Source organism: Panthera leo, chromosome A1, assembly GCF_018350215.1.
Source record: "Panthera leo isolate Ple1 chromosome A1, P.leo_Ple1_pat1.1, whole genome shotgun sequence".
Classification (NCBI taxonomy): Eukaryota; Metazoa; Chordata; class Mammalia; order Carnivora; family Felidae; genus Panthera; species Panthera leo.
The window spans coordinates 202807283-203960715 of NC_056679.1; the positions used below are offsets into that span (position 1 = coordinate 202807283).

Genomic DNA, 1153433 nt, shown 5'->3' on the forward strand with positions numbered 1-1153433 from the left:
TTCTATGGTTAATTTAACAAATAAATAACATTCAGCAAGTGAGTTAGAAAAACCAAGTAGTCTTCCTTCTATTTTTGCTTTCCACTACTTTACCACACTTAAAACACTTCTGACACCAGATGCTTCAGGCTTTTCCTCACCAAAAATCGTGTGACACCAGCTACCTGTCATAATTTAACTCAATTCTGACACGATCTACCAGGATATACAACCAGATTCCACAGGTTAAGGGCTCAGTCCCATGAGACTTCTCCCCACTTTCAGATGTCAATTGCTAAGCACTAGGTCCCCAGGTTACCCATAACTTCTGCCTGACTTGGCTACAAATTGGAGGTTCCTGTGACCTTCTTCTCAGGTTTTATTCATTTGCTACAGCAGCTCATGGAACTCTGGGAAACGTGTTATTGAAACTGTGCCCCATAGGGCTAAAGAAGTTGAAACTAGCAGAAAGTTTAAAGCTTATTTTTCAAATAACTATTTCCCCCAGTCAGCTATTGTGTCTTTTCAGACCCCACTCACAAACTTACTAGCTGTCTCTGCAGAAGCCTGGACTTAAAATCAACTGATATAGTTTCAGCCTATGAATAATCAAGGACCTGCATTCCTTTCCCAAGGTAATGAACTCAAGACCTCATTTAGTTATACAGGCTCTTGAAACATGCACATAGCCCCTTCCCCTTGTCCTAAGATAACCTCCGGTATCAGTGCTGAATTTTGCCTCCTTCTGATATTGTCTCCACCCCAAAGTGAAGAAGGGATGTATGTTGCATGCATGCTTGCTCAATGCACTTGCTCCATCTTTCCTCATGAATAGTCATAGGTTTCCCTGCCCTTTTCATCTATATGTATGTAATCTCAACCCCTATCATTATAAAAATCTTGTTCTCTCTCCCTTCAGGGAGGCAGATTTGAGGCTTGTCCCAGTCTCCTTTTTGGCTGCCTCTTGAATAAACTGTCCTTATAGCAAACCTGATGTCTCAGTTATTGGCTTTGCTGCATATTGAGCAGATGGACATGGGTTCAGTTACACTACCAGTTTATTAAAGAATATGATGAGTTACAGACGAACAGCCAGATGAAAAATATGTAGGGCAATATTGGCTGGCAATATTGGTAGGGCAATATTGGGAGATTCCCAAGTGCAGGCAGTACTCTCCCCATGGAGATGGGGTATGTCCCCCTTCCACTATGTGACTGTGTTCACCAACCAGAAGTTCTCTGAACCCCCATAATAATGGGATTCTTATGGAGGCTTCATGACGTAGATATGATCAATGATTACCTCAATTTTCTTTTTTTATAACTTTTTTTTTTTTGAAAGAGAGAGAGAAAGTGTGAGTCATGGAGGGGCAGACAGACAGGGAGAGAGAGGAGAGAATCCCAAGCAGGCTCTACAGTGTCAGCACAGAGACCCACACAGAGCTCAAACTTGTGAACAGTGAGATCATGACCTGAGCTGAAGTCTGACGCTTAACTGACTGAGCCACCCAGGAGACCTGATTAACTCAATTTTCAACCCCTCTTCCTTCTCTAAAGACCGGAGAATGGGGCTGAAGTTTCCAAGCTCCTAATCATAGCTTGGTCTTTCTGATGACCAGCCCCATCCAGAAGCCCACCAAGCGTCACCTCATTAGAACAAAAGACACTAATATCACCCAGAAAGTTCCAAGGATCGCTGTGTTAGAAACCAGGGTCAAAGACCAATAGTAGAACAAAAAATGTTCCTAGTGCTCTTCTCACTTACGAAATTATAAGAGTTTTAGGGGCTCTGTGCCAGGATCTGGAGGCAGGGAATAATATATGTATCCTCTATTATTTCACAACAAGCATCTATACACATTGTATAGGCAGACGTGAATCCTACTAAATATTTAATTACTGATCTATAATTTCTTGCTAATAATTTTAGGGCAGGTACTGTACAACTATCTAGTTACACTTAATATAAGAAATAGTAAGTACCCTTTAATCATTTCATTTTCAGAGTCTAAAACTTAAGGAAAAAGGAAGAGAATCAACATATTTGAATATCTGCTATGTCCCCTTAGTTGTACATAACACCCACTTTAACCCTCACAACAGCCCTGTAACAGATATTTTAATATTCACCTTTTCTAACTTAAAAAATGGGCATGGAGGTTGAGTAATTTTTCTGAAGTCACACAACTTGTAAAAGGTAGAATTGTAATCAGCGAACAGTTTTATCTGTGTGCCAGCCAATGCTATTTCTACTATTACGTTCTAATCTATTCCACTAAAGAAGAAACAGGATTTCATCTATCTGTGAATAATTTAGATGTGGCTGTTGCCCATATGCAACCTTTGTTCTCACCCCACACTCATTTTATAGCAGGATTCAGCCTTTGTCTAGTACAAAGTCAGTTCTGACTCCGTGATATTGGAGTGTGTGGTTAATGGTTTACATCAATTTAGCTAGGCCGTGGTGCACAGTTGTGTAGTCAAACACCAGGCTCAATGCTGCCATAGTGATATTTTAGATGTGATTAAAATTTTAAATCTTAAAGTAGGCTTCAAGTAAAGCAAACTACCCTCCATTATGTGAGTGGGCCTCATCCAATCAGCTAAAGGCCTGAAGAACAAAGATTGAGGTTTCTCAAGGAAGGAATTTGGCTTTAAGACTTCAACAGAGAAACCCTGCCCAAGTTTCTAGTCTGCCTGGCCTGCAGACTTTGTTCTAAAAACTACAACATCAACTCTTACCTGAACTTTCTTCCTGTCAGTTTGCCACATGGATTTTGGACTTACCAGCCCCTATTCCCATTTTTAAAATTAAGTTTTAAAAATAAACCAGTATCTCAATCTCTCTCTCATTCTCTCTACCTCTCTCTCCCCATGCCTCTGTCTCTCTCTTTTTCTCTTGTGTGTGTATGTATGTGTGTGCATGTGTGTGTGTGTCTTATTGGCTCACTTTATATGGAGAACCCTGCCTAATATAGATATTTGTACCAGGAAAAGTCTACATTGCCTTGAAGACACTGTTGTTAGGAATATGAATGTTAATGATGCTTCTGATGAGGTATCAGATGGACATAGATGATGTTATTGGAAACTGGCAGAAAGATGGATCCTGGTTACAAAGTGGCAGAGACCTTGGCTGAATTGTGCTCTACTGTTCTGTGGAAAGTAAAACTTGTAAGTGGTGTACTTTGATATTTAGAGATTTATAAGCACAGTGTTGAAGGTATGGCCTAGTTTCTTCTTGGGGCTTATAATAAAATATGAGAGGAGGTAGATAATTGAAGAAGGAATTGTTAAGTGAAAAGAAGCCAGAACTTAAAGATTTGAAAAATTCTCAGCCTATCTATATTGCAGAAAAAGAGAAAGCATGCTCTGGAGAGAACACCGAATATATGGCTGGAAATGCTTTCCTAAACAGATTAGGTGTGTGATTTGTGGATCCAGTTAATAATCTTAACAGAAATGCTGGCAATATGGACCAAAGAGGAAAGAAAGCAGATACAGTAAAGGAAGGCTCTCAGACTCCTGGGATGCTCCAGACAGGAAATGGGTTAATATATTGATCTGACTGTGAACATGTGTTATCTTTCAAGAAAGGGAAGAATGACCCCCAAGGGCAGGGCCCAATCATCAGTTCCACCAGTGGGGCCATGACCCCAGTGGGCCTCCAGGACACAGATTCAGACCAACAAGGAGTATTCCCATGCCTTAAAATCTGATAGAGTTTGCCCTTCTAGGTTTCAGATTTGCTTGGGAACCATGACCTTTTTTTTTTCCTTTAAAATTTTCCCTTTCAGAATGGAATGTACATACTATTCCTGTCACACCATTGCATTTTGGAAGAAGACAACTTGTCTGGGATCACAAGTTCACGGAAATAAATTTTCCCCCAGAATGAATTTTACTCCAATTCATTTCAATTATGAGATTTGGAACCTTGAGTTGAAAAGTTTCAGATGATATTTTGGATGGAGAGTTAATGCTGGAATGATTAAGACTTTTGAAGATGTTGAGATAAGGTGAATGTATTTTGCACATAGGAAGTTCCTGATTTTCGAGGGGGTTAGAGGGCAGATGTACTCCCCAAAAGATGTGTTGGATATACTAACCTTTATTACTTTGGAATGTTACCTTATTTGGAGACAGGGTCTTCATAGAGGTAATCAGGTTAAAACAAGGTCACAGTAGTAATACTTCCTCTTTTCTATGTACAGTGCTTCTAATCCACATCAGAGCTATGTATAACTTAATCCTGAGAGCATGTATCATACACTGGAAGTTACCTTCACTGAAGTTCAAATTAAATGTAACAAATATTTGTAAAGCTCATATTATGTGAAATGTTCTCTCAATATTATAAAACAACTAGACATGATCTCAGAGAGCTCAAATGGAGGAAGTAGATGACTATAATTAAATAGTTGTAGGTTCTCCCCAATTTCCACACCAATCCCAAGATGGTTTTATTTCAAAAACCAATCTCAATGTAATTATATCCCAAAAAGTCTTTCAAGTACTTATTCAAAGTTAAATTGAGGATTACATGGAGGGAACAGAACAAAAATATCACACTGGCGAAAAAGAAGAAGAAGAAGAAGGAGGAGGAGGAGGAGGAGGAGGAGGAGAAGAAGAAAGTCTCTGTGAGAATGATAATAAATTGAAGAGGTTAATAAATATAGATTAAAAAATTTCTAATGTTTATTTATTTTTGATAGAGAGACAGAGTGTGAATGGGAGAGGGGTGGAGAGAGAAGGAGACACAGAATCTGAAGCAACCTCCAGGCTCTGAGCTGTGGGCACAGAAAAACTCATAAACTATAAGATCATGACCTGAGCTGAAGTTGGACACTTAACCGACTGAGCCACCCAGGTGCCCCTGAATATAGATTCTAGCATGTGGATATTATTAAGCACTAACTTAAAAAGAAAACCAGAGGGGCACCTTGGTGGCTCAGTTGGTTAAGCAGTTGACTTCCGCTCAGGTGATCTCACAGTTTGTGAGTTTGAGCCCCATGTTGGGCTCTGTGCTGACAGCTCAGAGCCTGGAACCTACTCCAGGTTCTGTGTCTCCCTCTCTCTCTGCCCCTCCCCTGCTTGCACTGTCTCTCAAAAATAAACAAAAAATTTTTTTAAAGAAAAGAGGAAAAGTCTCCAATCAATAATTCAAGCTCCCATTATGAAACCTAGAAAAATAAATGCACACCTAAACCCTCAGCAAGAAAAAGTAAAAAAATAATAAAGATATAAACAAGAAATCAGTGAAATTAAAAACAGAAAAATAACAGGAAAAAAACAATAAAAACTAGTTCTTTGAGAGAATAACAACACTGACACATCTCCAGCAAGACCACTGAAATAAAAAAAAACACAAATCACCAATATCAGGAATGAGGCAGGGAATATCACTACAGGCCCTTGCAGGCATCAAAAGAATAATCATATAAAGAATAATCATAGGGTGCTAGGAATAACTATACACACATATATTTGACAACATGGATGAAATGGACTACTTCCCCAAAAATTAAACTACCACAATTCATGAAATATGAAATATCAGGGGCACCTGGGTGGCTCAGTTGGTTAAGCATCCAGCTTTGGCTCAGGTCATGATGTCACAGTTCATGGTTAGAGACCCAGATTCTGTTTCTCTCTCTTGCTCTGCCCCTAGCCAACTCATGCTCTGTCTCTCACTCTCTTTCAAAAATAAATAAGCATTAAAAAAAAGAAAGAAAAGAAAAGAAAAAAGAAAAGAAGAGAAAAGAAAAGAAAAGGAAAAGGAAAAGAAAAGAAAAGAAAAGAAAAGAAAAGAAAAGAAAAGAAAAGAAAAGAAAAGAAAAACCAGAGGCCCTAATGGTGTCATTTGGGCCAGGCCAACTCACCAAACTGGGGCTTAATATCTAATCTAATCACAATTTCAACCTACCCCAGAAACATCTTAACCTGTCAATCAGGAATTTTGTGATAAACACCAAGGAGGCAATCTGTCACAGTGGCTCATCCAATACCCAAAGGAAGATGAGGTAATCATCTAATAAGACCCCCTGCCTTCCCACCTAAAGGAAGGTGACTCTGTCTGGAACAATACTTTCTTTTCTTTTGTTAATAACTTTCTTGCCCCACCCTCCTTCTTATAATAACTTTCCATTTTCACAACTCCCTGGAGCTCCCCTCTACTTGCTACATGCGATGCTGCCTGATTCATGAATCCATTAATAAAGCCAAGCAGATCTTCAAATTTACTCGGTTGAATTTTTTTCTTTAACAGGTGCTACTACTAAATTCACTAAGGAATGGAAATAAGAAGTATTGGCAACATCCTAAAAAATAAACGTGTCAAGTTCTGCATAGCTCTAACCAGTTATCACCTACATGATCAACACTCTCATTTAAATGCTGTAGATTACTTCTAAAAGCAACGGAAAAGAGACATGTCTTTAAATCAACAACTGGAGTGTCAGGTCTAGCAATCTGTAAAACTAGATTATACTGTTGTTATATAAAACAACGTAAATACTGTTGGAGAGGTTTTTATTTCCATTACAAATTCTAGAAGAGTTGATCACTCTGAGTTGGATGTGCTAGACTCATGACCATCTGGTTCTCAGGACAGCCCATATATAGGTACTCTAGTATGCATTTTTCACAGTTAGAAAGATACACAAATCTGATCGCTATGTAAGAAAATTGCATGGCTTTTTGGTTGGTCGGATTTATAATATACAACACTAAAAGTATGTTCCATAAGAAAAAAAGTTGATAAACTAGACTTAATCAGAGTTTAAAAAGTTTTGCTCTGCCAAAGGGGCTGTGAAAAGGTTGAAAAGATAAGCCACAGACTGGGGAGAAATCTGTGTAAAAAACATATTTGCTGTGAGAATTGTACCCTGAATTTATAAAGACTTCTTAAAATTCACTAATAATGAAATGAATGATTCCATTAAAAAAATGGGCAAGAGATCTGAACAGACACTTCACCAAAGAAAATATATGAATGGCAAGTAAGGATGTGAAAAAAATATTACACATCATTTGCCAATAGGGAAATGCAAACGGAAACCACATTGAAATGCCACTGTACATCTATTAGAATTGCAAAAATCAAGCTGACAATATCAAACCCTGGCAAGGGAATGGAAAAATAGGAAGTCTTATTCATTGGTGGTGTGAATGCAAAATGGTAAGCTACTTGGGAAGTGTTCAGCAGTTCCTTATAAAGCAAAAATGTAGTAATCCTACTTCTGGGTGTTTACCTAAGTAAATTTTTCACACAAAAATTCATACACAAGAAGCTTATAGTTGCTTCATAATCTCCCCAGACTGGACACGAGTGTTTTCATTTCTTGTTCATTGACCTTTCCACTATATAAGTACATGATTTTACTATTCCCAGACAAGTAAACAGTAAGGCTTGATTAAGACCTAACAGTAAGACGTTAATGTCCACAGTAGTATAGATTAAAAACTTGTGCACAGAAATATGTTTCATTAAAACTTATGCCGGGGCACCTGGGTGGCTCAGTCCATTAAGCTACCGGTTTTGGCTTAGGTCATGATCTCACGGTTTACAAGTTCAAGTCCCACGTCAAGTTCTGTTCTGGCAGCTCAGAGTCTGGAGCCTGCTTTGGATTCTGTGTCTCCCTTTCTCTGCCCCTCCCCTGCTCATGCTCTGTCTCTCTCTCTCAAAAATAAATGTAAAAAAATTTTTTTTTCATAAAAAGAAAAAATTTATGCCAGCAGTTAAAATTAAAATAATAATCTGGAATCATCTGATATTCCCATTAGATTTCTGAGCATTTTGAAGATTGCTATAAAGCCCAATCTGATGATAACCCACTAATATTCTAATGCTTTCTTGGTTTTATAGCAGTTCAGAGGCAGTTCCTACGGTTGGGAAAAATATTCCCTGATGCATTCCAAGGTTACTGGCAGGGAAAATTATGTGAAAGTCTTGTATGTAACAGAGCCTTGGTAAATATCAGTTTTTCTGTAATTTCACTTAGGTTCAAAAGCAACATATTTTACACTCTATCCTCTTTGTTTCTGGGCTTTGCTTCATGCAGTCAGGCCATCTTTCAAGTCAGGGTAGAATGTGGGGTACAAATGGAAGCAAGGTTAGATGGCAAAAATATTAATTAGGCTGACACTTTCTCATACTACAAATTCATTAAAAAGTTTTTTGAATTATTTTTTCTTTCAAATTTTAATGACAAAAATATAAAAAAAAAAAAGGCATTCTCTAAAAACTTCCAAAAATGAATGAATTTCTTGTTGAAAGTAACACATTCCCCTTACTTCTAACAACTTCAAGCATGGCACTTTTAAGATGAGCTGACAATGCAGAAGTAGCATTCTCTTCATTTGAAGAAAAACAAAAGCAAAACACAACTTTTGTACCCTCAACACAAGCAAATAAAGATTATATGTCTACAAAGCAAGAAAAATAAACATCAGAATTATCTGCAAACATTCCTAATGCTTGCTTAGTTGTCTGTATCACCTACCTGATCTCGTGGCATTTGCTTAATTCTTCTCATTGCCAAGAATCACCTCCCAGCATTTATCACATGATAGAATAGATACAAGTTCTGCAGAGCAAGCTATGGTCTAACATTTTATCTTAAACAGGTTAAGGGTAAAAGGGGAAACAAAGAGACAGGTTTTCAAACCCCCTTCAGATCTTCTGCTTGGTCTGCATTGGAATGGAAGGCTAGGTCATATAGAAAGCAGATGTTCCCCCTTTAGCAGATAGTGCCTACTTTCAGAATAATTGTACCAACTAACACTCTCTATAGCAATGTGTTAAGTTTAGTTTCTCTATGTCCTGGCCCCAGACTTGATATTATCAAATTTTTGGTATGTTTGTTTGTGTGTACGTTTGTTGAACATGAGAACATTCTGGTGGCTATGTAGTGCTATTTCATTGTGATTTTATTTTGCACTGTTCATGTTACTATTTTTTGGACACAGACTTTTATTTCACTTTATTTTTTTAAAAATGGTAACGTTTATTTTTGAGAGAGAGAGACAGAAAGAGCCCGAGTGGGAGAGGAACAGAGAGTGAGGGAGACACAGAATCTGAAGCAGGCCCCAGGCTCTGCGCGGTCAACACAGAGCCAGACATGGGGTTAGGACCCATGAACCATGAGATCATAACCTGAGCTGAAGTAAGATGTTTAATCAACCAAGCCCCACCCAGGCACCCCTACCCTTTTTCTTTCACTTTAAAGTGGCTGATCAAGTCTTTTGTCCTTTTAAAAAGTTGAGTTGCCTGTTTCTTTCTTGGTAATTTTTAAGGATTGTTTATATATGAATCATATGAGATATGTCTATTGCAAATATCTCCTACCATTCTGTGGCTTTTCTTTCTACTCTCATGTGACTCCTTTTTAAAACATAATCATATTTTAATGAAATTGCATTTATTAATCTTGTCCTTTATAGCTAGTATTTTTGTGCTCTGTTGAGAAATCTTTCCCTAACCCAAGCTTATGTCTTTTATACAATCTGTATTATCTTCTCTTTATAATTAGATCTATATATTTAGATCTGTAGTGGAAATGGTATTTTGTGTGTATGGCTTAATGTAGAGGTGAACATTCATTTTCCTTCCCTATAGAAGCCTGAATCTTTAAGCAGCCTTGTTATTCTCTGATGTCTTTAATGTTTATTTCCATATTTCATAGTTGTTTATGGTGGGAAGTTTGGTCCTATGTAAATTTTAGTCCTAGAGTTCTAAATGTAGCACACCAAAAGATTTTCCTCTTCCATTAACTTTATATATCAAATGACAAATATTTCTTCAGAATAGTCATAGGATACATATTATATGATGAAGAAAGAATTTTCTGCTTAGAGTCAAGTTCAGGTAAAACCAGTTTTTACTATTACATTAACTTGGAAGGAACATTCCAAAAACACCTGAAAGCCAATAAGTCATGATGGTGTTTATTATATTGATAAATATGAACTATTTCTTGGAAATTTAAGGAAAAAAATATATTAAAACATTCCATGGGGCACCTGGGTGGCTCTGTGGGCTGAGCATCAGGCTCTCGATTTCAGCTCAGTTTGTGACCTTAAAGTTTGTGAGTTTAATCCCCGCATCTGGCTCTACACGGACAGCGTGGAGCCTGCTTGGGATTCTCTCTCTCCTCCCTTTGCTCCTTCCCCAACTGCACTCTCTCTCTTTCTCTCTCTCTCAAAATAAATAAACTTAAAAAAACTTTTTTGAAAGGCTCTCTTTTTCTCAAAGGAAAATTAATTAAATATAGGCCACTTTTCAAAAATTGGATTTGGTATTTATTAAAAGAAAAGTGAACAAAGCACACACAAAGATTGATAACTCAAGATTAGAGTAGTACATGAAAGTTTTGGCTTAATAGCCCCTAGAAAATTAACACAGTCCACCTTAAAAAAGAGATGGAAATTATATTATTTCCGGAGTATACTAAAAAACAAAAATTTCACAAGGAACAATAACTTTTAAATAAAGAATGGAATTAAGAAATGGTGTTATTGGGCTATTTTTAAAGCAATAACAAAAATGTCTCAAACACAACTTGAATATATTCTGAAATGCTTAGGGTATGGATTCTTACACATTCCTCCTTTAAACAGTTTTAAGCAAAAGCCTGGATTTAGCACTTCTCTTCCTTCTGCAAAGAGCCTTCTTCCAGATATTGATGAGGACTTCCAAACACATCTTTGAAAACCCTGGTCAAATGTTCTCCTCATCTCTTCCCCTATAATGTTCCTTCTACAGTGATGCTCTGTCTTTCCACTCTGTGTCACTTTTCTCTGGGGACTTAACCTGTATCTTAAATTTTATTTTGTGCTGTTGTTTGCTTGTTTGATATCTCTTTATAAAGATATAAGAACAGAAACATTATTTTAACTCTATAAAGGCATTAATTCAGACAGTGCCTGAAACACTACGTATATATTTAAAAACAAAGAAATAAGTGATTGAATAAACATATGAATTTGGCATCTTTCATATATGTGGTCAAACACCAATTGCAGATTTAGAAATATAATCAGATTTCTTGGATCCCACTTGTGTTTTCCTTTCAACAAACATGACATCATTTTTTCTTTGTGTAGACTTTTAAAAAATCAATTGTATTCAGGTATAATTTACACACATGTAAATTCATACATATATATATAGTTATATATATATAGTTATATATATGTAGTTATATATAGTTATATATATAGTTATATATATGTAGTTATATATATAGTTATATATATATAGTTTTATATATATATATACAGTTATATATATATATATAGTTGTATATATAGTTATGTAACCACCATCACAATGAAGATATAGAATATTTCCATCACCTCCAAAAATTCCCTTGTGCCCTTTTTAGTCAACCCCCTCTCATTGACCCCAACTACTGGCAAACATGGGTCTGAGTTTTGACTAGTAGTAGTAGTTTTACCTTTTCCAGATCATGAAAAAGGAATAATAACATATATAGTCTTTTGTTTCTGGCTTCTTCTCCAGAGCATCCTGCATTTGAGATTGTATCAGAGTCACTGTTTGCCTTTTATTGATACTCTTGTTCCTGCTCAGAAGCCCAGAGGGTTCAATTTTCTTTAGTTGTTGATTGAGGCTCTTACCTTGTGCTTAGAGTGGCAGCTGAGCATCTAAAGGGTTTAATTTGTCTACTCCCTTTGGTAATCCCTGTACACCTGTGCTACAGAGGAGCTTTCTCCTTTCTCCATGTTCTTGTACCTCCCCCAGTGGTAGATTGTGGTTTTTACAAATATGTTAAAAGATAGACTGAGGCAGGTTACAATTTCAAGACTTTATCTGAGCAAACATCAATTTGGAATGCAACAGCACCAAACCAAAAGAAGTCACCAGCGCAAAATCGTGGCTTTTATAGAGAGGATGAGAAGGAAAGCAAAGAATTTATCTGATTGGTTACCGCTTAAGCCATTACTTTATTTGGGAAAGTCTGATTGGCTGTTTGTGATTGGTTGTTCGTCTGTTTCATTTTCACAGATTGGACTGCATGGACTGGCTTAAGCTTTGGTTTGCTTACCTAGGCTGTCAAAACATTAGAGATAACTCAATCTAATGGCTTCCTTGTGTAATTACTTTAACAGGTGCTAAGTTTGTCATGGAAGTTGGTGGGGTTCCCTTTTGCCTTGGTCCAGGCTCAATCTTAAGCCTTGTGCTTTCTCAGTGGTCCTGCCCCTCTTCCCTGTGACAGCAAAACTCTGCCTATATCTTGGCTGAGAATTTTTTGCCCAAGGGATATTACACCTACGTTTCCCAAGCAATGGCACTTTGTGTATTGGGGCCACAGGGTGTTTTATCTCTCCACTGGCAGCTTAAGGCTATACTTAACAGGAGAGAAGTTTCTGTGAAACTGGACAGGTTTTTCCCTATTCTCCAGCAGCCACTGACCATCCCCTCTACACCTTGTTATACCAAGAGAGATCCTCTCTTTATCTCATGCCCTGCCCCCAATCTTTCCCTTAAGCACCCTACAGAAGAAGCCCGGAAAAGAAGAGTTTGAGAGAGATGAGTTGTGTTTTGTGTTTCAGCAATTCCAAAGTGGTGTTTACGTGGTTGCTTCATAACCTCAGCTTTCTGATAGGCTTGAGAAAACATGCTTTTGGTAATTATTTGACATTTTTGCATTAATAATATGAAAGCAACACTTTTTTGTAGAATTCTTCATCCTAAGCAGATAAAAATGTTTGTACAGTCAGCATGGGGATTTTCTGCAAATGCTACTCTATTTTAGGTAGGATTCATTACTGCAGGTTGCTTACCATGAGCCACAATTTATTTTACATGAAAGGATTATTTGAGATCAAAAACCAAAATGAAATTGGTCTTTTATGCCAGACATAACTCTTTTGAAATCATCTGCCAACAGGATAAAATTTAATAAATACTATTATTTTGAAAAATAGCACAACTGAGAAATATCAGAACAGTTGGTGAACATTCTGGGTGTTTTTTACCGTATTATCAATCACACACAATTTATCTGTTGCCTTTTTCATGTACCCTTTGTCCGGTTTGCTTGTTTGTACTTTTTTACATGATTTCAGCTTCATCTTCTACTTTGATTTGAGCAATCAAGATATAGCTAAAAAATTCTTACAGTTTTTAAAGGCTATAAAATTGTAAACTTTCTTATGCCATCCATATAAAAATGCATAGAAAACTGAGAGGAATTACTTCAAAATGTCACAATAGTTACCACTGAGTCTTAGAAATATTGATTTCATAGTTAATTTTTCTTCCTTTTCTCTTTCTCAATTACAGAAATGAAACATTACTATTATTAGAAAAAGAGCTTAAACTATCCTAATATTCAATAGACTTTTTGTGTATAATATACCATCCCAAAAGTCCAATTACAAATTTCACTTCAGTGTAGAAAAAGGCCTTCTTCTCTACTCCTAACTTCTTACCCATCATTTTCTCCTTTGACTGTGGAAACTCAATCCTCAATCTTTGAAGATTTTATCTTTGTTTCTTTCTTTGTTATTCTTCTGTCCTTCATTGATAGTGTCACAAAATCCCAATATTTTAAAATGTAATTATTATTTTCCATCTCCACAGTCCAGCCTCTCAATTGTACATTAAGTATCTAAGGTATTTATCTTAATAATGCCCAGCTAAAATTGAGAGACTATTAGTTATGCCTACGACTTTAAGATAAGCATTTCATCTTTAATTGTCTTTGAATTTAAAGACAAATTTCTTAACTAAGAGTGTTTCTTCTTCCAGTCAATACTATTATTTAGTAGGAAGTTACTACTCTGAGTAACTATATTTAAATATTATTAATTTATATTAGGGAGGTAAATTTTCCAAGTTTCCTTTTCTTGTTGATCTGATTATGTTACTTCCTCTGTTGGGTACTTAAATTGCTTGATTTTTACTCCATGAAAATAATCTAATAACCTTACTATGCTGTATTTATTTGTTGATGTTTTTTTTAAATCATAAACCTAGTCTTTACTTTTCTCATAGATAATTTTTTGGTGCCTGCAAGTTCTTCCATTATGTTCCTTAGCTCTGCTAGCTTCTACATTTTCATAAAATACTACTTCCATTTAAAAATAACTTTCCTGGGGCACCTGGGTGGCTCAGGTGGTTAAGCATCTGACTTCAGCTCAGGTCATGATCTCCCAGTCCATGAGTTCCATGAGTTCAAGTCCCACATCAGGTTTTGTGCTGGCAGCTCAGAGCCTGGAGCCTGCTTTGGATTCTGTGTCTCCCTCTCTCTCTGCCCCTCATCCACTCATGCTCTGTCCCTCTGTCTCTCTCTCTCTCTCTCAAAAATAAATATTTAAAACTTTTTAAAATAAAATAAAATAAAATAAAATAAACTTTCCAAATCTTTCTCATACGACAACAAACCCTTGGCAGGGCGGAATGGTCATAGGTCAAACAGCAAATAGTTATGTCAAGGTCATCTATCAATGCTTCATGATATTTTATGGTTTCAAAGTCTTGAATCAAACAGAATTTAAGAGGAGGCTGTGTCAGTAATCTTAATTATTTTCATGCTGCTTCTTTCATTCTTTCCTAAGTCCCTCACTTTTTACTTTGTTTTATTTTTTGATCTTCCAGCTTTAAACAAAATTCTGCCTTGAGGCACGGAGCACTTCAGCTTCAACCGTGATATTACCTGGCAATCTCTAACGTGGAATCCCTAAATCAGCAACAGTTTGCCACCCATCTCCTTATTGTTCGGTGCTCATATCAAGCCCAGAACCTACTGACTCTAAGGATACATCTCTTCCCTTCACTGTCCCTATGCAGATCATGATCACCAAATTTAGCATCATTTTGGTCCTCCCTTCAAGTGCTAATTAATAATTTTATGCAAAAAAAGTAGTTCTTTTCAAGTGTAGAAGATTTGCCCCTGCACACCCTAGTACAGGCACTAAAGACCTCCAAGCCGAGGAAAATTATCCAGGACAATGACTACCTGTCTGACAGAAATTCCCAATAACAAAACTCAGCCCTCTAAAGCTCCCCCCACCAAGCTCATGTACACCTGCCTTTTTCTTGTAGCGTGATCTATATAATGAAGGCCATACAGAGATCCTTATTCCCCAATACTGAGTTCAACAGTGCATACAGAAGGAATACATAGATGTGAAAAGCACTGATACCATATTCTTAAAAAACAGTTGTGTGAAGTAGAATTGGAATCTAGTCCATAATGCAAGTTTTTCTGTTGCCTCTCTCAATAACAAGTTGTAATGCTATGAGGTGACATTTTATCACTTTGAGCCCATTTCCTTTTAGCAAAATGAGAAGTTTGGACTAGATAATATTAATGGTTTCCACTAGATAGAATATTCCTCAATCATTTTATATGAGTTGAAAACTTACAAAACGGATATATCACATGAAGCTTGTTCCCATTATTTAACAACTATTTTAAGCAAAATGCCAACAAGACTAGTATGTTGATGAAAAACATAAGTGTTAAAAAAAAAGAAAAAATAAAAGTTTTGGAATCACATAAACCTGGGCTAAACACCTGCTCTACTACTTACTAATTATATGCTTTTTGATAAGTTAGTAATTATCCTGAGCAATAGTTAGCTAATTTGTAAATACAGATAATAAAGAACTGCAGAGTTATAAAGATTAAAGGAAATCATTTTTCTTGGTTCATCTTACATAATTCCTAAAATGTATTTTAGGCCTATAGCTTGTCTCTTTTCTCAACACCATTTATGAAAGAAACCACCACATGTTTTTAAATTTTTTTTTAAGCCACCTGGTCTATGGTATTTTATTATGGCAGCCTGAGATGACTAATACAAGATTCCATTATTAAGAAACCACTAATTTTAGAAGACTAAAGTCAAAGAAATCCCACCTTCTAAATAGTAGATATTTGACTGCTTTTAATGTATGCATTTAAGTGACAAAATTTTTATGTAAATAAATAGTTGAGGGACATCTGATGTCATAGGAACTTCCAATTGGAAAATATTGTCAAACACAAGGCTTCCTCAAGTGTATTTATTTGAATTTCTTTAAATTCTCTTTTTGATTTCCTTTCTAACAGATAAAGGAAATATGACAAAGATACAAATCAAAGCACAAGATTATAACACACATACATATCATAAGCAAAAGAATATAATTGGCAGACTTTTTAAATTATTTTTACCAAATTTATTCACAAAGCTCTCTCAATATTCTAACATCTATGCATCACAGCTGAAGAATAAGTGTTGGCTAATTTGTCTCAGCAGGGAATAACTCTTATCTAATGATAATTTATAGTTTTGTTTACCTTTCTATTATGAAAGCTAATTATTTGTCTGAGTAAGAATTTCTGCCCTATTAAGCCATTGGTGAGTGAAAATACAAGTTAAATTTTATGATTGCTTTCAATTCATAAGTTTTATACCTCTCATTAGGGAATCATATTCCTTCAGGACTTTTGTGAATGCATATCCCTAGAAGAACAAGTCCTTCTTACATTTTTAAGTTTATTTATTTATTTATTTTGGTGGGGGGAGGTGCAGAGAGACATAGAGAGAATCCCAAGCAGGCACTGAGCTGTCAGCACAGAGCCCAAGGCAGGGATCCATCTTATGAACCTCAAGATCATGACCTGAGCCAAAATCAGGAGTTGGGTGCTTAACTGAGCCACCGAGGTACCCTGAAATCCTTCTTATATTTTAAATCATGATTAGCAGAAGCTGCAGTAAGCACCAAAGACCAAAACCTAAGTCACTTGACATGTAGTGACTCAATTATGTGACCAGGATGGCAAGTTATTATTAGCCTTCTCATCTAAATAGCTCTATTTGACATGAATCAAGAAAATATTTTCTTCCTACTGTTACCAAATGGCTTGTGGATGACCTTTAATAATTAAAAACCGCCCCTGTTCCATCATTCCTAGACCACTTCCGTGTGTCAAACCAATTCAACAGTCAAGACCAGGCACTAAAAATAAAGGTCTAGAGAAATATGAAAGAAACAAAGAAACAGCTGTCATCAAACACCTCAAGTCCTCACTTTCTGATCTCCCTCTATACCACTTAGCCTTATTTATTTATTTAAAATAAATACAATGTAGCAGATTCAGAGCTAATAGCTCCTGTTAAACAAGGACTCAGCTATGTGATTCCCCAACTTTCCTACTCTGAGAAGAGCCAAAAGAAAAGAGTTTTCTCCCAAAGAGAATGGATCTCTGTCAATACACATAGAAACATGGTTTCTTACACATTCTAGCAGTGTGCACTGTTAACAATAATGTCTATTTCACAAAACCCTGGTGAGGGTCAAACTGGACAATAATATGTACATGAATTCCTTGCAAACTATACTAGTCATTGTTTCATATTATAAATGTCTTGAGGTTTTTCAGGGAAGGCAGAAGAACATGGTGTAGTATATTGTATAAGTACCTTAAACTTCTAAGTTTGGTAAGTGAAATGAACTGGAGGGTTGGTTTTAGTTTATGTACAATAACAATAAAATGAAACAGGTAATATTTGTAGATACAGATGATTTTACCAATAACGACAAAAGACAATATATAGGCACATTGGGGCTTCAGGGTTATTACACACACACTCTCTCTCTCTCTCTCTCTCTCTCTCTCTCTCTCTCTCTCACTCACACACACACACACACACACACACAATCAAAAGACAGACTTTCATTAAAGAATAAATTCCCAGCCAACTCATTTACTAAGACCTTATTTTTAAGAACAATATTTACTCATTTTATCATTTTCATTCTTCTCATTTGTATAACATTAGAAGAAAAAATGATGTCAAAATTAGTATTTCCAAACATTTAGTACAAATCTTCCTCAATCTATGATGGGATTACAACCCAATAAACTCATTGTAAGTTGAAAATATCCTAAATCAAAAATGCACTTATTATACCTAACCTATAAAACATCAGAGCTTAGCCTAGCCCATCCTCAACATGCTCAGAACACTTATGTTAACCTGAAGTCAGGCATAATCATCTAAAACAAAGTCTATTTTATAATAAAGAGTTGAATATCTCATGTAATATATTGAATACGGAACTGAAAGTGAAAAACAGAATGGTTGTGTGAGGACAGAATGGTTGTAAGTGTATCAATGGTTTACCGTCATAATCATGTGGCTGGCTAGGAGCTGTGACTCACTTCTACCACCCAGCATCATGAGAGAATATTGCACTTAATTCTCTGGCTCAGGGAAAAGATCCAAATTCCAAATTCAAAGTTTCTACTAAATGTGTATCACCTTCCCACCATCATAAAGTAAAAAAATCTTAAGTTGAAACATCACAAATCAGGGACCATTTGTAATCAGCAGTAGATATAAGGTTTGTAAGAAGATAATAAGTCACACTGTTTCAGTAATCCCCTGAAGCTGCTTGTTCACGTCCACTGCCTACAAATCAAAGAGAATTGCTCATTAATAAAAGTGAATATCCCAATAACACAGTGAGATTGTGTCGGTTTAATGTGCCATTGAGAACTGATTATGCATTGCTTTTTATTTTGCTTTGTTTTAGAAAGTGACAATTCTGGTACATTCAATAATTCCCTCAACTCACTTTTTCAGATTCATTGTTGGAAAAAAAGTTATCTGTTTCAACCTGAGAACACAAATATTTTCAATTTGGAACTAAATATGTTTAGGTAGATGATGGATGAACCAGGAGTGATTTACATTAAGAATGGAGGAGGGGCACTTGTATGGCTCAATGGGTTAAGCGTCAGACTTTGGCTAAGGTCATGATCTCATGGTTTGTGAGTTTGAGCCCCACATCGGGCTCTGCACTGACAGTGTGGAGGCTGCTTGGGATTTTCTCTCTCTTTCTCCCTCTCTGCCCCTCTCCCAATCACTCTTGCTCTTTCAAAATAAATGAACTTAAAAACAAAATGGAGGAAATATCTGGGAAAAAACTCAGCCTATGCAAAGAGAAGCAAAATGCATCAACCATCTCCTTCAGCTAGAGTATCAAGTCTATCTATTTACATGGCAACTAGTCTCCCCCAGTCTGAGACCAACTCACTTCTCTACCTTCGCTTCCTTACATTCCAAGATGTTTTCATCAGCTTAGGCTGCCATAACAAAATCCCTTTGACTGAGTGGCTTAAACAACAGATATTTATTTCCCACAATCCAGGGGGCTGGAAACTCCAAAATCAAGATCTAATAGGGTTCAGTTTCTTCTGAGAGCTCTCTTCCTGGCTTACAGAAGGCCTCCTTCTTGTTGTATCCTCATTTGGGAAAAACAGCAAGCAAGTTCTCTTCTTATAAGGCATGAATCCCATCATGAAGGCCCCACCTTTATGACCTCATCTAAACATAATTACCTTCCAAAGGCCCATTACCAAAACCCACCACATTGAGGGGGAGGGCTTCAACATATCAATGGGGGTGGGGGTGGGGTGGGCGCAATTCAACCCATAACACCTGGTTCTTCCTTCTCTATGCTTTAGCACATTGCCTGAAATTTCTTCTCACCTCTATGATGCTTATTGACTCAATTCCCTTGTCCATGCTGCATTAGGGACTCATTTCTTTACCCACCGAATTCCTAGCCACACTTGAAAGCTCAATCCTAATATCACCTGCTCCTGGAAGATTTTCTTTCACCTTCCCAAGAAGTGACTTTTCTCTATGATTTAATACTTACCTATATATATATACACATGTCACTGCATTCACTATCTGAGTAACAAGTGGTTGTACATTTTTCCCTGCTAGATTTTTAGTTCCTTGAAGACAAGGACTGTGTTATATCCATCTCTCTATCTCCTGAGTCTAATATAGCACCTGAAATGCAATGGGCTCTGTAAGATATGTGTTGATGAATTGATAAATGAGTGAATGAAGAAAAAAAGATGGTCCAGAGAGTGAAGGCAACCTCAAAACGAAGGGAAAACATTCTGTGTAGCATATTTCTCAAACTGAAACATGTGCAAAGCAGGGGGAATATAGCAATGTAGCAAGGAGTCAATAAAACCACCTGAGAATTGGGAAGAAATGTGTTGTCATTGTTGATTTTGTATTTGTCTTTAATTTCTATGCTCTTAAAATTTTTTTTTCATGTGCACGAAGAGCAAAATCCAGAGAAGAGCAAAATTCACTTTTAATATTGGCTAATTTGGTATCTTTTCTTTCTTTCCCTCTTTCTTCTGACATTTCCTCTCCTTTCCTCTCCTCTCCTCCCCTTCTCTTCTCCCTCCCTCCCTCCCTCCGTCCATCCCCCCACCCACTCTCTTCCCCCCCCCATAGCTTTGAAAGTAAAAATGTTGATGCACAAAGAGTGATTATAATGTGGTGTGTGTGTGTGTGTGTGTGTGTGTGTGTGCGTGTTTATCAGAGAAGCTGAGAGAATTGGTGATTTGTGCTATTGTCATGTCATAGTGAAGAGAATGAGGTATTACGTTTAGAACTAAATATGCTGGGCACATTAACATGGGCCTTCCAGCTTGCCCCAGCCTATTTAGCAAAGAAGATGGTGTCTGTGATTCCTTGGCATATCTCTGCAGCTTGCAATTTAGCTATTTGAAAGTGATTTTGTCTCTTTTTTTCCTTCTGCTTCCCTCACACAAATGCGCGTGCACACACACATACGCGTGCACACATACACACTCACACAAATCATTTCAATGTCCTGCAGTTATGTTCACACAAGTTTGTTTAGAAACACTGACATTCTAATTCCTTCCTGTATACTTTGCCTCCCGAACACTTCCTTTGTTTTTTTAAGTAAACTCTACCGCCAACGTGGGGCTCAAACTCAGCACCCAAAGGTCAAGAGTCTGTGCTCTACAGACTGAGCCAGATGGGTGCCCCTCAAACATTTCCTTTGCATCACAAAAGTAACAAACACTTTATTTGTGGTGTTTTATTATAATTAACTTTTCAATTTAATTTCTAAGGTAACATAATGTTTAGTTGATTAAACTAACGTTCAAGAGTGAAGGTTAAAAAGAAAATTTGAGGCAAAAAAAAAAAAAAAAGCCAGAGGATGGAAATTTGGAAACCTGAAATCAGAAAGGATTATGACAGATATGATGCTGATCACTGTTGGCCATGACATAGTGACCCACAGAGTTTGATTATTCAGGAGACATTTCTCAAGGTAGACTGCATATATAAAAGAGTTTGCATTGAAAAGAAAATTGGAGACTAAGACTAAGGTTAATGACCTCCTCTACAATCCTTCTAATGTTAAAATGACTTTGACAAAAATTTTGATCAATACTGGAATATAACAGGGTTTTTCCCAGTTTTGGATCACTGAACTCACGTGCATTCTATAGAGGGGCCTGAAGTTGAAGCAGCAAAATTTTAAGTGTTATTCAGTAAAATCTCTGTCTTGTGGCTTGTGTGCCAAGTGGCACAATTTGGAAGGAAGTTCATTCTCCTCACTTATGGGAACATGTTAGAGGAGAGAACTGACACGCCTGCCTAGGGTACTGAGTCATCTAACCCACATCTGACCAGAGAAGGAGAGGGAGAGGCACTGGCCAGCTAGCAGCGTTGGTGGGAATGTGTGGCCCTGCCATCAAATAGGAACTTTCAATGGATTGATTTGGAGCCTAAGTAGACAAAATGGTGATTACTCATGAAAATTGGGAAGAGATTTCCCAAGTTCACAACAAATGTCCCCAAATACCTAGACTCTTGTTGTCAGCGGAAGTAGCATTCAGTGAATATATCTCAACCCCATTCCACAGATGGTAGTAACTCTGTTCCTCACAAGGTCTCCAGGGATTCAGGGGATGGAGGTAAACAGGCAGTGCTTAAAAGGGGAAGAATCTGCTTTCCCAGTCCACTCTGGTTCTGAACTCATCCTTCTACTGAACTCGTGAAAGTTTGGTGTTACCTTATCACCCTATGTGTGTACCTCACTTTTCAAATGATAGAACTCTACCAAGTGGTGTTTTGCCAAGAAACATTTATTTCAGAAATGTGTGTTTATGGCAGACTGTGCCAGAAGACAGCTTATACCTGTAGTTATGCACAAAACTTAAATATGAATGTTAGCTATATTCATGCTTGAACATCTCTAGACTATTGTCTTGTGCCGAGGCATCTAGTCTATCTCCCATGGTGCCGTCTCCACTTGGACCCTCCTTGAGGGCCTAGATCTTCCCACAGAACGGCCATTAAAGTTGTGTTATCCAACAAAGCTCTACATAGTAGAAACACTGGATAAGTCATTTTAAAGTTACATAAAATTGGGGGTTTGTGGAAATATTTTTAAAGTATTTTGTAAACCACATCCGCAGTTTTAGACTGTGCAAATATCTTTTGTAATTTGATAAATGCTAAAAATCTATTTAAACAGAGGCTTAAAGAGAATTCATTCAGTTTCTACAAACTCTTTGTAATTGCCATTGGGACAAAGAGAACAGGATGACAACTTTCTTACATCAATTTCTGTGAAGGCAATCATCAAGGGATGTTAAAAACAAAAGCGTAGAAAGAAAACATCATTTTAAACAAGAAACATTCCAGTGAAGATAAACCATTCTGAGACATAACAAATAAGGGATAATTTATCACCAACCTCATTATCAACAAATATTCACTAAGCCCATCTATGGTGTGCAAATGCTTTGTACAAGATTCTTTTAGTTTCTTGGCAGTCTAAAACCCCTGAAGACCCTAAAAAGAAGGAAAGATTTATAAATATCTAAGAAACAGAAAGAGGTTATTATTGATTTAGAAATTTAACATTTAGCACTTTAAGTAGGCCACAACTATTTCTGGCATACATATAGTGTGGTATGCATTTAAAAAAATGAATAAAAATGTAAAAGGCAGTAAGTTTCCTAAGGTTATTATTTACATAACAAGCCTTAGCCAATGTCTATATACTGTTTATATTCAACTCTTCAAAACAATTTATTTTGTTTATTTGGTTTTAGTTGATTTTATTTCATATTATCATCCCACAGTGAAGGAATACCATTTAGATGGGTTATATCAGTCAAGTTTACATGTAATTTTGTCTATTTTTTTTTTTTTTTTAATTTTTTAACGTTTATTTATTTTTGAGACAGAGAGAGACAGACAGAGCATGAATGGGGGAGGGTCAGAGAGAGGGAGACACAGAATTGAAACAGGCTCCGGGCTCTGAGCTGTCAGCACAGGGGCCCGATGCGGGGCTCGAACTCACAGACCGCGAGATCGTGACCTGAGCCGAAGTCGGCGCTCAACCGACTGAGCCACCCAGGCGCCCCAAATTTTGTCTATTTTAATAATAGAATCAGAGCAATCCTTCTTAGGGTGCCAGTCATTATTAGAAATTTGTTAATTAATCTCTCTTGTACAAATACAGTATTTGTATATTTTTCAGTATTTGTACAGTATTTTTTATTCACTGTAAAGTAAGTGGAACATAGGCCTCGTACTGTGCTTGGTTAATGATGGAGGACAGTTAAGGTCTCAAAATAGAATCTTTTTTTTTCTTTTTTGAAGTGGTACTCATGCAGCAAGACTGAATTATAGAGTTTGTTACACCTAAATTGGCCACATTTTTATCAAATATTCCCTCTGTGTTATATTACAAAGGCCTAACTTGGTATTGACTCGAAACTGTAGTTGAAATAATATTGAAAAAGAAAGATCACTACATTTGGAATTAGCTCTCAGTTCTAGTTCTTGTGTCTATTCATGCAGCCAGTATTAGCTTAGGTGGATAAATCCCCTTAATTTCTTTGATCCTTAGTTTCTCATCCAGAAAATGAGGGGCTGAATTGCATTATTGTTGTGTGACAGTGCATAGGGAATGGCCCTTTCAAAGAGACCTGAAATTGATGTGTGATCGGGATCTTTAACTTTCAAATGTTGTAAATAATTTGGACTTGCTGCGTCCTACATCTTGATACTTATTTTGCTTCTTTGGTTTTTTTGCCCTTGGGCCTCACATTGATCCTAATTAGATTTGGATTTTTATCTTAACCCAGGAAGGTAATGATAGCTCTTCTCCCAAACCTTATGTTGCCAACAGTCTAAGCCCTCTTAGTCTGTCATCAGAGCCCCCACATCTTTTCTATCCTCCAGTTTGGGTACAGGTTTGCAGTTTTATGTTTCTCTCTGATATATCATCAGCTCGCATTAGAATTAGCAGATCCAGAGATAATATCATATGTAAGCCTCCTCCTATTCTATTTTTCTTTTCTTTTCTTTTTTTTCTAGGTGGGGAGGGATGTTCCATAGACCTAGAGTACCTAATGCAAAATAAGATCGGAGATTACAAAATAAACACTTCACTGTTCTTGTTGACGCTATACCTATGAATCAGCCCAGCCTCCAACTCTCTAAGATACTCATGGTCAGTAAGAGCTAACAAAGAATATTTCAGCTCTATTCATGGAGAGCACCTGTTTTGCTTCACTTTGGATTTTTATCATGTTCTCTCTGACTTTGGATTCTTGCTTTTCTGAATTTAACCCCCAGTTTTTTCCATGATTTTGAATTGGCCTCCTCCTTTTGTTGTCCCTGAATTCTTTTGAGTCTCTTTCTAAAATGCAAATCCTTATGCTAATATAGATACTCTTACGTGGATTAGGACTGTACATCATCATGCAATGCAAACACACACCCAAATGACATGCAATACATATTAGCTACACCGAGTCTCTACTCCCCAAACAAATAATGCAGCTATTTCTGAATGAGAACACATGGTCAAAATGTAAAGGCAAGCACATGAAAAGTGTCTCAACATCACTAGCCATCAGGAATATGAAAATCAAAACCACAGTGAGATACCACTTCATACTCAGTAGGATGCCTATAAATAAAAGGCAAAGAGTAACATAAGTTGGTAAGATTGCGAAGAGATTGGAACCTTCATACACTGCAAGTGGGGATGTAAAATGGTGCAGCAACTTTAGAAAACACCCTGGTAGTTCCTCAAAAGATTAAACACAGAGTTGCCATTTCGTCCATTAATTCCACTCCTAGAGAAATGAAAATATATACCACACAAAAACATGTACACATATGTTGATAACAGCATTTTTCATAACAGCCCCAGATGGAAACACCCAAATGTCCATCAGTGGGTGAATGGATAAATAAAATGTGGCATATCCATACTGTGAGATATTATTTGGCAATAAAAAAAGGAAGTACTGATACATGCTACAACATGGATGAACCTTGAAAACATATGCTAAGTGAAAGAAGCCAGTCCCCACAGACCATATATTGAGTGATTCCATGTATATGACAAGTCCAGAATAGACAAATCAAGATGGAAGATAGATTCATAGTTGTCTAGAGTTGGAAAGGAATGGTTTGGAGGGGAATAAAGACTGACTGACCCCAAATACGCGGTTTCTTTTTGGGTGATGCAAATGTCCTAAAATTGATGGTGAATGTTGCCAAACTGTGAATTTGCTAAAATCCATTGAATTGTGTACTGTAAATGGTTGCATTGTATGGTATGTGAATTATAACTCTATAAAGCTGTTATATATAAAAATAAAAGTAAAGACAAGTGAAAATCTGGAAAACAAGTTCTTAGTAATTTCTTCTTGTCTTACTTGGATTTGGAGATATCAATAAATTTTAAACCAGCACTCTTAATTCTCAATGCTTATATGAAACAAACCTCAGATTCTTGGCAAATTCCACAAAGATGAAAGGCAACGAAGTGATCCCTTGCCTAATTATCATCATTTTAGAAAGGGCAGCACTCACTGAAGCCTGACAGTGAAAAGTGAAATGATCCAACGTGCTATTTTTTTCAACAATTGCAAAGAATGAAAACAAACAACTACTTATTTCCTCCAGACCCAGAGTTGCCAATTTACGCACAAAAGAGAAGTATAATGTTGTGGCAGCTATGTCATAAATGCAAGTGGGAAATTTGAAATTTGTGCTCTAGAAAATATTCACAAAGATGCATAAAGTGAAATTACGCCTCCCAAGATTAGCTAATGAGCAATCAGTGAATGAGATCCTTTCCAGGGGAGGAATCTTTCTCACCCAAATGTTTGTGCAGTGTCCAGAATACCTCAGCATATCTGACAACCTCAATCAAAGATTTTGAGGCTTAGAAAAATTTTCTGCAAAGTTTAGGCCAAAATGCAAGCTAAGAGTGGCTGATATTTTTAGAGTCTAAATACAACCTCAACTTTCAATCTTTATATAATTTTTTGTTGTTTTATATTCCTATAGTAAGCAATAACATAGATACTTTGTGATGGCTGCAATTTTTCTTTCATAAACTTTTCATGATTTTAACTTTGACAATGCTGCTATGTGAATCAATTTTCCTATGTGAAAAATATATTATAATAAAAATACATCCCAAGTTCATTGTCAGGAAAGTAGCAGAGGTTGATCAAGAATGTTTGCAAATCATTTGAAAATATCAAGTATCTGGCAATACAGCCCAGATTATCATAGGCAAATAGGCAAATAAGTATCATCTAGGTCAAGGATCTATATGTAGGAGTACCTATTATCATGTTTTAACTTGAGATATTGTTAAAGTAATAAAATGTTAATTAAAATGATAAAATTATTTGCTAAAAACAGCATTAGCCACACAAGAAAAAAATCATCGGCCATTGAGCATATGTTAGCTTATACGTAATTATAATCAATGAACCTCAATATTACACAAATATATTTTGATACTAATTTGTGGATTTTCCTTGATGAGGACCTGGTACGAATGTCTGGAACCAGTCTCTCTTACCATATTTTGCCAATCTACTTTTTGTCCCATGCCCACTGGTGCCTTACCCTCCCTATCTGTTTTTGATGGGTTCTTTTTCAGTTGCAACTCATTACTATTTGTAGAAAGTCATTAGTCTTCATAAATTGATTTCTGTGCTTTATTTTTTCCAATAAGCTTTTCCCTTTGGTCAAAAGATTTGCTTTCTAGACTGATAGTGAATTCTACCATTGCTCAGTACCATGAAACTACTCGTGTTAAATTCTAAATATTCCCTCAGCAGCAACAGCTGTCCATTTATGATACTTGCAGAAACTAAATTAGTAAACAAAATCCATGGTAACTTCTCAGATTTAGTGACTTGACCTTTGCACTCAATTTCAAATTGGCTGTACTGTTATGAAAGTCATCAATATACTAAAGTTTCTGGACTCTAACAGCATTTCTGTTGAGATCCTCTAATCAAGAGGGAGACTGAACAGGAGTCCTTCTTACCATATGCTCTGATGAGATGCAACAAATTTATCTAGGACCCACCATGCAGCCTGGGCAAGGCTTGAAGAAGCCTTCCTAAGTGTCAAGGTTTAAGCTGTAGGGGGTTATATATTTCCTGCTGCTTGATATCCAAATTTCTGTACATTCCTAGGGCACACTGCCTTCCCAACATAGACCATGATATTCAGTCACCCTTCACAGCATGGTTCTCCGGTCTTGTCTCTGGGAGTTAAGTCATTTGTATCATAATCAATGGTCATAATTTACAGTTGCTAAAAAAGACCAAAAAAACTAATGACTTCTGTTTACATATTAATAAACGGGCAAACAGCATAATAATCATCATACCTACTGTATGTGTGCACTTGTGCTGAAACTAAGATAAGCATTTATGTACATTATCTCATTTATTTTCAGAAGGATTATTTTAAGAAGATATTATTATTAGTCTTATTTTATAGTTGAGAAAAGTTAAATTTAATAAGGTAAAGTAACATGCCCAAGATGACACAGCTAAAAAGTGACATAAGCAGCTTTTGAGTCCAAGTCCTACCTCATACTTAACATTTTCTCCTTTGAATCACTTTAGAGGTATATGTATGCAGTACATATATATGTGTATAATATATATACATGTGTGTGTGTAATAAATGGCTTATGACTGACAATTTATTAGGTCATAAGAATAACTAATTATAAGAAAATATATTTTTAAGCAGTGTTGCTTAATAAGGTATTCAAGATAAATGACAGAAAGTCTTAAGCAATAAATGCTTCTCTCTCAGAGAGAGAACCACTCTTTTTTAGCCACTTAGTTCTCTGTAACTTCAACAAGTGTAAAATAATTTTAATGGTGTGTTATGGAAGAGCAATGGTTTTAGACATTATGGGGGAAAGAATGGAAATGTTCAAGCTTCATGGAAGAACTTCATGTAGGATTGCAAAAGGCCATGCCAGTTCCCTTAGCTTTTCCATCTTTTTTTTTTTTTTCATAAACTAAAAGATTGGAAACACAGCTGTGCCCTCTCTAGGGGTTTGTAACTTTGCTCTCTGCAAGTATATTTTTGATTTAGTAGTTGAAGTTTTTATCTTTTTTGTGATTTCTTTAAACTACAACATATTCATCATTAAAAGAAAAAGATGATACTTGAGAAGACAGAAATAAACGAATAGTTGACTTCCAGTTCTTCTTTGGTATTTGACATTGAATTGAATTCAAAGTTTAAACGTTACAAGGTGCATCCTTGTTGAGAAGAAAAGAGTGAAATCCTGTGTGTCTTGGGTTGATGTGACTTTTTTTTCCCAAAGAGCACTCGGTCTTAAAAGTTTAAAACAATGAGGAATCAACAGAAGACAAATGATCATCACACACACATGCGTGCACACACACAGTCTATTGATATGTATTTACTGACACTTCTGAAGACTGAGTTTAGAGCTATATGAACAATTCTGTTCTACTCAATTTTTTGTTTAAAAACAAATAATTTTAACCGAAACACCAATGGATCAAAAACAGTAAGAAGTTTTCCTAAGTCTTTACTCTGCACATAAATGTTCTGGACCCATATTATTTTAACAAATTGATCTATTGTGGGAGACCCTAAACTATCAGTATGCATATAAACTAATATCTTAAACTAAGTTTTTCTTTGTAATACTCAGGACACTCTATCCTGCGGGCACAGAGCAGGGGCCCCTTTGCCAGAGTCTAAGGGTGGAATTTCTCCCAGTAATCTAATGAAGTCAGTACTATCCCTATCCTCGTCTGAAGATATGAAGAAAGGGACACATAACAGTTTATCTTACCAAGGATGGTTAGCTAATATGTGGTAGAGCCAGATCCAACCCAATCTAGTTAAATCTAGGAAACCAAGACCGAAAAACTGCACGGAGTACTATGACCCTTTTAGGACTACTGATGCCGAAGTTATCTGTTGCTTCCTTAGAGACCTCAGAGCTCTTCAATCTTCAACTCTGTCCTCTGCTGAGAGAGAGTTGATTGATGCCCTGTTGCTTTATCTAATCTCCTGCAAGATCTTTGCTCTGAACTTCGTCTGTATTTATTATATTTATTGCTTTCTTTTTTCCTTCCCTTCCCTTCTCTTCCTTTCCTTCCCTGTGATTACATTCATTGGTCTGCAGTCAATCCCACCAATTATTGTGTTTCAGACTATGCAATGCTAAATAAAAAATATTTTTTATTCTATTTGTCATTGTTCTTCATGAAGACACAGATTTTACATCAACAAATTGAATCATATAACTGTTATATTATGGAAATCACAATATTACTTTGACGAGTTATTTTTTAGTTTTATTTTTCTGTCTTGCCACATTTTAACCATTCATGGAAAACAGGAAGACTTAAATGTGTAGCATGTGATTAAACTTTGTAGTCACTTTAGATTCTGATGAAAGTTTCCACATTGACAAAGCTACTCATCCAATTATTCAGGTTTCATTTTTGCTTACAAAAAGAAAGTACGTATTGATTCTCATTGTCTTTGAAAACTGAGTGGTGAACAGAAGTGTTGTGGATTTTTTTCTGTGTGTATAAAAGTATTTTAATTTTACTTTTATAAAACAACTCTCTCCTATTTTGATGACCAAGTATTAATGAGTGTTATAGTTCCAGTGAAAGAGGGCAGTGCTGTGAGGGATACTCATAAAAATAATGGAACAAATTCCATAACCCACTGCAGGTTATTTAATTACTTTATAGTTTTAAAGAGAAATTTCTTAAAATTCTGTTTGCAATTACTTCAGAATGAGAGGTGAGTAAAATAAACTAGTGTCAGCCTATGTAGGGAAAACTTTTTAAATTGTATTTTTATGATTATGTTACCATCATGAGGAAAAAAGCAAGTCATACTATGCAGATTTTGACTGAGAACACACTATACATAAGAAATAAATTTGTGTTAGTGAGATCCTTGAGTATCAGTTAAACTTTGTTCCTTTGTAAAATAAAGCAACTGAGCTAATATTAATTACTCCCATTGATCTCAGTGTCTTATGAGAAAAGGAGTGTATGAGAAGTATGTTCATACCTTCCATGTAACAATCTGGGAAGGGAGAGATCAATAGGGTGCTTATCTTATAATCTTCAATACACTCTTACATTGAAATAAGATGGAAGAAACACTAAAAGAGAACTGATACTCTATTGTGGTTTAGAACAGATACTGTATATAACTTCCTTATTTACTTAAGTGCTTTGAAGTGGAGATCAATTCTCCACCACAATGGAAAAAGCACCAAATGGGGGCCAACTAAAGCCAAAGATGGCCCTAAAGTGGGTTATTAAGATCATCTCCTTCATCAGCTACATGCATGCCAATGGAGTTTCTTAGACTTTTCTACTTGAAGATCATGGATGGGAGAATGCTAGGGTGAGGAGAATGGACAGGCATTTCATTACTTCCTTTTATTAAAAAAAAAAAATCTGTTGTAGGAGCACCTGGGTGGCTCAGTCAGTTAAGTATCTGACTCCTGATTTCAGCTCAGGTCATGATCTCACAGTTCGTGAGTTCGAGCCCCACGTTGGGCTCTGCGCTGATAATGCAGAGCCTGCTCGGGATTCTCTGTCTCCCTCTCTCTGCCTCTCCCCTGCTCACACTCTCTCTCGCTCACTCAAAAATAATAAACATTTTTTAAAAAAAGAACTGTTTAAAATAAATAAATAAATAAATAAATAAATCTCTTGTCCCCATAAAATATAAAATAGGTGTACATATGTGCACACGTGCAAACACACACACACACAGATTCTAAAGGTGATTGATTCTAAAAGCCATGTAGATAGGCTAAGAAGTAATTTTGATGAAATGGTTCCCTCCCCTAAAATTTTTATAGCTAATAACAGTATTGAGCAACTATACTATCATTACTTCACAAAAATATATAAAATGTCTCTTCAATTTTCAGAAATTCAGAATTCTGTTCACACTTTGTGTCTATATAGTATATCAAATCACATATTTCTTTGGCTTTTTGAAAAGAGTCTTTAGCATCAAAGATTTATTTCTTCTTCAGTAAGTAGCAATAAGGAGATGATAAAGATCCCAAAACAAAGTGTTGGATTCTATTTCTCTTGATTAGACAGTACAAGAGCAGAAGGAATTGTGCTTTCATTGGCTGATGATAACTATAAATGATAGTAAAGCTAGATATTAAATATGGAGTGTATATTATGCTGGATGCTTTATGCATCATCTCTTCTCTTTTTTTAAATTTTTAATGCTTATTTATTTTTGAGAGAGAAAGCACGAGCGGGACAGAGGCAGAGAGAGAGGGAGACACAGAATCCAAAGCAGGCTCCAGACTCTGAGCTGTCAGCACAAAGCCTAATGTGGGACTCAAACCCATGAACAGTGAGGTCATGACCTGAGCTGAAGTCAGATGTTTAACTGACTGAGCCACCCACGTGCCCCTGTATCATCTCTTTAAATCCCCACCAAACAGTATGGTGGTTAGAGACTCTGGAGCTAGACTAACCAGGTTTTAATTCTGATATCACCCTATCATGAACTGTGTGCCACTGAATGGGCTACTTAACTTTCTGTGACTCAGTTTTTCCATCTGCAAAATGCTGGTGTACTAATAATAGTATCTACTGCATAGATTATGCAGTAGGGTTATTATGAAGATCCGGGATTTGTATTTGCAAAGTCAATCCCTGGCATATAGTAATACACAGAGTATAAAACCCTACAAGGCTGGAAATGTTTTCCCTATTTCAGATGAAGAAACTGAACCTCAGAGAGGCTTACTGATTTTCTTAGATTTTCTTAAGGGCCTGGGTTTGGTAGCAAGACTGGACATGAAGAGATTTCTGTAACAGACATTGCCAAGTCAGACTTGTTAGTTATACTTATAGGAGTTTATAGGACTTAGCAACTGTTTAAACTTGGGAAGTAAAACACTTCTGAGTATGGCCGCACTCAACAAGAAAGCTAAAAACAAAACGCCATCTGTTACTTTTCGTTGAACCAAGGTGACAAGTTGCCGGCCACTTTCACAATGGCTTTTAGAACCAAACACCTGAAAAGCTTAGATGTATTTAGGTCACTGTACTTCCATCTTGAACATTAATCTCTTTTTCACTCAGTCCTTTTTACAGAATGCAACATAAGTAAGGAGCATAACAATAAACATGAAGTTGTTCATAAAGATCAATGTGTTCTGTCATATCGTTTGCAGGGATAATTTTGTGTGAGTTTGCCCCTCTACCCCTGAAATCTGTACAATCACAATTGAAGCAAACATTCTTAGAAGTCAATGCTCCTGTGAAGCTAAAAAGCAATTCAGAAAGGGCTTCCCAGGAGCGCATTCTGCAATTTGGGGAGGAGTGAGTATCTTTTTACAAAATCGCTTTTGTAAGCCTACGTGTTTTATTCTATTGAGTCTCGGTGTATAAGAAAAAGGTGGTGTGTTGAAGAGTTTGCCTGCTTTTGTTTACTCCTCATTTATGTGGTGTAGTAACAGAATCAGCCAAAGGAATTTCAATTAATTCAAAGGCGTCTAATAATAAAGCTGTTGTTATGTGAAAGAAACTAGGCATTATGGCAGCAACTAAATGCCTTGAGCATCAGGAATATTTCAGGTTTCTAGAGAAAGCCAAAACATCACAAGGGCTTCATTCTGCCCTCTGCCTTCAGCCCCCACTGATCTTAATGGCTCTCAAACACAGACATCCAAGATTTTTGTCCCATGTAGGGGATGAGTAGCCAAGTGGCTTTTTGATGGGTCTCTGTGTGGCATCCATGAGGAGGGGAAAGGGGATGATGACTCAGAACATGACCAACTGAAACGCCAATTTTATACGAGTTTTGTATTTTTTAGAAAGCCTTTCTTAAGCACACTTAGGTGGTCTAATTTATAAAACAGCTTTGTCTTCTATTAATGAGTAATCCTACAAATGGGAAAGGCACCAAATAAACTACAGAGTGACTTAAATGGAGTTTAACCCTCATAAGTTCCTGATGTCTCAATAAATTAAATCATCAGAAGCTTATTTGCCTCAAATGCTCAGTTACTTTGTTCAATGGGTCTAAACAAGTCAGAGGTAGAGAACTGAGGGCTGGACGACAGGGCACAGCGTTAAGTATTAGAGGAGATAGGGAGACATCGCTAATTGAATCTTTGATTGAAAGACTAAATTTTCCTGAAAATCAATCCATGGGAACCATTTCCATGGGGGATTTCCACTATATGGCATTTGAGCACAAAAAGGATGAAGGACAGATGCCTGGGTGGCTCATTTGGTTAAGTGTCTGACTTCAGCTGAGGTCATGATCTCATGGTTCTTGAGTTCGAGCCCCGTGTTAAGCTCTGTGCTGACAGCTCAGAGCCTGGAGCCTGCTTCAGATTCTGTCTCCCTGTCTCTCTCTCTCTCTCTCTCTCTCTCTCTCTCTGCCCCTTCTCCCACTCAATTCTGTCTTTCTCTCTCGAAAATAAATAAACATTAAAAAAATTATTTTTAAATGATGAAACAGTAAAATGATGGAAACAATAGCAATGGTAAATTGGTATTTTCATTACTTTTTGGGTTGTAAGGAAATATATATTGATTATAAAACAAATCTGGAAATTAGAGAAAGCCATTAAGAGAAAAATAGAAGTCCAGTTCCTTAGAGAGTAATATTTATTGTCCTATTACAAATATAATATATACTTCAATATAAAAATAACTTTGAAGCTGAAGAAAATAGTGAAAAACGTTATTCATGATCCTCATATCAAGGATTAACTAGTCACTCTTGACTGATTAGTTGATGTGAAAAACTTTGTTACATTAAGGACATTTAAAACTTAATAATTTTTGTAAAATCAACTTAAAATACTAGATTTAAACAAGCCCAGCCTAATTAATACCAAGGTAAGATGATCATGCAATCACTTCACATTTTAAATACAAGCATGTCATGCAAACATTCAAGGGTGTCCATGGATCATTCTCTTCATGGAGTCAAATTTAAGAAGCACAGTTAAGTATCATAAATAAGTAGAAAAAAATTGTATCTGATAGAGCCCTTGATAGTCAATATCCAACCCCACACTATAACTTTCTAGAGACCCTTTATTTACTGCTTGATTCTCCATACCCAGTAGCAGTAGGTCAGAAACCTCTTGCAATTGAAACAGCAAATTTTCTTTTCATTCTTTAAACTCTTAATATGCAATTTAAATTTAGAAGCTCTGGACAATTGTATGCCCACCCTCAATCCAATGCCTTCTACCTTTTTAGCCTATCTGTCTTTCTAAACACCAAGAAAGCACAAAGATCAACTTTCCTCTCCTCAGAGTGTTGGGAGGGAGAGAAATTCAATTGCAAATAACTGTCTATGTGTGTGTGTGTGTCTGTGTGGGTGTAGGAGATGCAGAAAGGAAAAACTGTGAAGACTTTCCTGGTAGTTTATTTTTCACCTGCCATTTGATCAAACTTTGGAGTTTTGTAAGATTCTTTTTGCAATGTCCCATTTTCACTATAAAGTTGAGGTGTATTGTTTTTTTTTATTATTGTTATGGCCTAGGTACTATGAAATATCCATTGAGCCACATTAAAACATTGCAAAATAGTTGAATATAGGGATGTGTGTGTGTGTGTGTGTGTGTGCGCGTGTGGGTGCACATGTGCATGCATGCTGGGTAAATGTATCACTATTTTTGTGAATATATAAATACGTATCAGTACAAAGTTAAGGAAGAGAGGTTTGGAACTTAAGTAAATAAACAAATTGACAAATATTCATCAAGAGCAGGAATATCCAGGATATTCTTTTGTATTTATCAGAAACCTATCTATAGGCAGGAAAATGTTTTCATAAGAAAACGTTAGATTGAGTTATAAATACTTCTGCAAATAGGAGAATTATTATAATCTTGAATGAAAATGAAATCAAAATGAAATAATATGATGAAAAAGGATAAATAGAACTTTTTAAAAAGAAAAACTCAAACATATTCAAAGAAAAGAACAATGAAGTTAACGGGAATTTTATGTCTTTCCATTATTACCTTATATGGAATGCAGACCATACATGGTAAGAATTCAATTAAGAGTCAACTAGTGGCATTAAATGTAGGTTTAAAGAGGTGTTAGTACAGCTTAAATTATAGTTTATATCAACTCTCCTTTGTGGATATTAGAGTGATTCCCTTCTGAATAACATTTTCGGTGGAAAAATAGGCAAAATTCCAGATATGTAAGGAGAAACACGTTTTTTACACATGCCACAGGACTACCAAAATTACAAAGTTAACTGAGTTATTTGACAACAAAATTTACTCTGTTCTGGAACATACTAAGTTATCCTAGTTGATTACCTACAGTTCTCCTTAAATTTGACATGCCTGAGGGAGGGGCCAAGATGGCAGAACAGCATGGAAGTTTTTTGTGTGTCTCACATCCGTGAAATACAGCCAGACCAACACTAAACCATCCTACATACCTAGAAAACGGACTGGAGGATTAACACAACAATCTGCACAACCTGAACCACAGAATTCAGCAGGTATGTGGCGCAAAGAAGTGAACTTGGGGAGCGAGAGGCGCAGGAAGGGAGGTGCTTTGGCGAGTGGAGAGAGGACGGAGACTGGGGGCAGGGGAGAATATGGGAAAAGCATCCCTCCCCAAAAGCAGCTGGAGAGAAAGTGGAATATTGGAAACAGCCGCAGGGACTAAACTAAAAAGGGAGAAAGGAGAAAGGAGAGTGTTTAAACTCCATTAAGACTGTAAACAAGGGGAGCGCAGAGGCTGCAACTCCGCAGCTCCATACCTGGTGGTGCTCTGGTGGGAAAGCTGAATCCCCAGGAACAGGGGTCCGGGAGGTTCTCAGGCCACACGGGGAAAAGCGGCTCCACTGCTGGAAGGACATTTGGTAGAGACTGTTGAAGCCACCTGGTCCCAGCAGACCCCGGAAGGCAGCCACATTCGCTGGTGCTGGGGCAAGGTTGTTGAGGGTGAAGCCTGGTGCCAGATGTGTGTTGCGATTTTCCATGGTCCCTGAAACGCTGAGTCTATACTGTCTCGCGATTTTTTGGGGGTGCAGGCTGGCACCTGGCCTCAGTCTTGGGGCACCGGCAGCAGCAGGGTCCAGCAAGCATTCCTGAGTTCAGCCTGCATTCGGCCATTGCTCTTTCGGCCATTGCTCGGTGAGACCCTCCCGCAGAGGGGCGGAACGGGTCAAAGCGGCAGTCCTTCAGAAGTAAGGGGCTGGGAAAAGCAGCCGCATCTGAGACAAAACTCGGGAGACAGGTACTGTATGAGGCCTAGTCACGGAGAGTGAAAAAGCAGGGAGTAAACGAAAGCTGAAGACAGAGGAGGGGTACACCATTGCTGATCCGGGAGAACAGACTGGGTAGGTGGGGGGCGCCATTTTCACCACTACCGCACATGCGCATACACACCTACAAGTGCCACAACGCTCCAACTCGGTAGGCTAGTAGCGCCATCTAGTGGCAAGCGGAGTCATTACACTGAACCCCGCCCAACTGGGCCAACCTCGCTCTTCAAGAACACAAGTCTCACCGCTGGCTTAGTTTATGGACTATAAAGCACTACATAGACTGACTTCTAGGGGAAAATGAGGTAATTTCAGTCCTACTTCAATCTGTTAGCAGATCCATCTATTCAATTTTCTTTTTTTTTCTCTTTTACACTTCTTTTTCTTGAATACAGAAAGAGAAAAACTTTATTATTATTTTCAATTTTTATTAAAAATATTTTTCTTTAATTTTTATTACTAATATTTTTTACTTTTGTGTAAATTTTTTCAAATTCTATTTTACTTCCAATATTTTATTTTAGTCTACCTCAGTGTGTTCACCTTTTCAAATTTTCAAACAATAGCCTTTTTTTCTTTTTTTCTCTTTCACTTCTTTTCTTTTTCTTGAATATAGAAAAAGAAAAAATTCATTTTTAATTTTTAATAAAATATTTTCTTTAAATTTTTTCTACTATATTCTTTACTTCTGTGTATATTTTTGCAAATTCTATTTTACCTCCGTCATCTCATTTTAGTCTACTTCAGTGTATTCATTTTTTCAATTCTCAAATGATTTCCTCTTTTCTTTTTTTTCATTCTCCCCCCTCCTTTTTTTTCTCTGATCAAACCATTTTCAACACCCAGAGCAAAACACACCTAGAATCTAGCATCATTTATTCAAATTGTGTGTATGTGTTAAATTTTTTAATTGATATTTTTTAATTTAATTTTTTATCTTAATTTTTCTACCTCATTAATTCCTTTTCTCCCTTCAAAATGACGAAACAAAGGAATTCACCCCAACAGAAAGAGCAGGAAGAAACGACAGCCAGGGATTTAACCAACACAGACACAAGCAAGATGTCTGAACCAGAATTTAGAATCACGATAATAAGAATAATACCTGGAGTTGAAAATCGATTAGAATCCCTTTCTGCAGAGATAAAACAAGTAAAAAATAGCCAGAATGAAATTTAAAAGACTATAATTGAGCTGCAATCACGGATGGTTGCAGTGGCGGCAAAGATGGATGAGGCAGAACAGAGAATCAGCAATATAGAGGACAAACTTATAGAGAATAATAAGCAGAAAAAAAAAAGAAGGAGATTAAGGCAAAAGAGCATGATTTAAGAAGTAGAGAAATCAGTGACTCATTAAAAAGGAATAACATCAGAATCATAGGGGTCCCAGAAGAAGAAGAGAGAGAAATAGGGGTAGAAGTGTTATGTGAGCAAATCATAGCAGAAAACCTTCCTAACCTGGGGAAAGACACAGACATCAAAATCCAGGAAGCACAGAGGACCCCCATTAGATTCAATAAAAACCGACCATCAACAAGGCATAACAGTCAAATTCACAAAATACTTAGAACATCATGAAAGCAGCAAGGGGAAAAAAGTCCCTAACCTACAAGGGAAGACAGATCATGTTTGCAGCAGATCTATCCACAGAAACTTGGCAGGCCAGAAAGGCTTTGAATGACACACTGGACCAAATGGACTTAACAGTGGGCTGAATCAGAAAAATATGCAGCCAAGAATTCTTTATCCAGAAAGGCTGTCATTCAAAATAGAAGGAGAGATAAAAAGTTTCCCAGACAAACAAAAAAATTAAAGGAGTTTGTGACCACTAAACCAACCCTGCAAGAAATTTTAAGGGGGACTCTCTGAGGAGAGAAAAGATGAAAAAATATCTATATCTATCTATCTATCTATCTATCTATCTATCTATCTATCTATATCTATATCTATATCAAAAGCAACAAAGATTGGAAAGGACCAGAGAACACCACCAGAAACTCCAACTCTACAAGCGTCTTAATGGCAATAAATTCATATCTTTCAGTACTTACTCTAAATGTCAATGGACTCAATGCTCCAATCAAAAGACACAGGGTAACAGAATGGATAAGAAAACAAGATCTATCTATATGCTGTTTACAAGAGACCCACTATAGACTTAAGGGCACCTTCAGATTGAAAATAAGGGGATGGAGAACCATCTATCATGCTAATGGTCAACAAAAGAAAGCCAGAGTAGCTATACTTATATCAGACAATCTAGACTTTAAAATAAAGACTGTATCAAGAGATGCAGAAGGGCATTATATCATAGTCAAGGGGTCTATCCACCAAGAAGACCTAACAATGGTAAATATTTATGCCCCCAACATGAGAGCACCCAAATATATTAATCAGTTAATCACAAACATAAACTCATAGATAGTAAGACCATAATAGTAGGAGACTTCAACACCCCACTCACAGCAATGGACAGATCATCTAATCAAAAAAATCAACAAGGAAACAATGGCTTTGAATGACACACTGGACCAAATGGACTTAACAGATATATTCAGAACACTTCATCCTAAAGCATCAGAGTATACATTCTTCTCCAGTGCACATGGAACATTCAGCAGAATAGACCATATACTGGGCCACAAATCAGCCCTAAGTGTGTACAAAAAGATCGAGATCATACCGTGCATATTTTCAGACCACAACACTATGAAATCGAAATCAACCACAAGAAAAAATTTGGAAAGGTAACAAATACTTGGAGACTGAAGAACATCCTACTAAAGAATGAATGGGCTAACCAAGAAGTTAAAGAGGAAATTAAAAAGTATATGGAACACAACGAAAATGATAACACCACAACCCAAAACCTCTGGGACACACCAAAGGTGGTCATAAGAGGAAAGTATATAGCAATCCAGGCCTTCCTAAAGAAGAAAGATAGATCTCAGATACACAACCTAACCTTACGCCTTAAGGAGCTGGAAAAAGAACAGCAACTAAAACCCAAAACCAGCAGAAGACAGGAAATAATAAAGATTAGAGCAGAAATTAATGCTATCGAAACCAAAAAAACAGTAGAACAGATTAATGAAACCAGAAGCTTGTTCTTTGAAAGAATTAACAAAAATGATAAACCATTAGCCAGTCTGATCAAAAAGAAAAAGGAAAGGACCCAAATAAATAAAATAAAGAACAAAAGAGGAGAGATCACAACCAACACAGCAGAAATAAAAACAATAAGAGAATATTATGTGCAATTATATGCCAATAAAATGGGCAATCTGGATGAAATGGAAAAATTCATAGAAACATATACACTACCAAAACTGAAACAGGAAGAAATAGAAAATTTGAACAAGCCCATAACCAGTAAGGAAATTGAATTAGTAATAAAAAATTTGCCAAAAAGCAAGAGTCCAGGGCCAGATGGCTTTCCAGGGGAATTCTACCAAACATTTAGGAAGAGTTAACACCTATTCTCTTGAAGCTGTTCCAAACAATAGAAACAGAAGGAAAACTTCCAAACTCTTTCTATGAAGTCAGCATTACCTTGATTCCAAAATCAGAGACCCCAATAAAAAGGAAAACTATAGACCAATTTCCCTGATGAACACGGATGCAAAAATCCTCAACAAGATATTAGCCAACCAGATCCAACAATACATTAAAAATATTATTCACCATGACCAAGTGGGATTTATACCTGGGACGCAGGGCTGGTTCAATATCCACAAAACAATGAACGTGATTCATCACATTAATAAAAGAAAGGACAAGAACCATATGATCTTCTCAATAGATGCAGAGAAAGCATTTGACAAAATATAGCATCCTTTCTTGATAGAAACCCTCAAGAAAGTAGGGATAGAAGGAGCATACCTCAAGATCATAAAAGCCATATATGAATGACCCAATGCTAATGTCATCCTCAATGGGAAAAAACTGACAGCTTTCCCCCTAAGGTCAGGAACAAGATAGGGATGTCCACTCTTGCCACTGTTATTCAACATAGTATTGGAAAATCTTAGCTTCTGCAATCAGACAACACAAAGAAATAAAAGGCATCCAGATCGGCCAGGAGGAGGTCAAACTTTCACTCTTCACAGATGACATGATACTCTATATGGAAAACCCAAAAGATTCCACCAAAAAACTGCTAAAACTGATTCATGAATTCAGCAAAGTTGCAGGATATAAAATCAACACACAGAAATCGGTTGCATTCCTATACACCAATAATGAAGCAACAGAAAGAGAAATCAAGGAATCAATCCCATTTACAGTTGCACAAAAACCATAAAATAGATAGGAATAAATCTAACCAAAGAGGTGAAAAATCTATATGCTGAAAACTATAGAAAGCTTATGAAAGAAATTGAAGAAGACACAAAGAAATGGAAAAAGATTCCATGCTCCTGGATAGGAAGAACAAATATTGTTAAAATGTCAATACTACCCAAAGCAATCTACATATTCAAAGCAATCCCTACCAAAATAACACAAGCATTCTTCACAGAGCTAGAACAAATAATCCTAAAATCTGTATGGAACCAGAAAAGACCCTGAATAGCCAAAGCTGTCTTGAAAAAGAAAACCAAAGCAGGAGGCATTGCACTCCCAGACCTCAAGACATATTACAAAGCTGTAATCATCATGACAGTATGGTACTGACACAAGAACAGACACTCAAATCAATGGAACACAATACAGAACACAGAAATGGACCCACAAACGTGTGGCCAACTAATCTTTGACAAAGCAGGAAAGAATATCCAATGGAATAAAGACAGTCTCTTCAGCAAGTGGTTCTGGGAAATCTGGACAGTGACATGCAGAAGAATGAACCTGCACCACTTTCTTACACCATACACAAAAATAAACTCAAAATGGATGAAAGACCTCAGTGTAAGACAGGAAGCCATCAAAATCCTAGAGGAGAAAGCAGGCAAAAACCTCTTTGATCTTGGCTGCAGCAACTTCTTACTCAACACGTCTCTGGAGGCAAGGGAAACAAAAGCAAAAATGAACTACTGGGTCCTCATCAAAATAAAAATCTTCTGCACAGCGAAGGAAACCATCAGCAAAACTAAAAGGCAACCGACAGAATGGGAGAAGATATTTGCAAATGACATATCAGATAAAGGGTTAGTATCCAAAATCTATAAAGAACTTTTTAAACTCAACACCCAAAAAACAAATAATCCAGGGAAGAAATGGGCAAAAGACATGAATAGACACTTCTCCAAAAAAGACATCCAGATGGTGAACAGATACATGAAAAAATGCTCAACATCACTTATCATCAGGGAAATACAAATCAAAACCACAATGAGATACCACCTCACACCTGTCAGAATGGCTAACATTAACAACTCAGGCAACAACAGATGTTGGTGAGGATGTGGAGAAAGAGGATCTCTCGTGCATTGTTGGTGGGAATGCAAGCTGGTGTAGCCACTCTGGAAAACAATATGGAGGTTCCTCAAAAAACTAAAACTAGAACTACCCTATGACCAACCAATTGCACTACTAGGCATTTATCCACGGGATACAGGTGTGCTGTTTCAAAGGGACACATGAACCCCATGTTTATAGTAGCACTGTCAACAATACCCAAAGTATGGAAAGAACCCAAATGTCCATCCATGGATGAATGGATAAAGAAGATGTGGTATATGTATACAATGGAGTATTACTTGGCAATCAAAAAGAATGAAATCTTGCCATTTGCAACTACGTGGATGGAACTGGAGGGTATTATTCTGTGAAATTAGTCAGAGAAAGACAAAAATCATATGACTTCACCCATATAAGGACTTTAAGAGACAAAACAGATGAACATAAGGGAAGGGAAACAAAAAGAATATGAAAACACTAAGGGGCACAAAACAGAAGAGACGCATAAATGTGGAGAACAAACTGAGCGTTGCTGGAGGGGTTGTAGGAGGGGGGGATGAGCTAAATGGGTAAAGGGCACTAAGGAATCTACTCCTGAAATCATTGTTGCACTATATGCTAACTAATTTGGAAGTAAGTTTTTAAAAATAAAATAAAATAAAATAAAATAAAATAAAATAAAATAAAAATTTGACATGCCTGAGTAACCAGTTGGTCTGACTAAAATGTAGATTCTTGGGGCACGTGGGTGACTCAGTTGGTTAAGCATAGAACTCTTGATTTTTGCTCAGGTCATGATCTCACGGTTGGTGAGATCGAGCCCCATGTGGGGCTCTGCACTCAGTGCGGAGCCTGCCTGGTATTCTCTCTCTCCCTCTCTCTCTCTACCCCTCCCCTATTCCTGTGCACTCTCTCTCTCTAAAAATAAATGAATAAACATTTTTAAAAAGAGTAGATTCTTACTCAGTAGGTACATGGTAGGCTGAGATTCTGCCTTTTTAAGGTCCTCCCACATGTTGTTGCCACAAGTTGTTAGTGCTGCCAGTCAAGTCTTGTACCATACCTTGCTTAGCAGTGAGTATACCCGCCTTATCCTTTAGCACTTTCTGTGTTGGTGGAAGTATTTATATCTGTGAATGGCTATTGAACACTTGCAGTGTGGCGACTGCGACTGGGGAATGGAATTTTTATTTCATAAAATTTAATTAAATTTATATAACCACATAGGACTGGTAGCTACCTATTGAACAGTGCAGGACTCTACACAATATAATTCATCAGAAAAGTGTCACTTATGTATAATTTGTGTAAATGCACACTATCGGCAGATGTGTTATACTTTATAAGTCTTTGTGAGAACACAGGTGTACTAGCTGTGGAACAATGCACTTCACTGAATTCTTTGGGTGAAATTTACTATCCTGATAGTTACTTACTGGGAAAGTTCATTTTGGAGTGTTCAGAATTTCACCTGCTGAAGACTGGAAAATAGAAAATGAGTCATCAAGAAATGTTGCAGATTACCAAGGATATTTTAAGGCAAAATAAATTGTTCCTGTTTTTTCTTTTCCTTTCAACTGAGTGAAATAATCACCGAAAGCATATACACAATAGAAACAAGCGTCATATGCAATCAGAACCATAGTTGCCAAGATGATTCCAATTTCAGATAGGCTTTTATGTTATGATTGTTTCCAACAGGATAATGGCAACATCAAAGTCATTTCTGAGCCATGTGACGAGGGAGCTACAAGTCATGAACTCGTAACCCAGACATTTGAGTTATAAGCTAAATTCTGGTTTTATCCTGGTATCACTCACTCTCATCTTGGCCTTGGGGAAGGTGCTACTCATCATAATATTCAGCTCACATGCATAAACATGGAAACATAATGGCAAAGGGTGATATGAATATTCATTGCTGAAATAAGTATAATTACAATGATACCAGTAATGGTGATGAGAATAAGACTATGGTACCCTTATCAATTATTTTGAAGTTTACAAAGTACTTACACATACTATTCTTATTGATTTTGAGTTAAGATAGTAAACAAAGTGCCTAAGAAAAACAGCTGTTTTAATTTTTGTGGGACTTTTGTTGCTGTTGTTGTTAATATGCTGCCAAAGAATATACCATTATAATCACAAGCTCCTTTGGTGATGTGTTTTGATGCTTCACAGCTGCCATCCTCCCCCTCCTCCCCTTCCTACATCCTAATCCTCCTTTTCTCCCTACTCCTGCTCTTCATCATTCTCGTCACCTTCATTTACATGACAATGTCCCTAACGACTAGAGTAGAAATATCAATATTTTTCATGTCTACCAGAAATCCAGTGGTGTTTTATGCAAGAATAAATATACCTTTCGATTGATAAGAATTGTTTTTCCTCCCCTAAAACCTACCTCTTACAAAAGCCTTTTTTGATAAGGGTAAAAAATTTAATTCCAAAATCCATAAAATTGCAAAAAATATCAATGAGTACTTTGGGTTGCTAATAAGCATCCAAAAACCCAAGAGTAATATTAGAATCAAACAAAAACAACTAAAACATATTGCATAAAACAATGTCCATGTCCCTAGATAAATTTTATCTTTAAAGCTCTGCCTTTGAAAATCATAAACAGAATTCGGACCTCTGAAAATGTACTCAGCAAAGGAATATGATCTTGCTACAACTTTCAAATTATAAACTGTCTTTAGCCCAATCAATGTGATTTGGTGTTCAAGGGATATGAACAAAAGGGCATCTGAAATCTTTATACTTATAATGAAGAAAGCAAAGTCAAATATGTGCACATTATTTGTGTTTTAAATATTCTAAAATGGAGTCAAGATCATTTCAGTCTGATCTTTGGCAGATTTTCATTAACATTTCTAAGCTTTTTAAAAGAGTTCTATTGCCTTCTAACACAAAGAAGGAGAGGCTATAAATTCAGTTACAAAAACCGAAACATATGCCATCTGATGCTGAAAATGTAACAGCCATGAAAGTATCCAATATTAGTGCTTTCTTACTGGCTTCTGAGACTTTCTTTCCTTAACACATGTTTCTATTGTACATAATCTCTTCTGATTTGGGTCCAGAATTTTTACCAGTGTTGGTTTTAAATGAGCAGATAATCCATTTGGGTTCTGTTTCAGAATGTCAATAGGTGACCTTAATTAAGTTTTTATACTAAGCATGTACAGTTCTGCACATTGACCAAATCCTATAGGAGAGAGTGGAAATAATATTTTTGTTTATTTGGTAGGATTAAATGTGTATACAATTTGTAAATTGATACATTTGTCTTGGTTCTTTGCTTCCAGGATCTCAAATGCATACTCTATTTAAGATTAAAGATGCATTCTTTTTTTCAATTTATTACAACCAATATGAGTTAAAATGTTTACTTTGCACGGTATTCAATTCTTGAAAGCTGAAGAATTAAGGAAAATTTTTTACATAGGTCAAAATATCTTTAATTTCAAGGCTGTTAGACAGTTATGATGCCATTAGATTACTGTGTATCCAATAAAGTTTTACCATGGACATATATTTATGAATGTAGAAAAATGTTTTGAACCATACACTTATTGAGTGCTAATTGGTCTATATTTTCATAAAGAGAAACATAGAAATATACATGCAAACATGACACCAAATGTCTGTAAAGTTATATGTCAAAATTGTAATAGTGGTGATTATTTATAGAATTATAATTGGCTTTAATTCTCCATATACTTTTTGAAGTTTTGGGTGTTAAGCATACACTACATTCTACCTAGAAAATATTTTAGGTGCACATGTACATATGTGAAATTTCTCTTTCTTCTAAGAAATTTTTCTCTGAAATCCATTTCCCTATAGGGATTTTACAGGGTTTTAACCACAAATACCATTAATGAGCTTATTTTTTATCGTATTACAAGATTTTCTGCTAAAATATAACCTCCATTCTTTAATTCTTGCTAACACAAACAATTGACTTCAAGATTACTACAAACATCAAAGTTGACAGAGCAAGGGCCTTATTCTAACAATTAAGGTTTTGTAGCACAATAAAATTGCCATGGATAAAGCTGTTGCCTTTTAAATGCTTAAAGATGATTTAATTTCAGCCATAACCATGCAAAAGCATTGCTCAGAGAGTTTTATCCCCTGATGGCTGAGATGAAAGAGTTTTACTGTTTGTTTACTTCTTCAAGGAAAACAAAATACCATTGAGACAATGTATTAGGCAATTTAACAATTGACAGTTGGAAAATTAGGCAATTTAACAGTATGAATCACTAAATACTCCTTCTGGGAAACAATTTATCCTGCTGTATTCTGTGAAATACTGAGAGCTAGTTTAGTTAGCAAAGTTGGTGATAATCATGATAATCTGTAGTAGTCAATTCAATTCAATTCAGCAAGTACTCATGAACAAACACTGGGTTTTACTAGGCTTTGAGTCTACTCATATACAGTGACTGCTCTGGAGACAGAATTCACCTTTGAAATCTGGATCCAGGACTTCATAACTCTGAGACTCTGGGACAAGTTAAGCAACCTCTTTCTGCTTCAATTTCCTCGGGTATAAAATAGGGATTATAACTACGTAATAAGGTTAAGTATGCTAGAAACGTGAGGGCCCAACTGAATTTTACCAAGCAAAATGTCACCTTTCCAAATGCATATAGTATGTCTTCAGCATAACCTATCTGGAAAGGTAATTAATAGATAAGCTCACAAAGTTTCTCAAGTTAGTCTCAAACTAATTTTTTTAAAAGCTCCCATATTTAATCAAGGAAGTCATGGTACTTATCACCCTGTACTATAATATGCCTGGGAAATATTTATATGTATCTTTGATAAAGAGAATTCTAAAACAAAATTATGTCATTGTAATCTGTAACCAGCATAAGAATGAGTATCAAGCTGAAAGTGTTAAATCTTTCTTCACTGTCCTTTAAAAATTTTTGACTAATTTTATAATTCTCTGCCAGTTTTAGGTTTTAAATTCCAATCCACCCGAATCCACTTTAAATTGTTAAACTCGATTGTGGGCGGAGCTAACACTGTGGAGTAGTAGGACCATGGACTTGCCTCATCCCTCATCCCTCCAACACAGCAAGATAAATATCAAATAATTCTGAATACACAAGAAATCAATCTGAGGACTGACAGAACAAACTGCCCAACTAGAGAGAGAGAGAGAAGACGACACATTGTGGAAGGTAGGAGGTGCAGAGACATGGTTTGGGGGAGAAATAGGTCAAGGGTGTGGTCGAGAGGAGGGAGATCTGGTTATGGAAGGGGGCAGAGAGAGACAGAGAGAGAGGACTGTACAAGAAAAACAGTTCCCCAAGCCATTGACTGGGAAAATGAGAGGCGCTGATTTTCATGAGTTTTTATAACCATTGGGGCTCAAAGACTGGAGCTTAAGAGGTGGGAGGCATGACCTGTATTGAGCCTGGTGGGCCCGCACTGCTCTTGTGGGGGAGGGCAGGTGGCTGATCTGAGGGTTCCCTGGGTCACACTGGGAGAGACAATTCCCCCTTCTTGGAGCACAACCAGGAGAGGGGGCACTGCCATTGTGGAGACAAAAGAGTCTGCAGGTGCCATTTCCCTCCCCTGCCCCTAACCATAAACTAACATCAATAAGTAGCATAGCACAAACACTCACAGCCTTTCCTAATCTGGGGAAGGACACAGACATCAAAATCCAAGAAGCACAGAGACCTCTGTTGGATTCAACAAAAACCAACATCACAAAGGCATTTCATTGTCAAATTCACAAAATACACAGGCAAGGAAAGAATTAGGAAAACAGCAAAGGAAAAAAGTCCTTAACCTACAAGGGAAGACAGATTAGGTTCACACCATATCTGTCCACAGAAACTTGGCGGGGCAGAAGGGAGTGGCAGGATGCTAAATTGGAAAAATATGCAGCCAAGAATTCTTTATCCAGCAAGACTGTCATTCAAAATAGGAGAGATAAAGAGTTTCCCATACAAACAAAAACTAAAGGAGTTTGTGACCACTAAACCAGCCCTAAAAGAAATTTTAAGGGGGACTCTTTAAGTGGAGAAAAAACAAAACAAAACAAAAAAGACCAAAAGCAACAAAGACTATAAAGGACCAGGGAACATCAGAAACATCAACACTACAGAAAGCACAGTTGCACTAATTCATATTTTCAATAATCCTGTAAATGTAATTGGACCAAATGCTCCAATCAAAAGAAATTGGGTATCAGAATGTATAAGAAAACAAAACCCATCTTTGTGCTGCCTACAAGAGACTCTTAGACCTAAAGACACCTGCAGATTGAAAGTAATGGGATGGAGAACCACCTATCATGCTAATGGATGTCAAAAGAAAGCCAGAGTAGCCATATTTATATTAGACAAACTAGATTTTAAAACAAAGATTATAACAAGAAATGAAGAAGGGCGTTATATCATAATTAAGTGGTCTATCCACCAGCAAAATCTAACAATTGTCAATATTTTTGCCCCCAACTTGAAAGAACCCAAATATACAAACCAATTAATAACAAATATAAAGGAAATCATTGATAATAATACAATAATAGTAGGGGACTTTAAGACCACACTGACATCAATGGACAGACCATCTAGACAGAAAATCAACAAGGAAACAATGGCTTTGAATGGCACACTGGACCAGATGGGCTTAACAGATATATTTAGAACATTTCGTCCTAAAGCAGCAGAATACACACCCTTTTTGAGTGTTCATGGGACTTTCCCCAGAATAGATCACATCCTGGGTTCACAAATCAGGCCTCAAGTAGTACAAAAAGATTGAGATCATATCATGCATATTTTCTGAACACAATGCTATGAAACTTGAGGTCAATCACAAAAAAAAAAAAAAAAATTGGAAAGACCACAAATACATGGAGCTTAAGGAACATGCTACTAAGGAATGAATTGTCACCCAGGAAATTAAGAAAGAAATTTAAAAATACATGGAAACAAATGAAAATGAAAACATGATGGTCCAAAACCTTTGGGAGGCAGCAAAAGCAGTCATAGAAAGTAAAGAATATAGCAGTATAGCCCTACTTCAAGATGGAACAAAAATCTCAAATACACAATCTAACCTTGCACCCAAAGGAGCTGGAAAAAGAACAACAAATGAAGCCTAAAGCCAGCAGAAGAAGGGGAATAATCAAAATTAGAACAGAAATAAATGATATAGAAACAAACAACATCAATAACAAAAACAAAAACAGTAGAACAGATCAATGAAACCAGGTACCAGTTCTTTGAAAAAATTAATAAAATTGATAACCCCTAGCCAGATTTATCAAAAAGAAAAGAGAAAGGACCCAAATAAATAAAATCACAATGAGAGAGGTGACGTAACAACCAACATCACAGAAATACAAACAATTGTAGAGAATATTATGAAAAATTACATGACAACAGACTGGACAAGCTGGAAGAATTGGATAAATTCCAAGAAATGAATAAACTACCAAAACTGAAACAGGAAGAAATAGAAAACTTGACACAGACTGGTGATCAGCAAAAAAAAAAAAAAAAGAATCGGTAATCGAATCTCCCAACAAACAAAAATCCAGGGCCAAATGGCTTCACAAGGGAATTCTATCAAATATTTATGAAAGAGTTAATACCTATTCTTCTCAAATTGTTCCAAAAAATAAAAATGGGAGGATAATTTCCAAAACTCCAAAACCTGACAAAGATCCCATTAAAATAGAGAATTTTAGGCCAATATTCCTAATGAATGTTGATGCAAAATTCCTGAACAAAATACTAGCAAATCAAATCTAACAGTATATTAAAAGAATCATTCACCATGATCAAGTTGGATTTATTCCTGGGTGCAAGGGTGGTTCAACATTCACAAATCAACAATATATACCACATTAATAAAAGAAAGGATAAGAACCATATAATCCTCTAAATAGATGCAGAAAAAGCATTTGACAAAGTGCAGCATCCATTTTTGATAAAAATCTTCAACAAAATAGGGATAGAGGGTACATACCTCAATACCATAAAGGCCATATATGAAAGACCCACAGTTAATATCATCCTTAATGGGCAAAAACTGAGAGGTTTTCCTCTAACGTCAAGAACAAGACAGGGACGACCATTCTCACCATTGTTATTTAACATAGTACTGCAAGTCCTAGCCTCAGTAATCAAACAAAAAGAAATAAAAGGCATTCAAATCAGCAAGGAAGAAGTCAAACTTTCACTACTTGCAGATGACATAATATTCTATGTAGAAAACCCAAAAGACTCCAACAAAAAATTGCTAGAACTGATACATGAATTCAGCAAAGTTGCAGGATATAAAATCAATGTACACATATTGGCTGCATTTCTATATACCAATAATGAAGCAGCAGAAAGAGAAATCAAAGAATCAATCCCATTTACAATTACACCAAAACCATAAGATATCTAGGAATAAACCTAACTAAAGACGTAAAAGATCTGTACTAATTATAGAACAATGAAGGAAATCGAAGATGACACAAAGAAATGGACATTCTATGCTCATGGATTGGAAGAATAAATATTGTTAGCATGTCTTTACTACCCAAAGCAGTCTACGTATTTAATGCAATCCCTATCAACATACCACCAGCATTTTTTTACAGAGCTAGAACAAACAATACTAAATTTTACATGGAACCACAAAAGACCCTGAATAGCCAAAGCAATCTTGAAAAAGAAAAGCAAAGAGGGAGGAATCACATTTCCAGTCTTCAAGTTATATCACAAAGTTATAGTGATTGAGACACTATCGTACTGGCACAAAAACAGACACATAGACCAATAGAACAGAATAAAAAACCCAGAAATGGACCCACAACTATGTGGTCAACTAAACTTCAACAAAGCAGGAAAAAATATCCAATGGAAAAAAAGATGGTCTCTTCAACAAATGGTGTCAGTAAAACTGAACAGCAACATTCAAAAGAATGAAACTGGACCACGTTCTTACATTATACAAAAAAACAAATTCAAAATGGAGAAGAGTCTAAATGTGAGACAAGAAACCATCAAAATACTGGAGGAGAATACAGGCAGTAACTTCTTTGACCTTGGCCATAGCAAATTCTTACTTGACATGTCTCCGGAGGCAAGGAAAACAAAAGCAAAGATGAATTATTGGGACTTCATCAAGATAGAAAGCTTCTGCGCAGCAAAGGAAACAATCAACAAAACTAAAAGGCAACCTATAGAATGGGAGAAGATATTTGTAAATGACATATATGATAAAGAGCTGGTATCCAAAATATATAAAGAATTTATCAAACTCAACACCCAAAAAACAACTAATCCAGTTAATAAATGGGCAGAAGAAAGGAATAGACATTTTTCCAAAGAGGACATCCAGATGACCAACAGACAAATGAAAAGATGCTCAACATCAATCATCATCAGGGCAATGCAAGTCAAAATCATGATGAGATACCACCTCACACCTGTCAGAATGGCTTGAATTAACAGCATAGGAAACAATAGATGTTGGTGAGGATGTGGAGAAAGGGGAACCCTTTTACACTGTTGGTGGGAAGGCAAACTGGTGCAGTCACTCTGGAAAATAGCATGAATTTTCCTCAAAAAGTTAAAAATAGAACTACCCAATGATCCAGCATTGCACTACTAGGTATTTACCCAAAGGATAAAAAAATACTGATTGGAAGAGAAACATGCACCCTGAGGTTTATAGCAGCATTATCAATAGCCAAATTATGGAAAGAGTCCAAGTGTCCATTAACTGGTGATTGGATAAAGACGATGTGGTACATATATATGTTTGCCATTTGCAATGACATGGATGGAGCTAGAGAATATTATTCTGAGTGAAATAAGTCAATCAGAGAACGATAAGTACCATATGTTTTCACTCGTGTGGAATTTAAGAAACGAAACAGATGAACATAGAGGGGAAAAGAAGACAGAGGCAAACCACAAAACAGACTCTAAACTATAGAGAACAAACTGAGGGTTGCTGGAGGAGAGGTGGGTAGGGGGATGGGTTATATGGGTGATGGGTATTAAGGAAGGTACTTGTGATGAGCACAGGGTGATATAAAAATAAAGAAAACAAATAAAATATCAAGCTCATATCTAATTGATTGCTCAGATCCTCTACTCTCCTCAGTATTTCTGTCATGGTTCTGAAAGGAGAAGAAGGCATGGTCAGCTCTCCCCTAACCTCCATCCTTACCCCTTCTGGGTCCATGTGCTCCACGATTGTGAAGACCAAGATACATGTTTAGAGAAAAGGGGAAAAACTTTTTAAGCCGGGCTATTATAGTTCTCTTCTGCTTTCTGTATCTTCTCTGACTAATCTGAACTGGTTGTGCCTTTGAGAGGCAACAATGACAGAGAATCTTTCATGGGACACACATGTTAGGGGTGACAACAGTCGGGTGGTACAACTTCTGAATTTCTGCAGTGCCAATTTGACCTCCATCCTCAATACATTGTGGATGTTCCAGTGTTGGACTATTGTTTATCTCTCTACCCCACTATCTCCCTCTAATTTTATTCTCTCCCCTGCTAGGCCTGCCCAGAGGGCAAAACATCAAGCTTTCTGCATAAAAAGAGGTCCATCTTAAAAAAAAAAAAAAAAAAAAAAAAGAGGTCCATCTTCCAAATGAGTTGCCAGTCCCACCTCCTTTTGTGTATCCAATCTTTCTATTGATTCTTTTAGAGTCATCCCCCCATTTGACTTGAAAAAAAAAAGAAGAGGAAAGAAAATAAAAACATCTTTCCTTGGGTGGAAAACTCAGAATTCCTCAAATGGATTTAATTTTTTAAGGATTGGGAGGAGAGATAAGGATTCAGGAAGTGGTTGAGAGTAGCCAAGCTGATTCGGATTTGGATAGTTTTTCATAAGCCCTGAACAAAGCTCTGAACACCACTGTTTTCAGTTCTATTTTGAATGGGCCCATGGTGGGTAGAATAATGGCCTTCCAAAGATGTTCATGTCCTAATCTCTGGGACCTATGAATATGTTTTATTGCATTGAAAAAGGGAATTAAGGCAGCAGATAAATTCAAGGTTACTGACCAGCTGGACTTAAGATAGGAATATTATCCTGACGGATCATCCAGGTGATGACCCAGTTAATCACAAGGGTCATTAAATATGGACAAAGGAGGCAGAAGAGTCAGTGTCAGACTGATATGATGTGATAAAGAGTTGGCCAGTCATTGTGGACTTTCAAAGTGGAAAGGAACCACAAGTCAAGGAATGGAGACAGCCTTCAGAAGCTAGAAAAGGGAAGGAAACAAATCCTCCCTTAGAGCGTCCAGAAGGAATGCAGCCCTAGAGGCACCTTGATTTTAGCCCAATTAGACCCATTTCAAAGTTCTGACCTCTAGAACTATAAAATAATAAATTTGCATTGTTTTAAGATACTGTTTGTAATAATTTGTCTTACCAGCAATAGGAAGCAAATACAGGGTCTTACTAATCAATTTTATTCCCCCCCTCAAAAAAAATCCCTCTCTCCTGTTTCATGACTAAGAAAGATGCACATCATGATTTGCTGACATAAATTTTTTATTTTACTTTGAAAACACAGTCTGGTTGTGTAACATTGTACACTAGGCTATCCATTCAGATTCAATACACTTTGCTTTAAGACCACGTTTGTAAAGCAGTGTTTCCATTTAATCTTTTTTGTTTAAGAGACATTAATATGTGTGAAACAATGTTTTTTTAATGTTTTATTTATTTTTTTTGAGACAGAGAGAGACAGAGCATGAACGGGGGAGGGTCAGAGAGAGAGGGGGACACAGAATCTGAAGCAGGCTCCAGGCTCTGAGCTGTCAGCATAGAGCCTGACGCGGGGCTCGAACTCATGGACCGTGAGATCATGACCTGAGCTGAAGTCGGACGCTTAACCGACTGAGCCACCCAGGCGCCCCAAGAATGTATTAAGTCATGATCAGAAAACTTCATTTCTATTGCACTGATATGGGAGGCCTGACACTAAGAAAGATTTTGCATGCCAGGCCATGAAGTTTGAAATGAATTGGTAAGCAATTCAGCAGTCACTGGATACTTTTCCACAGAAATTCTGAGATTAAGCTTAAGAAAAATGGTTCCAGCAAAAGTGCATACAATGGATGGAGAAGAAGGATAGGCAAAAGAGATGTATACTGCCATAATGTATAGGCAGGTGATAATAACCATCTGAAACTAGAAAGTGGTAATGATAACAAAAAAAGGGAGAACTTAATTAAAAGTAAATTGTGTCAATAAATTTTAGCAATTAACTCTGTATGAAAGGACAGACATGTATGAGTTAAAAAGATCAATCCTAATTTTTGTATCTGAAACTGAAGGTATCAAACTGCTGTGGAAAACTATTTGTAGAAAGAAAGAATATTATAATGATGCTGAAATACAATTTCTAGGCACAACATGGAGTTTCTCCTGCCTGAGGTACCATCAGCAAACCAAAATTTAGATAACCTTCGTGTCCCTGCAAACACTCTGCTTGACTGGAAATGTAGTATATCTGATCCAAATGATCCCAAAAGCCAAGTCAACTCTCATTCCCTTGTTTCTTATTCATGTTTTTTTTTTCTTTCTTGCTCCATATTCCTTATCCTATTAATGCTTTCTGCTTTGTGGCCCATTTTGCAGTTCTCTGAGCCCTTGGGAACGGAGACTGCCATTTCATGGAGTGTTAAATAGAATTTATGTCACCTAAATCATCTTCTTTAATCATTTTCAACAATAATAAAACTACTAATACTTTTCTAGACATTTCACAGCTGAAATATGCTAGACATTTATACTGGGGGAAATAAACTTTAGACACAATAATATATTTGCAGGGTAAAAAGTCATTCTACTACCATTAATTCATCCTATTGAAACTTCTGCCTGATTCATTTGAAAGATAGTCTAAGACAAATTCAAATTAACTACTTGTCTTAATCCTTTCATGCTACTATAACAAAAATAGACAGGGCAGCTCAAACAACAAACATTTGCTTTTTCACAGATCTGGAGTTTGGGAAGTCCAAGAATGAAAATCTAGCAGATTTTTGTCTGGTGAAGGCCCACTTTCTGATTCACAAGACAGCCATCTTCTCACTGTGTCCTAACATGCTGGGAGGGATAAGGAAGCTCTCTGGGGTCTCTTATAAGGGCTAATCCTCTCTTTTCTCCATGTTAATTGGTGTTTATTTTTATGATATTTTTGCAGAGAGTATGGATCAGTTTATATTCTATTGTGTAAGTAGAAACCCTCTAGGTATCTGAAGCAGAAAGAGCTTTCATACAAAAAAATTGGTAATTGTAGAATTGTTTGCAGGACTGGAGCAAAGGGAGTCCCATTAAGCCTATACCACAGAAGGCCACGGAAGAGATCACCAGAGTAGCTACCACTTCTGTCACACTCCAAGAAGGCTTAGGAACCTGAAGAATGCCAAAGGAAGTTTTAGATTTAAAGACACACTTCTCTGTAGCACACTAGGAATCAAGAAACCAGGGTTGAAAAGCTGTGTAGCACCACACAGTAACAACTTCTTGACCCCAAAGCTGGTGACTAGACATGAAATTCTGCTACAGAATACAAAAACAAAGCAATGGTTTCTCCACACACTGGTTACAGCAGGAATCAGCCAGCAATAGAAGGAAGATGAAGTTTGTCTCATTTCTATCTTCTACATCTCACACGAGGCATTTAATAGGCAGAAAACTATTTATATCTAGAATGTTCATGGCAAGGAAATGGAATAGTTAGGTTTCTGGGCCATATAACACAAGAAGAGCCCCAAGAGAGGGGTAAAAAGTAAATATTGGGTCCCAATTAATCATATCCAACACAGGGTTTCATTTTAAATAGTCTATCTTATTTATTGTCCAAGTTTTTTCTATCTCTCTTAAATTTTTGAATGTAAATATCTTGTTAAAGCATAGTTTTTCTTAATTATATAAATGCCCCCCTAATCTTATGCCTTCTGTAGGTAGTCTGCTCAAACCACACTGGGCCGGGTGATGAGCTGAGGCACGTACCTGAATTCAATTCTTTATTTTTCTGTGTTCTTAGAAAATAGGGTCCATCTGGAGATGTACAAATCTATCCATTATAAGTTATCTTGAATACAGTTTAAAAGGTTTAGTTTCCCAACTCACTTCCTTCAACACTTCCAATTGTGAGGTCAAAATCTACAGAGTAAAATTATATTTCCTTGATTTCTTTATTATAGATCCTCGGATGAACTATTTAAGCATCCCCAAGAAGTACTGGTTAACATTATTTCAGGTTGAGTTACCTTCCTCTAACAGTACGTTGAGTTCAAAATAATTGTGAGGCAGTGCCCTTTGCAAGGACGTGAGTAATAAGATGTGAATCTCTTATTCAAAAGAAGAATTTTGGAGATAGGAAAAAAAGTACCCAAAAGCTTAATTTATAGTTTGGTGTATTTTATACTTAATTCCATCACATCCTCTATGCCATCCTCAATTACAAAAAAAAAAATGCCTAAAGTATGACCATTAAAGCAAAAATAAAAGACAAGTATAACATAACTTAGGGGAAAATCTGTCCAAGCAAGACTAAACATTGTTGCAATTTAGTACAAAATTTGGTTTTGAAGTTCATTGCTATTAAAACCAGAAATTAAGTGTGGTGGATCACTTAAATCTTTTATTTAAATAAAAGCTTAGGGGCACCAGGGTGGCTCAGTCCGTTAAGCATCTGACTCTTGATTTCAGCTCAGATCATGATTTCACAGTTCATGGGTTCAAGCCCCACATCAGGCTCTGTGCTCACTGCTTGGAATTCTCTCTCTCTCCTTCTCTCTGCCCCTCCCTTTTATTTAAAGGTTAAGTAAAATAACCATTAGAAAAAAGCATAAAGATAGGTGATACTTTTTTCTAATAATAAATGATAAAGGACTGTGTTATATATGGCTTTATGAAAGATAATCCAATGACTATATCTTGAATGTAGTTAAGATAGAAAAGCAAAACATTTATTTCTAAGAGATTGATACTGATATGCCATAAATGCATAAAGGAAATTCTGTAGACATAATATAAAGTTTAATAAAAACAGAATACAGACAGCTTTAAAAATGGGTAGGGGTTAATTTTTTCCTCATTTCATCTTCAACATTCAGTTAATCATGAATTCTTTCTGATTTCATTTTATAAATTTCCCTCAAATCCACATAATTTAACCAAGAATGTTCCACTACCCCCAAAATGGCACCCCCAATGAGTGCCGTTTCAACCACTCACGTGAGTAAAATGAGTGCCTAGCACCCATCCAGTTTTTTCAGGTGGCTCGCTTATCAAAGTTGTACATTGGACTGGCTGAACATACGTGACATGTCTGCACTTTAACTGCAAGGGACGTTAGACATTATAGCTTTGAAATTATATCTTGGAGAAATAAAACTCAACGTGCACTAAAATACCAAGATTTGAGAACGTTTGAAGGCTGTCAAGCGTCCACTTCCAAGACTTTGCATGACATAGAACCTCTCCTTATCTCCAGTTTCATTTCAAGCCATCCCTTCTCATATTTATATGATGCAGTCATGAAGGATTTCTTTCATTTCCCCAAATGTACCCAAGTCTATCCTGGCCCCTGTCCTTATGCATTCACAATGATGATGGATAATGAAGATGATGAGGATGCTGCTAACTTTATTGACCACTACGTGTAGGCACTCCTTTAAGGCGAAATGGTTATGAATCCATCAGTAAGGAACCTACCGATTTACTTTTACTAAATAGCATGTTTTACTTTCACTTAAAAAGAAACAACAATCCTTTTAAAACATTTCTTTGGTTATTTCTAAAGAATAGGGCCATAACTTTGTTCAAATATTCAAAATGACTGCCAAGAGTTCCTCTTTTAGTGACACAGTGCTTTCTTTGGCCCTGACACCAGTGCACTCTAAGGAACTTGTGCTGATTGAACTGAAGAAAATTTGTACTTTCAGTCACACTAGTTCATTTGAAGAATCTAAAGTACTCTTTATCCAGCTTCCTCAACTAGAATTTAACTCAAATGTTAAATATTAACATCATAAGAGGTTCTGTGATCTTTTAACTTTCTCTGATGTACTTCGGAAATGGTTATTTTCAATATCTTATACTTGGCTGCTGCATAAATGTATTCTTTATTAAAAAAATAAACTATTGTGCATGCCTGGGAAATTTTGAAATCTGGTATTACTCAACAACTTTAAGACGTATAAAATTGTCATCCTATTAAAGGATTACAAAGGCTTGAAATCCATGAAGCCTGCAAAAATAGTTCTAAGAAAATCTGGAGTCACCAAATAATACCATTGTGAAGTAATTGCGCAAGCAGAATAAGACCAATTAAGTACACCACTCCAAAGTGGCCTGGGGTGCGGGAAGAGGGATAGTACTAGCAAAAATTCCATGAAAATTGGAACCAGTTTGCCTGAAGGAAGCCTATTAGCACTGATTGGTTTGAAATGCAAAATATTCTCTAGACTTAAAATTTTTTGTTGGTTTCTTTAATTTCCTTACTGCCTTCTCAATTCTTCAAGTAAATACAAGTTTAAGTAGCAGCATTATTTCATGGCAAGAAGCAAGTGCTTTTCCCTGGTATTAACACAGATCTCAAAAGTAGTAAAGCTGAAGCTATTACCTGTTGTCAGATTTCTCTACAGCAAGTCTTCAGATCTCTGGGGTTTGCAAGTAAAAATGTAAATTAGATATTGGAAATAAAAATCAATCAGGATGTTATTAAATTATTTTTAAATATCAATTTTTATTGTTCATAGACATATCTAATCAATTGTGTTCCTATATTCCTAGCTGTTCAGGCTTTAAACTCTAAAACTTTCTCAGTGGAAGATAGAGCTGCATGTCACTAAAATGCATGCCATGTGCTTTGAACTCAATTTCAGGGAGATATAAAATCTTGAGTCTGAGATGTCATAAAAAATTGTACTGAACTAGGTACCTACTAGCGATACGTCTTTATCTGCTATTTTCCAAATCTCTAAGTTGTAGTTATATTCCAGATCAAAGGAGTCATAAGTCAATGAGATACAGAGAAATTTCCAATCTTATAAATTAGAATACATTTTAAATATCTAGCTACTAGTGCTACACCCATGGTTTTATTTACATTCCATGTTGGCTAGTTCTGGTACTGGAATGAAGATTTTAGGCATTTCTAGGCCACATGTAGAAGCCTGACTTTAATTCCATAAACAATCAGTTGCATTTTTAGTTCTAAAATTTTTAAATGTGAATTAAAGGAGAAGATACTTTTCAAAACATAACAATGCTCTCTATACCACTGTTAGTTAGATTGGGAGTAACGTACAATAATTTTATATATTCTAAATTTTTGACTGCTTAACGTTTCCTAAAATTAAAGGAGAAGCTGATCACAAGGATCCTAACACCACCCCCAGAAATTGTCTCAGGCTGTGGAAATATAAAATTAAATCATTTAAAATTGTCATTTAAGAGCCAGGGAAAGAGGCTCAATGACAAGGTATGAGTTTAAAGCTGGCATGCTATATGTACGGTCTCCTTCCCTTCTACTTTATTTTATGGTTCTGCAGATTAGCTGGGTGCCTGCCAATAGTCAAGGCTAAACACAATTTTCAGCCAGCCATTCAGGGTAAAAGGCTAGAAATGGAATATGTATAAAGAATGTGAGGACAGTGGATTTAGCAAGAGAATTGCTGAGAACATTATGCCTGAAATCTGAATGGCTGAATGTGTGACACAGGCAATTTCCAAGCATGATAATTTCATTTCCATTTTAATATGTTTGGACAGGATATTCAATAGATAAGCAATTAGTTCTCCGAAGCATATCACAATCTAAAAAATGACAGATTATTTTTTACCTTTCTTTTCATTTTCTATTTAAACAGATTTACTTTTAGCTGATCTGGACATTTGTGACATTTCCTGTTATTCACAATATCTATTTCTTTGATGAAGAAAGCTTTTCAAAAATTATAAATTATTTGGAAACTGATTATGATGTTCAATACTATTTTATATCAAGAAAATATTGTTTTTTTAAGATAAAATGTGGCAATTTTCTGATTTTTTAAAAAAACATGGGATATATTTATAGCTTATATACTGTGCCATAGATTACACAAGAATATCAGCTGTTTATTCAAATTACAATGTGGAAGGTTTGGTGTACTGGATGTAAAATTAATGTCCACTAGAGGGTTGAGGAAAAAATAGCATGCCTTGATATAGTGATCATTTGTCTATTTTAGGCACTAGATACAATTAGATTTGAACCCAAAGAAAAAAGAGTAATTTTATTTCACACACACACACACACACACACACACACACACACACGGTGACTAAGATGTCTAGAGGGATAGAAGGAGCTGCAAATCTGTATTAAAAAAAATTATAGTCAAGATTAAAACCAACATCTAATCAATAAAGATGCACTTAACCAAATAGCTTTGGTGGCATTTTAAATTCACCCCTAGTAAGATCTTGAATCAGTCATTAGCTTTTTCCACATGTGTGGTGTTTGTTCTATGTTGAAACTCTTCTAGCCAGTTAAGGCACAGGTAGTAAAGACATGCTATGATTACATCACCAATGACTGCCTATCAAGATAGAAATAAATGACCTTTTCTTGGAACACAGCTTGGAAACCTTTCATTTTTTCCTTTGCCCATGTATGCATGTGAGTGTTTTCTTTTAAAAAGCAATAGAAAACTACTGTTTATATGGTCCTTCCTTTCTTGTTCTTATGATACACATCTACTTAAAGTGGCATGTTCCATGACCTGTATCTTGCATACGTGTATACAGGAAATATAAGTGGATGAACAAACCAACTGATATACAACAGGAATGGTGAAAGACCGTGGGCAACTCAAGAGCATGTGCCCCTTTAAAGGAGTCAGTCACTCTTTCCCTGCACTAATTGTTGCCAAGAGCCCAGTAAAGGAAGACTGTCCTTCCTCTCCTTCTCCTTTTTCCTCTTTCTTGTTTTTTTCTTTCCAGAAGTTCAATTTTAATGCATCATCTCCTCGTTTTGAAAATAACCTACACAAAATGCATAATAAATATAACGCATATAAAGATGGATATTGCCAACAAGCCACCAGTGTAATTTATCCTCATCTTGCAAGTGAGAAAAATGAGTCCTCATAAAATTAAACACAAACACTGGAGTGACAGAATCCTGAGTTCCTCATTTCCAGGTTGTTCAATTTCCTAAATCTCTGTCTCTCCACTACACTGTTTTAGTTGCCACGGGAGTGAGTCTAACACATTTCTCATTAATCAAAACTTAAAACTATTTTAGTACATTGTTTTCTTTTCATAATTAATCTGTGTTTTTCATGAACCATATCTTGTTAGGGAAGTATAATTAAACCAAAATCTTCTCCCAACCCAGAAAAATTATCCACAAAGGTGGAAGAAAATGAAAACAGTTTTCTTATTGAATAAACATTAAACTAGAATGCAAATACACATCACAAGCATCTGCTCAGAGATTGCGATGCCAGAGAGAAATCTCATCCTTTCATATAAACAAGCAGATACAACCTATCTAGGTGTTCTCAAGATAACCCATAACTAGCCTTCAAGTAATAGGACTCGGCATCATCATTTGTCACACATGCATCCTACACTCACATGGCAATGAAGGTAACCATCTGTGTTAGCTCATTGGCTTTACCCAAAGGAAAAATAACGTTGTCTTATCTTTATAACAAGAGATAGTCTTGTTGCTCAGAGTGAGTCTCCCACCCTCCATAGCAACTAGAAAATGATTGCATTTCAGAGAGCTGGTTCCCAAGTCCTTAAGGAAGACATTCCTGGGTCAAAAATGTGGCAAGAGGCTTACTTACTTGTATATATACATATATATATACATATATACATATATACATATATATATATATATATATACACACACTTATTAACTTATTTACTTATACATAAATATATGTATTATACATATATATGTATTATTTACTTATACATATATATATATATATATACACACACACACACACACATATATTATACACACACATACACATACACACATACATTTCAAAGAGACAGAGAAAGAACTTACAAGTTATCTATAGTAAATGCTTTAAGAAAAGGGAGGGGTGTCTCTCATTGTCAACAGAGAAAATTAAGCCTCTTTTAATTTGTATCTGCCTTTGCCAACTGTATAGAATGGTGTTACAAATCCAGGTTGAATTGAATTATTGTGGTGTCTGTAGTGATTTAGCTCTTTTAAAATATGTATTTTTGCAGATGATTTGTAGTTTTATGATCTTTTTTAATTTTTGTGATTGGAAAAAATTAAATCTCTCACTAAGAGGTGGTTATATATTTTTATTTCTACACCACAGTTAGAAAAACAAGTACTGAAGAATCTGATTTTTATGTAATTAAATATAAGGCAGCCAATGCACTTTTGAAATTGTGTTCTTATTTCCAAGAAGGAGATATTTTTCTTACAGTCTAAAGACTCAGATTCATTTCATAAAATATTAAGTTGCTCTTGATCACCAGTTTTAGCTCTTATTTAATTTGCTTGTCTCCATAGCACACTTTAGCATTTTCCAATGGTTGTCTTTATTTTAAATTATTAATTGATTAAGTGGTCTAGACTTACCTTATTTTTCTTTGATCTGTTAGGTCAAATTCTCAATACTTCTTGTTAATATGTGTGTGTGTGTGTGTGTGTGTGTGTGTGTGTGTTTTAATTTGTTGATCTCTTTCCATTTTAGGTTAAGTATAAGGAAGTGGTTTAGAAAATATTTCCACAATTTTATCCACCTTCTACCTTCTATTATAAGGTCTTTTTAAGTAAATATTTTGTGGAGCACCTGGGTGGCTCAGTCAGTTAAGTATCAGACTTTGCCTCAAGTCATGATCTCACGGTTTTTGAGTTCAAGCCCCGAATCAGGCTCTGCACTGACAGTTCAGAGCCTGGAGCCTGCTTTGGATTCTGTGCTATCTCTCCTCCCCTCCCTGCTTGTGCTCTCTCTCTGTTTCTCAAAAACAAATAAATAAACATTAAAAAAAGAGAGAGAGAATAGAACAGCTTTTGAAGAACTTCATGCATTCCCCAAAGGCTGTTTTAAAAAATATATAAATAAATATAATAAATATTTTGTTAGGGTTTTTTTTTGTGTGTGAATTGGCTGCCAAATGGCTGCCTATATACTCCTGCCACTTGTTCCATTAAGAGCTGAAGTCTATTGTCTTTCTTCTAAATCTGGGCTGGCCTTCTGACTTGCTTTGACCAACTGAATACAGAAGTGATTCTGTGCCAGTTCTTTGCCTAAGCATCAAGACAACTGTCAGCTTCTCCTTTCCACTCTCTGGGAAGCCAGCTGCTATGTAAAGTTTGATAGCCTGAGTGAAGAGACAAGACTTGTGGATGAGAGATGTAGAGAGAGAGGTCACATAAGGAAAAACAATACCCGATATAACTGAGTCAAGGAGACCCTAAGAAAAGAGAGAGAGGTCCAGTTGTCTTAGATAACACACAACTATTTGAGCCTCCCAAGATGAGATTTTAGACATACAATAAAGGCAACTTTTAAATCCTTTAATTCCAGTGTAATTGCCTTAGCTAATACCATGGGAAGCAGAGAAGCCATCACCACTGAGTCCTGCCTGAATTCCTGGCCCACAGAATCACATTAGCTATTATTTATCTGAATAAACTACTACCAGCAATCACATGTGTTGATTTTATAGAGAATTTTCTGCTTATAACATATTTAATAAATATTGTACATGTGTTATTTCAGAATTCCTTATAAACCTATAGAAGAGATACAATTATTTTAGTCATTATACAGCTAAGAAAAGTAAGGCTTAAAGAGATGAAATTATTTTCATGGACACATTAAGTCAGAGAACAGATATTCAATCACAAGCAGTATACCACATTAACCACTCTGTTTTTTCAAATAAAAGTATTTAGTTTTAAAACTCTTCCCAAATACTGAATTATTTCTATTATGGGACCATAATGACCATATTAACCAAATAAAGTATTTATTCGTTCATATAACAAATATTTGTGGACCAATTTTGCATAAGGCACCAAGCACTAGAGATAGGAGGCAAAAGAGAACAAATCCCTGCCTCATGAAATTTTTATTTTAGTTAAGATAAGCAGACAACAAATAAACAATTACATAGTACTTCAAGCAGTGTTAAGTGCTATGGAGCTAGATAAAGCAAGATAATGAAGACAGGAGCACAGGGGATAAAGACGAAAATGCAATTTTAAATAGGAAGGTCAGGAAGGAAGTCCTCTTTACTACAGTTATCTTTGAAAAGTGACAAAAAGAAATGAGAGTTTTGTAACTACCTGGGGGAATAATATCCTAACCAGAAGAAACAATAGGCATAAAGATGGAGGCATCTCTATCTCAATAGACATAGGCTAAAATGGAGGAATACTTGGAGGAAAAGAAGGAAGTTCTAAGTGACCAGAACAGAGTAATGGGGACCTTAGGAGATCTGGTGTGCAGAATTCTAATATGGCTCCTAGAATCGCAGCCCCCTGATATACCTAGTATAATCCCCTCCCCTTAGTATGAGTGGAACATGTAACTTGCTTCTAGCAAAAGAATATAGCAAAGACAATGACAGGACACTTTCTTGATTTCTTGATTTCTATATTATATGGCAAAGGCAATGGGATATCTCTTCCATGATTAAGTGGTATTATATGAGAATCCATCATAGTAGACAAGGGTGAGGGACTCTTCTCTTGGACTTTGAAGAAGTAAGCTATCATGTTGTGAGAGAACTACATGGGAGGTAGTTCCATGCAGAACTACAGTGAGCAGCCTCTTAGAGCTGAGAATAGCTTCCAGCCAACAGCCAGTAAGAAAATAGAGAACCCAGTCCTGGAACCACAAGGAGGTAAATTCTGCCACTAACCCAAGGGGACACGGAAATGGATTTTTCCCCAGAGAATACTCCAGAAGAGAATAAAGCCTGGCTGACTCCCCAGTTGCAGCTTTGTGAGAGCTTGAGCAGAGGACCCAATTAAGCTGTGCTCAAACTCCTGACCCACAAAAACTGAGATATTACAGATGCAGTTTTCAGCTATTAAGTAGTAATTTGTTATGCAACAATAAAAAAATAATACAAGAGAAAATGAAATTAGAGGAAATTAGAGCTGTCAGCACAGAGCTTGACGCAGGGCTTGAACTCACGGACTGAGAGATCACGACCTGAGCCGAAGTCGGACGCTTAACCGACTGAGCCACCCAGGCGCCCCAAAACAATAGTTTTTAAAAACAAAATGTTTTCACAAGAAAGGAGGACAATAAATGAAAATTTGATGGAGGAGGTAGTCAGAAGGAATATTTATCCTAAGTGCAATGAGAAACCATAAAGTTTATTTTAGCAGGAGACTGATATATTCTGATATTTTTTCTGTGAAAGATCTTAGATTTAATTATTCTCTTCTCTATTATTATTTTCTCCTGTAATGATCCCGAAGATTATTTTCCTTGACAAAAATCTAAGAGCTACCTAACAGTCAACAACTTCAACTTTTCCTAAATCACTCCATATTTTCCTTATTCTTTCAATTGAAATATAAATTCCAAACTCCCCCTTTTGGTTTTATTTCTGACACCATAATATTTTCCATTAATATTTGGTGTTCCCAGAATCCCTTGGGAACTAAGTCAAGAGTTGCTCTGACTTCCTGCATGTCAAGAGAGGTAGGTTTGATATTTTCAGACCATTGTTAAAGAGTCAAGCTGAACAAAGCTTGTCTCCCATTACTGTCCCCAGTTTTCACTCTCATTGAATATCTTAATAATAATCTTATCACAGCTTGTTAGAGGAGTATTTTGAGAAGGCAGAAAAAAAGTTGTGAGTACAAACTTTGCTCTTCCTTTAAAGATGAGTCCCTTTCTATCTTTTCCCTATGACCTTGTGCCCTCTTAACACACTCAGCTTGACATCTTTGACCTGGGCCCTTCTATTTCTAGCACTTGGAGATTAGAAAATGATTGTTTTTAATCTATGAATTCTACATATGGACAGAAAATGACTTCAGGAAAATACTGGAAGCTAAAGGAATTTCATTTTAATATTAGGTAATGTCTCCATTTAATAGAGACAGAAAGAAAAATACAAGCTAGCAATAGAGGAGATATATCAACCAGGGCAGTTTTGACTTTACACTCAAAATAGCCCTACTCATTTCCAGTTGAAGCCAAACTCAACAGTCAGTAGCAGATTTTGCAAACCTCAGCTCATTATGGATGTTGACCTTCCTGTACTATTCTTACCAATCCATACTACATTTCTATATTTAGAGTTATTTGTCTTCTTTTGGTTATCTGTCTTCCTTTTTATTTTCTTGGCATATATTTTTATAATCTGAACACAAAATAAAGTTCTCTGCACAGTTATGCCATTTTCTTCCATTATGAGCCTTTTTTTCTTTCTCATTAAAATAATTTGAAATTTGCATTGTCAGAGTTATATCATCAGCACTTTTTGCTACCTTTCTGAGCTTTCTTCTGAGTTTTTCATGTCTGATATTCTTGAAGTCTTCTTTCATAAAGTCTACAGTACCTGTCTAATGAGTAGCTCTCCTAATGTATTCCAAATTTTAAAATGTCATGGTCAGTTTTTCCAAAATAACCTGCCACTGACACTTTATGAACCAAATTCTCCATGCTGATCAAAATCAGGGTAAAAATATTAGTTCTTATAATCACTCTCTTTACCCTCCAGAACTTGAAAATGTTATTAAGACCAGGCAAGAATTTGTCAGTTGTTTAGCTTATGTGGAATAGACTTCCAGAAGATGAACAGACTGGTGAAGGTTCTTGGTCACTTCTATAGTTTCCATCATAATAGTTTTGTGACTGTGAACATCACCAACTGATTTCCCCCAACTGGACAGAGAGCCATAAATTTTTGCCATGTCCAAATTACTTTTTGCATTCTTTCCCTTTATCTCACTCGAATACACAGTCCAACCTCCATCCATCTTAAGATTTATAGATTTCTCTGTATTATGTACAATTTCCTAATATAAAGTGATATGTACCTTCATTTATGATTCCATAATTTTTAAGTTTGGGGCACTTAGTTAAATACATATAACCTAGAATAGTACTTGGCAAATGGTAGGTGTTCATTAAATATCTGTTAAAGGAATTGGACATTTTTTGAATAATAATTTTCATCATTGGAAATTCTCTTGCATCCCTCCTTCTGCAGCTTACCCCTGTTTTTCATGTTATAAATCAGCACTGATGTGCTTCTATCATCATTTTTTAAGACCAAATTAATGCAGGATATGGAATGAATGAAGAGTGAAAGTCCCAGTAAAAGATGTTGCTGTTGTGCAAGCGCAAGCTCACTATTTGCACAAAGCTTTTGAAGCAGTTAGAGCAGAAAGGACACACTCAATAAAGGATACACAGAAAGCAGCAGTAGGATATGGCAATGGTTTGAATAAAGGATTACAGGAATGAGAGTCCTTCATCTTTCTGTGTGTTTCATTCCAAGGCAGATAGGATGATAATACAGCTAGATTTATGAAAAGGTTAGTGAAGTGGACTCATATAGAATGAAAAGACTAGGAATTCATTTTTTAAAGCCATATTGCATTTCAGGTATCAGAAGGACATCTGACCAAAGTATTAAAATCTGCAGATTATGGTACACATAATGGTTTCATTTCCTCCAAGAGACAGAATTCAGACTCCATTTTGTGAATAGATTACCACGAATGGCAATAACAAAAGGGATCGGTGGGTTAACAACGAAGAAGTCTTCTGTAACAACTTTTAGCACTTCTGAAGCATTTGATGATTTTAGACTTTGGTTTTACAGAAATGAAGGTACATGTTTCAAAGTGGCCCTCAAAATATTTTTTTCTGGCCATGGAAATGAAACATGTAGATGATGTTTTCCTTGCTACAGAAAATAGAATTGTACAAAGATCAAAAACAGCTGTCATTAAAACTTTCTGGGGCTGATTTCTATGTATTTCAAAAGAGTAAAGACTAAGAAATTTGAAGATCCATCTAGACGAAAACTTATTTCTCTACAAAAATCTCTCATAGTAGGTACTTTTTCTAAAGTAAATTATTATATCAAATAAAATCTGCCATGGTGTTTGTTCCTATATTATCTACAAAATCACTTGATGGATTCTATAAAAATTCCATGTGAAAAGTAAATGCCTGAAAAAAATGACTTTTTTGAGACTATGGTATGTTTTCTTATGAATGATCATGTTGTTTTGTTAACCTTAACCACTACAAAGCTCAGAACTAAAGGTATTACTCAAGTTGAGCAAGTTTCTAGAATTCTGTGGTCTATCTGCATTCCTGATTTTCCATTCTAATTTATATTTTCACAGACACTTGAATGTATTTATTCTTTAAACATTTCATTTTTGTGAGATATTCTATGGTATCTCAAATCCATTCTGAAACAGGACAGGCTATAATGAAAGAAAAAAAAAGAGGGAAGAAAAAAGTGAAAGCACTAAGCATTATACAAGCAAGCTGTGGATCATTTAAGACATATAATCACATAGGTGGCCTTAATGTCTGTGAGGCCAAGTTCAATATTACTATGATTAAACTACTACAAAAAAGTTCAAATTTACAACTGCTTCTATCACTTTATTCGTCAAGATACCCAGGAACTAAAACTACACATGGAAAAAGTAATCAAAAAGAAACCACTAGCATGAAAATTATTTGCACTGGTGATAATATATTTTTACAACTCAGTCAGAAAAAAATTATGAATGCAGTAACATAAAAAATAATATTCTTGAACTAGTAACTGCATTTTTTTAACATCAAGGAATAAAATGCATTGAAGTCTACATCTTTGGAAGGTTTTTTTGGAATTCTCTTTTGTAGTTTAGTAGCCACTGCATTGGAAGTTCAAAAATTCTATTTATTTAAGTAAGAAAATTACTTTGTAAATTAACTGCAGCTTAAGTTCATTCCAAGTCAACTCCAAAAAGGCATCTATCACTCCAGTTAAAGACAAGTCTGTGGAAAGAGAATAAACATAAATCCAAACATGTTTCCTCAAATCACCCAATTAATGTAAAGGTAGAAAAAAAGATGTAGACTATACAACAATGCACATAAAATGATTAATACAGAAATGCCTGTGAAGAGCTCCTACTAGAAAGATGTTTAATGGTGTTACCCAGGATATATAATGGCAATACAAAAGGCAACATAGTATTTCAGGAAGAAAAAGGCTCTTCTTCACCAAAAGGTAAGTAGAACTTCCTAGTAACTGGCACAACTTAGCAATAAAACAAAACTTCTGCGTTAAGCACTGTACTAGACCACCTCTTATATAGTACACACAACTGAGACCATATCCAAAGTCCCTTTAAAATTTCTTTTAATGTTTATTCATTTTTGAGAGACAGAGAGAGACACAGCACAAGTGGGGGAGGGGCAGAGAGAGAGGGAGACACAGAATCTGAAGCAGGCTCTAGGCTCTGAGCTGTTGGCACAGAGCCCAACGCAGGGCTTGAACTCATGAACTGTGGGATCATAACCTGAGCCAAAGTTGGACACTTAACCCACTGAGCCACCCAGGCACCCCCAGAAGCCCCTTTAGGAAAGCCATTTATTCACTCATTATCCATCCATCCATCTGTCCATGTAGTAAGTATATAGCCAATACACGGTAGGCATTGTTCTGGACTTTGAGGTTAGGCCATGACCAGGACAAAGAGAATATTTTGTAATTGTTTTCAGAATCCACTACATGGTCTATATAGTTAGTTTAGCATACATATATATGTGTAGTAAATGTATAATTTTATCATTTTATGCAATTTTTGGTATAAATAGTATATTTAGGTTCAATGATTCAACAGATTTTTCAACATCTTTGCAAAACCCATGTAAAAGATTGTCTCCAACAATACTGCATATAGATACCTAATATAAGTATTCTTACATGACTATTACAATAAAGAATGGTAGCCAGAGTTGGAAAATCAGTAAATAATTTTTCAGTATGCAGTAACTACATTTTAACTAACCATTCTTTTTAAATTTTTTTAAATGTTTATTTATTTTTGAGAGTGGGAGGAGACAGAATGTGAGCAGGGGAGGGGCAGAGAGAGAGGGGGAGACACAGAATCTGAAGTAGGCTCCAGGGTCTGAGCTGTCTGCACAGAGTCCTACATGGGGCTTGAACCCAGAAACCTTGAGATCATGACCTGAGCCAAAGTCAGATGCTCAAATGACCCCATAACTAACTATTCTTGATCTTAATGTCACAAAATATAAAATCAAACGATGACCATCACCATTCTAACTTCTATTTGAATGCTTGCCCTCAGGCAGATAAGGTAAAATACACAGCAGACTCCCTGTATTTATTAGATAGAATTAATTTTAAGTAAACAAATGATTTATCACTATTAGTATCATAATTAGTTATAGTGATATATCTATCCAAATTCAAGTCATTGTTTCCTCTTTAGTATGTCATTTCCCTAAAAAAGCAGAGAACAAAGATGAGAAGAGAACCAACATTTCTTATCACTGTTCTATCCAGGCCCTTTTGTTAGATGTATTATCGCAGCTTTATGGAATATTTAGTCCTATAACTCTATCCTCATTGTGGCAGCAAGTATTATTATGGAACAGAAAGAAGCATGATCAACCTTTTAAAAGTGAAAACAATGACTAATAAATGGCACAACTTAAGATGCAGATAGGAAGGAAATGTCTCTTGTTAGCTTGATTTGTTATTTCTCTCTTCTTAAAAGAAACTTCCTTTGTCCCATGGTGGAATTCTACCTATTGGTACTGAACAATTTTGGCTAAGAGGCAACTACATAGAATAGAGATGGGAAAGTGTTGGGGAGCCTAGGTGGCTCAGTTGGTTAAGAGCCCAACTTTGGCCCAGGTCATGATTTCATGGTTTGTGAGTTTCAGCCCTGCATTGGGCTTTCTGCTGTGGGCACAGAGCCTGCTTCAGATCCTCTGACCCCTTTTCTCTTTGCCCCCCTCCTCTCACAAATAAATAAACATTAAATTTTTTAAAAACAAAAAGAGATGGAAAAAGGTAGAGGATAACATAAAGCATGAAAAAAAATATCAAAATTTCACAAAGAACTTTTGAATAGATATTAATCCAGTATATGAGTTTTCTAGGACTGCCATAACAAAGTACCATAGACTGGGTGGCTTAAACAACAGAAACTTATTTTCTTATATAGATACAAGATCCAGCCATTGGCAGAGTTGATTTCTTCTTAGACTTATAGATGGCCATCTTCTCTCTGTACTTCTACATCACATTTGTTCTGTATGTGTCTGTGTCCAAACTCCCTCTTCTTATAAGGACACTTATAATCACATTGGATTAGCGCCTACTCTAATGACATCACTTAATTATCACTTTGAAGACCCTGTCTCCAAATGCTGTCACATGCTAAAGTACTGGGGGTAGGACTTCAACATATGAATTAGGTTGGGGGAGGGGCACAGTTCAGCCCATAACACCCAGCAAAACACAAAAAGCCTGAGAATTTTGAAGTAGGAATTACTAAAATAGAGCAAATATATTTAACTTGTCCGAAGCCAACCTACCAAGCTTAATAAGACTTTTGGTTTCATATGCTGAGGGGGCAGGTCCTCCCATCCATAACAAAATTAAACAAGTCTTTGAGAAAGTTGACCCACATGATGATCAGCTATTGACAGTAACACACACAAGGATTCACTTCCTTTTTTTGTTGTTGTTACTTTGTTGGGTTTTGTTGGGTTTTCTTTTGCTTTTTTTTTTTTCCTTTTTGTCAAAGTTATTATTTGATAGGGTCATTTCCTGCATCAGATTAGAAAGAGAAGAGAAAGCTGATATACCTGTTGACATATATTTATCTTCTTGATGACATTTAAAATTCATTTTTTGAATGCCAAGGTTAGTCATTCTACTCTCCCAGGCATTTGATTTTACTTCTTTGAAGATAGTGAAACTCATCATAATTGTATTGAAGGGATAAGTGAAGAAGGTAAATGACAAGAAAACACCCAAGGAAATATGCCATTGAGTGGTAAACAGCATACTCTTCATACCTTGAAAAGAAATCAACCCACCAGGAATGGTCTATAGAAATAGAGCATTAGATCCTTCTTTCTATAAGGTAATTTACTGATTATTTTAAAAATGGGTTCCAAGATTACAACTTTGAATGAACCTTCCCGTAAACTTTAAAAGCATATATTCACTCAAAATTATGCTAAATGATATTTCTTATTTCAAAGTATAATCATTTTCTCACAAATAATATCACTGCTAAGTATAAAACTAAAAGATTACCTATAATTTACAACTTTTTAATAAAAAAATTAATGAAATTAAGCTTTTGCTGGGGACCAGCTCCAGCAACCAGGGGTTCCTGAAGGAAGAACAGCGTCGGTGAAAATAAAACAAAACTAAAATAAAAAACTAGAAAATAAAAAACTAAAATAAAAACAAAAAATAAAAATGGACACAGACAACAGCAGTTCTTGCTGTTTCTGCCCCTCCCCCGCTCTTGCTCCGTTTCTCTCTCTCTCTCTCTCTCTCTCAAAAATGAATAAACATTAAAAAAATTTTTAAAAAAGTGCTTAAAGTCAGACCTCCTTTGTCTAGAATTTCTCCCTTGGCCCTTCCCATTTCAATGAGATTCCATTATCCCCCCAAGGGGATATTTTAGACATCTTTTTTTCTTTTCCAAATTGCCTCTGCAGCCATGACATTTTAATAACATAGATATACTACAGCGAATGTATCATATATCAGCCAACATACTATATAGATATCTATGTACTATATATAAAAAAATAGCAAGATTTTTTCATCTCCCAAGAACAAATGTTTATCCCCTTGGAGGTGATTTTGCCCCCACTGGGAATGCATGTTATAGAGTGACAAATAGCACATTACCTGGCATTAGTCACACAATAAATGTTTACTGTCAAACATGTTTAGAAAATAGTTTCTTAACATGGTGTCCACAGAAACCTCACAGAATTCAGGGTGTGCTCACCAAAGTCATATGGAAAAATTTGGTTCCTCAAGAATTGTCCTGAGAAGGTGCACAGCTTTCACTATATGCTCAAATTCTTCCCCGAGAAAGAAATTAAGAAGCAGTGATTTCAGACCAATAGACAAAGGGACATTGTATGCTGGAAATAATTGTTTATTTTCTACGGCACTGGAGATGTTTGAAAGCCATTAACGGAATTAATGCATTCTATATAATAATTTCCATTTCCCTTTGTTGAAATATCTAAATTCAATCTAGATCACTAAACTTATAGAGCACTGACTTTGTGAAAATGGCTACATATGTGAGGAAAGTGGAACACTCTCTTAAGGAGCTTTCTTAGAACAAGTGTTTTTGTTAGACTGTTTGCACGGTTACCCAAGTTTTAGCCTCAAAGATGCTAGTAGGATTACCAGACATATACATTCATTTGGTCGTACGTGGGAAACTTTGGATCACAGACATAAATTTGCAAAGGCCTTTGAGGTCTCTGAGTGGAATAGCTAGTAAAGAAATCTGAAGCACAACTCCAAAGTGCCTCAGGAGTGTTTAAAATGTTAGGAATGTAGTAAATAAGACAATTTATATGAAGCTAAAGTTGAAAAAAGACAGAGATTAATTTATATTAGTGTGCTTGCCAGCAAGTTCTTTTAAGAAATCCTCCCAACTCCTAAGACCTTTGGCTGAGCTGAAAAGGCTTAGCATCAGTGGAAATACAAAGGAACGAAATGTGCTTTAATCATATTTCTCAGTTCAAATTTCCATTAGTAGTTGGATAAATCAGCAAATGATCTTGCAGCAATGAAAATGATCTACAGCTACACACAATAACACGAGTGTACCTCACAAACATAACACTGAACAAACAAAAAGACAAATACAGTTTCCATGCTTTATAATGCCATTTCTATCACTTCAAAAGTAGGCAAAACCAATCCCTGGTGATAGAAGTCAGAAGAGTAGTAGTTGCATTTTGTGTGGGGCTGGGAGGTGGGTAGTGACAAAAGGGGGCCTGAGAGGGACTCCTAGGTTATTAGAAATGGTCTCTTTATCTACGCAGCTTGTACAGTAATATGCGCACTGTGTGAAAACTCACTGAGGTCTACATATACGACATATGCCGTAACATATGTATTATACTTTTTAAAAAAATAATTTTTTAGCTTTTTGAAGTTTCCGGATATAGGTGCTATATGGCTAATTGGGCCTTTTCATATTTTTATATTAATAAAAAAATAATTTGTATACAACATGTTTATGAGAAGTATGTATTCTATGTAAAGGGTACCGTAAAAGAGATACCTATGTAGACCACAATTATAAAAACAAAAATATCAAAGACGCTGAATCCTTCTCTTACTGAAAATTACTCTTCAGTTACTAAATCTAATCTGGAATTTTGCGTTTCAAATAGATTTAGCAGCTCCTGGAATGGCACCACAAAACACACTTAAGAAAGGAACTTAAAGTCTGAGCAAGTGATGTCATACCTCTAAATGTTCTACAGTTTATTTGTAAAATTTGGATAACAATAGTATTTACTTTCGTGATTGCCATAAATATCAAAGCAGAAAATATATCTATAAAGTAATTAATCCAGTAGCTGGCACATTCTAGAAACCTTGGAGAGATAGCTATTCTTGGCAACATTGATAATAGCTTTGAATCAAGAGATTTAAAAACTCATAATCTTCCTCACTTCTCATGAAAAGTGCCTGCATCGAACTCATTTTGTTCCCTATTAAGCTTTACCTCCAAATCATACTCAACACCCTAAAAATGGACCGTTCTGCTAATCCAAGACACCCCAGGGAAAACTACCTCCTCTCTTTCTAGTGTCTGCCTGGATCACACGTTAGTAATGTTACACCAGAGAAAACATCCACTGCTCTTCCCAGTCATCTAACTGGGCTCAACTCTGTGGTATGTGTTTCCAGTAGGCATGATTACCCAGGTGATTAAATTATTATCATGATACCTGGAGTCTCTCCCCTTCTTTCCTTGTTGATGCCGTCATCCTGGCTCATGAGTTGTTTCTGTTTTGTTACATTGCTTTTCTTTCATTGTACTGGTCATTGAGAGTTTCCACGGCAACTGGAATGAACTGGTAAATGTGTAACAAGTAGCTCTCCAGAAGACAAGATACCCAGATTTGTATCGTTTGCTTATTTTTGCATGTAAATACTTCCACTGTGGTCTGCATGGTGCTACCTCTATATAGAGATCACAGAGCACACAAAATCTGGGATGAGATGCACAAAATCTGCTCCGAAAGCCAGTATCAGCCAGCTCTAGCACACCGCTGTGTTAATCCAGATGTGAGCTCAGATATTAAAGGCAAAAATTCACTTTGATCTGTCTTCCTTTCCCTCATTCCTTCCTGCCTTCCCTTTGTTATTCTCTCTCCCTCGTAGTCTTTCTTTTTTCTTCTTTTCCCTGAGTAGTTGGATCTTCTCCTCCTCTCGAAGTCACCTTGAATTTGCTCAGGCTATGGAATTGCCCTTTTGCATTGCGCTGTATGGAAGCTGCATATGTCCACCACATGGCAAAGTACCTTTGTTTGCTCCTTAACACTCAGGTCTACACTTGCAAGTCAGATCACTGGGAACACTATTGGCAATTGTCTTCTTATAATAGATTAGTTGATGCAAGAACAATCTAAAAATTTTTGGTATGGAACTAGCCCTCATTAGAGATTAATGAAGCAAATGGAAGCATATAAATTTGGTGAAAAAAATGTTACATTCTAACAGCATATGGTTGGCAAAACTGCCCAGGATACCGTTTCCACAAACGCAAGACATCTATTAGAAAATTCTAGAGAACAAAGTGTTTGTTTTGTTTTACTTTGTTTTTGGCCCCGCTCTCCCTCCCTCACTCCCTCCCTTTCTCTCTCTCTCTCTCTCTCTCTCTCTCTCTGGAGCTCTCTCTCTCTCTCTGGAGCTCTCTCTCTCTCTGGAGCTGTCTCTCTCTCTGGAGCTCTCTCTCTCCCTCCCTCTGACAAAGTCAAAAAATCTTTAATATTTTCCCAGTGTAAAAAACATTCTTATGTTGTTTGATATTTGAAGGGTTATTTTTGAAGTGAGACAAATTCCCTTTGTGAATTATATATCAAAAAGTTAAAATCTAAATGAAATTTCTTTGCGGTACTAATTGGATGAAAGATTTATCTTGACTACTATGGTGAAGATAAATCTGTCTTTGCTTGTCTTCATTTTCTCAGATCTTCATAAGTATTCGTCTATAGTCTTTGGATCTGTTGCCAACATAACAGATCAGTCAGGACACTTCTATTTTTAAAATTAGGTTTCGCACCAGCCTACATTCACCAAAATTGGCCCTACCTATTTGACACCATTGTTGCAGAAAGAAAGCTACAGCTTTGCTGAATGGTGCGCCAAAGCCCACAGGTGTGTGTGAGGTACGAATTAGATACCATTTGAAAGGTTTTCTAACTTTCAAACAGTTTTAAAACTTTTTTTAATTTCCTGCTTAGCCACAATATGAAGTAAAACAAAAATGGAGACTGGTCATTTTATAGTTATTACCATTGCTAAGAGGGAAAAATTCTACTGTAATAAATAAATGTTAGGCTCCCAAGGGCAATGACTATATTCTAATCATCTGTCTGTCCAGTTATTCCCAGGGAAGGACCTCAACTAATGTGTGAGAAAGCTGGGTAAAAATTGTAATACCTAACATTTGTCTATAAGACTTTATATATATTAAGTCATTTTCCACTAAGAGCAATTACCTAAGGTCAGTATTGTTAGTTTGCCTTTTTGTATGTTTGCTTGTTAAGAGACTTTATCAATGGCTGTGGAAGACAGTGAAATATTTTTTTAACCTATGATTCTCCAGTTATGATGAACTAATGGGTATTAATTAAAGCCAGGACTAGGGAGGAGCAAGAAAGATCCCTAGAAGTTAATGCAGCACTAGCTTTCAGGATCTTGCAGTACAGGGCCGTGGTCTTGGCTCAGTAATTAAGTCCCATTAACAGAAAAACTCAAATGTTATTAGCTATCACCTCAAACACTTGTCAGTGTAGGCCACAGCCACGTGTCAAATGTCCCTCAATTACTGCTGTGACTTCCAGGAGATGCATTGTAAGTGGTCAAGAATACACTCACTGCTATAGGGATAGTCTGTCAAAATTTCACTGAGCTATGTTGTAATGTGTGGAAGAAGGGTTTGATTCATAATGTTTCCAGCATTGCTACCTGTGTTGCAAGTCTTACTGAGGTTTAATGAAACCACTTTTATGGTCATCATTCCTAGCTCACTGATATCTTCTGGACTTGGACATGAATTCAGTGCAGCCAGTGGGACAGGAAGCAAATATCAGGGATAGATCTTCTGCTCATTAGAATGTTCCACCTTCTGATATTCCAGAAATGGATTCCACAGTCATCTCTAGTCTGCTCTATCATTCATGATAAGTGCTCCCTCTCTCTTTTATCCATTCACCCATCCATCCTTCCATTAACCTATTGATTCAACAAATATCTACGAATAAACTTGTATGAGTTAGGCATAAATCAATGGGGTCTCAGTGTTGGACAAGGATTTACACAGCCTTCTTGCTATTAGACTTTCAAAACCCATCCCACCAACCATCCAGACATGCCTGAATCTTTATACTCAAGTTGGGACTTCAATCTAGTTCTACAACAGTTAAATAAAATGGCTATGTAAAAAAAATATATTTTTTATTACAAAAATTTCCAATCAGCTCAAAATTGGGGGGGATATATTGAGGAAAATATTCCTTTAAGTAAATATACTATGTGGAAGAAATATTTATTTAGCAAACAGTATATTTAGTTGGTTAATTCTGCTCTAGATAAAAATACCATGCTGCAATTTTTTTTTCTTAGAATACATCTGAACACACACCTCAAGACAGACAAAAGGAAGCAACTCTAAGAAAATTTATAATTGGGCGATCCTGAGGAAAAGTGAAACAATTGGGTTATACTGACTCTTAGAAAGAGACAAAAACATCAAATTCAAGTTATTGAAACTTAAGCAGGAAGCACAATGACTATTGTTAGATCTCTGGTGTACATAAAGCTTATTAAATATTATTATACTTAAAATGAAATATAGTTTTGCAAGACTTAATTTTTGCTCCTATTCACATGGTCCTAAATACCATCTACCTGGTGCCACTTACACGGATGTTGGGAAACTCATAAGAAAAAGAATTAGCCTCTGCAAACTAGCCCACTTCTTTTACTGCGTGCAGAGAAGCTTTTCTTCTTTACTGAAGTGGTAACTTTTATACGATCTAAACTCTCAATTAAAAAAAAACACCTTCCAGAGTACCTGGATGGGTGACTCAGTCGGTTGAGTGTCTGACTTCAGTTCAGGTCATGATCTCACTCTCCGTGAGTTTGAGCCCCGTGTTGGGCTCTGTGCTGACAGCTCAGAGCCTGGAGCCTGCTTTGGATTCTGTGTCTCCCTCTTTCTCTGCTCCTCCCCCACTCAGGCTTGCTCTCTCTCTCTCTCTCTCTGTCAAAAATAAATAAACATTTAAAAAATTAATAAAAAAAACCTAATTTTGATCTTGTTTCTTTTTTTTAATGTTTATTTATTTTTGAGAGAGAGAGCATGAGCAGGGGAGGAGCAAAGAGGGGGGAAGAGGAACTGAGGTGGGCTCTGTGCTAACAGCAGACAGACTGATGTGGGACTCAGACTCACGAACCTTGAGATCATGACCTCAGCTGAAGTCAGAAGCTGAAAGACTGAGGCACCTAAGCACCCTTGATCTTGTTTCTGAGAAAGAAGGGTCTCTGTTCTGATCAAGGCTACATACCCCCTCCAAATTTTCATAATCTCTCCCTGCTTTCTCTAAGATTTTCTCTGTTAATTGCCTTTTATGCTTTTATCCTCAGTCTTTTTCTTTATTAGTTCTTTCACACTTGCTGGTATGAATTCCTCAGGCCACTAGTTTAAGAGTTCAATATAAAATTTTTACTAATTCTTTTTTTATGTTTATTTATTTTAGAGAGATAGAAAACACGGGGGAGGGGCAGAGAGAGAGAGTCTCAAGCAGGCTCTGCACCAACAGTGCAGAGCCCTACTGGGGGCTCTATCCCAGGAACCATGAGGTCATGAACTGAATTGAAATCAAGAGTCAGACACTTAACTGAGCCACCCAGACATCTCTTTACCAATTCTTAATTTTCATTTCAAGTGCAAATTCTGTGTTCCAAAACATTAAATCTATTAGTTACAAGGCAATTATCTGGTCACTGGTTGATGGCTTTTGCCTATTTGGTCATAACTGAAATGTACAGTTTTTTCCAGTCCTAAACTATAGTTCCTTCCAAAGTTGTTCCCTACAACTGTCTGCTATAGTATTCTCTTTTCACAAACTTTAGGCTCCTTCAGAAGCCAACAGCTCTCTCTCTTTCCACTTGGCCTTCTTGGAAAACATGGGGAAACTATTCAATTCGTCCACGTAACTCTGAAGGCACAGGAATCCAGGAGAGCTGGATGCCAAGGCCATTTCTGTCTTTAATACATGGGCCAACCATCCCTCTTCTAGCCTCTGATTCTCACAGGCCTAGGGAACTCCCGGGATTACAGATAGGAAACAGGGCACAAGGTCCATTGAATTCAGAGTCACTAAATTATCAGAAGAGTTCTATTGTCCACTGTACTCTCTCTCCACCATGCAGCCTACCCAAGGAAGCCAGCCTCTCCTCACTCTCTTCTCATGTCTGACTTAGATAATCTCCTGGGAGAAGAAAAAGAAATGACATTCTCATACCTGAAATTTGCATTTGGGGGCTTTTGAACTTAAAAATTGAGAATGTTAGAGACTTGTTCTCTGGTTCCTATTCCCTTGGAGCAATGGTTCTTTAAGGGCAAAAAGTCTGAATGAAGTATGACTGACTATTAGGCAAAATAAGAATTATGGTTATAAATTATCAGTAAACACCTGAAAATATTTCAAACCTGATACACAACCTCTATGCTCTTTCCCTCTTTGAAATTTATTTTATTAATATTTCTTCACAATTATTTCAGTGGTTTTTTTTCACAGCCTCCTTTTACTAGCTGTAAACTTATTATTGCTCCATTGCTAAACCTCCCAGGTTGTGATGATTAAATGAGAAAAAGATTAAATGAGAGGATTCGTTTCAGCTGGTAATAACAGAACCCCCCCCCCCCCAAATAACAATGGCTTAATTAAGGTAGCATATTCCTTTCCCATGCAATAGAATTCAGTTATAGGCTGTTTAGGAAAAGAATGGTGATTCTTTCCCATGATTCCCATGATTCTTTCCCATGATTATGGGGCCTTTTACCTTCTTTAGTGCCAAGGTCATCTTTTTACCTTCTTCAGTCTCCTTTTACCTTCTTTAGTGCCAAGGTCATCTTAAGCTCAAAGATAACTGCTCCAATGACAAGTGGCAACAGGAAAGAGGAAGGGGAAGGAAGGACAGGATACCTGCTTTCACTATAGCTTATCTGAAGAAACTTAATCACCCAGTCACACAAAACTGCCAGCCATAATCTTTTGGTCTCAAGTTTCACAGACATGAATTAGAAGCAAATCCAAGATACCTCATTACATTTGAGGAAGAAGGTCAGTTATCCCCTGCCTTCCCTTCAGTGGGAGATGAGACTGCCACACAGAATCCTTTCTTTTCTTTTCTTTCTTTCTTTCTTTCTTTCTTTCTCTTGCTTTCTTTCAATATAATTTATTAAATATAATTTATTGTCAAATTGGTTTCCATACAACACCCAGAATCTTCCAAACTAGTTCTCATCAAATCCTGCTGAATCTCCAGCAACCTGACCATTTTAGATCTTGTAGATGACTCATCCAGCAGGTTCACAGACACGTTCTTTGAAATTGCAGCTTGTTAATCTGACTCACAGCACATTGTAACTTGGAGTTCAGTCAAAGCCTCCAACTTAACATCCTGTTACACTAGTATAAAAGGAAAACCTGATTTTTTGTAGCCAGCCATCTTAATAAACTTTCTTTTCAGCCCAAATAGATTTTTGAATTGAGTTTCTTGGTTTTCTTAGGTATTCATTTATATCATCTGAAAATAAAACTTGTTTTTACCACTCTGATTCCACATAGTGCCCTATTCCATTCCCTAGAATCACCAAAACAATGTTGAATAATCACAGTACCTAGTAGAATTCTTGCCTTAGTCTTAATTGTAATTGGAATGTCTTTAGAATTCCACAATATATACTTATCATTGGTTTCTGAAATGTACTCTTAAGGGTGTTTAAGACTTTCATAGACACTAATATAATCATGTTTTCTCTCCTTTTTTTCCATGGAATAAATTAATTTTCCCAATGTTGAACTATCTTTATATAACTGGAATGTGGAAATATCCCTTAATAATAGTTTACAACCATTAGTCCTCTTGCTCAAAACCATCAACACTATTCACCTCTCCTTCAACATAACTCAAACTGCTCCTTCAAAGATTTCTGAAATTCTCTTTATTTTCAAGTTCCTTTTTCAGTCCTCTTTCTCTTCCAGCCTATAGATTGTGTGCATGAGCAGGGGACGGGCAGAGAGAGAGGGGGAGAGAGAGAATCCCAAGCAGGCTCCATGCTGTCAGCCTGAGATGGGGCTCAATTTCAGAAACCTGAGGCAAAATCAGGAGTCAGTCCTTAACTGACTGAACCACTCAGAAACCTGGGAAAGAAAGAAGACTTACCTGTAGAAAACAAGAAATGAGGAGAGTCCAGCCTCTGATGAAGCAGAAGAGAAAGAAGCCAAGTCTGATTTATATCATATCCCATGTCTTATCAGTGGTCCCTGTCTCCCTTCTTGTATAATCCCAAGGAATATTTTTATCAACTATTTTGTAAATTCAACTTTTTAGTAGCTCTAGAATCATTTTTAAGGAAGGAATCCCACCTCATCCCATTTTTTAAGTGTAATTTATTTTTTAGGAAGTGAAATCATTTGTGGGTTGTGTATTTTTTGGTACAACAAGAAAATAGTGGGATATTGAATATGGGAAGCTTTGATTGTCATGGGTGTCAGCTTAACATTCTATAATGGGGTAGTCTTTCTAGTCTGTAATACGGAATACTAAATGGCAATTTTGGAGTCAATTGTGCATTGAATATATCTTGAACATTGTTAATTACTTGTATTCACTATTGTTTTTGGTAGAATTGTTTCCTAAAGAAAACACTCCTTGATTTTGGTTCTCCTTGTTAGAGTTTTGGGCATTCTGTAGCATCTTGGTCATGGTAATCCAGTTTTCCTAGTAACTTTCTTAATGTGCTATACAAGATTGAAAATTTGAGTATGTAGCATATATGATATTAAAGTGTGAGGGGGCACCTGAGCGGCTCAGTCAGTTAGGTGTCAGACTCTCAATTTCGGCTCAGGTCATGATCTCATGGGTGAGATTGAGCCCCACATTGGGCTCTGCACTGGGCATGGAGCCTGCTTAAGATTCTCTCTCTCCCTTTGCCCCTCCCCCACTTGCACACACACACGCACACTCTTCCTCTCATAAATAAATAAATAAATAAATAAATAAATAAATATTAATGGGACTTAACCATGTAACCGTGTATCAATGTTTGAAGATATTGGTACTTGACATACTGTTAAGAAAGATTTGCCTCCAAATTTTTAGCTGCAAGGTCACTGGAATAACTCTTAGAAAAGAATCACAACTACATGGTTTTTTAGACTTTTGGTACACACATTAAGAATTGTGTACAAACTGAAATGTCTGTACTGATCCTCAGAACAACTAATAAAAACTCAATTAGGAAAGAAAAAAAAGAAATTATCATAATTCCTGGCATGTAATAGGTGTTCAGTAAATACCACAATTTCTTATAGGACACTGCCTTCTGAACTTGATGATGTTAAACAAGCAAAACAATACAGGCCAGCATCCGTGATGAACATAGATGTAAAAATCCCCCAACAAAATACAGTACTAACAAACTCAATTCAACTGCACATTGAAAGGATCATCTACAGTGATTAAGTGGGGCTCATCCCTGAGTTCCAAGGGTGGTTCCACATTTATAAGTCAATAAAAATAACACACCATATTAACAGAATAAAGGATACAAATCATCTGATCATCACAGTAGATAGGGAAAAGCATTTTACAAAATTCAATATCCTTTCATAATAAAAGCTCTCAACAAATTAAGTACAGAAGTAACTCAACATATATGAAAAGCCCACAGTTAATATTTTACTCAATGGTGAGAAGCTGAAAGCTTTTCCTTTAAGATAAGGAACAAGACAAGATGCCTACTCTTAGCACTTCTGTCAACATAATATCACTAGTCCTATCCAGAATAATTAGGCAAAAAAAGGGAAATAAACGTATTCACTTTGGAAAGGAAGAAGAAGAATTAATTATATGTATTTCTGATAAAACTATTCCTTGCCTCTTTTGGTTATACTTTTATAGACTAATTTTTATCATTTATTAGTTTTCAAACTTTCTTTTGTAAGGCATTATCATTTGCTAAAAGCATATAGCTATTAATGTATTTGTAAATCAAATCTGATAGTCTTGGTCTTCCAGTAGGATAATTAACTTGTTACATCTCTTCTGATTACTAATATATTTATATTTATTCCTACATTTTTATCTAAGTTTTTTGGTTTGCTATGCTTTTCTTAGTATCTTGTGGGGTTTTTTTTCTTTCTTTTTCTGCCTTCTGTTGACTTGATAGAAATGTTTTTCCTGGTTTAGAAATTAAACGTTGTATTTCTATTATTGTGATAGTTCCATTTCCTTTAAAATGTTAATATACATATTTAAATTTATTTCTTCCTAATAAAGTCTAATGTTAATCAATAATTACTATTGTCTTTCAAAAGATTCAAAGATATGTAACAGGTTGTATTTTCCTCAGGTGCTTACCTGGTTTTTAAACACTCCCTAGGGGTGCCTGGGTGACTCGGTTAAGCGTCCAACTCTTGATTTCTGCTCAGGTCGTGATCTCATGGTTCGTGAATTAAAGCCCCACGTTGGAGGGGTACCTGGGTGGCTCAGTCCGTTGAGCGTCTGACTTCGGCTCAGGTCATGATCTCGCAGTTTTGGGCCCGAGCCCCGCATCAGGCTCTGTGCTGACAGCTCAGAGCCTGGAGACTGCTTCAGATTCTGTGTCTCCCTCTCCCCACCAACCCCACACTCTGTCTCTCTCTCCTTCAAATAAATAAATAAATAAATAAATAAATAAATAAATAAACAAACAAACAAACATTAAAAAATTTTTTTTAAAGCCCCACGTTGGAATCTGTGGTGACAGTGCAGAGCCTGCTTAGGATTTTCTTTCTCCCTCTCTCTCTGCCCCTCCCTGGCTTACTCTTTATCTTTCTCTCAAAATAAATAAAAATAAACTCTAAAATATCATACACGTAAATGCTCCCTAAATAGTTATTAGTGATTAATTTAATTTTAGTATTTTTATGTTTGTTAGGTCAATTGCTTTGTTCACTATTTTTTCCTCACTTTCCAAACTTTTCTTATTAATTTAATTTTCTTCTTGCTAAAGTATATCCCTCAGCATGTCTTTCAGTGAGGGTCTACAGGCAACATTTTATTTTTGCTTTTATGTTTATAAATATGTCTTTAATCCTTACTTTTGCCTAATAGTTTAGTCAGGTATAGAGTTTTATTCCCCAGCAATTTGAGATGTTATTTTATTGTTTTCAAGCATCTTTCGCTCCTAATGTGAAATATGATATTCATCCAATTATGTCTCTTTATAATCTGTCATTTCTCTCCTGTGTCTCTCCATCTTTCTTATCTTTGACATCTTATAGTTTCAGAATACTGTGTCTAGTTATATGGACCTGACATGTTTGCTTCCAACCTGAAAAGTCATTTTTCTCTTCAAATAGGAAACAATTTTCATCAATATTTCTTAGAATAGTGTCTCCTCTCAATTCTCTCTTGGAGTCTAAATTTAATGAATGCTGGCTAACAGCATGTAATTCCTTTTTTCGGGTGATTTCCTCAAATCTGTCTAGCATTTTACTAGTGTTTTCTTCAGCTGTGTATTGTTTAACCCACATGAAGTTTTTATTTCCCGGTGTGTAGGTACACATGATTTCTAGAATTTTTGTCTCTTACTTTTTGCACATTTCTTTTTTTAGAGAATTCAAAGTTTCCAGGCCCCTGACCCTGACAATAGTCAATGCTCACTGACATTTAAATACCAACCATCTTTTAAGAATAAATGCTTCAACTATCCCCATGGGCTGAAATAGTTTGTTTATAACTCACTTCTTTAGCTATAAGCATCCTCAATATCTCTGTGACTTGGTAATTTTGAGTTTAACTTTTTTAATGTTCTGATATTTGTTCAACTTTTGTGTGTTTTGTGGGTGGAGCCATGGGGACATATCTTGAGATCTTTGTCAACTAAATTGAACAACAATTTCCCCACATAGAATAAGTCAAATATTTTAAAACCTACCAGTCACCCATATTTTCTCATAAGAACATATCATTATCTGTGTATCTATAGTTATATATATAAAGTCATTTATAGCTACACAACTCTATTTTTGTCTAGCACAACATAACTTCAGGGATAAAATTTTATATCCTGAGCTTAAAGAAAAAGTTAACCTAACAAGTTAGTACAAAATTCTATGAGGGCAGTGTTCACTGACAATCAAAACTTTAAGATGGGTATGATTATTTTGCAATTCTCTTTAGCCAGTGTCTTATTTAGCTGGATTTCCTACTATACAAAATTGATGTCTACTTTATAGAAGTCTTCATTTTGTTATTGTCATCCTTTTGATGGACTAAGGAACAATATTACTGTAGACCAAGATCAGATGGATTGTTTCATTAAGCAAACCACAAGAATGAGTTAATTATACAGTTAAAAAAATACCAGCATTCTGAATTCATGAATATGCTAATTTGTTTAGTTCAATTTATCTAAAGAATTACGTATAATCACATCTGGTAAACTCTGAAGTTTAAGAAACAATTCTAAACATTTTCATTTAAATAATTGCTCACCACCATGAGTACATCTGCCAATTACTTGTTAATTGACTGAAAACAGGACTACATAACTATGCCATCTGTCACTAACACTCTTCCCAAATACCACTTGATCCCTTAGTGTTAAATGCAAATTGACCTTTTCATTCAACTAGTAAATTTTATGTGTTTGAGTCAATTATGCCACTTTGCCACTCTTTTATACTCATCACACATCTGGATTTATTTTTGCCAGAGCAATAATTGGGTAAATAAACATCAAAACTTACATCATTCAACTACTATAGTCCATTTCAATCTAAACATAGCTTTAAAATAGATCCATTTGACCCTCTATTATTTTGTTTAGTAGTCAGTGTAATTCTTTATTATTTATAGTTTTTAAAGCCAGATTGATAGAAATAGTTTTAAATACCAATACCTAGTACTAACATCAGTGAAAATCCAGTAGGAATAAAATAAAAATATAAAAAATCTTCAATGTCATTTTGATAAAAGCATTGAAAACGAAACAACTTTGTATTTATTTAAGCGATGAAATAAAGGGGTGTTCAAGCTTCACATGTGGAGATGTTTTTATTCTTTTTCTAACTCATGGGATTCTGTACAAATTATTCTCATTAAAGTTAATGATAATCTTGATTGTAACTTCCCTAGGGTCTCAGTGGGAAATTACAGGCTGGCATTTCTAAACTTATCTAAAGATAAAGACAACATCCAAATTATTCTAAAGCATGGTTATCCACTACTTACAAGCTATAGTTTACTGGAAAGGTTTTAATGCTCTTGTATATATGACACACGAGTAAATCGTCATTCACAACTAGCCTTACAAATGTTGTACCAAAAGTGAGGTATCTCATTATAGCAGATACAGCGTTGTGCTGCTCTGAAATCCTCCTGAAGACTGAAACACTCATTTCTTCCATTGCTGGGAAGGTTGATGTTTAATAGCTCTCTGCTTAATCTCTTTGCAGGAATTAGCCTCAGCCAAAGAGAGAAGACTGACCCACGGTCAATCCCCTCCTCAAGGGTAGCCTCCATTCAATAACTGGTAGATACAGGAGATAAAATCCTGGTTCCTTCCCTCCAAAACATAAAAACTCTGAAGGGCCATCCCAGAGGGAAGGCTTTCTGTAGGATTACCTGAGTCCACAGTTACAACTGAATCATAGCCTACCTTCTTAATCTGCTCAGTATTGCTCCAATCACATTTCCTACTTGTTCCCAAGAGGAATCCCCAATAAGCCTCCTGCACGTAAATCTCAGAATCTCAGGGTCTGTTCCTTGGAGAACCTGTCCTATGGCGCTAGGTTTCCTGGATTTATGTGACGTTTCAGTGACGGCAATGTAACATCTCATGTTCTATATGAAAAAAGCTTCACAGTCATCAGAAGGAGCTAGAAAGAAAACTGAAAGACCTGGGTACTGTAACCTGGTAATCTGGGGACATTTCGAAACACTTTTTCACTTATCAGCAGAAATCTGTTTTAGAAGCATTCACGAAGCTTGTTTTCTCAAAACAGCAGGTGGAATTTCTACTAAAGGAATGTAGCAATACACCAGATAAACTGGAAATGAAAATGGTACATGTTGTAGCATTTAATTAGCTATAGTATTTGCATTTTCCCTGAATACATGTGATAATTTGTCAGAATATAGTTCATTTTTTTTTAAAAAAAAGGAGGAAAGAAATACCATACATAGTATATTAATCAAAACATTTAGTGTAGGATAACTCTAACTTTGTTGTATGAAAATGCACAAATACATAACACCTCATGCTCTAGCCAGTGAAGTAGGATGGAGATAAAGAGAGTTAAATTAAATCTAAATCTATTCCATGACAATCTGATCTCCACCAGGGCTGCTGAAATGGTAGATCATTTTTGTACTTGCTGATATGGCAAAGAAAAGTAGCAGATCTATTTGAAATTCCATTTAAAGACTCCTAGATTCTGGGTCACTTCAACACCTGACTCCTATACAATTTGGGAATCTCTAACAAAGTAGCTCATTTATACCACCTAAGCACGGTTTCAGTCACAAATTCCACAATTGTAATTTGTTATATAAACAAGGTCGATCAAGCAAAATACAAACATACTTCCAGATGTTTCACTGATTTTAGTCATTGGGAAAGCAAAAGCTCCCCATTGATGAATTGGAAACTGATAAATCTGCATTACAAACGCTCAGAATTTGTCTACTCAGATCACACACACACACACACACACACACACACACACACACACACACCGCATTTTTGCTTTTCTAAGGAGTAGAAAATAAACTTACTAGCCAGTATCTGTGATTAATCACCAACAGCTGTGCATTATATAACTCTACATATGGACCAGAGACACCAATGCTAGGAGCCCAGTATCTTTTTAATCATGCTTAAGGTTTGAGGGTGTATTGATGAACATATTTCTGTTGATGAACAAATGTAATCTATTGAATTAACACTCTGCAGCTGAAGTTTGTCTTTCTTTCATCTTTACCAGTAACGAAGACAAAAACATAGTATTATAAACAGCATTTGTCTATAAATTCATTCTATTAAAGATAAGCAGTAATATTTTTGTAATAGATCTGTTCTATGTGTGTAGTATTATATTAAATCTTGAATCTACCAAAACTGAATATAAAGGCCTATAACTTACACTTGTCATTGACTTAATTTCTTACATCAAATTAGAAGGAGCAATTAGAGGCTTATTCTTTTTTTTTTTTTTTTTTTTTTTTTTTTATTTTTTAATATATGAAATTTACTGTCAAATTGGTTTCCATACAACACCCAGTGCTCATCCCAAAAGGTGCCCTCCTCAATACCCATCACCCACCCTGCCCTCCCTCCCACCCCCCATCAACCCTCAGTTTGTTCTCAGTTTTTAACAGTCTCTAATGCTTTGGCTCTCTCCCACTCTAACCTCTTTTTTTTTTTTTTTTTTTTTCCTTCCCCTCCCCCATGGGTTTCTGTTATGTTTCTCAGGATCCACATAAGAGTGAAACCATATGGTATCTGTCTTTCTCTGTATGGCTTATTTCACTTAGCATCACACTCTCCAGTTCCATCCATGTTGCTACAAAAGGCCATATTTCATTCTTTCTCATTGCCACGTAGTATTCCATTGTGTATATAAACCACAATTTCTTTATCCATTCATCAGTTGATGGACATTTAGGCTCTTTCCATAATTTGGCTATTGTTGAGAGTGCCGCTATAAACATTGGGGTACAGGTGCCCCTATGCATCAGTACTCCTGTATCCCTTGGATAAATTCCTAGCAGTGCTATTGCTGGGTCATAGGGTAGGTCTATTTTTAATTTTCTGAGGAACCTCCACACTGCTTTCCAGAGCGGCTGCACCAATTTGCATTCCCACCAACAGTGCAAGAGGGTTCCTGTTTCTCCACATCCTCTCCAGCATCTATAGTCTCCTGATTTCTTCATTTTGGCCACTCTGACTGGCGTGAGGTGGTATCTGAGTGTGGTTTTGATTTGTATTTCCCTGATAAGGAGCGACGTTGAACATCTTTTCATGTGCCTGTTGGCCATCCGGATGTCTTCTTTAGAGAAGTGTCTATTCATGTTTTCTGCCCATTTCTTCACTGGGTTATTTGTTTTTCGGGTGTGGAGTTTGATGAGCTCTTTATAGATTTTGGATACTAGCCCTTTGTCCGATGTGTCATTTGCAAATATCTTTTCCCATTCCGTTGGTTGCCTTTTAGTTTTGTTGGTTGTTTCCTTTGCTGTGCAGAAGCTTTTTATCTTCATAAGGTCCCAGTAATTCACTTTTGCTTTTAATTCCCTTGCCTTTGGGGATGTGCCGAGTAAGAGATTGCTACGGCTGAGGTCAGAGAGGTCTTTTCCTGCTTTCTCCTCTAAGGTTTTGATGGTTTCCTGTCTCACATTCAGGTCCTTTATCCATTTTGAGTTTATTTTTGTGAATGGTGTGAGAAAGTGGTCTAGTTTCAACCTTCTGCATGTTGCTGTCCAGTTCTCCCAGCACCATTTGTTAAAGAGACTGTCTTTTTTCCATTGGATGTTCTTTCCTGCTTTGTCAAAGATGAGTTGGCCATACGTTTGTGGGTCTAGTTCTGGGGTTTCTATTCTATTCCATTGGTCTATGTGTCTGTTTTTATGCCAATACCATGCTGTCTTGATGATGACAGCTTTGTAGTAGAGGCTAAAGTCTGGGATTGTGATGCCTCCTGCTTTGGTCTTCTTCTTCAAAATTACTTTGGCTATTCGGGGCCTTTTGTGGTTCCATATGAATTTTAGGATTGCTTGTTCTAGTTTCAAGAAGAATGCTGGTGCAATTTTGATTGGGATTGCATTGAATGTGTAGATAGCTTTGGGTAGTATTGACATTTTGACAATATTTATTCTTCCAATCCATGAGCAGGGAATGTCTTTCCATTTCTTTATATCTTCTTCAATTACCTGCATAAGCTTTCTATAGTTTTCAGCATACAGATCTTTTACATCTTTGGTTAGATTTATTCCTAGGTATTTTATGCTTCTTGGTGCAATTGTGAATGGGATCAGTTTCTTCATTTGTCTTTCTGTTGCTTCATTGTTAGTGTATAAGAATGCAACTGATTTCTGCACGTTGATTTTGTATCCTGCAACTTTGCTGAATTCATGTATCAGTTCTAGCAGACTTTTGGTGGAGTCTATCGGATTTTCCATGTATAATATCATGTCATCTGCAAAAAGCGAAAGCTTGACTTTATCTTTGCCAATTTTGATGCCTTTGATTTCCTTTTGTTGTCTGATTGCTGATGCTAGAACTTCCAGCACTATATTAAACAGCAGCGGTGACAGTGGGCATCCCTGTCGTGTTCCTGATCTCAGGGAAAAAGCTCTCAGTTTTTCCCCGTTGAGGATGATGTTAGCTGTGGGCTTTTCATAAATGGCCTTTATGATCTTTAAGTATGTTCCTTCTATCCCGACTTTCTCAAGGGTTTTTATTAAGAAAGGGTGCTGGATTTTGTCAAAGGCCTTTTCTGCATCGATTGACAGGATCATATGGTTCTTCTCTTTTTTTTTGTTAATGTGATGTATCACGTTGATCGATTTGCGAATGTTGAACCAGCCCTGCATCCCAGGAATGAATCCCACTTGATCATGGTGAATAATTCTTTTTATAGGCTGTTGAATTCGATTTGCTAGTATCTTATTAAGAATTTTTGCATCCATAATTCATCAGGGATATTGGCCTGTAGTTCTCTTTTTTTACTGGGTCTCTGTCTGGTTTAGGAATCAAAGTAATACTGGCTTCATAGAATGAGTCTGGAAGTTTTCCTTCCCTTTCTATTTCTTGGAATAGCTTGAGAAGGATAGGTATTATCTCTGCTTTAAATGTCTGGTAGAACTCCCCTGGGAAGCCGTCTGGTCCTGGACTCTTATTTGTTGGGAGATTTTTGATAACCGATTCAATTTCTTCGCTGGTTATGGGTCTGTTCAAGCTTTCTATTTCCTCCTGATTGAGTTTTGGAAGAGTGTGGGTGTTTAGAAATTTGTCCATTTCTTCCAGGTTGTCCAATTTGCTGGCATATAATTTTTCATAGTATTCCCTGATAATTGTTTGTATCTCTGAGGGATTGGTTGTAATCATTCCATTTTCATTCATGATTTTATCTATTTGGGTCATCTCCCTTTTCTTTTTGAGAAGCCTGGCTAGAGGTTTGTCAATTTTGTTTATTTTTTCAAAAAACCAACTCTTGGTTTCGTTGATCTGCTCTACAGTTTTTTTAGATTCTATATTGTTTATTTCTGCTCTGATCTTTATGATTTCTCTTCTTCTGCTGGGTTTAGGCTGCCTTTGCTGTTCTGCTTCTATTTCCTTTAGGTGTGCTGTTAGATTTTGTATTTGGGATTTTTCTTGTTTCTTGAGATAGGCCTGGATTGCAATGTATTTTCCTCTCAGGACTGCCTTCGCTGCATCCCAAAGCGTTTGGATTGTTGTATTTTCATTTTCGTTTGTTTCCATATATGTTTTAATTTCTTCTCTAATTGCCTGGTTGACCCACTCATTCGTTAGTAGGGTGTTCTTTAACCTCCATGCTTTTGGAGGTTTTCCAGACTTTTTCCTGTGGTTGATTTCAAGCTTCATAGCATTGTGGTCTGAAAGTATGCATGGTATAATTTCAATTCTTGTAAACTTATGAAGGGCTGTTTTGTGACCCAGTATATGATCTATCTTGGAGAATGTTCCATGTGCACTCGAGAAGAAAGTATATTCTGTTGCTTTGGGATGCAGAGTTCTAAATATATCTGTCAAGTCCATCTGATCCAATGTATCATTCAGGGCCCTTGTTTCTTTATTGACTGTGTGTCTAGATGATCTATCCATTTCTGTAAGTGGGGTGTTAAAGTCCCCTGCAATGACCACATTCTTATCAATAAGGTTGCTTATGTTTATGAGTAATTGTTTTATATATCTGGGGGCTCGGGTATTTGGCGCATAGACATTTATAATAGTTAGCTCTTCCTGGTGGATAGACCCTGTGATTATTATATAATGCCCTTCTTCATCTCTTGTTACAGCCTTTAATTTAAAGTCTAGTTTGTCTGATATAAGTATGGCTACTCCAGCTTTCTTTTGGCTTCCAGGAGCATGATAAATAGTTCTCCATCCCCTCACTCTCAATCTAAAGGTGTCCTCAGATCTAAAATGAGTCTCTTGTAGACAGCAAATAGATGGGTCTTGTTTTTTTATCCATTCTGATACCCTATGTCTTTTGGTTGGCGCATTTAATCCATTTACATTCAGTGTTATTATAGAAAGATATGGGTTTAGAGTCATTGTGATGTCTGTATGTTTTATGCTTGTAGTGATGTCTCTGGTACTTTGTCTCACAGGATCCCCCTTAGGATCTCTTGTAGGGCTGGTTTCGTGGTGACAAATTCCTTCAGTTTTTGTTTGTTTGGGAAGACCTTTATCTCTCCTTCTATTCTAAATGACAGACTTGCTGGATAAAGGATTCTCGGCTGCATATTTTTTCTGTTTAGCACACTGTAGATATCGTGCCAAGCCTTTCTGGCCTGCCAAGTTTCAAAGGAGAGATCAGTCACGAGTCTTATAGGTCTCCCTTTATATGTGAGGGCACGTTTATCCCTTGCTGCTTTCAGAATTTTCTCTTTATCCTTGTATTTTGCCAGTTTCACTATGATATGTCGTGCAGAAGATCGATTCAAGTTACGTCTGAAGGGAGTTCTCTGTGCCTCTTGGATTTCAATGCCTTTTTCCTTCCCCAGTTCAGGGAAGTTCTCAGCTATAATTTGTTCAAGTACCCCTTCAGCACCCTTCCCTCTCTCTTCCTCCTCTGGGATACCAATTATGCGTATATTATTTTTTTTTAGTGTATCACTTAGTTCTCTAATTTTCCCCTCATACTCCTGGATTTTTTTATCTCTCTTTCTTTCAGCTTCCTCTTTCTCCATAACTTTATCTTCTAGTTCACCTATTCTCTCCTCTGCCTCTTCAAGCCGAGCCATCGTGGATTCCATTTTGTTTTGCAATTCGTTTAAAGCGTTTTTCAACTCCTCGTGACTGTTCCTTAGTCCCTCGATCTTTGTGGCAAGAGATTCTCTGCTGTCCTGTATACTGTTTTCAAGCCCAGCGATTAATTTTATGACTATTATTCTAAATTCACTTTCTGTTATATTATTTCAATCCTTTTTGATCAGTTCATTGGCTGTTGTTATTTCCTGGAGATTCTTCTGAGGGGAATTCTTCCGTTTGGTCATTTTGGAGAGTCCCTGGCGTGGTGAGGACCTGCAGGGCACTTCCCCTGTGCTGTGGTGTATAACTGGAGTTAGTGGGCGGGGCCGCAGTCCGACCCGATGTCTGCCCCCAGCCCACTGCTGGGGCCACAGTCAGACTGGTGTGTGCCTTCTCTTCCCCTCTCCTAGGGGCGGGATTCACTGTGGGGTGGCGTGTCCCGTCTGGGCTACTTGCACACTGCCAGGCTTGTGTTGCTGGGGATCTGGCGTATTAGCTGGGGTGGGTAGGCAAGGTGCACGGGGGCTGGAGGGGCAGGCTTAGCTCGCTTCTCCTTAGGTGATCCACTTCAGGAGGAGCCCTGTGGCAGCGGGAGGGAGTCAGATCCGCTGCCGGAGGTTTGGCTCTGCAGAAGCACAGAGTTGGGTGTTTGCGCGGAGCGAGCAAGTTCTCTGGCAGGAACTGGTTCCCTTTGGGATTTTGGCTGGGGGATGGGCGGGGGAGATGGCGCTGGTGAGCGCCTTTGTTCCCCGCCAAGCTGAGCTCTGCCGTCCGGGGGCTCAGCAGCTCTCCCTCCCTTTGTCCTCCAGCCTTCCCGCTTTCCGAGCAGAGCTGTTAACTTCTGACCTCCCAGACGCTAAGTCGCGCTTGCTGTCGGAACACAGTCTGTCCGGCCCCTCCGCTTTTGCCAGCCAGACTCGGGGGCTCTGCTTGGCCGGCGAGCCGCCCCTCCGCCCCGGCTCCCTCCCGCCAGTCCGTGGAGCGCGCACCGCCTCGCCGCCCTTCCTACCCTCTTCCGTGGGCCTCTAGTCTGCGCTTGACTCCGGAGACTCCCTTCTGCTAATCCTCTGGCGGTTTTCTGGGTTCTTTAGGCAGGTGTAGGTGGAATCTAAGTGATCGGCAGGACGCGCTGTGAGCCCCGCGTCCTCCTACGCCTCCATCTTCCGGAACCCAAGGTATAGAGGCTTATTCTTGAGTCAACAGACAGCTAAATTAATGTTGCTAGCTATAACGATAATCAGGCAAGGACATTATGATAGAGATTTATATGTCCCCAATTACTAAAAAAGGAATACAAAACCCAGACCACTGAAGATAAAGCATGAGCTTCTAACTTTGTGACCAGACAAAATATAACTGTAAAAATGATAGCAAATTTTGTGATAACTATCAGATCATATGATCTCACTTATACACCTTATTTTTAGACTTTATTGTTTTCTTTTAGGGCATTGCCTTTGAAAGATTATGATCTGCAAATAATTCTTCAAGAAGAATATGTTTGCAGCTCCCCCCATGTGCCTAGCATTACATTGTCATGGGCGGCACTAAGGTGATTAACACAAAATCTTGCCCTCAAGGAGCTTCCAGTCAGGAAGAAGTAAGATAAGAAATAATGGCAATAAAATAAGGATAAGTACTAATTAAGGCACAGATTACTATAAAAGCACAGAAAATAGGGAGTTAATTCTGCCAAGGTCAAGGGAAAGTGTGGATATGGTTAGGACATGTGAAAGGGAGAGTAAACAGAATTTTCCAATCAAGATGTGGAAGGGAACTCCAGGTAAAGAAACACAAGGGGCTAAGTCATGGAGGCATGACATATATGGCAAATTCTAGAATGAACCAAAGAAAAGTGAGGGAAAGGTGAGGCTGGAAAAGCCTGTATTAAAGTTTAGTGATATCTACTCTCATACATTCCATGCAATCTTACAATTTTTCATGACCTTTATATTAAAATATAGTTTCAAACAATTAATTAGCAATGACAGCTCAAAATCAACCCGGTCACTAAATCTCCCCCCCCCCCCAAAAAAAAAAATTGTGAATCAACTTTACAATTACTTGATCTCTGAGCATCTCACTAAGATGCAGTGTATCACAGAATTCTACTGAGTTGAGAATTAGGAGACGTGGGTCCCTTCTGTAGTCTAGATAAATCATGTCACTTCACTGAATGTCAGTTTTTTACTCATCAGCAAAATGCTGGTTTGAGATACAATTTTGCTTTAAGATCTCTTGCAGCTCTAAGAGACTGATTACTATTGAACTGAGTTTCAACCCTAAAAGAAAATCCATTAAAAGGGAAATTGTTTTCCTAAAAAAGAAAAAGGCAAGTTAAGTGAAAATACAACAGGCAAGGATTCAGAGGTCAAGTGGAGAACATACTCTATATGAGTTGGAAACGCCATACCTCTTAAAAAGTTAACAATTTCTGCTAAATGGCAAATCCTGCTTTTTCCAAAGGCTGCATGTAGAAAATTCTTTGAAGGTAATTTGAAGTATATTCTTACATTTCTCCTTTCGCATATATAAAATAGAGAAAGAGGGGGTAGGGGAGCATCTAAACTCTCCAGGGGATTTTGATAAACAAGCTTGCTAAAAGTTGGCAACACATTCTTATAAAAGGCACTATGGGAAGAGAAAACAGATGCACTGCCTTTCTCTCCTCGCTCCATGACTTCTCAGTTGCACGATCCTGTACAAACACTACACCTTCCTCACCCTCAGTTTCCGGATATGCAACAATGGGGCACAAATGCTGAACCTACTCCCTGGAGTCATAGTGAGGCATACAAGGGACAGTCTCTGTAATAAGTTAGCAGCTCTGGCGAAGGTGTGGGTGCTTAGTAAATACTAATCCATAATGATTCATAATAATACATAAATTCATGATGATTCATATGCTTCTTATGATAAAGCAGAAGGAATCACATATCATGCTGTATTAGGCTTCATCTTATGTCAGTAATTGCTGTCTTTTTTAGATGAGGCCTAATTTAGGCTCTTCAAAAACAATTTTAAAATTTGAAATTTCAAAAGAGGGATAAGTTAGAGACATGTAAAAATATTTTTCTACTGCCCTCCCATTTTCTATTCAAAACAATAGCCAGATGTTTTGTTACTACATTGATTTTAAACTTCTGTCTGTGAGAGATAAATCTATATTTTTGATATATATTTCTTTTCTAGATACAAACAGGATTTTTCTCACAACTAGGTATTGATTTCCAAAGAGGACTATATTCCAACATCTCTCTTTAAAAAAAAAAAAAAAAAGTTAAGTACCAGAGCTTCCGGCTAAGAAGGCTCTAGCAGAGTGCCATAAAAATTATAGACAAAGACAGAATTACTCATGGGTTTGATATTGCATAAAACTGTCTCCTGTAGAGTATTTAATTCATGAGCAATCAATCATGATTTGGAAGGGATCTCTCTTCTAGTTCCATATGTGGTAACAATTTAGTCATCTCCTAGTTATCTGAACTATTATTAAAGAGAAACAGGTATGTGTAATCGTAATCTTAAAAGGTAAGTATTCAGAGATAGCATCTCTTGTATGAAATGTCATTTCAGTCATTTTCAGGGTATTCCAGGTATCATGGGAGGAGCACAAAAGCAGAAGATCTAGTCATTTTGCCTAAGAGCTTGTCATGAAGTAGGACACATAAGACATTTACTAAAGGTAAGGGCAAAACACGACAGTATGATAGAAAGCCTGTAAGTGGAATTGGTAATAAATGCTATGTGAGAGCAGAGGAAGATGTCCTGTCAGGCTATGTGATCAAAACAGTCTTTATAAATGTGATAGGGCTTGAACTTGGTCTGAAATGATGAGTAGGATTTTGACAGATGGTGAGGAGGACAAGTGGCAAGCAATACAGGTAAATAGGATAGCAGAAGCTATTTTATCACTATGTGGAGAACTGTAAATTCTAAAAGTCAAAAGGAATTCAGACCTAAAACCAAGGTAGCCAATTAGTTAAGCTTTCTGGAATTCTCAACATAGGGAACTTCTAAAGGAACTTGGAATAGGGCCAAGTACTTATGAGGCTCAAACATACTGATATGTGATTTAAACCACACATTTTACACACAAGAATTATAAGACTTGAAATACAATATTCCATCACACACTGAAATATCTGAACAGAGTATCTATTCATTGGCTTAGGGGAAAAATGGTTTTCTGATTATGGAGTAGAGCAGACAGAGTGGATTATCTAAGGAATATATGCAATATATATGTGCTCAGTCCTTTCTACAAATTCTGCATAGCCCTAAATGAGTGGATAAACAGGTCTTTGGTACTTTGCCAAAAACTGCTTTTCCACTCCAAATGACATATTGTTTTGAAACTTCTCATCTTTTTGTCTTTCTTCTGTAAATTTTTCCTAACACCACTTTTTAAGCAGGTCTTTCTATGGAGTGCCTTAACTAGAAAATTTTCAGAAGAATGTTATTTCTTTCAGTCAACCTAAAAAAAAGTTTACAAATAAATATGCACTTCAAAGAACCTCTTTTAAAATCTTCTCTTAAATAACAGAACCTCTTTCTTTTTAACTTTATGTCAGGTTGACATCAAAAGCATAAGATTATCGAATTGTTTTTCCTGTTCGGAACAACTCAGCTGGAAGTCACTAATATAATTTGTTTCAAAGACTTAGGAGACAAATAGAAGAGGTTTATTTAGGCTAATTTCCTTCTCCAAGGACAATCTAAGAGAGTCTTTCCTGGGGACAATGGACAGTGCCTACATAAGACAATGTCCATCTAACTTGAGGGCAAGACAATGAGTGTACCTATGCCAAAATAATCCATCTGTATCCTGCTGTTTTAATTACTGGGAACTGCAGTTCAAATGACACAAATAACAATGTTATAACTTAAGAAGGGGAAAAATTATCTTAATTGACCTTGGTAGAATTTCTGTCTTAAAATAGATGAAGTGCATGAAGTTTTGCAGGTAGTATTAACTCTGTTCTAATTAGACTGTTTGTCCTGAGAAACTGATAAACAATGGCATAATAAGAAAATTTAAAAACAAGTTATTCAACAGATAGATGGTTATTTATAACTTTTTTATTTGTTCTGCTCATTATTTTATTTCATCTGTCTTTTGTTAATTTCCCCTTTATCCTATAAAAGATTCCTCATATTTTTTAAACTTTTTCTTAATATACAATTAAAATTTATATCTCCTTTTTAAATGCATGTATAAAGGTTTAATGTGTAACATATAACTTGTTACAGCATTATCCAAGAGCAAATGGTAAGTCAAATGATAAATAATAACATTATATAAAACAATAAAATTGTACTAAGTAGCATCACTTATAGTCACAGGCTGGAGAACTTTTTCTGGACAAAGCAAGATAATAACCCATAACCAGTAAAGAAATCAGATTAGTAATCAACAATCTCCCAAAAAAACAAGAGTCCAGGGCCAGATGGCTTTCCAGGGGAATTCTACCAAACATTTAAGAAAGAGTTAACACCTATTCTCTTGAAGCTGTTCCAAAAAATAGAAATTGAAGGAAAACTTCCAAACTCTATGAAGCCAACATTACCTTGATTCCAACACCAGACAAAGACCCCACTAAAAACGAGAACTATAGATGAACTTCCCTGATGAAAAAGGATGCAAAAATCCTCAACAAGATACTAGCCAGCCAGATCTATCAATACTTTAAAAAATTATTCACCACGACCAAGTGGGATTTATACCTGGGATGCAGGGCTGGTTCAATTACCTGCAAAACAATCAATGTAATTCATCACATCAATAAAAGAAAGGACAAGAACCACATGATCCTCTCAATAGATGCAGAGAAAGCATTTGACAAAATAAAGCATCCTTTCTTGATAAAAACTCTTAAGAAAGTAGGGATAGAAGGATCATACCTCGATATCATAAAAGGCATATATGAAAGACCCAACACTAATATCATCCTCAATGGGGAAAAACTGAGAGCTTTCCCCTAAGGTCAGGAACAAAACAGGGATGTCCACTCTCACCACTGCTATTCAACATAGAATTGGAAATCTTAGCCTCAGCAATCAGACAACACAAAGAAAAGGCATCCAAATCAGCCAGGAGGAAATGAAACTCTCACTCTTTACAGATGACATGATACTCTATATGGAAAACCCAAAAGATTCCACCAAAAAACTGCTAGAACTGATCCATGAATTCAGCAAAGTGTCAGGATATAAAGCCAATGCACAGAAATTGGTTGCTTTCCTATACACCAATAATGAAGCAACAGAAAGAGAAATCAAGGAATTAATCCCATTTACAATTACACCAAAACCCATAAAATACATAGGAATAAATCTAACCAAAGAGGTGAAAAATCTATATGCTGAAAACTATAGAAAGCTTATGAAATAAATTGAAGAAGACACACACACACACACACACACACACACACACACATACACACACACACACACACAAATGGAAAAAGATTCCATGCTCCTGGATAAGAAGAACAAATATTGTTAAAATGTCACTACTACCCAAAGCAATCTACCTATTTAGTGCAATCCCTATCAAAATAACACAAGCATTCTTCAGAGAGCTCGAACAGACAATCCTAAAATTTGTATGGAACCAGAAAAGACCATGAATGGGCAAAGCAATCTTGAAAAAGAAAACCAAAGCTGGAAGCATCACAATCCTGGACTTCAAGCTATACTACAAAGCTGTAAAAATCAAGAGAGTATGGTACTGGCACAAGAACAGACACTCAGATCAATGGAACAGAATAGAGAACCCAGAAATTGACCCAGAAACTTATGGCCAACTGATCTTTGACAAAGCAGGAAAGAATATCTGATGGAATAAAGACAGTCTCTTCAGCAAGTGGTGCTGGGAAAACTGGACAGTAACATGCAGAAAAATAAACCTGGACCAATTTCTTACACCATACACAAAAATAAACTCAAAATGGATGAAAGACCTCAATGTAAGACAGGAAGCCATCAAAATCCTCGAGGAGAAAGCAGGCAAAAACCTCTTTGATCTTGGCTGCAGCAACTTCTTACTCAACAGGTCTCCGGAGGCAAGGGAAACAAAAACAAAAATGAACTACTAGGACCTCATCAAAATAAAAATCTTCTGCACGGTGAAGGAAACAATGAGCAAAACTAAAAGGCAACTGACAGAATGGGAGAAGATATTTGCAAATGACATATAAGATAAAGGGTTAGTATCCAAAATCTATAAAGAACTTATTAAACTCAACACCCAAAAAACAAATAATCCAGTGAAGAAATGGGCAAAAGACATGAATAGACACTTCTCCAAAGAAGACATCCAGATGACCAAACTACACATGAAAAATGCTCAACATCACTCATCATCAGGGAAATACAAATCAAAGCCACAACGAGATACCAACTCACACCAGTCAGAATGGCTAACATTAACAACTCAGGCAACAACATATGTCAGCAAGGATGTGGAGAAGGAGGATGTCTTTTGCACTACTGGTGGGAATGAAAGCTGGTGCAGACACTCTGGAAAACAGTATGGAGGCTCCTCAAAAAACTAAAAATAGAACTACCCTATGACCCAGCAATTGCACTACTAGGTATTCATCCAAGGGATACAGGTATACTGTTTCGAAGAGACACAGGCACCCCCATGTTTATAGTAGCACTATCAACAATAGCCAAAGTATGGAAAGAGCCCAAATGTCCATCCATGGATGAATGAATAAAGAAGGCTTATGGAGTATTACTCGGCAGTCAAAAAGAATGAAATCTTGCCAATTGCAACTACGTGGATGGAACTAGAGGGTATTATGCTAAGCAAAATTAGAGAAAGGCAAATATCATATGACTTCACTTATATGAGGACTTTAAGACACAGAACAGATGAACATAAGGGAAGGAAAGCAAAAATAATATAATAACAAGGAGGGGGACAAAACAGAAGAGACTCATAAATATGGAGAACAAACAGAGGGTTACTGGGGGGTTATGGGAGGGGAGATGGGCTAAATGGGTAAGGCACATTAAAGAATCTTCTCCTGAAATCAGTGTTGCACTATATGCTAACTAATTTGGATGTAAATTTTAAAAATTAAATAAATAAATAAATAAATAAATAAATAAATAAATAGTAAGTATTTTAGAGTTTGTGGGCCATACAGCCTCTGTTGCTACTATTCAATTTTGTTTCAGTGCAAAAGCCACCACAGATAAATGGGAGTGGCTATATTCTAATACAACTTATTGACAAAAATCAAGTGACAGGCTTGATTCAGTGGTTACAGTAGTAGTTTACTGGTCCCACACATAAATAATTAAAAATCATCTTGGGGGCACCTGGGTGGCTCAGTTGGTTAAGTGTCTGACTCTTGGTTTGTGGGTTTGTGGGTCTGAGCCCTGCATGGGCTCTACACTGACAATGCAGAGCCTGCTTGGGATTCTCTCTCTCCCTCCCTCTCTGACCCTCCCCTGCTGATGTGCTCACACTCTCTGTCTTTCAAAATAAATAAATAAACTTAAAATTAAAAATCATCTTGTAGATGTAAAGATCCCCTAAAATTAAATCATGCTATAAGCAGTAGGAAAGAAGTTCAAAAATAAAGATTTTTCTTCAATAACAATGAAAGTAAATGCAGTACTGACTCATTTTCTTACAGTGCTCTTTACACACATTTTTTTCTTGTGAATAGAAAAATCTGACCAAGACGTAAATACTTCAATATTTTAAAATGTATTCTTTTTTAAATTTTGTTTATTTTGAAAGAGAGAGAGAGAGAGAGAGTGTGTGTGTGTGTGTGTGTGTGTGTGTGTGTGTGTGTGAGCACAAGCACGGGAGGGGCAGAGAGAGAGAGGGAGAGAGAGAGAGTCCCAAGCAAGCCCCATGTTGTCAGTACAGGGGCTCAAACTCACAAACCATGATATCATAACCTGAGCCAAATGCTTAACCAACTGAGCCACGCAGATGCCCCTCAATGTATTCTTAACAAATGTCAGTTTATTTGTCAAGGAAGAAGTAGAGGAGGTTAATGCTATAACAACTTCCTGTTCAGCACAGAAAAAGATTGTAACATCAACATTCAATATTCATCAACATCCTAAATGCATATTGAACAAATGAGATTCTTCAGAAACACTGGGTAACAGGTAAAGTAATAATAAAATGAAAGAAAGTCTATTTCAAGGCCCTGGAAGTGAAAGTAAACATCACAGAGCTGTGCTTTAGCCTCTCTGTTGTGTGTTCAGTCCACACATTCACCCACTGCTGTACTCCAAGGAACGAAGTGGAGGGAGTTGGCACGAAGAGATGAGATCAAATATGATAAATTTGAATTTGTGTTTTCATGGCTTGAAGCAAATTGGAAGAAACAGTTATTTCACTCTGCTTCTCATCTCAAGCATTAACAAGACTCAAGGGCCTGCTGGAGATACCCATTACTCTCCTTTCAACTGGTGTTTCATTTAGTAATAAATAACAAAAAGTATTTCCCTTTGAAGAAAAGAGCTTTAAGTGAGAGTATGAAGATAAAGGCAATTGTCTTAAATAAATTCTAGTGAAGATTTTTTCCAAACACCAATTGAATGACAACCCTGAAGGAGTGAGCAATCTATTTTTTGGTATCCTACAAGATAAAACACACAAGATAATAGTAAGCTAATATTGCACAGATTATTTATATTAAAACAGCTTGATTTGAAGTTAACATGTCCTCCTTGAGCCTAAAAAAAAAAAATGAGCTAAATAGTCCCATCACTTACATGATTATAATGGTTAAATTCATTGAATCAACACAAATTTACTCAATACCTACTACGCGTGGGTACTGCCCCAGGTGCTAGGCGAAAACATGTGTCCTGCATTCACAGTTTAATCCAAAATTAGATGACCAAAGAGAGAATGCCTATAAAAGAAGTGAGTATTTTGTTGGACTGTAATTTCAAGTGTGCTAATTGTCTAATTGTATAGAGAGACAAGGGAAGTGATGGGAGAAGGCAAGTGACCTCAGACTGAGGAACAACTTGTGCAAAGACCTGAGGTTTCCCTAAAATGTCAAGTCATGGAAAATGAGAGAAGTTTGGTATGATGGATCCAGGAAAGAAAAGGGCTGGGGAAGTGTATGGAGAACCACCATGAGTGGTCTCCTAGACCCTGCAGAGGAGTTAGACAATGCAGTCAAAGAGTGGTCCAATCGGGAGAAAGAAGATTAAATGAGAGGGAGGGAGACTGGTTAGAAGTTTCCAGTCTGTTTTATTTCCTGGTCAGATACAAAAAGAGACTCAAACTCAATCCTACAAAGAGCAGGAAACTAAAGCTCAAACTCTAGAATCTTACTTTTTCTTTCTGTAACATGTGTACAGCAGCAAGACAGAAGACAAGACCAGCTGTGTTACTGAAAGACTGGCAAATGTCTAAGAACATAATGGTTGAATTGTGTTAAGTCCTTTTGGGTGGTACTGTTAGGACCATAAAATACAATTAAAATGTATTGTTGTATTGTTTTTATTCTATTTCTAATGGTTTTGCAATATTTTGTTTCCTGCCTTACGGAAGCATTAACCACACAAACGTTTCATCGAGCACACCCAAATTAACCAGTCTTTCTCCTCCTCCAACTAAGACAGGCCTCATTCTCCAATGCCCCTTCTCACTAGATTAAAAACACAACAACAACGCAACCTACCAACCTATCGCAAGAGGAGAGGAAGACAAAAAGTTTGCAGGAAAATTAAAAATGGGGGTAGATTATAAAAATAAAAATTTTTAATTGTTTTTCAGATCATTGTGTGAGTTTATTTATTTATTTTTTAATTTGGTTTGGACACTGATTAGGGAAACTTGACTTTCATACGGTTAAGTATTAATATAACAAATAAGAATTAAGAATATTTCAACCTTAGCTCTTTCCTCACCCTCAATTAAAACAATCAAGGCTGTATTTACAGATTTCATTTCACATACAGCAAGCAAAACTCTTAGCTTGTGTTACAGATCCGGGCATATTTCTCCAGCCACTTCCCATCATACCTGATAGGTTGTACCCTCTTCTGGCTCAGGGTTTTGCTTTGCGCGGATCATGTTCCTTCTCCTCCTTGAAACATTGCTCATCCTCCCCACACCTTTCACTGCATGACCGCCTTTTGGTCTTCCAACACCTAGTTTAGGTGTCTGATCTTTGGTGACTTTTCTCTGATTCTCCCTGAGTTAGTTACCACCTCTAGGGCCTCCTTGCCTTTACAATTATCATCTTCGTAATGTGGCATTTATAAGGTTGAATTATAATTCTTTGTCTTTTTTGCTTGCACTAAACTGTGAATTTCCTGAGAACAGCGATCATGTGTGTTGGCAATTTTTATGTATACCATGTTTTGATAAAACGACAGGCATAATAGGCTTTAAATAAATATTGAATTAAATAAGTCACATAAAGTACAAAGGACCTAGGAAATGAGATAACTGTTATTCAAATTATGTAGAGAGCCATTTTTCTAAATTGGTACACAGTCTTTGCCTGGCTCTACTTTCCAGTGATTTAGAATAAGTCAAGGGAGTTAGCCCACATGGTTTCTTAACCTTTAAATTTAAAGGCAAACTTAGAATTTTTACATATTTATAATAGATGCATAACACATTCATAAACATATGTGAATATGTAAATGATAGTGAATTTCCTCTTTTAGGCAAAATTGATAAGAAGTTTTTAATCATCGCAATTAGCAATAGAAGCTCCCCAACATAAACTAAAATAATGATTAAGCAATGAATCAAAATAAAATATAAAATGATACATTTTAACTATCCTACATCTGAGGGCTCGGTTATTAGTTTTTTCATTAGGTTTTTTTCTTTGCCTGAATTCCATCTAGCAGAAATGGGTAGCCTTAGGGCTACAGAACAGTGATAATTACTTAAGTTCTTGAATAAATTACTTACTAAGAATTTCTGTCAGCTTTGTCGTCAGAGATTTTTCCTCTTCAGTTGGCAGAGATGTGGCTATTATAGGTCCTTTGAAGACCTCTGGTGGTAAAAAGGAAGCATTGTTCACCTCCCACATCACAATTCACGAAGTTAAATTTCTCTTGATGCACTTTCTTTCTAATCTTTAGTTTCTATTTTGCATAGGAATAGTTCACAAACTAATAAAGCTTCCCAAGATAATTACTTCTGTTCTAATAATTACTTGACTCTCAACCTTTCCAACTGTAAACTAAGCAAACAACAAAAACAACATCAGCAAGAACAAAAACCTAAGCAATTCGAGCACAGTGAGGTCGCTCTACTGATGGAAACATCTTCAAAGTATGGAGATCTAGCATTTTTTTAAAAAGGCAAATCTATTCAGTATTGCTCCTGAGTATGAGTTGGACCAGAAAAAGAGTGTTTTCTAGTTCAACATAGTAATATTTTCCATCATACACAGAAAGGAATATTCCCTAGGTTGAATTTTTAAGATCTAGCTGAATAACCATTTGTCAAGCAAGCTATAAAAGGGAGCTGTACATGTAACACTGACTTCTGAGTTTTCCATCTATAATTCAGCCCACCTTTTCAAGCAAAGTCATATTAATAACTTTCCATTTATATAAGCCATATAGTATTATAAACTCTTTTACATGTAAATTTTGGCAAGTTCCTTTCTCAGTCTAAGACTCTGTTGTCTCCTCTGCAAATACGTAGGGGGTGTGGTTGACTAAAATTCTGAGCATCAGGAGTTGGGTATAATACCATATTCATTGGGACTTGAAATAGACCTCGTTTTGAGTACCAGCTCCCATTCAATTTGTATGACCTACAGAAAGATACTTAAATTCCCTGAGGTTCAAATACGTTGTCTACAGTATGGGAGACATCTCCTAACCCAAATACTTATTCATACTTCGGTCCCTTTGACATTAATACCTGCAAATATGGTAAACACTCTAAATGATTGGTATAAAATTATTTTCAATATATTACTGAAATTTGTCTTCCTGCAATTTTTATCCATTAGCATAGGTAACTCTTAAAAGACAGGTGTCTATTCCTTTTCTGTTTCACATCTCTTCAATTGTTTAAGAAATCGCTTATTCTTCTTCCAGTAAGCTCAAATTCCTTCCACTCTCCTCATGTGATATAGTTTCAAGGTTTCTTGCAGCTCTCACTCTCCTATGAGCTGCATCCCGTAGAGCTGATATAAATTTAAAATAGAGCAAATGGCAAGGTGGAAGGTTGGTAGGGTTAGTAAAAGGCTGTGAACTTCCTTCTCTAATGGGCTTAAAACGTTATCCCCCTTAAATGTTCCAGCCAAAATAAGAAAAGGAATAGGAATAGATAACTTTTAAAAATTTATTTTAGCCTCACATTACAATTGCATGAATCTTCCCCATAGAGGCCCCACTACTACACTCAGAGTTAAAAGAAACAATTTGTGTCATAAATGAAAAATAAATGTGTAGATTCATTTCACACATTGTCAGTGGCCTGGGAAACTTCTTGTGAAATCATTTTTAGAGAAAACTAAATTTCCCAAGGCTTTAGTGATTTGGTAGTGTGCAGCACATGAAATAGAAAAAGGTTATATTTCTTATCCTTCTGCATATAAAGTGTCTTCCTTGTGTTACAATTTTTACTAGAGAAAATCTACATTTAGTATGGATTTTTATTCCACTACTATTTATACATGAAATTGATATCAAGTTAAAAATTAGCTGTTAGTTTCATAATTCTGAATTGATAATACAGACAACATTGTTAGCAAATGGACAATTACAGCACACAAGCTGAAACTAGATTATAAGATGAAATTCTAGAGAAAATATGACATAAGAAAGGGCCAGTGGTTACTTTAACAAGAAATACGTAGACCTTCTGGGAAAGGTTCACTTTCCATATGCTGTTTCCCAGAAGTAGTCATTTGGTAGCCCATTAAGGAAACATATAAAATAGGTCTCCAAGAGGGCGAATTAAAAAACTCAATCAATGGGGCACCTGGGTGGCTCAGTCAGTTAAGCGTCTGACTCTTGATCTCAGCTTGGGTCATGATCTCACAGTTCCTGAGATTGAGCCCCATGCTGACAGCACAGAGCCTGCTTGGGATTCTCTCTCTCTCCCTCGCCTTCTGCCCCGCCCTTGTTCCCACACACAGCGCACAAGCTCACACTCTCAAAATAAATTAAACTTAAAAAACTCAATCAACGTAAACATTAAAAACCTTTATTCCGGAGTAAAACCCAGCTAGCCAACAATATGGTTAGGACTCCGTCTTGAGCACTCATTACACGAAAGACAGCAGATGCAGAGTATAACTTGAACTGAAAAGTCAGTTCGGGAAAAACAACCTTTTTGCACTTCGGCCAACACATTTGTGATAAATACCTTACCTTGAAGATTTTCTGTGAGGGTTAAAAGAGACAACATAAGTAATATCCCCATAACATTGTAGTGACTATTCTTTGCTCCTTCTACCACCTCCCCCAAATAGAAAGTTCCCCGTGGAATTCTTTACCTTTTTCCTTTGGGTTCTTTCAAAATCTAGACCAATACTGCCAACTAAGTTTGGCTTCCTCAGTCCAGAGAGAATACCTGTCCTCCCTCTGGCTTCCTGGGTAAAGCTGGTGTAGGTGTGCTGCTTCCCAGGGCCTCAGGGATCCTTCTCTGACAGATGGCTCCGGCACTCTCAGTTACTGTGGTTATTCTTCCGCAGGGTTGGGCTCCAGGAGGGATTTTTGTGTATTGCAGGATTTCCACCATCTGGCTTTTCAGCTGTTCCTACTTTGAGGCTGTTGGTCTAGCTGTAGCTGGCCTGTTTCCAGGCCCCAGGTGCTACTCCTCGGAGAGCGGTAAGTGAGCCTCCTGGTACTAGAGAGTTTTCAGATGAACTTCTCTGCCCTAGTCTATGTGATCTACTGTTTGCACACAGCCTCTGGGGCCATGTTTCCCAAACTTCATTGATTGTTAGGATCATCTGGGGATCCAACTGAAAGTGAAGATTCTCAGGATCATCTCCTACATACCTGTCTGCAGTAGGTCAAGGGTAACCCCCAGGGTCTGGTTTTACGAACAATCATCACCTGTGAGGCCCATGACTAGCAAGTTTAACAATCATCACTCTAGAAAATTATTTGTCGGAGTAGGTTCTGTGGAACAAATACAGAAATACCAGCCAGGGAGCGTGTTAAAAATCTAACTGTCTAACCACACGTATAACTATAGAAATTATGCTAGTCTTGCCAAGATGATATTCTCAGTTCCTGGAAGAATACCCTTCATAATAGTAGAAGGGAGAATGTCTAGGTAAAAGGCTATTCTAACACTCAAGGCCAGAGATAATGGTACCAGTAGTGTGATGGTAAGACAGCAGTAAAAATGGGAAGAAGGGAACAGAGTGTGCTACCCTTTTAAAAAATAGACACAAAACATTCGATCTGGGTTTAGACATGTAAAATATGGGTTTTTTCCTCCTTTATATTAACATCATTGTTAGATGCCATCTTTCCTTTTCACAATCATAGGACATATTTTACAAATAAAATTTTATTTTACTCTTTATTTTCAAAATAAAGTTATGCCCAGAATCATAAACAACAAAAAACACTGACAACAAAAAGAAACTCTCGTCACTACAATGTGTAATATTTACAAGAACCAGTTGCTATAGACAAACATTGTAAGTATTAGGATTTGGGTAAATGCCATAAAAAATAGACTACAAATGATAAGTCTTAGAATAATGCAGGTCTCAAATTCATCTATGGGAAATAAGCATTGTTTAATAATCATAAAATGGTAAGAGTAAATATATTTATTTAGGTGGAATATATAACATCGTTCAAAAATTGCTGTCATCTAACAACTTACATTGCCTCAAAACTGACATTGGTTAAAGAATTAGAGATTTTTTTTTCTTGGAAGCAAATGTAATCATTCAGGAATAAATATAGAAATTTTGCTATTATTATACAGATCACAATATTCAAAAGTCTGTTATTTTAACACTTAAAGGTTTGGTAAAAATGTTTATGTTAAGATGTTCTACCAAAACAAAGCAAAACAAAAAACCTGACTAACCTACACACATATAACAACTATTCTTTGGGTTATGGAGAGGGATGCACCTATTAGAGTCAAATCATATTTATGGCTTCAGCTGTCAGCTTCTTGGTTTGTCTGATTATGCCTAATAAAAATGAGTCACGTTGTGTAAAGGGTGCTAACATTGCTGAAACACTGTAGATTTAAATTTATTAGACTTAAGTTTAGAAATATGTGTGCCTATGGGGCGTCTGGGTGTCTCCCTCGGAGTTCAAACCCCACATCTGGTTCTGTGCTGACGGCTCAGAGCCTGGGGCCTACTTTGGATTCTGTATCTTCTTCTGTCTCTGCCCTCCCCTGCTCTCACTCTGTCTGCCTGTCTCTCTTTCTCTCCCTCTCAAAAATTAAACAAATATTGAAAGAAAGAAAGAAAGAAAGAAAGAAAGAAAGAAAGAAAGAAAGAAAGGAAGGAAGAAAGAAAGAAAGAAAGAAAGAAAGAAAGAAAGAAAGAAAGAAAGAAAAATATTTGTGCCTCATCCACTAGGTCTGCAATTGTGAGATTCTTCAGTTGAATGCAATTATTATTACCTTTATTCATTCCCCTTAATCCAAATGACCTCCTTATCCATGGACATACCTGTTTCAGAAGCATACCTTTCCCCGTTTACTCAAACTTGGGTCTCTTAAAACAATTAGTCAGGCCCCCTGGGTGGCTCACTTGGGTAAGTGTCCAACTTCCACTCGAGTCATGATTTTGCAGTTTGTGAGTTCTAGCCCCAGGTAGGGCTCTGTGCTGACAGTTCAGAGCCTGGAGCTGCTTCAGATTTTGTGTCTCCCTGTCTCTCTCTCTGCCCCTCCCCTGATCACATTCTGTCTCTCTCTATCAAGAATAAATAAACATTAAAATAATAATTAGACATGGGGAGTGCCTGGCTGGCTCAGTGAGTACAGCATCTGATTCTTGATTTTGGGGTTGTGAGCTTGAGCCTCATGTTGGATGTAGAGATTACTTAAATAAATTAAAAAAAACAAGTAGGTATCCGAATAAAATTAGAATAAATATTATACTACTTGAGAAGACACAATGAAAAGCAAAATTTAAAGAGATGTAAAAATTTAAAAATAAAGGGTCATCTTTATATTGAATAATATATGATGGAGAAAAAGGTCACCTTTTAATTAATGCTGAAATAGACACACTACATTTTCAAAGGTCACACAAAATTTCCAAAATAACCATTATCTCAATTTTCAAATGAGAAAATTAGAGTTCAGAGAAATTAGATGTCTAGTCATGACTCATATTCTTAGTGAGGGGTAGGGCTGGAATTGGCACACAGGTCTTCTGGCTCCAAAATTATGAGATTACACTTCAGGGAAAAATTCATAGTAGGCAACAACAGACATGTTGTTGAAAAGAAAGCACATGGACTCAGAATCCCATTATTGCATATTCTACATGTGTCTTTTAACAATTTGGTGAACTTCAGGGCTTCCAACAACCTCATAATAATTTAAACATCTGCAGCCTTTTTGGTTCTCTTTTCAATTTAACTTCATAATATAAACCAGAGCTACTCAAAACTGTCTACAATGATGGAAATATCTATATCTGCACTCTCCATAATGGTAGCTAAGAGCCTCGTGGAACTTTTGAGAACTTGAAACGTGGCTAATATGACTGAGGAACTGAATTTTCAATTTTATTTAATTTTAACTGATTTCTACATAAGTTGTCAAATGTGGTCAATGGCCACCATGTTGGACAGTGCTGCTATAGACAACGTAGTGCTATAGCTCTGTTTCCAGACCCATTTCTTCTAATGTACCACAAGGGGAAAATAAAATGTAAAAAACAATTTTTACTTACAAGAAATAGCTGAAATCTGAAATAAGACAACTATCTCTGAAGCATAAGAATGAAGTCAAAACATAGCACCATAGCAGAACTCCAACCATGGGTCAGCCAAGCTTGGGGTCTGTAAGAGGGCATGTCAGCAGGGAATTCCCATCTAAGGAAATAAGAGAAACTAAAGTGATCCGTTCCTGCACGGGCAATTAGATAAATTTTATCATACTCAAGGTTTAGTCAGTTGTCCCAATCTGTGCCCAAACTCTGCCTGAGTTAAAGCTTAGGTTAAATAAGAAAAGCATAAGCAAGCAAACATAGCCTAGAGGTCAGGACATGGGTCACATTATCAATGGGCTTTGTGACTAGACTTTCCACATTTCCAGTATCTCTGAGGAACAGGAGCCTTGAGTTAGAAATACAAGACCTAGTTCTGATCTGGAAATTCTGGAGAGTTTGTAAAATGGACAATAGGAAGGAAGAGATAAAAATGGATGAGATAGAAAAGCAAAAAGTCCACCCAATATACGCCAATAAATAATGAATAGGCAGATAACTTACCACATTAAGGAAAAAACTGATTAATTCACTGATAAAATGAAAACAAAGCAATCTGAAAATATCTTTTAAATAAAATATGTTTAGCATCCTCAAAGAGCACAAGGAGAGATGGCATTCATCAAAACAGAACAAGAATTTATGGGAAAAAAAAACTAAAGAAATGATGCAAGAATGGGAGAGTTTGTACAAATTAGAAATCTCCAGAAATTATCAAATAAATTCACTGAACTTGAAAATTTAAAAATGAGGCAAACTCCAATTCAAAGTATCATGAAGAGAAAATTAGTAAACTCAAAGAGGATACAGGAAAATTCATCTAAATGTAGACTGAAGAGATAACAAAATAGAAACTTTAAAAATCAAGTCAAAGACAATAGCTTGGGAAGCTCGAGCATGCATATAACAGTCATTCCAAAAAAGAAGAAAGTAAGTAGAAAAAATGATATATATAAAATAATATACAAAAGGTTTTTCTAAATTAGTAAACACAACAAATTATGATTCCCAATCTAGTAGATACACTTTAAAAATGTGTGGGAAATTTGACAGGGAGTATTAGAAAACATTCTTTAAGAATATAATAATCAACAACTACCTTAATAAAAATGGAATTACAGGCAAAGATTATTAATAATGAGGGAATTCATATAATGAAATAATAAAAGAACACTAGGAAAAAAATAATCATTTACATGGAAGCTCATAAAAGCATTTTTTAAAATATGTAAAGTAATAATTGCAGAATTACAAGAAATTGATAGAATTCACAAACCTAATTGAAGATTTAAATGCATTTCTTTAATCAGGGGATAGATTAAGAGTCAATTATTAGCAAAGAGGATTTAAAGAACACAATTAATAAACTCAATTACACAGACCTACAATAGAGAATCTTACACCCCAAAAATAATCTTTTCAAGCTTGCATGAAGTATTTTCAATACTTAGCTGCACTATCAAGAGATGATTTATATTAACTTATAAATCATCAAAAGAAAGACCCTAGATTAATCTTTTCTTTGCTCAGCCCGTATTAAAACAAAAACTATTCTGTCAAATAATGCTGCTCAATTTGGGGGATACTGACCATTTTAGTTTTCCTCTACTAGAAAATACTGGCTTTTGAACATTAAAGGAATCTGCTTCTATTTGGAAGATATGAAGGGAAAAAATATCTTGCCGGGGGACATTTTTCATTACAAACTAGGAGCTATTCTGACAAAATGCCTAGTCTGAAATATCAGTAACATTTCATTTCTATTCTCCTTTCTATTCTGAAAAATAAAGGACATAGGTCAATTCAGATGGTACAAAATATCCAGCCCTTTCTTGCCATCCACACACTTATCCCAGTTTCCCTAAGGATAGTTTGATTCTTCCCTGTTGTCAGCATAGTATTGACTAAGAGAAAGTATGTTGCCCAAGTAATCAAGTTTTCAGTGCCACCTAAACTTGTGATAGCAACTACCAATGTCCATCTTCTTTAAGGAATGACTCGAGATGAGCAGTGCAATAGCCCTGACTATGATGAGTTGGTACTTGGTTAGTTGGTTGGTTGGTTGGTATTTTTATCTTTTTATAAAGACAGCAACTTACGCTGAGGACAGAATTTGTTTACAGATACATGTTAGACTGGTACTAAAATACATTTTCAGTACACTATTCCAGTATTGTACCTTTCACAATTCGCTCTCATATAACCAAAAGATATGTAACTACATTTAGTCTAATCCCTCTCTGGTGTTTATTTCCAGTAGCAGATATAATCATATTTTGAAATTAATTAATTGATTATGTAGTGATATAAAAAAAAACGGAAGCTTGTTATTGTCTTCACTTACTTTTTTTCTTATTATTCTGCTACAGAGGGACATACATTTGTCCTAAACTAATTGTGCCTTGCTCATTACATTTATACTAAAATATTTGCCAAGTCAGTATGCACACATTTTTTTCTAATTAGATTTTTATTTTAATCATATTGAAGTCCCAATCAATTCAGAGTCTGCTGAAAATCCTAAAAGGGCACTAGAACATTCTGCAATTATAATTAGCATAACGATATTGGGCAATAAGTGTATCCATAAATGTATTTGGATTGAAGGATTTTCTTCTAGATTTGGACTTGCCTTGTTCTTCACTCCATTTTTTTTTAACGTTTCAAGTTTATTTATTTTTAAGAGAGAGAGAGAGAATGAGCAGGGGAGCGGAAGAGGGAGAGGGGGACAGAGGATCCCAAGCAGGCTCTGTACTGTCAGCACAGACCCTAATGTGGGGCTCCAACTCACGAACTGTGAGATCATGACCTCAGCTGAAGCGGGATGCTCAACCGACTGAGCCACCGAGGTATCCCTCTTCACTCCATTTTTCTGTGGGCCACAGTCTTGTAGGTGTACCTCAGTCCCTTAGGTTGGCTCTACTTGTCCTTAAATTCCCTCACTCTGTGCCTTGCTAACATGTCACAATGTATGGCCTATCATGTGTGAAATCATTAGACCATGACAAGTACTCAACCACTTGCTGGACCTACTGCAGAGGCTAACCCTCCTCAGCAACCTGCAAAGTCCACACCTCCTTTCATTGGCTGCCGCTAAAACCCCTTGTGGATCCTTAACCTGTCATGGGAATTTGGTCTACTTGCCAGGCCTCACAACCCGTAATACCACCTGAAAACCAGTACTGACAGACGTCTATTCAAGCTGCTTGGCAGAGGAACAGGACACGAGGATGTTTTGTTTTGTTTTGTTTTTTGCTTTGTTGGTCTTTTATGAACAGGTGTTTATTTTTAGGATCCTCTCCTATTCTCCCAAAGAAAGTTGTGCTCAATAAAGAAGAAAGAGGAGGAAGAGGAAGGATAGAAGAGAAAGAGAAGGAATTGAAGAAGGAAAAATTAAAAGAAAGAGTTATATTAAAGGCTATTTGTCATTAGAGGTGAACTTACAGAATTTTCTCTGAAAAAGATGGTTAGAAGTCAACTCTGAATTGAAACTTCCGGTTTGCATGTTTAGTGAATGATACTGCCCTAGTTGAGGAGGCAAACAGGAAATGAGATACCATAATTTTTCCCTAGCAGTTCAAGGAGCTTGCATTGTTTACTTGTGATTTATTGACGAAAAGATCAATAGCACTTTCTCTGTTTTCAGCTATTCGTTCAACAAATAACACTGTAACCTTGCTTGGATTCAGTGCTCCAGACACAAAAGAAAATGCAATTCATCAGTCTACTTTTCATTGACATTGTGTCCCAGACTGGTCTTTTTGTGGACAGATTGCAGAGTAGGTGAGGGACAGAATTGGTTCCCACTACTTTTTGCTGGAATTTACTTTCTACCTCACATGAAAATACTCAACCTCAGGCATTTAGCAAAAATATAATTCATTTTAGGAAAACTATTTTCATATAAAATTTACTATTGAGTCAAGGTTATATTGCTTCATATAAAACTTTTCAGATAATAATTGTGAAATTGGTCATTGATAAATATCTATTTTAAAGTACCAAATCAATTATATTTAATATTATTTTTCTAAATCATATAGTACACTCTCTAATAAGACCATTATCAATTTCCATTACCATATCTAGGTAACTCCACCTGGCTTCATTTGAGACAAAATTTCTTCTCAAATTTATTAATAGGGTCTATTTTCCTAAAGATTTTAACTGTCTTGGATAACATATAGAGTCACAGGGAAATGCAACACGTCAGTGTCAGAAATAGGAGAGCTGTACAAAAAATAATGAAAGATTAGGTGTTGTTTAACTGCCCAACCATAGAGGAATGATGGAATGAATTATGGGACATCAACCCAATGATATATTTTATAGATATTTAAAACTATATCTGTGAGAAATTTGTAACAGTAGGGACAAATGTGATGTGTACTGGTAACAAAACAAAACAAAACCAAAGTTTGATACTCTTATACACAGTTACGAAAATTTCTAAGGTAGGCATAAAAATAAGACACCGGAAGGAAATATATTGAAAGTTAAAAGACATTGCCTTTGGGGCACCTGGGTGGCTCAGTCGGTTGAGCGTTTGACTTCAGGTCAGGTCATGATGTAGCGGTTAGTGAGTTTGAGGGTCCTATCCGGCTAGCTGCTGTCAGCCTGTCATTGCAGGGTCCACTTTGGATCTTTTGTCCCTCTCTCTCTCTCTGCCCCTCCTCTGCTTGCGCCCTACTAAAAATAAATATTTTTTTAAAAAATGTTTTAATAAAAAATAAAAAACAAAGACATTGCCTTTGGTAAAATTTAGAGTGTTTTTTTTTTCTCATATTTCTCCTTTTTGTGTATTCCAATTTTTCTGTGAAAGAATAGTAAAATATGTTTAAAAACTGAGAAACTATACAGCTCTTTTCCTTTCTTGTCAGTCAGCTCTCCCAGTATAACTTTATTATTTTATGATAATGGCATTTGCTGATCTGGGAAATAACCTCAAAAAGGAGGAAACAAATTCAAAAACCAAATGTTCATTTATTTTAAATTACCTTTCATTTTGCACTCTTCATCATTATTGTACATAATCTAAAGCTAACCTTTTAAAAAAAGATAAAACTTGGAAGTCATGTAACTTTTTATTTAAATCCAACTGTAGAGTGCTGATAGGGTAGCATGAAAAGTGTACTTTGAAATCATTATTCTTGTTTTAAGTTGCCAAACTACCAGGCAAAAACAAAGAAACATCCCATGAAAAAAGTCATTACTTGGCTACTTGGGAATATAGCAGCTTTAGCTATGCAAAAACTAAACAAATGATTTATGTATTTAATGAATTTACACAGGGAACAAGTTATTTATAAAACTGTAAGTCAGCTAAATTTTCTAAATTTTACTTGTATGTAAATGATCATAACCTAATTATCACTTTTATTTTTTAAATTTATTATTCCCTTAATAATCACTGTTTCAGAAACTACCCTTCAAAATATGGCTTAGAGTTTTCTTCCATGTTTATTTTTCACCTAAAATAATATGAGCTCTTAATTTGATCATGTGAGAAATAATACAGTATATTGCCTGCCATTTTCAATCTACTTTAGCCATTTCCAAATATTCATGATTATAACTTACAATTTAAAAAACAACAACAGGGGCGCCTGGGTGGTGCAGTCGGTTAAGCGTCCGACTTCAGCCAGGTCACGATCTCGCGGTCCGTGAGTTCGAGCCCGGCGTCGGGCTCTGGGCTGATGGCTCGGAGCCTGGAGCCTGTTTCCGATTCTGTGTCTCCCTCTCTCTCTGCCCCTCCCCCGTTCATGCTCTGTCTCTCTCTGTCCCAAAAATAAATTAAAAAAACGTTGAAAAAAAAATTAAAAAAAAAAAAAACACAACAATAATAAAAGGACTGAAAAACCATATTAGTTCTTTAAAAAAAGGGGTTTTTTTTTTAAATGTTTATTTATTTTTGAGGCAGAGAGAGACAGAGCATAAATGTGGGAGGGGCAGAGAGAGAGAGGGAGACACAGAATCCAAAGCAGGATCCATGCTGTCAGCACGGAGCCCAACAGGGGCTCGATCCCACAAACTGTGAGATCATGACCTGAGCCAAAGTCAGATGCTTAACCAACAGAGCCACCCAGGCACCCCTTCCATATATTAGTTCTTAACAGGATATAAAGATTTTCTGGGATAACAAATAATAGAGTAAATTTTCCAAATAGTTTACACAGTTCATGGCCTGTTCCAAAGTACTAGACAAATTAAATGATTTGATATAACAAAACTAGAGTAGCACTTTCAAAATAAAGCAAATCTCCAATGAACTGAATGTGGCACATCTTGGCCTATTTCTATGGTAGAGATTGACATGAGGAGAAAATATAGATCTCATTCTTGTTCAAGGACCTAGAGTTTATAGTTACTTATGTATATATTTGTTTGATTTATTTAAAGTAATGGACCTAAGATAAGAAGTGTACTGTAAAATACATACTATGTGGCCTCAGACAATTCATCTGTTGATACCCTAGATAACAGCTGAAAGCATGGTTATGATTTATCATAACCATGTTTGGAGAAACTACTAATTACTATATAATTTAATTTTCTATAATGGCCTGAAGTCTCATCTTCTAATCAAAGTTTCAATTATCCTCCAATTATCCTCCAAATTCTAGAATTTCTGAAGTCAAATGCAGTCCCAGAAATATATAGATACTTGATCAGAAAAACACTGATGTGCTCCAATGGAAAAAGTTTACTGTGAGTGTTGGGGTGGAGGAGGGGGTGAGGGTGACAGAAAGCAAAGTAGGAGAGAAAATTAAATATCTAGATAGATTTAAACTACATGAATATATATATATATATATATATATATATATATATATATACGTGTATACACACACACACACACACACATATATATATATATATATATATATATATATATTAAGGACTGCAAGGAAACTTGAAAATCTCTTAGCAATATCTGGGATGGGAGTAATCAGCTAAATTCTCTGTGGTTAGGCTTGCTTTGATGTTTAGGATTCACAGTCTAGCAATGTGCATTTGGAACATGAATAATCATTCTTCCTTTTGGGTATAGATTAAGGGATTTTGAGCTTTTATTTTATTTTTTTAATGTTTATTTATTTGAGAGAGAGAAAGATAGAGTGCATGAGCTGGAGAGGGCCAGAAAGAGAGAGTAAGAGGGTCTGAAGCAGGTTTTTTGCAGTGAGCACGGAGCCTGATGCGGGGCTCAAACTCGCTAACTGTGGATCATAACCTGAGCCAAATTCAAGAGTTGGCCTCTTAACCAATTGAGCCACCCAGTAGCTCCGAAGATGCCTTCCAGAAATTAGTTTACCACATGCACACATTCTCTACATACACTCATTTTCAGATGATTTGCCTCTTACCCTCCAAGAAGAATACAGAAAGTAAAATCAGTTATTGAAATAGTTTTATTGAATTCATGTGATAACACATATGAGCTAGAGCTATATACCCTAATAATCGGCTTAGGTTGGGAATTCCAAAATGTGGATTTTGTGTCCTTCCGGACAACTCAGATGCCTTTAGAATGAGCAATTAAGATATTGAATAAAGAAAAGTTAGGAAGTGGTGAAGTAACAACAAACCCACTGACATGGTTGACTACGTCATAAAATTGAGTTTCTCCCCTAGAGAGCAGGCAGTCTCAACAGCAACTACGAAATGTCAAATTGAACAAGATATCCAAGATAATTTTTCCCACCAGGCAAGTTTGGCAAATGCTATCTTAAAGGAAACTGGAGCCCACGTCAAAAGCTCAGAGGAAGTGTTCTTCCTAAAGATTAGAGGCAAGAATGAGAGATGTGTTTGGCTCCAAAGCCGCTAATATTTTACTACACCAAACAGAACCCCATTACCACCTACCTCCAAACTCCTTCCAGTGCCATAATCACCTAACCAAATTCAGTTAAGTATGCCACACAGCGTGGTAGTTGTTACTTACATTATTATTATTATTCTTGTCTGAGAAATCACAATTTGCAATTCTATCTCCATTTTCATTATAGTGACTCTTCTTGGTCTATATGGAAACTATCTCACCTCTGCATAAAAGAAGGAATTGTAGATGCAGTTAATAAGCTGTAATATTTGAATTTTAGGATTCCTTTGAAAATGTAGGCAGGCAATAAAGAGCGTATTTAAATTTGACACTGCTTTTTAAAAAGAAAAAAACAGGGGGCTTTTTGCTCTAGTGTGAAATTGGGCCCTTTAGCATGAATCACAACAAAGAAATAATTTCCTCTTTTTCTTGAAGCTAAGTTGCTCTGAAACTATGCTTCTGAGTCTCACAGCTTAAGGCTTTTAAAAAGACTTGGAAAATATTATATGGATCCATTTTAAATATCACAGGACTTTCCAGCTTATTCACCATTGGTACTCACAGGTTCCCAGTCAATAGTCTAAAGGCCAGTGGAGTTCACTAATATTACCCCCATAACAATTTTAAACAGATTGTAGATTTCAGTACCCAACGGAAATTTAAAGACGTAGCTTGAAAAGATCAGGAAGCAGCTCTTTTTGTGTCTGTTACCTGGCCAAAGCATAGAGAAGCTCCCCACCTACTTCTTTGTACTCACTCAGGCGGGTAAGGAAAGTATATGGACCACTTCCATCTTCTAGGTTTTTCTCAGTGGACAATCACCTCATTGCAATTTCCTTTAGCTTACCCTGCTCCAGATATACTGTACCTTTTTGTTTCTCAAGGCCGAATCCTTTTTACCCTTAAGATTCCACCCCCAATATTATATCCATAGAGAGGCCTTCTCCGATAACTGTAAAATAGCCACTTTTGTTTACTTTCCATCATAATGCACATTTCCCCCCCACAGGCCAGAGGATTTGTCTGCCTTGTTTACATATGTATACCCAGAACATGTAACAGTCCCTGGGTCACTGAAGGTGCTAACATAAAATGAATGAATGAATAAAAGAGTGAATTGGTAAATCTATCCTGTATTCAGCATTCACCTAGACATTAGAGATGCAAAGTTCAATCAGACATGGGAAACTCATGGAACTTACCAGACCAAAAGAATGCTAGACAAATTTAAAATCCAAGGTTCATATTTTGGAAAGATTACTGTGGATAGGAAAAGTTTACAAATGGATTGTAAAAGAGCTGAACTGAATGTAGGCTGCATATTTTGGAAGCTATTCCATAAAGTAAGCAAAATATTATGAGGCCCTGAAGTAAGGCAGTGTTAAAGGGAAAGACAGAGGACTGATCCCAAAGATGTTAAAGAGGATGAATTAATTGTAAGATATGAAGAAGATGTTGGAGTTTGACTTAGAGTACAGTCTTAGGTAGCTACATAAATAAAAATAACATGCATTGAAATAGGGATATAGTAAAACATAGAAAGAGGGAAGATATCATGTATTAACATTCTAATATATTGTGTTTGCACTGTCCAATATATGTGTTTTTTCCACACCACCAAGTAATGAATTCAATTATCCATGGACACTGACAGTGCCTCCCATAAATTTAACTCCATTCTGATACTACGTATCTGGAGTTAGCCATCAAATCATACAGGTTAAGGATTCAGACCCACAAGACTGCCCTCCCTTGCACCCTTCAGACACCAATTCCCAAGTTCAGATTGTTAACTGGTTTTCTGACCAACAAGCTATAGATTGGAGGTTCCAACTGTTGCCAAGTGGACTGGAGAGACCTCGGGCCCTAAGGCCTCAACCCAGCCCACCCAAAAGATGTCACTGGAGGCTCCTGGTCTTGTCACAAGAAAGAATTCAAGGATAGACACAACACAGCAGATGAACAGTGCAAGCAAAAAAGCTTATTAAAGGGAAAGTACACTCCTGACATGTGAGAGCAGATGTGCTCCAGGGAGGACTACACTCCCTGGGGTCTGGGTTTCCATCTTTTATTGTCAGTTGTTAACAAGTGGGTGGAACATTCATTACTTGAGGAAAGGATTTCTTGGAAGCAGGTGGTCTCTTTAGGAATGGGGGTTACATACTTTGTTTTTCCTTATTTGGTCACGGGTTTCCTGTTATGACTCCTTTGGGAGGAGATTTTAGCATGGCAATATAGTCTAATAAAGGAATATTGTGAACTTTGGCCTACTTTGTCAGCCATCTTGGGCTTGTCTGGTTTGATCAGGTTCTGGTTCCTCGTGGTTTTGTCTTGGAATGCTGCCAGGACAGGCCCCTGACTCCCCCAGTGTTGGCCATGACTTCCTCTTTGTTGGCCTCTAGGCCCCCTGTTTTACAACCTAACTACCTATACTAACACAACGACTCACTCCTGGGGCTTGATTAATTTGCTAGAGCAACTCACAGAACTTAAGAGAAACATTTACTTACTAGGCCACCAGTTTATTATAAAGGGTATTACAGGAGCACCTGGGCGGCTCAGTCGGTTAAGCGTCCAACATCAGCTCAGGTCATGATCTTGCTGTTTCTGAGTTGGAGCCCCGCTTCAGGCTCTGTGCTGACAGCTCAGAGCCTGGAGCCTGTTTCAGATTCTGTGTCTTCCTCTGTCTCTGCTCCTTCCCCACTTGCGCGCTCTCTCTCTCTCTCTCTCTCTCTCTCAAAAGTAAATAAACATTAAAAAATAAATAAATAAAGGGTATTATAAAGGGTACAGATGAACAGCCAGAGGGAAGAGATGCATGGGTCAAGGTACGGGGAAAGACCTGTGGAGCTTCCATGCTCTAGAAGTGTACCATTTTCTCCAAATCTCCACATGTTCTCCAATCTGGAAACTCTGGAGGTTTTTATAGAGGCTTTCTTCCTCAGGCATGATTGACTGAATCATTGGCCACTGGTGATTGAACTTAATCTCCAGCCCATCTCCCCTCCCTGGAAGTAGGGGTGTGGGGTGGAGACTGAAAGTTCCAACCCTCTAATCAGATGGAGGTTGGTTCCCCTGGCAACCAGCCCCCATTCTAGGGTTAGCCAGCAGGCTTTCCAAAAGTCACCTCATTCACATAACAAAAGACCCAGGCATTGCTCTCCGCACTGAGGAATCCAAAAGGGTATAGGAGATCTGTGCCAGGAATGGAGACAGAGACTAAATATATGTTTCTTTTTGTAAACCCCAATACCATAACTGTTGGATACAGAAGTTGAGATATTCAGGGGGCATTTAGATATATGTGCCTGAGTATTCAGGACAGAGATAGGGGTTAGAAATTTAAATTAGGTAACTGGTACACACAGAGACAGTACTGGAAACCATAGAAAGAAAGGAAATAAGCCAAAGAGCATCAATAGATACAGAAAACAGGAAAGTCAAGGACAAAATCTGAAGGTGTACGTGCAAACTGACACTCCTAGAAACACATGCAACCTTTGAGTGCGGGGGGTGGCTATCTAAGCATTCATAAAAGGTGTAAAAAAATCCTACTGCACCTAGCTAAAGCACTTGCACATAACAGCATAATTATAAAGTAGAACAGTCCCGTTGGGAAAGGCATGCGCTGAATGGGAGAGTTGGAATAAAGCCAGACACTGTCTTCTGAGTAGAGTGGTTCCAGTACATCATAGCCTTTCGTAACTGTTGCCCTTTAAGAAAACAAAACAAAACAAAACAAAACAAGCCTGACATTTACCAAAAATGTAAAATTCTTTCCTTAGAAAAGTCAGAATTGTCAATATAATTTGGTGGACTAGAAAAACAGAAAATTAGATAATACAAGTTTTCAGGCTCCTGATGTGTGTCTGATCCTCATCCTCCCAAAGGAGTCTTCTTATTCTAGAACTACGTACACTTGAACTACAAAACTATAAGGGTAACGTGTTTACTGAGGATGTGCAAATTTCAAAGTCCCATGATTGAAGCATTATGGTTTTTTTTTTTTAGGTTATTTATTTATTTTGAGATACAGAGAGACAGCGAGCACTAGAGGGGTAAGGGCAGTGAGAGAGGGAGAGAGAATCTCAAGTAGGCTCTGTGCCATCAGCACAGAGGCTGAGGCAGGTCTCGATCTCAGGAACCGTGAGATCATGACCTGAGCTGACATCAAGAGTTGGATGCTTAACTGACTGAGCCACCCAGGCATCCCAAAGCATTATGGGTTTTAATAGCCAGTGAAGGCTTGGTTTCATCCCCACCACCCTGCTGTATCCTAAATCACCAAATAAGATACACAGATATTCGTAATGATGGTTTGAAATGATACCTGGAATTATTTCTTAAATGCAGAATTGTAAATGAGAGTAAAAATTTTTTATTTTAATTAAAATATAAAAACAGGCTGTTTTACTTTATATACAGCTATTAATGACATATTTTATTATATTATTATAATAAGTTATAATGTAATATAATAAATTATATTACATTATTATATACAGCTATTTAATGACATATTTATTTCAGTCTATAGTTTAACATAAACTTGTGAATTTCCGTACTACTTAGCTTTGCACACTCTCCCTTCATTCTTTTATCTCTGTTCTAATCAAACAACCAAGTCAGTTGCTGAATGACTCACTAGCCCTGTGTTAGATGGTGGGATTACAGCAATGAACTAGACCGTGTGCCTGCTGATAGATAGCTCACTGTCAGGTTTATATAGCCCAGCTCCTGCTGGATTTCTGTGCTACTTCGCTCCATTATGATTTATTTTGGCAGATCCTTGCTTTGGGCTTTCACCTATTCTACCTTCTAACAAAAGAGCCCTATCCTGATCCAGGATACTAGACCACCTGCCCTACCACCCCTAAGAGCAGGCAAACCCACAAATCCACTGGCTCCTTCTTCAACATTTGTGTTTTTCTGTATTAACTTTGGCTCCAGAGTAGAGAAAAAGTATTTTCAGAGGGAGTAACATTTGAGCTGGGACTTTAAAATAAAAGGATATTGAAAAGAGTATCAGGAAGGGCACAGAGGTGCCAGAATTTTTAAATATTAACAATGTGTGGGGCACCAAAAGGAATGGGATACAATAAAGACATTACAAATACAGCGAGAACATGTATTTTACTAGGCCTTATAACTACATGGAATTGTCTACGTAGTTTAAAATGCCTTCTCTCCTCATGCAAGATGATGTTTCCTACACATCTTGCTACAGCAAGGCACAGCAACATTGCTAGATACGTGAAGTCTTAAGGGAGAACATATGAACTCATAGAACATATTTTCTCATTCTAACCTGTCTGGAAAATGTAACTGAGCATTGTGTACTATATTATTTGTTTCCTTTTTCTTTTCCGTTACATCATATTTATCCAAGGCATATCTCGTGGTACCAGTAGATGTCTACAAAATAAATTATCCAAAAAGAAAGCATTAAAAGATAGTTACACTGGGGCGCCTGGGTGGCTCAGTGGGTTACGCGGCCGACTTCGGCTCAGGTCACGATCTCGCGGTCCTTGGTTCGAGCCCGCGCGTCGGGCTCTGTGCTGACAGCTCAGAGCCTGGATCCTGTTTCAGATTCTGTGTCTCCCTCTCTCTGACCCTCCCCCGTTCATGCTCTGTCTCTCTCTGTCTCAAAAATAAAAATAAACGTTAAAAAAAAAAAGATAGTTACACTGTAAGAACTTAAATGTCCATGTTTACCATTCACACCCACATCTGGGTTCTGACTTTCTAATAACCTTTTACTTCTAGGCCTTTGTCATTTAACCCTTTGTTTCACAAATTTTTTTTCCACTTGATAATGCATACGTGTATTAGTCTCTCCCATTCAAACCTGACACTACCACCACCCCAGGCAAAATCACATTTATAATATTTGCATTAATCAGTCAGAGCTTACCCATCTAATAAATATTCAGATCCCCTTATGTACTAGACACTCAAGTGTACGAGCACTGCTCAAAGTCCAGTGCTCTGTGCAGGATGCTGGGTGTACGTAATCCACATGTGTTTCAACGTTTATTTATTTTTGGGACAGAGAGAGACAGAGCATGAACGGGGGAGGGGCAGAGAGAGAGGGAGACACAGAATCTGAAACAGGCTCCAGGCTCTGAGCCATCAGCCCAGAGCCTGACGCGGGGCTCGAACTCACGGACCGTGAGATCGTGACCTGGCTGAAGTCGGACGCTTAACCGACTGCGCCACCCAGGCGCCCCACCACATGTGTTTCAATAGAATCACATGTTCTAAGTTAAGGAAATCCTTTGACTGAGGCAACTGTCTCTTAAGCCACAGGCCTCACTTGGACATAGGTATACTGCTTAAAATGTAAGGGACTTCATGCTTCTCCTATTTACTAGGAGTACTTTACAGTTACTGACTTTATTTTTTTTAATTTTTTTTTTAACATTTTATTTATTTTTGAGACAGGGAGAGACAGAGCATGAACAGGGGAGGGTCAGAGAGAGGGAGACACAGAATCTGAAGCAGGCTCCAGGCTCTGAGCTGTCAGCACAGAGCCCGCCTCGGGGCTGGAACTCACGGACCGTGAGATCATGACCTGAGCTGAAGTCGGCCGCTTAACTGACTGAGCCACCCAGGCGCCCCCAGTTACTGACTTTAATACACACTCCAAAACAGTAAATATTGGGAATGTAGCGTTAATAACTGTGAACACCAATTACTTCTAACAACAAACAATATTGCTAGAGATGTTGTCAAAAGAATTAAATATAAATCTTTAAACTTTAAAGGGAAAAATATACAAATCTAATATTGTCCCTTAATTTATTATCAGCATAATATTTTGTTTTTAATTATCTACTAAGAGCTTTAGTGAAATTTTAATTGTAGTTCTTTTATGGTGTTTTTTTTCTCTAGCACTGGGAATAAGAACTAAATTTTGAGATCTGTATATTATAGTAATAAAATCAATATTTTATATTAACAAAATCAAAGGGATTCTGGTTCTTCCATTCAAAACATTCATGATTTTGTGAAATTTTCCATCAGATCAGGATTTTTTATTGCAACCATGAAGAAAAAAAGAGTAATTGATTTCTATACCGTTAAATAAGAAGGCTTTGGCTATATCTGGAAATTCTGTTGAAAAACATGGCGGAAATGTGTTTGCTACCCATAGAAGGAAAGAAGAGCAAGTCACTGAGAAGGATCATGCCCAAACTAAGAAATATTATGGCTAAGAATTGGGAAACTAGAACAAGACTACCAAAGGTCACATACTGTCATTACCATTTACTAGCTCTGTGACCACGGGCCCCACCTTCAAAATGAGAATGAAAAGATAAAAAGAGACAATTCTTGTTAGACCCCTTAGGCCAGCCTCTGGCAAAAATAAGTGCTCAACAGAAACAAACAACCCATCATAAAATAAACTGACTGTCATATCTGGCAGCATGTTAAGCCCCTTATGTAGTTTATCTCATTTAATCTTCTCAACAACACCAAAAAGTAGATTCTTTATTACTCTCATCTTCCATGAAGCCAGTATTATGCTAAAGAAAGAGAGAGACAGGAGAGACAAAACACACACACACACACACACACACACACACACACACACACACATCGAGCTTCTTAAAAATGAAACGGTGATAACAGAGAACTTGTGTTAGTTTGCGTTTAATAATTCTGGATGTTATAAAAATATGTTAACTAATTAGCTAGATATTTAGAAGCAATTCTATTTAATTATAAACATTCCTCAATTATTCAGTGCTTAATATGAAAGCTATTTATTATCTGCGAATTTCATTGGTTTTTCTCCCTCCATCCCTTTCATGGAACATACAGTTATTGTCAGGAAAATAAAGCTAAGTCAGACTTTAATTCTATAGCACATATTTAGTGAATAGTTTATACATGTGTGGCACTGCAAAGGTCCCTGTTTGGAAGGGGAGGGGAGAATTGAATCAAGAAATAATATTATTAGGATGTGGGAGAGATTGATCCAACAAAATCTGGTGGGAGAAATTAAAGATACACAGCCTATCATTATGAATAATCAAGACAGATTTTTAAATACTTACTAATAGTTAAGCTTCAAAGTAAATGAAGATGTCCATTTAAATAACCATTCACAGATTAAACACATTTTTTTATTATCATTTCTGTGAGTGTTTTTCCCCCTAGCACTCCACTATCCTCCTTAAAATTTATATGAATCTTTTGTTTCTCAAATTTCTCCTCAGGCAAATTTCCTGTGCTATATCTCCAAAGACAAATAGAGGTGAAGAATATGTCTCCTGGTAAAATAATAATTTCCCCATCACTATTAGTTAATCTCTGCTCACAGTGGCTGTATTGAACATTGCTTTGGCTCATTCATGCATTTGAATGATTTATCAGTATAAATGTAAAAGAGAAATAGTATATTTGTATAGTGTATACATGATTCTTTTGCTGTTCAGCTTTGCATAGTGTATACATGATTCTTTTGCTGTTCAGATTGACCCCATTTAGGATATTTCCAAACTTGACAGCCATTTTTCAGTCCAGGACAAAGCTCTCATTTCAGAATTTCCCAAGATAAATTATTCTAAAAAATTATTTAAAGCTCTCTACTTTTGTTTTTTAATATCCATTCCATTTTAGCAGCAAAATGTGTTGCATAATTTTAAGTGTCTAGGCAAGGGAGTTTATTAATCACTATTCCATTTTATTTTGTGTAACTGGAAAGTGTTAATTTACTTCTAGAATCCCACCTCTATAAGGAAGGTATAATGGGCTGTCATAATTTCTTCTTGTGACAGGGCGGAAATGTTAATGCATGAATGGTCACAGCCTCCTTCACTCCCCTACCCTTGCTTAGTGTCTGAGTTCTTCATTATATTGGTCCTTATGTCAGTCAGGATTAGAGTCAGGTATTAAGTGACACAGTAAAAAACAAAAACAAAAAAATAGATTACTTACATTATGACAGCTAAAATCCATTCTTAGGAGAAAATAATGAATTTGGAAAAGAAGGAGGAAAAAGAGAAAGAAATAGAGAAGACCAAGAGTGGTTTGAGTTTCAGAGACAATTTTTGGAGGGAGAGAGAGACAATGAAAGAAGAATGTCGAGGGGCATCTAGGTGGCATAGTTGGCTAAGCCTCCGAGTCTTGGTTTCAGCTCAGATCATGATTTGACGGTTTGTGGGAATGAGCTCCGCGTTGGGCTCTGGGCTGATGGCACGGAGCCTGCTTGGGATTCTCTCTTTCCCCCACCCCCCTGTTCTCTCTCCTGCTCATGTTCTCTCACTCTGTCTCTCAAAATAAATAAATAAACATGAAAAAGAAAGAAAGAAAGAAAGAAAGAAAGAAAGAAAGAAAGAAAGAAGAAAGAAAGAAAGAAAGAAAGAAAGAAAGAAAGAAAGAAAGAAGAAAGTTGAAGGAGAAGCAAATAAACCAAGAACTGGGTGTAAAGTGAAGTGAAGGTTGAGGGCAAAAACCTTACTGTGATGACTTGGGAGATATTTGGGTGTAGCAGATTTTTCAGATATTTTGCAGTGGTTCATGTGTAATCAATCACTCTTGGCATTTTTCAAGAATACATAAAAAATAATTTAAATTGGTTTTCAATTTCTAGATTGAGTTCTTCATGCATGCCATCCCCTGTGGGACATTATTCTGTTGAAATGGGCCATGTGGGGGGCATCTGGGTAGCTCATTTTGTTAAGTGTCTGATTCTTGATTTCAGCTCAGGTCATGATCTCACAGTTTGTGAGTTTAAGCCCTACATTGGGCTCCATGCTGATGGTGTGGAGCCTGCTTGGGATTCTCTTTCTCTTCCTCACTCTCTGCCCCCCTGTTCGTGCTCCCCAGCCAAAATAAATAAATACACTTAAAAAGAAAAAGAAATGGGCAATTAGGAAGTTCAGCTTTATTCAGATTACTTACTATGATATTTACCTTTGTTGTAATTGTGTCTTTAGTGGCCTGTGCTTCTTATTAGACTATAATCCCCATAAGGATAGGAATTCTGTCTTAATCATTTTTGTAACCTTATCATCTTGAACAATATCTGGTCAGTACTAGATGTTCAATGAACATTAATTTAATTAATTAATTAATTAATTAATAAGACGCCAGAGTCTTATACCAACGTCAGTCACAATAACATGGAGGAAAAATGTCTTAACATAGAAAAGTTCTTCAAAGTTTGGAATCAGTTATGTAACAAAATTTTTCCCCAAAGGTAAGAACAGACATGGCCTACATTTTTCTGCAGCATTGATTTCTCTTTTTGCATGGGCAAATTACACATCAGAGCACCCACACACAGTGTCTTGCAAAAGAGGACAAATATGATAAAGAAGGCATTTTACCGATTGTAAGGTGAAGAAGACACAAAGTAGACAGTAGAGACAATAAATGTGTTGATGTCTATAATTTACTGCACCTATGTGATAATCTACTACAGTTTTTAACTATATTTTTCCCAAAAGGTCAACATATTCAAATCAGATAGTTGCAATCTTAAAATATACTGATTGTCAATGAAGCCAGTAGGAGATTCAATTTCTCGAAACTTCAAAGTTTGTAAGTCAAATTTTATTATATGGTAAATTATATTTTAATTGCCTTTGTCAAGAAGTTTAATTAAGGCAATTCATTCATTCATTAGCCAGATATATAATGAGCATTATTATGTACCAGGCACTGTGCAATGTACTAGAGACTGAACAAAGAACAGACACAATTCGTACTCTCAGGAACCTTGGAACAATAAAATACAGTACAATGACTATGCAATGGAATTGTACATGGGGCAAATGAGAGATCCTCAGTCTGTGAAAGAGCCAGGGAAGGGTTCACAGATAAAGGCATATCTGAAGCTATACTGTGAACCAATTCTCTATGCAGGTGAAACCAACCAACCAAACAAACAAATATAAAGACAAGGAGCTCAGGGCCAGCTCAGTGCACTTAGTGAAGGGCAACTTTTCCAGTATTGTTAACACTTAGGAAATGAAAAATGATGGGAGAATTGATGACAACTGAGGCTAGAAAGGAAACTAGCGGCCTTGTATGCCTTCCTAGGAAGCATGGATTTCATGTTGAGGGAGAGATTTGTGTCCTGTGGTTGCATCGTGAGGTAGGTTAGAGAGTGTGAGACTGAAGGCAGGGGTCTTACAGGACCCGTGGTACTGTCCAGGGGAAGAGTGATGAGGATCTAATACAAGGCAGAATTGGTAGGGGAAGAAATGAACAGTGAGTAGGAAACACCTTTAGAAATTTGCAAGACTTGGTATCTGACAGGATGGGGAGAGGAATAAATGTAAAAAATGACTCCCAGCTTTCCAGATGGGAGACTGGGTAAACAGCAGTGCCAAACCCTGTATCTGGGAAGACCAAAAAGGACAGAAAGCTGTTGAGTTCAGTTTGAGGCATGTTGAATTTGATGGTGATGTCTAGAAATGTGCTCAGGAGCAAACTTCTGGCTCAACAGAGAGATTTGGGAGTTTTGTGGGTCCATATGGCCGTTGAAGACTGAAGAGAATACCACAAGTGTTTGGAATATCCTAACAAAGCTATTACCTTCAATTTGTCTACATTCTAAATCTAGACTTTCACAGATGAAGGTTTGTTGAAAACAGTGGTTCATAAACTTTTGTTTCCTACTGCATAACATGCAGGAAACATGAAACACTCTAAAAAGGTACCAGAAGCTTAGTATAGCAGGATTTTTCCCAACAAAAGTTAAAGAAATTCATGACCACTAAACCAGCCCTACAAGAATTGTTAAAGGAGACTGAGTAGAAATGAAAGACCATAAGCAAGAGTAAAGAAAGTAGGAAGTAGAAAGGCAGAAAAAAAATTATGCCTATAAAAATCAGTCAAGGGACTCAGAAAATAAAAGGATATAAAGTATGACACCATAGACCTAAAATATGGGGAGGCAAAAAGTAAAGAATGGGTTCAAACTTAAGTGACCATTAATATAGACTGCTATATACAGAAGATGTTGTATACACACTGAAGGGTAGCCACAAATCAAAAAGAAGTAATAAATACACAAAGGAAAAAAAGAGAGAAAGGAATTCGAGTATATTACTAAAGAAAGTCAACTTATTATGAGAGAAGAGAGCAAGGAAAGGAATAGAAAAGTACTACAAAACAACCACAAAACAAGTAACAAAATGGTAATAAAGCTATCGTAATTACATTGATGTAAATGGACTAAACACTCCAGTCAAAAGGCATAGGGTGACAGTATGGATTAAAAGACAAAATCCATCTATATATTGCCTACAAGAGACACATTTCAGACCTAAAGACAAATTGGTTGAATTTGTTGAAATTCATTTATCATGCATTTATCGTGCAAATGAATGTAAAACAAAGACTGTAACAAGAGACAGAGAAGGACTATATAATCATCCAGGGGACAATCCAGAAGATATAACAACTGTAAATATGCACCAAACATGAAAGCACACAAATGCTTAAAGCAGTTAACAAACATAAAAGAAATATATGATAGTAATATAATAATAGTAGGGGACTTTAACACCCCACTTACATCAATGGACAGATCTTCCAAATAAAAAATCAACAAAGAAACAGTAGCTTTGAATGACACATTGGACCAGATGGATTTAAAAGACATATTCAGAACAGTCTATCTTAAAACAGAAGAATACACATTCTTTTCAAGTGCATATGGAACATTCTCCAGAATAAAGTACATATTAGGCCACGAAACAAGTGTAACAAATTCAAAAAGATCAAAGTCATTCCATGCATCTTTTCTGACCACAATGCTCTAAAATTAGAAATCAACCACAAGAAAAAAATCTGGAAAGAACACAAATACATGAAGGTTAAATAATATGCTACTAAAGAATGAATGGGTCAACCAAGAAAGCAGAGTTCAAAAAATACATGGAGACAAATGAAAATGAAAATACAATGATGCAAAATCTTTGGGATACAGCAAAAATGGTTCTGAGAGGGAAGTTTATAGTAATACAAGTCTACCTCAAGAAGCAAGAAAATTTTCAAATAAACAACCTAATATTACACCTAAATGAGGCAGAAAAAGAAAAAAAATGGCAAAGTCAGTAGAAGGAAGGAAATAATAAAGATTGGAACCAAAATAAACAAAATAGAAAGTAAAAAAACAATAGAACACATCAGTGAAACCAGGAGCTGTTTCTTTGAAAAGATCAACAAAATTGATAAACCTTTAGCCAGACTAAAAAAAAGGGGGGGAGGGGAGGCAAGAGGACTCAAATAAACAAAATCAGAAATGGAAGAGAAGAAATAACAACTGACACCACAGAAATACAAAGGATTATATGAGAATATTATTAAAAATTATATGCCAACAAACTGGACAACCTAGAAAAAAAAATGGATAAATTCCTAGAAACATAAAGGTTCCCAAAATTTAATCAGGAAGAATAGAAAATTTGCACAGATTGATTATCAGCAATGAAGTTGAATCAATAATAATAAAAAAAAAAAATCCCAAGAAACAAAAGTCCAGGACCAGATTGCTTCACAGGTGAATTCTACCAAACATTTAAAGACTTGTTAATACTTACTCTTCTCAAACTGTTCCAAAAAACAGAAGAAGGAAAACTTCCAAATTCCTTCTATGAGGCCTGCATTTCCTTGATACCAAAACCAGATAAAGATACTACAACAAAAAAAGAGAGCTACAGGCCAATATCTCTGATGAACACAGATGCAAAATCCTTAATAAAATATTAGCTAACAAAATCCAACAATACATTAAAAAAAAAAAAAAAAAAAAAAACATTCATCATGATCAAGTGGGATTTATTCCAGGATGCAAAAGTGGTTCAATATCTGCAAATCAGTCAATGTGATATGACACATCAATAACAGACAGGACAAAACTGTTTGATATTTCAGTGGATCCAGAAAAAGCATTTGACAAAATACAAAATCCATTCACAGTAAAAAGCCTCAACAAAGTAGGTTTAGAGGTAACATACCTTAATATAATAAGGGCGACATATGAAAAACCTACAGCTAACATCATACTCAGTGGTGGAAAACTGAAGGCTTCCCCCTAAGACCGGGAAAAAGACAAGGATGTCCATTATCACCACTTTTAATCAATAGTACTGGAAGTCCTAGCCACAGCAATCAGACGAGAAAAAGGAATAAAAGTCATCTAAATTGGAATTTGTAATGAAGAATTAAACTTTTACTAGTGCAGGTGATACTTTATATAGAAAACCCTAAAGACTCCACCAAAAAAACTTTTAGAACTGATAAATGAATTCAGTAAGGTCACAGGATACAAAATTTGTGTACAAAATTTATGTAATGCATGTCTATACATTAATAATGAAGCAACTGAAAGAGTAATTAAGAAAACAATTCTGGGGGCATCTGGGTGGCTCAATCAGTTAAGCACTTGACTCTTGATTTTGGCTCAGGTCGTGATTTCACAGTCGTGAGATCGAGCCCTGCATCAGGCTCTGTGCTGGGTGTGGAGCTTGCTTAAGATTCCTTCTTTCCCTTTCCCTCTGCCCTTCCCCCTGTTCATTCTCTCTCTAAAAAACAAACAACAACAACCACCAAAACAAAAACAAAAAACAAAAAAAAGAAAGCAATTCCATTTACAATTGCACCATATAATAATAAAACACCTACGAATGAACCTAACTAAGGAGGAAAAAGACCTATACTCTGTAGACTGTAACACACTGATGAAAGAAATTGAAGATGACACAAACAAATGGAAAGATATTCCATGCTCATGAATTCGAAGAACAAATATTATTAAAATGCCCATACCACCCAAAGCAATATACAGATTTAATACAATTCTTACCAAAATACCAAAGCATTTTTCAAAGAACTAAAACAAATAACCCTGAAGTTTATATAAAACCACAAAAGACTCCATATAGTCAAAGCAATCTTGAAAAAGAAAAACAAAGCTGTAAGTAACAATTTCCAGATTTCAAGTAATATTACAAAGTTATAATGATCAAGGCAGTATGGTACTGACACAAAAATAGACATATAGATCAATGGAACAAGACAGAAAACCTGAAAACAAACTCATGATTCTATGGTCAATTAATCTTTGACAAAAGAGACAAGATTATACAATGAGAAAAATACAGTCTTTTCAATAAATGGTGTTAGGAAAACTGGACAGCTACATGCAAAAGAACAAAGCTGGACCAATTTTTATATCATACACAATAATAAACTCAAAATGGATTAAAGACCCGTATGTGAGATATGAAACCATAAAAATCCTAGAAGAGACAAGCAGTAATTTCTTTGACATCAGATGTAGCAATATTTTTCTAGATATGCCTCCTGAGGCAAGGGAAATAAAAGCAAATATAAACTATTGGGAGTACATCAAAATAAAAAGTTTCTGCACAGTTTCTTTCAACAAAACTAAAAGAAAACTTATTGAATGGGAGAAGACATTTGCAAATGACATATCCAATATCCAAAATATATAAAAAACTTACGCAACTCCATAAAAACAAAAATCCAATCAAAAAAAGGGCAGAAGACATGAACAGATATTTCTCCAAAGGAGACATACAGATGGCCAACAAGCACATGAAAAGATGCTCAATATCACTCATCATCAGGGAAATGCAAATCAAAACTACAATGAGATATCACTTTACATCTGTCAGAATGACTAAAATAAAAAACACAAGAAACAACAGGAGTTGGCAAGGATGTGGAGAAAAAGGAATATTTGTGCACTGCTATGGGAATGCACATGGGTGCAGCCAGTGTGGAAGATAGTATGGAGGTTCCTCAAAAAATTAAAAATAGAACTACCCTACTATCCAGTAATTGTATTACTGGGTATTTACCCAAAGAATACAAAAACACTAATTTGAAAGAATATATGCACCCCTATGTTTACTGAAGTATTATTTACAATAGTCAAATTATGGAAGCATCCCATGCGTCCATTGATAGATGAATGGATAAAGATATAGTATATAAATATATACTATATAAATATAATAAATTTATGTAAATATATAATACATTTATAGATTACATTATATGAATATGCTTAGTATATATTATGTATACTATATATAGTATATTATAGAATACATTGGTATGTAATAATATAATATAATTACATTATATCATATAAATATAATATATTTAGTATATATGGTATATTTATATACTGTATCTTTATCCATTCATCTTTCTATATACAATGGAATATTATTCAGCTACAAAAAGAAGGAAATCTTGCCATTTGCAACAACATAGATGGACCTAAAGAGTATAATGCTAAGCAAAATAAGCCAATCAGAGAAAGACAAATACCATTCTATTTCACTCATGTGTAGAATTTAGAAACAAAGCAGGGGCGCCTGGGTGGCTCAGTTGGTTGAGCATCTGACTTCGGCTCAGGTCATGATCTCGCACTCTGTGAGTTCAAGCCCCGCGTCGGGCTCTGTGCTGACAGCTCAGAGCCTGGAGCCTGCTTCGGATTCTGTGTCTCCCTCTCTCTCTGCCCCTCCCCCACTCATGCTCTGTTTCTCTCTGGGTCAAAAATAAATAAAATTAAAAAAAAAAAAATTAGAAACCAAAAAAATGAACAAAGGAAAAAGAGAGAGAGAAACCAAGAAACATACTCTTAGTTATAGAGAATAATCTGATGATTACCAGTAGGGAAATCAGGGAGGGAATGGGTGAAATGGGTGAAGGGGATTAAGAGTACACTTCTCGCGATGAGCACTGAGTAATCTATAGAATTGTTGAATCACTGTATTGTACACCTGAAACTAATATGACACTGTGTATTAACTATACTGTAATTAAAATAAAAAACTTAAATTTAGTCCTTGATCACAAAAGTGATATAGTTTACTAAAGGCATTTCAAGTACGTTATTTCTAATACTGGAAGAATTTTGTGGCCTTGATTCTATTACATGAATTCTCATTTTTCACAGAAACACACACACACATACATGCACACACATAGTTTGCATTAGTAAAACATTTTCCTCTTTTTTCTACATTCGAATTCATATGTTATATCAGATGCTACAAGTATCAATTACAGGTCCCTGGCTATAATTTGTTTCAAATTACTTTGCTGGCAGGATGATTATTTAGATGGTTTCATTATTTAGACATTTGTGCTTACTTAATGTGCTATGGCAAAAATAATAGTACTATTTTATGATTATATTTAAATTTTTTTTAATCCTTATTTTTGAGAGAGAGAGAGAGAGAGAGACAGAGTGAGAGCAGGGGAGGAACAGAGAGAGAGGGAGATGCAGAATCTGAAGCAGGCTCCAGGCTCTAAGCTGTCAGCACAGAGCCCAAAGCAGGGTTCTAACCCACGAGCCATGAGATCATGACCTGAGCCGAAGTCGGTTGTTCAACTGAGCCACCCACGCACCCCATGATTAAATTTTAATTATATTTGCTTCATGTAAATGAAGAAAGTAGATCTCAGAAATAAAGAGGGATTGACCTGAGATTCTCAAAGTCTATAACCATCTGAAAACATTTAACTCCTTTGCTACTTTTTTATTAGGAAAAAGTAAACTCGCATATCAAGAATATGAGCACATCCTCTGAAAGCCCATTATGTCTGAGATGTTTCCAAACAGGCCCACCACCTTCACCAAATTTAATCTTTGTAGAGTGAAGACTAATCTACATCTTCCCTTACTGTCATGCTTTTCAGTTCCACCTTCTCTTCCCCTTTCTTGCCCCCCACATTCAAGCCTGAAGACTTTGGAGTATCATGAAGAAAGGGAGAGAAGGTCATACACAGAGTTACCAGTGGCTGAAGAAGTGAAATGGTGAAGGAAGTGAGGTACCCAAGCAAGCAATTAGCATAGGGCAAGTGGCTAAAGGGTCAGGGGATGGTGGTGGCAGGCAGCATGGATGAGGGGAAAAGGTAGAGGACACAGCTGTAGTGGTTGGAGAAATAGTTGGTGTCCTTGAGTAAACAAGGTAATTTGTAGAATAAATAAGTACATACATGAAGAGCCAGGTTTCTCACCACTCAGAAAGGATTTACAAAGAGGAGGGGAAGACTACTGTGGAAAAAAGTTGTGAGAGACTTTGAAATGGACCAAAACTACCAATGAAGGTCTTTGGAGGAAACCTAGTGCTAAGTATACGCTTCTGGGATATCTGTTTCTAAGGGGTCTCTGTGCCTTTCATTGTCTTTGAGCTACTTTACTGTTTTGTACGCTGTAGATATCAGATATCAATGCAATCTTTCTCATTTAACACATGTACATGAATGTTGTCGAATGGAAACATAATGGATCTCCCCCTTATCCCTCTTCCAACCACCACCCTTGGAATAAGCCAGTTTTGTATCTAGTTTTAAATTTGCTTAAGCATTCCTTATCTGCCTTTATATGTGTGGCTCTTTGACTTCTCCTTTTAGCCAGTTGCAATTATCTTGCTATTCACTCATTAATGTGAGTTAAATAAAATATTTGGGTAGTGTTCGTTTTATACCTGCATAAGAAATCTAATTTTACTGTTAAAATTTATCTTTTAACACTATTAAGCAATCCTGAAGGGTTGAATTGTAATTGAAAGTATCTGTATATACTCACTGAGTTTTCAAAATATTGACATAGATTTAGAAATAGTCATGACAGTATAGAGTAACACCTCTCTTTCTCCCATTCTCCACTGAAAGGAACCTGGGCTTCCTGGGGACATGGCTGACACAAGGGAGAAACAGGGAAAGATGATAAACTTGGGACGTTTTTTATGCAATTAAATAAAAATATTCTGAAAGGAGTCAGCTTGAAGGATCTCTTACAGGTCAAAATTTATATAATTTGAACATCAAAATACATAATGAGTGTACAGAATTATAGCCTACTAAATAAAATAGGAACCTATTATTCTATACTGATATAAACAAACAAATAAAACATTCTTTCTTATTTCTAATAAATAATTACAAATGAATAATCAGTTTTGGGCAACTCTCATAGTACTAATTGATAAAGATGGATGCTACCAATAAATCTTAAAACTGATAAGATTTGATGAAGACAGTGTGTTGGGGCAGTGTCAGAATAACTTGACACAAAATACGAATCAAATTCCAAAGGAAAATGGTGACTTTACATTGACAAAATTTGGCAACCATCAAACTGACCAGGTGATCAGTGGTGGAAATTATAGCTAAAATTGTGTGTGCTCTGATGTAGTACATGGAGAATGAGAACAGCACTTTTTTTCCCTTGCTCTTTTAAATATTCTTGCCAACAATGCAGGAATACATTCTTAGATTGAGAGTTTGCTCATGAGAAAACATCAATCAGACTCAGCTCGAGGGCTATTCTACATAGTGAAAGACCTGTACCCTTTAAAACACTGTCAAGGGAAGGGGAGACACGAAAAGTGAGCAACTATTTACAACTGCAGGAGATTGAAGACACCTAGCAAGTAAATGCAATGTGTGTTTCTGGATTGGATCCTGACCCAGGAAGGAAAAAGATGATGTGATGTTTAGTAAAATTTGAATGGGATTTATGGATTGTACGATAGGGTTATATTACTGTTGATTTGCTAATTTGAAAGGTTATAATGTATAGTGATAATGCAGGAGAGTTTTTTTAATTTTTATTTTATTTTTTTTAGAGAGAGAGTATGACTGGGAGAGAGGGGTTGGGGGAGAGAGAGAGAGAGAGAGAGAGAGAGAGAGAGAGAGAGAGAGAATCCCAAGCAGGTTCCACACTTAGCATGGAGCCCTATATGGGGCTCCATACCACAAACCCGGGATCATGACCTGAGCCAAAATCGAGAGTCAGATGCTCAGGGGACTGAGCCACCCAAGAGCCCCATGTAGGAGAGTTTTGATGTCTTAGGGCAATACATCCTGGAATTTAAGTATAAACTACATGCCAAAGAAAAGCCTCACATAAGTGTGTAAAAATAACAAAAAGGCCATGTCATCCAGTGAACATTCTAAGCATGAAAAGATCAGGGTCTAGATAGAAACAGATGTACATTTGAATTGGGCAATTTAGGACAGATTAATAAAGGGACTATGTTAAAAAATAGGGGCGTTACGTGGAGAAACCACAAGTAAGAGTATGATACTCCCAGACGAGGAATGGCAGGATACTTTGTGGAGAGGTTCATTAGTGATTCAGGTGACATGAAGAGAATCAATACCTTTTCTCATGTTATTTGGCTCTGGTGATTTCTGTTTTATCCCACATTTCCCTGGTGCTGAATAACTCCAAAACCTTCACCACAGCATTCACTCTGGAGCCACAGTGACAATGATAGTATGCTGTCTTTATAACCTGAATCCTTGCTCTATTTTGGGTTCGCCAAGTGACCAGATAATAAGCTATTTTGCTTCTTCCCTTTTCCTCCAGGCTGAGTATGCTAACCTTGATTAATCACTCAGCTTAGCCTGCCAAAATTGAACTGGTCACTAACATTGTTTTTGGCACTAAACAAAGTGGTTGACAAAAGATTATTTGAGTGATCAAGCAGAAATCTTAAGGGATGTCAACTGTTGGCATCATTAGCTTGTAATGCAGAAGCCAACATCTGTCCTGATGATCTGCCTACAATCGCTGCTGAACTTTTCTCAAAGTGTTTAGTGATTGTGCAACCCAACTCCACCCAATGTTTTGCTACAACAATCAACAGATATATTCCAAAGTTTTACCTTTGGGTTCATGGATAACAATTTAAATCATGTCTTTTTGGGAACATAATTGAATTTGAGCAGACCAGCCAGGGTTATCAACGCAATTGTTACAAATGGCTGTTGTCCAAACAATCCTCCTCACAAGGGCTGTTTCTAACACATCAGCCTTCCTTTATTTGCATCACATATCACTCTTTGTTACTTGCTAGGATTTTCCTCCAGTTCTAATACCAAAATTCAGAAGCGGAGGGCATGGCAAAGACACTATATTGCTGTAGTTTTCAGCACTTTTGTTCCCAACCCCAAGTACTTGAATGAACATATACTTCAAGGCAGGATTTTGAAGCTCATTATAATATAAATAAATGCTTGCCTTGGTGTAGATGAATCACCAAGGTATTTTGTTTCACTGCACCAATATTGCCTCATTTTTATTTATGCACACACACACACACACACATGTGGCGTGGGGTTGGGGGCATGTGTGTAATAAGATGGGGGAGAAAAATGAAGGGATGAGGAAGAGAGGAAAGGAGAGGAGAGGAAAAAAACAATGTTTAGGTAATAGATATAGTATAGATAGATATGTCCCAACATAACTATGACTATGTTCACTTCTTTACTGGCTATTCCCCACTACGCTGGTTTCCTGCGGCTTCTGTAACAAATTACCACAAACTTTGTGGCTTACAATATGGAAATTGTTTCTTTGACCATTTTGGAGGCCAAAAGTCCAACATCAGTTTCTCTGGGCCCAAATCAAGGTGTCATCAAAGACTCCTTTTTTCCCCCCAAGTATTATAACATTCACAGGTTCCAGGGATATGGGTTTCTTTGGGGAGCTATTTTTCAGCCTACCACGCCCACCAACACACTATTACACTCACTCCTCTTCCACTGTTACCAGTTGTTAAAACTTGTAAAATGGTTTTTGGACACAAAGAACTAGATCAATCTGGGAAAAAGGCTGAGTCTGAAATGATGAGACAACTCATTATTATTTGTAGCAAATGGGCCATACCTGGAAATACAGTCTTTCCTTTTCCCTCCAGTCTGAGAGCTCTCTTAAAGTGGAGTCTGTCTTGTTATCTTGGGATCTTTCATGATCAGCTCAATATTTCCCACACGGTAATAGGGAATAGTGTCCATGCAATAAACAAACAAATGTGTGAATTATGGTCATGTATCATCTCATAGTTCCCATGCTTCCTTCTACATTGACAAGATCAATGATGGAGGTCTCAGTTACAGTGAAGTTAACTGATGGGTTCTTTAGTCCCAGGGCTTTGCACCTCTGATCCTGAGGGCCTATTTTGTTCCTTTTCCCAGCACAGTTTCATGTGGCTCTTTCTTCTTTCTGTGTCTTCCTCATGCTACAAACCACAGTAGCCCGCAACTGGCTCTTTTCCCAGTACTGTCGCCTCCAGCAATGTAGCTCTTGAGCAGAAACCCAGCATGTGGCAATCCTTCAAGGATAGACCATGAAAGGCCCTGCAGAGACACACTGCCATTGGCCAGGACATATGCAATGGTGCAATGGTGGGCCTTCATCTGTGCCCTGATTTCTTTTTGTTACCTTCTTTTCTGAAACTAGGAGAAAGTCTTTTCTTCTACATATCAGCAAGTCTCATTGGGTATATTTGGTCAGGGAAGTTTTTTCACTGTCTTTCCCTCCTGAAATGAAAGCTTTTGCTCTGCTTTGAATGCTGTGTTAAGAGAATTCCTCTGATTTCTCCACCATTTCACCCACTGACCATGACCCCCACACTCACCATGACCCCCACATTGACCTCCACACTCAGCCACATCATACTTTCTCATACCTTTTTTTTTTATTCCTTTAAAAACTTCATCTTCAGACTTTGGTTTTTGATTTCTTATCTCTATTCAACCCCCCAAAAAGTATGTATTCAACTATGAGGCTTGGGGAGAGATAACCAAAGTGGAATCATGTCATGTTTGGGTCACACATGTTGCACAAAAGGAAAGTTTCTCTGAGGCTTCCTTCCCAGAGCACCATTGCACTAGAGGTGTTCGTGAATTTACTGTAGGATTTGGGGTGCTAGTTGAGTAGCTGCAACCTTTATATTTAAGTTCAGATTTCAACCTACGAAACTGTTCCAAATAGCTGACATGTTTCCTTCTACAATGGCTCCAAAAAACATTTTCTTTTATAAATTGCAAGACAGACAAAATAGAAATCACCTAAGTCCTCACTTAGAATATATAGACATCTTATAGGCAAGAAGAGACCAGCTCTTTTGTTTCTTTTCTCTTCTTTTCTTTTCTTTTTTTTTGTTTTTTTTGTTTTTTGTTTTTTGTTTTTTGAGAGAGAGTGCATATGAGGGAGGGACAGAGGGAGGATCCATGCCCAGTGAGGAGCCCAATAAGGGGCTCAATCTCACAACTGTGAGATCACGACCTGAGGCAAAATCAAGAGTTGAATGCTTAAACAACTGAGCCACCCAAGCGCCCCCGAAGAGACCACCTCTTAAAGATGATCTGTTTCATTGACATAAAAAGGATGCCAAGGTCAGTATTATTAATAAAAAATATGAAAAACCACTTCACTGGGAAAAGAATGGCAGAAGAATAAGCGTGGAAATGGAGAAAGGGAAGTGAGGCCAAAGGAAGCACAAAATAACAAGGGCAACTGATTTGCCCAAGATCACAGGACTAATAGTTGTAAAGACAGGATTGGAATTCAAATATCCAGAGCCATAATGCAGAGTTATTTCCTCTACCCAGAGTTTCCCAGTCAGCGTGTCAAGAGTGAGCTATAAGTATAGGAAATAACGATTCCTTTTGCACAGCAGATGGAGCCCGGGATGGGAGGACTCCATAAGCCAGTTGCTGCTACCAAAAATAGCCCGGTTCTATTTACAAGAGTGTGCTAATGTAAATATAAATTTACTTGTGTTCTAGGATATAAAAAATACTGGGAAGCACTGTGGAGTCTTGACGAGACTTGCGAGGCTTTGCAAGACCTGGAGGGAAAGTTTTTGACTGGGATGGTAGATAGGCGTCTTTGTAAAAATGCCTTGTCTCACGAACCTGAGAGGACATACAATCTATGTCAGGGTACCCCTGAGATTCTGTGGTAGGTATAAGGACAGGGAGTACTCCTGGAAGACAATATTATATTGAGAAGACCTACGTTAAAGAAGGACATTACTTGAAATTGCACTGAAAAACAGACTTGACATGTGAAAAATCTTTTCGTACATCTGTAATTGAGTCATCTAACATAGAATGACATTGAGTCATCTAACAAGTCAGCTTTATGCAGGCTGGCTTGAGGACCAGCTAGTAAGCTTGTGGGAAGCTTCCATTTTTGGCTACTCCCTTCTAGCAGGTAACAGAGACCGTTTAATGTGGCTGATATGAGGGGTTTTTATTGTCTCTGCTAGTGTAATGTTAGTGAGGAGGGCTTCCTGAAACAACAAGAGTGAGAAGTTCAGAAAAATCTCTAAAACAACATACAGAGAGCCAGCAGCAGCCACGGCTTAATTAGAGCCATGCCTTCAACAGCAGCTTGATCTGGGCAGAGTGCAGAGTTTCCTTTTGTGGTCCTCTATTCTGCTTTCTGTGGCCTTTAATTCACAAAGCCTATGTCAGTTTCAAAACATGAATCCAAATTCTTTGCTTTTTGTCATCAAGAAGTGTCATCACCCTTCTCTTGAATCTTGGTGAACTTATTAATGCTGTCACCAGTTGATTGCAGTGAAAGAATGCTGTGGGACCTGAGACTAAGTGGGGAAAGGCCATGCAGCCCCCACTCATTCTTTTTAGGAACTCACTTATGGAGCCCTGAACCATTATGTAAAAAGTCCAACTACACTAAAACCTCCATGCTATGAGGAGGCCCAAGCCACAAAGAGAGGCCAAGTGTATGTGCTTTGGTCAATCAGCCCCAGCTGTGCTCCTAGCCAACAGCAAGCATCAATTGCCAGGCATGTGAGTGAAGATAACTCCAGATGATTCCAACACGTAGCTGTTAAGTCACTTTCAGTATCTGAATTTTACGAGGTGAAAACCAAACACCCAAACCATTCCTGCCATAGGCCTTTGTAACCTCCAAAGTATATCATGTAACCTATCGCACTGCTCCACTGTGTAAGGTCAATACTAAGTCCAACTCCCTGCCGAAGCCAGATCTAATTTAAATGTTTTGTTACTTTCCCCCACGTCCAATGTCCCTTTGTTGCAGATCCGTTACCATTTTCAAATGGTCATATATTAATACTGAAGACTTGTAATGTCTATATTTAAATACGTATTTAATAATAACTTTTCATGCTCTATCTCTGGATTATTTAGCATTAAAATCCATTTTTTTCTGGCAAAGAAATGACATATGGCAAATAACTGATACAAGTGGAATTAACAGAATAGGAAGAATCTAGTTCCTAATACCCAGCTCTGTCCCTTGCTCAAGAAATGCTTAGTGACTACAAATATAGGACAAAGAAGAAGGGTACAATAAATGGCCTCCATTTCTCACTATTTGTTTTAATGCTTCCATGTTCAGTACTTCTCCCAGAAGAAAAAAATCCTTTACTAAAAGTACAACCCCTTCTCCACAGAATCTATGTGGTTCTACGAAGCACACTGAAGATATTCCATTGCTTAGTCATAAGTCCATTTATCTAGGTTGTCAAAGAAAGATAAGATGGTCTGGATTCTAAAATACTCATTGCACACCTGCTTTTTTTTTTTTTTTTTTTTTTTTTTTGCCTTTACCAACTATAGTTCAAAAGAAACAAGATATCAGTCTTTTAATCTAAAAGGTCAGGTAGTTAATACACAGACCAACCAAACTCTTAGACAACTTACCTTTTAGTGTGACCTGACTCACGAGTTCTCCTCTATGCTTGCTTGAAGAGCAGAAACAGGTCAATAAGTAATCGATGTTGCATTGAGAAAATTACCAAAAGCTAATGATCACTTGAGCCTCAAGCTGCATACTAACTGGAAAATTCCTATATGGAAGTAAATGGTATCATTGAGAGTTACTCTGAGCACCCTAGTATTAATGCCACATCAAACATATACGTGACCTGGGGCAAATCTCTTAACCCCTCTGGCTTCTATTACTTTAAACTTAGAAAATTGGGGTGCCCGGGTGGCTCAGTCGGTTAAGCGTCTGACTTTGGCTCAGGTCATGAACTCGCGGTTCCTGAGTTTGAGCCCCGGGTAGGGTTCTGTGCTCACAGCTCGGAGTCTGGAGCCTGCTTGGGAGTCTGTGTCTCCCTCTCTCTCTCTCCCCTGCTCACACCCTATCCCTCTTTCTCTCTCAAAAATAAATAAAGATTAAAAAAAATTTTTTTAACTGGAAAATTGTACTAGATCATCATGTGGGAATGTGGATTCTCAAATAAATTTGTACATTTAGGCCAGCTTCTTATTCCTAGACTCTCTGTTTATGCTACCCGGAAGTTTGTGCTGCCTGCGTTTGCCTATGTGCTTTGTGCGTGTGCCCACTTGTGCTTGTGTGCACACACACGCACACGCACACATATACACACAGCTTTTGCTACATACAACGTACTATTTACTTAATTATATTTGTATAATTGTAGTAGAAGCCCTAATTTTTTTTTTCTGTTTTGTAATGTGAGTGCCTGACTTAGGTTTTGATTGCTGAGGCATCCACTTCAAAAAGGCAGCCACTTAAAAGACAGCTGTCTCTAATAAACACCTTGCCAATTGCACAACGAGATCAAAAGCCAGGCTGCCTCCCCCCACCTGAGTCTCCTTTGTTTTAGAGATCTTATTTTCTGTAAATAACCATTTGGGCCACTTGTTTTTTTCTCTTCGCATGCTAAATTCCTGCTCTTAGGTATTTTTTGTTTCAAGTTTATTTATTTTGAAAGAGAGAAAGCATGCAAATGGAGTAAGAGAAGGGGGAGAGAGAGCAAAAGAGAGAGAGAGGGAGAGAGAATCTCAAGCAGGCTCCATGCTGTCAGCACAGAGCTGCAGGGCTCAATCTCATGAATAGAGAAATCATGATCTGAGCTGAAATCAAGAGTCTAACACTTAACCGACTGAGCCACCCAGAAACCCCTCCTGTTCTTGTGTGTGTGGGGTTTTTTTTAATTTTAAAAATATTTTATTTATGTTTGAGAGAGAGAGAGAGATGCAGAGTATGAACGAGGGAGGGGTAGAGGGAGAGGGAGACACAGAATTTAAAGCCGGCTCCAGGCTCTGAGCTGTCAGCACAGAGCCCAACACAGGGCTTGAACTTGGGAACCTTAAGGTCGTGACCTGAACCAAAGCCGGACAATTAACCGACTGAGCCACCCAGGCGCCCCGGTTCATATGTTTTAAATTTGCCAAAAAGGAGTGAGCCTGTGGCACCTGGCTGGCTCAGCCAGTAGAGCATGTGACTCTCGATCTTGGGGTTGTGAGTTAAAGCCATATGTTGGTCATGGAGCCTACTTAAAAAAAAAAGAAAAAAAAAAAAGAGTGACCCCGTGAAACCCTAGGCCCCTACTCACTACCCCAATAAAAGCAGAACCCCAGGCCCACACCTCCCTCTCCCTCAACTTCTCTGTGTGATGTCAGGTATACCAACTAATTTTTACAACTTGTAGGTAATAAACCTTTTTGTTTTCAAAGTTTCCTGATGGTTATTGCTACAGGCATCTTCCAATCATAATAAGAACCACCAGGGTTAGTCCAGCCACAACAGTGGTTATCAATAGGCTGAAACCAGCAAATACTATATTTGCATAAAGCTTATATGTCATACGTTCAGAAAAATGTAGAAAATATTGAGTGAAAACCAACATGCCCATCATCCAAGCTTACCAAATACTATTATATTATTTTGGTATACATAGTCTTGACCCTCTCTCTTTTTATTTCATTTTTTATTTTTTAAGTTTATTTATTTTGAGAGACGGAGCATACGTGCTCATGAGAGTGGGGGAGGGGAGAGAGAGGGAGAGAGAAAAGAGAGAATCCTAAGCAGGCCCCACGCTCAGTGCAGAACCCAACCCAGGGCTTGATCTCATGACGGTGAAAAACCAAGAGTCAGATGCTTAACTAACTGAGCCATCCAAGCAGCCTGATCCTCCCTCTTTTTAAAAACAAGTAAAATGTTGCAAACATAACTGAGCAAACATAACCATGGAACATATTCCCCACCCACTCTAATGTTTTCCACTTCCTGCCTTATCATTCTATAACATCCTGAAGGGTGTATAGAGCTTTCAATGCGTATTTTTAGATTTTACACATACGTAGAATTCCATTACTAATATAATATAATATAGTAATATAATATAATATAATATAATAATATAATATAATAAATATCCTCTGGACTTCTAAAAATTACATAAATGGGATGATACCATATTTTTCAACAACTTGCCTTTTTCTGGATTCATTCATGTTAATACATTTATAAACTTCATTCACTTAAACACTAGTTGGTACATTTCAATGAGCATACTACAACTTAGGTGTGTTTTCCTTTATTGTTAAAGATTTAGAGATTTTCCATTTTTCCCCTTTACAAACAGTGGCACAAGGAATATCCTCTTACGTATCTTCTTGTGCCACCTGAGAAGGGTACATTTAGAGTAGTGATCTAGGAGTGCAGTTACTGTGTCACAGGGCGTGTTTATCTTCCACTACGGTGGTTACCACAAAGCAGCAAGCCAAAGTGGCTGTGTCAACTTAAAGGCCTGCCTGGAGTGTGCAAGAGCTCCCATTTCCCCACATCCAAAGTGATACATCCAACTTTTCTCCAATCCAGTGGGAATGATATCACAATTCATTATTTCTATTGGCATTTTCAAACTTTTTAAATGTTTATTTATACCTGAGAGAGAGAGACAGTGTACAAGTCGGGGAGGGTCTATTTGCATGTATAACACTGACACAGAGGCTAGGAATTTTTATGGTTTTTCTTATATTTCTTGGCCACATGGCCTCATTTTCTGTGGATTGCCTTTCTTCTAGTCCCTTTCACAGAGAGGACTCACTTGGAGGAGTCAGATTATAAAGTGAAATTGGGGGTGAGGGCTGTCTTCCAATCTCTGAGCTCAAGTCTTTAGCCATGTCCATGCCTCCTTTCCCCAGGTGAGTGTTAAAATGCCAATTCCACAGTCCATTTCCAGGTAGGCTATCACCCAGGCTGCAGACAAGCCACACAGGGCTTACTGGCTTTGAATATCTTCACTGATTCCCACTTATAGATCCTTCCTTCCTCCTTTCTTCCCTCCTTCCTTCCCTCTCTTCCTTCCTCCCTCTCTTCCTCCCTTCCTTTTTTCCTTCGTTCCTCCTCCCTCCTTCCTTCCCTCTCTTCCTCCTTTCCTCTATTCCTTCCTTCCCTCTCTTCCTTCCTCCCTTCCTTTTTTCCTTCCTTCGTTCCTCCTCCCTCCTTCCTTCCCTCTCTTCCTCCTTTCCTCTATTCCTTCCTTCCTTCTTTCTTTCCTTCCTTCCTTCCTCCCAGCTTAGTCATATTTTTAACTTCTTTTGTGGTGCATTTTTTCATAAAGAATCTATAAAAGGGACAAAATGGTTGATGCTTTAATCTGCCATGTTGCTTGCACTAGAAATCCCTGCTACTGTTATTTCATTTTAAGCCAGTATCTCTGCCTATTGTTCTGCCTGAGTCCCTTTTTCTCTCCAAGATAGCTGTGGAAAATTATTGCATTTTAAAACTTCTCTATTCTGGTTTCCTGGACATTTTAGAAAACTATCTACTAGTTGACCTCCCGTCAACCACGTAGAAACAGTAATTTTCACGAAATGAAAAAAAGGATAGAAGAGATTGCGAGAGAGATACGGCAGGACAGAGAAAGCTTGGTCTTTAAATCTTACCTGTACTGAAAGCTGAGCCCTTTCTTGGCACAGAGTAAGACTAATTCTATTTGGCTACAAGCCATGGATTGCTCTTAGTGTAAGGTTTAGTTTTCTTTTTCTTCTTCTTTTTTAATGTTTATTTATTTTTGAGAGAAAGGGAGAGAGAGCACGAACGGGGGAGGGGCAGAAAGAGGGAGAGAGAGAATCCCAAGCAGCCTCTGGCACTGACAGCACAGAGCCCAATGCAGGGCTCAAACTCAGGAACGGTGAGATCATGGCCTGAGCCGAAATCAAGAGTCAGATGCTTAACCGACTGAGCTACCCGGGTGCCCCAGGTTTAGTTTTCTTGATCAAGTCACTGAAATTTCAGATCAGGGAAGATTCCAGGTGGCACTAGGCACAACCTAGGAAAATCTTAATTATCCTCAACATTGCTCTTTTGGTTGTGGAATCCCAAGATATTCTACTTTAGGCAGACTTCAGTTTAAAGTCACAGTACTTCTGGGCTGACAAGTACCTCAGGGATCAAGGAAATAGTGCATACAATAAAAGGGGTCATCACGGCTTCAAAAAACCTGGTAATGCTGGATGTTTTTAGAATTCAGATATCCTGCTCCCTCCCTAACTTAGAGGTTTTGGGTTTTTTTAAACTACCTGTATTAACAAAGGACCACAGACTGGATGGCTTAAAACAACAGAAGTGTATTATCTCACAGTTTTAGAGGCTGGAAGTCCAAAATCCAGGTGTCGGCAGGGCCATGTTCCTTGGAAACCCGCAGGGGAGAATGCTTTCTTGTTTCTTCCTGGTCTTTTGGTGGTTTATTGACAATCTTGGGCATTCTTTGGCTTGTAGCTATCTTCAATCTCTGCCTTATCATCATGTGATGTTCTCCATCCTATTTCCATGTCTCTTTTTCTCACAAGGACACCAGTCATATTACAGTAAGGGCCCACCTTACCTCTGCTATGACCTCATCTTAGCTGATTGCATCTGTAGTGACTCTGTTTCCAAATAAGCTCACATATTGAGATAGTAGGAATTAGGACTTCAACCTATCTTTTTCGGGACACAACTCAACATACACCACTACACAATTTCAATAATTTATAAGAAAGAGCTTAGTGGTGATGGATCTCTTAAAATAGGATTTTCCCAAGCCATCAATGAGAACTAGTGTCTGCTCCTACAATGTATTAATATGACCAAGTGAATATTTATGCATTTCATCATTTTAAGGAGCTTTGTATAAATATTCATCATAGGTTGAATAGTATCGGCCCAAAATTCATGTCTACTTGGAACCTCAGAATATGACCTTATTTGGAAATAGGATCTTTGCTGATGTAATTAAATAAGGATCTTGAGATGAAATCATCCTGGATTTAGTATTGGCCTTAAATCCAATCACTGGCAGACTTATAAGAATCAGAACACACAGAGACACGGGGAAGGAGACCATGAATAGACAGAGCAAACATTGGATTTATGCTATCACAAACCAAGGAGTGCCAGGAGCTACCAGGAGCTTGAAGAGATAAGGGAAGATTCTCCCCTAGAGCCTTCAGAGGAGTGGGACTCTGCCAGAACTTTGATTTTAGATTTCCGGCCTCCAGAAGCGTGCAAGAATAAATTTCTGTCATCTGAAGCCACCAAGTATGTGGTAACTTGTTATGGCAGCCCTAGGAAACTAATGCAGTATTCCTTTTACATAGATTGAGATAAGTTTAGTTTGCCAAGCCCTTACTGGTAAACAATCAGGCTGTCTCCAATTAGAAAATAACAATTAGGCTTTTGGATTTATTTTTGGTGGGTTTTGCATTTTTGCTATTATAAACAACAATGAAGTGAATACTATACATACTTTGTGTGGTTATCTAGTAGTTTCATTTTTTAGGATTTATCTCTATACATGGAATTGCTGTTCGAAGGATTTTCAGACTCATACATTTAGCAAAGGGCTCTCCATGCAAGGCTACAGAAATGCATACTTCTAGAATATTCAAGAGTATCTCTTCTGTCATTCCCTTCATGATACTGGATGTTACTAGTTTTCATCCTTGCAGGGGGTGAAAATCCTTTAATCATTGTTTTAACTAGTATATTCTTCTTTTTTTTCTTTTTAGAGTTTACTTATTTATTTTGAGAGAGAGAGAGAGCACAAGCAGGGAAGGGGCAGAGAGGAAGCGAGAGAATCCCAAGCAGGCTCTGTGCTATCAGTGCAGAGCCAGATGTGGGGCTTGAACTCACAAAATGTGAGATCATGACCTGAGCTGAAATCAAGAGTCAGGTGCTTAACTGACTGAGCCACCCAGGTGCCCCTGAAATGTCTTTTTTAACTTGTAGTTTTATATTATGTTGGGAGAATGGATCAAAGGGGAGAAATTCAGGAAACAGGAGGAACTGTTGGGAGTATTTTGCAATGGTTCATATGATGAAGGTTTAAATTAGGGAAGTAGTCATAGGACAGAAAAAAAGGATAGATTTTGGAAATATTTATGGAGTAAAATCAGCAAGACGTCTTGCTTAATTGGATGTGTGGGAGGTGAATAAAGAAAGGGAAACATCTAAGATGAACATGAAGTTTTTCGCTTTGTTTTGATTTGCTTTTTTTTACATTAGCTTGAATAAATGGTAATGTTATTAACTATTAAAGTGAGTTTTGAAGAAGATCTCATCGTGAATATAATTATCTTGAAGGGCCTATAAGAAAAAACACTCACTAAACATCAAAGTGTGTGATTGTGACTTTCAAGGTTAAGTTCAGGGCTGGCAATCAAAACTCAAGGGTCTTCATTAAGAATGTGATTATTCAAATCAGGACAATGGACATAATTTTCCAAGGAAAAGACATAAAGAAGGAGTTCTCAAAGTTCATGACACATAATAATCATCTGGAGATCTAGATAAAAGTACAGGTTCCACTCACAGAGATTATCATTCACTGCGTCAAGGGTGAGGGCCAGGAGTCTTCGTTTTCATCAAGTGATCCAGGAGATACTGATAGGGGGTCGTGGTTCTTTTTGAGAAACACTTTTACAGAGTAAGAGAAGCTATAAGCCAGAGGGAAACACCAAAGAGCTAACAACACTTAACATAGTCCAGGAAAAAGAATCGAGGATGGAGTGCATGAGGAATAATCGAAAAAGTAGTAAGGTTCAAGAGAGGACAAAATGGAGCACAGCCTTTCAGGAATGAGGAGCGAGACCCAGCAGTGGTAAATGCAGCAAATGGGCCAAATAGTTTCAGGAGAAGGAAAATGCCATGATTGAGAAGCTTTTTGTGACTTAAAGGGGAAAGGGTTTGGTCAGAAGGAAAATCACTGATTTATGGTACTTCATTCTCAACAAAAGTGATAGAATGCATGTTCCATGTGGACCTAATGCTGGCAAGCAGGCTCTGGGGACCCAGAGAGGGTCCAGCAGGACAAGTCAAGAGGGTCCCTGTCTGCATGTAGGATGGAAATCAAACACAAGCCAGAAGGAGGTGAAAGCAGAGTTTATTGAAGATAGATAGAGAGCAGATACAGACGATACAGGAGGAGTGTCTGGGAGACTCAGGAAGGAAAAGAGGGCCTCTCCCCTTTGTTCGGGGTCTGAGGGTTTTTACTGAGGACAGTGGTTGGCGTATGTGTCCTCTCAGGCGTCCAGAAACAGAGATGAGGGCCGAGGTGTTATTCCTCACCAGTGGTCTGGAACACACCTATGAGAGCTTTGTCGGGCATTCTCACCTGGTCCTTCCTTAGGTCTTATCTATTCTAGAGAAATCATTAACTCCTTGTCCTTTACAAGGGGGACATATGCTATTTGTATTACAAGGCAAGTGTAAAGTGGGGTAGGGGTGTAGGTCCTAGCAAGGAATAGAAGCAGGAAAAAGAGAAAAAAAAATGGATTTTTATGGAGTCCTTCAGTGTCCTTGTTTCAGACAATGTGTTGTTTGGGTTTATACTCCCTATTTTTTTGAATCTTTAGAAATCATAGTGACCTCTTTGACATGTGAAACACTTAGTTTAAAGAAATCTTTATTTATCAAACATGTGTTCAGTAATTTTCAAGTTAGTATATCAAATGTAGAGCAAGAGCCATTCAGTTTTCTATTTCAACATGAGTTTGATACAATTGTGTGCAAAGTCAAGCAGTGTAAGTTTGGTTTGAAACTAAGCTTCGAGAATAATAAAGACGTTTCTTCCATCTGGACAATTTAAAACTTTATGCCAATCCCCCTACTCTCCGGAGAGGGAAAAAAACTATTTCATAAACTGCTTAAAATTCCTGGGAATTTTAGTAAATAACAAATGAATTTTCATATGTAGAATAAAACAGATGCATTCATACAAATAACTAATTCATGAGGTTATAGCAAAAAAGAAGAATAAACAGCATAATTTTCTTCAACTTATAAAATAAGCCAATAAAAACGTTCACCTTATTTCTTGGAAAGCATTTTTACCTTCATCCTATTTGTCTTGATGTACATACAAGTATTTATTTATTATTATTTGAGATTTGATATTAATTCAAAGAACTCTGCATTTGGGCAGCAAAACACAGGGACAGTGACATTTCCTTTGAAGGGTTGTTTTGAAGAGTAAATGACATTTCTGCACGTGACTAAGTACTTTGCATATAATAGTTACTCAGTGAATGTTAGTGGCTCTCCTTTTTCACACGGTAGAGGAAATAAGGGAACAGTTACACAAAGGCCTCATTCTAATTAGTAAGAATGAAATAACTGCCATAATAAAATTGACAAATTCCTTGGTAAAAAATAAACACATAATCTCAAAGTTTATTGGGAAGTTGGCCCAGTTGGGGAAAGTGAGCATTGTAATATTTTAGACTTTGAGAATTAAACAGTCAAAATGTCAGAGAAAATATTGGCAACAAACCCTCACTGGAGGGAGGTGGGGGAGAACATAGCAAGAAGCTAAAATATGTATTTGAACCTGCTGAAAAGAATGAAGGAGATACCTGCATTACCATAAAACCTAGAGCCAAGATGAATGGGAAGAAACTATCAGAAAACAATTTCAAACCAAAATAAACATTGTTTACTAATAAATACAGTTCAAACTGGGAAAGTGGCAGCCTTAGGAGAGACAATACCTCTTCGTCCTTTAGGCACAGAGGCGAGTGAGTACTTGGTGTAAAGTATTTAGAGGATATTCAGGCATTGAATAGTAAGTTGAACTTGACCATTAAATTTCCTTTTATTCTAAAAGTCTGAGTCTGGCCTCGGGAGATAGTGCTGTGGGGAAGAAAAGTAGGAAAGAGAAATATCACAATGGAGGAAATTCATTGAAACAACAAACCAGACCCCACACAACTCTCTAGCGCTTAAGAACATTACCACTTTGCCATTTAGAAACAGGAGGTTTAAAAAAGAAATTTTAAAAAATAATGTTAATGGCAAATTACATCTGCCGGAACAGGCTTACAAAGACTGATTCGTTGAGCATGAGCATCACTGGGGGGTATTTTGCAGACCTTTTTGTCGAATCCCCTCAATGTGTGAGATGCAGAAACTAAATTCAGGAAAGAGCGATAGGTCCTAAGTCACTTAGCTAGTTAATGACAGAAGCAAGACTTCAATCTAGATTTTAGATCCGACTGCCAAACTGATTTTACATTTTCTTTAAACAGAGTTAGAACTGAAAGAATTTTTCTGGCATTGTTCTTTCTTCTTCTTCTTTTTTTAAAATTTAGATATTTAGTTGGAGAAAGAGAGAGAGTGCAAGGGAGGAAGGGGCAGAGAGAGGGAGAGACAGACAGACTCTCAATGAGGCTCTGCACTATCAGCACAGAGCCCAACACAGGGCTTAAACCATGAGATCACAAACCATGAGATCATGACCTCGACCAACATCAAGAGTCAGATGCTTAACCAACCAGGGACCCCTGGCATTGTTCTTTCAACTGATATTTAAAACTCTAGTTTCTAAAGGTTGTAACAAATTACCCTCCACCAGAGGATGACTGTATAGATATTTTCTTTTTTTTTTTAGGGCTTTCCAAATACACGGAACCTTTATTTTTCCAATTATGAATCACACCCAGGTGGTGAGATACGGAAATCTTGAAAATATGTTGAAAGTCAGAATTTAATCATCTGCATGCTTGTGAACTATTCCAACATTAAATATATTTACACCCACATTAGCTAATCTTATATAATTATCATGCCGAAGTTTTTAGAATAAGAAAAGCCTGATTCTTTTTCACCTTGTAAATGAATGTGAACTGAATATTATGGAAATGTCATGTTTATGTATTTCTCTTTTAGTGCGTTAACACTGCTATTATTCAACCACTTTCAAAATACCCCAAAAGACTATATAATATAGAAGTTTATAGTAATTTGGGAAAGTGATTATGAACTAAAAATGGGAAAACATTTATGATCTCAAAAACATAAAGTATTAACAAAAATGCGTGCATATAAGGCAATAGATCAAAATGCTAACAGCATGAGGTGATCTTCCCCACTTCTCTTGTGTTTTTCATATTTTCCATAATGATCATATATTTCACAGCAATAGCCAAAATAATATATTCTACAGATTAAAATGAACCTAAGAAACAAAATAGTTTGAAAATCTGATTTCTCAACAAAAATCAAAAGCTCATCTATTCTTTACCTAAAGGGATAAAATTCATTAATCCATAAGATATGATCTGATATATAAAATAAATTTCTAAGTCTCATTGAGTGCTTCTACAGAGGGTTGTTGTAAATAAATATCTATCTATATGTTCCCTTGGGTAGTTGATGATAAATACCTGAACAATCTCATAAAGTTTTAAATGTATATGAACACTGAATGTGGAATGCTTTAATGTTAATGTAGTACCTGGCATTATAAAATTTGTTCACCATATGCTTTCTTTTTCCCCCGTAGCTTCTTGTGCATCTATTCAGATTATGAAGAAAGTTTCTGGATCTCATTCAGCAAGAATCCAGCTGGAGATCATTATCAAATTAATATGCAACTGATACGAACATTAAATTTGTAAATTCTTTAAAAAGAGAATTATAATGACTTTGTTTAGAGGTCTTGTTTACCAATGGTTAAAGGTAAGTTGGTTTTCCACATCACTGTTTCCTGTCCAATCTTGCCAGGTGAAACTGGCCCTTCAGACAAGTGATGGTTTATTCTAAAGAAATCCTATCAATTTTAAAGAGATTTTCCATTACAATTAAACTGAACAAAGAAAGGGCACCTATGAGATAAACTGAAACTCATTCTTGACCTGCCATCGTGTCAAGTTTTTGTTTTTGTTTTTGTTTTTACTTTTAAAGAATTTACTGAAATGTATGCTAACTTAAAATATATTTACAAATATTATCCTCCCATGAGGATACTGTCTTTAAGAAACCTAGATGCTTCTCAGAAATAAATATGATGTGTGCACCTTGAAAAAAATGTGCAAAACAAATAGGGAAGGTAAAATATCACGCAATAGCTCACAGTTTGTAGACACATATTTCCACTGATTATGTACCGGCATATTATTTATCAATATCAAAAATACCAATTCAGCTGCAAATTAGATAGAACTCATTATAAAGAGTACTACAGATTGGGTATCCACTGGCATCCAGAACAAGTACAAATGGGATTCCTAAATGCCTAGTTTGATACTTCATTTCTTTCTCTAATGGTCTTCTTACTTCTACATTCAAATAACACATATCCTTATTTATCCTCTCTCCACACTACTGCTGCCATTGTTTCTGGGCATGAGTAAATACCAACCCCTCCTTACTGGAGATGGTAGAGTAACAAAAGTTTATGAAGACAACTTTTATTATGAATATTTTATTCTGACTTTCCAATTCAGTAGTTCTCTCTAGTTCTGTTTAATAATCTTTTGGTGGGCAGATCCTAAGATCATCCCGTGATTCACACCTCCTATTCATGCCCTTGTGTAATCCCCTCTCCTTGTTCCTGGACTGGCCACAGTGGCTGCCGACCAATAGTCTTGTTAGCAGATTCTCTCTGTAGGCTCTTTCGTCAAGCTGCCTTGTTGTAACCTGCTCTACTGGAGAGAGGTCCATATGGCAAAGAACTGAAGGATGATGCCTCCTTCCAATGGCCTTGAAAGAACTGAGGCCCCCTGTGCAACAAACTGCTTGCAGCCACAATCATTTGAAGCAGATCTTTCTGTAGCTGAGCCTTCAAATGAGACCCTCCCCCTGGCCAATACCTTATTGGCCAATACCAATACCTGATTGTGGCTTCTGAGAGACTCTGAAGCCGACCCAGTTAGGCCATGCCTGGACTCCTCACCCACAGAAACTGTAAAACAATAAACGTGTGTAGTTTTAAGAAGTTAAGTCTGCAGTTAATTATGCAGATTGGATAACTAATACAATGTTTTTAGTTCTTAATTTTATTTACTTTATTTTTAGTTCTGAAATATGACTCTTGCAAGTCTTCAGTAATATTTTTTATAATTTCCAGTTCTCTACTGAAATTTTAATCTTCTATCTCCTTGAACACAGTAGCCATGTGAATTTTAAAGTCTATCTCACAATCCAAATATTTGGTGCCACTTTGGATCTGTTTCTATTGTCTACTGTTTCTGCGAGTTTTCATTCCTGTTGTCTTTCTCCCCCTGTGCCCAGTTATTATATGGAAAAACTGTATTTGAAAAATTATTTGTAGAAATAATTTGAGGCCTAGGAAAATGTTCTTTCTCCAGATTTGCATCTTTCAGATTCCTAGGGACATTAGATATCACATTTCATAGCAATCTGCTTTCAAAAGTTCCAATTTTTCTGAGCTGTCTAGATGACTCAATTGTAAACCATATTCTATATGAATGGTTAGCTTCTGGCTCACTCTTACTGCTGGGATGTGGATCTTTAGGTCTCACACCAAAGAATCCTACCAGAGTCTCAAACTTAGAGGTCCTACACCCTAACTTTTGTCCTTCTGGTCTCAGAAAGTTATTAAAATGTTAATCCTCCTCTCAGCTTCCTATTCTTAGTTAACAAATCTTCCCTTCCAGAGCAAAAGCAGTCTCAATACCAGACTCATCTCTTTGGATTTCCATTTTCTTCCAGATATCAGCCTGACAATTATTCACTACCTTGTTAGCTCTCTAACGCCTCCAGAGGGTGTTACAGTTAGTTGGATATTATAGCAGAAAGATCGGAATAATCTAGTCCACCATTTCTGGAAGCAGAAGCTGAAGTTCTGGTTTTTTTTTTTTAATTTTTATTTATTTTTATATTTTTAATGTTTATTTGTTTTTTAGAGAGACAGAGTGCAAGTAGGGGAGGGGCAAAGAGAGAGGAAGACACTGAATACAAAGTAGTCTGCAGGCTCTGAGCTGCCAGCACTGAGCCCGATGCGGGGCTCCAACTCAAAGAACCCAGAGCTCATGACTTAAGCCGAGTGGGATGCCTAATTGAGCCACCCAGGCCCCTTGGGTTTTTTGTTTTGTTTTGTTTTGTTTTGTTGGGTTGCCTTACATCTTTCTAGCCAATCTGTGTTTGAGCTGCCATTTGGGCACCTTCTCTAGTCTGATAAGTGCTGGACTCTGTAAGAACTTCCTAACTATTCTACAACAGGGGAGGTCAATGCTAGAGACAACCCAATTTAAGCTAGAAAAGGAAACTACTCGTTGTGGTGTCCGAATATTCTTTGGTTACCAATTTTGGTTCTATGAAAATGGACAAAAATTCTCCCAACCTTGTTATAACTGTCAAACAAAACAAATCTGGATTCACTTTGCCATTCATTTAGCAGAACAGAAAGGGAACAGAAGTTTATATATTTTGCCAAGTAACTGTATATAGCATCCTCCAACTCAAAGGCCAGGTTTTGTTTCATTATCTCAAGTGAAATTGAATTCCTCCGAATTTATCATTACTTTCATGTTTGTTGTTAAAAAACTGAAATTTCTAAAGCCCAAAATGTAATTGCAAAGGTTGAGTTTTGCCAATAATACAAGTTCTCATTTGCAATCTGGACTGCAGGGGTCATAAACTTAATGTTCAGGGACAAAACATCGAACAGGAAGTAATGAGGTATGCCTGATGATGGCGGCCAAGTGAAGGAAAGAAGGAGTGGGGGGATTGTGCCACTGGAGAGAGTATGTCCCCTCTAAAGGAGCATAGAGCAGATAATTTCAAGCTCCTATCTGTTGTTAACATGCAGAATGTATGTTGACCCCGAGTAGAATGTAAACCGGGAGTCACCATATCGTAACATTTTTCAAAAGAATATGAAACCTGGATGTTTAAAACCCCTCTCTCTTTTATTGTTGACAATTAAAACAAAAAACCCACACGGTGTAGCATAAAGATAAATAGCATAAACAAGGCTCAGCTGCTAAGCTAAATTATCCCTGATGCCACTTCAGCTTTAAATCCTACCTACCTTCTTTATCAGTACTATTAATGATTGAGAGAAAACTCTTCTTGAAAGATTTCACAAGATCTTAATAAAGTGCTTGTAACATACATATTGTTACTTTGCAAGTAAAAGCAAAGTTTTATATGGACTAACGATCCAAAGAAATACTTCCCAAGCGGCTAAGTATCATGCAAGCTTTCATTTTCCTAAAATCAGGACAGTTTTTCGTTTCAAACCTGGAATTAAAATAATAAATAAAAAATACAGCTAGTTCATTTATAAAGCTATTTGGGGTACATATTGCTGCATTATGAAATATTTTTACAATATGAAAAAAGCCATAAGTCCATAGCAAAAATGAGTATCATGATCCTCATTTTGTATATACACATCACACCTAAAAGATGCTACATTTGCACATGTCTTTATATCACACACAATTATCATAAAAGTATTCTAAGGGTATATATATTGAATCAAAATATTAAAGCATCAAGTTTATAATCATTTATACAGTTATCTAATTCAAAAATTTTCTAAACTGACTGATGTATTGGTTTTTGCTGATCAAGTATATATGTCACCAAGCCAACACTAACATAAAGCTTCGTTTATTTTATCCCAAAACTAAAAAGACAAAAAAACCCACCACCACCACCACCACCACCACCACCAACAAACTAATGAGATCGCATTTGCATTTATCAACTTGGGATTCCATAAATTTAATTCATTTCTAGAGAATATTGTATTTTAAATCCAATGGCAGTACTTTTACACAGTTTTAGAAACAAATCAAATTACAACCATAACCTTCTTTTAAAAATGCAGAAAACCAGGGGCACCTAGGTGGTTCAGTTGGTTGAGTGGCCCAATTCCACTCTCGTCATGATCTCACAAACCCTGAGTTGGAGCCCCACATCAGGCTTGCTGCTGTCAGTGCAGAACCCACTTTGGACCTCTGTCCCCACTCACTGCCCCTCTCCTGCTTATGCTCTCTTAAAAATAAATAAGACATTAAAAACAATTTTTTTAAATTTTTTTTAACGTTTATTTTCGAGACAGAGAAAGACAGAGCATGAACGGGGGAGGGTCAGAGAGAGGGAGACACAGAATCTGAAGCAGGCTCCAGGCTCCGAGCTGTCAGCACAGAGCCCCACGCGGGGCTCGAACTCACGGACCGTGAGATCATGACCTGAGCCGAAGTCGGATGCTTAACCGACTGAGCCACCCAGGCGCCCCTAAAAAGATTTTTTTTAATACAGAAAGTCAGAATTACAACCTATACGTTAAACCTCAGACTTACATACAAACTATCATACAAGTTTCAGAAGCCAATTTGAAGTGTCAAATGCTATTTACAATTTTACAAAGTGTCATGCAGAATTCTGTAAGATGACAATGAACACAAAATGCAATCAAGATCTGGGACAGAATTCAGGTTTTGTTTTGTTTTGTTTTGTTTTGTTTTACACAGGAAAAGAACAAACAGAAATGTGATTGAGAAAGGAGGTTAAATTGTACTAAAAAGAATGACTTAGAGAAGCATTATTTAAAGCAGGCTAATTATGAGAATACTCAAAGTTATCTAGTCCTGTAAGCTACATTTCTGCAGAGATAGGCTTATTTTGATAGTACCTATGGCCAAATTTTAGTCTACAACGCACTTATTACTCCAAGACAGTAGTCATCTCTATATATTTGGGATAAAATTATCTATACATTCTCATTCTTTGTGGAATTACTTCTTCTTCCCTGGTTTGGGTTTTTTAAAATGCTATTGTTGGTTTTATAAAGCTTTCCATACCAAACTCTGGACAACTAAGAAGACCTTTCTATGACAAATTCAACCTACTCCAATTAAATATTGGTCAGTATCAATGTTGTGCACCTGCGGCCCCGTTTTTTGTTTTTTTCTTTTCTCAATATTCACTAGAAAGTTTATGCTCATTTAGTTTGCTCCTCATACTTTCTCCTGCCTCTATCCAAAGACATTTTTCCAATTTCTGTAATAGTAAACGAGTAAATTTCAAAAATTATTGTGCCTAACATTTTATGTGAATTAACCTTATCTCATATGTAACTTAAACATCATCTAAAATGGGCTAGAATTTGATATAAAATGCAGAATGCATAGTAATTAACTTGGCTATTAAAATATCTCATGAAAAAATCTAAGACCTTCATGTCTAGTATCTAAGTTTTCAGTGTCCAGGGGCCAACAACTTAAAATAAGTTAGAATACTCGTGTGATGAAATTTATGTGAATCTTGTTGAATAAACATTTTCTTAAATAACTAATATAATTTTAAAAAGCTTTTTCAAATACAATTTCACAGTGAAGTTGTTTATGAGTGAGTGGAATTTGACAGAGAATTGTTGTTCCGTATTAGAGTCCATTTAAGAAAGATGACTAGTTTCAATTAAAATGAAATTATTTTTTTCTGATTCTAAAAATCATATGTATTTTCTGGGAATTTAAAAAATTTACAAATGAGAAAAAAAAATCACCAACACTCTTAATTACTCACACCTGTTCAGTTAGAATGGTGATGCACACAGTTCAGATATGCAATATAAACTTGAACTCAAACTGTAATTTTGAAAGTGTTTATAAATATATTTAAATCCATGAGACCTGATAAGGTGGAAAGGGAAAGAGTGTGGACAAAGAAAAGATGGAGCCTAGACAGAACATGGAGGCATACCAATATGCCTCGAATTAAGATTCGAGGAAGAACAGCAAAGGGGAATTTGAAAGAACGGTCAATGAGAAAGGAGGAAAACCAAGCGTATTTCTCACTGAAGGCAATAGGATCCCACATAACACTAGATGAAGAATGAAGGGGTGGTCAACCATGTCAGATGAGGCAGATATACTGAGTTAAATAAGGTCATAGAACTGTCCAGTGGACTTTGCTACCTGGAGGTTAATAACCGTCCATGCTGATAAGCAGTTTTAGAGGAACCCAAATCAGATTGGACCTATACACCTCATGAGAATCAACTAAAAAAAACTCTTCATTTAATGAGCCAATTAAATGGACTTTTACAAAATATATATCCATACTAGCTACTTAAAGCCATTTTTAAAAGTTATAAATCATACAATTGGAAAGAAAAAAAATTCATTCACAATTACACAAAAATCTAGGCATAATGAAGAAATCTTTCATGCAGAAAATGTTAAATTTTGCTGAGATATAAAAAGTGCAAATAAGGATATACACCAAATCTCAAATTAGAAAAACTAGCTTAAGTTCATTAATTTCTATCCATTCAACAAACTTTACTTCTATGCTTCCAGCACTTGAATTAACACATAAAGGTCAAAGCTGGCAGTCTTACCAGACTTCAGTGGGAATAGCACCTGTATTTCACCATTAAACCTAGGTCGGATGTTGACTAGCTTAAGGATGTTGACTAACATTAAAGTATCTTACCTAGGTTTCTTTCCTTTTTTAAACAAGGATAAGGATTTTATCAAAAGCCTTATGTTTCTCCTTTGAACTACTGATGTCCTCTATTAGCATATTTCCTAACATCATAACAACAACCCATTACTTTAAATCTACCTTTTTAGGATGGATTCTTTTAATTGTTGAATTTGGTATGTTAGCATTTTATTTGGGATTTCTGCATTTATACTGATACGTGCATTTAACTTATAAATTTCTTACTGATTTTTTTAAAAATTGGGAGACTATAGAACCAGTTATCGCATTTATGTGGGTTTTTTTTTTCTGCATCATCTTCTACATTTGTTTTTGTTGTTGTTCTAATTTTCCTTAGTTTTTTTTTTTTTAACTCTCTGGCAAATGCTGATTTTATTTTAAATTGTTTTTAATGTTTCTTTGTTTTTGAGAGAGACAGAGCATGAGCAGGGGACGGCCAGAGAGAAAGGGAGACACAAAGTCCCAAGCAGGTTCCAGGCTCCTGGCTGTCAGCACAGAGCCCGACATGGGGCTCAAACCCACTAACCGTGAGATCCTGATCTGAGCCAAAGCCTGGCGCTTAATCGACTGAACCCCCAGGCGCCCCTATTTTCTTATTTGATATACACATATAGCATTATAAATTTGCCATTAAGTAAATTGGCAAACAGGTCTCAAACCTAAGACTATAAGGAGCAAAAGATTTGAAGCTCTTCCAGAGTTCTGAGGTTAGTGAAAATTTCTTTGCACTTCATGTTTTCTCTCTTAAAATATATATGGCTTTTTCCATTCTACTCCATGTGTTTTAATATAAATATAATTTTTCTTGGGGTATTAAAGCAAAGACAGTTGACGACTGCAGAGGGAAGACGGATTATGTTTAGTTAGTGGTTGCTTCCTGCAGCATCTTCATGTATCCAAGAGTAAACGTGTTCAGAATAACTTTATCCTGCTAGCTTTGTATGCACTTTACTACATTGTTGTCTAGTTAGAGTTATATTTTTACATTAATATAATGCTCTCTTGGTCAAAGAAATTAGTTAAGCACAGAAAATGTACAAATATCTAGATTATATAAAAATATCTGACTAAAAAAGGAAAGGGAAGAAAGACAGCTTTCATTTTTAGATTGTGACATAGCTCTGGGAGTGTTTGATTATATATTGAATATTCTGTCCCGGCAAGTTAATAGCAACTCTATAGTTATTTAGGGATACACTTTTATCTCCCAATGATTACATGCTCCTGGTTAAAAACTGTATTAATACCTTTTAGATGTATTGTGGTGTGAATAGAGTTCATGACCTATATAATGCTGACTTTTAAATTTCCCGAGACTTTCTATAATCTAATCAATGGTTTTGTATACAAGTTCTATCACATTTTTAAAAATCTGTTTTTTTTTTCTAAGTTACCAAATTTTAAGTCAGCTTTACTAATTATTCCTTATTTTTAGTTACTACAGCTTAAGATTTACATTAACATTTCATATACTGATTACAAGTTGCAACATATAATGACCTTTTAATACTGGAATTTGTTTTTGCCTTGAATTGTTTGAAATTAATACTGCTAACTCTGCCTTATGCTTTATTTTGTCTGATATGACCTTGTGTACTCATTATATTCATTTCGATTCTCCTTTGTTGATCCCTAGTATCATTTGCTCATCAATTGCAGTACATTTTCATAAACTTATTTTGTAAGTGACGTGGATGTTCCGACATTTTTTCAATTGTTCTGCATTATCTAGATCTAGGCTGGTCCTAGATTTCTTCTGCTGTGACTTTCCTCTGGAAGTCTGTAACATTGCTGCATTGTTTCCTAATGTTCAGAGCTATGCAGAAGTCTGAGACCTGTTAAGACTTTTTTTCTTGATAAATAATTTTTGTTTTCCCCAACTGATTTTAGGCCACATCCAACTTGCATAAATCAAGCTACTACCTATTTCCCAAGTACGTCCTGAAGCTTTCCATCTTCACTCACAGCTCCATCCACTCACTGTCCCTCTGTTTTTGGAAAATGCCGTCTATCAAGAACCAATTTAAATGCCACTTGTGCTAACACACATTTCCAGGATTCATATTAGTCAGAATTAATCTATCCTTTATCTAAATTTATGCCACTGTTATACAACTGCACCACTGACGTCTACGGTGTATTGCTGAAGAATATATACCAGAGTGGTGATGAGTAGGTTCTGGAGTCTGAGCACCAGGTCTCAGATTTCAACCCTGCCATATTCTAGTTGTACGATCGAAGTTATTAGGCTCCCTGTGCCTTCTTAACTCATCTGCAAAATGGGAATAGTTTCTAGCTCATGGAATGTTTGTGATGATTAAACGAGCTAGCATGTAAAATATCGAGTCCACGCTCTAGAATATAGTTAAGTGCTATGTGAAGTCCTGACCTATACATATAGGTATGTATGTATGTATGTTATGTTCTCCATTTGTCATGAGAAATATCATTACAAGAGAATGAAACAGGTGCTACTACAGAGGTAGAAGTATTCAAAGGACGGAAATGAAACATGAATTAAATATAATCAGTTTAGGGAATGCAACGGCATTTCTACTGAATCCAACATATCTTAATTACATAGGATTTTAAAGGCACTTTAGTTTGCACTAGCTCATTTAATCCTTAAACTTTGGAAGATAATTTTGTTTTGGAGAAATAAAGGATGGCAACTCAAATTGCTCAAGGTACAGAGTTAGAAAGTGAAAGGTAAGATTAAGAAAGGTGTCATTGTACTTGGAGCTTGGTAAGGTCGCTTCTCTCTACACATCTGCATTTTTCCATCAGGGGTAAATGGAAATGCAATAGACAGGTTGAACAGACAGGACCCCGGGTAGAGAACAGTATTCCAAGGTTTGGAAACTGCTTAAACAAACAAATGGTGGTGTGTAATTACATGGCTTTCTGGGTAAACTGGAACTAATGTGTTGAAAATGGAACATAGCACACTGCCTTGCAAAGCAAGCTCTTGGCTGAATTGAATGCCATTGTTCAAATGTTATTCCTTCAGTTTAGCAATCATTTGCGGCAAATAATCCCCAGGCTTCTGGCTGAGGAATCTATCAATGTAACTGTGGTCTCCATCTTGAAAGAAAGATAACAAGAGAGGGAGGGTGAGAGGGAGGAAAGGAGGAGGGAAGGAAGGAAGGAAGGAAAGAAGGAAGGAAGGAAGGAAGAAGGAATGAAGGGAGGAAAGGAGGAGGGAGGGAGGGTGGGAACAGAGATTTTCATATGACTACAGTACATAATGGGGTTTTTTAAATATTCATAACAGGAGGTTATATAAAATAAAAAGCAGCATGACTATACAAAGGTAATTCTTTTTTCCTCACTAAAATGTTTCAAATGAATCTTAATTCTCAACAAGGTTAACAATTTTATCAACTGACAACTGATTTTGAAACATAATCTTTGGGATGGAGCAAATTACATGAACAGAAATATATTAACATTACTTCTTAGTGCTAAGAACCTAAATTCCACATATTTCATCAGCTATATTATTAACCATCTGTGAAATTGTGGAAAATTCACTTAACTCCCCTGGGCCTCAGTTTCCTACCTTGCAAAATACTGTTCAGTTTGAGTAGGACTCTGAAACTATCATGTTATTAATGAAAAAAATAAAAACAAAAAAGAAAACTATAACACATCTACATACTCAAGCTTTTGAGTTACTGCCCTTAAAATACTTTCAAAATAACATGTAATTAATACCACATATTGAAGACAGCTCAGTCTCATCAGTTAGTCATATATGAATAAAATCACCTTAAAATCAACATACTATATTTCAGATGAAATCTTTCAGTGTGTACTCTGAGCAGAATGAGAGGTCTAATCACAGGTTAACATATGAAATATTTGTCTCAAAATAATGCACTTGACAGTTACAGGTCTCGTCATTCAAATTCTTTTTATTTTTCCTCCAGTGAAATTTAAGTATTCCCAAAGTCCTGAATCAATGATTTCTTCTTAGTTTTCCAACAGCTGTGATTTATCTTCTTTTGGTCTGTTCAGTAGAAAGTGAACTATCTGAAGTAGGACATCATCATTAAAACCTTTCACATTATTATCTTCGATGGTTTCATAAAGAGGCTTACTTTGTGTTCCCCAACATATATTTTTACGAGGGTTATTTTGATCAGCTTGTGTGGTCAGTGCCAAAGTATTTAACTGGTAGCAGAAAAAGGAAAAGTATTTTCCATCTGTGATCACTCCCTGAGAGACAAAAGGTCGAGTAACATCTGCTTCACTCCAGAATCCTATAGAAAAAAGTTACACTGAATTTTACACATAGAATATATTTTACCAAAACCAAATATACACATTAGAGGGATCAAAAATACCACCTGAAACCTAGATATTTTATCTACCAAATTCCTGAAGATCTTGAAGTCTTCCTCATCTTCTCCATTCTAATCCTATATTCTATTTCTGCATCAAAAATTATTTCCTCCCTTCTAACATCTCCAAACTCAGGACACATTCTCAACTTGGGCCTTCAACAGCTTTCAACCTTAACTCACTTCACCTAAAATAAGCAGCAAGCTCGATCTATGCCGATGTCCCCTGTATCTGGTACTAACCACGTGCATCATTACTGACTTCAAATACGTTCCCATGTTCCCAGCACCAGCAGCACCTGCCATCCAGTAACCATTACAGCCCTTTACTTCAACCAAACCTAAAAAACATACCTTCAGACATTCTAAGGACTTCAGTCATGTCCTTAGACAAATTCTATATCTTCCCTTACATATTTCAAATTTGGTTTTATGAGGTGCCGTCATTTTGTCTTGTGTATCTTGTGTCATAAGGTTCCAGGAGGCCTTTGAAGCCTTTACTACTCAAATTTGCTGGCTGCTTCTTGTTCTAGACTGACTGGTTTTAGTACTTAGTGCCAGGGCCAAGCAGTAGTATTATTTCTTCATACATAGCTTCTATCAGCCTTAATGAAGATAGCCAATGAATAATATTGTTAGTTTTGTAATTAATTACAGGAAAAAAGAAGCACTTTATCTTTAATGCATAAACAGTGCCACTCTAATCTATCTTTGAGAAAGATTCCTGTTTCTGCTTCTGTCCAATCCTATTCTCATTCTCTCCATTTAAGTCAACAAGTGTGAGTAAAAAATTACAATAAATTATACATATTTACATATCTATCTATCTATCTATCTATCTATCTATCTATCTAGATATGGAAAAAAGTGAGCTTGGAAATAATTGAATCAGTATTAAAATTCCTCCTGGGAACTCATATAGGATTAATCTGGTTGGTTACATATTACAGTTTATCACTTCGGGTTTTGTAATAAAGCCCATGCTTCACATTGGGCTCTCAAAGTCCTAAGTGATATGGTTGCTGGCTTCCTCTATCTCTTCCTCCATCATCCTCCCCCTCCCTTTCTTCATTGTTCTTTAAATACTTCAACTCTGTTCCTACCTCAGAGACTTTTAGTCGTATTCCTTTTGCCTGAAAGTGTCTTTCCCCCAAGTTTATGCTTAGGTAGCTCCTCAACAGTCAGGTCTTTGTTCAAATGTCATTTTTTGGAGACCTCTCCTGAATTACTCCATTTAAACAGATTCTGTTCCATATCCCATCTGCACCCCATAAATCATTCTATCCCTTATGTAGTACTTTTCCTCCATAGTATTACCACTAGCTAAAAGTATTACACGTTTATTATCCTTTACTCTTCTCACTATAGGCTCCTGGACAGCAAGATCTGCCCACCTCAATTCAACACTGTTATCTCCAAGGCCAACGGTGCTTGGTTCATAAAAACCATGCATTCACTATTTACTGAATGAATAAACAACCTCTTAATCCACCACATCCTGGATATAGCCCTCAAAGATATTACATAGGAGAGTCGTAATTTAATCTGAAATTTAATCCACCAAAGCACTTTCCTTTTCCGGCTTCAGAAAGCTGCTATCATCTACAAAGTTGACTTGGTTGGTTATAGTTATTCACATGCTTGAGAACATAAGAATAAAATTCATTCATACAAAACTGGTCAAAGTGAAAGATCAAAATAACTATCTAAATGCCACTTGTCAACTGCAAATGTTAAATATTTAATTATGAATTTTAAAACAACTGTATTTTGTTGAAACTGCAAAACCGCAACCAAAGTTCTCAACGTGATAAGATTCAACCTACATCTTAACCCAAAGAAAACAATTTAAACCGGTAAATTCTTAAAATGTCACAGAAATCTTCCAAGAACGGCAATGGCATAAAATTAGTTTTACCTTGATACATAGCTTGTGCTCCAGTCCAAGCAAAAAGGCTTGCGATAGCATTGGCTCTAAAAACAACTTCTATCTGATCAGCACAGTTTTGTTTCAAAAGCCTTTCCCTTTTTAATTTGTCAGGTAACAGATGAAACTGGGTATGACCATAACAGTATGGATCTGCTGTCTTTGAGCCTGAAGAGCAAAATAAAAACATTTCATTATTTTTTTAATTTTTTTTTAATGTTTATTTATTTTTGAAGAAGGGAGAGAGCATGAGAGGGGGAAGAGCAGAGAGAGAGGGAGACACAGAATCAGAAGCAGGCTCCAGGCTCCGAGCTGTCAACGCAGAGCCCGACGCGGGGCTTGAACTCAAGAACTGCGAGATCATGACCTGAGCTGAAGTCAGATGTTTAACCGACTGAGCCACCCAGGCGCCCCAAAATAAAAACATTTCAGATGAAATGTACATGTGAACATGCGCAACACGTCGTTAGTCTTTGCTTCAAACCCACCCTTCTCCTCTACACATCATGTGATCACTATTCAAAATACACAATTGGGAACGTTTATTATTTATTTCAAATAGGGAAAAGAATAGCCAATATTTCATAAAATGCTGATATTCTTGAGTTTAGTAGTAGTCTTTTCAACCAACAGTTCCCATAATTCACTCTAAGACCATAATGACCCAGAGGGAGCAGGTCTGGAAGACTAGTATAAAGCTGGTTTCTTAAAACGATCAAATCGACTAGGAATTAATAGACAAAAAGACAGCAAAAGTACAAGCTGCACAAGGACAGGTATCAGGACTTATTAACTTTTATATTCTTAATGGTTATCACAGTGTGTGGTACTAACAGAAGGCTTTTATAAAAAAAAAAAAAAGAAGAAAAAAAAACAATCACTGCCTCAAGTCTGATTCTATACCGGTTTACTTTTGAAAAAATACAAATTACTTTTTTTACACAATAAATCAACAAAGCCTAATACATGTAGCTATTTTTTAAAGTACTGCTAATTAAGTAGAAACAAGTAAAATTTTAAATGGTGAGCTGAAAGAATATTTTCTTCTCAATTTTCATGCATATTGCAACAACCTGAGATTACGGATTATACTGCTTGTAAACTATCTGAAACCTCTTGGTCGTCAAGAATTATGTAAATTTGCATGGGATCCTTTGGACACACTGATGGCACAATATTTCCAAAGGGAAACTTATCAGGGCGCCTGGGTGGCTCAGTTGGCTGAGTGTCCGGCTTTGGCTCAGGTCACGATCTCACAGCTGGTGAGTTCAAGCCCCGTGTCAGGCTCTGTGCTGACAGCTCAGAGCCTGGAGCCTGCTTCAGATTCTGTGTTTCCCTCTCTCTCTGCCCCAACCCACTCTCATTCCGTCTCTGTCTCTCTCAAAAATAAATAAACATTAAAAAAAGAAAAATTTAAAAAAAGGAGGGAAACTTACCAATAAATATGGTATTTTCATATTGTCGTTTGAATAATGGAAGTTTGTCTGGCTTACAATTCATCACAGGGATTTCGACAGGTACAGAATAATCCAGCGGCACAAACTTAAAGGAAAGTCATAAGTGAGTTCACAGAAACACTAGTATGTACACATTTTACTCACATTCCTAATAGATTTAAAACTCTTAAAATGAGATTTTTTTTTTTTTTTTTTACAAAATGATTTGGTAACACCACCAAGTGGGCCAAATCCAGCCAGCCACCTACTTGACAAAGTTTTACTGCAACATAGTCACACACATTCATTAACATATGGTCCATAGCTGCTTTTACAGTATAAGAACTAAGATGAATAGTTGCAACACAGACTTATGGCCCCCAAAGCCTAAAATATTTACTGTCTGGACCTTTACCAAAAAAATGTGCCAACTTCTGATACAGACGCAAAGACAACATTCAAAATATACTTATTTTCTCCAAAAGAGCTGTAATATATAAAATGACCAGGTTATAATTATAAAAATGCCTTGATTGATGATCAGGCAGTGTAATCTATTATAAATTACAATCATAAACTATTTTCAATTGTTTCTGTTTTTATAGCAAGAAAAAGTATGGTCTTGAAAACTGATGCCTTAATCTTATGATTATTTGACCTTTAAGGACTAGACATTCCATAACAGGTTAAAAAGCTAAAAAAGAATTTCAGATGAGATGTACTTGCAAAAAACTCAAAAGGGACCCATCCAAAACTTTTTATCCTACTAAGCCCATTACCTAGGCTGCCTACAACATTTCCTCACCAGATGTCAGTAGATATATAATGCAACAAATCCTTACCTCTGGGAGTTGTTTGGACATTCGAATCTGGTTGTGTGGTTTATCATTTATTTGGTATCGCAGAGCATCAACTCGACCTTTCCGATGACCACTAGGAATAATTTCTTCATCACGCAACCAGTAAAAGTGAACTGGGCGTTTACAATCTATCAAGAGATATTCAAAATTTTCTTATCTCGTCATTTAGATAAATTTGGTTATTATTAAAATACCAGCAATACAGAACTCAAGAATAATTGTGTAAATGAAAAATATATCAAAAATTACTCTAATGTAAGATAGAGTCTGGCTTATAGGATGATTTAACTTCAATGATCAGGACTTATGCTCAAACACTTATTGTCTACTTGTGCGATGCATCACACACTAAACACTGTAATGAAAGAGGTTTCTCAGTTAAGAATAAACAACGAAAGTAAGACCAACAGGAATACCACTCATGAAAAAAAGTAAGTTTTTTTAGTAGTCAGAGCTGTCTTAAGAATCAAGGGTCGCCTGGGTGGCTCAGTCGGTTAAGCATCGGACTTCGCTTCAGGTCATGATTTCACAGCTCAGCTCATGGTTCCAGCCCCGTATGGGGCTCTTTGCTGACAGCTCAGAGCCTGGAGCTGGCTTGGGATTGTGTCGCCCTCTCTCTAGGCTCTTCCCCCACTCACGCTCTGCCTCTCTCTCAAAAATAAGTCAATGTTAAAAAAAAAAATTTATATAAAAATTAAATTTAAAAAATTACTAATTCCATCTTCACAGTAACTCTCAAAGGTATGTATGGTTGTCATCACCTCCATTTTATAGAAGAGGAATTTGGGTCTTGACAAAGTCAAGCAAGTTTCCCTAGGCCAACAATCAGGAGTCAAAATCGGTGAGGCTTCGCTCAAGACCACTTCTTTCCCAACTGCGAGCGAAGTAAAGTAGCACGCACGCTACAAAACTCAGCTGAACACACATCTACACTTACAATAATAACATTAATCCAACAGGTATTTATTAAGACACCTACTAGGCGGTAGATATAAAATAAAGAGGACGTAAGAAACACTGACTTTTAAGACTATCCATTAATTATTTTTCAAGTCTGCACTAAGCAGTTCATAAAAGTTGCTGACTGTTTCCTGGGAGCCCAAAATGGCTAGGTTTGAATCCTGAACTCCAATCTACCAGCTAGAGGCTCTCGACGAGGTTCATTTTACCTTTTTGTACCTCAGGCTGTTTTTCTCCCATTTATAAAACAATGCTACCTGCCATAAACGGTTATTGTGAGGATTAAATTGGTTGGCACATATACAATTAGGAACCGGGCCTGGTACACAGTAAGTACTTAGTAAATGTCTGGTATTTTAATCCCTATCACCCTATCACCTTTAATGTTCACAATTCTATGAGGAAGTGAATTGACATAAAGTCACGGGACGTTTTGGTGGAAGAGCCAAAAGCCAACTCCAGGTCTGTCCCCCCTCTAAGAGCCCCTTTTCCTAACCAACACTGCTCTTCCGTTTGGCTGGATCTTCACAAAGCAGAGCCAAGGACTGGAGGCGTGCAAGGTTGTGCAGCTAGTAGGTGGCAGCACCGGCCCGAGAACCCACCCAGTCTCCAGACTGCTAGTTCAGTGCTATTAAACCTGGTGGCGCCCAGCAAGGCGCGAAAGGACTAGGAAAAAAAAAATGACAACGCAGAGAGAAAGACATGAACAGCCCCCACCACCCTCGCCCGAGGTGGCGGCCCCAAGGCTCACCGAGGGCGGCGGTGGCCAGAGCAGGGTTGTGTGCGCTGAGCAGGCCCACGAGGGCCGCCACCAGCTGATCCAGGAAGGGCGAGGCGATGGCCTCGCGGTCCTGGTAGAGGGGCGCGCGCCGCTTGCGCCGTAGGTAGAAATGCTCCTGCAGGAGGCAGTCACACGCGGCGGCGCGCAGGGCCTCCAGGTCCAGGGTGGGCGATGGCTCGGCGGGCTCGGCGGGCGGCGGCGGGAGTCCCGACAGGAACACTGTCTTGGTGAAGCCCTGATACCAGCGGTCAGCGTTCAGGGCGAAGGTCTGCGGATAAACCACGTACTTCATGAACTGCATCTTGGTGAGGATTCGCAGCTTCTCGTCCACCGACTCGGCCGCGTGCACCGTCGCCTGCCACCGCTCCACTCGCCGCTGCCGTGCCGCCTTGCTTTTGGCAGTCAGAGAGGCCACAATCGGCGGGTAGCGAGCGACGGGGGTTGCCGCGACAACTGCGCCGGTCACTTCTGGAGCCGCGACAGCGGCCTCGGCCGCAGTGTGCAATGACAGCCGCGACCCGCGGAGGGCTAGCCTGCAACACCTGGCCGCCGCCATCTTTGCTCGGGGTTTGCGACCCAGAGGTTAATTTCAGCAAATGTCCCTGCCCTCTTTGCCGTAAGGACCAATGGAAAGCGGGATTTGAGAAGGAGGCCGATTCTCAGAGGGCCTGAGGTACGTTGCGTCATTCATTTCTTAGCCAATCATATCACTCCTCCAACTTAGTTTCCAGTGTCCAGCAGTGTTTGTAGACCGAAGGCAGAACTTGTGTGCCCGTAGGTTTTCCACCGGCCTGGCTGGGAAGAGCGAGACTTTTAAGAAGGAATTGCCGCCACCTAGGTTGCTCTTCCCACCACGGCACAAACCTCCTGCAGGAAACCATTTAGGAACGTTCTGCACCGTAACCTCTAGCCCTTAGTTACATTTACTAGTCTGCATTGTGTGTGGCACATCCACCTCTGTGCTGTTTTAGTTCTTAGGGTTGAAATTTGTTAAAAATATTGTTCTAAAATGTTTTATTGATAATACGTTATTTTTTAAACGATGCAAGCAGCACTTATAAATGACTATTACTAACCTTTGAGAAAATAATTCCATGTCTCTGTATGCTAATTGATATGTAGATAATTGGCTTGTTTTAATTCCCCTGATTTTTCAAAACGGGGAATATACTTTTACTTGGCTTTAACTGGAAACAAAAAAAAAAAGGAAGGAAATAATAAAACACTAAGGAGTTATGTTCAAATTTTGCTTTGTGTTAAAACTCATTATTTCAACATGAGTTGATTCCTACTAATCTGTGAGCTCCTTGAAGAAAGGAACTTTTATTTTTTTAATCCTCAGCAATCAATACCTGTGCGTCATAGGTCATCACTAAATACCAGCTGAAAATGTCACCTAAATCACTAAAAAGTTTAGCTTATTTCAGGCAATCTAGTTTATGGACTCACTCTCCATTACAACTAGGAACTGGAATCATGTTTGTTTGCATTTATTGCAATAATTCTTGAGGGTACTGAAAACCAAACATTTTGTTGCTAAAAGGAAGTTGTGACTTATGTATATATACCTTTGCATAAGAAGTGATGGTACAACTTAACTATGAAGTTGCAGGTCTATTAAACTGACATTTAGAAACATATACTTTAAATTCATTACAATAATATCTTCTGTGAGAAGTTGCTAGCAGAATTCTCAAATATCTTGACATTAATATACCAAAAGGAGGACATAAGAGAGTTAAGATCTTTAAACTTTTTTCAGTATTTAAAAGGTAAAAGCAACATGTTCATTATTACCCAAAGTGACCCTTTTTTGTGTGAAGAAATCATAAATATATTTTTAGAGAATATATCATAGAAATCCTAGCTCAACAGTTGTAGGTAGTTTTGTACTATTCCAACATAGATTTTAGGATTAGAAAACAGAACTAGAGACCAATTAACACTGTAAGAACAGTATTTTCAGAAATTGCTTTTGTACTTTTTTGGTTTGTGAATCAAAATAATTTTAATTATCCCATATTTGCTGATTGTCAACATTATGAACCAAGGAGGGAGGCTCTGGGAAAGGAAAGAGCATGCTTACTGAAGGCTGGGGCAGGACCACATAAGTATAAACAAAAGAGCATACTAGTGAGAAAGAATCCAGTCAGGACCATTTGGAAAGAAGTAGGCTTTCTTTCCAGTATGATCCAAAGTTCTTATATTACACACAAAGAAAGAGATATAAAGGGCAAGTCATACAGCATGGTAGGGGCAGTATCGGGACTAAAATCCAGGTTATCTGCCTGTCTGTCAGTTGTATTTAATGAATAATTATTTAATGCATTTTATGTGGTAGGCAGTGTACAAAGTGCTTGGGATACTCAGTGAACCAAACAGACAAAAGCTTGTACTCTAACAGAAGGAAACACACAATACAATATAAAAAATGAGTAAATGATATGATTTGTTAAAAGGAAGTAAACGTTATGGAAAAAAGAGCAGGGGAAGTAAGGCTCATCAATGCAGTCTGCAGGGAGAGGGTTTGCAATTTAAAGTATGTAGTCAAGAGTAATGCTCATGGAAAAGAAAACACTGGAGTGAAAGCCTGAAGGAAGTGAAGGAGTGATTCATGCTAATATCTAGGGAAAGAGGATTCCAGCAGGACGCTGAGATAGAAACATACCTGGTGGGTTCAAGAACCAGGAAGGCGGCCAGTGAGACTGAAGGAAATGACACATGTGGAGAGTAGAAGGAAATGGTATTAGAAATGGAACCAGAATTTATAGGTTCCCAGAGGCAATTGCTAGGATTATTAAGACTCTTCATAGTCGGGGAGGAGTGGGAAGCCATTGGAAATTTCTACTCAGAGGGGGGTCCTCGTGTGTCTTAGGTTTTAAAAGAATTACTCCATGTATTAGGTAGCTTGTGTGATTTAACAACAAAAATGTATTTTCTCCTAGTTCTAAAGGCTGCAAGTCTGAGATCAGGGTAACAGTATGATTGGGCTCTGGTGAGAGCTCTCTTCTGGCCTGAGGACAGCTGCTTTGCAGTGTCCTCACATGGCAGAGAGAGACTAAGCTTGCTGGTGTCCTTTATCATAAGGAGAGAAGCCTGTCAGATTAGTGTCCTAATTGTATGACCTCGTTTAACCTTCATTACTTCCCTAAAGGCTCTACCTCCAAATACAGTCACATTGGGGGTTACAGCCTAAACATATGAATTTTAGAAGGCCACAACTCAGTCTAGAACACTATGGCTGATTGGGAAATAAAGATTGTGGAGGGTCAAATTTGGAAGCAGTGAAACCATTAGAAGACAATTTGGCATATTTTTGATTCTGGCTAGAAGCAACAATAGCAGTAAAGAAGGTGAGTGGTTACAGATTCTGAACCGAAATGTAGGTATGAGAAAGTCGCCCAGTCAGATAAGAGAAGGTCTATGGACAAGAGATGCATTTTTCCTTTAGTCTCTCATATTTTTCTGGGGTGGATGTTGGAGAGTGAGTTGATTTGGGGAAGGAAATAGGAGAATTTGTGAAACATGAATTTATTTATATGTGTTTATATAATTGAGACTCTTCTGGGGCGCTTGGGTGGCTCAGTCATTTGGGCGTCCAATTTCAGCTCAGGTCATGATCTCATGGTTTGTGGGTTCGGTCCCGATGTCAGACTCTGTGCTGACAGCTCAGAGCCTGGAGCCTGCTTCAGATTCTATGTCTTCCTCTCTCTCTCTGCCCTCCCCCACTTGCACTCTGTCTCTCTCTCTCTCTCAAAAATAAATAAACACTAACAAAATTTAATTGACATTCTCCTGGAAGAAAATGGATATTAATATCTTTTGTAGTAAGGTTGCCACTGGTCTTCAATTTAAATATTGTAGTCAAAAGCTATGACATTCACCAAGGATTTTTGAGCCCTCTCTACTTGATTCATTCAATAAATGTTTATCAAGTGACTTATTATATGCCAGCATATATGTGTTCTAGGCACACAGGTTATGGCAGTGAAATAATGGCTTTCATGGAGCTCACATGCTAGTAGATAAAATCATCTAACCAAAGAATCAAATATACGTGTCTATGTTAGATGGTGATAGGAGGTAGTAGGAAAAATACAGCAGGGAAGGAGACCAAATAGTATAGGGTTGAGCGGAGTGATTTCAATAGACAGGGCAGAGAAGCTCCTCTTCCCTGCCCGCCCCCCCCCCCCAGAAGGACAGAGCCACGTGGACATCCAGAGGACAAATCTGAGAAAGGACAAAAGCCGCAGTATACCTAGAAAGTGGGAAGAATACCGTGGAGGCCAGTGGGCTAACATGGAATGGGATGTTGCCATTTTGTCAGTGACAGCCAGTATCTTACTCAGAAACAGGTTCTGATGAGTTGGGTGATATTTATAATCACAGTTTCTCCCCCCTGTCGTGGTTGGGCATCAGAACAGTTCTGCTGATGTTTGGGTGAGACAAAAGCTGCCTAGTTGATTGTAATCCTTAGCCGAGCTTCTTAGGTCTGCAACTGAGGATGTGGGAAGGAAATGGCAACAGGATGTTTTCTATGTGCACATATGGATGGGAGTGACAGCTGGTACTTTTGAGCTGTTTCCTTCACATATATTTCTTACCTGGTTGCATATATAACACATTTACATAAAACTGAAAATATAAAGTATTACTAGGGGAGGGTGTGTGTGTGTGTGTGTGTGTGTGTGTGTGTGCGCGCGGGTGTGAAGTATTTTTGATGGTTGGTTTAGAATCCACAGGAAGGAAGCTAAGTATCTACATCTTATGCCAGGTACCATATTAGATATTTCATATGTGTCATCTCCTGTAATCTCACAGTCGTGCTCCAAAGGGAATATTATTTTTCTTCTGGTTTATTTACAAAATCATGGAACTCTTGCTCAGAACAAAGAATAGCTAAAACAATTTTGAAAAAGAAGAATAAAGTGGGAGGATCAGGCTACTTGACTTTAAGGCTCTCAAGATCATCATCAATGGAAGAAAGATAGCCTTTTCAGCAAATGGTGTTGAACTAGACATCAACAGGTCAAAACCAAAACAAAGTAAGAAAAAGAAAACAACATTTGACCTCTTACATCTCTTGGAAAAATTAAAGTGGATCAAAACTTAAACATAAAATTATTAGAAAAAAATAACTTGCAAAGTACCCTCTTAAGAACTTGAAAAGTATAAGTTTGTATTTATCATTCTTGGTGGTGGTGCTGGTGGCATTGGGGGTAGTTAAGCAGTACACATGTAAATAGGGGTGTAACTCTTGTTTTGACAAAGTATATATGTTGGCCATTTTCATAATTGAAAATTTCAACTACAAAAATAACTACACGTGAGAACACGTCTGTGATTTTCACTCCTCAAGATAAGTTTGATTAACAAGTAGACAGCATTTCAGACTTACAAGAAACTGCTAATTCAGGATTCTCCAACTTCTTGGTTAGCTTCTTTTATTGGTATTCTCTTGATCAGAACTTGCTACTTTTCAGCATGTTTACATAATTTATAATCAATGTTTTACAAAGGCAAATCAGAGCCACTGGAGGGGTTTAGTGTCCCCCTTAAAATTAATTTTTCTTAAATGATACATGGCCAAGCTAACCAATGCAGAGTCCAAAGAATGTGCAGTAAAATTCTCTGTTCCTTCCTCATTCCCAGTCCCTCCTTTTCCTTCTCCAGAGGCAATTACTGTCAACAGCCTCCTGTACATTCTTCTAAAGAATGACATTCCTGCATAAGAATATCTATGTACATATACACATACTCAGAAGTCGTGTGAGATGCTGTTTATTCTTGTTACTGACTGCCTATTCAAGCCTGCTCTGAAAAGCTATTTCTTTCCTGCATCTTGGAAAAAATTTAGGGCAAGTTCTATTATTTTTCTAATTGATCTTAGATAAGTCCTCCAGTTGCTTCTAGGCACAAAAATATCTTAGTCCTATAATTACATGCTCAGTTCAGTGCAATAAGAAACAGAAAAAAAAAATGCTGTCAACTTTATTTAAAGTTCTGTCTTCTCTCCGCCCTTTTCCCAGTCGGCCTAGGCTGTCTGCTTGCTGTAGGAGGAGGGCAGGCTTGCCACAGGCTTCCTCTGTTTCCCCACAGCAGCTTCTCACCCAACTCACTAGGCTGCCAAGTTGTGAATCAGGCACCAGTCCACTATCCTCCCAAACTCTAGAAGACCAGTACTAAGCTCCTCCAAAGGGTCCCATTAGAAGGTCATTTTCTAGCTAAGTTGAAGGTAAGGGCATCACCTTTTCTGCCCTCTCAATGACGACGTTGGGGAGACAGATTCTCGGTGTACCCTCTCAGTCTCTCCTGTCTTTTGGGATGGGGGAAGGGGTTAAAAACACAAAATTATGTTCTATAAACTTCTTTGCAATTCCTGCATGGGTAGACTGGCAATTTACCTAAAGTGGAACTAGCTGGTACCTCATGTTTTGGAGCTTTACCTGAAAATAAGACAGCAATAATTATATATACACATATATAGATATATAATATTATTATATATACATATATGCATATATGCCATATTATATATTATCGTGTATACATGTGTGTATATTATATATACATATCTATTATATATGCTACAGTGTATATATTAAAGTATATATTATATGTATAATGTTATGTATGTGTACATATAGAGAGAAATTGAGAGAGAGATGGGGTGAGGGAGAGAGAGAGAGAGACAGAGAGATACCCTCTTTTTTTTCATATGAAATGTATTGTCAAATTGGTTTCCATACAACACCCAGTGCTCATCCCAACAGATGCTACCTTCAGTTTATTCTCAGTTATGCCCTCTTTTTTGAAAGCATTTTTCATATATAATTAAGGACTCAAATATTCTCATTATAAGTTTTGAGTTTTATTACATTCTAATACAAGCATTGGTCACCCACTGGAATGTATGGTCATTTTATAAGAATAAAAACATTTCATTAATCAAATCACCCATTTCCTCATCTTTTGCCTTACTAAGAAAGTCCCTGGGGAAAGCAATCTTTCCAGAACATAAAGGCAAGCTTCACAAGGAGAGGCTCTTTGCCCCCCCCACCCCAACTCTTTTTTTTTTTTCCTCTTCCTGAAATGAAGACGCAGGAAGACATAAACCATCAGGACAAAAGCCCCATCCTAAGAGTGGATAAGAAGCAGAAAAATAGGTGCTCCTGGGACATTTATATCATCTTTAAGTCATACACTAGTCCAGACGCATGCCTCCAGCCTTTTTGTTATGTGAGGGGGAAAAAATGAACAATAAACACAGGTTTATTGCTATGCTATAGATATGTTTATCTGCAATCTGTTTTCTTTTACTCTTGGCTTCAGAGCAGCAGACCTGATCACTGCCTCCCACAAAGCTCATAAAACTATAAATATTTTATATTGATGCTTATATAGAGAGAAAACATATGAATTTTTCTGTTTGAGGAGGATTTATTTTAAATACAAAGAGAATTAATCTCATACATACCACGAACAGTCCTCTAGGGCAATAGATAAAAGTATAACTCACTTTTTTCCGTAGCTGCATTATAGCCATGCTATGCATTTACCATAATTTATTTAGGCAATCTCTTGGAAGAACATTCAGGTTAATTCAATTTTTTAAATTTCTTTCTTTCCTTTTTTACATTATAAGCAGTAAGGTAATAAATATTTTTAAGTACTGATGCTTTTATTTTTGTGGGCTAGACTCTGAAGAGTGGAGTTTCTGGGACACAAATAATATGCATTTTTTAAAAAAAAAATTTAAGTTTATTTATTTTTGACAGAGAGAGAGAGAGAGAGAGAGAGACAGAGCATGAGCGGGGGAGGGGCAGAGAGAGAGGGAGACACAGAATCTGAAGCAGGCTCCAGGCTCTGAGCTGTCAGCACAGAGCCCGACGCGGGGCTTGAACTCACAGACCACAAGATCATGTCCTGAGCTGAAGTCGGACGCTCAAGCGACTGAGCCACCCAGGCGCCCCGCATTTTTATATTTAGACATATTACCTACCATTATGTTCCCATCCTGGTCATAAATGCACATCTTCTCACATTCTTACCATATTTGCCAAAGTATATGAAATGTCACTATTCTTAATAATACCTCCATATAGGTATTATCTCCCATAATGTAAATTCCATGAGAGCCAGAATCTTGTCTTTGTCACAGCTATCTCCCTAGCACCAGGAGAATATAGATTTCCACAGTAGGCAACTAAGAAGAGATCTTATCTTTAGGTATATTCTTTTTAAACACATACATATACCCAAAGAATAATAATATAATTACTTTTCAATATTCCTGTGCCATATAGGTTATCTATTATCTTCCCTACAACCAGCTAGGAGAAGAAATCTAGGAATAAATGTATTTACGACTTATTTGGTGGCAGCGAGGTAAGAAAGATGGAGGTCTGGTTGGGAGAATATAGCAGGAACTTCTGATTCTTTTGGTGGTCACGTGAATATGCTGTGCTCCTCAGCAGAGACAGGACTGAAAGGGGAGAAAAGAGTTAAGTGGGACAAACATGTGGAGCCAGTAATAAGGTGTCTCAGTCACCTCCAGTGCAAACCTTAAGGGGTGCAAAAAACTCAGTAATCAACATAAATAATAATTTAATGAAACATCTTTAAAAATCAAAATCAATACCAAAAAGTCCATGATGAACAAACTATGAACATTTTTTTAAAAAGGCAGGATCAGGAGAAGCACTGATATAGTCACAGTCTACTCAGAGTCAAGAAGTGAGCCTCGACAAGCATGCATATGATGCTTTCTTAAATGTTAAACAGTGAGTTTCCCTTCATCCTTTTCTCTGTTTGCCGGTTGTTTCTGGTCCTCGCTCCCCACCAAGAACTTTTTAGGAGGGTACCAATGAAATTAAATATACTTTTTTTCTTACATACAGGGCTAGATTTTAATATTGTTTAGTATCTCACCAAACTGATTATACCCTAAGCATGAGGCTACATATTTTCCTATTTCTTTGTCATTGAAATATGAACATGTCTGCAATATAGTTTCTGAAATGCAAACGTATATTTCAAATGTTCTTTCAACTTACACAACACAGTGTTCCTTAGGCACATGGCAGTAATCTGTTATATTTGGAACATATGGCTGCATTTGATACATCAAGTGTCTTTTACAAGTGAAGTCATCATCCCAGTTTTATGGAAACTTGTCTGCAATATGACACAGGGGAAAGACCATGATTTTCCTCTCATTATTCATTACATTTTTTTTTCAAATTCACATCAATATAAGTGGGTCTAAAAATTAATTTTTCCTAAAATAACTCAAGTAGTTAAAATAATCTTAAACAACTTATTATAAGCAGTCATCAAAGTATGGTATTCACAGTGGGAAAATAAATTGTTACCGCCTTTTGGGAGAGTACTTTGGTGATACAGTTGAGCCTCCTAAAATGCCCATTACTACTAACCCTGAGGAAATTACTCATAATTCAAAGAGAGTGACTCAGTATAATTTGAGTGCTGCCCACTCCCAGGAAAAAGTTGAGCTTTGCCCAAGTCGGGGCCAGAGGTTGACCTCTCACTGCACCATACCATCACTGTCACCACCCCCTACGCGATCTAAGTCCCTGCTGTCTTATCAGGGATGTTTGAAGATCCCAGAACCACTGAACCACATATGGGATCAGTCCTCCGTCTAGGACTGCTTGTCTGTGCATCCTTCCACCCAGCTTCCTGGTCCTCCACCAAGAACACTTTTCCCTCCCCTTTCCAATTAGTGCGCCCTCTGCCCTGTCGACTGTCTTTCTTGCATTTGTGTCTCCACTTTGCCTCTTCCTCTCCTTCCTCTAGGCTCTGTTTTATATAGTCATGCATGAGAAGGAAAACAGCCCTGAAAAGATGGTCTTTACTTCAGGTTACAGGAATTCAATCACTGTTTACCTTGCAGTGACATCTGAGGTAGACAAAATGGTCTCAGGGTAAAAGCGAAAGAGGGGAAGAGGGAAAGACATAAAGAATAACTTGCTTGGCACTTTGCAATATAATGTTTGTTATTTGTCATAGGAAATTTGTGATCGTAAATAGTAAACATTTGTAACGGCAAATATTTGTAATAGCAAATAGCATACTTACACACAATTATCTAATAACAAGGGATTGTTTAGATAAGGTGTCGTACATTTAAATTAAAAAATACTATGAAACCAATAAAATAAAATTTATAAAACAATAAAATGCTGGGGCACCTGGGTGGCTCAGTCGGTTAATGCCGCCTTTGGCTCAGGTCATGATCCCATGATTTGTGAGTTTATGAGTTTGAGCCCTGTGTAGGGCTCTGTGCTGACAGCTCAGAGCCTGGAGCCTGCTTCAGATTCTGTTCTCCCTCTCTCTTTGCCCCTCTTCCGCTTGTGCTCTCCCTCCCTCTCAAAAAGAAATAAATAAACATTAAGAAATTAAAAAAAATAATAATAAAATGCTTTTGAAATAAAGACAAATTTTAAAACCAAGATTTACAAGAAAACCTGCATAAACTGCATGATCTAATAAGACCTATATGCACACAAAGACATGTAGAAAAACCCAGGAAAGAAGTGCAATTAAAATGTTGACGAAGGTTGAAAGCAGGTGATGAAATTATTGGCATTTTTCTTCCCTGTAATTTCTAATTTATCTTTATTCTTTCTTTCTTTTACAAATCAGAACAAAATTTAACTTAGAAGAAGTTAAGAAAAAAAGTAAGATATTACCAGAATCTCAATAGATGCATCAGATATTATTCCACCAGATGGCCAATTACTTGCTAAACATATCTGATCATATAGTAAATTTCTAACCCAAAGTAGAATTCTGGGTTAGAGTGTATTGACCTTCCATGTCAAAGTTTAATTGTCTGCTCACCCAAGTTCAAATTGGAGAGAATAAACTATAAAATTCAAGGGCTAGAATTTGGAAGAAGCTATCAGAAGAAGTGGAGTCAAAACAGAGAATAACCTGAAAGAAGCCAGTGTGGAATCAGAACAAGTTAACAGTTACCCCGGAACAAGCTCACTTTTGGTTTAAGTGCAGGCCTAATGGCCTACAACTCGAACTGACAAAAACAAAACAAAACAGCAACAACAGTATGGTTTGCAGAGGCTTCCCAAGGAGACAGGTAGCAGGAAGAGGACCAAGATAAAAGGCACAATGTCACATCCAGCCTGTCTGCACTGTACATCAATGGGAGAGTAAACAGAATCTTAGACTTGTGCCCACGAAGTGACATTCTGAACTAGCGAGAAAGTAATGTCTTTGACAGAGGAGCTGCCTTTATAGCCACACCTCCATGGTTCCCTGAGCCCAGCAGTCATCAAAATATGAAATCTGTGATGTGGGTTGAAGACTCTGGACCTGAGTTTATCCTTTATATTGTAATGGCCATATCTCTGTGCAGAGTCTTGTATGCCATATCAATTTCATGTATGATGTTTGAGGCGATGGCCAACTTGGGCGGAACTATGAGCAGATAATTATTCCATATGAGAAAGTTGCTGATGACAGCAAAGATTAAATATAAGGGGTCAGAATGGAGGCATAGGAAGTTCTAATAAAGCTATTGCAATGGTCAAGAGAAAAATGATGAGAATCTGAACAAAGCTAGCTGAAGTAGTGGTGGAAAGAGCAATCTATAGGAGAGACATTGTGGGTGTATAATGAACGGAATTTGTATGAGGGAAATAAAGAAAATGAGAAATCTTCTGGAATAACTCTAAGGGAAACAATACAGATGGTGGCATCATTTTCCAAATGTGAAGAAAAAATGTTTGTGGGAGAAGATGATGAATCCAGTTTTGGATAGCTTCTTACCAACCATTTGCTATATGACAATGGAACTCAGGACAAAGGATGAGGTTAGAAATACAGATGTTGCCATCAATAAATATGTGGTAGGTTGAAACCATGAGTATCAGTGAGATTGCCTTAAGACATTATTGAGAATGAGAACAGAGTGGTTTGGAGACTTGATGGCTACCAGTATTTTAGGGGTTGACAGATTAGAGAAACTTTGCCAAGGTAAAGGAAGAGAAACCTCTTCAGAGGGAGGGAGAAGGCCAGGAAAGAGAGGTTTGGTAGAAATCATACTAGAGAATCCCAAATAGTGTTGAACCCTGAAGAGAATTCAAATAAGAAACAGATCATTCCTATTGATTTGAGAACAAAGAAGGTATTACTGACACAAGTGAGAACACAATTATGGAGTAAACTGAAAACGATATTGTTGTGGGTTGTGTAGGCGAGGAGGTGGAATCCATGAGTTCTTCTAAAAAACTGTAATTTAAGATTGAATATGTGCAAGATGATATTGATAACATTTTTCTAAAATTTAAAGAATAAAACAAAATAAACAGGCAGGTACCCAGCGCTCAGTTCAGGAAGTAGAACATTACCAGTAGCTTTGAAGAATTCTCCTTCCACTGAGACCCCAATCTCATCCCTCTTTCTCCCCACCCCGAGGTAACCGCTATCCTGAACTTTGTGTTTGCAGTTCTTTTGTTTTTCTGTATAGTTTTATCTGAGTGAATATTCTTAAATATTTACTCTCTGAAGGTCAGCCCTGGACTTGTGCAGTGAACAACTGTTGTGACCATTCAAGGTAGTGCTAGTTGTATATTGTTCAGTTTTGATGTTTTGGAACTTTTTATAAATGGAGTCATGCTAAGTATTTTCATCTGTGATGAGCTTAGCCATTCAACTTAAGGTTTCTGAGACTTACCTATTTTGGATAGGTAATTGTAGTTTGCTTTTAGGTTATATACAATTACCTTTATGGAAAGATTTCAATAGGGTAATCCTCCTGTTCAACATTTGCATTGTTTCTCATTTTTCGGTATTTCAAATAATCCTCCTTGAATGTATCTTCCCTATGGTATATGCCAGAAGTGGAACAGTTGGGTCATCTTCACCTTTATTAGGGTGTCAAATATTTTTTCTAAGAAATTGTTTCCACTTACTAGAAATTTATCATCAGCAACACTTGATATTGTCAGAGTTAAACTTTTGCTCATTTGGTGTGTGTAAAATGATCCTTTTTGGTGTGGTTCTAATTTACATTTCCCTGACTACTGGTGAATTTGAACATGCTTTAATACATTTACTGGTCATTTATATTTCCTCTGTTCTGACATGCTTGTTCAGGAGTTGTCCATCTTTTTTCAAATGATTTGTAAATGTGTTTTCCAGTTTATGACCCGACTTTTCACTTTCTTTATTGTATCATTTGATACATATAATTTCTTAACTTCAGTGTGGTCATATTTATGTTTTGCTCATTTTTAAATCTGTTTGAAGTGATACTTAGCAACCCTGATGTTGTAGATATATTACCTGTTTTATTAATTTTTTCACATTTTAATCTTTAATTCATCTGGAATTGATTTTTGTAGATGGTGTGAGATAAGGGTCCATTTTTCATGCGTTTCCTTATGACTAATAAATCATTTCTTCCCATACTACAGGTAGCTGAGATCAATGGTAACATTCCTGTAATAGCTGCATTTCTGGATTTCCTGAAAGCAACTTTCCTGCCTCTAATTTCCTGCATTAACACATTCTCCTGTCAACATTCAGGCTGAACTCTGAGTGTTACAATATTGTTGAAGGAATAGTCAAATGTAGAAACTTGAATTTGCTAACAAATCTAGACAATTCTAAATGTTTTCCCAAGCAATGGAGTAAAAAAGACAGCTGGGGATAGTACAGAAGGATATTGCAAATTTCAGAGGATGGGACATTGAGGTTTATAGGTAGAGTGATTAGAATAATCACAAATCAGATAGGAAGGATAGTATGTTCACCTGTGCACACATGAGCACACACATGTATGTACACAGAGGCAACCCTCAACATTCTCAAGTTTGGTTTTTGTACATTATTCAGCAAATATTAATATTTCTCAAATTGCCTCTTGTACAATGAAGTTGAACTTTTATGCATCAGAAAATAGTAGACTTCAATCTCTAGTTTAAATAGTAGATGGCAACGGTCCTTAGAATTGGTAGCACTTAGAGATCTATGAGGATCAGTCTAGTTCATTCAGGATTTAAATCATTTGAGTTGTTGAGTTCATCTTTAAAATGGAAACAATAGCCTATCTACCTGATAATAGTATTAGGTTTAAATAAGATGATGCTACTTCAGAGTGCTTCCAAGAGTGATACGCATGTTGTGAATGTTCAATAAATTTTAGCTGCTGTTGTGGTTATCTAGCGCTCTGTCGTCTTTGGGATAGGGATCAGGAAGATGAACTAATCCACACATCCTAATGAGATAACAGACACTACTTTTCCTGAGCCTGCCCTCACTGCCTGATCCCCCAACACTCACACAGTATCTATTTTCTGTTTGTGAGAAGTTTTCATTTATAACACCCCTAACACGTACCACTTGGGATCATAAAATAATATTCTGTAGAGCAGTGATAACATTGTATGGACCCCAAACTAACAGTATCAGCATCACCTGGGTACTAGAAATGTATCTTTGGGAGCCTCACCCTAGATCAACTCAAACAGAAACTCTGGGGGTATGGCGCCCAGCAATGCACATTTTAGCATATGCCTTGGGTCATTCTGACGCATGCTAAAATTTGAGAAACACTGCTTTAGGGTGTCATTCTGGGTCATGGTTGGGAAAAGAATTTACCCCATATGGTACATATAGATTTTAATTAACACACTACTTACAGAGGGGTAGACAGGGTTAACAGAGCAAATGAGGGATGGCGAAATACTCAAAGACTAGCCACTGTCGTCAGACATGCCCACCTCAAGTTCTGAACGGGCGAAAAAAAGAAAGCATATTACCAGAGCCCTGAGAGACCTGTACTCTGAAGGAGGAACCACTTGATGGGATCTGTCATCATGGGAAATACAAAACAGGGAGGACATAAGGAAGAAATACCCTAACTTCTCTCCTCTCATATTCTTTATCCAAACCAGCTACAAACCACTCAGCAAAGGAGCCCCAAGGCAGGCAGTCCTCAGGACTCAGCTTCCCAGTTTAGGGAGCATGGCAGAGAAGGACAGAGAATAGATTTGGAAGCTGGGTGCAAATGGACAATAACCAGCAGCTATACCGTGAAGCCTGAGCAAAGAGGCCGACAGAAATAGGAGCTGAGCGCACTGTCATTAATATAGGCGGTAATTCGAAAGACAGATCAGGCATCTCCTCAGTGTCTCCTCTTCCTACTTCCAGTTAGAAGGACTGAAATAGTAGACATCAGTTTCAGATGAGAAGATTTTAGCATCATTGAACAAATGGCTATCATGTGATTGACACTGGACTGGGCACTGGGGATTCAGCTGTGACTAAAACAAAATTCTTGCTCTGATGTGCTAGCCTAGGGGGATGGAAAATAAACAAATAGGTAATACTCCATGTGGATAAGCACTCTGGAGGATGATAAGATACAAGATTAGAAAACAGAGAGTGATGATGGGGAGGTTGCTTTTTTAATCAAGTTGATTAAAAAAAAAGAAAAAGAAAAAAAGAACTTCACTATGGGGGACGTCTGGGTAGCTCACTTGGTTAAGTGTCTGACTCTTGGTTTAAGCTCAGGGCATGATCTCCTGGTTCATGGGTTTGAGCCCCTGCATCTGGCTCTGTAATGGCAGCTGTGGAGCCTGCTTGGGTTTCTCTCTCTCCCTCTCTCTCTACCCCTCCCTCACTTGCTCTCTATCTCTCAAAATAAGTGAACATTAAAAAAAAAAAACAAAACAAAACCAAAAAACAAACAAACCTCTCTAAGGGACATTTGAACAGAGAACTGAAGGGAATAAAGGAGTGAGCCTTGAAGATATCTGAACAAAGAGAGTTTCAGGCAGACAAAAGAATAAGTGCATAGGCTCTTAAGGAGCAGAAGGAGGAATGGGAGATAATATCAAAGGTAGCAGAAGTTATTTCCATTGTATTTCTAATCCTATAATGAAATCGGCTTGTTTATGGTTGGTATCCAGGGCTAAGCCCTAAGCCCTCTTTCTGTAAAGAAATAAGGTTTTTATTAATTGTATATTTACAGCAATACAAATTCACTGCACAAGATCTGGAACATTTAGAAACTGTTATGATCTTTTTCTTTCTGTAAATCTTTGTAGTAGTTGTTGTTTGTTTCTTATTTTTGGAAAGGGTGATATGTCCCATCCAATAAATCCCATCATATTTCATAATTTGAGAGTATTTTAAAATTTAAATAAACTTCTAAAAATTTTAGAATACTTTTAGATTTACAGAACAGTTGCAAAGATATTATGGAATTCTATTTCCATATACCCCTCAACCAGTGTCTATTTTTAACATGTTACATTACCATGGTGCGTATGTCACAGCTAAGAAACCAGCACTGGTGCATATTCATTAACTAAACTCCACTCTGTTTGGATTTCACTCGTTTTTCCATAATGTCCCTTTTCTGTTCCAAGAGCCCATCAAGATACCGCGTTACATTTAGTTGTCACGTCTCTTTAGCATCCCCTGGTCTGTGAGAGCTTCCCAGGTTCTCCTAGTTGCTCATGACCTTGACAGTTTGGAGGAGTACTGGTCAGTTTATTTGGAAACTACCTCTGAAAGAGGTTTGTTTAATATTTTTTTCATGGTTAGATTGGGGTTATGGGTTTCAGAGAGGAGCACCACAGAGCTAAAGTGCCATTCTCATCAAATTATATCAAGCATACATGCTATCAACATGACGTATTTTTGTGATGATTTTAAACAAAGAATTTAACAATTACAGACTTGCATAGGGGATAAACACCATATATATATTTGGAAATGTAAGGAGAAATTGGGTATTTTTGTAGTAAAGTAAGATGATATATTTCTGTACTTTGCATATGTATACACAAACACATATACACGCAAAAGGATATAGTTTTTGCATACCTACATATGCTTTTTTAAAGTAAAAACTGACCACAAGATGTCGCTGTTAACTAATGTATAAGCAAGACGGTTGCTTCAAAGAGCAGTTAGGTTTTGCAAGGCATATGTGGTTAGAACCCATAATTTTAAAACTTTGGCAATAAGTAACCCCCAAAATGTTTCAGTTTTACAAAACCACTAGAATGTTTTGAGTTTGGGATGTTACATTTTTTGTCTTTGAGTTTCACAAAAAATTTTCCCTGGAATTCACACCCAAGTCTATTTATTTGGAAATTTAATTTAAAACAATATGTGGTTTTTTTTTTTTAATGAAGTTGAATGCTCTATTCTTAAATAGAAAACAAATCCACAGAAATCACTCTGAGTTTTTATTATCCTTTTGACCAGTAACAATAGCGTTATTTTCACTAATGAGGATTTCCTCAAGAAAAAAATTTAATAGAAAATGAAAGAGCATCATACACGATGCTTTATATAACTGGAATGGGTCTTATCCCCAAATAATAACTTAGAAATAAAATTATTAAATTTGGATCTTTTACTTTTCCACTACATAATTTTAAAAAATGACTCTGCATGTAAAGAGGAAAGAAGTCTATTTTTAACCCCCTACTCCCAGCATATCCATATTTAAACTTTCCTGGATATAACAGTTTTAATTTCCAAAGCAGATCCTGTAACTCTGACTCTGTTATGGTTTTGCTGTTTACTCACCCTACTTTCTCTAGAGTCTCCTCTCCCCTTGTTTTTCTTCTGCCCCTGACAGTACCTTTCATTTGTTCCATTCTTTACGAATTTAGGGTAGCCTTGTCCATTGTTGAATAGCATTAATGACCAGAAAGCTCTTAATAGTTGAGCTACCTGTCTACCTCTCTGTAGCTTTTACCTACTGGCCCTACTTTTGTCCTTGGGAATCATGCAAAGCTAAATCCTTTCTTGCTTTACATAACAGATTTTCAAATACTTGGTGACAATTGTCTTTTACTTCCCTAAGCTTCTCTTTTCATTTTCCTAAACTCACCCAGACTTTTTGGCCATTTTCATATTCGTCCTGCTTTTAGATCTCCATCATCCTACCACTCTCCTCTGATATTATAGACTTGCAATGGTCTTCTTAAAATGTGAAGCACAGAACTGAAATTTAATATGGTAGACATAGCTGGAGGAGCAAAGAATGCATTGGGGCCATTTTGGTAACCTGAAGACATTACCCACTTTATTAATTTATCAACCCTTTGTAAACCCTCTGCTAATGAAATACTGCCACCTGGGTTCCTAGTGGTCTGATGAGTGTGTGTGCATGTGTCTGGTGTCTGTGTGTGTATGTGTCTGACTCCCATCTACCTCTCTAGCCTTATTCTGAACTTTAATGCTTCTGACATCTAGGTTATGGCTGACCAAACAGAAAAAAAAAAAAATTATCTCTCTCTCTCTCTTCTCTCTCTCTCTCTCTCTCTCTCTCTCTCTCTCTCTCTCTCTCTATATATATATATATATATATATATATACACATGTATATGTGTGTATGTGTGTGTATATTTATATATATCCAATGAGTTCTTATATCATTTATGTGGAATCTTTCCATGTGATTATCAATAGTACAGAAAAGGGGAAAGTCATATTTGCTAGATTTCTTTAATAATGTAGCCAAAGCAGGCCAACTGGAACTGGACTTGAAATCCCAAATGTTTGAATTGTCATCTAGATTTAAAACCTAGGACCTAAATTAACTTATGAATTAACGAACTCTCTTGGAATACAATGCCTAAGCTGGATGGCTATATAAATAGCAAACAATGGGATAGTAGGATAGTGAAGTGGCTTAGGATGTAAGGATAAGAAACAGATGGACTGGTTTCAAGTCTGTGTCTCCCGCTTACTAGCTATGATACTTGGGCAGCCCCCGTATTTGCTTTGACACCTACTCCCAGGGTTGGTGTCAGGGTTAATTGAGGTGAGGTATATAGGCTCTTAGTACAGCACCTGGTCCATAGAGTGCACTCAGTGAAATATAGCTATTATGATTAATAGCAAACAATTCTTAAATACATTCGTACTTTCTGTATACATAGAATTGACATATTTAAAGAAACACATTGATGGATTTACAATGATACCAGAATACCTGGCCTCTCTGTAGTCCAGTTAGTGCTTATGAAAAAGCTGTCAAGAATTGGAGAATTGTCTTCCTGTGATGGGATAGAACTATCTCACAGAGGATTGATTTTTAACTGAAGCTTAATCAACAATCTAACCAAGTGATCTTTCTCCTTTCCTGAATGTGTCAATAGCAGCATTTGGCTCTGGTTTATTGGACCACCAAATTTTAGTCTGCATGGGGTCACGACAGAGAGGGTAGCTAAACCTCCTTCGTTTCTCTCCTCACTACCTCTTCAAATTCTGGGTCTTCTTTTCAACTTGGGGCTCTCAAAAAACTGAGACTTGGCTGGAGGAAAATAAAAACCTTCGTATGATAAACCACACTTTGTTCCCTTGGTATTTTAGAAGATGGTTCCATTAAAATCAAGGCCTCTGTATTGGTTCCTTTAAATGAAGACAGTTTGGAGAATTTCAAAAGGCTTTCACCATTACCTCATTCCCATCCCATGGGTGCCTTTAAACAGCCAGTTCAGCAGGAAATCAGATGATGAATTTCTCAATACTGTGTTATAAACTAAAGAACGACAGACTTTCCTCCCATGTCCAGTATCCATCGTTATCAGTCTTTCACCAGAAGTTCATCATCTGGCACAGGTCTTACAATATGTTGCCCCAACACAATTTGGCTCTGGCACAGTGACCATTTCATCTTCACTGATAATCTAGTGATTTGTTCCGACTGATTTGTCTGACACTAGAATATGTCACAGTTACAATATAGATCTGCTATTATGAATTATGTATGTTATTGAGTTATTAGGAAAGCAGATTGAGCCATATTCACCTACAGGCTCTATGGTATCATGAAATTTAAATTAGGCAATTTGATAAAATTTATTAATTCTTTTAGCAATTTACTACATAAGTTCTGTAGTCACAGGTATTTTGTCAAGTTATTCATACAGATATCCTGACTACAGTCCTGACTTAGGGATCTATAAGATCTGTAGGGGTTTCCCCTTCTTTTCTTTGGATCTTACTTTATTAAAGAGACAATTTTATCATATATAAAGCTAAAACTTTATTTTTGCATTGATAATTTGCACGCAAAAGATACCTTCTCAAGTCAGGGAATTTCAAATTTGGATCCATAGTTCCGTTCCTTTCCAGTTTGTGAGAGCAATTTTTCCCTTTGAAAGGAATCTATACATTAGCTTGAGAGGCAATACTTAGAGTGCATTTATAAGCAACAAGCACAATCTCATTAAGTTCTCTTTAATTTAATTTCAATGGTATTGATTTTATCTGAAGGACACATCATTCTTGATTTTTCTGATGTACACAAATTACTGTAAACCTCACTCTCTGGCCTTTTTCTCTCAGAGGATGGTTAAGGTCAGCGATGATGTATGTTCTAGGACATTGTCAGGAAGGAGAGTAAAAAGTCCTCTCTAAAAGCTGTCCCCTTCACTTGTCTTCTTATAATTGGAGATGGGGGGGGGGGGGTGGGGGAACTACCCACCAACATGGTTGCTGGCTCTAAATCTGTGTACCTTCTTCACTCTGGAGCTCAGCGCAATCTGAGCATTGGGACAGACTCTCTGTGGGAGTTGGTAGAAGTTCATCACTCAACCCTGTGCTTATAGACCATAAATGTTCCAGGAAAACATCACAGAGCACTGGGCCTGTTGGCTCAATGGCCCCAGACTCTCAGTCCGTCCTCTTTGATATAAGTGAAATAATCTGGGTTCTAAAACACAATGCCTTTGCAATCCAATGGATCACTAAACAATTTATATGACGTCGACTCAGCTTCTAAAGTTGGTCGGTGAATACCAGGAGCGGTGTGCTGACTTACAATTAGAAGACAGACCTAGCTTTACTTCATGGTTTTTTTGTGTAAGTTAGCTAACCAAAAGAACTACCAACGTTGGCATATGAATACGAAATGGGTATTTATATCACAATTCACTTATAAATGACAAATTTGTGAGAACAGGGAGGCTTATAATGATTGATCTCCCCATGTGCGCATGGCTCTGTAATGTTACAAAACTGACATGATTTTCCAAAGAAAAGCATGTTTTCCCTCTACTGAGCAGATCCCTCAGATTCTGCTCTCATTTATGCACTATGGGCATCAGCAGGGAATCTGGCAGAGAGACTCTCTGCTATTAATGACTTTGGACCAGGAAATTTCCTTGAAATTCTTATTGGCACTACAAATGTCATCTTCACTTAATGTCTGGAGTTTATAGGACTTGTTGGATTTGCAATGGCTCATTTTAATTTGCAGTTCTAGATGATTTCCATGGATCATCATCAAAAACTGTGTATTAAAACTCTGTTACTTAACTCTATCTATTACCTAATATGGATTAGAAGCCTTCCAATGAGGTAGAATGAATTGGCTATGGATCTATTTCCGCATCTGAACTTAAGCACCGAACTCCGGTAATACCAGCAGCTCGTCACTGCCCTCGTCTTTGTTACCTGCCCTTCCCCCAGTGATCACATAGACAAATGTAGCTTGAGTCCCCTCCCCCTTCCTGTCCATCTGCCACAGATTCACTTTTCACCAGCACTTAATTCTCTATCAAAATATTTTTCCAGGATGAGAAAAGAACCAACTTCCAGGCAAAAGAAAAAAAGTGATTCTAGTTAATGACTTCCAGATAAGAATTTGCTTATTTTCCTAATGGCCTACTGTGTCCTGCTAAGCTATCATGTCACAAACAGAATAGATAACTTTAATGGGAGAACTGCCTAAGGATCTTGGGACATAGCCACAGCCCCTTTGTCTACATAAAATATTTTTTTTAAATAAATAAATTAATGGGAGCTGCAAACAAGTGGAATCTAAGAATAATATAACTAAGTCTTCGGGCAAAATATTTTTACAACATGTGAAATTAATAAACATAAAACCTCTAGAGACTAAATGCATCATTTTTCATCTATCATGAGAAAACATTTTCTGTACATGGGAGATGGTGTGGAAAAAGGTGACTGTGGTGAGAACGCGTTTGTTCCCTCGAAGGCAAGATTGAGAATTCCAGTCTTGCATTGTGTCACGCACACACCCCTCTGCTGTTTTCTGCCATAATTACCTGAGACACATCACCCAGCGCAGCCACTAATATGAAACCCCTGCTCAACAGAATGTAAACACTACACAAACAGTAATGATGGTCTTTAGCTCACCACAGTGGGCTGACCACATCAAACGTGAAGGAATAGTTGGTTTCCAGAATACTGTCAAATAACAGAAAACCATCTGTTGCCGAAAATAACATTGGGTGGTGGAAAAAGAGATCCCCAAATTGTTTTTTCCCTCATAATAATAAATGAAATACAGTAAAACTATTAAGAAAAACACAATAGCAGACCGGAGCTATCATTTAAGAAAAACATTTCAGTATGTTTTATTATAGTTAACAGTTACGGAGAGGAAAAGTAAAAATTTGGGCAGAACTGTGGTTACCATGTTCAGAACTATGCCAACATGGAGAGCGCCTCACCTGCCTCCAGGAAAATACTTCCTTTTTGCCTGTTTTTCTCAATCTGTAAATGATGCCCAAGGGGGATCTCTTTAAAGAGATACTGGGTTTAATGTTTGTAACGTGGTTTTTTGCCCCGAAGTTAAAAAAAAAAAAAAGCAAAGTACAAAGTATTATTATAGCATTTGTGGCATTTAAACCTATAATTAAAGTGACCAGATATTTTCCATACCCGCCCCCCCCCCCCCGCTTACATTCAGTTCTTTACAAATTTTTTGCAAGTTCCTAATTTGAAGCTAAAACTTTCCCCATTCTATTCATTAGTAGCTTGGAATCACTTAAAAATTATTCAAACAAGTTTGTGTTTTGGTGATCTGTCTTGGATAATTTGGAAGCCACTGATGTTTCTATGTAAAGCAATAATAATTCTGTACTTTGGATTAGACCTTGAAATGAAATGTAGCATGCAGGACACCAAAGGGAGCTTAAATTCAGTTGGGAAATAATAGTTTAATGATAATAATATCATTCATAGATTAAAACCATGATGTAAACATGTTCTGTTGCAAATTTTGCTTTGGAAATGCATTATTGATACTTGGGTCAGTTCCTCCTCTCTCATTTGACTTATTACCTCATCAACTGGTTGTTTGAATGCTGTACAGAAAACCTAGAATATAATAATTGTTTTCATATTTTGAAAAAGACTATATTTCTAGAAACAAGATAGACTCCAAAATTTTCCCTTACATTGTGCTTCTTCATCGTTTAAGAAAAACAGTAAGCATGTAAACTTTTAAGATGAATTATGATCTTATAAACGTATACTATAACAAAATTCCATCAGAGATTAATGATAATATTTTAGTTTTTGCTCTTTAACACTTAAGCAATAGATATTATGAGGCGGGGGTACAGGATGAGGGCAGAGAGGAGGAAGGTGAATAATCCTTTCAACTTTAGGTATTACATATACATTTCTTTTATATTTGTTTCAAATCCAGTAACCAGACAGTGCAACTGGCCAGGCTATTCATTCTATGTTGTCAATAAAAGGAACAAGCGGATGAAGACTTGTTTTTTTCATTCTCAGAGGTTTGGTAAAGATACTGCATATTTTGCACACTTAAGAGCACAGATCATCATGTGTTTTTTTGAGAATATTCCATGCTCCACTGGATCAGGCAAAAGCAGCACCAAAGAATTAGACACAGAGAGTTATTTCAAGGAATTGAGAGAAACAGAAAGTAATTTCAATACAGCGTGTTGAATGATACCTTGAAAGTAAATTTTCAGGGTTTGGGCAGTAGCTGGAGGAGAAAGTTGTAACAGCCCTGGACAGTCGGCAAGGACAGTTTAGAGGACGGTGAGCTACCTCAGACCTTTTCCAGTGAGTCTCCAAATGCTCTGGAATTTAATGAGATCCTTGTTTCTCATAGTATGGTCCAGGGACTGGCATCATTGCATTTCCTGGAAGCTTGTTGCTATACAGAATTTAGGGCCCCAATCCAGACCTCCTGTATTTTAGAGATTACTAGGCAATTCATGTGTACATTAAGTTTGAGACGCATTATCCTAGATTCTGTCTTCTTAATAACCTTCAAACCCAGCTGAAAACAGGCATTTGTATTTCCTTCTATGTTTGAATTTTGGGAAGACACCTCTCAAAGAGCGCCTCCAGTTCATGCAAAGTGTTTCAAGCGGAAAGAATGGTTCCAAGATAACCCTTGATTCTAATTCCCCACAGCCTCCTCGTGAGTAAAATGGTTCACAAGTTCCTGTTTGCCAAGGGCACGTGAAAGAGATAATAAGAGGCCTGGGGATCTGAAGCCGGAAAGGATCAAGAGGGCAGCTCGTGGAACAGAGGCCCCTTCTATCTCAGTCTTAGAAATTTCTCCCTATGCTCAGACACCCTCCAGGAAGAGGTGAGGAAGAAGGGTGATGTGGAATGGGAGAATTAGCACAGGGCAGAGTCTTTGATTTAGCCAGCTCATCTGAAAGAGACCAAGTTGTAAACCAGAAGAAACTGGTTTGCCTTGCAGGGTGAAGTTTATAAGGTTGTTCTCTATTAGCAGATAAGGACTAGGAGCAAAAATAATTCTTTTATGCAAAATAAAACTGTACTTTTGTACACCTGATTAATAATATGACCATTTTAAATCACAGTATAAACAAGAGAGATCTTTGCTTAAAATCCTTTAGTGACTTCTTATGGCTACGGAATTTTAACTTGGCACACATCATTTTATTTGCTTCTTGCCTTCCTCTCTAACATCACTTCCTAAAACCAGCAATGGAGACTGGAAAAAAAAGTGTTATAGAAACAGAAGGAAATTTCAATGCAAGTTCTAGGCCAGTTAGACCTCTTGGCATGTGTGTGTATATGTATGTGTCTGTCAGCTTGTCTGGCCGTAATACATATGACAACATTACTCCTTTACCAGTTAACCCTGACAAAAATAACATTGCATGAAAAAATCATCCCCAAACTGAACAGGAGGGAAAATAGCCAAATATACAACTGGCATCAGAATCATATGAACAATTTGTTACAAATTTAAATTCTTGAAACAAAATTGGCTTAAAACACTAAACCGCTTGTACTCATTGATCTGCACATTGGCTGAACGTTTTCGAAGCTGGGCTTGTTTGGGTGGTTCCACTGGTCATAACTGGACCCACTCCAGCCTCTGAAGCCAGCTTGGTTAGGCCAGCGGTTGTTCCACCCCACGGTTGATATCCTCCTCAGGAGACCAGAGGCTAGCCTAAGCTGCCCTTCTCACTGTGCTGCCAGAAGTTCTAATCTACAGAGCCCAGCAGCAGACAGATTATAAACCTGCTTATGTCATTGATGCCAACATCTCCCTGACCAGAGATAGTCACAGGAAAACACCCTTTGTCAAGGAGTGGGAAAGTCTGTTCCTCCAACTATAGAAAAGCACTGCCAAAGTTACAGGCCAAAGAATATGGATGGATAATTCAATAACTATGGATGGAACAAAGAACAAAAAAAGTAATCCACTTCGACACAAATCTCCTCTTAAAAATAACTGACACCACATCATAAGGATCTAGCGATTAGTAACAATTAGCGATGCAAATCTAGCCCAGTGGTGGTTAATCTCTCCACAATATGTTCCCATGATCAAATCCTGTTTTGATTTTCCTACCTTTTAGAAAAAGTTATGTATAATTATAAAATTAATCACCAAATTATGTTTAATAATTTACACAATTATAAATTCAATTGTATTACTTTCATGTTCTAGAGAGGGGTCAATAAACTACATAGCCTGCAGGTCAAATCTTGCCAACCACCTGATTTTGTAAATAAAGTTTTATTGGATCACAACTACTCTCATTTGCTTACCTATTGTCGATGGCTGCTCTTATATATAGCTACAACAGCAGAGTTGAACATTTGTGGTAGAGATCATGTTGCCTGCTGAAATATTTACTGAAAAAGCTGAAAATATTTACTCTCTCACCCTCCATAGAAAACTAGACACTTCTGATTATCATATTTAAGGTGCGATTACCAGTTAATTCTTCTTAGATACCACTAACGATTATCTTCTTTCAAAAAGAAGAAAGCTTTATTAACAGAACCAGGATTGCAAAGCACATCTGGCTGACTCCAAGGCCAATGCTTCTTCCAGGATACCATACTGTGTCCACAGTATTTATTCTACTTTTAAGAATGCTCTCCATTCTGATATGGGAGGGAAAAGAGAGGGACCTATATGTCACTTACATTCGAATCATGTGAAAAATTTTTTGAAAATTCAAGCTCTTGAAACAAACTGCATGCTTGAGACTTTGATACCTTTTTAAAAAATTTTTTTAATGTTTATTTATTTTGAGAGACAGAGCATGAGTGACAGAGGGGCGGAGAGAGAGGAGACACAAAATCTGAAGCAGGTTGCAGGCTCTGAGCTATCAGCACACAGCCAAACACGGGGCTTGAACCCATGAACCGTGGGATCATGACCTGAGCCAAAGTCGGACACTTACCCGACTGAGCCTCCCAGGTGCCCTGACACTTGGCTATCTTAACAAATGTCATAGGTGATCCTTATTTACATGAAAAAGAAGGAACAAGAGGTGTAAGTGAAAGAAACAACTTATGATGTTGGATTTGAGAAGAGTCGTAAAAGCTTCACATCATTACGGTAGTTCATAGAGAATCAATGAGGCAGGGGAAAAAAAGGACTGCTAAGGAGAACTAAGACCTTGATCTGAAGTCGTCTAAAATATATCTGGAGTACATTATATTCCAGCCCTCCCTCAGTTTCTCACTTTGGCTCTACTTTTGTTAATTATAATTTTCATGTGAGTCTCTAATCCAGAAGTAATTCAGATACATAGAAAACTTGGGAGGACAAGGGTAATGTCTGCATGCTATAGACACAGATGTCTGCTTTATGAATGGAATATTCTAACAGCCCACTTTTCCAAAAAGCATTTGGGTGGGCAGGTTTTAACAACAACAACAAAACGTGATGCAACATTAATGCAGTAGAAATAGATTATCTTTGTGTATATCTATATCGTGAATTTTCTTTTGATTTGAAATGTTGAATATGACTTTTCTTTTTGTTTAAAAATTTCAGTAAAGGGAGGCACCTGGGTGACTCAGTCGGCTGAGTGTCTAACTCTTGATTTCAGCTCAGGTCATGATCCCAGGGTCATGGGATGGAGCCCCATGTCAGGCTCCACGCTGAGTGTGGAGTCTGCTTGACAGTCTCTCTCTCTCTCTCTCTCTCTCTCTCTCTCCCCTCCACCTTTGCCCCTCTCCCTTGCTCTCTCTCTCTTTCTAAAATAAATAATAGTAATAATAATAATAAAATAGAGAAATAAATTTCAGTAAAGAAATAAACCTAGACAAATTGTTATTAGCATTCCATTTCCCAGGTTCAGAAAGATGTCTAGAGTGGGCTCCAGCCTCTAAGCTGCAGGGCTTGCTCAAAGGCATTGGAAACAGTCTTACTACCACTGCCTAATTGGCATAATAGGAGCAGTGTTGCTTTTCTCGCCCAAAAGCCACATTAGGCACTGAAAATCTTTCATAAAAACTGGAGAATCCCTGCCCAAAGAGATGCCTGGCAACTGGTCTTTCCCAATTCAAGGCTTTCTGAGATGCAGAGACAAAAATAGCCCAACTCAAGCCACCACTAAAGAACATTCCAGTGATTCTCAGAATAATATTCTGAAAAGCTTAGAGTATGCTTTCCTTCAAGTATGAGGAAAAATTAAAGATACCTGACATGCATCCTCAAATTTGAAAATAGACACATGTTTCTCCTCTGGTAGAGAGATTTCTGAGGCCTAGAGGTTTAATGGAATGGGCTATGCCTTCTGGTTTTCAAGGGCCCATGTGTCTGGGAAGAAGATGGGGCAACTTTATTCCTGACCCAGTTCTCTGCAGTTTTTTAAGAGTCCGAGAGAGGATTGCATTGGTTTTTTTTGTGTGTTTGTGTGCTTTTAATGTTTATTTATTTTTGAGGAGATGGAGACACAGAATCCGAAGCAGGCTCCATGCTCCAAGCTGTCAGCACAGAGCCTGACGCAGGGCTCGAACTCACAAACCATGAGATCATGACCTGAGCTGAAGTCGGACTCTTAACCGACTGAGCCACCCTGATGCTATATGCAAAGGAGCATGAAGGTTAGTGGTGGGCATGAGCTGAAGAGCTACTCAGGAGGTCATAGAGGTCAAGTGGTTAGGCATTCATACCAGAGACAGGATTGATGATTCTGTACCTTTGGCCTGTCAAAGGGAGTCAGGGCTGTCCTTTGGAGACAGAAAGGAGAAGAAAAAAGGAAAGGTGAAGAAAAAAATATGCCCAAATATCACCTGAGCATCATGTTAATAGAAGATACTAGAAGAAGATGAGAGCAGTCAATACCAGAGTGAGGCCAGAGATATTTCTCTGTCACCAACACTATTTTTGTTTCACCATGCCCCCAATAGCAGAGAATAAGTACCTAGAAAGGGAAGAAGATGGGGTTTCTTTGAGCCAGAACCTGCCACCTTCTTCCAAGAGCTGAGGAGGGAAGATTTTTAGTCTGTGGTGGATCAGGGAAAGGGATGATCCTTGAACTGAACTGACATTAAAATTTTTACAACACGGACACCTGGGTATCTCAGTCGGTTAAACAACCAACTTTGACTCAGGCCATGACCTCACGGTTTGTGAGTTTAAGCCCCACGTCAGGCTCTGTGCTGACAGCTCGGAACCTGGAGCCTGCTTCGGATTCTGTCTCCCTCTCTCTCTCTCTGCCCCTCCCCTGCTTATACTCTGTCTCTCTCTCAAAAATAAATAAACATTAAAACAAATTTTTTTTTTAATTTTTACAACAAAAAGGAATATATACCATAGCAAACAAAGAGAAATCTCAGCTAGTAACTGGAAATAATTTCTGGGAGAAAATTCTCCATGGGTCTCTTGCATTTCTGCACTTCTTTCAAACAGAGGCACTTAACTGCCTTTGTTCTGGACTACCTTTTCAAAGATAGCTGTATAATAAATAGCACTGAAGACAGATACAGTGTCTCCTGATGCCAAAGGCCAGTATAATAAAACTAATGTCTCCCTTCAGAGCAGTAAGCCGATTTACTGCCCATACTAAAAGATTTGGGTTCTATTAGCTTGGAGTCCCTCTCCTACAACATCACCTACTATGTGTGCAGGTGTAATATGGTCCTCTTTAGGTCACTCTGTGAGGATTGAGACTTATGTAACTAGCACAAACATGATAATCCTCTGGCAACTACCACTGCTAAGAGTAACAACAATCTGTCTCTTAGCTCTGACCAAGGTATCTTGTATCCTCTACCACTAACGGTGAAACTGTGGCAGGCTAATTGGTCTCATTTTTTTACAGTTCTTGATAGGGAGTACACAAGAGTATGTATATCAGGGGATGTGCAAAAAGGGAAACTTTGTGCACTGTTGGAGGGAATGTAAACTGGTACAGCCACTATGGAAGACAGTATGGACGTTCCTCAAAAAAGTAAAGGTAGAACCACCATATGACCCAGCAATTCCACTTCTGGGTATTTATCTGAAGGAAATGAAAATATTAACTCAAAAAATGCACTCCATGTTCATCCTTAACATTATTTACTATAACCAAGAAAAATGGAAGGATTCTTGGCTACTTTTCTTGAATTAGTGATGTATTTATTGAGTTCCAGAGACAAATGTAAAATTTTTCGCATCAGACTTAAGTATCTTAATTCCATAATTTCCTGTTAATAATATCCATCAAAAGCATTACATTGACTTTTTCCAAGTTGTTACTCAGGGGGAGATGTGTATCTATATGTTCTTATTTTGACTTATTTCTTGTTAAGACTTATAATCTTTACACGATTTCTTTTTCCTCTGAGAGCAACTGAATTATGAAAAAAACATAGCTATGAAATTGATTTTAAGTGAGGTAGCCAAGAATCCTTTCCAGTGGGAGTGGTAACTTCAATTTTCAGATGGTTTTTATATAAATTGTCCCATTTGATTTTCACAAGAACATTAGATAGCATGACAGGCATTTTTATACACATTTCCCTAAATTAATTTTTTCAGGCTCTCGAGTGGGCTATTGTGGGGATTAGAAATCGAATCGAGAAGGATCTCACACCCTTTAATTGTTCAATAAATCGTAGCCATCATTGCTACTGTTTCACGTGGGTGAGAAGTGAGACTCAGGGTGATTAGGGCTTGCCACAGTCTCCTGACACACAGTCCAAAGTACCTCCCAGGGATCTCCACTTAATTTTTCCCTTCCCAAAATGGGGATAGAAAAGCAACATGAATAATCGCACTGATAGTATTCTACCTGAGGGACCTCAGGGTTTTAAGCTCAATAGTTTTACTTCTGGACAAAGGGGCTCTGCCGAGTCCCTGATCCCGTCAACTCCCCACACTCCCAGTGTTGATCTTCAGAAGAGAAAGAAAAAGGGGCGCCTGGGTGGCTCAGTCGGTTAAGCGTCCGACTTCGGCTCAGGTCACGATCTCATGGTCCGTGAGTTCGAGCCCCGCGTGGGGACCTGTGCTGACGGCTTGGAGCCTGGAGCCTGCTTCGGATTCTGTGTCTCCCTCTCTCTCTCTGTTCCTGCCCCGTTCATGCTTTGTCTCTCTCTGTCTCAAAAATAAATAAACATTAAAAAAAAAAAAAAAAAAAAAAAAAAAAAGAAGAGAAAGAAAGGAATCCCCTAGTCCTTTTCTCTTAAAGGTGGAGGAAAACACCTTGCGAAACGGCTGCTGCTGTCAAAGTCCAGGCCTTGATTTGTGAAGCTTGGTCTTGGAGAAGTACTAAATAGTAGTAAGATGGATTTACATTCGTAAACTTTGCTTCCCCTAAATGGGAGGAGAAAGACCACTCATGGGAAACAAAGACACCAGTCCTGCATCAAGACAATGTAGAACAGTAAATTAACTGCACACAAGCTCGGAAACTCAGTGTGAATGTAGGCCTAGAAATTTTATTTTAAGATAGTTTGAAGAGTCAAAAAACTCCCAGAGCCTATTCATCAGTCTTCACACCTCCTCTTTACCTGAGTCATGCACGTTGCTGGGGAAAGAAAAGCCACAGATGCAAATGCAGTGAAGTTGGTTGGAGACCAGTTGAAAGACAGGTCTTCTAAACCTAACCTTCTCCAGATGGGAAGATGTAAGTGTGAGAATTTAAATAAACTCAGATGCGGCCACTGAAAATCTGCTCAATATGCAGAGAAGACATGCGCAACATTTTCCAGAATATAGCAGTAAAAAGTTTTCTTATTTAAGAGGAAAACCATCTTAAGCATTCCCAAATAAATTAGCTTTGACTATTTCAAGCCATGGGAGAACCTGGTAATAATCATTCTTATGACCCACTGTCTGTCTGCTCACATTTCTCACAGAATTTTCCCGATCTTTTAATTACATCTGTTTACATTTTTATCTGGCCCCAAAGAGGACTCAGTGTTGTCTCTTCACTTTCTGGCCTCGGTTCCCATTGACATCAGATTTCTCCATGTGAAAATCAAGCAAAGTGTATAAAATAAAAGTACAGCATGAATGACTTTTATCAATTTGCTTTGTTTTAGTGGCTTTGCCTATATAACGACTTTGCAACTCAATTTGTAACTTCAAGCAGTAGTCTCATTTGAACTGGGAGAGAAAGATCATGTCGGGGGTTGAGAAGCCACAGGGAAGGTGAGGGGGGTTGAGTTGATAAAATAGGAAAGAGGCTAATAAGCCCATATTCTTATCCTAGAAGCTTACCTACCATAGAAGAAGCCTGGCAGATGCCATAGGGTGAGGTCAGCAAGGACAACTGGGCACTGGATTTGAGGACTGAGGCCAGGAGAGTGGCCCAACGAGGCACAGACCCCAATCAATTGATCTGAGCAACAAAAAAGTATCTGGGCATAAAGTCTTGAGGGACCAGGAAAAAGCTAGAGCAAATACTCCGTGAGTCTCCCAAAAGCCTTTTTTGAAAGAGCGGCTATGAAACATTAAGAGGAATTTTAGGTGGCTCAGTCGCTTGAGCGTCAGACTCTTGATTTCGGCTCGGGCCATGATCCCAGAGTTGAGGAATCGACCCCTGCATCGGGCTCCACCGTGGTTGGAGCATGCTTGTGATTCTCTCTCTCTCCTTCTGCCCCCCCCCCCAAAGTAAAAAATAGTAATTAAAGAGAGGAATTTAGGTGTGTCTGGTATTTTAGCAAACATCTCAGGGCGTATACATCTAGATGTGTATTGTCCAGCATATGAATCACCAAACAAAATTAATCTCTAATCCACTGAGGCTGCTGTTAACAAGCTCAGTTTTGAAATTCCTATGTTAAAATTGCTTTCACAGTCCACTTAGCCCACAGTGAGGTCAATGATATTTTTCACGGAGAAGGCTAGCAGAATTCATGTTTATGCATCTGCTTGTTCACTCTACTTCCAAAATCTCACCCCTACACTCACCATAATCTCATGTAAAGGCAAAAGACTAAATTAGCTATTACCTGTTGTGGCAATCAGACATTTTGAAATAAAAATGTAGAACTGCTGCCTCATTTACACCCTCAGATCACTAATAGTGGCCTAGTGAGAGTGGTACAGAACGATTCCAGGCATGGAAGAGCTCGTTCCCAGAAGACATTAGAAAGTTCGAATAGTTACAAAGGTTTATATGAGACTGCGTCTCACTGAAGTGGCTTGAGTAACCCCAGTGAATGTTCTGAAAAAATACACTTCTCATCATCTTATTCTGCGTGTCCCAGTTGCGTTGACTGGACTGCCATTGGCCCTCTCCATATACTTGCATGCTGGCCGAATCCCTTCCCAGGACCACAAACAGAAGGCAGGTTGATGTGCAGAATTCTTAGCCAGATAGGTACTAAGTGCCAGGGAGGTGCTGCTGATCTGAGATGGGGTCTCCTATTACCTCAGCGCCTAATTCAGTACTCTGGCAAAATGTTTTCAAAACTTGAATTCACTGTTCTCAGTGCTTTCTCATTAATATCTTTCCAAGACACTTCATTTGTAGGGATTATACCTTCTAGGATGTTAGAGCACCTTTCCCTACCACACACACACACACACACACACACACACACACACACATTCCTGACCAGCTGTTTTTGTATCTTTATAGTTTCCAAAGAGATGTACAAGGAGAGAGAGTCATAGTAGTAATAGCCATTGGGTTGTGGGGAGTGAAGAGAAATCTCAAAATAAGGCACCCATTTAGTAGTTACCTAAGTTTCTAGACTGATGATTTACTTCTGACACAGGAAAAATAGCAGAGAGGAAAACTTTTACCTATTCTTAATTGTCAAAATAAGCTTGGAGAACCTGTTGCAATTTTCTACCCAATTCTCTTAACTTTGTAGTTTATGAAAATTCTTCATGGATACTCGTAATGGGCTTATTGTCAATTCTGGTTTAGAGTGCTTTAACTTTTGTGATTTTCCTCTGCCTTCACAGATATTTTTGTGCAGAGTTGAGACCAGCTGGATCCTGGGCTGCAGACCATATGCCATTTACACCAGAAACCTCTTTCCCCTCTGGTCCTGCTTACAATTACTCCCATCTTCTGATTTCCTGGATTTTGGCACCTCAGTACAATTTTTACATCTGCTTCTTAACTGGGTTGGTGACCCTCCCTTTCCAAGCTTCTTGTACATTGACTCTGCACACACTTCTGGGATCTGTTCATTTCTTTGGATTTGGTGACATCTATCCCCATCTCTTAACCTACTATCGTTCCAGTTTTTGTACCGATACAATGACTAAACAGACTTGCCCATCACCACTGAATCACAGCCAAACAAAGGGTAGTAATGATTATTTTGTAATACCACAGTCTATGTATAGTCCTTGAATCAGGTGAGTTTTTCTTTCTGGAGTGTAAGTATTATATTATTATTATGTACTTATTAATGTTTTTGTGTGCAGCCTATGGCCTTTTACCACTAAAGACAATTTCCCCTTCATGGGCGCTAAATAGAAAATGTATTTATTTAGGCAGGAGCCTTAGTGAGATCTGGATTGCCAGAGAATATCTTATATTTGGAAAAAAATACAAAATTATACATGAGATCATTTGAAGACCTATGTGAAGAACTGAAGCAAGACTATGAAGTGTGATGTAACAAAAAATTATTGGGTTAAGATCTGGAGCTTTTGGGGCGCCTGGGTGGCCCAGTCGGTTAAGCGGCCGACTTCAGCTCAGGTCACGATCTCGCGGTCCGTGAGTTCGAGCCCCGCGTCGGGCTCTGGGCTGATGGCTCAGAGCCTGGAGCCTGCTTCTGATTCTGTGTCTCCCTCTCTCTCTGACCCTCCCCCGTTCATGCTCTGTCTCTCTCTGTCTCAAAAATAAATAAAACGTTAAAAAAAAATTAAAAAAAAAGATCTGGAGCTTTTATGTTTACAGTATTATTGTAAACCTAATCTACTGAAACTAAATTGATTCATAGGATGGATATCTGGTCATGCTTAATTGTATTAATTCTCACCTTTCCTTATCTTTTTGGACTCAGAGGTGGGAAGAAACAAGAATTTTGATGTGCTTGGTGCTCTTGCCCAAGCACTGAAGCACTTTACAAGGGAACAAAGGTTTGTGCTTTTGAAATGACCTCACAGTGGATCTAACAATGTACCAGTTAAGTCTTATTCCAGAATGCAATTATTTCATTATTAAAATGAAGCACAGTGAGTTAGCTGCTGTTAGCAGCTGAAAGAATAGCATCACTGATTTGGAGAACTTAGAGAATTCTTCAGACATCCACCAAAAAATCAGAAGGCGAGCACCATGAGCAATGAGGTCACGATCTTTAAGGTGACTAGTAATATGTTTTCTGTGTATGTCCTGTCTCTCTAACACTTTCAACTTTTATCATATAGTTAAAAACATCTACATTATTTATATATTTCTTTGGAGCAGTATACATTTCTTTATTCATCTGATTTCACAATCCCTTTTGGATTAAAAAAGGCATGAGAAACAAACAGCATACTTTTGAGTTGTCATGTAATTTGTTTAGTTACATATCTTTTTTCCCTTTGTGAAGGGATTTGATATTTTTATTTATATTTTTCTTTAAATGTCCCCTTCTTATTCTTTGGAATATGAGGCCAGCATTCTTTAAGATATTACGTCTTTGAATCTGAAGTCTTAATCTGATGTGATTTAGTTTCTACATAGTTTATACATGTACATCACTATATTTCTAGATACCTAATTTAAAAAAAAATTAAGTTTATTTATTTATTGGAGAGAGAGAGACAGAGACAGAGAGGGTGGGGGGAAGGGCAGAGGCAGAGGAAAAGAGAGAGAATCCCAAGCAGGCTTTGCACTGTCAGCACCGAGCCCGACTTGGGGCTCAAACTCACAAACCGTGAGCTCATGAACTGAGCCGAAACCAAGAGTTGGATGCTTAACCGACTGGGCCACCCAGGCGCCCCAATACCTAATTTTTGAAACTGATTTTGTTTGCTGCTGTATAAAACATTTAATTGGATTTATACTACTAATGAACAAAGACACTGAGGTCTTTTTATTGTGTTTCTCTGTTTCTTTTTTTTTTTCTTTATTTTTTTAAATGTTTTTTTTTTAATGGCACCTTTCTTCCCCCAGAAGAGTCTATATTTCAGAACATACGGTCTGCCAACTTTGTTCCATTTCACTGCTGCATTGATACTTCATTGTGATGCTATATTGGGAGAATTCATATATATTGAACAGGGGCTGCCCAGAGTGTGTGAGATGAGCCGACAACAATAGCATATGACCAATAATGAATTAGAGAGAAGACAGCAAAAACAGAACTTAGGGAACTAGAAATAAGATTAAAATACAAAATGCAAGTACACACCTGAGAAGTTAGTTTTAGTTCAGCAGGACTATCGTTTGATTTTCATAAAGCAGACTCTGGATGCTGTCAACTCTAAATCTTTACTGGCAACAGAATTTTCTACAACGGATAGTATTATATGCATTGGAAAAACATTAGTCACAATTAGTTATCAACAAACCGTGAGTTCTTTGATGGCAGCATCTCAGTCTATTCTTTGAATAATCTGAAATTTTGAATGATCTATTAAAAACCACTTCCTCAACCCTAGTAGTTATTATTGTTCATGAACTGGGATGTCCTCGGCATTAGAGAGTTCAGCGTTGCAGAAGGGAAGGCAGACAGTAAGCCAGGAGCCACAGATCATTATGACCCGGTCTCAAAAAGTTTGCATTTATACAATTAATCAATACAAAATTTTAAGGCATGCCCCCCACTATATGTATTTTTATTCATAAATGTTTTATGCATACCTCGATTAATGCTTACTATCTCAAGTTACAATTCATGCTAAAAGAAAGGTTCATTTTCAATGACTTTTGTTATAAATCCACCTTCAAATAGTATTCTTAGTTATTTCCATTTTTGGCCTGATTTCCTTAGATAATAAAATTATCTTAGCAGATGATTTTTAATGTGAGCTCTGCCATTTTTTTGCTCACATGTGCTTGCATTATGGCCTCATGTTTAATCCATGGTTTCTTTGCAGAAACTTTTAAAAGCCACCCTTTAAAGGCTTACTTCAGAATTTTAACTTGATAACATGATATGTAAATCTAATTATCTGGGCACACACCAGATTGCCATGGGTCCTCTGGTACAGTCCCTGCAAGACGAACCCCCTTAGCAAGCCTTCATAGGACACAGCAGGAACAGACCCATGTTGCAAAAATCTCTTACATATACAGGTAACTTTTGTGTTCCTCCCAAACTCATGTGCAACGCTCTTCTATGTAACACCACTATTCACTAATGAACCACCTAAAAGATCAGCACACAGAACTGCATTTTCCATTTGAAAAAGTCTGTGAAGAAAAATGCCAATGAACAATTTGATGAAAAAATTGTAAGGTAAGACAATTAACAAAACACAGAGTTTGAATGTGGAAAGAGCTAAAATTTGTCCACATGGGGGAAAATAATCAGTCCACCAAAATACAGAACACAGATACTATAGTAGTAGAAAGATGTAAGAAGAGAAAGACATTGAAATGAGGTTAATGGAAAGTTTATGAATCTTTTTGTTTCTTAATTTTGAATCTTTATGAGTTTTTTTTTTTGGTGGGGGTGTAAAAAATTTAAGTTCTACTCTCTTAGCAAATTTCAGTTATATAATGCAGTGTTATCCATTATAGTCACCATGTTTTACATTAGATCCTCAGAACTTATTCATCTTACAACTAAAAGTTTGTACCCTTTTTTCAACTTCTTCATATTTCCTCCAGCCTCTGGCAACTGGCACTACTTTCCTACTCTGTGCTTTTGTGAGTTTAACCTTTTTTAAAAAAATTCCACATATAAATGATACGATGCAGTAATTGAATTTTCTTTCTCAGACTGACTTATTTCAATTTGCACTGCCCTCCCTCAAGTTCCATCTGTGTTGTTGCAAAAATGGATTTCCTTCTTTCTCATGGCTAAATAATATTCCATTGTTATATATATATATATATATATGTGTGTGTATGTGTGTGTGTATACACATACATATGTGTATACATATATATATACACACACATATATACAATGATATATACATATACAATGATATATATATTATGATATATATGTGATATATATGTATACAATGATATATATAATGACATATATGTGATATATATGGATATCATATATATGTATATATACAATATCACATATATATATCATACATCTTATTTATCCATTGATATCTGTTGATGGACAGTTAGGTTATTTTCATGTCTTGGCTACTGTGAATAATGCTGCAATGAACATGGGAATGCAGATATCTCTTCAAGATTGTATTTTCATTTCTTTGCATATATATCCAGAAGTAGGATTGCTGGATGGTATAGTAGTTCTATTTTTAATTTTTTGAGGAACCTCCATACTGTTTTCCATAGTGGCTGCACCAGTTTGCATTCCCACCAGTGCACAAGTGTTCCCTTTTTCTCCACATCCTTGCTGACGCTTGTCTCTTGTCTCTTTGGTGCTGCAGTTCTAACAGGTGTGAGATGATATTGTGATCTTGATTTCTTTTTCCCTGGTTAGTGATGTCAAGCACCTCAACATGTCTTCTTTGGAAAAATGTCTGTTCAGTTCCTCTGTCCATTTTTTAATTGGACGATTTGAAGCTTTTTGCTATTGAGTTTCATGACTTCTTTATGTATTTTGGATATTAACCCTTTATCAGATATACAATTTGCAAATTGGTTGCCTTTTCATTTTGGTGATGGTTTCCTTTGCTGGACAAAAACTCTACAGTTTGATGTAGTCTCACTTGTTCATTTTTGCTTTTGCTTCTTTGCTTTATGTGTCAAATCCAAAAAATCATTGCCAAGACTTAGTCAATTACTGTATAATTTCTGTACAGTTTTGGTTTATTTTGTTACCACACTGTGAATCCTTAACTCTAAGCAACAGTTTATAAATGAGTTTGATTGTTTAATCCAAATCTACTAATGGTTTGAAATAAGTAAACATATATTTATTTAGAATCTATTAATGATAATGGATCATTAAAATCAACTCTCTAAAGAAAATTCATACACATTAAGAGTTCTCAGGAGTGTCAACTAAATGTGATTCCCTTTTGAAAAACAGAGAGCAAACCATAATAAGCAAAATAACATTTTAAAGTAACTTCTGTACTGTTAATTATTTCAACCAATAAAAAGTTGCTCCTAGGGGTGCCTGGGTGGCTCAGTCAGTTAAGTGTCTGACTTTTGATTTCGGCTCAGGTCACAGTCTCACGGTTCAGAAGTTCAAGTCCTATGTCAGGCTCTGCACTGATAGTGTGGAACCTGCTTGGGATTCTCTCTCTTTATCTCTCTGCTCCTCCTCCAGTCATGCCTGCTCTTTCTCAAAATACATAAAAAAATAAATAAAAATTAAAAAATAAAAAGTTGCTTCTAGTCATCAAACTTTGATATAACAAAGAATAATAATAGTATAAATAATGTGATGCAAGTTAAGAGGAAAAAAAGGATACTCCATTTACTGAAAGTCATTTAACTTGTCATGCAGACAACTTCATGAAACACATGTTCAGATAAGATTTAAGACACTGAAACATATAACAGTTACTAATTCTTAATATATAAATAAAACAGAGTTTATATTAAAAGTCATCCAAGAAATGCAGATTCATATTGCTTCCTAGAAATTTCTTTTGATGTAATTGGCAAAATGAAGAAATGTGACAACATCCTAGCTTTGTATGTGTATCTTTTAGTTGCCTAGAGAATGCAAACATATTTTAAAACCCAGAAATGATATGGATCTAATTTCTGTTTTACTGTCTTGCTAAATTAAGTGGCTTTAGATAACATGCAGAATATACCTTTTTTTAAAACTGAGAATATAAACTATTTATAACAGTTACTTTTATTTAAACAGAAAGACATAGGCATTTATGTGATTCCTCAGGCCAGCACTGTTTTGATGTGACAAAGAAATAATCATCAAAATGCAGCTCCTTAAGTAAGTGTCTGATTTCACACTTTAGGAAATGTGCTATCTTTCTGGTTGAGCCGGCAAGAATTGAGAAAGATTAAGAAAGTGTTTAAAGATGTTCATTAAAAAGTAGTTATAAAAATGTGAAAGAGACACAGCACCAAGCATGCCAAACAGAGTAAAACTGTCATCAAAAAGATTCAACAGCTATGAAAAGAGTTCTTCAAAATCTGCCACATTTTTTTCCAGATAAGAAAATCTATCAATTCCAAATGTCCACATTAGTCATGCATAAAGGCACCAACGTTTCACAGAAAACAAACAAATCTATCCCAACGAACCCTCGCTGTTTATCACATTCACCAGAGAGGCTAGAAAAAGTCGAGGTAAGTTTTAGTTCTTAGTGAAGTTTTTAGTCCTAAGGTGTTTTTCCCAGAACATGAACATTATAGCTATTTGGTTCTCCTTAAATTTTTTTCATCGCAATTTTTATCATTCTACTTTTATTTTTTTCAATGCATTGTTTTAAAAATTACAGAGGTACTACATACTCATATTAATTTGCAAAATAATACAAGATATATAAAGAAAAGGTTAAAATTCTTTTTTCCTCCTCCAAAATCTCTATGTTTATTGTCCTGGGAAATGTGCTAATAGCCTGATGTGTTTTCTCCACCATGGTTTTCCCTCCTCATAAATACTTATAAACTTTCATATACATGGATATTCATTTTTTATTTTTTGCTCTTATTGCACTTGAATTTTTTAGAAACCAAAACAATAGCTCTGAAATTTTCTTTTTAATTAATTAACTTATTTATTAGAGAGAAAGAGAGTGCGCACATGAGGGCGCAAAAGCAGGGGAGGGGCAGAGGGAGGGGGAGAGAGAATCTTAGGCAGGTTCCATGCCCAGTGCAGAGCCTGACTTGGAGGTCAATCTTACAACCCTGGTATTAAGACCCAAGCTGAAATTAAGAGTCGGAGGCCTAACTGACTGAGCCACCCAGGTACCCCTGAAATTTGCTTTTTTAAAAAAAAAAATGTTTATTTATATTTGAGACAGAGAAAAACAGATGGTAAGCAGGGGAGGGGCAGAGAGAGAGAGGGAGACACAGAATTTGAAAGAGGTTCCAGGCTCCAAAGCCATCAGCACAGAGCCCAATGAGGGGCTCAAACTCACAAACCAGGAGATTGTGACCTGAGCAGAAGTCAGAGGCGTAACCAACTGACCCACCTAGGCACCCTTGAAATTTGCTTTTTAAATTGAACTACATGTCCCTACCATTCAGATCAATATAGTTGATGATTAGCACCATTATTTTAATAGCTATATAGTATCTATAGTATGGTTAATCATTTGTGTGTTATTGTGTGTGTGTATGTGTAGGTGTGGGTGTGGGTGTAGGATATTCAGGGATCTCCCCTCCCCTATATTTTCCCACTACCAACAATGCTGAAACAAATATTGAACATGTATCTTTATGCTTTTATTTCTATGAAACATATTGTCAAAAATGAATTGGCGAAGTCCAAGGATGAATGTATTGTTACTTTTAAAATTATTTAAAACATGGGGCGCCTGGGTGGCTCAGTCGGTTAAGCGTCCGACTTCGGCTCAGGTCATGATCTCGCGGTCCGTGAGTTCGAGCCCTGCGTCGGGCTCTGTGCTGACAGCTCAGAGCCTGGAGCCTGTTTCAGATTCTGTGTCTCCCTCTCTCTGACCCTCCCCCGTTCATGCTCTGTCTCTCTCTGTCTCAAAAATAAATAAATAAAATAAATAAAATAAAAAAAAATAAAATTATTTAAAACTTAATATCCAAAATGATCTTGTAATTTACACTTGGGACACTTAATTTGCATCTTTCTATCAGTAAGATGGAGAAATATTTTATGCTTATAGATCTTTTGGAATATTGTTTTCATGAATCACTATTATCTATGATAGACAGCACTTTATATTGTTTGTTAATTTTAGACATTCTGGGGAGCATACAATAATGTATTAATTTCTTAGCTCTTAGAGTCCCCCAATTCTTTATTACTTTGTGACGTCTTCTGAAAAAGTTAGTCAACTGAAATTCTTACTCATTAATTCATTATTTGGCTCTTCATCCCCTCTGATGAGCCCTTTAGTTAAACAATTTTATTTTTCACTCTCAGTATGTCCAATTGGATATTTTATGTAACTGTTTGCTCCTACTTCATGTTATCACTGTTATAAAGAGAATCTTTATTCTCTTACAGCAGTTCACGCACAACAGGCAGGTGTCCCGCCCTGGGAGCCAGTTCTGTGGAGGTCTCTGCTCTGACACTTTTTGAACCCACAGTTGATGGTTCACAGGAATTTCTCTCAGACACTTAAGTCTCATTTGCATAACATAAGACAGTTTTTCTCTGTTTCAATTTGTTCCAAAAATGGTTTCTAATGAACTCTAAGCTGTAACCACTTTTTAGTCTGAATAATCTTTAAAATCCACATTTCTCATAAAATCTCAAACTTATAATTAAAAAATCATTTACTCAGGGATAATCACTAAATATACACTCAACTTCTTTACTACCTTCTTTAATTCTGTCAGGTAGATTTTATAATCATCCCAAACTAGCATTGAGGGCTGTCATTTAAGGCTAATATGTCTTCCTCAAATAGAGTATTATTTTCTAAAACATACTGAGAACATGATACATTATTTAAGAGGCTTTGTAAGAGCTTAAATGTCTAATGATTCATTTATCAGGGAAAATTTCATCGAACAAAAAAATGACACCCGCCTCACATGCAAGCATTTATGGAGAATTTATTCCCTGTAATTCTGAGATAATTTAGGCATTTAGATTATTTCAGCAATTCTCCCATAAGTGCAGCTTTTGTTATGTCTCCTAGGTCAGTTTTATTTTTAGTTTCTCTTTGACTCGGGCTACTTATAAGTGATTCTTAATTTCCAATATTACACCCTTTATTGTTAATTTCTAATTTTATTAGATTATCTATCATTAGAATAAACACAAGTGCCTTTGGGGATGTGTCGAGTAAGAGATTGCTACGGCTGAGGTCAGAGAGGTCTTTTCCTGCTTTCTCCTCTAAGGTTTTGATGGTTTCCTGTCTCACATTCAGGTCCTTTATCCATTTTGAGTTTATTTTTGTGAATGGTGTGAGAAAGTGGTCTAGTTTCAACCTTCTGCATGTTGCTGTCCAGTTCTCCCAGCACCATTTGTTAAAGAGACTGTCTTTTTTCCATTGGATGTTCTTTCCTGCTTTGTCAAAGATGAGTTGGCCATACGTTTGTGGGTCTAGTTCTGGGGTTTCTATTCTATTCCATTGGTCTATGTGTCTGTTTTTATGCCAATACCATGCTGTCTTGATGATTACAGCTTTGTAGTAGAGGCTAAAGTCTGGGATTGTGATGCCTCCTGCTTTGGTCTTCTTCTTCAAAATTACTTTGGCTATTCGGGGCCTTTTGTGGTTCCATATGAATTTTAGGATTGCTTGTTCTAGTTTCGAGAAGAATGCTGGGAGAGAGCCAAAGCATAAGAGACTCTTAAAAACTGAGAACAAACTGAGGGTTGATGGGGGGTGGGAGGGAGGGCAGGGTGGGTGATGGGTATTGAGGAGGGCACCTTTTGGGATGAGCACTGGGTGTTGTATGGAAACCAATTTGACAGTAAATTTCATATATTAAAAAATAAATAAAAAAAAGTAAAAAAAAAAAAGAAGAAACACAAGTGGTTTTTTTTTTTGCTCCCACAAACAAACAAACAAACAAACAAGCAACTAGTAAACCCTTACCCTCCTAGTAGCCATGTGGGAGAAGTCTCTCTCCTCCAGGTTCTTTCTACATGCCAACTGCTTTCTCTCCCAACTGCCAAGGCTGGAGAGAGTTCAGGCCAGTAGCACAGCGTCCCTCCAGTTCTAACAGCGCTGGCATGAACCAACAGTGCCACCAAGAGCAAGCCCAGGCATAGGCATTTTGCAAAGGAACCAACAGGATTCTGCCACTTGAAGTACACGTGTAAGATTTGTGCCCATTTTCTAAGCAGTTGTCTTCTCTGCCAATAATATCTTGGCTTCTGCCTGGTACCAAAGAGAATGAAGTCCTATAGCCCCCTGGATCTCAGAAAGAGCCTGCTATGTCCCCTCCAGGGGAGGGCAGCATGCCTCTCAGTATTTTGTAAATGCCCGGAGAGAGAGAAGGGAGGACAATGGCACCTAGGAGTGTGGCCAAAATGCCACCCTCCTGGAATTTCTCCAGCTGTCAGTCTAGAAAATCTAAATCAAATGTTTGAGTAGCGATCTTAAACATAGACGAAATGATCACATTGTCTCTGGTAGAGATCTACATGAATGTTACAAGTATGTTTTTTGAAATATTAATAGGTGATAAGTCAAGTACAGCAAGATTACCTAAATAAATGCATTTGGAAAACAATTATATCTGAAAAGTTTCTTTCCTGCAAGATTTGTAAGAGGCTTGAATATGAAAATACACACTTAATTGCTGTCAGAGGTAGAGTTCATGGGGTTTCTGATTATTTTGATGTATTGTTATTTTTTTTGTCATATTGTTATTGTGGCTGCTCATGGCATTGTTTTAACACCATTTCCAAGACTGTATTTCTACAAAACATACTTTGGAAAAAGTTGGCCTTTACTTTTCCTCCAAAAAATTACTGAATATATTATTATTTTAATTTTCAAGAGGGTTATTATACAATTATAATTTTAGTACAATTACACAATTTTAAGTATTGAAATAATTTATGTATTTGATAAAAGTAATCAACCACAAATTATTTCCACAAATTATTTCACAATTTTAATAGTCAAACTATAAAATAGGGGATAGAATACAGAATTAGCCTGTCTCCCATCCTAAAATCCAGTCTGACTCCCCAGAAGTTAACACACACACACACACACACAGACACACACACAGATTTTCTAATGAAGTGTTTTTAAACATTTATACAAATAGGCCCATATCCTAATCCCTGTTTGGGTCATTTTCAGAATACTCTTTTTTCTTAAGTTTATTTATTTATTTATTTATTTTGAGATAGAGAGTGTAAGTGGGGGAGGGGCAGAGAAAGAGGGGGAGAGAGAATCCCAAGCAGGCTCTGCTCTATGTAGAGTCGGCAGAGGGGCTTAATCCCAGGACTGCTAAATCACTGCCTGAGCCAGTATCAAGAGTCTGTCACTCAACCAACTAAGCCACCTGGGCGCACCCAAAAACAGTCTTAATTGTACCTTTGGATATCTCTGCATTACCTGCACACCACTCACTTTTAATAACTTTATAATATTCTATTATATGGGTATGCTTAATTACTCCTCTATTGAAAGGCTTTTAGATTATTCCAGTTTTTCACAATTATAAACAAAACAGAAATGAATAATCCTGTAGATGATTTAGATACACTAAACAGTATAAATTTTTTATAGGCTAGATTTCTAGAAACGGAATTCCTGTGCTAAATATCAAGCGTATTTTTAATTAAAAATTATCTTTGAAAGCAATTATAGCAATATAAACTTCCAACCGTGTAGGAGACTGTGTGTTTATTCACATTCTTGCCAGGAATTCTCACATTTTAAAATTATTGCTAATCTGATCCCTGGAAATATGGAAACACTGAAAATGATGAGTAAGGCTGGGGATCTTATCACAGCAATAAGCTGTTTTCAGTTCCTTATTTGTGAACTCTTGATTTTGTACATTATTCCAATAAAATTTTAGAGTTTCTTATTTATTTGTGAAAGATTTTCTCTATTAAGGAAATTGGATTTTTTTTTACTCTGTTGTATAATATAAGTATTTCCCAAGTTTGTTTTTGTGGTTGTGTTGTTTTTATTTTGTTTATGATGTCCTTATTGCAAAGACGTTTTAACATTTATAAATCAAATGTTTCTACTTCTATGGCCTTTGGGTTTTGAGTCTTGTATAAAAAGGCATTTCCTATCAAAGATTAAAAAAAGAAATCATTTAATTTTTGTATATTTTAATATTTGTATGTGTATGTGTCTGTGTGTGTTTACATGTTTGATCATTAGAATTTTATTTTGGTATAAATAGTTATGTAGAAATCCATTTGATGAGCCTCGAAATGACTGTGAACTCAACACCTTGTCTAAACCCTTATGACGGACCCTGAACCATGGGCACCCAGGTAAACTCCTCCTGAATTCCAGACCCACAGAATCTGTGAGATCATAAGTACTTATTTTTAAAAGTTTTTACGTTTTGGAGTAATTTGCTCTGTAGCCATAGATAACTGACAATATTCATTTAATCAATTTTTATTTAAGTTTTTTTAAAAGTCAAGATGGGATGGTGAATTTTGCCAAATGGCCTTATTTTTTTGGCCATTCAACTTATTAATATGATGAATTAGCAGATTTTTAAATAATGTATCATCCTTATGTTCCTGGAACAAACTCCATTTTAAAAATATTAGTCTTTAGATACACTGCAGGATTATATATATGTGATTTACTTGAGGTTTTACATTAACATTCATAAATGATGTATCTATATATGTTTTGACTGTCAAAAGTTTTGGCAGTCTACACTTGGAAAAAAGTTTAAAGTATTGGAATTTTCCATTCCTTCAAAGTGTAATTGACTTCACCTGTGACTCCACTCAGGAATGGTGTGTTTTCAAAGTGAATATTTGAAAATCCTCTCAATTCTTTACTATAATTGTGTTTAGATTTCATATTTCACCTATGGCAAAATGTCGTGGTTTTTTTTAGAAAACTACATGACATCTGTGTTTTAGTAACTGAATAGAGTTGTACAAAAGACTTTTATATTTCTTTTACATTTCTAGCCATCCCTGGTCATTTCCCCATGTTTAAGCTCTCGACCCTAAACTGATGCGAGCTGGAGGTAAACACCTCCACTTCCTGCTCACGCAGGTGGGACAACTCTTATGTATGATCTATGGTCTGTCATTATCCCTAGCTGGACAGAGCCCTGTTGTCCAGAGCACAGATCGATTCCATATTGTATGACATTCCATCTGGTGATTTTTTGGATCACCTCCCAAGGAAGCTACTTGGACTGAAAGCCTAGTCCCACTGTCGAAACCCTGTTGAAAAGAAATGTAGACACCCACCCCAGAGACTCTTTTCCAGCAGTGCCATAGCAGAATTCGTTAAAGCTTTATTACCATTAATTGTGAGTCTTATTCTTTTTTCCCAAGGTCAGAAGAGAGAGAAATTAGACGTTGTGGGAGGAGAGTCAACGATGAGAAGAAAGCTCTTTGTAGGGATACTATTTTCAAATTTAATGAACACAAATAGCACTGCTCATCATTTCATGATTTATTGTGATTGCTTTTTTGAAAAATTTTTTGAACGTTTATTTAATTTTGAGAGAGACAAAGAATCCAAAGCAGGCTCCAGGCTCTGAGCTATCAGCACAGAGCCTGACGCAGGGCTCAAACCCACGAACCACAAAAGATCATGACCTGAGCCAAAGTCAGCCACTTAACTGACTGAGCCACCCGGGTGCCCCGAGATTCATTACGGTTATTGAGTAACAAAGATTTTCTATATTGGTATAAAATATTATATTATGTTTTAAAAAAGAACAATTGCTAAAGAAAACTAAAGCCGTCATAATTCTAATTTGCCCTTCTTGATTGACTTTATAGAAAATCTGCATTGGCCTACACTTTATCTTCAGAATCTAATATAATGTTCTACAATTTGAAGAGCTTTATAATTACTCACAACAACTTGGGATTTACAATTCTCTATACAGTATGGGCTTGTTTCAAATAATGAAAACTGATGCCAAAGAAAATCCAATAGAATCTTAGTATTTAAAAAAGCAGTCACAGTACCCCAAAAGGACAGACATTGAAGAAATACTTATTAATCTGTTGCTTATATAACAGAACTAATTGATCCTTAGAAGATGAAACTCTCTTGTGATTTACCATAACCTTAGTTATATCAGAGGACTGCAATGTTCACTACTGGTTGTAAGACACAGGGCATTGGTGACAGCCCATCTCTTCCAATTATGGTATTGGCTGAAGAAGATTCAGAGCAGTACTTAAGTTTTCAGATGAGCAAACCTTATTCTTTCTGATAATGACAAGCTCCCTGCTCCTAACATTCATACCTCAAACACATTGATACTCTCTTACAGGGAGCTGATTATCTCAGGAAGGCCAAACATTTCTGGTCTATTTCAAGTGGGTGTTTATACGAAACAAATTTTTTGATGCATTTTCCCTGAGAAGTGCTTTACTTTTTCCATGATCATTTAACCACACTTTTTGATGTCATCTTATTCTTAGTTATGTCCCTCTCCTCCATCCAAATTCACACCTCTCAAGGAAGCTTGTGGATTTTGAAGATTTACTTAGCCTAAAAATTCATATAAAGAATGCCCTTGTGAGCATCTGTTTTTATTAATCTGGATTCAATTCACGTTTGTTCTCTATAGGCTTATAATTTCACTCTCATAAGATAACAACAGACAATTTTACAGGAAAAATAATATAATTCTTTTTACTCATATTCTTTAATAAAACCTACATATGTAAGAGGAAATACATTTTGAGCGGGCTTTGAACACGCTATTTTTATTAATGTAGATTTTTCCTTTGGAAAGTTGACCTATTATTTGCAAAAGTGTAATTCAAAAAAAAAACTTCTAGTAAAGTAGGGCTAAAAATTATTGTTAATAGTCCTATTTTTCTTCCTTTGCTCTTTAAAAATATGGCCTCAATTAATGAAAGCTTGCAGAAAGAAAATTTAAAGAAGTTCAGTAATTACATTCTCTATGTCATCTTTTTAACTAAATTGTGTTCTGTTATGAAAATTAACTGTGGTGTTTAATGTATTTTTTTCTCTAGATAATGTTCTAAGAAAGTAAGTTTCTAGAGAAAACTTTCAAATGTGATGGCAAACATAAGGAGCTATTACCTACAGATAGAGATTTGGTGAAATAAGTACAAAATTGTATACAAAATGGTGAAATAAATAAAATTTGCCATGAACACTCACACACCACTTATTCTCTTGAAGGTAGGAGAGAGGGGACCTTGACCACTGTCCCAGAGCCTTGGATAAAGTACCAACTCCATCCCCAACGTGGTCTGGGAAGATACCCGAAACAAAACAGGACTGGAAATGCCAAGTGCACATTTCACAAGTGAGTCAAGACACAAAATGACAGGTAATTGCTCAACTTCCACAAACAGAGTCCAAATTAGAAACATTATGGGTCGTGTTGCAATTCTGATAGTAAAACCAGTCATATCCAGGAAGTCACAGACATTATTATTGATTGACCTTCTATGAGTCAAGGAAGTTAACTGCAGTATTTTTTCATTAATATAATACGAAAACATATTTAACTCTATAAGGCCATATTACATATTTAACTCTATAAAGCCATATTCTTTTCGTCAAGGAAGTTAACTGCAGTATTTTTTCATTAATATAATACGAAAACATATTTAACTCTATAAGGCCATATTACAGGGTGACTTTTAAAATCTACTTCATATTCAGTCTCCTCTAGGAAGCTTCCACATTGTTCCCCTCAACTCAGTCCAGGATGGATGTCCTTCCCACATCCTTCTGTAGTTCCCTTTTTCTATACTTTCCCTACTTTGATTGCCTTATTTCTTGCCTGTCTCCTCCAGTGAATTCTATGCCCTTCGAATATAGAAATCATACTCAGGCATCTTTGTGACCTAAAATTATATTATTGCCTCAAATAAGATAAGGTCCCATTCTGTGCTTATTTTCTAAATGAATGGGTGAATGACAATTCACTGCTCCAAGACCCTGTTACTACTGTCTACCCTGATAAGCTGCTCACAGCTTATTCTCAACTAATCAAGATTTTAACTGATATAGGTTGCCATGTTTTTCCTTTAAAGGGTATCTGAGTTTTCACTGGGCACACATTGGAATCTAAAGAAAATCTGGTAACAAACTTTCAAGAATTGTAATATTCAACTGGGAGGTACTATTTTAAACAGAGACATTCTATATAATCATATTATGTAGACAGCCTGTGCCATCACTTCGTAAAACTAGCCTAGCTTTGTTGTTATATAGAAATGTACAGATATGTATATTTGGAAAGAGAACCAACGAGTCTGATGGATGCTAAGAGCCATAGAACTATACTCCTGCAATTGAACCTGACTAGATAAAACTTCCTTTTGGTTTTCTTGGTAAGGCCTGTGGTATGAGATGCAGTGAAAGAAAAGAGGGAAAATACCCTGTCTTGGCCGCAATGGTACAGTGGCTAGTTGTGCCCTTAGAAAGCATGTGTCTACTGTCTGCTGAGACATCTACTTTTTGCTGTTTTGCTTCTCACCTGGTAATGATTCCAAACGTATGATATTTGAAAAAGACATAAGTCATTAGTTCCCAGTTAGAACAATTCTAAAGCAAGCAATGTGTTTGGCATTTTCAGAAATGCTTTATTGGAACGATCAAGGAGTTGAAAGGCTGGAGTTAGGTATAATGATCATTTCCCTTAAACAGAAGAAGGTCATGATGAAAGTTGCTTTTTATCAGTAATTAGAGTTCTATAGCAGCAACATGTCCTAATTATGATATTTAGACCATTAGCAGATGAACAATGTTATTTAGATTCTGCTACGGAAAATCACCCCAGGCCATGTGGCATCTTATGGAATGATTGAGTATAATGCTATTTGTGGTCTACATCTCACGCACTTACCCAACCCGCCTCACATACACACTCCATCTGGACTCATTTATTAAGGGCACTTTTGTGTTCAACACAGAACCTGAGAAGTGGCACCTCAATCGGCTTGGAGATGAAAACAAACATCCCTGTGCCTTATTAAATTTTGCACAACATGGAAAACATTATGAATGGTGAGATAGAGTGAAACTTCAGTATATAACGAGCAACGAACATTTATGAATGACCACAGTCCCTTTTGAATTATACTTTCAGAAACACAGGCAAGGAAATCAGGAGGATCCAGAATCAGAAATTAGAAAAATATAGAAGTTGTTTCAAAATGATTTGCCCAGCATATTTTTTTAGGCTAACTCATCAGACATATTCACTCATCATTCATATTCAGGGTCATGCATTATACGAGGCATTAAGAATAGGAAGAATCCTTCCCAAAAGATGCTTTTGCTTAAAAGACTCTGAAATGTTAAGACAAAAAATTCTGTCCAGTGGACTGTGAAATGGATTGTTGGTACAGTTTCCTGGACAGTTTTGCACTTTTTCAGAGTGAGAAGGAAATAACACTGGTTTGATGTTCCCACAGACACAGCTGGGTGGGTGTTGAGCGGCATGGAATTTCCCTGGTTTAACTTGTGCTGTTAGTCTGGCTTGGCTTGCCCTGGGCTGGCAATCTAGTGTCACTTGACCCAAGCAGAAGCTCAATCACTTTGGTCACAGGACAACAGTACTTTAGAGTTTAAGAGCTCTTTTGTTTCAGGAAATTTTCCCAATTATTCAATCTAAGGTTTCATTTGTTTAATGACTTCCTCATTTTACCATCTAATGTGCTTCCCCATGCCTTCATCTTTTTGCCTTTTTATTTTGTTTAGTTATTCTTTGGTCTAGCTATGGTTAATTTAATCTTTCCTCCTAAGTCAATGCCTCTAACCCCTGGAGGCACAAGGCCAAAGGCCAAATGACTTTAACTGCCAATATATAAAAACTCTCAAAGGTTGGTGAGGTGAGTGTCATTACTGAAGACGTGTAAGTGGTGGGGCGGGAATGTCTATACCGTAAGGCATAGTAAAGTGTCAACTCAGAGTTGCAATCATTCAATATGAAGTCCTTTTATTGGGGGTAGTAGAGCTTTTAAAGGTTTTTCCTTTCGTGTTTATTTAGGCATTTTGTCCCATTAATTGGGTGGGAGGGATTGAGGAGTTTATAGGAACAAGTTCAAGGAGCACAAAGCAGAGCTACCCTGGGTGATGTGTGGCCGGCCACTTGGAGCTCTAAGAGGGAATGTGTTTCGTGGGAAATACTTAAACACATTTCTATAAAATGTTTAACAGAATTTGTGCACAATATAGTAATACTTTAAAAGTTTTACTAAGCAGCTTCATTCCTAACCTGTAGTACGACAAACATATAGAGCAGTGGAAGAAATCTCACAGGCTTTAAACATGTCGATATGTGCCCATTGCTCCTTTGTCAAATATGTGATTTTCTTTTCATCAGAATCAATACCAGATGCATTAGAGTACTCAATAAATGTTAGTTAAATGGAAAAATTTTTCTTTATATTCATCACAATTTTCCTTATTTCATTATTTGTGTTTTTTTTTATTCCATGAACTCTAATCTTATTTTGTCAGTCCTCTTTCCTCTAAGTTTTAATTTTAAGCTTTCTTTACATTTTTCTCCAATATCTTCAGGTTTTGTTGTCAGAATTTACACTTTGTACTCCCTCTGTCACTTATTCACGTTTGTCTTTGTTCCATTTTGGACATTTTTTTTTTCTTTATAATTCCTTGCCACTGCGTGTTGCCTCTGCAAGTGAGCTTGCACCAATTTTCATTTTAAACAGCTTAGGGGCTTCTGCGTGGCTTAGTCAGTTGAGTGTCCGACTTTAGCTCAGGTCATGATCTCGTAGTTCATGGGTTCGAGGCCCACATAGGGCTCTGTACTGACAGCTTAGAGCCTGGAGCCTGATTTGGATTGTGTCTCCTTCTCTCTCTGTCCCTCCCCCACTCACACTCTGTCTCTCTGTCTCTCAAAAATACATAGTAAAAAAAGAAAGAAAAAATGGGGGCGCCTGCCTGGGTGGCTCAGTCGTTTGAGTGTCTGATTTTGGTTCAGGTCATGATCTCACAGTTCGTGGGTTCAAGCCCTGCGTTGGGCTCTGTGCTGACAGCTCAGAGCCTGGAGTCTGCTTCAGATTCTGTCTCCCTCTCTCTCTGCCCCTCCCCTGCTCATGCTCTGTCTCTCCCTCTCAAAAATAAATTAAAAATAAAATCCTTAAAAATAAATAAATTTAAAAGACAGCTTTAAATTTTTCAGAGAATTATTCAAGTCCTGTTTTAAAATGTTTCATAAAGTGGTTTTTACAGAAATCAGAGATTGAAAAATGTGTGGTATTAGCATAATATGTCACTTTTTTCATTCAACGAATACACAACTGTTTTGAAAATCCTAGTTCTTACCTTCAAGGCAATTTTTATTTTTTTATTTTGTTTTTAAGTTCATTTCTTTTTAAGAGAGAGAGAGTGCACAAGTGGGAGAGGGGCAGTGAGAGAAGAAGAGAGGATCTGAAGCTGGCTCTGCACTGACAACAGAGAGTCCGATGCAGGGCTTGAACTCACAAAGTTCAAGTGAGATCGTGACTTAAGCCATAGTTGGACACGTAACCAACTGAGTCACCCACGCACCCCTTAGACAGTTTTCAAAGTCTTTTCAAAGGTATTTCATTACCTGGGAAGTAATTCTCATATTTTCATATTTTATAGTCTATCTAGCACATAGTACCCATTCAATAAATGAAAATTACTTTATTATCTGATATACTTTGAGTTCTAGGAAACCATTTTACATACAAAGGAGAACATAAGATTGGAAAATAAGGTGGACTATCTCCTCCTCTTTTGAGCGAATTTGTCTATCTTTTACACTAATAATCAGTTTCAGAGTATTTAGAGAAATTTGTTGGTCCCTTTACTATAGCCAAATGAACATCTACCAGCAAGTGCAAGAAAATTCTTCCACTGCATCTATTAGGTTAAACTGCTTTAGATATTTGAGGATTGGTATTCATGGAAAATGCCATGTTATGAGATTTCTAAATATAGATGCACACAAATTGTTATTAAATATTTCCAAGCACCACAGGTTGAACTAGGTTATCACTCTCTGTGCTTTCAGATATCTTAACGATTGATTTGAAACGTCACATATTTCCTCTAGGGGTAGCAGCCACCAAAATAGTCAAAATTACTATACTGGCATGTCAGGTCCAGTCTGGCGGGAACACATAAACATGATCATCATTAGCAAATATGGGCCAGATGTTCATCCTCTAAGAATCTATGGGAATGATTACTTGTGTTATGGTGTATAGTCAGTCTTGACATGAAAAAAACAAACTTAATTTAGCATAGAAGAAAGTACAAAATTGCAAATGATCCTACTGCACCTCTGGAGAAAAGAAACGATATGAGATTTTCTTAAGTACCATTGGTATTTTGGATATTGATAACCATTAAGTTGTCCAACAACAGTAATCTTTCCATCTGTTCCTAATTGTAACCCCTATTGTATCATCTGATCTACTTTATTACAATGGCCTAATTAAAAATTTTTCTAATATTTATCTACTGTTGAGACAGAGAGAGAGAGAAAGGGAGAGACAGAGCATGAACAGGAGAGGGGCAGAGAAAGACAGGGAGACACAGAATCGGAAGCAGGCTTCCGGGTCTGAGTTGTCAGCACAGAGCCTGATGCGGGGGCTCAAGCTCACAAGCTGTGAGATCATGACCTGGGCCAAAGTCAGACGCTTAACCAACTGAGCCACCCACGCACCCCTGGAATGGCCTAATTTGAAAGAGAACTTTTTTCTTTTTTTTAACTTGGATATACCTATTTTCTTTCAGTTACTCTAATTTCGTCTACTAATTTTACTATGGGAGACAATCAATGGACAGTCAATTTCTTAACTATCCTTCCTTGTTTAAAAATTACTATTTTTTTGTTTAATGACTATATTCTAGCATACCAACTGGCTTGAAGACAGAACTTCATTAATAACCTTAAAGAATATGTCACTTGTGATATTTCGGTCTACTTTGTTTTCTTCTCATTAGCATGAAGGCCAGATAAAACTTACTTTTTTTTTTTAATAACAGCTCTGTTCATAGCTGGTACTTTTATCTTATGTTGTCATAGAAATAAAAGCTCAGTATTATACATTAAAACATGGCTGCAAAATAAAAGAATATAGAAACTTCTCCTGCAGAAAGATTTTCAAATACGGTGCTTGAGTAGCAGACTATGGTGAATTATATACCTGGTTATAGTGAAGTAGTCATTGAGTTATGATTGCACAGCCATCAAATATTAATTTGGGGGCATTATTAAAAATTACTGTAAGGGCATGTACCAGATAATTTTTCATACATCTCGATTCCATGCGTAATCTTTCACTGGCATATTTGGAGCAAAGGTTTTCGGTGAAGCTGGATGTAGATTGTCTATACAAACCACACTGAAAAGAATTGAGACTCAGTTCAAGAGTGTATACTTTCAAAGTCATGCCATAATATGTTCATCAAAACCTATATAGTTGTGCTATATAGTCACAGTCTTAAAATGTATTCTACTTAGAGTCATGTATGTAATGGCGTATCTGAAGATTGCTAAATGGACAGGATTAACCAAGCAATGTTCAATGACTTTGAAAGCATTTGATGGGGCACCTGGGTGGCTCAATTGGTTAAGCGTCCAACTTCAGCTCAGGTCATGATCTCGTGGTTCATGCGTTCGAGCCCTGCGTCGGGCTCTGTGCTGACAGTTCAGAGCCTGGAGCCTGCTTCAGATTCTGTGTCTCTCTCTCTCTGCCCCTCCCCTGCTTGTGCTCTGTCTCTCAAAAATAGATAAACATTTAAAAAAATTTAATAAAGCATTTGAAAGCATGTTTACACGAGCTGATTATTATCTACGGAGCGTATGAGTTCTATGTTCATGAGTCACAGAGTCATGAACACTGGTGGATACCAAAATCGATATGATCACACCCCCTCATATAATGTCAAACTTCAGAATCCTGTAGCTAATGAATCAACATGTTTTACTTTTCTTAAGCATTTTTAGCCTGAAATTGTATTAAAAGTTCTCTGGTGACAGTCTATTAATTACTTTTCACATTCCAATAATACAGTGCTTAAAAGTATTTTAAAACTAAGCACTTTGTACTTTAAATATACTTTATTGCTAATATATAGTTCTTAGCCTAATCAATCAAATATCTATCAATGTGTACTGTGCAAAGAGCATGTTGCCAAATTTCCCTGGGCTTATTCTTTTATGCACATCAGAGATTAAGTTTCTAGTCTCTTGGAGCTCAAAAATTAGCCACAGGTCCTAATACCACTTGAATTAGTCACATTTAGGTGTAGAAGAAGGTTAATTGAGAGATTAAACAATAGCACTGGCATAAACTTGAATTTCTTCTTTTAATCTTTATTAGAATAATGGTATTAAATATACTTGGATTTCTCTGATGAATTTATCTTGTGAATTTAAGTATATGTGCTGCCGAAGCAAGCACTATTTTGTGAATTTAAGGTTCTTAACAAATTAATAAAGCCACTCCTTCCTTTAACTCTTTTTTTTTTTAACGTTTATTTTATTTTTTTCTGAGACAGAGAGAGACAGAGCATGAACGGAGGAGGGGCAGAGAGAGAGGGAGACACAGAATCGGAATCAGGCTCCAGGCTCTGAGCCGTCAGCCCAGAGCCCGACGCGGGGGTCGAAATCGCGGACCGCGAGATCGTGACCTGAGCTGAAGTCGGACGCTTAACCGACTGAGCCACCCAGGCGCCCCTCCTTCCTTTAACTCTTATCTCAACTCCTGATGTCCCAAAGAAATACCACTTAACTTCTGGTCTCACATTTCCCTCTAACTGGTGTCAGTATGGTTTTTGACACTTAGCCACTTACTGTGTTTTAATATGATTGTCAACTAACTTCATGCAGGTAACTCCTCATAACATCCTCTCACACACTACCTTGTATTTATTGGATGTTGGATATTTCTTTTTCATCTTCCTTACTTTCTTTGTGTAGCACCTAGTAAACTAATGTAAAAAACTACTATTTGAATTAAGAATACATTTTTATTGGGGTGCCTGGGTGGCGCATTTGGTTGAGCATCTGACTCTCGGTTTTGGCTCAGGTCGTGATCTCACAGTTTTGTGAGTTCGAGCCTTGCACTGGATCTGTACTGGCAATGCAGAGCCTGCTTGGGATTCTCTCTCTCCTTCTCCACCTGCCCCTCCCCTGCTTACTCTGTGTCTGTCTCTCTCAAAATAAATAAACTTAAAAAATATTTTTACAAAGATTAAATTTTATTTAACATATTAATGAATTCTCATAAACCAGTGAATTTCCATATATGTTTATACATATGTATGTACATGTGGATTTACATATACATATGTAAATAAGGTTTTCTGTGTGAGATAATTAAAGGATCAGAAAAGAGTAGGAAAAAGACACATATTTACACACCTAGTAAAATGACCAAATCCAGAACACTGAAACCACCAAATGTTAGCAAGAATGTGAGCAACAGAAATTCTCACTTATTGCTGGTAAGAATGCAAAATGGTACAGCCACTTTGGGAGACATTTTGGGGTTCCTTACAATCCAGCAATTGTGCTCTTTGGTATTTATCCAAAGGAATTGAAAACATGTTCACACAAAAACCTGCACTCAGATGTCTATAGCAGGTTTATGCATAATTGTCCAAACTTGAAAGCAACCAAGATGTCCTTTAGTAGGTGAATGGATACATGAACTGTGGTATATTCAGACAATGGGAATGGTATGTCCAGCACTAAAGGGAATGAGTTATCAAGCCACGAGAAGACACGAAGAAACCTTAAATGCATATTATTAAGTAAAAGAAGCCAGTATGAAAATGCTACACACTATATAGTTCCAATTGTATGACGTCCTGGAAAGGCAAAGCTATGAAGACAATAAAAAGATCAGTGGTTGACAGCGGTAGAGCGAAGGAGGGAGAGAGATGAATAGGCAGAGCACAGAGGATTTTTCAGGTCAGTGAAAATATTAAAATAATGGGTATGTGTCATTATACATTTGTCCAAATCCATGGAACCTACAATATCTACAGTGAACCCTAAGGTAAACGACAGACTTTAGATGATAAGGATGTGTCAATGTACTTACATAAGTATATACTTATATCTATCTATCATCTATCATCCATCATCTGTCTATCTAATTAGTAGATAGCTTTATATATATAACTGTAAATAGATAGCACTATTTACCAAGGGAAATAAAAGTTCCATATTCATCATAGAGCTGAAAAAACTACTATTACCTATTTATTCTTCTTGCTCAAGTCCTTCTCTCCAAATGCCTTCATTAAATGGGCTCTCATCTCATTGGGCTGAAGATAAGAAACAATTTTTGAACTATTTTCAAACAATTTGTCCATGTAAAATAGCTTATACATGTTTATTTTGAGTCCTTAATGATGGATATAATTAGAGGGGAGAAATTTCGCAATGATACCTTGGAAGGAATACTGGTAGTTGTCAGTAGGTTCTAATCACATGCATGGCTTAAAGAAAATGATTGACAAAAATCTTCAAATCTTAGTTTAAGTCCAAATGGCTGGATTTTCATACAAACATACTAAAAGTTTATCCTTTGTCCAGTGTCCTCAGGGCTGCAACTGCCCAAACCAAACTGAAATTTGATTAGAAAGTTTGCCAGATTATCATGCTAGCTTGAGTTCACCAAGCCTTTGACCTGAGGAAAACTGGAATTCTGAAAATTGGAATAGGAACATACAGAAGGAAAACAGCCTCCCGTGGACAGTGAAATTGGCTCCTTTCCTGTAAATAGGTCTTAACTCTAAGATACTGACTTCCCTAGGTGGAAGGATCATGCCAGGTTCTCATGTCACCTCACATTGCTCCAGACCTATAATCAGAACTAGAATCAAGAATATTTGAGCAGAGAACCTACAAACAAAGCCCCTGGGATGATAAGATTTTGATAATTTATATAATTTATATGGATACAGATGTGGAGAATACATGTAAGAATGGAATATGAAAACTCTAGACATAAGAGGGAAAGGAATAATTTTAGAACAGGTTGAACTAATCAATACAGATTCAGTCACCAAGTTGGTCCTTGATTCACTATGCTAGCTAGAGCAGTTGGGTGTGGTTCTTCTTTTCCTTTTCTTTCCGTTTTTTCCCTCCCAGTTTGGTTAACTTTACCCTGAGCTCAAATTCTTCAGTATAATGTAGAGGAAAAGAATGTAGAGGCTCACAGATTAGTAAATGTTGGAGAGGAGTGAACACAGCAGACTGCTCAACTGCTCCCTAACCATGCTCTCTTAAGGGGCCAGCATGTATTCACTACTCCAAGGTTTTGAGAAATATCCCAGGGAGTGGAGTCCCAACATCTCTTAAAGGTGATGCTAGGGGCTGCACTCTGGAAGAAAGTGATGCTTGTGTGTGATACTGCACTTGAAAAGGGCTCCTTGATACATTGTGATACTAGATTCCAGGGTGTCAGAAGATAAGGAATGGAACATACCTGTTAGGTTGAGTCACAGTGACTCCAAAAAGCAGCAGTATCAGCAAAGGGATCAGAATGGTATGGGCCATAAGGTACTTTGTGGTGGTATATTGATCATTGGGCCCCTGAAATGAACAAAGAACTGAATAAACCCTAGACTTAGTGAGTGGAGGCCTTACCTAAGTCACCAAAATTTATACTATTTCTTCACCCAACTTCCAGACGTGGGTTAGTTCAAATATCTAGTGGTCCTCTGACCCAGAGAGGGATAGAAAATTTTGAGTTTGAACTCTGTTTTTATATTCTAAGTGTATACTTTGACTCTCCTTTTTAACGCTTTCCCAAAGGGATCTGTGTCTATTTACCAGAATAACTGTTTCTTTGGAAAAGACAGTGATCAATGACAATCATATATAAATTATATAATTTATTACAAGGAATTAGCTCATATGATTATGGATGCTGAGGCTGAGATCTAGAAAAGCCAGGGGTGGGGTGCCTGGGTGGCTCAGTCAGTTGAGCATCAGACTTCGACTCAGGTCATGATCTCACAGTTTGTGGATTCGAGCCCCGTGTTGGGCTCTGCACTGACTGCTCAGAACCTTCATCCTGCCTCAGATTCTGTGTCTCCCTCTCTCTCTGCCCCTCCCTCGCTCACACTCTGTCTCTCTCTCTTTCAAAAATAAATAAACATTATAAATTTTTTTTTTTTTAGAAAAACCAGTGGTATAGTTCTAGTCTGAGTCCAAAGACCTAAGAACCAGAAGAATCGGTGGTTTAAGTTCTGGTCTGCATCTGAACTATCATTTGTCCTTGTGTAAGTTCCAGTCTGAGGGCAGGAGAAGACTGATGTCTCAGCTCATAAAGTTAGTGAAAATTCTCTCCCTTCTTCCATTTTTTGTGTTTAATTCAGGCCTTTAATGGCTTGGTTGATGCCCAGTTCCATTGGGAAGGGCGATCTACTTTACTTAATCTATCCATTCAAATGCTAGTCTCGTCTGGAAATACCTCCACAGACACAGCCAGAAATAATGTTTAACTAAATATCTGTGGCTCCGTCAAGCTGACACATAAAATTAACCGTCACCAGCAGACTGGGAGGACTGGTAGAAATCATTGTTTGTACAGATATTCCAAGTCTCGTAAGAAGCACCTTCACCAGGGCAAATACTGTCATTCTTTCAAGAGACTGTGCATAGCAGGTGTTGAGGAATAGGAGCCAGATCAGAAGTGGAAAAACAAAGATACATGTCATATGGCAACTGTGGCTGACAGTCTGGGTTGAGGGTGAGGCATCCTTTGGAGAACTCGAAAGGATAGTTGGAGGGTACACTATAAATGGAATTAAGGCATTGCATGAGTGGATGGGCACTAGATGAGGAGCCTGTGGTTGGGAGATTAATATGATTTAATATTAATATGGTTTAGTGGTGTCTGGGTGGCTCAGTTCGTTACGTGTCTTACTTTGGCTCAGGTCATGATCTCATGGCTCGTGAGTTCGAGCCCTGCATCAGGCTCTGTGCTGACAGCTTGGAGCCTGGAACCTGCTTTGGATTCTGTGTCTCTCCCTCTCTCTCTGCCCGTTCCCCGCTCACATTCTGTCTCTCTGCCTCTCAAAAATAATAAATAAACATTTAAAAATTTAATATTAATATGATTTAATCTGTACCATAGGAAATGCCTGATGATATGTGGTTTATACAAAAGAAGGAGCATTTATACTATAAAGTGCTATATTGCTGTATGTTATAATAGTTACTGTATATGCTCACTTCTGTCTTACCTTTAACATGCTTCTAATCCTTTTTAATGTCCATTCCTAACTGCCTTGCGCACCCATTAGCTAGTCTTCTTTTTGAGAGGTAGGAAAGCTAAAAGAATATATTTTAGGTTCCTACTAGCATATTTAAAACTACTCAATTTACAACATTCAAAACATATTAGCTGATTTATTTCAGGAAGGATTTAAGGTACTTTATCTGTGGAACCCACAAGATTAAAAAGAAATAAGTGAAGAAGTTACAGTTACAAAAGAAAACACAGGTAAGAAAATTAAATTAAAATTTGGATAAAGATTTATCCAAAATGTCTTGTATAGTCCATAGGGGTGTGTCACATATTTGATTTTATTCTTCATGGTAGCAAAGATAAAACTGGAATCTTGATCCGTTATATGCATCAACATCCATAAAATAAAAACTAATTTCCCTGAGTACATATGGTTAATCCTTCTACTGAAACCTGAGGGAAATTTCTTTCATAAAATGAGACGATGTAACATAGTGAGCATCAACCATATTGTAAATATGATGATGAGATTCTTAGAGATGTTTATTCTAGGTTGAAATGTAAGTGGAGAGGTAATAGGAAAGCCAAGATTAGTAAATTCTAATCTTTGAGGGACCAAACAATCTACCACATGTGATTCAACTCCTTGTAGGTCTGGCTCCCTCCCAGAATAACATTTAGAACATCTAGAGCAATCAGACAATCTTTAGGAATATCATCTCTTATAATCATGTCTATGAGATGTCATCAACAAAAGTTTCAGGTTATATTTCCCTGCAGTGCCCTAAAGAGGTGAGGTGATTGTTAAGTTGACTCCAGTAAAAGAACAACAGTATCATCAACAATGTCAGTGTTGTCTGAGTTATGAAAATTGCAGAATTATATCAGGCAGAATGCTAAGATGGCCCTAAGATCCTGCCGACAGTCACTTCCAGTATAATTTCCTCCACTTGGTTGTGGGCAGTACACATGAATATGATGGCTATCATTTCTGGGATTAGACTATGTAACATGGCAGGGAAAGGTGAAGGGATTTGCAGGTATAATTAAGTCTGTAATCAGGTGATGTTAACATAATCAAAAGGAAGATAATCCTGGGTGGGCCTCACCTAATCAGGAAAGCTATTTTATTTATTTATTTATTTATTTATTTATTTATTTATTTATTTATTTATTGAGAGAGAGACAGAGCATGAGTTGGGGAGGGGCAGAAAGAGCGAGACACAGAATCCATAGCAGGCTCCAGACTCTGGGCTGTCAGCACAGAGCCTGAGGTGGGGCTCGAACTCACGAACCACGAGATCATGACCTGAGCGGAAGTCGGATGCTCAACCAACTGAGCCACCCAGGTGCCTCAGGAAAGCTCTTTTTAAAAGGCTCAAAGGAGTAGCCACAGGCCAAGGAGCTGCTCTTCTTGGCTTTGAACAAGCAAGTCTCCATATTGTGGAAAGGGTCATGTCTCGTGAAAATAAAAGGTGGCCTATAGGAGATGAGAGCAATCCCTGGCCTGGGCAATAGGTCAACAGAAGATTCAATGATTGTTAGGCAGTTATGTTTTCAAAATTTTAATTAGCATTTCCTTGAAGTAAATTGATAGAAGATGTAGACATATGTGGCAATGATAAAATACTTTGGATGCTTCCAGGCTTTGAAAATTAAAACAACACAGCAATGGGTTCTTCTGAGGTTTCTGTTTAGATACTCTGGATTTTAGTAATTGCTATCTCTAATAACTGCTTGGAAACACTGGAACAGAAGAAAAAATGAATGAGGATTTATGAGAGGCCAACTAAACTTTAAAAAAACAATAAAAACTGTTTTGACCTGATTTAGGGTGTAAGTAAAGCATAATGTGGTGTACCAAAAATACATTTAAAAGATGCGTGCCATGAGCATATATAGCAATAACCATATGAATATTTTGAAGGATTCCTACAGAAAGAATAGCCAGGAAGAAGGAAGATAATTAAGGAGTTGCTCTCTGAAATATCCCAGGGTTGTTTTTTAAAAGGCAGGGCTGTGGGAGAGAGCAACTCAGGGTCCAGAAATACAGCAGTAGCTGCCCATTGCAAAGCCAGACCTACTCAGGCAGACTGCTTAGTAAATGTGGATCAGAATGAGATTTTTATTCATAATGGTTAATTAGAAGCTAATTAAGAGGATCTATTGAGCCTAGAACTCCCTATAGTCTTTATCTAACCTCCTGCCTGCTCCTCGGGAGGATGCAGCTTTGCCCTGTGGACAGCAGGCAGATGTCAACTATGGACAGTAGTCACGTGTTAATGGGCTGGATACATTGGTGAGTAATGCTTCACGTAATAAGGAAAGTGCCCAGAGTGCGTACAGACACGAAACAAACCCTCTGGTTGCGGGGAGTCTTGAAGTGTGATGGTGAACAGTTGCTCTTGCCACAATAAAAACCTTCTGTGGGACCCTGCCATGGCCCCCTTGAGCTGGCCAGGCTGCCTGTGGCTTTGGGGCTTACTCCACTCTGACAGCTAATATAAACATGCTAATGCAGCTATGGCAAGAAAGAAAGTTCAGAAGAGAAGCCTGTGATAAAGGTGATCAAGCCCAAAAGAAGGAAAAAAGAAGTAAAGGCAGGGGGAAAGACACATTTTTCTTTCAGCCTTTTAAATGCAACAATCCACTTAACAAGAGGGAATTAGAATGTTGGGACCATGTAGTTTCTGTGAAAATTCATCATTTTAATGATGAATTGGACTCAGGCTTCAGTTGTGTGAAAACTGTTTTCACCAAGCTGTGTGTGGATTACGTTTTAATACTTGTAAGCAATAATTATAACTAGCATGAAAAGGATTGATTGAATCTCTAAGAGCTAATACCTTTTACTGTGTCAAAGATTTTTACGTTAATTACTTATTTTTTTTCCATAAAAATCCCAGGAGGTAAATAGGGCTACCATCATTATTTTTATCTGAAAGACAGAAAAATCAGACTGATGTGGTTAAGGAACTCAGCTGAGGTGGTTTGGGGAAGCTGGTATGAAAGAAGCTGGGTTTGCTCCCAAGACAATCCTTTCTGTCACAAGACTATTTTCTTGCTTAAAAGAGAATAAAACATTTTTATTATGGCAAGAGAAAGCCATTTTGCAAGAATATTACTAATTTCATTTCTAGCTATAACGATATTCCTACAGTGTTGGAGATAAAGCAGTATAGTTTTTTCAGGAAAAATAGAAAAAAAAAAAATGACAGGCCAGGGACAATCACTCTGTAATTAATAGTCACAAGTTTCAGACTTACTCTCCACCTCTTTCTAAGCAATTAACTCCCCAGGGTGCTGTGTTTTGGTCAAGTAGCATCAGGTGGCCTCTTTAGGGGCACCTGGGTGGCTTAGTTGTTTAAGCATCCGACTCTTGGTTTCTGTTCAGGTCATGATCTCAGGTTCGTGGGATCGAGCTCTGTGTTGGGCTCTGAGCTGATAGCACAGAGCCTGCTTGGGATTTTCTCAGTCTCTCTCTCTTTCTCTTTCTCTCTCTCTCTCTCTCTCTCTCTCTCTGCCCCTCTCCCACTCATTTTTCCTCTCTCTCAAAATAAATAAACTTTAAAATTAAGTAGCCTCTTTAATATAGACGGCTTATTTGACAAAATGAATGACAATACAGGGAAATACACGGAATCAAGAACAGTGTAGTTGATCTCAATATTTGTAGAGTTTTGCTATTTACTTTTGACTATTTACAGATGAGCCCCAAGATTTAAGATGCATAATTTGTCATGTCATCAGGCATGTCTTTCTGTCACCTGCACCTTTAACTTGGTAAAGCAGAAATTGTGTAGAAAGCTATATAGCCCATTGACTTTTTCTGATATAAAATCACCTTTAAGTATCTTAGGACTATTATTATAATGCTCAGCTTTATAGCACTGCAAATGTCTCAAGGCACTGAGTAATACAAATGTCAGAGAAGCCAGCTTTGTCTCTATCACAGAGAAACAGAAACAACATGTTAAATCTCATGTAAGTTATTTTGTGCTTTATTAGTATGTAGTTTTAAAAACTTCACCATGTGTATTCTTTTTGGGTCACCAAAGACGTGTGTGTGTGTGTGTGTGTGTGTGTGTGTGTGTGTGCATGTGTGTGTGTGTGCCTGCAAATCCTGAGGGCCATTTCTTTGTTCTCAATTTATTTACTGATTCTGTAGCTTTTTAAAAAATATATTTTATAAATATTTAATTTTGAGAGAGAGAGAGAGCACGTCCAAGTGGGCGAGGGGCAGAGAGAGAGGGAGATAGAGAATCCCAAGCAGGCTCCGTTGCTGTCAGTGCAGAGCTTGTGATGCAGGGCTCAGATCATGACGTGAGCCAAAATCAAGAGTTGGATGCTCAACCCACTGAGCCAGCCAGGTGCCCATGATACCATAGCTTTTGAAATTGATGACTTTCTTAAACTATCTTCCTCCTTTGGCTTCTGTGAAATCATGTGCTGTCTGTCTTCCTGCTTCCCCGATGAATCCTCCTTTGTTTCCTTTTCCTGGCTCCTCTTTCACCACTGATACTTCCCAGCTTCAGTTTTTGGATCTTAGTCTTCTTTCATATATATGTAATCACTTTGCAACTATGTTGAGGACTTTCAAATCTGCATTTCCGGAACTTTTTCTTCTAATCACTGGCTTTCTCTCTATACCTTTTAATATATTTTTTTTAATTTTTTTAATATCTATTCATTTTGGGGAGACAGTGTGAGTGGGGGAGGGGCACTAATATTTTTAAATGGGTTCTCTGGTGTTAACAGCAAACCCAACACGTTCAAAGGTGAACTCATAATCTTCTCCACCACACATTTGTCAATTCTTCCTTGGGACTGAAGGCAAGAAGTTATCTTTAATTCATACCTTCCTTTGATATATGTAATTAGTAAATAGTGAAAGCAAACCCACATTTGGGGGGATTTTTTTTAAGTTTATTTTATTTATTTTGGGAGAGAGAGAGAATCCCAAGCAGGCTCCGTGCTATCAGCACAGAGCTGGATGCGGGGCTTAAACTCAAGAACTGCAAGATCGTGACCTGAGCCCAAATCAAGAGTCAGAAGCTTAACTGACTGAGCCACCCAGGTGCCCCAGGGAATTTTTAATCCCATTTTGCTTCCACCTACATGCATTGCTACAATAGAGTTATGTAGAGTGATTCCTGCTTGCAAAACCAATGCCAGCTGGACTTGACCCACCACTTTAATAAGGTCTCTTTTACTCTGAAACCTGCAATAAGATCTTATGTCCAATCAAAGTCAGGGGAGGCTACTGCAGGTGGATTTAAGGCATTGATTACCTGAGCCTACCCTACCTGTCCTGTTTCTTTTTACTCTCGTATATACACCTTTCCCTTTCATCAGGGAAGACTTGTTTTTATTTCTTCAGTGAGCACAGCACTCTCATGCTGCACTCTGTGCCATTATTGTGTTGGTTGACTTGCCCGGTATCCTGTCTCATCCTCTTCACCTCTGCGTGTCCACCAGTCTTCCAAGTTCCAGATCCCGTCCCACTTCCTCACGACAGGAGACCTCCACAGATAGGATCTTCTCTGAAGTTGTTTACAATATGACGTAGAAGGTGTCTTCCCAGGATACCACCGAATCATGTTACTTAATTTATTCTAGATTAAGAATCTCCTGAGGCAGGAGACGTGGTTAATAAGCAGTGTGTCAATCCTGGCTCCCAGATTAATGCATACAAAATAGGCAGTCCATAGTTAATTGCTCATTGAAAAATCGGTGTTTTCATATTTTTCAGTCCTTCATATTATGTCAATTTCCCATCTGGTCATTTGAAAAAATAAAGTGGCACCTCACAGCTTTCAGGATAAATGCAACTATGTTCTCTTGTCTAGTTAGGAATATAGCTTTCCAGTTCAACATTGGGAAAAGAGAATGAACATTGAACTTTTGATTTTTTTTAATTAGTGGAAATAATTTCACGAGTCTGGCCCTAAGTTTATCCTAATTTATTAACAGGAAACACCTGAGAAATAATTGCTTTTTGGCTTACGGAATCCTGCTTTATTATTTTTTTAGGCTTTTCCATCTAAATACAGATATAGCTTTAATAAATATTATAATCACTTATGTTTAGAAAATATAGCACTTTTTGTTTCTATGGCTGGCTGAAATTATTTAATTAAAGGTTATTTTAATTTGGAAATTCAAGATGTTGTGAATTAAATTCTACTGTACTTAGAGGAGAAGGAAAATATTTGAAGTGCTACTCTGGCATTCTGTAAGCTCTGGAAAAAATGCCCAGTATAACCTTAATATATTTTCATTAAACTGAAACTTATGGATTTACAGAAGTAAATTTTTACTTTGCAGCTGTAGCCGAGTAGTTTATTGTGTTCTTCCAGATTTGTCCCACTAAAATTCTGTTATTTAAAGTTTTAGATTTTTCAGAAATATCTCACATTCAGTAGCGTATCTTTCACACATCAAAATGAGTTCAAATTGATATCTTTGTTTCATTCTTACTAATACAACATAGGAGTAGAGATTCTAGCTGCCAACTGGTATGGGTTTTGGGTGGGACTGGTAAGATTTGGGGAAGGTGAAGGAAAAAAACAAAGTAAGCCAGATGTCATGGAAGCAACTCTTAGATCTCTCATAAAGCAGGAGGGCCCTCCTACTAGAATCTAGAGCTAAATAAGAGTGAGTGTGACACATTATCTGTGGGCTGTGACTTTACATTATTAGATCAAGTTACTGCTCAGTGGAAAAATGGCATTTTGGGTGGCACTTTAGTGCACTTCTTGGGATTTCCACTTTGCACTTGGCAAGAACACATTCCAGACATACCTCATTTTTATGTTTGTTTGTTTCTTTTTTTCACAAGATTTGGTGGGATAAAGAAATCTGAACCTCCCTTTATAAAAGTAGCCTGATAGGTCCGAGGTAGGGGAACCCTCTATTAGAGAACTAATTGCTAATTATACTAAGTGCACAAGTACATGTTACCTGAAAAAAGCTGAAAGCATTAAGGATATAAATCAATTTTGAGAACATTATTTTCAAGGCTAGTTTCCTGTCTTCCTTCTCGGAAATACAGTTGTCAACTTGGTGTGTGAATTTTTTCAGTTAATTTATGTGCATATACTTGCTCTTACAAAAATAAATAATATAGCCTTATAATATTTCTAGCAATTTTATTGAGATATAACTCACCTGTCATACAACACTCATTTAAAGTGTACAATTCAATGGTCATGTATATTGGCAGAATTGTGTGTCTGTCACCACAACCAATATTAGAACATTACTCCAAAAAGAAATCCCGTTCCCATTAGCTGTTACTTTGCAAATCCTCAACCCCACCAATGTCTCCCTGAGTACTAGGCAACTACTAATCTAATCTCTGTCTTTATATATTTACCTATTCTGAATATTTCATATAAATAGAACTGTACAATATGAAATCCTTTGTGATTGCCTTCTTTAGCATAGTTTTCAAGGTTCCTTCATGTTGTAGCATGCATCAGTACTTTATTGTGTTTTATTACTGACTACTATTCATTTTATGAATATACATTTTACTTATCCATTAATCAGTTGACAGACGTGCAGTGAGTTGTTCCTTCCTTTTGGCTATTATGAATAATGCTGTTATGAACAGTCACGTACAAGTTTTTGTGTGGACAAATGTTCTCTTTTCCCTTGCCTGTATACCCAGGAGCAGAATTGCTGGGTCATAATGGTAACTCTATGTTTAATCTTTTGAGGGATGACCAGACTATTTTCCAGAGTGGATGCACCTTGAATCACTATGCTGCATACCTGAAACTAATGTAGCATTGTATGTCAACTATACCTCAATAAATAGAAACTAAAATACAGAAGAGGGAGTATGCTTGGCATGTTAGTATAATAAGAAGTATAAAACAAAAGCAAGCACAAAGTGGATGCACCATTTTATATTCCGCATTCTCACCAATACTTCTTATTATCATAACTGCATTCTTAAAATACAGTATCACAGTTTCTGGTTGTTTTATAATTTTCCTTTTTTACTTAGTATATATTCATATGTTTAATAGCTGTAAGTTCCTCCATACTATAAATATGCAATAATATCTTTAGTCATCGTTATTTCTATAGACATTCAGTTTGCTTCCAATTTTTCACTGTTAAAAATGATAGCACCTATACAGTGAACATCCTTGTACAAGAGGGTTTTTTTACAGGTATATGTGTAAATATTTCTCTAGAATAGAAAACTAGAAGTTAAATTACTGGCATATATATATATATATATATATATACACATACATACATATATATATAAATTTAATAAATAAATAAATATATATAAATTATATATGTATATATTATATGAGCATTAATAGAGCATGCAAATAAACTTTAAAGTGTGTGCCAAAATAGTCAAAATATATTGTCAAAGTGGCTATTTAAAATATAGCTGTGCTAGCAGTGAAAGTATCTGTTCACCACACCCTTACCAATGTGTCACTTTATTAAGCTATTTATATTTTTATAAATCTAATTTATCTTGTTATCTCAATTTCCATTTCCCAGATTACCAGCTATTAAACATCATTCATGGGACGCCTGGGTGGCTCAGTCAGTTGAATGTCTGCTTCTTGATTTTGGCTCAGGTCATCATGTCACATTTCATGAGACTGAGCCCCGGATCAGGTTCTGTGCTGAGAGTGCAGAGCCGGCTTGGGATTCTCTCTCCCTCTCTCTCTACCCTTCCCCTGCTTGTGTTCGTTCTCTCTCTCTCTCTCTCTCTCTCTCTCTCAAAATAAATAAACATTCAAAAACCATCATTTATGATTATTGGGCATTTGTTTTATGATCATTGACAGTTCTTTTTCTGTTTCTTACTGATACATAGGTATTAAAATGTTTGTATATTAATCCTCTGTCAGTGATATGTTAGTTTGTTACCATTCTTTTAATAATTTAGAAATAAACTTTAAATTTAAACATAACCAAATGTATCAACTTTTCTGTACTATTTTTTTCACCTAAGATGATTATTCCTCTCATAAATTTATAAATGCAATTTCCTCTGCTTTCTTCAATGCTTTTAGTTTCATGATCAATTACTTAAATCATCTGAGATTAATTTTACTAAAAGGTATGAAGTAGGGATCTAACTTTATTTAAGGATAGACTATTCAACATAATTTTAAAAACTTTCTTGAGCAATGATGGTATGCCAGGTATATTTCTAGATAGTAGGGCTCCAACCAAAAACATGGCCAGCTTCCTCCTGATAGGAGCATCCTAACCAATTTTTTCAGTGCCATTTACTAAATAGATTATTCTTTCTCCACTAATTTGAAAAATCACATTTATCACATTTTAAACACCACACACACACACACACACACACACACACACACACACATCTGGCAGCCATGGGAACAAACCACTCGTATCTGCTGCGGAGCATAGTTGATTGACAGTCCATGTGCCAACCCTCAGGATCTACCCTATTCCCCTGGGCAACTCCCAGTCAATCCCAATCAGTGACCAAGCACAACAGTGACACTAATGCAAGCTCATTTCTATGATTCATGGGACTTCTCCAATGGACAACTTTGGCTCAAAAGGCTCCTGATTGCCCTGCCTGAAAGTTCACTAGAACATGTATTAGAATACTACTGCCATTGAAAGAGTATACCCAGCTAAAATGTCCTTCATCCTTTCCTCTCACAGACCCACACTGCTTTAAAAAGGCTTTCTCTGCCTACAGCTGCTTCTTCCATTTTATTCTTCACCTTTTCCCTCCAATAATTCTCTTGCATGTCTAGTCCCTTCTTGGTGTCTGCTTTTCAGAAGACCTCAGTTTACACAGACTGAACAGCTAACAGCTCTGCTGTGGCCAGTATTGGGTTCCAGGGCAAGTATCATGACAGAGTAGCTGAGGAATCCGCTGCTTGTGGAGATGCACAATAGAACTCAGAGCAGTGGGGTGGAAGTTCAAGACAATTAATATGTACCTCTCCCTGCCTCTGGTGATGCCAAACATCCCCTTTCTATTAAGTGAGAAGTTTCTTATTATTCTGGCAATATCAATATTGTCTAATGCTATATAGAGTTATCATCTTGAAGCACCCCTTCATGCTGTGATGGTTGAGTGATATCTTTTTTTTTTTTTATTAAACAATATGTTTTTACTAAGCAATTAATGGATCCAAAAAGAAGTCAAGAGGAAAAAAAATCCTTTGAGACAAATGAAAATGGAAATACAACATACCAGAAATTTTCGATGCAGAAAAAGCAGTTCAAGGAGGGAAGTTCACAGCAAGAAATGCCACATCATGAAACAAAATCTCAAATCACCTCAAGAACCGTGAAGACTACCTCTCTCTACTGTCCTCTACTCTTGTTCCAACCATGACATCAGACTGCATATAAAGAGTTGATAACCCATTGTACTTAGGTTCTTGTAGTTCCCCAGTACCATATCTCTGTGTAAGTTTCTCTAAGAGGGGTCCAGAAAAGTCCACTCATCCAAGGCGAAGTCCACAATCACCAAAGGTCATTGAATGACAGCCAGCAAAATGCCTTTGAAACACAGTGATTGAACGTTCAAATTATAGTCCAAATTAACTAATTTTATCACTTCTCTCAACCCATTTGTTCACAAAGTCTCAATAATATTATCTCTTAAATATTTCTTGAATCTCTCCCTCAGTGGGAACCACCTTAAAACTAACATTTTTCCTTTGCCTTGACTATGAAAAAATTCCCAAAGGGGTATTCTTGCCTTCGTTCTGTGCCCCTTTTAATCCTTCCTCTTCTTCTCTGACAATCTTCTCTTAAAAATGACAAATCTGTGTTTACATTTTTCCTCAGTGGCATTCTACCTATGTCAGAAAGCCCAAATTCCACCGAAAGATCCTTCATCATGTGACCCATGCCCTGCTCCCTGGCCTCTTGGTAGAGGCTCTTCTCACACTGAATATTCTAGCTCACTAAACTATTTCTATTTCCCCAACCACAACATGCTGTTTCGGTCTCGCTGTTTTGCACATGAAATCATCTTAACCTGAAATGCTACCTCCTCATGCTGTCTTCAAATGTCCTATAGTGATATAGTCTTCAAAATAGATGTACGCATTATACTAAATCAAGAAAGGATGAACAGTGCATATGACAAATTAAACCCTATACAATAGTGGTTTCTACTTTAATTAACTCCATGAATTACTTGGCTTTCTTGGCATTTGTAATTCAAAATTACACCAATATAAATTCTAAGTATATCCCCACTCTGTCTTCTCCATCACATCTCTAAGTTTCTATATGAAACAATACCATTAAATAGATACATAAGAGGAACTGTGGCTTAGTAATGGAAAAACCTGTGTTTAAATTTTTTTAACGTTTATTTATTTTTTCAGAGACAGAGGGAGCATAAGCAGGGGAGGAGCAGAGAGAGAGGGAGTCACAGATTCCAAAGCAGGCTCCAGGCTCTGAACTGTCAGCATAGAGCCTGACGTGAGGCTCAAACTCACAAACCGGGAGATCATGACCTGAGCCGAAGTTGGACACTTAACAGACCGAGCCAACTAGGCACTCCTGAAAAACCTGTGTTTAAGTGCCAGTTTTTATACTAATTCTATGATTCTAAAGCTTTCCAATCAAAAATAAGTTAATATTGGCACTTCATCCATTGGGTTAGGGAAATATTAAATGAGACAATGCATATACAGTTTATAGTGCTTTGCACAAGGTAGGAACCCTATAATATTAGTCCCATCAAGACAGGCCACTTTTTTATTTTATTTCTACCCCAGTCTTTGCATGAGAACTTTGTACTGCCTCAGCTACACCCTAAATATCAGCTCTTGCTACTCTAGTTTTCGTCTTCAAACTAGCAAATTTCCAGCATCTCCTAGAAGTTTATGAAGAAGCAGATTCTTAGGCACTGCCAGTATGCCTGAATCAAAATCTGCATTTCAAGATCTCTAGATGATTTGTATGCACAGTAAATTTTGAGAAACACTAAAGTCTAAAGCATATTTCTTCTAAACTTTCTATTCTGCATGCATTGCACCTAGTAATATTCACTACACTGAACTGTCCACCCACCACATGCTTTCCTGATAAGCATTATCATACAGTTGTGTAATAGGTTTAAATATAACAAAATATGACCATCATATACATATATATGTGTATATATATATATCTATATATATATATATCTATATATCAGATATTATATATAAATTGCAGGAATGCTGAAACTATCTGTGATTAACCATCCATTTGCCACATTCATCATCATGTAGGACTTTGGTACCACTCTGATTTTGCCCTGGTTGCATGTCTTTTGTTCTGGCTTCAGAGACCCCCAGATTTCTGAGATATCTAATAATTTCACTCATTTCAGATTATTCCTAGATCGACAGTGTATATGTCTTTTTAACACAAGTTACTCTCACACATCTTAGGAGTTGTTCTGAAAAATTATGCCCTTAGTTACTTTGAGACAAAATTTTCATATAGTCAAATGCATCTTTTTTTTATGTTTATTTTTGAGAGAGAGAGACAGAGTGTGAGCAGGGGAGGGGAAGCGAGGGAGGGGAAGAGAAAGAGGGAAACACAGAATCTACAGCAGCCTCCAGGCTCTGAGCTGTCAGCATAGAGCCCGATGTGGGGCTTGAACTCATGAACGCTGAGATCATGACCTGAGCTGAACTCTGATGTTTAACTGGACTGAGCCACCCAGGCACACCTGGGCAAACACATCTTATTTTCAAAATATATGTAAACATAATGAAGTCATTAAAGGTTGCAATAAATGTTTGTAGGAATTACCACATTATAAACTGTGAATTGTAATTATAGATTATAAAACATCATTTTGGATCTAATTGAGCAGAAACTATTCTTAATCCAGATATAGTTTACAATTATAGTTTACCTTGCATTATCTTGAAAAAAGCATAGGATTATTGAATATGAGCTTATAGCTAAGATTTTTTTAAATTTGAAAACATTTATGCACTTTAAAATATTCATTTATTTGCCATGCTTTGAAAAGTGACTCATCTGATCAAAGCCTTAAAGATCTTAACTACATAGGAGCTCCTGGGTGGTTCAGTCTGTTGGGCATCCGACTTTGGCTCAGGTCATGATCTCACAGTTCATGAGTTAGAGCCCCGCGTCGGGCTCTGTGCTGACAGCTCAGAGCCTGGAGCCTGCTTTGGATTCTGTGTCTCCCTCTCTCTCTGCTCCTCCCTGCTCACACGCTGTCTCTCTCTTAAAAATAAATAAAGATTTTTAAAAAATTAAAAAAAATCTTTACTACATAATAAAATTTCTTTTAAATAGAACATCCTTGAAACTATTACAAGCAATATGATTTTTCTAAGTATTGTCATAATGTAAATTCTAATAATTTAGATTAGTTTTCTTCAAATTATGATGACTCGTTAAGGTTTTTGTATGTATGCATTTTAATATTCCACTCATAAGTCAGCATTTGTAAAAGATCTTTTTTCTTGCTCTTTTTCTTTGGCAATACAGATTTTTATAGGAGAAGAGGCAGAAAATATGTTACGGATTAAGTTGTGCTCATGTATGGTGTGTGTTTCCTCTGATATTTGTGATTAAAGTCGTGTTTTGAGGAGACAGTGTGGGATGAAAGACTGGGAAAAGATGGCTGAAGATGGTCTGTATCTCCTTTTTGAAATCATTTCAAATAGCAGAGTGGCACCTTCCAATGGAGCTGTGGTTTTCTGCAGCACCTGCAGCCTGAGGGTGGACTGTTCTGGGTCAGCCAATTAGGGTGACTGTTCTTTGAAAGACTCAGTAAGGATGTGCTTAAGGCTGTCACTGAGCATTCCACAAGCTTGCTGATTTCCCTGTTTGGCTGTACATCTGTGTTATTTTGTTTTCAGGTCAAGTTGTTCTCTGTAACAAGGTAATGTTTTCTGACTTCTTTGTAACTTGCTGCCTTTATATTTCTGAGATTGAAGCAATAGAAGAAGTGGCTTTGCTCAGTGAGTGGCCCGTTTATGTTGGAAAGAGGTAGGCAAAGAGGTAGGCGATCAGGAAGGCATGAAGCAGTGAACCAGCTCACTCAAAACAATGCCAAGTGACCTTGAACTCTGATACTTTAGCATGTTGGGGGGTGGGGGGAGGTGGGAATAATGGAGACTTGATCTTGGTCCAACAAGAATGAGAAGAGGATGTTTGTTACAGAACAATAAGCTTTGTTATTCAGATATTCCTCTTTAGGATCTCTTCCATAAACTAGTGGAATCCATTTTCCATTTGCAAACACTCGTCTGTGACCACCTAGAAATAGGCATGCAAACTTTTTTTAAAAAGAGATATAAGAATATTTTTTTCAAAGAAAGCACTCAATTTGAATAGAAAGTGAAGAATAAACATAATTTTAAATTGTATCAAACATTTTGAAGAGTGTTTAGTTTCCTACAGATATTCTTAAATTAGTGGAATATTTTTTATCCTCAGATTGAAGTGGCATATATATGTATTTTTTCTCTCTTTTAATACTTCCAATATATTTTTAAGTAATGTATGACAGTTGAGATAGTTACTCTTTAATGTGTGAATGCTTCTTTGGCTATGAAAGCCTGGATTCTGATCTTAAAAGCAAAGAAAAACTATATTTTTTTAAAAAAGGAAAAATTTTAAAAATTATTTAGAGAAATGATTTATGTCCACCTAAAAAGGTAATATTCACTATATGAAAATGTTCAGAATGTCCCCCGGGGAAGTAAGTCTACCGATTGCCACTATCACAACGTGCAGACTTACTACAGGGGTTGGAGACAGTGACCCCAAGTGTTCCGCACCTGAGATGTGAAACAATGACATGAAGTATGGCTCACATATGTCCCATATTAGTTTCTTATTTCTAGTCAAATGAAATCATCCCCTCTAAATCCAAGACCTGTTCATGATAGAATAGTTTTTGCCAACCTCAGGAGCCTTAGGGTCTACATTTATCCAGATGTTTTGGTTTTTCCAACAGATGGTCCTCAAAAATTTATTCCTATTTCAGTTGCTGCTGCCACTTTAAGTGTTTCCTGGAGATCTTTAGCATACCCCTCTGAGAGTTTCATGGCATAACAGCCAGGCGTCAGGGACCTTTAGTTGTGCTAGGCACATATTCACAAAAAGTAATGAAATATAGACTGATAACAGGACCAGAGATATGAACTCTTTTATTTATAAAAGTGTGCTTATACCTCTAAAAGGTTCATGTGCTTAGCGTCAGATCACCACTATGCAGGTGAAATGCAATGAATAATTATAATAAATGTATATTGCAAAGTGTTCATTATACATTTATGAACCTTTGGCATTCCAAACAATGACCTCCTGGTCCATCCCCCCAGACTCTTAGTCATTTTCAGCCAGTTTATGGTGGTTACGGTCCATTCATCTAATGTTTAACTTAGACTTGTTTGATAAAGGGAGGATGACAGCAGTTTGCTTACAATATAACAGTAGCACCCTTAGCACTTCCCCCAAGTGACAGCTCAGGTCCGTTAAGGACAGAAAGTAATCAAACAATCTGATCTCAGATTAGTTTTAAGTTTTCTAAGGTTTTGCTAATGCAGGCTATATATAATTATGCACAGGTTTCTAGTTTCCTGAATTTCTCTTTTTTTTTTTTTTAATTTTTTAGTGTTCATTTATTTTGAGGCAGAGAGAAAGTGTGAGCAGGGGAGGGGCAGAGAGAGAGATGGAGAGAGAGAGAATCCCAAGCAGGGTCTGCACTGTCAGGGCAGAGCTTGATGTGGGGCTCGATCTCATGCACCGTGAGATCATGCCCTGAGTGGGTCAAGAGTTGGACACCTGACTGAGCCACCCAGGCACCCTGCTCAACGTTTATAATAAGAATTCCAATTATGATGTGAATTTTTTCCCTGTCAAACTATAGATATTTTGTACATTTTTGCATGATTGACAAAGAGTTCGATATTGATTTAGAACTAAATATATTTCAGTGTTTTCAGGGATATCAGAAAATGACTTAGGAAAATCTTAACTTGTGAAAATTCTTAGCACATATCAAATCATTTATGATTTTTCTTACTTTTGGCGGTCTTTACAAGTAGAGGGCCAGATTTGTGAATCGATTTATAGTATAAGCAGACTGGAAGTAAAAGAAAGTAAGAGACAGTAATGTAAAATATGCCATTAAGGGCAGAGCTTAAATTACTAAATATCAAAGTGCAGCCCAGACAAGAAATAAATGGGGAAAGACAAATACCGAAAGAAACAAATAGTACAGAAGGAGATATTGATATTTTTATAAAGACTGCACAATACTGTTTGATACAAGGAACAAATAGAAAATTAAAACAAAACTCCCTAAACCTAATTGGGTTATAACTGAGAAGCTTTATAGCTTCCTCAGTTCCTCACTAGCTCTTCTCCTCTACAATTTGCTCATAATTGCAGCCACGATGTGGATACATTTTTACTCTGCTTCTTCTCATACATCCTCTATCACAAGATATTCTCAAGATACACCTGCTGCTAGCTTCTTATGCACTGTTTTGGTTCTGTAACAGAAATTGTTGAACTACAGCCCATAAGCCAATCTACCTGTTTGCGTAAATAAATTTTTTTTGGAACATAGCCACACCCACTTGTTTCTAAATCGTCTACGGCTTCTTTTGTAATACAACAGAAAAGTTGCATGTTTGCTACACAGACAATGCGGCCTGCAATCCAACAGGGTTACTAACTTGCCATTGAAGAAAAAGTTTGCTGATGCCTCTTACTCTACCTTTTTTCTGCCACGGGATATTAAAGTTCTTTCCACGTCTTTTGCCTATTATAATAATATCCCCGTGAGTATTTATGTACATATCAATTTATCCGTTTCAAATATTTTTTCCTAAAGAAACATACCAAGGGTTACCAAATCAAAACATACACGTATTTTTGTTCAATACAAAACTGATTTCCAAAAGTGTTGCACAAGTGAACGCAGTCCAAGTTGCCACAAGTAGTGTTTCAGTTTATGAGATCCAATAGCATTTTGCAATATTGAATGTTATTATATATTTTAATTTTTAACAGTTTTGTTACCATTTATATGAACACTGTATTTTTGATTATGAAAGAAATACAATACTGACAAATTTTTCAAATAAAATTTGACAAGCTGATTCTAAAATTCAGCCAGAAGAGAAAAAATACAAGATTAGTTTAACTAAAAAGTTTAACTGGGAGATGGATGACGGGAAAGTTTTACCAAATTTTACCAAATGCCATAATATACTATAAAGCCGTGTTTAACAAAATGCAGTGATACTGGCACCAAGTTAAATAGATTGATTAAACACAAGAGTTCTGAAAGACATAGAGCTTCATAATTTCGGTAATTTTGTGTATATTGAATGTAGTATTTAAGATACGTGGGAAAATGATGCACTGTCCTATGAATGGTATTCTAATAACTTAGGCTGTCTATTAAAAAAAGATAAAATTCTTCACTCTATACAACAAATTCTAGAGGATCTACCAGATAACAAATTTAAAAAGCTGTAGAAACAGGGATGTCTGGGTGATTCAATCCATTAAGCGTCTGACTTTGGCTCAGGTCATGATCTCATCTCACGGCTTCTGAGTTGGAGCCCCACATTGGTCTCTGTGCTGACAGCTAAGAGCCTGGATGGAGCCTTCTTCAGATTCTGTATCTCTCTGCCCCTCCCCCACCCTCAAGAATAAACATTAAATTTTTTTTTTTACTTAAAAAGCTGTAGAAACATTTAAAAATAATTATAAGGAAAAATTAACTAGGATTGGTGAAGGACTTAGAAGAAATATACAACTGAGGTCTAAAGAGAGAATGTTCATTCTTCCCACACAATACTGGCAACAAGTATACATTATCAAAAATATTCTTTCTCCCCACCTTGCAGCCTTAAAATGCCTGGCAAATGACTTTAGAATTAATGTAAGTTTCTTCTTCCCTGTTGACCACTGCATTGTAAAACAACTAGAATAATGTTTGGTGCACAGGAAGCACACATATTTGACAGATGGCTGTAGTATAAAATTTAATCTTTCAATTACTAACATAAATCATGTTTGGAGGCAGGGTTTATAAAACTAAACTGCTGTTTGGACACTGCATACATGTATTCATCAATCCATTTGTTCAGCCATTATGTATGTATATATGCAAGTATGTGTTTATTACATCCTTATTATAGACAAGCCAATCATGGTTTCTGCTTTCAAGGCACTCACACTGCATTGGGGAAGATAGATAATAACCAGGTAAGTCAGTGAGAAAGAAAAGATGAGGGGTTATAGTGCTTTATGGTAGATAATGGGGAGTACATGGTGGGGATCGTGACTCAGGGGCTACCTTCGGTTGAAAGATGAGCAAAGGCTTCTCTGAGAAAGTAACATGAAGCCAGTGGTGTGTTGGGAGGAGGGACACTTGTGCCCCCAAGGGGACATTGGGCAATGCCTGGAAACAGTCTTAATACAACTTGGGGGAGAGAAGAGGTTTGCTACCGGTATCTGGCAGACAGAGCCCAGGGATAATCCTGAATATCCTACAAAGCACAGGACCTCCTCCCCCCCAACAAAAAAATCACCCAGACTAAAATGTTAATTGTATAGAGACTGAGAGATCCTGGATGAAGTTAAAATCGATCTGGCAAAAATTGATCAACCTTGAGTTGTCTGCTGGAAGAATATTCCAGGCAGAGGAAAATGTCTATAGCAAATATCTAAAAATAAGAACTTGTGTAACGTGTTGGAGAAATGAGAAGTAACCTATCTCGGGAAAGTGGGAGGAGAGGTAGAGAGGGGGTAGGGAGATGGTTCCCGGGAAGGGATTGGATATGTTATGTAGAGTGCAAAGGGAAGACAAGGGAGAGACTTACTGTGTGGTGTATCGTGATCTGCCTTGCATTTTTCAAAGATCAGGTTGGATGCTGCTTGGAGGAAAGAAAACTGGGAGACAGCCAAAGGGTTAAGTAGGTGATAAAAAGAAATCATTTAGAGGCAACAGAACACGTTGGTCACTTGTGTGGAATGCAGCTAAAAGTTCAGTCATTTTGTGACACGAACATTTTTTATTTTTTCTTTGCAGTATCCAGGGCTATCACACACAGACTTGAGTCTAGCACTGAACACTGTACTAAAAGTTGTACGTACATCATGGAACGGAACCTTTTTAACAACCTGCAAGGAACGTACTACTATCTCAATTAACAAAAGAGAAGACTGAGGTCAAAAGAATTTGAGTAATTTATCTGTCATCACCCAGATAATAAATAGTAGAGCTGATTCAAACTCCTGTCTTACATTTCTTCATTCCTTGTTCTTAAACACTATACACGATCTTCTAAGGGAGTGAAGCATAGGCAAGAAATCCCAGACTTTTAAAAAATATATATTTATTTATTTATTTATTTTGAGAGAGAGAGAGAGAGAGAGAGAGAGAGAGCGAGAACGAGCACTGGGGAGGGGCAGAGACAGGGGGAGAGGGAGAATCCCAAACAGTCTTCAGATTGTCAGTGCAGAGCCCAATGTGGGGCTCAAACTCACAAACTGTGAGATCATGACCTGACCTGAAATCAAGAGTTGGACGCTTAACTGACGGAGCCACCCCCGATCTCCTCTCAGACTTTTTAAAATGGCAGTTTGTTCTCAACCAAATGAGACAAAATGCATGGTTTAGCATTTTTGTTCTTCAATCAATCATACAGGCAATGAAAAACCTCTGCATTTCATGATTATCATTGGGTCTTCAAGGTTCCCAGAAGTTATCTTTATTCTATATCTTTAGTAGTATAGGTATTGCTTTCAAGTAGCTATTACTTTTAATGGATACATCTTTGACCACTTTGTCTCTCCTGGGTCCCACTTTATCCCTTCTATTGTTCTCTGGGTTCTCATGCTCTGTTCTATTCTCATATTGGGTTCTCATAAGATAATCTTTATCCTTTTCCTCCCCACCCCCAAATCCATGATGTTACCTCTCAGTCAGCCATGCATTCAAGCAGGCACAGCTTGTTGGAACAGCCTGCCCTTTGTGAGCACAAAATAGAACTGGATCCTGGCAATGGCTTATTCCTCATTTTGAATAACTATAGAATCAGGGAATTAACAAAAGAGAATTTGAGGAAGCCCACCCATTGCTGTACAAAAAAAAAGACAAACTGTTTTTTTTCCCTTGTTAAAAGGGGGTCAATATCTTCTGACCATCTTTTACCTCCAGATAAGTTACTAGCTATCCCTGGATAACGCTTGCTCTCCCTACCCCAACTGTACCCTACCCCCCTCCCTTTTTAGAGTGGCTCTTCATGGCTCTTATTCATGAGCTTTATTCTTACATTCATGAGCCTTATTCCCAACGTCTCTGGGATGTGGCCAGCATTCATGCATTTGTTGAGATTCTATTTTACCATGTCTGTCTAAACATCTAATAAGTAAACAGGAATTCTAGGGGCCCCCTGATGTTAAAAATTGCTAGCCAGATGTATGAAAATTAGAACTTTTCTGTGATCTGTATCTCACGAGTAATAACCACTAAAAATGCCATGCGAAAATGGGAGCCATTAAAATATAGACTATGACTGATCAATAAAATTAAACCATATTCCAACACGATCCATTTCTAGAGCCATTGATCCTTATAATAAGTATTTTCATTGTCATTGAGGAAAGTGGTAGGATACAGGTGACTGTAAATATTCTAGACAAATTTCTAGACACTATGAAATCTGTTTCTGATGCTGCCACATCATTTAAACTTACATAAGACTTAGGGAAAGTCTCTAAAACTTGCATGTTTGTTTCCTCTTTTTGTTTTTGTTTTGTTTTGTTTTGAAACATGTACCTAATATATACCACAGAACTGTTGTGATAATTGAGAGATAATATAGTTGTAAGTGTTCTAAAAAGTACACAGCTAAAAATCAGTTTATTCTTACATAGAAATGTAGAATAGCTTCACATTTGTTCAGATGACCTAACTGCAGTCATAGTAAAGTCATAGTAAAGTTCCTGTATGTGTAGATGCTACGCATTTAACATTTTAGGTAATCACCATCTAGTCTGAAAAGACAAAAGATACCTCTTTCTACAGCAAGCATCCTCACTTAGCAGAGATCAAGTTCTACTGCAACCAGTTTGGCATCAGTGGTAATCTTTGTGTTTAATGGTGGCTTTCTATTGTAAACATCAAAGTTTTCCAGGGATGAAAGAGAAAAAAAAACAAAAAAAAAAAAAAAACAGTCATTGATTTACCTGACGCTGAGGCATGTATACATAAGCTGTGCTCCCAGTCTCTAATAAAAAAGCTGATGCTTTGTTCTCAAAAGCGTTCATAACAAGATTCCTCTTTTCTCCAATGCTGGACTGGACAGAGGATTGTGGAGGAAAATAAGAGATTAAAGGCCTTTATTTCTATATTGTTAAGTTATAGGAACTTGAGAATATTGTTTGGTTGTCATCTAATTGAGAAGTTCATTCAATGTACGTGGTATCCAAATTCACCTTGACACCTGATTTGCCATGGAAGATAAAAATCTAACATTGTTTGGGTCAGTTTTTAAGAACCTGGCTAAAAAGGATTTCTGTCATATCTTTTTTGATTCTTCCTTGCTTACAAAATTATACTTCACTATAGTTAGGTAAGCAATGATGACATATGAAAGGTCTTCCCTCACAAACCTGATTATCTAGTTTTTCCCAAAGGAATTCCTTTGATGTTGCATCATGTAGAGGGTGGCTGGCAAAGGTTAAATGCATGAAGAAAATTCTTAACGCTTCTGCAACTGGAAAAGACAATTTGATGCAACATTTTGTGCAACGATCACTTGAAAAGCAATGGAATAATTTGGTAACTCTTGTTGGTAATTTTTAAGTGAAACTTCCTATCTAAGTGAAATTTATTTAAGTGAAATCTCTCCTAATTTTAAGTGAAATTTCTTTATCTAATGCTGACAGCAATAAACAGCTTAGCTTTTCTGTCTTCATTTATCAAACAGTTAAATTCAATAGATACAGACTGGGGCTTAGGGTACGACATCGGAATATGCAACAATAACTCTTTGTCAGCTGCACCATATAATATGGACCAATGGATCTAGAAAAGGCCATCTCAAAGCTGCAATTGGTGAACTAACACTTCTCAGTGCCAGCTTCATAATGACATCATAAAACAATTGTGGCTTATCCCAATTTAGAGCTCTCTGGCTTAGCGAATTTAGGTGTGACTAAAAGAGTATTTTCAATAAAAGCACTTGCCAATTTAAGATACTCAATTTACTGTGCCAATTTAAAAACATCTTAATGTACAGCATATAATATGAACTTTTCAGTCATCTATGAGGTAACCTGAGCAGTGGAGGAAGAAACCTAGACTCATAATTACAAGGTCATGAGCCCAGAAAAGGATATGGTGGCATTCACTCATCCTGTCCAATTTAGTTGCCATAGTTTTAGTTGCTTATTTTCCCTCAGTATGCTGTGACTAAGGATTTCTCTTTTTTAATATTTAGCTCCATATGCAAACTATGCCTTCCCCTCCATCCCAACTGGGTCAACTTTTTTTTTTTTTTTTTTTTTTTTTTACATTTCCATCCATGACTCCTTCATCCACTTTCTACTTTTGTTTCCTGGAGAACGGATATGGAATGTCCTGTTGGAATCTGAAGTCCAGGGCTGAATTGCAGTCTGGTTCCAATCTCTCTCTCTGAGCACCATTTTTTATACTTGGGTGTTATACAGGGTCCTTGTGAGAATGAAGGGAGTTGCATAAGTAGACACCTCAGGCAGAAGGTAGAAGGTCTGACCCAAAACACACTCCTCACACTGACTACAGAACTTACGTATCATTTGAACTTTACTTGCTTAGTCAATTGCTTCTTCCATGAAATATCCTATATTACTGGGTAGATGGTATGCTCAGAGACGACGTGTATTGTAGACACATTCAGTATCCTTCACCTGTCTAACAAAGTGCTTTGTATACAGGAGGTAAATAAGTAAATACATAGATGGATAGATGAATGAATAAATGTTCTTGCTCCTGATCCTTATCCTACCAGTGGCTGCAACGCAGAAGACATTCTGCACGTTTAGGGAAAGTACTATGGAGAAGAACTGTGTTTAGGATCTATGTGTCCAAGATAAAGATGCTTATTATGGGGGCTGACAGGGAGCATGAATACCTGGGACACTCTGGGGTATTTTGAACCAAATACCAAGTGTATATTTTAATTCCCTTTTCACACTCTATTCTCAACTGATTACCTGCTGATCCCACTTAGAATCATTAGCAAAAACAAGTCCCTGCATAATAAGCCCCTCCAGGTTTTACCGGGCCCCAAATGTCTATTTGTATATATCTGACAAATAGAGGAAATTTTTTAAACTTCACCACTTCAAATTTGTAACGCAAATTCACATTCATTTCAGTTTTCTTTCCTCTTCATTTAACTGAAGAGAAATAGCCAGGTTATTAAGAGAGCAGAGAAAAAATGGCAAGGATTGCTTTTCTCCCTGACAACATAAACTTCAGATTTATATGTGTTTGCTGTCCTTCATCTATCACATGCATGCCTTACACCGGGTGTCCTCTCTGTTGCCATTCAGGATGTTCCTGAGCCACCCTCTGAACCAGCGCTTGGTCAAGTTGGCATTGTGGTTCTTTCTGTTAGTATCCTGCTCAATGTCCCATGCCAAAAAAATAAAAAATAAAAAAATAATAAAACCACTAGCAGCAACAAACATAACACATAATAATAATGCCATACCTTCCAAAGGCCAACAGAGAGGATTTTTGGATTATCCACTATTCAGGATAATCTTCACTCCTGATCTCCCCTATTATTAGCGTGCATAATTGAGAATTCCCTGCATGTAACCTGACTTCCTTGCAAGAGAGCCATAAAAATCTCTGGCCCTTAGAGCAGTTTCAATGAATGAAATTAATTAAGAGAAAGAATTTGAGGTCCTGGGATGGGAATCATTGTAGAGCACTTTTAAATTATAGTGTCATGACTGGATATTGGAGTAAATTCTTTGATCTCCTTTCTCGTTAACAAGATGATATGATATTTTAAAGGCAATCATTCCATTTTGAAGGTCTGCTGACATCACCAACCATCAGAGCACAGTATGGAAATAAGATACCCACTTCTCTCTGCTTCCTCTTACTGATTTCATGCAATGACCTTGCAGTTATTAAATATAGGCCAACTTGCACTCTCAGACCTCAGGCAACCTCTTTTTTAAGTGATTGCTTACTCCCCAACATTTCTACTAAAATTTGATGCTTAAAGATCACTTAATGGAGGTAACCAATTTACCCCTGTCCCTTGGGTGGTCCCCCAGGGCAGTTTTTGCTGTTTCAATACAATTACAAAATGCTTCCAGGCTCTGTGAACTTGGTTATACAAGAAGGTTATGGCAACAAAGACTGTTTTCTTTGGAAAATTGTTACAAAGTGCTGACCTTCCTAAAGTATATAGCATTCTGAAAAGCCTGAAAGCCCAGATGCTTAACACTGTGAGAGACAGAGCCAAATTCTAGAACCAGAGGCATGAGTTAAAGTGCAGGATGCACTGAACCAAGACAAGCTAGAAGAGAACTTTCTTTCAGGAACATTTATTTCATGTCCTGTAGCCTGGATTCAAACAAAATTCCTTTGTTGACTCTCAAGTATGTTTAGGAGAATCTGACCTAGGAATGGCTTTGAGTCTCATACATGGATCAGAGAGTTGTAGCAAAGCCAGGATGATTTTGAAGGATTGTAGTGAAAAGCAGGATCTCATTTAATGACTAGCTGCCTTCCTGTTAAACATCAAGAGCATGATTCAAACAACTAAGTATACAATCCAGGCAAGACAACAAATAAGTAAGATAAAAGCACTGGTTACAGTCTCAGGTTTTGTGTATACTCATTACAGGGCATCCACATGGAAGTTACATGTTATTTACTGAAAAATGCATATTTCCTAATTTTGCAGACCCACGTGAGGAAGGGTGTTCTCTGGGGATGGGGAGGGGCTGAGAGGGGTGGGGAAGTTGGTGAGAATCCCCCTCCACCCACAGAAGCAATTACTGGGACAGAAACAGTATCCCCTTCTCCCCCCCCCCCCCCGCCCCCCTTCTCAAAGGCCAAACACTGTGGGATGCACTGAACACTGTTCAGATCCACAAGGCTCTTCCATTTCTATTAAGTTGATTTAGTGCCATATAAGGAGGACATAAATGAGTAAGACCATAGGCCTTTCCTTGAGACCTGAGGGTTTCATAAAGCACCTTTCAGAAACAAGTGGCCTGGGTAATGCTGCAAGCCTTAAGCCTACAAAGTCAGTATTTATGGTGTACTGATTTTGTCATAGATGAATTTTGCTAGAATTTTAAAATGGATTTACAGTAATTTAATAAGTGGTTAAACTGTAACATAGGACTAGAACTGCGTTCAGTTGTTCAACTGACTTAACATTTGCCTTATTAATAGGCATTTAAGTTAATTTCTTTCTTGTATATTTTCTTACGTTTTATCTTGTAGAATGTGAATTGCATCATCCTTCCTTGGTCATTTTTCTTGTATGGAGTGTTTGTGGGGTAAATCCCTAAGGCAGGGTTATGGAGGCAAAGCACATGACTACTTCCATAGTTCCTGGATGTATTTAGATAATCTAGTGTTAGAGAATAATAGAAAGGTTAGCAATCTTTTTGATGCTTCAATTTCCTCTTGAGTATAACTTCTACTGAAAAACAAAACAAATGTTGGTAAGAGAGCATTATAATTTTCATAGTTCTAGTGATACTCATCACCCCTACAAGAGAGGCTGAGCTCTCAAGGCACTTAGAGAATTGCAAAATAGATTTGCTAAATACTTGTCTGTTCAATTATTAGACTTGTGAAAAGATCACAGAAGACTGGAAACTAATAAATATCATCCTTGTCAAAAGGCGAGACATTTTAACTTCTTTTAATTGGAAATCAAATAGTTTGGTACTGAAGTAGGGCATGATGTTAGAACATGCATAGTAATTTTACTGCATATATATACAAATATGATATATTTTACATATCACATAATGGTGATGTATATTTTTGTGTGGAATATATATTATTATGTGTATTATTTATTAGTATTATTATGTAATGGTAGGTCTAGGATCTGCTGGCATGTCACATAACATAGGGTCCTTTGCACCTCTGTTCCAGGCTGAGGTGGGCTGTTGGTGCTCTTTAAGAGCCAAGCACAAGGGCAGCCCCCTGCTGGGACAAGCCAGTTTTGTGGCAGAGGGAAAGAACAAGAGAGCTGATGGAACCAGGCAAGTCCTCTTGAACATCTGCTCAGACATGGCACAGGTCCCACATCTGTGGGCAAGATGGCTGATACTGTCACGGGAGGCGCTCAGTCAAGTGATAACAGGATATATAACCTTCCTACAGCAAGCACAATTAAATATTTGGAAGCACAAATGTAATCAAGCACCCTTTATTTAATTCAACAAATATATTTTGAATACATCCTATGTGGTAGGCACTGCACTGAGATTCAGGGATTTAACTTTGATCTGAAGAGAGGTGTAGCTCCTACTCCAGGGGCGTTACATTCTAGAGTGGTATTTATAAAATCAATAAATTTTGTAAATAACTATATACTTATAATCATAACTCATGTTAAAATGCAGTAAAGAACATTAGAGAGGGCATGGTTTTTGTGTTAAAACATTTGGAAAACCGTCCATTGGGAGAGCTAAGAGACTGGGTCTATACGCTCTTAAAGACAAAAATAAGCACAAAGAAAGACGGAAAGTCCTGGGAAATAAAATTGGCTCAATGTAAGGAGGCACTGTGGAACAATTCTAAAGGTAGAATGGGATGCTTAAGAGGTAGTGAGCTTCCTATCACTTTAAGTGGTCAATGCCTTTTTGGTGATGCCATATAGGAAACTCATGCTGTGGGACAAACAACTGAAATAGGTGTTTTAAAAATCTTTAGCACCTTAAGGTTATTTACAAATGTGCAAACTTTAAGTAAATAAAATAATTTATAAAGGAGTTCTCCATTAAAAAAAAAAAGAATAAGGGGCTCCTGGGTGGCTCAGTTGGTTAAGCGTCCCACTTCGGCTCAGGTCATGATCTCACAGTTCATGAGTTCGAGCCCAGCGTTGTGTCGGGCTCTGTGCTGACAGCTCAGAGCCTGGAGCCTGCTTCAGATTCTGTGTCCCCCTCTTTCTTTGTCCCTCCCTCCACTCCCACTCTGTCTCTCTCTCTCTCAAAAATGAATAAACGTTAAAAAAAATAATTAAAAAAAAAAAGTAAAATCATACAATGCCTTGGAGTTTCTAGGTTAAAATGAAGCTGAGTCCCTTGTATCGAAAACTATATGGAGGAAAGCTACTGGATTTCATTTTCAAATGAACATTAAATTTAACATTTTTCTATTTTCAGAGGCTTCTAATCATTTCTGTACTTTTCTACCAAATAAGGAGATGTAAGATAGATTAGAAAACATGAATAGTGTTTTTGAATAAGACATGTTTACAATTTGATGTTTTCAATGTTGTCTACCAAACTTGCCAAGGAAAACTCTTCTGAATTTTTTTTTCATGATGAATGAGGACCCTGAGAATCTGATGGACCCCAATTTTCTGTAGAAAATAAACATGTCCACACTTGAACTTTTGAATATGTAACTCCATGTAATTTTACCGTGCAGAAGCTGGTACACGATGTGGTCATTTTGTGACACAAGCTTACTTTTGCAGCAATAACCCACGATCTGAAATGCACGTTTACTTCTTCATCTATTGATTTTTGTTTGAAAAAGATCATCTCAGACAGAGAAGAATAAAAATTCAGACATTCTCAGATTTTTGCCCAGTTTTTCCAAGAGCAATTCATTAGTGGGATGTAACTATACCTAACCTTATATCCCACTGCAAAAATATGCATAATCTAACAAGCTGGCTATTCCAGCAACTTCACTGGACTATGAGATCACCAACAGCATATATATGCAGCTTGTGGCCAAATCTGAAGGACTTCAATAGTTGAAGATACCGCAGAAGTTCACAGAATATATCATCTACACGTTCAGCCGGTTCTAACCACGGTACAGGATTTGCATTCTGATATGTGCTGGAGACATATGTGTAATGATGAGTGCACACACTGACTGTGCTCTCATTTACTACATCCAGGCACTGCTCTCTGCATTAATGTGTATTAATTCCATTTGGTATAATAATGATTCTATGTAGAAAGCACAATTAAATTCCCTGTTTTTACAGATATGAATGCTAAGGCATACACAGTTTAGTTAGCTGACATTTACACTATTAGGAAATGGCAGAGCCTGGATATAGCATGGTAAAAAGCATTTGGAGTTCCAGGGGAGAAAATCAAGTTTTAATGTTTTGCTCCTTTGCTTGCTGCTTATGACCTAACAGGCAAGTTGTAGAAACTCTCTCACATAGAGCACCTGACTTAGAGGGAGATTTCTACCCACCTGTCATTTTAAGACTTGTGAATTTTCAAACACCTCTTAAAATTACTAAGGAAAAGTTCAAAAGCAGTACTTCATAAGTACTTATAAAATGAAAAGTGACACAACTAAATTTCAAGTGTCTTTTCATATGTCTTTTTGCTTCTTTAAAGAAGCGCCCAGTCAGGGTTTTGTGAATTCGAGCCCCATGTCAGGCTCTGAACTGGCAGCACGGAGCCTGCTTGGGATTCTCTCTCTCCCGATCTCTCTGCCCCTCCCCGACTCATACTGTCTCTCTCTCTAAATAAATTAATAAACAAACAAGCAAAAAAAAAAATTTTAAGTGTCCAGTGAGTTACAAAAGTACTGTGCAAAGGACTCTGTAAATTGGAAATCACCTTGCAAATGTTAGCTGTTATTGCTACCACTGTGCTTCTTGTTTAGGGGTTAATACTGATGAGACATGGTCAAATATTTTAATACCTTGCTGTTATGTAAGCCTTTACTGGTCCGGTCTCAATTTCAGCTTTTAATAAATGATATCATACATACGAACTAAACTCCAGAAAACGTTGTGAAGCATTTTTCATTAACTGAATACTGTATTTCTATTCCTTCTAAGCAACCAAATTCATCTACCCCATTAAAAGAGAAAGCTAGGAAATGGAACCTAAATCTCCTCCAAGCTTATATTCTCAGTCCTCTCCTCTGTCACTAGAACACAAGCTGCTATCATACCCCAATCATTATCTGAGTGATTTGACTTCAGGACTTAGTTTTGGACTCAGACAGACATGGAATCAAACCTACCTTGGCTATATATTAGCTGTGTGATCTACACAAACTAATTCATTTCCCTGACTCCCAATTTATTAACCTATAAAATAAGAACAAGAACACTGAATTCTCATGGATTATTAGGAACTTGAATGAAAAAATAGCATTAAGTAATAGGAATAATTTTTTTTTAATGTTTGTTTTTGAGAGAGACAGAGCACAAGTGGGGAGTGGGGACAGAGAGACAGAGGGAGACACAGAATCCAAAGCAGGCTCCAGGCTCTGAGCTGTCAGCACAGAATCCGACATGGGGCTCAAACCCACAAACTGCAAGATCATGACCTGAGCAGAAGTTGGAAGCTTAACTGACTGAGCCACCCAGGGGCCCCAGGAATAAATTTGTAATCTGGTGCTTGAGATTGTCATTATTAAAGAATGTCATCCTTAAGGTGTCCATATGACATTCTAATTACTTTTTTTTCTGACCCAAATTAGAAGATCTCTTTAAAATGGCATATAGGGGCGCCTGGGTGGCTTGGTCGGTTAAGCGTCTGACTTCGGCTCAGGTCATGATCTCACGGTCTCTGGGTTCGAGCCCCGCGTCGGGCTCTGTGCTGACAGCTCAGAGCCTGGAGCCTGTTTCAGATTCTGTGTCTCCCTCTCTCTCTGCTCCTCCCCTGTTCATGCTCTGTTTCTCTCTGTCTCAAAAATAAATAAACGTTAAAAAAAATTTAAAAAAAATAATAAAATAAAATAAAATGGCATATAAACCTTCCTACCTTCCTAAAATGTAAGATGAGAAACCATAACCATCAAGTTGACTGGTGGATGATGCTGACAATAGAGTATCTGTTATTTTTTTAGCTGGAAAACTCAGTTCACTTACTCCCTTGACAAAAAGTATTAGAAAATAAGTATCACGACAATATATTATTCTAAATATTATATCTAAAAACAAATAAATAAATACAATATCTAGAATTAACTTATAATATTTGGATCCCAGTTCAGTCAGAAGCCTGAAAATTAAAGCCTAACAAATTTCCTAGGAGTTTGCATTTATTTAGTGAACAATGGGCTTTTTTTCTCTAAGGGTAAAAATAAATGTTCAGACAAATCTCACACAGATTCTAGGATTGATATCGTGTCATACAGAATATTTATATGGAAATAGTGTTAGCTAGTTAAATTCATGGGAATTCAGAAAGAATTCTGCCAAATGCAAAATACTGAGTAACACTCAAATACTCAAAATACTGAGTGCAGTTCATTCTTCTTGCCCCTAAATTTTAAAGGAGCAGTCTACAATGAGATTGAATTTAAGAGTCACCTGGAGAGTTTCTGAACCTCCCTAAAACCAGACCATACCCAAGACCACTCAGATCAGGCATCAGTGATCTTTAAAGTTCCTAGATGACTCCAATGTGTATCCAAGGCTGAGAATCTCTGTTTTAAGGCAATTTCGTCCTTGTTTTTGCCTCCAACCTGTTTTATGATAAGCACATGAGAAAAAAAATTGCGGAAAACCAAGGTAAAGTACTATTCAAGAGGAAACGTCCCCAACTAAATATTTTAGAATCAGCCCTTTCAGAAAAGCTTATGTTAAATTCTAAAGGCATTAATTTTTTTTCCAGAAGTAATTGGTGGATAGTAAGGGGGTTTCAACACAGATTTCACATGATGTCAGCATCACCCCATGTCACCACTTTAAAAGATGACGGAATCATCTGCTTCCATTTTTCTACTGATAAAAACCTCATGTCAGAAGTGGAGCCTGATGCCTTGAGCCTCATGTAGCCATAAACATGGGAAATGGCAGGCAATTCTGATGGAGGTTTAAGAAAACCCAAACCACTATGTACAGCTCTTTGGCCTCAATGCAAATAAACAAGGATTCATTTGTGCCCAGTTGGTATCTGATGGGCCCATTTTGGAATGCTCTCAAAATGTGTGCGGCACCAAGAAATGCAGCTGCCGCCAGTTAGCTCTGTCGGTTGGAGCGCAGTAACTAATGAGGCCAAGGTTGTGGGTTTGGCCAGTTTGAATTCCTCTGTTCCATGGCCACAGACTTTACCACCAGCCTCAGACAGCTGTCCACAAAATATGTGCCCTTGGCCACAAAGCGGAGTGGGTGAGAAAGTGCAGACAAACCAATTCAAATCTATCACCACAACGAGAAAAACAGCTCAGAGCACATGCCCAGCTGACTATAGATGTATTGCATCATCTTCATGCGTGATGTACAACAAGCTACTCCAACCAGTTGTGATTTTATTGGCAGCCATTTCAGGGCTGTCTATGGGCGGTTGATATTCTGTATGTCCTGTGTATATGCTTTTAGAATAGGCTTAGAAGCAGTAGTTATAATTTTGTTGTAAATCTCACCAAAAAACACATTTTACAAGAACAGAGGACAGACATTTCACCTTACTTAATCTTTTCCCTTCTCCCTTTTGTTTGGCTTTAGAGCTTAGATGGTTCCAAGACCACATTGTACAAATGAATCTCGACCTACTGACCACTGGTAAGCTCAGGAGTTTCTTCTTTTTAGACCCTTATTTGGTTGTGTGCCTTCTTCCTTTACCTTTTTACAGGACTTTCTTCACTTTGGCACCTTAGTCTTCTGTCAAGTTGAATCATCTTCTGGACCAACTCAACTTTTATATGATGAGAGGAAATCTCACAAAGCAAATTACACATTGGTAAGTAATTTGCTAGTACTCGGGGTACTTATTTGTATTGGTTTACTGTTACTATTGTAAAGGCCACTTTAAATGAACATTTTTATATCATACAAATTGCATGGTTAGTGCTCCAGGGGAATATAGTCTGACTTATGCCAAAAGAAGGGGAGAATACACAGGCAATTTTTATACAGATATAAATAGCCACGTAAATATTATAATCCATTTTGACTTTTAAAGAAGTTTTAAAGAAGTTCAATACACACTCAGGCACACACACACATATCTACTTCTAATATAATTTAAGAAATAAGAGCTATCTATAGTGATTTGGATAATACTCTTAAAAATGAGTGGAAAAACCTATGCTTTATGTTTTTTGTTAATGTGTATATTGGTCTAACTTTGCAAATTTCCACAATAAAACACAGATCATAAAAAAGTAGGTTGAATTATTACTCATAATTCTAAATTAAGAGATAATGACCTTGTTATGAACATAAACTATAAAATGAATTGGATCTTATTCCTTTTGCCATTTTCCAGAATTGCATTTGTAAAACGTGAGGAAGTCCAATTAGACAGCCTATTTGTTATTATTCCTATTCTCCAAAGTTGCGTTTCTTTTTTTTTTTTTTTTCCAAAGTTGCATTTCTACTGAACTTTGTAGTTTGGTTTTAATGGGAGAAATGCTAGTGATAGTAAATTGAAAAAATGAGAATATGGGGTGAATATTAAGCTTGTGAATGGTTATATAACTTTAAAATAGATTGAGTATAAAATAATTTCAGGCTAGTAAAATGTTTAAGTCGTGGCAAACAGACGAGCTTATCAAGAATGTACTCCCCATGATTCAGCTTGTAATCTCTTATAGTCCCACTTTCCTTATTTAATATATGAACAAAATGTTATTGAGAAGCTGGTGCATGCAGTAATTCTGTCATGTGCAGGAAATACAAGCTGATTACAAAAAGGTCTCTTCCCTCCAATTTAATATCCAAACAATATCCAATTTAAAACAGCATGCAATTCACGGTGAGTTCTACAATAAAGGCATGTACAGGGGACAGTGGTTCCCCCAGGAGTACTACTGGTCTTTCCAGGGAGATGGAGTAAAGGCCCCACACACACAATTCTTGAAATATCATTTCTAACAATAAGTTGTAGGTAAGTATTGAAAGTTAGAGTCAAACTGTACAGCGGTTCAGAACCCACCGTGTTCTCATCCACAAACCTTGATTCAATCCTTGGCCCTGCTATAGCCCCAGCTGTATGGTCTCTCCCATCTGTGCTGTGTTGTCACTCATTTTTCCAAAGTAATATTCTTTATAACACTGGTTTCAATGACCATGTGTTCATAAATGATTTTCAAATCTACGTCTCTCACCGATTTCCCTTTACTGAACTGCACACACTATATCTGATTACCCATTATACATTTCCACTTAAATACCCCTTAGACAAGTTAAGCTTAATTTGTCCAAAATGAAATTTATCACCATTCCCAATACACATGATTGTTTTCCTTTTCTTCTTTTTTCTCCTCACTTGATAAATGAGTCTACCACACAACCAATCACACAAACAGAAGACCTGGGATCATTCCAGTAGTTTTCCTTCTTCACCCCTCACCACAGAGCTTTGCTCTGGATTCTGTCTCACTCATCTATCTAATATGTATACCCCTCTCCTTTCATACCACTTAAACCTTAGTTGATCTGTTTGGGGGCTGGGAAGGGGCAAAGGTAGATTGCTGCGATACCCTCTACTGTTCCACTTCTTAAGTCTTCTTTGTTCCTTGGTAGATACCTACAATAGCCTCCAAGTTTTCTGCCTCTGGTCTATTCTCATCTCCCATGTCTTCTCTTCACTACTTCCAGAGTCATCTTTCTAAAACACTAATTTTATCATGTCATTCTTCAACTTACAATCCTTCCTATGTCCTTGCAGATGAAATTTGAACTACTTTCTAAGACCCTTTATAATTTTGCCCCCGACCTCTTCTCCAGCTTTGTCTCTTTATTACTCTTCCATTTCTTCCATTAAACACCTTTTCTCTGCCAAGGGAGAATTACTTACATTTCTCTAAATGTACTAGTCTCTTACATTCTAACCCTGTCTGTCTGCCTGTCTGTCTCTCCTCCACACAGACATAGATACACACATACACACACACACACACACACACACACACGCACACGCACACACTACACATTTCTGCACCTGCTGTTTCCTATAAGTGCACTGCAACCTGCTGTTTCCAAGTACGGTATTCTTCCCACACCCTTCTAAATGTGATGAACTCTTATCTGACCTTCATCACATAGGTCATTCTTCTGGGAAGCCTTTCTTGTTGCCTTCTCGCATTTCCTTTCTGAATCAACTGGGTTAAGTTCCCTTTGCTGTTCATACGTGGCTGTAATTATTTCCTTTTCTAATTCCTCTGCCAGACATCAAGCAATTTAAATGCATCCCTGGTCTAAATATATACAGCAATAAACATTGCACTCAGCACATAGCAATAACTTAATAAACATTTCCTGAAATGAAGTTCAAGACAACTCACTTGGTCACTGTATCTTTCTCAGATGAATTCTTCTCCTTCTAAGCCTCTTCCTTGGCTCACCTGCTGGCCCCCTCATATCTTCTTCAGTGCCACCACACATCCCTCCTAAACAACCTTCTCTGCTGCAAGCTTATTTCATGTTTGCTTTGTCTACAATAGTGCTTCTCACATGGGGATGGTTTTGTCCCTCAGGTGATACTGGGAAATATCTGGAGACATCTGTGATTGTCACAACTGAGATGGGGGTATGCTACTGGCATCTAGAGGATAGAGATCAAGCAAGCTGGCAAACATCCTACCATGCAGAGGACATCCCCCCACAATAAAGAATTAGCAGGTTCAGGGGCCCCTGGGTGGCTCCGTTGGTTAAGCGCCTACTTCGGCTCAGGTCACCATATCACGCTTCATGAGTTCAAGCCCCGTGTCAGGCTTGCTGCTGTCAGCACAGAGCCTGCTTCGGATCCTATGCAGTGCAGCCCTCTCTCTCCCCCTCCCCTGCTTGTGCTCTCTTTCTCAAAAATAAAATAAACATTAAAGAATTTTTTCTAAAAACATTTTTTTTTCTAAAAAAAAGAATGATCAGGTTCAAAATGTCAATAGTGCCAAGGCTGAGAAACACTGGCCTATAGTAGATGAATAAACAGGCCACCTATCAGTCTGCAGGTCTATGAAGCATGCCTTCAGGTGACACGGAAAACATGGCCACTAAAAATTGACCACAACCGGTCAGCGGTCCATCTGCTAGGCTGTGAAGAGCAGAACTGGTGCACAGGCCTCAGACTTCAGTATCATGTCGTGTGATCTAGAAGGCAGTGTCCCAAAAGTCAGTGACAGTGCACAGGACAGAAAGGCGAGGTTTCACATAAGCAAAGTGAAAAGAAAAGTGCCTGTCTTGACTCTGTAGCCACACACCAATAAAATGATTTTCAAGTAAAGAGAAGTAACTAGGGACAAAAATGTTAGATTTTATTTTTCAAATTAACCTTAGCCAACATGAATTTAGTAGGAAATTGGGCTACAGATTTACATGTTAAGTTGCCAAGTATTAAACCTGTCCTGGCTTCTTATTAAAAAAAATTTTTTTTAAGTTTATTTATTTTCAGAGAGACAGAGAAAGAGTGAGCAGGGGAGGGGCAGAGAGAGAGGGAGAAAGAGAGAGAATCCCAAGTAGGCTCTGCGCTGGCAGCACAGAGCCTGATGTGGGGCTTGAACTCATGAACTCATGAACAACCATGAGATCATGACCTGAGCCTAAATCAAGAGTCGGACGTTTAGTGCACTGAGCCACTTAGGCACCTCCTGGCTTCTTATTTAAGAAACAACACAATATCCTGCTTTAACTTGTGAGTGAGACAGTGGTGAGTGGCCTGTTCAACACTGTGAGGGGCAGTAAGAAACAAAGCATTAGGATATTGTGAAAATATGTTTGTTCTGGGAATGGTGTAGTTGTCAAAATTCACACTGCAAAAAAAGTTGGCACATGAAGTTGTGGGGTAAGAAATGTTACCCTGAAGAGGATTAAGCCTCCTGGGGCTTTTCCAGAGCATCAGTTTTATAACATCTGTTTTTAATTTCTGTATATTCTATTTCCCTGGAAACTTAAAAAAAACTCCAAATTTAACATAAACTGACCCTTTTGTAGCTTATTTTTTTTAACAACTCCCAGATCATCATTGCTTTCAAATAGACTTTCAAAGATTTTTTTCTTTTTCTGAATGACAATGAATTGTAATGTAACTTTCTAAAACCAGTTTCAAAAAGTTAAACTCCATTAATTCAAATTACTTCAGTTCCTAACTGATACTAATTTAGAAGTCATCACCCATGTAGGTAAACTCTTTATCAGAGGAGCTTTGGAAATGGAAGGATTTAGTCATTTGAAATCTGAAAAAAAAAAAAATCTTGAAAGCTAAAAAATACCCATCAACCGATAATTCATTGCGTCTTCATTGACAAGAATCTAAGTGACAAGATACCAGAAAGAAACCTGTAAAAATAAACAAGCATGGGGCACCTGGGTGGCTCAGTCGGTTAAGCATCTTGACTTCAGCTCAGGTCATGATCTCAGGGTTCAAGGGTTAGAGCTCCGCATCAGGCTCTCTGCTATCAGCACAGAGCCGCTTCGGATTCTCTGTTCCCCTCTGTCTTTGCCCCTCCTCCACTCATTCTTGCTCTCTCTCTCCCCTCCTCAAAAATAAATAAATATTTAATAAAAGATAATGAACAAGCAGGGATATCTAATATTAAAATAGTAATAGGCCTATGACTTTATTTCAAAGTTCCCAAGTTTTTTGAAATATTAGTAAAAAATATGTTACTAACAATACTGCCCTCCTCCTCTGTTAGCAATTTCTCTGGCAAATGTTGATTTCTCATAATGATAGTACTGCCACTCCTCTCCCCCCTCCCTCCTACATCCTCACATGCCACTGATAGGCTGTCTGTCCAGTTACCTATGATTTTCAGAGATTGATAATGCCTACTGAAGAAACCATGTGTTTTCCACCAATCACCTTTTCTGTACCTAACAGAGAACTTCCCAGACTTTCTTGGTGCTACCAGGATTCTTGTTGGACTAGCCAATATTTTCATTATACTCTACCTCTTCTCATGAAATAGTGAAATACCAACGATTTCAAAAAATTATTACTTTATTGACTTCATCATCAATAGGAGAAAGGACAGACTTACCATAGCTCATGGGGTTGGATGTATAATTTTCCTTAAATGGTCACATTCTCCTATTCTCTGGCACTCATAATTTATAAGAACCTGCTTAGAATACATGGTACTTCCCAATGGAAAACAAACAAACAAACAAAGCCAGTTTTGCACATAATTTCTGCTTTTATTACCTCCAAAATCACTTGGATATATTGTTTTGATATATGCAACTAGCAAGAATTAAATATATATGGAAACTATCAATAGTGAGTTTCTAAATATTTCATCTAATATGAATTCAAAATCTTACAAGTCCTTGAGGCTAAAATCAGCAATGTATTCAAAGTTAGGATGAAACAAATGTTTAATCCTTCCACCAAGCTTCAGTTTCAGCATCCCACAAAAGATTATTGACTATGCTTTACAGATTTGTTACACCTTACTCTGTAAAAAACATCAACTCTAAATTGAAATTTTGTCATGCATCTTTATTTAAGGAAATCATTTGAGTTAAACTAATTTATACCCGCCATTATTATTAATTAATGAGATTTCATTATGTCTGTAATGATTAAATCTAATTCCTGGCAAAAGCAGGCTAGAAAGAGGCCCAACCAGACAGTTCACGGATCAGGATAGATTATGTGACTCTGATATCTATGTTTATGGGAGGTAGAAATGATAGCAAGTCCATGATTGTGGAGGTGGAAGTGAACTTAAAATGGCAAACCATGCCCAGAAAGATTATGTCCTACAAAAATACCTAGACTAAATCCAGGATATAAAATGGTAACAATCAACTGAGGAAACTGGGAGAGATGTTTTTATAGCAATGCTACATCTGCATAGTTAAGGATGTTAAGAAAAGGAGTAAGAAGTTATACACACACACATGCACACACACACACACACACACACACACACATATATATATAGTATAATTTTCAGTATATTTGCCAGAAAAGTGAGTGAGAATCTATGAAATAATACAAAAAAGGTAGATAGGAGCCAAATGATCAAAATAGGAATTTTTAGTTTTATTCCAACTAAATGGAAGTCATAATTCTTTTAAGCAAGAGACCACCATGATCTGGCTTACAATTTTAATAGAACAGTCTGTTTCCTATGGATAAAACAAATTGGGAGGGCATGTATATAAGCATGGAAATGTACAAAGCAGTTGTTCAGGTGAGAGACTAGAATGGTCTCCAGAAATAAGTGGAGAAAAACTAGTGGGTTTTAGGTATATTTTGGATAGATACACAAGAACTTGTTGAAAGACTAATGTATCTGATGAAAGATGGTGAGAGAAAAGGAGTATTTTTAGCTTTCTGCCTTGCTTGCTTGCTTGAGTAGATGGGGATGGCATTAACTGAGATGTGGATGACTGGATGAGAAACAGATTTTGTAGGTTAGTACATTTTGGACATGATAACTTTGAGTCATTCATCACATAGACAGTTGTATATACAAATATGGAGCTCAGTGGATGATCTGGCCTAGAAATATCAACATAAAACAGGAAAATCATCAGTATTGATTGTATTTAAAGTCAAGAGGCTTGATGATATCACCTAGGCAAAGAGTATAAATGAAAAAAAAAAGAACAGAACGCAGGAAAGAAAATTGAGGAACTCCAACATAAAAAGTCAAGGTTGAAGTAGATACAAGATGAATAGGATAAACTGAAAAGGAGATAAGGAGCCAGTAATGTCAAAAATGACAAGGAGAGTATTTTAAAGAGTTGTCTTTAAGTAGTTGACTGTGTATAACATTGCTGAGAAACCAAGGGAGATAAAGACTGAGATATGTCATTGGAATTGTCATATGATGGTTTTGGTGACTTTGGAAAGAGATGCTTCAAAGGTGGTGGGATAAAAGTGAAAATAAAATGGCTCAGAATCTGAATGGGAGGTGAAGATGTGGATATTACAAGTGTAGATCATTTATTTAAGAGGCTTTGCTGTGATACTAAGCACAGAAATGGACAGCAGCTAGAAGAAAAAAATGGCGTTAAAAGGAAGCTTTTTTAAATGTCTATTTATTTTTGAGACAGAGAGAGAGAGAGAGAGAGAGAGAGAGAGAGAGAGAGAGAGAGAGAGAGAATGAGCAGGGGAGGGACAAAGAGAGAGGAAAACACAGAATCCAAAGCAGACTCCAGGCTCTGAGCTATCAGCACAGAGCCCGACACAGGGCTCAAACCCACAAACCATGAGATCACGACCTGAGTTGAAGTTGGATGCCCAACCGACTGAGCCACCCAGATGCCACAAGGAAGCTAATTTTTTAAGGGTGGAACAAATTAAAACATTTTAAATTATGATGGGAATAACTCAATAGAAAGGAAATACTGATGCTGCATAAAATACAAGAGATGATTATAGAGGCAAAATCCTTGTGAGAACAAGAAGTGATGGGATCCATTTCATTTGACAGGAGCATTTGCAAGTGATAACTTAAACTAAGACCAGTCAAACCATTCATATCATTTTATTCGATAATAATCACAATGATAAAGAAAGCAGAAACTTGGATCCAAAGAGGGTCAGAGTGTTCCGGGTAGGGGAACTTAGTGTATTCGCAAGCAAATATTACAATAATGAGTCATGGAATTGGACAAAAGTGAAGACAGGAGGGAATGACAGTCATTGAAAAAGTGATGAAGTGAGTGGATTGGTTTAGAGGTCTCTCAATGTGGCAGAAGAATTGCTGCAACAAGCTGAAAATAAAGAAAATAGTGATCGGATTGGGAAATACTTGAAATCAGGATTTCAAACATGGTGCCCTTACTAGTGATAAAGTAACCCAGGGCATGGATTTGGGAGTGAGTGGCTAAGCCTACTCGAAAGATTGTAGCATGTGAGGCAGATAAGGAAATGATTGACTAGTGTGATATATATCACTCCCTTGGATGCTAGAGTCATCAGGAATATGACAGGGCTGTAGGTAGAAAAGAGTATGAGAGCCCTCAGTCAGTGGGGGGGGGGGGGGGGGGGGGAGGAGTGACCAGGGCCTAGAGAGCAGCTATATGAGGTGCAAAGTTGGATGAAATGAAGATTAAAAGACCTAGGGTTTTAGAAGGAGGAAGAAGGAAATGAAGTGGCTTCAAAGCAGCAATGGGCAGCAAGGGGTCATCTAACATAATGCCAGGTCCTGGGGAAACAAAAAAATAGCCTCCATCTGAAAAGTCCTCAGGGGAAGCAGCTTAATCTGGTTTTAGTCAAGGCAAAACGGAGAAATAAAGATTTGGAAGAGGATGGGGATATAGGAGATGGTATTGATCACAGATGGGGTGTTTCTGGGAGTATAGGAAAAGGATCTGGAAGGGGTGGGAGGCTGGAGGATGGGTCAGATTCAAGAATGACAATGGCAGCATTAGAGTAAGAAAAGGCAAGACAGTGCACACCCTGCAAGGCTCAGGATTCTTGAGCTGCCACAAGGAAAACCAAGAGGTGACATATGATGGTGTTAGTTCTGACAGCTAAATCACACAAAGGTAGCCCATGATGCCACAAGGACCTGGTCACCGTTACCTCCTGCCGTTCCAGATAGCCTAAGGATTTTAGGCCACATCAATTTTATATTACGTATTACAAAATTAAACAATTTTAAGTCAAGCATATCAGCTAGAAGCTAATTTGTGTTTTTTTTTTCTTTCATATGTCACCCTTTATGAAAAATATTAAACCCTTCCCCTTCTTTGACAGGACAGAGGACATTTTATTTTTTTTAATTTAGTCAGGGTTCAGACTCTGGTTTATATGTTTATCTCTCCTTGTTTTTATTTTCCCAGAGGAAACTACCTATACCCTACTTCTCTCCTCAAAAATTCTAATGTAGAAATGATATTCTCGTCACTTTTCTTTTATTGAGTCACCCTGAGAAGTGATTTAATACACTGATGCCATGCCAGTTATGTGGGTTTGGAACTGGGTATCTCTACAGTTTCATCAGTGATGCTATCCCAAGACTATTGATTCCTCTCAGGAAATTTAAATCTCTGAACAGCAACTGATGGCACTAGGAAGAATTGCAGGGTCAGTAGTCCATGAGTTCATCAAATGTTCTAGTCAGAGCACTGGCTCGTTTTTCCCTCGAATGCAGATATCTTTTTACTCATCTGATATTAGGTGAGACATCCTATCTCAATGAACTACCCAGCTTCCCATTTGTGCACAGAACGTAGGGAAAAACCAATTTCCTCGAGGCTGTGACTCACAGGCGGTGGGGGATTTTATGACAAATGGTTGGCTCCAATGATCGCTCAAGAAAATCACTTGTCTCCAGTCAGAAATCTCCTTCGTTTATTTCAAGATAGAGTGATACGTCCCTTCAGTGTGTCTCTTCATTTGAATCAGCAGCAAATAGAAACTAACATCAAACCGTGTAGGTGGCCACATTTGAACTGGGTCTGAAAACATGGAAAGGAGCTCTGAAAATAGGGCAGGTTGACTTAGTGCCTGCAGACTAACGGGTGCCTTAAAAAAGATGACATACTCAGGAATGAGCGGAAGTTCAGTGTGGTCATAGCAAGCGGTACGTGTGTGCGTTTTGGGAAAGAGGAAAGATCTCTGGAAGCAGGAGTTACCACACAAAAAAAGTGAATTTTCCTATGTCAAGTCTATCACGTCAACTGGGTTAACTTTTTAAAAAACTAGTCCAGGGGCGCCTGGGTGGCGCAGTCGGTTAAGCGTCCGACTTCAGCCAGTCACGATCTCGCGGTCCGTGAGTTCGAGCCCCGCGTCAGGCTCTGGGCTGATGGCTCGGAGCCTGGAGCCTGTTTCCGATTCTGTGTCTCCCTCTCTCTCTGCCCCTCCCCCGTTCATGCTCTGTCTCTCTCTGTCCCAAAAATAAATAAAAAACGTTGAAAAAAAATTAAAAAATTAAAAACTAGTCCATCATTTGATTATATTGACAAGTTGACTGAATGAGAATGACAAAACTCATTGAGAATGAGGGTATTAAACGTAGTTGCCTTAAGTCTATCATGACTCCTCTGCTTAGCATTAATCTCTTTGTGGAAACAAAGCAAGAAACACATTAGGCCTCTTTTGAGCTTTTGGCAATTTGTATGAACACTTCTTGCATTTAGTCTCTAAGTACAAACTAGGGATCTGAGCTGGGTAGATCTCTAGAGTATATGCAAATGTTGTTACTGAATTGAGTAGTCAGTTCACATATGTGCCCCCCCCCCACATTATTAACTACATATATATCATTAATCAAGCTAATCATTTAACCTCTTATTTTAGTAGAAGTCCTCTAATTGAATTTACAATATATCATTATTTGAGATAATGAGTAATGAAATTAGAATAGATTTATAAAACAAATCCCAAATACTTTATATTTCTGATTTTCACAAGTTTGGATAATTTCCGCATTGATTCTCTACCACAGAGGTGAATATTCCAACTTAGTCTCACAGGCATGTATTCTAGGGTGCTACTTAAAACCCACCAAACCCCTTCATGTTTTCTTCTTATCCAGATGTTTTTAAATATATAAAAAACTAGTGATTCTAACATTTTTAAATACATAAGTCCTAATTTTCATTTGCAAATAGCAAAGATTTCTTTAGAATTGAGGCATATTTAGGGGCACCTGGGGGGTCAGTCGGTTGAGCATGGGAGTTGACCTCACAGTTTGTAGGTTCGAGCCCCACGCTGGGCTCTGTGCTGATATCTCAGAGCCTGGAGCGGGCTTCAGATTCTGTGTCTCCTTCTCTCTCTGCTCCTCCCCCACTCATGCTCTGTCTCTCTCTGTTTCTCAAAAATAAATAAATGTAAAAAAAAATTTTTTTTAAAGAAGTGAGGAATATTTAAAGTCATGGCCTTTTTCTGGTAAAATATGAATAAAACATTATCTAAAATTATATTGGGGATTGTAAACTTTCTCTTTTTTTCTGTGAATAACTGGAACACTAACATGACCTTAAAAATAATTTTGGTTTTTCTGACGTCCAGCATAGCTCAGAAAGCAGAAGCATGAGATCAGAGATTCAATAGGAAAATGAAGACAGAAGGGCACGCTGCATAGAAGACCGGGGTGTGAGTAGGTTTGTGGCAGGTGAGGGTAAGAAGCCGGGTCTCAGGCCAACTGCACCAGCGAAAGAGACCCAGGTTTAGGACATGAAGCAAGGATGAAAGCCAGTGCAGTTCTCCGCTTGTCCTTTGCCACAACCTGAATGCCAAAAGGCCACAGGAGAGCGGAACAGAACAGCCAGTGTATTAGCTGTGGAGCTCACAGCCAGATATCCAAACCTCACTCTACTGATTACCGACTGGCTCTACGGTTGGGAGAAGGTTACTCGGCCGCTCAAGCCCCTTTATTCTTATCTGTGTAAACGAGATAATAACAGGACTGAACTTTTTAGTAAAATGTGAAGAATAAATCATCTAACCGATTAAAGTGGACACATGGTAAATAGCATGTAAATTCTCAGTACATGTTAGAGCAGTGTTATTATTTTTTAATCACATAATCTAGTAAGGTGGCATCAAAGTGAGAAGAAGGGATAGTAAGTCTATTCTATGCAGGTGGAGAAAAATAACCCCTCCTGGATTCATTAGCGCTGCCTTAACAAAGTGCAACAAACTGGGTGGCTTAAGCAACAGGAACTCATATTGTCTCATAATTCTGGAGACCGGAAGTCTCAGATCAACGTGTCAGCAGGGTTGGTTCCCTCCGAGAACTATGGCAGAATCTCTCCATGCCTCTTCCAAGCTCCTGGTGGTTTGCTGGCAACCTTTGTGGTTTTCTTGTAGTCCCTTCACCCTGATCGCGCTTCTGTGCTCTCATGCATTCTCCCCGTATGCAGGCCTGCGTTCAAATTTCCCCTTTTTGTAAAGACACCAGTAATGCTAGATGAGGGGCCCACCTTACTCCACTATGGCCTCATCCTAACTAATTACACCTGCAAAGACTCTCTTTCCAAGCAAAGTCACGTTCTGAGCTACCGAAGGATGGAACTTCAATGTTGGGGAAATACAATTCAACCCATAACACCTCCCTCTGGAACACTCCTCATAGGTGGTCGCACCTGCTCATATAGTCCTTATTATATTCTATTTGCACAGCTTCTTTTCATTGTCTAATGGCCAGGGTTCCCTCCTCCTGGGATCACAGGTTAGACCATTACATTAAGAATATATGAATATGGAATGAAACTGTTTGCTTAAACATGTAAATGGAATAATGAAAGGTATTGAGACTCCAGGCCAAGTGTAGGCAATAGAGAGGATCTACATTACCCATAATCATTTGCTCTTAACCTCTTTAAATGTTTACTGAAAGCTAAGGACTTCTTTCCTCAGAATACAAGTGCACATGAAAACATGCATCATTTTGTATACAATCCCTGAAAATTACTGGATCACCTCTTAAAGTCGTGTTTGACCCTCTAGGGGTTTGCTAAACCCAGATTAAGACTCTTTGGACTATATCCGGGTCTCCCAATCTTGCCACAGTTGAAATTTTGGACCAGGTAAATCTTTGTTGTGAGACGCAGTCCTGTGCATGGTAGGATGTTTAACAGCATCCCCGGCCTCTAGCCACTAAATGCTAGGAGCATCCCTCTAGTTGTGACAATCAATAATATCTCCAGACATTACCAGGTATCCCCTAGGGGGCAAAATCACTCCATTTGAGAACCATTCGTCTACTTAGAGGGTTGGTCCTTGCCCTCAAATCAGTTTACACAAACATTTGGTAAAAGCTGCTCTACATTGCCAAGAACAGTGTTAAAGAAATAAGTAAATAAGAGACCCAGTTACCACTAGACTGAGGGTGTCCAGAAAATATGCATTTGTGTGTTTGTTTGTCCATTGTATTATCTTCATAGAATAATGGGCGCTTGGCACTCTGTGAGTGTCCAGGAAGTGTTTATGAGCTTGTAGTTGTTTGACCTGTGGCCATTCACAGTTAGGGGGTGAGACCAAAAATTAAGCATCTAATTATAAATGTTACCCAAATATTCTTCCTTTAGTGTTGTGGGGGTGCTGGAAGTAACCTGAATATTTATGTGTGTAATAATACTGTGTGACTTGGATGGAAAGGAACTATGAGTGCATAGACAACTGTTCAGTCTGCTCAAGGCTGGGAACCCGTTTGTGGGCCTAGAATATACGCTGGCAGAGAAGGGTGTGTGAGGGGGTATATGTTAAATGTCCCTCTTTATTTTTTTTTAACGTTTTTATTTATTTTTGAGACAGAGAGAGACAGAGCATGAACGGGGGAGGGGCAGAGAGAGAGGGAGACACAGAATCGGAAGCAGGCTCCAGGCTCTGAGCCATCAGCCCAGAGCCCGAGGCGGGGCTCGAACTCACGGACCATGAGATCGTGACCTGAGCTGAAGTCGGACGCCCAACCGACTGAGCCACCCAGGCGCCCCAAATGTCCCTCTTTAAAACAAATTTTAAATGGTATTTTTCTACCAATAAAAGAGCATAAATTATTATATTTAAGTTTCAAACCTAAATTAAAACGGGACTATAGAAATATTTCCATACGATGCTTAAAAAATCCAATGTGCCTTAAAATAAGTATCACATCAGTAGAATATTATAACATTTTAATTTCCAGGAAGTTAATTACTATCATTGTAGTAACTGCCCAGGTTTGTCTAGGTTTGGAAGCTAGTGGTACATTTAACATTCTGCAATGATCTGTCATTAAATCATTTGAGTTGACAGGGAGAGTTGTTGTTCTAGATCATCACTAATACAACTTTCTATAATAATGGAAAGGTTTTATATCTGCACTGTCCCATGCAGTAGCTATGAAGCACTTGAAATACAGCTAGTGCAACTGGGTGACTAAATTTTATTTCATTTTAAATAATTGAAATTTATTTTTTATTTTTTTAAGTGTTTATTTTTGAGAGAGAGGACACACAAGCGGGGGAAGGGCAAAGAGAGGGGGACAGAGGATCCGAAGTGGGCTCCACACTGACAGCAGTGAGCTGGATGTGGGGCTTGAACTCAGGAACCTTAAGATCATGACCTGAGCCGAAGTCAGACACTCAACCAACTGAGCCATCTAGATGCCCCAGTGAATTGAAATTTAAATGGCCACATATGTCTAGGAGATAGCTCTAAATGGCTGGGAATCTGTGCTCAAGGAGCAATTTCATTTTATCTGATCTCATGTAATGTAAAAGAATGGAATGACTTATGTGAGGAGAAAAGGATAACCAGAACACAAATATGCCAGGAAAAGAAAGAATGGAGAAAAACAAAGAAAATAATTTCACACACACAAAAAAACAGATCAAAAAGAAAAAGCCCATGGCTTTCAGAGCCCTTCTTGATAAAAGTTATCATTCTTATAATTTGGATAAGGCCATGGACTTCCTCACTTTCTTTGTGATTCTTGGGTTGCTTAAGGCTCTAACCACTGCCCTACTAACAACTTAGTGCCTGGCCTCCTCTCAAGAAATACTGTCCAGGGGCGGTTAGGTGGCTCAGTCAGTTATGCGTCTGACTCTTGATGTTGGCTCAGGTTGTGATCTTCCACTCATGAGATTGAGACTCACATCAAACACTGCACAGAATGTGGAGCCTGCTTGAAATTCTCTCCCTTTCTCTCTGCCCTTCCCCCACTCACATGCGCCCTCTCTCACTCTCTCTCTCAAAAATAAATAAATGTTACCAAAAAAAGTACTATCCCAAGTCACACATAGTACCCCTAGAAAGAAAATGTTAGTAATTGTTGGGATCCCCAAGTGAGACCTGCATTAGTTGGAGGTACAACATGGCAGTGCCCCCTGGCTGGCTGGTAGGCTTTGGGTTGAAAAATCAAGCCTAGTTTTTATTCTTAAAGGGGCTGTCTGAGGGTAGCAGGTCCAAAATGTCCTGTTTGTCCAAACCACCAGCCAGGGGCCATTCATCTGAACCCCAAAATGACTGAGCAACAGACATAGGTCTGGAGGTGGCAGGGGCTTTGTATGGGAAATGTAAGAGCTAGAGCCATTCCCAACTTGCTCTGATAGACCACTCAGGAAGGTCAAAGGGAATGGTGGTCAAATTATGGTCAAAGTTATTTTGGCAAGAGATGAAAGACACATCATTCTTACTGTCCCTCCCCCATACCTCCTGGGGTGTCAGTTACTCCTTCCGTAGGCCTGGGGGATGTTGTTCTCCATCCACCACTACAAAATCAGAGTGTTCCATTCTAGCTCATTTTTCCCTACTTCTCTTCTTCTTGCACTCAGAAGTGTTTGTCCAGAGGGTCTGGTGCAAGAGGAACAAGAGCACTTTTGTAAACTGACAGGGATTCAGTATGTCTTCCATTGAGGCTCAGGTAGAGGGACCTAATGAGAACTGTATTCGATCAAGTGGCCATTGCCCTTACGATCTAGGACCAGAACAATACAGCAGGAGAATACAGCTGCTGAACTAGATGGAAGTTGGAAATCTCTTCGCCCTCTTTTGGGTGAGCTGCCATCTGAATAATGTTCCAACTAACCTTGTGACTAGGGTTGCTAATAGGGGAAATAAGACACATCAGAACTAGCAATAGTCAGGGTGCAATTCCAGTTTTTCAGAGTAGGTCTATATAACCCTCCATTCCTTTAGTTCTAATCATTACGCAGAAAGCAGCAGAAAGGAGATGACTCTTCTCAGAGGCCAGATTCTGGAGGCAACGAACTCCAACCTTCCGGAGCCCAGATCTTGCAGCTGTGGAATGGGGCAGCAATCACTGGGCTGGGCAGAGCCCAGGGCTCTGGGGACCCAGGGGCTGGCAACTGATCCAGGATAGTCCACACAATGGGAATTAGCATCGCCTGTGAGCCCAACTTTGGGCCACTGGCATGTACTCTATTGGTTCATCAGAATTCAATTCTAGGGGTGCCTGGGTGGCTCAGAATTGGTGTCCAATTCTTGATTTTGGATCAGGTCTTGATCTCACAGTTCATAAGACAGAGCCCTGTGTGGGGCTGTCAGCACAGAGCCTGCTTGGGATTCTCTCTCTCCCTTTGTCTCTGCCCCTCCCCTGCTCATACTCTGTCTCTGTCTCTCTCTCTCTCTCAAAATAAATAAACTTTAGAATTAATTCTAAAACAAAAACCCGAAGACAAAATTTTTAAGCATTTTGTGACAGTGACCACAGAGCATTTAAACTTCAATCAGTAGACCTGTTTGCAATGGACACTGACCCTGTCTGTTACTGCCCCTTCACTTATAACCTGCTCTACAATGTGAAACTCCCTCCTCTCAGTTCCTTTAAGACCCTCCCTTGACCTGGATTACTTTGGTTTGCTTTATTTTTTTTTTATTTATTTAAAAAAATTTTTAACATTTGCGTATTTTTGACAGACAGGGAGAGTGTGAATGGAGGAGGGGCAGAGAGAGAGGGAGACACAGAATCTGGAGCAGGCTCCAGGCTCTGAGCTGGAGCCCCTAATGTGGGGCTTGAATTTACAACCTGGAGATCAAGAGTCGCATGCTCTACCTACTGAGCCAGCCAGGTGCCCCTCTTCAGTGTCCTTTAAGGTTGAGCCTTAGGTGTTAACCTCTTCCACAATGCTTCTGCTATTTCTGGAGGTGATTGGCAGGGACTGCTCTGTGTTTCTGTAGCACCACTCATTTCCTCTATCAGAGCACCAGTCACTGTGATGTGATTGTCCATTCACTGGTCTGCTTTTCTTCCTAGACTGTAAACCTCTGTAACAAGAGGTGGATAAGTATTTGCTGAATGAGCAGATCTTTTTAGGTAAATTGCTAACTAAGAGTTTATAGTACAGTTTTCAACATTTAATCAAACCCTTATTTTGTTTGATACAACAAGCATTACATTCTATAGAAAAATCACTAGTGAATATCGATAGCTTTGTCAGGTTTTGGTCGATTTAATCTTAAAACCCAAGTGGCATGATCATTTCAAGGAAAAATAACATTTGGGTTTTTTTTAATTTACTTAAATTCAAGTCAGTTAACATACAGTGTGGTATTGGTTTCAGGAGCAGAACCCAGTGATTCATCACTTACATATAACACCCAGTGCTCATCCCAACAAGTGCCCTCCTTAATGCCCATTTAGCCCATCCCCCAACTTCCCTTCTAGCAACCCTCAGTTTGTTCTCTTTATTTAAAAGTCTCTTATGATTTGCCTTCCTCTCTGTTTTATCTTACTTTTCCTTCCCTTCCCCTGTGTTCATTTGTTTTCTTTCTTACATTCCACATATACATGAAATCTTATGATATTTGTCTTTGAATGATTTATTTCACTTAGCATAATATTGAACATGCCCATAATCTGGGTGGTATGCTTTTGGAATCCTTAGCCAACCAGGAAAGTTTTTCTGTTGTCATCACAAAATGATTATTTGCCTGAGGATATAACCCTGATTATAGATTTTGCTTCAAAACTTCATAGATTTTTGTTTCATTGGCATCTGGCTTTTAATGTTGCAAAGAAGCCTGGGTCTTAACCTGAATGTTACTTGTTTGTACACAATCTTCCTGCTTGCTTACTGAAGGTTTAACCTCTTATTGAAATGAAAAAAGTTCCAAATGTCTTTTTACTTGTGGGTCAATATTCACTTTCTCTTTTCTGAAAGAAACAAGTCCTTTCAGTTTTCACACTTAAAAAATATTTTTTAAGGGGCAGTTTTTTATACATACTAATGAGCACATTGAGCATTCTCTTCCAATTTTTATTGTTCTTTATAATTCTGTTTGCTGTACTATGACTTTCATTTCCATTGTTTTGATCTTATTCTTCCTTTCCTCTGTATTCAGACTCAATGTGCTTATTATCAAGCTCATTCTGCTTATTATAGTTCTTATATTTTCTAATATGAATTTTTTCTATAATTTGCTTTTAGTCTAGATACAATCTTTATCTTAGGCATTTACTTTTTGTACTTTTGGTTATTATTTAATCTCAATCATTTCCCTTTTTATGACTTTCAACTTCATAGAGTTTACACTGTGTAGCACAATTCCTAGAATATAATCATGACTTAATTCCTCAATAAATAGTGCTTGTTAGTATAAGCAGATCTCAGTAACTGGCATCAGAAAAGATCCTAGAGTGGCCATTAGACAAATACTATTCACTCTTTGAGAAAGTCAGGCCCCAAGGGCCAGAAATGAACTTGCTGGAGGTCACAAACATAGTAGTAAAGAAATACATTCAATACAAGTCTTATTGAACTAAGAGTCAAACATATTTCAGTGTCATATAGCAAACATAGGATCCATGTTAAGAATGGAAATGAAGTATGTGACTTGACTCCTTGAACTTACTAGTTCATCATCTCATTTAGAGATGTCTGAAATAGAACAGTACAACTTCACAGCGAGCAATTTCACAAGAAACATGTCCAGGTTTTGGTGTTGAAGCTCACTTCTGAAATATCTGGACCTCTTAAATTTGTTGATTGTTTTCTTAATAAAGATTTGGGCAATCCAATAACTCTGAGTAATATCCTTAAGCATTAAACATTGCACTGTGGAAACAAGACACACCATTCTCCCATTAGATGGGGCTGTATCTTTTTCTTTCCATTCTTATGAGATCCAAAAAGAAGTGGAGAATCAGTGAAGCAAAGATTGTGGGTTAAATGCACTAGTTTCCCTTACATTCCTCTCTTTCAACCATGAACTTAACACTGGAGAACCCCATTATATTGGGTTGATTGATGTAAAACTTCAAAACAAATAAATGCAAACAACCTCCCATGCCTACCACTTCCCTCTAATTAATGTGCTGGAACTCACATTGTTGTTCCACAGCTACACCATGGGTCAGTTCAAGCATTTGGACTCACCTTACCCAGAGCCCAAAACAGAGCAATTATTCCATCGAGCACACGAGACTACATACTGGCAGGAATAACTTTCATAACTTTACATCGTAATTATCAGAAGGAAAATTTTATTTTCATGGCTGGGAATCAAACTGATTTACGTGATAACCGAAATGGACTAAATATTCTGAAGAAAAGTAAATGAAATATAAACATTTCCCAGAAAGCAAAAAAGAGTCTTTTTCTACTCAGATGTTAATTAACCATGAAAGCCTTGAATACTAAATAATGGACATTTTCTACATTATAAGAGACTCTTTCCTAGAAAATTATGGTATTGCACATTTTTCCTCCAATGCAATTGACAGTGATTTGGACTCTCAAGCAACCCCTTTCTGGCTTTCAGGTTTGCCTCCTAACAAGTCACATTGGATACCAAATAAGGCAAAATGATACACAAGAGGTAAGACAAAGTGATCTCTGCTAGTGATATCTACAGACATCAAATATGAGTAGGATCCTCAGGGCTAAAACAAAGACATATGGTCTGATATTTTGCTGGAAAATTCTGAAATGCTAAAATTAGAAGATTAAAGGTGTCACTAAGCTCACCAAAACTTTTCTATTACTTCTCTTACAAGGCATTTCTTTGTTCCAGGGAAGACCCTTTCGAGGAAAATACTCTATTTACATACTGAGAAAGAGTAAATGCTTCTAAACTCTGAAGGTTTTATTAAGCTCCGTGCCACCTCAATACCAAATTTTGCACCACATGACCCTTCTTCATGGACTGTGAAGACCAGCCATTCCCTCCCTAGTGTCATCACACAGGGGCAGGAGACAAAATCAAAGATGGGATCTTCTCCCGGTGGTTTCAGCATTATAGGCATATATGTATGTGTATAAAATATTTTTTGCATTGTGACATATGCCATACATACAGAGTAATGCATAAAGCTTATGTGTATATTTCAAAGAATAAATTTAAGTTAGACACAGACTGTAATCACTACCCATATTAAGATATAGAACATTTCTAGCCCCTAGCCTCACTGTGTACCCTTCTCTGATCACCATCTTTTACCCTGAATTAACCATTATTCTCATCTTCCTGTTGTTTTTTTTTTTTAAATTTTCCCACCTATAAGTGGATTTTTTTATATAGTTTAGTTTTCATTGCTTATGAACTTTTAAAAAATAAAACCGCACTATATATTTTCCCATTTTTCTCTGTTAACATTCTACGAGCTAAATATTTACCTGTAGATCTCCATTCTGGGATATAATGAAGTAGCTGGTGTTGGACTTGCTCTCACATGATAAGCAACTAAAACCTACACAAACTATATGACACAAGTGGTTCTAGACATTTTACATCAGACAATATTGGACTATGATCTCTAACAGAAAGGGTGCAAACCAAGTGAGCCCTACAAATTCTTCAGAGTCCTGCCTGTAGGTGCTTTCTGGACTGTGAGAAATCGTGGAGACCCCGAGCAGGGCAAGCTAGTCCCTCTGAAGAAGACCAGAAAGGAGTGTGCTACGCAGAGATAGAGTTCCAAAAATCTGCATAGCTTCTTTGAGTGACTAGTTGAATACCGAGCTGTGCTCGTGTAGGGTGAAACTCCATGAGGCCAGGCGAAAGCTAACTGCCAGAAAAAGAGTTAAGTGCTGGGAGCTGTAGGCTAAACACTTTCTACAACTAACATTGGCTAGGAGATGCTTGCGCTCTGACTAGCCAAAGAGAAACAAACTTGTTAAACACATAGGGTACATAATGGTATCCCTAGCAGGGTCTAGCTTTAACAGTAAAGCTAAACCATCTTAAAGTAAAGGCTATTCAAGACATCCCTGCCCTGACAAAGTTTACAAGCAAGCTTCAAAAGGCTCAGGCTTATCTACAACTCACTTAATTGCCTGTCAGAACAAACTTTAACACTCTTTAAAGGAAAACTATAAAATCCAGAGACTCAACAACGTAGCAGTCATAATGTTAGGATCTCATAAAGTATGACTACACATGTGTAAAAGTAGGAAAATGTTTCCTACAAACAGTGGAACTATCCATCAATCAAAACAAATTCAGAAATATTAGAGATAATAGAATTAGCAGACAGGGACTTTCAAACAGCTATTTTACATATGTCTGCGTATTTGAAGGAACGTGTGAACATAATAAAGAGGTAAGTGGAAGATACTTATTTTAAAAAACGCAATGAATTTCTAGAGGTGAAAGATAGGAGAAACAGACATATCTAAGTTTCAGTTGAATATCTAAACACTTCTCTCCCAGGAAGCAAGAAAGTAAGGAGACATAAAAAGTAGTTAGAAAATTGAACAACAAATTACCCTAATTGATATTTGTAGAACACTACACACACAAATGTTGAAAACCATACTCCTTCAAGAGCATATGGAATATTCGTCAGTATAAACTAATAGAACATAAAACAAGCATTAATTTAAAAGTTGAAATAATGCAGACTATGTTCTCTGACTATAATGAATCTATTCAGAAATCAATTTTAAAAATTAAGAAACTGGGGTGCCTGGGTGGCTCAACTTCTGCTCGGGTCATGATCTCACGGTTCATGGGTTCAAGCCCCATGTCAGACTCTGCTGACAGCTCAGAGCCTGAAGCCTGCTTCAGATTCTGTGTCTCCCTCTCATTCTCTGCCCCTCTCCCATTTGTGCTCTGTCTCTCTGTCTCTCTCTCTCTCTGTCTCAAAAATAAATAAACATCAAAACATTTTTAAATGCTTGTATTAGAAAAAGAAAATAAAAAATTAATAATCTAAGCTTCAAACTTAAACGTTGAAGAGAAAGTTGAATCCAAAGTAGAAAGAAGGAAATATCAGAGCAGAAATGAAAGAGATTAAAAAATAAACAAACAAAAAAGAAAATCAATGAAACTATAAGCTGATAGTTTGAAAAATCAATAAGAATTTTAAATCTCTAGCTAGAAAAATAAAGAAAAAAGGAGAGAGAAACCCAAATTGCCAGTATCAGGAATAAAAGAAAGATTATCACCACAGATCTTAGACATATTTAAAAGAAAATAAAGGAATATAATAAACAAATTTATGCCAATAAATTCAAGTTGACATGGACAAAGTTCTTGAGAGACATTAATTTCCAAACGGACACAAGAATACAATACATTTTCAAAAATCTGAATAGCTTAAGATTAAAAGAATAAAATTTACAGGGTGCCTGGTGGCTCAGTCAGTTGAACTCTGACACTCAATTTTGGTTTAGGTCATGATCTCATGGTCGTGGGATCGAGCCCCATGCTCAGCATGAAATCTGTTTAAGATTCTCTCTCTCCCTCTCCCTCTGCCCCTCCCCTCCTTGCATACTCTCCCCCCTCCAAAAAAAGAATAAATTTACAAGTAAAAATCTCCTCCCCTCAAAGAAAATTACAGACTCTGATGACTTATAGGAAATTTTTTCAGACATTTAATATAAAACATACCAATTTTACACAAATCCTTTCAGAATATAAAAAGAGGCTAAAATGTTTCCAAATTCTTTTTGTGAACCGAGCATTGCACTGAAATCAAATCTGGCAAAGACATAACAAGGAAATAAAATTACAAAGATTCCTCAGGAACATAATAATGAAGGCTCCTAACAAAATATTAGTGAAATATTTTGTATATAAAAATAGCAAAGTAGATTACCCCAGAAATGCAAGGATAGTTTGTCATCAAAAATCAAAGTAATTGATCCTATTAGCAAAATAACCACATGTAATTACCTTAATATATGCTGAAAACCATTTGACAAGATTCAATATCCATTCATAATAAAAAGTCTCAGCAACCCAGGACTGATAGCAGATTTTCTCAACATGATGATGGCAAATACAATACACCTACAACTAATATTAATTAATTGTGAAACACTTCTCCCTTAAGATTAGGAAAAAGGCAAGGCTGTCTACTTCACCCTCACTGTTCCACAGTATACTAGAGGTCTTGACCAGTATAATTAGGTAAGAAAAGAAATCAAAATATAGAGAGATGGATGGATGGATGGATGAATGGATAGGTAGGTAGGTAGATAGATAGATAGACAGATGTAGAAATATATTGGAATTAAAGAAATAAAATGGCCTTTATTTATGGGCAATATAATGGTATATACAGGACATCCTGGGTATCTACAAATATCCTATTGCAATCAATATGTTAAATTAAGAAATAAATGGAATAATATACCACAGTCATGTTTTGGAAGGTTCAATATTCTTTAAATGCTCAGTTCCCCTTAATTAAATATAAAGCCATCAAAATACTATCAAGTTGTTTTTGTAAAAATTGAAAGATGGTTGTAAAATTTATATAGAAATGCAAAATACCTAGAGTAGTCAGAACAATTTTTTAAGGGACAAATTCAGAGGAATGCCACTCTCTTATTTAAAGTAACACCATAAACTTACAGTAACCACAACAGTATAGAAGTTGCATAAGGATAGACACATAGATTGATGTAATAGAAGAGAAAACCCAGAAATAGACATATATAGTCAGTAGATATTTGACAAAGGTGCCATGGTAGTTCTGTTTAAGAGACAGTCTTTTCAACAAATGATACTGAAACACTTGGCAAAAAATAATAGGCAAAAAAGAATGAAACTCAACCCTATATCACACTAAAATAAAACATTAATTTGAAATCCATCATACGTTTGAATGTAGGAGCTATAATTAATAAAACTTCTGGAAGCAAGCATAGCTGAAAATCTTTCTGACCTTAGAGTAGGCAAACATTTTTTAACAGGACACCAAAATCACTAATAATTTAAAAGTAGATAAATTAAACTTTCATAAGTTTGTATACAATTTAAAAGTCTGCTCTTTGAAAAACTCCTTTACAAAATCAAAAGAAAAGCCATAGATTGAAATAAATTCTTCACAATATGTGTGTCTTACAATGTGTAAAGAATTTGTAACTGAATAATATTGATAATAACCCAATAAAAAGGACTGAATATTTAAATAGACACTATTCCAAAGAAGACAGACAAATAAAATACATGAAAAAATACCCAATGTTATTATTCATGTAGTAATGTGAATTTAAACCATAATGAGTTACCACTGCACACCTGTTAGAATGACTAAAACTATAAAAACTGAAAATACCAAGTGTTAGTAAGGATGTGGAACAATTTAAACTCTTATAAATGGCTCTTGGGGATGTAAAGTAGTAAAACAACTCTGGGAAACAATCTGATAGTTTCTTGTGTTGTTAAACTTCTACTTATCATATGATCCAGCAATCCCTCTCCTAGGTATTTACCCTAAGAAATGAAAACCTATGTCTTCACACAGCTACGTATACACAGAGCAAGCAGCTTTATTCATAACAGTAGGTACCTGGAAGCAACACAACAAGGCATACACCGAAAAGTGGATCTGTAAGCAAGTTGTGTAACTGTCATACAATGAAATTAATATTTAGCAAGACAAATGGAACAAACTACAGATACACACGACATGGATGAAACTCAAAAACATTATAATGAGCAAAAGAAGCCAGACACAGCAGGGAACATGTTGGATGACTCAGGAAATCTACAAGAGGCAAATTTAATCTCGAGTAAACAAAGCAGTTCAGTGTTTACCTGGGGCTAGGGGGTAAGAGAGTGGGGTTGAATGCAAAGAGGAAGAAGGGAAGTTGGGGGGATGATGGACATGTGCTATATGGTTATCAGGGTGTTGTTTAAAGAGGCATATGTTTTTTTAAAGCTTATGGAGCTGTAGACTTAATATAGGTGAATTTTATTTTATGAACATTATACTGTAATAAAGCTAATGTAAAAAATGTTTAATGTTTTAATCAATAAATTAAGAAAATAACAATCCACAAACATTTTCCAAGTTTTACTGAGTCGGAGATGAATCTGATCTGATATACCCTTTACTAAAAATAGGACAAAGTTGCAAAAGTAATTCACATATACCCAGTAAATATGCTCCTTGGGAAGATGTGTCACTTTTTGGGCATCTAGACTTTGCAGTCCTGTGTTGTTATTTTCCAACTTACTTCTTTGTGTTAATGAAGCTATTTTAAGATAAGCCACTGGCCAACAGCTGTCTACTTCTCTCAGTATAGTGACAGGGGAAATAAACATTTCTCGTTCTTCCCCTACTAATGCCAGGCCACATTCGGCAAGCTCTTTGGTTACTGTCATAGGTAGCAGCCTGTCTTTTCCAATGGTAAGAATGCATTAATCCATCTGATAAAGGGCAGTTTGAGAAAGGTGACCATGGCTCAGATCTCTTTAATCTGTCAAGTCCTATTTTCTTTTACCCTTGAAATGTTCCAGAATCCTCTTTCCAATCTGTCATAGGCAAGTCTAACATCCCACCCTAGAGTTTACATTCACTTCAAATAATATTATTGGCAGACATAAAACCAATTTACAAAGGTGGTCTTCTTCGTTTTGTATTACAAAGATGGTCTTCTGAATTGTGTTATAAATTTACCTTTCCTGTCTTTGTCAATTGAAATATATTCACATATATACTATATTTCTAGGCTGTGAAGAGAAGAAAATAAAAGACTTTATGGTGAATAAATAAAATAACATTTAAATTATTTCCTGTTTGGTAACAACTTATAGGCTATTTATAAAAGGTCTTCAGTCATTGGATGGATAGCTTGTCAAGAATGTGATAAATACTCCTATAATGACCAAATCCTCCTCATACAATTGGGAATCATAATTTTCCACATGCATACAATATTCCAGCCATAAATTGCATGCTTTAGCACATGGATTAGAAGTTCTCCCCTTGAAGCCCTATGCTATAAAAACAAGAGAAATTTATGTGCAACTAATGTAATTGTTTCAGTGAATTATAAAATTTCAAATCTTCTTTAGATATTTCCTGTTAGATAAATCTCTAGTGAGAAATTCATTCCACCAACTCTAGCAGCTTCTCAAACTCAGTAAAATAGAATTAGCTACTCAGATGGGGCCATGTTACTGGAAACGGCAATTTTTTAATTTGTGCTTAGAGGGTATTTACTAGTACAGCTGAGAACATATTTTAACAAATAATTGTTTCTTTCTTCATCTGTACCCACAAATTTCATCCTTTATATTGTGAATAGTTACTATTTGATTCTCATGGGCAACTCTTAATTATCTATGGTAATGAGCACACATTAAGAACATGTATATGTCAAAAGTACTAGTCTTGGGGTGCCTGGGTGGCTTAGTCGGTTAAGCATCACACTTTGGCTCAGGTCATGAACTCGCTGTTGGTAAGTTTGAGCCCCACATAGGGCTCTGTGCTGACAGCTCAGAGCCTGGAGCCTGTTTCAGATTCTGTCTCTCTCTCTCTGTTCCTCCCCATTGTGCTCTCTCTCTCTCTCTCTCTCTCTCTCAAAAATGAATACACATTAAAAAAACTACTAGTCTTTAAGAAGTCTTAGACTAGGTCAACAATGAGTAGACAGGTGTGTTCAACAGTTACCATACATCCAACACTCTGTTAATATAACACAGTAGAGCATAAGAAAATATCTTCAAATATCTGTCTTCAAACATCCTTTTTTTTTGGAAATAAAGAAAAACCTATGCATACAAACCAGAGAATAGTAAACTATAATATCAAGCACAAAAAGTGATAATAGCTGTAGATGAATAGCTACATCTGCCTCTACAATAGATGTATCTGCCTGGCTATGAAAGCAGGAATTCAGAGAGTATGAAAATAATCAGAAGAGAAAATCTGGCATTTATCGAATAATTTCACTTGCCAGTTCATACTGTTAGAGACCTCTATCTTACCTAACACTAGCATATGTGAGGTCACTATGATGCCCTCGTAATAGTGAAACTATTATTTCACTCATAATAGTGAAACTAAAGCTAAGGCAGCTTCATTATACCTACCCAAAGTGCATATCTAGAACTACAATGCCAGATTCAATTCACTGCTAGATTTCAATGGATATTTGTTGCTATGGATGCTGTTAAGACATTTAGCCAAAAAAAAAAAAAAAAAAGGCTGATCCTGCTTTCTGTTGGTTTTCTCACCATTTAGAAAAGAAATGCTACATGACATACATAATTAGCCAGAGAGATCTACACAACTGTGAATTAATGAGGTCCTTCTTATGCCCAGAAATTTAAGAAAAAAAATCCAAGGTGCAGTTAAGATGGAAAAGTGAGTGTAGAGAATAGTAAGATCTCATTCCCATCATAAGGTGTTTAACCAACAGCAAGTAGGCTGTAATCAGATCCAGTACCATTAAGACTGTTAATTTATCCCATGAGTTTAAAATTCTCAAGTTGTATGCTCAGAGGTTATAACCAAACAGAAATCTCTAACTCTAAGGACAGCCATGTTTTCTGACCCGATGTATCCTCTTTTTTGTTCTTCTAAATCATAATTGTAATTTTCCACAAGGCATTCTTCTAGGAAGAACAGTGTATCTATCTATAAAGCCAACACATGTTTTCAATATAATTTACATAAGTGGTTTTTATTGGGCTACAATTAAGCTTTCCTTTTGATATATAGCAAGGTATGTTTAATTCTTTTTTATTTTTAAAAGAAATTTTTTTAATGTTTATTTTTCAAAGACAGAGACAGAGCAGTGAAAGGATCAGTGAGAAGGATCAGTGAGAGAGGGAGACACAGAATCCGAAGCAGGCTCCAGGCTCTGAGCTGTCAGCACAGAGCCCGATGCCAGGCTTGAACTCACGAACCTTGAGATCATGACCTGAACCCAAGTCGGCGCTTAACCGACAGAGCCACCCAGGCACCCTGAAAGTATGTTTAATTCTTTTTCTAAATGCATTTTTGTAAATATTAGTAAACATAAAATTTCAATCAACGTGAGTACATATAAATTGATTCCATTAAAAACTATGTCTCAGTGAGACATTAAATGTCTCATGTCCCATGTTTTCTGGAGAAGACACAAATAGGCTTTTTATACTTTTAAACAATTTAAGATTTTCTTTTCTTTTCTTTTCTTTTCTTTTCTTTTCTTTTCTTTTCTTTTCTTTTCCTGAGAGAGAGCATGTGCACGTGTGCAGGGGCGGGGCAGAAGGAGAGAGAGTATCTTAAGCAGACCCCACACCCAGCAGAGAGCCTGAAGTGAGGCTTGATCCCCAGACTGTGAGATCATGACCTGAGCTGAGACCAAGGGTCAGTCGCTTAACCAACTAAGCCACCCAGGTGCCCCAAAACAACTTAAGATTTTTTTATCTGAAAGATTATTATATTATTATTATATTATATTATTAATTATTAATTATTATATTATTATATAAAAAATAAAAATTACCTTTGAAAAGATACACATCTGCCTTTTGAAATCCATATTCTGTGCACTGTATCACCCTTTCTATTCTCTTTCCTAAAAACTATGAAAAGGAGAAATGTCTAGTACTTAAAATACAGGACATAAAGAGTAGTCATCAATAGTACAGACATAATTTTTATTATCTCAGAGAAAGAACATTTAAATTTTCACTTCATCCAGTTCTTTTGGGAAAAGGTGGTAGAAGTAAAATAAAATTTCTGGAAGTAAGAATTCTCAAAAGTATTTTGAATATTATTTTCCAAATTTCACTCTTTGATAATATTGTCCTTTGAGGCAGAACTCCAAAAGCAAAATCATACACCAAAACATTCATCATTCTTGCTCAGTAAAACACAGGGCAGAAGAGAGAAGTCTACATGCAAACAAGATATTTCACGAGACTGCTAACATTTGTAGATCGAGAATTCTCCCCCAGATTTCAAACGAACCATGTAAAAGTTCTGACCTAGTTGTAATAGCATGAAAAATAAAAGATGAAATAATTGTCTTAGCAGCCAAGATTTTGATACATTTAGTGAATTTTTTTAATAAAATATTTCCAGATCCATTTTTGTTCCACACAGTAATTATCTAAATGCCTACCATGAATATCCAAGAATATTGTTACAATATTGTTACTCCAACTGTCATTTTTATTCTAACATAATTATTTTATTGAACTTTTATAAGTAGCTTTTAATATGTAGCTTACTATGCACAGCTTTCTAATCTCATTTGTATACCAGGATGTAAATTCTAGAATTACTTCTATTACCCATAATTGCTGTATAATAGAAACATACTTTTAAATGACAGATTTACTTGGCTTTTGTACTTACTAATGGCTAGAAAACATAAAATTGGCACATAAAAAATATTAGTAGAGTTAAATATGCAATTAAATGCATATATGATGCTTACATTTCATTGCCTAGATTCCAGGCACAGAATTCCCATCCAAGTGGGGCGTGCTATAATTTGGAAGAATTTCTAGTGCTCCATCAGTAGATCTTTGCCATCTCTGATAGCTTTACCCTTCCAGCCTAACACGCTGTCACTAATTCTCACAAGGTGTAAGTCCTTTAGGTAAATAGTTTTGTTCAATAAAAGTTGGAGACATGAATCACTGAAGTTGAGAGAGATCTTTTCCTACTCTGGCATTTGCAGAATTCTGGCAACAAGGCATTGCTTGGAACTAAAGAGAAGTCTTGATTTGACAGGACACGTGACTTAAGCTGAGAAAAATACTTAAGTTAATGAATTGAGATGGCTGGATAACTATGCTGTAAATCAATCAAGGAGACCAGATGACATTGTAAACCACAGACATAATGCTCTTGTGGAGAAGCAATGCTCTTGTGGTTTACAGAAACATTCTAAGCCTTTGAGAGATTTCAAGGGTGGAAATCCATCCCTAGTCATCCAATGCTATTTATAAAGGGGGAGGAGAAAAGTGTTTTTGTTTTTCTTATGGTTAAAATTTTCAGTATAAGACATCAGTTTAAAAAACCCAAAGAAATTTAAGAAAACAACAAGAATAACTCATGAATAGCTGTGTTACACATGCCCAGAGGCTATTTAAATATGGCATTGGGCTTCCAAATTGTCAGGTTAGTTTTACTACAATTTCATTCAGTGATCCTGAAATCTGATCCTGTTGCAAAAGGACCATCTTTCCACTGAAAATATTATGGAAGATCACACTGGAGAGCTGCACTAAACCGTATAAAATTTCTGCAAATGACAGCAAAGAAAATTGGGAACAAAACTATCTACTGCCCCACATTGACCTTTCTTGTTTTTTCTATAATATTTCCCCCCTCTCAAACTCTTCTGTTTAAATGCCAGCTTTTTATATTCTGCTTTGTCCTAGAATGAAGTTATCCCTGAATTCCTTCATATTTTTGTGCAACTCAATTACCAGGATAAATAAAAAGAAATGTGTATTTATTTTTACATGCCCTACGGTTTTCCAAAAAGAATATTAAGCAGCTTCCACAAATTCATAAAACTATACAAGATTGCATAAATTACATGGTTGATAAGAAATACTGTGGAAGAGATAAAAAGCAGAGCCCTAATGAGGCTAAAAATGCTCTCTGCTTTATTATGGTCAGGTCACAAACTTAGTTTTATAGTTGCTTTCAGTCAATGTGAAGAGAGAAAACTGATTAACTAATTCTCAGAATTTATAATATAAAAACAAACCACTTATGGCACATAATAGTAATGGCAAATATCTAATATAGTAATTGTAAAAAGGTGGATGTAATTCTAAGCATTTTACATATATCAACTCAGTTATTCCTCATAACAACCCTATGAGATAGGCATTATATTTATCCTTACTTTACAAATGAAGAAATTGAGGCAGGCAAAAGACATTAAGTAATTGTCCAAAGTCACATGGCTTGTAAATAATGACTTTGAGGTATTAATACGTGCAGTCTGGTTTCAAAGTCTATGTTCCTAACTGTTCTGCCATACTGCCTGCAGAAAAATACAAGAATCTGTCTGGGAAGAAAAATCATTCTGCTCCTCATAATGACACTACGTGGTAATGTCCTTGAGAAAATCCTCAGAGTAGACTCCACAATAATTTGAAAGATACATTCCTCAAATAGACACACATACCACATCAAAAAGCGTATTACTGAAATCGTTTCTGTAGAAGACCAATCCCTGTCAGTGTAGGAAGGGATTATTTATAATTTCAGCTGTAATTTCAGATCATGGAAGGCTACCTGGAAGTGGTGGCATTTGCATCAACTTGACAGGATAAATAGGTTTCTAGAGGGGAAAAGTATGGGAAAGATGGGAATGATCTTTAGACAGTATTTTTCAAATAGGCTCGAATAGTCCAATACAACATCAGAGCCAAAACCATTAGGAAAATGGAGCTGCACATTAGATCAATTATATTTCAGTTCACAAACTAGTCACAAATCACATATACATTCTGGCAAAGTTTGGCAGATTCTAGACTGTCTGAAGCCCTCATAAAAATATCAGTTCCCAGGCTCTGCCCGACCTACTGAGACCAAATTATTGGGTGAAATCTGCAGATTCAAAAAATGCAGATATTGTCCCCAATGCCCACAAGGCAAGGACTTGGACCCGGTATTCCAAACTGCAACAAAATTCATCAGGTCCCTGTCATCTGACACAGAAAACTTGAGAATCAGCCTATGACTGTTAAGACATGTAAGGCAGTGAATTAACCAATAGAGCGATATTTCTCACTTAGATCACCTTTTATATTTCATATTCAGATTGGTGTGGCATTTCTACCTGACTCTTCCTTCAGTAGAAAGCATTTCATTACTTTGCCAAAGCACTAACTTGGAAAGAATATGCACAAGTCACCAAAATGTGCCTGACTGTGTTCATTCTGTGTCAGTGTGTTAGGTTTTTAAAGAGGCATATTTTACATGTTAATTAAGTTGAATGCCTATCTTCACATAAATATAATTGGCATATATTTTGCATTAAATCTCAGATAAAGTAATCTTATGAGTCTTTAAACTCATGTAATTATCTAAAAGTTAAAGGACAGACCATTTGTTTTATTGCCGGGTATTTGAACAGCTAATGGTCTGTAAAACAGCAAACATAACTTGGGTTTTATTCCATTTGTCCACTAAATTTGTCCACTTGTTGGGTTTTCTCAAAAAAAAAAATTCTCGTAGCTGATTCTGGGTTGGATGAACAACACATTCCCATACACCTGCAACTAGAAAACAGGTCCACAAACTGCCCTCACTTTTTCTTTCTGCCTTGGGCTATAGTGCGAGTCTGAAATCAAGATAATGTTTACAGTTTATGTCTCCCAAGTGCTCAAGGACTCTGGGCTGATAAAAGCTGCAGAATAAGATTTTCCTTTGGTTTTTTGTTTCTGTTTTTGTTTTTGTTTTTGTTTGTGCATTTTGCCAGCTTCCCTTTGAGGCAGTAATGCCCACCAGCTGGCTTTCTTAGAATGGAAATCCTTCGGCAATATGCTCGATTCAGAGCTGCTTTTCCTCAGTCATCAGCTTAAAATAAAATAAAAACGTTTAATTGTGGACTATATGATAAATGGTGAAGAAACTCAGTTTTCACTGAAGAAAATTTTAAATACAAAGTGACCAGATGCATGGATGAATAGTGGATAGATAGATGGCGAGGGAGGTAAATAAAAGCTTTAAATAAATAAGAATTAAACAAAACTATCCCTCTCTATAATTCTGTATCTAATCCCCCGAAGTAGTAATATCCATTACTTAAATTTCAATATGTGTAATAAAAATTTTTCAGACTTTAAAATTGACCACTCTCTTTCCCCAGATACCTACAATGTTTATTTATCCTGTTCATTTCTCTTTCTGATCGCTTTGTTCACTAACTGCCCCTAAAAGAATTTGTTAATCTACAGGAAAATTGAGGACCAAGGGACCTTGATTTACTTCAGTGATAGATCTTCTTAAATTTACATTCATTACTCTTCTTAAAAACGAAACACACCAAGCTAATAGGTTGTATCCATGCCTTTCCTTAACCATTGAAAGCAAGCAGCGTGTACCAGGCGTATAGTAAATGTCTAAAACAAACTTGCTAAATTAAACTAACTATTGCTCACATTACACATAAATTGCAGCCTTAAGAGGAGCAATGTGTGAAAGCGCACTTTGTAATGACCCAGTTTAGTTGGACAGATGAAAGTCTGGGGCATAGCGTTTCAGTGGCTTGATCCATCTGCCACCAGTCACTTGTGGGAAGAGGCTTCTGTTTCTTGTCAGCCAGCAATAGGAAGCACGGCAGGATTTAGTAGCTGCCGCGGAACCAAAAGAAAGGGCACACACCATCCCTGTCAAGTCAGGGATAGGATCCTGGCTGCCTTATCCTCCCCATCTGGTAAATAAACATTCTTCACACTGTTTTGCCTCAGATACTACCTCACTTACTAAGTTGGGAAAAAATACACTCAGTAAGGAGCTCAATAAACCCATTTATACATATCACTTATGTTTTAACTCACAGGGGCTTTCTATAAATTGAAAAAGTCAACAATTTGGCTTGTTCAAATTTCTCTCCAACCACCTCTGATTATTTGATATAGTCCCCCAAAGTGAGACTTCAGTAACACTATCAAGATACCATTTCCATTTTCAGATTCACAACGTGCACATAGTCAAAGCCAACATGAAAGATGAGAGGCAGTCCCCTCAGTTAAACTACAAATGGTTTTGTCTCTTTCCTATTAAAAAGAAAGTGGAATACTTGATATACTCATGATTTGACATTAGATTCAGCACTAGGGGCCTGCCAAAATGGGAAATCTTTGTATTCAGTTAATGGCCATGTAATTTGACGATATGAGGCCATATTAACAATGTTTGCTTTCTCTCTTTCTTTCTACCTTCAGAGCAGTCCCTTTGTTCAATACTCACTACCTCCTTTCTGACTTAAAGGAAAAAGAGAGCAACGTAATTTGATGTGCAGCCACTGAATGCATGTGTAATACTATCCTAAGTGAAAAGTAAACTCATAATATTCCCCCAAATAGAATTTCAGCAGCAAAATTTCCTTAGTGAACAGAGCCTTGCTTGGGGTGGGGTTGGTGGGTGGCAGGGCAAGGGAAATGAGGTGAGGGTCCATCCCTCAGTCAGTGCGTCTGGAGGTAGGAGGCAGACATCAGTGCGCACTAAAGGTCTTCCAGGAGACTGTGAGTTTGGCTTTCTTCCATTCCCCAGTTTTTGAATATCAAGACGCCATATCTTGTTTTTGAGGAGATAATTCAGAAAAGTAGGGAAATACAGACAAAAGTGGGTTTTTTTTGTCTGTTTACTTGCTTGCTTATTAAACTCCAATGTCATTTATTTGTAAAGGTTTGAAAGAATAAGTTTCTTATTAGTGAAGTGGTGATATTAAAACATTTCCTTCGTATGAGGTGATTGACACAAGCTATTAGCTTTGTGCGGTGCCTGCTAATAAAAAGACAAATGTGTATTTGGTGAAGAATAAACAGACGTGGAAGCATTATAGCGTTCCCATGATCAGGCAACTTTCAATCACTGAAGTAGATACGATAGAACTGACACTTTTCGCTTTCTGTAATTCCACGGGTTCAAATCGTCAGCCAGCCTAGAAGAAAGGACTTTTACATGATGTTTATGGGGCTTGGTTTTAGAATAAACAGGGTAATTCTCTTTAGTGAGTGTCCAGTCTTTTCTGGGTAAATTAGGACAAATTAGCAAGTAGCTGCTAGAAGAGAGTTACGTCGGACAAATTACTTAGAGACGATTATGAGACAATTGTATCGGGCTCCTATGCTCCAATTTCCTTTTCTTGCACCCCCACCCCACAACTCTGGGCCTGGTCCTGGGCAGTTCTTGCCTAAACTGCGTGTCCTAGCTTGGTCTCTATTTTCTCATCCAGTTTTGAACAGCAGAGCCATATGTTTAATGGGAGGGACCCACAAATAAAACAAAAGTGACAAGGTATTAAGTATAATGTTACAAAAAGTTCAAATTTTTAATTTTATACTCCTTCCCATATCAGTCAGTGAGAATAGTTACCCATGACAGTTACAGCCTCACCATCTGAATACATGTCTATGTTTTACTATGGTTATGGTACCAAGAAAACTCTGAAACATACAGACAATTTGTTCAATGAAAAAGACTCAGAAGCTTACAAGAACATTTGAAAGCAAAGTTTGTTTCTAAGTCATACTACAAGGTTTATAAGTCCACATGTCTCTAGTAGGTATCCAACTTGGAGACGAAGGGAATAGATTCCTTGGATAGCAAATATTTGCTAGGAAGCAGAACATAAATTTAAATATATTTGCAATACTATGAAATAGTTAATTACCTATATATAATTTCTGATACATTAGTATTTATCTGTCAGATATCCACTCAATGTGAACAGTCACATTACTTTGCTTTAATGTGAGGTTCAGATGTCTGCTTCCTTTCTGACACTCTATCTAGCTGTAAATGATGCTTTGCCCGATTAAAGCCATCTAGCTCTTTAAGACACTGGTAAGAGAGGCAAGATGATGCAATCTTGTTTAAGGAGTCATTAGCTAAAGAATTTACTTTATCAGAAAACAAACAAAAATATGTAGTGTTCTCCTGCCTCGTTTGAAATACTTGATTCAGTACCTTACCGCAAGGCATTTATCAAATCAGCACAGCAAGGGAAATTTCTGGAACTTACTGCCAATATGATTACAGGAAACTGAAAAGTCTGCAAATGCACATCAGCAAACTGAGTCAGATTCAGAAAATAACTGTAAATGTTCATATTTGTCATCGTAGAGTGACAGTTTTGTATTTACGTATAAATATGCTGACGTGATAAAAAATGTTATGTGTATATATAACATTAAACTGTTCGGTAAATGATGAAAGAAGGTAAGAACCTTATTTTCACGCACTGAATGTTTTCTTTCAAAATGACATTGTAACTACAAGGACTATAAAAATATTTACCGATTTCACAACAGAACATATATCATGGATTTAGGTAATGTTCGTAACATAAAAGGTGAATGCCAGTGAATTACTAGAATCTACTTTTATGTCATCTAGAAATGTTCTGTGAGAATTACAGACCCATTCTTTTAAGAGGCAGCATCAGGGGTAAGAGAAAGTCCCTGAGATCATCAAAGCCATCCTTCCCTTTCAAAACCGAGCTCACTAGCCTGAGGTAATTGAATAAACATTTTGTGCCTCACTTTCCTCTTCCGTAAAGTAGAGAAAGAGACAGTACTCACCCACAGGATTATTATAAGGATGATTTAAACTGTGTCACATACAGGCATACCTTGATATTTGCAGGACCTGAAACAAGAATACAAATGAAACCTCAAATATCATATTTCTAAATATTTACACGTTATTAAAAGTGACAATGAAATATGTTCTACTTCTAACCTTGCAAATATACCCTCAGAAGGATGTGGGTGGTTGGGTTTGCACTTAGAACTTCGGACTCCTTAGAGCCCTGCGCTGGCACATGGTGACATGAGTAATACTGGCCTCCCGGTTGCAGTGACCTCCTTTTCCAACAAACCTTGGCTTTATTCCACAACCTGAAGGGCGTTTTATGGATGTACTTGGTCACTGTGACTACATGTCAAAGCTCTATAGATATCCAATTAAGAGTCACCCCTGGGCTGCCCCTCGGTCCTAGGGAGGTACATACACACTGGTAGTTTAGAACTACCTCCGAAGGATGGATCCAGGGGAGATCTGCATGCAGATTTTGGAAGTGGCTGGAAGGCAGGGAATTCTGGGAACAAGGATACCTAAGGGATACTCTGGAAGAGAGTCATGGGCATGAAGCCAAGGACACATGGAGAGGGAAGCAGCCAGCCATAGGAGGACAAAAATAGGACCCTTTCAGGAATGGACCCAGGACAGAGTCCCTGCTTGCCCAGATCTAAAGTCAGTATAATTTACACCAAAACTTAGGGCAGTTAAAAAAAAAATGAAGTTCTCACCATTATGTTCCATTCTATTTTCAAAGTATGAAACTGTTGTGAAATTAGTTTATGCTACAACTTATCATATTTTATTCAGCCTAATCATTCTCACCACAGTCAGCATCAAATGAAATTTTTAATTTTCTGTTTATAATTTTAAAAATCCACTTCTGGTTTTAAAGGTAATTCTTGTACCTTTTCTTTAAAAAAGTACATTGTTGATCAAAGTTAGCCCCAAAAAGAAATCACTGAAAAATGTCCAGGAACACAGGGCGCTTGGGTGGCTCTGTCAGTTGAGCCTCCAACTTCAGCTCAGGTCATGATCTCATGGTCTGTGAGTTTGAGCCCCACATCCCGCTTTGTGCCCGCAGCTCAGAGCCTGGAGCCTGCTTCCAATTCTGTGTCTCCTTCTCTCTCTGCCCGTCCCCCATTCTCTCTCTCTCTCTCTCTCAAAAATAAATAAACATTAAAAAAAAAATGTCCAGTAACATTGTCCATTGTCACTATAAAAGAGTTAAATGTTAAAAAAAAAAAAAGAGCATTAAAATGTAACCTAAATGCAAAAGAAACTACGATATGGTATCTCCACACTAGACCTTCCACGTTCACTTGTTCCAGGGCAACTGATGATTATAGAGGGCTTAGCTCCTGCAGCCACCTGATGGGCCTGAACCTTGCCAGGGGTGTGATTGCAAAGCGTGGGTCTGGAAACAATAGTCTGACTTGAATATTCTCACAGGGCTGGATAGGTTCACCCCGCAAACAAACATCCACGACAAAAACAAAGAGCGAGCACCAAATCAAAACCAGGATGGAGCAAGAAACCCCTGATCAAATATATTTTAAGTACTTCAAATAAACGCTCAAAAGCAGCCAGAGGAGCTTTGTTCTCAGTTCAACACAGAACAAATGAGTTAAGCCAGCAGCATCTCTCACTAACATGAAGTCAGCGATACTCAAAATGTCTTATTATGTGCATTTTTTTAAAGAACATTTGTCATTTTACTGTCAGAGTGGTAGCAGACAGGCACAGGTGTGTGGGTAGAGCCCCAGGAAACAGACATGTACTCTCCCCTGGCCCTGAGACCTGTCAAGGTGCTTAGTGACCATCACAGGAAGCCAGTGGTTTTGAGTGGGTGGCATAGACCTCCCAGGAAACTGGTCCAGTAATCTCTGTGATGGCACAATTTGGTGCTCACCCGTTCAATGACTGTTCATCTCAACCTCATGTGCTGAGAATTCACGATAGAGATAGGAATACTAACCTGGTTTTATTCCAGAGGCTACTTTGAACTTTTCTGCTCTTAACCTTGTTTCTAGCTTGGAGTGGTGAAGGTAAAAATTTATTCCAGGGACTGACCTATTAGTTAGAACTTTCAAATGTTAAATGATCTTTTTAAAACTGCACTGTAATTAAAAGCATGAAGATTGCCCTTAGCACCTCCAACAAACACTGCTTCCACTGAAAAGGTTTAAAACCTTAGTTTTCACCACCACCCCTCACTTTTACCAGGATGACCATAATTAGACACACTTGCTTAAAAATTTGACTTGAAAATACAGTCCTGACTACTTAAAGGGAATTGATTTTTAATATAAGGCGACTATATCCCTCTGATTCTAAATTTCTGCTATTCTCTGAAATAAGCTTTCTTCTACCTTAGCAGATCTCTCATAATGGACCCACCCTCCCCAATCTTTGCTTAATACATGCTATCTAGATTAATCTCAGCATTGGATGAATAAGCATAGTGAGGAACTCTATTCAGTGGCTATCAACAGATAGCTACTGTGACTGAGGCAAAACACATTTATGTCCTTGGAAAGGAGACTTAGGTCAACACAGGTAGAGAAACCATTACCGGGAATGATCTGATTTGGTCAGAATAGGAAGTGTAGAGAGTTATGTGGAATGACCTGATTTGATCAGATTAGAAATATATAGAGTCATGTGTGGCCAAGAATCTGCACAATGATAGAAGGCCTTGGAGGCTTGTGTTTCTGGTGTTAACTGAGGGGAGGAACTAAAGGAAGACACAATGGAATTCACTTTGAGGGCAAGGTGGCTATTTGATTCTAATTATACACTACATATTAGATTTTGTCCCTCAATGTCAGTGTCACAGGCTGGGGGAAGGTGAAGAGGCTGACAGTCTCACCTGGAGCATACAGTTCCAGAAGTCTTCCTTAAAAATAGTTTTTCTATCAATTCCATGACTATCGACCACTCTTAAACACTGGTAATTGTTAAAATCAGAAAATTAAAATTGGTTTATTTTGATGAATCGATAAAATGGATATAGATATTTTGAGAAAACCAGAAACTCTGCCTCTTAGTATGCATCTATAATTCAGTTGACCATATCTTATAATTTCTGCATAAAATTATGGTGGAAAAATTATTGGTGGATCTTTTCATTTTCTTCCCTGCTATAGGGAAAACTCATTAAATATGCCTAGTTTAGTCAAGAAATTCTGTAGAGATTCATGAGAATATCATAAGATTTCTGGGAATCTGAAGTAAGCAACCAATTGTTGTGGGCTCTTGAGTAATCCTTTTCCTCACCTATAACAAATGTCAAAGTATGGTCTACCTCATATGATTATTGAAAGGATTACCTAAAGTAATGCATAAGTATAGCACCTAGTAATAGCTCCATTTTTTTTGAATTATTACTATTTTTATTCTGGCAAATTTATTAAAACTTGCTCCAAGTCTTAAATCCCATAAGTTATGTGGTACAAATTGATAAATACTCAAAACAAAATAAGTGTAATATTTAAGAGCTGACACATGAATCCCTCTTAGGAAGAAAACCGTTCTCGACAAACTCCTGTATTATAGATTAGACCAGGGGAACATGTGACCACCTTAATTTATTTATCCCTTTATTCATTCACTCGTGTTCATTAGCTGAGTGCTTACCAGTAGGATTTGAAGTTATAGCAACAGAACAGATAAAGCCATTACTCCCATAAAGTTAGTGTTTAATGGGGTACACACATGTACACACACACACACACACACACACACACACACACACACAATTTTAAGGGGTGATAAGTACCATGAAAAAAAAAAACAGGGCAAGAAGACAAAGAATGATGAAGTGGGTTAGGAGGCTTAGGATAGATAAGATGGTCACAGAAGGCGTTGAAGAGATGACATTTGAATCAAGACCCAGATGAAGTGAGGCAGTTGGTAAAGAGAAGTTGAAGCACAAAGAAGAACAAGCACAAAGGATCTGGTGTGGGAACAGACTTGGCAAGTTGGCTGGGCAGGAGGAGACTGGGGTGGCCAACGTTCAGGCTATAAAGGACTTTAGATTTCATTCTAATAGCAACTCTTTTTCTAATAACCATAAAGGAATGACTAAGCTGTTCTAAATGGTATAATAACAGAATTTCTTTAAACTAACAGAAGACCACAGGAGAAGAGAAAGGGAAAAAAATAAGAACAGAGAGAGAGGGAGGCAAACCATAAGAGACTTTTAAATACAGAAAACAAACAGGGTTTATGGGAGGTGGGGAGAAAGGAAAGTCGGTGATGGGCATTGAGGAGGGCACTTGTTGGATGAGCACTGGGTGCTGTATGTAAGCCAATTTGACAATCAATTATATTAATTAATTAATACACTATTAACTAATTTAAAATAAATGGTACTGAGGTGTAAAACTGAAGGGAAAAAGCCATTCCCATTAACCCAGTACCTCTCCTGAAAAGAAATCTCTCATAATTTGGGGGTATCCTTTCACTTCAAAATATGTTTATTTACTTCCAAAAATGGAAACATAACAGATATCAATTTGCACCTTGTTTTTTTTTTTTTTTTTACTTCTAATATCTTTTGGAGACTTCTCCTTTCAAGACTGTATATGTTTTTAAATTGACTGCTTGTTGTTAAATGACTGCTCAATATCACACTGTATGAATTACCCTGATTGATAACAGGCTTTTTTATAAGGTAATTTTGTTTCCAATGTTTGCAATTACAAACAACACTACTATCTACGTCGTGGGGTGTGTATGTAAACTCATAACTTTATTCGGAAGTACCTTTTCAGAGGAGCTGAAAGACTAGTGGAAATGAAATGCCATCAAGTGGATGTAGCTGCAGGAGTCAGTCAGGGGGGCCTGATACTGAGTGTGAAGTCACCCTTTTTTGCAACAATGCAAATGCTTCTGGCCTCTTAATTCCCTCTTGTCCCAATCTTCCAGAGAGTTCTCTACACTCACGAATGTTTCATATGAGTAGGCTATATTTTTGTTTTGTGACAAAAAATAAAAAGTTCAGAGTGTAAATCTGAAATGATAGGGTGGATAAAAGACACGGGAAGCAACAGGCTGGAGGAAGAGGAACCATGAGATCTCAAGCTACCCAGATTTCACTGACATTTTGAAAAGTGTTTCAGCCTTCCACGGGGTGGGTATCAAGATCCAAACAATTTTACCTAGATTTCAAGGAGCACAAAGTGGCCCCCGCTGACATCTGGGTTACATATTTAATACCCAAACATCCAAGGAGGAGGAATCAGTCAAGCTAATTCTTCTGATTTTGTGTAAACAAATAACCGATTGATGGACTGATTACTTGTTTTGGATTTCTATACACATAGCCACATGCCAGTGATGAAAAATAAAGTATCATCTTCAAATTCAGAGCAATGTACAGGACCATGCTATATTGTTCATAGCAATCTAGGTTGAGAACAATGTATCTACTAAAGTTCTTCTTAATTCCCATTTTTTTCAAAATACCAAAAACAACATCAATTGCAAGCAAATAATTATCACTTGCCGAGAATACAAATGACCTCACTCATTATTTTGGCTTCTTTGCTTTTCTTTTTTCTGCCAATAGCATTTTATTATTTTATTTTATTATTCATTTGTTTTTCCACAATAGGTTGTGCTGAGAAAAAAAGAGTAGAAACCCTATTTTTTCAGGTGCCTTACTGTTTAAGGTCAATACCAATATTTTGATTAAATAAATTGGACATTTCTATGCTTTTTATTCATTCATGTTTTCATTTAATTTCTTGAAAGCAAATACTGTTTCAACTATGAAGAATGAGCCAATTATTATCCAGTCCCCAAAATAAATAAGTTAGAAAAACATTCAATACCATTCACTTATCTCTGCTTATAAATATTATTACACATTCATTGTGGAAGATAGAAATATATATATTTGTATTTAATAAATATATGTATAGAAAAAAACAACTGGCTGGCTTCCTGCTTATTTGCAGTTTCTATGCTATTTTGGAAAATGGGATCTTAATAAATTACGTGGATATTAAGCTAAAGCCTGGATTATCAAAGCAAACTACAGAATCGACTCCTATAGTTATCCTTTAATAATTATTATTATAAATCTAGGATTTTATAGTTCTAATCAGAAAAAAAGACTAATATTCCTTTCATTTTTTTCCTAACTCCCATAGCTTTGATTATCATCTGTTTAAAATACCTCGAATCCAGATTATTTTCCTGAATTGCAAACCTACATACCCAACTGTCTGCTAGAAATAGCCACTTCGAGTTCCTATGCATACCTCAAACTCTACAAGTCTAAACTATCTTAGAAAAGTTTCTTCATCTGGAGTTGACTTTTCTGTGTTTCTCATCTTACTTAATAGCAACAAAAATAGCAACCCACCCAATTAATCGATCAAGCAAAACATCTTCTGCCCTCCTCTCTCACTCCCCATATCTGATCATTGAGTCTTATTTAATTTGTGTCTTAAATATTTCTTGGCTCAATTTACTTCTTTCCATCCTCACTGCTTCCAGCCTAATTTAGATTACTACTTCCCTCACCTAGGTAACATCCTTTCATGAGTGGTGCCCCTGGAGTTGTGGAGCAGACAACATTTGGAGTCCTTTCGGTCTCATCTTTCATCCTCATCCCCTCAAACTCTACCCTATAGCATATTAAATATTTTTAACTCCTTAAATATTCAATACTTATATAAGTGTCACTGTATGTATAGCACACACACACACACACACACACACACACACACACACTTTTCTCTGAGATACTCTATATCATCACCCCTATGATCACTAACAAGGGTAGGCTGGGTGTCCCTTCAACACAATCCCAAAACACATGCTACTTCCTAATGAGATCAGTTATTACTTTTATTATAATTATTCATTTGCCTGATTATGCCCTTCAGTGGGCATAATATATATTTCAAGGACATATATATATTTTTATCATTGTGTCTTCAATATCCAGAATAGACATATAGCAAACATTTCCTGAATGAGAGAATTAATGGATCAATGAATATATGCTAATGTTCAGGCAAAAATATGGTAACACAAGGGTCCTGACCACATTAAAGCCAAGAATTATGGTGAAGTAGGAGATATTCATATATAATATTAGTGTCATTAGTATTACTCCACATGTAAGGTAAACTGCAGTGCTTATTCTTTAACTCCAAAAGCTGAGAATTATTAACACTGCCCCTACAAGTAGAAACGTTCAAGGAAAGGCTAGGATCTATGGTGTCATTTCCTGATTTCACCACGTTTGGAAATGACAGTTCAGCTCTAGCTGAACACAGCCAGACAACTCCCAAGGATACAACTGAAAACACTCAAGTTGCCAGTAAATTGTTTTCCAAAAGAGTGATTATTAGGACAACAAAATCACATCAATAAGAAATGGAAAATGCATGCATGACAGGTCATGTAATCTCTCCTGTGAGAATACTCTCTTAACTGTCGGCTTCACTGCTCATCAGGGTGAATTTTAAGTACAACCAGTGATGTAAATACCACCTTTACCCTTGGGAGGCTATTGTGCAAACCAAAAGTTTTCATTGCTTCTACTCAGATAAAACCTTTGAAAATCTGCATTTTCCTCAATGTGTACATTTTATTCTAGCTTTCTCATGCCTCTATCTTTTTAGGTTATATAAATAAAAATAAGTGGTGATATAATCTTGGAGCAATAGCTTTCATTTAACTAAGAGTTACGAGAAGCAAATTTACTCTTTCCACTTTAACATTGAAAAATATGCTTTCATTTCATTCCATTGATGTTTAAAAATTGGAAGGGGTAAATAAGTCAGAATTTGTCACTTCAGTAGGTTAAACCGTACTAAATCGCAGGAGGCTTCGGATTTATTTTCTGTGATGCAAACATTTTCAATGGAATATTGCTTAATTGAATAAGCTGTCAGCTGGAGCTGAGAAATGTTTGAATTATATAGAACTTTATGAAAGTTACTTTCGTTTGTCATTTTAATCTTATTTTTCCTTGAGAATCTTGCCTGTCTTATCTCAATATGTTACCCTATCTTGTAATTAAAGATATTTTGTTTCAATGAATGAGACAATACTGGCCTTTTATCTGCAACATTTCCTAAAGATTAATATTCTGCATACCAATTTCCTGAATTTGGGGCATACTTTATATTACTGTAGCATTTTTCACTGAATACTTTGAGATTAATTATTGTTTAAACTTAAGTATATTTTTAAGTGATGTTTATGTCATGGATTTGTTTTTTTTCTCCTAATATACATAAATGCATACAATTTAAACATTATTTCATAACTTCTAAAATATCTTGTAGCCCACATTTTGGGAAAACTATTCTACCATATTACATTATAAATCTATGAATAATTTTCTTCTTCTTCTATAAAAGACTCAGAGCTATTTTCTGATAGTCTCCTGCCAGTTAAAAATCTGTATTATATATTTTTTAGATTTGTTGTCCTGTCCTCTTATTACTATAAAATCTATTTAATTTTAACAAATATAGAGAAATTATGTAAAAATTAGAAGATTAGTTTATTTCTTTGATATGTTGCTAATGGAGGTGCTATTGAACCTACTCTAATAAGCAGTTAAAGTATATAATTAATAACACTTAAACAGCAAGTGGTACTGTTTTAAAAATTCTATTTTATTGCCACTAGTTATTGCCTGAATACTATGCACTTATACTGTTTTACATAACATTTTCAAAAGTCGACTTAAGTAGAAATTCTAAATTAGATATTGATTCCTAGAAAATCTTACATTTAGCAGTTAGCTTAATTTAGCAATTAGCTATCTCTGGTTACTATATTGGGTGCCTCTGAAAACACTTCTACTTCAAAATTATTGAGGAAAACTTCTCTCTACCAATCAATAAATAGAGATTTACAAAATGTTGACCATTGTGATAACCTGCTGCAATTATCCTCCAACTGGATTCATTACCATCTATGATTTTTGTTTATGGTCTTTTAACCAGTTCCAAATACACATGACTCTGTTCTCCTCCGAAGCAATTATAATTAATTTGCAAGTAAAAGTTCATGATCCACTGGGATCCATTGAAAATGGAAATGGGATCCATTTCAAATGCTTCACTGGAGCCCAAATACATGACGTCTGTTCCATCCTTTTCATCCAGTTAGTTTTGTAACACTATCAAAAAGGCTATTATCATGGTTTGGCATCATTTGTCCATTATGGACCCTTCAGTTTAAGGTTCAATATTCCATTGTCTTCTAACTGTTCACAGATTGCCTTTCACTATTTTCTCTCTTACTTTGCTCCATAATGATCTGTTGCTTGGTTGTATGTAAACATTTTATTTATTTGGGCATGTTTACAAAGAAGAAAGCCCGAAGGAAAGCAATTTATAGAATCGCTTTGATTTTGCAAGTTACATAGCATTTAAGTGAAGTCTTTGGGATCGTTGGTCTTTATTTTACATTTCCTTAATTTTACATAAAATCCCATTCATGAAGAGTATTAAGAAGTTCCTGGATTATTAATCCATTGGTACTTGCATTTTCAAAAGACAATAAAACTAGGCAAATTAGTGAAGCACGCATTGGGTCAGAGTTCATCCAATGAAGCAATAGGTTCATCATAGCTCAGACCGAAAACAAACTAATTGTAAGGCAGAGTGAAGTAAATTGGAGAGGATCTAAGAATGTTTGTATAAGGCACAATAAACTGAGATTTACTGGTGTACCAGTAGCTCATTCATAGCAATTATTGGTAACGTGCAATAAGCAATAGCTTTAATGATATCAATTACCAATTATATTGGCTGTAATTTCTATGATAATTAAATCATTTGGTGATATATGGATAATCCTAAAGTGTAGAACAGTTTGTTCTCTAGTATTCCTCCTGGAAATCTGTTGAACTTTGCTGATTGTTTAGCGAATGTCTTTTTCTTAAACAAAGGAAATTCACAATACAGCACTTGTTTTCAAACTTCAAAATTAGTAATGTGTGAAAAATTAGAAATACCCATATTATATTTCCTCTCTGTTCAGAACAGTTTTAAAACATATTTGTGAAAATAAATTTTTTAAAAATTGCAAATTGAGTATTCATGTTTAAAATGCTTTTGCAAAGCTTTTTGTTTTCTCAGTTACCAAAACTATTATTTTTAAAGTGAAAACATGTATTAACTTTGTCTTATCCTGATCTAGTTCAGTAAGAAAGCATTTCCATTTATAATGGAAGAAAACTCTTATTTTAAAAATCTGATTAATATCTGATGGAATTCCAGGCTAGGAAGCGACCACTAAAGGACTGGGCAATTTGAAATTGAAATAACCCTATTAATTGCTCGAGGCAGCAGGAGGTAGGTGTCCGAGGGCAATCAAAGAAGAGGGAAAATTCATTTGATGTTTTCCCAATCAAATAGCTAATTTCTGGATAATTCTATGAACATGTAATTGGTAAAAAGTAATGAATGCTTGTGAATTTAAATACATATGAGTTAAAGGCTAAGTGGGGAATAATATTGGAATAGGGTGGGAAAAGCAGAAAATAATGTTTTTAATAGGAAAAATAGTTATAATACTTCCTAGTTGAAGGGCTGCATCCCTTTCAAATTTGTTTATTGACAACGTGGTTTTTTCTTAAGATTTAAATAAGAAACACATACAAAGGGTAACCACAAATTTCAAATTTTTAATATTTGTTTTTAACATTTATCATGAGAGCTCTTTTTACTTTTTAAAGCATCTTTTTATTGTTCTGATTAAACACATGTGATGATTAAATATTTCCCAATGAAAGGGGCGCCTGGGTGGCGCAGTCGGTTAGGCGTCCGACTTCAGCCGGGTCACGATCTCGCGGTCCGTGAGTTCGAGCCCCGCGTCGGGCTCTGGGCTGATGGCTCGGAGCCTGGAGCCTGTTTCCGATTCTGTGTCTCCCTCTCTCTCTGACCCTCCCCCGTTCATGCTCTGTCTCTCTCTGTCCCAAAAATAAATGAAAAACGTTGAAAAAAAAAAATTAAAAAAAAAAAATATTTCCCAATGAAAGTATTAAGTTTTTCTAGCTATACACATGAATGAGCATGCCATATTAGCTACAGGACAATAAAAACATATATTAACAATGATGATCATTCGGGCAACACAATAGATCCTAATATAGATAAAATGGCCCCTCTATGGTTTGTTTAATTAGGTTGCTTGTACCTAAAACCCCTCAATCTATTTTTGTTCCATCAATATATTAAACCCAGAAAGATAAAATATTTTCACTTAGAAGAAAACTTATATTCTTATTTTTAATAATGGAAACTCTAGATTCACAGAAACAAAAATCTGCCACTGAATTAAGATGTCTGATTAAAATTCACTAAAAAAGGTTTTAACTGTTTCTATATGAAAACCAAAAAAGCTAATATGAAAATAATGTTCTATCTCTGTACTTCTACTTCAAAGTACTTATTTTAATTTAAATATTTGTTTATATTATAATTGAAGTAAACATCCTCTATTGGCTCAATGATGACAGAGGCAAAAACAATTTGTTCTCCACAGTCTTTGGTACCTACAATAATACTATTTGGAAAAACCTTGGTAAGAATTTGCTCAATGAATTAACGTATGGCCCTCACATCAGCCAGGGTTCATTCAAGCAGATAACCAGAACCAGTAGGAGACCTATATTAAGAGATTTAAGCCCTGGTGAGGGCTGGCTACCTATGTCCAAAATCCACAGAGCAGGCAGTTAGGGAGGGGAGGCTAGAACTCTTGATTCAGGGCTCATAGTGCTGTTCTCAGGCAAAATTTCTCTCTCTTTTCATCACGGAAGTCTTAGCTCTGCTCTTTGTGTATTTCAACTGATTGAATCAGGCCCACTAGGTTGCTTAGAATAATTGCTATTACCAAAAGGCTAATAATAATTTCTTTCACTTCAGTGATTATGGATCTTAATCATATCTGTAAAATACCTTCATCAAAATGCCTAGATTCGTGTTTGAGTGAAAGGGGGCTATAACCTAACAGAGTTGACACAGCAAAAAGACCTGAACAAATGGAATATGCTCTACCTTTTCTAAAAGTGGATATATCTATTTGACTTTAGGCTTTCATGTATATTATCATTTTCAATAATTTTAAGAATCCTGGGGGCACCTGGGTGGTTCAATTGGTTGAGTATCAAACTTCGGCGCAGGTCATGACCTCAAGGTTCATGAGTTGGAGCCCTGTGTTGGGCTCTGTGCTGACAGTTAGGAGCCTGGAACCTGCTTCAGATTCTGTCTCCCTCTGTCTCTGTCCTTCCCCTGCTCCCTCGCTTGTTCTCTCTCTCAAAAATAAATAAACATTTAAAAAATTTGTTTTAAATCCTGCATTTATGTCCTCATTTTATGGAAAAGAAACTTGCAGTTAAAGAAAGATGAAGTTAACTTGCAATGTTTACCCATTGGTGAGGGTTAAAAACTAAAATATATTCATTTCAAAGCTATAACTCTTAAAAACTATAATCTTTGCATGGTATGGTTAAATACAAATTGGCATACAGAGAAAGGGGAAAAAAGTGTTCAAGTGTGCCGTTTTAAATATTTTCTTAATGGTTATTTATTTTTGAGAGAGAGAGAGAGAGAGCGTGCGCGCGAGCGCACACACACGCACACACACACGCTGGCGCATGAGAGGGGGAGGGGCAGAGAGAGAGAAAGACAAGATCTGAAGCAGGCTTTGCGCTGACAGCAGGGAGCCTGATGTGGGGCTTGAACCCATGAACCATGAGATCATGACCTGAGCCGAAGTCTGACACTTAACCTACTGAGCCACGCAGGCACCACCAAGTGTGTCATTTTAGTAAAGAATTTCAATCTCTCATTGCAATCTACTTGTTTTCCCCTCCCTCTCTCCATTAATGTGTTCATCTAAGCCACTCACTCCCAGTATTCCTGAGGAAGTGCTAAAAGAGAACATAGGATGATTGATATAATGATTATAGAGATATTTATTATCATTTGTGTCTCATTACAACAGAATATTTTGGAAGCCACAAAAAAATGTTTTAGCCAACAACAGTAGGAAAAAACAAACTTCACATGTGCAACTGTCAAAACTTATGCTAAAATTATTATTGGTTTTTATTTAACTTTATTCAATGTCTGGGTCCAGCTTCTAGAACTGTTCATAACTGAGAAGTAAAAACAATATTTCAGCCTTTTAGCTTGTAATAAATGATTTCTCCATGACACCTTTTTATCCTACATTCTCATATTCTGCCTTACTACTTAGGTTTATTATTTATATAGCTAAGCCCCTAGGTAGTGTTATGTACAAATCTACTTTGAATATAGCTGGGTTTTCTAGATCACATAGAAACAATAATGAGAGATATAAATGAATTTACCTATATAACCAAATAGAATATTATTTATTACAAATTTTAATAAGTATTATTCAGTCTAAATTTATAAGTTGGGACTTTGATAGTGAATTTGATTTGTAGATTTCATAATGAACCTCAAACTGTTATTCCTTTGCAAACTTAAAAGTTATAATAGGCAATGATATCTTAAGAAATAAAGTTAGTAATCCATTTTCACTTTTTCATAAGAAAAACTATCCCTTTTAAATACTAAACAGAATTTTCTTCTACTTAATGCTAGCAATACAATGCTAACGATAAATTCTGTGACTGTCCAAAAGATAGAAATGGGAGAGAACTTTCAGAAAAGTCCAAATACAGTCCAAAGAGAAGAAAGTTTTCCCAAAAGAAAGAAAAATGAAAACAGATGCCGCGTCATCCTCCATTATGTTAGCTCGTGCATGGTTCTTGCTAAAGAACAGACATTCAATCTGCTTTGAATTATTTGTCACTTGGCTTCTTTATATTTCCATGCCCTATTTTGCATTGTACTCACTACTCATAGTGTTACACAATCTACATTCTGCAAAAATAATGTTAATATATATCCTTACCAAGGACCAAATATGCGTGACCACGTTGCAAACCTTGATGTTTTTTGACTTTGCAACCAAACTTGATCATTTGGGGGTTCGAGTTCGCTTGCTCTTGGCCGAGCTGAACGTACAGGCCAGTGAATTGGACTTTAAAAGGCTTATAAAATATTCAAAAAGCTTCTTGCACATCAAACAGCTCTTAAGACAGAACATTTTGATGAGTTTAGTGTAAATGAATCAGAAGCATATGGATTAAATTTACCTTAAAATACTCCTGGGTTTAAGAATTAAGAGAAAATGTGCTTGGCAAAACACATTTTGGGTTTTGCCTAACCCAGAACATTGGAAAAGTATTTCAAGATGTTTGATGAACCTAAATCATGGCTGGGTTCACCCATCCCTAATCCCATCTGGTAATAGCAAAGGACAGGCAGAGGCAGATTTTAGGTGCATGGATCTAGTTCAGGTTTATAGCATGGTCATCCCAAACTATTGGATAACTTGAGAATGCCTTGCTTCGTCTAAATCAAATATGTGCTAGTGTTTTCATATCTAAGAACTGCAGAATGTGTGCTTTATATGAAGGGTGTGGTTCTACATAATTATAATAGCTTCTATGTACCCACTCAATAAAAAAGAGAAATCATAAGGTTTATTCTTACTTGGAGCATATCAAGATATGTTTAGAGAATTCAATATTAATCTTAATGATTATTCACTTGAATAGAATGAAAGCTTATCAATTATTTCTACTTTTTAAAGGAACAAAAATATGTTAAAGAAGCCTCAGGGTTTCAAAAAGAAGTGACATGTACAATAATCAATATTGAGAAATTTTGTGTTCTTTTCCAATATGATTTTTATTCATACATAAGAAATGGGCAGCATATATGAACAAGTCATTAAATTATTTAAGTATATAACTTTATACTTTAGTATATTTAGTATAAATTGTTACTTTTAAGTAACAAATCATTCCTGATTTAGAGACATTCTAATAATATTTGAATTATTCTTCATTTGAATTTATGAAATCTCTTTACTTGTGGGTAAACAAATATGGAGGGAAAAAGTTATTTATATGCCATCTTCTTTTTTCTCTTCCAAAAAACAAATAATCAGGGAGAGATGCAGATCACTAACTCACATGAATATAAATAACAGATACCTATGAATTGGCAGCTCAAATTTTTCAAATTACAGCATCAAACATTCATATTCTCAAATACGGCTCATTGTGTGGGAATACTAATGATCTCAACTAAGAAAGTTTGCTAGGAGAGACTGGGTGGTTCAGTCAGTTGACTGACTCTTGATTTCGGCTCAGGTCATAATCCCCATCATAATCCCATTGATCCCAGGTCATGGGATCAAGCCCAGTGTTGGGCTTCACTCTGGGCATGGAGCCTGCTTGAGATTCTCTCCCTCACCTTCTGCCCCTCTTCCCAACTCATGCTGTCTCTCTTTCTCTCTCTCTCTCTCTCTGTCTCAAGTAATAATAATGATAATAATAACAACAATAATTTTAAAAAGAATGGTAAAGATAACATCTAAAGTGCAATCTAAATGTGAGTTTTTGTAACAAATAATATACAAATGTAAGACATTCTTGAGCCTTAGATTAGTAAATATGAATGATATTTACCACTTCCTCAACATTAAAGAATAGAAGATGTTTCCAAGGAATGCCTAGGTGGCTCAGTTGGTTAAGCATCTGACTTCAGCTCAGGTCATGATCTCATGGTTCATGAGTTTGATCCACGCATTGGGCTCTGTGCTGACAACTCAGAGTCTGGAGCCTGCTTTGGATTTTGTGTCTCCTTCTCTCTCTGCCCCTCCCCTGCTCATTCTCTCTCTCTCTCTCTCTCTCTCTCTCTCTTTCTCTCTCTCTCTCTCTCTCTCTCTCTCTCTCAAAAATAAATAAACATTTAAAAAAAGAGTGTTTCCATAAGAAGAAAAGTTTTCATGTTATGGAGTGATGATAGGCTATTTTCTGCCATCTGAAAAGAAATTACTAATAGGATATAAAGACCTATTTGTGTGCATATTTATACAAAGAGGGTAGAGTTTTTTAAAAATTTGCTCTGTTTATTTGCTTTTTTACTCAAATCAACTTTACAAATAATTTTTATTTTCCAATGAGGAACGAAGAGGTAACTGATTCACAAAATGAAAATGTTCATATAAAAATGTGTATAGATAGAGAACTCATCTTTTCTATGTATAGTTTACACAATATTATATTAGTTTCAGGTGTACAACAGTGACTTGACCATTCTATACATTATGCTATGCTCACTACACATGTAGATACCATGTGTGACCATACATTATTAAATATCATTGAATGTATCCCTTTTGCTGTACTTTATATCCATTTGACTTATTTATTCAAATAACTGGCAGTTTGTTCCTCAGTCCCCTTTACCAATTTCACTCATTCCCCATCCATCTCCCTTCTGGCAGTTTGTGCTCTGTATTTATGATTCTGTCTCTGTTTTTTGTTTATTCATTTGTTCTGTTTTTTAGATTTCACATGCAAGTGAAATCATATGGTATTTCTCTTTCTCTTATTTCACTTAGCATAATACTCACTAGGTCCATTCACGTTGTTGCAAATGACAAGATCTCATTCTTTCTTTTATGGTTGAGTAATACTTGATTGTGTGTATGCACGTGTGTGTGCGTGTATGCCGTATCTTCTTTATTCATTCATCCATTGATAATACTTGGGTTGCTTCCATATCTTGGCTACCATAAATAATGCTGCCATAAACACAGGAGTGAATATATTGTTTTGAATTAGTGTTTTTGTATTCTTAAGGTAAATACCCAGTAGTGGAATTACTGAATCATGTCATATTTCTATTTTTAGTTTTGTGAGAAACCTCCATACAGTTTTCTACAGTGGTTTATATTCCTATCACCAGTGTATGAGAGTTTCCTTTTCTCTCCATCCTTGCCAATGCTTTTTAGTTCTTATCTTTTCAATACTAGCCATTCTGACAATATATATATATATATATATTGATATATATATTGATATATATATATATTTGATATATAATTGTGGTTTTGATTTGCATTTGATTTGCATTTCCCTGATGCTTACTGATGTTCAGCATCTTTTCATGTGTCTATTGGTCTCTAAATCTCTTTGGAAAAATGTCTATTCATGTCCTTGGCCAATTTTTTTAATTGGATTACTTGGGGGAGTTTTTGGTGTTGAGTTGTAGAAGTTCCTTATGTATTTGGATATTAACCCCTTACTAGATATATCATTTGCAAATATCTAGAAAATATCTATATTTAATGACCAAAAATAGAACTATGACACTTTAAAATAATTCAGTCTTTCATCAACCTTAACTTTCTCAAACCCAGTAACACCAAAGATGTTCATAGTATCCTAAAGATACGTCATAAATTTTCTGCACTAAAGATATATAATTTAATGTTAGACTCTCATTCATAGACTTTTGGATTCTTGTTCACCATTTATTTACCATTTACCATTTACTTATTATTATTTAACTTGATTATACCACAAGTATTTACTAAGCACCTACTATGGGCAAGACACTGTTAGGTATAAGAGAAATATAATTATTACTTATCCAGAATTGCTTTTCTCAAAAAGTTTATGATATATTGGGTATATTAAAACATGTATAACAAGGTATTATTAAATGTGGAAAGTGACATAAAATCAGTATAGAAACATCCTGTGGATTTTTGAAAGAAAATTCTTAAGTATGGGGCGCCTGGGTGGCTCAGTCGGTTGAGTGTCCGACTTCGGCTCAGGTCATGATCTCACAGTTTGTGGGTTTGAGCCCCGCATCAGGCTCTGTGCTGACCACTTGCTCAGAGCCTGGAGCCTGCTTCAGATTCTGTGTTTCCTTCACTCTCTGCCCCTCCCCCACTCACGCTTTGTCTCACTCTGTTTCTCAAAAATAAATAAATGTAAAAAAAAAATTTTAAAAAAAGGAAAATTCTTAAGTAGATCCCATGAAGCAGGCATAATGCCAGCGGGAAAAATAACAGCTGACAATCTTACATTAAAATATGGGCCAGGAAATGTTAAACAAGAAAGTCTATCGCCTAACACTGTAACAATGGATGCTAACAAGAATCGTTTAAATTACGTTGAGTTTATTTTGTCTAAAAAGATAAGGAAGTATATAACATATCTTCAGTGAACTTGAATTTAGTGTGAATTTTGTATCATTTGAACACAACTAAACAAATGTTTTGCATAAGATGTTATGAGGACCTTGTGAATAAAATGACACTACCGAGTATAGAATGTCTAATGCTGCACAACAGAACAGCCCTGGAGCAGGGACTAGGTCACTATTAGCAGAATACAATTCAAAGTTGTCTATGAGAAAAATGGCCAATCAGTTTTAAAAACCTTAAGCTACTGATGTATGATAATTAAAAGGAATATATTTAGTCTACTTCCAGCTAAGCTGCAAGAGATAAATGGAAAATATTAGCCATCTGTATGTGTGTTCTGAGGACCACATGTAGCCAAATGATCAGGAAAGATTGCTAACAAGAGAAGCATTGTGATATGAGAATATCTGTTAGTAGGGCCCATGTGTCCTAACTGCTAACAAGATTTCTAAATGATTATTAAGAATATTAACTTCTGAAAACCGCTATTCTAAATTCTATCAGAAAACTTTTGCAAAGATAACGGGGAAAGTTTGGCGGGTAGCCAGCGAGCAGTATCTAAGATGCTCACTGCCTTATAACGTCCAAAGGTACCCTAAAGTAAATAACGGCGATTTTTAATGTTTGGGGAACATACATTTTGTAGTGTGGGCATTCCATATTAGGGACATTTACTAGCTATACATTGATATTTACTATAAATGTACTGTTTAATTTGATTTATAAGGCAGCTATTGTGTTTAGATTTTGTTACTTTTGTGTGTCAGCTTCACACAAGTCCTAACACGGCCACACACCTGGCACATGACAGCACCCTTTATGAAGTAACCAGGGAAAAAGTGAAAGAGCTCACACGGGAAAGTACAGTCCCCACAACACTGACATGTGAGGCCAATGTCGGCAACCTTCTGAAAACTCTTCCACCAAGAGTGATTTTTTCTAATCTTCTAGCTCTGATTTTCTAGTCTGGATTATGTTTCAGTTATTTGGAAACTGTATTCATAGCTGTAAGCATTCTTTATATCAGATACATTAGACATAACTGAAGTTTCTTATTTCTTTTTAGATCCAGTAATAAAGTAAAAAATAAAAATATCCGGGGAAGGAAAATCGAGAAAGGTATAACACATTAACAGCAGTGATAGACTGACACATATGCAAATGCAGACTAATGACAAATATGTATAAATAGCAAGAGAAATTAAAGAGCAGGGAATAGAAAGGGACCTGAGAGAAGGGTCACCTGTCTCCCAGCACCCTGCCCCACTCAGATCTCCTTCACTCACTGGCACTTTTCACCAACACACACACACACACACACACACACACACACACACACACACACCACCAGCCTTCAGCCATTAATGTGCTCAGCTTCACCTCGCCTGTAATTTCACAACATACACACTTACCCACGTCCATACAATTTCTGCCTTTCTTTCTCTGATCTGAAAGAGGTGAACCTGCTGTATAACCTTTATACTTCAATTCTTCCTCTCCTGAATTTGTCTCTCTTCATATTGCTTCCTTCCATCTCAAGGCACCTCTTTAAATCTTCCTTCTACTCATGGTCAATGTTTTATCAAAAAGTCTTGACATTCACCTTCATTTACTTATTTCCTATTCATTCTTTAATTCACTTCTAATCCAATTCCACCCCAGCTCTGCCATTAAAATTGCTTTTACTACTGTCACTGGTAGTTTTTAAAAAATGGAAGATTTAAAATAAAATTTTGTATACCTTTTATTCTAATGCATTAATTTTACTTCTGAAAAATCTCAAGTGATAAAATGATGATTATAATTTAGCTGATCAGTATTAGTTTGAGGAAAAAAATTAAGCTCTCCATTTCTTTCTAGCATGAAGTGTGATCAAATTGTTTAAAACTAAAGTTTTAAGGGGCACCATTACCTACACAATGCCAAGCCACAAGCATGCATACATACCTGGAACGGAAATGCTTCTAGTGACAACTGTCCCACACATCGAGGTATCATCAATACAAAACAAAGTAGCAGCAGCAGACTCTGTCTCAAATGCCATATCCTGGCATCCTGTCCTATTGACACATTAGATGCTTGTTCCAATAGCGATAGACTATCTAAGACCTGAAAACGATCTCCTTTTATAGCTACTGATTTTGAAAAACTTTCACAAAACCCAGCAATTTCTTGGTGCTTCTTAGCACCAAAATGTATTTTTTTAATGTTATGTGAGTTTTAACAAAATTTACATGGGTACTTTAGTAATCAGACAGATAGAAATGTATTTTTTTTCATTTTAGAGAAAGAGAGATAGCATGAGGGGGCAAAGGAGGAGAGAGAGAGAGAGAGAAAGAGTCTTAAGCAGGCTCCAGTCTCTGCACAGAGCCCATCATGGGGCTCGATTCCATGACCCTGAGATCATGACCTGAGCCAAAATCAAGAGTCAGACACTAGACCGACTGAGCCCTTAGAAATGTATTTTTAAATGATTACAAAAGGTAATTGTTTTATAGAGTTGCAATTTCTCTGCTTCCATTTATACTGAAGGGAAGAATGAGGAAGTGCCCAGCATGGGTCACCATTCTTGGGTTAATCATAGGCCATCAAGAAAATGGTTAAAATGAACTAATAATCTCTGGCTTCTGGGAAAATTACTTAAAAATGACTATGCCTACCTCATAATAAATGTTCTGGCTTTCCAGAGATAGACATGGAAGAGATACCTATTAAAAAAGGTAGTAATACTCTAAATTATGCAAGAGTTTATTTTCACTATCTTTGGCTATTTTGAGTCTTTAGGCCTTTAATATTTCCTCCTGCTGTTCATATATAGGTCAACAGATATATCTTTCTATGGGAAGTGTGCATGCATGGAAGTTTAATGTGAACATGACAATTGGTACTATGTTATAATGAATGAAAAATATTTGGTTGCATTATTTGTTATATTAGTGATGATTATCTTATTCAGAATTCATGTAACATGAAGGATTCCTTTAGCCTGCTTCTTTTTTTAGATTCTGAAAGAATATATAACAGTTGTAGCAGTAATAATCATAGTATTAGTGACTATTTTTATTATTATTTGCTATGACCAGTTATTAGGACCATATTTTAATATGAAAAGAATAACAATAATAATATAGCTAATAATTATTAAATTACTGCACACTTACTAAATTCCAGGTACTGTTCTACATACTTTACATACATGATCTCAGTACCTAATTTAATCTTGGACACTAAATATAATAAATTATTATTAATATCCCCATTTTCAGATGAGAAAATAGAGGTATAGAGAGATAGAGCACATTGTCTAGGATCACAGGGGTAGTGACAGTGACAATAAATGACAGAACCAGGATTTGAACTGACACTGGTCTCTTCCTGGAGCATGCACTCTTAAAGAACATCTGAAGAAAATTAGAATTTCTTGGAACCATGTCATGTAAGTAACTTACATGAAGAAAGATCTATGTGACACCATTTAAATGTAATTATGTGTCCAATAATATCTGCGGACACAAAAAGAAGGGAGAAAATAATTGTTTCTTCTTTTAATTTTTTTTTGTTTATTTATTTTTGACAGAGAGAGAGCGTGCAAGCAGGGCAGGGACAGAGAGAGAGGGGGACAGAAGTTCCAAAGCAGACTCCATGTGCTGACAGCAGAGAGCCTGATGCAGGGCTCAAACTCATGAACCACAAGACCATGACCTGAGCCAAAGTCACTTAATCAACGGAGCCACCCAGGTGCCCCTCCTTTTTTTATGTTTATTTATGAGGGAGGGAGGGGCTGGGCAGAGAGAGAGGGAGACAGAGGATCTGAAGTAGGCTCTGCACTGACAGTGAAGAGCCCCATGTGGGGCTTGAACTCACAAACCATGAGAGGAAATCAGATACTTAACCAACTGAGCCACCCAGGTGCCCCAAGAAAATAATTGTTTCTAAGAGGAAGAGGAATGGGATAGTTTTATGGAGGTGGAGAGACCTCTCAGCTGGCCTGTGAAGAATGAAAAGGAATATTTTAGGACAAAGTGAGGAACAACATTCCAAGTGAAGGGAAGAGCAATGAAAAAGGTGCAAAGGTGAGAGAGGGCGTGAGAGAGGGCATAACGCTACCAGGAACTTCAATATTCCCAGACCACAAACTCCTCAGGGAGGATAAATAGTGGGCAGAAGCCAGGTCACAGAGGGTTTTATATACAGAGCTGGGGAGTTTATGCTTTTCTAAAGGCAATTGCCATTATAAGCTTCTGAAAAAGGAAGTGATATGAAATAATTTGCCCTTAAAAAATCCTTCTGACAGGAAGTTTGTAGATTATTTGAAAGATGTAAGGCAAGACACAGAGAGATCACACAGAGTATTAAGAAATACTTCCAATAATTCAAGCAAAAATGATGATGAAGTAATATTATGGTGATGCCAGGGATGGAAAGGAAAGGATCAGTTCAAGAGATATAGGAGGTAGAATAAACTGATTTGGTCTGAGGGTGGGATAAGAGAGAAGAGTCAAAATGACTCAAAATTTTCTGATTGACTCAGAACACAAAGACTTAGGGTTGGGTACTAGGGAGGCTGGCATCATGGAGAAGAATAAGGCATCCTCTAAAAGGGGGCTGTGGAATGAAGAAGCATGAATTACTGGGAGACTCATTTGGATCAATATAAAAAGTGACCTAATGAATCCCTGCTTCTTAATATTACTCTTCAAGACTCTCTTTCCTTGATTTTAATCTCTAGATAGGTAGATAGGTAGGTATATAGATAGAACTTCATATTATTTTCAGTTTATTCATTTATTCATTCAACAAATATTGATCAAACACTATAATCCAGGTGCCGTGTGACATGACATGCTAGGTATGAAACAATGACATTCAGAGAGGATTTGTTTTCTCACATATTTCAAAGTATAGTCAAGGAGCTAAATATTAAACAAACATATAGCTCTTCTGAAGCAATAGAAATGGGTACACTGTCTAACTGGGAGACTGTCTAATTGGGAGGGTGTAGTTTTTACTGTGGAGTTAGAGAAAGCTGAAGAAGTGACATTTGAACAGAAAACTGAACTTTTTATGGTGTTGACTACTTAGCAAGATGAAAAATATAGGAAAAGATATTCCAAAGAGACCCATGATGGGGGCAAAAGCCCTGAGACAAAGAGGAGGTTGCCTCTTCCAGAATCTCAGAAGGAGGCTAAGTGTTGGCTGTGTTTCTTCATGGATTCCTTCTGGAAAAAAAAGTATGTTTTCCTCAACTTTAGGTCTTGCTGCCCAGCTCTCAATTTGAGGCACCTACTTGTTTCTTGAACTTCAGTGTAGTAGAGGAGGAGAAAAGTAATCATGTTTTGGGTAACGGAGGGGAAAGGAATTGCTAGACATAAAATACCCAATTTCACATTTTTGATTACCCTAATACTAATTCTGACTAGAGAAGAAACAGATTCTAGTATCTTTCTCTCAAATTTGGGGGCCAGTATTTCAATATATTACATTTTATATATAGTATATATTATACATATTATTATATATTATGTAATTATATAATACTATATGATACATAGTATTTCATATATATAATACTGTATTATATATATTATTTCAATATGATATATTTATGACCAATCAACTCATTAGGTTATTATCAGCACATTGCAATATAATGTAATGGAAGAGACTATAATAGAGGATATAAAGTTGTATTGAACATAGTAAGGATATTATTTTCTTTAAATTTTTGTTTTTACCTATATACACAGATACACACTCATATGTTCACATATGCATGTATTAGTCTGTAATACAAAATGAATTTATTATATGGATTATGATCAAACTTGAAAGCTACTGAACTTAGGTATAAATTACTCTCCTAATTTGTGGGGTGATGGAATAACTTCAGTAAAAAGTGTGTGCTCTAATAGACTACCATAATCCACTGAAAAAATGTCTTGGCAAACAAGTGTGGCATTGTGCAAGTAGCCCCAATGGGAGCCAGTACCACTCCAAAGTGACTCCAGTCCTGGGGTGAGGGGAAGATAACTACACACACCAGTTCAACTATGGCCCCAGAAGTGGGCTGTGGGCAGACATCTAGTCTGATGGCAGACCCTGCCCACCAACAAAAGTTTCTCAGGGGACAACAGAAGGAGACTGCCCTATAGTTCACTAGGACTGCAGGTCGGGCAAACGCTGGTCTGACCCAAGTCAAGCCCAACGTGGCCCCGGGCCAGCCCATTAATGACATAGGGACCACACCCTTCCCACAACAGGCAAAGAGAGTCACATTGTAGATGACTGGACTGAAGGTAAATGTGGCTCAATTACAAGAGAAGGGCACACACAACACACATAGGAGACACCCCTGAAGGGCCAGGTTCTGGTGAACAGGGGACATTGCACTACAGGGCACTTCAGGACTTTCATAAGGCCACTACTTGCAAGAGTATGAGATGTAGCTAACTTTCCTAACACGTAGAAACAAACACAGAGAGTTTGATAAAATGAGAAGACATGTCCCAAATGAAACAACAGGACAAAATCACAGCAAGAGAGCTAAATGAAATGGAGACAAATATGCCTCATGGAAAGTTTAAAATAATGGTCATAAAGATACTCACTGGTCTGAGAAAGGCTGGAGAACCTCAGTGAGACCTCAATAAAAAGATAGAAAACATAAAAGGCAACCAATCAGAGACAAAGAAGTCAATCACTGAAATTAAAAATATACTAGAGGGGAAAAATAGTAGACTAGAAGCAGCAGGAGAATGGATAAGCAACCTGGCGGACAGAGTAAGGAAAGCAATCAAGTTGAAAAGGAGAAAGAAAAAAGATTTAAAACAATGAGAATAGATTAAGGGAACTCAGTAACACCATCAAGCATCCTAATATTTGCATTATAGGGATTACAGAAAGAGTGATAAAGAGATAATTTTATTTATTTATTTTTTATTTTTTTATTACGTTTATTTATTTTTGATAGAGATAGGCAGAGCACAAGTGGGGGAGGGGCAGAGAGAGAAGGAGACATAGAATCCGAAGCAGGCTCCAGGTTCTGAGCTGTCAGCACAGAGCCCAACATGGGGCTCGAACTCACAAACTACGAGATCATGACCTAGCTGAAGTCGTACGCTCAACTGACTGAGCCACCTAGGAGCCCCAAGAGATCATTTTAAAAAGAGCAAGAGAAAGGAAAACAGCTACATACATGGGAAACGTCATAAGACTCAGCAGAAACTTTAAAGGCCAGAAGGGAGTGGCATGATATATTCAAAGTGCTGAAAGGAAAAATATCCGTGGCCAAGAATACTCTATGCAGCAAGATTATCATTCAGAATAGAAGAAGAGATAAAGAGTTTCCGAGACAAACAAAAGTTAAAGGAATCCATCACCCCTAAACCAGTCTTATAAGAAATGTTATGGGGATTCTTTGAGTGGAAAGGAAAGACCATAAGCAGGAATAAGAAAAGTAGGAATAATAAAAGCTGTAAAATTAAGTATAATCTATAAAAACCAGTCAAGAGAGTCACAAAATAAAAGGATGTGAAGTATGACATCATATACCTAAAACACTGAGGGGAGAGGAATGAAAATTTAGTGCTTTTAAAATGGGTTCAAACTTAAGTGACCATCAATTTAATATAGACTGTTATATGCACAAGATATTATATATAAGCCTAATGGTAACCACAAATCAAAAACCAGTAATTCACATGCAAAAATGAAGAAAGGAACCCAAGAATATCACTAAAGAAAGCCAGCAAACCACAAGAGAAGAGAGAAAGAAAAGAAAGGAACAGAGGAGAACTATAAAAACAACTACAAACAAGTAACAAAATGGCCATAAGTACATACCTATCAACAATTATTTTGAATGTACATATATTAAATACTCTAGTCAGAAGACATAGGATGATGGAATGGATAAAAAAGTAAGGCCCATCAATATGCTGCCTACAAGAGACTCATTTCAGACCTAAAGACACATACAGATTGAAAGTGAAGAGATGGAAAAACATTTATCATGGAAATGGAAGTGAGGAGAAAGCTGGGGTACCAATATTTATATTGGACAAAACAGACTTTAAAACAAAGACTGAAACAAGAGACCGAGAATGACACTACATAATCATAAAGGAAAAAATCCAACAAGAAGATATAAAAATTGTAAATATTTATGCACCCAACATGAGAACACCCAAATACATAAAGCACTTATTAACAAACATAAAGAAAATAATCAACACTAATTCAATAATTATAGGGTACTTTAACACCTCACTTACATCAATGGATAGATTATCCAACAGGAAAATCAATAAGGAAACAGTGGTTTTGAATGACACATTGGACCAGATGTATTTAACAGATATATACAGAACATTCCATCCTGAAACAGTGGATTTTACATTCTTTTCAACTGCACATAGAACATTCCCCAAAATAGATCACATGTTAGGCCACAGAACAAATCTCAATAAATTAAAAAAGGTTGAAGTCATACCATGTATCTTTTCCAACCACAATACTATGAAACTAGAAATCAACCACAAGAAAAAATTCTGGAAAGAACACAAATACATGGAGGTTAGAAAACATACTACTGAGCTATGAGTAGGTCAACCAAGAAATCAAAGAGGAAATCAAAACATACATGTAAACAAATGTAAATGAAGACGCAATGGTCTAAAATCTTAGGGATGCAACAAAAGCTGTTGTAAGAGGGAAGTTTATAGCAATACTGGCCTACCTTAAGAAGCAAAAGAAACTTCAAATAAACAACCTAAACTTACACCTAAAGAAGCTAGAAAAGAAAGAACAAAACCCAAAACGAGTAATGGGAAGTAAATAATAATGATTAAAACAGAATTAAATGAAATAAAAATTAAAAACAAAACCAAACCCAAACTAGAACAGATTGATGAAACTAGGAGCTGTTTCTTTCAAAAGACCAACAATATCGATAACTCCTTGGCCAGACTCATCAGAGAGAGAGAGAGAGAGAGAGAGAGAGAGAGGACTCAAACAAAATTAGAAATGAAAGAAGAGAAATAACAAATGACACCACAGAATTATAAAGGTTCATAAGAAAATATTATGAAAAATCTCATGCCAACAAACTGGACAAACCAAAAGAAATGGATAAATTCCTACAAACATATAACCTTCAAAAACTGAAGCAGGAAGAAATAGAAAACTTGAACAGATTGATTACCAGCAATGAAACTGAATCAGTAATCCAAAACTCCCAACAAACAGAAGGCTAAGACCAGATGTCTTCACAGGTGAACTCTACCAAACATTAAAAGAAGAGCTAATAGCTATTCTTCTGAAACTATTCCAAAAAATAGAAGAGGAGGGAAGTCTTCCAAATTCCTTTTATGAGGCCAGCGTTATTATCCTGATACCAAAACCAGGTAAAGACACCACACACACAGAAAAAGAGAACTATAGGCCAGTATCTCTGATGAACATAGAACAAAATTCCTCTCCAAAATATTAGCAAATAAAATCCAACAACACATTAAAAAAATCATTCACTGTGATCAAGTAGGATTTATTACTGGGATGTAAGGTTGGTTCGATATTTGCAAATCAATCAATGTGATATATCACATTAACAAGAGGAAGGATAAAAACCATATAATCATCTCAATAGATGCAGAAAAAGAATTTTTACTCTGTCATTTCAGTAGATACAGGAAAAGTATTTAACAGAATACAAAATCCATTCATGATTAAAACCCTTAAGAAAGTAGGTTTAGTGGGGTGCCTGGGTGGCTATGAGTCAGTTAAGCATCCAACTCTTGATTTCAGCTCAGGTCATGATCCCAGGGTCATGGGATCAAGCTCCATGTTGGGCTCCACACTCAGCATGGAGAGAACTGAAACCATAAAACTCCTAGAAGAGAGCACAGGCAGTAATGCGTTTGATATCAGCTGTAGCAACATTTTTCTAGATATGTCTTCTGAGGCAAGTAAACAAAAGCAAAAATAAATTATTGGGACTACATCAAAATGAAAGATTCTTCACAGTGGAAGAAGAAATCAACAAAACTAAAAGACAACCTACTGAATGGGGGAAATATTTGCAAACTTTAATACCCAATAAGGGGTTAGTATCTAAAATATATAAAGAACTCGACACCAAAAAAAAGGAAAAAATACCCACAAATAATCTAATAAGAAGTGGGCAGAAGGCAGGAACAAACATTTCTCCAAAGTAGACAACCAGATGGCAAACAGATGCTCAACATCATTCATCATCAGGGAGACCCAAATTCCCCTGTGTGATATCACCTTACGCTTGTCAGAATGGCTAAAATCAAAAACACAAGCAACAACAAGTGTTGGTGAGGATGTGGAGAAAAAGGAAATCTCGTGCACTGTTTGCACTGCAAACTGGTGCAGCCACTGTGAAGGGAGGTTCCTCAAAAAATTAAAAATAGAATTACCATATGATCTAGTCATTCTACCAGTATTTACCCAAAGAATATGAAAAGATACATGCACCCCTATGTTTATTGCAGCATTACTTACAATAGCCAAAATATGGAAGCAACTCAAATGTCCATCAGTAAATGAATGGGTAACACACACACACACACACACACACACACACACACACACACTGGAATATGTCAACCATAATAAAGAATAAATTCTTGCAATTTGCAATAACATGGATGGAGCTAGAGAGTATTATGCTAAGTGAAATAAGCAGTCAGAGAAAGATAAATATCATATGATTTCACCCATATGTGGAGTTTTAGAAACAAAAAATGAGGAAGGAAAAAAGAGACAAATGAAAAAAACGGACTCTTAAGTATGGAGAACAAACTGGTGTTAACCAGAAGGGAGGTGGGTAAGGGGCTGGGTGAAATATATAAAGGTGATTAAGAGTACACTTATTGTGATGAGCACTGAGTAATGTATATAATTGTTGAGTTACTATATTGTGCAACAGAAATATTATAACCCCTATGTTAATTATACTTGATTTTTGAAAAACAAATTTAAAAACAAACAAAAAAATGCCTAGGCAAAGGAAGAATATAATATATGAAAATAAATAAATAAATAAAAGGCTGGTGGACAGCTCATGATTTGTTTTTGCTCCCCTATACCACGGGAATCATTCAGAATTTCTATAATCAAATTTACCTATGAGCCATTACCTATGGCATCTCAACTAGGTTTTCCTGGACTTTTCACTGGACCTGTTCAATGTACGGGGGTACTTCCAGAATTGTTCTAGAACAGCTCACTCTGTTCCCCAAGGTAATCATTTTGGTGGCTGAACAAAAATAAAGAGTAAGGTATTTGGAATTTCCCCAGGTAATAAAAGAAACCTGAGTTTAATTTGTAAGAAATTATATAAATTAGAACATGCTGCCAAACATATCTTTGTTTTTCTACCATAAAAGAAGAAATAGCAGAAATCTATAAGATTTTTAATAACTCTATGGAGATTACTTTTTATTGAGGAATGGAAATCTAATATGAAACAAATAGAATTATGGTATTAATGAATTCTAAAGTTTATGAGTCTCGGATCAGTTATACAAAGCTCAAGGTGACATTTATTTACTTCATATTTTAGTCAGCAGTTTTGATTATTATGTTAGATACAATTGAAAACATGCTTCCATAAATTACTATAGAATAATTCTATATAAAGGTGAGGTCATCCTTCATAGCTTAATAATAAAGGTCCTTATTAAATCAAGTATTCTTGAAATCATTTTGGTTTCTAATATGTGTAAAATACATTCATTATTATCATCTCAGGGTTACAAATTTTTTTCATTTGGGATGAGGATTTTTGAACCATATCATCTTGAAAGGAATTTCTGGACCCCCAAATTTACTATATTTTTCATGGTTTTTAAGACTACTATGTGTATTAGGGGAATATACCTCAGTTTCAGACGGGGTAACTGAGGTTTCCAGATGCTAAGTGATTTGCCCTAGGTTATTAAATGTAAAAAAGTAACTAAGGAGAATGTTCTTGTATACAGTTTTCCAGATTCAAACTAGTGGATTTAAATAGAAAATCCAATGGAAATTCAAAGACTTGCCCTACAAACCTTTACAAGATAATAATCTCTAAACAAATAAATAACATTTGGGAATATAAAAACATGCCAAAGTCTCTACATTCTCTAGCAAAAATATCCTTTGGCATCTTTCCTACTCATATTACAGTATCGTCTCATATATGAATGTATTAACAATACTCAACAAAGGGTGATTAGGAAATATACAAGTCTGCAAGAGGATTTGGTGCAATCTTACTTCAAACAAAATACAGCATATTAGGCCTGAAGGGAAACCTAAAATACCCCTGAACTACCATAAGTAAAAGAAACAACATGTACTCATAATAACATAAAGCGTTTTTAATTAAATATAACTTATAGTATTAGGCTGATTTTAATGGCACAATAGATCCTCCAGTATTCTTGATTTTGTTGCCATAGAAACTTTTCTTTCCTGCATTTCAATCACCATTGATAAATGACTTTACGTCTCAATATTTGAGAAGATACCATAGAAAATTGGAATGTTTGATCTTTCTGGAAGCAGATTAGAAATAGTAGTTTATCTAGTAAATTTATAAGCAAACTAGGGAACAATGCAAAATTCAGAAGCAACATTTTCTAATGAGATGTGCTATTTTGAGTAGCTAAAAACTTATCTTTTTAATACAGAACTTAATTTCCTATCATATCATAGACTTTAAGGTGATCTTTTAGAACTCATTTTGAGACTTTGTGGTTTGAGTTACATCCTCTATATAACCTCAGGTTCATCAATAACCTTCTCTGTTGATTTGATCAACTATAAAGTAGAACCAGTATTACTGATGTGTACCATGTATAAAGTGTCTGTTAAATGTGTACTTTCAAATAGTGAGTGTGAAAGATCAATATAAATCATCTTGGTAAAAAAAAAAAGTCAAAGCTATTTAAAATCTTTTTGCTTAATCTATTTTAGCTTAATCTATCTATTTCCTTCAGTTATTTAAAATATATTTCTCATTTATGTCTTTATTTTTCCAAATAGAAGCAAAGAACTTTGTTTTGTGCTAAACAAATATTTTTAAAAATTTTTATGTTTATTCATTTTTAAGAGAGAGAGACAGAGCATGAGCAGGGGAGGAGTAGAGAGAGAGGGAGACACAGAATCTGAAGCAGGCTTCAGTTTCTGCAAGCTGTCAGCACACAGCTCTAACACGGGACTCGAACTCATGAACTGTGTGATGATATTGACCTAAGCCAAAGTCAGATGCTTAACTGACCGAGCCACCCAGGTGCCCCTGTGCTAAATAAAATTTTTTTAAAATTATTTTACAACAGGTTCTTCAGAAATATATCTTCAAATGTAGTGAATCTTTTTGCCCTTGATTAAAATTTTAATTTTTTTTCTTTTAGTAAAAACAATTGCAATTTATCTGAGACCTTGTTTCATGGTATGTCATTTTAAGTAAGATCCCTTTCTAATCCACAATTAGATTTAATGTTCATGTGTCATGACTCTACCAAGTTAGAAAATTAACATGGCTTTCTGCAATAAACGATGCTCATATTTCTGCTGTCTCTGTATTTACTGGCATCTTTCTTCCCTTTACCCATACTTTCAAGTTGAGGTCTGCACACTTCATTTAGTTTAGATAACCAATTAATTTTATAAACTTGTACAAAATTTTAGATATAAGTTGCATTTGGTAGGACTGCTTGGGTCACAAGTGACAGAAAGACAGTCCTATTGTTAACAATAAAAGGCAACCTATGGAAAGAATCAATACAACATTATACTCAGTTCATGGCTCATTATCATATCTGATCCATGCAAAGTCACTCATGTTTCTAGTTATTTTTGATACTTTCCCCCAGGTTCCACTCTCATTCCCTTCCCTCCACCCCAAAGGCAAATATCCTAACTTATTTAATGTGTGTTGCTACTTTAATACCTGACCCTTTAATTTATGTAAATTGTGTTATGTTACCTGTATCAATGTTTCTTAACTTTTTTTTCTTAGCACATGACTTTAAGATGTTTCTTTGCCTATACATGTAAATTTTTTACAGAACGGAGAAATGTGTGTTGCCATCCTAGGCCTGCTATTAATTCACTTTGTGACCTTACGTGAGCCATCTACATTCTTTATGTCTAAGTTTCCTCATTAATAATAATAATAATAAAATTTTTAAAAAGAGATTAGACTAGGTCTCAGATTTTAGAAATAAACTATATTAAAAGAAAGAATGCCATGCATTTTGGATTGATAAATTTTATAGATACATTGGGGAGAGGAAAGTGCAACCTTGCTAGTTGACAAAGTTGGAGAACCACGTGACAGCAAAGAGGATAAGAGGAAACAAGAGGGTATGGTAGTAACTGGCATTGGATCCTACTGAGCCTAAGGTGTATATATTAGTCACATTCTCCACAGAAACAGAACCAACAGAAGATGATAGATGATAGATAGGTAGGTAGGTAGATAAATAGATACATCGATACATAGATAGATACATAGATACATAGATAGAGGCAAACAAGGGGAGATTACAAGAAGTGGCTCACATGATCACGGAAGCTGAGAAGTCCCATAATTTGCCTTCTGCAAGCTGGAGAATCAGGAAAGCCAATAATACAATTTCAACTGAGAACCAGAAGAGCCAATAGTATGACTCCCAGAGTCTGAAGGCCTGAGAAACCAGGAACTCTGATGTCTGAGGGCAGGAGAAGGTGGAGGTCCCGGCTCAAGAAAAGAGAAAGGACTCACCCATTCTCCCCCTTTTTGTTCCCTAAGGCCCTCAATCTGCCTAGATTGGTGAGGGTGGATCTGCTTTATTCAGTCTACTGATTCAAAGGCTAATCTCTTCCAGAAACACCCTCAAAGACACACCAAGAAATAAAGCTTTACCACCTATCTGGGCATCCTTTAGCCCAGTCAAGTTGACAGAAAAATTTGACAATCACAGTGTGCACTGTGAAACACAGATCCTTGGGCTGTGCAATGGGAAAAGGTGACATGCTTTCCCACTGCAAGGCAGAACCTACAACAGCAGAAATAATAGGTCTTTGAGGACAGGTTAGGAGGGAGGAGGGTTTCTCTGACTATCCAGTGTTCAAGTAGAGAGCCTTGAGGAAGATTTCTAATCCAACGAAGATACATTTCGTATGAATTTGGGAATCAATGAAAATCAGTATATTTTATGACTAAGTTTCACATGATATCCTGGGGGGGGGGGGGGAAGGATGTACCAATAATTGTCGTGAAAGGAAAGTGTTTATAAATCTAATGGTGACCTGAAATTCTTGAGTCTTCATGCAAATATTCATGCATGGCTGGATATTTTGCCTTTGGAGTTAACACCTTAATATAACTTTATGTTAAATGTTGTCCCTTATTAGAGATAAATCTCTTGTATATCGGAAAGGAGAGACTCCTTTTCAACTAATTTCTCAAAGAAATAAATGTAATAAATCTATTCATCAAAATGTTTCAGATCATTTTCAGCTCTAAAATACTACTATTTGCTGAATTTTGCTTTATTTTTGCACGTAATAAGTCACATTGACATGGGATCACAGATACTTCTGGCTTTTGTTAGAGGACATTAGCCTAAAATTATAACCATCTTAAGGGGAGGAGATATTTTTAACAAGATCTGTTTTAAAATGAGGGGTGGCCTTTAATTAAAATTAAAATTCCCTTTAAGTATGCAATATTTATACTACTTATTTGTTACATTCTGTAAAATGTCTGAGTTTCTGGTGATAAAAATTCCTGCCAAAAAGACTATTATTTCCTGGAAATGATTCCTTATGTTTAAAGTAAATGAATTTAGAATAGTTTCCAGAAGAGTCATCATCTAAGCAAGAAACTCTTGAGTACTTAAACTGAAAACCACAACCAGTAACTGTCTACACAGCTAAAAATAAAATGTAGGGATTTGGGTCTAAATAAGCCACATTGGCTGTTTACACATGATAATAGCTCAATTCTATGGTTTACTAGGCCTCTATTAACATTTCCTAAAGGAGGGAGAATAATTGTGTTGAGTATGTCAGTATTTATTTAAATAATTATCTGTTGAGTCAGCTATCCTTAAATAGTGCATGAGTCATTGTTATAGTTATACTCAATAATTATTTTGTTCATTGTTAACAAATGGGCATTGTGCTAGATTCTTAGGGTTCAGAGGTAGTTTTCTCCATTTACCTCCTCAGTATAGCTTGATTTCTTTTGTTCCCACTCACCTACACTCCCCAAGTACAAATCCCCTTATGTCTAGCCTGAATTGCTAGAATGTTCTCACTGATCGCAATACACCCACTCTCAGCACAATCTCCTTAAGTTATCTTTTACATTACAAAATGATCATTTATAATGCCAATTTGATGGTGCCCCTGCCAGTTTTCAACGTTAATGTCTTCCCATTGTCCTCAGGATACAGACCTAACTCTCCAACAGAGAGTTGGTCCTGCAAGACCTATTGTCCTTGACTGCAGCCTCAGTTTTGGCTTCTTTTCTTGTCCATACTCCAGCCACATTGGACTATTCTAATTTTTTTAAACATGGTATGCCCCTTCCTATCTCAGAGCCATGCGTCCTCTTCCCTCTGCCTAGCGCGTGAGCACCAGTATTTCCTTCATCATTTAGTTCCAGTGTTGCTGTGGATCCTAGCTCAAATAACACTCTTTTAGGGAAATCATGCACCACCATGTCAGTTCTCGGTCTCATACATGCATAGCAGCTTACACATTCCCTTCAAAGGAACTATCATTATGTGTAATAATGGCCCATTAGGTTATTTGGTTTTATCTGTTTCCCTCACTAGATTGTAAGTTTCCATGAAAATATCTCTCATTGTTTTGCACTGGTGTTTCTTTTATACCTTGCTGGGTGCCTACCACCCTAAGTGCAATAGAAGGAAGAGAAGGAAGGAGGAAAGAAATCATCTCCCTTGCCCAGAAGTTATTGTTTTGTTACTGCTTTGTTTTGTTTCTGCTGTCAGGGTAGATGCTAAAACGTGGATATGTTTCCTTTAAGTGGATCAAATTGTGTCAATCAGAACACATACCAAATATTATTAAAAATAACTAATTTTCATTGCTTCTTGTTCTCTCAAGTTTCACACAGGACCGAGGCCTGGCTAAGCAATCTTAAAATCACACATTCATAAATAATTGCACTGTTTTATGATACAGAAATTAAAAATGGTCAGTTTCAGTTCTCGAACCTGAGGGTCAATGAAGAATTGTGTAAACTCTATAAGGCAAAAGACTTCCATATCTCTTACCACAACTAAAAGGATTTTTAAGAGGTACATTCTGAACCCAGACTTGAAAGTTAAAGGCATTAATTCTGCTACTGGCCATGGAGGGGCCATGGAAAATTACAACTGGAAAGAAATTAGAAATCATTCAGGCAGTAGCTTCTGACCTTTATTTTGAAAATGACGCAACCTAAGAGAAGCTGAAGACCACAAGATATGCAGTGACAGAGCAAGTGTTATGTTTCAATTAGGAATTTCAGTTGTAAATAGTACAAACTCCACCCAAACATCTTAAAGGGAAAAGAGACGTATTGGTTCCTGTGATTAAAAATTTGAGGGTAACTGGTTTCAAGTACCACTTGATCAGACAATATCAGCAGGACCTGTTTTCTCTTTCTCCATTTCTTGGATCCACTTTATGCTATCTTGGCTCCTTTCTCATTTTCCAGATTCTAAAATTCTTCCCTCAGAGTTAAAGAATGACTGTAGCTACAGTCATAGTGAGCTATATATTCTAGCTCACTAGGATTTCAGATTCATGTCCTGTAGGAAAGAGAGCTTCCTTCTCTATGTGCTCAAAATAAAAGTTCATGAATTGAGTCTTATTGATTCTTAACATGAAAATATTGGCCTATATGTCATCCACTGGATCTTGGGATGGAGGCCCATCTAATTGGGCTTGGCTGCCAGAGATTGATGGGATAGATGCTGTTATGTGAGCAATAAGTTCCTGGTATCCAGGCTCTGTAATAATTATTCCTTTCAAATGATGAATTCATTGTAAAAGATCACTGGCCATGCTGACCATAGCCCAAAGTCACATAGCATAAGGATGAAGGGGAAAACCAAGGAACAATCTTCTCAATTGTCACACTGAGGAAAGTAGTTGAAAAAGAATATAAGCATATAACCCCATCCAGAGCAATCATTTAGAGCAGCACTGTATATCTACAGATGCCCTGTAACCTATCAGGACACCCTGGAACCAAAGCCAAGGTTTTTCTCAGATATATGTTGGGGATGGATGAAAGGGAGAGGATGGGAATTATGAGAGTCTTTGTGTCTTTTGAATTGGAGTGAGTGTGACAGGTGGATGAGAAGAAGGGAACATTTTCATTTTGGTCAGATGAACCAGGGCTTACAGGTAAACTCTCCCATTGTCTCTTAGTAATGGTGTTATATCATTTATGATACGGAAAAAGTGAAAGAAAGAATGTGTGATACATCACTTTATCTCATCATGTATCAGGAGATTTAAAAGAAAATTTTAAAGCACTTTTTTAAAAATGAAGAATCATAATGTCCCTGTGCCAAAAGGAACACTCATTATTAATTGCTGGTAATTTGAAAATGCATAAATTATTCTACATCCTGGTAAAGACCACCTTGAAGTGGCACCAGTTGAAACAGCTGCTTAACCTCCCTGAGGATCATATCAGGTTCTTTAATTACATTGTTATGGGACTGAATATTTCTTTCCCAAATTATGCCCTATGAGATATTAGTGCTGGGACCATGAGAAAAGTTTTCAGTGGCCCAGTAGGTTTGAGAAACACTGGAGGAAAATAAATTAAATCCAAATTCATACTAGAACTTCTTATAGTCTTTGACATACAAACGAACATTGCAGGTCTCCACATATATCATATTCAGTGATTCCCAAACTCTTTTAACCAGGAAGTGTATTTACAGGAATACTTCTCAGGAATAATGTGCTGTATAGAATCCCATCTTGAGAAATGTAGGACCCATAATCTAAAAGTCTTCTATTTCTAATTATTTAAAAAAAAATTTTTAACATTTATTTATTTTTGAGAGAGAGAGAGAGAGAGAGACAGAGACAGAGAGAGTCGAGAGACAGAGTGTGAGCAGAGCTGTAAGCACAGAGCCCGACACGGGGCTCAAACCCACAAACTGTGAGATCATGACCTGAGCCAAAGTCAGACACTTAACTGAGCCACCCAGGCACAAATTCTGAAGGCTCTATAAATTTAGTCTGGATTCTAATACTTAGTGAATCTAAAGGAAGGGACAGACTCTTTTACCAAAAAATGGAGAAAAAAAATAACATACAAGTTACATTGTGACCTATGCTAGAAATGCCTTCATTATCATTTTAAAAGAAGGATTTGCTATTATTAACTCTGTGCCTTTTAAAGAATCTTCTAACAATTAAGTAATAATAATATCTCATCCAAGGGCAGCAATCATTCTTCAAAACTACTGATTTGGGTTAATATTGCAATATTCATATAATAAGTAATTGGTAGTAGTTATAGAACACTAAAGAATTTTCCAATACAAATTTTAAAATGGGTATAAAGTCCTACACATTCATTTTCCCCAAACACATTAGTTGAAACAACTGAAATGATATACAAGTAAAACTGAGACTTTTTTTCTGAATATTTTATTTAGCAGATGAAATGTTTAGTTTTAAAACAGTCCCTGGCCTCAAAAGATAATTAAATGTTCACTTGGGAGGTGCCTGGCTGGCGGCTCAGTCAGTAGAGCATGTGACTCTTGATCTCACGGTTGTGAGTTTGAGCCCCATGTTGGGTGTAGAGATTACTTTTAAAATAAAAGATATTAAATTTAAAAAAAAAATGTTCACCTTGGACAATAGCCTTTACATGTATAAGTAATTCCTGTGAATGGGAAAAGATTCAATTATATTAAAATTACTACATTGCAGAAATTGAATGTTGGAAGGAAGGAAGGAAGGAAGGAAGGAAGGAAGGAAGGAACAAAGAAAGAACCTGAAAAGGCAAAGGACAATGATGAACAAAAATGCTAGCCTATCCAGACCATTAGTTTCATCTGAATGCTGCATCATTATTCTAAAATGATATTAACAGTGACATCCAGCATCAGCACTGCCTCTTTTAAAATAATAGTATTAATTACAAGGTCACTAAAAAGCCAGCATCAGAGTATAGCTGATAGTCCCAGAGAGAAGGTAAAAAAAGATTTACTATTACTTTGGCCAGGAGTCAATGGATTCAAAAAGGCACATAGATGATTTTCTGACTTGGTAACAGGACGTCCAGCTTTCCAGCTTTAAAGTTTTACCTCATAAAACCTGGGCGAGCTGCAGTGTAAATCTGAATTTCCTCTTCCCATACTCTCCTCTCTCCATTTTCATGTTCTTTTTCCCTTTAACAGTCCCAACAATAGCCCCAACCTCTTACATCACCCATGCATGCCTGCTCTTTTCTAGCAGAGATTTTAACAGCTAACTTTTCTCCCATTTGTTCTGGGTTCTGGGCTTTACCTGGTTACGGCGGGCTTCGTTTTTAAATTATCTCATAATGCTCTGTACACTTCATGCTACTTGAGAAGCTTTTCTTCTTTTTCTTTCTCTGCTCTGTTTTGATGTGGAGGGATGGTCATCTCCAAGCATGTCTGGAATCATCCTAAATAACTATCTAGAGAGACCTCCTTCCATCTATCATCTTCAAGTAGTACATTTAGGAAGACACAGGTTTTTTTTTTTTTTCTTCAGGGAAAATTTCTCCAACTAGGAGGCTCAGTTTCAGACCAGAGATCAACATTTTTAAATTATGTTTCATTGTGGCTACTGGAACAAGAGCATGTCTAGTCTGCTTGCCAGCCATATATAGTCTATCTCTAGCCAAACCCTTGTCATCTTGAACCTACAGACATTTGTAGGCAAACATCCCCAAAGGTAAAATTTAAAAAATATCATTCCACTCAAAGTTTACCTCATTCTGTTTTCTCTACTCATTGTTTTCAAAAAGAGTAAAACCAATCAAATATTCCTGAGTGCCAGATGTATCACTACCCATGGTATCACCCATGGTCACCACTTTAGAGCAAATTATGATCAGCCAAAGCCCTGTGGCATTTCCCAGACTAGCCTCCCTTCCTTGTCTCCTATACTACAGCCTATTGCCGCCAGGATGTTCTACCTTAATCTTTATTTTTAAATGCTTCATAGTTTCTTGTGCCCACCTTCCCTACTTCACCCTGCCTCATACCAATCATATCTTATCTGAGCTTCAGTTCAATCGCAATAAATTTTTCCATGTTCTCTGAAAATGCCCAGCCCTGTGTGTGTGTGTGTGTGTGTGTGTGTGTATGTTATGACGTTTCCTTTACTGTTCCTTCCTCCTAAATTATCCTTACCCTTTTCTCTGTCTGAAGAATTCCTAGTCATTATTCTAGTATCAAATTTCACCTCCACAAAACTCTTTTCTCCTTTCTCTACATGATTACCTCCACTCTCGTTTATACCCCTTAGCCCTTGAACAAATTTCTGTTTTACCTATATTCTATCAGTGGATTTATATCCCTCTTCTGTACACTGTGCTTGAGAGCATATGCTTATGATCATTAAGGTCATAAATGACAATCCCTTTTCCCTGCCTGTCAAACCCAGTTGACCAACATAGAATTCAAGCAGACAGAGGTCAAAATATCACCCTTTTAGTTAATAAAAGTGATATAAGGGAATATAGTTCAGACTTCTAGGCCAAGTGGTATTTTTAATATTTTACCTCTCAATTAGAACTAAGAGCTCACATAACAGGCAGCACTGAGCTGGCACAGGGACAGGGTCTAGCTGAGAAGCTCACTACTTGGCCAGAGACAAAGTGGGAACCCATGTTCCCCGCAAATGCAACCAGACAGATGTGAGGAGAAAGAGATGGAAACATTCTGCCAGCTCCTCCTCCCAAGCTCATCAGTCAACAGAGGGATGGGAGGGGCATTTTCCCTGTGTGCCTCTCTGTTTCTGTGTCCACAATTCCTTTTTCTATAAGGACACCGGGCCTCTTGAATGGGGGGCCCACCCTCCTCCAGTCTGATCTCATTTTAACATATTTCATCTTCAATAAACCTATTTCCAAAGAAGGTCCCATTCTGAGGTACTTGGGGTAGGACTTCAAGACACAGATTTGGTGGGCGGGGGGCACAATTCAACCCATAACAGGTGATTACTTTTATAGATATCACTAGTTATCAAATATCAGCAAATACAGATAGGAAGTAACACTGCAAAAGAAACTACCCTGTGATGCTTCTTCACTTAGAATTTTAATACTTGTGAAAGGGCTCATGTAGACCTACTTATATATTTTGTAATATATCTCCAGTGTATATATTTAAATATATAAGTGAAATAAACTGGCTCAGCTTTTCTTTATAACTTTTTCACATTTCAAGTTCAGTTTTGGGAATCCACTCAGAGTTATCAATGGCTCTATTTTTTCCACACAGTAGTGTCCTCTGCCCCATCAAGAGCATTGGTAATAAAACATTTCTTTTAAATACAGTCTGATGTCATTAACGGGATTCTCTTCCAAGCCAATGACACCCATTCTATAAATTTTGATAGTCGGACAATGATACTTTCTACTATGCCATGAGTGCTTCCTGGATTTACATACAGCAGCTGTAAGACAGTACCCAATTTCACAGCTGCTTGATGTTGGAGGGGGAGGCGGCAGGGAGTCTATCTTGGAGTCAATGAAATACAGTAAATATAAACTCTATTACAAAGCCCGAACTAGTTTTTTCAAGGCTTCTATAACAAACCATCACAAACTTAGTGGCTTAAAACAACACAAATTTGTTATCTTACAGTTATGTAGATCAGAAGCACATCAGTGGTCTCGTGGCGCTAAAATCAACATGTCAGCAGGTGCATTCTTTTCTGTAAACTCTTAAGGAAAAATCCATTTTCTTGCCTTTTCCCACTTCTAGAGGCCTCCCATGCCTCTTGGCTTTGTTTTAGCCCCTTTCTTCCATCTTCAAAGCCAGAAACATAGAATCTCTCTGATCCTGCTTCCATCAGGACATCTCTTTCTCTGACCACAGTCAGGAAAGGCCCTCCACTTTTAAGGAAAGGCCCTCCACAAAGGCCCACCATATGTTTAGATGAACCCACCTGGATCTAATTGAGAATGATCTTTCCATATCAAGACCCTTCATTTAATCTTATCTGCAAAATCTCTTTTGCCAAACAAGTAAATATGTGGACATCTTTAGGGGGGCCATTATTCTGCTTACCACAGACTTTATTTGCATGCTATTGACTTTTGGTTGATCTTTATGTATCTTTAAGGAACAAGTGTGTCTTTGATCTGTATTCTCAGTGTCTGGCACCGAGTTGATGACGGTAGGTTTGCTGAATATTGAAACAACGAAAGGAATGGGGGGTGTTCTTATTCATTTCTATTAAAACAAGAAATGACATCTGTAAAGGAATGAGTTATGGTAAGCATGACTCATTTCATGAATGGGAAGAAGCTTGGGGCAGTTAGAGTTTAGGTTGTATCTTAGAGACCCTTGTGATAGGAGTCTAGATATCATACAGATTATGAAAAATCTATATATGTTGCTTACAGGTTTGGAGTTTATTCTCTATCCAAAGAATATTTATTGAAGAATTATAAGCAGCAAAGAGAAAAGATTGGATTTAATAAAATTAGTTTGATGATGGTACAAGAGATGATTAGAGACTGGGGTTGCAAAGTTTATACTTCATGTTTTAATTCAAGGGGGACTTTAAAGACAGGGGGTACTTAGAATGTAGATATGATTTGAGGAGTTATGCTTTGTTCCCATTGTCAACCCCCTAAAATTTTCCAGGTTTTTCTAGAATATTTAAAATCATGTCCAGCATTCTATTATGTTCATTAGTTAGGATTTAATTTTATATAATTACCTAGGAAGCATGTTTGATGATTAGTATACAAACGTTCAGATTTTCCAAGCAATTTTAATCAATTAGTTTTTATGAAGCTGTTTTTAACTTTCTGAAAGCCACCTCAGAGGGCCTTCCCCATCTGAAGTCAATGGAATGTAACAGGAGAGGCAGGAGAAATGAAGCAGGAGGGCTTGCCCAGCTGTTGTTACCTTTGAAGATGAAGGAAGCCACAAGCCGAGGAACGTAAGTCCCTTGGATAGAGTCTAGAAACTGGGAATGGCCACAGCTGTGAGTCAGCAAGGAAATGGGTGTAGAGTCACCAGAATGAAGCACAGCCTTGATTTCTGCCTTGTGAGATTTGAAGCAGAGAACCACCTAACCTATAGAACTGTGAGATAGTAAAAGGGTGCTGTTTTAAAAGCCACTAATTTATGGAGATTTGTTATGGCAGAAATAGAAAACTAATACAAGTGCTGTGTTAAAATAATTAAATAAATATAAACGTTTTCTACTTAAATAGACTTATCCATAACAAAAGATTTTCCATTTCTTTTTAAACTGCTTCTTTCTCTTTACCAAATCAACCATTAGACTCTTCAATGACAGATTTGTAAATATCTGCTCTATTGTCACTAGACGAAGTCTGAATGAACTTTGGGTATACCCAGACTAGCATCCTATGGCCTTATTTTCTTCCTCCCTATCCTAATCCAGACATTGTATTTTAAAAAAAAGGTACATAGCACTTAAAAATATTGGATTTGCTCCCAGATTTTCAAATAGGGCTGTTTCTCATTTTGTGCCCTAGCTACTTCTGTTTCCTGTGATACTGAGAAACAAGTCCAAGTACAACTGAAAGTTAGGGTCTTTCAACCTGCTTCAAATCAATTTTATTGACCCTACATAGCCAATAGGCTATGCCCATATCGATATGCACTGTGGATATTCTATGTTCCAAGGTTTTCTCTATAGGAAGACAAGTGCTGCCATTGACTAGAAGAAGGGGAAAAAAAGACGCTAATCTGTAGCATCTAAGACTCAATGAAGACCAAAATGAAGTCTTTGAGAACTAGGCAGATATAAAATAACCTCCAGACTACTGGTATGGCCAGGGAAATCATGAATAATACTGACTGGAGGATTAATAGTCTTCCTTCTGCCTGGGAGGATGGTCCTCCTTCCCAACCCATCACCTTGAAGCCCTCCTCCAGCATCTCTTACAGTGTAATGATAACTTAATGACTTGTCCATCCACTAAGGGGACAATAATGGGAAAAATCAAAATCAGCCTCTCTACAGTCAAGAGAACTAAAGTTAAAACTTCCAAAAGTTAAAACTTCAAGCAATAATTTGTTCTGTCAGTGCAGAGCTCTCCTTTTTCTTCTGATCACATGCTATAATTCCCTTTTACTTTAGATGTATAACTGAATATCCTTTTAGATGTATACATTACCTTGTTGACCGTGACTCCTCCTGGTTTCTAATATGTATCTAATCCTTTTGAATGTATGTTCAAACTCTCTTGTATACTTGAATTATTTTTCAAATGTATTGTTTATATTTGAGTACAAGGGACTCCTTTCTCTGTATATATCAAAATAATTTACTGAATCGCAAAAGGTTTGGAGGTCTTTGAGCTGTTTTCCTGATGTGTAAAGAATCAGGGTGGAGTAGGCAACAGCTCCAGGTTTGTAGAGGTTCACCTCAGCTATTTCTGTGTGTATACATTGAGGAGATATTACAAATTATGCTTCACAACTCTTAATCAGTAAATTTGTGTCATTTTTACATTCTCCTGAACCTATTATTCTTTAGCTGTATGCTTCAGCTCACTCTTTGTTCAACACTTGTTTTTGGTTTTCTTACAAAGGCTATAAAAGACCTAGAATCTGGGCAGAAGAAAAGAGGCCATTGGTTTGAAAGATCAAGGTGTCCCAACTTCACAAGCTGCTCCATGTAGGGAGGGTTCCAAATGAAAGCAAGGTTGAGAAGTAGTCAGAGTGAAGATTAGTATTATGAAGACCAATTCTCTGTCTAACCCACTACTAGACCAAGGAACCCTTTTTTTTTTTTTTTATCAAGGGCCAAGACTGTAGGGAGAGGAATGAGACAAATGAGGCTCTTCCTTCAGGCATAAAATTTAAGAGGCACCAAAAACTCAGTAAGATAAATAGTATTTTGATACGATGTTTTTAAAAATAAAAATTAATGCAAAAAAAAAACCCAATGGTGAACAATTTATCAAAAGTTGAAATAAAAACACCATAGATATTTTGTTATCCTAGTAGCATAGCAGGGAATATCTTATGGAAAATACAGGGTCAAAGAGCAGAGGGAGGATTTCTTGTTCCCTATTGATCACTTACATGTGGTAGGCACTGTTTCAGGCACAAAGAACACAGCAATGAACCAAACACTGCAGTATTGTTCTCATGAAGCCCGCATGAAGTCTTTGACATTATGGTGGGGGACAACAGAAAACAAGTTAAATACGCTAAATGCACTGGATATTAGTGATAAAGTCTAAGGAGAAAAACAAAGCAGGAAAAAGAAATAAGAAGAGTGATGCAAATATTGATAAAGTAGCCCAGAAAGTGTCTGAGAAGTTGGCACTGAAGACCTGAGGGAGATGAGGGAGTAGCCATTCAGAGCAAAAGCTTTTCAGGCCAAAGGGATTGCAGAGGCAAAGGCATAAGGAAGGAGCGTGCATTCCCTGTTCCAGGAACAGCAAGAAGGCCAGTATGACTGAACAAGCAAGTGGTCAAGGAGGAAGAGTAGTAGTTGATGTGACGCACAGTGTGGTGAGGGGGTGTAACCACATAAGGCCCTAAGTCACTATAGGACAAACCTTTTCCTCTGAGATGAGAAGCCCTTAGAGGAGCTGACCAGGGAAGTGACATGATCTGACTCACTTTCCCAGACTCACTGTGCAAACAGAATCGATCCCTACCACAATTTTGTCTCCAAGCATTTCTTCCTCTTGATCAGAAAATGAAGGAAAAAGAGTTGACTCTGTGGAGGGCCAGGGGTTTTATTCCTTGGCTGTGAAACCAGGGCCTGTGTCCAGCCTCACGAGGGGATTTAGGGTAAAGTAGGGATAATATTTCACAAACCTATCTTCATGTCCTATCAGTAGAGTCACCAAGAGCTGAATCAATAAACCTCATTATTAAATGTATAGTTAGATGTAGATACAGATATAGATGTGAGCATAGATGCATTTGTACTTGTAGGTGTGGATATGGATATATTTAATAGCAATATATTTTGCAATTACAAACTAATAACATAGTAATTACAGAAGTTTTTAAAAATATTTTCTTTCATCTGTTTATTGAGTATTTGGAAGGATGCTGGCATCTCCCTTTATTGAACAGGAAAATGCATGCAACGCAAAAGAACTTAAGAAAGAAGACAGATCTGTGGGTGTTTGTGTGTGTGTGTGTGTGTGTGTGTGTATCTATTATTAAAAGCTGGCATAAAATTTTATAATATTCTCTGCTTCAAATATAAACTGCTTTGCTATCCATTACTTTATTTTTTTAAGTTTTCTTATTTATTTTTGAAATTTGTGAAGCAAGAAGCATTTCATATGTTGGAAGAATGCCTTGTTTACTAATATTGCTACGTCAAATATTCATCAAGATTGGTAGCAGACAGCTGCTGATAATGCATAAACAGGGAGCCAGGCCTTTTGATGCCAAATTCTACCCTCTCTTATATGAAGACAAAGGCTATTTTTACTGAAATCAACAAAAGCTTTCCCCCAACCCTGACTTCTAACAAAAGGCATCTAAGGGCAGAATCTGACATTAATTTCTGTTTCATTTGTTTGCAAGAGTGCAAAATAGTGAAACAAAATGAGAGGTGCCATTTGCCAAGCTGATATTCAGCCAGTAAGCTTTAGCTTGGCCATGATGGTTGCTTAGAGCTGGCCTCCAGCCTAGCTATTCAGTGCCCCATCCTGATGGAATTTGTCCTTGCTTTCCTGGGAGATAAATGTTTTGACTGTCAACTCTGGCATCGACAATTGGACATGGCTTTTCTTTTATTTGTTTTAAAATATAGGTCAGAATATCAGGGAAGATACAAGGGATTTCCAAAGAAGACATAGACACTGCAGATCTTTTCTGCTAATAAATACTTTCTCCTCTTCTTTTTACTTCTAAAGTGAAGGTGGTAAAGCTGGCAGAGTTCACAAAATATTATTACTATTGTTAATAAAATTATAACAATAAGTTAATAAGACTTACTAATAGGTTAATACAATGATATACTACATAAAGCAGTTCCATGTTGCATAGAGTTAATCACAACAAAGCCATAAAAATGTTAAGCAATAAACATTATGATCAGGAACAGTCCCCCAGAAAACCCTTTCTATATCCTGTTAGACATATTTCCCTGTTCTTAGAGCATAGTTTAAAATGGGTAATTGCTCTGAGTTCTACTTCTGCCATTCCTTCAAGTCACTATCAATCTCAGTTTAAACACCCCATCATAAAATGAACCTTCAACATCACTCTGGATCTTTACCTCTCTGTGCATAATCATATTTATTTTACCATTTACAAATGAAAATACCACTGAGTACTTTTTACCAAATGTGCTTTTAGGCTTTACCTTTGTGAAGCGATACTATTAAAGCACAACAGGGAGGATTCCATCCAGTTGGCTTACTTTTCTGTATAATGGTTTGGCACAAATCTCAGTGTCCGGCAACCTCCAAGTGATAAGATATGGCTTTCTACTGATTTCTATATTAATCTATTCTGATTACATCCAGATAGATTTTTTTTTTTAATCTCTTAAAGTAATGTTCCTGGTGGTAAGACATGGTAATGCTACAATAGCATTTTCTCTGAGAATAGATTCTTATCAGTAGTCACTTCTTCGCAAAGGATCACAAACAAGTTTCTCCTCTAGATGTTCTCCCACAGAATGGGAGAGAAATCTCAGTAAATAGAGCCCTTTGACATTTTGACTATTCAAATATGCCACATGTGAATTTAGGTACTAATTGGTCATTTTAGACGCCTGCAAATTTCACGAATGGAAATATTCCGTTGTCACAGTGTGGCCCAAGTCAGATCTGACCCGAGAATGCAAAATTCCCTTCCAGGTTAACCAAGGATCACGTAGAATTTGTCTCCAGATGTGATTGTGGTTGTCATCAGTAGGAATCAGAGGATTCCTTTTACAGGTATTAGATGGCAAGACTCAGGAAATAAGGTACAGGCATGAATCAATCTGAGTTTCACAGGAACCCAGCACTGTACAGTGAGAGAGTGAGGGGCTGCACAGGCTGAGTTTTGTCATCCCCCCAAATTCATATGTTGAAGCCCTGACCCCCAGTTTGACAGTATTTAGATATAGGGCCTTTGGGAGGTAATTAAGGTTAAATGAGCTCATATGAGTGGGCCCTAATCCAGAGTGACTGATATCCTTATAACAAAAAGAAGAGACACCAGAATCCAGGCACACAGAGACAAGGCCATGTGAGGAACCCAGCAAGAGGCCATCTGTAAGCCAAGGAGACCAAGGCCTCAGGAGAAATCAAACCTGTGGACATCTTGATCTTGGACGTCCAGCCTCCAGAAGTGTTCTGGAAGAATTTCATTGTGGCAAAATACGGAGGTCTCAGCTCCTCCTTCTATTTTACGATTTTAATCAAGCATATCACTTGGCTCTTAATGATTCAGAGAGTAAAACATATGCCTACAAATATATGGCCTATTTTCAAAATATTCGCATTCATATGTAATATAAGCAATGCAAGTTATATAAACATACCACCTGCAAACATGGTAGCACGACTGTCCTTTTCTCTCTCGGTGCCTATACAATCACCCCCATATCCAGTCCCAGTTCCTTCTGTGTTCTAAGTCAAAGCCAGGAAAGATGCTCCACAGACATGCTTTTTTATCATAAGGTTGAGCCTGATGTTCGTTTTCTCAGGGTTAAAGTCCAGATTGCTGTAGGTACTCCTTCCTGAGGTTAGACCATCTCAAAGGCTTCTTTTACACTGCCTTCAAAACTGAGCTCTTCCCTTTCAGACTCACCTCCTCCCATCTCCTACTCCCTTGCTCTAACAGTTGCCATACACGGAGCAGAGAATGCATATGCTGGAGGTGAAATAACAGAAGCCTGAACTATAGCAACTATGGGGAGGATGAAGAAGAGAAGTTCCAGAAGAAGCAATGTCCTTGTCAAAGACGAGTGGCACTTTGTTGCTCTTAGAAAGAGTAAGGCTAAGCCTCATGCCCTGATGTAGTTCAGAAGCAAGGATCATAGTATAGAATAGAATACATAGTCTCCAAGTTGGGGACTCTGTATCAGCTGAACCATGAAGAGAAAGAACTTGAACATGGAGAGAAGGTAGGACTAACCCTACCTCCCCTGTGTGTGCTTGATTCGGTAACAGTATGGTACTTTTGTAATGGACCATACTTATGGTAACTTACGTAGTGTATTAATCTTCTACAGCACTTTGGTCACTTCTTTGGTAACTTATGTAGTGCTTTAATCTTCTACAGCAAATTTCCAGTCGAAGTTACTTGCCACCTTCACCTACAAAAGTAAATCCTAAGAATTAGCATCACAAGGAGAAATGTTTTTCCTTATTTCTTTCCTTTTGTTTCTTTTTATTGTATCTATATAAGAAGATAGATATTAGCTGAACTATGTTAATCATTTCACAACACATATGAATCAAATCATCATGCTGTACACCTTAAATTTATACAGTGATATGGCTATTATTTCTTACTAAAACTAAAAAAAAGTGATAATGATAAAACTTTTACAAAAAGTTGAAAAACAAATCAAATGAAGGAGAAAGGGGCCTTCCTCTGTCTGTCCAGGCACCAGACCTCTACTGTGGATAAAGATGGAGGACCTCCATGATAATTAGAACCAGGGCCCATTGCTCGTCAAGGAAACAGGCCAAGAAGGACAAAATAGAAACTTCATCCTCATCCATTTCAGGCAAGATTAAATGTAGAAATATCTGTGTCATCAGCCAGGGAGAGCTTGACACGAGTTTTAATTGGAAGTAAACAGAGAGCTGTAGAGGAAGGGCAGGCTGACTGGTCAAATGGGAAGCTTTGATCAGATTTCATTAGGTCATCTCATGCAGAAACAGGCTAAAATTTACAAGTGGACCAACAGTTTCTCTAAGAGTGGGCCAAAAAGTATCTAATATATATTTTATATAACAGAAACTTTCCAGCATCTAAGTTTCTCTAGCTTTAAAATGAGGTAAATGGTCTTTCTCCTTTACAATTCTCATAGAGACATTTTAATAAGATACTGCCTGCGGTATCTGTTAAGTTCCTTTGAAGAAAAACAGAAGGAAGTGGAAGACATTTTTAATGTTAAAAGACTATTTGTTGTTGATCTGCTTTATAACATAATTTCTGAAAAGTTCCCTTACCTCTGTGTGTTTAGGCAGAGAATTTTACCAAACTTTTCTAAATAATGTTTTGATATGCAAAGGAAAACAAAGGGATATATCTTAATCAATGGTTCATTCACACTTTAGTTCAAATGAAAAAACCTTATGCATTTACTAAGAAAGTAACTGATGTTAAGATAGCTGTCCTAGATAGAGTAGGTTACCCTAAAATTTGAGTATGTACTAGGAAAATAGAATTTAAATTTATTTCTTCTAATAACCCAAATAAATGCAAAATCTTTATTAGTTTTCAATGAGACATTCTTTTCAAAAAAAAAAAACAAAACTATTAAGTCAGACTATTTGTGAACAAACTAAATAGACTGCTTTCAGTCTCAAAAGAATGGGACTTTTCTTGGTACCTAATTAGCTTTCTTTTTTAAGTCAAGGGGATCTGCTCAGAGTCAGGCCACCTCTTCAAAGCAGGCCCAGCAACTTCACATTATACAAGGTCATAATCAGTAGACAGAGTTTCCAAGCACGTCAGGTCATATTTTCTTTAGAGGTACAGGAAATGGAGTAAAGTCAGAAAAGTGCAGGTTACCCCACAGGCCAGCAAACAATTCTGCCAATTACTCCCTGGGGGTAGTCCAGCACCATTGAAAGGGTCTGCCAGTGTAATTACTAGTGACACAAGCATTTGCTTCAGTCAAGTTGACTTAAGTACCTAACTGAAATAGTCACTAAGCTATATGGGCAAATACTTGCCTTTATTTGCATTTTGAACATCAGAGGTTCATGTGGAGTCTTTAATCTGTGCAACCAATTCATAAATACTTTATACTTTTTTAAAACATGGGTAAAGCAAATACTGTCTCCTTTAGATAAAAATAAAAATAGATATTTGAATTTTATTTTAACCAAGAATTCCAGATAGATAGCCACAATGTTCAGCAATCAGTACAATTAGTGTATTTGCTTTCTTCTTCCTTTATAATTTTTTTATGTAATTGGTGCTAATAAGCAACTAATTTTCAAAAGTCAAGTACTTTGAAAACTAATTGAAATATTGGAATGAGACACCTATGAACTGGCAAATCATATTCAATAGATATGTTTCAAAAAGCTATGAAAAATATAAATTTGAAAAAAGAATCATATTCGATGCATTTATTAAAGGATATTCAGTGACGCAAGGAATCCAAGATAATTCTTAGACAGAGTGAATATTTTATATAAGTAAACCCACAGGGAAAAAAAACACTTCCCTAATTTTTTTATATCTGGGTTTTCTTATATCAAACTGATATGCAAAATATACTTATATCCTTAGTCAAATATTTATTAAATTAACTACATTTTCATTTATAGTTTTATTCAGTAAAAGAAAGGTTTATTATAATTTTGCCTATAGTGACATCATGCTATCATATTAGCTTTTCTCACACTGTGCCTCAAAGTGATCTGATGCTTCTTGTATTAGTTTTCTACTTCTGCTGTAACAGATTACCACAAACATAGTGGCTTAAAACAACTCCCATTAGTTCTCATGGTTCTACAGGTCAGAATCTGGGCTGGCTCCACTGGTCTCTCTGCTCTGGATCCCATGAGGACATTATCAGTTGTGTCAGCCCACTGCCTGTCAGAATCTGCTTCTAAGCTCTTTCAGGTCATTGGCAGTATCCAGTTCCTTATGGCTGTAGAATTAAGATCCCATCTCTATGCTGGTTATCAGCTGGGGCCACCTCCAGCTCCTAGAGGCTTCTTTTCAGTTCTTATGCATGAGCTCCTCCATCTCAGACCAGAGATAATGCACTCAGTCCTTCTCATGCTTAGAATCTCTCTGAATTCCCCCCCTGCACATCTCACTGACTGCCATCCTCTTCTGCTTTTAAAAGGTCATATGAGACACTGGGTTTACACAGATAGTCCAGGATAATCTATTTTAAAATCAACTGATCAGTCATCTTTTTATTTTGTCATGTTTATTTGTGTTTTTTTTTTTGGGAGGGGGGCGGGTAATAGAGAGAAGGAGAGAGAGAATCCCAAGCAGGTTCTGTGCTGACAGACTCGGTGCTCGATCTCATGAACCATGAGATCATGACCTGAGCTGAGATCGAGAGTCAGATGCTTACCCAACTGAGCCACCCAGGTGTCCCAGCTGATTAGTAATCTGAATTCCATATACAAAGTCACTTCACAGCAGTGCCTAGATATTGACTGAATAATCAGGGAACAAGAATCCCGGGGGGGCATCTTTAGCATTCTTCCCCCCACTTGGTCACATCACAAGTGGCTCAAGTATAGCCACAGTAAGCATATTTTAAAACCAGTAGTCATGTTTTCCACAGTGATTAAGAAAATAAACCTTGCCTGTGCCTTGGCTCCCCTAAGGAATCTCAACTACCTTGTACAACAACATCTTGAAAAGCTACAGAATACAGAAAGAAAGAAAACTAAAATTAAGAGTAGAACTAGGGGAGAAAAAAGCAAACCAACACCAGGTATTATAAATATGCTGACTTTTAATAATGCTGGATTTTAAAATAAACTTTTGGCTGTGGTTTACGTAGTTTGGCCACTCATATCTATTAAAGGTACACGTGTTTGTCATTTAAGGGCATATGCTGAATGCCTGACCTCATGATAGGTTTTTGCATTCAAATTTATAAGCACTTGTACTGGACAGGTTCGTAAGGAAAACTCCCAGATTAACTATCAATTTGTTGCTTGTATTTAGAGTCTTTAACTCTATTTAGGTGGAAAGTTTGAAATGGGTCAGAACCAAGTTTACCAGATGGAACTTAAACTATGTCCACTGCTAGGGTTAAATATGTCTGGACATTAATTGGTGGGGCTCACCAAAGTTCTACAGAACTTCATTTGTATTAGGCTTGAAGAGCCTCCCAAGAGACAATTGTTATGAACCAGGTATGTGAGATGGCCTTCATCTTCAAAGTAGACTAGGGGTATTGAGTACAGCGTGGCACTTATCAGTCAAAAATAAAACAAGTCCTACTTCTGGGAAGCATTTCTTGGAAAATAACACCAGAAAGATGTAGTCCCATGCATCTATTTAACTATGGGAAACCTGTGAAATACAATTCTGTGTGTCATCCAAGAAGGAAAGGAGAAACAGTGAGCACAACTCATGTCTATAGAGAAGTGCTATTATTTTCATTTTTATGTTGACTTTGCAACAGGTCACTTTTCCAAATTCTCTTAAAATTTTTGGTTTCAGTCATTTATGATCTTGGATTTCATATGTAGATATTATCTAAAATAATATCAATTTTGTCTATTTCTTTCATTTTCTTTACTTCTTCACCCCCTAATATTATTGAACTTGTTCCAGTAAAGGTATAATTTTATCTTGTTCACCAGTTTAATAGAAATGCTTCCAGAGTTTCACCAGAAAATGTGTCTTTTACTATAGGTTATTATTTGCTACCTTTTATAAGTCTAAAGAAATTCCCATACAGTTCCTGTTTGTTAAGGGTTTTTGCAATAAGTAATTATTGACTTTTTCAAAATCTTAGTCTTCTTTGAATGTATGTTTTTCTCTGATCATCTTTGAAAGTAGTGAATTATACTGATGGATATTTTTATAATACTGCTTCATCCCTCTACTCCTAGGATATAGTCTATTAGGTAATGCTGTGTGTATGCATGTGTGTGTATGAGTCTAAATGTGTGTTAACATATGGTTAGATTTAATTTAACATTCTAGTTAGGACTTTTGTTAAATGAAATTGGCTAATTGGCTTTGTCTGGTTTGAGTATCAAGGTCATGCTGTCCTGCTAAATGGTCTTTTGTAGCTGTCTTTTCTTATCCAGAAAAAAGTTAGATATAACACATAAATCTCATTCATGAAATTTTACCAAAACTTACCTGTAACATCATTTGATCTTGGCAGGCCAAAAAATGGAAAGATTTTTGACTATGGGTGCAATTCTTACATGTTGTTTTTTCCTTTTAGGTTTTTTTTAAAACATGTTTATCGATTTTGATAATTTATGTTTCCCAAAAATTATTGATTTCACCTAGTTTTTCACATGTATAAAGTTGTTCACAACATTCTCTTTTTTAAATTTTCTGCACTACTTTGCCTAGGCAACCCATTTTATTCCTATTTTTCTCCACTCTTTTAATTTTTGTAATCTTGCCAGGGTTTTATCTCTCATTGTTTAAGAAAAATAAAGGGCTTTAGGTTTTGTTAATATTTGCTTTTTCATTTGTTAGTTTATTCATTAATTTACCCCTCTTATTTTCTTCTATTTATTTATTTTTAAATGTTTATTTATTTTGAGAGATAGAGGGAAAGAAAGAGAGAGAGTGTGAGCAGGGAAGGGCAGAGAGAGAGGGAGAGAGAGAATCCCCAGCAGATTTGTGCTGCCAGCGCAGAGCCAATGGGGGTTTGACCCACGAACTGTGAGATCATGACCTGAGCTGAAATCAAGAGTGGGATGCTCAAACAACTGAGCCACCCAAAGTCCCCTACTGACTTCTGGAGTTGATTATTCAGCTTACTTATCATCAGTATTTCTTGTCTTCTAAGAAATAAATTTAAGGTAATAATTTTACTCTAAAGTGATATAAAGATCACAGAATTGTTCTAATGATTTTTATAAACCATGCATTAATGAGAAGTCTATAAAGTTTCAAATATATAGGGAATTTGGTCACTATTTTGTAGCTGCTGGTATTTAATTTTAACGCATCATGTTCAGAAAAAGTAGTCTGTAAAATCCTAATATTTGGAACTTGTTGCGATTCCCTTTATGGCCTAATATGCCATCATGTTTTTTTTTTAATTTTTTTTTAATGTTTATTTTTGAGAGAGACAGAAACAGAATGTGAGCTGGGGTGGGGAAGAGAGAAAGGGAGACACAGAATCGGAAGCAGGCTCCAGGCTCTGAGCTGCCAGCACAGAACCCGATGTGAGGTTCAAACTCACAAACCGGTGAGATCATGACCTGAGCTGAAGTTGGACGCTTAACCGACTGAGCCACCCAGGCACACACACCCCCTTTAAAAAAAATTATTTTTAATGTTTATTTATTTTTTACTGTTTTACACACACACACACATATATAATTTTTTATATTTTTTTTAACGTTTATTCATTATTGAGAGACAGAGAGAGACAGAGCATAAGCATGGGAGGGGCAGAGAGAAGAGGAGACACAGAATCCGAAGCAGGCTCCAGGCTCTGAGCTGTCAGCACAGAGCCAGATGCAGGGCTCGAACTCACCAACTATGAGATCGTGACCTGAGTCAAAGTCGGATGCTTAACTGACTGAGCCACCCAGGCGCCCCTATATATTTTTTAAACATGTTGACCAGTTTTAGTAAAGTACATATTTTTAGGAAATTGTCAATGTTATCTAGGTTTTCAAATTTATACCCATAAAATATTTTTCAGGTGTGTTTTTACACAATGTGTGCTCTGTTTTGGCCCTGCAAATATCTATGTGTATCTATAGGTCAGAGTTACCAATTACATCACTAAACCATTTATGTCAATAATTTTTTTCTTATCTGTTGGTTCTCTGAGATTATAATCTCCTGGCATGATTATGAAGTTCTAATTAATTCTCTGTAATTCTGTTAAATATTTCTTGATATATTTATTTCCAGTTTCTGATGTTAGGTCCATGAAGGTCTGTAAAGATCACATGTTCTTGGTGGATTACTTCACTTATGCACAAAAATTTTCCCCTTTGTTCTTTGTAAAGTTTTTCACAGTAAATTTGGTTCTGCCATTTATTATTACCCTCCAGCTTTCTTAAAATTAGCACCTCAAAGGGTGTTCCTGCGATTCCTGGGGGTCACTAACACTCTTTCAGAGGTTCTGTGAGGGCAAAACTGTTTTCTTAATAATATTAAAATGTTCTTTTTCTCTTTTATTCTCAATGTCTCACCAGTAACTGTGGGGTTTTCCAGAGACTGCATGGCATGTGACATGACAACAGGTTGAATGTAGATGCAGATGTGAGAATCCAGCTGCCCTCTATAAACCAAGAATGAAAGATTTGCAAAAATGTTAACGAATGCAACTCTTCACACTAATCCATTTTTTGTATTGGAAATGTAGTCACTTTTCAAAAAAGTTATTTATACCAACCTATAATGGATTTTTCTGGTTATCTTCAAAAAGGTACTAAAGAGCATTTATTTTACCTTTTTCCTAGCATCTATTCAATCAACCATATTTTCCTCTACCAATCTATTTCTAAAAATACTAATTGCCATTTTTATAGTCTAAATGTAAAGACGAACATATTTCTTTAAAAAATCAGTTTCCTTCTTTAAAAAAAAAATGTGGAGAATTCTGCACTATTTTACATCTTAACAGTCCAACTGCAGCTCCATTTCCCTCAGCACCCGCATTCCTATATATTTGTTGTGGGATATTTTTGGTATATGTTTATTCTGCCATTGTTTTTCAGAAGTCACGGCATTTTCCCAATTATAGACAATTCTTGCCTTAAAGGAAACTCTGGTACCTGCTGTTAAAATAATAAAAAATATTTCCCCTTATAGGCTTAATAGCTTCATAGTTTCTTAAAAACAAACTCAAAAAGCATGAACTTGGTCTAATGTTTAAGTCTAACATTTAATCAGTGTTAATCTAATACGTCCAGTGTGATACATCCAGTCTTCCAGTCTGATTTTCCACTATGCCCCTATTCAAACTACACACTTCAACCAAACTAGATTAACGACTGTTTCCTAGATGTGTTCCATCATTTACCGTCCCTACATCTATTCTCTACTTCTACGTTGAATTCCCTCCTCGATCTTCAAACTTCTATAACCAACTTGTACCACGATGTGGTACAAAGTCCCTTCCACAAAGTCTTCCCTGAGAAGCCCATATGGAAGCAATTCCCATGTACTGAATTCTTAAGCATTTTGTATCATTCAAAATGTAGGTATATTATGCTGCAGTGCTTGTGGTTATTTGTAGTTATCTCCTCAATTACATTGTTAAATTCTTTGAGGCAGAAATTATTTAACCCATCTTTGAGTCTCCCATATCACTAAACACAAGATTATTTAGTAAGTATAAAAACTAATAATTTTCAGGAATATAATAGTCAAAAACAACTGGCACAGAGTTAAGCAATTACTTTTTGGTTTCTGATATCAGATCATGATGCCTTCCTGATATAGAAGAAATATTCTTAGCACACGGTGGATCCCTTGGGTCTGGGTATATTGGGGGGGTCATTCCACCAGGCAAGAAAAAAATTGCAGCTTGGCCGCGGGGGGTGGCGGGGCGAGGTGAGGCGTCCCCTACATCCATGCTCTGCATTCAAGCTTCAAGAAGAAACAGAAAGGGTGGCTGCCTTACCTACCACCATGGCCTCTTTTTCTTCTGCCATCCACCAAATCATCTTAGGGCACTATTGCAAAAGACCTAATGAAATCACTACTTGCTAAACTTATTAGCAACCTTAGTCCAAGGAAATGCTTTTAAAGTACTGCAAAAACATTTTTCAATAACATTTAATGCTCTTTTATCAGTACCCATAATGCATGTCCAAAAAGGAAAAAAATAAAGCAAATTATTGAAATGCAATGCACCTACCTTGCATAGTACATTTGCTAGCAATGATTTTATTTATACTGACTTCCTCCATTTTCACAAGCACGTATGACCATCAAAACTGCAGAATGTATTCATTTATGTAAAGCATACCTTACAAAGAGTTTCTATAGTCCACTTCTCCAAATACGTCATCTGCTATCTGCTATCTGCTATCAACAAATGATTATGAAGTACCTATTTTCCAGAGACTATATTAGGCAATAAGTATGTAAACATGAATAAAACACAATCCTTGTTCTTGGTGTGCTGGAAGTAGTAGAGGAAATGAACACCTAAAGAGGTGTCAATCTAATGTGGTTAGGTCTCTGATAAGATGTATTAGGACACATATATGTTTCAAGAAAGGCTTACACGATGAGCTCATCTCTGGCCAAATGCTTGAAGGGGAGTATAAATTAGCCAGATGATTGTAAGTCACTTCAGATTGAAGTGCAAAGTACCATTCTATGGATAGCCTTTTAGTATCCCTAAAAGGCTATGAAGAGTACCAGGAGCTGGGACTAGTTGGTTAGGTGATGAACAGAACCTTGTATTGCATGATAATAAGCTGAGAGTTAAGTTATGGGTAGCATCTTCCAAACTGTGTTACAGAGGAAGACTAGAATTCTACAGAATATAGCAGTTTTCTCTTGGGGAAAAAAAAAGTTCTACAGTCAAAATCATCTCCTTTTCAGTGATTCACATTGAGAATTTTAAAGGCTATGAAAAGTCCTGAAGTCAAGAAGCTGGCTTCAAGTAACCCAGCAGTTCCCAAATTTATTTGGCTTCTAATCATTTTTTCACCAGATAGCTGTTAACATCCCATGTGACTCAAGTGTTTTACAAAACACAGTTTGGACAATATTGGATATAAGCAATGGAGTAGCTACTGGGCTTATCACTTTACATATATGTTGATGAATTTGGACTTTATTTGGCATTCAATAAGGGACCATCAACACTGGTCCAGCAGGAAAATGGCTTGACTGAAGCCAAGACTCGGGAATGTAAGTCAACAAGGATGTAAGGAGGGATTGGAGGGGAGACAGTCAGGAGGCTGGAACACCAGTGAGGAGAATTCATTCTTGGAACAGTTCAAAATATAAAACTATAAACATATGTTTTGGAAATGTTTCTAGATTTAATAAATTCTATGATAATATACTAGGGAGATTTCTTTGAAAATCCATAACAGATGCCGGTAAGAGTACTATCTACCTTATCATCAATTAACGTATATTTGGGATCTCCAGGGAACATTATGCATGTACATAACAACCAAAAACAAATTGCAACAGGCTTGCCTTGTTGTCAAACTAGAGAAAAAATGACCAAGATAAGAATAATTAATTTCAGGTGGATTAAATTACTGTAGTCAGTCATTATTCAACTATTTATTAAGCACCCACAGGGTGCACAGCACTTTACTAGATCCTTATAAAAATCCACATATTAATAACAGAGGTTTTTTTCCACCAAAGTAATATGTAGTTGGCATTGAGCTCCCTGTGGCTCAATGCATACAGAAGAGACAGTCACCAGTGAACAGCCATTAAACAATTCTGCTCAGCGTCCAATCAAAGAAACCAGACCTTTAAACCTTTCATCATTGAGAGGTATTGAACTAGATAAATTACAACGTTTAAAAAATATATGTTTAGGATTAGGGGGAAACCTTGGAATAACTCAGAAAGTCTGGGCCACAACCAATTCTGGCACTTCAAAACTAGGCTAATAAATAATTTATATATTCATTCTGTCAACTAAAAATATATAATTTGAGCACAAATACATGTTGGCACTGAACAAGGCACTGAGAATACAGCAGTGAACAAAATTTTCTCAAACAGTTGCCTTGTGGAGGTTGAATTCTGGCAATAGAGACAGACCTTAAGTAAGAATAGGTATTGACATGCATGTAGACAGAGGTACATACAGACATAGGTATTAGTGTGATAAATACAATAAAGAGAAATTGGACAGTAGAGAAATAGATGCTTCCAAATGTTGGGGGAACTTGAGACAAAAATATTTCAGGCAGAAAAAATAGGAGGTGCAAAGGCCCTGAGGCAGGACATCTGTGGCTAAATTAGAATGAAAAAGAGAAGGAGCAGAATGAGGTGAAAAATTGCAAGACATAGATCATTTGGGGCCATCATGATGAGTCTAGCTTTTCTCTGGGTATGTTAGCACATCGCGGGGTGGGGGATGGTTTGAAGAGAAGGGATATAGATTCTAACATTACTTTAAAGGATCACTGTGGCTGCTGTATTAAGAGACTGAAGTGAAGGGTGGGTGGGGACAATGGCAGAAGTAGGCAAACTAGTCAGAAGACTTATGCAGTAATACAGTGAGAAATGGTAGAGATTTGGGTGTAGGAGGTAATAGCAGAAAAGTGGTCTGATTTGGGATACATTTTGATGGTAGTGCTGACAAGATTTGCTGGTGGAGGAGCCAAGAATGACTTAGTCTTTGGCTTGAGCAACTGGACACATGCAATTACCAGCTAATGAAATGTGGAAGATTGTAGGTGGAAGGAGATTTGGGGAGGAAGACTGAGTCCATTTTTGGACATAGTAAGTACATGATGCCTATTCAGCATCCAACTGGAGATATCAAGTAGGCAGATGCCTATACTAGTTTAGAGATCAGGGAAGAGTCCAAGGCTGAAGATAGAAAATTAGGACTGAATGATATCACTAAGAATGAGAGTAGAGATAAAGAAAAGATAAAGGACTGAGCCCTGGGCCGTGCCAAAATCTAGAAGTCAGGAAACAATAAGAAGCCAGTAAGATAGACTGAGAAAGAATAGCCAATTAAATAGAAAACCAGGGTAGGGTGATATCCAGAAAGCCAACTGAAGAAACTGTTTCAAGAAAGATAAATCAAATTGTCAATTTGTGTCAAATGCAGCTGATAGATCAAGCAAAATAATTGACTATTATCAATAGTATTGACTATTGCATTTAGGAACAGCAAGCTAACTGATGACGTTGACCAAAAGAAAAGTTTTAGTGGAGAGCTAGAGGCAAAAGCCTTTGGGAGGGGATTTAATAGAGGAAAGAAGAAATTGGAGGGAAATATAGACAACTTCTTCAAGTTATGAGCAAGAGAGAAATGGGAGAGATCACACTACATTGTATGTTGAATCCAATACAAAGAGAAAAACTGATCATGTGAGAGAGAGAGAGAGGAGAATTTTCAGAATTTCCAGAGTCTTTAAGTAGGATATAAAAATGGCATCTAGTGCCCAAATGAAGCGGTTGGACTTAAAGGAGTAAGGACAGTTCATATTTCCCAATAGGAAAAAGGTACCTAGATATAGGTATATGGATATATGTGTATGGGGAAGAGATACTTTCTCATTGCTAGTATACTTTATCTGGGAAATAGTGAGTGAGGTCATCAACGAGACTTTTCATTGGAAAAGAGGATGTGCTGGAGATGTTTAGAAATTTGAGTAGAGAGAAGAATAGTTGCCTAAAGGGACAGGAAAATATAGCATTGTCAGGCAGCCCCAAGGTCGTACTTGAGATTAATGGTTTTTAATTTAAGGTAAGACCATTAGCATGATTTTGTTTTGTTTTGTTTTGTTTTGTTTTGTTTTGCAGTCAAGTCGAATATGTTAAAGCTTAAAAGGAGTAGATGAAGAGTGGAGCTTGGCCAGTGATGAGCTTTTGGAAGGTGAGAATGAGAAATTTCAAAGTACAGGATCATAGAAGACCAATTCAAAGGAGTGACTATTGATGGGCCATCGAATTCAGGACTGGTAAGAAGGACATGAGGACATGAGGATGTGAGGAGGGTCAGGAAAGAGCAGGAGAATCAGATGGGTTGTAGATCCTAGTGGGATCAAAAATTCATTAATGTTTGAGTACCAATGGAAGTGAAATTGAAAGGGAATGGATGATAATGGCAAGTGGGGTGCTCACAACTGATACTGCGGTGAATTAGCCATTTTCAATAATGGCAGGGTTTCAGAGTTTTAAGATCATGGGACCAAATGGTGAAAAGGGAGGAAATGGTTGGAAGAGACAAGGCCAAAGGCCTGAAAAGTCAGGATATTGAAAGGATTCTATGCATGGCTACTGAAATTACATAGTTTTCCCCCAGAGTTGAAAATAGAAGAAAATTAATACTAGAAGGTTTGGGGAAAAGAAGAGAAAGAAGCAAGTTGGAGTAAAGCAATAGGAGTTACCAGCTGAGACTACTTGGTTTTTATCATAGAGTTGGAGAACAGCTTTCAACAAATTTCAATATACATGTTACATGTGGATCATGAGGGAACTTATTTTTTTTTTATTTTTTTAACGTTTATTTATTTTTGAGACAGAGAGAGACAGAGCATGAACAGGGGAGGGGCAGAGAGAGAGGGAGACACAGAATCTGAAACAGGCTCCAGGCTCTGAGCGGTCAGCACAGAGCCCGACGCGGGGCTCGAACTCACGGACCGTGAGATCATGACCTGAGCCGAAGTCGGATGCTTAACCGACCGAGCCACCCAGGCGCCCCCATGAGGGAACTTATTAAACTCAAGAAACTGATTTAGTTGATCTGGGGTAGGGGTTGAGATTCTGCAATTACGGTACAGAAAGTGTAATAAGAGAGAGAGGGAAGGATTAGATGAAGATTTAAGTTTAGAGAATACCAAATATCTTTCAGCAAAACTCAACTCCTTCTTGCCTTCATTGTTTGTTTTTCTTATTTTCTTCCTAGGTTCACAGGAACCAACTAGACTGTCATTCAAATATGAACAGAGAAAAGGAAAGAATCCAAGATGGTAAGATGATTCAGCTATGAGATTTATTATTAGTGATGTCTGGTACAAGAGAAGCTGTTTTAAATGTATGTTTAAAAAGCAGTACTTTGCAAATTAATATTTTATTTAGGGCATAAAACCAAAAAGGAAAAATTTTAATCTCCCCAGAAGGAGTTACTGATGTTCTTTGCTTCTATCCTAAACAGACTTCCTGGTAGAAAGTTATGTTACTTTTCATTTATTTGTTTAAAGAAAATAGGCCTCAAGGAAATGAAGATTGTGGGCAGATGTGGTTCATCAAGATTAAGAAGAAATGATTCTGATACTAATGAAAATCTATTTCCTAAAGGATAAGAAACTCAGTATATAAAGCAGGTTTGCAAAAAAATACATGAACTATCATTAGCTAAAGTTTTGGATCAGGCCACTTCATAGTGCTTTAAAGGAAGAAGAATTGTGTTAACCTGCAACATGCTTCTCCTGTTATGGTCAATAGAAAAGAAACAACGTATTTGGACCCCAGATAATTCCCTTTAGTTACCTCTGCTGCTGGTTAGGAAAAAAAGAATCAGAGAAAAATAGAGTTAAACCCTAATGAAAAATTGCAGGTCTTAGAGATTATGAATTGGATTGATGAGTTTTTGTTTCCTGAAGGACAACATGCAGATTAAAGAGCTTTTAACTGTTCTTGATGCAATCAAAAGGTTATGGTCGTCTGCTAAAAACTCAGTTTCAGCCACAGTTTATGTAAGTTGTTCACATTACTCACTCAGTAATGATGTACTTGGCCCCACTGTTTGTGGTCTGGTTCTCATTTGTTTGGTATTACATTCCAAGACTGCAATGACTCAGAAATGTTCCTTATTTTTTACAGTAAGAAGAAATAGCATGCTTTGCCTGAAACATCTCAAGTTTAATCACTTGTCTGTGGTCTTCCCACAATCTATCCAAGCAGGTGTATATAAGTGAAGGCTTCCACATACTGCATTAGAAGAACCATATTGCATTTCTCTAAGCAGAAAACTGCTGAAGTTAGCTTCTTATACTCATGTGACATTAACAGAAAATTTAAACTCTTTACAATATATAAATATATTGAATATATATTTAATATATAAATATAGTGAATAGTGTATAATATTCACTCTTATCAGAGTGTTAGCAAGTAGGCTTTTCAGAATACAAGAAAATTCTCCAGAATAAAAAGTATTAAATATTTATGAAACCTCTATCAAGCACGTATGAGGGAACATGAAAGTTGTACTTAAATCTATTTGAAGAGAAGTTATGTTCAAGAGATATGAGAACTGTTGTGCACCAGCATGGAAGATAGAAGTAGGGGCAACATGTTAATGTATATATATATATATATATATATATATATATATATATATATATATATATACACACACACACACACACACACACACACACACACACACACACACATACTGTCTTGAATTCTAGCAGAGAGTTAATAGGTATTCATTAAGTGAAAAGAAGAATGTTCTCTCACAACTTAACACTATTCCTACATTTACCCTTCATAAGCTGTTGGGTCACCTGATTTTTCCTCCTGTTATGGTGGTTTAGAGCACTCTCCTCTACCAGCCAGTAACAGAATGTGAGTTCTGGCAGAAATAGAGGGACATCTTTAAGGTATTCTCTTCCAGATAAACATGTTTAGATGAGGACTGTCCCATAGCATACTAAATATAATTGAGCATAAGTGTGCATTAACTTATAGTCAGAATTTGTTTCTTATATAAAATCGTCACTCAATAAGATTAGAGGGAAGTAAAATACATGGCAATAGAATTTTGATCAGGGAAGGAAATTTGGGGAGACAAAAAACCAAATGCTGCCCACAGAAGAAAGACTTGGTTAATCTTTCTAGAACCTATCTTCAGAGTGGCACCAGATGTCTGGGATGACAGACTTTACTGTAGACAGTTTGCTGTCTTTTTTCCCCCTCAGGCATGGCCCTGCCAATGATTTTCAAAAAGTATTTCAGAAAAACTTGGGGCGCCTGGGTGGCTCAGTCGGTTGAGCGTCCGACTTCGGCTCGGGTCATGATCTCACGGTCTGTGAGTTGGAGCCCCGCGTCGGGCTCTGTGCCGACAGCTCGGAGCCTGGAGCCTGTTTTGCATTCTGTGTCTCCCTCTCTCTCTGACCCTCCCCTGTTCGTGCTCTGTCTCTCTCTGTCTCAAAAAAATAAATAAACGTTAAAAAAATTAAAAATAAAAAAGAAAGAAAAACTTGGGGGAATGGAATTCTAAGGCTTGTTGGGAGTTCAAATAAACCAGCTAGAAGTCAAAGGAAAGGAATGCAGTGCCATTTTCTTAATTACTTGAAATTCCGCTAATTCTACAAGGACTGTTCTGAATCTGTAAAGACTTTGTAAGGCCACATTTTTATAGTCAATGTTCACCTCAAGTAAGTTCTCTGAGGTAAGACTACTCTTGCTTATTCAGATCACTTAGAGTTAAAATAAACCTGAGTTACAAAGGGGAAGTGAAAAAGTAGCAGTAACTTATTGAACTAAAGACTTATTTTTCTCTCTCTGAAGTGTAACTATTGCAGCATAACCTCTAGGTGTGTCAAGATCTTGATTATTTGGCAAATTGTAGCAGAGACGTTCTTTCTCAATATTTGTGTGGTGCCAAAATTTCTAGTTATGGCCTCCTTTCCTGAGGTACCAGAGAAAGAAACTGTCCGAAAGAAAAAAAAAAATCAATAGATGAGACAAGAAGAGTAGATGGGTATTACATTTCTTTCAGCTGGACTTTCCAGACTTCCCACACTATCCTTGAATTAGAAATGAACTCTTAGGAGCACCTGGGTGGCTCAGCTGGTTGAGCGGCCAACTTTGGCTCAGGTCATGATCTCACGGTTTGTGAGTTCGAGACCTGCATCAGGCTCTGTGCTGACAGCTCAGAGCCTGGAGCCTGCTTTGGATTCTGTGTCTCCCTCTCTCTCTGCCCCTCCCCCACTCATTCTCTGTCTCTATCTCAGAAATAAATAAACATTAAAAAAATTAAAAAAAAAAGAAATGAACTCTTAAAGGATTTCTCATTCAACTTCTCTAAAGCTCAGTTGACATCTCTATAAATGAAGGCAACACATCACATGATCCCTAAGATCACATCCAGCCCCAAACTTTATGATCCCCTTCCTACAAGTCCAAATGACTGCAACCCCATTGTCTTCTACACATTGAAAAACCAGCATTTGAGTTAATCTCTCTTTGTGCTCTGGTAAATAAGCAATGTCCCGGGTGGTCCATAATCCTCTTCTGAAAGAATATTATATATTCTGGTTTAGGACTGTGTTAAGCCCTCTGTGAGTTCTTGAAGGTAATTATTTGTGACTCTGCAATGATTATGACCAGTTCCTTAAGTTCTTTAGCGTGAAAGTTACCTGGATCTATGGATTTAATTCACCCACACTGAATCAGCCATTTTTATCTGTCTTCAGACAGAGGCTGTCTGCCTCACATCACATCATTGCCTGCTCTCAGGATTAAATCATGGCTGACGTTTGTGAGGAAAGAATGAACTACAAAGGGCCTTCATGTCATGTCATTTTTAAGTGCTTTTCTTTTCATTGGATAAAGGGACAATACTTTTCCCACTCTCCCCCACCTAATGATAGGTTTGAATAATTTTTTATGTCTTGAAAGTTGTATCTCATATCTTGCTCCTATATTAGTGGTTTATCAACCATAGCAGAAGAGGATATGAAGCTCATTGGACTTGGGAATAGGGTCATCTAGGTTTTCACCCAATAATCTTTGGAAAGTATTCAAAATCTCTGAGCTTCAGTTTCCCCATCTCTAATGCCAATATGGACAAGTATGGGACACAAGTAGTGTGTATCGGCTTATTTTAGCATTCTCTCTCTGTGTTGCCTAGGCCAAGGAAGGTCAAGGCAACACTACCACTAGTACTCATAAGTGTGACAGGAAAAATACACATGAAGCCTGGACATGGGAGAATTGATGAATATAGAGTTTAATATAGCTAATACTTCAGTTTAGGTGTACAGACATCAGAGGGGAGATAAATCAACATACAGGAATGGAGGTGATCTTCTTAGTCATCTATGAAAGACATAACCCAATGTTGGGTCTGACACCTACCTTCCCTTCCTTGGAGACCTTTAGATCAAACCAAATCTGTCGCAGAAGAGACCACAATATGCAAACCCTTTCGTCAATGAAGAATTCTGCTACACTGAACTCAATGTGCTAAAATGAACTTCAGCAATTCCTTGTTTTTTATTTGTTTGTTTTTTAAGAACCATTAAACTGTGAAGAATGACTCAGGTTTGCCAACTTGTAATTTTGCCGAAAAAGAGCTAGATGAAAAATTTACATCTACTCTCCCCTTTTTCCACCACTTCATAAAGAAGTGGATACTTTAACAGCAAATAAAAGAAGGAAAATCAGTTTCTCACAGAATAGAGACAGTTTTTAAATTGAATAAATTTAACATTATGAAAAGCTATTGAGTTCCTCATTTTACCACTGACTGATACAAAACTAACAAGACTGTCATCTGCCAAAAATCTCCCTTCAAGTAGGAAAAGAAGGCATCCTAGAAATCTCCCTTCAAAGAGCAAAAGAAGGCAAAGTACAAAAATACACGACCACAGTCATTCCTGGGGCACCTGCTGCCTTCAGCCAGAGCATTAATGGGCATAGCTGTTGCTTAGGTGAGGTCAGGATCAGACTTTGATCAGCAGCATCAGAGAGTAGCATCTGTTCACTGGCCAGAGGCAAACAGAGCTGTTGTTCTTTTTCCATGTCCAACTTTTCTGTCAGTTGAAAACTCTCTGGTTTGTTATTAGATTCAGGTGTCCCTGCAGTTGCCCACTTTCTACCCTCTTAATTTCCCCTTTCCTGAGATTGTGCTATAATTTATAAAGCTTCTGGCATCAACAACTTTATTTTCGTTCTGACTAGTGGTCACAAACTCCCTGCATGTTTCTGGTTTGTTAGCAGGTGGCCTGGCCTGCCAAGAAAGAACTCACGGTCTTGGATTCCCCCCAGGGTTTACCCAGGTTCCAAAATTGGTATCAGGCCTGATACATATTACAGGGCCTCATGGGTACTTTAATGTTTATACAGGGCAGACAGGCCCATAGGGCACAAAGTTTCATCCAAACACCTTGTATGTGATTGAAAGGGGATGCAGCCCGGCAATATGATCCTTTTCTTTAAAACTGCTTTTACAATTCACTGAGGAGATGAAAAAAAGAGGAAACAGGTGAAAAGTTTGGGCCAAGTGAACTGCTCTCCAAGTATTTCACAATAAGGGAGGTAGCCGAGAATTCAGAAAACAACATCAAATTGCGTTTTCAAGGCTTCTCAATCTGTGTTGCCTAAGCAGAGGAAGGCCACGCCTATTCAGCAAACATTTGCCCCATCTTCTGAGTTGGAACCTAACCCAAAAGAGGGGAAGCAAACCAGCGCTGCAAAAAGCAAATTACAAATATATGACTAGTCAGGAGCTGGAAATGCCTCAAATTATTTACTCGACCACACAATAAAAGTGACAGGAGTTGTGTATCCTTAAACAACCTTCTGCTGGCAGAATGATACCATGAAATGGCCTGTTCTGCTGCAAGATGCACTAAAGATTAGATAAGAAAGCAAACAGTCCCTTGTGGGTCACTCCAAGTCCTTTAACTGCCAAAACAAGATCCCAGACTAGATCAAAAGTATAAAGGATTCTAGCGTCTCTCTAAATGCTTCTTGGAAGCCCAGATGTGATTTAAAAACCAAAACACTGGAGCAAAGCTGAGTATTGAGATGGCTTCTGGTGGAAGATGTTCAGAGAAGGACATTAGCCGATGGTGGGTCATTAAATGTACCATTAGTAGGCTCTTCTTCTATCGCTGTTCAGATTTTTTTTGTTAATCCAAGTCATAAGCTAAGTAAATCACGATGATCTATTAACTCTGCAGGTCAGAGGAAAGTAACAGGATGGAGTGTGGTTCTGATTGCAATTCTCCCACTAATGAGTTGTGTGGAACTCTGTCTCACTTTATTATGTCATAGTTCCTGCATCTGTGAAAAATGAGACATATAGACTACACCCTTTCCAGTTCTTGTAATAAACTACCTTCTGATCTCAGCTGGAGCATTTTTGGCATCAGGAAAATCCATATGCCAATGACCATTCAATGATCAGCACTGTTGCTAAGATTTGGACTGAGAAAGTCAGAATTAGGGAATATATAGTTTGCCAGTCTCTCTTAGGGGAAGACCACAATGAAAAGAACTATGTTCATCACCAATTACAATGTCCTATAAACCAACTAACTCTGGGAAGAGCAGTGTACATAAGTATTTTCAGACCATTGATAACATTATACACATGACTATTTTGTGGTAAGAAGGCAGCAAAGGGACCAAAGAAACAAGGGATGCAGTGCTCATCTACATTAGAAAAGGGAGATCACCAGTGGCTTCTTTTAAAAATCTTTTGAAAAAGAGCAGAAAAATGACTGGAAGGAAATACACTAAAATGTTAACAGAGGCTCTCTCTGGGGGTAAGAAAACATATTTTTCACACCTTTTAGTGTTTCACTATATTTTTCACATTTTCCACAATAAACACTTATTGTCATAAAAAACTTTTTTTTTTAATTTATTTTTGAGAGAGAGACAGAGAGAGTGAGCGCGGGGTGGGGGGGCACAGAGAGAGAGGGAGAGAGAGAATTCCAAGCAAACTCCACACTGTCAGCACAGGAGCCCAACATGGGGCTTAAACTCACAAACTGTGAGATTGTGACCTGAGCCGAAACCAAGGATCAGACAGTTAACCGACAGCCACCCAGGCACCCACCAGTGGCTTCTTTTAAATGCTCAGCTGCCCTAATTTGTTTAAACTTAACCCAACTTGCAAATTTAGATATACATATATTTTTCTTCAGATACAGTTTTATTCATTCAAGAGACAATTATTGAAGGTATAGTATGTGCTACATGTGGTGCTAATCACTGGTGACACACAGATGAAAAGTTTGCTTTGTTCATAGGCCTGAAGAGCTTACATTCTAAGCGGCAAACTGACAGGTATCAATCATGATTTTTTAACATGGGAAATGACAATAACAACAAACATGAACAAAATGCTTTGGAAAACCAGAGAAATTGGGATTAATAACCTTGCCTTTTACAAGGACAGAAGGGCTCTGAGACACTTTACAGGAGATCTCTGAGGTGGATGATTTTAGGTTTGAGCTTTTCCGGAGCAAATGCTTTTAATTAAATCTTGCACAACAAGTGTGGTGGGAAAGGCGTCTCACACAGAGGAAAAGCATTTGCGAAGGCATGGAGAAATGGAAATTTAGTAAATGGTTGCTGTTCTCATGTGACTAAATTATACTATGTGCGAGATCAGGGCACAGAGGAAGGAGGTGATAATGAAGAATAAGGTAAACTTTTTTTTTTTTAGACAACGCTAAAGATTTTTCATTTTACCTATAGGCAGTGAGGAGTTATCAAAAATGACAGCATTTACTCATAATGGGATTGGTGATATAAAAAAAAGAAGGGTCCCCTACAATTCTGGTGTCCAATTATTGCCAAGTTTTATAAAATGACCATAAGCTTTCCACACAAATAAATAGAAAAATATTCCATGTTCATGGATTGGAAGAACAAATATTGTTAAAATGTCGATACTATCCAAAGTAGCCTATATATTCAATGTAATCCCTATCAAAATAACACCAGTAGTCTTCACAGAGCTAGAACAAACAATCCTAAAATTTGTATGGAACCACAAAAGACCCTGAATAGCCAAAGCAATCCTGAAAAAGAAAACCAAAGCTGGAGGCATCACAATTCTGGACTTCAAGCTGTATTACAAAGCTATAATCATCAAGACAGTATGGTACTGACACAAAAACAGACACTTAGGTCAATGGAACAGAATAGAGAACCCAGACATGGACCCACAAACGTATGGCCAACTAATCTTTGGCAAAGCAGGAAAGAATATCCAATGGAATAAAGACAGTCTCTTCAGCAAATGGTGCTGGGAAAACTGGACAGAGACCTGCAGAAGAATGAACCTGGACCACTTTCTTACACCATACACAAAAAATAAATTCAAAATGGATGAAAGACCTAAATGTAAGACAGGAAACCATCAAAACTGTTGAGGAGAGAGCAGGCAAAAACCTCTTCAACCTCACCCACAGCATCTTCTTACTGAACAAGTCTCCAGAGGCAAGGGAAACAAAAGCAAAAATGAACTATTGGGACTTCATCAAGATAAAAAGCTTCTGCACAGCAAAGGAAACAATCAGGAAAACTAAAAGGCAACCGATGGAATGGGAGAAGATATTTGCAAACGACATATCAGATAAAGAGCTAACATCCAAAATGTATAAAGAACTTATCAAACTCAACACCCCCCAAAAAAAAAAATAATCCAGTGAAGAAATGGGCAAAAGACACAAATAGACACTTCTCCAAAGAAGACAGCCAGATGGCCAGCCCACACATGAAAAAATGCTCCACATCACTCATCTTCAGGTAAATACAAATCAAAACCACAATGAGATACCACCTCACACCTGTCAGAATGGCTAAAATTAACAACTCAGGCAACAACAGATGCTGGCAAGGATGTGGAGAAAGTGGAATCCTTTTGCACTGCTGGTGGGAATGCAAACTGGTGCAGCCACTCTGGAAAACAGTATGGAGGTTCCTCAAAAAGTTAAAAATAGAACTACCCTATACACTAGTAGGTATTTATCCAAAGGATACAAGGGTGCTGTTTCAAAGGGGTCCATGCACCCCAATGGTTATAGCAGTACTACTGACAATAGCCAAAGTATGCAAAGAGCCCAAAAGTCCATCGACAGATGAATGGATCAAAGAGATGTGGTATATATATACAGTGGAGTATTACTCAGCAATCAAAAGGAATGAAATCTTGCCATTTGCAACAGCACGGATGGAACTAGAGTGTATTATGCTAAGCTAAATTAGTCAGAGAAAGACAAATATCACATGACTTCACTCATATGTCGAATTTAAAATATAAAACAAATGAACAGAAGGGAAAGGAAGCAGAAATAATATAAAAACAGGCAGGGAAACAAAACATAAGAGACTCTTAAATATAGAGAATGAATTGAGGGTTGCTGGAGGAGTTGTGGGTAGAAGGATGGGCTAAATGGGCAAGGGGCATTAAGGAGGACACTTGTTGGGATGGGCACTGGGTGTTATATGAAGGACAGTTATATGAACAGTCCTGAAATCATTATTGCACTATATGGTAACGAATTTGGATATAAATTATAAATACATACATACATACATACATACATACATGCATACATACATAAAAAGAGACAATTCAGTTATAATGTGGCTGCATGGGGGCGACTGGGTGGCTCAGTTGCTTAAGCGTCCAACTTTGGCTTAGTCATGGTCTCGCGGTACATGAGTTCGAGCCCCACATTGAGTTCTGTGCTGACAGCTTGGAGCCTGGAGCCTGCTTCAGATTCTGTGTCTCCCTCTCCCTCTGCCCCTCCCCTGCTCATGCTCTATCTCTCTTTCTCAAAATAAATAAACATTAAAAAATGTTTAAAAACAAATGTCGCTGCATGGTGGGCCCTTATCCAATCTGGTTGATATTCTTATAAGAAGTGGAAATTTCTATAAACAAAGACCCTGGAAGCATACATGCACAAAGAAATACCATATAAAAAGGCAGCAAAAGGGCAGCCATTTGCAAGCTAAAGAGGGAGGCCTTAGAGAAGCTGATTCTTCCAGTACCTTGATCTTCACTTCCATCCCCCAGGACTGTGAGAAAATAAATTTCTGTTGTTTAAGACCAGGAAGAATGCATGATCCAGGAGACTAGATTCAAATTCACCTGGGCCTTAGCTGCAGTTTGGCGCCACCTGGTGACCAAGGTCTAATTGGGTTTAAATACCCATGGGGAAGATTCGGTTTCCTGTGGTGGTTAGGACTTTCTAGGACAAAGTCACTGATTCCAATATGTTAATGACCCTTGCTTCCCTGACTCAATTTCCGGGGCCAGGAGAATACTGGGAATACAGCATCTTGCGACTGCTGCCCTGTCTTCCCTTCACTGTTTTTTTTTTTCTCTCATTTCCCATCCCATAGAAGACCAGACATCGTGGGATGCTAGCTAGAAGACAGGAACCAATCTCCAATCTCTTTGCATTATCATGAAATTAATTGGTTTTAATTTTAGACGACTAAGGTTGTATCCCTACAATAGAAATAAGAGTATTAAAGAGTGTCTAAGGTTATCTTGCCCATTATGATATTGAATTGATCTGCCTTCATCAGTTTGAGGAAACTAGCTGAGAAGGACATTTTAAAACAGGAAATGGTAAAAATCATCGGTATCTCTATAAGAAGTTATAGAATCATGAAGAATTAAAGGATCTATGAGATCACCTAGTGCTACATATGTAAATGTGTATGCTTAATAGATAAGTAAACTGAGTCCTAGAAAGGTTTATTTTCTTCACACTGTTGTGCACAGAGCCCAGGGAAGACCCAGTTAAATGTTGCTTTACTCTAGTGATTTTCAAGTCTCTATGAATCAGACAGGTTTGGAAACTACAGTCAACCCCCAAATCCTTCATCTCCTTTTAACACATATCAAAGAAAATGGAGGGCAGGTAGATCAGAGATGATTACACATTAGCACACAGTGTAAGAATCAACCCAAATTTCTGAAGTCTTAAACAAAACTCATGTTTCTGATGTTCCAAACACCCCAACTGGCCTTTTGCCAAAAAGGAGGGAGTGTACATGCCTTCTCATCTCATGGAATTTACACCTAATCTACAAGTTAAGAGTATCAAAACACAGTCTAATGACAAACAAAACCAAAACCAACCAACCAAACGAACAAACAAACAAAAAACAAAAACAAAAACAAAACAAAACAAAAAAAAACCTAGGCAAACAAGAAATAAACAAAATAGTTCTTCCAGGACTTCCAACTCAAATTATATTCCCAAATAAAGAAACTTTCCCCAGACAACTTCTAGACCAAAGAAAACTAGATTCATTTCTCACTACTTGGACACTTACTTGAACCGTCAAGAACTGAACTCTCATGCTATTTAAACCTGTTAGCAACATCCTCAGTCCATCCTCTCAAAGATACCAGAGAAAAAGGAAAATGACTACTTCATTTGAAAAATATTATTGGAGTATGGGTTAGTCAAAAAGTCCAAGATACATCATTTTTGTAAACACATGACAGAAAATACATATAAAGAAAAACTCTATGTGAGAAAATTTTGGATAAAGAGAATTACTATAACACTCTCATTTCATTCCGCAAAGTGCACTGAATATCTCTCTTTGATGTACAACGCAAAACACCTACACCGCAGTAATTACCTAGAACAAGAGTAACTTCTAATGGTGACCTGTGAAATGATATGCTTGGCCATAGTTACATCTGGCGCTGACAGAATTATCAAGGAAGTGATGTTTATCTCTATTTCAGTCCTCAAAAAGTCTTCATCCATCCATGTAGCAGATGCCACTGATGCTCTACTCCATGTCCTTGGCTTCCCTATGGGTTCATCTATAGCTAAGATGGACATTTTCTATAACCGCTGATGAGGAATCTCTCGGCTTCACTGCCTGAAGCTTTTCTCTGGCTCCATGAGAACTTGTTCAGACTGTTCAAGGTTGGGGACTTATGGGGACTTAATGGTCGCAAAGTAACTTCCAAAATAACGAGAGACATGAGCCACTGGTAAACACCTCAGCTTCATGTCTTTCTGTACTATAATTCCGAGGCATGTTTGACACAGTAAGTCTGAGGATGTTTAATGGGACTGAGCCCCAGTTAACACTGGTAACTCACTCATAATCACACCTTTTATCAGTTCCTCTCCTTCTTCCACTTATACTTTCTGTGAGAACCATCTCAAGAAGCTACTTACATTCAAGTCCTTGTCACAGGATCTGTTTTTTGGGGAAAACCAAGCTATGACATGCGTCTAATATTCCTGTGTTACCCTCTCATTGGCTGCCAATTCATCTCCCTTAATTTCCCAAACAGGAACTGGGTTACAGGTTAAGGGGCTGCGTTCTAATCCTGTTAGCTAATTGTGTGTCCTCTCTAAAGCTTAGTTTTATTCATTTGAAAAATGAGGGGGTTGGACTATACATGCTGTAGAGTGCCACTGAGTTTTTACTCTTTATCTTCTATTTTATTTCATAGTGGAAGGAAAAAATAAAACCGGCAAAGAGTGGATGGAAGAACAATCTATCACAGACTTGCCTGATAACCAGAATGCATTTCTCCCATTGCCTTAAATTATTATTATCTGGTAACCCCACTATGGTGTGAACTCCTCAAGGCTAAGAGAGATGTCTTATTCCTCTTTGTATTTCCAGATTTTAGCAGAATGCTTAATATACAACAGGTATTTAATAAATGCATGATTAATGAATTAATAACTTATATACAGGAAAGAGAAGTGAGGATACTGGCTGGACTGATGGAAAAGAAAATACGGGAAATATGTGGAATTGCTATGATGGGGCTGGATTATACAGGATTATATTGAGTGCTAGATTTTGGGCTTGAATTGATAGCCATGACAGGGCATGAAATGTTTCTGAGTAGGAATGGCACAATGAAAAAGATATAGGTGGTACGAAGAAAGGGTAGCAGAGTGAGATACTGAGAGAAGTGTTCTATTTAATCTCAATTGGTGAGATAATGTCTTAAGGAGACTTTTTCAAGTTTTCAAAAATTAGAGTGAAACTATAATGCTTGTGTTTATATGATTATTAAACTAACCGTAAACCAACTTTATGTATCATCAGCATATGATATTCATAAATAGGTGTGAATTATGACACAATAATTGGCTCCTTATCCATTTTAGTATTTTGTGTACTTTCAAGTGAAAATATTTTTGATGCTACCAAATTGGTATTACTTTGTTTATTTCACAGTTCTTAGTCACCAGGCTTAGTTCACAAATTGTTTTCAAAAATCAAGTTCATTCCAGTAAATGAAAATGTTTTCAACACTGAAGAGGTTCAAAACAGTAGAGAAATAAAAATCATGTATATAAATGATTTCTATTGAATTTATTAAAATAAAAGAAATTTCATTTTTTACAGTCATAACTTATATTAAAAGACCTAATCAGTTCAATATGAGTTAGCGCCAGCTTGCAAAGGCAAAAGCCTAGAGTCGCTCTCAAATTCTCCTTTCCACTTACCCTCCTTGCCCAATCAGCTGTTTTTGACATAAGCATAGCATAGCTGTTCTTGCTGCATCTAGGAAATGAACTTAGCAGTAGAGAACTGTCCTAGTTATGGCCAAAAACAAGTGGTATACAAATGCTGCAAAGAATAAATTGCAATCGCCCAAGAATCCTTTCTAATAGGCCATTAAATTGTTTCTTTTGTCTTCCTCTTCTCTTCTTCCTCTTTCCCCTGCCCTCCTCTTCTTCCCTTTCCTTGTCCCCTCTCCTACTTCTTCCTCTTCTCTTCCTCCTTCCTCTTTCTCCTCCTCCTTTTGGTCTCCTGACCTCAAGTACCTGTTGGAATAATCTTGGAACTAAAATGAACTTAAATAGACCTGCTAGCATCAAGCACATAGAAATATTGGATTAAAATAAACATATATTAATTACCAAGCTCAAAATAAGGAAAGAACATTGGGAAAAGGATCCACAAAGCAAAAGTTCTAAGTATACAAGACTATATGGTATCTGTATGTAAAGGATACAAGATTAAGAGAAGAGTTGGGGGTCGGGCATATATGTCTTAATGATTTTTCTGCCACAAGAGGACATGAAGTTCAGTTTGGGTCCTTTGCAAAATGGGAGTTGGTTCATGATTTAGGCAGGATCAAGAATTTGTTGTAACCATTAGAGGAAAGATCGCTGGGGAACAACATACTTGGTGGCAAAGTATAACCACCCAAAACACTTAACAAAGTATAGGAAAATATACCTCTAGAATAGAGATAAATGGAAATCATCACCTTAATTAAGTGACCAAACAGCATTGTCATTATGGGGCTACTTAGTATTTTACCACTTGATGGAATGCAATAAGAAATTAGCATTATCCATGAAATATTTAACCTGATGATTTAACCTGAAATATTTTTTAACCAAAAATATTTAACCTGAATCTAATAAATTCTCTGGCTTACAGTTTACAGGAACTAGAGGACCAAATTAAGATGTTACATAAGAAAACAATCAGCCAGATCAAGAAAGTTAATTAACTATTAGAAAACTGCCCTGGGTTCTTTGAAGACTCAAGATCATAAAAAAGAAAGCAGAAGGATTTAGATTGTTCTAAATCTAAAATGGCTAAGGAGACATACATGTCCATTACCATGCATGCTCTTAGATTGGATCCTGGATAGAAAATAAAAATCAACAAAAGACATTTGGGGATAATTGAAAAAATTCGAGTATGGACTGGATATCTTATTTCATTAAGGAATTACCTATTTTCTTAAAAAGGATGCCTTGATTTTTAGAAGGTATATATTGAACTGTTTAGGAATAAAATGGCATGATCTCCACTACTCACTTTCAAATAGTTCCACATTATTAAACAAAGGTGTATATGTGTGTGTGGTGTGTGTCTGTGTGTGAGTGAATAAGGTGGGAGGAAGAAAGCCAACATGATAGAATAGTAACAATAATGGAATTTAGGCGAAATGCATACTGGTGTCTTTTTCTTATTTTTTTTTTCCAATTACTATTATGTCCTAAGTATTTTTCCCTACTTTTAAAACCCTGTTATGGGTTTAAAGAATGGACAGGTAAAACAAATCTGTATCTATGTAAGTAAATAAAATGATACAGAAACACCAAAAGTTTCTGTTTAATTTTAGCTCACTGAAGAGAAAAGTTGATGAAAGTAAGCTATAAGTTAACCACTGTACCATGTCTGTATTTCCTATACAACATTGGATCCTCTCCCTTTTAGTCATGTGTGCCAAATCATGAACAAATTTCTAAGCTCATTTCAGACTAAACATAATATGCTTATATTTCAGAGAGAGAAATGTTGTTTAGTTAAAAAAAAAAAAAAGAGTCAGATCCGTGTAATTCCCTAGCTGCACTGTAGTCCTGAAAAGGAGTATACAGATAACTTTCCTCCTGAAGCTTCATTTCCTCTGTTATATGGTCAGAATTACCTGATAGTTTGTCAATTACCCCCTCCAACAGCAGCTTTGTAAAATAAAGGTTCTAAGAGAACAGTCTACTCTTTTTAATTCATCTATTTCAATTCACCATAATATCAAAAAAGTGAATGATGTAGAAATTAAGATAATGACCCCAAATCTAGATCATTCAGGTCCCTTTTATAAATATGCTATATACACAAATAATCATTTAGCATATATATTTTATAAACATAAACTCTATAGTTTATGTTGTTGTTGCTGTTGTTTAACAAGAATACCTCTAAAATGGGCTGGAGGAGCTCTAGAAAGGGCTTCAGAGGCTGGACACTGGACTGAGCCAGGACTGGAGTGCAACAAAGTAGAGTGGCGGAAAGTCTACTCTGCACCTGGGGCTGGTGGTGCCCAAAGGCAGATTCCTACTACAGCAACACCCTTGTGGGGGCAGCAAGGCTAGGAATGATGGGAAGCTGGAAAAGGTGGTCTTGCCTTGAGGGCTGAAGTAAGGAGTACTTCTAACTATCAGTATTAATTCTCTGGAGTAAAATTTCTCCAGACAAGGCACTATGAATAAGACAAAAGAGCCATAAAATGCAAGGTATTTAGCTACCTGCTACTGACTGAATTTTATTTTCTCAGTTTTCGTATGTTGAGGTCCTAACCCCAATGGGATGGCATTTGGATATGGGAACTTTGGAAGGTAATTAGGTTTTAAACAAAGTCTTTAGAGTGGGGGGCCTTATGATGAGATTAGCTCCTTTATAAAAGAAGGAAGAGACACTTCTCCCTCTGCCCTTTGAGGACACAGTGAGACCCTGGCCCAGCTGCAAGCCAGGAAGAGAATTCTCAAGAGAACTGGACCATGTTGGCACCCTGATCTCAGTTCCAGATTCTGAATTTCTGTCATTCAGTCACCCACACTATGGCATCTTGTGACAGCCTGGAAAAACTAATACGATACCCTAGTGACATGGATGTAGAAAATGAGAGCTACAGAATGTGGATAAAATAAGCATTACCTGTTTTAGAAAACTGAGGAGCCAATTAAAAATTAGAAGTCATAATAAAATAATTTCAAGAAATAAAAAACATAGTTAAAAGAAATAGCGATTTAGTTCAAGAGCAGCTTAGTCATAGTCAAAGAATTTATAAACAGAAAAAAATATGTATTACAAACTTAACTAGAATGTAACAAAGTTAGGAAATACTTATTTTTTTAAAAAGAGAAAAGCTCACTTTAAGTGATAAGGAGGATCAAGTGAGAAGGTCTAACATATGTCTCTTTGGGGTCCTGAAGCCCAGATACAAGAAGAACAATATATAAGAGAAATATAAATAAAAAGGAATCTATACCTAGACATATTACAATAAAACTGAAAAAGAAAAAGGAAAAAACAACAAACACTTTAAAACAGCCAGACAGAGTGAATGAATTAAATACCAACAAATGGCAGTTTTCTTCTCAAGGGCAGCAGTGAAATATGGTTTTCAATGTCTTGAGAGAAAATACATGCCAACATAGAATTTTAACTAATTTAACTTTCAAAAATGAGAGTTACATAAAGATATTTATGGGTAAACAACAACAAAAACGTTCTATCTAAAGTAAATTCTGGCGGCACTTGGACGGCTCAGTCAGGTAAGTGTCTGACTTTGGCTCAGGTCACGATCTCATGGTTAGTGAGTTCAAGCCTCGTGTCAGACTCTGTGCTGATAGCTCTGATAGCTTCAGATTCTGTGTCTCCCTTTCTCTCTGTCCCTCCCCCACTGTCACAATGTCAATCTCTCTCTCTCTCTCTCTCTTTCAAAAATAAATAGGGGTGCCTGGGTGGCTCAGCTGGTTGAGTGTCCAACTTCATCTCAGGTCATAATCCCACAGTCCATGAGTTCGAGCCCCGCGTCAGGCTCTGTGATGACAGCTCAGAGCCTGGAGCCTGCTTCGGATTCTTTGTCTCCCTCTCTCTCTGCCCCTCCCCTGCTCATGCTCTGTCTCAAAAATAAATAAAAACATAAACAAACAAACAAACAAACATGGGTGCCTGGGTGGCTCAGTTGGTTGAGTGTCCAACTTCAGCTCAGATCATGATCTCATGGTTCATGGGATCAAGCCCCACGTCGGGCTCTGTGCTGACAGCTCAGGGCCTGGAGCCTGCTTTGGATTCTGTGTCTTCCTCTCTCTCTGCCCCTCCCCCACTCATACTCTGTCTCTCTCTCTCTCAAAAATGAATAAACACTAAAAAAATTTTTTAATAAAATAAAAACACTAAAAATTTTTTAAGTAAATTGTGAAAGAAAAGGAAAACAAGGCCAGAACAGTCAGAAACTCAGAATGAGGGGTGAACACAAAGGTAAACATATAAGTAAAGGTGAAATAAACTGGTGTACATAAAAATAATTCTTAAAAAAGTTCCTAACTTGTGGGGTGAACAAATACAGAACTGAGTATAAAACTAAAATATTAAGCAATAACAGTATGTCAATTGGAAGGTAGAATATGAGAGGTAAGCTGTTCAGCAATCCTTTTATTATTCAAGATGGGGATAGAACATCAAGATATGGTGTGATTTTGTATTTTAAATATGCAGAGTATATCTATGCTTAAGATGCAGGAAGCCACAGAAGAACTTTGTTCCCATATTAACAATGAAAACAAGCTAGACACAAAATCATAACTTTTCTCAACCTCATCAGAAAATAGATTAATTAAATCCAAAAGAATGGCAAACATCTCTAAGGAGATACCAGATAAATGAGCTGTTTCTCCTTTGACAGAGCATAACCAGATGACTATGGGTAAGAAGAAACAACTAAAATTCCAACAATTTCTTAAAGACCGATTGTGGGCTAATATGACACTTTAGAATAACTGGAAGCCCCAGATACTTACTTACAAACTCATTTCCATGTGCCTCTATTGCAGACTCAAGAGAAAGGGGTAGAAGGAAAACTCTTCTGCTTCTGGATGAAGGACAGAAAAATACCCAGCTCCCAGGGGTCAGGCAAAGATTTACTACTTCCTGGAGAGGAGTGCCAGTAAAAGCTGACTGCCCCTGGAGGGACTCAACAAGGTCACTTCAACCTAAGATTCTACACTGATCCAAAACTGAGACCAGCTGCCGATGTTGGATGGGCAGGAAATTGTTTACCACTGAAGATGCTCACAGATACAGACAGGATTTGGACATCGTGGACTGGGAGGCATGAATACTGAGAAAACCTCACTCCCATGGATTGGGTACACAGGACCTGCCTAGTATTGAGGTACCAGGAGAACCAACAAACCCTCTGCCCTCAACATAAGACAATCATTGAGTAACAAGCAAAATAACTCTTGTGAGAGGGGCAAATGCATAAGAGAGACCCATTCTGCGCAGGCATGCAGGGATTTGTGAAAGCTGAGGGTAGAGTAGGGATACTAAGAAAACCTTCTAATATCTCAGGCCCCACACAGAGAAGTGGCTGACCACCCCTGGAGGAATTTGAAGTCTGGAAAATGGAAAGTTACTATGGCAACAACAACAAGCCCAAACAAAGATCAAAAACTGAGACAATGGACTCAAAATTTGATGGAAGAAACGGAAGAAATAATTATACCCAATTATTATTGGGAATAAATGCCACAACCTCCATTTCTACCAATCCTCTAAAAATAATGTCTGGCATTCAGTAAAAAGTTATAAAATGCAAAAAAAAAAAATAAAAAAAGGCAAGAAAAAATTTATCAAGGGGTAAAGTAATCAATAGAACAGAACCCGGAGATAAATGCAATTTTGGAATTATAAGACAGGGAATTTATCAAAGCTAAAATAAATATGTTCATGGATCTAGTGGAAATTTGTACAACATGCATGAATTTTAGCAGAATGATATCAGTATAAAATAGTCCAATGCAAATGCTAGAAATAAAAAAAACAAAACAAAAACATGGTCTCAAAAGTAGAGAATCTTTTTGACAAACTACCCAAAAGATTGGACATAGCTCAGCCAAGAATTAATATGCTTGATAAATCAATAAAAAAATGTTCAAACTGAAATGCAAACAAAAGAAAATGGTGAATACAAAAGAAGAGACTATTCATAGCTGTGAGATAATATAAAATGACTTAATATATGTGTAATTGAAGTCAAGAAGGAGAACAGAGAACAGAGCAAAAATATCTGAAGATTTACTGGCTAGAAATTTTCAATATTAATGACAGGCAACAAGCCACAGATCAAAATAGCTCTAAGAACTTCAAACAAAATTAAAATTTTTAAACAACAACCAGACACACTGAGGTCAAATAACTGAAAATGAAAAATAAAGAGAAAATTTTGAAGGCAGTCATGGTAGGGAAGGGTAGCATCACATACAGAAGAACAAATATAAAAATTGTAGTATATCTTAATTGAGAAACTATGTAAGCCAGAAAACAATACAGTACTGAGTGGGAAAAGAAAAACTTGTCTAAAGAGTAATGAATACTCCCCCCAAAATAACTTTCAATAATAATAGTAAAATAAAAATTCTTTTAGACATACAAAAGCTGAGAGCACTTTATTGTCATCAGACATACTCAACAAAAAAATGGTTAAAGGATGTACTTCACGCAGAAGAGTATAATAAAAGATGAAAATCTGGATTTATTCAAAGAAATGAAGAGCACTAGAAATGGTGAAAATTGAAGTAAATTTAAAAAATGGCTTTTGTCTTTCATCAGGGAACTACAAATCAAAACTGCAACGAGCTATCACCTCACACTTGTCAGAATGGCTAAAATTAACAGCACAAGAAACAACAGGTGTTGGGAAAGATGCAGAAAAAGGGGAAGGCTCTTACACCATTGGTGGGAATGCAAACTGGTACAGCCATTCTGGAAAACAGTATAGAGGTTCCTCAAAAAGTTAAAACTATAACTACCCTATGACCCAGCAATTGCAGTATTAGATATTTACTAATTCAAAGCAACACATGCACCTTGATGTTTATAGCAACATTATCAACAATAGCCAAATTATGGAAAAAGCCCAAATGCCCACTGACTAGTGAATAGAGAAGTTGTGGTATATATGTACAATGGATTATTACTCAGCCATAAAAGAGAATAAAATCTTGCCATTTGCAACAACATGGATGGAGCTAGAGTGTATTATGCTAAGTGAAATAAATCAGAGAAAGACAAACACCATATGATTTCACTCATATGTAGAATTTAAGAAACAAAACAGATGTACATAGGGGGAAAAAGAGAGAGAGAGAGAGAGAGAGGCAAACCATAAAACAGTCTTTTAACTATAGTGAACAAATTGAGGGTTGCTGGAGGGGAGGTGGGCAGGGAGATGGGTTAAATGAATGATGGGTATTAAGGAAGGCATTTGTTGTCATGAGCACTGGGTATTGTCTGTAAATAGTGAATCACTCAATTCTATACCTGAAACTAATATTACACTATGTGTTAACTAACTAGAATTGAAGTAAAAACTTGAAACAAACAAACAAACAAAAATGTATGGTTTTAAGGGCAGTAAGGCATCCAACTCTTGATTTTGGCTCAGGTCATGATCTCACAGTTGATGAGTTCAAGCCCCAAATTGGGCTCTACACTGACAGAGCACAGCCTGTCTTGGATTCTCTCTCTCTCCCTCTCTGCCCCTCCCCCACTTGCACTCTCTCACACTTTCTCGGTCTCAAAATAAATAAATAAACTGTTTAAAAATGTATGGTTTTTGTTTTGATTACTTTAAAAGATAACATACGATCTACAGCAAAAATTGGGGGAAAGTATATTTGGAAAGACTCAGTGAAGCTGAAAATGGGTAAGTAAAAACCTCCCAAACTAAAATTCTGTAGTGGGTTGAAGAGTGGGGCCCTCAAAAATATTCCAAACCATAACTCCCAGAACTTGTGAATGCGACCTTATTTGGTAAAAAGATCACTGTAGATGTAATTATATTAGAGATAATAAAGTGAAATCATCCTGGATGTAGAGTAGGCCCTAAATCTTTTCCTTATTAAAAATAAATAATAAGGCAGGCTATTTGAGACACAAGGGAGAGGGAGATATTAAGGTGGAGGTAGAGATTAGAAAAATGTATCAAAAGAAACCAAAGAAGAACAAAGATTGCCAGCAGCCCCCAGAAGCAAGAAGAGGCAAGGGAAGAGTCTTCCCTAGAAGCTTTAGAGGAATACAGCTCTACTGACACCTCAGTTTTGGACTTTTGGACCCCTGAACTGTGAGCAAATATAGTTCTGTTGTTGTTTTAAGCTACTAAGTTTATGATGATTTGTTATAGCAACCCTAGGAAACTAATAAAATGCAAAGAGAAAATGTTGGGGTAGAGGGAGGAACAATGACAACAAAACACCCAACAAGATTTTAAAACACACAACATATGCATAATTGGAATACCAGAAAGAGACAAAAAAGAGAATAGAACGGAACACATTTGAAATAATAAGGCAAACACCAAATAATAGATTCAGGATGCTCAAAAAACACCAAACAGAATAAATACCAAAAATCTACACCTTGGCATATCTATTCAAACTGCAGAAAAACTAAGAGTGAAAATCTTGAAATAAGCCAGGGTGGTGAGACTCTTTTCAATAGAGAAATAAGGATAAGAATTATAGCTGACATCATATCTGAAACAAAGCAAGCAAGAAGAGAGTGCAATGAAATATTTAAATTATTGAAAGCAAAACAAAACTAAGCTAGAGTTCTATATCCAGTGAAATTATTCTTTAAAAGTGTAGAAGAGTCATAGCTAATCCAATAAAATATAAAAGGAAACAAAAGGTATACAGATTAGGACGAATAAATAAAAAATGTCTTTGTTGATAGAAGGCATGATCATCTGTGTAGGAAAATCTGAATTAATAACAACAACAAAAACCCTGGAACTAACAGGCAATAACAGAAAGGTTGCAGGACACAAGGTTAATATACAAAAGTCAATTGCTTTCCTATATATCATCAATGAACAAATGGAATTAGAAATTAAAAACATTTGTAATGTTAATATAAATTATATATTTCATATTAGTAATATAATTATATCATATTAGTATCACAAAATATTTAGCTATAAATCTAAAAAAAATGTACAAGATCTATATGAGAAAAACTACAGAACTCTGATGAACAAAATCAAAGAACTAAATAAATGAAGAGATAGTCCATGTTCATGGATATGAAGACTCATCAAGATGTCAGTTCATCCCAATTTTATCTATAGATTTGATCCAATCCCAATCAAAATCCCAGCCAATTATTTTATGGATATCAGCCAACTGATTTTAATGTTTATATGAAGAAGATGATGCAGAATAGTCAAGTTTGAAGAAGAACAAAGTGAGAGGACTGATACTATCTGACTTACTCTAAAGCTATAGTAATCAAAACAGGGTGGTATTGATGAAGAATAGACAAATACATCAATAGAACTAAATAAAGAGTACAGAAATAGACACTGATAAATACAATAAACTGATCTTTGATAAAAGAGCAAAGGCAATATAATGGAGCAAAAATAGTCTTTTCAAGAAATGGTATTGAAAGAACTGAAAAATTACATGAAAAAAAAAAAAAGAATCTAGACAAGGACTTTACACTTTTCATAAAAATTAACTCAAAATATATCATAGACCTAAATGTGAAATACAAAACTATAAAATCAGAAGATAACATAGAAGAAAATCCAGATGACCATGGGTATGGTGATGCCTATTTAGATACAACACCAAAGGCATGATTCATGAAAGAAATTGTTGACAGCTGGACTTCATTAAAATTAAAACTTCTGTAGGGGACCTGAGTGGCTCAGTTGGTTAAGCTTCTGACTCTTGATTTTAGCTCAGGTCATGACCTCGTGGTTCATGGGATCGGGCCCTGCAATGGACTTTTCACTGGCAGTGTGGCACCTGCTTGCGATTCGGGATTCTCTCTCACCCTCTCTCTTCACCCCTCCCTTGCTTGCACGCACGTGCACTCTTTCTCTCAAAATAAATACATAAAAACTTCTTTTCAAAGTTAAAAAAAAAAATTAAAAACTTCTGTCAAAGACAATGTCAAGAGAATGAGAAGATAAGTCACAGATTGGGAGAAAATATTTCTGAAAAATGTATTTGATAAAGAACTATTATGTAAAAATATACAAAGAACTCTTAACCTCTCCTCTTAACTATTAACCTCTCCTCTTAACTCTCCTCTTAACTCCTCCTTAATCTATTAGAGTGGTCAAAATCCAGGACACTGACAATACCAAATAGTGGTGAGGATGTGGAACAACAGGCCCTCTCGTTTACTGCTGTAGGAATACAAAATAGTATAACACTTTGTGAGACAGTTTGGTGATTTCTTACAATACTAAATATACTCTTGCCAGATGATCCAGCAATCATGCTCCTTGGTATTTGTCCAAAGCAGTTGAAAACAAATACCCACACAAAAATCTTCATGCGTGTTTATAGCAGCTGTGTTCATAGTTGCCAGAACTTGGAAGCACCTAAGATGTCCTTCAGTAGGTGGACAGATAAATAAACTGGTACATCCAGACAATGGAGTATTATTCAGTGCTAAAAACTAAGGAAATTTCAAGCTATGAAAAAAAGATATAAAGGAACCTTAAATGCACGTTACTAAGAGAAAGAAGCTAATCTGAATTAGCTACATACTGTATGATTCCAATTAGCTATATACTGTATGATTTCGAGTATATGATACTCCGTAAAAGGCAAAGCTGTGAAGATAAAAGATCAGTGGTTCCAGGGACTGGAAAGGAAGAGGCAAGGGATGAATAGGCAGAGCACAGAGTATTTTTAGGGCAGTGAATATACTATGTATAATACTTTAATGATGGACACATGTCATTGTACATTTGTCCAAACCCACAGACTCTATGACACCAAGGGTGAACCCTAAAGTAAACTATGGACTTTGAGTGATAATAGTGTATAAATGAAGGTTCCTCAGCTTTACAAAATGTACCGCTCTGATGGTAGATGTTGATAATGAGGGATGTTACACATGTATGGTGGGTAGGATATATATATATATGAAATCTTTGTACCTTCCTCTCAATTTTGCTGTGAACCTAAAGCTGACCTAAAAAAAATCCTTTTAAAAAACCTTTCTCAGACAAACAAGAACAGAAAAATTTACCACCAGCAGATACACTCCCAGAAGTTTTTCAAGGAGAAGGAAAATAACATAGGTCAGAAACTCAGATCTACATAAAGAAAGGAATGGAATCAATGAAAATAAAAGAATCTTTTGTTCTTATTCTTAATCTGTATGTGACAGAATTTCAAGTTAATTAGCATAAGAATAATAACAAAGTATATAATTCCGAGCCAGTAAAGAGAAAAAAGAAGTGGAATGAAAAATAATGAAAACATAGTAAGTTTAAAATGATAAAAAGTAATAAAGGACAAAATGGAAACAGAAAAATAAGGCAAAGTAGAAAATTTTAAATAAATTATTGGGAACAAGTTCATATAAATTGTCATAATAAATATAGATAGAACAAACTTTCTGGTTAAAAGAAAGGTATTTTCAGGTTGCATTATACATATAAATTTAGCATTATTTACAATTTAAGGACAAAGAAGTGTTGAAAGTTAAAAGAGTAAATAAAAGATATGAAGAAAATGCTACCTAAAATAAAGTGGTGTATCTATTTACCCAGAGGTAGCCGAACTATAAGATTTGAGGGCACTCCAAACCATCAAATGTAAGATTTCTAAAACCAACTGTGAGTTTGGGGGCACTCAAATCTACACTTAGTTTCCATAATTTGCTAGAACTCACAGAATTTACCAAGAGCTATTATAGTCATATGTATGGTTTACTAAAGGGAAAGGATACACTAAAATCAGTGAAGAGAAGAAACACACAGGGCAGAATCTGGGCAAGTTCCAAACGCAAAGCTCTGATTGTCATTGGGACACAGTACTCTACAGTACTGATGTACGACAATATAAACAGGGTATTGCCAACCCAAAATTTCATCGCATCTTTGGTGTCCAGAGTTTTTACTGCAGCTTCATTACCTAGGCATGCGTACTTGACTGATTTCCCAAGTGCTTAAAATGACTCTCCAGGCTTTCCTCAAAATATTTATAGACCGGAAAAAATAAAATCTCCAAAGTTAGAAAAGAAAATAATCTCAGAGCTGAAGTTAATGTAAAATAAATAAATAAATAAATAAAAACCTAATAGTAGGCTTAATCAAAGAAGAGTTGTTTTTTTACAGAGTTGATTCTTTTTTAAAAAAATGCAATTTAGGGGCGCCTGGGTGGCTCAGTCGGTTGAGCGACCGACTTCGGCTCAGGTCATGATTTCATGGTTCGTGGGTTCAAGCCCTGTGTAGGGCTCTGTGCTGACAGCTTGGAGCCTGGAGCCTGCTTCAGATTCTGTGTCTTTCTCTCTCTGCCCCTCCCCTGTTCACACGCTGTCAATTTCTCTCTCAAAAAATAAACATCAAAAAAAATTTTTAATGCAATTTATACAAAACTTCAGTGTGATTAATTAAAAAGACAACAGATGAACAAATGTCAAAATCATAAACAAATAAACAAACATTAAACTTTTAAAAAGAATAGACAAGTACTATTGATAAATCTATAGCAATAAATTAAAAAACAAACAGAACTGATATTTTTAAAGAAATTCTGAGTAGCTCTGTAACTATAAAAGTAAATCCACAATTATAATTGTCCGATAGACCAAACATCACTCCCAGGTAGTTTTACAAGTGAGTATTACCAAATTTTCAAAGAACAGATTCTCTAATCTAACTTCTTACAGAAAGTAAATTAAGAAAGAACCCTCTCCATTCCATTCTATAAAGCTAATATAGCTCTGATAACAAAATTAGCTATCTAAATTAAAAAATGTTAAAACTACAAATACACGTCACTCATGCATGAATATCATGAACATAGTATTTTCAAAAACAATGTGTGTAAAGAAGCAATATATTGCAATTAAGTTATATCTATCTTGGAAATGCAAGTAAGATTTAATATTTCCTAATATTTAATAATATCTATGAATGTTGATCACAGAGCGTAAGCAGGGGAGGGGCAGAGAGAGAGGGAAGGGGCAGAGAGAGAGGGAGACACAGAATCAGAAGCAGGCTCCACTCTGACCTGTCAGCACAGAGACCTACGTGGGGTTCTAACCCACCAACCGTGAGATCATGACCTGAGCCAAAGTCGGACGCTTAACTGACTGAGCCACCCAGGCACCCCATAAATGGAAATAAATGAATAAAAAAAATGCAGTTTTGTATGAGAAAAAACAGAAGGTAAACAAAAATGTTTCCATATTTTTGTCAAAATAATTAACACTGTTGATTCATATAGTATACAAAAATTAGTTTAACCTTTCCAAAGAACAACTTCGTATTGACTTTAAATTGTTCAAACACTCCTTAACACATTAATTTTACCTATGAAAAATACAGGCTTTGGAATGGGTCAGTCCTTGGTTCAAATTCTGACTTCTACTCTTACTAGCTTTTTGACTCTGAGTATATAAAATAGGAAATTAATACCCACCTCACAGGTATTTTGGGAGAGATAAATGAGCTAATGTTTACAAAGGGCTTAGCTCAGGCTCAGACCTGTAGAAGGTGCTCAATAAATAGTCATTATCAATTTTAAATTAAGAGTTCATCTTAAGGTAACTATGAGGGGGGCGCCTGGGTGGCTCAGTCGGTTAAGCGTCCAACTTCGGCTCAGGTCATGATCTCGCAGTCCGTGAGTTCGAGCCCCGCGTCGGGCTCTGTGCTGACAGCTCAGAGCCTGGAGCCTGTTTCAGATTCTGTGTCTCCCTCTCTCTCTGACCCTCCCCCGTTCATGCTCTGTCTCTCTCTGTCTCAAAAATAAATAAATGTTAAAAAAAAGATAACTATGAGGGATGTGCTTTAAAATACATTTTAATAGTCAACAGAGAATCAATTTATAATAACTGCCAAATAATCGAGATATAACAGGTAACAAATAGCTTAGATAAGCTTTTTTGTAGTCATCAAAATAAGGAATATCTGCTGTCACTGGAAAATATTATTGTTGGGTCAATTAGAAAAACACACTTGTAATTATAAGTCCAAATTTTAGTATATTTTATAAGTGTGTGGGTACATACATATAAACTCAGTTGAAAACCTGAGGTGGTGAGGTGTGTAGGGATTTTGTTAGCATTTGTATTGATTCTGGGATATGAGATTTCTTATTCATACACTGGGTTTTTTCCCCAAAAATTAACAAAGATGAAATACTTCTTTTATAAATGAAGAAACATAATACCTATGCAGTAATTATACCTAAAAATAATACTTTTCAAAGTATTAAAGTATTTTCTTGCCTGTCATTACATTTCTTTGTATCTTTTGGCATAAATATTTTAACTGGTTGTGATTCATCACTTATTTTTCTTTCATAGTATCACCTTACAGGGATAAACTTTCTGCTTGTTTCTGCGATACCAGATACAGACAGGGAGTCATTAAGCAAGTAACTTTGAAAAGATACCGTATCCTGGATTTAACATTTACTCCCATGACAGAATTATTCATGAGATTTAGCAGAGGAGGATCAATTCAGGTGAATTGATATTACTGAGAGAAAAGCTACAATAAGTTTTCAGCCATTTCTCTGTTATTCTGATATACAAAGTATTTAAACATTGTCTCATTCACATTTTAAGATCCAATAGTAAAAAGTTTAAAATAAAATGTTGGATACAGCAATATATCTCAAAGTATATTCCTGCAGGCCAAAGTTTTAAAGAAAAACGTCTGCCTTTTAGTTCACTGAATTTATTAGAACACCTTTGTTTTTACTTTATGACTTGTATTTGGCTGAGAATATAATGGTGAGTGTGAGTGGAGAGTTTCTGCCCATTGGGATTTTTTTTTTTTTTTTAGTCCGGAAACCAACCCAATAGGACATTCAATGTAGCTCAGAAAATGGTAATATCCTTCCCTCATAAGATCTAATAGTATTCACCTCATGTATTAAAGGATCTCAAAGTTTCGAGGGCATAAGAACCAGAGCTTGAATAATGTGGAGATGCCCAGCCCTCTCTCCAGAGACTTGGATACAGTAGATATGAAAAAAAGAACAATGAGTCTGCAGATTTAACAAGATTTTACATATTTCTGACACAGATAATCTGCATTCCACACTTTGGAAAACATTAGCATCTGATGTAACCAGTACTTCTGAATTTTGCAAAAGCAGGAAGAGAATAGACGTGATTTCAAATTCCTGAAAGCTCTCTCTGGTTTCCTGGAATGATCAAACAATAGTTGTTGGATTTAGATATGAATAGAACATTACATAATTTAACGTATAATTTAAATTATACCTGAGTGGTTAGTGCAACCACCTTGCTGGTGATTATACCACAGAGACGAGTATGCCTCTGATACAGACTGAATGGCTGTGCACCCCCCCAACCCCCGAAGTCATATGGTAAAACTAATGCCCAGTGTGATAGTATTTGGAAGTGGGACTTTGGGGAGGTGATTAGGTCAAGAGGGTGAAGCCTTCATGAATATAATTTATACTCTCATAAAAGCTCTCAGACCCGAGAGCCACCTTGCCTCTTCTGTCATGTGAAGGCACAAAAAGTTGGCTGCCTCTGAACCAACAAGAGGGCTCTCACCAAACCCTGAATTTGCTGTGGCCCTGATCTCGGACCTCTTAGCCTTCAGAACCACGAGAAAGTGTTCATTGTTTACAAGCCACCCAGTCTATAGTATTTTGCTATAGCAACTGGAACAGACTAAGGCAGCATCTGACTCCCCTTTTGAATGGGGCAGAAACCCACAGTGTCTGAGGTCAGAGTTGATTGGTACTACCAATGAAACACTGAAAAATCCAGCTGTGTTTTGGGTTCATCACACAACTTGAACCATTTTTCAAACCTTTTGGAGTCCGTAAAACTAAAAACTCATTTTGTCAAGCACTTTCACCCCTAATTTTTAAACCCATGTGTATTTTAAGAGAAATTTAATCCATATGTTTCTGATTCATTTATACTTAAGTCATCAAAATGTTGTTTTGTAAGAGCTATTTGATGTCCAAGGTTTTCTGAGCTTTGTAAACCTCTTGTCTTAGAAACAGAATGCTGTGTTGTGCCAGAGGTTTGGGTCCTGGTTGAAATGCCAAAACCAGGAGGTTTCAGTGGGTTCCACATTTACCACAGAAAGCTTCCTCTTTCGATCAGCACAAAACAAGACCAAACCCCAGAGGCTGGTTGACACTATTCTCGCTTTATCATCATACTCTTTTTCTCTTCATGTTGTAGGAATGTACTGAGGGGTCTGAAGTTTTGTTTGGTGTTTATGAAGCTTCTCCAGGAGGATGATTATACAAGGTTTCTGTAACCTTGGGGATTGCTCAAAGCTGTTTAATTACAACGCAAAGCCAAAAACACAGACTTTTGAAATTTAAAACATACATTCGGACAGAAAAACAAGTAGTTTACATTTCAAGAGGGACTCAATTCTTTTCAAAAGGTGTCCATCTATCTTTCCATTTTTTTTATCTTTCCATTTTTAACTTCTTAACAGAAATATATTTAGACAAGGAAAGTTGTTAACTGATACCTCTCTATAATTTTTATTTACAAAAAATATGATCACTAATTTCATGATATTAAACATATGAATTCAATAAAAGTACATTTTCAAAATTATTTCCGCTCAATGATTAGAATACTTTAGCAGGTTTTGAGGAAATAACATAACGCTTTAAAATCATTTAATAATCAGTTTTAGGACCTTGTAAAACACATTGCACTATGTGTTACATGAGCGATAAAACACAAATACATCTTAAAATAATTAACGATACAATTTTCTTTGAGTCATTTACTAATTGTTTTTTTTAAGCACTTATAAAATACACCATAAAGTATTACCCGGATTTTAAACTATTGGTGTACAGAACATCCTGCTTCTTGTTTTTGAGACACTTCACAAGGAAAATCCAAGGTCACTTAGCTTGCGGTTTGGAGTCCTACAGGTTTTTCAATTTTTCTTCTCCCTTTGGCTGAACTTTTTGATAAAAATGAGACACTGGAGATTGTGAAACATGAATGGGTTTCGTCCTTGAGTTTTGCATTTTAGTTACCCTTAAACCTTGACTTTCCAAAAGCTTGATGGATACTGTTAAGGCTTCAACCAATTTTAAGTGTTCAGTTTTATGATTTTTCTTTAATTGCTTATGTAACCTGCAGCCTTCTCCTATTCATTAAAATGGTTTTGCAAATAACTTAAGGCCTGTTGCTTTGACAAATAAAAACCAGGCTTATTATTCTGCCTATAATTGAACAATAATTACAATGTTGATTATCTTTTGTTGGGCTTGCTTAATAACGCCCTAAGTAGTTTAGTGGGATTTATAGCTTCCAGGATTTGAACAAGAGGTCATAGAGGTCTTTACTTTTTGCCAGCTGACCTTTTGTTTGAGTTTAAATTAACTCAATTGGTGCTGCTTTTTATATCTGCTCTCAAAAGTCAGGCCTGTACATTATATAGACCTCTACAGGTGTCTAATAATTTTTATTTTTTATTAAAATTATATTTAAATATCTAGGTGATTTAAAAATAAGATGAACTGATGTTTATCACTGCAAACACAGTCATGTAAATGACAGAACAGTTATATCTACCACATACTTCAATGAATATTTAACTGTTCTCTGCAAACTCATAAATATTGGTTGTTAAAATAGGCATTTTTTTTCTTTTTTAAATAACTTTTGTTTTTAAGTTTCTTTATTTTGAGAGAGAGAGAGAGAGTACAAGTGGGGAAGAGGGAGAGAGAGGGAGAAAGAGAATCCTAAGCAGGCTCCATACTGTCAGCACAGAGCCTGATGAGGGGCTTGAACCCACAGACGGCAAGTTCATGACCTGAGGCGAAATCGAGTCTGACACTTAACCCACTGAGCTGCCCTGGTGCCCCAAAGCCTTTTTTTTTTTTTTTCCTATTCACCTTTCTATACTCTTAAATAAGGCTGTAACTATGTTTGTTCTTTTCTTAAACAAAAACAAGTTCATAATAATTACATCTGATAATTATGAGCAAAGTCTAAATATTTGAAAAAAATCCTTGTCTTTCTCATGTATTTTTATCTGCTTAGCCTGTGGAACAGGAAGAAAGGACTTTTATAATTAGTTTTAGGATTCATCCACCAGTGTGCTTAGTATCTGCCACGTACCTGGTTTTACAGAGATAAAGGAAATTGGTCCCTGATGTCCATAAGTTCAGGGTCAAGACAAGAATATTGTTTTCTCCTTTCAGTATTATATATTTCCTTAGACACAAATCCAAGTGTTTTCTGTCATATTACATAGCTTAGGCCTCCTAGGACAGGGGTTATAAATAATCTTGACTCTTTGTTGAGGAGAAAGCAGTGTTTTACCGTGCTATTATCTGTGGCTTTTCCCTGACTGAACAGCACCACCTCCCAGTGAGGGTCAATGCCTTTTTGGATGCTTAGGTCTCATGTGGCTGTTGGAAAATCAGCTCCTACCTTAGTTACCATCATCAGCAACCACCTCCTGCAGAGATGGGCATATCACTGGATTTACTGCGATGAACGTACAATAGTCTGATCCCAAGAGTATGATACTTGCTCAGACAGCTTCAAATGCAAATGTTTCTAACAGTGTGAGATGAAAAAGAAGTACGGTTTAAAGGGTTCTGGACTTGGAATCAAATGTTTTAGCATCAGCTTTCCTAATTGTAGGTACAGGCAAATTTTCGATCCCTAAACCTGTGACCTTATCTGCAAAATGGGGACCATACTTATCTCGCAAGTTTTTGTCTGTGTTTGGCCAGGAATAAGTGAGATTCATATAGGTGAAAGTTCAAGGCACCGTGTCTAGCATGCAGAAAGCAAGCATTAATCAAAGCGGAAGGAAAGTATCTACCATTCCTTTAAGCAACAAGTGTCGTGCACTCAGCTGTTTCCTGGAAAATGAAAAATGAGCAACATGGCATTCCTGCTTTTGAAGAGTTCGTTTATATTTACTTGAGCCTAGGAACTAGACAGCTTCTGTATTGTTTGCTCATCTGTCACAAGCTTCATCTACCATAGCTTCCTCCATCCAGCTGGTCAGATCAACAGACAGGACTATTGCTGTCAATCGGGATAAAGAATTAGTTGCTGACAATCCCTTTGCATTTGTTCTCTGTCCAAGAGATTAGGCTCCAGAACTCTTATACATGTTGTTGAAAATAAAGTGTTCTAATTTCCTAAGAATAAAAACAATATTATTTTTTCTTAATGTTTGAGAGAAAGAGAGAGAGAGGGGGGGGGGGACCATGAGCAGGGGAGAGGGCCGAGAAACAGAGACAGAATCTGAGGCAGGCTCAGGCTCTCAGCGCAGAGCCAGATGTGGGGCTAAGACCCACGAGCACTGAGATCATGACCTGAGTCAAAGTCGGATGCTTAACCGACTGAGCCACCCAAGCGCCCCCAAATACTATTTCTCTATAGAAAAACAGTACTAGTTCTACTATTTATTTTCTGGGTAGGATTCACTTGGACAAATCTCTTCCTGTGTCTATATTTCTCATTTGATAAAGAATAGATTAGACGAATAGTTGCTAACATCCCTTCTAATTTCAACATTCTCTTTTTTATGATGCAGGCTACTGTTTTGAAAAAAGAATCCTTCCCAGATAGGTGATTGGAGAAGACAAAGCAGGGGTACTTGGGTGGCTCAGTCGATTAAGTGTCCGACTCTTGATTTTGGCTCAGATCATGATCTCACAGTTTGTGGGTTCAAGCCCTGTGTCAGGCTTCACGCTGACAGTGTGGGACCTGCTTCGATTCTCTCTCTCGTCCTCTCTCTCTGCCCCTCCCCTGTTTGTGCTCTCTCTCACTCTCTCTCTCAAAATAAATAAACAAACTTGAAATTTTTTTAAGTTGAGAGTAGCTACAGTGTTACTGCCAGTGCTCTAAATAATAAGCCTCTTTAGTATTCACAGTTATCTGTTAACTGAGAATGGAAAGTCACAACACATATATTTAAATTCTTTTCATACTGTTTTTTGCTGACTTGTGGGTGATTACAGTGGTTTGGGGCACTTTCATCATTTGGGTTGCACATTTCATATCCATGTTAATGTCTATTGTGAGTGCCTTTAATATTAAAATGCATACCAGCTCTGCAACTTATAATACATGTGACTAGGATAAAATATTTAACATTTAGAACCTCAAAATTTTTTTGCTTCTATAAAATAGAGCCAATAATACCAAACTAACAATACTTTTAAGTCCTTATCACAGTGTCTAACATGAACCCAATAAAGTTTTTACATTTTTTTTAAATTTTCTTTTTCTTTTTCTTTTTTTTTCAATATATGAAATTTATTGTCAAATTGGTTTCCATACAACACCCAGTGCTCATCCCAAAAGGTGCCCTCCTCAACACCCATCACCCACCCTCCCCTCCCTCCCACCCTCCATCAACCCTCAGTTTGTTCTCAGTTTTTAAGAGTCTCTTATGCTTTGGCTCTCTCCCACTCTAACCTCTTTTTTTTTTTTTTTCCCCTTCCCCTCTCCCATGGGTTTCTGTTAAGTTTCTCAGGATCCATATAAGAGTGAAACCATATGGTATCTGTCTTTCTCTGTATGGCTTATTTCACTTAGCATCACACTCTCCAGTTCCATCCACGTTGCTACAAAAGGCCATATTTCGTTATTTCTCATTGCCATGTAGTACTCCATTGTGTATATAAACCACAATTTCTTTATCCATTCATCAGTTGATGGACATTTAGGCTCTTTCCATAATTTGGCTATTGTTGAAAGTGCTGCTATAAATATTGGGGTACAAGTGCCCCTATGCATCAGCACTCTTGTATCCCTTGGGTAAATTCCTAGCAGTGCTATTGCTGGGTCATAGGGTAGGTCTATTTTTAATTTTCTGAGGAACGTCCACACTGTTTTCCAGAGTGGCTGCACCAGTTTGCCTTCCCACCAACAGTGCAAGAGGGTTCCCGTTTCTCCACATCCTCTCCAGGATCTATAGTCTCCTGATTTGTTCATTTTGGCCACTCTGACTGGCGTGAGGTGATATCTGAGTGTGGTTTTGATTTGCATTTCCCTGATAAGGAGCGACGTTGAGCATCTTTTCATGTGCCTGTTGGCCATCCAGATGTCTTCTTTAGAGAAGTGTCTATTCATGTTTTCTGCCCATTTCTTCACTGGGTTATTTGTTTTTCGGGTGTGGAGTTTGGTGAGCTCTTTATAGATTTTGGATACTAGCCCTTTGTCCGATATGTCATTTGCAAATATCTTTTCCCATTTCGTTGGTTGCCTTTTAGTTTTGTTGGTTGTTTCCTTTGCTGTGCAGAAGCTTTTTATCTTCATAAGGTCCCAGTAATTCATTTTTGCTTTTAATTCCCTTGCCTTTGGGGATGTGTCGAGTAAGAGATTGCTACGGCTGAGGTCAGAGAGGTCTTTTCCTGCTTTCTCCTCTAGGGTTTTGATGGTTTCCTGTCTCACATTCAGGTCCTTTATCCATTTTGAGTTTATTTTTGTGAATGGTGTGAGAAAGTGGTCTAGTTTCAACCTTCTGCATGTTGCTGTCCAGTTCTCCCAGCACCATTTGTTAAAGAGACTGTCTTTTTTCCATTGGATGTTCTTACCTGCTTTGTCAAAGATTAGTTGGCCATACGTTTGTGGGTCTAGTTCTGGGGTTTCTATTCTATTCCATTGGTCTATGTGTCTGTTTTTGTGCCAATACCATGCTGTCCTGATGATGACAGCTTTGTAGTAGAGGCTAAAGTCTGGGATTGTGATGCCTCCTGCTTTGGTCTTCTTCTTCAAAATTACTTTGGCTATTCGGGGCCTTTTGTGGTTCCATATGAATTTTAGGATTGCTTGTTCTAGTTTCGAGAAGAATGCTGGTGCAATTTTGATTGGGATTGCATTGAATGTGTAGATAGCTTTGGGTAGTATTGACATTTTGACAAGATTTATTCTTCCAATCCATTAGCAGGGAATGTCTTTCCATTTCTTTATATCTTCTTCAATTACCTTCATAAGCTTTCTATAGTTTCCAGCATATAGATCTTTTACATCTTTGGTTAGATTTATTCCTAGGTATTTTATGCTTCTTGGTGCAACTGTAAATGGGATCAGTTTCTTTATTTGTATTTCTGTTGCTTCATTGTTAGTGTATAAGAATGCAACTGATTTCTGTACATTGATTTTGTATCCTGCAACTTCGCTGAATTCATAAGTTTTTACATTTTAATTAAAAAATTAAATATGTGTATCTTGGCATAGAGTTATTGACTTTAAACATATTCATTCAAATATTTGATAAGCCTACCCTATACACACACACCTCATCAGAATAGGCTAAGAAAAAAGTCTACATTCCCTTTTGCTATAAAAGCTCATAATCTATCTCAGGAAAAGAGACATAAGATTCAAGAAAAGCTGGATGATAATAAAGTAGTTGTTATAAGAAACTCCATAAAACAGTATTTGTTAAAGAGCAAATTAGTGGCAAGACAATATTTATAAATGGATTCAGAGACAGGAGACATCATGGTTAGAAAAGTCTGTGTGGAGCAGCTGATGAGCCAGGTTAATGCGAATTGCTCAAACTGATGCAAAACGTGAATCACCGCATAAGCCAGAGGAAAAGTTTTCAGAAAAACATACAATAACACCCTAGATGTATATGTGCATGCATGCACACACATGAACACACACACACACACACACACACACACACACACACAAGAAGCTTTTTTAGGATAAGTTATATAAATCACCAAACACAGTGCCTGACCTGTCATCAAACAGATAATAATTGTTACTTCCTATTGCAGAAGCCATGAATTTGTAGCTCATCAGACAAATTAAATCCACATACACATTTTCTTTAGCCACAGCTTTTTCTCCCCATAACCCATAAACCAGCTTTTAAATAGTGGAGGATTTCATAATTAAAAAAAAAAAAATCTGAGTCTCTGGTCTCTCTTGAAAAGTCCTAAAGACTTGTTATAACTGAGCCTGCATTTCCTTAACACCAACCTACTGGGACTGAATTGTTGCAGCTGCTTCCTTTAAACTTGACCCCAATCACTAAGGTCTCCAACAACAGTCAGTACTCACAGATGTACTTAAACCCAGGGCATACACCGGCTACTGCCTTGTTGAGTTTGGCATTTGCAACCCCCCCCCCCGCCCAAACCCTGGAAGAAAGCTCCGTTTGCTCCAGTCTCCTGGGGAACCCATCAAGAAAGCACCTGGGTCAGGCTGGGAGGTGAGTGATCAGGGAAGCTTTGGAAGGAAAAAAATACCAAAAGGCATCTTCCCTTGTCTCCTCCTGGCTAATACCTTCCAGAGTAGACTGGTGAGACGACTTAAGGCTTTTCTCACCACTTAAAGTTCTGAAGGGCTAAATACGAGGCCCAGTGAAAAGATTTGCTGGTTCTAATCTATTTTGGGGGGGAGGGAGGTTACCTTTCTATTGCCATTTGGTCCCCTCACAAAAAAAGCAGTTAGGAATTGAGTGCAGAAGTCCCGGTGAGGAAAAAAATGAGTGGATATTTAGAGGGAATGTACTTAGGCATCTCTTCCAAATCTAATTGGAGTAATAAGCAGCTTAACAAGCTGCAAAGCAGGGACCAAGACAGCCATTCCAATTCCCTCTCTGCTATAGGATATGCCTTAGGTGCACTGAAGGGATTCTATAGCCTAAATAATACTGGGCAACCCTATTTGCCTTGAAAAGCTTAGTCAATATATGCATATATTTGTCCCAAATGTCAAGATTCACTTTAGAGTTGGCCATGTAAAAGAACATCCCCAAAATAATAAAAATCATTTCTGTGACTAAAAAGACTAGAAAACTCCATGGGATTTTAAAAATAAGCAACAGCAATCCAGAGCTGCCATGTGGGAGATTCAACGGCGAGAGCAGAATCAGAATGAAACACGTCTAGCAGCAGAATGAATAATTCAGATCTGGTACTGAGCCCATGCAGTTGTTCATATAAGTATTCTTGGGAGACAGAAGGAAAGCTAGATGCAGCAAATTAGTGAATAAACAAGAGTATAACTGGAACATTAGGCTGTCATAGCCTGCCACGATCAATTTTTATGGAGGAAAGAAACTGTGTTTTTGGTTTCGCCACTCATGTGACACAGTAAAACCCTAACTTAACCAGACAGGTGAATGTAATGGCCCCTGTCTGGTTCAGCCAAGTCTTCAGATATTTTCTCTCTCATTCAAAGATGATACCATACAGTACTTTTAGCATTAAGAATTGTCAGAATATTGTCAGAGGGGCATTTGCTAACAAGTTTCTTAACCCTTTTATGCCCCCCAGTTCTGCATTTATCAAATGAAGAAAATAGTCCCAATTCGTGTGGTTGGTTATCATGTACTTAGTGGGGAGTCTAACTCATAGTAAAGGTGCAACATCACAATTATTGTTGTTCATATAGCACTCCACCAAAAAATAATACTTCTAAAATTTTTTGAAATGGAAATTGTGTATTCACATAGTAATTTAAGGTATTATAGAATTTTTTTCTCTCTCAAAGAGCAGAGTGAAGGGGCGCCTGGGTGGCGCAGTCGGTTAAGCGTCCGACTTCAGCCAGGTCACGATCTCGTGGTCCGTGAGTTCGAGCCCCGCGTCAGGCTCTGGGCTGATGGCTCGGAGCCTGGAGCCTGTTTCCGATTCTGTGTCTCCCTCTCTCTCTGCCCCTCCCCCCTTCATGCTCTGTCTCTCTCTGTCCCAAAAATAAATAAAAAAACGTTGAAAAAGAGCAGAGTAAATAGCATTATCCTTATTTTATATGTAAGAAGTCTGAGGTGGGGATATTTGAGTGACCTAACCAAGAAAAGTACAGGGCCATGGCGGAGCACAAACCAAAGCCTGGGGCTCCCCTCACAATTCTGTGGCGCCTAGTCTTTCTCTGTGTAATCAAATAAGGACCAAAAAGAAAGTGTCTCCAAGACACTAACACAGAAAAAATAAAACTCCATGTGGTTACCTATACCACAGTTTTGTTCTAAGAAAGTGAACAGAAAACAGAAAAATTACCTCTGAACTGAAATGCTCATTGATAGATATGCTGCATTTTAATAAAGCATCATTTACTTGCTTACATATAGGATGCTCTGAAGACAATCTTATAAGTAACCAGTTTTAGGCAGTGAACGATTTAACCCTGTTTCACAAAGTCCTCTTTCCAAGCACCATGATGATTGTGGTATCAGTGTACAACTTCCACCTTTGTGACAACTCATGAAGTTACTTTGTTCGGTTTCTTTCTGGAAGGAATGAGAAAAATATTGTGGCCATTTTGGAATTGTATGTGAATTGTGGGTGAATTAAAGTACTTATGCTTCTCCATGGAATATTCCTGCATTAAGATGCCAACTATTAACATGTCATACTCCATTCCTCATTCCCCCAACTGACATTGGGCAAATTCTAAATACAGACAAAGCTAATAACATGGCTCCATTAAACTAATACTATAATTTTGGGATCCATAACATATGTTACTATAAAAATGGTTTCTACCTCCAAATTCTTCTTTTTAGCTATGTAAAAACTCCTAAAAGTTCTTAGAGCTTAGCATATTATCAAACACATTCACAAATATTTCCATGGGCACTTGGGTGGCTCAGTTGGTTAAGCATTCAATTCTGGATTTCGGCTCAGGTCATGATCTCTCGGTTCGTGGGATCCAGCCCTGTGTCAGGCTCTGCGCTGACAGTGTGGAGCCTGCTTGACATTCTCTCTCTTCCTCTCTCTTTCTGCCCCTCCCCTGCTCATGCTCTCTCTCTCTCTCAAAAACAAATCAAAAAATTCAAATATTTCTATAAGTATTCAAAACCATTGCTTGAGAACAATGCACTGTAAATTAAAATGTACAGGTCACATGGATTTCTCCCCACTTATTATATTCAGACTGTTTTTCCTTAGAAATATGTACTTGGAGCTTTTATTACATGCAATAGCAATATCAGAGAGTACCTGCCATTGTTCTACAGCTATTGATTCCTGACTGTTTAAATTAGAATGCATTATCTCAAAGTAAGTATTAGTTTATTTTCTCTTTTAATAAATTAAATACCCATGATATTGGTGACTGCATTACCAAGAGGAAATCCAAACTTTAGTTCTTGAAAAAAATTTTTAATGTTTATTTGAGAGGGAGAGAGAGAAGGAAAGCATTGAAGGAACAGAGAGGAGAGAGAGAGAAAGAGAGAGAGAGAGAGAGAGAGAGAGAGAATGCCAAGTAGGCTCCACACTGTTGGTGCAGAGCCTGACATAGGGCTCAAACTCATGAACCATGAGATCATGACCTAAGCTGATATTAAGAGCCATTTATTTTTTTTTTCAATTTTTTTTAACGTTTATTTATTTTTGAGACAGAGAGAGACAGAGCATGAATGGGGGAGGGTCAGAGAGAGAGAGGGAGACACAGAATCTGAAACAGGCTCCAGGCTCTGAGCTGTCAGCACAGAGCCCGACGCGGGGCTTGAACTCACGAACCGCGAGATCATGACCTGAGCCGAAGTCGGACGTTTAACCGACTGAGCCACCCAGGCGCCCCTTAAGAGCCGTTTAAATGACTGGGCCACCCAGGTGCCCCTTAAAAAATTTTTTTTTGAATATTTATTTATCTTAAGAGAGAGAGAGAAAGCAAGCATGGAAGGAGCAAAGAGAGAAGGAGAGAGCGCCAAACTTCAGTTCTTATATACCACTGTGATTTAATTTTCAGTGGAGACTTGAAAAAAACTGATGTTTTAGAAAATATGTTGAGGTTTGAAATTCTGGTCCTATAGTTTTAGGTAGCATATGACTTCAGTTCTACTTAATTTTTCTTTAGTTATAGCTTAAATTATATCATGACATTTCTATTATTTAGATTTTAAAAACAAATATATAAGAAAAAATTTCAGACATTAAAGTAAAATTCAATTTTTATATTTTAATTTGGTAGCAGTTGCTGTTTTTTAAAAAGTGGAGTGCTATACAGTTGTATTTTCTTTGAAATACTTCTAAAATTAGAAAAATATAGGGCGCCTGGGTGGTTCAGTCAGTTAAGATCCAGCTTCGGCTCAGGTCATGATCTCATGGTCCATGAGTTTGAGCCCCACATCGGGCTCTGTGCTGCCAGCTCAGAGCCTGGAGCCTGCTTCAGATTCTATGTCTCCCTCTCTCTCTGCTTCTCCCCCACTCATGCTCTATCTCTCTCTGTCTCTCAAAAATAAATAAAAGTTAAAAAAAATTTTAAAAAGAAAAAAAAATTCAGTACACTTGCTCTTTATTCTGCCTTCTGCTCTTATTGGAATGTTTTTGTTATCTTCAATGATAATCAACAGCTGTACTTTCTCACAGAACTTATTAGCAGCTGTGAAATGCTACTGTCCTAAATAGCAGCATTTGTTGGTGACTATTGAGATGTGATTACTGTGACAATGAAATTCACAGGATTCAGACAGTCTTCAGTCAACATTTACTTGAACCTACTACTTGCCAACACTGAATTCACCAACACTAACAAAAATTAATCTAATTGAAGACATAGAACTTAGGTGCTAACTTACTTTTGCTGCATACCAATAGGGACAAATTAATGCCATATAAACTGAGTATTTAGGTCTGAGGATGACCAAATAGAAGAGTGAAATAATCCAAAGGAGACTCCCATTTGGACCAGGAGAAGGGAATGGCAGTGAACCAAGGGCATCTGGAGATTAATTAGCCTTAGGAAAGTAGTACAGAAAGTATCAACAATAAGACTGAAAAATAATAATGAAGCACACACACTCTGATGCATCTGGTACCTCATCTTCTTACATGTTTGCAAACCAAGAGAGAGGATGCATCCCAGTAAGTCATTTCTTGGACAGGAAAATGTCTAAATGGAAATAGAAATACCATACATAATCTCAGATTTGAAGTAGATTGAGCCATAAAATAATAACATCTAAAAATAACTAAAGGTCATGGCTAATATCATAGTCAATAATGAATGACTGAAAGCTTTTCCTCCACGATCAGGATCAAGGCAAAGATGCTCACTTTTGTCATTTGTATTCAACACAGTACTAGAAGTCCTAGCCAGGGCAATTAGTCAAGAAAAAGAAATACTAGGTCTCCAAACTGAAAAGTAAGAAGTAAAATATTCTCTGTTCTCAGATGAGATGTAGAAAACTCTCAAAATTCCACACACCAAACAAACAAACAAACAAAAAGCTGTTAGAATAAATGAATTCAGCAAAGTTGCAGCATAAAAATCAATACACAAAAATTGTCTGCATTTTTAAAAAAATTTTTTTAATGTTTATTTATTTTTGAGACAGAGACAGAGCATGAACAGGGGAGGGTCAGAGAGAGAAGGAGGCACAGAATCTGAAACAGGCTCCAGGCTCCGAACTGTCAGCACAGAGCCCGACGCGGGGCTCGAACTCACGGACTGTGAGATCATGACCTGAGCCGAAGTCGGCCACTCAACCAACTGAGCCACCCAGGCGCCCCAGAACCTGCATTTTTATATACTAACAATGAACAATACAAAAGTTAAGAAAATAATTCCATTTATAGTAGTATCAAAAAGAATAAAGTATTTAGGAATAAATTTAACCAAATAGGTGAAAGACTTATATACTTCAAACCACAAAGCATGGCTGAAAGAAACTTTAAAAGACACAAATAAATGGAAAAAACATCCCATATTTATGAATTGGAAGGCTTAATACTGTTAAGATGTCTATATTATCCAAAGCAAAATCTATAGATTCAGTGTAATCCCCATAAAAATCCCAGTGACATTTTTTTGCCAAAATAGAAAAACCCCAGCTTAAATTCATATGGACTCTCAAGGGACCCTGAATAACCAGAACAATCTTGAAAAGTAGGAACAAAGTTGGCTGTCTCACATCTCCTGATTTCAAAACTTGCTATAAAGCTACTGTAATCAAAACAGTGCAGAACTGGCATACAGATATGTAGACCAATGGAAGAAAGCTCAGAAATAAACCTTTACATATATGGTCAAATGATTTTGAACAAGGGTACTGAGACCGTTCAATGGCTAAAGGATGATCTTTTCGACCAACAGTGTTGGGAAAACTGGAAATCCATATATGAAGGAAAATAGCTGGATACTTACATTTACCATATACAAAAATTAAGTTAAAAAATGGATCAAAGGCCTAACAGTAAAAATCAAAACTATAAAAAACTCTTAGAATAAAACAAGGAGAAAAGCTTAATAGCATTGGATTTGGCAATGATTTTTGGGATATGACACCAAAATCATTGGCAATAAGAAATAAATTTGACTTCATCAAAAATTAAAAATGTGTGCATTAGGGGTGCCTGGGTGGCTCAGTGGATTAAGCATTTGACTCTTGATTTCAGCTCACGTCACGATCTCAGGGTCATGAGATCAACCCCTGCGTATTCTCTCTCTCTCTCTCTCTCTCTCTCTCTCACTTGTGCACATAGACTCTCTCACTGCCCTTCCCCTGCTTGCACACATGCACGCTCTCTCTCTCTCTCTCTCTCTCTCAAAAAAAAAAAAAAAATTAAAAATTTGTGCATTAAAGAACAGTATTAACAAAGTGAAAGGGCAACCCATGGGATGGGCGAACATATCTGCAAATCATATATCTGATAAGGGGTTAATATCCAGAATATAAGAACTCCTACAACACAACAAAAAAGACTTTTTTAAGTGACCAAAGGACTTGAATACACATTTCTGCATAAAGAGACATACAAATGACCAATAAGCACATGAAAAGATTCTCAATGTCACTAGTCATTAGAGAAATGCAAATCAAAACCACAAGGATATACCACCTCACACCCACTAGGATGGCTGTTATAAAGAAAATAATAAATATCAGTGAAGAAGTGAAATTGAAACTTCTGTGGATTGCTGGTGGGAATGAAGAATGGTGCAGCTGCTATGGAAAACAGTATGGCAGTTCCTGAACAAAATTAATAATAGAATTACCACAAGATCCCGCAGTTCCATTTTTTAGTATATATGCAAAAGAACTAGAAACAGGGACTTGAACAGATATGTCTACCCCCATGTTTACAGCAGCATTATTCACATAAGTCAAAAGGTGCAATCAGCCCAAGTGTCTGTCAGCTAATGAATAAACAAAATGTGGCATTATACTGCACTCTAATATTAGTCTTAAATAGGAAGAAAATTCTGCCACAGGTTACAACATGGATGAACATTAAATACATCATGCCAAGTGAAATAAGCCAGTCACAGAAAGAGAAATACTGTATGAGTCCCCCAAACGAAGTACCTAGGGTAGTCAGAATCCTAAGGACAGAAAGTAGAATGGTGGTGGTCAGGGGCTAGAGGGAAAGGGGATGGGGATTTAGCATTTAATGAGGATAGTGTTTCAGTTTGGGAAGATGAAAGAGCTTCTGAGGATGAATGGTGGTGATGATTACACAACAAAGTGAATGTGCTTAAACCCACCAAACTATACATTTAAAAATGTTTATATTGTATGCTTATGTAATGCACTTTTTATCATAATAAAAAAGACAATAAAATAATCAAAACTAGAAAAGGTAGCATCTATAGGAGAAAAATGAAGGAAATCACCATTGTTTTGTCTTGATAAAAGAAAGCGATTCTTGCCATCAGATAAACAGTTTTTATAAAGGGATTTAATTAGACATTGCAAATGGAGAAGTTAAAAAAAAAAAAAAAGAAACAAAGGAAACCCTAAAGTAACCCTAAAATCCTAAAGTAACATCAGTGTGTTGGTAAATATAAAAGATTTTCACCTTGACAATGAGTGTTAAATGAAATACATAAAATAATACAATAGGAGAAAATATAACAGAAAGCAGAATATGGATTTAAGTTAGATCAAATGAAGTAATGCATCTAAGCAGAAAACGAATAGGGAAAGGAAGAAGAATCTTAAGGTGAGGGGACTTCCATAGGACTTCTGCTAAGGATATGGGCTTGTCAGGGCATCTGTGTGGCTCAGTCAGTGGAGCTTCTGACTTTGGCTCAGGTCATGATCTCATGGATCATGGGTTTGAGCCCTGCACTGGGCTCTGTGCTAACAGTTCAGAGCCTGAAGCCTGCTTCGGAGTCTCTGTCTCCTTCTCTCTCTGCCCCTCCCCTCCTCGCTCTCTCTTTTAAAAACAAACATAAAAAAAAAAAATTTAAAGAAGTGGGCTTGAACCCATAGCCATCTTGAACCTGTTTGCCTTAATGCTAGTTTTAAGAGTAGGCTTTATTCATGATTTGGATAAACAATATCCTTCATCAGTTCTCCAATATACCCCCAACTAGAAGGACAATATAAACATAATGGAAACATTAATGGCTAGAAATGAAAGGGTGCGGAATCCAGGCTATATCGTGTCCCCAGTTTCCTAATTTGGGGCATGTCATTTAAACTTCCTGGGTTTCAGGTCAGTTTTCTTTCTTTCTTTCTTTCTTTCTTTCTTTCTTTCTTTCTTCCTTCCTTCCTTCCTTCCTTCCTTCCTTTCTTTCTTTTGTAAATTTTAGAGAGAGGAAGCATGAAGGGGGGAGAGGGCAGAGGGAGAGAGAGAGAGAGAGAGAAAGGGAGAGAGAGAGAGAGAGAGAGAGAGAGAGAGAGAAAGGGAGAGAGGGAGAGAGAGAGAGAGAGAGAGAGAGAGAGAGAGAGAATATCTCAAGCAGGCTCCACGCTCAGCACGGAGCCTGACACAGCACTTGTTCCCACAAATCTGGGATCAGGACCTGACCTGAAATCAAGAGTCAGATACTTAACCACCTGAGCTATCCAGGTGCCCCTCAGTTTTCTTATTCATAAATAAAAATGTTGGATTAAAGAAGACTCCTTCCTGATTCCCCATTTTGTGATTTTATGTGGCTTCAAATCTCTTTGGCAGGGAATGAAAACTATTCACAATAAAAAAAAAAAAAGGCTTTCAATGCAAAAATTGGCACAAACAGTACTTTGACTGAAAATAATAGTTATAGTCAATCAGTATAAATGATTCATTTTCCTGCTTTGACATATAGGAAAAAGGGTGAAGGAGTAAGATATTATTCAGTTCCTCAGATGAGATACAATGTTACCCACATAGTGGGGTCAGGGGGAAATAGAATCCAAGGAGGCTGACTATCAGTGTCCCAGGCTCAACTACGTGTGATTCTATCCATCTTCCTTATAGAAGGACAAATAGAAGCATGCACAGGAGGTATCTCTGAAAGCAGTGGCCGTAGAGGCAAGTCTGCTGCTCATGATTTAAAAGCAGTATCGCTATCAAGGGGGTTTGCTGTCAGCAGATTGGCCCATCAAGATACCCCAATTCCACCACCCACTTCTGGATTTGAGCATTCAAACCTGCAAACCAATTCTCCAGGACTCAGGAAGGAAACGATTACCTGACACTTGAGAAAACTAGTTTCCGGAAGATGCGGGACTTGGCTTGGCAGAGGAGAGAATCCAAGCAAGAGAGTGGGATTGGAGGGAGCCAGGAGAAAGAAGGGAATGAATCCTGCAGAAAAGCACAGGGACTCTGAAGAAGTAGCAAGTCTGCTCAAAGGGAAGAATTGAGACATTAACGGCAGCCTTTTCTTGTTTTAGGAATTTTTTTATTTAAGGCTATTGAGCCATTACATATTCTTAAAAACGAATAAAAATGATTTCTCAGGAAGTTAACTAGCACCTCCAACTTGATTTTGAAAAAAAAAAAAACTTACTTCAGAGAGATATCTTTAAAATCATTTGTTGATTCAAATTTATTATGCCAATTGTTCTGCTAGATGTTAGAATAACCTGTTCTGCTCTCAAAAAGTTCACATGTCAACAGGTGCATAAACAATTATGAAATTGTTTGGAATATGCAATGGGTATTATGTGAGCATTGAATGGCACCTTAACTCAACCCGAGCTGAGCAGGAAGACTTTATTGAGGAAATTACACCTGTGGTAAGTCTTCAACAAAGAAACATGATTAATCAGGGACAAGAGTAGAAAGGGTGCAAGCTGGAAAACTCTAAGCTACAAGGGAAGCTTGAGCAATGATACAGGTGTGAGAAGCAGCAGGTTGTAAACAATGTGGTGTTTCTGGGGCATAGTTATATGTGTATTTGTGTATAGTGGTACAAGACAAAAATATCGTCCCTGTGTTGTGGTAAAGAGCATGAAAATTAAATAAAGATACTGGGACAGAAGACCATGTAAAAGATGACCAATGGTAATGGCAAAGATGGAGAAGAAAGAATACATTTGAGAAATATTTGGGTGGGAAAATCCCTGGGACTTGGTAACTGAAGACAAAGAGGGGAGAAGGATTCAAGGAGGTCTCTTGAGTGTCCCACTTTGGTGACTGAGTATGAGTACATGGCAGTGCAATTAACTAAGAGTTTGAAAAAGAACAAACAAGTTGGGAGAAAAACTACCATCAGGCCATGTCTTCAACACGAATGTACACTTGTTTGCCCCACCAATTGCCCATCAGACACCCAGAAGGCGTATTTGCTGAGGGGGCATGAAAGACCTAGGCAAGAAGAGAGTTCCCTGGGCTCTCGATTTACAAAATGCCTCTGAAAAAACTACATTCACCTTCCCTCCCCCCACGAGGAGCAAACGTCTACTCTGAGACCCGTGCCAGAAATAAAATGAATGATAAAGCAGATATAGTGAATACCTGAAAAACAATGAAAAAAAGAAATGAAAATGAAGTCATGAGCATTACGAGAAATATGTGGAAGACAAGAACTCTCAAAACAATCCTGCAGAATCTTGCCCAATCTTTCACTTCCTCAGGCAATTCCTGCAGTGACTGGAATGTGTGTCAGGAAGAACTGCAGGCAGCACCGTGCTCTCATCTCTTACAGTCTCCTGGCAAACAAGGCATTACTCCCATCTTTACGTGTAGCCACCTCCAGGGGGCAGAATATCGCCCATTCCATCTCCCCTCCTTCCTCCACAGACACCAGGGTTTTCAAATGGCGACATAACCGTAGACACCAGATGCTTACACTCCCAATGGAACTGAAGACTCTGGAGACAACACTGCGGTGGCAGTTGGCACTTTTCTGATTGGTGAAGTCTAAACCTCTCCCAGTTTACGCGGGGCTCCAGGAATGTGAGGCACTCCACCCTCTTTTGTATTTTTGTGAGTGTAGGGAGCCAATTCTTTGATCACAGGTCATTCAAAGAAGGGAAGAGATAGATGGGCCCTTCTTCCCTAAACTATCTCTTTTTGTAAAGCCAACATGTTTACAGGGCTTCTGTGGCCAACTGGGCAAAGAGCAGGACAGGGATGTATATGGGAAGTAATCGTTAACAGTTGCAGTAATCCACTAAAACAAGAACAATACCTCTTTAAGGTCTAAAATCTGCTATGATAATGGAATTTCAGGAACCAACAGAGCACTGAATAATTTTGCTCTGCCTATGCCTCACTAGTTTCTCATTTGAAGAAATTGATTCAGAAGCCCCTTGGGTGGCTCAGTCGGTTAAGCATCCAACTCTTGATTTTGGCTCAGGGTCATGACCTCATGGTTGCAAGATAGAGCCCCTTGTCAGGCTCTGCAATGGGTGTGGGGCCTGCTTAAGATTCTCTCTCTCTCTCTCTCTCTCTCACTCACTCACTCACTCTCCCTCTGCTCCTCTGCCCCCCACAGGGGTACCCCCTCTCAAAAAAACAAAATTTAAAAATAAAAAATAAAAACAAAAAGATTGGTTCAACTTTCTCATTTCCCATCAGTACTGCTTGTCATCATAATGTAAGTATTGTGTCCACTGTTTATCAATGCAACCCAGTTTGGATGCTATTTAAGCCCTACACTCCTTAATAGGTAGTAATTCTTTCAGGACTCTATAGTACTACTTAGCACATTCAGCAAACCAGGAACCAAATGAATTGACACAAATCATGACTTCAGATGCAAATGAGAATATGGACCACCAGCTCAGCAATATGAACATCTCTGATCAATATATACTAAAGGTTTTCATTCACACTATTAGAAATGTCAAAAGTGATTTCATACATCATTGTATGAAAATCAATACATAAAACGTTCTTGGAAGTTGTCTTTAAAGAGTAGCTCTCAACCACTGCCAATAATCCCTCTTCCATCATATTTATGCATTTTAACAACAAGCACAGAGGATCGCTTTGGCATGAATATCTTCATTCTACCTCTGTCTTTTTCTTATTTATAGCCTGGACCTGAATCTCATAAAAAAGATGAGGCTCTTTACCTCATGCTAATTGCTTCCCTTGGCAAGGACAGTAGAGGACTCCGGTGCTTCTGTGGCTCCAGGGAAAGGAGCACTGAGGTTGGAGAAGGGTGAGATCTTTAGAGTGGCCAAACAAGAGGAAGGCAAGTAATGAGACAACTGAAAGAAGGGCTCACAACCACAACCTGAGGGTGAGGACCAGTGGGGGACATACAGAAATCACACACCACCTATTACAAGCCTAGTAAGCACTAAACCAAAGCAGAAACCAGAAATGTAACCCTAACCTGCAACCAGTTACAAAAGAGGATTTCTGTCTCTCTCTCTTCCCTTTCTGCACCTCCCTCAACAAAATATCGAGGCCTTAAATAGAGAAAAAAGAAATACCTCTGAGCCAGGCCATGGCACCTCTTCTGAGACCCCTTAGCCACAATCTCCATCAGTGATGGGGAGGATCTAGTCTAACTTTGATGACCAAAAGTGACCAGAAGAGTTGTGAAATCATTCAACATATTTAGACTAAATCTTAATTTACTATGGGTATGGGCGGGGCAGCAGTGTAGCAGAGTTGAAAGCAATGATAAGGAAAAGATTGTTTTTGTTTTAAGAGAGAGAGAGAGAGAGAGAGAGAGAGAGAATGCTGTGTCACAATGAAGAATACTGTAACAGATACTGGAGCCATGCTGCCTGGGTTATAATCCCAGCTTGCAATTTACCATGTGATCATCAACACTTTACTTAACATCTTGGTATCATAGCTTCTTCACTTTAGGAATGGCAATAATACTAGTACCTACCTCATAAAGTTGATACGAGGATAAGACAAGCTAATCTCTCTGAAGTGGGAGGCTATGCAAGCATTAGATACCGCACGACACCCCATTAGCCAGTTACATTTGCTTAAATTTTAGTTTTGACTCTATACTTGAAAAAAACTAAATTATTTAACTGTGTTTGTATACTATTTATACATTACTGCAAGTTGAGAGAAAGAAAAAACCCTACCAATCATGAGAACTTTCATTTATGTTGGTTTTCCTTCTAATTGATCTAATAAGTTATTTTAGTAACTTTATCGACCTGCACTAATTGTAAATTAGATTAGAACTTTTCTTTTTTTTTTTTTTTAAATAGCAGTTTCTGCCATAGAAGCTGATGGTCACTGTGTAAAATAATCAGGACAATGAGATCGCTAAAAACTAAAAGCTCACATCATTTTTTGTTATAATCATAGATACTTTTGCTATCTTCCTTAATCAGATATGTGTTTTTAAGTCATACATTTGCTGATTTATTGCAATGTATTAACAAATATCTTGTATTTAATGGAATGAAACTAGTTTTATTAATACTCTAGATGTTTTGTGAGAGAACACTTAAAAGTTCATTTCTCATATGTAATATTTAATACTCCTATTAAATAGTTTTATATTTAATACTCATATTAAATATTTTTATATTTAATATTTTTTCTTCTGATTTATTTGTCCTTGAACTATATCGGGTATCAGCTATAATGCAAAGGCAGAAATCTGCTCTATTTCAAACTCAAAGAGAGAGCACAATTTAGAAAATACATTACTGCAATTCTCTTCCAGTGCTTTACAAACTGCATGTTTTAAACTCTGAACTTAAGAAAGCAGGTTATGGATGAAAGAGGGGACAGCCCAAATAACATGCTTAAGCACATGTCAGTTTGGGGACATCAAACAACTGCATGGTGTTGCCATACCAACCCTGTCCCATTCACTAGACCATTAAAGGAAAGAGGAAAATTTCAAGCAACCCTGAGTTTATTTAGTTACAGAAAGTTTAGTGAACTTCAGTTCATGTTAAGGCCTGTTAACAGCAGGAAGAATCCAAATTTCTGCCACTGAGGATGGGGAAGCCGAGTGACATTAATAAGATCCAGATCCCAGGCCAAACAACTGTGATCTTCCTTATCCACTGTCCCACAGGGTGAGTATGGTAAAGCTCTTCATTTTGCAGTGGTTTACCCTCCTCCTCCATCTCTGATTTGCAACAGGGGAAGGGGAAAGGGAAAATAAAAGTAGAAACCACCAGAAACTACTGTTGTAATTTAGCATTAGTAAGAATTTGTAAATCACCACCAAGCAGATAAAGCTAAGAGCTACTAACTACAAACATAACCAAGAAATAACCTCTGAGACTGTTTAAAGGAAGCCCTGATTAGAAACACAGAAGGCAGGAGCCTTTATTGGAAACCAGGGAGCAATAATGGACTGAGAGAGAAAGGCTAATAGGCTGGAGCATAAAATAGGCATTCGATAGAGAGAAGAGAAAGAGAAGCAAGCAGGTACAGGAGTTAGTATTAATGCAGCGATTTGAAAACTGGCTGTAAAATATTGTAAAATATTGACTGATTATTATCCTGAAGTTTATGAATTAACACAGTGGAATAAAGACATAACATTGAGAAACACTCACCTACTTTAACTTCACACGATTGTACCCAGATACAGATAGACTTCTGGAATTTTTTTTTTCTTGTTCAAAATGTAGTTTGTTTTAGAACTGCATGAGTCACTGAATAATCTTCCTCTGAGTATCAGATTTGGTGTTGCAGTCAGCGCACAACAACCTATTTTGCATATTTTTTTTGTTGCCAAATGCACTCTCCACCCATTCAAAGGGCCAGGTACAGTGCACCTGGTGATATCTTACAGGAAACTCCACAGGAACTACAGCTATCACTTCCTACTTCAGGAAGGACTTACAACCGTTGTCACTGACACAACAGTGGCCAAAACAGTCTGGTTGAAGGGTCTCTTACAATACCTAGACATAATAGTTTCTGCATATTTGATTTGTTGCTTTCCAAAGGTTTATTTGATTTGGAAAATAATGTAGAATCCCACTTTTCCTGGTGATAACGAAAATCAATGCTAAAGACATTAGGCGTTTCACCCAGCTAATACTCTGTACTGTGCTGTCCAATAAAGGAGCCACTAGCCACGTGCTATTCAAACTTAAATTCGTTAAAGTAAATAAAATGAGAACTTCGGCCCCTTAGTAGAACCAGCTATACTTCAAGTGCTCAGAAGTCACATGTGGCCAGTGGCTAGTGTTTTGGGGCATGTGGCCACAGAGCATTTCCATCGTTCCATTCTACTGGACAGTGCTATATAGCAAGTCAACAGTTCAGAGAACTATATTTGTTCTCTGAACAAATAGAAAATAATAAATAGAAATAATAGAAATAAATAAATAATAGAAATAAATAATAGAAAAGAATAAAGAGAAAATAGAAAAATACATTTCTTCTTTTTGTTGTTCTCAATGATTTTTCTAAATGTAAGCATTCCTAAGAGTACATTTCTCATACTGAAATTGTATACCCTGTCTTATCCATTTTATATGCTTATGGTCCAAAGATTAAAATTTTAAGTAATCAATTCACATAAAAGACATATCTAATGAAGTTTTAACATTGCATTTAAATTCAACAACGCAACAACAATTAAGACTTTTGGGCCAGATTATTCTCAAGTGTAAGGTTTTAATAAAAATCAGATTAGGATAAACTTAAATATGTCAGGGGCATAAGACAGAAGCAAATATTTAATAATCACATTGATATTATGGAAAAATTAAATATGCACTAACTCATTGGTTTGAGTATTTCAATGGTACTTTTTCAATATTGGTGCTAAATCACTGGCAAATATTTCAAAATACTAATTCTTACAATGTGTTTTTACATAGAAGAGGCCAAAGATAAATGAATTGATTTGAACTCTAAGAATTTTGAGTTTTCAGTTTTACTGACAATAGTATCAGCAGTGATAAATCTGCTGAATTCCCCATGGTCTCATGGGTGACTCAGTGAGTGCAACTTTTATTTGTCAAAAGCTGTTAGGTCTCATTTCTCTCCTAGGATAGCCTCACTAAAAGAAAATCTGTACATAAAGTTGTGTATATGCACGTATACACATATAATCAGAGGCTTCACGAACACTGTTCAAAGAAAACACTCTTTCTTTGAACATGTATGATAGCATTTCAGGCAAAGCTTCTTCTAAATGGATGAGGAGTTAATCTGATGCCTGTAATTTAGCACGTTTGTGCTATAGTAGTAGAAAGGGACAGATCGCTTAGTGGTTTCAGATGTTAGACTTTAATGAACCAGGATGGATTTCCTTAGCATGACACCAGTTTATCTAGTTTATTAGCTTTGTAGTTTAAAAATTTATTATTCTTTTGTGCCTGCGAGCATTTTCATGAGTCTTCTTCCTTTTAAAAAATGTTCCATTTGTTGTGCTATGTAGGAAATAGTCCGTTTAATAACTGCTTAATTGCTGGATTTAGCTCCTTCAATCATGATTCAATTTCTTTTCAATGTATTTAAGGGAATTAAAGGACACAGTCATGTAGGTCTATGTCAATTTTCATTAGAAGTTCTCAGCAATTAATGAGTAAGTACTCCATGGCACTCAGCTGATGAACAAAGGGGATGATGCACTGCAGTTGCCTTTAAATAGGAAACGAGTGTTAGCATTTCTTATATCATAATACATGTTCTCATATATTATATAGTATTTCTTTCAAATGGTTTTTTTGAAGTTATCAATTAGTTGTACTTTGAGCATAAGGTAACATTTTAATAACATGAAACAAATATTTATTTTTCTCTGGATCCAAATGCATTGTCAGGCCACACAATTTATACAGTGGTCTTATGAGAAATTTCAGACTCACTGCCATGCTCATAACCCTAGTCCGATGCATTTTTTTCCTGAGCGGTCTTTTTTTCTTTTCCTTTTTTTTTTTTCTTTTTTTCTTTTTTTTTTTTTTTTTTTTTTTTTTTTTACCATGTGTGGCCTCTGTGGACTACAGCTAATTGGAATGGATGAGAAATTGTTCAAAGCAAGCAGCCTGCAAGGCAGCTATCAGGTAAACACTGACCAATGTGTCTACCCACTCTAGAGGTGCTAGCCAGACCAGCTGGAACCTCCTTATGCCCATTTATGAAAGACAGACACATACCAGTTAGCAACAGTGAACAGAATAAACAGAGATGGAAAAGTGGCCCAGTGCTTGTTCAATAGTTAACAGAGTTGCCATTGAATCATTAAACCTGTTCCTAAAGCCTATTAAAAAAAAAAAAAATTAATGTTTACTTTTGAGTGAGAGATAGTGAAACTGAGCATGAGTCGGGGAGAGGAAGAGAGAGAGGGAGACAGAATCTGAAGCAGGCTCCAGGATCTGAGCTATCAGCACAGAGCCCAATGTGGGCCCCGAACCCACAAACCGCGAGATCATGACCTGAGCCAAAGTTGGATATTTAATCAACTGAACTACCCAGGCACCCAAAGCCTATTTTGCTTTAAACTAAAAAAAGATGTTATAGTTGTCTGTGATGCCTCACTGAGACATTTAAGACATTTTTTCCCTGTCTTCCTTTGCTATCTTTCCAACAAAACCTCCATTTGTTGAGGCAAACTGAACTTGAAAGACATCAGATACATAGGTTACTGTATGAACGCATTGGATATATATTCATTGATTAAAATGGCTTTTTTATAACTGTGTGGTGATGGACGTTCAGTAGACTTATTTTGATAACCATTTCACAATGTATACAAATACTGAATCATTATGTTGTATAGCCCAAACTAATATGTCAATTTAATCTCAATTTAAAAAATTTTAATTGCTTCCATTAATGATGAAAATTGAGTAGAGGCAAAGGTACAGTACAAAGTGCTAAGTTCTTGAAAGTGTGATAATGGCACAAATTGGTTGACTAATTATCTTTCCCTTTTGGATTCAGACATAACTTTGTAAAGACTAAATTAAAAGGCAGAGAGATTATAGTTGTCCCTAGATAAGATCAGTCTTCACTGTGATTAGGTCTATAAATTAACACACACACTGGGCCCATTACATATTTTATCTGATAAAAAGCAGCATCAAGAGGAGCCCACCAAAACAGAAGTAAAATAAATGAGAAGGAAATTTCCATTTTTCACAATCTTGTTTCTAAAGGAAAAATTATTATTGTATTCTTAGAACGCTCCTCAAACAACTTTGACAATTTTATCCAGTCAGTTATTCCTCTATTTTACATTCAAAGCAGGGAGGAAATGCCAACAGTCATTACTGATTAGCTCCAAATACACACATGATGACAACAGAGGAGGCATCGTCCATTTGTCTCAATCTTCTATGTCCAACAGCTGCTCTAACCCCCCGCCTGTTCTTGGAGAGCGCCAAAATCGCCTTGAACCCTCATTAGAATGTGTTTTTCTTCACCCCAATAAAAATAGTTGAACTCTTCACTTAGGCACACCTTACAAAACAGTGACTTTAGATAAAATCATTCCCCACACATTCATAATTAGTTTGAGGTCTGGGTGCAGAAAGGGAAAAAAGTTCAGTGTTAAATATTGGAAGACTTCCGCAGTTTTATACGTAACATCAGAAAAGAAGGAACTCCTACACGAGGCCATTCTCATGGTTTTCATTATCACATAGAGTTAATCAAAAACAGATCAACCTCAGGCAAATATCACCCTAGGATGAAAGTATTAAGGAGGAATAAAACATCTTAGTTGCTTGGATACTAATTAACCTTGAGAAAGCCCAACGCAGTACAAAATTTGACATATTTATCTCTGAAATATTTTCCCCTAAATATCAATGAAAGTGGAGCTGATAATCTATTCATTCATGCATTACCAATCCTATGCTGTGATAGGACTAAACCAAACTGGCAAGTGCCTGTCCTCGCTATGTCCTTCAGGCACATGAGGTGTTTTAAATAGATATCTACATAATTTAATGCATGGCACAATTATTTTATCATGAGTCAACATGCTGAAATGCTACCGTGCTATTGTTTAAAAACGTCAAGAGCTAAAGCACTGAATACGGTATGCAATCCAGATGGCAAATTCTCAAGGCACAGGACTAAAAAAGAAAACTTTTTTAAGAGTTGTTTGGGTTTCTCAGTCATGCAGCTTCCTAGCTTGCTTTTACCTTTCAGCACTAGCAAGGATTTAAACACAAAGAAAGCAATTAGTACAGCTGAGAAATAGGATTTGTTACAGGACTGCCACTCTTTTGAAAACATCTTTATTCCTGCTAAAATGGCCTATGCTATTTAAGTTCTTGTGTTGCACTGATTAATACTGACTACAGCACATTAAAGTAGCTTTATTTACCTAACTTCTTGTACCTAACTTTATTTACCTAACTGCATGCAAGCTAATACACATCTATTATTTACATTACATATATATATACATACATATACATATATATATATATATATGTATATGTATGTATATCCTTCCGCTATCCTAAACTTTGCAGGATAAGGAATAACCAGTAAACTAATTTGCAAAATATGTTTGTATGTTACATGTAACTGATAAAACAACTGGTTAGAAAATACACAAATATCAAGAGAGCAAATGCAATTAATTTCCCTAATTAAAACATTAGACATCTAACTATTCCAAATCACAACTTAATCAAAGAAACCCAGACCTTACACTTAAAGATGAATACTTCAATTGCAGAATTTTAAGTAACTTAATTGTATATGGAAAATGTGGCTTGAAAATATAAACACAAGACAATGTGTTTTGGTCTTTTTGGTCAACCTACTTAGGAGGATAAAAGTCTCGCACGTACTTGAGATTAGATATTAATTTGTGGCTCTTTCTCACAATATTCCATTAAGTGTTCTTGATTGTCCTTGCACAATAAACAACACTGTCTAACTTCTAGTGTTTTGTTGTTGTTGTTTTTTAACTTTTATTTATGTTGGTTCAAAATGCCTTGAGAAGTTGCCAAACTCTTCAGTAGCCAAGAGATATTTAACACACTATCCACTTCAGGGTCTCAGTGATCGCGTATTCCACCTATTCTAAACTCCTAAAATGAAGCAGCAGTTTCCAGCAGCTTCCAGTACCATCAATTGACTCTTCTTGAACCAGTGTTCCTATTAATAAAATGTAAATTAGATAATAATTCTTAGTGGTACAAAAACAACATTGGGCTGAGCCTACTAGTGCTACATCAGTGACATGAAAATGCTGTTGTTTTGATTTGGAACTTATCTGGGTTTTTCACTTAGGCTCAGCAGACTTAAGTAAGAAGTCCTTATAGGCAACCATTATGGTTTTACTTGCTTGTTTGTTTTTCTTTTTTGATCACCAAGGCACACAGAAACATTAGTCTCAAGCCTAAAGCCCTAAAAAAAAAAAAAAAACAAAAAAAAAAAAACCAAAAAACAACAAAAAAACAAAAAAACATTCTTTAGCTGGTGAAATTCTGATCTCATTTTATTATGTTGTCGATGGGCTGCAGAGATTCGCCTTGGCTTGTTAACATGATAGCAGACAGATGAGAAGAAATAAAAGGTACTGGCCTGTGAAAGCCAAATCAAAAAGCCAGATTGAAGGCATTCTCAAGTTACTCAGGTGAGGCCCTCAGTCCCTAGCTAGTGACCCAGCTAATGGTCAGAATGCTGTAGGTTCCGTTTGGACGACCCAAATGTTAAAACATGGTATTCAAATGTCTGCATAAATGGCTGAGAATTTGCCTTTTCTTTGTAAGCTTACTATACAATAAACAAAAGACTGGTATTTGATACTAACTAAACATAGAAAAGGAACAGACAATAACAATGGATGAATGTATTCAAGACACAAATCTGTATACGGCATAGAAGAACTTTAGGGTCCTAAATTTCTTTAGCTCAGATTTTTAATTGCCCTTGGCTGTAAACCAACTGTCATTTATCAAAATACAAGTATCTGAAAATATAGTATTGCTTTCATACAGTGAAATGTGGATAAAATAAGAGAAAGTTGCTGCTTTTAGTACTAATTAAAGGATTTGAGAGAAAGGGTACATGACAATACTCTTTGAAGAAATATATTTGGTAGTGTTAAAACAGTAGTATTGTGTCTAAGAACGCTGAATTCTACGGATTGATTTTTCTTTTTTTTCCCCTGTTTCTCATAGACTAACTGCTTCCTGGACATTGAGGCTCTATTGCTAACTGTCAATCAAATAAATGCATGTTAATTTTTAAATTAAATTATAAAGCCAAAAAAATGTTTGTTCTATTGATCTTTTCTTCTTATTTGCTTTCACAGGTGACTATTTAATTTCAAAGAAAAGTTTATTCTTGGCAAACCATAAGAGACTCTTAAAAACTGAGAACAAACTGAGGGTTGATGTGGGGTGGGAGGGAGGGGAAAGTGGCTGAGGGCATTGAGGAGGGCACCTGTTGGCATGAGCACTGGGTGTTGTATGGAAACCAATTTGACTTCATATTAAAAAAAAGAAAAGTTTATTTTGAAAATTCACCATAATTAATATTTAATCATTAAATTTCAGAATAAAATTTCATTTCATTTGGCTACTTATGACTTTTGGAATAAGAAAGTCATCTGTGAAAAGCAAAGTGTTGACTAGTAGTGCCATCTAGCATCACAAAGAAAAAGTTGTTCAACTACTTTGTAAAACCCTGGGAAATTTATCAGGTCCATTAATACACTATGTTCTTGGCTCCATTTCCCAGGAGAAAATAAGCAGACGTGATCAGTTGATGGAAACGCACACCAAACATATACAGAGATGATAAACCAAATAATACAAATAACAGTGTTTTTCAGAAGATACATTTAAGAGTGGTAACAGGGAGGTATAATCTCTGGTTTGGTAGCTGTCAGCCACCATTTTATCCTCCCATTTAAGAAAGCATGTTGGAACTCAAACGAATAAAAATGTTGGTGTGCTGAAATATTGGCTATGTCCTAATTTATAAAATAAAAAGCAAGTCATTCACCACCTTCAGTATCTTGTTATGGGTAACAATTTGTGACACCTGACAAATGACTGAGACCTGCTGGTATTTTAGGTAATGAATTTAGAAACTCTGGGATACAATACAATGGAAATAGAGATGTCGCTAATTCAATGCAGGACAGAACTGCGGACATTATTATAATCTTCTTTAAGAAGCTTATTACTGGTGATAGGCAATAGTATGACAGTAGAGGAGTCATGACGGACACGAGTCGTGAGTCACATACATTTCTTTCACAACTCAGATGGGCTTAGATGTGTGATATTATGGAACTTAGGTGGTTATCTTGGAAAATGGAGCAAGTCATGGGACATGGGTCAGACTCCAGAGCTTGCTCCTACGGGAGTGGCCAGCCACTCAAATTAGAATATGGTAAGAGGAGGCTAACTTGAGCTCTCTTCAGGACAGTGCCCGGGAAAGGGACGTCTAGTGAGTGGGACTCCAAGGGCACGTGGACAACCTGGTCAGGAAATGGTTGCTTTTCAGACTTCAAACATTAGTTTAAGTTCTAGAACTAAAAAGGAACTGTAAATATCTATCGTGAAATTGAAGTGTAAATCCAGCTATACGCATTAAGCAACAGTGTATCTAGAAACAACCCAGGCAGCTGGCTGACTAGGTCACTAGAGCAAGTAACTCTTGATCTTGGGGTTGGGAGTTTGAGCCCCACGTTGGGCACGGAGCCTACTTCAAATAAATAAATACATAAATACATACATACATACATACATGCATGCATGCATACATACATAAACAAGTAAGTAAGTAAGTAAATAAATATATCCCAGGCCCTAGCAAAAGTAACATTAGACTCCTATCTTCTAGGAGGCAGGATAGCATAATGGTTGGGAGTATGATTCTGAAGGCTCAGTGCCTCACCACTTAGCTTTCTGATGTTGAGCAAATTAGATCCCTTGTCTGAGACCCAATTTCCTCCTCTGTAAAATGGATAGTTGGCATAATGTCCAGGCCTAACCCAGGATGATGGTGAAGACTGAATGAGTGAAGAACACTCAGCACAGTTCCTGTCACATAATATACAGTCAACAACAATGTGTTATTATTATTATTTCCTTACAGCTCCTCTCTTCTCTGGTTAGATTTATCTCAGGAACTGGGATTAGGCTGGGTCTGTAGGTATAAGGTCTTATCTCCAATGGAGCATGCCAAGGGAACATAAACACATTCCTGGCCTAAGGAAACTGAGTAGCAACACTACTACAATACATATAGGGAGTAATGTCACGATGGACAAAGTGATGATCATCTAACACATTTTTCTGTGTAACATTCATATACGTTAACAAATTAAAATGTGATCGATTTATTTATTGCTCCTCCAAACTTTAGATTACAGTTTAACACAAGATATCATTAGCTGTCATGAACAATGTTTGTCACTAGCTTTTTGTTGTTGTTGTTGTTTGTTTATTCATGGGGGGTGGGGAGGAAGGGCAGAGAGAGACAGAGAGCGAGAATCCCAAGCAGGTTCCACACTGTCAGCCCCGAGCCTGATACAGGGCTCGAACCCACAAACCATGAGATGATGACCTGAGCCGAAACCAAAAGTCAGATGATCAACTGACTGAGCCACCCACATGCCCCTGTTTGCCCCTAGTTTTAATTCTTCCCCTAAAACACAAGTTTTGGTGTCACAAAAGTGAAATGCTGGTACTCCACGCATTCAAACGTGTACTCCAGGCTTAAGCTACTCTCAAAAAAGTACTGCTGTTACTACAATGATTATTCTCAGATTCTGAGTTATACATAATTAGAAAGAAGCTGGGTGAAGTTACAAAAAGAAAGAAGCTTTATCTTAACTTCCAAATGAAAAATCAGCACTGAAGCATCATGGAAGGGAAAAAGTTCTGCCTCCGAGGATCATGCCAGGAGCTTAGCTTACTTCTTGTGCTTCTGTGGTTGCCTTTATTCTTTCCTCCAGATATTCAAGCACCTGACGTATCAGTAAAAACACTTTATTAGTTCTGGCTTCTTACACATATCCACAATTCTCATTTTCAGCAACCAAAACAAGGAATTTTGGAGACTGAGTGATTTTTTTGGGGGCAGAGGGGTGCCTCCAGATTTAGACAGAATGAAAATGACCAATACATGTCTTAGGGCCTCCATTAAAATGGGAGGAAACGTCACCACCAGCAGATATTCCAGAATACGAGAATCCCCCATCCCAACTCTGCCTCTCTTCTGTGATGACAGTTATATGAATGGAATACAACAACAATGGAATACAGAATTAGAATGCATTTTGCCTTAATAACTGGCAGTCGCTTGAAATACAAGAATTTCTCCTGTGCTCTTGTAGAACAAGCACGAAGAGAAGCACTTGCCTGCAGAAGCCAGAGCCTTAAAAGCTTAAAAGCTCATGATGTTTCGCTTCCTTGTAGTCTTTTTCTCCCTCCTCCCATACCCCTACTGATAATATATAAAAAGTAGGATAAGACACTTATTTCCGGGTGAGTGTCCCGCTTGGGTAAGATTTTAGAAAGCTTATGCACCTTTCGTTTAACAGCAAGAGAGTTCAAGGATGTAAGCCTGAAATGGAGAACGAAAGAATCAAATATGACTTCCTCAGTTTCCCACTATCAAGAGTCACTATTGAATAAACATTGATAGCAACTCAAGTTATAAGGCTATTTTGACTGAGTTCTTAATGATCCTGCACCTTTCAGCAGTTCCGGAGGCTCGCAGAAGCATTACAAGAGGTTTCAGAAGGCAGCCATGAAACAGGACTGTGTAGCTTAGATGAGCGTCCAGTTCACACAGTTTAAATAATCTTCAGGAACGTTTTAAGCAATGTGTCCAGGACGGAGGCGTAGATGAATTTGAACTTGGTTGCCCAGGACTCTTTCTTCTCCACGCTGTATAATCAGACCTCCAATTAACTTTTTATGCTAGACTGAATTACTGGCCTCAATATCTCCTCTCTTCCTTATCCACACACTTTGACACATAACTTTGCAGTTCTCCCACTAAAGCCACTGTATTTTTACACTCTCCAACCTTGAGCTCAGTCATATGACTTGCTTTGGTCAATGGAGTGTAGGCAAAAGTGATGATTCCCTTTTAAATCTTGAACTTATGAGGTCATCATGACAAGAACATACCTAAGCAAGGCCACCAATCCAAAAAGGATGAGGAACTCAGAGAGGAGACCTGAACCCACCCAACTGCTTGCAGTCGGACATCATTAACCTCAGACTAGATCAGCAACTCAAACTCAACGGACTCACAGATATGTGAGTGAAAACAATGGTTGTCATTTCATGTCATGGAATTTGGGGGTGCTTTGTTAAACGGCACTAACTGATACACTTTTCCTCATAGTTCCCAAGTTCTAGTCTTTCAGCCTCTTTTTACGTGTTTTTGAATTCCTCTCCACTTTTTTCATGCTTAAGATTCAACATCATAATCTCTCAGAGCTGAAACGACTCAGGTCAAATCAATAGTTCACTAAGGTTTTTTGTTAGTTTGCTTAAGAAATATGCTAACATTATAAAAATATTGCACAGATAAATTAGAAAATGTTTAAAATCATGTTCTCATGATCAGTATTGTTATTGCCTGGATGTATAAAAGTATATTCTTTTTTTTTTTATAAAAGTATATTCTTTTGGAGTCTGAGATATGTATTTTTTCCTATGGTTCTCTCATCAATGGATGCTACATGTTTATGGGAGATGTTACTAAGTTAAGAAATCTCTTATAGTTTATTAATTAAATCTTAGAATTGTACAATTTGAGTACCACTACATAACATCTTGGGGCTATAAAAAGGTTATTAAATATCAGATAAGGAATTCATGAAAACAATTATTTTTTAAGGAAAACTAAGGAACTTAAAGCAAGTAAGAAACTAATGCAATTCTGAAGAAAAACTGATTACTAATAATTTAGTTTTATTTGAAATATTTTTTAAAATATTTATTTATTTTTGAGAGAGAGACAGAGTGTGAGTCGGGGTGGGGGGGTGGGCAGAGAGCGAGGGGGGGCACACAATCTAAGGCAGGCTCCAGGCTCTGAGCTGTCCGCACGGAACCTGACGTAGGGCTCAAACTCACAGAACCGGGAGATCATGATGTGAGCCGAAGTCAGTGGCTTAACTGACTGAGCCACCCGGGTGCCCCAATTTACTTTTATTTGAAACAAGCCTAAGTGATACAGCTTCCCTATCCGTTAAGTTTTCGAAAACTTCTAATCCTTACAATTTTTTCTTTTTAGAAATTATTTATTTATATATTTTAGAGAAGGAGAGTGAGAGAGAAGACAGAGAGTAGAGGAGGAGCAGAAAGAGAAGGAGACAGAGAACTCCAAGCAGGCTCGTGCTCTCAGCTCAGAGCCCAACACAGGGTTCGATCTCATGAACCATGAGATCATGACCTGAGCCTAAACCAAGAGTTGGAGCCTAACAGACTGCGCCAACCAGGCACCCCTGATCCTTATATTTTTCAAAACTTTATTCTTTCAATAAACTCTTACTGTTCATATACTATTTGTGCTGGATACTTTGTATACCCAATTTTAAGTTTACTGATACTTTGGGTTTATCTTTTTATATTCTTTATTGTATCGCTGAATTCTAGACATATTTCTTATAGGATATTGTATCAATATTTAGAAAGCAGAAATCTCACTGCCTTGGTTCCAGTTCACATGTGCTCTTTTATGAACTACTGTTGCAAATCTCCCAAACATTTTGTGGGCCTACAGTCTCATAATTTTTTAAATAAAGAGTATTATTTCATTCCACTTAACTTTGCAACTATCTGCTTAACACTTCCAAACTACTTTCAAATTACAAATGAAAGCCTTCAAATGGCAGTTGAAGAAGTTTCAAGATGAAACAGCAAAGGTTTGAGGATGATAGGTGAATACCTTCTTAAGTTATAATATCAGTGAAGCGATCTATACCCGGCTAGAAGGAAATTTCTAGTGATATTCAGTAAGACAATATTATTGCCAACTCTATTTGAAAAGTTTCTTGAAGGATGATATCATTGTAAATTGCAGATGCGGCGAAACAGGAAGATCTTAGGGGCCAAAGATTGAACACTAGATGTTGACTTAAAGGAAACTGAAGCTTTGGATATAATCTCAGAGTAATGAATAGGTCCAGAAACACACTAACAAATTTACAAATATAGAGGGAGCTGAGAGTGCACAGATGAAAAAAATTCTGTTGTTTTATTTCGTTAACAGTTTTAATATGTGTCAAATACCTGTTATGTATCAGCATGCCTCTGGCTAGATTTTTGAGGTAAAAGGTAGAATCATTTATGACCCAAGGGCGTCTGGGTGGTTCAGTCAGTTGAGCTTCCTACTTCAGCTCAGGTCATGATCTCACGATCTGTGAGTCTGAGCCCCACGTCGGGCTCTGTGCTGACAGCTCAGAGCCTGGAGCCTGCTTCAGAGTCTGTGTCTCCCTCTCTCTCTGACCCTCCCCGTTCATGCTCTGTGTCTCTCTGTCTCAAAAATAAATAAACATTACAAAAATAAATTTAAAAGAAAAGAGTAAGTTATGACCCAGTGCTCAAGGAGCTTGCAGGGTTTTTTAATTTTTTTTTTAATGTTTATTTATTTTTGAGAGAAAGGGAGAGACAGAGAGCAAGTAGGGGAGGGGCAGAGAAAGAGAGGGAGACACAGAATCTGAAGCAGGCTCCAGGCTCTGAGCTGTCAGCACAGAGCCCAACATGGGGCTCGAACCCAAGAACCATGAGATCATGACCTGAGCTGAAGTTGGACGCTTAACTGACCTAGCCATCCAGGTGCCCCGGAGCTTGCAGTTTTGAGAGTAAATAATTAGGCAGAAATGTAATAAAATATCTTAATAATCAAATATATTTACGGCTCACATTAAGAGAAATATAATTTCAAAAATTGAGTGGGTTATTTTGTGTCCCTCATTTAGAGCATAATACAGAAAAACTAAAGTCAGTTCATAATCAAGATTATGAAGAAAAGTAATGTCTAGTTTATAAAACTGAAACTGGATGCAAAAATAATAATAATGATAACATAATGAAATAAAATAATGAACTTTGAACATTACCTATGCACTAGGTATGCCACTGTATCAAAATTACATAATTCCATTTAAAAAATTTTTTTAACGTTTATTTATTTTTGAGACAGAGAGAGACAGAGCATGAACGGGGGAGGGGCAGAGAAAGAGGGAGACACAGAATCGGAAGCAGGCTCCAGGCTCTGAGCCATCAGCCCAGAGCTCGACGCGGGGCTCGAACTCACGGACTGTGAGATCGTGACCTGAGCTGAAGTCGGACGCTTAACTGACTGAGCCACCCAGGTGCCCCTACATAATTCTATTTTAAAGGTTTGTCCTATTTTATTTCTATTTTACAGATGAAGAAATGAGGTTTAACACATCCAGTAATTTGCCCAAGGTCACAAAGTTATGGGTTGAAGCTTGAAACCCAGGTCTATCTAACTCTAGGGTTTGAGTTACTATCCGTGACACTGCTTGATGTTGTCATGATAGGTGGTCCCCAAATATCTGAGAGACCAATAGGTTTAAAAAAGATTATAACTGCCCTAAAACAGAGCATCATCTATACCATGAAAATGACGTAGAATAATGTGGTATCAGAAATATCAGTTTATGATTTCTATCTTCTACTTAGTAGCTACATGACTTTGAACAGTCTCTGAATCTCAGTCTCCTTATCCATAAAGCAGATATAATAATAACTAAATTATCCCATAAGGGTAACATTTGGATCAAATTATACCAAAATAAAATCTATGACAGTATTTTGAAATGTATAAGGTATTCTTAAAATGTTTATTATTTTTATTATTATTGTGCCCATTCGGGCCAAGCAAGGATGGACTGATAGAAAGCATCAGTAATAATTTTTAGACATGCTTTTTAAAAGTTAGGTCTCCAATGCAAATGTGACTTCCTAAACTTGTTACCAATGGATGTACTTAAATAGAGCTTGGATGACCATTTGATTGGACAGTCAGGGAAGAGTAGGCATCAAATGGGTGTCCACAAGTTTTGAAACATTTTATTTTTCCACAATCATACTTTTTTGAAAATACAATTTCAATGTATTTATATAACACAGGTTTTCTATTCTATAAATAGATTTCATTTTAGTAATTTTTACCTTTTGGGGAAGCAATGAAGTCATATGCAAATCATTTCAGGGAGAAGATCTCTAAGGAAGATTTGTGGTTCCCTTTTCCCACTACTGGATGCCCTTAACAGACAGAGCCTTAACATCATAAATACAAAATAAATCATGTACATTTTACTTACAACTGTCACTACATTTTTTTTTCAGAAGACTGACTTTGAGTTTCACAATAAAGATGGCATCAAATTATATTCTCTAATAAATTCTATTTTCATGAAATATTTGCTAGTTAACAGTGCTGAACAGTTTAGCATCTCGTTCAACTTTAAGCTGCATACTTTGTCCCAAATAGTGAGAAATAGTCCATTTAGGGTATAGTAACATAAAAACTTCCGTTTTATCTTTCTCATTTCCCATATTTTTGGCCAACTGTAGAGAAACATTAGTCCATTAATGATAGATGCAGATGCCGTCCATCTGGTATCCATCGTTAACTCTAGAAATGGAGGCATAAGGATACTCTGAAACATTAGACTTTCAAAATCAGATGTGATCTACCAGCTCAAGGAAAAAGTTATTTGATCCATACTGATTTTTTTCCCCACATTCTCATCTAATATTACAAACAAGATTGAGGATAATTTTCTTTCTGAAAATAAGAGTTGTATCTTTAAGTCCACAACTCTGTCCTACTCTAACGCAGCTAACATATCAAAATCATTGGTATCAACCTATTTTCCACTTACGGTTTATCTCAAAAATCTCTTGGTAATCACCAACGTTTGAGACACCTTCCAAAATTTTTAGTGTACTCGTTCTTTGCATAAGGAAAATTCAAATTACTCAGACATGAATGCAAATAATAAAACAGAACAACCACCACTTTACAAGATGTTATCCTGCATTGGGTCCAAAAGGAGAAAAATGATCATGTTTCTCATCAGGGTCACCAGTAATCATAACTATCCTTTACATTCTATTTGGTTTATTTTTGAAGACAGAATATACCATGATAATGCCCTTTAGGGATACTGTGAGGATATAAGAATGTTCCAAAACATTTTAGGTGTTCCCAGAGGAAGTGTTAACATAAATACAAAGATACGCCATGCACTTAATAAGAAAAACAGAAAGAAAAAAAGAAAATAAAAAACAGGAATAATTACTTGAAATAAACACTTTTGTAAAGACAATGTATAAGAAACAGAATATCAATAGCAACAATAACAAGTAAACTTGATGATGTTTTGAATAAATATTTAAGGGGAAAAAATAAATGCTCTATTCTCTTGCCAGCGTAAATTTTTTAACTTGAAGGATTTTAATATATACTTTCTCATGTATATATGCTACCTTCTATTAACAATTTTGCTAATTTAGAGATTCTACTGATGTATGTGCGTGTGCATGCATGTGTACTTTAGTTCTTCAAGTTCAAACAAGCTAAAAGTTATTCTTCTTATTAATATTCCCATGTCTCAAAAATATATAAAGGCATAATGTTTTTAGTCCTATACCATGTTTTTGTCACTGCACATAGCGATTACATAATTTATTTCTTAATATTCTCACCGCCCCCAGAAAACTTACAAGGTGGTGATAGGATATTAAAGCATTTTTTAAAAAAAAAAATCTAAAGGCTTATTATTGAAGGCTTTTAAAATTAACTACACCAAAGTCCTTTGCCCACAGCAGATTTCACTTCCCTTACAATTTTCTACTGGAAGTGGCTTCTACTTTTCTTCATGTGTTATTTCTACGAGTTATTTTCTGTTTATAATAAAATGTAATCTACCAGATGATACAAGTATAGATGCATTAATACAACTTTAATATCATACTTTTTCAAGTGTTCTATAATGGAAGAGACCTTAGAAATCACCTAGACTTTCCCCACTAAAAATCAAGCTAAGTATCTAAAATTTCTATTGTAGATACTAGAAGTATCAGAGGCAAGAACAGAAAAAAACAAATAGGCGAAAGCCAAACCCTTTGCCAATGCATAAAAATAAAGCAGAAACCCTGGATGTTGTTCTCACCTGGGTCTTGATCATTTTGGGGAGACATTCATTAGGTTCAACACAAGCCATTATACAGATGAAAAAACTAAAATCCAAAAAGATTATTTGCCTTGGTCAAAGCCATACTGTGCAGTACATTCTTTCACTCATGACTTTGTGTAACTGTGGAAATAATGGAATATTACAATATTTTAATGGAAGACTTAAAAAATATGCACGTAAACATTTCTCCATTAGCTTATAGTTTCTAACATCTCTACTGTGCTTAGGATAATAACTGCCATACAACAAGTAGTTAGCAAATGCTTACTGAAAAACAAGGAAAAATTTAAAAAAAAAATAAGAAGAGAAGCACTGGGCCCTTAGTGAGCACTACCAAAAACTACTGAGAATCTCCTGCGTATTTGTAAATATTGATGAACCCAAATTACCAGGAAAAGATCCACTTCGGTATCCTACTTTTCAACAGAGGAGAATTTATAGTATATTTAAGAAATATTTTAATTAGAAAATGCTTAAAATCTAAAGCTTATTCACTTAAATGTGTAAGAAAATTATCTTGAAAGCCTATTTTATTGTGGATCTTCTGTAATGAAGCCAGAACAATAAAACACTATAATAAATATGTCAAATAATATGACAAGTAATAATTTAAGTGACTATAATAATAACTCTTTCAAGTTTTAGATACAAATACTGGAAATTTTTATTGACAACTGACATTCCACATAGCACACTGGGGTTGGAAAACATTGTTTTGCTATTTTATTTTTGTTTTGGTTTTTGTTCTTTGGTTTGTCTGGTTTCCAGTATAATAAGCACTATTTTTACTCAGTGAAGCAATTTCTACCTAGGCATAAATATGTAGGATATGCAATGATTTATTACTTTAAAAAAACAATATGTCATTTGTGAGACCCTTAACTCCAAAAATTCTGAAACTGAAGAAAGATACGCTAAAGGGATGGAAATGTGATTCCATTCTGAACTATAGTTTAATGGGGGATAAAAAGGCTTAAAGAAGAAGAGAAAGCAGACAAGGACAAGAAAAAAAGGAAGAAAACAATAAAGGAACAAATAACTGACCTCAGATTTTCATAAATTATTATTATAAATAAAAGAGATACTTGAATAAGTATCATTTATGAAAAAAATAATTAAAAGCAGGGAAGTAAAAGGGGGCTTTTAAAAAAAACTATAATCATAAGCACAAAGAAAGCTGAGAAAAGAAATCTTTGTGCAGCTAATTCCAGAAGTATTTGAAGGCAAAGGTCCTGGAGGAAGCTTGTCTAGTTTTAAGCCCTGAATCTAACTTTTTCTGGTTGTATGATGTTGGCAAGTGACAAGACCTCTCTATGCTTAACTTGATTCACCCCTAAAATAGGATAATAACAATACTCAACTGTTAAGATAGATGTGAGAGTCAAGTAAAATGATTAAAACATTTTAGAGTAGGTGAAAAAACTAAAAATAATGTCTGATAAATAACAAGCAGTAATGTTATCATTATTATTATGTAATCCTCAACTTCAAAGGAAGCACTGCCACAAATACCATCATTTTGAGATAAAAAGGAAGAAAGCTGTCACACAACTGACAAAGGGAGTGATTCTAGATCCTGTGCTCTTAACCCTTATCCAATTCAGCCTTCCAGAAATTGGAGATAACAAAGAAATCGACCCGGAGCTTGATATAGGCAAAATGCATACCCTATTTCCGATATGCATTTGACAGATGTCACTGTGGATATGACAAAGCAGTACCTCCATATTTTGTACAATTTCTTCATCCCGGTTACTTATAGGATGACAACCACATAACCGGAGCTCTACAGATTTGTTACAAGTGAAGCTGCAGTCTCCGAGTGTGGTGAGCCTCAACTCTTGACAAAAGCCTTTATATGAAAACTGGACCACCATTCTCCAGGAATGGCTTAGGAAAGGAGATAGGGCCAGATGTCCTGAAAGGTTGCTGGTGACTCTAAAACGCTCTGAAAATCCATTCAACAATGGTTACATATAACCTCTGACTACAAAATAAAATAATATGCAAACAACACTGCAAAAGATTCCCCAGTTTTTAAAAGAACCAAGTCTGTATAAAACAATAAACACATTAATTGTAAACAAATATACAGCTGCTTTCAAATTCATCTTTTCTATTCCCTAAAGCATTTCTAATCTCTGGTTGGTAAGAGCTGATAGGTCCTAGACTGGAAACATAAAAGAAAATAAACAAAAACTAATTGGAGGGCTTTAGGAATACTTTTCAGACTTTTTACTAATCCAGGTGTCCTCTCCATAAATTGAAGTTAGGAAGATTTTACCCAAGAATCAAATCGTTTTGATGATGCATCTACGCAACAGACATTTGTCTTTCTTCAGAAAATCACTTAGTGATGTTTGGACTATTTCCACCTGCTACCCCTGCCGCCTGTGAGAGCCAACGACGTTTCAGAGCTGAAAAATGCCAATATTTAAGTTTATCAGCCTGAAGCGTTGCTAAATCCATGCTGAGGGAGTTTTACCATCTGTTGGCTCCCTCCCTTCCCCAGTCTCAGTGTGCTTAGGGAAAGAAAACACGTGCATGGGTGTGAGCAGGTTTTCAAAGGCAAAAGAGAATGAACTTTCAAATTAAATGCCCTTCAGAAACAAATTCACCCACTTGAGTTTTGCCCTTGGCCTGGGGCGACTGAAAACCAAAACAGGATGTTTTTCTAAAAGGAGTAACTGGCTTACCTTACTTTCTCATTATAAAGAGCAACCACCCACCTGGGTGTTACTGTTTTGCTCCAGAGGAAGAGCAATTAAAATTCAATTTGGGTCACTTAAATCGCCAAGTTGAAAAGTCCTTCAAAAAAAAAACCTCAACATTTCTCAGGTATCCCTGACAACTGTTTCGTACAACTTCTAATGTTTTTCCAGGTCCTTCACAAGTGCCTTCACCCCAAAATTGGTCATATTCTTTTGTCATCTTAGGAATGACTTAGGGCTAGTGTTTCCTTTAAGGTTAATTCCAAGCACTGTTTCCATGGAAGTCTCTAACAGTAAGTATCTGCTAAACCTGTATAGCCTTCTCCAAGGTGGGTATTGGTTACCTTCACTTTACAGAAGAAATATACAAGAGGTAGCAAAGGTAGATGGCTTGCCCCAAAATAAAGAAAATCGGGGAACTACACACCAAAGCTGGTATAAGATTGGAAAAATCCTGAGAAACTCTTAGAAGAAAAAGCCCTTATGATTTACAACCTGGTTTTTTTTTTTTTTTTTAACGTTTATTTATTTTGAGACAGAGAGAGACAGAGCATGAACGGGGAAGGGTCAGAGAGAGGGAGACACAGAATCGGAAACAGGCTCCAGGCTCCGAGCTGTCAGCACAGAGCCCGATGTGAGGCTCGAACTCACGGACTGCGAGATCGTGACCTGAGCCAAAGTCGGCCGCTCAACCGACTGAGCCACCCAGGTGCCTCTATAACCTGGTTTTAAGGCAGGATTCAGAATATACTGTGAGGTAGACAGATTTTCCTTCCCATCCCTTCTAATTTTATTTGCAATAATTTTTTTTATTATTATTATAAAAATATTCCAGCTTTTGTAAAGGTTTAGGGGAGGGCCTTCAGGCGATGGCATGAAGAGGCTGGTAAATTGGGTGTGCAAAAAACTGCTAGAGCTTTAGTTAAGAAGAGTAGAAGTCTGAATCCTTCTTGTCTAGGATGCTGCCATCACGACTACCATCCCCCGCCCCTCCTCCCACCCTGAGCACCTCCCCCACTCCCCGACCCAGCCCAGTTCAGTCTGCAAAACAGATAGTCCTACCAGAGTGAGTCTGTCCATGACAACGGGGCAGAAAGATGCCTGAGGAGACAGACACAGGATTGGTGTTGGGGGACAGAAGTGTGAATTCCACAGAAAATAAACAGGGAAAACCTGTAACTTTCAGCCTAAAGTTGCAATCTAGTTAGGGATCAATAGTGGACCAGCCAGAAATTTAATCACAGATTTTGTAGGTGAGAGAGCCATAGAAGTACAAGGTAAGCCTTGGCTGACCAGAAAACTCTGCACATATGCAGGGAAACTCTGAGTAGCACTGCAGAAAGTAAAAGCCAAAGCAGATATCAGAACTGGCTGAACACTGAATGCACTCCTCAACCACACATAGATGGATTAGCAGAGGGCAAAAGCCTTATGGGGTTGAAGTATTTGAGCACAACCTTGACCCAAAACACTGGGGTACGCAGATGCAAGCCATGCTAAAATAAGGAAGCCATGCTAAAAATAAGAATAAAAAGCTGAGCGGACACATCAACAGCCATATACCATAGGGGATGTAGATTCTGGTAATAACTCCAAGCAAATTATAAGACAACAACAAAAACCCAGAAACATAGATCTGGATTGATAGTTGCTGTAACATATGATTTAAAATGTTTGCCTTTCCATAAAAAAAATATTAAAAGATATAAAGTGCCGGGGAAGTGTGACTCAGAAACAGAAGCAGTCAATAGACACTGACTCTTAGTGGGCCAGATGTTGGATTTAGCAAAGATTTCAATGCAGTTATAAATATGTTCAAATAATTATAAGAAATTATGTTCAAAGAGTGAAAGAAAAATGTAATGACAATGATTCAACAGATAGGATATCTCAATAGATAAAAGTTATAAAAATGGATGGCTGCATCCATTATTATTAAAACTTAAAATACCATTGATAGTGTATATACTTTGTTTTCTTGCTTACCTTTTATAAACAGAGTATTTACAAATGATCCCCTGAAACCTATTTTCAAATTATAGGTTTGTTTCAACCACAAATTTATTGGCCATGAAGACTTTCTGGAGCATACATTCCTTGTGGTTGAGGCAGGAAGGCAACATTCCAAAATTTCACTTGAAAAGGTAAGGTATTTTCCAAGGAAGCAATTAAAATAATCAAAACTCCTAACTTGTAATGCCACTATCGGTGTACTAAGAGTAAATGTTGTTAACGGTAGAAATCCATTCTGAAATACAACCCAGGACACTAAGGATACATCAGATACAGACCCTAAAATGGAAGTAGAAACCCACTTTATAAATGACACCAGGGTCCAAAAAGTGTAAATAACTTGTTGAAGTTTACATGAGTAATAGAAAAAAATCAAAAGTAGAAATTGAGTTTCCTGATTTCTAATAGATCCAGTGCCTCTAACATTATTCTTGAAATTCAGGGTTTAGAATCTTTGTGATATGATAAACACATTTACATTGTAAGTTTAGGTTACCATTATGATTAATATTATGATTAGTGTACAGACCTCAAGGTTTATTTTTTAAATTAACATTTATTGATTTGACTATTCCATAACATTTATGTGTGTTATCATATTTGATAGTTTCATTGGGTATTTATCTCATTTATGAACAAGAAAACTAAGGCTCAGAGATGTTAAATAATGTATACAATGGTAGAAGTAATAGAAGACTTAATAATATTAATCACAACTAATTATTTTGTGCATTTACTATGTATTGGGTATTCTTCTAAGCACTTGATACATTTAACACATTTGATTCTACAACAAGCCTGTGAGGTAGTTATTCTCAATTTCCACATTTTACAGATGAGAAAATGAATGCATAGTAAGGCTGAAAAACTTTCCCAAGGTTACACAGCTAGCGAGCAATGGCGGCAGGATTTGAACCCACACAGTATTTGACCCCAGCCGATATGGAGTCGGATTACATAGACATGTTCTTATCTACTATTCTCACATTATTGAATCAGACTTTTAAATCACTACATCGAAAGGCCTACCACACACACCCCGTTATTCTTCCAATAAGTTATTGGCTGTCCCATGGACCATAAAAATCAATGGATTAAGTAGTTTGGGGTAAAATTAATATACGTTAATATTTGATGCAATGATAAAAGATCTCCCTGCTCTGAGTTCTTCTAGTATCGGTGACTATTGTACTTCTTTGAAACATAACCATTTTTGACTTGTTTACACAGACGAGTCTGGGATTCTTGCCCACCTACAATATGTAATGGCTCCACGTCCCACCTACGTTTGTTAGCTGAGTTATTGAAGCACCAACTTGCAGTCGTTATATTAAGATAGACAAAAAATATTTTCAGGGACAATTTGATTATTTACAAATATATATTAAGCACAAGAAAAATGAGATCATATTGTAAGGAAAAAAATCTCTTTTCTATGGATGTACGAGTAATATAGAAGTGCATTCGAATATAATTTTTAAAGTTAGAATATGAAAAGAAGCATGAATCATGGCACTATGTAAATTTTTATTAATATATTTCACATTATATTTCCCTAACATCTCCTTACCTCAAAAATTATTTTGGAGAATAAAAACACATACTAATACCTAAAAGAAGAATGACTTATTGGCAACAAATTTGATTTTGAACCAGTAGAATGGTTTTCAAATATGCTTTCAAATGTAGTTACTAATTTTGTGGATCCCAATTTTTTATAACAGGTATCAAATGATCTTTTAAAGTATGCTTTTCTTTTTTCCTATAACATTTTCTTTCTACTCTGTATTTGTCCTAAGAATCCATATATCTCCTTTTTCTCAATTATGCATATATATATTTCCCCCCCCCTTATTTGTATTTTTCCTCCTTGCAATTCTCCCTTCTTACCCAAGACTGCGTCCCTCTTTCTAAGATTTTTATCATCCCTAAGTTGTTTAAACTTCTCAGAGAGCAACTGTCATTGTCTAATGTATTATTATTTAAAAAGTGTTTGCACATGGGCACTTGGGTGGCTCAGTTGGTTAAGTGTCTGACTTCAACTTCAGCTCAGGTCATGATCTCATGGTACATAGGTTAGAGCTCTGCATCAGGCTCCACATTGGGATTCTTGGTAATCCCTGCTTGGGATTCTGTTTTCCCTCTCTCTGCCCCTCCCCATCCTCCACTAATGCCTTTTCTCTCTCTCAAATGTAAATACACTTAAAAAAAATAATAAAAAGTGTTTGCACACATAGATTCTCATTCATTTTCATAAGAACACTGTAAGATATGTATTATCATTCCCATTTAATAATGAGGAAAATGACAGTCCTTAAAGTTAATTGAATTGTCCAATATCTTTAAGCTGCAGGTAACAGAGGCAGATTTTTAACCCAAATATCGTAACTCCAAGCCATACTCTATACTATAACCATGATGGCAGGGAAGAGAAGTTGCTTATTTACTTTATTAAATATTAACCTACTAGGTGCTCTGGCCTTTAAACACAAGGAGAGATCCAATTATTCAATTTAATATTTTTTGATATCATATTACACAGAGCTGTATAATGCACAGAGCTTGGGGCTAAAAGAGAAATTACAAAATTTAAATCCATATTCCCTCTCAAAGAGATCACAGGCTAAATGGTAGCCACATATGCACGCACGAAAAGAAAAGAAATACCTGATATTAAAGTGGAGAAGGATGCCTTTACATGACTAATGCCACCTTAATCTCATAGAAAAAGAGATTGCTTTGAGCTAGAACATAGAGGAAAATCCAACCCAGGTGGAGAGATCTGGGCGGACCTTAAATGATGGTGGTTTGCAGAAAAGTAGAAAGCACAGAGAAGCCATTTTAAGAAATGGAATGGATATGGGATCTTGGGGTGACTCAGTCAGTTAAGTGACAGGCTCTTATTTCAGATCAGGTCATAATCTCACAGTTCATGAGACCAAGCTAGGGATTCTTAATCTCTCACCCTCTCTCTGCCCCTCCCCAGGTCCTGCCCCTTCCCAGGTGTGCTTGTGCACCCATACCCTCTCTCTCGTGCTTTCTTTCTCTCTCTCTCTAATAAATAAGCTTTAAAAAAAAAAGAAATGGAATGGATAAAGATATAAAAGGAAGTACAAAGGTATGTCAAGGGAGTTGTAAAGACTCATAAAAACATAAATAATGGTGGGGCGCCTGAATGGCTCAGTTGGCCAAGTGTCTGATTCTTGGTTTTGGCTCAGGTCATGACCTCACAGTTCCTGAGTTGGAGCTCTGCACTGGGCCCTGTGCTGAAGGCAAGGAGCCTGCTTGGGATTGTGTCCCTCTTTCTTTGGCCCTCCTCTACTTGTGCTCTCTCTCTCACAAATAAATCATGAACATCAAAAAAACATAAATAATGGTTATTACTGGGATGAGGCAATAAAGATATTCCTGAGTTCAGACGCCTGGGTAGCCCAGTCGGTTAAGCGTCTGACTTCAGCTCAGGTCATGATCTCACGGTTTGTGCGTTGGAGCCCAGCATCAGGCTCTGTGCTGACAGCTCAGAGCCTGGAGCCTGCTTCGGATTCTGCGTCTCCCTCTCTCTCTCTGCCCCTTCCCCACTCTCACTTTGTCTCTCTCTCTCTCAAAAATAAACATTAAAAAAAGTAAATATATATACATATATATTTAATTGCAGTACTCCTAATAACTAGAACTCAGTATTGTAATACATGTATATACATATTCTGGTATATGTATATACAATACTATAATATAAAAACTGGCCATATATATATATATATATATATATAAAACATTACTGAGTTCTAGTTATTAGGAGTACTGCAGAGACGTATGGAAGGCTGCAGATGCAAAGTGCACGAACTACCACAAGTACAAGTCCTACTACAAAGTAGTACAAATACAAACTAGCCAATATACAGCAAAATGATTTTTTTTAAGTTTATGTTTTATCTTTAATTTCTAAAAATTCATTTTGATGGGGCGCCTGGGTGGCTCAGTTGGTTAAGCACCCGACTTCGGCTCAGGTCATGATCTCACGGCTCGTGAGTTCAAGCCTTGCGTCAGGCTCTGTGCTGACAGCTCAGAGCCTGGAGCCTGTTTCGGATTCTGTGTCTCCCTCTCTCTGTTCCTCCCCCGCTCGTGCTCTGTCTCTCTCTCAAAAATAAATAAAGATTAAAAAAAAATTCATTTTGAGAGAGAGAGAGAGAGAGCAAGTGGGAGGGGCAGAGAGAGAGAGAGGGAGGGAGACAGAATCCTAAGCAGGGTCCCTGCTGTCAGCACAGAGGCCAATGTGGTGCTCGAACTCACAAACTGTGACATTGTGGTAGAGTCCCCTCCCTAAAGGAATAGACCTCAAGAGAAGGGAAGGCAACCTGCCCGAATGCGTACATGACATCCCTCACGACCCTGTAACATGAGATCACCCAATCAGACTTTATGCCTATTTGTTACCCATATATAGGAGACAAAGAAGTAGAAAATGCATAAAAGACTATGCCACATGGCCTGGCGTTCAGGGCTCAGTTTTACGGGTATGAACCCGACTGAGTGTGTGCCAGCACAAATAAAGTTGCTTCCTGGAAAGAAAAGCCTCGGTGTCACGACTCTCTGTGCAAGAAACCGGCTATGAGATCATGACCTGAGCTGAAGTCAAGAGTCAGGGCCACTCAGGAGCCCAGGCAACAAGACTGTTTTTGACAAAACTGAAGTTGTATACAATAAGGGATAATTTCCAGGTATCAGAAATAAAGAGAAATCTCAAATCTGTAGCAATTTGGTAACTGCACCATATTTGAGGCTTGGGAGTTGGGATGGTCTGTAAAATCTTAAAGAGATATAGGACACAATAATTGTGCAGGGCAGGGACTTAGAACATCTCCTTTGAATAATACTGAGAAGCAGAGAGCAGATGTACCTTAACAGAGACCAGAAGTAACTCGCCACCAACATAGGAATTTAGTCCACAGTGGAGAAATCCCCTCCTCACAGCTGCGTGCTATGAATGGAGATAGAGTCACCCAGGAGAAACCATGGCTCCAAATCTCATGACTGGGGTTTTATTAAATGGTAATAAATGGCATTTCCCTAGTCATAGCTAGCCCCTCAAGGTCCTGGAAACCTTGCTTCCAAAAGCCTTACCTCAGAGACTTACTCTATCCCTAACCCCCTCCCAACCTGAGGGTATATAATGAGTTATCTGTCACAACCCCATGTAGCTCTTCCTGCCCATGGGTCTGGCCCCTGTGCTTTAATAAAATCACCCTTTTGCACCAAAAACATCTTTAAGAATTCTTTCTTGGCCGTTGACTCCAGACCACCCCACCATCACCCCAAAACTTCATCATCATGCTCTTCCAACTGAGCCAGCCAGTCATCCCTATTTAGCTAACCCTTTAACTGCACTATTTAATATACTTTTTTATAATTCAATTACTATATATTTTTAATTTTTCCAATTCCAGAATAGAACAAAAGAAAAACATTTTAAGGTATGCAGAGACTAAAAAAGATCTGCTGGTAAAGACCTTTGCTGAAATAATTACTAAGGGATGTACTTCAACAGAAAGAAATTGAACCCAAAGGAAGGAGTAACAAGAAGCAACAGTGAGCAAAGGAATTAAGAAAATAAAAATAAACGGAAGCTAGGTAAGGGCAAGGAACTGTTTTGCTAACAATGCATCACCAGAACCAAGAAAAGTGTTGGGTAGCATATAAGGTAGTGTAAACATATGTTGTTAAGTTAAACAAAGTAAGTATTGAACTACACATATAACTAATTTTTTAGGGCTTAAAAGCAAGGTGCAATCACAATGGCACAAAAGATGGAAGGTTTGGAGGGAAGTTAAAGTACTCAGATTCCCATAATTTTAAAGGACAGAAATATTGGTCACCTTTAGGCTTTTTTGACAAATAATAAGGTTGTGTGAATTAAAATATTTGAAATGTTTAGAGAAAGCCATTAAAATGAAGGAAATAGTATGTATAATTTTGAAACCAGAAGGAGAAACAAAGGAGATGAAGAAACTCCATTAATTCAGAAATTTCAGAAAAAGGGGGAAAAAAGAGTCAATAAATAGATGAAAATAAAATTATCAAAATAAGTCTAAATATATCAGTATTCATAATAAATAGAAAATGGTCAGTGTGGTCAATTATACTTCAATGAAAAAGAAAAGAAAAAAGAAAAAAATGGGTCAGTGTATGGGTAAGGAGGAATGTTTTAGGAGGATTTTCTTGGAAAAGTAGTTCTGATATTCCCAATTCTGTGTTTGTGTGTGTGTGTGTGTGTGTGTGTGTGTGTGTGAGAGAGAGAGAGAGAGAGAGAGAGAGAGAGAGAGAGAAAGAGATTGACTCCCTTTTACCTAAAGAGATGTGGCTTCAACAGAACACAAAGATTTATTAATCTTTGAAAAGATTAATAAAATAAATTTCTGGAAGATGGGTTAAGGAAAAAAGGATATGAGTCAATAAATATTACAAAGGAAAAAAGAACATAACTACAGACAATGTCATAATTTAAAATATAAGGAAATTCTACAATCAACTTCATGCCAATAATTTTGAATTCTTAGATGAAAAAATACCAATATCAATTGAGAAAAATCTCAATTTACTTTTGAGATTAGTATAAACCTGATATTCAAAGCAAAATTAAATGCCAACTTTCCTTAGGTGTAAAAATTCTAAATAAAATATTATTAAATTTAATTCAGAAATGTTAATTAAAAAATCATGACAAAGTAGGTTTTCCAAACAATGTAAGGATGATTCTAAATTAGAAAATCCATTATTCTAAGATACTATATGGATGAATTAAGATGGAAAAATCCTATGACTTTGTAGATGTTCAGTATATAGAATTCAATAAAATTACTCATTTGTGGTTAAGAAACAAAAACATCTTAATCAACTAGGAACAGAAACACTTAGAGTAAACATTGCATTTAATGGTGAAACTTTAGAAGCATTCCCAATAAAGTCAGGAAGGATTCTTTGAGGTACTAATTAGACCAAAAAAAAAAAAAAAAAAAGTAAGAAAACTGGACTTAATGATGAAATAAAGGGGCATTTCCTTTTCTCAATAGGTCTATGAATGGGCAGCCCACACTCAATTCATATACAGACTTTCTATTGATGGCAAGGGGATTAGTGTGAGGTTTAAGTATAAAACAAGCAATTGAGATCTACCCTTTGTTTAAATGATTTCCTATGAAAGATGTAGAAGAGGGGCAGGAGCTCTGTCATCCTGTTTGAGAGCTAAACCTTCAGGTTTAAAACCTTATGAACTCTTTGGGTGATCAAACTTGTTGCACTTATAAGTCAGACAGGGTAACTAAATCCTAAACATAAAAGTTTTTCAATTTTAAAAGCTTTCTTATGGTCATTAAACATTTCAGACAAATACTCATTATGAACTAATTGGTAGCAAATGTTCATTTGAAAACTTAAGCTGGCTTTGAGTTATAGTGGTTGGGTTTTGAGACTCAAAAACCAAAATAATGAGAAAAATTGCGAGCATCTTTCCATGCTTAAAAATTTCAATTAGCAAAATCCTTTGTCTTCTAGATGCAAACTCTGAATAAAGTGAGCCTCTATTCCCAGAGTTAGGGAAGCCTCTCTAAATTTGTTAGATCACAAAGATGATTTCTTCTGATGGGTCTCCTCCCTTTTCCCCAATGCCATTCACTAGATCTACTGAGACATGGTTGTGAAATTCTCCTTAAGTTTTGAAATCTTAAGGATTAGAAACAGGCATTTTTTACAAAGATGCCTACCCATTCTTAGGATTCCTTTACCTTTTCCTGTTCTATAGAAACAAAATTTATGGAGCATCATGGAATGGACTAATCTAAGTATCTCAGCAATTTTCTTCTTACCTACTAATATTAAATAACTCAGGCTTGATGATTTTTTTTTTGTTTCATTGATTCTATATTTGTTGTTCTTGCACAATAATGTTCTCACCTTGTATCATGCAGCAAGGGTGAAGAAATACCAAGGCCAAAATTGTCTGTTCACACACCCGTTTTTTTTTAATCTATACAAGGTTTCCTATTTGCTACTTGCATACTTTTTTCCAAGACTTTTCTCTGCTATGCTATGATCACCTCCTTTAAATCTTGGCTTAAAACACATCTTCATAAAGATGTCTTTTATTAGCTTTACTTAAGTTGAAAACAACTCTATAGTCCTCAATTTAAAATCTAATTTATGAATTCTGATTTTGGAATCATTGCCATATACATTGATTGCATACGTTTTACTTCTGTACGTAATACCCCAAGCTTAATGTATGAATTATGTTTTTTTCTCTCCTTCTTTTATTCTTTTCTTGCTTTTTTTCTTCCTCCTTTCCTTGTTTCCTCCCTTTGTGTCCCTCCTTCTTTTGCTGCTTTCCATGCTGTCTTATTTCTAGAACTACCGTTTCTCTAGAAACATCTGCCCAACTACAAATCTAATTGGTATTTGAGGATATTACAAAATTGATTTGATTACATATGAAAGTTGGTCATAAATTATTCAGAGGCAACATCAGTTAGAAACTGATCTTGCCTCTAACTGATCTATTTCACAATTTAGTTTTAATATATATGTGCTTGTATCTAGGTGAACAGTATAGCATACTGGTTAAATCACACACTCTGATGCCATACCGTGAGGGTTTAAACTCTAGCACAGCCACTTACTGGATGATTCCAGCTTAGTCACATGACTTCTCTTCCACTCAGATTTTCTGTTTGTAAAGTGAGAGCAATCATAGCATCCACCTCATAAGAGTGCTGTGATGATTAAACAGATTAGTATATGTAGAGTATCCAATATAAATGCTATACACATTTGAACTATCACAGCTTCAAAGCCCTTTGTCCACATATTCAAACTAAAAAAAAAAGAAACCCTGAAACAAAATGACTTTCATGACTAATTTGCAAGCACTGAATTTAACTATCATGAGGTCATTTGTGGTCCTTCCTTATCTTTCTCGGTAACTACGCCTCCATTATTACATAGAAATATTAAGGTACTTGATACAGACCCTACAGGGCGATGCAACATTGAATTCAGTATATAAAACATACTACCATTCTAAACTCAAAGAAACTGACATTTGAAACATATCTCACTCCAAAAGTTTTGTACAAAGAATTATATATTTTTAGCTCTTCCACATTTCTGTCCTGATATAATATCCGTTCAAATGATGAACTTATCCTTTGCAAACTGTATTTGATGTATGAGTTTGAGGTAAATGATTATTTCTATTTCTGAATGCATGCCACTCCAGAGGACGCTTCTTACCTCCTCATCAATGACTTCTTCCTTCCCTCTCCTGTTCACTTTATTTGATGCTCCTCCTATTGTCCTATATCAATTAGGACTTGCAATCAGAGAGGACTCACAGAAAAGTTGACTAAGGTGGCTTGGGTATGAGTTTTTATTTTTATGCTGTGCTGGGAAATTATAATTGGAAGAAGAGTTAGTGGCTCCATACTGACAGTGTCTTAATAGCATCAGTGCCCCTTGGGAAGAGCCCATTCATCTGAACTATATTATAGGCTCCCTTGTAGCTGCAAGGAAGGTCGGGAAACCTGGTTTTATTTTCTACAAATGTGAAAGCAGAGGTCACAAAGAATAATTGGATTGGAATGGACATTAAGTTAGCCAACCTGCAGCATCTGTCACTCTGTCCAGGCCCACTGCGACAGATTTTGGTGGAACTGAGTTAGAAGATATTGGCATCATAAGTACTTCAAGATGAAAGAAATGCTTCAATTTCTTTATGTTTCCCTATCACAATGTGACCACATTGGTATCTCTGGCTACCTACATTGAATGAAGACTTGCATCTTTTAAGTACCCCCTCCGATCAAATCTCCACGCCCTTAACCTTGTGACCTTTTGTTACACCTTTCTATATGCAGAACTCTCTTCCATCTTTAACACATGGATTTAAACAATGTATATGAATATCCATGATTCTGTGAGAGTATGTGGAGATGTTTACATACTAGCATGAAGAATGAGTAAGGCTGTGAATGTACGAATAAGCCTGTATTCACTCCTTCAGTGAGTCTCAAACAGAACGAATGTGTATTCTTCCCAAGTGAAAATGAAAAATAACATTCCTCATCTCCATAGTCTTGTCTCCTCCCTCTTCATAAGCTTTTCTCTGGGAAACTTCCATTTCTAACCAGTTACTCCTCTTTTCCTTCCCTGATCTTTCTTTGGTGTTGCTGTCTCCTCAGCGACAAGTAAAAAACTTATAAGAGCAACCACTGAGTTTGGAAATGCTGTGAATCCATGAAATATTTCCTCCAACATTTTTCCTTAAACTAGAAATCCACAGTTTATTAGCATATTACCAAACCCCACCATAGCTTTTCTACTCCACTTACTTTACAACTATTCCATCTATTCTTCCAACAAGCCTCCTTTAAAGAGTAGTTGCTTTCATTGACCACAAAAAGTCACATTTTATGCTGGAAGGTTACAGAACATTAAGAAACTATCAGCATATATAAACTATCTAATTTTCTTCTTGTGATTATTTTTCCATGGTACTTTTCTGTGTTGAATTTAACTGCTATTGTGTTGATCAATTATTTTTCTTTTCCCTGGGATTTTTTTCCCTTTCCTCTTTGTTAGGCTAAATAGTTTGTCAATAGTTCTTCTCCCTTGTTACTTTTGGTGTTTATTTTTCTTATCTGATCTTAGCTATCCCCATAGAAATACCATTATAACATCTTTCTATAGTCATACTTATTCATTTTCACTCTTCATTCTTTATTTTATACCAAGTACAAAATCTATAATTTGGCCTCTGTTTTTGCCCCTGTAGCTACAAACCACCATTCAAATGTCTCTTCTAAGGAAATTAATTTAAACCACCCTTTCAACATTACAATAAATTCTATCCATGAATATTCAGTAGTCACCATTATTTAATTTTCTTAGAAATTCTAACACCTCACAGAGTCATGAGAGCAAAAAGGAGTCTCCTGAGGTTGCCTAGGCCATGTTCTTAACTCTGGAACTAACTATCCCAGTGATTAATTCTCATGCTCTTAATATATAATAAAGAAATGAACTCATTTTCAGTTCCTATTTTTGTCTTAGAATTCTGAGACTTTGGAAGGCTGTGGCAGTGAGGAGTGCGGTGTACTCCTACAGCTTTTGATGTGAGGATGTTGAAATTGGAACACTGGACAATATGCACTGGACATAATACAAAAAGCCTTCTAGGTTGCCAAAAACTGAGTGCTATTAGTGGCAATATCACTTCCCTTCTGCAAATAACATTCATAGCTGAAAGCTAGGTTATTTTATTGAGCCAATCAACCAACCCAGTTGATTTATAGAAACTCACTGTTTTACTCATTCAATTACAGGTTTATATTTTCCACCAGTTTTCCTAAGTTGGTTGGTTTTGTCTCCTCTGATACCACCAATTGGTAAAATCGCCACTGTACATGAAATGAAGTTATACAGAGAGATTACGTTCTAAAGTCATCACATGGGGTAAAAATCTCCGAGATTTTTGCAAACCTGTTATGAGAAAACCACATCGAAGACTGCTTTGCTGTCTCTTAAATCCGTCTCAACCTGCTTTCTCCCAATATTGAAAGGATGGCTACTTTTGCTTTGTTTTAGCTGAGTATGTGATACATAGGTTACTTGTGCTTTAAGGCCAAGGGCCATGGTGTACAAAAATTATAAAAATAACTTATAACACTGGAATTCCTTACCATGGAAAGATTCTCAGTTTACAGAACCAGGTAAAACCAAAACTGAATGGGAGACCAGCAAAACCATTTATATCCCCTGATGTTTATTACTGGACGTTTGTACATATTTTTATGAGTGAAATGTCAGGCAGAATAGCTCACACTATTTAAATAGTCATAATAATTTATTATATACTATAATAATATTATTATATTTATATTGTTTTATAATTATTATTATTACTATTATTATTTTGGCTGAGAGTATATAACCAAATTCAAGTAAGTTAAATGCACATCTATTTTCACCACATCTTGTTGAAACTGCCTATGCTAAAGACATCAATGGATTGTTTTCAGCTACTGGAACTAACTGCTACAGTTGATAATACTGACTACTTCCTCCTATTAACACTATCCTTCCTTGGTTTCTAGGATATCATTCTTTTCTGATTCTACCACATCTATGTTAATGCTTATGCTGAGTGAGTCATTATGACTTTCTTTACTTGAAATCAACTCTTAAATACTGTGTCTTTGATTCTTTTCTCCTTTACTTCTCTTACTTGCTCAATGTCAGTTACCATCCTGATTATCCTGATTCTAAGATGTATAATCTTTAACCTAAGCTTCTGACTCATATGTTTTATTGTTCACTTAACATGTCCATAGGCATCTTAAAACCAAGCTCATGACCTTTTCTCAAACCTTCTTATACAACATCCCTTTTTCTATTAAAAACTACATAGTTTTATCAATTTCTAAATCTGGAAAATTCAGTCATTTTAACTTCCTTTTATGCCATCAAACCCTATATAAAATTAGTCTCTACATTCTGTCAATGCCATCTTTTGACTATTTCTACGACCTGTTCCATCTCCATGGCTACTGCCATAGTTGAAATCAACATTATTTCTTTCTTGGATTATGACAAGGGATTCCTCACTGGTCTTCCTAGTACCAACTCTGTTCTCAGAATGCTAGATGCAATGAAGCCATCAGGATAATCTTTTGAAAATGTTTAATATGATACAATTGTCCTGGGTTGACTCGTGTCTCCCCAGAAATCACACGTTGAAGTTCTAACCCTCAGTACCCTCAGATGATGAATTTATTTGGAAAGAAGATCACTGCAGATGTAATTACTTAAGATGAGGGCATAGTAGGGTGGGCTACTAATCCGTTATGACTGGTGTTCTTGTAAAAAGAAGAAATTTGGACAGAGACATGTACACAGAGAGAACACCATGTGAACATGAAGGCAGAGATTGAGGTGACACATCTACAATCAAGGAATGCCAAAAATTGCTAGCAAACCACCAGAAACTAGGGAAAGGCCTGGAACATATTGTTCTCACAGTCCTTAGAAGGAACCAACACTGCTAACACCACAATCTCAGATTTCTAGCCTCCAAAACTCTGAGACAATATATTTCTGTTGTTTAATCCAGCCCATTCATGGTACTTTGTCAGGGAAGATCTGGCAAACTAATACCAGCATCATATAATGTTTCTATACTTTAGATTTTTAAATTGTCCAATGGTACCCACTGTCAGTGGTATCAAACATAGATATCTTGCTGTTATATATAATACCTAATATGATCTTGGCTGAATTTACTCCTTTACTTTTGCTTCTCATTGCTTTCCTATTTACTACACTTCATTTCTCCCATTATGACATACTCTTGTGTATTTTTATGTATGATGGCTTTTCTGCCTGATACTTTGCCACCATCATTCACAGTACATTCACTATACAATCATTCACTGTACATCATTCACTACCCATTATGACACATCTATGGCATCTCCTTGTTTGTGAATTACTTCAAGGCAGAATTAGATTTCCATCTTCACTGTTTCCTGGGACTTTTCTCCACTATTCCTTTGTGGTGCTTACCAGGACACTTTTCAACCTTCATTGACTCTCTCTACCCACCCACTCCTCCCCCACACATTGAATTCTTTAAAGAAAGAGGTTTTGATGCATTCATCTGGTAAAGTAGAAACTGAACAAATATTTTGAATAGATACATGAGCCCGGATGTTCTCCAATCCTCTCTGCTCATTAAGAGACCCTTTCTCTTTCTCATTAGGGTGCCTACATGTGCTATGCAACCCTTTTTAATTATCCTACTTTTTTGGTTATTATTTTGTTCTAATCACATGATATGTTTTTTTCAAAGTTGATATTTATTTACAAGCTAAGGAAAGAACATGTTATAAACATAGTTTTAAAGTCCTACTGGCCAATATTCATAAGTTGTTTTTTTTTTAACATTCAATGCAGCAAATCATTAGACAAGAGAATCAAGTAAAATGGTTTTACTCTATCAAATGTCTTTCCAACTCAGACCTTTGGTTTAGAGCCTAATACCAAACTCAAACTCACAGCAGTGGGCAATACTTGAAGTTTAAGATAAAATCCAATGGGGTGCCTGGGTGGCTCAGTCAGTTAAGCATCCAATTTCAGCTCAGGTTGTGATCTCGTGGCTCTTGGGTTTGAGCCCTGTGTCGGGCTCTGTGCTCAGAGCCTGCTTCGGATTCTGTGTCTCCCTCTTTCTTGGCCCCTCCCCAACTCATACTCTTTCTCTCTCAAAAATAAACACTAAAAAAATTTTTTTAAATAAAATTCAATAACCACACAATATTCTTGGCTAGAAGTATACTGTTGTAGAAAAAAAAATTATCAAATGGAAGGAAAGAGACAAATTATCCAATACAACACTGCGTTCAATACTTGTTGGCAAATATTTGCTTTAGCAAATATAAGTGTGACAGTTAATAGACAGAATTCTGGATATGGATAATATTTTTTCCTTAGAAAGAAATTTAATATAATTTCACTTGCTAATTTTTTGTATTAAATATTTCAACTGATTAAATTGGATTTTAACATTCCAGTCAGTATTCGGTCAGGATCACAGAATTCTAAGTCAAAAAAGAGAACACAGTTATCTAGTTAAAATCTTCATTTTTAGATTTAATTGTAATGCTCAGGTAGGGACAATAAAATATCCAAGTTTAGATGGATGGAGAAAGACTAGAATCCAGATCTTCTGACTTCTCGTAAAGTGTTCTCTCTATTCTACTATATTGTGTCTATTGAATGGAAAATCCAGTAACAACAAAACTTAAGAATGAATACACTCTATCCTTGTATTACATAAAGGGTGCCAGTATACCACAGACCATTTATTTTACACAAAAATGTAAGTTCCATATCATACATTTCTGTAATCTAAAAGTACATTATCCAATAAACAGCAAACATGGAATTGAGAAGTATGTTTTGGTTGATTCATGTCTCTTTATAAATGTCCATCAACTGATGAATGGATAAATTGTGGTTTATATACACAATGGAATACTACTTGGCAATGAGAAAGAATGAAATATGGTCTTTTGTAGCAACGTGGATGGAACTGGAGAGTGTTATGCTAAGTGAAATAAGTCATACAGAGAAAGACAGATAGCATATGTTTTCATTCCTATGTGGATCCTGAGAAACGTAACAGAAGACCATGGGGGAGGGGAAGGAAAAAAAAGAGGGAGAGCCAAACCATAACAGACTCTTAAAAACTGAGAACAAACTGAGGGTTCATGGAGGGTGGGTGGGAGGGGAGGGTGGGTGATGGGTATTGAGGAGGGCACCTGTTGGGATGAGCACTGGGTGTTGTATGGAAACCAATTTGACGACAAATTTCATATTAAAAATAAATAAATAAATAAAAATGAAAAAAAATAAAGTAGTTCGAATTATCATGTTTTCCTCCCAATTAAAGCTCATATAGAAAGACACTGTGAAACCATATCACTGCCTGTCCTTGTATAAAACAGTCATTGTGGAATATAAACATGTGAACGACTCATTAAAATGTATGTGTATGGAAGTTCAAAGAGTCGCATTACTGCGAGATCCAAAGATTGTTGCAATTTTGTGTTTCTCTGTTGCTTGTAATCTCAAATATGAATTCATTTACTTTTAATATTTTGTTGAGGATAGGAACATTTGTATTGCCTGCACCTGGAAGATTACTTCACATATAGGAAATGATCAATAAATATTTGTGTGACTTAAAAGGTTAACACTGAGGACAGCACATCAGATCCTTTTTAGATTCAGACGAAGAATAAATTATAAACACATAATTAAATAAAAGCTATTGGCAATTAGTGGCAGCGACCTCCCTGCCAGTGATTGTACACTTTGGCTCTCTAGAGTAATAACGCATACCAATTATTATATGTGGTATATCAGCTCCAAGAAAGATGTGTTACAATTTCCCCACTATAGTTCATGCTATGGCCTGCCAAATAATTCACCAAAGCTGAGTTTGCTTTTTGTTATCTGATTAACATAATTCCCACAGACTACCCTTTAAGAAATTTAAGAAATAAATGTTCAAAATAGTATTGTAGTTGAAGTTAGGACTCCTAGATTCTGGTTCCAACTCTGTCACCAACAAACTACATAACTGTAACAAGTTTATCGAACAATCTATACCCTGTGCGGCACAATCAATACAATTTTTTTCCAACCTCTGCCTAGATCTCTATTTCACAATGATTAATGATATTCTGGTGAGACCTTTTGGCTTCCTAGGTTTTTATGTGATACAAAGAGTCTCATTTTGGCCACTAAGATTCATTTTTATATTACAAAGTTTCATCCAATTCTTTATTTTATTGATTGATTGATTGATTGATTTTTGAGAGAGAAAGAGCTCAAGTGAGGGAAGGGCAGAGAGAGAGAGAGGGAGAAGAGGATCCCAAGCAGGCTGCGTGTTGAAAGTGCAGAACTCCATGTGCAGAACTCAAACTCATGAAACCCTGAGATCATGACCTGAGCTGAAGTCGGACGCTTATCCTACTATGCCACCCGGGCACCCCTCATCCAGTATACTTTAAATGTCAATTCTCCTCTGCTATCCAAATAAAAATCTCTATTTGCCTTCCAAGTTCAAGCCTGAACCACACTGCAGAGGAGAGGAGCAAGATGTGATCCTTTACTCTTTTCTTTAAAAATTTTTAAAATGTTTATATATTCTTGACAGAAAGAGTGTGAGTGGAGAGGGGCAGAAGAGAGGAGACACAGAATCTGAAGCAGGCTCCGGGCTCCGAGCTGTTAGCACAGAGCCTAAAGTGGGGCTCAAATCCATGAACCCCGAGATCATGACCTGAGCCAAAGTCAGATGCTTAACCGACTGAGCCACCTAGGAGCCCCTGATCCTTTACTCTTTTATTCTTTCTAGATCTTTCATTCTGTTTCTAACTCACTCTGCTGCCTCTAGATATCCCTTTCTTCACTGATATTCTGGGGAAGGAAAAGAATGCTAAAAAATACCAAACAAACCAGAAGTCTTCTATCTTTACCTTTTTGGTGGGCAGCCATAGGTGATTCCTATGGACAGGCACTCAAATTCACCCTCTTTTATGGGATATACTCGTGGATTCTTTAGAGGCCACTACAGAAGAAGTCCATACTATTTACCCACTGATGCTCTTTCTGGGTGACTATCTGTCATATTTTGCTAGGCCTTACAGTATCAACAAACAAACCCATATCTTAGTGGCTTACAATAACCACAGCTTCTATCTAAATTACATGCTCTCTGCTGGTTTACATCATTTCTTCGTTATTCTGGGACTCACAAGGAAGAAGCGACCCTTATCTGGGACCTGTTGCTGCCATTATAGAACACAAGATGAGGCTTAAAGTTTTAGTTGAGAAGTGTCGCATGCCATTTCTGTTCACATTCCATTAGCAAAATGCATCACACAGAGAAGCCTGGAGTCAACAGGGCAGGAAGTATGATCCTCCCACAGTTAGGAAAAGAAATATGTTTAATAAAACAACCTTCTACTATTACCCCTTGTACTCTGACCCCATGTATCTTCACTTCCAGGAAACACTCCATAGCCTCCAACTGTTGACAGGTAATTTCACACTGTCATGCCATGCTCTTGTGATGTCATGGCTCCAACATGGCTACCTTTCACTACATCTACTTACACCCTTGTATCTGGTCACAGCTTCTTGGCCCCTGGAATCTGTTCATGACATCTACTTGGCTCTGGAGTCATACACTATTTTCATACGAAGTAATGGGAAGGCATACTGTTTTTTTTCTGATGCTATCTCTTCTCACCTTATTATTAGCAGCTGCTTTACCATGATTCACAGAGTTAAAATTGCCCAGGAATAAATAAGCAGGAACCAGGATATGTATCCTTTCTGCCTTCAAACTCAACTATCGATTTCTCCAAAATGGTTTCTTATAGTGATCTACTCTAGTATATTAGGAGGTAGGCCTAAAAGTTTCTGATTGACAGCAAACATCCAACGAGGGAATGAGATTCCCTTGTTGAGGAAACCCTCAGTTTACTATTAGGGATTCTCTTGAATCTTTTCTTGTGTAAGGGAGCAGCCACTCTCTTTTCCTTAAAAAAGAGACAAGGTGGAATGTTACCACACTCCCCACTAAGCTAAAAACTCATGAAATACATAAATTCAATCTTCATTAAGCTCCAGTCTTCTGCTTATATAGCCTGAGAGTCATCTTCAGTATGAGAGTTGAAGGACCCCACTGGCCACCTCTTATTTAGTCCTGGAAACAGTGCCTGGCATCTTCTTGAAATCCCTTAGAATATGGAGATTCCTAATACCTACTATCTATAACTTTGGGAATTTAGCTGAAATCCAGAGATAAACACATAGACCCTTCAAATGTCCTTTTGATATAGCCATAGACAAGTAAATTAATCTATATAGGACTTAATTTTTCTCATGTGGGAAGGAGCACTGTTAACTGTAAAACTCTAAGTAGTATCAAAACCAATAGGAAACGTAGGGAGACACTGAACAGAAGGTAGAACACTCTGATCTTAGACTTATTTCCATACTAGTAACTAAGGACAGAAATTCTTTATAAAGCACAAACACACTGAACCACTGAACTTTTGCCTTCATTGTAGAACAGCATTTCTAACAAAATGAAACATGCTTCCAACTGCACCAATCAAACATGTGGGTCCCTGTTAGGCCAATTTTAAAAGACTTCCAATTTTGTGAAAACCATAATGCTTATACTTCAGAATTTTCCATCCTCAACTACTCCTTTCACGTCATAAGAAGTCTATTCCATTTAAAGGAAAGAAAGATGTTAAATTAAGTCACAAAAGATTCAGGGAACTCTAAATTCAGTCCAGTTCTTTGAAACCACAACTGATGAAAAAGAAAAAAAAAAAAAAGTTCTTTTGCCAACTTCAGTTAGTGTTACATTCTTAATTTCACTTAAATGTAGGTATTTTGTAATTTCCGTTTCCTTTCTTTAAAACAAACAAACAAAAAAAACCTGTCTGAGGGGGATTATGGACATAAAGCTTCAGAAATTAAACGTATCCTGTACAAACTAGTTTGTGCATCATGGTTACTCTTTATGAAGAATACAAGGTACATCTGATCTGATACAGACACTCTGGGGCCATCATCTATCATCAGGTTGTGTGCATAACACCTAACTTTAAAAAGTTAGGAGGGCACCTTACACATTAGGAGGGCAATTTGAAAGAAAAGAATCAACTTTGCATTAGAAATGCATATAAAAATGTTTAGTTTATTTCATGTGCTGGCAATCTTATTTCAGGTTTTACAGGGGATTCTTTTTTCCTTTTGAAATGAAATACTACAATAAACTCACCTCTCAATAATTAAACATTTGTTAATTTGAACATGCCCCTGTGACACCTTCTACACCATGTGGAATTCTCTTTAAAGTATCAGTCAGTGTTCTAACTCATCCCTGATAGTCTCTGAGATATAGACTATGCCACAAGACGCAGTAGTTTCTCTTAAGGAATTTTAAAAATTGGTCCCTGTTACGAGGTGATGCTTGGTGTCACCTTTGTTACCTTGAAAGATGGTCCCTTGACTAAGGATATTAATTTTCTGAAAATTTCATGCTGTTTCAATTGAAAAATTGGCAAACTATTAAAAAACAAGTTGAGGGGAGCCTTTTAAGAAATTGAAAAGTAACTGCAAACAACATTGGGTAATTGTGACTTTCAGTTGTTCTGTATCAGTTACATTTTTGTGCTCTTTTCCCTGTGTGCATGGTGATTCTATTTCTCCCCCACTAAAAATTTTGTTTAAAACAATAAAGTATCATGGGGCACCTGGGTGGCTCAGTTGGTTAAGCGTCCAACTTCAACTCAGGTCATGATGCCAGGATTCATGAGTTTGAGCCCTAAGGCAGGCTCTGTGCTGACAGCTCAGAGCCTGGAGCCTGCTTCTGATTCTGTGTCTCCCCCTCTCACTGCCCTTCCCCCACTCACGCTCTGTCTCTCACTCTCAAAATAAATAAACATTGAAAAAAAATTTTTTTAATGAAGTAACAGTCCTCAACTGAGAATATGTAACTTTCAACCACATAGTAGCTTAAGTGGTTCATAAACAGATACCACACGCTAGATAGTCACACTGGAGCATTGGAAGGAATTTTAGGAGTCAACTAGGACCTCATGAAAAGTACTGATAAAATAGGAAGAATAAAGCAAGAAGAAAGAATTTGCATTTTTAAAAGTTAATTAATTGCCTCTACTTGCTGGCTGCATTTAATATTTAATAGTTTATAAGCTATAATACCAGGAGTAAGTACTGATCAAATTCACACAGGAGCTTTAGAAGGTGAGAGGGCACCAAGACCACCAAGAGTCCTACATCCTCCTCAGCTGCTATACAGTTTCCTTGGGGGTGGGGGAGAGGGGTAATTGGTATAAAGACTCTGCTCGTCTTCTTTCCAGAAGTAATAAAAAATTATGTTGGTAGCTTCAAGGTGATAAAAATTAATGGAATTAAAAGACCAAAATTAATGGATTTTTATCCTTTGCTACATGAAAGAGGAAATGATTTCCTGGATGACATAAGAGCAGCAGCCTAAGCAAGAAGTGAAAGGGAAGAGGTTTTGAGAAAGCAAAGGTGAATTAAAACATATCAAGTACAACGGAAGAATAGTACACAAATGGAAGAAGGGAAGGAGAAGGAAATTTTATCCACTGGAGAAATCCTCTGGGAAGAGATGTATAATTTCTGGAAAGACGGCAAGTAGCTCCATTTCTGTGAAAAGAGAAGGGCTTTCTAGAATTAGGACACATGAAGAACTTAGTTCATGATGTACAAAGAGGAAATGAAAGAATGGAGATAGCCATTTGTACAATCACATGGATGATCACAGCTGTTTCCTCTTCTTGAAATGAAAACCATCATCTCCATTCAGAGTCCACTGGCACTTAACGATTTACTGGCCCAGCAGCTTACCTGGAACAAAGATCGGCCAATTAATGTACTTTAAAGATGAATAAATAAATGAATGAATCCACTGGCTCATCGTTACTTATTTATAATGCTGAATAGGGATAAATGACATAAACAGAGAAATCTGGGAACAGCTCTAGGAATGAGAGACAGAACTGTAGATAGAAAAAAGATTGGAACAATAATGGTTAGCTAGATGAAGAGAGGTCCAGAACAGTATCTAGTTGCTACACAGGGATTATTCTGCCAGAGTGATGAACACCTGGCTATAGAATATATTGTGCAGACTCATCTGGAAGTCTGCCAGGTTTCTACTAACTTTAAAATCAAAGTCTTGGGGAATGGAGAACATTGTTAGATAAAGCTATAAAACTGGATATAATGAAGGACATCAGTCATTATAATAAAACACGTTAAGCAATTGGTACAGACAAAAGAGTCCATAGTGAAAATTACTAAAAAGATGGTCAAGAAGTCTACAGTAAATTCAAAGCCCAGAGCATTAGCAACATTTAGAGTGTAATTCAAGACAGAAAACCATTAAGATTTATCATGTGAAAACACGATCATAACAATGAAAAGTACTTTGTTCTAGTAAAGCCTTAGAAGATGTAGGTAAACTTGACATGTTATTAAGATATAAGCTTGTGTGTAACTCTTCAAGTCTGCTTTCGATAGCATGAAAGGAAACATTTCAGTGAACTAAGAGAAGAGAGAACAAGGTAAAATGTTAGAGAGAATGTTCTACAGCCTACTTACTGAAAGAAGGTCATGTTCTTTCTCTTAGAACTAGAGTGAGCTTGGATTCTGGAATTGTGCCTAGAAATGCCCCCAAGCTAGGGGTCCAGGTCTAGTCATACCAGGAACAGTGTTTACCTAAGGAATAAATGGCCCTGTGACTGGAGGAAAAACTTGGATCTTAGTTGAAAAGATAACAGTATTGAATAGCAGATTTAAAGATCAAGACAAGGCAAAAAATAGGAGTGGTTCGAAGCCGGAAGGATTAAGTGTAAGCTGGTATGTTATGGAAAAGCTTGTGACAAGCAATTCACAATTAAAGAAATAGACAGAGGGCAAGAGAGTGTTTGGATTACCCTCACAGGGGATGTTTAGTGTATGAGACATGGGTGTGGACTGGAATATTAACAGGTGGCAGAGGCAGCAGCTAAAAAGAATCAGGGAATACGGACCTGGAAAAGAAGACAAATATAATGGAATGGGAAATTTTCAGCTCCCCTGCAATCTGCTAAGTCTCATTCTGTCATGAGAAAAGGTGTTTTGACATCATCATGTAAAGCATAGATTTTAGAATCAAATAGGTTTAACTTGAAACCTGGCTCTGCAGGGCTCTGTGATGTTGGGTAAGAAACTAATTTTTATAATGGCTTCAAATTTCTCACCTGTAAAATGGGAATTATACTGGTAACTGCATCTCTGTGATATTAGGAAGATTAAATAAGGGGACAAATTTAGAGTTGTACCAAGTACACAGTAATCCCTATATAAATGCAACTTTACTTTTATTATTAAAATTTAGCTAAAAGTAAGCTAGCGGATACATTTTTTTCTTTGCCTTGAAAAATTTTTTTCCTACCAGAAGTCCATCAACCTGGTTCTTAAAAAAAGACTTGGTTAGAGGGGTGGAAATGAGACTTTGGAGAAAGTTATTTTGCCATCTTAAAGCAGTGCTTCTCTAATTCAACATTCTTCCAAGATACCTGAAGGAATTTTTAATATGCTCATTCTGATTCAGTTAGCCTAGCATGGGGGTCTGACATTTTCCTAAATTTCTAATAAGCTCCCAGTGATGCTAATGCTCCTGGTCCATGTACCACTCTAAATAGAAAGGCCATAGAATGCCTGAAAATGAGTAAAGGAAACATGGTGGGAAGTCAGACATGTAAAATAGATTTCATGAAAGCCAATTTCAGAGGCAGCAAAACTCTTTCCTAGATCAAGCTCTAGGAAAAGATGACTCAAATCCAAAACCGGTAAGATGTAGTTTTCAAGAATGAAACTCTGATTCTATAATTTCATATATATATAATTCCTATATAACCACAAGGATCAATTTTAAAAACAATTACATATGCAGAAAGAGAAAAAAAATTGGAAATAAGAGAAGAGAGGTCCAGGCCTCTAAAAATAATGTAAGTAAATCGATGAGTCCTAGAATTTATTGAGGTTTCAAAAGCCACCTAAAATTAATTTTAAAGGTAGTTTTATAGTAAGAAGAACACAATGAAATAGGCCATCTATAAAAAGATTAACCTATCAAGGATTATATAGAGAGAACACCAAACTTCTCACTTTTTAGCTTGCTTCTCACTATGATCTATACTTCAGAAGTAGAGAATTAAAATAGATTAGAAAGACAAGAAGCCGGTTAGTGGTGGGACTATTGTGTTATAGCACACAATTTCACTAACTGAGTTCATTTGTTTCTGTTTGAGTAGATTACATTACATACTAATTAAAGATTACTGAATAGAATCTTTGTGAAACCACGATGAACATAACAGTTCTAGAAGACCCTAAGTGACCAAGCATTGTCCTATTTGTTTTAATAGTGTTTTCTGTGAAGCACTGTCTAATGAACATGATGCTAAACCTTGGCTGGCTTCGGGACATATTTTTACAAAGATAATTAATAAAGACAAAATATTTTTCCAATATTTTTCTTCTCTGTCCAGTGGACTCCTTTTCATCCTTAGAGAACCTATCTGCATGTTAACTTCCTTGGAGTAATTTCCCATTCTCTTAGATAGAATTATATTCTCTGTGTTCTCATTAATCTTAAAGTTCTTACTTTACTTAAAACTTAACTCTACTTAATATTATATTTTGGTTACTTATTTGCATGCTTATTTTCCAACTTAACAGAGAATGGCTTATTTTTATCCTGAAAATCCTTATGTTCTGCACAGTGCATGATATATAGCAGATGTTTAATAGAGGTTTCAAAATTGAAGTCCCCACACGTAAAACGTATACATCTAATTCAATCTTAGGCTGTACACATAGAAATACCATGTCTAGAATAAGGGAGGTATAAGTCCCAGTCAACTGAGTGGTACACAAACTAGGTTTCAAGTACAAATTTCAGAAAATGAGTTTATCCAACTTATTAAGAGCATGGACTCTGCAGCCTAGATGACCTGAAGTCATGGCATTACCAGCTCTGTCATATACTTGAGCAAGCTGTTTCACCTCTCTTGATCCCAGTTTTCATGTGGATAATAATACTACCAATACCGCTGCTAAAATGATTAAATGAAATATATATGAATCACATAAAACAGTGGCTAGCACGTAACAAGCACTAGATGTTAGCTATGTCAGCCATTATTATAATTGTTGTTTGTTCTGGGTATTGCACATTCAGAGCATCATCTCTAACTAACCCAGTCCAGAGATAAGTGACCAAGAAAACAAGATTCGAAACCACTTTATAAGGAAGGTTAAAATATCTCAAACTATTAGGCTGGAAGTGAGATTTGAGAAGGGTTACAGGGACAAGAGACAGGACAGCTGCCTTTAAAAATGAAAAATGAGTACCCTTGATCTAGGACACTCAAGGGGACAAAAATGGGACTGAAAGTGGAAACTACATAGTGGAAGATTTATGTTCAAAGGAAAACATTTCTCAAGTGGAGTACATAGAATGGAATGTCTGGAGGTATTTAAGCAGGATTTAGAGATTATGCTGGGAGTGATTAAAAGTATGGGGCTGAATCATTGAATGGCAGGGAGGGCTAGGCTAGCTGGTTCTTGTAGTACTTCAGCTCTATTCCCTTTATGAAGAACTAAGGTGCAGAAAAATAAAGAAATTTGACCATAGACACAGAACTAATTAGTTGCAGATCCTGGGCTAGAACCTACTTGGCCAAATTCCCACTCTAGGGCTTTGCTTTGGAAGTCCTCCACAAAAAGAACTTCCCAGAACAGGTAGGGATGTGCTCCAAAGTACGAATAAGAGGCAAGAGTGCAGGTGAGGCAAGTACTTGAGAGTGAGTAGAGCGAACCACGTGGAATACAGTCACTGAGTCTTATGCAATGTCGTCACTCTTTGTAAGTTATTCCCAAACATGAGTTTATTTGTATGGATATCTGATCACAGAGCACTGTAAAATGTAAAGATTAATGAGTCTAACCTTTATAAACTTGAAAATGCATTTGCCAGTTTATCTCCATATGTCCCAAGTTTTCATCTGAAATACATGTATGCTAGGCATCAGCTCAATGGTCATGTAAATCTATTAATTTCTCTATGTATTTACCTATAGAAGTGTGACCTTTAAACTTTCCAGGAAAAACATTTTGAAAAATACAAGCTTTTAATAGAGAGATTCATTGGGGGAGATGATAGGTCCTGGGAATCGATAGCACCAACTGTGGGCTCAGACCTCTTCCATTCAGTTCCTGAAATTAGGAAAATTTAACTTCTATAATCCCACTTCAGATTCTCTGTCACCCTCTTTCTCTGCCCTTCCCCCACTCATGCTCTCTTTGTCTCAAAAATAAACATTTTTTTTTAAAAAAGAATTTATTCTACTTTTTTCAGGCATTGACCATATGAAAAATAAAGGATTAATGGGTTGACTGATTAAACTTAACAATAGATATTTCAAGTTTAGTAGGGATGAAATAATTAACAAATATTAATTGGGCAATAAACTGATTATTCCAAGTAGGTTTTGTAGTCAGCAGATATTTTGTTCACTATGAGAAAGGTAATTATTTTTTTTTTAAGTTTATTTATTTATTTTGAGAGAGAGAGAGAATGTGAGAGCGTGTGGGAGGGGCAGAGAGAGAGGGAGAGAGAGAGAATCCCAAGCAAGCTGTGCACTGTCAGCGCAGAGGCCTATGCAGGGCTTGAACTCACCAACCGTGAGATCATGACCTGAGCCAAAATCAAGGGTTGGACACTTAACCGACTGAGGCACTCAGGCACCCCGAGAAAAGCAATGTTTTAACAATTACTTTTATCCTCTAACTTCACGCAATTTTCAGTATTACGAATCCTCTGTTTTTCCTTTCATGAGAATATATGCCCTATGAGAGAAAGGTCTCTGTTCATCGAAATACTCCCACGTACCTAGAATACTACTTGACATATAATTCATCCTCAAATCTTAGTTGAAAATATGAATAAAAAGTGAATGATTGACAAGTGGTAATGGAAGGATGGCTCATGAAAGCCACTTTAACTTTGCCAGATTTAATAAATAAAAAAGGAGCTTCTTGAGTAATACAAATAAAGCATTGTTTACCTGAAATTCAACTTTAAGCATCTTGTTCTTTATCTGGCAACTCTACATTTAGAAAAGAAAAAAAAAAAACCTAATGGCCAAAGTATGTGAAATCATCAACATGTACCTATAAAAAGGAAGAAATAAATTTTCTTCCAACCCTGTGTTGCTAGATATAAGGAACCCCAATTATACATGTTTAAAAAATAAAACAAAACTTAAAAAGAATCAAAAAGGAGAAAGGCAAAGCTTCTTTTGAAACACAGATCGGTTTTTAAAAATCTTGCCAGACTCCAAGAGATGTTATGACCTATCCTATCACATGTGTATGTGGGTGTGTTTTGGGATAAACCTTAAAACAGTTTTTAAGTGTTTCCTACACTCTGTCCTAACCTACCTGAAGGTCATTACAGGAGAGTTGCTGCTAAATTGTAAGCATGGGCTTACACTTTGGGTTTCAAAGTGGAGCTTGATAGAATTATTACATCAAAAGTAAAATACCTATCAATTCACAATGCCAGAACATCAAACGGCATTCTTTTTACTCACCAACACCGACACTACATACCTGAAAATTTTCTAAATATTAAGCAAACCCCTGATCTCCTATGCTGGTGACTCTTACTGATCCTTCCAGCTCAATTTAACAATGAACAAAAGTGAAAAATATTTTGTGTTAAATTACAAGTCTCTCTAATAATATCTTAAGTTCCAAGAATATTAGGACCCAATCTGAATTGTCTACTTTTTGTATACCTGGAGGTCAGCATAGATCCTAGTATAAATAGGTACTCAATTATGTATTGAATGAATCAAGTTTTAAGGCAAAATAAAATATAAATAGGAGTGTCTCCATCTTTTCTGTCTTTTTTAGCTTACTTCTCATCAGTGTGTTTTTGAGTTCCCTCACACCTTAATATTTATTAAAAGATGAAATAATAACTCTGATTTCTCCATTTCTTTGTCTGTGAAATGAAACTAATGTACCTATCCCATGGTATTGTTATAAAGATTTGGAGTTAATATACAAAAAGTATTTGGAACAGTGCCTAGCACATAGTAAATGTCATCCATCATCATCATCATCATCATCATCATCAGCTGCAGCAGCATTATTTATAGCTGGGTCTTTTTCTAGTAAGAATTTCAGACTCTGGAGTTCTATTGTTTTTACCATCTTTCCGCTGGTTAGAAGTCTGGTCTCTGAGTGGATGGACTCCTCTTTGGAGTTTTAAAAGAAACATCACCCCTTCTGGAAAAGCCTAGCCTAAAACGTTTCCTTGGAAAGCAACATCTCCGCTCTATGTTTGTTTATCCTCCCTTAACAACCTGCTTCTTTAGAATCCTCCCCTGAATGTTGATTACTATAGTTTAACTGCTGTCTTGTCCCCACCATCCATTTTTCCTTTCATTCTGAAAACCTACTGTGATGTCATTATCTCAGCTGCTTTTAATTAGACTACATCAATTGAAAATTGAGAATGATTCTAAAAATTGTCTTTTACAGTCCAGATCTGTTTAAAACAGAAGAGCATGTTTTATACTATGTTGACTATTTAACAGTTATGTTAGAACTCCCTATTATCTATTGCTTGAATAGACCCAAATTAACAGACCCAGATTAAATGTTTATGATATGTTATGGCTTGAGATATCCGTATATTATACTAGCTGATATTCTTTCTGTATATACAATGTCTCTCAAGTTCTCTTGGACCAGAGTTGTATTAATAAATGTAATTAGCATAAAACTCTGCTTAGCAACATTGATCTGTGGTTGTTATATTAAATTACTAAAATCTCCTTCCCCCATATCATCAAAATTGCCATCCTGAATCACCTTGCATAATGGTTAAAGATGCAAGACTATTTCTATTGGACTTTTTTGCTATAGAAATGCAACTTTCTGATGAGACCATGTTTCAAATTTGCCAGACACCAATTCCCTCCTTGCTGATTCCTGGAATCCAGGGATAGTGACCCACCCTCAACTGGCCAACTTCACTTAATTCCCTTACCCTCTAATTTATTTCACAGAGAACTATCTCTTGCAATGAATATGCTAACATATATAAATAACTTTAACAAATATTTTTCAATTCTATTAAAATTTTCATCCTTACAAAAGTATGTAACTACATCTCTTACCTCAGTGGCTCTCAACCTTGGCTGTGAAGCATTTTCTGAATCTTGGGAGTTGATGGAAATTTTTACAGGTGGAAATATTTTTATATAAGCTTTATACGACATTCTGGATGTTCGGCCATGAGATTTTTCCCATTTCATACTAGCTGAGAAATAACTCAACAAACTAGTAATATCACTGTCTTATTACACACTGAAAATAATAATCAAAATAATAAAGAATAAAGCTAAAATCTAAAAATGAGAAAAAGGCATGTATCAGCTACATTCCTTTATGTTCTGGCATATCATCTTACAACTGGGAATATCTTGTTCTTGGAAAATCTTGGTATCTGGTGAGAAATGGTAGAATGGTAATGGAAAAATGTCTGTGGTACTCTTTAAAATACCCTCTATGTGAATAACATTAGAGTTCTTTGCTCTTTAAATGCCTTTTTCTTTCTTAATTTTTAAAAAATTTTTGGTGTAAGTATTCTACTTGGTGAAAGGGGCAACCAGTGTATAGTCACATTATGTACATGAAATTCTTTGAGTTAATTATTAGTAATAATTTGCAACGTGAATGAAAAGATGTATAAATTTGAATTTGAATACGCTTTTATTTATACACTTGCAAAATAATTTGCAGCTTCAAGGAAAACAGAATATATAACTGCACGTTAGAATCTTTTTCTTAATCCCAAACATATTGCATCCATTTTAAACAATGCTAGACGGAACATATCATATCATGATGCTTCAATTACCCATTTTAATCTTAATAAAAATTCAGAGAATTGGTGAATCAATAGTCATCATGATTAAACAGATATATTCCCGAGTTGTTTTAGAGCCAAACTTTCAGAAATATCTTAGTAGGGGAAAATAGCCTTTCTTGGAAAGGTTGTACTCCAGGTTTAAGTAACTGTGATTTGGTTTCTGAGTCATACAATGTGCATTAATATCTATGTACCATAATGAGAACTTAAAGTGGAATGCGGTCTGTTGATTCCTAATATCTATTCAAATATAAGTTATTAACTCCATTATTTAGGGGCTGTTTCCAGTTTATGAATTATTTATGTCCTTTGTTTTGAAAAGGTTGTTATAGCTGTTAGGGCCAAGACAATATAAAAACTCCAGAACTTGATAATAATGCTCATGAGATATTTAAGCATAAGGGAGGCCCTGATTACAAAAGCAAGTAACTTGTAATTGAATGAAGAGCCTAAATAAAATGCTTCAGAATTGCAAAGACTCATTCTATATGGATTACTGAACAACAGCATAAAATGAACCCTCCAAGAATCTCCATGTGGTTTTAGTTTGAAGTGAAATAAACTATGTTTTTTTTTATAAACATCAGATCTTGAAGAGTTTGATATCAAGAAGTATAGCCACAATTTTTATTTGTTACCACTAGCAAACCAAACAAAAGTTCTGGCCATTGATTGGGCTTGACTGCCCTGAGCCTACTAAATTCTAGGATGATTTAAGTTTTTCCAAAGAGTATTCTGTTCGGTCCTTCCCAGGGCTTAAAATAGAACATAAGCAATGGAGATAATAGGGTGTAACCCATTATACAACAGATAATTTTAAACTTGGTTCCAAAAAAATATTTTTAAAAGTTGAGAAACTCTTCTTCTGTCATCAAAAATAATGATCAAACCACTAATCGTAGCCACCACTAATTATCATTAAAATACAATTTGTCTCTTTATAGATATAAGGCAGTGCTATGGGTAAATGTTACTAATAACAGGTACACTCTGACTCAGGGAACTTCTATACGCCTACTGAGACCAATTAAAAATAAAGAAGAGGGATTTAAAACATTCTTAACAAAAATGTTTTTTCTATTGGACAACAGAACCGACATACTCTTTACTGCAATACAATTCTACTACATGTAACTTATATAATAGATGGGGAGTAAACGAATAGCCAACACAATCCTATTTTGGGATGTTCAACATCTCCTCCATCATCATCAGAAAACCAAGATTTTTCTGGTACTTATTTAATTACGCTAAAGTTACTTTAAATTATCATGTAATTCTTTGTACTTTGGGAAATGTCAACTGAGATCTTTATTTGTGAGTGCTATAATGCTAATTTACTTCATAGAAATCATTCTTCACTGAAAAATAGTATAATGACAATAGGTTGTTCATGAGCTGGGAGGAAGAACTCGAATTTTATTGCTGAACCAACTTAAGCCTAGAAAACATCTGTGACAATTGTTCAACACAGTCTGAATTACTGATAAAGGGCTTAATTTTTCTAAATCTTTATTCTGACAATACTTCTTTTAAAGCTTATGGACTGAAACGAGATGGGTTTTGCCTCTTTTATAGTTCTATTATCTCAACAAAAGTAGATAAACAGTCAGATATTATTTTAAAAAATAACTTCAGCAATAAAATGTCAGTGATACATTGCCCAAATCAAACAATTCCCAAAGTTTTCTGAACATTGTTACTAGAGCATTTAAGTAAAAACAACAACAACAAAATCATTATGATTATAAAGCTAAAAACATTCTTTCCTCTCAAATTTCAGAACTATGAACACAGGAATATTTTGAGGGGGAATTATAGATCCTTATAATAACTTAGAGAAATCAAAAATTAAGAAAATCATAAATTAATAAGATGTTTAAGTTTTAAGAAGAATGTACTATCATATATATTTCAAGATACCTAAACCATCATAGGATTATCTGTCTGCTCTTCGAACTCTGGAAGGGAAATAATATATTTTCATCATTCAGATTCTTCTTGAAGTCTTTGACTTTTGGAATGATGAGAAGCAAAGTTTTCCTAAGCATTTCCCTGCCTGGATTTGGACGTGTTCCTCATGAACAGCTACCGAAAGATGCACTTTCCAATCTTCTTGTCCTTATTCTCAATCCCTTCCCCTACAGTCTTAATGTATACTTGATGATAATACTTTATGGTCTAGAACTCAGGGATTAGGAATTCAAAAGCCATCAGAGACACGGAAGGTAATATTAATTTGTAAAGCCTTTATACCAAGGTATAAAGTAACAGAAAGAATCGGGACCAATGGTGAACTGAAAAAGAGATACTTAGTCCAAAGCACTCAAATTTGCATTATTTTCTGAAAAATACAGGGCTAGCCCAGGAAGACAGGTTAACAGCTTGGCTTCAGCCCAACAATTGCTATGCACAACTTTTAATCTAGATCAGTGGTTTTCAAGACTAGTAGCACATTAGAGTCACTGCATGAATGAAAACAAAGCAGAACTATATATGCCCAGGTTCCTATTCCAGAATTTGAATCAGTTGGTCTGGGATGGTGCTCAGAATATGGTTGGTCTGGGATGGTGCTCAGAATATGGTATCTTTTAACAAGTTTCCTAGATGATACTAATTAATGTCCACCAAAGTTGAGAACCTTGAGTATAAATAATACATTTTAGATCTAATAAATGGACTTTATTATATTACATGAAAACTATTATATTACATAAAAACCATGTTTTGCTGAGATGTTAATTCTTACAGTTCGGGAAGAGGCTGGTAATTTACAAATTTATAATAAAGTCAATTCACTGTTTTTCAAATGCTAGGCTTCTCTACACCATCTTCACTCACACATTAATTTGTTAGACAGCTGAGGGTAGAAATACAGACAGTTATCTCAGAACATAACCTTTGTAACTATGTGTATTAATCACACAAGATTCTCCAGGGAAATAGAATAAATAGGATGTTTGTGTATATGTGTATATAAATTTGTATCTATAAAACATATATATTATATATAATGTTTTTATGTATCTTAGGGATCTTTAAGTTACTAATTACGTATTTAAAGCTATGAAATGTGCATTTCTTGGCAAGTTACACTAGTGATTTTATATTTATTCCAATTTCCAATAAAAGCTTAAGGAAACAGACAAAAATATACAGGACAAGAAAAATAGGGGAACAGTCACAAAACAAAAAGATTCAGTGACAGGAAAAAGTCTTCACAGTCAGTGCCCATCAACATTTTAAAGTTATCCAAAGAGTGCAAATGCTCAATTCAAATCAATATCATGCACTAAACTATTAATACTTGCCCCTTGAAGTTGCAGACTAGAAAAGTAGCCCACCTCTGTCATATATACACACATTTATAGAGGGCAGGAGAAGGGGAGAGAGAGAGAGAGAGAGAGAGAGAAGGAAAAAAGATTCTGAGAATTGGTTTATGTAATTACAGAGACTGGCAAGTCCAAAATCTACAAGGTAGACCAGTAGGCTGGCGAGCCGGGGAAAAGTTGATGTTGCAGTTCTAGTCTGAAGACAGGCTGGAAACAGAATTTCCTCTTCACTGGGGACCTCTGTGTTATTTTTCTTAAGCCGTCAACTGATTGGATGAAGCCCACCCACATTATGGAGGGTGATCTGCTTTATTCAAAGTCAATTGATTTAAATGTTAATCTCATCTAAAAAAATCCCTTCAAAGAAACATTTAGAACAGTATTTGGTCAAATCCCTTGGTACAATGACTAGTTAGGTTGATGTATCAAATAACCATTACAACTTTACCAACTACAACACAAAAGAAGGATGGAACTACTTGCTTTTGATGAAACAGAATTGCATTCTCTCACTCACAAATTCAGTTTCTTGGTTACCTATGTGTTCTAACCAGCCGAAGTAAATAACTGAAAAAAACACGGTTTTATTTCTAGACCTATGCCCTTTTCTTTATATTTTGCTTCCTTTAGGAGATGTTACATTGAGAGAATCCTCTCAATTCACGGTTTCTGGCATTAAAGAACTTTTTTTTTTAAATTTTCCTCTTCATTTTTCCATTTACTGAAATAACATTCACCTGAAAATGATGTACTTAGGTTTTTTTTTTTGTTTGTTTTAAAGGGCTAGAATTTAAAAACAACTTAAAAAACTATAGTGCTAGAAGTTAGATTTGGCAGTTTGTTTATACTAATGTGGCAGTTTTAAAAAAATGGTTACAATTTATCTGCAACTCCTATCTGGAGGTAAAATCTGTGTCCTCTTTCATTGAATTGGGGAAGCCTTGTGACTACTTGAACAAATATAGAATCGATGCTGTGTAACTTCCAAGACAAGGTCATAAAAGGCCTTACAACTTCTGCCAGGCTTTCTTGAGATGGCCACCTTGGGAGAAGCCAGCCTTCATATAAGAAATCTATTGTGCATGTCTTAGATGCTGGAAAGGCTGCACAAAGGAATTAATGCAGACAGTCCTGCTGAGCACAGCAGTCCTAGCTATTACTGCCATGGTTGCAAACCAAGTGAATGAAGTCATCTTAGACTCTACAGACCAGCCTATTGGCTGAATATTATGTATATATAATATGTAATATTATATATCTGACTTTATTTGATACACAAATAAAGGAGCAAAGAGTCAAATTCTGCCTGAATTCCTCACTCGCAGAATCCATGTGATATAATAAAACAGCAGATGTTTAAAGCTACTCAGTTTTCTGACAGTGGGTTACACAGAAATATAACGGAAACAATTAGTAATGGAGATAAAGGACTGGAACTAAGAGCTGAGACATCTATTTTTTCTCTTGAGTTAAAGGTAAGAGCAAACTTAAATCGGCAGTTTCATACACACTACAGACACCCATAAAACTAAATATTCTCCGGATAAGCTGACACAGGGGTAATGATAACACTATTGTGTTCTGCTGGCTACTTACATCTGCTTTGATGAAAGGGAGGCACTTCAGAAATTACATTTGATTTTCTGTCCCATACCTCACCCCATCCCCAATCATCCCATATCCACCGAGTGACACAAGAAATTCAAAGTAACCCTAGACCTTCCCGCTCCCTTCTACTGTTACGGAACCAGGCTGGCACGCTGGCGGAAAAACCAAGCGGCACTCGGAGATCTTGGTGGATTGGAGATTTATTTAACACCGGCAGGCTCAGAGGAGACCCGTTTCTCCAAAGATCTGAGCCCTGAGCACAAGCATGGGGGACAATTTATAGTCCGTTACTTCCGCATTCCGCGTTAGTAGTAATTTGGCACACACAGCAAGCACGGCAGGAGGAAGAACCCAGAAGAGGGGTCTCTAAGCTAGAAACTAGAGCTTATGTTGGTCCCGAAGGCCATCTGCACCATCAGGTGCAGAACTTTACTTATTTTCCCAACACCATCAGTACAGTAAAACCTGTTGTGTCTACCTCGAAAATATTTTTTCAATCCATCCACTTCTCTGCATCTCTACCATCACCACCTCAGGCCACCATCATTTCTTGTTTGGTTTATGGCTACAGCCTCCTAACTGCTTACTTAATTTTCAGATCTTTTTCACTGCTCTGTTTATTTATTTTTTTTTTTTTTCACTGCTCTGTTTAAGACTCTTATTTTATTTTCATTATCTTGGGAATAAAACTCAGGATCCTAAACTTACAATGAGTAAATAAGCCATTGATGCACTGCAAAATTAATACAACAGACAACAATATTGTATTATAATCATCAAACCAGAACTTAATTATTCCCTAAATTAAAAAGGATAATTATGTAATATCATAGAGGAACTAATTATCACTTCAGTGGCAATCATATTACAATACAGAAATAAATCAAACTAACATGTTGTACACCTTGAGTTTACACAATGGTTCATCTCAGATATATTCAATAACACGTATACACAAAACAAAAACAAATAACTCAATACCTTCACCATGACCCATAATGTGTTGTTTGATCTAGCTCCTGTCGACACTGGCAATCTCATATCAAGCAATACCACTGTTTATATACCATTTTCCAGCCACATCAGCCTTTTCCAAGCTCCTTGAACTTCCCAAACTTTTTTGCCACAATATTTTCATGCTTGCTCTTCTCTTTGTCTAGAACACTCCTCATGTCTGATTCCTTCTCACTGTCACATTCCCTGATCCTCTCTACTAAAGATTCTTTTTGGCACACGCACCCCAATGTTTATAGCAGTGCTATCAACAGTAGTCAAATTATGGAAAGAGCCCAAATGTCCATCAACTGATGAATGGATTAAGAAGATGTGGTTTATATATTACAATGGAATGCTAGTCAGCAACAAAAAAGAATGAATTCTTGCCATTTGCAACAACGTGGATGGAACTGGAGGGTATTACGCTAAGTGAAATAAGTCGGTCAGAGAAAGACAGATATTTTATGATTTCACTCACATGTGGAATTTGAGAAACGCAACAGATGAACATGGGGGAAGGGAAGAAAAAATAAGATAAAAATAAAGAGAGAGGCAAACCATACGAGACTCTTAAATATGGAGAACTGAGGGTTTTTATAGGGGAGGTGCGCAGAGGGTGAAATGGGTGACAGGCATTAAAGAGGGCACTTTTCGGGATGAGCACCGGGTGTCATATGGTAGAGACAAATCCCTGGGTTCTACTCCTGAAGCCAAGACTACACTGTATGTTAACTAACCTGGAAAAAAAAAAAAAGAGAGCCCTTTTTATTTCCCTCATAATACTACTTTCAACATTTATGATCTCACTTATTAATTTTTATGCTATTTTTATGCTATGCTATGCCAGTGGCAAATAAGCCCCAGGCAGAGACAGAGGTCTCATTTGTCTTAATGATGCATGTTATCACCAGCGCCTACCATTGTGCCATAAACAGAAGATATGTTCAGTGAATATTTTTGAATACCTGAGTGATCGAAAGAGTGCTTCGAGTTCTGACATTTCACTCCATCTGTAAGTAATAGAATAATCTGAATGCCTGGAATTAGCCAAAAGCATAGATTCTATTGCAGAGCACTGATCTACTTAACTAGAGCATTCTCAATAAATGTTTTCAGTTATCATCAACACAGCTCTCATGCATCTCTTGATTCACGCATTTGTTGAATGCCTGCTTTGTGCCTGATTACAGGAGAGCATAATACAATGCAAAAGCGCCTCACCAATCTAGGACACATCTTAGGTCACATTAATATCAGTACTCAAATACTGCTATTTCCAACTTCCTGTCTGCTTGTCCAGGAACTCAAATGCCTTAACCCTCTCCCCCACCTCAGCAACAAGAGGGTTTTCTATGCACTTCAACATCAGCTAAATCATAGCTCCCACTGTACTCTCCTACTCCAAGTTCACCTTTAATTACCACTGCTGGTCTGGTTATCCCATACAAGCTTCTGAGCCCACTAAGGTGTCTATCCTTACCTTTTCATCTGCAACATTAATGCTCTCAGCTCTAACAGTACTGCATTATGTCAGTAGCCTTTGCAACATCCCATACCCCTATATTAAGCTCAATTAGAAGAAGATAGGGTTCCATAGATGGATGGGTTGGACACCTGTACCAGTAAGAGTAAACTCACAATTATACCAAGCAGATTCAAAACTGTAAAAGCCTCAAAACAATATGGGGGTGTTTCTTTTTTTTTTTTTTTAATGTTTATTTATTTTTGAGAGAGAGAGACAGAGCATGACCTGGGGAGGGGAAGAGAGAGAGGCAAACAGAATCTGAAGCAGGCTCCAGGCTCTGGGCTGTCAGCATTCGAACTCACAAACTGTGAGATCATGACCTGAGCCGAAGTCAGACATTTAACTGAGTGAGCCACTCAGGCGCCCCTAGAAGTATGTTTCTTGATCATGTGATAATACTGGGTGGGAGAACAGATTGGTGAGGCAGCCATCTCCCATATAGTCATTCAGAGACCTAGACTTATGAGGGTTCTGTCATCTTCTGCAAGTGGCTTCCAAAGTTCTGAGAGAGGTCTCAAATAGGTAGCAGGAAGGAGAAAGGAGAATGGAAGAGGACCACGTGTGATTTTTATGAGCCAGTCCTGGAAGTAGCACCTTCACCATCACTTCCTATCGTACCCCACAGGATAGAACTCAGTCATGGTAATGACACATAATGACAAGAAGAGCTGGGAAATGCGGTACCTACATGGGCAAATCACTTTTCAGTAACAATTCATAAACTTTTGAAGGGTAGTAGGCTATGCCTGCCACAGCCCATAGTGTTTCAGAACATAGCTTTTCAGTCTACACAGAGAACCCTTCATGTCCCCAAGATCTGCACATGTTTCTAAGATGGTTAGATTGGAACCGGTTTCAGGATTGGGCACTACACCATACCCAGACTTATCATTTCAGCAGAATCTTTAGTTGATGTGGCTAAACGTAAGAACTTCAGCAAGGGTTCAAGGTTCTCCTTGTACTTTGGCTTTTGGAGCCTTCCATTGAAACATAAGTTACATCAAGTTTTAATATTTGGGACAAAATATGGTCTTCCACTTTCAAAAAACTCCTCAATCTCCAAAAGAAAATCACTAGGAGCAAATATATTTTTTCTGGTAATCGTGTTGCTTAAAACAATCTACCAGTCACATCTCATACCTCAAATTCAATCTTTTAAGATCTTTGTTAGGAATTTGAGATGAGCCTAAATAGTGGCAGGAGTTTATATAGGAATAGAAACTAAAGAATGCTAGATGAGATGTAAGATTTGAACAACGACTGACAAGAATTCATTCATTCATCCATTAAATATAGCTCTGAAGCACAGAGACAGAAATTGACTTTCCAGTCTATAAACCAGAAATAATATTCTTTACATGGACCTATAAACTACCTTACAGTAGGTGCTATTTGTTATTCTTTTGGTAATTTTCACAAAATTTACCACAAAACCTATTTCACTAAAAATTTAAAAGCACAGCTTAGAGTTCCTGGAGTCTTTACACTATGATTTCATTGATGATCTTAAGGTCAGAAAATTAGAACAAATGCAAACAGCTGATAGGTATTTTCAAGATAACTTTAGGAAACAAACAGCCAAAACTAAGGGTGAAAATAAGGGTAATATATTTTAGAATTGTAACCGTAGGCAAGAATCCAAGCTCACGAAGCTCAGTCTTCAGAACGCCGGTTAAACAATGACATTTGGGAAAGTCAGTATGCAGTAACTCTCCAATCTCCTCTGAAGGAAAGCCTGGACAGGCCTGGCCTAGCTGGCTGGAATTTGAGGGGCCACCTCAGAAGGTAGAAAAGCTCTTGCCTGCATCTGTGGTGCACAGTGCCAGAATCTAAATACCACTTGTGTTCCAAGGAGAGATGCCAAGGGTCAGTTTGCAGAAACGAGTCCAATGTGCTGTTGAACCAAAGAAGCTTAAGAGCCAAGCCAAGGGAGCCAAGAATCCAGGCAAGGCTATACCAAGAAACAACGGGTCAGAATTGGGAACTGGGAGGTAATGACCAGGATCTAATGATTTTGGCCATCCTTCTTCTAGGTGGGGTATAAAGTGGGACAAACCAGCATATTTAAAGTATCTAGGACAGAGCAGACAATGAACAAATTGACTTTAAAAAGTTAGGATAAAAATCAATTCTACCAAAGAAGATTTCTAGGAATGTGACACAAATGGTAACAAATGTAACTTGATTTGAAAAACAGCAGATAGGTTTTGGCTTTTCCTAATCATATTCTTTGTTGACTCATTTTCAAAGAGACTTTTGAAATTTAACCACTGAAGTCATTGGTGGAGAGTAATCAATTACTAAAAGTAGACTTACATAAAATCTGGGAACCCTAATGAAACACTAAGTCACATATCCGTACCCTCTTTTGAAACAGTTTAATTAGTTGTCACCTAACAAAGCAGAGGCTCAAAGAATGAAGGTTTGATCGTGACAGGGTGAGCATTTAATAGCAGTATTTTTTGAGTGTAACTTCCTTAGATTGGGTTTCTGTGAAATAGACACAATTACAGGAATTCATGTACAAGTGATTTATGAAGAACGTGCTCCCAGGAAAAGCCAGTTAAAGAGTGGGAAAAGAAGGACAGGGAGGGGAAAAGCTAAACAAGAGTGCAACAGCAAATCCCCCTGCTTCTGGAAAATAGCAGCACCTTGATTCCACCAGGCATCTCGATTGTAGGCTGCATCTAAGTTTTCCGGTCCCTGAACAAGAGGGCTTCCTTTCACACTCGTACCTTGCACTGGGCCAGCCTTAGCTAGGAATCCCCCTGAGCAGACATCAACACGAGGCACTTCTAACTGTCTTCACAGGCAAGCAAAGGTAGCCAGCTGTCTCTTGAAATGTCGTTAAGTATAGGCTGTGGAAAGCCAAAGTGCAACACATCGAGAGTAGGGACTCTGTGAAGGATTAAAAGCATCTGGGGGGAATGGGGGCAAAAGACTGATAATTGTGGTGGTGTTACAGATGATTTCAGTTTATGTATGTAAACTTGATTCCATTAACAATATTTTTATATGATACCACGATTAAATATTCTTTTATAAGAAAAAGCAATGTTTCTTGTCATATGTGAAAGCAACACAAGGATGTAAAAAGGGGGGAAATTGACATTTCCCACAAATTCTCTTCCCTTTCTATTCCTCTAAGTCACCAATGTTAAAATCATTAATTGTTTATTCTTAACATCTTTACCCATATTTATGTAAGCATATGGACATGTAAGGTTTGTTTTTATTAAAAATGGTAATAGCATACACAATACTTTTTCCTTGCCCACATAAAATATTACATGGCCATCCTTTCAGATAAATACATATATATATATAATATATATATATATATATAATATATATATATAATATAATTCATTTTCAAATAAGAGAAAATATTCAATATGGATAACCCAAAATGTATTAAATCATTTCCCTCTAAATGGCAAACATTAAAGATGATTCTTTTTCTATGTCACTATAAATAATGCTAAACTAAAAACTTGTGTACCTATGTCCTTATATGCAAGTATTTTATTTACATAGGATAGATACTAAAAGGTGGGATTTCTGGGTCAAAGAGTATGTAGGTCTCTAATTTTAAAAGGTAAAGAGAAACTCAGTTGATCACCTTGCTTCCTAGTTCACTGAGAAAATAGAAATAATCAGAGGAGAACCTTCACAAACTACCTCCAACAAATTTCCTTCCCACTGACCAGGATCTGCATCATATACCACGTCCTCCCTCCCACCATAAACCATCGGTCCATTCTCCTCTCTAAACCCCATGTCTCTGTCCATATACTATCTCATTCCCTCCTTGCCTACTCAAGGACGCTGTTTCTCCAGCAATGCTCCCCTCTTCTGTTCTCCCACACTAACCAAATTCTTCCATTTGCTACAGTTTAATATACATTCAGGCTATAACCACTTCTCACCACATTTAATATCATAACCTTTGGTCCCAGCTGTCATTTTTTCCTGGATCATGGCCGTACCTGCCAAAATGGTCTCTCTGTTTCAACCTATTCTATTCTTCACATGTTAGTCAGAGTGATTCTTAAGACAGATCAGGTCTCCAGAGTGAAGATTCTCTAACAACCCTATTTAAAATTTTTAATCACCTCTCATGTCCCCATCCCTAAATTGTTCCCTTTCTTTTATAGCATTTATCACGTTTAAATAAAATCTGTAATTTACATATCCTAGATTATTTTGGATACTTCATAAGTTAATGCAAATCATGCTCAATTCTTATTATTGCATTTCTGTCTTTATATTTTCCACGATTATGAAAAGCACTTAAAAAGTAGAAGGGATTTTTACAATAGATATCTAACACTTATCACCTGCATTTGACCGTTAACATTTTGCTGTATTTGCTGTATCATGTTTCCTTCTCCTTCCTCATTCTATCCAGCCATGCAGCCATCTTGTTTTTGATACATTTCACAGTAAATTGCAGAATCAAGTTTAACTCACTGATTTTTAACTCACATTTTCATGTTTAATGTCTACTCAAATATTTTGCTCATTTTTAATTGGGTTGTTATTTGCTTAGTGAATTATAGGGTTTCCTTCTATATCCTATATACCACTTCTTTGTCAGATGAATGCTTTGTGTATATTTTCCCCCCATCTGTGGTTTGCCGATTCATTTCCTTAATTGTGTATTTTGACAAGCATAAGTTTTAACTTTCAATAAAGTATAATTTATCAATTTTTATAGTTACTGCTTTCTGTAACCTTAGAAACTTTTGCTTATATACACAATGAAGAAATTCTCCTGGCTTTTTTTTTTCCCCCTGAAAGTTTGATGATTTAAGCTTTTGCATTTAGGCTAATAACTCATCTTGAATTAAGTTTTATGTATAGTGAGGTAGAGTTAAGCTACTTCTTTTTTTATAATATATTTTATATTTATTTATATATATACATAGACATATATATGTATATACATACACACACATTTAAAGTGCATTTTAATACATTTTATTTTTAGAGCAATTCAGGTTCACAGCAAAATTGAACAGAAAGTAGAGAGAGCTCCTGTCAGCATACTGTGCACTACCTGTTACCAATCTTAGGGCAGGACTACAAATACTTCTGTCCACTGAATCTTAATATTAGAGTCACCAAGGAAAACACAACACAGTTAAGCACTGGATGGAATAATACTTTACTTACATAAAGAGACAGAGAAAGATCAGCTTCAATACAGGGTGTGACCCATGGCCAACGGTCTCTCCTGGCAGCCAATACAGGACAGTTTGCTTACTTACATCCTTCTCTAGCAATGGTTAAAAAAAAAAAAAAATCCTGACCCCCCCCCCCACCCCCCGCTTGTGGAGTCTAAAATACTCAAAGCTGGTGGACTCGCTGAGGGCCAACGACTTCCATGCTTAAGCAGAACAAAGGAACACGCACTGCTCCTGAAACAGGAAATAAAATTTCCCGCTACAAGGTGGTAAATCTAGCACAGGCTGTGCAGTTCTTTACCTGTTGGTAAGTTAGTGCTGCAGGCCCAAGGCTCGTTGTTTTACAGCAGAGTAGGGATCAAAAGACTGAATGTATGAGACTGCATTTCTCAATAATTCCCATAGACAATCTGTCCCCACCCATGCATAACCTACCCCCACTATCAACATCCTGCACCAGAGTGGTATATTTGTTGTAACTGACACATTGTTATCAGCCAGAGCTCATAGTTTACATTAGGATTCATTCTCTGTGCTGTACATTTTATGGGGTTTAACAAATGGATAATGACATGTATCCACCATTACAGTCAGCACACTAGTTTTACTAGCGTAAAAATCCTGTGCTCTGCCTGTTCATCTCTCTCTCTCCTACTCAAGACTGGTGAGCACCGATTATTTTTACTGTCGCCATTGTTGTACTTTTTCTAGAATGTCATACAGTTGGAATCACAGTATGTAGCCATTTTGGATTGGCTTCATTCACTTGGTAATATGCATTTAAGTTTCCTCCATGTCTGTCATGGCTTGATATAACTCATTTCTTTTTAGTGCTGAATAATATTCCATTCTCTGGATGTATTTGAGTTTATTCACCCATTCGCTAATAAAGTACGTCTTGGTTGCTCCAAAGTTTTGGTAGTTTTATGAATAAAGCTACTATAAACGTCTGTGTGAAGGTTTTTGTGTAAACATAAATTTTAAAATTCATTTGAGTAAATACCAAGAAATATGACTGTTGGATCACATGGTAAGCATAGGGTTAGCTGCCTGTCTTCTAAAGTGACTGTACCACTTTGCACTCCCACCAGCAATGAATTGGAGTTCTTCTTTCCAAATCCTAGCCAGTATTTGGTGCTGTCCATATCCTGAATTTTTACCATTCTAATAGGTGTATGGGATCTTTTTTGCTGTTTTTTTTAATGTTTTATTTATTTTTGACAGAGAGAGAGAGATAGAGCATGAGCAGGGGAGGGTCAGAGAGAGAGGGAGACACAGAATCTGAAGCAGGCTCCAAGCTCTGAGCCATCAGCACAGAGCCCGATGCGGGGCTCGAACTCACAGACCACGAGATCATGACATGAGCCGAAGTCGGATGCTCAACCGACTGAGCCACCCAGGCGCCCCTCTTTTTTGCTGTTTTAATTTGGAATTCTCTAGTAACATGATGTCGATTAACTTTTCATGTACTTACTTGCTCTCTATTATTTATTTATTTATTTATTTATTTATTTATTTATTTATTTATTTATGAGAGAGAGAGAGACAGAGAGAGAGAGCGTGAGTGGGGGAGGGACAGAGAGAGGGCTCAGCATGGAGCCCAATGCAGGGCTCAAACTAACAAACCATGAGATCATGACCTGAGCTGAAGTCAGATACTTAACCAACTGAGCCACCCAGATGCCCCTGTATATCTTCTTCTGTGAGGTATCAAAGTAACCTGCCCAGTTTTAAATCAGGTTGTTCATTTTCTTTTTGAGTTTTAAACTTTCTTTATATATTTTGGATAACAGTCCTTAATTAGATACGTCTTTTGAAAAATATTTTCTCACAGTCTGTATTATCAACTTATTCTCTTGACACTCTCTTTTGCAGAGCATGTTTGTAATTGTTACGAAGCCCAGCTTCTCTATTCTTTCTTTCACAGATCTTGCCTTTGATGTTGTTTCTAAAAAGTCACTGCCATACCCAAGGCATCTAACTTTTCTCCAAGGTTGTCTTCTGGGAGTTTTATAGTTTTGTGTTTTGCATTTAGACCTATGATCCATTTTTTAAGAAATTTTTTTAATGTTTATTTATTTTTGAGACAGAGAGAGAGAGAGAGAGAGACAGAGCATGAGTAGGGGAGGGGCAGAGAGAGAGGGAGACACAGAATCTGAAGCAGGCTCCAGGCTCTGTGCTGTCAGCACAGAGCCCCACACGGGGCTTGAACTCACAGACCATGAGATCATGACCTGAGCTGAAGTTGGACACTCAACCAACTGAGTCACCCAGGCGCCTCCCTATGAGCCATTTTGAGTTAATTTTTGTGAAGGTGTAAGGTCTGTGTCTGGATTTATTTATTTTTATTTATTTTTTTGCATGTAGATGTCCACTTGCTCTGGCACCAAATATTGAAAAGACTATCTTTGCTCCATGTATTGTTTTTTTTTGCTTCTTTGTCAAAGATAAGTTGACAGTATTTTTGTGGGTCTACCTTTGGGATCTCTATTCTGTTTCGCTGATATATTTGTTGATCTTTTCACCAATACCATGCTGTCTCGATTACTGGTAGCTTTATAATAAGTCTTGAAGTCAGGTAGTGTGAGTCCTCCAATTGTTCTTCTTGTTCATTATTGTGTTGACTATTCTGGGTCTTTTGCCTATGTAAACTTTAGAACCAGCTTGTTAATATCTACAAAATAACTTGCTGAGATTTTAACTAGGATTTTATGGAATCTACAGATCAGGTTAAGGAAAACTGACAACTTGACAATATTTATCCTTCTTATCCATGAATATGGAACACTTCTCCATTTATGACGTTCTTTGATTTCATTCATCAGAGTTTTGTAGATTTTCTCATTTACATCTTGTGCATGTTTAGTTTTATAACTAAGTATTTCATTTGAGGGATGCTAACGTAAATGTGTTTTTAATTTCAAATTCCACTAATTACTGGCATACAGAAAAGTTGTTGACTTTTGTATGTTAATCTTGTATCTTGCAATATTACTATAAATGCTTAAGCTCCATGAAGTGTTTTTTTATTGATTTTTAAAAATTTCTACATAGACAATCATGTTATCTACTAAGAGTTTTATTTCTTTCTTCCTATTCTGTACACATTTTCTTTTCTTGTGTTATTGCATTAGTTAGGACTGATAGTACAATGTTGAAAAGCAGTGGGTAAGAGGGGACACCCTTTCCATGTTCCTGGCCTTGGTGGGAAAGCTTTGAGTTTCTCACCATTAACTATGATGTCAGCTGAAGATGTTTTATAGATGTTCTTATCAAGTTTTGGAAGTTTTCCTTCTATTCCTAGTTTGCTGAGTTTTTGCCATGAGTGGATATTGGATTTTGTCAAGTGCTTTTTACGCATCTATCTAGACGATTATGTGATTTTTTTTCTTCTACAGTCTGTTGATGTGATGGATTATATTGATTTTTGAGTGTTCAATTAGCCTTGCACACCTGGGATAAATCTCGCTTGCTTGTGGTATATGACTATTTTCATACATTGTTGGATTTGACTTGCTAATATTTTGTCAAATATTTTTGCATCGATGTTCATGGCAGATATTGATCTGTAGTTTCCTTTTCTTGTAATATCTTTGTCTGGTTTGGTATTAGGGTATGCTGGCCTCATAAAATGAGTTAGGGAATATTCCCTCTGGTTCTAGCCTCTGAAGCACGTTGTGGGGAATGTATTTAATCTATTGCTTTAATGTTTGGTAGACTTCACCAGTGAATCCATTTGGGCCTGGTGCTTTCTGTTTTGGGAGGTTATTAACTATTGACTCAACTTATTTAACAGATATAGGCCTACTCAGATTGTCTATTCCTGTGTTGGTTCTGGCAAATTATGACTTTCAAGAAGTTGATCCATTTCATCTAGATTATCAAATTTCGGGGCAGAGAGTTGTTCATAATATTCCTTTGTTATCCTTTATTATTCATCAGATCTATAGGAACAACTCTCCTTTTATTTCTCAATAATATCAATAATTCATGTCTGCTTTCTTATTTTTTAGTTAGTGTAGCTAGAGGGTTACCAATTTCATTGATCTTTTCAAAGAACTAGCTCTGATTTTGTTGATTTTCTCTATTATTTTCCATTTTCCATTTCATTTATTTTTCCAGTATATTATTTTTTTTATTTCTTTAAATTTAATCTGCTTTTTTTTAGCTTCCTAACATGGAAGCTTAGATCTTAGATCTTTCTTCTTTTCTAATATATGCATTCAATGCTATAAATTTCCCTCTAAGCAGTGCCTTTACTATATCCCACAAATTTTGATAAATTGTGTTTTCAATTAATTCAAAACATTTTTTTTAATTCAAAAAATTTTTAAATTCCTCTTGATATTTCTTTTTTGAACCATGTTTTATTTAGAAGTCTATTGTTTAATCTCCAAGTATTTGGGGATTTTACAGATTTTTTATAGCTATTTTATTTGTTATTGATTTCTAATTTAATTTTACTTTAGCCTGAAAGTAGACATTGCATGATTTCTACTCTTCTAAATTTGTTAAGATGTGTTTTATCACCCAGAATATGATTCATTTTGGTGAATATTCCATGTGAGTTTGAAAGGAGTATTTAGTCTGCTGTTGTGGGATGAAATAGTCTACAGATGTCAATTTTATCTAGTTGAATGATGGTACTGCTGAGTTCAACTATCCTCATTGATCTCCTATTTACTGGATCTGCCATTTCTGATAGAATATTTTTTAAATCTTCCAAATATAATAGTGGATTCATCTATTCTCCTTGTAGTTCTATCAGTTTTTACCTCAAGTAGCTTGATGTTCTATTATTAGATGCATACACCATTCAGGATTCTTATATCTTCTTGGTATACTGACCCTTTTATCATTATGTAATGCCCCTCTTTATCTCTGATAACTCTCCCTGCTCTTAAGTCTACTCTTTCAAACATATAGCTACTCCAGCTTCATTTTGATTAATGTTACTATAGTAGAACTTTCTCCATTAATTTACTTTTAATCTATATGTGTCTTTATATTTAAAGGGGGTTTCATGGGGCACCTGGGTGACTCAGTCAGTTAAGTGTCCAACTTCAGCTCAGGTCATGATCTCGCGGCTCATGAATTTGAGCCCCGCGTTGGGCGCTGTGCCAACAGCTCAGAGCCTGAAGCCTGCTTCAGATTCTGTGTCTCCCATCTCTCTCTTCCCCTCCCCTACTCGTGCTCTGCCCTTCTCTCTCTCTCTCTCTCTCTCTCTCTCTCTCAAAAATAAACGTTAAAAATAAATAAGGGAAGGGAAGCAAAAATAATATAAAAACCGGGAGGGGACAGGGGCGCCTGGGTGGCTCAGTTGGTTGAGCCACCGGCTTCCACTCAGGTCATGATCTCACAGTTTGGGAGTTTGAGCCCTACATCGGGCTCTGTGCTGACAGCTTGGAGCCTGGAGCTGCTTCAGATTCTGTGTCTCCCTCTCTCTCTGCCCCTAACCCATTCGCATTCTGTCTCTGTCTCTCTAAAAAATAAATAAACATTAAAAAAAATTTAAAAAAAATAGGGAGGATACAAAACATAAGAGATCCTTAAATATAGAGAACAAAATAAGGGTTGCTGGAGGGATTGTGGGTAGGGGGATGGGCTAAATGGTCAAGAGGCATTAAGGAAGACACTTGCTGGGATGAGCACTGGGTGTTGTATGTAGGCGATGAATCACTGGATTCTACTCCTGAAATCATTATTGCACTATATGCTAACTTGGATATAAAGTAAAAAAAAAAAAAAAAAAAAAAAATATATATATATATATATATATATATATATATATATGCACACACACACACATATATACACACAAACACACACATACACACACACACATATATTTAAATAAATAAATAAATAAATAAATAAATAAATAAATAAATAAATAAATGGTGGGGGTCAGTGCCTGGTGCCTGGGTGGCTCAGTCAGTTAAGCATCTGACTTCAGCTCAGGTCATGATCTTACAGTTCATGGGTTCAGGCCCCGCACTGGGGTCTGTGCTGACAGCTCAGAGCCTGGAGCCTATTTCAGATTCTGTGTCCCCCTCTCTCTTTACCCCTCCCCTGCTCATGCTCTGTCTCTGTCTCTCAAAAATGAATAAACATTAAAAACATTTTTGTTTTAATAAAAAAATAAAGTGGGTTTCTTATAGACAACATATTGTTGGGTCTTGTTTTTAGATCCACTCACAATCTGTCCTTCAAACCATTGACATGTAAGGTGATTTTCATATAATAGAATTAATATGTACTATATTTGCTACTGTTTTTATTTGTTGCCCTATTCTTTGCTCCTGTTTTTGTCTTCCATACTTTCTCATATATTTTGTGGCACTAAGTATTTTGTATGATTCCATGTTTTCTTCTTAGCATATCAAACATTTTTTTTAGTGTTGTGTTTAATTCACAACATACATTGCAACTAATCTAAGTCCACTTTCAAATAACATTATGCCACTTCACAGGTAGTACAAGTATCTTTTAATAACAAAATACTCCTAATTCCTCTCTCCTTCTCTCCTATCTCTTGTATCATTACTGTCATTCATTTCTCCTATAAATAAGCACACATTAGCATATATATATATATATATATATATATATATATATATATATATATATAAATATAATCAAATACATAGTAGCTATGATTTTGAACTGTTATATATCAATTAAGAATAAGAAACATAGGGGTGTCTGGGTGGCTGAGTTGGTTAAGCCTCCAACTTTGCCTCAGGTCATGATCTCAAGGTTTGTGAGTTTGAGTCTGCATCTGGCTCTGTGCTGACTGATAGCTCAGAGCCTGGAGCCTGCTTCAGATTCTGCCCCTCCTCCACTCGCATTCTGTCTCTCTCTCAAAGATAAGCATTAATTTAAAAAAAATAAAGAATAAGAAAAATAAAAGATCTACCTTTATCACCTGATGTTGTTCTTCTTCTTTTTTTAATGTAGATCACAGTTTTTGACCTACACCACTTCCCTTCTCTCTGAAGTGTTTCTTTTAACATTTCTTACTAGGCAGACTAGCAACAAATTCTCTCAGTTTCTGTGTGAAAAAAGTTTCTCCTTCACTTTTGAAGGGTCATTTTTCAGGGCACATAACTTTATGTTGGCAGCTTTTTTTCTCTTAACATTTTAAAATGTTTCACTCCATTCTCTTCTTGCTTACATGGTTTCTGAGGTGTCAGGTGTAATTTTTATCTTTTCCCCTATAGGTATTTTTTTTCTTCTGGCTTCTTCCAAAAGAAATTTTTTTAATCTTTGATTTTCTAAAGTTTAAATCAAATATGCTTAAATGTAGATTTTTTGGTATCTCCTGCTTAGTATACTTCGAGGCTCCTGAATCTGTGATTTAGTTTCCGACATTAATTGGGAAAATTTTCAGTCATTATTGCTTCTGTTCCTTCCTCTTTTTTTTTTTCCACTTCTAGTATTCCCAATATGTATATGTTATACCTTTTATAGTTATCCCACAGTTCTTGGATCTTTTTTTTAATCATTTTTTTTCTCATTCTTTCTTTTCCCTTGCTTTTTAGTTTTAGAAGTTTCTATGGTCATATCCTCAAGCTCAGTGATTCTTTTCTCAGCCATGTCCGTCTACTAATGAGTCCATCAAAGGCATTCTTCATTTCTATTACAGTTTTTTGTTCTCTATCATTTATTTTTTATTTTCTTAGAATTTCCATCTTTCTGCTTACATTACCTCTATATTCTTATATGTTATCTATTATTTTCTAGCATATTAATATATGTTTTAAAAATTCCTTCTCCAATGAACACTATAGTCTTGCCTTATCTGACTCTGGTTTTGATGCTTGTTCAGCCTCTCCAAACAATATTTTTTGCCTTTTAACATGTCTTGTAATTTTGTGTTGAAAGGCAGACATGATGTATTTGGTAAAGGAGCTGTGGTAAATAGGCTTTTAGTAATGTAATGACAAGGTGTGGGGAAGAGAAGAAGCATTCTACAATCCTAGGATTGCATCTGCCTTTTGGTGAGTCTATGCCGCTGGACTATGAACTTCACCATTACTTCTCAGTATATCTTCCTGCTCTTAGGTGGAATAGTATGGCTAGAGGAGGCTAGATTTGGCTATTTCCCTTCCCCTATATTTAAAGCTAGGGCTTACTGAAGTTGAATTAAAACTCAGAAGGTTACACTCTTATAAAATAGTTTTTCTTGAGAAAACACCTCATTATGAAGAACAGAGTTTTCTGGTATATTTAAACATGGTTCCTATTCCTTCCGCCTGTCAAAGCCTGAGATTTTTGTCCAATATTCACTCTGAGGACCTGATAGAGCTCCTGGAAGTAAAGCTCACAGAAGTGTGGGAGGCCTCCTATGACCAGGTCCCCATAGTTTTTAACTCTCAGAGTTGTATACACATAGCCTCTAACACTTGTCAATTACTGTCATAGTTCCCTGCCCTAGTACTAGTTCCCGTGGAGATACCTGCTCATGGGTTTCTGTTCTGGTAAGTTCTGTTTCCTTGCCTCTCTGTCTGTCTGATATTTGGGGCAGTGGTTTTATCTGTGATCTCATTTCTCTAAAAGATCTAAGAAGAGTTGCTAATTTTTCAGTTTGTCCAGATTTTTGTTGTTAGGATAGCTGTTGTGACTTCTAAGCTGCTCACACGCTGGCCTGCAAATCCTCAATCTCAATTAATTTTTTTTTAATTTTTAATCTGGATTCCCAGTTATTAAAACATCATTTGTTGAAAATACTTTCCTCTACCACTGGATTGCTTATCTAACTTTGTTGAAAATAAGATCACCACACAAGTATAGATCTGTTTCTGAGATTTCTCTTCCGTTTCATTGTCAATTTTTTTTTTTGTCTATCCCATGCTGTCTTTATGATACAGAATTACAGTCTTTTATTCCTCTTGAAAAGTGCTTTAAATATATTTTTAGATTGCAATATACATTTTAGAATCAGTTTTAGATTTTTACAAGTTAAGTCTGCTAAGACTATGATTAGGATTGCATTGAATCTACAGATTTTGAGAGAATTAATGTCTTAAAAATACTGAGTCTTTCAAATCATAAGATATATCTCTCCATTTATGTAGGTCTTAATTTCTCTTAAAAACATTTTGTTTTCCGTGTAGAGATATCATACATCTACTGTTTAATTTACTCTTAAGCACTGTATGTATTGTGACATGATTGCCAATGGAATTATTTTATACTTTATTTCTCAATTGTTCCTGCTAGTTTGTAAAGAAAGGTACATAGGTTTTTTCCATATTTGCTTAGTGTCCTGCATCATACTCAGATTTAATTTCTAGTATTTTTGTAGATTCCTTAGGATTTTCTATATAAAGTCATACCACCTGTGAATTAAAGGCAATTAAGATGTTTATTTTGGGGCGCCTGAGTGGCTCAGTCGGTTAAGCAGCCAACTTTGGCTCAGGTCATGATCCGCGTTCCATGAGTTCCAGCCCCACATCGGGCTCTGTGCTGACAGCTCAGAGCCTAGAGCCTGCTTTGGATTCTGTCTCCCTCTCTCTTTGTCCCTCCCCCATTCACGTTCTGTCTCTCTCTGCCTTTCAAAAATGAATAAAATGTTAAAAAAATATTTAAAAAAATAAGATGTTTATTTCCTGTCTTATTCCAACAAATACTGGGACTTCCAAGGAATGTTAAATAAAAGTGGGTGTCCATGTGTATTTTTGCCTTGTTTCCAACATCTAGGGGAAAATATTCAATATTTTATCAACGTGTATGATAGTAACTATATTTACATACGTCATTTATCATATTAAGGAAACCACCTTTTATTCTTTGCTGGAAATTTTTATCACATATGGGTGAATTTTCTCAAATTTTTTCTTTGCACTTATTGAAATATTTTTCTCCTTTATTCTGTTAATACAGTGACTTACGTATTTATATTAAATGTTTAAAAGGGGAATTCTTAAACCCTATTTAGTCAAGATTTAATGTCTGATTTATAATTTTAAATGTTTATAAAAAGCATTTTTAAATCCTGCGTAGTAAAGGCTTAATTTTTTTTGTGCTAAATTTGGTTGCGCTAATATTTTGTTCGTTGCCTATATTCCCAAGAAATACTGGTCTTTGGTTTCCTTTGTTTTTTCAATATCTTAGACTATTAGTTTCATAAAATAATTTGGGAGCAATTTGTCCTCTTTTTCATGAAATGTTTAGTGTAATATTGGGGCTTTTTCTCCATTAATGTTTCTTGGAATTCATTAGTGAAACCATCTGGGTCTGTAGTTTACTTTGTGGTAAAATCTTCTTTAATAATTTGATTTACTTAGGAGATATGGAGCTATTATTCATTTGAGTCTGGGAGTAAAATTACAGATTTATAGCTTCTGTAAATCTGTAACTTTGTGTCTTTCAGAACTCTAGCCACTATTTCTTCTCTTCTTCCCCCTCCTCCTCCTTCTTTTTGTCATATTTTCTCCTTTCTCCCCTTTGGCATACCAATTACACATATATTAGAACTTATAATATTACGCTATAAGTCCCAGAGTCTCTTTTTATGGTTTTAAAGTCTTTTTCTCTATATACTCCAGATCATTACCATTTTCCTAGTTAGCTTCACTGATTCTTTCCTTTGAAATTTCCATTCTATTATTAAGTGACATTTTTAGTAAGGAAGTAAGGATGTTGTGTTTTTCCTTTCAGCTTCAGAATTTCTATTTGCTTCTTTTTTTGAATGTTTTTTATCTCTCTGCTTTGATTTCCCACCTTTTAAACCATTGTGAGTATATTTTCCTTTATCTTAATTTATCTCATTGAGTACAACTCTTTACAGTCTTTCTACTACTTTCAACAGTTGGGTCACCCTTACATTGGTATCTCCTGAGTGTCCTTTCTCTTGAGAAAGGATCACATATTTCTGATTCGTCACACACTAAGTGAACTTGGGTTAGATACTAGATACTGTGAATGATATGCTGAGGATCGTGTTATATTACTGATTACTTTAATTGGATTCAAGTTGGAGGCAAATTCTTTAGTAGCTCAAATCCCAGCACAGTTATTTTATCTTCAGCTAGGGTTCTGTTCAGCAAACACAATGGTATATTTATGTTTGACTTAGTGAGTTTACATGGACTTGAGGAGAAGGGTGGGTTCACCAAATAAATTAGAGACTATGTCACAAAGGGAAAAGCTGGTGATGATTCTTGGATAGGCAGTCAATAGCGTCTGCTACATAAAACTCTGAATCGCAAAATACCAGGAGATACTTTTCACATAGACTAACATAGGAATGATAGGTCCCAGAATTGTGCAATGTGGTGCTGTTAAAATTAATTACTAGATAATTTTATGAAAATAGTATTGGAAAATTTATAAAGTAAAAATTGATTTATTTTCATCCAACTGTATAGCCACTGAAATGGGAGTGTGATTAGTGTTGTTTAAGAATTCCAAGGTATGAACATTCTAAGCATGGATATACAAGGAACAGGGAGAGTACTCTAGCCGGGGAAGTATATGGACTGATATATAATCATATTGAGAAAATATACAGTTAAATGGATATCATTAGACTATGATTTTCTAAAAGGTCTATGGTAAGTTTTCTCAAAACAAAAAACAAAAAACAAAGAAAGTATATTAAAAACAAGAAACACCCGGTATTATACAAGCAACCTTCTTTATTTAAAGAAGTACCCTAGAGGAGACATGACCAAAATAGTTAGGGATGAAGTCCAGTTAGTTCAAGAGCGAGAATGATATTAAAAATTAAGTCATCTTTCCACACAGATGAAAGGAAATGTCAAGGATTATTTCCTTGGAATAAATTCCTAGAAATCACCTGATGAAAGATTATATCATTGTCCTGCTCATTCATGCAGTTTTTTGACAATTTCTTTTCAAAACTTCCAATTGACCTAGAACTTTCAACTGCTGATCATTTCAGTGTCTTTGGACCTCAAAAATATTACAGCGGCACCTGGGTGACTCAGTCAGTTAAGTGTCTGACTCTTGATTTCGGCTCAATGATCTCATGGTTCATGAGTTCGAGCCCTATGTTGGGCTCTGTTGAGCATGGACCCTGCTTGGGATTCTCTCTCTCCCTCTCTCTCTGCCCCTACCCCACTCACAAGTGCATACTCTCTCTCAAAATAAATAAACTTAAAAAATGTTAAAGAAATAAAATAAAGTATTATAAATATATATCATCAAACACAGTGGTCTCATCAGGGATGCCTATGGTTAATCAAGTATCAGATACTTGACTTCTAACCCCTTCTCATCCTAAAGTACCTGGATTTTTGCCAGTCTTTTTTATAGGAGCTTGCATAAGATCTTTAAAAATCTATTTAGTCAGAGTTCCCCTTAATCCACATTTACGTTTACTCAGTATATTTCTCACTCTATTACTATCCTCCTAAAAAAATTTTTACATTATTTTTGCTTTAAGAGATGGATATAGTGAGAAGAATATTGGGAAGTTCGGATACACAGCTTCTAAAGTTCTGTCAGTAATTACCTGGATAATATTGGGCAAGTAATTTTTCCTTTATGGACCATAGTTGCCTCATGTGCAATTATGGAGGAAAAAATGAAAAGAGAGTTTGGTATTAGATGGGCATTTCAGTTCTATTACTCCATGATTCCAGAAGATAACCTCAGTGACAAGATCACACTTCCAATGTTTAATATCATCCACAGTGCAGTACTGAAAAAATATAACCTTTGTTATTCTGGGCCTCATATGTAAGAGAATTTTAAAGCCAGAAGTTATTTATCCCTTTGCCTAAATATTAGCCCTAGGTCTCACAATTGTTTGTGTCAGAACCAGAAATATAATCTAGATTTCCTAACTTCTAGGTCTCATGCACATCCCTCTTTTTTCACCTGACAATGTCGTAATTACACACTATGTGAGTCTGACGAATATTCTCAATTGTTCTTTTCTCCTCAGGTGAACGTTGTAGAAGACACTATCAGAGGAGATAATTAAAACACAGGTTATCAATCATTTGTCATTCCACATTTTACTCATATCTGGACAGACTCAGCATTCTCCAATAGTAATGAAAGCCTTGAAAGTAAAGGCTAAGAAACTAAATATCTTCCTGTAAGAAACAGCGCCGGGAAATACACCTTCGTCAGAAAATAAACCCAGAATAACATCCAACAGCAAATAGCATACACATCTCCTGAGTCAAAGGCTGAGTTGAGCTTCAAAATATTGCTCAATTTAAAAGACATCCCCTTTCCTTTCTATGCATTTTAAGACATTTTTAAATGAAAAATCATTAAAAATCTACTGGTTAAAGATGATCTGCCTCTCCAACAAAAACATGTTACTTTTTATTAGCTTTACTAGTCTCTGTACAGTAGTGCTGAAGATAAAACATTATAAGAAAATAGTGATGATTTATGTAAAGGCTCTTAAAATGGTTCTGTTTGCAAAATGTAGGGCAGGGGGCAACCACTCCCATGGGTCCTGTCCCTGTATAATCTTCCAGTTCCTTCCATAGGAACCTCACACACTTAGAACTGAGGACAGTGCCTCACCTGCTTCTCTCTACCCAAGGGGAAAGCTCCCTGGGCTCTGGCTGTCAGTCTTACAGCTGCTTTGATGAAAGATAGGGATCTAGATGGGATCCCCTCCATCTGCACACCAGCCTCCCTTCACTGTGCCCCTGTAGGAGACAGCCACTGTGATAAAACAGTTCACCTCAACCTCATCCCTCCCCACCTGGGATTTACTTCCAGCTTCTGCTCTTTCCTGATGGGAGCTGAGGGATACCCAGCTTTCTCTTTATCCTCCACCAACATAATGCCAGCCACAAATTTCTAATTTTCCCTAATAGCCACTTAGTGAGGTGGCTTTGAAAAATTCACTTGGTAATAAAGACAAGTCAGATAGGAAGGAACAACAACAACAAAAAAATCCCTCCAAATGACAGAAGCAAATATTTTTAAGACAAAATATTATGTAAATGAAACTGGCTCCCAAGCCTTTACACAATTCATTTCTTCCTAAAACATTCGTCTGCTGCCATGTGGATACAGCCTTGTGCATTTTCAGTAGTCCTAAAAGGGTAGTGTTTATCAATAAAATGTTCCTAAGTACCAAAACTAATTATACTTTATATTGCTAAATCTGGAAGTTGCTTTATTTAAAAAAAAATCTGAGGTTTTTATCTTTACCAAATATGTGGCTTCCTTGCTGTCTGTATTTCATTTCCCTTGCTTATTTACCAAAAGATAAACTAGTCACATTTCCCCCCTGGCTTTGCTTAGTTCTAATTTTTTTTAACCTCACGGACAATTTTCTTTTGAAGTTTGAGAATGGGAGATCCTGTCCTTAGGTTTACTGAGTTTGTTGTAATTTAAAATTTTACTCAATTTAAAAATGCACTAACAGAAATTCAACCAACAAACTTAAAATTCAAAAACAGAGTTGAAAACAGCAGCAGAGTTTGCTACCTAAATTCTAACTCATAAGCAATGAGTCAACAGGGATTTTTTTTTTTTCCCTCTCGCAGCCCCCATTGTTCTCTGAAAAAATGATTTGGCATCATCCCTCAGGCCTTCAGTGCTCAGATTGGGATCTGGTGTTAAGAATCCTCACTGAAAGACGCCCCAAGTGCTTACTGGGAATGTCCTCGAGTAGCTTAAAAAGGCTTTTTCTCCACTCATTATGTACAATCTATCCGCTGCCATCCAGCCCTAGATTTCTAAGCAAAAAAACCAAATTGTATTTAATCTTGGCACAAAACTAGCTCAAGAGTCAGGTGTCTACCCCAAGCGAAAGAAAGGGAGGAGCAACTTGGCACATAGAGCAAGCCCTCAAGTTAGGGCAAAAGGCTGTCATTACTACTACTGTGGTAGTATTAATAATTAAATGGAAGAGGCAGTTATGCAGAACAAGTGTCTACGTTTAGCAAAGGAATAAAGAAGCAGAGGACATGCGTTTGAGTATGTATTCAGAACCCAGAACTTTCTGGAAGAATAAAATCAGGCACCTGAAAGAGAAAAATACAGAAACATCAATGTAAAGAACCACTGTCCTTACTCCTTAGATCCTTCCAACACAGATACCCCCAAACTTCGATACTGATATTTCTGAAGTTCAGAGTCCTCAGACTGGGTACCCAGGACTTTTCTATTCACAGGAGAGTGTCCGAAGAGGGGTCCTGGCTCTGCCACCAGAACAGTTTTCTTCACCTTCCTGGACTCCAACACATACATCTAAGGTCAATACTCCTTTCTGCTTCCCTCTGTTATTTGTCAAAGACGACGAACTCACATGTTTATTCTTGTACAGCACTTAAATTTCTTTGATAAACCAAATATCCAAAGTTGCCTTCCAATTACAATGGGCTGCTTTCCCAGTTGTACTAAGCAATTCTTTTACTGGGCTTATTTCTACCAATCTAGAAGCTGACCTCCAAAAGACAAAGAACCCAGCACCAATTCATATAAATAACATTAATCTGTTATAAGTAAATATTGAACTAGTGCAAAAGCTGTTCATGTATTTGGAGGAAGGTGGTCAAAAGGTACAAACTTCCTGTTGTAAACAGGTACTAGGGATGTAATGAACAACATTAACGCTGCTATATGATAAGCAGGAAAGTTGTTAAAAGAACAGATCCTAGGAGTTCTCTCACAAGGAGAAATACATTTTTTTTTTTTTATTGTATCTATCTGAGATGATGGATGTTACCTAAACCTACCGTGGTGAGCATTTCACAATATATGTAAGTCAAATCATCACGCTGCATACCTTAAACTTACACTGATGCACTGATGCATGTTAATTATTTCTCAATAAAACAGGGAAAAATGAAAATGGGCCATGTTAGCTCTTGGCCCTCTTCTTAATTCATGCTTTGCAGTTTAAAAAAAAAAAACTATCTTTCAATCAATTCCAAATAATCTGACAGGCTCTGTATTTCAAAAATAAAAAAAAAAAGACCAGATGTCTAAGAAGAGGTGCTTGAAGAGGAGTGTGTATTTGTGTATGTATGTTTAATAAATGAGTAAGGTAACTTCTCACAGTTATACTTCTGGTTGCAAAAAATACAAGAATAAACTACTTCTCATATACATTTCCCTATTTTTAAACATGGCGAAAATAGGTAAAACAGTAAAAATAATACCAGCTACGTAAATAAATCCAGGAAACATTGCTACCTAGTGCTATAAAGTAGGAAGAATATACCCTAATCCACCCACAAATGAACATGACTTTGGTTAAAGGCAAAACAGTATTTCTTTCTCACAAGTTAGCCAAAAAGTTTTCTAAGTCCTTTCTCCCTTTGCCCATAAAATTTAAATACATCAAATCAAAATAGCCAAACCCCACTGACAACTGAAACAGGAATGTGAAAGCCAGAATGGTATAGGCAAGAAGGAGCCATTGTAGATACTTGAGCACAAATTAATTTTAAAATGACATATTTTTGAACTATTATCCTGAGGGCAGTCTCTTTATCCCTTAGCTAGAATTCAAGCAATTTATTGAAATGCTCTCCTAATTCACGGATAGTTTAGGATGTTCTCAACCACAAGGACGTGCTCTTCTAAAGGCACAAATTGGAATAAACTCTGAGAATTTTCCAAAAAACCTGCTAAATGCCCCGAACGTTAGGAAATGTTCTTCCTCCCTATCCCACAGCTTCAGCAGGGGCCACTGTTGTTCTTGCAAGTGTACTACATCTTTTAAGTATATGACGCTTTCTTGCAATTCACTAGTTTCGTGCAGGCGTAGTAGTTCATTACTACTAGCCCTGTCACCCTAGGCAGTTTGCCTCATCTTCCCAGGCCACCAGCCTCCAGCTGCTCTCCCTCCTTCTCCTCCTCCCACTCCTCCTTTTTGTTCTCTTTCTTCCTCCCACACCCCACCTGTGAAGCAAGGGCAGCAGAACTAAGAAATTTAACGTCTTTTCCAACTATAAAGGTTCACAATTTTATAACTGTTCATGCTGATAAGGGGAGATGACACACAAAGGGGAGAAAAAGACAAAGGCTTGATCTGAGCTCCATAAATTCTGGGTTATGTTGATTTCTGTGAAAAGTTATTTGTGAAATTTATGGAATTGTCTAGGTAGTGATCAATCCACAAAATTATCTGTATATATAGTTTGTCTTGCAAGTTTTGGTACTGTACCCAGCTTTTATGCCTAACTGAAAAATTCAAGGCTAGCTGCATACCCATTTTTAAAGACTTGTCTTTAGATAAAAACAAAGCAGGCTAGAAAATAATACTATTTACCTCCGTCCTTCTTTTTAACTAAACTATAAGTAAAGTTCAATGAAACAAATTTACTCACACAAAAATAATGATTTTAAAGATTAGGAAACATTCAAATTTTTCATAGTGAACTGAAAAGAAAAAGGTAATTTTAATATGGAGCTCTTACTACAGCTTTTCACAATTGCATGCTATTTATGAACATAATTTCTACTTTACTGTATTCATTTTCTAGTTATTTGAGTGAAAGTATTTTATTGAACATTTAGCAATCAAAATGTTTTTAGACCTCAAAGTCATTCACTAAATTAAAAAAAAAAATCTCTGCAATAATCATTCAAAACTCAATACTAGATTACATATTTCTTGAGGTCAAGTGCCATGTGTCATTATCTTCTACATAGTTCAAAGATTATAGCATATCAAGCAAGCACTAGATGTTTCACAATGCACTTCATATTAAATTACACTCCTCTGTTACCTTGCACACATATAAAACATATTCCTCACTAGTTACTTACTGCAGAAGATGTGCACTGTAGTCAGTGTCCTGACTATGACACAGAATTTATCCCAACTGACCCAGAAGAAGAGACTGGAACAAAGTTACCAGTCATGGAGGTGTAGCTAGGGGAAATTAACAAGCAAGGAATGATGATGGCAGACCAGCAATAGAGAGGAACTGTTACCACTCCTTGAACTTAAGGGGCAAGCGGAGGAAATAATATTGCAGGGACTCCAATGAAAGTTGGATCCCTGGAGGAGGGGTCATCCAGCAGGATATGTGGATCTGGAAGGACACAGCCAATGTCAGAAAAGTTACAGGCAATTGAAGAGGAGAAGGAGAGGAAGAAATACCCAGAGCTCTCTCTCCTGGGCTCTGATCTTCTGGAGATCCCATTCTCCCACCAAGAAAACTAACTGCAAGTTGACACTGGTGATGCACAAGCGTTAACACAGAGCTGAGCAGAGACGGGCAGGAAACAGATCTGAGAACCAATCTACAAAAAACCCAGAACCGTGAATATTGCCTTCTCTCAACACAATAATATTTCTAATAGTAATTAGTGGATAATCTTCTTTGTGGAAGTCTATTTAACAGAGGCAAATTTTGTCAGATAGGGAGAATGAGTTTCAGGTCAAATTATATTTGGTAATATATATGTTTTAATAGGAGGCACACAGGACAGCATATAGATTAGGGAACCCTTACTGGGAAGGAATTAAAATAATAAGGTGGAAAACACAAAATATGCATACAGGAGTCTGAGAACAAAAGGCAAGGACAACAAGTCAGGTTGCAGTGTTGGCAAAAAGGATGTAGCCCAGTTGCCCAGACTACAGGAGAAACTGTGAGGGATTGTGTCGGGGGCATATCACAGGAAAAGATGGAACCCTGATCCTTCATGAAGCCAGAAAATAGAAGTCACACAGTTCCCTTCAGCTCTTTTTATAGGCAGTAGGACAACCAGAAAAAAAAAAATTCAGGGGCTATTTTCTCCTCCAAAATCTCTCCATTTGTTTTCTGGGTCCTAAGATAACTTTACTTCATTTGTCATGAATAATAAAGCACCTAAAACCATCCATTCATTCATGCTTTTTACAAGGGATGTTGCTCTTAGTTATTTGTAAAATCCCTCACCATGCACACCCAGCTGGCACATAGTAGGTATCAATAAACTTTAGTTAAATCAAAACCAGTTAAATGAATGCACAAAGAAAGACATGTATAAATGTCTGTTGTTGTTTTAAGACACTGCACCTTTAAAGAAAACATGATGACGTACCAACTGAGTCACAAACATAAATTACTGATATCAGAGTGTCTAAAATTCTGATGAAGGATACAGGACTAAGAAACCTAGAGGGCATGAGGTGGAAGGAAGGACAGCGCTACAAAGGGACAGCTGGAAACACAGAAAACAAACAGAACTCTTCATACTTCACAGCTTTGTCAAGGGAAGGTTCTGTTTACCATCAGCTGGGAGGAGACAAACAGAAGCTTTGTGCAAATATGTTTGGTGTGTTTCGTGCCAATTGAGGCAGAGTGGAGTTTCCAAGAACTTTTGTGATTTATTGTATAATTTAAACATTCTTATATAGTTGTTTTTTTTTTGGTTTTTTTTTTTTTTTTCCCTTCAAAAGATCTTTGTCACTACCTGGGCCATTTTTCATTCTCCACAACAGATCATTAAGTCTGTCCGAAAGCTTGGGAATAGAACATTTAATTTAGTTTCAAATTTTGAAAAAAAATAGTTAAGCCAATACCTATGCTTTGAAATATCACACTGCTTTATGGAGATTTAGTCTTAGAGAAGGCAGAATCAAATTATAAGTCTGCTCTTTTTTTTGAAGATGCCATGGATTTCCTAGAGGAGAACTTATACATCCAGATTATATAGAAAAAAATCATTGAAAAACATGGCATGCATTACTTTCTAATTGTGTTCATTTCACGAGTTTTGATAAAAAAGCCCCCCTTTGCCAAATATATATCAATATTTATTTGGCTGATTAACTGGTACTCAATAATTCAACACAGAGCTATTTTATTACTTTTCTCTGCCTAATCTTTTCCAGCAAAAATACATTGGTTTTGCATAAGTAAAGCCTCCTAACCATTCTTATCATTTCCACTCTGCCATCTCTGACATATTAGAGTGATGAGTGGTCATTGATAAGGAGGAGAGGAGCAGGGACAGGGGGAAAGAGAAAACAGACAAGGCAGGTGTTACCAAAAAAATTAGGACAGCAGCCTCTGATTGTTAAAATTAGGACTCAGCCCCTGAGTTCTAAACTCTGTTCTATCACTGAGTGACTTGGGCATCTGTTCATTCAGCTATAAAATGAATGAGGTAGATTCATCTGTTGCTAAAGTTCCCACTAGCTCTGAAGTATTGCACTGCTCTCTGTGGTTTAAGACCTCTTTCCCTTTCAATTGAAACCCCTTGTTAAAAAAATATCACTGTTTGATTTGTCCCAAATGTCACTGACTATACGCATCGTCTCCAGCCTCATCCTGGAAAGACCAGAAGCTCCAACAATGCCTTAAAACTGGCCTCTTCCATATCGGAAAGGGAATAAGAGCTGGGACACACAGCCCGGAAGACTACAACTGCAGACTTCAAAATAAGGCCCGCACATGTCTACTTTGTAGAACAGCCTGGCTGACTTTTGACCTGACTTATTATTATTTGAAGCAGCTTACTGACACTGTCAATTACATCACACATAATAGAACACACATCTTGTAATTGAGCCACAGATAGTGCCAAGCAACATAAAGAATCCAGGAAATACATACTTAAAATGTAAACTGCTCAAACAGAAGAGCTACCGAAGGATCTGGAAGTACATACGCAAACTGCTTCTCTGAGGCTGAATAGCTACAGCTTAGGATTCTTCAGTGGCTGCTGCCATGGTCTTGCTTTTAAAAGCCTCAATAACTTCTCAAGGCATCACATTAAACAAAAGGCCACATCTATTTCCTCCAATAAAGACTTAATCTAATATTACTGGATATGTTTAGGACATAGAAATAAAGCATGCCTTCCAGAGGTTAGAAAAAAAAAAGAAACACAGCCTTTGAGAATTAGTAGGTACCACTCTAATCTGAAGCTTGTACTGTCCTTTTCAATCGTTGCAGAGAAACAATTAATAAAGGAACCCATTAAGACCTGATTATTGTTGCTAAAAAAGGAAGGTAGAATTTCAGTCCTTTGAAGTAACTGAGAATGATTCAGGCCTCATTACAGAGATATAATCTACATTCATACATTTATGTTAGTGATTCAAATCTATTGGGAGAGATTGAATTCCGTTAAATAGTGCATCTTTCCTGTGGAACTTTTCTCAGGCTTTCTCGGGCTAACCTAAGAGGTGACCTAACAATGAAAAGCAGTGGAGTATTTAGGGATTCAACTGTGCTATAAAAGAAAGGCTGTACAGAAAAGAAAAAGAAGAATGAGATATAATCTAAAAAGCTATGTCAGCTTTTCCTTTGGGCTGTTTTGTAAATGCCCTTCCTGTCATCACGCTGTACAGAAGAACGGCGAGAGGACTCTAGAACTTTTAAACACTGCACCTGCTGCAACCAGATTTTAATATGGAAGTTTGACGATGTGTTTTCCCCCCCATTTCAAACAGAATAAAAACACAAAACTTCTCACAAAGATCTGAATAGCTTTCTCTGCTGGAGCAGAAAGTTGGAGTGTCTATTGTGAGCTTTAAAAAAAATTAAAAGGATCTCAAGCTGGCATCAATAGGGTTGATGCCCAGTGTAGAGAAACCTCAAAATAATAACTTCCTGTACTTTGTAACTTTTCACAGCAGAATCTTTACTGTATGGTTTCATCAAACATATTTTTAAAAACAACATGTAGTTTTAATTAGTTGTCAATTCAAACATTTGGATTCTGCTAAACAATTGGACTGAAACTCAAGTCCCTTAGAAACACTACACTCTTTCAGGCATTTGTTAGCTCAGGTATAAAACTGTGAGCTAGAAAATTAAAATTAGCACAGTGATTTCATTTTTAAACACCCATGCTTTAGTGAAAGAACAAAACTTTAAGCATACACATGACATATGCTCTTTATTTGTTTAACTTTCCAATTAATAGCCACAGAAATTAGAACTGATTATATTAAATTAAAAACCCTACTGTGGTGTTCACATTGTCAAAATCTTTTCAGTAAGCATTGCAATTGGTTACAAACAATGCAATTAAAATTCTGATTCTAGCATTACAGGGTTCTATTTCAAAGACCCTGAATGCATATAGGAAAATGTAAGCGCATGCATATAAAGTCATTTTTTCAGGTCACTAAACAACATAATTGGGCAATCATTCCTAATGCCCATCCCTAAAGCTAGATTTTTTATTTCTTCGAATTTTGTTCGGTTCACAATGAAGACTAAGGTCAAACGCACACTATAGGGATTCTGGCTTGTAGTATATACACAAGCACTTCTGATTAGTTCTCGCCAGATTACAGTTGCAGAGGTCAAACTCCCAAGTTCACCTTGAAGCGATTCTCCCTCTTAGAATAGCAGTCTAAATATTAAGCTGAACCATATGAAATTGCCACTTGGGAAGGTCAAGAAATAGAAAATAGTGGCCATTTCATATGCTTCCACATAAGGCTAATGTCCAGCTGCCTTACAGAAGCTAAATATTTTACATTACATCTTCAGTAATTCCCTCCAGTTAAGCCTTCCCTCGTTCACCGAAATTCTAGTAGTGAGCCTCTAGAAACTCTCTCTTACTTGTGTTGGAACCAATTCTGCTAGTATTGTCCTCTCGCGCCTCTTAATTCTTGGCAAGGCTTCCTAGCCAGGGATTTGGTTCTGTCTACACCTGGGTTGTGGGCACTGCTAGCAGTAAGGGTGTTTCGAGGTGGTGAGTGTGGAACCGAGAGGGAGACTGGTAGTTCACTTGCATTGCAAAACAAAGCTCTCTTAACATAAAAAGTAAAGATAGAAAAAAGAAAATGCCCCTTTTATGACAGGGTGCAAAGGAAATCGCATAGAAAACAGCAGAATTCGGCCAAATCGCATGGTTAAATCTTCGCAATCTCAGTAAAGTGGGTTCGCTTTGAAGTGCACGCGTGGTTCAGTAACCGACTCATGCTAGCAATTAGAAATCGGTCTTTTCGGTCCCCGATTTCATGTGCGCCAAGAGAGAGGCGACTTTTAAGGGTGACGATAAATCTCCCTGAGCTTAAAAGGCAGAGAGGGCCAAAGTGTGAACTTTTTACTTCAGCAACGGAAGCGAGAAATCAGTGATTCATTAAAGCAGAGACCTCCTTGGAAGCTGGCAGAAGAGGAGGAAAAGAAGCTAATTATGGTCTCCCTTCTCTGTGCTCACTCCGACCAGTTTATAATCTGCTGCTTTAGAAGGTTTATCCTCAGCATCTTCTGCTTTCTCCCCCAGGCCTCCCCTCCTTCTGGGAGCCAGCGGGGGCGAGAGGGGGGAACAGTCAGCCGAGCACCAAGCTCCAGGTGGCTCTCCAGTACTGCACGGCCAAAAGAAGTTGGGGGGGGGGGGGATCCTACGCTGCAAAACAAGTGAGAAAGGGGCTCCCCAGAGGGGACTGGTTCAGGCTGGAAGACAGCAAACTTCGGAGAGCCTGAGGCTACAGCTCGCGCCGGTGGCCAGCGCAGCCAGCACACGGACACTTCACAGCAACTCCCCGGAGCTGGAGGCGCGGGCGGAGGCGGCGGCCGCGGGGCCACAAGGCAGGGACCCGGCAGCCCCCAGCTCCGCGCGGAGGCACCGCGCCCTCTCCTCCTTGCTCCCCTGCTCTCCCCCCCCTCCCAGCCCCCTCCCCCTCCCCCTCCCGGCTTTCTCAGCAGCCGAGGGTTTCAGATGTCCCACCGCCGTTTGACCCCCCCGCCCCCCCCCCCCCCCCCCCCCCCCCCCCCCCCCCCCCCGCTTCTCCACCCCTGCAAATGAGGTTTGACCAGCGGAGGCAGAGCCCACCTCTGGCTTGGAATCACTGACATTTGGACTCCTGGCTGCAACCTGTTTACAAGCGGGCTTTCCAGAGGAAGGGGGTGGGGAGGGAGGGAAGTAGGGCCAAACAAAACACCAACCGCCATCTCCCCCCAAACAAGAAGTGACTTTCTGGAGGCTTCAAATCAACAGGCACCACCAAAAAGAGAAAGCAGGAGGGGGGAAGCAAACAACGGCGACCGGCAGCCGCCTCCAGCCCTGACAACTCCGAAGGGACGCGCTTTTCGAAGGCGGCTAGCAGGCTGGGGCTCTGCGCAGAGGGACCAGAAGGTGCCAACCTCAGAGAGGCGCAGATATCTCCCCCGGCCTCTGTGGGTTTTGTTCACCGTGCTGTCATCTGTTTTTCAGACTTTTTTTTTTTTTTTTTTTTTTTTTTTTTTTTTTTGCATCTAACATGGTGAAGAAAGGCGTGAAGAAGAGAACAAAGTAACTCCGGGTGGAGTGAAGATCGCTGGTGACCACCGCCACCACCAGCTCCTGCTACTGCGGCCACCCACATCCACCATTCACCGGGAGACTCGAGAGGCTCACGGCAGCGGCAGCGGATCCGAGAAAGGAGCCAGGAGAGGCAGCCGGCCCTTCCGAGGAGTTATGGATGTTGGTGTATTCACTTCTGGCCAGATCCGCGCCCAGAGGGAGCTAACCAGCGGCCTCCACCTCCAGCTGTCTCCTTGCCTCGCACCAGGTCTTACCCTTCCAGTATGTTCCTTCTGATGAGACAATTTCCAGTGCCGAGAGTTCCAGTACAATGTGGAAATGGATACTGACACATTGTGCCTCAGCCTTTCCCCAGCTGCCCGGCTGCTGCTGCTGCTTCTTGTTGCTGTTCTTGGTGTCTTCCATCCCTGTCACCTGCCAAGCCCTTGGTCAGGACATGGTGTCACCAGAGGCCACCAACTCCTCTTCCTCCTCCTCCTCCTCCTCCTCCTCCTCCTCCTCCTCGTCCTCCTTTTCCTCTCCTTCCAGTGCGGGGAGGCATGTGCGGAGCTACAATCACCTCCAAGGAGATGTCCGCTGGAGAAAGCTGTTCTCCTTTACCAAGTACTTTCTCAAGATTGAGAAGAACGGGAAGGTCAGCGGTACCAAGAAGGAGAACTGCCCGTACAGTAAGTTACAAATGCGCGCTCCCCTCCTTCCAATTATCCACCCCCCACCCCACAAGGGGGGGAAAATCTGTTCCAGATGTGGCCAGCTAAATATTTACGTCCCCAACCCCTGTAAAATGATGAAGTGGAATACTTTCACACTAAATCACCCCCATACATTGTGCCGCCGCACCCCCTACCCTTGGCGCGGCTCCCTCCATACACCCCCACTCCTTGCCACCCTAGCTGCCCTGTCTCCGCTGCTTGTCATTACCTGGACCGCGCAGGGCGCTGGAGAGTAGTGCAGGCGCAGAGATTCATAGATGCCCCCCTCTCCGTCTCCGTCGCCCTTCCGCACCTCATCCCAAGGTCCCCTCTCCCTCCCTTCTGGAAATGGCTCAAGTAAACACATTTTGTTTCTTTTCGCTGGCAATCTTATTAAGAGTTTTGGGACAGCTTCCTCAAGCTGAAAATAATTATCCGCTGTCAATTACAGGGGCTTTATGGGAGCCTTATTTAAGAAAGAAAAGTCAATTCCACTAGCTCCCCACCCCCAACCCTTTACCCACTACCTATCTAGACAGGAGTGCAAACATTTCTCTGGTTTTGATTCTTTTTTTTTTTTTTTCTTTTTTCTTTTTCTTTTTGGCCCCTCATGTTGGTTTGAGTGATTGCAGTCCGTGAAGTTAGCTTTTCAGGCACCAGCGCCGCTATTTGTCTTCTGCCTGCCTTCTCTCTTGGTAACATGATGCTCATGTCTGCATTGTCAATGGCATATGCGCTGCTTTGTGGTGTCCTGTTGTACTCATTTCTTCTGAAACCTCTCATATTGCACAGCCATACTACTACAGCATTGTAAACATCTGGGACTGGATTCACACAGACCTCACACAAATTTCATTGTCATTCTTTTATTTTCAAAGTAAAAGTCATAAGTCTGTTTCCATGGCTATAGTTTGTCCCACTGGATGAACTTTTCTGCTCTGTATACATAAATTATGACCCCCTCCCCAGCCCACCCCACCTCTGCATTTCTTTCCATTTTCCTTTCTCTCATTCTTTCCTTCTTTACCTCTTGCTCTTCTTTCTTTCTTGCAGGGCTGTGGGCTGGGTAGGGGGAGGGAGAACTGGAGGAGGAGGGGTGGATATTGTGTCTCTTCTTGAATCAGTCCAGCAAAGCCAGATTACTCTGTTGGCTTCTTTTCCTAGCTACTTTCAAGTGGTGAGACTTATTCACCCTCTATTGACTGCTATTTGAAAGGAGCCCGAGGCTATGTAATGGCACACTGAAGACAGTAGACAATGACATTTACACATCTTTAATGACTATTTAGCATTATCTCAATGGTTCTTCCAAGTCACCTCTTTAAGGGACCTTAAAGTGTCAGTCATTTGGGAATTTCTTGCCAACTAGCTTAAATACACGGGTCATCCATTCCAAGACACCTTGGCCCAGAAAAGTATCTGGTACCAATGGGAAAGACAGTTAATCGGAATTTAGCATTTTCTTTTTAAATAAGGATTTATAAGAATTAAAACTTGGTTTTCTTCTCTGGAGATTCACATACATTTGACATTAACTTCTGCTGCTGCTTCCACTTACTAAAATTAGCAATAAGTTTGTAAGTAATAAAAATACTTGTCAAAGTATTTTAACGTATCCATCTTACATTTAATACTAGAGCTGTTTCTGTTTCTGATTCATAGAAAGTGGCTGAAATAATGTCATTATGATTTCTTTGGGTTGAAAGTCATTTGTTGCCTGAATTCAGTAGGTATTATGTATAGACGTTATAATTGTTGGTTAAAATTTAATACTTTTGTTCACTTCTAAAACAAAATAGTTATGGTGTCATCCAGGTAGGAAAATGGGGAAGAACTGAGCCAAACACTTGCTGAAGAGTGAGCTGAGAGTTAAAAAATAAAAAATAAAAAATAATAATACCCATGGGCTGAAAATCTTCTGTGTATTTTTAGTTCATGGAGATAAATATAATAAATTTTCAGTTTTAAGCTCGAGCAAAATTCCTTTTTTTGGACACTAACTTAATTTTGCCATTGGTATATTTTTAAGTATCTTTATGATTTACTACAAGGACCAATCTATATTAGTTTGTTTATACAACTGAAATGACTATTTTCTAAAATCATAATCATGTGTGATTATTTAATAAAATGATTGCTAGGGATACCTTGAATTATATTTTTAGAGTAAGAATTATCTGCAAAGAGAAAAGTATCTGATTTTTATTGCATAAAAACTAGTATGGAAAGTTTCCATCCCAATTGTCCAAAATAGAATAATATCCCTTCCATATGATAAAGCATACCAATAGTCCTTATTAAAATATAATATCTTATGTAGTAATGCAATCTTAATCAATGGTTGAAAATGAGAGGGGGTGGGGTTTACTCTGTTAAATAATGTTAAACCATAAATAACTTAGGCTTTCCAAGAATATCTGTATCAAGACATAGCAAGTGAAAAGTAAAGGTTGAAAAAGGCTTAATTTCACATGTGGCTGGGTAATCAGAACACTCCTACAATTTCCAGCTGGACTGATTCAGCAGAACTACATGGTATCATTAAGATATTGTCTAAATGTTGCATAATTGCATGTGAACAAACTTTTGCCATGCCTACAGGGTAACCAGCCGGCCAGCCCACCAAATGGTAGCCTGTTAAATATTAGGATTTCTGAAGAGTGTCAGTTCCTTGTCCAAAAACCACTTTTCAGTAACATTTTCCTAAACAAGTTATTAATTATTTTCAATACACAAAGCTGTTCTTTTGAGGTTTGCTTATTTGAAGCTTAATTTTCTTTGTTACTTTTGACCCTAGTATTATTGCTGCTAAAATACAGTAACAGCTTATCTGAGAGGTGACATGTTTGGGATGTCCTGGGTAATTAAACAACTGTTTTACTGGCTTTTTGCCAGCAAAATACTAACAAAAGGGAAGTAAGGAAATCACCCATAAGCATTGCAAAATCATTTTTAACTTCTACCTCCAAAGCTGGTTCCCAGAAATTGGATGATTCTAAAAATATTATATGTGCTTGGGGTGATTACAAACGTTTATGTGTGTGTGTGTGTGGAAAGGAGGGTGATTTTTTGTTTGCTTTTTTGTCATTATGTGAAAACAGAATAAAGGGAGCAGGGATGAATTATGTTTCTCCTGCTGGAAGTGTAAGAAAGCTTGAATAATTTAGAATAGCTGTGGTGTATCTGTCACTAGATATGCTTAGGCTCATTTAAGTTTGTTTTATCACTCTTTGTATCTAGAGCTTTGCCCTTGAAACATTACCACTCAGCTCTATTTCTGGACTCCTGGAAAGGCTGGATACAGCTGTTGGGTACCCTTGCGACTGGGACTGGATGCGAGTGGGCTGTGGGCTTCTCCCATGGTTGTCACTGGTAGAAAAGGGGAGTCTAGTGAAAAGAAAATGTATCCCTAAACTTGAGACAGCCAAAAATGGATATTCTCAAAATGGAAAGCCACAGTGCTTATGAGTCTTTGCAGGAAAGGCGATTAAGCTACAATAGAGAAATCAGGATGTACTGTGTAGTAAGTGCCCTGTTTCTTCAAATATATATTTCATTTGACACACAATAGTCCTATAATTTAGATATTAACTATCCATACTTTTTCAAAGATGAAAAATAAGCTGAAAACAGTTAATTCCCCAAGGTCATTCAACTGGAAATTGGTAGAGTCAGGATTCAAGCCTACATCTATTTGATTACGTTATTCCTTTTACCCCCGTTACTGGCAACAATGATACCAATATATTAGAATTCGATATCTCAAAACTCTAAAAAACAAATTATCCGAAATCTTAATTGCTTCTTGCTATGAACACCAACAGTTCTTCAGGTTCACGCTGGAATAGTAGTAAATGGAGAGTGGAAGAGAAGTGAAATATGTTAAAGGTTATCATTGCAGGTGGCTATGCAGACATGGTATCAGACAATGTTAGTGCGTTCTCTAGGTGAAATACCTCTTCCGATATTTTGTTTGGGAATATATTTGCTTACGGAAACGCAAAATACATGTACACGGATCTCACCTTCTTAACAGAGGGCATTAGGAATACATTTAAGAAAATCCATGAATGTCATTGTATATCGTAATTGTTTACAGCTGAGGGCAAAATGTTTAATTGTTCCCACATGTAATAAAATAATTTGGTTGTAAATACCGGTGTGAAAGTGGGCTGTTGCAGGAACTTCTGATATATGACTCTAAAAAGGGCAAAATCTTAGAGACCTAAAGCTATATACATGTTAAGAAGGCTTTAAAATGAGCCTGCAAATCAAAAAGGTACTTCACCACATATAAATGACAAATTACTGTCTGGGATTAAAGGTTTGCATTATTACTTTTAAATCAGGACTGGGGCTGATTGTAGGAAGTTACATAAAGTGAGAAAGGAAGTGTTGAGGGAAATAGGGACTTGAATATCATCTCCTAATAAATGATTTTATTTTGGATTTTTGAAAAGAAAACCTATATACAACTTATGGCTTCCACTGGTGTCTTATTTAAGTTGTGGTTGTTTCTAGAGTTTGGTTGCATAATTTATAACTGGCAGCATTTAATCATGCACATTGAGGATTTATGAAGGTGGAAGCACTGTATTTAATGTTTACATGACATTGTCCCGTTACCTTTACCGCATTCCTACCATATGGACCCTCCACTTTGATGGCTTTATCATAAATCCATTAAAAATGCACAATTACCCAGTTTCCTCTTCATAAACCTGATTTATAACCTTCTACTAGAAGAAACCCAAGAAAACAGTTGGCAGAAATCACATGCCAACAGTGGAGTATGAGAATTCAGAAACACCACTCTCTAGGTTAGTCTTGGGTATTTCAGGAATCTATGAGGCAAAGGTATGGACCACTCTTTAAAAACAGGTGTTTTCAAAATGATGTTGAGGCACAGAATTTAAAATAAAAATTGTCTTATTAAATGAGGGAAACCCCAGTGCATGCATATTTTCTTCTATATTTTTACTGTCTGCTTTAGAGCAAAAAGGCTTATTCGAGTTCTTTTTTTTTTTTTTTAACTGTTTAATGAACTCATAGTAGAACGTGAAGGAGCACTTAACACTCCTGTAGTTACCTTCCTGTGCAGAGGCAAACCCCACTTATTATTCAAACGCCTGACTTTCCACAAGCCAAAATGCTGGCAAAAAGTTGACAGCTCATTTGAAATGGAGCTAATGTTCCTCACATTTATGAGCTGCCTGGGAATATCTACATCTTTCCTAAGCCTTAAATGTCTGTATGCTTATCCAAAATTGTAGTACAAATGATATTTCCTTATTATGCTTCAGAAGGAAGAGTAACACATGTGTATTAGTTCAAAGTGATTTTAATCTATCTTAACATTAATTCTGTGAACTTTGCAACGAGGAGTAATTCAGATGACGTTTTTAGTATTACTGTTCCAACATTTGTTAGCATTAATAGTTGATATTTGCTTAATGTAAGTAAGTAAAATATTAGTATTTCCCTCCCAGAAATTAAAGTTCTCTTTTAATTTTCCAGCAAGATGGGACACAAGATTTATGTTTATGTAATTTTAATACAGCTTTATCACAGTTTAGAAAATAATGGGCCTCATTTTGTCTCAAGTCCTCTATACAGAAATATCTTCATTTTTCATGGTATATTGCAATCACTGAAGATCATTTACACTTACCATTTGACCAATGGTATTTGTTACCTGTTTTTGCAGATTAAAAATATTTACTTTTCATAATTGGCACTCTTTTTTTTCACCGCCTGTTAACCTTTGCCTGTGCCAGTCAGTCAGTATAACAAGTAATAACCTAGACATAGGCCTTTAAAATTAGTGAAAGAAAATATACCTGCATCTTGGGAAGCCAGTGATATTCTGATCAAGAGCTAATGAATACAAAATGTTGATGCTTTATAGAATCAGTTTAAAAGCAAATATTTAATCAGTACAGATTTTACACAAATAGAAAGTTTCAAGATAAACTAAAAGGGAGCCAGGTCATCCACCAATGGCCTTAAAGGCCATCCAATAATGGCCTTAAAGGTTCCCTTGCCTTTAAATCCGGTCAGTTGTGTTCTTTCTTTGAACACTGTGTTCTAATTGGAACAATAAATCAAAGAAGACACTCAGAGTAGATTCCCATGTAAGGTGGACAACTGGACAGTGACTTTTTACTGCTGCTAACACGTGCATCCAATTACCATTTGAAAGATTCATAGTGCTGGCAGTAAAGCATTGCCTCGTTTTATAGTTCACCTAATAATTCTTCAGCCTAAATCTGTCCACCTTTACCTATATCTAATCTGTCAGTATGTGTGTTATCATTAATGAGGAATTTTCAAATGTTTGGCATGCTTCCTACAATGGATGGTGACATTGAGAGATTAATGAGCCATTTAATTAACCATAATAGAAGAGGTAAAGTATTGATTAGGTCAATATATACCCAACTTCGAGTAAACTGTCAACTAAACATAACCTAGTACTTCCACCACAACTATAACTTAATCATGGATCATGGATAGTATGGGTTAACAGCAACCCAACTCTATGTGGCAATGGTTAACTGCAAAATTGAGAACTTTTTTAAAAGGCATTTTCCTATAATCATTATTGTCTTTCAAGGACCTGGTGTTATCATGCTTTACTGATAAACACGTGTGTTAGTTCATTCTTAACCCTTTTCAAGGCATTGCCCCTGTCTGAGGATAACTTGACATGTTAATAGAGTCTTTACAATTCAAGGCTCATCAGTTTCTTTTTTTTTAATATTAAAAAAATTTTTTAGTGTTTATTTTTGAGAAAGAGAGAGACACAGTGTGAGCAGGGGAGGGGCAGAGAGAGAGAGAGAGAGAGAGAGAGAGACAGAATCTGAAGCAGGTTCCAGGCTCTGCTAAGAGCACAGAGCCCAATGTGGGGCTTGAATCCGTGAATTGTAACATCATGACCTGAGCTGAAGTGGGATGCTTAACCAACTGAACCACCCAGGCGCCCCAAGGCTCATCAACTACTAATAATTCTGTCTGGAGGCATTTATACATCTGGAACATCAGACATCTGCGACAGCCCTGCCTCTATGGCACTGTGAATCATGATACTTTTTTGCCCCTTCACCACTCCGTTGTTTTCTCCTCTTTTTCTTATTTTCTTTTTTTTCCTTTTCCCTGATGTTCAAACCCGTTACATGTCATGTAGGCCAGGGAAAGTCATCCATTATCATTGCTCAGCATGCCATGTTATATTTGGAGCCAGCAGCCTAGACCTTTTTGGATGTTCAGCATCCAAAATGCTGAGGAGTCTCTTCTCATTTTGAATCTGCACTGAATTCTCCCTTATCCCAGCACTCAGACCAATTTCTTACAGCCTTGCCTTTAGTGAAACAGGCAAATCACAGATAAGCACCTTCTGCCAATGAATGCTGATTGTCTGGTTATTCTGCATTTTCCTCCAGATTAAATATTCTATCTCCAATAACTCTCTTTGCTGGTTCATTTTGCCTTTGTTTTAAATTATTTTAGTACATGTAACACTTACTAGCTACTTTGCCAATTTCCCTACATTTTGCCTTTGTCTGGACTCCTATGAGAGAAAGTGAAGCGGAATTAGGAAGTCCAATAACTACTGCTCTTCTATTTTAGTCATCATTTATTTCAAAGAAGATGAATGCTAATCATAAAGGTCTTTACCATTTCTAACTTCCATGATTTCCCTTAAAACACAGGGCTTCTCTGTATACCCCTGCCAAATGTAGCTTTGAAAAGTAAAACCTACTTTTCTCATTAATACTGGTGGTCAAGGGGGAAAAATATAAAATACACATGCATTTATACTCCAGGCTGACCAAATATAGAAATGCACATATATTTTTAGAAAGATATTAAGATACCAACAGGAGTTAGAATTTGAATCAAGAGCATATGTCTCACTTATTTCTTTTAAAGAAGAACCTTTTTGTACTGATTGCTGAATTAAATTTATTTTTATGATATGTAGAATCTGACTATATAAGTTAGATTGGTCTGTTATAATAATTAAAAGTCAAGCTTCTTATAATTGGTTTCAAATTATATAGATACATAGATGTAAATAGATTTCCAAAGCCTAAATAGCTTTGAATTACTGATAGAATTATTAAAAGAAAAATTAACATTCTGTAATATGGGCAAAATGATAACACATGATATGAATTTGTAAGCTATTTCTTATCTAAAGTGAAATAGCTTTACAATGCTATTAATAACAGTAAGTAAACCAGATTTCTAGGGCATTTTTTGGAACATCTCTGTAGAAGGGTATGATTCCACAAATATGAAAAAGAAAAGTGCTAAGGATGTTGATAAGATTATGGTATAAAAACTAGATCAACGAAACTACCGAAGTGCTTTAAAGCAGAAGCAAGAGGGATGGTAAAGAACATATGATCAGAATGTTAGAAGCCAGAGGAAAAGCAAAAGAAGCCATTGAGCATTTCGACAGACCATGGAAGGGAGGAAGAGATGTTGGGCTAGAGTGATGGAGACAAGGGTTCTGAACTCCCAGCAAAGAGATCAAGCTAATGAGTAGCTCTGCAAAAGGACGGACATGACAAGAAAGGTGTGAGGGAAATATAACCCAAGCCCTGGCATTTGACTGCATGTTAAATTAACTGAAATGAGAACCTGTGATCTAAAAGGAATCCCACAGAAGTAATCGCAGCCACGGTATCAAAGTAAGGAAGGCTAAATCCAGAATTCTTGCTAAGGAGGCAGCAGGATAGAGGGATTCAAAGTGTGGGCTTTGATGATGACAGGTATGGCCCTGGACTGAAAATGAACTTTGGAGACACAAAAGTGGGTGTATTGGAGGCTTTGACCTGCCAGGGTATATGATTTGGCAACTTGCCATCAGTAAAACAACAACATTAACAATACCTTCCTTTTTCCTATACCATAAAGATTAAATGAGATTATTCATTCATTCAACAGAAATTGAGTGCCTGCTTTGTGTCAGATACTATGTGACACATACATACAGTACTGAAAAAAGAGCCTGGTTTAGCTCTCAGAGAGCTTCACTCTAAAGACAGTGTCAAAAAAAAAAAAAAAAAAATAGCTATGTGATGAAAACTTGGGGTAAATGCTATGGAAGAAAGAAGGAGAGTACTCCAGAAGAAAATAATTGGAAACTATTCTAAATCTCATGGCTAAGAAGTCCTGGAAGGTGAGATGTGGGTGGAAGGAACAGCATGGGGAGGGTTTGGTACCTCCTCCTAGAAGGACAGAATAGGCACACTGAGCCTGGGGTTTGGGGAGAAGTTTGGAGAAGTCAGACGTAATGCACGGAATAGCTTAATGGTGCCTGGTGCATAACAAGTCCTCATCAAATGGGTATTTTATAAAGAAAAAGTAAAGAGGGGCGCCTGGGTGGCTTGGTCGGTTAAGCGTCCGACTTCGGCTCAGGTCATGATCTCACGGTCCATGGGTTCGAGCCCCGTGTCGGGCTCTGTGCTGACAGCTCAGAGCCTGGAGCTTGTTTCAGATTCTGTGTCTCCCTCTCTCTCTGCCCCTCCCCTGCTCATGCTCTGTCTCTCTCTGTCTCAAAAATAAATAAATGTTAAAAAAAAAAAAATTAAAAAAAAAGAAAGAAAAAGTAAAGAGAATGCTTCCCTTTGTTGGAAGGGAAAGGGCTGGGAAACCAACTAGTTAGATTATTTGCTGAAGTTAGAATTTAAAATATTGAAATTAAAGAAAGAGGCAGGAATGAGGAATAAAATGACATTTTTAGAAAAGGAAATATTACAACATCTGAAATTATTTAAGGTTTGCAATTGTAGCATTCATAATGTTCTGAAGTGTGGGGGGCAAAGAGTAAAGTTCTGGTTTATTAAGAGACTACCAGCAGATATTTAAAAACTGAAGATAATTTGAGGAAAGAGCAAGGAGCTGAAAATAAGTAGAAGGTAACAAATGAGTTCAGGACATATTAGAAAAGAACAAATGGGAAAAGTAGGAATGAAACAGGTAACTAGAGATCGGAAGAAGACAGATTACTGCACAAGAGGCAAAAAAAGAAGTGACTCGATGTTTACATATTTCAAGACAAACTATGTTCCAAGTTATGATATGGTTTTAAACCAGGGTTATCACAGATGCTTAGCTCTCAGTAAATTCTGTATCTAAGGTTCTTGTTTCTCATCCCACGACGGTGACCTGTTTGGCCCATAGCTTTAAAGGGTTCACAACCTAGAGACAGAGACAGGAGATCTTCCCAAGGAGTTGGAAGATAATATAAGACAGTTTATACTAACCGCCAAAGAAGCAGAGCAGAAATTAAGTGAAAGGTAACCCAAGGGATGCATGAATGACATGGGTAGTGTCGCACCAAGGATAAGGACTCCAGCTAGACATAGATAAAAAGAGAGGAGTAAGAACATCCTAAGAGAAGGCACAGAAGCATATGGGTGCAGAACCTTACATGAAGTTTCCAGGTAATAACAGGCAGGCAAACAGCGTGGAACACTGTTTACAGGCTGGGGGCTTACCTTATGAAACACAAAGTGAAATACACTGGAACATGTTGTCATGTGAGAGGGAGGAATGTAAACACCCTTATATTTGAGAACTTAACTTTTCTGCTAAAATATTACATTAACAGTTTTCATTTAATATTGGCCTTATTTTACTTTTTAAAGAAAAAAAACAGAGAGCAGAGATATATTTTAAAAGAGTATACAAATTACAGTATAATAGACATAACCTACCCATATTGAAATTCTAGCTTGATCAGCAAAATAAACAAAAACCCAAAACTAATTTTATACTAGGGACACAGAGAAAGTAGTTCCTCTGACCTATACCAAGTGGCATCATCGTTAGCATTCATCATTATTTAAAAATTTAAAATAGTCCCTTTGCAGAAGTTCCTAAAATATGCATAGCACGGGGTGGGGTTTTGTCGTTTCTCAGCAGATTCCCAAAGGCAACTACTGAGGCCTCAACATTACTTGCTCCCATTGTATATTTTTTCTTGTCATTCCTAATTCTAAATTATCTCAGATTTACTTGGTTGAGGTGATTAGGAAAAGAAACAAAGTAGATACAGGTCCTTCTCTTGCTCCTTCTCTTCTCTTATATACTTTAAAAAAATTTTTTAATGTTTATTTTTGAGAGAGAGAGAGAATATGAACAGGGGAGGGGCAGAGAGAGAGGGAGACACAGAATCCGAAGCAGGCTCCAGGCTTTCTGCTGTGAGCACCGAGCCTAGTGTGGGGCTTGAACCCACCAACCATGAGATCATGACCTGAGCCAAAGTCAGACGCTTAGCCAACTGAGCCACCCAGGCACCCCAGCACTTATGTATTTTTAAAACAAACAAGGAGTAGGACACAGGCAGTATATATGCAGTCACACCCATAATGAAGACCATCAGCTTTGGAGACAAACTTCTGGATGTAGCATCAGGGTTCTAAAAGTGTGTAGCTTTGTGGCCTTGGGCAAATTACTGGGTTGTGATCCTTGCAACTGTTAAGTAAAGATAATAATATCGCCCACCTCATCACTGTTGGAAGGATGAGCTTGTAAACTTGCAACTGAGATTATAAATGTGAAAGTCTCAATACCGGACACAGAGTCCGACATGGGGCTCCACATGACCTGAGCCGAAATCAAGAGTCAGACCCTTAACTGACTGAGCCACCCAGGTGTCCCTTAATTATCCCATATTCTGAAAGGATCCCTAAGCCATGGCCTAATATAAAATTAGACAGGAAATTGATATCATACTATTTTACTTCATTTTATAGTTTATGAAGTATTTTAATGTTTTCATGAATTGATTCTTGGAAAACTTCCATACAATGGGTAAAATAGTCCTTGTAATTCCCAAACTATATTTAGGTGAGAAAATTGAGTCCAAAAGTTATGATGCCAGGCTGAAGTTGGATAGTTAGCATAAGTGAGTCAGGATTCAAACTTAGGCCAGTCTTAGCAAAGGTGACCTTCATCTTCTAACTTGGTTTCCCAGGAACAGTCTCAGATGTGCCTCTTGCTCTGGCATATTATTAATAGCACCCTTTTCACTCTCCAGGTCTCACATGACAAAATCACCCTTAACCAACTTGGTCTGTGTAAGGCACAAATCTACACAAGTCAGTTCCCAATTAAATACTTTAATTTCTTCCTAGTGTCCCTAGAACAAGATCCGTATTCCTCAGCATGTCATGTAAGGCCCTCAGTATTTGTTCCCTACTGACTACTCACCCCATTTCTTACTATTTCCCATTATAGATATACTGAGTTGATGTTAGTTCCAGAACACGCCTTGTCCCCTCATGTCCAGACCCTGCACACATTACTAGGTCTGACTGGAGTGATGTTTCTATCGTTGCTCCTCGCACTTCTTCAACTTTCTATTGGATGTCATCTCTAGGAAGCCTTCCTGAACACTCCCCAAACACCTTGTCTCTGGTATTTTAACACAGTGCCACACTTGATTACTTTACCCATCTAGTTTCCTCATACACAGAAAACTTACTGAAGGGTAAGGACTATATACATCATATTGACCTTTGCATCCAAGCCCTTAATACAGAGTCTGGCCTATAATGGGTCCTTTCTATATTATTTACCAGGTAAATTGTTTTTAACTGCATATCCTTGATCCAAGTCACTTAGACATTTTGGTTCAGTCACTTGGTCTGGAAAGTATGATTAATATGCCACCTACCTAAAAAAATGTGGTTGAAGTAAATTATCTTTTAAAACTACATTAGGTTCTAAGTTCCACAGTTCTGAGAACTTGAAAATGTTAGGGCCATCATTACTTAACTGAATGTTAAGAACTTAAAGTCATACCAACTTCTGAATGGAAATATTGTGTAATCCCTGAAATGGATTGTTTCCCATATTTCTCCAGTTTTCCTAAGATTACTATTGACTATGATCAGTGGATATAAGTGACGACTGCTCTCTTTTAAAATTGATGCTGGTTGTGACACAGTTTTGGTTTCAGAGTTATAGTTGGATTCTGGAGTAATTTAGTACCAATTAAGAAACAATCAATTCTTGGTAATTCATTTATAGAAGAAGAGTGTATACACTATGAACAGTGGCAGAACATATGGTTCATAGTCTTGGTCATGTCACAACATTTACTGTGCAACCTTAGGCATGCCATTTACTTTAACTTGACCTTGGACCCTAATCTATGAAATGAGTGAATTGAACTAAATTAGTACTAAAATATTTTTATTCAAGATACTCATTTCCTAGATTAAGGACCAAATTCCACAAGCGTACCTATATTAGGAGATATCAACTATGATATGCTGAATGATAGCCACCCAAAGGTATTAAGTCCTAATCCCTAGAGCCTGTGAATGTTACTTTTTATGAAAAAGTTTCTGCAGGTAGATTAAGTTACGGGTTCGTAGATGAAGAGATCATCCCGCATTCTCCAGGTGGGCTTTCCACCCACCTGTTGTTATAACATTTGTCACTTGTTGTTATTATAAGATAGAGACAGAGGGAGTTTAGACACACACACAGAAGACAGTTTGGTGACAGAGGCAGAGAAAGAGAGACTTAAAGATGTGATGCTTTGGTTTTGAAGACAATGAAGGAGCCACAAGCCAAGGAATGTCACTGTAGAAGCTGGAAGAGGACAGAAACAGATTCTCCCCCAGACCCTCTGGAAGAAGCTTGGCCATTCTGACACCTTCATTTGAGCCCAGTAAAATGGATATTGGGCCTCTGCTCTCCAGGACTATGAGAGAACCAATTTCTATTGCAGTAAGACACAACTCTGTGGCAATTTGTTACAGCAGCCAAAGAAAACAAATACAGATTTTGATACCTCAGCATACGGTGCTGCTGTAACAAATACCTAAAAGTGTGGAAGGGACTCTGGAATTGGATTGGTATAGGCAGGAAGAATTTTGAGACACATGATGGAAAAAGCTTAGATGGTCTGAAACAGACTTCTGGTAGAAATACAATGAAAGCACTCTGGTGAGGGCTCAGAAGGAAGTAAAGAGCACAGAAGAGAAAGCCTATGTTATCTTAGAGAACGCATATATCCTCATAAAGAGGATACTGGTAGAAATACGAAGATTAAACTTGATTCTGGGGCACCTGGGTGGCTCAGTCTGTTAAATGTCAGACTTCAGCTCGGGTCATGATCTCACGGTTCGTAAATTTGAGCCCTGCATGGGGCTCTGTGCTGACGGTGTGGGGCCTGCTTGGGATTCTCCCTCTCTCTGCCCCTTCCGTGCTCTCTCTCTCTCTCTAAAAATAAAATAAATTTTAAAAAATAAATAAAAAATAAAAGTGATTCTTACGACAGCTAGAGGAAACAGGGAGCATGTTATTGGAGCCAGAGGAAAGACTGTCCCTGTTATATAGTGGCAGACACTTAGCTGAGCTGTGTTTAATAGTCGTGTGGGAAGTAGAACTTGTATGTGGTGAACTTGGAAATGTAACTGTGGGGAATTCCAAGAAAAATGTTGAAGGTGCAGCCTGATTTCTTCTTGCTGCTTTTAGTAAAATGTGAGAAGAAAGAAATAAAGTGAAGAAAGAACTGTTAAGCAAAACAGAACCAGCACTCAATGATCTGGGAAATTCTCAGCCTATCCAGATTGCAAAAGATGCTAAATTAGGAGGTACACTGCTAAGGAAGTGTGCTGTAAAGACAAAGCCAAGGGTGTGGCTGAATAGCTTTAATCTAGTGCCGGGAGAGATTAGGCACTTGACTGATCGGTTCCTTCAGCCATCTCAACAGAAGCTAGGAATAGAGATTATAAAAGCAAGACCTGAGGAGGACCCTGTGACTACTGGCATGAATGCCTATGACATACACAGGAGACTCACAAAGTTCTTGAGAATGCCGCATCAGCAGAAACACTGCCAGCGTGGACTGAAAGAGAGCTGATAAATGAAGGAAAGCTGTCAGACTCCCACAATTGTACAGGCAGGAAACAGACAGATAAAACTATTCAGCTACAGATACATGCTAGCTTTAAAAAAAAAAAAAAAAAGCAGGATCACCAGGATCACCGTGAGGGAAGAGCCTTGGGCACAGAGGGTACAACCATAGGTGCAGAGGCAGAGACTAACCACAGGCCCAGAGCCAGGACCCTCAAGCAACAGAGGACTATTCCGAGGTGCTGAAATCTACTGGCAGTTGTCCTGCTAGATTTTGAAACTGGTTGAGACTGTTGACACTTTTCTTTCTTCCACGTTTGCTTTTTGGCAAAGCAAATGTCTATAACTGGTGTACTATGCCTGTCCCAACTGTATTTTGGGAACAGATATTTTCTAGTTTTACAGGTTCAGAGGTATAGAGGAATTCTGCCCCAAGAAGGCTCATACCCAGAGTCTATTCACACCTGATTTAGATTATGTAGATGATGAGAGTTGGGATTTCTTAAATGATGATATTTAAATGAGATTTTGGACTGGAGTTTATGTTGGGTGTGAACTTTGGGGGGTGTTGGGATAGGACGAATGTAGTTTATTTCACATAAGAGGTACATGTGAATTTTGCAGGTCTAGAAGATGGACTATAGTATGCTGAATAATGGTCATCTAAAGATACTGGGTCCTAACCCTTGGAACCTCTGGATGTTATCAAATGTAGTAAAGTTTTACAGTTGTGGTTAAGTCAAGTGTTTTGAGATGAGGAGATTATCCTGATTTATTCAAGTAGGCCCTAAATACCATCACAAATGTCTTTATAAAATAGAGGCAGAGGGAGATTAGACATAAACCCAGAAGGCAGAGGGTGATCTAATGACTGAGGCAGAGAAGGGATTTCAAGATGCTATACCATTGGCTTTGAATCTGAAGGAAGGACCATGAGCCAAGGAACGTGGCTCAAGAATCTGGAAGTGACAATGAATAGTTTCTCTCCTAGAGAGCTTTCAGAGGAAATGTGGCCCTGCCAACATTTTTACTTCAGCCCAGTGACACTGATATTGGACTTCTGGCCCCCAGAACTGTGACAAAATAAATTTCTGTTATTTTAAGCCACCAACTTTGGGGTAATTGTTACAGCATCCCTAAGAAACTAATACAGCCTCCTATGACAGTTCTATGTGACTCACATTAAGGATAATTGGACAAAAATAATATTTTGCCATGGAAAGTACTAAGCATGGACTCAGATGGAAGTTCAAACACTTTGTCTACCTCCTGGGTGTCTGGATTCTTCATCTGATCCGTGAAGATTAAAATAATTTCTGTAAAAATATCTAGCCAAGTATCACGCTTACAATAGAACCTGAAATTTTAATTGAATCTAAATTGATGCTGAGTTTCAATGACTATATATCTGTAAAACATTGTTTAAAAAATATAGTTTATTTGCACCTAGTACCTTCTTTGCTGGGCACTACCAGAGCAAAGGAACGGCTTTGATTCTCTGATGCAGAACCTGGTTGTACCTGTGGTCTGATTTTCCACCGGGTTGTAAATTCAATCCGGATCCAGAAGTATCTGTTCTCTTCCTCCTCACTGGTCCAGAAGCCACATTCCTGAACGTGCATGCTATACCCATATTTTTTCAACTGAAAGAGGCCCTTTTAGAGTTAAAGGTGATAGAAGATCTATTTAATAAATGGATAATTAATACGATTGAAATGTAACCAAGTGGTACTATCCAAAGTATTTCAATGTCTATGTTGAAGTTACATTTGCTCTCTTTGAAACTATATCCCACATCCTCTATCCTCTGTCACTGCGGGTAAAATTCACATAACACCCTAGCTTAAACTTTTCACTTTGCAAAATGTTTCCATAATGGTACAACTCTCCTAAAATTTATTATCACGGCTGTTTATATCACCTAAAATTTTAAAGCCTGGAAAAAAAAGCATGAGTCTAAAACTGACATTTCCTCTTACAGAAAATTAGTTTCTCTCACAGCAACAGGGGCTATGAAGCTTTAGACAATAGATAAATGTTTTGTTGTCATGTCTTAGGGTAACGGGCTTTTATCCCAAGCTGAGGCGGACAGTGACATCTCCTAGGTTGGAGCGTTATGGGGCTCACTCCTTTTTCTCCTTTGCACTCACTGTTAACTGAGTGCTGGACCTATAATACTTTGAGAAGAGAGGTAATGGTGGTGATTTGGGGGAAAAGTGGGTGCAATTAGGAATAGGACTCTTATGCAAGGGAACTGGATAAAAGATCTGATCCACGATTGTCTTGAGCAAAATGAGCGTGCTAGTGGTCACGATCAATCTTACCATCCTTGGTGCCATTCAAAGATTTTAACTTACAGTCTCTGAGACCAGGTAAATCGCACAGGTCCATGTAAATCCACACTTCTGAAACATTTTTAGCAATAGAATGGTTGTTTGTGAGTTATGGCTTGAGAGGCAGCCCCTACCTATTTCTCTTAAAAAATAAGATTCCTTCTAATAAGTATACAGAAAAGACATTTGGGGAAAAGAGAGAGAGAGAGAGAGAGAGAGAGAGAGAGAGAGAGAGAGAGGCCAGATTATAATAGCTAATAAGAATAGACAATGCCAAGTATTTCTCAGAGTTGGGCCCCTGGGCCACATGATCAGAATAAACTAGGGTGCTTGCTCCAAATACAAATGGTAAGAGTCCTGTTTCAGAAGGGCTGCACGGGGGAAGAGGAGACTAATAAGAGGTATACACACAGGAATCTGAACTTTAATGAACACCTCAAGCAATTCTCAATGCCAACAAACCTCTGAGAAACAATGAAATTAAGGATGACGCTAAGGTAAGCGTGGAGGTGATGAGATGAAAGGCCAAAGGTGTTTTGAGCTTGGAATCATCCAAAAAACTTGGCAGAATGGATTTCATACACATACTCCATGTCTGCATATTTTCCATTTTTGCACATAATCTGGAAATGGGGAAAGTGCCAGTGTATTTTGCAAAGAGGAAGTAATTTTAAAAGTGAGTTAAAACATATGCTAAAGTGTAAATACTCTTTCACCGGTGGAAGATATTGATACATCTGAGATTAGGTCAGTTTACAGCTCCCTACTGTAAAGTGCATGGGTCGTGTATGCCAAATCTGGGGTGAGGGGAGCGGAGACGTGACCTCCCCCTCCCCCTCCCCCCCCCCCCCCCCCCCCCCCGCCCCCCGCGCCACCGTCTACAGCTGCCTGTTTTCGCCCAGTGTCAGGGTGCTCTGCGGCTGCTACTTATGAGGAAGAGCCGGGGGTATACACCTCATGACAGTTGTGCAAAACAAACTTTTACAGATTCAGGGTTCCTTCCCACTTGTTTTGCTGTGATTGGCTAAGCCACAGGAATCTGTGACCAAGCACCTCTAACCCAAGAGGGTTAGCAAGAACATAAACCTCAAAGTGATCCACTTCCAAAGCTAGAATCCTGAAAAAGGAATACAGATGACATTCTGTAGTTTCCTGGAAACCATCTTTCAAACTCCAGCAGCTCTTTAATGGTTTCGGCATTATTGAGAGGATTTCCTCTTTGTTGTGAGGTTCTCTTTCTTTCACTTGTGGAAATGATTTGAGCATCAGTTCCTGTATATGACCCTTTTTTCAGATGAATCGGACTGGCAGACACTATGGTGAAGGCTGTGGAATGTCCACCTTGTGCTTCATGAATATGCAAATGATAGGCTCCCTTCTGGTTCAGTGACATGTCTTTATACCTACAAAAGACCAGATTTACAGCCCAAATAACTTATAGAATGTCTCCTGCGAAGTCACAGGGAATATGAATCTGAAAATGTTAATTTCAAAAAAAAAAGTCAACAATTAGCATACCCTCTGATGGATCTTTTTTCCCATGTTTCTTTCTTCTTGTATTTTTTTTCTTTGTACTGTGAAGGCTTTGAAGGCATTTAATAAGATTAGTCAGAATATAGTCATCTGAGTTTAGCTATATGTAACCACTGACACTGGCTATAATTTATTAATCTGAGATGGTGATTGTACTGACCAACCCAAAGTAGCGTGGTTGGGTTTTTCACAATCCAAAAAAACTTCATAGGGTTTTAAGTTATTTGTTATATCCTGATGTGCTATACGAAGTGCCTGGCCAAAGGTGTTTTTTCCCTAATGTCTTATGCTCCAAAGAAGGCATCAAATTTTTTCAACTTTTAAAAAAATCTCAAATTGAACACTGCTGATTTTATTCATCAGAAAAGTGCCATCCATAAGTTGTCATATTATTTTCCATTTTGATGACAAGGATTATAGAATAAAAGCATGTTGTTCGGAACCTTCCCACCATCCCGTGGCCGTATTCAGTGACTGACACTTTAATTGAAGTAAAGTTTTCAAGTGAAGTAAAGTAATAGTGACATTTTGTGACACAGCAAAACCAGAAAGATACTAGAAAAAGAAAAACGACTGAGGAAAAGTTGTATTCTTAAATTCATTCTTATTTTACCTTAAGCACAATAAACATTCAGTAATACTCCTATAATCTCTTAGATTAACTACATAGAAAATCCTTGTTTTCCCGTGTTGATCATTGACAATGTTTGGAAGCAGTCAAGTTTTCATTAACATACGGGTTCCTCATGTCCTATTGATTGTTTGTTTTATCATTTTGGATATCAGCAGAATCCACTGAATAATCAGGGAAAGCTTTATTTAAAAAACAATATAATCAGGATTTTATTAGGCAACATTCAATGATGGATGCAAACTGGGTGAACAGTCTTAACTACAGATACCTAGCTCCACAGTTGGAGATACTGTTTCAGTTCTGTGTTTAGGATGGGATAAAACAGTACAGCCATTAAATGCTTCATTAGTCCTAAATGCTTCACATGTGTACTCATTTAAACTTCAAACAACCCTAAGGTGTGGGTACTAGTATCATCCCAATTACAGATGGCAAAATCTAAAGCTTCTAGGAGACGGAGTAAGTTACCAAGAGGTGGAGGTGGGACTGGAACCCAGGTAGAGAGGCTCCAGCGTACATGCCCTTTATCAGTATGAAATTGTGCCCTTCAATATGTTACAACATACAACAAGTCTAACATAAAATCCTTTAGTCAAGCAGAGGCAAACTGGGCAGTATGGTGCATCAGCAAATTACATTTTATAGCGGGGGGAGCTCTATGCAGTATTCTATGCTTTCCTGACTTAACTTTGCCTACTCAAGACCAAAGAAGATCTCTTCTTGCGATCTAAAAGTTTGTACCTGCAGCTCCAAAAGGCTGGCTCCTGATCACTTTTGTCTTGATATGATGACTAAAAAAAGGAACAGGTCAAAAAAAAATGTACTTTTTCTTTTCCAGTAGTAAACATTTTAAAGAATGATAAACTGGAAATGTTTTAAAAATAAAGTTTTATAGTGTGAATTTATTTTTCTATAATTCTTTCAGCTTGAAATTCTTTAGGTCATTTACTTAATATCAAAGATAATACTTTTGACCTAATCACATATGAGGAGAAAATATTTTGTTTTCTTGCAGTTTGGGAAATATTTGTCTTGAAGCCAAACTACCCAAAGATATATTCTTTTACTAAGAAAGCAAAATTTTAAGAGTTTACTTTTCCCTTTTATTTAATGTCCCTATAGTTCCCAAGTTCAAGACTTGAAGTATTCTCTTTATTAAAGAAAGTCATTCATATTAACCCCTACATCTACATGAGCCATTTCTAAATTCATAGAACTTAAAAATGATCCAAATATTGAATCAAATAAAAGACTTATTCCCCTATCTTAGCAAATGTCTTTCCTAATGAATTTTAACCAAACTAACCTAACTCAGCTTTTGGTATACCTATGCTAATGGTAGATTTGCTCTCTGCTTTTGAAGGTGAATTGATATTCACAAATCATAGGTCACAAGCCACTAAAAGTGTCAGAATCCCACAGCAGGCCCTTGGTGGCTTGTTAATCTCTCCTGTTTAAAGGAAACAGACTAATTCACTTAAATATAATGAAAGCCATGCCTGCTCCAGCCTAGTCCTTCAGAGTGTCAGCCCATGCAAAGTCCTGCCTTCTTTCTTCACCTCTTTCCTTCCTGGCTCTGACAATTAAACATGAAACGAAGACGCAATGATTTCCTTAATGTTACCATGTCTGAGTTATTTCAGATGTCACATATGCACAAAATATTGAATGCTTTTTTTTTTTGCACTGAAAATACATACAAGAACGTATTCCTGCCCACCTTTCACCATTGTTCTCAACAAAGCATAAAAGATAAACCAGGATGCTAAATGGAGGGACCAGATGTATATATAACCTTTTGCCCTCATTATTCTAGTTGGCTTCCATTAGGGAAGACAAATAAAATAATACACAATAGGAAATAACTGACACAGAGGTGTGAGAATGAACTTTAATAGTGGATTGGCTAAAATCTGAAAATATGATCAGAAAGATGGAAGAGCGGTTTTCAAAAGTGCCAAATAATATATGATTGGTATAATATTTATAGAAGGGAAAGAAAGAATTTATCTTAATTCTACACACATAGAAACTGTCCAACTGTGGTCAGTCATGTTCAAGCTACACTATTTTTACCATTTCTAGTTTTTACATTTTTTAATACTTTGAAAGAAGAGCCAAATGTTCTGTGATTCTTTTTACCCAAATACACACAACCCACACTCTTTTGGCTAATTTTGACCGTAGTTCGCTACCCCCTAAAAGAGTGCATTACCCTCTTTTAATAGCATTATTTATTTATGGTTGTCCATGCTGTAATGAACTGCAACATATGGTAAGATGAGATTTTTCTATCAAGTACCTTAGTGACAAAGGAAGGGACCTAGGACTGGGATGAAAGCAGATCTTTACTTTTAACATATGTCTTAATCAAGCTTAAAGTACTAAGAGTGAAAATCTGGAGTTAGGACACTGAAAGAGAAAAACAATTTTCATTGCAAGCATACTGTACATGTTAGTCATGGCTCAGTGGAGTAGAAACTTTATGGAGCAAGAAGGGGGAGGTGCAAGAAGAAGGTTTTGAATTTCCTTCCAAGTGTATTTTTAAAAAAGCATTATGGAATCAGGATTTATGAAAAAAGGAAGATAATAACTAAAAGAAAGCTTTTTCTTTGGCAAATTCTGAGAACTGGATTGACCACCAGTAAAGGGGCATGAAGAGACCAAACGAAGATAATTAATTGAAGAACTCCCAAACGTGGCAATGTCTGGAATCCTACACACAACCTGCCAGAGCCTGCTGACAGCTAATCTTGGGGGATAGAGTCTGAGTGGAAGTTGTAGGAGTGGAAGGAGCTTTCAGAGGTCATTTAGATCACCTCCTCTCTCTCGCCACAAACCACACTCTTCTCATTTTAGCCAGCTCATACCCACACAGATATTTAAAAATCATCATAATTGGAGAATCTACAGTATTCATTAATACCCAATTCTAGTTTTGAATATACTATCTGGAGTGTATATATATATATATATATATATATATATATATATATATATATTAGTATACTAGTGTGTATATATATATATATATAGTATATATATAGTATAGTAGCATACTAGTATATATATATATAGTATATATATAGTATAGTAGTATATTAGTATACTAGTATATATATAGTATAGTAGTATACTAGTATACTAATATATATATATATATATATATATATATATATATATGAATATACTATCTGGAGTGTATTTCATATATATATATATATATATATATATATATATATATATATATATATATATAATATTCTTTATATATATTAGTGTATTCCTAAGTATTTTATTGGTTTTGATGCTATTATGAATGAGTTTGTGCTCTTTATTTCTTCTTCAGACGGTTGGTGGGTAGTGTGTAGAAACATGGCTGATTCTGTATGTTGATTTTGTATCCTGCAACTTTACATTTTCCACATGAAGAGCATCTACAGAGATTATACTGCCATATTTCTACCTTGACTTCCTTAAAGCAAAAGGACTCTTATACTCGTTGAATTCATTTGGATCTTTTATTTGGTTTACAGGATACTTTCACATCTGTGAGCTTATTTGATTTTCACAACAGCTCTTTCAACCAGGCAGGGTAGGTGGTAATATCTTCATTATATATATGAAAATACTAATCATATTGCACTTAACCTAGAATTCTCTTCCTCTGATTTCTAATTAATAAGCTTTCTGCTGCACTATTCCGTTTCGCCTAGATCAGGCTTTCTCAGCCACAGCACGTTTGATACTTTGGATCAAATAATGCTTTGTTGTGGGAGGCTGTCCTGTGCATTGCAGGGTGTTTAGCAGTGTCCATGGTCTCTATCCACTAGATGCCAGTAATATTCCTGTCCCAATTGTGACAACAAAAAATTGTCATTGTCACAGGCCATGGGTTGAGAGGCTGCCAAGCAGATCATATCTGGAGAAAAACAGTATTCAATTTCTATTAGTTATCCTGAAATTCCTTAAATGTAAGATGTGTGTTTTCCTATTAATATACATAGAATTGTTGAGTCGTCACCTTTTTGATAACAAGGGTGTCTATTCACTCACAGAGGATATAAATTACTACCTTCCCGTAATTCTTCTAAGGCCTTTAGTTTCCCATCATAAGGTAATTTTCCATCTTTCCTTTAGAAAGAGTCCAGTAAGAAATGTTCTTTTTTTCTTTTTCTCTTAGAAGTTTAAATGGCAAAAGAAGAAAACGTACCTTGGATAAGTTTGGAAATCTCTTAGCCACCTAGACCTTGGTCTATAGCCAAGATCTGAGCCCTGAAGTCTTCTTTATTTTTAATAGTATACTCTGAAGCTGAGAGCTACTGAAATATATAAATTTTACAATGCCATTCAAATATGAAGAAATCATGTTTACCACCAATTAATTTGTTACTCCATTACCATGTGATCCAGGGCTATCTATCTTACTTGTATATTCAGGGGTACATGAAAGACTTGGAGAGACAAATTACGAAGGAAAAATTTATCTGGAGAAACCAAGAAAATAACGAATGAGAACAAAAAAAATGATTGAGATTTCCCATAGATCAAAAGTATATGCAAAATTATGAGTGACTGCAAGTAGATATGTAAATAACCACTTTCTAATTTAATAAATTTCCTTATGACATAGAACATATACCAACTTGCCAAAAATTACTTTCTACAGGGGTGCATGGATGGCTCAGTCAGTTGAGTTCTGACTCTTTATTTCAGCCCAGGTCATGATCCCAGGGTTATGGGATCAAGCCCTGTGCCGGGCTCCATGTCGGGCATGGAGCCTACTCAAGATTCTCTCTTTTTCTCCCTCTGTCCCTCTCCTCCACTCGCGCTTTCTCTCTAAAATAAAAAAATTACTTTCTGCATATTATAAAGAGGGTCTCATTAATTAGTGAAGGAAGATATTGTCAATGACCTTACCGGAAAGTCACATTTAAACTGGACAAATCCTTCACACTCTCTTTTCACTTTTCAACAAACATATCTTCTTCGGTGCTTCTTGGGTGTCTTAAGATAATTTGTGTCAAACCCCATATTCTGAAATTTGCTTGGTCCAAATTCTCACAGCAATTTACAGTAGTCAAGTTTTACTTGAAATGTCTTTAAACCTTACAATCTACATACTTTTAAATCGTTATTGATTCTGAGAATATCTAATGACTAAATCTTGCTGGTTCCCTAAGGAATAATTTTATTTCCTTAAGAAAGGTTAAATATTTACTTCACCACGACTATTTAAGTTTCCTGTTAACATTCACAATTGCCTATTAAAGGAGAATATGTTGAACTGAGATTCAAGAGTTATTCCAATGCAAGCTTATACTTAAAGAGCTGAAAACTGAAAAGCCGAAAAGCTGAAAACTATATTAATTATGCATTAAATGACAGGCATTTAGAGATATGAAGTGAAACAAATTACTTCATTAACATGCTAATTTTAGGTAAATTATATTCATCTCTTGCTTTTACCAAACTGAACTCCAGGAAAATTGATACTGTTATGAAACACTGGACAAGTTACAGAGCAAACGTATTCAGGAATATATTCACTATTCAACAAATACTGAGTACCTACTGCATTCTAGGCCCTGTGAAATATTTTGGGGATAACAAAATTAGTCGTTGCTGTTTCCCACATGGAGCTCACAGTCTGGAACTAGAGACAGACAGACAGACACACACACACACACACACACACACACACACACACACACAATTATATAGTACATGAAGTGCAAAAGAACAGGGCAGTGGAAGCACAAGAAAAGAGACGACTTAAACCTGCCTCAGTCTGAGTGTTTTGGGCAGGAACATGCAGAGATAAGTGATGGCAATTCAAGCTTCTCTAGGAAAGAATCTCTTCAGCAGAGAAGACAGGATATATGGAATATCTCCAAGAGGTTAGGGACATTGTGAATGGAAGGAGAGTAGCACATATAAGGCAAAGAGGAATACACTGCAGATTTATTCTCTAGCACATAGCATTCATTTTTACTCTAGGATATCTCTACGTGGGATGGAGAAAATGACAAAATGGATATAGGACCAGCTGCTGTGAGTGTTAATGTTGTCAAATATGAGGAAATGTAAGAATAGCTGGTTATGCTGTATGCCGGGTTATAGGAGCTTTACATATGTGCTGGTTAATTCTATCAAAAATAGTATGGAACAGATGGAGTGGGTTTTTTTTTCCATTTTTCAGAAGAATTAAGGGATAATTTATCACAGTTGACAAGGACAGTGAATAGCAAAGCCCTGATGCCAACTTGGGTCTGTTTGGATCTAATCCTTACAGAATATTCTTCCTCTTCTGTGTGTGTTATCTGGCTCAGTAAGATTTTTTTTAGAGAGTACAATCTCCTCCTCTGAGAAATGGAAGCAGAAGGCATAAAGGCACGGGATTTATTTGGACAAAATAAACATAGATCACCTTTCTGGTAAAGGGAGCAACTGAGAGAGTGGTAGGAGGTAGTTTTGTGTGTGTGTGTGTAGTTGAGAGGAAGACTTTTTGCAAATGCAGATGTAAGTGAGTAAAAAATGGCATCTAGGTGCTCAGGAAATGGAAACTACAAAACTGCTGAGCAGACAAATTGAAATCAGTGAAAATTTTCAAGTAAACTCACAGAAAATATCCAATGTAGATTTATTAAGTGCAACATAGTAATGAGTTTGTGAGGCACAAAGAATCTGTAGAAGCCCGATATTTCTAAGTTTTGCCAGACTATGCAAGACAGACTTCTCTCTCCTCCCTGGCTCGGCTCCTAAACAGAGCTATTATCTGGAGAGATAATTCCAGATGCTCTGACCCCTTCCAAATTCTTATTTGATGATCAGTCATCTGGAGTGGAACTCTTACTCTCCAATGGGTTTTCAGAGTAGTGCACCAAGCTTTGCTCTCCTAATTAACACTATGGGTCATCTCCATGCACCCAGTAGTTCTTGGAGACTGTCAGAATTCTCAAATCTATGACACTGCCCCTGGGAAGGAGAGGGATGGGTGGACCCCTTGAGTGGCCTTCAAATGCCTCTGCATTAAAATAGAAGTCTCTCATGAGTGTCTGAAAAATCTCAGCTGTTATTTCTCCAGCTTAAAAAATTTTTGAACTCAGAAAGCAATAAACTACAAACTAAGAAGGCCCAGAGAGCTTCTGTGGGACGGCAGAAGCCGTTTTTAGCTGAACTAGCAAACTCTGATTGTCATCATTCAAGATTTCGACACTGGAGAATAATCTTAACACAGTTGCTCTGCCAGGCAACTCTTTCCATTTACAAATTTGTATTATTGCTTGTAAGTACAATACCTTTTAATACAAAAACTTCAGGGCACTTTGGTTTGTATTCTATACTGGGTCAATGAGAAAACTAAGAGGACGTTCGTTCAGAAAAAGAAGTTTCAGTTCGGAAAATTAGCAATTCACCCATGTTTTCATCAGCATCTGACCTCTTTACGAGATCCAAGTCTTGAAATATCATTTAGACAGAATATTTCCTAGACAAAGTCACGCCCTTACTATTCTTTGGCAATCAGTCAACTGGTAATGGGGTTGCTACAGGTGTCTTGCTACTTTTAGTGGTAGCGAAAACGATTATCATCATGTGCTGCAAACACCGAGTTCCTGCAGGCATAACACAAAGTGATATAAGATTCCAGCCCCCAAGCTTAAGAGTCTTACAATCTAATTTAGGAAACAAGGTTGGTAGTATAATTATAAGAACATACACAATTTCCTAATTATTGAACACAAATAAAATGGTATGTAAAGTCAATACAAAGGCAGGCATGAAGAAGCCGTGCATCCTTGAAAGATGCTCTTTAAAGGAAGAATGCAATCTAGAAAAGTGGCTGAGATGGCAAGGAACTCAAGGTGGTGGCCATGGCTTAAATCGGAACTATGTTCAGGGATCTAGGACCGGATGCTTTTGGCAGAATCAACGGCTGCCATAGGGCAGAGAATGTGAGATATTCGTAGGAAAAGCTACACTGGCATATCAAAAGCTGTCAGAATATCTTAAATGTCAGTCCCAGAAGGAAAGTCCAACAGTACATTAAGTGTCTTACCATTCAAAACTACTTTTATTAATACGGTATATTTTAAACAATGAAGTCTGTTTCAATTAAAGACGAGTCTTATGTGGTTAAGATAACGTCATTTTATAGTGGAGTAATGAATTGTTAACATTTGGGCTTCAAAATCCTCCAAATGTGTCTTGGCAAATGTCATCCTGTGAAATCACAATATGTCATTATGAGCCAATGTGTTGAATGAACACTGGTCAGTACAAAGCCTTTTTGTGGTTTCTAGGACTGTGAGGATTTGGGAGGATTTCAAGACTAACTCGAAGAGTTAATAAAAGGATACAGGTATCACAAAAAGATAATTCATTCCAGGGAGGTAGCATTTTCTAAACAATCACAGAGCTAAATATAGATCCCATTGTTCAAGTCGGAATTAGGTTTTCCAGTCCAAACGAGCCTACCGTTACCTAGCTAGCACAAGCTACCTTGGGAAGTAAGGGACAGAGTAAAACCAACCATTAAAGAATATTTGCCATATGCAAATGATTTACATGTGCCGTTGTATAGGTCCTTACTGAAATATCCAACGTACAACACTCTCCTGATGCAGTCTGCACGACTGGCCCAAAGAAGGTGTGTCTAATCCAGACTTCTCCCTTCCCCAGTAAAGTGGAAAGTTTTGTAATTTCCCTGGAAAACTTCACAATGACAAATGCTAAGTACAATAATTAAGGATTACTTTCTCTAGGATATCCAGAATGTCATATATCAGTGTCTGAATACGCATCTGATTTTTGCCATAGATACATCCAATGTGTGTCAATATAATTCTTTCCTTAAAAATTCCATTATGTAAAAATGTGAAAGTTCAGAGCTTATCCAACAACAAAAAGAAAAGCCTGAGGACTTCACTAGCACAAAACTAAATATAAGCACTCTGCAATGTACTATGGATGATTCAAAAGAACTACAAGATGGTACCTGCCTTTATAAGACTTTGAATCTTGTTAGGGGACTCTCCCTGGGATATAAGACTACACATAATCAACTGCTGAAAGGCTTGAGCCTTTGTGCATAGTGAGGTTTGGAGGCTTGTTGGGCCTGTGTATGCTGCATCACACAGAGAGAAAATGTACCATAAAAACAGAGTCTTTCTTAGAGCATATCATTCTGAATATTTGGGGAAGCTAATCCTATTAATTATATAATTTCCATTTTTTCTTGGCTTTTGAAATAGATATATCAATTTAAGGTCCAATGTACTAGCTTTTAGTGTTCTTATGGGTTGAGCATGTACCATTAAAACTGATGTGTGGAGATAATATGGACCACATGGTTTCTTACTGTCTATATGTCTGGCTTTAATCACAGATTCTTCATGAAATGTTGCAATCCTGGGGTGAGCTAGCTGTGAGATTCTTCTGGGGTACAGGCTGAGCTGTGGATTATAGGTGAAACTGCATTACGAGGCTACTGAGGTTAATTATGTCTGAAAGTTTCCAGCACAATCCACATCAGTTGACAGTCTGTGCGCACTACATAAACAATCTGGAGGGAGTCCTTTATTAGCAGAGCAAGAAAGCAGCTAGCTGTCTGTGTTCTATAATGTCCTCTTGGTTTTTAGAGACTTTGACTCAAATAGCCCTCTGTTTGCTTAATGTATGTTTATTCAAATCTATATTTATTCAGTCAAATAACAAGAGCCAAGAGGATCAAAATATTGAATATAAATTCTCAGTGTCAAAGAAAAGTTCTTAATATAAGATCATGTGCTCCAGGACAGCAGTCCGGTGCACCACAGGGAAAGCATCCCAGTGTTCACCCAGAACTCCACAGTCCGTGGTACAGTGCTGGGAGCCTCCCTAACCTGCAGAAGTTTGATGAGGAAGTTAGCCAACAAGCATTTGTTAAAGGTCTCCTACCCTGAGGATGTTGTGTCTTATCTGTTGGAATTTCTGCCATGTAGAAGTCTCCCAATTCTCAATGAATCACAATCCTCTGTGATACTCTTTCAGTTGTTAAACAATAACAACAACCACAAAAAGGTGCGGGGAGCCGGTAGAAGAACACTGGGGGCCCAATAGTCTAGGCTGGCCTGGGAATGCTTTTGTTTTCCATCAAGTCTCCCGACTTCGACGTCACTCAGCCTCTGGAGTACACCAGAGCCACGTTTCCTCATATGGGCTCTGCTTCGTCATCTTATCATCTGGTGGGTCTCACACATTCTGGAGGAGACAGAGGGAAATGTAGAATTCCTACAGGTCTTCTGAATTACCTCTGTAGATGAAAAGGGCAGGAAGTTTTAGGGTCCTGAAGATCTTGTAAGTAAAAAGGTACTGTGCTCACAAAGAGAAACCTATATTCACTAAGATGTTGACAAAGTAGGAGAATTTTGCCCCAAATTGGCATCTTTGTCATTATAGTGCTTAAGCACCTTGCAGAGAGGAACAGGAGCCCAGTGGCTAAGATCAAGGACACAGGATCCATGTTGTTTGAATCATGGCTTCACCACTTAACATATGACCTCAGGCAAGTTACCTAAGGTTCAGGTGCCTGTTATCTCTCAGTAAACTAGGAAACTAACAGCATCTCACTCATAGGACTATTCGATGGTTAAATGACTTGATACGTGGTAAGCGTTCAAATTTCAACTGGAAATTATCAATTCCATCCATTTCTCTAATACCATTTTCATCGTTAGCCATTTGTATATAGACAAAATTTTATCTCTGTAAACTAATGGGAAAGGAAACACATGCACATTACAAGATACCTAAATTTTGTATCCCAGCACCAGTGAACTGTGTGACTATGCAATTATCTGATCTTTTTGGGTTCGAGTTTCCTCAGCTGTAACATGAGGAGGTTGAAGTAGATTACTTCTATGGCTCTCTTCAGGTCTAACGTCTAATTACTCTAACCCTAGAGTTGTTGTTGCCAAGCCAAAATAACTCATCATGTTTCCAAATTGCATTAGAGTATTTGTTTCTCACCAAATCTTAGGAAATTACAGGTAGTGTTAGTGATCTAAATGGCATCCCTCACCTACATACATACATACACACACACACACACACACACACACACACACACACACGCTTTTTTTTTTCTTTGTAACAATCCTTCCAAAAGTTTTGGCAGTTGGAGCAGGAAGAAGTGAAACATTAGATTTTTGAAAGCAAAGTATATTGCAGGGAAAGGGTTATAAGGTCACCCGGTTAGTCTAAAGTGTGTAATTCTTTTCTCTCTCACCTCATTCTTGGTTTTTCAGAGTAGCCGTTGAGTAATATTGTATCAGTTTGATAAGGCTCTCGTGCCCTTCCTAACAACTAAAACCATCTTTTCAGGGACACTCCCTCCATTAAAGCATCAGAGAACTTTAGAGCTGCTTTTTAAAAAACAGATAAATTAATGATTTTCTTAAGAAATAGTTCTCACGAGAAGAATCTGAGAAAGAATTGATGATGCCGTATAAGATCCTGACACCGAATAAAGACACGGAGCATTTCTGCCTCCTGAAACATGTTCAGGAAATATCCCTGGGACATTGATATTAGAAAAGGAACAGACACAAACTCCACTGCATTTGGCTGCCAGTAAAGAGCTCGTTTTGTTTACATTATTACTCTCCAAAGAAGACAAGATGAGATTGTCATTATCCAAATGTTATCCAGTGTTTTCCAACTCAGTTCCTGAGCTAAAGTAAGAGATTGCCAAAAATCATGTTTACAACATTGAATGCATTGTGTAATAAAGTGTTAGGTAGATCAGCTAATAAAATTACTTATTTTAGACTTAAATTGAAGTTGAATTTGGGTCTAATTCTCGTCCCCAAAGGGACAAGAGAGAGCTGATTTTCTGATAAACTGAAACATACCCAACTTTTTGTTGATAGTAAGGGGTGAGATCCTTTATTGAGATACCACCCATGGGAACCACTCTTTTTCAGTGGGAGAAATTGGCCAATCTTGACTGAATTGCTAATGGTCATCTTTCTAATTGATTTTGTTTCTCAAATTTGTTAAAACAAAGTTGGCAAAGACTATTCTTTATTGTCCCTGTTGGCTGACCTATAGACTCTGAGCTGGAATGGAGTTGGTAGAAGTTTAGGAATGGAACTGAAATTAAATCCTTAGATCCCCATCATTAATTTCCTAGGGGAGACTGTAACAACTTCACCTCCCACCCTTTCCTGACACTGAGAGTTGTATGATCAGCATTCCCTTGTTAAGGCATTAGTGGATCAGGCCTCTTGGGAAAAGCAGTGCTGTGCTTTGAATATTTGACCCAAAGTACCACTCAGGATAATTCATCTCAATTTATTCTACTTATAAAATTCAGATTAGGAAAACTGAATCATGATGCTTTAAAATAAATGCAGCCTGCTCTTAAATAGCCATGTGGAGTCATACATAAGTAGTCTTCTATACTATGTTGTACTTTTATTATTTTATGGTTGCTCAAATATTGCAGAAAAACATGGGTCACTGAATTCTCCTTGTTTTCATACCTTTGTATACTAACACTTAATTAGTCATCCTTTGTTTTGAAGCTCATAAATCTGAGATGTTTATTAGTTCTCTATTTTCTTGGTAAAGAATACCATTATAATGTGGCTTGAAGCAGGATATATCCACACCTGGGAGTCTTCAACAAACTTTCTGTGCTACTCAAGACTATTCATATCAGATCCTTGTAACCTGTTTGCTCTTTCTGTTCAGTCTTTTAACATGTCCACACGAAAGGCATTATCCCATGTAGATAGGGAATATACTTGGACTTTTCTATAAATATGCCCGTTAGAAGATCATTTGTAATATTAGATTGGGGCCACATATGTTAAGAGTGTTTTGGTGAGATGCTAAGAGTCCACGAGGCAATGACAACACTTCCTGAATCACTTATCTTCTTACCTACCCCATTCTCCCAACATTACATACAAGTGAACTAAATGTTCTTATAAACCCTATTTTCCTTTTCATGCCATTTGGACCACAGTTCTGCAGTGCATGGACATATAATTTAGAGACTGGGTGGATGCAAAGAGGAGAAAGTCACCGTCTTTTTAAGATCCGGGTTTATATCAACACTGCCTAGCCAGAGAGAAAGCCTAATGAAGGAAAAGGGCACTAGTATTACAACAGTAGTGAATCATAAAACCTAATAAAACCAAGATCCAACCAAAGCCGCATCTGGGAGTAAGGTTTTAAGGAGCAGGCAGGAATGTGCACTAATTATCGGATTGTTAATATGTTACATGTGTTTTGGAGAAGAGATAGTGTGACTCAGGGCAGGCAGTAGCTGGACCAGTAGCTCTGGGTTTTATCCATCACAGATTTAGTATTAAAACACCAGCTGCATTATAACTTTCCTAATGGAACAAATGCCCATACGTCACCTGGTGTAACAAGTAAACATCCTGCCATTTTTAGAGATGTTGAATATGAAGACTGGGGTCTATTTGGACACCTTCTCAGCAGGAGAGGAAGTTTAGATATGTATGTTAGGTGATTAAAGCTTTGCCATGGCAATGAACAAAATTTGAGGGCTCTCAAGTTCTTCATAAGCAATTAGATTTAAGAGTAAAGTGGTTATTTGACTTAAAGCCAGGTAATTGTCCTTTAATATAGGATAGTTGGAGAGTCAGGGAAGACTTATTATTTTAACTACTACACACAACACATATAAATATATATATATATATATATATATATATATATATATATATACACACATATATATAATACAATATGTTACAGATTATATTTATGTGTAATAAACACTTCTAATATAATAAACACTTCTAATTAACCTTCCTCTTAATCAATATGAGAAATGCCATCAATTACAATACTAAGGCAACATGTCTGCTAGGCAAAACATTTTAGTAACAACTGAGAACATAGACATTTAACATGTCACCCACTCTCTAATTTCTGTTTAAGAATTTAACTTGAAAAGGAGATTTAAATGTTACTAGAACTGCAATTTCAGAATCTTATATATTCTTTGTTAAGCAGTTTGCATTCTCCTAAAAAAGGAAACTTTCTAACATTCAAAAGGTAAGGTATATCTAACATACCCTAATTTTCCTAAACTAAGAAAAGAATCCCAGAGAGTTATAGCTTCTTATTTACCACCTTACTCTGTGCTTTGCTTTATTACTTAGTTGTATTACTACCAGTACAAATGACAAAAATACAGGGAAAAATCTTCAAATTATTTATGAAATAAGTGCATTTGTTACAAATTCATTTCATTTCAGAAATGGAAATACGTGGGGCACGTGAGTGGCTCAGTTGAGCGTCTGACTTTGGCTCAGGTGATGATCTCACAGTTCTTGAGTTCGAGCCCCGCATCAGGCTCTGTGCTGACAGCTCAGAACCTGGAGCCTACTTTGGATTCTGTGTCTCCCTCTCTGCCCCTTCCCTGCTCACACTCTATATCTCCCTGTCTCTCAAAAATAAATAAACGTTAAAAATAATTTTTAAAAAAAGAAATGGAAATACATGAGCTAGCAGGATAAATTAGAAGTACTCTTTCAAGCATAGCTGCTTTCTAGCAAGGAAAATAAGAGCCTTTTTCTTCATGATAAATGACTTTTCTTTCCCTAATCATGACTTACTTGTAAAGCTAATAGGCAATTGTAAAGCCTTCACAAATTTCCTTACTTCCCAGTTTCTTTTGCTGAAGTAAAGTTTTCCAGATATATCCAATTTTACTAACAGAATCTTCCTATTTAGAAGGTATATAAAAGGGGCACCTGGGTGGCTCGGTCAGTTAAGCTTCTGACTCTTGGTTTCGGCTCAGGTCACTATCTCTTGGTTTTCTGAGTTCAGGCCCAGGGCTGGGCTCTAGACCAGCAACATGCAGCCTGCTTGGGATTCTCTCTCTCCCTCTGCCCCTCCCCCACTTGCGCTGTCTCTGTCTCTCTAAAAATAAATAAATACACTTAAAGAAAATAGAAGGTATCTAAGAAACTCTTGTGACATTTGGAAAGTACCCTTGGGATTTCTCTTCTTTATTATTTCTACTTAATTACCAAAGGATCTGAAGCAATTAAAAAATACAAACGCAAGACACCGCCACTGAAATAAGGAAATAAGAATAGGAATTATATAATAATTTTGTTGCAATAGTTTTATTAAAAACTATGCTAGAGGTTGCTCTTAAGCATAACATTTAGCTCTAAGCTTATTGTTGAATGTAAACCGAAAAATGGAACAATGCAATCGTTCTCAACAACAATAGAAAAGCAAAACAACGGGGAGGTTATCTGGACAGTCAGAAATAGATCTCGGCATTGGATTCTTTTGTGACTACTGAAGACAGAGAATGGCTGACAGAAATGGAAACTAATATTACTAAGTAGAGAATGTTGACCAGATGCTATTTTAGGTGACTACATCATTTAATTCATAAACATTACAAGATCTCGGTGAAATTAGTATTAACTCTGTGAGAAGGATGACCACACAGAGGCTGTGTGATTTAATTCTACCTACACATGGCCCTATGTCACATTAAGGGAAATGTTTTTAAATTCCAAAACATGTTTTCGGAGTATCTCATCCATTCTTGTGACAAGTCTAGGATATAATAATAAGGAGACTGAAAGTTTATTTCTAATAGTAACAACACAACTTCTGTTAGCACTTATGGGGCACACATCATACATCAACTCATTTAAGCCTCAGAAACCCCCTTGTGTTAGGTACTGTTAATATCTATTTTACTGATGAGGAAACTTTCCCAAGTTCTCATAATTATAGAACCTAGAAGGTTCCCAGGATAATGTCTAAATCATGTACTCCTGGTGATCTAAATTAACACAAGTGTGCATCTTAGAATACTTTGATATTCTTGGGGTTTCAACTGCTGATCTCAAAAATCAGTTATCTCAAAGCTCTGACAGGAGCCGGGAAGGAGTCAGGCAAAGCTTCTGAAATGCAGTGGATATTTTGTTCCTAAAATCTAAGAGCCTGGTTTGGACCCTGGGCCAGAAGAGGGTCATGCTGACTCTGCATTTTTCAACCCGAATGCTATGACCAGTGCTGAATGACAGTCACCCACTCATAACAACTGATGTGCTCATCTTTCATGGAATATGATTCTGATTGTTTGGGCTCTTCTTAGCCTGAGATGGAATCACTAGTCATAAAATAATTGACCAATCCTACAAATATCCCCTAGCTTTTAAATTTTACCACTGAATTCAAATTAAAACACAGTTCTCAGTTGTTGGAAAATTCACAACTTACAGTACAAAATAATAAATAAGACATAAATCAATAAATAATTTAACTCTAGAGTGTGTATCTGTGTGTGTGTGTGTGTGTGTGTGTGTGTGTGTGCGTGTGTCTTTAATTTGAAGAAAGGAACATGACCATTGTGCATCTTTTAGCACAAACTACTAGGCTGAATCATGTACTTTTAACTCTATTCCTCCAAATCTTATCTATGAAAAAATTGAAATTTACATGGTCCAATCCAGTACCTCCAAATAACAGACTATTATTATTAACAGCAAAGTAGCAATAGAAATGTTACTTAGCATAGTGGGGGTGCCTGGCTGACTCAGTTGAGCGTCTGACTCTTGATTTGGGCTCAGGTCATGATATCATGGAAATCGAGTCCTGCATCAGGCTCTGCACAGATAATGGGGATTCTGCTTGGGATTCTCACTCTTCCTCTCTCTCTGCCCCTCCACACTTGCTTTCTCTCTCTCAAAATAAATAAACATTAACAAAATAAAAAGAAATGCTAGCATAGAAATTAGTCAGTGATGACATGGAAACCTTCCTTCCTTAAGAAGATGATTCCAGGGGCACCACCTGGATGTCTTAGTCGGTTGAGCTTCGTACTTCAGCTCAGGTCATCATCTCCCAGTTTGTGGGTTCGAGCCCAGCATCGGGCTCTATGCTGACAGCTCAGAGCCTGGAGCCTGCTTGGGATTCTGTGTTTCCCTCCCTCTCTGCCCCTCCCCCACTCATTCTCCCTCCCTTTTTCTCCCTCTCTCTCTCTCTCAAATAATGAATAAACATTTTTTTAAAATTTAAAAAAAAAGAAGATGATTCCAACAATGATCTGCCCTGAAAAACACCTACTTCTGGTTTTCAGAGATAGCATGCATTGTAGTATGTTTCTCTGTTTAATTAAGCAGGCACAGTGTTTGTAATCATCTGACTCGAGTTTTACTTATCGTTCTCAGATCCTCAGAGATTTTTCTGTTTTTAAATATTTGGAGACCCACGTAACTTTAAAAACAAAGTAGATTACATTAAATAAGACAAATCAGAGAACATGACCTGTCTTTTATCAAGCATAACCTCTAAGCATAAATAATAAGAGAATGAATCACTGACTCATTTTATCTATTATCTATCTGTTCATCTACTAACATTGAATGATAAAGCACTTCTTTATGTAAGAAAATTGGAAGACACTGTCATGTCTTTAAATCATGCCTTGTGTGCTGATTAGTATATTTTGAATAAGATAAATAAGAAACTCATATCATGGATCATTATCTTCTCTCAAAAGAGAGAAAATAGGACTATTTAAAACCCAAGAGAATTTAAATTTTAACTTGGGCTAAACTGAATTAGCTTATGTTTATCAACTTAACAATGCCAGAGAAAGCAAGTTGACCTGAGAAGATTAATTTTAACAAATGGATATTTACCTAAGTACTTTCTAAGTTCTTAGGTGCAATATAACACATATAAGTTTTCGTTGGGCATTATTTTCTAAGCTACTTAATGATGCAAATATAAGCAAGTTTTCTCAACATGTAAGTTACAAAAAAAAAAAAAATCAACATTCCTGAGGTGCCTGGGTGGCTCAGTCAGTTGAGGGACCAACTCTTCAGCTTGAGTCATGATGTCACAATTCATGGGTTCAAGCCCTGCATCAGGCTCTGCGCTGACAGAGTGGAGATTGCTTGGGATTCTGTTTCTCCCTCTCTCTGCCCCTCCCCTGCTTTAAAGCAAACCTTAAAGTTTAAAGTAAACTTTAAAAACAATTAACATTCTCCTAAAAAAGTAACTGCACTGCCATCTGAAGCATGAATCAAAACTAAGAATGACCATAGTGATTTTATAGGCTCTTTGCTAAATCCAAATACTGATTTTTCCATGTAACAGATATAATGAAAATATTCCTCATTTTAAAAAATGGGCATTCTTAGTGATCATTTTAAACTGAATATATTTCTTAAGTTATATATATAATACATATTACATACAGTCACCTATACATCAAATATGTGTATATGTTATCCAGATATGTTTATGCATACACACATGATTTTCTCGTTGCTAACAGTATTGTGTGTCCAATGCTAGAAGTATGTGAGATAAAAGGTATTAAAATAATAATTATTCATAATTTCACTATCCAGTGGTGACTGCCATTATGTGGTCAATTTCCTTTTATTCTCTACTTTGTATCTGTGATTACATAATTCTATATTATGTGGCTACTCCTAGTGGATATCATGCTGCACATAGTACATTTTATCTTGGTTATAGTTTTATGTTTCTAATGGACACTTTCATATTGTTAAAAATATTTATAGACAGTAGTTTAAGACCTTTGTAAGATTCTAACTTGCAACTATAACATAATTTACTTAACCATTTATAACATATATTTATTATACATACTTAGGAAACACATATACCTTGTTATTTAAAATACTCAGAATTATCACTTAGTTTAATATTCTTGTTATTCCAGTCTTTCGGACAAACAAATGAGACTTAGGTTTCCACAGTGGATAGATGGCAAAACTAGGATTGCTTGTATGACTCTAAACACTACACTCTTAACCACTCAACTTCACAGTCTTCAATTGATCTCCTAGAAGCCAACCTTTTAGGCTCAAAGAGTACTCAAATTTTTAAAGTTATTGACACATATTCCCAAATAGCTTTCCAATGTTTCCTAAAGATACTTAACCAGAGCAAAATTAGAATACTTACCTATTTTCAAAACCAAGCATGAATCAAACTGATAATGACATGTACACCTAGACCAAGTCTAACTTGATTTCAAAACAGAGACTACATTCCAGCAAGGGAAATACCCGGACTTCACCAAAGGTAGTGAGATACAGAGAACACGTAAGCGTGCAAACACACACACACACACACACACACACGATTTTTCTTAGGGAAGAATTGCCATTGTTAAAAAATTAAGGCCATGAAGACACGGTCTGTAAAGTGATGGTAAAAAAAAGACAAGATAGCTAACTGCCTTGCATGTGAACTGAATAGAAATCTGGCTGCTGGGGTAAAGTAGTAAGAGAAGAAATGAAGAGGTGAAACAAAATAGGAGGAAGTAAAAGATTATAGAGGTAAGTGGTGAGTGAGAAATTTGCTCAGAGTGGAATGTAGGAGAAGGGCGAAGTGGGATGAAGTATCCTGGAAAATAAGCTCATCTTTCCTGAATCTTATTTACACTGTGAAGACCTGTATCTCCTCCCTAGCTGCAAATGTTAAGGGAAGCCCACTATATACATAATGGCTTGAATGAGTTCAGGGGAAAACATTTACAGAGAAGGAGCCCAGTTTCGCAATGCAATCAGTATGGAGCATAAGAAAGAGAACATTCAAGGAAAGTGAGATGGAAATTGACACCTAAGATTCAGGGTTTTAGTACAAGCAAAAATTTAGAACCAGAGGTGATGAAGAGAAGCAAAAGTCACCACCTCCCAGCACAATCTTAAATTCCAAAAGATGATGGTGTTAGTAGGTGGAACCTTTTGGAGGTGATTGGGTCTCCAAGGTGGAGTCCTCACAAATGGGATTAGTGCTCTTTTATAAAAGAGATTCACAGAGCTCCCTTCTGCCCTGTGAGAACATTAGAAGTCCGTAACCCAGAAATGAGCTCTCACCCCCATCCCAGCACCCTAATCTCAGACTTTTAGCTTCCAGAACCACAAACAGCAAATTTCTGTTTATAAGCCACCCAGTCTAGTATTTGCTTACAGCAGCCTGACCCTGTTTCTGTCCCTAGCTCTGCTTCCATTATGACAGGACTATTCCATTAGCAAGTTTTATTAGTGTTAATAATAAATAGTATTAATAAATAGATTAATAAAATCTAAATAAATACAAAAAATATAAAAATACATTTATTAATTTGTAAATTCTAAAATTCTTGTTAATTAAAGTAATACTAAATTAAATTAAGTTCTTATTAAATTAATAAATTCTAATTAATAAATCAATAAAATTAATTTATTGATGAAATTAATAAATTCTAAATAAATTAATAAATTCTAAATAAATTAATAAATAGTATTAATAGATAAAATTAATAGTTAATAATAGTGATACCTATACTTCATCCTACTTTGCCATCTTACTATTGGTTCCAGAAAAGAAAATTAGACTTTTAACAACTCACTGCTCACTCACCTCTAAATGCACAACTCTTTAGAATAGCTAAGACATTTCCTTAAAGAAAGGCTGCAGGAAAAAAAAATTTAAAAATTTAAATAAAAAAGGAAGAAAGGCTTCCGGGAATGGCTAACATCAACAACTCAGGCAACAACAGATGTTGCCAAGGATGCAGAGAAAGAGGATCTTTTTTGCCCTGCTGGTGGAAATGCACACTGGTGCAGCCGCTCTGGAAACAGTATGGAGGTTCCTCAAAAAGTTAAAAAGAGAACTGCCCTATGACCCAGCAATTGCACTACTAGGTATTTATACAACGGATACAGGTATGCTGTTTCAAAGGGGCACTGCACCCCAATGTTTATAGCAGCACTACCAACAATAGCCAAAGTATGGATAGAGCCCAAATGTCCATTGATGGATGAATGGATAAAGAAGATGTGGTGTATACACACACACACACACACACACACACACACACACATATATATATATATATATATATCTTCCATACATACAATGGAGTATTATTCAGCCATAAGAAAGATTGAAATCTTGCCATTTGCAACAACATGGATGGAGCCTGAAAGTATAATGCTAAGCAAAGTAAGTCAGTCAGACAAAGATAAATACCATATAATTTCATTTATATGTGGAATTTAAGAAACAAAACAAATGAACAAAGTGGGGGGAAAAAAGAGAGACAAACCAAGAAACAGGCTCTTAACTACAGAGAACAAACTGAGGCTTACCAGAGGGGAGGTGGGTGGGGGGTGGGGTAAATAAGTGATGGGGATTAAGGAGGGTACTTATCATGATGAGCACTGAGCAATATATAGGAATTGTTCAATCGCTATATTGTACACCTGAAGTTAGCATAACATTGTATGTTAACTCTACTGGAATTAAAATTAAAAACAATAAAATTAAAAAAATACTTGATGTTAACTAACTTGGATTTAAATAAAATTTAAAAAAATAAAAAAACTTGAAATCCAGAAAAAAAAAAAGGTAGGTTGTTTTTAAGATGAGAGATACTCAAACACATTGCGGAGAATGATCCTGTATTTGGGTTGAAATTGATAATGGTAATGGCCTTTTGCTTGAGCAAAGATGAATGGAATTTCAATAATAATGGAATTTTTAATGTATTAACATTTTTATAAACAATACAAATGTGGTTGAAATCTGAGGTCTTGGGAAATACAATCTTAGTTCAGTTTTATTTTACTTATTTTTTCCCTAATGTACCTTCAAGTCAAATCTTCTCATTTTCTCATTCTATCACTATTTTTCAAGAAAACAACCAATAGACTGTCAGTAATGCTTAATCTTTTGGCATCTGAAGACCATTTTTTAGGTTAAGATATCTTGCAGACTTCCACATGTAATCACTATAATTACATAATGATACAAAGCTAATAAGAATGCTTTAAAAAATTTTATCATTTTATCACTACAAAATATTCTACAAAATATCACTACAAAATGTATTTGAAAAAGAGTCTATATGCTTGGGAAATAATGTTTTTTCAGGTTATAGGTGATGTGTAATGTGACCACTGACCACAGTAACTGAAATCCTTAAGTACCCAAGTACTGAATAAATAAAGTAATGTGACCACTGACCACAGTAACTGAAATCCTTAAGTACCCAAGGCCACAGATTGGAGGTCCACATACAATACAAAAAAAAAAAAAGGGGGGAGCCAGCAAGTAATTGCAATTACTACTGTAGCCTGAATCAGGGAAGTTTCTAGGACTATACAAGTGCTTTTATCCAAATTCAAAAAGTTATTTTCAAATGAAATCCTTTGAAAGTCCGAACACTTCCTTTCCTTTACTGACCCCTAGAAACCATTGACCCAGTACATACCATAAAATCAGAACAATGCTGAAACTGTTATTATTAGCAAATGTTTCACAGAAAATCATCTTGAAGGAATACTTGTACTCTCTCAATCCTAATTACTGGAAATACAAAATATTTATCCCTGGAAACAGAAGTGGGTCAGGGAGTTGGTAGGGAAAAAAAACTGAGAAAACCCTAATTTTGGTAAAAAGAAAAATTATTGCCCAATTAGAACTGAGCTTAAATCTGGCATTGTTACTGTGTTTAATTTAAATTTAGGGATGAAAACATTCATTGAATCTTTTTAAAATTTTCAAATGATATATCCTGTGGTTTTATAGCAACTTAGTGAAAACTACAGTTGGTCAAAATGCTATTTTGCTACCAGCTTGTCTTTACTCGAACATGGTACCCTCATCTGCCTGAAGGTATCCCCATGCAGGGATAAAGTCTGCTTGAGCCTCAACACTGGACTGTGACAATGGACTGCATTGAAGTGCTTGGACTGGGAAAGGAACTCTGCTCAGCCTTGGAGCAGATACCCTTACTGCCCTGTCATGCACACCCAACTCATTGTTCTCTCTGGATGTCCCTTTGTTTGCTCTCTGCCTAGATTTCTAACAGAAATCTTGTCCTCTTGGTCCCTGTGTCTGGATACCTATCTGTCCACCTCTCTGGTTTCTTCATCATAGCTTTTCCCTGAAATGTTGACATGCAGGATTTTTTACTCTTCCAGAGTTACATGTGCAGACAACACTGAACTCTAAGGAGAAACACTTCCCAGTCTACATTATTGAAATGTGTCAAAGTGTGTAACTGGGTTTTTTTGTTTTTAAATGTAGGTGTGCTTTAATGTGGTGGGCAAGGTTACAAAGAATTTTCATTTCCTTTATTCTAAGGGTCCCTTGCTCCCTCCTCCTACCTGTGTTTTCCTAGAGTGCTTGACCTAGAGCTGGCAGTCAGTAAATACTTTGAATAATGGATTCTGCTGTCTCCATAAAGCCTTCTGTAACTTTCCTAATCCAAAATCCTTATTCCCTTGAACTTCCATTGAAGTTATTGTTTGTACTACTCATTTGGCAACATATATATTTATAGATGGATTTGTGACATCATTAACTAGTATTTGTTAACTTTTCACAAATTGTTTTGCCCCTTGACAGGATTTGCCTAGTACGGTGTTCAGTGAATTTTAGTGGCTGAACTAAGAACAAGGTCTAGATGCTAGAGTGTGACTTGTACTTCCTGCAGTAAATTATGCATATGGTACTTGACAAGGGGTCACTGATTTGTCTGTGATGCTTATGAAGTTCAAATTTAAAGCTAAAAGAATATGTTTTATGGAGGAGACAACTAAGGAATAAATAACAGTAGGTGGTAAAGACTGAAAATATAAATCTACTGGCTTCTAAATGGTACTAAATTCACACACATCTAAGGAACAATGGAGTTATTAAGGGATACATACCTAGGTTTTAAAGCTTATGTTAGAAAAGACAGAGCAACCTTCCCAGCTTTGCCTCTATCATCACTAAATGGTATTTCTGCAAAGCCTACTGGATTAGTTACAATATAGAACTAAAAATAGCCATTATTTGTTGAACATTTTCCATGCATTGAATTATTTATTCCTTATATGAATCTTAGGAAGTAGGGTTGTTCAACATCACCTAAAATAATAAAAGGTAGAACTGGGTTCAGGTCTGTCTGATTTTAAATTCTATGATCAATCCACTATCCTATGATTTCTTCCCAGTCACTTCAGATCATTTACTGTGATGGTTCTGTTCTTACAATTGGGTCCTAAAATATATAGTGCTGAGTAATCCTGATAGTTCTCTAATTGATTTAGGTCTTCAAATAATGGGTGTGAAATCTCTTCTAAGACAATTCCCTTATCATGGGGGTGGTCTATAATGTGGACATTATAGAGCCTTTACTGTTTTGCTCAATGTCTTGAGGTGTAAAGTAACTTACCCACTTGTAAACTCATTTTATGGCCTGCCTTCCTTCCTTCCTCTTCCCCCGCCTCTCTCTTACTTTCTTTCCTTCTTACTTTCTATGTAAAATAATGAACCATATTGTATTGGTCTTTCACTGTATTCAGTAAATCAGATCCATGACCTAATGAGGTAGAACTGATTGATGTAGTTTTATTTTAAATTCTTGCTCCTTTCTAAGAATTCCTTAAAAGTGAAATCTAACCAATTTTTACTTAGACCAGTATTTATTACATACATCAAATTCCAAGAAGACATTTTCAATGGTTTTGCATAATATAAACAGGAAAGAAGCAATTTCTGTTTTAAACCTTACACTATCATATTTATTAGATTTGTACACATTTATTACCATTTATTTCCTCAAGAATTCAGGTGCAAGCTTTCTCTCTGGAATGTAGATATCAGACAACCCCCAGAGTGGTGAAAAATAGGAACACATAAAGAACTGATTAGAGTAACTTCTTCTCTTATTAGACAGACAGTGATACCCATCAGATCATCACACAAATCCATCCTAATTTAGGTGCTTCTCATGTTAATTTCTAGGACATTCATAAGGAAGTGGATTTTTTTCTTCCTGGGCTGATTCTACCTTTGACTTCATCTTTTTTTTTTTTTTTCCTTTTGGGTAGAAAAGAATACATAAAATCTTAATTCCCTTTTCTTCCTTTTTTGAATTTGCCCAAAGAGATAGATTCTAAATCTTAGAAGAGGGCTGTGTATCAAAAACAGCTATTCCATCAGAGCCTAAATTCTCAAAAGGCACTCTTTTTCAAAATTTAATGTTTGCTGGGGGCACCAGGGTGGCTCAGTTGGTTAAGTGTCCAACTTCTGTTCAGGTCATGGTCTCACAGTTCTGAGTTCAAGCCCCACATTGGGCTCTCCGCTGTCAGCGCAGAGCCTGCTTCGGATCCTCTATATCCCTCTCTCTCTATCTCTACCCCTCCCCCCTCTCAAAAATAAATAATAAACATTTTTTTAAAAAAAGAAAAGAAACATTTAATGTTTGCTACCACTCTTCAGTCATAAAGTGAGAGGTACGGGCTAGCAATCATTTATGTTAATATCCTCAGAATAATGAAAAGTTAAACTATCACACTGGCAAAAGACAATGCCTATTGCCATCATTATAAAGAAACAATTAACTGTGTCCTGGAATTAACTGCTTCTTAGAGCCTGCATATGGCCATGTTCTTAAACTTTCAAACTTTTATTACGTCTCATAATATTTTGTTACCAGGTCAGTGCTGTGTGTTTTTTTTAATAGTTAAAGGAAAGTATCAAGAAGCTAAAAAAGATAGGCACTTTATGGGTACAAGGGTAGACTTCAAAGGTTTATGACTCTCACTCAAGTTTATAGCTCTTAGGCAATTATTGTAGGGATGGGGAGAGAAGCAAGCCCAAGGAATGTTATTCCTGTCCTTTGGGCTACTTTCATTCCACCTTCCAAATTCTGTGTCGATGCATACTCCCACTTTTTCCCTCCACCCGCTATTTCAGCTTTTATATATTCCCCTCTTCTTTACTGCTACTCCTTAACTGTCTAAAGTAGCAAATGCATGTGAAGTGAAAGAATTCATGGTCACTTTGGCGACAGTGGCAACTGGTAAGTGGAAAAAATAATGACTATATTCTAAAATTCTTCATTCCTAGTCTTCCATAAATTCCAGTTTCTTACCATTTGCTGTCCCATTAACCAAATAGTGAAGAAAGAAATTTAAAGTTAAGGAAAATGAATAAGGTTTCACTTGGCTTAAAGAGGTATCTAAGAATGGAGACCTAAGTCTTCAGAGGCAAGAGATGGGTGTTGATAGGAGCATAAAAAGAATGGGGACAGATGGCCTGGAGTGGTAGTCCTTTGTTCAAGATAAAGAGCCTGAAGAAGGGGGAGAATTCAGTCAAACGTGAGAAGGTGAGAAGCTGAAGAGCAAAGAGCAGAAAGCAAGATGTTAAAGATAGGGGTCAAATGGCAAGAGGAAAACTTTAAGATAAGAGGACACCGTTCAAAGGATCTCAAAGTGGAAAATGAAGAAGTAAGTGGAAATTTCTCAGCATGGGCCTAATAGGTCACTGGTTCTTATACGGTGTGTTGATAGGAGGTTATCACTGCGTTTCAGATAATCAACAAATACACAACATGAGAAATTCTCTTCCTAGGACAGAACATAGCTCATTCATAAAAGAAGGATAATTTCTCTTACAGGATGCTTTCTACTACATTTTAATTTTTACTTTTTTTTTTTTCTATTTTCTTCAACCTTACGTTTCTTTAATATATTTTAAGAATGGTATTATCATCTCTCCATTTAAAAGTTAAACATCAATTAGATTATGATATGTGTAACATGTTTGAGGTGTGGGTTAATTTATACTTGTTTGTGTTACTAAATTCTAAACTGATTTAACTATTCTGATCATCATGTTGCAACACTTAGAACCTAAGATGTGCAGACTTCAGATAAAAATAGGTAAATAAAATTTTTAAATGTTCTTGGATTTAATCTCTCCTTTGAGACAGATTCAATATTTTAGAAATTTTCAAAAAATACCCTCTTTAAATCATATTCATTGTTTGCTTTGATCACTTTTATAAAGGAAAACAATAAGAGGGAAAGCACTTTTTATAATTAAATATACTTGGTGCTAAATGACCAGGAAATTCGATTCATTGATTTGGTTTTGCATGAAGCTCTATCCACATTCTTTTTTGGTTTTTTTTTATTTTTTTTAATGTTTATTTATTTTTGAGACAGAGAGAGACAGAGCATGAGTGGGGGAGGGTAAGAGAGAGGGAGACACAGAATCTGAAACAGGCTCCGGGCTCTGAGCTCTGAGCTGTCAGCTCAGAGCCCGACGCGGGGCTTGAACTCATGGACCGCGAGATCATGACCTGAGCCGAAGTCGGCCACTTAACCGACGGAGCTACCCAGGTGTCCCTCTCTATCCACATTCTAACTGACATTTGTAACCCACCTTTTAAATTAATTATTAAGTAGCTGGTTAGATAATCTCAATCTCACACTATAAAAATACAGTTTGCTATTCTAAATCAATTTTCCACCTCATGACATTCCTCACTGAAAAACAAGATGTCTCTATTATTTGTCTTTGATACTTCAAACAGAACACATATATCGTAAAGGCCCAGTGAAAATTAATAGAGTACTTTAACTCAGCTGTTGGGACATTTCTGATAAAGTTGCAGATGAACTTTACCTTGGAAATCAAAACTAGGAGGAGCTTCTGTTACAATTTAGTCTCTTGATAATAAATGTTTCTTTGAACTTGTGCTGCAGTGAGGGAAGGCATGGGGAAGCTTTGCTGATCTTTTAAACACATGTAGAGAGCCAATCATGTCGGACAGGTGCTTTTGTCAACCTGGATGGTATCTGTGCCCATCTTCCTATGGAGATGTGGCATTGATCTTCTCTCAAAGGTGAACAGGAGCTCCATCACTTCAGGAACTCTAGAAGACCTACACAGAGCTTCAAAATTTCTATGTCTTCTAGCATCTCTCCGCTTTATTATTATGTCGTCTTTTCTGACAATTTTGCACTCAGAAGAAAAAAAAACACATTCAAAATACTGGGTGTGGAAAATACAGAAGATTAAAAAGAAAAAGGAAAATCACCAATAAAGTGATCATTCAGAAAGAATCACGATTATTTTAGATTATCTTCCTCCTTTCTGATAATTATATGTGATATATAAGATATGTGCTGAACTGTAGCTTTTATAGGATGGCGATCATACAGCATCATATTGAAAGCTTATATTATTATCAAATCGTCCTATCACTAAATAATGTTACTTTAACGTTTTTCTAACATGTTTTATATGATTGCCAGTGGAAATATAATAATATGACGACAATAATTTCATGGGTACATTTAGTTGGATATTTAGATTGTTTTCCATTTGTTGGTATTACATGTAATGATCTCAATTTACTTTTTTTTTTTAACGTTTTATTTATTTTTGAGACAGAGAGAGACAGAGCATGAACGGGGGAGGGGCAGAGAGAGAGGGAGACACAGAATCGGAAGCAGGCTCCAGACTCTGAGCTGTCAGCACAGAGCCCGACGCGGGGTTCGAACTCACAGACCGCGAGATCGTGACCTGAGCCGAAGTCGGACGCCCAACCGACTGAGCCACCCAGGCGCCCCTCAATTTACTTTTTAATATATAAATCTATTTTTTTCCATTCCTAACTTTTTTTTGCACAGATTTATAAAAGTGAAGTTATTTGGTTAAAGGGTTTAACAGTTTTTAAAAAAAATTTTTTTTTTAATGTTTACTTATTTTTGAGACACACACAGAGAGAGACAGAGCACGAGCAGGGGAGGGGCAGAGACAGAGAGGGAGACACAGAATCCAAAGCAGTGCTGACAGCTCAGAGCCCGATGCGGGGCTCGAACTCACAAACCATGATATCATGACCTGGGCTGAAATTGAGAGTCAGACACTTAACTTACTCAGCCACCCAGGTGACCTCTTGCTGAATTTTAGTTCTTTTTCATTGATTTATGTGAGCTCTTAATGGACTGGGGTTAGTTTCCTTGTCAGATTTGTGGTAGAAATGTTCTCTTTTATAACATTTTGGTTTATTATGTACTTTGACGTAGAGAATCATTAATTTTTTATATTCAAACATATCATTTTCACTTTGAGAGTATGTCCTTGTATTTTATTTTTTTCTCATGCCCCAGACCACATTATTTCTCTATATTTTTATGTCTGATTACATGATGGCATTGCTTTTGAAAGTGAATGCTTTCATTAACTCAGAGAGTGTAATATTGATTTGAGGACAGGATCTAATCACTCCCCACCCCTCATTTTTTGTCCAGATAGGTAATTGCTCAGCATCCTATACTGAATCTTCTGATTTTTCATGCTACCTGAATCATAAACTCTATTTGACATGCTAATCATTTATTATTTCTTTACATTGTGTTTAATTCTAAATTAAGAAAGCATGTAAAGAAAAGGATAAAACAAAGGTAAAATTAAGCAAAGAAAAAATAATAATTGAAATTGTATATGGAGTCAATAATAACACAGATTTTTTACCTTCCATCATAATTATTCAAGGAATGGGCCATAAGTAGCATACCTTAGGCTTTGAAGCATCTAGTGAGAATAGACAAGTGTGTTGCAGGATTCAAGACTCATAAGTATAAAAAACTACCGCTCTTAAAAATTACAAATTACCGGGGCGCCTGGGTGGCTCAGTCGGTTAAGCAGCCGACTTCGGCTCAGGTCATGATCTCGCGGTCCGTGAGTTTGAGCCCCGCATCGGGCTCTGTGCTGACAGCTCAGAGCCTGGAGCCTGTTTCAGATTCTGTGTCTCCCTCTCTCTCTGACCCTCCCCCGTTCATTCTCTGTCTCTCTCTGTCTCAAAAATAAATAAACGTTAAAAAAAAAAAATTAAAAAAAAAAATTACAAATTACCTGCTCAATGAAACTATAATGAAGAACACCAGAATGTGGTAAAATATATTCTTTGTTTTTGTAACAAATAGAGCAACATTTTTACTAACAGTCTATTTTCAAGCCCATGGCTTTGACTTTCTGGTAAGTTTAATTTCACTACAGTTTTACAAATCGTAACTGTAAGAACAGAATCCATATCCTTCAACGTTTTTCATACCACTACACAATTTTTTAAAGATACTGTGCAGCCACAAATTCAGAAATATTCAAGCTGAGAAGGTCCCTGAAGTGCCTCGAAGGCATGCAAACAGTTGAGGGCAGGGGGACGATGAGCAATTCGAAGAGTTAGGCTAGAAAGGACATCTGCATGAGCCAGCCGAGAAGTGATAAAAAGGTCATGTCTTATGTCTAACAGAAGTCCACACTCCCTCTGCTTGAAGGAAATGTTTATATGTAGGATAACCAGTGTCCCAGCTGTCTATTCCACCCATCAGTCTTTGTGCCACTGTCGCATTGTTGAAATTCTTATACCTGTATAACACATTTTATGATCAGGTAGAAAATGTGTGCCTCAGAATTACGTATTTTTAAAGGTGAAATTTTGCTATTCTTAACTATTTATTTTTCTCAATGAAAGATTAGACCCCTTTACCAAGTGAAAACCTTAAAATTGAATCAAGCACATAATAAATGAAAAACTGAAATGCTTATAATATTCGTAATTCTTTATACTCCCCTTCTTTTATATCTCAACATTGCATAAGTTTTTCCCATAGGCCATGCGTATTTTGCTCATGATTATTTCTTATGTTTTATTTCTTATGATTTATAAAGGGATTTTTTTAAAGATTTTTTTTAACATTTTTATTTATTGTGGGAGAGACAGCGAGAGCACACATGTGAGCGAGGGAGGGGCAGAAAGAGAAGCGAGAGAGAGAGAGAATACAAGCAGGCCCTGTGCTGCCAGCACAGAGCCCAGTGCAGGGCTCAAACTCACAAACCATGAGATCATGACCTGAACTGAGATCAAGAGTCGGGATGCTTAACCGACTGATCTACCCAGGCGCCCCACAGGGATTATTTCCAAATAGTAGTTAGCATATAGAAAAACTATTAATTTTAAATATCTTTGTATTGAACCAACTTAAGAACTGTTAAGGTTTTCAGTAGATTATTTTGATGTTGTAGTTAGATAATCCTATCACCCAAAGGTAATGATAGTATGGCTTCCTCTTTTCAATACTTATCCTTCTAATTTCTATTTAATGTTGTATTTCATTGACCTGAACTTCTTGGTTAATATTAAATACTGGTTGTGGCAGAGGGTGTAGTTACCTGGTATTAAACTATGTTTGAATTGCTGGATAAATCTCACTTGATCATAATGTCATCTTTCTATAGTGTATTAATGAATTTGATTAATTAGTATTTTATTTAAGATGCAACGGAGCGTTCTCTTTGTGTTATCTTTATCATATTCCAGGGTCAGTTGTATGCTTTTTCTTCTCAAAAGCAAAATGGGATCGTTAATATAGCATGGGATTACCTGGTTTTGAAAATTAAATAACATTCATAATAACAACCATTAGATCCATTGTTAGGATTGGAGAAACTGTTATAATAGTAGAAGTAGTAAACGTGGTCTTCTATCTTAAAATAGATTCTTTTCTCACTTTTGAGTCAGGTGATGAAGAACATAGGTTCTAAGGATATTTGAAGGTCAGCCCTGGTGTTCAAGTCATTATCGTTACTAACATTCACTAATTATATTCTGATATTTTTAATATTCAAGAATATAAAGTTATAGGGGTTATTAAATTGGGTGTGCATATGTAATATAGTATATTCTACAGTTTGTTTACAGAATTATTTTTTCCATTTTTACAATCTGGATTTTTCCAACATGTACAGTTAACAGGGAGGAAAACAGTAAATTAAAGCTTGATATACAGGCAAAGTCGAGGCATATAGTTTAACTACTCTGTGAATCTGTACAAAGGATGTGTTTTCCATGATTAGCTTCCGTGTATTAAAGAGTACATTGATTTCCATTAATGATGCTCAAGTTGTAAATCAGCATATAATTTAGCATGCCAAAAGTTGTATTTGGCATGTAGCTTTGGGATCATAAAATCTGAATGTTTCTTCCCAGGAGAATTCCCAAGAAGACTTCTGTTTAAATTTTCTTTTGCTAAAGTGTACTTAATATGAAAGGTTTTTTATTATATACCAAGATATATACTAAGCAGAAAATTAGCTGTGAACACGACTGAAGGTACAGCCCAAACTGAAGATTTTCAATTATCAAAATTATCAACATTTCTTGATACAAAAAGAAATCTGGAGACTTTTCCAATATATCAGTGTTTGCTTAAGGGAAGGTGGAATAGGTCATTCTCATGATGATGCATGAGTGTCTCTTGGTGAGCAACCATTGTGGATGATCGTTGTTTTTTTGTGACCCACATATTCCCGCCTGTAGGCATAAGTCCTTCTAACTGGTAGTTAGAAAAATACAATCTATTCCAGTCTTTAACTTATTCTCTTGCTGTTATTCACCCTTCTTCATGTTGAAGCTAAATTCTGAGTCTGGCACTATGTAAGAAGAGATTAGGCTACATGCAATAGCAGATCTTTAAAAAATCACATAACATTACCAGGGAAAACGTTCAAATGAGAATGACTAGGAAGAGAGAGACATTTTCTTACACTCAGTTATTTCCCCTCAGCATTTATGATCAATTTCCACTGAGCCTTCCTGAGGTTGATTCATGACCAGTAAATTTGCTTTCCAGATGACTGAACCTCTTAGACATCAGCTTTCTTGTTCTCCTGTCATTAACCATCTCAGGTAGAAGCTACTTTGCATAGCATCATTTTTTTCTAGAGCTAGTAGAAAGAACATTAAGTTGGGGTTGAAAAAACATGGACTAACCACTACTGTATAAAGTGAGATAATTCCTTTAACTACTGTGTACATCTAGTCTGTCCAATCCAAATTACTGATATTCTTTAATATTACCTCTATAAGCATTGCTATTGATAAGCTTCTAAGGCATTTCTGAATGTAGTTTTTGTGTGAAGTGACTATATTCCCCTTCGTAGCTGGGATGAGAACGTGGCAAGCATTTCTTTTCAGTGAATTGGGAGAAAATTTATGTTGGTATTGGGTTTCAAGAAATCTTTGCAGAAGATGCCTAGGAATCTTCAAAACACACTTAAGGAAAGGGCTAGAAGAAGCAGTATTTTTCAAAGGAATTCTCATTCTAGAGTGCAGGGATAATATGGCAAAATGGGAGAAGATAGAGAGCCTAGAATAATGGACATGATGATAAGGAGCTCGTATCCTCATTCAGAATCATGATATGGGGCATCACAAAGTTTCAAGACCAAGGCTTACTGGAAGCATAATGCTAGGAAGATAAACTTGGAGAAACACTTAGTGTGAGGGAGTGGTGCCCTTGCTAGCTGTAGGAGCAAAAGAAGTGATAATCACCTTTTTGTACCATGAGACCATTTGCTTCTGAAAAGAGAGTGAGGCCCAGAAGCGGTAGTGGAAGAGAATGAATGCTCTCATGAAGGAGAAGGAAGCCAGATCTAAAAACAGATGAGAGGGTCAGGCTCTGCCTTCTCTCCTCCTGCCAGCTCCTCCCTCTTCCTACAGTCAACTCCCTGCACATAAAATACAAATGTAGAGATAGTGGGATCCAGACACACATCATTTATTATTCAAACTGGCAGTCTCAGCATCATCTCCCTCCAGTGCACTACAGAAGTGGTTACTGAGAATATGGAAACAAATCACACACAGGAAAAGGATTCACTTCATCTGTTAGTCAACTGGATTTAACATTTTGAAAACCAATGAAATGCAACATAATCTAGCAGTTAAGAGCCTACACATCTGATGTCTCATAAGAGATGGGATCTTAACTCTGAGCTTTTTCAACTTCAGCTTCCATATGCATATAATGGGGCCATCAAGGTGAGGACCACAGTGTGCTTAGTCTAGGGTCAAGTACATGGTGATATCCCATACACTGGAGCGATTATTAATCTCCTACAAGCTTCATTACACTTTATCATAGTTAATGTTAATTTTCTCTCTTCCCCTCTGTGAAATGACAAAATACTACTGTTGTCTTCCTTGGGTAGGTCTACACCCAGCACAGTGCTTTGAACAGATATAATGTTTTGCTGCTAAACTTAGACTGCTCTTCTGTCTGAAAAGAAATCCCACGATGCCAAGAGTTGAGTGCATCTGGACATATGTACTCATTGTTCCCATCAACACAGCTTCCTTCTGCAATAAATTACACAAATATGGAGAATATTTTCTGTCTAGACTGATTCCAATGTGTTTGTCCATAATTATAGAATTGTTTTCTATATTTAGGTTCAATTAGTTCTAATTTTTTGGTAGGCCTGTTAATTAAAATTTACTAAACTACAATACAACATTAGAGGGGCCCTAAGTCCTAATCCATATACTGTCATATGAAGCCTAGACTTAGAAACTTTCTAGAGATAGCCACTGAACGAGAGCAATGTGGCTTTGCCAAATGAGTCCTTTCAATCTGGTGTACTTATTTCCCTCTCCTCCTCCTTCTCCTGCTTCTCTTCTTATACTTCTCCCTCCTCCTTTTTTTCTCCTTCCTTTTCATCTTTTACTAACTAGAAACTTATTTCTCAGCACATGCTGAATGGGTTTCCTTCCTCACTTGGACCAATTTTGTGCCAAAGAACACTAATCATTTAAACTCTTGCTAGTCAAACTCTTGCTGGTTCTAGGACCAGAAGCAATGAAATCACCTGGGAATTTGTAATGCAGAAGCAGAAGCTGAGACCCCCACCTCATGTGATTAGTTTGAGAAGCCTTACCTTAACCTATTTTGGGGGGGATCTAGGGAAGATATGGTTTCACCCACTAGAGGGCAGTAGGACGTGTGCACCACTGAGCATTACATTTATTTCCCAAGTATGATTAAAAGTTCTTTTAAGAATCACCTGCAGTTGCCACAGGGATAGTATACTTAGTTCCTTTAAAGGAAAAAACCACAAAGTCAAACCAGGTTACATAGAGAAATTCAACATGTGAGATTAATGAAAAAAGCAGTTCCATGGCACTAGCATAGTATGAAGTCAGGTGCCAAATCCTAAATTGTATTTTTGGCTCTTGTTCGAAGGTCACAGAATTATAAAGCTGGAAAAGCCTTTGATAATCACCTCTGGGGCAACCTCTTTATTTTACAGATGACGAAGGAGACTCTGAGAGGTTAACTGGCTCTTCCAAATTCATATACTCACTATCTGCCAAGCCAAATCTGGAACTACTATCAACAGACTCCCTACCAAGAGTAAAAAGTTTTTAACAAAACACTAAACATATCTCTGTAGTATTCCATGGTAAAATGGAGTTCATTTTTATGCTTTACACATATGGTGGGTTTAACACTATTAGTTCTTGTTTCTTAAGAGGGAAGATAGAAAGGGAAGCATGTGTGTGTGTGTGTGTGTGTGTGTGTGTGTGTGTGTGTGTGTGTTTCCCTTCAGCTATTTACATGCAACGGCACTACCATCAGAAACAAAGTAGATGTCTGCAGCTCCAGACCCAAAGTGTCCACATGTAAATATCAACCAATCATTAGGTATTGAGTAACCATAATATTCATGGCACGGTTTCACATTCCTTTTAGCATGATGCTAGCATGGTTTCTGCTCTTGGTGGTCTTTGGTTTTGTGTGTTATAATAGCTTGGCTGGTAACTTTTTAATTCTCAGTCCCATATGGTTTTTTGCATGCAAAATGGGATCAACAACATTGTGTCAGACCCAAAGATACAGAAGATGATGAAAACTGAACTGGTAGATCCTCATTCATCTAAGAAGCTGGTGAGGCTTTACAGAGAAAGTAATCCTAATTGCACATACAACACCCTCAGTACAACTTGCTCACATGTCTTCAAAATGACCTTTTAAAGAATGTTTTAAATGTCAGTGCTTTTTTAGAAAACATTGAACCAAACATGGAAATCGCATGAGAAAAAATTCGGAGTCTCCAATTAAAGGAACAAAGCTACATTTTCAATTCCCTCTTCCCTTTTCTCTTATCAATGCAATTATTTAAGAAAAACTAAAGTTATGTAAAGTTAGCAGACACATTCCATTGGTTGCCTTTTAGTTTTGTTGATTGTTTCCTTTGCAGTGCAGAAGCTTTTTATCTTCATGAGGTCCCAATAGTTCATTTTTGCTTTTAATTCCTTGCCTTTGGAGATGTCTCAAGTAAGAAATTGCTGAGGCTGAGATCAGAGAGGTTTTTCCCTGTTTTCTCCTCTAGGGTTTTGATGGTTTCTTGTCTCACATTTGGGTCCTTCATCCATTTTGAATTTATTTTTGTGAATGGTGTAAGAAAGTGGTCTAGTTTCATTCTTCTGCATGTTGCTGTCCAGTTCTCCCAGCACCATTTGTTAAAGAGATGGTCTTTTTTTCCATTGGACATTCTTTCCTGCTTTGTCAAAGATTAGTTGGCCATACTTTTGTGGGTCTAATTCTAGAGTCTCTATTCTATTCCATTGGTCTATATGTCTGTTTTTGTGCCAATACCATGCTGTCTTGATGATTACAGCTTTGTAGTAGAGGCTAAAGTCTGGGATTGTGATGCCTCCTGATTTGGTCTTCTTCTTCAATACTACTACTTTGGCTGTTACGGGTCTTTTATGGTTCCATATAAATTTTAGGATTGCTTGTTCTAGCTTTGAGAAGAATGCTGGTGCAATTTTGATTGGGATTGCACTGAATGTGTAGATTGCTTTGGGTATTATTGACATTTTATGACATATCAGACAAAGGGCTAGTATCCAAAATGTATAAAGAACTCACCAAACTCCACACCCAAAAAACAAATAATCCGGTGAAGAAATGGACACTTCTCTGAAGAATAGACACTTCTCTGAAGAAGACATCCAGACGGCCAATAGGCAATGAAAAGATGCTCAACATCACTCCTCATCAGGGAAATACAAATCCAAACCACACTGAGATATCACCTCATGCCAGTCAGAGTGGCTAAAATGAACAAATCAGGAGACTATAGATGCTGGGAGGGATGTGGAGAAATGGGAACCCTCTTGCACTGTTGGTGGGAATGCAAACTGGTGCAGCCGGTCTGGAAAGCAGTGTGGAAGTTCCTCAAAAAATTAAAAATAGATCTACCCTATGACCCAGCAATAGCACTACTAGGAATTTACCCAAGGGATACAGGAGTGCTGATGCATAGGGGCACTTGTACCCCCAATGTTTACAGCAGCACTTTCAACAATAGCCACATTATGGAAAGAGCCTAAATGTCCATCAACTGATGAATGGATAAAGAAGTTGTGGTTTATATATATAGAATGGACTACTACTTGGCAATGAGAAAGAATGAAATATGGCCTTTTGTAGCAACATGAATGGAACTGGAGAGTGTTATGCTAAGTGAAATAAGTCATACAGAGAAAGACAGATACCATATGTTTTCACTCTTATGTGGATCCTGAGAAACTTAACAGAAGACCATGGGGGAGGGGAAGGGAGAAAAAAAAGTTACAGAGAGGGAAGGAGGCAAACAATGAGAGACTCTTAAAAACTGAGAATAACCTGGGGGTGGAAGGGAGGGGAAAGTGGGTGATGGATATTGAGGAGGGCACCTGTTGGGATGAGCACTGGGTGTTGTATGGAAACCAATTTGACAGTAAATTTCACATTTAAAAAAAGTTAGCAGACATAAGCATTTGGATATTGATGGCTATAATGCAAGCAGATTCCTAGAGTCTCAGTTATTGAGCAAACTTCCAAGATAAAAAAAAATATGGTGAAACAACATCTGAGTGGGGAGACTCCAGCAACAAAGAAGCTCCAAAATTAGTGCATATGTTTCTTAAAGAAGTATCTAATCTTGCTTAATTTCTATGTTGACAAAAAATTTCAATCCAGCTCCCAAATAAATGTTTCCAAGTTACTTCCCATGTACCACCTCTCTTTTAACCTTTATCCTGTGCAAATGATGTCATAACCAATGGTAATAATTTTACCGGTTGTAACTGTTTATAGTGTTAGCCACAAAATCTTTTTTTTTAACTTTTTTTATTTTGAAGTTTATTTATTTGACAGAGACACCGAGAGAGAGAGACAGAGAGAACAAGTGAGCACAGAGTGGCAGAGAGAGAGAGGGAGAGAGAGAATCCCAAGCAGGCTCTGCACTGTCAGCACAGAGCCTGATGTAAGCCTCGAACTCATGAACCATGAGATCATGACTTGAGCAGTAACCAACAGACACTTAACCGACTGAGTCACCCAGGCCCCACAAGATCATTTTTAATTATCAGAATATGAATGCGAAACATAACTGCTAGGATTCAATCATTCTGAATAAAAGATGCAAGTAGTTGTTTCTATTTTAAACTGAATAGGCAACAGTTTAGCAAAAAAAAATGACAATATCTAATCAATTGAGCAAATACATAATCCCTAACCTGTAAACAATTTAAATTGTTAACTATTTTTATAGGGTGTTTCCCCTACTATAAAAACAGTATGACCATAAAGACAAACAGTAGCATTTAATAAACTTTATTTTTAGCATTTATATAAAAATGTATATGCAGTTATTTTAGGAGAATATTACCATTTGGAGTTACGCTATGTATTTCATCTGAGAATATTCTTTCTTTTTTTTCCCCACTATAATAAAAAGAATAGCTCTCAATTATTGCCAGTAATATTAGTGGCATATTCATGTTTATATCTCAAATATGCTTTTAATTTTCTGAAGCAGAGGCAAATTGCTGGTGATATCTTAATGTTTAGAGGTGGTTAATGCCAAAAGGCTTGGATCTGATCTTAAACTGAATATTTCCCAGATGTGTGGCAGGGTGAAAGGTGGAACAGCTAACAGAAACCAACTTCCTATCCATGTTAGACTTACTTAGGTGAGTTTTAAGTAAGGATTAATTAGACAATGAGACTTCATAAGCAGTCACCCTCACAGCTCCCACAGATAAAAGCTGAGGACCTGTTCAGTTGTAACATAAGCCATATGTTGAGAAAGAGTAGTTATCAACTACAATTGTCTCCTTGCACCTTGTTTATAATGCCTTTTTAGTCAACTTTCTTTTGAAAATCAAATACTTTTGGAAATGTTGAAAAGCTATTCACTGAAGGATTAAAGAACTTGCAGTTTTTGAGTAAGTATCAGCTATTGAAGTAGCAAAAATATATGCAAAACATTTAATTCATACGGATGAGCTCATAAATATAAAAGGACAGCTTAAGAATGACAAGAGGAAACTGCTATTAATGTGGCTTATCCTAGACCAGCTTTGTACTAGCAGATACCCTGGGGACACTAAGGCTCTAAAAACTCTATGTCTCCGTGGGAAGCCAGGCTGCCTATTTCAGGAAGAGGAATTTGGCACAAATTCACAGTTGTTTGTCCAGATTCAGCAGAGGCTAAAGATGAATTGGAACAAGATCTTGCCAGTTAGCCATTCTGAAGGGCTGACAAGAGTTTGCCACCTACAACAGCTGTTTTCTGTTGGAGCCTAGAAGGTAATTTTGCCAGGACTACTTAGAAGGTCTGAGCCATAGATGTCAAAACAAATGTTTTTGATATTGAATATATGCTCATTCCGTGGTATTTTTCACTTAAGTTATCGTGGCAATATGGGTGCTGGTTGAGGTTGGAGGTGTTAATGAAGAAGAGAGTGGTGTCAGGTTAAAAGCCTACTATCAAAATATGCCAAACTATTAGGACAAGATCTGCTTCAACACACATCATAAAAACTAGATTTGGTGAAGTCAAAAAAAAAATCAATGAAATGTACCTATTTGCTAAAAGTAAGAGCAAAATCTTCATTTGTAATATCAATTCTTCAAATATATCATATATCAACAAGTTATTCTGGATAGGGATCTACATGAGATAATTTTCCTTATATAGTTTTCTCCTTAATCTTTTTAAAAGTATTTATGAACATAGGTAAGACTGTCAGGCTATGGTAAGAATTAAGGGAAGTATGAAGAATCTGAGAAAGTATCTTGCAAAGAAATTAACTATATGTTTTTCTGCCTCTAATAAATTGGTCCAAAAATTCTGTTTACTTAAAGACTTAGTGTGTCAATACTTTGCTTCAATTTAAAAGTCAAAAATACCTCTGACTTTCCAACACGATTACCTTACACAGTAATTAGCAAGCAAGGGCAACTGAAAAAAGAAAACAATCAGATTCCAGTAGGTAGTACACTCCTCACTCTCTAGGGATGCCAGTATTTTTGGAAGAGCTGAATGAAGTTGAAAGGGAAAAAAAATGAAAACAGTGGTCAGGTACAGGCATTTCACAGGATGGTGTTCATATCCCTTGAAGTTTGTGAATGGGCAGGCAGCTAAGAAAATGTCTCAGAAGCTCTCTTTTTGGAAATCAAGTTTGTGTAACTGGACAAGACATGTGCCACAAGTCTGTGCAATTAGATCACATAGCCTAGTACCACAAACATAATTATTAGCGGCTGTTTTTGTTGAATGGCAGGTTAGAAAAACAGTGAAAAGAGGAGTTGATGATGATGAATGGGGAAAGGCGTGAAATGGCTGTGCTCTTCTAGGAGCTTTTAAGTCTCAACATAAAGAAAAGACTGTCATCCTCTCCGGACTTAAAGTGTTGACTGAGAAAGCAAAGAGGGATGAGAAGGCTGTTTGTAGGCTAGAGGAATAAAGATAGGATCTCCCACCATGTCAGAAAGTTGTTAAGCACTCAAGGTGAAAACACCCATTGGGGTTTCAGAGTCAACAAGTAATTGTTTGTATTTGGACACTGGCAGCAGACTTCATTACCTTAACATTCTTGACCAAGTTTCTGAGGCAAAGGACAGACCTTTGGTGTGGACTGAGTCCACTGGAGTGGTGTGGACTGAGATTCTAGACTTCAAGGTTAGGGGACTTTTTTAAAGCTTTTCAAATAGGTTCTTATGACTGCACACCTATGTAAGGAGAAGGAATAAAGTGGTCTTTGACTTTTGTTGTGGCAGAAGCGAGTAGAATTTAGGAGGAAAAGATTGAGCAGAATAATTCTGTACTTAGGTTTGGGACTTCATTTTATTCTTTCTCTTCCAATACCATGCAAGTTACGGTGGCTCTTTTCATGCTCGGTAGGTGGCTTTCATACACAGTAAACATCCAGTATTTTTTAATGTTTTCATAGGATTACATAAGGTAATCAGTCCCTCGAGGTAACGACTCATAACTTTGAGTTGAATATATATACCCAAGATTAATGTGAGGGATCAGTCTCTGGGTCAGAGACCCAGTAGAAGAAAAATTGGGCCAGTGGAGGGGGACAATGTTGTGCTCCTCTACATTCCTATCTGCCACAGAAGGTGAAAATGAACTGGCTTCTGATTTTACCCAAGTACCCAGGGTCGCTTGGCACCCCAAATTAAGAAGGGATATCTGCCAATAGCTTTCTCTCTTTTCCTCTTTCCAGAGGAAAGTAAGTAGGCCAAAGTTGAAACAGGTACTTTGCACATTAATTTACTCAGATAAATTAATTTGTTCCATGATTCTATATTGGGCATCTGCTATGGGCAAGGTGCTGGTAGTACAGATGTGGCCCATACAACAAACAAAAGAGTCATGCTTTCAATAAACTAAGGGAAAATTGAGACTCTACCTCCAACCAAATTCATTCTCCTTGTTCTTCGCTGTAGTTCTCACTTCTGCCCAATGATCCACGATCAGAGTTTTGAAAGAAGTTGCAATAGGCATACTGAACCATTTCTCCTTGATAAGAAAATTGGCCTACTTCTTTTATCAGTGCATCAAGAATTAAGTTCAGCTACAGAGTAGCTGTAACCTGTCCATAAATAAAAACTGCTTCATAGAGTTTTATTCCTCAGCCCCATTTCTATGGTCTGCCATGGTTTAATCAAGCTTTTTGAGCTTTCTCAGAGCATGTCTATTTTTATTTATTTATTTGCTTAGTTTTTTAATTTTTATGATTGTATTTTAACCAGTTTGTTTGTATAAGACAGTCGTGCATGTTTCTATTCATATATCTATTTAATAACACTGACCAAAAATGTATACTGTATTATGGTCCTGGATTTCTGGGTCTGTTTTGGTAAAATAAGGAGACTTTAAATATAGCTCCTCCTAAAATTAAATTATGACACTAGATTTGACATCTCTTTGGACATCATTTGTAAAGATTCTTATACGAAAACAAACAGGGTTTACTTTGAATCTTACCCAAGAATAATCTCCACTGAAATATTTCAATGTTTGTACTAAATTAAATTATATTATAATCAGAGTTTTCTTTTGGCTATCTAGAATTAGTAGGAGAGGAGGAAACATTTGCAATAGAAATCAAATAGTATGAAACTATTGAATACTACTTGATTTTTATAGATATTTGAATTAATTTACTAACCTGACTTGCTAAAAAGCCAACCACTTTGCCTAGAAATGTATTTTGCCATTTCTTTTTTTTTTTTAATTTTTTTAATGTTTATTTATTTTTGAGACAGAGAGAGACAGAGCATGAACGGGGGAGGGTCAGAGAGAGAGGGAGACAGAATCTGGAACAGGCTCCAGGCTCTGAGCAGTCAGCACAGAGCCCGACGCGGGGCTCGAACTCATGGACGGCGAGATCGTGACCTGAGCTGAAGTCAGACGCTTAACTGACTGAGCCACCCAGGAGCCCCGCATTTTGCCATTTCAATGGCAGTTTGACAAATTATTTTCAAGTTTTTAGCTTCTGTTTTCCCTATCCCATATCTATACACTGAAATTTTAATCATCATAAATTTTTATAAATTATCATATTTCAGGTGAATTTAATCATTATTTGACAATACTATATACACTAGTCTGAATTGAGCAAGTGAATTCAAATTCCTTCTTACAATTGATTATATGAATTAAATAATATTAATTGAGTCTTCTGGGGGGGATGTTTTCAGATTTTGATAAATAAACATAAATGAAAACATTTCTTCAAAATATAATATTGTGGCATTTCATCCAGCGTAACTAATGTATCCTACAAAGAAGTTAAGACAACTTTTCTCTGCATATATTTTTTCCCCCAAATTTTAAAGGTTTTCACGATTTTGGATAAAATTTTGAGTAAAGTGAAACATTTGCAGTTAGCGTGATTTAGGTCAAGTCAGTGCATTCATTCTATTTCTTGCAGTGTTTCTCCTCTATCAACTTTTCAGTTTTGGTTTTCTCTTCATCTCTTTTTTTCTATAATCTGGATCCCAGAAATATTTTATGTGTAAGAACTCAGGTACATAGTAGTTGTAACCTATCTTCTAGTCTTAAATACTAAATTTTCAGCACATTTTATTCAGACAAGTTGACTAAGACTTGCACTAAGATGAGTGTGAAATAACACTTGCCTAAAATGCTGATAAATAATTATTTCCTGACATAATTCAATAAGGTTAAATGGACAAAAAGCAATCTTTGGAGAGGGAAATAGAAAAGAAAAATTGTTGTATTATTAAATCTATTGATCTAGCACAGTGCCATGAAGAGACCTTAAATGACCACCTGCAAGTATTTGTTGACTGATGATCAATCGGGAACACTCCAGAGTCACATTTAATTTGCAGTTAAAAATGCAGCAGAAAATTATTCTTTAACACACTTTAACAATTAATTTACAATTTGGAGTACTGTCCCTAAAATTGTGTTGTTACTTTCTGGTACTTTTAACAGTAGGTCAATGACAATGGCTAAACTATAATACTGTTCAATTGAATGTATGTAGCCTTAAATTGAGAAGTGATTTAGAATTTGCCACTGTGTTCATCAATAAGGCCAAGCTAATGACTACATTTGTCCTTGAAGCACCAGTTAAAAATGTCAAAAGGTCATTCTGGTCTTTAACAAATTAAGAAAAATACGTATCCTCTTATACAGAGAATTTTCTGCTAATGCGGGTCCTGTTTATGTCTGCGGTTCTAAATTCATGTCACGGTATCTCAAAGAACTGTGGATGATAGAGAAACTAAATCATTTCGGTTGCATTATGCTGAAAGGGCATCTGGAGTCTAAAATAGCACAGGGTGGCCCAGAACTAGGCTAATGATTAGCCCACTCTGGTGTCCTCTTTTTAAAAGTGGGGAGATCATTCCAGAGCAAGTATATGCCTTTAACTCTGGGTGGAGGATAACAGATCAAGTGACTACTGATTTGTAGCAATTTCTTGGCCATAGGCATAACAATAGAGGGGTCACATGGTCCCTTAATTTTTAGAATGGGGACACAAGTAGCCCTATGAGAATGCATGTAAAATACTTAAAGGAGTAACTGAAGGCACTTAAGTTTCAACCAACATTTCCACACTCTTATTCAGGGTAAGAAAATGATGATTATGATAATCTTCTTGCAAATCTCTAAAAAAAATTACCTATAGACAACGATGAGGTATATTTGTACACAAATACCAAGTCCACATGGCTATAGTCATGCAGATGTTGAGTCCCACACGTATCAAAAATACACAAAAGAGGGGTGCATAGGTGGCTTAGTTGGCTGAGTCTCAGACTCTGGATTCTGGCTCAGAACATGATTCCAGGGTCGTGGGATCAAGCCCTGCATCTGGCTCCACGCTGAGGGTGGAGCCTCCTTAAGATTTTCTCTCCCTCTCTCTTTCTCTCTCTCTCTCAAATAAATAAACATTTTAAAAATACACAAAAGAAAAACCTAGGACTTCTTTCCACATTCTTTAAAATTTTTTCATTGATGTTAGGCTGCTAACATTATGTGTGTCTATTCCTGTTTGTGGTTCTGTTTCTCTGTTTCTGTCAATGCTTTTTTTATGTCAAAAACCTGCTCCATTTCTGAACTGTAGTGTATAGAACAGTGTGTGGTCCTTGCACCAACAGATTCAGCCATTCCCTAGGAAATGGCTAGAAATTCAAATTCTCTGGCGCTTCCCCAGATCTAGTAAATTAAAAAGCCCAGCAATCTGTGTTTAAACGAAGCTTCCAGATAATTCTGATGCATGCTTAAGTTTGAGAACAGCTGATATAAAAAAATGAGCCAACTTCAGCAGATAGTAAATACCTATTCAATACCCACTTCTCCAGATTCCATGCAATCCTATGAACTGTATGCAATTAGTCCCAATTTGCAAATGAGGAAACCAAGACTCAGGAATTATAAATCACTTATTCAAAGTCATTTTGATGGATGAGTAACAAAGCTGAGATGCTAAGCCAAGTTCTTCTGCTCTTTTAGAGCCATTTCCCTCTCATTTATACTTCTTCCATTAATTTCGTCACATAAAATATGACTTTGATGTTCCCTTTAAAATTTTGTGTGTATGTGTGTCTGAAATTACTGGCCACCTCATTGTGTGTGTGTGTGTGTGTGTGTGTGTGTGTGTGTGTGTGTGTGCGCGCGCATGATTGAGAGACAGACAGACAGATGGTGGAAGGCAGGGTGGAGAGAAATGAAATGGGAATATAAGTAGGCAATACAAAAAATAAAAGTAGTATCACAAATGTTGCTGTCCAGTTACTCTCAATTTACAGCATTAGAAACATTTTGGCATTCTTTCAAGACAGTTAAGCTAGAGTCTAGATGCAATTTTTGATATTGTTGAATCAAGTTAATATGCAATTCCAAACAGGGCTACTTAAGCTAAGAGCCATACCCCTCAGCTATGTGCTCTCCTTTCCCAGTCTTCAAAAACACATTCTCTTCTTCCTTTTTGCATTCACCACTCATAGACTATTTTGCAGGGCATATGCTACCCATGAATTTGGTGACAGTTTTCTACTCATAATTTCTGTGAAACTTTTTGAGCTCATGTAATTGAAGCAAACAAACAGCATCAAATGCTGTTAAAGGTGATAAGACAGATTTTATTCAGACTACTGTAGTAAGGGAGAGAGATTACAATATTAACTGAGCTCAACTCCAACTAAGCCAAAGATGAATGAGGTTCTAAGGGAGAACAAAGGATTATGAGACTGGAGGAGGTGAGAAAAAAGAGAAGAGTCTACATGGAAGTGAAAAATTATGGAAGGGAATAAGTAGAGAATCACTGAAAATAGTTTGGGAAGGTAGGTTTGGACAATGTATGATTTAAAGCTGGATAGAATTGTGTTTTCTTAAGTAAAGACTCAGCATAGGACCTGAGGTCACCTTTAGGGACAGAGCCTATTGCAGGTGGAAGGCAGGCTTAAGTGTGGTCAAGTCTCTTTGCAAAGTGTTCAGGGAAGATCCTTTGTGCTCTGTGAGAGCAGCAGTTACATAATGTGTTGAGGTTTCAATTAATTTAACTTTCACATTAAAGAGAAATGAAAACATTATTTGAAATATTTTTAATTATTACGATGGAAACTATTTAGCTTTGAAAACTGCTATGTATTTTTTCTGGACATAATCTTATGAGCCTAGAATCTATTGGACTTCCTAGATGTAAAGTAGCATTTCACTGTCAAAAACCATGAGTGGAAACATGTTTTCAAGAAATTAAAGAGTGTAAATGAAGTACCAGCTGAAATAATAATTGCTGTATAATTTTTGCAACCTTGGTAATTATGAAGCAAAATTATACCCCATTAGATTGTTTGCAAATTATCACAATTTTTATAACATAAGAAAATTATATTTGTTTTATCATAAATATAAAAGATAAAACTAACATAATTTGTTCTAAATATAAGCCTAAATATTATCATGTTTCTCCAGAATTTTGCACATTTGTGTAGAACTTCACTCTCTGGAATGTAAGAAAGAATGTATCAAAAAGAGATTCTAGGATTTCTACACAAAACCTCATATCCTGTACTCAGAAAAAAAACGCCATCAAAACCTGCTCATAATTTTGACTCAATTCTAACCAGACCTCATATTAATTTATCAGCTTATTTTAATGGAGGTACTCATAAGCCCCTTAGAGCATCCTACTTTCACAGCAGAGAAAGTCATTAGAGATAATGTCATCAAGAAAAATATTAAATTTTGATTAGTAATCTCCATATATGAACAAAAAAGTGAATGAACTTGAAGATGAAGGTGCCAAGTTATTTTTTAATAAAGTCTAAAAAGCTATAAAACTTTAATTACCTAGAAAATTAATCTATATAAAAATTAATCTCTTTGTGTTAACTAATCGGTATGTGTCTCTAAAATACCTTTTGAAATCTAAAAATCAAGTGTCTGCTAAAATATGGAGAAAAGTATTCAAAACAGATAAAACAGTCTTTATTACTGCCTTTTTTATTTTGCTATTTTTAACTTTATTCAACAAAACCTGATTTAGTGGAAAGAGAATGGGCCTTGGATACAAACATTGAACCTACCCTACCCCAGGTGGGTGTGTGTTCACCAACTGATTGAATTTCTCCAAGGCCCAATTTCAACATGTACAGAAAATAATGCTTAGCTGATACGTTTTGTGAGACTGAGATATGAATATAAAAAGTATATGATACAAGACAGTCATTCTGTATTAGTTCTTGATTTTTATACTATTACTCTCTTCCAATTCAACTTACCCCAACCGGTGCTTTTCTTAACCAAGAAAGCTGCCTTGAGACCTCATGCTCTAGATAGCCTTTCTGATCCATGTCTGACACCCCTTTTCTTACAATTTTAATAATGAATAGTTGAAGAGCCATACATATATTAAGAAAGTTTAAAGGAGTTTCAGATTTGTAATAATTGCCTATAAGTAACAAATATTTATATTTTGCAATCCACTGACTTTTCCTTTGAAGTATACACATTTTGGCATTTCCTTTTACTTTCATTTTATTTGGATGTAGAGTTATTAATTTATCTCAAGGATTTACAAATTTTACTATACTATCAAAAGAAAAAATTTCTGTATTTAATGAATGCTGAGTTTTCCTTTATTCAGCTAGTTGCTGGATTGCCCACTCATTGATTCATTATGATTCATTCAATAAAAATATATTGAGCTCATATTATGAACCATGTATGTATGCCCTGTTCTAATTTAAAAAAAAAAAATGAACATCACTGCGATTTCTATGGTTCTTTGAGAAAGATACACTACAGAGATACGACTCACAGGTGATTCTCAAGACCGCAGATGGAGCCATTTTAGCCCCATACTCTAGGGTATGGCCACACAATCTCTGAGGTGTATAGTGTAAATGTGATAACAACTCCAGAAAGTCAGAGTCGGGAGTACAGGCCTTTTTATATTAGTATATAATTAGAAATTATAATTAGGATATATTATATTATATTATATTATATTATATTATATTATATTATATTATATTATTTGGGACACTTGACAACAATCATGAGAAAGAGATTTAGTTTAGAGAAGTTAGGATTTGTTTACTACACTATACTAATTATAATATGTTTCAGTACATTGTCTAAAACTATCAAACATTATAATTTTGAGTAAAATGTTCAGAGCGAAATAACAGATGTGACAGATTTTGGATTCGTGAGGCTCTGACATTTATGGAGCTGCTCCCAAGTTTCACAACAAAGTTTTTCAAAAGTACATTCTTCACCCAGGAGAGCACCACTGCTACTCAATAAAATACAATCTATACTTGTATCAAGAGTGGTCCCTACAAAGTACAATTGGTAGAGTCAACCATAGCTCAAATACACACTGAATCCCTCTCCCTCCCCCATGCCTTTCTTTACTCATTCACTTTTCTCCATACATATTATTCTCCTCGACTTTTCAAATTCTTACCTACTAAAATCCTATCCCTGAAAGATTCACCCAAAACATCAACCATCTTCTTCAGGACAACATTTTATTATTTAAAATCATGACAATGTATTTTCTCTCTCATATAGCACTTAAAACATTTTCCTTGTATTGTAATTAATTATTTGTGTCCTTATTCTACGCAGTTTTAAAACTCCTTGATGGTAAAGACTGTGTCTTGTCTTTGCCTCCTCCATAGTAAGAGATAACATAAATCCTACAGTGTTGCTTAATAGGTATTAGCCAAATTAATTTACTCAAATAATCTCTAGGATTCCTTTATATATTCATGTTCTGTTTATTTAGGAGAGAATAATGGAATTTTGCATTTATTTTTATATCTAGTTTTCCCCTTGTCTGTACCAATTTTATTAAAGTTTTACTTGCTTTTTACTTTCTCCTACTTTTTAAAGTTGCCTCTTACTTTAAAAAAATGTTTAAGGAGAAAGTTACCATGATGGCCAATAGCTTGTTTATTCTAATAGCCCCAAAAGAGAAGTATTCTTGGTCCAACCTGATTGCTGGGGAGAAAATCAGTCAGATGCTTCTCTTCTGGAGAAGGATGAAAAGCATAAACTGGAAGAGAAACTTGTGAATGGCCCTCCTCAGATTAACTACCCAATGATTCATCAAAACATAACTCATGCCTTGGCAAGTTAAAAGAAAAGATGATTTACATGAAAATTGTGACTTCTAGGTTATTTCCATTTGGACTTCATCAGTTTGCAAAATCCTCCCCATTACTATGGTGATGTTCCATTCTTTGGTAGAATCTGCTCATAAACAGGAGCTGATTTATGTCACAATCACTTGTAATGTCAATAATCAAACTTCATCATGTAGGATTTTAAGTATAATTCAAAATAAACTTTACAGATTGCTATTATTTACTTACATGAATTTGAATTTGCCAAATACTGGCTTTTTCTAATATGGTTTTTAAGTAATATATTTTTATATAAAATACTTCCTATTTTCCAGAATACAGCATGGTTGATACCTTGAGCCTTATTAACTCCCTAATCTCACTTCTTATGACTTTCTGCCTTGCTCGTTGTTCTCTAGTTGGTAAATCAAACTTATGATTTTTCTGGAAAACACCATACTGTTTTCACCTTAATGCTTTTGTTCATGTCTTCCCACCTTTCCCCTGAATGCCTCTTGTGCAACCTTCAAAACTCAGTTCAAGTCTCATCTCCAAAGAGGAAGTCTGCCTTGGAGCCACAGCCAATATGAGCCACGTTTATTTTTGCCTCTTTTGTCTTCCATCTTAGCTCTCACTATCACTTAATATGTTTTATTGTAATTCTCTGTGTATTTGTCTCTTAGTCCCAGTAGAGCACAGATTTTGATTGAGGAGGAGGGATTTTAGATTTTGATTGATTCATTTGACTTTATGTTCCCATTTCCTACAAGAGTGCCCTTCTCCTCATAGGTCTTCCTATGTGTCTGAATTAAACTGTCCCAAAGCTCTTAAACAGATTTAGAAAACCACTTGGGATATTCATCTTGTAAGAGACATCAAAACTGATGTTACAACAAATTTCACTACAAGAATATGTCTTTAAATTAAAAAAAACAGCTGACATGTATGAATGGGAAATATAATTTGTGTTCCCTTTCTAGATGATATAATTTTTAGGTGTTTATAATTTTAGATGTTAGTTTCTTTGAGTAACAAAACAGTACTTTATAACTTTTGAGATAATTGTACACTCATATAAGTTGTAAGAAATACAGAAAAATTTGTATGTCTTTCACTTACTTTCCCTTAGGAGGTCATCCTTTAATTGGCATTGAATTTTGAACCAAAATACACTAAGTTATTAGTCTAACAACCATAAAGCAAAATTCTGGTTCTCCTTTGCAAAAATACTTTTTTTTTAAGTTTCTTTTTTTTTTCTTTTTAGTGTTTATTTATTTTTGAGAGAGAGACAGAGAGACAAAGTATGAGCAGGGGAGGGGCACAGAGAGAGGGAGACACAGAATCCGAAGAAGGATCCAGGCCCTGAGCTGTCAGCACAGAGCCCAACGCAGGGCTCAGACCCGTGAACCATGAGATCATGACCTGAGCCAAAGTCTGATGCTTAACTGACTGAGCCACCCAGGCGCCCTGCAAAAATACTTTTTATTGGAAGACTTGATCATTCTCACCAAAGAACATAGAACACTAGAGAGATTTTTTATGAAAAATGGATAAGTCCTCTAGACTTGAGCCCCTCAGAAAGTCACTTTCGTATTAACAGATGTTTATAGTAAAGACAGTCATTGTTCATTACCACAAAATTATCAGATTATAATTTGCTGGCATATGTTATACCATAAAAGTTCTTTTTCAGAATTTGAAAGACCCTTAAATCATCTAGTTCTTCCCACTTTGTATTTTGAAGCATAGTGAACCTTTTCACACTAGTCTTAACTGGTTACCGAGTGGGGAAAATGGTTCATTGACTGAATGGATTCTTTCAATATCGAGATTCTATTTTGTGCAAAGCAGAAAAACCCAGGGGTTTCCAAGCTAAATATGATATATCATTGTCCAGTGCATGCTCAGAAGTGATTGGTCAAGGATTTGGTAACATTTGTCTCACGTTTCTCCTTTTGTCAACTCAGTCTGTTACTATAGATTAACCCCACTACATCTTGTTCACCTTCAAAAATCCTGCTTTACTCTTTCCTTCAATCTTTCATTCTAACAATTTCTAGTTACAAAAGCATATATAGGGAACATCTTGCAATTTACTGACAGTGCTTACTTGCTTCTTAGGCAAAGTAAATACTGGCCTAAATATTTTGCCCCAGAATTCAACCTCCTGCCTCACTGTGTATCTTCTGCTTGTGACATAAAATATATTAGATTCCCTTCCCTGATACTTAGACATTTTCCTCTGTGGCATGCCTATTAAAGACTATTATCTTGATGAGTCATTTTGTCAGATGGTTTTCCAACAGGATTCCCTTGAGACAATGGGAAAGAGAGGGGAGATATGATGGAGAGACAAGTAGTCAGAGATGGAGAGAAATAGTTTGAAAGCCAGAAGCTTAGGTATTGGACCCATCATTACTGACCTGTGTCACCTCATCATCTTGTATCAGTTATATAATCTCATATCCTCTGGTTTGTTTCATCTGTAATTAAGAGCAATGCCCATCTTAGAGGAGTGTTGTGAGAATTAAAGAAATAAACTATAAGAAAATATTTTAAAATATGCAAATAAGTGAGTGTATTTGTTTGTACCTTGAGGGCAACTAGCTGCATAAGGAAAACAGGATACTAAAAATACAGATACGGTCTCCTTCACCCTTTGTAACCTATCCTTGGTTTGAGCTTGCCAACTGAGATTTATTTCACCCTACTATTGAGGGAGTGTGTTGTGTTAGGTCAGAGGCTTCCTACAAGATACATGGAAAGAATGATTCATTCATGGCATGTAGTCTAGCTCTCTGGTTTTGTCAACTTTGCAGTGGGGGAACTCAAACATTTCTATTGGCCTCCACATGGCTGGTCCACGTAGGACAGATGAGGAGGAAAGAAGGTATTCATGTCTTAAGAACAAGCCACTCTTTCCCTACGGGAAGGTATATGTATAAACATCCAATTTGTTGAGCACATTTAGAACGGCATTTCTTATGACAGTTGATACATAATAAATGATAACGTATAATCACCTTTCAGATTTTATGGGCTAAGCCAATGGGGATTTGTATGTTCTGTCCAGGATTTACACAGTTGGGTGAAGGAGGAGTTCCAAAATCTATTAAGTGTGAGAGGAAATTTATTTTCTTTAATAATATTTAAGGAGGCACTAAAGCTCTAGCTGCAGGCAAGTTCTAATTATTTTATACGTACCAGCTCATTTATTCCTCACAACACGACTAGGAAGGAGGTACTATCGTGTTGCCCATTTTACAAATGAAACGTAAACACAAGCAGTTCAGTGACTTCTCCTGCGGTCATTCACCAGTAAATGTAAAGCCAGATTCAAACCCAGACACTCTGGATCCAGAAGCCTTTGCTATTCATCTGAGAAAGCTTTTCCGAGTTCTAGAATAAGAAGTAGTCTTAGCACCTGAGGGTTTCTTAACCTAAAATAGATTTGGGGTAAAATACCAAATGCTCTCCATTTAGTTACCTACATACTTTTCAGAGAAAATTACCTTTAGATGCACCAACCAAAATATGTGTATGAGGAGAAAAGTTCTCTTGTCTATCAGTTACAAAAACCCTCAGCTTTCCATTCTTTTTAGGGGGGAAAAAGCCTTTAAAAATGCTGATGAATACTGGATATTCTCCCAACTCAGAGTAGTGATTTTGCTATTTTACAGATAATGTGGATGTTGGGATCAGTCTTTCTGTATCTCAGAATGTCAACACATTTTCCCAAACTGAATTTATCAGTTAAATATAACCAAGAGATTTAGTTTATCTGAGTATCCTACAACGGAGAAATAGTTTACCACTGTTTTTACAGATTGAGGTAAATCTGACATATTATTGACATATGCTATGGATTTAATTTAATACCATAGTACAGATGTGTGTTCTGATAAGTTTTTTGTGAAATCTAGGCTACGATAGAGTTGTTTCAATATTTATGGGGTTGAAAATGTAGAGTTAGCAAAGGAAGTATTTTAATTAAAACAACATTTTTCCTTATATGCTCAGAATAAAAATAGGGGAATTCTTTTAAAGACTTACTATTTTTTCAATATAACTCCTGGGTTTTTAGGCACATTGAAAGAGGTTTGGGTTTTTTTTCCCCAGTTTTTTAAATCTACTAATTTTAGAATGATCAGAAATTAAAACTCAGTAGGTCTTCTGATTTTCTTTCTTTCACCTAAATTTATGTGACTCTTTAAGTTTAGCTATTGTTGTTTTTTTGTGTGTTTGTTTTTTCCATTGTATGGTTTAGGTATCCTGGAGATAACTTCAGTGGAAATCGGAGTTGTTGCCGTCAAAGCCATTAACAGCAACTATTATTTAGCCATGAACAAGAAGGGGAAACTCTATGGCTCAGTAAGTATTCTGCTTTAATTTTCCAAGTCCGCTGTAGTAAATCATTACCAGAGTTTTGGAATGTTTCCCTCAGACATTGAAGAGCTTTGTTATCATTCTATTGCTAGTAAATAGAGCCACAGTGGGCTGGTCACCAGAGTTTCAAGGGCTGGCAAAGCGGCTCTTGCAACTCTGTAATTTCCTCTGTTGTTCACCCATCAGTCTACCACACAAGCTGTTACTGGCATTCGTCAGTCTATGCTCTGAACTGTTAAAGGGTCAGACTCTCACGGAAGCATCTGGTCAGATTGGCACGGGTGCTGCAGACAACTTGGAGAAGAATCATTGGAAACAAAGATCTTAAATTAAGGAGGAAATCATATACTGTATTTCAGAGCTGGTATTTTGTATTCTTTTAAAATATGAGACGGGGAGACAGATTAAGAAATTTACCATTTGTGTGCCGTGCAATCAACTCCAGATTTTTATTTATGTGGGTGACAATCATTAATTCAGTGATGGAGCTGGAATCCAGCCAATGCTTTGAGTACATATATCTCTGGTGTTTCATAGCAAGTATTAAGGCCTATGACTTCAAAATGTGTAAATAACCTTATTTTGTTGATTAGCATAAGGATGATGGTAGTGGCTGCCTACAGCCAGCAGGTCCCAAACTTCAGTATGCATCACAATCACCGGGAAGATTAAATCACATTTCTAGATTTTTTGATACACTAAAGCTGTGGTAAGTTCTAGGAATTTGCATTTATTTTTCTTTTCTTTCTTTCTTTTCTTTCCTTCCTTCCTTCCTTCCTTCCTTCCTTCCTTCCTTTTGAGAGAGAGAGAAAGAGAGAGAGAGCACAAGCAGACAAGCAGAGGACGGGAAAAGGAAGAGGGAGAGAGAGAGAATCTCAAGCAGATTCCACTCCCAGTGCAGAGCCTGATGCAGGGCTCAATCCCACAAACCGTGAGATCATGACCTAGCTGAAATCAAGAGTCAGACACTTAACCGACTGAACCACCCAGGCCCCTCAAGAAATGGATAATTCTTAAATGAACAGTGTCATCAAAATATTTACTTCTCTCATTTCCCCACTTTTTTCTTCTGTCCCAACACAGCTCATGTACTGTGCCTATGATGCTTCTTGAACTCTAAGATGTGTGAATTATTTTGTCCCATCTCTGTATCTAAAGTAGACGCCCACTTTCTAGCATAGCACCCCCTTTTACTTATCTGCAATAGGATTCATCGGAAAAATCTCTCATTACTGTGTTTAGTGTTTACCATCTTCCCCCAATTTATTGTAAACTTCAATTGGGCAGGGTCTGCCTTGTCCTGCACTATACCCTCAGCACGCAGTCCATCCAGAGCACAAAGTCATCAATGCATAAACCTAACCACCTCTCCTAGCAGCTCATCCCATCGTAGGCTGTACTCTCCACTTTCAGCCCATTTCAGAAAGAAGTCCATTTTCTAACCACAGTGCATTTGGTTTGCAATTTTGCATTACCACCAGGAAGAGTAAAATATGATGGCTTCAAATTAAAGGAAAAATCTACGCAAACTGAATGTCCCTCTCAGGGTGGACTAGGACTAGGAATTTTGCACCGAAGGGTATGCCATCAAAAGTCATGAGGACATACCTAATATAATTCTGTATATCAGTGGCAATGCTTAAAAATTCTTGTCATCTGTTTTCAGGTGATCTCCATTGATGCCAGAAACCTTCTTGAAAATATTAGGCCAACACTCAGAGTGATTAGCTAAACCAGCTCTTTATTCTATTCTGTATTGAATATTTTCCTCTGTTCCCTTTTGGGAAATGTATGTCTCTCTCATATTCTCATTATTCCTTCTCTGAATAATGCATCTATGGTATTCTTGGTTTCCACATGACTGACAGAATTAGGTTAACTAGAAAATGGTGTTTAAATAAAACAGGCTCTCATCCAGCCTGATTTAAGGACCAAAGAAATTTATGAGGCATCCTGAGGAAGTTTAAAACCTTTCTCTAAACTACCAAAACCCTACTTTTGAGATCTTGCTCTAGCCTAGACTTTTTTTTTTTAACTTTAATACTGATGATTCGCCTAAATGCTATAAACACATAGATTCCTAGGTCCCTCCTCCAGAGATTCTGATATATTTGAGCTAAAGTGTAAATATTAAAAAACACTTGAGATTAGGAGTCTGCCACAGGAATACCTCACTTTAAGAGACATTGCTCTATAAATTTATATTGGGGAGACAAAATAACTACACATCCACTGCTCTTTTCTATATACAGCTCTGTTGTGAATATGAAGTCATCTCGGGGCACCTGGGTGGTTCAGTCAGCTAAGTGCACCCAACTCTTGATTTCGGCTCAGGTCATGATTTCGCAGCTTCATGGGTTTGAGCCCCGCGTTGGGCTCTGCGATGATGGCATGAAGCCTGCTTCGGATTCTCTGTCTATCCATCTCTCTCTGCCCCTCCCCGACTTGCACTGTCTCTGTCTCTCTCAAAAGGAATAAATATACTTTAAAAAATAAAAATAAAAAAATAAAGTCATCCCAAAAACCTCAGTCCTCCCACAGTCTCTAAACTGTGCCCCCTTTATTAGAATGAATATAACTATGTTAAAAAATCATCTCTGCTTTGAAAGCCATATAGCTTTAGACAAACTAAGATGAATAAATGGGGAAAAAAACATAGGAAGGACTTAAATTCCTTTCTAATGCAGAATTTTTGTCACATTAAAATATTTACCTTAAATAATTTACCAATTTTCCTCTTACTTTCAACCAAATGAACCATTTGAATGTTACACTTCAATATTACTTTATAGAAGAGAAGCACATTGGATAAATAAATTCCAGGAAACAAAGCTTAAACTAGAAACATGAACATAATATATACCTGTTTGTGATGGCTCTGATAATGTTCAAAATTAGGATCTAGTTCACAGAAACCTGAATATTTAAACATACACACATTCAGGAGTTGAGAATTTAGTAACTTTTTTTTTTTAATCCCGAGGTGAGAAAAACTGTTTGAACTGCCCAGTAGAGGCCAACGAAAGATGCCTATAATACCCTTGGCTTGAATTGGAAAAGGTAGAACCAGAAGAGCAAAAGCTCCAATTCTTGAGCTTCTTACCTGCTTTAGTGTGGGTGTAAGGGAAGAGGGACATTTCCAAAGCCAGAGTTTTGAGATTAGTGAGGTACCTCCTCTACATCAGTAACTCCGGAGTGAGACACTGGATCTATGGAATGAAGGAAAATCAATTCTTGTCCCAAAGACCCCTTAAAAACACATGGTCACCTGTAACAAAGCCAAAGGACTGTGACAACTGAGTGGAATTTCTGAGGGTCAAAGTCTCAGGTTTATACAATATACACAGTGATCAGTCACCATGTTTGCAATTTCTTTGATATGGTAATTCACAAAGCAAGGCATTTCATGTCCTAATTTTCAATCATTCCTAGAGCTCAGAGTAAAATCTGTTAAAATTCCAGGTTATGGAGAAACCTAGTATTTTTAAGAAAGGAAGGCATCCCTCCACCCCTCCCTGGCCTCTTGATTATCTAGATCTATTATGATTTTCCTATAAGATCTGTTTTCTTACCAACGTGGATGTATTTATTATGGATTTACAGGCAAAGTCTGCAAACTTGAGAAACACAGGTTTTTCTGTAATTCTATTTTTCCGATGAGACCCCATGGTCCTTACTCTGAAAACAGGATTGTAACACTATTGTTTGTCATTGGCTCTTCACAAATACCACCAATAGAATCTTTGCTCTCGACAATCATTCTAGGCACTTAAACCATGTCATATTCAAAACACACTAGCTTTTTAAAGGGACCCTAATATGTTTATGATGATCAATTAAAATGAATCATGAGCCTTCAAACACAGAATCTGCTTTGTGGTTGAGTTTTACTCTTCTGTTGTTGATAATGTGCCTTAAGTGCACAACTTAGGTACAAATGGTAACAGCAAAGAAAGCTCTTGAACTGGAGTTCTCCGGATGGTTTGTGTCAAATGGAATGAAGTATCATCATCACAGAAATAAAAGATTCTATTTTTCACTTGCAGAAAGAATTTAACAATGACTGTAAGCTGAAGGAGAGGATAGAGGAAAACGGATACAATACGTATGCATCCTTTAACTGGCAGCACAATGGGAGGCAAATGTATGTGGCACTGAATGGAAAAGGAGCTCCCAGGAGAGGACAGAAAACACGAAGGAAAAACACCTCAGCTCATTTTCTTCCAATGGTGGTCCACTCATAGAGGAAGGAATGTTTGTGGATACAGCAGAACTAACAGCCCTTTCGCCAGGACTAGTCGGTATTCTTCATGAAGACAGTAGCTCAAAAGGCAAAGACACATTGCAGATGTCTGCCTGCTTGCAAGAAAGGAAGTCTTTGAAGGTTTTGTACTCACTGCTGACATATGATGTTCTTTTAATTAGTTCTGTGTCATGCCTTATAATCGAGATAATAGGCAGATTAAATGGGATGGAAGTTATTCCTAAGTGAACAACACTGTGGCTGGGTTTTTGGTTACGTTTTTGTTTATGTTCTTGTTTTTGAACCTCTGAGATAGAACTTAAAGGACATGGAACAATCTGTTGAATGATCTTCGGGAAAGTTATTTATGGAATACGAACTCGTATCAAAAACTTTCATTGCTCATTCAAGCCTAGTGATTCAATGAGCAGTAGGACACGCAAGCATTTACTGGAAAGCACTTGGGTCATATCATATGCACAACCAAAGGAGCTTTGGGCGTGGCATCACGGAAGAATTGGATAAGATTTAAAAATGTAAACATGTTAGCGTAAAACTGTTCTAACAAAACAAATAGTATGGTATGCTTGTGCATTCTGCCTTCATCCCTTTCTATTTCTTTCTAAGTTATTTATTTAATAGGATGTTAAATATCTTTTGGGGTTTTAAAGAGTATCCACAGCAGCTGCCCTCTGATTTACCTTTTCTTTTTCTTCAGCACACCCCATGCATGTTCATGACAAAGTGTTTTTAAAACTTGGCAAACACTTAAGACTAGGAGAGGAGCTAGGGAAGGAGGGTGAGAGCCCCATGTAGTATCAGTTAACTTAATATCACTTCTGCAACAAGAAGAATCAACAGTAAATATGACAGTGCTGGGGCATGGCTTGATGAGACATATCTGCCATCATTTAGAAAGAGCTATCACTCCTAAGGCTTCCTTTCATAAAAAATAGACCAGAACGCCAGATTCTTTTCTCTCAGTATATCCATGGGTCTCCAATACAAAAAGAAGGAAAATTGTGAAGTAAATTTTAGTAGCCTAGCCTCATTATTTGCTAATGATTTTTTGCCATGTCTCACAGTAGTAAGTGATGAAGAGGCTGTCTGCATATATAAGAACCCTTTGTAAGTCCCACATAGCACATCTCCCCCAAAGGAATTATCAAGGAATTTGAAGTGCAACCCTTCCAGGGGCTTAAACTGAGCAAATATATCCTGGTATATGTCTAATCACATACGGAAACCTGTTCCAGCTATATGGCCTAGTCATTACAAAACCAAATAAAACTTATTTTCTGTAAATTTAACGAGCTTTGGAAGATTCCATAATGTAACCGTATCAAAATTCATTTTGTTAGAGCAGGCATAGAAAACAATACATAGGAATATACCAGTCATCGTCACATTGTATTCCACTAAATAAACACATAAGCCTTATTTGCAGTGTCTGTAGTGATTTTAAAAGAAAAGTGTAGAAAAATACTATTTGTTTTAAATACTTTAAATCATAACTATAAGATTATATTGATGCTGCGGTTTTATCTTCATATTTCTTGTTTTGAAAAGGTCTGTTTATTTTTATTGTTCAGACACAGTATTTTGGTACAAGGGAAAGACTCACTAAATGTCTTTGTACTAAAGTTTAACCTCTAGAAAGGCTGGTGTTTTGTGATCCTCTCTTATAACTTCATTGTGTCGATACTTAACCAGCACTTCCAGTTAATCTGTTACTTAAGAATTAGTTTCATTAAGACATTTTCCCATAAAGTTATTCCATTACAGGTCTTTATTTTTTTCATTCCTTAAAAAAGTTGGAATTTCAAAAGATATGCATTTGAGGCAGAGTGTTTTGGCTTATAGCTAAAGTTGCATTTCAGAGCATTTGGCTTCCAACTTGCTTCTTGACAAATCAGATTCTAAAAATGTTTAATTTTTGTGGTTGGAATCTGTATGTTAAAATATAATTGGTAACTGAGTCTGAGAGTTGTAATGCAATGTATTGCTATCAGAACTAGATTATCTTTGTTCTTTTATTTTAAAATAATAATTGCACCTGACACATGAACACGGACCACCCAAAACCAAAATTAAACGTTTGGTAAGACAAATACAGTATTAGATGACTACACTAACAGCAAACAGGGCACAAACTGGATTCGTATTTCACATAGCCATTTAGATTACCAAGGAGACTATGTGTAAACAGGCATCATTATTGCACTCGAAACACTAAAACAGCTTCTAGCAAAATGTATCAAAGCTTGCAGAAGCCAAAAATAGAAAACATATCCCTCACCTCCCCCCCAACACACACACACACACACACACACACACACACACACACACACACACATAGATAAGAACAGAAACAGTATGGTAAGGAGTAAGGAGATTCTCCTGCATTTAAAAATGGCATCTTTGCTTGATAATTGAGACAGAATTCTGGTCCCCTCTGCAGCTGGATTGTGCTACTGAAGAAAAAGCAGTTCCAGTTCGGAATATGTTAAAAAGAAATCATCATGATTTGGGGAGCTCAGCCTCTGTGGGAAGTGTGGCCTCTGGCCATGATGTCAAAGTGTGTCAGCCACAAATGTATGTCCCCATCTGAGTGTTGGTTCGGAGAAGACTCCTCATAAAGATATAGAATCCCTTCCTCCTCCTACCTCCCAAAAGGCTGAACAGTGTATAGTATGTTACATTTAAGTAAATCAATAAAAATGCTGGGAAAGGAAAACAGAAATATTGTCCTTGTTTGTTTTATTAGCCTATACCTAACTATACCTGGGAATAGAAAGAGAGGCTCTAGTGTTCTATGCATGGCAGGATGTGGTTAAACGCCCCACAGTCCCAAACAACAACAAAAGAAAAACATCACTCAAACATTTGTAAGTTTTCTTTAATGTTTTACATGTGTGAGTCAGCTATCCTTACTCTAATAACAACCAAATGCTTTGGATTTTTCCTAAGTATTCAGGTCCACCTAATTTACACAGTGGATAAAGAAGGATGAATTGAAAACAAGGATGGCTTGTGAAACAATGAAAGACTTTTGGAGGAAAGCCAGGAGGCTGCAAAATCTGATTTCAAGGGGAGAGAATAGGCCAATGAATTTGATTTGAGAAGTAGAGACAGAAAAGCATATAATTATGCAAGGTGTGTCCAGGATCCAAGAAAAGTTATGGACACTATCTAAATTGGTCAGCATTAATACTGCACCGTTCCAATAATTTGGACATTGTTCCTTCAGGATTTATGATTATTCAGCAAAAATAAAATTTACCCTTTCCTTATCAGTGAAGGCATTAGCTATTCCAAACTTTGCTTAAAAAAGTTAACTGTAGGAAACCATGAAATACTTACAATACCTCGTGCATTAGAAGTAACCCATTTACATGCAAACAAATACCACGTTGAATAAGAATTCTTGTCTATTTCACTTGACAGAACTTTTCCAACTTAAAGCAGTAAGGAAAAAAGAGGAGTATTTTGGAAGCGTACTGGAAAGAAAAGGACAAGTCTGAGTTCCACTGGAACTGGGATATGAGGCAACTAAGCTCTGCCTCCTCGCAGGCACTCATTTCCTCTTACCTCAGACTGGCTTTTTTTGCTGGGCTACTTACTGCTTGCCACCGATTTCCACCCTTCCAACTCTGAAACCGCAAATCTCTTTTTCTCGAGATCTCCAAGTGCAAATATACTAGGTGTGACTGTTACTGGCCAGGTGTGGAGAGCATCACAACCTCTAGAGCAAACCGTCTGGCATGCGGACTGGCCAAGTGTCAAGCACATGACCACAGAGCTGCAAGGTGCAGCTTCTGCCCACAACTGGAAGTAATGAAGAACAGTGTACCAAGGAAAGGGCAAAGTGCTGCACAGATGCAAAACCCAAAATGGTTCTTAGTTATATCAGTGAGACCACTGACCTAATCATGTATCTCTTTTTAAAACATAGATCTTTTAATCTTATATTTTTCACTAATTCTAATTAGCCTTCATCTAATTTGTTCAAATCAGAGGCATCTCAAGATTGTTTTTCTTTTATGCATCTTTTATAATGGAAAGATTATATTTGTTTTGCTTTGTTCTAAAGCCAAGAGAAGGACCCTGAATGTAGCCAGGATCACTGTAATTTTGTAAACTTTACGGAATAATAACAGATGAACGAAAGTTTTCACTAAATCAAAAGGTAATTCTTCTACTCAATACCAATCTCTATCATAATAACAAGAAAAGTTATTTAACTCAAGAGTATATCCCAGTATTTTCAAGTCTATCAACATGTAGAAAAAAATTGCAACTCAAATGCCATTCGTTATTTAAAATATGGAATAAAAAGGAGAGAAAAATAAAAAAACCTGCTTTATATCTTTTACTACGTCTTTTATACATTCACTATGAGCCAAAGGAAAACCTTATAACATGCATTTCTCTCTTTTGCTGATTAGGATAAAACACAGAATGTCCTTGCAAGGGACTAATCTACTGAAAAACACCTTTACAAACACTATGTATTCATTAAAATGGAATAATCATGATCAAACTAATGAGATCAAAGGAACTGTTCTCATTCCTAAGTGGCTATTAATGAATATTCCCATGTGGCTGCTCCGTGATAGCAGCTAAGGGCAACAATTCCATACTCAAAGAGAAAAGCCATATGTCAACCATATATGCATGTGGCACGTATTATCTTACACATTTTTATTATCCCCCATAAAAGAGCCTATATTCATTTTTTAATACAGGCCATTGCATCCTCTAGAGATGAGCACAGGCAAATGAAGAATCAAAACATCCCATGTTCCTCATTACAACTGTAAATTGAACATATGCCTTCGTACAACTTAGGCAGTGACCCCAGCTACAGAGTAACCAACAACAGTCAGGTCTTAACCCTCCTAAGGGTTTGTTTTTAATTACCTTATATTCATCCTAAATGACTAAATAATCTTACAATTTTCTAAATTAGTTATCATTTCTGTGCTCAATTTAAGCTGCTGACAATGCAAAGATTCCTAGGTCTTTCAAGGAGCAGTAAATTAAAATCAGTGTTTCATAGGTATTATTTAAAAAAAACAACAACAACAAAGACTGCCCTTTATGGTTACAGCAGACATTCAGGTGAGAGGTCACTTATCAATTCAACATTAAAAATGTTTTAACATCTGCTATTTAAACACCAGACTTTTCAATATCCATTTTTTTTCAGTGACATGATCAATATATTCAGACACTAATAGTATTTCAGCCAATATCTGTAAAACTGATATGAGAAAAAAATCTGTATTTAGGGAGCTTTGCAACTAACAAAACACTGAAAAATGGTATTGCAAATAAGCAAAGATACAAATGATATCTTATTTACTTTCCTAATAAATTGATATTAAATGTAAAATGCATTGTATCCTCATGCAGGAAACAAATGAAATTTAACAATATTTAATAATATTTTTTAAGTCAGATTACATAATGTTCCTTCTCATCCTACCCCAGGGAAGTTTTGCATTCCATCCTCTAAAATCTCCTAACAAACACTCAAATCCCCACATTTCAACTGCAACATTTTCTCTCTTTCCTCATTTTTAACTCCAGGTGATATCAAATAGCTATGTGAAATCGACTTCCTTATTAGACTCACAAGAAAAGACAGACTTTATTTACACCCATACCTACCTTCAGCTGCTTCAAACAAGTAAAGACTCCACAATAATAATGTTAGTAGAGATTGTTGGAGGCCTCTAATATTGAGTGCTTGGAATTGTTACATTCTCCTTTCTGGTCATTATTATTCCTATTTCTCTCTATGGTTATAAATATTCCCTAGTGATAAAAATTAGTGGTTCCTAATCATTTAAATTACTCATCTCTACTTTTAAGAATAAAAGAAAAACAATTTAAACATAGGACCTACTAGGGGCTGTAGTCCTAACTGCCAGTATTTTAGGATATAGTCCTATTAAATAAATGGGTGGTGGGTACTAAGGAGGGCACCTGTGTTGAGCACTGGGTGTTATATGTAAGTCATGAATCACTAAAACTAGAGTGGACCTCTAACCTAGCATGACTTGTGTCCTGATAAAAACAGGAAACTTGGACACAGACACGCACTCAGGGAGAACACCATACAAACGCAAAGACAGGGACTGGGTGATGAGTCTATAAGCCAGGCAACACCAACAATTGCCAGTAAACCACCAAAAGCTCTTCACTCTCACAGGCCTTAGAAGGAACCAACCCTCCCGATACCTTGATTTCAGACTTCTAGCATTCAGCCAAGTGAGACAATGAAATTCTGTTGTTTAATCCACCAAGTTTATAATACTTTGTTACGGTAGCTCTAGGAAACTAATACAGAGTCCATAACTTAAGCCCCACAGAAATCAGTTAGGAGGATGTTTGACACATTGGGAATCATAATGCTTTCATGTCAGTACATAGAATTGTTTGACATCAACCGTCATATCAAACAACCTGTAACACACTCCTAAGCCATGTCCCTGAGAAGTCCAATGTACAGTTTTGCTCAATAAATCTATACTTATGCCATAGATTTTTGGAGTGTCCCCACAATCATGTCATACTTTCCCCACAAATTTTGTGGTTTCTCAATGACCCCAAATATGATAGATTCAAAAAACTACACTTGACCCAAATCTCAAAATGGTAGTTAGGTGAATTTGATGTAACCAGAAAATTTAGTGGGAAACAGACATACTTTGGGGAGTTCTAATTTTTTTTTAAATCTTGACCTTCTTTGTTTACTAGAGGAACAACAAAAAACAATCAAATTAGTACATACAAATATAAATCTACATATGGTAGCCTCCACTAATTTCTGACAATTTTATGAATTAGCATCTCCATTATTTTATGCAAAATATTTACAATAGACTACAACGAAGACGTGACAATAACATAATGGAATTGGCTAATATATTAAAATTTATACGTCTAATGAATATTGCTCACTTCAGAGAATATTAGGAGACCATATTTATAATATTCTTCATCCTAGAAATCAAATGTTCTCAGCTCGTACCTCCTTTTCAAAGCACTGATTTGATGCCGGGGACTTTCTGTTCCATCCCATCCATAGTAGTTTATACCAAAGATGGGCACCTGTGCTCACACTCATTTACAATCCTAGCTTTTATCTTTTTAGTCTTAATTTCCCCAGTAGAATTACACAATTAGCTTTTGAGTCCAAATACATTACTGAACTTGTTTCTATGATCCTACTGTTGTGCAACCATAAGATGGATGGCTAATAAGGGCCATCTTCAAAAACTTTAGTAAATCCATCCAGAACCAAAAATGTATAAAACAATGAAATGCTTGTGTTATGTACTCAAAAACTACAAGGATCTTCTGTAAATATAGTCGCATTTGCCAAACCGTTTCTCCTAATTTGTTTATTCCTCCTCCTTTGATCATTTCCCATCTGAACTTCCATCTTCTTTTGTACAACTAGTAATCAAATAAGCAAGAAGCTAGCAGGCCTTCAACAAAACAGACATCTGCTAGGCAAATAAAATAACTCCAGGATAATCCAATGCTGAGTCAGTGCTGCATTTAACCACAAGAAAACTCAACATTCAAAATATCACAGGTTGGTTCCGGGACACAACATAATACCATCACTGGAAGTTTGTCCAAGATTTGTCTCCCATATCAAATGCAGTAAATTAGCTGAAAGGTTGAGCTCCGTCATTTGGCTCTTCCCCCTAATTTTATAAAGGATAAGACTGAGGTTCATTTTCCTTACCAGAGCTCCATGCTAGGTAATGAATGCAGGTCTCCTGGTGCCAAAATCACTCTTCCTTCCATTAGATGAGAACTTTGCCAAACAAATAAATAGAGAACCACACCATTTACAGTCCAAGGCTGTTGTTTTTCAATGTACGTCTAAGGATAATGAAAGTGTTTCCTTTAATGACACATCTCCTCTTATGGATGCTTTTTTGAGAGGAATAGTATATATGCTTTGAATCAGAGAGATAGAATTTTTTTAATGTTTATTTATTTTTGAGAGAGAGAGAGAGAGAGAGAGAGAGAGAGAGAGAGAGAGCGCACACGCGCAAGTGAGCAAGCCTGAGTGGGGAAAGGACAGAGAGAGAGGGAGACACAGAATCTGAAGCAAGCTCCAGGCTCTGAGCTGTCAGCACAGAACCCGATGTGGGACTTGAACTCACGGATCACAAGGTCATGACCTGAGCCAAAATCAGATGCTTAACTGACTGAGCCACCCAGGTGCTCCAGAGATACAATTTTTAATCTTAGCTCTGCCATTCTGTAGCAGTGTAAACTTAAAAAAGTTACCCCATTTAAGATAAAAATGAATGAACAAAGAAAACTTGAATAATTCCTAATGTTGGGAAAGATCATATTTGTTAACTGTTTTGTGTAATGACTGGTAAGCAATAAGTACTCAATACATGTTGGTTTTTTGCCCTCTCGTTGGTCAATTGTTAATATTTATGAAACATGTCCCAATGTGCTAAAATAATGACTGGGTCAAAATCTCTACATTACTCAGGAGGTTACTTCAATACACAGATTCCAGGTTTAACTTATGATTCTTCCTTTCTTCAAATCTTTTTCTGACCATTGAGTAGATCATCACTGTATATTAAAATCAGCTTCTCCAGCACTGTTGGTTACTGGGCTCTGGGCCAGCTTTTGAGGAAGTACTGTGGTTTTGAAGTATGATTTTCTCACCTGAATAAAACGGGCTTTCTGAGGCACTGGAGCAAAGGAGGCACAGATAATATGAAAAGAACATAAGCATGGACATAGCTTTCTTCAGATATAGAGGTGACATTGTCTGTGGAAAGTCTGGTTTGAGAACAAGAGGGATCGACGTTTTAAAATATTCACTTGGAAGGAAGAATAAACACTATGAGTGCAAGGGTTTCTAGAGAAATTGTAGAGGTTTTAGTTTAGCAATGTTTTAGCAGTATTTCAGCTTCCCTCTCCCTTCCAACTAATACAAACCTCACTTTCATAGAAAGTGAAAGTGACAACTATTCAGCCCACAGTAAATAGTAAATACAAAAAAACACAGCAAGATTATTTTTCATATTCTCCACTGTACGGCCATCTACCTTCTGTTACATTTTTAATCCTTTTGCAAATAGTCTGGGAAATGAGGGAAGGTATGCCTATCTACCACCTTTGTTTCCCAGCTTTTAGCATCCCGAATACTAATGGGAGGTACACTGCCCAAATGCTCTTTGCAGGACCTAGGCACTCATTCCCTGGGTGCTAAAGGCAAGTTGCACGCTCCCCCTGCCTCCTGCTGTGGCAGTCACATCAATGTCAGGTATTAAAGCCTTGCCCCCTTGCTCAGTTGGGAATAAAGCTCATCCCTTATTTGACGGGTCATCCCCGTGGGATCAGCTGAGACATCTCTTGTGACTTCATCTCAGATCAACTTTTTTCGCTCTGCCTACAGCTGTTTACTTCACCTCTCACAGGTGTTCGTTCCAAGAGCACTCCCCCATAAACTTCCTACATGAAAACCTCCATCACAGAGTCCGTTTCTCTTGGAACTAGATCGAAGATAGCCTGTAAGTGTAGTTTGTTTGTTTTTAAGGTAGGGACTATTTGACAAAACTGTAGCAAAATGACTACCCCTTCTTCTGAACGATGGTTGCCTCAGTTTTAACTTAAACAACATGTGAGTTTAATAAGTCCACCAGAGAAACCTAAGGATGCACAACACTTCCTAGGAATAAATTGATGCGGGAAGCAGCAATGTTTAGGACTAGCATGGAGAGAGCCAGTAGCATAAGAGATTGGGAATGGGTTTGCCAATCCAGTCGCAGGATATGAACTAGAGGTCAATGGGCAGTAAGCTAAGCGCAAAACCATACAAGGGCAAAACGGCAATTGTCTAAAAGTCTTTCCTTTTTATTTTTTGACAGAATCCGCAGAGAGAAGTTATGGTAGATGCGGTTCTATTGTGGAAAGCCTAAGGATTAAAAAAGTATACTCAAGCATTTTAATCTTTTTTTTAATGTTTATTTAGAGAGAGAGACAGACAGAACGTGAGCAGGGCAAGGGTGGGAGGAGAGTAGAGAGAGAGACACAGAATCGGAAGCAGGCTCCAGGCTCCGAGCTGTCAGCACAGAGCCCCATGTGGGGCTTGAACCCACGAATCAGGAGATCATGACCTGAGCCGAAGTCAGATGCTTAACCGACTGAACTACCCAGGTGCCCCAAAAGTATACTCAAGACATTTTAAAAGGAATATTCCCAAATGTTTCTTTACAGGAAAAAAAAGTCAGTAGAAAATGAGACATGTGTAGGTATATGAACTTCACTGTAAGAGGGTTCATTTCGGTTTACCAGGAGTCCAGAAAGCCAAGGATGCTATTCCCAAAACTACAAAAAGTTCCAGAGCAGCCCCTCCAAACAGTTTCTGGAACCTAAGTATTTGTATTTTTCTAAAGAAAATCACTGATAACAATTTGCTATTATTTTTTTTCCCCAATGTGCTATGTTGAAATTCCATTACTGAGAGCCTCAGACATCATTATCCAGGACAATTCCCTATTATTATGTTGGAAATGGAACTTAATTTTAGGTTTTCAATTCCAAGTCCTAAGCGGGAACTAAATGTCACAGAACAAAATGTCACGCAATGAGATCGGATACTAAAATATGTGACAGTAACCAGATGTTTCCCTAACAATTACCACATAGCAAAGGCCAGTCAAAGAAATGAGGTACAGTGTTTCTCACAAGTCAGAGGGCCTCCACATTGTTATGTGATGCTGGTATTTGCCAGTTTATATTCTGGTGAGCATACTCTAGATGCCTCTGAAGAAACACAGAACACAAAACACGATTATTTCTATGAAAGACTTTTGAAAGAAATTACTTAAAGAATTCTCAAACAGGGCAGTATCAACAAGATCCAGGTTCTCATTAAAATATAAAGCAGACAGAAATAGGTCCCTAATCACTCGACTACATCCTTATCACCATCATCTCTGCCTTAACACCCTCCTGTTAACTACTTTACCATTTGTGAGGCATGACAGGAGGCAAAAAGAAACAGGATTTAGGAGACAGATGTTCAGCTCAGAGATGAAGAAGCAAAATTAGAGCGGACCAAAGAACAAGAACATGCTGCCTTCCACCTTGGATACTATTTATGACCAGATCCCTGAGTCTCAGTCCTTGGACTGGTTCCTCAACATTAACCAAAACCTGCAAGTTTCAGGGAGCAAGAGATTTGTTTTCAGGACTGATATTCCTGTAGCCTCTTGATATACAGTTTTAATACTGTGGTAAAATGGTGGCCAATAGTGAAACCAAAGATGAAAAACAGAAACACTCTTCAAGCCCAATAGAGATAGATACCCAAACTTCCATGACACAAGGGTAAATATTAATTTAGTGGATTTATTACTTTAATGGATTAAAAAAATATTTCAACAACTCAAGTCAGAAATGGAATATAGGGAATACACAGCCTTCTGATGTGAGAACAAACTTAGATTAAAACAAATTTTAGAGATAGTTATATGGTATAACAATTTGATCCAAGAAAACATAAAATATATTTAATTCACCTTACATGTGCAATGTTTCTTTTCTGGGGGTTCTAAAGTATTATATGAACTAGTATATTTGTATTAACACGTATAAGTTTAATGTAGGATAGGACAACAATTTGGGAAGTGTTTAAGTTCTAAAATGTATCCTTGAACCTTTTAAAAACTTCACTCCCCATTATATCTAAGATCTCCCTCGGCAGCTAAAACACAATATACAATATGTTGGGTTCTTAAAAAAATATTGAGTTTGTTAATAAATCTTTTTTTTTTAACGTTTATTTATTTTTGAGACAGAGAGAGACAGAGAATGAACGGGGGAGGGTCAGAGAGAGGGAGACACAGAATCTGAAACAGGCTCCAGGCTCTGAGCGGTCAGCACAGAGCCCGACACGGGGCTCGAACTCACAGACCGCGAGATCATGACCTGCGCCGAAGTCGGCCGCCCAACCGACTGAGCCACCCAGGCGCCCCAATAAATCTTAAAATATAAAGGTATATAGTATTCCTCTTTTTCCACTTTGACAAAAATAATGAGGTCTTTATGCTCATTATTGCTGTCTTCAGCAGACTTGGTTATGCAAAACACAAGAAAACAGGTGGCTCCATCAATCTGGAAAGAAACGCCAACATCCATCTCTCCATGATTTAGTGCAAGTCTTAACTTGGCATATTTAATTGCTACATGGCGTTCCATCTTAAGAAAATAATATTACTCATTTATTCATCTATCTTCAAATGGATGCACATCTAGTTTGTTTCTAAATTTTTATAGCCAGCGATGCAGTAAAACATCTCATGCAAGTCCCTTGGGGTACAAAGTCAAAAGGCCTCTTCAGTGTGCAATTAGAGACGGACTCTAGGGTTTTATCACCTTTGAACTTTCCCATATATTGTCAAGTTGCTCTCCAAAAGAAAAAAAATTTAATTTTAACATGGTTTGTGTTTTCATGTCATTTTAAAGAAATTCTTCCCCATCTTAATGTTACAAAATTTTTCTTACAAGATTTTTTCTAAAAGTTCTGAAGATTTCTTTCCTATTTTGATTTTCAATTCATGTGAAATTTATTTTTGTTATAGTGTGGGATATGGATACAAGTTTATTCTTTTCAACATAGACAGCCAATGGTTTCCCTACTTACTTTTAGGTCCAACCTTATCATATATATAGGATAACCATATATTTTTGTTCATAGAAAGCAAAATGCTTTTGAAATTAAAGGGGTGATTGTTAATAATTATGCTCAGACAAGCATAAGCAAAAATTGTCCCATGCAAACTGGGACATATAGTCATTTTACTCATAAATCAAATTCAAATATGTGTGTCGTTCTATTTTTTGACTATTTGGTTTCCTCTGTTAAAGCTTAGATGCCTGCAGCTGCAACACACAATTTTAGTGATGAATTTATAATGCCAGATAGCGGGGCACCTGGGTGGCTCAGTGGGTTAAGTGTCCGACTTCAGTTCAGGTCATGATCTCATGGTTTGTGGGTTCGAGCCCTGTGTCGGGCTCTGTGCTGACAACTCAGAGCCCAGAGTCTCCTTCAGATTCTGTGTCTCCCTCTCTCTCTGTCCCTGCCCTGCTCACGCTCTCTCTCTCAAAAATGAATAAATGTTAAAAAATTAAAAATATATATATAATGCCAGATAATTTCAGGCCAGTTTTAACAAAATTTTAAGAACCATGGGATCTTGCAGTAGAAAACTTTTTCATATAAAGTTCAGATGGGAAATAATATTTGCAGCTCATAACACTAAGAAAGATTAATATGCAGAACATATCGAGAACTACAAACCTCTACTAAAATAAAGAGATCACTTCACATCCATCAAATTAGGAAAAATTAGAAATTCTGACAACACTAAGTGCTGGAGAAGATTTGGTAAAATGGAAAATCGTAGGTACTGCAGGGGTCTTGTCAAACAGAGAGGGAAAAAGAAGAACAATCTACCCAGCATCTTCATCAAAAATGTTCCAAAATGCTCCACAGCCCTTTTGATTTTACATGAGTTTTCAAATCAACTCATCTTACTCCTCTGCAAATTGTTTTGCTTCATCTGAGTAGCTGTTCTGCTCTCAACTGGCCACATCACAGCCTGCTTGCCTAGGAGAGTACCAGTGAATTTAAATTATTGATAATGTTGCTTTTTTGCACCAAGGGATACATGTGCTTTAATACACTAAGGGATAAACATGTCATAGACTGTAGAGTGCCAAGAAAGCCTTAGTAGAAAGATGCCAGAGGAACTGTGATGTGAGTGAGAGAGTTCAGTTGCCTCAAGTTGCCCTCTAGCATCATGATGGTCATTATTTTTTAAACTCTTATACTTGGAGATACTTACAGGTTTGACATACCGTTGAAAAAAAATAATAGATCAAGATTCTGAATCCTTGAGCTAATTCCCCTCAATGGTAACATCTTGTGAAACTAATACAATAGCACAACCAGGATATTGGGAGGAAGAGTCAACATATTGAACATTTTTTTTAAGTTTATGTATTTACTTTGAGAGAGTGCAAGCTTGAGCCACTGAGGAGTGGGAGAGAGAGAGGGAGAGAAAGAATGCCAAGCAGGCTCCGCATTGTCAGCCTAGAGCCCGACATGGGGCTCAAACTCATGAACTGCGAGATCATGACCTGAGCTGAAATTAAGAGTCAGACGCTTATCCAACACCGCCATCCAGACGCCCCCATATAGAACATTTTCATTACCACGAGCACCCCTTATATTGCCCTTTTATAGCCACACCTACTTCCCTCTCACTCCCTTGCTCTTAACATCTGGCAACCATTAATCTGTTTTCTATTTCTACAGTTTTGTCATTTCAAGAATGTTATATAATGAAATCATAAAGCATGTAACCTTTTGAAAGTAAAAGCAAGAAGAGGGGAGGGAAGGAAAAGAGAAAAAGGAGGCATCATTTTGGGATTCTGCCTGAATTGTTAAAAATGCATAGCCTAATTAGGGGAATTTTTTTTTTTCTCTCAATTATCTGCTTCTCTTGTTTCAACAAGCTTTCCACCTCTTCTTGTGTATTTAGGTTTCCTCCTTTTTAATTGCATCCCTGCCAATGTTCTGACAAATCTGGCAAAGGGAAGAGTCTGAAATTCTAAACTCATGTGGCAGAGCCCTTCCAGCGGCACTACGAATTTATGGTAGAACAGCAACTGTGTCAATGAATGAACCTGCTTATTACTGGTTCTTTCACATGCCAGCCTGTGCTCCAGACTCAGTAACTGGGGAGTTCTTTCTTGCTAACACTCTGAACATGCCTTTTACTGTTTTCCTCCGTGTTCACTCATCTCCAACACACTGTTCTCACTGCTTCTCAAATACACAGGTATGAGGGCACCTCAGGAGCTTTGTGCTTGCTGGTCCTCCTTTGTGAGACTCTTCCCCCAGGGCACCTAATGGCTTCCTCACCCATTTCAATCAGGTCTCTGCCTAAAGATCACTTTTCATAAAGGCCTTTCCTAACTATTCTACATATTTTTGTACATGGGTTCATTTTTATGCATGGCACTTAATACAATCCAACGTACCGAGTATTGGTGTATTCTCCGCTGGCATTTAAGGTCCAAAAGAACAGATTCTTTCTTTTCACTATTATATCCCCAGAACTTAGACTATTTCCTGACAGGTAGTTAGCAAGGAAATATTTGTTGAGCAAATGAATAAGTAAATGATAGAAGGAATTTTCACCCCCTTAGGATGCTTGTATATCCCTAGTGATCAAGCATGGGGAGATGTTACTGCTGCATATTTTTTAAGGTAGGAATTCAGAGAACAAGTTTGAAGACAATCACAGAATTATTGGCAAAACAAAGAATAGAACCCAAGCTTCAGGATCCAAAGTTTCAATCAATCTCTTCCATGAATTCTGACAATTCTCTACTTCTAATTATCTAAATTTTATTATCTGAAATTCTTCCATCTGTTCAACCCACTAGAAATTTCATAGACAGAAGTTTTTTAATGCAAAATTTATAGCAGAAGTTGGCTTCCTCAAATCAGGTCTAAATTACCCCAAGAATAAGCCTTTCCCCAAAGTATTTTGGCATTTCCTCTCCTGGCTGCAGTCAGATCCCAGAAGCCAAAAGGTGTTCTAAAGTGAAAAGTAACAGGAAGGAAAAATTAACCAAACTCTTGAAGCTTCCAAAACTATTGGTGCCAAGTTGCATTTGCATTTTGGTGTGGATCAATTATGAAAGAAGAAGGGGAAGGGTTATTATTCAGTCTGATCCCTCAAGTTTGAGATAAACTTTTGGTTAAGCTCTACTTGGGAGTTTCTTTGTTTAAATCCCTCCTGTTTCTTGCTGACAGTTCACTTTTAACTAGGTTCTCCTTCATGTATATTTAGATAATTTTCTTAGCGGGAGCCAGAACACATTTAACATCATCAGGATGGACCTAATTAAATGGGGGACAGATGTCGATCTTTCCATAATACGTGGAAGAGTTGTAAGATTTCTTTTTAATTGAGCATGAAATATGCAACAGATTTGTCGTCACCTATGTAGAATTACAGATTCAATAAATATATATGATAGTGTACACATTCTTACACAACAGTTTTCAAAGACAGAGGAAAATAAAAAATAATCACTTATAGAAAATATTTTACATGTAGCTGTTATGCAGTTTAGCCTAAAACCAAACTTACCAAGTTTGAGAAACAACTACCTTCCACTCCCTTCAGTAATATGAAAGTATACTGTACCATGAGGATAATCATTAGCATTTCTTGCCCCTTCTCATTATTGCCCCCCTACATGCCCAAGGTAAAGTAACAACACATTTTGTCGTAAACCATTTCATAGGCTTGTTAAAGAACTAGCCTCAACAATCTTAGTATGGTGGAGAGAATATTAATATTGGTGTCTGACAGGGGCACCTGGGTGGCTCAGTTGGTTAAGCGTCTGACTTCGGCTCAGGTTATGATCTCACGGTTGGTGAGTTCAAGCCCCGTGCTGGACTCTGTGCTGACAGCTCAGAGCCTGGAGCCTGCTTTGGATTCTGTGTCTGCCTCTCTCTTTGTCCCTCCCCTGCTTGTACTCTGTCTCTCTCTCAAAAATAAATAATGAACATTTTTTAAAAAAAATGTTGGAGTCTGACATAACCTGCATTCAAATTCTGGCTTAGTCATTTAGCCGAATTTAAAGGAACTTTACTTACGATAAAATAGGGATTAGAATTCTCCCCTCAAAGGTTAGTATAAAAACCTGAAACAGTGCATGCAGAGCTCCTAGGGCAGCTCCTGGGTTACAGAAAATGTTCAATAAATGCAGAACCAATTGAATTCTAAGAAGAAAGCCTTAAAGATTCTTACTGATATTTGTTTCAAATAAAAAACTGACTTGCCTCCTAAATTTTTCAGATACCTGATATAACATTAGTATTGGAAGGGACTTAGAGATCAACCAGTTCAACCCACTCATTTCGGAGATGATGAAACAGAGACCCTGAGAAGTTAAGCGATGGAAGAGACAAGACTTCAGGTAGCCTGGCTTCAGAGTAATGACCAGAAAAATCACTAAAAAAATGAAATTCACAATTCCATGACTGATCACTTCAATTTTCCTATTGTTTCTCCTCCCATCTCTTTCCATATGGATATTTCTTCTCATGTGCTGGAATTATAGCCTAAATACAATTTTATAGCTTTTTTTTTAAGCTTATGATTTAAAAAGTAAAAGAAGAAGCAGAGTTGAAGAAACACAGAAAAAGAATATCCTGTTTGGGGAATTACTGTTATTTGATGGTCTCAAATTCTGGATGGCCAATTGTCTTCACATTTATACTCACTCGGTTAGAATTTTCTTTTTCTCCCTATCCAAGTAAATGACCACTGTGACCTAAAACCATGGTCCTCAACCAGGGATACCGTGGAGACAAAAATCATATGTATGCAATGACAGTGTAAAAGTTTCTTTGTTAATTCTTCATCTCTTCATGCTGCATCGATAATCAATAGATTATTAATTCATAGGATTTCAAAAGTGGAATGAAGAAGCCACAAAATTATCTGTGTCATACATGAAAATTTTTCTTGTATAGTTTAAGTGAAAAAGTAAAACAGAAACTATACTCTCTTAAAGTCTAACAGATGCATGGGCACTGTTGACCTCCTGTGGTCCATTTGTCCAAGAGCCACGATCACTCACTAGGTGAGATGTCCTAAGGGAAGAGGAAGAGGGACAGTGAGACCCTCAAGATTTGTTTGCTTTTGGCAGGTTAGCGTATAAGGGAATTGACGTGTGGCCAGCAAAGTAGATTTATTAGGTTATACGAGCCAGGTTTTTTAAATTTTGTTTTTGTTTGTTTGTTTGAGAAAGCACAAGAGCAGAGGAGATGCAGAAAGAGAGGGAGGCAGAGAGTCCAAAGTGGGCTCTGCACTGACAGCAGAACACCGACGCAGGGCTCAAACTCACAGACTAAGATCATGACCTGAGCTGATGTCAGACACTTAACCGACTGAGCTATCCAGGCGCCCCTGAAGAGCCAGTTTTTTGGGTTTTTTTTTTAACGTTTATTTATTTTTGAGATAGAGAGAGACAGAGCATGAACAGGGGAGGGTCAGAGAGAGAGAGAGGGAGACACAGAATCTGAAACAGGCTCCAGGCTGTCAGCACAGAGCCCGACGCGGGGCTAGAACTCATGGACCACGAGATCATGACCTGAGCCGAAGTTGGACGCTTAACCGACTGAGCCACCCAGGCGCCCCTGTAAGAACCAGTTTTAATTCAACTGGCCCTAACAAAACAATGAGATGGACAACTGTTTTATGTTTTAAATGACTTTAAAACATTTCTATAAATATTCAGAATAAAGATAACATTATTAATAGAAGCACAAGAAAACAACTATAATACTAGAATTGGCACTTCTATTCCAAGAACAAGCTTTAGCTTCATCACAAAGTTCAAAACAGTAACTGAGTGGGGCGCCTGGGTGGCTCAGTCGGTTAAGCGTCCAACTTCGGCTCAGGTCATGATCTCGGGGTCCATGGGTTCGAGCCCCGCGTCCGGTTCTGTGCTGACAGCTCAGAGCCTGGAGACTGTTTCAGATTCTGTGTCTCCCTCTTTCTCTGACCCTCCCCTGTTCATGCTCTCTCTCTGTCTCAAAAATAAATAAACGTTAAACAAAAAACAAAAAAAAACAAAAAAAACCCGAGTAACTGAGCAACCCCATCTGACACAGTAATACTGTGTGTAGTTGTTGAAAATATAAACGATCTATTTCTCCAAAGTAAAATTTTATCAATGAGCTTGAAAGTAAAGCTTTTCTAAAAAAATACACACTCATTATGTGGTAAGAGTAATTTGAAAATAAAGGCTTGGAAATGTTTCTATTGTTATGATTTTATATTGAAAATTATATACATTACTTAAAAAATCTCAAATATCTGTGCCTATGCACAAACATGTGCATACATATACAGACCCACACACTGTGAATTCTTTTTCCTAATTCCATTTTCATAGCTTTGCCCCTAAAACAATCCTCCTCTTTATATTTTGTTTAAAATTTGAAGATACAGAGCAAACAAAGTGTTCTTCCTTTACATAACCTCATTATAAGGCTTTAAGGGGTTTATAATAAAGTGAATTTCAGTTAAAATACAATTCTATTAAAAAAATGTGAGTACTTGTACATATTCTAGGCACTTTGCTAAAGGCTGTGAGGTTGTAAAAAATCAAGGACTAATTATCTCTATCTGAGATGGCAGCAACATAAAAGGAATCATGGACAAGTAGATAAATAATCTCGCACAAAATATAATGTGATAATAGAATAAATACATATTATAGAAAAGACTGGGTAAATGCTGGGTCATGGAGAAAAAGTATTCAAATTTGGCCGTTCAAAACAGGGTAAGATTTTAACAGGTGATTTTAGATGAAGAGAAAGAGGAGAAGCACAAAGCCAAATGAATAGTACCATTAAGGCGAGGAGAAGGGAACCAAGGGAAAAGGGTGTTGGGATAATCAATCTCTGCTTTTTCATCATAGCTTTATCACATATGGATATACTCCTAAGCAACTTACTATTTAGTTTAACTTACTTTTGAACTTCATGTAAAAGAAACCAACTGTATGTATTTTGTTATTTTTTTTTAATTTTTTTTAACGTTTATTTATTTTTGAGACAGAGAGAGAGCATGAATGAGAGAGGGTCAGAGAGAGGGAGACACAGAATCTGAAACAGGCTCCAGGCTCTGAGCTGTCAGCACAGAGCCCGATGCGGGGCTCGAACTCACGGACCGCGAGATCATGACCTGAGCCGAAGTTGGCCGCTTAACCGACTGAGCCACCCAGGCGCCCCTGTATTTTGTTATTTTACCCAAATTTGGGTTTGAGACTCATCCACGTTGAAAAAATTGGCTGCAGTTAATTCGTATTTTTTTGCCGTTTTATAAAGATGTAACTAATTATTCTAGTATTAAAGAATCTAGGTTTTGTTTGATTATTTTTTTTAGTTTTTGCTGGTGTAACACGTCTTCAAGGATGTGCACACACCTAGTAGTGAAATTGCTGGTATGTGTGCATTTATTACTTTACACGGTAATATGAAATGGTTTTTCACAGCAATGGTAATAGTTACACTTCCATGACATTCCCATCCCAACAATTCCTTACCAACACATTGTATTTTTAGAACTTTAAAAAAATAGTTTAGTGACCTGGCGGTGTGAAATGGTAACTCACTGCTACCATTAATAATCATGAAAATAAAAGTTATTAATAAAGATGAGTATTTCATATGTTTATAGGTCATTCTTGGCATAAGGTATGTCCCCAGTAATGGTTTCTTAAATTAATGAAGAATAATCAAACAGCACTATGTGAATTCTATCAAATCATGAATAGTGGCATAGCAAGATCCTACTGTTTTTATGAGGGTACCAAGGATTTTGAAAACAAAACCAATGGTATTTGGAAAATGTCGCTACATATCTTTTAGAGTTGTGGTCGGTTCTGTAGAAACAAAGCAGAATGGTATGTTTCTTATTTAACTCTAATTTTTCTTATCATATGCACTGGATCTACAAGAATATTTGCTTCTAATTAGAGTAATGCTCAGATAATATTGGCTTGCCCTTAAATTTCCCAAACTGTTTGATAGGCAGTTTAAAATTAGATTTACTAACCATTATTTAACAGATCTGTAGTTACAGATCACAGGAATATTTAAAAATCATGACCACAGATCAGTTGTAATTGCTGGCTCAATATCCACTATAGAAGCGCCCCTAATGTTTTGTTAAGTTAAGCATAGGTTCCAGCCATGGAGAACTTATTTCAGGTTTCTGAATGTGCCTGACCTTTGTGCCTCAAGGTTTTTAAATATGCAGTTCTTTCTGTTATTAATTCTTCCATCAGTTTCTGGGTCCATGGTTTCCTTAGACTCTATGTATCAAAAATTTATATTTTCAATATTGACATTAACCCACTGTGGCAGATGCTTACAATCATTTCCTCCTTCCCTTTTTCACACAATTATATTTTACTTTATCACCTCTCCTCATTATTCTTCGAACAGAGAAAAATCATGTAGAAAGCTATTATTTTAAAGTAATATTTTTCAAATAATCTTTATATATTTTTATAATATCCACACAGTCCAAGAACCTAATGGATATTTTTCTTATTAAAGACATATGTTACAATAAAATTAATGGTACAGTCATTGGAATCTTTTGTTTGTTCTTTACACCTTTAACATTTGCGAGTGGTTGTATTTTTGCCACTATAAATTTTATATATATTTTTTGGATGGCTATTTTTATAAATATATATTAACTATTTGAGTTAATCCCATCTGGGATTTTCTGCCACACTTAATATATATATAGTTTAAATAAGAAAGAAAGAATGTTTAATTCACCATTCCAATAAAGGTAATAAAAATAAATAATTTCCAGAAAAGAAATAAAAGAATCAAGTCAACAGAATCATGTAGACACCAAATTAAGTATTTTTACTTATGCAAGTATGATCATACCATTCTATATAAGAAAATGAAGCTTCCCTTCTGAGGCCAGAGGTGAGCCCTTCCCCTCCATAAAATGCAGAGCATAAGGTTATTTCTTAGAACTTCCCATTTTGTTTTGGTTTTCTACTTGCTTCCTCTTGAAATAGTGTGCCATTTCCCAGGTTTTAGACATTATTATACATTTATGACTATAGCATTTAATATTAGAAATACACTATTTTGGAAGGGTTTGTATGTACATTTTTTTTCAACTTTATTCTCTAAGCATTTTTCTAGACAGTAAAGATCAGTTCTGCACACTGGAGACAAAAAAGTTTCAATTTCCATCCTCTTACTCTCAACATTCAAATTCTTCCCCTAGATCATAAGGAAGGCTAGAAAACATCTGGGTTCTTTATCGCCTGCCCTCCTTTTGCAGAGATCTTCCTGTTACTTCCAGGAATTATTGAGGTTGCTTTCTCTAAGACACTAGTCATTCCGTATAAGGAGGTGAACTAGCATTTCATTTCTGTTTCAAGAACATCAAGATTTACCATCAGCCCCCACACCCGCCGCAAGTTCCTTCCACGGTGAATAACTTAGGTATTTTCAAAACACGGTATGTTATCCCACGAGTAAAGAGACATTAGAAGGAAACAGAGAGTAGATATGTAGCTCTCCCTTGCCTGGAGTACTTAATGTGAGGTGGGGATGTATTGCATTGAAGGTTCTTCAAATTGACCATCCTCATATCCTCTTTTCAAAATACTAGTCTATTTGATATCTTCCTTATGTTAAATATAATAAAACAATCTTTTTAGTCTGATTCCAGCCAAGTTTTCCATTTTTTAATGTTTTATATTTCACCCCAAATTACTCAATATTACTAATTAAAGTTAGATATGGATTTATTGATTTTATTTAACACTTAATGCGTACAGATACTGAAGAAGAAACAATATCCTTTGTAGTTTCTCATGTTAGGTCAATACATCTTGTTAAAGAAAGTGTTTTGTTGCTTCATCATGTGACCTTCCTTTGTGTGCGTGTGAATTAAAGCAACTTGCACACACATGCATATACGGAAGCAAATCCTGTTAGTTGTAGAAACCTGATCTTCTGCATGTTCTATAATAATTCCTGCTGAAGTAATTTAATTACTTTTAAATATTTCTTGGATTTTTAAGATTTTATTATGCTGGTGTTTTTCCAATTCTGTAAGGAATTATGAATTTTATTATTTCAAGTTACCAAAAAACTCTGGTGGTTAGCAAATAATTCTGTGTTTTTGTGTTTGTATTGGACAGCACTCTCAGCACAGATGAGTGGTCTATAAATGAATTCAGAAACCTAACTATAAGCCATCCCGTTATAACTTGGGCGTGTGAATCCCAGGGGAAAAAATGATTCAGCTGCATCTCAATAGCTTATAGAATAATTAGGACCCTTAGGTGTGGAATTTCACCTCATCAATTCCATTCACTAGTTAGAATTCCAACATGTTATTTTTCTTGTGACCTGTCTCACGCTGCGCTATGCGGTGAATACAGTACAGTGCACCTCTGACCGATAATTAAGACAACTTGCTATTGGGGGAAGTGTCAATGGAGCCCCTACTGTGGATTTGACAGTAAGCATTTTTGTCTGATGATTAAGCACTTCTCTTTTAAGAGTTTCTCCAACCATTCCTATTTAGGAATATGCCTAAGTAACCCATTTCTATTTCCTGAAATTGATCTAAGTGACACAAAGATTGGTAGGACTGAGAGCAGCAAATTGAGAACCTACGGTCTCATCCCAGCCACTAGTTTTTGTTTTGTTTTGCTTTTTAGACATTTAACCCCAGCAAGGGTAATGCTATGAAAGAAATGCATGACAATTGTTTTCAAGTTCATTTATTTATTTTGAGAGCGAGTCGGGGAGGAGCAGAGGGAGAGAGAGAATCCCAAGCAGGCTTCGCACTGTCAGCACAGAGCTCAGTGTGGGGCTCCAACTCACAAACCGTGAGATCATGACCTGAGCCTAAGTCGACGCTTAACCAACTGAGTCACCGAGTGCCCTGACAATTTATTTAAATGGAACTATCGGTCTTGCTGGGAACAAAAGGAATGGAGACAAAATTTATACATGTGAAACGGAAAATTAAAAAGTGAATCAGGTCTCAGCCTAATGTTGACATCCCAACTAGAATGTAAATGACATTGGCAACAGGGACCTTGGCTGTCTTATTCAGCTCCATCCTCCGGGACTAAGACACTGCCTGGTACACAGTAACAATGAACTTTATAGTCTGGACTGTTTCTGACCATCATCTTGATCGTGAATGTGACAGCACGTGAAAAAAGGAGAGTTCATTTGAGTTGGCACACGCGAAAAGCACTTCCTCCTCGGAGCAAACAGGATCTCAACAAGCAAGTGCACCTTTAGTTCTTACAGAGTTGTTAACTAAGAACTAATGAACATCTGTCGTGATTGATAAAGAACTCGCCTCGACCATATTTCACTGATTTTGAAATCCTTCACCACATTTGAAAACCATTTCTTTTTCTACTCCTACTGTTGTGCTACCAATAATGCTTAGGTAACTTTTAACATGCTTATTCTTGAAATATTTCCCCTCATGGACTTCCTATACACAAATATTCAATTGTTTCCATTTAATATTTTTGAATTCCATTATCACAGTATAAATACGAATGAGACACGGTTCATTCTTCAAGGACTTCAAAATCCAGTATGCTTAAAATAGAAATCCCATTCTGAATAATAAATGCAACACTAGGAAGCAGAGAAACCAGATATTATTGGGGACCAACTGTGTTCTAAGCTTAGGATCAGGCAATATTCTTTGGCTTTCCATGATCTTGCAAGTTAGGTTATATAATACGGAATGTTTAATGTTATATCTGAGGATTCTATGTTCATGGACATAGAATATCTTCCAAACCAAGAACTTGTACTCTTGGGATCCACACTTCACTGAGCTGAATACACTGTACTACAACTTGTACTTCTGAAATCCAAACTCCACCATACTGATTACCCCATAGTGTGTTGCTTCTTCCATTTGTCTCTTTGCTATTCCTCCTCCTCTGATTCCCTGGCATATCCTCTGGCATGAGGTGAAAGATATTAATAATTACCCAAGCTTACATCTTCTTTTTTTAAATTTTTTAACATTTATTTATTATTGAGAGACAGAGACACACAGAGCGTGAGCCGGGGGGGGGGGGGGGGCAGAGAGAGGGAGACACAGAATCGGAAGCAGGCTCCGGGCTCTGAGTTGTCACCACAGAGCCCAATGCGGGGCTCGAACTCACAAACTGTGAGATCATGACCTGAGCCGAAGTCGGTCGCCCAACCAACTGAGCCACCCAGGAGCCCCTGAGCTTACATATTCTTTGGTAAGATGTTTCTAACGTCCTAAAATTGCTTCTCAGTATCAATGAAACCATATAATTTGATATAGTGACCTCATATTCTGTGTTTTAATAAATGCAAAATTGGTATTGTGTTATGGGAAATCTAAGGCACAACTCGAGAGGATTCAAACGCTGTTTTACTAAAGATGCAAAGAACTCAACAAGAATATCTTCCCATAGCTATCACAAGGATTCCGGGGGTTTAGATACACCCCCTTTGGCCAAATAAAACCTTTCAGTCTAAAGTCTAGTATCAAAGTGATATTTTCATTTAAATCTGCTAAATGGTTCCAATACTTAAATTCATCTGTAAAAACATATAAGGACTTACATATATTTCTATTGGTTTTATCTGAACCGGGATCACCAGATTGCAGGTTTTTAATAAGGCACTCTGCTAACTAGACCCCCAAACTTAAATTGTGAGTTCAAAACAAACTTGTAAAAACTAATAGATGCCATTTATGTGCCCTAAGTCTTGCCTCCGATTTTATAAAATTCTTTTTCCAATGGCATCATTCATATAAAAGAAGTGTTTGTTTTAAGTTTTTCCCTCTCCTCTCCACATTTGTGGTAACATTTCACTCTTAGTTATTAATATTATAATACAGAAAGTGTTCTCTGAGCAATGGTGTGGCTACTGTGGCTGGAAAAACAGGAGAATCTGCTTACAAAGAATTAGCCACCAAAGCAAATAAACTGGTTTTGAACTATACAAGCTGCCCACAAAATGTTTCTGGGCTTTTTGACCCCGTTTTTTCCTTTGAGTAAACAGAATTCAAGGACATGAATACCAACCATTGCTGACAAAAAGTTCTTAGACTTCACTTACTGAATTCTCACTCTCTCTTGTTTCTGAAATGATGCTACCCCTCTGGAGGGCAACCGCCTTTAAAATCAATCTCACTTTCTTCCAGCTCAAGTACATTTTAAAGTTATTTTGACAGGACAGCAGGAAGTAACATATCCTTTAATCTTCTTGGCAACATTTCATATTTTAAATGCTTTACATATTTAATTTGGCATTCTTATCTGAAAGAAAAAAGTGGGGGGAAAAATTGTGCATGGCATTCAAAGCCATAGAACGGTGACAGGCCATGCGACACTGTCTTCTGTATAGGTACCCTCTCAGACAGCAGATTGAAAAGGCAAGCTTACTTGTGTGTATAGAGAACTAATTGGAGTATTTTACTGCCTCTGACTGAAGATTTTATTTCTCTGGGCTGACTAGTTCTTAGAAATAATTCCATATAATCTTCTATCACTTTGCTTCCTATGCAGCTAAGCATCTCGGTTCAGTGTCTAACGTGCACTAGCTTTGAAGAATATTTGAGACAAATATTTGAACAAATGAATAATGCATATAGAGAAATATTTAGGGAAAACTAAAAATCATATCATCATGGAATATATAATGGCCCTCTAAAATAACTATTTAACCATCAAATGGGTCGCTTTTAGTGTGTCTACATTATACTGATGTAGAAATACCAGATGTTTTTACTTAGTTCATGGAGGTGGCCTGAAAATAATTATTTCCTCTTTTGAGGGCCTTGCAGACATGTGGCAGAAAAAAAATTTTCAATGCCTTATAGCTCCGGTGGAGGCACATATAATGGTACATCTATCATCAAGGGAGCTAGGAAGAAACACCTTGGCAGCTTATGAACATAGCACCGTCATATTATATAAGGTGCCCTGTAAAGCCCAGGCTGAAAAATCTATACGAAAGAGATAGGAACCTACCATGTTTCAAGTCAATGATTTGAAGAAAATTTAACATGTAAGTTAAAAGTAAATAAAAGCTGAACTGTCACCAGACCACATTTTGCTTCACTTGCAAGTTATTATCTATTAACAGGTTCATCCTGTAGGCAATTCAGAAAGACAGACATTTTTTATGAAATGCACAGTGACATGCTGGGTTCCAAGATATCCGAAGGTCTTTTCAACTGTCACCAACAGGCTTCCTGTTCAGGAAATCTTTTCATTTTTGTCCCTTCCTTATAACTTATTAAGCATATGTTTTTGGGTGATGAGATGCCATGATGCAGATCACATGCCTTTTTCTGTCCACAAATTATTTAAATTCAGCCAAATCTATTTCAGATCTGTTGTTGAAAACAACAGTTCTTGTCAATCTGTGTTGGATATAACAACTGCGGAGTTGTGACTGCATCATCAGAGATTTGAAATAACACCAAGAGTGAGTTGAACCATGGGAAGTCCCAACCAATGAATAAATTATTTTCTTTGAAGGGCTCTGAAAATCCAAGTCAAATCCTGACCAAGCTTCTTAATGACATCCTATACATAGAAAAATAAGCTAACTTTACTAAATTAATAAGTGACCAGTCATTAAATTCCTCTCTAGATTTTGGTTCAATTTCAAATTGCTCATTACCAGTATGTAGCAATACAAATTCTTTTTATATTTTGACCTAGTATCCTCTGACCTTGCTAAAGTCAATTTTTAAGTCTAATAACTTTTTTGTAGGTTCTGTGCATACTCTTCATAGATAATCATCTCATCTATTAATACAGTAAGTTTTATTCCTTTCTCTCCAATCTCTATGGCATCTATTTATTGCACTGGTTATGACCTCCAGCAAAGTGTCAAATAGTAGTGAGATGAGAGCGAGCATACTTCCCCCTTTCCCAATCTTAAGGGTTAAAGAATTCAGCCTTTCACAAAGAAGTGTTATGTGAATTCTATTTGGAGGGTGGGGGATGGGAGGGGAGTAGATCCCTTCACTGGGTTGAGAAAATAAACATTTATTTCTAGTTTGTCAAGAGTTTTATCATGAATGGACGTTGAATTTTGTCAACTGCTTCTTTTGTATAAATACGATCATATGGACTTTCTTCTTTAATTATTGACATGTTGATTGCATTGATTTTGAGTACTGAACTAGCCCTGCTTCTCCAGGATAAATCCCACTCAACCTTGGTGTATTAACATTTTCCTAAAATTACTGATTTTAATTTGATTATATCTTACTGAGGATTTTTGTATCTATCCTCATGAGAAATACCAGTCTATGGTTTTCTCTTCTTGTAATGTCTGGTTTTGCTAGAAGGTTCTGACTTCAGAAAATGAATCTAGAAGTTATTACTCTTCTTCTGTGGTCTGGAAAAGTTTGTGTAGAATTGGTATTTCTTTCTTGAATGTTTGGTGTATCAATTCCACTCCACTGAAACTACCTTAAAATCAGGAATTTCGAGAAAACCATCTGCACCATAAGTAGGAGTCCTCACTGTTTTAAAGATGTCACTTCTCAAATTGACTTTTGGATTTATTTAATTTTAACTTAAATTATAAAAGGGTTTTACAAGGAATTTGATAAGCTCATTCTAAGTTTATGTGGAAAAACACAAATAATCAAAGTATTGCTGAAGAAGGATAAGAAGATGGTATGATAAGCCCTCGTGAAACATCAATGTTTATTGTAAAGCTGTAATAATTAAAACAGTATGGCATGGAAATGGGATAGCCAAATTGACTAATGTAACTAAATTGGAAGGCCAGAAACAAACCCATACATCTGAGGATATGAGAATATGAGACAAATGAGAGAAATGAATTATAACTCCCTCAAGAAAGGCTGAGCCCTTAAAAAAAAAAGTCTGGGATCACCAATAAGACCACAAAGGAAAATTAAAATTTAATTAGTACCTTATGCTATTTATAAACATTTCTAATGGATTAAAGACATGTGGAAGGAAAACTTTAAAATTTAAGAAACCAAGGTAGAATACCCATGACCTTGAGGAAGGACAGAATGTATTAAATTAGGTACAAGAAAAAACTGATGACAAAAAATAGGTTGATTAGATTACATTAAAATTAAGAATTTCTATTAATATAGCAAAAGCAAATCATCAACAAAGTGAAAACAACCTACGGATTGGGTTGTTGCCAGGAATTAGTTTTTTTTAACTCCCCCAAATGAGTATAATGTTTATTCAGTATTAACAGCCACTTTCTTAGATTTTTATATCTTAAAACCGTTCTAAATTATGTCACCATGTAAGTCGCTTAATAACAGATAATGTGAAATACTCTATTTACAATTTTCTTTCTGATAAGTGTTACATGGCATATTCATTTAATAGCATTTTTCTATGATGTAAAATGTGAGAGCATACCCGTGGCACCTCTGGTTTGGGCACCTCATGCCAGAACCAATCTGCCACTTTTACTTAGTACCATCACCTATCACCGCCCCAAACCTCACTCACTTGGGACAAATCACTCCTGGATTAGTCTCCTCTTACATACTGAGCCTTGTTATTATCCCAGAGAAGCTCAAAATCCACACACACAAAAACCAAAAACGAAAAGCCATAATCTCTAGTCTTACAGATCCATGACTTCCTGAAGTCCTGAAAACTACTTCTACTCCTCTTAGATAGCCAACCACAGTCTGCCCTCCTTATCTTACCTGACCTCAATTAACACTTAGCAATATTACTCAGTCCTTGGTAACCCATTCCCCCTGTCCTTGTCATGATACTCTTTTGGCATCTCTTCTCTTTGGCTATTGCTTCTTATTCTCTTTCATCAGCTTTTCTTCTAACATTCTCCCCTAATTGTGTCTTTCAGTGTCGCTCTTCTTCAGCTCTTGTTTTCTAAACACTTCCCATGGGTAGTTTCGTCAGTGTTTTTTGCTGCAACTGTCATCCATCAGTGAAACCAAAGAACTGTGCCCCCACTTCCTCTAAGAAAACATGGTTGAAAGTGGATATTTATACTATTTGGGTTACATATATTTCATATGTATCATTATTTGAAGGTACAGAGTTGGATTCTTTTTTTCTCATTTTTTAATTACATACATAATTGAAAACATATTCTTTGGCAAAAGTGTCAAATCGCCATCAAATTCAAAAAGAGCCTATCACCAAGAAAAGTGGAGCATCATTAGTCTAGGCAAGTGAAGTCATTTCTAACTGATCAACTGAATTTTAATCATCCACCTACTGCTCCAGTGCAAACACAGGAGGTAATATTTGTTGTCTGAGGAGAATCACAATTGTCATCAACTACTTGCTGCTTTTATTTTCGGTGTAAAGGTTTAGTCTCCTGAACTGTACATAATCTCCCACCTCTGCAGAGAGACTTAGGTGTTTCACTTCTTAGGAGAACACTTTGAGAATGATGAACCTCAAACTGGATTAGAAGCAAGTTTCTGGTGCCCTAACACCATCTGCATTTACAAACTGCCCCGATGATTCCGTTACAAATCACAGGAGCTCAGTCTGGTCCAATGTTGAAGACGTACTAGTGACAGACAGGTACTTACTAATTGATTGATGTCTATCCAAAACAGCTGGAAATTTGATACCATATTTAACATACAGAAAAAGATGACACTTTTCTCATAGGCAAAAATGTTGTTACTTTGCTTTTGTTTTTATTTCCTCTTTAGCAATTTGACTTTGGATGCAAAGAGGGTACCTTTCTTGCATTAATGCAATCATTATCCCTTAATTTCCTTTGACACAAGAAGCTTAGAGTTATCATATGAACATATAATCTATAAACCTCCCCAAAATTCTCAGTTTGTAGGGTGTTTCCCTTTGTATAATTTAAAATTTTATTCATAGTTATTCAACATAAGTCATGATTATCTGTCTTCTGTGACTTCTACTCCTTTCCGTTTTTTCAAGCAGTCACACTTCCATCATTAAATATCGTTTAAATCATGATTATCTATAGAGAAAATAATTTAAAATATGGGAGAATAAAACCCGTATCCCAGCACCAATCACAAACCATGCTTAACCACAGGACACACAGTTTGAGAAGCAAGATGTGACACAGCCTTAAATTTAGCCCCTAAGCACTGTAAGATGTTAAGTGAGCCATTATTTTCACAGTTCATCACAATGAGTAGCTTTGCCATACTTACTTTATAGGGAACATTTTATCCACCCCATAAAAGTCTTATTTTCCCCCTCCCCTCTTCTTTAAGCAAGGGTTGACAATCAGACATCGAATTTTAATGTGCAAGAATGTCCCCAGTTCACTGAGATTAGAAGCTTTCGTTTTCAAGATTCTATTCTAGCTTCAGGAAAACTTCTCTAACACTCTCCACCATAATATATTGCTACTGCTTTGACTTTCATTCACCAAATAACTCCATTAATTACCAGCAACCAGACTTCACTTCCTTATGATGTTTTGTGCACCTGGTTTGCAGACGGGATGTAGTAACAGAAGCCGACACTGCACACCCAGACCGCAGTACAGGCCAGCATGTTGGCTACACTAAACTAATTTTATGTGTCTGTGGAAAACAGAGTTTTGGATTTCGACCAGCTGAAATTACTGTTTGCCACTTCTCTATTCAACACCAACGTCATTCTGGACAAAGTCAGAACAAGGAAAGTGGATTTTCAAGATGGTGACCAAGTCATCATTTACTTGTAGGTCCTACTCAAGTAACCACGGATTCACATGTTGAAATGGAAACCACACGAATCAGAGCCTCCCAATAATTTGGACTTTGGTCATTGCCTTTGCATATGAACAGCATATCTTTCTAGTAATAATTTCACAATAAAGTCTAAAAAAATAAATACCTTAAGAGTCTGCATTCTTATTTACCATTTATGTCTACATTCAGAGACTTGAAATGTTTACTTAAAATAAGTCTTAAAATGCCTTCTCTGCATGTGGCATGAGCTCCATGACTATAACATGCCCAATAAATATTTGGGGAAAAGAAAAATGCTTTGTTTTTATCGTGAAATCAGACTTTCTTCACTCCTATTTCTCTCACGTTAACATGTTTTGCCATATTCGGAAGGTTTTCTGATAAGAAATTAGCCAGAGGAGCTGTCTTTGGATCTTCCCTCTCTGAGATCTTTTTAATAAAACCTCGAAATAAAAGCGCTGATGATGTTCTAGTGAACTGTCCCAAGACCAGGCATGCAGGGTGTGAGGAGCAGGCGGTCTATGAGAGTGTGAGAAGAGTACATCCCACACTTCGACTAGGGGGTTATACTAAGATACAGATGGGGTAAGGACCATAGTGTAATTCTTCAAAGATCTCCAGCACAGCTGAGTTGAGAACGACAGACCACTTTTAGGTACGTTACAAAAAATCCTCATACTAACTTCAGCATTCTAAAATAAAATGCAAAAAGATGTATTCTTGGGCTGTATATGCTGTCTCTAGACCCCATGGACCTCACTTTAGGGAGGTTGAGGATCACAAAACTAACGCAGGACCGCCTTAGGGCCACTGTGTGGCACCCCGGGAGACAACCAGAATCTTTCCATAATAACAACACACTATTTGAACAAAATTTATTTTACTTCCCATAAGTTATCAAGAAAAATGGAGTGAGGTGACTGATTTTGTGGGAGGACCAGGGTGAAGAGACAGGCATGATAGAAACATTTCAAGTTACAGAAAACTGGAAATTTTAATTTCTTCTCTCTTAGGGATAGGGCTACTCCGTTTAAAATTAAATGGTTTGGCTCAGAAAATATTTAATACACTATTTTTTTTCTAAAGTAAGAACAGATATAAAGGTGGAGAAGTTGCTGGACTATACAACAAAATGAAGTCTACAACAGCATTTCTTCTAATATTAATTTCATCACTGAAGAAATAATTGCAATTTTTCTTCTAGAGAACAGACTTTGATAGAAATGTCAAAAGATTTTTGCTAACTTTATCTTTTAATCGTAGTCTTTGTGGCAATTATTCCCAGACCTTATTGTGGTTTCCTGCACAAAATTATACCCTTAAGCTTAGCAGCCTTGCATTTACTACAGGCCCAGGACAATAAAAAGTCAACAGCAGGAGAAAATATGTTTTATATGTTCAGTTAACTTTACGCAGAACTGGAAAATATTGGCAAGTGGCACTTAATTATGTTATTCTAGTTTCTTTAATATATATAAAAATTGTCAACCTGAATGGAGATGATTAATTTCCGGTTATTTAGAGGTAGAATAACTATTATTATTTAAAGCATTCAAATAATAGCCTCTGTATTTACGATTTTGAAATTCTTTCCCTCTTCAATTTATAGTATTATCATTTAGTTTTAAATTATCTTTAAATATAAAATGAAGAAAAAGTGATTTTATTGAAGACACATAAAAATATAAACAACTTAATTTCTTTAGCAGGTTGATTTGGGACTTATATTAGTTTAATATTCTTTGGATCAGAGATCTTCCCATCGGTGATAGGGTATGTATGCATTAGTTATATATTGCTATATAATGAATTACTCCAAAACTTGGCTGCTTTAAACAATAGACATTTATTTCCTTACAGTTTTGGTGGTCCAGAAATTCAGGAGTGGCTTCACTGAGTGGTTCTGGCTCAGGTTCTCTCATGAGATTGCAGGCAAGGTGACAGCAAGGGCTGCAGTCATCTGAGTGCCTGGCTGGGGCTAGGGAATCTGCTTCCAAAAGTGCTCACTCTTTCATGCTTATGGGCAAGGGGCTTCAGTTCCCCACTGGTTGTTGGCAGGAAGCATCAGGTCCTTGCACATAGGTTTTTCCATAGTCTTCTTGAGTGTCCTTACAGAATGGCAGCTGGAGTTGCCAAAAGAAAGTCATATAAGGGGCACCTGGGTGGCTCAGTCGGTTAAGAGTTCAACTTGGGCTCAGGTCATGATCTCTTGTGAGTTCAAGCCCCACATCAGGCTCACTGCTGTCATCTCAAAGCCTGCTTCAGACCCTCTGTCCCCTTCTCTCTCTGCCCCCCTTCACTTGTGCTCTCTGTCTCTCAAAAATAAACAAAAAAACATTTTTAAAAAGTTATATAAAGCAAGAAAGAGGAAGCCACAATGTGTTATCACCTAGCTTCAGAAGTCACATTCCATCATTTCCACAATATCCTATAGGTTACACAAGTTATCTCTGTTTCACATGGGAGGAAGCTATACCAGGATGTGAATACCAGGAGATAGAGATTGTTGAGATGAGCTACACCAATCTAGGCCAGAGGAGGAGAGGGACAGGGAGAGGGACAGGGACAGGAGGAAATGAAAGGGGGAGGGTGAAGAAGAAGAAGAGAAAGGAGGAGGAGAGAAGGAGGAGGAAGAGGGAAACACGACAGAAAGGAAAAAATCCCCATACACATGAAAGATGGACTGTAAGGTCATAGACAGTAAGAATTTCAGAGTATGAGTAGTTGGCACATTTTTAGTATTAAAATGTTTCTGGGAAATATCTGCACGAAAGCTACTCACACTTTATTTATTTTTAAATATAATTTATTGCCAAATTGGCTTACATACAACACCCAGTGCTCATCCCAGCAAGTGCCCTCCTCAATGCCCATCACCCATTTTCCCCTCTCCCACTCCCCCCATCCACCTTCAGTTTGTTCTCTGTTGTTTTTTTTTCCAACGTTTTTTATTTATTTTTGGGACAGAGAGAGACATAGCATGAACGGGGGAGGGGCGGAGAGAGAGGGAGACACAGAATCGGAAACAGGTTCCAGGCTCCGAGCCATCAGCCCAGAGCCTGACGCGGGGCTCGAACTCACGGACCGCGAGATCGTGACCTGGCTGAAGTCGGACGCTTAACCGACTGCGCCACCCAGGCGCCCCTGTTCTCTGTTTTTAAGAGTCTCTTGTGCTTTGCCTCCCTCCCTCTCTGTTTGTATTTTTCCTCCTCCCTTCCCCCATGGTCGTCTGTTAAGTTTTCAAGATCCACATATGAGTGAAAACATATGATATATGTCCTTCTCTGGCTGTGTTATTTCACTTAGCATAATACCTTCCAGTTCCATCCATATTGCTGCAAATGACAAGACTTCATTCTTTCTCATTGCCAAGTAGTATTGCATTATGTATATAAACCACGTCTTCTTTATCCATTCATTAGTCAATGGACATTTAGGCTCTTTCCATAATTTGGCTATTGCTGAAAGCGCTACTATAAACATTGGGTTACATGTGCCCCTATGCATTAGCACTCCTGTATCTCTTGGGTAAATTCCTAGAAGTGCTATTGCTGGGTCATAGGGTAGATCTCTTTTTAATTTTTTGAGGAACCTCCACACTAGTTTCCAGAGCGGCTGCACCAGTTTGCATTCCCACCAACAGTGCAAGAGGGTTTCCGTTTCTCCACATCCTCTCCAGCATCTATAGTCCCCTGATTTGTTCACTTTAGCCACTCTGACTGGTGTGAGCTGGTATCTCAGTGTGGCTTTGATTTGTATTTCTCTGATGATACTCACACTTTAAAATAAAATGCAAATGCAAGTGATCAAAACCCTGTGGGATTCTGGGCATGTACCTGCCTTTTATTCGTTTATTTGAATTTCAATTCTCAAATCTTTCAGTAATTGATACTTATCATGATTGCTGCTTAGATTTTCTACTCTCTCTGAACACTAAGACAACAGAGAATAACATGTATAAGAAGGACCTCATGAAATTTTTCCAGTAGAAGTTTAACTCAAACGATATAAATAATAATTTGTTATCATTTGAGTTGTAAGCTGACACTGTTGGCTACTATCAGTCCATGACTACATAACTAAAAAGTGGTATTTGTAAACTATAATCTGAGTTTGTACATATATAAATGAAACCTCTGCTAAAAATGCCACATGTGTATCCTGTGTGTAACAGAGACCATACAGAGGTATAAACACACAACATTTTTGCAGTTTCTCAAAGTCCTATTGGGTGACCAACTTTCTTGACAAGAAATCTTCAAAGGAAATATCATTTAGCGTGGATTGGTTTTATTTCCTCATTACTGACTGTCTAGTTGCACTCATTCTTCTAGACCTTCCAGAATGACAATGTTCCCTAATGGAGTCAAACCATGTCCCCCACCATCCAGGAAATGATGGTGAGAAATACACGAATAGTGAGGTCAGATATTTTGTTTGCCTAATGTCTGCCCATAGGACAAGATGGCCAGAAAAAAACACAGCCTTAAATTAAAGATAGACATTAGCCTGAAGGGAAACACAGTGAATCTAACTGCAAAAGATGGTAACTGAGCCCGGTAGAATAAAAAATAAAGTAAAATTAAAATTAAAATTAAAATTAAAATTAAAATTAAAATTAAAATTAAAAAAGGACTTAGAAGGAAATGAGCTGAAAGAGGGGAGAAACAGCAGAAAGGATACACTGAGTTAACGTGGAGCAACGAATGTACTATACAACTGGGGGAAATGCAAAGCAAAAACGAAATAAAACAAAAACAAAAAAAAAAAATCAGAGAGAGAGAGAGAGAGAGAAAGAGAAACAGAGAGGAAAGAGAAAAAAGAGACAAAAAGAGCTTTATTAGAATTAGCATCCAGCACAGCAGGTACCAAGAAACATACTTCAGAACATCAACTACCAGCAGAAAGATACTCTTACCCACACACAGACATGATACAAAAGGCAGAAGAGAGTCTTGGGGTTACAGCTGGCTCACTAGTCAGAAGTGAGGAGTGGAGTTAGAGACGAATCTAGGCTTGTATTTAGGGAGTGCTAAGCCTCACAGCAAAGGACATCTTATAGATGTGTTTTGCAGGCAAGGGTAGGAAGAAGTTGGGAAGAGCTGGGGATAAAAATGTGGCACAAAAAGTCAGGAGATTCCAAACAGCATCAGGTGTCACAACGGAAGCAAAGAAGGTTGGAGAACAGGGCCCAGACAAGTTCTGAAGATTATACTCTTCTAGTTATTTTCCCAGACACAAATGACAGAGCTCCAGCACTAAAATCTCCTAATGGCACAGAGCAGCTTATCACAAGAAGATGACCCATTAATCAAGAAACCATGAATCAGCCATTAATTATCCAAGCCACGAGAGACTACAGAATTCCTAATGTCAAGGAAGCTTTACTGAAATACTTAATTTGCAAAGTTCCACGTATGGAGTTATATTCATACATGCAGTATATTACCAGACACTCCATGGATACCAAATGAGCTATTCTTTTGCTTGAATTTCTTACTTCCCTACGACTTAAAAATGTAAGAAGAAAGTAATGTTACCTTTGGGCATTTTTAGTAGGAGGCTAAACGAATGTGAGTGGGGGTTAGCCATGAAGTAATCAAGGATGTGGCTCAAAATATAGAGGTGGAATAAATTGAAGAGCCAAGTAGCTCTACAAATCTGTGGTTCTATTGACCACATTAGAGTATCAATTTATATAAACAGTGCACTTTTAATCTTTTGAAGTACTTCCACATATTTTCCGTATTCCATCTCATAGCCTTACAACAGTCCTAGGCTAAGTTGGGTGGGTATAATTACATCTGTTCCTTTAGCTGGAGAAATAATCTCGCAAAGGATAAATGACTTGTACAAGCTGGTGAGGAACAGATCTATGGCATACACATACCATGAATCCCAGTATGGTTTGTCTCCCCGAGACCAGTGCTTCAGGAACTTGAAAATAAATCACTAGGAATCTTGCTCAACTACAGATTCTGATGTAGAAGTTCTAGGGGTGGGACTCAGGATTCTGCATTTCCCCAGGTGATACTAATGCTACTGGGCTGCAGTTCTAAACCAGAGTGCATCTAATTCAGTAATCCTTTAATTCAATAGCTGTATATCAATTATTCTTTTAAAATATGGATTCAAGACCTTTAGCTCGGGGGATTCCGCGGATCTGGTACAGAACCCTGATCTCTGATTTTTTTTTTTAAGTTCCATCAGTGATTCTGATTAATAACCAGGGATGAGAATGTTTTCACACTTACTTAGTACCTATACTGTACATTTAAAAATCTTGAAGCAAGTCTTTTCACTGCAATTATTAGGGACTCTAGTTCCATCCTAACTCACCACAAGAGAACTTTTTCATACATTTGTAGAATATTGAATTCTTTCAGATTTCCATCCCTCATCTTTTGATCTTGAGATTTTCATTTCTCTAGTTCCCAAGGTACAAAATTTCCCACCACTCTATAATGTCACAAGATGTCAGTTTCACTCATTTTTGTTTTAACTAACATCACTTACAAATTTCAATCCCTATTTTCTTTGACCTTTTAAGACGTCTATGGTTCTTGGAGAATGTATTGTCCAAGTGTAATTTTCATTATAAGGCACAGTTTAGAGGTCTGTACAGAGAGATAAGGATGAAGTATTCAAGACATAAAAATCATTGCAAGAATTACATTCTGGAAGGGGGAAAAAAACTATTATCTGAGTGACAATTAAAGAGATGGCCACCTAACTGCCACAGTTAAGCTTCCCAAGTGAGCACACAGCAAAGACTGGTTGGGTTAGGAACAAGTGCTGACAGAAGGTTTAGAAATGATGTGCCATACCGGTCTTGCATGTGGTCCTTGAGGGTTTGATAAACCAGCAAGTTATCTTCCAGAATTTCCACTCATTGATTTGAGGTACAAGTTAAGAACTAAGGACACACATAGCTTTTTTTTCCTTATAAGGATGACCTTGGCTTTCAATTGCTAAACTCTACTGTAGCCCATGTTACCCTTTGTATAAAAGCAAACAAATGGTGGTCGTAAGGCTGTGGGATTCTGGAAGAACAGTCCAGGCAATTGTGAGTTCTCCCCACCACCAAGAGTCTCAAACCCATAATCTCAATTTATTAATGTCACTGCCTTTGGATACTAATAGGGTAATGTCACCAAGGCAGAGAGGTTTTCTCAGTTTACAGTGTTCTTAGTATCACAGTAATTATTTCACAGCACATCCTAAGCTAAAAGAAATATCTAACAGTTCTGTTTATTCAATAGCTTTAGGGTCTAACCATTTGTAAGTACCTAACAGTTCTATTTATTCAATAGTTAGGGTCTAACCATTTGTAAGTACTTATATCCTAACAATTCAGTGCCTATTGAGCACTGAGTACAATATCTCAAACCTTGCAATTGAAAGGAACACAGCTACCTCCATGTCCTGTTTCAAACATGAAAAAATAGAACATAGCAATCCAATGTTTAAACTATTAGTTCATGTAGTGCCCAAAAGAGGTTACCGTATTTTTCTTGAAAATTTAAAATATTCAGCTATGTCCCTATAAATCTGCTGCAGCACTCCAAAATGCCTTTGCACACAATTTAGAAATGGTGGCTTTAGCAAATTTGAAGCCCAACACTCAGATTTCTGGTCCTGGTTGCTGAATCTTCTAGACCAATGTCTTACAGAGAAAGTCTATTAATACTCTGATCTTCAATTTCTTCATTTAAAATTCATCAACAATTTCATCATCTTAAGAAGGAACATAACCAAAATGTTCTATGTACTTTGTACATAGAAATGCTATACTAGAGATGTATTTTCTTAAAAGTGAGTTGGTCTTGTATCATGAATTTTAAACTTTTGTCTTTTGGAATATAGAATCCCTTCTTCAATAAAACATCCTTGAGATACAGAGCACATGTATGAGATTAAACACAGGAATACTCCATTGGAAAAAGCATGCTGGTCACTTTCCTCAGACCCAGCCCTTAATCTCTTCATGCTCTGTTGATTCCCAAGGAGGATGGACTCCCGATGTTTCCCACTTTCTTGCAGATTGGTGTATCACTGGGCTCGTCTTGTAGGCTACCAGATGCAGAATCTAATAGATTGGCATACCCCTAGGCTCATCTTGTAGGCTACTGGATGGAGAATCTAATATCCCCCTACTCTGCCTCCCAGAAACATTTTCAGTAGTCCTATTTTCTGTCCCCCACTAAAGGCCCCCTCCTAACAAAGCTCCCATTCCCATCACATGGCCTCAGCTCCTCCATCTTTTTCCCCTCCAGCCCTTTGAGTGAGGGTGGATTGCTGCAGGTGCTTATCTTGGAGTTTCCTCAACTTCCTCAGGTTGCACTTTCAAGCTCTTCTAACCTGTAGCTAATTTTCTGTATTAAATTACCTACATCAGTTTTTTTTTGCTGTTGGCTTTATTTGTAACTGGCCCCTAACTGATTCTAAGGTGTGAATGGCCCAGAGCCCCCCTCCAGGCCCCAGGTCTCTTGACATGGTGTTCCTAAGTCACATCTGAAAAACTCAAGGCTCATTCCCCACTCTATCACTAAAAAGCTGAGCAATCTTAGGTAAGTCACAGAACATCTCTGAGCCCCATTTTCCTCACTCAGCAAGGACCATACTTACCTTGACCTCTCCTGATAAATGGAAAGTATTTGGGATGACTTAAAGATTAGACTGACCTTTTATTACGTCCCAAAATTTTGCATACTTGGATGAAGGGTTTATTATTAAAAAATAAAGATTTTGGTTTCCAAGAAACCAAAAAAAATATGCCTCTCCTCTGCCTCCCACCTCTGTCACAAACCAGGCCTACCTTAAAGACAGAAAATTCTAAACGGTTCTTTCAAACAATTAGATTAAATGAGAATTAATCGACTTCCATCAGTTGTAACAAAGTTAAAACAGAGCTTGTTTACAGCCACTGATTCATGTTTCTATTCTGATCCTGGTGTTTATGCCTCACAGCCTGCACTGGTATTGTGCTCATTCCTTCTTGTATTGTGGCTTCAGCACTTCCAGAGTGGTTTTAGGCACTCCTAGTCCAGATTTTAGGTTCATGTACTCAGAGATAATTACCCTCGGTTGCAAGGAGGATGCACATATGACAGAAGATGGAATTAGACAATTATGGTTTGAGAGCTGCCGTTCCAAACAGAAAAGTTGAAATATATATGTTTGTAAATAACTGTGGCCTGGTGTAGATTACAGGTTTTGCTTTTTTCTCAATAAAAATTGTTTTCTTTAAGTTTCACTTTCTGAGTTGCTGTAGTATCAACTCTGTCTGATGGAAAGAAGACATTTGGGTCCATGTTGCTACCACACACAGTCGGATCCATGACCGAGTACTGACGAAAGAGACTACAGCAATCTGAATACATCATATTATGACTCCTCTTATCAGCCTTTAGGCTATTATAAATTTGGACAGGAGAAAGATTGAGTCTTTTACAACATGTATTTCCAGTGCCAGCAGAGTTTCCTGGCACGTAGGTGGTTTTCAAAACACCTGAGATGAGTTAATTAATACAAGGCTCTATTAAGACCAACTGATGCCCTCAGCAGTCAACAATGGTGCCCCCTCAGCCATGGCTGAGAAAATGAAGTGCTTAGGATCATACACACAAATCAGCTGGTAAGTTAAATGCTAACCAGACTCAGCAGCTATGTTTCCATTGGATAGAAGTGAAACTCTCACGCCAGAAGATAGAAACAAATGTGGTATCTGATAACAGCTTGAACCCCAAATTTTAGTCACTCACTGTGACAAAGAAAATGTTTAGTAATAACAGATGAAAGCAAAATATGGCAAATAAAGTTAACAAAAAAATGAACTAAACTCAAGAGAAGCAGGGAAAGAGTTAAAGGCAAAGTAGGTGAGGTGGTGAGAGACTCCAGTGTCCCCCTTCCCTCGGTACATCTGCCCATTTTGCTTAATGATTAATCAAGGGCTGAATGGATGGCAGAAAATGCAGAGCTAATATTACAGAAAGTCTCTCTTAACAGTCTCCCATCTGGTTTTCCTAAAATACTTTAAGCCTCAGACCACAGTTCTATTCCATGATTCTTCCTTCTTCATACACCTCTCCCCCTTTCCCCAATCCTACGACATTATGCTTGACTTGGGGTTTTCCTCTTGTAGCACCCTGCTCTCACTGCCTAAGCTTTCACCTCTTGGAACTGGTCTTCTCTAGCCACCTAGTCGACCATTTTTGTTACATAATGTGCACAACACTGTGGAAAGCATGAGAAGCCTAGAATATAAAGGAAAGAAAAAAACAACAGCAATTTCCTCATTCTGAAAATAGTTACTATCTAGCTTGATGGCCAATGCACAGCTGTATGAAAATATTCTGGGTCTCAATCTCATCCTTATTTCAACAGCAAAAAGTAGGTTTTTTTTAATTCTACTATTCTTTTACCAGGAGACTTACCAGAAAGTAACAAATCACCAAGTACAAATTAATACAGTATTTGCAAATTGACGCGGTATATTTGGAGATTTACTAAGTCAGACAAAGTTATGCAAGAGTCAGAGTTAAATGGGTTAGACTTCTGAGAAGAGGGTACAGTTTGAATGATATTGGATAACTAAGATCTCAGGAAAGGGAAACCCTCAAGAAGTTTCTCATTCTACACCCCATTATCCAGCTTTATCAAATCTTAACATTATTTCTTACTTTTCTCAAATCCTTTATTTTTAAGCAATAATGGTAAAACAACAGTGATTCCTGTGATCTTGATCATATTCAAAGATCAAGAATGGACCAATTAATTAATTAATGGACAAATATGCATACTGTGGAATATTCTATAATAGCTACAAAAAATAAATATCAATATGGATAAAATTTTAAAACAATGAATGAACTATTAGGTTGATTTCAGTTGTTCGCCAATACAGGCATTGTTGCAATAAACATTCCTGTCTACATCTCCTTATACATAAGTGCAAGAGTTTCTCAAGAGCACCTAAGAAGTGAAACGTGTGGGTTTCAAAGGATATGCACATTTTCGGTATCAATGGATATTGTCAAAATCTCTCCAAATGGTTTTCTACCAATTAGTAGCATATGACAGTTCCCATTGCTCCCATCGTCACTGATATCTGGTTAAATTTTTTTTTAATTTTTGGGGTGCCTGGGTGGCTCAGTCTAGGTTAAGCATTTGACTTCAGCTCAAGTCATGATCTCGCAGTTTGTGGGTTTGAGCCCCATGTCAGGCTCTATGCTGACAGCTCAGAGCCTGGAGTCTGCTTCAGATTCTGTGTCTTCCTCTCTCTCTGCCTCTCTCCTGCTCATGCTCTGTCTCTATCTCAAAAATAAACACTTTTTTAAAATTTTAATTGTTGATGGCATAATAGTTTTAGAATGGTATCTCTTTTGTTTTTATGTATACTCTATTTGTGAAGTAGCACATTAGTTCTTTAAGTTTATTGCTTCTTCTTCTCCTATGAATTGCCTATTATATCTTTTGCGTATTTTTTCAGTTGCTTTGTTATTTTTGTGTTGATTTGTAGGAATTATTGACATATCCTAGGTAATAAAATCTTGTTGGCTATATGCATTTCAAATAATTCAGAAAAATAATACCTTCATGAGGTTTGTGGGTTGTTTTTTTTTTCGGATTTTCCTACTTGGATACAGTCAAATTTGGCATTTTACATAATGATTTTGGAGCCTTATGCATTCTCTAAAATACCCTCCCCTATATTTGCTTCTAAAAACTTTTAGGAAAAAAAAAAGACCTATATCTTCCTTTGTATGATGTGACATAGGAATCTAATTTTTTTTGCCTATATGAACAACTTTGACAACACTATTAATTGTCACCGCTTTATAATTCTGTCGCTAATCTATTCCAAAAAGTAATCTTTCCAGAACATTCCAGAATGTATCACATTCTATAGATGTTTGTCTCTCTTTTAAGCCATTTCAGGACAAAAGTAGCCACAGAAAATTTAATGGGTTACTGTGGGGGGGGGGGGGGTGTATGTGTGTGTATTCCAGAAGCACTGAACTATTGGAGATCTTGTTTTTAAAATACTCATGATGACATAGTACTGGCTGGAAAGCAGACAAAGAAATGAATGTTAATGATGCTATTAATGACCCTCACGTATAACTCACCTACAGAGGTCATCCTCAGTCATATCCTAAAGACTAGGACCGCTCTGGCATAACCAGAGTCTCAAACTCATGCCATGGTTAGACCTCAGGCTTCTAGAGAGTCTCCGAAATGTACCTCCAGGGCCTCACCTTCAGCCTGAATTTATCTGTAGCCCACAACCTGAGTCCATGATAGTCTCTAGATCAGAACTTCTCTGGGAGCAAAATAGGGAGGGACATTTTTAAGTTGTTTCTAACACACTGTCGTCTTCAGAGTAACATGGCCACTAGCAGTGCACTGCCCACAGGATGGCAACTCACTGTTTTGTTTCCCTAAGGGAAGGTGACCATGTGCTGGGTGAAACACTCTCTTCTGGGAGACCCAGGCCATCTATCAGAGAAAGAGAAATGATCCCTTCAAGCTACTCAACAAACCACCTCCAGCAAGCATCTCTGAGGAAGCCAGTGGACAGGGTCCATATGGACATTACTGAATTATCGCAGATAATAAAGGAGGGACTGTTAATATAATCAGAGGGGGCCTGCAGCTGTTCAAAAACAATTCTGAGCCCAGGTAGTAAAGAGACACATATGAAAGCAGTAATTTCTGGGGTGTTTTTTTTTCTCTTTAACACTCCCATAATTTAAAAAGAATTTAATGGATTTTCATTTTCAAGACCTGGAAAAACAAAAGTCCTCCTAAGCTGAGAGCAAATGCTTCCAGTCCTTGCCTGAAGCCATTCTTTTTATTGGGGGAGTTACAGCCCCTTGAGAAGAAGGGGTTTATAATGGAAAAAATGAGACAGCATCAACCATAATGAAGCTCAGAATATAAATAATAAAAACCCCGTTAATGCCTGACACTTTATGTTTCTAAAGAAAACCCCTACCTTTCATCTAAAATAAGACAGTTGCTGAGGAAGTAGATAAAAGCAAGCATATATTTAACACAATTCTTTTATTCTACCTTTATTATTCTTCAGGGAAAATGGTTCCTTGGTGTATGTTAGATTTCCCTTAATTTCAGTCTCTCATCTAATGCAACAGAAACCCTTTCAACAAAGTCTCCACTCAGGAGAGGATCATGCTTTGCAGTTGAACCCTGCAGTGTCTTAACGTGGGAGGACAACAGAAATCCCACGGCCCAGTTCTTCCTGCAGTACAGGTTTTGTGTGTAGAATTCTTCCACGAGGGTGTGTGTGATTTCTTGGAGCCATAGTACTTTTCTAAAAAGTATACAGAAAAATGAACTCAATGCACAGCCTTGTGGAGTTGGGTACCACACACATGGCAGTATATGTGATACTGACGCTGTCCTCAAAGAACTATTCTAGGAAGCAGAGTCACATATTAAACTTAATTGAGGGGCGCCTGGGTGGCTCAGTTGGTTAAGCATCCAACTTTGGCTCAGGTCATGATCTCGCGGTCCATGAGTTCGAGCCCCACGTCGGGCTCTGTGCTGACAGCTCAGAGTCCAGAGCCTGTTTCAGATTCTATGTCTCCCTCTCTCTCTGACCCTCCCCCATTCATGCTCTGTCTTTCTCTGTCTCAAAAATGAACATTTATAAAAAATAAAATTAAAAAAAATAAACTTAATTTAAGTGGGCAATTTTTACACACTTTAGGTGCACTCTCCACTAGGCTTAACTCTTCGCATGCATTATGTCCTATAACCTGCACATCAATTCCAGTGAGGTAGGGACTAACATTATTACCACTTTTTGAGATGCTGAAACAGTCTTTCAGGGATTAACGAGCCTCCATACAGGCACTGGGCAGGAACAGCAACCGAGGGGTGAGGCTGCTTCCCTGCCGCGGCAGGCAAGAGTTTATACACGTGCCCAGGTCCACAGACTGGAACAGTATCCTGATGGAAACAGACCCCTGTTTTTTCATTTAAATGTGATCATCCCAACAGGTACAGTCAGTTCTGAAACTTTCACTCCCTCCCAATAAAATGTAGCAAGTAATATGAAGACTGCAGCGTCCTGCAGTACGACCATTAGGACTCATGCCCGGGCCCCTCTCGAAGAGAGTTTCCATAGGACCTATTCAGTACTAGTTTTCCTTAGCAAGGTCCAAGACAAGGTGACATCGTTCTAACTTTTATGCAAATAAATTCATATGAATAAGATGATTTACTCCTCTGTGAAAGTCAATTGTTAATGGTATGTACTTCATGGAGTTGTTATGAGAATTATAAATTAAAATATGTAATCAACACCAGGGGGGCACGTGGTAATCACTCAATACTTTAGTTTTAATTGATATACTGTCACAAATATGTGCATGAGAATACACAGATAAGGGGGGTGTAAATCTGTAGTATCAGTTATCTTGGAGGGAAGGAGTCGGAGTAGAGATAGAAGAAAGAGAAGACTTACTCTTGCTGTTTTATATATTTAGTCACAATGAGAATAACGTTGAATTACTTGTGCAATAAGTTTAAGACTGCTAAATAACCTCATTACAAAAAAGACCTTCCCAATTATATTTAAAATTTTTATTTTAATTTAATTTTTATGTTTTCACATTTAGAAGTTTTAATTGATACTTGCCTGGTACCCAGTCACTGTTCAAAACTCAGCAATGTATTAAACACCTTGCCCACCTTCAAGGAGTCTAAAATCTAAGAAAAATAAGATAAGTACAAAAGGTAACTACATGCAGGTTAAAATGTGATATATTTCCTACAACAATTTACAAACACAGCAACACCAGGTTTAGAGTATGTAGGACTGCATTCTACTTAAAAAAAAAAAAAAAAAAAAAAAAAAGAGGACCAAAAGACTAACTCGGTTTATGCAAAAAGTGTATTGTGGTAAAATAGTATTATGGTAAAGAGACGCCCGGGGTGTGAAAGAGCATGAGAAAGAATAGAAATTCACTTCATGAGTGATAGGATGGGTTGCTACCACCTTATTATCAATAATACACAGATTGAGTGATTACTATGTGCCCCAAATGGTGTTGATCACTTCACATATTTTAATTTACAATTCTCATAACAACTCTATGAAGTACATACTATTAACAATTTCACAGATGAGTAAATTGAGGCACTGAGAAGTTAGGTGACTTGCACATGATCTCTCAGGTAGTAAGTGAAGGAAACAGGATTCAAGCCTATGCAGTTTGTTAGCGGAGCTCAAATTCTCAATCACAAGCAGACTATTTTTAACTATTCCATAATCCTACATCTTCGGAAAACATTATAATGGAATAGGCTTTTAAAAATCTTTTAATAAGAAAGTATTTAAACATATAACAAGAATAGAGAAAAGAGTATAACGAATCCCCATGTATCCATCACCTAACTTCAAGAATTGTCAACCCACAGCCTATCGATCGTGGTCCAGCCCCATCCTGCTTCACTCCCCCAACCCTGGACTATTACGAAGGAAACCTTCAACATCACATCATTCCATATATTCTATGTATATTGCACATATATCTTGAATATAAGTTTTGTTTTTAACAACCAAGAAACCATTACACTGCTTTAAAAAATTAGCAATACTAAATACTAATACTAAAAAATCAGCAAATATCTAGTAGGTGCTCAAATTTCTCTTGGTTTCTTATAATTTTTTATATGTTGTTTAAATCTGGATCTTAGTAAGACCCATATAGTTCAACTGTTGGGTATGTCCTTCAAATCTCTCTCATCTACAAGTCTTCTTGCTCTTTTCCTTCCAGTGCATTTGTTTGAAGAAACCAACTTCTTGGTCCTATAATATCTCCCAGTGTGGATTTTGCTGCCTGCATTCCTGTGGTATTATTTCATATTTTTCCCTGTCCTGGTTTTTTTTTTTAATTTTTTTTAACGTTTATTTATTATTGAGAGACAGAGCCTGAACAGGGGAGGGGCAGAGAGAGAGGGAGACACAGAATCAGAAGCAGGCTCCAGGTTCTGAACTGTCAGCACAGAGCCCAACGTGGGGCTCAAACTCACAAACCGCAAGATCATGACCTGAGCCAAGTTGGACGCTTAACCAACTGAGCCACCCAGGCGCCCCTGCTGTCCTGTTTTTTTAATCAAGAATACTTCGCGTGTGTTGTTTTTGTTTTAATTTCTCTCAGGAAGCACTCTGTAGATTTAAGCATTATTATGTTTGGAATCACTATTCTTATGCTCAAAATCTTCCAACTTTGACAGGGCACCTCTTCAAATTGTCTTTTTTTTGATGTGGGCCCAGTAGTCTTTGATAACTTTCCTACTATTTGAGGTGACAACATGTTCTAGGCTCATCTTGTACATTTCCTGGAATCAGTCATTCATGCAAGGAATCCTGGTTTATTTTACTGAAAAAAAAATGTTATTTAAAGATCACCTATGGATGTTAGTGGTGCTTAGAAGTTGGTCATTCTTTTGTAGATATTTTTTGGGAACAGGGCTAGGTTTGGTGTTTGTTTTGAAGCTAAAATACATTTCAAGTTTACACTTGTACTTCAAATTCAAATTGAGGACAATAGTTATTAATCTCTTTGATATTATATCTATTTCTCCTTTCTCGCATGCTAAAAACTCGAGATTACATAAACATAAAACATCTTTGTTTTATCCTACAACACATACACAACAATCTCAGAACAACACTACTGTGGTACATTGCTGTCATTTACAGCCCAATTCTTCACCATCTCTCATATCGATACACTTTGCTGGAAACTTGTAGTGTTTTTTTCAGTCTCACTCTGGGTCCATCCAATGACTTTCAATGGCCAACAGAATCTCAACAACCATAAAACAAAGAGAGGCTGGAAAAATTCTTGCATGTTTCTGCTTTCTCTCATACACTTCTCTGATTGCTGTAAGAACATGCCTGGGCCAGACTGCTGGAGCTACCAGGAGCCAAAAGACTTGAAAAGCATGAGAATAGGGCCATACTGACCCCGTTGTCTGTCTCGGCCAAGTCATTCCAGATTAGTCAACAGTCAACTCCCAGATTGAGCCCACCAAGATCAACAGAACCATCTAGCCAATCTAAAACTGATCACATACTCGTGAACCAGCCAGAACATATCAGGTGAACTCTGCAGACTTCTGAGCCAAATAAATATTATTTTTGTTCTGCGTCTGTTTGTGACTAAATATTTTGTGTTTAGGCACAGCTTCTACAAACAACACAATGCTATTAGTGAGAAGAGCTTTTAAAAGAACTTTGCAAATCATTTTGCAATAGAGTAACATTAGATATGTGCAGTCCAATTATGTGTTTTTAAGATATATGAAGCAGTCCCACTTTGTGAGATTGGGTGCCAACTGGATACAGAGTAAGTTCATTAATTTCATCGTACCTTTAATTGCCAAGGATTATTTTCATTTAATTTTTTCATAATAAAATATTTACATGATTCCAAGGCAATCCACAGAGCAATATGTATCCAGAGAATGTTGCTTATATCTCTTTCCCTTCCCTCAGCTCCACAATGTTTTCTCCCACTCCTATTCATAACCATTATTTTAGGCTTGTTTTAACCTGGCATGTTTTTAAGATAGCAGATGAATCAATTCAGATATACACGTTACTCCCCGTTCTAATGAAAACTAGTAGAGGTGCCTTGGTGGCTCAGTCAGTTAGGCTTTAACTCATAAAGTTCGTGAGCTGAAACCCTGCATCGGGCTCTGTGCCGACAGCTCAGAGCCTGGAGCCTGCTTCAGATTCTGTGTCTCCCTCTCTCTCTGCCCTTTCCTCACTCATGCTCTGTCTCTGTCTCTCAAAAATAAACATTAAATTTTTTTTAATTGTAACATTAATAATATCATTGAAATAGTAAAAATAGATAATAGTAAGCCTTACTTTTCTTTCCTTCCCTCCCTCCCTCCCTCTTCCTTCCTTCCTTTCTTCTTTCTTTCTTTCTTTCTTTCTTTCTTTCTTTCTTTCTTTCTTTCTTTCTTTCGACTTATGTCTTACCCAAAATGGGGCTTATGTTCACCTGAAGCAGGGCACAAGCTCACCTGGAGCAGGGCTCAGGCTCATCTGACGTGAGACCCGAACTCACGAACTGTGAGATCATGACCTGAGCCAAAGTCAGATGCTTAACAACTGAGCCACCCAGGCGCCCACAGAGAAAAGTTTCTGAGGATGAAAATCAATGTTGAAAATATTAGAACTTGGAAATAGACAACTATTTAGCTATTGCACACCACAACAAAAAGAGAGTTTCTCAGTCACATTTCACAGATTAAACTCATTGATTATTTTAAGGTCAACAACCCCTTTGTGATTGGCATTTTATCAAATTAAAATGTATTCTAGTTTACACATTCAGTTTTGTATATACTCTGAACATCCGAGCATAAATAATATACATACCAAATGTTGACTTTAGAGCTTCATGTAGGCAGAAAAGTTTTTCTTCAAAAATAGATATACAACTAAGGAGGCATGTTTCCAAATCTTACATGAAACTATCTTAAGCTTCTGCCAAGAATTCCAGTAGAAATTTAGATATTTTTTGCAGCCTCTCTTAAAACAAGAGATAGATGAATAAACATCTTGTTTACTAAAGACTTGTTTTTGTAAAATATAATTCATGAACAAACCTTGTGAATCATATATTCTACAAACTTTTTGCACTCTTCAGCTTTCATGTTGATCAAGTATAAAAATCAATCCCACTGAAGGTGGCCTCAGAAGAGCAATTTTATTCACTGGAGTGGAGTAATGGAAATTTAATACTACTGATTCACACCTTTTAACCCTTCAGAGCCAAGATGAGCACATCCATTTATCCTCCCCAACTTTTCTTACTGCTGCATAATTCCCTTATTCCTTAAACATGCTTACCACACAAAACAATGATAGGATCTGAACTCTGTACCAGATGAAAACAGAACAAATTATTTCCATATAGGTCTAGTTCAAACAGGCTCCCATGGATGTACCCTACTTTATGTTCATCAATCTCACTTTCAGCTCTAGAATTCAAGAAGGTCAGAGTTCCAGTTCCTGCAAAAGCAACTGGCCTTTTATAGAGCAAAAGCTGTTCTTCCTTGGTATGCCTTAAAATAATACTCTTGCCTAAGAGCCTGGGAAGACATTGTGTGTATGTTTGAGGGTGTAATACATACACATATACACATATGTGAACATTTTTATACATATGTATATATATGAAGAACAAGATACATAATTATTATATTTTTGCATTTAGGTCTCACAACGCTCACGTAAGAACTTTAGAACGAAAAATATTTGTAATTCAACTTCCCCAAAGGAGGTATAAGATTACTCATGATGAGAACTCATTCAAAATACTTTTTTTTTAATTTTTAATGTTTACTTATTTATTTTGATGGAGAGGGAAAAAGCACAGGGGAGGGGCAGAAAGAAGGAGAGAGAGAATCCCAAGGTGGCTCTGTGCTGTCAGCACAGAGCCCAATGGGGGGCTTGATCTCGTGAATGAGAGATCATGACCTGAGCTGAAATGAAGAGGCAGACACTCAACCAACTGAACCACTCAGAGGCCCCTCGTTCAAAATACTTTTAAATGTCAAAATAATGAACCTTTCACTACTTTCATCTAGACTGCTTTCCAGGGTGTTTAGTGAACTGGATGTTTCCAATAAGAAATTTTCTCTAGATACTAAGTCTAAATATAGTGTTTTTCTCATTTCCCCTCCCCTAACTGCTTAGATGTATGCCTATCACATTCTTGGTCTTCCATGGACAATCATACTCTAGCCAACAGTTGTTCTGTGTCTCACTCAATTAGACTTAGCTACTAAAGAAACCCATGGCCAAATTCTACTACAGATAGCTCCTTCTCACGCTGAAGTCAAAAGAGTTCTGTGCAGGCAACAGGGAAAAGCACAGGGACAGGGAGGCCTTTCATCTCTCTTTAGAAGATAATAGCTCCAGGCCTCTTGTTGCTTAGTTCCTCTCCTCTGAAATTCCTGGATTGTTTTCCACTTAAAGGCCAAGCTACTGCTCCCTTAGCTAATGTCAAATGCAAGAACACCATAGCCGCCAAAAAACAAACCAGAGAATCATAAACCAGCCAACACTGAATTCTCAACAGTATCCATTAGCTTGCTGATTCACATGTTGCTTATTCCCACTTTAAAATACAAAAAGTTATGCAATAGGAAACCACAGCACATTTAACCTGAAGCTTTGAAATGTGCACCGATGACAGCAATACATGAAGTCAACACAGGAAATATAAGTTTAGAGCTACAGCAAGCTTGGAGAGTTTCTGGAACCACAGATCTTTGATGTTCATTGCTATTTCAATCAGCAAAAGCAGCAGTTATGGAGGACAGAAAGCAATCGAACAACTTAGACTAGCATTTCTCTGGAGGACTTTTCTTTCCTTTGAGGAATTCTTTTCAATTTATTAAGTTATCTATCTCCTTTTTAGCAAAGTGTTTTAGAATGTAAGAATTTACTAAAATGACAAGTAACCTGCTGGGAATTAAACCAAAATGCAAACTTAGCTGTTGTCTTTAAAACCACATGTCTTTAAATCCCTTGACTGTTAACTTTTATCCCAAAGAGAAGAGGTCTTAACTTTCACTAGGTAATAACTGGACTATTTTGAGTTATATTTCTCCCTACCCTGACAACTTAATTGACCTGGTAGAAGTATATATAATTTACCATATAAAAGTGTTCCAAAAGCATTAAATTTTATATAAAAATCACAAGAGTGTATATTTAAAATAGTATGGAATAAAAAAATAGATAAAACGATTTTAAGAAACCCAAATGTAAAATTATGATGCTATAATTCTATTCAGAAACATTTACTCCAAAGCCTTAACCCAACTGTCTACCTCAGATGTATCATGGCCATCCACACAGTGACTTTCTTTGGAATTAAACTTTGGAATTACTTGTTTACACAAGAAAACTCATCTCAGATGTAGCATCTGTTTCTCACTAAGGCTTAGCTTTCACCTAATTCTCCAAATGGGTTGACTGAGGTTCAAGAATGTGAGGTGACTCACTCAAGATCATACAGTGAATCCAGGGCAAGCAGCCGTTGTCCCTTGAGTAGCAGATGTATATCTTGGTACAAAACACAACTGATACTGTCCTCAGGCCTGTGACACATACTGACATCCACTTGAAAACCCTAGTTCATTCAATACATCACCTGACGTCTTTATATTTTTAAGTGTATCAGAAGGAAAGGCAAAGCACCATGGAATTTGAATACATTCAGCAGGTCTTCTTTATTAAATTATATGTCTTGAGTCCAGAAGCAGCCTAACCTAAAATATTTAAGTATTAGACCCATAGGTAATATTATATACCTTGTATAATGCAGCAAGAATGTAGTAAAAGGAAAAGAATATATGCGGGGTGTATTAAAAGGAAAAAAAATCAGCAAAAATCTGTTCACATAGCCCTATGTACTTCTTTCATATGAAATATTTTACTATCTTTACATACTGTAAATGACTACTTATACATACTGACTCTTGCTTGGATAATTCATTGTTTTACATCACGTATTGCAAGGAAGCCAGATAATACTTAAGTTTATAATAAACCCAAATGATTATATCTCAAGGAAATTAGCAGTGCCATAATAGAAGTACAAATCTACACATCCTCAGCCAAAATAAAATGAATGCTCTTACAAATCACCACTATGTGAACTCCTACATTTTCCTATTGATAAGCCTGTATATTTCAACATGTTTTCATTTGAATCATGATCTTTAGTTAAATGTGTATGGATATAGAGATATAGAGACGATTGCTTCCATGCTTTTCTTAAGTATAGTGAATAGAATTATCAGATTATCTTCAGCATTTTCTCAAGAGTAGTATCTCTTATATCCATTATTATAAGAATAGCTTTGAATCAAGCAAACATATCCATAGATGTTACTTTCAGACTTGTTATTTTTCTACAAAGTTCTAAGTTCAGATGTTTCTATGTGGGTAATTACCTACGAATGACTCAGTGATTCCTAAGTCTGGCACTGCAACTAAAATGTTCTCTTCTATCACTTCCAGTGGGTATCATATAACTCTTCAGACCCTCCCACCGAAGAGTTGCTGAAATTACCTTCTACTTCATTTTAAATAAAAAATAAATTGGTTATGTCAGATGTTAACATTAGGGAAGCATAATCTAGGGTGAGGTATTTACAAAATCTCTTTGGACTCCATCTTTGCAATGTTTCTGTAAAACATAAAATTTTCCCTAAAAAAAGTTTAATTTAAAAACAAGTATGAGCTATTGCATTGTAAAGGGGATGAAGCGATGGTAAACATTAAAATAAATAATCAGGTTCTGAAGGCAGAAAAAAGGGAATTCTATGGAGTAACTTTATGTTTTTTCATTAATTTGATTACCCCTTAACTATTTGTCTTCCTCTCCTTTTAGTTCTCTGAAATGTTGTTAATTAAAACAGTCAAGGAGCGCTTGGGTGGCTCTGTTGATTAAGTGTCCAACTCTGAGTTTCAGCTCAGGTCACATACGTTAGGCTCTTTGTTGTGGGCACGGAGCCTGCTTGGGATTCTCTCTCTCCTCTCTCTCTGCCTCTCCCCCCACTTGTGCATGCTCTCTCTCCTCTCAAAATAAATAAACGTTAAAAAAAAAAAAAAAAGAAACCGGAGTGCCTGGGTGGCTCAGTCGGTTAAGCGTCCGACTTCAGCTCAGGTCATGATCTCGCAGTCTGTGAGTTCAAGCCCCGTGTCGGGCTCTGTGCTGACAGCTGAGTCTGGAGCCTGCTTCGGATTCTGTGTCTCCCTCTTTCTCTGCCCCTCCCCGCTCATGCTCTGTCTCTCTCTCTCTCTCTCTCACTCTCTCTCTCTCTCTCTCTCTGTTAAAAATAAATAAACATTAAAAAAATTTTTTAACAAAAAAAAAAGTCAAAATATCTGTAGGCCTACCAAATACCAAACGTATGCCCAAGTTTTCCTCCATAAGGATTACCTGTCATGACTGCTTTTCAATCACCTCATGGGAATTTTGATAAATCATTCAGCAAACACATATGTAGCACTCACTGTATCCCAGATAGCACAAGGGGCACTGGGGCTATGAAGGTGTAAGGTGCCGTCCCTACGCCTGGAGAGCTAACACTGCAGTGGAGAGAGGTGTAGATGACACATAATGAGAAATTCTATCCCAGGGACACTGTATTCCTGGGGAGCGTTCAGGAAAGCTCCACTAAAGAATGTATCTTTTAACCTAATAGTCACAGATCTTATATGTGATAGCACTGTGTAGGGTACAAAACGGCCTCGTGTAATTTTTCTCATCCCCTTATCCCAGCCTCATGTGAAGCTAGACGGGCAGCTTTTTCATTCCCATGTTACTGATGAGAGTTACAGCCAGCTGCATCTGACACGCAGTTTAATTCATGTCCTGTGAGCTCCTGATTTGTGTGTGTTCTACTACTTCCTGCCTTTCTAGGTGGAGATCTTGCCAGACTCCTTCTATAAAGATTCCTTTCTTTCTTGATATGAACGTGAACGTCCAATGTGTTTCTTTTTCCTTTGGCCTTTCTTCTCTTACCACCTATTTCTCAAAACAAGGTTAGTTAATGATAATTATTCTAGCTTTAAATCAAATCTCCCTTCGCAGGATAGAAAGTTTACTTTTGAAAATAAGGGATTTTCACTGAATCCAAAGTCCTAGAAGTACATTAGACATGTTTTGGAAGTTAATCTCTCTTCAAGCCATTCATTACTTTTTAGTGTATTGAAGAAGCTCACAACATGAAAAACATCCTGCATTATATGCTTCACACAACATATTTATTTGCCTCTTTTACGTGCCAAGTATTATACTGAGCCCCAGAGATGCAAAGATGAGTAAGAAATAGGGTTTTCCCTATAGGAGGTCCTGGTCTAAGGCAGGTAAGGAAGATGGAAGGTGATAATGCATATGAGAATTGCTTTTCTATATCTATGCCCAAGACCTTAAGAGGACTTGCAAGGAGTCCCTAACGCAGAGGGTTGGAGAACGGCATTCGAAGCTGAGTTAGAAGCAAAAGTTTGGAGTTGGGAGTGTAGCTGCTCAAGGAATTGGTAGTAATTTAGAAAGGCTAGGTACAGAGAGGGGTGAGGGAATAGAGAGAGATGAGGTTACAGGTAAGTGGCTTTGCGTGTCAGGCTGAGGATCACAGGCTTTTTTTCGGAAAATGGAGAGCCACAGAAGGATTTTAAGCAAGAAAGATGTGATGAGAGATAATGTGAAAGATCTAACAATTACTCTAGCTGCTGTGTAGACCATAGATACGAGCAGAGGAGACCTGGGACCAGAAATAAGTGAGACGGACATAACAACAGCCAGGAACACACTGATGAGAACTCACCCGTTTGACCAGGTAATGACAGCTAGCCTTGAGAAAAGTGGAAGGAGTGCAGGACGACCAAGGTGGCCAGTATGATTCAGTGGACAATTGGGTGTGAGTGAAATGAACATGGTGGTAGAGAGAAGAAGATCAAGGGGGTCTCGCATGTTGCTGGCTTAGGTCCACTGAGGGAGGCTGTTCATGGAGAAGAAGAAACAGGAGATTGATTGCCAGGGGGTCAGACTCACTTTCGTAAGGGTGGGGGTGAGCACGTATGAGAAGATGAGGTGTGCAGTTCAGGACACGTCGAAGTAGATGCCTGCTCATCTGCTGCGGGTCTACGACTCAGGGGAAATGTCTGCGACCGTATTTGGGACTCACTTGCTACCCTACTGCCCGTGTTTCTGAAAAACAGGTGTACCCTGAAGTCAAGGGCTCAGGTTTCAGAGAGACAGGCTAGCGTTTGCATCACAGACCGACGACCCCTGATTATCAAAGCCAAGGCTTTCCCACCTGTTACCTATGGCATGAGACTGTTGCCAGAAGAAAACCATGGGCAAAATAAAAAGCACGGTATTTAGCACAGAAAAAGGAAAATAATTGTGCATTATCATGATCTCCCAAAAATTCTCCACGCAAGTCTTCTAAGGCATTTTATAAAGGCCTTTTTTTTTTTTTTCTAAGAGAGAAGGGTAAGTACCTCTCATTTCAATTATTTGATAATTTTGTATAATTATACTGTGGTTCCTCAAGATTTTTAAAAAGCAGATTTTACTGCTTTCTGGCTCAATATATGTTAAAATTACTTTTAAAATTTAATCTACAATAAAAAAGTTAATTCTATGTAAGCAAATGAAGGCCTCTCACTTTATAAAAAGTTAATATTTTGTGCTATTATGAACGATTATGGGTTTCACCACTTGTATACACTAATGATTAAGGTGACTGAGAAAAAATGTGGAAGTATCCCAGCTTTGAATTGCCTACTTGTAATTTTTGCTGGTAATTTCCCTTTTTTTAAAAAAGACAAAGATGATAGTCCAAAAATCTCAGCTGGACTTAATAAGCTCACACTCTAAAATATAACAGAGTAGAACCTCCTCCCATCCTACTTGAGAGCCTATCCTCAAGAATTCCCTTCCGTCATTCTTCCTACTAAAGGTCACTGGAAGGAAACGGGAAGGTCTAGTGGCTTTTTTTTTTTTTTAACCAACTTTCTGTTCTGCAATTTTAAAAGTCTGGATGCAGCACAATCAGAACTCTTCAACTACAGAACATAAATTTTTAGTACTTGTTGTTCTGGAATCCAACAGAAGAAATATTTGGCTTTTGCTTGGCCCCATCCCATTAGCATTAATAGGTTGTTTTCATTGGAGTTGTCTTCAAAAAAGATATGGATATGAGAAATGATATATTTAAACACCAGTTTTCATGCTAAGGTTGTGAAATGTAGCTTTTACAAATGAAATGGAATTAAATGGAATATAGTAAAGTAGAACAGAAAATACCAGACTGCACCCACTATAGAAAAGGTAAATACTGTTTTAGGAGACCTTTTATTTATACATCATATGAAGTACTGACATATATATATATAGGTATAGGGACAGATACAGATATATGAGTGTGTGTTTATTGGGTCACAATATATGTAAATTGCAGTTAAATGTTCGAAGGCCACCCATGTTTTGAATTATAGACCATAAAACAAGTAAACTAGAAAAGATATGATACTTCCCCCCAAAATTCTTTTCCTTGCAAAGTTATGCCCATCTTGCATGCAAAACCTGTCCCCAAATTCATTTTTAAAGTAGAAATATCCTCTGCTTAAATACAATGTTATATACTGTTACATATTATATATGTATACAATGTTATGTACATATATAATATACCCAATGCACATTAATGATATACACAATGTACATTGATGCTGAAGATGGTAATGGTAACCTCACTCTATATTACACTCTGCAAAAGGATTTCAAATCAATTATCTAATTTTACTGCAAAACCAAAAGGAGAAGTAATAACAGCTCTGTTTGCACTGAAGCACAGAGAGGCCAAGTGATTTGCCTCAGGTAACTCAGTAGCAAAACTGCATGTATAAACCTGGTCGCTTAAATTATAATCATGCTTTTTCACTGGATTATGTTGCTGCTTCACGCTACACAGCTGCAGTAAGTTTGCCACTGTTTATCTCATGGGTCTTTGTCATTTGTTTTGTGTTTAAAGCTATGTCTACAAAAGAGTCCAAAATATTTGGGAAAAGGCAAGAAGGAACACACAGAGATGACTTCATGATTTCGGAGTTTGTGAGTTGTCAACTGTATTTTCACCCAAGACTGAGGCTTTCACTGCAACCGGCTACCAGCCAATCTGCTTTGTAGATGTCTTTTCATTCCAAAGACTATCACAGGGCCTGTGATGCAGCAGATCACTCAATTAACGTTGCTTCGCTGGAAAGAAAATCGCAACTTGCCAGGTCATTTTTAATATGAGAATCCAGGCTTTAGGACACGGATTACAAATTAAAAGAGATGTGAGCTTGGGCAAGGGGTGAAGGCAAAAACAAGGAATCTTTTGAGGAAGTATGTACTATAGCCACAGAAAATGAGCAAGAGAGCTTCCCTCTGCTTTTCCATTCTCTGGAACAGAGACAAGGAACTATCTCACCTATGTATGTCTAAAACACCCTGGGTAGATAGTTTTTGATAACAGGTTTGAAAACAACTGATTTGATTACTTTAATGGGGTTGTATTTGTTACGTTAGAACATTATGTATTGCTTAGAGAATTGCCTGTTTTAGTAAAATTTTCTGTAAGGTTTTCCACAGAATTCACTTATTTGTTCAGTCTCTTCGGTCTGGAATTTTCCTCTTTTCATTCCTAACAATGCTTAGGGTTTTGTTTTCTTTATTTCTTCACCATTCTTGTATAGCAAATATATTTTACCAATAAATTTAAAGAACTACCTCTTGATTATTCTGTTATTTTTGGTGCTTTGTATTTCACTAACATAGGTCTATAATTTTCATTATTTTGATAAATTGGGGCTTACTCTATTAGATATTTCTTAGTTCTTAAATTCAAGAATAGCTATTAAATTTTGAAATGTTTTCTTCTTAATGTATGCTTTTTGAGGCTATAAATTAATCTGTAAGCACTCTCAGTTACATCCTATAGATTCTGACACTGCTGTTCCCTTCTAAACATCCACTGAAAGATGAACTATTTACAACTGTCTATTGGAGATTATATTACTGGTTTGGTTATTAATTCCATTTTACATAGCACTGTTACAAAACATGATCAATATAATACTTTTATTTGCGATTATTGAGCCCATTTTGCAGCTTACGAAGTGTCAATTTTTTTGAAAGTTTCCATATATGTTTGAAATAATGTAAATTCTCTAACTTGAAAGTTCAGACTTCTGTAAATGTTCATTGTAAATATCCATTTAAATTAGGGGCGCCTGGGTGGCTCAGTCAGTTAAGCACCTGACTTTGGCTCAGGTCATGATCTCACAGCGCGTGAGTTCAAGCCCCACATGGGGCTCTGTGCTGACAGCTCAGAGCCTGGAGCCTGCTTCAAATTCTGTCTCTCCTCTCTCTGCTCCTCGCCTGCTCACTCTCTCTCTCTCTCTCTCTCTCTCTCAAAAATAAATATTAAAAAATAAAATAAATATCCATTAAATTCAGCTAATTGTATAGTTCAAATTTTTGTCTTTTGCTCTCTGAAACACAAAGTGTATACTTAATATTCCACTATAACTGAGAAAGCAAAAATTTCTCTTTGTGATACTAGTCGCGTGTACTTGATAGTTGTGTTTTCAGACACACGTACCTTCAGAATTGTTAGGGATTCCTTGTGAATGCTGTCTTTTAGCATTATATTGTGGTCTGCCTTATCCCTGGTAAGATTTTGTCTGTATTATAGAACAGAAATGTTGCTACATCAGATTTCTTTTGATTAGAATTTTCTCAGGAAATTTTTCCTCTTCCACTACATGCATTCGTTAAGCATATGCCCAGGGTTTTATGTACTTTTTTAAAAAATATTTTAAAATTTTCACAGAAAATTGGGAACTACAGTCCAAGGACATTTTTTTCTGAGTGATTTGAGAGTAAGCTGGAAACATCATGCCGCATAACTCTAGAATACTTTAGTGTGCAGTTCTCACAAACAGAGCACTTGCCTACATGAACACAATAGGGCCTTAAAAATCAGGAAATGTATTGATACACTGATACATTACATCATTGATACAATTAATACATTGCTATAATCCACAGACCCCATTAAGATTTCAGCAGTTGCCTTAATAACATTCTTTATGGGATCATTATCCAACCCGGGGCCATACACTGCATCTAGCAATGTCTTTTTTTTCTCTTTTAATTGAAATACTTGACTCTCCTTGATATTTATGACCTCGACACTTTCAAAAATTAAAAATAATCATTTTGTAGAATGCCCTAAATTTTGGGTTTGTCTGATGTTTCCAGGTTACATGTTTTGGGCAGTAACAGTACAGAAGTGATGCAGTATGCTCCTTACCATCCTACTAGATGGCACATTGGTTCGATTTGCCCCTTGACAGAGGTGATGTTCCACAAGTCTCTCCACTCTAAAGCTTTTTCCCTTTGTAATAAACAAATCGTTGAGGCTAAGTCAATATTACATTCCTCGTCAACTTTTCACCCACTAGTTTTAGCATCTGTTGATATTTTGTAACTGAACTGTCAGTATGATGGTTGCCAAATGATGACTCTTAATTCCATCATTCCACCTACATTTATTAGTGGACATTCCATTGTAACAAAGAGTTTTCTCTTCTCCCCATTTATTTATGCATTTGTTTATTTAGATTTATATAGACAAATGGCTTCCTATTTTATTCCGTGGATTATAGTCCATTACTAGCATTCTTTCGATCCTCACGTCATTCCGATATTTGGCTCATGGGGGCTTCCTTACACTGCTTCTGTCTATATCATTTTCTGAGCAATTCCTCACTTTTTGACATAAGATTTTCCATGTTAATCTTGTACTTTGCTTGCCCCAGCCCTGGAAGCAAGGATTTCTCCAAGAAGCCTTTGTTCATTATAGGTAAGAATTATATTTAGAAACTGGTATCTGTATACTCATGACTATTGGTATTTCACCACTCGAGCCTCCCAGTAGACATAATTTGAGGAATATATGTAAGAATATCCATCTACATTTATATCTATTTTTCTATCCATCTCTATATGACACACCACATCTCCAACTCCAGTCCAATACCACAGGATTAATTCCAGCTTTTTCCCCTTCCATATCTGTAACCCCTACTCCCAGAGTGAGAAATCTGACTCCCATTGTATTGGTCTTTTTAGGATACTATAATATAGACTTGGGTGACTGAAACAACAGAAATTTATTTCTTACAGTTCTGAAAGCCAGAAGTTCAAGATCAAGGTTCCTGCTGAGAGCTCTCTTCCTGGCTTGTGGTAACTGTTACATAGCAATAGAAAGCTAATGAACCTTCCTAACACACTTACCACAGAATTAATTTCAAAGCAATTTCAATCGCCTCAGCTCTACTACACTTGTGCCTTCTGGATGGCCTTGCCTCCCACTTTCTGATAAGATGGCTGCCTGAATTTCTTCAAATCCCTTCCCCTCCACAAACATTTCTTTGTTATTACTTTGTCTTCACTTATTGTCCTTTCCTCCTTCCACCCGTTAGAGAACAAAATGTCTCCTCAGTGCCAACTCTTACACGTACACCTTTATTCTCTTTTCTTCCTGTCTCCTCTAGACATTTTCCTAGAAAAAAAAATCCTTATACTTTCAATGATGTATTTTCAACACAATCTCATCACTCATGTGTGCTCATGCTTATCTTTTACCTCTCTCCTCCTGGCTCAATCTGAAAATAGTGGTAGGCCTAAAAATTCTAAGCCCACGTCTGCTACCCTTTCAAGCTATTATCAAGTCACTCCTTACTTTTACTTTCAATGATCAACTTTTTCTAAATACGCTGTACTTGTAATACTTGTAATACAAAGCCATTGTTAATCCCTTAAAATCTGGCTTCAGCCTTCATCAATCTGTGAAACTACTCTTTCAAAGATGACTTTAGTACAAGCTGCTAAATCTAATTTCCATCTTTCTCACCCTCTCAGTGACATCAAGGATTGTTGCCTAACTACTTTGGGCAACATGTTCTTCTTCTGTCCATGTGATCACTTCTTACATCTCTGTCTAGCTCCTGCCATTCCCTATCCCTAGATTTTGCACAAAGATGTACAGCTTTTGCTTTTCTGTCTGTGGAAAAAGAGGGCAGGGAAGGGAAAGGAAGAAAAGGGAAGGGGGGGGAGGGAAGAGGAGAGGAAGGAAGGAAGGAAGGAAGGAAGGAAGGAAGGAAGGAAGGAAGAAAGCCAACAATGGCTTCAATTACAACCAAAATAAAATACTAATGCTTAACTTGCTTTCCAAAACTCTTCCTCTGTTGTGCCTATCATACCTGTCCAACATTATTGAAACCTAGTGAATGTGAACTATTTTCCAATTTCTGAACATTTCTTCAACTTTTAGTCTCTAAACTCAGTTTTCACTCCATACACCTTATAAACAGCTTAAAATTTTGTCACGTACATAAAATGTTTTTCATCACTGTAAATGTTCAAGTCCTATATATCTTTCAATAATAATAATAATAATGTAATGATTATCAACACTTACAACAAACATATGAGATACTGCCCTAAGCACTGTGTATTTATTAATTCATTTAATCTCCAAAACAACCCCATGACCCAGCTCACATGCTGCCTCCCTGATGAAGTCCTTCACATACACACTGTGTACTGTGGAAGATAATTTTTTTTCCATTCTGAAGTCTCAACTTCTTTAAATGTTCTACTTTTTATAGTTCTAGGTGCTTTATCTCATAGTGATATGGCTTTATCTTATTTATGCTTACTCAGCAATTAGGTCTTGAGAGCAGGAGTCTTGCTAACCCTTTCTGCACGATTAAATCACACCTTTTTTTTTTTTTTTTTTTTTTGGCCAAAGCTCTAAAATCACCTCTTTTAATAAAGAAATCTCCTGATCCCAGAACTCTGTATTAGGTGTTCCCCATTGTGCCCCCATGGGTCTCTGCATTTTTATCATCTGTTTTCAATCTTTGTCCAATTGCCTCTCCACTTACGCGTGTCCCCTTGAGGCAAGCACAAGGTATTTTTCCTTTCTTATCCATAGCATTTGTCACAATACACTGCAGAGTAGGTACTCCATATATGTTTGTGGGATGAATAAATGATTATCCCAAGCAAGACCACCTGATCTCCCAAGTCACAGGAGGTCGAACCTGAAAGGAGATGGTAACTATTGGAGAAAATACATTAGGTTACTGAGGAAGAAACAGTGAAATTGTTAGCATACGATATAGTACACAATCATAAATTTTGAGCCTAAATCAGTATGAAAATATTAAATATAATGGAGGCCCCGTGTCTCCAAACACAAAAATTATTTCAAGATGGATCCTAAACCCAAACATAAAAGCTAAAACCATAAAGCTTTTAGAAAGAAACGTAAGAGACTCTCCTGTGAGCTGGGGCTTGGTCTACAAGTTTCTAGGCCATAGAAAACAAGAACCCTTTATGTAAAAACAAAAAACAAAAAACAATAAACTTGACTTTATATTTTAAAATGACTACTTATTGGGGTGTTTGGGTGGCTCAGCAGGTTAAGCATCTGACTCTGGATTTCGGCTCGGGTCATGATCTCATGGTTTGTGAGACAGAGCCCCACATTGGGCTCTGCCCTCACAGCCTGAGCCTGCTTGGGATTCTCTCTCTGCCCCTTCCCTGCAAGCATACGCTGTCTCTCTCTCTCTTTAAACAAATAAACTTAAGAAAATAAAAAGAGATAAAAAAGATCAAATGACTCCTCATTAGAATATATTGTTAAGGAAATGTGTAGGTGAACCACAAATGAAGAAAATACCTGACAAAGCACTATCTACAGTATCATTACCTAACTCTTCCAGCTCAAAAATAAACACACAACTCAAAATAACAACAACAAAAAAATGGCCAACAAGCCCATGAAATCTGCTCAACATTGTCAGTCATTATGAATATGCTAATTAAAATAAAAATAGCACCACACACTTAGGAGAGTGATTAAAATGAAAGGCTCTAACACCAGCAGGTGTTATCAGAGTACCCGGGCTGCTCAAGTATCTTCTGGAGGCATTAGCAAACAGTACAACCACTCTGGATAAGGTATGACAGTTTCTCATAAAACCCAATAACACAGCAATTCCATTCCTAGGTATTTACCTAAAGGAAATGAAAACATAAATTCACCAAAAAATTTAAAATACAGAAGCTTTATTAATAATGGCCCAAAACAGCAAAAAGCTGTGTGTCCACCAACACAAGAATGGATTAAAAAACAAAAACAAAAAACAAAAACAAAACAAAACAAAAAAAAAGGTATCTTGAGCAGTAAAAAAAAAAAAAACAAATGCTGATGGATTAAACTAAAATATACCACGCTGATAGAAAGAGAAAGAAAGTCGTATATAAAAGACAACATTCCATTTGATTCCATTTACATGGAAATTATAGAATCACAAAATTAGAATGGCAGAAAGAATGTCAGTGGCTGCCTCTAAGGTGGGAGTGAAGATTGACTAGAAACTGCCGTGAGGAAAATTTCTGGCTGATGATAATATTCTGTGTCTGGAAATGGATTTGGATTCTAAATGCATGTGCATTTGTGAAACCCCAGCAAACATACACTAATAATAGTGTATTTCACTGTATATAAATTATTCATCAAAAGTAAAAGCTAGTAAAGTCTGCTACGAATAAGTCTATTACTACGAAGTATCAAACTCTAGTTAAGAATGCTAGAATATTTATGAGGAAATATATGTGCAATTCACTTTGAAATGCATCCAACATAAGTTAGATGAAAAGGTACAGAGATGGATACATTTGTGTTACAAAAGTATAGTAAAACATTAATGACAGACTATGTGGTAAGTTCATAAGCGCTCAATGTAAAAGTCTTTCAATTTTACTGTTGGTAAAAATACAGTGGGCCATCAAAAGTACTGTGCTGTGGGGAGACTCCTAAAAGGAGTCTTTCAGGACTTACACACCTTTAAGGACTGTTTTGAAATGTCTGCCGTAGTCAAAAAAGGAAAATCTAAAAATAAAGAAAAGCACCATCATATTTACATAACTAATTTATCTGTGAAGTGGAAATAATAGTACAAAACATTATATTCTGAAAATTCAGAAGCATGGTTGACTAATAAGATGTCTCTTTATTCATTTAGAGAAGATGAGAGGCAATTATTCCAAACTGAACTTCGAACTGTTCAATTATTTGGAGCCAAGGGCTCCAGGAGGAGGGGGGAAAAGGAAGGAAAAAGTAGCTTTCGCTAGTTCTTAGCTTTTTCTTTTAATGGTTTTAACCTCTTACTAAACTTGTTACGTGTTTCTACACACATTAATACTTGTGTTTTTCTAAAATTCCACTTAAAACTAGATAGAAAGTACATCCCTCAAACAGAAAGCCAGTCATTTATTTCTTACAATTCCTTTCTTTTCCATCTGCGTCCGCTCGTACCATTTCCTTACCCCTTTTTCTGTAGCCTATTCAATTTCATCCAGTTATTCCTTGTTTTTGGAACATTTTCTTTGTGTGAAGACTAAATCCCCATTTCCTCCTTTTTGATCTCCATTTAGTCTTGATTACAAACCTAACTGAATTATGGTCAGTATTACTAAGCTCCTTCCTCCACCCACTCACCTTATTAGACCAGTCACATCATCTCCTTTTAAAAAAGTTTTTACAATGGCCCACTTCTCATGATGACTTTAGCGTGGATTAAAAAGAAAATCCATCATATAATATCGATCTTCCCAGAGTAAACAGATGCTAAGAGAGGAAACCCAGGGATTCCTAAAAAGTTTTGGTAGTTTGGGGCTTAGTTAAATATCTAAAACACTCTAGAATAGCATTCAAAAAGAGTTAGAATTCTTGTTCTCTTCTTACAGAAAGGGACTGGCCAGTGGTTGGTCAAATAAGATAATATTAAGCCTTAATTACTCTCTGATTCAAAAGTAATTCTCTAATTGGTAATAATATTATTTAATATCTTTAAGCTTCAGGAAACACAGATAAATAGAAGGATGTTGACTCTTCCAATCTTGGTTAGCCAAAAGCCCATTCCTGAAATCCCTTTTCCTATATCCATCTAGAGAAGTTTTATAAATAGTAAAGGTGCCTGCAGTGAAATAATATTACATTTTTTACTTTAGCTGTTATATAAAAACAGGAAACCATAAACGTTAAAGTGAAACAGAGTGACCATCTATTCTTGCATTTTCTAAGTAGCTTGGTGAAGACTCTTGTTCTAAGGGATGTTATTCAGTGTGGCTCCCCAAGTAAGTTAGGTAAGTTAGGTGGGAGGTGGTAGATTCTATTAGGTTCAAGCCATGTTAGTCGCAAAGAGGTGAGGTGATCAGCCTAGATTATGAGTAGCAAATTAGGGCCCCAACATAGGTCTAATCCCAGGCACAGAGCTATTTACAGGACAGCCTAATACATCCCATTAATTTAATAATACGTTCACTATAATATCCATAAAGGTTTGTGGAATATATCCTGCTAACACATCTGACATCCTTTTTTCTGAGAACAAATCAGATATTTTATCTTTTAGGGTCTTCTGGTGCTCATCTACCAAAACATGGACACTTTCAGGAAAATGTTAACACAAAGACTGTATTTTCCCAGTGTTCTCTCCTCCTATCAAAACCCAAACCAAACAAAAAAGCTCAAGTAAAGCATCACAAAAAGCTGGTGCAAGTAGAAAAGAACCTACTTTTGGGGCTCCTGGGTGGCTCAGTTGGTTGAGGGTCCGACTTTGGCTCGGGTCATGATCTCATGGTCCATGAGTTCAAGCCCCGCGTCGGGCTCTGTGCTGACAGCTCAGAGCCTGGAACCTGCTTTGGATTCTGTGTCTCCCTCTCTCTGCCCATCCTCCACTTGCTTGCGCTCTGTCTTTCTCTCTCTCTCTTTCTCTCTCAAAAATAAATATTTAAAAAATTTTTTAAAGAAGATCCTACTTTTGTCAAAAATAAAAATTTTAATTAGAATTAAGCCTTCTTAATAATAAGTCAGAATAAAGACTGACTAAAAGGTAACAGTTGGTGTAATTTCTCCACTTCCGTGTCATATGAAAAATAATCTGGTTATTTTCTTAATAAGTGGCCAACAAAAAGATCACACTTCAGCTACATCTCCAATGAAGATCTGCACAGGTAAATCCAAAAAGTGTTGCCCACGTCAGGCTGGCAGATGTCATTCCTAAAGAGCTCAAGGAGGCAAAGCCAAACCAGTGGGAGTAGATGAAGCAAGGAGTATACAGGATAACTACTTTAAAAGGTTCTCTAGTCCATGTCTTCTGATGGTGAAATGAATAGCATTTCTCAAATTATTTTATTAAGAGACATTTTCATAGTCTAGATCATTTCAACTCTTTAGCAAGTAAATTATTAGCGGAAAAGATTACTCTCCCAAAGATATTACTAGAATAAACTCTCATTTATTTATTCTGGTCCCCTTTCTAATCTCTGAAAGTTGACTTCCAATATCGGCCCAATGCCTCAAGCACCAAGAGTAAACAGCACAATCCCTTTTTCATGACTCAAATGAATTCAGTTTCTTCTGACTCTAAAAATGATTCAAGGGGCACCTGAGTGGCTCAGTTGGTTAAGTTTCTGACTCTTGATTTCAGCTCAGGTCATGATCTCACAGTTCTTGGGTTCAAGCCCCATGTCAGGCTCTCCACTGACAGCACAGAGCCTGCTTAGGGATTCTCTGTCTTCCTCTCTCTCTCCACCCCTCCCCTGCTTGTGCTCTCTCTCCCTCAAAATAAGTAAACATTTAAAAACATAAAAATGATTCAGTAACAGCCTATCATTTGATCCAAAGTGGATGCTGTGCCGTTGCAAAGCTAATTGAAAAAATAAGAAAGAAGATACAGGTATTCCCCTCTTATTGTTATTCTGCTTTTTAAAAAGTAATGCTCAAGTCCATATTTACTCCTGTGATATGGTCCTCCAGGTAACCAACTAAAGTTAAGATTTTTGCTTAATCAACCAGCCTAATTAAGGCTTCTGTTCTGATCTTTGGATGACAAGGCAGAGTGTGGCTTCAATCAAATTGCTGGTTGACTCTTCCATGGGCCTAAATCATACCCAGTAATGTAATCAAACCAGTTTGGCTAAATTACACACCATATATCAGGAAATGGCTTTTCTAGGTCACTAGCCTACACACAATCTGGCATTAAAGTATAGCAGATAAAAAGAAATGTTTTAACATTTCCAAGAAACTCACATGCATTACTTAAGGTTTTAACTAATAAGAAACTATTAGAAGAAAAAAAGAGACACATGAAAGCATAACAACATTGTGTCCATCCCAAATGTCATTAGCTACAATCTTTAATCAGGCGCTCACTCCAGTTACTGGGCGGTATTGCCAACCTCCCAGAGGGAAGTCAGCCGCAGACCAAGAATGAGAAAACCAATTTGAAAAAAAAAAAAAAAAAAAAAAAAAAAGAAGAAAAAAAAAAAAGAACCTGAATGATAACTGAGCCCAGATGGGGAGAAGAAAGGTTAACTCTGAAACTGGTCTTATTTAAAGGCCACCAGTAAATTTAAGCCACAGAAAAACTTGCCTAAACAGGGAAAATACTGTTTTCTTCCCTACAGTAAAAAAGGGAAATGAACATACTCAGTTTGACCCACCAGCAGTCTTTCCCCAAGTTTTAGTGTGGAACATAAGGTCCATGAGCAGGAGTTACAGGCTAAATACTGCAGTGGGGCAGTGTAGGAAAGAAGCAGCTGTTTCTTATTATTTGCGTGTATTTCTCTTATGGGTAAAAACGTGGGCGGAGTGCCATGATGTACTGCTGTGCAGACCTCCCAAAATGGCAAGGGCAGAGCCCTGGCTTTCCTCTGCTACCACCAAGCATGTGACCAACAAGAGATCTAGCCAAAGAAACTGCACTAGAAAACAGACCTATTGCACAGCCAGGGGTGTGCAGCTCTATAAAAGAAGAAATGAATTGAGGGACAGCTTTTAACAAGCACATGTAAAAATCTGATTGCAAATAATACCAAGAGGACTTGGACCTTAATATAATCAAACATGAGACATCAGTAAGTCTTTAGAAGCCTCTGTTACTTAAATTTTTAAATGACATGAGCTCTGACAAAATGGACGCTACCAAAACCATCATTTGGCAGAGAGGGCAGAAGAGAGAAATACCCAAACTGCTCTCCCATCCTCCCACAGGTCTCCTACAAATGTCGCCCTCTGCACACACCCACAGGCACAGAGACACAGGGCAGGGAAGGCCTGAGAATGAATCTAGAGGGGAAATGAAGAATATTCTGCATGCTCCTGCAGGCTCTTTTCTCAACATGGCTTTGAGAGTGAGCCCTTTTCAAACCTAGGTCAGAAGTGTCAACCATTCTTCTGCTTGAAACCCTTCAGTGACTTCTCACGACATCAAGAGGAAAGCTAAAATCTTCACAAGGTCTGCCCTCATCTCTACTGGGCCTTTGCTCAAAGGTCCCCTTTCAGCATGGCACATCATGATCGCCCTATTTAATATTCAGCCCCCATCCTGGACAATCCGCTCTGCTTCATGATTTATTGTTCTCGAGAACACTCACGAGTAGCCCACTGAATGTTTTACCTTTTTTGTTTATTGTCTGTCTTTTCCTTACTAACATAAAAACTCCAGAAGTACATTCTCTTGGTTTTGTTCTCAGATGTAATCCCAGAACACCAAAAACAATGCCTGGCGTGCGGTAGCCTTTTAATATTTATTTGTTGAATGAATAAATGAAACAATACAGTAATGAACATTTAAGATATTTAATTTTAACATGCTTTGTGATCGAGTATTATTCATTAAAGGACTATAATCAGTATCTCCTATAAATTGACTTGATAAAATAAGTTCTTTCAAACTTTTATTATGTGATTGATTACATTTAATTTAGGTTAAGGGATAAAATCAATTCTCAACACCCTTCACATTATCAAGCAGCATTAAAACTGAACAAATTGCTTTAGACAAGAGAAAATGACATCTCTTTGATTTTAGGAACCAACTTTCCCCCTTTTTAATGTGGAGTTGCAAAGGTCACCATGATTGACCTACTAATTACCAAATCCCACAAACACTCCTCAGTATTTATCTTTCCGGACTTCTCTGAGTTATCTGACACGCTTAAGCATCTTGTCCTTCAAAACATTACTCAGTGATTTGATAATTACGGTATACGAAATAGGTGGGACACTGTTTCTTTAGTAAAATTATATCTACTTTGTTAAATCTTTTTGTAACTATTAAAGTAGTAAAACCTACAACTTAAAAATAGAATGTAAAGTGTCATTGTCTAACAATATAGGGAGTAGCTGCTCGTTGTAGAAAATATATCAGAAAAATAAGATTCAAATCCCGCCACTAGAAATAAGTAATTTAAGAGCTTGATGTATATTATAATATTTATAAAACAACTTTCACTTTAAAATATTATATTCATTATTTTTAAGATATACACATAACCACCTATATTGTATTTTAATGTAATGTATCAAATATTTAAACTATGCATCATTGTTATGTATTTGTATTATTTCTATTTCCTCTAGTTTCTTGAGTATATGTTTGAGTATATGTTTCTTGAATTAAGTTTCTTGAGTATATGTTTTTGTATAATTAACCCACTATATCTTCAAGAATAACTCTTGGAAAGTGAATCACTGGGTTACAACATCTGTAAAAAGGAAGAATATTGACTGACTTTTCAATACGTATTGTTATTTTACTTATGTATTTAAGTTGTGTTCTTTTACTTATGTAATAAGTAATGTTCTTTTACTTATGTTTTTATTTATTGCTTTGGTTTTTGAATGTCGTTTTGGCTAGAATCTCCAGAACAACAACTTAGTGAGGAGAGATCTTGCTTTATTCCTGACTTTGTGAGAAATCCCTCTTGATGCTATTTCTTTATACATGTTTGTTCATGTTCAAGAGAGCGTGAGCAGGGGAGGGGCAGAGAGAGGGAGACAGGATGTGAAATAGGCTCTGCGTTGACAGCAGCAAGCCCGATACGGGGCTCAAACTCACGAACTGTGAGATCGTGACTTGAGCTGAAGTCAGATGCTTAACCCAGTTGAGCGACCCAGGCACCCAATACTAATTTTAAATAGCTTTCTCAAACTTAGGAACAGATAGTAAATGTACTGAACACACAACTATTAAAGTGAATATTTTTCTTTTTTTTTTAATTTATTTTAATGTTTATTTTTGAGAGACAGAGACAGAGTGGGAGTGGGGGAGGGGCAGAGAGAGACACACACACAAAATCCGAATCAGGCTCCAGGCTCTGAACTGTCAGCACAGAGCCTGACACGTGGCTTGAACTCATGAACCATGACATCATGACCTGAGCCAAAGTTGGACACTTAACCAACTGAGCCACCCAGGTGCTCCAAAAGCGAGTCTTTTTCTAAACAGAAATTGCAAACTGTTGACCTCTTTGATGAATATAACATATCATTTGGATCTACTTGCCATAAATATTTTCACATTTGAAATGAATTTAAATTTTCATGTCTTGGAAAATCAAAAGACCAAGCCACACTCAGTCTGCATCCTTGGGGGACAAAAATAACTCGAACTGTATAGCTACTTACTCTTTAGATAGAACACAAACATTCTAGCTGATGCTGGTCCTCACAATTCATATACTATATGCATATATACTTGCACTCAAATTATTTTACTCATACATATTTCCTGCCTGATATATATAGGCATTGGATTTTTGGTCCCTCTTCCAAAATGCACATTATAAAGACTCCACAGAAATCTATTATTTCAAGGGACCATACTTTCTTTAACCAATGATCTATTTCTCAACATTTTTCCATCATTTCAATTTTAAATGTATTCTTATGTATAACACTGACTCTTTGCTTAGAAGAAAAATTTCAGGTGTAGATTTATTGGTATGTCTATTATGAAAGCTTTAGGTAAGCCTTGCCTACACATAAATTTATGGGTAAAGGACCTTGGTTGGTCTGGCTTAAGACAGATGCCCATCCATCACTGTTCCAGTTAACTGTACATAATTCAAACACCGCTGGAAGAAAACTCTGAGGGGAGTTTGAGAATAGGAATGAAGGCAACCAAAACAGTTTCTCCCATATGAGATCGACCAGGTTTCTGCGGTATCAAATGCCATTTGAATTTCTCCTTTTTAGAATTGCCAGTTTGGGGGTGGCTGGGTGGCTCAGACTCTTGATTCTGGCTCAGGTTATGATCTCCCAGTTCCTGAGTTCGAACCCACATCTGTCAGTGCAGAGCCTGCTTGCGATTCTCTCTCTCCCTCTCTCTCTCCCCCTCCTTCCCTCTCTCTCTCTCTCTCTCTCTCTCCCTCCCTCTCTCAAAAATAAACATTAAAAGAAAGAATTGTTGGCTTGTGTAATTCTTTGCCCATTTTACAAATGGTGTGTTCACCTATTTCTTATAAACTCGAAAGTGCCATTTATTTATTAAATACATTATCTCCTTTCCACAAATATTACAAATTCTGCACTGGCTGTCACATACATTTTCACTTGTTTACAGTAATCACTGCTGCTTCCCTTCCCCCTCCTCTGCAGGGTTCCTGTGAGGATTAAATAAATTTTTACACGTAGAGAACAATACTTGCAGCAAAGAAATACTTGGAATAATAAACAATAGCCACTACCTTTTGTTTTTATGCTAAAAAGGGCCTTCAACCTCAAACATTTTTAAAATTTTCATTTAGATTATCTTCTCATCATTTAATTTTTTCGTATTTTCTATTCATTTCTTCAACTCATGTCTAATTATTCTGGCATATAGTACGAGGGAGAGATTTCATATCACTTTGTATGGTTATCAAATGTCCCAGCATTATTTACAGGATAATTATTCCTGCTCCACTAATCTGGAATACCGTCAATTTAACATTATAATTTATTAAATATATCTGAGACTGTCTAGGGACAATTTATTAGATTCCATTTTTTGATGTTACCCTATTATAAAACAACAGATAGAAGTATTTTCCTAAGTATTCTTTGTCATCTCATACACCAAGTTTTCCTTCATTTTTCTTCTAATTTTCTGCTGACTATTCTAAGTTTACTTATTTGAGAGAGAGAGTGTGAGTGAGGGAGGGGCAGAGAGAGATGGAGAGAGAGAGAATCCCAAGCAGGCTCTGAGCGGTCAGTGCAGAGCCCAAGGTGGGGCTCAGTCCCATGAACTGCGAGATCGTGGCCCGAGCCAAAACCAAGAGTCAGACGCTTAACTGACTGAGCCACCCAAGCACCCCTCTCTGTTGACTATTCTTAATTTTTTTTCCACACTATCATCACTTTATCAAGTTATCTTTCTTCTGCCCCCAAATATACCTAAGATATTTTATTACATAAAACCTATTCTGAATATTTTATGTCCTTATGATATTGTGTTTTCATCCAAAAACACATTTTACTTATTGAAATTTTCTTTTTCTATGTTTATGACTACAATTTCCTCTAGGGGAAAACAGTCTCTCCTTTTTTCCATCCTCCTAATCTCACCTGAGTGGTTCCCATTTGCAGATTCTAACCCAAACCCCTAGGAAGAAGAGGTTCTGGGATTTGTAGTTGCCAACTTCTCTTTGGAAAATGCAAAGGAAATCTCAGAAGGAAGCCAGGGTAGTAACAAAATTTAGCACATAAGCCATCCCTCTGTGATTCTTTTTTTTTTAATTTTTATTTATTTATTTTTTAATTTACATCAAAGTTAGTTAGCTTACAGAGCAACAGTGCTTTCAGGAGTAGATTCCCTAGTGCCCCTTACCCATTTAGCCCATCCCCCCTCCCACAAGCCCTCCAGTAACCCTCTGTGTGTTCTCCATATTTAAGAGTCTCTTATGTTTTGTCCTCCTCCCTGTTTTTATATTACTTTTGCTTCCCTTCCATTCTCTTCATCTATTTTGTATCTTAAAGTCCTCATGTAAGTGAAGTCATATGGTATTTGTCTGTCTCTGGCTAATTTTGCTTACCATAATACCCTCTAATTCCATCCATGTAGTTGTAAATGGCAAGATTTCATTCTTTTCGATTGACAAGTAATACTCCACTGTGTGTGTGTGTATACATATACATGCACACACACATGTGCGCGGGCACACACACACACAAACATCTTCTTTATCCATTCATCCATCGATGGACATTTGGGCTCTTTCCATACTTTGGCTATTGTTGATAGTGTTGCTATAAACATTGGGGTGAATATACCCCTTTGAAACAGCACACCTGTGTCCCTTGGATAAATACCTAGTAGCACAATTGCTGGGTCATAGGGTAGTTCTATTTTTAATTTTCTGAGAAACCTCCAGACTGTTTTCCAGAGTGGCTGCACCAGTTTGCATTCCCACCCACAGTGCAAAAGGGATCCTCTTTCTCCGCATCCTCACCGACATCTGTTGTTGCCTGAGTTGTTAATGTTAGCCATTCTGAAAGGTGTGAGGTGGTATTTCATTGTGGTTTTGATTTGTATTTCCCTGATGATGAGTGATGTTGAACATTTTTTCATGTGTCGGTTGGCCATCTGTATGTCTTCTTTGGAGAAGTGTCTATTCATGTCTTTTGCCCATTTCTTCACTGGATTATTTATTTTTTGGGTATTGAGTTTGATAAGTTCTTTATAGATTTTGAATACTCAACCTTTATCTGACATGTTGTTCGCAAATATCTTCTCCCATTCCATTGGTTACCTTTTAGTTTTGCTGATTGTTTCCTTCACTGTGCAGAAGCTTTTTATTTTGATGAGGTCCCAATAGTTCATTTTTGCTTTTGTTTCCCTTGCCTCTGGAGATGTTTTGAGTAAAAGTTGCTGCGGCAAAGGTCAAAGAGGTTTTGGCTTGCTTTCTCCTCGAGGATTTTGATGACTTCCTGTTTTATATTTGGGTCTTTCATCCATTTTGATTTTACTTTTGTGTATGGTATAAGAAAGTGGTCCAGGTTCATTTTTCTGCATGTCCCTGTCCAGTTTTCCCAGCACCACTTGCTGAGGAGACTGTCTTTATTCCATTGGATATTCTTTCCTGTTTTGTCAAAGATTGGTTGGCCATACATTTGTGGGTCAATTTCTGGGTTCTCTATTCTGTTCCATTGATCTGAGTGTCTGTTTTTATGCCAGTACCATACTGTCTTGATGATTACAGCTTTGTAATACATCTTGAAGTCCGGGAGTGTGATGCCTCCAGCTTCAGTTTTCTTTTTCAAGACTGCTTTGGCTATTCGGGGTCTTTTCTGGTTCCATGCAAATTTTAGGACTGTCTGTTCTAGCTCTGTGAAGAATGCTGGTATTATTTTGATAGGTATTGCATTGAATATGTAGGTTGCTTTGGGTAGTATTGACATTTTAACAATATTCTTCCTATCCCGGAGCATGGAATATTTTTCACTTTTTGTGTGTCTTCTTCAATTTCTTTCTTAGGCTTTCTGTAGTTTTCAGTGTGTAGATTTTTCACCTCTTTGGTGAGATTTATTCCTAGGTATTTTATGGTTTTTGGTGCAATTGTAAAAGGGATCGATTCCTTGATTTCTCTTTCTGTTACTTCATTGCTGGTGTATAGGAATACAACCGATTTCTGTGCATTGATTTTATATCCTGCCACTTTGCTGAATTCATAGATCAGTTCTAGCAGTTTCTGGGTGGAATCTTTTGGATTTTCCATATAAGTATCACATCATCTGTGAAGAATGAAAGTTTCACCTCCTCCTGGCCAATTTGGATGCCGTTCCTTTGTGTTATCTGATTGCTGAGGCTAAGACTTCCAATACCAAGTTGAATAACAGTGGCAAGAGTGGACATCCCTGTCTTGTCCCTGACCTTAGGGGGAAAGCTCTCAGTTTTTCCCCATTGAGGATGATATTAGCGTTGGGTCTTTCATATATGGCTTTTATGATATCGAGGTATGATCCTTCTATCCCTACTTTCTTGAGGGTTTTTATCAAGAAAGGATGCTGTGTTTTGTCAAATGCTTTCTCTGCATCTATTGAGAGGATCATGTTCTTGCCCTTTCTTTTATTGATGTGATGGATCACGTTCATTGTTTTGTGGATATTGAACAAGCCCTGCATCCCAGGTATAAATCCCACTTGATCATGGTGAATAATCTTTTTAATGTATTGTTGGATCCAGTTGGCGAATATCTTGTTGAGGATTTTTGCATCCATGTTCATCAGGGAAACTGGTCTATAGTTTTCCTTTTTAGAGGGGTCTCTGTCTGGTTTTGGAATCAAGGTAATGCTGGCTTCATAGAAAGAGTTTGGAAGTTTTCCTTCCATTTCTATTTTTTGGAACAGTTTCAAGAGAATAGGTGTTAACCCTTCCTTAAATGTTTGGTAGAATTCCCCTGGAAAGCCATCTGGCCCTGGACTCTTGTTTTTTGGCAGATTTTTGATTACTAATTCGATTTCCTTACTGGTTATGGGTCTGTTCAAATTTTCTATTTCTTCCTGTTTCAGTTTTGGTAGTTTATATGTTTCTAGGAATTTGTCCATTTCTTCCAGATTGCCCATTTTATTGGCCTATACTTGCTCATAATATTCTCTTATTATTGTTCTTATTTCTGCTGTGTTGGTTGTGATCTGTCCTCTTTCACTCTTACTTTACTTATTTGGGTCCTTTCCTTTTTCTTTTTGATCAAACTTGCCAGTGGTTTATCAATTTTGTTAATTCTTTCAAAGAACCAGCTTCTGGTTTCACTGATCTTTTCTACTGGGTTTTTTTTGTTTGTTTGTTTGTTTGTTTTTGGTTTTTTGTTTGTTCGTTTGTTTCAGTAGCATTGATTTCTGCTCTAATATTTATTATTTCCTGTCTTCTGCTGGTTTGGGGTTTTATATGCTGTTCTTTTTCCAGCTCCTTAAGGTGTAAGGTTAGGTTGTGTATCTGAGACCTTCCTTCCTTCTTTAGGAAGGCCTGGATTGCTATATACTTTCCTCTTATGACCGCCTGTGCTGCGTTCCAGAGGTCTTGGGCTGTAGTGTCGTCATTTTCATTGGCTTCCAGGTACTTTTTAATTTCCTCTTTAACTTCTTGGTTAGCCCATTCAATCTTTAGTAGGATGTGCTTTAGTCTCCAAGTATTTACTATCTTTCCAAATTTTTTCTTGTGGTTGATTTCAAGTTGCATAGCATTGTGGTCTGAAAATATGCACGGTATGACCTCGATCTTTCTGTACTTGTTGAGGGCTGACTTGTGTCCCAGTATGTGATCTATTCTGGAGACTGTTCCATGTGCACTGGAGGAGAATGTGTATTCTGCTGCTTCCTTTGTGATTCTTGATTTAGAGAACTAAGTCAATTATTTCCCCGAGCGTGAAGTCTGTTCACTGTTGGTTTGATATAGAGATGATTACATTAGAAAAGCCTCATTCTAATCTTCACTTTGCTCAGATACTTTTAAAAAGTTGGGGAGGTGCCTGAGTGGCTCAGTTGATGAAGCATCCAACTTCAGCTCAGGTCACAATCTCTCAGTTTGTGAGTTAGAGCCCCATATTGGGCTCTCTGCGGTCAGCACGGAGCCCACTACAGATCCTCTGTCTCCCTCTCTCTCTCTCTGCCCCTCCCCTGTTCTCTCTCTCTCTCTCTCTCAAAAATAGACATTAAAAAAATAGGGAATTAATGTTGAATTCACCAAATATCTCCCTTCTTAAAATTCTCTCCTCCTTTGGTTACTCTGACCTGATTCGCTATTTCTTATTTCTTAATCCATTCTTTCTCACTTATTTGCTTGATTTTTATTCTCCATTTTCCTTCACATAATTATTAGTGTGACCATTTGCTAATCAGTTTCTGTATCTAAACATATTCTCAACTCACTACTGAACTCTGCATGAGAAAACACAGGTACTTCAAAGTGTGTCACAAAATGAAGCTTTCATTTTTCTCTATAAACTACTTATTCTTATGTTTCCGGAATCTGCTAACACCAAGAATTCACCTTTTCTGTAGCTCCATTAAGGACAAAACCACATACCCAATGGCTGGAAATGTCAGCATAATCTTCCTCCTCCTCTGTATCCAATAAATCAAATTTCACTTAGAAATGTGGTCTGAATATGCCTTTCCTAACATCTTTGGGTTCAAAATCTCATTGTCTCTGCTTCAGGTTGTATTGCAGTCATGTCTTAAGAGCTCTCTCCCTTTATCTTCTCTGCACATCACTCTCACCTACTCAACGTGTATCTCATACCAGAGTTATCGTTTCCACCTGCAAAACTGATCCTGTCTTTTCCTTATCCAAAAGCTTTCTTGGCTTGCTATCAGTATCAGGATAAAATGCAAGCTTATCCACTACCTATAAAAGGCCCTGAAGAATTTGAATCTTACCTTAGTTGACAATAGCTCTCCTTGGTCTCAGTCTACAGCCACTGCCCCACACTCATGCACATTCCATTTCACATTTCAGTAATGTGCCTCTCTCCCTTTTTGCTTGTATGGAAACCCCCCATTGCTCCTTCAAGACTCTGTTCAGAAATCAACTCCTCTCTGAAGTCTTTATGAGCCTCTGGGGTATAGTCTTTCCAAAATTCTTTTTCCTAATTACTTGATTTTATTACAATCACCGGTTTACATGTTTCACTTCTTCATTAGACCATGAGTTCCAAGAGGCTGAGGCCATGTCTGATGCTTTTCTGTATCTCTGGGACATGGCAAATTTTAAGTTCTCGATAAGTATCCAATGACTGAATATGCCTGATGCTTGGGTCTTAAAAGATTTGTGACCTATTTCATTAAGAAAGGGTGCTGGATTTTGTCAAAGGCCTTTTCTGCATCGATTGACAGGATCATATGGTTCTTATCTTTTCTTTTATTAATGTGATGTATCACGTTGATTGATTTGCGAATGTTGAACCAGCCCTGCATCCCAGGAATGAATCCCACTTGATCATGGTGAATAATTCTTTTTATATGCTGTTGAATTCGATTTGCTAGTATCTTATTGAGAATTTTTGCATCCATATTCATCAGGGATATTGGCCTGTAGTTCTCTTTTTTTACTGGGTCTCTGTCTGGTTTAGGAACCAAAGGAATACTGGCTTCATAGAATGAGTCTCGAAGTTTTCCTTCCCTTTCTATTTCTTGGAATAGCTTGAGAAGGATAGGTATTATCTCTGCTTTAAACGTCTGGTAGAACTCCCCTGGGAAGCCATCTGGTCCTGGACTCTTATTTGTTGGGAGATTTTTGATAACCGATTCAATTTCTTCGCTGGTTATGGATCTGTTCAAGCTTTCTATTTCCTCCTGATTGAGTTTTGGAAGAGTGTGGGTGTTTAGGAATTTGTCCATTTCTTCCAGGTTGTCCAATTTGTTGGCATATAATTTTTCATAGTATTCCCTGATAATTGTTTGTATCTCTGAGGGATTGGTTGTAATAATTCCATTTTCATTCATGATTTTATCTATTTGGGTCATCTCCCTTTTCTTTTTGAGAAGCCTGGCTAGAGGTTTGTCAATTTTGTTTATTTTTTCAAAAAACCAACTCTTGGTTTCGTTGATCTGCTCTACAGCTTTTTTAGATTCTATATTGTTTATTTCTGCTCTGATCTTTATTATTTCTCTTCTTCTGCTGGGTTTAGGCTGCCTTTGCTGTTCTGCTTCTATTTCCTTTAGGTGTGCTGTTAGATTTTGTATTTGGGATTTTTCTTGTTTCTTGAGATAGGCCTGGATTGCAATGTATTTTCCTCTCAGGACTGCCTTCGCTGCGTCCCAAAGCGTTTGGATTATTGTATTTTCATTTTCGTTTGTTTCCATATATTTTTTAATTTCTTCTCTAATTGCCTGGTTGACCCACTCATTCGTTAGTAGGGTGTTCTTTAACCTCCATGCTTTTGGAGGTTTTCCAGACTTTTTCCTGTGGTTGATTTCAAGCTTCATAGCATTGTGGTCTGAAAGTATGCATGGTATAATTTCAATTCTTGTATACTTATGAAGGGCTGTTTTGTGACCCAGTATATGATCTATCTTGGAGAATGTTCCATGTGCACTTCTTCAAGGTATATTCTGTTGCTTTGGGATGCAGAGTTCTAAATATATCTGTCAAGTCCATCTGATCCAATGTGTCATTCAGGGCCCTTGTTTCTTTATTGACCATATGTCTAGATGATCTATCCATTTCTGTAAGTGGGGTGTTAAAGTCCCCTGCAATGACCACATTCTTATCAATAAGGTTGCTTATGTTTATGAGTAATTGTTTTATATATTTGGGGGCTCCGGTATTCGGAGCATAGACATTTATAACTGTTAGCTCTTCCTGGTGGATAGACCCTGTAATTATTATATAATGCCCTTCTTCATCTCTTGTTACAGCCTTTAATTTAAAGTCTAGTTTGTGTAACCTATTTCAAACATTAACTTGGGCCAATAATGGGGCACCTGGGTGGCTCAGTCAGTTAAGTGTCCGACTTCGGCTCAGGTCATGATCTCACGGTTTGGGAGTTCAGGCCCCGCATCAGGTTCTGTGCTGACAGCTGGGAGCTTGGAGCTGGCTTTGGATTCTGTGTCTTCCTGTCTCCCTGCTCCTACCCCATTCATGCTCCGTCTTTGTCTCTCAAAAATAAATAAACATTTAAAAAAATTAATAATAAATTTATCCAATAACGTGGATAGAAGGACAATTGTTGAAGATTCAGAAAGACTGCAGTTTTCAGACCAAGGACTATCACTTAAGGCCGGAGGACTTTTGCTAAGTCACAGAATAACGAGAATTATTTAGTCAATTCCATCCCTAACTGCCCTGAACCTTACAATTTTTATTTATATAACAAACATAATAACATTCTTCACATGTATTAGAATTGTTCTGACAATAAAATGAGGCTGTGTGTAAGAAATCCTCTTTAACTTGGAAAAGCCACAGCACCTGGGTGGCTCAGTTAAGCATCTGACTCTTGATTTCTGCTCAGGTCGTGATCTCATGGTAGTGAGATCAAGCCCACATTGGGGTCTGTGCTGACAACGCTGAAGGAGCCTGCTTGGGGATTCTTTCCCTCTCCTTCTGCTCCTTGCCCATGCTCTCTCTCTCTCTCTCTCTCAAAAAAAAAAAAAAATTGGAAGGGCTATATAGATATGAAGCATTTTTATTAATTCATACTTAATCATATAAGTCAATCTTTTATGTTTAAAAATTCTTTAACTCAAGTCTTTTATATAAAAGTATTACTGGCCCTTACATGTTGGTACTCCCTTAGCTCACAGCCTAATAAATAAGAAATAATCACATATTCACATGAAATTTTGAAAATGAGTAACCTCAATTTCAGTTTAATCAAATCATAATTCACTGGAAACGAGACTAACTGCATTCTAGAACCTTTCCATATAACATAAACTTCCTGGTGCCAAATCATTCAAAAATTAAAAACAAAATAATTTACTATTGGTCTGGGATATACAGCCAAGGTAATAAGACAGTAGACACATATGAGGTGTAAATATTGAAATAAAAGATAAGTTTTTTTTTAATTTTAACATTTATTCATTATTTTGATAGAGACAGAGTGTGAGCGGGGGAGGAGTAGAGAGAGAGGGAGACACAGAACCTGAAGCAGGCTCCAAGCTGTCAGCACAGAGACCGACGCGGGGCTCAAACTCACGCACCGTGAGATCATGACCTGAGCCGAAGTCGGACGCTTAACTGACTGAGCCACCCAGGCGCCCCAAAAGATAAGTTTTTATAATTATCTGAAATTGATATGTTTGTATGTCTAGAAAGGCCAAGAAAATCTGCTCGAAATCTATTATAATTAAGAAGGAAACTCAACAAAGTGGCTGGATATAAGATTAAATTCCTGAAAAAGAATACAAAGATTATTTATCACTAATGACAACAGGTAATATATGGGAATGACTCACTTTATACTTTAAATCAAACATAAAATACTTAGAAATTGTCTACTTAGAGGACCCCAGCGTGGCTCAGTTAAGTGTCTTAACTCTTGACTTCTGTTCAGGTCATGATCTCACAGTTCATGAGTTTGAGCCCCACATCTGGCTCTACGCTGACAGCATAGAGCCTGCCTGGGATTCTCTGTCTCCCTCTCTCCCTGCCCCTCCCCTGTGCTCGCTTGGTCACTCTCTCTCACTCTCTCTCTCCCCCCACCCCAAAAAAATTAAACAAACATTTTTTAAAGAAAAGAAATTGCTTACTTAGAAATAAGAAAAAGCAAATAATTCTACAAAATTTTCAAGTAGAAATATGTGTTATGTTCTTAGAGCAATGAAGGAAAGAGTACCTTTTTAAAATAAAGTTATAACAATCTATTCCAAACAAAATATCAGTGGGATTTTTTGAAGTGTTGGGGAGAAGCAGAACTTGACAAAATAATTCTAAAATTCTTCTGAAAGAACACTGAACAAGACTAACCATGAATCTTTTATTTTAAAAAGAAAGTTTAAAGGAACTTGTCTTAGCAGGTATTGAAATCTTTTATTTTAAAAAGAAATTTTAAAGAAACATATTATAAAGCTACAGTTTATAAAGTGGTACTTCCATAAGAATGAACCTATTTTAGTTGAGAGCAGTAAAAAGAAGAATTACACAGATAATTATTTAAGAAGTATATATTCTCTGTAAAACTTTCATCAACTTCCACAAGCAAATTTTTCTCATCTTTTTCTGTGTTCTGTAATTTTCTATTTGGTTGACTCAGAAAATTATCAGCATTCAATCATTTCACCACCTAAAAGGTGGGGGCAGGGGCTCCTGGGTGGCTCAGTCAGTTAAGCGTCTGATTTTGGCTCAGGTCATGATCTCGCGGTTTGTGAGTTCGAGTCCCATGTCAGGCTCTGTGCTGACAGTTCAGAGCCTGGAGCCTGCTTCGAATTCTGTGTCTCCCCCTCTCTCTGCCCCTCCCCTGCTCATACTCTGTTTCTCTCTGTCTCTCAATAATAAATGAATGTTAAAAAAAAATTTAAAAAAGGGGGGGGGCAAATTTATGTATCTCTTATAGCCCTTCATGCTTGGGTACTACAATTAGTATTTTATATATCTATCTCAGACTATGATTTTCTTAAAATCAGAAAACTTTTTTTTATCTATCCAAGCATCTCTACCACCTAAGTAGCACCTACCCCATTATAAAAGCATAAAAAATTAATTAAGTAAATACTTTTCTAAATATTAAAAATTGTGTGGTTCTAGCATATATGAGCACACCATTTCTTAATACATACAAACATCTTCTAGAAATCAAGATTGACACTGACCCAAATCTCTCTTGAACATAGATTAAATATCTGATAGAAAGAAGATGGTGGTAAGAAAGCAGGGAAACCAAATGAACAAGAAAGATCATAGATTAGAACTAAGCTTTTCATCTATAACGAAATATCAACATGTCCAGAAACCAGCACCCTTCTCTTGTATCTCACAGGATATAGATTTGATCTGTAAACCTCAGATTTTCAACTATAATGTAGGCTTACTATTAAAGATATGAGGAGTTATTAGCAAAATCTATAATTAATTTGGATGTTTTTAAAATGTGGATCATCACTATTGCTCTTTTGTTTGGAAAAACATAAACCCCATGACCATGCCTATTTAAAAAAGGAATGTAAACCTCAAAAACCTAACTGTACTTAAGCAATATTAAGGAAAGGAATTTAGACTTAACAAACATGAAGATAATAAAACCTAATTTTATAGAGCTATGCTTGGCCTTAAGTCTTATTACGTCAAAGAAAATGAAAAACTAATAAGATATTTCAGTAAACTACATGATTATACACAAACATTTTGGCAAGAAACAGTTGTATATGTTTGGTTAGGCAATACCAACCCAATAGCAAAATGGCATCCCGATGGCTACCACCCTGAATTAAATATTTTTCAAGTCTTTAAAATAAAAAAAAAACCTCTCTTACATTTAATAAAAGTTCCCTTGACCAGATTCTCATTTGCCTTCATATACACAATCAAAGCAATAAGCTAAAATGTGTTACAAAAACATGAGTGAAGGAGTTTAAGGGGCTTATCATAAAACAAACTGTCACTGACAGTGGTTACTTATTCCTTTGATAAGAGGAACCTAAACCATTTCCTTCACACGTAAAGTTGGTGGTGATTTGATAATTATCAGAATAAAATTAACAGAAAATTACAAATTGTACCAAATGAATTAGTTTGTTGAAGATACTTCCGGAAAGGAAGCTGAATTTTAGAGCCCACACTTGGATCATAGATTCCCACAAATATATTTGGATACTGGCTTCCTATAACAAAATATAAATCTCTTTTTATCTTTAATCAAAATTGTTCCATTTTTTTTAAGTAAAGGATCTTAAAAGAGTTTCTAAAGGATTCCCACCTGAAATGCGTGATCTCTGTGAAGGCATCTATAAAGAATCTGTCACTAAAATGAAATGCCAACATACAGAAGACACCTTACTACCTGAATACCATCTTTCTGGCTGTTCCCACTATTCTGTGAAGTTAGTTACAGGCTCCTAATAAGAGAAGACTCTCTCCGACACTGGGCTATAAAGCTTCATGAAGCCACTAGCTACAACCCCAAAACTTTCGGTTGGAAATGGCTCTATTTCAGGTGCCTGGATGGCTCAGACAGTTAAGCGTGTGACTCCTGATCTCAGCCCAGGTCTTGATCTCAAGTTGTGAGTTCAAGCCCCACCGTGGAGCCTGCTGAAAAAAAAAGAAAAAGAAAAAGATAAAGAAAGAAAGTGCTGGTTTTCTTTATCTTTATATTGTATTCAACCCAAGGCGGAAGACATGAGGGTGTTTGATGAGGTCTTCAGGGTGACAAGGAGCAAATTTAAGCTGTGAAATGTTTTTTGTCTTCTGTAGTTCAATTTTATAAATATTTTTTAGAAGAAATGTTAAAACAATAGCCAATATTATGTCTCCATTTTACCTAATTTATCTTTTTTGTATAATGTAGCTATGTAATGATATTTGTGGTATAAATGATACATTCTACAATAAGTGCCATATTTTCATGTAAAAAGTTTCCTATTCTTTCTGTGAGTCTTTGGAGACCTTGAACGAGACAAATTCTAATTTAGTCTCACTCTGTAATCATGTTGCTGTTAAAAGTTCTTTTCAGAGTCGAAAGTCAACCTTATAACCCCAAACTCTATATCCCTCTCTTTATTTTAACTAACATTCTGATGCCCACCATACTTAACGTTTTCTGAAAGGTAAAAGGGAGTCATTGGAGAGGAAATTTTTAAGATTAACAACCCTCAAACACTAGTCCTTGAGCCTACATGTACGAAAGAATACTGTTGCCAATTTGACACCAGTCACAAGAGACTTTGAAAATTAATTCAAAAACAGTTTGCACGTGTTGTCAAATCCCTAAATAATATTGCCCTGATCCCAGTGAGCCATTGTGGAGGAATCAGAACTCTCCCATAACAAGCAAATGTGTGGAATGAGCTACACCGATTGGAGCAAAAATCTGACATCCGGACATATTTCCCCATCCCTTACGTAAAAAGACAGTTCATGTGTTCTGAAAATCCAAATACTATTTCCTGCAAATACTTTCCCTCAGCAGATTGGCCACGGAGGGTGAGCAGCCAAAGACCATCTCTATCACTCATGGTACATGACAAAAGTCACACTGTTGATGCTTCACATCCATAGTCTAAAAATGTACGGAGAGTCACTAGAAGGGCTACCTGAAGCTTAGAGACCAGTGATATTTCTGCTTCTCCACTGTCTGGAAGATAGCAGTGGTTTACGTACTATCTACCCATACTTAAAACTCAGATCATTTTTTTAGCATCTGCTTATTGAACATCCTCATTTCTTTCCCAAACTACTCCTAGAACAGAGCCATGAAAGTGATTTTTGTCATCAGCCATATGCTAGGTTTGTTTCTGCCAACAAACATACAATTTTTCAGAAAGTTATCTCATCACTCCACAGAAAAGTGGAGAAGAAGAATAAGCAAAACCTCACTAAAATATCTGGCAAGCCTATAATGGTCAACCTGCAGCCCTCTCCTATGATCCTTGCATGATCAGTGAAAAGTAATGCAGTCAGTAAGACCAAGGAAAGAAAAATCATTCCCTGGCTTTGAAATTCAGATAAGGTGGTTTTATGGTTTTAATTACATTGTAGTAACTACATAGAAGTAAATATACTCTTCCTGTTTTAAGTTAGGTGAACATCTGTCGTAAATAACTCCAATGCTCTTCCTTTTGTAAACTAATTACACAATAGGCCCTATAAATTCATGGAGTGTTAGGATGCAGAATTTAATTATGCAATTCACTTAACCAAAGTTTAACCAAAGTTTTGCTCTTCGGTGCAGTTCACAATCCTCCATTTTCACAAGATGTAAGAGGAACACATTACATAATGCCCATGTGTATTTCAAGTTAGAAAGAACAATAAAGGAAATCTGTGACTACTTTTCCACCTTTCTTTTCTTTTACCTAAACAAAATGAACTAATGTCATAATGTCATTTATTCTGAAAAGAAGCTAAAGTAATCACTCTTAATTTTAAAATATGAGTACATTATTTTTAAGTAACTTAACCTGTAAGTTATGTGCTTTTCTGAGTTCTGTGGGAAAGATAGGCAAGAATTCCTTTATTTATTCATTCATTATTCATAAATCAGTACTTGCTGATCATCTAACATATCCCAGAGAGTAGATTATGTGTGCTAAAACTATAAAGACAGAAATTATCATTATGTTGGGAAAATAATAAAACTTATTGGAATATATTCCATAGAAGATGTATGTACAAAATATTCTGGGATCTCAAAGAAGCTACTCCTAGGAAGGGTCAGGCACCTTCTAAATCTTCTAAAAGATAACATATGTGGTACATCTTTGTGTTGACTACAAGGAACAGAGACTCAGCATGCATTGCCCAAAGGACTTATTTTGTGTGGATGCACGTTAACTAGAATTAGAATTAGAAAATCCCACGGATCCAAAAGTCCCCAGGTATCAACTACCTTCACTGTTCTTTTCTAAGAGACTCATAGTCTGAAGACTTTTTGCTTTGTCTTCCTGCTCCATGGCCCTCTCCATACTGACAGTTCTCTCAGTACAGGTTAATCATTTAGTACTGATGGTTAGTCCTATCCATATTTTCTAGATCAGATCCTAGAGGATATGCCAGAGTATTAGACAAAACCCTTGACACATGTCTATTTCATAGCCAACAGCTAATCTTAAGATGGACTGTTCAGGGGGTTGTTTCATCCCTGATTCAGTCACTAGCATCTCCTACACAAGAACTATTCACATTGTGTTTCTGAGTAAAGCACTAAGGAGCAAGGCTATTTTTCCAGAAGGGCAAACTGAAGGTGGTAGACATTGAGGCCTGTATAGTTCTAAAGTAGGAACAGGAGGTTGCCATGTAGATAAGGTTACAAATGTCATGTCTACACAACACTGTCTATACAAAGATACAACAATAACAATGATGATAATAATTATCATTTCTGTAAACTCTACTGTGCTCCAGTTACTGTGATAAGTATTTTACATATATCAAGCCTGACACTCAAAACAATTATGTGAGTCATGGCTATCTATTATTCCCATTGAATCGAGGATAAAACGGAAGTTCAGAAAGGTAGATAAATTGCTCAAGGCCAAATAGTTCATAATTGTCAAATCCAGAATTCAGACCTAGGCATATCTGACCCCCAAAATCTGTGCCTTTCCACTGCTCCCTGCTCATTCATTAAAACCTTGAAAAGAATCTGGTACAATTCTGTGATTGCAGACTTGACTTTGATGAGAGTAACAGAAAGTTAAACTGGAATAACAGAAGTGACCCACTTTTTGAATATTTTTGGTGATTATACTAATAGTTTACATTTGACCATTAAAAGATTCTCCCTAGAAAGTGACAAACAGCAGTATGGACAGAGACTCACAATAGACTTAAGAGGTAGGTGAATTAAAGTCCCAGTAGGCTACTTAATGTCTGAAGTAAAGCAGCTGCCATGAAACAAACAACTGAGGAGGGAAAAGATTTGGAGATTTTGGAAGTAAAGGGAAGGTAATGGAAGGCAAACAGTGAGGGGCAAGGAGAGGAAGAGAAGCAAATGGAAGAACTTAAGAATGATTAGTGAGAGTATTGTGGAACCCAGGAGAGGACATGTTTCAAGACAGTGGGAGTGGTCAAGAGTGTTAAAGGATGTAGAGTTGTCCATCGGAATAAGGACCTAAATGCAAAGCTGGAAACAAACAAATAATCCATTCCCCGTTGCATTGATTAGAAAATATTAAGTAAAGAAACCACTGAAAGTATTTGTAATTACCTCTCCATTATAGTATTCAGGTAAATTTCTCTCTCAAAGCTGAGGTTATTTGTGTATCAACTACTGATTTTTCAATGATGGAACTCTTCCTCCAGAGCAGAGCCATGGGTTATGCTACTGGAGGAAAGCCCCATACAGGGAGTATATTAAGACGCTACTCCAAGATACTAACATATCCTAATGCAGGTTGAATATCATCCAGGGCCAAACTTCACATATGTTCTCTCCAAAAAGTTATTATATGTTAACTCCTCAAAAATTACTAATCAACAAAATCTGCCTTCTGATTCTAAAAGCTTCCAGAATATTGTCCAAATAATGCAATACGTGGGATGGCTAAGAAAATGCTATTGCTATTTTATTGATTAAAAAGACAAATGTCTATTTCGGTGTATTACTTGTTACTCTCCTCACATAGACTAAAGCCACATGATATTTTTAAGTTTCAAACCCTTTATTACATACATATACTTCCACGTGGGGGATTGGAAGGGTAAAGGGGGATTGAGGTAGCTATCAGTGCTGCTCGCCAAACATCTATGGTTCTCCCTCCAGAAACATGACAGGATTGCAATTTTCTGCTCCCCTGTAGTTCTGTGTGACCACTTGACTTACTTGAGCAAATGAAAAGCAACAAAGGCCAATCTGCTGTCGAGTAAAAGCAAAACAAAACCGATCAAAACACCTAGCACCTTACTCACCATGCTCTTGCTTTCCTCTGCCAGAGAAACTGGTGAGCTTCCAGACAGTGCTGTCCTCTCAGCCTGGAATCCAAGTGAGAATAATATGGACCAGAATCTCCAGCCAACCCATGATGCACCTGTAGCATAAGAGAAAAATAATTTCTGTTGTTTAAAGCTACTGAGGTGTGGGTGTGCGTTTGCTACTACAGAATAGTCTAGTTTACCTGAATAGATATAGTGTGCATAGTTTGGGCTGCGGTGAGGGAGATGCAGTAAGGAGAAAGAAAGGTTTAACTGAACTCACAAGTAGTGCTGCCTTTATTCTATTCATGAAAGGTGGATCCAGAATGAATAGCCAATAGGGGGTAGGGAAGGAAACACACACAGGGTAGACCGGTATAAGAGGCTGAGGCAAGGACAGCTTGAATCATCCTCCTTCGGTAGCCTCCATAACACCCGAATACTACCTGTATTGGAGAAGACTAACCCACCATACGATTTCTGATAAACTACAAAGGAACAAGAACCAAATTCCACATCTTGCTTGAAGGCGACACATGGTAACATCATGGAGAAGTAGCTGCCCTTGCAGACGTTTATGGTGTGGGTCTGGTAATACCCGGGATTGCTTAGAGCCTCTAAGTTTTCCAACTTCAACTGATTTCATCGGCTAATAAGGATAAATTTTACTCTGTGGCCTCAAAACTGACAAGAATAGTTTCACCCAAAGGCAACACTTTCACACCACATGGTTAAAAATATATTGGTTCAATAATTTAATTTTTTTAACATTTATTTTTGAGAGACAGAGAGAGACAGTGCTTGAGCTGGGAAGGGGCAGAGAGAAAAGGAGACACAGAATCCGAAGCAGGCTCCAGGCTCTGAGCTGTCAGCACAGAGCCTGATGCAGGGCTTGAACCCATGAACCATGAGATCATGACCTGAGTCGAAGTTGGACGTTTAATGGACTCAGCCACCCAGGTGCCCCTGGTTCAAGAGTTTCTTAGGTACATATGGGTACATGCATTTTATAAATTTTGAAGGCTAGTTTTTAAAACTTTGAAGAAATGGTGAATTTAGGAAATTTTATCTTAAAGTTAATACATTTAATCTTAAAGAGTAATAAAAGTGTCCAATAATAAATACTAACACATAGGATAAATACACATATTACACAATATTTTAAAGGACTCCAATCATTTATATGTACAAAAACTTATGCCAACAAAATATATGCCTCCGGCAGTAGGTATACAATTTTTTTTTGTTTTCTTATTCCTCACCTATTTCCTGAACATAAACTGGCTGTGAAAAAAATCAGCTTTCCTTAAGGAGGGAAATCGTATAAATGGACTATCCATGGTATTTTAATAAAAGGAAGCTATTTACTCTTTTGGAATACTTGAATGCAAGATTGTACCAGATATATTGCTGGTACCAAGGGGAAGAAAATGTAGTATGTGAAGGGTTTAAAAGCTAATTTACAATTCATTCAAGAGCACCTACTAAGTTTTAGAAGCAAGGGTTCTCTGTTCACTTAGAAGATTCCTAAGTGATCTATGTTGTGTCATCAACCACTTCTGTTAATCCTATAGCATATTGGAGGGGATGTACCATGTCCAAATAGTGAAATATTTGGTTCATATTTGACAGAATTATCCATAATTACCTTTAACCCCCCATGTACCATATAAAGGAAATTTGCCTCACGTGGAGTTGTTTCCTACATTGAACCTCGAGGCTAAAAAGCCGCTGGAACAAAAATGGTTTCCCCCAGAATTTATAGTCCTAATTCTTCTAATCTTTCCTTTCCCTTTTCTGGCCCCCAACCTCCAACTCCAACCTGTACCTCTAACCTTGACATGATTTTATTTGAAACGGGGATAGGAATAAAGTGCTTTATAGTGCCAAAGGAATTAATGAGTCCTGAAGTGAAGAGCCAAAAGGACATTTTTCTACTGCTACAGAAATGTATATAAGTACCATCCATATTGACTTAATCTACATTTCATTAATATATGCATATTATTATTCAATTGATATGTATGAATATAAAGAAATATATATTAAATACTATATTATTTAATAAATATGTAGCATATTAATTATATTAAACAGATGTTTAACATTAAAATGTAATATTTAAGCACAATAGATCATAACTAATCCAAAAGAATGTTTGGTATATGGTAGGCATTCAATAAATATTGGTCAGGTATGTAGCTGAGTTAAGAAGCTTTGAATCTATGAACTAATTCCTATCTATGAAAAGGTGAGCTTTTGATTTCAAATATCTGTAGGTGTTTAAAAGAGAAAACTATTATTGCCTTCGAGCCATTATGAAAGCAATATGATAGCCAACATGGAAGTTTCATTTTAAAGGATCTGAGTACAGACATTCTGGGAGACAGAGATCTGGGTGGGAAAGTATGTGATTTGACAAGATTTGAAGTATTTAAGCTGGGCGTGGCATCAACTTGCAAAAAGAAATCTTTCACTATTCTGAAAGGTGAGCTCTAAACTAGTGTCCGTTGAATAAATTATTATTGTAACTTGTAGATCAATCCCAATCTAAGAATGAAAATATGAAAGCAACATCTTTGGTGCCATTCACATAATGAATAACCACTCATGTGAGATTACAAATGCTTTAGCTACTGGGAGGTGCTGCATAGTCTGTATTGAAATTCATCATTTCCAAAATTAGATGTAAGTCTCACTGATACACATATCATCACATTGTATACCTTAAACTTACAGACTGTCATCTGTCAATTATATCTCAATACAACTAGGAAAATAAGAAAGGGGAATGTCTCACTTAACTAAACAGAATCTTCAATTTGCCACATTTTTTTCTCTCCTCACTTAGGTCATAGAGACATCCAGAAAGAAAATAAGCTGGTATCTGATTGGGCTTTTTGTTTTGCTTTGGTTTGGGGGCTTTTTACACATAACTTCCCCTGTATGTCCTGAAGTCAATGCAGTTTTGCATCAAGCATTTATGACTTCCACATCCACAGTATCACAATATACAACGATACCTGAAATTTGCAGCAATGATCCTGGATTTGGTACGGTTGAGAAAAATTTGGTTCAAGGTCATTGTGCTCTATTCAGTAAGGCCAAAAAAAATTGATTAAAAAAAAATTTAACGTTTATTTAGTTTTGAGAGACAGAGTGACAGCAAATGAGTAAGGGAGGGGCAGAGAGAGAGAAGGAGACACAGAATCTGAAGCAGGCTCCAGGCTCTGAGCTGTCAGCACAGAGGCTAACGTGGGGCTCGAATCCACGAACCGTGAGATCATGAACTGAGCCGAAGTTGGACGCTTAACCAACTGAGCCACCCAGGCACCCCCCCCAAAAATAGATTTTTATATCTTAAGATTTACAGCAATAAATGCTTTAAAAAACCTTTCTTTAATCAGAAAATTACCAAGATATCTAATAACCAAGATATCTAATTTCCTAGCCATTCTGATTAGTTGAGTCTATGTGCAACAACTCAAATCTTTGCATCCAAGTTTAACTCTTCCTGGTGTTTTCTTTCCAAAATGCCATATGCCACCACTTAATTGTCTAACCAGAACAGCTTTTAGGTTTTTTTCTTGAAAGCAGTACTGAGTTAACAGAGACCACAGCAAATGCTCTTGGACCGTGTTTCAAAAAAATCTCTCAAAATCATAAAATCATCATTGGTCTCAAAATCAAAATTATATCATCATCAAGAAATGATATGAACAGGGGCGCCTGGGTGGCTCAGTCGGTTAAGCCACTGACTTCGGCTCAGGTCATGATCTCACGGTCCGTGAGTTCGAGCCCCGCATCGGGCTCTGTGCTGACAGCTCGGAGCCTGGAGCCTGTTTCAGATTCTGTGTCTCCCTCTCTCTGATCCTCCCCTGTTCATGCTCTGTCTCTCTCTGTCTCAAAAATAAATAAACGTTAAAAAAAAATTAAAAAAAAAAAAAAAAGAAATGATATGAACATTTTTGCAATGAATTTTTTTAAGAAAAGCTAATTTTCTAGGATTAAGGTAAGAGAGAAGATGCCATCAATAAATATTTTGCTTTTATAATTACATTTAATTTTTTAGTGAACTTCACAGTAAACAGTTTTCGTTTTGCAATCACATTCTGAAACAGCCACAATTGTACAGAATATAAGAAACAATAGCTTTAGTATTAATTATCTAGTACTCCCAAAGTTAAACAGGTTGATACTTACAGAACCTGGCAATGAGTAATTTAAAATAAAAAATATATAAATAGAGGTGCCTGTGTAGCTCATTTGGTTAAGCATCAAACTCGACTTTGGCTCAGGTCACGGATCTCACAGTTCATGGCATCGAGCCCTGCATCAGGCTCTGTGCTGATAATGTGAAGACTACTTGGGATTCTCTCTCTCCCTCTCTCTCTGCCCCTCCCCTGCTGGGGTGCATGCTCTCTCTCAAAATAAATAAATAAACTTAAATATATATCTATTCACCTGGAAAAAAATTTCAAATGCATCATCAACACAGGAAATCCCGTGATTTGAGAGTGATTAATAAATTTCTGCATTGGGTGAGTCATGATTCAAGACATTAGACTACCCTTAAATAAAGAGGACAAATCCTACATCAAATGAATGTTTTCCCATTCAAAAACCTAAAAGTGATCCTGGATTCCTTTCCCTCTCCCCACATACCACAGACCTGATCATTTTAACCCCCTAAATAGCTCTCCGTTACCATCAACTTCTCTTTTTTTATCCACTTCCCTCCAACTCCCATCAACGTAGTTTGACTTACCTGATAACCACCTGTGCTCTGCTGAAATAAACAACTGGCTGGTTTACATAAACCAGCCCATCCAGAGGGAAGTGTAAATAAAAATGATAATTTGATGGCTATCTACTCCATGTTCAGTCCCTCATTTGCTTGAATTATTTTAATTGCTTGCTATTGCATTTATAAGGATAAACATTCCTAGCATTGCCTAGGGGGATGACTACTTCTGAGGCTTCATTCTCTTTTTCTTCCTCTCTATATTCTGGCCACACAAGTACATTTTAGCTCCCATTTATGTGTCATATGGACTCTCACATTAAGGACTTGGTGCATGCTGTACTCCCTACTGGAATTCTATTTCCACCTCTATTTATCTAAAAACAAAAATACTAGTGAGTTTCATTTATCAGCTCAATCATCATCTTCTCCACTTTCCTCACCTTTCGAACTAGGTCAAACCTTCTATTACATGCACTCAAAGCACCACACATCTGCCATTAATGGCACTCTTCACAGTTGCAATTATACATTTAACTTTACGGTTATCTTAATAGTGAGAGAGATATTAGCCAAATAAATTCCATTAGAGCAACAAGGGCCATATTTCACCACTGAGTCTTTGACTTATTACACAGGAGGTATTCAATTAGCATTTGTTGAAGAAGCGAAGAGTTAAGGAAAGTCTCCATCTCAACAAAGATTCCAGTGATGTTTCACCTGCTCAAAGACATTTTTGAAACTCTTCCTTTATAAGCAATTACAGAAGGAACATATTTATATGATTTCCTTGTTCATTTACCTGCCCCAACCGCCTAGAAAAAAATAACATTATGCTACTATTAAATCAGAAATACACACATACACATATATACGGTAATATCTATCAAAATTAAGATGCAACTGCTAAACCATAGAAGTTTTAATGTAAAAATATCACTCTCTAATGAATCTAAATAAGACTTCTTTTGCCAATAACTTTCTGTTTTGCTTAAATGGAAGGAGAAAAGGGATCAACTTTATTGAGTTGATACAAAGTGCCAGACATTGTGCCAGATTTCACATATTTTCTTACATTTAATTGTGCCAAGTAGGCAGAATTTTCACGGTTCTAGATGAATAAACCGACGCTCAGAGAGTTTAAGTATCTTGTTCAAAGTTATATGAACAGTAACTAACCAAATCGTTAAATAAAAATATATAATCTAAAGTTCTTACTCTGAAAAATTTCTCCCCAAAATGCAATCAATGCAACTCTGAAACAGTGAGGACTATGGGGCCAGTATTGTCACTTAGTTCTCAAAACATATATTACTTTTCCCTTGGATCACTTCATCTGAAAAAAGTACATTAAGCAATTACAACATACTTGGAGTCATAAAAACTATTTAGCAAATAGAAGAAGTAAGAATGGCCACCAAATTCTGGTTTGAGCAATATCCTCCCTGTGATCTCTATTCCTATTCATTAACATCTGGTTTAAATTCTGGCTTTGCAGTGAGTTGTAGTCAAAGTACATACAAATACATTTTAAATGAAAATCAGTGTCTTCACTATTCAAACGCTTCAACAGGGGAAAGTGTTTTCATGAGATCCAACAGAAGCAAATTGACTGAATTTTCTATTTTCATAAACTGTGGCACTTTTATATACATATATTCTTAGGGCTAGGCTGGATTTCAGGAAAACTGGCATTTTCTTACTGCTATTTTCTAAAACTTTGTGGTAAAAACTAAAAATGGGTTATGTAAGAAAAATAGTAAATAACAAAATTATCTTAGACAGCTGAAAGCTTTAGCATATTTATTACTAAGTACATTTAATAATTCATGGAATAAGCCTTCAGAAAATAAGGTGGTAACTTAGATTTTATTAAAAGCAAAAGAATAAAGGTTTATTTAGAAATATATGGCAAATCTAGTCTTACACAATTTTAAAAAAATATCTAGAAAAAAGTTTTCTTTCTCTGATGCCTCTCAACACCAAAGGCAATATTCATCAATATTTTCACATTTTAAAGCATTTATACCACAGACCAAACACTAAGTCATGATTTTCAGTCAACAGAGAATTTTAACTTTTGAGTTAAAGGATACATATTTTTCCTCATTCTTTTTTTTAAAACTAAATACGAGAACATAAACCATGAAAGATGCAAACTATAAGGTGTTCTTGTAAAGGGATTATAGTAGGAATAAACTGCAGACTTAGGCCTCTGTCATTTCAATAACTTTTTAGGGGACCACTGGTCAGGGGTGCTATGACATCCCTTCCAAAGTAAAAGACAAAACTGTTTCAACCTGCACCCCCTGCCATGAAGAAGGAAGCACAAGTTCTGGTAGTCCTCTGTTCTGGAGGCAACACATTCCACACTTAGAAATCCTGCTCCAGCCCGTATATGGGTGCTGTGGAAGGCCACTAGCTTTGAATAGGGCCTGTAGGAGGAAAGAGCTCTGCAGAAAGTCCAGACTGCAATGAAAGCGCCCTGCCCCTTAGACTATCCAGCAGACCCTGTGGTGCTGGAGGCATCAGCGTTGGGGGAAAAAAAATCAGTGTGGATTTTATGGCAAGCCCTAGTGAGAGAATCACAAAGCAAGTTCCTAGGGTTTTGGAGCAAGGCCATGACATCTGCAGTGGAGAGTTACACGCTGGTAGAAAAACAGCCTCTGGCATGCTACCAGGCCCTGGTAATGATGGAATGCTAGAACATATGGACACCAAGTGACCATGCATCTGGAACGGTCCTGTTGGACTTGCCCAGTGACAAAGTCAGGCAGGCCAAGCATAATCCATCATAACATGGAAATGATACACCCAGGACCAAGCACAGGCAGGCCAACAGGGCACAAATAAGCTGCAGGAGCAGGCAGTCCAGACTCTCATATCACCCATCACAGCTACACCCATGCCTCTCTGTCTCAGTTCACAATGATGGACAATGAGAACTACTAATCAACTAAAGGCCCATGAAGAAGATCAAAGTGAATTATGGATTGATATGCCTGGTAATTAGGTGAAAACCAAAAATTTTTAGAAGCTGCATCGCAATCCCATTCAGGAGAGGTATTAAAAGACAGTGGCAAGGGGAAAATCCTCCAAAAGGCAAAGTTTTGGGTGGTAAACCTGGTTATCTACTTTATATGGAGTGGTATTATCCAATAAAAATATAATGTGAGCTACAAATAGAAGCCACCTATATACTTTTATATTTTCTAGTAGCCATGTTTAAAAAGTATTTCTTTAACCCAATATAGCTAACATGTTAGTATTTAACACATAATATTTTTAAATTACTTGATATTTTACATTTTTCACATTAAAATTTCTATATCTTGTTTGTATTTTGCATTTAGAATACAGTCATTTTGGACAGTCACATTTCAAGAGCTCAACAGTGTTATGTGACTCGTGGCTACCTTATCAGACAGCATAGGGTTGAAATATACACAGATACAAGGTCAGTAGCTGGTCAGGAGCCTGGAAGGAAAAAGATGGGAAAATGAGAAGGTCTGGAGTAGAGGCAAGTCGATAAGCAAATGGAAAATGGGCACAGAGGCAAAAGATATTTGTATTACACATTAATGCCAACCAGAAACTACTCATCACAGAAAAGGCATTAAACACTCATAGACAAACTGTCTTGACCATTCGATATTAGACAGCCTTTATCTGCAACCACCCAGTAGTGACACAATGAACACATAAACCACCTGTTTATGGTGGTAATGTGTCCAATGACAATGACTGCTTCTTATCAAGGTTGATCTAGCTACTACCACTTCAGAATGTCCAACCTCCTAGCAACACAATCAATATGAACCCCTGCTATGGCACTATTCCTAGAAGAATCCTAACACTTGGTGGCAAATTAACTACATTTGATCCCTTCTGTTCTAAAAGAGTCAGTGGTTCGTGCTCATTGGAATAATCACCTGTTACTAATATAGAATTGCCTTTCCTGCCCACAAGACATCACTACACCATGTAATAAAGGATTAACCTCTCTTCTAAGTTTTCCCTTAGGAAGTAAGGCCCACCAGAGCCCTGAGAAAGCTGCTTCCCAAAGGTATACAAAGAAGAGGATCAAACCATGCACTGTGGACAGAGATACAACACTTGGAACCTTCTTTAAGGAAGGACTCGCTGCCCAGAAGTGAGGAGTGTGGCTAGCTGACAGCCTCCAGCTGTTAGCTTTGCTAGCATCTGCCTCAATTGCTAGCCCTGATTATACTAATTTCATAGTAGTTCTTAGTCAATGATTGAGCAAAGCAATGGGATGACAGCACATTCTTCTTGGGATGGCCCCACCCAATGCAGAAGTCATGATACAAGGGCCTCACTACTTCTACACATAGCAGACTCCTCCATGGACCATCTTTACTCTAGGCTCCTCACTGGGCTATCAGATTGGCACTGCAATCTGATAGCTCCTCCCACGCTCCTCCTTCCATTCCTTTTCCTTTCACAGGTGTTAGTGCCCAATAAAACTTCGCACTCCTAACTCCAATCTCAGAGCCTCCTTGGAATACCCAGTGACACCAACAAGCGAGAACCACATAGAGTTCTAGCAATGAGAACAAAAGTGCCTTGATATTGGTATGGTAAGATTGGCAAGTTGGAAGGTAAAGAGCTGCCTATAGAAATAAGGCACTAACCATATTTCACACTGAAGAAAGATTCTATTTTTACAACACATGACATGTTCTTAATCAAATTTAAAGCCTCATGTAGAATTTGGAGAAAGGAATTTTGGACACCTAGATAAAAGCTCTAAGGTCACACACACAAAATACTATATGCTAATTAAACTTTAATTCTAGGGGTAGTCATTTGCCCTGTTTAAAAATCCAAACTCCAAAGAGTTTTTATCACATTAAAAGTCCAAAGTCCTTCTACACATGCTTTTCCTTTTCTTATCTTGCTTGATAACGCAACTTCATCAATTTGCATACCACATGTCAAAAATATGTTTTTACTGGTTAAACTAATGGCTTCCTCATTAGGAGATAAATTACACACTAGCTTTCACTGGTTAAATCAAAAGTACAGTGAATTGGGTAAAACTATTTTACAGCAGTCTCCCCCAGTGCTTTCATGAACAGAATCAATAACTCTTGCAAAATCTGTCCCCTTTCACCTCAGGGATGGTGCTTGAGGTTTAATCCTTAAATCGTCCTATATTTAGCTATTAATTTCAGAGGATTTTTGTTGGCCTCAGGGTAGCAGAGTTCCTCCTCTAAAATGTTGTTGTGTCTCCCTCAAGTGATCTTTCAATGAAGATAGTAGGTAGAATTCTAAACAGAATAGAAATATGGAATTTCATCAGCTTTACAGAATAGATTGGGTAAGCTATCTTTTGTTTGCTTACTAATAATTGTTAGTTTAATAAATGTCTGTATCTGTTGCAGATTTTTGTCTGAAACCTGTGTTCATTAAACCTCTTGGGAGAGTGGTGCGGAAGTAGCTAACATACACTCACTTTAAAAGTCTCAGACTACTGGGGCACGCCAAGTGGCTCAGTCAGTTAAACATATGACTCTTGATTTTGGCTCAGGTGATGATCTCAAGATTTGTGAAATCCAGCCCCACATCAAGCTCCATGCTGACAGCACAGAGCCTGTGTGGGATTCTCTCTCTCTTCCCCCCACCCCATTCTCTCTCTCTCTCAAAAAAAAACAGGTTACCATTATAGACTTCCCACAAAACTAAGAATTGTTCATGAAAAGATTAGCAGTTTATAATACAAGACTGCTAATACCTACTTATACAAATCTAAGATGACTAGAAAAGGAAGAAACCTTTGATATGACTGATTTCAATGATGTAACAAATCAAAAATCCAGTAATTGCACTGAAAAACATTAATAGGTTTGGAGTTTTCAGAATTTGGAAAATATTAGATACTTTACATAAAAATATGTTGGAATCTATATGGACATAGGACTTATGCAGTGAGATAATTTTAGAGAATATTGCCAATGTAAATAGATCATTTCAACCAAATTGATCTTAATTGGGTTAATCTATTAGGGAAGTGTTTGCTGACTTTAAAAGGGAGTATAGTCAAATCCTGATACACACATACAATATGTTTTCAATATATTTCTAGAATAATTTTGCTGTCTAATTGTTAATCTTAAAGCTGATCTTTTAAAATAACTAAGTAAAATGTCTTCTAACTCAGGAAAGAAATATTGCAAAGCGTGCCTGCAAACGATCACAGACTTGTCACAAAATAAATGTCTATAATCTTATTTGGTGTCTCAGAAATGGGACAGTTAACCTGGTAGGTCATAAATACTCCAAGAGGGAGGGGTTCATTCAGTAACCCTCTGACAGATCCTAAATTACTGTAATCGATGGAGGGACCACTTCAACGATGAGGCCATCTGCAAAGCAATTACATCCTAGTTAGAATTTCTAAGGCTATGAACAATGATAACATAAACAGACCTAGATAAATGCTCCAAGAAGTATATAATAAGCTAATTAGGATTTTTCTAAAAGACAAATTTTGAACAGCTTTACTGCAAGTTCTGAAAGTTAACAACTGATGAAGTACGTGTATTAATAAAATAGCACCAAATACTCATGTTTTAATAATATCACATGATATAATAACTGTTGTCTGTTTTAATAAGTCTAGACAATATGGAATTTCAAATGAAAATGAACTCACTTTTACTAAACCAAGTTCAAAAGATGTTGTGAAGTCTGTGTATGTGTGTGTTTAATTAAAACAATGTTCAAAAATAAAGCAATTGACATGGATTCTGAAAAATTGACACTGAATATTATAAATGTCCTCAAAGCTATGTTATTGATTAGCTTTTGGGCATGAAAATGTTTGCTACAGGCAATAGAGCTCTATTTGAAGTTTCGACCTTTTGCAGATTGTTGGAAGACAATTTAGTTTTCCGTTAATACAGTATATTTATGGGGGCAACTGGGTGGCTCAGTCAGTTAAGCATCCAACTTCTGTTCAGGTCATGATCTGACGGTTTGTAAGTTCGAGCCCCGCATGGGCCTCTGTGTGGACAGCTCAGAGCCTGAAGCCTGCTTGGGATCCTGTCTCCCTCTCTCTCTGCCCCTCCCCCACTCATGCTGTCTTTCAAAAAAAATAAACATTAAAAAAAATAAAAATATATAGTATATTTATGGTGTCTATATGCATGTATAATTTATTTTTGATATTTATGATACATGCATAGTGCATTTATTATGTACATTCTGTCAATACAGTACATTTATTATAATCCATATAATAATAAGCCAAATAGTAAGATGGTTCAGAACCAGACACCCTAGCTCCCTTCTTATATCTGCCACTTACTGATACAGACACTTGAATAAGCATAGTACCTCCTCTAAAATCTCGGTTTTCTCAGAAAGAACAGAGATAATATTAGTACTAATATATAACAAATGTACAATGTGAATAAAGTAAATGCATTAAAGAATAGGACTAACGTCATAAAGTTCTTATGAAGAAATTAATAAAGTACTGAGTAAAGTGTTTTACAAAGTACCAATTTCTTGATATTATTATTATTATTATTATTACTACTATTATCTACCAAGAATCTACTCCATGCAAAGCACAACATGATGCAGAAAATTAGGTGGATTTGGCTCACGCCACTGAAGTGTTTTAAAGATCAAGTCAACAGACTCTGGCAGCAAAAAGTGGGACAATATGGAGGAGACGGACATGGGCCAGCATACAGGTGCCACAATATATCATGAAGCATTTTGTGTATGTCAGAACCCTGATCGATTCAACTGCAAAAATGAAACAGAAACTAGAAATTGTTATTGTTTGTCTTACAGATCAGAATATCAGGCACAAGACTGAAAACAGAGGTAATATGAAATGCATCTACAACAGAACTGGAAAGTTCTTTGAAAAGTATCTCCAAGATGTTAACTTTTCTTTTGAGATTCCAAATCAATAAAGTGAAATTGGCTGGCCCTCTGGATTAGCCGTAAATTGTGAATATGGCCACAGTACTAAAAAAATACAAATTTTTGGCATGTGAGAATATAAAAAAAAATGTTGACAATGCAGCTTAAAAAAATAAATTTAAATGTAAATACTCCTGATTTTGAAGCTGGTATAATATTGGCTAAATTTCAGTTTTGTTGCCCTGATGATTATGCGGAAATCCCTAATGCAATTTGCATTTTACATTAGGAGTGTTTATATCAGATGTAGTTTTTCAGTTTAGAAAAGCACAGTTAGATTTTGACACAGGAGATGCATTTCTTCCATCATTGCATAAAGAACACAGAACACAAACAAAAATTAATGAAGCCATTTTAGCTGTCCAGGCAATTATTGCTGATCCCAAGACAGACCACAGGCTGGAAAAAGTTGGAAGATGAACATTTTAGGATTTCAGCTTCTCATTTAGTTAGTATAGTCGGAGCCTACGCACAATTTTGGAATGTGTAAGGAAATCAAATGCTAGTTTTTTCAGGAAAGGAAACTCCATAAATCTGACCAAATATTTGCCATGTTGGGGTTTTTTGTCTTCTAACAAGTATTGGAGGTAAGTGCGAAGTTAAATTAACAGAAAATGCTATGCATGCAAAGATGTTCACTTTAACTCCATTTACAGTAACTAAAGTTGAGAGATTCAGAGTTAAATATTTTTTGACGTGTAACACATTTATTGATGCATATTTATTTTTGAGTACAGGTGACACATGGTGCTACCTCAGTTTCAGGTGTACAACTTAGTGACTTCACAAGTTTACACACTAGGCTGTGTTGACCACAAGTGAAGCCACCACCGGCCCCTTTACATCGCTGTTACAGTATCATCGACTGTATTCCTTATGCTCTCTGCTTTTTATTCCCATGACTTATTCATTAAGTGGAAGCCTGTATCTCCCTCTCCTCTTCAGCCATTTTGCCCAACCTCCCACCCACCCCTCCCTTCTGGCAACCTTACTCACAGGAAACAGCTCACTGCACTGCTTATAACCCAGTTCTGACCTCTTGTAAAATGCCAGTAATAGAGAATTATGTACTGGACTATGTATTTTTCCACTATACCTCAAACCGGAAAGTACTTAGTACACTTACATATTCTAAATCATAATCTCCTCAGGACCATTCTTTGGGACAGGTACTGTCCCCTCATTTTGACACATGAGGAAAGCGAGTTCAGAAAGACTTGGTGAGGGTATACAATGTGCTCAATGTCACGTAGCTGATCAGGGATGCAGCTGGAATTTCAGCCACGTCTGCCAAGCCCAAAGCCCCCTGCACATTTCTAAACTAAATGTTCTCGCCCTAAACATTCTTCTTCCTTCACTGCCATTTTCTGCTACCTAAACCAACATGTTAAAATTCTTGGCATCATTTCCTTCTCCCTACACAGCACTAATCTTAAATCACTCTTGTATCTCCCCTCCTCCATCACTCTCCCACTTCGGCAATCCTTACTACCTCTGTGCCAGGAAACTGTAATCATTCTGTTTCTTGTCTTACTGATTCCAATCTTTGTATGCCTTCAACCCATTCTATGACTACCTCATCATCATGCAGTTGAATGTTTGCAGTGGCTTCGTTCCCTAAACCCTTTCCTCTACAGGCTGGCGTCCTCTTATTTGTTGCCCAAACCCCCACTTATTCTGCCCCCAGTCAATCCGGCCAGCTGATCAACTGTTTTCATTGACACATTCTAAACTTCAAGTGAATTTGAAAAGGTTATCGTTTTACTTAATACGTTTTTCTTCTTATATGCTTATTCTAGGTTCCTCTTTCTGGAATTCTTCCCCATTTTACTCAATTCCCAATCTTCTCAGGTGAATATAAATACCCTATAAAGAGTTAAAGGAATTGCAATCAAACTGTTGCAATGGGTGTCTCCAGATGGTAGGTGGGATTATGTTTAATTTTCTCTTTAATATATTCCAAATTGTATATCTAAGCATTTATTATTTTCATCACTTTAAAAATTGTTATTTTAAGAAAATCATACCTGCAGGGAAAAAAATGTATTACTTGCATACAGAGAGGTCCCAGGATACCTACTAATCTATTGACATTTGAACATACAGAGCATGGAAGCAAATAATGATTTCAATATACAGTGATCTGAGCAGAAATTAAAAAGAAAGACTGGAGCCTCTATGTCCTTTTTAAAAGACCTCAATGATAGCTAAGGCATGCCTAAAAGCATATGTCAGTTGAAAAAGACTGATTCTGAATATCACAGTGTGGTATCATACTGTTGAGAGACTCTGGAATGTGAAAAGAGCAGAGTAAATTGGTTCGTTTGTAAGAACCCAAAATGGGATATCTACTGTAGTCAGAGGACAGGTCTCAGAAGGGAATTTATTCTGGACATGGTGGTTTCATACATAGACTTGAGATCAATCCAAGAGGAATAGAGTTGGTTGTTCAACTATAAACACAGAAAATAATCTAACTCAGTTTATACTTTATGGAATCAATAGAAAGGTGTTAGACAACATCAGAGTGGAGATGGGGAGAAATGGCAAACTGGACAGTCCTACAAGGCTATTCTCACTACTACACCCTCCCAGATACTCAGCAGGGAAATTTGCCCAATTGATAACAGGTTAAATTCACAACTGTAAATGCAGAAGAAGAAATACCACATCTGGCTACCAAGAACAATTACAAGCAATTAAATGGCACAAATAAACTAGAAGAACATATTGAAATATAAGTTTGAAATGAACAATCAGGAAATCCCACCTGAGTTTTAGTGTCAAAACTACAGAGCTCTAAGTCAAGTGCAGGAAAAAGATCTGCCTTTCATTACATGCTATGGAGAGGAGAAAGCCTTAGATGTGAGGATTATAGGTCTTTCTCTCTGGTTGCTTAGTTATTCAAAAGAAACATAAGGAAAAGAGGCTTCTCTGCCTAGGTGCATATACAGGATATCAGAGAACAATTATATTACGATGTATTATAATTTTACAAGGTTACATCTGAAATTTTTCATTTTGTTCTCTCCACTGGTCATGCACTCTGGTCATGGAGCAATTGAAGAAAGTGGCAATATCTAATTCTATTCAGGTAGTGAGTCAAGAATTATATGTAAAAGCTAAAATTGTGAAGTTTATAAAACAAACCGTAAGATATTTTCATGACCTTGGAATGGAGAAAAATATGTGAGACAAGAAAATAATAACACTAACCATAAAAGAAAAAAAAAGATATACTGAATTTTACCAAATTTTAAAACTACTCCTCAAAAATTATAAACAAAATGAAATGGTAAGTTACACACCGAGGAAAATATCTTTAATAGATTCATCAAAGAACGCATCAATTAATAACAAAAAAAGAAATCTAATTGTTTTAAATGGGCAAAACCTTGACATTCACAAAAAAACATGAATGAATGAATGAATGACCAATAAATATATGAAAAGGTGTTCAATATCATCAGTCATGGGAGAAATGCAAATCAAAACCACAATAAGATCTCATTACACACCAAACAGAACGTTCAAACTTCAGATGTACAATACCAAGTTTTGGCAAAAATGTCCAGCAACTGAAATATTACTTATTGTTACGGGGCATGTAAAGGAGTACAACCACTTGTGAAAACTGTGTACCAGTATCTACAAAAGTTAAACATCACTTACTTAATGACTCAGCAAATTCCACTCCCAGGTATATTCCAAGATCAATAAATGTATATGTCAACAAAAAGCCCTGTACAAAATTGTCCATAGCAGCTTTATTCATAATAACTCCAAGCTGTTTACCTATACTTCCGATAAACAGCGGCATAATGCATACAAAAAATTATACGGAAATGGAAAGGAAACTACTACTAATTTGAAGTTAGTAACTTGTAACTTGAAGAATCTCAAAGCATTTTCCTAAGCAGATCCAGGCACAGAATAGTACGTGATGTACCATTTCATTTATGTAAAATCCAGAAACAAGAAAAAAACAATCTATGATAATAAAAGTCAGAATGGTGACTGCCTCCGGCGGGGGTAAGGGGATGTGGGCTGACTGAAAGAAGGCACAAGGGAACTTTCTGTGGTGTTGAAAGCGTTCCATATCTTGATTTGGTTGGTGGATACATGAGTGTGTATGTTTATAAAAATTTCAGAGTATATACTTAAGATCTGTGCATTTTACGGTATGAAAATTGTCCCTCAGCAAAAAAATTAATCAGAAAAACAGAGCTGAACAATAGACTTTAAGTGAACCAAGGCTTGTAAAAAATGCTTACAAACAACAACAAAAATGCTTTTAAAGCTATGTTCTGAGTGAGAATAATAAAAAAGAGATATGCCTCTTTACTTGGCCTATTTCCACCTGCTCACCATTTCTTTTGCTTCCATCTACTTGGCAAAGTTGAATAGCTTTTACAAAAAGCGGGATAAGACAGAGTTGAAATCTCAAAGGAATTGATTATTAAACCCTGGCTTTGCCACTAACCACTCTTGTGATCTTAGGTAAGTGGCTTCACCCATACCTGGACCTCTGCTTCCTCATCAGTAAGATGAGGGCCAGACTAGACCATTTCTAAGGCCCCTACCAGCTCTATCCTTCTGTGTGTAATTCCAAATGTGATTTCTGCAGCTTAATACAAAGAACAGCACCCAGAGTTATATGGTGACCTAATGAAAACATTTGGCACCATTAGTAGACCTGGAATCTGGCAGATATTTTAAAATGTTGGGCTGCCAAGAAAAGCTTACCAAGGTCATAAGCCTATTCCACAATGATATATTGGTCATGCAGTGTTGACAGCATCTCATATGATCCCCTCCCAATTGCAAGACCATGAATGGGATCCAGGGATACCTAATTCTTTGTATGCAACCCTGTTAAGGGATTCGAGAAAAGACTTGGAAGCTGATATTAAGATCTGTTCCCAGTACTTTGGAAAACCTTTTCAACTCATCAGACCAAGCACTCAAGAAGGAACAAACAACCAATGTCCTAAATAAAAGCATTCCTGTGGGCTTAAAAAGTTGCAGTACCATTAAACAAACTCCTTTTTTCTAGGTTACCATGTTTAATTTCCAGAAATATTAATAGATTACAGTGTACTAGAGGACTATAAAGATGCTGATTCTTCTTTACCAGATATTAATGTCTTCTATAGATTAAAAAGTAGCAGCTTGCCCAACTCCCAAACCTATAGGAAACCAATACAAAAGTACAATGAATTCTGTAGAAACAGCACTAATTTATTCATTCCTCAAGGACATGATTTAGTACATTTCAATAATAACTGGCAGTCCATGGGTAGCCTACATGATTTATCACTCATCTCCGAGAGCCCTTTCAGTCCAAAGAATAACAGGACCTTCTCCTTCCTAAGGCATTCATGGTTCATGACTAAAGAATAAAGAACATTTTTAAAGCAAACCCAAAAGTGATTTCATAAAGGGCAAAGAACTGGATTTCATATTTTGTTGTTAATCACGTACATTTATCCCGAAGGCATCCTAAATGTAGTAAGTACACACATCATTTTCTGCAAGGGTTGTTTGTCTATTCGTTTGTTTCTTTGTTTTTGTGGTGAAGATAGTTTTCATTTTCTGGAGTATACCCTGACTTCTCACTAATAAAAATGACTCCAAATGGATGAAGAAGAATTGGAGAGTGGAAAAACTTCAGACAGATATTGATCATATTTCAGTCTTGTGTGGAAACAATAGGCACAAAATTAGATCAAAACATGCCAAGCAAATCTGTCGATTCTTGAAGCAGGGTGTATCTCTAATTAATTTACATTTAAGTATAGTTATTAAAAAATAGACATTATTAATAAAAAGAAGATATATGGGAGTCTTTTCATAATTAATCTCAAGAAAGAATGAATTCTCACCAAATAAAATATTCTTATTTCACGTATCACAGTATGGAATCTGTACCTGAAAACCACCTTAGGAAGATTAACTGTTTTAAGTGCATCCTAGTTTTTGTTCTCTTCATGTTATGTGGATCTTTTCTTGGACAGCAAACTTCAGAACCTTTTTCAAATATACGTTGCTTTATTCAAAAAACACATGCCTAAAAATCTTGATCAGGCAGGAACTCATTCAAAGCAAATTTCGTTAAGGACTGTTTTTGCTGTTCTTTTCCCATCCTGAAGGCTGTGAACAGTGTAGGAAAATCTGTGCTACTTCAGCATTTAAGTGAGTTTCAAAAGCATTCTTAACACTCTTGTCTTCCAATTGTATGCATGTGTAGAAATAAGCTTAGTGTTGTTTCCAGGCTTCAGTCACAAAGACTTTTAAATTTTCTTTTCAGAAAGTTTTAAGATTCTCTAGAGAACCACCGTTAGTAACAGAGAATGAATTCTAGGAAAGCAACCAACCAGCACTGAAAGGCACCTTGAACAGCATAGCCCATTAGAAGTCTTAGGACAACACAGACTAATTAAACAATAGACTCAGTTTATAATTTACTTGCTGATGAGGCTCCCTCCAAAGTACCTGAACAAGATGTATCATGGAGTTTTCATAATACAGTTTATTCTTGTTATTCATGGATTGTGTTATTCAACTTACCAACTCACTAAAATGTACCTGTAACCCCAACATCATCGTTCATGGCACTTTCTGTCATTCATGGTCATACTCCAAGCAGCAGAAACTTGAGGTACCCTGCATGCACACTCCCAACTGAGATCAAAAACTGCCTTTGTTTAAGCCCTCAAAATGTTCACAAGTATCTTTTTCAGCCTATTCAGTGATATTTTCTGTTCTTGAGATTTTTGTTGATTTTGTTACTTACAATGCCTTCTGAGCATGTGCTGAAGTGTTGCCTACTGTTGCTAGGCACAAAAAGGCTATTTTGTGCCTAACAGTGAAAATAAGTGTTTGATAAGCTTCATTCAGACTTAAGTTATAGTGCTTTCGGCAGTGAGTCCAATGTTAATGAATCAACTATATATTAGCTAAGGTATCTTTAAGCAGAAACATATATAAAATAAGGATATATATTGATTGATGAAAATGTTGTAACCAGAAGCTCCCAGGAACTTAACCATATTTCCCCTAGGAGCATTGATTTGGTATTCACTAACTCAGTGTTTGTAAGGAATTTATAGAATATATAACTACAGCAAATAATGAGAATCTATTGTAAGTGTACCTATTACAATAAAAAATAATAAAGGAGTCTAAAATCTTCTCATGTCTAGAAGGCTTAGTCAACTGTTGATATGTCTTGGCAGTAACTAAAAATATTTTTATATTGTTATTCCTTTATTGCACAATTATACCCATAGTGAAAAAAAAACTTAAAAGGCAAACAACAAAATAGAAAACTCTTCATAAAACTACCAGAGAAAACTATTGATAATATTTTGATGTTTAGATTTATAGAAGAGTGTGTGTGTCTATTTACTGTGATGTAAACTGACATTTTCATTCCATGTGCTGTGTATATCTTTCCATCCATAAACAGTTTTATAGTTACCTGGTGTATCGTTTTATAGATATTATATTGTATATATTTAAGTAGTTTCACATATATGTACACATTTTGTCATAAATAACACTATAATAAATATACTTGTTTATACAACATTGTAAACTTGTACTATTGCTTCCTTGGGAAAAAACTAGGAGTGGGAATGTCAGGTGGAGAGGTTTTGATACTTGTCAAAATATATTCAAAAGGTTGGGTCAAATAACATACTTATCTGACTGTACGAAAATGATTTCCTTACAATCTTACTAATGCTGTGTGCTGGAATGCTTTTTAAAGTTTTCTGATAGGCCCTGATAAATTAAAAAAAAATTATTTACCATTGTGGCTCTAATTTGAAGATTAATTCTAGTAATTTGAGTATATTTTCATGTTTACTGGACTCTCTCATTTGTGAAATGCATTTTCATAAATTTTTTTCTATACAGCTATTGAAGAATTCACCTTTCACGCATTAGTTGATCAGAAATCATTTTATATTAATGGCTATGCTATCAGATGTTGCAAGAATTATTTCCAGCATAGTATTTTTTTTCCTTTGTTCATATATGTATTAAGTTTCTTTATATTTGCTGGTAAATAATTTTTTAACCATCACATAGTCAAATCATTCAAACTTTTTTTATGTTTCTGCTTTTGACATCATGCTTCCAAAATTCTGTAACTATACAATTAACATTATCTTCCGGTACTTTATGGTTTAAATCGTTACATTCAATCACTTGTAACTAACAGATGAATTAATCTGTAAATAACTATTGGATGGAATGAGTAATGTTGAAAATATAGACTGTCATTGAAAGTCTATGTCCAGTTTACTAAATTTTAATTAGGAGTAGGTGAGGAATATTACTAAAAAGTACATTTTTAGCATCTGTCATCATAAGGGTTTTTCTCCTCTCCTTTCTTTATGTAATGAATTATTTAAATACATTTTCTAATGCTGGACCATTCCCACATACTTGAAATAAAGCAGATAATACATATGTGAAACTGATTTTTAATATCTTCTTAGGATTTTTGCATTGATATTCAGAAGTGTGTTAGGCCTTTGGGATCTATGCTTATCACATTCTTACATTAAGGTTATGCTGCCTTTATAACGTGAATTGGAAAGTCTTTTATGTACTGGAAACTTTTTCTATAGCTGGGAATTGCTATTCTCTAAAGACTGATCTCTGAAATACTCATCTGTCAAACCACCCAAACCAGCAGCCTTTGGAGAAACTATTTTTGACAACTTTTTTTTTTTTACTTCAAACATGTTCATTGTCATATTTAGATTGTCTCTTTCTTATTTTGATGCTTAGCATTTTTGTTTAAAATCAATCATTTCGATTAAATTTTCCTACTATCTAACACTTTACTATTTCAGTCTCACCCATATTTATTTTGTCCCCATTCTTTTTCCTGATATTATTTGTATTTATGTCTTCTCTCATTTTCATTAAACTTGTTGCTTTTACAAAATAAGGAATTTCTGGATTTTTCAATTTGAAATTTTTTTCTAGATTGTATTCTTTTCTTCATTCTATTTTCCATACATTAGCTTTTTTGTTGTGTTTTTTTTTTTCACTAGCTTCTTGATTTGAAGTTTCATATCCAAAAAATTTTACGTAATATTCTTTTTGATAATGCAGCTAATTTGGAAAAGATTCTATATCATTTTGTTTTGCAATATTTCTTCATATATTCCACATTAACTTTTTTCCTTACTCATCTTTAAACAAGACAAAATATGGTAAGACCAATGTTCATCCACACACAATCTACTGAATTGCCTTTTTGGATTCTCTATACACTACAATAATCAATTTTAAGTCATTAGTTAGATTCACTGGGTAAAGCGCTCAGCTTCTAGCCTTTTCCTGATTTTCTCAGGTTGAAACCAAGAGATATTTCTGCTCTAGCATGGTGGCATTTCTATATGCTTACTGTCTACTGTTCTGATACCCCAAATGAATTGTAATAAATAAAAAAACCTGTAATCCCAGATAATACTAGACCAGCATCTCTTTTACAGCTCTTTCCTCATGCAGAACAAAGTCTCACCGTGCATGAACCACCATCAAGTCTTCCTCATTCTTGAGCAGTCTCTAATCTAAAATTTGAAGTTATCTGTCTAGTTACTAAAAGAGGATAAAAAGGGAAAGGGAGCTAAGTAAAGACGAAGATAGAGATTGAGGACAATGAGAAGAGTGCTCAGGTCCTGCCTTATACATCACAACAAGTAGTTGGAGGTATATAGCTTTCTCCTGTGAGCTCTGTTTTGAAAAGCAAACAATCTGGAGGCATAACGTGGGCTCCGCCTAATTCCCGACACAGGGTGCAGGCCTGGCATAAGGGAAACGTAAGCCTGGAGCATCTTGTGATTCCAGAAAGAAAGAAAGTGCTCAAAAAACAAAATGAGGACATACAAAAACGGCACAGAAGCTATTCTAAGAGTCCCCAGTGGACAACACCAAAAACAAGTTGAGCGACAAAATAAAAAACTGAATTATAACTCTCCCCCACACCCAAGTATACATGAGATAACAATGAAATAAATAAGTAGGTAAATAAATGGAGATTAAGGACTATTCTTTAATTAAAAATCAATCAATAAATGCAGGAGGAATGAGAGAAATAGGAAAGAACCAATAGAACACCACAACAACCACTGCGGCAGGCAAGATCTACTGATGAATGCTTACATTATTGAGTAGTCTTTAAGCAGAAAAAGGGCAGTTGCACAATCTCAAAGTATCTCTCCCAAAATATTTAGTAATTACAAAGAAAAATAGAGTAACTTTATAGTGGAAAATTCTGGTAAATACCAGCTTAGCCAAGTGGTCAGGTTAACATCACTATCAATGCACAGTGACATCATGTGCCCCCTAATATGATGCATTAATGAGGGCACATCACTGCTGTGGTATCCTTCCCTATAACAAATAACCTTAACCTAACCTTGACAAAACAGTAGACAAACCCAAAGTAAGAGATGTTCCATAATATAAGGGACCAATTCTCTCCAAAGTGTCAAGGCTATGTAATAGACAGACTGAGGAACTGTCACACATTGGAAGACACCAAGAAAACACAACACCTAAATGCAACATGGGAGGCTGCATTGGATCCTGGATCAGGAAAACAGGATTAATAAAAACAACTGGTGAAATGTGTAGCTAAATTCTAAACTAAATTCTGTATTTTCATTAATAGTATTGCACTAAGGTTAATCTCAGCTCTGATGAGTTCTTCCGGTTATATGACATGTTAACAGAAAGGGAAACTGGGTGAAATATATTCAGAAACTATTGTTTTTACAACTCTTCTGGAAATATATCTCAAATTTAAAAATTTAAAAACTTAATTTGATAAAAAATATTCACATAAATTTCATGGTTCCCTGATACATACCTAATAAAATACCAATCTGTAAACGAAATCTTTATTCACTTTGCCCTTAACATTCTAACCATTCAAAATTCTAAAATTTCTTTTAGCCATAAGAACATTTTCTTGCTCTGGAATTCATGAAAATAGAATCTGTACATAGGTAAAATTTTGTTCAACACCACCCTGTAGGAATTTGGGCTCAGGGAACTGGTATAAGAAAATGCTGATAATCTAGCTACTGATACTAACAAAGTCCTTTGTCTCTGGCCCAATTCTCCTGTGGTATGCCAGCATCCATAAAACCGTAGCAAGTCTAACTTGCTGCCTTGTAAGAAAAGTAGAAACCTCAGACCCTTCAGAGTTCCTGACATACTCAGTTCTACTTTCTTGTACAAAAGAAGAGTAATACAGGGGCTGAAAACTCAGATGCCTAATATGCTCAGTAGGTGATATAAATAAATGAAGCAAACCAGATGGGAGATGGTGACCAACTGCAGAGTTCATTCCTTGTTGAAAAGGTACAACTGCTACTCCAACTGATTACTATAGACCCAGTGCTGCCAAACTATTTGGTTTTTTAATGAGAAATCAAACCTTTTATATATAAGTAATACCCAAACTCTGATTAATTAAAAAATCCTAATGCATGTTATGAGCTCAACAAATATGGATCACCATTGTCATAGATATTGCTACCTTAGTACCTTTGTCTGCAGGTTAGATGCCAAAAGACAGAGATCTAGTGTCTTCTGCTTATGGACCGCACCAGATAATCCATTAATGAATTTCGTGTTTTCCCGCATTTCAAATCTGTTTCATATTTACAGAAAACACACAGTCGGTGCTGTCACAATTTGTTCTTTAGACTCACCCAGACTTTTTGAGCAACTTTTGGGAGAGAACGTGACAAGAATATACAGGGCAGCAGAGAAATTCAGGAAAAAGAAATTAAACAATAAAATTCTCAAGATCAGACCTATGTTTTGCCTCCACAATCTGTCTTTGGAGAAATGAGGCCTGCAGTTTCAGGGAAAATGAAACACTGTATTTTGTTTATTGGTTATTCAATCAGATATGCACTGCTGAGTCTTTAACATTGTGTTTTAGCTGTTCTGCATTTGCTGGCTAATGATAAAAAAAATGTATATTAAAATAAGATGCTCATAAGAACATCAAAGATTGGATAAAAATTTGGGCTGCTCCATCTTGCACTATAAAAATGCCTAAATCTAGAATTTTCTCACAATTTGAATATCCTATTTTTATAGGTGCTTTTTATATAATAATCTCCATAACAAAGTCAAAATATTGTCTGAGAATTTCATAAAACTATCCAGAGTCTCAATCCAAAGGACTTAAAGGAAGATATATCATTCCCAGTTATTACTTATTTCAAATGCCTTAAACCCCAAAGTGACGCTCACAAAACAGTAACAAACATGTGGAGAGACAAGGAAAATAAAGAATTTAAAATAGATGTTATCTTTGCCAGACAATTCATACTCAGGGAAACCAAAGCTTGGGCTTTTAAAAGTATCCTGTGATCTGAGTTGTGTAGCTGAATGGGCCAACACGATGTTTTTTTGCTTTTGTTTTTTTTCCAAGTGCACTGTGTCCCCTCCAACCCAGAGCCGCTGTTATGCTACCCAATGAAATGCTCTTCCCCCTCCTCCCTACCCGTCCCCAATCTTCCTTCGGCTCTCAATTCACTTGCTATGTTCACAGGAAAGCCCATTTCCCTCACTCTCTCCTAGCACTGCCTATCCTCTTCCTGCATCACTCACCACAGTTGTCATCAGTAGAATAAAGTTCATATTCCCACTGGACTGTAAGCAGGACCCGAGAAGACAGAACGCATTTCTGTTTTTATTTTCAGCTGAATCCTCAATTCCAATAGATTTCTTTACATGTGGTAGGCTCTCAACTCAAACTTGTTAAATCTATGCATAAACAGAGACCAGATTCTAAAATGCTAGTCCTAAATCTCCCACTATCAGCTGACCTCAGGCAAATCGCTTAGTTTCATCAGAAAAATGAAGAGTAAAACAACAGGGCTGTTCTGAAGGATATAAAAATGTTAAAGAAAATTAAAATTACAAAGATTAAAATGTTAAAGATTAAACTGCTATCTTTTTAGCCTCAGGCTGATATTTAAATTTTTATTTTGTTCTGACTCAATAGTTTCGATATAATCCCAATGCACATGGAGGGATCACTTGCACAAAGTAAAAATACAGACTATCCATTTGCAAAGTGTGTAGTTCAATGGTTTTTAGTATATTCACTCAGTTATACAGCCAACACCACAATTTTAGATCATTTTTATCACTCTATTCTTTTTTGTCTTTAAGTGTAGCCACTCCGGCTTTCTTATGGTTGTTTGCATGATAAATCTTTTTCCATCCTATTACCTTCAATCTATCAATATCTGAATCTAAAGTGTGTCTCCTATAAATAGCATATAACTGGATCTCAAGCCAATTAATTTTGTCTCCATTTACATGAAAGGTTTTTGAAGTCAGTGTCCTGATTCAAAAAGAGCTCTTCCTAGCTGTGTATGTTCCTGATTTTCTCTGGCAAACTCTCTGGTCCAGGGTTTGGCGGACATCTCCAATAAAGCTACCTATCCTCTTGCAAATGCTTCCCACCACACCTCTGTTGTATTTTGAGAGTGCCCTTAGGCTTGAACTTTTCCACAGCCTGTTACAAGTACAGCCAATTCCTTTAAGAGCAGCTTAGAAGCACCTTGTTTTATGGTTTGCCTTTCCCCCTGTGCACAAATAGCTGAGCCACAGCTCTGGAGCTAGGGACAAGAAAAATGGCACACTTCTTTCTGAGTGACATTCCTGCTTTAGGAACTAGCACTCTGTGTTGTAAGGAAGCAGTAACGTCTGGTTTCCTCAGCTTACCCCTCCCACCATGAAATCTCTAGTTTACAAACAAGCTGAAACAAGAGTGAGTGGATTCCCCAGCACCTGGGCCCAAGCTAGAGTTTCCATCCCGTGAGTGGGGCTGCGTGAAAGGGAGCCCACATCTCTTGGCTGCAGTATCCAGGAATTTAGCCTCTGCAATAGGCAGTTGGGGGTGGGGTAAAGAAATGTTAAGGTCCTGCCCTTCCTAGGAATATATCCTAGCCCTCAACTGGGACCTTGAGGAAAAAGCCCTGTAGCCCTGTGTTCTTGGTCACATCCTCACACTGTTTCTTCACACTGGGCTCTGAGGAAATAGGTTGCAAGTCACAGACTTGCTATTCTGAATTTTAATAGGTTTTCTTGAACAAATGTTACTTAATTTGCTGTATGCAAATTAAGGTATCACTTCTAGAGAACTTGAATGGTTTTATTTTTATAAGTTTCACCAGTTTCCCTGAGGAGTAAGTCCGTGAGCTCCTAATATTGCAGTTAACTTTTTTTTTTAATTTTTTTAATGTTTATTTTTGAGAGAGAGAGAGAGAATGCGCACACTAGTGCACGAGTTGGGGAGGGGCAGAGACAGAAGGAGCCAGAATCCAAAGCAGGCTCCAGGCTCTGAGCTGTCAGCACAGGGCCCGACACAGGCTGGAACTCACAGACTGCAAGATCATGACCTGAGCTGAAATCGGACGTTTAACCTACTGAGCCACCCAGGCGCCCCTGCAGTTAACTTTTCTATGACTCACAGGTGTCTGTGGTTCTCTTTATCATTGCTTTTGTACCATCAGTATAGTGTGTTTGCCAACTTATTATAAATAAGAACTTTATTCTCTTCACATTGTTCCCATAAAAACTTCACACCATGCAAATTTGAAAATGAGACAGTAGTCAGACATTAAAATTTCAGATAATCTCATTCTTCAATACATTAAATACATGGGTATATATTCTTCAATTCTTTTTAGGACTGTATTATCTGATGCATTATACAATGGTACTGATTATGCTTTTGTATATTATGCATTTAAAAAACCTGTGGCAAAGTCATCAGTGTAGGGTTTAACAGGTTCATACCTCTTTATAGCCTGTCTTTGTTATACATATGACTTACTTTTAGTTACTTTTAAAAATGCTTCATTTTAATTGCCATATTTAGATCTTTCATAGAAATTTTTGTTAATGGGAAGCACTTCAGTTTAAAAAGAAAGAAGATGAGAAATCTATTTTTATATTGTTTTGTTTCTCGTCAAAATTATAGTTTTGAGTAAGTGACCTCAATTATTTTGCAAAATTTTGCTACATAAAATACACTGAGAATTTTATGTAGAAATTCTCATTGAATTTCTCTTTTTACCTACATAAATAAGCCACACGAGAAGCGAAAATCATCTTACTACTGCACTTCTTTATCTTTGACTTTTACATATATTTTTGAAGAAATGTGAATTGGTTGGTTGTTGGTTGGTTTGAGTTGTTATACTCTGGTTTTGTTTGGTTTTCTTTTGTTTGGGCACAGTGATTTCATTCTTTACAGTTAGTCTGGCCCAAACTAATTGAGCAAACTTTTCACATCAAATCTCAAATTTTCTTTCAAAATTCCTGTTTCAATCAGCTGTCCATTTACAGGTTTAAGAGTATTTTAACTCACCTGAAATAAAATGTAACATGCGTAAGCAAAAGGAAATAAAAATATAACATGCACAAATAAGACAAAAAGATTAAAAGACAAATAGTTAAAGAATGAGTGAACAACTTAAATAGGAACCTCCCAAGGAAAGATATACAAATGGCCAATACGATCACATGAAAATGCCCAACACTACTAGAGGGAAAATGCAAGTTACAACCACAATGAAATACCACTATACACCCTGAGAAATGTCTTGAAGATCAGGGCACCTGAGTGGCCCAGTCAATTGAGCTTCTGACTCTTGATTTTGGCTCAGGTCATGATCCCAGGGTCGTGGGAACATTGGGCTCTGCACTGAGCATGGAGTCTGCTTAAAATGGTCTCTCTCCCTCCCTCCCTCCCTCCCTCTCTCCCCCCTTCGCACCTATGCACTCTCTCTCTAAAATAAAAAATAAGTAAAAACTTTTTTAAAAAACAAATAGCTGAAGGGGCACCTGGGTGGCTCAGTCGGTTAGGCGTCCGACTTCGGCTCAGGTCATGATCTTGCGGTTTGTGAGTTCAAGCCCCGTGTTGGGCTCTGTGCTGACAGCTCAGAGCCTGGAGCCTGCTTCAGAATCTGTGTTTCCTTCTCTCTCTGCCCCTCCCCTGCTCATGCTCTGTCTCTCTCTGTCTCAAAAATAAAATAAAACATTAAAAAAAAAAAGAAAAGAAATAGCTGAAGTCAAACACTAACAACAAAAAACGCTGGCTACATCCTGGAACCACCAGAATAAATTTTCAACACATTTACTTGAAAAAATATCAGCAGACACTGACTGAGCACAAATTCTGTGCCACACACCATCCTGGTCATTTAGGATACAGAGTTAAATGGTTGGTTTCAGGGTAGTACAGGAGACAGATATGGAAATAAGCAGTAGCAGTAGAGAGTAAGAAGTTCTGTGATGTGATGAGTAGAAGAGCATGGAAACTATATTCTGGGGGGAGGGGAGAAGGAATTTAAGGCATTTACTATCTCTTAGATGCTTGACAGAATTCAAAGTGAAGCCAACTTGGGTTTGGAGTTTTCTTTATGAGGGTTTTTAACATTTTTTTTAACTTATTTTGAGAGAAAGAGAGACCATGAGCAGAGGAGGAGCAGAGAGAGAGAGAGAGAGAGAGAGAGAGAGAGAGAGAGAGAGAGAATCCCAAGCAGGCTCCACCCTCAGTGTGGACCCCGACACAGGGCTCGATCTCATATCCACAAGATCATGACCTGAGCTGAAATCAAGAGTTGGATGCTTAACCGACTGAGCCACAGGTGCCCCAGGAGAAGATCTGTAAGTATAAAGTTAATTTCTATTAAAAATATAGGGCTACTCAGATGACGTGAGTAACATTTCTTATTTTATTCCTGATACTAATTTGTATTTCCTTTCTAACTAGATCAGTCTAGTTAGAAGTTCCCTAGTGATTTATTCCTTGATCAATGGGTTTTTTAATTCCGGTATAGTAAACATACAGTGTAATATTAGTTTCAAGTATACAATATTGTGATTCAACAATTCTATACATTACTCTGTGCTCACCAAGATAAGTGTACTCTTAATTCCCACAACCTGTTTCACCCATCCTCTCACCCACCTCCCCTCTGATAACCACCTGTTCTCTATAGTTGAGTCTGTTTTTTGGTTTCTCTCTCATTTTTTTCATTTGTTTTTTGAATTCCACATATGACTGAGATCATATATTATTTTTCTTCCTCTGACTTACTTCACTTAGCCTAATACTCTCTAGCTCCATCCACGTTGCAGCAAATGGCAAGGTTTCATTCTTCTTTGTGGCTGAATATTATTCCAGTGTGTGTGTGTGTGTGTGTGTGTGTGTGTGTGTGTGTGTGTGTGTGTCTATCCATCCCACTTCTTTATCTATTCATCTATCAATGGACACTCAGGCTGCCTCCATAGTTTGGCTATTGCAAATAGTGCTGCAATAAACATACTCTTTTGAATTAGTGTTTTGTATTCTTTGGGTAAATATCCAATAATGCAATTATAGGATCATATGAAAATTTTATTTTTATTTTTTTGAGGAAACCCCATACTGTTTTCCACAGTGCCTGTACCAGTCTGCATCCCCACCAACAGTGCAAGATGGTTCCTTCTTCTCCACATCCTTATCAACACTTGTTACTTCTTGTGTTTTTTATTTTAGCCATTCTGACAGGTGTAAGGTGGTATCTCATTGTAGTTTTGATTTGCATTTCCCTGATGATGAGTGATGTTGAGCATCTTTTCATGTGTCTATTGGTCATCTGTATATCATCCTTGGAGCAATTTTTGTTCATGTCTTCTGCCCATTTTTCCAGATTCTTTTTTGGTGCATCAACGGGTTATTTAGAAATACACTGCTTACTTTCCAAATAATGGGGATTTTTTTTCATGTCTTACTATTAATTTATAACTTCATATCATTGTGGCCAGAGAACATAGTCTATATTATTTCCATTCTTTCAAATTTATAGACACATTGGTGAATGTCCTTAAAAAATGCATATTCTGCATTTATATGGCTGTACTGATGTAGGACAACTGGGATGAATGAATTAAATCTTATTCACTATTTAATAGTGTTATTCAAGTCTTCTTACACTTCTTGATTTTCCACTTGTTCCATCAATTGCTAACTGAAGACTATTGAAATCTCCAGCTATAATTGTAAATTTTTATATTTATCCCTTCAATTCCCTCAGTCTTCCCTTTGTGTATTTTGAAGGTCTGTTAAATGCAGCTATATTTAGGATTATTAACTTCTGGATGAATTAATACAATCAGTCTTATATTTTTAAGATTAATATTTGCGGGCGCCTGGGTGGCTCAGTCGGTTGGGCGGCCGACTTCGGCTCAGGTCATGATCTCGCAGTCCGTGAGTTCGAGCCCCATGTTGGGCTCTGTGCTGACAGCTCAGAGCCTGGAGCCTGGTTCAGATTCTGTGTCTCCCTCTCTCTGACCCTCCCCCGTTCATGCTCTGTCTCTGTCTCAAAAATAAGTAAACGTTAAAAAAAAAATAAGATTAATATTTGCAAGGTATGTTTCTCAATCTCTTACTTTTAACCTGTGCTTTATGTGTATTTTTCTCATAAATAGCACATAATTAGGTCTTGCTTCTTCTCCAGACTGAAATATATTTTAATAGTGACTATATCAACATTAAATGTGGTTATTAATATTAAATACCACCTTATAATTTTTTTATTATCCCATCTTTTTTCCCTCTTTTCCTGCTTTCTTTATAAACTTTGTTTTCTGGTTTTTGTTGTTGTTTTTTTAAGTAGGCTCCATGTCCAACATAGGGCTTGAACTTACAACCCTGAGATCAAGAATCACGTGCTCTACCATCTGAGCCAGCCAGGCCCCCTTTTCTTGCTTTTTTAGATTAAGTAATTTTTATATTCCATTTCATGTCCCCTATCGTTTTTTAATCTGTCTTTTATTGTTTTAGTGGCTGTGCTGAAACTCACAATAGGCATCTTAAATTTATAGTTATATCACTCCACATTTAAAGTAAGAATTTTATAAATCTATATTTCCATTTACAACCCCCCCTACTTTGTGGTAATGTTTTTATAATTTTTCTTCTACATAGGATATAAATCCTATAATACACAGTTCTTGTTTTGCATTAAACATCAATTATCTCTTAAAAGAAACCAGTAACTCAAAAAACTATTTTATTGTCTGCACACTGATTATTTCTGGAACTCTTCATCCCTTCTTACAGTACAAGTTTTCACCTGGTATTGTTCTCCTTGTGCCAGAACTTCCTTTAAAATTTCTTTTAGGGCAGACATGCAAGAGGTTCACGTTGGAGGTTTTGTATATTTGACTGTGCCTTTATTTCATTCTTATTCTTGAAAAATATGTTTGCAGAATTGTAGGTTGACTTTTTTCTTCCCTTTAGGACTTTAACAAGTCATTGTTGTCTTCCAACTTGCATAGTTCCTGATGAGATGTTAGTAGTTATCTTTATTGTCACTCTACATAATGTGTCATATTTCTCCGGCTGCTTTAAAAATTTTCTTTGTCAGGGCGCCTGGGTGCCTCAGTCGGTTAAGGGTCCGATTTTGGCTCAGGTCACAATCTCATGGTTTGTGAGTTTGAGCCAAGCATGGGGCTCTGTGCTGACGGCTCAGAGCCTAGAGCCTGTTTCAGATTGTGTCTCCCTCTCTCTGCCCCTCCCCTTCTTGTGCTCGCTCTCGCATTCTCTCCCTCTCTCTCCCTCCTTTTCTCTCTCTCTCTCTCTCTCTCTCTCTCTCTCTCTGTCTCTCATCAAAAATAAACATTAATTGGGGCGCCTGGGTGGCTCAGTCTGTCGGGCGTCCGACTTTGGCTCAGGTCATGATCTCATGGTCTGTGGGTTTGAGCCCCCCATCAGGCTCTGTGCTGACAGCTTGGAGCCTGGAGCCTGCTTCCGATTCTGTGTCTCCCTCTCTCTCTGTCCCACCCTCATTCATGCTCCGTCTCTGTCTCAAAAATAAAAATAAACATTAAAAATTTTAAATAAATAAATAAACAGTATTTTTTTAATTTTGTCACTGATTTTCAGCTATTAGATTATTATACCTTATTGTATTTTGCTTTGTATTAATGCTGAGTGGGATTTGTTGAGCTCCTGGAATCAGTGAGTTTACAGTTTTCACCAAATTTTGATACATTTTTAACTTTATTTATTTTGAGGGAGACAGAGAAAGCGAGTGGGAGAGGGGCAGAGAGAGAGAGAGGGAGAGAATCCCAAACAGGCTCCGCACTGTCAATGTAGAGTCCAGTGTGGGGTTCAAACCCACAAACGATAGAAACCATCAGATCATGATCTGAGTCAAAACCAAGAGTCAGGACACTTAACCAACTGAGCCACCCAGGTGCCCCAAATTTGGAAAATGTTTAACTACTATTTTTTTTTTGGGGGGGGGGAACCCTTCTGCCACAATCTCTTATTTTCTGTTGCTACAACGATACATATGATAGATGAACTGAGACTTATGTTAAGTTTTTCTCTGCCATTTTCCTCTGTCATTCAATCTGTATAGTTTCTATTGTCCATCTATACATTAAGTGTTCTCTGCAGTGTTTAGTGAAAATTTCAATTTAGATATTGTTTTCAGTTCTAGAATTTTCAGCTGGTTCTTTTTCATATATGTATATATGTGTATATATGTATGTGTGTGTGTATATCCCATATATATATATATACACACACACATACATACCAGTTCTCCTTTGAGACTTCCTATACATTCCCTCAGAATTTCCATGTTTTCCCTAACTCCTGGAACAATTTTATAATAGCTATTTGAAAGACTCTGTCTTTTTCTATCGTCACTGTCATTATTTCTGAATCTATCTTACTGAATTATTTTAATCCTGATCAGTAGTCATAATCTTTTGTGTATGTCCTGTAAATGTTTAGTAGTCCCTGTTGCGGGATGTTGAGGATGCTATACTGCTGAACATCTGAATGTTTTGTGTGCCTTAATAGAATGCTGAGTTTTATTCCAGCAGGCTATTAATTTACTTGCACATCTGTTCGATGCTTTCAAGTATTGTATTTTCACTTTGTCAGTGAGGCTCTAGGGTAGACTTCAGTTTAAAACTATGTTAACTCTACTCTTTAGGTGTGGTTTTTCTGTGAACTCTACTGAATGCCGACTTTAATGAGGACTCTATAGTTACAGTGAAGACTGATCTGAACTTGAACATCGTCCAACCTTGTGTGCTCCATAAATTATTCATCTCCCCACTCCCTGGTGGTTGTTTTTACCCAACAGTTGGATCTTTGCCTGGCCTCATGGGGTCTCACTCTGTGCATACACAGCTGAGTATTCAGCCAAAAACTCAATGGCTTTACCTATGCACAATTTTGGAGATTCTTCTTAGCAAAACTCCTTTACCCCCAGTACCCTATCCTGTAAATTCGAACAACCTCTGTAGCCTGGGACTCTGCTCTATCTATATCAGTGAGAGTACCATACTCTCTTTGTCTTCTTGTTCCTGTGAAGTCCCTCCAGAAAGAAAACCAGAAGCTCATGGAGTTCAGTGTATTTGTTTCCCTTGTTTCAGGCATTTGTCCCTCACTACCTATTGCCTAACATCTTAAAACAGTTCTACCATGTATTTTACCTAGTATTCTAGTCATTTAAGACAAGGGCATTTGTGGGTACTGACTACTCCTTAGGCTTAAAGCAGAAATTCCTTAAATTGTGTTTTAAGAAGAATGCAGGACACAGACCATGCAAGGTCTGGGGAACCAGATAAGCAGTCTAGATTTTACTTTAAGAGCCACAGAAGGGTTCCAGGAAGGACAGGGACAGGAGATGATCTAAGTTTTCTAAATGTAACTGTTAATGAAGAATGGATTATAGAGGAGGAAAAATGAGAGCAAGTAGACCAGTGAGAAGTTTCTTTCAATACTCCAATTTCTTCCAATATTGTGATGGCTTAGACTTCTTTTTTTAATGTTTATTTCTTTATCCTGAGAGATAGCTCATGCACGCACTCATGAGCAGGGGAGGAGCAGAGAGAGAGAGAGGGAGACAGAGAATCCCAAGCTGACTTCATACTGTCAGCGCAGAGCCCAACATGGGGCTTGATCCCATGAACCATGAGATCACAACCTGAGCCAAAATCAAGAGTCAGCTGGTTAACTGACTGAGCCACCCAGGCACCCCTGTGATGGTTTAGACTTTTTAATAGCAGTGCTAATGAAGAGAGGTGATGACAGTGGAAAAAAAATATTTGGTGATAGTTTGGATATAAGGAATAAGGGAAAGGGACAAATCAAGAACGGTTCTCAGGTTTTTGTCCACCAACTAAGGGACAGGCAAGGTGGTGTCACTACCTGAAATGATACATATATAATTTCTTTATAAAACAAGAACTGTATTTTATGATCATCCATATATTAGCTTGCTAGGGTTGCAGTAACAAAGCACCACAGATGCGTGGCTTAAACACCAGAAACTGATCTCAATTCTGGAAGCCAAAAGTGCAAAACCAAAGTATCACTGAAGATGGTTCCTTAGAAGGGTTGTGAGAAGGATGTGTTCCATGTCTGTCTCCTTGGCTTATCTAGATGGTCCTCTTCTCCCTATGTCTCTTCACATTGTCCTCCCTGTGCATAGTTCAGTGTCCAAATTTACCCTTTCTATAAGAGCACCAGTAGGGGCCCCTGGGTGGCTCAGTCGGTTAAGTGTCTGACTCTTGGTTTTAGCTCAGGTCATGATCTCATGGTTTGTGAGTTCGAGCCCTGCCATTGGGCTCCATGCTGACAGGACGAAGCCTCCTTGGGATTCTCTCTCCCTCTCTCACTGCCTCTTCCCCTGCTCACTCGGTCTCTCTCAAAATAAATAAACTTAAAAAAAAAAAAAAAGGAACGCCAGTCATATTGGTTTAGAGGCCCACTCTTATGACCTTATTTTAACTCAATTTCATCTGTAAAGAACTTATCTCCAAATAAGGTCACATTCTGAGATACTGCAGGTTAAGAGTTCAGCATATGAATTTGGGGAGGAGAGGGACACAATGCGACCCATAAAAATAGAAAAGTCTGAAAGAAAAGACCCTAAGCTAAAACTTTTCTAATAAACTTTTATGAGGTTTTCAAACATTTGTACAGAGATAGCAATACAAGTTTTATTCCAAGGTCTGTTGGATACACGGTATAATATATGCATTAATATTTACCAAGATTTTAAAATTTTATAGATGATTTGATATATGATTATGTGGAGTTTCTAAATTTTAATGTGTGGTGTACGTGTGTGTGTGTAAGAGTAATTGACTCAAATATTATCTCTTAGTAACACTTATTGCTTCTTGGTAACAATAAATTTCCAAAAACTTCTTTTTCTCCAAAAGCATTTTTAAAAACCATTTCAGCAAGAGGTTTTTATTGGGAAGTACAGAGAACCAAGACTGCACAATTGGGGTGGGGACTGGAAAAAGACGGTCTTGAATACAAAAGGAAAAATAAAGTTTTATATGATAGCAAACAAAGAATTAGTTGCATGAACAGAATCTTGACATAATAAAAATAGATGTACAAAATCAAACAGGGGAAAAAATCTTTCATGCTTGGTAATATTAATAAAATACGTGAGAATGAAGACCATTCAGGAAGAGACCACACAAGTAAAAAAAGTTCACTAAATAAAATGTGTCTCCCAATATTCAATGAGGTGGTGGTAGGTCTTTGAACTAATAAAAAAAGTGATGATCAGCCCTATAAATTTTCTTTATACAATAGGGCTGTAATATGAATATCTTAAAAGCAGAAAATATTCTAATATGTTTTACACATGTTCTAATTTTTTAGTTATCATAGATAATAATTGTGTAGTTAAAACTCGTATCATCAGTTTGTATTCATTGGGTCAAAAGTCTCTTGAGATTTCCCACTTTAGAGACAAAGAAGCCAGAAAAGGATAACTTCGTCCATAAATCAAATACAGAATCAGGTCTCTAAAATGCCAAGATAGGGACTTATGTTTGAGATTCTCATCCTGGGATTCAGGCCACCCAGACATTTCTTCCAACACTATTTGTTTTCAAGTAATTTCTATTAACCATGCTTTTTTGAAAATTTATTGTGATACTATATCGTAAATTCTCTATGCAGCCAAGTCTATTCTGAGAACACTAAAGTATTCATGGTTCTTTACTCAAAGAACGGGCGCTTTGGGAATAAGAAAGATCATCCAGCTTGTGTTGTATGAGTTTAAAATCTTTCTTCCAAAATACTTTACCTTTATATATGTTACTTCATTTGATTCCCAAAACTACCCTTGAAGTATTATTATTATTTTTTGTTGTTTTTTAATGAATGAATGAATGAATGAATGAATTGAATTTATTTGAGAGGGAGGGAGAGAGGGAGAGAGGGAGAGAGGGAGAGAGGGAGAGAGGGAGAGAGGGAGAGAGGGAGGGAGGGAGAGAGGGAGGGAGGGAGAGAGGGAGAGAGAGAATCCTAAGCAGGCACTGTGCTGTCAGCTCTCTCCTGAACCATGAGATCATGACCTGAGCCAAAATCAAAAGTCAGATGGATGCTTAACCAACCTAACCACCAGGCTTGTCATTCTTATTTTATAGTTAAAAAATTTCAGAGATTAAGTAACTTGCCAGAGAGAAATTAGAGTAACCAGAGCTTAAATTAAGCCAGTGTAATAGAATGAAAGCAATGCTGCTAAAATAAAGAGACCCACTTCCCCTTTTCTCCTTCCTACTCCCCAAACAAACAAAAAAATTGCTTAAAGAAGGTCAAATCTATTTCTCCCATATAATAACCCAGAGGTACATGGTTTGGGGCTGCAGGATGGCTTGCATTCTCAAAATCTACCTTTCAACTCTGGATTCAAGAGTCTAGTTATCTCTGTTTTCCTAACATCAGGAAGGGAAAAGAAGGTGCTAGCAACTGTTTTTCTTTTACTAGGACCTCATTCCTGATCATATTTCAAGGACAAGAACGTAAATTGCATGGCCATATACATATAGCTACAAGAGAAGCATCAAAGAAAAAAAGAAAGGAAAAAGTGGGGGAGGGAGAAGAAAAGAAAGAAGAAAGCTACTTGGGAGGTCATGCACTGGGAGTGATATCAGAGTTGATTAATAGATGAGGAAATGTGTTAAGGCAAAGAATTCAGAGAAACCCACAAAGCTCAGCTAGACAATATGGGGGAGAAGATATGGTAACAAAGAGACTAAATAGTAACTACTTTCTTAGAAAAAGAGTGACATGAACCAAGAACTCAGTTGAGAATCTATCAAGTAAAAATCTGGTTAATATCCTACACATGCACCATTGCCAGTTACCTGGGTAACACATCCCATTTTTTGTATGATTATATTCAGCACATTTTTATGTAAATAGATTAATAATAATCAGAAGAGGATTAGCACAAGATCTAGCACTGGGAGAAGATCTGGGGAGGGTTTTGAGAGTGGCTTAGCATCTTGCAAAGGATATGACAGATAACAAGAGGCTTGAAATGTAGATAAAAGGGTTTACACCAAGCCTGATAACCTCATAACATTCCTGAGTTCTGCACAGCTCCCTCTGATTGGGTCAGATTCAAAGCAGATGTAGACTTGTATCACCTTCAAGAGTGCCATTGCTGCATGACGGGAAGTGCTAGAAGGAGCATGTATGAGAGAGTCACATAAGTGCTTTTATCCCAAAAACGATGAAAATAAAAAGTCTTCTAAGTGGATCATTATGGAGCATTTATGTACTTAGAAATTTTAGAAACAAAGAATATGTACAAGAAGTAACAACATAGGCCCAAAGACATGAACTTAACTGTAGCTAAGGAGCATATTCTGAAGCAATAAGTATATAGTTGAAATGGGAAGGAGACATTTGGCCAAAAAAAAAAAAAAAAAAAAAACTTAAAAATTAGGTATAGACTTGAGATTCAACAGGTAATAGAGGCTCTCTCATTGGTTTTGATGAAGTATTGCCCGAAACTGATGATTTTGGTAACTGCATGTATTGTGGATTTAAGTAAAAATAAACATAGCATATAGAAACTATAATTCATAATAAAAGTCCCTTCTACTTTCATCTCAGTTTACATTTCCTTAAAAGTCTCCATTTTGATCTTCAAGATTCTTCAATGCTAGTTATAGAAGTTCTTTCCTTGCCTTCTCTTATGACCCTATCATCTACTCTACTGTTCTCATAGAAGATCTACTCATTTCCCACTTTGTTTTTCTTCCTGGTTAAGTCACATTTCACATTGGAAAGATTCTAGATCCTCAAAATCCATTTCTTAACTTCCAAGAGCTCCTGAATAATCTTCCTCCCATAAAAGCATGTAAGCACTATCCATCCAATGGTAGGAATTACAAAGAGAAAGTTTTGCAAAGAGGTAAACGGTTGGAGTGGCTAGACGAAAGAGTAGTGTTGGCATGTTGATGCAATCTGTCAGGAAACAAATCTATGGAGAGTATGTATCATGTGTTTGGAATTACGTGTTCTTCTCTTCCAAGAATTTAGAATAGATGCAGTGATCGCTAATGGCCTATCCAATACCTACTCTTTACTTTTGCATCAGTAACAGAAATGAAGCATATCCAGGGTGGTAATATTCCTAGCCTCACTTGCCATGAAGCATAGTCTGGCCAATGACATCTAAGTAAAAGTTTTTACCTTGGCCTTCTATAGAAACTCCATTAAAGAACAACCAAGAACGGAAACACGCCTGTTTTCGACCTGCCTTCTTTCTTCCTGCTGGATGAGTGGAAAGTTCATGTGACAGACAGATGGACTTTCAGCAGCTACCTTATACTGCCAGGCAACCTCAGGAATAGAATCCACATGGAAAAGAAGGTGAAATGGAAAGATAAGAGGATACTTTGGACCTTGATGAGTTGTCATGTCAATTCTCATCTGCAGACTGCTCTTACTGAAGACAGAACTAATTCTCTAGCTTGATCAAGTCTTTTTAAGGTTACTCTTAAATTTAATGGAACTAAACCCTAACTGATACGACAACTGAGTTAAATTTATGAAATGATCCTGGGGAGCAGGGAGGTAGGGAAGGCAATAATATTAACAAAGATGTGACCAAGTTAATGATAATGTTTTAAGGGTTGACAAAACCATGTTATTATAACTTGTAATATTTTTTAGACCTTACTTGTGTGATATATTGTCAAGGTTACTCGTGTACTAAATTTTATCTTAAGTTTCCTTAGAAGGATAGTTCTCATTCTTCAGAGGCATTACTATTTAATCTACTTTTCAGCACCATTATACAAACAAAACATGTAAATAGGGAAGAAAAAAAGTTCAAAAAATATTTTTGCCTTAAGAAAAAATATTTCATTTTCCTTGTTATTATTGTTGTGAAGAGGGGGTTAATTGCTATTTTGTTTGGGGAACATTTGTGAAACCAACATTATCAGGTTCAAAAAATAACAAACTTAAAGTTTCTCAGGGCACCTGGGTGACTCAGTCAGCTAAGTGTCTGACTTCAACTCAGGTCATGATCTCATGGTTCATGAGTTCAAGCTCCACGTCAGGCTCTGTGCTGACAGCTCAGAGCCTGGAGCTACTTCAGATTCTGTGTCTCCTTCTCTCTCTGCCCCTCCCCAATTTGTGCTCTGTCTCTCTATAATAAATAAAAACATTAAAAAAAAGTTTTTATTTTTACCAGAATTTCTTACCAGAATTGTGTTACTCAAAAAGTAATTCTGAAAGAGCTATACCGTTTTCTTTACAAAAACGTATCCAGAATGCACTGATCAGAGTTTTAGTCCGCATTTTGTGACTAAAGAATCTAGCTAGATTCCCATTGTCCAAACAGGACATTCACTTCTCAAACATCCTTTGGTCCTCAAAGTAAAAAACAAAAATAATGTCACATGGTTATATCTAGAAACTGCAAATACCTGTAACATTTGTTGGGGTGGGGGGGAGGCATGCGATCTCCAGTGGCATATGTTTTGAGTTGTAGCATGTGAATTAAAGGTTTCCAAACAATTCTTTAATAAGTAAAAGACAGGGGCGCCTGGGTGGCTCAGTCGGTTAAGCGTCTGACTTTGGCTCAGGTCATGATCTCACGGTTCGTGAGTTCAAGCCCTGCGTCAGGCTCTTTGCTGATGGCTCAGAGCCTGGAGCCTGTTTCAGATTCTGTGTCTCCGTCTCTCCCTGACCCTCCCCCCGTTCATGCTGTCTCTCTCTGTCTCAAAAATAAATAAACGTTTAAAAAAAAGTAAAAAAAAAAAAAGTAAAAGACATCAGGAAAAATACAATACAATATACACAGTGAAACCATACATATCCCAAGGCTGAAGTACTTTTAGTTTTCCTTTTTGGGACCATGGAAGAAGGGATATTTGGTGTAGGAGGTAAATTGTTTGCCATTGGGCCTTTGTCCTTTCTATGTTATTTTCTAGAGTGTGCATTATCTTGCTCACAAGAATGACAATCAGTGTATTTCAGCAGCTTGAAGAAAATACCTTCTCTTTTTCCAACACAAAAAATGTAAATTTTTTTTCAGGTGCCACTCTAATGTTGCTCCTAAGTAATTGCTTAATTAAAAGGGAGTGTTTTGAGGGGCGCCTGGGTGGCTCAGTCAGTTAAATGTCTGACTTCATCTCTGGTCATGATCTCATGGTTCGTGGGTTCAAGCCCCAAGTCTGCGCTGAGACCTCAGAACTTGGAGCCTGCTTCAGATTCTCCCTCTCTCTGCCCCTCCCCCACTCGTGCTCTGTCTCTGTCTCTCCAAAATAAATAAACATTAAAAAAAAGTGGGGTTTTGAGTCCCATACATAAAAGGACCTTTCTCCCCATCTCTAAAATACACTTTTGAAGACTCCGATTTTTATGCTACTGCAGTGTTTTAGCATTTAATTTCAATCTTAACTATGGTTATTTGACCTATCTTCAAGGAGCATAAAATATTTTCAAAATTCCAACAACTGCATTTACTATTATAGGATAAAAAGACAGAGAGTAAAGTATGTGCTTTTACCTCTCATGTAAATAGAGCCATTTTTCAAACATCTTCCATCCCAAATTTATCTCTTAAGAACATAAGAAATATTTTATGTTAATGGAAAAAATTCCTAAATAATAATGGCTTACAAAAGAAAATGCTAGCTTACATTTAAAATGTGGCTCATTCGGCTAGGCATCCAACTGCGGCTCAGGTCATGATTTCACAGTTTGTGAGTTCGAGCCACATACTGGGCTGTCCACTGTCAGCACAGAGTCTGCTTCAGATCCCGTTTCCCTCTCTCTACTCCTCCCCCTTTCACGTGTGCATGTGTCCTCGCTCTCTCTCAAACATTAAAAAAAGTAAAAAACATAAAATTCTTAATGTTTGAGATTTAATAAAATTTATAAATTTGAAAATATACCTTTTTGGCCTATAAAACTGAAAAAGATTTTTAAAGTTTATTTATCTTGAGAGAGAGAGGGACGGACAGAGAGAGAGGTAGACAGAATACGAAGCAGGCACTGTGCTGACAAGGCAGAGCCCGATGTGGGGCTTGAACTCACAAACTGTGAAATCACGACCCGAGCCGAAACCAAGAGTTGGATGTTTAACTGACTGAACCGCCCTGGTGCCTCAAGAAAGATTATCAAAACATATACTAGGCCTGAGTCCAAGACATGGTAGTAAATTTGATATTCTCAAACACTGTTGCTAAGAATATAATTACTTCAACTTTTCCAGGGAGCAATTTGATAATCTTTATTAAGAGCTTCAGGATTATTCATATAAATCAATCCAGAATTATACACAAAAAATCATAAATGTTATGTGTTGTACTTTTAGAATAGAGAAATATTAAAGGCTGCCTACTGGGGTGCCTGGGGCATCCCACTCTTGATTTCAGCTCAGGTCATGATCTCACAGACGGGAGACAGAGCACCAAGTCAGGCTCAGTGCTAGGTGTGCAGCCTGCTTAAGATTCTCTCTCTCTCTCTCTCTCTCTCTCTCTCTCTCTCTCTCTCTCTCCTTCTCCCTCTGCCCCTCCTTCACTCATGTGTACTCTCTCTCAAAAACTAAAAGCTGCCTACTATTTCTAATATGCCTTTGGATAAACAAATTATAGTACAACCACATATTTTACTATTATGTAGCCATTGAGAATCCCATTTCTGAAGAAAATTTAGTAAGTAAGTTCTCACACCGTAATTTTTCTAAGTGAAAAATGCAAGACAGGAGGCGGAATATAAATTATGGCCCAAAAGGCTTTTTTTATGTTGTCTGCAAAAAATGGCCACAATAAATGGGTTTCCTATCAACAACTCTTGCGTAGCATCCTTCCATTGGACTCAGCCTGGCCATAAAACCTTGCTTTGGCCAATCAGGCATCAGCTACTGTGAAGCTAGTAGTGGCTTACCAAATGCTCACATGTGGGAGTTTGCCTTCGTGCTGCTTTCCAGAACCCTGAGACCACCGTGCAAAGAAGCCTCAGATAACACACAGGCAAGTGGAACGCCATGTGACACAGATAAGCCATCTGAGCTTGAGGTCCCCTAGGCTGACCAACCAGCCAGTCAACTGCTACCTATAGGGAAGTTACTCAAGATCTGCCACCCCCAGCGAAACTACCAGGTGACCACTTCAACTTGGAACAGAAATTCAGCCAACCCACAGAATTGTGAACTAAATTATTGTTCCTTTAAGCCATTAGATTTTGGATTTGGTTGGTTACAAAGCAAAAACAAACTGATACAGGTAGTAAGATGACTACAGACTGATCTTTTCCTTTAAAGCCTCCCACGTTTTCTAAATTCAGTAAAATCAGTGTGAGTTGTTTTTAAAATGAGAAGATAATCTTATTTTATAATAAGGAAAATTGGATACAAAACAGAGTAAAAATAGCTGAAGAAAAATTAGAAAAAATGAGTTGTATTCTTCATGTGTACCTTCAGTTACCAGCTTTCCCTATAGAAAGAGTTGAGCAGTATCATGTCCGGAAATGCTTTTTATGAAACTGTTACTCATTTCTTTTCAGTTGCATTTCAGTGACTCTCTTTCTTCAAAGCCTATTACCTTTCAGTTACTAATTCCAAAGCATACAGTTGGTAACACACAAATTGGAAGTCACCATTTAAAAGTCTCATTATAATAATCATTAGTCAGGAATAGACTTACTTGTTATCTTCTCCTTTAACAAACATTTCCATCATACTAGCATTTAACTATATTTTCAAGAGAACACCATCAGGGAATCAACTATCATTCTTATCATTCATCATACACTCTGTGTAGATTTTATAGCAGTTGAATTTAACTCATGATTACAACCAAATATTCATCACACAGGACATATTCCAGATTATATGTATATTAAAAGAAGACTCACTGTCTTTTTACAAGGGTAAGTAGTGGAAAATTTTTTCACTTAAAAAAACCCTTACCTTTTAGGGAATTAAATGTTTATCTGATAGAGACAATTCAATAATTCACCAGTAAATTCAACATTTATTTGGTAGAAAGAATTCAATAAAATATCAAAACATAATACCAGATTAATGTATATTCTAAGTGAGAGGGAAGAAGGAAAAGAATAAGGAAAAATACATGAAACAACAACATTGTACTCATCATCTTATTGGCTCAAATTTTATGGATCAACTTGACTGGGCCACAGGTACCTAGATCAAATACTGTTTCTGGATGAAATTAGTATTTGAATCAATAGACTGAGTAGACTGCCTTTCCCATTGTGAGTGGGCAGCATCTAGTCCATTGAGGTCCTAAACAGAACAAAAGCTAGAGGAAAGAATTCGTCTCTTTCCTTGCCTCACTGAATAAGCTGAGACATCTCATCTCATCTTCCCCTGCCCTTGGACTGGGATTTATATCACTCGCTCCCCTGCTTCTCAGGGCTTCAGTCTCAGATGCAATTATACTACTTTTCTTGGGTCTCCGGCCTGCAGAGGGCAAATCACAGGACTTAGCTTCTGTAACTGCATGAGCCAATTCCTCACAATAAATCATTTATACATCTATCCCTACCCTATTGGTTCTGTTTTCCTGGAGAACCCAAATCAGTGAAATCCTATCTACTGCTCTGTGATCCCTTCCTGTAAACCATGCCCCAGATCTACACACGGCTCACCTCCACTGCCTACCCCACATCCCCACCCTCCTTATATAAAACTTTAGTAAAAGTCTCCTGAAATTTACCAGGACTTGGTATGAAAGATTTTTATTTTATTTTATATATGAGAGAGAGCACATGCACAGGCATCGGAGAGGGGCAGAGAAGGAGGGAGGGGGAGAGGGAGCAAGGGAGGGAGGGAGGGAGGGAGGGAGGGAGAGGGAGGGAGAGAGAGGGAGAGGGAGAGGGAGAGGGAGAGGGAGAGGGAGAGGGAGAGGGAGAGGGAGAGGGAGAGGGAGGGAGAGGGAGGGAGAGGGAGGGAGAGGGAGGGAGGGAGGGAGAGGGAGGGAGAGGGAGGGAGGGAGAGGGAGGGAGGGAGAGGGAGGGAGAGGGAGGGAGAGGGAGGGAGAGGGAGGGAGAGGGAGGGAGGGAGAGGGAGGGAGAGGGAGGGAGGGAGAGGGAGGGAGAGGGAGGGAGGGAGAGGGAGGGAGAGGGAGGGAGGGAGAGGGAGGGAGAGGGAGGGAGGGAGAGGGAGGGAGAGGGAGGGAGAGGGAGGGAGAGGGAGGGAGAGGGAGGGAGAGGGAGGGAGAGGGAGGGAGAGAGAGAGAATCTTAAGTAGGCTCCATACTCAGCACAGACCCCTATGTGGAGCTTGATCCCACAACCCTGGGATTGTTAACTGAGCCCAAATCAAGAGTTGGACATTCAACAGACCACACAGGCACCCCAAAACAATTTTTAACACAACTGGAGAAAGTGGCTGCCTTTTGCACCAAGGAGAGGTGGCAGATCCAGATGCAGAAGCCAGATGGACAGATAACCCCAGAGCTGAACTCCACAGTGGACAATCCACCAGCCACGTCCCAGGGAGCTATCCAGAGGTGCTGCCACAGACAAAACTAAAACCCAGCCAAGTTCCCTTTTTTTGCCTCAGGGGCACAGTAGAACTAGCTAAGGCTGTCCCTCTGCTGCCTCATTAATCCAAACAGGGAAAAATTAAAAACAATAGAACTGAGAAAAATATCTAGGGAGGAGGGGACCAGAGGCAAAGTTTAAAAGTAAATAAAATTTGCTTTTGGTACTTCTTCCTATGCCTCAGGTGGTGACATGCCCTCCCCCTCACACTCCCAGGTCTACATCCCGTCACTAAGGCACAGTGATTTCTTGCTCTACTCTCACCTCGCTTCTTCATCCACAACTGTCAGATACCTTGGCCCTTTAGTGCTTGGTGCCTACAAAATGACCTGCCTAGGTTAGATCTGTGCTTTTCTAGAAAGTTAATTTTCCCCTATTGTTCCTGAATACCCTTGCTCTTGTTCCCTTCCCTTCAGACCTGTTTCCGCGGCTTCCAGACAACAAAGAGCCTCCAGATAGTGGTTGGCTTGCTGTAGCTCAAGTCCAAAGATGCAGCACTGAGGTATTTAGACTAAGAATGAGCCAAAAATTCAGTTCTCTCTGCTTTCCCCTGAAGAATGACCAAGGCCCTCTCACTGTTTGAATATCTGTAGAATCCAGATCCAGACCTAGAGTGTTGGGAAAGGCAACATTTACTCACCAGGGTTCCAGCCCCATCTAACTTAGCAGTGGGAAGGGGCAATAGGGCAGGCCTCATCTTCATGGCAGATCTTCCTAAGCAGTTCACACACACACATTAATATCCATACAACAGTCCCAAGGAGAAGGTGCTCTTTTGAAGATGGTCAAACAGAAAACTAGAGAAACTAATTTTTCCAGACTACTGCAGAGTTTAAGTAGCAGTAATGAGATTTCAAACCCAACTATTTCCCCTAAAGCCAATACTAATCCAATTCCCTCATTTAAAGTTTTAAAATGGATGGCCTAAATATATAAAATGGTCTTAAAAGAAACAACTATTTTAAGTATGTGTTGAATGTGTTTTCAAACACTGGAAGTTACAATATACATGAATTGTCAAAAAAAAAAAAAAAAAAAAAAAAGGCTTACAAGAGTATGAGAGCCAAGGAGCCAAGACTAAAACCCAGTTCTTTCCGGTCCATGCTGCTTCTTAAATTTAATTAGCATGTTTAATTGAAAAATTAGCATTTTTATTTTCTTGTCATTGATGCATATTTTCTGGCTCATGGAAAGTGTTGACAATAGATTTGTTGATGACTTGTTTATGCTTCAATAATTTGATTTCATATCATGAAATATCTATAGGAACTTTGAGTTGGAAAACTTGATTCCATTGGAATCTACTCTTTCAGGATGCTCAGCCTGCAGAATTTGGTCATCATACAACATGGCCATTTGGTAAGAACATTAAAAGTCTCTGGGAACAGGGCATCAAAAAGTGCTAATCGAGATACTGCAGTCATGTGGTCATCTGGAACCGTGATAAATTAAGTTCTGAGTCTCTGACAGAATGAGGGTGTGCAGTTCTGCCCGACGGGAAAACATGGCTATTGTGATGCTCTTTTCTCAACGGCATGGGAATGCTACTTAACAGCTCCTCAACCATTTGTGAGAGATGGCATTACTTCTGCTCTCCGCAACTGACCGCAAGGAAGGCAGTCATCTTCACGTGTTTACTCCCCAGTGTCCACATAAGCCATGCTGGATTGTTCCTTCATCACCCACGAGAACATGTTGCTCACGTGCAGCCCTTCCCTGCTCAAATCTGCATTGCCTTGTAAAGTCCAATCCTAACTGCATCATGCTACGCACTATAAATCACATTTGCATCCCATTTGAAACCTAAACCACAATAGACACTAAAGAACAAAAGGAACCACAAGCCCAGCTTTTTTGACAAAACTCCCACACATTGATAATTGGAAGCACATAAATGTGTACACTGACGAGGTCTGAATCTCCTGCCGTGCCTCACACTGTCTCACAGCCTCGTCCACTTTCCACACTCTGCCACCGAATCCCCTGGAAAACTAGGAAGGGCAAGAAGAGACTAACAAAAACTTTCTGGGGAGCAACAGACATGAGAACAAATAACATGAACTGCCTGACAAGTTGTGCTGCTGAAGTCTGCATTTAGCCGCCATTGAGACCTGTCTGGTAGTTTGAAGGCATAGAAATCCCATTGTTAGAATACAGTATTTAAGTTGGTTTCTAAACAGCTAGTTCCTAACAGGTTAAGGTACATCTTTGGGTAAATAAGGCTTATTTGAGAAGTCCAAATTATTTTCAGAACTATGAAAAAATGATTTTGCCCCTAGCTTATATAAACAGCTCCCATGAACTGTGTGGGGTTTTCTGCATGTGTTTAATTATCCATCAAAATTCCATAGTTCTAAACTAGACCAAATTCCTTTACAATATGGTTCCTAAATTTAATTACCATTTAAGGTGCAAATCTAACAGAAAGTGAAAGGCCTTTTATTATGATGCAAAGCAGCTGATTCAGATTTGCTGCTGGAAACGGTTTTGTCTGTCCTGCATACATAGGTATATCACACAGCCAATGGACTCTCTATTTCAGGATGGCAGAAATAGCCCCTTAGTAACTAGAGAAAACTAACATTACATCCCTTAAAAAAATCACTAAGCAGACCTGACCATCGCAGAACGTCCTCCTCCAAGGAACAACATGACTATTAGCACAGACAAACTTCTGTGTCTGCATTGTCAGAAACAGCTTACATGCATAATGGTTTGAGAGAACAGGCGAATGAGTAGCTGGCTGGAAACAGTCTGGCAGCAAAAGCGGGATTTTAATTAAATTATCAGAGAGCTATTTGTTAAATTTTGGAATGCTGATAAATTTTTAAAAGCCCTTCTAATCTGGAGATAATTACCTTCAATCATTAAACTTGTTCTTGATTAAGAATCTGAAAATGAGCCTGTTAAGCCTTCAGCAAAATAGTAAGCCCAATAAAACACTGAAAATAATACTGCCAAGCTACCAGGAAACTCACACTGCTACTCCTCCTAGATTCTGCACAACTGGTGGAAATTAAACTAATGCTCGAAAAGAGACCAATGCATCTTGAATGAATTGTGACCTTGGGCAAGTTTTTGAGTCCTGCTTCAGAAAAATCAAAAGAAAGATTGATATTTGGATAAATCTTTGAAAAGTGCCCGTAGGACAGAATTTCCTTATACTTCACGACAGAGGTGATAAACCAAACAAAGGATACATGGGTTTAACTCCTCAGCATAGGTTTTAGCTGAGAAACTGCTCACAAAGAAAAAAATAAGGACCAAATATATGTGCAAGATTGATAATCATCATTATACCTGGTTGGGGATTCTAAGATACTACTTATAACTTTTCCTCTGTAAGCTCTGACTTTAATTAGCAGGGAACTCACTCAGTGGATCCTTGAAAGTGATGTTGATGGGGCACCTGGGTGGCTTAGTTGGTTGAGCATCTGACTTCGGCTCAGGTCATGATCTCACAGTTTGTGAGTTCAAGCCCCACATTGGGCTCTGTGCTGATAGCGCAGAGCCTGTTTGGGATTCTCTCTCTACCTCTCTCTCTCTCTGCCCATTCTCCACTCTCACTCTCTCTCTCAAAATAAATAAACTTTAAATAAAGTGATGTTGATATCTTCTCCATTGTTTCAAAACCAAAAGATGGCACTACTGAACGTTGTTAAATGGTAATGACCCCTTAAGATTGTATTACAAACACAATGCTTCTTTTTCTGATATCTTAAGAATTATTACTGCTGGCCTAACAGTCCTTATCACAGGTAAAAGGCAAGTGTTACTAATTTTCTTATTACATAGTAAGAGAAACCAGGTATACAAGAATCGGACTTTTACAAGGTTTCCCACTAAGTTTAATGGTAAAATTTAATGAAAACCACATCCTGCCAATATCTAAACTAACCTGTGTTTGGAACTAGTGGATGCTGTTTTAACTCAGACCATAAACAGACTATTTGCTAAGTTGTCACTAAAATTATTTGCTGCCAGAAATAGTTTACAAAGACCCAATGGCCTGGGCACACATTTATTCTATAAATTGAGCACCTTACAATGCGCCAGGCATTGTGCTAAACTCTGGGAGTACAATGGATGAAAGAGAAAAAAACACGTACCTGTGTTCTTTAAGTTTTATTTCAGTGTAGGAAATGGACACAAAGCCACTAATAAATAAAGTAATCTCACATTATTGCAAGCATTAAGGAAGGCACCAAATCTCAGCTGGGGCAGTAACAACGCCCTAGGAAGCATCATGGGTTGTCCGATGACTTGAGGGGCTACCAATATTTAGCATGGGGACTGAGGGTGTTACTCTAAGATTTGTATGGGAGTGTAGGGGTTGAAGTCCCACAAAACAAAGATCTATCCTCTCCAAAGAGCCAACAGTGCTCCACTGAGAAATAACATGCTGAATTATCTAACATAGTCGACACCACATTTCAATATCCCTACTATGGGCAAATTATTGAACTGGGTTATAGAAAAGAAATAGAAAAATGCTATCTGCTCCCAGTGGACCTGGTCTATGAGCTAAATTATATAAACATGTAATACCTGGAGAAGAAGACAGGTTAACAAATGCTGTACCACATTAATAAAGCATGTGCTGGTTTAGAATAGCTTGATGAGATATTGAAGAAAGGGGGACATTCAGCCAAAGTTTAAAAAGAGGGCAATGAACTGGCATATATGAGGAGACAGGTGCTTTCCAAAGCAAAGGAAGAGACCTGCAAAAAAAAGACATCAAGTCCAGTCCTTAGATAGTTAATCTAACAGGGGTGTGCTAACTATCTATAAATACAAACTAAATCCAACACAACACAAGCACTGGGGTTTGTTTTTTTTTTTTTTTTTTGGATATACATTCCCCTACTTTCAACCTGTTTGGCCATATATTAAGGTGACCTCTGTTTCAAAGTACCCAATATTATTTCTGTTGTTCTTACTATTTCATTTTTCCTTACTAGTCCATTTTTCCTCATTTTTAAGTGTTCTTCAAATGCCTTTGATTCTGCTTGTTTAAGGCCATGAAGGCTAGTTAATAGACTTTATTAACTTTCATATAAATGGTCACCAGGCCAGCTCATACACACATCCTCTGCAATAGATTTCAACTGCAAATGACTGCAGGAGGCGAGTTCTTTCACAGCCATTAAAATTCTTGAGCAATCTAAGAAACAAAAATTAAGACTTTTTTCCTTCTTTTCCAAGGGCTGACAGTAAAGTAAGAAATCACTGATACTGGAAGAGGATTATTTAGACAACAAAAAAGCATTTTTGTGCAATGTTACAAATACCTCTCCCTTTCATGGCCAAATTCTCAGGGCTTTTACATTGAGTCTTTCCTGTGGTTACCCAGTGAAATCCTCTACTGGATAGGATATGCCACATTTCAGTTCACACAATAGGACTCGGAGCACTGGCCAAAAAATGGGGTTTGGAAGTCCCCCATTATGTGGTCAATCAATGGTTTATGGAAGGAAAATTCAAAGGTATTTAAATTACATGTAACACAGATGCTTTAAACCACTAAGACTGCTTAGCAAGCCACACACACACACAAAAGATATGTTTGTTACAAACCAGTTTAGAAGTGGATCTGAAAATAATGATACTATACTAAGATTCTTAAGTAAACATTTACTTAAGTTTTATAAGGAACTAAGCCAAAACGTTTGTACTTATATATGTAAGGATGGTCAGGTTTTCTAGGATTTGCCGGGATTTGTTACATCTTTTACTTAATTTTTTGACGATTTTTTTGACGGGAACTTTGTATCTGCACTATAGAAAAGTGAATGACCTTTAAGGAACATACGACATATTGTCTGGGAGCAAGCTGAAATGAAAAATAGGAAAACCTAAGAAAGTAGAGGTAAGATGGGCTTTTTAAATGCAGCCATTCAGTCACTGGCTTGCTGCCCATTCAGGACCTGGAAAGACATCTTGAAACTTTTAAATACCATAATTTTCAGCTGTAAGGAATTCTCTCCATGTTATCAATGGACTGGGGAAAAAAGTATTCTTTTATAGATTCCCAGACCCAAGGTTAAAATGCATTTTAGGAGATGTTTATTTGAAAAGTATTTTGCTGCTTTCCTACACAGTCCAGTTCAAGTAAGATGAGGTCAAATGGAGTTCAGATGAGATTGTACCATTAAATTGTAACAACGGGGCAAACACCAAACTTCTCCAACAAGGTGACAGTACACTGTTGCACAGAGGTATTTTCTATAAATAGCTTATTAGTGTAATTTCACTTGAAACTCTTTAAATATCTCAATTGTCCACTAACCACATTACAAAACAATTGAATTTCAAAATGCTTTTGACTCAAAGAATTTTGACTCAGCATCATTTCCATAGCCGAGTAGGTTTTTGGTGCTGTAGAAGAGAAAGGAGGTCATAAATATTGAAAACCTTCTTGAATATATTTATTCTGCAAGGACAATTTATTCAGCTTAAAGTGATGCCAAGGTAGGGTCTTGTTTAGCCAGGGATTCATAGGATGAAAATTCTGTTGCAATTTTTTTCATCCTAAATAACATGGCCCGTTCCCTTTACTGTGGCTTAACCAATAATTTAGTAACTGCAGCTATAGTTAGCCCTTGTACAGCTTGTAACAGATTCAAGGATAAGGATGTCAGGCCAAAACGGCTAAGAGATAAGTAGGAATCAGGGCAAATAATGGGCATGACAGAGGGCGAGAGCCAGATAAGCCTTCAAATGATGGAGCTGGACATCTGAACGAGGTGAACAGTGCGGAGGGCAGGAGCAGTAGTACCAACTAGGCAAGCATGAGTCTTTGGAACCTAGGATGACCAGAAAGAACTCATCAAACCAAGGAGGATGCCAAGAAGCCTCAACACCAAGAACAAATAAAGAGCATAGAGTACAAAGAACTGTCTAGCAACCTGGAAACCACTTTTCACACATCCTATGCAACAAACCGTCAAATCTCATTGGTTCTACCTTCAAAATATATGCAGAACAGGCTACTACTGCCCACCTGGCCCAAGCCTCATTCCTATCTTGCCTCAATTTTTACCCTTATCTATAATGTAATCCCAACACAGAAGCTAGAAACATTTTTTTTTAAATTCAAGTCAGCTTAGGGGCACCTGAGGCTCAGTCAGTTTAGCGTCCAACTTCAGCTCAGGTCATGATCTCACAGTTCATGAATTCAACCCCCACGTTGGGCTTTGTGCTGACAGCTCAGAGCCTGGGGCCTGCCTCAGATTCTGTGTCTACCTCTCTCTCTACTCCTCCCCACTTCATGCTGTCTGTCCATCTCGCTCTCTCTCTCTCTCTCTCTCAGAAATAAACAAACGTTTAAAAAAATGCAAGTCAGGTTAAATCACTCCTCTGTTCCAAACTCTACATCAGCTCCCCATCTTACACAGCATAAAACCCAAAGTCCTATAGTAGCTGATAAGGCCCTATGTGATTGCACCCCTTCCCATTAACTCTCTGAATTGATGTGCTTTTTCACTGTCCTCTCTGATAACTCCAGGCACTGGCCTCCCAGCTGTGTCTAGCATGCTCCCACAGTGGGCTTTTCTCTGGCTCTTCCTTCTGCTTGCAATACTCTTTCCTCCGATAACCTCGACTCACCCCTCATCTTTTCAAAGTCTTTGCTCAAAACTTATGTACCCAATGAGGGCTACTGAAAACTTTTCCCTTCCTCATACCCCCATGCTCCCGCGGGCTCCTAATCCCCTTAACCTCTAATTCTCCTTCTGTCCAAAACACTTATCTTCTAACATGCATCACAACTGGCATATTAATCATGTTTCCTGTTCATTTTCTATCTCTTCTCACCAGAATGTAAACACTAGGACAGGAATCTTTATTTTTACGAATTGATTTATCCCAAGCACTTAGAACAGCATCTAGCACAGAAAAGCTCAGTGGTTATTTGTTAAGTAAAGATACCCACAAACAAAGTAATTTTTTGCACAGAAATTTTTAAGTCACTTATTAGCTCAGCATTTTAACAAGGCTTTGTAATTATCCATCATGAAAAACTCTTTGCCCCAATTTAGTATGGCATTTAAGATTCTAGATAAGAATGTTCTTGTGAAGAAAATCCTTTTAAGCTACTGAATATTCTCCTTTCTAAACTTATTTTTACTGAGTCATATTCATTCTCTTTGGAAATTCTTACTAAACATTTGTAATGGTGACAACTAACATTTCTGTAGCAATTTATGGCTTTGTAACACTTTTTATGCACGTGAATTCATTTTCTTCAATAAAGAGAAATTACTGTTGCCAGAAGGTTTTTTTAGTTCCTTGGTTTAAACAAAATATATATTTGAATTACATTTTTAGAGATTATAAACACGTAAGTTTTATTATTCATCAATTCATGGTTACTTAAAGAACGTGACATGGTAACAGTTGCCCACACTTAACATATGCTTCTATTTATATTATTTTGTAAAATATTTGTAGGATTAAATCACCAGGGCAAATAATACCATAGCTATAAGTAGGTTAATTTTCTTTGCTCAGCTGAAAATATGTTCAGTCATAGCACTGAGATTACTTTTCTACATTCCTATTTTACACTTGATTAACTATCATGTGCATGTTGTTGTACAGATTCCTAACTCATTTAAACATTTCAGCACAAATGTACACCTAATTAAGTTTCCATCTCAAAAGATACCCTGAGTAACAGCTATAACTGACAATGTATATAAACCATAAAGCAAATATTAATTTCTAAATGAACCTTTGATGAAAAGTAAATTCCTCCCCTTCAGGGAAATATAAACCCTTAAACAACTTCTAAGAAACTATATGGGCAGTAGCAGGAGTTGATGACGTTACAAATGAAGCTACACATGCTTTTTTGTCTATCTTTGGTTAAATCTCTCTTTTAGGCAGCTGGCTAGCCTGAGCCATTTGCCCCCAATAGAATTAATAAGCTATAACTGTTCCAGACAACCACAAAAAAATAATAGTAATAATCCCTATGAAGATACTTTTTTTTGCTATTTAAACAAAAGACTCATGGTAAAAATCACAAACAATTTAAGGTTTTCTCAAATCTATAAAGCTCTGAAGATAAGTTTTCTGTTGTTGTTCATTTCAAATAAAAGCCTGCAAGGTAATAAGAGCTAAAAAGCATTTGAACAAACTTTGTATCTCACTAGTAGTCAAAGAAATGCAAATCAAAACAGGATACCAGTCTTCAATTCAGTGATAATACCCAAGGCTAATCAGGGGGGCAAACTTTAGGTTGCTGGTAAAAATCTAAATTGGTATAACCTTTCTAGTAAACTAATTTGTAATATATACCAAGGACTTCATAAATATGTGTATATTTCCAATTTGGAGGACTGATTCTGAAAAATAATCTGAAATGCAATAAAAAAAATATCCTCTCAAAGATGTTTATTACATTAATTGAAGTCACAAAATTATAAGTGAACTATTGTCCAATACAGGAGATTACTTAAATCCATTAAGGTATATTCAAGTGTTATTTGGCCATTCAGCTTAATGTGCATAGAGTTTTACATAGCTTGATAAAGCTAGGACTTCCAGGAAACACAATAACAAACTAAGGCTTATAACACCCCCTAACAGAAACTGAAAATCCAAAACAAAATTTTAAGGGAAAGAAAAAATACTTCATCATAAGAGATACTGAAGAATTACGTCAATTATATATTTTACCCTTTGAAGTGCGTTTTCCATATCTAGCACAAATTGCCAAATTGCCTTTCTCAAAGACTATGATGTAGCATTTCAGAAAATATGTCAAAGAAAATGTGTTGAATCTCAGTAATATGCCCCAATTTAGAGCGAGTAAGGATGAAAGCCTAGATAAATAACAGCAGGAACCACAAAGCATATTTAGAAGAGAAAGCAGAGCCAAAATGCCCTGGATTTCTTTGACCCAGTTCCTGGATAGCTATTTTGGTTCCTCCTACAGGAAAGAAACTCAGCCCCTAATCTGAAAATGTGTTGTCTGGAGGCCAGGGAAGGGACAGACAAGGGTAGGAAGAGTCTACTTAGACCCAATGACACATTTGAGGCCAACTGTATCAAAAGCTGCATCAAGAAAAAGAGTACCCATGGCTCATCAGTCAAAACCACAATGGCAGTGTAATGTTCCCTAACTTGAGTTAATATTGCCATGATAAATTCATCTCAAAAATGGACAGCAATCACAAATTTCTCACGAAGACATCCTTATCTCCTTAAGCCACTGCTTATTCAAATTCCTTAAGTTTAGTGGAATTTGTCCATACTACAGTGATATCAACATTACTCCCGTGATCCATTCAGGCAGATAAATGACCATTAGTGATCATTTAAACCTATATCACCAGTGCTCTAGGTTGAGTTCTAAGGAGGAAGGATCTAAAGAACACCTACAAGCAGGGCCAGGTACATAATTTGTAGAGCCCAGTGCGGAAGCAAAATGTGGGACTGTGTTCAAAAGGAAGGAGGAAAGTGTCATTAGAGGTACTAAAATATAAAACACTTTCTATTCTTCTATGCTCTCTCTCAAACTTTACCATGATGGGTCATTACTACTATTTATTTGTATTTGGTATCATGCTTCCTGGAGCTCAAGGATCCATGCTAGCTTAGACCCTCAAAGGCCCCTGGGGAACTCAGCCCCATGCCTCCTCATGCATGGTCTATTTACTGCTGGATTTCCCTGCTCTGCCAACTGCCCAGCCAACATGCTGTGCTCCAGCCTAGCACAGAGAAGTCCATCTTCCCCTTTCCAGATGTGCCATCTTAACCCATTGCAGACAGTGATTCAAAGTGACTATAATTTCCACATGGGGATGCACTAGGTATCTGGATTAGAGTTGGTCAAGAAGTTCATCCTGCTAAATGGCTCCCCAAACATGAAGCTGCTAGTTTGATCAGGGTCAAGCACTTCCATTCCCCAGGCCCAGAGTCCACACCATATGCACCACCTGACTCTGGCCTGACCTTGACCTTCTCCAAGGAGGAGGGAGCAGGTGACCAAGATAGGGAAGCCCAGATCCATGAGCTGAAGATTCATGTGTGCTTTATGGTCCCGATGAACTTCACTTACACAACACAAATTCACAGACAAAACCAGGAATATCAAGAGGACAATTGTAGAGCATTAAACCTAAACTCTCCTGAACATGAAATTATGGCACTTGTCACAAGCCCACAAAGTTGGTCATACCGATAGGAATAGTCCAGAGAGCTAAGAAAACGCAACATAAGATCCTGGGGAAAGCCTTTGAAGGCTTCCCTCAATGACAAAACAAACAATAAAAAAATGTGGCAACTATCAGAAAAGGAAAAAGAAAAAAAAGAAAAAGAAGATAGGTAGGTAACATGTAAAAGTTACATTTGGTCCTATGTTGAAGTATCTTTCCTCCTAGAAAAAGGGAAAACATGTTAGATCACAACTGCACTGAACTGTTAAACAAGATAAGAGGCAATAAATAACATAACAGTAAACTAAAATGTCAAACATTTAAGTGAAGGAGCAATGCATGAGCAATTTTTTTAAGTATTTAGAAGATAACAGGAAAAAAAAACCCAGAAAAATGAGTAAGTATCACAGATTCAGAGTCAAAGTCTTGAGGAAAACAGACTGCAAAGAAAGGGAATAGATTGCAAATGACATATTGGACAAAGGGCTACTATCCAAAATCTATAAAGAACTTACCAACTCCACACCCGAAAAACAAATAATCCAGTGAAGAAATGGGCAGAAGACATGAATAGACACTTCTCTAAAGAAGACATCCAGATGGCCAACAGGCACATGAAAAGATGCTCAACGTCACTCCTCATCAGGGAAATACAAATCAAAACCACACTGAGATATCACCTCACGCCAGCCAGAGTAACTAAAATGAACAAATCAGAAGACTATAGATGCTGGAAAGGATGTGGAGAAATGGGAACCCTCTTGCACTGTTGGTGGGAATGCAAACTGGTGCAGCCACTCTGGAAAACAGTGTGGAGGTTCCTCAAAAAATTAAAAATAGATCTACCCTATGACCCAGCAATAGCACTGCTAGGAATTTATCCAAAGGATACAGGAGTGTTGATGCATAGGGGCACTTTTACCCCCAATGTTTACAGCAGCACTTTCAACAATAGCTAAATTAAGGAAAGATCCTAAATGTCCATCAACTGATGAATGGATAAAGAAGCTGTGGTTTATACATACAATAGAATACTACTTGGCAATGAGAAAGAATGAAATATGGCCTTTTGTAGCAACGTGGATGGAACTGGAGAGTGTTATGCTAAGTGAAATAAGTCATACAGAGAAAGACAGATACCATATGTTTTCACTCTTATGTGGATCCTGAGAAACTTAACAGAAGACCATGGGGGAGGGGAAGGGGAAAAAAAAGAAAAGTTAGAGACGGAGGGAGGCAAACCATAAGAGACTCTTAAAAACTGAGAATAAACTGAGGGTTGATGGGGGATGGGAGGAGGGGAAAGTAGGTGATGGGCATTGAGGAGGGCACCTGTTGGGATGAGCACTGTGTGTTGTATGGAAACCAATCTAGCAATAAATTTCATACTAAAAACAATCCACTTATATAAAAAAAATAAAGAATAGATGTCTATATGGAAAATACTCAGTGGAGTTGAATCATGTAGCTAGTTTTTGTTCCGGAGTACAACATACAGAAGAAATAAAATATTCAAAGATATAAGGGAAGAAGGCATCATCTAACCAGAAGGAAAACCTAAAAGCACAAATCAAAAGGATTAAAGAAACGTCTGCTTCAAGATGACTCATGGAGTTCACTCAAGAAGGATACTTTACTAGAAGACAATAATATTAAGAACTTTTTAGATGATATACAGCAGATGAAACCAGACTGATGAAATAACTGAAGATACCTGGGAAAATATGAATGTTCTGAGCAGAATCAAGGATGCCAAGATCAGTGGTAGTTAAGGTTAAGCTACAAAGTTTTGGGTTGATGCAGCTTTTAACCAAAGGACTGTGGAACAGTTATGCCCATGCCCCTCAGAGCACCCTAGCCCATTTTTCCATTGGGACAAAATCTTTTAAACAGACCTCCAAATAAAAGACAAGAGATTCCAGATGTTTTAAATTTTTTTTTAACGTTTATTTATTTTTGAGACAGAGAGAGACACAGCATGAACAGGGGAGGGGCAGAGAGAGAGGGAGACACAGAATCGGAAGCAAGCTCCAGGCTCTGAGCCATCAGCCCAGAGCCCGACGCGGGGCTCGAACTCACGGACCGCAAGATCGTGACCTGAGCTGGAGTCGGACGCTTAACCGACTGAGCCACCCAGGCGCCCCTGATTCCAGATGTTTTAAGATTTAGAGATGGGCAGTTTCTAGACATCTCACCCACTTATTCAGCAAAAATATATTGAGCACCTATTATACATTAAACACCCTCCTAAGCCGTGGGTATGTAATATTGCAAGAAAATATGTTGTAAAAGTACATGCACTAAAACATTGTTAATTTAAAGCAAGTACATTAGAAACCAATTGTATCTGATTTTAAAACACGTTTCTCAAATGGTCATATTAAACAACTAAAACAATTGCATCAAATTATTTCAATAACAAAATCAGATTTTTTCATTTCTTTTGTGTATTTTAAATATTTTCAATTTTTGTTAGACAATACTCAAATGCATTTTTCTTCCAATTTCAGATAAGAGAATAGAGTAAAACTTGAAATTCCCTCCTCATTCCCATAATTCCAAAGTTAATTACTATTAACATATTGTTGTATATCTACTCATTTCTAAACATTAATACACACATATGTACTTATTATACATGCACAGATTTTCTAAAAGTGGATCATTAAAAGAACAAGGAATTGAAAATATAAGAGAAATCACAATGATATCTCAATCTAAACATTATCCACTTAATAGGAATTCCCAGGGAAGAGGACAGAAAGGAGAAGATATAATAAGGCAAACAACTGAATAAAATGTCTAGTAGCTGATGCTTTCTGTTATTAAGGCCACTGAGAACCATGCAAAATAAATGTGATCCACATTTAGTCAAATATTAAAATGGTGACATTGTAAAACACCAAGAAATAATAAAAACTCCCCCAAAGATATTGTAACTGCTTACTAACCAGTAAGCAGAATAGCTAACATTGCATGTTACCTCTAGCACATTTGCACAAGAGATGGAGAATTCAAATTGTTATAAGGCACTCATTTTGCATCTTATATATGTACTTTTTAAAAAAATGTATATTCATTTTGAGACAGAGAATCCCAAGCACACTCTGTACCACCAGTGCAGAGCCCAATGGGGGGCTCCAACTCACAAACTGCGAGATCATGAACTGAGCCAAAATCAAGAGTCAGATGCTCAAAAACTGAGCCACTCAGGCACCACCTCATATATGTATTTTTTAATGTCACAACTAAAACAAGACAACTATTTTAACCGCCTAAATATTGGGCTTTAATTTTTTCCATTAGGTGTCCACAAGGAGAATGGAACTTGTTTCGTACAGAATGAAGGAGATACTAATTACCTAAAAATACATGTCTATAAAAGGTGAGAAGTTATGCTTAATTTATCTGGAAATCAGAAAAATATAGGGAGCTTTAAAGGCTACCAGAAAAAATTAAAACATAGATTGGAGAAAACTGTTATAATCCTAGGAAGTCAAAGTTTGGAATGATCAAGAAGTCTGTTTAAGTTATTTGACCAACCAACCTCCTTGGAATGAATTAACAATGGAGACTACAGCTGGAAGCCATGGGACCACTGTGGTTTAGGTAAAATCGAACAGAGGATGTGTAGTGTGAAGTTTCTAAAGAGGGAAAAGTTTATTTCACGATCGTGTTAACCACAATGCAAGACACACAGCTATAGAAAGGAACTAGTATCGCCAGACAAAAAGCAAGCTGTTCATGACCATAAGCGAAAAACAGACTTCCTGACAACGTACCTTGTTACAAATATTTCCGAAAAGAATCACCTTTAAATACAGAAGACATTCATTCTTTAAGGAAAGCTTATAAGATCCTTTTCTCTAATATTTTGCTCCAGACAGATGATCACCTAAAGCATTCATGAGCAGTGTCTTTTTTTTAAGTTTTCACAAAATAAGTACCTCAGAGCCCTTAATTCCCTGTTTCAATTACCAAAAACTGAATCATAAACTCACACAATATTAGAGTTGGAAAGGACCCTTGAGGTTATCTAGTAAAATCTCAAGTGGATATAAGAATTTTCTCAGCACCATCTGTCCAAGTGGTCAGCCAGCATTAGTGAAGGTGTCCAATCATTTAAGGCCATGCTCTCAAGATAATCTTTTCCATTTTTTGACAATTCAAACCAATAGAAACATTATTATATGCATTCAAATCAAACTTTCTGTAATCATCATCTCTTTGTCCTAATTCTGTCCTCTACCCAAGGGTCTTATAGTCATATCCAGAGAAGCAGGAACAAGAGTGGCATAAAGCATAGAAACCAATTCATCTAAGATGGGACTGACCTATTTCTTGTCCTTTTCCAGGATTCAACACCTGTTCTCAAGCCCTGGGAGTCTGACAGGTAAAGGTAGAAAAAAGGATACCCCAGGGCCTCCAGGGCTACCTGGGAAAGAATATATAGGATACGCAGCTGGCAGAGGATGAATTATTTTTCAGTCTGCCCTTATGCAGGAAGTCTTGGAGTACCTTTGCAGTCTGATGCTTAGGTTAAACATAGGTTTACTATAGATTTTATGACATACTATACTGTAGCTTTTATAATTCTCTGTAGAGTTGTTTTGCCTTGAATACTTGTCCTATATTTCAAATACTTCTATGAGCTCCAAGAAAGGAATATATAACTGGCAACGTTCTGTGAGTATAACAACGTGGAAATATTCACGAAAACTTGAATGAATAGAAGGTGTATATAGTATGACAGAAATAAGACTAGACGGACTTTCAAACGTAATGTAAAATAGGACATTGCTAAAGAGCAAACCTGAGAACAGTGACTTCAGCTAATTCCAAATCTGAAGAGGATAGTTTAAGTATGCAAATACAGGATTAAAAAACCACACAAATATCCTTACTGTGATAACAGAATTTTAGGATATTCTTACTGCCTGCCCACTGCTATGAAAATGGATCCTAAATAATCTCCCCAATGAAACTTTCATTGACAAAACTTCATTCCCAGTGGTGAGCTTTTCACTGGATATTGGGCATATTGGTAAAGATAGACAATCCAAGCTCATCAGTTAGATATAGTCCCCCAGAAGTTTTCCTGGGGATCCCACTTCTGGGACAGCTGCCTCAGCCACAGATGCATTCCCACATCTGAGAAGGTGCTGGACCACAAAGCCGCTATGCCCTTCCTAGCAGTGTTATCTCTGAGATTCAGCCTCATCAAGAGTGATAGGAGGTAGATAGGACATGCCCCAACAAGCCCATCACTTCAGCCACAGCATTCCACAGGAGATCAGTTGGATTTCGATATCAGGGAGTGGCATGAGAACTGTATTTGCTTTAAATGCCACTCCTACCTTTTTCAACTCTTAATTTTAAAAAGGTTAAATAGTCCGTCTTTGTGGGATAAACCTTGATCATCTCTGAAAATTTCCATTCTTAAAATGTTATGTTCATATGCCTTAAGGAGCTGGAAAAAGAACAGCAAATAAAACCCAAAAACAGCAGAAGACAAGAAATAATAAAGATTAGAGCAGAAATTAATGTTATCGAAACAAACAAACAAAAAAAAAACAAAACACAGTAGAACAGATCAATGAAACCAGAAGCTGGTTCTTTGAAAGAATTAACAAAATTGATAAACCACTAGCCAGTTTGATCAAAAAGAAAAAGGAAAGGACCCAAATAAATAAAATCAAGAATGAAAGAGGAGAGATCACAACCAACACAACAAAAATAAAAACAGTATTAAGAGAATATTATAAGCAGTTATATGCCAATAAAATGGGTAATCTGGAAGAAATGGACAAATTCCTAGAAACATATAAACTACCAAAACTGAAACAGGAAGAAATAGAAAATTTGAACAGACCTATAACCAGTAAGGAAATCAAATTAGTAATCAAAAATCGGCCAAAAAACAAGAGTCCAAGACCAGATGGCTTATCAGGGGAATTCTACCAAACATTTAAGGAAGAGTTAACACCTATTCTCTTGAAACTGTTCCAAAAAATAGAAATGGAAGGAAAACTTCCAAACTCTTTCTATGAAGCCAGCATTACCTTGATTCCAAAACCAGACAGAGAACCCTCTAAAAAGGAGAACTACAGACCAATCTCCCTGATGAACATGGATGCAAAAATCCTCAACAAGATATTAGCCAACCAGATCCAACAATACATTAAAAAAAAGTATTCACCATGACCAAGCAGGATTTATACCTGGGATGCAGGGCTGGTTCAATATCCACAAAAACAACGAACATGATCCATCACATCAATAAAAGAAAGGACAAGAACCATATGATCCTTGCAATAGATGCAGAGAAAGCATTTGACAAAATACAGCATCCTTTCTTGATAAAAACCCTCAAGAAAGTAGGGATAGAAAGAGCATACCTCGAGATCATAAAAGCCATATATGAATGACCCAACGCTAATATCATCCTCAATGGGGAAAAACTGAGTGTCTTCCCCCTAAGGTTAGGAACACGACAGGCATGTCCACTCTCGCCACTGTTATTCAACACAGTATTGGAAGTCTTAGCCTCTGCAATCAGACAACACAAAGAAATAAAAGGCATCCAGATCAGCCAGGAGGAGGTCAAATTTTCACTCTTCAAAGATGACATGACACTCTATATGGAAAACCCAAAAGATTCCACCAAAAAACTGCTAGAATTGATTCATGAATTCAGCAAAGTTGCAGGATATAAAATCAATGCACAGAAATCGGTTGCATTCCTATACACCATCAATGAAGCGACAGAGAAATCAAGGAATCGATCCCATTTACAGTTGCACCAAAAACCATAAAACACCTACGAATAAATCTAACCAAAGAGGTGAAAAATCTATACACTGAAAACTATAGAAAGCTAATGAAAGAAATTGAAGAAGACACAAAAAAAAAAAAAAAAAAGTGGAAAAAGATACCATGCTCCTGGATAGGAACAAATATTGTTAAAATGTCAATATTAACCAAAGCAATCTACATATCCAGTGCAATCTCTATCAAAATAACACCAGTATTCTTCACAGAGCTAGAACAAATAATCCTAAAATTTGTATGGAACCAGAAAAGGCCCCGAATAGCCAAAGGAATCTTGAAAAAGAAAACCAAAGCAGGAGGCATCACAATCCCAGACTTCAAGCTATACTACAAAGCTGTAATCATCAAGACGGTATGCTACTGGCACAAGAAAAGACTCTCAGACCAATGGAATAGAGAACCCAGAAATGGACCCACAAACATATGACCAACTAATCTTTGACAAAGCAGGAACGAATATCCAGTGGAATAAATACAGTCTCTTCAACAAGGGTGCTGGGAAAACTGGACAGCGACATGCAGAAGAATGAACCTGGACCACTTTCTTACACCGTACACAAAAATAAACTCAAAATGGATGAGAGACCTCAATGTAAGACAGGAAGCCATCAAAGTCCTCGAGGAGAAAGCAGGCAAAAACCTCTTTGATCCTGCCCGCAGCAACTTCTTACTCAACACGTCTTCAGAGGCAAGGGAAACAAAAGCAAAAATGAACTACTGGGACCTCACCAAAATAAAAAGCTTCTGCACAGTGAAGGAAAACATCAGCAAAACTAAAAGACAACTGACAGAATGGGAGAAGATATTTGCAAATGACATATCAGATAAAGGGTTAGTATCCAAAATCTATAAAGAACTTATCAAACTCAACACCCAAAAAACAAATAACCCAGTGAGGAAATGGGCAGAAGATGTGAATAGACACTTCTCCAAGGAAGACATCCATGGCTAACGGACACATGAAAAAATGCTCAACATCACTCATCATCAGGGAAATACAAATCAAAACCACAATGAGATACCACCTTACACCTGTCAGAATGGTTAACATTAACAACTGAGGCAACAACAGATGTTGGCAAGGATGCGGAGAAAGAGGATCTCTTTTGCATTGCTGGTGGGAATGCAAGCTGGTGCAGCCACTCTGGAAAACAGTATGGAGGTTCCTCAAAAAACTAAAAATAGAACTACCCTACGACCCAGCAATTGCACTACTCGGCATTTATCCACGGGATACAGGTGTGCTGTTTCGAAGGGACACATGCACCCCCATGTTTATAGCAGCACTATCAACAATAGCCAAAGTATGGAAAGAGCCCAAATGTCCATTGATGGATGAATGGATAAAGAAGATGTGGTATATATATACAATGGAGTATCACTTGGCAATCAAAAAGAATGAAATCTTGCCATTTGCAATTACGTGGATGGAACTTAGCAATTATGCTAAGTGAAATTAGTCAGAGAAAGACAAAAATCTTATGACTTCACTCATATGAGGACTTTAAAAGACAAAACAGATGAACATAAGGAAAGGGAAACAAAAATAACATAAAAACAGGGAGGGGGACAAAACAGAAGAGACTCATAAATATGATGGAGAACAAACTGAGGGTTGCTGGAGGGGTTGTGGGAGCGGGGATGGGCTAAATGGGTAGGGGCACTAAGGAATCTACTCCTGAAATCATTGTTTCACTATATACTAACTAATTTGGATGTAAATTTAAAAAAATAAAAAATAACATTAAAAAAATTAGGAATAAAAAAAAAAGAAAGAAAAAAAATGTTATGTTCATTCTTTCCCCTCCTCCTTCCCCAGTGTGTAGAAGAGAATTGCTGTGAATTAGTTTTAGGAAACCACATTAATCTACAGAAAGCAAGCACATAAACTTCTGTAACAATGTATTAAAACAATGTGTCCCTGTAATAAAAATCTCAACTCTGATAAATGTATTAAACTTCATAATATCGGGAAAAAGATCTGGGCACCAGGACATGCTTTCCTCACAGATAACATGAACAGTATGTTGCTATAGGAAAATAAACAAAAATAAAAATGGTGAGAGTACTCATTTTGGGAAATTAAATTTTTTTTAAGAATTTCCTACTCTTGTATAAAAACATAATGCAGACTTACCAGGATTACCATGGGCAGTTCTCATCACCAAATACTATTCTTTAAGCCCTGCTTTCCACACAGATGTCATTCTAAATGGCTTGGTTGGTACTTCCTCTCAGTCTATAATCAGGAATATGGCTCCAGTTCCCAGTCCAACAAGGTATCAGCACAATATTTCAGCAAAATAGAGAGCAAGGAAGTGTCATTCTCCTAAAATAATGTATTCTTTGGTTATCTTACTTTCTGATTTCTCTTCCCATTTGTGATGTCAACCAATGACTCAACTGGCAACCAATGTGAACAATCTAGAACTTTCCCTACAGCCTGAAGTCTAGTCAGTATTTAGCTTTGTGCTTCCTACTTCCTTACTAGAACTGGGGGAACCACTGTACCACAAACTTAACTGACCAATGAATACAAGGCAAGGGATCATTTCTGGTTGTTGCCTTTTCATTCTATAAGACCTATAATACAATTCCCCCCGCCCAAATAAACTATTTAGGTATTTGGAGTCAGGTACCAGAGATAAATATGTCAATTCAACATTATCTCAATGTCTAAACACTCCTTCCTGGATAGAATATAGAAATTTGGTGATGAGCTAATTTGATAACAATGAAGCAAATGCCACAGTGTGGATATTTAGGTAGGACACAGAGAATGAAACCATCACAAACACCCATCTCTGTTAACTCAAAGTACTTTGGCTATAGTAAGTATCCTTTAGAATATTTGACCTCTTCTTATCAAAATCACAGATGTCTGAAATTATTGTATCTGCTCCCTGAAAATGAACTCCTATGGTTTAGAGAAGTGTTTCATCAAATTCCAAGATTTGGCTTTAATCCTCTATCGTCCATGCCACAAATGTAGACACAATGCCACATATTTTTAAATACATAAGGCAGGAAAATATTTTGAATTTGTCTAAAAAGTATATGAGTATAGGAAAAATATTATATAAGGAAGGGCAAGAATGAAATCAGAGGACAAATATCTGTTAAGGGCGATACCACGCTTACTCAAAAAAAATGAGCTTCACTGCTCTTCTCTTTGGAATAATAAAGGCTGTGAAGGAGGAATCAAACATATTTAAAGTCCCAAGAGTATTGGTAGATAGCATGTATTTGTTTACCAATGTCAGTATTTTAGAACTAAAGCAAAAGGAAGAGAAATGGAGGGTGAATGCAGGCCTCAGAATTGAAAAGTAGAAAGTTTAAACCACTTTGAAACTTGTTATTGTTTAACACAGAGGTGTTAGAAACCAAAATGCATAAACACACTAAGTGAATGAGAACAAAAAATGTTTTCTATTTTGTTCATTGTCCTTTTCCAGTACCTTGAAGAGTGCCTAGAACTTATTAGACGCAATAAATATTTGTGAAATGAGAAAATAATGACTAATCAAGTTTTTAAATAAATTTGGAAATGACAAAGCCTTGCTTCTTGCTTTACAAGAACATAATTTGCATGTGGTTAAGCACCTGAGAGTATACGTATTATATAGCAAATCCCTGGAAGAAAACAGTGAAATGTTCATCATTTCCTATCTTGAAAATCATACAAACATCCATCCACTACAGAGCATCATACAGATCTCCCACAGGGATTGAAGCATTTCATTTTGGATACCTATTATTCACTGAAAGGTTACTCACTAGAAGAATTATGACAAAGGGTAAGTTCTATCTTCTAGCTATACTTTAGGATATACTATGCTTCTGCTCAACTCTTGTGGGTTTCCCCCTTTAGGGACAAGAAGCTATATGAGAAATAGCATTGAACATACAGCAGGAGAATCTGAATTAAAATTCCAACTTTTGCTATATGATCTTGGGCAAATTAACCTCCCAGACTCTCAATTAGTCTAAATTTTATTTTCTCTTTTTAAAATGGTTGTGAGAATTAAGTGAGTTTTCACACGTATGTGAAAGCATCTCATTTGGTCTTCCTCTCCCCTTCCCTCCCTCTTTCCCTTCTTTCCTACCTTCCTTCCTCTCTCCCCCCAAATACACCATTCTGTGTCTCCCTTTTTCCACATATCTTCTATCTCATGATGCTCCCTGTTACCCCAGAGTCTACCACTTGGGTGTGTCTTTTCCAGTCATTACCCAATACTTGCCACCGCTTAGTAATTCCATGTATGTTATGAATTAATTGGCATTAAAGTGTTTATAAACAGACAGCAACAATATATTGGCATGCCTCCATCCTCCAGCTTCAAAATACAAATCAAACCAGATCACATCCTTGCTGAAAGTTCTTCAATGGTTTCCCATCTCCTTTAGTATAAATGGACTCCTGCACAAGACTTGTAAGAACATGTTCCCTGCTCTCTGCCTGCCTCTTGGGCCTCATTTCAAACTACATGCCTCCTTGACCTCTATGATTCAGCAGTATACAATTTCTTCTAGTCCCTTATTTAATACCCATTCATATTTCAGGTCTCAGTCTGGCCATTTCTTTTTCAAGAAACTTCCCTTGACACATTCTCCACCCCAGCAGAGTAGTATCTCTCTACTACCCATTCCTATAGGGTCTCATTTGTTTTTTTGTTTCATTTTGTTTTGCTTCTAGTTTGTTAATATACTGTAATATCTGACTTCCTAACAAAAGGGATTGGGTGCCAGAATTTTAAAAAATTCTCTATTGGCATAATTTTTAGACATCAGCAGGCTGACATTAAAATACACTAGAAAAGATGTTAGGCAATCTGATGAAAAATTCATTCCTCATCCCATCTGAAAGCCACTTCCACGGTGGACCCATAGCACTACTCATCCTGTCTGAATAGATTGAAATCTTGGAGTTGGATACAAAGGTAAGGTGAATTATCTTGAGAATCAAGTAAGAAAATTCATTCAATAAATATTTTTGGACAACTACAACATATTTATACTCTAATCTCGCCACTGAAAGTATTTATTTTTAACTTGCTATTGGACCGATATTCTCAAGTTTCTGTTTTACAGAGAACACACTTTAAGTGAAAGTATGCCTATCCTTCAGCCTTCTCTCCTCAGCCCAACAATATGAGAAAATGGCACCCTAAATGCTTAGATGTCTCCAAAAGAAGGGACAGACCAAGAGTGGGACAACATAGGGAACAGGACAACATGAAGTCAACAGAATTGGCCAAATGAAAACTGAGACCTGGTCCATTAAGTGTATTGGGCCAGGGAGATCAAACGCAGGTACTGATAAAATACTATGAATACATCTGACGGGAGAAAGGAAGATCCCCTACTTGCTACTCTTGCCTAGATTGAGATATATTTAAACTAGCAAATGTTCATAATCTTCATCAAGACTGCCATCTCCCGGGAAGATGTCAACTCCCCCAGTGACTACAGTACAGGTAGAGAAAGTAAAATTCACAGAGCAGGGAATGTAGGTTAACCCTGGTGGTGCTCATCAAATAAAATCATATATTCTGTTACATCTTCTACTTTTAAACATAAATTCTAAAATTTAATTTACAAAGGAGTTTCTGAGGCTTCCAAGTGAACAGAAAAATAGAGAGACAGAAGATCTGGAAAACTGTAAACACTGTGTGACCAGTTGGAGGAACAAAGTCAGTCTTAAGTTGTTAACACCTGCTGATCAATTAAGAAGTCCAGTTCAGCTAATAATACAGTTTTGACTTCTCCAGCTGTTTACAGCCAAAGAATCCTGGAAGTGAATATTAGAAAATTTCTTCCAACAAATGTACAACACATGCCAGGGTGTAGATGCATAATAAACTTATAAGAAACCATGTTGACAGTTTCATTGCCTTTGGTAAGACCGTACAAATTCTTGGACATATTAGAGTAAACATCCCAGTTCTTTTTTTTCCCCTTTTTTGATCCCAAGATTCTTGATTGTAGCAAGGAAGGGGTAGTAACAAACTAAGAGAAGGCATTTTCTCTTCTAAAATTAAGTGATTCTTTAGGTGAAATTATGCAGATTCAAGATAATGATTTGTGGACTATACATAACTTCAATCAAATCCAAAAGTTCTGTTCTCTGGTTTCTGCAATTTTTATTGTGTTGCAGAAAGTTTTCTCAAAAGTGTTAAAGTTGTTTATCAAACACATCTGCTGTCTCATTCTGTATCAACAATAATAGACTGTTTATAAACTATTACACATAGCACACACTGGAGATCTCAGACATGTTAGGAAGATCTAATAAGTATATAATCAAAAAACCAGAAGGGTTTTTATAATTTAGCTCTTTATCAATAATCTTTCAAAACCGCAAGAGGAAAATGATTGTATAAACCTAGAGAACCACTTGATTGAATCCAAAAACATGGGACTCTCTTTCATAACACTGCTTCAACATTCCAATCTCGCCTAGCACAGGTAACAATTTAGAAAAGCTTGCATAAAATTTCTGGTTTTATGAACTCCCCCCTTTGCCTCCTACAGCTGCTAAGCTTTAGAAACAAAGTTGTAGTAATCTCTTTTTTCAAGTAGTGTAAGCACTTTTTTTTTTTAAAGATCCATAACTAATATATTCCAGGTCTGTTTAACCTACACTGATTACAATGAATCTCCTTTTGCCTCCATCATAAGGAAGGTTACCTGCACAAGCTTTGCCACTGTCAGGTTTCATAGGCTCTTCCCTTGTACTCCTCATTTGACCTTCTGGACATTGACCAACCTTTGTGGTTCCAGAGTCCTTGCTGGCAATCCAGGTGGTCCTGGAATCCAGCCTTTTCTCTGCTTTAATTTATAGGTCTACAACACCCCTGTAGGCCTTAAATGGTTGACTTTGGCTGTGAGACAGGAAACATTGCATCCATGTGGAATCAGATGAAAAGGGAACCTTCTAACAAAGTACTAAACATAAATCAAGGGGGGAAATAATGAATACTGTGGATTAGGGTCTCGGCTGAGTGAATTTTATATGTTACACCAAAACACTGAAGTCTGAGGTTGAAATGTTTAGTTATCACTTCATTCAAATTAGAGAAACTCATGCCCATTGGGTTTGATGGTTGGATTAAATGCCAGGTATAAGAAAATACAATTTGCTCCCCTACAATGTGGAGAGGTGTTTCTTTTTCTGGAATGCACTTCTGTTCGAAGTAAATGAGATGTCCATTGTACAACAGATGTGCACCAAATCACCCCAAATATCCCTGCTTCCTCAAAGTGTTTTTAGTGCAACTGGCTATCACTTAGAAATGGTGAGAAAACACAGGAATAAAGGTCTTACTTAACTCAACATTTTCTCATTCAACAAGGGTCCCTGAAGTTTCATTTGATTTTAATAAATACATAAGCTCTGCACAAATTGTATCTGCAAAAATAACTTTACATTTTTTAATGATTTTATAAACAGAGATAGAGATAAATGGTATTCTTTTTTGGATTTTCTAGAGCCTCATGCATACAGTGGTGGACCACCAGATCTCATAAGGTAAGGCCAAAGCAGTAATTGGTAGTTGCTAAAATAAGCTGGCCCAAGGAATATGTAAAATATTCCATATTCTGCCCATTCTACATGAAAAGAATAAGAAAATACTTTCACCTAGAGCAGTGCTTCTCAAAGTGTGTCCTCAGGTCAATGGGATCAGTATCAACCAGGAACTTGTTAGGAATGTAAATTCTCAGGCAATGTCCCAGACCTTTTGAAAAGAAATATGGGTGGGCCTGTAAATCTGTGTTTTAACAATCCCTCTAACAAGATTCTGAGACATGTTCAAGTGTGAGAACCACTGGTAGAGAGTCAGTACCTAGAGTTCTTCTACTCCCACTCCCACCTCCGTTAAAAATGAGATTTCTCTGCGTACCCCAAATTTAAACCTGTTTACAGCAAGTCCAAATACAGCTCTCCTAAAAGCTCTATTTTTGAAATACAGTCTGGAAAATCATTATCTCTAAATGCAAACTAGATCCTTACATATAGAAGTCCACATCAAATACTCTTAAAGCACACAATAATGCAGCAAGAAGGGTTTGTAAACCATCACAAAGCATTGCCATCAATTAAGTTTTACTGAACAGTAAAATTCTTTTGTATTTGTACACAATAGTATGAGAAAAGAGCACTCCTTCCTTCTAACAGTCACAGTATTTTATATTTTTGTCCTCTCTTTCAAAACTATATACTGGCCATTTATCTATCCTTAGAATTTAACATAGTGTCTGGCATAAAAGAGTAGTGAATAATCTTTGTGAATAAATTATATAAAACAGAACTAGTAGAACTCAGTGGGGAAATCATGAATTTTGTCACAAATGGAACTAGGTTCATTTTCTGGTGCACCCATTTAGTATATAAATTGGGATTTGAGAAAATACTTAACCTCTGTAGGTTTCATTTTATATCAATAAAATGGAGATACTAAAATGTGTTAATAGTTTTTGTTTTTTTTTATAAGATTATTTATTTATTTTGACAGAGACAGAGACAGTGTGAGTGGGGAGGAGCAGAGAGAGAGAGAGAGAGGGAAAGAGACAGAAGCCCAAGCAGCCTCCGCAGCACTATCAGCACAGAGCCCAACATGGGTCTCGAACCCATGAACCCACAAGATTATGACCTGAGTCGAAACCAAGAGTTGGACACTTAACCGACTGAGCCACCCAGGTGCTCCATGTTAATAGTTTTTAAATGAAAACTAAAACTCTGTGTAAGCATGTCACACAATAGTTAGCTTACTAAAGAGTATTCAGTGAATTATGGTTTCCTTTCTTCTCTTTTCCACGATAAACATGGTACTCTTATCATACATAGGGCTTTCCCTCTCAGTGATGATGTAATACATATTATACAGAAAAGCCACGTATGTTATAAACAAAAACACACATCTTACACTGTCGGAAATTCTGGTGGAGTTTTGTATGAGGAGTTCACATCTCCTTTTATCAGGTGTAGTGATGCCATAAGCAAAGAGGAACCAATAACAGAAGTCAGAATCATTGCCTTGAATAAAATTCAGTGAAGCTACGTATATTGTTGAACCCTTATTGGATCTTTTACAATATCAAAATTGCTTTTAAGTTATCTTGATGGACATTTTGCCCAACCCATTGTAGTGATTCTTTACTTGTGGCAAAAGAATGTAGGCAATTCTCTTTCCATAGTAATATAGAAAGGAATCCTTTCTGCAGATTGTCCCAGAAATATGCAGTGAACACTCAAAAACTACATTATTTACCACACAACAGCAGCCAGAAAATTGTTCTTGGTTTTACTCAGAATTCAAAGATTTACTTATTTATTTTAATGTTTATTTTTGAGAGAGACAGAGTGTGGGCAGGGTAGGGGCAGAGAGAGAGGGAGACACAGAATCTGAAGCAAGCTCCAGGCTCTGAGCTGTCAGCGCAGAGCCCAAGGCAGGGCTCGAACTCACAAACCGTGAGATCATGACCTGAGCTCAAGGCAGACACTTGACCAACTGAGACACCCAGGCACCTCAGTTTTACTCAGAATTCAAATTGAACTTATCAGAGAGAAGCCAACAAACAGTAAATGGGAAGGATAGATAAGAAAGCAAGGGCCAAACTCTATACACACATACTTGGGGAAGAGATGTGCCACCAAAGCAACACATAAAAAGTTGCCAAGCCATTCTGATACCTGCCCAGGGTATCAGAGTCCACACTTCCCCTACAAGCAGGGCATATATCTATATCCACTTCTCAAATTAACACTCTAACCTCACCAGGATGTAAATACTTAGCCCAATGTTCGAGGCCAGCAATAGAAAAGGGCTTCAGGGATTATGACTAAGAACTCTGAAAGCCTTCACTGGACCAAGAAAATCAAAACACTCACTGGTTCTTCCAAGAGCCTCAAGATCAAGCAGAAGTGACAGAGGGTTGTTCTGAGACTAACTGAAATTCTAATCTGGATTCATCAGCTTTCCATTACCTCTTTGTATTTACCCTTTTGTTCAATTACTAGTCCTTTTATCACTACTTGGATTTTCCTACTTCCAACCACTGGACTTGCTTCTATACAGAAGTAGAAAACACTGTAGGAGAGATATGACCTCACCATGCCTCTGTTTCATCATTTGTAGAATGGGGCTATCATCTTATCCTCTGTGGCTTGTGATATGTCTAATGGGGCTATCCTATTGTCCTATCATGTAGGACAATATAATAAATTACATGAAAAGTAATTTGCCTAATTCCTAGCACATAGCCAATGCCCCATATATGCAATAAGATCTACAGTCATTTCCACATTTTCCCTATGGATTTTCCTTTAAACCATAAAGGTCAAGTGTAGAAGTCAAAGAGAAAAATTTGTATTCGTATTAAACTAACCTCTTCCACTCATGCTTTATGGTTGGAAAAATAAACCATAACCATGAGTTTATGTCACACATCTTTCTCAATTTAGAATCTGTAGGCTCCTATACAACTCAATAGGAGCTCATTTTTATTTTAAAACACCTAAAAACACATGCTCATGTATAACAATTATTCTGATCTAGATCTACCCAATTACATTCCTTGCTGGCCTCTTAAATATAACCTTAAGTTTATGTAATCCACAAAATTTAGCTCTGCATGAATTTCTAACAAATATTACAAAAATGGATGATATTGGGAATCAGAGTAATGTATAAGTGACTGAAATGTTTCCCACTTAGATTTGAGTTTGTGAATATTATAGGACTTCTGGGAAATATTTTCCATTTTTCTCAAATAAATCACACTATTTAAAATGCCTATCCATATTCCTAAGAATTTGGCTATTAATAATATTAAACACCTAATGGCAGAAGCAAATTGACTTATTTAGGGAAATTAAGTTTTGGTATTTTATCAGACTATAAATTCAAATAAACACACTGACAACCCTAAAATTAACATTCAAGAAGAAATAGAAGTTAGTTGAGTGTAAGTCAAATAGACATGTCCAAGATTTAAAAAAATAAATCTCCCCAGGGGCACCTGGGTGGCTCAGGTGGTTGAGTGTCCAACATTTGATTTTGGCTTAGGTCAGGATCTCGTGGTTCATGGATTCGAGCCCCATTTTGGGCTCTGTGCTGACAGAGCAGAGCTTGCTTGAGATTCTCTCTCCCTTTCTCTCTGCCCCTCCCCCTCATGTGCCCTCTCTCACTCTCTCTCAAAATAAATAAGCATTATAAAATAGTAAATCTCCCCAAACATGGTGTATTTGGGGGCATTTTTATACATAGAGCATTCTCAACCTTTCCTTTAAAACAATATGGAGTATAATAGCATCAATATCAATAAATTAAGGCATTTGAAATAACTTGTGAAAGATTTTTCTTACAACACTTACATATTCTTCAGAGACTTATCCTTTCACTTCAATTTTTTTTTCAAAGTAAAAAAGGCAGTATTTTCCACAAAAGGCAAGGCACACAACAATTGCAAAATATAGAATAATGGTAATTATGTTTGTGAAATTATATTTGTGAAAATTGTATTTGTACCTTATCCAAAAAAAGAGTCATTTCTGAATGTTATCAAAGTATACAACTATCTGAAGTAGAAAGTAAAAATCTTGAGTAATCAAGACTTAGTTTGCCCAAGTTCAAAACTCTTTCACAAAACTCCCCATTACTCAATTTAGAAATCTATAATAACTTAACTGTGTTCAGTTAAATATGAATAAATATGAATATGTAACACCACTCAATCAGCCCAACCATCCTAGAGGAGGATACAGATTGTTCTTATTTATTAAATGTGACGTAACTAGAGACCGCAGTCATAGTCAAGAATTTGTACCCACCCCTTCCCACCACACAACACATGCAAAGCAGGTGCCTTGCTATTCAATTAAAATCAGATTGAAAGGGATCTTTTTTATCTCTTGTTATTATGTATCTAAGAAACGAGACATAATAGGGGAAAGATATGCCAACATGAGAACAAACAATGGGGTACCACAGACAATTTTTTTTTGCAGCCAGACAACTATGCAGTACCAAGTTTCCAAATAGATTTATTTTAGTACATGGCCTTCTCTACACAAAGGCAAGTTTCTCTTAATTTTTCTACAAACTCCCAGGAAAAACTGGGCTCTACACAGAAAACCAACTCCATAGGCCCAAGTTTTCTGAGTTTCTCAGAGTCCAAAGGGACATTTCATATTAAAGACAAAAGTGATTCTGAGCCCATGACCTTGCTCTTCCACATGCCTCAATAATCCTTCCATTGATTTTCTAAGCAAGAGCCACCTTGCCAAAATTTCACTAACACTCAGCCCATTAGCACAGGGGTAAATATTCACATGTACATTGTTTTGCTATAACTTCTACAAGGTCAACTTGAGATTCACAATTTTAAAATGAGACAAGTAGATAAAGGGAACTGTTATTAACCAAAGAGAGTACAGGCATTCTCAAAACACACGGGTGGAAGCCATCTACTACTGTCAACCAGTGGGAGTAGATTTGGATGTATTCTTTGAGTCTTATCTCCAACAGCAATCAAGCATTACCCCTACAATCAAGCATGTCAGGGGTTCAATATTTAGGAAAGCCAGTAGGAAATCCTCAACAAGAGTTTGAGTGGGAAGGGAAAGAGAAAGAAAAAGAGAAAGAGAAGGAGAAAAAGAGAAAGAGAAAGGAGGGAGGGAAGGAATGGGGAGGGGGAGGGAAGGGAAAGAGAAAGGAGGGAGGGAAGGAATGGGGAGGGGGAGGGAAGGGAAAGAGAAAGGAGAGAGGGAAGGAAGGGGGAGGAGAAGGAAGGGAGAGGGAGAGAGGAAGGAAGAAAGAAGAGAGAGGGGAAAAAAGAAAGGAGAAAGAAGAGAGGGAGGAAGGGAGAAAGAAAAGAAAAAAAGAGAAGAAAGGAATAAAGGAAAGAAAGAGAAAGGGAGGGAAGAAAGAAGGAAGGAAAGCAAGAGAAAGCTAGAGAAAGCAAGAAAAAGAAAAAGACAGACACTGCCTTTCAACTGATGGACATTTTGGAGGAATGAGAGAAAAGAATTCTAATGTTTCCCTTACCTCAAATTTTGTTTTTGTACATACATACGACTTGTTATTCAACATGAACAGTATTCAAATAGTGTTTGAAACATGTAAAATAAGATCATTCTATTATGTAAAAATTTAAAACTACCTTTAAGAAGTACTGTTTCTCTGTATTGATGTTTCTAATGTGAGAAAAGTACATAAATTGGATGACCTAATGACTGCTATTTGTATCTTGCATAGTTCACACAGTGGCTCAGCCATGGTAGGCATTCTATAATAAATAGAAGAGTAAATGAATGAATAAATGAACATCTTAGACACAGGATTACCAACACAAGACTTGCTAGAGTCTCTGGCTCCCTCTAGTTCAAACAAATGCCAAACACATGCATCCCACATATGGTTCTCTGTAGGCTCTTCCCACTCCCATCCTCTCATTAATGACTTGCTTTTCCTGAAAGGAACAGTTGTAGATAAATACCAGGTGAAAGATGGTGCCTAAATAAGGTTCTGGAAGTGATTTTTGAGGTGCTAGAAGCTCCCACACATTGAGAGACCTCCCACAAGCAATTTTCTTGGGGCCAACTCCAAATAAGAAGGATTGATGGTCTGCTTCCTGTAATAGCACCTAGTTATCCATCTTAATCTAGTGTTAACTGAAGGACTTAGCTACAGCAGAAGAGGAAGAAAGAGGTGAATTGAGAGAACATTTGTTATGACCCTGATAGGGAAATGAGGCACTCAGAAGATGCAACCCTTTCCTGGAAGGAACATAAGACAATTGCACACACTCACAGCAGGTAGCTACTGCCTAACTCCAAATAAAATTTAAGAGAGCAAAAAACAAAAACAAAAACAAAAACAGATGAAAAACAGAAATCAAGAAATGAATGTAGGAGAAGTATTAAGCTTGATCAGACACTGAAATCCATCAATTTGAGAAAACAGATTAAAAAATGCTCTGAAGCCAACATTTTATCTATTCCATTTATCTATTCAAACACTGCATTTCCCAAGACGTGTTTGTCACATAAAATTCTAATCAACTTCCTCAAAAACTCGCCATATTTGTCCAATGTGTGAAATGTGCTGTTTGATAAAAGTGAAGTACAAAAATGTTAGGAGCTTAAAAAATGGCTTCTTTATACTTAGCTAAGGTGACTTGGATGGAAATAATGGAGTGGTAAGGCACTGCTTGGCCAAAGGGCTAGTACTGGGTTGTAGCTATCTAATTTGGGGGACTCCTTTCTCCATCCTTTAACCTTCCCTTTCTCTCTCCTACATCAAGGAAGAAGGTGAATCAATCAGAAAGATACTGCCATACTCCAGGGGGGAGTACTTTATCTAAAGTATTTGGATAAATACAAATTTATCCTCCCCTCCCCCAATACAACTGGCCTGGGATCAACCTGGTAAATATTCTTAGCTGAGATTTGAATTTTGAGGTAGTAGTGCTATCTTAGTTTGAGTGCTCCCATAAGCAAACTCCGGCATATGGATTCAAGAACCAATAGTTTACTTGGAAAATGCAAGAGCACCAGGAGGAGGAGGGGAGGTGAAACAAAAGAAAGTCAATGATGAGGCCATTATCAAGCTAGCTTCTCCTGTGAGGCAACCAGAGCTCACTTCCTTTGCAAACAGTATAAAATAAAACCTATTACAGTAATTCCACCTAAGAAGAGAGAAAGCCTGTGTATTTATATACTGGCTCTCATCAGTCCTTGGTGAGGTCTGAAGGATATTAACCAGCTAGTATTTTCAATCTGCCACATGCAAATTGAATAGCTTTTGTAGATTCAGAGAAAGCTCTCAGGCAAACAGAGGCAGATACTGATAGTTAGAGGTCCACTTTGGCAAACCAAGGCAGTAAAGCCAGAGGTATATGGGCAGGCACCCAAGATGCTGGTGCAGGTTTTAAAATGACTCACAGTGGTGGCCTTTTGGTGCAAATGTTTAGTAGGGCAGCTACAGGAGAACATTAACATTGTAACCAGTGTGTTCCTGTAACTATGATATCATTTTGATGTCTGCTGCCTCACCTGCCCTTTTAATTTTTTTAATTTTATTTTTTTAATTTACATTCAAATTAGTTAGCATATAGTGAAACAATGATTTCAGGAGTAGATTCTTTAGTGCCCCTTACCCATTTAGCCCATCCCCTGTCCCACAACCCCTCCAGTAACCCTCTGTTGTTCTCCATATTTAAGAGTCTCTTATGTTTTGTCCCCCTCCCTGCTTTTATATTATTTTTGCTTCCCTTCCCTTATGTTCAACTGTTCTGTGTCTTAAAGCCCTCATATGAGTGAAATCATATGATTTTTGTCTTTCTCTGACTAATTTCACTTAGCATAATACCCTCGTTCCATCCACATAGGTGTAAATGGCAAGATTGCGTTCTTTTTGATTGCCAAGTAACATTCCATTGTATGTATACCACATCTTCTTTATCCATTCATCCAGCGATGGACATTTGGGCTCTTTCCATACTTTGGCTATTGTTGATAGTGCTGCTATAAACATGGGGGTGCATGTGTCCCTTCGAAACAGCACACCTATATTCCTTGGATAAATACCTAGTAGTGCAATTGCTGGGTCATAGGGTAGTTCTATTTTTAGTTTTTTGAGGAACCTCCATACTGTTTTCCAGAGTGGCTGCACCAGCTTGCATTCCCACCAACAATGCAAAAGAGATCCTCTTTCTCCACATCCTCGCCAACATCTGTTGTTGCCTCAGTTGTTAATGTTAGCCATTCTGACAGGTGTGAGGTGGTATCTCATTGTGGTTTTGATTTGTATTTCCCTGATGATGAGTGATGTTAAGCATTTTTTCATGTGTCGATTGGCCATGGATGTCTTCTTTGCAGAAGTGTCTATTCATGTCTTTTGCCCATTTCTTCACCAGATTATTTGTTTTTTGGGTATTGAGTTTGATAAGTTCTTTATAGATTTTCTCACCTACCCTTTTCTAAGTCTGATTCTCCTACCTTCCCCTTGATTCTGTAGAAGTCCCCTAGTATCTTCCAAATAAATTTATTTTCTATTGAATTTAACAAGTGTTAGTTTCTCTGGCTTGCAACAAAGAACCTAGATGTCTTATACAATGGTGCTCAAAGTGTGGTAAAGATCAGATGGTGGGTGCTGCCTGGGGCGAATCCTGAGCCAAAGCAAAGCCTCTAAGCTTTCTAAGCAAAGTCATGCTGCCTTCAGAATGCAATTATTCCAGAAACTATGCAGTCTCCTTCTGAAAACATCTTCTGACTTACCAGTGGGCCTTGATGGGTGTGAATGCCTCACTGAGACACCACGTAATCAGAGGATTAGAGCAGCCAAGAATAAGTTGGATATAGTACAAAACAAGCTGCTATAATAAAGAAACTCGAAACTTAAGGATTCATTTTCTCTCACAGTTAATTATTCAGTGGTGTCCAGAAGTATCTACAAGTGATCCATCACCAAGAGATGGTTCTGTTCTAAAAGGTTCTCTGTCTCATTTCTTTACTATCTCCTAGAGTATAATACTCATCTTCATGGAAAAAAACAAAAAAAACAGGAAATGAAAAACAAAACAACAAAACAAGAAAAAAAAATACGGCTTAACAACATGCCCATATGCCAATTATAGAAAGTAGCCAGGAAAGAAAGTACAGGGCAATTTTTTCAACAAGTAAACCAAAACATTACTTCCGAGCACATTCCATTAGCAAAACCATAGAAATGGAGCCATATCAGCTGCAAAGGAGACGGAGAAATGAATTCTCTAGTTAAAGCAGCCATATGCCCAGGTAAACACTGAATATAGAGAAAGGGGAGAATAAATTTGGGAAGAACACTAGCAGTCTTTTCTGAATCTAGCCATAAACCAGGCCTGTGTAATACCATTCCATTAAGTAGCTAAATCAGATAGATGTAGGTTTTAGAGACAAATCACTTACATTCTCTATGTGCCCAAACCTGCAACACTGCCATTCAACTCACACTTAAGACCTCATGGAGTGATCTCTATAACCAGTGGAAAGAGAAGGACACTCTCAAGCCTAGTTTCCAGGTATCTGTGACAACATTTAAAACCTGCTTACTGTGGAGATATAGTGACACTGAAAACTGTCTCTGTAAAAGGGAGAACTAAGAGCAACAGTTAGAAGAACAGATATACATGGGTTTCTGGCTGGTAGATACAAGGTTTAATTGAACAGTCAAGGATATGAAAGAAACAATATGGGGAGACTACTGACAAAAAGGGTTGGAGATACGTTATACGAGTGGATTTCTTGGAATAAGCGTTAAAAAACGTGTGCCAGGTGAATATCCACATATACACACACAAATCACACACACAAATCCTTGAAGAACAAGTCCTTAACAATGAGGTAGACATGATTTGGTTATGGTTCCAGCTTGAAAACAAGCCCTTGCAAGGCTACGCTCTGGCCCCATAAGAGAAGATATACATGTAACAAGTTATGTCTGAGTCCAGAAAGCAAAGGATAGAAGTGAGAATGATGCTTCTCAATAAATGACACATTTACAATTTATGTTTCTCCATCTTTGAGACTCTAGAGTTTACCAGTTAAAAAAAAAAAATTTAGTACATATACTTAAAAAAAAAAAAAATACTTCCAAGACAGAACAGGAAGCACAACAAAAGTTCTTTTGAATGAATGGGTGAGGAGACAGCCCCGGACCCTCAAGGGGAAACAGTTTACCTGCCTACCCACTTCCCTTGACACCACTTTTGCTGAGGTCACATTAAACTACTCACAATTGTCCAAACTGTTAGCTTTCATGCCTCTGGGCCTTTGTACTTGGAAACCCTTCTGCCTTGAGTATCCCCTACCACTTCTCATCTTTCAAAGCCCAGATCAAAAAAATCACCTTCTGTGGATGCCTGGATGGCTAAGTAGGTTGAGCTTCCAACTTCAGCTCAGGTCATGATCTTGCAGTTCATGAGTTCAAGCCCCACATCGGACTCTGCACTGGTGATGCGGAGCCAGCTTAGGATTCTCTCTCTCTCTCTCTGCCCCTTCCCCACTTGTGCTCTCCCTCTCTCTCTCTCAAAATAAATAAACTTAAAAAAAAAATCACCTTCGCTGTGAAGTCTTCCCTGATACACTCAGGGTTTGTTACCATAAGCTTTATGCATAAGTTCACAGACCAGTCACAGCCCTTTTCACATCCCATTGTTACCATTTGTTTACATGTCTATAGCCCTAATTCCACTGCAAACTTCTGACCAAAAGCATTATTTTGAGAACTGCTAGCTTATACAGACTTAAAGAACTGCACATTTCTGACCAAGTAAGGTGATTTATTTTAGCAAGATATATTCAATGCCTCATCTGGCCAAGAATTAAAACATCTACTGTGATCCTTGGCACAGAGAAGGCTCTGAATATATCTTGTTTCAATTAATTACTAAGCTTTTGCAAACAATATACAGAAATTAGAAGTGTGAGAAAGTTTCACACTAGGAATGACGTCAGAGTTAAGATATGTATGAGGAATGGGGCACCTAGGTGCCTCAGTTGGTTAAGAATCTGACTCTTGATTTTGGCTCAGGTCATGATCTCACTGTTTGTGAGTTTGAACCCTGTGTTGAACTCCCTGCTGACAGTGTGGAGCCTGGTTGGGATTCTCTCTCTCTCTCTGTCTCTCCCTCCCTCCATCTCTCTCTCTCTCTCTACCCCCCTCTCTCTCACACACACAAAATAAACTTAAAAATAAGATATGTATCAGGAATCAATCACAAAGGGGGGTATTTTCTTGATCATCTTGATCAGTTTAGGCTCTCTGTGTTGTGTGGCCTCTCAAGGACCCAGCCATGTTAGAAATAAACTAGATACTCATTAAATGTTTGTATAAAGGACGACTGAATGAATATACAGAACTAGGGATCCTACCACAGCATAGTCTCTACCAGTTTTATATATAATTGGATAATGTTTATGAAAATGCACAGAATTCTGCTTAAAAATCACAACCTTGAACTTTATCAGAATGCAGTTATTCATTCCTTTAACTTTTTATAACCAAAAGTGCTTATCTCTACAACAGAGCACATAAGCATCATTAAGAGACTAATACCATCAATTGAATTTAATTAACATTATATAACAGACTATACCAAAAATAAATTCATATTCCAACCTAACTCCCTATACATTTGGTTCATTATACAGAAGGTAAGAGTGTAAGTAACTATTTCCCTAGGCAAGATTTTTCAAGGTGTAGCTCTTCCTTGTGTGTCCATATTTATTATTTTGAATTTTTTTTTTTACAATGGGAAAGCTATTTTCCTTTATCCAAGAAATTACTTACAATATGGAAATCATTAGTGTGCTCAAATATGGAATTCAGAAATGGGAAAATGAAGCCATAAATGAAACAGACTATTTGACAATGAGATTAATAACCTGAAGCCCAGAAACAACTCGATTTTGTTCCTTAAAAAGTCTCCTATACTACTATGAACAGTATTTATTAATTCTCATGGCTATGCAATATTTGGGGTTTAGATGGCCACTCTCCAACTCTTTAGTAAAGGGATTTTCAAAAATTCTGGTAACAAAGGAGTTAATGGAGTGGCATTGCTATTAAAAGATTTATGCTGACCAGGTGTTTGAGTTGCTTGAAAAGTCAACCATTTAACATACAACCTTTCTGTTGTAAATACTGTACCACCAGAAGACAGATTAAACAGTTTTGTATAAAACTATGGTTTAAAAAGAAATAGGGATAATGAAAAAAACATTGTGTCCAACTTTTCTTGAGTAAATTGCCAAACATGTGACCCTCAGAATGCCACAGTGTCCTTAAACGAGTAACTCAAGCTGTCTCACCCAGAGACAAACGCGGTGTTTGGAGCTTTAAAACATTAATATAAATATAGAATATGCATACCAGAAACAGATTAATGACTCCTCTAATCACATATACAATTATATAGGTCACATGTGAAAACCCATTCAAAGAACCCCTAGAACATCAGACTTCAAGGAGACTCAGTTTCTCTGACTTAAGAGGTTAACCTGTTAACCCTGTCACCTTCACACTATTTCACTGGAAATCCCGCCTGTTTGGGAAAATTGTGGTTTTTTCAGGCTTACAATCTTGAGCTTGCCTTACACAAACTAACCACTAAATATGGGGGGGGGGAGGGAGGCTGCTTTTCACAAAATGAACATTATAGAAACTAACCTCAGAGTTAAACACTACAATCATTCACAGGTGGGATTTCCCAAGATTTTGTAACTTTCCATGAAGGGATTTACATAGGCCCAAAAGAAGCCTCTGCTGAAATAGGTTTTTAAGCAGTAAAGTAACTGTATCTGTTCATAGTTACCAAGCTGTTGTGCTTTTTGTTTAGTAGGTCAACATACTGTCGTCTTAATTTGCGTCTGGGCCTATCACGCAAGGGCCACTGCCTCACAGAAGGTTTTAATCAAAGCAGCCAAACCAACAAAATAGGACATCCTGGTCAGAATTACTCTTTCAACCTCATTTTGAACTGCTGTTTTTTCAGAGGTTTGGCAAATTTCACGATAAGCCACTTACCAAAGTGTTCACATTTAATGAGAGGCAATTTTTACATAAAAAATAATCTTCTGTCACCCAGTCCTCTAAATGTCAAATACCCCCATGGTTAAATGAAGAACAGTGCTACATTTTCAACCAGCCTGCCAGGAAAACTTAAAGCAGAGTCTAAAACCGTGCTGTTCTCTAGAAAGACTTTTCTACGTGTATTCCTAGAACCCAGATCCCCACCTTAAAAAAAAAAAAAAAAAAGATTCTGTATATGTTTCTGAGCTTCCCATAAACATAAGGACCACAGCATTACACAATATTGAGCTTTGAGTATCTGCATCCATCTTTCTGCTCTATGTTGCTTAGGCCTCACAGACAAAACAACTTGTACGTTATTACTAGCGCCCACTACTACTCAATGAAACAGAAAAACAACCCAGTGTCATCAAGAATTACTAGGTTCCCTTGGGGCGCCTGGGTGGCTCAGTCGGTTAGGTGGCCGACTTCGGCTCAGGTCATGATCTCGCAGTCCGTGAGTTCGAGCCCCACGTCGGGCTCTGTGCTGACGGCTCAGAGCCTGGAGCCTGTTTCCGATTCTGTGTCTCCCTCTCTCTGACCCTCCCCCGTTCATGAAGGGATTTACATAGGCCCATAGGCTCTCTCCCTGTCTCAAAAATAAATAAAATGTTTAAAAAAAAAAAAAAAGAATTACTGGATTCCCTGGGGTGCCTGGGAGGCTCAGTTGGTTAACAGTCCAACTCTTGATTTCAGCTCAGGTCATGAGTTTGAGTCCCGAGTTGGGCTCCACGCTGACACTGCAGAGCCTGCTTGGGATTCTCTCTCTCCTTCATTCCCTTCCCCCTCCCCCTCTCACACGCTCCCGTTCACTCTCACTCTCATTCTCTCTCACTCTCTCAAAATAAATAAACTTAAAAAAAAATTACTAGATTCTTGGAGCCACAAGAATCTAGGTTGGGAGCCACAACCCCGAGACTTCCAGACTGTTCACAAACAGTCCATAGGTCAAGCCTGAGGCATATTTAACATCATTTCAACTGAAGACCATCCTCTCTGCATCCACATATTCATTACATCTTTTTTTTTTTTTTTTTTTTTTTTTTTTGCCAATAATTTGTTGAGGTCGGAGGTTCTTCCTTAAAAAAAAAAAAAAAAGTAAAGTTTCATTTCTCTCAAAGATAGATAGGAGGAGGAGGTTAATTTTTAAAGGCCCAATTTTCAGGCACATTCTAAGATTTACACAGAGGTGACATATGTACATGCATGTGCAAGCAAGTGGACACTATGCGTCAGAATTAGGGATCAGGCCTCCCAGCCCTACCTCCTGGTACATATGCCTAATAACCTCCATGTGCTTGTCTAACTCCTAATTTAGGCCTGATTCCTCCAGTCACTGTTCCTGCTTCAACCACGGTGGCAGCAATGATTGGGACCAGACTGGAGACACCTCATGAACCCCTTCCCTCCTGCAATCTGAAAGCATAGACAAAGAGATCCCAGGACAAAGCAGGCAGGTGGTCTTCTGAAAGGAGTGTTCCAACCAGAGCGGTACAAAACATCTGAATCAGTCCATACACCCAAACAGGTCCAGTGACTAAGACTTCCCGCAATCTGCGTCAACATGCATGTATGTGTATGTTTGTACAATGGTTTTCCTTTTCTTTTCTCTTCCTCATTGAAATCTGTATAAATGTATTCCAAGACGTACTTTAGTGTTTCACTGAACAGTCAGAATTGCTCTTTAAAAGATTAAAATTAGTCAAAACTTTAGACAATTAAAATTGGTCAATAAAATTTTTAACCATGGCAGAGAACAACCCATTTTTTTCAAATCATTCTATGGCAGTTCACATTTTATAAGTTTACTCCATTCTTATAGTTCCTTTGTGCTTTTAAAAAAGTGTTTTGTTTACTGAGCAAATTTTTATTGGGCTTACGAGAACTTTGTTAGATCCTGGAAACAAAACAGAGAAAAGAGGTATTATCCCTGCTATCCTGAATTTAGCTTTTGGATGGGGCAATAGATCTTTCAATAACAGAGCATTACAAAATTTTCTTTACAAAATGCTGTCCTGATAGCTGAAAAAATGAATGAAAACTTCTCAAAGACCCATACTGTCATTAACAATATTCTGAAATCCCTTCCATTATTGGTTGGATTGTGTTCTACCAAACTTCATATGAAGTCTTAATGCCCATTACCTCAGAATGTAACATTATTTGGAAATACGGTCTTTATAGAGGTAATCAAGTTCAAGTGAGATTACTAAAGTGAGCTCTAATCCAATAGGACACCTGTCATAGTGGGTGATGCTTCTAAAAGCCAAGGAATGCCAAAGATTACTAGAAAACCACCAGACACTAGAAAAGAGGCATGAAACATTCTGACAGCTCTCAGAAAAAAAACCAATCCTCAAATACCTTGATCTCAGACTTCTAGCTCCCAGAACAGATTTCTTTTTTTTAGACCACCTACTTTGTGTTACTTTGTTACAGAAAATTAACACATCTTCTAAAAACAAATATTTCTACTCCTTTAAAGCAAATAAAGTAGGGCTGTGGAGGTAGGGACAATTCTAACTGAAGGAAATTTGTAATTAACAAATTTTTAAATGACAACATAAAGACTTCAGTTGAGCTTCAATCCATATATGCTTTAAAAAAAGAGAGAGATGTATAGCTCCAAATTAAAGAGATTTATTTTTGTTTCTAATGTAAAATAAACTCCTAAGAACACATTGGTGGGACATTTGGAATTATAGTTCACAAATATGACCATCGTATTATACAAAGAAAATAAATACAATAGAGAAGTAGACAAAATAGCTTCGTATTCTGGCCAGGGCAGGATCTTTAAACATACATCTAAACTCTAACAAGTTCAAGTACGTGTTCAAAATCAAACAAAGAAAAGACACTGCTTGACTTAACATAAAAAATTAGCAATGTAACCATATTGTATTTCAGAAGATAAATTCTGATTTTTCCCTCAAATACATACCTCTGCAACTGTATTGAAAGTGTCCAATAAAGTGACAGAAGTTATAGGACTCAAACCTTTATTGTTTAAGTTGACGGAAGAAACACAATTTAAATGCATAGCCAAATTAGGTTTGAATCCATGATCTCCTATAATGCTATAGGGGAAAAATACATAAAGATGAAGTAAATGCTAAACTGAATGCTGTTTTGAGTTAATAAAAAGTTCCAAATTTAATATCCCTGACCCATCATTTTTGAATGGCTATTCTGCCCCTTAATTCTTGTCATTTTTTAAATTTGGAAACTTTTCCATATTTATGTTTACTTATGAAGACTTAATAAAATAGAAAAATTGCAGAGACACAGGCCTAAAGACTAAATGTTTAAAGCAATCTGTTATTTTATAGTTGTAGCTGAATAAGTATGTCTCCTATCAGTTTTATTTCTCCTGTGACACAGCAAATGGCCATAATCTTCCCTCATCTATCCATTATCACACAAAAAAGGAAACAACGGTTTATTATCCTAATTACTTACATCCTCACAGATTCTCCTAAATATTAGCAACTAACATCAGGTAGTTAGATGTTAATTAAATAACTAAACAGGTAGTTTAGATGGCTTTTAAAGACTCATCCATATAATTTGCTAGTATAAATATAGAACTGTACACCCAGAACCAAGGCACAAAGATAGTTAAATACTGCTATGAACTGAATGTTTGTGTCCTCTTCCCCATCACGCTAAATTCATATGTTGAAGTCCTAATCCCCAATGTGATGGTATTTGGAGGTGGGGCCTTCAGGGGGAGGTAATTAGGTCATGAAGATGGAGAAACTCATGAATAAGATTAGTACCCTTGTAAGAAGACACGCAAGATAATAGCTTTCTATCATGTCACGACACAGCAAGAAGACGGCTATCTGCAAACCAGTTAGAGAGCTCTCACCAGACACTGAATCTGCCAGTACAGATCTTGAATTCTCAGGCTCTAAGTGGACACAATATTTGTTGTTTAAGCCATCCAGTCTGCAGTGTTTGTTGTAATAGCCCAAACTGCCTAAGACAAGTATTTCCAAAAGAAAATCTATTTTGATAAAAGTGTGATTTGTAGCATGAATTCCTACTTAATTATTTTCTGTTGACCTTAGAGCGGGAGTCACTATAGGGTACAACAAAAGAGATGGGAGGGAGCCTTAGATGAAGTATTTTCTGTACAAGATGCAGTTGGTGATTAATACCAAAATGTCTGGCAGCTAGGGAGTCAAGTAAGAACCAGAAAGCAAGTGACTTAATCATGGCCAGTGAAAGCCAGCAGATTAATAAGGAGGAATAGTAGTAAGTAGGAGAAATAAAAGCTTGAAATGGTTAAAAGTTTATAAGAACACAAGCAAATTCTATTCCATGGCAATGGAGATTCTTTGTTGAAGGATCTCTCATACTTCCTACTTGCCAAAAGTGTAGGTAGCCTCAGAAGCTAAACCTATGGACATAGAGAAAGCATTTACAGCTGGTCAAAATTTGAAAGGAAGGAAAGGCAAAACCTGATTAGATCCTAATTGTGGAGATGTAGAAGAAAGGTGTTTTGAAAGCAAGAAAGTGTACAAAAAGAAATATAGTAATATGGGCATGTTCTAGTTTCATCCATGATGGAGTAGCTATTATTGGACTTAACTTCTTGCTATAAACAAGTATGAAATCCAGACAAAACATATATAACAACTGTTTGCAGGCACTGGACAGCAGCCAATGCAGGGCTATGGTCCTTGAGAGAAAAGAGGCAAACAAAATAAACGTCACATAAACCCCAGATTTCCTCCTAGGGGCATTTTCCAAACCACAGCTCAGGGAAATAAAGCCTAAGTAAAGATAATAGTCCTGTTGGACAACAGAAACAGAAATCAGTGCTCTGGGCAGCCAAGAAAACTAAAGCAGAGTAGCTGGGTCCCTGAGTGGAGAAAAAAACAAAACAAACAACAACAACAAAACACTACAGACAAGGAGTCCTAATAATTTGTCTAAAACTTCCCCTCAGGTCTTTAGTCAATTTGTAAGATGTACATATAAAGGGCAAAGATTTGGAAACTAGCCAAGATAACCACTGGATGCTGGAGAGCAGAGCAGAGATTTCCAAGGCCACAAGGTATGGGTCCAGGATTTAGAGACTGGGGCATCAATTTGAGATCCCAAAATGCCACCTCCTAGAATGTGGAATAAAAATCTCTCCCTTTGTAGAAAGGGCATGAGCAAAACTGAAGAAGACTTGCCCTCACAAAGCTTAACATACCTTGGTAAGATGTAGGTGATCCACAAGTAATTTTACTCCCTATTAGTACAAAATTTAGTACACTTCAGAACAGAATTCACAGCATATACAACATGTACACAATGTTAGTTATACAATCAAAAATTACTAAACATGTTAAAAATCAGTAAAAAAAAAAAAAAATAAAAGTCCAATAATTGAGATAAAATAATATAATCCGAAACAAATGAGTCAAGTAATAAAGTTAACAGAGGAAGTATCCAAGATAAGTATGATGAATATACTTAAGAGGGAAAAATGGGCAGAATGGATTAAAATCTATAAAAAGATTAAAATAGACATTCTAGAAATATAAAATACATTATCTGAACTGAAGAATATATAGACTTAGCAGACTAGAAACAACAGAAAACTGGATTAGTGATTTGAACACAATAGAAAAATATCTCAATAGAAGTCCAGAAAGAAAGAAATCACAAAAAGAAATACAGTACTTGACTCAGATAGAATCAAGTTATACTTTAAAGGCTGTTCTAGATAAATATGTTCTGGCAAATATTAAAAGCAAGCCTTGAAAATGCCAAAATGATTCCAAGTAACTCAATTTTCCACAACAAAACATAAAAAGAGAATATAAGATCCAGCCCCAAACACAAGAACAGTTCATGTTCTATGAATTTTAGGCTCTCATGCTCTATATAAAGTACTATATTTTTTAAAAGGTAGACTGTGTTAAGTTAAAGATGCATACCGCAAATCCTCAAGCAAGAACTAAATGTGAACCATAATACACCAAGGGTGAACCCTAATGTAAACTATGAACCCTGAGTGACAGTGATGTGTCAATGTACTTTCATGATTTGTAACAAATATATTACTCTGGTGAGGGGTGTGGATAATGGGGAAGGCTATGCATTTGTGGGAGAAGATAGGGGAAATCTCTATATATTCAACTCAATTTTGCTCTGAACCTAAAATTGCTATAAAAAATGAAGTCTATTAAATACACCCAAGTATGTGTACACGCATGCATGCTCACACACAAAGATATGACAACTAGAAAGCAAACAACAAGACAGTAGATTTAAACACAGCTGTATCTGTAGTAGCCAGAATTCTAAAAGTGGGTCCCCAAGAATCCATACCTCAATCCACAGAATCTCAATGAATGAATATGTTAAGATAGTAAACACAGCTTTGTAGGCCATAGATTTATGTTGTGACTACTCAATACCGTTACTGTAGCCAGAACTCTAACACTGCAGACACTTACATAAATAAATGGTTATGGCTATGTTCCAATAAAACTTTGCTTGACAAAAATAGCTGGTGGGCTGGATTTGGCCCATAGGCTATGGTTTGCCAAACACCTAACACAGAAACACCTAGGAAACTACAAAAAAGATATTAGAATAAGTTAATATAGCAAGGCCATAGGCTAAAAGGTCAAGCTACCGAAAACTAACTATATTTCTATGTATTAAAACAAACAAGTGAAATTTAAAAATATTGCCAAAAGCATTGAGAATATGGTCTACTTAGGGATACATTTGAACACAGTGTGTATGCACAAAAGCCGTACACATTACTGAGATAAGTTAAAGATGGCCCAGATAAACAGACATTATGCTCATGATTGCCAATATTTCAGTTCTCCCCTATTTGAGCTTCAAATTAAAGGCATTGCAAACAAAATTTCAACAGGTCTTTATGTAGAAAATGTCATGCTGAATCAAAGATTATAAGGAAACACATACACACACACACACACACACAAACAGAAGAGCTAAAACAATGTGGAAAAAGTAAAGTCTAGAAGACTTACCTAAACTACCTAAAAAACTACAGTTATCAATGAAAGTGTGATATTTACATAAAAACTGACATAAGTTAATAAAATACAGAGATGAGAAATAGACCCATACAAACATGGTCAATTGATTCTGACAAAGTTGCCAAGGCAACCCAACTAAGAAAAGCTAATTTTTTCAAAGAATGGTGCTGGCAGAATTTAGTATCTGAAAAAAAGAGAGGAAAGGTGGAGGGAAGAGAAAATAACTTTACCTTACAACATACTAAAAAAAAAAAAAAAAACTCAAAATGATTATACACCTGAAAGTTAAAAATATGAAACATCCAAAAAGAAAATATAAGGCAAAATCTTAGTGACCTTATGGTTAGACTAAGTTTTCTTATATAGGACAAAATAACACAAACTGTAAACAAGACCTGATAAACTGAATTTCAAAATTAACTCCTTCTTCAAAAAATATATACCGGACAATAGACTTGTTGTATCCAGAAGACTAAAGACCTCTTTCAACTGAAAAAGACATATCAACTAAGAAAATATGGGCAAAAATATTTTGAAATTAGAATTTACCAAAATGATATATTGATGACAAACAATCACTGGGAAAGATCCTTAACAAGGTTATTCATTGTTAGGAAAATGAAAAATCAAAAACACAATGAGACACTACACACCCACTGCAATGGCTAAAATTAACAAGACTGATAATGCCTAATGCTGTCAAGAATCGGGAAAGTCACTGAAATGCTGATACATTGTTGGTGATAATGCAAAATAGTACAACCACTACAGAAAACAGTTTGGTAGCTCCTTAAGGTTAAACGTATTCCTGCCACATGACTGAACAATTTCACTGTTAGGTATTTACCCAAGAGGAATATAAACCTATATTTCCACAATGTCCACATAATTTCCATGGGAATGTTCAAAGCAACTTTATTCATAATAACCAAATACTAGAAAGACTCAACCCAGTGTCCCTGAACTGGTGAAGAATTGTGGCAGATAAACTATGGATACGTGAAACAAGATGGATGACGATCAGAAGCATTATGCTAAAAGAAGCTAAGCACAAAAGCCTGCATAATCATATAGTAATTATATATGAAATTCTAGAAAAGGCAAAAACATAGACCAGTAGCTTCAGGGGATATGGGGAATGACTGACTGCAAAAGGGCATGAGGGAACTTCTGGGGATGATGGAAATGTTCTGTATCGTGACTGTGGTGGTGGTTAGATGACTGTATATTTTGTCAAAACTCACCAAATTGGATACTTAAAATTGATTAATTTTATCGTGTGTGAATTAAACACAACAAAGCTGACCACAAAAAAACAGTCATTACGGTTTGATCTGAGTGATTGTTACAATGAGCTCAGTTTGTGAAAATTCATCAAGCTGTATACTTATGACATGTTTGCTTTTCTGTATGTATATCATTCTCACTCAGAACCTCTGGAAAGAAATGCAGTTGTGGGGACACCTTGATTTACCAGTCAGCCAGTGAGAATGATTTATCATTCACCCAGTGAGACCCATGCTGGACTTCTGAGATATTAAGTTTGTGTTATTTAAAGCATTAACTTTGGGGCAATTTCCTACAGCAACAGCAGAGAATATGCATCGTCTTAGTATTGTCATGGAGAGAAGCTTAAAACATCACAAAACTAGAAGAAAAAGTTACTTTACCAGCAAAGAGCTTAACTTTCTGAAATCAGAAAGGATTTGATTTCTGACAATTCCATTTAGTAGCTCAGGCAACTTATCTGAGTTTCAGTTTTTTTATTTCTTTCAAATGAGATGTTTATAGTAACTACTTCATAGATGTTTATAGTAACTACTTCATAGGAACATTGTAAGAATTGAATTAAATAATTATTTATAAGACAATTAGCTTATTTTATTTTTCCTAGAGAAGATTCCAGAAAGCCTTTCAGGCCCAGGAAGATTTTGTCTGTAAGACTGCTTTGATTTTAATGTTGGAATCAATGTTACAGTGTTTAAGTCAAAAAGATCTAGTATATTGATCTAATGGAAACTTAAGTCATTTTAAATAAATAGAATGGATAAACAATCCCTTAGTGTTTTACCTGGAATTAATTCCTCACTAACAGTTCCAACAACAGAAATAGAGTAGTCCAAGATGAAGTGCTCCATCTATCCAAGAACATGTTTTGATTTCATCACTGATCCCATAGAAAAAAAATTTTCCCTCAAATGAAATTAGGTAAACTGTAAAGAAAGACATGCATATTGGCTAACTGTGATTACTCATAAATGTAAGGATCTCAAAGTTACTAACCAAGCCATAGAATCTATGGCTTACATTTTTCAAATTCCAGGAAACATCCTATTCTCATAGTTAGAGTAACAACGACAATGAAGAAATTTCCTTGCCCACATTCTCCAGACTATTTTATAACTTTAGTCCACAAGCAAAGTTCAATACTGAAATGCTTTCTAATAAACAAGCTGAGTACATTTTTTGGAACAGATGATACAGACCTTAAGAGAAATGTTAAATAAAAAATGCAGAATGAAGACCCCTTTTGTATCTAAAATCTACAGTTTGACCTTACTAAAGAACAAATAATCATATGTATAATACTTGAAAACTATAAAAATCAAAAAGTCTAGATGTACCAAGGGATTATGTAGTTTGAAAGAATACAATTCCTTCCTTAAAAGAACACTCATCCACTTGAGTTCAAGCCACCCCCTCTCACAGGAGATCGTGCATCAATGAAAACAAGGAAATAGTATGTTAAAGAATCTACTTTGTCTTCAGGTTGGTAACAAAAAAATACAGGAGAGAACTCTAAAATAGAAAGTTCTTAGTCACTTTTATTCATTGATATAACCAATGTTTACTGATTCTTTTTGTGGTACGTGGAAAAAAAATGATGTAATTTCTGCTCACAAGAAATTAGCAATTCAAAAGGATACATTGACATTTTTGATGAACTATAATAATACAAGATAAGATGAAATGAAATGCCATATGAGTAATACAAAGCCCTGTGTATGTTCAGAAAAGAGCAAATTAGAAGAACCAAGAAGGAAGCATCCATGGCACATCAGGGACTGAGGGCAAGGGGGGACATTTACTATCTTTATTGATCGATAATGTTGGGATTGGAGCTTGATCTATAGATAGCATACTGGTCAGTACTGATGACTGAAATGGCATCCCAAGAAGAACAAAAGGTTCCTACAAACATAGGGCAGTGTAAGGATGTTCAGGATTCATTAACAAAAACAGTTAAATAGTTTAGGGTACATGGAGATACATAACTGATGAGGAGAAAACCTTTGGAAAGAAGGCTGGAAAATCAGGTCAAATCAGGTATTGTCCAGAAATAAAGATACAAAGTTCACATTTTGTTACATAGAGGAAACATCAAAATTTTTTAAAGCAGAGTTATATTATATAATTGCATTTATATGTATTATATGTAATATAATATAGATTATATTTATTATATTTATATGTTTATTATATGTAATCTATGAGTGTGGGGACCACTACAGTGGAGCAGGGAGCTCTGAAATAGTACAAAATGTAGTGAGTACACAACCTCAAGTGGCACTCACAAAGTAATCAAGAAATTGATAAAAGTCGTCATAACTGAGTAGCATCCTTGCCCTAAGTTTAAGGGGATAAGAAAGAAAAGTCTGCTGAGTTTATGTCAATAAAGTTTATTAAGAACTTTCTAAAAGTGTAAGAAGTCATACCTAATATGAATTTAGCCTTCGAGGAGCCTCTGGCAACAAAGTAAGTGTTACAGTACAAAGTGGTAAGTCCATTAATAGCAAGTAATGCTGGAGTATTGGGAAATCAGAAAAGCAGCAAGGGCAGGTATGGATGATAGGTTTCCTGGAGGGAACAACAGTTCAAGCCAAGTCTTAAAGATTTCATAGGAATCAAGCAGGCAAAGAAAAGGGAGAAGAGCTTACTAGGCAGAGAAAAAGGCAGGAACAAAGGATGTAGAAAATCAAGGAACTGTTCAAAAGTGCACAGGGTATCAATTTCTCCACATTCTAACACTTCCTACTCTGTTTTGTTGATACAAGCCACCCTAAGGGGGTGTGAAGTGATAGCTTGTTGTGGCTGCAAGTATATTTTTAAACCTGCAAGAAATTGAGTATTTTCTGAAAAAATAAGTGCCTCCAGAAGACAGTAAATCCTAACAGACAAATTACCAATGGAGAAACAGAGAAAACTTTAGAGCTAATTTTCACATGGTTTCACTGGGGTAGTCTATGAATCTGCTAAAAAGCCAATAATTCCAAAGCCATGTAAGCTTTTCCAGAGCATAGTAAAATAAAAAATAAATAAAAGATTAAAAAAAAACCACTCATGTATTAGGATATGGATATAACTTTGATGTAAAAACCCAACAAAGGATGTACGCACAAACTACAGGCCAATATCACATATGAATATTGAGAAAAAATTGAAAATAGGAAACAAAATCCAGCAACACATGAAATGAAACAAGCCAGGGGAATGAAAGAATGTTTCAACATTAGATACTAGGGGGAAAAAAAATTATCGTCACAGATTCTGGAAAGGCATTTGATAACATTCAATGTCATTAAGTTTTAAAAATCTCAATAAAATAGTAATGGAAAGATTTCATATCTCAACCTCCAAATCAGCACCATATCTAATGAAGATAGCAGATGACTTTCCAACTAAAGGCAGAAACAAGATCACTCTCACCACTGCCCAGTGAAATTAAGGAAGTGGGGAATAAAAGCATAGATGTAAAAATCAGAGAAAAGTAAAAAGGTTACTATGTGTAGGTGATATGACTGGATAATTTGAGAACCTGAGAGATTCAGGTTCGAAAACAATGAAACTACCATAACTGAGGAACTACCACAAATATTATGGGAAATTAGTAAAGTTGTAGGATACAAAACTAATGTACACAAATGAGTAGTGCTTATATGAACAAAGAATCCGTAGAAGCTAAAAGTTGAGCATCATTTCCTCTTTCAAGGACTACTTTTATTTCCTCTTCTGTGTGAACTCCAGGCTCATTTTTTTTCAATTGTTCTACTGTTTATTGTTTCATGAGCATTCGTATTTTAAGGAAATTAGCTCTTTTTCTTCAAGTTATATTTTCTCCCAATTTAGTATTTGCCTTTTGTTGACTGTGCTTATAGTAATTTTCCCCATGGAGAATTTTTTCCCTGTATGGTTGACCTCGTTAGTCTTTTCTGTGGTTTCTTTTATGACTTTTTTATATATTAATTTTGACCCAATTAGAATATACTCCTAGCAGAAGGTATTATGTACAGATCCAATTTTACTTTTTTCATCCAGCTTCCCAGTTTTCTCAACACCATTTACTGAAAAATGTATCATTTCCTCAATGATTTAAGACACAATCTCAAACAGTTACTCTTATACGGTGTAGATGGGAATGTAAATTTGTACATCAATAGGCAATATGCACCCGAATTACAGCGCACATACCCTTTAAACCAGGAATTGCTCATCTAAGACTTTATCTCACAGATATACACACACAGGAAAAAATGATTGCACAAGATTATTTGCTATGTGTTGTGTAATAGCAAAAGTTTGTAAGTAATCTACATGTGCAGATATAAGAAACTGGCCAAATATGGTATGTTTATATAATGGAATAAAATACAGCCATAGAATTAATAAAGGTGCTTTTCTATGGGAAGGTCTCCAAAATCTTTTAAGCTTAAAAACACTATAGAATCCTGCCATTAAAAAAAAATGAGGACAAATGAATACATGGGTGTTTATTACACACAAAATATTTCTGAATGGAAATACACTAGTTGTCTGTGGAAAGAGGAGCAGTGACTGGGATTCAGGAATAAGAGGCCAAGTGTTTCTCTCAATTCCCTTTATTATTTTCTGAATTGTGAATCATGTGAAAATACTACCTATTGGAAAAATTAAATAATTGGGTTAGGGAGAGAGAAAACAAGAAAAATAAATAAACAGTAAGAGGTCATTTGAAATTCTATACTCTGGGGCACCTGGATGGCTCAGTCGGTTGAGTGTCCGACTTCAGCTCAGGTCATGATTTCACAGTTCACAAGTTCGAGCCCCACGTCAGGCTCCGTGCTGACAGCTCAGAGCCTGGAGCCTGCTTTGGATTCTGCATCTCCCTCTCTTTCTGCCCCTCCACTACTCAAACTCTGCCTCTGCCTCTCTCTTTCTCTCTCTCTCTCAGAAATAAACATAAAAGGGGGTTCCGGAAGATGGCGGCGTAGGAGGACGCGGGGCTCACAGCGCGTCCTGCCGATCACTTAGATTCCACCTACACCTGCCTAAAGAACCCAGAAAACCGCCAGAGGATTAGCAGAACGGAGTCTCCGGAGCCAAGCGCAGACTAGAGGCCCACGGAAGAGGGTAGGAAGGGCGGCGAGGCGGTGCGCGCTCCACGGACTGGCGGGAGGGAGCCGGGGCGGAGGGGCGGCTCGCCGGCCAAGCAGAGCCCCCGAGTCTGGCTGGCAAAAGCGGAGGGGCCGGACAGACTGTGTTCCGACAGCAAGCGCGACTTAGCGTCTGGGAGGTCATAAGTTAACAGCTCTGCTCGGAAAGCGGGAAGGCTGGAGGACAAAGGGAGGGAGAGCTGCTGAGCCCCCGGACGGCAGAGCTCAGCTTGGCGGGGAACAAAGGCGCCAGCGCCATCTCCCCCGCCCATCCCCCAGCCAAAATCCCAAAGGGAACCAGTTCCTGCCAGGGAACTTGCTCGCTCCGCGCAAACACCCAACTCTGTGCTTCTGCGGACCCAAACCTCCGGCAGCGGATCTGACTCCCTCCCGCTGCCACAGGGCTCCTCCTGAAGCGGATCACCTAAGGAGAAGTGAGCTAAGCCTGCCCCTCCAGCCCCCGTGCACCTTGCCTACCCACCCCAGCTAATACGCCAGATCCCCAGCAACACAAGCCTGGCAGTGTGCAAGTAGCCCAGACGGGACACGCCACCCCACAGTGAATCCCGCCCCTAGGAGAGGGGAAGAGAAGGCACACACCAGTCTGACTGTGGCCCCAGCAGTGGGCTGGGGGCAGACATCGGGTCGGACTGCGGCCCCGCCCACTAACTCCAGTTATACACCACAGCACAGGGGAAGTGCACTGCAGGTCCTCACCACGCCAGGGACTCTCCAAAATGACCAAACGGAAGAATTCCCCTCAGAAGAATCTCCAGGAAATAACAACAGCTAATGAACTGATCAAAAAGGATTTAAATAATATAACAGAAAGTGAATTTAGAATAATAGTCATAAAATTAATCGCTGGGCTTGAAAACAGTATACAGGACAGCAGAGAATCTCTTGCCACAAAGATCGAGGGACTAAGGAACAGTCACGAGGAGTTGAAAAACGCTTTAAACGAATTGCAAAACAAAATGGAATCCACGATGGCTCGGCTTGAAGAGGCAGAGGAGAGAATAGGTGAACTAGAAGATAAAGTTATGGAAAAAGAGGAAGCTGAGAGAAAGAGAGATAAAAAAATCCAGGAGTATGAGGGGAAAATTAGAGAACTAAGTGATACACTAAAAAAAAATAATATACGCATAATTGGTATCCCAGAGGAGGAAGAGAGAGGGAAGGGTGCTGAAGGGGTACTTGAACAAATTATAGCTGAGAACTTCCCTGAACTGGGGAAGGAAAAAGGCATTGAAATCCAAGAGGCACAGAGAACTCCCTTCAGACGTAACTTGAATCGACCTTCTGCACGACATATCATAGTGAAACTGGCAAAATACAAGGATAAAGAGAAAATTCTGAAAGCAGCAAGGGATAAACGTGCCCTCACATATAAAGGGAGACCTATAAGACTCGTGACTGATCTCTCCTTTGAAACTTGGCAGGCCAGAAAGGCTTGGCACGATATCTACAGTGTGCTAAACAGCAAAAATATGCAGCCGAGAATCCTTTATCCAGCAAGTCTGTCATTTAGAATAGAAGGAGAGATAAAGGTCTTCCCAAACAAACAAAAACTGAAGGAATTTGTCACCACGAAACCAGCCCTACAAGAGATCCTAAGGGGGATCCTGTGAGACAAAGTACCAGAGACATCACTACAAGCATAAAACATACAGACATCACAATGACTCTAAACCCTTATCTTTCTATAATAACACTGAATGTAAATGGATTAAATGCGCCAACTAAAAGACATAGGGTATCAGAATGGATAAAAAAACAAGACCCATCTATTTGCTGTCTACAAGAGACTCATTTTAGATCTGAGGACACCTTTAGATTGAGAGTGAGGGGATGGAGAACTATTTATCATGCTCCTGGAAGCCAAAAGAAAGCTGGAGTAGCCATACTTATATCAGACAAACTAGACTTTAAATTAAAGGCTGTAACAAGAGATGAAGAAGGGCATTATATAATAATCACAGGGTCTATCCACCAGGAAGAGCTAACTATTATAAATGTCTATGCACCAAATACCCGAGCCCCCAGATATATAAAACAATTACCCATAAACATAAGCAACCTTATTGATAAGAATGTGGTCATTGCAGGGGACTTTAACACCCCACTTACAGAAATGGATAGATCATCTAGACACACGGTCAATAAAGAAACAAGGGCCCTGAATGATACATTGGATCAGATGGACTTGACAGATATATTTAGAACTCTGCATCCCAAAGCAACAGAATATACTTTCTTCTCGAGTGCACATGGAACATTCTCCAAGATAGATCATATACTGGGTCACAAAACAGCCCTTCATAACTTTACAAGAATTGAAATTATACCATGCATACTTTCAGACCACAATGCTATGAAGCTTGAAATCAACCACAGGAAAAAGTCTGGAAAACCTCCAAAAGCATGGAGGTTAAAGAACACCCTACTAACGAATGAGTGGGTCAACCAGGCAATTAGAGAAGAAATTAAAACATATATGGAAACAAACGAAAATGAAAATACAACAATCCAAACGCTTTGGGATGCAGCGAAGGCAGTCCTGAGAGGAAAATACATTGCAATCCAGGCCTATCTCAAGAAACAAGAAAAATCCCAAATACAAAATCTAACAGCACACCTAAAGGAAATAGAAGCAGAACAGCAAAGGCAGCCTAAACCCAGCAGAAGAAGAGAAATCATAAAGATCAGAGCAGAAATAAACAATATAGAATCTAAAAAAACTGTAGAGCAGATCAACGAAACCAAGAGTTGGTTTTTTGAAAAAATAAACAAAATTGACAAACCTCTAGCCAGGCTTCTCAAAAAGAAAAGGGAGATGACCCAAATAGATAAAATCATGAATGAAAATGGAATGATTACAACCAATCCCTCAGAGATACAAACAATTATCAGGGAATACTATGAAAAATTATATGCCAGCAAATTGGACAACCTGGAAGAAATGGACAAATTTCTAAATACCCACACTCTTCCAAAACTCAATCAGGAGGAAATAGAAAGCTTGAACAGACCCATAACCAGCGAAGAAATTGAATCGGTTATCAAAAATCTCCCAACAAATAAGAGTCCAGGACCAGATGGCTTCCCAGGGGAGTTCTACCAGACATTTAAAGCAGAGATAATACCTATCCTTCTCAAGCTATTCCAAGAAATAGAAAGGGAAGGAAAACTTCCAGACTCATTCTATGAAGCCAGTATTACTTTGATTCCTAAACCAGACAGAGACCCAGTAAAAAAAGAGAACTACAGGCCAATATCCCTGATGAATATGGATGCAAAAATTCTTAATAAGATACTAGCAAATCGAATTCAACAGCCTATAAAAAGAATTATTCACCATGATCAAGTGGGATTCATTCCTGGGATGCAGGGCTGGTTCAACATTCGCAAATCGATCAACGTGATACATCACATTAACAAAAAAAAAGAGAAGAACCATATGATCCTGTCAATCGATGCAGAAAAGGCCTTTGACAAAATCCAGCACCCTTTCTTAATAAAAACCCTTGAGAAAGTCGGGATAGAAGGAACATACTTAAAGATCATAAAGGCCATTTATGAAAAGCCCACAGCTAACATCATCCTCAACGGGGAAAAACTGAGAGCTTTTTCCCTGAGATCAGGAACACGACAGGGATGCCCACTGTCACCGCTGCTCTTTAATATAGTGCTGGAAGTTCTAGCATCAGCAATCAGACAACAAAAGGAAATCAAAGGCATCAAAATTGGCAAAGATGAAGTCAAGCTTTCGCTTTTTGCAGATGACATGATATTATACATGGAAAATCCGATAGACTCCACCAAAAGTCTGCTAGAACTGATACATGAATTCAGCAAAGTTGCAGGATACAAAATCAATGTGCAGAAATCAGTTGCATTCTTATACACTAACAATGAAGCAACAGAAAGACAAATGAAGAAACTGATCCCATTCACAATTGCACCAAGAAGCATAAAATACCTAGGAATAAATCTAACCAAAGATGTAAAAGATCTGTATGCTGAAAACTATAGAAAGCTTATGCAGGTAATTGAAGAAGATATAAAGAAATGGAAAGACATTCCCTGCTCATGGATTGGAAGAATAAATATTGTCAAAATGTCAATACTACCCAAAGCTATCTACACATTCAATGCAATCCCAATCAAAATTGCACCAGCATTCTTCTCGAAACTAGAACAAGCAATCCTAAAATTCATATGGAACCACAAAAGGCCCCGAATAGCCAAAGTCATTTTGAAGAAGAAGACCAAAGCAGGAGGCATCACAATCCCAGACTTTAGCCTCTACTACAAAGCTGTCATCATCAAGACAGCATGGTATTGGCATAAAAACAGACACATAGACCAATGGAATAGAATAGAAACCCCAGAACTAGACCCACAAACGTATGGCCAACTCATCTTTGACAAAGCAGGAAAGAACATCCAATGGAAAAAAGACAGTCTCTTTAACAAATGGTGCTGGGAGAACTGGACAGCAACATGCAGAAGGTTGAAACTAGACCACTTTCTCACACCATTCACAAAAATAAACTCAAAATGGATAAAGGACCTGAATGTGAGACAGGAAACCATCAAAACCTTAGAGGAGAAAGCAGGAAAAGACCTCTCTGACCTCAGCCGTAGCAATCTCTTACTCGGCACATCCCCAAAGGCAAGGGAATTAAAAGCAAAAGTGAATTACTGGGACCTTATGAAGATAAAAAGCTTCTGCACAGCAAAGGAAACAACCAACAAAACTAAAAGGCAACCAACGGAATGGGAAAAGATATTTGCAAATGACACATCGGACAAAGGGCTAGTATCCAAAATCTATAAAGAGCTCATCAAACTCCACACCCGAAAAACAAATAACCCAGTGAAGAAATGGGCAGAAAACATGAATAGACACTTCTCTAAAGAAGACATCCGGATGGCCAACAGGCACATGAAAAGATGTTCAACGTCGCTCCTTATCAGGGAAATACAAATCAAAACCACACTCAGATACCACCTCACGCCAGTCAGAGTGGCCAAAATGAAGAAATCAGGAGACTATAGATGCTGGCGAGGATGTGGAGAAACGGGAACCCTCTTGCACTGTTGGTGGGAATGCAAATTGGTGCAGCCGCTCTGGAAAGCAGTGTGGAGGTTCCTCAGAAAATTAAAAATAGACCTACCCTATGACCCAGCAATAGCACTGCTAGGAATTTATCCAAGGGATACAGGAGTACTGATGCATAGGGGCACCTGTACCCCAATGTTTATAGCGGCACTCTCAACAATAGCCAAATTATGGAAAGAGCCTAAATGTCCATCAACTGATGAATGGATAAAGAAATTGTGGTTTATATACACAATGGAATACTACGTGGCAATGAGAAAAAATGAAATATGGCCTTTTGTAGCAACATGGATGGAACTGGAGAGTGTGATGCTAAGTGAAATAAGCCATACAGAGAAAGACAGATACCATATGGTTTCACTCTTATGTGGATCCTGAGAAACATAACAGAAACCCATGGGGGAGGGGAAGGAAAAAAAAAAAAAAAAAAAAAAAAAAAAAAGAGGTTAGAGTGGGAGAGAGCCAAAGCATTAGAGACTGTTAAAAAACTGAGAACAAACTGAGGGTTGATGGGGGGTGGGAGGGAGGGCAGGGTGGGAGGGAGGACAGGGTGGGTGATGGGTATTGAGGAGGGCACCTTTTGGGATGAGCACTGGGTGTTGTATGGAAACCAATTTGACAGTAAATTTCATATATTAAAAAATAAAAAAAATAATAAATAAATAAAAAAAAAAAGAAAAAAAAAAAAAAGAAATAAACATAAAAAAACTTTTTTTTTAATTCTATACTCTAATTTAATCAACATAATCTAGAGGTATTTGGCAGAAGACTCTAAAAAATAACCATAATTTTTAATTTCTCAATTTTAAATTGACCGAACATGTATTGAGCACTTGAGTTAATAAATACATCCACAGAAAAAAAGTTTTCTAGTGAATTAAGTTGACTCTTAGATTAAAATTCTACTGTAGTTCCCTCTAACAGCAATTGTTTTTAAAGAGTGATGCCAATTTTTCTAGTTTTCCAAAAACTTACTTTGAATTTTACTTTTATCTAGTACTGAATTAACCTAGAAAAAAAAAACCAGCCAATATAGTTTTTAACCCTATTTTTCCACCCAGCTAAAGAGACTTCTATCACCCCAACCACTATTCAGCACTACTTTAAAATAAAAAAATCAAATCAATACGTGGGTTTTTTTTTAATTTTATTTATTTTGAGAGACAGAGATAAAGCATGAGCAGGGGAGAGGCAGAGAGAGGGAGAGAAAGAGAATCCCAAGCAAGCTCTGCACTATCAGTGCAGCACTGATAGTGCTTAGCTTGCTTGGGCTCAAACTCACACACCGTGAGATCATGACCTGAGCTGAAACCAAGAGTCAGATGCTTAAACCACTCAGCCATCCAGGCGCCCCAGCACTATTTTACAAAACATCTCTGAATCCTCATTCCTGCTCTAACTGAGCAGGTATAAAATTAACTGAGTTAATTAACTGAGATAAAATTAACTGAGATAACTGAGTTGGTATAAAATTAATTATTCTTTAAATTTAGAAGATAATTATTGGTTAGGGAAACAGAGTTTAATGTTAGTCTGCCCTTTTTAATTATCTTCATGACAAATATACATTTACTTTCCATTTCTCTTTAGAATTTAGCACAGTATTGTAAAACTTCAAAGACTCCATCATCACAAGTAGGAATTTCCTAATGATAGTTACAGGCATAAAAACAATCAAATGAATCTGTAGTTTTTAAGCAGTTTTCACAGCAGCCCAGTGAAGTAAATAGGAAATAAAGGAGGATCTTTGTTGGGGGCTGGGGGGATGGGGCGGGGGGGGGGGGGCTATAGTGGGGGGAGGGTCATTCAAATAATGGCACGAAATTGTAGCTATTGCAAACCTCCTAAAATAATTAAAAGCTTTAAGTCTATACAGTTTGTTTTTAAAGAAAAAAATCCATCTTCTTTGAATAAAGTTGATACTGGAACAACACTCTAGATGGATTTTATCTAGTTACTTAACAAAACAGGAGAAAGTTTTAACATGCCCATGATGCTCCCAGCATAGATGAACACAGATACTGCTGCATTGTGGGGAAATTTTTCTAACACATCAATGTATAGCCAAAAATTAACCAAGATGAAATGAAAGTAAGCTAAAAATAATCACTAACTTACTTGCCAATAAGTAAATAAATATTGTGTCATTTTTTTCAACTATATTTCTAGGTCAGGACCTTCTACCAGATTAACTGCTTTAAATTATTGACCTTCCACTGTCCTCTAAAACTTATCTGAAAATTATCCAGGAGTGTCTACCTGAATTTTCAATTGTGTTTTCTCCTGAGGAAATAATGTTTAAGCTTACACCATATAGCCAGTTAAGCTTTCACCACATTCGTCAATTTCAGACGTTTACAAAACTATCTTGAAAATTTTATCCTGAAGCTATATTCCTTGAAACCAAAACCTAAGAAGATAATTTCATCTTTGTAATGCAACTCTTGTCTTCCCACTTTTGCCTTCCCTAGTACCCCTCATTCAGATTTCTCCATGAGCCTAATCTAGTTTGAGGGCCATTCTGAGAAGCACAGGAATAATATTACCACCCAGAGTCCAAGATATCAGTCAGGATGGGAATTAGGCCGCCTTTCACAGACTTGAACTGCTAGGCCAATCTAAGCTCTCTCTACCTATCCACCAGACCCGGGAAGCATCATGATTAAGGCTCACCTTGGCATATGTTTAAGCCCAGAACCAGTACTCCTCACTCACTCGTCGGCCTACTGGAATTTGGCTTTGATGTCCCTTTCATGGTGACTCCAACTAACATGCCTGTTACCTAGGTCACCTTATAAAAGTGAACTTTGTGTGCAGCTTAAATGTTCTCTAGAGCTAGACCATCCTGGCAGATCTCCTACCACATGACAACATCTCAAATTGGCCATCTTCCCATCCCACTTCTAGATGAAGACCCCACATTTAATTTTTTTTTTGCTCAGCCTTCTAGTCCTAGACTTCCACAGACTTGCTCAGTGAGCTCCTTTGCTATACCTTGGGCTACCTTATTCCTCTAGATAAAACTTTTCTCTAGAACTGGGTTTCTGAATTCTAACCTTAAGTCATCCACCTTTCTTGCCCTCCTGCCACAGGTAATAATAAAGAACAGAGAAAAAATGCATTCTCCATACAGAAAACACCGTGTGTTTTGAGCTGTCAATACAACTTGTCTCTAGTAAGATAAGATTCACGTACATGTAAATACTCCTCCAATGAATCATCTCAAGTATTTACTCAGGGGAAGAAAATGCATTAAAATGAATAAAGGTATCTTCATCCTTCATGAGTCCTATATCACCTGCAATACCTGACACATAGAGTTACTAATACTTCCCAGATTTTAATAAGTCTTTTCAAACCTAAGATCGGACAGCTATAAATAGACTAATTTGGCTTAAGAAATCTGTGACCATTTCTATAGAGCCTACTTACTTAAACCTGATCTTGCATATCTTGTAGAGACTGGCAAAAGCAGGATTCAATAGCGCACAAGACAAAAATTAAGTAAGATCTGGGAAGCAGTACTCAACTAGAAATTAAAGCAATCACTTCAGAGAAAGACTGGAAGAGGGAGTAAGGGGGCATATTGGAATAAATTATTTAACTGTCTTTCCTATACTTTCCTAAAAGTGACTAATTTCTAATATAAAGTCATTCTCTCTTCTCCAGTGCCTACCTGATCTTAGAGTACTAAAAGGGTGAAATGCTGATTGAGATCTCTTCCAAGTCAAATAGGGCATGCATTATAGCATATGTAGCACATTGTTAGGAAAAAAGTTACTACTTTCTCTAATGTTGAGCGGCCACAGATAGCTGGCATGTGTCCATATCCCAGCCGCAGGACCCTACAGGGTACATCAGATTGTCAAGTTTTGAAGCTCAATGGGCTACTTTGAAGGTAGAGGAAGAGGTACCCAAATCAGGACCACTGGCTGGGGCAGAGTGGGAGAAAGAAGCTCTCAAGTACAGTAAGTAGTTATAAGAGTCTGTAATGTTTCAGGTCCCGACATTGAAAACTTCATGGAATCAAACTGGAATGTTATTAGAGGAGGCTACCACATAACAGAAAACACAATGAGAGTTGTAGCCCATTGAGCTGAGACTGCTCAAAATGGTTACAGTAATATTCATTTTCTATAGATTATTATCAATAAAAAAATATGACAAAAGTCTAAAAGAATTTCTAGCCCATACCTTTGCATGTGCTCAGGAAGCTCTAGAAAGGTGAAAATCCTATCTATTCTACAATCCCACTTACAGGGAACTCTTCTTCCTAAAGCTACTCTAATGCTTCATAACTCCATTAGCAGGGAAATTTCCTCATGAAGTTGAAAATCTTTTATAAATGGTAAATGTCTATGTATATTCCTAAACATCATAACAATTTTCGGTTCCCCACCCTAAATGAGTAGGTCTTATTTTAGTCAACAACCTAACGCTCCTGGTCTTTCATGCTAACCTACACAAGCACAATGTAAAAACCAAAAATGTTTCAGGTGGTCTTTCCCTCTTAGTAAATCCCTTTCCTCCTGAGCATGCACTTTGTACCTATACCTTCAAAAGGTCAATGTGACTAAACAGGTCAATAAAACTCCAAATAATTTCTAGACTCGATGCAATGCAAAGCTAACACATCAGTTTATCAGAGATATTGATTACGTTGAGGTTTCCAAAGGGGATAGTATATCACAGTGCCATGTATAAAAAGACACTGGGACCATCCACTTATGTGAGAATTAGGATCTTGAAGGGTTGACAGGACAAGTGGACACTGGTTAAGAATTCCTCTACCTTCTGGAATTTCATGGAAGAAACACATCTGGCAAGAGGGTAACAGTTAACACTCTCAGGACCTACAGTTAACACATTGGAAGTGGGACAAAGTAAAAGGTATATAGGAAATTTGGAAGACAGTACCAAAGACATTGCTGTGGCAGATAAAATGTACAGAATGGAGACAGAATGGAGAAGCACGACTGTCACTGTTTACCTAAAAGATGTTTTCTGTCAATAACTGGTCAACATAAAGATGTGCTGTCACCATTGCATAAAAATAGAGAACAACCAGCACCCAGAATTACTTTGCAGGGAGGGAAGAGGGAAGCCCTTGCCCCAGAAGAATAAAATGTCGCAACTTTCAATTGCGTCCTAAGCCAAATATTCACAAAAAGATCTCTTGCCAAGAAAAAAAATGCTTTCCTAATTTGTTTCTTTTGTTGCGTTTTGCTTTGAATTTTAAAAGTTCTTTTTTGTTTTGTTTTAAAGGGCAAACTCATAAATATTTACAGAGATCTTACTAAGCAGAAAAAGAGATTAGAAAATGTTTTTGAATGAAGGCAACATGTTTCATGTAAATTGAATTATACAATCAATTTTATATTAAGAAAGAACTTATAATCACAAAATATAATCTACTTTATGAGACATCTTAAATGATATGAGAAGTTAAGATAAATCCAAAGTGTTTTGTATTTGTTATGGTTCAAGTTAAATTTAATGAACACGTTGGCACCTAAAACAGCAAAAGCTATATACTATTAAATGTCACTAAATACAAATATTAATAGTTAATAAGTCTTTGTTTCAAGATTTTAATTTAAAAATATCACACATACTGCTAACCATTTAAAATTCTGCTTGTTACATGGGACATCTGGGTAGCTCAGTTGGTTGAGTGTCTGACTCTTGATTTTGGCTCATGGTTCAGGAGACTGAGCCCCATTTCAGGCTCTGAGCTGACAGTGTGGTGCCTGTTTGGGATGCTCTCTCCCTCTCTCTCTGCCCCTCCCCTGCTCATGCATGCATGCTATCAAAATAAACAAACATTGAAATAAATAAAAAATAAAAATAAAGTACCGTTTATTGCAGGGTCTTATAAAACCTGATTTTATATTTTCCTCTGTGCCCAAGATTAGAGTAAAAATTTCTCAGCTACCACTTCATAAATACATAAAGTTGAAGCATACTTGTGATTTACTGGACAGTGATAATGTGTGCAAAAACCTTATTTGTGTTTTCTTGAAAAACAAACTGGTTGCTAAAAAACAAACAAACTTTCACTTTAATCACTAAAAGCCTCCTTGCAACAGCACCACCACAGAGACATTTCAATTAGTTGTTTCAAAAAAATAAAAATAAAATTTTTGTTTCAGATAGTCTTGTTCATTGTGAGGTACTTAATGGGGAAAACAGTTTTTAAAACAGGATTCTTTGAGGGGGGTTTACACTTAAAAAAAGCTTCATCCCCAAATTATAGAAGTATTTAAATAAATACAAGTTAAACTCCATTTGTTCCATTCTCTTACATATTGTATCAGTTCCCTTAGAGTCTTAGTAACCCCAAATAGAATTATCACATATATAATTAAGGGAGCCCTCGGCCACCAAGGGTGAAAAGCTAGAAGTTTTGTGATTCATCCAGGTTCAGCTATAAACTGGGCATCAGAAATACTCTTACCACCCATGTAAAGTTTTAGACATGCCCTCAAAGAAGATCTACATCTCCTTGGTTTTTGGTTTACTGACAAGCTAACAATTCATGAAGTGCCTCACAGATCCTAACAAGAAAACCAAAACAGAGAAAGTACTAACAAAAAGAAGTTTCCACTACCCTGCCGAAAATACTGCATTTCCTTTTCACAAAACAATAAGAAAATTAACACAAGTCAGCTGTGTCTATAGGCCAGCGGTGTCTGGAGAGGAGTCATCTATGTTTTGTCTTTAAGTTGCAGAAAAATATGGAGAAAGAAACTGATCATTAATAATCCATTCATTGATCAAATATTAATCAAGGGCTCTTTAGAAAATAAAAGTTATCATGACATATATCATCCTTCTGAAAAGATGGCTGCAATGCTAAATGCTTACTCACTTTCCTTCGTATCCTAGGAGATTATGTTTTCTCACAAAACTTCAACTGATTTAAGAAACCTAGCATTAAGGTAATTGTTAGGATACTAGGAGGAGCACAAAAATTTCCTTTGATAAATAAAAAACTCCAGTGATGGGGGTGCCTGGGTGGCTCAGTCGGTTGAGTGTCCGACTTCGGCTCAGGTCACGATCTCATGGTTCTTGAGTTCGAGCCCTGCGTCGGGCTCTGTGCTGACAGCATAGAGCCTGGAGCCGGCTTAGAATTCTGTGTCTCCCTCTCTCTCTGCTCCTCCCCCACTCATGCTCTCTCTCTCTCCTTCAAAAATAAATTAAAAAAAAAAAACTCTGGTAACAATGAAAACTGAATTCCCCAAAACCCCTCATAGCTTTTCCCCTTTCTCTAAAGTCTAGAATTCCATAATTTATATCACTCTCTTAAGTATGGGAAAAGTAAAGCATGTTTTATGTATCTAAGGGTCAATACTTATGGAATAGGTGATTAAAATACATTTTCAATGCATCATATCAACAATTGTGTGAAGGTTAGAGTTGAGGCAAAAATTAGAATTTATACAGCTTTGATTTTTACACAAATTCTAAATAGGTCAAATAGAGGTTTTTTTTAAACATAAGTTAAATGTGTATTTCTCTAGCAAGCCATCACTAGTTAATAACTTCCATCAGAGACTTAAAATTATATTGAGTATTTAAAAACCACATGTGCAACAGAAGTTGTTGAATAGGAATTAGAAAAAAAAATAAAATATAATAAGAGTTCTAAAACACAGTGTGGTTATTTGGATAAAAAGAAACTAGGGAATTATGATTATTAATCTTAATTTTCCTATAAATCCTTTGACACAGAACCTTAATCTGTTCTGTTTTCCTTAGCTATGAGACAAGTAGATTATATATATATATATATATATATATATATATATATATATATATATATATATAACCTTTTGTAGTAGGGTTGTATGAAATATAACCAATTTTGTGTCCAATCATTTTTAAGTTTTATTTATTTTGAGAGAGTACGATGAGGGAGGGGCAGAGAGACAGAGGAGGAGGGAGAGAGAGAATCCCAAGCAGGCTCCACAGTTTCAGTGCAGAGCCTGATGCAGGGCTCGATCCTACAAACCGTGAGATCATGACCTGAGCCAAAATCAAAAGTCAGATGCTTAACCAACCGAGCCACCCAGGCGCCCCTCCAATCATTTTCAAAGCAATTTAAAAGTGGGGAAATAACTGTTTTGACATGAATGTTGATTGAAAACAATCAAAAGGATATAGTAGGTAGACTGACATAACCCAATGCTGTAATAAATACCCTCTGGATAAGAAGTTCTAAATGCAGGTTCAAAGGTAGAAATTATCTCACATGCACAGCATCGCTCTATCCAGTTGCCTTAATATTCTCAATTTCCATTTCAAAATTCCTGTCCATATTTATAATTCTCAGCTTGGTATCAAATTCTGCCCTTGGCTATAAAGTCATTATTTTTATGGTCTTGGAAAACATCCACGTGCTAAGAGAAAAACAAATGTTCTAACTCATACTTATTTTCATTCTTCTAAGCACTGCCCAAATTCAGAATTGCTCCCTATTACCTCGTGCAGCACTTTTCCATTGACAAGTATGTCGTCAATTCAAAGGTTCTGCAATCATCATTTTTAATAAAACAAATCCAAAAATCAAAATGCGAAATTTCTTTTAAATGTTTTCTTTCCCCAGAAAGGTTACAATTGCTTTAAAACTATGTGTAAAAAATTAAAAATGCAAACCTTAACATTCTATTAAAGAAATTGTATCTTAAATATTAATTAGCATTTAATAAGCTATCTGCATTAAAAGGGGTGGGGGAGGCCAGGGAGGCAAAGTGTCTGCTGAAAGAATGACCTGGGAGAAGCTCCCCAGCAAGCTCCTAGATAGAGTGAGAGGCAATTCCCATTTTCCTACACTCCCCTCTGAGAGGTCCCTGGTGAGCTACCATGGAATATGATCAAAACCCCACAATCGTTACCTAGCAACTGTAATTTCTCTTTGCAAAACCAGACAGTAGAGGAAAAGAAGAAAGAACAGCATACAATCTAGAGAATTACTCTAGTTTTTAAGGAAGGGAGAAACAAAGCTAAGTAAAAAAAGCATCAGTTAAACATCCAGTTGGGGGGGGGGTCTTTGGAAGTTATGAATAAACCTAAGAATCTTGACTTATTAAGTCCTAAAGTTGGGGGAGAAAGACAATTTTAGTTCAGGTATGAAATTTAAGTAGGAACTGAAAGTTTAGTATAAGTAGTGTAGGTAGAAAGTATCCAGTTATATCTAAACTTGAACAATTCTTTAAATATTGCTAGGTTATGCTAATACTCGTCAATAAGTATGCTTTTCTATTACAAAATTGTTTTACTGTCATTATAATTAGCAGAATTAATGGAATTAGAGCTTCTTAAATCCAAGATGAAAGTGTCCCATAGAAAACTAGACCACCACCACATCCTGCTGGAGACATGGAGATGTGCCACACAGACTCCCTTTCAAGAAGGAACTCTTTATCCAGTGCCAAAGAGTGCAGCTAATTGCCAGCCTAGGGGGTGTCAACTCCTTCATGTCTGCCTCGGTTTTTGCACCCAGGTCATGCCTTTCTCAAGGTGCCACCAGCCAATGATTGAGCAAGACCATGGTAAAGAGCCCAGCCACATAATACGCAACAAAAGACTGCTCCAAAACCAGCAATCTTTGCTTCAGGTTTTTCACTGGGCTGAGAGACTATTCAGATCTGCATTACAATCCTACTTCCCACTCACTGCCTGATCCTGTTTTCTCCCTTTTCCTTTCATAGTGTTCAGCTCCAGTAAGCCTTTTGCATCCCAACTCAGGCTCACCATCTTTTCCTCAGAGAATCCACAGTGGACAATTCATGGCCTATGAAATCAGGCAGTAAAGTGAGGTATTGGGGCTGGATAACTTAATGTCTGGCTGGCAATAAAGAACCATTCCAGGTGGTATGCAAGGCACAGGCAGTCCCTTTTCAACGCATGTTCCCAATGGGCCAACCTTGGTAAAGTGTACCTGTGGAAAGTGGCACTCCAGCCACTGTGACAGGATTCAGGGGTCTGAAAAGCCTAGAGGGCCAATGCAAACAAGGTCAATGGAAGTACCTGATAATGATTAAATTACACTGACCCCTATAAGGGGTTGTGACGAGCTGAAGACAGTAAACAACTGACATAAACCTAACAAAGGCTAACAAAATGGAAAGGCCACAGGGCCTCTTTGGCAGTTTACAAAAAGGCCTTCATTCCCTTTTCCATGAAGTAGGAGGATAGGAAAAGCTAGGGAGCAAACTCCAGATTTAATAGGAAGAGTCTCCCAGTTTCCAAAAAGACTGAATGCTCAGCTGAACTAGGTTATGCCAAGCTTAGGACCCTGGTTGGGAAAACCTGAAGCCCAGACAGGTCCCATGAAATGGGAACATCTGGATGGAAGCCTGTGAAGATAATTTCTCTAGACTACTCTTAAATTAAGAACCTGCGAAGGTGATCTAGACCTCCCTATTAAGATTTAGCACTTTTCCATGTAAAAATAATCTGCAGGACTCCCTGTTCTGCTAAGCAACAAGACCCTCCCCCCACCTCAGGATCTGCCCTCACCTCTTATGCCAGGTCACCAATAAATAGATTAGCTCGCAGCAATGATATATCCAGGGGAAGCTGGGCCTCAGAAACAGGGGCTATATGCAAACAGACATGCAAGAATCAGCCAACATATATTAACAGGGATGGATAATACCTACTGACTTGATTTTGAGAATACTTAACTAAGGAGGCTATATACCATGGGCCTGGATTTATGGAGTATTAACTGATGTAGACAGTCTTAGGACATAGAATTAATGCTCTGGAGAGGGCCCTAGGAGATGGTATAAATTAGCCACTAGGTTGGCTCCTAGGAGCCTGGAGAAACTGATGACTCATGCCGAGCAAGGCTGAACTGCCTGAATTACCACAGCAGATGGTATAGCAAAGGAATAAAAGGCTTATGGAGTCAGGCACACCGGCACAGCTATATTATGTAAGGCCTGACAACCCACCTAAGGATTCTATGCCATGAGAAGACCCAGAGAGCACACCATTCATCAAAGCTATCAGGAACGTGCTGATGAGAGAAGCACCATCATTATTAAGAAGTTCATAGTGGCTCTCTTCTGTAGATCAGAGCTGATAATAGATGCCATAACAGAATTTGGCTCATCTATACCAATGAAGGTGATGGGGCTCTAATGCAAGGGAGACTAGGTAAGGGTACTTAACCACAGAAGCCAGGGTTGCAATCAACATAACAAATGGCAAGGTCAAATGGCTACATTTATGAATTCTTTAACAAATGATATCAAAACAATTCAATATCCATATGCAAAATAAAGTATCTCAACCCTTACCCCACACCATAACAAAGGCTAACTCAAAATGGGTCCAAGACTAGATGCAAAAGCTAAAATTAAAATTATAAAACTTCTCAAAGAAGGTCACAATCTTCTCAGGATGGCACCCACAATGACTGAACAAGACTCTGGTACAAGGGTCCAGCCATGCCTGTCCTATTGAGGCCTCTTCTAATGGGCAATCCTTGCTCCCCAGCTCCCATGGGGCTGAGAGGGGCTGAGAGAGACTTCGTCAGATCTGCTTCATTCTGAGAGCTGTGGTTGCACAGCCCCACTTTTGCCCCCTTTCATTTCACAGGCATTACTGATAAATCTTTTGCACTCCTAACTTCATCTCAGTATCTGCTTCCTATTTTCTTATTTTTAAAAAAACAAGTTCCTATCTTTCAAAAAGTACTGCAAATATTCTGCATGTAAAGAGCCTGGAAGTCACCACTCTGTCCTAACAACAAATAAGAGCTGAACAGACTGGGAAAAAAACAAAACAAAACAACTCTTCTTGGAGAGGGGAAGACACAGAACAAACCAACTGCCCCCAAGACTGGAGAGACAAAGAGGCAAATACAGAGAGTCACAACTTACCAGAGCAGAACTCTACAAGCAGCAACCTCCATGGGAACCAGGGCCAGGGAAGGAAAATCCTAACTGTAACCAACAAATTGCTGGTGGCTCAGGATGGAAAACTCTGAACATTAAAAACTCCAGGGAGATCCTGTCATAGGGAGGCACCCACAGTATCGTGATATTTACCTCCAGGAGCTCAACCAAATCCCCACAGTAAAAACCAAAGAAAAATCCCCTTATGCCCCTAGCAGGGGAGGGGAAAAGGGACCATTTTGAAATACATGAGAGCACTCCGTTCTTAATAAGGCCGGCTCACAGGAGAAACTGGTTAACCAGAGCCCAGATCAACCACAACACGGGTATTATCAGAGCCCAACCAACCTGGGAGAAGGGAAATACCCAACTCCAGCATTCTCTACCTTTCCACATGGGAAAAGGGAAATGTCCAACCCCAGCCCACTCTTCCATCCTGTCTCACCTAAGGGAGGAGAAAAAAAACCTGAGAAACACTTGTGAAGTTCACAGTCTAGAGGTATAGGATAAAAGACTAAGACCTAATCATAGGATTATAGAACGCTTTCCTTCCCCAGCCCACATACTTCACCACTACATTATTAAAGGCCTATTTACAGTAGTTCCTTTTACCTGATACATCATGTCTGGCTGTAAGAAAAAAAATCACAAGGCATACCACAAGGCAAAAACAGAATTTGAAGAGAGAGAACAAGCATCAGAACCAGGCACAGCTTGTAATTACAGACTGGGAATTTAAAACAACTATCATTAATATGCTAAGGGCTCCAGGGGATAAAGTAGACAAGCATGCAAGAAAAAAATAGGCAATGTAAGCACAGAGATGGAAATTCTAACAACCAAAAAGAAATGCCAGAATTAAAAAACACTATAGCCAAAATGAAGAACACCTTTGATGGGCTCATTAGTAGACTGGTCACAGCTGAGGAAAGAATCTCTGAGCTAGAAGATATATCAATAGAATCCTTGAAAAGTAAAAAGCAAAGACAACAGGACAAAAAAAAAAAAAAAAAAAAAAAAACAACTAAAAAACACCAGAATAGAATACTCAAAGACTGTGGAATGCCTACAAAATGTGTAACAAAGATGTAATGAGAATACCAGGAGGAGAAGACGAAAGGAACAGCAGAAATATTTGAAGCAATAGTGACTGAGAATTTCCCCCAAATTAATGTCAGAAATCAAACCAAAAATCCAGGAAATTCAGAGAACATCAAACAGGACAAATGCAAAACAAAAACAAAAACAAACCAAAAATCCCTATACCTAGACATATCATTTTTATACCACAGAAAATCAAAGATAAAGAAAAATTCCTGAAAAAAGCCAGAGGAAAGAAACACTTTACCTATAGAGGAACAAAGGTAAGAATCACATCTGACTTCTCCTTCGACCATGCAAGCAAAAACACAGTGAGATATTTAAGGATTAAGAGAAAAAAAAAAGCCACTAACCTAGAATTCAGTACCCTGCAAAATTATCTTTCAGAAGTAAAGGAGAAATAAAGACTTCCTCATACAAACAAAATTGAGGAAATTTGTTACCAGTAGACTTGACTCACAAGAAATATTAAAATTAGTTCTTTAGTAAGAATAAAGAATTTATGTAGATCAAGTTCCACATAAAGGCAGAACATCAAAGGAAGAATAAGTCTAGGTAAATTAAAAAATTTTTTTTTCTTATTCTTAATTATTTAACAGATAACAGTTTCTTCAAAGTAATAATACTAACAATGTATTTGATTATGCATACTTATGTGTATATTTTATGTATGCTTATAAAGGAATGCTTATTTATATATGCTTACATATAAGTGAAATGAATGACAACAATGATACAGGAATGACAGAGAGGAACTAGGATTTATTTATTTATTTATTTATTAGATTTTTTTTTTTAATGTTTATTTTTGAGATACAGAGTGTGAGTGGGGGAGGGGCAGACAGAGAGGGAAACACAGAATCTGAAGCAAGCTCCAGGCTCTGAGCTGTCAGCACAGAACCTGATGCAGGGCTCAAACCCATGAACTGTGAGATCATGACCTGAGACAAACTTGGATGCTTAACCGACTGAACCACCCAGGTCCCCCGGAATTAGGATCATTTTGTTATTATAAGGTACTCACACTATCCATGAAGTGGTATATTGTTATTTGAAAATGAAATAGAACTGGCTGTAAATGTATATTGCAAACTCCAGGACAACCATTTAAAAAGTAAAAAAAAAAAAGGGGGGGGCACCTGGGTGGCTCAGTTGGTTAAGCATGTGACTTCAGCTCAGGTCATGATCTCGTGGCTCGTGAGTTCAAGCCCCATGTTGGGCTCTGTGCTGTCAGGTCAGAGCCTGGAGCCTGCTTCAGATTCTGGGTCTCCCTCTCTCTCTGTCTCTCCCCCACTCATACTCTCTGTCTGAAAAAAACAAAAACATTAAGAAATTTTTTAAAATAGTATAATTGATATGTAAGAAGAAAAAATGGAATCACAAAATGCTCAGTTAAAACCACCAAATGCAGGGGCACCTGGGTGGCTCAGTCAGTTGAGCATCCGGCTCTTGATTTCAGCTCAGGTCATGATCTCATGGGTGAGATCAAGCCCACTGTCAGGCTCTGTGCTGACAGTGTGGAGCCTGCCTGGGATTCTCTCTCTCCCTCTCTCTCTCTGTCCCTCCCCTACTCGTGCATGTATGTGCATACACTCTCTCAAAATAAATAGACACTGTAAATAAATCAATAAAAATAAATAAATAAAACCACAAAAGGCAGAAAATGAGTGGAAAATGAAAATAGAGCAATGGCAAAAAATAGAAAACAGTAATGAATATGGTAAATATTAATCAAAGTGTACTAGTAATCACTTTACATATCAATGATCTAAATGCACCAATTGAAAGACAGAGATTGTCAGAGTTGATCAAAAGCCATAGTGTATGATTCCAACTGTATAACACTCTGAAAAGGCAAAAACTATTGAGACAGTAAAAAGATCAGTGGTTGCCAGGGTTGGTTGGGGGAGGGATGAAAAGGCAGAGCCTGGAGGATTTTTAGGGCAGTGAATATACTCTATGTGATACCATAATGATGGGTACCTATCATTATACATTTGTCCAAACCCATAGAATAAACAATACCAAGAGTTAACCATAATGTAAACTGCAGTCTTGGGGTCAATATGGATTCATCAATTATAACAAATGTACCACTCTGGTGGGGGATATTGATATTGGAGGATGCTGTGCATGTGGGGCACATGGAGTATATGGGAAGTCTCTGTACTTTCTCCTCAATTTTCTTATGAATCCAAAGCTGCTCTAAAAAAAAAAGTCTTTTTTCAAGCGCTAGAAACTCAGCATCTTGAATCCTATTCTTAAAATTACAAGGTAAATTAACATATTAAACTTGCTGACAATTTTTCCGAAAAAGAAATATGTTCAACTTTGTTTACTTAGTGCTTCCTAAAATAATTTGACTATGAACCCCTTTTCCTCCTTACAACCATAACATCCCACAGAAGTAATGGTCTAAGGAACATGCTTTGGGAAATACTAACCAAGTGGCAGGTTACCAAATTCCAGACATGGCCCTTAAAAAAAATAAACAGTCTCTTAAAGCGTATCCCGCAATTACAAATCTATAAAATAGAAGAGTCACATGAAAATGAATTAGAAATTTACAAGGTTAACTGATTCTAATTTGCTGCATCTTTGAAAAGGTTTGGAAAAGTGTTGAGATCAATAATTTCCAATTTTTTACAAGTACCTGCATCAGGAATTTTCAAAGATAGGATAGCTATCTTCGACTGTCATATTTTTTAAGTTAATTTACTTCTGGGTTATTCAAATGGTAGACAGATACCTTCCAGGCTACTTCCCTTCCTCTCCATTCCTACTACACTCCACTTAAATCTCTCAGTCAAAGAAGGTTCTTCATAATGTGGCCCGACCTTATCAGCCTATTTCTGACTGCTTCACCACACATCTTTCCCTGGTCACCAAACATCCTGATCTAACTTCTAAGATCCTACAGCACATTTTCTCTGTACATTGTACACATAGTCCATTTAACATTTTCATGTACGTTTCTTTTCCTGAAGTAGGTTATCAGCTTTTCAAGGGCTGAAAGAAAACCCTTAGATACCTTTGCAACCTCAGCAGCTAAGATGGTGCATATCACGAGGACTTGAGTTATCAACCTCAATTTATCTATTCTTATATTCATATCAAAAGTCTACTTGAGGGGCGCCCGGGTGGCTCAGTCTTAAGGTTAAGCATCTGACTTAGGCTCAGCTCATGACCTCACTGTTCATGAGTTCAAGCCCAGTGTCGGGCTCTGTGGTGACAGCTCAGAGCCTGGAGCCTGCTTTGGATTCTGTCTCCCTCTCTCTCTCTCTGCCCCTCCCCCCACCTCTCAAAATAAATAAAAACATTTAAAAAAATGTTTAAGTCTACTTGAGATCATTGCTGTCTGTAAGCTCAGAAGCCAAATAAATACACAACTTCACTGCCTTTTTTTAAACCCATCTTTCATCTCAGCTACATAGGAAGAACCAATATTTTTTTTCCTCTATAGGGAGTATAAGTGCCTTCCAGATCATAGATGGACACAGTCATATGTTCCCCTAAGATATATCCAACCAAAGCATCATCCCATATGTAACTACAGGGGACACTATCTTTACATAAAGGAAGCTAAGAAAATTCAAAATACTAGATAACTAGAGTGACCGTGTAATTCATAATCCAAACCAGGGCATTGCTGAAAGTGAAAGAGACATTAAATCATTAATCATTAAACCAAGACAACACACACAATGTAATGTCCCAGCAAACCCTTTCAACCTATTCCATCTACTATCTCTTCTATTTCTCTAGCAAGTTTGCTACAGAAATTGCATGTCACTCATTCGACACTTGTTCCAATGCCTGCTGTGCGCCAGGTACTTTGCTAGACATTGAAATAAAAAATCATACACAAGGCAAATACAATCCTTACCTTTTTGGAAGAAATACAAACAGGGGAACAAACATATCACTGCAATCATTACAAATTGTGATTTTAACTACTTTGAAGGAAAAAAATAACTTCAGAAGAAAAAGGAACCTACTGGAGATAGGCTGTTCACCAAAGACCTTCTCTGGAGTGGTGACATCTGAACTGTGACTTGAAAGCTGAATTGGATTAGCCATGGGAGTGACTGGGAGACGGAAAGTAGAGGAGTACTCCAAACCCAGAGAACAGCATGTGCAAAGACCCTGAAGGGAGAAAGTTCATTTAAGTAAGATGAAGAAGACTTGTTGCATATAGTTGAGTGAAGTAAAGAAGAAGTATCTGGAGCAGACTGGAGAGGTCAGAAGGCTTGTGTTCCTTATCTAGAATTCTCAGGTAAAAGGAAAGGAGAATCTTAACCACCAGTGCACAGAGCAGAGCAAATTCAGTAAGCATCTACTGTCCCTCTTAACATAGGGCCACCCAAAGAGGTAAATAAAGTCAAAGAGGAAAAAGGGATACTAAAATTTAGTAAGAGCCAACTGCGTTCATTTCCTCTTCTATCACCATGACTTAATGAGGAAGGTGGAAGAGGAGTAGACGTACCCTCTACAGCAGCAGAGCAGGAAGAGAATCGCCCTTACCACACAACAAGTTTCCTCGCTGGGTGTCGCTATGTTTACCTCTATCAAATTGGGACCTGGTGTCTCTTTCTTCCACATCTTCAAACGTCCTCCAGTTTCATGCCTTTTCCAAGTGACCACAGCATGGGGGAATATTCTAGACAACTTACACAATACTTTTTAGTTTGAATAAGATGTAAAAATTAAGATTGCACAATTACACCCAGGGAAGCAGAATGCACATCTTCTACCAAAATTTGGATGATAACATGAATTTAAAGTTGGATGCATCCTTCTGAGTGCCAGGGCTTTTATCAAGAACAAAGGGAAGCACAAATCCAGGGAAGAAATTAGAGGTCAGAGTAAAGTCATTTTCAAATATAAAAAATAAACAGTATTAAACCTAAACATGAATTAATTTCAAAAGAAAAGAGACTCCAGCATAATTTGGGGGTCCAGGAAAACTTTGAGCTTTATTCTAGTGTTTTGGGTTCAGCAAAATACATTTTGCCAAATGCTTTCCCCCTTAATTCAGAAAAGGCATGCATATTTCAAAGGAAATTTAATCCATATGTTTCTGATTCATTTACACTTAATTCATCAAAATGTTGTTTTGTAAGAGTTATGTGGTGTCCAAGAAGTCTTATAAGACTCTTCTCTTTGAACCAGAAAGCCTTGCGTTGCCAGGACTAAATGGAACTTTATATGCAAAAAGTGTAGGACCTGGTGTTCCTCTAGGAAGTTTGGCCCATAAACTAGATTCTACTCCTAGAGTCTTGAGGTCAAGAGTAACAGGTAATGCTGAGAATTAGCAGGGAGCCCTTTGCAAGATAAAGAGAAAACTGCCAAACAACACTTTCCAGAGAGACAAACTCATCATTCTGTTATTGAGAAGCAAGGTTTTGTCATTCTTTATTATAGAAAACCATTCCAATGTTTCAATAAGAAAATGAAGGACTGTGGTCCTTAGCATGGAATGTTATACTTAGTTATTAACCATGAATAAATATGTTATTTTATAAAACAATAGCGAAAGTGTATTTCCTCTGGTATTCCAAGCATTTTGTTATACCAATTGTGAGCTTTCTCAATGCCTTCATGTACTTCACTACTTGTTTTGAACCTCTGAGAATGCTTTCCTTAAATCTAATTGATGCTCAAGTTTTCTACTAACCAGTAGGCTTTTTCTCTTTAGGGATGTATGTACTTCCAAGACTTCAAGACTTGGTTCTTCTGTCGTCGTCTTCTTCTTCTTCTTCTTCTTCTTCTTCTTCTTCTTCTTCTTCTTCTTAATAAGCCATGCAAAGTCTCTACATTTAAAGACGTATTATCCTGTGATGAATTTAGTGTGCTTGTTTAACTTGATTGTGCATACATTATGGCAACAGTTCAAAACATATTTTCCAATGATCCAAATAACATGATGCAGTTACAGTGCTATCCCTTGATAGATGTGGGAAAGCCCACAGTCTCTTGAATGACAATGAGACACAGGGATCTAAAAATACAGACCTCAGATTTAAAATGACTATGAAGATTTCCTATGATCAAAACCACAAAATAGTTCAGTGAAAATAACTTGAGTAAAATACCAAAAGTAACAAAAGTAGTTTCTGTTAATGTTTTAAATAACCAATTTAAACTAAAAAAAAGTGATTTGAAAAAGTACACTATAGATTTGTATTATTTGATAATATTGATCATAAATCTTCATATAATGACACTCTAGTGACATAGCTTTTTCTTTATATATATATATGTTTTAGGGAGAGAGAGAGAGAGCAGGAAAGGGGTGAAGGGAGAGAGAGTAATCTCAAGCAGGCTCCATGCTTGGAGATTAGCCTGGTGGGGCTTGATCTCATAATCGCAAGATCATGACCTGAACCCAAACCAAGAGTCGGATGCTTAACCAACTAAGCTGCCCAGGTACCCCAATTTTTTAAAGTAATCTCTACATGCAACATGGGGCTCGAACTCATGACCCCAAGATCAAGAGTCACTCCTCCAACTGAGCCAGGTGCCCCACTAGTGATATAATTTTTAACTCTTCTTTTAAATCTACAATATTAGTGCTATATAACTTAAATAAATCTCAATTTTCTTTGAAAAACAATTCCCAATTATCTCCACAAAAATTTTGCAGACAAAGGGTGGTGAATACTGGACTTTACTGAGAGCCTACTATGCAAACAACATTTTTTCAATACTAAAGGGTTGAGCTGTGTAATGCAAACTATAAGATTTGAAACATAAAGTATTGTCTTACCTCTTACTGCTAATCATATTAAGAGAAAGAGGCATCTACAGAACTCGGATCAGGTCTCAGCTCTACCATTTAGGAAATGTTCACTTAGGCATTATTTTTTTAATTCTCTATCAGCCAGTTTCCTTATCCTTAAAATGGGTAAAATAGTACTTCTATCTCAAAGAGCAAAGAATTAAATACATGTGCATTAAAGTAATGCTAGCTGCTCCAACAAGTCAGTGACCAAATTATAACAACTTCAATAGGACAAAATTTATTTCTCACACACATACAATCCTACATTGGTTTTCTTGATTGTCAGGGGGCTCCACTTCAATCAGGAACATTGGAACCACAAGCCAGCAGAAAAGAAAAGGGCACAGAGCATCCCATGTGGGAGGATTTTATGGGCTAGACCTAGAAGTGGTACACATCACTACTATTCCATTGGCAAGAAATAATCCACATGGCCAAACCTAATTATAAATGAGCATGAAAATGTACTCACTGGATTGCCAGGAAAGAGAGGAAACAGGATGGGAGAAAACTAGCCACTCTCTGCCACATGTAAAGTGCATAGAACCTTCCTTTCATGTAATCAGTACTCAGAAAAATGTTCGCTTTTTGCTATCACCATTGGTAATAAAGTTGTTCCTAAGTGAATTCATTTAGCTTAGAAGACACTAGCCTCGTTGACAGGGCAGGTGAATACATATTTTTCTGCATACTTACTGTATTATATGGCTTAGAGAAACTCACATATGTTCAAAGTTAAAATACAACAGCAACATGTTTTCAAGAAAAAGCTTTACACACTTAATGGATAGATATGTCAAAAGGGTTCTAAACAAAAGACTATGTATATTCTTTAATATTACTATGGTAATAAAAAGAATCAAGCAGGCTTTCTCAGGCTTCAAATGTTCAAAGATCCAAGCTTAGTAGATTAGAACAAAATCCTTAGAAAGTGGCATTTCAAATGCTATTATAGCAAATCTCAAGCTGCTGTCCAAATTCCTTTGCTGCAGTATCTTCCTGTTGCAAAGCACGCAGCTTCCATGGTGTACAAGTTGAAAATTGTTTTCATTGTATAAGTTCCCATTGTATTAGTGTTTTCTATCATGGAATAAAGCCTATGCAGTCCACTAATACCTTCAAGGAATGATTTAAAACTGTATCTATTTTTCTTCAAGTAAGATTTAAAACTATACTCTCTCCAGGGCAATGTGGAAAATCTCCTGAAAGATCACTCCTTTCTTTCCAAAGAAATTATTTTGTGTTGGGGTGCCTGGGTGGCTCAGTCGGTTAAGCGTCCGACTTCACTCAGGTCATGATTTCACAGTCTGTGAGTTGAGCCCCGCGTCGGGCTCTGTGCTGACAGCTCAGAGCCTGCAGCCTGCTTCGGATTCTGTGTCTCCCTCTCTCTCTGCCCCTTCCCCGCTCATGCTGTGTCTCTCTCTGTCTCAAAAATAAATAAAAACATAAAAAAAAAAATAATTATTTTGTGAAAAATTTAAGTGAAAGAAAAGTTCAAGATTTTTCAGGTCTGTCTGGTTCTAATGGTAAAGCATTGCCAATCCAAGGGGCAGATTTCAGCAGCTTTAAAAGGAGTTTGTTAATTAAAATCACCCTTCCCTTAAGTTGCCTCTTTTTCTGTCTCTTTAGTTGGCCCAACTTGTCTATTAGTATAATATTAAACAAATGAAAACAAAAGGAAAAATGAAGTGAGGTCCTTTCTATGCATATTTCTAAGACCAGGCAGTGTATGCTCCAAAACCATGTCCACAGAGCCAAAATTATTGAGAAAATAAAGCATCTTTTTAGCTGATTGAAAACTACTTGAATTCAATGCTTGTTTTACGTACCGAAACGATTCATACCCTCGCAGTTTAAAAAGTAATAGCAAAACAGACACTACTAAAATATAGTACATACTCCTTTCCACATACAAGGCTTTGATGGGCCTCTGAAATATACCCAAGAAAGCAAATTACCTCTTAATCCTATCAGAAAATGTCTAAGGAGGCCTGACATTACTTCCCACAATCACTTGTCAACTTTGGAAAGTAACGCTTTCTGAATGTCCCCATCAACCTTGGTTTTCTGATCATGTGATCAGAGAAAGAAATACACTCTGGCTTTCATTAGTTGGAGGACATCTGCAAGTAGAACTTACAACACAAAACAATCTCAGTTGCTGATCTTGTTCTCTCATCTGGACCAAACAGTGTTAGTGGCCACAACTGCAGTAAACAGCGTGGCTAGAGCTAATGTAAACATTTCAGACATCAGAAGTTTAATATCATTGTTCAGAAGTTGGACCAAGCTATGACGAAACTCTTCTGCGCTCTAGACCGCAGGCTAGAGGCTGACTTTGATAGATTTCCAGAAAGAAAGTGCATCCAAACCTGCACACTGAGAGAAAAGTAAACATGCCCAGCACTGGAAGGAGATGTGGCAACAGGTACCATTGGTGGGAGAATAAATGAAGAACGCAGGACAAAGGGCAGTAATGCCTGTAGCAGGTGGGAGGCTTTCTGTGGTCCCCGCTGCTGTTCAAGTCAGGTCATAAAAGTAGATACTGTTTATTTCTGCAGTGGTAGTTCAGCTCTAGCTCCTCTGGCCACATTTTTGAAAATAGCTCCATGCCATTCCTATTATGCGTGGGCTTTCTTCAGACCCAGGGCAAGACAAAGGAAAAACCAACCTAAACAAAACAAATGGAAACTAAATAGTTTGGGTTTACTTTATAAACATGACAGCCACAAGGTAGATAATTACCTTCAAATAAAGGAAAAACCTGCTGAATCACAATGCCCAAGTGAGAATTTCGGTGTCATTTATGAGATCATAATGTTCTTTTTAGATGTTTTTGTCATCTCTAAGTCTATGCAGCCAAAGATACTTTTGAGCTTCATGTTTATTCCCAGGGCTAATCCCGGAATAAAGACAGACTATGCTGAAAGGTACCTCCTCTACTGTATCGACAATGGTATGCTTACTGTCACTGGACTTCATCGAAATGATTAGGCCCCAACCTTTCTATTTACAGACTTTTTAAGTTAGAAGAATAGGAATGCTCTCTCTTTTTTTTTTTATAATTGCATTAGGACAGCCCTTTACGATTTCTCATCGGCTTTGTCATTATTGCCCATAGCAGCCTTGAGAGGTAAACCAACAGAAAGTTATGACCCATATTTCGCGGAACAGAGAACAGGCGACAAGAAGTGACAGAGTTGGGATTTGAACCCAGGGCACTGGATGCTAATCCCCACACTCTTTCCTCTTTACCATGTTATCTCTACATAAATGTAATGAGCTGAATTACAATTTCTAATAATAAAACGAACTCTGAAACACACTAAATAATTTATTCAAGATCATCTTGCTAGTGAACAGCGGAGGTCGGATCTGACCCCTGAGTGTTTCTGAGTCCAGAGCCCATGCTTTTGGCACCCACTGAACTGCCATGGCTCACAGTCTGCCAAAGACTGTGAAGTCCGCACCTAAAACTGGCCCAGTAAATAAGAAACTATCAGAACTTCTTACACTTCCTCGGCATCTTATTCAGCTCATTCCTTCATTCTAGATCTTTTCATCTGTCAGTACTTAGATCTATACTAAGATTTCAGGGGGGCTCTTTTTTCTTTTTAATTGTCCTCAGTCTTACGAAAGTCACATTCAACTAATAGGTGCTGAGGCTAGTTCTGCATCTTATATTACATGGCTATTTAATTCTCTTCTTCCTTGGTCTGAAAACTCAACTGAGAAGTAATTTAAATGCTTACTGTGGGCCAAGCACTATGCTACACATTGCAAAGTAAAAAAAAAAAAAAAAAAAAAAAAAAAAAAAAAAAATCAAGACATTAAATCACCTTCAAGGAGCTTATAGTCCAGCTAGAAATACATGATTCCAAATGAGAGCAGAAAACATTTACATGTTCAACTCAAAAACTCTTAAAAAGCATAAAACACTCATACAAAAGATAGATGCAGTGTCGGGAACCTCTGAGGTCCTGACTAAGTAATAAGCAACTAAGTGTAATAGTCGCTATAATATTTTGTCTGCCCCACATTTGAGCAGAGATCTTTTGATTGTAAGGGACAGAAGCAGCTCAAATTAGGTTAGGCAAAAAAAGGGAATTTATTTGTTCATATTTATAAAAATTCTCTATCAATTCATCATAATTTGCAATCCTGGCCCAAGAAGCAAACTCTCAACGAAAACAGTTATCTAGGTCACTATACACTTTTAGTTCGTGAAGATTAAACAAGGCTTAATTTTAGTTTCATCAGAAGTTTTTCAATACGTAACTAACTATGCAGTTGAATATATAGTGAAAAAGAAACGACTGTTTTCTTAAATATCTTTTTTTAATGTTTATTTATTTTTGAGAGAGAGAGACAGAGAGACGGAGCATTAAGTGGGGAGGGGCAGAGAGGGACAGACAGACAGGCAGACAGACAGAATCCGAAGCGGGATCCAGGCTCTAAGCTGTCAGCACAGAGCCTGACGCAGAGCTGGAACTCACGAACTGCAGGACCATGACCTGAGCTGAAGTCAGACGCTTAACCAACTGAGCCACCCAGGGGGCCCCAAGAAATGATTGTTTTCTTTTTTTTTTTTTTTTTTCCTGAAAGAAGAATCGATCTTTGCCAATCAAAATGCCCTAACATAGGTGGTAGCTTCCAGGGTCTCTGCCTACCATGGTTGTCAGCTGGGGTTCATTAGAATAATTTCAGAATCTTTTAAAAAGAAATCAACATAAGGTCACCTGGGTGCTCAGTTGGTTAACCTCTGCCTCCTGATTTGGGCTCAGGTCATGATCTTACAGTTTGTGGGACTGAGCCCTGCATCAGGCTGTTTGGCACAGAGCCTGTTTGAGCTTCTCCCTCTGTCTCTCTCTCTCTCAAAACTAAACATTAAACAACAACAAAAAAAAATCAATGCCACCCATCCTCCCTCAGCACAAAACCAATTCAATCAGAAGCCTAGAGACTGGAACCTAGGCACAGTATTTCTTATGTGCAATGAGAATTAAAAATCCATCTTTTATTTGGTATTTACATTATACCATCTATTCAGTCAAAAAGTTAGCAGTGCTCCCCAGTTAATGACAAAAGGACAGAAAGCTAATTTTGGCTACTAGACAAGGGCAAAACAAGAAAAAATGATTTACGTGAGAATTCAGGCATACTTAGTGTTTCCACAAAAGTGGCACTGATTCTTGGCCATGATACCTAGAAGCCATTTTTCAATTTCCTTGCAAGGATCTCTTCCCAACCATAAAATTCTAGAACCTTTATATGTGCCCTCCATTCTTTGTGGGGTTTTTTTTCTTAATTACTTTTTGCCCATGAAATTAGCCAGAGAATGATTTGCCACTATCCCAAAGGCTTTACAGAAAATATGAACTGGAGGTTTAGACTTCTACCTCCAGGTAGAAAAAGGCAGAAGTGAGTGTATGGTGTTGTGTCATCAAATACCACTACCAGCTGGTAGGTTGTCCCACAGGCTATCCTGAAGCAGAAGGTCAACCACTTGATGTTGTGAAAGGACAGTTATTTTAAGGGACTTGTGAGTGAGCCACGTGAAATGACAGAGGCCATAAAGTTGACCATAAATGTCGCTTCTAATTAAAGATAATGCGTGCATGCTGGTTCATTTGAGAAAACATGGGACTGCATCGGAGAACAGCAGCTTAACTACCGCTTGATTCACACGTTATTAGTAACAAAGATAAATTAGAGCATTATGCGGAAGAAGGGAGTCATTTACACTGACTGCATTGGAGGAAAAAGCCTTAGAAGGTGACAGCTCATTGCTTAAGGGGTTTATTTTCTGCCAACTAAAAGGGATCATATGGCTATAGCCCAGTCTTTTCTTTTCTTACCTTGACTCCAGAGCCATTGCTGGCCCATGAAGGGATTAAATCTACGTCTTCAGAATCAACAACTTACTCTCAGTGGCCCAACTGGCAGAAAATAAAAATAAATAAAACACAAAAAAAACTCTTATTTTGCAATATTAACAAAGAAAACACTGACCTTCCACCTTCTACCTAATCTACCCCCAATTGCTTCTTTGACACCATGCCTAGTAAAATGAAAAGGGGTTTTCAAAAGAAGGAAAGAAACATCTGCTTGGACTTCAGATTCCCCTCCAAAGCAAAACCAAGCCTAGAAAGGTTACATGTTTCAAGGAGCCACGCAAGACAAAGCAGAAAGTTCAACTGCTTATCCCACTTGACCTTGGCTTTAACACAGGATCACGTTGATCCTGATGGAGAGATTAAAACGCCAAGTCCAGAACTGCTCACCAAGCAAATTCACAAGGGGAGTTCTAAGAGTTCTTTGGCACTCTTGTTTCATATGGAATTAGGAGGGACGATCCCAGGCCACAAATGTAGCAATATTTTAACTCAGTGTGCAAAATTTCAAAGATAAAGCCTGAGATTGGAAGCCGTACTGAACTTTTCAAACAGTGCTTTCCTGGTAGGCTTTGTCAGGGAAAAAAAAAATAATAATAATAATGATAATAATACAGGCACATATATGAGAGCTGTTGAAAGATTTCTTTATGGAGGGGGAAAATGGAGGTCATTAGGGCCATGAGAGGTAAAGGATAAAGGTGGGGGATGACAAACTCAAAAACATTTTGTTTTACATATCCCTACTCTAAATTGCAAGTTCATGCTACCTTCCATGAATATCACTTTCATAGGACAGCAAAACGGTTTTGTCGAAAACCGACCTCTGTGTTTCAGAGCCAAAATATAACATGAAGACAGAGTTGGGGATAAAGAGAAACAATCGCTTTATTGCTTTGCAAGGAAAAAGAGGGTGCAGCAGGTATGGCCTTCAAAAACCGCAAGCCCACCACCGGGAGGAAGGTGTTGGAGGGTTTCATAGAGAAATACCAGATCTAGACAGTTTCGACAGGAATTGTGTCCATGCCGCCAGCCTCATTCATCATTTCCAGGGTGGTGCCCAGTGTCTGAAACAAAAGGCTGGGGAGGGATGGGGGAGGTGTGCAGAAGAGAGGAAAAAGGGTTAAGTGCTTCGCTGAAGCATTAGTGCAGCCATTTACTTTTCATTCAACTTTGTGCTTTCAGGAGGTCTCAATGGCACATACATGATCACATCTTTCTACAGTAAACACTACAGTAGTTGTGAACAATAAATCAGAAATATAAACTTCAAACTTAAAATTTTGAAAATCTGAAAGGAGTGACAACAAAAAAAGAGATTAACTACAAAGGTCTGTGCTGGTCCACTAGCCCATCTCTTAAATTGTACCCTGGGGGCACCTAAGCGACTCAGTCCGTTAAGCATCAGACTCTTGTTTTTGGTTCAGGTCATGATCTCACGGTTCCTGAGTTTGAGCCCCACGTCAGGCACTGTGCTGACAGTGTGGAGCCTGCCTGGGATATTCTCTCTCTCTCTTGCCCACTTGTGCCTTCTCTCTCTCTCTCTCTCTCTCAAAATAAATACACTTTTAAAAGAAAAAAAAGGAAAGCACCCTAAGCCAGTGGTCTGGGAAACTGGATTCCACCCCATGTCTGCCACTGCCTGACTGCACCTCAGGCAAACTTCTTATGTTCTTTGGGCCTCAATTTCTCCATCAGTAAAATGAAAGAGTTGGAGTAGAGGAATTCCAGAACCAAAATACTCATAGATGTCATGGGAGTTATGCAGAGCTGCTCATGAATATCATGCCTCTGTGTCCAACTTATTTTTCAGACTAGCCCAACCCATAGCAGTTTCTCCCTCTTCCCTGTTCAGGCTACTCATTAACTCTCCCACCGCTCTCTTGGTTCAGGATTATTCAGTCCCTGTAATGTCTTCTCTCTCTGTGACACTGTAAATTCCCTGAAGGTATAAAACAATTTGTTTCTAACTGCATCCCTCATTGAAATTAAGAATGTTAAGCGCATGGTAGATGCTTACACACTTTTTTTGAGGTCTTTATGAATGAATGACTATTTGGCCCTTACTAAATATTGATTTAATTGAGGAGTCACTACTGATCACAAAAATAAGCCAAAAGAGACCACTGATTTCTAGAAAGCAGGTTCTGGTCACCAGACCAAAAACTTACCTAGGTTACATTTGTTAGGCAGAAAAAAAAAAAAAAAAAATCTTATCCCCACTTTAAAATCCCTCTGTTATCCCTGTTATGACAGAATCACAAAAGTGACTGCATATAAATTGCATCTGAAAATCTTACAGATATATAATAAACAAGTCAATGACACAAAAATCATTTGTGCCTTCATAAGTGCCTTCATAAAAATAGGAAGGAATTCTACATCTTCCTAGTCCTTATTAATATACTGTACTTATCTTCTAGTGTTTCTTGGGGTTTTGCTCTATTTTACTAATTAATATAAAAACACTTAACTCTGTTAATTGTACCCCATTTAAGATGATTTAAGCTTTCCACATCTTTTGTCACACTTTTTCTGTTTCTGTTAATTCCGCGCAGCTAGTATAAATTTATTGGCCATTTTTGTTAAAAGTATCTATTGTTTTCACCATTCCCTACCACACATATACCTAACAAAAACTCTTAAGGGGATGGATATCAGAATTAGGGTGCTTATGCATTGTGCCAATATTCCTGGCCCCTGTGGCCAGGCATTCTCAGTGGTTATCATCCCAGAAAAGCGCTCTGTCCTAAGATTGGACTGGAGAAATAATTAGTTAACAACTATAGGCCAAAGCAGAAAATAGAGGCTCTGACAGTGTAAGAGTCTTGCAACATCACAGACGAGAGCTCTCTCCCACTAGCATATGGAAAGTTTTCTTACTTGCTAATTAGACTCTACCATCCCTTTGCTCTTTCCTGCACAAACACCAATTTTATCCTACACATAACCTCAATTAGTTTTTCCTATGCTAACAGCTAAGGAGACACGGTACACATTTGTCTCTCCCAGATTTTGGTTATCAGCATGTATTTGAAAGGAAACATAAGAAAAATCATAGCCAGATCAACAGGATCAATTCCCTAGAGAAATAAGTCACAAGGCTATATAAAGGGCCACAAATTAGGTAAGCAACAAATACGATGGCCTTATTTTGAGTGCTAGATATTCAGCCAGTGGTTAGGACTTAAAGAAATAAACATTTCCTTCACATGTGGTTTTCGGTTCCCTGTTAAAGTTTACTATCAGAGACTTTAATTTTGGCTAAAGTGTATTTTAAAATATTTGTTCATCTCATCTGGTCACAACAGAATCATTAGGAAACCCCAAACCAGTTGAGTCCATTATAAGTTGGTTGGAATCATAAACACACACACACACACACACACACACACACACACACCAGTGATTATCCCTTTTGTCGCTAGCATTTTGTGTTAGAAAGATTGTCCCTTTTCCCATACCCCTGCCTCAAAAGAACAGTTTTAATTCCAAGTGTCCCAGCTAAACAGAAACACTGATAAAGGCAGCCAAACTAAAAAGCAAGCCAACAAGAATAATGCATGGCACACACTTGCTCTTTCCTGTCCTGTGATGATTGAGTTCAGATGGACCACCATATGAAGCACGTGGTGTTTGCCAGTGAGGCTCACAGTATTCAAGCTGGAAGCCTGAACTCCAGGCAAACCAACAGGGAGAAGCGGCTGAGAGGGCCGTCACACCTGGGATGTATCTTCTGGTCTTGACTATGAGACAGAGAAATGTGGACTCGAGTAACTCAGAGTCATTGAAACAGCAGAGCTGTTAGGCCTATTTATCAGATTGACCCAAGTTTGATATGACAGAAACAGCATGTTCTGCTATTCAATGAGCCCATTGGTGTAAATACCAGTCAGGCAGCTCATGAACTCCAGTGGGGTTCTGTTTATTTTGCACGTAACAGAAGGAGATTTTTCTGACGTTTTTCCTCTGAAGTACAGAGGAAAAAAAAACTTAACCACTGAATGGACCTGACACAAAAAGAAAAGAAAGCAGTTGCTTGAAACCAAAATACATCTCTGAAAAACAGGTCATTTTAAATACTTTTTAGTGACCATCAAATGGAATCCTTTTTATGGGATTATATTTGGTTGCTGTCCTAAAAAGTATACAGTTAACTCATTATTCACTTAGAAGATGCAGCTCAAGAACAATATTAAGCAACACAATAATTCTGAGTAACTAAAACTCATACAGACTCAAAGCTGCTTAGGATTCTGTGTCTCCCTCTCTCTCCACCCCTCCCCCACTCACTCACTCTCTCTCCCGTTCTCTCTCTCTCTCTCTCTGTCTCTCTCAAAAATAAACATTTACCAAAATAAATGAATAAATAAAATTAAAACATTGAGTATAAAACAATCATAATTTTTAATTTATGTAAATGCATAGGAAAAAGACTTGGCATATATCCTATAGATCAGGACTGTCCAGTAGAAATATGGTGTAAGCCAGATGTGATTTTTAATTTTATAACATCCACATTAAAACAGCAAAAAGAAACAAATGAAATTAATTTTAATAACATACTTTAACCAAATATATTTAAATATTACCACTTGAATATATAATCAATACAAAAAATGATTAATGAGATATTTTATATATTTTCATACTAAGTACATGAAATTTGGTGTGTATTTTGCATTTATAGCACAACTTATTTCAGGCTACCATACTGGGCAGTATACCTCGAGAATGTCAGAAATGGCCAATTTCTCTTTTTATATTTATGCTTTTCTATACATTCCACTTTTATAATCAGGGGGAAAATCGGTATTTTAAAATATCTAAAGAGAGGCAGCCTGAACAGAGAAAAAATATATACCACATGGGTTTTGGAGTTGGAAACCAGGGGCAGAGGTTTCTGATTCTGTTACTTTGCAGCTGCGTTGCAAGTCTTCATCTGAGTGGGAAAAATAATACCTATTTCATTAAAACACTGAGAGTAATGACATAACTGGTGAAAAGCGCACAGCAGAATGCCTGGAAAATAGTGTCTACTTTAAGAACGTTAACTTTTTCTTAACCGTAATTTCTCTACCTAAAATTTCCCTATATATAGAACACCACTTGAACCAATGGTAAAGTTTAGATATGCTGTGAGCCCTCTGAAGGAGGGAGTTTACCGTTTTGTGGTTGAGAGTCTAGCATAGCACCTGCAACATTGGTTATATAAATTAATAAATGAATGAACAAATTAATGACATTTGGATAGGCTATTCCTTTTAAAAGCATACTCAACTAAATGAGTCCTTCATATGTCCTTCCCCTTTACGTATTAATAATTTAAAATCATCTGAAATGCAAGGTGCCTGGGTGGCTCAGTCGGTTAAGCATCTGACTTCGGCTCAGGTCACGATCTCACAGTTTGTGAGTTCAAGCCCCCACATCGGGCTCTCTGCTGTCAGCGCAGAGCCTGCTTCAGACCCTCCGTCTTCCTATCTCTGCCCGTTCCCCGCCCCCTCTCTCCCTCTCTCTCAAAAATAAAAACATTGAAGGGGCGCCTGGATGGCTCAGTCTGTTAAGTGTCCAACTTCGGCTCAAGTCATGATATCACGGTTTGTGAGTTTGAGCTCCATGTGGGGCTCTGTGCGGACAGCTCAGAGCCTGGAGCCTGCTTCGGATTCTGTGTCTCCCTCTCTCTCTGCCCCTCCCCTGCTCATGTTCTATCTCTCTCCCCGTCTCCTCAGAAATAAACATTAAAAAATTCAATAAAAACATTAAAAATAAATTTAAAAAATAAATAAAATCGTGAAATCAAAAAAAAAAAAAAAAGTCCCATATATTTAAGACCTCCCTAATTTGCCCATTCTTTCCTCTGTTGGCTCTTGTCACCCTCCATCCACCAGCCTCCTCTTGGGATTAGCAGTTTGACACTCTTTCTTAGAGCTTCCACAATACTTCGTTTTCCTCTATTTCAGCATTTATTATGATCTATTTGACTTATTTCTGTGCATGGCTGACTCCCTCAATAGACTGAGTTCCTTGAATGCAAGCACCATGTTCCCTCCACAGTTGCTAGAACAAAGTAAGTGTTCAATACATGTCTACTCTATGTTTGAGGGTATGAATGAGTAGGACTACTAAATTGTAAGCTCCTCAAAGTTATTTCATTCATTCTGTATACCTCATTAGGCCTTTCCATCTCCATATGTGTGGAGATGATAGTCAAAGTATTAACTTGCTTCCTGCCTGTTCCCCACATTACCCTGTCCACAGGCTCACCAAATTCTTCCTCTTGGTCCCCTCCTCTGCCCAACTTCAGAACAGAATTGTCACCTACAGTGGGAAAATAGCAAAGGACTGTGCAAAATGAAAAGTTTAGATATGGAAAGGCAGGTTGAGCTACTCTGTTTTTAAAGAAATCCAACTAGAAAGGAGAAGAGAAAGTGAAGTAAGTCTACATAAACTGGAGCGGAAGGAATAATACCACCTCAATTTTTGGAGATGAAAAGGTCTGGTCAGTGAAGGGCATAGCTGTCTAATTAATGTAGTGCTCTCCTTTAAATAACTGTAGCCCAATAGAACACTTGTAAGTCCTTTGTTTTTGGTTTTTTTATTTAAAAAAATTTTTTTAAGTTTATTTATTTTTGACAGAGAATGAGCATGGGGGGGAGGAGGCGGGTCGGGGCAGAGAGACAGGGAAAGAGAATCCCAAGCAGACTCATCATCAGCACAGAGCCCAACTTGGGCCTCTAACTCATGTACCATGAGATCATGACCTGAGCCAAAATCAAGAGTCGAACACTTAACTGACTGAACCACCCAGGCACCCCAACACATGTAAAGCCTTTGTATAGACAATTACACACTTGCCTTCCATGAGAGATAATATAATGGTGATATTAAAGGAAATTCTACCTCTGGCCAAAGTGGGATTACGTGAGCCAATTTGGAACTATCCCATTTATGCCTATTATACATATTCTGAATGTAAAAATGAACAAGTAAAGAAAGTTATTTTCTTCACCACTCAATTTTAAACTTGTCAACCATATCATGCAGTGCAAAATAAGCTGTACAAATTCTTGGCTAATACATAGGCAAATTCAAGTTCCATAAATATGTTTTATTATGCTTTGCTGATATCTAGATATATATATTCCTCATATTTGAATCCAGCTTCATACCATTATATTTATTTTAGACTTTCAAATTCTGTACTTCCTTAGGTTTTTTTAGGAGGGAGAGAGAAGGGGGCTGATTGGTTGGTTGGTTGGTTGGTATTTTAGAACTCCAAAGAGTTGAGTCAGTCATGTTCTTCAGTCCATAGCATATTATCCTTATCAGCCACGGAAAGCTGTTCTCTTGTTTGTTTTATTTTTCTCCTTCTTATCCATCTTCATTTTCATTTGCTTCCTTTGCACAGACATCAATTCTAGTATGTTTGAAATATGTCCTTAAATATTCATGTATGCTTATAAAATTTTTAGTGTTGTTTATGTATTTCTTCTTTTATTTATATGAATGCTAGGCTATAAATATGATTGTCTTTCAACTTTTTCAACACTGTCTTTTTAATGTCTATCCATTATCCAGCAGGAATCCATTCTAACCGCTATGCAGTATTCCATTGTATATATCTGCCATATTTTATTTATCCAATCCACCAATGATGGATACCTATACTGATAATTTCCAATTGCTATAAACCACATCAAAATAAACATCCTCAAACTGTCCATCCTGCCGGGTTATATACTTAGGAGTGGCAATGCTGATTCAAAGAGCCAAAGCAGATCTAATTTCAGTAAATAAAGGTGACAGATGTATGTGAGATTTCTGTGCCCATTTATACTTTCTATAGCACCATATAAGAATTCCTACTTCCTTGAGGCACCTGGGTGGCTCAGTCGGTCAAATATCCAACTCTTGGTTTCAGCTCGAACCATGATCTCACAGTTTCATGGGTTTAAGACCTGTGTTGGGCTCTGCAGTGGCAGTGTGGAGCCTGCTTGGTATACTCTTTCTCTCCCTCTCTCTCTGCCCCTCCCCAACTCGTGCTGTCTCCATCTCTCATAAAATAAATAAATAAACTTTAAAACAAAAAGAATTCCTACCTCCTTTTTTCATACAATATCATACCACCTGATAGTCTCCATTTTTTTAAACTTTGTCTTTGTTGTGTCTGTGAGAAGACTGTGGCTTCAGCTCCAATGTGTAAAGAGCTGGGAAGGTGTCAGCCTCATCCTTCCAAGAAGAAAGCTGGGGAAAGAAGCCCTAAAAATCAACAACTTTTCTTAGACTTATTAGAGAACTGAGGTCATAGAGCAAACTGCTACCTCAAAAACTGGAGAGACAAGAAAATCCAGAGAGACAGATTTTCCAGGAAAATCAAGAACAGAAGCCTCTGGGACCATAAACTGGAAGGAACACTGAAACGGTTATTTTGAAATATTGCTGGAAGCTGAGGATGGACTAGCATGAGGTTGAGAAACTTCTGGAAGCCAAAGTCTTAGGAAGGCTCCACATTTTCATGGATTTTACCTCCTGGAACAGCATCAGATTCTCACAGTGAAGAGCCAAGACAGTTCCCTCATGGCTCTAATAGAGGCAGGGGAAAATTATCCCCTGTGAAATATGCCCACAGCATTCTCCATAACCAAGGCTTATATGACAAGGGAAAGAATTTAAAAGACTTGATCAGGAAAGAATTTAAAAGGCTTTATCAGGGCCTCATCCTACCTGAGGAAGGGAATTTCCCATAATATATGCCTTTCTAGTTTTCTGTCCCACCTAAGGCTAGAAAGCAGCTATAAAGTATTGGTAAGGGTCACAGTCCAGGGGCACAGACCTGTTAAACATCTGAGACTTAACCGCAATACTATAGAACACTTCTCTTCTTCCACACCTGACCACACCCACAGCACTCCAGTATAGTAACAGTAGGGTACTGCTGAAAGAGCTGCAAGACGCAGACTCTATCTAAGAAGGGCTTTTAGGGAAGCCTAAAGACAACAGAGAATAGAAAAATAAGGATCTTGGAGGAATTTGAAGACTCTGGTACCTAAAGCCACGGCAAACATTAAATACAGCCCAACTCCTTGTCAGATTAATATAAAACCTCACATTAAGGCCTATCTACTTCAGTTCCAAATACCCAATACATCATACCCATTTTTCAATAAAAATTACAAGGCAGCTAAAAAAGAAAGAAAAAATCCAGTCCACAGAGACAAAGCAAGCATTAGAACCAAATTCAGATAAAATACACATTTGTGAATTATCATGCAGGAATTTAAAACAACTGTGTTACGTAGTTATGTTATGTTATGTTATGTTATGTTATGTTATGTGCTCTGATGGAAAAAAATAGACAACATGTAAGATCAGATGGATAGTGTATGCAGAGAGAAACTTTGAGAAAGAACCAAAGGAAATACTAGAAATCAAAAACAACGTTAAATGAAGGATATCCCTGATGGATCATCAGTAGACTGGTCATAGCCAAAGGAAAATTTAGTGACCTTAGAGACAGATGAATAGAAACTTCCCGAACTGAAATATAAAGAGAAAAAAATAATTTAGAAAACAGAACAGACCATCTAAGACCTACTGGACAATTTTAAAAGGTGTAACTCTGCCTTTCTGATGAGTATGAAGTGGTATCTCAGTATTTCTTAGGCCTTTTAAAACCTTGTCCTAACCTTCAACATGCTGGTCCCAAAGTCAACAATTCAATCATTTCAACCTGCCTGCCCCTTTCCAACTTCATTCCTTCTACCTGCTGTATTTATTTTCTCAGGCATATTGTCAGCCCTTATTCATAACCGCCACAAGACTTTGTTATCTTGCTGATGGAGCCCTATCATTATTGGATTCTAGAATTTCCACATTGCTTCAAAAACTATATTCTTTCTGAAGTGTTTTCTCTGCACATATGGAGCCTCCAAGGGACCTTTCTCTAGTCTATTGTCAAATGCTCACTAGACCTCCTTAATCCATCCGATTATAGTTTCTCTACATGTTTTGCTTTAAGCCTGAGATAGTTGGGTCCCTCAGTCTCCTTCCAGATTCATCTATAATCCATCTCCCCCACCCCCACCCCCAATAGGCCAAGGTAACTTGGAGTTTAATATGCTCAACATGGTTTCATGGCTCAAGGTAAACCTTCCATGTACACTCATGTCTGTATCTTCACCATTTACTTGCCATTAGTCTGCATATGTGAATACACAGAGGTCCTCAAACAAATTTCAGGTCTGTTTCAGAAGCATTTAGTGTGCAGTGGTTTGAATATTAAAATTTAGTTCTGGAAGGTATGGTGTATTTCAAAAAGCCTGGACTGGAAAACAGGGAATAGGATTTGTCTCTACACTCCGTCCTCACTTCATGAGCTTCATGAACTTCATTAATTGAGCCTCTATTTTTTCATCTTTAAAATGTGGTAATAATCTACAAAGGTTGTTAGGAAGATTATACAAAGTAAAATAATCTATATAACAGCAATTATCTAAGTGCCTGGCATACAATAAATGCTTTAAGAAATGTCTGTTCACATTTGTTGGGATGAGCACTGGGTCTTATACACAGGGGATGGAATCTACCCCTGAAATCATTATTGCACTATATGCTAACTAACTGGATGTAAATTAAATAAATAAATAAATAAATAAAAATTTAAAAATAAAATAAAATAAAATAAAATATAAAAAAAGAAATGTCTGTTTACATCCTTAAAAATAAGTCACAAAACTAGATAAAATAGAATTTTCAAGTGAAAAAATATTATTTAACTTTTAGTATAAATTGAATGAAAATAAAGCATTTTGGAATTTTATTTCTCACTTCAAAATTTTATAGTATTTAACCTTCCATTTTGATTAAGCCATCAAAGAGACAGACTTTTCCACATCCCTTTAGCTTTTCCCAATATTCTGACTCTCCTAAAAGTTTATAGCATTTTTATGGATTTTAAAGTATTACAACTAAATTTTTCATTGTTTTGGCATTCTGTGTAAACTCAGATTCATAAATTAATTGAAGCATATAATCGAAACATCCTGAAAGTGCTGGACCCACTTTTAAGCTGCTAGAAGACAGCACCTCAGAAAGGAGTTTTGTGGAGGTCAAAAGAAATAATTCTAGAATCCATATACCTACCCAGTAATTCCCTTAGAAAGCCAGAATTGAAAAGTCAAGCCAATACATTCTGTGGAGATAGTGCGAAAATTTTCAACAATCAGGGTTTTTTCCAACCATAAATAGAATCTCTTAACCAAAGTAGTAATGCTACAAAACAACAACAAAAATAAAATGAAAGAAAAAACAGAACAGTCTTCCTCTAATGCTTACAGTTAATCTAGAACAGTTTGCCACAAAGGGTTGCTATAAAATTTCCTGCATCTGGTCGATGTGGTGAGCAGGGAATTAATCCTAGGAAAGAGCCAAGAGAATGCAAAAATGGAATTCTAACTGCAATACTTAGCATTGCTTGATCTTTCACATCACTGGAAAAGACCAAACAGCTCTCTGTCACACCCTTGCAGGGGACCCAGTCTGGAAGCCCAAGCTGATGGCAGAGTCTGCTGATCATAATTGGAATGATTTTCAGCCAGGACTCACATTTCTACAGAATGGACTGCTCTGATCATCACAAATTCACCCCACTATCACTTCCTTCAGATTCCTCTTATATAGCAAAGTTTATCTAGACTGTATGGAGATAATATTTTTTTTCAGGCATTCAAGACAGTTGAAGAGCTTAAGGATTTCTCGGGGAAAAAAATATTTTTAATTTTGTCTATTCAACTTTTAACTAATGGATTAAATACAATACACTGTATTAAATACAATAGGATTTTTTTTCCTCCAATACCCTAGCTTAAACCCAGGCCATAAGCACTACCTTTGGTACAAAATACTGAGTGGCCTGTGTGGGGTGACTTAAGAATTTCTGTGAAAACCAGTACCCTACGTGTAAAGGAAATGTCACCCCCAAAGAGCCACTCTCCCTTACCTCTTTCGCAATGCAAACATTCCTAAGACAGCTAAGATAGAGTCACTACACAGCCCAGTGGATGAATTCATCAGACTCTTTTCCTCCCTGAGTGAAACAGCTAACGTTGACCATTAGAAGTTAAAGGCACCAAAGATAACAGTAAGACACATCAAAGACCCTTCCATCATCTTCCCCAACTGTATTCAGCTGGGCACCTCAGACCCTCCACACTTCCACATTTTTTTCTGTCTCGGGGTTGTCCCCAGTTCAGCCACTACATGGCCATTGCTCGTACTCTTTTCCTGCAAGGTCTGGAACAGAGTACCCTTCTTCATCTCATACTTGAGTGTTAACAGATTGCAGAACTTGATTATTGTGGACTTTACCTTATTATTTAATAATAAAAAAAATCCTTAGAGGTGACATTGATAAGTGGGATAACAGTTAAATTAAAGGCCTTGTCTTACCAATATTCTATGCAAAAGGAGAGTTCAGACAAATGTTTGTAATAGGTTATTCATTTGGAAGTAATGCCAAGGACCAGTAAAAATGGAGCAGGGAGAATGAGGAAATGAGGAAAAGCCAATCATTACCAAAGGAATCATTACCCAAGGTCACTGCTGATAACTGGGACGACAAAGCGTGTTCCCACTTTGCAACCTCTAAAAAGCCTGTAAGATGCCGCCAGAATTGTCCACCCAAGAATGGACGAGAAGTATTTATCTGTTGTCTCCTACAAGTCATGAGTTAAGGTAGCCCTCATGAGAGTGTTAATGCCCCCATACTTCTGAGCAGCATGTGCAACCTCGGAGCAGCCCAGAACAGAAAACGAAAGAACTATAAAGCCCTTAATGCAAGGCACTACCACTGTGATTTAAATTTGAAGCTTGCACAGAACTGTTATCATCTGCTATGCCTGAAAGCAAAGATGAAGTGAAAAAGATGCACAGCAGAGGTGTCTGATACAGCACAAATCTGATAACGATGGAGAAAATTGAATTCTACCAACTCATAATAGAATTTTGTTTACCAAATGAAATACTGGCCTTGATGCTATAATACATTAGCCCATCCTAAGCCTCTAACTAGGGTTTAACCGACAATGAACAAGTAAGCCTCTAACTAGGGTTTAACCGACAATGAACAAGTTGCCTTAAAAATTACATAGTCAGAGGGGTTGACATCAGCAAGATGGTAGAATAGAAAGCCCCAAACCCTTCCTCTCCTACAGAAATAGTGCCTCAAAAACAATACACAGACCAATTTTCTTTATGAGAAATACACAAAGCAGTTAAGAGGCTCCTACACCCTAAGCCAGCATGAAACCAACTGCATTCAAGTATGAAAATTCATGGTACTCTCTGACCATAATCCCTCCCCCTGGCACAGAACCCCATGTCGGGCTCTGTGCTGACAGCTCAGAGCCTGGACCCCACTTCAGATTCTGTGTCTCCCTCTCTCTCTGACCCTCCCCAGCTCACAATCTCTCTCTCTCTCTCTCTCTCTCTCTCTCTCAAAAATAAATAAACATTAACGACACCAACAAAAAAATAGTGTGGTACTAGCATAGAGGCAGACACAGAGACCAATAGAACACTATAAAGAGGCCAGAAATGTCCATGCATATTCAGTCAACTGTTCTTCAGCAAGGATTTCAAGAAGTCACAATGGGGAAAAGATAATGTCTTCAAAAAATGGTTTGGGAAAACTGGATATCCACATGCAAAGGAACATAACTGAACCCTTATCTTACACCATACCCAAAAAATCAACTCAAAAATGGATGAAAACTTAAACGTAAGATGTGAAACAGTAAAACTCCTGAAAGGAAACATAGGGGAAAATCTTCACGTTGGTCTTGACAATGATTTCTTGGATATGACACCAACAGCACAGGCAACAAAAGCCAAGACCGACAAGTGGGACAGCATCAAACTAAAAAGCCTCTACAGAGCAAAGGAACTAATCAATAGAGTGAAAAGGCCGTCTACGGAATGGGAGAAAATATTTGCAAACTATGTATCTGATAAAGGGCTAATTTCTAACATAAGGAACTCCTACAACTCAACAATAAAGAAACAAATAATCCACTTTAAAAATGGGCAAAAGTATATGGATATTACTTAGCTACAAAAAACAACGAGGTACTGCCATTCGTGACATGGATGGACCAAGAGGGTATTATGCTAAGTGAAGTAAGAAAGAGAAAGGCAAATGCTCTATGATCTCACTTCTATGTGGAATGTAAAAAACAAAACAAATGAATATACAAACAAACAAAAGGCAAAAATAGACTCATAAAAGCAGAAAATAAACCGATGAATGCCAGAGGGGTAGGGTGATAGACAAAACGAGTGAAGAGGAGTGGGAGATACAAGCTTCCAGTTATGGAATAATGAATAAGGCAGGGAGATAAATGGTACAGCACAGGGAATATGGTCAATGGTACTGGAACAGTGCTGTACGACGACAGACCGTAGCCACAGCTGTGGTGAGCATAGCATAATGTATAAACTTGTTGAATCACAATGTTGTACACCTTACACTAACGTAACACTGTGTATCAGCTATGCTCCACTAATTAAAAAGGTTTTTAAACTGGCCAAAAGACTTGAAGAAATATTTCTGCAAAGTTGATATACAAGTGGCCAACAGGTGTATGAAAAGATGCACAAAATAACTAATAATCAGAGAAAGGCAAACCAAAGGCACAATGAGATACCAACTCATACCTGTTAGGATGGTCATTGTAAAAAACAGTAATTTTTCAAAAAACAGAAAATAACAAACGCTGACAGGGATGTGGAAGTATTGAAATCCTTGCGCACTGTTATGGTGCAGCCACGATAGAAACAGTGTGGAGTTTCCTTGAAAAATAAAATATATAACTATCTTATGATCCAGCAATCCCTCTTCTGGATATTCATCCAAAAGAACTCAAATCAGGATACATGTAAATCCAAGTTCATTGCAGCACTATTCACATTGTAGCACTATTTACAACCAGCTAAATGGCCATCAGCGTATGAATAGATAAAGAAAATGTGGTACTTACCTAGAAGGGAGTATGTATGTATACAATGGCAATATGGAATTCAGCCATAAAAAGGAGGAAATCCTGTCATATGCTACAATACAGATAAACCTTGAGGACATGATGCTAAGTGAAATAAGCCAGTCACAGAAGGATAAAGCAGTAAAATTCATTGAAGCTAAAAGTAAAATGTTTTTGGGTGGCACGTGGGTGGCTCAGGTGTTAAGCGTCTGACTTAGGTTCAGATCATGATCCCAAGGTTTGTGGGTTCCAGCCCTGCGTTGGGCTCTGTGCTAACAGCTCAGAGCCTAGAGCCTGCTTTGGATTCTATGTCTCCATCTCTCAGCCCCTCCCCCACTCATGCTCTGTCTCTCTCTGTCTCTCTCTCTCTGTTTCTCTCTCAAAAATAAATAAACACTTAAAAGTCAAATGGTGTTTGATTATCAGAGGCTAGAGGGAAGGGGAAATGAGTTGCTGTTCAATGGGCATCAAGTTTCATTCATGCAAAATGAGAAAGTTCTAGAGATCTGCTGTATAACCTCAGTGCTATAATGTACACTTAAATAAATTCTTTTTAATTTTTTTTAATGTTTATTTATTTTAGAGACAGAGAGAGAGCACAAGCAGGGTCAGGGCAGAGAGAGAGGGAGACAGAATCTGAAACAGGTTCCAGGCTCTAAGCTGTCAGCACAGAGCCCGACACGGGGCTCAAACCCGTGAACCATGAGATCATGACCTGAGCCAAAGTCAGATAGATGCTCAACCGAATGAGCCACCCAGGTGGCCTCTATACTTAAAAATTTCTTAACAGGGTAGACCTTATATTATGTATTTTTTTTACCACAATAAAGAAATTATCCAGTCAACTTTCTCAAATCTTATGTTGAATGATGTCTGTTTCCTTGAAATTTTTGGCATTTTCTTAGAACTCCATGTGTCAAACAAAATCAAGACATTACTCAGAACTTTTTATTGATAAGGCTGACTCAACCTTCATTCTTTTTTAAATTTTTTTTATTGTTTATTATTTTTGAGAGAGAGAGACTGAGAGCAAGCAGGGAAGGGACAGAGAGAGAGGGACACACAGAATCAGAAGCAGGCTCCAGGCTCTTTGCTCTCAGCACAGAGCCCGATGCGGGGCTCGACCTCACAGACCGCAAGATCATAACCTGAGCTGTAGTCGGCCACCCAACCGACTGAGCCACCCAGGCGCCCCTCAACCTTCATTCTTTATTGATCAATAAATGTTCTTTACTTTTCTCTGAATGTGGTTGAATACTGACAATCTTCCCCCTACATCTCTTCAACCTTGGTTCCTCCTCAATTTTCTTTTTTTTTATACTATACAAACTGCCATGAGAGTTTCCTTCTATCTGGATCTGGTATGACATATTGCCAGTGAGCTCACTGTTTTAGCATTTGGAGAATCACTCTCATCAATCATTCATTTGAACGCCTTTGTGCAAGCTTGTAGTCTTCTGGTAGATCTTTCAAAGAATTGGTTCTCATGGTGATTTACCACTCATGGTATTATTTCAGATTCTCTTGTCCATGTCTTTATCCACCAGGACATTCTCAATACCTCAGAGGCCTGCTCTTGATTCAGTCCTTCCCCTCACCTCCCTGAGAAGTTAGAATGTCAAGCAATGGACAATCTAATATTCAGTGCCATATATGGACTGCTTTCCCTTTCCGTTATATAACAGTGACACCCAATTTTTAAAAGTCTCTGTTTAGAAGCCTTTAAGCAGCCATTCTCTTTCCCATGTTTAAGTCAAAGATGGTGTTAGTTGATTCAAACTGATTTGGGCACACTTCCTACATGCAATAAAATAAAATAAAAGTAAAATGGTTTTTGATTATCAGAGGCTAGAGGGAGGGGGAAATGAGTTGCTGTTCAATGGGCATCAAGTTTCATTCATGCAAAATTGAGAAAGTTCTAGAGATCTGCTGTATAATATTTTAGTCCACAATTCTATGAATTCTGATGACTTTTCTTCCTTTTTTCAGCATCACTGCTAGCATGTGAGATAAAATCCCCCATGATAATTAACTTATCAGATGGGTTTCTCCAATTCCACTTAAATCTTTCTTTCCCATCAGCACTTGGTATGGTCATGTGGTAAAATTAAACCACAGTAATGTCTGTGTCCCAATACTCAATTTATAAAGAACAGAGATTTCTGCTCTGCCCATACTCACAGAGTTAAGTATACTTCTTTTCATGGAAACCCAGATGAAATTTCATGAGCAACTTACCATCACAATAAGCTAAAAGTGGATAAAATTCCTGCATAAAAATTCAGTGCTCAGAGGAATAATCTTCCTCAAAATGGATCTAGCATTCCCTCCTCTGTACTTTAATCAATATATCTGCATTTTCTGTTTTGCATCCCTAAATTAGAAATTACTTCCACAGAAATTGGGTAATGCTCAAAATCTTCTCCAATATGTTCTTAAGATTTGGTAATAAGAAAAAACACATTTCTTAAATATCCATTCAGTTAACCTCCCCTCTTTTTCTTAATTTCACATTCTTGGTATCTTTGTCATTACTGCATCTGTATCTCAAATTTACTATAATTTTTCACATTCATTTCCTTAATTATATAAGTCACATTTCCATTATTTACCCAGTCATATATTCTGCTGCCCAGCATTTCTTTAATGAAATAAATTTAATTTTTCAGCCTCTAAGAAATATTAATATTCTATTAACTTATAACTTATACATGGATATATTATATAACATCCTCCTGGTATTTATGCCAATATCCCTTTTGAATAGGGTACATGAAAACAAAATTAAAATTCCACATTAGAGTTATAGAAATTTAGTGGAACCTGGGCACCTGGTGGCTCAGTCAGTTAAGCATCCAAATTCAGCTCTGGTCATGATCTCATGGTTCGTGAGTTTGAGCCCTGCATGGGCTCTGTGCTGACAGCTCAGAGCTTGGAGCCAGCTTTGGATTCTGTGTCTCCCTCTCTCTCTTCCCTTCTCTCTCTCCCTCTCCCTCTCTCTCTCTCAAAAATAAAAAAACAAAATATAAAAAAAAGTGTGAACAGCAAAAAAGAAGAAAAGGAAAGGAAATAAATTTATAGGAATTCTGTTATATTTAGTAAGGATCCCTCTTCTAACTTTATGCATTGGATACCATTGCTCTTACACGCTTTCTCAATTTTAGGGACAAATTTAAGACTTGCACTAGTAGATTGTCAACAACATTTCTACTAAAAGGTAATGAAAATTAAAATTTGTATCCTTAAAAACCAGGTAATATTGAATTTTCTAAATATGAAGACATAGAGTACCCAAAGGCAGTTAAGATTACTCCCGCCACGTTTCTGGCTTCATCTGTTCAGTTCCATTAGAATAAAATGAGAGTTATATTACGACCTCTCATTACAAGGAATGCATTAATATAAAAATTACACTAAAATCAACAAAGACAGACTATGAGACAAATGAAGTCCTCACAGCAGAAGGGAACACTGCACATACAAGGGCACCAAACAGTCTAATCTGCTAAGTCCCTCAAGGAACACTGAAGCTATCAAGGGAGTGCTTAGAAAAGGACTACTCTCCACTTATGGTAGAGACTAAATATTTTATCCAGGAAAAACAACAACAACAACAACAAAACCAGAAAATTCAGGTAAAGCTTTTAAGACAAATAGATGGAGCTTCCAGACAGGAATTTAAGTAGTTTCACCGTGGTCATATCAGTGACATCAATAATCAGGGCATAGGGTAAGAGTGAGAGGTGGGAACAGTAATACTATTCCTAACAATTCTAACTAAAACAATTTTCCTAATTATCTAGTCTGAGATTTGCCTTTTTTGAGAAGACAAGAGATAGAAAGCAGCAAGGCACAGCCATATTTGCCCCTAGAACACAACCCAAATTCACAAAGTTTCAGACTAAGTGGGCCTAAGTCACCAGGGCCTTTTGTCCTTGATCTTAGTCTTTTAATTTGTCCTTGGTTTTAAATGTCCCCCAAAATACACGACAGACATAATTCTATGGTCCCTCTAGCCATTCTCCAATAAGTTGGAGCGACTTTAGGATGCCTCAACCTAACTGGACAGCTGAAATATCGTAGGACCACTCCAAATACATAAAATCCTCCCAACAAAGGGTAAACTAATATGACACCAACGTCAGGCCAATGGCTGACTGGAGCTAATGAATGAAGCTAATGAAAGCCACACCAGTCGCAGTTTGCTTATTCGTGCCATAAGCATTACATTGTTGCCCAGTGTATATATAGAATTGTACATCATATAATGTCCCCTAGAGCACCTTGATATTAACTATTCAGCTATTGCCATTCCAATGCCTGGCTTCCCATACTGCCACAGCATTCCATGTCCAGCCTCCAATAACCCTAATCCCATCTTCAATAGCATCCAGAGAATTTTAGTAACCAAAAGCATTAACCAAAAGGCAAATCCATCCATAAAGTAACATTACTTCCAAAAACTCCAAAATAGTATTTGTCAAAGTCCAAAGAGTAACAGCTAAGAAAACGATGTTTGCAGCTATCTCATTTTCTAGTTATGGATAATATTTATGTTACTAATAACCAAAGATTGCCAGTGGCATTTCAAAGATGTTAAGGGTGATAGAGAAAGTATCTAAAATTATTCTGATTCATAACCCTGCCCATGTTCTCCTATTTCTAAATGTGGAAAGTAGAAAGAATAAGGATGGATAAGAGAGGCAAAATGTAGAAGATTCAAACTAGGTCAAAATAAACCTAATAATGTTAAGGTATTGCTACTTTTGTTTAGAACTATCTTTTGCTCTTTTACACCAAATGGATGGAATAGCAAGGACCCCAAATATGTTAAGAAAATGGCTTTTGTGTTCAAATTTCCAATCAACAAATGGAATAAGCCCTTGTAAGTGGAATTCATTTAAAATCCATAGACTATACAGAATTTCTAAGATATGCATTGTCCAATCCAATGGCCACCAACCACAAATGACTACTTTAAATGTGACTACTTCAACGAAGGAAGCAAATTTTTTATGTTACTTAATTTTAATCCATTTAAATTAAATCTAAAAACTGGTAATTTCAATAACTAGAAATTTTTCAAGTATGTTTGAAATAACCTAGGCACATGAATCTATTTTTTCAACTATTTAATTTTATGAAATATAAATTTATATTAAGTACTTCTAATGAAAATCTGGCATTCTGATTGTGATGTGCCATGAATGTAAATATATGCTAAAATTTGAAAACTGTATGAAAAAAGAAAATAAAATATCTCATTAATAGTTTTCATGTTAGTTACATGTCAAAATGATATTGGTTTAAGCTTATCATTAAATTAATTTCATTTGTTTATCTTTATTTTTTGTGATTAATAGAGATTTTTTAATTACATATGTGGCTCATCTTATAGACCTATTGAATGAATAGTGCAGATTCAGAGAATAACATTACTGCAACCAGGGATTTCCCTTGGTATTTCACACAGAATCATGTACATAATTGACCCTAACTAAATACATGTTGTCTAAATAAAAATGGTCTATATATTTGGGCAAATATTTCGTGTTATACTTCCCAAAAATTTAATTTGAAAAGGAGTTCATTTTTCAACAGAAAGATAGTTTTGGAAATAGGTCAAGCAATGAGAGAAATGGGGACATTTTTCCTCCTCTTATTCAGAGAACCCACAATTAGTGGAGAGAGTCAAATCAACTCATCACATTTTTATCGTGTCCCCACAATGCTCCCAAGCATCTGCTAGAGTAAACACCCCTTCTCATTGGGGTTTTTCCAAACCATCTCTTCATGGCTGGATCCAAAACTTAGCAAAATTCCAAAGAACTCCCCAACAGTTCCAAGAAGCTATGGGAAAGATAATAGATAAATGAGGCTAGAAGTACAGTTTTAACATCACACAAAATTAGTTGAGCCTTGGCTTTGTCATACATCAACAATGAAAAAGTTGCTTAACCTCTATAATTCTCGTTTCCTCATTCATAAATTAGAATTAATAATAGTAACTACCTGTTAGGATTTATTTCTTAAAAAAAAAACAGGTTAAGTACTCAATGCTTCAAACATAAAAGGAACTCAGTATATGGTAGTTAGATGATGCTGATGATTAATTATCACTGTTATTACAACTATACTATCCTTTTCCAGCAACTCTAGGCAATTCTAAAGTCTTCTTAAGTAATCTTCATTTTGGTGGTTCCCAGCTTTTCCAGGAATAAAACTCTCTTTTAGCTTTTGTTTTTTACTTTTCCTGCATGAAATTATCCATCAAGCTGATAGCATTACAGGGCCATAAACATAAAAAGAACAAAAAAAAAAAGATTCTACAATCTATTAAGTTCCAGAAATTTCATCTTTTTCCAAGAAATCTAAGAGACCCTCTCCAGGTATTTTTACATTTTCTATACTGACAAAGATTAACTGTAGCCGGATAGGATAACGTGTACACTTGTTTTACTCATGATCAGAGAACTAATGTCCAAGCATTACTATAACCAAGGATGTCACATGTGATTATTTTATATTTTAAAGCAAGCAGGTAGTTCATAAGCCGGGCTGCCCTATTGATTAGCCACTTGTAGACACAGTGCTTAGCACCCACAGTATTTTTAGGGTACCACAAAAATGTTTTAATTTCTTTTAAAATCAGAAGAAAAAAACACTTCTAAGGAAAAGAAAATGTTTTACTATATAATAGTAACATTTTCACCTTTTGACCAACACAATCATAAAATAGAATTTGTAATATTTTATGGAGGAAGGGGCCCACAAAGGCAAAGCCTAGTCATAACCTGCCAGGTAACCAGAAGGAGCAGACAATGAGATGCTGTGTGATACAACACCACCCCGAACATTAGAAATCACAGGTAGACTGGTTGCATAGCCCCTCATTGCCAGTGGAGAAAACATAAAAGGACAATCTGTTTATATAAGGGACAGACAGCTGCATCACTAGTCACAGAATGCATATAGAGCTAATACTCCAAAAAGATGTTTGACAATTCTGTATGTGGCTCTCCACCATCCATAAACCCTCAAATTCACCATGACCATACATATCAGCACAGAGAAAACTGGCCCCTAATATCTGACAATTGTTTTCAGCCTCACTACTTCCCTGTTTTGCCCTTGGCATCTTGTTCTCACCTGATACTTCAGGCCATAGACTGTACAATTTGTTTTCTTTTTTTATATCTGCCTCTATTGTCACTCTGTTGAATGATGCACACTGCTATGTCCTGGGCTGTGACTTTTTGACTGTCTATTTTCACAAAGAATCTCCTCTCCTCGTGCTGCCTCAGACCATCCTGGGGCCATTCTGCCCATCCCACTTGTTGTTCCAATCCTTTGGCAGAACTTTCATGCCCTTGGAAATCTTCAAAACAATCAGAGAAATTTATGCCCTGAGTACACACCCAGGAACCAGGCAAATGTGATTTTGAGTTTCTAGTTCAGCTAAATGACACTCAACTTAAACATGTTTGGTACTCCCATTTATTTGGCGATAACATGAGATAATGAACACTCCTCATTGACTCACTCTGTCCCTTGGAAGTGGGAAGCAGTTGGCATATTTAATAAATGCTACTTTTTTCACTTCTGTTTCATATATAAAGATCCTGAATTAATTTATTCAATAAACACATATAGATACTATAAATATACAGGAGATCAAAATGAAGTTTCTGACCTCAGAGAACTTATACTAATGTATAGAGACAAACAATTAAAAAAAACAGTAAACAACAGGTTAGATAATCAGATGATGATAATTATTATGGAGAAAGATAAAACAGAGTGAGGGAAATAGTGACTGAGGTATGTACAGTTCTACTATGTAAGAGGGTTAAGGAAGGTGACATTTGAACAGTCTTAAAGAAAGTAAGCAAGAAAGCCATATACAAGGAAAAGAACCTTCCAGAAAAGAGGGAAAATAAGTAGAAACACACTGAAGCATATCAGTGGCATATCTGAGGAACAGCAAAAGCTGGAAGAGAAGCCTTATTAGCCCAAAGGCTGGTAGTGAAGCTTACTGTGTTTTCAGTCACCATCGCTCCATCCATGAACAAAGACATGTATTTCCTTTCCCACTTGGAAAGGGAAGTAGGAGAGGGACTGAGCAGGATGCAAGGTGGGAAGCTCCATGGTCAGGTCTGGCAGTGCATTTTCAATTCTAATTCAACAAAACATTTCTTGAATATATGCAAGACCCTGTACCAGCCTCTAAAAGAAGATGAAGATATAGAGAAGGTCACTGGTACCAAACAGCTCATTTTGTCTGAAAAGTTGCATGTATTCAGAACTTTCTAAACACTACTTAACATGGAACTACAAACCCCCTTCATAGAAAAATAAAATAATTTTTGGATTTTCTATCATTTTGGTTCATCTATCCCATACTACTTCTCCCTAATTAGTGCAGATAACTGAAAGTCAACTTTATTTTCAAAGCAGAAAATAGCTAATCGGCCCACCAGCTGAGAAGTGGAGTGTTTCCAGACTATAATTTTAATGGTCATTGTAAGACCAGAAGGGAGTCAAAAATATCATTTAATCCATCTCTTTCCCTGAAAGCACAGGAAACATCTCCACTCTGCCCTGGCAGACAGTGCCCACTGCTTCCAGTCCCTCTCAATCATTGTACTTGGCCAAGTTTTATGCCAAGCTATACGTGCCCATCTCTTAGCAAGGAGGTTACACTGCATGGCAATTTTATATATTTGAAAATTTTCATCTCTACTCACTTAAAAAACATAATATACTCATATTAACATAGTAATAAACATATGAACACAATAAACTTTCAAAAAAATGTTCCAATGACAAAATTTACTATATATTTTTTTGAGTCAGTAAAAATTTTTAGTTCTTGTTGTCTTAGGCTTTGTAGAACTGGCCACAAATTTTTATTTTTGGATGGAAAACTATAAGAAGGCAGTAAGTCCCTTTCCTGTTATTAAGACTAAGCAAAGCAAACATTATTTTAACCTTTGTTATACTTCTGGCTCACATTTTCTCCACCATTTTACTGGACTTTCTCTTGCATTGCCCAATGTTGGGTGTTTGCACTTTTTTTTCTCCTACATCTGTTTTTCCTCAAACTCTCTTAAGTTTCTGCACTTTCTGTATAACTTTCATTTTCCTGCTGTGACTTTTTCTCCTACTCCATTGTCTTTGTTGACATATATCATTAAGCTACATCTTTATACTTTTGGTTTTTACTCACTTTTTCCTTTCCTTTTTGTTTCCACCACTTTTTAAAATCCTACTTTCTCTCTTGCCCTGGTAAATGCAAGTCTCATGCCATTTTGAAATTTAACCATAGTCTTCCCTGTCTCCCATGATGTCAAGTCTTGGGCTCTCAGTTCATTTGCTAAATAATCAAGTTGGTCAGAACAAGCAGAAGAGACAACATTCACGTGTAGGGTCTCCAACCTAGCACATTACCAAGTTAACAAATACTGACGTTATACCACTGCCCGCTTTCATTTCACATTTTATCTACAATACATAAGGAGAAAATAGGGCTGACACCAATATCATTAAGGGACTTACCAAAATGAGAGAATATTTTACTTCCATTTCTAAAATGACTATATGATTTTTAGGTGGCGCTTTTTATAGCTACTGACTTAGAAAGAATACGAACTTTGATTTGGATGGCATTCAGATCTACGATGTACTGGCAACCGTTAGTAGCAGCCCAATGGACCACACTAACCAGTTAGCCCCTAGGAGCACAAGCAGACTACAACCCAGTTCATCTCTTCTACCTTATTAGTGTTTCTTATTTAAATTTTTTTTTTTATTTTTAACATTTATTTATTTTTGAGACAGAGGGAGACAGAGCATGAACAGGGGAGGGTCAGAGAGAGAGGGAGACACAGAATCCGAAACAGGCTCCAGGCTCTGAGCGGTCAGCACAGAGCCCGACGCGGGGCTCGAACTCACGGACCGTGAGATCATGACCTGAGCCGAAGTCGGACGCTTAACCGACTGAGCCACCCAGTGTTTCTTATTTAACATGCCTCTAATTTCATAACTGACCAAACTGTACAAAGATTTGCATCATATATTTCATCATCTCAGCTCTCTAAATGAAATTTATAGTGTCTAATGAACCACCAGCAAAGTTAAATTGATAATAATTATGGTAGTCAGAATAATGCCCCCCTCCCCCAACACACACACACACGGAACTCTACATCCTAACCTCTGGAACCTAGGAGTATGTTGTTTTGCATGACAGAGGGTAACTAAGGTTGGAGATGGAACTGAGGTTGCTAATTATCTGACTTTAAAGTAGAAAGATGATCCTGGATTACCCAGGTTGGCTCAGTATAATCATAGGGGTCCTGGAAGAAGGCAAGAGAAGAGAGGAAGAAGAGTCAGAGTCACAGTGATGTGACAGAAGAAAGGCCAAACTTGCCATTGCTGGCTTTGAAGGGACCACAAGTCAAGAAATGTGGGCAGCATCTAGAAGCTACAAGGGAACAGATGTTCTTGTGGAGCCTCCAGAAGCAACAGCCCTGCCAACACCTTCACTGGAAACCCATTTCAGACTTCTGATCTCAAGAACTACAGGATAATGTTTGTGCATCAAACTAGTGTTGTTTGTGTAACAACACTAAATCTGTGGCAATTTGTTAGAGCAGGAATATCGAATTAGTACAATAATAAAGCCATAGTTTCATTGTAATCATTTTAAATGTGTAAAATAGATTTCTCAATGTATAATTAAAATGTTTTAAGCCTACAATCTAAAGTGGGCTTCCCACCCACCCAAAAGTCTGTTTCTGAATTTTGATGTGATTATTTTCTTGCAGCAAAATTGAATTAAAAATATCACATTTAAACATATTTTAAATACTATCTAGATATGACATTGTCTAAATAGTTTTATCATACAAGGAAATGTTATCGGAAGCATTAAACTTTCTAAATAATTATTGTAAGATTTGTATTTCATTTTTAAATAGCCCTAATCATCTCTTCTCTAATTGTGTCTCATATTCCTTTTCATGGAACTGTTTTAATTCTAACCAAGATATTTGAGTTTCTTAAATATCAGACTCATTTCCACACAATGAAACTTTTAAAATTAAGTCAATAATATTTGGATATATGTGAGTGAAGTTTCAAAATCTTGCTAGTCAAAGTCTCTGACAGAACTATTATATGAGTGTTGAACTTCTGGGGACCTTTATGATTATTTTTCTATCTTCTCTTCAAGTCAGAAATACTTATATTTTCTATGTGTGAGATTTTAGACAAGTTAGGTAATCTTTCCGCCTGAGGGTGTCAGACAAGATTATTTACGGTTCCTTGCTACTATGACTTTAAAACATGCATAGACATTCAATAAGAACAGTGAGTACTAGAAAAACATTACAAACATTTCCTATCCATGGATAAGCTTAAAATGTTAAGCTTATAATCAAGCTTAAAATTACAATATCAAAAATTAATTACTAAATGGATGGTTACCAGAGGGGAGGTGGGTGGGGGGTTGGGTGAAATAGTCGATGGGGATTAAAGAGCACACCTATCATGACAAGCACTGAGTCATGTACAGAATTGTTGAAACACTATATTGTACACCTGAAACTAATATAACACTGTTTGTTAGGGGTGCCTTGGTGGCTCAGTCGGTTGACTTCAGCTCAGGTCATGATCTTGCAGTCCGTGGGGTCAAGCCCCATGTCCGGCTCTGTGCTGACAGCTCAGAACCTGGAGCCTGCTTCACATTCTGTCTCCCTTTCTTTTGCCCCTCCCCCACCCATGCTCTGTCTCTCTCCATCTCTCAAAAAAGAATAAACATTAAAAAAACTTTTTAAATAAATTAAAAGACAATGTTTGTTAACTCCATTGGAATTAAAATAAAAAGATAAAAAACAACTAAAACTAATTACAAATTTTAATCAGGCAGTCACTGGGAAATGCTCAGTTTCACTTACACGTATACCATAGTGGCTCCCCCAAATACCACCCCAACATCTTCCTAGTCTCTCAAATGCTACCCCAAGTGGTTTAGGGGTCTAATGTTACTGATAAATTAAAAAGTGAAAAGCCTTAGAAATATCATTTAAAAAGCTGAGGATCCTAGGGGGAAAGAAAAGAATGAAATCTTTAGAGATTTCTATCAGAGAAAATTCCAAAAGCAACTCATTCACAACTTTTTATCTCCCCATTCCAATCCTTCAGCTTTGTAAAAGTCTCCAGCCAGAGTGCCTGGGTGGCTCAGTCGGTTAAGCGTCCGACTTCGACTCAGGTCATGATCTTGCAGTCCATGAGTTCGAGCTCCGTTTCAGGCTCTGTGCTGACAGCTCAGAGCCTGGAGCCTGTTTCAGATTCTGTGTCTCCCTCTCTTTCTGACCCTCCCCCATTCATGCCCTGTCTCTCTCTGTCTCAAAAATAAATAAATGTTAAAAAAAAAAAAAATTAAAAAAGTCTCCAGCCCTACCAGAATCTCAGCAATGAGCTAAGAGGAAAGGCACTGTCTGTGCGTACAGCTGAAAAAAATCCACGCTCTCCATAACCAGAGACCAAATCTTCATTTTATCAGTTTTCGTAAGTCCTATGCCACCTTTCTGATTTATCTTACCAACTGTTCACCTTAGCTAAAGGCATGCCAGCACTGACCATCACTTTAACCTCTTGAAGAGCTTCTAAACAAAAAAAGTAGACTAGAGTCCCCTTTAAAACATATTGGTCACAGGGGTAGCTGGGTGGCTCAGTCGGTTAAGCGATGGACTTCGCTCTCAAGTCTCTCACCGACAGCTTCAAACTCACGGCTTCTGAGTTCAAGCCCCATGTTGGGCTCTGTGCTGATAACTCAGAGCCTGGAGCCTGAAGCCTGCTTCAGATTCTGTGCCTCCCTCTCTTTCTGCCCGTCCCCTGCTCACACTCTCCCTCTTTCTCTCTCTCTCTCAAAAATAAACATTAAAAAAAATTCTTTTAAGCACATTGGTCATATATTTGAATTTATGATTCTCCTTTTAAATTTGTTCCATGTATTACAAGTTCATGTGGTCTCAGAGTGGTACATGATTTCCTTTCCTGAAAAAAGTAAAATATTGTCCTTTGGCAGACTTTTATTGTGTAAACTTGCCATTGTGCTATTTTGCATCTCATTACACAGCTGGATTTGCCAATAGCTAATTACAGCAATCACTGACTTACTCCATCTCCACAGCATCATAACAAACAATAAAACAAGGAGTCTGACGGTGTCACTTACATGGAATTCATCACGATGGAAGTGGGTATCACATTCTTACGCTCCTCTATTCCCATGTATGCATTTATCCCTCCAGGCTTTCATGCCTGAAATAAATTTACTGGAATCCCAGCCTCTACTATATGTTAAGCCTACGACTCAAGAACAGCCAGGCCAAGGACACAGTGTTCCATCTTTACAATCAAATACAGATTTCCCATTAAAAGGAAAATTCTCTATTTCAAAAGATTTAATAGTATAGTCCTTTAAAAATAACTCCAGATGGCTAAATTTCATGACTGAAAATATCTCACTACAAGAAATATTTTTGCTTTTATTGTAATTTGTACTAATTTTCAGACACTCGAGTCTTATCTTTTAATGTTTTCCTTTAAGAGATAGGTTGGGTTTAGGAGTTCTACCACATTTTCTTATATTTTTTATTTCAGCTATTTTTGTACCTTTCCGAGATGACTTCATTCTTATTGACACATTTTCAGGGATTGGTTGTGCAAGACATGTTGATATTTTCCTACACTGTTTTGCTACTTTTTGTATCAACTTGGCCATCTTTTCTCACTCACTTGCAACCCCACCCTCTCTTCTTTGAAGTCTCTGTCTACTTAAATTAAAAATAAACTTCATTGAGCTGAATGGCTTGTTACATCAAAAGGAAAAAAATTCAAACAGAGCAGTGATTAAGTACATAACCTTTAATTGAAAGATATTTCCAAAATAAACAACACTGAACAAATATTTCCCAATGGCCTATAGAGAGCTCATGTATAACACAACAGCAATGCTTGTATTTCCCCCACACCATATTTCACAGTAAATGTTGCCAAACAGTGTTTAAATGTCATTAATGTACAGGTTTCTATGATATTCAAGTAATTTCAAAATCAGGTTCATTGAAATCCTTAGCCCCTGCTTCCTTGGACTGAAGTCACATGACTGTAAGTCAGGTTAGTTGCCACTAGATGGCTCTGGTTTAAGTTGCTCTCTGAAACAATACATGTATGCCCTGTAATTAAAGATCTACATTGTATGCATAGGCATTGATGGTTAAAATTCGGGGGGGGGGGGGGGGGGGGGGGGGGCACAAACTATGAAAGGCAATACATTTTTATATTTCATTCAAGATATAATTTTGGAATCATCATTCTGAAGTAGCTAAATGTAACATATACGTAGAAATGACACAAGAAAAAATAAGGAAAAATTCTACCTACACCTTAACGTGCTTTCTTTCACCTAAATGTACAAATTCTTCACCTCATGTAAGTTAAGCATCCTAGCATCCACCTCATTTTAAAATTAATTTTAAAATTTGGCTAGCACCTTCCCTTCAATGGTTTGGCCAACCCTGGTATATGCTTCGTGAAGCCCCCTACGCTTTTTAGGGTGTCTTCCATCACATAAGTGTGTGTCTTCCAAAGGCCTATGGAGACTGATTATCAGGATTCGTTCTCCCTTTTTTCTACCATAATATAACTGTTAAATTCTTCTGCTTAGGGTAGGAAAACAAGATTGTCAGCCGCTCTGGTAACTTCTAAAAGCAATTACCAGTTAAAGAAACTATGCTTTTGAGCACTTTTAAATAGTTATGTTTAACATAATAAATGTCTTTGAAAACAAATAAGGAAATTTTAGTTCCTTCATACCGTGAACGAGGATTTGTTTTCTCAGTTTGAACATAATCACTGTGTGCTAAAACCTCACTACGACGCATATCTTTCACAATTATATGAACACATCACATCGCAATCAAATTCAGAGCCATCTTGCCTCTATGTGACCTGCAGTAGTCATCTAAACACATTTGTTAGATGAGTGAACAAAGAGATGATGGAAGATCCTTTTTGTTGTGCTCTTTCCTAATCTACTTGTGCCACTGCAATGAGTGATATACAAATACTCCTTAACTTATGATGGGTTGACGTCTTGATAAACCCATCACGGTTGAAATTTTCATTAAGTCAAAAATGCACTTAATACATCTAACCTACCAAACAAACATCATAGCTTAGCCCAGTCTACCTTAAATTTGCTCAGAACACTTACATTAGCCTACAGTTGGGTAAAATCATCTAACACAAAGCCTATTTTATAATACCTCATGTAATTAACTGAATACTGTACTGAAAGTGCAAAACAGAATAGCTGTGTGGGGACAGAATGGTTGTAAGTGTAACAGCTGTTTATCCTCATGATCACGCGGCTGGCTGGGAACTACGGCTCACTATTGCTGCCCAGTATCAGGACAGAGTATCATACCACATATCACCAGCCTGGGGAAATACCAAAATTCGAAATTTAAGGTACGGTTTCTACTGAATTGGTATCACTTTCGTGCCATCATGAAGTTGAAAAATCTTAAGTCACACCATCCTGTCTGTAGTAAAAACTATAAATCTGTTCCTCTAACATTGTCTTCTAGAATCTGTAAAAAATAAAAATAATAATAATAATCTAAAACTGTGTCCCAGATATTTGCATTCTATGAGGAGTGGCTCTTGAATGTTGACATGATCAAACCATACTAATGAATCATTACATTTAAGACTCTGGGCACCTTGAAAATACCATTATTAGGGCCACAGTGTATACAACACCCTCTCCAAAAAATCCCTACAATTGTAAAGCCACACAACTATGGGTCTCTTGGTCTCACTTTATATAGGACAAAAAGAGATCCTTCATATGGGAGCCAATCACTACTATTTCCCTTTTTCAGGCTACCTGGTTTCTCCCAGATTTGGGGGAGGTATGTTGACCCTAAATTACATCACCACATGGGGTCTGCAGTGAAGTCTGGAACTTAAGTAGCCTGCTTAACATTTTTCCTCCTTTGAGATGTAGTCTCCTTCCCCTCACTGCCAGCTGACTGTGCAAAGAGTGTATGGATGTGGAAAGCGGGACACGAGCACAAGTCTGACAAACACAGAACCAAACAGAGCTAATACCTCAGGCAAGAAAGGAAGACCCACTTGTTTAACTGGCTTTTGTGTAACCATCGGGTGAGGGTTGATTTTTTGGCATTAATTCAAAATGACTATTTGGTCCAACTTAAAATAAAAAATTTCCAATTATATTCATACCAAGAAAAAAGTTTTTTCAAAGTTTTATAATAAGTGAATGAAATGTTTCTATCTCATCAGAGTTTCTATGAGCAAAACACTTAAAAATAAACATTACTATATTTTTTCTACCATCCTGCTAGTAGTGAAGCACATGTACCCATGGGTGGGTTTTTTTTTTTTAAAGTAGAAGATCAGAATACAAAGAAGGATAAAGAGTTACCCAGGCAAACAAAGGTTAAAGGGGTTCATTATCAATAAACCAACCCTACAAGAAATTTTACAGAGGACTCTCTGAGTGGAACAGAAAAACCGTAAGTAAGAGTAAGAAAAGTAGGAAGCACAACAAGCAGTAAAAATAGGTATATCTGTAAAAATCAGGGGATTCACAAAATGAAAGGATATAAAGTATGATACCATATACCTAAAACATGGAGAGTAGGGAATTAAAGAATGGGTTCAAACTTAAGCAACCATCAACTTATATAGATTGCTATATGCATAAAATGTTATATACAAACCTAATGGTAACCACAAATCAAAATTTAAAACCAGTAGTAGACATGCAAAAACTAAAGAGAAATGAATCCAAGTATATCACTAAAGAAAGCCAACTACAGGGAGAAGAGAACAAGAAAGGAACAGAAAGATAAGATAAGAAACAGATAAAGGAACAGAAAGATAAAGAAACAACCACAAAACAAGTAACAAAATGGCAATAAATACATACCAGTCAATAATTACTTTGAATGTAAATGGATTAAATGCTCCAATCAAAAGAAATAGGGTGACAGAATGGATAAAAAAAAAAAAAAACAAGACCCATCTATATGCTGTCTACAAGAGACTCCTTTTAGATCTAAAGACACATGCAGATTGAAATTGAGGGAATGGAGAAACATATCATGCAAATGGAAGTGTAAAGAATGCTGCAGTAGCAATACTTATATCAGACAAAATAGACTTTAAAAAAAGACCATAATAAGAGACAAAGAAAGACACTATATAATTATAAGGGGATAGTCCATCAAGAAGACATAGTAATTTTAAACATTTATGAACCCAACATGCAAGCCCCTAAATACCTAAAAGAGATAATAAAAAACATAAAGGAAATAACTGATAGTAATAAATAATAGTAGGAGACTTTAACATTTCATTTACATCAAAGAACTGATCATCTAAACAGAAAATCAACATAAAAGCAATGGCTTTTTAAAAATCTTTTAAAGTTTATTATTTATTTCTGAGAGAGAGAGAGAGAGAGAGAGAGAGAAAGAGAAAGAAAGAAAACGAGCGGGGGAGAGGAAGAGAGGGAGAGAGACACAGAATCCAAAGCAGGCTCCAGGCTCTGAACTTTCAACACAGAGCCCAACGCAGGGCTCAAACCCCCCAACTGTGAGATCATGACCTGAGCCAAAGTTGGATGCTTAACTGACTGAGCCACCCAGGTGTCCCAGAAGCAAAGGCTTTGAGTGACATACTGGACCAGATGGATTTAATAGATACATTCAAAACATTCCATCCTAAAACAGCAAAATACACATTCTTTTCAAGTGTACATGGGACATTCTCCAAAATAGTTCACATATTAGGCCACAAAACAAGTCTCAACAAATTTAAAAAGATAAAAGTTATACCATGGATCTTTTCTGACTACAATGCTATGAAACTAGAAATCAATCACAAGAAAAAAAATCTGGAAAGAACACAAATACATGGAGGTTAAGTAACATGCTACTAAATAATGGGTCAACCAAGAAGCAAAGAAGAAATAAGAAAAATACACAGGGACAAAGGCAAATGAAAACACAATGATGCAAAATTTGGGGGATGCAGCAAAAGAGGTTTCTAAGAGGGAAATTTATAGCAAAACAGACCTACCTCATGAAGCAAGAAAAATCTCAAATAAACAACCTAACCTTATACCTAAAGGAGCTAGAAAAAGAAGAACAAACAAAACCCCAAGCCAGCAGAAGGAAGGAAATAATAAAGATTAGAGCTGAAATAAATTATACAGAAACTTTGAAAAAACAGAACAGACCAATGAAATCAGAAGTTTGTTCTTTGAAAAGATCAATAAAATTGATAAACCTGTAGCCAGACTCCTCCAAAAAGTAAGAAAGGGACTCAAATAAACAAAATCACATATGAAAGAGAAGAAACAAAAACCAACATCACAGAAATACAAAAGATTGTAAGAGAATATTATGAAAAATTGTATATCAACAACCTAGAAGAAATGGATAAATTCCTAGAAACATAAAACCTACCAAAACTGAAGCAAGAAGAAATACAAAATTTGAACAGACCAACTACCAGCAATGAAACTGAATCAGTAATCAAAAATCTCCCAACAAACAAAAGTCCAGGATCAGATGGCTTCACAAGTGAATTCTACCAAACATTTAAATTAGAGTTAACACCTATTTTTCTCAAACTTTCCCAAAAATCTGAAGAGAAAGGACGCTTCCAAATTCATTCTATGAAGCCAGCATTACCCTTATTCCAAAACCTGATAAAGACACCAAAAAAAGAGAGAACTACAGGACAGTATCTCTGATGCAAAACTCCTCAACAAAATACTAGCAAAATGAATCCAATAATACATTTAAAAAATTATACATCACTATCAAAGTGGGATTTATTCCTGGGATGCAAGAGTGGTTTAATATTCACAAATTAATCATCGTGATACAGCACATCAATAAGAGAGATGGTAAGAACCATAAGATCATTTCAATAAATGCAGGAAAAGCATTCAACAAAGTACAACATCCATTCATGATTTTTAAAAACCCTCAACAAAGTAGGTTTAGAGGAAACATACCTCAACATAATAAAGGCCTTCTATGAAAAACCCACAGCTAACATCATACTCAATGTGGAAAAAGTGAGAGGTTTTCCCCTAAGATCAGGAACGAGGATGTCCACTCTCACTGCTTTTATTCAACATAGTACTGGAAGTCCTAGCCACAGCAATCATACAAGAGAAAGGAATAAAAGGCATCCAAACTGGTAAGGAAGAAATAAAATTTCTACTATTTGCAGATGACATGATACTGTATATAGAAAACCCTAAACTAGGATGCCTAGGTGGCTCAGTCAGTTAATTATCCAACTTCACCTCAGGTCATGATCTCACAGCTCATGGGTTCGAACCCTGAATCAGACTCCGTGCTTACAGCTCAGAGCCTGGAGCCTGCTTTGGATTCTGTGTCTCCCTCTCCTCTGCCCCTCCCCCATTTGCACTCGCTCTGTCTCTCTCTCTCTCTCTGTCTCAAAAATAAACATTAAAAAAATTAAAAAGGAAAGAAAGAAAAATGAAAACCCCAAAGACTCCACCAAAAAACTAATGAAACTGATACATGAACTCAGTAAGGTCATAGGATACAAAATCAATGTACAGAAATCCATTGAATTTCTATACACTAATAATGAAGCAGCAAAAAGAGAAATTTTTAAAAATCCCATTTACAATTACACCAAAATAATAAAATACCTAGGAGTGAACTTAACAAAAGAGGTCAAAGGCCTGTACCCTGAAAACTATAAAACATTGATGAAATAAATTGAAGATGACAAAGAAATGGAAAGACATTCCATGCTCTTGGATTGGAAGAACAAATATAGTTAAAATGCCTATACTACCCAAAGCAGTCCACAGATTTAATGCAAATACCAACAGCATTTTTCAGAGAACTAGAACAAACAATCCTAAAATTTGCATAGAACCATAAAAGACCATGAAGAGCCAAAGCAATCTTGAAAAAGAAAAACAAAACTGGAGGTATCACAACTTCAGACTTCAAATTAAATTACAAAGCTGTAGTAAACAAAACAGTATGGTATTGGCACAAAAATAGACTCATACATCAACGGAACAGAATAGAAAGCCCAGAAATAAACCCATGATTATATAGTCAATTAATCTTCAACAAAGAGGTAAGGATATACAATGGAAAAAAGACACTCCCTTCAACAAATAGTGTTGGGAAAACTGGATAGCTACATGCAAAAGAATAAAACTGGACTACTTTCCACACACAAAAATCAACTCAGAATGGATTGATAACCTAAATGTGAGACGTGAAACCATAAATATCTCAGAAGAGGGCACAGGCACTAATTTCTCTGACATAAGGCATAACATCTTTCTAGATATGTCTCCTGAGCCAAGGGAAACAAAAGCAAAAATAAACTATTGGGAATACATCAAAATAAAAAGCTTCTACACAGCAAAGGAAGCAACCAACAAAACTAAAAGACAACCTACGGGATGGGAGAAGATATCTGCAAATGACATATCTGATTAAGGGTTTGTATCCAAAATATATAAAGAACTTAAACAACTCAACACCAAAAAAACAAACAAATAATCCAATTTAAAAATGGGCAGAAGACATTAACAGACATTTCTCCAAAAAATACACACAGATGGCCAACAGACACAAGAAAAGATGCTCAGTAACACCCATCATCAGGGAAATGCAAATCAAAACTACAATAAAATGTCACTTCATATCTGTCAGAATGGCTAAAATCAAAAACACAAGAAAGAGCAAGCATTGGCAATGAACACTTTTGCACTGTTGGTAGGAATGCAAACTGGTGCAGCTACTGTAGAAGACATTATGGAGGTTCCTCAAAAAATTACAAATAGAACCACCCTATGATCCAATAACTGCACTACTGGGTATTTACCCAAAGAACACAAAAACACTAATTCGAAGGGATATATGCACCCCTATGTTTATTGCAGCATTTATAATCGCCAAATTATGGAAGCAGCCTACATGTCCATCAAAAGATTGATGGATAAATAAAATGCAGTATATATATATATATATATATATATATATATATATATATATACACAATGGCCATTCCTTTTTAAAGCTAACTAATATCCCATTGTAGGTATGTATCGCATTTTGTGTATCCATTCACCTGTCAATGGACATTTGGGTTATTTCCATGTTTTGGCTTTTATGAATAATGCTGCTACGAACACTGGTGTACAAGTACCTGTTTGAGCCCCTACTTTCACTTTATTGCGTAGATACCAAGACGTGGAGTTGCTGCATTACATGGTACATTTTTGAGGAACCAGCAAACTGTTTTCCACAGTGGCTGCACCATTTTATATTCCCACCTGCAGCAATATACAAGGGTTCCAATTTCTCTTCATCCTTGCCATTGTGTGTGTGTGTGTGTGTGTGTGTGTGTGTGTGTGTGTGTGTGTGTGTCTCCATCCTAACGGGTGTGAAGTGATATTTTATTGTGGTTTTAATTTGAATTTCCCTAATGGTTGGTGATGCTGAACATCTTTTCGTGTGCTTATTGGCCATTTGTATATCTCTTTGAGAGAAACATCCATTCAAGTCCTTTGCTCATTTTGAATTAGGATTGTGTTTTTCTATTGTTGAGTTGTAGTAGTTCTTTATATATTCCAAATATTCCCTTATCATATATATGCTTTGCAAATATTTTCTCCCATTCCCAGCAAATGCTTTTTAAATCTTGATACAAATGCCAAGAAAATTTCCATATTTCAAAATCCATTCAACCCCACAACTGAGGAGCTTCCACCTTGTTCTTCAACTGGAAGTAACTAATCAGCAATTTAATGACATGCTAAAGGAAAAATATCAAAATAAGAATCTAATACTTCTTGCAATGCCTAGTAAATGAGGAATATGTTAAAATAATATTGCATGCTCAGGGGGTAGGGTACACTAACTATAAATCCCAATTAAAAGCAGTGTTGTCCCACACCAAAAACTTTCATTTAGTAACTAATATATATGTGTTATAAAAATTGTAGTTGATTATGATTATTCTATTTTGAATTTCATCAATAAAAATTTGCGGAAATTTGTTTCTCTCTTTTTGCACAAGTACCTATATTATACACTTGATATTGCCTCTTGGCCTGCAAAGCCTAAAATATTTGCTCTATGGCCCTTTACAGAAAAAAGTTTGTTAACTCCCATCATAATAGATTTATTATAGGAATTAGTCCTTACATAATTGTAGAAAGGACTGAGAGAAGTTGGATGATCAGAGAAGAATAATCAGTTAATCTGAGAAATCAAACATGTTCAGATACTAAAATCATATTGCAAAACGAAGGCAAAAGTATGTAGGGAGGAGGGAACAGTGCTTCTGTGTAGATTCCACCTCCGTGGTTCCACACCAAGTATCTGGTGGTGTATCTGAGCCATTATTAGTCAACAGTGTCAGTACTTGGGAAGAGGAACTAGATATGGAGTGGAAGAGAGCAAGACAGTTTGGACCCCATGGGTACCTCTAAGTCCTTTACTACATCTAACCATGTAACCTTCAGAAAAGAAGCTGCTTGTTCTCTTCTGACTTCCAAGTCTCATGCAGATTCCTCTTTTAGCCAATTCTAACTCAGGACCATATAGTTCAAAGGATTCTGGGGAAATTTTTCCAGCTTCAGCAAAATGACATATATAAACCACTATGTTGAAGGAATAAACAGATGGAGAGTGATCTCAGTTTCAGTTAGGTTATTTGGGCTGAGTTAATACCCAGACCTCCTTGAGTCAGCTTTTTTAATTTTATCGTTTTTTATGGAATAAATATTTTCCTTTAAAATCAACTTTTTCAAGACTTATGCAGTAAAATGAACTAATTTCACATATATATTTAGATGAGTTTGACCAATGCATAGGCCCATGTAACTACCACTCCACTCAAAATATATAACGCTATTATTCCAACTTTTTTTCTCAAGTTCTTTGTAGCCAATCACTACTCCACTAGACCTAGACAACTACTGATCTGCTTTATGGCATTACAGATTAGATTTGCTTCTTTTATAGTTTCATTAAAATAGAATCATACACTATGTACTCTTCTCTTTACTTTTACTAAGCATTTTGTATTTGAGATTAATCCATTATGTTTATCATTAGTTTGTTTTATGACTGAATAATATTCCATTGTTTGAATAGATCACCTTTTATCTATCCAATCACATGTTGCTGAACATTTAGATTGTTTCCAGATTTGTGCAACTATGAATAAAGCTGCTATAATATTTGTGCTCAAGTCTCTTGGTAGACACAGGCTTTAATTTCTCCTGGTAAATATCTAGGAGTAGAATGTTTCTTTTATAAGGTAAATATTTAACCTTATAAGAAACTGCCAAAATGTTCTTCAAGCGAATGTACCATTCTAAATTTCATCATCAATGTATGAGAGGTCTAGTGTTCCACTTCCTTGCCAACACTTGTTATTACTCTTTTTAATTTTAACCTTCTAATGAGTGTGTAATGTTAGCTCATTGTAATTTTAATGTCCATTTTCCTGATGACCAGTGATAATGAGGCATCTTTTCATATGAGTATTGGCTATTTGTATATCTTCTCTAATAAAGAGTTTAACCATAAGAGACTCTTAATTATAGAAAACAAACTAAGGGTTGTTGGAGGGGAGATGGGTGGGAGGATGGGCTAAATGGGTGATGAGCATTAACGAGGGCATTTGTTGTGATGAGCACTGGGTGTTATATGTAACGGAAGAATCACTAATTTCTACTCCTAAAACCAATAAATAAAAAGAGTCTAAGTCTTTTGCTAAATTAAAAATATACTGTCTTTTTATTATTAAACTCTAAGAGCTTGTTTTGTTTTCTGGGTACATGTTCTTTGTCAGAAAAACTGGAGGGGCACATAGGTGGCCCAGTTGATTTAAGCAATCCAACTTCAACTCACGTCATGACCTCATGGTTTTTGAGTTTGAGCCCCACATCGGGATCTGCACTGACAGTGTGGAGCCTGTTTGGGATTCTCTCTCTCCCTCTCTCTGCCCCTCCCCAACTTGTGCTTTCTCTCCCCCCACCTTCTCTCTCTCTCTCAAAATAATAAGCTTTTTAAAAAAATTTTTAAAAGAAACACTGGAAATATTTTTTCCCAGTCCATGGCTTGTCTTTTCATTTTCTTTTTTAATTTTTTTTAATGTCTACTTATTTTTGAGAGAGACAGAGACAGAATGCAAGTGGGTCAGGGGCAGAGAGAGAGGAGACACAGAATCCGAAGCAGCTGAGCTGTCAGCACAGAGCCCAACGTGGGGCTCGAACTCACGAGCTGTGAGATCATGACCTGAGCCAAAGTCAGACGCTCAACCGACTGAGCCACCCAGGCGCCCCCCTGTCTTTTCATTTTCTTGATGGCATACGTTGAAGAAAAGAGTTTTCAATTTGATAAAGTCCAATTTACTGCTTTTTTTCTTTATGGTTCATTGTGTGTGTGTGTGTGTGTGTGTGTGTGTGTGTGTGTGTGTGTGTGTTTTGTTTCATTTAAGAAATCTTTAAGATTTAAAAATATTTTCACTTATGTTTTTTTTTTCACTTATGCTTAACCAACTGAGCCAGCCAGGTGCCCCACACTTAGGAGGTTTTTTTAGACGTTTTATAGTTTGGACTTTTACGCTTAGGTCTATGATTATTTTTTAATACAATTTTTGTGTATGGTGTGAAGTAAGAGTCAAGATTCTTTTCTTTTTACTATGGATATCATTTGTTTCAGTATTAGTTGTTGAAAAGACTATCTTTCCCCCTCACTGAATTATATTCCGTGGGCATCTCTTTTGAAAATCTGTCAGTCACGTATTTGTAGGTCTATTTCTGAACTCCATTCTGTTTAATGATCTGTATATGTATTCATTGCTCTGATATTACATGCCAATATTGCATTACGCTGATTACTGTAGCTTTACAGCCAAGTCTTGAAACAAGGTAAACACTCAACTTTGTTCTTTTTCAAAAATACTTTGATTAATGTTGGTTCATTTTATTTTTTTAATGTTTATTTATTTATCTTTGAGAGAGAGAACACAAGTGGGGGAGTGGCAGAGAGAGAGGGAGACACAAAACTGAAGCAGGCTCTAGGCTCTGAGCTGTCAGCGCAGAGCCCGATGCAGAACTTGAACCCATGAACCGAGAGATCATAACCTGAGCCAAAGTCAGACGCTTAACTGACTGAGCCACCCAGGTGCCCCACATTTTATTTCTACTTAAATTTTAGAAAGAACTTTAAATTGCTATTTAAAAGAGAAAAACAACTAAAACTAATAACCAAAACAAACAGACAAAAAAAAAAAAAAAACTCCAAACCTTTCTGAAATTTTGAATGAGATTGTGCTGAATCTATAGGTCAGTTTGTGAACCTTAACAATCTTCAGTATCTCAATTCATGAGCATGGTATATCTTTCCATTTATTTAGGTGTTAAGTTCTCTCAGCAATGTTTTGTAGCCTTCAGTGTGCAGTTCTTGTACGTGTTTTCTTAAATTTATCCTTAAATATTTCAGGCTTTTAGGTGCTATTATAATTTATTTACATATGTATAATATATAAGAATATATTATGTATGTAAAATATAAAATATATTGAATGTATATATATTCAAATTTTATTTCTTCATCTTTGTTTGTATATGAAAATACAATTTTTTCGAGGCTGACCATGAATACATGCCACCTTGCTGACTTATTAGTACCAACAGCTCTTTTGTGAATTCCTGGTAATTTCTGATGTACAATATCATGTTATCCCTGAATAGAGACATTTATTATTAACTACTAAATGCAAATATTCAAACCATTTATTTTTAATCTAATTTTTATATTGTTGGGTTTAAATATATTGTTTTCTTCTTTTTTCTTTTGTTCTGTTGTTTGTCCTTTTGTCTTTTTCTCCTTTATTGTCTTTTTGCAGATTAAGTGTACTTCTGGTGTTCCATTTTATCTTTTCTATTGCCTTACTTAGCTATATACCTCTTTGTTTTATTAACTTAGTGGTTACTCTAGGGTTTACAGTCTGCATTTTTAAGTTACCACAGTTTTCCACATAGTATTTTACTACTTTTAGTAGTATTCTACTACTTATCTCTTTTAACCTTATATTTCATTTAGCCATTTTTATTATTTTAATTAAAAGAATTAAACTCTTAATTCTCTTTTTAAAATGAATTGCTCAATCTTGTAATATTTTGCTTTTCTTTCACTATTTGTCTTTGGGTATGTTTCCTATATACACAATCACCTCATGATGTGGGTCTCTGTATTTTTCAGGATGAGTCACCATCATTCCTACCAGGCTTTATCTAATCTCTTCCTGAACCACTGCAGATGTTAACTTGACCATCTTCTTCAGCAAGTTTATTTCAAAGATCATCTGCTCATAATGTGGAGAAGAGGTATGCTATTGTATTTACTCCTTTTTAGACAGAGGGTATCTACCCATTTTTATATTATTTGTCTGCTCATGTGATTACCAACAAAGCTGCTACTGATGGGGAGACTCTTGAACAGTGGGCTGTTTTTCATAAATTGATCCCTGAGGAACCTTGAAGGTTTCTCAAACTCTTCTGATGTTTGACATGGCGCTACAATATTAGCTTTACCATATTCACTTCTGATTCAAGAAAACCCTTCAGCTGATATAGTCTTCAAAACAAAATGCCCCCATTCTCTTAGAAGGTATCAAGACAGTTAGAGGCTTTTTCTGTTTTAATTTTAGTGTACTTTGTTGTTATGTTAATGGTGGTAATTTGGAAGAAGATAATGCTGAGTTAAATAGTTCAACATTACTGGAAAGTTGTTTTCCCTATAGAACTAACCTTTGAATATTTCTATATCACGTATCCATTTCATCATATGGTAAATAATTAACCTGCGTAGTATTTTTGTATTACTGGATTTAGATTTTAACACATTAGCTAGGTAACCATGGAATGTAACTTAAATCCTCTGTGCCTTACTTCTTTCATCTCTACAATGGTGGTGATGGTAACACCTAACCCATCACGTTGTTCTGAAGATTAAACAAATTTTTATATGTAATGTGTTCGGAAGAGTGCCTGACCTACAGTTACCATTCAACATGTGTTAACTGTTATTATCTACGTATTACTATTTAGGAAATATTATATAGTCAGCAAGAAAGAGAAAATGGAAAAAAAGAAGCCTAACCTACTGAGTTAAGAGAATAAAAAGAATCAATAAAGGAATTTTGTGGGGTACTTACCAGTAAGGACAGGAAATAAAAATGTATGATTGTTCTGCTTAATGGAGAAAGTCTGTCACAATACTTTTTAAATGACAGTAACAACAACAACAATAGCAACCTAAAACCAAATAATCCCTTTGGGAAGCTCAAGTTATTAATAGTTGAAAGTCAATTTGTATTTTCTTTTTGAAACAACCCCTTTACAAATATTTGATGTTCGCTTATTTTCATTAGTTACACAATTTGACATTTATTTGCTTTTACAAACAACAGGAAAACAAGTTCTATTCAGTTTATACTTATCTCAGTCCCACATCAGTTCTTTCCCATTTTCCTTTATTTGGAGTTTATAGTAAACTCATCAAAAATCTTTATTGGTTTGCCACCATTTGTATTATTACATTTGGTTTTATTTTTCATATAATGAGAGTTTTTGGCTACACATTCAAATTCATTTGTTATAGTAAATTTCCTCTTGTCTAGAGGATGTCTTTGTAGGTTTTATAATGTTAACCTTTCATGATGAAGATGGTGTAAACTTCCTCTCCTCTCTAGCAAATAAGACATAGGCTTAGTCTGAGACAGCCCAGTATAATAACCAGATGGTTGATATGGTCTACTTGACTTTAGTATTTGCATTTAATACATTGAAATTGTTTGCTTGGATGTATGATTGGCAGATTTTTGCTTAAGAATTATTAGCCATATTATAGGAACACTTATAGAGTATACTACAAATTAAGTATCTACCTATAAATTTACCATATAGTTTCAGAGGCTGTATTTGATCACTGGTTTATTCTCACTACTCTCATGTATGCATTTTTATACCTCTATAAATTCCAGAAAGGTTTTGAGGATGCTAGTTGCTTGAATAGATATAAATATGATGGAATCATGCAAAAATGGATTGAAGAACATAACATATTGAATTGGACATTTTAAAATGCTAAAAAAAAACTTTGTTGAAAGTAATTACTGCATTGAAGCATTCAGGTCAGCTCTTAGCTTCCTAATAAATGAGGCATAAAGGTATTCAAGAGAGACAAATATTTTTCTTATGACATATTCTAAGAGGAATTTACTACATAGAGGCATTGATATCAGCAGCAATTTTGCTGAAGACAGAAATATTCAACATATTGATACATAATATTCAAACATCTCTTCCCACCTCCTGCTTGTTTGGTGAAGTTTTAATGGAATCTAACCTATATACAGAAAAAGGCGCACACACACACACACACACACACACACACACCATAAGCATAAAGCTCAGTGAATTTTCACAAAGTGAACACACCCATGTAACCAGCTTCCGGATCATCAAAAAACAGAATATTAACCGGTAGCCCCATAAGCGCCTGTTATGCCCCCTTGCCATTAAGGATCCCTTTCCCCAAATAACCACTATTCTGAATTCTACCAGTATATATTAGTCTTGCTTGTATGCTTATTTTTTTATATAAAAGGAATCAGGCAGTATGTAGCCTTCTGTGTCTAATTTCTTTCTCTCAAAGTTATGTTTGTGAGTTTTAGCCATGTATTTGAATGCAGCTGTAGATCACCAAGTTTTACTACTGTGTAGTTTTTCATTATATGGATATAACACAATTTATATGTACATTCTACAGTTGATGGATACTTGGGTAATTGCCAATTTTTGGCAATTACAAATAGTGCTACTATGAAGAGTACTGCTCTTATGAATAGTGCTGTAGATGTCTGTGATATGCAGATACATTTTTGTTGATATATATCTAAGGGTAGAAGTATTCCATTATAGCATGTATATACACTGTTTCAATAAATTCTGACAAGCAGTTTTTCATTTTACACTCTGTAAACAGTGACAGTTTGCATTGTGACAGTTCCATTTGCTTCACATCCTTGCCAACATTTGGTATTGATAGTTTTTCATTTTAGCTATTTATTTGGTCAGTGTAAAAACACCTTAAGGTGATTTTAATTTCTATTTCCCATATGACCAATGACACTGAATATTTTTCATATGTTTATAAGTCATTTGGATGCTATCTTTTGTTAAGTGTCTGTTCAAATCTTGTGCCATTCTCTTGTTAAATTGCCCTTTATTGGCAGTCAGTTTGTATGCGGGGCCACTGAAGGATCCTCGGGTACAGGAGGAATTCTACACTCTTGACTGAAAAGCAAGACACAGTTTAGATACCAGGCATAAATGCAGAAAAGTTAATATTTTATTTTGAATATTAATGAGGCTGATATAAATTGCTACCTAGTAGAGGGTACATGTTACCCTGGCACGGGCTTGGACTGGAGAAGTAATTATTCATAACGACAACTCCATTCCAATAGGTTGAGGCTTGGAAGAAGAAACTTCTCAAAGGGCTGGACAGCATGAGTTAGCTGCAAAATATGCTCCTGATAATAAATGATCTAGCAGTTGAATGGAGTTTCCTCCCTCCCTTCCTTCCTTCCTTTTAAATTATTCATCTCAATACTGAAAATCGTCTGCCAGAATGATGATTTTGGCACAGAGGATATGTAGATACTGAAGTAGATTGAGGCAAAGGCCTGTGGTTTTATTGAGGTTAAAACTGGCACAAAGATTTGAGGAAACAATCAGTTTTGTTACCACGCTGTTTCCTGCTCTTAGCCTACAAATGGCTCTTATCTTTTTCATGCGAAATGAATTAACATATGTTAAAAGTATAGAAGAGCACTTGGCACCTTCTACCCGCTCAATGTATTTTGATTGTTGTCCTCATTATTACCACATTCTGTTTCTGCTGGTGGACCTTTTGCTCTTGGTGCTTGAAATCGGGCATGGGTGTGAACTTACCTCATCTTGTGTAACTGAAGTTCTAGTGCACTTCTGACAACTTGTAGGCAAGCAGGTCTCTGATGTGTGTGAGATGATGCAGAGACCCTCGCCTCTTAACCTATCTGTCCCTGATCTTGTATTCGACTCCCCCCAAGACAGGCAAGGGCTGGCGGCTGCCTCTTCACTCTTGCACATCCAGCATCTAGCCAGTGCCTGGCCCCAAAACGAACCTAATAAATTTTGCTGAAGGTTTGCTCCACTTCATCTTTCATTGTGCCACCTGCTGCACTTGAGATGTGCGCGCATCCACGTGGGTTCCAGGCCCACATGGAGTTTGGAGAAACCGGGCAGAGTGGAAAAGCCATAGTTTTAAGGGTCAGATGAGTCTCACTTGAATCCCAGTTTACTCACTTCTCCCGAGCTGTGAAACCTTGGACAAATCACTTAAACCCTTGGCATTTTAGTTTCCTCATCAGTTAAATATCAGGAAAAACTTCCAAATTCTGAAAGTTATGGTAAGGATTAGGCATAACCTGCCTAACGGATCTAGTACTGCACACTCCTCAATAAGTGGTCCTGTTACTATTCAGCAACTGTCATTTTAAAAGTGCTCACGCAAACCTCTGCTTTGACCTTCCCAGTTTCCTTTCTATTCCACATCCTTAAAACTTTTTTTCTTCATTATTGCAGTAAGTGCTCGGAGCTCAAATGTCCACAATATACTAAATGATACTGATATCCCTTTGGTTCGCTTTTTCTTACACAAATGTGCACCAGGGAATGGTACAATTTTTAGTAACATGGCACCTTCACCCCTGCCCTATGTTACAGAACTCCCTCCATATCCATTTAAGAGAGCTTTGTCTTAGCCAATCAGGTCCCTGCATCTTCTGATGCACAATCAGGACAGCTGGTGATGAGAAATGGCAGGGTGCCTATGAATCACCCAGAATGTTATTTATTATGTTTTTGTATTACAAACTTCTTTGTTGTGCTTGTAATGGTTTCATACATATAAATCCCATTACCTCAAAATATTGTGAGACTCTCATGAATCCAGTGTCTATAATGTTTACTTCCTTCCTATCATCCCCAGAGCCTGGAACGGTGCTAGGTTTTTAGCAAGCATTAAAAAATGCTTATTAATTTAAAGTATTTAAGAATACATTTACCAAAGAGATTTTTTTCAGTAGAATGAAAAAAATGCTGACTCCTACTTAAGGAAATAGTTTATCGCATGTAGAGCTCACTGGATACCACATTCAGAATGTTTCAAACACTCTTTGGTTATCAACAGGGAGTTCAGAACTAGATCTGAGCAAGGGAGAGCAAGTGCCAATCCTTCTTCCTACTTTCACTCTCTTACCTTTTTTATGTATTATATATTTATTTAATACGTAATGTATAAATTTATAAAAATATGTTTGTTTTTTTGTTTGTTTGTTTTAATTCCAGTGTAGTTAACATACAGTGTTACATTAGTTTCAGGTGTACAATATAGCAATTCAACAATTCCTTACATTACTCAGTGCTCACAAGATAAGTGTGCTCCTTGGGGCGCCTGGGTGGCTCAGTCGGTTAAGCGGCTAACTTCGGCTCAGGTCATGATCTCGCGGTTCGTGAGTTCAAGCCCCACGTCGGGCTCTGTGCTGACCGCTCAGAGCCTGGAGCCTGTTTCAGATTCTGTGTCTCCCTCTCTCTGACCCTCCCCCGTTCATGCTCTGTCTCTGTCTCAAAAATAAATAAACGTTAAAAAAAAAAAAAAAAAGGTACGTGTGCTCCTAATCCCCTTCACCTATTTTGCCCAGCCCCTCACCCACCTCCCCTCTGATAACCATCCATTTGTTCTCTATAGTTAAGAGTCTGGTTTTTTCGCTTGTCTCTTTTTTTTTCCTTTGTTCATTTGTTTTGCTTCTTCAATTCCACATATGAGTGAAATCATATAGAATTTGTCTTTCTCTGAATGGCTTATTTCACTTAGCATTATACCCTCTAGAGCCATTCGTGTTGTTGAATATGGCAAGATTTCACTCTTTTTTATGTGTAAGTACTTAGTCTGGCAAAGCTGACCTATATTTTGTTCTTTTAGCACAGCTATAGTGTTATTGCACTAAAACACAATGCTTTGCTGTCTACTTCGATAAGAATATAGTTCTCACTCCACCGTGCTGTGAAAGAGCAGCGTTCCAAGTCTACTTCCCTTGCATTGACACAATAGGTACGCACTGGTAGTAAGAATACACAAAATGTCACAATTTGCCAGTGTGCTTGGCACTTGAAACACTGCTGAGTGACAACTGCATCACTAGCATTTGCAGTATGCCAGGCAGCAATGCAAAGTAATCAGAGTACCAACGACGGCCTCTGTAGCTAATCCAACTCTACCTTCTTAGCATGGACACACTCATTGATAACAGACACATGAAGAGTGTGGCTGTATTCCAACAAGACTTTATGAACACTGAAGTTGGAATCTTATAAAATTTCCATATGATAAAATATTATTTTTATTTTTCTCTACCATTTAAAAATGTAAAATCTCCCTCTCTCTCTCCCCCTCCACCACTCATGTTCTGTCTCTGTCTCTCTCTCTCAAAAATAAATAAACATTTAAAAAAAAATTTTTTTTTTAAAAGGGAGGCACCTGGGTGGCTCAGTCGGTTAAGCGTCTGACTTCAGCTCAGGTCATGATCTCATGGTTTGTGAGTTCAAGACCCCGCATCAGACTCTGTGCTGACAGCTCAGAGCCAGGAGCCTGCTTCGGATTCTGCATCTCCCTCTCTCTCTACCCCTCCACCACTCATGTTCCATCTCTGTCTCTCTCTCTCTCAAAAATAAATAAACATTTAAGAAAAAAAATTTAAAAAAAAATAAAAATGTAAAAAGCACTCTTAGCTCGAAGCTGTACAATAATAGACAGTGGATCAGATTTAACCAGCGGGTCATCATTTGTTGATTTAGTCCATAACTCATAGCGGTTATGTCTCACTGACTGAACTTTGATTGACACAGTATATATTCAAGGCCAACTATGTGTCAGACCCCTGCCAGTTAAGGAAGATGCAAAGAAAAATATGACAGAGGCTCTGGTCTCAAAAGGTCTATACACATTCAATAGTTTCTGTGATAAAGATTTAACAAAGATTTGCCTGTCACCTACTATATACTTGGCATTGTATTCCTAAGAATACCAACAACTTTACTGCTTATGGCCTTTCCAACCTTGTTTGGGAAACAAAACATCCCTGTATCGATCACCTATTGCTGGGTAACAAATTACCACAAACTAAGCAACTTAAAACAGCTTGCATTTATTACTTGTGGTTTCTTTGGGTCAGGAGTCCAGTTACAGCTTAACTGGGTACCCTGCCTAGGGTCACCCAACTGCAGTCAAGGTGTTAGCTAGGCTACCTTCTCATCTGGAACCTCAACTGGGGAAGAATCTGTTCCCAGGCTCACTCAGGCTGTTGGCAAAGTTAATTTCCTTATGGTTCTAGAAGGAAGGGTATTAGCTTCTTGCCTATCATCTGGAGGTCTTCCTCATCTCTTAAAGGCTACTCTAAGTTCTGTGCCTCCCAACATGGTCACTTACTTCCTCAAAGCCAGCTAAGGGAAGAGAGTCTCCACAAAGACTCTGCAAGCCAGATGGAGATTAATACAACATAGCATACTTAAAGGACTAACGTCCCATCACCTATGTCATATTCTATTGGTTAGGAGCGAGACAGTTTCTGCCCACACTCAAGAAGAGGAAATTATACCAGAACATGAACATCAGGAGGCATATACCATGGGGGAGCCACTCTAAAGATAATCTGCCACAGGCCCAAAGAGTAATACAATAAAATATAGGATCAAAAGGGATAGACACACAAAATGATGTGACATAAACCACTGTTTTTCTAAGCACCTAAAGAATAAAGAATATAGGTGCCTGGGTGGCTCAGTCAGTTGAGCATGTGAGCCTTGATTTTGGCTCAGGTCACTATCCCAGGGTCTGGGATCAAGCCTGGCATCAGGCTCCATACTGAACATAGAGCCTGCTTAAGATTCTCTCTCTCTCTCTCTCTCTCTCTTTCCCCTCCCCTGTCTCTCTCCCCCCACTCACACGCTCTCTCTCTCTCTCTCTAAAATAAAAGGAATAAAGAATACAGTAAAGACAAGAATTACTTAATAAGACCTCATGAAGAAAGGAAGGTATCAGCTTGTCTTTGAAGATTATATAAATCAAAACATTTATAAAATTCAATGGTAAATGATGCCATTCATGATTATACAGTGACAGCAACATAACTGGAGATTTGCAGTAAAATGCTGAGAATATCCAGAATTTTTAATCCTTTTCATGACAACTTTATGTCATTACCAATTTTTTTAAATTTTAAAATGTGAAACACTACCGGTATTTAATCCAGAAAAAAACTTCAGGTCCCCCGAATAAAAGCTCTATACAAAACTTATTACCAACTAAAAGAAGAAAATAATATTGTATTCATTCTAATCTTACTTTATTATACTTAAGTGATCAGATAAGTTATGCTAATAGTATTGGCCATTTAGTAGATACAGGAGGAGAAAGGGAAAGGAATGAGAGGAGAAAGGGAAATGATTTCTATTTCTCCAACATTCTTACAGAACACTTACACTGCTGCAGAAATGGATCCAAATATGGAGACTATGATAAACCATTAGCACAGACTACACAATGCAACTGATGATGATAATGCATGTTTACAATTCTTTATAGGCAACAGAAGTAGTTTCATAACTAAAGGAAGTGGGCATTTCTGGCTTCTCATATTGAAATGTTATTTTTGATTCAATTCTAACTTCCTTATTTAAACATTCTTTTCTCCCAAATTAGCCAAGAGATTCTTTCTCAGTGAGCACAAACCACATGGAAAGTTACAGTTTTTAAGTTGCTCCCATTTCTTAGTTCTTGGTGAGCCAAACAGACTACGTTGCTTCAGATCCAGAGATCTAATTTAAAAACTCATATTTGGGTTAAGAAATAGCATGGAAATTTCCTTCCCCATAAGGTAATTTCAAGAGATCCATGTGAATTCATAAATGCCAAGAATTGGCACAAACACAGATCAAATGATCCAAAATGCTAGACACATCCATGTATAGACTTAATGTCACCAGTAAGTATATCGAGTGAAAATACCCATATTAATAAAATAGTTATATGAGATAAAGATAGAGATATAACTTGGTCTATTAAAAATTAAAATTTTCTATAATGGAAGATAAGTTAATACCACTTAATCTCCCAGATGTGGGGGTCTAGGAAAAGGTGTGACTCAGTCTATGAAGGAAAAAACTCTAAGGCAAAAAGTAGCTTGTTCCAAGTCAAAATTCCAGACCAGTTGGGTTAGATACAAAGGCTAAGTTCCAAATAACACACACTTTGACCACAATCTACATCATTAATAAAAAAAAATTTTTTTTCAGTGATGGCATATGCTAAAGATTATTTGGCTAACACCTTGACTCATCTTAGCCTATATGTTGTCAGTCCAAACTCATGCCTCGATTTCCTTATTACTAGTAATTGTAGAACAGTTTTCCTTGTTTCAGAAGTTTGATTCCTCAGGCTCTTCTTGAACCCACCATTTCCTTATCTATCCACTCAGACATCAAATTCCTAACTACTTCCCTTCTTTTCCAATCCAATGGCCTCCACCCTTGGTTTAAGGCCTTCCTACCTCATGCCTGGATTATTACAATTGTCTCTCAATGGCTTACCCTACTTGAATTTTCTGTCATGTCCCACCCTCCACATTATTAATGGGATTGATCACTCCCTGACTTTGAATAGGCAGCAAGAGCTTCCTTTGGTCTAAAAGGTACAGGTTCATTGTCTTTACTTCAGGTTCCTTTTACTTTAGCCTCTGAACCATCCTGCAGGATCCCCCTTATGCCTACCCAATATGAGAACATGCCCCACCAAACTTTCCCCTTATATTTAATCCATTTTTATTTATGTTGTTATTTTCTCCTGGGGGTCCTACTCCATATTCTTCAACTCAATAGTATGTATTCCATTAAAATTTCCACAGAAATTTCCATCCTTTTTCTGAATGCAAATGCAAATTTCAGTTTTTTATCAAAAAGTAACTGGTACTGTAACTACTCTTGAGCAAGTTTTATCTCTCTTGCTATAGTACAGCATATATGTCTTATTTATCCTTTACTCAGAAACACATTCTGAACCCAAAAATTCTTAAAGTTACTTGGTGAATGAATGCAGTGGTCTTCAAAAACCAAATACCATATATTACTGTATATGACTACTCTATAAAAGGAAATTACTTAACCAGTATGTAACTAACAGACTCACAGACTCTAGATGGAAAATTAGTTCTCATTTCCATGCTTTGAGCTTATACAGAATAGCATAAATGACTGACTGAATTAATAAACTGGAAGCTATATTAACAATAAAAGTGGCTGCATTAACGAAAGAAACCTGAAATAGATAAAAAACAATCCAAGAGGCACTCCGTGTGATCTCTTTTATAAAACATACACAGACTGCAAACTTCAGTCACTCTAAGCTTCACATTTCACAGAGCATGATCATTTAAAATATGACTTCAGAAGTTTTCAACCTAATAATAATCATAGCCTCCAATTATTCAGTACCTACTATGTGTTGGACTCTGTGCAAAGAGATTTACAATATTCTTCTTTAATCTTTATTGTGATATGGGTATTATTGTCCTCATTTTGTAGGTGAAGAAACTGAGAATCACAGGCAAAATAAGTTTCTTGGGACTTCCTAGCTCGAGGAGGGGAGAGCCAGAATTAAAATCTGTATCTGTCTGACATCAGAATTTATGCTGTTACCCACCTCACTTCAGTAAAGATCTCTCTTAAATACAAACACAAATAAAATATTATTTGAAACCTCACTTTACCTATTATGAAATTTTGAGGATACTGGCATGTCATTCTGTCTTTTATAGACACCAATAAACAAATTACTTTCTCACCCTTTTCAACCAATGACAATATTTACAGAGCTAGGTAGTAATAGAGCACTTAGCCCAATTTATTTGATTTTGTTTAGAATTCAATTAACTATTCATGAAATTTTAAGGCAGGTCTAGAAGATGAATTTTGCATCATCAGCCTCTCATGAAAAATAGTAAGATCACACAAAACTTAAGTGGCATGCAAACAAAATTTAGAATGATTGAATGTAAGTCAATACAAATGCTGAAAATACAATTATGTTATGCCAGTCAGATTCACTGAGAATAAAATAATTGTGTAACGAATGTTTCACAAATATAGCTACTTATGTCATCTAATAAGGATGATATATTCTGGAAAAATACTAATCTAATTTCAGAAATTAACCATTTTAGAGTGATACTAAAACCTATTTAGAACTATGTTTTATATTTTAATGAAATGGACTTCATTGCTATACCAATGGACTTAATAAGACCACGGTAAAATAAATCTACCCTATAAAAATTAGAATCTTTTAATCAGCTCAAGGTAACCGACAAATTTAAAATACAACCCAACTTTCTAAACGCTCTATTTCTTTGTGAACACTGGTTAGGGACTATGGAATTATTGATGTCGGTAAAGAAAATAGCATTTTTATATGCTTGCTAAGTCACTGAAAGATATCTAATTCACTCATCCATCCAATAACTAAACTACTTACTGAGTACCAACTGCATGCCAGCCAATCTTCCATATACCATGGAGAGAGCAGTGAAGAAGACAAATAAGATTCCTATTCTCCAGAACTTCTCCTCCTATGGAGGGAGGTCAGTAAATAAGTATACAAATCAGTAAGTAAGGGTAATTTTAAGTAGTGTCGAGTACTAGGAGGGTGCTAAAAGAAGAAATATAAAAAAGAACATCAAAGAGCAGCATTAAATCAGGTGGATAGAGAAGGTTATTTTGATATGATGGTATCTGAACCGAATGAAAAAGAGGAGGCCCATGAAGAACTGGAGAAAGAGGATTTTGGGCATAAGGAGTGATTCGTGAAAAGGCTCTAAGATGGAAAGAAGTTCAACCAGCTCATGAGAGAATAAGGATGCCAGTGTGGCCTGAGTGTTGCAAGCAACGGGAAACAGGAGAGGAGGCAGTGTTGAAGTTGTAGGAAAGCCAACTCACCTTCAGCACTCTGGTGACCACATGAAGACCTGTGGATTTTATGCGAACTGCCAATAGGAAACAAGGGTATAAGCAAGGAGGTAAATGCTGTAATATGATTTAGACTACAAAGGAAATTAGGTCCCATCATATTGCTCACACAATTAAACAGTTTATTCTTGGGGACAAAAATAGAATTACAATTAATTTAATCCCTGGCTTATAAAGTACTTTCCCCCACAGAAACTCAGTATGTTCTGGAAATCAGCATTTTTTTTCACCTCCCAGAATAGGTTTTGTTCTTCATTTTACAGCTAGGGATGAAGACAGAGTGAGATTAACTCATTTCCATTCCCTATAAGTAATAATGACAGTCACCGTGGAAAATGCACCCCAGTAGCAAGCTTGTGGCTGCTGTCTAATCAGGGCAAGTGTCTTGTCTTGCTGATTTCATTGAACACTTTTCCTCATCCTTCACTTCTGACAGAAGAATTTTTCTGAGTGCTTCTGGAAGACAAAATGCTGCTCACTAAATTACAAGCAGACAGGCAGTCCTGCTCTAATTGATGAATGGTATGAGTGTTATGAGTCACCAAGCTCCAAACCAACTTGATTTAGCCACTTGAACTATTCAGTCATATCCTAAAAACGCATGGTAGAGAATGAGAGTCTTATTGCTTTTAGGAAATGGAATCCATAAATAAAAATAAGATGGTATTTGGGGTGCCTTACTGACTCACAGTACAGACACGTCAAATAAACACCATCCTCCCAGTTTTTCAGCCCTGAGATCAGAAGCTTAAAAGAAGTCAATCTTGAAAGTCAACCCATTAACCTCTGCCTCTCCATTATCTTGTGTTAGACTTTTAGAAAAACTTCTGTATAGCTGCATCTCCTTAAACCTTGTAATCTCAAGAAGAGCTCAGAGGACTTGACATGTCTTAGGAGCTGAGAAAGTAGGGTTAGGAGATTTAATGAAAATTTAAAAGATCACAGAAACTTTTCTGCAAGCAAATTAATGTGTTTCCTTAATCCTTCTGCAAGCCTTTTGTTGTATAATAATAACACTTTTGCAAGAAAGTTGCCACAGTCATCACTCAAAAGTATTACTTCTTTGAATATTTTCTTTGAAATCATTAAGCACAAGAAAGTGTTGGTCAGAGAGTCCCTAAGCTGTTCAAGTGTCACTTCATGACAAAGGATTATGTGGGCAAGTTCCACTGTGGAATATCCTTTCTTAATAAATTGAAAGGGTAATAACTTCCTACAATAGCTGGTCTTTGGGTACATCACCATTCCTTGTTGGGTTTCCTTAACCTTGTCCACACCTCTCTTCATAGTCCCCTCAATAAATTCTTTCTGAGTTAACCATTCTGACAGTGTTATCTGTTTTCTGCTAGGATCCTGACTGATTCTATACCTGACCTCTGATCAACGACCAGAATCCCTTAAAAGGGTAACCACTTAAGATCTTTCTAAACCACCAGAAGCATCTTGTCCTTTGCCCTTCATTGTCCTTGTTGTAATTCCTATGCTGTCACACTGTTCCTGGGGGCCTAGAACAAGTAAAAACAAACAAACAGCTCAGACTAACCAGTATTTCTTGAGAATATACTACATGCCCAGAACTGTGCTTCAAAACTGAAAAATATGGATGTGGAAAATACTGTTCCTTCTGTCAGGGTTCTCACATTCTATGGAGTAAATATACCTTCTCTAAGCTAAAAATCTTCAAGAAGCCTTCTTATAGATGTTTCTCCCACATAAACCCAACACATGTATGAAGAAGGGAAGTGCAAAAGCCTGAGTCTGCAATAATTATCGTCCAGAGGCTACAAATTACTGATGCTTAGAGAGGTTGGCAGGAATTCAGTTGCATGAGGGAGAGAAGTAGATGAGGCTGGGGATTTAGTTAAAAACAAGAAACAGGGGTATTGAATGCCATACTAACTGATTTATTTGGGTATAATCTGATAGGAAATAATAGATCTTTAAAGACTCCTAAACAAGAGAGTTAATGATCAAATCTAAATTTTAAAAGTATTCCTCTAGGAGCGCGAGGGTGGCTCAGTAGGTTAAGCATCTGACTCTTGATTTGGGCTCAGGTCCTGATCCAAGAGTAATGGGATCAAGCCCCACATCAGGCTCCATGCTGAGTGTGGAGCCTACTTAAGATTCTCTCTCTCTCTCTCTCTCTCTCTCTCTCTCTCTCTCTCTCTGTCTCTCTCTCTCTCTCTGTCTCTCTCTCTCTCTCTCTCTCCCCCCTCCCTCCCTCTACCTCTCTCCCACCCCCCCCCAAAATAAATAAATAGGCATTTTAAATGTATTCCTCTGGTACAATAAACTAATGAATTGAAGGATCCTGAAAGAAGAGGGAAAGAGACCAGGCATAAAATTGCAATAGTCCCAGCAAAAGGCTGAAAGAAAGAGTGGGCACAAAAAGGAAGAAACAAACAAACAAAAAAAAAGACTACAGAAACTGAAAAACAAGTGGAGACAACTCACTAATTCTAGCAGTAATACTGAGGGACAGAAAATCTTTGGTAAATTGTTGTGGGTTACATAAGTATTAACCATTGATATCAGCTCAAATTTATTGATTTTCCTCCTAACCCATACTACTGCTCTGTGTCAATTACTGGCATATTTTCTACTTGAAAATAATTAACCAAAATGTTCATCTGATCCACTATTACTCCATTTTAGTAAAGTTTCTGAAATGCATCTGTTTCAATGAAATAGCATGGTGGTCATCATTCTGTTAGAAAGAATGTGGTGTGGTTTTTCTGTCTTACATCAGACAAGAAGGAAAACACTGGAAGCTTTGTAATGAAGTACTGAAGCTATAATCATGGCTCACACATGACTCCATCACATTTCACTTTCTCCATAAACTCTCTTTGAAATGAATGAGAAAAAGTAGGAATGTTCCTTCATCTTTTAAAACAAGGGAACAGAAAGTAACATAATTATACAAATACAAGATGAATAGATATCATATGGGAGAGGTTGTTACGATAGCATCAATCATTGCTAAAAACAAAAGTATAAAAAGATTGAAGATCAACTATATGCAATGAAGCAATTCTTAAAACTCCTCCTCTACCATTTATTTCTCCATATTGAGTCTTCAGAGAAATACTCTAAGACAAAAATCAAAGCTATTCTAACTTCAGCATCCCTTAAAGCTCAATTCTTAATCCTCTTCCCTCTCTGTGTGCACTCCATTTGAGAGCTCAACTATCCCCACAGTTTCCAAGATCTTCTCAATATTCCATAGCTCCAGGCCTGCCATCTCTCCTAAACTGAAACCCCCTTTTCAATTTCTATTTACTGGACACTTCTACGTGATGTCTTGCAGTTGCCTCGAACTCAACCTAAAAGTTTTTTTTTTTAAAAAATGGGGCACCTGGGGGCTCCTGGGTGGCCCAGTCAGTTAAGTGTCCGACTTCCACTCAGGTCATAGTCCTGCAGTTTGTGGGTTCGAGCCCCATGTCGGGCTCTGTGCTGACAGCTCAGAGCCTGAAGCCTGCTTCGGATTCTGTGTCTCCTTCTCTTTCTGGCCCTCCCCCACTTGTGCTCTGTTAAAAAAAAAAAATGGGGCACCTGGATGGCTCAGTTGGTTGAGTGTCTAACTTTTGGTTTCGACTCAGGCCATGATCTCACAGTTCATGGGATCAAGACCCACATCGGGCTCTGTACTAACAGCACACAGCCTGCTTGGGATTCTCTGTCTCTCTGCCCCGCCCCCACTTGTGAATGCGCTCTCTTTCTCTCTCACAATAAATAAACTTTTTTTTAATAAAAAAATTTAAAAACCATTAAACTAAAAACTCTAAAAATCTAAAGCAGAATCCATCATCTTCTCTCTCCCACCTCTGCATCAATTCACCCCATCATCATCACTGCATTCAAAGGACCACATTCCTGCCCCAATCATCCAACCTTGAAATCATGACATCATCTTTCTCCTACTCTTCTACTTCATTCATTCCCGTAAATGTTTTCTTCCAAATGTGCATTATTCTTCATCTCTAGTACCTTTTCATCTAGATTAATAACTATATTTTAGTTGCATATATGATACCATATAATCCTCTGCAGCAAAATGGTGAAAAACACTGCCTTGAATTCCAGGACTGGCTCTAACCAAAATGTGTAGCCTTATGCAAGTTCAACTTCTTAGCCTCAAATCTTCTCATCTGTAAAATGGAGATAGTAAAGGTAATGGCTTCACAGGGTTGTCAAGAGGATGAGATGACATATGTACACAAAGACACAGCACCATTCCTAGCTGCTAATAAGAACTCAGTAAATTTTAGCTGCTGGTACCATCATTACCTCACCCAAATCCAATGCATCATATATTATAGTCAAGCTAATTTTAATTAAACTTATATCATGACACTGCCTTGCTCAAGTTCCATTTATCAGCCATCTACATCATCTGAATTTATTTATCAAATTTTTCTCCCCTGGAACTTGTTTTATTTGCATCTAAAGTCTGTCTTACTTAAAAAGGTGTTGAAAACACCATACGAGATGCCTCTCTATTTTGTCACCAACAACTCCAAGTATCCAGGGCCTTGGAAGGTCTCCATTTTTGGTCCTTCTTCTAATTCATAACCAAAAAAGGAAACATCAGCCATTAACACATTTTTGTTTTTATACTAAAGCCTTAAAAACTCCACTAAAGACAGTCACTTTTTTTTTAAGTAGGCTTCATGCACAGAACCCAATGTGGGGTTTAAACTCAAGGACCATAAGAACAAGATCTGAGCTGTGACTGAGGCACCCAGGCACCCCCTAAAGTCATTCACTTTTGACTTTGAAAAACTGGAGTTCAGTACCAGGTGCAAGTATAATTTCTTTTGGAATGTGATGTCTTTGGCCTGGTCAGGCAGATCATGGGATCTGAATGACTGATTTAATTATGGAGTTTTCACAGACAGGTGGGGTTCTGCAGGATCCTCTGTCAATATGTTCTGATAAGTAAATACGACAGCACTCTGCGGCTGGGAAATGTTTCAAACCCTTTTACAAAAGTTGAGGATTTGGCATTATTTTTTCCTCCCCATCATTTTTAAACCCTATTGTGTTTCAAAGGAAATGCAATCCATTTGTTTCTGCTTCTTCAAAATGCTGTTGTTTTGTAAGAGCTATTTGATGTCACAAAGCCCAGTGAGTCTCCACAAAGCCATTTGCTTCCCAATAGAAGGCTATAGATCTCTCCAAGGGATTAATGAAACTAGAACCTCAGGCATCTTAGACCTCACAGACCTCTATCACATTTCTAGAGCCTCTCCCAACTTGAGTTTCCTTTTTGAAGAGCATCTCAATAGGAAATTGCTCCCCCCACAGCTTCATTAGTCACACACTTCAAAATGCAGTCTCTTGTTCATATTTATCTTTTCAGAAATTTTACTTCTGACCACTGCATCACAAATAGGGAACGTTCTACCTGAGGAAACAAAACCCTCATGACAAGTATTTAAAATTTTTAATCTCATAAGAATGACAACTTTCTAAGAAAAATAAATAGTTGCCTCATGCAGCAGGTCTAAAAATAGACTTTTGAGAAAAAGTATCTTATACAGAATTAAAAAGGTAACAATAATGAAAGGGTTTCCTTTGCCTAAATTTCCATTCTAGAAATTAATAAATATAAACTAATAGATGCAGGTCATTTCATAAAAATAAGCTGAACAATATAGCTTTTCTTCTTAGAGCAAGCTACAATTGTATATGGGATCCTGGGGGCTCTGAACTGAAGCAATGAGGGAAATTAAATTTCAAAGTAATTAAGAAAGATGCAATTTAAACAAATTATAATTTTGCCTTCCTGATGTCACCAGGCTTTTGTTACTGCTTTCTCAAATAAGTCAGTGAATTCAGAAAAAGGAAATAACTAAAATTAATGTGTTTTTGAACTCCATCAATCTGGTAGTAGTAAGCTTTTCTATGGAGATGAATTTAACCAAAACAGGAAAGAGAACTGTTCATGCTAATTTATTAACATAGTGTAGACTGAAAACACCAGGATTCCAAAATGTTTCCACAATTAAGTGTTATGTGAGAATGCCACTGCATTTCTTTTTATAAAGCTTTCCCCTCTAAACATCTTTACAGTGGTGACTATATTATAAATATGGAACCAAGAGTGATATGAAGCTTGATATGACATCAACTAAACCTCTATGGTCATTTACTGGTTAAATGGAAAATAGGAGAAATAAATCTTATAGGTTACCAGAAATATACCAACATATATGACTGGGTTTTCACCTTTGGCCAGTCTTTCTTACTTCACGTGGTAATTTTTTGCTGATGGGTCTGAAATTCTTCCAGAAGATAAAATTCTCCAAGTTATTTTCTTTTTGAGTAAGATAGTATAGCCAGTTAAATAATGCTAGAGCTAGTCACAACATGAAACAGGTACATAACTTGATATGTAGCAAAGAAAGAGCAGTCTCAGGTAAGACTGCTGAGAAACAGAACAGATTCCCTTTTATTCAGATCACACAAAATTACAATACCCCAGGATGGGCGGGTATGTGCACCCAAGACACTGACATCTTGCACACATCCCTTTTCCTTTGATATAGATATAATCTTGTTAAAATGGAAATGTATTAGGAAAGTCAAACAATTAATTGATGCAAGAAAGGTTGTTTCATGTTTTGTGTAAATCAAAGCTGAAAATTCATTTGAGGAACAGGGCTGTATTGTAGACTAAACACAATTTGGCCTGAGTATAGGGTTTGGTGCGGGTGTTAAAGTTGTTCTGGGCTACACATGGTCGGTAATCCTCAACAGAAATGTTAACTCAATTTGTCAGTATTATCTTTATGTCAACAGTAATGCTTAAATATTTACAATAGGCATAGTACGCTGAGAGTTAGTAACGCAAGATAAATTGGAAAAATGCTAACAAAATGGATGGTACTAATAGAAAGCCTTGGCACTGTAGTCTCTGATTTTATATACAAGAGGCTTGCCCGAAGGTAAGATTTTATTAGGTTCTATCATTGACATGCTGCTCTAAGAATTTCCTTAAAAAATAAAGAAAAAAGATTAAAAGTTTTTGAAGGAAGTAAAGCAATGAGTTTGCTAAATTTATTCTCTATACAGTAAGTCAACAATTGAGTCTAAAATATATGCTAGCTACTCTTCTTTGTAAGAAGACATAAATTATATTGCACAACTTGAACTTATACACATTCTCCAGATATGCTGCATTTTTAAACTCTCTACAGAATTGAACAGCTAGCATGTTAAAATACAGAACAAAGAGCTATGAAAAAAGAGAAAATGCCCTCTCTCTTCTTTCATGTCCCCAGCCCTGCTCCTGTTGCTACTGTTTGTTGTGTTAAAGGAGTGCTATGTGTTTAAATTCTTTGTATCCTCAGTTCTTTGAAAAAACAGAGATAAAACTAATAAATACATCTCCAGAACTAAAACATTGCCACTGCACCAAGCCACCTAACAAAAAGTAAATCAATCTTTAAAACTATAAGTCCCAGAATACCAAAAGCAAATAACAAATTCTTATACCAAAAGTTGTACATTTTAAGAAAGAAGAGAAAAATGAAAGAAACAAATGAAACACATGTACAGACATGAAATAGGTAAAATTATGAATATGTGGAATTGTCTTTTAAGAGAAAAAAAACTGAGTGAAATTCCAAAATTATCTACTCCCCATACAAGACTAGCATTTGTTATCTACAAGGAAGAGAAAGTTCAATAAAGAGAGCAAAAGGTATTTCCACTTTAAAGCCACTTTTAGCTTCCAACCTTCCTTTAGAATTAATTCATTGAATTGAGTCTGTGTTTAAATTTCTTTTGAGAGAGAGAGAGAGACAGAGAGAGACAGAGAGAGACAGAGCTGGGGAGGATCAGAGAGAATCCTATCATGCCCAGCACTGAGCCTGACTCGAGGCTCAGTCTCACAACTGTGAGATCATGACCTGAGCCAAAACCAAGAGTCAGACGCTTAACCAACTGAGCCACCCAGGTGCCCTGAGTCTGTGTTTAAAGGGGGAAAAAAGGCCACTTCTTTGAAATATGAACATCCTACACCTGTACGCTTTGCTCCTTCCCACCATTCAAGCTTTGCCATAATAATATGGTTGTGATTGTTTCAGGAGAACTGACGGGAGATGCTCTAGCACTGAGAAATGTGGGACAAATGTTTCTGTGACACCTGCTTCAGGGCCTAATATTTCCTGAAGGACTTTGTACTTTATTGCAGAAAAAGCAGACAAATATTCTATCCAAAAGAATCCTCACTTTCCTTTCCTGCAAGAGACGTTTCAATCCAAACTGGTGGAGGAGAAGTCCAGCACAGGTGGTCCTTGAGAACAGCAGTGTCCATAACCCCTGCCGTATAACCTTCTGGCTTTCCCTCATTTCTTCCACTTATGCCACAAGGACTTAGAAACAAGTACTAAGCTTCTAAGAACTTTCAAAAAGAGCACCAAATAATCATTAGGATGGATTGTTCAACTGGGCAAGTAATGAGAAGAGAGAAGAGAAGACATGAAAACCAGTGACTTTTTAAGAATCCATAACTCACTAGGCTTGTGGCTATTCACTTCCACTTTAATAATACTAACCTTAATTCCTTTATAAGAATTAGTGTGGCTTGGTCGCTAGGCGTCCAACTCTTGATTTTGGCTCAGGTAGTGATCTCGTGGTTCGTGGTTCTGAGCCTGGCATCAGGCTCTGCACTGAGAGCTCAGAGCCTGCTTGGGATTCTCTCTACCCCTCCCCTGCTCACACTCTCTCTTTCTCTCTCAAAAATAAATAAACTTTAAAAAAAGAAATAATTTAATATCACTATCCACACTGGGTAACAAACATTAATTTAAGTTAATAGACGTAGTAGAGGAAGAAAGGATAACTTAGTAGATATTGAAAAGAGAAAGAGAGAAGAAGCTAGAGTCAGGCCTTTTGAAAAAAGAGTGGTTAACAGGGATTTTAGAGATTCTTGAGAAATCACTGTCCCTCATACATATTATAAACTCGGGAGAAAGATATGTGTATTTAGTTTTAGTGTGTAACACTATTTAGTGTTACACACATATTTAGTGTGTAAACAAATATTTAGTGTGTAACACTATACCCAATCAGAGAGTGTCATCTTCTCTTTTCTTCATATATAAACCTGTAACCCTAATACTATTGATTTGGGTTATGATTACTATTTATAATTTTCAGTTGTAGCTGCTATTACTACCAATAATGATGGCTTTCTAGAAAGGACAAATTGATCACAGTTTACTCAAGGAAATACATAGTGGAGAACTCATGAACAATTACAAACAAATGTGTATCCTGGATACTCCAATAGTGAACCAAATACCAAAAGTGCCCACGACCCATCCTGCGGGGTCACAACCAACCTCTCTGGCCCCATATATACACATATATATATATATATATATATATATATATATATATATATGTCTAACGTACTTTCCTCTCTATCTTGAAGGTTCTTCCTTCTTCTTCATTAAGGCAATTCTTACCCATTTTTCAAGAATTTCCTTCAATATCTCCTCCTTTCCCACATTCTCACAGGTGGTTGGGTGGCCCTCGTCTTGACTCCCACAGTACTATTTTTATTACAGCAGTGATCCTATTGTTGCTGGCTCCCTCACCAGAAAATGAACACCTTGCAGGTAGAGCTACTTATTATCTATATTTGTATTCCCAGCACATATCTCAGTATCTGGCATATAGCAGGTTATCTGTTGCCAAAACAATATTTTGTTACAGATCACCCTTTAACTTAAAAAACCACCATTTACTATTGCTCACAGGTCAACAGGTCAACTGAGTAGTTTTTCAGGTCACAACAGGATTCACTCCCGCATCTGCAGTGAGCAGTGTATTGGATAGGCTCTGCTGTTTCCTAGCTATTCTGTTCTATCTTTGGAGTCACTTGGCCTCAGCTCCTCTCTGTGTGCATCTCACATCCCTCCAGCAAGCTAGTTCAGGCACCAACTCATGACTGGGCAGAGAAACAAGAGCAAAGAAGTTCAATCATGCAAAGGACAAGTGAAAATGCACACGTGCTCCTTAAGCCTGCTACTTCTACACAGTCTACTGTCTATTGGCCAAAGGAAGTCTATCATCATACCAAGAGTCACAGTGAAAGGGCACCATCAAAGGGCACTGGCACAGGGAGGTGAGCAAAACGCAGGTCACTAGTGAAAGTGATATGCTGCAGGAAGTGAAAAACAAATCTTGTTAAATGAGTAAGAGCTACAAGAGACAGATTTATTCAGGGCAAGACCAGGTAAATTTGTAAATTAGGCAGAGCTAGTCTTTAAAACTCCCTTATGGCTAAATGATCCAACAAAGAAAAGTCTAACATAGCACTTGGCATATTATAAGCACTCAGTGAATATCAGTTCCAGCCTCTTCCCCATTCTTTGCTTTTTTTCCTTCTCTTTTTTATTTAGGCTTCTATTTCACAACTATTTTCCTCAATCCTTTATCAATCTCATGCTAAGAATGATGGAAATTCCTCTCTGAGACAATACCCTCACTTTGCTTCAAAATATATCTTTCTGATATTATATCTACTCAAGAGGTTGTCAAGAATTAGTCGTCGATTCTAGTTAGCTAATTTCCAAGTTTTAATGACTATAATTACATTTTAAATACCTTAACTAACAAGTAATTTCAGGAACCATAAAAGAAAGGGTCATCTTTGGACACTTCTAAAACTATACCAGCTTATTCAGTTCCTATTCCAATTGCATGTTAGATCTGCTCTAGATTTTAAGCTTTGAAGAGCCAAGATGGATGAACCATAGTCATCATAAACCAACAGCCTTCATTCCTAAAAATGAATTATTAAGTGGATTATATTATACAATTATTTTTTGCATAAGGTATTATGAAAATTAAAAGGGCCACAATCATTTTTCAAAATCAATTACACTACAATCAGTAATCATATGGCCATAAAATTTTAATGCCTAAGCCTTTCATGATTTATTTCTAGAGACTGAACTTCTGAATAATTATTAAAGAATCTTTCCTAAAATTAAAGAGAAATGGGCATCAGGAGGAAAAAAAGAGAAAAGAAAGCAAGTAAGAGAAAGAGAAGAAAAAGAGAAGAGAGAAGAGAAACAAGCAAGTAAGAAAGACAACCATATATTCAGTGACTTGTCTGGCTGTTTAGCATCATGACCCAGAAAACTGGTGATCTCAAAATATGGAGTCACCAGGGGGCATTTGGACACCATTAGGAAATGTCTGGTTCTTAGTATAAGTAATAGAAGGAAGAAACAACAAATGTTTATCCAGTGCTACCATAAGCAATGCAGTCAGTAATGGGAGGTACAGTTTGCAGAAGGCACAGATATCATGACTTCCCTCAGTAATTAAACTTACAATCTAGAGCAACATACAGACTTTCAATCTGACCGTTGCATTATCTACCATGTGTTCCCAAAACTCTTGAGTTTTCCTTTTAAGGTACTATGAGCCATCAAAGAAGAAGTAATTAATTCAGGTGAACAGAAAAGGAGAGTCTTGAGAAAAGAAAAAATATTTCTTTCAAATCTTAACATATTAAAATTTGATTTTGACGGTGGTAACTGGAGGAACAGTCGAGTCTTAGTGAATAACAAAATCAAAAGGGGCATGAAAAAGTTTCTAGCGTTCACTGGGGAGCAGTGACAGAGCAGTGAGGTGTAGTGTGTGCCTGTGAGGAATCATCTCAGAGGAAATGTGCCTGGAAGGGTGTGATTTGAAATCAGACTGACTGAGACTACAATAACACATTAAATATATACTCCCGAAGTTGTCCATGGCTTCCCCTCCCTTATACCCCGTCCATTTGTATGGTAAAGGCCGGTTCTTGAAATTACTCATCAGTTTAAGTTAAGGTGTTTAAAATGCAAATATTATAGTCCTTAACTCTTGGAAATTAACTAACTAGAATTGATAACCAACTCTGACAATTCCATGAGGAAACATAATACAGGAAAGATAAATAAATGAAGGATTACTGCAGCTGCTCTCTGGGAAATCAGTTGGAGATGAGCAAGAGAAAAGCAAAGAGGACAGTCAGGAGGCGGGTGTTGTATTCTGGGCAAGAGATGATGGTATCTTCAATCAGGGCAGCAGTGACTGGAGATGGAGAGAAAAGTAACAGAGGTGACAGCTATTAAAACGGTAGCTCTGATACAAAACACTTTGAATAAATATTTGTGGAATAAATTGAAAAACCCCTAGTTTTTAGGATGGAAATTCTGAGATTAGTATTTCATAATTCTGACAGTGTGGCAGTGTGACAGTGTGGACGACAGCTTAAAGACAGGAATTCTGAAGGTGGCAAAATTAGTTAAGAAACTATGATAAATATGCAGGGGAAATAGAATTGAGGTACATAAATAAGACAAGGGCGAATAAAGAGAACTCAAAGATGAAATTTTAAAGAAAGGACTAGGTGAAGCTAGAGCCCACTTTGGTAGAGATTTTAGAGAATAAGGAACCAAAGGCTTCTTACAAGGTGGGATGTGACACCACTAACAGAAGTAGGGCACAAAAGAGGAAAGTCAAGTTTGAGGAAGGAGAAGGTAGCAGTTCTCTTTTAAACACATTCATCTCGAAATGAGAGATAACCGTGTATAAAAAGACCATCAGAGGGGCGCCTGGGTGGCTCAGTCGGTTAAGCATCCGACTTCGGCTCAGGTCATGATCTCGCGGTCCGTGGGTTCGAGCCCCGCATCGGGCTCTGTGCTGACTGCTCAGAGCCTGGAGCCTGTTTCAGATTCTGTGTCTCCTTCTTTCTCTGACCCTCTCCCGTTCATGCTCTCTCTCTCTCTCTCTGTCTGTCTCAAAAATAAATAAACGTTAAAAAAAATTTTTTTTTTAAATAAAAAGACCATCAGAGTTCCTGCTGGTCCATCTCAGGACCAAACTTGGGACGAGGTTCATAGAGCCTACCCATAATGCAGAGTAGCTAGGTCATGAGGCATGCTGTTCTGTAGCTGGCCACAAAAGTATAGACGTTTGAAGATGTGAGGTAGGCTGGTCTCTCTGGGCACAAATATAACGGTATAAAAAAAGAAAGAGCAGGAAGGAGACGAGACAAGGCCCCAGACTTTCCCTGGAAAGGTAATATGCATTCAGTAAGACACTTTGCCCTGAGACAAGCTCAGACAGCTCTCTTGCCCACACTGCCAATTTGGAACTCTGTACAGGGAGCCCACATCAGGAGGCCCAGGCAGAGGGAAGTCCTGACGTGTGGTTTTCCTCTGCTATCTTTCCACGTAACACAAATGGGATGGGACCCCAGACAGCTGGATCTGAGTGAGGAATTTGCAGAGATTGGGGTATTGGAAGACTCTGAATCAATGACTACAAAGTACCCCACCCACATAGGGTCCAGAGAGGTCTGTGGTGCCATCATAAAACGGTTGTGACTGAATCCACCTGGGAGTACCAGGAGGTACACCAATTGCTAACTTCTGCTATAAATGAAAGTGGAATAAACACCAACCGTATGGTCAAAGGACACTAATGCAGAGAATCAAGGGACACCCTGCCCAAAATCCCTAATTTTCTGCTCAGACCAGCCCCCCCTTACCATCCACCAACACCCATTCGACAGATACCATCTTAGGAACGAGGGGGGACAGTAGAAGATTCAAATATCTAAGAGACTGGGTATTTGATCCTAGAGAGATTGACCATTACCCAAGTGAAGTATTTAAAATTTGTTTAATGATTATTTATTTTTCAGAGAGACAGAGAGAGGCGGAGCATGAGGGAGGGAGGGGCAGAGAGAGAGGGAGACAGAATCGTAAGCAGCTCCAGGCTCTGAGCTGTCAGCACAGAGCCCGACGCAGGGCTCCAACTCACAGACCACGAGATCGTGACCTGAGCCGAAGTCAGCCTGTTACCTGACTGAGCCACCCAGGCGTCCCACAAGTGAAGTATTTAAATTACAACTGCTCTAATTGTAATTAGAACAATTTACAATTGAACATTTAGTATAGTTGTTTTGGAGGAGCGGATCTCAGGAACAGACATCCTGTCACCTAGAGGGTAAAACTGAGTTGGGAGACCAGATAAACTACTGATAAAACTAATTGCCCATATTAGTAGGTAACATTCACCTGTCATGGCATTCTCAACATAGGGCACCATTTGACCTAATAAAAGAGGCAGGAAAAACACAGTTTGTTGAATGGACAGGGAGTAATAACACCACTGGTACTGAAGTAGAGTGTTAATTGATATAAATGGATAGAAATGACCCTGAAAACTCAGAAGAAAGATCACGGAAAATCTTAAACATTCAACTAAGGAATTATTTCTTTAAGTATAGAGAGTAAATTCATAGTTTTAAGGAAAAGAATGACACTAGGAAAACCTATGCTTTAAGATTAACCTGACGGTTGTGTGGGGGACAGTTTGCGCACGAGGTGTCAGCAGATGGGACAATCTTGGAAGATATGGGTCACAGGACATATTTCAAGTATGATCATACTGTTGTCCCACACTCCAAAAACATCTGGAACATTTTATGAAATTAAATCAAGTTAAAATGAACACTGGAAGCAGTCTTAACATGGAAAAGGCAGAAAGCATGCAAACTTATGCTACTGGAGTGTGAATGTAGGAACAGGAAGGAAGACTCTATGTTACAGATGGATGGATGGAGAGAGGTGCCAGGAGGAACATCTATACTCATCCTCCTACCTCGCTGCCAGCTCACTGAGTTTACCTAGGGCAGAGCAGGGCAGGCCCCCAAATTGTGAAACACACATCCCAGAAATAGCCCTATAGCCACAGACCGTATGAGAGATGGTAAAGACAGGGGCAGAGTGATGGACCATGAATGGAAGGAAGGTAGATATGTGCGATGCTCAGAAGGCAGTCAATAACATTCCAGCTCTGCCATGAATTAGCTACATGACCGTGAGGAAATTATTCAATCTCTCTGGACCCCACTTACTTCTCCTAACAAAACAAGGCATAGTAAATGTCTACTAAGGTACCTCTCACAGCCAATGACTAAAATGTCAAAGTTCCTCCTTTCTGCTCCGAAATTTACAAATGTGTATGTACCTAAAGTCATGTCTTGCAAAATTCGGTGCAATAGTAGCCTTTTTGCGGTAAACCTATCGGTTGCAGATGGGTTTCTCTTTCAGATTTGGTTCCACTCTGGTTCTCTTCAAGAAGAATGTTAAGAAGCAGAACTGGAAATTTTCTCTGATACAGTTAAGGGCTAGGATTTTCTAGTTTGTCACAGAGGAATTGTTTTGAGGTTGTTTTCATTTTAATACAACTTAAAGGAACCAAAAACCTCTTTGCAAAAATATTTTAAGGATAACACCTCTAATTGCATTATTTTATTTTTTCTATTAACATTTTGTGGTAAACTATGTTTAAGCCAAGTTTTTGCATAGTCTAGTTATTCACCAAAATACCAAAAATAAAATTTGCCAGTTGACTACCCCTTTTCAAATGATTTTTAACTAATCAAAATGTTCCTGGCTTTAAGTAAAAAACGGTGTAAAAAAATCATAGCATAAATAATCAGATATTCTCATTTTTTTTTAATTTTTTAATGTTTATTTTTGAGAGAGAGAGAGACAGAATACAAACAGGGGAGGGGCAGAGAACAAGAGAGGGACACAGAATCCGAAGCAGGCTCCAGGCTTCGAGCTGTCAGCACAGAGCCCAACTCGAAGCTTGAACTCACGAACTGTGAGATAATGACCTGAGCCGAAGTCAGATGCTTAACCGACTGAGACACCCAGGCGCCCCAGATATTCTCATTATTAATATCCCAACATAAAATCTCTATCTTAAAACTGACCTTAGCTCCAAAATCCTATCCTACTTTCCACCCAAACCCATGTTATCTCATTTTACTTATCCATATCATGTGTTAGTTTGATATGTCAACCCTACAAAAGAATTTAAGTCATAATTACTCCAGATTGTGCCTTTCAGATGTCTTTCAAACTTACAGTCTTGCCCTGTTTCACATCGTTTACCTTATTCCGCCAGTTATTTTGCTTCTTGACAATGTGATATTTATCTTTCATTCACAAAAATACCACTCAGAATACTAAATAATATGTAGATAGTTCTTGGAAATATCTAGTAATTTTTTTCTGCTAGTAATAATACTGCAGGGGTGTTCCAGGTCTCTAAATTGCTCTAATTAACATCACTTAGGTGATTACAGATGAGTTTGCTACAAGAGCACCATTATAAAATATTCCTATGAGGATTTTCAAAATTACACAGCTAGAATTACCTCTACATGCTTTCACATATTAGTAGGCGTTTGTAGTTCTTGACCTTAGCTTTTAAAGGTAAATTAATTATTTTTAAATATATGTGACTATAATATTTCCTCTCTATTTCACAATCCTAGTATTTTCAAAAAGGAAAAATAAAATTATATTTATAGCATGTACATGTAAAGAATGAATCTATAAAATACACCTGAGAATGTGCATCTTGGAAAAGGATCTAGTTGTTGAATAAAGTCCAATAAAATATGAATACTTCTACCACCCCTAAGTAAATGGAAGCTCATAGATACTGCTTGAGCATTGATATTTACTATCATATGAATTGAAGAAAAGCAAATGCTTTTTAAAGCCGATGCTTTAAAGCAGAACACAAAAGTAATGTTTTGAAAATGGGTGAAATCCCATCTTGTCTTTGAGCTGTCATTTAAGCCCTTAGACTTTGCCCATATGTTCTATTCACTATCCTTGTTCTCAGCCTGTGTTACCTGATTCCCAGTATGGTTATTTCCACCTTTTGTTCACAAGTATTTCCTCTTAACAATACAGCATTCAGAAAAAGGTATGTCTTTGAATTGTCAACTCTTGTACTCAGTTCTGACAAAAGATATCACTCTAGTGTTTAAAAACTGTATGTTAGAAATCTTGAAATTAACACCACTTGTTGACTATTAGAAATGAGCTTAATTTGACAAGTGCTACTTTAGAAAGTACAGTCAATAACATTGAAAAACAGAATCCTACATTCCTAAATGTGTAAATATTTAGCATAGGTTAATATGATATCACGTTAAGGAACCTAAAAGGATTATTATCAGGTCTGATTTCAACATGCATCTGTTATGATATATTCAATATATATTAAGGCCTCTGTTCCCCAGACAAGAAGAAGCAAAAGATTGGAGCAAATTTAGGTAATTGAAGGAAAAACTAAATGGTCTTAATTTCCTTGTGCTGGTGTAGATCAAATATACAAAACAAAGCAAGATCTTAATTGCCTAGAATCTGAAAGAAATATAACTGAACCAAAAAAAGAGAAGTAAATTAGGAGAATTGCACTACACTTTCTTCAAGCAGTTATAAAGCCTATTTCTGATGCACTACTGCAACAATAATGAAAAACATATATACCTATTAAAAAATCTAAATCTAAGAAAAAATTTGGAATATTAAAATTGTTTAAATGCTAAATCCACCAAAGCATTCAATATTTTATTAACATATATAAAATAATATGTTCGAATACACTGTTGAATATAACTTTAGATGTAATAAATGAGATTAATATATAATTTGTTAAAATATTTTAAAGCACATGCCACATATTATAAAAAATTATAATTTATTACATTTTACTGGCAATTTAAAAATTAAGATATTCTAACTTGTTTAAAAAGTGAAATAGATTGTTTTGATTCATTAATTATAACACCTATTTTCATTTATTGATATTTTAGATTTACATTAGTAGCTGCCTATAACTAAAATGTTTAGCTAGATCAAAGGTACTGAAGTCATAAACATGTTTACTGTTTGATTCTCATACTTTCTTTGTTCTTACAAAACTAAACCTCCTCATTGAAACAGATTATCACATAAAAAATGAGCCAGTACAATACCTTCCATGTAATATTATTTTAAATGTTTGCTAGATCTTTCCAGAGACATTTAGACATATGCAAATATATAAATGAATCATATCTGTATATTATTTGTTCACAAATGATAGAAAACTGTACCATGCTGTTCTATAACTCCTTTTGTGACTTAACAGTACTTCTCATTTTTTGTATTAACAGATAAATGGAGTCCATACTCCTGTTTTACAGCTGCATCCAATTCCATCATGTTGAACTGTATCCAATTCATATCACATCAATTCACATCAGTCCACTACTGCTAAATACTCTGTTCCATCATCTTTTCCTATTAACAGCGGTGCAATAAATATTCTTGAATAAATATCACCTCCCACATAGGTAATCATACCTGTAGAGTAAGCTGGCAGTGGAAAATCTGGTACAAAGATATTTTGCTTTTTATAAATTAGATGTTCGCCAAATTTCCCTCCACACAGGCTGTACCAATTACACTCCCATTCGCTGTGTATAAGAATGAGGATTTCTCCATACTCTTCCAACATGGTGTGCTATCAAAGATTTTTTTTTTCATTGCTAGCCTGACGGATGTAAAAAGTTATGTCACTGCAGTTTAACTTTCCATTTCTCTTACTCTGAGTGTGAATGAGGGTCTTTTAATATGTTGAAGAATGCATTTTTAAAGAAACAGTCTGATGTGCAATTTGGTAAATTGGTTACCAGCAATTTGATACTATGAATTTACTAAATCTAATACCATTCCCTTTATGACAGTTGTTTCTGCCAAAGACCAACTCCACTTGTGCACAATATCCCATCCCCTCTCAAGTGCTCAATGAGGCTGCTCTGGCAATTCTCCCCTTCCCTCCTGTGCCACAGTGGATCACTACCATTTGCATACAAGCACCCTACATTCCCTCTTAAAAACAAAACAAAATCAAAATCTTCCCTGACGCCATATCTCCTTCCAGATTTCATCTCATTTTTCCGTCTTTTACAGCAAAACTCCTCCCCCATAAAAGGGCTACACTCACTATTGTCCTTTCTCAAAACTGCCTTCTGAATTTCTGACACAATCTTCCTCCCTCAACACTCCAGAGAAATAACTCTTGTTAAAGTGACTAGTGACCTCCAGGTTGAGAAATCAAATGGTTATTTCCCAAGTTATCTTATCTAACCTAACAGCAGTATTTGAAATTCTTGATCACACTCTCCTCCTTGAAACACTATTTTCACTTGGCTCCCAAGACACCACATTTTGGGTTTTCCTTCCACCTCACTGGCAATGCCTTTGGTCTCTTTGCTGATTTCTGCTCATCTCCCCAAGTTGCAAATGCTAAATGTAGAGCATGCCAGGGCTCAAATCTCAGGTCTTTTAACTGTCTATGCTAATGCCCTAGTGATCTCATCCAGTTTCTTTCCTCATATACCAACTATATTACAAATGCCACCAAAATTGTATTTCCAACCTAAATATGTGCCCTGAGCTCCAGACTTATAGTCTACTGTCTCCTTGACATCTTGCCATAGGTGGCTAACAGGAATCTCTAAATGTTCCAAACAGAACTGATTTTCACCTCCCCACAGAATTTGTTCTGACCATATTCTTTCCTATTTCAATAAATAGCCAATTCCGGTGGTTCAAGCCAAAAATCTTGAAGTCGTCCTAGACTCCTTGCTTTCTCTCAAACCACATATTCCATAAATAAGAAAATCCTATTTGTTTTAATATTCAGAATGCAAACACTTCTCACCTCCACTTCTATCATGCTGGTCTCAGCCAGTATCATCTCTCATCTGGGCTATTGCTGTATCCTCCTAACTGGCTTCCATCTTTGTCCCATAAAATTGAATCTCACATACCAGCCAGGGTGCTCTTTCTAAAATAGGTGTCAGATTGGGGAGCCTGGGTGGCTCAGTTGGTTAAGTGGCCGACTTTGGCTCAGGTCATGATCTCGTGGTCCGTGAGTCCGAGCCCCGCGTCGGGCTCTGTGCTGAGAGCTCGGAGCCTGGAGCCTGCTTCTGTTTCTGTGTCTCCCTCTCTCTCTGCCCCTCCCCCGTTCGCGCTCTGTCTCTCTCTGCCTTTCAAAAATGAATAAATGTTAAAAAAAAATATTTTTTTTCAGAAAAAGAAAATAGGTGTCAGATTAAGTCAATTCTCTATTAAAATTCCTCCAGTATCTTACCATTTCACTCAAAATAAAACCCAAAGTTATATAAAGGCACAAGATGTTACATGGGCCGGCATACCTGCATTTCTGAACTTATTTCCACACAGCTCTCCTCTTTATTTTGCCCAGTCAACACTGGACTGAGGCTCTTTGCTAGTCCTGGAGCATGCCAAGTAGCATGCTGCTACTTCATGTTCATGTACCTGATGTTCTTTCCCTGGAACGCTCTCCTTCCAAAGAGCCGTAAGCCTTGTTCTCTCCTTTCCTCCAGATATCTAGTCAACTCTCAACTTATTAGAGGAGGCTAACCTTATTCTCTAGGCAATTAAAGAGCAACTGGAGGTTTATGAGAAAAGAGGATATTTTATGGAGGGTAATTTTGTTTTATTTGAATGGAGAAAAATTAGAGAGGAGATCAGTTAGGATAACATTATGATATTCATGGTGTAAGCAGGACCTAATTTCAACTGGTGAACTATGTAAAATAACAACCTCCATCTCCTGATATTCTAAAAAGAGAAAAGGATACTCGCTAGTGGCATAACCAAATAGATTTCCAAAACTTCTTTGATTGCTTCTCCCCAGTCTGAAGTCATATAGATGTTCTTCTCATCTAGATACTTAACTTGTGTATGTTTCAGTTTCCCCATGTAGATAATGGGGACAATAGTACCTATGTCAGAGAAGCATTATGAGGGTTACATAAAATGACTCATGCAAAAATATTTAACACAATTCTTGACATAAAATAAACAATTAATAAATATTAGATATTACTATTTTATCATTCTTGGTTTTAGTTCTTTTTTTTAAGTTTATTTATTTTGAGAAAGAGAACAAATGGAAGAGGGGGGGCAGAAAGAGAGGGAGAGAGAAAATCCCAAGTAAAATCCGCGCTGTCAGCCCAGAGCCCCAGGCAGGCTCGAACCCACGAACCGTGAGATCATGATCTGAGCCAAAGTCAAGCCAGATGCTTAACGGACTGAGCCACCCAGGTACCCCTTGGCTTTATTTCTAATACCACCACCAACTGAAATCAAGTCCTCCTTGCACCATGAGTATCATAATGTTATCCTAACTGATCTCCTCTTCAATTTTTCTCCACTCAAATAAAACAAAATTAACCTCCATAAAATATCCTCTTTTCTTAAAAACCTCCAGTTTTTCTTTAATTGCCTAGAGAATAAGATCCATGCTTGTTAGCCTGGCATTCAGCACCCTCACAATCAGGCCTTATCAGGACTTACCTCTATAACTGAATTGCCCACCACTTCACATCAAGTTAATGCACACACTTTGCTCTGAATGAACCTCACATACACTTCCTATGTGAGCCCTTTGCAAGTATCATTCTATCTGGAATGTTTTTTCTCCTTCGAATACCTAAAAGCCCCAGCTATTTTCAGATATTCCCCATGCTTTTACTGAATTTTTTTCATTTGAAATACTGTACCATGAAAGAGAAGCTAAAAATTAAAACTTTTATATAAACCAGAAAAAGAAAGAATAAAACCATAAAAAGCATCAAAATAACAAAGTAATGCAAATAAATAAAGATATATCAGTGACCACAATAAATGATAATATTTAAACTCAAAAGAAACACTGTACCATGTATTGCTTATTCCAATACCATCCACAGCAATATAATGTGAACCACACGGGTAATTTTAAATTTACCAGTAACCACATTACAAAACTTTAAAGAAACAGATGAAATTAAATAAAATAATACCTTCAATATATGTAAAATATGATTTCAACAAGTAATCAATATTACTACAAAAAATTATTAGATATTCTACATTCTGTTTTGTATTATTTCCAAAAGCCAGTGCATACTTTATATATATAACACATCTCAATTCAGACACTAAATTTTCATAGGAAATAATTGTTCTAAACAGCAACTCTCTGTTCTCTATATTTAAGAGTTGATTATGTTTTATCCCCCTCCCTGTTTTTATATTCTTTTTCTTCCCTCCCCTTATGTTCCTGTTTAGTATCTTAAATTCTTCATATGAGTGGAGTCATATGATATTTGTCTTTCTCTGACTAATTTCACTTAGCATAATACCCTCTAGTTGCAAATGGCAAAATTTCATTCTTTTTGATTGCTGAATAATACTCCATTATATACACACACACATATGTGTGTGTGTGTGTGTGTGTGTGTGTGTGTGTGTGTGTATTCTTTATCCATTCATCCATCAATGGACATTTGGGCTCTTTCCATTCTGTGGCTATTTTCGATAGCACTGCTATAAACATTGGGATGCATGTGCCCCTTCAAAACAGCACACCTGTATCCCTTGAATAAATACCTAGTAGTGCAATTGCTGGGTTATAGGGTAGCTCTACTTTTAATTTTTTGAGGAACCTCTGTACTGTTTTCCAGAGCGGCTGTACCAGTTTGCATTCCCACCAGCAGTGCAAAAGAGATCCTCTTTCTCCACATCCTCGCCAACACCTGTTGTTGCCTGATTGTTAATTTTAGCCGTTCTGACAGGTGTGAGGGGGTATCTCATTGTGGTTTTGATTTGTATTTACCTGAAAATGAGTGATGTGGAGCATTTTTTTCATGTGTCTGTTCATCATTTGGATATCTTCTTTGCAGAAGTGTCTATTCATGTCTTTTGCCCATTTCTTCACTGGATTATTTGCTTTTTTGGGTACTGAGTTTGATAAGTTCTTTATAGATTTTGGATACTAGTCCTTTATCTGATATGTCTTTTGCAAATATCTCTTCCCATTCCATCAGTTGCGTTTTAGTTTTGCCGATTGTTTCCTTCGTTGTGTAGAGCTTTTTATTTTGATGAGGTCCCAATAGTTCATTTTTGCTTTTGTTTCCCTTGCCTCCAAAGACATGTTGGGTAAGAAGTTGCTGCGGCCAAGGTCAAAGAGGTTTTTGCCTGCTTTCTTCTCGAGGATTTTGATGGCTTCCTGTCTTACATTGAGGTCTTTCATCCATTTTGAGTTTATTTTTTGTGTATGGTGTAAGAAAGTGGTCCAAGTTCATTTTTCTGCATGTCACTGTCCAGTTTTCCCAGCACCATTTGCTGAAGAAACTGTCTTTATTCCATTGGATATTCTTTCCTGCTTTGTCAAAGATTAGTTGGCCATACGTTTTGGGTTCATTTCTGGGTTCTCTATTCTGTTCCATTGATCTGAGAGTCTGTTTTTGTGCCAGTACCATACTGTCTTGATGATTACAGCTTTGTAGTATAGCTTGAAGTCTGGGATTGTGATGCCTCCTGCTTTGGTTTTCTTTTTCAAGATTGCTTTGACTATTCAGGGTCTCTTCTGGTTCCATACAAATTTTAGGATTGTCTGTTCTAGCTCTGTGAAGAATGCTGGTGTTATTTTGATAGGGATTGCACTGAATATGTAGATTGCTTTGAGTAGTATTGACATTTTAACAATGTTTGTTCTTCCAATCCAGGAGCATGGAATATTTTTCAATTTTTTTGTGTTTTCTTCAATTTCTTTCATAAGCTTTCTATAGTTTTCAGGGTATAGATTTTTCACCTCTTCAGTTATGTTTATTCCTAACTATTTTATGGTTTTCCAAATGAATGTTTTTGATGTGAAGTCTATACAGTCCACTATTTTCTTCTCTGAGTCACTGAAATTCCAAATATACATATACATTTGTGTGAATGTGTATGTGTGTGAAAGACAGAGAGTTTATTTTCCCCCATAATCTCTTGTCACATCTCCATTGATCTGGATAACCAAAATTTAATTAGAAAAATTAGAAATAATCTGTTATTCCATTTGATCTTGCCACAGACATCAGGCAAGCAAAACTTGACCTGAGCAGATGGGTTTACTACTAATGCTTTCTGACTACCAGTAAGTCTTGCCTCGTTTCCTAAAGATACAAACTCTAGTCTCTATACCAACAAGGATGTGAGTTCCAGAGACATAAGAACTCTATAGAAACTAGCTGTATTCCAAGTCCCACAAAATTCAGTGTAGGAACAGTTGGCTTTAGATATAATTTTCTAGAAGGTAACCAACCTTAGTTTTGAAAATTACTGAGGACCAATATTCATAGACATATCACCCAAATTGATATTTAAGGCCAAAAAAAAATCCTATTAAAGACTTTATTATCCTGAACACTAAAAGAAAGAGACATATTTATGAAATTTGCCTAATCTGGGCATAGCATTTTAGCTTCCAAGAGGTTTTCAAGCATGCATGTGCAGCCTGAAGAAGATTCAAGACTCAGCTGAATGTCAGAGCACATTATCGGGGGGCAGAGGGGGGGTGGAGATATTTCAGGAATTTAGGATCCATGAAACCCTCAGAAGTTCAGGTGTCAGTTGCATATTATGAACAACAAGAACTTACAGAACACCTGCTGGGTGTAAAACACACTGATTTCCCTGTGTTGAAATTAAATTTCCTCTACTTAAGTATCAGAGACCACCTTACTTGTTTCCAGAAGCTCAAGTCCATATATCTGTCAGGACACAGCATCCCTTCTCACTATTGTAGATGACCCCTTTCAACCTGGTCCTCAACTGAGAAAAGTGCTGGAAAAGCCCAGTGATCACACTCATAGAATAACTAGTCATATCTATTCTCCTTTTCGATTTCCCCATAATTATTTCTGTCTAAAAGACTTTGAAAGTCTATTTCTAACCAATGGGAAAAAAATTTAGAACAAGACTTTGTCTCTAACTAATCATATTTCCTCTATCTTAGTCTATCCCACCTTCCTCAAACATCCCTATAAGATGACAAAAAAGTGTCCCAATATTTTTCTGATCAGAAAACCTAGATTTCAAAATAAATACTTCATATTCCTAAGTGCATATTTACTTCATATAGATAGATTTGATTCATATTTAAAATATATTGTGGAACTTCTTGAAACTCAGAAATCACATCTTCTACTTTTTCCCTGATTTCCAGTCCACAGCTAGATGTGGATTTATAGCAAGCCAATATGGATGGGCATTGACTCACGCTGGAATCCTGCTTTCAAAAGTGCAAGCCTGACAAGAAGATTTTTGGTAGACAAGATTTTATTTTCAGAATAGGAATAAAGGAATAAAATAATCCCCATAGATCCCACTCAAGACCTCCCCAGCCGGCTGCTGTGACTCCTCACCTGGGCCCTCTTGGGAAACACAGGAAAAAGAAAAATGAGAGATCAGGACAGAGTCTGGACACAGCCTTAGGCTAGGATTTGCTCATAAGTAAACAGCTTCTGACCTGAACTTGCTAGCATTCTCTCTCTCTCTCTGAGACAGCAAAAGAGACAGGAGGTACACAATGGGGCTCCAAATTTTCAGTAGGCCCCTTCAAGTCAGATCATCTTACAGCCGTACATTTTATCACTTGAACACACCACTTTTCCCAAAAGGATGCCCTCTCAATCTGGATATTCAAAGTTGAAAACAAATCACTGGAATCAAAGCCCACCAGCCACAAAGAACATCCACTTAGGATAACTATATCCACTCGGTTGTCAAATTTGGCCCCATGGATCACTACCACTTTGTTGTCCAGTAATGGTTTCACTTGGGGCTAAAGAAATCTTACTCCTACCTTTATAATGTTTCTTGAAAAGATCCAAAATATGAAGTTTATCTCATCTGTGAAATGTAAAAGAAAAGAGAATTTCCTTCAAATCAAACTATAATTCTGTATTTAAAGCTACAACATAATAATAAAATATAAATTATAATACTTTAACATTTATATGGTGTTGGTTCTTAGAACAGGCAATATTCTAAGAACTTTGGGTATACTAATTCATTTAATCATAATTTAACTGGAAGAAATTTTTTCCAATGGCCACATTCAAGTCCTGCAGAAGCGAAAACATCGAACAGCAAAACAGTTTTTCCTGTAGGCTTGCATTTGCCTTTTCTGAAAGGGAAATGTCAGGCTAACTAGTAGAATGTGTAAGGTGACATAACACCTCCTTGTCCCAACGGCCCTTACTCACTCCTCATATGGAGACATATCTTATAGAGCCCGCACGACTCTTAACCCTTCAGGAAAACTCACTTGGCAAACTGCCCTTCCCAGCAGCCAGCAGAGGCCAAACAGAGGAAGCATATTTGCTCCTCGCACTGGCTACTCCCGGGCAGATTCCGGAGCTGTCACTGGCTGTGGCTTCAGGCTTATCTAGAGATGTGTCACATGTTTGCGCTGTTATGTGATCCACCCTGGCTGCCTTGTGCTCCTAAAAGCTTTTTCCATTCAATGACTTTTACACATTTCTAACAATTGTGAATGAGCTGTCATGTGACTCCCGATCACAAGGAAAGGCTTTTGTGGGTTAGGGGAAGGCGATCTCTCACCACCTGAACACAACCCCAGCCTGACTGCGAAAGCAGAGCCTCCTCCCTCAGCACCCAGTGTTCCGGCTTCCCACCACCAGCCTCACCCCAACACCTCAACAACAGGCCCCCGCCACCACTTCTGGCACCCACAGCCTCTTCACTGAAACTTCCCTTAGCAAAACATCCTGTAACTGCTAAATCCGGTAGATACTCCTTGGGCCTCCTTATACTCGACTTCTCTGGGACTGTGATACTGTGGACCGTCCTGCCCTCGGAACAGTCTTCCCTGGGCTGACCAGGACCATACTGCCCTCTGCTCCTATCACTGTGGCTGCAACTTCTCAGCAATCTTCCTCACTTATTTTCCTCTGCCTCCCCTTACATGTTGGCATCACCCAGGTGTCTTAGTCAAGTTCGGGCTGCTCTAACAAAGTACCATAGACTGCATGGCTTATAAACAACAGCAATCTGTTTCTTACAGTTCGGGAAGCTACGAGTCCAAAGAGATCAGCGATCCAGCACAGTCAGGTGCTGGTGAGGACCCCCACCCAGGTTGCAGACTGCCAACTTCATGTTGCAGCCTCACGTGGCAGAAAGAGGACTTGAGAGCTCGCTGGGGTCTCTTTTATATCCCAGTCCTGAAGGCTCCACCCTCATGGCTCAATCGCCTCCCAAAGGCCTCACCTCTGAAGACCACCATATAGAGTGTTACGATTTCAGCCTATAAATTTGAGGGGGGGACACATTCCGTTGTTAACACCAGGTCTGTGTCCGAGCCTCTCTCCTTCCTTCTCTACCAATTTTCCCTAGAGAATCGTATCTGTGCTTGCGGCATCAACCTACATGATGTAACCTCTAACCCTCATTTTCAACTCCCGATCTCTCTCCTGAGCTCTAGATACACTCCTGCAACTCCCCTGGAACATCCCAACCTGGATGCTCACACGTGCCTCACACTGAAACACATTCTTTTCCCACTCTCTCCTACCCGGCAAACTCTTCTCCTGAATCCTTCACATCAATTAGTGGCATCACTATTCTCACAGTTGCTATGCCAGTGTGAAGCATGGCTATAAGTTCTTTGATGCACTTGAGGTTTCTGAGGTTGGGTCATAATGAAACTGGCAGCTCTGCCTTGGTTTCTGGAAACACACGTTCTTGGAGCCCTGAGCCAGGATGCAGAAAGCTCAATGATGCTAAGATGGCCATGCCTGAAAGGTCATAGGTAGGATGCACTGGCCACTCCTGTGAGTGAAGAGGCCATCATCAAAGTGGGTCCTCCAGCCAAGCCCTTCCAGCCCCCAGCCATTTTAGGCACCCCCTGCCATTTGCATCATCCCGCAAAACATCGGAGACATTGTGAAGCAAAGGGAAGTTGTCACCACTGTGCTCTTTCTGAATTCCAAATCCACGAAAGCCATCAACATTAAAAAAAAAAAAAAAAGACTGCTTTATGCCACTAAATTTTGGGGTAGTTTGTAATACAACAGTAACTATTAGCTTCCCACGCGTCAGACATGGGAGTCATTACCTTCTTCTCTCCCATGTTTTTATTAACAAATAATTTCATTAAAGGTCTACTATGTGCCAGGCACTATATCAAGCACTGATGATACCAATAAATTATGGTCATGTATAGACACAGTACAAAGAAAATAAATCACAACAAAATAAAACAGCATTTCCCAACCTTGTTAAGAGACATAAGACAGATGTTTTTCAAAAGAGATGTTTCATGATCAATCAATCCTAGAACCATTGGGTAAAAACACATTTCTTCCCTGAATTATCTTTCAGGACCATTAATACTCAAATAAATATATGAGAAGTCTAGAGCACAGTTTCCCAAAATTATTTGACCATAAGACAAATTTGGGGTTTTTATTTATTTGTTCTATTTGGAAGAGAAACTCAAGGAAATAGAGTCCTGCAAAGGAGCCTATGAGAGGGGGCATCAGAGCCTTTGCTCAGTAATCAGGGGACAACTCAAGGAGGAAGTTATTCGAAGTGAGACATAAAGAGAAAGAGGAAGGTGCCAGGTGGGCAAGCTGTAGGAAGGCCAACAGCTAACTGTAGAGATACTGAAATGCAAACAGACCTGGCTATTTAGGGAAACTCTAAGGAAATGCTATAGAACTCTAACATTTTTGTCTTTTTCTGAGAGACAGATGCTAGAATTTCAAGTTCAGGTCAGAAGCTGTTTACTTACAAGCAAATCCTAGCCTACGGCTGTGTCCAGGCTCTGCCCTGATCTCTCATTTTTCTTTTTCCTGTATTTCCCAAGAGGGCCCAGGTGAGGAGCCACAGCAGCTGCCTGGGGGTTTCTCATTCCTTTATTTCTGTATTTACAGTAAATGTTTTCTTCCTTTAAAATCTACCTCTCATGTCTGCACTTTGAAAGTAAGAAATCAACTTGATCTAATGTACCCACAACTTTTATAATACTGCACAAGAGATGTGTGGTTTAGGTGTTCCCAACCATATCCAAAATGTGATTCCTTCATTAATAGTTTTGTATTTTTCAGGTAAGAATAATGTTTCTCAGTCTGGGATTATTTAAAATATATGTGCCCCAACTCCACATAAGGAATGTCTATTAACATGTTGGTATTTTATAGAACAAATGCTGAAAATTTTTACAGAAATTCACAAGGCTAGTTTAAGGTGATGGGGCAGATCACAACAAAATAAAGATGATGACTGGAGAATGTAGATATTTTAAGAGTTTGTGTGTATATGTATTCTCTCTCTCTCTCTCTCTCCTCTCTCTCTCTCTCTCTCTCTCTCTCTATATATATATATATATAGGCTACCAAAACATAAGGCAGACTTAAAAGTCATTTTTATTTTCACATAAGAAGGATTATCTGTCTCTTTCTCTCTCTCTCATCCTTCTAAGAGATGGAGTATCCATGAGGGAATTCTAACAATTAAGGTCCAATGAAGCATAATCAAAGACCAGGAATATTAAAACCAAGTAGGTTTTATTCTGGAGCTGATGAGCTATTAACTGCATGATTAAAGAACATTTCATTAGAACTTCTCATAGGACCACTCACTCTTAGAGGCTAGAATGCTGTGAGCAATGATATAAGGTGTGACAGATCACATCTCTGTGCTGAGACTGCCACATAGAAATAATGAGGACATCCCTTCAGCTACCCACATAAAGGTGTCTCTAATCTGACATATTCAAGAATCAGAAAGGAGCCATCTCACGAAGATGGCCAAGTAGGAGACACCACCCCAACCCCTCAACAAAGATCAATGATTAGCTATCTATGAACAAGAACAGCTCTGGGAGAGTTCAGGAGTCCACTTAACAAACTTCAGCAGTGCAGTGGAACAAAAAACCGGAGAATAATCATACAAAAAGGGAAGGAAGAACAGCTTCATTTTGCCTGCCTCATCCCATCCTTCAGGCCAGCCCTGTTTATGGCCAAGAGGAAATTCCCTGGCCAGAAAGAGTTCCCCTGGCTGGGAAAAGGGAGAGCAGAGCAAGTGACCAGCTTCCTTCCCAGCCTTTTGGGACACCACACAAAGGACCCACTTCAGTTTTCCCCCATCCAGAGTCCAGCAAAGCTGAAAGGAATTGAGGCAGTTAGGATCAATGAAGAAGAGCAGGGGCTACCAGTATTAACCACACAGCAGAATCAACTGTGTTTCCCAGTGTCCTGCTCTGAAGAGGACCCTGGCAGCTTTTGCCACTGAATAAACCAATAGCCGGCAAGGTTGCTGTGGACCCCCTGCAGATTTCACCAATTTTTACCCCACGGTCCCCTTCACACTCACTGATCACCTCCCCATGCTGGAGCCTGAAACCCGCACCGCCACCAGCCCAGGCCTCCACAGCTGCGTGAGTGCAAGAAGCCAGCCTAGAGCCCTGAGGCTGACCCCCCACGGCCGTGTGTATGCTCGGGCCGGCCCCTCCACTGAGTACTTACACATCCTTGGCCTAATCTCCCTCAGCAGCCTCCACAGTGTATGCCTAGGGTGAGACTACAGCCACAGAAGTGCACACTCACAGCCGGGGACCTTACAGCTGCGTGTGGCCCTGGCTCTAGCCCTGTCTCCTGTCACTGGCCTGCACCACCGGGCTTGTTTGCAATGAGCCCCTCCAGCTGTGCACCCGGAGCACCAGCCCAACTCCCACCACCAGCCTCCACGGCTGTGCATGTACCCCAGGTGAAACCCTGCAGCCACAAGAGTACATGCCAACAGCCGGGACCTCTGCAGTGGCCAGTGTGCCTGCAGCTGGCCTTGGTCCTTGCGGCTGGTCCTGAACGCCCTCGTTATGTGTATATCTACAGCCAGCCCTTGCCAGACCACAGGAGCCTGCAGCTGGTGCCCGTAGCCACACAGGTAGATGTACACCGTCACTCTGACCGCCGCCAGGACCTGCCCTGGTAACTGACCACCACCAGCCCCCGAATATTGAGGTGTGGCTGAGGACCTCAACAGCCTTTGCAACCACTGCAGACCCCAATACTCACTAAGACACACACCGCTGTTGATGCCATGGACCTCAGCAGTCTGAGCAATGAGACATCATACTCCCCCCAGACTAGAACCACCACATGCCCTTGCACTTGATGTCCGGTACCATTAAACCCATAATCACAGCACACTTCACAGTGTCCCCCAGCAGGAGAAAGTCTTTCCTTACTGAAGTCAGTCCGTAAGTCTAAAAGAGGTCACTGCTTCTTCAAATACACAGGCATCTACACAAGGCCATAAGAACCACAAACTGTTGGGGAAACATGTCACCAACGAAAGAACACAGTAAACTTCCAATAAATGAACCCAAAGAAATGGAGATAACGAATTATCCAACAACGATTTCAAAATAATTGTTCTAAAGATGCTCAGAGAACTACAAAAGAACACAGATAAACAAGACCTAATGCAACACCATCAAGAAAAACAATATACACATCATTGGAGTCCCAGAAAAAGAAGACAGGGAGAAAGGAGCAAAAAAGTTATTTCAAGAAAAATGGCTGAGGGGCACTTGGATGGCTCAGTCGGTTAAGTGTCCAACTCTTAGTTTCGGCTCAGGTCATGATCTAGTTATTCGTGGGTTCGAGCCTCCTCATCGGGCTCCAGGCTGACAGTGCAGAGCCTGCTTGGGATTTTCTGTCTCTCCCTCTCTCTCTGTCCCTCTCCCACTCACACGTGCTTTCTCTCTCTCTCTCTCTCTCTCTCTCTCTCTCTCTCAAAATAAATAAATTTTAAAGAAATAATGGCTGAGAACTTTCCAAACCTGGGGAAGGACTTAGACATCCAAGTTAGGAAGCTAACAGTCATCCCATAATTTCAATCCAAAATGATCTTCTCTAAGACACATTATTTATTTTTTTTTAAATATATGAAATTTATTGTCAAATTGGTTTCCATACAACACCCAGTGCTCATCCCAAAAGGTGCCCTCCTCAATACCCATCACCCACCCTCCCCTCCCTCCCACCCCCCATCAACCCTCAGTTTGTTCTCAGTTTTTAACAGTCTCTTATGCTTTGGCTCTCTCCCACTCTAACCTCTTTTTTTTTTTTTCCTTCCCCTCCCCCATGAGTTTCTGTTAAGTTTCTCAGGATCCACATAAGAGTGAAACCATATGGTATCTGTCTTTCTCTGTATGGCTTATTTCACTTAGCATCACACTCTCCAGTTCCATCCACGTTGCTACAAAAGGCCATATTTCATTTTTTCTCATTGCCACGTAGTATTCCATTGTGTATATAAACCACGATTTCTTTATCCATTCATCAGTTGATGGACATTTAGGCTCTTTCCATAATTTGGCTATTGTTGAGAGTGCTGCTATAAACATTGGGGTACAAGTGGCCCTATGCATCAGTACTCCTGTATCCCTTGGATAAATTCCTAGCAGTGCTATTGCTGGGTCATAGGGTAGGTCTATTTTTAATTTTCTGAGGAACCTCCACACTGCTTTCCAGAGCGGCTGCACCAATTTGCATTCCCACCAACAGTGCAAGAGGGTTCCCGTTTCTCCACATCCTCTCCAGCATCTATAGTCTCCTGATTTGTTCATTTTGGCCACTCTGACCGGCGTGAGGGGTTATATGAGTGTGGTTTTGATTTGTATTTCCCTGATAAGGAGCGACATTGAACATCTTTTCATGTGCCTGTTGGCCATCCGGATGTCTTCTTTAGAGAAGTGTCTATTCATGTTTTCTGCCCATTTCTTCACTGGGTTATTTGTTTTTCGGGTGTGGAGTTTGGTGAGCTCTTTATAGATTTTAGATACTAGCCCTTTGTCCGATATTAAGACACATTATTTAAAAATTGTCTAAAATCAGGGGCACCTGGGTGGCTCAGTTGGTTAAGCATCCGACTTTGGCTCAGGTCATGATCTCATGGTTCTTGGGTTTGAGCCCCACATCAGGCACTGTGCTGACAATTCAGAGCCTGGAGCCTGCTTCAGATTCTGTGTCTCCCTCTCTCTCTGCACCTCCCCTGCTCGCATTCTGTCTCTCAAAAATAAATAAACGTTAAAAAAAATATTTTTCAATTGTCTAAAATAAAAAACAAAGCGAGAATTTAAAAGCAACAAGAGGAAAAAACATTTCTGTCATATAAGAGAGCTCCCATAAGGCCATCAGCGGATTTCTCAACAGAAACCCTTGCAGGCCAAGAGAGTATAGAAGGATATATTCAAGGTGCTGAAAGAAAACAACTGCCAGCCAAGAACACTTTACCCAGTAAAGCTGCTTTTCAGAAATGAAGGCAAGATCAAGACTATCCCAAACAAACAAAAGCTGAGGGAGTTCATCACCACTAGACCTGCCTTACAAGAAACACTAAAAAGAGTTAGTCCTTCAAGCTGAAACACAAGGACACTAGTAAGTAACATGGAAACATAAAAATACACAACACACAGGTAAAGTATATAGTCAAATTCAGAATAATCTAATAATGTGATATGGTGGTGTGTTGGCTCCTTAACTCTAGAATGAAGATTAACAGACAACTATATTAAAAATAACTACAGCTAGGGGTGCCTGGGTGGCTCAGTCAGTTAAGCATCTGACTTCAGCTCAAGTCATGATCTCACAGTTCATGAGTTCGAACCCCACATTGGGCTCTCTGAGGTCAGCATGGAGCCCACTTTGGATCCTCTCTCTCTCTCTCTCTCTCTCTGCCCCTCCCTGACTCACGTACAAGCACTCTCTCTCTCTCAAAAATAAATAAACATTTTTAAAAAATAACTATAGCTACAATAATTTGTCAATGAGTACATGGTATAAAATGATATAAATTGTGACATCAGAAAACATAAAATGCAGGAGTAAAAGGGTAGAGTTTTGGGGTTGGGGGGGTTTTTGAAGTACAGTTGATATAGAATGTTATATTAGTTTCAGGTGTACAAAATAGTGATTTGACAACTCTATATGTTATATTATGCTCAACACAAGTGTAGACACTATCTGTCACCATACAACGTTATTACAATACCACTGACTGTATTCCCTATGCTGTATCTTTCATCCTTATGACTTATTCATTCCATAATTGAAAATCTGTACCTCCTACTCCCCTTTACCCAAAAGGGTAGAGTTTTTGTATGTGATCAAAGTTAAGTTGTTATCAGCTTAAAACCTACTGTTATATGAACACAGTGTTTCAAGTAAGCCTCAAGGTACCACAAAACAACACTTATAGTAAATACACACAAAATAAAGAGAAGGGAATCTAACTACACTACTACAGAAAATCATCAATTCATAAAGTAGGACAGCAAAAGAAAAAGAAAAAAAAAAAAAAACTATAAAACAGCCAGAAAACAGTTAATAAAATGGCAACAGTAAATCCTCACCTATCAATAATTACTTTAAATGTAAATGGAGCATATTCTTCAATTAAAACGCATGGACTAGCTGAAAGGATTTAAAAAAAAAAAAAAAAAAAGACCCAACTATATGCTGCCTAGAACAGACTAACTATAGTCAAGATATGGAAGCAACCTAAGTGTCCATTAATGGATGAATTGATAAGGAAAATATGTGATATATATACATATGTGTGTATATAATAAAATATTCAGCCATAAAAAAGAAGGAAATCTTGTCATTTATAGCAACATATGGACTTTATGGACATTATGCTAGCTGAAATAAGTCATAAAAAGAAAGACAAATACTGTATGATTCACTTATATATAGAATCTAAAAACACAACTCTTAGAAACAAAGAGTAGAATGGTGCTTGCTAGGGCCTGTGTGGTAAGAGAAATGAGATATTGGTCAAAGGGTACAAACTTTCACTTAATGAAATTAGTAAGTTCCAGGGATTTAAAGTACACCATAGTGACTATCTTAACAACACTGTACTGTATACCTGTAAGTTGCTATGAGAATAGAACTTTAATGTTTTCATTATACCAATAACAACAAAATGGTAATTTTGTGAGATGAAGGATGTGTTAACTAACTTTGTGGCAGTGAACATGTCCCATTATACACTATTTACATGTTATCAACTCATCACATGGCACACCTTAAGCTTAGACAATGTTATATGTCAACTATATCTCAATAAAGCTGGGCGGCGGCGGCAGAGGGGATGGGGAGGGGGCAGAGTCAGAAAAACAACAAATAGCCCTCAGTGCCATATTTATAGGACATTAAAACAGCACCCACTTCTTCACTCCCACTGCAGATAAGAAAAGGATTCTATCAAAAGTGCAGTTACTAATTCAATAGAAACCCCTTGCTGCATGAAACATATCTCAGAAAGTAAATGTGTCAAAACACGATCTTAAACTCGTAAGAGCAATTTCAACTTAAAATCTTTCATTTTGATCTACATATATTCTTGCTTCAGGATTAACTTAAATTTAACTTCCAGTTGCCATAAAATCTACCAAAACCTTTATCATCACACTGGCAGGATTTTCAAGCTAGAATCCAACCAGATTCTTTACGAAACTTCACTGTGAAAAGCATAAGCTTATAAATGAATAAGAAATCTTCAGAAGCAATCTTATTTTGGGAAGCATCCCTTTTAAAGGGAGCAAAAAGTGTTGTTTATGAGGGACATGGGGAAAGTTAAAAAGAAGCTCAATTTTAACAATAATCAGAGAACTGAATATTTAAACCGCCATGACATACTGTTTCACCCACATATCATCACAAACGTTAAAATCCAGAATATTAAAGGTTTGTGAGTGTGACATGCAGCTGGCACTCTTCCACACTGCTGAGAGCACAAATTGGTAGTACCACTTTGGAAAATAATTTGGTGTTAACTGTTAAAGTTGAGAACCCAAAAATAAAATAAAGCTGAGAACCTGTGTCCCATTAATGCTACTCCTTACCATGTATACTAGAGCAGTAGCTTTCAAAATTTAGGGTTATGACCCCTAATAAAAAATATATTTTAGGGGCACCTGGGTGGCTCAATCGGTTGAGAGTCTAATTTCGGCTCAGGTCATGATCTTGCAGTTCATGAGTTCAAGCCCCACATGGGGCTTTGGATCCTCTCTCCCCCCCCTCTCTGCCCCTCCCCAACTTGTGCACACACACGGGGGCACGCTCTCTCTCTCTCTCTCTCTCTCTCTCTGTCTCTCAAAAATAAACATTTAAAAAATAAATAAATCGGGCGCCTGGGTGGCTCAGTTGGTTAAGCGTCCAACTTCAGCTCAGGTCATGATCTCGCGGTCCATGAGTTCAAGCCCCGCATTGGGCTCTGTGCTGACAGCTCAGAGCCTGGAGCCTGCTTCAGATTCTGTGTCTCCCTCTCTTTCTGCCCCTCACCCAGCTAACACTCTGTTTCTCTCAAAAATAAATGAAACATTAAAATTTTTTTTAAATAGATAATATATATATTTTATGTCACAATTCAACACATGCATATATATAACATACTCATATACATACTGAAGTAAAAGTTCCAAGAAACAATCCTCAGCCTTTAGAGGCAGAATGCACTCTGACATTTTCCAATCTAGTCTGGTCTACTGTAGGAATTTTTTTAAATGCTAGTCACAACCCACTACATTGATTTCATATTCCAGTGATGGGTCACAAACCAGAGTGTGAAAAACACCACCCTAGCAAAACTAACACGCACCACAAGATATGCAAAAGAATACTCACAGCAGCATGATTTACAACTGTATAAAGAAGGAAACATCTCAATTTTATATTTACAGATAAATCTAAATATGTTTACAGAGACATCGTATGCTCATATATTACAATACTATCTAGCAGTAAAAATGAATAAACTATGTTTACACACATCATCATCAATGAACCTCAGAAACATAATGTTGAGTGATAAAAGCAAGTTACAAAAGTGTAACTCCATTTATACAAAACCCAAAATCATGCAAAACCAAATATGCTAAACTGTATAATTCTTAAAGGAAATGAGAAACACAAGATTCAGGATAACAATCACTGCTGAGAAGAGGCAGAAAAGAAAGGGGATGGAGTCACAGAAGGGCATGAATAGATTATGTGTCACTGTGGGTGTGCCATCATAGCCAGCCCTCCGGGGCAGCCACTTATGCTCAAACTACTTCTCGCCTCAAATCCCTATCAAAATCTAGTCCTCCTCCCATCCATTTCTGCCACCCTATGCGCATTAACAAAACTGTTCAGAAATACATGTTAACCTTCACAGGCACAATACATGTGATGTAAAGATATCAAAATGAGCTGATAAAGATACTTACACTTAAAGGACCTAATGGCAGAGGTTTAGGGAATGTCAGCAGGAAAGATGAACAGTGAATTTTATCACCTAAGAATCACCTCTTACACAAGGACCCAGAATAAACTCATCAGATTAGATTTTTACTAAGCAGAAAATTCAATAGAACTACTTGCTCAAAGACAAATAAGAAACAAAGCATTTGGATTCAAACCTGTTTAGCTGAATTTAAAACAAGAGAAATAATAGATTTGACCATTATGTTATTCAGACACCACAGATAAAGCAGGTATCAGTGATATCTAACATTATGCAGTGACAACAGGGACAGAAATTTACAGAGTACAATGTAAACAACCTAAAACTTAAGAGCATTTAGTTGTGTTTGTTTATATCATCAGCTTAGCAAAAATTCCAAATAATCTATCTTTCTGGCTGTCAATGTCAACAAACTGGAAATAGATTATAAGTTTCGAGTTCAAATAATATCCTCATTTTTCTGTGAATTTATCTGATAATGGCCAAAAACCTTGACAGTTAGATGTGGGCACTGAACCTTTTCAAAATTTTCTATGCAATTATAGAGAAGTTCTTCTTGGAAAAGACAAATAATAAAACAATCATTTATGTTTGTGTCATGCTTCTAATTCTTTAATTGACCAGAACACACCCACAAACTTGGAAGGCCTAAAAACAGACAAAAATACCAAAAACCAATTCATTTTATTCAAAAAGGCAGAATTATTCTCAGGTTCTTCCAGGGGGGGAAAAAAAACCTCAAAAACCTGCAGTTTAGAAGTTGTCCTATATTGTGACAAGAGAGAAATCACACTGATAAGAAACAGAAAAGAAAAGAGCTATAAATTCTTATTTTTCAAGAAGAGATTTTTTTTAAAAATATAATATATTATAGTCCAAATAATTTATTTTTGCTTTTGCTTCCCTTGCCTCACAAGACATACCTAGAAAGATGTTGCTATGGCCAATGTCAAGGAGGTTATGGTCTGTGTTCTCTTCTAGGATGTTTATGGTTTCAGGTCTAACATTTAAGTCTTTAATCCATTCTGAATTTATTTTTGTGTATGATGCAAGAAAGTGTTCCAGTTTCTTTCTTCTGCATGTTGCTATCCCGTTTTCCGAACACCATTTGTTGAAGAGACTGTCCTTTTCCATTGAATATTCTTTCCTACTTTATCAAAGATTAATTGACCACATAGCTGTGGGTTTCTTTCTGGATTTTCTATTCTGTTCCATTGATTTACATGTCTGTTTTTGTTCCAGTACCATACTGTTTTGATTACAACAGCTTTGTAATATAACTTGAAATCCGGAATTGTAATACCTCCAACTTTGCTTTTCTTTTTAAACATTGCTTTGGCTATTTGGGGTCTTTTGTGGTGCCATATAAAGGAAACAAGCAACAAAACTAAAAGGCAACCTATCAAGTAGAAGATATTTACAAATGACATATACAATAAAGGGTTAGTATCCAAAATATATAAAGAACTTACAAAACTCCGGGTGCCCACCTGACTCAGTCAGTAAAGCATGCAACTCTTGATCTCAGGGTTGTGAGTTTGAATCCCACATTGGGAGGCTTTAAAAAAATTCTTAAATAAAAAGAAATTATAAAATTCAACACCCAAAAAGCAAATAATCCAATTTAAAAACGGTCAGAAGACAGGAACATTTTTCCAAAGAAGACATCCAGATGACACATGAAGATGCTTAACATTACTCATCCTCAGGGAAATGCATGTCAAAACTACAATGAGATATCACCTCACACCTGTCAGAATGGCTGAAATCAACAATACAAGAAACAACAGATGCTGGTAAGGACATGGAGAAAAAGGAATTCTTGTGTACTCTTGGTAGAAATGCAAACTGGTGCAGCTGCTGTGGAAAACAGTGTGGAGATTCCTCAAAAAGTAAAAATAAGACCACCCTACAATCCAGCAATTGCACTGTTGGGTATTTGCCCAAAGAATACAAAACTACTATTTCAAAGGGATACATGCACCTCAATGTTTATAGGAGCATTATTTACAATAGCCAAATTATGGAAGCAGCTCAGCCCCGTCAACTGAAGAATGGATAAAGAAGATAGATAGATAGATAGATAGATAGATAGATAGATGTAATGAAATATTATTCAGCCATAAAAAAAGAACGAAAGCTCGGCATTTGCAACAATATGGATGGATCCAGAGAGTATAATACTAAGTGAATTAAGTCAGCTGAAGAAAGACAAATACAATATGATTTCACGCATATGTGGATCTTAAGAAACAAAACAGTGAGCAAGGAGAAAAAAAATAGAGAGAGAAAAACAAATCAAGAAACACTCTTAATTACAGAGAACAAACTGAGGGCTACCAGAGAAGAGGTAGGTGGGGGGATGGGTGAAATAGGTGAGGGGGATTAAGGAGTGCACTGGTCATAATGAGCACCAGATGATGTATGGTATTGTAGAATCACTATGTTGTACACCTGAAACTATTGTAATACTGTATATTAACTAGAATTAAAATGAAAGTTTTTTAATTAAAAAATAAAAATTCAACCTACTTTAGCAGTTTCTCACTGTATTGTTCTTATACTAAAGTAATATCTGCTATTCACATCTGTGACTCCCAGTGATCAAAACGAATTAAATCATCCTTCAAATGATAACCCTAGTTAGGTATGTGATGTATAATAATAAAAATGCCCAGGGGTGCCTGGGTGGCTCAGTCGGTTAAGCATTAGACTTCGGCTCAGGTCAGGATCTCCCGGTTCGTGAGTGTGAGCCCTACATTGGGCTCTGTGCTGACAGCTCAGAGCCTGGATCCTGCTTCGGATTCTGTGTCTCCCTCTCTCTCTGCCCATCCTAGCTCACAGTCTGTCTCTTGCTGCCTCTCAAAAATGAATAAATTTCAAACAACAATTTTTTTTAATGCTTAAAGTTTAAAGCATTGACATGTTAAATTTAACTTACAAGGAGCACTGCCTTAATTCTGCATATCACATCCCATACAAACAAGGTATTCACATACCAAATGTTAACTAGTCAGAAAATGAACTTTTTGTCTAAAATATCTTACTTATCCTTTGCAAATTTTTTTCTTGATGGCAACTTTGAAACTGCTCATTACAAGCTCTTTGTAAGATCTCATCTTGAATCATTTTGGCACTCCTAAAAGTCATCATTTCTTCAGTATCTGGAAGTGGTTTACTTTAGATTTCAAGTTCCCAAGGCAATACTTTTATTCAGAACCCATGCAATAGGTAATAATAAATGTTAGACATCAATGATATACCATATAAGCTTGGCAGCCACCAAGAAGTTTTACCATCCAAGAACATTGCTTCGATGATGTCTATGTTTTGTGGAAGAACAGCCTCATCTTTTCCCAACAAATTACTCCTTCTCTGCATCCATGTTATTCTCCCTTTAGATAGTTGGGAGGCAATATTTTTTCTGTGGCTTACATTTAAAAAAAAAAAAAACCCTCTCAATGATGTAAAAGAAAAAAATTAAAATTCATTTTAATTTTACTTTATCAAACAATATATTGTATCCAATACAAATTGCCCCCAAATTTCTTGCCTCAAAGAAAAGAATCAACAATCCTTGGAGCATTAATAGTGAACTCTCAATGGGTCTGCCCAACAAAGCGGTTTCTCCCCAAATGAAACAGCAAAACTTCAGTTTGAGACTCTTCACAGCTATGTTGACCCACCTGGAAAGAGACTTAGCCAACAAACAAACAAACAAACAAACAAACAAAAAAATGGGCATTACATCACAGAAGCTACCAGAATGATCTGTGTCATTATCTCATGGTGACCCTTGTCACATGATTGCTTCTCAGACAGTAAGGGCTTTCTCGATCATTAGACACCATTTCTTAGTTATTAAGTTTATCATGTGATAGAATTCTCTGAGTACGATTGTGTTGATATTTAGTTCAGTGTTACCAAAATTGTTCTACAATTTCTGTAGGCCTTCTTTATTTTGGATTACAAAAAATTTTAATTTAATTCCATAAATAATTTAATTCAATAATGTGACCATAATTGTCTCTTCTCCAAAGTTGCCCATATATATGCACATCTATGTGAATGAAATTCCTATAGAAACCCTCAATATTCAAATGTCTCATACCATTATCTTATATGAAGTCCAAGACTACCAACAAAAATTTAATTAAGATGTATATACACACATGTGTATGCAAATACATTTGCATGTGTAGGTATATACTTTTCTCTAGAAAGAAGAAAAAGCTATGGAAAACTACTTCTGTTCTAATTTTTCTTTTACATTATCTGATTTTTTTAATTTTTCTACACAGTGTTATTACTTTTGTAAAAATACAAGTTTTATACTTTTAAAAAAAGCTAAAAATTTAGTTGTGCCTGTCATAGTGCTAAGCAATGTACAAGCAGAATAAAATAATTAGATCATCTATCAAAAAACAATCAGATATTTTCCGCACCTTTAACCTCACATGTTTAGAAAGGAATAAGGATAACTTGTCCAAGATCCATCTCCCGCAGACGACCTTCCAGAGAGAAGGCTGGCATCCCACAAAGCTCCGTGGAAACTGACTGTGGCCAGGGGCTTAAAACGATTCAAAATGGTCAACAACAAGATTTGGACTCCAGCTCCCCATCAGGTCAGGAAAAAGACTGGTACTTCCTTCAGGGATGATGATGCTAACCTGGCTCCGAGTTTACCACCTCATACATCTGCAACTTCACTGCTTGGACCCCAGAACCCAGATCACCCCAGGAGAGGCTGGTGTGCTGCACCGAGAGCCCCTAATGTGAGCTGGCAGTTAAGAACTGGAGATAGGTTCTGCAATGTCATACTGCTGCGGTACCCCAGTTCCTAATCACAGGGAAGGTGTGTGCTTCCCTAACCATGCAGCTCAATTATCCCACAGGATCAGGGTCCCCCTCCAGAAGATGTTCATAGATACATTTGAGGAAATGAATGAAACGTAATGTAGGTGATTTATGTTTGCCATGCACCCAGACCAGGAGTGGAAATTGGAACATGAAGGCAGCTTTACAAAAGTATTTCTCTAGCTTAACCCCCACCTGTTTCACAAAAACTCTAATCTCCTTCCAATTCCTCCCAAATAGATCTGGGAGTCCACTAATCTTGTCTAGTAGGTTCTCTGCTAGTCCTTGTCTATACTTCATATAAATTTTTCTTCCGCCCCATTATAATAGCAAAAGAGCAGCCTGCAACCCCAAGGTACTGTTGTTGCTGGTTGAGTTCTTTACTCCACTGAGGTCAGAGTAGTGATGTTCAGGCTAGCTCCCTGCGCACCAACAATGCTGCAAGTACACTCAGAATAGAGAAAAAGAAGAAGATCCCAGAGTTCAACATGTGGACTGCATGAGGTTGAATGTTTCCAAACTGTAATGGATTCACTGGAGATGGATATGAACCAAACAAGTGTCATATTTATTCTTAGGCAACTGCTACCAGAGATAAATGGGTAAAGAAGACAAACTCTTGTCCTTAAGGCATGATCTGGCAAAGAGAGCTAATATATGCCATAAACACAAGAAAACTATGCGTGAAGCCTCATTCAGGGAGGTACACAGACTTGTGGAAGTTCACAACAGAAAGAGGGCATTTCCCAACCATGAAAATCAAGGAAAGTCGAATGGAGAACACAGACTTTGGAGATAGATGAAAGAGGACCTCCCTGAAAGAGCAACAGCCTATGGTCTACAGTGCTTGCACCCTAGAGCACATATTGATAAATGGTAGAAACATATCCCAGAAAAGTATGCTGGACCAGATCCTTGAATCTGATGTAAGATGATTTACATGTGCCCTCAACCATTAGATCCTATGTCCTCGCCTTGGCTAACAACCTATCAGCCCTCTGCTTCCAACCAGCCTCATTCTCCCTTCACACTCCATATTCCAGCCAGACCATTTGGTTCCCTGAATGCGCCCCATTCTCCCAGACCAGCAGACCTGTACACACGCTATCCTCTCTTTCTAGAACACATTCCACCCTTCTCCTTCTCCCAGCCCCATTTACTTCTATCCTAGCTAACTCACACTTGTTCCTCAGGCCCAGCTTAAACTGGACTTTTCTCAGGAAGGCTTGTCTGATCACTAATTCTCAGATAGGTCTGCCTTTTACACCTGTATGCCTCTCATCACACTGTTCTTTAGGTACCTATTTGTGTTCTGCCCATCTGTAAGCAACCCCCCCAAGAGCAATGACTGTATCTTTCTCATTTATCATTTTATGCCCAGTGCCTAACACAATGTCTGACATACAGTAACCGCAATAAATAATTCTTGACCAAATGAGTAAATGGATAATAAATGACAAAATAATATTTTGACTAATCAAGCTATTTTAAAAATATATAGAAACTGGAGTAATTGATAGCAATGGATATTTCAGTGCTTATTCAACAATATCTCTGAAAACATGAAACATTTTATTGATGATGTGTGTTTCATGAGTAGGTGGTTATGTAACAAATACTATTTGCTAGAGGAAAAATTCCATTAGGTTGCCAAGTTTCTTAACTCCATGCATCCTATCTCAGAGCTTTAATAAGCTATCTCTGACTATGTGGTAATGACTGCAAAAGATAAAATTCTGCCTGTGATTTCATATTTCAGAAATCTTCAGTGAGGTACCACAGTTAAAACGTCTCTCTCCTCAAACTCCCACTTCCCAGGGCTGGTACAATTATATGTGCTTAAAATTTATGAATGTTTTCAAAAATATGAAGAACTTGAAGAATAACAAATTTGACATGGTGCATAGAGATATCTCGATATGCCTGATACTTTTAAAACTGATATCATGATACTTTGTCATGACACTTTTTAAACTGGATAACAGAATGAAATAGAAAAAGCAAAGAAAAATTCAGAATGACTTCTGCCAAGAGGAAAAAAGTATACAGCTTTTTTTTTAAGTGTTCAACTATCAAAGAATAGCTTATAGTTAAGAAAAAGAAGCGTGCTGCTTTAGAAAAGGAATACAGCACTTAGATAAGGTTGAAAGGCCAAGCTATTTCAACCTGGAATTGAATGCTACCCCTGAACACAAGAAAGAAAAACTAAATGACCAGAGAATTAAGTCTACCATACTCAGGTAGCCAATTTCAGAAACAAACCAAGAACCACAGGTACCACCATACAAGAATTTGTGTAAATGACACGGTATAACAGAATGAGGCTGTGTATTTGAAACTTACACAGGTTGTTTACAAAGTTTATATAGCTCAATATCTCCATAAACAACAGCAAAGGTTATTATACATAGGGGTCAATATAACTTCTCATTCAAATTAGAACACTTTTAAGAGTATAAGGGGGGTGATACTAAAATTAAACTAGCACTTAATTAAACTGAAACAATCTCAAACTGAGATGTAGAGTCAATCTAATCATACATTAAACCCCTGTATTATGCCAGAGAAACATTTCAAAGAAAGGATACCAAAGGTGAAATCTTCAGAGGAAAAATACACCTTCTTTGAGGAGGGGGATACAAGTTACCCAAGCAGCAGAGAATCAGAGAGCCTTCTGCTCAGGAGCTGACCTGGATGCACGTATAATATCCTATATTAATTGGGCAGCCACAATATTTGCACAACTTATAAATAATTTGCTAACATTTCTCAATATTCTTATGCCCTTTCATTGTTTCTAAGTTAATAACGTCTATGAAATTTTACGATCTTAATTGTCAGGAATTTTGATCAGCTTCCTACAGACAGGCTTAGCCTGTGTTGCTACTGCATAATGCACACAGGGGAATATGAAGATTACTTCCATTTCTGAAGAAATCTCGTTACAGCTCATGCATTAAGCAACATCATTTTCTTAAGTGTGGCATATTATGCATGGTGATGCAGCACAGATATCTTTGGAATATGTATAGGTCAGAGTCCCGACAGGATTATGGCACATTCAAAAGGAGTGAATTATCTGAGGGTAAGGGCCACTTTCAAAGGTGGGCAAGGTGAAAGGCAACAACAGGGATGATAAAAACACCCTAAGGCCAAGTTAAATAAGCCATACAGAGAACAAATATAGTATGATTTTACTTATATGTAGAACCTAAAAAACAAAACAAAACAAAAAATAGAAACAGATTCATAAATACAGAGAACCGGTGGCTGCCGGACAGGAGGGGAGGTGGGGGATGGCCAAAATAGATAAAAGGGATTAAGAGGTACAAACTTCCAGTTATAAAATAGGTTAAGTCACAAGGATATAAAGTACAGCAAAGGGAATATAGTCAATAATATTGTAATGACTTTGGGGAAGCCTGGGTGGCTCAGTCGGTTAAGCGTCCGACTTTGGCTCAAGTCATGATCTCACAGTTTGTGAGTTTGAACCTCATGTCAGGCTGTGTGCTGACAGCTCAGAGCCTGAAGCCTGCTTCAGATTCTCTGTCTCCCTCTCTCTCTCTGCTCCTCCCCCACTGATGCTCTCTCTCTGTCTCTCAAAAAAAAATGAATAAACATTTTAAAAATTGATATATATAATATATATGTGTACATATATATTATATATGTATATATATGTATACATATATATTATATATGTATAATATATGTACACATATATATGTATAATATATAATATATGTATTATATTTATTATATTATATATTATATATATTATATTTTATATTAGATATTATATATATTATATATAATATATATAGTAATGACTTTGTATGCTAATAGATGGTAACTAGACTTACCATGGTGATCATTCCACAATGTATATAAATGTCGAATCACTATACTGTACACCTGAAACTAATATAATACTGCATGTCAACTACACTTCAATTTTTTTAAAAACCCTGAGACCACTACCACCCCTAGACTTGAAAGGGTAAGGGAGAAGAGACATTACAGGAACTTGGAGAAAGCTGTAACTATAGTAGGAGAGACCTACCAGACAGGAGCCCCGGCTTTTGGTAGAGGAACACAGACTCTGCCAACCCACAGCCCTGCAGGGAAGAAACTGTGGAATAAACATCCCAAACTCCCTTTCCTCCAGCCATCTAGTTAGTCTCCTTACTGGTACTTCTCTGAGGCGTAAGCCATAGGTCAAGGGTGCCCACCTGATAAAAATCCAGAGATCAGCCTCTTGAGTGACAGAAGAGTGGAGAAGACTGAAGAGTGGACCTACAGAGACAAATGGAGACTATCCAGCAGAATTTAACTGAATACTGTAGAAGATTGTATTTCTAAAGTCTAGATAGGTCACATACATCCTTTAAGTTTGTAAGTGAAAACTAAGAGCATTCTGATCTTCACAGGGGTGCCAGAAATAGAGCAGATATTATCAGTATTATACTTGCTTTATGGAAAAAGAAATACTGGACAGAGAGGAGAAATTACTTGCCTAAATCACCCAAAAAGTATTTAGTGAATGCCACTGTGCCCATGGACTGATTATTTGCTAAGCCTAGCTTCTACCTCTAAACCCAGAGATCTTTCCATCTGGCCTTAACAACATAATCTTGTATATTCCCCAACATATGGCAGAAAGAGACTAAAAATGAATTATACAAACACATACCAAAAGAGATTCACAAAATGAAGGCACTGTCTTTGCCTTTCAGGGGCTCCTAGTTTATGGACAGAAAAAGACCACCACTTGGAAAAATGTGGGAAGACTATCAGTCAGTCAATGCGCATTCCTCCAGCACCTACTATGTACTAAATGCCACGGACATAAAACTGGTGTGGCTGCAATTAGCTACTTTATTTTTGTGGTCATTTTCTATAATGGCTTGTGGTTTATGATCCTCAAAACTAATGGCAAGTTTTCAAGACTCTGACTCACAACAAAATAATGGCTGACACAACAGAGTGTGAGTGGGCCAATGTAACGTTGAAAAGCTCATCCTAGGTAAGTATCCACCCTACGTCCCTCCATATAGAACCCTGTTGTCAGTCTCAAGATCTGGTGGTGGCAATAGTAGCAAAATTGGCACAAAATCAAGTGATGATAGATGTTGCTTTCTGCCTTAAGCACAGACATAGAAATCCAATGACCACTTAAAAACAGAGTAAAGAATGAGAATGAGTATACATATTACCCAGGATCTTACATGAGACAGAGACTGCTCTGTGTTTACCAAAAGCTAATCCTTCTTCTCCTGGACGCACAAGCAGACCACACTTTCTACTCTTCCTATAATTAGATGAGGCCATAGAACTGAGTTCTGGCCAATGTAGCAGAAGTGATTTGCTTCACTTTTAGCCTGGCCCATACAACCTCCAGAGATCCTCTACTCTCCTTCTTTTCCCATCTGCCAGTTCATTGTCAGTGTCCGGGAGACACTGGAAACCCTGATTGAAGATGGTGGAAACATCAGCCTGAATCCAAGATGGTGGAAACAACAGCCTGAATCCTTGATTGACTATATGGAATAGCTGTACCCCACCCTGTCCACCCACACACAGCAAATGATTCAGTGAAATTAATGAGGTTACTACAATAACCTTACATCTCTCTTACAATAACCTTACACCTCTTACACCTCTTACAATAAACTTACACCTTACACCTCTTACTACAATAACCTCACATCTCTCTTACAATAACCTTACACCATCTCTCAAGTGTAAGCACTCAGCATTTTATGTGCAGATATGGATATATAGTTCCCAAAAGTATACCCTATTTTCCACATTGTTGTGGATGTAGTCTTTTTACTTGATACTACATTGTGAACAATTCCCCCATACTCATAGAATTCTGCAATATTACAATGTTCAATGACCCTGTAATATTCCAAGTTGTAGCTATATCATGCTTTCAACTTTTCACTTTTTTATATAATTTCCATTTTTAATATTAATTAAATATACAGCACTGATAGAACTTTGTGACCTTATCATGAAAAAGATCATTCCTTTATCTTAGTTATGTGCTGACCTACAGCTGCCTTCCAGAGTAATAGACTACTGATTTTTGTGCTCTTCAACCCCATACAAGTTAGTATCTTTCTTTGAGTTTGTTCCATAAGATAAACCTTTGTCACAGCCCATAGAAAGATACCCTGTGAAAGTTAATAAATGTCCAAAATAAAAGGACTGCTGTGAATCATCAGACACTAGCATCCAGTCACTGACTGCTCTGTGACCTCTATTATCATGAAAAAATAATTAATTTCTCTGCTATAAATTGATGATGGTAAATCATAACTAAAATATAAATCTATTGGGAGACCTATCTAATTTTCCCCTTCCAAAGGGAACATGTCCATATAACTGAGTTAACCAAACACTACCTACTTTTTCACTTTCTTTACTAAAAGGATAAACATAATCTCCTTTTGGAAGCTTGTGAGGGTAAACGTTAGGAAATGTCTCAATGGAATAAATTCAAAAGAAAATGAGTATTGTTGGATTGTATTTTATATAGCGCATGGTTGCAATGAGACAGAAAATAGAGGCACTCTCAAAATGCATAAGGTGACACAACCCTTGAAAATTATTTAAGTCAAGAAGATAAAAGTTTTTCTATAGCTTCAAAAAATGCTGACAAATCAGAGTTAATATTTCAGCGTAATTTCACTTTATACAGCAGTATAACCTTGAGATAATTTTCCTAGCAAGATTTCCTAAAATAAAAAATGTAATATAATTACGACACAATCTTGATTTAAAATCTGATCGTTACGTTTTGTGTGTATATTATCCAGATTCTGTGATACGTGATTATTTTAAGATACAAATATTTTTAAGAAACTCTGGGGGAAAAAAGATCTAAACTCAATGACATCCATCAGAGGAAGCTACGTCTTTTGGTATTTCCCTGCCTCTTTGTGAGAATCATGATTAACATAGAAAGTTTATGATATCTGGAATCAGTATTAGCTTTGAAATCTGTCTCTTCTATTTATTAACTATGTGAACTTCAGCTATTCATTTTACTCCTCTTGGTTACTATTTCTATAAAATGACTGAATACTCATGTCACAGGAATCATTGTTAATATTTCATTTGATACCATATATAAAGAAACTAGCATAGTACCTGGAACAGAGTAAATGGTCAGCAGCTGTTGGTTCCTTTCCCCCCACTATGTATGTCTCTAATACTGTCACTTAGTGCTTTTTCTCCAGCTGGACTTTGTTATCACTGAATAATTTGTATGGTATCCAGTTACAATTCTCTTACTCATTTATCCATCTTACTTATATCTGTCCTATGTCTACTGTGTTCCTGGAACTGTTTTAGGTGCTAAGGATTTACCAGTGAACAAAACAGACCAAAAAAATAATAATAAAATCTGAACTTTATGAAACTTATATGCTCAAAGAGGAAAATAGGGTTTGTTTGTTTTTTCAAGTAAAGAATATGGTATAACATGTGAGTATAAGCAGTATGGAGAAAAGCACAGCAAGAAAGAGTAACAAAGAATTCTGGGACTCACTGTAGTTGCAATTTTAAATAAAATGAACAGGGGTGCCTGGGTGGCTCATTCAGTTAAGCATCCGATCCTTTATTTCACCTCAGGTCATGATTTCACAGTTCGTGAGTTTCAGCCCTGAGTTAGGCTCTTTGCTGACAGCATGGACCCTGCTTGGGATTCTCTCTCTCCCCTTCTCTCTGCCCCTCCACATCACATGTTCCTACGCATGTGTGTGTATGTGTGTGCATTTGCACATACGCACATGCATACATGCTCTCACTCTCTCTCTCAAAATAAATAAACTTAAAAAAAAAAAAAGACTTAAGATGGACAGAGTAGGCTTCACTGAGAAGGATAAATTTCTACAAATACTTGAATAAAATGAGGAAGAGACATTGGAATATGTGGAAGAATATTCCAGGTGGAGGAAAGAGCAAATATAAAGGGCTTAAGACCGGAGCAAGTCGGGCATATGAGAAAAGTAGCAAGGCCAGGGATGGTGCGTCATGAATGGACGGGAGACTGGCAGGTCAGAATGGAGGATACATCATCTATAGCCTTCTAGACCATTTTAATAGCTCTGGATTTTACTCTGAGTTAAATGGTAGCAACTGAAAATTGACCAGATTGTGTCAGGAGTAGAAGAAAGGTGACATTGTTGACCATTTTGCCATATTCTCAGTGAAAAATAATGGTGGTCTGAACAAGATAACAGCAGTGGGGACAGTGAGAAGTTGTCAAATTCTGATGTTTTAAAGGCAGAGCTACTTGGATTTGCTGACAGATTACATGCAGGATGTGAGATCTCCAAAAGGAAGAGACAAGGGTGACATGTAAGCTTTTGGACGTAGCAGCTGGAAGGATGAATTGCTTTTTACTGAGGAAAACTGTGAAAGGAGAAGTTTGGGAAGGGAAAAACAAGAGTTTGGTTTCATACATGTGAAGTCTGGGATATGTACTAGACATTCTAGAGGACGTGTCAAGAAGGCACCTGGGTAAAAGAGTCTAGAATTAAAGACAAAATTCTGGCTAATAATAAAAACCTAGGATTCAAGAATTTATAGATGATTTTGAAAGTCACGAAAATAGATGTAACCTCCAATCAGAATGCAGATGTAATCTCCAATCAGCATAGACAGGGCAAAAAAGAGATCCAGGGCTGAGCCGTAGAGCAGTCAGTGTTTAAAAGTTGGGCAGATGACGAGTGAGTGATTTTTTTAAAAAAAATTTTTTTTAATGTTTATTTATTTTTGAGACAGAGAGAGACAGAGCATGAACGGGGGAGGGTCAGAGAGAGAGGGAGACACAGAATCTGAAACAGGCTCCAGGCTCTGAGCCATCAGCACAGAGCCCGACGCGGGGCTCGAACTCACGGACCGTGAGATCATGACCTGAGCCGAAGTCGGACGCTTAACCGACTGAGCCACCCAGGCACCCCGAGTGAGTGATTTTTTTTCTTACACCAACCCATTCTCCTAGTCTCCAACACCAAATATGTGTCCTACAATTCAATTCAATTCTCACACTAACTACCCAGAGCTAGCATCAGACTCCATGGGTTCAAGAGCTCAATCCCACAAGACTGCCCCCACTTCAGACACCAGTTCCCAGTATTAAAAACAAGATAACCAGCCCAAAATGGAATTACCTATGCTAAGCCCCACATCTTCAAAATGAGAGTAAGTACAGTTTTTACTCTTTCAGAAATGGAACCTTAAACCAGTCAATCAGGAATCACCTGATCAGTTCTAGTTAATTTGCCTGAGAGACCCTGCCATTCCCTAAAGGAAAGTAACTGCAATAACCAACCTGCTTTTTTGCCTGGCATAACTTCTCTGTTCCTGCTCCCTTCTGCCTATAAGAGTCTCATTTTGTACTGCTCCTTGGAGCCCTTTTTTTTAATAGGTTTTTTGTGTTCTTTTTTTTTTTTTAATTGTTGAGAGAGAGACAGATAACAAGTGGAGAGGGGCAAGGAGAGAGGGAGAGATAGAATCAGATGCAGGCTCCAGGCTCTGAGCTATCAGCACAGAGCCCAATGCAGGGCTTGAACCCACGGAACCGTGAGATCATGACCTGCCGTGGAGCTCTTTTTTTTTATCTGGTGGTTTGCATGCTGCCCAATTCAAGTCAAATTTTGCTCAAATAAACTCTTGGAATTTTTAATATGCCTTAGCTTATCTCTTACCAGTTCTAGTATCAGAAGAAGGAACCAAGGAGACCCCAAATGACCCCCAGGAGCAATGAGCCAGCAGAAATAGGTACCTCTGGAGCTTCTGGAGCTTGCTTTCTCGCTGCCTCTGGAGGTGGTGGCCAAGGCCCTCTCAGATCCTAGCTCTGCAGCTTTGCATTATGAGCTTTCAGACTTTATCTAAGCATTTCTTTTTCCAAACTGGGTCCAGAAACAGCAGACTTGGACTGGGTCCAACTTAAAAACTGGACTGGGCACACTTAAACTGCACTGGGTCAAGTGTGAGGCCTCCAGTGTATACAATTTTGTTTTAAGTCTGAACAAGCAGGTTAACCTTACCAAAGATAATCATGAATTACAGTGGCCACAGTGGAGAACTTCTAACCTGGATAAGTTTATCCACTTGAAAGTTTCCCTAGAACAAAAGGTGTCTCAGCCAAGGCAAAAGTGAGAATTATTTTTCCTCCTTTACGGTTTCTGGTGACCAGGATGAGACCTGCTGGAACACCCCATCCACTCCAGAGCCTGGAGACAGGATCCTAGAAGACAGGCAGAAAGCCAGCAAAGGGTGAGAATTTCTACCAAACTCAACTCTCCCAGATCACCGTCTGTGATGACTGGTTGAGAGAAGAAGGTAAAATTTCACATTGTGCCTTCCTTTCCAAATTCAGGTTGGCGAGCAAAAAGTATTTGCTAAGAATTAGATCTTTGAAATGTGACTCATAATTTGCTTTCAAATAACCACCGGTTGTTCATATTTTCTCTCCCAGGGAGCTGTCTCCTTCTCCTTTGTATTGTCTGTGTCCTTAGAATTTTGCTTGGCAACCTTCAGGTTGGGGGCCACAAAAATACTGCCACACAGAAACATGGGTTGCGTGCCATTTGTGGCTAGATATGGCTGGACGGAAATGTGGGTTGTACCCCATTTGCAGCTAGGGTCCTGCTGACTGTTGCCAGCTCTCAAGGGAATTATCTGAGTCTTTCTTTCACTTATCTTTGAGAGTGGCCCTGGATCTTGGGAGGGCAATATTTTTTGCACCCTCTTTGGGAATGCCATTTGTGTCCAAGGGGTATATTCAATACTGCCAGGAATATTTACTGTTCATCCAGGCTGATAAGTAGTAGCTCGGTGGTCAGAAGTTGACAAAACTGGAAACTGATATTCAGAGCCTGATAGGAACTTTTTTTGAGGCTTTCTCCCCCAAGCTACAATGAACTATGTATCCAGAGGGAAAGAAAAACATCCTGAAGCCTCTGAGGAAGGATTTACTAAAACTTTCCAAAGACACACCGCTCTACCTAGAACATAGTTATCTTCTGATTTTCATCTCAGTTGAAGATGTTTTCCCTGATATAAAGAAGTAAACTGAGGATAATCGAGTTGGATGGGAGGAGCAGCCTCTTGATAGTATTCAGGTTGCAACTCATTCTTTGAAAAATTAAAAACAACGGTACATCTCTTACAAATCGAGTTTTCACAAGAACAGAAATGAAGCTCTACAAACAATTCCAAGTCCACATCCCCTTTTTACCAATCCCAAAACCTCCCTATTCATCTCAGAAGGCTTACAGATACTGTTAAAAGATCTGGATTTAGGGATTAAAAATCCCTCTTGGTGGAACTTGCATTCTTTCTTTGCCTTGAGATATAAGTATACTGCCTGGTCCTCTCCAGGAGCTAAGGTAATTCTTACCAGAAGGACAAGAAGGAAGGAAGGAAGGAAGGAAGGAAGGAAGGAAGGAAGGAAGGAAGGAAGGAAGGAAAGAGAGAGAGAAAGAAAGAAAGAAAGAAAGAAAGAAAGAAAGAAAGAAAGAAAGAAAGAAAGAAAAAGATAGAAAGGCTACTTTGAAAACCATGAAAATCTTAAAAGTCTCTGCCACAAATATTAATGAAAGCTTTAGCCATATGAACAGGTAACTTATTACATCTGCGGGAAACACAATTTGGATCCAACTATTCTTTTATAAACTAGTGAGTTTTGCATTACTGTACTTGTCTCAGAGCTAAAATTTTAAAACAAAAGCTACAAAATCCCTCCTTGTATCTATCTGTGTGTTCGTGTGTATGTATGTATGTTATAGATGCGGGATTTGTTTTCTGCCTCTGGATGGTGCTACCAAAATTAATTTGTAAAGAGCTCTATTGAATTGGCTCAAAGACAGACAAGCATTTATATAAATCAAGTATACTCTCGGAAATGTAGAAACTAACCCAAATGTTTCTCAAGTTCAGGCAGTCGAGGATAATCTTAGGATAATCTTCAGTAAACAAACTAGTTTAAGTTTGTTGGTTTAATTAAAACAGGCACGTCGTTATCAGCTTTAAAAATAATACTTTTATTGTACCTGTGTTTACAAAAGCCAAATAAGTTTATCTGTCACAGAATCTGTCAGCAAGAAAGATAACTTATAATGATGGTTAGCTGGTTAATGTCTCATGAAATTTCATGACTAATCAAAACATAATTAAGAACAAGAAAATTTAATAGACGTAAGATAAAGTTTATAAATGAACTTTTTAACAACAATTATGGTTTATAGTATGTGTACTTAAAGATAGTTTCAAAAATCTTTTTGGTAATTTGAAACATTAAGGGTATATTGTGACAAGTTAAATGAAGGACATTTGTTGAATAGCTAGATCATTTGTAAATAAGATAAAATACAGAAACATTAATTACTGCACATAGGTTTATCCACTTTTGACTACCTTTGACAGAGGACCTCAGATATTTGAGTCTATAGGGCACCTGGGTAGCTCAGTTCGTTAAGCATCTGACTCTTGGTTTCGGCTCAGGTCATGATTTCATGGTTTCGTGAGTTCAAGCCCTGCACTGGGCTCCATGTTGAATGTGCAGAGCATGCTTGGGATTCTCTCTCTCCCTCTCTCTCTCTGCCCCTCACCCACTCGTGCTGTCTCTATCTCAAAATAAATAAGCTTCAAAAACAATTTTTAAGATACTTGAGTATATTACCATAAATAAGTATGTTTTGTGCCACATTGAAAATTTTACTGTAAGGAAGAACATACTTCTAGAAATTACAAAATGTATTGATAAATATGGCTAGAATTAAGGGCCATTGTCCCATAGCCACTTGAGCTTCTATCTGTATTAAAATAAAATAGTCAAGATGCTCTGTTGGGTCAGGGTACAGACCCTTTCCCAATGCTGGGTTCTAGCATTATCCAGCATTATTTGTTGAATCTGCCTGATCTTTCATCTTTCCAGGCTGATTTCCATTCTCTGTCTTATCCCTAAAAAAAATTCCCTCTAATCTACTTATTCTAGCTAACAAATCCTTTTCCTCCAAATGCTGCTCCTCATTAAAAGCAAATTCACTTTGTCCCAGGATACCTAGACTGGCACTTGTTTCCACGGAATCCCTTTTCTGTCTTGCAGGCCAATGCTATTTAATTCACCATGTATGTTGTTGCCATTAGGAACTAATGTCTTGAGTGCAGTTAATATGTATGTTTTGCACCCACAAATGTTCAGTCCCTCATACTAGAGTTACATGAATGGTATTCACACCTACATAAGGTCTCTAATGACCTTTGCCATCTCAATGTGGGGACATTACCCAGGAGATCTAGGATCTACACATGATGTCCACTGCTTTAATCCCATCAGGAATCTATTGTTTTTCCCTATTTAGCTTAATAGCTTTCCATCCAGAAAACAAGGGTGATGCGCAGGCATGGTGGGCATGCTGCCATTATATTTTGTCCATTATAACCAGGGACTTTTCTAAGCATTTGATCACATCAAGGTTATACTGACACAGTGTCTGGCTGACTATCATACCCCACAGATTTTGAAATAGCAATAGGAAGCAGTTCTCAGAAATTCCTTCCCAAATGATAGCCTCTGTATTAGATATAACCTGAAAAATGGAAGTCAAAAGATTAAAATGTCTACCTTCGGAAGGTTTAGCCCCTATGCTATTCCAAATTGCTAGCAGCAATACTAGACAAGCAAATGCTTTCCTCCCAGTTCACTCCCATTCACACAGGGTAGGGTTACCCAGGTACAGAACTAGTGAGCTGTCCCAACAACTAGGCAACACAGCAGTTATTCAACCATCAGCCCCACGTTTTCCAGATGGCATAAACGCAACCCACCTCCCCCAGTCAGGCCTTTAGGAATTCTGGCACAAAGCAAAGGTATAGTTACAAGTTACTTGCTTAGGAATCATCCCTGCTTCTGTCACCCACAGTTGCATCCCTAGACTGGAACCACTGCATCAGAAATGAAAAAGCAAAAGTTGAAGTGATACAGGTAAAAAATGTACAGAATCTATCCGGTGGAGTAGTCCTTACCCCTCTCACGTGGGGATATAAGCACACGTTCATGTAAACCAGCCCTTTATACCCATATCTCCCTACCTCCCATTTGGAACAGAAAATTTTTCAACTGCCCATTCCAATTCTTTATTAGACCACTACTCTGAGGATGATATGAAACATGATTATGTCCATTTGATACGATAGCTCTTTACCCACTGTTGGATACCATGGAATATAAAGTGTGTTGCTTAGTCAAAAGAAATGTAACTCAGCAGCCCAAACTGGTGCAGTTATCTTCTGTTCCAAACCTTCAATAGTATTTTGAGCATCTGCACCTTTCACCAAGTACGCAAATCCCATATGGATTTTGATAGGTAAGTGTCCATACCTTTCAGGACCCATTTACTGCCCCCTGGGCTACGTGCATTGGTCCAATATAATCTATCTGCCAGTTATGTGTGGGGCATCCCTCCAGGAATCCTCCTCACAGGCATCTGACATCTCTGTTTCTCTTGTTGACATGACAGTTCTTGTTAGCATTTTGTGTCTCAGAGGGTACAAGAAGAATATGTCTAGGCTCAGCCTCTCTGTGCATTGCTGCAGTCCACACTATGTCTACTCAATTCATGAATCCAGGAAGCCACTTCAAGAGAGTGTACCAAAAAGTCTACTTGGTGGCTCCAATCACCTTCTGAACCTGGAAAGCAGTTCTTCTGATGGGCATAGACATGTCTTACTTCACTGCATCCCTCAAACTTCCATAGTGATTTCCACAGAGCTGTGCCCCATAAGGGCACCCCTGCAGTCCGTCAGGTTCCCACTTTCCTCTTGCCTAACCATATGGCCAAGCCATCATCCATGAGTCAATAAAAAAAAAAACAAAAAAAAACCCATCGGTGCTTTTGTCATTGTTCAATTCTTCTATCACTACTAGAAAAAGAGCATGCAATTCAGCCCACTGAGCTGATTTGTTTTTACCTTTTTCAGTCAGAGTGGTGGCATTCCAAATAGGATGCCATCCATTTACCTTGGAACTGCTACTCACAAACTAAACAGCTCTTTGTTGGTCAGTCTGGAACTGTTTATAGGGCACTGAGTGACAATTCCAAATTCAGCCCTAGAGAAAAGAGGCTCCCTGCTTATGAGTATCTCCTCTCCACATTCTTTTGGTAGTAGGATCTAGTATAAACCATTTCCATTTTAGTATGGAACTCTCTCGGCACTGTCCTCCCCATTAGAGTGCTTTTTCAACATCATCCAAAACATCATGGGTATTTCAGATTTCAAAATTATTTTATATCCCTCAGTCATAAGAGTAGTTTCTTTTCTTTTTTAATATGTGAAATTTACTGTCAAATTGGTTTCCATACAACACCCAGTGCTCATCCCAAAAGGTGCCCTCCTCAATACCCATCACCCACCCTCCCCTCCCTCCCACCCCCCATCAACCCTCAAGAGTAGTTTCAATTAATAGTTGGCCACAAGCTAGTAATTGCCTTTCAACTGGTACAATGAACTGAATATTTGTTTCCCCCAAAACTCCTATGGTGAAACCCTACCTCTCAGTGTAATGACATATAGGAGGTGGAGCCTTTGGGAAGTAATTATGATTAGATGAGGTCATCTCATGAATGGATTGGTGCCCTTATATGAGTCACGAGAAAGCTTGCTTCCTTTCTCTACTCTCTGCCATGTTCAGGTACAACAAGAAATTGGCAATCTGTAACCTGAAAGAGGATCCTCACCAGAATTTGACCGTGCTGGCTCCCTGATCTCTGACTCATAGCCTCCTGAAGTATGAAAAAAAAAATTCTGTTGCTTTTCAAGCCACTCAGTCTATGGCACTGTGTTACAGCAGCACAAACAGACTAAGACAAACGAAAATTCTCTGGTCCTAGTTGTCAATGTTGGGAGGCACTCATAAGCTTCTGCCTTAAGCCCCAGTCTACACTCCATTCAGACAATTTGTCTATGCCAGCACTCCAGCTACTATTCTACACTGCGTGGGCTCAGGGAATCTTGTTGGCTCCCATTTAGCATGTCTAATTAATATTGCCTGAAAGGTAGATTTACATGTCTTCTATTTTACAGGAACAGCTCTCCAGTCATACACAATGTCCATCCCCAAAAGACATTCAGGTAAAAGAGACACAACTACTTCAAACATCCCTCATGTTCCTTTGATACCCAATTTTTGTTGAGGGTTTTTATCACGAAAGGATGTTGTATTTTGCCAAATGCTTTCTCTGCATCTATTGAGATAATCATATGATTTTTATCTTTCATTCTATTAATGGCGTGTATCACATTTATTGATTTGCCTATGTTGATGGCTTATGGCTTTTAAAATTTCTACACACTAAGGTATATACAAGAGATTAGTTTACAGCACTTTAATGTTGGAGGATCAGCAAGGGATCCTTTTGATCCACCCAAAGCATAGTGCTATTATTAGCACCTTTGTTTCAACCCTATTTAATTCATCCCATTTCATAATAACCATCTAAAGATTTTCACTCTGCAGGGATGAGTTTCTTAAATCTTGCCTTTCTTTACCTCTTTATTTTGCCCCTATCAATATTTGCTCTATTTACCCCATTTCTTAATAACCACTTAAAATTTCCCATTCTGCTAAGACAAGTCCCTTGACTCTCTCCTCAGCCTCTGCAGTCTCTTGTTAAGTAATCTAATGTTTTTATTAGCATGTGTGAGACCCAGCAGGGGAAGCTGAGACAACAAATTCAATAAGACTTCCTAGACTGTTGCTGATTTTGCAACAAGGTTACATGGGATACCCATGCAAAAGAGACCAAAAGGGACCTGGATAACAGGCATATTCAGTTAGTTAATTTCCTGATTATCATGATGCCAATCCCATATGGCTTGCATATGAAACATATAAGCTGCTTTATCTGGGGTGTTCCACTTGGCATTTACAGAGAAAGTCAGTCAGTGTCTGTTCTCAGAGTTACCAGACCTTACAGTGACTGTTCCCTTCGGAATAAACTAATGTGTGTCTGGATCAGCGACAGCCATCTGTGATTGTTCTGCAGTGAGCTGTGGGTTCTGCATCAGTCCAAACATGCTCTTCCAGTGCAGAGCATTGAATCCAAAAGAAACTCCACTGTTCTTAATTAGCCACCTTCACAATCCATTTTGGTAAATATTCTTCAGGAAGCTGATGATATCAATCCACAAAATGAGACAACTCTTTTATACCATACCCCCTTGGTTTCAATAATTTCTTGCTTTTGCCCTCCCCTACATAGACTACCTTCTTAGTGCCAGAGGTATTAAAGGTACTCTTGTTGTCCTATATAATTTTTCACTTTGGGAGCTGCTTTTGAGGCTATTGGTCAAAACTCAAACTAACCAAAATCTGAGCTTGTTCCAGCATCAAGATCCGACCCAGCACTCTCTTACTTTCATATTAGCTATTACAGGTAACAATAATCAAGGGGACTGTATGTTTTGGTTTTTACTTTATTGATTTGCTTTTCCCTATACATCCAGTGAACCAACTCCCTTGGAGTTGGATCTATCTCTAAATTCCATTGGTAAGCTTTACCTTTAGTAAATGGTTGCAACACAGTTGCTGATCCATACCATAGGTCACTATGTGGCCACCCAACAATCAAAGGTTCCTTATCCTGTGTCTAATCATCCTTTCTCTTCCTAAACCACAAGTTTCCATGAGCCAGGACTAGTCCAGCCAGTCCCACTCCTGACACCAAATGAGTGGCTTTTCCTCATATCAACCAATTCTCCAACTTTCCAACATCAACAAGGTGTCCTAAAATTTAATTCTGAAACTATCTACCCCGAGCCTGAGTCAGACTCTACATGTTTAAGGTTCATTACACAAGACTACCCTCACTTCAGACACCACTTCAGACATCAGGTCCCCAAGTTACCACACAGGTTACAAAGCTGTCCAACTCGGCTAGGAGTTCCCACAATCCCTGGCCCCAATTTAATAACTTTCCAGAATGACTCACAGAACTCAGAAAAATGCCATACTTAGTATTACTGTTTATTATAAACGATATAAATGAACAGTCAGATAAAGAGGTACATACAGCTGGGTCCAGAAGGGTCCAGAGTATAGGGGCCTCTGTCCCCATGGAGTTGGATGCACCACCTCCTGGCACATGGATATGTTTGCCAATTCAGAAGCTCGTTGAATCCCATCATTTAGAGGCTTTTATAGAGGTTTCATTACATAGCCATGATTATGGCCTATCGTGATTAATTCAATCTCCAGCCCCTCTCCTTTCCCCAGAGGTTGGGGGATGGGGATGAAAGTTCCAACCTTTTAATCAAGACTTGATCTTTTTGGTGACCAGCCCCCATCCTAAAGCTATCTAAGGGGCCACCAATAGTCACCTCATTAGAACAAAAGATATTCCTGTCACTCTTTATTACTCAGGGAATTCCTAGCATTTTAAGAACCCTATACCAGGCACCCAGGGATAAAGGCCAAATATCTTTCTTCTTATGCCACACAGAGAGACCAAAAAAGAAAGCTGAGAGGAGATATACATAAATGAGGAAGGAAACTAGTAGAGTGTATTATCCTGAAGGCAGGTGAAGAAAGGGTTTCAAGAAAGAGGGAGTGACTGACTATGTAAAAAGTCTCTGATGGCACAAGAAAATTGAAGATGAGTAAATGACCACTGGATAAAACAGTACACACATGACTGGTGACCTTGATAACTATTTCTCTGGAGTAGAGGGGATGAAAGTTCATTTTGAGCAAGTTCAAGAGAAAGTGGAAGAAAATTTATGGATCATGCTGTCCACAAGAGAGATTTGGGGGTTTAGTTTGTTTTCATTTTTAAGACAGGAGATGTTATCAGCATGTTGCTTTGTTGATGGGAATAATCAAGGGTGGAAATTGGTAATTCAAAAGAGAAAATAGAAAATTACTGGCACTCTGTCTCTGAGTAGAGGAGGGGGCATGGGAGCTAGAATACACGAAGAGGGGTCAGCCTTATCTAGGACCAGAGATGGGCATCCATAGTAACAGGAAGGAATGCTAGTTGAAGTGAAACAAGTGTCTTCAAACTGTTTATTTTCTCAGATGAAAAGGGAAAATCATTAGCTGAAAGCACAGGACAGAGAGAGTGTTGGACGTTTAAACAGAGAAAAGTTATATAATGCTTTACACAGGGATTCTCAATTGGCACTATAGACATTCAAGGCAAGATCATTCTTTGGGGGGACAGGGAGCACTATTTGTGCATCACAGAACATTTAGCAGAATCCCTGATCTCTACCCACTAGACACCAGTAGCACTCCCTCCTCCAAGCTGTGACAACCAAAAACATCTCCAGCCATTGCCAATGCCCTGTGGCTGTGGGAGGGGTTGCACAAATCACCCCTGGTTGAGAACCACTGCTTCCACTAGGAGACAGAGAGAATGAATGGATTAGAGAAATGTAAACAGATTGTGGTCATCCTGAGGCTCACTTGAGGTTAGTGGTCACGGATTGAAAACGAGGCCACTCAGCTTGCTTATGTGTGTTTTTCCAGCCATGTTCAGCTGCACAGGATCAGAGCAGACAAGTAGTTAGTACGAGAAGTCAGAAAGGGGCAAAGAGCTGAAGGTGTAAGTAAGTGATTATAATGATAGACTGTTAGTCAGATAAGGAGGAAAGAAGGGATATGAGAGTGGGAGGGACAAAGAAAGATGATGGAACAAGAGATCGCAGACCCAGAAAAACGTAGGTGTCTGGGTACCGGAGGGTGTGAACTGGCAAATTACCAGTAATGATCAGGGAGAGAGATGCTTAAAACTCACTTATTCAAAACTACTTCAAGTTATTACTGCAATCATCTACAGAGATTATTATACATATATATGTAATTGTTATAGTCATCCTGTAATTTTGAGAAATCTTTAACTCCATGAAGTGTGCCATTATTGGAACTAGAAAAGTGTAAAATTCAAATCTCCTACAGAGTTTATCTATAGAAATCACAGCCTGATAAAGTTGACTGAGGTGAGTTTTCCATTTTATTTGCCAATATTTCTATCTCAAAAAGTGAAGGCAGCAGGATTCCAGCTTGCTACAAGTTCGAAGACTGGCATGATATTTAGCTTGCTTACTTGTGAGAAAACTTGAGGCGAAAGGTATTTTTTCCCCCTCAGAAAAGGGGCTACGAAGCTTGTGGAAATCAAAGCAGCTACACAAACCTCTTATTATTAGAATAATGACCATGACATTCAATATCCTTCGGGGAAAATTTAACCTGGTCTTTGATTTTGGCACTTTTAGCTACTTTGAAATTAAGTCGAACGATATAGAAGAAAAAAGAATAGAGAACCAGAGACGAAATAAGGTCATATGCCGATTTTACTTTTCAGGTACGGCTGAAAGAAACAGAAGATCAAAGTAAGCTTTCCTTAAGCTCTAACTAATGTTCCACCCTTCTGCTTCTGAAGAAAAATGTGTTTTTCTGTGGTGTTAGGATAAATCTAAAACACTATCATTTTTAGCATGAAACACTAAGTAACTGCTTTGCCAAAAAGAGTCACCCTATGCAACAACCATCTAAGTTTGTTTTAATAATCCTCAGATACCAACTACCACTATGTCAGCCTCCTCAGTGCACCACTACAATTATCTGTTGTTTAAAATAGATGTCCTAAGTATGTTATCTAAGTGGACAAAAGCGTAAACATTTCAACTATCAAATCATCAGAACTGCTTAGGCAAGCATAAGTATCTCCTGGCTCCAAAGTATCCCTTATGGATTTTTTTTTTCCCTGTGATTCTCTCTGCTGTTGCAATGATAGCAGACCCATGCTGAGATAATGAATTTACGGATCTTCTTTTTATAGTTCAAGCGCTTTTCATTTCTGAAGAAGTAGAGGTTTATTTCCAGGTAATGGTACATTTTAATGCAGTTCAAATACAGGAGAAACAAGATGTTTAGCAAATGAGGAATATAATAAGTAAATGAGACCAATAAATAAATTAAATTCAGAGATTCACACCTCTCTAATTGGATTGCATTAGAGAAGGCAAAATGTGATTGCTCTTTCTATATACTTCCTGTGACTGGTACTTTTCTCACTTTCACCAGGAAACTGACCTCTCCAAGCCCCGTGTTAATATTCCAAACGGTCCTTTGGTTTTGCGTAGTGAAGCACCACTCCAGGGTTACGTTCAGCTCAGTGACCAAGCAGCTGGTTTAGAACTTTTCCCTCGTTGAGGCTCCATCTTCACATCACACAAGACCACTGATTCTGTCTTGACTCACAAAGGTGACTGACATACCATAGAGGATTACAGAAAAATACAAGAGAAACCAAGTCCTCTTCCAGCTTCTTTTGGTGAGATCATTTCTTTTGGATCGGTATCAGATTCCATGTAATACTGTCCATTTCTGAGATCTTTCTTTTTCCCTCCACAGAAGGCCTCTCAACTGTCACACTGACAAGTCGGCCTTTTTCTGATGTCCCTAAGTGCCTGCACTACCAAGGACTCAGATAAGAACTGGAGATGAGTGACTAGGTTAACTGATAAAACTGCTAATTAAAGCCCTGTTTTCAACACTCCTGAAAGATTAACCAACTGGGCCAAAATTCAGAACACTGAGGAAGTTTTACTTTTAACACTGTAAAGCCTTTGGTAAACAAAAGGCTTTAACAATTTCAAAGAAAGTAATGTCAAGAAATTTGCAAAGACGTTTTTCCCTCCCAAGAGGTATACAAATGAAACAATTCAGGCAAAGCTCCATAAGGGGTTTCTTCCTTGTGAATGCTGTCACTTGGCAAGAAAGCACAGGAATTGATCAACTGGACATTTACATATCATTGTGCTGCCACAGTGACAGCAACCCAGATATAGAAATCTGTTTTTCTTTAAAAAGTAATAATAAATCTAATCTAATAATTTCTATTTTCAAACTTGTGAGAAAGGAAAAAAAAAAATTGTATTTCTGACTTTCTCAGTCAGATACTGTCAGAGACCTGGTATAATGCGGTGGTTTAGAGTGTGGACTCAGCAGCCTAACGCCTGACTTTGGATCCTACTTCTGCCACTTCCTCACTGGGTCAGCTCGACCTGGTTACCTGACTTCTCTACATCTCAGTTGCCCCATCTGGAAAATTGGGAAGACAGTAATCGTACCTACCTCATAGCATTGTAGTGAGGAATAAATGAATTAAATCTACCAAGTACTTAGAAGTGTACGAGACACATAATCACATAGTGTGTCTTATTCTTAGGAGTCTATAAGCAAAAATGACCTTTCACGGTCTGAACGTAAGATTTAAATCCCCTAAGCGCGTGTATATTATAACAGAAGATAGCTAGCTTCTCAGAGCCTTTGAACGCCATTCCATATTTGAAATCATCTGATCACTGAATCTGTTTCCATGAAAGGCCTTGACTCTATTTCACACCAAGAATATCCTCACCTGTAAAATGAACCTCCTGTACGATACGATTGTTAAACTTTCTTCCTACTCAAATGATCATCAGCCTTAAGCCTGGAACTCCTGACTTCCTGGGCCCACTGGCTAATTATCCTCCTCTAGTGACTATTCTCCCACTGTGCTATAAAACCACCTGGTACCTTACCCAAATTATGAATGTCACCCACTCTTCTGGGGAAACTCCACGTAAAATTATCTCTTGTGAAGGAAGAATTTTTTTTCACTTGTAAAAAGAAAGGGGTTCATTTCCCCCAGAGGACTCTACTGTTCCCAAAAACAGTCAATCCTTCTCGTGACAGAGTGTGGCATGTGCATAGGGTGGAGAAGGAGAGATGGAGTGCAGACGGGCGGGAGAACTAAAAACAGAGAAGAAACACAGCTTCGGCGCGCTTTCCCTCGCCAACTGCCTTCTCTCTGAAAGAGAAAGACCATTAAAATGGGACCGTCTTTGATATCATTTCTAACATGGCTGGAAGCAGAACTCTTGCAGTTCAAACGTGGGGTGTTTAGACTGTATTCAAACATGAGGCTCGGTAACATCAAAGGCTACTCGTGGGTGGTTTGGGCCAGGGTAAGGTCACCACTGCCCTCAACTGTAATAGGTGTGGAGACACTGTGTACCTGCGAAAGTGGTGGTGTTTGCTTTTTTTCTGCTGATAAATGTGGCGCTGGGAGAAGAGATGCCTTTGTGTGCCTGAGGAATGATCTACTGTAGAAGGTTTAACGGCAGACAGGTATCAGGTTAGGGTTACGGGGGCAACTTTTTGAACGGAGATGTCCTTTGTTCTCAGAGAATAGGCTTCTTACATTGGTGGAGCAAGAGGACAGACATGAATAAGAAAGGCTTCCTGCTTGACCACCAAATTTTAACAAAGACAAGATGATTCTGGCAATAAGTGATTTGGGTGACATCAACAAAGGACACAAAGCATGAAGGTAGGTTAACCTCTTTTTGCTTATTTGTACTTAAACATCTTTATCGTACCTTAGTCGCACAACATTCATCTTACACGTTTTTTAAAATGGCAACAGCATGAAGTTGAGGTAAGAAAACTCTGCATCGTTTCTACTAGCCTATAGGACAGGTTCTAAGAAATAACCTCTTCATGCACTATTTGTTTCTATTGTATTTTTCTATAGTTTTAAAATGTTTTAGTGTAACATTCTAAAAGGCCTTAAGATTGGGAATATATTCAGTGAAGGAGCCCTCATCAAGACAATCCTAATCACTTTTGAGGGCCAAAAGCAATACTGTATCCTTGGATAACAGATTAATAAATAAATATTTGGTCTGCAATATCTAGCACAGTACAGTTACGACAAGAAAAAAAAAAAAACCCAGGCAGAGGCCAAAGAAAAACAGAGGAAACAGAGAGACAGACCAGACTGATTTTAGAGAACTGGTTCAGGGCAGGGCTACTTCCCCCTCTTCCGGCATGGGCTTGGTGGCGTTATCCTCTCCCAGGAGCACTTCGTTAGGAGCCCCACTTGTGGGAGGTCATTCCTAACTCAGCCTCCGCTGAACCCTATCGGTACTCAGTCTCACGGGGGCTTCTGAATTGCCCTGAAATTGTTCACTATCTGTTGTAACTCGCCCAATAATGATCAAATTCTAAAAACTACTTTGCTTTCTACTTTCTTTTCATCCCACATACATCTAGGAATACCATATACGAAAGAGAAACTTAATCATTATTGGGTGAAGTAGAGATGAGGTTTTCACGTGGTGAGAAGGACAGAAATATACAGAACACATGCTAGTACTCCTCTGGTACTAACCCTTCCATATCTTTTCAGTGGGCTAAAAACATAGACAGACATTTCATTTCTAACTGCCATGTTATACATGTTTGAAGAGGGGGAATCGTTTTCTGCTAGACTCAGGTCCAATTTCCATTGTGATTTCTACCCTCCAGAAATAAACATCGTGGTCAGGATGTCTGCCCAGCATCCTTCTGGCCCAACAAAGCAGTGGTTTCCAATGAAATGCAAGTACTCTTGTGAGACTGTGAGGGCCTCAGTGGCTGCAAACTCATGAACCACAGGTTTTTTAACCACTGGCAGCATTTCAAACCGCCTAATTGAATGACAAGTCCCTCAAACAGCTGTCACTTAAGATTCCTGGGTTTGATGAAAGGCCAGAGTACTTATAATTACTCCCCTCTCGCACCCTTTTCCTAAACACAGCACACAGCATTGGCAACAATTTTCAATAAAATGACCAGCCTGAGCATGAGAGAATGAAGCAGACATCTAATGATCGATAGAAAAAAGACATAGAGGCTTTTGTTTCCTTTTTTTTTTTTTTTTTTTTTTTTTAGTTACCAGAAAACCCCAAAGTCAAAAAGCAATTACAACTCTTACTAATTTTAATCTCCTTCTATCTTTCATTGGATCCCGAGATTCAAATCCTTTGTGGCAACTTTGTTGAACCCCACTTTATTAAGTGTGGTTCACCTGTGAGAAGGAAATGTCAATTTCCTCAGTAGAGGAAGCCATTCCTTGGAAGGCATAGGATTCCACTTGGAACTCTAGGGATGATGAATTCCAACTTCGTTAAGAAAGAAATGACTACCATTGTTGAATTGAAACAGCAGCTTAGTTTACTGAGCAACTTAAATAAAACTCCTTCCTCTAAAAATATATTTATATATTTAATATGATCTTATTTAATATAACTCCCAAGACAACTCATGAGAGATATCTGCCAAGTGTCATGATTCCTCATTTTACAAATTAAGACATAGACTTAAAAATGTTAATTTCCCAGCCCCGAAGCTCTATTAGCTGATAGAGAGTTGGTATTGAAATCCACACCCCACTTATATCAAATCCGATAAATAATCATACATGAAAATAGTCACAACTTCTTCCACACTCACTTCTTCCTTTTCTCACTATATCCCTCTCAGCTCTCTCCTAATCTGATGCAGTTATTCACTCTCAGCATCCTCAGCACAAGCTTCCACCCTTCCCAATTTCTGCCATGCTTTTTTTCCTACTCCACATGGTCCCTCTCATGCCAGCACCTAATCTGCCCAATCTGCCCTCTGCCCCTCTGCTCTGTGGAAGTCCTGTTCAATCAGAACAAAGTCCTAGCATTTCAATAGGCTCAGGCTTTTATTTGATTGGTCTTTCCACCTCCTGCTCTTAAATGCAACCAGGCCACCATGTGGGGATACCACAGGGCTGATGGCTACATACCTAGTCTTGAATGCCCTATTTCTGGGACTCACTATGAAAGTTCTCCTCTCCTCCCAAACACTGTTCCCAAATGACTTTCCTACAATTCCCACTCAAATATCTTTCCTCTTCTAAAAGGAAACCTCACTTATGCCTCCTTTTCCTCACCCTCTTTTCCATCAAATACCAGTTTCTAAAATACTCTGGTCTCTTTTCATTATACCTACCCCTCGCTCAGTCTTCCTTTCCACCTCTCCATCAGTCATCACTCTCAGTGACTTCAACATTCAGGTTGAGGATGATTCCAATGCCCCAATGTCTAACTTCTCAGCTTCTCAACTTTCTCAATTCTAAAGTCCTTTCTTTCACCTAAGCTAAAGGCAACTAAACGTTGGGCCAGAAGGATTGGTAGGATTTGGATATGCAGAGATTAAGGGAAGAAGCTGTTTTCTAAAAAGTAAGAACTGTGTGAGAAAAGACAAGGAGGTTAAAGTGTGTTTAGTATTTTGTGCAAATAGGAATAACACAGCTTGCCTAAATGACAGAGAAGATAGGAAGTAGAGGGAGAGAAGAATCAAAGAGAGAATGATCAGCTCTTCATATTTATGTCTTCTATTACTTCACTAGAAGCTTCTTGAGGGTACGGGCACCTCTGGGATTATTTTCAACCCTCCACATTAAAATATTCAGTAAGTGTTTTCTAGAAACCCAATCATCTGTTATCCAGCAAAAAGTACTGTAAATCAGAGACCATCTACAAGACCTATTTTTCTAATTATCCCCAGCTTACATGATACCCTATGCTTCCAGTGGAATGTTAATTAGATAAGACACTCTACAAAACTTGTTTTTAAGATCAGAGTATATTCTGACTAGTCTACTCTTTAGTTAGAAATTATTAAACTTACAAAGAGTTCATAGCTCATGATTTTCATTTTACACATTACCTACATTCAAAACAAGCTACTCTTTCCTATTCAAAATATGGTCTGTATTTATTTGAATTTCTCACCAATCACAATGCTTTGCATCAAACTGTGTTGTATGGTGTGCTTGAGTCATTATTGAACTTTGAATTCCCCATAGCGAAATCATTAATGACTGTACCTCAGAATTTTATTTTTGTGGAGGCACCTGGGTGGCTTAGTCGGTTAAGTGTCCGACTCTTGGTTTCGGTTCAGGTCATGATCTCACAGTTCATGGCTGATAGCACAGAGCCTGCTTGAGATTCTCTGTCTACCTGTCTCTGCCCCTTCCCTGCTCTCTATCTCAAAAATAAATAAACTTTAAAAAAAGAAAATTTATCTTTTTAAGACAAAATAGTTCCTAAATTGTAAATCATTCTCATTCTGAGCGCATTCTCATCCTCAAGAGTATGTGGATTAGTATCATGCCAAGACAGTTTTCTGGGATATACATCTCAGTCCTATTTCGAATATCTTTCTCATTGACACTGCCCAAATGTTCCAATGTTTCAGTTGGGAAGATAAAATGCTTCCCTTATTTTTCCATACAAAAACCAGTGATTTGTTTTTCCATGATATTTATGACTGTAGTAAAAAAAGAAAAGAAAGAAAGAAAGAAAGAAAGAAAAAGCCTTTTGAACACCACAGCTTAGTCATTATTGCAGAAATTTCCATCTCAAATAGGTTGCCCAGTGGCTACCCATAATTTAAGGGTAAATCATCCCAACTGTGAGACATTCACTTCTCTGTTAGATATCCATTGGGTAAATTTCTTACGAAATAATATCTGTCAAAGTTACAGAATCTGATAGACTCCTTCTTGGAGATAATATAGGAAATAGAGCAGAAAGAGTGCTGAGGCATGCCCCAAAATACACGGCTTCTAGTGAGTTGAGACACATGGTTTCACAAATAAAAATGTGCGGTGGGGACCACTGAGCAGAGCCCTGAAATCATGACTCCGCAGGAAAATTAGGAACACATGACTGCTGTAGCTCTTGCTCTAGTTCTCATATGTCCTGTCTGTGAGATTTTGTATGCGCCATGTCACCGTGTCATATCTCATCTGTAGAGTGGAAATCATACCTACCTCACTGAACTCAGAGCACCTGTTATCAGGATATGGGAAGTGGGGAGTTTCCCCTCTTCCTCTCTCTGTGACGCCCTGGCTTACATGCATCAAGATTAGCCCAAGACTCCACTCCCTGCCTCTCACAGTAACACAAAAAGACCCCTTTAGACGAGTTCCACGCCCTCTTGGGTCCCTAATCCTCAGCTCTTCACTGGTCCTTCCTCTCTCTTCCCTTACCATTTTTTCTTCATTTGCTCCCTTGTCAATCTTTTTCTGAAAGATGAGCTAAGTGTCAGCTGGGTCTTTCTGATGCATGGGCATATAAAATGAAAACTATTGCCAATTGTTCTGAGTACTTTTCTTGCTAAGGAGACTTAACTTTTCACAAAAAAATAGGCTGCTCAAAAAAAGCAACAAATTGACTCAGACTAGACTCATGTTTTTTGTCTACAATGTTCCCATAAAATTCATAGTCTGCATGTTTCTTTTAAAACCTCATCCAAAACTTTCCCATTCTGAAGGAATACCATCTAGTTACCCAGGTTAAAATAAGAGTGTGAGTTTCCATAGACAATTGCCATTACTTTAAAGGTCTGAGAATCGGGTCATCTTCCCTGAGGCAAGGGTTGTTCATAGTTTTTCTATATAGGTTTTGAAAGTCTGTTTTACTAAGTGAACTACCGTTATTGAGCATTTATTTGCTGAGCTCAAGACATTTTGCCACTATTAAATGCTTCAAAAACAAGGTTCGAATATTTGATACAGTCAAATTGGATTTGTCTCCACATATAATCCTAGGTTCTCTGACTTTCTCTTTCTGTACTCATTGCTCTGGGAAATTAATATGATCACATCTCTTCAAACACTAGTACAAATACACAGTGGCTTCCAAATACGAGTTTGGAGATCAGCCTTAAATTAAAAATTATTAGACAATTTTTATGCTTCACTGCCCCTCTTAAACCTAATATCTTGAATATGAAATAATTTCTTTCTCCAAAGGCTATCAGTTCTTAAGTTCTCTATGACCTGGAATGACACTATCAACCTTAATCCCTGTAGCTCAAATATTATAGTTCATATTACTTCTGTCTTTAATCATCTTACTCAAGAAGGAAACTATTCCCTGAATTGGTTACATAAAACATACTACATCACCCTTAAAATAAAGTTTCTTACCATGGCCTACAAACCCAAGACCTTATATGACCTGGATTCTACCTGCTTCTCTGGGCTCACCTATCATTCATTACTCTAACTGTAGTGACGCAAGCTTCCTTTCCATTCCCATTACCATGGATAGTTACCTCCTTATTGCCATGCAAGTTTTGGCCACAATGTCGCCTTCTCAAAAAGAACTTCCCTGACTACCTGGTCTCTTGTCAAGTTACTGTCTCATTACCTGGTTTTATTTTCTTCAGAGTATTCACTTTGTTTACTTGTTGATTATCTCCCCCACTAAACACACACACACACACACACACACACACACACACACACGCATGCACGTGCACACACAAACATGAGAAGGAGGGCTTGTCTGTCTTTTTTTCTCAGCTGTTTCCTCACTATCCACTAAATCAAATGGAGACCCCCAGGTCCCATTACTCTCTCCCAGTATACCCTGCACTTTGCCTTTCCATTCACTCATCACACAATTACTGTCTGATGGTTCTATCTACCACCAAACACTGTCATTTCAGAAAAAATATGAAATGTACCTGTCCCATTCACCACTACTTCTCTACCACCCATATTTCTCCACCACCCGGCATAGAGATTCACAAATACTCAATAAGTATTTGTGGAAGGAAGGAAGGAAGGAAGGAAGGAAGGAAGGAAGGAAGGAAGGAGGGTAGATGAGAGGGAGGAAGGGAAGGATGAAAGAAAGAAAGGAGGAAAGGGAGGAAAAAGAGAGAAAAGGGAAAGAATAAGGCTTTGAGGTGACCAGCCCTTCCAATTTGCCCGGGAATAAGGAATTTCCCAGGATGAGGGACTTTCAGTGCTCAAACCCAGAAACACCCAGGAAATCCAGGACGAGTTGGTCATATTAGCTTTGAAGGAAATCCTTTAAAGGATTATGTAGACATATAAATGCCTGCAGATGAAGTATATAAATTTATTCTACATGCTTAACAAAATAGAGGTAATTTGTATCGTCTGGTCAAGCAAGGTCCTTTCTAGTTGTATCGACCACTTAAAGGAAGGTGTCTAGTCATGCCATGCCCACCTACTCACATGTAAGATATCCAGATACATGCTCACAAAATCTGGACTAGGAATGAGCAGCTGACCCAAAGGCAGTCTTTTAGAGGCAATCTCATAAGAGAACTCAGCTCAGTGTGGGGGTTGGGGAAGCACTCTAAAATAGATGATGATTAATTATAACACCCTGGTATAACTGGGGGGGGAGGGGGAGGTCTGAACTTGGCATTTACAAAGGGGGGGGGGGAGAGAAGTGTCAGGGACAGCAGACGTAGAAGTAGCAAATAATGATAGCCTAGTGGCAACACATGAAATATGGAGTAATGAGTTTCTGGATTTCTAAGTCTCAGAGTGTCAGAGCCATTAAGAACTATACCCTAAAGTACACTACAGTCTTCTTGAGGCCTGAATATTTGGCAGCTGAAACTGTTTCTTGCCTCCTTATTTCCCAGGGTATCATTACAATAAACCCCATTAAATAAGGTAACCTAGGCATGTCTCTGTTTCTTACAAGCTAAAAGGACCTAAAAGATCATTATTTCCTCAGTCAACAGGATTAAAAGGATAAAAAATGAAAATCAAGACCAAAAAAGCCAGAAAAAAAAAATAATATGCTGAAGGGAAGAGGATGGGGTTATAGGGTTATAATAAATTCCAACACAAACACAAACTAAATATTTCGTGTTATTACAAAATAAATATAAAACACACAAATAAGAACTATGAATATAAACTACATATTCATTTTTTCTTGATTGCATAATTTCCACAGAACCGGGTGATTCAGAATCTTATTAACATTTCAAAGGGCTCCCAGAAATTTCAGGAAGTTTTCTCAGCCAACTCAAAACCTTGAAAGAAGGACAACTGGGAAATAGTCCCTCACAGCAGCTTTCCACTAAGAGTTTAACTCTTAGAATTAGACTAATAGCCTACTCTCAACTTGTAATTACTCATTTTATTTAGGATAGAGGATATGTTTTTCATAAATTTGTCTATAAATATTTTATTTAGTTCTTGGATTCTTAAAGCACATAAAATAAATGAAGGGGAACAGTAATCCAAGGAAAAGGATACATGGACTGCCATGGAAAATGGGCCAGAATTTAATAATTTTATTATAAGATATTTGAAAGTTAATTGCATATATATTCCTTTCTTCCTTAAATTTTGCCATATAGATCTAATCATTCACTTCCATGATATCCACCATTACATTTCCACAAATCAAAAGCATATGAAGAAATGGGGACCCCTATGCACAACTGGAAGGAATGTCCTTGGCCAGCCATTCTACTGAGTAATTCAGCAATATGTTATGAAATTAAGTCTATGTATACTCGATATTCAATAAATCCACTCTAGACATACGGTCCAGAGAAATTCCTATACCAAGTACAAAAGATCCATACAATAGTGTTTATGACATCATCATTTATGATATCAAAAACTTGAGAACAACCTAAATTTCCACCTTAGAAAAACAGAAATAGGGGGCAGCTGGGTGGCTCAGTCACTTAAGCATCCAACTCTTTCTTTTTTAATGTTTATTTATTTTTGAGAGACAGAGAGACAGAGTATGAACGGGAGAGGGACAGAGAGGGAGACACAGAATCCAAAGGGACTCCAGGCTCTGACCTGTCAGCTTCAAGTTCTATGTCTCCCTCTCTCTCTGCCCCTCCCCTGCCCCTGCTCACACTGTGTCTCTCCCTCTCAAAAATAAACATTAAATATTTTTAAGAAAAAATAACTCTCTCTCACATCACTAACAATTCTTTTTGCTAAACTGAAAGGACATCTGGCTCTTTTTTTAATAAAAATTTTATATATTTAAGGTGTAAACATGATGGTTTGATACACATATACGTAGTAAAATGACTACACACTAATTAACATATCTCCTCACTCAGTTACCATCTACCATTGTGTGTGTATGTGTGTGTAATGAGTGCACCTGAAGTCTACTCTCTTAGCCTATTTCCAGTGTTCAACAGAGTATTAAGTGCAGTCTTCATGCATGTACACAAGACCTCTACATTTATTCATCCTCCATAACTGCAAATTTGTACCCTTTGACCAACATCTATCTCCCCATTCCCCCCTTCCCCCTGACACGCCCCAGCACCTGGTAACTCTCTTCCTACTCTTTGATTCTATAAGTTCAACTTTTATTTAGATTCCACATGTAAATGAGATCATACAGTATTTGTCTTTCTCTGTCTGGCTTATTTCACTTAACATAATGTCCTCCAGGTTCATCTATGTTCAACTCTTCTTTTATTTGACTTCTTATCAGCATTTGACACTTCCTTCTCAAACACTCTTTCTTTGCCTCCCATAATACCCCAGGTTCCTAGTTTGCCCCTGACCTCTCTGCTTACTTTCTATTTCAATTGTTCAGTTGTTTCAACCACTTCCTAATCATCCTGTAAAAGTTCTAGTTTCCCCAGGTTCTTCCCTGGACATTCTTCTTTCTCTGGACCACACAAGGTATAGTCTCAATTGCCTCTTATTTTTTTTTAATGTTGGCCAACTAGACCACTCTCTGAACTTCTAGTTATAGAAACAACTGCCTTCTTAACATCTCCAAATATGTCAAAGGCCCCCAATCTCAACATTTCCAAACTCATGCTCTTCTCCTTAAAACCTAGTCCTTTTCCAAAGACCCCGTGTCATGCAGTGAATGGCACCATTATTCATCCAACTGTTCAATATACTTTTTAATGCTTATTTAGTTCTGAGAGAGAGAGAGCACGCAAGGGAGGGGCAGAGAGAGAGGCAGACACAGAATCCAAAGGAGGCTCCAAGCTGTCAGCACCAGAACCTGACACAGGGCTCGAACCCACAAACTGTGAGATCATGACCTGAACCAAGATCAAGAGTCAGCCTCTTAACCAACTGAACCACCATGCGTCCCTCATCCAACTGTTTAAACCAGAAACCAAAAAGTCTTCTTTGACTCCTATTCTCCAACATCCTCTACACCCAATGTATCACTAGATGTGTTAACTTTTTTATATGTCCTTATTATATCCTGCATACATACACTTCACTCCATCACACTGCTACTGCTTATTTCTAAGCTGCCATCATTTCTCACCTGGATCCCTCCAACAACCTCCTAATTGGTCTTTCTCCATCGACTGGAACCTACCTTCCCCCAGGCCACCAGTGTGAGCTTTTCCAAATGTAAATCTGATCACCTCAACCATGGCTAAAAACATTTCAATAATAGCACATTGCTCTTAACGATCAACGTCCTCAAGATAGCCTCCACATCTCTGCCTAATATAGCCTTTGCTGTGCCTACAGACTCACCACATAGCCCTCTTCCTTTCAGTTGTCATGTTCCACCTTAAGTTCCTCAAATAAGCCATGTGCCTTTCCACCTCAGGGCCTGTACACATAGTCTCTTCTGCTGAAAAGGTTCTCCCCTCTGTCTTTCTTACTCTTCAAAACTCAGCTCAAATTTTACTCAGGAAGTCTTCCTTACAAGGAAGTCTTTCCAAATTGCCCTGTTATACAATCTCATAGGACTCAGTATTTTTTCCTTTATAACACTTATCACCTTTTGAAATACATATTTATATTTGTGGTTATTTTATAGATTTCTCTCACCCCCTCTATGAATGTAAGTTTCATGAGAGTGAGGAACATGTACATTTTTTCTCATCAATGTATCCCCAATACTTTCTAGCATGGTCCCTGTTATACTCAGTAAATATTTGTTGAATGAAGAAATAAACCCTAGAATATTATCCCACCCTAAAAATCACCTTCCAATAAAATTCCATGAAAATCCTAACCCACTACATTAAGCATTAGCTTCTCTAGTAATGCCAGAGAAGCTGATAATTAATATCTCTATATCTATTCTCCCTTCCTATTGAAATAGAATCCCAAATTTTTATCCAGGAGTAGGTACCATTATGGTCTGAATGCTTATATACCCCCAAAATTTATGTTGAAGTCCTATCCCACAATGTGATGGTATCTGGAAGTGGGATCTTAGGGCAGTAATGAGGTTTAGATGAACTCATGAGGGTGCAGGCCCCATGATGGGATTAGTGTCTTTCTAAGAAGAGGAAGAGAGACCAGAACTTCTTCTCCTTCTCTTTCCCCATTATGTAAGGACATAGGAGAAGGTGGCTGTGTGCAAGCCAGGAAGAAAGCTCTCATCAGGAGTAGAATCTGCCAGCACCTTATCCTGGACTTTGCAGCCTCTAGAACTATAAGAAGTAAATTTCTGTTTAACAGAAAGTAAAAACTTCTGTTTAACAGAAGTAAAAATCTGTTATTTAAACCCCCAGTAAATGGCAGCCTGAGCTAAGATAGGCACTCAGGAAAAAAGGGAAGGAAGGAAGGAAGGAAGGAAGGAAGGAAGGAAGGAAGGAAAAATGCTGGTCTCCTTTGCGTCGTGGAAACAAGTCTGAACTAATGGGATGCAAAGGCAACTTCCTGGTCATGCCCTTAAAGGAAATGGGAATTCCCTCATTTTCCCTTTTCCTCCTTTCTTCTTCATGCTGGCAGGACAAAGTGCCGAGCAGATAAGAGCAATACTCAAAGTGGAATAACAACATGGGAAAAACCAGGCCCCTGGCCTCTCTATGGAGACCTCTATGGAGAGGTCACCAAACCTCCCCAGACTTTTAGGAGACAGAGAAGGAAAACTGCATCTTGTTTAAAACCTTGCTGTTTCCAACCTCCATGACAAGCAACTAAACCGACATCTAATCAATACATTCAACTAATTAATATAGTCACAATGTGAGTATTCCTTAAAAGAGCAACACAAAAAAATTGTCACATAAATTCCTCCTAACCAATAGGGCTGTTCCCAGAAGGTTAAGAAAGGAGAAAAAAGGAAATCTAGATTCCAGAAAAAAGACATACAGAGAAGCAAAAAAAAAAAAAAAAAAAAATTTCATCTACTGCAATTTTTTTTCAGGCCTACCCAGGTCAACCATATGCCCAGCTTATAGTTGAGCTTTGTCAACAAAACATCTTGTCAAACACACCACCATCCCATTCTGCACCCCCCAGCTCACATTCTAACCCTCTTTTAAAGCCCTCAAGGTCCTTAAGGAACCCATCCGCCTCCAGCTGTGGTCAGCTCATGTTGCACCCACCTCCTTCTCCCCCTTCCTCTGCACACTTACAGTTTACTAAACCTGAGATTCCAACTACATACTCATTTCAGACATGAGACACAGAAAGAAAAGAAAAAAGAAAAGAAAAGAAAAGAAAAGAAAAGAAAAGAAAAAAGGAGGGAGGGAGACAGAGAGATGAGAGAAAGAGAGGGAGAAAAGGAGAGAGAGAAAAGAAGAAAAAGGGAAAATGGGAAGGAAGGAAGGAAGGAAGGAAAGAAGGAAAGAAGGAAGGAAGGGAAGGAAGGAAAGGAAAGGAAAGGAAAAGAAAGGAAAGGAAGAAGAGAGAAGGGGGAAAGGGGTGAGGGAGGGAGGAAAGGAGGGAGGAAAAGAGAAGGAAAAAAAAAAGAAAAGAAGAGAAAAAAGTCTAATTTGACTCACATACCAGAGCCCCATAAATCTATCCTACCCCATGGCGCCATGTGCCCTCCAGAGATTGCTTACACGTGCACTGTGGTAGCTGCTGCAGGGCACAGGCTGTGGTCCTGCCACACGGCCAGACTCACCACGAAATGCAAGGTGTTCCCTGTATCTGCTCAAGCCAAGTGGGAAGTATCCTTGACTGTGACTTCTGTTACCTGTTTGCTCTGCTTATTTATCTATCGGTATTTCTATTATCTCAATACGAAATCATTTGCTGAGAGATTAAGTAAAAGGCAGAATAAGATCCATCAGAAAACCAATTCATGCCACTGATATATCTATAAATTACCACTCCTAAAAAGTCAGTCTTTTTTTTTATCTTTCTACAAAGGAAAAAGAACAGAATCAATGAGAGAAGCTATAAAAGAATGAGGTAAACTCAAAAAAAAAAAAAAAAAAAGATGTAAAAACATTTGTGTGCTTTCTTATTATTGGTTAATCTTTATATGTAAATGCCAAAAGTTTTGGAAGCAAAATAATCACAGAATGGAGAAAAAATGAGCAGTCTTAATGAAAAAATCAAATAAATCTTATATCCCTCATTATTGCTTTTTATTGACTCCACGCCATGTTGCTCATATTATATGATTTAATGTAAAGAGAAAGCATTGTCTGCCCCAACACAGCTTTCTCCACTATCACCAACTGGCATAGAACCCAACATTTCACAACAAGAAATTAATTTATTTTGGTTAAAATGACTGCATTTTCAAGAGATCCCTATTAAAATTATTCCACTTGCATATCACTTTATTTGCATAAAGTAGTCGTATTTAATCTTCATTTAATCGTGATTTAGTCCTTTTAAACCAGTGAAGCAACTACCACTGACCTCATTTTAAAATAAATAAATAAATAAATAAATAAACAAACAAATAAAAGTAAAGTCATATATTTTGTGAAGGCTGAATGAGAATTCAAACTCCCAGAATTCAAATTCTAATACCGAGTTCCGTGTTCTCCCTGCACTTCACACTGTCCACCCTGAACTACACTCATGCAGGATAGAGTTTTGCAATAGGGTCCTCCCTGCCACATGCCACAATCAGGATTTTCTTGCAGAGCACAGATCATTGCAACTGTAATCACATAACAGCGTCCACTTATTTATTTCCAGATGCCCCCTGCTGAAGAATCCCGGATCCTTATGTTTCCACACAAATGTTATCTTCTTATTTGGCAGAAAACACGATGATAACAATGACAGAGACTTACAGGGCTTAACCGACACTTAATGAATTCTCCTTTTATAGGATTCCAGCCAAGTATTCAACAAACCATGCAGCTCTCAATATAAATGGTATTTCCTCCATTCTGAAATAAGCTCACCCCTAACGGGTAAGGCTGACCCTTTGTCCCCTTAAATAAATGGAAAGCGCCTAATATTCCAAAGGTAAGAAAGTCAAGGCTGGCAAGGTCCTTATGTAGCATAAATTGATACCATTTCTTAATTACAGAATTCAGACGTATTTTATATAGGCAAATCAAAACTGACAGTATTTCTCCTTTGTACTTTGTTGAGGTATTTTTACATCTCGAGGTCATTCTAAAATATAAGAAACAATCATTAAAACAATAGATATTTGTTACCATCTGTATATAGAAGATAATAGCACCAAAGATTCGATTCAACATGATAGAGGCAATGAGGAAGCACACATAATTCTACCTTGGGGAAGTAGCTCTTAAATTTAATCTTTAAAAAAAAACGAGAGGAGTCTTTCAGGCAATAAAGAGGAAAAGTCATTTTGCAGAGGACACATAACACATACAGAAGCACAGGGGCACAATTAAGGAACACACAATGGTTGTTTATAGCTGGAACCCAAGCAACCACTAGGGGAAAATGCCCAGAACGAGACTGGAAAGATGAGTATTTGACCCTTAACTGCTAGCTGCCTGGAGAAGTCAGGCCCGCTTCGAGGTGTGCAAACTCCTCTCAGTCCTTTTCTTAAACTGCAACAACCAGCTACAAGCGATGAACCCAGAACCCGACAAGCTAATGCTGGGATCTGATTGACCAATGTGCACTCGATGCATCACCAGGCACACTCCTCCTCTCTACCTGCTTGTGAGGTAAGTACTATTAGTCCCATTTCATCAGTGAGTAAACTGAGAGCAAAAGAGAATAAGTAACTACCCAAATTTATACCACTAGTGACAGAACCAAGCACACAAACAACTCAGCCTAACCCCCAACTCCAGTGAAATTACCATACACCGCATGGAAATAATAACTTACAAAAACCGTACCTACCAACATTTGTTCTGTTCGATTTATCTTACAAAATAATTTCAAATTCGTTATCTGGATCAATCTCCCTGAAAACCCTATAAGAAAACTGAAGGCTCAGAGGGTTATCCCAAGTTTAACTGGTTAACTGGTGAATCAGGGGCTGAAGACATTCCAGAATGCTGGTCTTTTGTTCAAACCATTATTCTTTTAGGAAAATCTATAGATTAACGTTTATGAAGGAACTGAAGTCCTTGAGGGTAAACTAGGAACGAAGTTACTGAACAGTAAGAAACTGTAAATTAACGAAGGAAATTGCTGATCTGGATTTTGCTTTGCACTTCACTAAATCTACTCTGAGGGTCACCACATATCTTTGCTGCATAGAAGACGCCGGAGTGGCGGGCGCCTGGGTGGCTCAGTCGGTTAAGCAGCGGACTTTAGCGCAAGTCAGGATTTCACGGTTTGTGAGTTGGAGCCCCGAGCGGGCTCTGTGCTGACCGCTCAAAGCCTGGAGCCTGCTTCCGATTCTGTGTCTCCTTCTCTCTCTGGCCCTCCCCTGCTCACGCTCGCTCTCCCTCTCTCTCTCTCTCTCTCTCTCTCAAAAATAAAAAATTTTTTTAAATTTAAACTTTTGTAAAAAAGAAGTTACTGGAATGGGAGCGCTTCAAACCCCTTTTGGCCTGGTGCTGGCTGATTCGGGCTGATTTTCGCTCAAATAAACTTTTAACGTTTTTAATACGCCTCAGTTTATCTTTTAACAGTTCTGGTGTCAGAAGGAACGGAAGGAACCCCCGTGAGCCCCCAGGAGCACCGAGCAACCAAACGTAGGTACCTGTGGAGCCCCTTGAACTCGCCGCGTTCTCACTGCCTCCGGAGGTGGGGGGTAAGCACCTCTTGGATCCTGGACTCTGGTTCTACAGCTTTTGCATGAAGGGCCTTCAGATTTTAGAACGATTTCTTTCTCCCACTAGTCTGGAACCAGCCTGAACCAGCTGGGTCTGACTTAAAAACCGAACTGGGTCCAGACTCTAAGTCCCCGGATCGGACCGGGTCTGACCTAAAAACCGGACTGGATTTTCCTTAAGCGGAACTGGGTCCAGTGTGAGGCCCCCAGGTGAATAAAATTTTGTTTTTAAGGCAGAACAAGTAGCTTAACCTTACCAAAGATAATCTTGAATTACAGTGGTCATTGTGGAGAACTTGGAACCATCTTAAATAAGTGTATCCCTTTTCAAGGTGCCCCAGAGAAAAAGAGCCCCACACTCACTATAAAGGCTGGAGGGAAAATTATTTTTTCTCCTCTACAGCTTCTGGTGATCAGGATGAGACCTGCTGGGACTGTCCACTCACTCTAGAGAGCACAGACGGCATTGTAGGAAAATTGGCAGAAGCCAGCTAAGAGTGAGGAAGAATTCTTACCAGAATCAGCTCTCGAAGCTCTCTCTCTACGGTGCCTGGTCAAGACAGGAAGGTAAAATTTCACACTGTCCCTTCCTTTCCAAATTCAGATTGGCAGGAAAAAAACATTAGTTAACAAACCTTTCTGCCCCAGGGACAGCTGTTGTCTTCTTGTTTATCTCATTTGTGTCCTAAGAACTTGACTCAGCAATCATCAGTTTGGGGGCTCCAAAAATATGCCCAGACAGAAATGTGGGTTGCACCCCATTTGCAGCTAGATGTGGTATTACCAAAATGAATTTGTAAAGAGCTCTGAAGAGTTTAACCATGTTGACTCTCTCCTTTTTTATAAATCTTTTAACACTGGCTCCGGTAACATTGTTCCGAATTTTCTCTAACCCTTTCCATTGCTCCTTCAGCCCTTGAAGATTGATTCTTCTTTTTTTTTTTTTTTTTAACGTTTATTTTTTATTTTTGAGACAGAGAGAGACAGAGCATGAACGGGGGAGGGCCAGAGAGAGACGGAGACACAGAATCTGAAACAGGCTCCGGGCTCTGAGCGGTCAGCACAGAGCCCGACACGGGTCTCAAGCTCATGGACCGCGAGATCATGACCTGAGCTGAAGTCGGATGCTTAACCGACTGAGCCACCCAGGCGCCCCGAAGATTGATTCTTCTTTAAACTACTCACCAGTGGGGCGCCTGGGTGGCTCGGTCGGTTGGGTGTCCGACTTCAGCTCAGGTCATGATCTCACGGTTCGTGGGTTCGAGCCCCGCATCGGGCTGTGTGCTGACAGCTCAGAGCCCGGAGCCTGCTTCAGATTCTGTGTCTCCGTCTCTCTCTGACCCTCCCCCGTTCATGCTCTATCTCTCTCTGTCTCAAAAATAAAAAATAAACGTTAAAAAAAAATTTTTTAACTACTCATCAGTGTTGACCCCAGATAAAATCCCTGCTTCTCTTCTCTTCCCTTCCTACTTTATTTACCCTCCGTGGGTAACCTCCTCTATAATCAAGACTTAACTGCTATTAATTTTATGAAGTTTTAAATCCACCAGTCAAGACTTCTTATCTAGATATTCTGATGCGTATTTGCAAGTACCTTCTCAGCTGCCCCACAATTGTCTGTATGATGCTCATGTTCAGAACTGACCCCACCATCTGGTCACCAGGCTTATTTTTGGGTACACCTGTGTTGATGAATACCAGTTGCCCATGCCAGAAATTTCGAAATGCTCAACCACTATTTCACTTACCCTCAACCCCATTTCCAATTACTCCCCAAATCCTACACGTATTTCCTCCTAAGTATTCCTGGAATTTGTCCCATTCTCTCCACTTCTACTGGCACTACCTCATCATTTGGTTTAGTCTATTTAATGATCTCCAACTTAAATCCCTGAAGACAGTCTTACCCTTTCCAATATAACCCTACTCAAATTGTCTTCAAACTGTGGTCCCCAGTCTGGTGACAGTTCTGTAAATTGTTTCTTGTCCACAAGGAGATAAGGAGCTTGCACCAGAATGTCCCTAAAGCACACTGCTCAGTTCAGCGGACGTTTTGTTTTGTTCTGTTTTGGAACTCTTTTTTGCTTAATGTTTATTTATTTTTTGACAGAGCAAGAGGCAGAGCATGAGCAGGGGAGGGGCAGAGAGAGAGGGAGACACAGAATCTGAAGCAGGCTCCAGGCTCTGAGCTGTCAGCACAGAGCCCAATGCTGGGCTTGAACTCACCAGCCATGAGATCATGACCTGAGCCAAAGTCAGACACTTAATCGACCGAGCCACTCAGGGGCCCTGATATTCATTCTTTATCAATGAAAGAAGCAAGGCATTGATCATGCATCCCCAGGTCAAGCTATGTGGTTCCCACCCCTCTGTGGTTTGCCTTGTCCCTCTTCCCCCGGGGCTGAGTCAGGAAAGCCTGTTGTACTCTGTGCTTACAGCAATAGGAGCACCCATCATATTACTTTAAAATTTTTTACTCATATATTTCCTGCCACGTCCCATAAATTTTAGCTGAGCAAATGATTGAACAAATGGATAAATTATTTATACAGGAAAAATCCTACAGAATCAGATATGGTCTATTTCTAGCCCACGGGCTTTTTATTGAAATAAAATATGTTAAGTATGTGCATATTTTAAAACAAATAGTTTATTGGCTTATTTCAAGATGACTTTAGTCAGATGACACACAATATACCTGATACAGAAAATGTTTCTATAAGTTTACACAGGAAGAAATTCTGACCCACTACTACTATTTTTGGCAGCGATTTCTGTAGACAATTTGCTGTCCAAATCAGATTTGGCACCCGAGATCCATTTCTACATCTACTTGGCCCAAAGCTTACTGTACATATCACTTGCAACCTAGTTTTTCAAAACATTGTGATGTTTTTGAAATTGTATGAGCATGCATTTTAGTCCCATGATAGGTAAATATGTGTGTGTGCTATATTCTTGAAGGCACAAGAAATGTGATTTATGTAAACACACACACATGCCCACAAAACAAAACAAATACATCCAATCACCCTGTACATTGAGAAATTTGATTATTTTCAAAGAAACAGCTTGGAGATCTACTTCCCCGCGCTGTTTACAGCCGCAGCTGCTTGCAACTGGCCACCGTCTTCACTTCGATTATTTGCGCCTTTGACTTGTAATTATCCATGTTGTATAGATAAAACATGAAAAATAAACAGCATTTGTTCTATCCTTTCCCTGCAACACCTCCACTTTTGACTCTACATGAATTCTCAAAAGTGGCAATTCAGCTTGACCTGGTCACCAACCTTTAGGCCTACTCAGTGGAGAATGTGTATCTGAGATAACGCAGGTTGACACGGGGAAGCTGCATTGTCTTGGAATTCCCTCGCAAATGACATCTTCACAAATAGTCTTGTGATTTGTGTGGAAGGCAGCAGATGTCCTGATTGTCAGATGCCTTTCTGTACTGTTGTTAAGTGCAGGAATACCTTATTTAATATTTCTGGCTTAGGAGAATTTGCTATTTTTTCACTCTCTGAGGCACTACTTATCTCCAAAACCAAGTAAACAAGAGCTAACTATTTTATGACTTGAATTATAAATCACATTTCTTTCATATTTTAAGAGTTCAGAAACTGGGATGTGTCTGAAAATCAATGTGTACATAAATGTGGCAATTTCTTCTTTCGCCCGTTAAGGAGTTGTTACAGTGGTGATGTGTCTAATAACTGACGATGTCTTAAACCTGATGAAAAGCCATATTAAGTTCATAAAGTACCTTTTGAAAAACAAGTACGCTGATGTCAAGTAACCTGTTTTCTAATGTTCTTCACAAAAACATCCAAGTTACTGTGCAACGAATCCATATTCATTTCCACTGATGCAATACATGAAATTTGAATTCATTACAGTGAGTCTTTAAGGAGAAAGAGTAAGCCTTCCTAGTTTTGTACGTATACACCCTAGTACATACTAGCATATGGTAGGCTCTAAAATGATCTCTGTTGAATGAAGGAGTGAGGATAATTATTGTGCATTGAAAAAGCACAGTGGGTATCTAAGCTTCTCGGCCCCGTCTCTAAGCAAGGATTCAACAGAATTACATAGACTTTCAGAATCTCAAAGAATATTCCTTCCAATTGTTATGAAATTCCCCACCTGGCATTTGGTCTTAGAATCCTTACTAGGACCAGAGATCAGGAGGAAAAAGAAAGAAATTAGGAGGCTTCCCTTTTCTAAGCCCCAGATTTTTGTCACACAGATACAGAAACGAAAGAAAGTGCAGTTTTGGTTTTATTTTTACATTTTTCTCTTCCCATATCCTTCAGCTTAAAAGGAAATGAGAAATGGTCACATCTAACCAATAACTTTGAGGAAACTGAATCCCATAACTAACATGATTTGTCTAAATTCATGCAGGTTCTAAGTAGCAGTCTGCTACTTAGAACCTGGATTCAAACCCATGCCTATTGACTCCAGGGCCAATATTTTCTCCATGGCATCAGTTCTGCCAAACAGAAGAACCGCCTCCTTAGGCAAGGGGTTGCAAATTCCTCCAGCTCAGTAACAAGGCAGTCTCAGTGTGATGCTCTACATGGGATCTCCCCAAAGCTCAAATAAATCTTGGTCTTTACCTTACCCTAGGTAGAATAATTACTTGTACCGTCAAAGCTAAGGGGGCAGGGCACGCTGTATTTGCTGTCAGCTCAATTTTAAAATTCTTTTCCTTTTTTTAGCAATGTACCCACACTTTCCATGCATGGATTTCCCTTGCCATTTTCCCAGGGCTAGCTGCAGCCCCGTCTGAGATTTTATATGTTAGAATCTTGAAAAAAGTTTTGCTTTATGTTAGCTTCTTGTGATACGATATTTACTTTTGCCAATGTAACTTTTATTATCATTTTACACTATTTTTAGCTTCATTCTATAATTGTTCCTGGCCATCATCTGAATTGTCTAGTTTATTAGTCACACACTTTTCATTTCCCCATATTATGTGTTTAGTCACTCTAAAATTTGCAAAACCAAACCAATGAATATTTTGGGGGACCATTTCTTTTAACCTTCAATTTTGTCCTCCTGAGCTTCTGCCCTGACTTTGTATCTGAGTATCGCCTTTCTTTTTAGCATTTTCTCTGCTTTAATTTGGCAATCATCATCCTAAATTTTACTTTTCTGGGTCTCACTTGATTCTCAATTACAATCTAACTGAATTATGATGGCTATCACTCGGTTAAGCAGTCCCTTATGTCTACATCGCCAATCATTTCCTCTGTGTTACTCAAAAGACAGACATAAATCATTTCCTTTCTTGTTTGTTCCTTTAAAGTCCATATTGGGTAACCAACCAGTTCCCTACCGTGTACACAAATGTGGAGTTAAACTGATTTCTTTTAACATCCTGTGGGCCAGTTACGTCCAAATGGGAGAACATGTCCATAACCCCTTATTTATTCTTTTCATATACCCTTTCCTTGTTTTTCCGTTTCCTCAGACAGCATTAGCCACATTCCCTCATATCAGTTTACCCTATGACTAAATTTAATTTTGAGTTGCTTAACAATGATACTACAGTTCTTTAAAGGTCTTCTCACTTTCTCAATTACTCCCAAACTTCATTTAGTTAGAAATTTGTACCTCCAAATTGGGTGAAATAGTCACATCTTGTTATATACGAGCAGCAGGAACATGTACACACAGTAAAGTGTAGATGATTCTGAAAAACTGTAGGCTTTCATCAAGTTGTGTACACAAATGGAATTTCTAAAACGGCTGAAATGTCCAAAACAGTTTCTTCTCATAAGTTGCCTGTAGATGGGAATTAGGAGTCCTGAGCTGTTGTCCTGTCTCCATCATTAATTATTGCATGACTTTGAGACAGTTTCTTAAATTCCATGTCTTTTTCTGGAAATATGACTCTCCTTGTGATGCAATAGGGCTAATAATTTACTCAGCAACCATTCTCTCAAAGACTGTTCAAAGTCAACTTAAGCCAGTCTTAAACCACATCATCACAAATTCTGAATAAGTTAGATCTGAATTAATGAGTTTAAACTATATTTTTTGATTTTGAGAACTGGTGGCACAGGACTCATTTATTTAAACCAATTAAGAAGATCATTACTTTTAAAAAAATGGAAAAAAAGATTATGCGCATCTCCAACAGCCAAATGAATAGGAGGGAGAAGGAATGCAGATGATTCCAAGCAGTAGGCAATCCAAAAACTTATCTTCTATAGATTGAAGCACAAGACCCAAAAACAGAATGAGTAGGGAAATAAAACTAATAGAGAAAATCCTTTGTTTCCAGGTTTATTGAGGTATAATTGAGAAATAAAATTGTATATATTTTAAGGTGTGCAATGTGCTGGTTTGATATATATATATATATATATATATATATATATATATATACACACACACACACACACACACACACACTGTGAAGTGATTCCCAAAATCAAGTTAATATACCCATCACATCACAGAGTTATTTTTTCTTTTTTTTTCCTTTTTTTTTTTTCTTTTTGGTGATAACACTTGAGATCCACTCTCTTGGCAGATTTCAAGTATACAAAACAATGTTATTGACTATAGCACCATGGTGTATATTAGATCCTCAGAACTTATTCATCTTATAAGCTGAAAGTTTATGCCCTTTGACCAACATCTCCTCATTTCCCCCACACCTCAGCCCCTGGCAACCAGCATTCTGTTCTCTGTTCCTGTGAGTTCAACTTTTTTTAGATCCATATGTGAGTGAAATCATACAGTGTTGATTGTCGTGCCCCCACCACATCCCTACACATATACATAAGTGCATCACAAAAATCCTGTTACACAGTTCTGAAATAGAGTGAATTCTTCTGAAGAAACCATGTAATTGAAGCTGTATGAATAGTAGGCTAATTTTGTGGTTAATATTTTGTTAGAGGAGACTTACACATTCTTAGTATACACAGGACAAGATCCCACTAAAGACAGATGATTTCATTCTATGGATCATTAGAATCTCACCAATACCTGACCCTGGAATTAGTACATCACTACAAACAGGAAATGGAACCATGAGAAAGCTTAGAACTGCCTTTTGATCTCATCCACAAGAGTACAAAATGGCAAACAGGTTATTCTTATGTGATAGTACCTTTGGAGGAGCTGAAAAGTTGTTACTTTAAGAACTAAGTTATGGAAAAAGATAGGTCTGTGAGCCTTGGGGATGAGTTAAGTATAGTAGACTCAAAAAGTTGAACTGTATAAGTTTGACTATTTTAATTTTTCTATCTTTTTTTCTCCCCTTCCCCCGCCCCCAAAATCTCATAAAACTTCTAATCAGCCTCATCTGGGCAGCAGGGGAAGCCAAAAGAAATGTTCTAGTCTAGACTTGAGTTGGAGCTTTAACGGGGGAGCGGCAAATGAAGAGGATCAACAGAGGTTGGCACCAGGGTTCAGGGTAAGAGAAACTTGAAGAGATGGTGAACTTGGGCTAGGAGGAAGGGAAAGAATGGACTACTTGCTTTCATAAGGTTTTGAGAACAAGATAATCCTTCTAGTTTCTTCTGAAACTTATCTTTAATTTTGGATAAATGCCATGGAAAAAATCACTATTAGAAAAAAATAATTTTAATTTAAAAAATCAGGAGCTTCCAAATAATTTAAGCAAATTTTTTTAAATACCTGATTTTGAATGGATATGAAACTTGAGATTCTAATTTGCTATTAACATTTTAAATTATATACATGAAATGTCAGACCACTCAAGTGGTGATTATGCAGAAAGCTCCTTAATACATTATAGTGATTAAAACAACCTATACAACAGATATTGAGTGTCCTAAAAAAAATATTTGGACATAGTCATAAAAACAATAAAACAGTTTTTTGATATGGGACTTTATTACTTGCAGTCTCCTACATATCAATGAACTGCTAGTTTAATATTTATAAATAGATAAGAGGTGAATGGAGAGTGAGTGGACAGATGGATAGGCCGATTGAGAAATAACCTCTCAAGGAGAATATCTTTTTTTATTGTGTAAATGTGTGTGTATATATATGTATATATGTATATATATATGTGTGTGTATATATATATACATATATATATGATGAGATCTACCTTAACAAATTCTTACGTGTGCCTTACAAAATTTTTAAATATAAACATAAAACAGGAGATCTTCAAAGAGAGTTATCTTTAACATAGATTGAACTCTTGTATGACCAAGTGTATACATTTAATAAGAAAATCTCTGAAAGCAAAAATATTCAATTTTTTGAATAAACTATTAATATATAGTATACTAATATATATACTAATATATAGTATACTAATATATATATACTAATATACTATATACTATATACTATAGTATAGTATATAGTATATAGTATATAGTATATAGTATATAGTATAGTATAGTATATAGTATATAGTATATATATAATCTCCACTAGTTAGAGAATATATATATATATACATATATATATAAAATAAAAAGCTGTATGGATAGTACGCTAATTTTATAGGTAAGATTTTGTTATATTATATTTTTATATGTTTATGTATAGTATGAATATATATTCTTTTTCCTTGAAGCAAAAAAAACATTATTAAAGACCTGGGGTCCCTGGGTGGCTCAGTCGGTTAAGTGTTCAACTTTGGCTCAGGTCATGATCTCATGGTTCATGGGTTCAAGTCCCCTATCGGGCTTTGTACTGACAGTTCAGAGCCTGAAGCCTGCTTCAGTTTCTGTGTCTCCCTCTCTCTTTGTCCCTTCCCCCGCTCATGCTCTCTCAAAAATAAAATAAACACTTAAAAAAAATTATAAAGACCCATCTGATACAGTTTAAAGACTGCACTATGATCTAAAACAATTCATTTTGAGTTCCAAACCAATACAAGTGGGTTGAGAACATTTTGAAGAATTTTTCTTTTCAATAGGGGTAACAGTTCATTACTAACAATTCCAAATTCATTGATTCCAAAAAGTTTCATCTTTTAATACACTTCCTACAAATCTTTTTTTAATCGCTGAAAGAGTTATATTTTTGCTCTGAGAATGAATACATCTTTATTAGAAAACAAATGGTAAATGATCTATTTTACAGATTTAATATCAGTATTTCTTGCTATTCCTTCAGCTTTTTTCACTTTGAAAACGTGTGCTATTTTGAAACATTTTTCTCTGATCTAACTCTGCTTTTTAGCTACATTTAGCTCATATTGTGGCATAAAAGTTGGTTTTAATTCTCATTAGCCTTTAAGGCATCAGGTCCTAACTCCATTTTCCATGTCTCCTCTTAAGACATCTTAAAGTTAGAAAGTTCAAAGCTAATTTTGCCATCACCAAAACTCCAAATACTATGGATTTGTGTTTTCAGTTAGCTGCACATTAGAACATAAACTCTTCTGGGACTAAGTTTCAATCTCAGAGAGAATCTATAATATTGATAAGCTGCTTTACCCATTCAATCCCTGATGACCATTTAATGCACTCAAGAGTCATATATTAAGAGATTCGATATCAAATCAAATTGCCCAAAGTCCCTAAATGAATTTCAGACCTTGACCACTTCAGACTAATTAAATGGAAAAAATGGAGCTAGCAATCTCAGTAATTGAGCTTGCTAGACAGTCTTAAATAGATATAAAATGATGTCATTGTAACTCCAACCATCAGTCCATAAACTCTAGGTATTTCAAAACAATTTAAAGCATCCTATCTTGAATCTGGTTTTGTAATAAGAAAACTGTATTTTTGATTCACTGTTCACCTTACCCTATAAATCATGCCGATTTTGGTTTTTAGGGAATACTATCTACCTAGTTGGTTACCAATACAGCATTCAATTTGCAACAGAACTTGGCCTTTCTGCCCATACTTCTTTTGAAGAAACAATTACACATTTGGGAATAATTGGTCCTTTATACTCACCTAAACTTCTCAGAGTTTCTGGAAGATAGCCAGTAAGAATTAAGTAGTAAACCGTAATTTCTATCTGCATACTTAGATGATTCTTATCTTCTCTCTTGAATGAAATTATTAAAAAGCATAAATCATAAGGAAAATTAAAGCCAAGTCCCAAAGGCCAAATAGAAGAGTGATTTTCTTCAGTATATCTAGATATATAATTTGTTTATTCATGTATTCATTTATCAAATATTTACTGAGCACTAATGCACAAGGTACTCTTCTAGGTACTGACAATAAAAGGTAAACAAGGCAATAATGTAATCACTTCTCTCAATTGAGGTTAAATTCTAGTAGAGAAGAACAAAATTAAACAAATGAACAAGAGAACTCCAGATAAAATCATTCTGTTTACAATATCATTCAAATAAACATATATACATAAACATAGATGTACATATATAAAATATAAATATATATATATTTATATTTATATATATAAAATATAAACATGTGTTGGTGAGGACGCGGAGAAAGGGAAACCCTTTTGCACTGCTGGTGGGAATGCAAACTGGTGTGGCCTCTATGGAAAATGTATGGAGGGTGCTCAAAAAATTAAAAATAGAACTACCCTTCTACCCAGGAATTGCACTACTGGTTATTTATCCAAAGGATACAAAAATGCTGATTCAAAGGGGCACATGCACTCCAATGTTTATAGCAGCACTATCAACAATAGCCAAATTATGGAAAGAGCCCAAATGTCCATCAACTGATGAACGGATACAGATGTGATACACACACACACACACACACACACACACACACACACACACACACACACACAAAATGGAATACTACTTGGTGATGACAAAGAATGAAATCTTGTCATTTGCGACAACATGGATGGAACTAGAGGGATTATGCTAAGCGAAATAAGCCAGTCAGAGAGAGATATCATATGTTTTCACTCATATGTGGAATTTGAGAAACACAATAGATGAGCATAGGGGAAGGGAAGGAAAAATAAGATAAAAACCGAGAGGGAGGGAAAACATAAGAGACTCTTAAATACAGAGAACAAACTGAGGGTTGCTGGAGGGGAGGTGGTTAGAGGGATGGGCTAGAGGGGTGATAGGCATTGAGCAGGGCACTTGTTAGGATGAGCACTGGGTGTCATATGTAACAGATGAACCACTGGGTTCTATTCCTGAAGCCAAGACTACACCATATGTTAACTAACTTGAATTTAAATTTAAAAAGTTAAATTAAATTAAAAAGGATAAACATGAACAAAAGCTTGACATCTGCCATTCTAAATAACTAGGATGGCATTTCATCAAGCACTTGTAACCAGGGAAATGATGCTGGTTCTCAGAACAAAGATGTTTAAAGAAGACATTTCAGAAGACATTTTAAAAAGAAGAAGAAAAAGTAAAAATGATCATTTTTCTCCAGGTCCATTCAGTTCTTTAAATATGACACTTTAAATATATATGCCCATTTATAACATTAATCAATGAGGCAATGACGATGCCCAATGACGGAATTATCAGATCTGCTTGAAACCCAGATTATTAACTTCCTCTTCATTTGCTAACAACTAAAAGAACAACCTTAATGCAACTTAAGCTTATGAGTAAATACATGACCAGATGCCGTTTGAATGACAGTCTTTCATTCAGGGATATGCTAGAGCCAGCTGAGACCCTACTCATGAAAGCCAGTAATTAAAATTTCCAGAATTTGGTCATCTTGTTGACATCATATTCATAGCCTGAATCAGCTATAGTGGGTGTGTTTACACCACAGAAATTGGCAAACACTAAAAATCAGGGCTTTTTTTTCTTTTTTAGATACAGCAGTGAAGTATTTCTACCGCTTCCAATAAACAATAATAGACAATAATGAGGTTAAAAGCTACCTTTTTTTCAAGCTTAACTTGAAAATTCAGCATGTTGAGGATATGCCAAGTGATGTGCTAAATAACCTAATTTAATCCTCACAATAATCTATTGAAATGAGATTATCAATAATTCCATTTTACAAATGAGAACACTGAAACACAGAAAGATTAAGTAAAATGGCTAGCATCCCACAGCTAGATAATGGTGGAACCAAGAATCAAATCTAAATCAAATCTAAACCCAAACAATAAACTGAGGGAGTCACCTGGATTAGGCTCTAAGGAGAAAAGTCACTAGCTCCTTTTCATGACTTTACTCCAGGGCTGGATACTGGACCCTCAAAGATGTCACAGATACCATTGATTATTTATCCAAAATCCACCCCCCAACACACACACACACACACACACACACACACACACACACACTTCTTTGTTAGTTTATAGAATACTACCTGATATCAATAGGATTGATGACAATATTCTCAGGGAAGATGTTCAGAACATTTTTAGGTAATCTTGCTTTATAATGCAGCTCATTTCTACTCTTCCCATAAACCTTCAGTAGAAACCTATTAACCTTCGGTATTTCTGGAGTCACATTTGATTGTGTGTGGTTTTCTTTACTATGGCAACGTATGACATTGGCCAAATAGTTGATGTAAGAAAAGATTGGAGATTGCTGGAAAGCTCGGTATTGTACAGAATTTACATTAGTCAAAGTAATAACCTTGGTATTTGAGACCAGTGTTAAGAATTGTTAATTTTTCTCACAGCAAATCTGTAAGAAGAAAAATAAATCCACAAGGTCTGGAAGGGAGAGAATAGGTCAGGCAATAGGAATAGATCACTAAGATGTGACCCTAATGCCTTAGTGTCCAAACCAATAGACTTATTTCCTACCTAGAAAAATATTTATTTATAACATTAGCCTCTTTCACATGCTATCCCCTCTGTGATGTTTATTTTACTCAGGCTGACTATTCTAATTATCTGTATATTATTGTAGTAACATTTAAGTATATTCTGAAGTAATAGTTTAACCTTTGAATCCTTAAACATACTGAAAAAAAACATAACCAGCTATCATATCTTTATGGTTCTGTTTTAAGACATTGGAAACTATGACTAAAAGAAGCATCTTGCTAATTTAATCTCAAAAAAATTGTTAAGATTATGATTATGACTAAGTCATTTGATATAGGAGCCTATTTATAAATTTGCATTTTAAGATCTTCTTCCTGTATAGTGATATGAATATTTTATTGATGATATATTACAAGATGTCTAAGTCTAATATAATAGTATTCTTAGGAATGATGATTATATTTCATACATAAATAGAGCTAGGCATCACATATATAATACTGACTTAAATGACAAAATCCAGGGGCATCTGGGTGGCTTAGTTGGTTGAGCGTCTGACTTTGGCTCAGGTCATGATCTCGTGGTCTGCAAGTTCTAGCTCCGCATCGGGCTCTGTGCTGACAGCTCAGAGACTGGATCCTACTTTGGATTCTGTGTCTCCCTCTCTCTCTGCCTGTCCCCTGCTCATGCTGTGTCTCTCTCTCTGTCAAAAATAAATAACCATTAAAATTTTTTTTAAAAATGACAAAATCCAACTTCCTTCTTACAAGCTTCATATGAAAAAAATTAGTTCACTGAGGTGAAAAAATTGGAGCTTGGGTGGCTCAGTTAGTTGGGCATCCGACTTCAGCTCAGGTCATGATCTCACTGTTCCTGAGTTCAAGCCCCGAGTCATTCTTAGTGCTGACAACTCAGAGCCTGGAACCTGTTTCAGATTCTTTATCTCCCTCTCTCTTTCTCTCTATCTGCCCCTCCCCTGCTTGTGCTCTGTCTTTCTCTCTCTCTCTCAAAAGTAAATAAACATTAAAAAAAAAACTTTTTTTAATTGGTTCACTGGTACTAAGTTGCATTTAGCAATATTCTAATAAGAAGGAAAAGAGAAAGAGTCATATGAAGCCGTTAAAAGTTAATTTGTGGGGTGCCTGGGTGGCTCAGTTGGTTAAGCCTTAGACTCTGGATTTCGGCTAAGGTCATGATCCCACAGTTCCTGAGTTCCAGCCCCGACTGAGTCAGCACAGAGCCTGCTTGGAGTTCTCTCCCCATCTCCCTCTGCCCCTACCCTACACATACTCTGTCTCTCAAAAATAAATAAACATTAAAATTTTTTTTAATCAAAAGAAATAAACTTAAAAAAATTAAAAGTTAATAATTTGTTTGAAATTAGTTTATCAGATTAAATAATCAGAACTAATAACCACAGCAGTGAGAGAACCAGGCAGGTATATTTTATGGAATAATAAAATTTCAGCTACCTCATACCAGCCTCACAAGTTGGATATCCCTAGAAACACTCACATCCAGCACAATTACTTTGAAAAAATGGAAATGCCAAACTTATATTTCAATTACCTACATTTTTACATCAAGTTAAATTTTCATAGCTACTTCCTATCATAAAAAAAGTTTCCTCTATTATTTTTCCTTATGAGTAAGATTATCTTTATTTCTAATACATTATGTTGGTTGTCTGGTATATCAAAGAAATCATTCAAAAAAAGATGCCTGAAATGCCGCTTCAAGAACATTATTTTAAAATATTAACACTGGCTGTCTCTGGTTAATTTTCCTTCCTTCTACCTACTGTTATATATTTTCCTAACCTTTCCATAATTTCCAAATTAAATTTAAAATACCTTTTAAAACAATTTATGGGGGAAATAATGTTCCATTTGCGTGTATTTCTCTGCCCATTTGTGTGGATACAGAAGAATGCTGAAGGATTTAGAAACATAGACTCACCTGTAAAACAAATTTGCAAAGCACTCCACTGAGACAAATAAATATTTATTTTTCAAGCTGCAGGCAAAATTCAATTTCTTTAGATAGTATATAAAATGTGACTTAGTTGTCTCTGAGAATATATTTATTTTTCATCTTTAAGTCTGAAATGTGGTTTTAACGAATATTTTATTAATTTCTTTTCAAAACCCCTTTTACCTTTAGTTACGCAGAGCTTCACTATAAAAAGAAACTCAAAACCCCATTTTTCAGATGCTTTGTTGGGTAATATCTGTCCTCTTTATAGCTTTCGGCTCCACTCTCCCCCTACACACATAAATGGCACACATTTTATTCAAATCTTTATTCTCTCAGAACTTAGGAAGATTCGTTATTCTTTAAAACTGGTCATGTTGAGAATTTTCTGCCAGAAAATTAGAATAACTCATTTCCTTTATTTTCGCAGAAAGAGAATTTTCAACTTGACTACTTAATTTGCAGTAAGTTCAAATCCTGACTTTTCTCATTTTACAAAGAAAAATGTAGTAGCAGCCATTGGGAAGTACAGTAGCATATCACCTCAAAACATACTCATCCTTTTTGTTCTTAGCAATTTGTTAATTTTTCTGACTAGCAGTCTTGAAAACAATAGGAAATTTCATTATTCAGCTATAAAATAATCAATTTCAGTTAAAAGTGCTGATAATACGGAACACACTGTTTACTGGATATTAACACCTAGTTGAAAATGAACTTTTGCAACATGTCTTCTTTATATTTTCAGCTCCCACAGAAATTATACACTGGTAGCCAGACTCGTTGATGGGCAACATGGTAGGACTCATGTGACAGTCATCTTTTATTAAGAATGATTTGCCCTGCCAGGAAATATATCTGAATATCTTTTATATATTGCCAGTGTTAGAACCACTAAAGTCGTCTATAACAGAGGATAATACAACAATAAATAAAGAGGCATAAGTTTTCTTTGTCATAGATTTCAATCTCTAAATAACTCTTCACATAAAAAGATGTTATAACTTTGTGGGGTGTTTTTTCCCAAAGAGCCTGAATAAATGCATATTTGCACTTTTGCATCCCCCAGTATCTGACTCAAATGCCAAATTATCTTATTTAAAGATATATGCAAAGGAATACCATCGCAAGTAATAGAAAACATAAGGCCAGTGAAATCAACAGACATTGGATAGCTCTGAAAACTATTTTCAGAATATGACATTAAAAACATTATTAAAAACTTTACTAGTGAAATAGCTGGTATATACAACTAGCTCCCCTTCCCAATATCCACACTTCCCTTTCTCTTTTCCAAATAATCCCTATTTGGGGAGTGGAAGGCAGAAAGATAGCAAAGTTCCCAAGTTTAAAAAAAAAGAAAGAATAAAAACCTCAGCAACTCTAGCAGCTAGAAGTAACATTGTGACAGTTCTGACCAATGGAAGTCGGTAAATGTTTCTGGGAAAACTGATTTGAGGGAACTTTGAGAACTTTATTTCTCTGATATAGATACCCTTTCTTTCCCACGTTCCCTCCTTCTTCCTTTCTGGAACATGAGATTGATGGCTGAGCTGCAACAGCCAGTTTGCAACTATGAAAGGGAAGCCAGAGGACTCACAGAGACCTTGGCCCTAGCACCCTTCACCTGCTAACCTGCTGCCAATAACTACCAATCACTGAACTACTTGTCACATGATAAAAAATAAAACAACTACTTGGTTAAATACCAAAGTTGGTTAGAAGCCTGAAGCAAATAAAAAATGTAAATTTTAAGGTTTTCCTTCCTCTTCAGTTGAGAAGATAATAAAATAAGCACTTTTTAAACTTCATGAAGTTTCCATCAGCTGGGAACTGTGCATTTTCCTAAGGCCATATCTACTTAGCCAAGAATTAAGCCAATCAACCTATGTGAAAAATAGCCATTTGACAATGACTCCTGAAAAACAGCAATTGATACCCTTTCTAATGGCTAGTCAGGTCAAATACAATTCCAAACTATAAATTTCCCCAGGAATTTTGTGCCATGGAAAAGCCAGTCTTCCTGGACACATATCTATGCTTTCATTTAGTAGACAATGAAAAATTTGTATAACTATCTTCTTTCGTTTTTAGTCAAAAGAAAGAGAGTTACATTTTGCACACGACTGCAATAATTATCTTGTATCACATACCTGAAGAAATTATTGTCCAACTGCTTCTAAAACGGACATCTTGAGCAAGGCTGTGCTTCATGCCAATTATGAATAAACTGAAATTATATATAAAATTTTTCTGGTTTAGGGGCATCTGGGTGGCCCCATTGGTTGAGTGTCTGGCTTCAGCTCAGGTCATAATCTCACAGCTTGTGAGTTTGAGCCCCACGCCCGGCTCTGTACTGACAGACAGCTCAGAGCCTGGAGCCCGTTTCCAATTCTGGGTCTCCCTCTGTCTCTGCTCATCCCCTGCTCATGTTCTGTCTCTCTTTCTCCTTCAAAATTAAATAAACATAAAAAAAATTTGGGGGGGTGGAAGATAAAGGCTCATTGCTTTCAGCAAAATCTCAAAGGAGTATACGACACCTCCCCGCTAATGTTACCAATCACTGCCCAAAATGGTTTTTAATCTTGTGATTTTCATATTTCTTTTCAAATCCTCGTTTTTCAGTCACTACTGATGCATAACAAATTACTCCAAATTTAGTGGCATAAGGCGACATTTTGTTATCTCTCACCATTTCTTTGAGGCAAGAATTCGGGAAGAGCTTAGCCAGGCAGTTCTGGCTTAGAGTCTCTTAGGTGGGTGCAGTGAGATGGTGACTAGAGCCCAAATGTCAAGAGGCCAGAGACCTGGGGGTTGGCCAGCATCTCTGTCTCTTCATGGAAACTCAGGGTCTCTCCATGTGGTTTTCCCACATGGGTTACTTTGGGCTTCTTCACAGCATGGTGGCCTCAAGGCAGTCAGCCCACTTAACTGGCTGCTGAAGGCTTTCAGAATTCGTATTCCAGCAATCTCATACTCTATCCCTTGAAGCAAGAACAAAAGCCCACCCAGTTCTAAGAGGATTCCACCTCTCAATAGGAAGAGTGAGAAAGAATCTGTGGACATATTTTAAAACCACCACATGTTGAATATATGTACATTAAAAATTGTTAATAAGTTAAGGGGCGCCTGGGTGGCTCAGTCGGTTAAGCGTCCGACTTCAACTCAGGTCACGATCTCGCAGTCCGTGAGTTTGAGCCCCGCGTCGGGCTCTGGGCTGACAGCTCAGAGCCTGGAGCCTGTTTCAGATTCTGTGTCTCCGTCTCTCTCTGCCCATCCCCCATTCTTGCTCTGTCTCTCTCTGTCTCAAAAATAAATACACATTAAAAAAATTTTTTTTTTAATTGTTAATAAGTAATGGCAATTTTCTATATAGTTCAAGACCAAATAAAAAGCTATTTTGATCCTACATCATGCCAAACAATACTATGCTTCATGACTTTTAATCAATGTAATCTGCAATAGCTGTGACTAATTTTAATTTTAGGTTTGCAAATCTTTGTATATATAACAAACTACATATAAAAATAATTCTATGATTCTCATAAAAATGAAAGATCCTACTCTAATCAGGAATAATCACACCCCAATTTATTTCATCTATTCAAGTTTTAACTATAAAGTTTGCCCAAAGGTGGATGCTCCTATATTATAATCAGAAAGTGGCACACTTTTGGCAAATTTTCTTGGTAAATGACTATGCTAATGTAAATTAAAACTTTTTGGTCATGAGTTATTAATCTGTTTATGGATGAAATGTAAAGTTTAGCAAGTAATTAACAATTCTTAAAGCCTCAGCCAAATTTCTGAGCTACACTTCAAACCATGAGAAAATTCTATAACCAAGTATTTGGAAAATTCAGTCATTATTCTTCAGATACCTAACCTCAGCTCACAATGCCCAGCACTGAAATATATCCTTGGACAAAGAACATGTCATCACACAACATAAAATATACTACATAGTAAGATATAAAACCTAGTAAACCTGACAATAAAAATCAGTTCAAGAGAACATAAGAATTCGAATCAGGATTATGGCCCCATACAGCTTGGCTGTAACAAAAACCTTCAGTCCTAAAACAATGTCACCGTCCCTGAAACACATTTCAATCATTCAAATTTCCTTAATAACCCATGTATTACTTACTATGCATTAATTTATTTGGAACTGTATATTTTCACTCTACAATGTATTCTCTAAAGCCTTGCTGCTGTATTCATGGTGATAGTCCTTTTTTTCCTGAAGTTTATCTCTTCTCACTTACCAAGGAATTTCCCCACTTTCAATACACTGAAATGTAGAAATGCAGTAAATTTGTCACTGCCTACTAACCCACACCCACCTCCATCCCACCCACTCCAAGCATGGGCCCCCTGAGACTGGTCTTAATCTTCCTTGTCCATCTTCATAATCTGTTCCCTCCTTATGCTCATTCCTCTCAACTGACATAATTGCTCCGTCTTCTTCCCACCATCATCTCCAACACCACCACTGACCTCCTCAGGCTCAGACTTGAACATGGAACCATTTGGAACAGTGAGATAACATTTTCTGCCTGTTTCCAAAATACTTTCAGCAAGTTATAAATTAACTTTTCCATAGGCTTTTAAGTATCAGTGGAATGATACAGAATCAATGACAAAAAGACAAAAAGACAAAAACAGGAGATTCATTAAGACACAGGTAATGTTGGGGTGCCTGGGTAGCTCAATCAGTTAAGCATCCAACTGTGGCTCAGGTCACGATCTCATGATTTGTGGGTTCGAGCCCTGCATCAGGCTCTGTGTTTATAGGTCAGAGCCTGGAGCCTGCTTCAGATTCTGTGTCTCCCTCCCTCTCCCTCTCACTCTCTCTCTCTCTCTCTCTCTCTCTCTCTCTGCCCCTCTCTGACTCGTGCTCTGTCTCTCTCTGTCTCTAAAAAATAAATAAATGTTAAAAAAAAAAAAAAAGATGCAGGTAATGTCCCAACTTGGCTTACTTTATTTAGCATCCAAAGGCCAAGAACACTTAAGCTCCATAGTTAGCGTTCCATGAGCACATTCTGTCACTAATCAATATCCTACTAATGCTTTCATTTTCTGTTGCAGTAATTCATGATCAATGGTAAGAATTCAGAGACACCACCACCAACATATTCCATGGATCTTGGAATGTGAATGAAAAAACAAGATAATTCTAAATAAGCTCTTTAGAACATAGGCAGAGGAGACAGGTCTACAAGCCTCTTGGGCAAGGTTATTGCCTTCTTTATCTCCATGTCTACAGTACCCAGGCTAATTCTGGGATTATCATACCCTTCAATACATATTGAATGTTGAATTTATTATTAGACAACCATATGATGTTATAACAAAAATAGACCTTAGAAATCATCTAATCTAACCTCTCATGCTACAGATGAAGAAACTAATATCTAGAGGCTTTATTTTGGCAGAGCCTTGGGAACTTGCCCAAAATTTAATAGCGAGGTAATTGACACAGCAATTAATCATTTTTCCTAATGGTATGTTCTATGAGTTTTCTAGAAATTCTTTCTGTTTTTACTACATTGTTTAAATTTTTTTTAACGTTTTATTTATTTTTGAGACAGAGAGAGACAGAGCATGAACGGGGGAGGGGCAGAGAGAGAGGGAGACACAGAATCGGAAGCAGGCTCCAGGCTCTGAGCCATCAGCCCAGAGCCCGACGCGGGGCTCGAACTCACGGACCGCGAGACCGTGACCTGAGCTGAAGTCGGATGCTTAACCGTCTGAGCCACCCAGGCGCCCCGTGTTTTTACTACATTTTAAGGAGATAAATTTCCAAGGAATATACATTTACACTTCACATCCTAAAAAATAAGCTTGATGGATATAACATTCGGTTGACTATTTCCTTGGTCTCACACATGTTAAAATCGTTGGCATGAAATTTGGTTAGACTTCTCCACATCACACCCCCCCAACTCCTGACCCTACACAGAGTCCTGAACAAACTGTTCTGTTCAATCTGGCTTTGTTTATTGAGTCTAATGTTGTTGTGCCCAGTTATATTATGCATTGCTAATTTTGTACTATGTTAAGACGGACAAGGCCCCTGAAATATCATGATGTGAACTACAAAGGAAATTCATAAATAGAATTCTTTTCAAACCCACTGAACAAAAACCATGTATCTCTGTTTTGTGCAAAGACTCACATTCATTGCTATGATGTAGGGTTCTCTCCCTTGAGAAGAAATTAATTCTTTGGGAGCAATTAATTCAAACTGCTTGAAAACATGAGGTTCCATGGAGACTCATTTCAATGCCTTACATAAGTTTATGTGTCCCCCTTATCTACTCTCACTAGCCCCTCAGCCGTTTGCTCCCCACCCTACTTGTCTCTTTTTCATGTTTCAACAAAAAGTACGTGAGAATGAAGGAGACCTAGAAATGTCCACAAAGAGAATTTGAATTCCTTGTCCTTTGAATACTGTATTACAGTATCTACAAACCACCACACCAACATCTGGGAAATAGAGTTAACAGCATTGAAAAAAGCTTCCAGATGTCATATAGCCCCATCTTTTGTACCCAAGTCAGATGGTCCCTAGTGATAACAAACAGTTAAACATCTCCACGGAAAGAGCTGCTATAACCTCCCTTGGTACCTATCACACTAATTATGATAAACTGACGGAGTGAGTGTGGTATAGGCCATGTTCTCATGATCCAGATGGCTCTCTCTTACCCAGTGGAATTCTTCCTTAGATGTCAATAAAACAAGAGCATGGATATCTTTTTAAAGTCACGTGCAGGAAAATGCACAATCTGGTGTGAGAGTTGTTAAGGGAGAGGAGAACAGGGAGGAAAAGAGATGTGGGGGAGAGAGGCTTTGGTTGATTAAACATTCTTTCTCCCATGACATCAATGTTTAAAGACCATGTGCCCTCATCTTACGTAGATATCACTATCAGAAGGCATCTGTGTAAAACAAAGACAAAAGTTGACCGGTCAGCAAGTTAGACATTGCATCTGAGAGAAGATGAGTCACAAGCAAACCCCCTCTTTGGCCATTTGTTGGTAAAATACCAGAAGTAAAATGAATCAGATGTCTCACTCTTCATACCAAGAGATCCTGTCTACTTAATGTTTTGAAGGTTTAACTAATATATTATCTTCAAAATAAAGAATAACTGTCTAAGTTTTAGTCAAAGTGGTAATGACAGTAGCTTTCTCAATGGAAAACAGATGACTATATGTATACATCAAGTAAGTAAATAAGTATATTATTGTTTGTTGCCTTGACTATCAAAGAAGAAAACAAACATTTATTGACTGTCATTTATTAAACTGTGTGATTCTATGAGACAAGTACTATTACCTCTACTTTCACATAAAGGGAAATCGTATGACTGGCAAGTAAGAAACAGTGTCCAGATTCAAAATCTGGGAGTTTCTGTTTCCAAAACCACATGGTGTTTCCATAGGGCCACACAGGAAAAGAAAAACATTGCTATCTTCGTATTTCTCCTGCAAACAAAAACAGATTTGTTTTCAAGTGAGAAATCATTCTTACACACTGTGGTTACCAAAAATGTCCACCTTTAGATAATTTATTAAATAAAGAAACCAGGATTTAGATTTACCTTTTATGATATTGAAGTCTGTTATCTACATAATTCACTATTATATGCCTATGCTGCCTTGGTCAGGGCCTTATTCTCACAAGCATCTCTGAGCCCTCTCTCACTACCCCACCTCTCACATGCACCTATGGAGAGAGAATCAGGTCTGGAAAGAAAAGAGAATGGAGGCAGAAATCTCCTTAGGTGAATTCCTGTCGTATGAGAAGCAGGCAGTTAGGAGCATTTAACACTCCATCATATATTATAGTTATTCAAATAAATGCCCTAGATCTCCTACTCTTCGAGGAGTCTTTAATAAGCAGAAGCCATACCTTAATCACTTACAGAGTCCCATAGTAGGCACAAATCATTTTTTGAATGAATTAATTTTGGCCAGACACCTCTACAAAGAAAAACTCGTTGAATATTGAAGGAAGACTCTTAAGCCAAATCTATATTTGTTGGAACTAGTAGAGTATATTATTCAATAATATATTATTAAAGACCTGTGGTACCCTGGCATACAGAACTAAAAATACACGTTTCTAGAATCAGCTACCTTAAACTTCTCTGGAAAAAGGAAGGCAATAACCAACAGCTACAGAATGTCCACATTTAATGAATCCTTAAAGATAATTTAAAACAACCTATTTTACTAATGAGGAAACCTTGGTCTAAAGACGTTAGATAATTTGCCTAATGTCACATAAGATCATGGCGAGCCAGTCCTAAAACCTAGGCTTCCCCTTTAGGAACGAAGTACTCTTTCTCTTCTGTAATTTGCACCATTCTGCTTCTCATATTTCTGAGTGAATAAATAAGTTGACAAGTCTTACCAAATACAGAAAGGGTCTGGACTACCACCATGCCATAGGCTAACAATATCAGAACCAGCCCTTATAGCCTATGATTCTTATTTCCCCCAAAGGCATAATTTGACACCTATTACATAAATGGATATCTATAATAAGTTACAACAAAATTATACTGTATTTCCAAGTCACCTTCCTCTATGTCAGTTACCTCTGAGGTTCACTTGGGCAGTCACCTTTTTCTTATGTTAATTTGTCGGGCTCTTGCTTACATTTTCAAAGATGCTGCGATGATAAATCAAATTTCAGGGAAGTTCTTGGAATACTTCAGAACCCAAGCCTCAAAAATGTGCTATTCCTGACTGCTCCTTCTTTCCTTTCCTTCCCCCATTCCACAGGTTAGTTTGCAACAAAGGGGATTCATGAATCACGATTTGAGATGGAAAACATGCTATCTCAGGACATTCTCAGTGTTTTGTGGCTGCTGGCAGGGAGCATGTAACAAGCCCTGGGAGAGGGGAAGACTGAGGAAAAAGAGGCTCCACTGATATGGTTGTGGCTCCATATATTTCTTAGCAAGAAACAAGAAGAAAACCACAAAAGCCATAATTTTCAGGTTGTCTTTGCCAGGGACACTCCTGAAGGCAGCACATCCTACCGCAGTCTTAATCTTGTGACTCTTGTCTCAATTCCCTTGAAAGAATGATAATTCAGAGAGCCATTATAAGTGCCCCTGCTCCACCCACATCTGTCTTTTTAAAAACATTTCTTTGCTGCATCTTTTTTTAAAACTGTTTTTTCCATCAGTTCTTCCTCCACCCTTTCCCTCATTATCATGTTCAGGAAAAAATACTTTAAAAAAATTTTTGTAATGTTTATTTATTTTTGAGACAGAGAGAGACAGAGCATGAATGGGGGAGGGTCAGAGAGAGAGGGAGACACAGAATCCAAAGCAGGCTCCAGGCTCTGAGCTGTCAGCACAGAGCCAATGCAGGGCTTGAACTCATGGACCATGATAGCATGACCTGAGCCAAAGTCGGATGTTTAACCAACTGAGCAACCCAGGCACCCCAGGAAAAAATACTTTTGTTCATTCCTGCTCAATGTCATAGTCTCTCTTTCTTATTTCTATCGAAGGAACTGATATAAGAAGCATCAGGAGGGCACCCTGGCTGGCTTAGTAGGTAGAATGTGCAACACTTGATCTCGGGGTCATAAGTTCGAGCCCCACTTTGGGTACAGAGATTACTTAAAAAAATAAAACATTTAAAAAAAAAGAAGAAGCATCATAAGAAGCAACAACTGTAAACAGAAATTATAGAACTAATGTAAAGAGAATTTATAGAAAAAAATTATTAAAATATGACAAAATGAGGTCACCAAACAACCTGGTAGGAATGAGGTAATTTCTCTGAGAACAAAGATCACTCTTGCATATGTCACTTCCATTCTAAGGCACAGAAGCTAATGATTCACTAAAATCCATGTGTTCTCTATCCTGGGCATACAACTGTACTATATTTACAGCTTTCCCCGCATTAAGGTGGGGCCATGTGTTGAGTTCTAGCAAAGGGAATATGAATGGAAGTGATATGGAAGTGCCCCTTCCAGACCTAACCTACAAAAACTTAAATGTGTTCCTGTATGTTCTCTTTGCCTCTGGCTGTCAGATCACAATGATCTTGAGAGACATGTATCAAAAATGCCAGAGCTTTGATCAATCCGAGGCTCTGAGTAAAGGGGGCCACTGGGAAATAAATAAATTTCTATTGTTTTTGAGTGACTGTACATTTTGAGTTTGTTATGGCAGCGAATGTCACGCTAACGAGCCCTCATTTCTTTCTAGGCACTGTAATCAGAGAACAGATATCAAGAGGCCTGCATATCACTCCAACTCTGCAGTATTTTTAAATACAATGTTTACTTTAGATGCATTCCTTCACTTTTGTGTGTCCTAATAATGGTTAGAGATAAAAAACAATAGAGGTTAATCAAAGAGTCGGAGAACCTTACTGTTAAAAGAACCTAGCCCGGCTTCATTATTACACAAATGAGAAAACTTCAGTCCACAACAATTAGCCTCTCTGAACCAGATCTCATAGCCAGTTAGAGGCAAAGTTGGCATCAGAATCCAGGACTATTATGTCCAGTTCAAGGTTCTCCTTTCTAAAAGCTTATAGTGGAATGATTGCCCAAAAGGAATATTTCAATTGGTTAGAGAAAAGAATTCACATGTATATTAATTGGTATTCTATTTCCAGTACTAGAATAAAAAAAAGTGTCATCAGATTTTGTAAGACTCTATACCTTGATCATATTGTGCTTATTTTGAATGCGCATAATAACTCAAAGGAGAACTTCTACTGCCTAGAAAAATAAAACATATTACTGATCGCCAATTAACATTACTGACTCAAAAGAAAGTTTTTTAAAGTTGTGTATATTGGATAATAATTACACGTGTATCAAACACCAGGGCTTTTTTTGCTATATCACTCTTTGCTAATCAAATCCAAAATATTGGAGAAAAAATAGGTAAGTCTCTGAACCATCCACAAACCATCACAATTTCTTGAAACCAAGAATCTGTTTTGTTCATGATTTATCCCCAAAATCTAAAACTTGGATAAATATTCATGCAAATGACATATCAGATGAAGGGTTATTATCCAAAATCTATCAAAAACTTACCAAACTCAACATCGAAAAAACAAATAATTCAGTGAAGAAATGGGCAGAAGACATGAATAGACACTTTTCCAAAGAAGACATCCAGATGACTAACAGACACATGAAAAGATGCTCAACATCACTCGTCATCAGGGAAATATAATCAAAACCACAGTGAGATACCACCTCACACATATCAGAATGACTAAAATTAACAACTCAGGCAACAACAGATGTTGGCAAGGATGTGGACAAAGGGGAGCCTTTTTGCACTGTTGGTAAGAATGCAAACTGGTGCAGCCACTCTGTAAAACAGTATGGAGGTTCCTCAAAAAATGAAAAATAGAACTACCCTACATCCTAGCAATTCCACTACTAGGTATTTATCCAAAGGATACAAAAATGCTGATTCAAAGGGGCACATGTACCCCAATGTTTATGGCAGTGCTATCAACAATAGCCAAATTACAGAATGAGCCCAAATGTCGATCGACTGACGAATGGATAAAGTAGATGTGATAATATACCACTACGTATATGGTATATATATATATACCATATATTACCACAATGTGGTAATGTTCCATTATATATATATGGAATATTACTTGGTGATCAGAAAGAATGAAATCTTGCCACTTGCAACAATGTGGATGGAACTAGAGTATATTATGCTAAGCGAAATAAGTCAGTCAGAAAAACAGATATCATATGATTTCACTCATGTGGAATTTGAGAAACACAATAGATGAACACAGGGGAAGGGAAGAAAAAATAAGATAGAAACGGAAAGGGAGGCAAATCATAAGAGACTCTTAAATACAGAGAACAAACTGAGGGCTGCTGGAGGGGTGTTGGGTTGGGGAGATGGGTTAAATGGGTGATGGCATCAAGAAAGGCACTTGTTGGGTTGAGCACTGGGTGTCATATGTAAGAAATGAATCACCTGGTTCTACTCCTGAAGCCAAGACTACCCTGTATGTTAACTAACAAATTTAAATATTAAAAAAAGACAAAAATAATAAAACTTGGATAAATATTTAATACATGCATGAACGAACTCACATTTACCCCATAGCACTTTTATGCTGTAAATCTTTACATCACTATCATTAGCTACAGTAAACTACCCATCAATTATCCTTTGATATGTTCATTGATATTGCAAGAAAGCCCAACATATATTTAAACCAAGAGGCAGAATAATGTAGTAGCTAACAGCCTAGATTTTAATCACCATTCTACCAATTACCTTGGGCCCTTTACTTAATTTCTCCGTGCCTTATAAATTAAATATGAATACTGATAATAACAGAATATACCTTGCTTAGTATGGGTATTAGCAAGAAAACAATAGCACTCTCAGTGTGAGAGAGTTTAATGAAGGGACTGTTTACAAAGTTGTGGGCAGGGGGTCCAGGCACCCTTAAGCTACCAACAGCAGAGAGACTTCACTACCCCTAAGCCTAATAGAGAAGAGGAGGGAGCAATTACCAGAACCCAGAGAGAGTGACTACTAAAGAAGACTAAAGAAACAGGAGCTATATGGCCTTTGAGTAAGCGATACAACCACTCCCAGTGACCCAAAAGGAAGGGAACTTAGGAAATAAGTACCATGATCTCACTTTGCTTCCACCTTCTGATCTCATGCTGGAAACTTCCATTGGCCAAACATAAGCAGAAACCATAAAGCAAAATATTCAGTAACAGAGGTCAGTCTCTCAAGGCACAGAGCAAATATGGAAGAATGGAGAGTGTCTGAAGAAGTAAACAGAAAATGAGCACACCTCATAGAGTTCTTGTGAAGACTAAAAGTGCTGATATACATAAAGTGCATATAGGAGTGTCTAGCACTATGAAAATGCTGGCTATTATTAATTCTTTTGGAGAGGAGCAGCGGTAGAGCATAATAACCTAAAGCCACAATGCCTAGATGCAGTAAATTCCTAATTTATTGCAAAATTCCAATTTTGCCTCTTACTAGGATGGTAACCTGGAGCAAGTTTCTTAATTTCTCTGTCGCTGTTTCTTCTTCTGTAATATGGAGATAAAAATAAAACCCTCATGGGGTTATGTGATAATTGAGTGAATAAAACATGTAAATCACTTAGAACAATACCCAAAATATATGCAAAATACCGTATTGCTCTGTTTACTCAATAATTGTTGACCTAAACAAGATTTTTGTTAGCTTTGGTGTAACAAAACCTGGAAAACAATCCTTTTCTGGCTGAAGTGTTTTACTACGTATTCCAAGGAAATGTGTAGAAGGTTTGTCTACACAACTAAACACTTGCTTGGAGCACCCTCAAGGCAAGGATAGAGGAAACATGAGAGTGAGAGGAGGAATGGTTAACAGAAAAAAAGAGACGTTGAGCTTTCAGAGATTTATCAGGAAATCAAGAAAGAAACCATCTTAATTTCAGCATACTTCTAAATCTCAGATGGCTTAGCATGGATTTACTTTGAATAATATACTTGGGGGTGGAGAGATGAAGAGAATAATCTTTCCAGTACTTGGAGTCTCTTCAGATCTTTATCTAGTACTAGAACACCACCATTTGCTTTTAGCTGTGTGTGTGTGTGTGTGTGTGTGTGTGTGTGTGTGTGTGTCCATGTTAGAGATGATGCAATCTCTTTCCAAGATGCAATGAGGAACAACAGGAGCCCATCTGGAAACTGGAATATAATAATAACTGGATATTTAGTATATAAAAGGCATTGTGTTGGGCTCTCTCCAATATATAGACCTTTATCAGAATTATTTTTATTTTTCATTTAGTAAAGCCATTAAACAATAGAGACCCTCACACACAGAGATACAAAAACATTTAGTGTTTTCTAAATAGTCAAAAACAGTTTCCCAAGAAAAAAATCTCTTCCATCTTTCAAGAACAGATTTACACAAAACAATTTTTTTTAATTTTTTTTTAACCTTTATTTATTTTTGAGACAGAGAGAGACAGAGCATGAACGGGGGAGGGTCAGAGAGAGAGAGAGACACAGAATCGGAAGCAGGCTCCAGGCTCTGAGCCATCAGCCCAGAGCCCGACACGGGGCTCGAACTCACGGACCACAAGATCATGACCTGAGCTGAAGTCAGACGCTTAACCGACTGAGCCACCCAGGCGCCCCTACACAAAACAATTTTGAAACACTCCGTGCCTATGACAGCTAAACAACCTAAGCATTTCAAAACCCGATTTTCATGGATTTTCCTCTTGAAAGGTGAAGGGGACACCTTTGTAAACTGGGCATTGGCACTCCTGGGCACTGCAGAATTTTATGGTGAGACTTAGAGTAACCCTTTAGTAGTGACTTCACCTCTTCTGCCATTCAGATCAGTCATGCTCCTTCTGTTGGCTGGATTGAGAGAGGGTGGTGGGGCCAGGTGGGAGGGGATGGGAATTTAGAGAAGGCAATGTAGATGAGAGTGGACGAGCCAAATCAAACCTACCCTGTTTGTTACCTACCCCGTTTGCTGGAGCCCTGTCTTCAGCTCAAATGCAGAACCCACAATATGCCCATCTCCTCTCTCTTACTCTTTGATGCCACCAAGGAAGACTCTCTCACCATTTAAAACTCAACAGCCACATACCATTCCCATAGGGGGAAAAGAAAACAGGTCCCACATCTCCCGGAGTTGAAAAATTTTGAAATACATATTTTTAGTTCTTCAAAAAAAAGTTTAGTTTTCAAAAACACTGTTTATAATAAATCATCTGTCTCTGTTTTTAAATTGTAAGCAACTATATGGTGAGAGCAGCTCTTTTATAAAAACTCTAAAATTAAAACAACCACTTAACACTCCAACCTAATGCCTGCAGTAAATCAAATGTCTTTGTTGTTTAGATTTTAGTTGAACAGGTCCAATATAAAAAGGAGTTTTAGCACTATTTATAAGAAGAATTGTCTCTTCAAGCCCATCCAACAATTTTTTTCATTCTTTAGGTAAAAACTTCAGCAGGAACTTAAGTGGGGTATAGGCAGGCTACCAATAACTTTTTGTGCCAGACGTTATATAACAAGGTCAATTTTAATGTACACACAAATGTACAGCAGCTTAAAAGAAGTGGTTGTTCAAAAAAGTGTTCGATTAATCATTGCCAAGGAGCTGGAAGGGATTTGAGGGCATCTGTGTTAAACCACAGCTCTGTCACTAGTATACCGTGTGACCTTGGACATATCACTTAACCCCCCTGCTCCTCAGCTTCTTCTTATTGATTTCTCTACTGCTCACCCTATGTCTTTTCAGGTCTAACTTTCTATAGAACAGTCCAGTGGCAGAGTATTCCTTTACATTCTCCCAAAAGACATTTGCCTCTTGACTCTTCCTATAAATCTGTTTTAAGAAGAGCATAATTCCATGGTTCCTCTCTAGACAACACAGGCTTTTCCGTGTAACTAGACTTTCCACTCTCACCAAAGGCAATGGAAGAGAAAGATGAGAGCAATACAGCATGGAGAAGGAAAACCAGTTTCCAGCCCTGACTTTGCCATCGTCTGGTTTGGGAAAAGATACTTGACCTTCTAAGTCTCTGTTTACTCATCTGTAAAAGATGAAGTTAGAACATGATCTACCTGTAAGTAAAACAATGTGTTACTGGCACATAAATAGACACAGACAAATGAAAGACCCAACTACTATGGAAATCTAGTATATGGTAAAGGGAATATCTCATATAATGAGGACAAAGTGGCCTTTTTAATAAATAATATTGGTCCAACTGCATAGCCACTTGGAATGAAGATGGACTTAGATCCATTCCAACAATATATGGGAGAAGAAACTCCAAATCGATCTAGAATCTGGAATATAAATGTAAAAATAAAGGCATACAAGTACTTGAAGAAAACATGAATGAATTCCTCTATAAGCTATGATTCAAAATCCATATTGTGAAATAGATAGATTATAGATATAGGTATAGATAGATATAGATATAGATATAGATATAGATATAGATATAGATATAGTCTTTGTCCCCATTTCTGTCACAAGGCTCCTAAATTCCTTGGAAATCCCCAAGAGCTGAGAGCCACAAAGTTGTCTTCTGTTTTGTTAATGAGGTTACTTGGGGACTTCACTTAAGGATGGAGGCTGGTTGCCAGGGGAAGCAGTCACGTGATTAGAGGGTTAGACCTTCCAACCCCACCCCCCTAACCTTTGGGGAGGGAAGAGGGCCTAGAGTTTGAATTCAGTCACCAATGGCCAGGGATTTAATCAATCATGCCTAGATAATTAAACCTCCATAAAAGCCTCAAAAACAACATTCAGAAAGCTTCCAGGTTGGTGAACACCTGCAGGTCTGGGTAGGGTGGTTCCCCTGAAGAGAACATGGGAGCTTCACAGCCCCTTTCTCCGTTCCTTGCCTTAATGCCTCTCTTCCATCTGACTGTTCCTGAGTTATATCCTTTCATAATAAGCCAGTAATCTAGTAAGTAATTATTTCTCTGAGTTCTGTGAGCTGCTCTAGCAAACTAATCGAACCCAAAAAGGGAGTCGTCACTGCCAATCTATAGTTGGTGGCTCAGGAGCCCAGCTGGTAACCTGGACTTGAGATTGACATCTGAAGGAGGTGTGGGTGGCCTGAAGCTTTGACCTGTGGGATGTGATGCTATCTCTGGGTAGATGGTGCCAGAACTGAGTTGAATTATAGGACACCCAGCTGGTGTCAGAGAATGGCTCGGTGGTTAGGGAAACTGCACACACACAGATGCATGCAGGCATATTGGAATTGGGCGTCAGAATTATAATATGCGTATCATGATCAAAGACTAAAAAATGACAAATACAATACAGATTACAGAGAAAAAGCTAGTTGTTCCTTAGAAAAATGGGCAATAGACAAACGGAACATTCAGCAAAAAAGGTAATTCATAAAGTTCCTTAAATATATGAAAAGGCAAGTTCACTCCTAATAATAGAAGTGCAAATTTAAAACCACCCTGAGGTATTATTTTTCTCTCATCAGACTGATAAATATTCAAACGCTCAACAATACATTTTGTTGGCTAGGCTGTGAGGGAACAGGGCGTAGGAGCACTAAACCCTCGTAGCAGTGAGCAGCATAGCAGTGCCCATCTTGTTTCCCAAATACCATTCTTCACTTAAAGGAAAACGAGCTCCTGGGAGAAATAGCCATTTCAGGGTATCAGGGAAAGTACAATATGAGCATGAAATAGATTTTTAAGCCAAAACACAAGTGTTCAAAATCATGATGACAGCATATCAAAAGAACACAGAAGCCATATGACAGGGCTCCAACTTGCCATATCCATGAGTATGAAAAGAAGTGACACGAAATAATAAATTATGAGATATTAGGGTGCCTCAGTGACTCAGTTGGTTGAGCAACTAACTCTAAATTTCAGCTCAAGTCATGATCCCAGAGTTATGGGATAGAGCCATGCTTCAGGCTCCTCACTAAGCATGGAGCCTGCTTAAGATTCTGTCTCACTCTCTCCCTCTTTCCCTCTCCCCCACTCGTGAGCTCTCTCCTTTTCTAAAATAAAATAAAAAGACAAAAAATAAATTATGAGATACTGAATAAAACAGAAATACATGAGTCAATACTGACAATAAATAGATAAATACATAGGGGAGAAATGTTTTTAATTACAGCAAAAGTCCAACAGATAAGTGTGAAAGGAGAGGAGTTTGAAAATCAGTATTTGACAATGATCATAGTAAAATTGGTACAAATAAGAATCATCAATGGTTGCTAAATTTTGATGAGGAAGATAATTTGCATGGTCTTAAAAATGTCTCCTCATTGATTGCTTGCTAGTTGCAAGAAAGAGAATAGTAGCTATATAGTGGAGAAAACAGAGAACACCTTGACCAAATTATCAAAATTTAACATCACCAATGAAAAGCAAACAAACATGTACTTCCTGATATGATAGCTTGACAAAGATACGACATCCTTATGAGGTCTTGTGGCTGACCATGCAAAACCTGAATCTGGTAATGAGGAAATACACAGACAAACCCAAATCAACAAACATCATATAAAATACTTGGCCCATTCTCTTCAAGAACGTCAATGTTCCAAGAAAGACAAGGAAATGCTGAAGAATTGTTACAGATTAAAGGAGACACACGGATCATAATAGTTAAATGAAATACGTGCTCTTAGGCTAAATCCTCTTCTGAAAAGGAAAAATGTTAAAAAGGACATTATTAGGCAGTGGGGAAAGTGGAAATATGAACTGCAGATTAAAATATCATCTCAAAGTTAAATTTCTAAATTTGATATCTGTATCATGGTTTTATAAGAAAATATCCCTTTCCTTCAGGGCCACCTGGGTGGCTCAGTCAGTTAGGTATCAGACTCTTGATTTCAGTTCATGATTTTGGTTCTTGAGTTACAGCTCCACATCGGGGTCTGTGCTGACGATGTGGAGCCTGCTTGGAATTCTCTCTCCCTCTCTCTCTGCCCCTCCCCCAGACTCTCTCTCATGTGCACACTCTTTCTCTCAAAATAAATAAATAAACTTAGGGTCACCTGAGTGGCTCAGTAGGTTAAGCATCCAACTTCAGCTCACGTCATGATCTCAAGGTTTGTAAGTTTGTGCCTGGTGTCAAACTCTGTGCTAATGGCTCAGAGCCTGGAGCCTACTTCAGATTTTCTCTCTCCCTCTTTCTCTGCCCCTCCCCTGCTGACACTTGCACTCGTGCTCTCTCTCTCTCTCTCTCAAAACTAAATAAACATTAGAAAAAAAAATTAAAGGGGCGCCCGGGTGGCTCAGTCGTTTGGGTTTCCGACTTCGGCTCGGGTCATGATCTCGCGGTCCGTGAGTTCGAGCACCGCGTTGGGCTCTGGGCTGACAGCTCAGAGCCTGGAGCCTGCTTCCGATTCTGTGTCTCCCTCTCTCTCTGACCTTCCCCCATTCATGCTCTGTCTCTCTCTGTCTCAAAAATGAATAAACGTTAAAAAATAAAAATTTAAAAAAAAAATTAAAAACAAAAATAAAATAAAATAAAATAAAATAAAATAAAATAAAATAAAATAAAATAAGGGATGCCTGGCTCAGTCAGTTAAGCCTCCCACTTCAGCTCAGCTCTTGATCCTAGGGTTTATGGGTTTGAGCTCCACACTGGGCTCTGCGCTGACAGCTCAGAGCCTGGAGCCTGCTTCAGATTCTGTGTCTCCCTCTCTCTCTGCCCCTCCCTCACTCACACTCTGTCTCTCGTTCTCAAAAATGAATAAATGTTAAAAAAGAAAAGAATTTAAAATTAATTAATTAATAAATAAACAGACAAACTTTAAAAAGAAAGAAAAGAAAAAGAAAATATCTCTTTCTCTCAGATATATACAAGAAAGTTTTAGGAGCTAAAGGGGCATGGTATGTGTAATCTCAAATCATTCTAATTAAAAATAAGTTCTAAAGGATCTTTTTAATACATGACCTATCACATTCTGGAAAGGGTAGAGTATGAGGTTTAAAGACAAACTTTGGTGCAAATCCTGTCTGTCCTCACCACTAACAGTGATTTGACTTTTAGCAAGTTTTAACCTTTCAGTTACCTCCCTTGTTAAAATGGAAGAAAAGTACCTGGCTGACAGTAAGTTGTGAGTATAGGATAATCTATCTCTTAACAAAGTGCCTAGCAATACAGAAAACACTGCCACGTCTCCCTTCTAATTAAAAGCTAGGGCATTTGGGAAATTCGTCAACTCTTTTAGACTGCTAGGATAAAATGAAATATGAATGAGTATAGTTGCCATCTAGGCAACTATAAAAAAGCTAGGGCATTTGGGAAATTCGTCAACTCTTTTAGACTGCTAGGATAAAATGAAATATGAATGTGTATAGTTGCCAAATGAACAGAAGCAGCCCCAAACAGCTAACATATAGTGTGTCAATCCAAAGTTCTGTATCTCTTCTGTGTAGAACAGTTTCATAAGTCAGTATGGCATTCTGTGATGAGTTTAGGATGCCCTGGATTTGAACACCAGCCATAACACTTACTAGCTGTTGACTCTCCAAGCCTCAATTTTCTCACCTTGCATGATTGTTACAAGGAGTAGAAAGAATATATAGCAAACAGTTTCCTGATACAAAAGGGTACTTCAATAAATGGTAAATATCACTAGTATGGATACTCATGAATGTCTGCTGATTCAGTTTTACAATTTCTGACAAGGGATTTTTAAAGTACAAGTGAATATATTTCTGAGAAAAATCGGTAGATTATGAACTTTGTTAGGGTTTGGATGCTCAATCCGTCACACCTCCTTTTTAAGACTGCCAATCAAAGGCAGTAATTGCTATTCAAGGAAATAACAACCAACTGGAAACCAGGTCCTGCTTTATCAATTTCTGGGAGACAACCCAATAATATACAATTCCAGAAACTCTGCTGGGTATTAAGGATATAAAAGTAGCTAGTTATTGGCACCTGTTAAGCATCCGATTCTTGGTTTTGAAGAATCTAAGAAGAACCTACTCAAGGTCAAGATCTCACAGGTCATGGTATTGAGCCCAACATCAGGCTCTGCACTGATAGAGCAAAGCCTGCTTAAGATTCTCTCTCTCCCTCTCTCTCTGCTCCTCCCTTCCCTCAAAATAAATAAATAAACAGTAAAAAAATAAATAAAAGTAGCTAGTGATATAATTAAGAACTAAGGAGAGTGGAAGGATTAGAAACAAAAGGATTTTTAATTTCTTTCCTGATTTGGGAAGAAGTGACTAATAGTAAAGGGGCTAAGAATTGGAAAATAGCTATGGAGAAGAAGTCATGGAAAATGAAGAGCCACCCAAATGACTTGGGAGAGTATCCTCCTAAAAATTTGAAATTGGGTTTTGGGACCAAAAAATTTCTTGGCCCCCTTTAATGATCTGAGTGACCTATTCCAAGATGGATTCTCAGTTTCCATATGTACTCTGTGGGTGGAGTGCTTTCCTCTAGGGGGACTTTTCCCAGATGTGCAATGTGGGAAATCAGCCAATAATATGTGATTCCCCATCCTCTAATCCATTATCACTCCTTGGTCTGAGCATAAAAGTGACTAAGAAAGTTTGTGAATTAGAAGCCCCAGATCGAAGTCCACAGAACATTGCAATCCCATAAAGAAATATAAGACCTGCAATTATGTAATTATAAGTTCAAAAAACCCAAAGGTATCAAATAATTGAAACTAGATCCCAGAATCTTTGAAAGATCACACCTGGAAATGTCATTCATATTGATGCAAACAGTGGCACCATAATGAAGCAAATCAGGTACGATATGGAACACAACATTAAAATTCTGAAAGCACATTCACTTTTCAAATGTCATTGCAAACCTCCAGGCTTTTAGGCCCAACTCACTAGACTTTGAGAACCACTCCAATCTTAGCCACTCAAAAGGAGACTCGGGGAGAATGGACTCTTGCCTTTTCCTACTATAATTTCTTTCAGGCAGTGATGCCAATGAGAAGAACAGGTGAGGCATGTATACTCAGTTAATGACTGGTTGCCTACGAAAACTGGAGAAGCAGAAGGAGCAACCGATCTCCAGGATCTCACAATTTCCCAATCACACAGGTTTGGGTTTATATATTTCTATAAGATCACCTCCTCTCTTCCTCTTTTATCCTTTTTGACTTGATCCAGATTCCTTCCTTGTACTTTGTTTAGGAAAGTCAGGCAGGGTCACCCACCTTGAACATAACTAGGCCTGTTCTTCCAATTACTTCTTTATATTATCATGTTTAATGCAGGAGTGGTTTAGGGTCCCATTTAGTTAGGCACATACACAGGACTTCCTTGGCGGGGAACACTTAATAACCTTAAAGCCAATTGTTTTTGTTCCATATTGGGTCCTCCATTTCTCTGGTCAAACTTTATAAGAGCTAGATAATATTTGCATTATATCTTGAGGTTTTAATTGGTATTAAGTTTCACTGTCTTGTACTTTTGTTTTAGTTTCTTGGCAAAGGTCTCCTTTCTTAAATTATACCCTTCTCCCGTACACTTGAATCTAACACATTATGAGACAGGCTTTTATATTAGATTTTTTTTCCCTTCTCACATGGGACTCTCCCATGTCTTTGTTCTACCAACATTGAGCCCTGGGTGCACCAGACACTGTCCATATTGGGCCAGTTTAAAGAAGTTTAAAATCAGAGACAAGCTTCCAGAAAAGATTCAAAAAGTCTTAAATAGGACACACTGACAAAACATTGCTGAGTGAGACCCTGAATGAGATGCCTACTGCTTCATATACTTGAATTAGTCCTTACGTAACCCATTGTTATCTTTGCTTCCAACCAAGGCAACTGTGTACCAAGACACCTTAAATATACCAATTTTTTCTTGCCTTTCTGGACCAAGAGATCATCATTCAAATTATGTTATACACACCAAAAAAAACCCGTAATAGTCATAAAATTCACAACCAAGAAAAAAGAAATTTACATTACTGGGAAACGAACCACCTGAAGAAAGATATAAAGAAGACACCTTTTAAGATGCTTGATATAGCTTCTGGCCCATGTAAAATATCACATACAGAGAAAGTACATAGAAGGAAATAGAATAGAAATAGAAATAGAAATAGAAATAGAAATAGAAATAATAGAAATAATAGAAATAGAATAGTACATAGAAGGAGCTTCTAAGGCCCCAAGATTTCAGCCAAGATCTTTAAGGTAAATAAGATGGCTGTGGAATTTTAACTCTTCAATAGTTCAGCTAAATATCCTATGTGAGAAAGCAAAAGATTCCGGAACAGAAAGCCCCAGGCCTCTAGGCCATGTGTTTGCTCCCACCTAAGAGCGAGGTAGTATCAGTTCCCTGTGAAAACTTTTGTTCTAAATTGTCAATCTTTTCTCATAGTTCTTTGAGAACATCATCACTACCCATGCTTTTTAAGCATATTTTTCCAAAAATCAGATGGTTCTGAACTTATTTTTGGTTAAACATACTGCCTTCTAATAGAGATCCTTTCCAGTCAAGACCTTCACCTTACCCTTAGTCTATAGCTTCTCCTTATCCTTCTAGAACTTACTATTCATCATTGCAAAGCCTACAGTGAACAAAATAAACATGAAAAAAGTGAAAAGTGGTTATTAGTACCTAAGATACTTCCTAGGATTGTCACCATCAGAACAACCCCTACCCTTCTTTCCACAACTTCATTCCACACAACTCTATCTCCATCATTCCTTATTCTTGAGCCAGTTTTCTCCACCAAACTTATGCTATAATACCCAGGCCCTTATTTGATCCCTCCATCATTAATTATATACAAAACAGTGCAAAGATCTATTCTATGTTGACCCATAAGTTGAAAAAAATAAAAAAGTTTCTGCAGACCAAGCCAAACATTACTGCTGAGTAGAACATGATTTTTCTGTGGGGTAAAATGTATAACTGTCACTCAAAAACCATAGACCTGTCAAACTCTATACCTACATTACAGATCTTTCATCATTATTCAACCAACACACAAGGCTTACCAAAGTCCTTCCAGATTTAACCCATCTTCCATGCTTCCTTGTTTGAGTTCTATCTTTTCAAGCATGGTCATATCCTACCAAGAGAGGATCATGTAAGAAAAAGGAGTTCAGCTCCGGGATAATATAGGAGCATCTCTTCTCCCAGGCAAAATTAGGGATCAATACCAGAAGATGACTCTTGGTCCTATGTAACAAATCCATTCTTCTCCCAAAACCCCTGAACTTGATCAGGCTGCAAGTTTTCCATGGACAAATTACAGCAACCCAAACCCTTTACTTCTCTTTTCCTTTGTATAGGAAAAAAAAAAAAGGAATTACTAAAACAGACAAGTGCCAACAGAGGATTTAGTTAAGCTCACTCCAAGATAAAAAAAAAAACCTTTTTAAAACAATGAAAGAGGGGTGCCTGGGTGGCTCAGTTAATTAAGCATCTGACTCTTGATTTAGGCTCAGGTCATGATCTCATGGTTTGTGGGATCAAGCCCCACTCTGCGCTGAGAGTGCGGAGCTTGCTTGGGAGTCTCTCGCTCTCTCTCTCTCTCTGCCCCTCCCCCATTAAAATAAATAAGTAATTTTTTTTAAAAAGTTTCCAAAAATAACAAAAGAAAGATTACCCTTGTCCTGAGATTAACCTGATATTGTATAAATCCACCTAACTGTTCAGGGTTTGAGAAAATTTCCCTCATCTCCTGGGTCCTCTTTCTTTATGCCTGGCTAATGCCCCAAGTTAAAATCAACATTCTTGCTAATGCTTGGCTGCTTCGCCTAAACCTCCTTAGTAAATCTTACCTGGGATTCCTGAATTGTAAATCTACTTGCTCCACTCCACGAGGCTGCTGTGGACACTGAGTTCTGCATCTTCTAACCATGGATTTGCCTATAATCTCTATTCAGTTTGAACCTGTATATGTCCACCCCAACATCTTCTCAAACTCTGCGATGCCCAGGTTGGCCTGATCTCTGAGGTCCTAACCTCCAATCTATCCCAGAAGCTCCCATTAGTCACTGAACTACTTCTGCCTTCTTCTGGCCCCATCTCCTGACCTGACATTATTGACCACTTCCCACGAAGTCCAAATGCTAACTTCGAAAACGTGGAAGTCTTCAGCCAATCCTTCAACTTAAGGAAGTAATGATGAGAGGCCCAGAAAGAGCTTCCATCAATTCCCATATCAAGGAGAAAAAAAAAAGGATCTCAGCTGATCATTTCAAATAAGAATTATAGTTAAAGTGATCTGAGGAAAGAACTGACTGAGAACTGTATTTTTTGGCAAATGAATCTACTAGTTTGTAAAGTTGAAGTTTTTTTTTTTAATTTTTTTAATGTTTATTTTGAGACAGAGAGACAGACAGACAGACAGAGCACGAGCAGGGGAGGGGCAGAAAGAGAGAGGGAGACACAGAATCTGAAGCAGGCTCCACGCTCTGAGCTGTCAGCACAGAGCCTGACGTGGGGTTGGAACTCACTAACTGCAAGATCATGACCTGAGCACAAGTTGGACGTTTAACCGACTGAACCACCCAGGTGCCCCGAAAGTTGGAGTTTTTTTTTTAATGGTTCAAGGAAGGTCCCCCAGCCTCATTTGTATGCACTTACTAGAGTCAGGTTTTAATTGTCACCGCATTGATTTAGTGACACTTTCACAAGAAAAAAATGTTCATTCTTTTAGGGAATTGGCATTACATAACCATCGTATATTTCACCCTCATAGGTCAAGATGGTTTTTCAATCTGGCTACATTCCTCCACACTTTTCTTCATTCCAATCTTAACATCAAAAGTGAAATTCCTGAGTGTGTAAGACTTAGGTCTTTATATTAAGTTTTAGCAATACCCCACACAACATCTCTAAATCATTCAGGGTTCACCACTGGTCATCTACTGCGTGAACAGTGAAACATGCAGCGTCTTTGCAAATGGTACAATATTCCAGTAGAAGACATAATGCCTGGGGCCCTCATTCCATCTGCCTCTGGTTTGTGTCAAGCTGACACCCCGGAGGTCAGTTCACTCCTCCTTAATACATTGTTTAAATAGACAGTAAAAGCAATATTCATAGAGTGGTATAAATATCATACCTCCAAATTACAACAAGTTTATTTAAGTACTTCCATCTTCTGCAGAACTCATGGAAATTTCAATGTTTCCACAACTTGAGATTCAAACAGGCCAAAAGAAACGCTCTGAGGTGGATGATACAGAAACAAAGCACAGCAAGCAACAAGGTATTTTTTTAATCTCCTTTTCAAGCATCATTGCTGTGCACTTTTGAGGGGAGCACTAGCAAACATATGGATCATTCTAAGGGGTAAAGATCTGTTCTATAAAATGCCTTCATTTCTAAAACCCTTTCTCCATCCCCATTGAGGGACTCAGGGTAATGAAAAGAATAGATATTGGTTTCAGCACAGCAGACTATATTCAACATTATGAGAACAAAACTAAGAATTAAACCTCTGTTATGTAGAATGAAACTACTGAGATTGTTAATTTGCAACACTAACTAATAGGTAAGTCAGTAGAACACATGACCAGAAAGTCCTATATATCATTAATCGCCTGTCTTACTGATGAAAAGGATTCCTGTTTGGATTTTGCTGATATTTCAAGAGTATGAAGTTCACACTGACTCTAGAGAGTACTCTGAAAGGGGGAAAAACCTTCATTTTTATCCAAAATAATTGCTAAATAAATGTGTGCCTTAGCTTAGAAATTAGAAAATTATTTAAGACTCTTCTTTTAAATATTTTTTAGTGTTTATTTATTTTTGAGAGAGAGACAAAGACAGAGACAGAGACAGAGACAGAGACAGAGAGGGAGTGCAAGTGGGGGAGGTGAAGAGAGAGAGGGAGACCACACCAGGCCCTGAGCTGTCAGAACAGAGCCTGATGTGGGGCTCGAACCCACGAGCCCTGAGATCATGACCTGAGCTGAAGTCAGACGCTTAACCGACTGAACCACCCAGGTGCCCCAAGACTCTTCTTTTATTTTATTTTTTTTAATGTTATTTATTTATTTATTTTTGAGACAGACAGACAGACAGACACAGAGTGCAAGCAGGGGAGGGGCAGAGAGAGAGGGAGACACAGAACCTGAAGCAGGCTCCAGGCTCTGAGCTGTGAGCACAGAGCCCGACGCGAGGATCGAAGTCACTAAACGTTGAGATTTTGATCTGAGCCAAAGTCGGAAGCTTAACTGACTGAGCCACGCAGACACCCTGCCAAGACCCTTCTTTTAAATGTTCTTTTAGGAACGCCTGGGTGGCTCAGTAGGTTGAGTGTCCGACTTCAGCTCAGGCATTATCTCGTGGTTTGTGAGTTTGAGCTCCACATCAGGCTCTGTGCTGACAGATCAGAGCCTGCTTCAAATTCTGTGTCTCTTTCTCTCTCTGCTCCTCCCCTGCTTGCACTCTGGCTCTCTCTCGCTCTCAAAAATAAATAAATATTCCTAAAAATGTTTATAAAAATAAATGTTCTTTTAAACGTATCAAAAATAACCCCCTAAATCCAGAAAGAATAAAATATTTTCTAACACCAGGAGAGCTCCTAAAGCCAATGTCTATGCTTCTGTTCCAAAAATTGTTATAATATTTATGATTATGCATAAGAAAAGAGTAGGTTTCATTTAGAGAGAAATAGAAGAAAAATAAAATTAAGTGGATATCTCTCGGTATTTCATTTAATCATTAATACTACATATATTCCCCCCCCCCTTATGAGGTGTTGTAAAATGAATGTAAATAATATAAATAAAAAGTTTGGTTGAAGCAAGTCACATTAAAATAATTTTTCTTTTGAGAGGAATGCATGGCATATCTTCACAAATAGTTTCAGTAGATGAAGAGCTTCCTGACATGAAAGATGGCAATAGTCAATAACATAAGGTAACACTGAGTCATAAACCAAAACTTTAGCTGAAAGCTTCAAAGACCCAAAGAATTACTAGTGAATAACATTTAAATCCATTGATATGAGAAGAATTTTAAGTATTTTTCAAATGCAGATGTCTTTAGAATAATGAATTCAGGGAAGACCTGACTTTTATTGAGAACTTTTTAAAAGAACACCCACCTCCTCATGTTGGTCCAATAGCAAAACTTACTGAAATTCAATTGTTGTCAAGTGGGGCCCCCTTCCTCTGCTTTTTGTAATTGTGGGCAATCACTAGACACTAGACACAACGTTTTCCTGAAGTGTGAGCCAAGCCCCATCTGCCTGCCCAGATTCTATCCTTTCCAATTTACTTTGACATCCTCAGTTCCTTTCATAGGAAATGAACATTAGCCTCCTGTGCATCTTGCCTCCTCGGTGATGTCCCATCTGAAAGACCATTGTCAGAAACCAGCCAGTTTTTACCTGACCCAGACACATAATTGAAATGCAGTTCTACAGGTGTCTGGCAGATGAACTAAGAGAGAAGCCTCTGCAATTTCCATTTTCCTTCTACAGCCCTAATCTCTGGTACATAAATCAGTTTTTCCCTTTCCTCTTCTTGAATTTAAGTGAATGTTAAAATAGTTAATAAAGTGAGACCACATTGTAATTTCTGCCATTTCCTGAAATCTGCCAAGTTAGTGTACTGTTTTCATCATTTTGCAACCCATTCCACATTGTGACGAGGGCCACCTCCCAGTTTGACATGATGAACCGTGGCATCATTCATGGAAGGATGAGGAACTTGTCCGGCAGTCCATTGTCAGAGCGCTGCAATGCTTTAGAAGTTCTGACCAAGGCCTCAGCCTGTAGTCGTCTTCAGGAAGGGCGGAAGAAGAAAAAAGTTACATTTTTGCTCCTTAGACACAAGTTACCTCTGATACAATTTCCTTCTGAACTTGCTGGCAATTCTAGACGCAAATGAACTATTTGTTCCTCCATGGGAATTTTCAAAGCCACAGGATAATGGTTTCAAAGAAAGGAAGGGGGGATGACGAAATAACAGCAATGCCATTACCCTTTCAAGGAGAAAAGCTACCAGCATGTTTCAACTGGGTGGTCCAATTATTACAAATGAATATTTGTTTTTTATTTGTTTGTTGGTAGTGTGACTTACTCCAGAAAGGATTTAAAGTAGCTTCAAAAGAAACTTATAATAGGGCCAGATAAAATAACTTTAAAACACATATGGAAAAAAAAAATCAAAGAAAAACTAAAGGGATGAAAAATGAGAGGGAGAAAGGAAGTCAGTAAATAAAATTCATGTTGTGCCCTTTGTCTTGCTAGGGGCATATCACAGATTTTTACCATTATTCTTAACTATAAATTAATAAATCCACAAGTAACAAAAGCACTGCTTGTAGAATGGGGATATAAGATTGGAGAGCTCAGACAGTTGTTCTTGAAATGAAGATTATAGAATTCTCTGTAGGGTGGCTGTCAGTGTCACTAACAGGTAGACTTATTTCACACTGGAACAACATGCACATGCTATGACCAAGACTCTCTGTTGCAATTTTAGTCCCCAAGGTTCTAAATACTCACACTAACCTGAGAGAATGGCTTTACTGGGGTCTTACATTCGTTTATTTATTAACGACCATGGCATGGAAATTTACCCCGCATTGAAGTATTCTGGATTTGTATCCTGAAAGCTGATATCCTAGTATATTGTGACAATGACAGAAGAGCAGCACCATCAAATAACACTTATAATCTGGGCTCAGCTCTCTGTTGGCTGGAGAGCACTTTCTTGCACATTTATGGAAGAAAATCATTGGATTAAAATCAGTGAGGGGAAATTACTTCCTTTGCCAAAAGAACAGTCAATACTCCCCTATAGTTTGGATGATTTATTACCCTGCCCTGTGAGGTTGGCACCTAGGAAACTGACTCACTATTCATGGAAGTATTTTATCCAAGAACCCAATGCATGACATGCTGTGACATGGCAGGGTGATTTTTCAAAATCATTAGTGCCTTCTTTCACTTTTTCCCCCGAGTGGCAAAGAGTTGAGAATGGCACTGACTCTTACCCCATTGCTGCTTTCTCTATTACTAAATTGGACATTTAGGAACCGGACCTAAAGGGAAGTTCAACTGATTTAAAATTCCTCTTGACAACTTTTATGCTACTTTATCCTTCAATGATTTCATGGACCTTTCTATACGGGCCAAAACACTGGCAACATTTTAGGCTAAAGTTTTCATCTTAAGGCATAGCTGGTTTATATTAGCCTTTTCCTTGGCACCGATGTCCTGAGGCATGATTGTGCTCCAGTGAACATCAACATGCTGGGTAGTGTCGTTAGAAACATAATGCTTCAGGGGCGCCTGGGTGGCTCAGTCGGTTAAGCATCCAGCTTCAGCTCAGGTCATGATCTCATGGTTCTTGACTTCAAGCCCCACATCGGGCTCTGTGCTGAAGCTTGGAGCCTGGAGCCTGCTTCAGATTCTGTTTCTCCCTCTCTCTGCCCCTCCCCTACTCATGCTCTGTCTCTGTCTCTCTCTCTCTCAAAAATAAAATAAACATTAAAAATTTTTTTTAAAAAAGAAACATAATGCTTCATTTCACAGTATGGAATTGAGATTTCCAAAACTTCCTCAAGATTGGTTCCAGCCCAAACCAATATGTCACAGAAGATGGCCAAATTCTCCTTGCTATGAATAAAACACTCTTTTTACTGGAAGGTTAAGCAGTGTTTGAAGCACACTTACAGAACCTCTCCCCTCCATTTCTAGAGGCTTCCTTGGTGTATAGAGAACCAGAATAACAACCTACCTATGTGCCTTTCACTGTTATTTAGATTCAGTCACCTATCCCTGGATCCACAGAAGTAGAAATAACCTACATCATCCTAACCATCATCATAACACCAATAATAAGAGTAGCAGTTCCTATTTACAAAAGACCTGCTCATGTGCCTGGCACCATACTAGATGTTTAACTGTGTTATTTCATTTAGTCCTCAAAATAGGTTTATGAAATTGGTTTTATAAACCCATATTTTACAGAGGAGGAAACCAAAAGTGAGAGAAGAGAAGGAATTAGTTCAAGATCACCCAACTAGAAAGTGCTTAGGTTTAAAAAGTGTGAGCCTTTGAGCATTTCTTTCACCCCCTTGGAGAAACATACCATATGAATTATAAATTATTTGAAACACCTGAAAAATTTTTGCTTAGACTATTTATAGACCAACCATGAAATTATTAGGGAATATAATCCGTGAAGCATAGGCCAAATGGATAGCACAAAATCTGCCTCCAGTCCAGACAAGCTGAATAGCCTGGTACCATGTCTATGAGCCTGTTGCAAGTTGCTATTTGATAGGCTACACAATTAAATAATTGTGTACAAAGTGTACAAAATAATTGCCAACAAAGTGTCCATAAGCTTCAAGTCTTCCCAGGAAGGTGGGGTGCCAGGGGCACTGTCCACGATCATTTTTACACCCATAATTTACCCAGATATTAAAACTAGTTCAACCTCCCTGAAAACATCCTATTTGTTTCAAGGAATCCAGCAAAATTCTATCCAACTGAGGGCTTAGCAAAATGCCTACAACTAATCCATGGCCTGTGGGTTCACTGGGAGCTAGTTTGGGAGGTCAAAGCTTACACACAAGGGAAAACAAAACATGTGCAAATGTAGCTGAATCTTTCCTCCCAAAGCATGCTGGAAAACTCATGTAAATATACAAATATGCTGAGCTGTATTGTGAAAGGAGCCATTTGTTTTACTAAAACAAGTTGGTATGGTGCAAGATTTTTCTTGGCAAATAAACAGAACACAGTGGAAAAATTTGTAAACAATGGGGTTTTCTGGCAACTTTTTCAAAACTGAATGAATGGCCTTTCCAAAAGGTAAAAAAACCTCTTCCTTCTCCTCAATCTCCCATGAGATACTACTCACATATAATCACTTTAAAAGTCAAAGCAGATGAAGAAACACAGCCCAATGATCAGCAGAGCTTGTTACAAGGACCATTTGGTCACTAGTGAACTAACCTGCCAAAAGTTCAACTTGGGGAACTATGTAGGCCAAGCCATACTAGCCAGAATGAGAAGTCTCTCTATGATGTTCACACACTAGAGTTCAGGAGGTGAAGAAATCACTCCTCTTCCCAGAATTCCTCTAAAGTGTAGTCATCGTTACAGTGACGGGGGTTTAAATAAAGGAATTGTTTTAATTACCAAATGTCGCCACAGAGACCAAATGTTCTTGCTTAAACACAGGTTTCATTGGAAACGTGTTGGTTGACGGTCAAAATATAGAGGAGAAAAGTTCCCGGAGATAAGGTGTTTGATGTGGGCGTCAGAAAACTCTGCTTAGTATGGTCACACCTCCCTCCTAAGCAGATTCCAGACCAAGTGGATGAAGTCTGTCTTTAGCAACCTGTACATCTTTTTTCTCTGCTTAGCCATTCAAGATGGCTGAACACACATACACGCCATTTTGAAGTCACCGACTCATTTCATTCCTTAACATTCTCAGAAGTACATTTACATCATGCATGTGCTAAAGATCTAAAGGACTGTGAATTAGATCTCTTCTTAGATCAATTTATGTCTACAGTGTTTTTTACATGAGAATTTTACACACTTTACCATGAATAAATTGTGTAAAACTCCACATAAAAAGTGTACATTGGGTTTTGCAATCCAGTTCCAGTTCCTCTTCCCTAAGGAACTGGTGGTAACCCTTAATTACTACAACTAAGGGACTCATTCAGGTACAATTCTAGATCCTTCACTTTGTATCCCGCAGTAGGCTTATTTCATCTGGTTTGTACTGGGATGTATCCTTACTTCAGGGTTTCTGCCTTCAAATCTCATAGATGTTCCTTAAGCACTGAAAGCCTATCTCTTCTCAACCAAGTAACCACTGTTAACAATCTGTTAACAACCTGCATGTATATTTTTATACTCTTCTGCATGCTCGTTTTAATATGTTTATATATACATAATTTGATATACATGCTAATATAGGTGTTGGGAATTCTCTTTGATTTTCAAGGATCAGGTGACACATATATATATGCTTTTTTGCTCACTTAAGAGTTTATCATGGAAATCCCTCCAAATATCAATTTAGTTCATTCCTTTTAATGGTTGCTTAATAGTTCATAGTAAGTGTTTGCCAGAATTTAATCAACCATTTTTCTGTTGATGGGGATACATTTTATTTCCTGGGTTTTTTTTTTTTCCACTTAAAACAGTACTACCCAATTAGAAGGAAAGTATAATGGAGATATATAAAAGCTGAATCCCTCCAAATATTAATTTAGTTCATTCCTTTTAAACGTTGCTTAATAGTTCATAGTAAGTGTTTGTCGGAGTTTAATCAACCATTTCTTTGTTGATGGGGATTTATTTTATTATCTATCTTTTCCCAATTAAAATAGTACCATCCAATTAGAAGGCAAGTACAGTGGATAGATATATAAAAGCTTAATCTGTATAGCTAAGAGTACACGAGTCCTACTCCAAATAGAACACCAATGAGGGATTATACGCACATACTTTCTATTCGTTTGTCCCTCTCCTCATCCCTTATCACCACCTGTAACTGTGTAGTGGTAGCCAGCTGGCCTCTCTGTTTCCACTCTTGCCTTTCTACATTCCATTTTTTACATATCAGCCAAAGAATTGTGAAAATAGTAAGCCATTTTATTTCATTCTCTTGCTCAGAACCTTCCATCAACTTCCTTTCATGTAAAGAACGAAATCCATGGCCAAGCAAGTTTTACAGAATCTGGTCCTTGGCCACCTTTCCAATCTTATTACCTGACACTCTCCACACACTCATCTCACAAACCAAATTCTCTTTCTTGTGGTTCCTCAACTGCACCAAGAAGCCTCCAACTACTGGTCTCTTCTCCTAGTGTTCTTTGTGCCTGAACCCTTTTCCAGAAGTCCTTGATTCCCTCCTTTACTGTATTCAAGCATCTGCTTAAAGGTCCTCCCCTTTGAGAAACCTTCCCTAATTATCATACTTAAAATAGCCACCTACCTTACTATATTTATCTTCAAATCCCTGGTCACTACCTGACACTACATTGCATAATTATATATTTTCCTCCATTAGAATGTAAGCTCCATGCCTTGCCCTCCATAGTATCCCTAGGCCCTGGAAGGGTGGGTGGCACTTAGTAGGTGCTAAATAAATGTTTGATGAATAAATGAGTGAGCATTAAATAAATGAAAAGGGTTGAGAAGGGAACACCATGAGATAGATACAATACATGTAGAATTTGAGTCTTTTAGGAGAGTGTTGGCGGGAGACGCTTTGCCTGGATTGGCTCCCACATGCACTTCATCTTATATTAGTACTTGATGTTACTAAACCTTCTCTACAAGCATAGACAGTTAAAATTTTCCATGAAAGCAAACACTTGTGTAATGGCCCTAAGGATACATTATGCCATTTGTACTATTGCACGCAGTTGCCTGAGTTTCCATTTAATTTCACTCTTTGTGGTCTCCCTGAGTGTGAACGGCAGAGTTATTAGTGGAGACCAATGACTAGTGAGAAAAATATCCCTGTATGTGAAGGGTGTTTTGTTTCTCTTTTGGGAGTTGTATGAAAAGGAATAACGGAAAATGGATGCTGAGTTGTATTATTTCTCCTTTGAGTCCAATATAATTTTCTTTCCTTTGAATCCAATATAACTCAAAAGGCAGATACTCCCATTATCTCCTATTTACAAGTATTCATAGTTTGCATATGGATTTGAGCTTCAGTGAAAACAGCTAGTTAACTAGAATGGAACAAGCATTCTATGAAATGGGAAGTGTTTGAGGATTCTATTAAGCAGAATATGAGCAGATAGGATTAACTCTAACTATTTTTAATGAACAGCCTATCTGTTGACTTGTCATGATTTTACTGTTGTTCTGCTCCTAGGGCTTTCCTTCGGAGGCAGCAATTGAGCTGAGTGTCTCTACTGCAAGCTTTCCAAAATCCAATTTCTTTTTTTTTAATGTTTATTTATTTTTGAGACAGAGAGAAACACAGAGCATGAGTGGGAAAGGCGCAGAGAGAGAGGGAGACACAGAATCCGAAGCAGGCTCCAGGCTCCGAACTGCCAGCACAGAGCCTGAAGTGGGGTTCGAACCCATGAACCATGAGGTCATGACCTGAGCCAAAGTCGGGAGCTCAACGAACTGAGCTACCCAGGCACCCCAGAATCCGATTTCTTATTACTTGGAAGACTCAGAAAATATCCTAATGGATGGAAGGAGGTAAGTTCACCAGATGGTAGAAAGACTTGAGATTCATATGAGAAAAATCAGCCCATAAATCCATTTACCATTACTACAACAAACAGAGTAGACTGTGCCTTCTTTAGCTTGGGCTCTCTCCCTTCATCCCTACCCATACCTGCAGACATTTTTTATGTTTATTTTGACTTAATTTCATCTGAACCAAGATGTTGACAAAGACAGTAAAGTAGAGTGCATAAGCTTATTTTTTCAATTTACCCAGGAGTCATATAGCTTATTATTTGTTAGACATTGCTCTAAGCATTTAAAAAGTTATTTAATCTTCATGTCAACTTTATGCGATCAAAGCTATGATTAATGGGTTTATTGATTTGTCCAAGTCACATAGCGAGAGACCAGCAGACCCAGGATTTGACCTAGCACTATGCATAAAACCATAATTGTGCTGCCGTATACACCACTTGCCTCTGGCAACATGGAGAGAACCAAAATCTTATTTACAACTTTTTCTTTTTAATTAAAAAAGCTATATGTAAAAACTGTCGATTAAAAAATGAAATAGCAACAAAAAGCAACCACTATTTTCTGTTGTATAGCATATCTACCACTTTTGCAAAACCAACTGGGAGGAGAAAGCTATTTGAAGACAAAAATGGGTAAAATATTAGTGCTGGATTTGGTCCTGGATTTAGGTTACACAACTATTTGCCAGTGATAATTTCACTTGCATTGATAACTTAAAAACCTGTTCCAGAAATGGTTCTGTTTCACAGGAACACCCATTTATAAACCTTGTAATCTGTGGTAATTCCTATAGGATTTCATTTGCCCCAATTTTCACAAACAAAGTTAGGCTTGGTTTGTGCTCTCTATATACATTTGACTGTATGTAATTAAGAATATATGATCTCAGTGTTCCTATTATATCTAATATTATTTTATAGCAATTTTTCAGAATGTTCTGTACTGTGGGGAATTTGTCTCATGTAATGTAATATGAGGCAGGAATTGAAAAAGAAATTATATGCTTTTAGAGGGAAAAAATGTTAAGGAGAAACTGTTTACAAAATATATAAACTAACAACAAGGAGTTGAAGAATTGCATCTCACTACAAGCTTACGTTTTACAGTTCCTCTCTCCCTCAATCTGAAATCTCAAACAAGATCTGTTCTCCTTCTTCCAGAAGAGAAAATTTGGTTACAGGTTAACTGCTGGATAGTCTAGGGTGTTGTGGCCAGTTTGCAGTAGAGTAAGGACTTAGAAATTTATGCTAATTAAAGCAATCAATAAGAAACATTTCCTGCCTTATCAAAATGGTAATAATCCAAGGTATACTTTTAAAGCAGGTGACAAGTCCAAACTCCACACCCGAAAAGCAAATAATCCAGTGAAGAAATGGGCAGAAAACATGAATAGACATTTCTCTAAAGAAGACATCCAGATGGCCAACAGGCACATGAAAAGATGCTCAATGTCACTCCTCATCAGGGAAATACAAATCAAAACCACACTCAGATATCACCTCATGCCTTTAGTCAGAGTGGCTAAAATGAACAAATCAGGAGACTATAGATGCTGGAGAGGATGTGGAGAAATGGGAACCCTCTTGCACTGTTAGTGGGAATGCAAACTGGTGCAGCCGCTCTGGAAAACAGCATGGAGGTTCCTCAAAAAATTGAAAATAGACCTACCCTATGACCCAGCAATAGCACTGCTAGGAATTTACCCAAGAGATACAGGAGTGCTGATGTATAGGGGCACATGTACCCCAATGTTTATAGCAGCACTTTCAACAATAGCCAAATTATGGAAAGAGCCTAAATGTCCATCAAGTGATGAATGGATAAAGAAATTGTGCTTTATATACACAATGGAATACTACGTGGCAATGAGAAAGAATGAAATATGGCCTTTCATAGCAACGTAGATGGAACTGGAGAGTGTTATGCTAAATGAAATAAGTCATACAGAGAAAGACAGATACCATATGTTTTTACTCTTATGTGGATCCTGAGAAACTTAACAGAAGACCATGGGGGAGGGGAAGGAAAAAAAAAAAAGTTAGAGAGGGAGGGAGCCAAACCATAAAAGGCTCTTAAAAACCGAGAACAATATGAGGGTTGATGGGGGAGGTGGGAGGTAGGGGAGGGTAGGTGATGGGTATTGAGGAGGCCACCTGTTGGGATGAGCACTGGGTGTTGTATGGAAACCAATTTGACAATAAATTTCATATTAAAAAAAAAGAAAATATGGTAAAGGGGCATCTGGGTGGCTCAGTCAGTTAAGCATCTGACTCAGCTCGGGTCATGATCTCACACTTCATGAGTTCAAGTCCCACACCAGGTTCTCTGCTGTCAGCACAGAGCTCACTTCAGACCCTCTGTTCCCCTCTTTCTCTCTCCACTTTTTCCCTTCTTGCTCTCTAAACAAAGTATTAAAAGAAACAAAGTATTTTTAAAAAAAGATGTGCTATATATGTACAATGGAATACTACTCAACCATCAAGAATGAAACATTGCCATTTGCAACCACATGGATGGAGCCAGAATGTATTATGCTAAATGAAATAAGTCAATCAGAGAAAGACAAATACCATACGATTTCACTTACGTGTGGAATTTAAGAAACAAAACAGATAAATATATGGGAAGAGGGAAAATAAAAGAGGAGAGAGGGAAACAAACCACAAGAAACTCTTAATGATAGAGAACAAACTAGCGGTTGAAGGAGCTAGATGGGTAATGGGTATTAAAAATGCACTTTTTATGATGAGCACTGGGTGTTGTATATAAGTGATGAATCACTGAATTCTACTCTTGAAACCAATATTGCACTGTATGTGAACTAAAACTTAAATAAAATTACTTTTATAAAAAATAAAATAAATAAATAAATAAATAGTAAAGCAGGTAACAAGAAATGTTTGAAGCCTGTACGAGAAAAATTATAAAATTCTCTGAAACTCACCAAACACACTGTGTTGTTGAGGGCTCCACATCGTATACACGTCATTTCTCCCTACACTTATTTTACAAATTAATAAAATCCAAATAAAAATAGCTCTTGATTTTTTTCAAAAACTAGACAAGTTAGATATAAAGTCTGGAAGAAGAAACGTGCAATAACAGGGAGCAAAAATCTTAAAACAAGAGCAATGTGAAGGTATGATCTTACTGTATATTAAATATACACTAAAGCCCTTATAATTAAAATAGGGCTGATGGGGGTGCCTGTCGGGAGCAGTCGCACAGTGTGCAACTCTTGACCTCAGGGCCCTGAGTTCAAGCCCCACATTGGACCTGGAGCCTGCTTTAAAAATAAACAAATAGATAGATAAAATAAAAGAGCACTCATGACTGAACAGACCAATGAAATAGAAAATTGAGGGGCGCCTGGGTGGCTCAGTCGGTTAAGCTTCCAACTTCGGCTCAGGTCACGATCTTGCGGTATGTGAGTTCGAGCCCCGCGTCGGGTCTGTGCTGACAGCTCAGAGCCTGGAGCCTGTGTCAGATTCTGTGTCTCCCTCTCTCTCTGACCCTCCCCCGTTCGTGCTCTGTCTCTCTCTGTCTCAAAAATAAATAAACGTTAAAAAAAAAAATTTATAAAAAAAAAAAATAGAAAATCCAGAAATAGACCAAAGTACACATAAAAATTGAATATAGAATAAACACAGCATCACAAATAATTGGAGGAATTGAGGGTTTTTAAAGTTTATTTATTTTGAGAGCAAGAGAGAGAGAGCGCTGGAGGGGCAGAGAGAGAGGAAGAAAGAGAGAATCCCAAGCTGGCTCCATACTGTCAGCACAGAGCCTGATGTAGGGCTCAAACCCACCAACCGTGAGATCAAGACCTGAGTGGAATCCAAGAGTCGGAGGCTTAACCCAGGTGCCCCAGAAATGACTTTTTAATAAGCATCTTGGAGACAACTAGAGGGTCATATAGGGGGTGGGGAATGTATCTGACTCACAACCAAGTGAATCGGGGATCTAAATGTAAACACAAAAACAAAAACACCATAAAAATACTAAACAAAAGCATGACTGAATTTCTTAATAATCTGAGCTTGGGGAAAACTTTCCTAATCATGACTCAAAACCAAGAAGCAATAAGGGAAAAGACTGATATATTTGACTACATTTCTTACGAATTTAAAAATAACAACTTTTTACAAGGCAAAAAAAACTCCACAAGCAAAGTAAAAACACAAATGACAAGCTAAGAAGAGTATTTGCAATTTGTATCACAAAGGGTTAATAATATCCTTACTATGAAAAGATCATATCCATCAAAATAGGTTAGATTTGCTGTAGTAACAAACAACCTGAAAAATCTCAAAGACAGAAAATGTAGATCAGCAGGGAGCTCTGTAATTATGTGGCCTCAGGGACCCAAACTTGTGGAGGCACCATCTCAATGTATGCTTCCCCAATCGCAGAGGCAATCCCCAAAATTTAAAAATAAATAAGCGTAGGGGTGCCTGGGTGGCTCGGTTGGTTAAGCGTCAGACTCTTGATTTCCGGTCAGGTCATGATCTCATGGTTCCTGAGATCAAATCCCACCTGGGGCTCTGCTCTGACAGTGTGGAGCCTGCTTGGGATTCTCTCTCCCTCTGACCCTCCCCCACTCATGCTATCTCTCTCTCTCTCAAAATAAACTTTAAATACATAACTAAATAAGCAAGCAAGCCTAACTGAATATAAAGTTGACAGCATAACCACATAGAGAAGGATTGTTTCAAGTATTTCAAAATACACTATTTGTATTACACATTAATAGTGGGATACATCCTAAGGATACAAAGAACCACAAAAAACATCTTAAACAACATTTAAATGTCTGTTGTTAGTAGTGATAATTCTTTGGTTTTTAATGTTTATTTGGTTTTGAGAGCGAGAACCAGTGGGGGAGGGGCAGAGAGAGAGAGAGGACACAGAATTGGAAGCAGGCTCCAGGCTCTAATCTGTCAGCGCAGAGCTGATGTGGGGCTCCAACCCATGAACCTTGAGATCATGACCTGAGCTGAAGTCAGATGTTCAACTGACTGAGTCACCCAGGCACCCCCCTAATATGACTGTTATTTTGAAACTATCATATATAACTCCAATATTATATATATTTGGATAAAGTAAATAAGTAATACGTTAATGTGATTAGAAATGAAGCTTCAATTATAAGAGAACAGAGGTGTACGTGTAAAGTCAAAATGATTAAATAAAAACCTTGTATCTTATGTTTGAATATGAAATATCACAATGAATTCATAATTCACTTTTCTCTTTCTAAAAAACAAATATTTATTAAGGCCCTGGGAAAAATGACAACTCAGTAGTAATAAGCACATCTAGCACTCAGACCTCAAAACACCATGTTCTAGGTTGCACAAGTAATATACAAGATGAGCCTGAGAACTTGTCATTCCAGAAGCAAGAAGTCAGAGAATACCAGGGTCGTGAAATAAGGACATAGAAATGAACTCAAATGAACCCACTGGCTAAAGAGGGCTCTCACAAAGCGAAGACATTTTTAGCATCAAACAAACAAAAACAAAAACATAAACAACAAGTGTTGGCGAGGATGTACAGGAAAAGAAACCCTCCTGCACTGTAGGTAGGAATGTAGGCTGGTGCAGCCACTGTGGAAAACAGTATAGAGACTCAAAACATTAAAATAAAATTATCATATAATTCAGTAATTCTACCACTGGCTATTTACATAAAGAATATAAAAACACTAATTCAAAAAAGATATATGTACTCCTGTGTTTACTGCAGCATTATTTACAATAGACAAATTATAGAAGCAATCCAAGTATCTACTGATAGATAATTGAGTAAAGAAGATTGATATATATAATGGAATATAATTCAGCTATAAAAAGAATGAGATCTCCCCATTTGCAAAAACATAGATGGAGCTAGAACATATAATGCTAAGTGAAATAAGTCAGTCAGAGAAAGACAAATACATTTCATTTCACTCATATGAGGAATATAAGGAAAAAACAAAGAAAAAAAGAGACAAACAAAAAACAGACCCTTTTTAAAGATATTTTTAACTTTATTTATTTTGAGAGAGAGAGAGCAGGAGAGGCAGAGAGAAGGGGAGGGAGAGAGAATCCCAAGCAGGCTCTGCACCATCAGCACAGAGCCCGATGTGGGGCTCAAACTCACGAACCATGAGATCATGACCTGAGCTGAAACCAAGAGTTGGACACTTGAGTGACTGAGCCACGCAGGTGCCCCAAGATTCGTAACTGTAGAGAACAAACTGGTGGTTACCAGAAGGGAAGTGGATGGGGGATTAAGAGGACACTTACCATGATAAGCACTGAGTACTGTATAGAATTGTTGAATCACTATACTGTACAGCCGAAACTACTATAACACTGTATGTTATTATACTGGAATTTTAAAAAAACATCAAATATATAAAAATCTATGAGTTTATCAATACCGAAAGAAAAAACTACAACAATCACCTCTTCAGTCACCACTGAATCTCTAAGGGCACCAACTCACTACGCAAAAATAATAAACTGATACTATAGGGAAATAATTAACTATTTATCCTGTCTCTTTGGCACAAACTCTACCTGAGGGCAACTAAACTGTGGTTGGGAACAAGAACACCAATGCTACTGCAGGAAGAGTAATAAAACTATGCGGTCATTGATGGCTGCTAAGACCGTTAGGTAAAGGTTGCTGGGAACCTCTGAGATAGGAATCAGGCTGAAAACACCTAAACACCGTGTCAGCATCCTTAAAAGTGAGAGAACTTGACATTGTGTGCCTCCTCGCGTGATGTAATAAGAAGTACACAGCACCTCGTATGAAGTAGCTCAAAAATTGTTTTAACTTGAATATTATGGTCTCTAAATTGAACAACCAATTTACAGGAAGTATGTGAGACAATTAGGAACAAACTAAATGATGCCACGAAGATGCAGTCAGCCAAATCCAGAGTGAGGCACATTCAAGTAGCACCCATGACTTGGTTTCTTCAACAAAATAACGTCATCAAAGAAAAAGGGGATGAAAAGGAAGAGAACCTGTTACAGACTGAAGAAAATTCAACAGACATTGTAACTAAATCTAAATTAGGCTTTATTTGTATTTTCCTTCTAGCAAGCCAACTAGAAAAGACATTTTTGAGAAAACTGGCAAATTTTTAAATGATCTTAAATTTTAGATGATATTAAGCAATTGATGTTATTTGTATTAGATTATGACAATAGTGTTGTGATGATATTTTTAAGCCCTTAATTGTTAGTAATATGTACTGAAGTATTTATAGATCAAATGATGATGAAGTCTGGAATCTGCTCCCAGTCCTTGGTGGGAAAGGGAAGCAAGTCAAGGCATGGGGGCCTGGGGGCCCGGGGACCTGGGGGCATGGGGGCCTGGGGGCAGAGATCAAATTGGGAAACTGCTGACAATTGTTGAAGCTGCGTGATGAATATATTGGAGTTTAGTACTAGTTACCTTTGCTTTTATGGATTTTTGAAAATTTCCTAATAAAAAGATTTTTTAAGACTCTTGGTCAAATTCAGGTGTGACATCGTCAATTATCAACAGCTCTACCCAGAACCTGTCTACCTGATCTTGCCTGGTATGTTTAAGAAGTATATATATATGTCCTGTACTTGATACACTCACATGATGCTCTGCTCATCTTCCCTCCTCCTTACTCACTGAGTATCCCAATTCTACACTGCCTCAAGGCCAAGGAAATAAATGATTGGCTAAAGCCCTAAAAATTAATAGACAACGTGCGTCAGCTGGTTCCCAAGCTAGTGACATCATAAAAGCATTTGACTGAGGGCCAGCCTGGGTTACCGTAATATGGGTTAACTTATATCAGATTGAGAAGTTTGTTTGTCAGGACCCTTCATGCGGATGTTCCAGAACAATGACAATATTTAGATATCAAAGCTGAATGAAAAATGAGACATTCCCAAGATTCATAAACTGGATTTACAACCCTTCTCTGGCACCACTGCTTTCTCTATGGACCACATCACAGAAGGATCTGATTAGAAATAGAATACACAGAGAGGGTATGTGACGATTTTGCAATCCTCTGATGCTTCAGGGCTAGCAGGCTGGATGTGCAAACAACAACACTATCAAATGATCCCCGAACAACATCTTAAATCCCTTTTTGAAATATTTTGTACCATTGAGAAAAGAAAATTGTGACACAAAAGTCCATTGTAAAGACTCTGTTATGCCATTTCAATTGATAAAAACTAAACTCTTGAAAAATTCTTCTGAGTCATAGAAGGCACCCAGATTTTGGAGTCAGGCCAACATGCATTCAAATTCTGTTTTCATCACTTACCCAGGTGTCTGTCCCATGGGCAGACTGTTTAACTGCCTAGGCCTTACTTTCTTCATTTGTCAAGCGGATATGAAAATGCCTTTTTAACAAAGCTATGGCAAGGATTAAAGATAACTTTACACACACACACGAGTGTTTAGTAAAACACATAATAAGGACTAAATAAATTATAGCTATTACAGTTACATGAGTTGGATTGATGAAATGTTCTAGCCATTTTAGAAGGGAGGCTCTAAAACGACCTTGTTACAACACTAGAAAAAGAGAATTCAACAAACCATTTTAAAGACTATTTCAGATGCATAACAAGACATGAACACGTTATGGATCATGTATCAAAACTGAATACATGCCTCCTCTGATGTGGTAGAAACAGATCTCTAACTCAACTTACAAAACCCAAAATTGTATTACTGAAAATACCTTGGGGGAAAAGAACTGTTGGTCTGAGGAAATTTGAGCTCTCCGTTTCCTACTATCACTCATGAAGTTCCCTTTGGTCCATGTGCCTCATCACATTGATTGCTTCTCAATTCCTGCCTGGTCTGGTGTGCAGTTCCCATGCCTATGCTCACCTTGTGTGCTCATCCATTATCTCGCCTCTAAAATTTGTGTCATGTAAATACTGTATTGTCCATTTTCTATAATATAACTCCATAAATTTATTAGTAAGGTCATTTCTAATGTGTGATAATTTGAGTAGACTTTTACTTATAGCTTTGCAAACCTACCATTTAAGGAACAAACTCCTTGTGTAATCATGCCTTCAGTTAGCTCTGGCATTCACCAAACACTTTGTGTAAGTTTGTAGTGATAATAACAATAATAGCTAATATTTACTGAGCACCCAACATGTGCTAATAACACTAAGTGTCTAAAATGCATTAAATAGCATAATCCTAGTAACACCTGTATAAAGAAGGTGCTATTATTATGTCCATTGTATAACATGGAAACTGAAACTTAGAAAAGTTCATTACTTTCTGGAGTTCACATAAATAGTACATGGAGGAACAGAAATAAGAGCTCAGTAAGTCAGAATCTAGAATCCTTCCTATTACTCCTTTCACCTACTTGTATTTAGGATTCCGTCCTGTAGTTACTGTATAAGCTCTTACTATTATTTTTCAAATAAAAAAAACACAAGTCCCAAACCAGTGAAGATCGAGTCTCATTCATCTGTGTGTCCCCAGTGCTTTAACCTGAACCCTGGCACATATATAGACAACATTTGATGAATGAATAAATCAATTGATTTCACACAAAAATGTAAAATTTTAGTAAAGTTGTTAGATTTTCTTTTTTTGTTGTTTGTTTTGTTTTGTTTTGTTTTTACTGTAAGCTCTAACCTCTGTCTTTTTTTTAGTTTTTTATTTGAGTTCCAGGTAGTTAACATACATGTAATATTGGTTTTAGGTATACAATATGGTGATTCAGCATTTCAATCAACACCTAGTGCTTATCACAAGTGCAGTCCTTAATCCCCATCACCTATATAACCCATCCCTCCACCCACCTCCCCCTCTGGTAACCCTCACTTTGTTCTGTATAGTTAAGAGTCTATTTCTTGGTTTGCCTCTCTCTCTCTCTTTTTTTCCTCTTTGCTTGTTTGTTTTGTTTGTTAAATTCCACATATGAGTAACATCATAGGCCTTACTTCCAACTTCACTAAGAAAATAGAAACCATCAGAAGAGTACCTTCCGGGTACCTGGGTGGCTCAATTAAGCATTTGACTTTGGCTCAGGTCATGATTTCATGGTTCATGAGTTCGAGTCCCACATTGGGTGAGCTCAAGCCCCACTTGGGTAAAAACATAAGCCCCACTTCAGGTGAGTCCCACTTCTCTCTCTCTCTCTCTCTCTGCTCCTTGTTGACTTGCACCCTCATTTTCGCTGTCAAAAAAAAAAAAAAAAGAGTACCTTCCACATGTTACTCCCATCACTTCTACTATTCTATCACCCTGTCTTCTTGCCTGTTAGAAACAGTGAACTGCCCATGGTCTCATGGGGGGGCCAACTCCTCCACTTGTACATGATTCCACTTGTACATGATGGCTTTCACTTAAACCAAGGTCATGGCTTCTAGGGTTGCTCCTACTCTCTTCTGAATCACCAGTTTTACTCTACTGGATCAGCATCATTGTTTTCTTCTTCTTGAAACACTTTCTTCCCTTGGTTTATGAGACATCACTCCCTCTTGGTTCTTTTCCTAACTTTAGGGAATGTTATTATTCAGTCTCCTTTGATGATTATTCTTTTTTATCTTTCAAAATGTTAAATGCTCAAGTACTAAGTCCTCATCTGTTCTCTACCTGTACTCATTCCTAGGTGAGCTCAAGTCTATGAATTCCATATATAACTTCATGACCCCCAACCCCAATCTCTCCCCTGAACTCTTGTCTTTTATACATAACATGTCCACTTGGATGAGTAAAGGCATCTAAAATTTAATATGTCCAAAACTGAACTCTTGATTTCCAATCCCAAAACCTACTCCTTTCCAAGTTGTCTCCATTCATTCCAATGAATGGCAACTCCATCTTTCTTCTTGTTCAGGACAAAAATCTTGGAGTGAACCTTGACTCTTTTCATTCCACATCCACTCATTCTGTCAGCAATGAGTTGGCACTATCTGTTGGCACTATCTCATCTCAACAACAAGTATAGAATATGATGACTGCTCCCCTCCACTGCTCACATACTAAATGGACCCACTGACATTTTACCTAGAGATTATTAGCTTCCCAACTGGTATCCCTGCTTTTACCCTTGCTCACTTTTAGTCTGTTCTCAACAGAATGGCAGAGTGATCTTTTTAAAAATGTAAGTCATCCCTTCCTCTTTGCTTTCCCTTTCTTTTCCTTCCTTACCTCTTCCCTAAAAATTGGGTTCTAAAGCCACTAGGAGAAGCAGAGCAAGGTAGGCATCCCCTGGATTAGGGTAGTGGTGGTGGCCCAGAGTGAAGCATCATAGCCTTGAGTGGATTAAGTAGAGTGTCCATGAGGAGGGCTTCCTGTCACAGGGAGTCAGAGCCTTGAGGGGAGGAAAAATAGGGTGAGGAGGGCATCCATAGAAAATGGTGACCCAGGATAGGGAATCACAGCCCAAGCAGGGTACAGAAAGGACCAGCATGAAAGAAGAGTCCAGCATGGGATGTCAGAACCCAAACAGGGTAATAAGGACATCCATGCAATATGGCAGTCTGATGTGGGGTGTCCAATGGAGGGGTGAAAGATGAAGGAGTCCACATGGGTGTGGGGAACAGACAGGCATGAGACATTAGACTCAGGATCCCAAACAGGGAGAAGACCTTCACAAGGGAGTGTGGCCGGGCTTATCAGAATCCAAGTGAGGTAAGAAGGATATCCATACCACTATTACCATCTGGACACTAGAGTGTGTCTATACAGGTAAGTGACCAAATTACAGAAGTCAAGACCTAAGCAAGATGAAGAGGATGTCCAAGCACAAAGGCAGCCCAACAAGGGGAAATAAGAGTCTGAGCAGAAGATGTATCCATGCAGAGAGGCAGCTGAATGTGGGTGTCAAAGCCCAAGCAGGACCAGGATCTACATAAGAGGGGCAGGTAGGCATGACATATTGGACCTCCAAGAAAATAACAAGAGCATCCACCAGGGAGGGTACAACAGCAGCATTAGGAATCTGAAAATCAACAGGGGAGCTGGTCAAACAAGGAAATATATTTAGGGTAATGGGAGCAAATGCTTTCACTTTTGAGTTACAAATACAGAAAGAGAAAAAAAATAGAATCAGATAGGAATTAATAAATATTGATGTGAACTCATGATTTCCAATATATAAAGAGAAATAAATATAATTTTAAATAGATATATATGTGGTTGTGTGTATCTATGTGTATGTACCTAGATTTTTAAAAATTAAATAATAAACTTTTTACAAGGAACAGGTCAAAAACATAAGGGCATAGAACTGGTACAGCCACTCTGGAAAACAGTATGGAGTTTCCTCAAAAAATTAAAAATAGAACTACCCTACAACCTAGCAATTGCACTAGTAGGTATTTATCCAAAGGATACAAAAATGCTGATTCAAATGGGCACATGCACCTCAATGTTTATAGCAGTGCTATCGACAATAGCCAAATTATGGAAAGAGCCCAAATGTCCATCAACAGATGAATGGATAAAGATGTCATATAGATATAGGATGGAATACTATTCAGCGATCAAAAAGAATGAAATCTTGCCATTGGCAACAACGTGGATGGAACTAAGTGAAATAAGTTAGTTAGAGAAAGACAGATATCAGATGATTTCACTCATATGTGGAACTTAAGAAACAAAACAGATGAACATAGGGAGAGGGAAGCAAAGATAAGATAAAAACAGAGAGGAAAAAAAAAGATAAAAACAGAGAGGGAGACAAACCATAAGAGACTCTTAAATACAGAAAACAAACTGACAGTTGCTGGCAGGGTGTTGGGTGGGGGCATGGGCTAAATGGGTGAGGGGCATTAAGGAGGGCACTTATTGGGATGAGCACTGGGCATCATATGTAAGTGATGAATCACTCAATTCTATTCCTGAAATCATTACTATACTATGTGTTAACTAACTTGGATTTAAATTTAAAAACAACAACACATAAGGACATAGAAAAGTTGAAAGTAAAAGTATCAAAAAAGATATATCATGCAAAACTAAAGAGGAAATCAAGAGCCAAATTCTGAACAATTTAATATGACACACTAAGGACTCTGGATCTAAGCATCATGATAGGTTGGGTAGTAAGCGATGCAATCTAGCTCATGAGCAAGACCGGTTCGTGGGTGAGAAATTCAGTCACTATGGCAATTGGGTAACTCCAAGAATGCTAAATTGAGATAATAACGGTAACACTTTAATGAAAGGAGTACAGCTCATACAACTGTGAAGTTAGGGTCTATTTTTTGTCTGGGGGAGGCCAGTTGACTATTCATGAAATCTAGCACAAGGTGACATTTGCTTGGTAAATTCACCAAACCCAGAATCTATTTGTTTCTCAGAAACAGTATCCCAGAGTTTGTCAGACTCAGGAAAAATTACTCTGACAAAGCTCCCAAAATCCTGGTTTATAAAACCAACATGCTGATTCATTAATATCTAATAAGAAAGAAACAAAAACAAACACAGGTCACGCTGACCAGCCTATTGTCTCCCTGTACCTACATTATAAGCCGTCCCAGAAGATGATCTAACGAACTTGGAAGCATGTGGTTTTCCTCTGCTTCCTTCCCTCTATCTTCATTTTCTGCCCTTCTTTGCCTTGCACTGTGTCCAGAGAGACTAGCCCCAGTGGCCTTCATACATGCCCCTACCCTCCTTGCCAGAGGCTTCAGTATGGGTTCAGCTATTGAGAGGCACCAGCAGGAAATTAGAGGGTGGGAAAAGAGAAAAGTTGGGATGTTCCTTCCTTGCTCTCTCCTTGCTTGGTTCCACTTCTCTTGGCAGGACCCTCATCTCTCAAGACCACTGGGATTCTCATCATCTACGCTCCAACTCCACTGACTGGGCCCTGAGCCTGGAAATACTACTTCCTCCCCCTTGTGTCTTCAGCCTCCAGATAGGTAATAGTTTCCAGTTGTTGCTAGTCTCTGTGGACCACCTCAGCATCCACTGTTTGTTCCCTCAACCTAACCACACCTCTGTAAATCTCTTCATTCGAATCATTCGGGCTGAATTGTCCTGCAATTTTAATGAGTAACACAGTGTGTGTGAAACACCAAACATTTTCATATTCTACTTAGGGTGATCAATCATTCCAGCTTGCACAGGACTGAGGTGGGATTTAAGATTTTCTGTTTTTCTATCAGGATGAGTTGGTCACTCTAATCCTACCTGACTTTGACATATCTGTTTGCCACACCTTTATGGCTATTTAATTTTTTTTCTTGAAATATGTTCATTTTGTTACTTATTACTTTCAAAACAAACTTTAAATCACTCCCTTAAATGGAAAACGAAATAACTTGCCTTTGATTGGTTCAACCAAACATAATATAGAAACAAAAATAAATGGAAACTAAGCAATAATATTCAAGTTAACTAGAAGTTATTATTTGCAAAGGGACCTGAGTACAAGTCTTGTTCTCTCTATGCTTAAAAGGGAGATTGGTGTTAAAGGCATTAAAGGCATACTGGCCCCAAAACTAAACTTTCTGCTTAAAGTGTCAGAATGTCTCATAGAAAACTGTAAGGGTAAGTGTAAGCGGATATCTTTTTCACCATATGAGTCTATGTCGCGTAAGAACGTGCATGTATTACCTACATCATTTTGTCTATGCCTTGAGGAAACAATGGTGTAGTGGATAGTCAAACACATAACAAAATCAGGCTCTACCACTCTGCTGTCTCAATATCCACAGTAGATGTAACCAACAGACAAACTAGGTGCTTACATTGGCCTGACATAACACCCTTTACCCTAGATGGTGCTGGGATGGACATCATCACCAGGTGCTTCTGACTTTATTTCTATGATTCCCAGCCCTATTCTCATGGACAAACTTTCTTCTTTGAATACAGCAATCCTTTTATCAGGAAGTAGCCAAAGTTGGGTTGCCTGATTGGCTCAGTTGGCAGAACATGCGACTCTTGATCTCAGGGTCGTGAGTTCAAGCACCATGTTGGGTGTAGAGATTACTTAAAAATAAAATATATTTTTTAAAAAGGGAAATATCCAAAGCTTTTAAGCCAGGGACAGTTTGGTCTCTTTAAAGTCACTTTGTCCATCTCTAACCTATTATGTGTTTATTATATGTTTTAACTCTTAAAATACAATCTTATTTCTTTACATTTTATGTTTTTAGAAGCTCACGTAATATTATATCAGTGTCCTACCTGTAAGTACAAAATACCCAGGCAACTTGTTGAAGTGGCAATGGGTAGGTATAGGTATAGTGACAAGGTCTAGTGTTATAGAAGGGATGGCATTAGGGCTCAGGCTACAAAGATTAATTTGTTTTCTTTAGATGGAAAGAGGGAGCAAAGTTAATCTTAGGCAGAAAGAACAGCATGTGCAAAGGCACAGAATAATGAAAAAATAAAATACATACAGGGATTGAAAGTAGTTAAATATGGCCCGGGAGTGGACTATCAGAGGACACAGCATCAATAAGAGAACCCAAAATTCATGTAGTAGTAATTACTATGGCATATAGGTAGAAGACACCAGGATTTGAGGTCAGATTTGTGCTATGTCAGCACAAAAAATTACTCTTTGTATGACCCTCGGCAAATTCTTAACATTATAAGCCTCCATTTCCTCACCTGTAAACTGGGAAATAATACTTCTACCTATTTCATAGAATTATTATGAGGATTAAATGAAACAATATCCCTAGACCAGTGGTTTTCAACTCGGGTAATTTTGCCCCGCTTTGAGACATTTAGTAATGTCTAAAGATATTTTTGATTATCACGACGAGGAAAGGATGAGAGACCGCTACTGACATTTAGTAGATAAAGATCAAAAACACTGCTTAGTATCCTACAACACACAGGACAGCCTCCCACAACAAAGGTTTATTTGGACTCATAATATATTAAAGATGCTGAGGCTGAGAAACCCTGGCTCAATGCGCTTACACCTTGGCTCATGCCCTGGCTCATGCTTACAATGTGCAGTCAATAAATATGGCCCAGAAGGAGGAGAAGGAGGAAGAGGAGAAGGGATACAGTTGTACAAAGATGAGTTCACTGCAGCTGCTTTCTTGTTAGCTGAATGCCGAGCCATCATGACCCACCGTCATCAAATGCACCCCCAGTCCCAGCCACCAGCTGTCTTTCTACCTAGACAAGTAGTTAGAGGGTAACTAATAAGAGTTATAGACTGGTGGGCCCTGGAAGTATACTCAAGCACCTGATCACAATGAAGTTTTATAAAACAGGGAGGGTGACCAATCCTCCCTACGACTGTGACACATGGCCAGCATCTTCCGTCCAATGAGCGACTATCTCAGGACAACAAACGGCAAGACTCAGTAACCAAGGTCGGCAGTTCAGTCTGTCCGCTAGCCTTGAAATGGTGAATCATCCCAACTCAGTTCTAATATACCAGGTGTGTATTTAAAAGGGACCTCAGCACACTATTTTAACGGGTCTTGCACATAAAACCTGGGAAGCCAAAAGACTTCCGACGATCCTTCAATCCAGACGATGGTGTGGCCAAGCGAAGAATGGCTGGAGACAGGAACAGAAGATGCCCTGATGAGCGTATAGTCTCACTGAGAGCGAAGCCTTTTGCAAACGAAGCTTCAGCTAACCACGCTTTGGCGGAACAAAATACAGAAGCAAGGTTCTGCCGACAGAGGCCAGAGCCACAAACCAGAGAGCAATCTGCATGTATACATGATGTGGAAAGAACTGCTTGTCGGATGTTGGTTTTTCTCAGCCACAACACACGTGCGGTGGTATCATCTTCAAACTATGAAGGACAGTTTGATTCATGACTACCCAGGCATGCAAGAAACCAATGAAGGATACTGCCCTACATTGACAAATTAATGTCTCAGCAGGGTAGGCCAATTAAGAAATGTGTCATTTAGAGTACAGCCTACTTCCAGCATCAATTCAAACAATGTCTTTGTTTGAACTGACATTCGAGGATGATGGATAAATGCTGCGACTCTGGAGTCAGACGGAACTGGACTTGAATACTAGCTCCATCATTTGCTGACTATGCAATCTAGGAAAAGCCATTTAATGTCTCCAAATACCCATTTCCTCAGTGGTGATAATGGCAGTAATGGCAACGGGGGATGATAATAAAGGCAACGTTGTGGAGTTGTGGTGAGCATTAAATGTAACCCTTCAGGTAGAATTTCTACCATCCCCCCTAGCAGAGTAACTCTCTAGTAAATACAAGCTGTCTTGTGGCCATCATGGTCCACTTACCTTTTCTTCATATATCATCTCCTATATTTCAGCACAAAGGACACAGGTCCCGCCAATCATATCATATGATGACAACTGTTAAGGTGGGGGCTGGGGGTCCACATACACTAAAAATAGAAGTGTAAACAAAAATTGCGATTGGGGAATCTGTTCATAATACTTCTCAGATGTGGACATAGCCTTTCTTCAGTTTTGATCTATCTATTCAAACGGTTATCCTTTTCTTTTTCACATTCATATTGCCATCATTTGGGGAAGAAAAAATATTTCTCTTGAATAATTTCTTCCCCACACACTTTTCTTTCTTTGCTGTGATACTTGCCAAGCATCCTAGCAACCGTCAGGTAGTGTCAGCAACAGAAACTCCCCCGGGGGATGTTTGCCGTCAGTCACCGCAATCATTCGATCTCGGGAACTATAATGAGAAAACAAAACCATCTTTTCCTGAAATTCAAAAGAGGCTAAGCGATCGCAGCTACCGCACGTTAGGACATAAATGCCTGGTGCTCGCTTCCGCAGCACTTAGACTAGAATCGGAACGACGCAGAGATAAGAATTCCCCTGTGCAAGAACGTAATTTGTTCCTGAAACAAATACTTGGTAAAATGTAAGATAAAGGCAGAGTAGTAATAGGTTAGAATACTGGAATGAGAAAAAAAAGGAGGAAAGAAGTGCGAACTTAATTAAATTGACATTTTCCACGATTGTCTTGTCACTGGGAAGATATCAGTCTTTATTATTAAATGAAACATGATGAGAAATGTCAAGAATGTTGACATTTCCTGAGGGCTTACTATGTGCCAGGCACCGTTTTAAGTCTTTAATACACATATTATTTTATACGTAAGATGGAGACTATGGCACCCTCATCTTGCAAGATGAAGGAAAGGAAGTTTATAGAGGGGAAGTACCAAGATTGCACAGCTAGGAAGGGGCAGAGGGTAAGTACCAAGATTGCACAGCTAGGAAGGGGTAAAGTCCAAGTGGTATGAATCCAGAGCCCTCTCTTTCAGCTCCTACACTTTAATGCCTCTAAATTAAAGTAAAGGGATATTGCCGATCGCACACCATGTAAAATCTAGACAATAACCCCTTTCACAAAGAAACGTTATGAAATGAAACTATTACTCTCATAATGTAACAATTTAAATGGTTTTGCTTCCAGCCAAAGATTAATGCTGTATTTTAAGCAGAGGAAAGAGAAATTTTTAATTCACTAAATTTGGACAGTTAGCCCATAAAACATTCAGAATTTGGTGATTTTTCTTAATGGGTTTTTTTTTTCATTCAAGAGTTTAATATTTTTACCAAAAAGGAAGATGAGATTTTCTCCAAGTACTCTAACAACTATAAAGGGCTGTCTTAGATTTTTCTAATTTTTCATAGCCTTATTCTATTTAATTCACAAATTTCCCCTTGCTTCCCCTTCAGTGAATAAACCATAAATAAAATCTTCTTTCTAATTGGCTCACAAGCACCATCTAGTGAAGAAGCAGAATAATTACAGAACAGTTCCTGCAGATGATCACAATTTAATCTGTACTAATTAAGCCTAAATGAGCACCATTTTACCATTGTTCTAAAACAGAATGAGATTTGTTAAATGCAAATATTATGGCTAAGGTTAAAAATGTTATGTATTTTGGGATGCCTGGGTGGCTCAGTTGGTTAAGCTCAGACTCTTGGTTTTGGCTCAGATCATGATCTCCCGGTTCATGAATTCGAGCCCCTGCATCTGGCTCCACACAGTGTGTGGGTTCTCTCTCTTTCCCTCTCACTCTGCCCCTCCCCCTGCTTGTGCGCTCACTCTCTCTCTCTCTCAATAAATAAATAAACTTTAAAAAAAACTATGTATTTCAAGTTTTGTTGTTCTTTTGAACTTTCAGAAATTGAGAATTAGCTTGCTTTCTATTTCCAACTCCCACTGGCCTTTCTACGACCAATGACTATGGGTCCTCAGACAGCATAAAGTGGCACATTTCACCGTAGCAATATCCCAGAATGGCTTTGACATTTTGTTTTCTGTATCTGTCCATGCATTTCTTTTCTTCCTCCCCTTTTCATTATCACACTAAAATGATTTTTTTTAATATATTCACCTAACCATTTATCGAGAACAATCTCTGCCCTCAAGAAATTCACTATCCAGCAGATATAGACATTAGGGACATAAAGTATTACAGGTGTTATGATAGAGTATAGTGTAGAGTAGAATTAGTTCCAATCAGAATGGTGAAATAGAACTGATACTATTTTGCAATTTCATCAGATGGCAAGGTGTACATCTTTACAGTAGGAGCTCTCTTGGTCAACCTCCATTTAACCAACTCACCAGATTAACCAAAGCTCTCTATTATGTCTATAAAATGTATTGATTTACACCTACTGCTTACTGATGCTTAGGCTAGAAAGCTACCCTAAAACGTTCATAAAACTTCTGTTCCTAGCAGCTGAGTTGAATGCTCAACAAGAGGCAATTAGATTTTGTCCCAAATACGTCTATGCCAGATTTAGTTGTAGTTATACAGTATTAATTACACAATTTCAGTAAATACTACATCAATTTATCAAATATAAGTTCAAAAACTGGGGTGGAATCAGGTGGAAGTGAGACAAATATAGAAGATTAAGGAGAAACCATAAAAATCTAGAATGATTCTGCATTCAAACTGGTTTGAAGGTATTTTTAGATTCTTGTTCTAATTTTTCTTTAAACCTGGAAGTCTTAGGTGATGCTTATGAATATGTTTTATGCAAGAAAGACAATACACAGCATTTCTAGGATTTCAAACTTTAAAAGGGAGTGAACACAGGGTGCCTGGGTGCTTCATTCAGTTAAGCGTCTGACTTTAGCTCAGGTCATGATCTGGTGGTTCATGAGTTCAAGTTCCTCTGTGCTGACAGCTCAGAGCCTAGAACCTGGAGCCTGCTTAGGATTCTGTGTCTCCCTCTCTCTCTGCCCCTTTCTCTCTCTCTCTCTCTCTCTCTCTCTCTCTCTCTCTCTCAAAAATAAATAAAAACATTAAAAAAAAATTTTTTTTAAAGGGAGTGAACAGGGCACATGGGTGGCTCAGTCGGTTAAGTGTCTGACTTCAGCTCAGGTCATGATCTCATGGTTCATGGGTTCAAGCCCCAAGTCAGGCTCTGTGCTGACAGCTCAGAGCCTGGAGCCTGCTTTGGATTCTGTGTCTCCCTCTCTCTTGGCCCCTCCCCTGCTAACGAGATCACACATGCTTGCTCTCTCTCTCTCTCTCTCAAAAATAAATAAACATTAAAAAAAATTAAAACGGAGTGAACAAAAGATGATAAAAGGATTCATTACCAAGGACAATAATAAAAAGTGTCATAGAGGTATAAGAATAATGCCAAAGCAAGCAAAAGTACAAAGTGAACTCAAGATTGTGGAAAAATAGAACAATAAACTGGGCTCTTTATGTTGTATTTTGAAAAAAATGTGAACATGAGAGACACAAGTTTTCAGACCTTGGTAATAAGGAACATACAGAGGGTTGGTTTCTTCAAATGCTAGTTTCCTTTCTTCTTTGAAAAGTAGAGTGAACTCTAGCTGGGAAAGGCAGAAGAGCAGACTTTATAAAGAACCTCTTACTCTTCTAAAATGTGTCCAAATAAGATCTGTATATGCTTTTTCCAAGTATAATTTCAGAATATGCCTTGAGACTGCTAAATGTGTGGTCAGCCATCTTTGAGAAATTAAGAGAAATGCTGTAAGACTGATAGAGGGCAGATATATCCCTGACGTTCCAAACATGGCAAGACGTAGATACTATAAACGATGGACTGGAAATATACTGATCATCCTCAACTACATTCTAGAACAAATTATTAAAATCTCAGGCTATGAACATTTTAAAAGGGAACAGTATGTAATGTGAATCATGATTATGTCATAGGAAACAAGTCCTACCAGAACTAATTCATTTCTGTTTTTGTATGTTTATTAGGTTAGTCAGTTCCTTATTTCTGTGTATTTTCAGAAGAAATTTGACAAAGCTTTTAAAGATACCCTCCTGGACAAAAAGTGAAGAAATGTGGATGCAATAGATTTATTGCTATTTGTACCTAAATTGTCCTGATTAACAGATTGATGTCAGACTTGGAGAAGAGTCTGTAGCCTGTATCATTCAGTTTCATCCTACGCTCTGTGAAATAAGGGAATTATTTCCCTCAGTGAATTCGATGAAAAAATTGATGCCATACTTGTAGGTAACACAAAGTTAGAAGCAACAGTCAACCCACTGGATGGCAGGCTTCTGGATCTTTATCGCAAAGGAAAGGAAATGGGCCCAAATGAACCAAGTTAGAAAAAAAAAATACAGAGTACAAATGGGAGAGAAATGAATTATCAGGAGCATGTGTGGAAGAATTGTCAAGGATCTTAGTTAATATAAGATCTTTTTCAATATAGGAAAAAGAAGTGTCAAGGAGGTCATGTGCTCAGAGACTATGTTAATTACAGCAGTAGTATACCAGTGAGGAGCCATTTTCTGCAGTGCCTGGTCCATGCTGTCAAATATTAGAGAGATGTCCAAGAAAATGAGTCCTGAGATTTACATTGAGTGATAAGGAGGTTGATTTTCAAGAGAGTGATTTCAGCTAAATAATTAGGGTAGGAGCCAAAAACAAAGGGTTCTGACAAGTGAAGAGAGTGTGAGCAAAAGTCAACTACCCATCTGAGAGCTTTGGTTGATAAAGAAAATAGCTTTCAAATAGAGAAGATAAACTAATGTTGGGATTAAAGTTAAGTTCTCTTGTTTTAGAAAACCTTGATAATTTTACACAATTTTGAGCAAGAAAACAAAACTGTAACGAAAGCTCAAGAGTCTCCTGAGTCTCCTTAGATTGTACAGCTTCAGCTGTGCTCTGCCTCTAATAATCAATAAACTTTTATCTTTTATTTTGATTTTACATTTATTGTATAAACAAGTATAGAAAGACTAACTTTGGGGTAATACAGAGAGTAGAATGTGGTTCATCAGAATTCTTAGGCTGTAAAAAGAAGAGAGGACTCTAAACTTGGGCAACTGCAGAATGAGACAATTTTCTGCAGAAGCCGAATAAGCTCTGCTCTAAAGAAGCAACCTCTGTAGGAAACATGGAGCAACAGAAGTCAAGAAAGGTCTCAGGTAATAGCAAAGAGGAGGACCAGTCTAGACTACAAGCTTCATAACTTTCTAGAAAGAAAGGAGTGGTAGTTAATACCAGAAGCACGATGGGTTTTGTAGTTGAATTATTTGTAGCTTATAGTGTGGATATATTTGTTTAAATTTAACATAAGGTCTACAGCTACACCATTAAAAAAAGAAAAAAAGGAAGAAAAGGAAAACTCAAGAGCAGCCTGCACTTAGAAACAAGTAGTCCATATCCTAGCAGCAAAGCACAGGATCCTTCTCATGGCAACACACCAAAACAACAGATTCTGTATTTCTAAAAGGTGAAGAAGTCTTCTGGAAAAATCGACTGCCAAACACATGCATGAAGTTAAGCAAATGTCAAATTGGTACATTAAACTGCACTGCCTTGCTTGTTTAGCATCTCGAAGAGCTCACAATTTACAAGTAGTTCTCAACTTACCAAGATGTTGTTTTCTTAAAGTTAGTTGGCAAATCAGTTGTATGACAGCATAGTATTGTGGCTCAGAGTAGAGCCAGACTTCCCAGTTCAAATCCTGATCCCACCACCTATTTAATTCACTGGACTCTGAGCCTCTACATCTGTAAAATGGGATACCTACTCAAAGGATTATTCTTTTGTGATTAATGAGTTATCACATTGAAAGTTTTTACAGTCATGCCTGGCACATAGTGAATATTCAAAATGGTAACTATTATTATAATTAGCATGCTGATAGAAATAGGAACACAGTAAGTATTTCCTAGAACAAGAGGATCATAGGTTATAGAAAAGGCCAGGAGAGAAACAGGTCACCAGGGATTTGGTAAATGTATAGACATACCTCTCTAAATGCGTAAGAGAAGACTTCTCTAGGGGCACGTGGGTGGCTTAGTAGGTTAGGTGTCCAACTTCAGCTCAGGTCATGATCTCATGGTTCGTGGGTTCAGCCCCGCATTGGGCTCTGTGCTGACAGCTCAGAGCCTGGAGCCTGCTTCAGATTCTGTGTCTTCATCTCTCTCTGCACCCCCCCCCCCCATTCATGCTCTATCTCTGTCTCTCAAAAATGAATGTGTTAAAAAAATTTTTTTTAAGAGAAGACTTCTCTCTAGGTGGTTAGCAGAGCACATTTAAATTCCAAACAGCACACAAAGAAAATAAAAATTAATTAATTAATTAAAATGCTGAATTACATTTTAAAATTCAGTCACCAGAAGACAGTGGGAAATGCTGTATATCCTTTCTTCTTGGAGCTTTACAGAGAGTGTCATCAGTCCCTGTGATTAAAAAGAGAAAAATACCATTGAATTTTGTTTAATCCAGCATTGCCTAAACTTTTGTAACCATAGAAACCATTCTCCTCTTACCTGCCATTATCACCACATTTTTGAGAGATGCTTCTCCAGGTCAATTATTTTCCCAGATATTCTAAATTGGAGAATAAACAGCAATTATCCCTAAGGAAATAAAAGTGGAAGGTTTTGATTTCACAACGCTGTGAGGATTACAAAAACACTCTTCATAAATTAAATACTGGCTAAATCATGATTGCCATTCTTGCTCAACCTGTTCAAAGTGAGAATAGTAATATTAAAATAAAATGTAAAGCTCCAACACTTCTTTTTTTCTTCTCATGTTAGTAAACCTACTATAAATGACTGTTTAATTATTACATACTTTAATGAAGATAAATGCGAGAACTACAAAGTGTATTGAAGCATTGTAGTTCTGACTTATTATGGTGATCATTTTGCAGTGTTCACAAATATTAAATCACGATATTGTACACCTGAAAATAATATAATATTATACATCACTTATACCTCAATTAAAATAAAGCATTACAGTTCTTCCTCAATAATCCAAAATTGTTTAATTATAAAGGGAAGCTTTTAACTATTACTGCATGGAAAAAGAGAAATACTATTTATGGCAGCCCCGTAATGTTTTTACAACACATGCTAGTACTCATGTTAACTCTTACTAGTTTTCTTATTTCTGGGAATTTTTCTATCCAGGGGTAAGAATTTAAATAGATAAGGCATTGTAAGGGAGTCCACAATGTTCTAGTAAGTCTTAGCTTCAGCATAGCACCCTTAATTTTTAATTCCCCTTTTTAAATTTTGTTTCGTGTTATTTTATTTTTTATGAATACAATTTATTGTCAAATTGGCTTACATACAACACCCAGTGCTCATCCCAACAAGTGCCCTCCTCAATGCCCATCACCCATCTTCCCTCTCCCCCACACCCCATCCACCCTTAGCTTGTTCTCTGTATTTAAGAGTCTCTTGTGGTTTGCCTCCCTCCTTCTCTGTTTGTATCTATTTTTGTCCCCTTCCCTTTCCCCATGGCCTTCTGTTCAGTTTCTCAGGATCCACATATGAGTGAAAACATATGATACCTGTCCTTCTCTGACTGACTTATTTCACTCAGCATAATACCTTTCAGTTCCATCCACTCTGCTGCAAATGGCATGATTTCATTCTTTCTCATTGCCAAGTAGTATTCCACTGAATATATAAACCACGTCTTCTTTATCCACTCATCAGTCGATGGACACTTAGGCTTTTTTCACAATCTGGCTACTGTTGAAAGTGCTGCTGTAAACATTGGGGGCACAAGTGCCCCTATGCATCAGCACTCCTGTATCCCTTGGGTAAATTCCTAGTAGTGCTATTGCTGGGTCATAGGGTAGCTCTATTTTCAATTTTTTGAGGAACCTCCACACTGGTTTCCAGAGCGACTGCACCAGTTTGCATTCCCACCAACAGTTCAAGAGGGTTCCCGTTTCTCCACATCCTCAGCAGCATCTGTAGTTTCCTGATTTGTTCAGTTTAGCCACTCTGACCGGCGTGAGGTGGTATCTCTGTGGTTTTGATGTGTATTTCCCTGATGATGAGTGACGTTGAGCATCTTTTTATGTGTCTGTTGGCGATCTGGATGTCTTCTTTGGAAAAGTGTCTATTCGTGTCTTCTGCCCATTTCTTCACTGGATTATTTATTTTTCGGGTGTGGAGTTTGGTGAGTTCTTTATAGATTTTGGACACTAGCCCTTTAATTTGCAAATATCTTTTCCCATTCCATCAGTTGCCTTTTAGCTTTGTTGATTGTTTCCTTTGCAGTGCAGAAACTTTTTATCTTGATGAAGTCCCAATAGTTCATTTTTGCTTTTAATTCCCTTGCCTTTGGAGATGTGTCGAGTAAGAAATTGCTGTGACTGAGGTCAAAGAGGTTGTTGTCTGTTTTCTCCTCTAGGGTTTTGATGGTTTCCTGTCTCACAGTTAGGTCTTTCATCCATTTTGAGTTTATTTTTGTGTATGGTGTAAGAAGGTGGTCTAGTTTCATTCTTCTGCATGTTGCTGTCCAGTTCTCCCAGCACCATTTGCTAAAGAGACTCTCTTTTTTCCATTGGATGCTCTTTCCTGCATTGTCAAAGATTAGGTGGCCATACATTTGTGGGTCTAGTTCTGGGTTCTCTATTGTATTCCATTGGTCTATGTGTCTGTTTTTGTGCCAATACCGTACTGTCTTGGTGATTACAGCTTTGTAATAGAGGCTAAAATCTGGGATTGTGATGCCTTCCACTTTGGTTTTCTTCTTCAATATTACTTTGCCTATTCGGGGTCTTTTGTGGTTCCATACAAATTTTAGGATTGTTTGTTCTAGCTTTGAGAAGAATGCTGGTACAATTTTGATTGGGATTGCATTGAATGTGTAGATTGTTTTGGGTAGTATTGATATTTTAATAATTTCCCTTCTTGAAACATCTCAGAGTTTTTAGAATGCCACGTGCCTTCTTTCTTGCCTAAAATGGTATTAATACATCCAGTCCAGGCACAAAAGGGTCTAAAGTAAGAAAGGAAAAGAGAATTCAATTGCTCAGAATCTCAGTTCACCCAGTCATTCATTTGTTTCTTTAACAAATATGTATTAAATACACTCCATGTGTCAGAGTATATTCTAAGTATCGAGAATACCACAGTGGGCAAAAATAATCATGATCTCTATCTCCTTAGAGCTTATAGTCCCAGGTGATGTAAATATAACATAATTACATATTTAAAAGGTTTATTGAAATTGCTCTGAACAAGAGGCAGTTGGTTCTATGAGCACCTGTAATCGGAGAATAGATTTAATCAGGGGGTTCAGGGACACTTCCCTAAGAAACTGTTAATGGAGTCCAGAGCTGAAGGAAGAGAAGTAGTTAACTGGCTGACAGAATAAGGGGGAAGACTTGCAGGCAGATGTACATGTGTGGGCAGGGCCCCCTGGCAAGCTAGAGTCAGTTCCTCCCTACCTCTTCCAAGGAGAGCAAACGAACAAACTAATCCTGGCTCCATGGTGATTGACAGAGGATAATATTATGCGTCCAGGCATAGTTCGTCCTTGGAGAAGGGAATTCGTAGCTTAGAAGAAAAAAATCATTCTTTAAATAATGTTGAAGTCTCAAGTACCAGGACAGACTGAGAAGGAAGATATTCTGGGGTATATGGGGTTTCTAAGTGTCTCCCAACTCATGCTACCTAGAAGAACGACCACCCATGCTCTGATGAGAAAAGGAGAAGTGGAGACCATGAAAAGTAATAAGGAATTTAAGGAAGGAGTAAAAGGAGGCATAGTCAGAACTAAGTCAATGCACAGTTTTTTATAAGAAAAGAAAAAAGAAGGAACAAGTTTATTATTAATGCTTTGTCATGGCTATTTCAATCTTCCATTGTTGTATAACCAACCACCCCTAAACAACAATCTGTTATTCCACAGAATTCTGTTTATTAGGAATTCCGGCAAGGTTCAGCTGGTGATTCTCCTGTTCCATGGATATTGCTCATGCAGTTGCCTTCAGTTGATAAGTCCCAGACAGCCCCTAATCCTCCAAGCCTCTCTCCAGATTGCTTCTCATGACTCAGCCCAAGGTTCCTTATAGTATGGCAACAAGCTCTAAAGAAGGAACTTTCCAAAAGGCCAAGCCCCAGTGCACAAGCTCTTATCAAGCCTCTGTCTGCACTTCAGTTGCTAATGCCTGTTAGCCAAAGAAAATCGCATGGTCAAGCCCAGAGTCAATAAGGATTGATTCACATATGCAAGAACAAGAGCTCTTGGAATTTCTAAAAATGGTGTCAATATTTGTATGTGTACCTATACTATAACCAAATCATCATTTAAATTTTTAGCCTTCTCCTTTTATCCTACCTGTAAACATTCTGTCCATACACCCCCACTGTATGCCAAAAAGAGGATAGGTTTTATAACGGTTTTAATCCCCCCTAGCACTAAGTTGTGCTCTTTGGAAAGAGCATTAATTTAGATGAAAAAATCATTAACTGAATTCATCATTCAATCCATTTGTAAAGGTGGTGAAATGTGAGTCATCTAATTTTAATATTTATTAGGAGAAATGGTTGAAATTATATATTTATTTTTTGATGTTTATTTTTGAAGGAGAGAGAAACAGAGCGTGAGGGGGGAGGGGCAGAGAGAGAGGGAGACACAGAATCTGAAGCAGGCCCCAGGCTCCAAGCTGTCAGCACAGAGCCCGACGTGGGGCTCGAACCTGTAAACCACGAGATCATGACCTGAGCCGAAGTCTGAGGCTTAACCGACTGAGCCACCCAGGCGTCCCAAAATCATTGAAATTATTAAATGAGACCTTTGATCACCTGTAATTTCAATTACATATGCCATTCAAATTCCTTAACACAATTAATAATTACAAATTAGTTATATGAGCATCATGACATGTGGTGAGGGAACTGTACCAGTGAAGTTTCAATCAGGGAAGCAGAACCACCGCAGGAAAGAAGAGACTTACTACGAATGCAACTTTACACAATTGTGGATGCCATTGGCTCTGTTTCTGGCCACAGGCCTGAAGTGACTCTCAGTGAGCAGAGTTGACAGCCAACGTGAAGTGGGGGAGAGTGAGGACAAACTTGAACCCTTGTCTGTCTCACACCTAACACGAGTGACCTGCAGAAGCCAGTGCGCTCGGCCAAGACCACATACATGGGCTTTGCCCAGAAAGTTGAGAAGCTGAAGAAAGGGATCCAAAAGGAGTGAGAGAAGCTGGGGTCCCAGCTAGTGTACAAGGTCAACAAGCGGACCTGGAGCAGCAGTCACGCAATGCCGCAGTAGTACCCAGCCAAACAAGCCTTTGTAGTGATACGGCCGTTGCCTGGCCTCATCTTCCGAATCTCACAAAATTTCTCTTGGGACTAACCTAGAATCAGACAAGGAAGGAAATTCTAGGCACTGCACTTCCAGATTAGCTAAATTGACACAAAACCACATTAATTGTGGCCGCCACCCATCAGAAACAGGCTTGCTTCTTGCCTGATAGACTCATCTTCTGAGATCCACCCAGAAGGCAAAGAAAGCCCAAGACCTTGGGAAAAGTTCCTAGTATTAGTACTACTGAATTACCACTGCCCAGTTGCAACTGACTCAATCATTTCTTGGTAACTTGAGCCTTCTCTAATGCAAAGAATCGAGTTCCTCCTTCACTGGTGCTCTGACAAAGATGGAGTAAGGAACAGATTGTGAAAAATACAAGCAATGTGTTTTTTTTTATTTTTTGGGTTTTTTTTGAGAGCAGCATGGGGAAAGAGACATTAGTCAGTACCAAAATTGGCAAATGTCTATTGGCAGTAGAAAAATAAAAAATAATAATAATAATTCCCCCCAAAATGACCGGGAAAATGACAGTTCTCTAGCACAAGAGTTTTATTTAAAACATTAATAACTATGAATTAAAATCTGTATTATGTTAAATATTTGAAGAGAATTACTTCCTTTGAAATGTCTTGATTCAGTGAATTTTCACATGCTATATCCTCCATTTAAAATACTTGTTCTGGGGCTCCTGGGTGGCTCAGTCGGTTAAGCATCTAACTCTTGGTTTTGGCTCAGGTCATGATCTCAAAGTTTTGTGAGTTCGAGCCCCACATCCAGCTCTGGGCTGGCAACACGGAGCCTGCTTAGGATTCTCTATCTCTGTCTCTCTCCACCCCACCCCCGACTTGCACTGTCTCTGTCTCTCTCAAAATAAATAAACTTTAAAATGCTGTTCCTTCCTTATGTACCTAACCATCTCTTATTTATCTTCTAGAACACTTCTCTGCAAAAGCTACCCAGAATTCCCTACTCAAACCCAGGCAACAATCATTCTCTTCTATGAGCTACCTCCATAACTTTCAAATCATTTAATTTTTGCAATTCCACCAAATTATAATTTTATCATTCTTCTATGCATCCCATACTTCACTGCAAGGGACCATGCTACATGCTTCTGCTAATTGGCACAGCACATGGCACACAATAAATAATAGGCTTGTCATCGCCCCTTGATCATATATTTTATAGATAGGAAACCCAACCAAATCAATGGTGGAAGGAACAGAAATAAAAACATTTCAAGCATAAGCAATTTCTAATATCACCTTGTAACAGAAAATGTCATTAGTGCTACCATTAACTGTTTTTTCTTAACGTTTATTCATTTTTGAGAGAGAGAGAGAGAGAGAGTGGGGGACGGGCAGAGAGAGAGGGAGACACAGAATCTGAAGCAGCCTCCAGGCTCTGAATTATCATCACAGAGCCTGATGTGGGGCTAGAACCCACGGACTGTGAGATCGGGACCTGAGCTGAAGTCAGATGTTTAACCGACTGAGCCACACAGGTGCCCCATACCATTAACTCTTTTTGTGGTTTCTTCCAGTTTGAATTCCAACTCCTTACTCCACATCCCTTCTAAAAATCTCATGCCGATGATCTCTGATTCTTCCTTCCTTTGACATCCGCTCCCTCCACTTGGAATCTAAAAGAACTAGCAAAATTTGGGTTTCACCTATCTTGTAAATGCTCCCTTGGTCTCTCTTCTCAGAGGCTTTTCCACCTCATCTCCCCCAGGCTGAGCAGTGGCCAATTCACTTCCTCTCACCCTCTATTCCACCTGGATAAACGCTCTAATCCCCCAGATTCTTGTACAATGGGAACACCTATTATGCAAAGGTCTGCCCAATTGCCCATGTTGTACCTTGCAGTCTAATTTCATTCTCAAGTGGTGGCATGAAAATATTAAATAATGGCACTTTTGAATGTATTTGTTATCTTCTTTGTTCCATTTTGCTCAATTTCCTTTATTTCCGTGGGGGGCAAGAAAATATTCCAGAGGAGCATAAAGCTTATGCATAAAATAGGAAACATGACATTTATTGAAATGACCATGCACTTGTAATTTAAGAAAAAAAACACAGTTAATTGGCAGAAGATACAGTTCTTGTTCCATCTGCCACAGTGTAATTAGGGGAACATTGTGATGTTTTGTGCTCCAATTTCCCCAGTGAAAATTACAATTAATAACATACACAGAAATCGTTATTTTTTTAAAAATATATTTCATCAGTACAAAAGAATTAGATGGGTTATAAATGCTAACCTGTGTTCTTCAAAAAGATGATAATTATCACAGAGCTATTTTTGACCTATCTTTGTTTCAGATGTGCTCCAACTGTGAATGAGTGGTTCAACTTTTAGCTATAGATTTAGTACCAAAGTACTGCTCATAAAATAAGAGATTAGATGATAGAGCACTTTAAATTCCCCATGGGACAGAGGAACATATGAAAAACCTTCCTCCAAACAACTCAATGTCTAAATTTTTAAAAATAAGGTCTCTGAAGTTCACATTCAGTTAGTCTCGTGAGAATAATTAAATGGCTCCTCAGAATTTCTTTGCTTGAAGTATTTGAATCAATTCATTTTAAAGTACTTAAATAGAGCACCTACTACTTTCTTTGTGAAAATAAAATTAATATTCTTTCCTCATTCAAAGGCTACAAGTTGCACCCCAAATATAAATCATAGTAGGAGAAAGTTGCCAAAATATGTTGAGATGATCATATCATCCACGCTTGTGTATTTCTTCCCTCCCATTCCATATTGCTTTAAACATTCTTATAACCTCTTTTATTTCATTTAGACCAAAGAGGAAATTACAGAATGTCAATGTGTAAAGATATTAGTAACCAAGACTGGGTAGGAGGAATAACACTTCAGAGGATGCCAGACTGGATGGATGAAGACCAAGGACCCAACCCACTCCATTCAAACGTCATTGTAACTCACCTTGCTCTCCACCCCACTTTGCCTCTGAAGGAAGATGTGCCCCCAGGAGTAGAAGGAGACAGAAACACCCTGAATTAAGGTCAAGTTTCCATCATCAAGGAAAATGGGAGTTTAATAAAGGAATTCAGGGGGCACCTGGGTGGCTCAGTTGGTTAAGCATGCTACTTTGGCTCAGGTCATGATCTCACGATTAGTGAGTTCAAGCCCCATGTCAGACTCTGTGCTGAAAGCTCAGAGCCTGGAGCCTTCCTCTGACTCTGTGTCTCCCTCTCTCTCTGCCCCTCCCCTGCTTGTGCTCTTCCTGTCTGTCTGTCTCTCTCTCTCTCTTAAAAAAAATAAACAGGATGGGCCAAGATGGTGGAACAGCATGGAAATTGTTTTTTGCGTCTCTCCTCCCTGAAATGAAGCCAGATCAACACTAAACCATCTTGCACACCTAGAAAACTGATTTGAGGATCAACACAACAATCTATACAACCTGAAACACAGAACTCAGGAGGTACATGGTGTGGAGAGATGAACTGAGGGAGAGAGAAGCCATGGGGGGGGGGGGGGCAAGAGCTGTTTTTGCTTGTGGAGAGAGGATGGACATGGTGGGGGGGGGGTAGAGTGCAGATAGCATACCCCCACTCGAAAGCATCTGGAGAGAAAAGAAAGAATACGCGAGAGACTGAACAAAAAAGGGAGAAAGGAGAAAGGAGAGGGTTTAAATTCCATTAAGACTCCATAAACAGGGAAGCATAGAGTCTGAAATGCCACAGCTCAATACCTGGTGGTGCTCTGGTGGGAAGGGCGAATCCTTAGGAACAGAGAGCAAGGTCTGAGGGGTCCTCGGGTCACACACTAGAGGCAGTTCCCCTGCTGGGAGGACATCTGGTAGAGGCTGTGCAGCCATCCCACAGGCAAAGGTCCCAGCAGACCCTGGCAAACAACCACACTCACTGATACTGGAACAAGGACGTTAAGTGGGAAGCCTGATGACAGATGAGTGTTGTGATTTTTCCATGATCCCTGGATGCTGCTGCTACATGACCACGTGAAATTTTTCTGGGGTGGGCTGGCACCCACCCAGTCTCAGGGAATCGGCAGCAGTGCAGTCTCCTGAACATCCCTGGGGATAGCTGGCACCAGGCAATTGCTTGGTGAGACCCTCACCCAGAGGGTCAGAACAGGCCAAAGCCCCAATCTTCAGAAGCGAAGGGTTGGGAAACACAGCTGCATCTGAGATAAAACTCAGGAGGGAGATGTCGCCAGGCAGCCTGATGGCTTGTTTACAGTGTAAAAGCAAGGAGTGGACATAAGCCAGAGACAAAGGTGGGGTGCTTGATGGTCTGTCTGGGAAAGCATAGAGTTCTGGTACTAGGGATTGGGTAGCTGGGTGACACTATTTTCACCCCTCCCGTGCATGTGCATACATACCTATAAGCGCCACAACAATCCACCCCCAGCAAGCTAAGCAGCGCCATCTAGTGGAGAATGGAGCCATTACACTAAGCCCCATCCAATTGGGCCAACTGTGCACTTTAGGAACACCACAAGTCATTCCATCTGCTTAGTTTACTGACTATAACGTGCTTCGTAGTTTGACTTCTAGGAGAAATCGATGTAATTTCAACCATATTTCAGTCTGTTCACAGGTCCATCTATTCGATTTTTTTTCTTTTCTTATTCTTGAATACAGAAAGAGAAAAAAATTATATTTATTTTCCATTTTTATTTAAAATATTTTTAATTTTTCCCACTCTATTTTTTATTTTGTAAATTTTTAAAATTCATTTCACTTCCATCATTTCATTTTATTCTATTCTATTATATTCATGTTTTCAAATTTTCAAACGTTTTCCTTTTTTCTCTTTTCTTATCTTTCCCTTTTTTCTCTAATCTATCAAGCTCCTTTCAACAACCAGACCAAAACACACCTAGGATCTAGCATCCTTTAATTTTTTTGTGTTGTTTTTAATTTTTTAATTTTTCTTTTTTTTACTTTACTAATTCCTTTTCTTCCTTCAAAATGATGAAATGAAGGAATTCACCCCAAAAGAAAGAACAGGAAGAAATTACAGCCAGGGCATTAATCACCACAGATACAGCAAGATGCCTAAACCAAAATTTAGAATCACGATAATAAGAATACTGGCATTGAAAATAGGTTAGAAATCCTTTCTGCAGAGATAAAAGAAGTCAAAGCTAGTCAGGATGAAATAAAAAATGCTATAACTGAGCTGCAATCTCAAATGGATGTCATGGCAGCAAGGATGGAAGAGGCAGAGCAGCAAATCAGAGATAAAGAGGACAAACTTATGGAGAACAATGAAGCAGAAAAAAAGAGGGAGACTAAGGCAAAAGAGCATGATTTAAGAATTAGAGAACTCGCGGGGCGCCTGGGTGGCTCAGTCGGTTAAGCGTCCGACTTCAGCTCAGGTCACGATCTCGCGGTCTGCGAGTTCGAGCCCCGCGTCGGGCTCTGGGCTGATGGCTCAGAGCCTGGAGCCTGCTTCCCATTCTGTGTCTCCCTCTCTCTCTGCCCCTCCCCCGTTCATGCTCTGTCTCTCTCTGTCTCAAAAATAAATAAACGTTAAAAAAAAAATTAAAAAAAAAAAAAAAAAGAATTAGAGAACTCAGTGACTCATTGAAAAGGAATAACATCAGAATCATAGGGGCCCCAGAAAATGAAGAGAGAGAAAAACGGGTATAAGTTTTATGTGAGCAAATCATAGCGGAAAACTTTCCTACCTGGGGAAAGACACAGACATCAAAATCCAGGAAGCACAGAGGACTCCAATTAGATTCAACAAAAACTGACCACCAACAAGGTATATCATAGTCAAATTCCAAAATACTCAGACAAGGAAAGAATTATGAAAGCAACAAGGGAAAAAACTCCTTAACTGACAAGGAAAGACAGCTCAGATTCACAGCAGACATATCCACAGAAACTTGGCAGGCCAGAAAGAAGTGGCAGGATATATTCAATGTGCTGAATCAGAAAAATATGTAGCCAAAAATTCTTTACCAAGCAAGGCTGTCATTCAAAATAGAAGGAGAGATAAAAAGTTTCCCAGACAAACAAAAATTAAAGGAGTTCTTGACCACTAAACCAGCCCAGCAAGAAATTTTAAGGAGAACTCTCTGAGGGGAGAAAAGACAACAAAAATAAAATAAAATAAATAAAACGTATTTTAAAAGACCAAAAGCAACAAAGACTAGAAAGGACCAGAGAACACCAACCAGAAACTCCAAATCTACAGGCAACATAATGGCAATATATTCACATCATTCAGTACCCACTCTAAATGTCAACGGACTAAGTGCTCCAATCAAAAGATATAGAGTAACAGAATGGAAAAGAAAACAAGATCCATCTATATGCTGTTTACAAGAGACCCACTTTAGACCTAAAGACACCTTCAGATTGAAAGGAAGGGGATGGAGAACAATCTATCATGCTAATGGTGGCCAAAAGAAAGCTAGAGTAGCCATACTAATATCAGACAATCTAGACTTTAATGTAAAGACTGTAACAAGAGATGAAGAAGGGCATTATATCATAATTAAGGGGTCTATCCACCAAGAAGATATAACAATTATACACATTTATGCTCCAAACATGGTAACACCCAAATATATAAATCATTAATCACAAACATAAAGAAACTCATTGACAATAAAACCATAATAGTAGGGAACTTCAAAACCACACTTACAACAATGGACAGATCATCTAAACAGAAAATCAAAAAGGAAGGAATGGCTTTGAATGACACACTGTGCCAGACAGACTTAACAGATATATTCAGAACATTTCATCCTAACGCAGTAGAATACACATTCTTCTCAAGTGCACTAGAACATTCTCCAGAATAGATCACATACGGGGACACAAATCATCCCTCAACAAGTACAAAAAGATCGAGATCATACTGTGCATATTTTCAGATCACAACGCTATGAAATTCTAAATCAACCACAAGAAAAAATGTGGAAAGATAATAAATACTTGGAGACTAAAGACCATCCTACTAAAGATGGATGGGCTAACCAAAAAGTTAAAGAGGACATTAAAAAGTACATGGAAGTCAATGAAAATGATAATACCACAGCCCCAAACCTCTGGCACATAGCAAAGGCAGTCATAAGAGGGAAGTATATAGCAATCTAGGCCTTCCTAAAGAAGGAAGAAAGGTCTCAGATACACAACCTACACTTAGACCTTAAGGAGCTGGAAAAAGAACAGCAAATAAAACCCAAAGCCAGCAGAAGACAGGAAATAATAAACATTAGAGCAGAAATCAATGTTATCAAAACAACAACAACAACAAAACAAAAAACAAAACAAAACAGATCAATGAAACCAGAAGCTGGTTCTTTGAAAGAATTAACAAAATTGATAAACCACTAGCCAGTTTGATCAAAAAGAAAAAGGAAAGGACCCAAATAAATAAAATCAAGAATGAAAGAGGAAAGATCACAACCAACACAGCAGAAGTAAGAACAATAACAAGAGATTATAAGCAATTATATGCCAATAAAATGGGCAATCTGAAAGAAATGGACAAATTCCTGAAACAGGAAGAAATACGAAATTTCAACAGACCCATAACCAGTAAGGAAATCGAATTAGTAATCAACAATCTCCCAAAAAACAAGAGTCCAGGGTCAGATGGCTTTCCAGGGGAATTCTACCAAACATTTAAGGAAGAGTTAACATCTATTCTCTTGAAGCTGTTCCAAAAAATAGAAATGGAAGAAAAACTTCCAAACCCTTTCTATGAAGCCAGCATTACCTTGATTGCAAAACCAAAGACCCCACTAAAAAAGGAGAACTATGGGACAATTTTCCTGATGAACATGGATGCAAAAATCCTTAACATATTAGCCAACCAGATCTAACAATACATTAAAAAAATTATTCACTGCGACCATGTGGGATTTATACCTGGGATGCAAGCCTGGTTCAATATCCACAAAACAATCAATCTGATACATCACATCAATAAAAGAAAGGACAAGAACTACATGATCCTCTCAATAGATGCAGAGAAAACATCTGACAAAATACAGCCACCTTTCTTGATAGAAACCCTAGAGAAAGTAGGGATAGAAGGATCATTCCTCAAGATCATAAAAGCCATATATGAAAGACCCACCTCTAATATCACCCTCAATGGGGAAAAACTGAGAGCTTTCCCCCTAAGGTCAAGAACAAGACAGGGATGTCCACTCTATGTTCCAATATTCAACATAGTATTGGAAGTCTTAACCTCAGCAATCATACAACATAAAGGAATAAAAGGCATCAAAATTGGCCAAGAGGAGGTGAAACTTTCACTCTTCACAGATGACATGATACTCTATATGGAAAACCCAAAAGATCCCACCAAAAAACTACTAGAACTGATCCATGAATTCAGCAAACTGGCAGGATATAAAATCAATGCACAGAAATTGGTTGCATTCCTATACACCAATAATGAAGTGACAGAAAGAGAAATCAAGGAATCAATCCCATTTACAGTTGCACCATAAAATACCTAGGAATAAATCTAACCAAAGAGGTGAGAAATCTATACATTGAAAACTATAGAGAGCTTATGAAAGAAACTGAAGAAACAAAAAAATGGAAAAAGATTCCATGTTCCTGGATAGGAAGAACAAATATTGTTAAAATGTCGATACTACCCAAAGCAATCTACATATTCAATGCAACCCCTATCCAAATAACACCAGCATTCTTCACAGAGCTAGCACACACAATCCTAAAATTTGTATGGAACCTGAAGAGACCCCCGAATAGCCAAAGCAATCTTGAAAAAGAAAACCAAAGCTGGAGGCATCACAATCCCAGACTTCAAGCTGTATTACAAAGCTATAATCATCATGACAGTATGGTACTGGCACAAGAACAGACACTCAGATCGATAAAACAAAATAGAGAACCCAGAATTGGACCCACAAATGTATGGCCAACTAATCTTTGACAAAGCAGGAAAGAATGTCCAATGGAATAAAGACAGTCTCTTCAGCAAGTGGTACTGGGAAAAATGGACAGCGACATGCAGAAAAATGAACCTGGACCACTTTCTTACACCATACACAAAAATAAACTCAAAATGGATGAAAGACCTAAACATAAGACAGTAAGGGGCACCTGGGTGGCTCAGTCGGTTAAGCATCTGACTTTGGCTCAGGTCATGATCTCACTGGGTTTGTGAGTTTGAGCCCCACGTTGGGCTCTGTGTTAACAGCTCAGAGCCTGGAGCCTCCTTCAGATTCTGTGTCTCTTCCTCTCTCTGCCCCTCCCATGCTCATGCTCTGTCTCTCAATAATAAATAAACGTTAAAAAAATTAAAAATAAATAAATAAACATAAGACAGTAAGCCATCAAAATCCTCAAGGAGAAAGCAGGCAAAAACCTCTTTGATCTTGGCCGCAGCAACTCTTACCCAACACATCTCCAGAGGCAAGGGAAATAAAAGCAAAAATGAAGTATTGGGACCTCATCAAAATAAAAAGTTTCTGCACAGCAAAGGAAACAATCAGCAAAACTAAAAGGCAACCAACAGAATGGGAGAAGATATTTGCAAATGACATATCAGATAAAGGGGTAGTATCCAAAGTCTATAAAGAACTTATCAAACTCCACACCCAAAAAACAAATAATCCAGTGAAGAAATGGGCAAAAGACATGAATAGACACTTTTCCAAGGAAGACAGCCAGATGGCCAACTGACTGCTTAACCGCACTCAGCATCAGAGAAATACAAATCAAAACCACGATGAGATACCACCTCACACCTGTCAGAATGGCTTACATTAACAACTCAGGCAACAACAGATGTTGGTGAGAATGTGGAGAAAGAGGATCTCTTTTGCACTGCTGGTGAGAATGCAAACTGGTACAGCCACTCTGGAAAACAGTACGGGGGTTCCTCAAAAAATTAAAAATAGAACTACCCTACGACCCAGCAATTGCACTACTAGGTATCTATCCAAGGGATACAGGTGTGCTGTTTCGAAGGGGCACATGCACCCCAATGTTTATAGCAGGACTATCAACAATAGCCAAAGTACGGAAAAAGCCCAAATGTCCATTGATGGATGAATGGATAAAGAAGACATAGTATATATACACAATGGAGTATTACTTGGCAATCAAAAAGAATGAAATCTTGCCATTTGCAACTATGTGGATGGACCTGGAAGGTATTATGCTAAGCAAAATTAGTCAGAAAGACAAAGATCATATGACTTCACTTATATGAGGAATTTAAGATACAAAACAGATGAACATAAGTAAAGGGAAGCAAAAAATAATATAAAAACAGGAGGGTGGCAAAACATGAGACTCTTAAATATAGAGAACAAACAGAGGGTTGCTGGAGGGGTTGTGGGGCGATGGGCTAAATGGGTAAGGGGCATTAAGGAATTTACTCCTGAATTCATTGTTGCACTACATGCTAACTAACTTGGATGTAAATTTTAAAATAAACAAATAAAAAGGAAAACAAAACAAAACAAAAACCCCACAACCAACAACTCGTGCCGAGAGCACTTTTTAGTAAATTATGCTGAAGTTAAAAAAAATAAAATAAGAAATAAGAAATTAAAATAAAATGGAAGTCAGTTCAGTTATAGAAAATAAAGTCATATTTTGGGACGTCTTAGTTTGTGCCCTGGGAGATGAAAATTCATAGCAAAAAGCTTTGGCCAGACTGGTTGTCAGGTGGGCAGTTGTTGGAGGTCCAAGTAGGCATGGAAGTGCAGTAGGTATGATTCTGGAAAGCATAACATAGAAAGCATTTTGGAAAATCTGCTCCAAAGTCTCCTTTATTCTTCTCCTAAGTAAGAAGCGACCCCAGGACTTAAACTTTTGTGTATGCGGCAAATGGCAGCAGCTGCTGGGAGAAAGGGTAGGACAAATCACTACTGGATAACCAGCAACTTTTGTCATGTAAAAACAGCTGTCGCTTGTTTCTTCTACAAGGTTCACATTTCTTCATATCATTTTGTCAGTGGTTGGGATCTTCTTGCTGAAATCTCAATTGGGTTTTTTAAAAATATACTTAAACAGTTTAGAAAGATATGGTTCCTCCCTTTCTTGAGTGCCATCTTTCCTTTAGCTATTTTTGTTTAAGAAACATCAACAGAGTGGTTAAGTGGACCCAGTTAAGTGGAACCTCGTCAGATCTAGGTTGCCATTTTCTATTGTAGAAGGCACTGAAAACCCACAGGATGTGGACAGGATGTTGCCTAGCACAAAATGAGTACTCGTTAACTAGTAGCTACTGTTACTATTACCAGCTGAGATACTAAATTGAATAAGGGGACAAAGTCTGTCTATCTGGAATTAAAAAAAAAAAAAAGTTAAGATAAGCTTCCAGATAATGAGTCCTAAACATAAATCCATGTGGGACACACACAAAAATGCACTCCCCTCCCTCCATCCAAGCTGCATACTAATATACTTATTAATAAAATGCCTTTATATTTAATTTAGCAAAAGGTGAAACATTCCAGGAATGTATGCATGACCAAAAGTGAATGAATGTTTTCATTAGAGAAAACAGTAACCCTTTTCCTGGCAATGCCATCATCCAACTACTTGTCCTGTGTTCATCATTAAAATCCAACCATTGGTGCTTACACAGACCGTATTCTGGGTGAGATGCATTACAGCAAGGACCAAATCCAGTACAAGTACTCTAAAGTTCTTACATATAGAGTTAAGATTTTCATAAGATTTCCTATTATAGTCTTCGAATGCTCTATTGGTCTCACTTACAACCATGATTCTAATCTTTATGTGACCATGTTTCCAGGTTACTATAATTATACCCAACACTAATGAAGCAGTGATCCCCAATCAGACACAAGGGTGTGGACCTAAAGTATGTCCTGTCCAAGCTTCCATGCTCATACATACCCCAATGGGACAAAACCACAGAGCTGGCTATAATTTGCAAGAACAAAATTTTCCATGAATCAGTAGAAGCCTGAAAGTTTTAAAGGCACTTTTCTAGAGGGAGTGATTTCTGAAGCAAACTGTTCCAGTAAACTCGGAGAGTAGTGACAAACATTCAAAAATAAAGCCATGTGGGGCACTCAGGTGGCCTAGTTGTTTAAGTGTCAGACTTCCTCTCAGGTCACAATCTCACAGTTCGTGAGTTCAAGCCCCCGGTCAGGCTCTGTGCTGACACCTCAGAGCCTGGAGCCTGCTTCAGATTCTGTGTCTCCCTCTCCCTCTGCCCCTACCCCACTTATGCTCAATCTCTGTCTCTCAAAAATGAATGAACATTAAAGGAAAAAAAGATTACAAATAAAGCCATGACATTCTGTTTCATCCATCTGGGGAAGAAGCTATCTCCCTACTGACATAACACAAGGTGGTTAGTCAGTCACACTTTATCCTATTTCTCTATAGACGTTTAAATGTGACATTTCAGTTCAAACCAGTGTTTATGTATGTGTAGCAGAGAACTAGAATCACAAGGTCTGGATAGAATTAACCAGGCACAGACCCTGCCACATTAGTGTAAGCCCTGTACTCTTGTGGAAAGTGCATTCCCCAAATGGGAGAAAGAAGGGGCAAAGGCAAGGCTGGCTGATAGCAACTCACTGGCTTTTGGAAAATCAGGTCCAGAAAAGAGCTCATTTAGATAAAAGTTCACTGGCTAACTCCAGTTCTACACATTACTAGAGAAGTTTCCAAGTTTTGCTTTTCCTAGAGTAAGCCAGAAACAACGTAGGTGGATGGGGGGGATTAAAAAAAAAAGTGGCCTTATTTCAATTTCTGAATGGTCCATTTCCGTGTGTTTTGACTGTGCCCTACATCAAATCACATTGCTGCTGTGTTTTTCATCTTCCCAAGTGCAAAAGGAAGGAGAAGGAGAAGGTTCTTGGATCTTCCCATTCTCTCTTTATGGTAGAGGAAACAGGAACACCTGCAATCCCTTGCCCTGAGTTCTCACTTCCTTTTTCATGTCTCTCCATTGTTGGGGGAAGGAACTAGCCACCATCACTCCACGTGTCACCTGCATACCCCAAATCCACATCACTTCAGTTCTTCTCAAAGTCTGTAACAACCACTTTGACTCCCCGCCATTCTATTGCTGCCACTTGTATGTGCCCCCAAACTCACAGTGACCTTAGGTGAGCTGGATAACTCTCCTCCCCATTCCATTACCTCTCTGCCTTTGTTATCCCCAGTAACTCCACACAACAAAAGTCCAAGTACCCAGATCTCTGAGGGCTGTTTTGGTCTACGGGTGAAATTTGAAATATCCAGGGGCAAACTGGACTCTCTAACTTTTAGACTACTTTTTCATTGGTATTATACTTCAGAAATAGGCTTTTTAAAAGAATTGGAAAGCAGAGTTTAAAGTTGTGATCTTTGACAAGAATATGAAGTACAAATATTTTACGTAGAATGAGGTAGTCATATGCTTTCACAATCAACGTGACAGAGATGTAATATCTCCCCACTATTTAGAGTCCAAGCCTTTAAAGTTCTTCATAATCATAAACTAGATGTTCTCTACCTATTCAATATAATTTTCCACTCCTCCCCCAAATAAATTATCTACCAAGACCCTATCTTTTCCTCCCACTATCTTTTTTTTTTTTTAATTTTTTTTTTCAACGTTTTTTATTTATTTTTGGGACAGAGAGAGACAGAGCATGAACGGGGGAGGGGCAGAGAGAGAGAGGGAGACACAGAATCGGAAACAGGCTCCAGGCTCCGAGCCATCAGCCCAGAGCCTGACGCGGGGCTCGAACCCACAGACCGCGAGATTGTGACCTGGCTGAAGTCGGACGCTTAACCGACTGCGCCACCCAGGCGCCCCTTCCTCCCACTATCTTAACCATCGTAAGTCAAGAGTTTGAAATAGTCAACATTCTAATTGCTGTCTCATTATCTCCTTCCTTTTGCACAAGACTATCTACTGTCTCATTCTAATTACTGTCTAATTATCTCAATTACTGTCTCTCATTATCTAATTACTGTCTCATTATCTCATTATACCCACTTTATCCAAAAGATTTCCCTCCAGAATTACAGTATATACCATGCTAAATGTCTATATAACCACTTAAATAGTGAACAGTTCAATTCCTTAGCCCAATATGTAACTTCTAAGAGATAAGCTTAAAAACAGCAATCTTGGGGTGTTGGGTGGCTCAGATGGTTAAGCGTCTGGCTCTTGATTTTGGCAGGTCATGATCTCGTGATTTGTGGGATGGAGCCTCACATCAGGCTCTGCGCTGACAGCAGGGAGCCTACTTAGGGTTCTCTCTCTCTCTCTCTCTCTCTCTGCCTGTCCCCTGCTCACATCCTTCCCTCTCCCTCCCTCCCTCCCTCTCTCCGTCTCTCTCAAAATAAACATTTTAAAAAAAAGAACAGCAATCTTGAGTGCTTCAAAATTCAAATGTTACCATTTCTACTGCTTTACTTAACTAACACTTTAAAAGTTTCACTTTAGGGGCGTATGGGTGGTTCAGTTGGTTGAGTGTCCAACTCTTAATTTCAGCTTAGGTCATGGTCCCAGAGTCATGAGATGGAGCCCCACTTTGGACTCCGTGCTGAGCATGGAGCCTGCTTAAGATTCTCAAGTTCTCTCCCTCTGCCCCTCTCCCTACTCCTGTCCTCTCTCTCAAATTAAAAAAAAAAAAAAAGAAAAGTCTCACTTAAAAGTGTTTTTTTTCCTCCTTGTTAATTACACTAATTTATCTTTCCTTTGGGAATCTAAAGAGCAGCTGGAACATGCAAGTTGCTGCCACTGACGTGTAGAATTTTGGTTGTTTGTTTTTCTCCTCTTACCATTCTGACCCAATATTTGTTGGCAAAGACTCTCAAAAACTGGCAGGAGCTATAAATTAGATATTTGAACTATTCTCCCCTAGCTATACAAATGAGCTGTCCAACTTTCCAGTACTAAAATGCTTTAATTCACAAGACGTATGCCTTAAGGGACTTGAAAATTTGCCTCTAAGTCAGATGAACACATGGGTTATGAGTTATTAATTATACATAATAAGGCTTTGGGATAGGATAAATTGAACTAAACCCTAAACCTGACTGACAGATAATATATCCCATATTTGTGTTGGATGAGAAAACAGCAAAATCTAAAAGTTAGGGCCATGACTTGGATAGAATCAGAAAGGCCAAGGCCCACTATCCAGATTCATTACAAAATACCTAACTGTTATTCCCTGACTCCATCAAGGCCTGAACGCCCACTGCAGAAAAAGATTAGTCCTCTCTCTCCGTCCTATTCCAATCCCTAGGAAAAAAATACAGAGAGAATGATAAAAAGATTTATATGCTGAAAAACTGTCCAGAGTTAGACAGAAACATACATATAATGTATTAAAATTTATCCATTTACTTATATATATTCTTTACTTAGATGAGTAATTTAAACACAAACTTCCAATTTAAGACAAACGAGAAAATAACGGACGGTCAAAAAGGCCTAAAAGACACATCAACATTAGCACTTCACTGCCTACGCGTAATTCTTTTTTTTTGGTAACACACTGTGGGGTACAATGGACTTTTAAAAAACTTATTTCCAGTTGAATATCTATACATAGTGTAACAATACAAGAATAAAAAATAAGTCATATCTTCCAGTTGTATGCCTTAGAAAAAAAAGAACAATAAAATAGGATGGATGAAAATTATTTCTGTTGATTTTAGACTTCACCATAAATAATCCAAGGTCACCAACCTTTGGGAGTATTAATTTAAGAAATTTTGTATCCAAAAAATCATTTAAATATCCTAAGCAATAAAGTAAAATAAAACCAACTGAAGCATAGTTTTTAACTCAAGTAATACAACTAGATGACAAAGGATTAGTCAGCAGCAAAGAATGAGGTCCTAAATTCTGAAAATATAGAAAAAGATTTACTACAATAACAAAAATAAATAAATCCAAGTATCATTATTTTTAGTTTAAGCTGAATCCAGGAATTATCTCATTAAAAAAAAAAAAAATCCAAGTTGCTGCTTTCCAGATATACCCACAAGTACTTTGGGAAAAGGAAAAGGGCATAAAGATACGATTTATTGTTTTCCTAGTAGAACTTTCATGATGTAATTCAGACTTGAGGTTACTAATGACCTGAGATCCATTAGCAAATTGCATTTATTACTTAAAAATTAAAAAGGAGCCTTTCCTGCTTTAAAACACATGTACACACCCACACAAACACACACAAACAGATCTTAATCTCAAGCACAGCAAAACAGAAGTTGATTACCAAACCAATAGATATCGTGAGTTATAAACTGAGTAAACATGAGCATTACAGTAAAAAATTTCACAACAGTTAATTCTTTTTCTGCTTTAGAGATAGTTTATATGTGCTTATAATTATTTCAAGAAACTTAGTACCAAATTAGTTACAGAGAGAGACAGATATTCCAAGTATTCACTCATTCATTCACCTATACATAGCTTTTGGCACAGTAGCAAAGTCACAAAGAAAATCTACACTTTTACTGCAAAAAGACATGGTCTTTACTGATGTTTAGATAAACAAAGAGGTAGCTAATAAAAAAAAGGGCCACCATTTTTCTCAAATGTCATCAATTACATAAGACCTCAAAACACATTCTGATTTGGAAAAAAAAATTCTTGCCAACAATTAAGAGAGCGAGTAATTTCATCTATTTCCCAGTGGCAAGTCTTCCCCGGATGGTAGTAACCAGCAAAACTATTCACTTGAGCCTTTTGTCACCAGAGACCATTGCTACATCTCTACGCAAACATGATGAACTGAATTTATTAGTCAAATAGCTGAATTCCATTCAAGTGCACTTAATACAGTAATACACTTTATAAATTGATTGAAATTAAAAACACCTCTGATTGGAAATGGGATTCTTAAGAATACAATACTGATTTCAAATTATATGTTTCACTGGTGTCCTGATGAAACATACAAAGCAAATGATGTCATTGTTTCCAGCATCTCTGAAAGATTACCTAGTCCCTTAAGGTATTAAAATAGAAGTGAGAAAATACATCCCTGAAATCTAGAATTGGTAGTACAGTTTGAAAAGTTGAAGCCAATTTGATATGGTTAATTCAGATCATGGTTAAATGGTAAGAGGATAGCTCAGGAGTTGACACAAGTCTCAAATTAGTAATCTTTGTTGAAAAAACATAAACGAAGGTACCTGTAATGTTTACAAGGTCAGAGTGTTCAGATCCATGTATGTAAGTCCTAAGATCCTAAAAACTTAATCTCTTAAAATATTGTTGACCATTGAGGAAGAATAAAAAAATCCAAATGGATTACATCTAAAATGAGGCTGTTCTTTCTCCTTTTATAAAATACTTTTGGAATTCATAACACAAAAAATATGCACAGAAATACATTCAGAATTTTCAATCTTTTAAAAAAAAATCAAGGGATCTTGAAAAATATCCCTGTTTGCTTTGCATTCTTCAGTCTTCCTTCTCTTCCAAGAGCTTTGCTACAGATGTCTATCAGCTGTATAGAGTGATACTTTATTTGCCTGTTCCCACAACAGAAGAGGTGGCTTTGTCGGACAACAGCTTGGTCTTGAAAATTTACTTCTGGTAGGATTCTCTCACTTTTGCCTGCAGCGCATCACATGTCTTCTTGGCATCGCCTAGAAGCATGGCCGTGTTGGGTTTGTAGAAGATTGGATTGTCCACTGCAGCATAGCCAACACCCAGTGACCTCTTCATAACGATGACCTAAGGAGCAAAGATTAAGGGACAAAATGAGTGTATTTAACAGACTGGGCTGGGATGTGATAGGTATGCCCACACTGCCCTGCCCTAGCTTTAAATGAAGCATCACCACTACTAACTCCTGAGTACACAGTTTTCTAAAATGCACAAGGAGTTGTTTTTTTAATGCAGGCACACATTGTATTAACTTTAATTTTTTAAATGTGCCCATACTCACATCCAAGAGAGAAAAATCTTGTTAACAATAAATAGTTTATCTATGAAACATAAGATTACAAGTGATTTTCTTCTCAGAGCTTTTCTCTATAAAGACCCTGTAACATTTTCTACTCAGAAAAATAAGCATCTTTCTCTAATGTGTTAAAGAGAGCAAACTTAGTGCATAAGCTTCTAATGGGAAAATGGCATGATTCCTATTCCACCACTTTAAAGTACATCAGAAGGTTCCAGGCGCGCCTGGGTGGCTCAGTCAGTAAAGTGTCTGAATCTTGATTTCCGCTCAGATCATGATCTCACAGTGGTGGGTTCAAGCACCAGGTTGGGCTCCGTGCTGACAGTACAGAGCCTGCTTGGTGTTCTCTCTCTCTCTGCCCCACCCTGGCTCACTCGCACTCTCTCTTTCTCAAAATAAATAAATAAACATTAAAAAGAAAAAGAAGGTGCCAAGACAAAAGCCCAAAGAGCAATCTAGCCCATCACATGACAGAGGTAATAACTAATATTACAGTCCTACAAAGCAAAATGGAAGAAGCAAACCTGTCTCTAATATTGATGTAGTATAGTCATTGACACCTACGTGGATTATGGATGGTGCTATCCTGTTAAATAGCACGTCAGTTCTCAGGAAAATAAAAAGCCTTTCTGTGGTTGTCTAGGTAGTTTATCCAAAAATGAAAGCAGTCTAAATTTATTCACACTTCACTCAGCCTTAGTATAGTCTTCTTCAAATTCTCCAGTTTGATGACGAATGCAGTAATTTTTTATCTACACATGAGTAAGTGCGTATCACACTCCCATATTTTCAATGAAGAGAAACAAAATTAAAGGGAAATGTACTTACATAATTACATAATTATGACTGTTAAAATGCAGATCTGACCTAAGGGTAGTAAAGACATGTCCCTCGAGTGAGGCAGGGGAAAGGTATAAGCCTTTGAGTCTCTATGACCCAGCGGTGAGCCTCCACAGAGGTGATGTGTGCGAGCAGGCCTTGCTTCCTTATGCCACGTTATAGTTTGGATTTCTAAATCACCTTTCTTCCAGACACCCCATAACAACAACAAATTCCCTTTAAAAAAATTAAATGAAAAAACATGCTCATCTTCGTATATGAAGGCAATGATATGACTCACTGTCCCAGAGGGAAGCCATCTGCTTCACTGGACTCTATCTGGAAGTCAGCCAGACTCATTCCAAAAGCTCACAGCTCTTTTTTCAGCTGTGGCTACAGATTTTGTTAATCCATCCACATAATATCGTTTGGTTCTAATGGTGACCAGGGCATTCACTCGGGTTCTCTACTGGCCACCGAACAGACAGAAGCTGGATATAGAGAGCTAGGCCCTACACCCACTCAAGCTCCCGTGGCTTTTAAAAGGCATCAGCGCTCCTCCCCGAGTGAACCAGGATGGCTCTGTGCGCATGTCTGAAGAGACATTTGACTATGAGAATGAAACACAAGTCTGAAACTTTACCTGCTTTGATTTCCAGACCTCGAGGACTGGCATGCCTGCAATAATAGAGTTGGGGTCTTCCTGAGCTGCTGAATTAACAGTGTCATTAGCTCCAATTACAAGGACCAGATCGGTGTCTACGTAATAAAGGAAAAAAAAAGAGAAAATATAAGTCTCAAATAGGCTACTTTCATTTTTTTTCAGGCAAATTATAGTGATCTGCACTTTGTAACAATAGTAACAAAAGCCAACATTTATAGGATGCACACTTGTGCCAGGCACTGTACAAAGAGCTTTATCAGAGAGGGTCGGTAACTTAGCCAATGCCACACAGCTAAAAGCAGTAGGTCCTGCATGTGAACCTGAGCATGCTGACTGGAGCTTACATTATTGTGCTTTCCCTCCCCCCAGATGCATCTACCTAATCTAACTTTGCGGTTTTTTTTATTATCTCAAAATGATCTTGTTGGTTATATTATTTTTTAGAAGACTGGCATTCCATTTTCAACTTTTAAAATGACCACATATGATGCTATTTGATGTCTCAAAGAAAATGGTCTAAGAGTCTGTACTGTATTAAAGCTGTGCCCATAATTCCTGGAACTGGCAGGTTTCACACAAAATTTTGCAACAGTGAAATCTCAAAGGGGGCATAAAATTAAAATGGTCCAAACTCCCTCTTTAAGGACTATAATATAAATTACCTTAGAACTTTGCCAAAAATGCCATGTGAATGTAGATACACATATAACTTCATTATTTTTCTCTAATAAACAGTATTTTTTAAGTTTACAGTGGACACTTGCCAGGGGGAACTGGTTTAACTTTAACAAACATGATCTTGGGCCAAATGTCATTAACATTCAACATCTACCCAATGACAGCCATAAAGTACAGCACCTTATCTACTGAAATCCTAGTACTTTAAAAGAAAATAGAAAACTACTTTATTGATTATGAATCAGTACAATTAGAAGCCAGGAAAATCTCAGACACTGGCTAGCATTATACATTAAATTAGCAACAGAAGCAATTTTATAAATGAGAAACCTGAGGCTGGGATCTAGTGCAAACAAGCGAGAATTGTGACCTAGATCCCAAAGCCAGATCTCTTCCGAGTCCCTCTGCAATGAGCTCCACTATCTCTCAAGATTTTCACCACCCCTCAAAGGCACAAAAGTACCCATGCTACTCACAAATCTGTTGTGCCTTATTCAGTACCGTCTTTCACTGCTTTCATTTCAACTGCACACCTACTAGGGGTAGGTTACTCTTCATTGGACTAGTGGGTGTTCAGAAATCCCACAATTTACGTCCTAAGACGGGCGTTGCTTTATTCAGACTAAGAATATTTAGACTTCAGCATCGCCTCTACCACTTACCTGGGAAATCATGGTTGATCTCGTCCATTTCCAGCACAATATCATATGGCACCCCAGCCTCAGCCAGCAGCACATTAAGCTGACCAGGCATCCGGCCTGCAACTGGGTGAATTCCAAACCTAGACATGAAACAAATGAACAGCTGGCCTTACTTGATGGGCCAAAATGTACAGAGACCCCAACATCACCTCCAAATCTGCACACTTTGTTCTTGGCACCTCTACTTTTCCTGGTACTATCTGATCTCTACAGGCGGGACTAGAACTAGTCCAGATATATGATCAATCTACAAATATTGAAGTTGGAGGTTTAATATCTCAGTATACACAAATGATAACTCCTCTCAAAAAATAAGTGTAACCTTAGAACCTGACTCTTCCATATGTTTTAAGTACAAAGAATTTCCAACAACATTAATAAATAAGATCACCTTACATTTAATAAGCATTATGTTCTCTCATGATACTTTCTGATAAATCTTGAATCTTTAAAAACTTATGTAAGTCAGCCTGGAATTAAACACTTGCCATGAAAAATCAACATTATTCCATCAAAAGCTGACTTCACATTCAACTTTAACCTCTATGTTCAAAGCTGGAGAAATAAAACAGTGTCATGGACAGGAGTTAACAGCCTACAATCTTTCAGAAAACGATATGAAGCATTACTCTGCATCCCAGAAGAAATGTGATAGCAACATGCTGGAGTGTTTCAAAGACAGAGTGATACACAAATCAGAGCTCCACACTTTTATTAAGGCAAAAGAAACTGAAGCATCCAGCAATTTCTTTCAACCACAACCATAATGGGATCTTTGGAGTCATTTAATCCAGCCCCTTGCCCACAGTATTGATCTGTCTCCTCAGCACTGGGCACAGTGCTTGACACACAGGAAGGGCTCAATATAAAGTGAGTGAGTGAGTGAGTGAATGAGTGAATGAATCCAGCGAAGAAATGCATTTGATAGTAGTTCTTGGCAGGGATCTATCCGACTTCAGTTTAAACACTTTCAGTAACCAGAAACTTACTCCTTCCTAAGGTCTATTCCATTACTAGACAATCTCAAAAATTATATAACACACACACACACACACACACACACACACACACACACACACACACACATTCATATTCAACCGAAGGGAACCCCTATCTCATTGCTTTCCAAGGTCTGTAGTTTTGCTCTGGAGCCATAATGAGTTTATTCCCTCTTTCATATGTGGATTCCTCTGAGCTATCCTACGATGCTCACTAAGCAAAACATCCTCAATTCTTTCAATTACTTAATGCTGACAGATCCGCTGCTCTCTGAGTCCCATTTCCACAATGCAATATCCAGCTCAAATCTCAGTCCCCCAAAGTGAATACAGTATGCTGGATGCAATCTAGATGCATAAGGCACAGCAAGAAAATCCCATCCTTAGACCTTTCATTGACAATGATGCCTAAGTCGGCCTTAGCTTTTAGGGCCGCCACAATACACTGCTGGCTCACACAAAAATCATGTCATTTAAGACACAGAAACTGCTGTCAAGTCAGGTGTCCCCACTGTTAATAGAGGTCCTGCTGGGAACAGATTAAAGCAGCACAGGAATTGACCCCTCCCAAAAACACAGACCTGAAAAGAGCTTTAAAATGGCCATTTAATTGCCCAAATAGATGATAAGGGATTTTCCCACATCTTTAAAAGTGATAATGAAGTGGCGCCCGGGTGGCTCAGTCGGTTGAGCGTCCGACTTCGGCTCAGGTCATGATCTCGCGGTTTGTGGGTTCGAGCCCCGCGTCAGGCTCTGTGCTGACAGCTCAGAGCCTGGACCCTGCTTCGGATTCTGTGTCTCCCTCTCTCTCTGCTCCCCACCCCCCAACTCACACTCTGTCATTCTCTCCTTCAAAAGTAAATAAACATTTAAAAAAAAAATTAAAGTGATAATGAAGAGTCTGAATTACTGGGGGATCTTGTAGTTGGGGGGGGACATCAAGTGACAGGTACTCTCTTTTATCAAATTTACTTTTAATCTTCGTTTGGAGATCACCGAATGCCCCTAAATAATAATTTATGTTTATTAAAAAAACAGAAACCCCAGGCTAAAAGGAAACAAAACAGTTACCCCTATGCAGTTATACAACAGATAATCATTTTATTTCTCCTCTTTTTTAAATATATTTTCCCGATTTTCTATGAGAATGTACACTTTTGTGGGATAATCAAACCATGTGATTAAGGGGCTTTGGGGAAACCCCGAAGGGCTAGGAGGACGGTGACATCAGTGACCCTGGCCCAGCCAGGATCTTCCCAGCTTCACAGTCGCTGAAAGGAGGAGAATGTACACTTTTTATGGTGGGAAAAATTAACTTCATTTAAAATAACTTAATACTTCATGCTATTATATTGTAACACCATTTACAAATGATTTCTCACATATTATTCCATTCTATCCCTAATCATCTTTAAAATTCTCCATCCAGAATTAGAACACTGGGGCGCCTGAATGGCTCAGTCAGTTGAGTGCCCAACTCTTGATTTTGGCTCAGATCAGGACACCAGGGTCGTGAGATCGAGCACCGCATCGGGCTGTACGCTGAGTGTGGAACCTGCTGAAGATTCTCTCTCTCTCTCCCCCCACCCCCACTCACCCCCCAACTCATGTACTCACTCTTTCTCTCTCTCTCTCTAAAATAAAAGAATTAAAATAAAACAAAAAGAATTAGAACATAAGAGCAAGTGATTCAAACCCAGTCCTTGGTTAAATAAGCAGAGCTTCAGAGCTTTACCCATACACCTAACAGAAAGAAGCAAGAATGTAGTAAGGGGGGCTGCTGGTATATATTCTGGCACAACGGCCAATGCTGGCTCTTCCTGATGTGCTATGCAGTTTGTATAACTTTTTTAGTAAATAGTTACAGCTGGGATTCAAACTCAGGTCTTTCTGCCTCAAGAGTCTGAACTTTTAGCTCTATACATTATAAGGGAGATATATATTTGAGAGGTATTTTGTTTAGTTGACAGCTCAGGTTTTACTAGTTATGTTGCTGCTAGGCAGGTTACTTAAGGACTCTCGCTGTCTCAGTTTTCCCAGAGTAGTAACCGGCTGTTACTATCAGCCCGTATCCTGCCAAGGGCTATATAAAACTGTGTAGAAACGGTTTGAGAAATACTTATTATTCTCCGCTTGGATGGGTAAAAAAAGGAGTTCCAAAAATCCAATTCGCACTGTTCTTTGAGAATAATTGAGAGCCCAGAAAGTTTCAACAGTGCTACAAGCCATAAAATAGAAAAAAAAAAAAAAAAAATTAAATATCGGCATGAACAGACACAGAAGAAAAATATGTCTCAGAAGAAAAATATGTCTCATGTATTTCAACTACTTCATCACCTTTCCCCTCAGTGGGCTAGCTGTAGTTTTGTTCTAGCGAAAATAAAATTAAGGGCAGTCATTGTTTCACTCCAGTCATTAGTTCACTCCAGACCATGCTCACCACCTCATAGGGTTTTAAGTTCTTCCACCACAAATTCTCCTGTCGTTTTGGGGACTGTAACAGTTCGACACCTGAGAAAAAATTTTAAATGTTCTCTAAAAACAAGATTGCTTTCTTTTTAGGTTCAAAAAATGTTTCTCTATTTATTGAGAGAGAGAGAGGGAGAGGGAGAGGGAGAGGGAGAGGGAGAGGGAGAGGGAGAGGGAGAGGGAGAGGGAGAGGGAGGGAGTGCATGGGCAGGGGAGGGGCAGAGAGAGAGGGAGAGAGACTCCCACACAGGCTCCACACTGTCAGCACAGAGCCCAATGGGGAGCACGGAGTCCCACATGACCCCGTGAAGTCACTACCTGAGCCTAATTCAAGAGTCAGACACTGAACTAAGTCACCCAGGTGCCCCAATTGCTTTCTTTTTAAACTAGACATTGCTATCTTAATGTCACAGTCTATATCAAACCAAAGTTTTCAATCACTCCTGAAAACAAAAGAAATAAGGCAAAATACTGACAATTTAGGCTCCCACTCTTCATGTGGTAATGCAAGCTGTCTTCAGCACTGCAGCTGTTTTCAAATTGCCTCAGAGAAAACACTTCTGTAGGGGTAAGTGGACTCTCTGGTTAAGGTAACTTCTTTAAGATTTTAGTGTTTTTTTATAGTGGCAATAACATAAAACATTTGAAAAAAAAAAATCTCCAGGAACCAAAGTATATGCTCAATAAATCGGACTTATTATTGAGACTTACTAAGACTCAAATATGAACATAAATATCATTTTAGTACTTTAGTAACAATATAGTATTTTAGAGGTGGCTGGTTGGCTCAGTTAGTAGAGCATGTAGGGGCGCCTGGGTGGCTTGGTCGGTTAAGCTTCCGACTTCAGCTCAGGTCATGATCTCACTGTCTGTGAGTTCGAGCCCCGCGTCGGGCTCTGTGCTGACAGCTCAGAGCCTGGAGCCTGTCTCAGATTCTGTGTTTCCCTCTCTCTCTGCTCCTCCCCCGTTCATGCTCTGTCTCTCTCTGTCTCAAAAATAAAATAAAACGTTGAAAAAAAAAAATTAAAAAAAAAAAAAAAAAAAAAAAAAAAGTAGAGCATGTAATCTTGATCTCAGGGTCATGAGTTTGAGCTGCATGTTGGGTGTGGAGCCCCCTAGGGGAGGGGAGGGGAGGAAAGGAAGGAAGGAAGGAAGAGAAAGAAAGAAAGAAAGAAAGAAAGAAAGAAAGAAAGAAAGAAAGAAAGAAAGAAAGAGAAAGAAAGAAAGAAAGAAAGAAAGAAAGAAAGAAAGAAAGAAAGAAAGAAAGAAAGAAAGAAAGAAAGAAAGAGAAAGAAAGAAAGAATGAATATAGCCTTTTCCAGCTTCTGGAGGCTGTTCCCATTCCCTGGCTTATCACTGCATCCCTCTGACTTCTGCTTCCATCATAACATCTCCTTCCCTGACTCTGACCCTCTTCTCTCTATTATGACAACCCTAGTGGATCACATGGGCCCACGTGAATAATCCAAGATAGTCTCCCCATCTTAAAATCCTTGCCTTAAATCTACAAAGTCCCTTTTGCCATGTGAAGTAACATGTTCACAGGTTTGGGGGATTAAAGTGGACATCTTTGGGGGTACCTGGGAGGCTCAGTTCGTTGAGCGTCTGACTTCAGCTCAGGTCATGATCTCACAGTTCGTGAGTTCAAGTCCCACAACTGGCTCTCTGCTGTCATCATGGAGCCTGCTTCAGATCCTCTGTACCCCTCTCTCCCTGCCCCTCCCCGACTCATATTTTCTCTCTCTCTGTCCCTCTCTCAAAAATAAATAAACATTTTTTTAAAAACTTAAAACAATAAAAAAAAGAAAAACAAGTGGACATCTTTAGGGCCTTTATTCAGCCTACCACAAACTTCCTTTCTAGTCCTAAAATTCCAGTAACTAGGGTTTCTATTTTAGCTGAAAAGTCAATATATACAGTATGTAAATTACTTTTGGATTTCAATTCTGTATCCTTCCTTTATTCTAGTAATTTTATTGTTTTTAATAAAACAATAGTAATTAATTTGTTTTTAATACTGCCCTTGCTTATCTTTAAATTAATCCATCTAGCTATCATCTTTATGCTTTAACTGACATGTCTTGGGCCAGATTAGAAATCAAAGACCTCTAAATGTATTTGTTGTTATTGTAATTTTTAATTAGCTACAGACTGCATAAAGACATTATTTCTGTTGAGCTAGTTGTGAAGGGTAAACAATCACAAAGCTAATCAATATGTTATGCTAAATATCCCAAACGATAGATCATTTTATATGTGTTAGCACAATAATTTATTATACCAAACCTTAAGACTCTAAGGTTGGAGAAAAACACATGCAAGGCTCTAACAAGAAAATGCCAGTGTTTTGAGAGAAATAACAGAACACGCTAAATTTTTAGAAATATATATGTGCACACTGATAAGTGTGATAATGTGAGTTTATAACAATTCTGGCCCATATAACTGACTAATCTCCAAAGTCAGTATTAAAGTTAATTATACCAGACAATGGTTTGGCCATAACCAGCAATTTCCAGGAACTGATGGACAATGCTCATTAATGTTCCATCATCATACGAAGAATATCCAGAATTTCAAAATACAAAGCCTACTAGCCTTTTAGTTCTTTCCTCTGAGCCATGAATATTATCTTTATTGTACACATGCTTAAAGCAGAATTAGCTGTGCCTGTCTACAAGATTCTACAGAAGGAAAATAAATACTACAATGAGATCACAAAGATCTGCCAAGGTGCCTCAGTGGCTCAGTTGGTTAAGCATTTGACTCTTGATTTCAGTTTGGGTCATAATCTTGTGGTTCGTGGGTTCAAGCCCCGTGTTGGGCTCTGCACTGGCAGTGTGAAGTCTGCTTGAGATTCTCTGACTCTCTCTCTCCCCCTCCTCTGCTCCCTCTCTCTCTAACTAAATAAACATTAAAAAAAAAAAAAAAAAAAGATATTCCATGTTCCCAGAACTTTTTCTTTATGCATCTCCTCCTTACGATGCACTGCATCATAGTAACTGGTTGACACGACTGTGCTCTCCAAACTGGGCACAACATGAGCACAGGAACCGTGTCTTATCTGTCAGTTCCCACAGCAGCTGGCACTCCTTATAGGGATTCCAAGAGAGGGAGGGAAGGAAAGGGTTTTAAGAAACACAGTGTGCCCAGTAAGGTACACGGACTCATACATTTTTATGTCTCTTTTTAGAGAAAGAATTTAGGGAAGTGGCAAGAAACAGCAGTTAAAAGCTGTAGAGTGCCACTGCCTGGATTCACAGCATTTGGGCAGTTTGGTCTGTATGCCTCACGCCTCCTCTGTGTGCAATGGGATTGATAATAAAACCTCTTCAGAGGAGTATTGTGAGATTTAAGTGAGATAGTTCACATAAAGAGTTTTTTATACAAAGTATTTTAGACCAATGCCAAGCACAATAAGCCTTTAATAAATTAAGCTGCAATTATAAAATTCTATTCCAATACATTTCTGTAATATAAATGCTCTCTGTATTTTTCACACAAATACACATTTTAATGATCACTTATATAAAAATACACATTTTTTTTCATTAAAACAAATGTTAGTTTGATGTCAACATGTTTTGGTTGGTTTTCTAATTTTTACCTTGAAATTCTAGTAAATATCAGTATAGTCCAATAAAAGCCAGAAGTTCTTTGTATTCACAACTACATCAAAAGACTAGAGAAATTATGTAGTCAAAATAGACGAAGGCTAGTAATTGTGAATACTGCACTCACTGGGAACTTGGTCATAACTAATGTTTAAATACATACTTATTTGATAAAGTCAAATTTTAAAAGGCTATACATAATCCTTCCACCGATACTATTAGGCAAAAAAGCATGGCTTCCTCAACTGACAGATACAACAAATGTTATTAAGTCAGGATAATCTCTTCGATTATCTTGAAGCAAGAAAAATTTGAACATTTCTTGCTGTTTTCCTCTCTCAAATATGAAAATGACAGCCTTTTGCGAAACATTATAGACTAAAAACTAAGGCCTCAGTCCCTGATTAAAGACAGACCCAGGCACAGTTCAAAACCAGTGAAATGATCTACTCAAATAAATCAACCTGATCTTCAGAGCCTTTTAAACTAACCAAGAAAGAATAAAAACAAGTAAGAGGGTATACAAAGGCTATTTGTAAATATTGCGTGACCTGGATAGAACTGGGTAAAGATGCAATTCAAAAGACACCCTATTTCTTAAACCTTTTTTATTGTACATGATGATATAAAGCCTATTCTTACACTTTTCGCAACTTCACGTTAGATTTTAGACACCACATGTTCCAAAGGGGACACAACAATGTTTACTCCCATGATTGTGGGTCATGGAGACAATATGTCCCGACCAGGGTGCGTTACAGCAGTTGGTTCTTGGACATGTGGGACTAGTAAAGAGTATAAAACATTCACCACATGGATCTTACCACAACCGTTCAAATTAACTACATTTTCCTTCTTGCATTATGAAAATATCCAGATTTAGTTCAGCAATAAAACATGAAGAAGAGTCAAGTATCCCAATTCAACAATAAGACAAAGAAACTACAGAGACAACTGGGCCTCATCCTACAGTATTGAGTGTTTTCCCCATTTTACAACCTCTTACTATTTATTATAAATATTGCAAAATCTCTTCAGATTTTAAAAAAAATCTTTTTACAACTTGCAACAATTTGGTTATACATTTTGCCAGTCACTGTGCAAAATGTTTTCATACTCAAGAAGTTCAAATGGCTAATTTCCTTTCTTTGTGTTTTATTATTTAATATAATTTATTGTCAAATTGGCTAACATACAGTATGTACAGTGTGCTCTTGGTTTTGGCGGTAGATTCCCGTGGTTCATCACTTACATACAACACCCAGTGCTCATCCCAACAAGTGCCCTCCTCGATGCCTAGTACCCATTTTAGCCTCTCCCCCACACCCCATCAACTCTCAATTTGTTCTATGTATTTAAGAGTCTCTTCTGGTTTGCCTCCCTCCCTCTCTATTTTTTCCCCTTTCCTTCCCCCATGACCTTCTGTTAAGTTTCTCAAGTTACACATGAGTGAAAACATATGATATCTGTCTTTCACTGACTTATTTCACTTAGCATAATACCTCCCAGCTCCATCCACATTGCTGCAAATAGCATGATTTCACTCTTCCTCATTTGCAAGTAGTATTCCATTGCATATATAAACCACATCTTTAACCATTCATCAGTTGATGGACATTTAGGCTCTTTCCATAATTTGGCTATTGTTGGAAGTGCACTGGGGTACATGTGCCCTTATGCATCAGCACTCCTGTATCTTTTGGATAAATTCCTAGTAGTGCTATTACTGGGTTGTAGGACAGTTCTATTTTTAATTTTTTGAGGAACCTCCACACTGGCTTCCAGAGCAGCTGTACCAGTCTGCATTCCCACCAACAGTGCAGGGGGGTTCCCATTTCTCCACATCCTCGCCAGCATCTGTAGTTTCCTGATTTGTTCATTTCGGCCACTCTGACTGGTGTGAGGCGATATCTGAGTGTGGTTTTGATTTGTATTTCCCTGATGATGAGTGATGCTGAACATCTTTTCATGTGTCTGTTTGCCATCCGGACGTCTTCTCTGGAAAAGTGTCTATTCGTGTCTTCTGCCCAATTCTTCACTGGATTATTTGTTTTCCGGGTTTGAGTTTGGTACGTTCTTTATAGATTTTGGATACTAACCCTTTACCTGATATGTCATTTGCAAATACTTTTCCCATTCCGTTGGCTGCCTTTTAGTTTTGTTGATTGTTTCCTTTGCAGTGCAGAAACTTTTTATCTTGATGAGGTCCCAACAGTTCATTTTTGCTTTTAATTCCCTTGCCTTTGGAGATGTGTCGAGTAAGAAATTGCTGTGACTGGGGCCAAAGAAGTTGTTGCCTGTTTCTCCTCTAGGGTTTTGATGGCTTCCTGTCTCACATTTAGGTTTTTCATCCATTTTGAGTGTTTTGTGTGGTGTAAGAAAGTGTCCTAGTTTCAGTCTTTTACATGTTGCTGTCCAGTTCTCCCAGCACCATTTGCTAAAGAGACTGTCTTTTTTTCCATTGGATACTCTTTCCTGCGTTGTCAAAGATTAGTTGGCCATACATTTGTCGGTCCAATTCTAGGTTCTCTATTCTATTCCATTTGTCTATGTGTCTGTTTTTGTGCCAATACTATACTGTCTTGATGATTACAGCTTTGTAGTTCTTTTACTGTGTTTTATATTTTTAAATTACATAGACTGCATTTGGGAATTCTGCCTTCCCAATACCATCATCCCACAATTTTCCTAAATATGTTATTCTAAGCTCCTAGGAAGTTCACAAATGAGAAAAAAGACATAACATGGGGAAATTTTTTTAAAGTTTCATTTGTTGAAAGCCTGTTTCTTCTTTTTTAACCATAAATATTTATAAATCAATAAAACCTTTCGACTTAAAATAGATGGCTGGGGAGCAGGCTGTGGATGGCTGTCGCCTGCTAGTCAGCACTGGGGCCGGGCTGTGGGACAAGCTGTGGGCCTCACCCCTCTGTCCTGAGGCCACTTCTCCCTCTTGGGGTTGCAGGTGAGACGGAGTCACAATTTCCACACTCAGAACCAATTGTTGGGAGTCAGTTCACCATTTTTTTTCCTTATTCCCCTACCTTGGGATTTCTCAAATATTTGTCATTTATCATCCAAAGATCTCCAGTAAAAGAATTTTTTCAAGGGCGCTAATGATGATGATATTTCTCAGGGAGAATGCCATTCAACTCCCTGAACAAGAATGTCTTGGTCTGTTTAGGCTGCTATAACAAAATACTTTAAACCGGGTGGCTGAGTTCTGGAGGCTGAGAAATGTGGGATCAAGGCGCTGAGAGATTTCTGCAGCGGTCTGGAACTGAACCTGTAATAATCTCTGAGCAAGGGAAGCCTTAAGGCAGTGGGATAAAATCTTCAAAGACTGGAGAGAAAAGAACTGTCATCATGGAATTTTAAGGTATACGAAATGAAAGAAAATCTACCATTAACCTCTCACTAAAGAACCTTTAAAAGATATGTTTCAGGGTGCCTGAGTGGCTCAGACAGTTAAGCTTCCGACTCTTGATTTTGGCTCAGGTCATGATCTCACAGTTGAGATCAAGCTGCATGTTGGGCTCTGTGCTGACAGCATGGAGCCTGCTTGGGCCCCTTCCCCACGCTTGCTCTCTCTCTCAAAATGGATGATTAAAAAAAAAAAAAAAACTTAAAAAAATTTAAAGATATGTTTCATATGGTCTCTCTGACTTATTTCACTTAGCATGATACTCTCTAGCTCCATCCATGTTGTTGCAAATGGCAAGATTTCATTCTTTTTGATAGCTGAGTAGTATTCCGTTGTGTAAACATACCACATCTTCTTTACCTATTCATCAGTCGATGGCCATTTGGACTGTTTCCGTAAGTTGGCTATTGTAGATAATGCTACAATGAGCACTGGGGTGCATATAAACCTCTGAGTTAGTATTTTTGTGTTCTTTGGGTAAATGCCTAGTGGTGCAATTGCTGGACCATAGGGTAGTTCTACTTTTGACTTTTTGAGGAGACTCCCCTGTTTTCCAGAGTGGCTGCACTAGTGTTCATTCCCACCAACAGTACAAGGGGGATCTCCCCTTCTCCACATCATCACCAACACCTGTTGTTTGTATTGTTGATTTTAGCCAAGCTGACAGGTGCAAGGTGGTATCTCATCATAATTTTGATTTGTATTTCCCTGATGATGAGTGATGTTGAGCATGCTTTCATGCATCTGTTGGCCATCCGTATATCTTTGGAAAAATGTCTATTCATGTCTTCTGCCCATTCCTTAACCGGATCATTTCATTTTTTGGGTGGTGAGCTTTATGATTTCTTTATATATTTTGGATACTAACCAAAATGGTCTCTTAACTATAGGAAATTGATGGTTACCAGAGGGGAGGTGGGTGGGGGGATGGGTTAAATAGGTGATGGGACTTAAGGAGCATGCTTGTGATAAGCACTGGGTGTTGTATGGAATTGTAGACCTGAAACTAATACAATACTGTGTTACCTGGAATTCAAATAACAACTTAAAAAAGAAATTAAAAAAAAAGAGTTAAAATAAACCTTACAGATTCTCTAATCCAACTACTTCCTCAGGCAGGCCTCCTTTATCTAGAATCACATCGAATACGTGTGCACTGTACTGTGTCACAGAGCAGGCTGGGAGCTGCACTGCAGGTGCAACACACAGTCCCTGGTGGCAACATACACCTTAAGGACTTTTGTATTCTATGTTTGCACATGGCAGTGCTCCATTCTGGGGAGGGTCCATGAAGGTAACAGAAGGATCTGTTACTACATTCAATTACTTTCATAATGTGGATGAAATTGTGCACATAATGTGCATAATTGTGCATTTCACCTGTGAAAAATATGTGCATTTCACCTGTGAAAAAACCTGAAAGGGCAGGTTTCTTTGGTTTATCACATTCTGATCAGAACTTCTGACTGACAGCTACAAGTCACTGATGAGAAGCACAAGGAAAAGTGGCATTTTTTGTTTGTCTGTTTGTTTGTTTTAAAAAGTAACTGCAGTAAATCCAGTGGAGAATAAAACCTTCTAAAACATGAAGCGGGGTAAACGTAACACACACCGTCCTTACTGGTGAAAAGGCTAGGACCAGCTGGGCAAGGTTAGCTTATCCATCTGAATAGAAACAGTAATGAAGTGGGACAAAATCTTCCTTGCCACCCTCAAAAACGGACTGATGGGAAAAGCTGTGGAATCAACTTTCTGGCAAGGCTTCTTAGGCCAAAGGATAGACACCCGCCTCTCGAAAATTGTGAAAGCCCTTCGAAGCAGTGCTTCAGACAAACTCACTTGTACAATTCTGAATGAAAAAAAAATGTTCATTTAATTTCCTAGAACTTTCCAATAGCCAGAACTAGAGAACATTATGTACCTTTCATTCTTTTTTTGAAGGCAAATAAGGGCTGAACTGCTACTCGGGTCTGAAATCTGGTGTTCATCTATGGCCTTCCCTTCTGGAGGAAAAAAAATTATGAATGTTAAAGAGCTTACAAAAATGTCTCAGGGGCACAATTTTTCCAAGACAGAATAACAGAACCTGTCCTATGACTGTGAATGAGAAAATGTTTGACAGAAGGCTATGGTCACGTTTTCCATTTGTGCAAGTGCCCGGTGATGCTGAGGTACAGCCAAAGAATGAGAAGTCGTCTAAAGAGGATCAGGTCAGGGGCGCCTGGATGGCTCAGTTGGTTAAGCGCCTGTCTTCGGCTCAGGTCATGATCTCGTGGTTGAGGGGTTCCAGCCCCGCATCAGGTTCTATGCTGACAGCTCAGAGCCTGGAGCCTGCTTTGGATTCTGTGTCTCCCTCTCATTCTTCTCCTTCCCCGCTTGTACTCAGTCTCTCTCTCTCTCTCTCAAAAAAATTAACATTAAAAAAAAATTTTTTTTTAAAAAGAGGATCAGGTCAGACGACAATGCAAACATCAATGCAGTCTTCTGCAGAACTGCGTCACACTACCCTTTCCACTCCGAGGATGTTTTTATAGATTGTGCCCAAATCTGGCTTTTCCATCACTAAACCAAATCCAGCAACCAAGCCCAGAATAGAAACAGTATGACTACTGACACGCTTTCTATTTCAAAATAACCAACAAGACTATGAAGAGTGATATCAGAGGAAAAAACCAAAATTCTATTTTTCACTAATGTTCTAAAATATTATATTCCAGCATATTACAGAGACTTGATAAGAATTATACATAATTTTATCTTCCTGTCTGAATAACTGTAATGATGTTGCAGAACGGCTGTTGGAAGGCAACAGCCAGTGAGCACCATAAAATGGAAATTGTCAGCAAGATAGTGAAGAACTGTAACATGAAATGAGAAAAGGGCTTTTATTTATTTATACTCCGCCATGTTTACATGAACCTCATTGAAGAACATCGGCTCAAAGAGTTTATTATGACTAATACTAGAACAAGAAGCCAAAAACCACCCTGATGGTCAGAGGCACCAGTTTCATGAGAAGTAAAAGTTTCTCCCTCAGACCACCAGAATGCCCGTGACAAACATGTCCAAGAAATGAGTCCTACAAGGGTATGGCAGAGCCTTTACAAAATACCCAAATCACAGGCTTTCTTTCCACCACACCAATATGCTGGTGAACGATACAAATAGAAGGCCAAAGGTGGTCTGGCCAACAGTCAACCCGCGAGGAACAGGGTCGCTTTTTAGGAGCACAACTGACACCTCTGATCTGAGAAATTACTGGCAATTCTATACAATAGGCTGAACACAGACGTGAGTGAATGTACATACTTCCTTTGGTTTTCCTCCCTTCTACCAAAAGTTTCGTTCATATGACTAATTACACAAATAACTCCCATCACACCCACCTTCCTGGCCACTATGTTTTTCAAAAAGGCAGGCTCTGAGCAAAGTGCAAAGAAATAACACCACATTCTTTCAGAAAACTTGAAGCCCTGGCTAATTCATCACCCAGTGGTACCAGCTGTAACTCTGAAATTCTGATACAATTTTCTGTGCTACAGCTGTTTGTCATCATTTCAGCTGCATCTGAACTGAAGACACAATGGGGCTGTAAGTGTCTCCAAGTCAGAATCTTCAAGCCTATGATATAACCTCCCCGTGAATGTACATTTCACTGTGAATACGCAGAATTTTCATCCGTGTACTCAAGGACCTATTCTCAGGACCTAGAACGGTGCCTGGCACCAAACACTATATAACTATCTGTTCAGTGAATGGTCATGAACATGAATAGTCATGTCTAAAAAGAATGTATTGCAAGTTGTCGCTGAAATGCTAAATAAAATGTCTTCTTTCGTTACTCAAATTTCGGAGTATTTTATCAGGCCTAATTAATATCTATTCTCTTCAGAAGCATGTGCCTTTATTACCTTATAAATCTGAATGTCCTATCTCTTCCTGAATCCCAATACATAACAAATCCGAGAAGGCTGAACTCTGTTTACTTGAATTATATGTAATCCATGAAAAACAAGAAAATCCAGTTAGACTGACAAAATATTTCATCTTCAACTATCTTCAAAGAACGGATTCCTTAGCAAAAAATAACATATATTTAAACCGATAGCCATGCCACACGAGACTGTAAAGCACTATTAAACCGCAAATACCAATGGCAGCTACATGTGTTTAGACAGAGAATGAAAAAGAGTAAATGTTTTTAAAAACCTGCAAAAAATTCATGTTCTGAGTAGCACAAGAGGTTTCAAAGGTCCCCTGGTTAATTACCTACTCCTCTCCTCTGCATTCTGATCCTCCTTCCACTCTACTTTTCCTAGCATACTATCACATTAAATGGAATTCATTCATGGATTCATTTGTGTACAGATTTGTTTTCCTCATGACTATAAACATTTGAGAGTGGGAATTGGGCTTATGCACCCTTGAATCCCAATCCCTAGTATAAATTTCTACCAAGAAATTATTAACAGAAAGATGTAGTTGAACATTAATAGGAAAGCAATACATAATACCAGTCAGTAAATCAGAGAAACTGAAAGGTGGTTTCACAAATTCAAAAGACTTCTGTGGTGAGCCAAGCAAATATGGCTTTCTGAAAAGAAAATCCAGCAGTGATTAATTGCAAACAGAAAAAAATTACACCTCTTTCTAAGAATTACTCACTGGGAACACTATCTCTGCTTTATAATGAAAAGCCCATCATATTGATCCAAACATTGGGAAATAAAGAGAAAAAAAAATGCATTTTTGTAGTGTAAGATTTTGGTAATAAAATGCTTTTAGAGATTAAGCAGAGGTTAGGGAAGCTATAGAGGCGTTCTGGCCAACTGGGAAGCAACAATGTACTGGCCACTAGAGAAAGTCTAAGTCAGTGAACATTCATGCCGTTCGGAAAGGAGCTCTTGTCATGAAATGTCATGTGCTGCATTATGCAATCTCAGCTCCCGGTGAGTATGTTATGACTGTAGCCAAAGGAAAGGAAAACAGGAGTGTCTCTAAATCAATCATGGGCCATGAAGCCAGACAGACTGTATGACAGATGCAATTTTTCTTGGCACCACTTGGGCATAACTAATTGATGACAATCGTATGTCCTCACTGGCACATTTCCATGGGGTATGTGTGCGAATATGTCACCACATCTGGATGCTAGGCATGCTGGGGTCCTGAGGCACAAAGATCTACTGACACCAGAGGCCCAGCAGCTGTGCTCAATGAACACCGTGGGAGCTCCACAGAGTGATGAAAGGACGAAATTACTGCTAACTGTAAATACAGATTTATTTCATTAAAATACGAGGTAATGCTGCAGCCATCTCATGCAAACAGACATTTGTCTCCTAAAAAAAAAAAAAAGAAGAAGAAGAAGAAAGCCAGCATCTACAGATAGACATATTCCTAACTTCATCAAGAAAATCTGCATTTCTCCCAGGAAAAGATGATAATACACATGAGACAAAATCAACAATTTCTATGACTCCCTTTCAGTTAAAAAAAAAAAAAAAAACCCCACTCAGAAACTAGAAAGGAAAAATAGGATAATCCACTGTCACTGTGTTAAGCAAGAACACTTTGCTTCCATTTAACTCAAACATGAGATTTGCACATGAAGCCCATGGTGAAAATTCAACAGATCACAGTAAAAAACTGAACTCTCTCAGTAAAACGTTCTCAGTAAAACGACGGAACTCTCTCTCACATAAAGTCTGATATTCTGTTCACAAAATTACTTCAATAAAACACAAATTATAACTGAGAAACTATTCATATATGTTTAATTAAATATCTCCCATAAATCTTAAGTAATTATTTTTCCCATGCAGTCTAACAGAAATCAACCTAAAACAACAATTTTTGTTATGTCCTCATGGATCAAAATCACATTTTAATTAGGTCAGAAACCGAAATTTCATTTGTCTCATCCCTTTTATTATCATTTTTTCCATCCCTCTTAGTCCTCTCCCCTCACATCCTGCTTCTGTCAAACTACCCTATAGTCACGATGCTCCCCAACTTTGCATCCACCTCACCCTGGACTGATTTTCCAAGCTGTCTGGTTAATATAGGCTGGTCCGTGGGTAATAAAGGAGGTATGTCAAATTAATCATCCCTTCCCAAAGGAGAACTAAGACAGGAAAGCTATCTTTCTCTACTTCATTAAGATTGCCACTCACGTCCTAAACATTTGTGGTGATAGAAGGCATTACTAATACGTTAGACTTCTCACATGTGGACTGAATAAAAGAGAAACAATTTCTTTTTAGGAAAATCATAAAAGATTCTTTAACACATCCATTCCTTGTGTAGGTCTGCAAATGCCTTAAGTGGCAAACGTATGGCTGAAAGGGCGGCCCTGTACAATACCGGATAAGAAGATGGGAATCAGTGACCAAAATGAGACTTCATATGTGAAAATCAAAAAACAAAGCCAGTGATTTTTCTCATCTTCGATCTTCAATTCCTTGAAGATTACACTAAACATGGTAACATCTACATCACAGAAAAGCTGGTCCTACCACAAAATAGTATTTTGACTCTCTGTATTTGAAAAACACAGACTAACTATGGATTGCAGGAAGGCAGAGAGTGGGGAAGGAGGGAGGGAAGGAAGGAAGGAAGGAAGGAAGGAAGGAAGGAAGGAAGGGAGGGAGGGAGGGAGGGAAGAAGGAAGGAAGGAAAGAAAAAAAATGCAGCTGATGCTAAAATGTTAGATCCCCTTGTATCATCGGCTAAGTCTCTTCACCACTATTAATAGCTGGGACATTCAGGATTCAGTCTTGTGTAGACACTCTGACTAGCTCTGATTAGTTCTAGGCACGTGGTTAGGCTTATTCTTATCATCTTCCCCAGAGAAAGTATAAGATAGACATCTAAAAGGGATTTTCATGAACAGACATTAACAGTTTTGTCAACATACATTAACTTTCAGGTGAACAAACTAACTTTATTTGATAATAGAGTTGGCTTGTCTCTCTGACTTATGATACTATGTCAATGAAACTGCTAGAGAACAGCTTCTCTACTCAAGAGGAAACAGGTATCCCTCCCCCCTGGGAGGACAGTCCTCCAGACAGTCTCTTCACTGACTCCCGGCAGCAGAGTTCCAAAATAGGGATCCAAAGGTGCATAAGCCAGATACAAAGTACTGCAAGGGTTTGTCACCCACTGGCCCCCCCTTTACATCCCTCAAACCCTTTATCCAAGGTCATGGGAATAATCTAGAATTGCAGAGTCCTCAACTTCCTCATTGTGTTCAAGATCCTCTCAAGGGCGGAGTCTAGTGCCCAAATGCCAAGTAACAGGGACAGCTACTGCCCTAATCCATATTTCAAAAAACGTATGGCTTTAGGAAAAAAACAATTTCAATAGTCTTTGCCATGAGAACAGGAGAGCGAACGCAGTCAAACATTAATCAGCCCACGGGATCACCACTGGGTCCCACTCACTCTACAAAGACCTCTCATTTGAGATGTTTTTCTTTAGTCAGTGGGAACAAGAGAAACCAAAAGGTACAACCTGATGTGGTTCTAATGCTTTGTGTGACCTCCTTCCCCAAATCCAACCAGAAACAGGACTTCTGTTTTACCCCTTTAACAAAAATCCCGGAATTCGGTATAATAAAGTTTCCCTTTCTAAAATGGAGCTGTATTTAGGTTCTGTGGTATTAGAGACAGTGCAACTAGGTAGCAAGACTAAGGCTAGAATAGGGTTTTGACAACTCGGTTTCTTTACCTGGGATTACATACGTAAAACTCCACTGTAAGAAAGTCATCTAAACGTGAGTCCTCTATTTTCCTTTCCTCTCACACACGTGCTGCAAACCAGGCACTATAAGCACTGACCTGACTTTCTTGCCCTGTTCAGCGAGCATCTTCACCAAGTCTGCGATGGGGTACTGCGCTTTGGCTGCACAGAGACCATAGCCTGCAAAGAACATGAAGGACACAGAAGAATGTGACTTTTATTTTGAAATCTTATAAACTACAATTTCTCCCTTGATCAAAACATATTTAAAAAATTTTTTTCATGTTTATTCATTTTTGAGAGAGAGACAGAGTGTGAGTGGGGAGCACAGAGAGAGGGAGACAGAGAATCTGAAGCAGGCTCCAGGCTCTGAGCTGTCAGCACAGAGCCCGACGCGGGGCTCGAACTCTCAGACCTCAAGATCATGACCTGAGCCGAAGTCAGACGCTTAACTGACTGAGCCACCCAGGCGCCCCTTCAAAACATATTTTTAGGCCAAAAAAAAAAAAAGGGGGGGCAATCTGTTAACAGGACTAGAAATGAAAGAAAACTTCTAGACTTGTCAAATCAATAGATTTCCTTTTTAGAAAACTCTTACGATAGCATGATAGAGTTAAAATCCTAATCTGAAGCCAATATATTACCTGTAATACCACAGAATTCTGGGGTAGGATTAAAGAAAAACTAAACTAAACCTGAGAAAAATTAGGGATTGGGGCTAGGAGATTAAATGACTTAGTCAATGTCATGTCAATTGTTGGAGGTAAAATTAAGAACAAAAATGAGGTGTTGTGACTCCCAGATCAGGTTCTTTCTATTAGGTCATGTTACCTCATCTTATTAGAAATCACATGATTCTCAATGATTTTTTAAAATATTTACTGTTGATAAGAAAGAGATTAACATTTACTAGCATTTATTGAGTCTAATGAGTGAGCTAGATACTTTCATACACTATTTCTAATTTAATACTCACAGTAATCCCAAAAATGATCATTGAGAAAAAAATAACCAAGACTCAAAGATGACTAAAACATTTGTACAGAATCAGAGAAAGACATGGTGAGAACCCTCTACATCAGTTTGTAAAATCTCTATATTAGATTCCCAAAATATTAACCTAAGCCAAGGATTCTCACCATTTTTTACTTGGTAATCAGAGGGTTGTTTCTATGTTTCCATTACATTTTCAAAAAATAAGTAAGTTCCAATTCAATTTTTTTCCTGTTATAAGAAACTGTATTAATACAATAAATTCCAGCAGCTCTTATAGGTTGTTTACTTTTCGCTTTTGGTTTTTTACCTGGAGTAATAATAATGCTATTAGCTTCACGAATCATGTCAATTGCATTGTCAAGGTTGATTTCTGTATGTGTGCCAGAAATTTCCATGGGTTTTCCACCAGCTGTTGAAGTGGTACCGTAGCCTCCAAGAATCACATTAGCCAGGGAGCGATTCATTGCCTGGAGAACAAAATAAGCAGCTGTGAGAGTTTAATCTACATAACTTTTTGAAAGTTTTAATCTACATAACTTTTTGAAAGTTTTTGAAAGTTTTAATATTGTATCCAATGTATACAATATTCACAATCACTTAAAGAGGTTTTTTATTTGATCATCTAAAAAAATCACATAGATCACATCTATAAAGTCAACTGCACACTGACATGTTTTCAGTAAAAGTTAATTTTAAGAAAGAATTTAATGGAAAATTACCAGTAACATTAAGAAACTAATGAAATGCAGATCCAGTTATTACTGTCTGTGTTCTGATTAAGCAAGTTCTACCTCCATATGTATTTCACCAGAGTGAAACAGAACGATATCTATGAGAAATTTTACAAGGTGACTCTATAGATCTCTCAGGTAATCCTGCTACCAGTTCCAACAGGGAGGAATCCAAAGGATAGGAATTCACATCATTTAGGAGCCTGCTGCCCTCTGTTGTCAAGAAAAAAAAGAAATGCGGGAGTTGATTCGTTCTTCTTTTCCAAACCAACTACATACAGCTCCAGGAAGCAGTAACAGAAGTGACTGGATTCATCATTAGGTTCCTAAAATATTTTACTTCCAAAAAGGTAGACGAGTAAGTTCATACACCATTTCATTAAAACTTATACCCACCCTTTTAACTAAAAAAATAATCTTGGGGAAAAAAAAATAAGAGGAAGGCATGCTCATTTATAATCATCCAACAATGTGCCACACAAGTGAATCATGTGAAAAAATCACAGGTCTGGTTTCTACAATAGTTCATTTGTAGACCTCTGGAGCTGTGGTGGTAAAAGACAAGAAGCAAATGCCTTTTAAGAATTCAAATCACTGCAGGGATGCCTGGGTGGCTCAGTCGGTTGGGCATCTGATTCTTGGTTTTGGCTCAGGTCACGATCTCACGGTTCGTGAGTTCTCGCCCACATCAGGCGCTGTGCTGACAATGCAGAGCCTGCTTAGGATTCTCTGTCTCTACCTCTCTCTCTGTCCCTCCCCTCCCTCTCAAAATAAATAAATAAGCTTAAAAAAAAAATGCAGATCACTGTACATGAACAAAGCAGTCATTCTACATGATCAGCACTGGATTTCTCACTTCTGAAAGGGCTATAATAAACATATGATTGATCCAATGTGTATACCATGTATAAGCTATATAAATGAAATCTATTACTTAAAAAAAAAAAGACAATACTGTATTCTTAAAGAATGAAAAGCACCTGGGATTTCCAGGGACAGGTAAACACACTAGGAGAAAAAAACATGACAACCCACACGAAGACAGCCCAGCCTGCTACCACCTTCATGCAGACGTGAACATACACGTCTGAAGTGGGACAGAGGTAGAGGCAGGGAGGACAAGGTGCAGAGACAATGAACAGAGAGCCATACCTGACTAAAGGCAGCATATCAATAACATAAAGAGGATAGATCCAAATGTTGCCAGAATTGTAATTATCCTTTTTGACCTAAGCTCACTTATCAGACACAGCATTCGCATTTTACAGAGCCCAAACTCTGGTAAACTTGTCTAAGATTATCACATACAAAATAAAGTCCAGAATATCTTTATATATTTATGAACAGACAAGAGGGCCAGAGAAAAATTCATAATGGTTTTATTTAGGTATAGAGTCCCAATCTGACATAAAGATTTAAATTCTTAACCCAACCTCCTATACTTAAATCCAGGTTTTATTGAAAATCCAAATAGCCAGGCCTGAGACTTCCAAACATTCAACATTTGTTGATTTTGTTAATCCTTTCTAGTTTTGAATTAGAAGATTCTGAAATTAACAGAAATATGTTCTACCAAATAAATGTTTGCCTTAAAAACTAAATCAAAGGAATGTGCATCGACTGATGAATGGATAAAGAAGATGTGGTATATACATACAATGGGATATTAGCCACCAAAAAGAATGAAATCTTGCCATTTTCAACGACGTGGATAGACCTAGAGTGTATTATGCTACGCGGAATAAATCAGTCAGAGAAAGACAACTACCATCTGATTTCACTCATATGTAGAATTGAAGAAACAAAACAGATGGACATAGAAGAAGGGGAAAAAAGAGAGAGAAAGAGAAACCATAAGAGATTCTTAACTACAGAAGATAAACTGCAGGTTGCTGGAGGAAAGGTGGGTAAGGGGTGGGTTAAATAGGTGATGGGTATAAAAGAGGGTATGTGTGTTGAGCACTGGGTGTTATATGTAAGTGATGATCACTAAAATCTACTCCTGAAACCAATACTACACTGTATGTTAAGTAACTAGAATTTAAATAAAAATTTGAAAGATTAAAAAACATTTGATTCAAAGGAGTATTTCAGACATAGAGATATTTCTGTCATAGATAACTTTTTTCTTGTTTTAAATTTTTTTAAATGTTTATTTATTCTTGAGAGAGAGAGAGAGAGAGAGAGAGAGACAGAGCATGAGCATGAGCATGAGCATGAGCATGAGCATGAGCAGGGGAGGGGCAGAGAGAGAGAATCCACAGAATCCAAAGCAGCTCCAGGCTCGGAGCTGTCAGCACAGAGCCCGACACGGGGTTCGAACTCACAAACCACGAGATCATGACCTGAACTAAAGTCGGACATTCACCCGACTGAGCCACCCAGGTGCCCCAGCTCATAGATAATTTTTAAAAAGTGAAACACACAAAATGGTTCCATCACCTGCATCACCCAGTCCTGCAGAGGGACAGATGTACAAGGATATGACCACTTTACTCTAACTTGGTGTAAAAGGAACCATTCTCCTCTCCCTATAAAACTGAATGGAGGAGAAGAATTTCTGAGGACATTTAATTAATGTTTACCCACTTCTAATGGCATCTTCAGGAGAAAGAAAGGGAACCACACAGTAGTTTAACAATCAAAGTCAACTTGTTAAACACATATCCACATTTATATCACCATTAAGCTAATTCCATGTGGTCTCTTAAAAACTAAGTTATTTTTCATCCCTGAATTTACCATTGCAACATCATATTTTCAACAAATGCTTAGGGTGTAGGGCTTTCTTTTGTTTGTTTCTTTCTTTTTTTTTGCTTGCTCAAGTGATTAATGAGACTATCCTGGGCAGACTGAGGAGTTCCCAGCTCCCAAGACAAAGTATTCGCAACACTATCCAAGACTGTTCCTTTCAAGTTACTAAGCCCTATAATGAAAACTGTATGCTACATTAAAGAGACCCTTAATTCACATCATTCCAAGCAAACTATAAGAAATAAATCTGAAAACAAAAGAAAGGTCATAAAATAGACAAAACTAACACAATAACAACATACAGTCCATTTACTATCATTTCTCATTTCAGTGCTTTGTGGGTGCGAAATAATTGACTGCGAAGCAAAAAAAGAAATTATTTTTGGTTTGGCTTTGATGTACTTCATTCTGTTCTATTTTCATTTGGAAATAAGCAACAAAGTACAAAAATCAGAAAATTCGGTCGGAAAATGCTGTTCCCCTTCTACAAGCGCTCTACCTCCCAGGCTGTTTGGACACAATCTCAAGTACATGGACTGTAAAATCATGAAGAGGTTAATGTCTATATGACTTCTAGACATAAAGCAAATTATTCACTTGAGCTGCTTCTTTGGACACTATCGATATTTTTCAGTTTAACATTGGGTATTGTATAACCACAGCACTCGGCTCAGAAGACACACAAGAGAAGAACTGTCAAAACAAAAATTCAATTTTCGGTATTACTGATTAGCCACTCGGGGAGCATTTCATTCCCTCTCACATAATAAAAGCACTCTGTTCCGGTTTGGACTTGCATGTTTCCTTTAATAAATAATAAAATAATGAAGCTACAACATACTAGTAATATTAATTGATATCGATATATGATAGTACATCTGTTACCATATGCTATCCAGAGAAGATTCCAAAATATGAAATGAGCTGACAAATATTTATCTAATGTTCACGTAACAAGTATTATACTCATCTGAGGTGCCAGGTGCTAGGTCAGGCTCCATAAACACAAAGGCAAACAGTAAATGACATCTTAAAATATCTTCCTTGTAAAATGAGAATAGTATCTCCTACCTCCAGAATTAGTGTGGGGATTAAACGAGCTAACATTTGTAAAGCACCCAGCTTTAATGCCCAATCACGAGCAGCTATTTCATTTTTATTTTTATTAGGAACCACTCTGAGCTGCTAAAGCATAGGCCATGAAGAAACAATTTTTTTGATAATAAAACAAGCACAAGCCAAGAATCAATGAAGATTAATGTGAAAAGTCAGGAATCGGGGCAATCTGGAAGGAGAGAAAATTTCTATCTTCAAAACTGAAAACTACAGCAGGGTCGTTTCTGTTGTTGCCTTGTTTGTTTTATAATAAGACATAGGACTGAAGAGAGTGTGAGAAAACTAGCTCCCCACGCATCACTGTTGAGAGCTAAGACTGGACGGTCCTTTGTGGACATCAATTCATCGATATTGAGAGCCAACAGAAAGCTCTTACTCCCTTTGACCAAGTAATTGTACTTACAAAAAGGTCAGCTAAAGGAAAAAATCAAAATGCACAAGGAGGTATACTGAAGAAAAAACCACAAACCAATACTATGGACTTGGGTAAATTATGGTATATCTATGTGATACAACAGGCAGACACCAAAAATTATTAGAAAATCATTGGTGAGAACATTAAACAACACAGAATATATTTGAACATAGGTTTATGGGAAAATACTGGAATTAGAATATTAAATTTTAAGAGTTAAGTGGTAATGGCATTGCAAATGATTTTATTTATTTATCCTTTTCTACTTTCTTCCAAATTTCCCACATCAAGCATCTTTTATTTTTGTAATTGAATAGTATAAATTTAAATTTAGAAAATTTAAATTTAGAAAATTTAGAAAATTTAAATTTTCTAAAAATTTAAAGCTTCGGCTGTCCTTGAATCCAAATTAATTTGAGTTGCTATTATAAACAGAGTGTCAGTCTGATCCAGAGTGACACTTAGGGTCACAGACAGCTGTAAGAATACCCTGTTAGCCTTATACGGTACAGGAATAAAAAATATCTGTGAAATGCTGACAGTAAATGACATGCCTGACATGGTAGAAATAGAAAGAAAAAAAAAGAAATACCAGATCAAGAAATATGAAAGAAGAGAAAAGCATAAGACAAAGATGAGATAGTCACAGAAGTACACATAGAAAAAAGTATTTTCAACAACTGCCTCTTACTACCTTATTCTAGTTACTGTCATAGAATGGCTACTGTAAGTTTCTGTAGTTAGTATAACCAACAATAATAAAAGAAACTAGATGAAGAAGGGAATGGGAAGGAAATTAAAAAAAGACACACAGAAATTTGAGAAATACTACTGGTAAGATTTAAGAACCTAAATAAAACCATTTAAGGAAAAAAAAATGATAAAGCCAAGAAAGACCCATGATGATGCTCTAAGAACTAGACATAAGTACTCCTCACCTCTCCCCAAATCAGTATGCCACTGGCTTTGTTAAAATTTAAGTCTTCCCGTGTAATTTTAAAATCAGTGTTTTGACCAACAAGTTTAAGTAATGATGAAAATCTGCTGCCCCCTCCTGGTCATTCAAATTCACCAAATGAAGCAAAGTCAAACCAAGAGTTCATTTTTAAATGCTAAGTGAAATAAGTCAGTCAGAGAAAGACAAATACCATATGATTTCATTCATATGTGGAATATAAGTAACAAAACAGATGAACAAAGGAAAAAAGAGACACAAACCAAGAAACAGACTCTTAACTACAGAGAACAAACTGATGGTTACCAGGGGGGAGGTGGGTGGGGACGGGTGTATAGGTGAAGGGGATGAAGAGTAAACTTATCATGATGAGCACTGAGTAATGTGCAGAACTGTTGAATCACTATACTGTACACCCAAAACTAATATAACACTGTATATAATCATACTGGAATCAAACAAAAAAACTTAATTTAAAAAAAGTTCATTTTTTGAGAAAACTATCTCTAATACAATTGAATACATTTTTCCTTGTTCACAAACATTTGGTTTTTGTCTTTTAATTTTTTTAATGTTTACTTATTTTGACAGACAGGGAGAGAGAGTGCAAGCAGGGGAAGGAGGGGGAGGGGGAGGGGGAGGGAGAGGGAGAGGGAGAGGGAGAGGGAGAGGGAGAGGGAGAGGGAGAGGGAGAGGGAGGGAGAGAGAGAGGGAGGGAGGGAGGGAGGGAGAGAGAGAGAGAGAGAGAGAGAGAGAGAGAGAGAGAGAGAATCCCAAGCAGGCTCTGTGCTGCCAACACAGTGTCCTCCCTGGGGCTCAAACTCATGGACTGTGAGATCATGACCTGAGCCAAAATCAACAGTTGGATGCTTAACCAACTGAGCCAACCAGATGCCCCAAACATTTGTTTTTTTTTAAACCCAAAAGCCTGACACCTTTCAAGCAGGAGACACAAGCTTCCACCTTTCCAAATTCCCTGAACAACCTGGAAGATTTCATTTTAAAACCTCTTCCTTTCTTTGAACTTGGGCTATCAAATCCTTTGTCTTACAATATGGCCAAAGAAAACTAATTTTTTTACTATAAAAAGATAACCTCAGCATTCAATTTACAAAGAGATTTTCAGTGAAAACATTTGAGAAATTCTGAGTTATAAAATAAGGGTGGGTCTTTTTTAAATATTGTAATAAAAGAATGGAGGCAGAATAAATGTCCTTTTTCTGCCTGAATTATAAATCAGCAGAGCCACATTCTGATGTCACTCCATTTCACACTTGCCCTTTCACAGTCATTCAGAACTGTTAGAGAATAGTATCTATCATCTGAAAACGTTTTCTAGTCAAACCTTTAATTATTTGCAGGATATCTTCTTGCCATCCAGAAGAGAATTAGAAACAAAAAGGAAGCTAAGAAGTATTTGTTTTCTTAATTTTTTTTGCTTTTTTAAAAAAGATCATGCTGACCACAAAACTTCAAGATAGGCACTCTCACAGATGACCAGTGGGAGTGTTAATTGAAGCAAGCTTTCCGGAAACAACACAGCAATAAGTAGAAAGAACTGATAAAAATGAGCATACTCTTTCACTTCGAAGAATCGATCCGAAGACAAAAATCAGAGGTGCCCGAGATGTATTTTCTACAAAGAAAAATTAAAACTCAAACAATATAATTTTTATAGGGAAGTATTAAATAAATTTTATATATCCATATGATGGATTTATATGAAGTCCATTAAAATAGTAGTTAAAAATCACTTTTAATAAGGAAATGACAAGAGGGGCGCTTGCGTGGCTCAGTTGGTTAACCAACCGACTTCGGCTCAGGTCATAATCTCACAGTTCATGAGTTCGAGCCCCACGTCAGGCTCTGTGCTGACAGCTCAGAGCCTGGAACCTGCTTCGGATTCTGTGTCTCCCTCTCTCTCTGCCCCTCCCCTGCTCTCGCACGTGTGCTCTCTCTCTCTCAAAAATAAACAGAAATTATTTATTTAAAAAATAATAATACTCAAAATAATAAAATGACCAGAATATAGTAAGACGAAAAGAATAAAATGTAAAACAATATACAATATGATCAAACAAGTAAATACACGGGTATGTAAAAGAGAAAAAAAAGAGAGAATACAAGAGATAGACCGAAATCTTAAATGCTTATCTCCAGCTGGAGGGAGTCGGAAGATTTTTTTATCTTTATATTTAATTTTCCTAATTATCTACACTTGGGTGCTTTAAAAGCAGTCTTGCAAATTTATTCAGATGAAACACTCTGAGATTTCTACTGAAGAAAATAGGAATGGACACAGTCGTTTCTACTGCAAATAACAGAAATACCAAACACATCCTTATTTTGAGAACACCATGTCTTTTTTGTTCACACACGTTTCTTACCACACACATGATGTAGGACAGGATGGCACCAGAGGAGCCTATGAGTGCGCCCACGATGGTCAGCAGGTTGTTGTTGAGCAGGAAGCCCTCCGCACACAGGGCCCAGCCTGAGTAGCTGTTCAGCACGGTGATGACGACGGGCATGTCTGCACCCCCGATGGCAGCTGTCAAAGTCACACCCTACGATGAAAACCAGAGCAGAACCAAAATTAATACGATAAAAATAAAACCTCTGACACTGGACATCTTGGTTCTTAGTCATTCTGGTTTCCAGTTAACCTACTTCCCTTGAAGTTCTCCTGCCAGTAACAACCAAGTGCCTCCTATCGGGTCAACTCTCCCGCAGATGCACCAAGTGAGAACACTGAACCACCTCCCCGCCCCGAAATATCCCTAAGTCCCTAAAAGGCAGTGATGAAAAGCAGGCAAAAACTAGAGAGGGGTCTGCACTTGGAAAAAGGTGAGAGCACTGAGTGAATTTTATGGTTTTTATGGTTAGTCTAAGGGCAGGCACCTGCTCGTGCCAGGAGAAAGAGCTGAAACTAAATCACAAGCCCACAGTCTCACTAGTTTGAAGATCCAAGGACAGGATTTAGGGTGACTAAGGCAGCTAGAAAGGCAGAAGGCAAACTGCAAAGGAGCAGGCTGAAGAGAGGGAGCCCCAAACTCTATATATAAACTCGGCCCAAATCTCTGGCTCACTCTTTATGCATTACGCATTGATCTAATAACAGATTTCAGCAACCACCGCCCCCCACCCCCGCAATTATAGGTGAGCCAGATTTGAAATCTGAAGGCAGCCAAGTTAGCTGCCTACAAAAATAAATTAAAAAATAATGATCAATATTCTTTGGAGGAATACAACAGAATCCAAAGTCTGTCTAGTGCAACCCCAAATCACTAAACACAGGAAAGGAAAAACATGATGGGGAAGAAGATTTTTGCTTTTTATTCCACATACTCCCACATACGTTGAGTTTAAGATGTGAATGTATTCACAGGCTACTTAATTAAGTCAAAAGCAATTAAAATAGTCCACAAAATATTTTATCTTACTCAGACATCCTTATAAAAGCATAAAGTAGCTCTGAAATATCAAATTCATCCCTTCTCAAAAATAGTAATTCTTAAAATTTTCTATTTCTATGCTATTGGTTTTATTTTGAGACATTTTTTTACCTCTTTTGCTCTCCTGAATAAAAAAAATGTCAAAACTACTTTTCATTGGTTTAAAATAAAACAAAAATCAGTGCTATATAATCCTGAAAAAAATTGGATTGTCAGTAGTCATAAAGAGAATTTTAAGTTATTTCTCAGACTTCTAAAGTTTCTTGGTCAAAATCAGTCCTTTTAGGATTACATAATAATAAGTATTATTTTAACACTGTAAATCATGAATCAAGCAGCCAATATGTGTTTGATAAGCAATTACTATATGTCTAATTTTGTGCTAAGCACTACAAATTATTTTAAAAACTTAAAACATTAACCTTGTCTATAAGGTTGACTCCAGACTAGACAAATAAGGGAATCAGTGAATAACAGCTGTTTGCAAAGGCTTCCTACACTGATATAATGAAATGCTACACTGTAGCACATGGCCAACTAGAGAATGCTGTATGTATCAATATACTAAATACAAAAATTAGAGAGGAAGAGGAGGACCAAACCTACCATGAAAGGCTTTGCTGAACTCCCCCACTGAGCCCAGAGGATTTATTAACTGCATTCCATTTTATATACTGTGGTTATTTAACTTGGTATCCTAGTTTCCAATAAATGTTAACACAACTAATTGGCAGAGAATACCTTCCACTTATCGCATAAAACCCAAAGCATTATTCTGTGGGCCCTGTCACAACAGGGAGGCTCCTAACGAATGGTATTGAAAACACTTGGCTTTTTAAAATTCCCTATTCACCAACACACCGATCCAGTGAAAAGACCCCAGAACAATAAATGTGTCACATGACAACTTTGGAAGGAACCATTACGTGGAAAGAAAGAGTGGATTTTTCTTCTTACACTTTTCTGTGTTTTCCAAATTCTAAACAGAACACGTGACATCATTTTGAAACACGTTTATTCCATCAACGGTCTTGAAGAGATAGAAATATGATTAGACTGTAATCAAACAAAATACTGCCAGTTCCTCACTGAGTGCATGCTTTCCATCTCTGACTTCTTACCATGACAGCAGAGAGAGCCGACACAGAGCCCAGACAGGTGATGCCGGTGGTAAAGCTAGGGTCCATCATGAACGGGACGATTCCACCCACACTAGCAGCCAGCAGGCCTGCATTAAGTAAGTGCCTTCCAGGAAGCAGGAGAGGGGCAGATTTCAGGATACCTAGGACCAAGGGCATGTCAGTCAGAACCTAGCACGTGTCATTAAATTAAAACAACAACAACACACACACACACACACACACACACACACACACACACACACACGTGTCATTTAATCCTAAACTACCAAAATTTATATCAGCATAAAAAAAGGACCTGAAACATAAAAGCAAATTAGGGCTCTTAGATGTAACAAATGTTAACAGAAGTAGGAAAAGTATGGCTCAACTTAACTGTTCTTTACTTTGATCACACAACAATTTCTTTACTCTTTGTCACAAAATCTTAAAAAATTACTTTTTTCCCGTATGACCGACACACAAGTTGTTAAGTGTGGTTTCATTTATTTAAAACTTCAAAACAGAGTCCTAGCACATTAGCATTTCTGACTCTATCAACTGAGCCCAAGGGAGCAGAGCCCTGGTTTGCTACTTGTTTTTAAAAACAAAGCATGAGACAAGAACATCGTAGGCTTGAAGTTCTTTTGGGATTTTAAGTTCCATGGAAGTCTCCTATTTAATTTTAATGACTTGATTACTGAGAGGCCAGACCAGATTTTTCTATCATAAACTAGTTTCTATATAGACTCACTTTTTCATGAAAACACTGAAAACAGCCTATGTGAGGTTTGTTGTTTTTGTTGTTTTTTTTTTTTACCCCCACTTCTATTTTCCTGGCTGACTTTGGCAGTAGCAGAAGATGCCATGCTACAGCTGTAAAATGTGTATCTGTTTTCAGAATAAGTACTGTATAGTGACCACACCAGCTTATTCAATAAGCTTCTCTCTATTCTGGAAAATGTATAAAGTTCATTCTTGTGAACTCTACAGAGGCATCTCTAAGGGTTATGAAGATGTTGTTTTGTTCACATTTATCATCAAATGTCAACTAGTCCCCCTACACAAATTTCTGTGCACTTGTTTCCTCCGTTGGCTGTCTACAGAAGGAACAGCTTCAAAGCCTTAGGAAATCTGGAAGGCTCAAATAAAGGAAAGCAACCGTGATGTGGAGGAGGGGGTCTTTTATATATTTGAGCGCTACCTGAATTCTTCACCTAACAGCTTTGACAGTTAAGCCATTTTCTAACATTGAAATGGACCCCTAAACAAGAGATATTTACACTGAATAATATAGGTAAGTGCTAAATCACTTACCCTGCAGTTTTCCATAGGCAACAAGAGAGCCACTGAACGTGACGCCTCCGATGTAAGTACCGAGGTAGGCCACGATCTTGGTGAGATTTGCTGCTGCGTCCACAGCAAAATGTGGGTATTCTACAATGTACTCAGCTATGCAAGTAAGCACCGCTGCCAAGCCCACTAAACTGTGGAAAGCAGCAACTAACTGAGGTAAATCAGAAATCTGGATGCGTTTGGCAATTGTCAGTCCTGTTGGGAAATGAAGGTCAAAGAGATATTAAAACTCAACACAGCTTTGAGAAGCAACTCTGATAAAGACCATGCCTGAACATTATTCAGCCATAAAGAAAGATAGAAATCTTGCCGTTTGTGAAAATATTGATGAACCTTGAGGGTATCACGCTAGGTGAAATGAGTCAGACAGAGAAAGACAAATACCATATGATCTCACTTGTATATGAAACCTAAAACAAAAAAACAACCAAGCTCATGATACAGAGAACAGACTGGTGGTTGCCAGAGGCAGGGGAAGGGGGACGGGCAAAATGGGTGAAGCTTCCAGGCTCAAAATAAGTCGTGGGGATGTAACGTACAGCATGGTGACTATAACTAATAATACTGTATAGCGTATTTGAAAGTTGCTAAGAAAGTAGATCTTAAAAGTTCTCATCACAAGGGGCCCCTGGATAACTCAGTCGGTTGGGCATCCAACTCTTGATTTTGGCTCAGGTCACGATCCCAGGGTCATGGGATCAAGCCCCACGTCCAGCTCTGTGCTAAGCACAGAGTCTAATTAAGATTCTCTCTCTCCCCCCTGCCTGCCAGTCTCCCCTGCTCACACTCTCTAAAATAAAATTTAAAAAAGAAAAAGTTCTCGGCACAAGAAAAAAAAAATTCTGCAACCATGTATGGTGACAGATATTTGCTACACTTACTGTGATTATTTTGCAATATACACAAATACTGACTCATTATTTCATACATCTGAAACTAATATAATATATGCCGATTATACCTCAATTTTTTGGGTATACACATTTAAGGGTTTCCCATTATTATCACTAATAAGTATTCATCTGCTTCCTCATATGGGCTAAATATTCTCTCACAGGGACTATACAGAAGGTAAGGACGCTGGCTATGTATACCCTTTCAAAATAGCAGGCTTTCTCAACACACAGTCCAATTCCAAAAACCCAACACACAGCACTGACACCTGCCTCTTCCCTCACAACCTGCAAACACTCCCCTGACTAACGCTTCTTCACATGCCTTTACATCTCCCTACTGCAAGAATAACTCCAGCTCTCTTCTCCAAAAGCCAATATTTGCTCCTGAGCACACAAGAAACAGCTAGAATTTGAAGAAGGCTTGGGTTTTCAGGGCGGTGGGTGGGAGCAAAGGTGAACACATGCAAATAGCTGGGTAGAGTAAACGTGCAAATGAGGAGACTCTTGAACTCCTGCCTGGTTCTAGGCAGGTGGTATAGGAGTGCCTCTCAGAATACTTGCTAAGATCCTGTCTAAAAGTTTTTCTGCCATGAACCTACAACACATTTTCCTTCCAGTTCCTTTCCAGGGACTATTGAGAAAGGACACAAAGCATTCCTGCGAAAGTACAAAAGGAGGTCTAAAGTTACTGTTATGCTGGTAAATATATAACCACCAGCTCCTTGGGATAAAAACACGTGCCTGTGCCTGTTATAAGTATGTACATGAGTTTTCGCTGATATAAAGGTATAGAGCACACAAGTTTCAAATAACAAAACATATAATACTCTCTATTGTAAACTCCATGTAGCCAATTGACTTTCACAGAATGCATTTGTTGACTTTTACCAACTCTTGTGTCTGTCACCAACCTAGTGGTTGCAACTGATGAATGAGTGTGGTTCCCATGGGAATGTTGGCTGACATTTTTGTCTGCATTAACAAGTAAGACAAAACTGAAAGATGCATGTGAGAACCTCACTCATTATCAACAATGTGAGCAGCTGCTTCACTAAATCGGATGATAGTTTTCAAACACTATGAGAATATTTGCTCAGTTTTTTGTGATATTCACCACGTAACGGCTATAGACACAGCACACTTTTGAATTTAAGCTGCATTATTAATATTTTCTCCACCACTTTCTCAGGGCTGGACAATCAACAAAACAATAAATGAAACCCAGATATGTTAGTATTTGTTGATTTCCACCGTGTAAATGCAACCATCATGATCAATTTCTAACTACCAAGGTTATGTCATTAACTATGGAGCTGGGAAGCCATGGACAGAAGCCCACCTTTACACGGTATTCCTAAAAACAGATAATAAGCATGGGTAATCTCAAGAGCATAGAAAATAAGCTCGAATAAATTAGAGAGTTATAAATAATATAATTACCTTTGTTTCTAATATAATGTATTTTATTTTGGTGAAAAGTCATCATAGTTGGTATAATTCTCATTCAAATACAAACATTTTAAAACATTTAACATTGAGTAAGTACATCAACTGCACCAAAAGAGTGAGCTAAAAAATGGGCATGGGTTCCCATAAAGGTAGAAACCTGCCAAGTGCTTACCAATGGTACCGCCCAAAGCCATTGCTCCAGACATCTGGGCTAACAATTCTGGGGATGGGTTTAGTCCTCCGAGAGTGGCTGCCAGGCCTCCAGCCACCCCAATCATGCCCAATGCATTGCCAAGACGAGCTGTTCCCTGGGTGGAAAGGCCGGCCAGGGCACCAACACAGCACAGACCTGAGCCCAGATACATGATCTTTGCAAACAAAAGAGAAGAGCAGAGAGAAAGAGAGATAGAGACAGAAAGACTATCAAAACTTTCAGTCTATTAGCATAGGGAGGACTTCTCTTGAGGAAACATGATTTCCTAAGAACAACTTTCAATTCAGATAATAGAGGGCCCAATATGACTACTTCTTTGAATATTTCAATATATCTTTCTAGCCATTAGGGATATTAACAAATTAAATACCTGAAATTCTACTTGCAGTTATACCATTTAGGTAAATTGGTTTCTTTTGTATTGGATGGCACGCACAAATGCATACAGAAGTTTAAACAGAGTTTAAATACCTAAGTTTAAACACAGTTATGGGCTCTAGACCTGACCAAACGCTGTAAAGGAGCCAATCCCTGACGTAGTAAATGCCAGGGACCATGCCCTATACTTTACTGAAGTTGTAAGTCAGTCCCATGAGATTCACAAAAGTTGAAAGAGTCATCATCCTCATGTTACAAGAGGAAACCAAAGTTTAAAGAGGTTATTACATAATTCTTCCAAGGTCAAATGATCAGAAAATAGCAAATCTGGGATTCAGACAAGGGTCTCCCTGACGTACCACTCCAACTGTTCTCAAAAAAGATTTTATTCAATCAACAAGTAAGAAACGCTGGGAACAGCGGAAACCAAGGGAGACACGATTTTCCTGCTGTCAGAGTAGATGCAATCACATGACAGTCATTGAAAAGTGATAAAAAAAAAAAATACTGAGTTCAGAACGAAATTGAGTCTCAATTATAATTATATTGAAACATGGAACTTTCAAAGTTCAACTTGATTATTTCTGCTTTTCTACATAACGTTTATTTTTAAACTGTCTTTTTTAAATGAATTGACATAACATCTTCTGCTTACAAAAGATGATGCACTGAATTTGTTGGGGGAGAAACAGAAAATTTTCAAAATTTTTTACTGATTATTTCACCATACCCCTACAACAATCCAGCCAGGTACATAAAGAGGATACTAATAACTTTCTTGACTCTTTTTACATGTAGAAAAACTGAGGGACAGACAGGGAAACCCATGTTAGCACATTCAGTTAGCAGGCAAATCTGTCACTAGAATCTGGGGTACGGATTCTTAGGGGATAGGAATGCTCCATTTGACCAAGATGTTTCTAGAGTTATTATTATATTTGCTTGTTAGAGCCTGAATTTTGATAACGATAATGTGAAATCTAGTTGGAAAGAAAACACAGTGGCAAAAATAAAAATTCTCAAAACAGCCTCTTACTTGTTCAATGTTATAGCCACTGTAGAGAGCTGCTAAATATCCTCCAACAAAGGTGCCAGCAGGGAGCAGATACAGGTAGTTGTATTCTGGGGGGTCCGTGGGACGCTTGAACATGTCCAGCATTCTCTGGGTCACCAGAAAGCCACCTTATCAAAGTAAATATAAAACAGAAAGAGGTATCTCATTTAGCAACATGATTTTTAAAGTGGTACACTTTTCCTATTTTAAGCGCATCTTTATCACCTAAGGATAAATATAATATTAAGTAACATTTTAGGAGCTCAAAATTAAGTCAGGCTATTACTCAAGCCAGTTCCCCTGAATGCAGGGAACCCTATATTCAAAAACAAAATTTGCGACCAGGGTGAAGCACCAACTCTTTCTGCGTGACTACAAGTAAACAGGCATTCAAACAGCTTGGGGACGCAAAAGATCAAAGGCTAGTAATTTTTTCTAATAAGTTATTCTGTTTGTTAAACCTATATTAAGTGATAAAAGAAAAAAAAATGTCATATTAACAGGCACCAGATTTCTTGGACATATTAACTGATTTTTTGACACAAAATAGCATCAAATGAGTTTATACAAGTGATGGGCCAGGCTTTCAGTTTTCAGGAACACAGGCCAGGATAAGGCAAAAGGCTAAAATTTCATCTAAAAGTATACTCATTTAGAGATGTTACGGTGATAGCTACAAGTCAACTGAATTCAAAACTATGCATTCAATAACTTTCTGGTTAACCTGTAGCAAGACAATCATTCTGTTTGTTTATTTCGGGGCACAGCGGAAGAGGGTGTTCTTTTATCAAACGGTTTCTAAAAATTACAAGTGGGCAAAATAATTTTTCTTCACAGAGAGCATTTATGATCTGAGTGAGAACATTTTTAAAGGCACAATTAAATTCTTAAAATCAGAATGTCTAACACTCCAAATGTCTATATCGGTTTATATTTGCTTCTCATGTCTCCATTAAAAGTAGCACTGGGGGTGGGAGGGGGGGGGGCACGCCTGGCTGATTCATTCAGAAGAGCATGGAACATGCAACTCTTGATCCTGGGGTCGTGAGTTCAAGTCCCACGTTGGGTATAGAGATCACATACATACATACACAAACAGCACCGTGGGTTCTTTTACCACCATTGCCATCGTACCTGCAATGTTGACTGAGGAAATAAATGTAGCAAGAGCAGCAAGGCCCTGAGAAGTTGTGGAAGGATACAAATGTCCTCCCATCAGTGCCAACCCACCAACTGCAGTCAACCCTAAGAAGAAAGAATCAAGATGGTGAACAGGCATAGTGACACAGCCACACCCAATTCATAGCTGCAGGATCTCACATGTATAGACACAACACTGTCACTCAAGTACTATTGTGGGCCAAAAGCTAACAAATGTTTTTCCTCTTGCATAAAAATTCAGGCTTCCTTTAACTTTCTAGCTCTGTTCCCCCGATAAAGATATAAATCAATAACGTTATCAAAAAGTGGATAAACTGCTTCTGAACTGGAAGTAACTTGGCACGAACTATAAATACATGATGGTGGAGCCGTAACTTTGAACTTTCCAGAGTACAGTACCTCTGGGAATGAGACATGTTCCGTGCAGAGACCCCGGACGCTGGGCCTCCAGCACTGCTGTCAGGGCTGTGCACTGGTGCCATGAGACTTCCAAGCCAGGGCAGGTCCAGGGCGGGTCTCATTCCTAGATGTGAGCCATCACAGGGGGCCAAAGAGACCAGCTCCTGGACAACTGTGTGGACCGCCACACAGACCACCAACAAGACTCACACCAAAAAGAAATGCCTGATGCTACTCTGGCTGGCCAGCTGGGCTTCCTGTTCCAAAGCCTTCATGGTGAACCTGAGGATAGGTATGGCTTGCTGCGCGCAGACTTGCTGAGCTGAATGTTTAGATGAATCTAAGAAGAGCTCCTAACGGATGTTGCAACTATAATTCTGTGAAACAGTGGTTTCCAAATTATATCACCGGAATCCCTTCTTTAAAGGCAGTTGTAGGGGCGCCTGGGTGGCTCGGTAGGTTGAGCGTCCGACTTCAGCTCAGGTCAAGATCTCACGGTTTGTGAGTTCAAACCCCACGTCGGGCTCTGCGCTGACAGCTCAGAGCCTGGAGCCTGCTGTAGATTCTGTGTCTCTCTCTCTCTCTGCCCTTCCCCTACTCGTCCTCTGTATCTCTCTCTCTCAAAAGTAAAAATAAACATTAAAAAAATTTTTTTAATAAATAAATAAAAATAAAGGAAATTATAATTGAAAGAAATAACAATGGTTCTGCACTGCTTGAGATGGGAGCAGCCTGAAGGCCTGACACTTACTTGCTCAGCCCCTTACTTCTGGCCCCACTCTTGCCCCTGTGGGAGCCCAAATCACCACAACCACCGCCTCAGATGCCAAGCCATACAATTTGTAAACGAAGACTTTATAAACCTCACTGAAAGCGGCTGGAGAATTGAACAGCCCATGAAAACCTAAGATGAGGGAAATCAAGAGAGGACCAAACCTGAGATTGCATTAGTCACAGACATCAGTGGTGAGTGGAGAGCAGGGGTCACTCCCCAGACAGTGTGGTAGCCCACGATGCCGGCCAAGCCAAAAGTGGTCACCATCTGGGAAAAGGCTAAATTGGGCGCCGCAAGGCCCAAACCCAGAATCCCAGTGAGACCTACAGAAAGAGAAGAGTGTGAACTGACATCCAATTAATTGCCTCAAGATTAAAAGCACACACACGCACGCACACACACACAAGCATGTGAAATAGTCAATCCTTTTAAATTCTGCACCCAATAATGAGATTTGCCAATAATGAGATTTTTTACACATTTCATGATGGGAGTGGGGGGGGGGGGGGGGGGGGGGGTTAAAGGTATTATGAACAAACTCAACTTCCTGACTGCCACCTCTCAAAATAAAACAAGCTATAAAGATCTAGTAGAATTTATGAGTCACCTGAATAACAGTTTCCCCATTGTCCTCTTCCCTGTTTTAATTTCCATTGACAATGCCACATGTGTTTATACGAGTGTTTCTGTTCCAGAATTACAGACCTATACAGATCTACCAAAAAGCATTTCTACTTGGGCAAGACACAACCTTTACAAGACAGGACTTTTTTGAAGCCAATTTCATGTCACTCAGATTTGGCTAAGGAAGAGGGATTTTAAAAGAGTAGGAAGGATTTCATTCACTCCAGCACCTCCCCAAAACATATGGCTTCCACCCACCCGGGACAGAAGTTTTGCAATTGCTCCTGAATCTGGACTGGACTGCTGGCTAGGGCAGTCAGCTCCAGCCTCAACACCAAGTCAGCAAACAGGATTTTACAAAGAAAAGGAAAAAAAAAAAAAAAAAAAAAAAAAATTAAATTAAGAATGTGCAGAATACAAAGTCAGCTCTGAACATACATCTTTAATTATTGCCTTTCTTAATAGCAAACATGTGGATGGCTGTTCTGCAACAGAAGGGTTACCTAGTGGTCAGTAAAAATAATGCTAATGGGGGACCAGGGAGCTGGAATTCAACTTTCTGAAATAAGGTACTTTTTTTCCTTGTTATGAACTACTTCTTTCTAAGTGGCACAGCTAGAACATCTAGAAATTGACACTAAGTTTACTTTAAATCATGTAATAAGACTGCAGTTTTAATTTATATTTCCCTACCCACATATAAAATTTCCAGGGTTCCAATGCATGGCCCATTAACCATCTGGAGGTAGAGTTAGAATATTGTTTTGTGTTCTAGCTAAACATCAGAGAAGCTGTATAGAGCTGTGGTGAATACATTTCATGGGGCGCCTGGGTGGCTCAATCTAACTCTTGAGTTCAGCTCAGGTCATGATCTCATGGTTGGTGAGATGGGCCCCACTTCGGGCTCTGCACTGACAGGGTGAAAAGCCTACTTGGGATTCTCTCTTTGCCCCTCCCTGACTCACATGCACTCTCACTCCCTTGAGCTCTCTCTCTCAAAATAAATAAATAAGCTTAAAAAATATATATATGGTTTCATAAGCCAGAATGCCTCGTTCAAATCCTGGGTCTACTGCTCCTTAGCTGTGTGATCTCAGGCAAGTTACTTAACTTGTCTGTGCTATAGTATCCTCATCTGTAAAATTATTAACCCTCTCTGTCCTCAGCTGGAAAAAGAAAATAATAAATAATATGTGCACCTCACTGAGGTCTTGTAAGAAGTAAATAAGTTAAGGCATATGAAGTGTTTAGTGCAATGCTTAGCACTCATTAAAGGACTACATTAATCGAGAAGCACTAAAGTATCCATCTTTTGTTGGGCACCTAAGATAAAAATCACATATCTGAAGGTTTTTTTAATCAACTATTTAACAAACTAAGGTCTTTTCTATAACATATTTAATAATGTCAAATATGTTACTTCTATAGTCTTTGTAACAGAGGAAAAAGAAGAGAAAGAGAAAAAAAAGAAAGGAAAAAAAAGTAAATCATATTCTTTGAAGAATACTATTCAAATAGATTCCTAACACACATGTAAAAGAAAAATACTTGTTTTTATTATTACGGAGGAAGTTTAAGGTAAAGAAAAACAAGTATATGGCCATCCTTTTATTCACTAGAATATGCTATTGTCATATCTATTAAAATGCAATAAACCTTGACTTAACACAAAACAAACCTAGAAAAACAAACCATCATATATGCCTCACTCTATTTCCTGACAAATCTCAAAGAGAAATGGAAATTTACAATCTTTCCAAAAATCCTCTGCAGGTACAATATAATAAGCTGGTTTCTTTTTTTCTTTGACAAGTAAGTGCAAGTCGGGACATGGCCCCATTTATTCACCATGTTCAGAACTAGAGGCTCTTCAGTCATTTTGCTGAGACTTGCTCTTTATGCAAGGAGAGTTACACATTTCGCTTTCAAACATCTGGGCTCGCATGGGAATTTGGAGAATGCTGAGGCTACAAGAATTGTGTGCCTGGTGCTGGTCCTTAATTCTTTCTAGTTTGCTTTTCTTTTTGCTTTGGCTCTAAGTAGATCTAAATATTTTTAATTCATTCTATGAGAGAAACCAATTTAAAACCAAATGACCATATTTCAAACTCAAATAATTCATACCCAGAATGAATATTTATCACTCTTTTACAGTGACTGCTTAATGTTTTCATTAAGATGAACTGAAAAGCAGAGAATTTGTGTTCAATTGTAAAGAAAGAAATGAAAATTTAAAACCTGAATTTTTTTACTAGGTAAATAACTAGGATGTTAGACAAACATTCAAGGGCTCTATCTGTATCGTACTGCTGATTCTTCAATGCAAACGTTTGGTTCCCTAGGCTTCCCCGATGTGCAGATGATCACAAGTGATGTTTTACAACCCACGAAGATAGATAAATAAGGAACTACACTTACGGGCACTTAACACCAACACAATCCAACACACATCACTACTCGATATATTTGATGGAAGATAAAGCTATTAACAGCTATATTTTAAATGTTTTCTATGAAAGAAAAGCATTACCAGCCTGTATATGCTTTCACACACATTCATTCCAGTATCTGGCGAGCACCTGTATAATGCCACAGAGGTGAGACAAGTAACACGTTTATGAAAACTCGCTTCTAACAGGCCCACTTCCTAATGGAATCCAAAGGAGAACAGCATTTCGTTCGCTAATTTTGACAGCTGATACATTTCTTACAAGATCCAAATAATTAGGACTCAACCCTAAGGAAGGGGGTCCTCACCTGCTGTATACGCAGAAGCCGTAGTCATGGTCTTCCTCAAGGGGGTGACCGTAGCTGCTTTTTCAGCTTCCAGCTCAGCCACTGTCTTCGGTTTTACTGGGGCACCTTGAGGAATATTTTTCGGGGTGGGAGCGGGAAAAATCACTTCTCCATCCTAACAGAAATTAGAAAAACAATGTTAAAAGTCAATCCAGCATTTCAAAAACACAGAAGATGACAGTGCTGGCGGGGGGGTGGGGCGGGAAACAGCTGTTCTTTTAAATATAATTTTTCTGGGCCTCCTGGGTGGCTCAGTCGGCCAAGTGTCCGACTTCAGCTCATGTCATGATTTCATGGTCCGCGGGTTTGAGCCTCACATCGGGCTCTGTGCTGACAGCTCAGAGCCTAGAGACCTCTTCAGATTCTATGTCCTTCTCTCTGTCCCTTCCCTTGCTCGTGCTTGGTCTCTCTCAAAAATAAATAAACATTAAAGAAAATTAAATACAATTTTTCTTTTAAGATTTTTTTTTTTTATTTTAGAGAGAGAAAGAACACAAGCACATGTGTGAGCAGGGGAGGGGCAGAGGGAGGAAGAGAGAGAATCCCAAGCAGGCTCCACACCCAGCAGGCAGCCCAACTCAGGGCTCAATCCCGCATCCTTGGGACCACAACCTGTGCCAAAATCAAGAGTCAGATAGATGCTCAACTTCCTGAACCGCCCAGGTGCCCCTAAAGATTTTATTTTAAGTTATCTCTACACACAACACATACATTTGTAATGAAAATGCAGGAAGGATTGGGTCTCTTACCTTCATCACTACAGTTCCTCTAATGACATGACCCATTGTACCAAAGTCAAAGTCGTCTTTCACTTCAAAATAAAAGTTATCTTTGTCAGGGCTGATGGCCTTCAGGAGCTTGGTGATGTTGTTGGAATAGAGGGTGCTGGCCTGAGTGGCCATTCGGCTGGGAAGGTCTGTGTAGCCGATGTGAGTAACTCCCTACGTGAACAAAAATATATAGTCTGAAAGGTCTAATCCGGTCTGTTCACCTTCCTGCTAGGACAATTTGCAGTCATAGCCAAGGCTAAGCTGTGAAATTATGATCTTTGTAAATATGCACACATCTCACAAACAAACAGTATATTTCAAAAAGAGCTTTAAATGTGCCTATTTTTAATTTTAAAAAATTTCAGGCCTCAGTTTCTCTGAACACTTTGAGCTTTGAGGCATAAATACTCTCTTGCAAGTCACTATGGTGAGCCATGGGACATTGTCCACAGAGAGAAGCAGCTGTTTCCTATACCTTGTGAACGTAAAGTTCTCCTGGCTTCGTGGTTTCAAAGTTTCCGCCAGCCTCAGCAGCTAAATCCACAACAACTGAACCTTCCTTCATTGACTCAATCATTTCTTTACTAAATAAAACTGGGGCTTTTTTACCTAATAAAATGGAAAGAAAACAGAACAAATTATATTATACTTTTTTAAACTCTATTTTCTAATTATTACAGTAGTCTCTGGAGGCTCAAAAATGTAACATCTGAAATTTAACTCTTTCAAGAGACCCAAAAGTCTATACACAGGTGGAAATGGTCATCCTCCTCAGGAAGAAATATGGTTAGTACAAACTGCAAAGCCGATATGCGGGAGGGAGACGTGTGGCTAATAAGCCAGCCTTTCCGTTTACTTACTCAGCATGGAAATCTCAGCATGGCTCTTCCCCACTGATTTACATTCAGCACCACTCATGAAGACACAACCATTTGCCTGGGGTTTTTTTTGTTTTTTTTTTTGTTTTTTTAATGCATAATAAGCTATTAAGGAAACTATGTGCACCTGAACTGGACAATCCATAAAGATCACAAAAGTCAAGGGGAATACTCACTAGCAATTTACCAAATTAAAAAATGGAATATTTTCAAACATCTTAGCAAATCTCACCAGATTTTCCAACATGTTAAATTAATCTACCTTCATTTAACACAGGATAACTTCAGGGAGAGACAGAGAAATGCTATGAAATGAAAACAATAGGAAATCCCAACCTGGGATTGGGATTGGAAATCACTCATACACTTTTATTTCCCCCAACACTATTCTGCCTCCGATGAGTCAAGCCCTATACCTGGTGCTCAGAATATACTGGTAGATAAACAGAAAAGATCCCTGTTCTTATGGAACACTCTAGTTATGAGACAGTTCACATTTTAAATTCATTCACTAATTCTTACATAGAAGATAAAGCACCAACCTAACGTATTAGTATGTTCAAAGGGGGCCCACAATGTCAGTATATTACCGTGTTCAAGTTTCATAAAACAATAAATACCTAAGCCAAAAGACAAAGGACATAAACTTGTGAGATTGGTAGTAGGAAAGTAGAGAGTTAATAGCCTAATTATCTTTATCTTCTCCTCTTTTAGTAAGTTTTCAACTCTGTGTTTACAGAATTTTAGTAAAAGTACTATCAATTTTATAAATGAAAATTAATTTCAAATGAAATTTCCATTATAATAATAATCTGTTTTTCAATCTTCTTGATTGGAACACATATGGGTTTAAAAAAAGAAAACTAGGTGTGCGAGGCGAGCGGAGCCAGTGTCGAGACCAGAAGCCGAACTCGGGATCTGACAAGATGGCCGGGCTGCCCCGCAGGATTATCAAGGAAACCCAGCATTTGCTGGCGGAACCAGTTCCTGGCATTAAAGCAGAACCTGACAAAAGCAACGCCCATTATTTTCATGTGGTCATTGCTGGCCCCCAGGATTCCCCCTTTGAGGGAGGGACTTTTAAACGTCAACTATTCCTTCCAGAAGAATACCCAATGGCAGCCCCTAAAGTACGTTTCATGAGCAAAATTTATCATGCTAATGTAGACAAGTTGGGAAGAGTACGTTTAGATACTTTGAAAGATAAGTGGTCCCCAGCACTGCAGAGTCGCACAGTTCTGCTATCGATCCAGGCATTGTTAAGTGCTCCCAATCCAGATGATCCATTAGCAAATGATAGAGCAGTGGAAGACCAACGAAGCCCAAGCAACAGAAACGGCTAGAGCATGGATAGGCTATATGCCATGAATAATATTTAAAATCGATCTGATCATCAAGTGTGCATCACTTCTCCTGTTCTGCCAAGACTTCTTCCTTTTTTGTTTGCATTTAATGGACACAGTCTTAGAAACATTACAGAATAAAAGCCCAGACATCTTCAGTACTTTGGTGATTAAATGCACATTAGCAAATCTATGTCTTGTCCTGATCACTGTTGTAAAGCATGAGCAGAGGCTAGAAGTACCATCTGGATTGTTGTGAAACGTTTAAAAGCAGTGGCCCCTCTCTGCTTTTATTCATTTCCCCAATAGTGGTTAAAGTATAAAGCACTGTGAATGAAGGTAGTGGTCAGGGTTAGCTGCAAGGGGTGTGGGTGTTTTCTCTTTATTATCTTTTTTTTGGTGGCGGGGGGAGAGGTAGTTTTAATTTTATGGGCTCCTTTCCCCCTTTTTATGGTGATCTAATTGCATTGGATAAAAGCATCTAACCAGTTCTTCAGAATATGCTCTCTAGCCAAGTCTAAGTTTATTTAGATGCTGTAGATGGACAAGCTTGATTGTTTGAACCAAAATGGGAACATTAAACAGACATCACAGCTCTAATAACATTGTGACTTTGCTGTCAAGTGTAGAATCCTTCCTTCAAAAAAAACTTGTGACCATTTTGTATGGCTTATCTGGAAACTTCTGTAAATCTTATGTTATAGTAAAATATTTTTTGTTATTCTACTTTGCTTTGTACAGTTTATTTTACTGTCTCATTTTCCCAATGTGACAATCGTATTTAAAAATTAAAACTGATGGAACATTCTGTTTTGGTCTTCACCATCTGACAAGTCGAATGACAAGAGGTGGATTTTGCCCATTTCTTTTCACCGATGCAAACTTGTGTTAAGATATCACTGAATGGAGTATTTATAAGCTGTCCCTGAGCATGCATAAAGCATTGGTATCTGATATTTTTTTTACCTCCTAGAAATTTGAAATATGTATTGTCTGATTAGTTAGATGATCATTAGTGTCTTGCCATGATGTCTGAAAATTACTGTACAGGAGAGTCACAGCAAAGCAGCCGTTGTGACTGGCTTTGCGCAGGACTCATATGTTGTGCCACATTTGTTTGTCTGGCATTTCGGGTATGACCTCTTAGTTTTTGTCTGAAAACTCCATGTGTGACCACTGGTGTATGATACTATTAGGAAACACCAATCTGATAACCATCTGGGGTTTGCGGAGACATTTATGAGTCTTCCTTGTAGACCTCACGAGCAGACCTCAAGCAACCAACTTCATAAGTGTCATCCGAAAGGTTTCTTCCTTTGTGAACATCAAATCCTCAGTTCATGATTCTTATTTTCATCCTTCAGTATTTGCTCTGAGAGCTATTGCTTGATATTCAGTAATTTTTTCTGCATTGATGGAGTTCCTCTCCTCAGAAAAACTGTTCTTTCCCACCCGTTTCCGTATCTAATTTCTGATCCTTGTTATTTTTAAGACATCAGTGTAGCCAGTCCTAAGTATGTAAATGTTAACCTGTGTTGGAACCTTTGTCTTGCAATTTAAGGTAATGGATATTGTAGCCCATCTGAGTTTCCCCTACCCTTTATTCTCATAACGTCTGGAGTTTCTTCAGAATGTGGTGTATTTTGTTATGCTTCTATGTAAGATGAAGAATTATCTATTGAAATTACATTTTCGACATAAAAAAAATAAAAGAAAAAAGAAAAAGAAATATTTTTGGTACATGTGGGGGAAAAAAGCTGAAAAGATAACAAATCGGTATTTATATAGTACCTCCCTCTTTCTCAATGCCAACTTTATACTTCCAAGATAAAGTCCAAATTCTAAGCCTCCTATTACTGAAGGCCTTCCTCCCTGGGTCTAATCACTCTCACATTCTCTCTCATTACCGCCCCACTGGACCTCCTGCTCCAGCCACACAGGGGTAGCTAGCTGCCACACAGTTTGTTGGATAATCTTTTGAGTTTCCAAGAAAGAGCAAGAATAAGGAGATATTTTCCCCAAAGACAATACTCTGACATCCTGGTGGTTTCATCATTTCTCAAAATTCTCTGGAAATACTCCTTTCATCTACTCTCCCCACTACAGTCCAACAAAAGCTTGAATATTTAAACTTTATTAAACATAACAATCTGGGGATGCAAACCACATACATTTGAGGACTCCTACCCCCCCAAAAAAGGTTATGCTGCTCAGCTCTGCAGTAATTTAAAGCTACAGATCATATAGGTGCATCCACATAAAGTGGCAAATTTAAAGCGCTAATGTGTGCTTTCTAGGTATTTACCATCATCCCCCTTCCTCTTCTCTAGTCCAGAGCCTCTTTTCCATTAACCAGCCTCTTGTTTGCTACAGCTTTTCCTCACACCTTACCTGTACCCTCCAGTCTCAGATTGATGTGCCTTTAACTGCAATTTGGACCCAGGCCCACCCCCTTTGACTTCTAACTGCACTAACTGTATAGCCATCAACTTCACAAGTTTGATTTGGCATCTAATTAATTCCTCCTGCCTTAAAAATTCTGGATTCCTTCTTTTTAAGGATCAATTCCAGGACTGTAACCCTACTGACTTTACAAGACCTCAAGTGGCCAAAACCATTTAGGCTCCCTAGAAAAAATCCTATATATTACCTATTTGTCTTTGATTTTACTCACTCAACCTTCACAAAACAATTATGCAGTGGCTGACACAACTTTAATGCACACACACATACATACACACTGGCATCTTAACAAAAATAATAAATATTCTGTCCATATTGTCACTCTGAAATTCAATCACTTTTGAAAGGATAGGATATTCTTTCACATAATTTATTAAGTGTACAGTCAAATAACTAGAGGATGAGTTAAAATTTAAGTCACAGAGGAATATTTAAGATACGATAAATTATTACAGATAAAAAGCACACAACAAAATAGTATGTATATACTACTGCCATTTGGTAAAAAAATTTCACATACATATTTATGAGTGTTTCGTATGTATTTTTATATATACATATACTATAATATACTACATATCTTATATAGTTTCTAGTAAATTCTATATAGTATAACATTTAACCATACCAGGATATCTTTAAATGCTAAGAATATTTTCTTCTTTGTGCTTTTCCTTATCTCACAAATTTTCTATAAGAGCTAGTTTTAATTTGGGCACCTGGGTGGCTCAGTGGGTTAAGTGCCCAACTCTTGAGTTGGGCTCAGGTCATGATCCTGCAGTTAGTAAGCTTGAGCCCCAGACTGGGCTCTGTGCTGATGGCACAGAGCCTGTTTGGGATTCTCTCTCTTCCCTCTTTCTGCTCCTCGCCTGCTCATGCTCTCTCTCAAAATAAATAAATAAAACAAATTTAAGAGCTAGTTTTAATTTTATAATTTAAAAAATCAATAAAGGCTACAGGGAATACAATGATGAATAGAACAGTACAGCTGGCTTTTAAGCATTCACATGTGGATTGATTAATTTTTTTTTAATTCTGGAAGTGTAGAAATGAAAATTGAAAACAGAAGGGGAAAAAATAGAGCCAAAAGAGGAGCAGGGTAATACATAAAAGTTCCAAATGAGAAAATCCTCAAAAGAATAGTTCAAGAGGAGGAAAGACTGAGAAGGAAATTTCAAAATACTATCTTACCCTGATGTCCTCCTAGGGCAAAAATGTAATACATGATAATGTGGCATCACAAAATGGAAGCAACAAAACGAATAAGATGATTAGTTAGTTATGGAGGGGTGAATCTACTACCAGACTTCAAATTAAACTTTAAACTCTATACATCAGAATGAATTATAAAAAAATCAACCCTTGGGGTACCTGGGTGGCTCAGTAGGAAGAGCATAAGACTGTTGATCTTGGGGTCATGAGTTTGAGCCCCACACTGGGTATAGAGATCCCTCAAAACAAATAAAAATTTTAAAAAAGAGAATCAACCCAAAAAGGAAGAGAGAAGAAAGAGAACCTTGGTGAATAGCCCTCTAGTCTTTGGATTAAAAAGTATTTTCTTGGGTGCCTTGGTGACTCAGTCACTTAAGCATCGGACTCTTGATATTGGCTCAGGTCATGATCTTTCAGATCGTGGGATCAAGCCCCGTATCAGGCTCCCCTGCCCATAGTACAGAGCCTACTTGGGATTCTCTCTCTCCCTCTCTCTTCCCCTCCCCTGCCTGCATGCAAAGTGCTTACTCGTGTTCTCTCTCTCTCTCTCTCAAACTAAAGAAATAAACTTTAAAATAAAGTATTTCCTAAAGCAATTGGGAAAACAATAGATTTAAGTATGAAAAAAGTACATATTATCGTCCTCAAAAATAAATATGATAAAAAATATATTAAAAAGCTCACAGAAATTTAAATAAAAACAAAACAGAAAGATCCTAATAAATGAACAACAAATACAAACACTCAATTCTAAGAGAAATGGTAACAACTAAATTTTTTTTTTAAATGTTCACTCTCCTCCAGGCGCTTGGGTGGCTTAGTCGGTTGAGTGAACAATTCTTGGTTTTGGCTCAGGTCACAATCTCGCCATTTGTGAGTTCAAGCTCCACTTGAGTTTAGCGCTGACAATGTGGAGCCTGCTTCGGATTCTCTCTCTGTCCTCACTTTCTGCCCCTCCCCGTTTGCATGCTCTCTCTTTCACACTCTCTCTCTCTCAAAATAAATAAATAAACTTAAAAAAAATGTTCACCTTCATAATGAATCAAAGAAATGTGAGTTACAAAAAGTGAGATACTTTTTTTTCTTTGCCTCTAAAACTGAAAGAGTCAAAAATTAATAATAGGGGCACCTGGCTGGCTCACTCAGAATATGCAACTCAGGATTTTGGGGTTATAAGTTCAAGTCCCATGTTAGGTGTAAAGATTACTTAAAAATAAAATCTTTTAAAAAAATCATAATGTTGAGGGGCGCCTGGGAGGCTCGGTCAGTTAAGCGTCCAACTTAGGCTCAGGTCATGATCTCTCGGTCCGAGAGTTCGAGCCCCGCGTTGGGCTCTGTGCTGACAGCTCAGAGCCTGGAGCCTGTTTCAGATTCTGTGTCTCCCTCTCTCTCTGCCCCTCCCCTGTTCATGCTCTGTCTCTCTCTGTCTCAAAAATAAATAAACGTTAAAAAAAATTTAAAAAAATCATAATGTTGAAATGAAACAAGTAGCAGGATGATCTATTTATGAGATTATGGAACGCACAAGTTTCAGGAAAGCATAGTTTACAAACATGTATCAACTGGCCAAAAATGTTGATATTCACTCATCCAGTAACTCTAGTTCTAAGATTAATCCTGGGGAAATAAATGAAAATACACACATTGGAATGACACAGAAAAAAGGTTAGAGCATTATTTTTAATTGGCAAAAACTGGAATTAAATGAAAAGCCCAACTTTTAGGGAACCATTAAATAAAATATGGTACATTCAAACAATAAAATTCTATAAAACCATTAAAATATATTTACAAAAATTTCTTTTTTTTTTATTTTTTATATGTTTTTTATTTATTTTTGAGACGGAGAGAGACAGAGCATGAGCAGGGGAGGGGCAGAGAGAGTGGGAGACACAGAATCCGAAGCAGGCTCCAGGCTCTGAGCTGTCAGCACAGAGCCCGACATGGGGCTCAAACTCACGCAGTGTGAGATCATGACCTGAGCTGAAGTCGGATGCTTAACTGACTGAGCCACCCAGGCGCCCCATTTACAAAGATTTCTTAATGACTCATCATATTATATCAAGGGGAAAATTTATGATATAATATTATATGTAGAAAATGAGAAAGACACTGTATCCTGAGCTAACATGATAAAAATGCATGGAAAAAAGGATGAAAGGAAATGGTAAAATGTTACTAGTATTTTTCATTAAGTAGAGAGATGATGGATGATCTTTACTTTCTACTTTGTATTTTCTACTTCGTACTACATTTCCAAAAGTCACATACTATTTTTATAAAAAACAATAAAATAAAGTACTCCTGTGTAATCACAACCAGTTTCTTCTTTAAGTTGAAGACACAGGTTCAGAGTTGTACTAGAAAATTAAAAAAACTTAAAAATGCCATCAGACCAATCTATTTACTTACCAACTGAAAGGCTTCACTCAACGTTATGTGCCCTCCCTACAGCAAATGAAGCTATACAGTTAGGACAGCCTTTCAAAGAGTGCTTCTAAAACACTTACAAAGTGAGTCAGAGACTAAGGATGGATAACAAACAGGAAGATTTTTACAATATAAAACATAGAGAAGAATATACCCAATGTTTAATACAAATCCTACAAATATAAAGAGATGTCCCATATACCCCAGAGATAGTCTGGTATAGATTTTAGACACAAGAATAAAAGGCTAAGTGATCATATCAGATCTTTCAAGACATAACTGTAGAAGATGTCAGAAGAATTAATAGAAGAAGGCAGAGGCACCTGGGTGGCTCAGTCAGTTCAGCATCCCGACTCCCAATTTTGGCTCAGGTCGTGATCTCACAGTTAGAGGGTTCGAGTCCCTTATGAGGCTCTATGCTGACAGCAGGGAGCCTGCTTGGGATTCTTTCTTCCTCGCCCTCTAACCCTACCCCACTCTTGCTGTCTCTCGCTCTCTCAAAATAAATAAATAAACGTGAAAAAAAAAAAAAGAAGGTGGCAGATAAGAGTTATGTTTGTTTTTGTTTTTGAGGCAAGCACAATTGGGCTTTCCCCTTTTGATTGCTCATTTCTTTTAATTTTATAATTTTATCTGCCAAAGAGGAGATATACAAATAAACTGAAATTTTTACACTTTCTCAAACCAATTTCCCCCAAAACAATACCAAAAATCAATATGACAGAAAAAATTAATGAGAGAATTTTTTTAAATATATTTCCTAGCACAATGCAAAATGTGGATGAAGGATTTGGCATGATGTACAACCTCATGAAAAATTTCTTGGTGCCTTCTCGTTCTTGGACATTAAGTTCCCTGGGAAAATTCCTCGGTCCCCTCCCAGCTGGGAATCTATTTTCATACTGTAGCCAAAACAATGGTAGGACAAAATGCAATCCCAGTCATCATTCAAATACGCATCCATTTATCCACTCAAGTAATATTTAGTGCTTACCATGTGCAGACTGGATATGAAGGAAAATTTTCCTTACAGCTCTGAAGACTAATATTTTAGGACTGAAAGAGGCTATATTCAAAGGTCAGTAAACAGTTTTATTATCCAAAATAGCTGAGGTATTTAATAAAGCAGTCATCTAAAAATCTGTGTGGTTTCCCAATTGGTTGGCCATTATTTAGGGAGAGCAGGGATGGCATAGATGACTGTAAGGTATCCTTGAATCTCTGTGTACACCAAGAACTGACTATAGACTGAAAACATGCCTCACACGTGCACTGTTTCTAGATGTATGCATGTATGGCCACAGAATACACAGAATTCTTTCCATACTCCTGTATTTTCTCATTAAACAAATACTAAGATGAAGTTTTAAAAGTATTAAAGCTAGAAACTTCTAGAAAAAATTGCTCCTCTCTAAAAACAGCTTCAGGGGCATGTGGCTGGCTCAGTCACAAGATCATGAGTTCAAGCCCCACGTTGGGTGTCGAGATTATTTTAAAAAAAAGAAAAAGAAAAAAATAGCTTTAACAACTATGGCTACGTAGCAAAAGAATCACTGGCTTCTCTGTAGCACTAATTTCAAAAAAGAGTGATTTAGCTTAAACTAAATATCAATGGGTAAAGATTTATCAGAAAGTCTCACAATACATTATACTTCATTAAATGAATCAGAGCTAACCTAATCATCTGAAATCAATAAATTCTCAGATTCTACCTTACTGGGAAAAGAATTAAGCCCTCACAGACCACTTTAACCACACCAAAACAACAACAACAACAACAACAACAACAACAGCAAAACCCAAAAACAAAATGAAACAAAAAACCTTTAAGAGGAAACCACTAAAAATATTAAGAACAACAAGACACCAAAATGAAATGGGTTTACCACAAAATTTTGATTCCAAACAGCATTTAGCATTATTTACTGGGATTACTCCATAGCATGTAATCAGATGGGGAAATTTCTAACTTCCTGAACTCCTGGCCAGTGAGGTGTCAGATTAGACAGGCTCAAGAAAAACCTTCTGCTTTAACAAGATCATAGTATATTCAACAGTATAGTAGCAAAGAGATAAAAATACAAATAATAGGGGTGCCTGGCTGGCTCAGTCAGTTAAGCATCTGACTCTTGATTTTGGCTCAGGTCATAATCTCTGGGTTCTGAGTTCAAGCCCCACATCGGGCTCCATGCTGACAGTGTGGAGCCTGCTTGGGACTCTTTCTCTGCCCCTCCCCCGCTCGCACACAATTGCACACTCTTTCTCTCTCAAATAAGCTTTAAAAAAGAAAAAGAAAAAATACAAATTAAAGAATACATTTATCCAAACCAAAATAGATTTCTCCTGAATAAGTACTAAGAAAACAAGGATAATTATTAATGGAATGCAATACTATCCAGACTCAGTGGAAAATACAGCATGTAAAGACATTGTGAACTACAGCATTTACATATAAAGAAATATCATTAGAAGACAACACAGTTTTGCACTGAGCATTGTTGTTTACCCAGCACCCATCTCCTCCTCTTGTCACTACTCTGATTTCCATTTTCTCCACACAGTCCATGAACTCCAGGAGAAATAACCTCAGACACCACTCCAGATGCAGGCTGGCCTAAGGATAATCTCATCATATTATTAGTGACCAGTTTGGAAATCCAGATGTAAGCCAAGGGGCATCGCACTGTCCTGCCTCCACCAGCTGGTTCAGGAATGAGCACGAACCCCATTAAGGCCAATAAGAACAAGGAAAAGTTTACTAAAGGCTTCTGAAAAAGACATTTCCTTGCTCTTCAAGAGGGAGCCATCAGAACTGGCCTTCCTTCCAGATGTCGTGTCCTGCAGACTAGAGGCCCCACACCGCTGCTGCCTTCTTTCTACCACCTCAGAGCAGGGCAAGGTGACAGACTACAGGGAGCACAGCCAAAGTCCCCCTGATGTCAGCACACCTATCCACACTTACAAGGGGACTTTCTTTGGATACACAACCCAAGAAGTTTCCTTTCTTATTTAAAGCAGATTGTGTTGAAATTTCTGCTTCTGACAGCCAAAGGTATGCTAACTGATACACACGAAATTTTGGAATTTCAAAATCACAGATGGGGTTAAAGCAATGGTTTGTAAGCTATAAAGATGTTACAGATAAGGACAAAAAGTTTCTTATACATATATACATACACACACACACACACAGGTAACTGCTTATGTAATAGACAGGAAGTGGCAAGAAACTGCTGAATATTTGATCCACTGATCTATCATCTAATGGGTCTGTGATTTTTTAAATTTTTTTAAGTTTGTTTGTTTATTTTTGAGAGAGAGACAGAGACAGAGAGTGAGCGAGCACACAAGTTGGGGAAGGGCAGAGAGAGAGGGGAAGACACAGAATCTGAAGCGGGCTCCAGGCTCTGAGCTGTCAGCACAGAGTCTGATGCAGGGCTCAAACCCACGAACTGTGAGATCATGACCTCAGCTGAAATCAGACGCTTAACCAACTGAGCCACCTAGCTGCCCCTGGGTCTGTGATTTAGGCAGCCTCACGGTACAGACAGCAACATACTGATCCAACACCTTCATCTATGTTATCACTGGCGAGGCTATAGACAGCTATGTTCATGAAAAGAGATTCTGACCCCAGCAGAGTACTTTATTGGTGAATTCTGTCCATGGAACTAGAGACAAATTTTCTCTGCACAATTAATTATTTGTATAAGGAACTAGAGAGAAACTCAGGCCAGCAAAACCTTGGCTTTTACAAACTGAATACCATGAGATATTTCTAAATGTAATACTTACAAAATAGATTAGTCAACAGCATATTTTAGCCAATTGGACAAATCCCTAAAGATCTGTTTGAAGAAAAAAAACCTGAAAACAAGTTTTTACCTAATAATTAAAGAACACATTTATAAAAATTTTTAAGGATCATCTTAATCATTTACCTCTCATAGCTATAAATTTGTATAAATAAAAATCATAATTAGTCAAGATGTTACCATGTTTCCATAAATGATGGGAATTCTGAAAACACTAAAACAGTCTACCAAAGTTAAATGGTAGCACAAACAGGAAATGTATAATGTTTTTATATAAATTATAACATTCTTTGTGTTCTCTCCAATGCATGTTTAGCATTTTGCTACCAAAATGCCTTAAAATAAAAAAATGAATATTTACTACACAATCTGATTTAACTAGTTTTATAAAATAATTAAAAGATTCTTTTTAAAAATAGAAACCTTTTTTTACCATGTTATTTATTTCCCATGTTATTCAACTTAGGCAAGAATGAGATTAATTGACAAAAGAGCCTTACTGAAATACATATCTTCAGAAAATTCGGTTTTTCAGGGACTGCCTTAGACATTCCATGTAATCCTTGAGAATGTCTAGACCTTCTGTTCACAAAGTCAGTAAGTTTTCAGTCCTGAGTACCATGTGCAGGACCAGACATCACCCGTGGCAGGAAAGAGAATGATGCTAATGCTCTCTCTAGGCCAAGCCCTAATCCCTACACTGGGTTTTTTTCTTCATCTATTCAATGAATCAGCTCTGGGAGATAAAAATGTTTACCTCCTTTTCAGAGATGAGGAATCTGAGGTTCAGAGAGACACATCAGCTCTTAAGCAGAGGAACTGGAATTTGAATCTACTTTATCTGGCTCTAAATCCAAGATCTGATCCCCAGTGAATACATTAAACATAAGCAGATAAAATTACAAAGCAAGAAAAAGGAAAAAGCTATTAGCTGTTCACCAAAATCCATGTTTGTTATGAGCTGAACTATGTCCACAGAAAATTCATACGTTGCAGCCCTAACCCCTACTACCTTAAAATATCACGATACTGGGAAATTGGTGAATTCTTTAACCACCTTTAAAGAAAGGTGATTAAGTCAAAATGAGGCCCTAATTCAATCTGACTGACATGCTTAAAATACGAAGAAATGTGGATTAAAAAAAAGAGAGACACCAAGACCACGTGAGCACGCAGCAAGAAGAAGACCATCTACATAGAAGACAAAGAAATCTACATAGAAGACCATCTACAAGCCAGAGAGAGAGGCCTCAGAAGAAACCAAACCTGCCTACACCTTGGCCTGGGACCTCCAGCCTCCAGAGCTGTGAGAAAAGAAATTTCAGTTGTTTAAGCTGGGATTTTGTTACGGCAGCCTTAGCAAACTAATGCAATGTTCTATTATTCCTGGGCACACAGCTAGGAAACAATTCCCAGCTTCCTTCACAGTTAGGGTTGGCCATGTGACTAAGTCTTAGCCAAAGAAATGTGACGAGTGGTATGTGCCATTCGTAGGCATCCTATGTGCATTCCTCTATGTCCCTTTCCCTCTGGCTGGCTGGAGGAGACATGGTGTCCGCAGTGATCTTCAGAGCCTCATCATGATGATGGCGACACTGTCATACCTGAATCCCCAGATGACCACGTGAAGGAGAGATGCCCACCAACATGTCAACCACCCGTTACTGCTAACTGAGCAAGAAGTAAATTTCTATCACATCCAGGCTTTTGTGCTGATTTGTTATAGCAGCCAGACCACCCTAACTGACGCTGAGACACAAGAAAGTATAGGGAACGTGGAAAGAAGGAAATACAGAAACACATGTGGTGGGCAGTACTAGCTGTTAGCAGTAACTCCATGGGGTGTTGCTTCCCCAGGGATGGCCTCAGCTTCCCAATCCTTTTCAACTCAGGGACTGCCAGGGAGGGAAACACAACTTCCAATCTTGCAACGTATGTTTGGAGAAATAATAGACCAAACCAGAATATAATTCTGTGCCATAAATTTTCCTAACAAACATTTGTTAAATTCGGCCCAATAACTCACTAAGCGTGCTCAAACACACTCTCAGAAGTCATGACTGATAAATGGTAATGGGACACTCCCCAGTCTTGGCATCTTCCTCTTGAGGACAAGTTGCCCTGTCCGTGTTGAAAGCTACCAAGAGGTGTGTAGACAGCCTGTGGTTACCAATCTTTGATGTTGCAACACTTAAGTGATTCTCTCTGTCCTTCAAAATTCTGAAAACAAATGAAACTTTGTAGAAGTAATATTAGAAATTCCATACAGTCATACAATACATTTGAGGGAGGGGAGGGTGACAGATGAATCAGGTTAGTCAGTAAACAAAACAATAAATAATTCAGAAAAAGTAAGAAATGGCTGATCTATATGAGCTTTGTCCTGTCAGATCATCATGCTTACAGAGAAGGAAAAGAACAACCTGAACACTAAACCTTTACTTTAGGCAAAAACGTTGTAGAGTTGTCAAAGCCGTGTTGTCTTTGTGGAATTTCACAAATGGCAAATATTATCACCATATCAGTTATTCTCCTGGCTGAAAGAACAAGTGTGAACATTACTGTGAAAAATTATTTTTTTGTACTATATTTCTGCTCTTTATGAAAGACAGATTTCAAAAAGACAAAAGTAATGTCAGATAAAGAACCAATGTTGATTTTCCAAGGAGACCACAAAATTTCTCCGGTTTGGTGTGATATGCGTAAGGCCTTTATTTCGGGGAAAACAACCCCCCGCCGCCCTGCCAATTCTCTAGAGTCACGTAAAATTATCACAAGTGTCCTTTGAGGGGTATATTCTACAGACCCTATCTAGTGTAGATAAAAAGTATTGTTACCATAATCTGGATTGTGCCTAAAAAGAGGTCCAAGTATATATGGACTGAGATATTATAATTTATAATCAAGCAACGACTATCTTCCCTCCTGGCTGGTAGATACTTTCTAACTCCAGGACAGACCTTCTACTACTTCCTAAGTCTATCTCCTAAGAGGAGCTAACCACCTTAAATTGCAAACCTGGCAAGTGTCCTAGTTTTGACAGTTTAAGAAAGCTAGGTTCCCAGTCTTAGGTTAGCCTCTGCATTATTCCCATCCAAAAATGAGCCAACAGAATGCTGTCTCTCTCATTCCTTGGATAGCACTGGAAAAATAAGAGACTGTACCAACGGAGACCTAAGGAAGGCATCCAGGAACATCAGCTCAACAACTTTTGCTGAACCCCTGCTGTACACAGGGCCCTGTGGTAAGCACCCACCATGACAGATCTTAAGAAGCCCAACATATGCTGCATGGGGTCACTAGGGGCAATGAGACTGGGAACTATGGGGAATCCATGGCACAGGCAGAGAGCGCTGTGGGTGCAGAAAGAACAGTGTTTACGGATGAGTAGGAGAGAGCAGGAACCGCGGAGGAAGCGGTAACTGGATTAAGCAGGATTTCAAAAGGCAGGGAAAGGCAGCGATAGCATTCCAAAGAGAAGGAACAATATGCGCAAAGGTCTGAAAGTCCTTGGCCTATTTGAAAAGAAAATAGCAGCCAGCATGACTGAAATTAGGCCCAGAGAGTAAGAAATTAGTTTAACATGAGGCCCAAAGGTGAAATGAGACTAGAAATTAAAAGGCAACAGATACCTCACCAAGGAGCATGAACTTGAAGGCATGGTGGGCGGGGCTCGTAAGCCAATCCTGATCACTCCAGGTGCCTTGTCCAGTGATGGTGAGAACCCCAGTGGTCCAAGTCACTGCCATCATTACTAAACAAAAAACCCAGGCTTTCCAGTAGCTATGGTTCAATTACAAAATAAGGGCAAGACCTAAGGAGGGGGTAAAGAGGAGAGCAGGAAAGGTGGAGGAGCTTACGAGGTTATAATTTTTTTAGTGAGACAGTCATCAGGAAGGTTTTATATGGAGAAGGTTGTTTCTGTCAGAGGAGATTTAGCATGGGCACCACAGAACTCCTCATTCTTACACTGGGATTTAGGTGAAATATGCCTGACAGAGAGGTAGTGCTAAACCATACGATTCCTCCTCACCCCACACCACCCCTCCCTAACTTACCCATCACATTTTCAACCTGATTCAGTCTGTTCCTGATGAAATATTCCAAGTCTATGGAAAGTCTAAAAGGGTGCCAGAACAATAAAGATGCTGAAAAATCTCTTTGGTTGCAAAAAGTTTAACAGAGAAGATTGTGAGCACAGCCTGAACATGACCAAAGGTGGGGCTGCCTTCCTCTTTAACAATAGCCCCAAAGGGCAAAGAGCTGGACAGGAAAGCTGAGAGCTTTCCCTTGTGTGCACAGCACCACAAAATGGGACTGTCAACTCTATCCTGAAGCGACCTGTGTTAAATGACACTCCAGCCTTTAACCCTTCACCCAACCCAATCTAGGGAGTCCAGATGATGGCACGAGGCAGCAAAATAATTAGTGAGCTACAGAAATATTTCATTCCACATCCAATCAACATAAGTATACCATTATTTTTGTTTCAAGCCCCTGGACTTGGAGGAATGAAAATTTACCAACTCTGTGAGGTTGCTACCTGAAGCTAGCTACCTGCCCAGGTGCCCCTCTCGGCATTCTTATCCATGTCAGGTCTTCAGGGCAGCCTCCAAGGCACCTGGATCCTAGCAAGCAATCTCAGCTTGAAGGACTTTTGACATTTGACTTAATCTCCTCTGGACCCACTCAAGGAAAACCTGAGAACAACTTCTGTTCCAAGAGTCTTTCAAGAGCTCAACACACCATCAGGTGACCTATGCAAAGGCTCAGGACATAAACCAGTAAACGTTTAACGCCAAGGATGGTTTTTCAAAGGGTGTTATGCCTTTATAGAATCTTTTCCTCTTTTTGTTTTAATGTTCATGCTTTATGCTTTCAGGTCTCAGTTCCCCAAGCAATATGAAAAACCTTTAGAAAGATCTTCTTCCTTATAATACTAACTTTCTTTCTTTCTTTCTTTCTTTCTTTCTTTCTTTCTTTCTTTTTTCAAATAAAACAAAAAAAAAAAAAAAAAGGATAACAGAAAGACCAGCCCTCTGAGTACCGGCTCTGGGTCAGTCCACTGGTCAAGGACTTTGTCTAACTTAAATGTGCTCCAAGCAGATCACAGCTTCAGAAAAGACGGAAAACAGTAAAGCTTCAGTGGAACAGATTAACAAAATGTTTTTAACAAATCTTCTTTAAGACTATTTGACCTTTTACCAAAATACACTATTAGGAAATTATTAAAAAAAAAAAAAAATATATATATATATATATATATATATATTATCAGGGAGGGGTAGACCCTAAAAGTCAGTTATGTGTTTTACATAAGAAGTCTTGAGTTGTATCGCTTACTTTGGGCTTTATAATCAATAATAACTCTATATACTATGCCCAAAGTATCCCGTGTTCAATGAGAGTATGACTTGACTAAAACTAGCTTCATGTCCGCATCATTTACTCCATGAGGAAATGTTTTAGCACCCTCTACTGGCCACTTATATCTAGTCAGCTCATAACCACTCTCCACCATGGAGCTAACTTCCAAAGGTCAGATGGTAGCTACAGTAAAGGCCACCCCATCCCTCCCTCAAAGCCACCCATGCAACAGCTGGGCCAGAGGCCACTGCCACAAAAGGAAAGAACGAAATCCTTCAATGCCCTCCTGCCACTGCTTGTTCATGAGTCCTATCATAGCCGGCCGATTTCAAAATATCACCCTGAGCCCCTGGCTTGCCTGACTGATCTGCATTCCGCCTCCAGTGACCGACCGATTCTTCTATGGGCTGAGCCCTGTCACGAGCCTGTCCAGTCTGCTTCATGTAGCCAGCTCTGGTGGGAAGCTGGTTGTCTTGAGAGCCCAGCTTACCTATCTGGTACCACTCAGGTAAACAGGACAGAAAGAAGAGCTTGAGGGACATATTTTCCCCCACAAGCTCATAGATATGATGTCAATCAACTTCCCGCCCTTGCTTGTATATTATTCACACTGGGGGTTTGGGGGAAGATGACAGAAGAGAATTTCTCCTCTCCCAAGGTCTCATGACAAAGCAACTTCTAATGTTCCACAGTCCCCCAGAGAAAGCAAGTCTCCTTTAGTAAGATCTGACACAAGTAAACATTAGCCCTGTAAACTCTCATTATCTGGCCCACTTCCTTTCAGAAAGGAAAATATTAGAGTCGGCGTGGTATTCATCATTCAATAACAGAAGGAAAGGAAGAAAAAAGGTGGAATGTTTTTCACTCCCAAATCTTGCTAGGTCAAGTTACTCTTTACTGATTAATAAGAGCTTACTGATTTGGCATCAATCATCTACTGAATGAAGAATATTCTTTAGAAGAGGATGTGTCAAAGGACTGAAAAGTAATTCCTGCCATCAAAAAGCTTACAATTTGGTTGCAAAGACCAAACGTGCCAAAGGAAATAATTAAAAAGTGATAAAGTGCCATATCCTTTAGTAAAAAATATATACCGGAAATTCAACACACACACACACACACACACACACACACACACACACACACGCAAAGTCCCTTTCTCTCTCATGCATGGGAAAATGGCTAAAATATTAATAACAGCCATCTCTGGTGGAATTTTAGGTCTGTACTTTTGTTCTTCATATTTTTCAGTCCTGTTTGAATGTCCTACAATAAGAACATTGTATCTTAACAAAGAGAACAGAAATAAATTAAGAACCAATTTATCAAAGGTGTAAACAGGAAATTGCTTACAAATAGAATTCTGTACACAGAATATGACCTATGAACACAGCTAGATAAAAATACATGGGAAAAAAAGACTGAACAAAAACATATCGCATTATTAACGATCATTTTTCTCTACAGGCTACAGTGATTTTGGTCTTTTCTGCCTTTCATATGCTTTCTCAATTCCTAGAAAGTAAATTAATCTTTACTTAAAGCAATTCACATGTTGAACAACTCTCACCCTCATTTTAAAATATCATCAGTGAAAGTGCTTTTGATGACCCCGGGCTTAATGACACACCTGGAATAAGGGCTGTGCTGATGAGGATATCCACCTCCTTGCACTGTTGAGCAAAGAGCTTCATTTCAGCTTCGATGAACTCTTTGGACATCTCTTTCGCATATCCTCCTTGTCCTTCACCAGATTCCTTCAAGTCCACCTCCAAGGGCTCAGCACCAAGAGACTTGAACTGCTCCAAAGCTGCAGCTCTGGTGATTATTGAAGGGAAAGCAGGGGTTATCTCAGGCCCTTAATGCAGAAATCGAGATCATTATTTACATACATATTTGGGGGGTTGGGTTTTTTTTTTAAGTTTTTATTCAAATTCCTGTTAGCTAACATAACAGTGTAATATCAGCTACAGGTGTACAATACAGTGATCCAACATTTCCATAGAACACCCTGTGCTCATCACAAAAGGTGCACTTCCTCATCCCCATTACCTGTTTCACCCATCCCCCTGCCACCTACCTTCCCTCTGGTAGCCATCAGTTTGTTCTCTATAGTTAACAGTTTGTTTCTTGGTTTACCCCTCCTTCTCTCTCTTTTCCCTTTGCTTGATCCTTAAATTCTACATATGAGTGAAATCATATGGTATTTGTCTTTCTTTGACTTATTTCACTTAGCTTAATACAGCTCTACCCATATTGTTGCAAATGGCAAGATTTCATTCTTTTTATGGCTGAATAATATTCCATTGTACACATATACCACATCTTCTTTATCCATTCATTAGTCAAAGGGCACTGGGCTATTTCCATAATTTAGCTATTGTAAATAATGCTGCTATAAACATCAGGTGCATGTATCCCTTTAAATTAGTGTTTTTATATTCTCTGGGTAAATACCTAGTAGTGCAATTGCTGGATCGTAGGGTACTTCTATTTTTAACTTTTTGAGGAACCGCCATACTGTTTTCCAGAGTGGCTGCGCTAGTTTGCATTCCCACCAACAGTACAAGAAGGTTCCTTTTTCTTCACATCCTCACCAACACCTGTTGTTTCTTGTGTTACTGATTTTAGCCATTCTGACAGGTGTCAGGTGGTATCTCACCGTAGTATTGATTTGTATTTCCCTGATGATCAGTGCTGTTGAGCCTCTTTTCATGTGTCTGTTGGCCATCTGGATGTCTTCTTTGGAAAAATGTCTGTTCATGTCTTCTGCCCAATTTTTAATTGGATTATTTATTTTTTGGGTGTTGAGTTTTAAGAAGAATGAACTATCTTCAAAACTGGAGATTTTCTTTTGATATCTTTGACTGGACTATTTCAATTATCTCCAGAAGTGCATACCACTTCTGTAACTTTTTTTTTCTGGAAAAATAAAAATTATAGGGAATTCCAACTTCTACTTAGTTCAGTTGCAAAAGGAATTTCACTATTGATAACTCCAATAATCAATTATGTTTCTTGGGCCTCCATTGTCAATGATGACATGAGCTCTGACCTACGTTAAGATATGACTTCATTCCAATCACTCAGGATGAGATTTTCATTTGTAAATGTTCTGATTTATGGGGACTTCTCTCATATAATGGACTCTTAGAAATATTTTAATAAAGTGATTTTTGTTCCTAGTCCTCATTAAATTGTGTTTGAAAAAAGCAACCTATAAATAGTGTATGTTAAAATGTGAACAGCCAACACATTCAAACTATATAAAAATACATTCAGTTTAAAAAAATAAACTCTAGCCATGCACCGTGTACTAGTTGGAAAACCAGAGCCAACAAAGATCTCAGTTCTGTGGTGGAAAGTGTGTTTAACTTACCAACCCCTATCCCACGATAGTGAATCCCAAACCCCTCTAATGACATCGACCCCTTTCCAGACCCACTGAATTACAATCTCCAGGGGAGAGGCCAGAAGCTTTATTTTTAGCAAGAGCTGCAGGTAATTCTGGCCATCAGGGAAGTTTGGGAAACCGTGGCCTGAGGCCATCAGTCCCAAGCAACAGTCATGGTCAGAGAGAGGACACAAAGGGTAGGACATGATTCAGCAAGAGGTTCTCACCCTTTCTGTTGGCTTGAACAAGGAAGCTTGTAGTCCTGATTGCCCAGGAAGGCCAACTTGTGACACAGGGAAATTAGCCAAAGCTGAGGACAGCCGAGAGGACAGAAAGAACCCGGTCCTGGACGGCACCAATGAACTGCTGACTCGAATGTGAAAAGGGACTCCTTCCCGTGGATTTTCATTTAAAAGAGCTAATACATTTATTTAGAGTTTAAGCCAGTCTGAATTGGTGTTTTCTATTCCTTACAGCCAAAAGGATACTGCTGTTTACAAAGTTTGAGAAATGTTTACTAGTTTTAATGAAATAAGATGAATTTAAAATGACCTATATGTATGTGTGAGTGATCACAATTTCATTCAAAGGGTATCTGCATAAATATCTATAAGAAATGTACCAAAAAAATCATTAGCAATTGGATCTAGCTGGTAGAATTATAAAGGTATTTTCATTTTCTGATGTTTCTCTGTATTTTTCAATAATGGACATGTATAAATAATCAGAAACATAAATGCTATGTTAGAATCTCTGCCCTCAAAATAATTATCACTTAAAACTATTATAATGTATCAAAATGTAAGTAAGATGTAAATATTTTTGACCCCAAAATTTCATTTCTAGGAATTTATCCTAAGGAAATAATGAACTATCTCCAAATACATATGTTCTTACATAGACATATATACAGTATTGTTTATATACAGTGAAAATGTCCATTATAGAAGACTAATTAAAGAAGTCACTCTACTTCCACACAGTGGAATCCTATGCAGCCATTAAATATGTTTGTAGGTAAGTCGAGATCTTCACAATCAACTGCTAAGTAAAAACAAAGCCAGTTAAAATAGTACTGTTAGTAAAATTACATTTTTAGTTAATGTGTAGAAAAGACAATATATACTGTTCACAGTTCTTTCCAGGGAATAGGCTATTTTATTTTCACTTTTTGTACTTTTTAATGTTTTTTTTGAATTGGGGAAATAAGCATGTATTAGTTTTATGGTAAGAAAGGAAACTGAATGTTATAAAATTGATATGTCTATAGTATGTAAAATAGGGCTAATCATCCCCACATCATAGGTTTTTTTGTTGTTATTTTTGAGAAAGAAAGAGAGCACAAGCAGTGGAGGGGCAGAGGGAGAGAGAGAATCTTAAGCAGTCTCCACGCCCAGTGCAGAGCCAGAAGCAGGGCTTGGTCTCACAACCTTGAGATCATGACCTGAGCCAAAAACAAGAGTCAGACACTTAACTAACTGAGCCACCCAGGTGCCCTAAGTGTTTGTAAAGAACAAATAAAACAAAGCAGATAGCACAATGCCTGGAAGAGAGTAAACATTAGTACAGGTGTCTGAAAACTATAGCTCCTGACTTGCCAATTGTTTTTGTAAATAAAGCTTTATTGGAACACACACATACACAAAAAGAAAAATAAAGTAAAGCTATTATATTTCTAAACTTTGCGACACAGGCATTAGATAGGATGCTCACTATTGTTACCAGGGGAATCTCTTAGCTATTGTTTGAAAAAATTTAAAAATCACACTCCTTTAGGGGCGCCTGGGTGGCTCAGTCGGTTAAGCATCCGACTTCAGCTCAGGTCATGATCTCACGGTCTGTGAGCTCGAGCCCCGCGTCGGGCTCTGTGCTGACAGCTCGGAGTCTGGAACCTGCTTCGGATTCTGTGTCTCCCTCTCTCTGACCCTCCCCCATTCATGCTCTGTCTCTCTCTGTCTCAAAAATAAATAAACATTTAAAAAAAAAAAATTACACTCCTTTAATATTGATGAGCAATGAGTTGTCCTTAAGTTTTTAGGATGTTTATCTGAAAATATATACTGTTCAGTCTTCCAACAAGAATTTATAATCAAGTGTGTTTTCTAATGTGTTTGGATTTCATATTTATGATACCAACCCCTAGTCTCAAAATAGTGATTGAGGTATGTATAATCCTTAGAAAAGGATTATATAGTTCAGCCACATCTTTCTTCATTGTGTACTTGAGCTATCCTAGTAAATGGTAAATAAAAATGGAGTTAAGCAACAGCCATCCTCTAGCTATCAGATCTGTACACTATCTAAACCAATGACATCAAAATACACAATAAATTCTCAGCAGCTGACCCAACACCAAGTTTCAAATCATCTCTAAGTCAAATATGCACATTTCCACATTAATGCTACTGTCACTACACTGAAAACTTGCACAACCTCCTCTCTCCAGGAGGAGTGTCTTCAAAAACTTCACATCAACAAACATTAAAAATTAAAAGCACAAATAACATGCTTAACACTGGCTATCCTTGGCATGCATCCTCGTTATTGCAGAAAAGCCTTTTCTCATTTCAGCAGGACAGCTTTTTATCAGTACATCACTTCTCTAAACTCCACGTAAGCCCTGTAAATCATATTCTATGGAACATTCCTTACTCCAGAAAGTCACATTCTTTCCAACTTTGAATGGCTGCACATTTTTTTGATCATTCTATATTCAAGATTAGCAGCAGTATTATTCCTCTACTGATCTCAGCTGATAATGAAAAACTACGCATTTTAACCTTGAAATAGTATTCATACATAAAAATAACAGCAATTCTCAATAAGCATTTAATAAAATCCAGCATCTAATATCTTCTGAAATGAAGAACAATTTTAATCAAACTTTTCTTTAAAGAATTCTAGGGGCGCCTGGGTGGCGCAGTCGGTTAAGCGTCCGACTTCAGCCAGGTCACGATCTCGCGGTGCGTGAGTTCGAGCCCCACGTCAGGCTCTGGGCTGATGATGGCTCGGAGCCTGGAGCCTGTTTCCGATTCTGTGTCTCCCTCTCTCTGCCCCTCCCCCGTTCATGCTCTGTCTCTCTCTGTCCCAAAAATAAATAAAAAACGTTGAAAAAAATAAAAAAAATTAAAAAATAAATAAAGAATTCTAGAAAATGTTGGTATGTCTGCTTTGAAGTATTATGCAATGAACATAATTGAGTATTTTCTCCTAGGGGCTCCACTATTGCCCAATCAGCTTTATTTGCTTCCATCAAAATGCAGAGCATACCTCTCCCCGCCCTCTGCCCCCCAGTCAGTTTTCCAAAATACCTCCTATGCTGACTTTTTTTTTTTAAGGAAACCCAATGCCCAACGTGGGGCTCAAACTCATGACCCCAAGATCAAGAGTCACATGCTCTAGTGACTGAGCCAGCCAGGTGTCCCCAAAATATCTCCTATACCACTCTCCTCTAACTCACAGACATCTTGGTTCATGTCCTCCCTGACTTGTAAATGCAATCTGCAGAGCAACAGATTACAAACTCAGGATGGGAATAATTCTGGTCCCACTGTTAATCCACATAAAGAAAACTGAATACGAGTTGTTTGTTTTCAATTCTTCTGCTTTTTAAATTATTTCTGCTGTATGGAGTCTGGGTCCTTAGATATTTTTTCCCACTAGATAATATTTTTCTACTTTGAGTTAACTTGGAAGAAGTAGAAACATTTTGAAATGTCAAGAGCTTGTAAAGCAGTTTTCAATGTGAAACTTCCATTATAAACTCCAAAGACAGCATAATATCCACCTGAAACAAAATGTTTTCACCTTAACAGCAGTCACTCATAGAGCACTTACCTGGTGTCAAATCCTCGAACAATAGCACCCATAGACTTCGCTGCACCTGCAGAAGCCAGCCCAGCAACACCACCACCAACTATCAGAATCTAGGGGAAAAGGCAGAACGGTATGTTTCCATTTTTTTTTAATGTTTACTCATTTTTGAAAGAGAGAGAAACAGAGTGCAAGAGGGGGAGGGGCAGAGAGAGAGGGAGACACAGAAACAGAAGCAGGCTCCAGGCTCCGAGCTGTCAGCACAAAGCCCATTGCGGGGCTGAACCCACAAACCGTGAGATCATGACTTGCGCCAAAGTTGGACATTTAACCGACTCAGCCACCCAGGTGCCCCAGAATGGTATGTTTTTTAAAAAGTTCATTATCAACTGGCTATGAAAAATCATCAGCTCATAACTATCAGCACCTGGTACACAGCATTCAATAATACACCAGGTGGTGCCGGCAGTGGTGATCAGCCCTCAATAAATATACTGAGTGGATAGACAACACTTTATCTGAACCTCCGCTGTTTTTAAAAATTTATCAAAGGAACGACCGCTGGCAAAGGCCCACAACCTTCACTAAGAAGTCTGACAACCAGCATCTCGGTGTGGAAGCCACATACAGCACAATGGGGATTATATGTGTTAAAGATTAACAGGTCTTGAGGAGCCTGAGTGGCTCAGTCAGTTAAGCATCAGACTCTTGATTTTGGCTCAGGTCATGATCCCAGGGTCATGGGATCAAGCCCCATGTCCGGCTCCACACTGAGCATGGAGCCTAAGATTCTCTCTCTCCCTCTGCCCCTCTTTTTTGTGCTCACACATGTGCTCTCTCCCTCTCTAAAATTAAAAAAAAAAAAAAAAATGAAATAAGGTAACCGTTAAAGAAAAATAGATTAACAGGTCTTTCTCAGTGTGTAAAAGCTACCTGTACTGAAATAAACTCCTAGCACAGCATTCTAGCTATCTCTCCCCTCACAAATTTTAAGGTTCCTCTATGTTCACAAAATATCAAAATAAGTTTCAAAGATGGATACAACTTTGATAAAATGTCTACCTTCTATTTTGAGTTCAAATGCTTCTGAAAGAACAGCAGGTGACCAACTATCTAATTTTGAACCAATTTGAATGACCAAAGCAACATAACTAATCTCCCTAACCATTGAACAGTTAGAGCCAAGAAAACCAAAGAATTTCTCAGAAACAAGAGTCTCCCGGCCTTCTAAGAAACACAATAAGAGCAATGTTTTCTCCAGTCTGGAATGGGCCTTTCAGAGAAAAGTTCTATTATACTTCCCAGTCAATTGAGGCAACTCCTTGTTGCTGTTTAAAAAAAGAAAGAAAAGGAAAAAAGCCACCCACAGAAAACAGTGAAGCTTATAAATTCCCACCTACCCATCATGCCCACGTCTCCTTCCACCTCTTTTTTTTTTTAATTATTTTTTTTTAATGTTTATTTATTTTTGAGACAGAGAATGAACAGCGGAGGGTCAGAGAGAGGGAGACACAGAATCGGAAGTAGGCTCCAGGCTCTGAGGTGTCAGCACAGAGCCCGACGTGGGGCTCAAACTCACAGACCGTGAGATCATGACCTGAGCCGAAGTCGGACGCTTAACCGACTGAGCCACCCAGGCGCCCCTCCTTCCACCTCTTTAAGAAGAAGGCTAGTCAAGGGGTGCCTGGGTAGCTCAGTCGGTTAAGCATCTGACTTCAGCTCAGGACATGGTCTCACAGTTCGTGAGTTCGAGGCCCCACTTCAGGATTCTCTCTCTCTCTCTGCTCTCACTTGCATGCTCTCTCTCTCTCTCAAAAAAAAAAAAAAAAAAAAGAAAAAAAGAAAAGAAAAAAAAAGACTTATGTTTTAAAAAAAAAAAAAAAAAAAAAGCTAGTCAAACCATACTCCAGTGACCTCTAAGCAGTGTCTCCGAGAGCATGTGAATTGATCTAGATGGTGAAGGTCACAGGGGAGGGTGTTAAGCTACAGGGAAGGAGACAAAGAAGGAGCACAGAGAACAAGCAGGCTCTGGGCTCCAAGGCACCAACCCTGCTCCACACAATGAAAATGTGAAATAAAAATAAAATAAGTAAAAATCACAGGACTAGACCAAGTTACCCTGAATCCAGAAATAACAAAAGACCTCATAATTTAAAAGGCAGAATAGCACAATAATAAAGCCAGGTAGATCTGACAAAAGGAATTTACTCTTTCTCTCCAGGATGGGGTGAAGGAAAAGACAGAGGTTAAGAATCGGAGTGAAATCCCGAATCGGCTACCAACTAGCTCTGGGTAACTTTGAGCAAGCTGCTTAGTATCTGCAATAACACAGTTAAAAAACCTTCCCAGAAGGCAGTTACATTAAATGATGGGATATAAAGCACTGACTGCTAACTGGCACAACATAGACATATACTCAGAAAATAGGGGAAAGGTCATGGGAAAGGAATGACCTTTAGGAATGTTCTTAATTTCCAGTCAGTTAACCTGTTCTTCCGCCTGACCTCCCCATCTCAGTTAAGGGCACTAACTGTGCAACGCAACCATTCAAGCCAAAACAGGGAGGCCATCTTGTGCCCTCCCTTTGCACATTTCTACCTCCAATCCCTCAGCAAGCACTCTTGGAGTTAACCCCCAAAGATCTCCCAATCCACTCCCTTCTCTACATCTTTACTGCCACTACCTTCCCAGGGTACTATTTCAGCAATCAATTCTGAACAGGCCTTGCCTTCACTCTTCCCCCTACTATCCATTCGCCCATAGAACTTCCAGATGACTTTTTTAAATCCTCGTGAGATAATAGAATATATATATTCTATTAAGATACAGAACTCCTAAAACCCAAGAGCATCAGGAACATTTTTTGTTCCAATATCTGGTCTTTGACCCCAGTTAGTGACAGAGTTCCTAAATCCCTTAGAATTTTGAGGGTGACAGCAGTGTCTTTTGTTCTAATGAGTTGACTGCTGGTTGGCTCCTGGATGACAGCTGACCACCAGAAAGCCCATGGTTAGCAGCTGAGAATTTTCAGTTCCACCTCCCATTCTCCAGAGAGAGGAGAAAGGGCTGGAAAAGGAGTTAATCATCCATTGTTCCCACGTGATGAAGCCTCCATATAAAAAATCCCCAAAGTACAGGGTTTAAAAGCTTCCAGGGTGGTGAACACACAGAGGTACAGGGAGAGTAGTGTGTCCAAGGAGGGCTCCATGCCCCTTCCCACATCCCTTGCCTGATGCATTTCTTCCATCTGGGTGTTCACCTGTATCCTTTATCATATCCTTCTATAACAAACTGGTAAACAGTAAGGAAACTATTTTCCTGAGCTCTGAGTTCTAGCAAATTAACCGAACCTAAGGAGGGAGTCGTGGGAACCTCCAAATGATTTATAGTCAATCTGTCAGAGGCACAGGCAACAACCTGAGCTTGCGAATGTCATGTGAAGCGGGGAGAAGGCAGTCTCGTGGGACTAGCCCTTCACCTGCGGGATCTGACACGACCTCCAGGTAGACAGTGTTAGAACAGAGTTAAGTTGTAGCACACCCTGCTGGTGTCACAGAATTGCTTTGTGTGGAGAAAACCCCCACATATTCGGTGACCAGAATGTCAGAAGTGAAGCGTTCTATTTGAAAAAAAACTGAGTTTTTCCAAAACAATCCTGAATCAGACACTTCCCTCCTCTGTGAGAAAATGTGAACAAGACCTGTAAAGAGAAGCTCAACGTCATCCAGCCCCAACCTACCTTTCCACCATCATCTCCAATCGCTCACCACACTCCAGACCAACAGCCTTTAGTCTGCTCTTTCCCATCCCAGGGCTTCATACGTGCTGCTCCTTTGGAAGCTCCTTTTCCTACGTGCTGCTCCTCTGATATCCTAAATACCTGGTTTCTTTCGCACCATCCATTAGGCCTCGGTTCTAATGCCAAATGGAAGCCTTCCCATCACCCTAGCAAAAGCAGCTTGCTCCCATGACTCACTATCTTATCATCCTGTTCATTTCTTTTATATTTAAAATGATCTCACCTATTGATTAGATTACGTATTTATCACCTCACCGTGGCCCCTACTAGAGTGTAAGTTTCATATGACAGGGATCTCCTTTGCCTTATTCATCCCATAGTCCAGCTCCTAGAGCAGTGCCTGGCATATTGGAAGCCATCAAATAACTAACTGATAGCTCACCGTAGACAAGTAAGAACCTTCCATGTTTAAAGAAAAGTCAAATAAAGTATTCTTCAATCTACCTTGATAAACTCACCTAATGTCTAATTCTTCAATATGTAACTATTTCTGACATGTAACCAAAGTCCTTGAAGCTGCAATTTAAATTCGCAGGAAAGACAGTCACTTTTCTACCTCTTAAGGGCTGATTGATTCCCCTTCCTTTAAGCCTCTGGTCTTTTGTTTCACTTTTTAATCTCTTATATATTCACAGCTTTCCTCTCAGCTTCCACATAGTTTGAGAAAGAGTCTAACCAAAACTGAGTAGCAGATTTGTGCATCAAAGCATTTGGCCAGTTTGAAAACAGCATTCAGGGACACCTGGGTGCCTCAGTTGGTTAAGCGTCCCACTCGACTGCAGCTCAGGTCATGATCTCACAGTTTGTGAGTTCCAGCCCCTCATCGACTTCCTCACTGTGCTTGGGATTCTCCCCCTTCCACCTACCCATCCCCTGCACAAGCATACTCGCACGTGCTCTCGATCTCTCTTTCAAATAAACTTTAAAAATAATGAAATAAAATAAAACCAGCATTCAACTTCTGGCCACCATAAGTGCCAGACCCATTCTCATGATCCTGACAAAGGAGTCAAAATGTCATCACTTCAGGGGCACCTGGCTGGCTCAGCTGGAAGAGCATGTGACTCTTGGTCTCAGAGCTATGAGTTTGAACCCCACTTGGGTGTAGACATTACTTAAATAAAATAAATAAACTTAAAAAAAAAACAAACATAGTCACTTCACATAGCACATCTCTGTTGTTGTTTGCTAACTTCCTTGTTATGTATTCTGGCCTCCACTCGAAGCACTTGCATTTTCTTTACCTGGCCTGTTCTTAAAGCAATTTATTTCTCAAAGCTGCTAGTATCTTTTTTTTTTTTTTTTCATTTTTTTCTAGGAGATTTATTTCATGTGAGTTCTCGGTTTATATAACAAAGTACATAAGAGCAGGAAGCACTGAGTAAACCTATGCCTACAGGCAGAGAGTATACTCTTCAGATAGATGAACAACATTTAAAGTCCTATTTTCTATACCGAGACAACATGCTTATATGGTCAATTAGTATATGTAATGTTGAAGGGTCATAACATAATCTATTCTTTTACCTAGCCATCCCAACCTGTCATCAACTGCTCCTCTCTGCTTTCAATCTACATTAAAGAAACCACACCCATTCCCTTTGCCAATTACCCAAATACACCACCTCCCTTTTTCCGTCCTCTTAACCCATATTTGAAAAAAAGTGAAGGGGTGCTTGGGCGGCTCAGTTGGTTAAATGTCCAACTCTTGATCTTGGCTCAGATAGTGATCTCACGGTTCGTGGGAGGGAACCCCAAGTTAGGCTCTGCGCTATCAGCTGGGAGCCTGCTTGGGATTCTCTCTCTCCCTCTCTCTCTCTGCCCAGTGAAAAAACTAAAACAATCTTTTCTATGAACAAAATGTCACAATTGGGAAATCTAGAATCTACAAAACTAAGACAATCTTTTCCATGAACCAAGTGTCACAACATTGGGAAATCAACAATCTACTGAATGGTATCTTGAAGCTTTTTCAAACATCAGTAATAAACACCCTACATACACAGAACAAGTTATCCAAAACCCCTTTAAGAATTCAAGTTAGTAAGTAAAAAAAAAAAAAAAAAAAACAAAAAACAAAAAACAAACTAGAACTTCCAGAAATGTCAAAATTCTTTTTTGTCAAGCAATCATAAACAGCTTTGAGGCTCTACCATATATTTGTACCAAATATACACAGGGTTAACACTGTGAAGTTAACACAGGACAAAACTTTTAAAATAACTGTATTTTAGTACTACACATACCCTTACCTTTAAATAATTCATATTATGGGGGCTCCTAGGTGGCTCAGTCGGTTGAGTGTCCGACTTCGGCTCAGGTCATGATCTCACGGTTCGTGGGTTCGAGCCCCACGTCGGGCCCTGTGCTGCCAACTCAGAGCCTGGAGCCTGCTTCAGATTCTGTGTCTCCCCCTCTCTCTGCCCCTCCCCTGTTCACGCTCTGTGTCTGTCTCTTGATAATAAATAAACATTAAAAAAATTATAAATAACTCATATTTGAAGAAACATTAAAAGTTCTACCTACCTTAGCTGGAGGAACTTTTCCAGCAGCTGTGATCTGACCAGTAAAAAACCGTCCAAAATGATTTGCTGCTAGTACAACAGCTTTGTAGCTGAAAAAATAAATATTTCCATAAAATTAAAGAGATTAGACTAATATATTATTGTAAGCCACCAATGAAGCTTTAATAGTCAAAGATAATCACTAACATTTAAATTGTACCTACTATGTGTCAAAAACCGCTGAGTGCTACATGTATAACTACTCCTTTAACCTCCTCCACAATCCTACAGACAGGTACAGTTTTTACCTTCATTTTATAGGTGAGTAAACAGACACACAGAGAGTGGAAGAGACTTGCTGTCACTCGGCTAGCAAATGGCAGAACCAGAAGCCTAACCCTGGCTGGCATCCTACCTCCACAAGCACACTCTTACCCACGATGTTCCCTGGCCTTTTCAGAATGAACACTGCAGAAGATCAGTTGGTGTAAAAAAAGAAATGAAGGAAAGACCAAAAAAAAATGCTAACAACGGTTTTCTCCCAGTGCTGAAACTACAGACACTTCAGACTTTGTTTTACTTCACTGTATTGTCCAAATTTTCTTTAATGATTATGTAGTATTTATGTCATAGGGAAAAACTTTAAAATGAAAAAGAAACGAGATATAGCTATATGCTTGTACATAATAAAATTCTAACCTCAAACCAAACCAAAAAAAAAAACAGAAAACAAAAAACAAACAAACAAAAAACTTCCCCTGAGGCAGCTGGGTGGCTCAGTTGGTTAAACATCCAACTTAAGCTCAGGTTATGAGTCGCCATTTGGTTCATGAGTTCGAGACCCACTCTGATGGTGCAGAGCCTGCTTGAGATTCTGTCTCTCTGCACCTCCCCCACTTGTGCACACTCTCTCTCAAAATAAATAAATTAAATTAAACAAAACAAAAAAACTTCCCTTGATTGCTAAGATTTGAAAGTATGGAATTTTGAGACACAGTGACCTCTGTGCAGGGCCCAGTTCTACCACTAACCGGCTTTGTGACCTTGGGTAAATTTCTCTAAGTCCCTAATCCTTGGTTTCCTCATCTACAGAGTGGGGACAAAAAGAGCATCTCTCAGTGTTGTTATGAGGACTAAGTGAGACCATGCAGGTAAAGCACTTAGCACAAAGCCTGCCATCATAAGTGTTTGGTAAATACTAGTGTTTTTGGCTAAAGAAACATTCTGTGCAGCAAAAACAAGTAAAATATACCACTTATACCATCTTTTCTTACGAGGATACTGTTAACATATTATACCAATTTCATTTTCAGAGCATTTTATCCTTAAAAGGCACCTCTACACATTAACTATAACACGTTATAATTAAAATTACGATGCAACTATTTATTAAAATCTACCTGCTGACAATAAAACCTTTCCCTGATCATATTTTTTTCCTGGCCATATTTTTTATAAAATAATATTGATATAATAATTGATGCAAAAGCATATAATGGTAACCACTACGACTTTAAATCATATTATAGCAGAAAGGCAATATTTTAGAGACCACATTACTTGTTAGTCTTACTTCTGAATCCAAGTGACAGAAACTTTCAAAAAACCAAACATGATAAAGATTCAAAGGCCACTGTAAGAAATTTTGGAATTAATGTTTTAAAAGATTCAGCTGCTATTCTGAAACAAATAACAAAAATGAGATGAGTTACACAGGAATGTACAAGAAAACATTGATAGTGGGGAAAAGTGATAACAGTTTGCCTCTTTTTGATGACAGCAAAAAAAGCTCAGAATGGACATGAATGAACTGGAAGGAGCGTGTCTTCACTGTAATATGGCTGTGTGTGTGACTTAGATAATGATTTATCACGTACTGTGTGGATAAGTATCCTAGAAGATGCACCTCAAACTATGCCCTTTGCATATATCGGCTCAGGATGTAAGATAGCGATTCTTCAAACTGTGTCCCATGGATCCCCAAAGGTTCAAATTCCAGCCAACTCTGGGGCCATAATGGGTGGGGTAGAGAACAAACATGTTTCTGGACACCCCTCCATCCCTCAGTTCAACTAAGGCCATTCTGCTCTTATTGCATTTGTTTATATTGCCTCATAATATGTCATTTGCCCAAAAGATTCTATGGCTAAAAAGCACTGGGCTGGAACCACTGGCTTTGATAACCTTTCATATTCTACATTTCACAAGACAAAATCAAAGATCACATTGTACGTTTTCTATAGAAAACATTTAAGTCTCAGGGCACTTGAGTGGCTCATTCAGTTAGGCATACAACTATTGGTTTCGGCTCAGGTCATGGTCTCACAGCTCGTGAGTTTGAGCCCCGCATCAGGCTCCTGGCTGACGGTGCAGAGCCTGCTGGGGATTCTCTCTGCCCCTACCCTGTACTCACGCACTCTCTCAAAATAAATAAGTAAACTTTAAAAAAAATAAAAGAAAATCTTTGAAGTCCCATGATACATAATGTAACTTTTCTACAAACAAAATAATATGGCAAAAATTTATTTTGTCCTTTGGTGTATACTTTATATCACAAAAAATATCTTCAAACCAACCATTTGCTATATTATAGTAAGGATAACAAAATGTGTTTTTAGCTTGTCCTTTTTGTTTTCTGCTTTTCTTTCAAAAATGAAACCCAAAGTAGACTCTATTTGATCTATTGGCCTAGCCGATATGCTACACCTAAGCTATAAAACCTAAGAAAACCTTCAGGTCATGTGTCAGGCCATAAAAGGCTTTATTCACATTAGTCTCTCTTGCATGCGCTGTTTGATTTTTTTTAACCGTTTTCATTTGTTGGTGCCTCATTCATATTAGCAAACTGTCACTATCAGCAGTTTGCATGCTTAAAATCTAATTCAACTATCTCCTGAAGAGTTGATTTCATAAGCATCTTCGATTTCCAGATTTTTTCTGCTCTCTAGGCAGTCAGCAACACGATACACCCCATCCCCCCCCGGGCAGGCGTGATTGCTCAGTCAGAGCCCTGTTCCCCAGAGCAGGAGGGCCCTTAGTCTCCTCTCAGCACAGCTCTCCAGGCAGTAAAGTGGGAACGCAGCAGTGGCGGGCAAAGGTAAGAGGACGTAGTTAGCCCTCAGTTATCAATATGTGGGTTGGGGGGGGGGTAATAATTTTTTAAAACTTTTTTAACATTTATTTATTTTTGAGAGAGAGACAGGGTATAAGTGGGGGTAGGGGGGTACACAGAGAGAGGGAGACACAGAATCCAAAGCAGGCTCCAGGCCCTGAGCTGTCAGCACAGAGCCCAACGTGGGGCTCAAATTCATGAACAGTGAGATCATGACCTGAGCTGAAGTTGGACACTTAGCCGACTGAGCCACCCAGGTGCCCCTATTAATACGTGTTTTGACACCAGGTAGAACTTTGCCAAATACAGACATTTTCCATATTTGCTAAATATTTTATGAATTTACCTAAGCAAAACATAATTAAAATGGTAAATGCTAATATGTATGTGTCAGGTTGAACAATATGAAACTGTCAATATCTGACCTTTTTTGACCTATAAAAACAGCAATTTATGTTAACTAACTTACTGTGGCAATCATTTCACAATATACTGATATATCAAATCATTATATTTATACCTTAAATTTACACAATGCTATATGTCAATTGTCTCAAATAAAATCTGAAAAAAAGTAGCAGGGTGCCTGGGTCGCTCAGTCGGTTAAGCATCCGACTTTGGCTCAGGTCATGATCTCACGGTTTGTGGGTTCAAGCCCCGCATCAGGCTCTGTGCTGATAGCTCAGAGCCCAGAGCCTGCTTTGGATTCTGTGTCTCCCTCTCTCTGTCCCTCCCCCACTTGTGCTCTCTCTCTCTCTCTCTCTCAAAAGTAAATAAACATTAAAAAAAATTTTTTTAAGAAAAAAAGTAGCAATTTCTACCTAATGTATACATGTGTATACACGCATATACACACATACATGCAAGACAGTCTATTCCTCATACAAATAATTTCACAATCATTTGCTCTGGTGGAAGACTTCTACCCATGAAGAGTAGAATATGAAGAGTCATTTCTTTTAACTATGAAATAATAAACTGAGCCTTAAAAAATAAGGGCACTTTTGGTGCACCTGGGTGGCTCAGTCAGTGAAGCCTCCAACTTCAGCTCAGGTCATGATCTCATCATTTGTGAGTTCAAGCCCTGTATCAGGATCTGTGCTGACAGGTCAGAGCCGGGAGCCTGCTTTGGATTCTGTGTCCCCTCTCTCTCTACTCCTCCCCGACTTGTGCTCAATCTTTCTCTCTCTCTCTCTCTCTCTCAGAAATAAACATTAAAAAAAAATTTTTTTAATTAAAAAAATAAATAAATAAGGGTACTCTCAAAAAGCTTTTATCCCCAACAATTATTACAAGTAAAAGCACTGTAAGAGAGAAGAGTCACAATGAGCATGTTTCTAGAGTAGCACTGTGCTTTGTTCAACCAAAATGGAAAGGAATCAACATACCCAGCAATGTTGGCCATGGAGCTTAGTGCGTCATATCCCTGAGCAATCGTGACTCTTGGAACCTGGTCCATCGCCAAAACTGTAGTTTTTCTTTTAGAAAGTTTATTTAGCAAGTCTGGATTTTGGGCTGGGTAAATAAAGCTAATCAATGTTCCCGATGTCTTTAAAAGGTCGGCCTCATGAACACCTAATGTTGGATTAACCATGGGAGCTCGCACCTGAGGAAAAAAAGTCAAGTCACTGATTAATAATGTAAATACCTTTATCATATTTTTAAGTAAACAGGACAACCTAAATGACATGCCATGATTGAAATAATAGGCCAGAAGTAATCTTTCAGCAATAAACTTTGGACTAAATTCCTAAACAAGGTAAGGAGCACCAAGATCTTTGCCATCTGTCCTCTGACTGATGACCAACCTAGGAACTGATCTGAGTAAAGAGCATGCTATCATTCTGGAAGGTTTCCCCCCCCCACCCCAAAATTTTATTTTTAAGTAAGGCTCATAACATGGCTTTACCATTGCCAGCTTTTCCTAAGTTTCTGCAGAAACACATTCAGATAAGCAGATTCATTTGTGGGCTTTTAAGGTGTGTTTTATATCCAAGTTTAAAATCGATCTTCAAAACACGTATCATGTCCTTAGCTCTAAGTTCGCAGTAGCACTTTTAGGCAAGTAAGCCCAGAAAACAATAGCTCAGGGACTTAAATTTTTAAAGGAAACAGAAACACAAACACTGGGTCAATATTTTCATTTCATAGCACTTCATCTCATTTACCTAGGAAACATCTTTGTTACTGCCATTTCAGTTGTTGATCTGGTGACACATATGATTTTAATTAAGGTTCTGGATTCTAAGACTCTCTAGGGGCGCCTGGGTGGCTCAGTTGGTTAAGCATCTGACTTCAGCTCAGGTCATGATCTTGCGATTTGTGGGTTCAAGCCCCACATCAGGCTCTGTGCTGACAGTTCAGAGCCTGGAGCCTGCTTCAGATTCTGTGTCTCCCTCTCTCTCTCTCTCTCTCTGCCCCTCCCCCACTCATTCCCTCCCTCCCTCCCTCTCTCTTCTCTCTCTCTCTAAAATAAACTTAAAAAGACTCTCTGGCAAGGTCTATTTTTCCTCATTGAGAATCTAAAATATAGATTTAATAAAAATTAGAGGTCAACTTTGAATTAATTCTACTGGCCCTTATCAAATGCTCAGCTGAGACTGTTGGCATATGAGTGAGTTAAGTCAACAGAATGTTTTCCTGAAAGTGCTTTTTGGATCACTAGTTCCCCAGGATATTAACAGGCTTGACTCAAAAATAGTTTACTAATGCAAGTATAAAGTTATCTAAGTTACTATATCATAGGATTTCTCCGTGCTTGTAACATGCTCATACACACTGCGGATCTAAAGGAACACAAAGTGCTTCCACAACTTATATACACCCTACTAACCCTTTATTGTGGGGTATCTCAAAAGGTTTTGATCCCTAGAGCATATGTTGGAATGGATCATACTCATTTTTCTATTTGCCCTAAGCTCTTTTACTATACTAAGTTATATCACCAAGTATCTGTACACCTAAACACTTTAAAAGTTTTGGCTGAATTGCAACTTCCCCACATACCATAAATTTCACTGTTAATTTCCACACCAAAAAATTGTTTTGTCTTCTGCAAAGATCACTACTCTACCAAGTTATTCAGTAGAATTTATGTTAAAAAAAAAAAAAAGCAAACAAACAAAAAAAACAGTTACATGATTGATGCCCCTTAGAAATTAACACACATACCAAAAAAAAGCTGGTCTTTCCTGAACAAGTGAGGAGCTTCTTTTTGCCTAATAATCATGCTACTACAATCCCTATCTCCCTCTTTGTCTTGGTTGCAGAAGGCTTAGGATTTAGGCTAATGCTGCTCCCTAATAATTACCTAAGGTACACTTGTGATAGTCCCTTCCTTTTTCCATATGATTTTTTTTTACTTCAGATTTTATGTCTGAAGCTCTTCAGCACATAGATTTCTATTATACATTAAGACCTTTCATTAAAGTAGGTAAGGCTGTCTCTACTCAGCCCCGTGCTGCTTTCTCCAAGGCAGCCCTGCCCTCTCTAGAAATAGCACTGAGGTCAGTTAAATCACTGTTCCTTCTACATATCAGAAGATCAGGGTACGTTCAGTCCTAGGAGGAGTCCCATGCCCTTTTTCCATCTTGTAGCAGTTAAATACTCACCTGTGGGTATTCTGGATATGTATGAACCATGAAGTGCAAATTCTCCCTAGCCAATAAGAAGGGCATTTCCACATGAAAATCTAAAAAGGAAGATCACTTTTTCTACTCTCATGGTTAAACAGAGATCACACTGCCTGATAAAAGTTCTACCAGACTATGAAGAATATTCACAACATGCAACCATTTCTCTGAGAAAAGGCAGTGTTTGAAAATATGAAGAGTTATAACAATATGATTTTTCCATGAACACTTTTTAAAAAGCGAGCATGCTATAAATGAGGGGTGGAAAGGAATAATTACTTTGACCACCAGATCAGAAGCCAGCACTTCCTTCGCCCCTTGGATCTGGGCACCTGCTGCTCTGTAGTGATCATCAGAAAACTTGGAAGCTTCGCCAGCACCCGATTCCACGACAACACTAAAACCCTGCTTGACCAAGGCCTGAACACCAGCAGGAGACAATGCCACCCGTTTCTCATTTTGGAAAATCTCCTTGGGGATGCCAACAGTCAGTTGCTTATATGGAATTCCTACAAAGTGAGGGGAAGAAAGAAGGAAGGAAGGAAGGAAGGAAGGAAGGAAGGAAAGAAAAGAAAAGAAAGAAAGAAAGAAAGAAAGAAAAAGGGAGAAAGAGAGAAAGAGAAAGAAACAAAGAAAGAAAAGGAGAAAAGAACGGGAGAGGGAAAGAGAGAAAAAGAAAGAAAAAGAAAAATTAATTCAGTAAAAAACATAAAAACAATGTTTTAATAACAGTTCAAAAAATGAAAATGGGCAGTCTGTTCAAAATATACTGAACATACAAGTTGCTGCTCAAAATAATGTTCCTGATTCATAATCATAATTGAGTTTTTTGAATAATGGGAAATATTTATGCCCACTCTCTTAAATTCCAAATATTTCATTTAACCAAATAGCTCTCTTCAAGGCACATGACTAGATTATTCTTAGGAAAAAAATGGGTTGAGAGATCAATCAAAATGCTAACTCCACTCTTCAAACTAATCCTCTGGGATTTATGGTTTCCTTGTCCTCACCTTTAAGGAAGACAGAACTAATTAGCTGTTTTGAAGAACAACCCTATACTAGACATATTGTTGGCTACACTCAAAGTTTCCTTCCTGGCAATTTGGCCACAGGCAATTCCTCACAGATTTCCAAGTGTTGTATCCTGAGACCCTACGTTCTTGGCCACAGCGGATAAGACCAAGGATCAACAGCTGGGTCAAAGATAATAGTCTATAGGCCAGAGAGTCCCTGAGATGACTTACATAGGAACTGCCCAAGGACACTCTATGTTGGCCAGTGATGACCCAACCCATTCAGGTACTCTTAGTGTCTGAATGCGAGACCCACAGAAAAGGACAGGGGGAGTAAAGGGTACAAAAGCTATCTGTAAGCAGCCATGAGGTTAAAGGTAGACAAAGGGAGGTCTACAGCAACAGTAGCAGAAACATCAGTAGTGGCGATACAAAGAGGGAAGATGAGCCATAGCTATGGAATCCAGAATACCATTCCACTTTTCCTAGAAGTAGATGAGGGGTTTCCCAGGCTTCTGTACTTCCCAAGAATACACCCAATAAACCCTCACCACAAAATAGGACCTTGATGCAATCCTGTTCCTTGTAACCCAAAAGAGCCTGTATAAAATAAAGTATTTATATATGGCTCTGAACAATTTTAGCTAAAGTTGCTTTTGTTGTTTTATTCAACGTGCAGGCACAAATAGACTTTTCTTTTAAAAAAAATCTGCTTCTGTATGTTGTACCAAAGTTCAGGAAATCTACTCTAGCAACCTAAACTCTGAAAATACATAATAAAAAAACAAATTATCTCTACAGAGTAACAATATTGAGGCCTTAGAGAAATTAAGTCAACTTAAAAATACCTGCATTCAAACAGAGTCTTAAACCCCATACTCCATTAGCAGTAATAACTAAAAGTAAGCCAAAGGCAAACATGTGGTGAACCTTAACCTCTGTTTGAAGGAGAGGGAGGAAAATAATAGAAAGCTGGAAAATATTCCAGATTGATGTGCAAAGTTAAATCACATAAACATCTGGAGTTCACTTATCTGACAAGGTCAAATTACCTAGGCCCTATATACCGTAAGTCAAAGAAGCCACCAAAGACAAATGAAGTCCCATCAAACAGGTTCGGGAGCCAACTTGAAAGGCCAAATATGAAACAATTTGAGCATGAAAAAGAATAATTAATTGCAATGTAATAAAATACATCCGAGGATGTTAAAATGCAGGAGTTCATTATGATACTCAAAAAATAAATATTTTTTAAAAGCTTCATTGGCCAACTTTAGCGGGTGTGTGATAAGCAGAATAATGGTACCCCATAGGTGTCCACACACTTCTAATCCTCAGAACCTGTGAATGTGTCAGGATACACAGCAAAGGAGAATTAAGGTAGCAGATGGAATTAGAGTTGCTAATCAAATGACCTTGAAATAAGGATTAGCCTGGATTATCTGGGTGGGCCGACTGTACTCACAAGGGTCCTTAAGTGTGAGAGAAGAAGGCAGAAGAGCCAGAGTCAAATAGTAGTCTGAAGATGCTATGCTGCTGGCTTTGAAGATGGAAGAAGGGGCCACGAGCCAAAGAATATAAGCAGTTTCCAAAAGCTGGACAAGGGAAGGAAACAGACCACCCTTAAAGTCTCCAGAAGGAATACAGACAGCCCCACCGACACCTTGATGTGAACCTAGTGAGAGCCATTCTAGACTTTGGCCTCCAGCAGTGTAAGATAATAAATTTGTGTATGTATGAAGTTGTGTTACCTTGTTACAGCTGAATAGAAAACTAATACTTTAAGAAAACCAAGAGATTATTACCAAAACTATAAAGAATGGAACAGAACCAAACATTTATCCCACCTTACCACTACAACCTCAGGGTAACTAAATAACAGAGGGAAAGTTTTTCTTTATAGAAAAATTCTAGCTAATAAATGAAGATAAAATGATAGTGTACCACCATTTCAACCCCCCTCCCCATAAAACCATGGATTCAGTTGATGATCATTAAATGGCTGTTATAGCCTTTGAGTGAAAAACTGATGGGAGCTCCATAATGGATGAATATCAACATCTAAACTCACTGATTAATTTTCCTGACGAAACGCCACAGATAGTACATAGCATCCACCTATGAAGTATTCTTGTCAAAAAAAAACCAAAAACAGAAACAAACAAAAACAAACCTGAGTCTAACCAAGCCTCTAGGTCTAGCTAAATGGTACAGAAAACACAAGGAACAGAGAAACTAGTTAAATAATATGAAGGGAATTCATTCAGCCAAACCCAGAATGTGAGAAATTCTACAGGGCAACAACTACATTCTTCAAGAAATAAAGAAAAAAGAAAAAAGAAAAAAAAAAAGGAGAACAGAGATCAAAAAAGACCTGAGAGATACAGTATGCAAATACAACATGTGGACCCTGTTTGGATCATTATTTGGATAAGACAACTGTAAAAACAGAAACTGAAAAAAAATGAATACTGACTGGAATTACTTTTCATGCTTTGCAATGTAGTAATGAAATTGTGGTTATGCATTTTTTTAAAATAGAATCCCTATCTTTTAGAGATAAAAAGTAATTATCTGGGAAATAGTCAAGAACTACAAATTAAAAGTCTCCTGCAGAGTCAATATAGAGATCTTGATGTCCATGCCTTTACTCACAAGGAAAATTTTCATGTCCTCAGTGCAGTTACTTACTTTTATCTTAGACACAATTTTATCACGCTTGGATAAGCTGGCTTTCTAAAACACCTAAAATAAAAATCTGAAGAGGGATGCCTGGGTGGCTCAGTTGGTTAAGGATCCAACTTTGGCTCCGGTCATGATCTCGCAGTTCTTGAGTTCAAGTCCCGCATCAGGCTCTGTGCTGACAGCTCAGAGCCTGAAGCCTGCTTCGGATTCTGTGTCTCCCTCTCTCTTTGCCCTTCCCTCGCTTGCACTCTGTCTCTCTCTGTCTCTCTGTCTCTCTCTCTCTCTCTCTCTCTCAAAAACTAAATAAACATAAAAAATATAAATAAAAAAATAAAAAATAAAAATAAATAGAAATAAATCTGAAGATAAAGTTGAGAGCTCTCAGGGACAGGTACCCTGCCAACAGTCGCTTGTCACATGAGAAGAAAAGAGGCTGTGAAATCTATTAAAGACAAACATAAGAACTCAAAAAGCATAGCAGTGTAGGGATTCTGATTGCCCAGAGTCCTGCAAACTTAAATTAAAAAGAAGGGCATTATTCTATGTGGCAAAGACAGGTATCTATCCTAGTCTTCCACCTGAATAACAGAATGCCAATTTTAGTTGAGTTTGTCCCCATCTGGAATAAAGGACCTCTTTTGTGTCCAAGTCTCCCTTACAGCTAAATAATTGCCGCCTGTCTGAGTTTTTGCCAATGAGGTACAGAGTGCTATGAGGGTCTTTGCACAAAATGCATAATAAAGGGATCTCCCTCAGCTTAGGGAGCCCTTGTTTAGCCTCTCCTTCTGACCTGCGCACAAGAACAGATGCGAGTGGGGACTCTAGCAGGGAACACCTTGTAGGCTACTCAAAGACTTCAGCTCTTCCTCTGCATGAGCTAGGACACTGGTGGCAAATTCTGAGAAGAGTGCCATGATCTTTCATTTTAAAAAGATGATGCTTTTGTGTATAGAACAGACTGTTGTGGGGGTAAAGGCAGAAAGCATAGAGAGCACTTAGGAGACTAGCACAGCAGTCCAGGGGAGAGATGATGGTGGCTCGGAACAGGACGATAACAGTGGCGATGGTGAGAACAGACCCTGGATACAAGGTAGAGCTAACCCATACCTACTATGAAGACCAAGATGACTCCAGGGTTTCTGACCTGAGCAACTGAGATGAAGCTGTCATTCAGTAAATCGAGAAGCAGTACTACAAATTAATTGATACACTCAGTTGTTAGTTCCCCAGCATAGATGAGCCATATACAGTACAATTCCTCAAAAAAGACCAGGAAAAAGGAAGAGCTGCTAAGACAAATGGTTACTATGAGCAATAGTTTCCCGGATACAACTCAACTGGTTTATCATTTCTCTTGTTCTATTTTATTTTCTTCTCTATTAGCACTGACAGTCAGAAACTTCTATACATGGAAAATATTTTTAAAAGCACTCATTAGGGTTTTAACGAAAAATGATGACTCACCAACACCAGGCTATAAAACTGCATCGCTTTTCCTTTTATCAATCATCAGGAGATCCGTTAGCTCCTACAACTTTGAAGGTTTGATCTATATACACTGAAGTGAGACTTTACCTGGTTTGGCAGGGGCTTCACACCACAGTGCCTGATGAGTATGAAATGTTCGTAAAAAATCCTTCTTCCTGGGTATAATCTTACAGGACCCCAAATTGCTACGTAAAGGACACGAACAGCCAGTCACCACGGTTTTCAGTAGGTTCGCCATGTTCATATGAGCTCCCAACTTCCTAAATCCCAAATTTCCTTGAGGGTAAATCACTAAGAAGAAAGAAAATAAAATATTTATATGCCAAGAAAAACATACTTTGTCATTTGAGCATCAAAAAGTTTTTTAAAAAAATACTAATTCAAAGAGCTTGGAATATAACAGCTGTATGTGGGCATCTACAGTGAATTTTATTTGCCAAGTCCTCTACTTAGAGAAGATGCTTCAGAAGTTTGTTTCCAATTCATATATTTAAAACTCGGAATCCATTCTCCCACTTAAAACTGTGGTTAAAAACTCACTATTCAATTCCAAGCCTTGGTCACCTTAATTGATCCTTAATGTAGCAGGGAAGCTAAAAAAGAAAATTGCTATAGAGTCCAATCACATCTTACATGAACGTTATCTTCTAAGTCTGCATGCACAGCAAAAATTGCATAGTCACCCTTGGATTTCCCTTAAATTGTCTATAATGCTGTATAGTACAATAACAACTTGTTTAGCTACCAATGTTGTACAGAAAACACTGGCAACCTATTCAGTGCAGCAAGATACTTATCCTGTAAGACCCCCTGAATTGAGCCTGAGTGAACATGAGATTCGTGTCTGCCAAGTGCTCATCTCAAGAAAATTAAGCATGTGTGGGATATGACTCCAATTTTAAAAAAGAAGAATGTCAATATCACATCGGTTTGTGCTTGTAGATATGGATGTAACTAGGAACTCTTCCATCAGTGGTTCTCACAAGCGGCCACTTTGCACCAGCTCTAACTGGGCTGGATGGAGGATCACTGACCTTTGCTGTTACTGACCTAAGCTTCAGTGGCAACCTCCATTGTTCTCCATGGCAGATCCCCAGGGGTGCATGGAAGGCATGGAAGGCCCACCATCCCCTTGATTCTCAGAGTTCCCTCATCCTTCTTTTCTTTCCTTCAAAATCAGGAAGCAGAAGATTTGGAACTCTCAGTCAAATTCAGCTAACTCCACCAACTACACGTTTAGGCTCTGCCCCATCATGTGGGCCCTCAGGGGGCCCAGCACCCAATCCCAGCAGTTCCATGAACATTCTTCCAGTCTCCAGAGGAAGAAGGGTCTAGTTCACTTAGAACTGCTGCCACAACTCCCTGAAGCAACTTCTTACAAATACCAGAAAGCAACACGGGGGATGGAAATCCTTAATCCAGATGGTGCTTATTCTTAAAATGACCTTTAATTCAACAAACACACATAGAGGGCTGAGTTCCAGAGTCACAGTCATTAGAAGCATCTGTGGAATCAAACTGGAACAGATCACACGCTCTGAGATAAGAAAAGTCAACAAGTAATAACACTACAGAGTAAGGCAAGTCCAAAGTTCTTTGAGGGATCAAAGGAGATTATGTCCTCCTACAGAGCTCAGAAAAAGAAAAAAAGAAAACACATTTGAGATAGAGAGAGTAATATGAAAAAAGCTAAGGAAGAGGAAGTATGCAAGATGTGTTCAGGCATGCAATCAAAAATGTATAATAATGCTTTGCACTTGAACAGGTTTTTAGATTTTCAGTGTTTCCACATATGTCATTTCATTTCAATCCCAAGCACCCCTGAATCCCATAAATATGCTCCTCATTTATTCATGGGTCACTTCTGGGTTGTTCATGGCTGAAAACAGAGAGCAAAAAGTTCGAAATTCAGCCACATATTCAAAACAGTCACTGAATCTATGCCAACAACCAAGGGAGATACAAAGATATATAAAAGGTAATTCTTGCCTTGGGGGAGATTTGTCCTACCATTACCAATGACCTAGTCTTATCTCCGCCTCTGCATTCACTCTAGTTTCTCTTCTTAGATCATCCCAGCTCCCCAACAACCACTGTTTTCATGGGGCTGATGAGGCTTACCCAGACCTCATCAGGGAGAGAACAAAGCTAGATATAATAGAGCCCGTGTATTGTCTAAGTTGGCCACTCACTCCCTGTTCGACCTGAATCTCTCTGCACCTCAGTCTGCTCATATATAAAAGCACAAGAAAGTTTGTTTGTCGGGCCCCATTACGCTCTAAAACATTTATGAATAGATAAGATTTTACAATGTTTTAAAGCAGAAGTCCTGTTTCAGGCCATCTGGAAAAACAGCCCTGCCTACTTGGAAAATGGTAATTTGATGTTGAATAGATCCCTGGCATCAGATGGCAATTAAGGCAGAGGACTTCACAGGCCAATTTCGCCCCAAAATTCCGATTTATTCAAGTTATAAACATGTAAGACAGTGAACAGAAAGTAGTTTTATTGGTAAGGCACCAATTGACTCAGTTAAGTGTCTGCCTTCAGCTCAGGTCATGATCTCACGTTTCTTGAGTTCAAACCCCATATCGGGCTCTCTACCATCAGCACAGAGCATGCTTCAGATCCTCTGTCCACCCCCCCCCCCTCCTGTCCCACTCATACTCTATCTTAAAAATAAATTTAAAAAAGGCACCTGGGTGGCTCAGTCAGTTAAGCGTCTGACTTCGGCTCAGGTCATGATCTCACAGCTCATGAGTTTAAGCCAGGTGTCAGGCTTTGCGCTGACAGCTTAGAGCCTGGAGCCTGCTTCAGATTCTGTGTTTCCCTCTTTCTTTGCCCCTCCCCTGCTCACACTGTGTGTCTCTCTCTCCTTCAAAAATAAATAAACATTAAAAAGTAAATAAACAAATAATGTTTAAGAAAGTAGTTTATTGGCAAGAACAGTCCCTATGGCTAAGCCTAAATTAAATAGAAATGACACTGAAATATATTCAGAGAATATTTGAATTTCCCCTATCATTATTTTAAAGCTATTTTATTCATGTGCTTCTATGGCTTTGAAGCAATGGGGGAAAGCTTTGCAACTCAAAACTGAAAAAAAAATTTAGTATACCACTCATACAGCAGTGTAATGTAAGTTATTTGGGCAACTATCTCTCCTAATAGGTACTAAAACTCTTGAGGGCAAGCACGTCAGAATGATGACAGCCTAGAGGCTAACAAGGTGAACTGTGGGTTGCAAGCCCTCATTCTGCAATTATTAGCTGTGTCCTTGGCAAGTCAGTCACTTACCTTCTCTGAACCTGATTTTCTCATCTTTAAAATGATAATAGCACCTGTGTTATATAGGGTTGTTGTAAGGAGTAAAAGGACACAATATCTCTATTGCTATTACTACTCACTTTGGTATTACCTCTGGCCTGGTGCTTTGCACAAAGGAGGAAAACAACAAGTACTTTTTAACTGAATGAATAAATAACTAGGACTAGGTAACCTGAAACCTGCGTATCTACAAAAACACATTCTCCAGAGTTTCAGGAAATTTCCTTCGAAAACGAAATGCTGTGTAGCCTTGTGGAAGATTGATTCCATCAGCAAAGGTAAACAGCTTAGCACATTGCTGATAAAAAAGTAGTCCTAAACTGTCCATTTAATAAAAAAAATTTTTAAAGCCAGGTTTGCAAATAAAAGGTGTGCAACAGAGAAAAGGGGAATATTTTGTCTTCTTTAATTTTTTTATAGTTTCAGATTTTTACTTAAATTCCAGTTAGTTAACATATAGTGTAATATTAGTTTCAGAAGTAAAATTTAGTGATTCATCACTTACATATAACACCCAGTGCTCACCACAAGTGCCCTCCTTAATCCCCATTACCCATTTAACCCATCCCCCCTCCAGCAAACCTCAGTTTGTTCTCTATAGTTAATAATCCAGTTAAGAAATGGGCAGAAGTGGGACGCACGGGTGGCTCAGTTGGCTAAGGGAGGGACTCTTGGTTTCCGTTCAGGTCATGAGTTGGAGCCCCAGCACGAGATCTGTTTGGGATTCTCTCTCTCTCTCTCTCTCTCAAAATAAATAAATAAACATTTAAAAAATGGCAGAAGACATGAACATTTTTAAAGAGGGAAGCACTTTAATAAAAGCATGCAAACACCATGGGAAGAGTCTGTCCTAAAAGACTCCTTATAAAGAGATCGCTTTAGGACTGCCCTGCACCACAGGGCGAATAGAGGACGCCTGCCACCGTAAACAAGTTACGTTTTTAAAGCGAAACATACCAACCAAGGACACAATACCCTACAGAAGCTTAGACTGGCAGGCAGCGTGACCTCGCCCAAACCCACCGGTCCCGCCCCTCCTTGGGCAACTACACTACAGCTTGGCTGGCATCTGCGCGGGACCGCTATTTATAACCTTCCCTGGAAGCCTATTGGCCCCGGTCGCTTTACAGTCATTCCTCCTCGGGGGTTCAGATCAGCTCTGCCCCCACTGCTGTCTCCTCCCGGTCGCCAGCCCGGGCCCCTCTCTCTGCCTGGATGAAGTTTGCTCAGACCACCAACCCTCACAGACATACACACTCACAACTTTCGCTCGCCACCTCCTAAGTCTCCAAACGATCGCTGACCCTGAATTCCCTCAAGGTTCAAGCACAATTTCGGGGCGTCCAGCTACCACCTCTCTGGGCGCACCCTCTATGGAAAGTCCTCTATGACCTCCCCCCTCCTCCCATTTTGCCGGTCGAAATGACCCCTTACGACTCCCGCTGTCCTCCCAAAGCTCCAAGACCTGCACCTACACAGCTGCCGCCTCGTTCCCTGCCCTCTGCAAGGACCCAGTTTCCCAACCACCCGCCCGCTCCCTTCCACGTCGCCCCGGCAAAAGACAAGGAATGGGGCCCTCAATGCACGGTTCTCCTTCCGGACCCCAGCCTCTGGCCTGCGGGCGCCCGGGTGCACCCCACATCCAGGTCCCTACCGACCCCGCCCCCTTCTCCCTGACAGGTCTCCTCCCCTGCGGGGGCCTGGACCATCCCCAACAGCCCCGCGCCCCCTCCCCAGCTGTGCCCCAAACGCGCCCCGGACTGCCCGCGCCGCGCGGCTCACCTTGGCTGGGAGGCAGGGCGGCCGGGCAGCGAGCCGCGAGGGAAGCCGCGCTGGCAGCCCTGGGTTCGGGCCCCGAGGAGCTGCGCCTCCAACCCGGAAGAACAGCCCCAACCCGGCGGCGGCGGAGGCCACGTGACGGCGGCGCAGCCCTCCAACCCCCACCTCCAAGCCCCCTCCTCCGCCCGGAGCCCCCTCCCCACCAGGCCCTTCTGCCCTCCGGGCCCCCAGAGCCTACAGCCCTCCCTCCGGACAAGAAAGCGACCGCACCAAACGCCCTTTTAGCGCGCCAAGGCTAGTTACCCCAAAGGGCCCTCCACTCCTGGGTGGCAACCAAAACCTCTTTGTCTTGGGCTCGACCCGAGGCCCCCTGCCCCGCCTCCGCGCCTTCCCTCGGCGCGTCCTTGTCAATCAAACCTGGAGCCCAACGCGGCCGCTGAAGTTTTCAAGGCTACATTTGCTCTCTCCCCTGGAGAGCCAGTTACAATCCCAAGTGTGATTTCCTCTCTAGTGTCCCACCAGAGCAAGTAAGAGGGTAATATAATTCCACTTTGGTACCTTTCCTCTAGCACTCTAGGAAAAATCAGAACTTCTGTAACAGAAGAGGACCAAAAGGAAAGTGGGAGGAGGCCAAGGGGTGGTGAAGGGCGGGAATGAGGGCGTTGTTGTTCCTTTTTGCCGGGAGAGGTGGAGTTAAATTCCTCGGAAACGAAGTCAAGGCCCGAAAATTAACACACGTCTACGTATTCGTCTTCCCCCGATGGGCCCAGAGAAAGCCGTGTGCTGCTGGTAGTATTAATATCCAACGGCTAGAGAGCGTCTTTGGTGGGCCTTAAGTGTCTTGAGAAGGCCTAGGTTGATTTTAGCAAAACATGATCCTATTTGTCTTTGCGCATAGTTCTGTTAGCCTGCAGGTGTTTTCTGATTGAAAGTGGGAAGAATAAGATTTACAGTATAAAATGGTTCACTTGCCCAAAGCTGAATCATTAAGTGTCAGCATGGTCACTGCATTTTACTCTAAGTGAAATATTTGAGACTGACAAAACAGATATTCCTTTAGAAAGAAAGAAAGAAAGAGAAATGTCAGAGAAACCCTTCCTTTAAGAACATCTCTTGTGTTTAACCAGCATAAAAGGTCATTCAACTAATGGACTTTCACTGACATCCAGAGGATGTCAAGGGAAAACACTGCCCCTCTCGTGAAAGAGCTCACAGACAGGAAACGACACAAGCCCCATGTTTTAAAAACTATAATGAAAGGGGCGCCTGGGTGGCGCAGTCGGTTAAGCGTCCGACTTCAGCCAGGTCACGATCTCGCGGTCCGTGAGTTCGAGCCCCGCGTCAGGCTCTGGGCTGATGGCTCGGAGCCTGGAGCCTGTTTCCGATTCTGTGTCTCCCTCTCTCTCTGCCCCTCCCCCGTTCATGCTCTGTCTCTCTCTGTCCCAAAAATAAATAAAAAAAAAAAAAAAAAAAAAAAAAAACTATAATGAACTATGATAAATGCAACCATAGAAACAGGTTCCAGATACTGTAGATTCAATGAGGCAGAAGTAACTGATAAGGATTAAAACTAAGCCCCTTTCACGATATATGTAAGTCAAATCATTATGCTATACACCTTAAATATATACAGTACTATATGTTAATTATATCTTGGGGCGCCCGGGTGGCTCAGTCAGTTGAGTGTCCGACTTCAGCTCAGGTCATGATCTCATGGTTCATGAGTTCAAGCCCCACGTGAGGCTCCGTGCTGACAGCTCGGAGCCTGGAGCCTGCTTCGAATTCTGTGTCTCCCTCTCCCTCCGCCCCTCCACCACTTGCTCTCTCTGTCTCAAAAATAAAATAAACATAAAAAAAAGAAAAAAGAAAAAAAATTATATCTCAATAAAACTGGGGGGAAAAACTAAAACTGGAGGGAAAAAAAAAAAAAAACCACTTGCTTTAAAACCTGAGGGCAGAGTGCCTGGTGGCTCAATCCAATCCTGCTCTTGGTTTTCTGCTCAGGTCATGATCTCCTAGTTTGGTTTGGGAGTTGGAGCCGCCTTGGCCTCCAGGCTGACAATGTGAAACCTGGTTGGAATTGTCTCTTGCTCCATCTATCCCTCACTCCCTCTCCCTTGCTTGCACACACTCTCTCTCAAAATAAATAAACTAAATAAATAAATAAACACTGGAGGCAGGGGTTTGCTGCTTTTCTCTTTCAAGGCTTAAAAATCAGTGGTTCCCAGATGGGTACAATTTTATCCCACCATGTCTGGAGACATTTTGATTGTCACAACTGCAAAGGGGAGGCATCTAATGGGTAGAGACCAGGGATGCTGCTAACCACCCTTCATTACACAGGACAGCCCCTTACAACAAAGAATTATCTGGCCCCAAACATCAATAGTGCTAAGACTGGGAAACCCTGGCTTAAATAAATGCTCAATGTGTTATTCAATTTCATCTTCTTATGATTATAGCACATCAATTTCATCTTCTTATGATTACAGCACATTGGAAGAAATCCAAGGAGGACATACCACTTCTCACTTTTTCTATTAAATAGTAAGTATGTGGTAATTTTTAAAATTCATTCTTCTCATTTATCCAACAAAACTTGGGTGCCATTGCTCCAGACGAAAACATTTGTCATTTGGAAGGTTCTGTTCTAGGCCCCAATCTCCTACAGAATAATTACAAAATATTCCTAGGAGTCCCCAAAGAAAATTGGATTAAGTTCCAAAAGTTTGTAAGTTAGTTGCTTCTGAATCTTAGAAACTGCCTTGTATAAAATTTTTGCAAAGATTTTATATCCCCTGTTAGGTTTTAAGGGCTTTGTCCACTTCGATATCTGCTTCTTCCTCCTTGACTTTCTCCACCTCCAATCCTCATTCAGAAAAGTATATATGTGTATATATATACATATATATGTATATATATACACATATATGCAAATTTTCATTATAGATTGTTCTATGCTTTTAATACTTTAATAATCACTTAATTTAAATTAATAAAAACTTAAATGATAAATATTTAATAAATACTTAATGTAGGGGTGCCTGGGTGGCTCAATTAAGCCACCAACTCTTGATTTTGGCTCTCAGGTCATGATCTCATGGTCCTGAGATCAACCCCTATGTTGGGGCTCCAAGCTGGGCAGGGAGCCTGCTTAAGATTCTCCCTCTCCGTCAGCCCCTCCCCTGCTCACACTAAATAAATAAATAAATAAATAAATAAATAAATAAATAAATAAATAACTTAAACTTGGACAATCCAATTTTATTTTTTTTTTAAGATTTATTTTTACATAATCTCTACACCCAACGTGGGGCTCAAACTCACAATCCTGAGACCAAGAGTCGCATGCTCTACTGACTGAGCCAGCAAGGATTCCCTGGGTGGATCCAATTTTGAACATTCAAATTTAAACCCCCTGAAATTTAGGAGACGTTGTACCCACAAATGCTTAAAGATAGTATATACTATCTTTAGTAAATATTTACTGGGACTCTATAGATAGAGTCCTAATCTATCAAAATCAAAAAAGGTTACATCTTTAGAAGAGTGTAACACACCATTAGGGTCTGCTTTGAGGCCTCAAGCCAGAGAGGTGCCCAATAGTCAAAAATCAAAATGTAGACTGAGGCTGAGAAAATCTGTGATCAAAAACCGAATCCTAAAGAGGACATGTTAACAAAACCCTGCATCCAGTTAAAACCGGGCCAAAGAATGGGTCAATTAAATGTGTTTTCATTGTGATTATTATGTTCAACAGTTATTAGTAGTTTATAGTTTCAAGCTTCCCTTTTACAAGTAAATATTAGCAAAGTGAACAACTCCAAAGAGAACATATTCTTAGACTTCAGGGATTTTGAATAATGCAGACACTTGACTGATTTTAAGGAAACCATCACTAACCCCAATCTCAGCCCTTTTCTCCCAGCAAACCAATCAAGATATGTTGATTTTAAGAAACAAATATTGGGGCGCCTGGGTGGCTCAGTCGGTTAAGCATCCAACTTGGCCTCAGGTCATGATCTCACAGCTTGTGAGTTCGAGCCCCACATCAGTCTCTGTGCTGACAGCGCGGAGCCTGGAGCCTGCTTCAGATTCTGTGTCTCCCCTCTTTCTGCCCCTCCCCTGCTCATGCTCTGTCTCTTTCTGTCTCAAAAATAAATAAAAACATTTAAAAAAATTAAACAAACATCAACTGATTAAATTAACATATGCTCTTCCACATTAATTGAAAACAGATCAAGGAGAACTGACCTTAAACAGCTAGGACAAAGCTAAATAATTGGCAGTTTATTTAAGTAAAACCAGTTTGTATTTAGAATTGTTTAGAACTAACTCAGCATACCTTTGTGGATATTCTTCTCCCCATATAGTAAGTGCCAATGATGAAAATCTATGTTTTTTAAAAATATGTAAGAAATTAGGGGTGCCTGGGTGGCTCAGTCAGTTACGTGTCTGACTCTTGACTTTGGCTCAGGTCAGAATCTCATGGTTCATAAGTTCCCGACTGACAGTGCAGAGCCTGCTTGGGATTCTCTCTCTCCTTTCCTCTCTGCCCCTCCCCATGCTTGCTTGCATGTGCTCTCTCTCTCTCCCTCTCAAAATAAATAAACTTTTTTTTTATAAAATCTTATAAAAAATGATTTATCTAATGATAACTTTGGGGGCCCAGGAAAATGGTGAGAGATAGGGCTATATTAGTATCTTAGGGCTGCTATAACGAGTTGCTACAAACTGAGTGGCTTAAAGCAACAGACATGCATTATCTCAAAATTCTGGAGACCAGAAGTCTGACATCAAGGTGTCAGCTGAGTTGATTCCTCTAGAGGGTCTGAGGCAGAAACTGTGTCTATCTTCTGGAGAAAGCTTCTGATTTTCAGCAGTCCTTCAGTCCTCCTTGGCTTATAGACACATGACACATGACTCCCAATCTCTGCCTCCTCTTTACATTGCCACCCTCTCTGCATGTCTCTCTGTGCCCAAATCTCCATGTTCTTTCTCTTACGGACACCAATCAGCTATGCCTGGGTGGCTTAGTTGGTTGAGCATCCAACTCATGATTTTGGCTCAGGTCATGATCCCAGAGTCATGGGACTGAGTCCCATGTTGAGCCTGCTTCTCTCCTTCTGCTCCTCTCCCCCACTGGCACGTGCTCTCTCTCTCTCTGAAAAAAAAAAAAAGAAAAAAAATTAAAAATTAGAACAAATCAAGTTTCTTTGGGTGTTTCCCTCACCTATAAAAAAAAAAAAAAGAAAAAAAAGAAAAAAAGGACACCAGTAAATGTAATTAAGGTCCACCCTAAATCCAAGATGATTCCATCTCAAGAGCCTTAACTAATTACGTCTGCAAAAGCTGTATTTCCAAATAAGGGTGGTGATAAGTTGTGGGGGGACACTATGCAACCCACTGAAGGGGCATTCTGTGTCTTTTTTAATACATTTTTTCAATGTTTATTTATTTTTGAGAGAGAGAGGGAGAGGGAGAGAACAAGTTGGGGAGGGGCAGAGAGAGAGGGAGACACAGAATCTGAAGCAGGCTCCAGGCTCTGAGCTGTCAGCACAGAGCCTGACATGGGACTCGAACCCACGAACTGTAAGATCATGACCTGAGCTGATGTCGGTGCTTAACAGACTGAGCCACCCAGGCTCCCCGCATTCTGTTTTTAAGGGTGCTACAATGTAAAGAGGAGTAATATTTTGTTTTTTGGTTTTCGTTATTAATTTTTTTTTAATGTTTATTTATTTCTGAGACAGAGAGAGATACAGCATGAGTGGGAGAGGGGCAGGGAGAGGGAGACACAGAATCCGAAGCAGGCTCCAGGCTCTGAGCTGTCAGCACAGACCTCAACACACAAACCATGAGATCATGACCTGAGGCAAAGTCGGATGCTCAACCGACTGAGCCACCCAGGAGCCCCTGTTTTTTGTTTTTTTTAAACATAGATTTAACAGTTCTTGAGTTTAAAGTGAAAATCCAAATTATTTGGTGGAAATTCAAATGAAAGTTGTACTGTATTAATAATTAGAAGAATTTCCTCATATACTTGCTATGTGCTTTTTTTTTTTTTTTTTTTTTTTTTTTTTTTTTTTTTTTAGTTTTTAAAATTTATTTATTTATTTTTTGGTAATCTCTACACCCAACATGGGGCTTGAACCCACAACCCCAAGATCAAGAGTCACATGCTCTTCTGACTGAACCAGCCAAGTGCCCCATGTTTTGCCTTCTTAAATGAAAATTCAATGTAACTACATTTTTTCTTCAATTTTTAAAAAGAATTTTTTTACATTTATTTATTTTTGAGAGATAGAGAGAGACAGACCACTGGTCAGGGAGGGATAGAGAGAGAGGAAGACATAGAATCCAAAGCAGGCTCCAGGCTCTGAGCTGTCAGCACAGAGCCTGACACGGGGCTCAAACTCACAAACCGTGAGATCATGACCTGAGCCCAACTCAGACATTTAACTGACTGAGCCACCCAGGTGCCCCTCCTTCAGTTTTAAAATACATATAAGTATATATTGTCCTCTCAAACTACTAGATTATAAAACTCCACAATAGCAGTTAACTTGTTTAATTTAAAAAATATTGCATTTTGATGAAAACTCTAGTTCAAATAAACAGCTTTTTTAACACCTTTGTGAAACATGGTCTCTTTGTAGATTTTTTTTTTTTTTTTATGCTAGATGTTACCTGTAAAAACCAGAATTTCTCGGGGCGCCTGGGTGGCTCAGTTGGTTAAGCAGCCGACTTCGGCTCAGGTCACGATCTCGCGGTCCGTGAGTTCGAGCCCCGTGTCGGGCTCTGGGCTGATGGATCAGAGCCTGGAGCCTGCTTCCGATTCTGTGTCTCCCGCTCTCTCTGACCCTCCCCCGTTCATGTTCTGTCTCTCTCTGTCTCAAAAATAAATAAACGTTAAAAAAAAAAAATTTAAAACCAGAATTTCTCACCTTTGCTGGCTGTCAATATACCACTCTCCTATGACCTCCTACTTCTGTACCATTCATTCTCAGTTCTTTAGCCACTTAAATGTGCCAACATTTCAAATGTTCTCTTGGCTCTCTTTCCTTTTAACTTGAATACTTTCTTCCTGGCAGTCAAATGTCAACTGTGCTATGGCAACTTTGAGCTTAATGTCCAGCCCAAATCTCTTTTCAGCTCCAAACTCATGCAGCCAACTGCTTCGGGTCATTTCCAAGGAGATATCCACAGGTATTTTTTTTTTTATGTTTATTTATTTTTGAGAGAGAGAGCAAGGGAGAGGCAGAGAAAGAAAGGGACAGAGTATCCAGAGCAGGCTCTGTTCCCAATGCAGGGCTTGAACTCATGAACCGTGAGATCATGACCCTGAGACTAAGACAGACGCTCAATTGACTGAGCCACCCGGGCGCCCCTAGCCACAGATATTTTAAAGTCAACGTAAGAAAATCCTCTTTCTCCTCTCCTTTTAGTTGTAACAAAATACTTACTGCTTCCTAAATGTACAAGGCTGTTATACACCACCCCCCCCACCCCCCCAGCCATTTTGCATGCGTTTTCTTCACTCTGGAATGCTCTCCGGTTCTCCCTATTCTTTGCAAACTTGTGCTCAGGCTTGTCGCTTCCTCTGTGAAGCATTCCAGGGAGACTTGTTTGTCTCTTCTTTCTCTGAGCTAGCACAGTGCTTGGCATGGAACAGATGCTAAATAACTATTTTGCAGGTTGTTGTAAAGAGGAGAAAAAACTAGTGTAAAGAAGATAGCCCGGGGTCTGGCATAAAGATTTTCAGAAGTGTGCCCAATTTAATTTTGTCAAAAATGCAAGAGCAATTCAATGGAGGAAAGATAGCCTTTTTAAGAAATGATGTTGAAGTAACAGGACATCCATAGGCAACAAACACTTAGCCTAAATCTAAGTCTCACAGTTTATACATTCATTCGATCAGAATGGAATACAGACTTAAGTGTAAAATTGTCCCCAGCTAGACCCCAAAACTGGGCCTTCACTGCTCACCTGCTTGTATCTACTAACTTCTGTCTTACATTTTCCTGTAAGCTCTTCTTTCTGGCTTTCCTCTAGACTCAGGCAAATGAAACCAGAAACCACCCCCCCATCCCCCCCCACCCCACCCCACCCCCACACACACCCTCCCATGATAGCAACTGCCTGGGCAAAATCTCCCAGCTGGGCCAGACCACCAAGACCAGTTGAGCTAAACCTGATTTGTGCCTGTGCAGATGGACCATGGAGCGACCTCTAGAATGACCTACAATTATCTTTACTTCATAGCATTAAAGTCTCTACCTAAGGAGGAGCCTCACATGCAACATATGTATGTTTCCTTAAGGCACATGCATGACCTTATGCCCTCCTCTGTGTAGGATGACGAAGCTTCCTTATCTAAATATTCATCCTAACCCTAAACAAAAAGAACCCATTCACCCTCTCTTGGGTATTCACAGCTTTGGAAACCATTCCCGATGATCTCCTTATTTGCTACAGATGAAAGTTTCTTTGGGCAACAACTCAACCTGGTGCAATTTCTGACTCACCAAGGAATGAACTCGTGTTTGTTCATTCAACCAAGGCATCTGACTCTTGGTTTCAGCTCAGGTCGTGATCTCACAGTTTGTGGGTTCCAGCCCCAGATCAGGCTCTGCGCTGGTGGCACTGGGGGTGCGGAGCCTGCTTGGGATTCTCTCTGCCACTCACCCATATGCACACATGCTCACTCTCTCTCTCTCTCTCTCAAAAATACATGAATATTTAAAAAAAAAATAAAAATCTTTGGCACTGTGAAAGACCTGATTAACAGAATAAAAAGAAGAGCTACATAATGGGAGAAAATATTTGCAAAACTCCTATCTACAAAGGGCATATATTTAGGATGTATAAGGAACTCTCAAAACTCAACAGTTTTTAAAAATCCAAATAGAAAATGGGTAGGGGTGCCTGGTTGGCTCAGTTGGAGGAGCATGTGACTCTTGATCTCGGGGTCGTGAGTTCAACCCCCATGTTGGGGACGGAGATTACTTAAATAAACTTTAAAAGAGAGAGAGAGAGAGTCACCTGGATGACTCAGTCGGTTGGGCATTTGACTCTTGACTTCGGCTCATGTCGTGATCCCAGAGTCATGGGATTGAGCCCTGCGTTGAGTTCCACACTCAGTGTGGAGCCTGCCTGAGATTCTCTGTCTCTCCCTCTGCCCCTCTCCCCAACTCATATGCTTTCTCTCTGTCTCTCAAAATATAAATAAATAAATAAATAAATAAATAAATAAATAAAGGTCAAAAAGCATATTTCACTGAAGAGGGATATATGCACATAAAAAGATTTTCAATATCATTAGTCATTAAGAAAATGAAAATTAAGGGTACCTGGGTGGCTCAGTTGGTTGAGTGTCCGACTTTAGCTCAGGTCATGATCTCATGGTTTGAGAGTTTGAGCCCTGCATGGGGCTCTATGCTGACAGCTTGGAGCCTGGAACCTATTTCAGATTCTGTGTCTCCCTCTCTCTGCCTCTCTCTCTCTCTCTCTCTCTCTCTCCCCCAAAAATAAACATTAAAAAAATTGAAAATGAAAACAGAAAATGAAAATTAGAACTACAATAAGACATTACACATCTGGGGTGCCTGGGTGGCTCAGTCAGTTAAGTGTCAGACTTCAGCTCAGGTCATGATCTCATGGCTCATGGGTTTGCTCCCTGTGTCAGGCTCTGTGCTGACAGCTCAGAGCCTGGAGCCTGCTTGAGATTCTGTCTCCCTTTCTCTGTGCCCCTCCCCTGCCTGCTCTCTGTCTCTCTGTCTCTCTCAAATATAAACATTAAAAAAAAAATTTAAAGACATGTTACACATCTATAAGAATGTCTACAATAAAAAATAATATCAAATAGCAAATGCTAGCAATGATGAGAAGCTGGATTGCTCACACACTACTGACAGGAATGTAAAATGGAACTTGTAGTCACTCTGGAAAACAGTTCTCTAGTTTCTTTACAAACTAGCCATGCACCTATCCTATGACCTAGCGATTACACTGGGCATTTGTCCCAGAGAAATGAAAATTTATGTTCACACAAAAACCTATACACATATTTTCATGGTAGCTTTTTTCATAATAGCTCAAAACTGGAAACAACCCAGATGTTCTTCAACAGGTGAATGGTTGAACAGACTGTTGCACAGCTTCACCATGGAATAGTTCTCCAGCAAGGAAAAAGAATGAACCACCAACACATACAATTTTGATGAGTCTCCAGACAATTATGCTGAGAGGGAGAAAAAAGCTGATATCAAGAGATTACATACTGTATGATTCCATTTATGTAACGTTGGTAAAATAACAAAGTAATGGAAATAAAGATCAGATTAGTAGATTCCAGCATTTAAGGAGGAGATAAGGGTGGATGTGACTAACAAAGGGCAACATGAGGGATCCTTGTGATGATGGAAACGTTCTGTATCTTGACTGTATCAGTGTCAATATCCTGGTTGTGACATTGTACTAGAGTTTTGCAAGATGTTACTATTGGAGGAAACTAGGTAAAGAGTACTGATGTTCTCTGTATCATGTGTGTCTTACAATTGCTTGTGAATCAACAATTATCTCAAAATAAAATACTTATTTTTAAAAATAATCCTGGCAAGTGTGGTAAAACATTAATGAAGAAATCTAAAAGGAGGGTATACAGGCTAGTACATAAAATTCTTTCAAATTAGCTGTATTATTGAAATTTTTCTTAGTATAATTAGAAAAAATTTAATGCAAACTATTATAATTAGATTGAGGCAGTCTTCCCACTCCTGTAATCTAGAGGATAAAAGTGAAACAGATTCAACTCATTAGTAACATACATTCAACTCATTTCTTTTTTTTTTTTTTTAAATATTTATTTTTGAGAGAGAGAGAGAGCACAAGATGGGGAGGGGCAGAGAGAGAGAGGGAAGGAGACACAGAATACAAAGCAGGCTCGAGGCTCTGAGCCATCAGCATAGAGCCCCACACAGGGCTCAAACTCACAAACCATGAGATTGTGACCTGAGCCAAAGTTGGATGCTTAAACAACTAAGCCACCCAGGTGCCCCTCATTTCTTTTTTTTTAAGCTATTTTTTTAAGTTTATTTATTTATTTTGATAGAGAGAGAGAGAGAGATCACATGCATGAGCGAGGGAGGGCAGAAAGAGAGGGAGGAGAGGATCCCAAGCAGGCTCTGCCCTGTCAGCGCAGAGCCCAACTCAGGGCTCTGTCCCACGAACCAGAAGATCATGACCTGAGCCAAGATCATGACCTGAGCCGAAATCAAGAGTTGGGATGCTTAACCAACTAAACCGCCCAGGAACCCCATATTCAATTCACTTCTAAGCGCCTCTTTTTCGTGATACAGATTTGTCAAGTGAGTTTACCCACTGCACAAGAAATAAATTTCATGAAACGGTTTTTCAGTAGTGGGGCTTTTTTGAAATAGAGGTAGAAAATGTTGATGGTTCAAGAGACCATGATAAATTGGGGGGGGGGGGGGGGGGATGAAGTTTTTCATCCTCCCCCTACCCCACTTCAGTTTTTTTCAACATTTCCAATATTTATTAGGCCTGCTGATTCTCAAATTTCCCTCTCTACTGCTCTTTTTATTTATATAATGACCAACATACTCTCAGGATCACATTGCTCACTCTACCACTAGGTGATAATTTAGCTATCACATCTCTGTGGTAGATTTTGAATCAAAGACCAGTTACAATAATTTATGGCATTAACTCAAACATTTGAAGTAGTTTCAGGGAACAATTCATTTCAGAGCTTAAACTTGGCTGACCTGAAAAGTACCTATAAATTCATAGCGATCATTAAGAATTCTTTGTTTCTTAATATCCATTATGGGCTCAAGAATACCAAAGCATACAACGTTCCACTTTAGGATACTAAAAATAGTGAAAATCTGTGTCATATGTTACAATTTACATAGTACTTTCATATATGTGATTTCACCTGATCATTTCAATAATTGAAGTAAGTATTGTTCTTCATGTTTTAAGATGAAGAAACTGGTTTGAGGTTAGCTGACCCACCTAAAGTCACATCAAAAAAGAGATATTGCTGAGACGTGGATGCAGATCTTCTAGTTCAGTGATTCCTGGTGGGGAAGAGCATCCTCTAGGCAGAGGATGCTAAGATGACTGACTGGCCTGTGGGGTGAAGGATAAGGAAGATAAGGAAAACAGGCCCCTTCAGAGAGAGACACATTTCTGTGAACATCAAGAGTCCTTCTTATTAGTACCTCCCAATTCACTTACCTGGATTATAGCTTCTACTCCCTTATTGAATTTGAAATAAGACCTTCTCACGATAGCCTTTCCTGACTAACCAAGGTTGAGTAAGATGCCCTCTCATTAAGACCCAAGCTTTGTGGTGACTGGGTGGCTCAGTCAGTTAGGCATCCAACTTCGTCTAGGGTCATGATCTCACGGTTGGTTCTCGTGAGTTCGAGCCCCGTGTCAGGCTCTGTGCTGACAGCCTGGAGCCTGCTTCAGATTCTGTGTCTCCCTCTCTCTCTGCCCCTCCCCCCACTTCCTCTCTGTCTCTCTCCCTCAAAAATAAATAAACATTAAAAAAACATTTTTTTTAATTTTAACATAAAATTTTTTATGTACTATTGAAACAGAAAGGAGATTTAGCTGACCTTCGAAAAACATAAGGGGTTAGGAGCCCTGGCCTTCTCTCATCCCCCACAGCTGAAAATCTACATATAACTTTTGACGCCCCCAAAACTTATCTAAGAGCCTACTGTTGACCAGAAGCCTTACCAATAACATAAACAGTCAATTAACATATGTTTTGTATGTTACATGTTTTATATACTATATTCTTAAGGTAAGCTAGAGAAAGGAAATGTTGTTAAGAAAATCATAAGGAAGAGAAAATACATTTACAGTACCATATTACATTTATTGCAAAAAAAATCTGCATGTAAGTGGCCTGTAAAGTTCAAACTCATGTTGTTCAGAGATCAACTGTATGGCTTTTGACCTTATGCCAACAAAAGAGCAGTACATAGACTGTGCCAGAGAGATAGGGAAGCAGAACACGTTAGTAGCAAAAGATGTCTTATTTGATATTTATATATTAAACACTCATGTTCCCAATTGTCTTTTGAATGCCAAATTTGGACTCTGAAAATAACATTTCTAGCTATTACATTACCTTGTTGCTAGCCAGCAAGCATTTCAGTTCAATTAGTTGAATTGTGCAATCAGTAGAATATTGCCTGCTGTAATTATTCACCCAGAACTTCCTCTAAAATTTTCAACTCCTATCTCATGCTCTGACCACCACATTCTTCCTTTCCAGCTCCCCTATTTCTGACTCTTCATTCCTTTTTCCTTCCAAGCTATCACTTATCTTTCATCTTCAACCCTGTCTCTATCTAGTTTAAGCCACGAGCAACCTCTCAGCCCCTTCTGACTTTACTGTTCTGCCTCAACTGCATAATGAAATTTCACTCCCACTAACAGGCTTCTCAATTCTTACATCAGGTTGCCAAGGGTTGCTAGAGGAAAATCACAAAATTGTTCAGAGCGTTGCCCCTGCAAATCCCTGGTCTCCGACCTCAGCTGGACTTTGTGCAGCACCCAGCGGTTCTCCTGTGAACTGACCCCCTTCCTAAGCAGCTTCCTCGCCCAGAGCACCACGTGCAAGCATTGCCACTTTCCTCAAACTCCCTCTTTTTATGTCTCCCACCCTCACAGTAAAGACAGTTCCTCCCATTTTTACTGAGAACATGGAGATCGTGTTAAGTTTCCAGCACCCTCCCTCTCCTGCAATTTCTCTGCATCTGCTTCCGTTTCTTAGTGAAATTGCTTTCCCCCATCATAAGTTATTTCTGCCACCTAGACTCTGAATTTGGGACCTGCTTCCTCCTCTAGTCCTTTATTCTCTCAGTTTCCTTCTTTTCCCCTGATGTTTTCCTTTCCCTCATTGCCTTTAGCTAACAAATGCATTTTTCTCCCATCTTAAAAAAAAAAAAAAACAAACAAAAAACACCACTATAATGGCAACACAACATCTTTAATACACTTGCCTTACAAACTTGCCATGTCTCTCCCATTTATTTTACTGTCAAGTTTAGAGCTGTCAATACTTCCTAATACTGACAACTGTTTGCACCCAAATCACTCATAAATCTCTATTATTTCATTTGCTAATATCATGAGAATACCAATTTATTAATTTACAGTGAGCAGTATAACTCAAAGAGAATAGAATCTTTGCATCTCTGTGACCCGCTTTTTCTAGAGATAAAATGTAGTGTTGTTTCAGCGTGTGGACTCTGGACTTAACGGAACTGGGTTGCTCACTATTTATGTGATCTTAGGCAAATTAATTAACTTCGCTGAATCTCAGCGCTTTCATCTATAACATGAGGTAAATAGTAAATAATAGTACGTACTTCACAGGGCTGTTTGGAAATTAAATGAGGCAATTAAGTGAGATAACCCATGTGTTTACTTGGAACACAGTAAGTGCTAAATATTAGCTATTATTGTTGTTACTGTTGTTCTCAAAGTGCAAATTTAGGCAAATTATAACCGGAAGATAGGTTGGTGAAGGAGGACTTGGTTCCCAGAGGTGGTTGTCGTTCAAGCGTCTAGTGGCATCAGGCAGTAGGTACCTGCCAAGGCAAGTAGACTGCTCCAGCTCAGAGAAGGTGCACTTTCACAGATTCTTTTCTCCTTCTTCTTATTTTTGAGAGAGAGAGAGAGCAGGAGAGAGGGGCAGAGGGAGAGAGACAGAGAATCTAAAGCAGGCTCCAGGCTCAGCGCAGAATGGAACTCAGGGCTTGATCTCACACCCCTGGGATCATGACCTGAGATGAAAGCAAGAGTCGAACACTCAAGCAACTGAGCCACCCAGGCACCCCTAGATTCTTTATAATCCTACTTTTATTTGACCTCTCTAACCTACAACACTCTTGGGCTCTCCCTTTTTAACATCGCCGCTGGCTTCTCTCGGTTTCAGTCCTATGTAAACACAGTAAACAGATTCCTCTTCTTCAACCCAGCCATTGAATTTGCACTTCTCTTTCTTCTTTGGCCTCTTTCCACTTTCCCCCAAGTAATCTCATTTCTCCTGTGGCTTCGGTTATCAAATATCTAACTGTAGACAACATTCCTCTGAAATCTAACTCCATTTTCTTTTTGACCTGTCCACTGAACAATTCCACTCAGATGCTCCAAGTGCCAAATGAAATGTCCAAAATAAAGCTAGTGAGAGTCCCCTCTTTCGCTGAACCTGCTCCCCTCTGGGACACCCACTCTTGGAGAATGATGTATCAAAGCCAGAATCCTGGGAGTCAACCTTATCTCCAGCTTCTCAGTAAGCCCCACATACAACTGTCAATTTCTTCAGAAACATTTTTTGAATTTGGCCCTTCTCTCCAAGCCCACGACCACTACCTTAGTCACCATTATTATTTCCCTCTGGAATTTCTGCTACAGCCATCACAGGCCTTCCTGCTTCTAGTCTCAGACACCTCACAGCTACTGATCTCATACTGCTGCTTATCCTCAGCACTAGAACAGTGTCTGGCACAGAGCAGACATGCAATAAATATTTACTGAATGAATTTACTGAATTCCTGCCCTCATGGAGTTTACAGTCCAGCTAAGAGATCATCATTAAACAAGTAACCACAGCAGACATTGGGGAGATCCCAAGCAGCGTTCCTAGCACTCAAAGATGGATTGGAGCCTTGATCCAGGAGTCAAGTGTTGACAGCCCCTGGCTGGGGCTACATTTCATAGAAGGCCCAAGAGACTAGGAGAGAACGATAATTTACACAAATGAAACCCAAGAGAATAAACATGCCAGCTAATTTTCTCTCTCTTAATGATGGCCCCACTAATTTATGGTATGTATGTTGCCATGATAATGTGGGTGGGGAACTGAACTAACTAGGGAAGTATAGGGAGTGATAGAATAAGAGAAAATAAGATTTATTTCTGTGTTCCGTTTTTCAAACTTTTCATTTAGACATAATTTAGATTTACAAGCAGTTATAAGAAATAATATGGAGAGATCTTATTTACCCTTCACCCAGTTTCCCTCAATGGTAATATCTTGTATAACTATGCATAAGTATAATACAATATCACAACAAGGAAATTGACCATATTCCCACCTTAGTTTTACATGCACTCATCTGTGCGTGTGTTTACACAAGCATATATGCATTTAGTTCTATGCAGTTTTATCACATGTGTAGATTTGGGTGAGCATCGCCACAGTCAAGAACAAAATAGTTCCATTACAATGATTCCTCATACTACTTACCCTTTTAATGTTTGTTTGAAGTTTATTTATTTTGAGAGAGAGCGAGGTGGGGAGGGGAGAAAGAGAGAGGGAGAAAGAGAGGATCCTAAGCAGGTTCTTCAGTGCCAGTTGTGGGACTTGAACTCATGAACCGTGAGATCATGACTTGAACCAAAATCAAGAGTTGGACACTTAACCAACTGAGTCACTCAGGTGTGCCTAATATCTATTTTTGAGAGAGAGAGAGAGAGAGAGAGAGGCAGAGAATCTGAAGCAGGCTCCGTGCTGTCAGTGCAAAGCCTGACATGGGGCTCGAACCCAGGAACCATGAGATCATGACCTAAGCCAAAGTCAGACTCAACCAACTGAGTCACCCAGGTGCCCCAGTAGCCACCCTTTTAATAGTCACACTGCTTCCCCCTAAACCCCAGCCTTTCCCTAATCCCTGGAAACCACTAAGCTATTTTCCAACTTTATGATTTTGTCATTTCAAGGTTGTCTAAATGGAATCACAAAATAGCCTTCGGAGATTGGCTCTTTTTTTTTTCTCACTCAGTATAATTCCTGTGAGAGCCATCAAAATTGTTGTGTCTCAGTAGTTGTCCTTTTTCTTGCTGAGTAGTATTCTGTGCACCACAGTTTAACCATTCATCCATTAAAGAACACGTAGGTTGTTTCCAGCTTGGGGATGGTATGAATGAAGCTGTGATTAAAATTTGGGTACAGGCTTTCTGTGAACATAAATCTTCATTTCTTTGGGATAAATGCCTAGTTTGAGCTGCTTTAACAAAAGACCACAGACTGGGTGGACTAAACAATAAATTTGTTTCTCACAGTTTTGGAGACTGGGAAGTCCAAGACCAGGGTGCCAGCAGGGTCAGGTTTGGGTGAGAGCCCTCTTTCTGGTTTGCAGATGGCCATCTGTTTGCTGTGTCCTCACATGGTGCAGAGAGAGTGATCTCTGATCTCTTCCTCTTCTTATGAGGGCAAGAGGCCCATTATGGAGGCTATCATCATGGCCGCATCCAAACCTAATTACCTCCACATATCATCATAATGGGGATTATAGCTTTCACATACGAATTTGGAGGAGACACAAACATTTACAGCATTCTGCCCCTGCCCCCCCCCCCCCCAAATTCATGCCTTTCTGACATGCAAAATACATTCACTCCATCCCAAGAACCCCAAAAGTATTAACTCATTCCAGCACCAAGTTGAAAATCTAAAGTCCAAAATCTCATCTATATGTTACCTAAATCAGGGGCTTCTGGGTGGCTCAGGTCATGATGCCACAGTTTGTGAGTTTGAACCCTGTATCGGGCTTTCTGCTGTCAGCACAAAACCCGCTTTGGATCCTCTGTCTCCCTCTCTCTCTCTCCCCCTCCCCCACTTGCACTCTCTCTCTAAAAAAATAAATAAATAAACTTAAAAAAAAATTCCTCTAAATCAGATATGGATGGGGGCACCTGGGTGGCTCAGTCAGTTCAATGTCTGACTCAGATCAAGATCTCAGGGTTGTGAGTTCAAGCCCCATGCATGGAGTCTGCTTAAATCAGATATGGATGAGATCTGAGGTACAATTCATCCTGAGGCAAAATTCCTCTCCAGCTACAAAGCTGTGAAACCAGTCATATGCTTCCAAAATACAATGATGGGGCAGGCATCGGACAAACATTCCCATTCCAAAAAGGAAATAGAAAAGAAGGGGTAACAGATCCCAAGCAAATCTCAAACCTACTAGCAGGCAAATTCCATGATATCTTAATACTCAAAACCAATCCTTGGATTTGTCTCACATGGTTATAGAGGCTGAAAAGTCCCATGGTTTGTTGTTTGCAAGCTGGGGAGCCAGGAAAGCTAGTGGCATAGTTCCAGTCTAAGTCTGAAGGCCTGAAAACCAGAGCACCCCTAATGGTGTCTCAGTCCAAGGCCAGACCAATGTCCTAGCCCAAGCAATCAGTCAGGGAAATGGAATTCTTCCTTCCTCCTCCTTTTTGCTTATTTTAGGCCCTCAATGGTTCAGATGACACTTTGGGGAGAGCCATCTGCTTTACTCAGTCTACTGATGTGAATGCTAATCTCTTCCAGGAGCACCCTTAGAGACATGCTCAGAAATAATGTTTAGCCAGTTACTTGGGTATCCCATGGACCAAACTGACACATATAATTAACCATCGGGGCGCCTGGGTGGCTTGGTCAGTTAAGCGTCCGACTTCGGCTCAGGTCACGATCTCGCGGTCGGTGGGTTCGAGCCCCGCGTCGGGCTCTGTGCTGACAGCTCAGAGCCTGGATCCTGTTTCGGAGTCTGACCCTCCCCTGTTCATGCTCTGTCTCTCTCTGTCTCAAAAATAAAGAAACGTTAAAAAAAAATTTTTTTTTAAGTTAACCATCACAAATACCCAGGAGTGCAATTTCTGGGTAATATGGTAGTCATATGTATAACTTTTAAGGAAATTGCCAAACTAGTTTCTAGAATGATTATACCATTTTACATTCCCACCAACAAGTGACTCAGTTTCTAGTTTCTCTACATTCTCGCAAGCATTTGGTGTTGTCACTATTTTCTTCTTTCGCCTTTGTGATACATAGGTAGTGAAATCTCATTGGGGTTTTAATTTTCATTTACCTAATAGCTAATGATGTTGAACATTTTTCCCCCATGGGCTTAAATGCCATCTGTACATTCTCTTCAGTGAAATGTCTGTTTTGTCTGCTCCCTAAGTGGATTATTCTTTCACAGTTGGGTTTTGAGAGTTCTTCATATATTCTAGGTACAGGTCTTTTGTCAGTATATGGTTGTAAATATCTTCTCCTATTTAAATTTTTATGAAAACTTTCTCCTATTAGCTGGACTTGAAAGGCTGCACTGTCTACTCCCATATGGTCCAATGGGGATTTTGAAGCCATTAAGTGCTACTGGTTTCTGAAAAACAATCTTTTCTTTTTTTAAAGCATTCATCTTTTAACTTAAATCTCTCAAGAACTAGGAAAGAAAACCAGTCTTTTCATCATCACTATACTGGTGACACAGGAAAGGAAAAGCTGTATTGCAGGTGATTCCCATCACTGTTAAAAGCCTTTATGTACCAAGTACTGGGCTAAGATCTAAGGGTGTAGAGATGAAAGGTGGCCTCTGGTTGGGGTGCCTGGATGGCTTAGTGGGTAGAACGTACAACTCTTGATCTTGGGGTTGTGAGCTCAAGCCCCATGTTGGGTGCGTAGTTTACTTAAAAAAAAAAGTGTCCTCTGACTTCAGAAGTAGTTTAGTGAAGAGGACAGTTAAATAGACCAAACAGTAAAAATCCAGCATACTAAGTGCCAAGACACAGTTTTTCCAAGATACAACTATCATAAGGGAAGCATCTAAGATTAGACAGCTTGGGGAAGTCTTCTGGAAAAGTTCTTTCAAACCCAGCTTAAGGAAACAAATTCTCTCCATATTTTACAACAGGTCCTTTTCCCAGATTTACAACATATTTTCCAGCCTTTCCAAATGTAGTCCTACCTTCATAAATCAATAAGAAAGGCATAAGTGTGGAGAAGGAGCATTTCTGATGATTCTCTCCAGAGAGTCCTACCTGGTGCTCATGTTTGTGTGTGTGTGGCCTCTTGGCATTTTTAAAAAAAAGTAGTCTCTCCTCCCAATGTAGGGCTCAAACTTGCGACCCCAAGATCAAGAGTTGCAAGCTTTATAAGTGAAATTAGTCAGAGAAAGACAAAAATCAATATGACTTCACTCATATGAGGACTTTAAGAGACAAAACAGGTGAGCATAAGGGAAGGGAAACAAAAATAATATAAAAACAGGGAAGGGGACAAAACAGAAGAGACTCAAAAATATGGAGAACAAACTGAGGGTTACTGGAGGAGTTGTGGAAGGGGGGATGGGCTAAATGGATAAGGGGCACTAAGGAATCTACTCCTGAAATCATTGTTGCACTATATGCTAACTAATTTGTATGTAAATTCAAAAAAATTAAAATGAAATTTAAAGAAACGGTTCTAAATAGGAAAAAACAAACAAACAAAAAAAAGAGTTGCAAGCTTTACCAACTGAGCCAGCCAGGTGCCCCTGGCCTCTTGGCATTTTGCATTACCTACCACCTGCCACTTAGTCCTATAACAGTCCCCAGATGGCTATAGTCCTTGTAATATCTTGGCACCTTTTCTGTAAAATGTGGGTAATTGGAATGGCTGTCTCATAGGATGTGAGGATTAAATAAAATGATAAAAGTAAAGCTCTTGAAACAATGGCTGGCACATACTAAATATTAACTATTGTTATTGTGATGAAGCTAAATCCATCCCTGTTATCTCTAAGTCTACCTTTCACATCTCATAAGAATAGGGGTAAAGTTACATAACAGTAAATAGGGAGAAGGCACAGGATAACATCTCAATTAAAGATACCCTGTAAAGATACCCTGATGTCTCCATGGATGCATAGTAGCCTTACTCGCAGATAAGAATGTCTCAGGTGTAAAGAAAGTGCTAGCCACCATCAAAGTTCCTAGGGGAACAAAAGGGTAATGGATGCGAACAAAAGCCTGGCACAGGTCGAGGGTATCTACCTAATGGAACATTAGGATAACTCACTCTCCCTGTTTTGGAATATACAGTTTGTGAGTCCTTCCTGAAGAACAAAAAAGTAAGAAGTGACTGACCGCTACATAAAAGAATGGACTTCAATGTCCCCATCGAATTTTTACACTGTTGTCTTGTCTTTGTAATACATGCTCAGTGCTACAACATACTTATTATTTTAAAGATGAGGAAAATGAGGCTCAGAGAAGCTAAATCCCTGGCTTACCTAGGATCACACAGGCTTTGAGGGTCAAGGCCAGGATCTAAGCCAAGCTCTGGTCCACTCTGAATCCTACATTTTTCACTACACCAAAGAACCTTACTTTTTGTTGGCTTCCTTCCCTTCAATTTTTGCCAACAATCAACAGCATGAATCATTTATTTATGATTGCCGTAATTAAAGCCATTCTTCTCACTCATTTAGGTGAAGCTGTTAATATTGTTTTTATTAGTAAGAAGAGAAAATGGTTAACATGAGTTTTGTTCCTAATTGAAATGATTCTCAAGATGACAAGATTGAAAAACATTAAACCTGACTTAATATAAAGGGCTACAATCAGAGTTTGTGAGGATATTTCAGTATAACAGTAAAGAAATGAATTTTCTCTCCTTTTCATTACTTACATTCATTCTTCATTTGGCTGTCACAGCACCAGACCTGACAAAAGCAATAATTTACACATAAGTAATGTCTAGAACTTTGCTGTGCAATGCGGTAGCCACTAGCCACATGTACCTATTGAACACCTGAAATGTGCCAATCCCAACGGAGACGTGCTGCAAGTATAAAATACACATTGTGTTTTAATTAGTACGAGAAAAGGGAAAACATCTCATCAACATTTTTTGTATTAGTTACATGTTGAAATACCATTTTGGATATATTCGGTAAAGTAAAATAGATTAAAATAATTCCACCTGTTTTGTTTTTTTTTTTTTTACTCGTTAATGTGGCTTCTAGAAAATTTGTAATTACATAAGTAGCTTGCGTTTGTGCTCGCGCTATATTTTTATTGGACGGTACTGGTACACGACGAAAAAGAGGGTAATTTCATTGAAAGGTAGTGCATTTTGTGAACATTTCCGGACGGGAAGAGAAAAGAGAGAAGACTAAAGCCTGGGCACAGTAGGTAGGACCTACTCTGAGAACTACCTTATGTGAATTGAAAGGGGCGGGGGAGAGAGGTGCATTTTGATTGCGTTCCCCCCTCCCTCCCCCGCGGCCGACCAGACAGGTGGCGGAGCTTCTCCCGCAGCGGTCCTTCCGGGCCAGTCCTCGGGCCGGCCGGCTCCGGGTCATTGAACACACCTGCGCGCCCACGGAGGTGCGCGTCCGCGAACCCTGGCGCTGCCTCCACGCCCCCTCCCCCCGTATTTTTATTTTCCTGGCATCAACCGTCAGTCTCGCACTTCTCTACCGAGAGGTACCGCGTAGGTAAGGCCTGCCTGGGGTGAGCACCCCTCTCTGCTCTCGGCCCGCCCCGGGGGGGGCCGAGATGCCCTTGCCCGGTCCCCGCGTCGGGCAGGGCTGTCCGGCGGCCGGGAAGCCACTCGCCGAGCGGCCTGCTGGGCCGCGGCTCCCAGCCCGCCACGAACCGCAGCAGACGCGGAGGACGCGCCCGGGGCCTCCGGGCCGCGGGGGGCCGCTGTGACCCGCCTTCGCCCCCGCCGCGCCGAAGGCGGGGGAGCCGGGTTTGGGGGAGAATCGAAAAGCGGAGGGCAGCCGCGGGGGGCGGGCGCTCTGGAGCGGCGGGTTCGGCGGGTGCTCCGGCTGCTGTCCGCTCCGCCCGAAGCGCCAAGGAACCGCGCAGGGGCCCGCAGCCCTCCTCCTCCATGAGGCCCGAGTGAGCGCGGCGGCGAGAGCCGGCCCGCGGCGCCTCCCCCCCCCCCCCCCGCGTCCTCTCCCGAGCGCAGCGGCAGCGGCCCCCGGCGGCGGAGGAGGAGGAGCATGTCGGACGGTTTCGATCGGGCCCCAGGTGCTGGTCGGGGCCGGAGCCGGGGCCTGGGCCGCGGAGGGGGCGGGCCTGAGGGCGGCGGTTTCCCGAACGGAGCGGGGGCTGCTGAGCGGCCGCGGCACCAGCCGCCGCCGCAGCCCAAAGCCCCGGGCTTCCTGCAGCCGCCGCCGCTGCGCCAGCCCAGGACGGCCCCGCCGCCAGGGGCCCAGTGCGAGGTCCCCGCCGGCCCCCAGAGGCCTCCCCGGCCCGGGGCGCTCCCAGGTACGGAGCCGCTCTAGGGGACCCTGTCCTCCTGGGCCAACGCTTCCCCACGGCCCTTGGCGCGCGGCAAGGCCGGCGCTCTTTTTCCTTCTACCCCCCCCCCAACCCCCCCGTTCCCCGAAAGCGTTCCCCGAGGGGCCCGGTTGCTCCGGGGTGGGGACGGGCCCGGAAGGGGTTTGGAAGGTGGCTGCCGGAATCCTTTGTGCGCCCCGGCTGGGGGGAGGGGCCCAATGCGCGGTCTCCGAGTTCTGCCGTCCGGGGAGGAAGTAAAAATCGCCTCCCCCTTCCCAGCCTTGGAAAGGGAGACCTTACGCGTGCAACCACCTCTTTTAACTCCTTAAAAACGAAAAAAGGAAAAAGAAAGCTCTCGAGCATTCATTTAGGAGGCAGGTATGGCCATAAATGAGCTAAAGCAGCCTATTGTTCCTTTTTGCAGGCTTTCTGTATATATCCTGGCGATAACCTTAATATTCGTGACAGTTCTTGTTTAACTCTTAAAAACCAGTCCTTCTCCTGTGGCTTTTCAGCAGATAGTAAGTTGCTATACAAAGGAATGAACGCATCTAACACCCCGTTTTTCCTTTCTCAGAGCAAACGAGGCCCCTGAGAGCTCCACCTAGTTCACAGGATAATATCCCACAGCAGAACTTGGAGTCAGCAATGGCTAAACCCCAGGTGGTTGTAGCTCCTGTATTAATGTCTAAGCTGTCTGTGAACGCTCCTGAATTTTATCCATCAGGTTATTCTTCTAATTATACAGTAAGTATGCCTTTTTACTACAATTCTGGATTAATATTACTGGCATAACGTGATTATTACTTTGTCATTAATCGGTATGCTGGAACTTTCTACTACACATAAAAACGTCATGAATTCTTTACACTCTCGAAGAAACCAGACAGATTCAGGAATATGTTTTGTGGTTTGTGATGTTCAAAATATCCATGTAAATTGAGAGTAGACCTTTTTGTCTTTTTTCACTGTATTCCCAGTATGTATAGAGTATTTCTAGCCTAGTAAAGGATATACTTAGGGCACTTTCAATATATAAAACTAAAATTTGTGTCCAGGGCCACCTGGGTGGCTCAGTGGGTTAAGCCTCCGACTTCTGCTCAGGTCATGCTCTCAGGTTAGAGAGTTCGAGCCCCTGATGGGGTTCTCCTTGCTGTCAGCACAGAGCTGGGTTCCCATCCTCTGTCGTCACCCACCCCCCCCCCCCGTCCTGCTTCTGTGCACTCACTCACACTTCCTGTGGTTCTATTTCAAAAATAAACATTAAATTAAAAAAAAAACTATATTAAAAAAAATAACAAAATTTGTGTCCAGACTAAGTGGATGATCTATAGAATAATGGCCTGGCAAAGCTGATTTTAAATTGGATTTTAGCAAGATAACTGAATATTCATTGGTAGTTTTAGAGTAAATTAAACCATAGTTATGCTGCGTATTAATTTGAGGTAAGTTTTTTAATGTTACACATCTGGACTCTGTTATGTTAAAACAAGTGTTTCTGGTTGTAATTAACTAAAGAAACGTAGGAGGTTTTGATAAAGTGTTTACACAAGTATGAAAAACTTTTAAACTTTCAGGTTCATTTTTGTCAATAACTTAATAAACTGAACTTTTAAGTGGGAGAAAACACAACACAATTGGGAATATGTCCTGGGTAAATGCATAGCAATTGATTGTAGATAAGTGGGGCAGGAACCATTAGAGGGTTAAAATGATAATACTTTAGCACAGAAGTCTTCTCTTTCCTAATTTCTTAGTTTTACTGACATTTAACCCAATAGTGTACATAAAGGTTAGCTCAAAGTTTTACAAAATGAACACTTAAGCGACCAGTGTCCAAACCAAAAAAAGGAACATTAACAAAGCTCCCTATGTGTCCTCCTAATCATTACTGCTCTCCCGGTTAACTACTATTTTGATTTACAAGTTTTGCCTGTTTTCAAAGTTTATATAAAAGGACTCCTACAGAATATATTTTTTTCACTTTTTTTTGACATTCAAATTAATCCATGTTTTAGCTTATAATTGAAGGTGACTTAATCTAGCATTCTATTGTGAGAATATACCACAGTCCCATCTTGTCTGTTTTTAACATTTTTCCCCTTTGTCTCCTCTAAAATTTTTTTTTAATCTTGAGGCTTCACGCCTAGCGTGGGGCTTGAACTCATGACCCTGAGATCAAGCGTTGCATGCTCTACCAACTGAGCCAGCCAGGCACCTGTTTCCCTTTGTCTCTTGATAAACATTTGATTGTTTCCACTTTGGGGCTATTGTAAATGGGGCTGCTATTCTACCCATGGGTATGTACCTAGGAGTGGAATTGCAGGGACATAGGGTGGTCAACTCATTTTTCTCCCTAAAGGTTTTAAGTAATCTCTACACCCAGCATAGGGCTTGAAGTCCACATCAAGATCAAGAGTTTTATGCTCTACCAACAGAACCACCCAGTTGCACCGGTAGCCAACTTTAATGGAGATTGCCAAATAGTTTTCCAAAGAGAATGTTCCAATGTACACTCTGAGTAGTATGTAATTTCCACTTACTCTGCTTCCTTGTCAGTATTTGGAAATTTCTGTTTTTAAGTTTAGCCATTCTGGTGGGTATGTGGTATCTACTTGTGGTTTTTTATTACATTTTAATGTTTGCTTATTTTTGAGAGAGAAACTGTGAGTAGGGGAGGGGCAGAGAGAGAGAGAGAGAGAGAGGCAGGCAGGCACAGAACTTGAAGCAGGCTCCAGGCTCCACGCTCCACACTGTCAGCATAGAGCCTGATGTGGGCCTCTTACGAACTATGAGATCATAACCTGAGCCGAAGTTGGATGCTTAACCCACTGAGCCATCCAGGTGCCCCGCTACTTGTGGTTTTAATTTGTGTTTACCTGATAACTAATGATGGCACACCTATTTTGTTGCTTCTTGGGTGGGGGGCAGTGCTTTCCTTCCATATTTGATAGAAAAGGTATGGAAAAACTGTACCCCATGTTTTAGAAACTCCATGCATCTTAGACTGCCGTAGGAAAAAGCTTTGGTGGGCATCTGGATGACTTGGTCAGTTGAACGTCTGACTCTTTGATTTCGGCTCAGGTCGTGATCACATGGTTCATGAGTTCGGGTGCCGCATGGGCTCTTGGCTGACAGCAAGGGGCTTGCTTCAGATTCTCCCTCTTTCTCTGCCCCTCCTCCACTTACACTCACTCGCTCACGTGTGCACGCTCACATGCTCTCTCTGAAGATAAATAAACTTAAAAAACAAAAAAAAGCTTTGTGGCTGGGAAGGGGAAAGGATAGGCATTCAGAAAGAGCAGTTGATTTGATGTCAGTCATGTAAAATAGAAGCGAGGACAGCTTGGATTCTTGCCAAAAAGTTGTATTTGGCTCGGAGAGGAAAAGAACCATTGGAGAGCTGTGAGTAGTTGAATTAACTCTTGAAGAGCACTTTCTTTCAGACAGCCACAAACTGTTTCCCATTTGTCTCCCTGTTGGGCCATTTTATGATAGGGATGTGTTTTTTTTGTGGGGTTTTTTGTGTTTTTTTTTGTTTTTTGTTTTTTCCAGAGTTCTGTACCAACTAGTTTACATAGTTCAGGTGACTCCTGGGCTACAGAGCCATGTTGGTCCACTTATTTTGAGCCATTGTCCTCTGTTAGGCCCTCCTTGATATCTTCTATTAGATTAGTTTCTTCTATGCTCAGTTGGCCAGAACAAATTGCAAACCAGAAGCCCATGGCTCGTGTGTGGCCTGCAGGTGTGTCGTCTTTGGCCCTCATTGTTTTTTCCTTTTTTTCTTTTTTTTTTTTAAAGGCCTGTTTAATAACCAACCAGTACTTAAATTAGATGTTGCAAATCTAAATTTTCTGGTTTCTCTTAAAATCATAAGATAGGGTTGTACCGGACTGTTAACTTTGCTAGAGCAAAAAATTGTCTGCAGCTGAATGGAGGCAGCCACCTTGGATGGAATACGTGACCTCTAATTGCTCACTGGCTTGCCTCATTTGTTTGTAATCCACCTCTATTCTATAATCATTCAAGCTTGCTACCCCTGCTCTGGTGCATTCTCTAGTCTTCCTCATTTACCCTTTTACCCTCTATCAAAGGTAAGTGTTTTTCTCTGTCCACTTAGTCACAGAATGGCAGTATCCTTGGTTTTTCCCTGACTCTTAGGATAGGGTCTTGTGACAGATAACAGTAGCCATAATCCAAAGTTAGTTATATTCACTCACTCATTCAACAGATAGTTGGATTCTTACTGTGAGTCAAGCACTGGGGATACAGCAGTGAACAAAATAAAAGTGCCTTAAGTCTGCTTTGATATGCATGAAAATCTGGGTATCTTTGAACTGGATCTGTTCTCAAGTATTCATACTTTTTTCTGAAAGCCTTTATGATAGTTGCTTGTTGTGCTTTCTCAACCCTGCCAATATTCTGAACCCTTTTATCCTTGAGTCCTTCCTCTAATCCCACTGCTAGAATTTCCTGCTTTCTATGCTTTCTTACCAGGGAGTTGCTGTATCTGTCAACTCCTGGCTATTGCTTCTTCTCAGATCAACCATTACATCTTGAATATTTAATCACAGCTCACTTACGAGAACCAAAAATTCTACATAGGAATTCACAAAGCATTTATTAAACAAAAATCCCCACCTGTCAAAATCCCTTCTTTCTTCTAAGAATGTTCCCCTCAAGTTACTGCCTATTTGTCTTTTGCCTTTCAATAGTGATGTTCTCCTAAATGTAAACTTATTCACTGTTAGTACTATTTTACTTCTCAGTGATCAAACCTCTGTAGGCTGATCCCCCTATTTGATTTGGTACTATTTTTGTGACCTTTACTGATGCTCTTTGGGTTTTAAAATCTATCGTCCTCTTTTTATTTATTTATCTATCTTGAGAGCATGAGTGGAGGAAGGGTGAAGAGAGAGAATCCTAAGCAGGCTCCATACTGTCAGTGCAGAGCCTGACATGGGGCTTGATCGCTCATGACCTGACCTGAATTCAAGAGTCAGATGCTTAACCTACTGAACCACCCAGGTACCCCTAAAATCTATTGTCCTCTTAACCCTCATCTTAGTAGACTTTGACCATTGTGTGATCTGTGCAAGTCCCAGTGAGTCTGGTCCTGTGCTAGGGGCCAAGGGGTACCTTTTCAGTCTTTTGGAAGTTCCTCTTATTTTTATAAAAACTGAATATTTAAGATACCGATTTTAATTTTTCTCTCTCTCTGCCTAGTGTTTCATTCCTAAGACTGCAACCATTGTTCTTTCAGATTTCAACTCCTAAGATTATTCTGTAGCATTTGCCTCTGAGCACCTCTTCTTTTTCCTTTGGCCACTGGGGCAGTGCTTTCTTCATCCTTCCAATATGCAGATCATTCCTTCTTCACTCAGACTGTAGTCCCCTGAGGTTCTTCCCCCCGACCCCCCCCCCCCCCCCCACACACACATTTTGTTACCTGCCTTGGTGATCCTACCTGTCACTTAGAATCTGAGCATTGCCTGTCTACTGATACGGAAATCTAATTCTTTCTCTGAACTCCTGCCTTGTGTTTGTTTTGACTTGTTCATGAGGATCTCACATTGAAATTCAAGTACAAAAAAAGAATTTATCTTCCGCAAGCCTTTTTTTTTATATTCTAACTAGCTGTGTAGGCCAAAAACAGTATATTGACTCCTGTTTGTCTTTCACACTCTTGCCCCCTTCAAACTAAAGTAGTCTTGACTCTGCCACCGTCTAGGTGTCTGATCGGTTTCCTTTTATTCCTGCTGCTTTGGATTAAGGTCTTCTCTGTACCAATGTATTCAAAGTATCTTCCATGAAAAGTGCATTGTCTAACTGTCCCTCCTAATCTCTTGGCACAGAATTCTAAGAAAAATAAGTAAAACTTCATCCCTCAGCTTAAAAGCCATTTAACTCCACATTGAAGACAGATGAAATTTGTACTTGGAAAAATCTGGTACTAGAGAAATAATGCAAACACATCGGAGTGCTGGTCTGTCCAGAATACTCTGTGCTTCCTTTTTTGCTTGAAATGGCAGCTTGTGAACCAGTCCCCTGTAATGCTTATAATCAGTTCTACTCTCCCTTCTTTACTTTTGGACTTTGGGTTCTCTTAAAAGAGTTCTGCTTCTTTGAGACTGCATTTTTGCCACAGTGAGTGACATTTGATAGAAACCAGAAATTAATACCTTCAGCTAGGACTTGTCGGATTCCTGCTTTTCTGTCAGTAGTAACAGGACACTCCAAATCTATAAAACTCTATGTCAAAGTATTTTTAATGTAAAACGTATATGTAGCTAATATTAAGTGTATTGTTTAATGTATGCATTTATAATGCTTAACTGCTTTCACAGTTTTATAAAACAGTGGTCACTATTTATAATATGAACATTCATGGACTCCAGAGCTGTTATCCCTTGTCTATCTTTCCAGAAATTTTCACCGTCTCCAAATCTCTTAAAATTAAGCTGTCCTAAAATACGGTTCTGTTCTTTGCATTTAACATTAGTGATTTCTGTATTAATAGATGTAAATCTATCGTGTTTAAGTGGCTATTTGATCTATTACATGGATATAAGGTGGTGTATTTAGCCAGTTCTTTGTTGATTGTTAGGTGGATTGTTGGCAATGAATATTCTTGTACATATGTCAAAGTTGGATTTTAAGCCTTTGTCAGTTCCTTGGAGTGTAGCATAGAGGTTAGAACCACAGGGTTTGTTCTGTGCTCCGTTCTTCTGACTAGCTGTGTGACTGCACCAATTACTTAAGTTGGTACATGGTCTTTCCTTGTTCCAACCTTCTTTGCCCAGTGGTTTTTCCACTGGCTTTCAAGCCAGTCTTAGTGTGGTCCCTAAGATTGTACGTGATTTCCCATCTGCCTCATTGATCTTGTTAGCTATTACCCCCTCTTCAGTGTCTGTTCTGGCTTTTCTTAAAGGTATCAGATAAGCACCTATCGTCTTGAGGCCTGTGTGCTGCCCTTTTTTTTTTTTCTTCTTTTTTTTAAAGGTTTATTTTTGAGAAAGAGCATGAGCGGGGGAGGGGCAGACAGAGTGGGGACAGAGGATCCGGATTGGGCTCTGCTCTGACAGCAGCGAGCCTCCTGTGGGGCTCGAACTCCTGAACCCTGAGATCACTACCTGAACCGAAGTTTGACTTTCAACTGACTTGAGTCTCCCACGTGCCCTGGGGCCTATGTGCTTTGTAAGCCTACTTTCTAAGCCTCAGATATTTGTATGGCTGGGTTTATTTTGTTTTTCTTTTCGTCTTCAAATGAGATGTTAACTCTTCTGAATCCTTCCCTTTTTTTGTTTTTGCTTTTTTTTTTTATTCCAATATAGTTAATCTACAGTGTTATATTACTTTTAGCCCACCTTTTTTCATAGGATATCCTAACATGTGAATAATGTCTTCCATGGTGGAAGATAAGCTCCACTGGAGGAGGACTTTGTCTCCTTTGTTCATGCCAAGACAGTACCCCCCAGCACCTAGAACAGTGTTTGGCACTTAGTAGGAACTCAACGGTGAACACTTTTGAATAAATAACCAAAGGTGACTTAACTGCTCTGGGTTCGTTTCTTCCATCTGTGCCAAGTTTTTTAGGGTTAAGTGAGACAAGCTTGCAGAGCTCTTAACAGTGTCTGTCGCATATTATACATAGCTTATTAATCAAGGTATCCTCTTATATACCAAGAAGTGTAGGCTTTTATTCTGTTCTTCAGATGCTTTTAGGTGTGGTTCTTTAGGTATGAGAACATGACTGTGGCATTTGTAATGTTTTACTGTTTTCCCAGAAATGTAGAAATTTGCTGAACTCTTAATGCCTTACTATGTGCTAGTCACAGGTCTAGGGGCATTTACTCATTAACTCATTTAATCTTCAGTCATATAGGTGTAATGTTTATGATGAATAAATTTGAATTTCATCAATGTTAATTTCTTTATTTTAGAGTGGAGTCATTTTTAAAATTTCATTTTTTAATTTTTTTGATGTTTTTATTTTTGAGAGAGAATGCAAGCAGGGGTGGGGCAGAGAGAGAGGGAGACAAAGAATCTGAAGCAGACTCCAGGTTCTGAGCTGTCAGCACAGAGCCCAACGTGGTGCTTGAATTTGTAAACTGCAGCATCATGACTTGAGCCGAGGTCGATAGCTTAACCGACTGAGCCACCCAGGTGCCCCTAAAATTTTATTTTTTTTTAACTAAGCTCTGTACCCAACGTGGGCCTAGAACTCATGACCCTGAAATCAGGAGTCTCTACCAACTGAGCCATCCAGGTGCCCCTAGAGGAGAGTCATTTAATTTGCATTCAGTTTTGAGATCAGAACATTTAATGTATCAGTTTTCCTGCTCTTCTCAACAAATGCTATGAGCATGATATGGGCACGTGAATCTGCTCTTCCTGCAGTTGGTCTTATTTCCTTAGTGCATCTCATAGTACATGCAACTAATGTAGAGTAGCATCCCTTTAATTTTCCTAAGGAAAATTTGGACTCCTGATTTTTTTTTTTTTCTTTATGCACTCACTGGCTTTAGAACCTAATCCCTTCATAAAATGCTTCTATGTTGTCATAATTCTTTCATGTGGTTTCTCATTTGACTCCTTTTAGAAAAGGTAAGTTTCATTAGCAGTATAATTCTTATTAGATCATAACTATTAAGCAAATTTCAGAATACTTTGGTTGGTGTTGGAGGCATTGCAAGTATCCGGGTTGATAATCACATCTGAAACCTTTTGCAGTACTCACCTTGTTCAGCCTCTTGCCATTTACTAAAAGACTGAAAATTACCAAAGGTGATCGTGGTAAAACATAGTTGGAAACTGCTACAGTCAAGGTTGGCTAGAAGCCTGGATATAGCAGCCCAAGTCTGCCAGTTACACTGTGGTGAAATTTGTAGTCCCTGAACTATATATTTCTCTGTCCTTGGGAATTAACAGATGACAGACCTTACTGGGTTCTTTTTTCAATATAGAAATTGTTAAATAACTGTAAGAATATAAAGAGTGTGATGACCCCCCACTCCCCCCCCCCCCCCCCCCCCCCCCACCACATGGCCCCAACAGTTAGGTACCTGTGGCCTAACTGTGGGCATTCTAATGTCTCTATCTGTGGCCTCTTCTCCCTTCCCACTTTGAAGCAAATCTCAGTTCTTGTACCCATAAATAGATCAAAATCTTAATTTTGATATTGGTGTTACAGTAAAATATTGGTTTAAATTTTGTCATTCATCTTATAAATCTGCCAGGGATGAGAAGACCATTTTCCACCCAGTTAGGTGGAATCCTTCTGCTTTAATGTAACACTTTGGCTATTGGGGAAGGAAGAAGTTCGGTGGACTTAATTTTGCTAAAGAAAATAACAAATTTTATCGTGTGAAGGATCATTTGTTCTAGAGACTTCTCACCTTAAAGCTGCCTTAGTTTTATTTTAGCCAGTTGCAAGGATTAAAACTTTTTTTTTTTTTTTTTTTAACTTTTGATCTATAGGAATCCTATGAAGATGGTTGTGAGGATTATCCCACTCTATCAGAATATGTTCAGGATTTTTTGAATCATCTCACAGAACAGCCTGGCAGTTTTGAAACTGAAATTGAGCAGTTTGCAGAGACTCTGAATGGCTGGGTTACAACAGATGATGCTTTGCAAGAACTTGTAGAACTCATCTATCAACAGGTAGGTTGGCTGATGGCACGGGTGATCATCAGATAGCTTCCTTGAAGCCCAAGGGTGGTGTTGCTCCTTCAGGGAGGCCAGGTTCATGTTTCCTGGCTTCCACACTCCTTAACTCTTTAAGGTTCTTGGGAGCTCTCAAGTCTCTGTTGTATAAAATCCCTGTAGTGGGGATCTAGGGCTGGAGCCAGACTGGAGATTCAAGGCTCTGTACAGTCAGTCAGAAGGAATGTTAAGATATTTACGAAGAAGGCTAGGTAAGTATCCCACCTTTTTTCCATCCCACTCTGTTTCTAAAGGATCTGAAATTAACTGTAGTTCTTTTCTCTTAGGTGTTGAATTATATAGCACTTTTGGATTAAGAGAAAAAAATCATGGGAGAACTTTTTTGCCTCAAAAAGGAGTCATTTAAAAAAACCCATAAAACACTGTTGAGTCTTAACATTAATGCTTATATCTTAAATTTCCAAGGATTTACATCTTAATTCCGTAATTCTAGATTGTTCACACAAAGTTTAGTTTTGATCCTAGTGTATTGATCAGTGATACATTAAAGCTATTTTAAGGGGGGCAACTAGATAACACTAGATTTTGAAGACCAATTTAAGGGCAGTGTTTGAAACTGACCAAAAACAGTGGGAGGGGACTAGAATTATAAACACAAGTGTTATTTAAGTCATTGCTTGAAAGAGCAACTCGAATTTGGAGTATTTGGAAGGGTGATCATGGTGGCCGGTTAATTTGGAGTATATGGAAGGGTGATTATGATGGCTGGATAATTTTCATCCTACTTAGTGTTTCATTTGATTGCTTTTACAATTGGTTCTGGGTAGTTCGTGGACCCCTTGGTATTACCTGGCAACTCTCAGGTTTGGTACATGCCTGAGATTTTAGGAAGATAGAATTGCTCTATTTGTCCTCATACCTACTTTTGGCCTCTAGGTAGATTGCAAAGGATAGAAGAAAATGGAGAAATTATACTTGAAATTGCTTTTCTGGTTTCTCTTCTGTTTTAGTTTCAGCACTTCATAGGCTGCCTGGTTCTAGTTCTTCAGGGCTGGACAAAAGGATTGTAGCCTGACAAACTGCAGTTTTTGTGATTGTCTCAAAGCCAGTTCTTAGAATATGTATTACTTAAGTTTTGATACTGTGTCTGTGATACAGGTTTTTACTTGTTTTTAAATTTCATTGAGGGAATGTATAATAACAGAAGGCCTGTTATAAAAATGGCAGATTAAACCTACATATTCAACTTTGATTCCTCCCCTAATACTGCTAAAATGACGGGATTTTTAAGAAGCCATAAGCCTGTAGGGGCTGAGATGAGAAGAGATGGAGACTAGAAAGCAGGTGGGTGAGTGGTAACTGACTTGGCAGATCTAAAGTTGAATTCCAAGTCAGTGGGGAAAACTGAACCCCCCCCCCCCCCCCGATTTACTGAGTAGAGCCTTTGGAAAGCTCTAGGACAAGGTTGGAATGAGACTAAAAAGATTGCTTGGAAATCTTTAAAAAAGAGAGACCCTCTCCCTCTTTTTGCACTGAGTAGCCAGTGTGAAGTTTTATTGTAACCCTTCTTGAGAAGTTCTTGAAGGGAAGTACTCCACCAAAAAGAATTAAGCCAAGGACAAAGATGTAGAAACTAGGAAACTGCATTTTAGAGGAGCGGCTAAGTGTATTATCTA

At 37.6% G+C, this 1153433-nt stretch overlaps 5 protein-coding genes and 4 long non-coding RNA genes across 14 annotated transcripts in view; 5 read left to right on the top strand and 4 right to left on the bottom strand.

Annotated features, from left to right (window-relative positions):
- Positions 1-166416: 166416 nt before the first annotated feature.
- Positions 166417-173482, bottom strand: MRPS30 (mitochondrial ribosomal protein S30). Its single transcript, XM_042950266.1, has 5 exons — positions 172809-173482; positions 171080-171225; positions 170238-170343; positions 168793-168969; positions 166417-166793 (listed from the first exon to the last, which is right to left on the bottom strand). Exons 1-5 carry the CDS (start codon positions 173392-173394, stop codon positions 166504-166506), a joined length of 1305 nt encoding a protein of 434 aa, XP_042806200.1. The 5' UTR covers positions 173395-173482; the 3' UTR covers positions 166417-166503.
- LOC122226701 lies at positions 173455-252573 on the top strand. Its single transcript, XR_006205728.1, has 3 exons — positions 173455-173511; positions 221359-221509; positions 252499-252573. It is a non-coding gene; the product is annotated as an uncharacterized LOC122226701 (long non-coding RNA).
- On the bottom strand, positions 246854-734238 carry LOC122226697. Of its 2 annotated transcripts, XR_006205725.1 has the most exons (9): positions 733998-734238; positions 668218-668336; positions 349929-350034; positions 301419-301485; positions 296401-296446; positions 293639-293717; positions 258923-259066; positions 249472-249531; positions 246854-247697 (listed from the first exon to the last, which is right to left on the bottom strand). It is a non-coding gene; the product is annotated as an uncharacterized LOC122226697 (long non-coding RNA). The 2 variants fall into 2 exon arrangements; XR_006205727.1 differs by lacking the exon at positions 258923-259066.
- FGF10 (fibroblast growth factor 10) lies at positions 501493-579606 on the top strand. Its single transcript, XM_042950281.1, has 3 exons — positions 501493-502089; positions 574897-575000; positions 579062-579606. The coding sequence occupies exons 1-3, from the start codon at positions 501732-501734 to the stop codon at positions 579257-579259; spliced, it is 660 nt and encodes a 219-aa protein (XP_042806215.1). The 5' UTR covers positions 501493-501731; the 3' UTR covers positions 579260-579606.
- Positions 734239-797661: 63423 nt separating the features above from the next.
- LOC122201881 lies at positions 797662-930790 on the bottom strand. The gene is made up of 3 exons (XR_006194360.1): positions 930523-930790; positions 875675-875721; positions 797662-797809 (listed from the first exon to the last, which is right to left on the bottom strand). It is a non-coding gene; the product is annotated as an uncharacterized LOC122201881 (long non-coding RNA).
- A 93994-nt stretch (positions 930791-1024784) lies between these two features.
- On the bottom strand, positions 1024785-1119643 carry NNT (nicotinamide nucleotide transhydrogenase). Of its 2 annotated transcripts, none has more exons than XM_042950322.1 (22): positions 1119550-1119643; positions 1113973-1114176; positions 1108976-1109205; positions 1106453-1106670; positions 1101975-1102062; positions 1095674-1095762; positions 1090073-1090260; positions 1071410-1071543; positions 1070914-1071105; positions 1070126-1070279; positions 1066906-1067067; positions 1065544-1065654; positions 1064392-1064537; positions 1062936-1063131; positions 1060380-1060613; positions 1059066-1059226; positions 1056877-1057056; positions 1048826-1048985; positions 1047621-1047702; positions 1029233-1029351; positions 1027872-1027987; positions 1024785-1026180 (listed from the first exon to the last, which is right to left on the bottom strand). In XM_042950322.1, the coding sequence occupies exons 2-22, from the start codon at positions 1114127-1114129 to the stop codon at positions 1026031-1026033; spliced, it is 3267 nt and encodes a 1088-aa protein (XP_042806256.1). In that variant the 5' UTR covers positions 1114130-1114176; positions 1119550-1119643; the 3' UTR covers positions 1024785-1026030. The 2 variants fall into 2 exon arrangements, with proteins under 2 accessions (XP_042806256.1, XP_042806247.1); XM_042950313.1 differs by lacking the exon at positions 1119550-1119643 and adding an exon at positions 1118995-1119073.
- LOC122226715 (ubiquitin-conjugating enzyme E2 N-like) lies at positions 1072694-1073313 on the top strand. The gene has a single exon (XM_042950336.1). It carries the CDS (start codon positions 1072739-1072741, stop codon positions 1073153-1073155), a length of 417 nt encoding a protein of 138 aa, XP_042806270.1. The 5' UTR covers positions 1072694-1072738; the 3' UTR covers positions 1073156-1073313.
- Positions 1119399-1129445, top strand: LOC122226718. The gene is made up of 3 exons (XR_006205733.1): positions 1119399-1119518; positions 1121484-1121538; positions 1129124-1129445. It is a non-coding gene; the product is annotated as an uncharacterized LOC122226718 (long non-coding RNA).
- Positions 1129446-1141086: 11641 nt separating this feature from the next.
- Positions 1141087-1153433, top strand: part of PAIP1 (poly(A) binding protein interacting protein 1) — a 35886-nt gene continuing 23539 nt past the window's right edge. Inside the window, exons 1-3 of one of the 4 annotated variants that reach the window (XM_042950383.1) lie at positions 1141087-1141295; positions 1142666-1142835; positions 1151569-1151754. In XM_042950383.1, the coding sequence (XP_042806317.1) occupies positions 1142737-1142835; positions 1151569-1151754 (285 nt within the window). In that variant the 5' untranslated portion in view covers positions 1141087-1141295; positions 1142666-1142736. Of the gene's footprint in view, positions 1141296-1141640; positions 1142077-1142341; positions 1142467-1142665; positions 1142836-1151568; positions 1151755-1153433 lie in introns of those variants that run through there. The other 3 variants (XM_042950363.1, XM_042950357.1, XM_042950371.1) reach the window with 3 other exon arrangements.

Bases quoted from the DNA above. Each gene is read 5' to 3' on its own strand.
- MRPS30 (XM_042950266.1), bottom strand. From the start codon at position 173,394: ATGGCGGCGGCCAGGTGTTGCAGGCTAGCCCTCCGCGGGTCGCGGCTG. The intron at 171,226-172,808 runs GTGAGCCTTGGG...ATCTCTTGATAG, and splicing joins TCTGGCCACCGCCGCCCTCG to ATTGTAAACGCCCAGTTCAC. The intron at 166,794-168,792 runs GTAAAACTAATT...TTTTTTCTATAG, and splicing joins AGCACAAGCTATGTATCAAG to GATTCTGGAGTGAAGCAGAT.
- FGF10 (XM_042950281.1), top strand. From the start codon at position 501,732: ATGTGGAAATGGATACTGACACATTGTGCCTCAGCCTTTCCCCAGCTG. The intron at 502,090-574,896 runs GTAAGTTACAAA...TGTATGGTTTAG, and splicing joins GAAGGAGAACTGCCCGTACA to GTATCCTGGAGATAACTTCA. The intron at 575,001-579,061 runs GTAAGTATTCTG...TTTCACTTGCAG, and splicing joins AGGGGAAACTCTATGGCTCA to AAAGAATTTAACAATGACTG.
- LOC122226715 (XM_042950336.1), top strand. From the start codon at position 1,072,739: ATGGCCGGGCTGCCCCGCAGGATTATCAAGGAAACCCAGCATTTGCTG.
- NNT (XM_042950322.1), bottom strand. From the start codon at position 1,114,129: ATGAACATGGCGAACCTACTGAAAACCGTGGTGACTGGCTGTTCGTGT. The intron at 1,109,206-1,113,972 runs GTAAAGTCTCAC...CTCACTTTGTAG, and splicing joins TGAAGCCCCTGCCAAACCAG to GAATTCCATATAAGCAACTG. The intron at 1,070,280-1,070,913 runs GTAAGAGACCCA...AATTTCTGTTAG, and splicing joins GAGGAACTGTAGTGATGAAG to GATGGAGAAGTGATTTTTCC.